Source organism: Lycorma delicatula, chromosome 6, assembly GCF_047948215.1.
Source record: "Lycorma delicatula isolate Av1 chromosome 6, ASM4794821v1, whole genome shotgun sequence".
NCBI lineage: Eukaryota > Metazoa > Arthropoda > Insecta > Hemiptera > Fulgoridae > Lycorma > Lycorma delicatula.
The window spans coordinates 72340329-73493761 of NC_134460.1; the positions used below are offsets into that span (position 1 = coordinate 72340329).

General features: G+C 28.2%; 9 protein-coding genes and 2 pseudogenes across 32 annotated transcripts; 5 read left to right on the forward strand and 6 right to left on the reverse strand.

The window, feature by feature from the left end:
* Positions 1-1742: 1742 nt before the first annotated feature.
* On the forward strand, positions 1743-2333 carry LOC142326885 (uncharacterized). Its single transcript, XM_075369618.1, has one exon. The coding sequence runs from the start codon at positions 1743-1745 to the stop codon at positions 2331-2333; it is 591 nt and encodes a 196-aa protein (XP_075225733.1).
* A 30730-nt stretch (positions 2334-33063) lies between these two features.
* On the forward strand, positions 33064-35662 carry fz2 (frizzled 2). The gene has a single exon (XM_075369263.1). The coding sequence runs from the start codon at positions 33074-33076 to the stop codon at positions 34904-34906; it is 1833 nt and encodes a 610-aa protein (XP_075225378.1). The 5' UTR covers positions 33064-33073; the 3' UTR covers positions 34907-35662.
* A 52626-nt stretch (positions 35663-88288) lies between these two features.
* On the reverse strand, positions 88289-88367 carry LOC142327150 (U4 spliceosomal RNA; annotated as a pseudogene).
* A 6895-nt stretch (positions 88368-95262) lies between these two features.
* LOC142326887 (uncharacterized) lies at positions 95263-96473 on the forward strand (annotated as a pseudogene).
* A 51870-nt stretch (positions 96474-148343) lies between these two features.
* On the reverse strand, positions 148344-224725 carry psq (BTB-domain-containing protein pipsqueak). 3 transcript variants are annotated; one of them, XM_075370034.1, is made up of 12 exons: positions 224559-224725; positions 214120-214151; positions 209520-209676; positions 205055-205219; positions 202849-203292; positions 190478-190741; positions 187816-187945; positions 180952-181064; positions 169542-169632; positions 158562-158861; positions 157665-157944; positions 148345-149004 (listed from the first exon to the last, which is right to left on the reverse strand). In XM_075370034.1, the coding sequence occupies exons 2-12, from the start codon at positions 214146-214148 to the stop codon at positions 148725-148727; spliced, it is 2253 nt and encodes a 750-aa protein (XP_075226149.1). In that variant the 5' UTR covers positions 214149-214151; positions 224559-224725; the 3' UTR covers positions 148345-148724. The 3 variants fall into 3 exon arrangements, with proteins under 3 accessions (XP_075226151.1, XP_075226149.1, XP_075226150.1); XM_075370036.1 differs by lacking the exon at positions 202849-203292 and having other exon boundaries at positions 148344-149004; XM_075370035.1 differs by lacking the exon at positions 214120-214151 and having other exon boundaries at positions 148346-149004.
* Positions 224726-240412: 15687 nt separating this feature from the next.
* Positions 240413-840328, forward strand: LOC142327137 (uncharacterized). 21 transcript variants are annotated; one of them, XM_075370041.1, is made up of 5 exons: positions 240413-240569; positions 241111-241297; positions 243117-243987; positions 246955-247056; positions 840045-840328. In XM_075370041.1, the coding sequence occupies exons 2-5, from the start codon at positions 241124-241126 to the stop codon at positions 840311-840313; spliced, it is 1416 nt and encodes a 471-aa protein (XP_075226156.1). In that variant the 5' UTR covers positions 240413-240569; positions 241111-241123; the 3' UTR covers positions 840314-840328. The 21 variants fall into 21 exon arrangements, with proteins under 21 accessions (XP_075226156.1, XP_075226162.1, XP_075226161.1 ...); XM_075370047.1 differs by lacking the exon at positions 840045-840328 and adding an exon at positions 834879-835141; XM_075370046.1 differs by lacking the exon at positions 840045-840328 and adding an exon at positions 806828-807099.
* LOC142326514 (zinc finger Y-chromosomal protein 2-like) lies at positions 536942-552409 on the reverse strand. The gene is made up of 5 exons (XM_075369091.1): positions 552212-552409; positions 546718-546984; positions 541426-541683; positions 540149-540217; positions 536942-537638 (listed from the first exon to the last, which is right to left on the reverse strand). Exons 1-3 carry the CDS (start codon positions 552309-552311, stop codon positions 541433-541435), a joined length of 618 nt encoding a protein of 205 aa, XP_075225206.1. The 5' UTR covers positions 552312-552409; the 3' UTR covers positions 536942-537638; positions 540149-540217; positions 541426-541432.
* On the reverse strand, positions 575178-704133 carry LOC142326669 (uncharacterized). Of its 2 annotated transcripts, XM_075369281.1 has the most exons (4): positions 703805-704133; positions 700250-700269; positions 578318-578572; positions 575178-575476 (listed from the first exon to the last, which is right to left on the reverse strand). In XM_075369281.1, coding segments are annotated over exons 2-4 (273 nt in total). In that variant the 5' UTR covers positions 700266-700269; positions 703805-704133; the 3' UTR covers positions 575178-575474. The 2 variants fall into 2 exon arrangements, with proteins under 2 accessions (XP_075225396.1, XP_075225395.1); XM_075369280.1 differs by lacking the exon at positions 575178-575476 and having other exon boundaries at positions 578160-578572.
* On the reverse strand, positions 665835-669318 carry LOC142326515 (uncharacterized). Its single transcript, XM_075369092.1, has 3 exons — positions 669294-669318; positions 667763-667933; positions 665835-666295 (listed from the first exon to the last, which is right to left on the reverse strand). The coding sequence occupies exons 1-3, from the start codon at positions 669316-669318 to the stop codon at positions 665835-665837; spliced, it is 657 nt and encodes a 218-aa protein (XP_075225207.1).
* On the reverse strand, positions 671391-673574 carry LOC142326668 (zinc finger protein 711-like). Its single transcript, XM_075369279.1, has 2 exons — positions 673445-673574; positions 671391-672251 (listed from the first exon to the last, which is right to left on the reverse strand). The coding sequence occupies exons 1-2, from the start codon at positions 673470-673472 to the stop codon at positions 671941-671943; spliced, it is 339 nt and encodes a 112-aa protein (XP_075225394.1). The 5' UTR covers positions 673473-673574; the 3' UTR covers positions 671391-671940.
* Positions 840329-875716: 35388 nt separating the features above from the next.
* On the forward strand, positions 875717-878814 carry LOC142326672 (uncharacterized). The gene is made up of 3 exons (XM_075369282.1): positions 875717-876052; positions 876519-876704; positions 877847-878814. Exons 2-3 carry the CDS (start codon positions 876656-876658, stop codon positions 878143-878145), a joined length of 348 nt encoding a protein of 115 aa, XP_075225397.1. The 5' UTR covers positions 875717-876052; positions 876519-876655; the 3' UTR covers positions 878146-878814.
* Positions 878815-1153433: the final 274619 nt, after the last annotated feature.

The window sequence follows — 1153433 nt, forward strand, 5'->3', positions numbered from 1 at the left end:
TAGTCATTCCTTTACGAAAACATCTCGTATAGCTCCGTATACTTACATAATATGCAGTATATTGTTAGAGTTGTTACAATTTATATAACTTATAAACTTATATATGTTTTATTTATTTAAAAATACTAATCATAAATACTACTAATAAATACTTTATTTTTACGAACGACTACTGTGCATAGTTTAAACATATCCGTTTTTCCTGTTTAGCCTCCGGTAATCACCTTCAGGTATTATTAGTTCAGAAGATGAATGAGGATGATATGTATGAGTTAATGAAGTGTAGTCTTGTACAGTCTCAGGTCGACCATTTCTGAGATGTGTGGTTAATTAAAACCCAACCATCAAAGAACACCGGTATTCAAGATCTAATATTCAAATACGAATAAAAGTAACTTACTTTACTAGGATTTGAACGTTGGAACTCTCGACTACAAAATCAGCTGATTTGCGAAGACGCGTTCACCACTAGACCTACCCGGTGAGTTAGTCTAAACATATCCTAATTACTTTATACATTTCAAAACAATAAAATGAGATCATCTTACGCATGACAATTTGTACGTATCATTTGATAACTGTATGAATCAGTTATTAATTTCATTTATAGGACTATTAGTCATGACAAATTTTATATGCGAAATGCTGAATACCCATGGCATGATCATGTCATGAATCTGAAGTGTAATAGCAATACACTTTACAGTCCAGTCTTGAGAGAGTATTTATCACACTAGCGCAGCCAACTGGTCTAGTGGTTAAATCGTCATCGCAAATCAGCTGATTTCGAAGTCGAGAGTTCTAAGGTCAAATCCTAGTAAAAGTAGTTACTTTTATACGGATTTGAATACTAGATCGTGAATACAGGTGTTCTTTAGTGGTTGGGTTTCAATTAACCACACTTCTCAGGAGTGGTCGACCTGAGACTGTACAAGATTACACTTCATTCACATTTCATACATATCATCCTCTGAAGTAATACCTTACGGTCGTTCCGGAGGCTAAACAGAAAAAGAGAGCACACTTGCGCAATAGTTTAACCATATAGTGAATGTGTTAAACTTTGTCTGTCGCGAGTGTGTTTAGTTTAAACCTGTATATATTAAAATTAAATTACGGTGTTCGTTATCGTCCATTAATCTTGGAGAACAGTCATTTTGTACCATAACTTGAAGGTAAAGTGCTTCATAGTCAGAGTTGGGAAATCGTTTGGAGAATTTATGAAAAAAGAGGCGTCAATAAATGCCCCAACGATCCCACTAATAAAAGCTCGAGATCGAGCTGCTGAAGCCACTGGCGTTTCGACCCGACGGATAACAAAAATTAAAAATGAATTTGAAAAAATGACTTTCCAATTCCGCTTCTACGAGTTCAGACAATCAAGTGTTTTATAATACTTTTTCTCAGTCGGTCGTAACCCCTAACAAGCGCCAGGAAAAATCAAGGTCAATAACTGAACTGGACGAGTTTGATAAATGTGTTGTTTGGAGGTTGGTGTATAACTTATAACAAAAAAATTGTCTTCCGACAGCTGATTTATTGCGTACAGCATTAAAAGACAGGATTGACTTTAACGGTTGTAAAAAGAATATTCGAATTATATTAAAAGATTTAGGTTTAAGTGACGAAAGACCCAAGATAATCGTTCTGTATTAGTGTAAAGAAGTGATATACGGAACAAAAGGATAAAGTATTTGCAGGCCATAAAATATTACAGAGAATCTGACCGTAACATTGTTTACATGGACGGAACTTACGTCAGTTGTAATGATGTTTCTGGCAATTCCTGGGTAGACTGCTCAGGAAAAATCATTCGACAACCGTTTTCTGAGGGAGAGCGTTTGATCGTTACCCATGCCGGAGGAGAAAGAGGATTTTTTCCTAATGTTCTCACTTTGTGGAAGGCTATTCACAGTTCAGAAGATTATCACAACCAAATGAACATGAGTAATTATATGAAATGGATCAGTGAAACATTATTACCTAACCTTCCTAAAGAACCAAAAAGTATTCTTGTAATTGACAATGTCTCTTACCGCAACGTTTTAACTGAAAAGACACCGACATCTAACATCACCAAAAATGGAATGATATCTTGGCTTAAACAAAAGGGAATAGGATTTTGTTTCCTTAAACTGCAGTTATATGAAATAATAAAGTCAAACAAACAGAGATTCGCGTGCTACCTTTTGGATGACATGTCAGGAAAAGAAGGATATAATAATGTATTACGTCTGCCTCCACATCATCCAGATTTAAACCCAATAGAAATGATATGGGCAGAAGTAAAACAATTCGCAATCGAGATACGGAATTTAATATTGAAAGAGTGAAAAGTGTTTGAGGAACAAACCAATTTAATGGGACCAGAAGACTGGTTACTGAAATGTGATCACGTGATAGACATCGAGAATAAATACCAATGGCGAGAGCCTTTAACAGACAATGCGTTAGAATCCTTTATAATTAGAGATAATGTTGTTAGTGACATTTGTACGTCTAGTAGTGTCGAATCATTAAGTGGTTTTGAAGAAATCTGACAGATGTCTCATGTACGCAAGGAAAGTAAGATTAAAGTAACGGTAATGATCCACTTATGTTAGTAATAATAATTACATTAATAAATTGAAAAAACAGCAGTTGTATTGTTTAAATTAAAACAAACAAAAAAACAGCCAATTTTGATTAAAATACAGCAATTAGGTTAGTATAAGATATTTTCAGGATAGTTAATAGCGCGGTAAACCAACCGTCAGCCATGTGCACAGCAATACGCCGCCCGCTATCCAAATATCAACTATTCCACGATAATAAAAGTATTTTTAATTACTATTATTGATATATCGATTGTAGCCATTTCATTAACCAACTTAGCACGAACATCCTTTTTTTATTTAATTTAAAAACATCCATTTCTAACTGAAATAACTATTCCTTGAATAAAAGCTGATAATTAAATAAACTGTTCTATTTATCAACAGATAACTAGAAAACTGCTGTTTCAAAAAACCCCAAATCTAGTGTTATCATAATAAGGAAAGATTAGTTATTTGACACAAATAATACAGCTTTTTACTGGTTTTATAAGACCTGGTTTTTGTAAAAGTACATTTTTTAAATTTTTATTCTGTTTGTCTTTTTTTTTACAATAATTGAATGAAAATAAACGATTAAAGCAAAAATAGTGGAAAATTAATTTAATTATGACTTTCTTGTGTTTTTTATTATCTTAAAGCGAGTTATTTAGCTCCAAACTTATCGGCAAAGATATAGCGTGCCAGTTATAGCTCTTTACAGCTCTTTTTCGTGCTCTTACTTCTAAGCGTACACTTCATGTTAACAAAAAATAATGTAATTTTATTCGTAGTTTGTGGGTGGGGAAAATAAACACGATTTGTTATCTTTTGTTTAAAAAGTAAATTTCATTTATTTATGTTTATTTCATTTAAAGATGTTAAATATAGTTTATCATTTCCAGTATATATTTTCTTTTATTAGTTCCTATTCGGTGGAATTTAAATAAATACGTCAGACGTATAAAATATGTATTTTTCCATTTGTATTTGCTTATTTTGTTAATTTATTTTCTCGTACTTTTTGCATAAATAACGTAAAATAAACAAACTGACAAGATACTGAACCCCTCGTCACAACAGTAACGGATAGACACAGTATAGGCGGGCAGGTGTTGGTAGTGGAAATGAAGGAATGCCTTCGGGATTTATGGCCGTAGGGTTCCGCTCGCCTGTTCCGACGTCGTCCCCTATTGCTCACTCCCCGGTTCATGTGGCTCGCAAACTATTAATCATATTTATGCACCCCCCGACCAAAGAGCATGCGCTACCAAACCGAAGCTGTACAACGCACTTGTGCAATATCCGTATCTACATTTCAACCCTCAACAATTTAACTTCAAACTTCAGTGTACACAGTTAATCTAGTCTGTAAATTTAATTTAAAATTTCTAGTTATCCGTTGATAAGTAGAACTGTTTACTTAGTTTATTAAGTTAACTGATAGTTACAGTTTTATTCAAGAAATAGTTATTTCAGTTAGGAATGGATGTTTTTTTTAAGTTAAAAAAAACCCTGGGATGTCGTGCTGTTAAAGTGGTTAAGAAAATGGCTATAAACGATGATATCAATATAATAATTAAAAATATTTTCATTATCATGGAATAATTGATACTAGTACATTAAAAATGCGATTAAATAAGTTATTACGTGCCAGAGTAGCCAATGTACATCAGATATAAACGCAAATTTAGTTAAAAAAGTCAACTTTAATTTTAGTTTTTAAATTAAAAACTGTTCAATAAAGTTTAATCGATATGTGAATTCCCACTAAAATTCTTTTGCAGCAAGAATCTCATAATTTTGCACGTTACTAAATAAACCTAAATGCAATATTTAATTCGATGAAAATATTTTTATTAATTTTATTTCTTTAATAATCATTTGTCTTTTCTTATATCGGTATATTAGAAGACATGCTTCTCTAGTTAAGTAAATTGAATTACTGTAAAAATAAATGACTATTTTTTAGAAAAATCCTTATTATTTCAACTCTAGCAACCATGAATTATTGAGAGGGTTGTTTACAACTACAGTACCTTACTAGCGGTGAATATATGCTGTTATTTTATTTGTTTATATCATTCCTTTGACACCAATCGATAGAAGTTTTCTTCAACCAAAGATTAGCCATGTTCTGGCATTCATCTCTTATTTGATTTTTCTTCTTTCTTTTTTCCTGTTTAGCCTCCGGTAACTACCGTTTAGATCGTGGATACCGGTGTTCTTTGGTGGTTGGGTTTCAATTAACCACACATCTCATTATGGTCGAATTGAGAATGTACAAGACTACACTTCATTTACACTCATACATATCATCCTCATTCATCCTCTGAAGAATTATCTAAACGGTAGTTACCGGAGGCTAAACAGAAAAAGAAAGAAAGAAAAGAAAAGAAAGCTACTGCATGGAAGCCGATTTGATTGATGCAAGCACAGGAGATGTGACAAATTAATCCTTTCAGCTTATTTATTACTTTGGAATTGGAGCTGTATTTATTTAGCTCTTTTCTAATCAAATCGTTACGTAACCTATCCGATCTCGAGTAGCCTTTCACTTAACTAAAACTTCATCTTAATTGACTTGAATTCTGGCTTCTTATATATTACGAATCATAAGTTTTCTCTTAATTTCTTTTTTTTAGGGTTTCATAACTATGTTAATATTGGAATAGTCATCGCCTTATAAAATTTTAAACGGGTTTCTTTCTCATAACGATTAATGGTTCTACGTACTATTTTTTTTTTCCTTTTTCTGTTTAGCCTCCGAAACCACCGTCAGGATTACTTCAGAGGATGAATGACGATATGTATGAGTGTAAATGAAGTGTAGTCTTGTATAATCTCAAGTCGACCATTTTTGAGATGTATGGTTAATTGAAATCTTCCCTAAAACCTTATCAATTAACCCAAAAAATGTCGCAGTCTTAGTTTTCTGACGTTAAACATTGTTATCGATGTTTCTATTGATGCGTTGCAAAGTATAAATTGCGTACTGCAACTTTCCTTCGGAGCCAACAATAAGAATTTTGTATTTAGGCAGGAAAATTGCAACGAATAAGTAAAGTTAAGGATGTTATCACAAAATAATTAACGTAAACAAGAAGAGTTTACTTACAGAAAAGAAGTCTTTAACTGTTTATTGATTTTGATATTAGAAAGATTTTAAGGATATGTGAATTATTGAAATACAGAAAACAGGAAGTACAAAGAATGAAAAATAAATGCTTTTGGTAATTTTCTGCGAGAGAAAATAATTTAATATTTGATGGTTTAATAATCTAAAAAATGATGAAGAGGTCATTGCACAAAATTGAAAAAAGACGAATTTGGCAAAATTTATTAATAAAAAAATACCTTACGAAATCCAATATTTTTTTTTTTTAATTTATAACCAAATTAGGAAATATTAGAATGCCATTAAGCGACACAATAAGATATACAGCAAATTTTTAAAATGAAATGAAATTCATTTTAAAAATATATACAAAAAGAAAGCTTATAAAGTATTTCATAACTTTTCCGGCTATTAATAATCAAAATTAAAAGAGTTAGAGAAAATAGAAAATATATGTATTTTTTAGAGATTGGGGATAAAGTTTTCTGACAATATTCATATGTAGGTTAACTTTAACAAATTTGCTGAAGTAAAGTTTTCTCTTAATTTAAACCTCCCTTCAATACCGACTAAAATAAGAAACAGAAGTTTTTTTAAAAACTTTACTGCATTTTAGGTCCAGGTCTATAATTTAAAAAAAAATTTGTAAATATTTCTTGATAGCTCTGTACATGAAGTATAAATCTTCTTTTTAAATTTGAAAAATATTTAAACCGAAGGGAGATAGAGCAACAGAACAAAAAAACATATATATAGATTTTATGAGGTAGGGGTTGATTTTTGAAAATAGATTTTTGGATTATTTATATAGGCATTGTAGGTAACAAATATTTTTAATAGAGTTTTCTCTAAAATATCTCTGAAGAGAATCGAAATTGTTTTTTCAAAATATCCTGCCACCCCCTAAACAATTTTGAAAAAAATTAATACGATCAATCCCGCCGCATACATAGAGATATTTCAGCCAAATTTGCAAAAATTCGGTTTGGTCAATCCTGAGATATTGCGGCTTTTGGGTTTTTTCGCCCACCGCCCACATTGAGAATCAAAAATTTTGTAGCATTCCCAAAATTTTTAAACTTACCATCTGTAAAAATAATAATTGCAATTGCTGTTTTTAAGATGCGCTCTTAAAACCATCAATTGCAATTATTGTTTTAAAAGTGGCATATCCTATTTCTGAGTTGAAACTTACATTTTACTCTACATTTTAGTTTGAAATATCAGGAAAACATAATTTTTACCTTTTTTTTTGTCAGCCGTTCGGGCTACGTTCACCGGGAAAGAAATATAAAATAAAGTATAAATACAAGAAATTAATCCACCATAAACACAAAGCCTGTATTTGAGTAAGGCAATATTTATAATTTCCCTATCACAACACCCAAAAAATATTCCAAAAATATTAAATAATGGATTTTAACTAGACTGATCTTATAAACTCTTACAATGGTATATTATCGTAGATTACTTATTTTTTATTTCTTAATTAACCAAAAGGAAAGATGTTAAACATAAAATTTAATACATTTTTAATCAAACAGAATTGTCTCAGAAAAACTCAGTAATTCATTACCCAACCAACCCCCCAAAAAAAAATTGCGTTACATTTTACACAAAGCAATTCTCTAAAAATTAATTTATCTTACAGCTACGATTCTCAGATAGTATGATAATATTAAAAAAAAAATTATGCCAAATTTCAACTTAATTGATCCACCGATTTTCGAGATACGAAGCAAAATCTGTTTAAAAATAATGTTGAATATCCCCTCCTCTAATTTTAAATAACGTAATAAGTATTTCATAGTTCTAAAGCTGAATTTTCTACCACCATTTACAAATAGTCAAAAACTTAAAAATTGCGAAAAGTACTCCTCCTTGTGTTTTATTATAATCCAAAATCTAATGCCATCAGTGAATTATTTTTAGCACCGTTTCCAAGAATTTATGGTGAACCAGTATGGAGATATTAATCGACACAGGCCAACACACTGCATATACACTTTCCGTAAATTTATAACTTTTTTAAGGGGATCTTGAAATGTAGACGACTAAACAATTTTATCCGATTGCTGTAAAAAAAAGGAAGGATAGGATGTTTATGAAATAAAATTCCAACTCCTTTTTTTCTGGTCTACAAAATGTTTACCACTTCGTCTTTCATTTATTCAGTTTCATTTTATTTTTAATATAATTTTCATTCTCTAACTTTTGTCTCTTTAATTTGATTGATTTTCATAAAAAAGCGGAAATTATAGAATTCCTTGGTTGTCGTAAAATATAAAGAAATATAAACATTTATGATGAAATTTATGAACAGAAATGAACGTGAAATTGTTCATTTTCATTTGTTTATAAACATGAAATTTACGATTATGAGATTTATGAACAGAAATATAACAATAAAATATAAAAATATATACTCGTATATTTACTTTTTTTTTTTTTTTAAATAAATGTAGCAAGTTGCTAAGGATGAGTTTTTCATTTCTTTAATTCGATGCATTAAAAATAAGAATCTAATAAAAGTTATTTCAACCAACAAATAACAGAAGAAAGGGTTAGGTTAAATTTATACTTACGTTACTTATATATTTATTTATTTATTACATGCATACACTCTTTCGAGTATCCTTCTATTTAATTGTAATACTATTACCCACCACTTCGGGTTACACTCAACATTTTATTCCTCTTACGATATGGTATTATAGTTAGCAAATTTTCTTCCGCGTTGTGGTAATACTTTTACTATTAGACCAGTATAATATTGAGGTTAACTTAGGTTAGGTGTATACGCAAGAGTAGTAGAGTATTGTGTGTGTTCTTATATTTGTATTATGTTTACGATTATATCAGTGCTTTTGTTCGTGAGAGGGTTGGTTATAGCTTCATAACGGCACTGTTTCTTTCACCCTACATTAGTTATACAGCGCAAAGTAGCGTAACGTCGACTAAATATAAACATATGTAAAGCGTAGTGTGTCTGGAGTAGGTACACCGTATTTTTATAACACTTATGTATAATGAATAATGTTCGTATATCTATTACTAAATTTTAACATTTGTTTACTTTAGTTGTTACGAATATTTAATATATTTATCCAACGATTGTTTTCATAATTTATTATATTAAAAAAATATAATAATCCCTGATAATAAAACTAAAAATATTTACCCTATCGTTAAAGAAAGGAATTTACGATTAGTAAACAAAAATTAAAACCAAATCGTATGATGTAGATACTTACCGTAGTACAACTGGTTTTTTACGATCTTTCGGTCGACAGGTTTGCTGCTATTCTCCATTGCTTTCTGTTAAAGACTAATTCCGTGCTTCTAGTGTGAATCGTATGTGACATTGAGAATGTATAATCGTTACATCAAATTGTTTGTTTGGCTCACGATTTAAATCTACAAAAGATATAAAGGAAACTTAAGCGTTATTCATTTAAGAGAAAAATTCTTTTTTTTTGTCTAGTCAATTGATGGCCGTTTAAATGTATATTATCTACAACCTATTCCCTCTCAGTTATCTCCTTCATATATTCCAATATTTGTCTTCCTATACAGATTTTACCTTCTACACGTCCCTTTATCGTCGAATTATTAAATCTAGATGATGTTAATACAGGTAACCCCAACCTAGTACGTCTCTACAAGATTTTAGCCCAAACTTTTCTCCCCCTTCTATTTCTATTATTTTTTCATATTGTTCATGTTCTTATCAAATTCTACAAATGTTTTCAAAAAATTTATTTCTAATTGTTAAATCCAAATCTGATAATAGTCGTGGATTGTTTTTATGGATGAATGCTCTTACTTGTACTAATTTGTTTTTGATGTTTCCATTACTTCGTCGATCGTTTACAACTTTACTTTCTAAATAACAAAAACCCTTCTTTCTAGTATATTATGTTCCCTATCTTAATTTTTTTTCTGTTTAGCCTCCGGTACCACCGTCAGGATTACTTCAGAGGATGATATGTATGAGTGTAAATTAAGTGTAGTCTTGTACAGTCTCAAGTCGACCATTCCTGAGATGTGTGGTTAATTGAAACTCAACCACCAAAGAACACCGGTATCCACAATTTTTATTTTTTTTTTAACCTCCGGGTCCGCAGTTAAGCCTTTTATCCGCAGAGAATGAGATGAATGTTTTGTAACGTGTGTGAAAAATGCCATGCCTGACCGGGATTCGAACCCCCGGACCTCCGGGTGAAAGGCCGAGACGCTACCACTCGCGCTACGGAGGCTGGCGGTATCCACGATCTAGTAGTATTCAAATCTGTGTAAAAGTAAAACTGCCTTTACTAGGATTTGTACCTTAGAACTCTCGACTTCGAAATCAGCTGATTTGCGAAGACGCGTTCACCACTAGACCAAACCGATGGGTTCCATCTTCATATTTAATTCCTCATCATCATCATTGTCACATTTCTTTTCCTTTGATTCAATTTTATTTATTATCGGGCTGAAGTTCTTTCGTAGCAATAAATTTATACCGTTTAGTATTTCTTTTAATTCATCTTTTGTTTCCATCAAAACAACAGTTTTACCAGCGAATATGAACATCTTTATCTTTCTTTTGATAGATAGATTCCACTTTCGATTTTCTTGAAAAAACTTTTTATCTAACATACCCTCTAATTATACATTTTATTCGTGTACAGGAGGAGTGTATATAGTTTCTTTATCTAGAAGATTGATTTTATGAAAAATCTACTTTTAAACAATTTCAATTTGTTATTCACTCAAGGTAAAAAAGATTTAAGGATGTCGCTTTACTTCGGGAAACTAAAAGAAAAAGAGGACGTAACATTATTTAAATCCCTATCTCTTATCCTGAAAAAGGTTAGATAAATTAAGCAGATTTGTCGTCAATTATTTTTTTTTATCATCGAATTATTATTATTAATCTATTAAATTCAATTTATCTATTACCAAAGTAATATACCTATGTGAACTTTTCTAATTACCAGTTAAGTACAACATCGTGAAACCTGTGTTCTTTGCGTGATCGAGTTTCAATTAACCACACATCTCAGAAATGGTCGACCTGAGACTGTACAAGACTAGACTTCATTTACATTCATACATATCATCCTCTGAAGTAATACCTTACGGTGGTTTCGGATGTTAAACAGAAAAAGAAACGTTAAGTGGAAAATTAGTTTTCCTTTATGTAATTTATGTTAATAATTTTTATTATAAGTAACACATCTTTTAATAATTAAATTTAAGAAATTTAGTTGTGATTTGTAACAAACGTCGTTTGCTTATTAAACAATGCTGTTTGATAACGTTTCATATATATATTGATTGTAGAATAATGACTTGGGATAAGAAAAAAATCTACTGTGGATACCACATGACTTCCTTGTACGCCTATTAAATCACATGTACACATTTTTAAAAAATGAAAATACAAAATTTTATTTCATTAATAACTTCTGATTTTTTCATATTTTTTCTTTTTTTTATTATTATTATTATTTAATAGTAACAATTACTTATCATAAAAGTTTTTTTTACAATCGGAAGTAAATAGTTATTAAAAAGTCGATATATTTAAAATTAAAAAAAGGACATGAAGTCTGATTCGAACCGATGTGCCCTTGTATGATCCAAATATTTAATTAATTAAAGTTTCGTTTGGCTATAATTGGAACAAATGAGAATAACTACCACTTATAAGCTCATTACTACCACTAAGCACTTATTAAGCTCTCAATTAGGGCTTATTACTGCAGTTAAGAAAATGTCCAAAATCCAATTTTTTTTTAGATCTTGGGCTTTTGGTTCAGTCGATTGCAATCAAAAGGGGAGGTGCACAACTAGATGTTACAACATTCCTAAATCCAAAATTTCAACATCCTACGACTAATAGTTCTTGAATTATACGAGGTACATACATACGTATGTACATATACGTACGTACGTACAGACGTCACGCCAAAACTAGTCAAAATGGATTCAGGGACGGTGAAAATGGATATTTCCGTTTAAATCTGAAAACCGAATTTTTTCGCGATCACAATACTTTCTTTACTTCGTATTAGGAAGTAAAAATCACTTCCAAAAATTGCATACTCTTTCCCAAGAACGGCAAGCATTTTTTGCCGATTATAATTTGGAAAGTGAAATAGCCTTCACGGAGCTGAATATATTATTGCAAATCATCATCGTAAACCAATAAATACAGTGATAATCAGTTCTACAAATGACACTTTTATTCAGTACACCACAACGCATAGTTATATAATGAGCATCATTACTTTCAGAAAAAGCAATCCTTATTACTGCCGCTTGTATCTCGTATTCTTTACATCCATCATAGTCATATGAAAGACTAGGAAATAGTGTAAATCAAAAAATTTGATGTATTTTTATTTTTTTGTTTTTTTTTAACAATGTACTGTTTTTCAGTGACACTCGGTCTTTTCCCAAAGAAAACTTAAAATAAGTGCTTTGATACCACCTATATATAAAAGACTATATTTAATAATCATATATATAGAATTAACTTGTTTCAAAAATTATTTTAACGTACTGCCTACAAAACAGTAGGTTACTAATTTTTAATGAACCGTACGTTTATGTAAAATTTTTTAAATTAAAAATTATCCTGGTATCGGATTGTGTATTTTGTGTTATTTTATAAGAAAAAATTTTTCTACCTAATGCATCTCAAAGAAAAGTAAAAAACGTTTTTCAAATTTATATTGCCGGTTTTCGCAACGGAGTGATACCATCTTACTCATTATTCAATTCAATTACCGATTAGCCTTCCAATATTTCGTACCCTAAAAAAATGTTCACTTTATATTCCCACGTTTAAGATTTGAATAGTATGTGTATATATATATATATATATATATATATATATATATATACAACGTAACGAAATACCTATCGATATTCTTACATGCTTTCGTTGAATTATATACGTCGTTAATTTTACTTATAACCAGATGTAAATGGTAGAATAAATTTTTTGTTGATACCAGAACTGTTGAGTTAAAATTGGATCCACCAGGTACTACATTTAACGATAGAAATCGGATCTCTGTTCGAATGCAGTCATTCTTTTTATACAACTTTAGACTGGAATCTAGTGCATCAGTCTGTCTACGAGGTCATTATATACGTTAGGTTTTCGAAACAATGTAATTAACGTTTCATGAATAAATAAACGTGATATATAGTTAGATTTGATGTAAAACAGGTGGACTCATGGCAACAGCTTTAGCTGCTTAATTTTTTTTTTTTTACAACGCTACACGGATAGTTATTTTAATGCAGATAAAACAACGATAAACAGCAGCATTAAAACTTAAAACTAATTAACTGTATTAACATTAATTCAGTGTTTATTTTAGTTGTATCTAATAGGCAACTATTCTTAAAAAAAAACCCGGTCACAAAATTTTGTTTAATTTTCAAACGCATAAGTTAATTAGAAAACGATTCTGTAGAGTTTTCATTGTTAACAGTACTTGAAGTATTGTTTAAAGCGCCATTATTCTACATTTAAACAAATACTATAAATGATAAACTTCAACACATAATGATATATAGAATTATGGAACCCAGTAAGCATCTAATAACTGAATTTTTTTCTATTATTTCACTCTATTTTTAATACTAAAACAAACTGAATCTGTTGTTATCAAACTATTATTTTATAGGCTTACCTCCTACCGTGTTAAATTAATTATAATTTTAGTTGGGGTGCGCACTAGTTTTACTTCTATGTATATATTTCTTCTTTATATATATATATAGAAAGAAAATTATAAGGAAGGAAAGGAAATTATAAAATTAAAGTTAAATAAGTCTAATAGTAAAGAAAAACTGATAAAACACCCGATTCAGATTGATGGTTGTTACCAGTGGCTTACTAAGAAATTTATCCATAAATAGAAACTTTGAAGCTGTTAGAAACCGTAAAGTGTTTTTTTCCTCTTAAGAGTGTAGACCGTAAAATTTTAATAATTTGTCCTTTTCTCGTGTCGTTTTACTAAAAAAACATTTTGATATACCTACTAAATTAATTATTTTTCACAAAACGGAGGTGGATTTTTTCCCCTACAAAGAATTAAGAGGGAATGCTTTAGTGCTGTGACGTTTTTTTCATCTGGAGATAACAGTACTTAGTCATCTGACAGTTTTAATTATGTAATTTATCAGGAACCTCCTGTAAGTACAATATTAAAACGAATGTTTATAAATGAACAAAGATTATTTGTATAAATAAATAAATGTTTTTTAAAAAATGTTTTTTGTTATTTTAAAAATTTGGTTTCTTAATTGATCTCTTTGTTCTATTTTTTTATGTTTGAGAAATGTTTTTGTGATAAAAAAATGATGAAAACGTTTTACGTAATCAATGTCATTGTAATATATATTTAAATGCATTAACACAATGTATTTTTTCTGCTAATATCTTCAAACACTTTGCAATGAATTTGACTAAAATCACTGTGATTTTAAGTCTTTAATCAGCTTAACAACATACGAAAAGTTCTGAACAGAATTATTTTTCCATTTCCAACATAATAATTTATAACATCCGTTAATTTTCAAAATTAGATTAACATCAGATGGAAATAAATTTAATGTATGTTTTATGAGATTAAAAGTAACATTTTATTCATTGTTATCATTGTCTAACTTAGGACCCCTTTGAAACTGAGTAATACCTAAAGTCCTACGTTAAAATACAGTAAAAAAAAAACAACGAAAAATTTATATAAATTAAAATTAAAAACTCGTCATTAGCGTAAAGTTGCAGCATGCTTCAATGAAAAAAAGAACGTTTTCAGTGAATCATCGGTAATTAATTTTATAAACTTTAATAATTTGTTTGTTTCAGTGAAAAAAGTATTGTAAAATTAAAATCACTTTTCTTCTCACTTTTTTAAGAAATTCCGGCGTAGAATGCTTGTCTCGAAAGGAACTTCCGATTTCAGAAATGACCTTTAATTCATAAGTTAACTACGATTTTTACTTTCCCATCTTTAACGATATGTCTACAACGGAAAAGTATACAGATCAGTAAAAAGAAATTTTAAAAAATCGGTCCTTTTAAGTTTTGTGCTTTAAGGAGACGTTTAAAAAAAACTGTTTCACAAAAAAAATAGATTTAAATAGATTGTAAATAATCTGGGGAAAAAATCCCTTTCAGCACGCTGGAAGGCGAAGGTAGATTTCAAAGGTGCTAAGTAGGGGATAAAAAAGATTTCCACCTTAAAGTTAAGAAAACCTCCAATTTACTCAATACAACAATGGTTCATTTGCAAACAGTTTCACATTAAGCATACGACAAGTCCTATCTTCTTACTATTCCAGCAACATTTTGGTCATCCCTTGCCGTAAGGGTTGGTCATATCAAAACTTTTTTCAGAAAAAAGTTTTAGATAATGTTTAGAGGACTAACGAAACCACTTTAAACCGATTCGATACTGTATCTATTAATGGAGGTATGATTTTTATTGTCTTCAAAATTCCATATTTTTCCACCCCCTGAGCCAATGGTTAGTGATATCAAAAACTTTACTTACGTAAGTTTTAGGCCCTTATCCAGAAAATAGTTGGAGCTTTAAACGAATTCGATATTTTACTTAATAAGAAAGCTATAGCGATATTTTGTTGTTTTTTTTTTTTTCAAAAAGTCCATTTCCATCACCATGGTCCAATTTTGGCCGTTATCGAACTCGACCGAGATTTTGGGACGAGGAATTTTTAAGGAACAATTTGAAAGTGATTGGCGCAAAATTACACCAGTTATGTCCACAAGAAATATACAAATGTATATATAAACTTTTGAGCTGACGGTGGTTTTGGGGTGTGGGGAATGTGAAACGCGAAGATATGTCGAAATTTTCCGGAAGTTGAATCATGGAACTCATACAATAGATAGCTTTCTTATGAAATCTACCTAAAATTTAATCCAGTACTTCCAAGTCCAAAAGATTTGGTAAACTGGTACTACCTGCGGGGGAAAAGTATTATTATTTTTTTGTAGAAATTTAAAAAAGGGTTAGGGGTGATTTGGCTGAATTAAAATTGCAATTCGTATGGGGTACTTCAGCAAAAAATCTTTTTAATAAAGTACTAAAGTATTTAATATTCACCCCCTCCCCAAAAAAGAACTACATATTTTTCCTTTTTTTAGCTGTATCTTGCTTCAAAGAAGGAGTTAATTTTTACATCTATATTTTCTAAATCGAAAGGCCTTCAAACCGATAGTTTTTTGTCACCCCATTCCATTGGTCTGCGGTAACAAAAAATATTTTTTTAATTTTTAAAATATTTATTTTAAGTAAAAATCCATCTCCCAAGTTACCCATTGGATTTAAAATGTAAACATTTTAATTTATTTTATAACCATTCCTCTTTATTCTTGAAAAAAAAAAATCAACCAAAAAATTTTCATCTCCTTCCTAGAAAATTATACAACTCTGTTTATTTAGGATTAATTAAGTCTGTCTTTGAATTTTTTTAAAGTTTTTTCTTTAAATATATTATCACCACAAATTTATTAATTTGTTTAAAATCAATTTTAATAAATATTTTAATCATTAAAAAAGCTCCCTGTTACTTGAGCCCCCAAATTTTCAAAAAATCGTAAACATAATTTTTCAAAACTCTGATGTTTATATACTAATATTGATAATTGCTTTATATATATATTTTTTTTTAATACATTTATTTATAGTCGCATTAACAATTAGTGACTTATCAATGTAATGTAACTGTAACGGTAAATGTGTAGTCTTGAACAAACTCAGGTCGACCATTCCTGAGATGTGTGGTTAATTGAAACCCAGCCACAAAAGAACACTGGTATCCACGATCTGGTATTCAAATCCGAATAAAAGCCACTATTATTAGGATTTATTAGGATTAATATACGATTTGAACCTTAGAACTTCGATTTTGAAATCAGCTGATTTACGATGATGAGTTTACCACTACAACTCGGTGGTCTAGCGGTCTATTTTGTTGAGAATCTAGGCTTCAAAAGTTAAATTTTACGATTTAATAAATCTTCCCTTTTTTATTATTAAACAAACCCATATTTATTTAATGACTAATACAATTTATTATGGAGTACAGATTTCCAGTTTTCATACTCATTCCTTTCATTTATCACAAGCTTATATATCCGGCGTTGCTCAGGGTCACTGTTTCTTTTTGACAAAAATTGTTACTAATTTTCCACAACAAACACAAATCTCCTTTTCTTGTTGAATTTATATATATTCTTAATATACTACAAAAATGTCAAATTAGTCTCTTATTAGCCTACAATAAAACTATTTTAATGAAAACCCTAGGAGTTAACAGAAACACGGAAATACCGCTATATATCGATCAAAGGTCGAACGATTCTTAGAATCTTCAAGGGATTCGTGACAATAGAATTTGCTAGTAGACTGCACAACCGTAATGGCTCAGTCTCATTCGAATATAACACTATTCATTACTGATATTTGCTAAATGGATTTTATTCGATTCCATTAGAGACTTTAACCAGCCTTTGACCGCAAACGAAACCTTTATCTGGTCAATTTTCAGGATTCGGTAATGAATAATTGTTTAACTTGAAATATATTTGTTCTTATATTGATTAGAAACAAAATGTTTTTGAATAAAAATACAGTACAAATGTGATAACAGTTTGTTTTTTTCCGGCAGATAAGACGCAAAATTGGCTTCTTTGGTTTGATTAAAATTATCTACACTACACTATATAATATAATACACTATATATACATTATACTAATATACACTACACTTATAATATTGTGTTAGTAAAATTTAGTAACCCGAGTTGCGAGATAGATATTAATTTCAATGTTACTCTGTCTTCTTCTGTTTAGCCTCCGGAACCACCGTAACGTATTACTTCAGAAGATGAATGAGGGTGATATGTATGAATGTAAATGAAGTATAGTCTTGTATAGTTTAAGGTCGACCTTTCCCGAGATGTGCGATTAATTGAAACCCAAGAACACCGGTACCTACGGTCTAATATTCAAATCCGAATAAAAGTAATTGCCCTCACTAGGATTTCAACCTTAGAACTCTCGACTTTGAAATCAGCTGATTTGCGATGACGAGTTCACCACTAGACCAGTCCGGTGGGCTAAGTTCAATGTTACTAACGAAGGAAACCGTCACAGAAATCCAACAAAATATAATTAGCTTTTTTTATTTTAATTTCCGTAAAAATCAATTTGATATTAAATTATTGCATTTGAAACATTTGTTTTCAGTTAGATCTGGATGATCCCAAATCTCGGTGACGTAGCGGTATTGCCTCTGCCATTCATTCGAGTTCTGATCAGGCATGGCATTTTCACACGCTACAAAGTCCATTATCGTATTCGTGTTATACTTAGAATATCCCACTCTAATTTTTCATAATTTTATTAAACAGGAATGTTTTTAATTAAATTATGTTAAATATAATTCAATCTATATTAATAGAACTTCCACAGAGATAATCAGACATTGTTAACAAAATATTTGTTAAATAAGTACAGATATCTCCCTTTTTTTATAATTTTAAAAGAATTATCGAAAAGTGTTACATACTTCTCTATTGCCTAAACGTTTTTAATTAATAGTTTAATTTTTATTTTATGTATAGAAAGAAAAGTAGTGAACAGTTAAATAGTGTAGAAAGTTTCTCCTAGTTTCTTGACTGTCGTCTAGAATATTTTTCTTTCAGGAAACTCTTGATAGGTTAAGGTTTCCAACAAAAAAAAGAAGTGTCCTCGTCAATAAGATGAATGTGACAAGGTTTTTAGGAAGGTAGAAAATAAGGAAAGAAATTCTTTTCTTCGTTGACAGTTCTGTACGTAGTAAATCCTTCATAAGTACAAAGGCCTCGACTAAATGACCGGTTGTGCTCTGTATACTGTTTTTTCAATGGAAGGTTATATTGTTATATTATATCTTACGAACTAAATTATCTCTATTACAAAACGCTTTTGTATTTAACTAGATTTTTGTAAAATATTGTACGTTAACTTATAAATGGGACCTGTAAGGTCAAGGCGCACCTCTCATTTAAAATAAACTGGTATACTGTCTCATTACATAAATTACTTTCTCGCCCGACACTTGTGACAAAATGTAATGTACGAATTGTTGTTTTTAATAATAAAAATCAAGGCCAGTCTCTTTGGACGTCAGCTTGATAATAAATGTAATTATTTTACTAAAAAGATACAAGAAGTAGAATAGATTTAATAAATACTAATTACTTTTTTCGTTTCTTTTTTTAAAAATATAAATATATATAAAATTACTTTGTTCATGAATAGTTTATTTTTATTTATTCTTTAATAATAAACGCTTGTTATTTTATTATCTTTTAAAAGAGTAATCATCGAATTGCCTCTTTGTATAATTTTATTCCCTTTTTTATTTTTCTAAATACAGCTAATCATTAATTACGAAAAAACAGGCATCGTAAGAATATTTATTTTCTAAAATATTATGTTTCGGTAGTAATGCGAATCTCAGAAACATTAAACATGAATGATTGAAAAATTTTATAATGAATAACAATTTTTTTTTTATTAATCTGGTTATTAATTTTGCGAATTACTCTGCGTATTTATCAGCTCTTACCTCTTTATTAGCTCTTATCTTTTACTAGGAATAGATTGTTCCAATCATAACTCAAAAAAATTTTCCATTAAGAAATGCTTAAAGTTTTTCCTCTAATTTATTCGTTGAAATATTTTACTTAACTATAAATTTTTTTTAGGAAAAATATTGAAATTTATTTATTTGAATAGACTTAAAGAAAGTGTGACTTTTTAAATGAAAACATATGTCATTAAAGAAAGTGATTTTTTTCTAAAATACAATTGGAACTGGGAAAAAAAGTAATTTCTACATGGAAGGTTGAATTTTTCTTTTTTGTTAATTTTAAACCATACTCTCTTTTTTATTAGAGAGGGTTACTACCCTCCGTTAAAAAAAATGTTTTTTTTTAACTTCTATAATTTGTGTTATTTTTTAGAAGTACAATCCATATGATAAAACATCAATCCCAAAAATTTGTCATCTCGTCATAAAGTCTAGAATAATGTAATGTTTTCTAACGAAACTTTTTACGATAAAAAAAATGAACCTATGGACCGAACGTACAGCTTTAAACCTGTCTACTCTAAGATTCATTGTTCAACTTTTACTTAGATATTTATTAAATTCCAACATTTTGTAAAATTGTAATTACGAATCAGTGCTAATAGATCCATTGAACGATTACTACTAAACCTTTGTACACGAACCTTTGGCACTTCCAAGATTATTTACATTATGTCAAGAGGTAAAATCAACCTAATCAAACAAACATTCACCAGAACCTCCGAATTATCGACATACCGATAAATCGTAGTTTGCATTTCTTTTCTTTTTTAATTTTTTAATAGTAAATTTAATTTTTATGACACACACTTACATTATTTATTAAAATAAAACGTAAGTAATTAATTATGAGGAAGATAACTTGACCATAAATGTGTAGTGTAATTTTTTTTGTATTCAATGAAGTTCGTATAAGAAGGTGTTTTTATAGAGTTAAAATATCAGGTAAAATTTTGTGTTGTGAAAAGTTTATAATATATTGGTATCTATTGTTAATACAGCCCTAAAAATGTCAGGTCAGGAAGATTGATTTTTCTGTTTATATTATTATTATTATTATTGTACGTACAATAGATATCATTAAAATATATTGTATCTTTTCAAAAACCAAATTTTATATGATACTTCCAACTGTACATAAATTTCAGTATGCTATAAAGCTTCTTTGAAGTTATTTATATTTCTGCTTCTGTAAATAACATTTAAAAATATGGATCAAATTATAAATAATTGTAACAAAAGAAATAACAATACGGAATTGTGTAACGTTAATCGGAAACGCTAGCCGAAAATTTAATTTACCTAGCACGACCAATATATACTATAAACCTAAAACTTACATGTTAGTTAATCAATGAAAATCGTGATTGACAGAATTTTTTTATATACGTTACGCTCAAAGAATAGCAATGAATTTGTGATAGATACATCGTATACTGAAAACAATCAATCGATCAAACAACTTTCCGCATACTAAACACCGAATTACATTCACGCGTAAGAAATAAGTTATGTCAGATAAAATTATTACTTCCGAAGAATACAAAACGGTTACGTATTTTAAAAAAAAAGTTTAAAATTATCGTATTCTTCGAGTAAGAATATCTGTCTTCAAACACAAAGACTAATGACATTTTTATTTTTTATACAATTTTTTTTTGGTAATGGGTGTTTCTTTAAGAGTGATACAACTTTGAATTGAAATAAACACATAAAAAGGTAAGTTTGAAGTCAATTTTGTTTTTATCTGAAAGATAACTTTGACATTTAATTTTTGAAAATAATTTCTAGCATATGTCCCCCACGACTAGCTTTGATGAAGCGGATTCGATCAGTCCAACTTATTGTGGACGTATTTCGTTAATAACACGAGTTATGTTTGCTTCCAAAGCGTCAATTGTTGGTTTATCACATAAACCAGAGACTTCACATATCCCCAAAGAAAATAATCCACTGGCGTTAGGTAACATGATCTTGGAGGCCAATTCACTGGACCATTTCGTGAAATAATTTTGTCGTTAAACTGTTGTTTAAATAAACCTATGGTTTCGATAGCAGTATAAGGTGTGGCACCACCCTGTTGAAACCAAAACTGTAGCAGGTCGATGTCTTACAAATTTGGAAACAAATAATCATTAATCTGTAACGATCACCAGTGACAGTAACGTGCGCGCTCCGTTCTCATTTTTTAAGAAAAAAGGACCGACAATGCCTCCAGCATGTGACCCACACCATAGTGCATTTTTCAGGATGCAATGGAGACTCGTAAATTTCCTGAGGATTGGTCTTACTCCTTATACGGCTTGTTGACATAACCATTTAACCAGAAATGAGCTTCGTCACTAAACAAAATTTTTCGATAAAAAAGTGGATCAATTTCCAATTGATTTAGGGACCGTTAACCAAACAAACATAATCATGTTTCAATGGTAATGGTTAATTAGTAATCAGTGGTAATCATGGTTTTATAATAGTTCGATGAATAAGTTGCTCTGATGGACGATTATTTGCACCATAAAATTTATGAAGTGCTCTCTTTACACGTTTGGCGAACAGACCATTGATTTTGGAAATATATTTCCACAATTTGTAAACGTTGTTCGTCAGTTTTTCCATGATCATTTACTCACTGATCTGAAACGACAAAACAAAACAAATGGCAGCAATCTCTATCTAAAGTTTTATCACTATAAAAAAAAAAAAAAAAAAAAAAAAAAAACACTCGTTACAAGCTAAAGATAATAAAAATTATTTTTGACCATAAAAAAAAATAATAGTAAACTTATACGACCTCATAGAAATAAAAGTGAATTAATTTCTTTGTTTATATTTTCAACACTGGTATGCAAAATATATATTTTAGAGAGAGATTTAAAAATAAAATGAGCAATTAAAAATGAGCTTTCAATTTTTAATTGTAATCCATGTTCTTCCGGTGCGCTTTTTTTCTTTTCTTTTCTTGATGTCTTTTATTTGGTAGTACTGTAGGTGTGTAAAATATAATAAATAAATAAATAAATTGTATCGTATTGAAACCAAAGTTTATGTATTTACATATATTTTTGCATTAATAGATTGAAATAATATAATAATTAATATTAATGTTTATCGTATGATTTATGTTTTGTTGATAATGAATAAATCTTAAAATAGAAATACAAAAATAAAATAAATAATTAAAGATAAAATAGAAAAGATAAAAGAAAAAGAAAATTAGATGTCGTAGTCATCATTATTCAAAAAAAAAAAAAAATCTTAATGACAAGATACGTCTTCAGTTATCCACAAAAGACCCGCTAGGGTTCGCTCGGTTGAACGTTAAACTGGCCGGTATAAGAATAGGTACACCGAAGCGCGCGGCGGCGGCGGTGTTATCACTACTGGAAATCATTCATTAATCATTAACTTGCTTTAGCTAGCTAAAGCTCGTTCATCATAAATCATAGCACTAGTTTGTGCCCGCTGGGACTAGCAACATATTTTACTTCATCATTGTTATTCTATAGCCTTAAGCGGGTCCAATCAGATTTGAAGTGCAAGATAATGTGTACATTTTTGTTATATAATATGAAATCTGTTGGAAATTATTTTTTATAAAAATAAAAAAAGATGAGACCTGCATCATATAATTTTTTTCCCGAAAATAAGTGAGTAAAATAATAATTTAAATATTATTTTTTCCCATTTTTTTTTTATTTATCGTACCTTTTACTTGGTTTTACCTGGTATATTTCTTTTTTCAGAAGTAATAAATTCTTCATTTTATAGATTGCAACTAAAAGTGTTATGTAATTACATTTTCTGATTATATTTATCAATGTCAATAAAAAATGGCGATTTCCGACTTCCATGGCTATTTTTCATTTTAGATTTTTAAATAAAAATGTTTATCTGAACAATGAATAAAAATATCTTAAGAAAATATGTGAAAATAGATAAGTAGATAATGGTTATTTTAAGCTTAAAATATTTTTTTTATTAATTGTACTGTAAACAATTAATTTTTGAGTACAAAAGTTAATTGTTTTTTCATGGAGTTAAGAAGAATATTTTTACTGAATCTAATGTAGACTAACAGTTTCCTCCATAATTAAGTTTTTTTACAATCGTATTCTACCAAGAAAACGTTCGTTTTACTTCAGTAACATGCTAAATGTTTTTTCTTACAGAAACTTTATTTAATATAATTAAATTTTTTAAACGACAGACGGATAGCCTTGTATTTTTTTTAAATAAATTGTGTTTAATTTGAATAGAATCAGAAAACGTGCCACCAGGACCCTTTGTGTACAGCAGCGAACAAAGGGAATTTCTGTTTTGTAGGGAATTTTCATTCTGTGGCAGACTGCTTGCTGTTTGGTGTTTCAGGTTATGTTGTTAGTTCATATACAAACTGAATTAGTGGTTTTTGTTCTTTTATTATTTATTGTCAATTAGTTTTTGGTGACCTTGTAAGTTTCTGTTATAAGTTGGTTCTTCATTTCTAGTTTACAACGGATATAACCCCAGGAAAGCAGTAAAAAATTGTTGCTCTGTCCCAACACACACAAATCACTCAAAGGCAGATTGCCAGTGAGCGTAGTGTGGCGTTAGGTACTGTAAATTAAATCGTGAAAAAGTTTAAGGGAACAGTTCCGTCTCTCCAAAGAGAAAAGGAAAATGTGGACGGAAAAAGAAAACCACGCCTACACAGGATCGATTACTAATAAGAAAGGCAAAATTAATCCACAATTGTCAGCTGTTATATTAATAGGGACTTGAGAGCCAGTGGGACTAATGTTTCTGATATGACAGTTCGTAGAAGATTGTTGGCAGTGGGAAGGATTGCTCGGAAATCTAAAAAGAAGCAGTTACTGACACAGGTTATGAAAACAAAAAGACTTCAATGGGCAAAGGAACATAAAGAATGGACTATTGAGGTGTGGAAACAAGTTATATTTTCAGAAGATACTCATTTCTTTTTCAAAGAGGAGAGAGTAGCCTACATTTATAAATCAGCAAATGGAATACTACTACGCCAGCACACCTGCAACAAGCTCCCAAATACCCAGCCAAAAAGATGATTTGCACATGAAGAGTCAGGAGCACTTATGCCTGTGGATGGGATGATGAAATCGAACCAATACATTAACATATGCCGAAGAAAAATAGTCCCACTTATGCAGAAGAACTCACAACTCATTTTGCCAACAGAACCTTGCACCATGTCACACGTCAAAGAAAGCAAAAGAGATCTTCAAAAACCAAAACATTCGAGTGCTGAGCCAGTGAACCTGAATCTCATTGAGAGTTTATAGGCTATACTAAAAAGAAGACTTGGGAAAATGAATTGTAGCACAAAAACTTACCTTTCACCGATACAGGTCTGGTTCATCGATATAGATGAAGAAATCAAAAATCCTTGTTCTACCTTAGTGAAATCAATGCCAAAGAGGATTAATGAGATAATCAAAAACAAAGGAGGACTTTAAAACTATTAAACTGATTATGTTTGACTATTAAACATTTACATTTTTTCTTTTAAAAATAAAATTTTCTGTTAAAAATACTGTGATCGGATTAATTTGTTCGTGCTGTATATCGTGTATAATTTATGTAATTACATAAAAATTATTTTCACGGAAAAGACAGAGACAAAATATATTACTTTCGTTATTCTTCGTGTTGTTTCGGGTATCATCGTATCTTCTACATTCCCCCTCGCCAAGTCAAGTGTTGTTCGCAAAAATTATAGCACGAGACCTTTTCTCGCTCCTGTGGAGGGGACATGTGAAAAGATTTTTCATCTCTATGATTTTATTGGTATGAACATACCAGCTAAATAAAATTTAAGAGCTCATAATTTTAATAAATTTTTTAAAATTAAAAAAAAATTTGGGAAGTTTGATTTTTCGTTTCATATATATATTTTTTTTTATCTAAGCTTGAGCTTATTTTAATACCAATTTCATTACATTACACTTTGTTTTTTTACGCGTTATTTAACTTTTTAAACTTAAAGGTACTAGCGTGTACCTTTTGGTTTTTCCATATTCTGGTATTCAAATATATATATTTTTTTTATTTTACATTACATGTTCTTCTCTTTTTGGATATCCTATCTGAAACATTCAGAATTCATCATAATTTATTAGCTGTGGTACAAAACCAAATTCATTTTATGTAGAATATATATAAATATTTTGATAAATTTTTCAACAAGAAAAATCAAGAGCGTTGAGTAGTATTCAGTAGTAAACGTATAATCAAGCAGAAGATACTACAAGCAGGGCTTGTTATATTATTAATTTAATTATTTAATAAAATTAATTGATAACGCACGATTTACAATTTAAAATATTAAATTAGGATGTCGTGAAAGCAAGACAATAATAATTGAACACAAATTACTGTAAACGATCTTATAATTTACACCCGTTGAAACACTAATGCGGGAAGTAAGTGTTTCCCAATTGAAAACGATTTAGTTTCTGTCAGCTGTCAGTTGACAAAGCAATTGTTGACCTCTTAATTTTGTTATCACGTAGTGATCATCGTCTGACAACATACGTAAGAGTTCAATTACAAGTACTTATTTTAATGTAATATTCATTTTTATTGATAATATTATCATTGTTGCTTTACAATTTAAACTAAACTATTTGTAACTTTTTTAAACAGGAAAAACATTATTGTTGTAAATAGACGGATAAAATCATCCCACGTGTATACTTTTATAGAATTTTATGTTTTATTCAGATTAACACCATTTTTTTGTCTGGTACCTTTTATAAAATATAAAATAAATACCTTAAAAAAGAATTTTATCTTTAATTACAGATGATCCGTTTTTCTTAAACTTTTTTTTTTTTAATTTCAGTTTCTTTTCTAAAATTAAAAAGCGTTTTTTTTTTTTTAAGTAACCTAGCTATTTGTCACATGTTAAGTTGGACTAACGTTTGAGAAGTTGAACATTCTAAATTAGTTTTTTCGTCTTTAGTTTTCCTATTTCTTTTAAGGTATGTAGTGTATGTATACTTATATTCAACGCAGTCATTTATCACCGAAGAAAATAATAACTTTGACCTTTTTCCAGTCGTATCCAAATATTAAGCCTCTCATATTTGAATATCAATCTGATAAAATGTCTGTACGTGATCGATCATAAAATTGTTATATTTAATTTATATAGAAAAATAAACTTTTTTATTTTAGTACTCTACGTTAGTATTACTTAGGATTTGTAATGATTTATGCTATCATTATAATTGATGAAGATGAAACCGGCTTTCAAGCTTAAAAATACCTAAATATTTAAACTACAAAATTTTCTGGGAGGAGAAACTTAAATATAAGAAATGTTTTATTAGATTTCATAAGAAAACTACCTATTGTAATGGGTACCACGATTCGACTTCCGGAAAATTTCGACATATCTTTGCGTTTCACACTCCCCAGAACCCAAAACCACCGTCAGTTAAAAGTTTATATATATATATATATATATATATATATATATATATATATATATATATTTATTTATTTATTTATTTATTTATTTAGTGAAATATATTTATATAGTTCACTTTCTTATGGACACGATAACTGCCGTAATTTTGCGCCAATCACTTTCAAATTGTTCCTTAAAAATAACTCGTCCCAAAATCTCGGTCGACTACGTTAACAGCCAAATTTGGATCATGTGGGTGGAAATGGAAGACTTTTTGGAAAAAAAAATATCGCTATAACTTTCTTATTAAATAAAATATCGAATTCGCTTAACGTTCCTACTATTCTTTGAATAAGAACGTAAAATCTATGTAAGTAAAGTTTTTTGATATCACCAACCATTGGCTCAGGGGGTGGAAAAAATGGGGTTTTGAAGACAAAGTAAATCATACTTCCCTTAATAGGCACAGCATCAAATCGGTTTAAAGTGGTCTTTAGTCCTCTAAACATTACCTAAAATTTTTCTCAGAAACAATTTTTGATATGTCCAACCCTTACGACAAGGGATGACCAAAATGTTGCTGGAATTGTAAGAAGATGGGGTTTGTATGCTAAACACATTTTTTCACATGCAACCATTGTCGTATTTAGTAGATTTGAAGTTTTTCTTAAGGTGGAAATCTTTTTTATCCTCTACTTAGCACCGGTGAAATCTATCTTCTGGGGTGCTGCAAGGGATTTTTTTTATGCCATTTGGTGAAAAATATGAAAATAAAGGGAATAAAAGTTAGTGTCTAATTAGGTATCATCATTGCGATATATCTGATCTAAATAAAATTTACTCAGAATTTTAGTGACATTGGTCTGAAGAATGACTACAAAAAGGAGGATTTATTTGTGCCAAAATATTCTGTACTGATTTTTTTCCAAGATTTCACTGTATTGGTTTTTATTGTACTATTCTCTTTTTAGCTCTTTAAAGATCACAATTTCGTACGATTGGATGATTTAAAACAGTCAAACCGTTTTACATACTTCTTAATTGTTTTATCAAACTCATTGCTCCTACAGATTGAATTTTAAAGATAACGTTACAAAAAATAATCAAATATACTAGTTACTCATAAAACTATATGACGGCTGCCCCAGATTTTTATTTTAAACTTTGCTTAATGTTTTTATATTTACATCCTATAATTTTCTGAACAAAATAAAAGTTGTATTTCATCTTAAAATTAGTTTTTTACTGTTTTTTTTTATATGCTATGAGTGAAATTCAAAGTTTTGTACTTAGGAAATCGTAATAAAACAAAGGAAATTTAGATTTACAATTAGCATAAATAATATTTTAGTTCAAGTATTTAAAAATGTATTAACATAATTTAAAGCTTAAAAAACAAGTAGAAACACACTGTACACGCAACACAATAGATTAACATAGCCTACGCAAAACATGAAATTGCTGTTTTTTTCGTAATTGTTTTTAATACGATAATCGATATCGGGAAAAATCGATACAGAAATGTTCGATGTTATATAGTGAATAAACAACTAAACGTACTTATGACATCGAACTTGCTTTCAATGAACTACTGTCATTTAAAGGGAGTACATGCATATCATAATTGATTGTCTCAACAAAGTGGCAGAATCGTTTGAGATATGGACCCTGACAATTAAAGGGTTAAATTACCTGTTTGTTAGTCGCTACGACGGTAATGGTTGAACATGACCTGACTGGAGTTGTAGTCACTCTCGAAATCGGCACAGTTATTCTCAATACTAACAAATATCTCGTGCTACGTTTTACTAAGTAAAGCGAGTATTTCAACGCATTTATTTTATCAAGTGTACTTTTTCACGCCTGCTAAGCATTCGCTCTGTTAACCACAGGGATTAAGTAATCATTACTCACATAGAACGAATTAATACCTTCTCTGATTTCGTTTATTAAAATTTAAATAATAGCCCGATTGACACCGATTAGTTTTTGAAATATTTAAATATATGTAACTATATAAAATAAAAATTAATATTTTAATTACGATTTTGCTATTTTATAAATTTAAAAGATTAAGAAAATAAAAGTACGATGGGGAATTTTTACATATTTTCGAAATATATTACGCTTTAATTTACCTTAGAGAATTTTTTAAACTTAGATACCCTTGTAATCTTATTTAGAATGCCAGGAAAGATTTATCACATTATTTCGCTTATAAGTTAGAAGTTGACAGAAGGAATTTTAGTAATAAGGAGATCGATCGTGTTTTCTGCCCAAAATCCTTTAGCAGGGAGCGGTCGGTAGTGGCGGCATGTGGGTCCCGTATACTTTATAAGTCCGACACGGACGAAAATTTATGGTTTCCCCGAGAGAACGAGGATGAAATTGCAAACAACGATGATGTACTGTTTTCAGTTAAGATGCTGTGTTACTTAAAATATATCCGGGAATTTACTCTAAATCCCATATTGGGACATTTCGCGTGATAATTTCACTTGATTTATGTCTCTTATATGCATACGTGTAGCTGTAGAATTTCAGTATATTTAATATATTTGTTTGAATAATAAATTAAACTATTTAAAATAAAAATCAATACCCAAAATTTGATTTTAGATATGAAATATCCATTGAAAAGAAAATTGCTTATTTATTATACGAGTATTATATTTTGCTAAACCGTTATATAGAATTTATTTTATTGTCTTTCACATACGAGTAGATTCTGAACTAATTTCCTATTTTTTTCTGTAAAGAAGTTAGGACCGTTATACGTGACAAAATTAGAAAAAAGGGAAACTTACGTTTATCGAATTTATAAGCCTATATTCAAAATCTTCCCTGTTATAACCGTTAAAAATTGAACGCTAATCTTTTTTTTTCTTGTCTTTTAATTGCTTCGGTGGGGATAATTGTATTCAAGTTTTCTTTTTTCTTTATTCATCTAAGCAGAAAGTCGTATATTACTGCATCGAATAAACTAAATGAGACTAAGAATTTAAATCATTCAGTATTCTTTAATAACTTATAAAATTTACATCACCTATAAGGTTAGAATTGAGCGGCTTAGTTGTCATAATATTTTAAAATAAATCTTTACATTTAGATTTTTTTTAAACATTATAAGTTGCATTTGATGTTTCTTTTTAATCCGAAACGACTCACAAATTTCATCCGAAAATGGCATAGCTATCTCAGTAATAATGGATATTTTTATCCCAGGTTTTTCTTTGAAAGAAAGGAGTAAAAAAATATCTCGTCTTATTTATAGTTATATTTTACGTTCAAAAGTATACCAAGCTCACCGTTTGGTGCAACATTAGAATTGTTTCACCAGGGACAAATCCTACAAAAAATCAAACAAAGGTACTCTTCCGTCGTTAAATAGTACACTGCTTGAATACATTAGGGAAAAAGGAATCGTATAATACTTCAAAAAAGAAAAAAAGATGTTCTGTAAACTTAGTCAATTTATACACAAAAGATTACTTAATTAAAAGAGATTAATAATTTTATGGTAAATTTTGGAGAAAGAAAATGCGGTAGTGAAACATATTATTTTAATAATTATTAAAAATGTTAGCTCAATGCGTATTTACTTCAAAATCCTGATCTGCGGGATGGAATGATAGAGTCTCAGCCCGTCACCCACAAAGTCTTCGAATCCTAGTCGGATATGGTATTTTTTTATTAGCTACATAATTTTCATTCTGTATTCCATGTACAAGCAGGGCTTGTGTGGTGAATTAATCATCTTCAAAAAGCTAATGAAAAACAGTAAATAAAATCTACTTTAAAGAGTAAAATAAGGACTAATTTTTCTCTTTCTAAATCTAATTATATTTAGGTTTAAGTCTATAAATTATGCCAGACCAAGCATAAAAAAGGAGTGAATTGGGAGAAAGTGCCATTATTGAGACCTCACGAATACTACGATATTTTTGTGCATAATTTATTTAATATTACGTTTAGATCCTATTCTCTTTTTTATTCAAATTAATATTGTCTAAATTTTATGTTTCAATTTTCTTTCCATTAATTATTTATTATAATTTTGCTCTTAATTTTATTTGTTACTTAAAAATAATGCTCCTTATCGATTGTACTTTAGCCACTATATTTTACTTAGGTTTTTTTTCGTGAACTGCTTTAATGAATTTTTATTTTTGGATAGTTGTGTGTGTGTGTTAAACGAGAATGGTCAGATATAACATCATGTTTAATTTTTATAATACGCACATTAATAAAAAAAAATTATACGGTCATATCGACGATTTAAAATCGTTTATATATCGTTATTACTTAATAATATATTTTTTTAGCATGATGAAAGTATAATGTTGTGATGATGGAATGTCACTGACGTTCCAAATATGTTCACGCTAAACTTCAAGGAAATAAATTCAAAAACTTGAAGTAAAATAGAATAATAATAATAATACATACTCCCTCATTTCTGACAGTCTTAGTTCATGCTCGATAATACAGTTACATGAACGCTTTTCTACGTTCATTTTGTATATATCTTTAATATTTGGTCTTATTTATTGCATTTTTTAAGTTTGTTTTGAAAGAAAGATTATATTAAAGAAGGTAAGACTAATTAAAGAAACCGTCCTTTTTTGGCATTTTTAATAAAATATAATTTACAGTAACGAAGTTTATATAACGTGTATACTTTTCTTCTACTTATAGTTAAAGAGATAGTTAATATCTTGTAGACATGTATTTTAACAGAAGCACCGTATCGGAGTTATACGGCTGTAATACGTCGATTAACTAATATCACAGCCTTTTTTTTGGAAGTAGAATTTAAATAAATCGATATGCTTTTACGCTGTTGAGAGTCGACGGTTCTTTTTTTATAAAGGGAGTCCCCTTGACAAATAATGCGCTAGGTGAGTCACACCCATTAGCAATAGAACACCGGGGACACCGTTCTCCCCCAACTCGATGCTCCAATGGGGAAAGAGAAAGGAAAATCGGTTATAGTAACCTCTGATGCTATGGAAAGCACTGCTGCATTAGGGACAGAACGAGAGGGAAAATCAAATAAAACAAGGAAGGGAATACAGCTAGATGTTATTTACCGAAAAGGGGATGGAAGGAAGATGTACCGCAAAACCAATTTCCCTTATATTATGCTTTTGAAATCTTTGTCTCTATAATGGAACAGAAATTGAAAAAGTAACGACGAACATAATTACTGACGAAGTATAATGTCATCGAATGTTGAAAGCGAACGTAGATAGATCTTCGTTAGGCTGAGTATTATGATACATAATATAATTTCATTGCCGCTTTAATATCCTGCGCTTGTTAACTCGATTGTAACTACTACTAAAACTGGCCTTATATTATAGTGAATACAGTACTTGTACCTCCGTTTAACTAAATTACGAAGCAAAAGTTAATAATAATACACTACAATTTTCCATCGGACTCTACGCTCAGCTATTTAATTAGAAGTAGAGTTCATGAATCCGAAATGCAATTAAAATATATTTTGTTAAATTTAAAAACTTTTTTTATTATATTAATTGCATATTATAAAAATTACTATAAAAACGAATAAATATTCGTCGATTTTTTTTATATTAAAAATCAACATTTTTTAACATATTTCTAAAGAAAATATTTTAAGGCGCTATAAAACTTAGACTTTATCATAAAAATACCTACAACTTATTCGCTCAAGCGAGTAATGTAATCTGAGCTATAAAGAATATAAAATAAAGTATACGGTACAGCGCATACCTTTCTCCAAGAATCGTTACATTACTTGAACAGAAATGAGCTGGGATATATCCATTTTTTCTTCCGTACATTTTGTTTTTGTAAACAAGAAAGTGACTTCCGATCAGTAGAATGTAGTTCAACGCCTGTCTCGTCCGATTAAGATGATAATATACGTTTTGACAGTTTCTTGCCTATAATTTATTACGAACGCACTGTAGGACTATTCTGCCCGAGAAAAGTTGTTTATTTATGCTCCATGTCAATTTTTTTATCAGAATGTATTTAGAAATCGCATGTATTTTTCTTTGAGTCAAACGAATAAATTGGTTTTCAATAGTTTAGCTTCGAAGGGGGAAAATTCCATTCAAAACAAATTTAATTACGGAATCTCGGTAATGTTTTACGATTTCGTTGCGATTGTATCATCAATATACATTTTGTTTACATATAGTTTGTTTAAAATTACGTAAAATTTTATTTAATGAATCTGTGTTTCTTTTTGTTACAGGAAGTGATGAAGGAAAGGTTTTGATGGAGGCGATGTTGTTAGCCGGACTGGTGTTGCTCTTACTGAGGCTGGAAACGACAGGAGGAGATTTACAGCCGGTTGTCGTCGGCGGTGGAGCCGGCGGAGCAGGTAGTAGCGGTACGTCATCTCATATTGCGACTTCACGATGCGAGGAAATCACGATTCCGATGTGTCGAGGCATCGGATACAATTTGACATCCATGCCGAACGAACTGAACCACGATACTCAAGAAGAGGCGGGACTGGAAGTGCACCAGTTTTGGCCGTTAGTAGAAATCAAATGCTCGCCGGATCTCAAGTTCTTTCTGTGCTCTATGTACGCGCCTATCTGCATTGAAGATTACCATAAACCGTTACCGGTATGTCGTAGCGTGTGCGAACGCGCAAGATCGGGTTGCGCTCCTCTTATGCAACAGTATGGATTTCAGTGGCCGGAACGTATGGCGTGCGAAAAGCTACCGTACAACGGAGATCCAGAGAATCTGTGTATGGAGCAAAATAATAGAACGGATTATCCGACACCGACATCGCCACGACCTACCAGAAGGCCTAACTCGCCGCCACCTCTACCGCCATCTCGCTGCCGTCAGGGTAAGGGAGGTAAAGGATGTCCACCGTTTCATTCGACGTCTGGTGACGGAGGAGGTAAAGATTGCGACTGCCGTTGCCGCCCGCCGTTAATAATTATCGATCGCGATTCTCCTCATTATAATCGCAGCGTTACGGTCGGCGGTGAAAACAACTGCGCTTTTCCTTGCCACGGTGTGTTTTTTAATCAAGAAGAAAAAGAGTTTGCTTCTATGTGGATCACGTTATGGTCCGGACTGTGTTGCGTTTCGACATTAATGACGCTTACTACATTCCTGATAGACACAGAACGATTCAAATATCCTGAACGCCCTATCGTCTTCCTCTCGGCCTGTTATTTTATGGTCAGCATCGGTTACTTGATAAGGGTATTCTTAGGTCACGATGAAGTCGCCTGCGAGGGTCGCATGATTCGTTACAGCGCCTCCGGTCCTATTCCGTGCACATTAGTATTTCTACTGGTTTATTTCTTCGGAATGGCTTCATCGATATGGTGGGTCGTGTTATCGTTTACCTGGTTTTTAGCGGCAGGTCTCAAATGGGGCAATGAAGCCATCGCCGGATACTCACAGTATTTTCATTTGGCGGCTTGGCTCGTTCCTACGGTGAAAGCTATCGGAGTACTCGTCATGCAAGCGGTAGACGGAGATCCTGTCGCCGGTATATGCTATGTCGGCAATCAGAATCCCGATAACCTCAGGATGTTCGTTTTAGGACCTCTTTTGGTCTATTTATTATTGGGGTTGTCCTTTCTACTGGGCGGTTTCATATCGTTATTTAGGATACGAAACGTTATTAAACAGCAAGGAGGTCTATCGGGACGAAGTAAAGCCGATAAATTAGAGAAACTGATGATTCGAATCGGCATCTTCAGTGTTTTATACATGGTGCCTGCGATCATAGTTATAGGATGTCATTTGTACGAGTCGACACAATACGACGATTGGATGGAGCCGTTGGTCTGTCAGTGCGAAAGGGCGAGAGTGCGTCCTTTATACTCCGTCCTTATGCTCAAATATTTCATGGCCCTTGCCGTGGGCATTACCTCTGGAGTTTGGATCTGGTCTGGAAAAACGCTCGGTTCGTGGAGAAGGTTGTGGCGGCGGATTGTCGGATCCGGTCCGCCGCATCCCGTGCTCATGAATCCTGGAAAACAACGCGTAGTCAAACAGCAGTACGTCCTACCGGCAGGAGAAAGCGGAACTCTTTTGGCCGGGCCTCACATCGCACCTCTCAGTCACGTATGACGCCAACCTTCCGGCCCGACCGGCCCTACCAGACACTCGGAGGATTCTTGTGATCATGCGTTGAGTAATTACGGACCTATCTAACATGGTGTCGACACCCGAACGGTCGCGGTGGTTTTGATTTCCTCAGACAGATTGTAGCGGTTTTAGTTCGATAAAGTACAAACTGTATAGTATAGTTTATTATATAATGAAAAAAATAAGTGTTTAACTGTGCTGTGTGATGTGAGATTCATAAGTGTGCAAATAGAATTTGAGAAATACGATCTTTGACTTACAAAACTAAATTTCCAGCGTAATTCTACTAGGAAACCTGTGATATGTTACTGCCTGATCAATTTATAATTTTCAACTTGGAAACTATAATATCGGGTGTAGTATAACTCAAAAGTAATCGTAAAATGTCGTAACATCTGTGAAATCTGTTTAAATTATTATTTATTTACCGACTGAAATTTGTATTATTTTAATCGGAACTATTTTGAGCTGGGCAAAATCGATTAAAAATAAACATATTAATTTCTTTTAAGATATACTGGAGCCGATATTAATTAGACACAGAAGGTCCCTCCACTTACCGACGTTACGCTTACAACATAACATATTTGAGAATTTACCTTTTAAAATTTACTGAAATTATTACCGTTTTCCTTTTGCTTGTAATTACAAAACGTCTCCTGAATATGTTATATACAATTTTTTTTTTAATATAATGCTACTATTATGTTAATTTTACATAATCTTCGCATTCAAATGACAAAACTGATGAGTTTCATAAACAATCCGTCGATTGATGAAATAACATTTTCATGACAATACGACCTTGTGTTTGAAGTACGTTTTAGATATTACATTTTAGATAGTTTGTAACCCGGGGACCTTCCGTATCTATATAATTCAAAGTTAAATATTTTACAAAACTATTTATTATAGGTTACAAAACCTCGTATTACGTAATAATTAATCAAATAACAACAAAAAAGTGCAATAATGAAACAAAATCTCATAGTTTTATTATTATAACTAAAAATTGTGGTTATACTTTTAAAATATTTTTGTATTATAATTTTTTTATACTTAAAAATACTGTTTAGAATTTACTGATTAATGACATATTTTCTTACTATACTCCAGAAATTTATGGTTCAAAATAACGGAAATGCTCACGTAGGTTACGTTAAAAAAAATAATTTTGGGAATAAATATAATTTTATCTTTAGTAGATTAATGTTATATATTATTACCTGAGAAAAATAAACAAGTAACTGACCGTAAAATTATTTTAAAATGAGAAATTATATACATGTATATAACTTTTTTTCTTTTTTTTGTATATAATCATATATTTTTATACTTTGTGTTGCTAGAATAAAAATGTAATTTACTTCTTTTAAAAATATAAACATTTGGATTATACAAGAGATCATTAAATTTAGTATAAATGTTACCGGCAGTGTAATTTATTTAATTATCGTGCTTTTTAATAAGAAAATTAAGGCCAAACCATACATTACGTATTAAAAATGCTAATTTAAAAAAATAACTGAAAAAAAGAAAGAATCTTACGATATTATTTAATAAGGAGAGTGTAAATTTTTAAACAACTGGTAAAGATAAATCAACGTTCAAAATTTATCATGCCGTAAAATGCATGAAGTCCGGTGTCCAGTTACATGCGAAATAAATGCTCCATGATAAAGAGTAATATACTGCCTCCTAACATGCTAACATTACCTATACCTCTCTTAAAATTTTCCAACCGTCTTTTCGTTTATCGTTACGAAAGAATACTATTCTACTGCTTATAAAATTATGTAACTTATTACTTAAATTTTAAGAAATACAACGTAGAAAAAATAAATAATTTAATACTAACAGCCTGCGCATAAATTGTATTCCTGGAAAAATTATTTATTTAGGTTATACGTATTTTTTGTTTAAAATATTAAATATTCATGGAAACGGACTGTAAGTAAAACAGCAAATGCAAAGTTTTCTTTTTTTGCATTAATATAAACAAATGCATTCACGCACGGTCCCTAATATTTATGAATAAATAATTTACCAATTTATGTACCGACTGAAATATTTACTAAATGCTTCTTGAATATGTTATAAAATTCTAGAAGATTTTTTAATCTTTTTCTACCATCTTTCAAAGAAGTATTTTTTCTCCCTTCTATTCCTATAATATTGCGAAATATATTCTCTACGTGATATCATCTATAATTACTCGTGTTATAAATTTGTCGACCAGTTTTAAGCTTATAAAACAAATCAGGAGTGATCTTATTTTACTTCCTGATCACTTTTCTACTCTTATTCAGCTTAACATCATATACCAGTATTTTTAAAAACTGTTCCAGATTGAAATAGCTATTACTTGAATGAAACGTCGTCAGTAGCTGGAATAACTTAATCAAAAAATAACCACATTTGGTAAGAAAAAATTTACAATTAACGGATTAATGGATAATAGTAGAATTTACTTGTGTAAGTTTCACAGGAAATAAGACGGGATTAAGTTAAACTGTAACCAAAAAAGGGTAATTTTTCTTTATTTTGTTAAAATAAAAATTTTGTATTAGTTTGCTGAAAATGAATTAGAAATAAATAAGCCACCTGTCAATATTTTATGGTTATTATAATGTAAATTTTTAATTTTAAAATTTATTAATTTTTAATTTTATCTTTATTCACGGTAAAGATATAATGCAACTATAATAATAATAATAATAGATAAAATGACGATTAGTTATATTTTTAAAATGCCCGAATATATTTTGTATCCATAATTTGAGAAAAATCTAATTTCTATAATTATGAATATTATTCTAAAATACTTCAATAAATTTATTTTTTTCGGTAAAACTAAATATTAATTTTTCTTCGTAATTAATCTATTAGTTAGTATACCAGATTTACTAAACGATAGATCATAGTATTATGCCTTTTTCAATAATAGTAAAATGTAAGTTAATATTTGAAAATATTAAAAAATTTGTCCGCTAAATTTGCGGTTTAAAATAAAAATTCAAAAAAATAAAAGAAAACATTTTTCACGCGATGTAAAAACCAGAAATATATCCAGCGAAAAATTACAAAACTTACAAAATTGTTTATTTGTAAACTGTTAAATTCCTACCTGACCAGTTAAGGTATTAATAGCCTACATTTTAAATAAACAGTTCCATTAGAACTGATCAGATTTTATGTAAAGTTACGGTTAATTTTCCCTACGTTTAATAAAGAAGAAAATAATAATAATTAACGGTATCAAGATAATAATTAATTATATGAAAACATAGTTTAAACTATTTGTTCATCAATATTTTTCAATTAATAAATACGTCTACGAATTTTGTTCAGCAGACTACACGCATGATGTCCATCTCGTTAATTGTATAGCCCTGTAATTAATTCTTTCTTAGAGAGAAAAAGCGTTTATTACATTTGCTTTTTCCAAAGTATATATTATATTATATTATAAACTCAGGTAATTTTATATCGTGATTATTAGTTGTTTAAAGGTGATTTAGACGATAAATATTTCTTCATACGAGATAAAAGATAACAAAATTTAAAAAAAAATTATTTCTATATTACATCTAAGTATGTTTCTAGTTTATAAATTATAATCTTCTTCGTATTTAATTTATTTATATTCATAATAAATCCAAGTAATTTGCAAGTACGGTAGTAATTCCTAATATTTCTATATTTCATCTTAAGTATAGTCTAACTGTTAGATAATTTTTTTTTCTTTTTAGTTTATTAATGCTGTGTTTTATAAGTACTATCTTGACAATTAGTGTCAACCTTGTCCTTTTAAACAAAAAATTTATTTTAAAATTGTCAAGGATGATTGAATAGATAGTTAAAAGGTTTATTATTATTGAATAGAAGGAGGTAAGGTTTATTTTTTCCGTTCTCTTTCTTTATCTAAAGAAGGTGAAATCATGACAATCTTTTAAAAATGTTTAGTTAACTTTGTTACAGGTAAAAATAAAAAGTAGTACTAATACTATTTCTCTAAAGAAATCCCTTATGAAAAGTTTTTAAAAATAGCTGCTACCTAACCTAACCTAAATAGGGCCAACCCACTTAAACTATCATTTTATCTTATTAAAAGAGGTTGGGTTTTCATAAAGTCAGACCACCTGTTTTTATCTACCTGTGTTTTGTAACTATTTTGAGAGTCGCATGACTTTGCATTAATTTGGGTAGTAGTTTGTTTTTTTAAAATTATTATTACTATTATTATATGTGATGTTTGTTTTTGATTTTTATCTGAATATTATTTTATTTAATCATATTCCTTTTTATTCGTGAAAAAAGTTATTAAAAAAAATAAATTTTGTTGTAATAGGATGAAATTGTATTAATAAACGTCTGGTGTATATTTGAGAACCACAATTTATATCAATTATTACTTTTAATTTGATTTAATTTTTAGCGAAATCTATTTTTAACGCTACGTAAAAATCACCCTTTGATTTAAGATGTATGTAAACTATACATTTAACGTATTTATTTTTATATTTATTTATTTATCCTAAAACGGAGTTCATCGTAGAAAATTTTTATCAGCTCGTAACAGTTTATATAACATACTCGTATCTAGAGATTTAATAAATCTATTTAATTTATTTTATATAAGCTAGGTTTATTACAAACTTTTAAATACACACTTACATTTTTACAAAATACAATACAAATACATTTTTTATATATTTCTATATGTATATATGAAAATAACTTAAAACTCGCTGACAAATTAATAAGTCCACAGAACATTATATGGCAACCGCTAAAATTCTTAAAAGGGAAAACTGAATAAAAAAAAGATTAATAAATAATTTTTTTATGCTACTAAATTTTCTTTAAAGAATGCAGGCAACTTTATTGATTTTATTGTAGGTATCCTGCCAATGGCTATGGTATATTATAAAGTAAAATCAAAGCGTCCAAGGCATATGGACGCTTTGGAGACAAAAAAATACAGGTTTCAAAATTTATTTTATGCAAAATAAACCTGATAATTTTTCTTAAGTTATGTAAATAATTCGAACGGTACTGTATTTTTTTTAATTGAAGTACCTATACGTCATTACTGTTATGTTAAGAAATAATATTTTCCGATAGTTACAAAAAAAAGTTATATGATTTATAAATTTGTAACTAGACAAAAACGACTATCGTTCTGAAAAAGAAAAAAAATACTGCATTAAAATGAAATGGAATAGCCTACATAGTTATTTTTCTTATTTAGGCGTAACGGATTGTATCGTGTGACAGTATTCAAGTTGTACGACAAAGAATTTATTTACGTAGAGAAGGAGGGGGAAAGAAAGGAGTTTTAATGTAAATGTTGAACTATTTATGTGTTCAATAATAATATATTCTCGAAAATAGAATTCCGTGTATTTGACGACTACGTTTAAAATGTAAATTTTGATAAATTCATTGTTATTTAAGAAAAGAGAAAAAAATTAACGATTAAACGACATAGGTGTAAATATAATATTGTAATGTAGGATAAACATAGTGCACGATGTGTTGTTTAAGTCAATCCAGATAATCCTACACTCATACTTTTCTATCCGCAGCATTTCATGGCTGAATAAAGCCAATCTTATTGTTATTCAAATTAAATTTAATATTCTCTGACAAATTCGGTTGGTCATAGTAAAAAAATAATATAATAATAAACAAGACTGTACCTCTTCTCAGTCTTTCTCCCGTGTCCTTACAAAAGGAACCCGCCTACGTCCTTCTACATTCACATTGTGTGACTAGCTTTTATTGTATAATAAATCATTATTCAACCGGTCGGATAAAAAGTATGAATTAATATCAACAGTAAAACATAAAGATTGAAATAACAAAATGTATTTTATGAAATGATAATATTCTTTTTTATTCATTTACTATACGAGTACGTACGACTGGGTTCGGCTTATATATTAGTAAACTTAACTCCTCCTTGCTATTCTTTATGCGTTTGAAATAAAATTTACGATGTACATATTTATTATTTATTTATTTACCTAAATATACAAGCCTATTCGATTTATTCATAAATTTTAACTAAAAATTTAATACTCTGTACGCTCATAAAATATTTTTATTTATATTAATTTTATTCAGTCCATATAAAACAAATAAAAAAATTTGAAAATAAGCGGTGAAATATGAAAAAGTATTATTACACGATGTGGACATATACTCAATTATAAAAATACTTTGGAATAAAGATTTCTGGTTACACTCATAATGAATATAACATCGTCAACACGTTTAATTTTAATTTACACATAAACAATGCAACCGCATTCTCTTAAAATGTTTTTTTATCATTTTTTCATTATCTAAATTTTAAGGAAATTTTAATTTCAAAAGCTTCAACCACCGGTATTCAGAGTTACTACTAAAATAATATAGTATATAATAGTTTTCCCGTAATTTAAGTAAAATATCCGAAAATTAAATTTAAAAGAAAACTGAAATTTTTACTATGAATAAAATAAATAAGGTATGGAACATTAAAAAACGATAAAAAAAGAAGTTTAAACTTTCCGTTAACTTTATACTAAAAATAAACGTTAATACGATGATCTTATAAATAATTTTAAATCAATTTAGATATTAATATAACTATTAGACACCAATAGCTCTCGTCTTAACCTGTTTTCACGTTTATATTGTATCATATTTTTTGTACAATACTTTAAATTTACTTCATTAATCTTAGCTAAAAAAAAAGTCAATAAAATGTTTCAAGAAACATGTCGAAAAGTATAATTTAAAAAAAATAATAAAGTATAATAGGGATAAAGAATATATAACTAATTCACAATGATTTTTTTTTCTGAACAGAATAATAATATTTGGTGAGTATAATCCAAAAATCTATATTTTCATTCGAAGTTAAGATAAATTTTTTTAAATTAATTATTGTTAAATACTGCAACTGATATACGTAAATTAGGTGATTCATAAATTTGTATAATTAATAAATATATTAATTTTTATTTACAAAACGTTCTTAAAAAAAATCTTTACAAATGTGTGCCACAAGTTGCATGGGAAATATAAAATAAGACTGGGTGTTAATGATAAAAAAATAGTTAGAAAAAACTCCGGTCTTATGTATAAGGCTAACTCTTTTGTAAATATTATATATATATATATTTGTGTATAACAATTAAATGTTTTGTAATTTTTTTTCCAATTCATTGTATAATGTATGATATATGTATATGTATTATACATTGTATATGATATAATGTATATGTATGATATAATGTATAATGATGTAAATGGATAGTTGTAAATAATTATACTTCATTTTAGTCAAGACTAGTAGATTTATTCATTATTAACCTATGATATGAATTAAATTTATATTATACTATCTGTATTTGTATTTTGTCATTTTTATATAACGTAGAATATAATTAATGAGATTAAAAATAGTTTGTAGTTATGTATGTATGTATATTTAATCTTTCTTCTTTTTATTACTGAATAATAATTTATAAAAGGACAAATAAAATAAATTAATTTAATATTTTATTTATAATTGTTCTTTAATTTTTTAAAAACACAGTTATTGTTTAAAGGTATCGTACAAAGATCTGTATAATATCCGTTAACATTATTTATGATTTTGCTTTTTTTCTCTTTTATTCTTTTCCCTGTTTAGCCTCCGGTAACTACCGTTTAGATAATACTTCAGAGGATGAATGAGGATGATATGTATGAGTGTAAATGAAGTGTGGTCTTGTACATTCACTGAGATTGACCATTCCTGAGATGTGTGGTTAATTGAAACCCAACCACCAAAGAACACCGGTATCCACGATCTAGTATTCAAATCCATGTAAAAATAACTGGCTTTACTAGGACTTGAACGCTGTAACACTCGGCTTCCAAATCAGCTGATTTGGGAAGACGTGTTAACCACTAGACAAACCCGGTGGGTTATTTATGATTTTGCTGTTATAAGCGGACTACACGGGCTTTTTATTATCAACCCGTATCATTATTTGCAATAAGAATATTATAAATAATGTGATACGGTTACGATACAGTGAATTTAAACTAATATATTTTGCATTTCTTAAACTGTTATAATTATGAGCGTATTTTTACGTTGTTAAATACGTGCCAAAAAGTTGGAATTCTGTTATTTTACCGAAGATTAATAATACTTCATGTGTAACTTATAGAAATTCATATATATATATATATATATATAATTTAGAAATAAATTAATTACATTATTTATTATATGATTTTTGTATTTTTTACTCTTATATTTATTAAGATTCTTTTTTTAATTTCAAAACATATTACTGATTAAAAAAATTATTTAAATGTGAATAATAACATATTTGATTTCTTCTGTAACGGATTTATTATTATGTATTATGTACCATTATTAACCGGTATAAAATAGAACTGATTTTGTAAATATTGTACTATCATAAATATATATATATATATACTGATAATGTATTATAGTAATTTGCATGTTGATTAAAATCGTAAGCTGTGTGGAATAAACTGGATGACGAAAAGGTTTTTTTCATATATTTGAACTATCGATAGATAAAACGCACATGAACCTACATATATTTAAGATGTGTATTCTCTTTCCTTGTATTTTATTTTGTTTTTTTTAATCATAATCCATAATTTACAAAAAAGTGTTTCAAGATTACGTTTTATTTCTTCTATTATAGTTAGATTTTGAGTTTTCTTTATATAATAGATTTTATGTAAAAAAAAAAAGAAAAGTTACTCAATGTACAATTATATATTTTGTGTAACATTATTATAAATAAATGTTATGTATTTATGTGAAGTATGTATAATAAAAATTAATATATTTACAATAATGTATATATTTTTTAAAAAAATATATAAATTAAGATATAATTAAACTCCTGCCATTTTTTTTTTTTTTTTTTTTTTTTTTTTATTATTATTTTATTGAGTTCACGTAATCTAGTCAGTAGTTAATTTTTTTTAATTTATGTTATGTGCAACAGATAAATTAGTTTTTTTTTTAATTATCGGGGATAACATGCAACTTTTGTTTTAATTCTATAAAATTTGTATACGATTAATGTGAGAGAACTGATATGGACACTTAGAATTTATTACTTGTTAAATTTTTTTAAGCAAAATTGTACATTATGATGAAGAGGAAAAAATTATCAAAATTATATAAAATTAAAATTCTAATGTTAAATAAATTTTTGTTAAAAAAATTATAAGTTCTAGAAATTATTATTGTATAATCGTTTTATATATTTCTTTTGCATAATATATCTTTTTTTATTTTCAAATGTTTTACGTTTTCGTGTTGTTTCTAGTGTTAAGGCCTAAATAGCAGCACAACTACTTTGTTTAACATAGGAAAAGTAAAGTTCGTGTTTAAAAAACCAACATAGAATCGCAAGTTACACTTCAAATGCGTTATTAAACTTTTTTCCCTGATAATAATGTAAACTTGAGTAATCTGTGAAATATCACTAGGAGAGATGATTTTGTTCCACGGAAGACGTTGGTCTTTCCCATACAAATGTTTGTTTTTCCTACATTGATACTAAATTAAACGCTAATTTATTTAGTTCACAATAATTGCGAAAAATAATGTGAACTGTGTAATATGATATAAATAATAATATGTAGCTTCAAAAAAAGAGATCAGTCGTTGGCAAACTCTTAGGGAATTATTTTGCCGAAGTAATACAATTGAAACGATTGGCATTCCGAGATAACTTTTGGATTGCAACGCCAGTCTAAAAAGTTCGAAAGCTCAACCTGCGTATCCAATCACTTGATGAGAAAACTCCACCGTGGATGTTTAGAAGGCACGTGTCTTTAAATCCACTTACTGGACCCGCCCTTATTTTTCTTTGCTAATTTGTTTTTTCTAAAAGCTAGTAGAAATAAGTTTAAATATTTAAAATGTAGTAAAATGTCTTTTCTAATCAAATATATAAAATCGTGTAATACATTAATTTTAAAAGTTTTCATATTTTATGCATTTAGACTTAAATAACAAAAAAATAATAATAGATAATCTAGCTAAAGTTAACAGAGAGAGAGAGAGCAAAATTCATTAAATGTAAAAAAGAATTAACATGCTATATTAACCTACATAAATACGAAATATTACAAATCTTATTCTAGGGAGTTACAAAATTAAGTAAAATATACTGTATGCAATTAACTTCCTGTCCATTTTAGTAGATTAAGTAATTTATCTTTAACATATAAAGTAGAAATGCGTGGTTGCTCTAAAGTAAAATAAATTTGAATGAAAAATTTTCCGATGAAAGATAAGGTTACTTGTTTATATTTATTTTTAAATTTCTCATCGCGTTCCGTTAAAAATTAATCGTCTTAAGATGTAATTTTAAGAAATAAATATCTTATATTGCGTTTATTATTTATTGATTACTGACCCTTGACTAATTAAAAATTTCCGTAATGAAAATCTAAATTGTTTAACAATAATATGATAAACAATAAAAAAGTGTTTTTTTATCAACAAACTTTTAATTAATTAATTGAATTAAAAAGTATAACAATAGCTGATCGTATTCTTTTTTTTATTAATGCAAATTATGTCAATGACCTAGAAGTTTAAAAAATTATTAAAATAAAATATAATAAATAATTGATTTAAGTTTGTCGCGATTTTTTTTATGTATTATTTAGCGTTAATTTCTTTACGTTGCTGTAATTAATACAAGATAAAAAATATATTAATGTATAAATTGATAAGTAAAAAATTGTTGAATTAGTTTTAATTATTATTGTCATTATAAATATTATTAATTACCGTACCGATTATCAGTAAATAAGTATTTTATGCATGCTTCTTGTGTATCGTGTTAATTTCTATTTCTGTTAATTTTTTTTAATTATAAAAACAGGGTATATGTTTAAAAATGTAAGTGCATATCATTTATTTGCATCGTGATGTCCCCCTTATTGTTTTATTATATTATATTATATTACATGTATAATGTACTGTGTACAATGTTGTTTATTTGTTTATAATTTAGTATAATTTTATTGTAATGTAAATAATAAATATGAAGAGCACGTATTGTGTAAAAATAAATAAATATGTAATTGTATTTATTATATAATATACATACATTTTTCTATTAATTTTATTGTAAATTATTATTAAAAGTACCTTCATACGTTCCTAGATCATAAGAGCTACTCTTTAGTCTATTACTTTTATTTCCAGAGGGGATCTGACGGTAATTTATAGTCCGGTCAGATTCGCCACACGTTCCGAAGATAGGCGAATCGGTTATTCCTTCAGGAACCCATGTGAATTCTCACTCGGACCTTTAATTCCTGACGGAAAAAAAATTTTTGTTGCGAAGTACATTTATTAAAGGCTAATCTACTCAAAGATTTTGTTGGCGATGCGTTATTCCTAGCCAAATAAAAAATTTGCAATCGCCGAGGGATTTCGAGCGGGATGGGCGCCTACTATCCGTAAGGGTTCTTAATATTTCCTCCGGTTGCGGTTGTGTATCTCGTTCTGTTTTTCATCAGAGATAAATCTTTCTTTATCACAACCTATCCCTTCCCTTTTACTGTAGTCCCGATACATCCTTGGTGTTATGTGGTCCGGAAACTTAGTAAAGCCGGACCTTTAATTTCTTCTAAAATACAAAAATAACGTTATACGATATATTTCGAAAAAATTAATTCGTTTTCGATTCCTCTTACAACAAATTATATCTTTAAAACAAACTGAAATTAGATGTTATAGGTCAACTGTATATCGCTTATGAATTTTCATTATAAATTGAAATAACTACAATCTTTTTCTCTTGAGTTAGAAAAGATACTGAGCCGTGAAAATCACTTCAATTCCAGGTGTAAGCGTATAATTTTTTTAACCGCCATTTCAATTATACACTACTCTGAAGTTGTGTATAAGACTGTACATTATTCTGATTGACATTATTCTTACCAGCATAAAATTATTTTACAAATTAATTGTACTCAGATGTATTTTTCTTACTTAGAAGTTATGAAACGTAACATATATATATACTCGTAAATGAATAAATACAAAAGTTGTAATAAGTTGTGTGCGTAATGGAATAAGTTGCAGCATTCGTAACCAATCTATCGGGAAGATCATTATAAAAATTACAGTTTTATTAATTATGTTCGTGATTAACCGGTTGAGATAAACGTTTCAAATTATCTCAAAATTACAACTTTAACCTTTATCGGATATTAGCCCATCAACGTAGCTCTTTAAAAAAAAATTATGGTTTGACAACCATAAGGATATACAAAGAAGAGTTGGTAGGTCAGAACGTAAGAAAAATGAAAGTTGGTTTTATTTTGCTGGCAAACAAAGGAAACAGCGTTACCATCCATAAAAAAAATATGACCTTACGTTTTTGTATTTCACAGCTTTTTCATAATCTCTAGAAGCCAAAAATCTAGTAGTACAAAAATACTACTCTTGGTTAGAAAATCTAATAATAAAACTTCTATAATTTTTTACTATTTCAACTTCTCAGTGTGTATTTTTTCTTTATTATTTTGATAAAGAATCAAACTGATATTATCAATTTGGAAATAAGATTAAGAAACTCGTTTTGCAGTATACTTTAGAATTATGTGGTGCAATTTGTCCTTTCGCCGTTAGGTTGGTTGCCCTGTGAGTTCGTTGGGCGTTGTTCAATAATAAACCAAGATGTCAATTGCCGAGTTGTGGTTGAACGTGCTTTGTTTCGTTTATCAGAATCAATAGTTGCGAGAAACATAACGGTTCATTCGGTAAAGGAACGCATTTTTCTCGTTAAAAAATTCTTTCGTGAAACGTGACGAATATACTGATTTAATGAAGCACAAGTTTTCTGAAAAGATTCCAAATACTTCCTCACTACAATGCAGTTTGAACTCTTACTAAAGATTTCGGGCAACAGGCTCTGTTGAAAACGCTGATCGAAATGGAAGACCAGCTAAACTAAACGAACAGAAGCTGCTTGATATTTCGAATGCTATGGCAGAAGGTTTATCATAGTCGATGCGTAAGTCAGCACAGCAGCAAGATGTCGGATTTGCTACCGCACATGAAGCTGTAAGAAAAGAACTGAAACTTTTCCCTTACAAAGTAATGTGTGTTCAAGAACTAAAACCTACAGATCATGTCAAAAGACTAAATTATTGTCACGGTTTAATCGACCAAAATTCCGCAGGTATCCTCGACATTACGTATTTTACAGATGAATGAACCGTGGTTTCGTCTGGGAGGGTATATCAATTCACAAAATACACGACTGTGGTCGACAACTAATCCCCAAGAATTACCCGAACAATCTTTACACGAAGCGAAAATTGGAGTCTAGGTCGATGCGAGTAGAACGCGCATTGTGAGTCCAATCTTTTTTGAATATACAACGAATGTGCTGTTTTAACAAACTTAGTCAGTTAACAGTAGTGGAAATCACTACGGTTAGTTCCAACAACATGGTACCACAGCGCACATAGCTAACAGATAAATAACTCTTTTACGAAATGTCTGGTGAACAAATCATTTCGAGAAGTTTGTGGCCTGCACGATCGTCCAATCTGACTCCCCCAGATTACTTTCTACAAGGAGTAGCGAAACAAGCAATGTATCGCTAAAGACCCCACACACGATTGACGAACTATAAACCGTAAAAACGGCATACTTATTAGACATTCCAGTACATCAGTTAGTTAAAGAGTTTGAAAATAACCGAAACATGTGCAGTGTTGCATTGATGTTGGAGGAAATCATGAGTGTTCAAGAACTAAAACCTACACATCATGTCAAAAGACTAAATTATTGTCGATGGTTTAAACGAATACCTTTTATAAACTATTCCAGTTATTGCAATATCCGTTTCTATAAAATAATGAAATATAAATACAAAGTAATTAAGAAAGTTTCATCCTTACACTGTTCAATAAACTTTTATTTCGTTAAAGAAATATGAATCAATTCAAGGGAGAGATTTAATCTGAAGCTCTTCAGTTGAAAAATGGTTAAACAGTTTGTACGTCTACTTTTGAGGGTAACATTCTTTTATTAAAAACAACATTTATTTATCTATGAAAAAAAATTATCATGACCATGCTTGAATACTTGTTAAAACAGATCTGAAATGAAAATTCAGAGGAAGGTAACACATGAATGACATACGTTTCCATACATAGAGAAAATAAACATTTTTTTTATGAAGACCATGATGTATCAGGAAATGATACAAAACATAAATCATCTGAAGGAACGTATCACCAGTTTGCAAAGTATACCAGCTTGGACAAACATTTTGTATCTTTTCCTGATACACCATGACCTTCATAAAAAAAAAAGTTTATTCTTCTTGTGTATGGAAACTTATGGAGATTACGTGTTCTTCAGCAGTGGAGGACACGCGTCGAAATGTGTTTTCAAAACTATGGTAGTTATATAGAGCATATTATATAAATAAAAATAGTTTTCATTAAAAAAAATGTTTATTTTTCTGTGTATAGAAACTTACGGGACACTAAATACATCCCTTTTTGTTAGCTGAAATATTTAAGTAACTTCATGTAGGAGTAGTTTTAAAAAGTCAGAAGTTATTTTTAAATTTTAGAAAGAAAAAACGAACAATGAACTGACATCAATTGTTTATTCTATTTTATTTTATTTTTATAAGTTTACTTCCGATATAGAGTTACTTAAAAATGACACCTGTCACAACGTAGATGCGGTAAGGGCGAGAAGAAGGCCGTAAATAAATAATATTAAATCCTAAATTAGGCTGCTTGGCGCACCACCCACACACTTTTACAGTTGTTAGTAAATTATGGCAGCCATTATTCGAGCATCAATGTCAGTGTCATTCTCATCGGTTCAAGGAAGGTCGTGAAAAAAGAGGGTTTGATTTTACCCGGCTGGTATTTATGTATTTTAAGGGTAGATATAAGAAGAGAACGTAGAGAAAAAGAAGGTTTCGGGTTGCTCTTCCATTGTGTTTGTAGTAATAGGAGGCAAAAGAGAAGAAACATCAGCCAACAGTCGGAGACACAGCGGCAGCTGGGTACATGCATACGTACATGCATATATACAACATACCGGGTCCGACAAATAACCAGAAATATGCTTTCCTCCCACTCGTTCTTTCCTCTTACCGTACGCACGTACTGCTGCGCAACACAATAAAAACATTTGAAATAGCTTTTATACAGAACAGAACGGAATTTTAGCCCCGTTCCACATTTACACTGACGCAAACCGAATAAATTATATACACTACACTAAAAACAAATTACAGCTTCTGCTTCAATCGAAGTTATAGTAGAAAATATTTTATATTCTACAGGGGTTTATTTATTTATATATCGACGATTGAACGCGTTCTCCTGTACGCTAAAATTTTAACAAACTTTATCCTGTATTTATTTATGTATTCACTGGAATTTTAAGTTCCAGAAGATACAATTTTAAACAGAATAACAAATAAATAGACCGATGTTTTTTCCCCCTATAAACTAATGATGAAGAATTTTAACAAAATGATTTCGCTGGTTCTCTCTCTCGTTAGGTTATATTCGTCTAGAAAGAAAAATATACATAAACTAGTATGAAATCGCTTGGTATCTTCCTTTTTATATTATATTTAAAAGTAACAAAACAAAACTTACTTATTGTTTTTGTTTGTTTTCTCTTTAACGATTTGTAAAAAGGTTTTCGAAATAACCGTAACAGATTTCTTAGTAGTTATGTTCAGTAAATATTTATAGTACAGCCTCGATGTTTTTTTAACAAAAACGAACCTTATACTTTTATATGTGTACGTTCAAATAATTCTCAATAAGATTTTCAGAAGATATTAATTTTTTAACGTACGAATTTTCGTACAATTAAAATTATTTTTAAAAAAATTAAGTCTGAAGAACTTAACTGAAGAAAATTAAATCGACCCCAAACAGAATAATTAAATTATCAATTTTAGTTAAAAGGTAAAACACACCGGGTTGGTCTAATGGTGAACTCGTCATCGCAAATCAGCTGATTTGGAAGTCGAGGTCTAAGGTTCAAATCCTAGTAAAGGCAGTTACTTTTATATGGATTTGAATACTAGATCGTGATTACCGGTCTTCTTTGGTGGTTGGATTTCGTTTAACCACCACATCTCAGGAATGGTCGTCCTAGATTGTACAAGACTACACTTCATTTACATTCATACATACCATCATCTACAGTAATACCTTACGGTGGTTCCAGAGGCAAAAAGAAAAAGAAAAGTTAAAAGATAGAACCGAGGACCACATTATCATCTCACGGTTATCGACCCTGAGCACCACGTCCATATCATTCCCACCTAAATATCTAAGATCTGGATAGTACTCATTTCCTCTTAGATACTCTGCAATTTTTACTCTTTTCAGCTTCTCTTCTCTGCATTTTCTACTGATCCTCCTAGCGCACTTTTAACAATCCTTCTCTCATGAAGTGTACCAATCCTGAATTATTCTAATTAAGATTTTAATCCGGTTCATAACCCATTATTACTTCATTTGTCACTTTGTCTAACCATGTAATCTTTCCAATTCGCTTGTTATTCACAATTCATGAATTCCTTCAGCCTATCTTCTCTACTTTTATTAGTGACCACATTTCATATCCATAAAGAACTTCATTCCAAAAGTAATATTCACAAAACGCTTCTTCAACTCTTAACTTCATCATGCTAATAACCGTTTCATAGTTAAATGATATTTCTATTCTTGTTTTTATTTCGTTTTCACTTTCGCAGTCTCCTTTTAACATTGTACCTAAGTACAGTACAACACAGTACTTAATAGTTATATTAACTACTTATTAGAGAATAATACCAAGGGCTCTAGTGCAAAACTATCCTGATAAAATACGTAAAACTGTACGGACCGAATCACAAAAATTACTAATAATTTAAGAAAACTACTTTAACAGTTTGTTTCCTGAAAGCAGTTGAACATCTAAAAAATAAGTATAGGACATTTGTAAAAACTATGTCGTCAATTACAGATTGAAAAACCTCTGGTCAAACGATTTATACTTCAGTTGGACATTTCCACTCGCCATAAACTTCTGATTATCTGAAATATCTACAATTGTAGCCCTTTTCGCAGACGACAAAACTATATCTATAAATCTAATGATATTTATTTAAAAGAACTGAAAATTATGCGATAGCAGCTCAAAAAATTATTCATTGAATGAATTGTAACCATCTAGCTTTATATATGGATAAAACCGTCGCGTTGTACTTCTCAGATTGATGTAACAATGTCGATCGCATGGATAGTATTCCCATTTATGATTAACGCTAGTATTTCTCTTGCTCGCAAAGCAAAATTTCTGGTTGTTTGATTAGATGACGAGATCTCGCGGGATGATAAAACTGATTTCGTTTTGTAAAAAATCAAACCGTACAAGTCAAAACGAGTTTTTAAGATACAAAAATGGGTTGTCTAATCATCATCCGGCCCCCATAAGTACTAATTGTCTGGATTTATAATTGGAAAATTAAATATGTTAACTGAACCTTGTTTATATTTATGAATGTAAATCTTTGCTAGAAAAAAATAGTCACATGTTCTTAAAAAATAACAATATCCACCTATATCAAACCAGACAACGGAACTACTTCCGTATTACTCAACACAAAGCATCAGCTTAAGGATCTTATTATGCTACCACTGCCATTTTTAATAAATTGCCGAATCATTTGAAAAATCTTCTCATCAATTTATTTAAAAATAATTAAAAGATTTTATTTAACGGGAACAATATTATTTTGTTAATGAATTTTTAAATAACATTAATTAAATACAAAACTAACAAAAATTTCTTGCGCACTTCTGCGCAAGAATACCAACTTTTCTTACTTTATTCTGTATAACATTTCTTGTATGATTATTGGTTATAATTTTTTTGCGTAAGAAATATACAAAACAAAAATTAATTGAGAAAACTAAAAATACTCCTCATTTTTATACTTAACATTAAAATATATTTTCTATCTATAAGAAAATTAAATTTTTATAACCGCAATTTGATGAAATAATTAAAAATAACGAGTAAACCCCCACACAAGCATCAAGTTTAAACTCACTTACCACTGTGACTCGCTGCATAAGCGCGTATGAAAGTTACACCAAAACAAAATCAACATAACCTCAAATTTAGGGCCGGGGAACAACTGCATGGCTACAATTTAAATGTGGTTTGACGGCTGGCAAATTTCTTTTGGATTTTCTTAAAATTAAGATATATTTTTTAAATCCAAATGAGCGTTTTGAGTTCATTAAATAATAGTACACCGATGGGAATGTCAATCGTGGCCGACTGGATGTCAAAAGACGAGGTTTCGAAGATGACAGCCCATAAGGGCTAGAAACAGTGGGGGGGGGGGTGGAAGGTATCTTCCCCCACGGGGGTGAGGATGAACCACCTCAAACTCTCCTTTTTAAAACTGTTGATTTAATAAATCGGAACAAAACTTTTCTGGAAAGATATATAATTCGGTAGTTAAAGCTACCTCGAATGAATAAGGCCAGAAGGTTGATAATTTGAATACTTCTTGTTATGCGTATCAAATAAATAACAATAAAAATCTCTTTTTATCAGTTTTTAACTGTTTTATAAATAATAACTGCAAAATTGACTTATTAATAAATCCAATGTACTTTACTCGAATGTAAGATTTTACGCCTTTTCACTAAATGTAATCAGAACTCATAACGATTCACTTAATTAGGTTGTCGGTCCATCTAATCAGCTGTAGGATTCGAATGTGGATCCTGCAGCATTTACGTGTTTTCTTAAATAAACAGGATCTTTATCTACTACTGCAGTCAATGAAAATCTATATGACTGTTTACAACGAATTTCCTGACCACGCTTTTTTTCTAATCTACATCTGTATATTTTCTTCGGCCTTTTATTTTTCCTTTTGTTTCATATTCGAGGATTATATTTAACCAGTTTTCTAGATTTATTTACTGATGAATAGAAGACTTTAACAATAACCCATAAAAAATTTTCAGTTAATTAAAAATATGAAAAGAGCATAATAATCAACTTAAACAAAATCAATGCGTCCCTATTTTCTTTATTTAATGCACACTAATTATCCGCGTTTAATTATAATCCGCGTTTAAAATACACTAGGAGCGTGTACGCTACTAATTTATTGTACGAAACACGTTTAACATAACTCATTAAAAATAAAACATCGAAAAATACTTAGATAATGGACTTTTTCTGTTAGAACTTACAACTAATAAAATTACGTCATTAAAGTGGATAGATTTTGAGGTTATAAAAAATATTTTTTTTGGAATTTTTTTTCATATAATTAATAAAGATAAAATATAAACATACTTAAACGAAAAAATAATAATAAACAAATAATCGCGCTTTTATTCAGAAATTCCAACAATAGGCTTTAAATGCGTCTCATAATTTCCACATACTGTGTATGCAATTACCATATGAAAGGCTAGTCTCAACCTCACTAGTATTACAATCAACTATCCTATACGTATATATACATAAAAAGGTTTGTGCAGGATGGAGCCTACAAACAAAGCTAAAATCTATCGGGTCGATTATTACTTCGTCTTCCCCTCAAAAATATACATAACGATAATGATCAGTTTCATCCACTGGATAAACAATTTTCGTATTACAAAATTAGTATCTCTACATCATGTACTAAATTAATCAGCGAGTTTATAATATTAATCATAGCTATAGGACTGTTATTTTAGATACTGATTATTACTGTATTCTAAGTAATTCAATATTATGTTCGACCATTATATATCACAAATATGCACACAAAGAAAGAGCTACGCTAAACGGTTATTGAAATATAATAGCAAAGGAAAACGCTCAACAACTGCTTACAAAAAAAAGTACTTCTTTGATCAGATGAATATTTTGATCGATAAACAGTTAAAAACAGTAAATATTAAAAAAATTAATTAATGATCTACATTGGTAAAAAAATGGAAACCGACATTTGATAAAATAAAAATAGTAATCAAACCAATGAAAGTCTGGTTGTAAAAAAAATGGAAATAATTTTTTTTTTCACTTTTATTTATTGTTTACATTATATCTACATCAATTTTCAAATTAATTCCTTTATTATTGAGACTATAAATGTATAATCCTTTTATTGACTATAATTGTAACAATTGAAATGTGTATCGAATAAATTTTCCTTTTTGTAAAAGATTATTGAAAATTTATTTATTCATCACTATGTGTAATTTCAATCAGTGGCGGCTCGCGTACAGTCAGTTTGGAACTGCAGCACCCCCTATTTCCACTTGATATTATCGATAACATTTATTCGTTAATTTTTTCATTATAACTGTACAATATATAATCCTTAAGCTTAATGTCAGTAGCCATCCCCCAGTTTATGAAACAGATACAAAAATCTTTGTATGGAACTATGCGCTTCACAGTTCCAGCGGTGTGGTGTTTGGCTGTTGTGCACAAGCGCATATAGGAAGCTGCACGCGAGGGAGAGAGAGCACTGTCGGTCCCGCAGTGCCGACCCTGGAGTGCTAGTGGAAGGTAGTTGTTTTTTTACTCCGCGTGTGTATGAACGTTCCTTGTTTGTTCCCTTTTCTAGTTTAGTCGGTGGAAGGAATATGAAAGCGGTTTAGTTGTTTTTTCAGTAGTGATCAGAAGATGGTACAAAGCAAGAGCTCTTTGATTGCCAAATCTGTCCAAAAACATGCTGAAAGGGCGAAAGAGAAGATAATTAGTAAAGCTTATTATGTATTTGTTTCTGTGTACATAGAAATTTAAATTAAGCATCATTGGACTGTAGTGTTTTAAGCGAATATTTTATTAAATTAAAATAATAACCTATTCAGCATGAAGTACTCGTATAATACTTAAAATGCTATTTTGGAACTCTTTCCAAAAAATACGCATTGTACCCGCATAGTAAAATGATTGTATAAGAGAATTCTATCGATATTTTATAAATGTAAGAAAATTATTTACATTTCATAATCATAAAAAACAAAACTTAGGAGTTGGTGTGCAGTTACGCATTTGATCCGATTAAGAAGGCAACAAGAAACCAGATAGCTGCTCATTTTACACCACTTCTTAATTGTTTATGTATTAAATATTAATCAATCGATCGCAAACTACAGTATCTATGTAATACCGGGGAAATACTTTAAATTCGAACCTGCAGACTAAACAATACAATTGCAACATTTAAAATTTTCTGAATGAAATGAAAACATAAATTAAATTAAATTCTATATTTCTCGTACATTAGCAAAAGTTTACATATTTTTAAAAAATATTTGAAGTGAGCGCCCTGCTCAGAGATGAAATTTTGTGCTCGAGTAATCATTTTGAAGAGTCACTTGATACAAAACGTGTCAATGCCGTCGATTTCTTATTGAATATTCGCTTTCATTTCATTGATAGTGAGGATTTTTTTAATAAAAATTCTATCCTCCAATTAGCTCCGAAGGAAAAAATCGTAACTAGACATATCTGGTAGACATGGACGCCACCCCTCTCTGCCGACAATTCGTTCTTCTGTAAAAGCCGCATGAATACGTGCTGGTGAATCGTTTGATGTTGACACATTACGCCGTCTTGTTGGAAGAAGCCGTACTCATTTTTTACCATCTGTTAACTGAACGTTGAATTATTCGAAAATTGTACGCTTCTGTTTTAACTGCCCGGTTAAAAATATTGACCGCCACTTTACGATTATCAGTAACAGTAAATCTTATACCAATTTTCTCGTGAAATGGACGCTCAAACCCTACGGTGAGGATTTTCAATCTTGTGATACTTGGTGTTCTGCGATTTAACACGCCCAGATAAATGAAACCATAGCTCGACTAACTTGAAATACAGCATCGGCTTTAATTGTCCATCGAAGTATATAAAATTCCTGAATCTGTAATTGAGACGTTTCGGTCTGTTTGTTCTCTTAAGTTGCTGCACAAGCAGTTGTGTAATATGATACGATTCGAATTTAATTCATGAAGAATCTTATGGAAAGATCTGTATTTTACACACTTTATTTTAATAACTAACGAATAAATTTTTCCGAACCGACAAAAATTGTTCTTTAAATATAAGTTATAGTCTCTGAAATCCTAACACAAGGTCACCTATTACGTTTTGCATTTGAAGCTGATCCGTTGTACGCTATTTTTTAACCGAATCTGTATGCTGCTCTTCGGTGGGATTCTGGGATTCGGAAATTTTTTCATGAATATTTTACGCGTTCCAGAACGCATATAAGCTTTCACGATAACAAACCTTTCCTCCTCGTATAATGTATTTTAAAAACTACGAAGAACGACGCTATACTGCAACATGAACTGTTTACGAAATACACAACCAATTTTGGCGCTAATAGTAGCAGCGTTAAGGTGATGCTCAAGTAACTGCAGTTCGAGCAGGTTCGGTTCGGTTTTAACTTGTTCACCCGGTATAACCTCTAATTAAATAAAATACAGTATAATATGATTGATTATTATGTAAGGAATAGTCCAGTCTTTAGAATATCTTTCAGATATAAAAAAAGGATTTTACTTTGTCTTAATTGCAATTTTTCAAGCTGATGGTTCTTGAGATTGTTTTATTAATTAAACACTATCTCTTAATATTAATAATGATACTTGTAAATGCATCGGTAGAAGAATTTATTCAAAAACCATATAAAAATATGTTACAAGAGTATATATATATATATATATATATATATATATCGGAGAGGCGAGGAGATTTGTCAGGGATTCAACGTTTTGTGTTTCACTCATTTTTATTATTACAAGTGGAGAATATATAAGATTATAATAAAGTTCAATTAGTAAAAATGAGTAGATAACTCGTACAATGAAATAATTACAAATGATAATTATCACTTATCAATAACTCAGTAGTACACGAATTATAATATAAGATTAATTTAATTTAGAATTCAAATAATATTAAAACAACTTGCAATAGACCGAGGCTCAGGGAAATAACGAATTCGCGATCATCAGGACGTCTGTTCGATCTGGGTTCCAAAGCAAGACTACCCTTTCTCCATATTCTCAAATAATATACCTACTGCATATTTCCTTTTCCTTATTAATTTTATGATACCCCTATCGTCCTGGGATCCCGATTACGTTGACAACCATGTGCCTACCTAGGCCTAAGCCTACCGCAATAAAACAATTTAAACCTTATTTTACAAAATATTACAGGTAATAGTACATTTCTTAAAACTACTAAAAATACCGATATTCTAAAGAATATTCTCATCGTTTTGTCGGAAGATACTCCACCGTACTTTATTCTCCGACACGGCCATTCTGACAATCACACGCCCTCGGGTGTATCTAAAACATTGAGTTACAGTGGTATTTTAATTTTTGTTTTCAACTGACCTCGGTCATTATAAAGCATTTTACAATAGTTAAAGTACAAAAGATAGATTCAGAAGTCCTCTCGAGTAACAGAAATCCATTAATTATTCATTATCCTAAATAGTCATCGTACAGTACTCAAGAGATCGAAAAGCCATCAATCATCATTCCTTATCATTTAACTGTCAAATAAGATTTTATTTCCTCCACCAATAGACCTCTGCACTATCTCTAGGCTACCCTGTATGCCACATACAGTATCATACATATTCTGTAGTTGCCACAACTACCTGCCCGACACATCATCAGGTGCCCATCGCGCCCTGATCAAACTAACATTAGCCACTAATTTAGTTTGCAGTTACGACTACACACTGATGCATGTGCGAAAAATAAAAATGCCAGGTCCACGACCTGCTGCCAGCCATTAGTGCATTGCGTCATTGGTGGTCTCTTTTTAAACCATAGTCCCTGTTTCAGGACCGACATCAACAGTCTCCTCGGCACAACTTTCATTGTCCGAGGAAACATCCAACTCATTAGGAATATAATTCTCAGGCATTTCTCTAAACTTATCATGACTATACTTATAACTTCTACTACTAATTAAAGATTTTAGTGTGTACCTGTCGTTATCAAGTAATTCTGTTACTACGAATGGACCTCTAAATTTCCTATCGAGTTTCGTTTGATTACGTTCTTCGTTCTTAATCAAAACGTGATCTCCTATTTTAAACTTATTAACCTTCGCTTTATTTTTATCAAATCTAATCTTCTCATAATTAGCATTTTCCTTTATACTTTCAATCGCTCGTTGTCTTACATTAGAGATATCAATTTCATTTTCGTTGTCATCAACTAACAACCCGTAAGGTCTTGCCTTCTTACCAATTAATAATTCTAACGCACTAGATTTGGTAATACGATTCGCGGTTGAGTTTAAAGCTAGCTGAACTTCACCAATGGCGTCTTGCCATGGACGATTATTAGACTCAACAGCAGTGAACATATTTTTTAACGTACTCATTACACGCTCTACTTGACCATTTGCCCTACTAGTACCTGTAGCTATTAAATGTAAATTAATATTTAAAGATTTACAGATTTTAAAATTATTTTGAGAAATATTTACTTCAAAACCCAAGCTCAAAATTTCTCGACCAATTAAAATATTATAACTCAAATATTCATCTGGGACAACGTGAAAAAGAATCTCTAATGTAAACAAATCCATAATTACAATAGATAAAATTTGCATGCTACAATTTACTACAACATTTCCGATGCCTTTCAAAATTATTAATTCATTAATCTACGTCCAGAAAACTTAATCGCTATCGATTCCTTTATTAATGAGCATTCCGCTCCTGAATCAAAACAATATGGAAACGACTCACCAAGATGGTTTAGAATACCAGTAGGAGCTGCAACTGTGCAAAGATTCACACGGCGTTCGACGCTACCATTCTCCTTGTTGTTCCCTGGACCGCTACGGCTGCTACCTGGAGCCGTACAGTTTGGCGCAATATGACCAGCTACCCCACATTTGAAACACGTCACATTGCGCGATGAAGAGGATTTTCTAATAGACACAGTTCTGCTGCAGAGCACCAAGCAACAGAATCCGATCCCGCACTCTCTGTATTAAATCGTGGTAACGCAACACTTTTCTTTGTCGATAATGGCTTTTGCATACAACACTTCGTAAACTCAAACAATGTATTCCACTGATCAGGTGATGGACCAGATGGAGACGATCCCACTTCTGATATCGGAGAGGCGAGGAGATTTGTCAGGGATTCAACGTTTTGTGTTTCACTCATTTTTATTATTACAAGTGGAGAATATATAAGATTATAATAAAGTTCAATTAATAACAATGAGTAGATAACTCGTACAATGAAATAATTACAAATGATAATTATCACTTATCAATAACTCAGTAGTACGCGAATTATAATATAAGATTAATTCAATTTAGAATTCAAATAATATTAAAACAACTTGCGATAGACCGAGGCTCAGGGAAATAACGAATTCGCGATCACCAGGACGTCTGTTCGATCTGGGTTCCAAAGCAAGACTACCTTTTCTCAATATTCTCAAATAATATACCTACTGCATATTTCCTTTTCCTTATTAATTTTATGATACCCCTATCGTCCTGGGATCCCGACTACGTTGACAACCATGTGCCTACCTAGGCCTAAGCCTACCGCAATAAAACAATTTAAACCTTATTTTACAAAATATTACAAGTAATAGTACATTTCTTAAAACTACTAAAAATACAGATATTCTAAAGAATATTCTCATCGTTTTGTCGGAAGATACTCCACTGTACTTTATTCTCCGACATATATATATATATATATTTTTTAATTTTATGTTTTTTTTTAATTTTCTGGGATTAGGCGAATTGAGTCGAAAATTACTCTCTTTATTTACATTAAAAAAATATTTACATATGTATTCAAAAGTGAAGTTACACTTAAGTTTTGCATTTTTAAAGGTAAATCGATTACATTTATCCTACCTACAACGCAAAGAATAAAATATTATACTCAGAGTAAATAATCTTTAACTATCATACAATCGACAGGTAACATCATTAGAATACAGGCACTTAAGATGCTTACATATAAATAATACAAAAGTAGAACATTTCAATAAACTACTTATTCATGTATAACAGAGAAACTATATTATATGTAAACTGAGAGATAATCTGTAATAATCATATGAAAAGATATGAAAAAAATACTCATGCACTCACATACACAATTAAACAATGAACAAGTTATCATCCAAGATTCCTATACTACAATCACGACCTTTTAGTGATGTATCGAAAAAAAATTTACTTTATCGACACAGCGACAAGCGTTAATAAGATGTACAACATATTTAACTGACATCATCTTTAGCTACAATGAAAAGTGGTTAATCAAATTTTTTTAATGACTAAAACCCGCCGAAAAACTTTGCTCAACATTATCAATTCATATCTAAGTATTGTTAAATGTAAAAAAAATCTTATTAACACTTTTATTTAAAAGTTAGGAATAAAATAAAAATCTATCCTTAGAATAAGTCGACTATGTCTAAACAATAAATGGTTTTGTTTTTTATTAGCACTGACGTAAATGTCGTGTGGTTATTTGACAGAATTTTTACAGCCGCGTAGAAGTTTTTCTTACGTACACGTCTTGACGTCGATCCTTATCGTGCCATTTCATCTCATTTTCTTTTATTTTGTTATGACCCTTCCGGCATTTTCTTTCCACCACCTGAGCGGTTTAATTTTATTCACTTCGCGATCTGATGGCAAAATAAAAGAACGTTTTGTTTTTTTATTTTTCTTAATTCAAATTATGAAAAAAAAAATCTAACAAAATTATTTATCTTTTAAATATATATCTCAAAATTATGATACGTAAAAAAATAATTAAGAAAAATATAATTATAAAAACGTTTAGGAGTATGGATTAATTATTTTATTCAAAATTTAAACATCTGCATCATATTATCACCGTAACCCTTTTAACACGGTTCGAAGTCTTCGGCTGAAGCATACTCATGAAGTGAATTTGGCAAATGTAAAAGTTAAAGTGGATGAGTCATTAAGTATTTTCGTAAATCGGTTGGCTACACATTTATAATTTAAGTTAAAAATTTATAAGTTAAAATTTATAAATTATAAATAAAACTTATTTGAAATACAACATATTTAAAATTAAGCTAATATTTTTTTTTTTAATTGACATTCCATTTTCACAAAGTTAACTTTGACAACATTTATTTAAGCTCTTCCTTTTGTTACTTTAATTTAATAACTTCTTAATAAATAAAAAAAAAAAATGATTTATAACGAAAAACGTTTTTTCGGGGACGCCTAACATTTAAAACTTAGCTATTGATTTTATATTCATTAAAAAATAAAAATTATATAAACGTTTAATAATAACTAAGAGATTTATCTGTATAATTTTTTAGATAGTAATCATAATTATATATATTTAAATAAAACTAATACATCATTTAACGATAACGAAATATTAAAATAAAATTTAAACAACATATCAAGATGAATTTCAGTTCTCATTTCCTTTGTTTGATAATGGAACCAACAATTGTATGTACCTTCGGTTTTTAGCCTTACGTTTCTTCGCTTCATTACAATCGGATATCATTTCTAACTTAACAAAAGGAAATGTCATATAGACATTTCACAACGAGTGAAAAAAGTCATACCTGATCGAAATCGAACCCGAAAACTTCGTGAATAAAAGAAGGCGCTTCCATTCCGCCATGAAAATCGAGAATATAGAACGAATTAATAAATAAAATGAAATGTAAAAAGTTATATTAACAATAACAAAAAAAATTGCCGGGTTTTATTATTTATTTGTGTTATTGGTGTTATGTAAACACAACAAAAGTTTACAGATTTCCTATTCTGAAATGCCAACAATAATAAAACAAAGAAAAATTATTAAACTAACCTAATAAAAATACAGCTTTCACTGTAGATTGAATTATGCAACAATATCGGATGACTGATTGATGTTTAAATACATGCGCAAAAAACAGATAGAATGCGTTTATATTTTAATATAAGTGGAATTAAAATAAGAGAAAGTTTTTTTTCTGTAAGAAACGCTGACATTTGATAATGTGTACATAAACATAAGGCGATGTATGATTTATTGTTTATGACATGCAATTTATACCTGAGAAATTGATTATGAATTTGATAACGTATGATAACAATATATCATGTGAAGCGAAACGTTACGCGTATAGTATTTAGGAGAAACTTTGGCTTTAGAAGTTTAAGCCGACGTTTTGTATAAAGTTGTGTTAAATATTTATAATAAAGTGGGTAGGAAGTTGTACAGCAAGCAATTTGGTCTTAAACGGGAAGGGGATAAGGGAAAGCAATGCATCTTATCTAGACCTTAGTTTGGCCAGCCGGAGGTGGCAACTCGGATAACTCTATATTTTATGGTAAAAAGCGTCAAGAAGACGCTAAGAAGAAGGGGAGAGGTTGCAATTTGGAGAGAGTAATAGAGCTCAGCTGCGAGAAACTTTTCCGGAGAAAATTACTTGGAAAGTTCCCGAAAGGAATGAAGCATCTCGCTCGCCCTTTCTTTCGTCTCTCTCTCTCTCTCTTCCTCTATCGCTTTCTCTCTTACACGTTCGTATCCGTACGTATGTTTATACGACCATATATGTATGTGCCTTAGTGTTTCGTCGTCATGTAATTAGATGTCTAATAAGGCAACTAGAAACAAAGATTAATGACCTCGTGCCTAAAGCAAAATAGGAAATACGTACAGCATCATCATTGTTTTCGATTTTGTAAACATTTTAATGAATTTCCCGGTTACTAGCAGAAAACTTACAAAACACACAAAGTAAACTTACTCTTGAATTATTAACTGAACATTTATTTGTAATAAACACAGTAACACTTCGCCTTTACTAAATATTTTATCGTACTTTTTTTTTGTTTAAAACTAAAACGTAGATCTTTTCCATTTAAATAAACCTTTATTTTACTTAATTTTACTCGGCATACTACAAAGAAGCTATAAATGTTTTAGTTTATTAATATATATAAGGTAACGGGGGGCATAAAATCAAAATTTACGAGCATGCATTATAAATTTATTAATTATAAAAATATATATATTTTTTTTAATATCTATTTTTAATGTAACGTTTTACAGAAGCAAACAAGGACGATAGGAAAACCAGAAAGGTTTCCGATACATGGTATGTAAAAATATTGAAAATTAGATCGGTTGATATCATTCAAAATTTTAAAATCTTAAAGACGAGTCCAAAAAAGAAGAGATTATGACACATTACTACTTTAAGTATTACTATATTATTCACTTTATATCTTTGCCGATATTTCAAAGAATAACTCGCTTCATTATATTGTAAAAAGTCAATGGCACACTTATCTTTCGGCTATCTTTTCAGTTTTCGCAATTCTATTTAATTTTCTTAAAAACCGGAAAGAAACTTAAAGTAACCGTATTGACTACGTTTTAAACTAATTTGAGTTCTTGGAAGTGGGAAAAACACAAAAAATATATGATTTTTTTAAAAATATGCCCTATGCCCTACTTACTGCTGGATAACCAATTCTTTCTCATTTGCCCTCACCAGCTGGGAGATGTTTTGACCGCAGTTTTCTGATAACCGGTCGAATTTTTTTTTTTAAACCGGTTGGCTTTTTTCAGAAGTTGTTATTTTTAAAACTCGTAATGGTTTTATTTTTATTTTTTTATTATTATTACAATTAAAGAATACATGAAAGAAAAAAATTCTTCTAAAATAAAAAATAGCATTTACTGCGGAAGTAGAATAATGCAACACACAGTTGTTACATTGCATTAACTAAGTTATAATGTGACTTTTGAAACTACTAGCTTGCCCTCCTACTCAGAAGCCGTAGGTCATTTTCATGTTTAAATTATTGTATACCGTCCATATTGGCACGAAGTAATTAATCAGAATTTTATTTACAAATATAATTCATCAGAGGGTAATAATGCATATCATAAATTACTATACATTTTCTTATAAGCTTGCCAAAATGAACATGATAGTTGTTATTTATAATAAAAACCATTAGAAATCACTAATTCTGCACCTTAATTAACGTCCTAAAAATTTCAGTACGACCTCATTTCACCGGGGTATCTGAAATCCAAGCGAAACTTTTCACTAAACGTAACTCGCAAACGAAACATTTTAGGATATGTGTTTATATGTACTTTTTCAATTACTTTCACGAGTAGAATAGGTTATGAAAGTCCTAGGAGAACTTCGTGATATACCTGTATTCTTTATTTTCTTTTGAAAATTATTAGAAATGAAACAAAATTGCGTATATTAATGAAAAAGTATTTGAGAAACAAATCATAAATGATTATTTACCTTTACTATGAAGTGAATTATTAAGCTTCAAATTTATCGGTCAAGATATTGTGTATGACTACTACAGATAGGAAAACGGTGCACATTAATACACACAAGCTTAATTAATTAGTTTACTTATAAAAGGAAACTGCAAATAACTGATGTGACAAATGCCCTTATAAAATAGGATATTTAAAATTAAAGGAATAATAGGGCTATTTATTTTAAGGGATAGTAGGGTTAAAATTAAAATATTCCTGTAGAAGAGAGATAAATGTGACGAGTATATCAAATAAAAAAATAATCACATAAATAGTATTTTCTTAATGATAAAATTAGAGTAAAATAAGTACTTTTTTAAAATTTAACCTTAAAACTCTCAAGTTTCAAACAAATTTTTCTGCGTGGACGAGATGTTCTGTAATATTTATTATTTATACAAATACTGGAAAAAGATTTAAAAATATTCTTGGATACAATAATCATCTCAGATTTTGATGTAAATGGCATATAGACAACAATGTAGAATAAAAATATAGTCTTCCTTTTCACTACATGGATTCATGTTAAGCATGAAAAAAACAAAAACACACACATTCTCGCAATAAATAATTGACAAATGACATAACTGAATTTTCTTCTTCTTCTCCTACCTATAAAGCAACTTTTTCTGACTGAATGACTGATTCATCAAATGCCCAGCAAACACTACTGAAGACAAATTGATGAGAATTTGCATACACGTCCTTCTTATGGTGTAATTGCACAATAAGAAAAGAATATTTGAAATTCCGAGTTTAAAGGATTAAAATGGATTTTTAATATTTTTTTTGAAACCCGGTTAATTTTTTAATTTCTCGGTAACGAATGAAAATATTAACTTGATTTTTGGCTGTGTAATTTTCATATAAATATCAAAAAGCCAATTTCTAAACTTTTCAAAATTCGACCCATAAAGAGATGATGAAAGGTAGAAAATATGTAAAAAATTATTACAAGTTTTTCCCACTTTCGACTATACCGAACAAGATATTCACTAGATTGGGGCTTGCAAATACTCTTCAGATAAATATCTAAAAACTATTTTCGGATTTTTTTGAATTTTTTTTAAGGGATCGACGGGATACGACGCGACGGCTCACCGATACAGCGAAGCGACTCGTTTCACCTGCTTCCGGTTACTTGACTGAAAAACATAAAATTAAATTTTTTTTTTTAAATGAGAAAGAAATACGTTCACCTCCTAGTGGGTGCTTGTCGGGTAACGGTAAGAACCGGGTAAAATCATTTTCATCCGTCGAATGACTAATATTTTTAAGATGGAAGTCGACTGCTTAGAAACCCACAAAATTCTATTCATAGATCATTCAAATTTTCGGGTCCTGTACTGACTAACTGTTGCTCCGAAGAAGTTACGGTATACTGATATTTTTTTAATAAACTGAACAGGCTTTAATTTGTATTTATCATTATTATTCTCACAAGCATGAGTTTAATCACTGTGTTTACAACACAGTGGGATCCAAGGGGCAGAGCCCTCTGGCTGGACGGGAAGGCGAGCAAAGCTAGCCATGACCGGCTAAATATCCCTGACCGCGACCAGAAACGCAAATAACCATATAGCGCGGACGAAGCCGCAACGGTGGAACGCTGGTATAAATATATATATATATATACAAATGGCCCAGCATGAAAATGTGTGTGCGCGGGCCTGTACATAGGTCAACGCTGTCGCACTCCCTTATTCAACTTTATTTAAATAATTTACCCTTCACACTAATTCTTATAATCGTGTTCTTATACAGTCTTCTAAAGTTCATTTATAACAAAAAAATAACCTTTTCAGGGACTGGGGAAAATGTCTTGAGTATTCCTAAAAATGTACAATTTCAAGAGTGCCGATTAAAGTAGATTAGAGTTCAAATCCCGGTAATGCTTGGAATTTTTCTTAAATTACAAATATAATGTGCCATATTTCGATTAATAGACATTGAGATTGTGTGATTAATATTTATTTAATTTTTATTAACGATTGAAGTAGTAGATTTTAAAATCTTTATTATGACTTAGGCATAAAATATGTTTGCCTCTTTATCAAAAACATGTCTCTTAGATTTTATTAAAGGTTTGACCTGTTCAAACCTTTTCTTTAAACCATCAAAAATTTCTCCATTCATAATATATTGTTTCTTTACCTTCCAGGAAGAAAATAAAATTCCTTTTTTTATTTTTATTTGAAGGGGAAAAAAGATAGGAAAAGAAATTAGCCCAATTACATTATAATAGTAAGGTAATTAGTCTTATTTTGAGGATGGATTATTTTAATCTTTTCCTAAAAATTTAGCATTATTGAAAAAGGATACTCTAGAAGCTGATAAATAATTATTATACAATTTACGTATACTAAAAGCTTACTTCGAAAGATTTCTTTCAATAACCACTCGATATTCATTTAAAATTCTCTGAAAATGAAATTAAATCATAATTATAAGGAAACTTGTAGAGTAAAATATTAAAACACGAGTTTTCATAAATGTTTCTCTTATTTAAGTCCAATTTGAAATAATTACCATAATGGTGCAGGCAGTTCGTTCTTATTGAGTTTAACCGTTAAATGTGAATACTTATAGGCTAAAAAAATAATAAAAATAAAAATATAGAGATTAAATGGAACCGTTGAGATTTTAACAAAGTTCTATCCTTTAACAATAATAAAAAAAATTAAAATATTTCAGCAAATCGACTGTCGAAGTTGACCGGCCGGCCCTCCTCTCTATTCTGGTTCTACATACTTACATCCGATACTCTTGAAATATAAGAAAAATAAAATTAAACCAATAATGTTACACATAAACTATGAAATGCAATGAAAAATACACTAAAAATTAATGTTAATTAATTATTATTAAAAAAATAATTCCTAAGGATCGAAAGTAACAAGCGTCAGTTTAGTATTGTATTTCACTCTAACCTTGTTTAATTGTTAAAATTAGATAAGCATTACAATAAATCAGAAAAAAGGACAGAAAATGATATAAAGCAGTAAACCAGTAAGACTTTAAGAATAGTGATATGAAATAAATGGTTCCAACCGGTCCATAGTCGAGGTAATGGTAATCTCTTAAGTTTTGCATTCCTTTTTTATAATCAAAAAATGATCACATAGAAATAAAATACAGAAAAAACTACTGCAATGTTTTGAAAGTGAAAATTAACAGTTACAATGACCGTGAATTTGATAACCTTTTAAAATATTTCTTTCGTTTTCAAGGCCATTCTAATGGATTATTTTATCGAACTTAATTCAGTTACACCTTATTTTTACCGAATATTCGTATACGTTTATTAAATTTAAGTCATCAGAGTAAAATATCTAATAATTAAAACAATCTACAATTAATTAATCTATAAAATTTTTAAAACAAATAACTGTTCTTACGGTCAATAAAGGAACTTTTAAAGGTACGTGTAATATTGTTTTACCGATTGTGAATATGAAAGCAATCCGTATTACTATTGACAAACAGTAATATTTTGCAAATTCATCTTTTATTCCGATATGTTTATAAAAAGGAAGAGAAAAAGTAGAACGAGTAGAGGTGTGTTCGGTAATAATGCCTATATATAGGCTGGCTACATGCGATAGGTTATATGCATTGAGAAAGAGAACACGAGAGAAAAAGAATAAGCGAGTAAGAGTGGAGACAAAAGGGGTGTCAGAAAGGTGTGAAGGGAACCTGAGCTCCCCTCTGCACTTGAAACAAAGAACACGCGCAAGGTTTCTTTCATGTTTTCCCAAATGAAAAATAGAACCTTCCCTGCCATCTCCTTTTTTTTACCCCTATCCGTTCTCAGGCTTGGCACACCGCTCGCTCACACCTTGTCATATCGAATATATACATAAAACATAACGAAATAATGATCAATAATCCATTTATTACTCATATACCACGCAATCTGTAACAGAAGTAATAATAATAATAACAATAACCGTTATTAAACAGAGTAAAAGTACATTTATACGGTACTTGTATACGATACGCCAAATGCGTTCTTGTGTGTAAACTGTGCATTCGAACTCATTTACCTTTCATTTAATTTACAAAAATATACAATAATTAATTGACAGATACCTCATAAAACGGTATACTTGGAAATACTTTCCATTTATAAATAACTATATTACATGTAAACTACACGAATGAAGTTAAGGAACAAGTATGATTTAGTTGTAGCTAAAGTAGTATAACTCTGTGTCTAAAAAAAATAATAATACGTCTGAGTAATAGTGAATTTATTTAATCTATACATATAATAAAACGATAACTAGGGTCGTCCCTGTGCGCGCATCACAGTTTTTAATAAAACTTTGCAGCTTTATACCGTGGTCATTATCTCCAATCAAAATTATTATGATATTCCTAATGGGGGTTAAAATATTAAAAATATTTTAATATTTTTAATATTTTAATATTAATATTTTAATATTTTTAATGTTCGCTTTATATTTTATATAAAATATATTTAATATATTTTATTAAAATTACTAAAGATGGACGAAGCAGGAGCGATATAAAATGCCGAATAGCACAAGCTAAACGAGCCTTCAGTAAGAAATATAATTTGTTTACATCAAAAATGAATTTAAATGTCAGGAAAAGATTTTTGAAAGTGTATGTTTGGAGTGTCGCTTTATATGGAAGTGAAACTTGGACAATCGGAGTATCTGAGAAGAAAAGATTAGAAGCTTTTGAAATGTGGTGCTATAGGAGAATGTTAAAAATCAGATGGGTGGATAAAGTGACAAATGAAGAGGTATTGCGGCAAATAGATGAAGAAAGAAGCATTTGAAAGAATATAGTTAAAAGAAGAGACAGACTTATAGGCCACATACTACGGCATCCTGGAATAGTCGCTTTAATATTGGAAGGACAGGTAGAAGGGAAAAATTGTGTAGGCAGGCCACGTTTGGAGTATGTAAAACAAATTGTTGGGGATGTAGGATGTAGAGGGTATACTGAAATGAAACGACTAGCACTAGATAGGGAATCTTGGAGAGCTGCATCAAACCAGTCAAATGACTGAAGACAAAAAAAAAAAATTCATTAAAGAAAAAAAATGTGTTCTTTTACTTCATTATATTTCTGTTGTGGAAATAGAATAAGATCTCCGAGTTCAAATCTACATTCTTTTAAATATTTTATTATATTATTATTACCATATTATTATTGTCAAAGTAATTAGTTTAAATTAGCACATTTAGCGAACGGGTTTTGATTGTTTATTCTAGTTGTCGATATAGGATTGTCAAAAGTTAAAAAGATGTGTCTTCAAGAAAGAGAAGTAATATTTTTTATTATTCAAAATCTGCTAAAAGAATGAGAGTGTCTCGGTCCACTGAAACAGCTACAGTGCGTCATTCTCAGTTAGCTGTTGTCCGATAGCGCTACGCCCACAATCGAGCTACAATTAATTTGCAACTCGAGTTCACAGTGATGTCCTAGAGCTATCACGGTCACAAAAGGATAGAAGTGGCTTTAGCTATAATGTACAGATTAAATAGTACGCCGATCACGGTTATATTGGCGTCATGACAGAAGTGTGCTCGTATTGTCACGCTCGGAAATGGAAAGGAGAACCAAAAGGCATATGTTCGTCTACAGCAGGAGAGTATCAGAGAATGAAGTGATCGTCAAGAACGAAAGTAACATTGGAGGAAAGAGCTTTTCAGGCTTTCATTGTTATTTATCAATATTATTCTCACAATCATGAAAATAATGAACACAACGAAAGTCCAGTTAGCGGAACCCCCTGAGCAGCTAATTTCTTAATAATTTAATCTCATAAAGTTTTCTTCAGTATATCGTGATTTGTATTTCATCTTTCGTAGAAAAACCCCCATGATGAGTCATGGCTTCTTCTACAGTGCCCCTCCATTTTCTCCTAATCTCTTTCATCCTTCTGCAGTTTCTAATTACCATTATTTTTAAAGTCTGCTGTGTTGGTAATATCTAAATCTGTGTTCGTTTTCTTTTATTCCATTCACTACTTCTGTCTTCCAAGGCGCTTGTCCTATTTTACAACATGCTGCTTTTCAGAATGAAGTTAGGCTCACATTCAACTCCCAATCGGGAGGACCAATCATCTGAATTTATGACTTCTAGTATTCCGCTGGCCGGGGTTCAGAGTATATCCCCCTCGACAATGAGTTTTATGAAAGAAAGGTGGATAGAAACGCTCCTCTAGGCATTGAATCGCCGAAAGTATTGGCGCAGGAAAAACAAAATCCAATCAAGAGAGGCCCATAGAACCGATTATAGATTTATTAGCCTAGGAAAGAGAAAAATGATACTTCAATTAAAAGCTTTTGGTGCAACGAGAACACGTCTTTGGAGAGGCTGATTGCAGCAGTATACGACTGCTGGCCGACGGGGATACTACGTCCTTACGCTAGGTTTCAAAATGGCCATTGACTGAGGTAATTTTTCCAGTTGGATAGTTACAGTAGATGATGTGAATATCTGATTTAGCTATTCTGAACACCGCTGGGTAAGAAATGAAATTCCGATTTCATTGAGAACCATTTGCCGTTGAACTAAAATAATTTTTGAACGGCACAGAAGGGCTTTAGGGTTGTGTTTCTAGTTAATATTATTTGGTTTCCGACCGTAGTTCTCAAGTTCAGCTTTCTGGACACAACTTATGTACTATGTTTGTATTTTAGAATCTGCACCGAAAGTATTTTCCCCTAGAGCAGTGCGTAGTAAGGAAACACCAATTGTACAGGTTCTTGTATCCTCCTTAAACATGGATCTAGCAGAATTCGACGTAAACCCGCAAAATCCAAAATTGGAAAAGACGTTTAAGAGTCCTTACAACCGCCTTTTTTCTCCTTAAAAGGGCGAAAGTGAGAAAGGAGGATCTAACTTTGGAGAAACTCCAGAATAAGATAAATGTATTCACCCAGTTCACCCAGGTAATAGTCAATGCACAACCAGAGCCTATGTATGGTTTATTAGTTTACGGTTCACGTTTGCGATAAAATGTTAGAAATTAAAATATAATAGGATTAACTGAAACTTAATTTTGAAATAACTTGGCCGTGTGTCACCGGCAGTCGCCTATGTCTGGTGGGCTACCCGTTATTCTCTTCGGCCGTCTCGATTCGCGACCGTGTCTCCTCGCGACCAATTTGATTCTTCAGCACCACATGTCTCCTTCTAAAAACTGCTTTCTCGAACCGTTAGACATATTTAAAAAATGTAAATTTATTCTACGTTATGACGGAAACGGTTATCTTCGTACGTCTAGTGATCTCAAGACCCGATTAAGCCTAGTATCGAGGATCTTCTGAAAGTTCAGCATCAGAAGAACAAGAAGTGTAAAAGCTCTAAAAAAACAGGTCAACATTGATGAATAAGTGAATACTGTTATTGAATTCGACACCGCTGCGACTCAAGAAATCTTTGAATTACTAATTAGAGGTTTTAAATCTGATACCTTATTTTCCTAAATGTAACGCCAATCTTGAAGATAATATTCCCTCATAATATATATATATATATGTAAACACTGTGTAAGTTATACTTCATACCGGTGGACGTAAGACCGGATCTAACCAACAAGACGACATAAACCATACAACTACACGAACTATAATGCGACGAGAGTTGTCGGAGACCAACGTAGATGCGGAGTTGGTGGTGGAAGTGGTGAATGTACAGCCGGTGGTGTGCCAGCCAAACGACGTAAAAAAATGAGAACAGGGATTCAAGAGCAACTGCTATCAATATTGAATATAATAACATTTCTGCGCCGACTTTATCTACAAAGATTGCCATTATTAAAGAATATATATATATAGGCTCATTGGTAGAATAATAAATGGAATTAAGAGTTACATTTTTAAATACTGATAATCCCGAGAGTGCTCCTCTTAGTGCTTAAGCTTTTCTTCAAAGAAGAAATTCCGATATCAGGCCTAAAAATTGCAAAAATATGTACTTAAAATTTATTTAAAAGTAGCATTTTTCGCTTTGTAAAATGTAGAAAATACGAAAGTTAAACAAACACATTTGAAATCTGATGCGTTATTTTCCTAAATGTAACACCAATCTTGAAGATATTGTAGCAAAATATGAGAAGGGCTTGAACCTAACATGACTGACCTTTTTAATTTATTATTTAAATTATTAAGTCTTACAAAATACCTTTATTTCCCCAAAATAATAATTTATTAAGTCACTTATTTAAGTATGAAACGTTTGGTATTATTTGTTAAACTTGAAAAATAATTAGCATTATTGACTTTTCTTTTTCCGTTTAGCCTCCGGAACCACGGTAAGGTTTACTTCAGAGGATGATATGTATGAATGTAAATGAAGTGTAATCTTGCACAGTCTCAGGTCAACCATTCCTGAGGTGTGTGGTTAATTAAAACCCATCCACCAAAGAACACCGGTATCCACGATGTAGTATTCAAATCCGTATAAAAGTAAATGTATTGACTTAATCGGCAATTACTATTAATTAAGAAACAAATTTGTTACTGCTCAACCCTGAACGGTTAGCGGGATTGTAATTAAACTTTTTTTGAGAAAAGAAGTTCTAATATTTAACGAAAATTACGTGAAATTTGATTACTCTTCTGAAATAATAATTAAAAGGCCTCTCCTTTTTTGCTCTACTTTAAACTAAACAATTTTCATATAAATAAATACTTTAATAAATTATAGTACACCGTTAAAAAAAAAAAAGGAGCTGGTCCTCAAATCAAATTTTATGATTTTTTTTTTTCAAATTTTCACCAAGTAGACCGATTCCCATGTCTAAACAGACAATGTAAAGATATCTAAAAATTCCTTTGTCATCATTATTTAATACTGGATTGTTATGAGTAACTATGCATAGCCTAAGATTTTGTTGTTTTTTTAGGGGAAACATAAGACAGGTTTTTGTAGCCCGTAAACATGAGCGTAGAATAAATATCTCCGTATTTAATTGTAATAGTACTGAAAAACGTTAAACATTCTTCTAGATCACTGAAAACATTAAACCTTCTAGATCACTGAAAAACGTTAAAACGTTAATTGTAATAGTATTGTAATAGTGATTGAAACTGTGAAAGCCTTTAATGAAATTTTAAGGAAAAACTATACCGGATTAAATAAAAAAACTAATTTTAAAATTAAATTATACAAAATTATAAGAACAGTCTTAAAGCGGTTTTTAAATATAAATGGTAGCGTAATGAAGCAAATACCCTCAAGTATCTTCTTACTGCGTAATTCACATACTACTACACTGCAAATACAGAAGACTGGAGTTGTAAAAGGACGTGGTCATGAAAATTCATCCCTCAGAAAAATAAATTGCGTATGATACTCGAAAAGAAATAGAAAACAGATTACAACTCAAAGAAAAAAATTAAACGAATTCAAGAATTTTAAAAAATATTTCAATTTCTCCCACATCACCCAAAACAACACAAATTCTGTGTATGTATAGTACTTTAAACCTACGATGTAATGCCGTACACTGTACACAATCAAACATAATGCGATTCTATTACATAATCTGTTAGTGGCAGTTATCCAAAAGACGTATTTGAAAATTATCAGATAACAAGAAAATCCTTGCGTTAACTACTGTGCCCCAAACTCAAACGAGATTCTCTTCCCGGTTATCGTCTCGTATTGACGATTACCAACAGGCAACACATTAGATTAAATATGAAGCAGCTTATTGTTGACTACTGTCATCCATTCATTCTGCCAAACTGCCTTCAGCCGACGTTGGACAAAGCGTAACATAAATCTCGAAAATTGGCTGAGCGAAAACTTCCTTAGCGGCTGTATAAAATAATTCTGATATTCAAAGCGACATCCAAAATATTTCCTACTGAAAACTCATGAAAATTAATAAAAAACATAGGGTAAACTATACACACAGTTCGGCATTCTGAAGACTTTAGGTTTACGTGGAAGTTCGTACACCTTGTTTATCTGCATCATTTTGTTTATTAAAATGAAGGTTTCACGTCTTTGCGTTTCTTGCAAACGGGATTTTTTACGTAGGTGATTTTTTAATTAAGAAATGTTAACTAATATAATTTAACGAATAATAATAATATTAAAAAGTAAACAATACGTACAAAAAATGCAGTAGTGCTTTTTTAATTTTTTAAATTTCGACTTTAAGGAATTTTTTTTTAATTTAACGCTAAAAATCCAAATTTTTGAGGAGAATCGAAGTTAATTTTTATATTATATTTAAGTTTATTTTTTATTATAATACATTTAACCTTTAACAGAAAACTGTTGTTTTCTGTTAAAACTTTACGTTAGTAAAGTCAATGAAAAATATATTTCTGATAAAACTTTATGTTAGTAAAGTCAATTAAAAATATATTTCCTACTATTATTTTTTTTACGAGTAGACCGAAAAAATTATCGCTCGGATTAAACAAAAATAAAATGGACACTACTTTTACCTAAATAATTTAATGTAAATTTGAGTGTTTCTGCAATAATTAAATTTTACAAAAGAATAAAAATAAGCGCTATTAAAGTACCAAATCAAAAAAATATATATATATGTAAAGGTTGTAAAAGGACTCTATCTAAACAAAATGTATATAGAAAGTCCATTATAAATAAGAACATATTTAAAACAAATAAGTAAATATGTAAGAATATGAGTCAACAGGGAACATATTGATATAATCTTTACAAAGTAACATGAGATGAAAATCAAAATCTGTTTCCTAGTGCAACAGTAGATCTAAGAACTAATGTGTTTTACTTTCGTTTGTTTTCTCGTTTTGTTTTACTTTTCGTTTGTTTCATTGAACATTAAAAACACTAATACACATAAACTCGAGCTGTCAGCTCAGCCAAATGTCGGTTATAGAATTGGTTTATCAACAGTCTAGGCAAGCACAAAGTGCTGTGTTATTATTATTATTATTATTATTATTATTATCATCGGTGTTGCTGGTACGCAACGTAGTACAACTACCTAGCAACCAAGCAGCTGTCAATTGCATGACACTCACTCGGTCTCTCATAAAGGAATAAATTACTTTTTTGTTTTGTCAGACGACGAGTGGGCAGAAGCCGTACGAGATCTCAAGAGAGCTTGACACCTGGAACAGTAGGAGAGAGGTGACGCGGTACGATAAGAAAGGGTAGTTGAGTCTTCTCTTATACGCGCACGTTAAGGTGTCATTCCCACCCTACGTCTTGTAAAATACCACTACCACCACCATCACATCACCATCTCTTTTATTGCACTACTAAGCCGCTCTTACGTCTCGTACTTTGTTTCCTACTTTTTACAAACAGGAAGAGTATCTTATATGAAGAATTTATTAATACTTTTATCTAAATATTATATTCATTAACCGTCTTAAAATACATTACGTTCTTATATAGTGTATATCAGGACGTTACTATTTTATGTTTTTCGTTATTATTACTAATTTTTTTAAATGCAATAAAGTATACTTAATAAATTTTATTTATTTTTTTAAAGAGCTCAAAAGAATTGTTAATATTCGATAAGAAATAAAATTTTTCATAGTACCTTATTTATTCGACTCTAAATAAAAAAAAGGAAAATTATATTTTAGCGGAAAAAAAGTTTGTACTTAATTAATTTGTTGTTTTCATAATCCGAAAGAAAAACAAATGTTGTAATACCGTAATTTTTTTAATTTATAACACTAGAATATTCAAAAAATAAAATATTCCAAAAATGTCTGTTTAACTAGAAACACATATATCTCTTTCTTAATTTAATACAACTTATGAAAGTTGCAGCGTATTCCAATTAATTTTTATCAATTTCTCAAATATGATTACCGCTGATATATTAATAAATTATTAAACATTATTAAAATGTACAAATCCACCTTACCAGCAATTGATTTCGAACTTCTCAAGATCTTTCAGTCCTTCTTAAACCATCGTCAGGAGATTAAAATATTTTATAAAATAAAGTTAAAAGATTAAAATATTAAGCGGTCATGACTGATTGCTAGTTATCAGTATACTGACTGAAATTTACAGTCAAATATATTTGACAAATACAAATTTAATTTATTTTATTATATATTTTAATCTCCTGACGACGATGGTCTAAGGACTAAAAGATCTTGAGAAGTTTAAAATTAACTGCCGGTAAGGTGGATTTGTATTTTTAATAATATTTAATAATTTTTATCTATTTACTTCTAAAACAGGCTGACCACCCTATAACAGCTACCGATGGGCGGTAATGAATTTATGTAGCGTATGAAAAGATGCCGTGCCTGACCGGGTCCTGAACCAGAAACCTCCGGGTGTAAAGCAAAGAGATACAATCACTTTGCGAAAAAGTTAAATATTTTATTGGAATAACATCTCTCTTAAGCAACATTTCAGTTTTGTATTTTATTTAGCTCATTACGGCAAAATATAGATAAAACTAATATAAATGATAGATGAAACTATAAAACAGAACTTTCGGACAAAAGTACTTTTATTAAGCTCAGAAGCTTATAAGTTATGATCACATTCCGAAATCTGTGTGAACGGATTAAATTACATAAGTTAAAATTGAAATACAGAAAAACTGCTTAAAATCCTCACAAATACAAAAAAAAATCCTTAACATTTCAACTTAAATCAGCCGTTTGATATACGTGTTGCAAACAAGAAAGAGGGAGTTCAGAAATTACGTCATGTTTCTTCGTACTACTTCCGTTAAAAATTAAGAACAAAGTTTCTACTCTAGTTTATTTACGCTGTAGGGTTACTTTTAGCTCGTTTAAGCTGAAAGTAAAAATAACCAAATAAAATTTCGAAGAATTAGAGACAAAAAAGCATATATGACAGGAAGCATGATGTATATTCCCCTAGACCCTGTGGATCATAAATCATCATTCCATCATTAATGACCACCTCCCAGATACACAACGTTATTTTTTTGATTATTCCATAAAAAAAAATCACTGATTAAAAAATATTTTTTCAACTAAATTATACTTTAACGAAAACAGATGCATAAAAACAACGGTAACTAAAATTTATAAAAATTTATAAACGATTCAACTAATTTGAGTTTCAAACTTAATGATATCGTAATATTTCCAGTAAAGATGTAAGTTGCCTACAACTTACATCGTACTGCCTACGCTGATATAACTAATATGTACAAAAACATAGTTTTTGTATATATTAGTATACTTATACCAAAAAAAATTATTAAAAAAAAATAAACAATAATCAAGCTAATTAGCGAATAATTAAGCTTGATTATGAAGAATGTGATAAGTTAAAAGTAGTACTCTACAAAAAAAAAAACAAATGAAAATGCGAAATAAGCAATTTTTCCTTTCATATTTTTTTAAAACAGTGTTCTAAAGTACAACGAACAGTGAACAAAAAGCCGATCAATGAATGGTGACAGAATAAAACGTCTGGATCCATAATAAAAAAGGAAGAAGAGAAAAAGCAAAGCAAACGAGTTAGCAAGCTGTACGTTAGTCGTCGTCGTCGCCGCCGTATTTCCCAGTGAGGGTGAACGGTGAATCTTGTATGGAAAGGGTGTAGGAATCAATCATCGTATACAGCTGGCCACTTCCCATACTAATGAACGCTGCCAGAATGGCCAACAACCCTCAAATCTAATCCAGACCAACTTTACCCCCATCAGATATCGACCGATAATGAAAGGACAGGGCGATCTCCCCCTTTGCCTAAGTTCTATTTTACCCTCCTTCCCTTTCACTATGACAATATCTATCGACTGGAAATTTCTAAACTAACCGTTCATGCAAATTTAGCTTCTTCGATAAACCGACTTTATACTAACAAATTATTTCATAATTTTTGAAACCTTTAAAAATCCTGGCTTATTATATATTTAACGCGTTTAAACACAAACAAAATAAATACAAAATAATGCATCTTCATAAAATTACCTGAAAAAAAATCGCCGTGATACATGAAATTTTTTTCTAGCAAATAAATTTTGTTTTACGAAAAAAAATAATAAAAAGAATTATCAAGAGCCAGTTTATCTCTTAAAAGGTAGATATTCCAGAAAAGTTGTATACGCACATAAAACGTTTTTGTTATAAATTTGTCTTGAGGTCTGTATTTTTAGAAAAGGAATCCTCAAGATGGGATAATCTTGTTTTTTCCAGGCATGACCCAATTTTTTCATTATTTTTCATTCAGTTTGTAAAGATTTTGATTGTGAGTAGTAAATATTTAAAAATGAAAACGGTTCAGAATCTTTCATTTTACTTATTCTTTCAATTTTCTTGTTTAAAATAGTTATATTTTCTTTCATCATGGAGATATTTATAAAATGTGTGAAACAATCTACAACAATATTTATTGACTTTCCCGATATTATTATATATAAAGTATAAATAATTTATTTTATGGCTGTTGTATATTGTCTTGTTATACGGAAAATTCCCTAGTACATAACACTGGAAAAGTATAGTTGCCGGTAAAAAAAAATGACGGATTTATTTATTTCTCGTTGTTTAGAGAGGCCTGAATTTACATTTGAATAATCTTAATTACAAAAATCAGCATATAACTTTGTTGTATGTTGAATATCTAGCTTTATTTTTCAGGAATGGTTTGATTACAATCGCAAATTTGGTGTGGTAGCTTGTGTATTAAATGTAACGGTTTTATATATATATATATATATATATATATATATATATATTATTAAACAATTTATATTAAATACGAAGTTATCACTTTGCAAATATATTTATTAATTTGGCTTTTTATTTATTTTAAGTTAGTCGTATGTCAAGATTACTCATAACCAAGTGGCTTTACAAAAGTACGAAAAATATTTTACAAATTAATATAAATTTAATAAAATTCAAAGGAAATTATTTACATATTACAAACCAAATAATAAAAGTACAGCATCAGACAACTGTAGACTGACAGATAATACTTTAAAAGTTTGTTTACACTATAGCAATAAAATTCAACAAATCAAAGTTACTACTTTATTAACCCTTTTTTGCTTATGTCGATGAACGAAGTGGACTATCATTGTACAGTTTAAGAATTTAGTACTGCATCGACCTTTCATTATTGCATCGACCTTATTATTCATTCCAAATAATACTCATTTTTGACTTCTGGTGCTGAGTTAGTGGACTTCAGATTGTTTTCGAGGTATCAGTGTGTTGATTGCTAATAGTGTTCTTAAATCTACTGAAGTCCTTTGTAAGAAGTATGTAATATTCCAACAATAATTCTAAAACTATTTGAAGCTTTATCCATCAGCTCTTGATTTCAAAGTGTTCTTCTGAACCCGGGTTATTTTGATCAGATGAATAAGTACAACTTGTGGTACACAAGTTTGGACACCGTATTCAAATAAATATAAACAAAATATATATTGTGAGAAGCTAGTTGCGTTATGCAATTGCTTTCATTATATATAAACTTCAAATTAAGCTTTTTATTTTTATATGTGATTAATATTAATGTTAGACATTAAATAGTGATAAAAAATTACTCCTAAATGAATTACGCCCTTCATTTATTAAAATCGAGTTGCACGTACAATTTCTACCCCGGTTTAATTTTAAACAATTTAAATTAAGCAACTGTTAATAAAAAAAATAAAAAAGGATAGATAAATAAAAAAGGAAATGAAGTAATAAGAGCAATAATTTTATCTCTAAAGGAAGCGGTTAAAATTTTAATATCTATCCAAATTTCAAGAATATTTAGTAAATTTGTAGCAGACTATAAGAGTAATTTTTTTTTAATATCAATGAGAGCCTGCACAAAATATTGCATAGTAGAAAGAAGTAGATTTGACATTAGAAATTTTAGTGCAAAGATGCATTTATAAAAGCAAGCAAAGACATTTCTTTACGTTTTACGGGAATAGGTAAATGAATTTGGCCACATCTTCGCAAACTTTTATTTTAAACAAATTCAGTATTTTTCTTTCCTTTAAATATTGCCAGAGTGTAATAATTTCAAAACGAAATAAAGAAAATATAATTTATTCTACCGCTAATACTCAATATCTGGAAAGCTTTCATTTATGACTATGGAGGAAAATGATAGGCATCAATTGGATGACCCACCGGGTTTTGGTCTAGTGATGAACTCGTCATCCCAAATCAGCTGATTTCGAAGTCGATAGTTCTAAGAATCAAATCCTAGTAAAGGCAGTTACTTTTATACGGATGTTAGTACTATATCGTGGATACCGGTGTTCTTTGGTGTTCGGATTTCAATCAACCACAAATCTCAGGAATTGTCGACCTGAGTCTGTGCATGACTACACTTCATTTACATTCATACATATATATCATCCTCTGACGTAATACCGTAAGGTGGTTCCGGAGGTTAAACAGAAAAAGAAAGAAAGCTATAAACTGGCAAGAGAGAGTAACTAATGATCAGGACTTGACAAATATAAATGAGAGTAGGAGTATGATTAAGACAATACAAAGAAGAAAAGCTAATTGGATAGGCCACATCCTAAGACATGACTGTATTCAAAAAAGAATAACTGATGGAAAAATTGCATTTTATTATCATTTGGTGCGAGTGGAAGAGGAAGAAGGAGAATAGGAGTGTTGGTTGATTTGGAAGGTAGACGAGATACTATAATTAAAAAGAAAAAGCTCAGGACAGACCATCATGGAGAACGCAGTTTCTTGATACTTGTCAATAGACAGTTCCACTAAAGAAGAAGAAGAATACTACGAATAAATGTATAATATTTTATTAATAAACAAATTCATCACTTTTTTCAAACGAGGACATCAGGAAAAACGTTTCAGCCAGAACATTATATATAACCTTGTTATTTTAATGTAAAGTTACATATATGATATTTATAGATATTGAAAAAGCATTTGATAAGGTAACAGTAGGTTTAAGAACATAAGAAAAATAGCATTAAGTTAAATTATATGTAGAATTATGGGTATTTATTATTCGTTCAAGAATAAAGCGGCTACATTAAAAATAGAAAATGAGAAAAGATAAACAAAAAGGAGTGAGAGAATAATCCAGTCTATGCCTTTTAAATTTTAGTTTGTAAACAAACGAAACAGTAAAAAAAATTGATAACAGAATAACAGTCTACGAACAAATAATAAAAATGCATTCGCCGATTACATGGCTATTTTAACTGAAATTAGAACAGAACTAGTAATGAATAGTAATGGTACATAGATGGGCATTTTTTTAAATTGAATTAAAACTAAACAAAAATTAAACAATAGACATAAAATACGACAGAAAACGATAACGAGAGATTAATTATTAGGACAGGGGAACACGATATACCAGAAACTGGAAAATTTTATTTTTAAAGTAAAATATCTAAGGCCGGAAGAAGGAAATAAAATATAAAAAGAAGACTAACATGATCGATTTTTTTACTGTATTAATGAAGTCTAAAAGAAATTATGCAAGAGTAGAACGTTACACTATATTGAAAACTGTCTATGATGGTCACAAAAAATATAATTTTTCAAGGAGAAAAATATTTTTTTTTAAATCAGATACAACAAGCACCTTGTTTTATGTACATAAAAAATAAGTAAATCTTTACGAGATAAAAAATTAATAATATTTAAATTAAACGCTTAATAAAATGGATAAACAAAATATTTTTAAACACAAATAGATATGTAAAATCGCAGTACAATATAAAGCAGTAGAGTTAAAAATTAGCGCTGTTTTATACGTTATTTACTGTCTTATAAAAATAATTGGATACACAAAACAAACCAAACAGATAATTTAAATCCGTTAATTATAAATCTGCTTATCTTTAAAGTAATAATTTTACATATCTTAATTAATCTACTAATGTTTGTAACACCAGACAAACTACATTTTAATCTGTTTAGTGATTTTTTTGTTTTTTTTTAATTTTATTTATAAACCACATCGAGAATTTATAAACGAAGGCACTCATTTTTTATTTTTTACTTGTTTTAATCAAAATTACACACACACACACACACACACACACACACACACACACACACACACACACACACACACACACACACACACACACACACATTCTTAACAATAACAAGAAACTCGTACACGGCTGTCAGATTAAATTGTCAAAACCTCCGATGTAATCTTATTTGATCCTTCGTCTTCCGAGTCACGTCTTTTTCTCATTCTCCTCGAAAAAGGATTAAGGCGCCAATTTAAGGATTCCTTAAATGTTTTCTAACAACTTTTAAAAATGTTTATCTTTGTCTTTAAAGGCTGACTAAGTGTATAAATACAATCTAACAAAACCTCTGTTCGGACTAATAATAAAAAATAGAACAGACTAAGAAGATTATTTACTTAAAATTCTGTCAATTAAAACTTGTTCAAAAAAAATTTAATTTTTATATTATTTTATAAAAACGAATAATCCGGTGAAGCATAATTCCTAATTAAATAATAGAAACATATAAGTCAATAAATTCTTTTTAGTATATATTTAATAAAAACTTTTAAAGAGATATTGTACCTATTTATAATTTAATAATTACTGAAACAAACCGACCCAGGTCTATTTTAACTCAGAAGCCTTCCGGGTCTCCTACGGACATGTATCCTTCTTACATACTGCACTTATAATTCAAAAAAAAATCCTAAGCCGTTTATTAACAGAAATAAATAAAAACTTAACAAAAGTAGAAAATAAGGGAGAAGATTCGTTTTCTTTATTCACTTTACAATCGAATAGATTGATAGATTAATGATCGATAGATTAATTTAGTTTATTTATAAATAAATTAAATACAACAAATATTACGATACAAAAATTTTTATAATTTCATAATATGTCGTAAAAATGTTTAAATTTTGTATAAGAATATTATTATTACGCACTGTTTACAGAAATATTACATATTACTTTTAATAATTAACAATTAACGACACTTTAATTCCAAATTAATAATATTAATGGAAGGAAACTGAATCTTTATTTTAATGGCCTACTTTTTTTTAGACAAAACTCGCTAATGATTTTTGTTTATTATATTAGAATTGAAATCCTGTGGAATGTACAAATTAAGAAAATTCTATGTTAAATTATCGAAAAAAGATTATAGAATAAAGCTTTTAAAAAATAAACAATTCATAAGTTTAATACTGCACAAATTTCATTCATTATCATCGACCTCCAATAATTTACAAAAGGATAGTTCGCATTACGATTAATTTTCTGAATTTTATCCGAAGACGACGAAAATAAAAAAGCCACGATTACAAATAACAGTTGTCTTTACCAAGGCTAGTAATAGTCTGTTTATTATTATATCTACCTCAAATAAACTTTTAAGATTTTGACAGTTTCTCATTTTCAATATTCTGACGATTTTTACACTTTTTTTAAGTTTTAGTCTTTAAATTAAGTTTATAATCTCTTTATCTATTGCTTTTAAGCGAAGTTTCATCATAATTGTATTTTAATACTTTTGTATTTTTAATATCTCTTATTTATTACGGTAAATTATCCTTGCTAATTAGTTTGAAACTTATAAAAATAACCTAAAGAGATTTAGGGTGGTCTTACATTATTTTAGGTTTTTCTTAGTGTTAAACTATTAATTACATTTCATAAATAATCTTTTAAAAAACTAAATTTCCTTTAATATTCTTTAATTTTCTTATGATCATAAGATCATAAGAAATAAACCTCTTTTGACTACTATTTTTCTAAACTTGATTTTTACATTCATGTGAAATGTAAGAAAAAATCTAAACGTATATCCTATTAACAAATCAACAAATTTGAGCGTTTTTTTCAAACAGTTTTTCAATTATATAACAACCTTTCTTCAAAAATATTAATCAGGAATTGATATTTTCAAAAATTAAAAAACCCCTAAAATTTGTTGAAAGTTAAATAAAAAACTAAAATAAAAGTAATTTTTATTATCTCAGGAATGAAGTGAACGAAATTAGAAAAAAAAATAATTTAACAAGCTTTAATCTGTTAAAAATTAAAAAACACGACTGCCAAAAAAATATAGTTCGCCACTAGCAGTCGAAATCAGAAACTTCTGGTTCTGGGCACGGGTTTTGAAATTCGCATTTTATTTTCAAATGAGCGCGTTAGGCATGCAGTTACAAACACTGCTCTATAATATAGGATAATTACTAACATAGGATAATTAAAGAGCGTCCGGGTGACAATTTTTTATATAGTGTAATTTTGTTTAAATTTATTTAAACATATATATATATATATATATAGCTTATGACACACCCGGAAACGTAAGGATTCCAACGCCGGGTCATACATCTAAATCAGTTCAGCGGTTGAGCAGCTACGGTGGAACAAACATACGAGTATATACACCCTAAATACATCAACTACTTTTTGGGCAGTCGTGTAATAAAGAAACTTCTACACTGATGTCAGAGAAGAAAGTACAGTACGATTACGTAATAAATAGACTGCATAGCAGCTATTAAATACATCTCGTAAGATCAAACTCAGTCTTATCAGTTTTTTGCAAAAATAATTGCACAATGTCCGTACTGAAACAAAATATTAATTCATAATATTATTTATAAATATAACTTCATCCGTAGCGTAATAACGGTTGCTTTTCATTATTAACATACCATATTTTTTTTAGTTTGATAATCAATACGTACAAAGAAATACAATTATTAATACATTATAATATATAATGTTCGATAATATATTAACAAAACGTACAAAGAAGCTTTTCTCCTTTGTCCGTTTCACATTGACGTAAAATTGTGTAAGATAAAAAACAGTTAAAAATTTTACATTTCTTTCATTTTATAATAACGGAATAAAACGGCATTTTTTTAAATAACATAAAGGGCGTAAAATAAGAACTTTCTCGCATACTATAATCATAAGAAAAATAATCACAAACTCACCGCGGCAATGACAGTACCGTACACGTATTTGGTATAGCCATTTAAGGGAATCCAAATTTCTTGGAATGTATCAATTGTGGGAAGGTATGTATGTGAAATTTATACGAGGAAGGGGAAATATTGTTCTAAAACAATATTATAAACATAGAACAACTAACAAATTGTAATTTGTACATTCAGTACGTCTTTAGCTTCAAATCTTATATAAAATTTGGTTTTTATTTTAAGTGCGCACTGAAAATTCAAATGCATTAGAAGTTTGCGATAAAGGCGATCACACGTTGATTATATTCATTTATTTAATAAATACATTTTTCTTTACATCTCAAGCTAATATAAAATAAACAGAAATTATATATTCGTAATTTTAAGTCATGCGTGCGTTTGTAAATTAATCACTACTTTTTTTTACTTTAAATATAATTAAATATTTAACTGAAAATTAAATTATTATTACATTCATCTGAACATAATTTCCCGTGTATTCTTTGATTTAAATAAATAATCACGATAAAACATTTAACAGCAAACTGAAAACAAATGGAAAAAATCTACAAGGTTGAAACCCGATGCATTGTGATGGTCAACGCGTTGTTTTTTATTTTTTTTTTTTTGCAACTGCATCACAATACACTCACAGCATAGCGGAGTTTTAAAAGGTCGCTACTACCGCTGCGTCTGCTGTTAAAACCATTGTTCGAAAGAGCGGTACGAAGTGACCCGCCCGTAGTTTTTCCCTCTACAATGACGACGCAAAATCTACGGTGTATTAGAAAAAGATTCGTTCCATACAGAATAGCCTAAATAAACAATCACAAATTTTAATAAATAAAGGTGAACGGTTTTCTCTGCAACATATAAATCTACGTTAAACAAAAAAAAATCTCTACTAAACAACGGCAAACTTTACATCTACATGGTAAGTAATGTTATTTTTGTTTTCTTTAAACAAAAAAATCAATATTCATAATATTTAATAGTCCTAGTAAAAAAAAAATTGACTTAAAAGATAATACATCGTTATTATTTTTAATATAAAACAAAGAATTAATTCAACTATATCAATATTAAATCGCTGAAATTTTCACTATCGTGACTAAAAACAAAACTATTTTTTACTTTACTAATATGGAATACAACTTGAAACGTATAACAAGCTTTACAGAGCTGTTGTCAATGCCATAGAATATCGTGTCACGACCGTTATTGCCTTGCCTATTTGAAGGTAATATTTCCTTTCTTCACAAAAATCTTCCGTATATACATATATACTACAAATTCAATGAAATTACAATTATTCATCCGAATATAATTTGATGTCGAACTCACTTTAATTCAATGACAAAATACGAGTACTCAGCAAATCAGTTCGAGACAAAAAAAAATAACAATATTTATATATTTGTTTACGAACTAATATATAAATGCATACCTTTATGATAATAGTGACATGTGGAAGTTGTCTTGCAATTATATACTATTCTTATAAGTTATTGAACTATTTATTTCATTATATGAAAAGGAAAGAGAACGAGGTCGAGCTTCAAAGGCGCTTTAGTCATAAGACTTATTACTGTGCACTCGCAAAGAAACTGACTTGGAAATACACGTTCCCAGAAAGTATAGAAGCATTTCCGTTTTCCAGTCTCTGGAGAGTAATAATAATTTATGGATGTTGTATCATCCGGGAGTAGATCAATTACAGATTTAGAGATAGCCGAATTATTATCTACTAGAAAAATGACGGGCTTACGGCGCGCCGCAAAAATATTACACGGCTTATTTTTCATTACACATGATTTTGTTAAATGTTTTTGCCAATCGTAACTAAATAACATTCATGAATTTAGCTTAGTAACAACAACAAAAACTTTTACGACGAAAGCTTCAAAATCCTGAACATTTTTGGATATTTCTTAAGTTATGATCTTTTAACGCAGCTTTAATCCCATTTTTTTCCTTTTTTATCCCCGAAACAAAAGCGTAATTTTAGATACAACGTTTTAAAAGTTTTCAATTAGCAATAATCGCACCTCAGATGAACTTCATCGGTTACGATATCCCCGCTGCGCGAAGTAATGCTTTACGATGGTTCCGGAGGCTAAACCGGAAAAGAAAAAAAGAAGATACATCGTTCGTATCGATAAGTATAAATCGCTCGAACGAATGTATCGTTATTACGCTGCGCGCAGCCGCCCGGCGCACCATCATTGGTCTGCTCTGCGCCAATAGCAGCTAAAATAAAAATGTGAGCACATAAACAACAAACCCACGCACCATCCTTTTTTAAGAGGAAAGAAATCAAAGAATATCAATTTTATGATATAGGCCATATTAAAGGTCCAAAATTTTAAGAAAATTTGGACTTAAAATATAAGTAGAGTAGTACAGATAACAGTTATAAGAGTTGACGATGACGAAAGGATAGTTCCGATTCAAAAAGGATTGAGTCAAGGATGTACCTGTTCCCATCGCTTTTTAACCATAAAGTAGATTGAAATACAGAAATTGAAAGAAAGATTCGAAAGTTCAGAAAACCCTAGAAGAAAAATGAAAAATAAACTGTTGACTGATTTCTTGTCTTTGACTAACTTTACAGAGAGAATCTTTTCTTTAAGAGATCTGAATAGAAAACACGAGATTGATATAGTAGTGAAAGGATTTTAAAATCGACTTGTATTCGCTTTTAAAAATCATTTATATTTTACTAAAATCGGTATGTAAACAGTCATTCATAACAGCAAGACAACATTTTTATACCTAGTTACTTTGGTTTAAAATTATAATACAATATCTTAATTTTCTGTCGTGTTTCGACGTATTTTGTTTTTAATAAAACTCAAATTTCTTACTCTTCTTAGTGTTTAGTTGACAGTAGTTAGATTATCTCAAAATTAAATTGTCTTCGAATTTTATTGCTGAATTATATTTCTTTACTGGCAATTTACGAAATTATTGTACGTATCAAACCTAACAAAATGTGTTTTGCGACACCAACGCTTTGTGTTTTACATTAAGTTTTGAGAAAATTATTAGATACAGTTCTTGGATCTACTTTATTCAATTTTTCAGGACAAAAACCACGTGAAACCATTAAAATTACCCCTTTATTTAAGATCTAAGAATTTCAGTACGTATCTATTTTACCCATAACATAGATCAGGATAAACATTATGTCGCTAAGGAACCGTTTTCTGACCTACGTTTATATGAACGTTTTTCTTATTTTTGGCTATAGAATCATCTCCCGAGAGATTGGCGTCTAATTTGGAACCACCTGCATATATATAATCTCGGCTGTTTATTAACAGATTTTAACAAATGAGCTGTCATTTTATTTGCAATAAAATATTCAATCTCATTTATTTTTTAGAAGATACTGTCGGGTACAAAAAAATTCATTAAAATATCTCAATTCGTTCTCAAGATATAAACTTTTATTGAAAAAATAGAAAACGGCGGATAGAGGGAAATGAAGCAGGATATGTGTTTTGTCCACATGAATCGTTTCTGTTTACTTTGATGTCTTGAATTAGTCCCTTAGGTTTAGCCAGCACCTCCTGGGACACCTGAGACACTTTGGTCTAGCCTACTGTTTCTAAATTCGAATTTTTCTAACTTCTCTTTGTTTTATTCAATATCTTACACCATTTTGTTAAGAATTAAATTCTCTATAAGGTTTGTTTAAAGGCTTTATATGTTTATTTCCCATTTAATAAAGTTATTGTACGTCAAACATAAAAAAACAGGGTTTTTTACTCCAATTTATTGGTTTTCACCACAGATTATTCAAAACCTACTGCAGATACGGTCCTGGGACCTATTTTATTCAATTTTCCAGGTCAAAAACCATAAGAAATCCACTAATTTTAGCCCTTGATTAACGTCCTAAAAATTTCAGTACATCCTCATTTCACCGAGGTAGTTGAAATCCGAACGAAATCTTTCACTAGAAGTAAGTCGCAAACGAAGCATTTTAGGACATATGTTTATGAGAACATTTTCCATTATTTTTACGAGTAGAATAGGTTATGAAAGTCTGGACGTGGAACGTAGATGTGTTCCGGACGTGGGGATTATCTACCTCAGGACATTATTTTATTTTATATATATTTTTTTTTTTGTGTATTTTTACGGGCATCGGACTACTAAGGCCATTAGCCCTCGTCACATTCTTAAAGGAAATTAGTATCACCGTGAGGATCGTCATATGTAAGGGTATAAAGGGCCCTTACATTTTATTTAAAAACACAAACTACACAGAAACATTAAAACACCACAAAAACAAAAACAAAACAACACTTATGGGGTGTAAAGGGCCCCAAAATTAAAATTTGAGATAAAATTCTCAAAGAAGATAAAAATAAAACTATAAAAGCAATACCGTACCTTTCCATTTATTTTCTTATACCCGTCTCGTTTAGTCGTTAATTTTAGCACCCTCGGGGCGACAAGAACCGCCGTGAAGCAGTATATTAGTCGCGCCAGGATGCCGTGGCAGTTGACTCCTTACAAACAGGCTACTGGCATCCATTGCGCTTACCCGTAGCCTCGCGCCCTCAGTCCACCCTTGAGGGTCCCCCATGCCATCATCGGACACACCCCGACTCGCTGCTCTTGAATGCAGACGAGCCAGGGTGGCCTAGGCAAGAGGGCTACCTCCCGTCACTATACGTGCCACGATTCGAGACTCCCATTTATAAATAAATGATACTACCTCTCATATATCTCAAAAAAACGACAAGAAGATGAATATGAAGAGGAAGAAAATGTTAAGGACAAGGAAAGAATAAAAAAGTAAGAAAATATGATAAATATAAAGAGGAAGATAATGTAAAAACCAAAGAAAGAATAAAAAGATTAAAAAACGGTGATAAATGTAAAGAGGAACAAAATGTTAAAAGCAAAGAAAGAATAAAAAGATTAAGAGAGGATGATGAATATAAGAGAGAAAAAATTTTAAAACTAGAGAATGTGTACAGGACTTAAGATCAGAAGAATTATATCAAACCAAAGAACGATTAAATGATTGGCGACAAAAAAACAAATAAATGAAATTATGATCAACTCCGACTTAGGGAGAATATTGTCCGACAATATCAGAGGAATAATGAACTAAAAAACAAGATTTTTTTGCAATTTATCGGGCATGTATGCCTCAGTGTATCCTGTTGTTCTTGTGAGGGTCTATTTTTCAGTCACTCTTTAGTTAACTTTAATTTAGATAAAATTAAATAGAAATTCCAGAATAATTAAATAAAATTAAACACAAATTAAACTAGAAAATGCAAAAATAATACGAGTCTAAATAATAAATATAATATATAATAATCAGATGTTTCACCAAATCTATTAAATATACACAAATGTAATAATGCCTATTGAATTACATATACACATTTTTAAAAGTACATAAAATTTTATTTCACTACTGATTTTTTTTCATACGTTTTTCTGTATTGTTATTATTGAGTTTTGATTTATTGTAATTTTTTTTTAACAATCGGGTTAATAATTATTAATAAAGCAATATATTTAAACAAAAAAAAGTTAAAAAATTTTAAAAAAATTGTAAAACTTTATTTGGCTATAACTCTGGAACAAATGAAAATAAGAACTACTTACGATATATAGTTGAAAAGCACTCGATGAGGGCTTACTACTGCTATTAAGAAAAAGTCCAAAATCCAATTTTTTGGAGATTTTGGACACTTTTGGTTCAGTCGATTGCATTCAAAATGGGAGGTGCACAACTAGATGTTACAAAAGTCCTAAATCCAAAATTTCAACATCCTATGACTAACCGTTTTTGAGTTATGCGAGATACGTACGTACAAACGTCACGCCGAAACTAGTCAAAATAGATTCAGGAATGGTCAAAATGGATATTTCCGTTGAAATCTGGAAACCGAAATTTTTCGCGATCACAATACTTCCTTTACTTCGTACAAAGAAGTAAAAATTATTCTGCTTCCACTGTCGAGTAAAAATTAAACGAGCACGGTAATAATTTTTTATTTAAGTAATTTTGTGTAGCAGTACACTATAAATGTTTCATATAAATTTATTTAGTGATAAAATATTTTGAAAAAATTCTTTTCACGGACCAACATGAAAAACCTACTATAAAATAAACGGTGCCTAAGATGTAATTTAAGATAATTCATTAAGAAAAAAAGTATACGTTACTCTTGAATCTCACCATTCGTAATGAAATTTTATTAATCATACAAACACACTACAGTATCAATTTATTGAAAATCAATTACTTTATTTAATTGCATATTTAAGTATATAACATAAATTATAAAGTAAAACGAAATTTCATCGTTTTCTTTAATTAATTCTGGCGTTATTCTATCTACTTTTGTTACTTGTTTAAGTTAAATAAAACATATTATTAGTTTTTTACGACGCTATAAAATGAATTAAATTATCTATCACTGAGCTTATCTGTAAGAAGTTTCATTTGGACTCACCTTCCCGTAACAATTTTTCATATATATTATTTTAATTACGATCAAACGATCTTCTAAGTTCATAATCGCAATTAAAATATCGATTAAAGTTACATCCATTTATATTATTAAGAATAAAATCCAGAATCTATTGAATTTTATACTGTGTAGGTTTACATGTTTACCCAAAATCTAATTTACACCCTTCTAAAAATAGAATTTAAGGTAAGTGATTCGGATCAGGTAAATATTTCAGTCCGATAAAAATTTAATTACTGTATAAAATATCACTCTACATATTTCAAAAATTAAAATTTGTGAACTAGCATGTCTTACAGTTGAATTTGAACAATAAAAATATTTTTAGCAATTTAACCGCTATACTCGTATAATACCTTAAAGCGTTTGTACGATAAGAAGTTAGGTTGATGAAAATAAATATTATATACAGCAAATATTAAGTACTGCCGTTATTTAGGGTATCTTTTCAATTTTTGCTCCCGCGGAAGGACTTTGAATCCTTCACTCGCGATATCGGTTATAAGATAACTGAAAGTATAATGTTTGGATTTGGATTAATCGATTATTACACAATACAATATACAAACACGACACATAATCTTATTCCGTAAAAGATTAAGATTTTTATAAAAAATAATAATATTTAAAAAAATGCTTATTTCTACTCGGCTGATTTTTAATAATTTATTATTGTTGTTTTCTAGATATATTTTTTAAAAGATTCTTACGTGTCGTTTTTCTCGGAAAACCTAACGGAATAGGTTTACGTACGGGGTACATTTATGCAGGGCACTTTTTTCAGGAACTAGTGAAACTAGAGCGCCGCCAGTCAGGCAGCCTAGTGCTGCAGCCTAGCGGAGGCTCTCCCAAACTCCACACTGCCAGTTGAATAACCGTATCGCTGTGAGAAGCATGTTTGTTGTTTTGTGCAAAGCGAGTAAATTTTGTTATGCTAGTATCGAAGCTTCTAGTTAGCTTAACTTTTAGAATCAAGAATAGACAAATATATACTCATTTATAGAAGGTTATATGATCTAAAAGCGTAAAGTTTACTGCTGTAGTTTCAAGCATAAATCAAAAATGACGATGGGGCACGTTTACGCAGTGCGTAAACCTGCCCCCTGCATATCGTGTGACCATTATGAGTATAATATTATTCAGTCAAATTGTTTCTCATATTTTTCACACACATTTTTAAACTCTAGTACTGTGTAACTGATTTGTAAACTGAATTTCTCATGAGTTCTTTGTATTTTTCAGTCGGTGAGAAACTACAAATATAAAACCGACAGATGCAAACTTGATCTCAAAGTATTAAAAAATGCCCTTCTTCAAATGAAGCAAGGAGAGAGCTCAATAAGTAAAGCTGCAAAAGCCTTTGGCTTGAATGATAAAACGTTGGGTAACTATTGTAGGAAATGGGCAAGCCTAAGCGAACAGCATTTGAAAAGTAACAACGAGCACAAAAATGTAAGTTAAGAGTTTATCAAAATATAAACTATCCTATTTATTAAAAATATAAGTTAAAACTCCAAGAGTTTTTATTATATGATAAACTGTAAATTAATTGCATTTGTTAAAATTGTTATTACGTTAAATTTGTAATAAATATAAGTGCGACCCAATTTATTGACACTTAGGTGACATAACTTATTTTTACGTACTACTTTCTGTGTTTGGTTTGCATTACAAAAAAATTCTGGTTTTACAGGCTGTTGATGATGCACTGGACGATGTGGTCGCTTTAAATCCCGAGTTGACAGCGATCCAAGATGACGCACTGCCATTAGAAGATGCACCGGCGATGCGGGAGGAACCAGGCCAAGAAGTAGCACTCCTTCCGACTCAGCAGCATCTCAAAAACTGTTTCGATACTCCAAACGTCACCAGGTAAGGAAACCCCATTTTTTTCAATTAGGTATGGTGGTGTGCGGAAATTAATAGTATGTTGGGGTAATTATAATGACTGTAGGAGGGTGGTAGGAGCAGGATACCTTCAAGAAATAATTTGTTGAATTAATCTTGATAACATTTTCATACAATTATGAAATATATTAAGTAATTCTTTTCGGGATTATCTGTGCAGGTGTTCCTCCTGACCAAGAAAGTTTGCTTGTCAAATATCTCCTGAAAGCTTCGGATACATATTTTGGACTATCCCCCTACAAAGGTTCGCGTACACTTATGCGGTCGCTTGTGACAGAAAAATACCTCAACATTGGAACGACAATGAGATGGCAGGACCAGATTGGTTTATGGTTTTTTTAAACGACATAATAAACTCTCAATTAGGTCTCCCCAACCTACAAGCTTAGCTCGCACCACAAGTTTCAATAAAACTAATGTAACGGCATTTTTCGATAACCTCATAACCGTCATAAAAAGGTTTAAAGTAGGTCCTGCTGATATTTGGAACGTCAATGAAACAGGAATAACGACAGTACAAAAGCCTGACAGAGTCATTGGGCGTAAAGGTTTCAGGAAAATTGGGAAAATGACTTCTGCCGAGAGAGGAACTCTTGTAACCGTGGCCCTCGCAGTAAGCGCTGCTGGAAATTTTATTGTACTCCTTAGAGTTCACTTTAAAGAACACTTTTTAAGGGATGGCCCTATTGGCTGTAGAGGAGATGCCAATCCGACTGGGTGGATGATTGAATCAAATGTTTTTAAATTTTCCAAACACTTTGTGTCTCACGTCAGGTGTTCGACCTCAAATTCATGCCTCCTGATTTTAGATAATCATGAGTGTACCTGTTTGCAGCAATATTGGATTATTTTAAAGACAATGGAGTGACACTATCGTCATTCCCGCCCCACTGCAGTCACAAATTGCAACCTCTCGACCATAGTGTTTTCGGTCCTCTAAAAAAATATATTAATACGGCATGCGACGGATGGATGGCCACTAACAAACGTCCTATGACGATCCATGATCTTCAATTTTAACATCGACTATCCCTCTCGCAGCTACTCCAGCAAACATAATGGCTGGATTTAGAATGACAAAGATGTCACCATTGAATAATATTGTTTTTTCTGATTCTAATTTCATGCCATCCTATGTAACCGACAGACCAGCACAAACATCTACAAACAGGCTACAAACCCCTTATAATAAACCTACACCCTCTACCAGTCAGAGCACTTCCTATGGGGTACCTGAAGCATCTATAAGCCTGATGTCAAATTCATCTGCCTGTGCTCCTTCTACACAAACTTAGGGGATATACCCAAGTCCTGAGCAATTAAGACCTTTCCAAAAAGCCGGACCAATGCGTGAGATCAAAAATGGGAAGAAGAAAAGGAAATTCGCAATTCTAGCTGATACCCTAGACAAAGAATCCCTCAGACAAGAGCAATTACATTCAAAAGCTAAAAACGTAAAGTTACAGATAAATAAAAGGAAGTATTTTAATACTTCTATTAAAACAGTTGTTTGATTGTGATGCATCTGGAGCAGAAGTCACTAAAAATGCTCCAATAGGGAAGGTTGATAAGGGAAATAAACTCATAAAAATGAGAACGATAAACAAGGGAAATGGTTCTGATGAAGATGAAAACTGTCCATGTATTTATTGTTTGAAGCCATACAAGAAATCTACGGGACAAGAATGAGTCCAGTGTTTACGACGTAAAAGATCGGCCCACGATGATTGTGCCACTGGGAATAAGTGGACGGTTAAGAAGTTACGTATTGAAAAATAGATTATTATTATTACATAATATAAAAAAAATATTTATTGGATATTATGTATCTTATTTTATACTGAATATACGCAAGGTCAATTGCTAATACTATAATTTTATTTCAAAGAATTGATACATAATATATTTTACAGAAAATGTCAGTAATTTATGCAATTACTTAGTAAAAGACTAATTTTAGGATTAGAATTAATAATAAAAATAAATAATTATGAGAAATATGTCACGGTTTATTTTCAGATTTTTTACTTCTTTGTACGAAGTAAAGGAAGTATTGTGATCGCAAAAAATTTCGGTTTTCATCTTTCAACGGAAATATCTATTTCAGCTATCCCCGAATCCATTTTGACTTTTCTCGGCGTGACGTCTGTACGTACCTATGTATATGTACGTACGTACGTACATAAGTATCTCGCATAATTCAAAAACGATTAGCCGTAAGATGTTGAAATTTTGGATTTAGGACTGTCGTATTATCTAGTTGTGCACCTTCCTTTTGATTCCAATCGACTGAACCAAAAGTGTCCAAAAAAGCCCAATATCCAAAAAATTTGGATTTTGGAGTTTTCTTAAGTGCGGTAATAAGCCCTCATCGAGAGCTTTTCAGCGATATATCTAAGTGGTACTTATTATCATCGGTTCCAGAGTTATACCCAAATGAAAGTTTAATTAATGAAATATCTCGATCTTTGAACAGGAAGGCACATCGTTTCGAATCAGACTTCATCTCCTTTTTCTAACTTTTTTTTTAATTTAAATATATTGATTTATTAATAATTATTAACCTCCGATTGTAAAAAAATGTTTGCAATAAATAATAATTCAATAATAAAAAAAAAATATGAAAAATATTAGAAGTTTTTAATGAAATAAAATTTGACGTACTTTTCATTTTTTTTAAATGCGTATATGTAATTTAATAGGCGTACAAGGAAGTCATGTGGTGTCCATATCAGAATTTTTTAGATATAAAAAACTAATAATAAATAAAAAAAATCATATATATACATAAGCAACTCTGTTTATTAGTTCTTGATGCATGAACGATATAAAGTCTTTTTATTAACTAATTTGAAGGGAAGATGCTGTGATACAGGGGTGAATTTTTAAACAAATTAAGACGGTGTTTAGAATAATCGAAGTGGAGTCGGATGGAAGTCGCGATCTGTGGTGGAAACTGATTTTATTCGAACGTAATTTTATTTTAGAATATAAATTTACAGTAGAATAGTGGTATAAGGAACTGGAACGGTTAACATCTGAAAATTTAAAAAATAAGTTGCATTTAAGGTGCAGAGGCAAAATCAGAGAATTTCCCTTAAAAAAGTCAGATTATGATTATAGAATTATCATCCTAAAAATTATATCATAGGAACATATGGAATATACGATATATGCCAAAATAAACGGTTCTAGTGTGACCAGGGTACAAATGTTCTTGAGGTTTCTAGTAAATAGGTAACAATACCACGGTATTCTCTGTTCTACGTAATTTTTATACGATACCCCCTTTTCTAATAACTTGCCATCCTAACAACTTCCTCCGCTTCAATTTTTTCAAACGGAGAAAATACGTTATTTACTATTTTTTTCTAATTTGTACATATTTTCTTTATATAAGAGGGAGAAATGATAATAAACTTGAAGAACAAGAAAATTCTTTCGACAATTTTGCCTTTAAAATTATATTTAGCAATCTTTCAACAAATTATAACATATAGTTCGGGGTATCGCTGAAGATAAACTTTTCAGAGTGAAAGTTACAAAAGCCAGTCATTCTTTCCAGTTCTGGCAAATACAAGAGATAATGCTGTAATACGTATCACTGTTATAAACAAGAGATTTAAAGGACAAATAACAACGAAAATAATCGGAGTCGTTCAGATTACCATTACATCTAAAACCAAGCGATCCAGAATTATATTTGATAGCTGCATTTAAAAAAAACCCCTGGACACTCTTCCAGATTATCGTCTCTGATTTAATTACTAACAGATTGCAATAATTCCGTATTTTTACATCAGAAGTCGCAGATTAACGAATAATGTAATATTTTTCAATTTCTAAATCTATTAATGATAAACTATACAAATCCCAATGCGCGCGCCCAGACACACACACAATCAAGATGAACAGCAGGTGGCTCTTAAAGTTATGAAAATCACTGAAATAAGCAGAAATGTACGGGAGTATAATACAGATACACATATCACACACACACACAAACACACATACGCGCGCGATACGTTATGTGAACGTGCAGTTATGGCCTAGGTTTTGCCTCTGCTTTCCCGTCCAGTAGTAGCAGCTTTCTACTTTATTCACCGTTCTAAGGGATTTATAGCTAAAGGGATACCGCGTGAATAGTTTCCAGTCGGTCTGCCTTCCTTAAGAAAACCCTTCGTTTTCCACTCTATTTTCTCAGCATTTTCTTTCGAGCGGAGCTGTCACACCGTTCTCTATTCTAGTCTTAAAGAGACAATCTAAACGACTGGAACGAATCCCAAAAACCTTTCCAATTCCTATAACGGCTTGATATTTGCCTAATATAAAAACACATCGGATTTAGGCTATTTAATTTAATGCTATGTTCGATTATATTAGACTACATACTACAGATATCGTAAAAAAAGGTGAAAAAACCATAAAAATGTTAATTTGTTTTAAACAATGCGTTTTACCGTAAAATGTAGTTTTAGAAATATTTGTTTGTTCTGATGATAATATTAACATTTTTCTTCCGATCGTAAAGTTCATGTAGCATCGTGATTATTTTATATATCTGTATACCGAGTACCATAAAACAAATTATTTTAAATATTAAAGAACAACATTCGTTACGTATAAAATCGCTATCGTGATCTTTAACATACAGGAAATAGAAAATAATAATTATTAGATAAATAAACTCAATTCTAACTGAATCTTGAAATTTTAATTTTATCATACACAAAAATCAGGACTTAAATATAAATAATTTAATAAATAAAAAAGTAATCGTAATACAAGATTTACATACAAAAATAGCACCGTTTTGTATATTATACTGAAAAATAATTTTATATTACATTTGAAATAGTTTTATTTCTAAAATTAGTATTAGGTTAGGATATTTGCTTTTACCTAGTCTGTAGGCTTATGATGTATCGCACTAATTTGCTAAATCGAAATAAATAAAAAAATTCAGCATAATTCTGGTTTCATCAAATTCCCCTAGGATTAAAAAAAAAATTTAATAGTTCCACTGAATTTTGTATTAATTAAAATATCATTCTTCAAATACTTTTGCCCTGATAATATACATATGTTACACTAAAATAACTAGTTCTTTATTCATGTCTTCTTAGAAGTAACACAAAAAACATGTGTAATTTATGACACCCTATTTATAAAACATAGGATTGCACTAATTTTTACCTCAGCTTTTACAAGATTTATAAGTCATTTACAAGATATCACATGACCAAGGTTTATATTGTAACAATTTAAAAAAAATACTAATAATAAAACCGACTTCACAAACAATCAGTAAGTAATAAGAAATAATGCCATTCATTCAATTCATCTTTAAATCTCGATTCTGAAGTTTAAACTTGTCAACCCTTAACTTGGAGCAGACTTCAAAAAAATTAAGTTTATATTAGAAGTTTGTTATTTTTTAGTCATTTTGGGTAATTTTATTTTTTTAATATAAATTTAGTTTTATTTTAAATACGAGTAGATCTACGAAAACCCCGATGCCCGCATGAAAAAATCCGTTCACAAGAAAGTAAAGGACGAGAAATGTACGTGTAGATAGGAATATAAGAAAAAAAATACTGAAAATGACATTACGGCGGTAACTACTACTAGCTTCAATAAGGTTGTCCGGAATGTAATATTATGTAAACTTCGTGTTCAGACTAATTTTCTTGAAAACCGAAGTAAAAAAACTCTGAAAATCTGAATGATATCATAATAAACCGTGCACTATTAGAATGGAATACTAAGCAAAAATAATCTCTTCTGTTGAGTTGAAGCAGTGTACATAAAGTACCGTTTTGTTTTAGAAAATGGAACATCCCGAACTTTTTTTTATAGCTGTGACGCTTCTAAAATGAAAGAAACAGCAGTCAGTGGCGCTTAATCTGCGAGTAATGATGTTAATTATACAGCTAGTCCCTGTAGCGAGCAGAATAAAAGACTCATTTATAAAGCAGAATATAACCTGCATTTTGGTGGACTTGACGTGCTGATATGCAACCGAATACCCAGTTCAGTGAAGGAAGCAAACCGACCACTCCTCACATTACTTAGTAAAACTAGCATGGGATTCTTTTTATTCTTAGATATATCGTAATTTTTTTTATAATTGTGACTTATGTTACAAGAATATATAAATACAAAAGCAATGATCATGACAAAAATCATATATGTATGTTTCGTCTACGAAAACGTATAATATTTCGTTTAGACAAAAAATGTCTACTTAATTAGCAGGAACAAATTTACTGAGGCCTTCCTCTAAAAAAAGAAGATTATCGAAATCGGTGCGTTAGATTGTTTGCATGGTTTGAAAGTACGTAAAAATCAAACATCGAGAAGTTTCTCTTTCGTTTAATTAGTTGAAAAAACCACTAATCTATAAATCGGTGCTGTTAAAAATCAAACAGACACGTAAAAGAAAAAATACACTAAAACAATTATTAATAGAGATTAGTAGTATGAAAAGAGACGTTTTACAGCTATTAAAACAGGAAGAACCAAATATTATTTATTTCACAAAATTTTAATTTTAAATACGCTTTTACTTTAATGAAGAACATCGTAAATATTAAAATTATTAGGATAATAATTCAAAAATGCATTACATATAAACGCATAAAGTATTAGCGACGATAATTTATGAAAACAATAAAGTAAGTATCTGATGTCTAAACGTGAAATAAACGAGGCACTTATTAAAGGCATAAATGGAAAGACTACTCAACAAAGTACGAAAATGTATTGAATTCACGTCCCCCTAAGCTATTTTATATTTCAGCTAGTTGGAAGCAGGTAAAGCGTAAACGTAAGTCTGTACTAGCGCACCGTCCACACTGTTTTTTATTTACATTAAGTCGAGAGCGGCTTCAGCGTACGCTGCAACAACGTACAGATTAATAGAGTGTTCAATTTAAACCTTATTATTATTTATGTATGCCTATTTAACAAGAACACACACATAAAACCACTACTGCTACAAATGTTTTCAGTTAATAATCTGTTTTTTTTTTTTGCAAGGTATAAAATATACTATTTTTTTTTTACTTTTATTTCATAAAACATTTCATAATATGTTCAGCAGACATAAAACAATCGGTAGATATAATTAGCTAAATGCTAATTCCTGTTGATGAAAATTTTAAAAATGTTTTGTTTAAAAAATTAACTTTAATATTAATACTATTACAACGAAAAAATATATGAGAATAGAAATTAAAAATGACTGCGTTAGATAATTTGTAAATCAACTAAGGAACGCCTGTTAAAATTACTACACAACTGCGTTATGTGGAATTGCCACTATACGTCTATGCGTCTATGCGGAGCGTCTACGTGTCCGTTGCAAATGTATCGTAGAAGTCAATGATAACGACTTCCTCCACGACACCAAAAAGTACTGTAGCTGTCTGCATAAATAAGATCAAACTGTGATGCACATTTACTCATACAAGTGAACCGATAGTATTTTGCACTGTTCATTTAATCTTTTAATTTAAATATAGACGGGCACCCACATATACACACGGACTTATACAGTATAAATTACTGTACAATGAATTAAAAGGTTGTCCACTATGTCACTAGTATGTTCCAATAAAAGAAAAAGTTCTTACAAACACGGTTCTGGAATATACATTTTTACTACAATTTGTTTTTTTCTTTACAGACTGAAATTTTAATGAAACATAGCGTATCATTTTAAACTATTATTCTTTACAAAATAAATAAATACAGATATTTTATCTTTAATGAATATATTTAATTCACAACTTCACTCCCAAGGTGGTTAGAGCCTCGATCTATATCTTTAAAACCTTCCCTGGGATAACACGAATGTATCCTGAAAATTTGAAATCAATTGGTCGGTTGGTTCTCGCATGATGCTGTTGCAAATAAAAAAACTTCAGCATTTATATATAAAATAATAGAAAACATCCCCTTTGAAGTTATAATTAAAAATTAAATAGTTAGCTTTCATGTAGTAACTAAAGCTGAAGTATCTTTTCGCTTTAGCGATTTGGGACAGGTATAATAAAAATAGCCATTATGACATAATGTAACAGTTGTATGAAATATCATGTAACAAAGCAGTAGCCACAAATTTAGTAATAAAATCCACAAATGTTTAAAGTAATATTATAATTGATAGTGATGTTTATTTACTGAAAAAAGTTTCATGATCCTTGCACCAAAGATATAAAATGTACAAAATATAACAAAACTTTATAAACATATGGACATTATTGGAAGTTCTGTATTGGGAACAATAAAACTATTTAAAAGAAGTGTAAGTTATATAGGTATTTTATTTTACATTCATTGCTATACTTTTTTAAAGTGTTTGTTACAAGAAATAAGCTTAATGTTTATGAGAATCTTTATGAGAATATTTTATCTCTTTTTACTGATTTTTTTTTTTTACATAAAATAAACAGTAAAGATACAAGAAAAATATTGAAAATTGTTCAAGAACTGGACTGCATTTTCCATTACAACTGTTTTATTCCTTTAATAAATTTTCCATCTTCCTCCTTCCCCCACCTCCTGTAAAAATGTAAGATTGTTCAGGGAATGAAAAATAAGCAGACACCCTTCTCGTCTATTTTGGGCAAAGATTATTAAAAATCCTTTAAAATTTATCCGAAACATATTTTTTATACCCTGGTATTTAAATATTAAAAAATTATTTATTATATATTTTTAATTTATCCTTATATTTTTTGTTTTAAAAAAAAATTAATCATAAACTTACTTAAACAGATTTAATAAATTTAATTAATTTTCTTTAAGTACCATAATGTTTGTAAGCGACCGATTAATTTATTAGGCAAGATTAAGAGATCCAGCTGAATTTAGACTACACTAAAGCCCTCAGATTCAGAATTTTGGTGATAGCTTAAGAAACAGACTCCATATAGGCATCCACAGATTGAGCTATAGCAGGTGCTACTCCCATCAACAACACAAATACTTTGGCAAAGTAAATCGCAAGGTCGTTCCTGCATTCTTAATACAGCTCTGATGGATATCTTGAAAAAATTCATAGTAAATCACCAAAGAAAAAAAGAATCAAGAAAAAGAGAAAGAGAAAAATGATGATAAAGGGATGGTTACCTACAGAGAGAAAGCTATGATGGCAAACAATACCTGTCTGAAACATTATTTGAAGTCATCTCCAGGTAGAAGGCGCCCATTCTGCACAGTGCTTTCAATTTTTATTCGTAAATATGAGATGTACAACATATTACTGATCAACAATTTTACATGGACCAGTATGGCACTAACTGCAACAAAGTGCCTTTCCTCCAGGTGTATTAACGAGCTAGCCACGATGAGACTCTTAAGGAAACATCTCAACTGTCTCCAGAATTATGTGGCCTCTAGAGATATCTGACTGCATCATTGTAAGAGATTTAAAATGAGACGGAAGTCAATTCTGAAAATGGAGACTGACATGCTCAAGAACAAGTGGCATGCCAGACATAATGGGAAAAGTTTGAAAAATAGTAAGAATTAGATATGCTATACACTTCAAATGGTGAGTATACTAAAATTCAGATTTTATTCAACTTAACAAATGGTACCTTTACTCCATTCAACATAGCAACTACCTGTATAGCAAACATCATTACCATTGGAAATGGGAACTCTAATTTGAGCACTCTTTTATCTCACATTCTTTATCAGATTTTTTTTAAAATTTTTAAACTTTCAGTCAGAAACCAACCTCAAATGAAATTATTTAATTCTAAATTAAATTTTCATAGATTTTTCAGAAAACTTAGCCGCTCCTCATTGTTAATCGTCAATACCTTTTATGGAGTGTTCTAGATTTGAATCCAGGTCAAGTTTGGCATTTTTCTAGTGTAAGAGATTAAGTTCTTATAAAAAAGGAGGATTTGGACATCTGCCTGTATTTACAAAAGAATAAATAAAAAAATGATTAAAGAGAATGACACATATAACAATAAAAAATTAATGAAACCCTTTTGGGGATGATAAAGTAAATACATATATAAAATGTAATGTATATATATAAATATGTGCAATACTTAAAAGGAAGTATTTCTTCTATATCATTTAGTTTTAGTAGTATAGCTGCCAAGGATTCAAGATACTTCTGTTAAAAAAGCCATAATGGTTACATCCCTTGGGCATATTTCATAATGTACTAGCATTATTATCTCACCGCTTCTTGACCGACCATTTTCAAGAAAATGATATTAATCACAATGAAAAATGAGTTTTTGCATATTCAAGCTAACATATAAACACCATTACAAAAGTTCATTACATTTATACTGAACCTTTCTAAAAGTAACAAAGATAACCACAAACATTGGGACCCGTTTTATTCCAAAACAAGCGCTGTTTAAACACAGACCTTACAACTGAATTCATTTTGCCTCTTCTAAGATTTTCTTCTAAAGATAAGCTGATAATAAGTAACTATAAAATTTGAAACTAGTTTCAACTTTATTTTTTATATAAACCCACCAAACTCACTGGTAGAGTGGTATTTTATTGAGAAAGGTGTTCAGAATTCATATGTCCATCACATTTTCACAATCTGTAGATTTTTATATCACACACTCTCTCTCTCTAGTAGGTTAAGTTTAAAAGAGTGTCCAATCATAAAAATCCTATATAAACTAGAAAAACTGAGAAAATAGGTGTAATAAGCAACATTTTTTAAATTTCATTTTACATTTTTTAATAATGTTGTATAACACTTACCTTTAACGTGAAAACAAATGAGCAATATTATTTCATCAACAATAGTTTTTAAAAATATCATTTGATGACAACATCAGAACTCATACTGTATGAAAAAAAAAATCATTTTTAAGACATCATTCAGCTGAAAACATTTCCATTAATCTGTTTCTTAAACTTAAGTTAAACATAAATAACATAAATTTAACATTATAAATGTTTGTTTTAATTTTAGTGGGAGAATTCTGGTTGGTTCTTGGCACTTATGCATTACATGATAGCTGCTCAAATGCTTTTTTTGTTTGGAGCAATGAATCAGTTAGTAAGTTGAATATAAGTAATGTATAACTTTAAGAAACAAACACTTACGTTACCAACAAATCTTTTGTAATAACTTTCAAAAAGATGTGTATTAAGATATATAAAAAATATATGTATAAACTATATCACATTTTTCAAACTTGCACCATAATGCTTCATCTTCACTGAACACAGCTATAAAAATAACTTAATTAAGCTGCAATTTTTGAAAAAATTACATAAATAAAAATAAAATTACAGATAAGTTTTTCATTAAAAATAAAATGTTTTGTATAATTTTCACTGTCATCCATCAAGGACAAAAACATCATAATCTGACTACACTAACTTAACATCATAACTGATTAATCTTAAACTCAAAAAGCAGCAAATTAATAAACCAGATATTCCCAAGACATTTTTTTATTAGTAATACTAATAGCACAGTTTGAGATTACATCAGTAAACTGTTAATTTGCTAGTACAGTATAGTAATGTTTACTAGCTTGCCGGTTCATAAATTACTGTTAAGTGAATTAACAAGTCAACTACACAAGAACAATATTTATTATGAAAACGTATTACAAGCATAATGCAACTGCTTTTATGTAGCAAGAGACCATCTTTTATGCAAGTTGATTTTGATAATACAATGCCATCATGAAGAAATATTTGATTAAAAAACATGAACGTCATGGGGCAAAATTAGACAAACTTTAAAGTGGGAATCCATAATAAGTTTAAATCATAAATCACCTTTTGGTTCATGCTTTAATTTTAGATGACTGATAAACACTTATAAATGTGTAAGAAAATGTTTAACCAGTTTTCTAAGAAGACTTATTTTTCCAAAAGTACTGTGTAGTGATGAAGTGAAATATTTCTTTTTAGACATTTAAACAGGCACAATTTTTAACTACTGGGACACCAGTAAACCCAGCTTAGTTATTGAAAATCAATTTTAACAACTATTTAGATTCAGAAAGTCTTGCCATTTACTGCAATAACGAGCTTCTTGATGGAATATTTACTGGCAATGTTAAATAAATTTATAAATTTACTTAAAAACTTTAAACTTACATCATTCCAAAACTATGAAACATCATGAAATATTTGGAAAAAGTTTCTTCTTACAAGATGGTTCACAGCCGCATTACAAGTGATCATGGCTTCTTTGAAGTAACTGTCTTAAATAAAATAACTGCCAAGAGAGAATCCAATGAGTGGGGTCTGAGATCACCTAATCTTACTATTAGGCACAATCTGTTTTTGTAAACAGTAAAAGACACCATTGGGAATGGTGTATGGCCGTAAACCAGTGTTTAGATAAATTAATGAAATACATAAAAGGTGTATTTGCTGAAATCATTGAAAATATACAACTTATTCAAAGAATGAAATGCAGCATTTCAGAAAGATTTCAAATACATATAAATGAATGTAAGAGGCAAAAAATTTCAACAATACACAAATGAAGTTAAAGAAATAACATTTTTGTGATACATTATTTTATCACAACTGAAAAAAAAAAATCTTGCGCATTTATGTATAAACAAGAATAAAATGCTCTACATACACCACAATTACTGCAATATAAAACTTCAGCCAACTTCAAATATTTTAATTAAAATTACTGTAAATTCTGCCAAATGTAATTACAGTTTCTTATTATTACTAATAAACAATCAGTTTTTAAAAGAATTGGCAAAAACTGTAAAACTTTCCCAGTTTTGCCAGGAAAGTTATGCAAATCTGGTTATCAAAGGATTCACTCTCGACAGATTACTACTTAGGAGGAAAATTAAGAAGAAAGATAAAATATGTAAGTATGCAATATTACTTTTAAAAAAATATTTATTCTACTCTTTGGGGTCAAATTTTAAGATACGGGAACTAAGGTGACCATATAATCCTACCCCATTGACCAATTGTAACCATAATTAAATAGTATCAATGTAAAAAATTGAATAAAAACTGGTTATTCCAGTCTGAAGATACCAACCAAAATAAGTGATGAATAAAAGTAAAAAAAAATTAGCCTTATCATCCGCAACCCCTGAATGAGATTCTGAAAATACATAACCAAAATGACATCTAATTAATACAAGAAAGCAACTTTGAGTCCAGAAATAACAAAAAAGGAAAAAAGGGTTTACTGCCTATACCCCTTTACTAGGATTTTAATAAGACCAAACACCATCAGAAGTATCGTAGTTATTTAAGGTGCATTAAATTATGTGAAAAAATTTACCTCCATTTAGGGTAAAATTTTGATACAGGACAGCTGTATACCTGTCGCTCCCTATCATTGATCGATACCAAAATTGAATGACATCAGCATACATATACTGAAAATCTTGTATCAAATTTCATCCAAATCAATTCATCCAGTCTGGTGATAAGCAAAAAACTTGTCAGCATACACACACACACACACACACAATTACTGAAACTGTCAATATTAAAACTGTTTTTTCTTGTTAGAGGGGTTCATGAAAAATAAGAACTGCAAAATCCTGAACACATTAAATCAAAATTTTATCAGATTAGCATTCTTTCCCTTATATAATACACTGCAAACCTGGAAGAGTAAAAATATTGTATTTAATTTAATAGTTCATGTTTATTTTAAAATAAGATGCCGGAAAAAACTAGATATGAATGAAAGGGCTCTGCACTGTTTTTCAATGCAATGGCTGGATTCTTTAGCAAATTATTTCTCCAAAGAAATATAGCTTGCCTTTATTGAAATGATAATCCACATGTCAGCAGTTATAGTGTGTGTGTATAATGTACAACTAATACATGCATAATGTCTACATTAGATATAAAATAATATCAATTTGACTAAATACCCAATATGTCTACCCCGCTTTAGGCAATGTTAATAGAAAGAATACTACATTAACAAAATAAAAAATATAACAAAAGAATTTACTGTTATTGCTGGAAATCAAATTAGGCAATTTGCTTGATGATTCTATCAGTTTTCAAAGCATAACAAAAATTTATGCTTTGAAAACTTACATTTTCAAAAATTATGTTTCATTAACTAAAACATTACAAATTCAAATGATTACATGAAAATAAATAAAATATTATTAATAAGTATGTTATTTATAAAAAAATAAATATATATATATATGATTTTGTTGTTTTGTAATAATGAATTATGAAACAACAAAAACATAATGAATTATGTTAGAAGGGAACACATTCGCTAAAGGATTCCACTGAATCACACAACAGGAAGAAAAGGAAATCAAAATCATGAACAATCAAAAAGGAAATCATTGACCTATAACAAACACTTGAAAGCATACATTTACTATAGATATTGAACGCAGTACAAAAAAGAGGAGGAAAAGAAGAAAGATTCAGTGAAAGGTATTTTTACACACCTTACTGTATTACTTATGGTTCAGTTGACATTCCAAAATTCTTTCTTCTCTAAAATCGAATTTCTTTTGCACTCCTTTTTCATATACATTCTTTATTTGTCTTCCTTTTCACTCTTTGATAAGTAAATTCAAATACTATATGACTATTGTTCAATACATAATAAAACATTTAATAGATAAAAGGATTTTGAAACAAACAAATTCCATAAGCAAGGAACTGACAGGAAATCATTTTTTTAAATTTATTCTTTTATGAAAGTACTAAACATTTTTATTTGTTTAACTAATCAGGAGAAATTCATTCATCATTCAAAGTGATTTTAGTTTTAATATTATTTTATCGCTTTCAGGCAAAACAATTACACATTATCTAATTAACACAACTTGCCTGCACTGTACTCAAAACAACTAAGAAACTAAGATCCTGATTAAATTAGATAAAAAATACTTAGCAGTTACCATTAAGCATGATAACAGACTGCTAAATCAACTATATATAATAAATACATGATTGGATTTTTAATGTATTTTATGATATTTTTTATTGCTAAAACATATAACAAAATGCAATATCTTTTGGTTCACTGATACAAATGATTTGGAAAATGTTGTCTCATCTAGGACACAAAAATTTTTATTTTTGAGGAACTCTGCTACAAAACCAATATGTTGTTAGGTACATTCTGCTCCTTCAAGGTGTTAAATTCACAGGGCTGCATGTTGCTGTCATGTCCAAGTCGAAGAAGAAATGGCAAGGTTTTGCTTCATAATAAAGTCATTATGTATTTGAGGGCAATTAGATGATCATTAAATCTGTCAGTATCTGCATTGTATGGTGAAATAAAGTGTTCTTCAAGATGTCAAACCAGGCTGCAGTTCCCTGTTTTCCCATAAGCTCGTGCATACCACGCATCGAAGTGTAAAACAGTGACAGGAGGTGCAGCCTGTCCAAAACAAACTTTAACACACGGATTACATTGGACTCAAACCATAATTTAGATAAAACACATCATTTAAAAATATTGATGAATAAATATATGTTTTATCAGAATTAAAAATATAGGGAGTCAAATATAACCATTTCCAGAGTTGCTAATTTCATAGTTATCAGAGAAGCTAAACTGTAAGAATTGTAATAATGCAATCTGAATTTTAAAAGCTATTGCTGAAAACTGAACAAAATGCAAATGGCAAAATGTTGGCAGCATTATTTGGTGGTGTGTGTCGTTAAATCCAGCAGAACTAATGCAGGAGTTGGAAACTGTCCACAACAGGCCCTGAATTTTCTTAATGCAATGGAAGCAGATGTAATTCTGCTGCCACTGAACATATCTGTTCCAAGATAAACATTATAATTTTTGGAATGTTCTATAACAAATTACCTTTGGAATATAAATTCCAAGACATTGAGCGATTGATACAATTAAAGTTCTGTAGAACCAGCCAGAGATTTCCAAGTGCATTCTTACAATCATCAATCCATCAAGAAATGGATGAGCATTAAGGTTTCCTAGATGATATTGGGTTAGACTATTCTAGTTTTGAGTAGCTTTTAAGTAAGACAAGAGATGTAAAGCAATGCATCATAATCTTCAATATATACCTGATCTAAGAATTTTTAATACTTGTCCCAATCTGTCTTCTCTATGATGCAATGTCTCTAAGATGCAATCACTATGTAGGCATATTACTATGATGTAGGAAAGTTATTATAACAGGTTTGTTTATACATTATTTTCCAATGTATCAGAAAAATGATAGATCACTGAAGGTATGGAGAGACAACTGGACTAAAACTGATACTAAAACTGTACTAAAGATGATTTTGAAATCAGTTCATGTACCACTGGATAAAACATGGATGAACTGTTATTGAGAATACATAGATCTAAAACTTGTTCCCCTCTAGGTAGAAAAAGAATGGAGTCACAGGATATATAATAGCTACTAGAATCATCTGCTACGAAGCAGCAGATATTGAACAACCTGGATTAATATTTTAGGTAAAATTTGGAAAGAGGCATATTTTATACATAATAAAAACAATAAAGAAGTATGAATTACAACTGAAGGATTATGTTAGGAATGAGGATTTGCAAATACAACCAGGATTTTACATACAGTCTTTGTTTGCAATGTTGCATGAATTACAACTGAAGGATTATGTTAGGAATGAGGATTTGCAAATACAACCAGGATTTTACATACAGTCTTTGTTTGCAATGTTGCAAAGGTTTTGATTAGATCATAAACCAACTGACAGTTATTTACTAAAACTGAAATTTTGTTCCCATAAGTAGAGAAAAAATAAACTACTGCTCAAGCAAAGTATACATGGACTGCATCTCAATCCCCCCCCCCCCCCCCCGAGGGGAGAAGATCCCGCCTCATAGCGTGTCAGGTCGCTACACCACCCCCTCCATTCCTTGCCAGCAATGGCTTTAACGGAGGACATCTTATTGCCCTCAAACTGATCACATTCCACAGTGTTCAGCCCGGCCACGGTGAGATGCCACCGATGCAGATGCCCCGACGGACATCTACATCAGTAATCCGCCATGAGAGATAGTAATGAGTTCTGCCTTCCGAAGAAGACAGCTGACACCTAACGCTACCACATTGCCCTCAGGAACTAAGCAAAAGCCTACTCACGGAAGAAAGAAAGAAGAAAGCCTGCCACTTTAAATACATGGACTGCAACTAAGTTAATACCAGCAGACAATTGGCACCCAATTTGGTTGATTTTGATTTCCATAGAACATTTTTTAAGGATTACTATATACAGCCATCCACCCTCTACAAGATAGTTCACACTTGGAGTTCACAGAAGATGGAATCACATGGTACTATGTAAAGGAAGAGAATGTTATAATATAGTATGTGTGTAATTTTAAACAATAAGCAAGGTTATGAATACATTGTAAATGTTTAATATAGGTGCAGCAGCAGCTTGTACCTCTGACATTAAAAGATCACAAATAGCTCAGGCCCATTGGGTAGCTACACCCCATAATTTCAAAAGTTAAGGGCCTCCTTTGAGCTCTCAAGAAAAAAATTAGACATATTGACAAAATTCTACCAAATTAATATATAAAATGATGATAATATATAAAAAGTATCTTAAATTTCATAAAAAAAAATTTCCCTCTAAACCAGAGTATAATAATAGCAAAGTAGAAAAATGACAAATCTAAAATCATCAAGTAGATTATATTCTATTATTTATGTTTATCAAATTCATTAACTCATAGAAGAAGTCTTTTAAAAATCCAATACAGTGGTAAAATAAATTTAAAAATACTTAGAGTAAATTTTAAAAATTTATTTTAATTCTGAAATATACTTCCTTAATTTTCAAACCAGACCAACAGTTTTAGAGTTGAGGCAATTTTTTTCTGACATTATAATGTACAAGTTACTTTTTCAAACTGTGACTGAATGGAGATCAGGAGTCATAGCGAAAAGTTATATGTATATGTATATATAAAAATTATATATATAAAAAATTTGTATATATATATATATATATACAATTTTTTATAATATTAAACAGTTCATTAACATACTGATCACTGTGTTAATAAAATTTTATATTTTATGAAATATGAACCACCAAAACACAGTAATTAGATAACTTAAACTTACAATATTAATTTCCAATAACTAGTTTTCGCAGTATCCCACATCTTCAGTTAGTATTAAACTATTATATTAAAACATACTATCTATTATATTAAAACATACTTTTCATTGTTTGTAATTTTATTTGAAATTACATTTTATATTTTGAAATTTTGAATAATATTACAAATGTACATGTAAATTTTTGTTGGGTTATCTTTCAACATCCAGTATCTTTCAATCCTATGAAAGATTAAATCATTCTAGTACTGGACAGCAAAATTTACATGTATGTTAATAATATTATTCAAAAGTTCAAAATATAAAATATAATTTCAAATAAAAATGACAAACAATTAAAATAATATGTTTTAATTAAATAAATATAGAATTTAATACAACTGAAAACATGGGATAACAATGCGAAAAAAATGCGAAAACAAGTCACAGGAAATTAATATGTTAAGTTTAACTTATCTAATTACTGTGTTTTGGTGGTTTATATTTCATATAATGTAATATATATCCTCTAGAATCTTGTATCAAAGTATACTTTCCAAAGTTTTTAATTAAATCACACTTTATATATTTAAGTTCAATAACCCTGCATAATCTCAAAAATAAAAATAATAGAGGAAATAGATACAATGTTAATAGAAATCAATAATGAATGGAAACAAACAAAAAAGGAGGATGTCTGTGAGAAAGACAGAAAAGGAAAAAATTATATTTAGAAAATAAGACAGAAAGTACAAACTGAATGGAATATAAACTGTTAATTTCAAATATTCATACTGCAGAAGATAATAAAAGAAGTGGCTGATAGATGCCAAAAATATTTTATTATTATTTTAAAAAATTATTACACAAAATACATCTACAGATAGTGGCTATTTCTATGCTAAAATCATAACTGTGTGGGGGCAGAAGTGAACATGCAAACTCTTCATTTGCCACAAAATATCTGTATTCTAGATAAATATTATTATTTTTATAGTAACTAAGATGCAAGAGATACTGGAAATATAATATGATAAAATCAGCACATCTTTATTACAGTAGTAATGTTTCATTGAACAATCTATATCAAAGTAAAAAAAAAAAAATTAAATATAACAAACTGCCAATAACAAATATGTGTTCATATTATTTTAATTTGAGATTATGAAGCAAATTATTTTCCAAAATAAAAAATAATTATGTATACCCTAAAATAATAGTCTAAACCTATAATTAATTATAAAAAAAATTGATAAAATAAATATTATGTTACAAATTTACAAAAGTATATATTTTGATCTGTAAAATTGATTTCAATAAACCTATAATCCAAGATTAATAATGAAAGATATGTTATTATAATCCATATAATATTATAGAAGATTATATGATTGATTATGATGTAATAAACAGTTACACTGTACTGATATTTGTTTAGCACTATCACAGACTACATCTAATAACCATCAGAGTATATATAATAATACAGTATGGTTTTGTGGTAATAATGGTAATTTAACTAGTTGACTGGCCAGTATATGCAATTCAATATAATCTCTGATGAGCAGCAGATTCTACCATACACATGAACATGTGAGCAAAAGCAGATTACAACTCGCCACATTCTCATTAATTCATGTCACTACCAAACAACACTGAACTTATATACACTGACTTCATGTTAATTATAATAATAAAAATTGTGCATTTTGAATTATAACAGATTAAATATTGATGAAAATAAAATATGATATGAAAACTGACTTTTGTAACTTAGTATGATAAAAATAATTTAACTTTCAATATTAAATAATTATACATTATAATCAAAGTTTACCATTTAATTAGTAAATAATGCAGTATCAGTGGTATATTACAAAACAATATTTACAGTGGATGGTAGTGCCCAGAAAAATGAAAGCTTCCTTTCTAGAAAGATTTTTTTGGATGAGACCAAAATATAGTTTCAGTTATGTCCATAGATATTCAGAAATTATTTTTTACAACTGAATATTTCAGAATAAGAGCATTTAATATTAAAAGTTTCCTTAAGTATTATTATTTTTACAACTTTGTATTCAAAATGTTGACTTACCACATCCATTATCGATAAAAAGAATAAATCATTATAATGATCATTAAAATGCTCATAATTGATCATTATATAATACATCATTTTATAGATCTTATTAGAAATGGGTGGATGTGCTGCACCAGTGATGTAAAATGAACTGTCACACCATTTTCCTGGATGGAACAAAGGAAACTGTTGAAAAACCTTGATCATAACACCATTACAGAAATAAAAAATGTAAGTGGTTAAATGATGGTCTTTCACCATTGTTATTTAACATCGCCTTTGATTTCATCGTGAAAAGGTGGCTTACTGAAAATCCACCAAAAATAATATAATCGGGCAAGAACAAAAATCAATTAAGACAAACTGTCTGGAATTTGCCAATGATTTAGTCCTATTAGCAAAGATATACAACTTAAAAATCAAATAACAAGTTTAGAGAAAAATTTAAATATCTGGGTGAAATAATAGATAATAAACTAAGAGAAGACTTCTCTTGAAATAATACAGCGCTTAAAATAAGAAATGCCCTAGTTTTAATTAAATCCACATAAAACAAAAAATGTCTTTTTTCAAATGCAAAAATGAGACATTACAGAACTGTTATTTCACCAGAAGCGCTCTACGCCTGAGAAACCCTGATCCAAATCAAAAATGAAGTTAAAAAGTAATCATACAATTAAAACCAGGATCATCAGAACCTCTACTACTACTACAATATGCAAGGCAAAGAGTACACTTTCTCATACTTTATAGATCACAACATTTTATGTTTATATACTTGAAACTGCTTTCACTTAAAAAAGTTATTTTTTATAATAGTATCACAGTTTTGAAACATATTATAATATTCTTTACTTAATTAATAAAAAAATTTACACAATTTTATATTTGTACATCCTGTCAAACTTGTAAAATTTCCTTAAAAATCCAAAAGTATGAAAATAGGCTGTGCACATGATGATAGTGCTGTGTGCACTGTATTCAGATTTCACTGAATACACCAAAACAATCAACAGTTCTATATGTAAGCAATTTGATGCTTTTAAAGACTCTGAAACATATGTCCTACTAGTCTTCCAAATATCTTTCTGAATTTAATTAAAATGAGATGGGTATTTGAAGCAAAACCAAAAGGAAAAACAGGTCCAGTAAGAAGTTAAAAGCTGCAAAGTAGAGACTTTTTATAAAAATTATTCTTCAATAGCAAGAATTATGAAAATACAAACAATTATTTTAAATGCAATTCAAGATTTCTTTCTATAATACATTATATATATATATATATATGATAGATATACCCAATATATTTCTCATAAGCATAATTTCTTGTATAATGATTACATCTTTGGAATGTACAAAGATTTTTCCAACACATGAACAAAAATAGTCACATATCTCAAACAAGTCATCTTTAAAAAACTGTTTGATAACTGTAATGAAAGTAATAATTACGGAAATCTTTTTGAAAACTTGTCAGCCATTTCATCTGCATTTCTATTTGAACTTGTCCCTGTGTAATTAATAAGCAGCATGAAGCTTACCTAGACAAACCTACCTAAAATCTTGGAAGACCAGTAAGACTATAAAAGGATTTTAAGACATCTAACATAATACTTACAAGTAACTCCTTAAGGCTAATCAGATGCAGGCTAAACCAATGAACCAATCCATCACAAAAATGCATCCTGATATCAGAACATCCTAGAAGCAACATCTGCTGTGCATTTCAATCTCATTGAAAATCGAGTTAAAAAATGCGACACTAACAGTTACAGAACTTATTTATTATTGTATCACTGAACAAGATCTTAAAGAAGTCACTCCTCAGTTTCTAATGGACAACCATGCTTAGAATTATTTTCATGATTACTAAAACAGCAAAGACACAAGGGTACATTGACATTTGCTCCCACTTCATAAAAAATATTGTTGTTGTCATCCATTCAGTCGTGTCCGACCCTCAGCGATACTTTGGAAAAGTTTTCTCCATCCGTTTCTGTCATTGACTGCTTCTTTCAGTTGTTTCATGGTCATGCATGTGTCAGCTTTGATGGTATCAAGCCAACAAGTCCTTGGGTGACCGTTGGCTTGATACCATCCTCACCTTCCTCTTTTCATTAATGTCTTCAATCACACTCTGATTCAGCTAGAAGCGTTGTCTCATCTGCATAACAAAGATTATTGATGTTACAACCTCCAATTTCGACTCCAATCTTAGATTCTTCCAAATTTAGCTTCAACATAATCATCTCTGCATCAATTTTGAAGGGAAAAGGCAATAAGGAGCAGCCTTGTCTGAGTCCTTGGCCAACTTTGATCCAATCAATGTCCCCACACACCATTCAATCCATGGCCTCTTGGTTGGTATATAATGATTTGATGAGGTAAGTTAAATGTGGTGGCACTCCCAGTTTACATAAGGCACAGGGCACAGGTAGATGGCCTTTTGATATTCGTGGGTTTTCTCCAAAATCCAATGCAGATTCACAATGTAGTCATGGGTGTCACGACCATGTCAAAACCCAGCTTGAACATCCAGTAGCTGAGCATTAATGGTTGACCTGAGACAGTTCTGGATGATCTTCAATAAGACCTTACTTGCATGGGAAATCAAACTATAACCCAGTAGTTTGAGTAGATACAAGCATCACTTTTCTTTAGTAACAGGATGAAAAAAGTCCTTTTCTATTGGCCAATATATTGAAAATCTTCTTAATCTTCTTTTGAAAAAAGGCCAATCTATTGGCCATGTGCCATTTCCCAGATTTTTTGACATAATGCTGTGATTGCTTATGGTGCAATAGGTCTGAGCAGTTCCAACAGAATAGTGCCCATGCCAGGAGCCTTTTTATTTGGGAGCTGTTCCAGAGCCCAAATCACTTCCTCTTCTAATATTGATGGTTCCAATTCATATGAGGCATAGTTAGCTGGTGACCGAAGCATATTAGTGTTTGCATATAATTCTTCTACATACTGTTGCCAATGATCTTTGATACTTTGACATTAGCTCACTCAGTCAAGTCTTTCCCGTTCTTATCCTTGATCGTCACTTTGCGAGCAGTGGAGTCTGACTTGTCTTACTTGAGCAAAGAGATCTCTGGTGTGGCCTCTAACAAGCTCTTCTTCCAGTTGCTTGCATCGTCGCTCCCAATACGCTTCCTTGTCTTGTCTAGCGGCACGTTGAAAATCTGCATTTAGTCTCCTGAATTCATCTCCTAAATTGAAAGTAGCTTTTGCAGCTCTTTCTTTTTTCAGCAATTTTAATGGTGTTAGGTGTCAGCCATTTGCATCTTTTTTTCCCAATTTTATACGGTATATGTTCTAGAGCGGCTTCCAAGACATTAGATTGGAATTCTTGCCATAACTCCTCACGTAACTTCTCATCAGTATTAAGCAGCTCGAACTTGTTCTTCACATCTACGGTGTATGTAGGCAGAATTCTGATGATATCAAACCTCCCAGGAGGAGCATTTTTCTTGTTACTATATACCCTGATTTTCAACTTGGCCACCAATAGCTCATAATCAGAGCTGCAGTCTGCTCCAGGGAAGTTTTTACTGCCAGAAAGGAGCTCTGCCATCACTGACTGCATAGGATGAAATTGATCTGATTACAGTACATGCCACATGGGATGTCCAGATGTATAAACACTGTTTCGGTTGCTCGTAGAGGGTGTTAGTAATGGTCAAATTGTGTTCTTGCAAGAACCAGACTAGTCTGTCACCAGCTGCATTTCACTTGCCTAACCCAAATCTGCCGCATATGCCCTATTCTTGTTGGGTTCCAACTTTGGCATTAAAATCCCCAATATCATGTTCTTTTTATGCACCTGTTCAGTGTTTTATGCACTTTTGCATAAAAACCCTCAGTTTCATCCTCATCAGCAGCCGTGGATGGCGCATACACTTGTAGAATAGTTGCACTCATCAGCTTGCCCGATTCAAATGGTCATAATCCAGTCGTTAATTATTGTATTGTATTGTTAACTAATGTATTGTATGCACAAGCTGTAAGCTTATCCACGACGAAGGCCACACCATTTTTTTTGATGCTGTCATGACCAGAATAGTAGATAATAAAGTCATCAAAGGTAAAATGGCCACTGTCTGTCCAATATAGTTCATTCACATAGATTAACATTAAGTCAAGTAATTTCTGATTTCACAATGTCTAACTTTCCTTGTGACATCCCACGAATCCAAGTTGCAATCCTTATGATTTTCCTTAGGCTCAGACCTTCACATTCTCCATGGGCTACATCAGTGGTTGGGTGTCCAGGGGAGTTTCTCCCACCCACATCAAAAATACCCAAATGGATACTGGTGAAAAACTGATGCCCTTCCTCAGTAGCCTGTTCAGTACTTCATCCTGGGAGTCCCACCACTCCATACCATATTTGAAATTGTTGAAATAACTGTCATAGAATTTTCATGGCAAAAATAATGGAGTGGTTCCCAGGTCCTGCCCTGTGCCGAGTGTAAATGTAAGAAGAAACAGTGTAGGATGTTGTTGTATAGTTGTGTAAGGGTATATGTTGTAATTTGTGTAGTGTGTGTGTGTGTATGTGCACAGAGAAACATGTTCTGCAGCTATAGATGTAGTTGGAAGAAAGCTGCTGAGGCTAGGGCTGTGGGGATGCCAACCCCTACAATCTTATAAAGCAAGACTCCCAGTCAGAAAAAAAATTACAAAAGGTGAAATTGTGCTTTCTGATTAAAACATCAATATTTTTTTTCTAAATACATTGACTGATAATTGCTTGTTGTGCTAGTATTGTTTATCAGTGTAAATTTTTGATTTGCAAATTTCTAGGTTTAAATCAACAATTCTTTTCTTTTTGTCAAAAAATGTTTTACAATCTTTTTTTTAACATCTAAAAAATTAGTTTCTTAATATCGTCAATGTTTAAAATTTGTGATTTAATTATTTGAGAGAAAAGAATTAAAATTAAATAACCATTATTTTATTAAAAACAAGTAAATACTAGCCTATATAAACAAGTTCACATATTCTTATAAACAATTTTTGTCTATCTAGATGTGGAAGCAGCACTGTTCTCTTTATATTATACTAAAGAAATAATTTAATACAGAATGGTACAGATCAGTGACAGCACATGTATAGGTACTGTGGAATTGCTGTGGTTAATATGGCTTATTTCATATGGAGATTCTCTGGACGGAGGAAGAAGGAAAAAAGCAGATGAGCTCCTGAGAGCTCTGGTGTGGAGGACAGGTTTGCGGGTGAGTGTCCAGGGGCCTCCCGAACCTGTGGGAGTCGCCTGGTACGGTGAACCCATGGTCACTATGATGCCCAGTGCAGGAAGGTAAGCTCCCCCCTTTCTGAAATAATGCCACACAGCAGTTTCCAAAAAGGGAAAGAACTATCAACTATCAGAAGTGGAGGTTTAGTCGATAGGGTGCAGGCACACATACGCACTCAATAACATCTTGCGGAACCTGTTAGCAAGTCCAACACTTTGTATGTAAAATTCTAAAAAAAAAAACACAATGTGGAACAGCAGCACCCCCTATTACCAATTTATATTATTGATAACATTTATTCTTTAATTCTCTCTGTATACTTGTACAATATATAATCCTTAAGCTTAATGTGTCAGTAACCATCCCCCAGTTTATGAAACCGATACAAAAATCTTTGTATGGAACTGTGCACTTCACAATTCTAGTGGTGTGGTGTTTGGCGTTATACGCATGTGCACATGGGAAGCTGCATGCAAGGCTGCAAGGGAGAGAGAGCACTGTTGCTTCCACAGTGCTGACCCTGGTGTGCTGATGGAAGGTAGTTTTTTTTTATTCCACATGTGTATAGAATGTTCCTAGTTCGTTCCCTTTTCTAGTTTAGTCAGTGGAAGGAATATGAAAGTTGATAAGTTATTTTTTCAGTAGTGATCAGAATATGACAGAAAGCAAGGGCTCTTTGATTGCCAACTCTGTCCAAAAACACGCTGGAAGGGCAAAAGAGAAGGTAATTAGTAAAAACGAATTATGTATTTGTTTTCGTGTACATAGAAATTTAAATTAAGTACCATTGGACTTTAGTGTTTTTAAGCAGACATTTTATTAAGTTATCTAATGATACTAAAAAATACTATCTGCATTGACATTTTATTATTTATCTGGTTAAACTGAATACGGTTTTTAACCACACTTCACTTAAAAACCATGTACCATATTTTGGAATGTGATAAAGTGTAGAATTAAATTATTATCCTACTTCCAGATATTCTATTTGATTCATTTTTATTTTTTTGGTTCTTTTATTTTATAGTAAAGTTTAACTATAGCCTTGAAAAATGCCCAGAAAAAAATTTTTTGGAGCAGCACTCCCACTAATTTTAGCTACTAGCTGTCACTGGTACAGACACTTATTGTTGATTGATATATATATATATACACACACACATATACCAGCTGTGTACCCAGCTTCGCCTGCGTTATTCCTCACCTTTATATTCTAAACATTTCTTTAAAAATTAATAAAAACCTTTTTGATAAATTTTGGTGATTAACTGATACAATAACCACAGTTAGGTTGATGTGAAATATTTAATTAGAAAGGTTTTTTTTTATTTTGAATGATACAGATTCAAACCGCTCCAGTAGTTTTTGAATTTTTAAAACACCTCCTCCGAATTTTATCGTTCAGAGGATTTCATGAGTTTGAAATAAAGGAATCAAAAATTTACATCCTACCAATTTTAGATACAAAAAATAAAATCAATCGGAGCCAATGGGCCTCCCCATGGTCGCAGAGCTTACTTTGCTCACCATTCCCAATTTGCCAAGGGGACCAGCACCCTGGGCACCTGGAGGGCTTTCTTTAGTCACCATAACCATCTAACCAGAGGGCTCCAACTTCTAGACATCTGCACGGAATGTTATCCTCAGGGTTGTGAGAATACTGATAAGTATTTATAGTATTCAGGCTTTATAGAACCTGAAAAAGAAACTAAATTGCAAAGGATAGAATAACTATGGTAACTAAAGTACACACATCTTTGACAACAAAAAATCATAACTTATATTTCTTTGTCATGGTGGGAGAAATATAATAATAAAGTAAAAGGATTAATCTATTTTTTCCTTAATTAATATCTTTAATTCACAACTTTACCCTCCATGGAGGCGAAGAAATAATGAATATATTTAATATCTTAACCTTCAAGGGAGCTAGGGCCTTGGTCGATCACTTAAAACCTTTCCTGGAATAACACGAATATATCCTGCAAATCTGAAAGTAATCAGTCAGTTGGCTCTTGTGTGACGCATAAAAAACAGACAACTTAATATGTATATACATTTCCAAATAACCGTGATCTGTTGGATCGAGAGTGTACCTGATGCATACAAAAGTTAGCCTTCAACCTACTACAAATAGATCATTTTAATTTTGAAAATCAGACGACTGTTTGCAGATATTATAAGAGCACCCTATCACACCCTCTAAAACAGCACCCAAGTGGCACCCCATTTGTCACTAGTTGATGGTAATTGTTCTAGCCTCCGATGAGGTACTTACATACCTCACACGCAGTCCCTACAGGAAGCCCATTCTTGTTAAACAAAATTTTTTTTAATTTATTTAATATTTTACTTAATGTAAATCTAATTCTATTATTTTTTGTATTATTCATTCAATTGATTTGAATCACTAGGTTTAAACCCAACTCACGTAGTGGTAGATTTACAGTTCATTAAAGTTTGAGCATAAACTGGCAAACCTCCACTATGTAGTAGTGTAGACACACACAGATTTTTTTCCGAGATGAAATATATCTAGAAACCTTCTCCATTATATACCAAAAAACATGGGTAAAAATTTGCTTGTGATTGACCAATTAGTTTTTTTGTTTATCCCAAACAAATAAAAACTCTCTTCCTCTTTATATAATAGTGTAGATACTACCATCATTAAAAAATAAACCAAATAATAAATATAATTAAATGGTAATTCTAAAAATAAAAAAATAAAAATTTTATAGTGTAAAAAAAATTTTTTGGTCAATTATTACAAAAAGATATTGTATTAGAATATTGAAATTAATAAAAATAAGTTTGATGTAGTGATTACCTTGCTGGTTTCTACATCAGCTATTCCTTTTCCTTCTTTCTTTCTTTTTCCTGTTTAGCATCCAGTAATTACCGTTCTGATAATACTTCAGAGGATGATATGTATGAGTGTAAATGAAGTGTAGTCTTGTTCAATTCCCTGCAAGGATTTTATTTTCTTATGCATCATTCTATCCACTTAATATTCCTTGTTAAAATATAAGCAAAAGCATGTTCTAAGCTTGTAATATTAAAATAATGTTGTGAAATCAAAAAATATTTATTCCAAATATTAAATTGTTAGTCCAGCAGTCTGCTGACAAACAAATTAAGATTAACTGTTTTGTGATAAACATTTTACATTTCTAGTGGTTCTACAAATATGGCAGCAATGTTAGTTAAATTGTGGCATATAATTTTTTTATGTGACCACTTAAGAATGCAACAAGAGATCTTTTACTTAATGCAAGCTTACTACTATTCAATATTAGTGTCAATGTTAATGTTATATTTACCAATACGTGTTGTTAGCAAAAGAATAGGTTAAACACTTTATACTAAACAAAAAAATTTACATCCAAAATAAATGCACATTATAGTAACAACATAACACTTCAAAAATAATAAAAATTATAAAAAAATGAACATTTTTTTTGCTTCTTTATCAAACTGAAAATTATCTTAACCTAAACATACGTTCTGTAGTCAACTTTTACAGAAAATTAACAAATTCTTCAAATTATAACAGAAAATGCATTCGTTTTTACTTTTACTATACAAATGAAAAACATTGTTTTATTTTTTAAGTATACATTTAAAATCAAATTTTAATAAAAAGAAACGTCAACACTTTGAAAGCCACGCTAACGATCAATAGTAACCGCGTATTTAACAGTGTCGCCAAATTTTACGTTAAGTTCGAAATTATATATGAAAAATTACCACAATCTAATTTTCATTTTAGATGCTTAAAGAAATATATTTTATCTTTCATTCAGAATGTAATTATTAAATATAAAAATATATTTTAATGGGTTTTTCTTTTACATTACCATATTTCAAGCACAAGCTACATAAAAATATGAGCTGTAAACCGTTTGAAAATGATATATCGAAAAGTCTCAACAGTGAGTAAAATAAGAGACTAGATAGGAATTGATGACGAGATAATTTTAACTGTAACATATCTCCGTCGTCCGTGGCGCGAGTGGTAGCGTCTTGGCCTTTCATCCGGAGTGTTCCGGATTCGAATCCCGGTCAGGCATGGCATTTTCAAACGCGCTACAAATCATTCATCTCATCCATCCTCTGAAGCAAATATATATAACATTTTGCAACTTCCCCACTTCATTAAAACTGACTACATATTAACTGATTTAATTTTTTTTTTATATTGATTTTACAACAGATTTATTGGTCCTACTTCTGATTAATGTAAACATAGATCACTTACCGGATTGGTCTAGTGATGAATGCGTCTACGTAAATCAGCTGATTTCGAAGTCGAGAGTTCCAACGTTCAAATCCTAGTAAAGGTTTTTATACGGATACTTTATACTTTTTATACTTTTATACGGATTTGAATACTAGATCGTGGATATCGGTGTTCTTTGGTGGTTGGGTTTCAATTAACCACACATCTCAGAAATGGTCGATCTGAGACTGTACAACACTACATTTCACGTACATTATACATATTATCCTCTGAAGTAAAAGTACCATTGATGACTTACGATTCCCAATCAGGACTTACATCATGGCATACGATTTCGTTACTGGTGTAAGCCATGGTCGATGCGGACTACAGTCACTAGCAACTTACCTTTATCGAACAGATATGAGGACTTGCCAATGGAAGAAATCCATGATGAAACGTACCGGAAGGAGACCATCAAACCACCTTCGATTTTCCTCTATCTATCACGAATGTGTTGCGTCTCTACCAACTGATAGACTCGGTTGTGTCAAAAAGCGACTACTATATTAAAATTTTCAGTACTAAACAGTTACGTGTGATGTCGAAAAACGTAGACGATCTACTACAAAAAAAATGGCTTTTCAAGGCCATCGTTAAAGTTTTCTCTAAAATAAAAGAACCGAAAAAAATGAATCAAATAAAATAGCTGGAAGCAGGATAATAATCTAATTCTTCACGTTATCACATTCAAGAATATGGTATCCGGTTTCTAAGCACATTGCGCTTAAAAATCATATTCGGTTTAACAGAAAAAATAAAATGTCAATACAGATAATATTTTTTAGTATTATTAGATAATAACTTAATAAAATATCCGATTAAAAACACTTTAGTCCAATGGAGCTTACTTAATTTATGTACATAGAAACAAATACATAATTAGTTTTTACTAATTACCTTCTCTTTCGCCCTTCCAGTGTGTTTTTGGACAGATTTGGCAATCAAAGAGCCGTTGCTTTCCTTCATATTCTGATCGCTACTGAAAAAACAAGTAATCCACTTTCATATTCCTTCCACCGACTAAACTAGAAAAGGAAACGAACAAGGAACTTAACATACACATGCGCAGTACCTTCCACCAGCACGCGCCAGGGTCGGCACTGCGGAAGCGACAGTGCTTTCTCTCCCTCGCGTGCAGCTTCCTATGTGCAAATGCACACAACAGCCAAACACCACGCCGCTGGAACTGTAAAGTACACAGTTCCATACAAATATTGTTGTATCTTTTTCATAAACTGAGGTTTGGCTACTGAGATTAAGCATAAGAATTGTATATTCTACAAATATAAAGAAAGGATTAAAGAAAAAAGGACTCCATTATATCAAATGTTATTGATATAACATTTTATACTGTGCTGCAATTCCACAGTGCCTATATGTGAGCCGCCACTGGTATTGGGTGTGATTCAATACATGCAACATCAACAATACAGACATACAAAGAATAACTGCATGCAACCCTTCAGTGTATGAAGTGTGTAAAGGGGCACAGCACAGGACGGGACTGTCCTAGAAAAGACCGAGATGCTACTGCTATTTTCACACTTTGTCACGCAGACCACCATCTAATTATAAAGGTTGTAGGGTATATAAGGAGATCCTGGAGAAAAAGCAAAAGCCGAAAGTGCTGTGCTCTAAAGGAAGTGCTAGTCCGCACAAGTCTACAGGAAACAGTCAACTTCATTTAATCTAAGCAACGCCAATTTCCCTTTTTTTAGGCTGAGAGAGATCTAGGGATCCAAGCAACCAATCAAATAATAAAATTGGATCATACGCCACAATTGTGGGATGGAATGCCTGTGAGGATCCAAATTTAAAGCCTGATAGGCTTATTCAGCAAGGTAATAACCAAAATCTGTTAATAGCCAGAATAGTTACCTGGAACATTAATGGTCTTGCTACCTGCAGACAAGAATTAGAGATCATTATCTTCACAGAATAGTTAGATATTGTCCTACTCTGTGAACTACTTCACTGAACAAAACTATCTTCATCTCAGCAAATAACAAAGCGATCTCAATTGAAATTTTTGACTGGCTCCTATGCATATGATCTCGAATGAATTATTCTCTTTGTTTTCTATAACACTGGGCTCGTGTTTTATTGCGGGTGGGTACTAGAATGCTAAACATGTTTAGTGGGGATTATGACCTGTTCATGTTCATTGGTTATTAACAACTTGAGGTTGAGCTTTAAGGGATTATATTATGAACACACAGTTCAATGTGATCCCCGATTTACTACAGTTGACATATTGGCCATTGGATCTAAGTAAGGTACCAGACCGATGTGACTTTTATGTAGGTACACATGACTTCTATGCGATTTTTAGGTAATGTATTTTTATGTGATATATCACATAAAAATACATTACAAATACATTATGTATTTGGTATATCACCAGCATACACTAAAGTCATAAATAGGATTATTTACGATTTAGCATGTGATCATTCACCAGTCCGACTCATTATAAGCATGGTGTTAATGGTCATACCCATTAAGTTGAAATGTTCATCTGATATAGGCTAAGTGACCAAATACCTGATATCTGTGTTACAGAAAGCAGCCTGGCGCTCATGTCTGGAGATAAAGTGTTAGGATGGATGCTAAAGCCTTCATGGAGGAGACATTTAAAATTTATCCCAATAATATTTCACCTTCAAAAAGGAACAACTTCTATTTGTGGAAGGTCACGAGGAAATTTTAATAACTGTAGCTTCAGTTCTCTCCACTTAAGAAATCAGCTGAATCATGAGCTACAAGTGATGGTGAGAACACCATCTAGACTAGTTTGTTGAACACATGTGATTGGTTTTTCAATCACTTGAACATCTATGGTGCTAATGAAAAGAATATTTAAAGAGCCAGATTTCGATGATTCTTCCGATAAAGCCCTTCTCATCTAGGGAAGTGTTAAAGACAATTGAGAAGGAGCAAAACTCACAGAAAACCTCTGGGTTTGACTTGATTACCAACAAAATTCTCTCTATGCTCCCATCTAAGGCCGTAATATATGAAACTCAGCTGTTTAATGGTTTCCTTCAAACAACATCCTAGATGTCAGAATGGAAGGTGTCTCAAACAGTGATAGTCCCTAAGGCCAATAACCCTATTATCCATTATGTCCAAGGTATTTGAAAGACTATTCCTTAGGAGATTATGGTCAGTTTGAGAGCAGGAAGAAGTTATTCCTAACCACCAGTTTGCTTCCCACGGTGGTCACTCCACCATTGAGAAGACACACAGGATCATCAGTGTTGTCACCAAATCATTATAGGAGAAAAAATTTTCACCTGGTCTGCTATACAAACTGAAAATGAGTCTACCTCAACCATCTCATTTGATATTGTGCAGTTACTTGGACTAACACTTTTCCCAGATTAATATTTCCTTATATTTAATATAAGGACATGTTATCTGATTTCTTTGACAATTTCTCAGGTGTTTCCCATGACCCAGAGTTGGGACCTATCCTCTAATCAGTCTTCAGTGTGGACACTCTGGTTAAAGATGGTACCATTATCACATCATTTGCCGATGACACAGCAATCATGACTGCATGCATGATAATCCAACTCAAGCTTCAGCTAGGTTGCAATCAGGATTGGATCTTCTAGCTGGGTGGTTGAGGAAATAGAAAATATAAGTGAATCAAGCAAAGTCAACTCGTGTAACATTTGCGATGACAAGAGGAACTACTGCCCAGATATCTATTTAGATAGGGGTTACATCCCACAAGCTAAGAGTGCATAGTATTTAGATATTTGTCATCTAACATGGAAGGTTCATATTGAAAGAAAAAAAGCAGCTAAATATCAAATTTAAGGAGCTGTATGGTTAATAGGCAAGAAATTGAAATTGTATCTAACAAGCTACTATTGTGCAAAGTAATCATAAAATAATTTGGGCACACACAATCCAACTTTGGAGTACAGCAAGTACCAGCAATAAAGAGACTATTCAATGCTTCCAGAATAAGTTTGTAAGATGCATAATGCAGGCCCCATGGTTCATTCAGGACATCGAAATTCATGAGTACTCAGGGTTATTGTATGTTAAGGAAGAAGTCAATCAAATAGCAAGCAAGTATAAGATAAAACTTTATGACTATGTGAACCATCTAGCTGTTAACCTCTTGAACAATGGCAAAGAATTAGGTGGTTAAAGCCTAACATCTTTGCCGTGTTAATACATTAACAAGTATTAGACCTAGGAACCTAATAGAGTGATACCTAGGACAAGGCTTCTATTCTTGAGTTATTTGAATTTAGTATGTTTCTGATGTGATCTGTTCTAATGTTACTTTTTCTTTTACCTTGAGGTTTTATTTATATTACTGGACTCTTTATGAATTCTAGTGCATAGTTGTCTAGACTTTTATCACTGTAAATTCTATTTTGTTTTACTATTTATATTTTTTTAGAAAAAAAATGTACCTTTACACTTTATTATTGTGATGAAATCTTATGGTTTATACCTTTGAAACCAATTGTAAATATAATTTGAGATACAATAGTGTAGCTCTAAAAAAAAGGTTGTTCTTATATGATGTAGTCTTATGCTACAAAAAAAATTAACTGTAGGATTATTGTCATGATATTTGTTGGGTGTGTACCAGGCTGCTGGTTGTGGATTCGTGCACTTTAGTGGGTTTCAGAAATGCTGTAATTTGCTGTGTAGAATATGTTTATAAAAAAGTTTTAGAAATATTGATCAAGCCACTTTGTATATGGTCTATGTATTATTGGAGATGAAAAATGTCAAAAACAAAAAGGGAACATACGTTATGTGTAAAATTGGATTTTATGTTTGATAGTGTGTGTAGGGTTGTGTTGTGCAAGTATTCTCCTAGACATAATGGTTGAATTGTGATGATTCTGGGGCTTCCTCAGCAGATATGCTCCTGGATAAATGGCAGGTTTTGACTGGGCTAATCGGTGGGTGTCCATGATATGTTGCTGAATCTGGAGATTAGCTGTAGTCCAGGAGACCAGCTCCCTTTGAATGATCAAGATGTCGGTAATCAGTGAATCACAATCAGTAATCAGTGAATTACTGTCGTCTGTTGTATTATACTATTCTTCACTGTACAACCCTTGACATTTTGTTTTGTTATTTTAAAATCAATGAAGTTTGCAAGTTTTACAGTTCATATGTAAGCTCACTTTAGAAATTTATGTAATGGATTATATAAAACTATTAAAATAATAGTTTTATATCATGTATGAATGTAGGTTTGAATTCTTTAATGTATTATCTCTGAAAGTAAAAAAATTCATCTTATATAGGTTGCTAAAAATATAAACCTGCAGTCGCTAGACAATTTACTTGTTAAATAAGTTTGTTTAATCTGCTTAAAATTTTAACTGTATAACAAAATTGTAAAAATGTAGTAATATTTGCATTTCCAAAAACCTTATAAAATTATGATTAACATAATTTATATACAGTAAAAATATAAAATTTAAGTACAACAGACATCAGTAGCAAATGATATGTTGTTTCTCAAAGGGATCCCAGACATCCCGGTTTTCCCAGGGCATTCCAGTTAATAGGAATTTTGCTCCAGTTTCAACAAAGTCCCGAGATGCTAAATGTCCTGTTTTTTTATGGAAGTTAAAGTAAAAGTTAAGTTTAAAATTCCCGTCCTTCTCCAAGCCTCATCCAATATTGCTAGCTTGTCCCCATTTCAATTAAGCACTCACTGCTGGTTTAATACACTCATATCTATTTGCTTCCAGCCAGCAGTACTTCAAGTTATTTGTGATTTTGTCCACTGTTATCCTGGGCAAAATCCTAGAATGCCAAAAAAATTTAATTTTTTGGCATCGGTAATAATATTCAAAAGTGTGCTAAGTATTAACCATGGAGCAAGATCTAACATTGAAAATCACACATGAACTCACAAACACAAAGAAGCAGTCAATGCAGAAGTGACATAAGAATTTTTTTTTAAAAAACATCTTTTGAGTAGGGTTGTGAAATCTGAGAGCTTGCAGCTCAAGAAGCTACATTAGTTTTTCATACAATCAAATGTAACCACAGTTTCCAGTCCATGAACTAACTGCACATCTGGCCTTCTAAGACAATTTTCAAACAAAAAAAAATGTTGCATGTACAAGACATTATGTAAAGCAGTTGCTGTCAATGTTTTAACACTTGATGTTGAGAAGAAGTTTAAAAATGAAGTAGAGAGTTTTTGTTTCTGAGTTCTTATTTCTGTAGTTACTAGCAATCACATAATAATAACTGTAAAATGGTATGAATAACTGTAAAGTATTTTACTCTGTCACAGTTAGTCATCAGATCACAAATAATCAAATTTAACAATTTGTAGAAACACCAAAAATTTTCTTTCAGCATGTTATGAAAACTATTCAAAACCATGGAATCACTGGTAAAATCATTGATATATCTGCAGACAATTCAAATACTAACTTTGATGGCATGGGAAAAATAACCTATACTTCAAACTGAAGGAGCATTTGGGAAGGAACATAGTAAATGTGGAATACTCGGTACATATTGTTCACAATGCAGTACAAATTATTGCAAACACACTTCGAATTGATTTCCAAACTGAGATTGTGAAAATTTTCTACCATTTCTGCAAATACATGAAGTTGTAAAGTTTGAGATAATTTTGTGAATTCACCAAAGCTGATTTTAAAAATATTTCATAATGCAGTAAGAGCAAATCATTGTCTCTTGAGGCCAGTTATTAAGAAGCTACTTAAATTATGATCTCTTCACTTCTATTTTTTTCTATTATTGAAAAGTGACCAACTATCATCAAGGCATTTTATAAGCAATTTTTATTTATATTATTTTCTTAAAAAGCCAATTACCATCTTCTCATAGGCTATAATCAATATCATACTAAGCAGCTGGGTTTAAGATGGAGGCAGTAAGCAGATAACCTTCTCAGAAACTTTATGTAAGAGAAGTAGCAAGTTTCATGAAGAGTGATTTTCTTAAGATTTGTATGAAGTCTAAAAGATGAAGGGAGCTAGTCTAAGAAGTGGTTCAGGAAGCATGACTTCAGATCTATATGGAAGAATATTATATGACTGAGGCAAAGACTTCTATTCTACAGCAGAATTAACTGGTTCAGAAAGATGAACTGGAGCTCTCAAACACCTGAGTGATTTAAATTGGGAGAATATAATAGAACCCAGCAATAACTTTATAAAAACACTTCCTGCACCCAAATCTCATAACAATGCAGATAAAATTTTGTCATTTTTAGTAAAACCTTTGTTTCTGAAGATAAAAGGGTGGTACAGTGAGTTGTCAGGAAATTTTTTCAGGTCTAAACAAAGAAACTAAGTTTCCAGTCTAAGTAAAAAAACTTTGATGTAAAATAAGAATAGGATAAGGACTCAAATGTTGTCCTTCTGCTTGAGTCACCCTGGCTCAAATGCTGCTGAGAGGATTTTCTCACAGTTACCGCGAGAAAAATAGGCTTCACAAAGACTAAGACAATTTTTTTTTGAAAACATTTTACAAGGATTGTTCTTGTCTAAAGTTCTTTAAAATGTTTCAAACAGTTAAAAGTTGTTCACTCTTCTGATAAATATCTTGGCCCTTCAATCTCTGATTTGCATATTAATAGCTGTTGTTAAGGACAAGGGGTTACTCGTGAAATGTACAATATTTGATTTGTTATTACTTTTCAGACATATTCATAAATAAATGCGCATCATTAATTCAAAACAAGAGAATTAAATTATTTTTTATTTGAAAATATTTCCCAAACCAATTCTGAAAACTAGTTCTAATAGTGATGATGATGATAATAATAATAGCCCCCTAATTTTGCCATAAAACCCCAAAAGATTAGTTACATTATTAGAGCATCCGATGATCCTAAACATTTTTGGTTATATACAATGAAGTGTTCCAATTTTTAATTTGAAAATCTGGAATCCCTACTACTGAGATCATACTTTTTGAATGGGAAAAAATTTGATCATAAATATTTTGTGAAAACCCACACCCAATTGCCATGATCAAATGACTCCTATCATTAATTGAAAGGGACATATTAATAAAAATTCCTGGAGTCAAGCTTTAGTGTATCTTATATTTTTGTTAAGGACACTTTCAATGAACTACATCATTTGACTGCAGGCAATTGAAAGTATACTCTCATTTCTCAACTTAATATCAAGCATCATTTTGCCTACATATTGTAGAAGTTTCAAAAATGTGTAACTGTAAGTAATAGTTTTTAATAAATTCTAAACGTTCAGGGCTTGCCTTACTCGCCAGACAGTCTAGACAGGGGGCTTCACTCCCTGGACCCTGATACATTCATCCTCATGGTTGTTAAAATTTTACTTCATTATATTTCTGTTGCCATGGTGACAGAAATATAATAATGAAGTAAAAGGATCCTTTTTTGTTTAATAAATATCTTTAATTTACAAATTCACTTCTGATGGGGTTAGGATATCGGCTTAACCTTCCCTGGGATAACACAAATGTATCTTAAAAATTTGAAAACAATCAGTTGGCTGGCCCCCAATGTTTTCCTTTTTTATCCCCAAAACAAATATAATTAAGTTAAATATTTACAAACAAAGATTAAATAATAAAAACTTACAATACCAAAAAAATCAAAATGAAGAAAAATAATCGCAAAAAATTGAACTAACAACTGCATAATAAATTGTATTGGGTTACTATAAATAGTGCATTTGTTTACATTAACATTTATTCTATAATTAGTGATGTTTTGGCAATGCCTTAATAACCTGCCACCACGAAAAACAACAATGTTGGCTTCGGATAAACGTGCATTTGAATTAGGCAGTGTTAAAGATAGGCCGCAGAATGGAAGAAAGTTAACGTGGTTAGAAACTTCTGCTGCTGTTGCAGTTTCCATCGAAAAATCCCAAATGAAATCAACTCATAAACCTCAGCTGAACTTCGTATACCATGGATGACAGTGCGAGACCATATGAAAAACGACTTTAAAGTTAAACCATTTTGTCCAATGTACATAAAAGAACTGTCAGATGCAGACATGGAACATTGGCCTGCATCTTGATGGGCTTTATTAGAAAACTTCACTGCTGCAGTGCACCATGGAAAGATTCACATGCCAGAAATGTGTTATTTTCAGCAAAAGAAAATCCTTATTAAGTGACAAGAGTTGGAAAGAAATCCACTGCACATCATGTATGGGCTGGAATGACAGCTCGTCATTTGTTTGGTACTTATTTACAGATGTCAAAGCCATGGTTAATAGCACAGCTTTAGCTGTGAAGGAACTCATGGAACAAGTATGGTTGCAGCAGGATGGAGCAACATTTTCCTCTATCAGTCTGTGCGTTTCTGAATGAAACATTTCTAGGCCATGGTACTCCAGCGTCACCGGCTCCTTTATCATGGCCACCACAAAGTCCTGATCTTACCACACCAAACAATTCATTATGGGGAGTTATCAAGACACACGTCACTAACCACAAATGAAGAATTGTATGACGCTATGAGGAACTCCTTCCATAACAACACCAGAAATGTGCAGTCACATGTCACAGAGGACGTGGCAACGTATAGAATTGATAAAAAGACATATCTGGAAAGCACTTTAAGGTTATTGAATCATAGCCCCATCCAGTCAGCAAATACTTAAACACATTAAAATCAGTTTATAAACTTGCTCATTAGTTTTAAACAACTACTTATTACAATATTTAGGCGAGATTTATGTATTTTTAATAGATTGACCATTTAAAATAGAATGTCAACTATATTTGGTCCAGAAATTCAAATTTTATACAGAAAGACCTCACCAAGACGACAATGTTCTGCACACACTGAACTGCTTCACACAATGTTCATAACTTCAAAAGTTCAATGTTCATCAGAAGTTTCTTGGTCTGAAAAATAAAATCACTACATTTTTCAAGAAATTTTTTAAAATATTTTTCAACATAGTCACCTTGCAATTCTACACATTTAGATCAATCATTTTCCAACTTTTCATTACCCTCAGTATAATAAATTTGTCCAACTCTGTAAAATAAGCATTGTCTAAGCAATTATCTCATAGTTTGCAGTGAATCTCCATCCAGCAAGCCACTTCTTCAGATTTAGGAACAGGAAGTAAATTCGGGGACATAAATCTGGTAATTACGGCACATGAAGTGCAGGTCATGGAGTTTTGCAGCAACAAGCCAAGACATATGTGCAGGCCATACCCTTCAATTAGTACACTTAATAATGGTCATTTAGTACAACACTGGATTTTTTAACGATTTTCTTGGTCGCAGCATTTTTTGGGTGTCCTGAGCATTCAGTCTTTTGCACTACCATGTTTAAATTTGTCAGCCCACTTTCTTACTACTGAAAACAATGCAGAAGAATCCTTAAAAGTGGAATCTAATGTTTCTGCAAATGCAGATTAAAGCCTTTCTTTAGTCAGCAACTAAATGAATTTGTTATGTTCACTGTCACAAAACTACCTGCATATTAAAGGTTGTATAAGCATATCCACTTTTTGTTATAAATTAAGTTTAGTAATGCATCAGTTCGGAAATTATTTTTACTTTCCTTGGCATTTCAAAATTATCAGAGTATGGAGTATTTATTGAAATAATGTTAGCTAGTTATATTATACTTAGTGGGTGGGGAGAGGGAATTATAACAGCAGTTAAAAGATGCAATTATTTTTTGGCCTTAACATAAAAAGGATGTTTTGATGTATTATATACTAAATAATTGACAAAAAACAATTACTGGGTGAAAGAAAGCAGACCAGGAGGGACTAATAAACCATTCAAATATCAGAAAGTCCAGTTTTTTTAGTTGGAAGTAAGTAAATAAAAGAACTAAAATTTTCTATTACAGGCATTAACTTATTTCAAGTTCTACAGGAAGAAGATTAAAGTGAGGTTTCAGGTAGTGTAATTGTAAACAATTCATTTTATCTATATAAAAATATATATTATATAATTTGCTCATATTGCATGTACATATACACACTATATTCATTTTAAAACTATATTTATACAATTATAATTTTCACAACTGTGCTTCATAAATTAAGTACAGTGCTGTTGAAATATTAAACTATCTATACACTAAAATAGACAATTCTCAGACCACATAGCTTTTATGTGCTGATATTCTTTTAATAAAAAACAATATCTTATGATAAACTTTTACACTTTACAAATAATAATAAAAATCTTTTTATCTACAATAACATTAACAAATTAAACCGAATAATGTTTGATTAATAGCAAAGACTTAAAAATATAAGAACATAAATCAAATATATTTCATTCATTAAATTTGTTAAGCCCAAAAATGGTTACATATCAAATTACATAACAAAATTTAACAAAATGATTTATGTTGTAAACAAAAATCTTTTTAAATGACTAGAATCTACATACACAAATCAGATAGGTTACTAAAGACTTTACAATACCTCAGTAGTTCAGCCAGTAGAATACCCAACTGATATACTGAAAAGTCTAGGTTCAATTTTTGGCTTGGACTTACATTTTTCATCAATCAATTTACCTTATTACACATTCAATAAATGGTTACAGACTAGAGTAAATGATTAAAAATTACATCATTTTAAGACAACAAAAAATACATAGAAAAAAAAAAACGAATATGTTGAATCTAAACAAGAACAACCATTTAAGTCAGCAGAAACATAAAAACAGCATAATACTGAACCATAATGGAATAAACCTTGAAAGAAATACCTTAACTCATAATAAACTTTTTAAAATCATTTTATCAATACCAAAATATATAATATCATGATATTTTAGATGTGTCTGGTAGCATTTTAAGATAATCTGATATTGTAATGAGTAGAGAAGCTTCTAGAAGAAGAAAGAAAAATCTATAAGAAACAACAAAGGAATTCTTTCAATAAAGAATTAATGGAAATGCATAGAAGATGCGAACAGTAGAAATAATTACGATTAACAAACAAAAGGGAACATAAGGTACTTGACTGGTACTGCAAGTCACGTCCTAGGTTCTGAGATATAAATACTGATGAGGACCCAGTGGAAGACAGTTCAGGACAGTGTTCTCAACATAGAGTATGGTTTGTTATAAATGCGATCATAGTGTGCAAGAGCATTTGGAGTTTGTGCAGTAACAAATGAGCGGTGGGTCACTGTATTCCATTTTCTTTTCATATCAAAAAAAATTTTTTTAAATTTAATTTTGTTTTTGCTTTATATGTACTACAAAAGTACTTTTTATTTTTCCAATTTTTTCACATGCTATTAGGCAAACGACAATGATATATTCAATTTTTTGTCTGGTGATTACAAATTGATTTCAGCAGAAATCATATTTCTTTATCTTTTTCTTGTCATAATTCATTATTTCAGATTTCCAAAATATAAGAAGGACAAATTATACATTTTCTTCATTAAAAATATTCAAAACTGAAATGCTTCTAAATATAAAATATCAACAAATATTTATTTACACCACAAAAATTTCAATTACATTTTTAAATGGGTTCAAATGATATGTATGGGTGTCATGTCATATATGGGTGTCAACAAAATAGTTAAAAGACTTTAGATAAACCAATATCTAAACACAAAAATGTTCACATACAGTGAAGGCATATACACATGAAATGTGTTCAACCCTTTCTTTGTATACTTAATAAAAAATGTTGTTGATGATTTTCCTAAAATCAGTTTTCAAAGTAGATTATCTTAAAGCAATACAGAAATAAACTTCTCACTTTATTAATTTCAAGGACTTTAAAAAATAAACATCTAAAAGGCAAAATCTTTATAACTGTTAATTTTATGTTAAACTGACAAAAGTAAATACAGATGCATAATTTTTAAAACCTGTTATCTATAATAATTTATTTTATGAGAACTCTAAAACTTACATAAAATTATAATTATTGAAAAATTAATGAAATGAAAGATGAAAAATCCAAACCCGTACCAGAACACTGCATCACAGCCAACCTATTAACTGAGCTATAGATGCTAATCTCTGTTTAGCTGCATTACTAAATTACTCCATTGAATTCTATAGAACCAAACTTTTTTAATCCTCAAATTCATAACAGAATAATAATATAAGCAATTCTAAACTAATCAGTTCTTTTGAATTAAAAGTGTGGAATGTATCATCATCATAATATTTCATTTGAAACTTTACTATTAATTTACATTCAAATAATAAATGACATTTATTAGAAAATATCAGTAATTTCAATATATTATAAGAAGTTTTATATAATAATAACAAAATAACACTTTTTTCATTTACAATGAAAGACATTGATAGACACAAAGTTAAAGTAATTTAAATACAGAAGACTCTCAAAAATCCATTCTACTAAGTATAAAGAAAAACTTAATGTGGGCACCACACTCACTTCCTTGTATGCCTATTAAATTGCATATACACATTTTTTAAATATGAAAGTACATAGAATTTTATTTCATTAATAACTTCTGATATTTTTTCATTTTTTACTTATTATTTATTGTAAAAACATTTTTACAATGAGGTTAATAATTATTAATAAATCAATAAATTTAAATTAAAAAAAAGTTAACAAAAAGACCTAAAAAGGGAGATGAAGTCCGATTCTAACTAATGTGTTAGATTATGATCCCTTCTAAGATGCAAATATTTCATTAATTAAAATTTCATTTGGCTATAACTCTGGAACCAATGAAAATAAGTACCACTTATGATATATCATAGCTCTCAAATGAGGACTTATTACTGCAGTTAAGAAAAAGTCCAAAATTCAAATTTTTTTGAAATTTAGGCTTTTTTGGACACTTTTAGTTCAGTCGATGTTAGATGTTACAACAAACCTAAATCCAAAATTTCAACATCCTACAGCTAATTGTTTTACATACATACATACGTACAGACGTCATACCAAAACTAGTCAAAATTAATTCAGGGATGGTCAAAATAAATGTTTCCGTTGAAATCTGAAAACCGAAATTTTTCACAATCACAATACTTACTTTACTTTGTGCAAGGAAGTAAAAATAAGTAAACTAATTAAAAAAAAAAAAAAATACAAGAAAAAGACAAAATTTGGAATACTTATAATTAAAAATATTTTAAAAGTCTCATCTCACCTCAATAAATATAGTTAGCTTTTATAACTGGAAAACACTGGAAAAAATCTTTCACTAGAATTAAGTTATCTACCTGCAATCCCATTTCAGTACTGATTACCAACAAACAGTACAAAATACAACAGAAATGACTATCATAGTTAAGTTATAAACCTTACAATCAATTTTGTCTTTGGTTAAAATATGAAATGTTTACTAATCAGTACTTACTCTTTAATGACTATGTTTTTAAACAAAAATGAGAATTTAGAAGATATTTCACTATCTTCATTAAAACTTACCAAAAATGTAATATATCTTGATAGAACACATTTTTATAATTTTTAGCTTTTATAAGTACTTTAGATTTATAAAGTACTTCTGTTTTCATTAGTATGGATAACTGGCAGTCTACTGTATAAAAATCATTATCAACATAATACTAATGAGGAGAGTAAATAAAACAAACAAAAAAACTTCTAAATATAATGAGATCAAATAAACCTTCAATAATCAATTTGAAGTTTTGTAGCAACAAAAAAACACCTAATAGATAAAACATAGATACACTATATAAATACCATTCAAGAGAAATTTAATTTATATTTATGTAAATAAAAAACAATTCACAATTATAGGTGATGTTATTTACAAAGGTAACATTGTTTTCTCCTTTATCATCAGAAAATATACTTACTGGTAAATTGTAAACGAACAAAATAATAACGTACTTTTAAATAATAGTCCAAATCTTTATATCTTTATCAACCATTTTGATAAAATAAATACAATTTTAAAAGAAATTATCATTTAACATTGAATAATAAACACCTGAATGAAAGAATTAGACAGTAATAACAGTTTGTTATAAAATATTTATAAATAACAATTTACAGTAATTACTAAATGGCACACAAATCTCTGAGATTATTAAAGTAATAGATGTGATTCATGAAACAGAACAATTTCAAAACAGAAAAAATCTCAATATTACACCAGAATAAACAATTCTACTAATTAAAATATTTTGAATATTTATACTGATATATAATTTCACACAAAATAACGAAAAAAATACTCTCACCAAAAATGAAAATAATTACAGTATTTAAGTTAGTCCATAATGGAAACACAAAAAGAATATTCAATACTAAGTAATAACTTTATTTTCATTTATTATTTTTGAGATTTTACAATTTACAAACAGGCTAGACTGTAAACCCTCAATTAGATAACCAGGTCTCATATAATCTCACGCCAACCTTTCCTATGAGAATGGGAGTGGACTTCCTAAAGTCCAATATACATCAGTATCATGAGGAGTTTAGATACAGCTAAATTTAACAACGAACCTTTTATTTGATTGATTGAACCAGGGTTTTCTCATATCAACAATTTTTTTTAATAGTAAATTCTAATTATACAAGCTTTCTATGAAAAATCCAAACATATTTTCAGTGTACAGTTAAGCTGATTTATTATCTGTTTCTGTAATTAAAAGGTTCTCCATACCTTTCTATTTTCTACATGAGCAGTTCTGATATAAAAGTGTTCTATTTTTTTTTTTTGTGAAAAACTCAAGAATTTACTGAAGCAATTTTTTACTGCATCATGTTAGTTAAAATTTTATAGACAGTTTTAATTAACAAAATTTTATTTATTCAACCCATTAGATGGATTGTACTTTCATTATCTCAAAAATGCTATTATTTGATATGGCAGACAACAAACAATTTATTTTAAATATTACATAATGTTAGTTATTATTTTAAAAAATAATAATAAAAAAAAGTAATAAAATTTACCTAGTTAAACATTGCACATTTTGTAAATCATTAATATATTGATTGCTTAGTTACGAGCTGATCCATCCATGTGGGAGAAATCTGTTTTTATGTATTATACACTTATCTTGTAATAAATAGATAAATTTAAATTTCCATTATCTGAAAATCTAATTTTTAACAAACTCATTTTTAGATAAGAGTAGGAATTCATAAAGTTGGAAAAAATTTCATTCTTCTACCATTACTCAAAGTTTCAGCATTTTATTGAAGGTTTTAATATGAAGCAATTCATGTGTCAAGTTTCTCTGAATTTTTTATATTGTTTCTCTGACGTTATGAAATATTTAGATATATGCACTTAATGTAACATTTTCTCTCTATTTCCATGCACACATATATGTGAAATAAGCAGTAATTTTTTGTTGAATAGTAATGAACAATTTTTTTTTACCACGCTCTAAAAGTATTACACAAAAACATAATCCATTACAAATTTGTATTTATTCAATTAAAAAATACCTTTTTTCATATAACAGGTTTTTTTTACTTCAGTAGATTTACCACCAACCATATAGGAAAGTAATGAGATTTTAGGGTGCTTTCATATTATAAATACCAACATCAAAAGATCATAAATAATAATTTATGCAAGTGAAGTATTGATGTGTCCCCAGACCCATTTTCATTAAAAGGGATTGATCATGTCACCAGTTTCATTAATAATAATCTATTTTGAAAAATAAACATTATCTACAACAGTAAAGTTCTCAAAGGCATTTTGTCAATGTACTACATACTCAAGAAATCATAAAAGGAAGAATGGTGCCAAACAATCCAATAAGTCAAATCCTAAAATATATCATGTTCTTAAACAATAAAATTCATAATCATGATGATTTTAAGTCACCATTAACTGAAACAAGGAAATAAACTAAATGTGAGATTCCTAATGTAATTAATTCTAAATTCAGTCTTATGAAAAAGGAATTATGAATATCAAACTAAAACTATTAATAATATGATTATACTTAAAAACTTTTTATATTTAATTGTTAAAACTTTTTAATTATTTCTAAGAAAAATATCATATGAAAAAATAGCAAAATATTAAAACATTTTTAATCATGAATATTATTAAAAATATTTTTTTCTTCCCTAAAACTGTTCTTTTGTTAAACTTTCTTTTTTGAACTAACAGTTTTTTTTTGAACAAAAAGATTTTTCAAACATTTTTAAAGGTAAATACATTAAAATTAAAACATGAATTCTATTAAAATAAAATAGTATAAAATAATTATAATCATAATTTAAGAATCAAAAATATAAAAATTAATTCAAACAAATTTTTTGTATTTCATATGAATTGTTTGTAAAATTTGTTTTTTTAAATAGCTTCTAAAATAATAAAAGTGATTAAATACAGTGAAACCTCTATAACACATGACTCCACATAACTAAAACAATTAAAAAACCATTATTCTCAAAATTTCCTTCATACCACTGCTTTGATCTAATAAGACAATTTAGGGAGGAACAAAATCTTGAAGAAAGAAGAACCAGGACTTGACCCTCCTAAAACTCTTTTCAGAGATATCAAACAAGAAACAGTAACAATAATACAATATTTTAAGTTATATTTATTTTAAATGAAAATTTTCATTTCAACTATTTTTTTCCTTTGAAGTTTGAAAATCTTTTACTTGGTTCAAAGGAGTAATTTCCTTCTACCAAACCCTCTGCATCTATTTTTGCAACATATTACAAACAAAAATTGCTGATCTTGGTAACTTTACAGTGTAACAAAATTAATATATAAAAGTTAATATATAAATGAAGTAAATATGATCAACAAAGCCTGTTCATGTATTAAGAAGCAATAAAAATAAAATGAATATGAAACTTCTACTTTGATTCGGTTAATGCCTGGTTATAAGTAGGTAGACATTTTTAACCCACAAAAATTAAATTTTTTTCTGATATCATACAATTTATAAATAATGAGGTTTCATTGTATAAAACTTAATAAAATTAGATGTTAAGCATTACTATTTACTTTAAAATAAAATAAATAACAAAATATCTCTGAAAAATCTTACTGAATTTTATCATTAAAAATAAACTGGTTTCCAAACATTTAAAAATGATTTTTATACACAATGATTTTTTTTTACTGAATATTATCATGCTGGGATTAGTAAATAAAATGAAAAAAAAATATGTGTGCGTACGTGTGTGTAAATACTGAATGATATTTAAGAATGTAAACAGCTTTTTACTGCATACCTGAGAGGTATTTGGAGGCAGGAAGAAATTGGGTTCTACATAGTTAAAAAACATCTGCATTATGGTGGGGGTTTTTAATTTTTGTCCGCCACCTTGGATCCACCATACTTCAGGTTCAACAAGTTCAAGTTCAACAAGGTTTTACCTGACTTTTTTTTTATGAAAATGAGATTTCTGGAATAAAACAGCTTCTATACACTGATATCTTACTGTGCAGTGTGTTTAAAGTCAATTTCAACCTAATGTTACAAAAATCTCAGTTCATTATGATTCTATTTAACCTTAACAACAAAATTTTTGAAGAATATAGTTAAATTTTCATGCTTGTTAATAATAATAAATCTTGTTTCTGTAAGGTTCTATTTTAAAGCCAGCTTAAATTATCAGTATTGTCACTATTTTTTTGTAAAATTTTCATTAAAGTCACAGTTAATCAATATTCTTTATTATTAACAACTTAACTGCCGGTCTCGTGCCGGCGCGAGATGCCTACCGACTAACTTTTATGAGCCAGTACGGCATCGGCATCGCACGAAGTAACATGCTAACGTGTCTGCACTGCGCTTGAACGTTCTAACTTCGTTGGCGAACTATTGGTTTTTAGTTATCTTTTATAATTTTTTTTTTATTGCGCCTGCAATATGAGTACAAGAAAGGGTCTGCCACGTGCCAAAAAACAAAGGTTGGTCGAACCGGATTATGTACAAGATAGTGATATTGAAGAGGAATTATTTGGAAATTGTGACAAAGAAGATGACTATCAGCCGGGTAGTGATTCTGAGGAGTATTCGTCAGACGAAGACCGTAATCAGGGCTTGACGTTCGAGCAATTCCCACTAGTAAATATAGAGTTACGGCCTACTCCTTCACATGCGAGGCCGAATGAACCATCTACTAGCGGATCTACATCGAACTGGACGAGTACAGGTGACATGAAAAACTTGCATTTTAACAAAATCAACGCTTTTTCCGGTGTAGTCAACGGACATGAACCAATTAATTATTTTGATTTCTTTTTCGACCAAGAATTACTTTCTATGATTTGTACGGAAACAAATGCTCAAGCTGAAAGATTAAAATCAGTAAATGAATCTGTAAAGGGCAGAATAAAAGACTGGAAAGAGCTAAGTATCCCAGAATTGAACATTTTTCTTGGTTTACTGCTTCATATGGGTACTCTATTAACCTCAACAGGCTCCAAGATTATTGGAAAACTGATAGACTTTTTAACATTCCAATCTTTAGGCAGCAAATGTCTCTAAATAGGTTTCTATTAATACTGCGATGCTTGCACTTCACTTCGGAATCAGAAAGCGAAGACCCGCTTTACAAAATCCAAAACATGATTGATTACTTTAATAAAAAGATGGAAGATTGTTATTACCCATGTAAAGAATTATCATTAGATGAGAGCATGGTGCTTTGGAGGGGGCGACTTGGATTTAAACAATATATCAAAAATAAACGCCACAAATACGGTGTGAAGTTATACATGCTCACCCAACCTGATGGACTAATATTGAGGTTTCGTGTATATACTGGTGGCAGAGATATTGATGTATTTGGAAAAGGTCATGCAGAAAAAGTAGTGATGCATCTGATGGAAGGAAAGTTGGGAAGCGGCCATGAACTTTATATGGATAATTTTTATAACAGTTTTGGCTTGGCTAAACGACTTCTGGAAAATGACACCTATTGTACAGGTACATTGCGTAAAACTTTGAAGGATAATCCCATTGAAGTGACCACAAATAAGCTAAAAAAAGGTGAAAACGTGTCATTGTTTCGAGAAGGGGTTCACATAGGTAAATGGCAAGACAAACGCCCCGTAATAACAAACCAGTACGAAAATAAAATGGTACCTGTGGTAAATAAACGTGGCCAGACAAAAGAGAAACCTCAAGCTGTAGCGGAATACGAGTTATGTCTGGAGTTGACAGGCAGGATCAACTTCTTGCATTTTACCCCTGCGAGAGGAAAACCCTTAGATGGTATTTGAAAATTGCGATTCACACGCTACAACTCCTTTTTATAAACTCTTATAAAATCTATAACCAATACTCAGGTCAAAGAAAGTTGACCTTATACGACTATCATTTAAACATAATAAATGCTTTGCTGTCAGTAAAATCAGAACCAGAAGTAGGCGCCTCATCAAGATCAGTCGGGTCACGCCATTACATTCGTAAAATTACCGAGACGAATGCAAGAGGCAGGATACAGCAAAAAATGTGTCGTCAGTGTCACAAGAACAAAAATTGCACAGATACGTCCTACCAATATGCAACCTGTGTTGAAAAGCCTGGACTTTGTCCAGAGTGCTTTGATACATAGCACATCGAACACAATTTATTAGAATAAGTCAGCTAATTTTACTTTTTTACGAGTTTCATTTAAATTTAAAATGATTTTGGAAGATTGTTTATTAATAAATAATTATTGTTTTGAAAATGATTACAAAAATATAAATAATAAACGATTTATGTGAATTAAAGTCTGTAAAATCATGATCTCGCACTGGCGCGAGACCCGGCACTGATCCTCCTGGCACTGAGAGAATTCCTTTCGCAGTGCTGGTCTCGCGCCGGTGCGTGATATTTTTGATTTCTTCTTTTTTTAAATTTTAATTACCTTATATATGCAAATGATACTTAATTAATAACATTTGAATCCTTTTTAAACAAATAAACAACAAAAAATAAAGTTGGCTTCTGACTGACTCCCATGTTCAAGACACTTGGCAGTGAAAAGCTGTTAAGCAGTACAATAAATGTCTGTAAATACTTCTTAACTATATAAATTGCATTAGTAAGCTGGATAGGAATTGTTCAGCAAATATATATATCATTTTCTTTCATTTTGGTTTATAACTAGTGGATACTACAGACTGTTCATATCTAAGCAGCTGATATGATATAACCCAACTAGTGTATGTGTAAACTAAATTTTTCTGGTATTGTGTTAATGCTAGAAAATCTCTGTTTTAATATTGATTTAATTTAATTAAGCATTCAGTAACTTGACTTCAATAAAATTTTTGTTATGTTTGCACATCGACCTCATAGTTTTGATGCAAGCTTAAGATTTTTGCATTAATTATTAGTCTTACTACTCAGATTTAGCACCTATTTTTAGTTATGCCACTGTAGTTTTAAAAATACAGTTAGAATATATATCAATCAGTGCCATTTTCATATAGCCTATTGTACCAAACCTGAAATGACAGGTTCTTTGTACTGTTACGTGTCTTCAAGATATTATTTTTATCATTAGTTTTTTCTACTGCTTTTTATCCCACTTTTATATTACAACAGAAAAGTATGAATATAAATAATCCTTTTAGCCTACAATATTACTTTTATTTCTAATAAAGGTCAGAAGATGAATAGACTGGAGGAAAGGAAAGTCTCTTACATTCCAAATAGGCCTAAATACTACAGAAGAGCTATTACTGTAAATTAAGTTAATTTTGTATTATTACAAGATAATGTGATAAAACATTTTTATGAATGTTTAGTGAAATATTCACTGTAATTTACAAAGTATTTTATTTTTAGGTTGTTTGATGATTTTGAAAGTAGTCACTCTTTCATTTCCTAGAAGAAATTTGTACAGACAATATTTAAGTCAAACCATTGATTCTCTAACTCCAATAAAATCTAGGAAAAAATAAGAGTACAGTCTCATCCATTTAACTGGAAAACTACCAAGGTCTCGTCCATTTAACTACCAAGCTGGGAAGGAATATATTTCTAGCAGCAATAGCAAGGTAAAACCTGCAAAGATGATTAAGACTACAAAAAATTGTAACAATTCTTGTAAATTTATGCATAAATCAAAACCCCATCTACAATGTTCACAAAAATAACAGCATTTTTGCAACATCAAAGCCTGATGGAAGAAATACAAAAAAAATATACTGTTCAATTTGAAGATAAGGAAATAGTAAGATATCACATGAAATCTTTTCCTAAGGTTACATCACACAATTGCAGAGCCATGATTCCAATTTGGATTATGCTTCATGCTTCATAAAAGTGGGAGTTATTTGGGATTAATAGCAAAACTGTTTAAATGGTGATGACAAATCTGAATATGAAAGACATTTTAGAGAAAGATTTGATGAGGAGAAAACAATAAAGATTAAATAAAAATTGTTGACAAAAAATATAAAATATAAATACAAATATTATAAAAATGGTGACAGAACACAAATATCAGTTCATTTTGACTTAGAAACTGTAATAACATTACCACATTCTGAAATCAATATTGTATACAGGAAAACTTTACAACATACAATATGACTGCCTTGTATCAGGTTCAAACCAGGTATACTGTGCTGTCTGGAGTGAGGTTCTTACAGAGCGTTCCAGCAACGATTTAGCTAGTGCTGTTATTAAAATTTTAGATAAAATAGTGATCAATCATCCGCACATAACCAAAATTAGTAATATGGAGTTACAGTTTGCATTCTACAAAATAAGAACAGTTAGTTTAATATCTGTAGCTATTAGAAAAATTTTGTTAAGACAAAAAACATAGAAACAGTTACCATGAAATAAACACCTAGGCATACAGCAATGTTCACTCTCAGATTGAAAAATTATTAAGAAAATCAGAAGTTTGGTCTCCTCTATCTTTTATAAGACTATTACTTAATGTAAACCACAAGAATCTATTTTGTGTGATACAAATGACAGCATCAGACCAAGACTTACAGCACAATACCAAAACAATTTAATTGCACCATTGTTCCATTTTCAAAGGTTTCACAGCTGTAATTTTGTCAGACTCACCATTGTCCATTGTCTGTAAATCATACAGCGATGATATTTTTGAAGAAATAGGTCTTCTACGTAATAGTATGTAGATAATAATTGTTATAGTCAGTCATTATGTATTACACTCTATTTATCAATTTAACTTTAGTTTCAGTTTTAAGAATTTGTAGTTTTGATTCTGCAATCTTCTCTTATTTTTTGTAATTTCTAGTAACTAGATTTTTTTTAGAATACTGGACTTTTTAAGTACTGGGCTACTAGAAAAAGAAATTGTTTCAGTCGGGTAAGCCCAAGTTTGAAACTTGCAATTTATTAAGAGATTTAATTTTCATTTCCTTATTATTAATTACTATATCTACAGGGTAAAATAATTAAAATACTATATTAATAATTTTGTTAATTTTTAGCTAATAATCTAAAAACTTTTATTAATAATTTTCAAGATAAGTTTTAATCGATTAGAATATCCATAATAACTAGTGTGTAAAATAATAATTTTATTAAAAGAAAACCAGTGTACTAAAAAAAAAATATTTTTATTGGAAATATTGTTGATGAAACCTTATTGAATTCACTAAGGTATATTCATACCTTATACTATGGTGTATATTCATATTCTTTAGTTCCAAAATAGAATAGAATTGGGAGTAAAAAAGAAACCAATTTTTGTGACACTATAAAAACAACAACCTTAAAAACTTTAGTAAAGTTTATAAATGAATATCATGCTAGAGGTCTTATAATGCAGACCCAAGACTAAAATTGCTCTCCTGTAAAATTTTACTTTTTTATAATGGAACCTTATTGAACTGAAGTCACAACACATTTGGTTCAATAGTACCAAGTAAAACATTTTTTAACACACTGTATTTTAAAATTATTCTAATCTCATCATTTATAAAATGTAACAGAAAAGTAAGTTTTTTTTTTAACATTAATGTACTGAAAGGTTGGAAACCAGCAAACAATAATTGCAGAATACAAATTCATTTTTATAAAAAAAATTAACATATTTTTATTACATTTTAAACAGAATGAGAAAAATACAATCTCGATAAATAAATGCATCAATATCAACAGTCAATCAAAACAATAACTAAATAATAATAAATAGTAAACAAGGAATGTCAATCGGTCACAAAATATTAGTATTTATCAATTAATTAATACAGTACCTAAAACAAAAAGTTTCTTTAAATATACATTATCACATATGTCACATCAATTAATAAAAGAATGAATAAAATACAAATTCATTCTCAACTCGCACAATCTATCACTTTGCCAATAAGATTATGGCAACTAATGGATTGACATAAGCAAATTCTATGAATATATCTCACCAGCAGTCGTAGCATAAAATGAAGCTGTATTTCAACTGGGCGTGTGCTGGTACATTTGTAATTGAGGTGGAGCTTGCTGATACTGTACAAGCATTATCTGTGGAGGAATATGCGGAGGGGGTGCTGTCACTACAGAATTGTGTTGCGTTGTTCCAACACCACCCATCGAGCTAACAACTTCGACATCTGATGTTGTACTTGCAACATCATTATGTTCAGCCTCATATTTCCCCCTTTTAAATCTTCCATATAATGATGAGTAAGGTAGATTATAATGTATCGCTGCTTGATTGATACTCATTTGACCTATCCTGAAAACAGAATAATCAATACATAATCTTATTTAATATCACATTTATGAATGCTTAACGATATGAACAAAAATTAAAATATTTGTACATATATATAAAACATATATGTACATACATACAAAAGGGTTAATTTAAAGAAATAGGACATTTCTTATGAATTATAAAAAAATTAATTTTACTTTTGTATGACAGTAACTACTAATATAACTTCACATTTTTTACATTTGCACAACTATTGTCAATTCAATACTGATTATTGTGTTGCATAACCAGTCTAGAAAAATCATCGCTATTCTAGTGGAAAAAGCTTTTTATGTGCTCATATTACTCTCTTACTATTGCGATGTTTCAGAATAAATATGGTAAATGACCACAACAAAGCAATCCATCTGGGACTAGAAAAATCAATCATCAAACAACATAACAGGACATCTGTGTAAAAAAATGTGTTGGAAGACATTTCTCTAAGAACAAGTTGTCCCTTATACAATGATCATGTTCACACCATGTACCAACACAGTCCATATCAGCAAGTTTAGATACCTGTGTGAACATCCAGGAAGAATGGTTTTGTTCATGTCTAAATTTTTTGGTGATGTGTGTGTATTTCACAGTAGTGGAAAAGTCAATATATAACATACAAGAATATGGGGAATAGAAAACTCTTGCTCATCATTATATGATGAGCAAATCTTCATGATATGAAGATTTAAAAAGGGTTAACTACAGGCTAAATATAATGATGCTATCTCAACGGATAGTATTGGAACAACACAATACAATTATGTAGACCATTTTTTTTCTCCAAAGATAATGCTTGTTTGGTATCAACAAACTCCACCTCATTTATAAACCCATAAACATAAGCATAAGAAAGGTTAAATTCAGCTTCATTCTATGCTAAAACTTCTGACAATTATCCAAATATAAATGATTCATTTAATGCAAAACGTGTTTTTGTCTTTATCTCCTGCAAAAAGGTGTACAAACTGCATTTTTTTTTTTTTTACAAATATATATAAACTGGTGGAATTTGTCTTAACACGGTTAGTGAATTGCTAATGTCACAACTCAAGGAAGAAATTGAAAACTTCATCCTTATAAGGGGGTCTGCCTTACTAGAAATTTAATTTAAATGGATGAATGATTCATATAAATTCATCTTGCAAAGTTGAATTAGCCATGCGACTGAAGAAAATATTGCATTTACATATTGGCTACCAAGAAGTCTAAGAGATTAGTTCACAAATGCTTCTGATAGTGCTGAGAGAGATATTTTCATGTGTTTAAAATAAATTGGACTACATGTTGTATGTGGCTCACAGTGCACACAGGAAACACTTTTAGGTACAAAGGAATTTTCTGCATAACCATAACCATGGAGGCCAGCAGAAACTGGTGTATGTGTACACCTTTTTTTATACGTAATGAAAAGAGACCAGAGTGATGTATGTGTACACTTGCAGAAGCATAAGCACACATGTGTAAGATAAGGACACAATTTTTGATAATCTAATACATTTAATTTACTTTTCACTTACTAATTTTATACCCAGAAATTTAATATAAATACTCATTTCTCCACAACAATCAAGATATAGAGATTGTATGTTAGCATTAAATATTTTTAACGATTATTATATTTCCAATAATCACTAGAAGTATAACAGACCTGAGTAATGGATTCCTTTCAATTAAAAATAAACTACGAGAAAATATTTATGAAGAAATCCAGAAGGGTAATAGAAGAAATCAGGTACGTTTAACAATCACTATTTGTAATACTGTCAATAACAGACCTCCAACAACTGTTGTTCAATGAGGATTACTGGACCACAGCAGAAATTTATGGGAAAATGTAAGAGTGTGGAAAATAATTCTTACACTTCAACAGTTTAGGAAGGTGGCAGTTCTGTAGGTCAGGTATATATGACTGCTCGGATGAAGTGGAAAGTCAGTGTGAAGCAAGTATAAGAGTGCTGTGAGGTGAGTTTGTCACGATTGTAAGATGTTATCAGTCAGCATGTAGTATGAGTAAAGTGGCATCAAAATGAATGCAGGAAGTTGTTCAGCTAGTTATTTGTAGCAAATTGTGTAAGCGACAGTATTAAATTCATTCATAAATTGTTATAGTAGTCCTATTGTAAACAGAAAAGGTTTGGTGTGTGTTGTACATTGCTCTAGTTGTTTGTTATGTATTTTCTCATGATTGTGTGTGTGTGTGTGTATGTATGTGTATGTATGTTGTGTATGTGTGTGTATGTATATATATATATATATATATATATATATATATATATATATATATATATATATATATATATATATGTGTGTGTGTGTGTGTGTGTGTGTGTGTGTGTGTGTGTGTGTGTGTGCATGTGTTGTTTTTCATGTTCATGTGTGGTCCTACGGGCCACTTGGTATTAGTTTTTATCTTCAGTTGGTCATTCTTCTCATTTACACTCTTGCTTTTGCCTTTTCTTATTCATTATCTTTCCTGCTTTTATTTCTTCTTTTATTTATTTATTTTTTCCCTTCTTCAAGCAGTCTAAACTATTACTTCACGTAGTGGCGATTATAGGTTAGGTGATACCAGTCTACCAAGGAAGTACTTTTTTTTCATGTGTTTCTCGTGGCATGCTACTTTCTAGGCAGTTTAACCTATGTATCTGCCACATGGCAGTTATAGGTTAGTAACTACTTTTTGAGGTTAAGCATGTGGCTACTAGGTTAGTTTGTACAGTCAGTTGGTCGCTCGCTCTCTGGTGATGTAGTCCAGGGGATGCTTTCAGAGATCATCTGCTAACCTAGCAAGTGAAATAACAACACAGTTTCAATGTTAGCTGTTACATTTTTGGTGTATCCAGGATATGCCCTTGCATTCAACTCATATTTTATTTATTGATTAATAAATAAATCATATATTACAAAGAGAGTTGAGGGGGTTAAGCCTATCTCAAGTCTCACCTACCAAAGCATAAAGGGGGACTGTCCAAATTTTTTCTTCATACCCAGAATGCTATGCAATTTCTATCTGGCACTAATACTCTTTTTCTTTTTTCTTTCACTTCCCTCATCTTTTTGTCAAACAAATCAACAAAAATATACCTAATAATAAACCAAGCTATTTAATTACCAAATTAATATAAACAACAAATTAAAATAGAAATAATTTAATAAGAAGTAAATAAAATAACTAAATTAAACTTTAATTTAAATTGAAACTTTAAAGCTATGTAATAAAAAAAATATATTTTTTTAAAATTATTTTCTATTTTTTTTAAACTTTCTACAGTAAATAAATTATACAACGCTATGGTGAACAGCCAAAACATGAACTTTTCTTCCAGAAACATCTTGGACGGAGAAGCTACCAAACATCTGCAAAGATGCAAGGCAATTGTTATGACATGGTCACTGTTACAAAAAAATGGGAGACAAAATTGGCAGACAAAAAAATATGTCCATGGAAATAAAGAATGGGCTTACTGAACTTGCTGCCTTGCTCGAGGATTTCGAGGCAGGAAGAAGAAAGCACACGAGAGCTGCTGTGGATGCTTCTACGAGCATTCAGAGCAGCAAAAACAAGAAAAGGAGGAATCATAAAGAAGCAACCTCCTAAAAAAGACAAGAGAGGAAAACTTATGCTGAAACTCTTTGTCAAATCCAGAAGGGGTGAAACTGGAAGAGACTAAGGCAGAAGTAGCACCAATAAGAAAGATCAGAGTGGGAGATGTTCTGATTGTGCTTGGGAACACCACTAAAGACAAACAGACCTTCAGTGCTGCCCTAAAGGCTGTACTCCGAGAAAGTGTCTTAGTCCACCATCTGAAACTGCAAAAGGCCCTGGAGATCCAGGATCTAGACTGCGTTACAGAGAAGGAGGATGTGGAAGCAGCATTAAGAGATCTCTGAGACATAGAACACTTCTAGGTTAGTGTAACCAATGTTGATGCCAGGGAGCAGAGGGTAGCAGTTGTACAGATTGTAGAGAAGGCTGTTGCCAGATTACTTACTCAATCCGAGATAAGAATTAGATGGGTGTACTGCCAGATTAGGTGTAGGGAACAGGTCCCTTGGTGTTTCAGTGCCATAGGTATGGCCATCTGGCTTATGAATGTAAGACCCTGACAAGGGCGAGGAGCACAAGGCTAAGGAGTGTAGCCCACTCAATGCATGCTCTGCCTAGAAAGAGGCATGAGTGCACTGCAGCTAGTCCACACACACAGAAGGGAGTTTTAGGTCTTTCAGGAAGACCTGGAGAAAGCGAAGAGAAGGCTTCATTAGAATGTTCAACATCTTACAGGCAAACCTCAAGTAAGCTAGCTGATGACTTGCTGCTACTGCTAGCCAAGGACAGAGTGGCTGGCTTGGTGGAAGCAACCCGTGTACTGGTGGACACTCTCGGATACTGCCGAGAGTTCAGTTATACTCAGTGAAAAATTAAAAATATTGTATGACAAAACCCTTCCCCATCATCTACAAGATAGCGCCATCCCATCAAGTTTATGTTTGCTAAAAAAACTGTGAATGTTATAAAGGCAGAAGTCGATAATATCAAGGAGCAAGTAACATATTACTATCTATTAAAATTAGTGTAAATGACATTGAAATCTTGGTAATCTTGATATCAACATTGATATTCTGCATGATCGATGGCAAAATTTGTAATGCCGCAGCTACATGTACACAAGACTTGTTACTTGTGTGGTGCCAAGCCTAGTGAGATGAATGTGAAGAAAATCTTGCAAAAAACTGTAAAAAGTGATCTTTCTTTGGGCCTGTCACTTCTGCATTCTTTGATTAGATTTTTTGAATGCATATTACACATTTTACATAAGTCTTGAAATAAAAATCATAGCAAGCTAGGGAGCTGTAAATAAAAACAAAGTGGCTGAAAAGAAAAAACAAGTCCAAGAGAAGTTGAAGAACAAGTTGGGCTTGTTAGTAGACATGCCTAAACAACAAACTGGAAATACCAATGAAGGTAACACAGCTCTTAAGTTTTTTCACAATGCTGATAAGTCAACTAAAATAACAGGTGTCCACATTAAGCTTATTAAGCACTTCCATGTCATAATTAGAGTGTATACATAGCAGCGGATTTTCCATTAACAGTAAAAATTTTTACGAATACCTAAAAGAAACCACAGAATTACATATACGAGAGTACTCATGGTATCCAATGCCCGTAAGCATGCATAAGATTCTCTTTCACAGCAAAGATATTATAGAATCATGTATTCTTTCCAATAGGCCAACTTTCAGAAGAAGCACAAGAGGCCAGAAATAAGGACAATTTAGAAAACTATTCACAAGGAAATCAAGTGTTGATACAAATAAAGATTTAATTAACAGATTACTATTAACTTCAGATTATTTATAGCAATCTTACGTGCTCCCCCAAAAACCAAATGTGGCAAAATCAGTAGGAACGTATGTGAGTTCTTGGAGTTGAGTGCTCCAGCTCGAACTGATCAGGAAGCAACCCTTTCCCAAAGAAGTGTATACTTTAATGTATAATATAATATAATATATAATATATGTATAATATATTACATTTCTTAGTTCTTTATTTATTTTGTAATTACAAATTAATTCTTACCATTTTTACGGTTTACTTTAATTTAGTGCTTTTATATTTCAACCAAAACCCTTAACCATTTATTTAACCCACTGAGTATGGGCTAAATAATTCTGTTCCTCTAGATTATGAAAATATCACACTGTGCAGTGTAGCGATATGCTTCAGGACCTGGAGTATTCATTCCACATGCCTCGATACCTCTTCAGAATGGTGAACACATCCTGAAGAACTGCAGTCTCATCTATGAGATTGTGGCAGGCTGGTGTAAAACCACAAACATATCATTGAAAGCGCAGGGGTCGATTTTCGGCCCTGACCTTTGTAATGAAGCAATCTACGATGCGTTGCTAAGGCTGGAGATGCCTAAAGTGTCACTGACCTTGGTTGGATACGCTGATGATGTTGTGCTATTTTTTGCAGACTGCGACTTGCAGCGCGCCAAAATGAGGCTCAGTCAAGCGATATAGAGGGTCAGCGCCTAGCTGGATGACCACAGGTTGTCTCTAGCCCTCAGCAAAACAGAGATCGAGATTCTAATGAAGAAGAATACTGACATCCTCCACCCCCCTGTGGGTTGGGACAAGATTGTCGGGACCAAGCTGGCTGCGAAGTACCTCAGTGATGATTAACTGGAAACTCAGCTTTGTTGAGTACCTTCAGGAGCCGCCGACAGAGCTGTGAAAGCCATAACCACTCTCAACCAGCTCTTGGTGAATGTCGCCGAACCAAAGGCCAGCAGACTGCAACTGCGACTGCTGATGTCCACAGTGTATTCCGTACTGTTATATGGGGCAGAAGTGTGGGCTCAGTCATTAAGATTCAAAAGAAACTCTGCAAGCAGCTCACGGTGGGTATAATGTACCGCGGCTTTGCAAGTGCTTACACGTATTGGACGGTTTCTGAGCCTGTCGTACTAATGGTCGCCGGCATCATACCCATTGCTCTGTTGGCAAGGGAGCGCCAGGCAGCCTATAGGAGGCGATGGGCAGTGAAAGACTGGGAGATCATCGCCAAAGAGGAACAGACTAACACGTTTTCTCGCCCTGGGTCACAAGACCAGAGAACAATAGACTGGACCGTTAAGGCTTGTCCCTCTGATCAGACCAAGGACAGAGCAGTGGCATGGAGAGGTCTCTACCTCTCTATGAAAAAAAATTAGGTTAAAAATTAATGACCTTTTTAACAGATCACGGGTACTTCTGCGTTTATCTCCATGTCACAGGCGAAGCACCATCCCACAACTGCCTCTATTGTCCTGATGTACAGGACAATGGCAAGATCTGCAGCACTAAGCCCCATAACATCATTACGATGATGCTTCATGACCTTAGTTGCTGGGGGAAAGTGTGGCCCAATTCGTTGGGAGCATTCTCAGGATCAAGAAGGGTGACCTGAGTAATCCTGAAAATTAAGTATCAGCCTTCTCAGGCTAGAATAGGATTCTGCCTGAAGCAATGTGTTAAATGGTTCCTGGTAGAAAGGGAGATGGTTTTAGTCGATAGTCTGCTGATGGCAGTTAGATAAGACCCCCAGTGCAAGCCCAGACACTCAATGCGTAAATGCATTTCCACCTCCCTCCTACAAAAATAAAGTCTTTACTGACTTGTCTTATTTTCTATATTCTGAGACTAATAAATTGTATTTATATAAACATTTGTATCTGTGGAGTCTCTCAATATCTTGGACGAACCACAAGCATGCGACAGTATATATTCATTATATTGGCAACATTAAAAATTATATCTTTAAATTTATAAAAATCCATTATCCAATAGGAAACAAAGCCTAATATTTTATATCAGACACCATTTACTATTACAATGAAGTTAGATATATGTTGTGGCATTCCTTGTACTTTCTTTCCAGCTTAGGCATAGGTTCCTAACAAACATAGCTAATAGTATAACATCATTTCATCAGTATACATTAAGTTTTTCTTTCCACAATATAAAATTCTCAGATTAAGTACATCTGTATGACCTATTCATATAATAATACAGTCCTTCATATAATAATTAAGTAGGCTTTTATAAGATAATTTCTTTCCCAAAAGTCCACACTGTACATACTAGACACTATAGACTAGACTGTCTAGACTTAAAAGAATATTAACAACACAAATGAAGAAATACATTTTTGAAAATTTATGTAACTGAATATAAATCATTTTTACACTTCTAATAACACTAAAAAAAGTATCTGAATGCGTAGTTTGTTTTATTATTTACATAAATTTGTAATTTTAACTAGTTTTTCTTCTTTTCTGATTGCTCTTTATTTTTAATATGTCGATAGTTATAATAATAATAATAACACATGCACGTGCATGTGTGTACATGTATATGTGTCCAAGTGATCACTGAATTAACTGGTAAGTAATAAATAGATAATATTGAAATCCAAATATACCTCCAAAAAATTCTATTTTCTTTTATGACCAAAAGTAATCTGGCTACTATATTGCATTATATTTTTAAATTGTAGTAGAAAAAAACCTATTCTTTATTATTTCACTTTAATAATTTATAATATCAACTTTGAAACAAAGCACAGTGTTGCGTTTTATATCTGTACAAACTGCAATTGTAGAGATATCATGTCATCAAAAGAATAAAAAAAAAGTACAAAACGTAACAAGATTCAGTAGATCGATTTAAAATATAACATAATATTTATAAACAATAAGAAAAAAACCAAAATAAATTCTGTTTATATATCTGGTCAATAAATTTAACTTCCTAGTACTATTTTAAAAAACTTGAAAAAAATTTAATTTAATTTAATAATTTCTCTAAAAATTAATATCATTATAAAAGGTTACATTACATTATCTACACCTGATAAATAACATTATAAATGGCAATCCTGATTTCTTTCAATACTAAAAGAAGGAAGTTCCTCTTAAGGGTAAAAAGTTGAAGAGCTATTGTTGTTTAATGTGGTTTGAAACATTTGTAAATGAATTAAATAAATCTATAAAATCTTCATAAAGAACACAATACTCCATGCATACTAATTTCCATTTTCATTACACACATTCTTACAGACATCAAATAGCAATAAAATAAAATACCTCACTGATTCAAGTGCTTCATTCATAGCATCTTCAGACCAAGGAGTAGGATTACTACGCGACAACTCAATACCCTCTCGTTTACACCTCCCATAAAGTGTTCCTGACGGTATACCATATTCAGCTGAAGCTTTTTGGACGGTAGTTTGTCCAGATCTAATCGCTTCCAATGCTCTTTCAAGATCATCTGGATTCCATGTAGTAGGTGCTGCATTGAAAGGAGCAGCTAGTCTTATACCTTCACGTCTTGCAATCTTGTATAAAGTACTGCTTGGAATACCTTAAAAACATTTTAAAAATTTACCAAATTACATCTAACTTATGATAAATAAGCAATAAGAAAGTAAAAGGTTTATGTATGTCCAAAGTAATTTGGATCAGGAAAGGCACAAACTTCCTAGTAATCCCAAGGATTAAAAAAACAGATGTGGTCACAAAGTACTGTAATCAGACAATACCCATTAAGAATAATCTATTGCCATTGAAATCATTAATGTGAGATTGGTTGCTGTGATGAATGTAGTTGTGTCACGTCATTGTTGTCAGTTGATGCTCCAAAATGCCCACAAGACAACTTCTATACAAAGGTTCATAACATTCTCCTCAATTGTATATGTTATTAGAATACTATAAAGCATATTTAGAATAATTCATAGAATTGGCTGTAATCTAAGCAATGTCCAAACTAAAAAGGAAAGTTATCAGATATTTAAACAGTTATATTAACTAAAAGTATAACAAAAGAAATTTAAAGTATTTATACCATACATTTTCAAATAATTGAATCACAATAGTTGTAATAATTTTTTTCTTTCTTTTCTTTTAACTTTAAATGTAACAATTCACAAAAAATTTTAATTTAAGTTTTCTCAAATTTACTTCACAAAACAAACTCACCGTATGCTTTACTAGCTTTATTAGCTGAAATAGAACCATTTCTAAGCGCTTCTAATGCAACATTAAGAATATCTTCAGTCCATGATTTTGCAGGACCATCTTTCTTTGGCGTATCAATTCCAAGTCTATGAGCTCGTTGCCACAATGTCGTAGAAGGAATTCCATAGGTAATGGATGCCTTAGTAAGACTCATGTTATGGTTTCTTAATGCATCTAATGCCATATCCATATCTTCTTGTGTCCAGCTTTTATTTACACCAGAACTTTTTGGCGTACCATCATTTATTGTCCCATTTACCTCTAAAAAAAAAAAATAATAATAAAGTTAATTTATTTTACATTTAATAAAAAAAACAACAAAACTAAATTATTCATTAACAGAATTTTTACAACTTCTAAATACTTTCCCTCCCCAAGAAAAAAATTATATACAAAGACAATGTAAAATTTTTTATTTTTTTTATTAAGATAATAAAATATATAATGGCACTATTACTGCAAAGCAACAGGTTTTATGAATAATTATTCAGGTTTTTTATAAAAAAATTTTTAATTCAACAGAAACATCACATAATCTTAAAATTTTATTCTTTTTTTTATCAAAACCAACTTTTTTTTTTAGTATTTCTGAATTTTCTTCTTGTTAAGAGTCGAGTTGATTTTTACTTTTCACTGTAATTATTTATGAATCCTTTCTATGACACTGTTATCGTTCAAACTTTAGTCTAATAAAATGGTTTGCAGACATGTAAAATTTATAAATTTCTCATTATTTTTACAGAAATTTTGTTAAGACACAATATCTATAATTATTATTATTACATTTTTTTATTCTCCCTAAAAGCTTTCTTCACAACATTTATTAATAACTTTTACAGTTACAAAAAATTCTTTTCTCTATTAATTTCTTTGAACTGTTTCTTTAAAGACTTTACATGAAAAAAAAATCACCTGTAATTATATTCTATTTATATTTATTTTTTTATATTTCTTTTTCTTCTATCATTTCAACAATTACATAAGTTTATTATTTTTTCTATCATTAGATTCTCAATATCATTGCTTTTCAAAAACTAAAAATAACAAAAATAAAAATAATTTCATGACAAAGATATACATTAAAAATTAATATGATATATTTCATTACATTTATTATTTATTTAATCATTTATCAATCATTACTAATTAATTAAATAATCAAAAAAATATTAATTCAAATACAATTTATACACTAAAACAGGTATCCTAATAAAAATGGCAAATTGCTGTTAAATTTTTTAATCAGTTTTCATATCATAATCATAAAATATATATTAAAAAATTTAACTTGCATTTGAATTCCTTGAATCTTACACAAATCGTACATTACATTAATATGTAACAATAATTTGAACACTATTCAACAAAAACCTAAACTTTTCAATTTTTTTTTACCTACTTAACTTACAACGAAAATTAATATAATATCAAAATTAAATACTTTGGTACTTACATATTAACGCCACTGCAGCTACAGCTTTATTTAAAAACAAAGTAGTCAATTGGATTTTGATGGAAAATGAACAACAGCCTCTTTATTAATTTTAATAAATGGTTAATTATATTTATTTATTTTATAAATATAATTTAACCAAACTTAACCTATGCTCACTAACCTTGACTAATTAACACCATAATTTTTTGAGTATTTATTTAATAAATTCATTAATTATTGCAATTATTTATTATTTAAATAATCAAAACACTCCTGTTAATTAGTCAAGGTTAACGAGCGAAGCGAGCGTAGATTAAGTTTGGTTAAATTATATTTGGTTAAAATAAATAAATATAAATAACCATTTATTAAAATTAATAAAGAGACTGTTTTGAATCTATGTTAAACTCTATATCGGCCCATTTTCCACCGAAATCCGATTGACTACTTTGTTTTTAAATAAAGCTGTAGCTGCGGTGGCGTTAATACGTAAGTACCGACCTATAGTCATTAATGAAATGTTATTATCAGTGACTGCACTAGTGTACTCATAGCAAATCAATATTAGTGTAATATCATTTTCATACAATTGTTTACTGGAGTTTTTCATAATTTGTTTTATTTTACTATTAACACATGTCACACTATATAAAGTACATATTTTAATGATAATGACGAGTCAGATGAAATGTGGATTAAAATGTTTGGTCCCAGCCTGAATTGAACCCAATCAGATATAACTTAAAATATAAATACCCATTATCTTATATAGTCATGAGAGTTTTTCAAAATAAAAATTACAAATAAATAAAATTTGTCATAACACATCACATCAGATTTTCATGATATAATGATTCATCTGTCTTCATACAGATGATTCTGATTGTTTGATTTTTTCTTTTTAAAAACAGGACCCTCTTTTTCTCTTTTTAGTTTCTTATATTTTTTTTAAGATGGAACCTTTATTTCAAATTTTATTTTTGTTATTTATTTTTATTTAATTAAGCAAGTTGCTTATAATTTAATTTTCATATCTTCTAATTTGTTTAACTTAATTCCAGGATTACTTTTTCTGTGTACTTTGGTAGACAGCTTGTTATTCAGTTTTGTATCAATTCACATTCTAAGTGTTTTATTCTTAGTTTCATTTTGTTTTATCTGCTACATTGACCGTTACTGGCCTACTTCTAATATACTTCTATTGCAGATCAACTCTGGGTAGAATAAGTCTACTCATAAACTACCTCTTTTCTTTGGTTTGACTACTCTCCAGATACATGCTTTAATACGTTTGCTTTGGTAATAAAATCAAAACTGCTGCTTTTATTAAACCTCTTTTTCTTCCTTTCAGAACTTTGAATGCTTTATTTTACAATCTCATAAGAGAACAGTTTTCATAATATGGTCAGATTAAATACTTTTTGGAATGATTCTGGTCAATATGTGAATGTTAGATATTATATCATCTTGTATTACTTCTCTTTAAAAGCAATTATGATAAAATATTATCAATATTAATAACCTTTTTTATGAATGTAAAATTTCTTCAAACTAACACCTACTTCAGAAACATCAGGTAATAATAACTTCCTTTTATTGTTATTTACTAATCTATTTTTTTTTTTAAATTTGCTGGTGGTAAAGACTTTTAATTTATATAATGGTGAGTAGATAATTATTCACTATGTATCTGTATTTTTGTTTCTGTAGGCAACGCTAGTGATTTTGGACACAGATGCTATGCATCGTTTTCAACTTATCAATTCTGAGTAGAGTGAAAGTTGATAAGTCATTACTATTGTCACAACCATAATATTAATCATTGCTGCTCCTCCACTTTTCATTTGCACCAAAGAAACAACATTCAGTAACTTGTTTTTTATGGTCTTAAACTATGCATTAGAGGTCAAAACCTATTAAATTTTAGTAAAATACAGGAATAGTGTTTTACCATAATGGAGTCTATTAGTAAATAGAAAAATTAATTGTCACACAAGTGCTGTGCATAAAGAAGGAACTGGATGCCTTGTCTATGGTTACAACTGATAACATTTAACACATATGTGTATTAGTTCTAGAAGACAAACAAGTGACTATTGATGACATGAATACAGATTGATCATGGATCTGCCTATGAAATCATCCACAACAGACTTAAATTTCATAGTTAAACTACTAATCTCAAAACAGCTCACAACGCTACATCCATAAATGAGCTTAGACATCTGTAAACAAATCTGGCTCCCAATGGGTAATCTTATTCTGTAAGAATTTGGGAGTTGGCATCCCCATGGCCACAGCCTCTGCAGTTTTCCTTCCTATTACACCCTGAGCTGCTGAAAACTTCACTATACACCTGCATTACATAAATTAAAACATATACCCTTACACAACAACATTCTACACTGTTTCTTTTTACATTTAAACTCGATGGTGTTGCGAGACCTTATGAAATACAACCATTACCCAAGGAGGAAACTGCATGCCAATTGGTGCATGGTTCTGTCATGGTGAGTTTCAATGTCCTCTGGGCACCTCTCTCTCTCTTTTTCTGTTTAGCCTCCATAACCACCGTAAGGTATTACCCCAGAGGATGATATGTATGAATGTAAATGAATTGTAGTCTTGAACAGCCTCAGGTTGACCATTCCTGAGGTGCATGGTTAATTGAAACCTAACCAACAAAGAACATCGATACCTACGATCTAGTATTTAAATCCATATAAAAGTAATTGCCTTTACTAGGATATGAACCTTAGAACTCCTCTGGGTATATGGGCGAACCCAGTTGCATTTAGCTCTAGCCTCTGTAAGCATGGGCTCTGCAGAGGTGATCCTGTATTTCCCTGGTACTTGTGGGACCAAAATTAATAATCTACAGAGAAATCCTCTAGTGGTTGGTGAACCATCCGAAAACCCACCTCTCAGTCATGTAAAAAGACCTCACTCGCATTGTCTGATGAAGATAAGAACTATATTGAAGAGAATAGTGTAAATTGTGACACATTTCATCCACAGTATAAAAATACAAGATTTGTACTTCTTCAAAACAATATCAGGAAGGAAGCTTCCTTCAAAAGGTTGCATCTTTCTTGATAAACAGAATGATAATTGGTTCAAGTAGTTCACTGAAAAAGGTCAGGAAATTAAAAGGCAGATTGATACTGGTCGAGATGTTTAGTAACAAAAAGAGCCTATCCCTCTATTGTCTAACCAATATGGTTAGTATTAGCATAAAGGTGGTATGCCACAAATCCTTGAATACCAACCGAGGAGTAATTTTTTGTCGGAACTTTTTGCCAGTCCTTGAAGTTTTACCTTTACAGAGAGGAGTAAATACAGCTGGCAGTATGCCATCTAATAAGCACCCTGTTAAGGGAGCCCAAGCAAACACCCCTTCTGAGTTGTCGACTGCGACTTCCCACTTTTCAAAATTTCTCCCATCACCTCAAATACTGGAGGATATGATTGAGGAACTGCCTGACACCAAGGCATCAGAAGTTATTAAAATTAAAAATTCTAAAAAGAAAAACCAAATCACCTATAATTAATTTTATATATTATTATTATGCTTTTACGGCCAACATGGGACCACTTAAGTCAATATTAGTTGGATCTTTTCTGAGAAAAGCGTGTTATTTTACTCTTCCGAGCTGTCCAGTATTTCTCCATCTTTTTTATTGATATTTGTCGACTGCGACTTCCCACTTTTCAAAATTTCTCCATCACCTCAAATACTGGAGGATATGATTGAGGAACTGCCTGACTCCAAGGCATCAGAAGTTATTAAAATTAAAAATTCTAAAAAGAAAAACCAAATCACCTATAATTAATTTTATATATTTATATATTATTATTATTATTATGCTTTTACGGCCAACATGGGACCACTTAAGTCAATATTAGTTGGATCTTTTCTGAGAAAAGCGTGTTATTTTACTCTTCCGAGCTGCCCAGTATTTCTTCATCTTTTTTATTGATATACATATATATAATTAATTATATATATATATAAATATCTGTAATTCTGTACCTAAATACAGTTACCTTCATTTATGAACATTATCCAGTGGAACGTTCATGCTCTTCCTGCATTGAAGATGTTAGAATATTGATACGTGCAAAAGAACCTTTAATAATATGCTTCCAAGAAATGCACCTTCTACAAGATACAGTAACATTCAGGGGCTATTTCTATGACTGTAAGACTGTCTCATAGACAGTAGATAGAGCAGTGAGGTTGCTGTCTTCATGCAGGTCGGGGTATCAGCTACAAGGATATGACTAACTACCCTCATCCCTGCAGTCGTCATAAAAAATCTCTGTCCCTTTCAAATGCCCTGATATTTCCAGAACATACAGTTTCCGACAAAGAAGATCTTCCACTGACCATCTGGTATCACTGGAAAGAGCTATCCAAAATGCCTTTCTGCTCCATCAACATCTTGTCGCTATTTTCCTTGACATCAGGAAGGCTTTCAACACAGCCTGGCGATGTGGTATTCTAAAGAATGGGGAGTTTTATTCTAAAGAATGGGGAATTTTAAAGAATGGGGAGTCGCGGACAATATGCTTGCCTTTATTAGGGGTTTCTTAAATGACTGAACTTTCTATGTTTGTGTTGGAGATTCTGTGTCGAGTAGAATCACCTTGGAGAATGGAGTGCCTCAAGTGTATTAAGTACCACCTTGTTTATTATAGCCACCAACAGTTTCATTAAATCTGTGAAAGCAACTGTTTCATGTTCTTTATTTGTAGACGATTTTGTTATATATATTATATATATACATAAATCACAACCTGTTTAACAGCTGCAGCTGAGATTATATATCTCGCCTTGAGGCTTGGGCCTCACGGCGGTTATGGGCTTCAGGTTCTCACATGAGAAAGCAAAATGTGTAGTCTTTCCTCACATGTTACCCTTTTATTCCACAAGTCCTTCTCAATAGAGAACAAACTGCTACCTCTCCTGACCTTAAATTTTTTGGTCCGCTTTTTGAGTCATCTTATATGGACCAAGCATAAAAAGTTAAAAGTGAGATATTTAAAGATTCTAGATATGCTACAAGTCTTAGCAAGCAACAACACCAACAAGTGGGGAGTGGACCAATCATATGTTATGTTTTTATTATTCTTTAGTTTGGTGCCATTTGGATTATGGTTGCATTGCCTACCCTTTAGTAGTCACATTTTGCTTAAGATGCTGGCTGTTGTACACCATGCTTTTCTTCATCTCATTACAGGTGCCTTTAAATCATTGATTCTCAAACTTTTTCACCCACCACCCACATTGAGAATCAGAAATTTTCTAGCACGGCCCTCAAAATTTTTAAACTTACCACCTGTTAAAAATAATAATTGCAATTGCTGTTTTCAAGATGCATTTTTAAAAACAGCAATTAAAGGGTTTTTATCTACCTTTATGACAAATTGTGAAGTCTTTAATGTAGCGTTGGATTTTGTACTTTGTCTATGTTGTACCAACATATTGAAATCTTTAACGATTGAGACTGTAACATGATCCTGGGTTAAGCTGAGAACGGGTGATACATGTTGCACTCTCATTAAAGATTTCAATAACTTGGCACAAAATGAACAAAAGCCAAAAAACTGCAATACATTAAAAGATCTCACAATTTCTCATTAAAGCTACATCAGCTAGATCAAAACCTTTTAATTTCCACAATTATTTGTATCAATACATTGCTCAGATCGGGAGATATGCAGCATTAATGACAAAAGTAGCCTTTTCTTTTTAAAGTGAATATTTCAGTTCAGAAAAATCATAGACATACAAAAAAAGAAATTAAAACTAAAGTCTTAAGCTTTTAAACAATTTTAATGCAGTTTACTATAAAAATTTCATTTCACCCACGCACTTGATCAAACTCAAAGAAAAACAATCAAATTTTGAAAACTTTTCTTCTCACAGATTTTTTTTTTAAATTTTATGATATTTGAAATTGATGTATACTGTCAGTCAAAAAGTAGATTATTCAAACTTTAATTTTTTTTTATTCATCTCTAAACCTCTTGGTTGCAAAGTTAAAGTAGTTTGAATACAATAATTTTTTATCATAAAATATAGGTGTCCCTTTAATTTTTTGTACTAGTGTAGTAGGTATTGAAAAATCAGGAAAACATAATTTTTGCCTTTTTTTAATCAGCCATAGCCTTCCTAAACTGCTTGAATGCCTGTTATTTTCTGTAGGCCTTCTACTGCCCCCCCCCCCCCCTAAAGGCCTCTAGCGCCTACAAGGGGGTGTTATCACCCACTTTGAGAATGAATGATTTAGATCAAGCCCTGTCACAAGCATACTTGTTGATTGTAGTGAGCCATCACTTTGGGACAGACAGAACTAGCTGCTAGCATCTTACTCTGCCCTTAAAGGGCAACAAAATCACCTAGTTTTTAAAGCTGTCCTTGCAAACCCTCGCTTACAATGGTATGAAGGTCACCCATATAATACAGCAATGGGTGTTCTTACCCGACGCTGACTCTACCTTTAAGATTTGACACATTCTATTTTCCCAACCTATCCCTGTTTATATCCTCTATGGAGACTCGACCCCATAAATTTTAATGCTGACCTTGTCAAACAATAAAAAATCAAATCGTCTTTCAGCAGATGTTTTAACAACTTCTATTCAAAACAAACCCAGATGTAGTAGTGTACACAAATGGTTTGAAACAGAATGATACTGGCGCTTTTGTTGTATGTGATGGAACCTATTGTTCAGTCTACCTGGTATTACAAGTGTCTAGTGTCTACAATGCTGAACTACACGCCATCAATAAGGCTTAATATCATTCATCCAAAATACTGTCACATCCTTATTAACAGCAATTCATTTAATGTACTCAAAGCTTTAGAAGATTTGTATTCTAGACACCCATCGTCACCAAAATTCATAACGCAATTGCAGAGTTGAACCATCACAACAAACAAGTAGTTTCTGCTGGATCCCCAGCCATGTAGGAATCCCAGATAATGAACATGCAGATTCCAATACTAAAGATGCATGTAGCAATCGTCTTTCACCACTCGCATTACTTCTAACCATTTTATTAAGTCTGTTAAACAAACTCTTTGAGAAAGGTAACAAGGTGACTGGATTGCTACAGTAGATAATAAACTCCAATATATCAAGGATACCGTGCTGCCATGAAGCTCTTAAAGCTCTAATAACCATCGAGAGGAGGTTACCATATGCTGTTTTCAAATAGGGCATACCAATCTTAAACATGGGCACCTAATTAATCAGACACCTGTTTGTGTTTATTGTAACTACCAACTAACAATACACCACATCCTTGTGGACTGCATGTGTTATATGGCATTGCATTGGAAATTTAAATTAGGAGCTACCATCTGAAATATTCTAGGAAACAATCTGAGGATGTTATTGAATATCTTGTTGTTTCTTAAAGCTGGACATTTATATTTGATTATCTAATACTTATTATAATACATTTTCTTAGTATTTTATATTGTGATTTAACTTTTCCTATTATACCTGTGTTATTGTGCAGTATGTTAGTTAATTTTATTTTTTCTGTTATTTAGTTTATATATTGTTATACTTTGTGCATGTGTTACAAATTAATTTATATATTGTAAAATCATTGCTTTCAGACACTAAAAACAAACCTTCATTGAGCGATCAAAAAAAAAAAATTGACCTGCTAATAAAACAAAGGTTTTATTAGCAGAACAGAATCCTCATTGGTGACAAAACATGGATCCACCATTTTGAGCCAAAGAGTAAATGGCAAAGTATGGCATGGAAACATCCAAAATCACCTATTAGGAAAAAGTTGAAAAGCTTAAGCATCAATAAGAAAATTACTGTTAAAAGTTTTTTTGACACTCACAAGCGCAGCACTACAGCATTATCAAAAAAGAGGCACAACAATAAACAATGAAATACTTACTGAAAATATGAAGCTTGCAATCTGAAGCAAACACTGAGGAAAACTGTTAAAACAAAAGCACTGTTTTGTTGCAAGAAATTCCCTTCCAGATACTGTTGCCCACTTAGAAAAAAAAATCAAGTTTGAGGTATTGGCTTACTCTCCATATAATTATGATTTCACACCTTACATATCACCTGACTGGTCTACTAAGGAGAACATTAAGAGGCCATCAATTCATTTCTGACCAAGAATTGAAGTGATGCAAACTTTTACATACTGATGAGATTTCTGACTTGTTTCACAAGCAGAAATATTTTTTTTGAGGGCATAAAGAAGCTTGGGCAATAATAATAGTGTGTTGAAAAGCAAAGATAGATAATATATTGATAAATGCCAGTTTTTTTATTTTTATTGAAACGAAGCTGCACTGCTATGATTATTATATATTAATTTGTATATTAACTTTGTATGAATTTTTTAACGTATTATATTTTTTATTAGAAATTTTCTTCATTGGTCTTATTCACAAGGTTATCTTAATAACTGAGGAAAAATTCTGTACTCTGAAAACATGCAATTATATTGTGGTATACATGTACATGCATAATTAGGCCCTTCTATACACTATAACACAGTGTAACGTGTATATCCTGAGATGTTCCATATACACGATATAGTAAATATATTATATAACCTTCTGTGAGACCAAACATTACTGTATTAATAGAAAAAAATATCACGTCAAGAGTAGGTATTTCTTTGTTTTCATTTATTTTATTCTTTCTGTTACGGATTGAAGCCCATCATTTAGTTGCTGTTTTTTTTAGAGCCTGAAACAAACTCTTTTACAACAAATTATTTAAAGCCTTACTTTTGGAAAACAATAATTTGGACTGTATAAAAGTAGTCTGGAAGATTATAAAAAAATTAAATATAAATATTAAAATATAGAATATAAGGTATTACCTTAGGCCCCTCAATTACTGTACCTTAGTACAGAAAATCTTGTTAATTTTTAAGGTTATTGGTAAGCTAACAATAGTTTTTTCTGAAGTAGTTAAAAATAATTAGTTTTTAGAAAATCATAATCACCATAAAAATGATTTTTCTATAACTTTCATAGGTTAAAATATGTAACAGCACCCCTCCTCCTTTAATGTGGACCTCTTATTTCTGGCATTTTTTTAAATTAATCTTTTTATATAAAAAAAAATTATGCAACTAACTTGTTGCACTTTTTTCAATAATTTAATCTGAATTTACATCTTAAGTATTTCCAGGTATTAAGGTTCTTAAGTCAGATAAACTTGATTATAGGTGACCCAATATCATCACCAATACACAGCAATACTTTTAACAATCTTTCAAAAACCCAGTTTCCCCAAATTATACCTATCTTAAAACATCAATATTATCTTTTAAACTTATTAATAAAAAAAGACAACTAATACTAAAAAATTAAACTTAACAAAAATTCCAGTTTACATTTACAAAATGTAAAATTAGTTTACTACGTTGAAAATGCTTTGGACAAATCATGAAAACAGTTATCTTACTGAAAAAGAATTAATGACATATTGAAACTAACCTGCATGAGAAGATGTGGAAGGTATCAGCCCCAATAACTCAGGAGTTATCATCATTGTGTGCATTGTATGTTCCTCATCCACACCAACCCCCTGTGTAAAACAATTGCCAGTTGTAAAAACATTTTTTATTCAACATAATAAATTTTTTATTTACATAGATTGTGTAATTGGATGAATCGAATAATAATAAATAATATTAAACCACTAAACATATGTATATATATATATATATACTAAAAGTAAAAAACAAAATTCTAGCAAGAACTAAAAAAAAATTCCTTAAACATGGTTTCTGCTAAAAATTATGTAATAAAAAAAAATAAATAAAATTAATAAATCCAACTTAAGTTGGATTTATTTATTTTTAACTAAAAAGAAACTGAAGAACTGATAATCAACATTCCATTACGTACGCATCTACATACAAGAATCATAACATGACAAAACAGCACAGATCACTAAACCAAACCTGTCTTGAAGTAAATCAGCAAACAAGTATGAATTCTCATTATCCAAAAGGAAAATCTATCTAACATTTTATTTAGCAAGAAAGATACTTCCACACCCCACACAGTTCTAGGAATGAATGAGGCTTTTCCTTCAAGAAGCCAAAGCCTAAGTCTTACCTCAGGAGGTTCTTTAGTATTTGGAGAAAAAATAATTTGTTGTATTATATATTTAAGCTGGTCATGCAAAAATTGTTATTATCATTATTGTTGTGGTTATCAGTAATATTCTGCAAACATTTAGATCTCCCAAAGGATTGTTGTCCATTCCTGGAATGACCTAAGGTACTGGGGAAGTACTTAGTTGGAATTATTTGCCTAATATTACAGATAGATTTATCTCTTTTACTTCTTCATTTGTTCTTTTCCATTACCCTTGATACGTTCCTCCCTGGTGGTTACTGCTGGGCTACTGTGGGTAACTGGTTTGCTCACTAAAGTTATAGAAGGTAGAGATTACTTTTGAATTATTACATCCTTGGTATCTAATTGGGTTTTAACAGAGTAGCTGTATAAGAAGCTTTTTCCTGCATAGTGGCTAAAAAAAAAAAAAAGGCCAATCCTGGAGCTGAGGTGCATATCAGGTAAAAGTGGGTTTTCTAGTGCAAGAGAATGAATTCTCATATTTACTAGATATACCTCTTTTATTAAAGTTAAAGGATTTATCACAAATATTTTTTTTTTAAATTAGGTGGTTTAAAATTGTAGATTACATAATAACAGATTTCAATTTTATTAATAAAAATAAGTAACAAAAGAATAAATTACCAAAAACTAAATGGAACTGAATTAAATAAATAAATTTATACATTTTGCTAATGTATAGAGGATGACAGGTAAAAAGAAAGCTCAACCTGAGAATATAAGATTGTGTTAACTCCTAAGAAACTGTGTTTTACCAAGAAAAATAATTTTACCAAAATAATTAAGTACAAAATATTTTAAATATAATTAAATAAAGTCTAAAAAATGAATCTTCAACCAATAAGATTTTAGACAGTTTCCAAACACTAGCTTTCAATCAAAGCAAGAAAACATGTTATATTATCATTATTTCATCTTACTACTGATGCAAAATCTTATAACTTAACAATTAAGATATGAATAAAAGTTGAAAAATGGTTAATCTCTATAATTTATACAGAAAGGCTAATGGAATAGACAGAATACCTGTAGAATTACTGTGCAGTGCAGGCGAGGAAGCGATTGATAGATTATACAAACTGGTGTATAATATTTATGAAAATGGGGAATTTCCATCAGACTTCAAAAAAAGTGTTATAGTGATGATACCAAAGAAAGCAGGGGCAGATAAATGTGAAGAATACAGAACAATTAGTTTAACTAGTCATGCATCAAAAATCTTAACTAGAATTTTATACAGAAGAATTGAGAGGAGAGTGGAAGAAGTGTTAGGAGAAGACCAATTTGGTTTCAGGAAAAGTATAGGGACAAGGGAAGCAATTTTAGGCCTCAGATTAATAGTAGAAGGAAGATTAAAGAAAAACAAACCAACATACTTGGCGTTTATAGACCTAGAAAAGGCATTCGATAACGTAGACTGGAATAAAATGTTCAGCATTTTAAAAAAATTAGGGTTCAAATACAGAGATAGAAGAACAATTGCTAACATGTACAGGAACCAAACAGCAACAGTAACAATTGAAGAACATAAGAAAGAAGCCGTAATAAGAAAGGGAGTCCGACAAGGATGTTCCCTATCTCAGTTACTTTTTAATCTTTACATGGAACTAGCAGTTAATGATGTTAAAGAACAATTTAGATTCGGAGTAACAGTACAAGGTGAAAAGATAAAGATGCTACAATATGCTGATGATATAGTAATTCTAGCCGAGAGTAAAAAGGATTTAGAAGAAACAATGAACGGCATAGATGAAGTCCTACGCAAGAACTATCGCATGAAAATAAACAAGAACAAAACAAAAGTAATGAAATGTAGTAGAAACAACAAAGATGGACCACTGAATGTGAAAATAGGAGGAGAAAAGATTATGGAGGTAGAAGAATTTTGTTATTTGGGAGGTAGAATTACTAAAGATGGACGAAGCAGGAGCGATATAAAATGCCGAATAGCATAAGCAAAACGAGCCTTCAGTAAGAAATATAATTTGTTTACATCAAAAATTAATTTAAATGTCAGGAAAAGATTTTTGAGAGTGTATGTTTGGAGTGTCGCTATATATGGAAGTGAAACTTGGACAATCGGAGTATCTGAGAAGAAAAGATTAGAAGCTTTTGAAATGTGGTGCTATAGGAGAATGTTAAAAATCAGATGGGTGGATAAAGTGACAAATGAAGAGGTATTGCGGCAAATAGATGAAGAAAGAAGCATTTGGAAAAATATAGTTAAAAGAAGAGACAGACTTATAGGCCACATACTAAGGCATCCTGGAATAGTCGCTTTAATATTGGAAGGACAGGTAGAAGGGAAAAATTGTGTAGGCAGGCCACGTTTGGAATATGTAAAACAAATTGTTAGGGATGTAGGATGTAGAGGGTATACTGAAATGAAATGACTAGCACTAGATAGGGAATCTTGGAGAGCTGCATCAAACCAGTCAAATGACTGAAGACAAAAAAAAAAAAAAAATTTGAATACTTTTCACAGGCTGAAAAAAAATTTAATTAACTTCTAAAACGCAGCATACATATTATAAAGTAACTTTTTTTTTTATGAGCAGACTCTGGGAAATACTTGACAGCCATTTAATTATTAACTCATACTCCTTGTATGTACAAACTTAAACTTAAAAACTTAAGTCCAAGATGTCTCTCTATTAGGAACCAAAACCAAATGATTAATGAAAATAATAACAAGTACAAAAATGGCATTACCCCTCCAAAGTAACAAACATATGTGTTACACAAAATAGGGAGAATAAAGAGTGCAGAGGTTTCATTGGTCTTCTTTACCAATCCTCAAAAGTAAAAAACATAAGTGTTACACAAAATAAGGAAAATAAGAAATGCAGAGGTTTCCTATTGTCTTCTTTACCAGTCAAATACACAGCTGCACGTAAGCATCCTAAGGCCACTGAAATCAGGTGATATTCAGCACTATAAGTGACACTGTTCACCTCAGGAACAGCCAAGAGAACAACATTATTATTATCAAGAGAAATTTTGGAATCTCTTGAAGTTATTAATGTTTATTAATATAGTGGATGATAACCCACATTAAATCTGTTTACTTTTCCTAAACTTTAGTAACCTCTTCTAAATACACATAATTACCTTTAGTGAAACATTTTTTATACCTAGAAATGTCAGTCATAACTGGAAGTTGTTTAGATAATATTTATTTGGTTTTACATTCAGTGTTAGGCAATGTTTATTTACTTGAAGTTTAGAATATTTATTAATGAATAACTTATATAGAACATTTATTAACATTTGTAAACGAAATATTCTTGAAAACAAAGATGTAAAACTACATGTTTGCATAGAAGGAAAGGAACAAACAATTATGACTTCATTTTTGTACCACGGAAATAACCTTCAAGATCCTTGTGGGAGACCTAATTCAGGGATCTAGCAACCCTGCTCAAGCAAATTGTCGATTCCTCTTACCTTCTACCAGCAATTCAACCCTTTCATCCTAACTAAACCTTATTTTGTTTTTCTACATTTTTCTTTCTTTTGGATAAACATGACTTGGTAGCCACAATTAAGACAATATTTCAAAGTAGGGGATTGACTCCAAACAAAATCCTCCAGCTTGAAGCAGTGAGGAAGCAGCCCTATCACTAAACGGAACTAATATAAGATTTATATCATAACCAAAGGATATTCTGTTACTCAAAAGTGTCAAAATAAAGTCCCAGCACTTGATAGCATTAAACAGGAAATCCTTTAAAAAAGTTAGCATCATTTAGAACATTACAAGGGTGAACACAAAATGAAGAGAAAGAACAAAGAATGCAAATAATATTGTAGACAGAGTATATGAGGTGTGATCAAAAAGAATCCAACCTTACTCACGACAGTTGTAGTGCAGGAGGGGGCCATTGTGGAATGTGACCTTGATTCATAATGGTTGTGAATGATTCATTCTTTTGCTGCTATTATAGCCAGTCACTGCTTGCAAATGAAAACGTGTGAACAGAGACTGCCATGTTTTCATTGCAGTTTAAAATGACTGAAAGGCTGAGCAGAGAATCTGAATTAAATTTTGTCAGAAACTTGGCAACATACAAGTACAGATAATAAGGAAGATTCAAACAGTCTTTGGTGATCAAGCTATGGATGTCACACAAATTAAAGTGATAAAATGCCATTTCCAAGATGGCCAAAGTATGTCAAAAATGACAAACGCTTTAGCAGATCTTCCACCAACAACAATCCTGCAAAGAATCAGCCAAGTTCGACAGATTGTGATGAATGATCATCTATAAACATCTTGAAGATGAAATAGGAATCTCATTTGGCTCAGTGCAATCCTATTTTAACAGATCTCAGGATGCAGCATATAGCAGCAAACTCCGTACCAAAACTTCTCACTTATGAACAAAAGGAGAACCAATTGCAAATTGCACAAGACATGTAAAGTGCTAATAGTGATCCCAATTTTAATAAAAAAAAAAAATAATAACTGAGAGGTGAAACATGGTTCTACAGCTATTGTCCCTGAGACAAAGGTACAGTCATCCTACTGGAAAACTCAAAGTTTTCTGCAGCAAAAGAAATCCAGGTAATCACAACGCAAAATGAAGGACATGCTGACAGTCTTTTTTTTTATTATCAATGCATGGCTCATCACAAGTATACTCCTCAAGGACCAACTGTCAATAAAGAATACTACATAATTTTTCTTCGATAGCTTAGAGACGCTGTTCAATGCAAGAGGCAACAGCTTTGGAAAAACAGCAACTAGAAAATTCATCATGACAACACTCTAGGTCAGCAATACATTTTACCCAAAAAGTCTTGGCAAAACATGGAACTGAACCGCTAACACAGGCTCCTTACTCACGATACATGCCTACCTGCGATTTTTGGCTCTTTCCTAAGCTTAAAATTCTACTAAAAAAAAAGAGATTTGAAGACAAAAGAATTGCGATGTGAGGTCTTAAGGTGGTCACTAAAAATTACCATATAAATGTGAAAGATTCTTCCAACAATGGAACCATCACTGGGATTAGTATGTTACATCAGAAGGGGTCTACATTGAAGGAGACATGTCACTGAACTAAACAGATTAAGATTTTTTTTGTTTGTTTGTTTTGTTTGTTTTTATAAACCAAGCTTTCTTATTTTTATAAATCAACTCATAGATATTGATACCTTTTCATAAACCAAAAAGAAATGGAAGGAACATTATAATTACACGTAGAAGATTTTACCATGAATGTAAAGAAAATGATCAGATTAAAAAATCTACTTGCTTGTTTAAAGTAGAATGCAAGATCAGCTGTGTTATTGTTTTACTGACAATATTGAAAGAAAAGGTAAGGAAAGAATGTGAGATGAAACGGAAAAATTTAATAAAAAGTTGTACAAGGAAGTAAACTGGTACAACGATCATTTATTATTTTTGGACACCTTAAAAGTCTAATTGAGAATCAAGGTTTATCAAGGAAGTAGTGTAAACTACTGCTTCCTGAAGTGAACTAACTATGAAAATGGATAACTGCTTAGGAATCGTCAACTTTCAACTACTTAAAAATAATTAATTCCTTACTTAACTAAAATGAAACAGATTTACTTGGGTAGTCACAGGCAACTGATCAATAATTACGATAATAGTTCACGATAATCTAAATTCATTACTGAAAGGATATTCTTATGTGTAGAGCTGCTGCACTGAAGGGCAGCAAAATTTACATGTACACTTTTAATATTATTCAAAATTTCAAGATATAATTTCAAATAAAATGAAAACAATATTTTTTAATGTAATAGATATAGACTTTAATGCCAACTGATGATACAGAATACCATTAAACTAGTTTTTGAAAATTAATATGGAAAGTTTAACTTATCTAATTATTGTGATGTCTATATTTCATGTAATGTTAAATTAAATTTAACCATGTGATTTTATTTAAACCACTTATTGTAAAACAATAGAAAATAAAACAATGTGTGGTTTTATTTTAATGATGCAGTATACTGTTAATTTTTAATATTCTTAGTATTTTTAATATTTTTATTTTAATGTGAATTTAATCAAATGAATTCAATTATGAATTTGCGAGATCCAGGAACCCGCAAAAGTACTATCATGATAAAATTAAGGTAAGAAACGCCTCATCTCAATTGTAAGAACAATTGTGGTGGTTTATGTTAGTAGAATTTATAATACATAATTTAACAGTACAGAGGAATTATATGAATTTAAAAGATTAATTTCAGTAAAGTAATATATATACTCATATGTACGATGGCGGTTTTTTTTTCAACCTTGGATCGTGCATCTAAGTAAACAGGTGAAGCCACATCTGTGTGTTATGTGATTGTGCTGGCCGCCACCACAACCTCTGCCATTTCCGGCTCCATTGCATCAGTCTGAGCTGAGCTATGGGCAATTGAACATGGCCACTATGATGGATGCTCCCATCAAATGTGAGTTGCAAAGTCTGATATGTTTTCTACAAGCAGAAGAATGTAGCGCTGCTGAAATCCATTGCAGAAAAAGCCTAGTGGATGATTGCAGAAAAAACTTTATAAGTGATGGTAGTGTACAGGAATGGTGTAGGAAATTTAAAGAAGGGAGAATGGACGTCCATGACAAAGGTGAGCAAGGACACAAGTCTGTCACTACTGTACGCCTGATTGAGCGTGTTGATGATTTTGTCTGAGACAGAGGTTTACGATAAGTGGACTTTCTGCAGAAATCCCACAAAATTTCAAGGTCTTCTTTAAATTCCTTTTTCCTTCAGAAAAAATGGGACCTTGAAATTCAAGGTCTTCTTGCTTGTCGAATTTAATGATCATAAAACTGCTGAGCATACTGATATGTATTACTAATCATTAAAAAAAAAAATCTTAGAAGAGCTATAAAATAAAAAAATTATGTAGGATGCTACTCTGCAAAATTTTTTTTTTCCATGACAATGCCCAGTCACACATGGCAAATCAGATAGTGCAGCGACTGGAAAAATTTCAAGTATAATCTTCAATCACCCACCCTAGAGCCCTAACCTAACTTCCAGCAATTATTCTCTTTTTCTTAACCTTAAATAACTGCTTGCATCACAAAAATTTGATGATGACAGTGAACTGAAAGTGACATTAAAGCACAATTTAAGCCATTGGCGGCAGAATTTTTTTGAAGAGGGAACGATGATGCTAGTGAAACACTATGAAAAATACATTAAGTTGAAGGCAGCTATGTAGAAAACTAATAAATATATGTATTTTTTAAATAAGTAATAATGTTTATTCACATATTTCAGTTTTGTTTTTATTTCAAGAACAGACCTTACTTTAAAAACATGCCTCATATTTGGCAAGATTTTTTTATGGAGCTAAGCAACACAATTTCTCATTATAGGGCTGAATAACATTACATTGAATTCAAATATTTCTGGTGGTGGTGATGTGTTGTGTTTGTGTGCGTGCACGTGTGTGTGTTTTTTCCCCTGAAGGGCATCGTATGTTGGTAGACCAGTTAAAGATGAATGAAAATGTTAATTGATACCAAAACTTGTCAATGATCTAATCCAATGATGATTATGACTTTCACTCACTTTAAGGTGGTAATTATGAACTAAATGATATCAGGCTGCATTTTTATATCTTAAACATGTGCATTACATAAGTTGAAAAATCAAGAAAAATACAGTTATAAAAATGTTTTTGAATATATTTTCCTTAATTCAAAATATCACTAACATTAAACAGACACCATACCCACACTACAAATAATTAGCTTTATACTTTAAGTACAGCAATTCTGCCAATATCATCATTTATTTGATCACACAACTGATTAATAGTAAATAGCAATGAAATATAAAAAGCAAAAACATTATAACTGCAATGTGCAGCAGCAAACAATCTCACTCACTATAAGTGCCAAGATTTACGCAGTATGTCAAGCATCTCTGCTCCTTGTTAACGGTGAATGTTACATGAGGAGTATAGTTTGTAACAGCAGCTCATCTCTTTTCACTTTTATTTTCCAGAAACAAAAAAAGCCAGTCATTCAGAAAAAATTTCTGAACTTTTTAGCTATGGGATTAAATACAACTGTTTAAGAGAAATGGTAGATAAAAATTATTTTACGTTTCCTTTGTTATTCACCAACAGTCAATAGAAGAAAAAAAATTATATTTTCAATTATTAATAGTGACCCACTATAACATTCCTGAAAGAGAGACAGGACTTACATCTGCCATGCCTTGGAGCATAAGTATCCCCAAGTTAGTAAAGTTTAAATACATCTAAAACAAAACTATGTGTAAGAAGCATGTAAAACTCTAAACCTACCCAAACACATTGTTATAGCAGATATATGTATCCTAACTACTGCAAAAAATGAAAATAACACAATTTAAAAAAAATTATGCATGGAAAAATTTTTATTCTTAAAAATGTTACTATCAGCTCTCTTCACTATATCAAAACACAGTAAACCATTATACGAGGTGCGACAATAACACGCAACAACAACTTACGGTAAGCTTCAGAAGGCTTTTGGAGAGGAGGTTATGTCAAGAGCTCAAGTTTTTCGGTGGCATAAAATTTTTAATGAAGGCAGAACGAATGTTGAAGATGAAGACCGCAGTGGACGACCATCATCAACCTCACAGACAGATGTCAACTTGACCAGGATGCGCGAAATCGTACGATCTGATAGAAGATTAAGCGTGAAAATGATTGCAGAAGAACTCAACATCGATCGAGAAACGGTTCGTCTAATATTAACTGAAGATCTTGGTATGAGAAAGATTTGTGCAAAAATGGTCTCCAAAAATCTCACGCAACAACAGCGAGAAACACGGGAAAATGTTGCAGCCGATCTGTTAGAGCAAACGGAAATCAATCCAGATTTGTTGAGCCGTGTTACCACTGGTGATGAAGGTTGGTTTTTCAATACGATCCAGAGAAAAAACACCAAAGTTTGCAATGGTACTCAAAGGGATCACCCAGACCAAAAAAAGCTCGCATGTCAAAGTCAAAAGTGAAATGCATGCTTGTGTGCTTCTTCGATTCCAAGGGAATCGTTCATAAAGAGTGGGTGCCTCCAGGACAAACAGTTAACAAATATTTCCACAAAGAAATTTTAGAAACACTTCGTAAACGAGTTCTTCGTGTCCGTACCAACATTGCTGATAATTGGATTCTACATCACGATAATCGTGATGCAGAGCAGTATGCGCCATCCCATACTGCTCTGTCAGTACAGCAATTTTTAACCTCAAAACAAACTTCAGTACTACCACAGCCACCTTATTCACCAGATATCGCTCCGTGCGACTTTTTTCTATTTCCAAGAGTCAAAATGGCAGTCAAGGGACACCATTTTCAAATAACACAAGATGTCCAAAAAGCTGTGACGAGCGTCTTGGAGGATATTACAGAAGATGAGTTCCAGAAATGTTATCATCAATGGCAGAAGCGCTGGAATAAGTATGTGCAATCAGAGGGGATCTACTTTGAAGGAGACAACACTAAACATGACAAAAACAGGAAGCAACTTTTTTTTTCACATCAGTCTCATTACTTTATTGTCGCACCTCGTATGTCAAAATAAGCAATTCCAGAATTGATGCAGGAAATTCATGAAATCTGTACACCATTAAAGATACAAACAGGATAAGAAAAACATTGGTACTGCAATAAAAAATACTCTAAAATGATGTCTTCATAGGAACATGCTTGATGTGTTCTATAATTAAAGTTCAACGTGTTCTAATTTCAAGGAGATGAGAAGTGTTAGCTTCCACCAAAATGGTGGTCACACAGGAGATAAATGGTTTAAGATATTTTCAATGCTATATTTCTCAGCTAGATTTTTGAAGAAACATCTTCACCTACATCCCTCTCATCAACATTGCCAAAAATAAATTTAGAATTTTTCTTAACAGATTGATTTCACATCAATGACAGGATTTATTCAATACAAGTACGTGATAATATATATTGAGGGAAAAATTAACAATTGTCACTGCACTGAAGTCATTTGATAACAGTTATAAAGAAAATGAATATTGGTTAGATATGCTTAGCCATATTCTGCACACGTGAGAATATTTCTTAATGCAGTATGAAAAACTTGATAAATTTTCATATATTATTCCTTCCGTATTTGTTTTTTTCTATTGATAATGATGTTCTATAATAATAACTTTCTAAATGATATAACCACTTTTTGAGCACAATATAGTTTAAATAACCACAGAGATTAATCTTTTATAGATTATGTAAGGAAAATCAACAGTACAGATGCAACTAATACTTTATTACTATAAATACTAAGGGTAAAGCTTGCAACTAAACTGAACATAATAAAAGAAAAAAATCACATGTCCATAAAACCTTTCTTATAATAATTCATTAATTACTGTAAGCAAATATTAAGTAAAATTTAATTATAAAACATTGTTTTACTCAAAATAATTTGAAAAAAAAAAGGTTTAAAAAAAATAAATCACAATAAAAAATATTATTTTAAATTAAAAATGATTGTTTAATAAAAATATTATTTTAATGTAATTTAAACAAAAATTAGAATTTTAATTATTGTATATAAAAAACTGATTTAAATTTGGTAAAAAAAAATATTTTTAACTATAGCAAATTTTATTTAATTTTTTTGGAAATAATATTTATTTGCAGTAACAAAAAAATTATTCATTTACTTAAACAAATAAAAACTGGAATACCAATACTACTACTTCATATCAAACCAGTTACAAATAACCGTATTTCTAACCCTTTCAGACATGTGGCTATCAATGTCTAGTGTTTCAGCTTGATCCATTGCTCTTAAGGTCTCAAATTTCACCTTAACATCCTTAACTTCATCTGCCCTCATTCCACCTCCATCTGTAACAATAAAAATATAAATCAAAATTATTGCAATCAAGAAGGGGTATTATACAAATGTTAATGATTTTTCACAATGATACTGTAAAAACCATCCTTTTAATGTGTGGAAACTTTTTTTTAAAGATGTGATTTCCAGGAACAATAAGTGGTTTCAGTTTAATGAACGTTTCTTTAGAGATTGATTAGCAATAAGAATAAATGACCTAGTTTTACCTAGTAGATTCAACGGTCAGAAGTTTGGGTTTTTGTCTGTTCACAGGTAGAAAAAAAATCCTTGGGCAGTGCAATAGGCATATAGAGAGAGCATTACTCCCACTAAGTACAGAAGCATCAGCCCTAATTCCTACCAGAAACATGAGCACCATCCATCCACCCTGCTAATGCATGATGCCACAAATGAAACATGTGGCTACCTAACTCCTACAGCACTTGCCCTAGGAAGAAAGAATAAAGCATGTAGAAAAGTGTGTGAAGAGGAAGAGAACAATCAGAAGATTGAAGAGGAAGGCAGAGGGGCTGCAGGTATCATTTACTCTGGACTATAATATAAAGTTACTTTCAACACAATGAGAAATGATTTCACTTGATAAACTTTTATCTTACTAAAATAAAATTAACTTTTTGCGATCTTTTCATTTGTTTGCCAATTTATTAACATTTTTTTATAGAAATTAATAGAAAACTAAATGGTTTAGCTGGTATTTCCAAGAATACAAAGTTGTTAGATATAAAATTAAGACTAGCGAAAATTAATCAAAGCAAAAAAATCTTTTTTGAAATTAAAAAAATTATGATATGCCCGATGTATCGTTTTTGCTTTGTCATTTTAATGCTCTGACTTATACTGAATATTGTGAAGCACATTATAATTTTACAGTAGGAAAATGTTTTTATTCTGTGGAAAGAGATTAAATGTAAATTAATTAGTGCCATGAAATTTTCACTGTTTATGAAATATAACATTAACTCTTAAGATAAATCACAAACAATAATGTATGAGTTGTCATACTATTGGCCTGTTTGTTTAGCAAGCCTGAAATCTTAAGAATATCATAAAGTAGATTTTATTGAGCTTTTGTAACCAACATTTATAATCTCTGGTATTTAATTAATAAGAATAATATAGTTGGACATTTTAAAATGTTAAAAAGCCACCTTAAAATGAAACAAAGCTGCCAATATCAAGGCAATAATAATACATAAGCCATTAAGTCAAACTTGTACATTCATACTTGTCTACATAAGCCCCATCTCTCAGGGATATATCCAGCTCAAAATGGAAAGGGGGGGGGGTCGAATTTAACTTCTTTCGTAGAGGAAGGGTAATCTGTGAGAGGAGTGCTGTCAATAATACACAATAACAAAAGGAACAATAAAATATTTATTTAAAAAAACTTCATTTTGCAACAATAGTTTGCAAGGAATAGACGCAAATGGTCTAACTATAGCTTTAACTAATTGCTCCTTGTTAGCAAAAACTCATTTTAGGTGAATGCTTAATACAGCTAACCCATTTAATTTGATTTCAGCAATGGTGCTTCTTAGACATGTTTTAAAACCGGAATTCCCCTTCTCTTTCAATGCCTTCTAAATTGTAGAAAGTTGCACAAGATGAAGTACTTTCACTCCAATGAAACACCTTAATGTTACTCAAATGGAAATTTTCAATGAAAATGCAAGCAATTTATAGAAAATCTGACTTCCTATGATGATATGATGGAATCCAAATAAGGAATTATTAGAGATCTTCTCCAAAATTCAGATGGATTTTTGGCTGGATGTTTGCTTTATGCTTCTGTCGGCCAGCAATCGAAGTGGCAATTATATCAACATTCCAATGCATCCTAATATGAACTGCTTCTTTTAAAACAGCAGTCTGATGTTCTCTGCATCTTCCCGATGAACCTGTAACAAGTCAAAAATAGTTTGAATATGCTGATTGGCTTTAATTATGTCAAGTGTCTTCAATTGAAGTGCATTTGTTACGGGTTCTAGTATAGCAGAATACTTATCAATTAACGCTACTGACACAATAAATAAAAATCTGCATGCCACTGCATACATTTGATAAGCATTTTTTCATGCTGCATTTCCATCTTCAACTAAGGTCTCTAATACATTTATATTCGCTTCTGTATTTCTCTGACCACCTTACACAAGTCCTTTCCCAGTCTTACACAATTTAGGAATGCTAGCAATAAGCTTGCATCATAAAACCGATTCACAAAAAAATGTGATTATCTCCTTGATAGTTCCAACACAGTTTTGAATTTCTGGGATACCGTTTAAGTCGTTTAAGCTTGTGAGAAGAACAATGGAAGTAGAAGGCTTTTTTGTACTTTTGTCTCATGATCGCCTGCACACCTCCTCCTCCTTTCCCAGACATGGTGGAACATCTTTCTCTTTCTCTCTTTTTCTGTTTAGCCTCCAGAACCACCATAATGTATTACTTCAGAAGATGAATGAGGATGATATGTATGAATGTAAATGAAGTGTAGTCTTGTACAGTCTCAAGTCGACCAGTGGAAATGTGTCAAGGCCTACCTCACATGCATATCAAGTTATAGGTTTAAGTTTGTCACAAAATCTTCAATGGCTTTGGCAATACTCACAGCATAAGTCCTTCAAGCTCTACAAAGCCTAAAAATTCTTAAATTTAATTGGCCTTTTCATCGAAGAAACATAATCCAATAGACAGCTGTTCTTTGCCAAAGTATCCACGGTTTCTTCAGCCTAAATGCAAATGGAAACTTTTTTAACCCTTATGACGTGTTCCCTAATTGTAGTGCCAATGATGATGATGTAGTGACATGGATCAATTATTTCATTTTACATGATAGGTAATTAGTACGACATGTTTTTCAGTCAATGCTCAAAATGGTCCTTTAGCTGTGAATCACCTGAGTCAATGTGCAAAATTGCATCAATAAGTACGCCTTTATCCAGATTTTTCCCTCTGAAAGGTAATTCATTTGTACTGGAAAAAATGATGCAGGAGACAATTGAGGATAGTACCTTTTATGTTTTTTCTAATTGTTTTCATGAAGACTGGTAAAGTTGGATGTCAGGTGGAATGCCCTCCATGAATGATTTTGCAGATTCCATGGCAGTCTGATGTTCCTGGGACTGTACATGTGCTTTCCAATAATCATTCATGTCCTTGTACTTAGCAAAACGTCTGATGGAAAAAGAATCTCAACCACCATCATCGTTCTGGCTGACGACAGAAACAACACACAATAATTATAGAAAGCACCTCTGAGTCACTTTGAGTAAGCTAGCCATGGTGAATAAGCTTCCAGCTACCTGATGATTGAATTTCCTTTGGAGGTGTTTGGTATCTGCTGCAAAATCATACTTCTTTGAAGGTACTCAGACATTTTCCAAGATGTCTTTCCTTATCAAGTGGCATGGAACTTGCCAGGTTAACAAATTTTCCAATATCATTTTCATGACTACCATCATCTTCAATTTCACTTTCAGTATTGCAGATTGGTTTGAACCGTAGAAGAAGGCCCTGCAGTCACAGTGTTTGAACAAGAGGTGGTTGTACTCCATGTCCTCATCCTCATCACTGCTGTTAGTATCTGTTTTTCATTTTTAATTCACTGCAAAAAAAAATTAATTAATTTGACCAAACGTTGATATGAACGCGTACATGGCATCTCAATGCATTGGTTTGACAAGGAGGATTCTGACATATTTTGTAAAAATTAATTTTTACCAGTTGAGCTTAATTCAGAGGGAGTTCACACAACAGGAGTAGGAAAGGTTGAGTTTATGTGTAGGCTCTGCTACTTAGATATTTATTTGGTGTAACTTTATCATTACATTATAATTTGTTAGTCGACTATGTTCACTATGATTTGGTTTATGATTTTGTAATTGTTTTAGGGCTTTTGAAATATTTTATTAGTCTTATTTAATATTAATTTGCACAGATAGCCTAAAAGGCTATCTAGGCTAGTTTGGTGGGTAGTTTAAATTTCCTTTAACTGCTCACCAAGGGGTGAAACCAGCATTTATCCGTTTTTGTGTTTTATTGTAGATCTGTTTGTTTAATTGTTTAGTATTACTTCAGTTTCTAATTACTTATTATTAAAGTTAGCTATTATTTTTTTTTTTTTTAACAGCTGTTGATAGCAACCATCTTTATTTGTACATGGTCTATTGGTCAACATCATCAGTGTATGTGGTTTTTTATTGCCCAATTGTTTTTTTTTATGTTTATAGTTTGTTAATTAAGTGTTAATTAACACTTGTGTTTAGTGCATCAACAATGCTTCCTTTTCTGGGGAGGATGAGGCCAGACCAGGGACCTCTGGGACTGCTTGGGTTAACAGGGAGGATTTGATTAATGAGTATCATAATAAGGCAGCTGGGAAGGCAGGGAGTTCAGGTCTTTTGGTCAAAGATTTTGATAAGTTTAAGGCCTTGATTCAGTTCCTTGAAAAACCAAGGGGCACTTCAGGGACTGTACAGAGTAGAATTACTCCTCAATTAAAGTATTTTAAGTCCCTATTGGTATTTTAGGTCCTGTTGGCCCTAGCTGAGGAATACGTAAATTGGCTGCAAAGTCTGTTGAGATCAGGGAAGTGATGGTCAAGGAGATTGTGTCCGTCCCTACTCCTCAGGTGGCTCAGCCACAGCAGAGAAGTTATGCCAAAGTGCTCAAAGAAAAACGGGATGTCAGTCTGCCCTTTAGGCAACCTGAGGTGGTTTTCATTAATATGAAGGAGGAGGCTGCAACAAAATCTACAAAAGAAATGAAGGAAAAGTTTCTGATCCTTCGAAATAAGAGGTTGAGCCTGAGAATTCGAATATATCAAAGAAACTAAAAAGGGATTAGTCGTCGCTGATGACAAAGATACTTTCAAAGTAGTAACTGACTCATTAAAGGTCTGTAAACCCAACTCTTAACACAAGAGGCACCCAAGAGTTATTGTTTACGATATCTGAGGAGGAGGTTTTGAATCTGTACGAGAATAAAACACTCAGATGGATGAGGTGACCTTTAAGTCAGAGTATAACTGTTATTCAAAATAGTTAAGCACAAGGCAGAGCGGTATTATGTGGTTTTTGCGGTGAGTCCAGCACTCTTTAAGAGCTTCATTGCTGAGGGTAGACTATTTCTTAATTTATTGTCTTGCAGAGTAAGAGTATAATTACATGTAGCGATTCTTCAAGTGTTGCCAGTTTGGTCACAGAGCAGTTTTGTAACCAATCAACAGACACTTGTGCACATTGTGATGACGACAAACAGAAGCGCGAGAACTGCCCTAAGAAATTGGAGGGTCCTATGTGTGCAAACTGTAAATGTTTGCGCAAGAATCGTAAGCACTTGTCAGTAGTAAGGATTGTGGATGTTATCAGAGGGCTGTCGATATGTATATTAACTCTATATAGAGTTAGATTTGGACAGTTGAATGCACAGGGTGCTTATACAATTCAAAGTGAATTAGGTGAAGTTGCCCTGCAACGAGGATTGGATGTTCTGTTGCTAAGGCTTCCATACATTGTGTCTAGGAATCTGCCAGGTTTTACCCATTGAAAAACACTTCTGTTATGATTCTGGCAGTATGTTCGCTGTCTTGTGTAGAAGAGAACTAGATTGTGTTTTCATTCGGCAGCTCTCGAATGATCATTATGTTTTAGTTAGGGTGGATTTTCAGAACTTTGATCTATATGTTGCAAGTTCATACTTTCAGTATCGAGACCCTGCTGATTGTCATCGTGAGGTCTGGGAAAAGATCTTGAAGTTCTCTGGTCAGTCCCATCATAATTGGTGTGAATATTAACACCATGTTTCCAATGTGACTGGTGAGTTGCCCACGTAAGCAGATATTGTTGATGGGCATCAGCTTTTTGGGGGAACAAAACACCAATGTCACTGTTGGTAGGTTTATTCCTGCCTATGTCTGTGATTGGAAGATGCGAGGATTGTTCAAGTGATCATCGATTAATTGTGTATGAGATTGTTGGTGGCTTGATGTAACGTTCCTGTTCAGTGAAGTCGATTTCTGTACAGGCATGCAGATTCGACAAGGTTTGTTGATTTTCTGTCAGCTAGGCTCCAAGTTTTAGGTCAGAGTTTGGGGATCCTGGATTTAGAGAACCTAACAAAGAGATTGTCAGTGGCTTTTATTGATGTCGCTGAGAGTTCCTCCCCCCGCCCAAGTTCTGGTCGAGAGAGACTTGCCTCATGGTGGACTAGGGAATTGTCAGATCTGAAACAGACTGTCAGCCAATTACGGAGAGCAAGTCAACTCAAAGGTGAGCCTAAACAGCAGGCAGTGCTTGTTGAAGAGCATAAGGATCAGAGGACCAATATAACAGTTGCCATTTATTATACCAATAACAAGGATTACATGGCTTATTTTTAACATTAATTTTGTTTTGGCACAACCTATTTATTAACATGAAGAAGTTTAATTAAAAAATACTAATTATGTAATTAATCATGCACTTACACACCCAGCCTTACTAATAACCTGCCACCACCAGGTTTAAATATTTTCATTTTTAAAAATGAAACATTAAAATTATATTTAACACTAATGATTTGTATTTTTATGATCTCCAGACAAATCTGCTTAATTAGCAAAAGAAGAATACACTCTACTCATTTGGAACACCTTACTTTCTTAAAATCAGAAAAATAGCAAAAATATTTATGAGATGAATTGATTGAAAAATTAAGAATTATTTAAATATTAATTCTCTAAAATTTTAAAATTACATGACTTACCTTGCAAATCAGAAGATGGAGAACTTGTCTGAAGTTCAATACTAGAGACTAATGTTGCTGTTGGGCCACTAGGTTGTTGAGCATCATTCATTTCAACATCACTTGGCCGTCCTGTTGTCTCCAGAACAACCTGAAATTAATTATTATGTAAGTCATGATTCAAGTCATTCTTGAGTATTACATTTATTATAATTTTCAGCATGAAAATCTATTAATCATATAGAATGGTCTGTCAACCATTTTAAGAGTAAAGAGGTGATTCTGTTAAGAAAAAATATTCTTGCGTTAGCTCATTTTAATGAGTTAGCTCATTTTAAAAAACAAATTTAAAAAAGAAATCTTTTTCGCTCTTTCTTTTATAAAATTATCATAAAAATGACAAAATAAGTTGATCTCAATCTCTACTGAATATACAAGGTTAATTCAAAAATAAACCACAATTTATTTACATAGCTTTATTGACATTAAATACTATTAAAATAAATTATCTTATTTTTGTACATAGTTTCCTTCAACAGAAATACATCTTCTCAATCAGATAGGTAGCTTTCAGATCCCCTCATCAAAAAAAAAAAAACAAGGTCGCTTCTCAATAACCAATTGTCACATAATGCTCAACTGCAGCCTAGTCTCCGAATCTTTCCCCTTCCTAATGCTTCTTTCAGCAAACCAAACATGTGGAAATCAAACAGTGACAAGACTGGACTGTACGGTGAATATTCAAGAGGCGTTCAAAGAATTTTAAAAAGTTTATTGAACACCTCTTGAACATTCACCATCTGAGCTGCTGTATGCAGCCACGCACTGTCATGGAAAAAGAGAACATTGGGAATCAATTGCCAGCATCACTTGTTGCAATAAGCAGTCCAGATGTCACCCAACAACTGGCAATAATATGCCACATTTGCTGTTCTTCACTCATGCAGAAAATCAATTAGTAACATACCTTTTCAGTCCCAAAACATAGTTGTCAGAAGTTTTCCTGCTGACAAGCACTTCTTGGCCTTGATTGGTACCCTCTCCCTACTTTTCCACAACTCCATACTTGTTTTCTTACTTTCTGGAGTGTAGTAGTGGATCCATGTTTCATTGAAGGCCACAATACAGTCTAAAAATACCTCCTCTTCTTCTTCCTCAAAGTGATTCAGAAGTAGCTTTGATGTCTTTCCAGACATTTTTCTATACCTCTATGAGAAGATCTGGAACCATCTTGCTGCATCTAACAGTGTCTGATAACATTGTATGCACACTCCCAGCACTTATGCCCACCTCTGACGCAATTTTAATGATGATTATGCAGCGGTCACCTTCCACAAGTTCACGAATAGCCTGAATGTTGTCATCATTGACACTGATCAGTAGATGATGTTTGTGACTTTCATTCTCCGCTGCATCATAGTCACTTTCTAAATATTTTGGCCCAATCAAACACTTGAGTTTTTAACAGGGTAGCATCTCCAAAAAGTCCCTGGAGTCGAGTCAAAATTTCAGAGGATTTGACATCTTTGTTGGGAGAAATCGGATAATAATTTGTTGGACAACAGGCATTCCACTATTGACTATTCCACTATTTGAATGTAGCCAATGAGTGAGGTTGGCCAGTTGCTCCCTTCCACATATACCAACAACTAGCCACAGCACCCCACCACCACATTCACTACTCTTCCTCAGTTCAAGCAGCAAAATTCCAGTTTATATTTAAAGGACCCTTATAATTACATATCATCAAGGTAACAGATTTAAAAAAAAACCGATCATAAATGTAACAATTAAAAAAAAAAAAAAAATTTCTCATAAATCATAATAAACGACATTCTAAAATTTTAGATCATCCTCACTAATACAAATAGTACATAATTTAAAACATAATGTAAGTTTCTTTAAATCTGCTGTAATTCTTTTATTTAAATTCTAAAATTCTTTTATTTCAAGACAATAAGATATGTATGCAACTAAAAATTCTACCGTATGAAATAAAATCCAAATATCATATCGTACAACAATCTTTAACAATAATACTGAAATAAAATTTTCCTCAACTGAAAATCATTACAAAATCCTGGCCTTTTTACACCATTAATTCCAGCAACAGCAGGACTTAATCACATTAGTCAATCTCAAATAAAACACCCACAGTACATGGCTTTCCATATTCCCATGAAACTAGAAGGTCAAGTAAATGCGAGAGCTGTTCAAAAATTGAATTCCAGCTGCTGAAAATAAACCAGCAAACATTTTGTGGTTTGCAGTAGCAAACATATGTACATACCTCTATGACAAACATAGTGCCACTAGCAATGTATAATCTATCTTATTATATTTCATAAACAATTGTTAACACATCTTAAAGTGTTATAAACTGATATCAGAGTTCTTTAACTATGGTCCACAATATCTGATGATGTCAAGAGAAGTGCTTGAAAATATGGATGATAAATATGTCAAAAAATAATGTTAATACAGGCACTTAACTTGTGTTTATAATAAATCTTTCTCTTTTCTTTTTTTTTAATTACCCAGTTATTAGTCAATTTTACAACAGCTCCATCTTTTCCTAACACAAAGTTATTTACAGATTAACAACAAAGCAAACAAGATATTAGACTCAATTAAATGTTGGATTTAATCAATCAGTGAAGAAAAAATCAACAAAAAAATTCACCTGTTGTGAAGTTGGCATGGAATGTGTGGACATAATGGGTGCAGGACTAGTCATCATAATTCTTGTCTCAGAAGGATGTTGATGTGGATGTGAGTGGGGATGCGTATGTAAAGTTAACTGCTGAGGAGGTGATGTGTGAGAAGAATGGTCATGACCCACTCTACTCTCTAATATAACAACTGGCATTTCACCTTTTTGGTCATCATCAGTCGACGTACCAACAGTAATGCAACCAGATACACTTGGTGGTAACTGCTCACAAACCTAGAAAGAAATCGAATTACACAAAATATTAATAATTCTTAAATGCGTTCTACCAAAAAATTATTTACTAACAAAAAATTTAAAAGATTTTAAACGTAGAAAGTCCTCTGATGGCATGATTTATTTTTATATAACGCTGTAATAGGCAAATAAACTTAATGTACACAGAAGGATCTGGTTATGCTATATAATGATTGTATAACTATAATGGTTACAAATGATCTGATTTAATTAGTCAACAGATTCCAAAAAACAATTCATAATATCTAGTTACTACCAGCATCAAGAAACTAAGGGGTTTCTTGTTGCCTTAGTGAAGCATTAAGTTGAACATACTACTGTAACAATCAAGTACATCAAATACTTCAGCAATTCAAATCTACCAAAATGGAGGGATTCAGCTCCCTACAAATGACAGTTTATTAGATTCATCACAGGGGGCTTTGACTGCATAGTAAATAATATAACACTACAAAGGTGGATCAATAAGTACCCATGTTTGAAGACAGGTGGCGTTGCTGAGGAAAGTTAGCATTACTACAGTATACTACCATCTATCAAATGATGCCATATAAAATTTCAGACTAACTCATAGGTTAGATTTTATTTGACAGCCATTTGTATTAAACGTATTTGGTGTTTTTTGATACAATGGAAAAAGAACAATATCAATCCATAACTCTCTTTTTATTTTTGGAAGGAAAAGCATGCGAACAAATAAAAGCAAAGTTGGATTGTGTCTATAGGGACTCTTCACTATCTGTGACAATTGTGACATATTGGTTTAACGAATTTAAATGTGGCCGTACATTTATTTTTGATGAGGAGCACCCAGGTTGCCCAGCAGACATGGTTACTAAAGAAATCGTTGAATAGGGCCATGACATGAATCTTGCTGATAGCTGAATGAAAGTGCACAAAGTAGCAGAGGATGTGTCGTACGGAATGGCAACAATCATTTTACATGATAAGTTAAGAATTAGAAAGCTGTAAGCCCAACGGTTGCTGCAATTGCTTAATTTGAACAACAACCAGATACAGCTGGGTCATTCCATATCAGTGGTCCAGTTTTGAAAATCGTCCCCAGTTGGCCATCTCCGAATATCATCAAATTTTTGGTAGAGGTTCCCCATAACCTGAAATGCCATTTTACCAAATTGCAGCTCTTTATCTGCTATGGCTGATTTTTTGTAGCCTCTTGAGAAAGGAGTACTTGCTGATTTTTTATGACCTCTTGAGAAAGGGGTACTTACTTATAGTTTGTGGACACATGTAAAAATTGTTATCTTTGACTAACAATTTTGACAGCAAAAATAAAGATACAGATTCAGATTTTGGTACTGTTGGTTAACTTTTTATGCTATATTCGAATATGTTAGTCAAAAAGTTTCTTTTGGAACCTTGTTTTGATAGAGCAGCTGAAATTCAGCCAAAAATTTGTCGCAAAATTTTGGAAGTCAACGTTTGAGCTTATATTCGTACATTTCCTCACCCAATTCTTTAATCAGAATGATACTTTGTAATTTGAAAAAAGGAATAATTATGTGTAGGATCCTGCAGTTTCAAAGCAACTGGAATCTTATGTCAGGAGAAATCCATCACCAAATTTGATCAAAACGTTTTAATCATGATTTTTGGCCCGTCTTTAAAGGCTTATATCTCAGGTATACCGTATCAGATTTTGTTAGTTTTATAATAGGTGGAAAGGACAGCTTTTAAACAACATAATCCATACATTTTGTTTTTTGACCCGTATATTGTAGTAGGTAAGAAAGCTTTTCAAAGACAATTAATCTTTTGCATGTGGCAGATTTTTAATCTGTGGATATTTCTAGTCATGTCTTATGACTTCAAGCCAGGTCAAAAGTTATGCCCATGATGTAGGCAAGAATTGGCTCAAAGAGAGATTCAGCCAAAGAATGATCAACCAGAATCAGAATCTAGTGATATGGACAAGTTCAGATTTTGACATTGGCACCCAGTAGTTGTAGTATTGATAAAAAAAACAGCTGATGAATTCCAGGTTTCAATGCGAATGGTGAAGCAGGCCAGAAAGCTCAAATCTGAACATGATATTTTGGCGACACCAGAAAAAAAAGGAAAAAATTGAAGGATAATTGATATTAGACATGGGTCCTCAAAGTTTTTGAAGATGATGAATTTTTCCAAATCTGTTCACGAAAAAAATATTCTGTTTCAGTTTTATCAATGGTAAAAAAGTTCACATGCAGAAATAGTCTACTTCTGTGTAATTTAAATAAGATGTTCACAGCTTACTGCACACATTACGGCCGTGAAATTGGATTCTCAAAATTTTATGAACTTAGACCAAACTGGTACATTACAGTTGGTGCTGCGGGCACACTTTCATTTTGTAGTTGTACGACTCATCAAATTTTTAGCTCATGATAGCTGCAATATCATCAAGGATGACAACAAGGTGTTGATTGAGAAAACTGTCTGCAGCTTAGAATCTAAGGGTTGCATGCTACAACATTGTGAACAGTGGATCTAACAAATAGGATTGGAGTCCTATTTATTAGATAAGCTTGAGATTATGTGACCTGGAGGAACCAATAGAATATAAGCAGTGGATTCCAACAGCAGAGACACATTGGAGATGCAACACACAACTATGGAAAATTTTATTGAAGAGCTTTCTTAAAGGTTTTTTGACTGACTAGCCACCATTTCGTTTCAAAACATCAAAGTTCATATTTAAAACTGAAGGAAAATTTAAATGATAATCATACCATTATCCTGATGATTCTTGTGAGAACTATTAGTTTCTCGTGCAAGATGCTGTAGAGGAATTCCATTGGGAAAACAGCCAAGCTACACTGCATCTATTCATGGTTTATTACAACAAAAACGAGCTTCAGAAACTTAGCATCTGCATGGTCAGCAATTGTCTGCGCCATGATATCACTGCTGTTCATAAATTTTTGATTGAACTGATCATATACTTGAAGACAATGACTGGAATAAAGCATATATACTACTTCAGTGATGGTTCAACTGCTCAATGCAAGAATTTCAAGAATTTTATCAATTTATGCCACCATGAAGAAGATTTTGGGATAATAGCTGAATGGAACTTCTTTGGTACTAGCCAAAGAAAATCCTTCGTATGGAAATGGAGGTACTTCAAAACAATTAACAGCATGTGAAAGTCTTCAGCAACCTACAGAAAAACAGATATTGACACCAAAAAACTTATTTGAAATTTGTAAAGAAACTGTATCAGGAATCAGGTTTTGTTTGTTCCAAGAGAAGAAGTTAAGAGAATCCGACCTGAACAGGAAAGTCAATTTAGTAGTGGTCACACAACTGCTGAAACAAGAGAGAACAACCAGTTTAAGTCAGTTAGGAAAGCTAAAATCCAATTCAGCAGAGTTTCAAATGATACTTCAGTATTTGAAGCTGATATTTATGAAATTGATAAACCTACTCAAGCCATATCACTTACCAGCTTGCAACCAGGCCAATGTGTGGCGGCTACATGTATGACAATACTTGGTGGAGGAAATATATGTGATATAACAATTGAAGAACATGATGCCTTCATTAGTTTTATGCACACTCATGGTGCACCTCTTTCTTATCATTGGCCCCCCTAGAAAGGATACTAGTTGGATTCCAGAACAGCACATTTTTGCTACTCTTGAAGCACCATCATCGGGACGACAATATATGTATCCAGAATATATCCAGTCCCGTCTATGATTGAGAAACAATTTAAGCTGAAGTGGAATTAAAAGTATTGTGCTAAAATGTTCTAACTAGTTTCGATATTTTTATTTTACTCTGAAGCTACCGTGTTCTGTAATACTGTAACACCTTACTGCACTCCATTATTACTACGACTATATTTCATTTTGTTTATGATTTTAGTATTTCTGTGCATGTAATAAATATTTTTAAAATTTGTGCTTGCCGTAACAGATATAATTAGTTGAAACTGTCTCCTCTGCATTCAATGTAAGGTAAGGTACAGCTAATACAGTTAACAACTTTGTACTAACAGGCAGAAATAAAAAATTGCTTTCTATTAGAGAATATTCATTTAATCCATAGACATTATGGAACACTTGCTCCCTATGTGAAAGATGCATTATCTTTCAACTGTTTTTTTCTGCCACTTATAAACTACAGGTCATAAAACAAACTGCATTGATTTTGTAGTTTAAAAATTGCTCTTTCTAACTATTATAAAAATAACTAAATCTAAGAAGGTATACCTGAGATATAAGCTTTCAAAAGTAGGTAAAAAATCGAGCTAAAACATTTTTGATAAAATTTGATCATGAATATCTGCTGATATAAACCTCCAGTTGCTTTGAAACTGTAGGATGTTTCACACAATTATGCACTTTTTCAGGTTATTAAAGTCTCATATTAAAGTACTAGAGTACTAGATTAAGAATTACATAAGCTCAAACTTTGTGACTTTATAAAATGTCAAAACAATGTTTTAGCTGAATTTAAGCTGCTATATCTTAAACCAGGTGCTAAAAGAAACTTATGAGTAACATATTTGAATTCAGCATAAAATGTTAACTGAAAGTATTAAAACTCAAATCTATAGCTTTATTATTGCCTTCAATATAAGCCAAAGTTAAAAGTTTTTGCATATATGCACTTACTACCAAGAAGAAGTACCCTTTTTTCAAGAGATCGCAGAAAATTAGTAACACCACGTATAGAGTTGTTAGAAAAAGTGTATTCTAAAAGAAGATTATGTTGAAAAATAAAAAAAATAAATTCTGAAAAACTTGCATTTTCATTCCTAACACAGGTAGGTTACTCATTGATTACAATAGCATAATCACAATATTTTAAGTCATATACTACCAGACTGGAAAAAGGGTAGTATAATATTAATTAGATTAGTAAATACAGGAAAACAACTTAAAATCTGGATTTGGTTATACTCAACATTATAAGTTTTAACATTTTAAAAGTTTTACATTTCACAACTATTGCCTAAATAGCTCTAGATATTTTTAGTATTATTCTTAGCAGTTTAAAAATGCAATAGTAATCTAATTTTATAAATTATATGAAAAATGTATAAATATCCAGTGAAAATAATGCATTTGAATATTCTATTTTAAAATAAATTATCATTTGCTTCAAGTTATTAAATTATATATTCTTGACTAATGATAAAGCAAATAAAAAATAAATGTAAAAATCCAAAAACATTCCCTTGCGAACCAATAATCACACCATAAGTTTTGATCAAATTCACATTCTTCCAGAAAAGTAAAATTAGAAAGACTATGTTATATTACCTTTTCTTTATCACATCCAATTTTAAAAGAAACTAATTAAAATGGGTACAAAAACCCCTAAGACCAAATCAAAGATTACAATATAAAAATAAACTACCAGCAGAATATCACATAATTTCTAACATTTTCCCCATTTTTAACACTTTAAAATCAGCAGATTTAAGCTAAATCAAATTATACGATAAAGGATAAATCTGAAAATACATCTGTATTAATTTTCCAGCATAACTGTTTAATTATTCACTTAAAAATTAATCTACGTTTTGAAACATTAAAAATAAAATTGGGATTCCTGAAATCATACATCAGAAGTTCATTAATGTTTTACTGCACAATTTTGCAATTTATAAAAGTGGTATACAAAAACAATATACTTTAAGATTTGATTAAATAACACTGATGTTTAATGTTTCTCTAAGTGTGATACCATTTCTTGAATTGCTTGTTTGCATACATTACAGATCTGTAAATACAATTTTTTTATCATCCTTAGTTTTAAATAAATTACACTTCAAGAAAAATTAAGGGAATATAAGTTAAAATCTGCAAAATTTAAAATTTTGCATGGCCATACCTGTGTTAGAATGATTTCGCTGATGCTTTTCTTTTACAAATAGCCTCATGCACATCCCAAATTAATGTCCAACAGTAATTGGGTAGCATGTTAGCATTTCATTTCCCTTTATAAAAGCTTTCTATCACCGAAATGTCTTGGTGGAAACATTTACCGTGTTTGTCACTTACATCTCCGAGGTTGTCTGGGAAAAGATCCAGATGCGAGTGGAGGAAATGTATTTTCAAACACATATTACATCCCATAACTCTGTATGAAGTAAGAAGTTGATTAACAATATGGTGGTAATTGTCGGATTTTTATTTGCCAAGAAAAGTTTTGCAAACGTCTTTAAATGAAGCCAGCCCATGCTGCACTTTCTATGTTATTTAACATTGAGTTAAATGCATCATCTTTGACCAACTCTCTTATTTCAGAACCAACAAATATTCCTTCTTTAATTCTTCTTCACTTGCACTGGCAAATTTCTCCTTGATGTACAAAAATCCGGGACTATTCTTCTTCATTTCGCTTACAAAATTTTTAATTAGTCCTAGCTTGATATGAAGAGGGGATAAAAATATTTTTTGGGTTCAACTAAGGGCTCATGAATAATATTTTTCCCATTTGGAGTTAAGTGGTCTCATTTCTTCCACTCTTTGATAACATAATGTTTATCCCTAGCTTGGCTGTCCCATACGCAAAGAAAACACATGTACTTAGTATAGCCTAACTGCATTTAACAAAATAGCTGTAACTTTCAAATCACCACATACGTTCAAGCTATGTTTTTTATAATTTATTTTCTCAAGAACGTCTTTCATCACATCGTATGTCTGTTTCAAATTAATACGATAAGCGATTGGTATCGAAAGATATTTGTTACCATTGTGTAACAGAACCACTTTTAAACTATACTTGGACGGATCTATGAAAAGGCGCCAGCCCACAGGTTTATGAACTTCTCCTAAGTGCAACATAAGCTCATCACTATTTGTACAATAAACTAAATTATTTTCATCAATAAAGTACTGAGGAAGTTCTTTTTGTCGGTTTCCAAGCCAGAAATTTTTGTATTTCTTTTATGTAAATTCTAACCTTGCAGTCTTGATCCTAACAGTTCAGCTTGATTTTTTGATAAATTTAAATCCCTAACCAAGTCATTTGATTCACCTTGTGATATAATATGTGGCTTATTGGAAGATAATTCAAAATCAAAATCATTGGTCTTCTTCAGTATGCCTGATTCTTCATCGCTACTTTTGAAACATACATTCACTGGTGGCTCAGGAACTGGAATAATTTCACTGTGAGGTACAGGCCTGATTGCAGATTGTAATGAAGGATATTTTACAGTATGTTTAGATCATTTAGAAATTCCAGATATACTTGTTAAACAAAAGTAACAATCAGTTACATGATTCTTTGGTTCACGCCAAACCATAGGTACATCACAACTGGCAAAGCCTTTCATGTACCCTTAAGCCATCCTCTTAAATATACAGAAAAATTAGTACATACTATATAAGGGGCCCACATCTTATCCTGATCACCAATTTTACACAGAAAGTACAAATGATATGCTTTTTTAATTAAAGGTGTAAAGTTTTTTCCAAAAGACATCCCCATCATTTATACAATTTCGAGGCATTATGACACTGCACTGTTAACAAACTTAAGAAAGCAATAAGACTGAACAAAATTAATTCATTCCTAAATCCAGTGCTTAATACAAATAACACAGCTGTGTTTTCAGCTACATGTTTTGGCCTGCACAGACATGATTAATCTTGTCCATGAAGGCTCACCTTCTGTATTATATATGATGTCATAATATGTGACTACAATATGATTAAATTCTTTATCTAGTATTGTTTATTTGTAGCTTACAAATTATGTTAGCAAAGTTAAACAATAAAAATGAGCTAACAAAATACAATATAGGAGTTTAAAATGCTAACTAAACATTGAAAAATGAAAAAATTCTTTAATTAAAATTCAAAAATTTTTCAAAAATGGTGGATGCAGAAAGATTCTGAGTTCATATTCATTTTCAGCATCAAACACAGATTAAAATCATGCATTGCATGTTAGGAGAAAAAAAAAAGATGATCATTAATTGATCATAAAAATGTTACCTGTAATGCCATTATTTTATAAGTAAGAAGAGTTATGCTATATAAATATATTTACTTAAAATCATTGACATAGATATATCAATCATTGAATTCAACTAGAATTCTTTTTTATTTTCATGTGCATATAGTACATGACCGAAAATAATGTAATCATGCAAAAGTTTTGCATTTTTCAATGGATCTTGGTATTTTTAAGTTCCCAGAGGTCAAAATAATAATTTTAAAAGGTTTTTTAAAACCTTAAAAATTTGCATAACCTTAAAAATGTTTACAAACCTTTAAAACCTTTTTTTGTTTGTTTCAGTTTCAGAGCTTTGGTTGCAAAACTTCTGGGCTAACTGCGTTTAAATTTTACAATCATAGTGATGCTACGTTTGTAATTCCACTAGTTTCAGTCGTTTATTATATACATCCCATGATAGATTATGTATGGTTGTTCTTTCTAATTCCCATATGCCAATTTATTCCCCTCAATCTCCAAACAACTATCTCCACTTGGTTATCCATTCTACTTATGAAATTTCTCCATCAAACTGACTTCAAAAATAGTTTTCTCAACCACTATTTTTATTCTACCCAACCAATTCATTGAGACTTTATGAACTTACTATATCTTTACCACTAGTAAGACTCTATCACATCATTTTTGCAATATACCTACCATTTTCCTCTCTAACCAGCCAATAAATTCATTTCCCACAGATATTCTCATAATGTTTTAGCATCTTTTTACAAAACTACCTAAAAAGGGATGTAATGTATTTAGGGTATCTGTATGTATGTATGTTCCACCATAGCAGCTCAACACCTGAACAGATTTAGATGTATGACCCCGCATTGAAATCCTTACGCTACTGGGAGTGTCATAGGCTATATAAATATGTATGAATATATAATGATACCCTTGTCACATTTAAAACGCAACCCACCTTCTATAACATTTGAAAAGATTGCCCAATTTCCCTACATTTTACTGGAATGGACTCGTTCAACAACTGAATATCACGCCAACGCAGTGAACTGCTACTGGTAGTCATAACAAAGCAATCATAACACTCAATGCATTGTTAGAGAGAAGATGGTGTTTTCACTACAAGAATGTATTTTTATTCTTGAGTCAAACTTTAGTATGCCATCAGTTGTTGCAGTGCAAGAATCTTTTTGCCATAAGTCCCATCATAAACCAGCACCAAACAAGACATCAGTTTTAAGGTTAGTGGCTAAATTTAGAGACAGGTTCGTTCTGTTAATAACAAGGAACACAAAAGATCAATGACAGAGTTGAATGCAGACACAGTCACTGATATCAAAGACAAATTAACTGCCTTGCTAAAAAAATCAATTAGACGCTTGTCAGCTGAAATTAGTTTATAAAAATCAACTGTTCATCGAGCTACAAAAATATTAAACAAAAATATTATTATTATATTACGACCATATCGAATTCAAACAGTTCATCAACTTCTTGATCCAGACAAAGAAGAACAGCTACAGTATTGTCATTGGTTTCGTCAACTTGTGCGTGAGGGTATTCATGTTATGGACTTAATTTTTTTCATAAATGAGGCATAGTTTCATCAGCCGTCTAAACAGCCACAATAGTAGAGTTGGAGTGCTGAAAATCCCCACACGTATCATGAAAAACAATTACATCCATTGAAGATGGGTATATGGTATGCAATATCACAAAAAAAATTATTGGTCCTCTTTTCTACGAGTACACCATCAGTACAGATTATTTTATTGCAATTCAATCCACTCTTTGAATAGAAGATTGATACTGTTGGTTCCAATATGATGGTGCAATATCACACTAAACATATTCAACTTCTGATTTTGTTAACAAATTTTTTGGTGATCGCATTATTGGTCATAGCTTATGGCCACCAAGACTTCCAGATGTGACTGTGCCAGATCTTTTTCTTTGAGGTTATCTCTAAGAAAAAGTCTACAGAGCAACAAACCACGAATACTTGAACAACTAGCCTGTTTACCTACCATTTCTTAATGTGAGTAAAGAGATAAAAATCACTTGGCACCAAGTCCAGGCTGTAAGGGGTTGACCAAAAATGTCCAATTGGAACTGATTCAGAAGTTCTTGAGTTCTTCAAGCACTGTGAGGATGACCGTCATGCAAAAAAAAACAACACCAGATAACAGTATGCCGCAACATTTGTTCTGAATGGCTTGCCTAAGTTTCTTCAATGTTTCACAGTAGACTGCTAAAGTAATCATCATACCAAACCAAGTTCCAAAAAAATCGACTAGAACTCCCTTGGCATCTTTAAAACCTGTAGCCACCTACAAAATAGTTTGACTTGCATGGAGAAATGAACAGTTGATGGTCCCAGGCCATCAACTGGCCATGTTTCGTTTGGGGTGCACAAAGGCTACCCAAGTTTCAACTCGTCATAGTCCTCTTCAAAAAAAAAATGTTCTCCTTCCACATCATAGCGTGAAAGTCTAAAGCAGAGCCGATTCATTTAGTTCAATCGATCTCTGTGAGCATTTTTGGAACCCACTGAGCACACAACTTCTGGTAGCCTAATTTATTGGTGACAATCTCATATAAATTTGTAAAAGAAATGTGCGGGAATTGTTCCAGAAAGTTTAGAGATGGTGAATCTTCAATTTTCACAAACATTTTCATTAACTTCACTGATATAAACATTAAGACGTTTACAAGATCAAGTTTGTAAAGACATTTACAAGATCATCACTCACAACAGAAGGCCTACCATTCTTCTCTTATTCACAATGTTTATACTTCCATTTTTTAAAAATCAGACCCATTGCCAAACTACACTGTCACTCATAATTTCTGGGCCACACACAGTACACAACTGAAAATGGATGTCTGCTACCGAAACATTTTGTGCTCCAAGATATCTTATGACAGCATGCATCTGGCATTTCGCAAAATTTTTTGTTGCAGCATTCATGTTTTTAGGTTATAACAAGCAAACAGGCTAAAGTATGTGGCTCACACTAACACAGCTGGAAGCACACTGACTCAGAGTATACCGATCTGTCAATGGCGGCACCACTACCTCTACTACTAGCACTATGCTACAATTGAGGTTATTCTCTGAACCACCCTTATGGGGTGGGTGCGCGCACGTGTGTGTGTATGTGTGTGTGTGTGTGTCAACAGCTAAGGAGTGAATCAGGCGATACCACTGATAAGTGAGAAGCCACACTTCCAAAAGCTTCTATGACAGTTGTAAGGAAATTGTTTCCTAAAGAGATCTCGAAGAACAGGGGCATTCCATGGCCTGCAAGATCACCAGATCTGTCTGCATATAGTTTTTTCCATTGTGAAAACTTCAACTCAAATGTTTTCCTAACACCACCATCACACAACGTCCAGGAACTTGAAGAATGGATTTGAAAAAAGATAGCTTAAATTTATGTTTCCTCGCTGCAAAATGTGGCCTGTGCACAAGGCTATTGGAATATGTGAAACAAAATTCAGCATCATTGAAATTTTATTTTTAAATAATTGTAAATAATGCATTTTCATTTCATTCATTATTTCCAATCTTAATGTATGGTCTATTTTTACTTATTTATGGTGTACTTTTAACCACATGATTCACTGCCACACGCTGTACAAAGAGCTCTTGATAACTATTCGTTTTAGAAAAAGTCCAAGTTAATGATAAAAATCTTTGCTTCTAACTTAAAGCTTTTACTAGTGTAGTTGTTTTTATCGGCATCACTACTTCAATAGTTGTTTGTAACCAATTTTTTATTTAAAAATTTCATCTTTCTTATTTTCATGTACCTTAAATACTAATGATAATGTTTATCAGTAAATGAAACATTTTTTTAAATTAATATTGTCAAAGAATTTAATATTTAATAGAAAACAAAATTTCTGTTCTGTTGTTCTGAAACTCTACCTTAACAATCACTTTAACTATAGTTGCAAAAAGGCAACGTGTCAGATTAAATAGAAAATCATATACAGAGGCCTTAAATAAATCAAACAGAATGCTATTTTATATTATTCCTTGTAGAATTTAATTTATTGAAGACTAAAATAAGTAAAATTCAACTGAAGTGATGCTAACAAATAGTGAACAAATGACATATTAGATATAAAATAACAGTTACCTCATTTTGCCTAGTATCATCATGAATGCTAGTACTAACAACAGTAGCCTGTATTAAATGTGGTGGTTGTTGCTGTTGTGGTGAATGCTGTTGTTGGGGTGAATGGTCTTGCTGGTGCTGTTGTGGTGAATGTTGTTGCTGCTGTGGCTGTGGCTGTTGCTGATGCAATGGATGTTGATTGTTTTGTTGTGATTGTTGCTGCTGCTGATGATTATGGTTCATAAGTTGCTGCCTATCACGATATAATTGTTTTCTTGCTTCAAACCTTCTTTTGCAATTAACATTTAACCTTCTTAATTTTGTAAAACGTCTTTGAGTAGAAGTTGTTAAAGGTGGAGGAGGAAGTGGAGTTACTTCAGCTCCAACCATATCTTTTCCATCTCCTCCTTCAGGTACCTCACATAAACCTTTTATTTTTAATTGGTCAGCTGTTTTCAGTAATGACTGCAAAAAATAAAATGACTACTTAATTGAAATTACCATCAGTTTAAAGTTTTTGTTGCAGAGTGCTTTAAATAAATACACAGACTGATGACCAGCAGTTTACTTCTTAGATGTAATCTTTTAATAACAAATGTAAAATTTTAATAACAAAAACTCATCACTCTAATTTAAGAACATTTTTTTTTTTTTTTTTTTTGCTTAATGATATCACCACATAAGCTTGAAGATTGTATTTGGGATATGGAAATGAATTTTTATAGCGTATAAAAAATGCCATGCCTGCCCGGAATTCAAGCTCCAGAACCTCCAGATGAAAGGCCGAGATGCTACCATTCGTCACAGAGACTGGCATATACTGCATGTATTCTTTTTTTTATTGTCAAAACAGTATTTTTAACACAAGTTTTGAATCTTAAAAATGTTTCAAACACCCTCCCTCAATCAAAATGTTAAAACAAAGCAATACATGCAAATATAACAATATTTGGCCATGAACAGTTCATTCCCCTTCCCATCCTATATACTCCAACTAAAACCACTCACCAAAACCAATTCATGCCCAGAGGCAATCAAAATGAACTATTACACATCAACCAACTATGCTTACAAAACTTAAACTTACTGCATGTGTATATTTATACAAATTTACGTATATATGTAAGTATAAGGTGCGATTGCATGCCTATATTAATAAATAAGTAATAATAAATACTTCATAAATGAAAAACTTTGGTGGATGACATCTACACCTTTTGGGTCAACCCAAAACTAAACAACACCCTGGAGAAGAAGGAATCAAGATTAAATAAAAGGATGGATAAAATGAAGAAACTGAATCTAGCTACAGAAATAAAACCAAAAAAATAAACTACTCAAAGAAATATTTTAAGGCTTTATTTGGTGAGTGCTCATTCTGGGCACAATTCTTAAGAAATAGTGCATCTCCACCCAGAAGAGAACAATACAATACCAATCAACAAGTTTATATCACTTGCCACAAAAAATTCCACTTCCTCCAGATATTGTAAGAATTCATAAAAGAACAGACTTGGACTTCCCTAAGGAAAACCATGCTACAAACCCCCAGAGTTTTATAGCATGTAAAAGTATAACCATTCAACCAGATGTTCACTGGAATATTATAGGATAGTTCCATTCATATTTAGTTACCAGAGGATAGAAAGAGAAGCCAACAAATGAATGAAAATTGTCACTGAAGGCATCTGCCCACTCTAATCGACTGTGGATAAAATTTTCCATTAAGAATGGAAATACGTTAAAAGAATAAGTTAACAGAATACTTTTAATTATAAATCTCAGAACTAGAAATTATAATAATAGTAACAATAAACCAAAAATAAAATTTTAATGAGGCACAGTACTTAAAGAAAAGATTCCATTAAGAAATTCTTAGAATTCACTTAAATCAAATGTTCAAACACCTAGTCATTAACCATTAATTCTGTTTCTAAAATACTGTAAATCAAACATGATAACTAATCTACCAACTCTGTCAACAATGACCTAATTTACCCTTTTATTCACTAAAGTTAGTAAATCCTGTGCCAAAATTTTTGAATATCTGCACTGTTCATTTTTAAGAACAATAGATATAAGTATACATTTGAGATTTTGTTATAATGAACATCCAGTAATAGATATATAAATTTAGGCATTACAGAAAAATCAATAAATCACTTTCAATTAAACATTTATTTAAATTCACATTTAAAAATCAGATTAATAAATAAAAATAAGTTACCTGCAACTCTGCTTGAGAAACATCAATTTCCCCTCTATAAACAAACTCGATTATAAATTTTAAATCACTAAAACAAACATCTTGAGGCATTATAATAGTAGGATGCTTACAAGGATTTTCCAAAAGTAATTTCTGAAAATAAGATGAGCAGGCAGACAGCACAACCTAAAAAAAAACAAAAGATTGCATTTACTAACTTTGTAAATTTTTTGCTTTTAATACAGGGTTATTGTAAATAAAATAGACACTTGTAATTTATTACAAAAAAAAAATAAAATAAATATTAAAAAATAAAAATACTTTTACATATAGTAAACCTCTGTAAAAAATTCAATGAGGATGTGATAACTCTACGCTAATAGTTAAATTTTGTTAACAGAAGACATAATGTTACGTTTTAAATTAAAATACATGTGTTCAAGTCAAATACTCTGTTAACTCTGGAAGACTATAGTAATATTTAAAAATTAAACAAAATTAGGCTAAATTAAAAAAACATGCACAAAATATGGGAATCTTCTCAGAGTATTTGGAAAGAACATTTTTCAAACAGATATTGAACACTAAGACAGCACGTAAATACGTGCTGTCTAGTGTTATATGCAAATGTGTTATATGCAAATTAAGTTGTTCTTAAATAAGAACAACTTAATTTGCATATAACATTAAAAAAAAACACATTAAATTTAATTTTACTTGTTATAACTTTTTATTTAAAAACTATAATTTAAAAAAATAAAATTTAACTAATTTAATAGTCCTCACTCGCTTATTGTACTTTTCACAAACAATTATTCTTTTTTAATGAACTGATGTAACCTGCTACGTTTGCTTACATTTTAATTGGTAATAATTCTCTTCAATCACATTTTTTATAATCAGTACTTGCTGTTGAAAACAGGAGTATGCCTTGCCACCCAAAATGCATCAAAATAAGTCAGTATTCAAAGCTTCTTTGAAAATTAGTGGCAAAATTTCTGGCTTTTTTTCATGATTCTTTTGGCTTTTTTTCAGGATACTTTCATGATTATCGTCAGTAAATTCAGTTCCTGTTGCTACCTTTCACTTAGCCTTTGGATATTCATCAATATCAGAAAAATGTACTGAAGTTACTGTGGAACATTAAATTGTTTAATCCAATTGCTAAGTGGCAGATTTTCAATTTTTATATAAGAAGGAATTAGAAGCAAACAATAAATTCTCTAGTACAATGTTTCTAATTATAGACTACCATGAAATTGTTCGATAAGTTACAAAATTCAAAGAATTTCTTAATGAAAACTGTATACAATATGAAATATATCATCTCATGGCAAGATGGCCACTAAACTTTTGGAAAGGATTTTTCTGGGTTGAGATTTGCAAATACACACTCCGATACATTGATGCAGCAACACTTCAAAACAAAGTACAATTAATCATTACAAACACGTCAGCCCATCTATGACTGGAATAAACAATTTCAAAATAAAGGGATTTTATATAAAAGTAAAAGCTCTGGAAGACTGTCCATGTCAGAAGAACAAGTAGATCATGTTAATGTCACACAAAAACACAGTCCAAGTAAATTAACTAAACTGCAAGCTTAGAATTTTAATTTTCCCCCAACTGGGCGGAAAATTTTTTGAAAACAGTTGAAAATGACTCCGCATAAATTTCAGTTAGTGCAAAATTAGTAATGATGAAATCAAGATAATACTTTCTATCTATGTGAACACACAGGAACATGTTGAAGAACAGTAGTAGTTTCCTTCATTATCAAAATTTTCAGTTACGGACAACACTGAAATACATAATGTTCAAATATGTTATAATGAACAAATATAGAGAATAGAAAACTCTGCTGAAATTATACTGAACTATTAATCTAAACTCAGGGAATTTTTTGTTTATTTCTGTTGTGGATACACTGCTTGACCACAACCACTTTTTAAGTTGTCTGTGTAATGTGAGATTATTGTCTGTTGGTTATTTACCAATTTTCATGTTATAAATAGTGTTTTGTGAAAAATTACTTCATTTTTAAATACAAAATCATATTTACATATTTTTTGTTTTGTAGATCTTGAATATAATAAATGATAATATATAAAATAGAATATAATAAATGATGTAGATCTTGAATAGGGACAGTAAATGCTATTTTAAAACAATTTAAAGAACCTGTTTCCTTTTCACCTCAGAGAAAAGGCACCTCAGAGTAAACGAAAAACTTGTAAAACCTGTGACCATAAAAGAAAAACTACTCCAATACAGGATCGGAGTTATCAGTAAGAAAAAGTAAACTTGATCCAAAATTATCTGCTATGGACTTAAATTGAGAAAACACTATTTATAACATGAAAATTGGTAAATAACCAACGACTTTTTTCTTTTTCTGTTTAGCCTTCAGAACCACCGTATGGTATTACTTCAGAGGATGAATGAAGATGATATGTATGAATGTGAATGAAGTGTAGTCTTGTACATCCTCAGGTTGACCATTCCTGAGATGTGTGGTTAATTGAAATCCAGATACCAAAGAACACTGGTATTAATGATCTAGTATACAAATCAATATAAAAGCAACCGCCTTTACTAGGATTTGAACCTTAGAACTCTCGAGCATGGAAGACTGGAAAAATATTAGTTTTCTGACAAGTCATCTTTTTATGTTCGGGGAAAAGGTTTCCATAAGTTAAAAAAGCATCAGATCAAAATACATCACCAACAATCAGTTGGTGATGTATTATCCAACAATCAGTTAAATTTCCCCAGAAAAAATGTTCTGGGGTTGTTCCCCATTTGAAGGCATTCAATGCATCCAGTAGATGGTATGTTGAGAAGTGATGGGTATATCAAGATTTTGAAGGAAAGGGTTGTGATCAACTTCAAAACAAAATCTCACTAGGCAAAGGAGTGTTCCAACAAGATTTGGTACCATGCCATACTGCCAAAAAAATTGAAAAAATTTTCTCAAGAACAAAACATTAAAGTGCTCCTGTGGCCAGGCAACTGTTTGCAGGGTTTTATATAAAGTTGCCTATCATTTCCTCTAAATGTAGATGATTTAAATAACATATCAGAACAGCTGCTGCTAGTATTGAACAGGATAAACTGCAATTTTTTTGGAAGAATCAATTACAGTATATGTCTTTTTTGTGTCTGACACAGTTGCAAATTTACCAAAACCTCATAAATTTATTTATTTTGATCATATATTAATCTCAAATTATTCTGAAAAATGGCATAAACATTCTCAAGTATGACCATTTTTACATGCCAGGCTTACTAGTAAATATGAGCTTCTCAACAAAGTAAAATGGGTTCCTCTTACCTTCTTTACTAAACCAAATGTACTATTAAAATCAGCAAACCAAGTTCACTGAAATGCAGGCAGTATTAAGCCCAACAAGAATAAATATCATTATTCCAAGGAAAAACATTCTGATGGCACTTCCTACACTTCATGTGCTTTAGAACTATAGAAAGATAAAAACATTTACTATATTATGAACCGATATTTTTTGTAACCTTCACAAAAACTTTAGTAAAATAGCAATCTGCCTCTGATCTGAAGGCTGGTGGATGTTCATTAGTTTTTGTCCAGCAATTAAATTCTTTCTTTATAAAATTATATTCTGATTTATCTCCAAATATTTACATTAAAAATTCCCTGCTCTTTACCATATAATAAATGTTTCATTACACAACAGAGTGATGTACTGTTTATGACAGATGCAATTAAATATTTAAAGCAGCATTCTGAATGCTTTAGAAACACTTTTAATTAATTATTATTTCAAACCATTGAAAATGATAAATATTATTGTCAACAAATATGAATTTAGTTTGCAGCATAATTCTTGTTCTTACCTTAAAGAGCAAAATAAACAAATTGATTAATTACTAGAAGATAATCCTAGGATTGATTGGACAACCCAGGTTTACAACACATGGAAAGGAAGAACCAAAGAATTTTATCATAAGTGATTGTAACAATAACGAGCGTAAAGATTAACCAAACAGCTTGCCATTTATTACCAGCATCATTTTTCATGATTGGCAAAAACAATGAAAATGTTGTTTTAAAAATGCTCAAGCAGATACACACTTTGGATCAGAAAATTTCACTGATCAGAAATAGAAAAGCTTGCAACCGATTGCTGAATTGGGTTTTGGAAAACAGATAAAATAATTTGTTGCAACTCAAACAATCAATCAACTCTTTACACTCCATTGGCAAAGGCAAAATTCCATCCATTGGCAAATTCCATGTAAGACAATAATGTACAAAATCTTTGGTAATAAACATACAAACTTCTAAAAAATAAATTATAAATTTGGATAAAAATAACATAAATAAATAAGCTACACTTCTGAAAACAAAGTTATAAATTATTTATCAGTAATTATAAATTGTAATCCTACTAGGATTAACAAATAGATTAATCTACAATTAAACAAATTACACATAACCTACTACCTTATGCGCTTTAAGAGATTCTTCATTGCATGCCAAAGTAACATCTACAAACGCTTCGGTTCTTAATAGATGATGGAAAACAGATGTCATATTCGACTGGTAATTATTCCAGCGCAGGCAGTAATGTTGGCCAGCCATTGCTGGCAGCCAATCCACTCTAAAATAAACAAAAAATATTATATAAAATACTGCAGGTTATTATACAGTACAATAAATAAAAAAATATAAGTTTAGCTAAGTGGTTATGAAAATAATATTACAAAGATAAATGTTCACTAAAAAATTAAAAATAATAAACATGAAAAATCTGAAGCGCATTTCAATTTTTAAATAAACATTATTACTGGATGTCTCAACATCTGTTCCTGAACATTAAGATGAGCAAAGATAACTCTGCACTACCCCACCAATGCATACATTTATTTATATATGTTAAAAACAGCAAGCAAATATCTCACAAAACTAGAAATTCTGTATGATCAATGCTATGAGAACCTAATAACGCAGCCTACATCCAATAACTTAATTGTTTGTCTTTAGAAAATAAAATTTCCCAATATGGTAATTTTTTTTCACTATTTTGGTTTAAATTTAATCTACTAAATTCACAACATTAATTATCTAAAATCGCCTCAAATCCTGATAAGCTTACATTATCATATCTGTTAGATGACTATTGCTATCATTCCAAATATTTATATGATATTGTCACTGTGACTTTCCATACGTGCCTGTTTTCCTAAACATTTTTTAATCCTTTGTATATCTTTTACACCACTCAACAGCACTGATTTCATAATTTTCTTCTCATATAATCTTTAATTTCATTTGAATATAAAATTATTTCTGCAATACAAGATTTTATTTTTGATCATATCATTTTAACTGGTTTTAAAACATGATGGAAAAAGAGCAACAAACTGTACATCCTTGCTTTCTAAAATACAATTAATTAAAAAATGTTTAGATTTCAGTTTGTTAAGTATAATGAGATCAAACAATACAGCCTTTAACATTTAAGGCAGAAAAGAAACTGAATTTTGTGTAAGCCATGATTTCATGTCTTGCTTTCTTCAATTACAAGTCTCTATCATATGATTTTGTAGTGTAATTTGCAATTTTTGTTTTTGTTTAACAGAAGGTAAATGTTTTACTTCACTAAAAGAAATGTGCTTTCTTTCATTTAATTCATTCATACCAGTCAGGACCTATAAGCAATCTGGTAATGATATATAGAGGTCACAATCTTGTGAATTTTTCCCCTTCCTTAATTATACACTTTAACAGAATAATAAAGCTTTTTATTTGATATACCAGTAACTTTTGTTACACTAATTAATTTTTTTCAGATTTATGACTACCTCCTCAATTTTTCCTTCTACATTCTAAATTGGTTAACTAATTCCTTTTTATTCCATACTTTTGGCTATGAATTTTTTTAAATTTTAATTTGCACAGCCAACTTAAATTATTAATACAATAAAACAAAAAATTGATTATTAATTGCTTGCTAACATTTAAACTACAAAAATATATCTAAATAGTAACATTACAAAAGAGTAGTAACACTAAACAGAAGAAAAACTCAATTATTTGGAGTAGCATTTAATATAAAACATTTCTTCTGTTTACTAATATTTTCATTATTGTTATAGTTGTAATACTCTTGGACATATAAAACCTGGGTTAGGCCAATTAGAAGTACAAGATTCTTGCTAACAGTTCAGCCAAACCTTAACAGCCGTAGACAAAGAACTAGACTAAATTGCATATGCACACAATTTCATGCCACTAGTTCTAGTAAAGTATAATGAAGGCCATTAGAATTAGTAAAACAAAACAAAAAAATTCTCAAATCCTGAGAGAGTTACTTATGTAATCTTGTGCACAAGAATAATAGTAGAATTGCACCCAGACTAAATAGTGCTATCAAATTTAAAATCGTTCTACTTGTTAGAAGTTAATTCAATTAGTTTTTGGCTATTCATATGACTGCATGGCAAATCTTGTACAATACATTTTTTAACATCTTAATTTTTAACCTTTGTTGTTGTTTTTTCAACCTTTTTAGTATTTTTACTAACCTGTACTTGGATCTCATTTTACTGTAATAATTGTATTTTTTGTTAAATCTGTAACTTTTAATGTAAGTAGATACAAATTTCCCAATAAAAGAGAAATTATAAAAAGAAAACATGAAGTAATATCAGTTACAGGAAAGTTGCTAACAATAACTACATTCTAAGGAATGTTAACTGAGTGTTCGTAAATTCAAGTTTCTTGCCACTACTGAGCCACGAGTGCATAAACAATATTTTTATAATCACTGCAATAATTTAAAAGTAACTTATATGGCAGATCTCTTAATTATCCAAAACCCTGAAATTTAATTTAAAATATTCATTATTTATTATATTTATTAATATTCATGGATTCATTAATAATCCAAATGAAATTTGATTTAAAAATTGAGTTAACTTATACGTCAAAATTCTAGGAAAAATAATTAAAAAATATTTAAATACTCTATAAATACGAGGTGTGATCAAAAAATACGGTGAATGAATTTTTATGGCGGCAACTGCCGATGCTGCATCCATATGCTGTAACTTGTCCAATAGCGTGATCAACTGAGACAGGCATGGACAAGTTGTAACACGTTCGAGCATGCCAGTCAGCTGCCAGAGCCGCTAGAGTGAGGTTGTGTTTATCGTGTCTGTCGCGCAACATGGATTTTGAACAACGCATAACATTAAGTTTTGTTTTAAGTTGCAAAAGAGTGCCAAAGCACACGAAATGTTAGAATCAGTGTACGGCGATAATGTGGTAACTTTGAAGACTGTGTACAAGTGGTATGACCGATTTAAAAACGGAAATGTGTCTGTTGAAGACGAGCAGCGTGCGGGACGTCCAGTAACCTCAAAAACAGTTGAAAATGTGCAAAAAGTGGAAACAATGGTTCGTTAAAACAGGCGAATGACTATTCGAGAGATATCGGAAGACCTTAACATCTCGTACGGATCCGTACGAAAAAAAACGACGAACGAAGAAAGCGACCAGAAAAATAGACCAATGGCTTCCTTCTTCACCACGACAACGCGCCGTGTCACACCTCGCTTCTCATTTGCGATTTTTAGCCGAAAAAGTGTTCCTGTCTGTCCACATCCGCCATACTCACCGGATTTAGCACCATGCAACTTTTGGCTCTTCCCAAAAATTAAAACTGTGCTTACAGGAAAACGTTTTGACACCATTGCTGACATTGAGAGGGCCACGACCGAGCAGCTGAAAGCCCTTCCGAAAGACGCCTTCCAGAAATGCTTCCAGTCATGGAGTCAACGTTGGGATAAGTGCATTGCTAGTCAAGGACAGTACTTTGAAGGAGATTAAATCGAATTCTATGTAACCTTATTACTTTTTTTAATAAAAAATTATTCACCGTATTTTTTTATCACACCTCGTATGTGATAAATAGAAGAACTTAAAAAATTCTGACAATACAAAAATAATAAATTACAAAAAAATATATCCAAAATAAATAACTAAAAACAAAAAAAAACTATCTCTATCTCCACTGGAAAAAAAAAAATAATAAAGGCAAGTATGAACTAAAAAATAAAATATCACTTTAAATAATATAAAATAAGAAACGTTAACTTAATATAGTCAACACCAATTAAACTCCCCACCACGACCAGCCATCTGCCAGCCTAAATTTTTTTCATATTTTTTTCCTCTAAACAGTTCTTAAATATAATTTTAATTAAACAAATCATTAAGAAAATTGTGTCGACCAAAGTTTCCGAACGATAACTTAACCTTTTGTAAGCCATACAATTTATAATAAAAAAAATAAAATAATTTTAAGAATTAATGTTGATTAACAGCATATATAAGAATACTGCAGTGCATTTATTTTTAATGTTCACAATTTAAAAACAAGTAGGGAACAAGTCATCATTAATATTTGTTTTACACAACTTTATTGTCATAATAGAAACCACAAGATCTTATGAGATTGAAGAAATTATTTTCATTCTTAAAGGTTTTTATTAAATAGAATTTTTCACGAAATAAATTTTTATTTAAAGAAAAAAGAGTGCTAATTTGTGACTATTTGAAATTCCATTAAGTTCCATTAAAAACCATTAAGTTCATTAAGGGTGAAACACAATTTTGATCAAAAAAAGGAGATATTTTAAATTCTAGATCATTCAAAATCTGAATCTGTGGTGAATTATTTATGCTTTAAAAGTGTAATTTTTTTTTCTCATTCTATACAAGAATTACCTAGCATCAATTACTACAACACTTATTAATAAAATAAATATCATTTCCTTTTAAAGCAATATCAATCTGCAATTAATTGAAATGTAATAAAATTTACGTGCATTATTACAATAGCGATACTAAACAATTCTGAACTATATCAACAAATCTGATCAGGATGAAATAGGTGTTACTTTAAATGTGAGCAACAACAGTCTATTTACATAAAAATATACACCACTGTTGAACACAAACATACACATAACCAATATAAACAAATTACAAACAAATGTTGGATTTATATTATGATCATAAAATACAACATATATACCTTTGACTAAATCTTGTTTTCTGTCTCATAACCTTTATCAGCAACAAATGATAAGACCAATTACTATTACGTAAACAGAAGAAAGTATAATTTTTAAAAAATATATTTTATACACACACAATTTTAAAAAATGCACCCGATACAGAGGAGAGAATATAATAAACTGGTAAATAACTCATATCATAGATAAATAAAGAGAAAGGGCATGGAGATAAAAAAATGACCAAAACAATTGAGAGGAATGAAGAGGGGATGTAAAAGAAACAGAGAAAGAAGACAAGGCAGGATAAAGGAAGAAAGCCATTCTTGGACAAGAAATAAACACATTTAGATCATTTGTTTTGCTTTCTCTTCCCTTCACTACTGTACTTTCTCTTCTCCATCTCCTTTCTATACTACCAAACATTTCACCTCTTTTTCTTTCACAGCACCTTTCTATTCTACATTCACTATTATTTTTCATTTCATTATAATAATATCCACTTCTTTCTATCTTTTATCTGACATTCTATTATACAAAAAATAAAAAATAAATAAAACAAAAATAGCTGCTATATGGAACTAAATTTAATTATAATAAAACAACAACACATAAAACAATAAATATATAATTTAACAGTCAGTAAATCTGAAATGATACTGAATATTGTGGTTTTAAATGCAGTATATGTACATTACATTTATGTTATAACAAATAATAGTTATTTTTTAACATAAAACATCACGTAAAATTTTTTTTAAAACAAATTAAAATACTACTTCCACACAGATACATATGAAAAATATAAGTGAAAAAAAAATGTAGGACAAGGGAAAATATAAATTAAAGTGATATATATATATATAATCAAATAATATATGTTGATCTAAATAAAAATTAATAAAATAACTGATGACAACAGCCTACACCGAACTATTATTGTCATAATAATATTGATACAAAATTATGTCAACCATATTATTTATTAATTTATGAAGGAACTTATTAACTGAAAAATAATAGTATTAGGTATAGATATAAAATAAAAAACCTATATAAAATCTGCTCTACCCACCTCAGGTTTACCAGAACAAAAATCACTCTAACACAGTGTTTCTCAAACTGAGGGTTACGACCCCCGTGGGGATTGCAGTTATATGAAAGGAGGGTGACAACTTACAACTTTTGACATAAATTAGCCTACAACTTTACACATAAACAATAATGAAATCATTTTATGAAAAATATTATATTTATTATAAATAGTTTAATTACACTTAATTTACACACATAAAAAAATATATAATTACACATATATGAAAATACAATTTTACATATGTACAGAAAATAAATAATGACATGGTTGTGTTTGTTTTTCATTTAAAAGTTTCCCCATGCGCAGATCTATTTTAGAAACACAAAAAAAAAATTGTTTTCGAGTGATAAAAAGTTGATTTCTATATTTAGTTTTTAGTACAACCATAGACAAAAAACCTTTTTCACAAAGGCAAAATGTGGCGAAAGGAATTAATATTTTCAATGCTTCTGTGACTAAATTTCCATATTCACTTTGATGAGCAAGCCTAAACGTAACTAAATCTTCAGTTGTAATGTTTTAAAAGCAGACATTTCAATGAGCTGGTTGTGAATCTCAAGTGGTAACTTAGTAGCTGCAACTAAATGGATTCAGTAACCATCTCTTCGAGAAATCATGGTGACGCGAAATCATCAGCAACTGAATTTTTAGCTCACGCAAATGCATCTTCATGTAATCCAAACTGTGGTGAATAATAATCTTCTTCATCCAAATTTTTCTCAGAGTAGAAACATATCAAAATTTTTTCTTTAAAGGCGAATAATCCAGATATCAAGCTTCTTAATGAAAGTATGAACTTTATCTGTCATTAATAAAATGTTTTTATCATGTCCTTGTAAATTCACATTTAAATGCAAAAATACATCAGCTAAATAAGCAACATATGCTCATTTTCTTTAAAAACATTGAGAATGGCATTTGATCATCCTGAAAATGTATTATTAAATTCACCTTAGACTTCCAATAACTGTATTAAGACTTTCCCCTGCAATGACTTCTGTATGAAAAAAATATATTTTTTCTTTTCACCCATTTCATCGCATAGTTAGCAAACTCTGTAATGGTTGACTTTTAATAAAGCTTTACAAAGAATTTGCTTGAAATTTTCTGGCATATTTGTTGTGGCAACAGCATGTCTGTGAAGGAAACAGAGCATCCATTCTGCCCTTAGTATAAGATGATCTTTTAATTTTTTCACAAAATCCAATGTTCTTACCTGTTATTGCCTTTGCACAATCATTACACACTGCAATACATTTTGTCCAGTATATCTTATAGTTATTAGTAGCTTCATAAAAAACATCAGAAAGATATTGTCTTGCCTGCATGATCAGGTATTGATTTCCAAAACAAGATATTTTCTCTTACTGATCTCTCTCTATTGCATTCACACCTCACAAAATATAAGAACTGAGAAATATTTGCCACATCTATTGATTCATCAAACTGAATACTAAAAAATTCACTTGCTGAATTATCTGACCACAAACATCAGTAGCCATGTCACTGATTCGTCTTCCATACCTATTAAAACACTGACTATATCAATTGCAGCAAGCAATATGGAGTTTTCTGAGACTGTATGAGGTTTGGACATCTTAGCTACTTAATGCTACAAGATAAGTTGCTTCAAGTGTGTTTTTATCAGTAAGGCACAAATAGTATTTGTGCCATACTGATAACTATTCTACAAACAGAAGCTAGTTGATTTGTCAAAGTATGTAATTCTCTTTCAAAAAATTCCAAGGGTTTGCTTTTGTGATTCAGATGTTAAGTTTCCAAGTGTCAAATTAAATTTGATAGCTTCATACACCTTTGGAAAGATCTTGAAAGCAAACAATTCACTGTGGTTTTCCATCCAATGAGGTAAAACGATAATATAAATAACTGTCATTTCTTTTCTTTTTATCAATCGATTCATGCATCAGAACTCACTACATTTTTTCACAAATTTATCCAGTCTGCATAAGAATCTAATATTGTCTGCCCACACACTAAAAAAGTGAAATGTCAATAATTATTTTCAATGAAATTACATTTTTAAAAAACTTAAATAAAGGCACCAGACGCACACTTTGCATTCAAAATTGAATTGAAGTTCTACAATCCCTTACACCTCTTTTATACTGCTGAGAGAATGACATGTTCAAATGTATCATATGCATTTTCGAATATGATGGTCTCACAGTAAATATTATGCAAGCAGCTGAAATTACAAGAAGCACGTACACATCAAGTTGGAACTTGTAAATTTCTCATGTTTGTACACTTCATACATGCATGTTCACACCTGTTGCTATCAACACAGTTAAATAGTTTTTAACTAGGTTTCATTGGGTTGGGGTTGGAGGGTCATGAAATATTATTCATTATATTTTTTTAATTTTTTTTTTACTTTTTGAAAGTCATGGAGGTAAAAAGATTGAGAATCACTGCTCTAATATATGAATAATTTTTTTACATGTCTTATTTATAATCAGTTAAAGATATAATTAATTGGATATAGTTGCCTTTATTAGTATGAATGCTAGATGTAATGAATTTTCTAAATTTTATTCTTAAATTATAATAATTTTCTTAATTCATTCCAAATTTATAATTTAAAATACAACACACAACAGCAATTCATAGTATGAAAAATATTAACAAGCCCTTGTCAAAGGCTTTATCCAAATAACTTAATTAAATACAATATGACTTTTTCTTAATTGCAGTACTTTCCATAGACCTAATTTTTTTCCCAGTTTTATACTGAAACTGAACAAATAACAATAATTATCCTATGCACTTTTCCATTTTAGAAAAAAAATTAACAAATATTAAAGAAATATTGGAGTGTGGATGAGCTATAAAATAATTGTAGTTTCTACAATGCACTTCGTAAGAAATAGAAAAAAGAAACAGGAAAATGGCAGCAAGTACAGTCATTGATGATATGAAGAGAAGTTACAATCTAATAGATATGTTCAGAGTATGTTAGTATATGGACAGCATAGAAAGTAAATAAATGACTTTACACAACACAGATGACAATAACCTCCAGCGCGATGAGCATCGAGTGATGGAAACAACGGAGAGAAAGAATATGGAGATGATAGCTAGTGGAATAAAAGAACCTGAGATTGGGAAGCAGGATTAGTAACTGAAATCATAGCCACCATATGACTGATTACGCCTAAATATTCAGTTAATCAAAATTCTACCACCAGCATTCTTCTTCTAGCTTGACATTATTCTACATTTATTTTTTACATTCTTTGTTACTTTTAAGGTGGTAGTGAATGTTAAAAAATTATGTACAGCAGCTAATAATACAAAAGTAAGAAAAATGGCTAATTCCTTTATTCTTAAAGAAATATTATTTGTAATTCCTCTAACAAAAATAAATGAAAATCAAAGTACACAAAGAAAATGTATGGTAGGAAATCCTCCATTCAATCAATGATATCAAGGACAATATTTCTCACTCCCAACAAAATCCTGAGAAAATTTCATGACGGCTGAAGTATCCAAAAAAAAAGATGAGTATATTACATGTGAACTTTGACTATTTGGAAATCCAATTTTAATGTAGATGTGTTTAGATAATAAAGTGATAGCAAAAAAAATAAATATTTATCTGGATGAGTCTAAAACCAATTTTAAGCAGTAAATAATTTATTTTTTTAATATTCTTTTTTTACTCAAACAGCAGTGTATAACAACGTCCAAATACATACAAGAATAAAATAACAGCTTCAAAAATAAATAGTACATTAGAGGAAAAAGAGATTTCCTAAATGTTTAACATCACTATATCTTATTGGGAATACTGACGAAACAACTTAGGCTTTAAAAATGACTAACAATTACATTAGAAAATACTAGTACCATTACATTCAGATCCCATCTCCTAGATATGAAAAACAATATTGTGGATAAACACAAATTACCACAGTATGCAATCTCTAAAAGAGTTTACCTGATGAAAAAAAGTCAATTCTGTATTGTTGTACAAGCCCAGGAGAAAGGATGGACAATTTATGAGTTTCTTCTAATTAGAAAAAATGTGTTTAGAAGCACAGTATTACTGAAATTCTTGCATAATTGTAAAGAATAATTTATAAGGTCATAAAACAGATGACACAAAGAGGAGACAGACAGCTGGAAAGATCATTCAAGTTAATAGTTTCTGGTGTGTTGACATCCATCCTATAATCTTTACAAATGTAAATAAACCAGTCAGGAATAAAATAAAAAAAATGTTACACAAACTGAAATGCCAATCTACTATTCATTTCTGATAAACTTTACTTTCTGGTAAAATCAAAAAACTGTCACTGATTCAGATAAAGGTGGTTTATCAAGTCAGGTCGCAATTCCCAAAAAAACGTCTTTTGAATGACAAGGCATTTAAGAAATGTATTATTTAGAACCTTTTGTGGAAATGAGATTTTTGTGGTTAAATGATACTTGAGAAATGTTCTGTTTTATAGATGATGATATCTCAAGAAATAATTTACAGCACCTGTAATGATTGCTGGTAAATTATTTGGTTTTCAACATGAATTCTTTCTCACCCCCCTACCTACATGCACTAATGAGCGAGCATGCGCGCGCGTGTGTGTGTGTGTGCGCGCGTATTTATTATTTTAACAAAAAAATTAATAATTACAATTATTTTAGAAGAAATTGAAAAAGTAAAAAATATTTAAATTATTCTAATTATATTAATAAACAACACTATTAATTTTTTCTCTTAATTCTAAACTTCAATGATCAAGCTCACTTCTTTTATAATTTAATGTAAATGTGCATATCAATTCAAAAACAATCTACATTATTTAATGAAATTTTTATAAATAAACACAAAACTGTATTAATGAATTTAACATGATTATTCAATATGATTTTTAATATGATATTGATCTACATAACTTTGAAAATTACAAATTTTTCCCCATATTCAAGAGGAATTGTAGTATATTATTATATTCAGTTAATCCAATTTGGAAATTAAAAACTTTTTTCTACAATGCATATCTAATATAGATTTACGGTTTTTTTGTTTTTTTTTTTAAGTATATGTAAGTGTAGATTTACTGTATTCTTTTTATCAACGTGCATCCTGATTGTCTGTGTGTAGAATTTTCAGTCTTGTCAGTAAAAATTACAGACAACTGTCATTAAAATTAGATTCATAATTTTTACGTAAGATTATGTTTCATTTTTATTTTAAATTGTGAATACTATGAAATGCACTTTTCTGATTGAGCTATTTTCACATTAAATGACACTACTTTTTAGAAAATGGAGAATTCTTGAATGTAATAGAACTTGTAAAAGAAGAATTATAATGCTAATAGTTCAGAATTGTTGATCACTTAATCAATTTTAATAAGATCATTATTTACACTCTTGATCATGCAATGGGAAATTATGAATATTACCAATGACACTATACTTAGTGCTGTCCAGAAAGTTAAATATCAGTGTTTCACTTGATATAACAAACGTGACCCAAATACAAATAAAAGCTATCATCAAGGCAAAATAGTCACTTTTAGCAAGCCATTAAAAAACCTGCTTAGTGTTTCAAGTGCTGTTGAAATCACCATCAGAAGCACTGACAGCATTACTAGAGTTATTACCACTTACTCTCAGCATACTTTTATTAGTAACAGTGTTATCTACAAAGTTATTTTGCAAAGGAAACTGTGAAAAATTATATTTTTAATGATGAAAATTTTTCAATATAAAACAAATTTGCATATACAAAGTAATGACATTATAGGAGAAAACTATTATTATGATCCTTCAAAACTGCACTTAATATATTGAAGAGATTAATGAGAAATAAGATATTTTTAAAACATAATACTTCAGGCTAAAATTCATATGATTTTTAAGGGCATTTCTCTGTCTAGACATGAAATTTTCACACTAACCCAACCCTCTTTCATTCTCAGGTAACTTAAAGAATCAGTTAATGCCAGTTTATTCTAAATTGGTATAGAGATGCCATGAAGTGTACTATCATCACCTCTAAATTTTACTGAGTACATAGAACTGCACTAATGGAATCAGATAGGTAGGAGTGCAAACGGTGTCTTTTTGATTGTGATACAAGGAAATTCCTCTTCATAAAATCAATCTAATGTAAAGAAAAATATCTCCAGGAAAAATTGAAGGGGATTGAGGGATGGCTGATCACCACCAAAGAAACAGCACCCCAAAGAGCTGAGGGTAAATTACCAAATCCAAAGACAAAAATACACAGATGACATGAATAATTAAATTTAGTTAAAAGGAGTAAACAGTGATGATACCTTTAATGATAATTCTAGTTGATTCTTATAATATTGCAGTACAACTCTCATAAAAGCTGTTTAGCAACAAGCTGCAATAATTGAAACATTAGGTTACTTATAATAACAAAATCAAGCTAAACATAATTTCTTCTCATTTTCTAATGTGACACAAGAACCTGCTTAATGAGTTAGAAACACAGATGTAAATGTAATTATTACTTTTGCTTGGAAAGAGTACAGATATTTAGTGCTTTTGACAGTTTTTTTTAAGTCAGGGGCTTTGAAACAGGTACAGGTAGTACACAAGAATGGGTTCCTCACTTCAAATTCAAAATTATTATGTAATGTAATGCAATAAACACCAAATATCAAGTCTAATCACCTGTAGTTCTGATGTTAAAGTAGATGACTATCTTGGGTGGACTGTATAGATGTTCATCAGTAATTATAATAATATAATTATTATTAAACAACCAGACTCAGATAGACTAGTAATAATACTTGGCAGAATATTTTACAGTGAGGTCGCATTTTTCACCTGTAAGTGTTGATGTAATAATTCACATAATATATACTTTTTGTACAGATATTAAAGGTACAGTAGTATATTTATTATTCATACATAATAAAAACAAGGTAATATTTTAAAGTTAAAATACTATTTATAATGTTAATAAAAAAATATATACAAAATAAAGAAAAGAAATTAATGATAACTCATTGACATTTACTCATTCTATTAATGGAAAAAAAATACAACCTCCGATGTTAATTCATAAAGTGTAATTGTAGTTGACAAAAGATATAATAATCATCAAGGTTACTGCATATAATTTCCTTTTCATTTGAAAAGAAAAGGCAGTAAAACACTTCAAGAACGAAAATAAAAGCAAGAAGGCTATATATACTAATAAAAATAAAGACCAGTTAAAAAAAATTTTTTTTTTAATTATTTATAAATAACTGGTACAGAATAACCCTACACAAGGCATTAAAGTTCCCTTAAAAGTGGTCACAATTTTTACTTTAAAAATTGGGTACTTACGTATTAACGCCACAGCAGCTTCAGCTTTATTTAAAAACTAAGTAGTCAATCGGATTTCGGTGGAAAATGAACATTCTCTTTATTAATTTTAATAAATGGTTATTTATATTTATTTATTTTATAAATATAATTTAACCAAACTTAACCTTCGCTTGCTAACCTTGACTAATTAACACGTAATTTTTTTGAGTATTTATTTAATAAATTCAGTAATTATTGCAATTATTTATTATTTAAATAATCAAAACACTCCTGTTAATTAGTCAAGGTTAGCGAGCAAAGCGAGCGTAGGTTAAGTTTGGTTAAATTATATTTATAAAATAAATAAATATAAATAACCATTTATTAAAATTAATAAAGAGACTGTTTTGAATCTATGTTAAACTCTATATCGGCCCATTTTCCACCAAAATCCGACTGACTACTTTGTTTTTAAATAAAGCTGTAGCTGCGGTGGCGTTAAGACGTAAGTACCAAAAATTGTGCAAATGGTATTACATGTGGTGTGTGTGTGTGTTTTATGGTAAATTTTTGTACTCAATCTCTATAAACAAATGTGCCTACTTTTCTCATGCATTTATAATGATAAGATTGCCAATAATACAACAAAGATTGTTAAGATAAGATTACTAATACAAAAACTGGCAATAAAAAATACAATACAATGAAATATTAAATCTATCTAAAAAAAATCTCCCTAACAAATATTTTTAAGGTTAATGGACTAACATTTATTTCTAATCATTCTCTCCTACCAACAAATTGAAATTTTCTACACATAACCTTCAAACCTACATTTTGAACTAATCTTAGATAAATCTTTAACATTAATTATGTCATAAGTAATTACAAGTAATATTGCCTAATCTCGTACGTAACTGAACACTTTTATGATTTACTAATATAAATTTTATACTTCAACAATTAATTTTAATCAAATATTACATTCTATGGAGAATTTAATAAAAATAACAAATTTTGTATTAAAAAATTCCTTTGAAACAGCACTGATTTAAGATTTAAAGACAATTAAATTATTATAAGGTCTACATGGAAATAAAAAGAAAAGTAAGTACATGAAATAGATTACCTAATCTTACACAATTGGGCTAAGAAATATAAAATAAAGATTAAATTTTCATAATTAAAAGAAGTAAATTATTTTGAAAGGAAAAATGAAATAATACACCTTAACCTAAAATTACACCAGAAATAACCCCATTTGATTAACAGCTACAGAAGTAACTAAATAATATTAAATTAAGTTAGTGCATTCAATGCAATTTGTTATTATCTCAAAATGTTAAATGAAACATGACATTTTATTGAAGTAAACTAAAGAAAATAAAAGGTATTACAACCATTAATAATATACATAACAAACAATGGACAAACAGATAACCTAAAAATGATACTTCAAATCATTATCATTAAAATAAAACAAACAAGAAAATGGAACGTTGATACAAAATAAAAATTTCAGGGTTCACAAATGGAATGCACGAATAGTTGAAAAATCATTTTTCTAGCTCCGTAATGTAAACATAATTGATGGTTTAATTCTAGCATTGAAAAATTATTTAGTTACAAAATAATAAATGTTAAATCATTACAACGATTAAAAAGAACAGCTTTTAGATTTCAAAACATTTCATTTGAATTAGCCGGTTCTAAAACGCGTGATAAAATCGTCTGCTACGAAGAACGTAAACAGATATAAACAGAAATCAAAAAATGGCTGTTATGCTTATTTCTTTTTCCTATCTTGATATCATTTACAAACATTTATAAGAAAAATTATACTCTTGGACAATACGCGATTTGACAATGCTATTATCAAGTAATTCCAACAGTAAACATTATATCATAATAGGTTAAAATTTTTACTTTTTATAAATTTTAATCTCAACGGACAGTAAAAAAAAAAATCAATCTGAAGGCGTTTCCTACAGTTCTCGTACTGTTTAAGCCCTTTCGTGATAACGCAAAAGGAAATAATTATTATTTCGATAAAATAAATATACTTACGTAGCTAAGAAGCGTATACAGAAGGAAATAACAGTTTGAACACTTGTACAAAACAAAGTAGACGATAAGCTATTTTGTTGTGAATCTACTTCCTCTCAACTCTCTCTTTAGACTTTTCAGAGTTCATCATCAATTCCTTGCGCCATTCTTGGTCTCCTTTGTGCTCCCCTTTCTGTTGGAAACCGGGAAAAGGTGGTTATAGACAGAACGGAATAGCAACGCCATCCCTACCACTGCACAACGCCATACCGATATGGTCGCTTAGTTTGCTTTCCTGTCTACCGACTCCCTGGCAACCGCCAACTACCGACTGTACAAAAAGCATTTCTATGGCTACAGAACGCTTCACGATGATCTCTTATAACTTAAAAATAAGAGTTGCTACATATTTAATGAGTCAAATTTCTTCCAACAGTTTTGTTGTTTAAATGAATATAATTCTGAAAAATACATCAATAAAAATTGTTGATACAATTTATTATTTATTTGATTACGTTGTTGAAAGTGTAATTAAACTAATTCCCCATATTTTATTTTTTAATTAACTCAAGTGAATAAAGAAGTTGCGCATTTCTGATACAAAAAGTTTAATAATGTATGCATTATTATCCTTACTTAGAAGATTAAGACAACCAATATTAATATTTCATGTTTAAACAGTCATTTAGGTAATTTTATTAGCCCCCCCCCCCCTTCATTATTACCAACAATAAATATAAAATCAAATTGTGGGTACAGAAAGAAAAATCGGATTTTTAAGATGGATGCAAAATTGATATTGGAGAAAAATTAGAATACATTAGCCGCCAGATCGTGAATTGTTTAAGAACAATTAGATAGAATTAAAAACTGTATAATAAGAATAACTTAACAATGTAGTGTGTAGTATCCTGCTACGAACCAATTAAGATTTAAAAATAAATAAAAATACTGAAAATTAAACAGTTTTCTGGATAATAAATTAGTTTGTGTTTTTTTTTTAGAACGGTAAACTACCTCAGTTTTATATTTCATGTTACAAATGATTACATGAAGAAAGAGTGTAGAAAGCCATAGTTTCAACAATGAATCCAATCCATGCTTGTACAAAGAAAGAGAGATACCGGCGATGTTGTTATCGTTAAAAACCTTTAGTTTTAAAAGAGGAATAATTTGGAAGGTTGGAATTAGAAGTATTTAAAAAATGTAAAGTGGTAGAAAGATGCCTGGGGTGAGATTTTCGTCACAAAAAGCACAAGGGCTAGAAATATGTTGAAATGAAGCTGTCAGGCTAAGGGTCAAGGATGATTAAAAAGAAAATAGTAGGGTAAATGTGTTTTGCAAGGAAAAAATTTACTAATTATGTGGCTATGAATTACAAAATAAAACTCTATCGCAGTAAGTGCATCAGAACTGCGAATTTCCGGTTTTAGTTAACCTTGAAAATGTACCCAAAAACCCAGTTTTTAGCCTCTAACTCCGGTTTCTGTGAACCGATTCGCTTGAAAATCAAAAGGGCTCTATTCCCAATTGGTTTACATCACCTCCGTAAGTTTCGTCAAAATTGGCTAAAATTTGCGACCGGTAGAGCGGACGAAAAATCTTACACATACATATGTTAATAAACATGACCAGGCGCGGTAGCGATTTCCAAATTCTTTGGAAATCCGCTAAAAAATCTTAAAGTAACTGCAGCAGCATTGAAATTTTGAATGGTACTAATAATACTGAAGTACAGTAGGAATCCTTATTTTCTCGAATATTAAATATACAATTTTATGGTCAATAAAAGAATAGATAATTATCACTGATTGAAGGAATTTTTATTAAGTATTATAAATTAAAAAAATATATTTGTATTATGAAGATTGATGAAATTTGATTATAGATCTCTCATCAACAATCTATATTTTGAAAACAGGTTTGCCTTCAGACAAGTTGGTTTTGTTTGATAGAAATAAACATTGGTCCACCAGATGATTATGTAATATTCCAGTTAGTTAATTAATTATTGATGTGTTGCTGAATTTTAAGTAGTATGCTGTAAAAAATGGCCTTAACCTTGCTTCTTTTTTAAATTTATATTATTAAGTTCTATTAGGATAACATTAAGTGGTTACTTTCTAATTTAGTAGTTGTAGATTTTCATTTAGTTAATATATTTAAACTAATGGATGACCACAGTCTAGCAAACGGTAATGTATTCTTACATCATCAAGATGGAAGTTTGTTTTGTATATGATGATATGGATATTTCTGTATCCCACTACAAAAAACATAAGGAAAATCAAGGTATGTTACACAGAATCAGCAGGGTATTTCTACATAAAAAGTATTTTTGTAACTCATTTTTTAAACTGTTAATTCTGATAGAAATATGGATAAATTTACTTTGATAATATCTTGCAATTTTTGGCAATAAAGCTTGTTTCCATTGAGTCATCACTTTTTTCCAATTCTTGCTCCAACCCAGTTCTGTTATTCACTGATCTTGCTGATTATTCCAAGTATTAATTTGAGAACTAAAAAAACATGATATTAATATGCAAAGTTTCATTTGTAGATTTATTTATTTTTGTTTTACTGGAATGAATGATTAAGCTCTGTACAAAACATTATTTAATCAGACAATTTTACTTTCATTATTTTCTTTCCATAGCCTTTTGAGAGCCAACTTCTAATTACAATATTGCAACTACTCATTTTCCAATCAAAACATTTAATGGGAAAATTTAGAAACTGAATATACTATTTTGAATAAATCATCTTAAATTGAAAAAAGTTTTTTTATTAGAAAATTAAAAATGTTAATTAATTCTTGTGTTTATATTTATGATGTGCAATCTTTGCTAAAAAGAATAATCATTTATTCTTTAAAAAAATAACAATGTCTGCCTTTACCAAAACAGTTAACAGAACTGTTCTTAACACAATATTTTAGTGTACAAAAAAAGGATTTTTTAAAACTTCCATTGTCATTTTTAATAAATTACCCACTAATTTATTTAAAATAAAATTAAGAGTTTCTTTCACAGAAATATCATTACTCTGTTGAATTTTTAAATGACACTAGGTAAAAGATATTTAAAAACTTGAATTTTCTGTTCCCCTTGAACAAATTCTTAAATATGAACTATATATATATTTTAAGCACCTAAATTGTGAATTACTTTGTAGTTATTTTTTAAATTTTATACCTTCATGTAAATTCCTTGACATTATTTTTTATATTTATATTTAAATAATTAATTTGGACTTAATCACATCTATTTTTTATCTTATAATTAATTGAACCCATTTCTGATGTGATCTGTTTATTATATTATTAGGTATCGATCAGAATAAAAAAATTATTTATTTATGGGTAATTTTTACATTTGGTCAAATGTATTTAATTAAAAATAATAATAATACTGCGATGACATAGTTTAAAATAGTTTCTCTTTTTATAGTACATTTCATTTAAATTGTTGTCATCTTAATATTTACTGATATATTTTTAATGCTTATGTTTAAATAACATTTTAATTTTATTGACAACCACTAATTAGCAGCTATTACATTTCAGTTCTAAGTTGGAATGTACATTTATTTTTAATATAAATGGAGGCATAATTGAATAAAAATTTACACCTTTTTTTTAATAAACATCAACAGCATGTAATGAAACTGTTATCAATGTTAACTTTAATGATCAAAAGAGAACCAATTTATTAAATTTGGTGCATTCCATTGCATTTTACCTTACTTCACGCCCCTCGAGTTTCAGGACGTTACTCCCTGAGACATTCCTAGAACCATTAGCATGTGAAGTGATGGAATTTAACAGCTTTTTCAGGAATATAACATTCTGCTTTAAGATTTATTTTTCATAAAATATAAGATTTTTTTATTGTTCATTTATTATACTTATACTTTTTTTGATTATAAAAAATTAGAATAAATTTTCTTTATTTAATGTATTTTTTATTTCCTATTAAGAATCAATGTAATGCATATTATATTGATAGATTTTTAGATCTAAAATTAGATTGATTTTTTAGATCTAATTATAACAATTTCAGCGTTAATGTCATGATTATTTATTAAAATTTCTAGATTATTTTATACGTAATAATTCAGACTACAAAAAAAGTTATAAGCTGCTGATTAGCAATATTTAAGAAACTCTTAACACGATATTATTAAATTATAAACAATAAAAACAATTAATTTAATTAATTAATTTTTCATGAAGTAGTTACATATTTTTAATCAATAATTTGGTATAGATTTATACAAAATTAAAAAAGAAGAAATAATTTATATAAATGAAGTATAAAAAAATGATCTCTTTTACATCACGAAACCATGATATCATGGACATTAGTAATAGAAAAATCAATAAAGCAGTATAATCTAGGCTAGACAGTTTACTGGGTGCTTCCATCATAATCCAGTATATTGAGAAGTGGGGGAACACTGCAAAGTAGAGCCACACCCTGTTATCGAACAATTTTTAATACAATATTTTACAGGAGAGAGCACTGAATATGTCATTTAAAACAATTATTACGAGAAAAAATAGAAAACCACTATTATTTTATGCAAATTTATAAGTTATTAAGAATTTTACTACTCCCTTTTTGTCTTATTCTTCCAAATTCAGACATTTTATCCAGGATATAAACAAATAATTATTCTACTGAAAAACAGCTCTGCAAAAATTTAAAAAACAAAAATTAATAACCAAACAATTAAAATTTTTTCTAAATTTAAATATTATTTTCTACTGTAACACCATTATTTTCTGGAAAAGTAACTTTATAATTTTATACAATAAAATGTATAAAAAGATGATATGTAAAAGGAAATGATAAAAAAGAATTATTTCTTCCATTTAATTTTCTTTTTCACTTTTTTTTTAATATATTAAAAAAAAACTAGTATTCATAAAGTTTTCATGATAACTATGAAAGCATCTTCAATTCTTACCAGTTAACCATTATGTAAAAAATCTACACAAAACTGGTAAAATGTATTTGACTACAAGTTATAAGAGGAAAGGCCAGTTTTCTTATCTTTAATTTTTATTACTTGTAAAATATTTCTAATTTGAACCCAATAGTTCCAGGCAATTTTTACTTTATAAAAGTTATGCTGAATACAACTTATCAAATTTGTGCTCCTAATATTCTGAATAAAATAAAATAATTTTGTTACAATATATTAAATAAAAATAAAAACTCATTTAAAATTGTATAGATTTATTTTTTATTTAATGTATTTTTACATTAAATAAACAATTTTTTTTAATATATATTTTTAAATAAACAAGTTTTTCTTTTTTCTCATAAGATAAAAAAGAAAGACTCTCATGAGAAAAAAAAAAGACAAATTCCTAAAAATAAATTCAGTCATTGTTAATTAAAGTGTTAATGACTGATAATTATTAAAATTAATAGAATGTTTAAGAATTTAAGAAAATCGGAATTAAAGAACAGATAAAAAGTTATTTATATTTTTTTTATAAACATTAAGTATCTGTATAAGAATAGAAAATAGAAAATGAATAGAAAATCAACAAGCAGTTCAGAAAGGAGGAAGACAAGAATGTAGTTCAGCTTGTATTTTTTTAATTTGTATGTAAAAAAAGCATTAAAAAGATGAGATCAAAGTAACTGGGCTGAAACCAAAAATAAAAATAAAAAAAGGAATAAAATAAATCAAAAAAGATTGTAAGATGTATTCACGCAAATTTCAAAACCTCACAACCTCCCTTTCAAATTAAAAAAAAAAAATTGTTATATGTAAATTTTTTAAATTTTAATAAAAAAATTCTGATTGTTATTCGTGGAAAAATTTTACGAATAAAGTTAAGGATACGCAATTTAATTATTTAATAAAATCTATTTGTTAATATATTTGAATTTTGTTTTAGTTATAAGCTATATTGCATTGAGAATATATGTATCGCAAAATATTACAGTGTTTGTTGATAAATCAAGGGATATTGCAGGGACTGCTTAGTTGTTCCAGCTAGCTAAATTTCCAGGGCTCGATATTAAGCTTTGCAGCCCGGGAAAAATGTATATATATTTAATGCAAAATCCTGGGAAAAGAATGAGCTGTGCTGGTTAATTAATATAAAAACATATTACTACAATTCAAACATCAAATAAAGAATTATTTAAGGAATTTCATTAAATTCTTTAAATGGGATTTTTTAATATATTTAAAATTAAAAAAATTATAATATTCGATTATGATTATGTAAACGGATTTATATGTTTATACTATAAATGAACGCACGCGACAGGTGCAGGCCATTATCCACTTTACCTTTAAAATTTACATTCAAAATAAATGGAACAAAATTTGTAGGAATCTTATTTATTTTATTAAAACGCACTTTTAACTTATGTTTCTTATTTGGGGGGAAAAAACAAATTATTAAGATCTTTCGTAAACGATTGACACTTTTAAAACAAATTTACCGAACTCGAATTATAATTTTTCTAACTGATATTAAACGCATTTTTTAATTTTTTTTCTTAATAAAAAAAAAAAAAAGTATTTTTATGAATGCTTTTTCTTGCATAAGAAAATAGTGGAAATCATTATATCCTGAATACATTTCCAATATAAAATGCATAGTTTTTTAATTTTTTTTACTTTATCTTTTAATTGCTGGTTCATTGTAGAGTCACTCGTAGTTTTCTGATAAGTATTAAAAAAAGAAGTTTACCATATTAGATGTACCAGTACTAAATCACTTTGAGTCAGTATTTTTCGTAGTATGCCATAAATTAATATATAAACTTTTGAGGATAAAAGTTGTCGATTTATATTACCATTACAGATTAACAAGGTAGTCGCTAAAGTATTTATTCAAAGTTGCTTTATTTGAGAGTAATAATGTTCTACATTAAAAAAAAAAAAACTGTAGAAACTAGAAAATTAAATACTTTTTCATATGTGTAATAAAATTAGGTGAAGGCTAATTTTTCACAAAGGTAAGCGTTAAATTATTAATTTTAGGGCTCTATTAAAAAGACTTTTAAAAAATTCGATTAGAGTTCAGTTTTTACAAAGGAAAGTTATTAAAAAAACTTCACCTTTGTCTGAGCTAGCTTTCAGTCTAAATTAAGCTTCTTCAGATACTACCGTTGAGAGAACTGAGTGTTGATACCGTTTGATATAGCGCTGGAGTACGAATCTAGTTTTGAAGGAATTTTTTGTTTATGATGTGTTTGAAGGATTGTATGTGATTTAAATCGTATTTTTATCATAGAATGTTTATGTTTAAAAAAACATGTAATTGTACATTATTCATTGTGTAACGACATGTAATATAAATTTGGGTAAAACATAGTTAAATTATACATGCTTTTCGACACATCATTAATTGTAAATAAATAGAGCTTTTATTTTGATCGGTACATAATAATAAATAGATCGGGTCAGGAATGGATAGGATATGCCACTCCACGGATAAAAAAGAAACTGGTCTAGCCTGGATGGATCAAGAGAAACCGTGGTAAAACCTTGATTGTAGCAGCATCTCTAAATTAATTTTAAAACAAAAAATTGATGTAGTTAAAATCTATATTGATTATTCAACATATTAATAAATGGATTAAAGTGCATGAAAATTATTTGATCACATGATATCTTCTTTTTCCTGTTTAGCCTCCGGTAACTACCGTTTAGATAATTCTTCAGAAGATGATATGTATGAGTGTAAATGAAGTGAAGTCTTGTACATTCTCAGTTCGACCATTCCTGAGATGTGTGGTTAATTGAAACCCAACCACCAAAGAACACCGGTATCCACTATCTAGTATTCAAATCCGTGTAAAAATAACTGGCTTTACTAGGACTTGAACCCTGTAACTCTCGACTTCCAAATCAGCTGATTTGGGAAGACGCGTTAACCACTAGACCAACCCGGTAGGTTTGATCACATGATATCTAAACATACACACACACACATATATATATATATATATATATATATATATATATATATAGAGAGAGAGAGAGAGAGAGAGAGAGAAAGAAAGAGGTAAAACGTTTTCTAAAAACCTCATCAGAAACAACTATGCTAAATATTAGCTTTACAGCTAAGTGGAAGAATTAAAATTGAAAAGTAAATTATCTTTTGCATAATTTCAGAACTGTGTTCTACAATAATGGTTATCGAGCATTTTTATCTAAATTATACTTAAATGTACCTTTAGGAAACATTTTGTAGAACTTAAACAACTATTAAAAAATATTTGTACCTAAGGGAGGAAATTATACCCGATTGTTTAAATATTATTGTCTGCGAATTTTTGGAACAGAGTTTGATACGGGCAGTTTGTTTTATATTAATAATCAGAAAACAAAGATTTTTGAGAATTTGCAATATATTTTCGGTAGAATAATTTTGAAGCACATATTTGTAAGGAAGCACAACTCGTACATGTATGGTTGAACTGTAGAAGCGAAGGTATGGCAGAACACAAGCAGTATAAATCGATCCCCTACCCCCTCTTGGTTCTCCAGCCTCTCTTTAGGCACTGCGTTCATGTGACTCCTCTATTTTCGTTGGATCGTCTTCTTTCCCTCCATCAGTCGTTCTCTTTCCTCTTTCGTCATTATACTCTTTCATTCTATTGGTTTCTTCTATCACTGCTGTTTTACGTACCGCATCTTTTCGTTCTTCCATAGGCACAGGCACAGGCTGAAGAAAGCAAAAACACCGAACAAGAGTGCGCGAATGGCATTATTGTTGATAGTACCGAATTCCCTTAAACCATTATTCTATTCGTACTACTTCATTTCTAGAGAAAACTTTTATGTTTCTCGATAGTATTTGTTCGAAAATGATTAATAAATTTTGGTATTAAAAAAAAATAATTCAACTATTTTTTCTTTAAAAACACAAAATAATAGAAATTTTTCTATTAAATGATTAATACTGAAATGATTATTTTTTTATGAAATGATTAATACTGAATTTATTTATGGTATAAGCAATAAAAAATAAATAAATAAACATATGAGAAATTTAACACTATCAGCAACAACAAATAATTGTTATTGTTATGTTAAATTTAAGATTAGATTCAATTTAATTTAATTCAGGATGCATTCGGTGTTTAAGAGAAGTTAAACCACTTTTAAGAATTTCTATCTAAAATATTTTTTGAAATCATGAATATGGTATCCCTTACTTATACGGAATATCTACTGCACAGGACTTATTTATGTAATACATGGTTTTTAGAAGTTTCACTACTGTTTTGTTTTTATAATGATAAGTTTAAAAAAAGTTATGGAAAAAAAAATTAAAGATCGATTTGATCATTTTAATTTATTTTGTGGGTCGGGTTAATATTAACTACGCGCTGGGATAGCCTGGTCATTATCTATTCTAACGTACACTTTAAAATATACTGGTTAAGCGAATCGGTGATTGGTAATTCATTAGTTTAATTAATCATTACATTAATTTTTACTGACATCGCCTACAAAGGCTTAGCTAGTTACGTTTACGAATCGTCACCATTTCGTATGAGATTCCTGATTTCTTCAAATATCATATACTGTTTTGTGAACGTAGGAAGCCGGGTCACTGTTTATTTTAGTCGATGTACCGCCATCTTTTTAGATCTCCGGATAACCATTTCGATTCGTTAAATTAGAACTCAACAGTAAATCGGTAACCTAGAAACATTAACACAATAAGGTTTGGCGTTAATGTATGACTGATCTGGCCCTGCTTCACGTTAACTACATCTATCTCAGGAAAGAATGTACTGAATTTATTTTGACGAAAGAAAAAAGGTATAAATCCAACTGAACGCTGTTTATTATACAATGTATGCCTAGTACATATTATAATATGAATTATATAATAAACAAAGTGTCAAAGTATTACTTTACTAGGTAAAACAATTTCTTTTTAATCAGTAATTAGATTAATCACTGATTTGATTTTAATATTATTTATTTCGTGTGGTTCTGCTTTAATTTATTTATCTTGGCAAGTTTATTGCATTGTACTTCATTCACCTTTCTTTTTCCTGTTTAGCCTCCGGTAACTACCGTTTAGATAAGTCTTCAGAGGATGAATGAGGATGATATGTATGAGTGTAAATGAAGTGTAGTCTTGTACATTCTCAGTTCGACCGTACCTGAGATGTGTGGTTAATTGAAACCCAACCACCAAAGAACACCGGTATCCACGATCTAGTATTCAAATCCATGTAAAAATATCTGGCTTTACACTTCATTCACCTAGTCTTGAGTTATTTTTTTAAAATGTTCTCCTTACCATTTATTTTTTGATATTCCATGATCCGGCACAAAGAATGTCATGGTTCTTATATTTTTTCATGATATTTTTAAAATACTCTCCATCTGAAGATTATATCGAATACTCTTTTATCCAAAAATGTTTTTATATTTTACTCGAGTGAATCTTTAGAGAGAACAATGGACAAATATTTCCTTTGAAATTCCACCTTAGTTCTGTTTTCAACTGTGTGGTACGCAGTAAGTGCAGTTTTTATGGTAAATGTAGTATAAAATTATGTATAGAGTAGTATCCCTAAAAGTGTTTAATTTAAAAAAGGTTTAATAATTCAATATTTGCCTTCGCCAAAAACGGGTTCTAAGTTAATTTTATTACTCATGAAAAAAATATTTCATTTTCTAGTTTCCACTACTCTTTTCAATGGATTTTTATTTAAATTGATGCTCATTTTTATCTTCGATAGAAGTTAGCCAAACGTTTGATGAAAGTTGTTTGCTGGATTTCAAAATAATAAATTTACTAATATATTCATGAAGGCATTTTTAAGACGGATGTTTTAATAGATTCGAGATTGTCAGAGTGCACTGTGTTTAAAAAATCAATACCGTGATTTTTTTTTACGACTATACGTATAAATTTTTCTAAATACCTTATTGTTCTAACACCAAAGTATCGTTAAGGTTTAAGAAAATTTGAACTGATGGCTTACGCATCTTTTTATTATTAATTTTTGGAAGGCTCTTGTGTCTAATGATTACGAAATGTGATAAAAACCTAATTCTTGAGACATACTGCAATATTTCGAGACAAGATCTCGAACGGCTACGAGATATCAGTTAGGATGTAACAGCTTTTCTTCATGACAGAGATACGGACCTTTCTAAAAACTTGTTACGTGCCTTTCCTAAAATATTAATGCCAATCGTAGACATTAATGTAAAAACTATGTTGAAGGCAGTAGATGCATTCACACGATTTAGAAGTTTTATCGACTAACCAGTAGACAATGATTACAGATAATTCTGCATAAATAAAAATTATTTATTTTACAAAAAAATACATAAAACTTATATTTTTACGTTTAATTCGATATTTGTTACGTTTTAATCGCTATTATTAAATAATGATTATTTTATATTTAAAATTCTGATCCGTTACTTATATTTTATCTAGAACATGTTTACGTATATTTACAATAAATTATTTTTACAATTGTTTATCTGAAATTGTAAATAACTAAACTAACCTTATCGACTCTTTGCTACTGAATATGAAGCTAAATAACTTGCTTAATCCGTAAAAAATCCAAGGTGGATTTATTCCTTAATCACTTTTCTCTAAGCTTAATATCAATGCAGGAATATATCTTAAAAAACTGAAGAAAATTACTTTTTGTGATTACTTTATAACCTAATTGGACGTTATTCTCATGCAAAAGGTGCAATAAAAAAGATTCTATGTATCTCGGCTTGATTAATCTGTTCTCATTTTCCTCGTCAAATACAGCTATTTTTCCAATTATAATCACTTTCCAAGTAATAACTATTTCAGTTAGGCGGAATGGTTGTAAAAATAAAAGCAAATTAGTTTCTTCGTTTTAATATGATGAAGAAAAAAATATAAACAGTAATTTAATTTAAAGTAATTTCGTAGTAATATTATTACGTAGCGAATGAAGTGGGTTTTGAAAATAAAAATTATTCTAAAATGACGGTAACGTTGTCCGCTTATTGCTATGGGATTCGGTTCAAACTCATAAGCGAAGTTATAACTCGACCGTAATAAATAGTGTAGTTTATTCATCATTTTGAACACAAGCAAAAATATTTTCTGAAATAAATAATAAAACGTAAGCACATATGTATATTTCAAATAGATATACCATCTATTCAGCCAGAGATGATTCAATCAAAAGAAAATATCTTAGTAAATGAAATTACATTTTGAATCAACTATAAATTTGTTAGATTACTTCCCTCCTTCGATTTTCTTGTACACCAAGTGAAAAAAATTATCTCTTGCAGTTACACTAAAATCATTATTTTTAATTCATATAAAATTTTATTAATACAAAATTTGATTAATGTTTTCAATTGCTATATCTTGCGTTTTAGGTTAAATCATAAGACCCGGTTTTAGTTGATAAACACATCAAGTTTTTTATACAGCTACCGACAAGGACAGTCCTCGGGTGAGTCCACTGGAAGGTTCCCCCACTACAGAACATAGAATCAAAGGCTCTATAGAACTCGGATCCGGTAATAAAACCGAAAATGGAAAAGAAAGGGCGATCTATCCTCGAAGGTACTTCAGTATGAGACCGACAACCGTCCCCGTTAACGAAGTCCCTTCATGAAGTGAGTGCCATTCCGACTACAATTCCTCTGCAACCTGCTCGAATGTGTACCGCAAACAAAAATTGTTTCTCCGTTCAGAAATAAATGTACCATCTTAGAACAGGTACTGGATTTTTAGTAAAGAAAAAACCTCCTCCGTTCCTGGATTTATGTGACTTGTAGAAGTATCCAGCACATCTATAAACAGTTTCCAGAACAGATATTTTCTTAACAGGTTAAGGAAAGTCGAAAACCACAAAGGAAAAGGAAGTGTGTAAATCACATTTCGTAAATATTCTTCAGGAAATAATTTTTTATGAGTAACTCCTAATCAGATTGCAGCAAACACCTGAAATTTAGTTTTATTTCTATTGTATACATATATGTATTGTTTACATTATTCTATTATTAGATTATTTTAACTAAATACTTAAAATCTTTTATAAATCTAAAAACCAAAATTTGCTCAATAAAATTATTAAACTGAACATACAGCTAAAAGAACAGTACAAGAATAATTTAAATTAAATTATTTAGAAGTAATCAAAAATTATTTTTTTATTTCAAAGAATTTTTCAGTAAAATGTTCCAGATTTACTTACTTCTTTCCTAATATTATCCCATCTGTTTACTTTCTACGGACTTTATTGTACGTAGTCTTAGCTGCCTTATAAAGTATCCTACCTTCTCATGTAATGTCCCTTTATGATTGTTAATCTCAAATTTTAAACACGTACGTACCAGATAATCCGGTCCACCCCCCCCCACCCCTCTTACATCCCATTAGGTGTTAAAAAGTTATTTTCTGATTTAAGTGATCCTTTAATTTATCGTAACATTAATTTCCTCACGCCTGAAATCACTTATTCTTGATTTAGGTGTTCAGAGTTTGCTAGATTCCATTAAAAATAGAAAGAAAGAGTTAAAGAAAATATAATGATAATTATCAGAAAATAATTAATTAGGCAAATATGAACTTCATTCTGCTATGTCGATAGGAAAAATATATAGCTTTAGACTAGTTGTTAATGACGTAATTATACTTTTATTAATAAGATATTTTTCTATTGGTTGGAATTTAGATTAGAGCATCTTAAGTTTTTAAAATATATTTAATTTTTCATATGAGTCCCTATTCGGGTATTAAGATACCAGCGAACAAAAATTCTCTATAATTAAACCATGTTTATACCGTAATTTGTAGGAAAGATGCAATAATTTATGCCTAAATATTTCAAAGGTATATCTATAACCGCCACTAAATAAATAATTACTCGTCCGATAAACGAAGATACAGCAGCAAGGGACATTTGTCCAGGCTCTGCGATTAGAAGGGAGATAAACTCCCGCTATCCTTGCGTTCCATTTCAAAGGTATGTTTTTTGTAGTAAACTTTTCCACAAGAAAATAGGTATAGTATAAATAAATAAAAATGGAAAAAAATAAATAAATAAAAATGAAATTAGGTATAGGCATAGAAAATATGTGTAGGAAATTTTATTATTAGGATGTATTCTGATATAATACTAGAGACTCGGAGTTAGTCAATAAAGATAGTAGCAGTACAGCGAAAATTACAATAAAAAAAAAGTTACGTAGAGTAGGTTATATAGTTATTAGAAAAATTTGGGATAGAATCTAGAAAATTGCCACTTTAATTTTATTTATAAAACTAACTGATAATTTACAAAGGAATTATGACTTTTTATTTAATACATTTTGTCGTAAACTTAAGTGATTATTTTTAAAGCCAACCATGTACAATTGCTCTTCACTGCGAGCGCCTGTGGGCTCTTCCTTTGACCAGATATTAGATACCTTTTTTCGGCTGACACATTTAGATGTTTACCTGTTCTATTCGGTAACGTCTCTTTTTATTTCTTATTTTGAGGTTTCGTAGAGGAATTTCCCTTTTTTTGTAATCCTAAGTAGTCTTAATCGAGGTATTTCGTTTCATTATTGAAACATTCTTAAATTTTATCATGTTATGTTTTCAGATCATTGTTATAATTTATCAATTATAGTTATTTAAGGAAGAGATTTTAATTAACTTATGAAAACGATTTAAGGGTATTCTATCACGAATTATGATGTGCAAAACTGATTAAAAAAAGTCACATTATAAATAAACATGGATTTTAGTTTAATTTTATTTACTGGAGAATGAAACCTTAAAGTTCTGAAGAAGCTAAAGGAACATTTAGTGTTACTGTACCAGTGAGACTGAATGAAAAAAATTGTAAATGCTTCTCTCTAAACTTGTAATTAATGATAGCATATATTATAAACTATTAATAGTGGTAGTGGTCACGGTACGCCATGAAATACACGGCAAATGCAGTAAAAAAAAATTGTATTAAATAAAATAGTAGCTAGCATGGCATCAGACCAGATTATTTTTAGGTCTTCGTATACCGAACGCCATTGTGCCAGTTCATTGACTTAACAATCAACTCACGTTGTGTCTCGAATACAATATAAGGTCAAGGATATATGATGACCGTGAACGATTCTGCTCTATAATCCTTTTAAGTTCTGTTCCCTGAAAAATCTAAATACTGGGAATGTAAATTTTTAGTAACTCTTTTCAAAATAAATCCGCTGATAAATATGAAATAAATTTTATAATTAATTAATTTAAGATATTCAAATATAATTAATGTATTTATTTAATTTTGAATTCAGAGGTTAATTTTATTTTTATCATCTATACATGAAGTAAAAAATAAATACGATAAAAAATTAATAAGTTCAATTTAAAAAAAAAAAACAACGTAAATAACAGATATTTTTTTCTTAACTGCACAAAGATTAACGAAAAAAATATTGTTACAAAATACATGATTTACGTCATATCTTAAGATTTTTTTTCTTTGAAAAATACGTCATAAGAAATTTTCTTTTATACATGGCTGATTTTCTTTTTAATTGATTTTTATTTACGTCTAAACACTTTTACTTCTTCGCGTAGTAGAAAAACTATCAAATAATATTTTTCTTATGAATATTTAAACGGTAGTTTAAAATTAAAAAATATATATATTATTTAAAAAATATATTTATAGGCTGAAAAGATAATGAATTTAATAAATAACATTAATTATGAAACATGCTGTAACAGAAAAAAACCGTTGCACGCGGAGAAATAGTACTAAGCGACCACACCGTTCCGTGGCTGAACAAGACGTTGGTGGGGACGATTTTGCTGCGCAGAGTTTCAATGTAGAGCGTACTACGCAGATAAGAGGTTGTATGGGGGAATGTTTTCCGTTTACATCCTAAGTCACCTTTTCTGAGTTGTAGCAACTGATGCTTTTCGCCAGGCTGAAGCGTATCGTCATTGATGCTTAGATCGTTGAGGAGGGATGTTGTTTGTTGTGCTTCGGTGAAACGCTTGTGATATTAAAGGTGCGTATCTATCTGAATATTAAGTTAAGTTTTCAGTGCATTTGTATGCACTACTAATTAGTGTAGTTAGAAAATTGCGTTTCAATTTGTGTATTTAGCTAAAAAGGTTGATGTGATTTATTTCGATCTTTTTCTATAGATCAGAGGGTTGAAGTCTTAACTAGCTAGATTTTGTGCTAGTTAACGATTAAAATTAGTAGTTAAAATAGCGTTGGCGGTTTGTATTCGCTGTGCAATTTATCCGGTAGTTTAGTAAATTTGAAGATTGCGATTCAAGATGGCGTCTGTTGGGCGTGGCAATGAGTTATTCTATTGTCGCTGTGAATATTTTTCAGTTGTAAATATACGTATCTAATTATTAAAATTGCGTATTTTTGTAATTTTTCTTACGAAGGTGTCAAGGAAGTCTAATTTACCCTAGTACAAAGATAGTACTGGTTGCGTCTTAAAGTTTTTAATAGTAAAGAGATTGCGACGCGACTACTTTTAAATCTTTAGAATCTGTGACTTTTTAAATTTAATTCAAGTGTTATTGTTGCAGGTTTATTGTGATAATGGCAGCCGATCAACAGTTTTGTCTTCGATGGAACAACCACCAAAGTACCTTGATCTCTGTATTTGATACATTATTAGCAAGTGGTCAACTAGTGGACTGTACTTTAGCTGCCGAGGGACAGTATTTGAAAGCACACAAAGTAGTTCTGTCAGCGTGCAGTCCTTATCTAGAGGTAAGTTAATTTTATCAATTAGAAAACTGTACAGTGCTTGATAGGTTTCTTGATAGGTCAATTTCTATAAATGTTCCAGTAACGTTTTCAATTCTAATCCGTAATTTGAGAAATAAGGCCATTTCTGTAGTTCGGAGTTATTTCTAAACCATTATATTTAATGGCTAGCAATTTTTAAATTTATGTTTGGGAGTTAAGCAGTTAGTGTGGGACAATTGCTTGCCTTTCAATAAATGTGGGGTCACATTCATGAATTTTGTTGCAGAAAATAACTCTGGCTTCTTAACTTAATATTAGTTATACAATTCTTTAATCACAAACTCTAGAATGCGATTCTGATTTTCTTTAAAATAAGTGAAATTTACTTTGTGCAACATAGGTTGTTAAAATTATTTTAGTTTGAAGAATGCATATACTGTGGAACACTACATTTTTTTTTTTTGTGAAAAATGATCTGTTCATTGAACCTTCTTTATTAATTTTATCTAAATAAAAGCTCGATGTAATACAGCATTCTCCCCCCCCCTCAAAGTAAGGATTAACTTTAACACTAGCTGTTAGTTATCTGATAAAGTAGACGTAGAAATTTGGCTGTAGGTCGTATAGACGCCCATTTTCTTCCTCAAGGCTTTCCTTGAGAAAAAAATTAAAATGTACATATGATCATGTTAGATGTACATACTTGTAAGTACTAAGTATGAGGTTAAACTCAGGCTTCTAAGCAGACTTTCTTAAAACTGTTATGTTAGGAGAATGATGATATTTCTTTTGTGTAACAAAAGAAATATATATATATATATAATATTTATACATACCCATTTATATATATACATTAACTAAAATGATATATTACATATGGAACACACTAATCTTAATCCATCTAAATCAAGCGTTTTTAGTTGGAAAGAATTTATCTTAAAATAGCGGATTTTCCTTTAATATTTGGTGGCTTGGTTTTAGCAACTGGCTTGGTGGAAGCTGTTGTCAACCAAGGTGTTGGCCTTATTAGTGAAATTAATTTTTTTTTATATCTGTAAATGTAGTTTTTAGTAGGAAGGATATTTGTATAATATAGGTGATATTCATATGAAGTAAGGTACATAATTGGCAAAATTATTTAAAAGGAAAAATTACATAATGTTAATTTTTGTATAAAGCTTAAATAACATTGTTCCTTTTGGCTTAATTCCTAATTTATTTTCTCCGAATAAATAAATAAAACAACCAGAACTGCTGGTTGTACAAATGTCATTTTAACTATAATACATTATTTGGTTTAAAAGTAAATTATTGTAACATTAAAAATTTCTTTAAGAAACTAATTGACATCAATTTTTGAAGTTAAAAATTGCTGTTTGTGGCAAAACTTTCTAGTAAAGGAGAGTTCTTGTACTTCAATTTTTTGGTTAAAACTTATTTAATTTGAATTGCTTTAATGGAACTATAATTAAATTTATTTTAAAATTCTATATTTAGGTGTTGATGGATGCCACTGTAATGCTGCATTGAAATAAAAATTAATAAACAAAAATTAAATTAATAAATAAGCGTGCTTTAGCTTGCCAGTCACAATTGGTTAAGGTTAAGAAGTATAGCAGTATCTAAGTTTAGTGATCATGCAATACACCAAAATCTAATTTGTTCCAGTGTTTAAAACTAAAAAAAAAAAGTTACATTACATTAAATGTAATTGTAGTAAATTGTGATTAGGCTGTTTGAATAACTAGGATAAGTGGTGATCATATGAGACCCAAATTATAAAGTTAGTTGGAACTTGTAAGCCTTCTAACAAGGATTTTTTTTCTTTCTTTTGTTGCAGGTGTTACTGAGTCAGCATTATGAAAAGCATCCTATTGTTATTTTAAAAGATGTGAAGTTTCAAGAATTAAAGTCCATGATGGACTATATGTATAGGGGGGAAGTAAACATATCTCAGGACCAGTTAGGAACTTTTTTAAAGGCAGCAGAGTCTTTACAAATTAAGGGCCTGTCAGATAGTGGAGGGGAAAATGATTCTAGAGATGTAGGATCGACAAATAAACGGCAAGAGGCGCCGCCCCCTCCTGCAACTAGAAAAGCCTCTGTTCCCACTTCCCAGCCTAGATCTCCTGCCGTAATACCTCAGTCTTCTTCAGGTCTAACAATCGAGCCTAGAAGGCAACCCCATGTAGTAGATATCCCACCAAGTAGCCCCCATAGATCAAGAGAAGGAAGTGTATCGCCAACTCCAAGAAAACGTAGAAGGCAGAGGAGGCCATCTCAGGGTGATGAAACTAACCAACTTAGTAGTGATAGTCATATAGATACAAGCAACTCATGTGATCTTCCAAGTCAGGCACAGTCCACTCCCGTTCCTACCATTCCTGCGACCATGACACCTGTTGTGCCCTCTTCTGCGCCTTCCACTATTAGTAAATCCATTGAATCGGAACAACCACCTCTAGAGACTGATCAATTGAATAGGTTAGGAACGAGTATAAATTCAACTGTTACTTTGGAATCTGGACTGATAAAAGAAAAACTGGAGCCAACTTCAGAAATCCTACTTGAACCGAAGACTGAGTACCTGGAAGATGTTAATAATGAGGATAGTGTAGAAGATTTGACTTTGGATGATGATGATGATATGGATGCTAGTGGAAATATGGATATGGCGAGACCTGGACCGTCCCACGTAGATTCTAATCAAAGTAAGTAACATGATTTTACCTTTTTTGCATTATTTGTATGTACTGGTTTATTGAAGTTACAACAGTGACATTTTGCTCAAAAAAAAGAAAAAAACTCAAAACTAAAGTAACAGTGTAAAGTGAAAATCTGCTCAGTGTAGTCTTGCACAAGTAGGCATTAGTCTTAGATAGTCCACAGATAGTGTGCAATTAGAAAGATCATGATCCATTCACATTATGATTTCATGAATTCTGTCCAACTATCAAGGTTGTAAATACACAATGGTCTGTGCATTAAGACCTTGATACATTGTAACAGACAGATTATCATTGTAAATGACCAACATGGTCAATCTCTGGTTACATTTCTAAATTTATTACATTTTTAATTACACATTGCTAAATCTGTTGGAAGTCAAACTTATTGTATCAAATTCCAAGATTTAAAATAGTTTTTTTCTATATGAGAGTCTGAATGAGGTTTACAATGAACAAAGCCCCGTATGGTTATCACAAGATTTTCTTTTTAATTTAGAACTGCTAGTAAATTTTCAATCTTGTGTATTAACTTGTGTATTAACGCCACCGCATCTACAGCTTTATTTAAAAAATCTGATTTCGGTGGAAAAAATGGGCCGATATAGCTTCGAAACAGTTGTTTCTTTATTAATTTTAATAAATTGTTATTTTATAAATTTAACCAAACTTAACCTACGCTCGCTTTGCACCCTGACTAATTAACAGGAGTGTTTTGATTATCTAAATATAATACATTTTTGCAGGAATTACTGAATTTATTAAATACTCAAAAAAAAAATTACGGTGTTAGTCAAGGTTAGCGAGCGAAGTGAGTGTAGGTTAAGTTTGATTAAATTATATTTATAAAATAAATAAATGTAAATAACAATTTATTAAAATTGAGACTTCATTTTCCACTGAAGATTGACTATATACTTTTTAAATAAAGCTGTAGCTGTGGTGGTGCTAATTTGCAAGTACCAAATTTACAAATCGGGAAAGGTTCTTCATAAATTTTGCTAAAAATTTCGTAATTTTGCTTGAACAAAAAATGTATTAAAATTTGGTAAATTAATTTCAGATTTTTATTCGACTTCTTTTCACCTAGTTTTAGACCTTAATGGAAAAGATTTTAACCTAATGAACAATTGTGTTCAACCTAATATGTAATTTATTTTTGAAAGATTCACATAGTGCAAAAGATTTTTAATTTTAACCTAATGAACAATTTTGTTCAACCTAATATGTAATTTATTTTGTGTTAACTGCAATATCTGCTAAAATAGCTTTTAATTTCAATATAAAGCTATTTATATTATATCTATTTAAGCTATTTAAATTATAAGTTTTTATAATTTATCTTCATAGAAAATATTTAGATTGATAATTTTTTACCTACATACAAAATGTTGGTAAATTTCTTATATGGACAATGGAGTTTTGCGAGATAGTGCCCTGACTACAGAACATAGTAAATACAAACTTGCCATTACAGCTGGGTCAGCTGATCAAATGCACTTGAAAGTTCCTAGCTTTACACTTTATAAATTAGGCTGAAAATAAATTAGATAATTTTGAAAGATTCACATAGTGCAAAAGATTTTTTAACCTAATGAACAATTGTGTTCAACCTTAATATGTAATTTATTTTATGTGCACTGCAATATCTGCTAAAATTGCTTTTTCATTTCAATATAAAGCTATCTATATTTATCCCTTGAGTTTTTATAATTTATCTTCCTATAAAATATTTAAGATTGATAATTTTTTACCTAGATATAAAATGTTTGTAAATTTCTTATATGGACATTGAGTTATGGTGAGATAGTGCCCCGACTACAAAACATAGTAAATACATACAAACTTGCCATTACAGCTGGGTCAGCTGATAAGATCAAATTCACTTGAAAGTTCGTAGTGCTTTACACTTAATAAATTAGGCTGAAAATAAATTGGGTAATTTTGAAAGATTCACATAGTGCAAAAGATTTTTACCTAATGAACAATTGTGTTTAACCTAATATGTAATTTATTTTATGTGCACTGCAATATCTGCTAAAATAGCTTTTTCATTTCAATATAAAACTATTTATTTATACCTTAAATCTAAATTTAAGTTTTTATAATTTATCTACATATAAAATATTTAGCATAATTTACCTATATTTAAAATGTTTGTAAATTTCTTATATGGACATTAAATTTTGTGAGTGCGCAGACTACAGAACATAGTAAATACAAACTTGCCATTACAGCTGGGTGAGCTGATGCTCAAATGCACTTGAAAGTTGCTAGCTTTACCCTAAACTTGTTGCACTGTGAAAACTTTATTATAAAATTACTAAAAAAAATATTAAAGTGGAAGAAAGTTAAAAAGAGGCCATAATTATAGCAAATCGGGTCATTTTAATCTAAACGTAACTAGTGAAACTGCTAAACTAGATTTCAAATTTTTTGTTATATTATAAAATGCAAGTATATGATTGCACAGAATCGTACTTATAGCACAACTATATAAAGGTTGTAATTACAATGTTAATCTCTGGTTACATTTTTAATTTCACGTTGCTAAATCTGTAGAAGCCCAAACTTATTGTATCTAATTCAAAGATTTAAAATGTTTTCTCAAAATTTGAATTTAAGAATTTTTTCTATGAGAATAAATTGAGGTTTACAATGAACAAAGCCTGTATGGTTATCAGATGTTCTTTCTTTTTAATTTAAAACTGCCAGTAAATTTTTAATCTTTTAAATTTACGCTACAGCTAATTTAAATAAAGCCTACAGCTTTATTTAAAAACAAAGTAGTCCCATCTTATTTCGGTGGAAAATGGGCCGAAGTTTCTTTATTAATTTTTATAAATGGTTATTTATATTTATTTTATAATTATAATTTAACCAAACTTAACTTATGCTCGCTTCGCTCGTTAACCCGGACTAATTAACAGGAGTGTTTTAATTTCTGTGCAGGCTTTACACCTTGGCAACATATACAGTCTGGAGACAGATCTGCCACAGATGAAGTATTTATGGCTGCACAAGAAGCAGTAGGTGCTCATAGAGACTCGCAAGGTAAGCACCAGTTTACCATTACTGTAATCTCGTGGCATCATCATGATAGCAGGCATTAGATGGTGCCACAGAGAACAATACTTGTGTGTAGCTGAATTTGATAATAAATTTTAAAAACCTTAAGCAAGTTCTATAAATTTTTAATTTTGAATTTTGATTGGTCTGCATTATAAGTATGCTTGTGAAAAAATTCAAAATGTCCTTTCCATGTGAATGTGGACATATTGAATTCCACATGCATTAATCAAATTTGTTACACACAATTAGACATCTTTAACATGATTTCTGATAATTCCATATTTCATGTTGAAGAAATTTAATTAGTTTTAAGTTAGTAATGTAAGTTGTGATAGGTAAGGCGCACATGGAATAATTGTATTAAACTCAGAATTTCTAATTGCCTAAGTGTAGGTTAAATATTTATTTACACATTTTATTGAATTCTGTGTGGGCCCAGCCTTCAATAGTTAGTAAATGGTTCTTCTTTTTCTGTCGCATGCTGTTGGTTAAGTGGTATATGGTAAAAGTTATGGGTATTTGCATCTACAAATCAGTTAAGCTTTTAACATTGTAAATATACTAAATATATAAATAATATGCTTAAAGTCTATAAAAATAGCTGTCGGTTAACTAAGGGTAAAATCATTTTTATTGGGATGAAGAGGGTTGAAGAGAGAAGAGGATGCTGTTAAGAATGGTTGGTATTTTGTTGTAGCATTAAACTATTTTAGAAGGTGGAATAAATCTGTTCATTTCTCACTGTATTAAATTAATCTAAATGAATAATTTATTCTGAATTTAAAGTAACATTTATTCCATCTTGTGTGGTCTGGAGTAGGAACACAGTGATCTAATTAAGAGTTAGCTGTATTCTTAATTCCTCCACATTATTTAGTATGGATAAGAATTACTAATCTAATCTAATTAGGGGCAATGTTAGTATGAATGGTAACTTTTAGATTCTCCTGATTTTTCTCCCATATCGGTATGTTTTATATATCCCATATCGTATGTTGGCTATATTTATTTAGCTGGGTTAACGGTAGTTGCTCATTACTTTAGCGTGTTTGTAGATCGTAATAGCGTTGACTAATTAAAGATCAATCTGCTCAAGTTAAGATGTCTACAAAATTGAATTTTTATGTATGCAGATACGGGAAAATAGTAATACGAGCTAGTGTATGTTGGTGCTGAGTATGCCATTCTTAAGCCGGAACAAATTTTACTATTGATTGATAAAGCATTTTAAAGCATTTTCAGTTATTCGTATCTGAATGTACATGTAAAATCGTTACCAAATGATGCGTCTACTTACGGTGGAAGTGTTTTTATTAATTTAATTCGTGGTTTTAATCCTTTTTTTCTGAAGTCATCAAAAGTGGTTTTCTCCCTGTGGAGAATGCTGAAGAAAGGTGCCCGGATTGTTCTCAAGACAACAGTGAGTAAGTATTGGTAAACGGTATCGGTAACTTTTTTTCTTAAAATTTTAAATAGTATTAAGTTGTATAAAAAGTAGGGAGTAAAATTATATAGAGGATAAAATAGGAATGTAGTGTCCCTTTTAAGTTAAAATAGGATTTTTAAACTATCAGAATAGGGCGATAATTGCTGGGAGTGGTTTTATAACACTTAGTTCAATTTTCTCAAAGAAACTTTTCAAATGGGCTGTGTAGAATTTAAATAATTTAACATTATTGTAGGTATTATTTATTCCAACATTATATCATGTAGGTATGGTTAGAAATATTTATAGTTAATATGTAAAATGTATAAAAATATTCATTCTTTCTGTTAGAAAATTGGGAAAGTTGGGCATAGTGATATTAGCAAGTAGGGCATAGTAAATTAGCTAGCTCCCTCTGCAAATTACTACAGTAGGATGTTACTTTCCTGGAGGAGTTTTGTCAAAGTAGGAAATTTTTCTTGAATTATAAACCAGTAGGATTGTAATGAAAGATTGTATGACTGGAATTGTATGCTTGTGTGGTGTTGTAGTTGAATAAAAAATGCTACAAAACTACTTTGATGAATGAGTTTTTAACTGGTTATTGCCAAAGTCAGTGTAAACTTAGGGCAAAATAGTAAGAGGTTGATAAGAAACTGGTGTTTTTTGGGCCTGTGCGTCCTGTTTTTGAAATGCAGGTATTTTCAGGCAATTGGTGTTTGGACTAGTGCCTTGGTTTTTCAGATACAGGTATCTTGTGCTAGTGCTGACGCCGTTGCTAAGCTGGTAGTAAGTATCGTCGGTCTTCTAGCTGCTCTCTGAAGAAAACAAAAAGGTATGGTGAAAATGCTACTAGTCTGAAGAGTGTTAAGAAAGTTTGATAACATTTTATTTCAAAACCGTAATTTGTTATTTGACTGCTAACTCTTCTGGCTTTTCAGTATTATCTTTATGGTTAAAAATATTATGCTTGGAGGGGTATTATTTTTGAAAAATTCTGATATTGTAATGAAATTTAAATAGATAAAATCCAGATTTTTTTAAACTCCCTACACAATCAAAAATATAAAAAAATGAGTGATCCTTTAATCGCGTGTTCGGGTTGTTTATAGAAATTAAAAATGTAGAAATTAGTAAAACGTTAATTTGCTTTTTGCAGAAATATTGCTGCTGTACATACAGATGAATGGGTGGGGGGGTGGTAGGTAAAATTTAATGCCAATAGCCCCCTCCAAATGTTTTGCTACGTAATAGTATAATTGTAATAAACGCATTTTAAAAAATTGGGTTAATTTGTATTGTAATTAACGCAAGTGAAATTGCATAGTGTTAATCTGCCCGAAATTACGTTTTCGTAAATGGCTTTTTGTTTATAACAAACAAAAATCCAGACTAGTTTGCGCGAAACCGTGTCTGTGATAATTGTCTGTACAGGATAGAAATCGGTAATGCACGTAGAATTTTCGATTTCATGAATATCTATACTAGGTTTTAAATGGCCGACAAAGTTGTGAAACTATATTTCCGCTAAAATATGGCATCATAAATTTAATGTACGCAAAGAAACTGTTACAGGGTTCACTAAAATTTATCAATCCTTAAATACACAGTAAAATTTTGCGCCGGGGCTTAATATCATAGTTGACGCGTACCCCTTATTAGCTTGCTGAAGTGTACTCTCAACCAGGCTTCCGGTGTGCCGAAAAAATATAAGGGGAAGTTGAGGCTATAAATTGCTAGTAAGTTTTTTCGCGTTGACAGTTGACACTAATTTCAATTTAGTGGCGTCCAGTAACCCAAACCGGTTTTGATAAGCAAATTTACAGAATGCATTCGACTATTTTTCTGAGCAGAAAATTCTTTTCCCTGTATTGCTAGCCGCGAAGCTAAATTCAGGCTACCTTAATTTAACAAATCGAATTGAGAGTTCTGGAAACGGCCCTAAGAACTTGTGAAAACTTGCCTGATTGTTTTAAATTCCGGACCGGAGAGTAATTTAATCGAAGGTTAAATTAATCGATTGTTCATGGTTAACGCCGCAGCACGAGTGGCCAAACCATGATGTGCGTGCGCTACTGGTGGGCGGTTACAGTAAACCTCGTTTGAGCATTAGTGCTACTTAGGTTTTCCTTCGTTCCTGGCTTGGCCGTTTGGTCGTTAAAAACCGCGAATTTTCTCGATTATTCATTCTCTTTCATTATTCATCGTATAATGTAAAAAAACTGACCTCAAGTTCACATCGTGACTAGGAATATGTTACGGTCAGGCCAGTACGTATATCTTGTGATATCGACAATAGACGATTGTTCTAAAAGACGATTACAATAACGATTGTAATGCTTGAAACATTACGATCAGAGTACGTTGTATTGAAAACTAAAGCGCGTTTAACCACCGTATTTATTTGTGCCCGTCTTCCCTTTCTAAACATTTTATTGCAGAAAGTATTTTACAATTTTATAATTTTGACGGTCGAATGAATTCGTTTGTGTATGTATATTTGTGTAGAACAATAAAAAAACTATTGACGACCGACGATACCATTGCAAGCAAGTTAATGATTTTTTTGTTAAATGAAATTTTAGATTAAATTAAGACTACTGACGACACTACCATGGCAAGTTAATTTTTTAAATTAAATTGTACGTATAAAACATGAGAATTAAAGGTAAAGGTAAAGGTAAAGGTAAATGGTGGTATAGTAACAAAACTGTGAACATTGTTAAAGTATTTATAGTAAGCATAATAAACCTACGCCAAAGTTCGCCTGCAGGTTTGAGATGAAGCAATCTGTCTGAGAAGTTAAAAATCAAGACTTGTTTGTCGAACAAAGATTAAATTTGAAAGGTAAGTTGTGAAAATATTATCTGTTAAAGATTGAAAAATTTGCACTAATCTAATAAGATCAAATTTAATGAATAAGAATTATGGGAATTCAAAGGGCACTTTGATCCTAAAGAATGCAGTGTGTGGCAAAACTGGATTCTTTCGATTTCCGTGGCTTTGAAGCATATCTCCCTCGCCTGTACACTTTTACGAATTCAATTCGTTATCCTTTCAGCAATATTGTTAAAACTGCTAGATATCATTTTCTGGAGAATTCACTGGACACGTGAAGATACTCTATAACCGCTTGTTACGCTACGCCAAACAAGTTCTATTGTTCAAATCTTTCTTAAAAATTCCGCGTAATTTTCTTGGACTTCCAATTATTGCATAGCCTCATTTTAAATGTTCGGGAATTTGCAACAGTTCCACAAAAATTGTTAAATTTTCCAAATTGCTGGTTTCTTGTGGCCATAGCCCGCCAGGAAGTTGATCAATTCTGTCAAACGTACATTTTTGGTCGTTAAAACTCAATTTTGCGTTTTCCCTATATCTATTGTTACTGCGCAAAGTGCAGTATGGCTTGCGAAATACAATACCTACTAGTCTTCTCAATAAATAAGCAAATTTCCGCACAAATATATACGCGGATAAAAAAATTAAGTTTAATTGACTAGCAAATAAAAATTTTGGTACAGTACCAAAATTATATACCATAATGTTGCTAAATAGAAGAAAATGCGTTGTCAATGGGCGTGACAAATTTTATGTGCACATGCGTGACATGAATTCGTTCACGATTTCTGCTCGTCAGAATTTCGCTTCCTGCTTGTCAGAATTTCGCTTCCTGCTTTCGTGGATACTCGTCCCGTGCGAATAAAGATCACTGGCTGTGATCATACATTCCGTTCCGTATTAATTCATGGAAAATGTTGATTTAAATTAAAATTTTTGCAGAATGCTAAATTGCTAATTTTATTCGGTAAATAGCAGATTCGCCACTAAAATTTCATTTTGTAGATTGTTTTTGGTTCCTCCTTTACAACGGCGATTTTAAATAAGTTTGTGCCCCAGTAAATTGGTTTATGGATTAGACTGGCCAGTTCACACTAGCTAGGATTATCGCTTTGCCTAAGTGCTGCATCAGTTGTCACAGCGTACCAGTGCGAGGATTATTCAAATTGCTCCCAGTTTGGCATTTAAGTTTGTTGCAAATGCTGTACATTTTTTCGGTTTCTGTAAATTGACAGGAATTACAAAAAAGTGAAATGTAATTTTCATTGCTGGACGACCGTGTAATTTTGTGGAAACCATTCATTTATTGCATTAAAGGCAATTTGCCAGAGTATCTTCTGTTTTTTGTAGGCGTTGGATATTTTGCAACAATTGCAGAAGTTTTCTGCATTAAATATTTACATTTAAGCGAATTCGCATTTATAAGCAAATCCGTGTTTGCGACAAGGTCAATTTTTTTCAAGCTCATACGCGATCAATTTTTCATTTGTCACTAACAGTTTGCTTAGTAACGTGGGTTTCCAGTGTCCTATTGGGGTAGTCGACAGTGTTTTCTTAGCTACACAAATTTAGTTTCTCGAGCCAGACTAAAAACCAAAGTGCGTTTTACTCCTTGTCCAAAAATCGGATTTGCAAATCTGGCGTGTTAAAAATCATTAGACCAAGCATTATCCGTAGGTAAATTATACAAGGATTCGCAAGTTCATTGCCGGAATTCGTTGGCAAATTTTAAAATTTGCTAAAGAAAGTAACGTGAGGAGGTACTGGTTTACGGGTGTGGTTGGCTGCCCCCCAACGGTCACATTTTAGGAGCTGAGTACGAGCAAACTGTTTTTATAATTAAGATTTTTTGCCTAATTACATTTTTTGGCCTTTGGGTCACTTCATCAATAGATGGGAAAAATTGGTCTCTTACTTTGAGTCAAAACAGCTTGAATTTTTTGAACCGAAAAATTCACGTTTGACAACCCTGAATTCTATGAATAAAGACTGCAATACGGTATTCCAAGACTGCATTAATCAGTTCTGTCAATTGGGAGGTTAAACGTATTGTGGTTTGTTCAAACCGTACAGTCTTATTTGTCTCTAAGTCCCAGTCTTATTTTTACCATACCACTTAGTCGGTGGGGTTTGTGGTGGTTACAAACCTCATTCATGTAACTCTGAGCGCCACACTCTAAATGACGCGCCAGGCCACATGACATTTATACAAAGTTTTACCAGATTTTCCACCCAAATTTGCGTGTGTGCAATTGACATGTGAAACTTTGTATAAATTTATACAAAGTACAAGTATTATTTATACTCCTTATTCACATTGTCTATATACACATCAGATTCAAAAATTATTCACAATCTTAGAAGAAAAAAATATACAAAAAAACCAAATTAAAAATAGTTTGGCACATTTTGCAAGAAATGTGTATTTGTTTTTCATTGTGTCGCACACCATGCCGAGTGTTTGCATTGGACATAGATGCTGTGTGAGGATGGCCAGTGCAGTTGTTACAACTCTAAAGCAACTTTCCTGAGCCACTTCAGCCCTCGTCGCAGGAGGCAGACAATTGATCTGGTACAATCTACGTAGATTGCCTTAACGGCATTGTAATGTGCTATGATTTCATTGATCCAAATTAAGGTGCCTCTACCATTATGGTACATTGCGTTTATCCTATATGATTAACCCCTGAGTTCCCACTATAGGTTAATAGCTGAATAACTTCCTTTAGCTTAATAACTGAAATCATTTCGGCTATTAAGTCGTTAAATAATCAAAAGTTAATATTAAATTTACAAATTAATACTAGTGTCAACATTCTCTTTTCCCTCGTTCATAATTTTAGTTTTTGCACAAAACTTGCAGTTTTTGCATTCACTAGGTAGCCACCTGGTCCAGCATAAAACTGTTGCAGTCCGCAAACTGTTTAAAAACTGATTTGCTGATGTATTGAAATTTTAGACGACCTCTAAACGGAATCTGTACCTGGCTCATCTTGAACCAGGTGAATTTTTATGTAGCGTTTTTATTCCGACATTATTGGAAAAATGTACAGCAAATCTGTTCCTACTCGTGTGACCAATACAAAGTGTTTTTGTCTCCCCCATACAGATATGAAACTAATTTCGTATCTGTTGTCATACTAAGTGTAATCTATTTTATTCATGGTATCAAATACCGTTTAGTCTGCGATATGTTTGTCTGGGCTATGCTGCAACCTGGTGATAAAAAAAAGTGGTGTTACAGTAGGATAACTAGTTAGCTTTTGCTAACAAGACAAGTTAACAGTATCTATGTTGTACACAATGTTTACTTAAAATGATTGATATGCATGGCGCTCAAGTGTTGGAAGGTCTAAAATTAAATCGGTGCGAGAAGACGACTAAAAACCCGATTTACTATTGTGCAAGCATTATTTCAATCTGCATTGTAAATTAAGCAGAAACTGAGTAATATTAAATTTGTTTTGTTCATTAATATTAAAGCACTTCAGCATTAATTGTTCATGCAGCGCGTGAACCTTGCAGAGTTTCGCCATTTTTCTTGCATTCAATTTTAAATTGAATTTGTGCTTTCCTTTCTATTTGAAAAAATTCATTATTGCCATAATGATTTTTTAGCTGTGTAAAACCTATTTCTGCCTTCAACCTTGCAGAGCAGTATTTTTTCTAACAAGTTGACAGCCATGCGACTTGTTTGGTTATATTACTCTGGTTAGGACACGTGAAGCAAAACTGAGTCTCGGGCAATCTAAGGTACGTTTGCTAGCGGTGCCTTATTGAAGATGACTAGCTCATTTGTCAAATTTTAAATTTCATTTTAATTGTTAATGGTGGGGGGACCCACTTTTGTAATCTGTGTGCCTATATAGAGGACTGTATCGAGTCTCTAAACATCGTATTATCGACTAACACTTTCTTAAACAGTATATAACTTTCTATAAGATTAATAAACACTTGTATTTGAATAATATTGCTTGTAAATAAATTTTACACAGAAATTAATTTTCTAACAATATCGTGGAAAAATAATATACAGAGAAATATAGAATATAAAAGCGGTAGGGACTATTGCCGAGATGACACTAATTGCCACGTGGATTCACAGTTGCCTAACAGAATGCCACCCATACAGGAAGTAACAGGAAATTGCGAATTTCTTTTCTCTTATAATAATTTCATCTAGCATCACGAAAAAAATGTATACGTTTTTGGAGATTTTTTTTGGTGTGGTGACGCATTGGCTTCACGCGTCCAGTAGCAGTCTTTTCCAATCACAATTATCAGCGCTCCGTGAAAATATGTTTATATCGGATTGCCTCCCTTCATAGTCTTGTGAAAAAAAATTCTATAAAGAAACGGCTTCTGACAAAAAAAAAAGTTATTGCTCATCTCCGAGACGTGGAGTGAAATTTTACAGAAAACTTTCTGTAGAATTGCTTCTTTGAACCAATGTAGTAAATGCGCTATTCCGTGTAAATCATAAAAATAACTCTAAAAAGTAAAAATTTTATTTATTTTTAAAATAAATTATAATTTTTTTTCAAAGAAGAATTAGTCGAATAACTGACAGGAATCGACGTTAGTGCCGTTGCTCGTCCTTGAAAATGTTGGCAGACAAGGAAGAAAGCGATGTCATAAAAAAAGTCGAAGGCAGAAGGCAGGAAGATTGCCATGCGAAAATGTACTCACAACTGTGGTGTGTGAAAAACACTTTTGTTTGGTCTGTTTTTTTTTGGTGTACATAAATATTTTGTCTGAAAAGTTAATATTTTTTTTATTTTATTTTCTGCAGTTGCTTTTTTCAATAAATCTATGATATGATATTCTGCATTATTTCATTACATTTATCATACAGTAATAGCCATGTGACACCAGTGCGGACTCTTTCCTGAGCATGCTCTTTCACTTGCCATGTGTTTTAGGAACTATGTGAAACCAAAGCGGAGTTACACGGCCATATAACTAAACCTAACATGTGGTGACAGAGTCAATTTTATTGACTCGTGCGGCCATTAGATCTGTAACTGTGAATCCACGTGGCACTCTGTGTTAAATCACATGGCAAGTGAAAGAGCATGGCCAGTGTCACGGTTATGAGAAACAGTATGTCATGAGCCTGTTTATAGCGAATCCACATTAGTGTCGCATGGCTATTACTTTATGATAAATGTAATGAAATAATGCAGAATATCAGTATTACAATATGATGTTATTTTTATTGACAAAACTATACAAAAGCAATTGAAAAAAATATGCTTGAAATTAACTTTTCAGACAAAATATTTAAGAAAGTGTGGTGTGTGAAAAACACACCACACATTTATATTTTGAGTAGTTTTTCGCATGGTAATCTTCCTGCCTTTGGCCTTTACTTTTATTTATGACATTGCCTTCCCTTCTTCGTTGTCTGCCAACATCGACAAGGTGGTGAGGTTGGTATACTGATGTCTGAGGAGGAGCAACGGCACTAACGTTGATTCCTGTCAATTCTTTGAATGCGACGATTTGCATGTTTCAATTTGTAAGCTGATTGTGTAGTGCCATTTACTACATTGGTTTCAAGAAGCAATTCCACAGCAAGTTTTGTGTACCAAGTCTGAGATGAGCAATAGCTCTTGATTTGGTCTGATGTATCAATGTATTCTATGACACACTTCGATTTCTGAACAGGAGTTTCGTTTCTGAACTTATATCATCAGTGTGTTTGGTTGTCAACATTAGGACATCTTTTATGTCATGCTTTAACACAACTACACCTGTATTGCGTTCAACAGTAAAATTTTCCCATTTTTGAATTTTTTTTTTAAATTGCACTGGGATTATTCTTTCCGTTTAGTTTAAGTACCAACCAGTTGAGTGTTTCATTTTAGTAGCTAGCTCATGGGCTAGTGCTACCGAGTTGTACCAGTTACCAGTGCAGAGTGTACGCCCCCTGATCCAGTAGATCAGTCGTGAGGGCCACAGTTACTTTAGTAGCAACAGAGCTTTGACCTACCATCTCCTCGATGATCTTGGAATCTGCAAAAGAGATTGGAATTAACATTTTCTTTTCCCTGTTTTTGGAATGAACATTCTCTTTTTAGATGGTAGTTCTTCATCTTCCTCTTCTTCAGACTCGAAAGTTGAAGGCTGATATTCGTCCGATAGGTAAACGTTGCCAAAATCAGACAACAAACCCTGCCACAGTTTTTGTAATTCTTTTTACATTGATTCATAACTGTTCATTTTTCAATAAATAAAACACTTAAACTGAAATACAGAATAATAAAGATTGAATACAGAACCGATATGTAATATAAAAATTGTAAATGCAGATAAAATTGTAAATGCAGAATAACACAGACTTGAACACATAACTCCTTGTAACTCGCACTATTAACTCAATTTGTAAACAAACTAAAACGGCAAATATATTCGACAATGTGCTGTGGTGACACATTGGTATCACGTGGCCAATCGTGTTTTAACTGTTACTGGCCGAGTGAAGCCAATGCGTCACCACACAAAAAAACAATCGCTAAAAACATATTTTTTACTCAAATGCATGACGGTTATTACTAATTAATTTTTTTTTTGTGATGCTGAATACTTGATTATATTAGAAAAAAAATTTGGCATTAAAATCGTTTTACTTCCTGTATAGGCGGCACTCTGTGTTAATAACCCAACCAACAAAGACCACTGGTATGATTAGTATTGAAATCTCTGACTTATATTAGGACTTGGATGCTAGAACTTTCTCGACTTCCAATTTGGCTGATTTGGGAAGACGTGCTCCCACTAGACCAACTCTGTGGGTTTTCCTTCAGTACACTGATTACCACTTCAACTGCACTTTTTTTGGGTTTTCAAAATTGCTTCTTTTCTATCTATATAACCAAATCTTTGTAACGTGTTGTCTGTTTTATACGGTTGGACATTTATGACAGATCTATGCTGCTGCTTTTTGACTTCAAAGAAATCGGACACAGCTCATGTTTTCTATCGTATCTGAATTTATACCACATTAGAAGGATTGAAAATTATTACAGTTAGACTCTCCAACAGGACCCTCATAGAAGTAAGCACACACCTCTATCTGTAATGTCATGCCCACTATTGCCTCCAGCTAAGTTTTGGATAGATAAATTTGTTTCATCTTCAACAAATTCTGACATGTTTCATCAGTTTCTGAAGATAATTCCTCTAAATTTGGCTGATATTCTGGGTCCACATCAGTATGTTACAAGCTAAATAAAAACATCACTACGACACAATTCTGCTAATCAGATAATATACTTTTTGTGTTATAACGCGAAGTAAGGTTATATGATTCTAATGTTCAGAGGTCCAACCCACCGGGTTGGTCTAGTGGTGAACGTGTCTTCCTAAATCAGCTGATTTGGAAGTTGAGAGTTCCAGCGTTCAAGTCATAGTAAAGTTAGTTATTTTTACACGGATTTGAATACTAGATCTTTGATGCCAGTGTTTTTGGTGGTTGGGTTAACCACACATCTCAGGAATGGTCGAACTGAGAATGTACAAGACTACACTTGTATATATCATCCTCTGAAGTATTATCTGAACGGTAGTTACCGGAGGCTAAACGGGGAAAAAAATTCAGAGGTCCAGGGTTTGAATCCTGGTCTGGCATAGCATTTTCATACTCCACAGATCATTCATCTCATCCTCTGAAGAATGGCTAATGGTGGATCTGGAGGTTAAAAAGTGTACAGAAATTAATATTTCTGTAAGTTTTAAACGTCGTACAATAAACCGTAGGAATGTAGCAAAACAATGGTCACAACACAATCAGAACCCTTGTATTTACAACTTATCACACAATATGTATGTAAATATTACAATGCCATTTGTATATAGACTGAAGAATAACAATGTTTCGTTATATTTCTTAAATTGCAATAAAAAAAAATTATATACCACATATAGCAAACTAAAACTGCATACAATTAACTGATATTTCACACAGTGTATGAGATTCAGACTGGCGAACATCACTGAATTGCTCCAATTGATATTTCACACGGTGTATGAGATGCAGACTGGCGAACAACACTGAATTGCTCAAGAGGCCATGTTTTCTGAATATAAAAACTGTGAATGTGAATTATTGTAGTGTTGCACGACTTCCTAGAGAAGATATGCATGTGCCCCAGTTTTGATTCACACAAACAAGTTACTGTATTTTATTTTGTTAGTCTTGGCTTGAGAGGAAAAAATGCGTGGCAGTCGATGTACTTTAGTCACTGTACAGAATGTTTTTAAAATTGTGGGCTGGCTATATTTTTAAATGGTGTAGATTAATTGTATAAAATTGATGAAATTTTGTGTTTTCATGTTTTCCACTTTATGTTCAATTAAATATTACCTGATTAAGTAGTAATTTTATCACAATAATAGACCTAATAATTATGACATAAACTTACATAATTAGTTTTCTCTTGTAATTTGGACTATTTGTCAACCGATTTTAATAATGTCATTTTGTTCTAAATAAAAGGCTTAATATTTTAGTAATAACATACATTTTGATAGAACTTACATTTACGGAGATGTAACTGATTTGAAAAATAAACATTGCCGTCATTTTGTAATTTGTGAAGGTCCTGATGTTTGCTAATTTTAAAACGTTACAGACGCTTGCCAAACAATGCGATTCATCTATCTGACTTGAGATATCAATTTTTATATAAAAATAAATTGGAGGATGGCGATGAATGAAGGAGAAATTGCCATTTTTCCTAAGGTTATTTTTTGTTTTTACAAATATGATCCGAAAAAGTATAGCCAGCCCACCATATTAGAAACTTTCAGTATAATTGGACAAAGGCAAATATTTTGCAGTGTGTGAAATAAAAATAAAAAAAAATGGCTTTGGAAATAAATATCAATATTTTATGAAATCATGATTAATTTTATATAGATGCGTGCGCACATGCACAAATACAAATATAAATATATACAGAGTGAGCAACATAAAACCGAACCCATAATTAAAACGCTACCAAACACTATTTGTGAAATAATTGCATAACTGGCGTCGAGTGGTTGTATATGTTTCTGCTGTTTGTCAGGTGGTTACATGTCTGTGCAGTATTGTGAGTGTAGTGTAAAATGCCTTATTCAATCCTGGAGAGGATAGTTGAGGTCTATATACGTTCTAGATCATTTGAAGAATCATATAAAGTATTTGTAGAAAAAATGGTGTACAAGTTTAGTTTCAAATGCAAAATGAAGTAAGCAACCTTAGGACTCAACAAGCCATTGCCAATATTGAAAGAATTACTACCAGTCCAAAAAAAATCGCTAAGCAAGTTGTCCCAACAATCTGGTGTTTAATGGACATCTTGTTGCAAAATTCTTCTTGAATTAAAATTGAAACCATGCCACTTTACAACTGAAATGACTTGATTATTGCAACTGGCTTCTCAAAAACATTTTATTGGATGGTGAGGAATCCTCACAAGATATTCAAGCCTCCACTTCATGATGAGAAAATTTGTGTTTGTTGTGATGTTTCTGGTGATTGTATAGTGTGACCAATATTTTTTGATTGAACTGTCAATACACAATTTACCCTGCACTTTCTGAAGAATTCTATGCACAATTACCCGATAATGAAAAAGAATACAACTTCTTCCAACATGAGCATCTTGTTGCTTGTCAAATGTTTTACTAAGTCAGATTTAAGCAGCTTTCACAAATGAATGAGCTGTCAGCAGAGGATGGTGGTCTCCATGTTCCCTAGAGTTGTCTACTTGCAATTCTTTCCTTTGGGACTAGTTAAGGATCTCTCCTTAACTAGTCCCAAAGAACCAGATGCATAACTTCCCAAATTTAGATGCATAAACTCTCGTTTATGCATCTAATCCCCACAATACTGATGAACTGAAGATGAACATTCGATGAGAAATTATCACTATCGACAACGTTTTGCATCAGACGATTCTCAATATGATCAGTCGGGCACAAAAGTGCATCTATCCCCAGGGTGGTTATTTTGAACATCTTTTGTAACAAAAAGGTAAATAAATGCAACATATAAAAAACATTTTATGTTTTTCTCATTTAATTTATCCGTATTGTTAATCTCATTTCAACATAACCTATTGATTCTGCAGTGGTTATGGGTTTGATTTTGGTTTTATGTTGTTTGCTATATATATATATTTTTAATTTATGTATTGTATGCCATTCACTTTTGTCTACTTCAATTTTCCTGTAACCTTGCAATACATTACTTTAAACATATAATGCATGTTTTGGCTGTTATTAAAAGTAAATTAAAACAGACTAAATTTTCTGGGAAATCGTTCCCTTTAAAGTAACTAGTTCCAAAAATTTTTCTTTAAAAGCTTCTCTGATTAAAAAGAAAATAAATTTAGAAATTTGTACATACTTTGCTTTGGTTTTTTATTGGTGGACAGTTTTAACGGATATGTAACACAACAGTTCTGTCTGTAGTGATTCATAATAGTTTCAATAACAGAGGAGGAAAAAATATGAGATGTATTCATATATAATTTGTCAGATATAGTGGTTGTATTAAATCTACCCTGAATTTATCAATTAGCACTCCAGGTTATATTATAGGCTGGAAATTGTGCAGGAAGAAAATCTGGGTAAAAGAAGCAATTGAATAATGTGTTATACAAATATTTTATAAACTCAATTAGAATAACTTTGATTTTGTTATCCAGTTATCAACTGTGGTGATAACCACCACATTTGATGCCTATGAATTTTCCTGAAGAATATGGCGGAACTCCCAGGTAAGTAAAAGTGCTTGGTATTTGAAGTGGTGAGTCTATGAATCCAAACTATCTTTTGTGAAAAGTCACAATTGCAGATTTGTTTACATTGATTGTGAAAATATTCTTTTTTTTTTTTTTTTTGTCTTCAGTCATTTGACTGGTTTGATGCAGCTCTCCAAGATTCCCTATCTAGTGCTAGTCGTTTCATTTCAGTATACCCTCTACATCCTACATCCCCAACAATTTGTTTTACATACTCCAAACGTGGCCTGCCTACACAATTTTTCCCTTCTACCTGTCCTTCCAATATTAAAGCGACTATTCCAGGATGCCTTAGTATGTGGCCTATAAGTCTGTCTCTTCTTTTAACTATATTTTTCCAAATGCTTCTTTCTTCATCTATTTGCCGCAATACCTCTTCATTTGTCACTTTATCCACCCATCTGATTTTTAACATTCTCCTATAGCACCACATTTCAAAAGCTTCTAATCTTTTCTTCTCAGATACTTCGATTGTCCAAGTTTCACTTCCATATAAAGCGACACTCCAAACATACACTTTCAAAAATCTCTTCCTGACATTTAAATTAATTTTTGATGTAAACAAATTATATTTCTTACTGAAGGCTCGTTTAGCTTGTGCTATTCAGCATTTTATATCGCTCCTGCTTCGTCCATCTTTAGTAATTTTACTTCCCAAATAACAAAATTCTTCTACCTCCATAATCTTTTCTCCTCCTATTTTCACATTCAGCGGTCCATCTTTGTTATTTCTACTACATTTCATTACTTTTGTTTTGTTCTTGTTTATTTTCATGCGATAGTTCTTGCGTAGGACTTCATCTATGCCGTTCATTGTTTCTTCTAAATCCTTTTTACTCTCGGCTAGAATTACTATATCATCAGCAAATCGTAGCATCTTTATCTTTGCACCTTGTACTGTTACTCCGAATCTAAATTGTTCTTTAACATCATTAACTGCTAGTTCCATGTAAAGATTAAAAAGTAACTGAGATAGGGAACATCCTTGTCGGACTCCCTTTCTTATTAGGGCTTCTTTCTTATGTTGTTCAATTGTTATTGTTGCTGTTTGGTTCCTGTACATGTTAGCAATTGTTCTTCTATCTCTGTATTTGAACCCTAATTTTTTTAAAATGCTGAACATTTTATTCCAGTCTACGTTATCGAAAGCCTTTTCTAGGTCTATAAACGCCAAGTATGTTGGTTTGTTTTTCTTTAATCTTCCTTCTACTATTAATCTGAGGCCTAAAATTGCTTCCCTTGTCCCTATACTTTTCCTGAAACCAAATTGGTCTTCTCCTAACACTTCTTCCACTCTCCTCTCAATTCTTCTGTATAAAATTCTAGTTAAGATTTTTGATGCATGACTAGTTAAACTAATTGTTCTGTATTCTTCACATTTATCTGCCCCTGCTTTCTTTGGTATCATCACTATAACACTTTTTTTGAAGTCTGATGGAAATTCCCCATTTTCATAAATATTACACACCAGTTTGTATAATCTATCGATCGCTTCCTCACCTGCACTGCGCAGTAATTCTACAGGTATTCCATCTATTCCAGGAGCCTTTCTGCCATTTAAATCTTTTAATGCTCTCTTAAATTCAGATCTCAATATTGTTTCTCCCATTTCATCCTTCTCAACTTCCTCTTCTTCCTCTATAACACCATTTTCTAATTCATTTCCTCCGTATAACTCTTCAATATATTCCACCCATCTATCGACTTTACCTTTCGTATTATATATTGGTGTACCATCTTTGTTTAACACATTATTAGATTTTAATTTATGTACCCCAAAATTTTCCTTAACTTTCCTGTATGCTCTGTCTATTTTACCAATGTTCATTTCTCTTTCCACTTCTGAACACTTTTCTTTAATCCACTCTTCTTTCACCAGTTTGCACTTCCTGTTTATAGCATTTCTTAATTTCCGATAGTTCCTTTTACTTTCTTCATCACTAGCATTCTTATATTTTCTACGTTCATCCATCAGCTGCAATATATCGTCTGAAACCCAAGGTTTTCTACCGGTTCTCTTTATTCCGCCTAAGTTTGCTTCTGCTGATTTAAGAATTTCCTTTTTAACATTCTCCCATTCTTCTTCTACATTTTCTACCTTATCTTTTTTACTCAGACCTCTTGCGATGTCCTCCTCAAAAATCTTCTTTACCTCCTCTTCCTCAAGCTTCTCTAAATTCCACCGATTCATCTGACACCTTTTCTTAAGGTTTTTAAACCCCAATCTACATTTCATTATCACCAAATTATGGTCGCTATCAATGTCTGCTCCAGGGTAAGTTTTGCAGTCAACGAGTTGGTTTCTAAATCTTTGCTTAACCATGATATAATTTATCTGATACCTTGCAGTATCGCCTGGCTTTTTCCAAGTGTATATTCTTCTATTATGATTTTTAAATTGGGTGTTGGCAATTACTAAATTATACTTCGTGCAAAATTCTATAAGTTGGTCCCCTCTTTCATTCCTTTTGCCCAGCCCGTATTCACCCACTATATTTCCTTCCTTGCCTTTTCCAATGCTTGCATTCCAATATCCAACTATTATTAAATTTTCATCTCCTTTTACGTGTTTAATTGCTTCATCAATCTCTTCGTATACACACTCTACCTCATCATCATCATGGGCGCTTGTAGGCATATAGACATTAACAATCATTGTCGGTTTAGGTTTTGATTTTATCCTTATTACAATGATTCTATCGCTATGCGTTTTGAAATACTCCACTCTCCTCCCTATATTCTTGTTCATCACGAAACCTACTCCTGCCTGCCCATTATTTGACGCTGAGTTAATTACTCTAAAATCACCTGACCAAAAGTCGCCTTCCTCTTCCCACCGAACCTCACTAATTCCTACTATATCCACATTTGTCCTACCCATTTCCCTTTTTAAATTTTCTAGCCTACCAACCTTTTTCAAGCTTCTAACATTCCACGCTCCGACTCGTAGAATGTTATTTTTTAATTTTCTGGTGACCCCTTCCTTAGTAGTCCCCACCCGGAGATCCGAACGGGGGACTATTTTACCTCCGGAATATTTTACCAAGGAAGGCGCCTCCATTATTGCTATGTGAAAATGCAGAGAGCCACATTTTCTTGGAAAAAAAGCAGCTGTAGTTTTCCATTGCTTTCAGCTGCGCAGTACTCAGAGGACTGAGTGATGTTGATATGGTCGTTTAAGTCGTCCTGACTCACGCCCCTAACAACTACTGAAAGAGCTGCTGCCCTCTTTCAGGAATCATTCCTTAGTCTGGCTCTCAACAGATACCTCTCCGATATGGTTGCACCTTCGGTCCAGCTACTCTGTATCCCTGAGCACTCAAGCCCCCTCACCAACGGCAAGGTCTCATGATTCATAGAGGAGGAATATTCTTCTAAAAACTTTAATTTATACTATGCATCTATTTAGTTTCTTAGCACAATTGTTAAATTGAACATACATCAGACAAATTAAATCCTTAAGATATAATTCAGACAAAGAAAACGGCAATATCTCAATGATTCCCTTTGAAATCGCAATTTGATTGATGTAGCCCTTTCTGATGATATGTTAGCAGTGGGTGAACTGTAATAATGCCCAGTCACTCATTACTCGCAAATGAAAAGAGATAATCAAACAAATATAGTGTGAAAGTACATTTTATTTGCTACAAAAACTTACATTTATTTAAGCACGAAGACACCATTTAAAGCTACACATTTTTTTCCAGTTTTCACATTCTGTTGGTAAAAATGTTTGCCATCTTTTCTTGATCCACATTACTTGTCTTTTGATTCATCATCTTTGGTGAAATTAATACCCTTAATATCTGCAACTGCAGAAAAAGTGAAAATCACAGGATGCTAAATCTGATTAGTATGGAGGGTGCAATAGGTTCAAATTTTAACTTTATTAAAGGTTTTGTGGCTTTTTGAACATGATACACATTGTATACTGCATAGAATTTTCAGTCAACTCGGCTTCAAAGGTAATCTGTCGTACACATGTATTTTTGAATCTCAGAATGCTCAAGAAATTTTTTTGTCACAATGTTAAAAAGGAAGTCTACCTTGTCAAAGTTTTTGATGGAATGACATAGCAGGCGTTCTTAACTCTATAACAATGGTGATCGATAGAAAATAAGATGGTGTGAAAAGGTGAATTTTGGAATATTATTAGTATGGGAATGAAACTACAAGATGGGCATATCTGTTACTTTGTGCAACATTTTGTTCTGTTATATTCAGTGTGCATTATATTGGCAGTCACAGTTTTATAAAATTGTCATTTTCATAAGGATGAGCAGGATTTTATCACTGTACATTGCGAGATAAAATTAGTGGTAAAATCCTGATGCTTATTCCATAATGTAGAGTCGATAACTCTCTTAAAATCTACAAAAATTGCTGTATCATTCTTTCTCTTTAGACTTAAACTAAAAGTTTTTTTGGATATCAGCTGTAAAGAATGCAACATTAATACACAAAAAATGACCAGAAACGTGACCAAGATCCACAGTATCAACTTCTTTACAATACTCGCATACAAAAAAGAAACTAATACAAAATCCGTCAAATTTAATGATTAGTTCCTAAATATGTAAATTTAGCAGAACTGTTTGGAGCTATTCTATTTCAGATGATCAAATCAGAACTTTCCATAAAATCCATTAACTTGTTCTCTTCCTTAACCAATTACATAATTAAAAAAATTGCTTAAACTGAACAAATTAAAATTTCATGGTCAAACAAATTCAAATTGATTAACCTTGCATTCCAATTCCAGCTGATAATAAATTTGCAGTCGATGTTATTGAAATTAATCTTAAAAAAGTGTTTTCCATTTCTATAAATGCAGCCCAGTCAGTATATGCAATGTATCGTGTAACATCCTGATTTACATTTTTAATAAAGTAGGTAGAGTATTGATCTCACAAATTAGTATCTTTGTGTCTATAACAAGTTTTAAATGAACATTATAATCCACCGCTTACTCAGCCTTTTGAAAAAATTGTAGTATTATCTGAGAAGTGGCTATAACCATTAATAAAAATGGATTTGCTGATTAAGTTAGTATTTAGCCATGTTTCATTAAAACAAAGAAAATCAGAATTGGCAAGAAGGTTGTTTGTAAGATATGAAGTGAAATCATACAAGTTGTTAAAGCTGTTTAAATTTTATAAGTGTCCATAAAGGGACAATAACTGGAATTTTTTTTTTATACATAACAGCTTTATTTTTTAGGGGGAAAACCAATTAATTGAATTCCTCTGATAGATTAACATTTTATTTTTTTTTTAAGAAAAGCTTAAGATACAGAAACATCCATATCAATATTTTCAGCTTGAAATCGCATAAATTTTTAGTTGTTTACAAGACCAGACTGGAGATTTTTAACTCTATTGGAAGTAGGTACTAATTTGACTTTTACTAATTATTACACTGATAATTACTTGACTGTCGATTTAAATTATGAATTTAATATTTGATCGCCATGTTATCAGCTTTCAATTTATCAATATTTTCTTTAATACTTTGTAAATTAGGTAATACTTTGCTTCATTTAGGTTTTTAATAGGAGTGAAATTTCTTTGCACTGTTATTGTTATTGTATTAAAGGCTGTTAGGCTTATCTTTAATAGATTGCATGTCCAATGGTAGATTAGCTATAATACTAATAATAATAATAATAATAATAATAATAATAATAATCATCTCAACTCCCCTGAGTTCATATATGCTTATATGAACCAGTCCACCAACATTAATAGTTTGATAATTAGTACAATCATCTCCATATACATAGTTTTATTAACATCAACTACCAATTAGAAAAATACAAATTTCAGCTTTATCAATGGAATTGTAAAAAGTGGACTTACAGATGCAGAGAGATACTTTAATAAAATTTACGTACAATCTCAGACATAACAATAAAAAAAGACGGCCCTGCAAAACACATCCTTACTAGTTTACAGTTGAAGATCAATTTCCCTATTATTTATACTAAAGAACTGGTAACAAGTTAAATCTATAATATTTTGTATGTAAAGTATTATACATTTAGCTAAAATACATTTTTACAACATATCTGACATTTTTACATTCAACCTTGTTCATTACATCATTCCACATTTTTCTAGCTAAAAAAAAATTAAAAAGTTACATGAAATATAAGATACGTATTTCAGTAATATATTAGTATTTGTACTAATCTTATTCAAAAAAGCCAACAACTGTCTATGAATTCTACAAGCAAGTTGTATAATTTAGTTTTTGTATAAAATTTAAATTGAGGGTGCAAATTCATCTTTTATGAACCGAGACTAATAGGATAATAGACTAAGCAACAGAAACAAATATTTTGCAACTACTTGGAGTAAACATGGATTCATAAATAAAATGAACAGTTATGAAAGAAGTCTAACAAGCATCTATTTTAGTAGGCTAAATAGACCAGAAGCCTAATTAAATACTATAGCCTTAAAAAATAAATACAGCTGGCTCTTTTATAAACTATGATAAAAATTATTTTAATGACATAATATTGTTGTTTTGAAATAATTTTTTCAATAATAAATTGAGGCAAAGCCAAAGCTTACACTGTTCTCATTGATGAACTTGACAGAATGTGGTTAAATGTTTTTAAAAATCTTCACTTTTGTAAAAAATCCTAGAAATAATAACCAGCTTAAAAAATTACCTTTTCTATGGAATTTATATTCTTGGGAGGAAAGAAAGTGTTTCTTAAAATATCTATAAATTTTCTTTCTAAATTTAAATGTACTAAATTTTTCTAAAGGATATTTAGAGGATGTCCGTTAAGATGTGTAAACCTTGTAGTTTCTAACAAACTTAACTTGACTAAACAATAAGATTTGGATAATTGTCTGTTTACAATTTGAAAGAAAACAACAAATAAAACTGATAAAAGTTTATTACAGTACAAATTTTTTGGGTGGGACATCAGTAATTAATTTCATTGGTTGATATTTTTCATTTCTCTGTTGTATACTGGTATTAATCTTTTTATTTGTACATTATACGTACTTGGTTATCTGTTTTTTATTGTTTGATCATAGTCTAACATTACAGTTCTTGCCCTTGATGCATTCTTCTATAACAAAATTAACTAAACTTGAATATCTAAATATATATATATATATGATCCAGCTACCTATTGTTACTTTATTAGATATGACACAAATTATTCTGTTCGTTCTCTCATTCATTTGAAATTTCACCAACTACTCCTTAAAACTGCATTTTTAATGCCTTTATTCTTTTCATGTTTTCAAATTGTTAATGTTTGGTTTCAATCAAGTACAATACTACAAATAAATACTTGTAATTACATCTTTCTTAATACTAGATCTCTGGTTCACATTTATAAGTCATATTTTCTACATCAAAGTTCTGTTTTTTTGGTATTGGTCTGGTTTTGATGTTTTTCTTACATAGCCATTTTTATAGTTTTAATTTATAAATAGCAAAATTCTGAAACTTGGCATATATTATGTTTCCTTATCTTAATATTCTCCCTCTATGAATCATAAAACCTTGCCGATGGTAAGGGGGTTTGAGTGCTCAGTGTTACAGAGTAGCTGGACCAAAGGTGCATCATATCGAAGAGGTATCTGTTGAGAACCAGACTAAGGAATGATTCCTGAAAGACGGCAGCAGCTCTTTCAGTAACTGTTAAGGGTGTAGGTCAGGAGAACATAAACGACTATATCAACATCACTCAATCTTCTGAGTACTGCGCAGCTAAAAGCAATGAAAAACTGCAGCTGTTTTTTTTCCAAGAAAATGTAGCTCTGCATTTTCATGTAACAAAGATGGAGGCGCCTCCTTAGTAAAATATTCCAGAGGTAAACTAGTCCCCCTAGTAAACTAAGGAAGAGGTCACCAGAAAATTAAAAAATAACATTCTACGAGTTGGAGTGTGAAATGTTAGAAGTCTAAAAAAGGTTAGTAGGTAAGAAACTTTAAAGAGGCAAATTAATAGATTAAATATAGATGTAGTAGGAATTAGCGAGGTTTGATGGGAAGAGGAAAATGACTTTTGATCAAGTGATTTTAGAATAATTAACTCTGCTTCAAATAAAGGACAGGCAGGAGTAGGTTTCGTAATGATCAAGAAGTTAGGGAAGAGAGTAGGATATTTCAAAATGCATAGCGATAGAATCATTGTAATAAGGTTAAAATCAAAACCTAAGCTGACAAAGATTGTAAATGTCTATATGCCTACAAGTGCCCATGATAATGATGAGGTAGAGTATGTATATGAAGAAACTGATGAAACAATTAAATATATAAAAGGGGATGAAAATTTAATAATAGTTGGAGATTGGAATGCAAAGGAAATATTGTGAGTGAATATGGGCTGGGCAAAAGAAGGGACCGACTTCTAGAGTTTTGCACAAAGTATAATTTAGTAATTGCCAACACCCAGATTAAAAATCATAATAGAAGGATATACATGTGGAAAAAGCCAGATGATACTGAAAGGCATTGGGTAGATTATATCATGGTTAAGCAAAGATTTAGAAACTTGTCGATTGCAAAGCTTACCCTGGAGCAGACATTGATAGTGACCATAATTTAGTGATGATGAAATGTAAATTGGGGTTTAAAAACCTGAAGAAAAGGCTCAGATGAATCAGTTGAATTTAGAGAAGCTTGAGGAAGAGGAGGTAAAGAAGAATTTTGAGAAGGACATTGCAAGAGGTTAGAGTAAAAAAGATAAGGTAGAAAATATAGAAGAGTGGGAGAATAGAGTAGGAAGCAAACTTAGGTGGAACAAAGAAAACTGGTAGAAAACCTAGGATATCAGAGGATATATTGCAGCTGATGGATGAACATAGAAAATATAAGAATGCTAGTGATGAAGAAAATAAAAGGAATTATTGTCAATTAAGAAATATTACAAACAGGAAATGCAAACTAGTGAAAGAAGAGTGGATTAAAGTAAAGTGTTCAGAAGTGTAAAAGAGAAATGATCATTGGTAAAATAGAACGGGCGTACAGGAAAGTTCAGGAAAATTTTGTGGTATGTAAATTAAAATTGAATAATGTGTTAAATAAAGTTGGCCGATTTATAATACGAAAGGAAAGGCCAATAGGTGAGTGGAATATATTGAAGAGTTGTACAGAGGAAATGAATTAGAAAATGGTGTTACAGAGGAAGAAGAGGATGTAAGGGGAGAAACAATACTGAGATCTGAATTTAAGAGAGCATTAAAAGATTTGAATGGCCAAAAGGATGCTGGAGTAGACGGAATACCTGCAGAATTATTGCGCATTTGCAGGTGAGGAAGTGACAGATAGATTATACAAACTGATGTGTAATATTTATGAAAAAATGAAAGTTCTGTCAGACTTCAAAAAGAGTGTTATAGTCATGATATCAAAGAAAGCAGGAGCAGATAAATGTGAAGAATACAGAACAATTAGTTCTACTACTCATGCATCAAAAATTTTAACTAAAATTCTGTACAAAAGAATTGAGAGGAGAGTGGAAGAAGTGTTAGGAGATGACCAATTTGGTTTCGGGAAAAGTATAGGGACAAGAGAAGCAATTTTAGTGCTCAGATTAATAGTAGAAGGAAGATTAAAGAAAAATAAACCCAACATACTAGTCATTTGTAGACCTAGAGAAGGCAGTCGATAACGTAGACTGGAATAAAATGTTCAGCATTTAAAAAAAATTAGGGTTCAAGTACAGAAATAGAAGAACAATTGCTAACATTTACAGGAACCAAACAGCAACAGTAATAATTGAAGAACATAAGAAAGAAGCCATAATAAAAAAGGGAGTTTGACTAGGATGTTCCCTGTCCCCGTTACTTTTTAATCTTTACATAGAACTAGCAGTTAATGATGTTAAAGAACAATTTAGATCCAGAGTACAGTACAAGGTGCAAAGATAAAGATGCTACAATATGCTGATGATATAGTAATTCTAGCCGAGAGTAAAAAAGATTTGGAAAAAACAATGAACGGCATGGAGGAAGTCCTAGACAAGAACTACTGCATAAAAATAAACAAGATCAAAACAGAAGTAATGAAATGTTTGTAGAAATAATGTAGATGGACCACTGAATATAAAAATAGGAAGAGAAAAGATTACAGAGGCAGAAGAATTTTGTTATTTGGGAAGTAGAATTAGTAAAGATGGATGAAGCAGGAGCGACATAAAATGCCGAATAGTGCAGATGAAACGAGCCTTCAGTCAGAAATGTAATTTGTTTACATCAAAAATTAATTTATATGTCAGGAAAACATTTTTGAAAGTATATGTTTGGAGTGTAGCTTTATATGGAAGTGAAACTTGGATGATCTGAGTACCTGAGAAGAAAAAATTAGAAGCTTTTGAAATGTGGTGCTATAGGAGAATGTTAAAAATCAGATGGGTGGATAAAGTGACAAATGAAGAGGTATTGCGGCAAATAGATGAAGAAAGAAGCATTTGGAAAAATGTAATTAAAAGAAGAGGCAGACTTATAGGCCACATACTAAGGCATCCTGGAATAGTCGCTTTAATATTGGAAGGACAGGTAGAAGGGAAAGATTGTGTAGGCAGGCCACGTTTGGAATATGTAAAACAAATTGTTAGGGATGTAGGATGTAGAGGGTATACTGAAATGAAATGACTAGCACTAGATAGGGAATCTTGGAGAGCTGCATCAAACCAGTCAAATGACTGAATACAAAAAAACAAAAAAAAAATTTGAATACTTTTCACAGGCTGAAAAAAAATTTAATTAACTTCTAATACGCAGCATACATATTATAAAGTAACTTTTTTTTATGAGCAGACTCTGGTAAATACTTGACAGCCATTTAATTATTAACTTAAGGAATCCTGGAATAATCGCTTTGATATTGGAGGGACAGGTAGAGGGGAAAGATTGTGCAGGCAGGCAATATTTGGAACATGTAAAACAAATTGTTAAGGATGTATGGGTACACCGAAATGAAATTACTGGCACTAGGTAGATAATCTTGGAGAGCTGTATCAAATCGGTCAAATGATTGAAGACAAAAACATCTTAATATTTAAATGGTGAAAATAACATGCATAAAAAAATCGTGTAAACTGTACATATTAATATATTTTTTAATCTTACCTTTTCAGGATTAAAGCTACATGGAAATTAAATCACAATAACATAGTGTATTAACGAAATTACAACTCAAAATCATAAACCAGTTCAGAAATATCTAATTCCCGCGTTTCATTGGGAGTGGTTGAGGCCGAGCGTAAACGAAGTTAACCGAATTTAGAACTCGCAGGTTACGATCAATTTCAATACAACTTTTATTTTAAGATGTGATTAATTAAACTTAATTAGGTACTGACATAATTTAATGCGTTATGTATCGAATATTTTTTCAGTTATAAATCGTATGTGGAAAGGTTTTTTTAGAATAAAAAAATGCTTTATGTAAGCATTTTGCTAAAATTGACACACTAAATAAAATAACTGTTTATAATTGACATATTTATTTTTGTTTGTATATAATTTAATTTTAATTGCGTGATTAGTTTTTGGAAGTTATTTGTGTACCAACTATGAGAAAAGTGAGAAACAGAACGTAGCTTAACGTCAGTGTCATGGCCGGTCATGTTTGCGGATGATTGTTATGATCCAAGTTAACTAGGTGCTAAACATTTACGCGGTGTGTTGATTTGTGAATGAAAAAATGCGAAATTTATTTCTTTTAATAAATCGCTGCTTTGCTGCGTGAAATTAGTGTAAAGTGTGAATGTAATATTGTTTGAAGTGATGAAATTGAAGTATTTGAATGATATTTTGTTTTACCAATTAAAATTGGAAGAAAACCGAGAAACAGAAACGTTTAAACATATCTTAGTAGTTTTACCAACTTATTTGAACTTCTTTCAAATTTTAGTTTGTCAAATGGAGGTGTATTGATTGTCATGTTATTGTGTGATGATAATTGCCAAGAAAATTCAAATTGCTTGATTTATCTAAAACTTAAAGTTTGTTTTGTAGAGTTTAATTTTGACATTGTCATTTTATTCGAAATTATAAGCTTGGACCATTATACTGAACAAATAAAGTAAATTATTATAAAATTGTCCTTTATTTTTTTTAGATGCTTAAAAGACTTAAAAATGAAGTAGTGAATAGTTTTTTTTTTAGTTATGATCACTTTTTTAAATTGGTTACAGTCAATTTTCTTGTAGCTTGATTTTGTTAAATATCAATTTGAATTTACTGGTTTATGTTCTGACTTGATTGGTCTTGATTTACTGATCTTAATACGTTAACATTTTGAAAATTAACTGTTTCAACATAGATATCTGAAAAGAGTTTTGTATTTATATTTTCAGTCATTTTCAAATCAAAAGAGAAATAATTACCATACATATACTTGCATATTTGTGACAAAGCTATGAAAATATGATTTTATGACAATCTATTTATTTTGTAAAATTAATTTTGTTCACTAGTCAAAATTTATGTTAAAATTGAATATGGTTTAATTAAGTTTTGTTGCATTTAATGAACTTAGGCCTATATTAGTTAATTTTAACATGAGTGAAGGTGTGTTGTGAATTCTCGGTTTTATTGGATTTTAAGTGTTGCACAAATTGGAAATTCAACAACAAAGGTAGGATACTTATATTTTTCACATTTTTGAAGGTTACATTCCATGAACATTGTAAGTGGTTATCTGAAACCATTTATTTTGCTTCACTGTATTTTTATTGAAATGAAAGAAGTTCACATTAATTAATTTCTTTAAAAATTAATTTAATTTTGATTAAAAATTTTTAAACTAAATTAAGATGTGTAATTTGGTTTCAGACAATCTGTGTGCAATTTTTAAAGTCTGGGTTTTATGTTTTTTCTTGTGAGGAAAGTTGTTAGTTAATCTTGTTACTTCATCACGATCATGCATATGGTTATGGAATTGTGTATGCTTAGTATATTGTATTTTACTGAATGTCTGAAGAACATTTCCACTCCAGGCTCCATAAATTTAAGATCACCGATAGTTTTATTTAAAATGAAGTGTTTGTCTATTATCATGACCCATTCTCTTTTAATTTAGCATTTTCATCTTTTGAAAATTGGACATTTTTAAAATTAGTTTATGCTAATTTTTTTTTATTAAGTTACATTAATGAACAGATTTTTAAGTCTTTGGGATCACCTTTAGGTATTGGTTTAGAGAGGATGAGATGAAATGGCAATTCTATAGCTTCTGAAAGTGCCATGCCTGACTGGGATTTGAACTTGGGATCTCTGGATGAAAGGCCTAGACGCTATAACTTGCATCACGGAGGCTGGCAATAACAGATTACTGTCCTTATAAATTTTGGACAATAAAGACATTTTTTGAAATGCTCACCAGTGGATTGAGATAATGGACATGTTTGTTACCTATGACATCATGCCTATTATCTCAACACTCCAAGTAAGCTGTTTTATGCTTATGGGAAGAATTCTCAAATTATTCAGACAATACACAATTAGTTATTGTCCTTTCATTACCTTCTACAATACCATATTGAATTGTATTTAGCTGATTTCATTTGTGCTAAACATTCCAAGGATATGTATTTGAAAGCACATACCATTCATTACTGAATTTTCACTTTCCAGCACCCAGTAGCATGGTAAACAAATTCTGTGAGTTAGTAGTAAGATTAGCACTTTTCAAAACAAAAAATATTCAATTTTCTGTTAATGATATCAAATTATGAAAATGAATATTTTTAAAGAATATGTGGTTGTAGGAAAGGGGATATGTGTTATAGAAAAGTACCTAAAATTGATTTAGCTGTGTTGTTGGGAAAAAAAATTCACAAGTGAAATTACATTTGTATGGAATGCAGATGAAGTAATCAATTATCATTGTTAATGCAAAATCTTATTGGGTTAGAAAATATCCATTGTTTGGTGGTATGAGAAAAAATGTTATTATATCTCTATTTAATGAGAAACTGTGAGCTATATCACCTTTTTCATTGTTTAAGTAAATTAATAAAATAGATTTGCTAACAGGCAAGACACTAAGTCTACAATCTATGCAATAATATGAAGTACAGCCTATTAGAGCAAATTATTCATTTATGCTTGTCTTCTTAAAAAGTATGAAATATTAGAACAATGTCATTCATGTTACTTTAGAAAATTTGTATGAAATCGCTTGTGTATAAGCATTGGCCCATTTTTTCACATGTTTTTTCTAAATGAGAAAATAAAAATTTTGTCTATTCAGAATTGGTCTTATAATTTTTTATTCAACTAATCATTACAGCTGTCGATTACTATTGTCATGTCGGATTTTTTCACTACTTGAATGTAATCTCCAGTGGATCTCATTTGCCATAATCTCATTGAAGCACTTTTTTCATTATTTTAATAATTTTGTGGTGCTGAGTATAAAATTTGAAACATCTCTACTTTTATATTTAGATTTTAATTAATGTTAACATATTTGTGCTGCTATGGCTAGCTTAGGTCTTCTGTTAAGAAACTGCATTCACAGACATCAGTATCACTTGCTAATTAGTAAACCTGCTCTATGAAATCATTTTAATTTTAAATTAGTGCAAAATGGTTTAAATCTGTACAATGCAAAATAGAGCTAATGGATATGGTTGACTAAACAAACAGTAATTCTTATATGCATTAAGAAACTGAAATTTCATGGGACTGGATTTTTTACAACTATACATTGTTGAGTTGTCCGTACTTGTAAGGTGTCCATTAATAGAAGTTTCATGTACTGATAATTACATTAATTATTAAGTTGGCAACATTATTTATTTTTTATGCTGGCAAATCAAAACAGAAGAATTCAGGATAGAAATAAATCATGATTCACATATTTATTTGTACTTCATTATTATGAACAGATTCAAATGTAACATTGCTGCACTATATTTATATGGGGTGTTTAGATTCATAATTCTTAATTTGCACTAATTTTTTTTGTATCATTCCTTTTTTTATGATTCATTGTGCTTGCTCAGGTTTTCTTCCTGAATTAATCTGTTTCACTTTTTCATGTAGAAAATTAACGATTTAATTAATTTGTTCTATTTCTGGTGTAACAGACTATAAGCTGCTACTGACTTTATTTTATTTTATGCAGGTTCTGTAACTTATTTTTTCTTTCTGTGTATTATGTAAAGTAGCATTATCTTAAATTAATTCACTAAAACTCAGCAGATAGTTCCTGAAATACCTTATTTTGTTACTGTGTAAATATTACGTTGTTGTAGTTTGTTTGCATTTTGTCTGTAAAGACAGAATTAAAAAGGGTATTAAAATTTATGATTTTTTTTGGAATTCAACAGTCACTTTTTCAATTTTCTTACAAATTAGTGGGTATTTGGAGGTATTTACAGAGAAATTATAAATATAATCTAACCAAACTTAACTTACACTTGCTTCACTAACTAATCTATTTTTTTATTTCTACTTGTCAATTTCATTCAAACATAGTTCTTCGAAATGTTGTACCTGAGACAGGTCCAATATAAGCATTATTGCATATAATTAAATATAAATCATAAATAAAATAAACCAAACTTAACATACTTTCGCTTTGCATGCGACTAGCAAGCGAAAGTTAGTAAGTGAAGCGAGCGTAGGTTAACTTTGGTTAGATTATATATTTATAATTTCTCTGCAAATACCTACCAATTTGGAAGAAAAAATTGAAAAAAGTGGCTGTCTGATTCCAAAAAAGTTTTGTTTTATTACTCACTGCTGTTCCAGTTTTTTCTGCTATAATTTCATATTGTAAAAGTCATGAATTCTTATTAATCTGATACTTTTTTGGAATCAGACAGCCACTTTTTTCAATTTTTTCTTCCAAATCGGTAGGTATTTGCAGAGAAATTATAAATATATAATCTAACCAAAGTTAACCTACGCTCGCTTCACTTACTAACTTTCGCTTGCTAGTCGCATGCAAAGCGAAAGTATGTTAAGTTTGGTTTATTTTATTTATGATTTATATTTAATTATATGCAATAATGCTTATATTGGACCTGTCTCAGGTACAACATTTCGAAGAACTATGTTTGAATGAAATTGACAAGTAGAAATAAAAAAATAGATTAGTTAGTGAAGCAAGTGTAAGTTAAGTTTGGTTAGATTATATTTATAATTTCTCTGTAAATACCTCCAAATACCCACTAATTTGTAAGAAAATTGAAAAAGTGACTGTTGGATTCCAAAAAAGTATCAGGTTAATAAGAATTCATGACTTTTACAATATGAAATTATAGCAGAAAAAACTGGAACAGCAGTGAGTAATAAAACAAAGAGAAATTAAGTGGAAAGTTCACAGTAACAGTTATGTTTTATATATAATATTTCATAAACCATCTGAGTAACAAAATACATTGTTTGATGTATTTTGGAAAAATTAAACTGTTTCACAAAGGTCAAATTTAATAAGACTGGTGATTGTACTTACATTAGAGTTTATTATTGTGGGTATTAGAAGTGAGCAAATACCTGCTAATCCTGCATCCACCTTGGCCTTGCCTTTATACAATATCCTTTTATTACATTCCAAAAGCTTCAAGTTATGCATCTTAGGGGCATTTATTATCAATAAATGTTGGTAGTAAATATTGGATGTTAATGCATTTTTAATCATCATATTTGTATTGCTAGATTTTTTTTAAACTAAATATGTACAGTAGAATCTCAAGAAGTTCATGTATGATTTTATATAAAGAATAACTCCTAAGAAGAACTGAAATGTTTTCTTTTGCACCTAAATAAATAAGTTTGAAATAAAATGAGCATTTAGTCCATTGTGTTATATTAAATGTGCTCATTCAGGGGAAAAATGAAAAAAATCCTTTATATGCATGAGGGACAATCAGTGTTAGAGCCTGATTTGTGTAAAGGTTTTTGTTATGAATTTGACTCTAGTTGATCAAGTATTATGTTGTAGTAAATGCATCTAAAATCTGTGCAGATATAAATTGATACATTTCTTCACTGAAGAGGCAATCAAGTAGAACACGATACAAAATCAGAATGTACGGTGATTGTACATTCCCGCCTTATGCATATTGACTCTGATTCTTGTTCTACTCTCTCACTCAGGGTACATTCTTTGAGTATGGTAGCCTTAACTAATGAGATGAAACAATAATAATTGTATACATTAAGTTTTCCCCCATAGTTTGTAGTGTAATCAGTGGGAAAAAAAAATTCTACAGGTGTAAATTTACCTGTAGAAAATCTTGTTTCTTTGATGACGAAAGTATTTAAGAGTGTTGAGTAATTTTTGCTGTAAAATTATGAACTAAAGCCTTTTTTGACCCCTTCTTAATTTTGTAGTGTTCACCTATTCTTTTTTCCTTTCTTAATGTGTACATTGCAATCTGTTTAATTAGTGAACAATAAGCTATAGCCCATGAAATGAGTATATGTATGATATGCAAATGAGGTGTAGTTCCAGACCCAGGCCAATTAATCCTGATACTTGTGGTTAATTGAACCTTCACCAAAGTACACAGTGTATCCACTGTCTATTATTCAAATCTATATAAAAGCAACTAACCTTTACTAGGATTTACGCCTAAGAACCTTAGACTTCGAAAATCAGCTGTTAAACAATTGATCTGTGATTACAAGTTAACCACTAGATCAACCCACTGGTTAATTGTCCATACATTACGTAGCCCAGTGTTCATCTAAAAAGAAATTTTTTTAATAATTTACCTAATAGAATAACATGATTTTTTTCAACATGATTTTGAAATTATAATTCTATTGAATGTTCTTGAAATTAAATTCATGGTATTAAGGAAGTTATTTTAATTTGTGTGCTTATCAACCTGTTTTAATGAAATCTTTGTTTTATCAATTCCAGATGTATGATTTCTGTAAATATTATTTTATTTAATAAATTAAATTCTTTTTTGTAATGTTGTGTTATTTTTTTATCACCTATAGATTTACATTTAGATGTAATAAGTTTTCTTCTTTTGGATGTATTATTAAAAGTAATTAATATTAACTCTTAATATGATGATAAACAATGTTTACTTTTTATGGAAAATTCTTTGAAGAATTTTATGTAGATCTTTTTTAAAGCTGAAATAATAAAAAAAAAAAATACATAAAATAATGCCAATATATGGTAACAGTCATCATATCCAATTTATGTTTATTATTTAAAATTTGAAATTACTTAAATTAAAAGTGCAATTTCAATTCTTCAATGATGTTTATCTGAAGAAAAATGTAAGTGCATCATTAATACAGGTTTTTATTATTTATTATGTAGACAAATCATACAAAGAGCGTGTGTGAGTGTGTGTGTGTGTATATATATATATATGTATATATATATATGTATATATATATATATATATATATATAAAAAAAAAAAATTAGGATTGAAGTGAAGTAATTATTTTCAATACATAATGTTATCTGTGATAACATGAACTTTGTTTATATAATTTTAAACTGAAGTCGCTATTCTCAAGTTAAGAAATAATTCATGCCACCCTTAAGGAAAAAGACGGCTTACTAAGAGATTTCTCATTATCTTCTCTTCATTGACCAACATGTATTGTTGCACACCCAACCTTATAAAATTATATAAAGAAAGTTCACGTTATCACCGATAACATTATATATTGAAAATAATTCCTCCACTTTCAATCCAAATCCTTTTTTTTTTCAAATCTTGAGAACAGCAATTTCAGTTTCTTGGTTCTCTACAACCTTTTTGGTAATGGCACCAAATATACATCACATGATTTAAAAGAGACTTGCTGTGATTATTGACCAAATGCAAGTTAAATAAAAAAGTGTAAAACTGTTTTAACAATAAATTTCTAAGTTAATAAAGCATTAATAAGCAGATATTAATAAACTCTTTAATTTTTTTGAATAATTTTAATTGGAATATTGCTTGGAATATGGTACAGTTTGAATACTTTTTTGATTCATATAAAATTTTCATGTAAAGAGGTGAAAATACTTAAATTTGTGTAAGAAATAAAAGGGTAAATCTGTCATGATAATTGTATAAAAAAGCTAATATTCTCAAGTAGATTGAGAATGTATATGTGTAGATGGAGAATATATATATATATATATTTACTTGCAGAAATTATTATTAGGTTATTAGATTGAGTAATACATTCAGGGCAATTAAGCCACACAGTAGAAAGCAGTAATGAACAGCATAATAAAAAATCTTACATGGACACCATATGACTTCCTTGTACAACATAAATTACATAATTATTAATAAATCAAACATGAACTTTATTTATACAATTAACATTATTACAATTTGTATACATTAACTGTAAATAATTAACTTTTATATGTTATGATGAATTAAATAGCACGATGTAATTCACTGATTGAGTACTGCAATAGAATTTTACTCGAAGAGAGAAAAAGATCAAGGAAAGAATAAAAAGATTAAGAGATTAACATGTACACAAACTAAGATAAGAAGAATTATATCAAACCAAAGAGCGATTAAATGATTGGCAACATAAAACAAATAAATGAAATGATGATCAACTACGACTTAAGGGAAATATTGTCCGACAATATTAGAGGAGTAATGAACTGAAAAATAAGAATTTTTTGTCATTTATTAAAGATCGAGCATGTATGCCTCAGAGTATATGTTCTTAGGAGGATCTATTTTTCAGTCATTCTGTAGTTAACTTTAACGTAGATAAAATTAAACAGAAATTCCAGAATAATTAAATAAAATTAAACTAGAAAATCCAAAAATAATACGATTCTAAGTTATGATTTTCAATTAATACTTAATCAGATGTTTCATCAATTCTATTACATATACACATGTATAATAATGCCTATTAAATTATATATACACATTTTTAATTCATAAAATTTTATTTCAGTAATAACTGCTTCATTTTTTTTTTATTGTTATTGAATAATTATTTATTGTAATTTTTTGTTACAGTCATGGGTTAATAATTATTAATAAATCAATATATGTAATTTAAAAAAAAAGTTAATAAATAAATAAAAAAAATAAAAAAGGAGATGAAGTTTGATTCAAACCGATTGTGCCTTCCCCGTATAGATCCAAGTATTTCATTAGTTAAAATTTCATTTGGCTATAACTTTGGAATCAATCAAAATAAGTACCACTTATGATCGTTGAAAAGCTCTCAATGAGGGTTTATTACTGCAGTTAGAAAAAATTTAAAATCAATTTTTTTGGAGATTTTGGGCTTTTTGGGGACACTTTTAGTTAAGTCGATTGCAATCAAAAAGGGAGGTTACAGCAGCCTTAAATCCAAAATTTCAACATACTATGGGTAATCATATTTGAGTTATGTGAGATACGTATGTACAGACGTCATGCCAAAACTATTCAAAATAGGTTCGGGGATGGTCAAAATGTATATTATTTCTGTTGAAATCTGAAAACTGAAATTTTCACGATCTCAATCCTTTACTTCGTACAAGGAAGTAAATAGTATGAGTTATTGTTGTGTATGTAACGAATTCATGTTACTTTTTGTCTGTCACTGCCCTATGCCACATTTACTAATGTATTTTTTAAGATGACCCAGTTTTTTTTAAAGATAATTAAAAATTAAATGAAAGAATAGTAGATTTTGAAATATATGACTTCACTTTTACTTTATACATTCTTAAAATCCTAATTTCTTAAAATATTATGGCACTCAAATAACTAAATTTTCATTAAATTTAATGAGGTATATATCTTAAAAAATAGATGCAATGCGAATTTGGCAGTTGTCTTTTATAGCCTCAGTAAAATTAACAATTCCTTAGCTGATGGCATTCATTAATATCTTTGCACAAACTGATTAATGATCTTAATAATATCAGTATCTGCATTATTTAAACAAAATTTAAATATTTGATATTGTTTTTCACATGCCCCAACCACCTCATCCTATTTTTTTAATCTGCTATATTGGAATTATGAAAATATCCAAGATATTTTGGAATATAGTGCTAGAAATTTAAGGAAAAAATAATTACACACTGTTACTGTCTGGATTTTGAAATAATCAACATCCAAAAAATTGATAAGCTTTAAAATAAATATGCTTATAAAATATCCTTCCAGATTCCTCTCATAATTTATGTATTGGTATATAAGGGATAATTTTAAGAACTTTGTCAATATAATTATTAGTTAAGATGTAACTTCAACAAAAAGAATTAGTGTGAGAAAGTTAACTTTCTGTGAGATGTGTATTAAAATGCATGTTACTGCAATACTTTTATTTATTCTGAATTCATAAATGTGTATTTTAGCAATTCAAATCTGCAAAAATCTACTGTTCTTTATGTACTACGGTATTTTTATTTGTGAGATTAGGGGCTGACGTAAGTACAAGTGAGTTTCATAAAATATACTATGCAGAATCAAATCAACTTTATGAGTGTTTCATTTTACCAGAATTACTCATTTTGGTGTTGTTTTTTTCTGAAACTAGAATTAAATTATTTTATTAATATTTTATAATGAAAAAAAAAAATCAATCAGATTAAATGGTCAATTGAACTTTAAGAACAGTGTTTTATATGTTGTTGTTTTGATGAAAACAAAACTTCTTATTATAATTCCTGAAGTGAAACTGATATATGAGGTCAACAACATTATAAAAGATTATGTGTTGTGATTTATAATATGATAAAAGAAGAAATTTTTAGGACTGGTTATGGGAAAATGTTTTTGTTTAAAACGCCCATTTTATTAGTTGTATAAAAAATTATGATCTAGTGAATATAACAGAATCCAAAATCAGCTGTTGTAACTTTTATTTACATGGATATAGATTTATTTCCTCTTAAACATCTGCATTAAGTACATCAATTTCACATAAATAGGTGTTGTTACTTTTGTTTCCACAGATTTAAATATATGTATGTTTATGCCTTATCACATTAATCTTATTTGATTTTACTGATGTGTTAATGTTAATGTTGAATTGTATTCATTTCTGAAGGAAAATTTAGAATATAATTTGCATTTTGGGATTATTTCATTCAAATTCTGGTAGTACTAAATTTATCATAAGTAGTTTACCTCAGTATTTACAGGTCGCAAGTTATTTTTATTCTCTGAACAGGAGGATGGCACGTATGTGCCATTTGTGTAACACAAAAGATATGATTTACCTCAACATTCAAATTTTACACAAAAACAGATATTAAGCAAGGTTTGAATACACTTAAACAATGTGTTTGAATTTTGATATTTGTAATGTACCGAGCTTAAAAAATATAACACTTTTTAGAAATTGATTACACTAAATTTTATTTTAAGGTAAAGTATTACTTTTGTCTTTGCTAGCATTCACTCTAAATCAAGTTTTCTTGATTTATGTAGTACATAAAAGATAATGTTGATAAAGTGTTAAAAATTATATGATAAAATAAAGTGTATTGAGGTTGATTTTTAAAAATTGTTTGTTTGAGTAGTGTGAAAGTTAAGATCACACTAAATTTGATAAAACAATACATTTACTGTAAATAATATATTACTGTATATAGAGGGATTTATTCAACTTTTTAATATTAATGTAATGCCATTGGTAACTCCACTGAAGAAGAAACTGCACAATTAACTTTAAAAGGTGTTAAACTCTAAGATGTTAAGTAATTCATTCATATAATTTGAAAGCAATTCTTTATAAAGTTATTTTAATTTTGCTAACAATTTCCAATACATCATTAAACTGTGACTTGTTAGCTTCATCATTTTGCCTTGTGGTCTAGCAAGTGTGTTTCATGTATTTGTCTTAGCATGGTGAAAAATATAATGTATCAGTTTTTTAACTGATGCACTACACTAACAGTTATGAAGATGTGTATTAACATTCAATGCGATTATTTATGTTCTCTTCACTTTTTAAGATCAACATATTACTGCTGTAGTTCGGTTGATCATAATGGATGGTAAAATTTCCTTAAAATTTTAATCACAGGTTCATTAATTTTATTATAATTAATGTACAGAAATTTTCTCCAAATTATTCTAAATAAATATTTAGACATAAAGACTTAAAATGTGTATCTGAAATAAGCTTTATGCATAATTTAAAAATGAATAACAGTTTCTCTGAGGAAGTGACCATATCTAAAGAGCAATTTCTTCTGCTTCCTTGTTCCACCACTGATCATTGATGTACTTCTTTCTCCTTAAAACATGATGAAGGAATTCTTTAATTACTGAAGCATCTACAGAAGCTTCAATCAATCGTTTCATTGCAAACAAATCTTCTTGTACATTATAATAGATGATTTTATTTATAAATACATTCACCTTGTATTTAGATGAAAAAAATATGATTGCTAAGTAATTAAATCTGAACTATTGCTGGGATTGTTGGGTTACACTTACAAGTACTTGATGTACCAGTATACCTAAAATAAAAAAAAAATGTGTTTGTTACTATTTCTTTTGTTAATTAGGCACGTTAGACTTAAAATGGTTTCTGTGTTGGGAGCTACGTTGTTCAACTTCAGGTTGTTGAGATAGCGCTACATCGAGGGTTGGATGTTGTTCTGTTATAGCATCCATACATTGTATCTGGTGAACTGCCAGGTTTTTTGTTGGAAGAGGTTTTATTCTGGTTCAGATAGTATGTCTGCTGTTTTGTGCAGAAGAGAGGTTGATTGCATCTTCATCCGACATCATGGACAAATAATCATGTTGTCCATGTGGATGTTCTGAACTTGTATCTGTATGTTGCAAGTTCAACATGTTAGTTTCAATATAGAGATTCTACTGATCCGTCATCTTGAGGTCTGGGATAATATCCTTCGGTTCTCTGTTACTAGTCCAATCCTTATTGGTGTGGATGTGAATGCTAAGTCACTTTTGTGGCATAGCAGTTTAACCAATGATGGCAGTGAATTAATAGAGAGCTTCTTAGCCCAGCATGGACTTCAGGTATTTAACATACCTGAGGAATTGTCCACCTATGCAGGTAATATAGATGGGCGACAGTTGTTTGGAGGAACGAACATCAATGCAAGAACAAGGCTGAGAAATGCCTTTCGCTGGGATTCTGAAGTGACCTCTGGTAAAGCCTGTAAGGGCTAAGTATGGAAGGGGTTGCATGGCGACTGAAGCTGCCACATGGAAGCTGTCTTCTCCTATGGGGTCAGGATGCACTTGCACACAGATAATGAAGTACGACAACAGGATTGTTAATTTAAATGGTAATATTCATATATTAGAGAAGTATTTGGTTATGAAATTTGTGAATTTTATTTATGAATTTGTGTACATATGAATCTTTGCCTCGTAAAGAAGGAATGCTTACGCTTATGTGCCTTGGTCTGTTTAAAAACAACTGACCGATTTTGAATGTGGCTTAACTTTTGATTTTTAAGCGACATTTTTTATTTTGTAACAAAAGGTATAAAAGCTGCCAGTCAGGGTCAAGTTATTTTCTCTGGGAATAGTGATATCTGTTACATAGCCAGTTCCTGCAGCGAATATGATGGTGTCTTTTGTAGGGCTGAATATTACCTACATTTCAGCGAGCTTGGCATGCTGATATGCAGTCGTATGTGAAGAATGCAATAGGAAACCGCTTCACTCCTCATGTTCCCTAGTAAGTTTGACATTGGATTTTTTTGTTATTCTTAAGGATGACTTGTCATTTTTGAGAGTGAATTAGCACTCGCTCATGTCAGGCCACCTACAACCATCACCATCCATGTACTTAACAAATGTATGTTGATCAAATATTGAAAGTATGTTTATCTAGGAAAGAAAGCGGTACGAACTGCTTTTGTAATTTTACTTATTACGTTAAAATATTTGTCATTCATGAGATCAAATTATGGTTTTTGGTAAGTTTGTGAAAAGGAGGTCTAAATAAACTTATGTATATGCTGTTGTGATGAAAAAGCAGTAAACATAAAATACTGTTTTATAATTTATCAGAATGAAGAAATAAAATTACAGTTATCTATTTGTTATTAAAATGCATGAAAGTAACTAATGAGTTAGTTAATTTAAATTTTATTTGTTTACGATCTATTACAGTTAATAAAAAATTAATAATTCTGTAAAATTCATATCAAAAGTATGGATATAATAAATTTGAATATAATAACTCATATCAAAGATATTTACTTTCATTATTTGAATTCACAATTATTTTCGTTGTGGACTGTTAGAATGGTTTTAATTACCCATATTTTACTATCTTTTCTCCCCCATTTTAATTAATTGATTAAGCCAAGCAAAGTGAGGTGGTAGATTGGAGTATTTATCTCCTGTAATTGCTATATTTAAAATTTTCTTCAATTAAATTCTTGAAATTAAAAAAAAAGTTTTTTTGTTGAGATCAGTATGGAGGCAAATCTATGCGCAATTTTACTTTGTATTAAATAAAATATTTCTATTGTTGTATTTATCTCATGTTACATGATTTGTTGATCAATGGGTAATAGATTCTGTAATTAATAAAAAAAAAATAAACAGTTTATATCTCATCTAAATATGATAAGAGAACTGCAAAGTATAGATAAATTGGCTTCTAATTGCTATTATTGTGTTGATTTTTATTGTTTTCTTTTGACACTACTTTTATGTTTTAGGAAGGTATTCTTGTGGTCAATGTGGCAGATCGTATTCCAGAAATGATAATTTACTACGACATCAAAAATATCAGTGCGGTGATAAAGAACCACAGTTTCAATGTCCAATTTGCTTCAAACGGACTTCACGTAAAGATTCATTAACGTCGCATATCATACATAGGCATATTAATATTATTGGATAAATACTTTGTCAATTTACTGAAGATAAAAATCATGCTTATTATTACTTCTAAAGAAAAATTAAATATAAATTTATTATCTTAAGTAATTTTCCTATAAGTGATTTTTATTCAATTATGTGGAAGCAAGTTATAATGTATGTAAATAATTTACAAATTAATGCAATAAATATTAATATAATTATTATTAATTATACGGCTTTTTTTGTGTATATATGTAAATTTGTAAATTGTTTTATAATTAAACTTAAAAGAAAAATAAATTACTTAAACATGACTTTGTTTATTTGTTGAAATATTAAACCATTATTATATTTATTTGTTGAGATGTTAAACTATTATCATATTTATTTGTGATATGTTGTTTTATTTAACTAAATCGTTATGTACTATTAGTTTTATTTAGTAGATATTTTTTGTTTTTGTCATAATTGTGCTGAATGTAAGAATTCTTTAATCATTATATAATCTATGTAAGTTTGACATTGGATGTTTGTTATTCTTAAGGATGACTTGTCATTTTTGCGAGTGAATTAACACTCACTCATGTCAGGCCACCTACAACCATCACCATCCATTCATCCATGTACTTAACAAACATATGTCGATCAAATATTGAAAGTATGTTTATCTAGGAAAGAAAGCGGTATGAACTGCTTTTATAATTTCACTTATTATGTTAAATTATTTGTCATTCATGAGATCAGATTACGGTTTTTGGTAAGTATGTGAAAAGGAGGTCTAAATGAACTTACGTATATGCTGTTGGGATGAAAAAGCAGTAAACATAAAATAATGTTTTATCATTTATCATGTTATATTATTTGTTGATCAGTGAGTAATAGATTCTAAAATTTATAAAAAAAAAAAAAAAAAAAAAATAGTTAATATCTTGTCTAAATATGATAAGAAAAAGCAAAGTATAGATAAATTGGTTTATAATTGCTAATATTGCGTTGATTTTTTGTTTGTTTTTTTCTTGACACTACTTTTATGTTTTAGGAAGGCATTCTTGGGGTCAATGTGAGAGATTGTATTCCAGAAATGATGATTTACTACGACATCAAAAATATAAGTGCGGTGATGTCCAGTTTGCTGGACATTACATTACATGCATAAGCATTTAAAATTATTAGATAAATACTGAAGATAAAAATCATGCTTATTATATTACTTATTAAAGAGAATTAAATATAAATTTATTATCTTAAGTAATATTATTATAAGTGATTTTTTATTAAATTATGTGTTGTTTTATGTGGAAACGAATTATAATCTATGTAAATAATTTATAAACTAATGCGATAAATATTAATATAATTATTATTAATTATACGGCTTTTTCTGTGTATTTATGTAAATTGTTTATAATTAAACTTAAAAGAAAAATAAATTACTTAAACATTATTAAACGTGATTTAGTTTATTTGTTGAAATATTAAACCGTTATATTTATTTGTTGAGATGTTAAACTATCATATTTGTTTGTAATATGTTTTATTTAACTAAGTGACATTACCTCATTATGTACTATTAGTTTTATTTTGTAGATATTTTTTGTTTTGTCGTAATTGTGCTGATATGTAAGAATTCTTTTATCATTATCCTTAATATAATTAATTTTTTTGTTAGAAAATTGCTTATAGGGTAGACAGCTGCTTTTCTTTCTAATAAGAGGAAGAAAATTGAAATATATATACTTTGTACTTTTTTTTATTACTGTGTCGTTTAATTTTTATCCTCATTAACTCGGCGTTAATACGTTAAACGACTTAACGTTACACAAGGTTTGAAAATAACCAACATCGGTGTCTTATAAAATTTGCAAGTTATTTGTCGATTAGTGTTGATGGTTTAAGAAAATTAAGCATTTTTAATAATTAGATATAACTAGAATCCGCCAGTTATTTGTTGATACTTTTAATAACTTCAGAGAGATTCATTTCATGTGCTGGCTAACATCAGATATTGTTTTTAAAGAAAAATAAAGATTTTTCATTCCGCTGAAATAGTAAATTTATAATTTACGGGATATTATGAAATGACGATATTCGTTTGTTTATCTGAATGTATTCCGATATAAGTTAAATTATTCCACTGTTATTGTAAGCATCCTTATTTATGTATATCGTATTGCTTGTATTTTGTATGAATAAATTATAACTTTAAATCCCATCCCTATTAATTTGTAATTGTTATAACTACTTAACAAAATTTTAAGTTTCTTATCTTGGAATACAATTTTAAAATTCAATTGTTAATAGATTTGATTAATTTAATTGTTTCGCGATCCGATCAGTACAGGGATATTTCAATATAATGTTAAAATGTAAAATATTTTAATTATCAGTCTAGATACAGAATTTAAAATTATAAGTGTGGGCTTTTGCGAAAAATTTAGTCGTTTCTGTGAAAGAGTTCAACGAGCAATATGTACGTCAGTAGCCTAAAAATACTGCTGTACATTCGGTCGTTCTTGTTCTGAAAGTGATGAATTAAATTTCATTCGACCTTCAGCTAGCATTATAGTTAGTTTTTTATTTATATACTCTGTGGAATCGTTTAAAAACAAAATACCCGACTTAAATTCTTGAATTTGTTCTAAATGTTTTTTGTTCAATACCATTAGTTAATTGTTCGGCTAGATCATAAAAAGAAATCCTGTTCACAACGATCATGGCGATTTCATGATCGTTTAATTTTTTCCGACGTAATAATGAGATTAATGACAGAAATAAAACTAAAGATAGTGTTTTAAAGAAGAGTTACCTCACAATGAGCGATTTTTAAGGTTGCATTTTCTGAAAAATTGTACTAGTTACTTTATCTGTTTTCCTTGTTCCGGTAACTAAGAATATCGAGGCTGTTAATTTTTATTTAAATATTACTACTATTCGTAGTGATTAAATATCTACTTTGTGACTATATTTTTACGGTATTTGTCGGAGCAAAGTAGTGTGTGTTGCGTTTAAAAGTGATTAATTAAAAAAAATACTATTTTTAACGATGAAGCTGTGGTCGACTCCACATCTTTTGAATGACGGTAGGATTTTATTAAATGACTTGATAGATAGAGAACAAACGAAAAACGCATCCTTTAATCCGAGGCGGGTCAGTATTTATAAATTGGAGCAGGGAACCCATCGTATTAAAATCCAGCCTGTTGCGGAACCTTTCTTGAATGTATTTTCAATATCCAATGGTAAGTTTATATTTTACGATAACAAAATAAATAATAAAATAAATTATATTTTACAAGATTATTTATTTGTTTTACAAAATAAAATTGTTGACGCAGAAATAATTATGCGCAGTCAATGATAACGAAAAACTATAATCGAGTGTCCAGGTCGCACAGAAGATGCTGTGTAATTTACGATTAATTCTAATTTTCCGAAAGCTTCCAAGTTAATGAGATCATGTGATATTTAATCGCTTTAGATTTTTAAAAAATATAAATATCTTTGGACTGTCACCCTTAATTCTTCATTGATTAAAGTATAATGGTTCTACGTTCTGACACGTTGAGGTCCGAGGTGCCAGTATCGACTCAGAAAAGGGGTCATCGTATCAAATCGACATGTCTTATTTGATCATTTATCGTCCTGTTATGACTTAAATAAAGTAAATTTCAGAAAATCTTTTGAGAATTATATTTTAATTTTTCAAAGATCCTTTTCCGTCGTTTAATCGGTATATTTTTCGTCATTTATTTTGTAATAGAATTGTCACGGTTCATAAAATATGTACGTCGAAGTATCGCAGAAGCCTTATGCCTTATATCATGCATAAAGGTAGTGGTTTGAGGTCTGACTCTACCGGTCTCATCGGTTTCTCGGTACTGTTTTCTGTCTATTCTATTTTCGTGTTTTAATAACGTATCTTAAATGGGCGATCTCAGGATTTTAGAATTTATACACCTTTACCTTTGCTACACTAACTAGAGACGCAGCTATTTGCAATCAATCCTTCCAATCTGTAAATCTGCCTCAGATATTCATAGATTTTGGAAATGTTAAAAATCAATTAATTTTAAAAGCTAGAGTTAAGATGCTAAACTTAAAAAATTCTAAGCGTTTTTGGTCATATACCTAACTGTTAAGAAATTACAGCGATGGTTAACTTATTTTTGTCACGTAATTTTTATGATAAATTATGGTAACCGACGAGATGAACTGTTCATAGAACATTAGGATTTTTTCCATTTTAGGGCTGCACGACTTCAAACTTTTTCTATAGAAGTCGGGTTTTAAAATAACTCGATTATAAGCAGTAATTACTGAATTTATTGCACTGTTTTTAAGTATTGTTAATAATTATTGTGTTTAGTTTACGTTTGTTACTTAGTTATAAGTTATATATAATTCGAGTATCAACGGTAATTAGACAAGGTTGGCGAGCGTAGGTTATATTATGTTGATTCTATATGTTGACGAATCCCATTTTTATCAACATACCCAAAATAACATTTAAGTCGTGCAGTAGGCAAAAGTAGAGTAGGAAAGGTCCGAACATTGTTTAATAATTATTACAATCGAAAAACTTTTATTTTCAGCGCAGATTTTACTGTTTTTAATAATGTCGGTCTCGCCCCTGAGAAGTGATGTACGAAATGTTTCTGTTAGATACAATTTGTATGTTTTAGTGTAGATAGTCGAAAGATACAAAAAAATTCTACGCTTAAATTGCGATTTATTGTGGTAATTTATATATCTTTATACTCTGTCGGAAGATTACAGACTGATGAAAAAAGAAGAAATAAGTTGTTTTGAGGACATTAACCTTGCTTTCTAACTAACAATAAACTCGCGTTGCTGCTACAGGTTAGCGGGGAAAATTAATTTTGTGGTATGTTTAGACCGACGAAAAAGCTGTTATAAAGGAATTCTGTCATAACAGAATTCATGATAGTCAGTACATGTACTGACTACGTTAAATAAGTAAATTACAAAAGCTTTTGATCTGCTATTTTTAAAAAGTTTATATTTCAAGATTTTTTAAAATTAATTTTTGTATTATATGTACGACTGTTGAATAATTATCAAGCGTGAACTCTGATTGGATTTGAAAATAATTTGATTAATTGAAACTGGTTTTTGTAAATAATAAAAATATATTGTTAAAATACACTTCTTGAACTTCATTAAATTTTAGTTTAATTAAATTCACAATTATTTTTTATTTATTAATGGTAGTGAATATTTTGATTTATATAATTACGCTGTGTATCTAAAACGATTATTTTATCAGTTAAAATGAAAAAGAAATGCTCAAAATAAAATGTGTGGGTGTGTGTGTATATATATATATACATACATACATACATACATACACGTGCGCGTGTTAGTACTATTGATATTCACAATCAACCAAATCAATATTACCCCTTATTCTTTTAATGCATACTGATTATTTAACCGAGTAAAGTTTTTGGGTTTGTTTTGTGTATTTTTATTTCTTTTTTTAAGAAACTGCTATATTCATTAAAATTCTCTGTAATGCTTTTTTTGTTTATTTTTTACAAGTGTGACAGTTGATAAAAACATTAGATAAAAACACTTATTTAAAAATATTTGGAACATTATTTTATTAATGATGAAAGAAATAAGATTAACTAGGTTTACCACCTACATCGTTTTAATTAAAACAATTTAATCTCCAATTAAAAAAAGAAAGAAGAAACAAGATATAAGTATTAATTACTAAACAATGAAATTGTAGGTAGGTAAGATAACCGTTATTAACAGTAGCAAGATTAGTGGGAAATCATTCATACTGTATGAGTGTTACATTATTTACTATACTAGAGCAAATGGGGATGGTGATATGTTTGTCTCTAAAACAACTAAACCAATGATGTATTTATTAAATGAATCACCTCAGTCATGCAAAAGGACACCAATCATCACCATACATGTGATGATTTGAAGAAAGTAAAATTTTTAATTATACATGTCATTTTCTTTAAAATGAAAATTGAATGTTGTTTAAAATTTGTCACATAAAAATGTTTGAAAAGTTGTTAAAAATATGTATATAAATATAAACAAATAATTATATATATTTATATATAATTTATTGAAAATAATGATTTATTAAATAAGATTTGAACATGGTTTAATAAAACAGTAATTATGATAATTAAATGCATTTTAAAATTAATTTTAATTGAAATTTCTTTAGAAAAGTAATTCAAAATAGGTTGCTATAAAAAAAAAATTCAGTGAAGAAGTTATCAAACACATCTACATCTGTAACATACAAATTGGCAATTTTGATTGTCACTTGATGACGTAACAAGACAATTTTAACAAGAATTAAACTTGAAAAATTTTATTTCATTTTTGTACTAGATTTAAATCAGTTGCCTGGTGTGATCATCAAATTCTTTTAACTTTATCATTATTTATTATCTATGTTTAAAAAATTAATGACAATATAAAATTCATATCACATTTTAACAAAAATTCTTGATTTATGGGTATGTTTATTTATACGCACGCACACACACCGACATGTATTATCACAATACTTATAATATTTTTTTATTTTTTAGAATCAGTATTTATTATATTGTTCCTTCTTTAACACAGTTTTTTAATTCTGAGGATAAATAGGATGGTATTAATAATTCTTTACTTTTTATCATAGCCTTTTTTTCTGTTTAATATGTTTATTTTAAAAATGTAAAAAATAAATGTGTTATATTTTTGATCAGGCAGGTACAATAGATGACAATAATGTTTTATTTATATTTAAAAAATAACATGATCGTTTTTATTTATTGCAGTGATTCCCAAATTTTTCTAACTGATGCTCGTTAAATGTCACTTCTAAAATGGAGTGAGAAGAGTGAAAAAAAAATCATTAATTATTGTTAAACTAAGATTCATTTGCATAAATGTGTTGCAAATAGGTCCATAAGTATTAAATTAAGGCGTTCATAATCCTGTATGTTGATATTTATACCTTTTTTTTGTTTTTTATTTTATAAATAGATCTTTGACAGTACCTTTGTAACATCTGAAAATTTGAGTTTATTTTAGAACTGTTTAATAAACTGCAAATTGTTTATTTATGCTGTTATGATTTATTTAATAAACAGTTTATTTGTTAAAAATATTCAAATATATACAGCATTTTTCTGTAAATAGTGACTCCAAAGGGGGTGATAGCATTTTTTTTTGGGAATCACTGGTCTTGTCCATTAAATCATAATTGATAAGTTTGTCTGTCATTTTATTTGTTTAATTGTTAAAATTCTGAACTTGATCTACTTTAATGAGTATAAATTAGTAATTCAACAATTATAGTGATGATGAAATTATGTAATTCAGTTTTAATTAATTGTTTGCAATTTTGGATATTATCATCTTACCTATTGATATGTTTCCTTTACAGATGGAATTATTTATCGACCAAGATTTTCCTGCGAATTATGTTTCAAAACTTATTCTAGAAAGGAAAGTCTTCACAGACATCTGCGATATGAATGCGGGAAAGCACCGGCATTCCAGTGTCCCTTCTGTCCAAAGAGAACAAATAGAAAAGACGGTCTAGTCTCACATATAACTCATCGTCATAATGATACAATATTATAGTGTTAAGTTGAATTTACTGTTGTAGAGAGTTCTGTTATGTTAAAGTTATAAATTATGTCCTGCAATTCTCAAAATGTTGGCATCTGCATCTTCAGATCAAATATCACAGTATCTTCTATATTTTTTACATATCATCATATTCTAGAATCCAGAAATTAAAATCAGTTTAACCAAAAGTTAAAAAAAATGATAATATAATTTTTTCTTAAGACTGGCTTGAGTATAAATCCAAAACTGCCTTGATTAGGGAGTAGTCTACAAGGTAGATGATAATTAAGTGATCGAGATTATATTATTTGATATGATTTGAGATTCTAAATGATTATGTAATAATATAGTAAAGAAAGTCTGGAATGGGGGATTATGTGCTTAATTTGAATAATAGTAATATTTTGTTGGCTGAGTATAAAAAGTACTCATTTAAATTTGAATCTCCCTCTTCAATGAGCTAATGAGTTTCTCATTTCATTTTCTGGAATGTTTCTGTAAAATAGAAAAATACTTACTTGTGTATAGTTAATGCCAGGGATGCTTTCTTGGACAGATATTTCTGTTGAAAAATTTTTCTTGACTTTGACCCTTAAAGGGAAGTTTACCCTTTTTACCCCTCAGGATTTAATATTGTTTTATTGCGCTGTTTCATTCTCTGGTTGTAGTAGCTTTTCATAAATTCAAAATTTCCCCTCCTCTAAATTCATGATGTAATTTATTGATAGCTCCTAATGAATGTCAAATGTGATAATGTATAATAATAATAATTTTGTATCCTAGATGAATATTTAAATAATATTCAACTGTAAACACACATTAAAATTTTATTTATTTTTTAATTGTTAGGGTAATTTGACAACATTGTTAAGCATAATTTTTTTGTCCCTAAGTACTGCATACTTGTTTTATAGTTGTCTTTTATTGACATATTAATTATATATGATACGCTACATTAATTGTATTATTATACCAGAACAGATTACAATAATGCTGAACCATATTGTTGTGAAACTACTTCTAATACATACTGTTAAATCATTTTAGTGTTATTTAACAAATAAAGCATTTACGTGATTTTATATATATATCTATATTAGTAGAGGTGGACAGTGGATTTTATTATTGATAAGGTTAATTGTGGATATTTTGGATTGAGTTTCTAGTTAAGTTTTTTGCAGATGAATTGATGACATGTACGACTGTGGCACCACTACTGACTAGTACTGTGTATAAATTGATATACCTATGATTTTTTGAATCAGTTTCTTCTGAACTCAACTTATACAATAATTAAACTGCAGTTAATTAATTGAAAAAAAAACTTATACAGATTATTTATTATAACTATTTAATTTGTGTTTTATGAGATGTGCAATCTTCTGATCTGATAACTGGCCACCTCATGTAGTTAACAATGATGTTATACAAAAGAAAAATTATGGAACTTTTAGCTTAGGTTTAAAAAAAGTACTTTTTTATATATGGTTTTTTATAAACTTATTAAATTAAAAAGACTGATATTTCATATATATTTACTTATAAGAGTATTTCATACAGAGTACTTATATTTTATAGAAGTTGTTGAAATATTTAGTTAGAGGAGTCTCACCAAAGTAATAATTAATTTTATTTTATGTATTCATAAAGTACATATATTACATGTTATAATTTAAAATACTTGAGATCAAGCTGCTTAATAGACAGCATGTTTTTCTTTTGAAATTATAGACTGTTGTATAAATTGCTCAGTTGATGATCTAGACTTATATAATTGATTAATTTCTTTTACACGTCCCTCTACTGTCAAATCATAGAAAAACACACACACACATTTAATAAAAATATATTTTACTTAAAAATATTATCTTAATTAATTTCTTGAGTTAACCATTCAACTATACAAACCTATAAATTAAATACACAACGTTTCACTTAGAATTCTCTAAGTTTCCTCGGGTGACAGTACACATTTATACACACATCATACAAAATTCTCTTACATACTAAGATATTAACTGGTCTGCCAGTCCTAGATAACAATATTTTATTCCCACCCTTGTTGTAATAGATCCCCTTACTCATACCTGACTCATCTTATCTTTAGATAATTATCTCTTTATATAACCTGATTAATGTTTCCTGTGTATTGAAACCTTTACAATGCACATATTTTTCTCAAAAATTACAAACAGTAAACATTATTTTCCTCAAAACTAAATTTACCATATAAATATGATATTTAAATATTAAATTAACATATATGTTGCTTAATCCAGCTATGTCCATTCTATTGTTGACAGCATTTGTATTTTTCTTGATGTAAATCATTTCTAGAGTGGTCTTTTTATATGTATTTCGTTCTTTGTGTAACATTTTGGTATGCTGAAATTGAATGAGTGTTCATGTTATATTGTATGTTTTGTGAGTGCTGTCACTTCCTTTTTTCTATATTTATGGGCTTCTATTCTTTTTTTTAAAGTATTGAGATGTTTGTCCAATGTAAAATGAGTTTCAATCTTTACACAGAATTCTGTATACTATGTTGGCTTATTGATTTTTTCTATCGGCGATTTTAATTTAGAAAACATACTATTCATTTGTTGTAATTTTGATGGGCCATATATGATATATACTATAAGTCAGAGATCTGTCAGAAAAGATTAAAAGATTGCTACAAAAGGATTTTGCAATAGCCCATCAAAATTATAACACTCTGAATAGTATGTTTTCTAAATTAAAATTGCCGATAGAAAAAATTCAACAATCCAGCATTGAATACAACATTCTGTGTAAAGATTGTAATGCGTTGTACATTGGGCAAACATCTCAATACCTTAGTAAAAGAATAGAAGCCCATAAATATAGAAAAAAGGAAATGACAGTGCTCACAAAACATACAATATAACATGAAAACTCATTCGATTTCAGCACACCAAAATATTGGACAAAGAACGAAATACATATAAAAGGACCGCTCTAGAAATGATGTACATCAAGAAAAATACAAATGATGTCTGCAGTAGAACGGACATAGCGGGATTAAGTAACATATGTTAATTTAATTTAAAAAATTATATTTATATGGTAAATTTAGTTTTAAGGAAAATAATGTTTAATGTTTGTAATTTTTAAGAAAAATATGTGTATTGTAAAGGTTTCAATACACAGGAAACATTAATCGGGTTATATAAAGAGATAATTATCTAAAGATAAGATGAGTCAGGTATGAGCAGGGGGATCTTTTACAACGAGGGTGGTGATAAAATATTGTTATCTAGGATGGGTGGACCAGTTAATATCTTAGTATATAAGAGAATTTTGTATTATGTGTGTATGAATGTTTAATGTTACTTGAAGAAGCTTAGAGAATTGTAAGTGAAATGTTGTGTATTTAATTTATAAGTTTGTATAGTTGATTGGTTAACCCAAGAAATTAATAAAGGTAATATTTTTAAGTAAAATATATCTTTTATTATATTTAATTCTATCCAATCAAGAGGAAAATAAACTTAAATAAATTACATTTAATGTATACATGTTCATGTATACATATACATATATTAAATATAAACCACCAAAATACAGTAATTGGATAAGTTAAACTTACCATATTAATTTCCAATAACTAATTTTTGTGTATCCCGCATCTGCAGTTGGTATTAAATTTTATGTCTATCACATTAAAACATTCTTATAATTTTTTGTCATTTTATTTGAAATTATGTTTTATTTCAAAATATTACCGTTAATTTTAAATAAAATGAGAAAAAATTAAAATTGAAATTCATTCAAAATTTCAAAATATAAAACTTTAATACCATCAGAAGATACAGGATACCATGAAAACTAGTTGCAAATTAATATGGTAAGTTTAACTTATTTAATTACTATGTGGTTTATATTTCATATAATATTAAATTTTATTAATACAGTGGTCAATATGTTTATGAATTATTTGAATATTCAAAAAAAAAAGAAAAAAAATATATATGTATAAGAGAGAAAGAATGAGTATATGTTCAATTTTTATCACTAATCTTCTAAACATTGAAAATTAAGTTAAATCAGTAATTATATCTTTGAGGCTGGATGATCACAAGCGACAACTATTTGGATAACACAGGATATAATTACACAGAGTTAGTTAATTTTTTTTTTTTGTAATTTACATGTTTAATTTATTTTAATAGTATTTATAATTATTTATTATTTACTTATAATGAATGTATTTATAAGTTTTTATGTTTATTGAATTTTATATTTTTGAAAATAGAGTACTATTTTGCCATGTGTTATTTTTTTAATGTTGATATGTTCCTTGTATCTTATTTTAATGTAGTCAAAGTTAAAAATTTATGTTATGTGAAATTATTGTTCAAAATAATTTCAGAGGATCTTTGATTTCAAATCAAGAGCTATAAGAAATACATGTTAGATGGTGGTTAATTATGAGATAAAAATAAATTAAATTATACGTAAACATAACTTCTTTAAGCATTTTGTAGTTGTATTATTAAAAAAAAGAGATTGAGTTTGAGATCAGCTGAAGGTACATTTTTCTGCTGCATTCACACATACATGTAACTTAATGTAGTTAGTTATCGGTTTAACAGTTTCAAAAGAAATCCTTTTTAAATTTTTAATAAAATCCTCAAATACAAAAAATTTTACTGAAAATGTTGTGGTATAATTAGACTTTAGTGAATCATTTATTTTTTAGACTAATTCTGAAAAAGTTACTGAATCAGTTAATTTTATCATAGGTAACATTTTTATTATTACATATGACTCTAAAGACATGTATTATGTAAGTGCTTATAATTTTTTGTAAAAGTACATTTAAACACTGATTTAATAAGTTATTTTAAATAAGGTATGAATTAAAAAAAAGATTCTACTTACAAAAAGTATTTATCTAAATGTATATAAGTTATGTTATGTTTTATAGTTATGTTATGTTATAGTATGTTTTATCTAAATGTATATAATGTACATTCTCTTAAATTTAAATTGAGTAAAGAATTTTAAATCTGTTTAAATATATGCAAGAAGATAAACTTTATGTGGAATGGTAAAAACTAGCATTTAAAGAAGAAATGTACTTTCATATATAACTATATTACTTTCATATATTCTATCAGTTCAATTCTTTTCAATCACCACCAATGTTATTAACAAACAATACTTTTTACTTACATGAAGTAAATTATTATTTAAATAATAAATACTATGTAGTATTTAAATATTGTTGGAAATTTCATTAAATTACTTAAAATTGATATTAACTTATGTTTTTCTACTTTTTAAATATCAAAGTAAAAAAAAAATGCTTAAGTTTAAATTAAATTTGTAAATAATTGGTAAATTTCCTTACATCTACTTGTATTTTACTCTTACATAAGATGTCAACAATTGGCTGAATTGAAAAGTTAAGCAATTAAACAAAAAAAAGCCAGGTAAGACATTTAAATCTGATAAAAATTATAAACCAGCTGCATTATCAGTGCTACTGATAAACTAAAAGTAACTTATATTTCACTGTAAGTATGCATTACCTAACGTATATATATATATATATATATATATGTGTGCATTTTTATACATATAAAACACATTGAAACATAATTTATATTTTGCTTATAATCTAAAGTTTATTTATTTTTTGTGTTTTTCATTTCTGTTTTGTGTATAATATTTTAAATCATGAACATTGCATTTATTTTAAACAATGAAGATACATTAGAAAAACTATACAAAAGGGTAAGTGTGTTTTAAAGATATTTTCAATAACTGCCTCGAGAGTTCATTTTCCAATGTGTTGCTATGTTTTGTCATAGAGTGTATTCTGACAATGGTTTTTATTGCTACAATATTAATATTTTATGTTAAACTGAAACAACTATTGTTGGTCACAACCAAATAAAGCTTACTAGTATTATTACTTTTTTTTACGACTATTTCTGTTTACCAATAATATGTGTCTTATTCCTTAAAAGTCTTTCTTTTTTCTCTTGTCTATTGCTTGTTTTCAAAGTCTGTCTATAATTTTTAATAAAACCTGATTATACTTTATCATTCAAATTCTAAGCGCTTCATGGTTTTTCTTTGATCTTCTGTTTCTTTATTTCATTTGGTTTTTATGTTTTAAGTTCATTTTGTTTTTATTTTATTTTGTTTTATGTTTTTATTAATTATGATTATCCAACAAACTGATACAAAATTTTAAATTACAGCTACTTCATTAGCAAATGAAAACATATCGACTTCATGGTATCAACACAGTATATGGAAGTGGGATACAGAAGAAGGAAATCCTCGTCGTAGAAGAAGACACATAAGCATGGTTGATCAAACTTGGCAATGTCCTGATTGTTCTAGGTGTTATATTTATCAACGCGGATTGAATTTACATCGACGTTTTGAGTGCGGTAAAGAACCTATGTTTAAATGTCCTTTCTGTCCAAAGAAATGCCATCAGCCAGGAAATCTTACAGTACATATTAGAAATAAACACAGAAAAGTAGAAGCAGTTAAAAAAGAAAAATTGTAGCTATGTGTATATATTAAAAAAAAATGTATAATTGCTTTAATAAGAACATTCAATTAACTTGTCTGTGATCTAACTTTTAGAATATAAATATTTATCATTATTACTGACATAAGCGATCAGTAAGTTAAATAGTTTTACATTTTAAAAAAATGTTAATTATAAATGATTAACAAAGTTAATAAGGTTAATGTAATTAACCTTAATACTGCTATAGTTGTTATGAAGGAACGATGCTATAATTTTCCACTGAATTACTGCACTATCTGTAACCTCACTACCAGAGATCACAAGGTCCAAAAATATCATCTGGAAGATACATCTTCATGTATTTAGAATGTGAGATTTTATTAAACCATTATTTTTTCTTTAAATTAAAAACTTCTAGTGATGCTTTTAGGAAGACAGTTGACTTTTTTCTGCTTTAAATAGTATGCAGTGAACTGTGAAATTTAAAAAGAAGTAATAACACACTTAATTTCCTGACTATCATCTTCAAAATATTAAAATAATGTAATTAAAAAATCATGACTTGCTTTCTAAATACCCAGAAATACTTCCAGAAGATCTTTTCAGGACTATAATCCAGTTTCTCTGTGGTACTGCAGATGAGGTTGCTGTTAGTAATGATTTTAATTTTAAAGTGATCAATAGATGTATTTAGTATGAAATCTAATAAATAATATATTTGATCTATGTTGTGTTTAACACAACTACTTATATTAAATTTATGTGTTTTTAAGTTTTATATTTGTTCTAGTGCCAGGTTCATAACTTTATGTACTTGTATGGGAAATTTTCATGATATATGTATATTCCATTTCTATGAGATAATTTGCAAAAGGTTAAATCTGAACTCTCATCAGATATTATTTTATAAACACAAGTACTTCACTGCTTGTGTATATTCTGTAGGTGAATGTGTATCTGGTTTGCATTATATGAATATTAACACCTTGTAACATATTAATGATTACACCTGCACTTTTAAACAACATGTTCCATAAAGTGTAGAATAAAAAAAAATAAGAAGTAAAATCTTATATTTGTGTTTAAAAACATAAAACAGTTTACATTTTTTAAACCAAGCCCACTATAATTAAAAATAATTAAGAATTATACCAACTTTATCTAAATCTCAGCAAAAAAAAAAAACACCTTGACAAAAAATTCCTAATGACCTATCAGAAATACATAATTAATATTCATATAAAATTGCCAATAATTTCAGTAAAGAAGACTATTGTGTTGCTTTAAAAACTGTTAACAATATACATGTCCTGTGACTTAATAACAGCTCATTCCCATAAATACAGAAATCTAGGATTATACAAATAATAGTATTAAACTCTAGTGATTACTTAATATACTCTGTTAGAGTAAACGTAAGTATGTCTGTGACTAAAATTATGGACATTCATTCACAGATACAAGCAGTATACACATCAAAATAACCTTTTGTAAATTACCTCTTAGAAACAGGAAGCTTATAAAATGATATTGAGTGGAACATGAATATTTTTCATATAGCCTGTAAAATCATAAACTTAATCAATACCACTTGAACAATAATAAACTTACAAATACAGTAAATTTGACAAAAACAATATATTTAACAAAGAAACACAATACCGATAAAGTATGTTATTTGAAGATATTCTTAATGTGCTTTCTATTTTAAGAAAGTGCTATCACAGAGGCAAGTATTATATTATAACCCTGAAAGGATCTTCGGTACTTATTGGTTATACAGGACCCCTGCTGAAATTCAATTGTTTTTGTGTTTTACTTGTTTTAGTAAAATTATTGTATATAATTTTTATTTTTACTGTTAATTAGACAAGATTAGTGAATGAAGCGAGCATAGGTTATGTTTGATTAGATTGTGTTGATTCCTTGTAATGATGAATCGCACATGTATATCAACATTACCTACGCTCGCTTCGCTCGCTAACCTCTTCTAATTAACGTTAAATAATAAAATAGATTAAATTATAAATTATTATTATTATAAATTAAATAAATAATAAACTAATAGATAAATGATGCAAATTTACTAGAACAAGTAAAACGCAAAAAAGAATTGGATTTCAGTATAACTGATAAGTACCAGATCTACTATCTTCAGAAGCATCTTTACAAGTGTTAAAAAAAGTGAGTCATAATCATTTTATATAAGTGGTAAATAACATTTTATCTTGTCGATCTACAAAATATTGTAGTTGATATTTTCTGTATGTACTGTATTGCAGTTCATTAAAATGCAATATATTTTGAAAAAAAAAATAACTTTTATGTTTCATTTTTGTGATTGTGAGAATTATAATTAAAATTGACGAAATGTTCAGTTATAAAACTAGAGTTTTTATTTGTCTTTGAATCAGTAAAAGAGAAATTACTCTTGCTTATGCCATATGTTTTAAGGAAATACATTCAATAATATTGTTACGTTGTAGTTAAGAGTAAAATAAGTATGTGTTTGTGTGTATATGCGGGTTTATGTGTGCATTCATCTGTGGAATTAAATCAAGTCTTTTCTTGATGTATATATAAATAAATCTATTGTTGAAATATATATTTTGTCTAATATTAGTTGCAAATAAATTCTAAAGTAATTAAATTTAATATTTGTTTATAAGTACCTGTTATAAGAGTTTAAATATTTATTGAAGTATTACTATTCTATTTAAATTTTTTCACTAAGTAATTTCTAGACTAATTTAATGTGAAAATGAGTGTGATGTTTATCTTTTAAGGATTGATGTTTATTCAGAATTTATTGTTCAGATGAATTATTTTATTTGAGTTTAAGTTTTTTTTTTAATTTAATTTGAATGATGAAGTAAATATGTAACAGTAAATAATTTTGATGAAAAATTTTGTTGAAGATAATAATTTCAAGTTTTCAGTCATTATTATTATAATAAGTATACAAAACTGAATGTTTTCAGTTTGTTTATTTTTAGTGATTGTATTTTAACTAACAATGATTGTGTTATGGGAAACCCTTAACACTATCAATATAAAGGGACTTAAAATATTAGAAAAAATTGGTATGTTTTGATATTTTTATTTCTTATAAAATGATAATATTTAAAGATTATAAACAATCTCAAACATTCATTTATGTATGAGCAATTTCATACTGTATTTTTAAAATTAGTGCTGTACCTTGTATAAAAAATCCTACATACCAATACTTACAATTATATAATTATTTCTCCTTCACTCATGATTAAATTTAAATTATTTTGTTGAATTTAATTATATATGTGATGATATATTAAAATAATAATTTATTTGAAAAAAAAGTGAAATATTTTATTGTCACACTTTTTTTCAAGAAAATGTTTGACGTTACAATTATACAGTAATAGTTGCCATTGAGGTTAGTTTTAAATATAGAAAGTGAAAGACTTCTTTACTTAAATGTTTTTTGACTGTAATAATTAATATTATGAGAAATAATCATGCAGTGGGTTATGGAACATTAAAAGCTATTTTGTCACTGAAATATATATATTTTAAGTCTTATTTTTTAATAAAATAATTTTTAAAGAGCTAAAGTGCTTCTTTCATAAAGGTATTTTTATAAGATGTGAAAATTAACATTGATTAATTACACACACTTTTAGTAGTACTTTATTACTGCATATTATATATTTTTAAATGCAGTCTTTTAATTATAATTTTTGGTATATGATTGTAAACTGTGAGAACACCTTACGTACATGCTTTAAAAATGTTTTCTAACACCTTTAATTATTAAAATTAGCTATTTTTATATGGTTTAAAATGTTAGAGCTATAAATCAATAAGATTAAATATAATTTTTTCTGTCTTCCCAAAAAAACTATTGGATTGATGATGTTTATGAACCAAAGAACCAAAAGGCTGGATCTCAGTTTTAGTTAATTTAATTTTTGCATTTTTTAATTTATCTTTAGATAAATACATGCAGAATGGCAGCTAATTTTCATTTTTCAGTTGCACAGCTATATTTATTTTTATGATTTTAATTTTTTAAATACATTAATGCTCTTTTGACTAAAGGTGAAGGAGAAATGACATAAGTTTTGTTTAGATACATTTTTAATGTTTTCAAAATAAAAATTGTGGGTTGGGTTTTGGCACTGGTTAATTTTCATTTTTTTTAATATTTCTAAAGCAAATCATTGAGTAAGTAAGACTTATTAAGCCAAGTCTAAATTTTTGAATAAACATATGCTGTGGGGGAAATCATTAAATTATTTGAAATTTTTATAAATTAAGTTTCTTTAAAAAAAAATTACAAAATAAACTGGATGAAAAGGTTTATGCTAGTATAGTAGAAATTGTGCTACTAGGCAAAAAAAATTCTTTTCTTTTTTTCTTTTCATAATAAGGACATAGTATAAAACAAAAAAACATAGAACAAAATAAAGAAGTGGCACATTGTGCTGAAGACCTGTTTTGTGTAATTAACATCCTGGAACAGGTTTTTAAAAGCTTTCATTAATTTGATTGGTTTATATATTTTGTATATAAGTGTATGAGTACACAGTACTTACGTTGTTATTAATTTTAATTTTTTTGGATTCATATGTAATTAATTCTATTTTCTATTAAAAGTATTACTTAGTGTAGTATTTTACCCAGTGTAATAAAGTAATTTACTGTGATGTTTGGCTCAATATATAATTATTAAAAAAAAAACCCATAATGATGAATTATTTTTTAAAATAATATTTAAATTTTTAATTGTATAAGAATTATTCAATGAAAGTTGCAGAATTTGGAATTTAAACTTCAATTAGATTTCATGAAAAAAAAAAGTTATATCCATTGTCAAATGATTTGAATTCTTATGATTTTTGTTCGAATTTATTAGAGGTAACTTTTAATGTTTTACAGTATAAATAAATATTAATCTAAAGTTTTGGAAGGATAAAATTTCTTAGATGTATGAAGTTGGATAACATGTACGTAATCTATTTTGAGGAATAAAGAGAAAACATTTGATTTTTATTAGAAATAATTTAATTTTTTGTTTGGTAAAATATTTTTATGTAACGTAAATTTTGTACTAAAGTCCATTGCTTTATACTATATGTGTCTTTCTTATGGCTGTGATGAATGTAAAGCATCTGAGGTACAAGAGATACCAGTCAGTGTTGCTTTCAGTGAGAGCATTGGTGCTCACTATGTAGCTTACTACACAAAATGAAGTTATCACTTATAGAGCTGAATATCACTTGCATTATGATTAGCTATGTGTGGCTGATATGTGACTGAATATTTGGCTTGATGAAGAACATCAAGCAATTTACTTGCGATCCACTTCATTCTTCATTTTTCCAAATAAACGTGTCATTGAATGTTTGTTATTCTTAGAGATAGCTATATTTTGGAAGTCGAGAGTTACAGCGTTCAAGTCCTAGTAAAGCCAGATATTTTTACATGGATTTGAATACTAGATCGTGGGTACCGGTGTTCTTTGGTGGTTGGGTTTCAATTAACCACACATCTCAGGAATGGTCGAACTGAGAATGTACAAGACTACACTTCATTTACACTCATACATATCATCCTCATTCATCCTCTGAAGAATTATCTAAACGGTAGTTACCGGAGGCTAAACAGGAAAAAGAAAGAAAAGAAAGAAAGAGATAGCTATATTATTTTTGGGAGTAACTATGTCAAGTCGCGTATGAGCATTATGGTTATGGCACTTAATATACAACATACATTGGTATATCCATCTTTTTAATAATTTCAAAAGAAGCTATTCAGTCTTTGTTTTTTATTTTAATTGGTCTGAAAAAATCCTCTTCCATCAATTTTAGTAAATTTTCAAAAACGTCTTTTCTAATGTTTTGATAATGCATTTTTCCTCGCATTATGTATCAATATGTTAAATTCTGAAACCCAACAAATTAGAGCCAAAATGCTGAGGAGTAGATAGCCTAACCTAAAACATACTGGTGTAGTATTCTAAATTAGCAATTTTTAATTCTGCTTGTCTTCTTATTATATGATTTAAAATTTTATTTAACAATGAATTTGTAATACATGACTATAAAACCGATCTGTAAAAAAAATATAAACAGAATGAAATGCGTAATGTAATTTTTTAAATTAAAAAAATTCTGTTATTTAATTTTTTAATGTGGTACTATGTGATTGAATAACTGTCTGATGAATGAAGTAAAAAAAAAATAGATAAAAAATGAACAATATTTTTTACCTTTCCTTATATACTGCTGTACTTTTATTTTGTGAAAATAGTGAATAAAAACAGTTAAATTAAAAACCAAATATAATTTGAAGTATATAAGACCACTTATCATAATAAAATTTAGTAGTTTAAGGGAATCGCCCCCAACACAATCGGTTTAGAAAAAAAATATATATGTATAAAATATAGGACCTTTATGATGACTGTCAAAATTATAGTAATTTTTCTGCCATGATAAAATTGCTTTTTACAATCATGACAAAGTATTTGTAAGCTATAATATATGCGTAATTTATATAATAAAAAAAATTGCTGGTGAGGGTTCTCAGAAAGCATTGCCGTTTTTTTTTTGGTACATCATCTTAGCTTCATATGTATATATATATTTACTGATTAATGGATTGTTTTTCTTATAAAATGATATAAGCTCTACAACACATTGGATATACCTTGGTTGAAAATTAAATTACAGAGTATTTAATATAAGATGATGGATGACATACTCTTTATTAATTATGCTTTTTCTATAGGCTTGGCTTGTATTAAACAAAAATCAATAAAAAATGGGGGTTATAGCATGTTAAAAATGTTAACAACTAAACAAGTAAGTAAAATTAGTAGTACAATAAAACAATATGTGCTCAAACAATATAAAAATGTATTATTGTTTTAAAATGCAAAATAAATAAATATACAGTGAAATAAAAACAAAGTGAATTGTGGCCTTTATTAATATGGCAATTGGTGAAAATACTAATATATAGCAGATGGTGGGTTTGATTTTTCAGTACAAATTTTTATTTTGGCATACTTTTTAGCCATAAGACTTTTTTTAAACTATAAATTTAACATATGTATTATGGGACTATTAGGCTGTGAAAAAACAAAGTTAAAAAAAAAGTTTTAACTTTCATAAGTTAAAAAAAAAAAAACTGTCTTTTCAGTAACTCAGATTATTTTAATGTACATGAAGTATTACAGTTAGTTATTGTTAAGAAATGTATATATTTAACTTTTAAAAATTGTTTATACAATTTTTAAAAATTATTAAAAAAAATTTTGTTTACATCTTATGTACAAAAATTTATTTTCATGTAAAATATTTGGCAGTTAAAAAAAAAATTAAATTTTATTCTAGGAATAATTTCTTGTAATTTGGTTTAGGTAAGTTAGTACAATAAAAACAGGTGCATTTTAATTTATTGTTTTTACTTTGAATATAAAGAGGTGTATATATTTTTTGTATAATCTTTTGTAGTTTATTTAATTTGTTTTTTATAGAGCAAGTGAAAAAAAAAAATGTTTTTTAAATCTTATAAAGATAACAACTTAATCTTGAATTTAGAAGATAATTTGTAAACATTTTTTTATATTTAAATGTTATATTTTATTTGAAATTTTATGGATTATTTGTTTATTATAGAAATGTTAAGATATATTTATTAATCATTATGATCATTTTTAAGATTTATATTTTATTAATGTAATAAAATGGAGTGCCTTTTGTCTTTCCATTAATATTTTGTACTTCATATTGTATAATGTTTAATTATACTTTATTTATTAGCTATCTTACTTAATTTTTAGAATGTTGTCATATATAATCCTACATGTTAAAAGAGAAATAAATTAAACATTAGTCATTTGGAATTTTTTTCTACAGCTGCTGTTCATATAGGGTAAAAATATATTTTTTACTCTTTGTTGCTTATTTTCTATGTTTGCGCATGGGATGATCTCATTACATTTTGCTGTTGTGAATAGAAGTAGATTATGAAATAAACTGTGAAAACTCTTAAGAAGACCGCTCGCAATTCTAAATAAAATGATTTTTCAACTGGATGGTTTTTATTTAACTTAATAACACAGCTATCGAGTAACAAATCTACTTAATTCACATTTTTCTATGAATTAAAAAGATTGTATAAAATAAACTGTAATAAAATTTGTGATGGATATAATTATAATCACATATTTTGTTGAAATTCTACAGAAATGTTTTATGGTGGCCAATTAATTTAAGATTTTAATTCTTTTCTGTTTAATAATTTAGATACATATATCATACAATATTTTCCAGTATCTTATGCATTTTTTCATGATAAAAATTTGTAGATTAATTTGTTGCTTTACACAATCTTTCCTATTCTTTCTGATAGCTGTGACACACCTGAAACAGGGCTGTAACATTCAGAAATTCTTTCTCTGATAGTAATTATATTCATTATACGACTGGTCATAGTTTAATGAAGAAGGCGATGGGAAATCACTTCACTACTCATTTTTTTTAATAAGCATGCCACGAGATGGTTGTAATGATTGAAAATGACTATGCCACTTTCATTAGTAATGTGTTTCTCTTGCTGGATTGTCTATGACTATTAGTCTGTGATTACGCCAAATGATAATCGCTGATCGATATTATTTTTATTCAGAAAGAATATTTTAATATTTCAGATTAGTAGAGGACTTTGAGTAGGGAAATAAATGTTACTCTATTCACTGAGATTTGATGTGTATTTTCTCGTCTCAAAATTTCAAGATTCCAGTACACTGACGGATTTTCAGGTCTAAAATTAATGTGTATTTTACACCCAATTTGAAAGGACTAATTCTATGAAATTATGATGTCTTATTATTGATGGTCTTATAAAGAGTTTTCATTGTTATTTATTTGCTTATCTATTTATTAATGGTTTCATGGTTTTACTGTCAGTTTTTTTTTGTGAAGTAAAAATATTTTTGATATTTAGTGTTCTTTGAAAACCAATGCTTATTATTGCTCCCTTAAGTATGCTTCATCTATAAAATTAATAGTTGTATTAATGATTAATTTTTTTCTGTGTAGGATTATTATAAGTAATTAGTAAATTACAATTAATAGATATTTCTTAAATTTCTTTTTATAGAAGTAGAAGGAAGCCAAATAGATATTATCAAAGAATACTCAAAACCAAATGCTTTAAATCTTTAAACATGACATTGTGTTAGGTCTTTTATTAAATCTTTTTTAATTATTCTATTGTTAAGATTTTATTATCATTTTAGATTATAATTAGATTAGTGAATGAGGTGGCAATATTAAATTATATTACATGGATTAGGTTAGTTATAATTTATTTATTATTTGTGTATAGTTATTTCTGTTTATGTTTTTACTTGTTAAATATACAGCGTTATTTGAGATAACTTAAACGTATTAATTTCAGGTTTTATAAAAATTGTTGGTCACTTACATTTTTAGTTGAAAGTTATATGTAGTTTGTTGTATGAGTATTGGAGAGATATTAATCTATTAACTGTTTTTTTATTTACTAGTATTAAATCAGACAAAGTTGTGAGCCGAAGATCTGTTCTTGCAGTTAATCAGTAAAACTACTTTAAAATATACAAGAGAGTTGAGCGAGAGAAAGAGAAAGATTGACACAACATTTTTTATTATAATGAATGAAATAATCTGTCTAACTAAGTAATTTGCCAATCTCTATGGTAGAATGGTAGCATCTCTGTCTTTTATCAATTAGGTCCTGTGTTTGAACTTTTGTCAGGATGACATTGTCACGTTTTTAAAAAGTTCCAAATTGAATTTCAGTGTGTTAGTTTCAAGTTACAAGTTTAATTAATCTTTAAAAAATGAAATATTCCTTCATATGCATAATTTTTGATTTTTAAAAAATCTCTTTGGCTGTACAGGAGTAAAAAATTATAAACATTCAAATTTGTTTATTTCTCTTCTGTTTGAACAGGTATATGTATCTGGGCTTTATATTCTAGGCTTGGTTTTATTCAGTCATTAAATCTGTTATAATAACTTGTGTATTTTGGTTAGGGGGATTGAATCTATTAAATCTAGAAAAAAAGTTCAAAGGGATTTTAGAGATGCTGGAGTGTTACATTTTGAAGAATGTTACAAATTTTAAGCAATGGAAATCCAGGGAATGTTTAGCAACATCAGTGGTAATTTTGTTAAATGTTTTGTTTAATCTTTTATTTTGCATATAATGTTTTTATTTTGTGTTAACAATTTATTTTTCAAATTTATTTGTAAAAATATATATTTTGTAAATCACTTTTTCCCATCTTTGTGATGAGAAAGATGTTAGTTGCTTGTTTTTTTTTAACTAGATGGCATAGCTACTTTCATGAGTATCATGTTAGTTCTATCAAATATTTTAGACATGACACTTTAGTTATTTTAATGTTATTAAATATTTATACAATAAAGTAATTGAAAAAATAGTTTGTTTTTTGTTTTATTATAATAAATGAAAGACAATAAATATATCTATTGGAATTGTACATTAATAAAATTTTGTGTTCATGTTGTCAATTATGAAAAAATATAGATGCACATGCTCACACACTAACATGTGTGCACACAAACACTCTCTCTCTCACACACACACACACACACACACACACACAGAGAGAGAGAGAGAGAGAGAGATAGATTGTAATGATGCAAATATTAGTTTCTGCAATTGTCATTTGTGCACTTAAAAAATAAGTTTTAAAAATATAAATTAATTGATGTTGCTTGAAATATTAGTAAAACCATAACTAGTTTTTATATTTGATTTAAAATATTATGAGTATTAATATTGACAGTTTACTTTAAGTATTAATATGAGTTTTAATATCTTTTATTTTAAGAAACCTTCCTTAAATTTTGGGAATGTACAACATATTAAAATGTAACAATTTCTTTTTTTTTAATTTAAGATTGTAACTTCTTACTATCCTAAACAGCTCTACAGTACAGCTGTATTAAAAGTTTTTATTTAAATTTTGATCCATTTAGTACATACTAAACCTCAATAAGCATGGTAAGAGAAAATATTTTATTTTAAAAATAAAGTAGGAATATTTTATTTTAGGAATTTTACTATTTTAGGGTTTTTTTACTCTCTGAATGTAGATGGATTCTACTTAAAATTCCTTCCCAACTGCCGTGTTTTTTTTATTCTTAAGAGAAAATATTGGTTTGAAAAAAAAATGAAATGTTTTGTATTCACTCAATTACTTTTATGTATTTATTTTCCTGTGTAAACAGTCTGTTTGTATAAGATGTGCAATCTGTATCTCATGAAGCAAATCAAGTTTGATCAGGAATATATAAATGTGATCTCAATAAATTATACAGTTCAAATTGCTTTTCAGGTATTTGTTATTTGCAAAACGTTTGTCAGCTGTGACAGTTGGCAGTGAAAATTGAATAAAATATTATTTTAAAAGTAAATTGAAATATGAATTAGAGAAATTATTTGAGTAAAATGGTCTTTTACACGACTCAGTTGTATACATGTAGTGACAAGCAATAACTGAAGTTATTTGCATGTTATGTTATAACTGAAGTTATTTTCATGTTCTGTTGAGTAGAAACAGGACATATAACATTCTTTTACACCAAAAAGTGGTATGTTTGTTGCTTTTATATTAATTGTCATAATATTTCTTATGAGTTTGATGCATGTAAACACCTGAGGTGTCAAGAGGTGGTAGTCAAGGTTTCTTTCTCTAAGAGAAGATGTTCACCATGCAACCAGTCCTTATGAACATTTGACGCTGTGGTGTGTAGAGCTGAATATCACCTGCATTTGGTAGGCTTGGTGTGCTGAAATGCAACCAAATATTTTACTCAAGAGGTAATGAGAGATCATTTCACTTTTCTTCGTGAATCTGGATTATTATTCTTGAGAATGACTATGTAATATTTGAGAGTGACTCATGTCTGATCACGTTTGGGGGTAATTCAGTAATTAAAGACACAAATTAGGCACAAATTACTCTGGTGATAAAATGGTTTATTTAATCAATGTGAATTTCTTCTTCACGTTTCAGCAGCCTCTCCAGCAACATTAAAACACTTGTTTCATCTGTGAACCAGGTTATTTGTCTCTGCTACAAAGAAATCTTTGTCTTGATGTCAGAACCAATTTAGCATATTTTATTTGACATCATTGTCATTAAACTTCTTGCCAAGTAGCACCTCTTTGAGTTGACCAAATAAGTAGAAATTTGATGGGGCTAAATCAGAACTGTATTATGAGAGCACAATTTCTCAATGGTTTCTCGAGTTACCTGAGTTGTTGAGACCAGGTGTTGTCATGAAGCAGAATGATGCCTTTGCACTAATATCCAGCGCATTTTCAACACTACTGGCTTCACTTTGTTGATAAGCATGTTACAGTAGTGTGTACTATTTATTGTTTGCTGATCTTATAGAAAATCGACAAGATGAGTGTTTTGCATCCCAAAATATGGTCATCATTATTTTTCCTGCTGATGATCAGTTTGGAATTTTTTCTTGACAGGTGAATTCATGTGCTTCCACTTCATGCTGTGTCCTTTTGATTCCAGTGTATACTGATAAATCCACATCTCATCTCAGGTTAGAATAGTGTGCAAAAAACCATAACCTTCCTGCTGATACCATTGTTTCAGCTTTGTGGACATGCAAATTCTTGTCTTATGATGATCTGTCAAATCTCTTGGTGATCTCTTATGGTAATCTGTCGACTCTTGGAACCCATCTTGTGCTTGTTTTATAGTACTTGAGCTTGTTGGTAAAATTTTATGAACTGTACTGAAACTTAATTGTAATTTTTCAGCTATAATCTGAACTGCAATCTGATGATCTTCTTGGATGAGAGAGTATTATGCGAGTTTCAAGCACTGGAGTTGAAACTTTAATTGGGTGTCCAGAATGGTGCTTGTTAGTCATGGAAGTTTAAATTTTTCAACCCATTGATAAAAATTTCTGTGGTTCATACAACTTTGTGTTGTTTGGTCATATGACCGTAAATGTTAACTGGTTTTTCACCTTCAGAAAGCATAAATGATCACAGCACACTGTTCAATTAATTTGCAAACTTAAAGAGGACACACTGTTGTAAAATGAAATTTTCAGGTTATAAACAAAACAATTTTATTCGAACAATTGATCAAAAGTCATCACAGGTTACCAATTTACTGTTCTAAAAGTATCATTACTCTCTTACCAACTATTTGTGTCTTTAATTATTGATTGATCCTTGTAATTTTGGCCACTGACATACATTTTTCAAGTAGTAATTTTATAGATTTATGAATTTACAATTGTATACAATCTATAATAGGAAATATTCAGGTATGTAAGTAGCATATAATGTAATAAATGTGTCGATGCTCAAAAACATATTAAATTGAAATATAAAAGCATATATATACAATTCTAACCACATTCTAGATACATAAATTCTCAATCAAGAGTACATAACTTTTTATTGATTTGTTCATTCAAGAAATAATTTCTGTTGGAGTCATGATGATTTAACAAAATTCATGAGAATGTTTTGATGTAAATTAAAAACTTTTTATTATGTGTAATATTTAATTCAGATAATATAAAAAATTATCACTATATGTAGTTTTATCATATTTTTGTGTAATATCTCTCATTAATTTCTTTAATATTTCTTAGTATTTGAATAGTATTTTGTTACTTAGTATCCAGTAGTATTTCAATCAGTTACATTTGTTAAATTTGTGTAAAATTAATGAAGAAAAAGTAAATGGTGCAAAACATTCTTGGTGATCTGGCTAGAATATATGCAAAGGATTATGGCATATCAGGCCTTTTTGGTCTTAGGTAAGGTAATGAGAGGATTTTAACTGCCTACATGGTTAAACTTATCAGTAGGACAAAGTCTATAGTTGTAGTGATTTCCTCTACATAAACAACTACACCTGCTATCATAGTAAGATTTCTGTTATTACTAAATCAGCTAGAATGCTTTTTTCCATTTCTGTTCATATTTATTTAACTAATATTTACTTCAGCAATAAAATATTTTAATAATTTTCTAATAAAAAAAACAAATTGCAGTTTAATGTTTTATAACAGTTTTATTGAAACTAATATTTTATTATAGGCTGTACACTTTATATAAGAAAATTAAGTATTAATGATATAATTTTTTAATGTAAAGTAATATCATTTATTTGTGTTTAGTGTTTAAAATGTAAGAAAAAACAACTTGACGTTTAATTCAAAATGGTTACATAATATAATTATTGAATATAATATTGCAATATAATAAAAATGAAGACTATTAGCATTAACAAAAAAAATCTATCAGGAGAGAAAACCTAGAATTTAGGTGAGCTTTACTAATATACGTATTATAAATATTTCATTTACTCTTTCTGTAAAAGCAAAGAGAAGAAGAAGAAGAAAGGCATTAATGATTATAACAGTAACCCTTATGTATGTTCATTTTAGTAATTTAAAAAAAATTAAACTAACCAAATCATTAATATTTGGGAAATATTAATTTTTATTTGACCGGTATTGGCCTATTTGTTTAATTTGTAGCCAATACAAAGTGCATTTAGACCCTTTGTTGGAGGCTGCAGTTTGGTGTAATATTCCGTAAACTTAAAATAAAAACTTTCTATTAAATTTTTAACCAATTTTATGAATCCTTGCAGAAATGTTAAATCTTTATAACAGTTCTAAAAATGTAATTTTTTATTTTTATTTTTACTTTTCACATAAGTATAATAAACCTTATTTAAAAAATACAACAGCTAAATTCTGGCTTTCAAAAACCTTCAATATTGGCAGTTAAAAAAAATACAAATATTACTGATTTTTCTGTTTAATTACTAAAAATAACTTAATACAGTGTGACATTTTTTCTATTTTTATTTTTGCAAATTTAGACTGGTGACTAATTATAGATACCTGCTTGTTTTTAATAATTGAGATGTATAGTTTGAAAAATGCAAGCTTAAATGGGATTCAGATGCAGAAAGTAAAGGGATTTACTCATCTTTACAATAAACATGTTTGGATTACTCTTAATTCCAATACTGATTACTGCAGAAATAATTCTGATTGTCCTTTTGAGTAAATGCAGTGTATAGTGCATTATTTCACATCAGAAAGGCATACACTAATATTTTTCTTTATGTTAGATAACCCAATCTTTCTTACAGCTAATTTCAGTGTAAACAAAAGATATCGGTTAGATGTATTTTCTTAATCACTGTACAGTCAATTTCTTTAGTAAATGAAATAAGGTATCGCTTGTAATTACTTTTCGATTTGTGGGTTTGGCGTATTTGGTTCAGAAGGAAATGAGGAACCCAACCTTTCATAATAAACCTGGAATGGGATGCTTGTTATTTCTGAGATCAGCTAAATCATTCTCAGTAATGATAAGCATCTCATTTTACATTGCCTACAACTATTTGGTCATGCTACCAAAGACACTTGGATTATCAATATTCTGTTATACTCAAGTTATATGTTCTAAGTTCAAGTTACAGCAATCATTTATAGTTTAATTATTTTTTAAACACATTTCATTATCATTATATTATAAATCAGATTATTTATTATAAAAAAAGATAATAATATAAATAAGAATTGTAGAATAAATGATAATTAAAATTAAAACAAAGAAAAATTAAATTCTGTCTGTATTGTCACAAAGAAATCTAAAGTAATAAAACTATAAAAGTTGCTTCAATACTTGTATTTATTTTTACCAAAGAATTCTGACAAAAAAGTTAAATAACCTGAATTAAAATTAAAACAAGAACAAAAATTGTATTACTTATATTTAAAACTACATTGAATTTAATATTTTTAAACATTAATTACATTAGTATTATTACATTTTGATAGTGTTAGAAAGTTTTTATTTAATGCATAATTTACAATTTTAAAAAAAATTCAAGGTCACTTAAAATATATTTACAATTCAAGTAATAGTATTGAAACAAATTTAATAGGTTTTTCATATTTCATGTATTATTTTATCTAACTTATTTTATTACTATAAGAAGACTTTTCAAAAGTAGAACTTCCAGTTGAAAAATTGATAATTGAATAACATTTCTGACTTAAAATACACAACACAACAGATGTATGTATTAATCTGTTTTTTCTGTGGTTCTAGTTAGAAAAATAAACTGGCCACCATTTGTTGGTATTAGTAGATAATAAATAAAAACACACAACAAAAATTATTACAAATGTAGTAAATGAGTTGGTTTTTGCTATAATGATAGTTGGAATCCCACGCTTTGCAAACTTGCAAAGTACCTAACCTGTCACTGATATATTCTATAGCATGTACTTAAACTATTACTAAATGAATCGTATTGTGCATTTGCATTTGACAGACATTTGTAACCTTACTTGTTACTAATATCATGCAAAATTTACAGAATTACATTACAGTATTGCAAAGAATGAAATGAATATATAAATTGGATATACATATATATATATATATATATATATATATATATATATATATCCTGTATAGGCTACATTTAGTTATATTTATTTTTAAAAATTTTCTGTATTTATTTATTTTTTCAAATTAGTATTTGTACGGTTTAACAGTATTGCAAGTACAGTCCCTCTTGAGGGAATATAAAAATACCTGCACCAAATTACTGTGTATTAAGTAAGCATTCATCCTTTCTGTAACACTATTTCCTGTAACATTAAACAAATATGAAATTTTATTAAATTAATAATTAATTTATTACTTACTGAGGTAATATATATATTTTATAATTATGTTTAGCTTTCAGTAGCTAGTTGTCCACAATAGCATTGTTGCAAAATATTCATGAAGCTTCTATTTCAGTGTTTCAAAATTTAAATTTAATTACAAATATTTCTCTTCAACATTATTCTGAAGATGATGGCTTATTGTTAAAAGTGCTAAACAATTAAATTATTAAATGGACTTCCTTAAATATTGAACTGACTTAACAGCTTCACATTTAATTAAGCATTATTTATAAAAGTTGTCTTCACATTTTTAGTAAATTTATTGTTTGCACCTTTTTTTGGTAATTCAGTTTTGAAACCTCCCCTCCTAAACAGATATAGTTTGTCACATTCTGATGACAACTTCCTATATTTAAAAATTTAATAATGAAAGAATTTTATAACTAATAAGATTCAAAATTGTATTTATTTTTAAATTAAAAAAAATTATTACAAAGTAGTTATTTAAATAATTATCTTACTACAAACATTTGATTGAATGAAAATATATAATTTGCATCCCCGTCGCGGCTACGCCCGCGCTATATGGTTACATATGATTAATTGTATTGACCAGTATTTTATTTTTTTGGATAAATATGAGCCAAATCGGACCATATACAATTTTTCTAAATATCTTGACCCCAGCGGGTCCAAACTAATTCAGAAACCTTCGCGGGCGTGCGCACAACTCGCAAATTTGTAATAAAATCTTAATTGTGCCACCGTATGCAAGTTTGTTAAACACTTTTTTATTTATTTTTATTTTTTACACTTTATTCACTAATGCACTTTTTCAGTCTTTTTTCTAACCGCTTAAAAAGTGTCAGAGCTTGGATACTTTTGCCTGCGAGATCTTCAGATTTTTTTTCTTTTTGCTTGCAAGATCTGGACAAATTTAAAAAATGTAAAATTTTGTAATATGTATCTTGTCTGCATGGGTAATCTATTTACATAAAGAAAAAAAATCTGTATATTTCGTAAATATCTCGACATCGGCGCAATCTAGCGGGTATCGTTTTTGCAAAAAAATTTATTTTCACGTAACTAATATACGAGGGCTGTCCAGAAAGTAACTTACGTTTTGAAATAAAAAACTAACCAAATAAAAGAAAAAAATATTATTATATACATTTGAAAGGGGCAATCTTAAACTATTTTTCTATAGTCGTCATTTAAATTGATTCTAAATTTTTCTAAATATCTCAACTCCAGCGCCACTTAGCAGGTCCATTTTCGCAAAAGTATTTCTTTTCACATAACTAATATATATTATCAATATGAACTAAATCGGACCGTAAATGCAATTTGTCCAAATATCTCAACCCCAGCGTTATGTTGCGGGTCCATTTTTTGCAGAGGTATTTCTTCCCATGTCAGGAATACACATTCTGAATATGAAACGAATCGGACCATAAATACAAATTTTCGAAATGTCTCGACCCAAGCGGGTCCAAACTAATTCATAAACCTTCGCAGGCGTGCACACAACTCACCAAAGTTTCATCGCAGTCGGATGAATGGTATAGGAACGCATACGGACAAACAAACAATTTATTTTTTTATATATAGAAGATTAAACAGAAAATAAAAAAAAAAAAAATTGTACACTATCTTTTATCTTATATGAAAAACTGATTCAGTCTGGTAAATTATAAATGTAAAGTAAAACCTGTTATTTGAGTTATCAGATTTAATTTATCAACTTGGAATTAACTGTCAATTATAGAAAGAGAAAGAACATTTTTTTTAATATCCATATGAGGTATAGTTACAATTTCATACATCCTTCTTCACTGGGAATAAAAATTCTTACCATGGATGTTCTGTTTGCATTAATTAGTCTTCTTATAATAACAAAATAATAATGAAAGTAGATTGGTTAAAAAAAATTTACATTTTTGTATGCATCTTTTTAATACAACTAATTCGTTAATATCTTCATACCTTTATTTACTGTTAATTATTTTTTTAAATGTTTAGTATTACATTATTTTTTTCAATTTGATAGTATTTTATAATGTATTAATTGTTTTTTAAAGTAAAATTTGTTTGACTAATAACATTTTTTTTTTATATCTTATAAGTCTTAATTTTGTAATATTTAGGTACAATGCAATAACAATACTACTTTATTTAAAATAAATATGTAGTGAATTAAAAACTGTAAACAGATTTTTATATTGTTATTTATTTAAGTTTGTGTATTTGATTTTGTTTTACAGTATTATAGTTATAATGTTTCTTTTTTATCTTCTGTTGAATTATTTTTAATATATTGTAGTATTTGAAAATGTTTTGTTTTTTTTCCATGGAACACATACTCTTTTTTACATGTCATCAGTCGTTTTAATATCTCAATACATTTTTTATTTTTGCCAGTCTCTTAGACTCCCTCCTATTTTCTCACATCCTATTCCCTCAGTTATTTGTTTCTAATTTCTGGCTATCTTTTCTGTTTTTATCCTCAATATTTCCTTCAAGAATTGAATTCATTTACTTTGTGGATGTCTTGTATGATTCAACAGTTTTAACCTTCATTTTACGTCTGCCACAAACTTTTCTTTTTCCAGTTTATCATAAAATCTCTTCATTTCAATAATTTTCAATATTCTTCTGTCAGATTTAAAAAACCTCTACAATTTTTTCATTTAGCTTAAAACAGATTTACCTCCTTTACAATAATACAATATTTTTTCTAATTCCTAAATTTGTTTAATTTCAGCAGATCTTCTTTCTGCACTGTCAAAGTTTTCTGGATTGTAGATATCTTTATTTTGATATCTTTATCTGCTCTTCGAATTTATATTATCTGAAATAAACTTCTATAACCTCTGGTATATTATGTTTCTCTATACTTAATTTTCTTTATCCTCTTTTCTGATGAATTTCATTACCTGGTTTTGCTTGTTACTTTTAATTTGAATTTTTTTTCTTGCTTATGAAATCATACCGTTCACATTATTTCCAACTTAATTTCTACTTTCAGCAAAATGTAATCAGCAAATCTCAAAATGTTCAATTTTTGTTCTTGTACTGGTCTACTTTCATATTTTTCTGTTAGTTTCTTTACTGCTTCTTCCAAATGCAAATTAAAAAATAAAGAAGAAAGGCTACATGCTTGTCTCACTCTTTGTATATAAAACTTGCCTTATCTCATTTTCCTCTTTAATTTTTGTACAGATAATATAACCATTATATATTTTTCAAGTCCACTTTTGTAGCAGAACCCAGAAAATATAATGTATTATGTTAATTTATAATAATACGTAATATTATATATATATTAATGTATATATTACATATAAATAATAATACGTTTATTATTATAATAATACCTTTACATTAAAAATTGTCTTAAAATTACCCATGTTTATAGACACTCTTAATTAATAATTATATCTGAGTACAACTAAATCAATTTGCTAATAGAACATTAAACTGAAAAAAATGGCAGTGACTATTTCATTGATACACTAAAAAGAAGTGTTTTTTTATATAGCATTATTTACATCAACTTAAGCTTATCTTAATTATTGGGCCTTTATTAAAAATACGATATTAAAATTCTACGGATATGTTTTATTAGTTTTATCTTTGTTTTTAATTATTATGTGTCTCTTAGTCTAGCCAGAGATCTTCCAAATTGATTAGTGAAATATATTACAAAGTGAACACTTACTCTCCATTCAGACTTGATTTACGCCAAAGTACAATTTGGTTTGAGCAGACTAGCTGGTCAAAGCAATATTCTGTGTCAGTAATGTGTTACCTTCATTCTGGGTTAAGATATTCCAATTTCCAATGGATTTATAGAGGAGGATGGATATCCACTAATTGTCTTTGTTTTCACGATACCTCTGCAGGTAGATCATTCCTTTCTCACTATTCATCTATTTCCCTCTTTTCATGTTATATAGGTAGGTATTGTGCTCATGGCACTCACTATATCTGTGAGCACAGATCTCTTAGGTACCTGCCAAAATCCAGGAAGTTGGGATTTGTTGAGTGACTGCATTCTTGTTACATCTGTAGTTTGATGGGACCTGCTCTGTCTATTTGATAATCCCTCTAGTGATTGCTTCCTATATGTTGACTGTACAAAAAGACTGACCTGGAAGTGAGATAGCCAAGCTTCCTAATTCTTCCTCATACATTTGTGCAAGATCAAATATTTGTGATCAGGATTTTTTACCAAGTTTGGAAAATGGACCAAATTAATTAAAATACAAGATAATTAAAAAAGGAGAATAGGGCAGCTATAATTGGGAATAGGCCTGTAGTTACTAGAGAGAATATAAATAAATAAATTAAACGGTAAAGATTTTTTTTAATTTCTCAGAGATTTAGTCAAAAGTTGGTTATGTAATATGAACCAAACTACAACTGTGATTGTTCTTTTTTTTAGTAGAAATTGCTCTTGTAAGCATCAGTAGCACATGGCCTTTAACTCTTTCTACCATCACTCATCACTAATATTTATCTTATGACTGCTACCGGGCAGTAAACTGGAATATGGATCTGCTGTTATATTATTATTTTACCATTTGTTCAAGAAATAAATCATGGTAATATTTTAATCATGTGCTGGCTGTATGTAAGCTGGTGTTGCCTCAGCCAGCCACTATCAAACACCACTTTCCATACTGTATCAAAATTCCATAACTTTATACTGTTACAAAACATAAACTACATTTGTAATGTATTTCGTTGAAGATAGTTTAGGAATTATAATGGATTTTATTCTGATGCAGCTTGATTGTGTGCTATATATCAAATTGATAGAAATTTAAATTAATAAAATTTTAAATTTTATTAAGGATTACAAAAATCAATTAATACAGCATTAATTTGTTATTCTTGAAAGAACAATGCTGTACTTGAAAGTACAACACTATTTTTTGTTGAAACAATAAAATGCTGTACTGAATTGTGAAAATTATTCGCAAAATCTTGGAGAAAAATGAAAAAGATATAAAACTGCATCAGCAAATAAATTAATCAATGTGCTGATTCAGTCAATTTTTCATAACTGAGTTATGAAAAAAAAATTATGTCTGAAATCAAACATATTCTCTTAAAATAAATAAAATTAAAAAGATAATTCTTCACTGTTACACTATGGAGTAACTGCTTCAAGAGGAAGAAATTGAACAAAAGGAAAAGTGCTCAGTATTGATTTTTATTTTTTAAGTACAGATTACATTATAACGTATAACAGTAGTAATGATTTTCAGAAAAGTAATTCTATTTGTTTTAAAAGATACATACCAATCAGTTAATTTTATAAAATTTGTACATTACATTTTAAGTGTCTTAAATAAAAAAAAGTAGTAAAGTATTATTATTAATAATATTATTAGTAAAGCGTTATTATTAAAAGATACTCTAAGTATCTTTTAATAATGCTATCTTTTAATAAGATACTTAAGTATCTTCTACATTTAAGTTAACAAATTCAAAGTGTATCCATACGAGCTGACCAAAGTACTAAGGAATTACTTCAGTGTAAGTATGAGGATAGTTATTTCAGATTGATGTTTATTGTTAAGTTGAGATATAGATTATTTTAAAGTGAATTATGAAATTTAAATTAATTATATATATATATATATATATTCAAGATGTTTTTATCATTTTATTGTCATAATTTTAATTTTTTAAATGTATTTATTTTTCTATCTTTTTACAGGATATGATGATAATTCTTCATTCAGTAATGATTTAAACGATATATTATGTGATACTGCAGCTCAGTCTGGACTAAGTTGTAAATTAAGTTTATATAAGTGTGACAGGTGTGGAAAAGTATACAAGTATAAAACAAGCCTTAATCTTCATTTAAGAGTAAAATGTGGACATGCACCAAAATTTCAGTGCATAATATGTTCAAGGAAATTCTTCTATAATGGACAGCTTAAGATGCATGTATTAACTAAACATCATTCTGTGGTTTAATTTTTTGTCAAAATTTTTATTTTCTGTAAAATTATCTAAGATTGTTAATTCAGCTAAAATGTTGTACTACAGTCAACACTGTTCTACAGAAGTCTACATTCAATAAATAGGGTTGATCATGCCAGATTTTAGAATTATTGTTTTTTTTTTTTTACTCAAATTAATAAAATTATAAATGAAAAATTTATATTCTTATTTATCAACAAATAAAAAACTGCTTATCTTGCTTACATACAAAAACTTATAATTTCATGTTTTTAACTTACCATTATAATAGAATAAAGTAAAAAGACAGGAAAATGTTCAGTAATAAATTGAATGAAGGGCTAAAAGATTTGGTAATATTTTGAGAACAGTTGGCAAAAAAGTGTTTTCAAAATAATTTCATTATGTTGAAAACACTTTTTTGATTTTCGCAAATTACAACATAATGAAATTTTGATTTAAATTGTTTGTAGCTATGTTATATGTATAAAAAAATTTAAGGTTAATTTTATCTGAAGAAGCGAGGAAATTCTTGTTTAGTTAAGGTTATCATTGATTGAGTGAATGACTTTTATCAGCACTGACGACTGGCTTCCATACCCCATCCATACCGTAGTTTGATAATTGGTATTCAATTATTGACACTATCATAGGATTGTCAGTCTAAGACTGGATGATACTGCTAAACTGTAATTCTGCCTCTAGGGTGTTATAAGATAGTATAATTACAAATATTTTGTTAATTTTTATTTATTAAGAGACAAACAAGAAGGAATTACCAGATTGTTTTAATTGATCATTTTTTTCTTGGTTTAATTTCATGAAGTAGATGAGGAAGTCTTGTGCTAGTAATACCAGATCTTTTTTCTGTTTTTATAGACTGTTATACAGATACAAATATATATGTTAATTGATTATATACTTTATGTTTTTAAATTTAAGTAATGATTTGCTGTCAATGGTACTGCGCAAAGTTTAACATACTTAAGTTTAAATATAACTATATATTTAAAATGCAATAGATATTTCTTATTTTGAATCATTTAATTTTGTTTTTCATATTCATTAAAAATCATAGAAAAATTATAGAATAAAATGTTTTGGTGTTCCATTATATTCTGTGAAACAGTCTACCTTATAGAGAAATGTATTATTATTTTTATTCTATTACCAGATGATTGCCTAAAATATTATCCTTGAAATTTAAAATTCATTATTTTTCTATTATGAACAGATTTATTTATAGTAATTTTTTAATAAATAGTGTTATTTCTAGTCAATAAAAATTCACTTTACTTCCTAATAAAATATTAAACTATATTTTAAAAGAAGACAGGTATAAAATGGTATTATTTATATAAACTGTAATCATTTTTTTGTGTTAAAATATATATATATATAATGGTTTTATTCTGTGTTATATAAGAATAAAATTATTTAAAACTGTTTAAAGTAATGTTAATCATTATTTATTTGGTGTGTTTTACTTTTACTTCTTCAAATGAATATTACTTGTCCATTTGATCTTTGTATCTGAATGTGTTAAAACTATTATATGCAATGCATGATGAAGTTTACATGAAAGTTAAACCTTTGCTTTAAATTTTTTTTGGTTTTTCATTAATTTTTATCTATCTAGTTTAAATCTATGTTAATTTTATCAATTTTAAAATTATGAGAAAACTGCATTATATATCCAAATTAATTAAATTTATGATTACAATGGTGATAAAGTGCACTATACATATTTTTTTTTTAAATAAAAATTTTAAATGAGAACTAAATCACAATGTTGAAATTTCTCTAAAGATGATGACCAAACTATCACCAGCTGTTCTTGGTAATATTCACTACTGGTTTGCTCATTATCTTGTAAAACTAACTGACTGTAGCCCTATTAGATCCCATAATCTTTGTTCTCATGTGCTTGAAAATACAGCTCTTACACCAAGAGTAAGTTTATAATATTTCCTGGGTGTCCTCAAGGAGGACATCAAGTGACATTCTCTCACTTAATCTTAAATATCAGAACAAAATAAAATTAAATGGGGATAATATAGCTAGTAAAGTTGGTGTGGGATGGCAGTCTCCCCTTCTTGTATCTTGGCTAAATAAAAAAATTACTGCAGCTAGAGTGCGCAGTGGAACAGCAGCATGATGAAGGCAGCATTTTCGTGCGATCAAGAAAATACAAGGAAGCTAAAATTGACAGTTTAAATGAGATGTAATAATTCTCCTTTATTGGTTAACTGTAGAAGAATACTTTTACGGTATATAATATACAGTGAAAATAACATTCTATAGAATGATATATTCATAATACTATGAACGGTATAAGTATTAATACACAATTCATAGTAATATAACCTAAATGGTTATAAGTTATTAATGCCAAATTGTAAAAAGTAATAGATTATACAAAAGGATAAATTAAATTAAGTTTACCAATATAATCGAAAAGTATGATCAGATAAAAAAAACTTCACTGGATTGCCAACTATCCAGATCGAAACCTTTGCAAGTCTAAATTTGGGTAATCAGAAATCTATATAATTTAAAAATAAAGGTTTATCATCCATACTGGAAGTATCATTCTAGTGTTTAATTGGTATCACACTTAATAAAAAGACAAAAATATAAAAAAATCTATTTCAACAAAATTAAAAATATACTCAGAACATACATAGAATATAATAAAAAATGATACAGTAATATGTTACAAAAAATCTAATGAGTAGAAATTTGTTAATAAAAGAATCAGAATTTACAGATATTATGTACAGAAATAAAAATTTATTGCCCTACAGTTTTATAAAAAATATAATTTAAAAAAATTGTATATTAAAATCGTATTAATGAGAGATTAAGTTACTGTGTGCTGTAAAAAATATAAATCTTACAAATTACGAAAAATATAAAAAATTACAGTATGTTTAATAGACTAGTAAAGCCAGCTATTTTTACACGGACTTGAATGCTAGATCGTGGATACCGGTGTTCTTTGGTGGTTGGGTTTCAATTAACCACACATCTCAGGTATGGTCGAACTGAGAATGTACAAGACTACACTTCATTCACACTCATACATATCATCCTCATTCATCCTCTGAAGTATTATCTAAACGGTAGTTACCGGAGGCTAAACAGGAAAAAGAAAAGTATGTTAAATAGAACCTTTAAAAAGAACTTTATTTAGAAAAACCTGTAACCTGTATTTGCTTTAATGTTGATCTTCATTTATGAGATCAAGATCATATAAACATTTTAAACAAAGAATCTCTCGAGTTATTCTTTTTGTCTCTCCAACCAGTCCATACCAATAGACAAACATTCATGAGCTTTTTTATGGATGGTCCTGGATGCAAGTCATTATACGACTACATGATTAATACTTGCTTGAACAATTGTGTTTCCATAAATCTTTACAAAAGTTAATTTTATTATAAGTTTAACACAAGCCTAAATTTACATGTGTTTTGTACTTTATGAACAGCAAAAAAGTCACTTAAAAACCTCAGTAAAAACAAAGATTGATAAACATACATTTTCAGTTAAAGCAAAGTAAGTTTGAGTAGTATTTTAGATATTTTAAACAGTGTATTAATTTTTTCTAAATTGCCTAATGCAGATGAAAGCATCTGGACAGCTGGATATCCAGAAATTTGACTTTCAGATAATCATTTCTCAATGTTTAAAGAAATGTTGCAGACAGTTCAAGCACAGTAAAGACCACAAAAAAATTACATAAACATGTATCTCTCTCTCTCTCTGTGTGTGTGCACGCATGCGCACGTGTGTAATCAAAACAATTAAAGAAATGTGATAGTATATAAAAAGCAATCATTAATATTTTATAATAATATTAAAAATAGTTAAGTTACATTAAAAAAATAGTAATCTTATGCATAACAGCTGCATAAACAAAAAAATTATGATAAAAGTATATAATGTTTACTGGAAACTACAATTAGGTTAGTACAATAACATTTTTTTTGTTTAAATCATTTAAATAGTGTATTTATGGCAATACCTTTTAATTTACATAAATTTAATATTAGAATAAATCCAACAATGTATATACCAATCTACAAGTTAAAATAATCAGTGTAATTTAATTGTGAAAACTCTGTCTGCTTATTAGTCACTGAATCTAGGTGATGCTTGCTTGGCTCTTGTAACCAATAATTTGTTTTTAATAGATTTAAAATTACAATTTTATAAAATTTATTAATGAATATGTTATATTTTATATTTCAGAATATGATATTGAGAGTATGCAGGAATGTTTCATTTGTCATAAATGCAATGTTCAGTATACACACAAACGAAGCCTTCTACGGCATTTAAGATTTGAATGCGGTAAAGCACCACAATTTCAATGTTCTTATTGCGGTCACAAAGCAAGACACAAATTTCATTTAAGAAATCATATGTTTATTTGCAAATGTAATCCGATGTATACTCAAAATAAAGTAGCATTTCAATATCCATGAAACATATGATAACTATACTGTAAGTTAACTATTAAATATGCTGTAAACTAAAATTACATAAATACAGTAGAATATGAATAATTTGAACTAACTAGTAAATTAATAGGTTTGATTTTCCATTTGTTTGGGTTTAAAAAATTACATATTTATTAAACTAGTTCAATTTAAGTACTAGAACATTAAAGTATTAAATATATTAGTTTTAATTATGTATTTTTATTGTTAGGTAGAAAAAAATCTATATCTTAAGCACTACTTTTCATAATTTGCAAGAAAAGATGTAAAATTCTATAACATAGCACGTTACTAAAGAATGTTTTAAAAAGCAGGTTATTGAGACCATATTTTTTTAGTATGCTTAAAAATATAATTATTTTTTCACCTATGAAAAGTTATAAGTAATCTATATTTTTTGCTGTGACATTTTTTTAACATCAGTTTATTGCAGCTACATCTCACACTCTTTTTAGCATGAATACTTGTGTCAACATGTTTCAATATAATATTCATAACGAGCTAGCAAAGTCTTTGGTCCTCTGAAACTTTCTACATGATTAGGACCAGTTTTGATATCATCTACCTCTTACCTTTATCAAAATCATTCTCATCAGTGTAAATTTCGTTTATGGATTTTAAAATTTTATCTGTGTTAAAATAACAATAAATTGAACATGAAATATATTAAATGTTACAATAAATTGCACACAGAAATCCTTTTGAGTTCTCATATTTAAATGAGGATGAAGTTCAGTTAGAAACTAATTTCAAAAATAGTAATCAAACAATAAAAATATTAATAAAATAAAATAATAAAATAGTTAATGCATACTTACAAATGATATTCAATCAAATTCTGAATATTAAGAAGGTACAAATGTAGAATATAAATGGTTCTGCAGTAAGGATATAATATAATCATAGCAAAGTTTTGGGTTTAATATTTTGGTTGTATGCTTAGATATTTGAAATTAAGAAGTACATGTTATTGACATACAGTAGCCAATAATAGCATGTACAATAATGAGTTAGCCACTCTGTTGGCTGTTTCATTTCATGCCGGAGTAAAAAAAAATATTATGAACTGTTTCAAATTATATAATGAGCTATTAATTGTGTATTTAAAATAAGTAGATTTAAGTCTATTATTTACAAAGTTTTTATTTCATTTGAAGTGATAATTAAGTACTTCGCACTAGTGGAGATCTTCCTGAATGTTTTATTAAATTCTTCCATATGCTGTACTGTTCAAAAGTAGCTCCACTTTTTTTTTAAGTAGCCTGAACCTAGTTGATCTTTGGAGGAAGCACAATTTTGTTGAAGCATATCAAAACAATTGGTCATAGATCAGTTATGTGTCTATCATCCTAGTTAATGCTCCTGCTCTCTGAAGGAAACCTTAATCTACCTCTGGGAAGGTTTGTTTGTTCTATGGGCAGATCATCTATTCTCACCATCATCCCTTTCCAATTCCCTTATTCTTGATGTCTTTTCCACCATTTTGGATTCTGTGAGTGTAAATCAGATAGTGCTAGGTTCTTGGTAAGGGTACAAAGAACTTTTGAACCAAATATATTTGTAGTGACCTGTTGGGGGAGAAATGTAATAATACATATAGTACATATAATAAGTGTCAGCGCAGTGTTTAATGTTTGGTATTTGGATTAAATACTACATTGGGCAGACTGAATACACAAACATCTGTAGATACAAAGAACCCATACAAGCAATAACATATAGCAAAAGAATTAATCTTTTCAGCATCACATAATAGGAAACTGGATGCATGTATAAAGAGGGATTACTTTTGCAGATTTTACCCATAGGTGAAAACCATTAACTCGACATGTGCAAACAATATGAAATTTATATCTACTTGTTCACATTATAAGAGTTTTCCTAATCATCTAATATAGTTACATTAATGGCAGTGCCACCTGGAACGCCATCACTGACAAAGAAGCTGCACAGTAGCTTCAAAAAGATCTTGTAGAAGCTCATTTCCAAGTGCATTAATTGATACTAGGTGCATAATATTTTATATATTGAGTGAAATAAGCAATCTATGCTTTTAATAATTTGTATTAATAACCATTTTAAATTAATAGCTAATTTTACATAAGTGTATTCAAGTTAAAGTGTATTTATAATTAAAGTCATTTTGGTATATTATTAACACATAAAGAAATCATATGATAATGTCAACCTATCGGTAAATAATTTACTGATTATAATTCCAGTATTATGATTATATAATTCTAGTATTATTTCTAATAATTCATCAAATAAATTTGTGTATATCAAGGAGTAATTCAATTATATTATAACTATTAATAGATCGCTGCATTTAAAGCTTCTTTGTTTTGTACAATTTTTATTGTTATGTTTGTTATATATTATTAATATTTTATTATCATGTACTATTAGCTTTTAAAGTACATTTAGTTTAAATTAAGTTTTAATGGAATTTTTTTTTACTCTCAGGACATGAAATTATTAAGAGAATGTTTAAGCAATACGAGTTTAATAGATTAAAAAGGAATGAAATTACTAAATTATATATAATTACATAACTAATTATTTATTCACTGGAAAGAAAATCACATCAACTGTTAGTTATTTTGTAATATATATATATATATTATAAAATAAAATAAAAAATATAGTATATTATTTACTATACTAGTAAATTATTACTAGTATACTATACTATACTAGTATAGTATAATAGTATTATACTATATTAGTATATTATTGATAGTATAATATTTATTATTGTAAATATAGTATGTTTTTTACGTTATTATATTATGGATCACTAACCATTTTAAATTATAATTAAAACTTACTAACATAATTTTCATTTTCATCACTGTTTTTGTATTAGATATTCATGAAATGTAAATACCACATTTATTAACTGAAAGTTTTTATTATTAAGAAAAACAATTTATTAAAGTAGTGTATTGGTCTTTTTTTTAAACATTAGGATATGATAAAAGATTAATATTTACTATTAAAAAAAAAAAATGATGAAAAAGGATTGCGATTTATAAGTATGTGTTATACTTATATCATTAACCAGATATCTAATTTCTTCTTTTCTTAGAATTTATCCCTAAGTATAAAATATTTTGGATTAAAAGAACAAGCAACATTGTTGCTAAAAGAAATGTTTCATCATCTACTACAAATTATTTTATTATTTTTATTCAAAAATTGAATCTACAAATAAAATATTGTCTTGCTGAATACATTCATATTTACTTACTTAAAATCAGCACTTAACAAACATCTGTCTGCACTAGAGTGCAGAAAATCACAATGCTTGTAAACAAGTGCATTAAGAAAAAAAAAAGCAACCAAGAATTGATTGGTTAGTGATAAAAATTTAATGACTTTTGTTTACCTTATCTTTAGGAGGTGAACATTAAGCTGCTTAATTTAAATAAATCTATTTTAGCGTCTTTCTCTTCAATTAATAATAATTAAGAGATGCAATTTATATATATTAATAAGAATGATTACCTATTCTTTTATAATATTATCTACAAAAAAAGAAAGAAAATTGGAAGAAAACAAATTGGCTAGTTAGTAACTAGACTTAAAAAAATTCACATAAAAAAAAATTTCTGTTAGAGAACAGCTTTGCTCCAAAACAAAAATCCAAACCTAAGTTAAAGATGAAACTACTTTTATTAATAGATATTTTTCAGATTTAAAGTAAACAAAAAAAATCTGATTGTAAACTAAATATATAGTTATAACTAGGTTATAAAACAAACTTTTATTTAAAATTTTATTTTGTGTAGACTGATGATATGAAAAATAATATAAATATTTTTAAAACAAATGAAACCAACATCAAAATGCGCTAAAAAATAAGAAATAATTTCGTTCAAATACTTAATTAATTCCTTAGTCCAGTGGTTTCCAAACTTTTCGAAGTCGCAGCGCCTTTTTTTAATTAAAATTTTTCCATAGTGCCCTATTCTAAGTAAAAGTATGACTACTCGTAAATAAAGATATAAAAATAAATAAAACTGTTGTATATTCGTTATTTTTATACTTCATTAACATTAAATTAATAATTATAAATGTTTTGGCTCAATTGATTATGAAGCTTTCACAATATGTCTGTGAAGAGGCCGCGGCTCTCGGGGCGCTGCGGCACACAGTTTGTTAATCACTGCCTTAGCCAATTTTTTGAATCGGCACCTGCTTCTACAAATTAATTTCTATATATATATATTATATAGATTTGTTCTATAATATTATATACGAATACTTTGTAAAAACCGATACCGATATTACATCAGTGGAATTCATATTTATGTGCTTCGATTGCTTTTCTGTTTGATTATTACGTCTACATACGCCATTTATAGGTCAATTTAAGTACCGCATAAGTATGATAATGTATTTTGGCGCCAATTCAAAAAATTGTGTAAGGAATTAAGTGTTTGGATGAAATTATTTCTTACTTTTTACCGCACTCTGATGTCGGTCCTATTTAAAAGAAAATTAATTATTTCATAATTTTCTGTGTCTGATTAATAACGATAAGTTATTCGGCGGAGTTAATGTGCTCTTTTTTTGTGATATAATGCAGTTTTCTACAGTCAACGGCCATTGGTGTTTTGTTCAACCTCCTTCATGTGAAGCAGAAATAAATTTGTGGCAATTTGAGAAAGAAATGACATGGAGTTCATAAATAACTTGCGTTTTGGTGAAGTTACAACTGGCCAATTGGAAATGCTTTGCAAAAGAAGGAGGATATATTTAACGGACGAATTTGAAAATGGAAATGCTGTAAGAATATTCCCAACTATTAAATTAGTTGATGAATATAATCGTAGTATGACTGATACGATATCAACAACAAATAGTTTATATTATTAACGCTAAAGGTGAATCACAAGAAGCTACAGCATGTGGGAAAACGCCCTTCGGTAATATTATTCCGGTGGACGGCAATAATTGTGGTGGTCTGTTGCATAATGTACAATTGGTAGAGGATTCAAAAGTTATGTTACGGCATAATATATCGATTTCTGATCTTTTAGTTAACGGTACTATGGGAATTGTAAAGAAATTCAAATGGCCTGCTCTACGAAGGGACCAACTGGAAAGGGATGAGTAACTAAAAGCTGTGATAATAAAATTCGATGATGAAACAATAGGTACAAAAATTAAGGTGGTTGTGTACTATTACACCAATAAGTACAACTTTTCAAGCGATTAAAGAATATGGAGGTGTAGAAAGACGTATGCTAATTAAGTTGGGCTGTAACAGTGCACAAATTGCAAGGTAGAACATTAAATAGAGCTGTAGTAGATTTGGGGAAAAGTATTTGCAAAAGGACAAGTTTATGTTGCTCTAAGTCGAGTAAGAAACTTAGATGATTTAGCTTAGTAGTCCGACTTTGTGAGAACTGCAAAAAGTCATATAATGTGATGCATGTATATAGAATTACAAGATTCCCACTACACCTACTACCATTGCTGAATATTATATAGGTGTGTAATGTATATTGGATCTGCAAGATTTAAGAGGAGGTAACTCTACATAAGACCATATAACGTCATCTAACATAATGCATACATATATGCATTACCTTCCCGCCGGATATCGAACAATTTTTTATTAGTTTTCATTCGTGTCTAAAAGTTTTTTCAACGATATAGAACCACTATGAAAAGCAGCTGCGTCGATTGTAAGAAGATATATTTCGTTCAGATTAATAGAAAAAAAGTTATGCGCGAACAAACATTAAAAAAATATGCAAGTGGATACATAACCTCCTGTTTACTTCCTTGTACGAAGTAAAGGAAGTATTGTGACCGCGAAAAATTTCGGTTTTCAGATTTCAACGGAAATATCCATTTTGACCATCCCTGAATCCATTTTGACTAGTTTCGGCGTGACGTCTGTACGTACGTATCTGGCATAACTAAAAAACGATTAGCCGTAGGATGTTGAAATTTTAGATTTAGGACTGTTGTACACCTCCCTTTTTGATTGCAATCGACTGAACCAAAAGTGCCCAAAAAAGGCCAAAACCTAAAACAATCTGGATTTTGGACTTTTTCTTAACTGCAGTAATAAGCCTTCATTGAGAGATTTTCAACGGTATATCCTAAGTGGTACTTATTTTCAATGGTTCCAGAGTTATAGGCTAATGAAATATTTGGGTTTTAGTAGGGGAAGGCACATCGGTTCAAATCAGACTTCATCTCCTCTTTCTTTTTTTTTAACTTAAATATTTTGATTTAATAATAATTATTAACCTCTGATTGTAAAAAAATTACGATAAATACTAATTCAATAAAAAAAAAAAAAATTGAAAAAATATGATAAGTTATTAATGAAATAAAATTCGATGTACTTTTCATTTTTTAAAAATGTACGTATGTAATTTAATAGGCATACAAGGAAGTCATGTAGTGCCCACATCAGATTTTTTAAGTTTATTAATACCTTCACAAAATAATCGATATGAATTCATTCAGGCAAGTTAATTTAATGCTTCTACTATTTTGATAAACAACATAAAAAATGTGATACAAAAAACTTAATGACATGATATATATTAGATATCAATCAGTCATTCAAAAATTAACATTTTCTAGAAAGGTTACCTTCTTTCTTTCAGAACGATAAAAAATGTACAATATTTAGGTTTACATACGTCCGGGATTAGCCCGGACAGTCATGGTTTTTTAGTGGTCCCGGGATTTGAGAATTTTATGACTGGCGAGAATTTTTTTAATTTTTATACCTATATGTTCGACATCGCGTTCTTAAATATTCTCTTACGGCCGTGCATCTCTCAGAGATGCACTTTGAGTAAGCGCTGACGTCGATTTTGCCGGAGGCGTGGCTACCGGTCTTAACACAAATTTTTACTTACTCATTGGCAACACAACAGGGAAATGTGATTATGTTGTTTTCGTGTGTGAAAAAGCTCGTCTAGACGTTTTTGATCATTTTATCTCGATTCGTTTTTTGTCTAATCGTTTAGCAATGGGCAAAAGAAAATGTGTGTTTAATGTGTGTATATTGTTGAACCAGGTAATTCAAAACAACCAAAGGATAGGTGTGGTTCAAGTTCTGAAAAAGTACCAGATACTATTGAAGAGAAGTGGAAAGCAATTTTTAAGGTGTTTCAAAAGACTGATGCTTCATGTTACAGTATTTCTAAAATGGTTGAGTTTGTGATGTCTTTGTCTGGGACAACTGTTCCGGTTGAGAGAGTTTTTTAAATTATGGGGAACATTTGGTCTGCAGAAAGGGGTAGATTTTCAGTAACTACTATTAAAAATATGGTAAATGTTAAAATTAATTCAGAACTTTCTTGTTGTGAATTTTATGATGTAATTAAAACAAGCAAACCATTTCTGAAAAAAGTCATGTCTAGGGAAAAATGCGACTGAATAAATAGTTTAAAGTTTCAGTAATCTGTTAAGACTTTAAGTAATTTCAAAAATATGTCCCGAGTTGGATTAAAAAAAATATGGTAAGCCTAACAGTATTATAATTATAGAGCAAAAGAAACAAACAATTTGGAAAAGCATCAAAATACATTAGACTGCAGTGATCAAACTAACACTACATTCTGTCTGAAACATTCAGTCTGAACACATTCATCAACAGATAATACAATATTCATATAAAAAACCAACTTCTAAAAACCACCTCATGTCAACAGGACATAAAAAGGCAGAAACAAACATGCAAATGAAAAACATTATCTTGACATTAACAAAAATTTCACAATTTTTGTGAACTTTACTAACACACTTAAACAAAACAATAAATTAAATGAACAAACACTAATTACATACTTAAGGGGTTTGCTAGTTTTTTTAGTATGGACGCTATTGTTGAGAATACTTAGAAGAACCCCATACAGGAGGTAATGATTAGCTCTGAAGTATATTTTGAAGTACTTTTCTATTAATTTCAAAATAAGACTCTTTAATTCAAATTCTTTTTAATTACCTATTTATAAAAAAATAGTTCAAGAAATGAAAAAAAAGTTATACTTTTGCATAAAATACGGATAACATATTATTAATTTTTTTTTCAGGTAAGAAAATACAGCCAGAAACATTCCAGAATAATGGTGATACGACAACTCGGTTAAGAGCAAGTCAGACAGCAACTAAAATGAATGCTCAAACGTATCCATGTATGAAATGCAACAAAATATATCATTACAAGCATCATTTATATAGACATATTACTTTTGAATGTGGTAAAGAACCACAATTTCAATGCCCATATTGCCCAAAACGTTGCACACACAACTATAATCTTCGTACACATATCGCTAATATGCATACCTCTAAATTTGATTATTTACTGTAATAATTTAATTCTTTTATAAAAATTTATGTAAATAAAACAACTGTTTATAAATACTGGTAGTAATGAAGATGTTACATTTTTCCAATATTCCATTTCAACAAAACATATGAATTTATTATAATGTCTAGATTATTGTTTATAGATCTGAATAAATGAGTTTCTTTTATATTTAGATGTAAGAGACAAGTTATGGTATCATAACTTTATTATTGTTATGGTGGCGTATTTATTTTAATTATCATTACATTATTTTAGGCACTGGCATCACCATGATTTTTAATGACAGAAACAAAACAACAAATCAGCTGTCAGTATTACTTTAAAAATTAAAGTTTAGTATTATTTCAAAGCAGGAATAATGACAAAAATAAAGTTGGCAAAGTAATGATGAGTCCCCGGCTATGCTGGTCAAGTATACTTTATAGAAGTAAAATTAACTAATAAATAAAGTAGAATAAAATAAAAGTTAAATAACTTTTATAAAATTAAGTATAACTTTTATGAAAGTAATGAAAAAAAACTGCTTCTCATTTTGGGTCTGTAATATCATATAGATGCCAAAGATATTTTATTTTAATAGTCATTTAAGTCATGAAGAAAATTTTCAAAAAGATTTTCGGCATTTTAGGTTCACGACTATAATTTTTAAAAAATTGTAGACATTTCTTGATAGCTCTATATATAATTTTCAAAAACATTTTGAAAAATATTTAAACTGAAGTGAGACAGCAAAAGTAAAAATAACATATTTCTTTTTTAAGAGATGGGGATAAATTAAAAAAAAAAAAGAAGCATTTTAGATTGTTTACATATCCACTTAAGGTAACAAATTTGCTTTAATAAAGCTTTCTCTAAAGTGCTTACGAAGAAAATCAAAATTGATTTTTTAAGTTCAATTAGTTTATAATTATATAATTGTTGAGTCATTCACTCTTTTTACATGATCAACCCAATTGCTTTTTCTATACGTCTTAATTCTTTCATTTAAATTGAAAAAATTAATTCATACCTAATCTATATATTTTGTTACTCGTTTACTGAACATACCTTGCAATATATCAGAAAATTCAATTCTGCTGAATTCTCTCATCTGCATAGTAAGATTCCAGGTTTCTGTTCTACATAACGTTGTAGAAACTAAACTAATGCTGTCTTATAAAACTTTACTAAGATCTCTTTTTGTGCTACTTTTTCAAGGCTTTTCTTACAGTATCACTAAAATAATTAAAGTTTTAAATTTTTGTCTGGAATATGACTCACTCCATACCAAAATGTCATCCTGAATTCTTCACAACTGGTATCTACCTTATCATTTTATGGAGAACAATACTAAATAGAATTATATCCTTCTCACTAAAGTAATTATTTATTAGTTTTCATTGTTAACAGTTTTAGAAAATCAAGTATATACAATATTCTAAATAATGGAATTGTTTTATATATGATCCTACTCTATCCACTGTAATTCATTTCCATATTAAGTATTCAGTTTTTTATTCTAAAAATATAAAATCTTATGTATCTAAAGAGCTGCATGTAGATCCAAATAATATAACAGATATCTAGAGCAGAAATTTGAAATAGGAGGGCATATAATGAGAAAGAACATCAAATCATGTTCAAAGTAAGCATGACAAGAGAAGAATATTTGTAGGAAGAGCCAGAACAAAATGTTACTATCAAGTGCAGAGGGATATGGGAAGGGTGAGAGGAAATTGTAGAAGATTGGAGTACTTGGAGAAATAGTGTTGGTGCAAACAAATATGGATTGAGGTATCGATGGGATAGCAATAAGAACATAGGGCAAATTATACAAAAAAAATGTTGCAGTATATTGAAGTGGTGCATTTTATTAATATTGATAAAAATTATACAAATCTTATAAGAAAAATTCTCTTACACAAATTATTCATTACATCAGTTATTAATTTATACTGATTACTTTACACATATTATAATTAAATCTAACATGAATATTAAAAAATATATATATATTATTTACAGATAAATATTTATTCTCACTATGGATTACCTTATTTTTTAATTCTAAATTATTTATTACATTAATAAATTCTTATTTATTTTAATAATTAAAAATTCGATGAGGTAGTAAGTTCCTCTATAAGTAAGTTATTTCTCTTAATATAAAATAATAGTCATAATAATTTAATTAATGGGGACACAGCATCTAATCACAATAGTTTGTACTTATGTCCACTGGCAGCTTGTAGCTAAAATTAGTGGGGATACTGCTGCAGAAAATTTTTTTCTGGGCCTTTTCAAGGCCATGGTGAAAGTTTTCTGTAAAATAAAAGAACCGAAAAAAAGTGAATCAAATAGAATAGCTGGAAGCAGGATAATAATCTAATTCTACACTTTATCACATTCAAGAATATGGTTTTTAAGCACAACACATGTGGAGTAAAAAAAAACTACCTTCTACCAGCACGCCAAGATTGGCACTGCGAGAGAGACAGTACTCTCTCGCTCTCTCTTGCAGCTTCCTATGTGCACAACAGCCAAACACCACCACATTGCTGGAACTGTGAGGCACAAAGATTCCATACAAAGATTTTTGTATCTTTTTCATAAAGTGGAGGATGCTTACTGACATTAAGTTTAAGGATTATATATTGTACAAGTATAAAGAAAGAATTAAAGAAAAAAGGACTCATATTAAATTTTATTGACAATATCAAGTGGAATTAGGGGGTGCTGCAGTTCCACAGTGCCTATACACAGCTGCCATTGCTTATTTCATACAATTTTGACCAAGTTTCATGAAACCATGCTATAAAAGAAATGAAGTAATTGTAAAATAAAGTTAACATTAAATTATATGACAAAGTATTTCTTTTACCAACTAGCTGAATTGCATTAAATAATTAAATTATATATTAACATCATTAGCATTATATTTGATTTTTCCTAATATTTTCTATTTCTCATTGTCAGTAATTTATGTATATTGGATTTTTGTACACAAACTGGCAAATTTTTCTCTTTTTTTGTTGAGGTCACCACAATGATTGAAGATTTTATTAGGGAATAATTTAGATTTCTCCTATTTTTATTCAAACTGTACACATAAAAGGTTAAGACATTACTTCATGATGAAAATAATATGTTTTAAGTTTGATACCATGTACAGCTTTATATTTATATATTGTCTGCTTACATTTTGTTGACTTTCTTACAGTTCTTTAGTACTTCAAGGACTCCCGGTTCAAAATAATAAATAATTATTTTGAAAGGTAACTTTGCAATGCTTATTTCAACAAACAGTGCACTACCAATGGGAGGTCTGGCTGAACGGTTTATGGTTTAGTTGCACAGTTCCTTATGTCACACGTAATTCTGGGGTTAGTGAATTTGTTCCTTTAAGAACCTCTTATATCTGTTTTAGAGTCACTGTTTAATTTCTTAAGTAAAAGGAGTTTTTGTGGCAGCATGTATTCAAATTTGTCAATACAAAATTGTTAATTTGCTGGTCTCATTTAGGTAAAAATGCCCTGACCTTCTTAGAAATTGTACAAGGAATGGAGTGCCTGCTGGCTGAAGGTAGGCTTGAGCTTTCTTCTGGATGGGAATATTTATCTTGTACTGAAATTCCTCTGAGAGGAAATTTTTTAATTTTACCACCACCAACCCATTTTTCTTATCCTTAATTTTTCCTCACATTTCTGCTTTTGTCTATATATAAATATGATCTCTAAGTCCAAGCTCAAGATATCAGGATCTGAGAAACTAGCGGAACCTTGATGTGATCTTGTAAGAGGACTGCTTGCAGATCAACCCAGATACTGTCACTATTTCTTTGATGAGTGTATATATATATATATATATAAAACAAATAAACAACAATTAAAAAACATCTGTTACTGTTTGAATTTGATTTTATTGTCCTCAAAATTAATCATTTTGTACTTTAATATTTATTAATAATTTTTATTTTTCCTTAATTACTGAATAATACTGCAATACAACTAATTATGGAATACAGTATAATAAAACTAAATGAAAAAAATTTTATCTTAAATGATTTTTATCTCATCATTTATACAAGTGACAAAATTTGCTACAGCTGGTTCACTCTCAATCACTATAATATTACTTTTCACCATTCATTAGAAACAGATTTTTAGAATTTTGCATCATTAGGTGACTGTGAATGCTAATTTAAAATTTTAATTTTTCTAGTTTAACTACTGAAAAAAAAAATTAGCATTCTTTTACCATTAATGATTATCATTAATTCGCCTCATTCTAAACAATACCAGATGCCACTCTTTACAACTAGGCACCTAGTGCTACCTCTATGAAATGCCCTTGCCTAGTATATGCTCAACAACTTACAAATAACTTCTTATAATAAGTTCTGTTTAACAACTTGTTTGTTAGTTTTGTTAAACTTAAAAAAAATTTAACATTACAGAAAAAAATTAATTGTACTTTAAATGAATAAAAAACTTTAATGAACATAAAGACAATGGTTTTACTATTTGTATAATTTATTTTAGTTGACTTTGAAATACATACAATATTGCTATAAATTAGAATATTAGAAAAGAATAAAAAAAAAATTAATTATTACATCATTTTCAAAACAGAGTCAATAATAAATTTAGATTTCGCATTATGTTTATTAATGATATGAGCTTTTAAATGACAATTTTGAGTTGTAGCAAATGAACAGTATGAACAAGAAAATCTTGGTGGTACACCACATTCAAATTTTATGTGCCTCCGAAGAGAGCTGTAATGTCTATAAATTTTTCCACATTTGTTGCATGAAAAATTATCACTACTGTTGTTTAAACGCCTGAAACCTTGGATTTCTGAAAAAAAAATAAAAGCATAATAATTTTGCATTCATTACATTAAAATCTAGTAATGTTAATTATATTTATAAGCAAATTGAAATATTATTTTGCTATAAATAAAACTGCACTTAATTATTTTATTTTTTTATAGATGTAACTCATACATTCATAACAAAAAGACAAGACAACATGTTAATATGTTAGTTGATTACTATTACCACTTCTTTTAGAACACGTAAAAGATCAATGTTAATTTAATTTGGTAAATAATTATTCAGAGGGTTAAAACAATTTATGACAAATAAGTAGGATGCTATAATTAAAAGAAATACTCATAAAAAAAAAAAAAAACAATTTACAGTTTATTTCCATTTACTTACATTCAAAGAATAAATAAATTATTTTTATTATGAAAGAAAGGAAAAATGGATCTAAAGATGTTGGAATATGGGATTCTCTTGCTCATGAATAGCTACAGGGGGGGGGATTTACAATACTAAATGAACTTTTAAAGGGTTTCTGATAATTTCTTTTAACAAGTAGTAGTTTTAAAATTACACAAAAAGTATAAACACATCCATTCAGCTGTGCAATGGTTCACAACAAAGTGATTTGCACACTTATTACTACTATGTTGTTAATTCAGTTTTAGTACTTTTCTTTAATTACAATCTTTTAAATAAAATTGTATGCATCTAACTGGCATAGCCAAATAAAAACAGACAAACAAATTGAAAAATAAAGCAAAAAAAAAAAGAAGTAACTCAAGCTGGTAACTGCACTATTTAATTTTTGACAATTCTAAGAAAAACGTTCTAACAAATTGAAGCACTTACACTTTCAGTCATAGAAAATGGCTGAAAGTGTATTTCTATACTAATAGGAAAGAATTGATTATTTACAAATATATATTTTTTTCTCTTTGTTGTGTAAATATTGTTGCTCAGCAAAAGAATACTCAAGAATATTTTGATACCTCATTTATGAAAACTCAAAAACTTTTTGACGTAATGAAATCCAGTCATCAGAAACTTTTATTTAATAAGTTTTAATTTAAATAGTTTTCTAATAATTTGATTTCTACATGGAGAAAATGGTATCTACTACCATACATCTTGTTTTCTTTAAATTGTCACCCTCAGGATTGAGAATTATTGTTTAATACCTTCTTTATGAAAGTCACTGGTGCCTTTTTGGAATTAGAGGGGTATTAACAAACAAACCACTGAAATATATAATTTCCTCTTAGGGTAATTAGGTAAAAAGTAAAATCAAAATTATTTTCATGAAAAATCTAACCGGAAAAACAAAATCAGTATTAAATAGTGAAGAATTTAAATTTAAAGAAACAAAAGTAATATACTCTGATACTTAAATGCTATAGATCTAAAATATGCATTTCATTATTTACAGAATAAAATGTGAATCTGTGTTCTTACCATAAATTCTGTAGATTTTGAGCATATGTATATGTAACAATGCGAGTGTTATATTTAGATACATTGCACATAATTGCAATAAGTTCAGTCGTGTACTTGTATTACATCTTTTTTTTGACTGTTATGTCAAAAGACTCGATCTTGAGAATGTTTAGATATTTTAATCCAGTAAAATTTCTTATAATTCTGTAATGTTTACTAAAAGTAACTGATATTTATAATTAAAATTTGAGCACCTTACTGCAACTTAACACTTCCCTTGAGGGACAAGTATCTTCTAATTTCACTAGAAAAAAAATTATGATGTCAGTATTTTATTTTCCCATTCTTCAACTAGTGTGAATAAATCAGTTTTGAACTTTTAATGACATTCAATTTATTTAATTGGTTGATATTATTCAAAATAAAATAAATAAATAGACAAATCTGTAATAATGATTTAATAGATTATAAAAATCATTTTATAATTCTTTCTATAAACTACTAATACAACCTATTACCATTATTACTAATATAAATCATCTTAATGTAATTAAATAATATACAATTTTTTATCAATATTAACCAGATTGAAGACAAACATTAATAATAACAGTGAAATTATGGAATTAAAAATGGAATTAATTTGTAAATTCGTATAATGGTATTGTATAATATGTGTTCTTCATTGCTACTTCATCGCAGTATAATACTGTGTTTTATTTTGAAGGAATCACTCATTAAAGCTCAACAGATTAACAGATAACACATTAAACAAATGCAATATATTAATAATTAATTTCTAAGTAACATTTAAACTTAATTATACAACTTACATAATATTTAAAATAAATTAAATATGAATAAAATTTTATTACTTCATGAGTAGATGCAGTATTAGAAAACAATGTAATCAATTATTACAAATATTTACATGAAAATTAAATTTTATTTCAAGATACCTGCAGTGAGAAAAATATTCACATGATGAATTCGTGTGATGAAAAATAATTTTTGAATAAAAAAAATTTCAAATTAAATTACAAATTTACATAGAACAATGGATTAAATCTAATCCTTAGAAGGAATAGGTTAAATCCTTCTAAGGTATGTGAGGCAAGGCACTGCTAAATTAGTTATTAAAAAAAAAAACTTAGAAAAGAAATGAAATGTATATTTATACAAAGAAATATATAACAATGGAACAAGCCAGATATTTACATTAAAGAAACCTTGACAATAGAAAAAACTATTATAGTTTAAATATTCTTTCCTGCAACAAATTTTATAGCGATTTTCAAATTTTAACTGATGAACACATTTTTATTAAAACACTGCTTTGAATATATTATATTTACATAATACAATAATGTATTTTATTTATGTTTATGACAGTATGACAACACTCCTCGCTAAACTGTTCATTAATTTCATACTGATATTTTCTTTTAGTGCACAGTACTTATGTACTGAAGAATTCCCAGTTAATGACAATTTTGTATAATTCAAATATAATTTAATAAGGAACTTTGAGTTGTGTTGTTCAATGATTCCTTCAACTATCTAATTAAATATACAGAGTGTTTCTAAAATGGTGGGCTGGCTATACTTTTTCAGATTCTACTTGCAAAACTAAACAAAAAATATCCTTAGGAAAACTGGCAATTTCTCATTTGTTATCCCCCTGTCTGCCATTTTGTTATTTTTATACAAAAATTTATATCTAAAGTTAGGATAGAGGAATCACATTAATATTTTGTAAGTGTCTTTGTAATAAAGTTTTAAAATTACCTTCACAAATTATAAAATGTTGGCCATGTTTATTTTTCAATCCGTTATATCTCCATAAATATAACTTTTATCAAAATGTATGTTTTTGCAAAATTATTAAGCCTTTTATTTTGAACAAAATGACATTTTATTTTTTAAAATCAGTTAACAAATAGCCGAATTATGGCAGAAAATAGATAATGTAATTTTTTGTCTGTTTTCATGTCCTCCACTTTATGTTCAATTCGATTAAATATTAATTTTTTTTATTTATTGTTAATTCTAATATTGTAAACTAGTATCAAATAAAGTAATAATTTTCTCACAATAATAGACCTAATAACTAAATAAATAAAACAACTACATGTGATAATCTTATGTTAATTGTTATACAACATTAGATATATACTTTTTTTAAATAAACAGTTAACAATTGTTAAAAGTTATGAGATGTTCAAAGTGTCCACCATTAGAGATTACACAAGTCTCCAGTCTTTTTCTGAGAGATTGTCTTAACCATTTAAAAATTCCGAGAGTATTCCTAATTTTTTGAAATCCATTTTGGATTATTTGATGAAAATCCTCAATGTTGAGTATTAGAGTTGAATAAACAATATGTTTCAAATGGCCTCACAGGTAGAAGTCAAGAGGGTTTAAGTCAGTTGATCAGGCAAGCCAGAGCACTGCCCTCTGCAGCCTATCCATTTTTTCATGGAAAGTCTCATGCAGGAAATCTGATACCAACTGATTGAAATGTGCTGGAGCTCCAGCGTGGTGAAACCCACATTTCCTCTTAATTGTAGAGGTTCCAAAAAATGTGGAAGATTTTCGGCAAATGAGCAAGATAATTTTCTCCATTTAAATGATTTGGTAGAATGACAAAACCCAAAAGATAGTCACTAAAAATACCTGTCTGTATTTTCAGGAAAAATCTTTGTTGATGGCTACTTTGGAAGGTATCATGAGGATTCTCGTCACTCCAGATATGTAGGTTGTGGTAGTTTTGAACGCCATTCCTGTTGAAAGATGCTTCATTTTTACATTAACATGATCAGCATTAATAGTCGCTGTGTAAAATAATTCAAAAGTGAAAAATTAATATGAATTGTTTTATTATTATGTAATGTTAAATTTTATTGTGAGAAAATGATTACTTTATTTGATACTAGTTTACAATATTAGAATTAACAATAAATAAAAAAAATTAATATTTTATCGAATTGAACATGTGGAGGACATGAAAACAGACAAAAATTACATTATCTATTTTCTGCCATAATTCGGCTATTTGTTAACTGATTTAAAAAAATAAAATGTTATTTTGTTCAAAATAAAAGGCTTAATATTTTAGCAAAAACATACATTTTGATAAAAGTTATATTTATGGAGATATAATGGATTGAAAAATAAACTTGGTGCCATTTTGTAATTTGCAAAGGTATTTAAGTCCTGAGTTTATGCTAATTTTAAAACTTTATTACAGACACTTACAAAATACTAATGTGATTCTATCAAAACTTCAGATATAAATTTTTATGTAAAAATAACAAAATGGCGGACAGGGGGAGAACGAAGGAGAAATTGCCATTTTTCTTAAGTATATTTTTTTTGTTTAGTTTTACAAGTAGAATCCGATAAAGTATGGTTAGCCCACTATTTTAAAACACTCTGTACAGTATGTGTGGTCAAATCTGGGGATAAATATCTTGAAAATGATGCAAGGCCAGGTATTTTTTCAACCAATTTTTTTATCTATGAGGAATTCATTAAATATTATAGCCAACATAAATCGGAAATGGTGCAACATCTTTTCTGCCATTAAGTAACAAAAAAAAATTGTAATAAAAAAATGTATCGGCTCATAACATCAAATAATTACAAGAAATACAGAAACCACGAGGATGAATAACAATAGGATTTTAAAAAATTTTTCCAAGTGATGGCACAATGTAAACTAACAAACGCAACTGCCTGAGGTTGAATAACAACAATATAAAATATCAGACATTTGAAGCGTCATCAGTTCCTTGGGAGAGTTCAGTATGAAGCATTAATGAGTCATTAGCACTCAACATGTTAATCATTCATATTCATAAAAATGATTATGATGATTTTAAAATGCTACTGTTTTTTAACGCTCACTAACTGTAGGTAAGAGAAACTTTAAATCCTGTAAGACAGGATATAAGTGTTAACCTTGGGATCACAAGAGATGGATTTTTGGTGTAAAAATGAACAATTTAACAAAAAAAGTAGTTTTGGGTAGAGTGAAACTTTCCTTGGTTTCTCTGCTGTCCGCAAGTAGGTGCTTTTATATTTAACTTAGAATGGTTGCAAAAAATAAGGAGTTATTGGATTTTCAGACTGGATACTTGCGGATTGGAAAAAAGGTAAGATATATCTAACAATTTATGCAAAGTGTGGTATTTCTTGTTATTTATTTACAACAGTGGATCTATGAACCCTGAATTTCAAAATTGAAATGTAACAAAATGTTGTAATATAATAATTATTACAATTTAAAATTAACAATGCCTTTCTGATTATTATTTTTTATTAATCTGTGATTAACTTGTTAATTATTTTGAAAGTTAACAGCACCATTATTAGCCTATGAATATTCACAAATTCATAAAAAAATGTTATACAACAGTGAGAAGATAAATTAAGCAAAAATTTATCAGCACAATTCCCTGAGCTGATTGCTATAATTTCCTTACAACATGCTATGCAATTATTTACAAAACCAGAGACTCATGAAAGTGGATAAAGTGCAACCATAAAACTGTTGTTAATTTTGAATTAAAAATCAATCATCCCATTGGTTATAAGATTACAATGTCTGTTTATTATATGACTTTTTAGATGCCAACTTCTTGATGTTCTGTAGTTGCAAAATTTGCAAGGGAACTGTGGAGGTACACCGCATTCATATTTCTTATGTCTCCATAATGACCTGTTATGGCTGTATGATTTTTTGCATCTGTCACATTCAAACATTAATTTACTGTTATCAGCTGCATAGAAAAAAGGTTCTGAAAAAAAAGCAAATAGTTTAGCATAATCAATTTGTAGTAAAGAAAGAACACAACATAAATGTAAATTAATATAAGTTTTAAAAGATAAAATGAAATGTTTATAATGGCAGTAAGTTAAAGATTGTTAGATATTAAGCGAAACCCACCAGGTTGGTCTAGTGGTTAACGTGTCTTCCCAAATCAGCTGATTTGGAAGTAGAGAGTTACAGCGTTCAAGTCCTAGTAAAGCCAGTTATTTTTACACGGATTTGAATACTAGATCGTGGATACCGGTGTTCTTTGGTGGTTGGGTTTCAATTAACCACACATTTCAGGAATGGTCGAACTGAGAATGTACAAGACTACACTTCATTTACACTCATACATATCATCCTCATTCATCCTCTGAAGAATTATCTAAACGGTAGTTACCAGAGGCTAAACAGGAAAAAGAAAGAAAAGATATTAAGCGAAAAAGACTTGCCAATAGGAGATCTTGAATTTTGTATATAGATATATCGCACATTTTGTTATTATCATCACCATATAGATGGTGTAATTTAGTTTTTTTTACAGTATAAATATGTTCATGAAATGAAAATATCTATAAATAAATTTTGTAGCTACAGACAAGTCTTAATATAATTAATAAATCCGTACGAGAAGTTCAATAAATGGAAAACACATCTGGAAAACAGTATCTAATTAGCAGGGAAATCAAAAAGAAACAACCCACAAAAAAATACATAAAGAATTTTTATAGAAAAAATAAAACAAAATCTATTTAAAAAACAAACAAAAAACATAACTAACTTTTTAAAGCTTTTCGAGAAAAAATTGCTTCTTTCACAATTTTTAATAACAGATGTTTTTAGATTATTTTAATAATTTTTTGTTTTTTGTTTTAGAGTAATAAAAAACTCTATTCTATTATCTCTAATATGACAAAAGTCATACAAGAAATCTCCGGTAGGAACTGTAATACTGTATGTTCTAACTTCATTGATATTTTTTTTAGAGAGAAAAAGTAAATGCTTAATGAAAGTAAACAAAATACAGTAACTTCAAAATAATTAGCTAATATTAGCAAACATTTCTCAAGGATCAGGTGTAATAAAACACAGAGTTATATTAAATGTCTTATATATATTAAATGATTTTTCACTTAAAACTAAGAATATAGACATATTAATTAATAACTTATCAAATTTTGTTTGTTATTGTGTAATCAAACATAATTAACGGCTATGAAAAAACACTCACAACACAATAGTTTTTCTTTAATTTAAGATAAATAATTTATTTTCAGAGACGATGCTAACAGCAAAATTGATCTAAAAGGCTGATGTAAAAAGAAAATAACATATTCCTTTTTTTGCAAATGATTAAAAGTATATACTTTTTAAAAATATTTATTAGCATTGATTAATTTGATTAATGTACCTTTTTATAGGTACATTTTATACAAATAAAAAAAATAATAGAATAACAATTAAATTAAAAAAAATAATAAGGATTATAAATAACATTATAAATTACAAAGATTATTATGATAAAGGTCTTGTTATTTTAATTATATAAGCTTTTTTACTTAAAAATATAATTTTTAATACATTATAATTTTTAAATGGTAGTACGCTTTTTAAAAATACATTTAATTTAATTTTTTTAAGCAGTACATGAAAAAAACTTCAGTGCTTGTTGGCTATTTCAACAATCTACCACTGTATCTGTTAAACATACAGCTTATACAGAGTTATTGTGCTACATAAGTTGGGTGAAGGAAGATGGTAAAATAGCCTGACTAGCAATCTGAAAATGCATAATATATTGTAAGGTATATGGCGTGTAATGTAACAAGACAGAGAGCTTAGTTTAGTTTTCTGCAGAAAACATTAAGTTTAAATAGATGGTTGTTATTTTTCTAAAAAATTAGCATAACAAATCCTTGCTTAGCTTTCTGTGTAAATTTTATCAGAATTAAAAATTTAAAAAAATCAGTTTTTAAAAGCAATAAAAATATTTAAAATATTCTATTTTTTAAATGAAATAATATGATAGAAATAAAAAGACATTCTTTACAATAAGAAATTTTAAAAACTTTTACAATACAAAAATTAAAAACACTGAGCTGCATAAAGAAATGTTATATAAAAAATTTTAGTATGCATCAATGTTGTTTTAGCTTATCTCAGTATTTAAGTGTGATAATGTGGTACAGTTAACTGCTGCTTAAGTCACAAAATAAACAACATTTTAGGTTAACAATTATAGTTTTTTTAACAATAAACATAATTATTCTGGTACAAAAAATAAAATTACTGTATTTTCTAACTAGAATATAGTCAAATAAAATGGAATCAATGAGTAAATGAATTTGAACAAACATTTAAAGAAAATGGTAAATTAACAAAAAGATTCACATAAAATTCTATTTTCAATGAAAAAAATACCTTTAGGGTAAACTGGATGCAGGTGTGTACTTCTCGTTTTTTACTTAAGATCAAGCAACACAATACATTCATTTCTAGTTTTAATTGTAGCTACAATTAAAACTAGAACTGTAGTAAAAGTTAAGTTAAAAATTTTAAGTATTTAACTTAAATTTTTTATTTTTAACTTTAGTTTTTCCACAACTTAATTCTTAAATTTATCTTACTACACTACATTAAACATTAGAATTATAGAATTACTTTCTTGTTATATTAAAATATCTTTCAGTTTCCACATTCACATCAGCATACATTTCAGTTGCATTCTGGAGAAAAAATACTCAGTATGCAAAATTTAAAAAATATTTTGATTCCAATATTTTTTAAGAAAAACTCTTTTTTAACTTCAGAAATATGGCCAATAAGTGATTAATTATGACTGACTTTAGGCTATTGCATTTACAACAGACATATAATTAAAGATTTTACTACAGTTTGATAATGGAGCCAATTAAGATATTCTAAATTAATGTGTAACATTATCCTGGTTTACCCTACAGTATATTTTCAGAATACTAAGTTTAAAACTAATCCAACATTTAGTAATTATATCTAAATATTTTTAATTGATATAATAATTTTCTGCTTTAAAAATGGTGCAAACAATGTTTAAAATATTACAAAATCCTCTTTGGATCATGATCGTGCTTATGTTTGAATGCAATATGCATTTTTAGATTAACATATTGAGCGGTGGAATGATCACAGTATGGACAAGCAAATTTTGGTGGTACGCCGCATTCAAATTTTTTATGCCTCCATAATGAGCTGTGGTGATTGTATGATTTATTGCATCTCTCACAGATGAATAACGATTTACTCTCATTCAGTTTGTGGAATAAAAATTCTGTAAAAATAAAATGTAATATAATTATAAAACATACAACAGTACATATATTGAAACACGACATTAATACATAGTGAGCATTCATATCTATTTTTTTAATCTCTATTAACTAGAATACTGAGAAGAATTTTAGTAAATATAATAAATAAATAATAAATTAAGGGTCAATAAATTACACTACTGTGTAAGTAGGCCACTGTATTTCATTTTCTTGTACCATGATAACCAAAACTTAAAAGTAAGTTTCTAATTTATTTTGGGTTAAATGAAAAATTGTTTCCTAAGGTGTGTATGGCAGACCACAGAGATCATGGTCATATTATCATGGCAATATGATGACCTTTAAAATCCTAAAATTAAACACCGTGAAATAAAATATAATGTATATATGATTATATATTTTATAAATAAAAAAATAATTATAATACACATATAATAAAAAGGATTAATATATCTAATCATAAATCTGCAAAAGAATAATAAAAACTAAAGCAACAAGGCTTTGTGATATTCAGTAAAATTATGGTGTCTTAGCATTAAAAATAATATGTTAAGGTTTTTTTGTTTTATTGCAACATCCTGGTGGAATTACAATATCCTTTCTTAATTTAATAAAGTTTTAAAATACTTGATGGATTTTTTATTATTTTCTTAATATTTAGACTTAAAAAAACATATAAAAAGTACCTAATCTCTCATTCAAATTTTGAATCTTATTTTCAGTCATTTGCATATATTATTCTATCTTTGGTCATATATTTTAGCTGTCAAAAAATATTTAGCCTCAAAAATACTATGAAACTGAAAATTTTGTCTAAATTTTAAACCTATAGTTCCAACATATAGTTAGAAATGACAAAGAAAATACTTTCATCGACTGTTAAAATCTTTGCCAATTGGTATTTGAGAGTGAAATGATCATCTTATTGAATGAATATTTAACGTGTTTTAGTAGCTAGGCTACTTTCCCCAAATTTATTACTGTATTGGTAAGATTATGAATCTAATTTCACCTAACTTATTAATATTTTAAAGTCACAATAATTTTTAAGACACACATTTAGTTAATCAATATAATAAATATATACGAGTATATAGAACAAATGACAAATTTGTTGTCCTCAATCGAACAATAAGTTAATGTACAGATGCGGTTATGAATACCACCAATTATCTCAAATTGGGAAAAAATGTTTTATGGTGTACTGCATTTAACTTTAATCTACTAAATTCATCTTTAAATAGTCAATGTTAATAATAATATTAGTTTCTAGGTTTAACTTTTGCATTCTTCCATGTTTAAAAGTAACTGATTTAGATTAAAAATCTGTATAAATAGTATATGTATTAAACTTCAAAAGTATTGCAATGATAAATCATTATTTTTATCAGAACAAATCAAAGCTGCTATGTAGGAAATTAAATAATCTTTTACCTGATAAATTCTCATTTGAGATTTTTTCTTTGGTAAGATATTTGGGATGTACAACTTAAAAATTAAATAATGTCTAATCTGTAATATCAGACATGGCTTCCCACTAACTTATTTTAACAAGTTGTGGGAAATAAGAATTCTGTATCACTTAAGCTACTTCCAATCAGGAATGTTAATATAAAATAATTACTGTGTAATACACATTGCACACACAAGACCAACTCTCATGGTTATGTAATAAGGAAGCAGTAATGTCCAATTCCTGTAATGGAACTCAGTTTTTTAGTCAAGTGTATCTGGTATGTCATCCTGAGGCATAAATTTAATCGAGAATCGAGTTGTGACATACTGAAAGATTACAAAGTCAGTTTCAATATTTATTTATTTATTGACAGTAACTACAGGCTTATGCCTATTTACAGTTACTTATGGATAAATTAATTTTAATAGCATTCAAAAAATGCCATGCATGACCAGGATTCAGACCCGGGATCTCAAAATGAAAGGCCAAGACGTTACCACTCCTCCACAGAGATTGGTAAATAGCTTCCAGTAATTTCTGCTAGCATCTGGACTTATATTTTTAATGTAACAGTGGTAAATTATCTTAATTTTTGTATAACACAATCAATGGGAGTCTTTGAAACTACACCAACCTTTTGTTTGTTTTTGTCTTTTTGTTGTTATTTTATTACTATTTTATGATGATGGGATCTTTACACCTTTACTAGCACTGTTATTTAGTTTTAATTTTTATTTTTTTATCTTTCTGAGGGTTTTTTTTACATAATTTTTTCAGATAGTAAATTCCTTTATTCTCAAGCTCTCAATGAGCAATGATTTGAAATCATGAATTGAAAATATTCTTTACTGGAAAACACAATGCTTAAAAAAATCACTGCATGAACATGTAGAAAAAGTTGTACGACAAGCTGAAATTCATAATTCTTTTCATTACGGCAGCCACTAGCATAATTTTGAGTCACACAGCATTTTTCATGGAATTACAATACTTATTTCTCTAAGAGACTGAAAGTAGACAATTATAAATGATATGAGTAAACAAACCTAGTAAAAATTACCAACAAATAAGAAAACAACCCTACTTTATCATTTGTTTTATTAGTTACAAGAACACAACACTTTAATCTAATTTTATTATAAAAATGTTTTTTGTATGTTTTATTAATATTAATTTAACTGGTAACAGTAAGAGTAACCGATAAATATAATATAAAGTAAAAATATAAAACAATATCAACAGTATTTTTAATAACAAGAGAACAATTCTTCTGAAAATCTAACTCTAAAAACATGAAAAAAAATCATAACTTATTTACAGTACAAGTTAATAAAATATTCATGATAATAAAAAAGGGAGAATTATCAAAGTTGAAGTTTACTCTACATCAATACTTGTTTAATGCAAACTTCAAAGACGAATGTTTATTGAAAATATGCATTTTCAAACTGTGATTATGAGTAGACATATATGAACAATGTGGACAAGAAAATTTTGGTGTAACACCACATTCAAATTTTTTATGTCTCCACAATGAACGACTATGATTGTAACATTTGTTACATTTGTCACAAGTATAAGTTGCAATTTTAAATCCGTAATGAAAAGTATCTGTAACATAGGAATAAATGAAATTAATTGTAACTTAGAGGGTGTTATAACATAATAAAGATTTATATATATGTAAAGAAACATGTGCACACACACACACACACACACCCATGTGAAATGTTATTTTTCCATACCAGAATAGCAATAATCATTTATTTAGTAATTAGATATTTTAATATATATATATATATATGTGTGTGTGTGTGTGTTCATTATACACCTACTTGTGTGTATATTGATCCACCACAGATATCAACATATCTGTTGACTAGATTCACAAGTTAATTTGATTTGCATTTTAATTCCATTAAAAGAGGCAAATGATGGACAGAAAACTTCTTATCTAAAAAAAATTAAATTTTATGTTTAATAACTCATCTATGGTAACATAATCAATATATGAAAATGATGTAACAAAACGTAAAAAAAAAATCAAACATTCTGTACCTCTGTAGTAGCTTTTGATATAACACACCAGCAGCTGATTCAGTCAAAACCCCAACAGAAAGGATTCAATTTCAAGAAATAAATTTCATTAAGTAATATCTTTATTATGTACATTTTTATATTTTGTAGCATCCTAAATGAAATTAGGTTGAAAATGGCAAATTAAGTTGACACAATATAGTTATTGACATTGTATATTTACATGTATAAGATGTAATTTTGACATAAAACACAATATCACAATTTCAAAAGTGTAAACTTCAGTAGCCTTTTGAATAAGTTCGATCAATTAGTGGGCAAAATTATTCCATTTTGCCAGCACAGGATCTGTAGAACGGCTATCTCCTCAATTCTAAAATTAGTGCAAGACTTACAAATTCTATGGGGATATCATAGATTTTATACATACATATATATATATATATATATATATATATATATATATATATATATATATATGTGTGTGTCAGTGTTGAGTTTCTAAATTTCACTAATTAACAAAAAACATTTAATTTTATATATTTTTGGTAAACATATACCAGTATTTGCTCAAATAATTTTCATTAATACCTTTCAAAACCTTGGTTTCCTTTGATTTGTCCACACAAAAGAGATATGTACTTTGAGTTGAGCAGTTCCTTTGCATTATCCACACAGTAGCATACCTGCTTATTCCGATGTAATCTATATAGTGTAAAATTATTAACTGATTTAAATAAGATATTTATTAATTTACTCAGCAGTTACACAAGGTCTATGCAGAACTGACAGTATGTACTATGTCTGCCTAATGTTGCATATCCCCAAAACTGATATGGTGTAACAGAATGTTGTTAACTAACATAAAAAATCTGATGTGGACACCACATGACTTCCTTTATGCCTATTAAATTACATATAAACATTTTTAAAAGCACGTAAAATGTTATTTCACTAATAGCTTCTGATTTTTTTTCATTTTTTTTATTGTTATTATTGAATTATTTATTGTAACAAATTTTTTAGTCAGTTAATAAATTATTAAATAAATTAAATAATTTAAATTTAAAAAAAAAAGATAAATGAAAAAAGGAAGAAAATGTTACAAAGAAAGAATAAAAAGATTAAGAAGATGATAAATATAAAAAGGAAGAACTCGTTAAGACCAAGGAAAGAATAAGGTTAAGGGAGGATGATGAATATAAGGAGAGAGAAAATTTGAAAACTAGAGAATGTGTACACAAATTAAGATCAGAAGAATTATATCAAACTAAAGAGCGACTAAATGACTGGTAACAAAAAACAAATAAACGAAATGATGATCAACTCTGACTTAGGGAGAATATTGTCTGACAATATCAGAAGAGTCATGAACTAAAAGATAAACATTTTTTGCAATTTATCAAAGATTGGGCATGTATGCCTCAGTGTATATGTTGTTCTTGTGAGGGTCTATTTTTCAGTCAATCTGTAGTTAACTTCAATGTAGATAAAATTAAACAGAAGTAACTCTAGAAAATCTAAAAATTATACGATTCTAAATTATAATTTTCAATTAATGAAAATTATAATTATAATCAAAAATTTTCGATTAAATGATCGAATATTTCACCAAATCTATTACACATATACATATGTAATAATTCCTATTAAATTACATATACACATTTTTAAAAGTACATAAAATTTTATTTCACTAATAACTCCTGATTTTTTTTAATTGTTATTATTGAATAATTATTTATTGTAAAAATGTTTTTACAATCATGGGTTAAATTATTAATAAATCAAAATATTGAAATTAAAAAAAAGAAGTCAAAAAAAATAAAAGGAGATTAAAGAAAAGAAAAGTGATTTGAACAGATGTGTCTTCCCTTGTAAGATCAAAATATTTCATTAAAACTTTATTTGGCTATAACTCTGAAACGAATGAAAATAAGTACCATTTATGATATATTGTTGAAAAGATCTCAATCAGGGCTTATTACTGCAGTTAAGAAAAAGTCTGAAATCCAAACATTTTTGGATTTTGGGCTTCTTTGAACACTTTTGTTCAGTCAATTGCAATCAAAAGGGGTGGTGCACAACTAGATGTTACAAGTGCTAAATCCAAAATTTCAACACAGTATCGCTAATTGTTTTTGAGTTATGCAAGATACATATGTACATATACACATACATTCATATGTACATACAGACATCACGCTGAAACTAGTCAAAATGGATTCAGGGATGGTCAAAACAGATATTTCCATTGAAAACTGAAAATCAAAATTTTTGCGATCACAATACTAACTTTACTTCGTACAAGTAAGTAAAAATATATCTTGAAAACTTTTAGATCTGAAAAATGTTTGAATAGGGAAAAAATTATTTGCTTCAACAAAATCTGTCAGAAACATAAGTTTCTATATTCTGTGATATTTCCTACTTAGAAAAAAAAATTATAGTATGTTTCACATTTTAATTAAGATTGAACATATAAAAGAATAAAATGTAATCAAACTTGAATAACAATCATAATTTTATTGATGTACATTTGTTTTATAGATTATCACAACCACCAAAAAAAAAAATCATGAAAGTGTTAGTGAATCTCCTTATCCCCCAAAGAAAAATTGTTAGTTGAAAAAAGGTCAATCAGTTGTTTGTTCTGCATACCAACAAAAACAGAATGATATAAAAACAAATTGTGAATAATACAAACCCCTGATAAACACTTACAGTATGAACGTATCCCTCAAAAAACAATTGTTTGCCTTGAATCCAAAAAAAGATTAATATGCAAAGAAAATGAATACTGTTTTTTAACTCTCAAACTTCTCTAAAACATAATTTTATGCTTCAAACACAAAGAAAAAATAGTTAATAAATTAAGTTGTACAGAAAAAACTTCACTCGCCACAGGGCTGTTTATTTCCATGTTCATCTGTTGAAGATCATCTTTTCTTGTCTTATTCATTAAATTTACATTTTTCTTCTTTAGATGTAAGAACGTAAATACAGGATATTCTGTTCAGAGTAATTTTTAGATCCATAAAATATCATGGTTGCCAATACATTTTTAAACAACTGCTTTACTGGATTCTTCATCTATTTAGAGTTAACATTATTTTGCTATTTATTGTTTTGTAATTGAAGCAGCCCCATGGCAAGTGAATTTTTGTAATTTTTTTTCAAGCTTTTGCATGACTTAATTAATTGATTAAGTATTTTTTCTCTGTGTTTGAAGCAATTTAGAGAGGTTTGAGAGAAGCAAATGGTATTCAATTTTTTGTATATTCATTTTTTTTGGATTTGTAGCCAACAATTGTTTTTTAAGGAATACATTCAAACTAAAAGTGTTTGTCAGGGGTTGTATTAATCACCATTTTGTACTTTGTTTTAAATTTTTATGTAAAAAAAATGTAAATTAAAGTAGATAAAAATAGAGAATAATACATAAAAAATATAAACCTTTACAATTTAAATGTATCTCTATTTTGGTTAATCTGTCCAGTTTTAATACAGTTAATCGAAACAAAAATTATTCTGATGTAATCTAAATTTATCATTTTTATTTAAGTGGAAATTACCTTATCAGACCAGCTGTAATTTTATTCTGTTTATCCTTCATCATTATAATACACAAAAAAATATACCTTTATTATTATTATTTTTGTTAAAATTAATAATTATTATTCATTTTTATCATTAATTATTATATTCATATTCTATTACATTTATATGTATAATCTATTAAAAAGTTTTTTCATAATAACCTTTTGATATGTAACCTATTATTCTCTAAACCCTGATAGCTTGTGCCATCTGACAAAATGTAGATGGAAATATGGTGGTTTCATTTTTCAAGATGAGAAAAAAGTAAAAACATGTAAACATGTCAATTAATGAATATTTAATAGTAAAAGTAGGTTTTATTTAAAGAAAAACACATAACAAAGCAGTATCACCAGTTATCATGTTAACTATTCCCACTCTTGTATTTGAGTATTTGTTGGAGATTCACTTGACTCTAACAGGATTGATACAAAACTACTCAAATTTAATGATACACAAATCAAATCTATTTGATAAGAATTTTTTTTTACTTGTACTATAACGTTATAGATCTTTCTCAGTGACAGTTAAAGTAATTGAAAATGTAACAATTATAAAAACATTTGTTAAAAATAGATAGTAGATTTGGTTTGGCTTATCAATGAGAACTAATATTTTTACGTAACCCTCACTCTTGATTGCCATAGGGAACAGTATAGTAAAAGGTTTTGAATATATTACTTGAAATTAAATGAATAGATTTTAGAATATTTGTTAAACAGGCATACACCTTTTATTAAACAATCATACACAGTACAGGTGTAAGAATTTAACATCAACTAGTTTACACTGAATATTATATTGAATGTAACATACATTACATTGAGTATTACATTGAATGTTTTAGAGTAGTGTGATTTTTAAGGACATACTTATGAGCTGTTGTGTAATTACAGTATTGACAAAAAAATGATGGAGGAACACCGCATTCAAACTTTTTATGTCTCCATAATGAACAGTATTGGTTATATCTCTTATTGCATCTGTCACAAATGTGATGCTGACTTTTTTTATAAACATTAGTTGAAGTAAAACTGTAAACTGAAAAAAAGAAAGAATTATCATCAAGCCCAAAAAAAAATTATACAATTTTCAAGTGAAAAATCATAATACCACCAAACATCAATTATTATCTAACAATAATAGAGTTTTTCATCTCGATACAATGCTTACCTTTTAATTTTGTAACACATTGACTAATAAGAGTGACACATGGCTGATAAGATAAAAATCATTAACTAATGAACTTATAGTAGTCAAACCTCATTAATCTAACGGTAATTAATTTAATGTTGCTGCTTTAATTCTTAGTTAATTATCACACATTTTTTCCTCCTGTTATTGGGAAAAAATGTGTGATAATTAACTTTTTTTAGGACTGGAAAAACTCTGTAAACTAGAAATTACCATTCCAGTATGAAATTTCAATACCAATAATTGTTTAAAAATAAATTATTTATGTTTTTACTCCAGTGAAAAACCTCCAGTAGAAACTTTTAAATTCCTGGTGTCATAAAATATAGAAAACAATATTATAATAAATAATAAAAGAAAAAAGTACTAACAATTTTTGAAATAATTCAATAAATAATAGTACAAATTAAGGCAAATGCTATGCCTAAATTAGATTATTCTGCAGTTAATTTTACACAGAGCAAACAAAAGTATTAATTAATACCAATGTTATGAGATATTTAAATAAAAATCAGATTTCTTTATGTATGATTGACAATAATTCCTTGAAATTCCTGGACAACTCTTAACTTCATCTATACATTCTAACTTGAAGGGAATGGGATAAGATGGAAAAGCTATCACAATATGGTTATTTGAGAACAGTAAAAAAAAAAAAAAATACTGACATTAAATGTCAGTATTTTTTTTTGTCAGATAATAACACTTATATGAAATGAATGACATCAGGATCCTGGGTAAGAGGATAAACTGATGATTTCATTATAATCTGATAGTTTCATAATATCTGGAGATATTATTAAGAGGGGATAATTTCTTTAAAATTGAAGGATGTTATAATCACAACATCTGAGGCCATACTTTATAAAATTTTTTCTTCTTTTGAAAAATTCATTACTTTTCAGTAAGAATGGGAATGGAAACTAAATAATAAAATGTTTCTTTATTCTGATTCCTAAAATCGTTTTAATTAAACAATGACTGCTTGTAGTTGTAGTTGGCTTGTAATAGTAATCAAATGACTATATCCATTTACATAACTTAAAATTTATGAAAAATAATGTATCAGTGAACGTTTTACTGTTAAAATACTAAAAAAATTAAATCTTTGTATGAATACGTTAACGGTAATGAAAAACATACCCAAGCAGCAGCTGCAAATAAAATTACCAATATAATCATAATATCTATTTCAGTAAATAACAAGTAACAAGTTTTAGGTCACAATGGATTCACAATAGTTTTTATTTCTTTTGTTACAGTTTTTATAAATTAAACATTCATTCTTAAATAGTCTCATTCAATATTCGAAAATATTAAAATTAAATAAAATAGTTAGCTACTTGCGGACATTTTTTTACTAGATTTGTATTAAACAGTAAAAAAAAAAAAGATTAAAATAAACTGACTTGAAATAAACAATTTTGTTAAATCATCTTCATTCAATCATTCATATTTGTTTACATGTATGTGAAAGTAGAAATAAAAATACTATGATTATTTTTGTATTAATGTAGTCACCCTCATAATTTCCTTTAATTAAACTAAAAAAAAAATTATTTTAAATAATTCAACACTTGAGAAGTGGCTGGATCATGTTTAACACCGATATGCACTTTTAGGTTTGATTTATGAGCAGTAGTGTAAGAACAATACGGACAAGAAAACTGTCGAGGAACTCCACATTCAAACTTTTTATGTCTCCACAATGAACAGTACTGATTATATGATTTATTACATCTATCACAGACATAGGGCTGACATCTTTCATGAACAGTTTGAACATTAGATCTCGTAAAATAATTAACTGAAAAAAAAGAAGAAAATGTAAAATTTTATTTTAGATAGTTTAGTGATTACACAAAACTAAATCAGTTATATATAAGTAAGTAAATGAGTAATAAACCAGTTAAAAATGGAGAGAAAAATACTTATGTTAACATTATTTTTAAAATGTCAAGCTATCAAGAAGATATTTTACTGTAGTAAAAGTTGAGATATAGGTTTCTAATCATAATGCATGGTATTAGAACTCGACTAATTTTTCCAGAAAGTAAAAATTTGACTAAAATTCCACTCAAAAATTCTTCAGAGCTGAATGTAAAAAGATACAATAAACGATTATTAACATGAAAAATAAAATAACAAAATTACAGAACAGAATAATTAATTTTAATTTTTCTTTTATTAGGTATGGGTATAAATTTTTAATTTCTTTAATTTAACCTTTATACATATAGTACACAAATGTACAAGTCATAACATATAGCAAATGTACATTAAACAAATTTGTTAATCTATCAGTAACACAATCAATTAAGTTAAAATTTTTCTATATTTATTTATAAGTACAAGAATTGTAAAATTACGTTGAGTAATTAAAAATTTCAGCAATTTCAGCACCATGCCTAACACTAATGTGCAATTTTAGACTTGATTTACGAGCTGTAGTATAATAACAATGTGGGCAAGAAAACTGACGAGGAACACCACATTCAAATTTTTTATGTCTTGTTAATGAACGATTGTGGCTATATGTCTTGTTACATCTGTCACAAGTGAAAACTGGATTTCCAAACACACTTTGAACAGAATATGAAGCAATTCCATTATCTGGAAAAAGTAAAAATGTTAATAATATGAATTTTATGCAATAAATAATTTTATCTGATTTTTTTAATGAAAAATGTACATGACCTGTGTCATTTATAATTATAATTATCTTCTGGTTTGGTAATTATAAAAAAAATTATCTACAAAGAAAGTAAAATAATAAATAGAATGATAATGAAATATAAGAATATTATCATATTTAAACAAATACAAATAAAAATACACTAATATTTTGTATGTGATTTATGTTATCTTTTAAACAAAGCAAAGGTAAAGATGACAATATTAATTACTATGTTTATGGTTACATGTATGACTGTACACATATTTAAATAAATTAGAAAAAGTTTACAATGGCCATAATGATATATCTATGTAACAAAAATAGCAAAAACAAAAATTTTGAATTTTAAGTTTTATAATAAAGTTTAACAAAAATTGCTGAACACTTAAATTTAGCAGACGTCATTTCCATTTACATAAAATGGTCAGACAATAAGGGTGTTGCACAATATTTTATCACCGTTGAACCTCACAATACGTTGTTCAAGAGTCAACCTTTTACAGGTATTTTAAAAGTTAAAGTTTCTTATATTTTTATTTGAATATCCATGTTATAAATGCACATTAGTCATCCGAGTTAAAAAGTTTATATATATATATAAATAATTAGGTAACAATTACTGTTATTATTATTACTTCTATTACAGATTATGTAGTATATGAGTAATAAGTGGATCATTATTTTGTTTTGTATATGTACTTATATATATATATATATATATATAATAGTCGGCCTGAAACTGGTCAGTATAACATAAGCCACTAAGCTGCAAGTGGGTTTCATTACAATTTATTGTGGGGCATTTTCAGTAAAGTTAGTAGGCATTAGTCTTGTGGTGTATATTCTTATATCCTACAAGTTCTAAGCTAGTCCTATGAGTTCTAAGCCAAAGGGCATCTGTTAACAGTCCTCCAACTGCTTAGAGCAGTTAACCAATTCCTGCTCTAATCATTGGGATGTCTATCTTCAACATCGATGACAGAATGTATTTTTTTATCTGTTGCATTGTTCTCAGTTTTTTTATCTGACACTACTTAAAAAGCAATCTATTTGCCTTTTTGTTTTGGCTTCCTCTCTTCACTTCTTCTGCCAACTGAGTTCTCTCTCTCAAAAAACCTATGAATGTACTTCTCTTCTCCACAGACTTCATCGTTCAGTTCTTCATTTCAATCAAACTTCCTCCAAAAAAAAAACTCTTTTAATTCTTCTACCTGTGGGTCCTATCTATCTTACTTACCACCATTCGTCAGACTAACAATGAGAAACACTTCACATCTGAAAACTGCATAAAAGTTTTAAGAATAAGCATGCTAGAGGCACTCAGGAAAGGGAGGAGTAATATGATTTTCTTTGCAATCATTAAGAATTCATCATATCTACTAAATCTAATTAACAGGGAAATATGAGGCAGTATAATGCTAAAATGTCTTCACTGTGTGGTTTGACTACATGGTTAACATGTATCTAACAGAAAATAACAATATAACATACTGAACATATTCAATATAACATACGAGGTGTGATCAAAAAATACGGTGAATAATTTTTTATTAAAAAAAAGTAATAAGGTTACATAGAATTCAATTTAATCTCCTTCAAAGTACTGTCCTTGGCTAGCAATGCACTTATCCCAACGTTGACTCCATGACTGTACGCATTTCTGGAAGGCGTCTTTCGGAAGGGCTTTCAGCTGCTCGGTCGTGGCCCTCTCAATGTCAGCAATGGTGTCAAAAGGCTTTTCTTTAAGCACAGTTTTAATTTTTGGTTAGAGCCAAAAGTCGTATGGTGCTAAATCCGGTGAGTATGGCGGATGTGGACAGACAGGAACACTTTTTTCGGCCAAAAACTCGCGAATGAGAAGCGCGGTGTGACACGGCGCGTTATCGTGGTGAAGAAGGAAGCCATTGGTCCATTTTTCTGGTCGCTTTCTTCGTACGTCGTTTCGCAAACGTTGCAGTACACCCTTATAAAATTCAGAGTTTACAGTTATTCCCCTTGGAACGAACTCTGATCGCACTATGCCCTCACTATCGAAAAAAACAACGAGCATGACCTTGATGTTGGATTTTGACTGACGTGCCTTTTTAGGGCGAGGAGATGAACTGGTTTTTCATTGGGAACTCTGCATTTTGGTCTCATAGCCATAGACCCAAATTTCATCTCCAGTTACAATTTTGGCCATGAAGTCCGGATCTACATGAAGACGACCCTTTAACTCCGTGCAAATTGACACACGATTTTCCTTCTGTTCATCACTCAAAAGTCTGGGAACAAATTTGGCACTCACTCGTCTCATTTGCAATTCATTAGTTAAAATGCTTTGAACGGATCCGTACGAGATGTTAAGGTCATCCGATAGCTCTCGAATAGTCATTCGCCTGTTTGAACGAACCATTGTTTCCACTTTTTGCACATTTTCAACTGTTTTTGAGGTTACTGGACGTCCCGCACGCTGCTCGTCTCAACAGACTCATTTCCGTTTTTAAATCGGTCATACCACTTGTACACAGTCTTCAAAGTTATCACATTATCGCCGGACACCGATTCTAACCAATTCGTGAGCTTCTTTGGCAACTTAAAACAAAATTAATGTTAATGCGTTGTTCAAAATCCATGTTGCGCGACAGACACGATAAACACAACCTCACTCTAGCGGCTCTGGCAGCTGACTGGCAAGCTCGAACGTGTTACAACTTGTCCCTGCCTGTCTCAGTTGATCACGCTATTGGACAAATTACAGCATATGGATGTACCGTCGGCAGTTGCCGCTATAAAAATTCATTCACCGTATTTTTTGATCACACCTTGTATTTATAGAGTATTTAAATATTTTTTAATTATTTTTCCTAGAATTTTGACGTATAAGTTAACTCAATTTGTATTTTTTGATCACATCTCGTATCTAACAGAAGATTATAATGAATCTGATTTTGATAGCAAGTGAAATTACTGATTCAGACACTCAATTAAAAATTTATTAGTTTTCAGTTAAAAAAGGATTTCATTAGTAGACATAATAATAAAAAAAGCAGTAGACATAATAAAATTATCAAACCAGGTTTAGCAACAATGATACTACTACATGCTAAGTAAGGTCATAAATAACTCAGCTTTATCTACACCAACCTTTCTTAGAATGTGATGTAAAATTTTTCAAAGGAAAGCGAAAAGAGGGTACATTATGTAGTTTAATAAAAATAAAGATTCAAAGACATCTTTTAAAAAATATTTTTATTATAGAAATTCTAAAAAATAAAAAATGTTATGATTAAAACATCACTACACAATTTTATTAAGTAATGTAACATGTCTATTAGCAATGTGTGCCTTAAGATTTGATTTATGTTTTGTTGTATAATTACAAAAGTTACAAGGAAACATAGGAGAAATGCCACATTCAAACTTTTTATGTCTCCACAATGAACGGCTATGATTGTATATCTTCTTACATCTGTCACAGGTATAACACAAATCACTTGATGAAATTTCGACATCAGAATACATACTATTAGCTGAAATAAAAAGAAAAAAAGAAGGTAAAGTATGTTTTCTTACTTGTGGCTAAACTAAAATTAAAATATAATAATAAAATAATTAATAAAGAGTACAGTACATAAACAGTACTTATTCCTCAGATCAATAGTTCTCAAACTTATCATCAGGCTCCCTTGTAACAGATATTTATTTTATATAATTATTTATTAATTCTTCAATGTTAAAAAAGGAAAACAGTTTATTGATAGAACTGTAATGTTTTATGAAGACATCAATCTTGACTCATTAAACATGTAAAAAAGCCTCAATTTACTTTACTGTATTTAACAAAAGATACTTAAAATTCAAAACATTCTTCTCAACAAATTTATTTATTCAGCATGAGTTAATATATGAAACTGCAGTTGTCTCTAATTTATTTTTCTTTCCAAAATCATAAAATACACAATTTTTAATAGTTGTGTTTTTAGCATTAATCCACTTTTAAAGCATCACTTCCAAACTGATTTTCTTAATTTATTCCTTCTTTAAAACATTACAAGCATTAAAAAATTTTTTGCTGTTGTGGATTGATTCCAATAATGTATATTGGAATCAATCTTCTTTTTTTGGCATTTCTTCTTACTCCAAGCACACTTTTGTTTGAGAACCATTGCTGCAGAGGAACATTTATTTTGAGCATGTAAATATAATATTAAAAGCGTAATAATAAATTATATTATTAAATAAATTAATATATAATTAACTACCCTAACTAATTATCATGTAATGGGTATCAGTCTTGTTACAGAGATCTATGCAACATTTGTAAAAGCAAAACTTTAATGAAGTTATTTTATTTTTGTAGCTATTTATTACAACTTTTCCATTTATTTACTTTACTGAGTAACAACAGACTATTATCTAATTGCAGTTCAACTTTAGAGATAAATTTTTTTTGAATATGACAAATGATAAGTCTGACTAGGATTTCAACTCAGAACATTTCAAATGAAAGCAGAAAGGCTCTACCATTCTACTGCAGAAGTAACCAGAATAAATCCACAGTGATTATTTGTTTTCATACTTCTATCGTACGAATTTTTGATTTTGTAATTTAATATCTCAAAAAATAAGGCTACTTCTTTTTTATTTTTATAAATGATGGACCACTGTAATTAAAAATAATTGAATAGTATTGCAAGTATTATAAAGAAAATGTAATTATAGTACACAATTAACAAAAGTACCTTTTTTTATTGTGTTATTTTTTTACTTTCATGTGCCATAATCATAAAAGTATGTATCTGTATGATATACATCTGTATCTGTATGTATCTGTTGTGATATACCCTCCTTCAAAAATGATGTAGCTGTTCTCGCAAGTATACTAAAGAATAAAAAATATTGCCATTTTTAATTTGCCATTTAATTTGAAAAATTAAATGCCATTTTTCCCTTCTTCACTGTTCCAAAATGCTGTTGTTACATATCATCACACAAAGCTCAGCAAAATGCAACTGGTATTCAGCCCTACCAGTGACTTTTTCATTCTGTTCACTGTAGGGAATGGTTGTTCAATGAATATTGTAAATCTGAAGAAAGAAAATTTTATTAATACCATTTGTACCCCAGATGTCTCAAAGTGAGCAATAATGCCCCCTTGTGGGTGCTGGAGGCCTTCAGAGGGGGAGGTGGAAGGTTCACAGAAAATTGGGGGTGTTCAGGTGGTTAAGGAAAGCGATAGCTGATTTAAAAAAAAGGCAAATATTATGTTTTCCTGATATTTCAAAGTAAAATGTAAGCTTCAACTTAGAAATAGGATATGCCGCATTTAAAAACAATAATTACAATTGCTGTTTTTAAGAGCGCATCTTAAAACAGAAATTACAATTATTATTTTTAACAGATGGTAAGTTTAAACATTTTGGGGGCACTAGAAAATTTTTGATTCTCAATGTGGGCGGTGGGCAAAAAAGTTTGAGAATCAATGCTTTAATACATCACATTATAAGAAAGACTGGAACAGACGGCGTAAAATAAGAATTTAACCTACCCTTTTCAGTGGGAAAAAATGCCTCACATAATTCTCTCTAATCACTCAAGGAAGTATATATCATACACCTTAGATACCAAGCTTTGTTTAAAATAAAACTTTTACCACAGTTTTCTCAAGTCTTGACAGATGATTAGTCAAGTCTTGACTAATGGTATCATTTATTAATTTTCCATAAAATAAAGTCGGGTACATTTTTACTATAGCTATATTTCTGCTGAATTTGAAAAAAATAGGAAACCCTAATATAGATGAAGTACAGAAGGAATGAAGAACATCCTACACTATAAAATCTGAAAGATGATGGATATTATGATCTCATATAGGTTCATGTACTTTCCTAAAAAAATATACTACTAAATAAAATTATTTTAATCTGTTCTTTCATTTTAATTTCTCTTTTTTTGCAATAATATGGTGAAAATAATGTAGGTAAACTGAAAAATATAACGGAGATTATTTTAATGATTTGAATTATGACATTATATTTACTAAATGCATTACTAAAAACAAAATAGCTTTAGGAGAATTACAAAAATAACATAAACAAAATTTTTGTGCTAAATACCTGTGGTATTAATATTGTATTGTTTTATGAAATTTACAGTTCTTTAATGGAAAAAAACAAGGACATTAATCGCTAACTAAAACAGGAGGTCGAGATGGACATAAAGGATATTGTAAAAATATTTTTTTGTGTATCAATGTGATAAAATCATTTTTAAATATCTTCACTAAAAATTTTAACATAAAGTATTATGAAAAAATATACATTTGTTCACTGTTAAAATAATTTTATTTAGTAGAACATTTTTTTAGGAAATGAACAGTGTTGTAATATAATTCAAAACTATTTTGTACTATAATCACAATATAACACAACATTTTAAATCACTTATTTTAAAACTTAAAATATTTTGTAATAAAATATGATCCAACTAACTAAACTTCATGTTCTTTAATGTGATCTACATAACATTTACTTCCAGATTGTGATCAAATTAAAACACGATTTAGACTATTGAATTTTAATAATATAATTCAGCAAATTTATATGAGTGATTCCACTACGTATAAATAACAAAATAAATTTAAAATATCAGGGAATAGGTTTATAATTTAAGCAAACATTAATTAATTATTATAATTGTTATACAAAGTTATATTTCATTAAGTAAATTTTTACATTACATAATAAATGCCCGTGAAGTGATCGGATCATGTTTTACAGCTATATGTAATTTAAGGTTTGATTTACGAGCTGTAATAAAAGCACAATACGGGCAAGAAAACTGAGGTGGAACACCACATTCAAATTTCTTATGTCTCCATAAATTTCTGGAATGCTGATAAACTTTCATACACCTCTCACACTGAAATGAATTTCCTCCAATCATATATTTACTATAGTTGACTCTACCTGTAAATTAATACAAATACTGATAAATTTGTGACCCTGACACTTTTAAATATTAGATTATTAAGATGAAAAAATTATTTTTTACAATAGAAAATATTAAATATTAATCTTAACAAAAAACAGGCACATTTCCTGTTCTGGTATTTCTTTCCTCTGATTATAATATAATTTTACAATATGAATAAAAATATATTGTGTAATAATTATATGGTGGGAGATAGTTCTTGCATTTCTATGTGGAAAATCAACAGACTGAAGTCTAGTTGTTCTAGTTATATATTACTGGTTTTTTGATCTGTCTTCTATATAGGATGAGTTATATAGAGTTCTAATTACTGACATTGTTAGCTTAACAAACAAAGGTTTTGTTGCGACTACATGAACACTGTCACTTCACTAACAAGGGATGCAACAATACACAGATTTCAACTAGACAATGTTTTACTAATACAATGTTTTAAATAAAAAATATTCTTTAAAACCTATTTACAGATTGTTGGGAAGTAATTGGTATAATAAGAAATTACGTAAAACTGTTTCATTTATTCAACAGAACATGTTTTATACTTTATGAAATAAAGTAGCCTACAATAATTCTTTTTTGATAAGAATTATCTGCAGCTAGACTCCCTAAAGAAACATTGTGAAATCTCAGTAACATGTAATGAATGTTAAAAAACACATTTATGTTATTAAAAAAAAAAAACAACAAAAAAACGACTGGTTTATTACTTAATGGGAAGTATAGATTCACTGCCTGATGAAAAGTATAAAAGGAATACATTTGACCAGTGCAAAAAGAATATTACATGAATTAATAAAAAATAGTAATTAGTATAAGTCACAATATTATCTCAAGAAGTATCTCCAACCTCCCCGACAGAGTCATGATGAAGATCAACAGGAAACTATAGATTTGGCAAGTAGTGGGTTTGGAAAAAGGTCATTTACTACAAGCTACAAAATTATTTCTCAAAAAAAAAAAAGAAAACAGTTAACTATACAAATTTATAACTGGGTATTTGCCTGTAAATGCTGGAGAGAATAAATTAATAAAATAGATAACATTGTTATTAAATCAACTACAGTTATTCATATTTTTCAACAAAATTATTTTTTTAAATCTTTATTCTGAGAATTTTAAACATTTTTAAAAATATATTTCAATATGTTTTTAATTCTTGTTTAAGTTACAGTTCATAATTTTCTTGCATAATTGCTGCATTATGCATTAATAATCAAATCTCCCTATTATTCTTGATTTCTTATTAACAGAAGTGTTTTGTTAATGGTAAATTTTCTTATATCTCCAATTCTATGAGGTACATATTTTAATTTCTTTATTATAACATGTAAAATGTTCAAAAACTTTCTGTTATACATAGAAACTATTGATATTGGTTTGCTTGGCATTTCTCCTGCCACCACCCCATTCGGTTGCTCTAAAGCATAAAGCATATGACCGACTGTCTGTGCCACAAATGGCTACTGAGCCACGAAACAGTTTAGCAACCAGTGTCCTAACTAGCTCCTAGAGCTAACCTAAAAGCGGAAGCGGAATAAGCGTGATACCATACACCACTCACTTGAGCGTGCCACCGCCTACTTGTCATATATCGCTAAAATGGTTATGCGTACCCCATCAACTATTAAAACAATTATGACTATCAACAACTAATTTATCTCGTCAAAGACAGCAATTCGCTGCCATGCCTAGATCGCTGAATGCCAGAAAGTACTTGTCCACCATTAAAGCGCTTAAAGTCTTAATCTGGATGGTAGCCAGCTATAGGATGGAATCCTCCTCCGCAGGCAGGAGATGGGCAACTGTTGAAATTTAGCACTGGTGCATTGAGATCACTGTTCCGCCCCGGTACAGGCTCGGCTCAAAACTGCATCCCAAATACCTCGGCCTCCCTGCCTCTTCGCAATTTTCACATGGCCGTCCAAACTTTCACCACTAAATCGATTGGGAGAGCGTTTCCCAATACAGTGGTAGCCTCGTAGGAGGTTGTTTTAAAAACACCAATGCATACAATTAAGACTCTCCTTAAACTTTGAATAAATGCTCGATTTCTTTCTAACCTATGTGCCCAAATGGATGCCACGTAAGAGGTCATATTTTTGAAGACACCTCAGTACACCATGTACAAATGATGGCCCGACAGTCCGTAATCCTTTTGAGCAATTCTCCTAAGCTGTGCACCTCAGAGACGGCGTCCACCGCTATTTGCCTAATAGCAACTTCTCATCAAACAAAACACCTAGGTACTTATGAACTCGAACTCAGCTGATTACACAGTCTTTATACTTAATATGGAGATATTAATACATAGAAACTACCCCCAACTAGTTAATAGTTAATAATTTTTAACTAGTTCATAGTTAATGATTTTCATCAACAATTTCTATTTTGGAGCACTCATAATAAATTAACTATGCTGCACAAAACAAAATGTTCTACATTGTAAATGTTGTGTTTAAAAAAAAAATCATTCATTTTTTAATATATGGACATGTGCTACCAACAGATCTTTATAGAGCTACTAAGCAGTTCCAGAGTATTGCGTGTAGTGCTATAATTTATGGTGCTCATCTTGGAAGTAGTTTCCAAAGCACTCGAATCCAACACTTTTTTCACAATCACTTAGTGTCACCACAATGTGGTAGTACTTACCACCAAAACTAAACTTTAGTACCACCATTTGGTTTTACACACTTGATTCTTTTGTTTAATTCATAGTTATATGCATGGATGCTTTTTGTTGGTTAGTGAATTTCCATTTGGTGAGCCAGGTTTAGTTTTCACCATGTTTTAATTTGTTTACTCTAGAAATACTATATTTACTGGTGTTTTGGGTGTTTGCCATAAGATTTTATATAATTTTTTAACTTATTAAACAATATAGTAACTTACTTTTCTGAAAATTTGGGAATTTTGTACTGTTGATGTTCACTAAAAGTTTTTTTTCTATAAAACTATTTTGATGAGTTCTTAAATAATATTAATTAAACTAAATTTAATTTTCTGTATCCTCATTTTTCCATGAATTCAAATATTTTTCAATTAACACTTTTAAAATTGTAAATTTATTCAGTACTTTTTTAATCTTAATCTAGTTTATTCATTGTTATTTTATATAGTTATCGCTTTTATATGTATTAATATGAGATACAATTACTTCTGTATTCTGTTTATTATTTTTGTATTGTGTGAAGTTTTGATACAAATTTTCCCATATTTTTCTTTGATTCAAAAGCAAATGCTGGACAGTTCTTTTCTGTAGAGTAGAATCTACTCATTCTTCATGTGATCTATAAAAAGTATTATTACGTACTGACCTGAATAAAATAATTATTTATTTTGTTTTATATTTTACATAAATGTTACAAACACGCACACACGTGTGTGCGCATGCATGCATATATCAGTCAGCTAACAATTATAATGAAGAATTCAATACAAGTAGGTATCTAGAAAACGTTAATGTCTAAGTATCAGTACTTATAAATTAAAAAGATGAAAAACAAAATTGTAACATAAAATGTACAATGCTGATATACAACGGCTAATATTCATAAATACTGTTAAAATATTCAGGAGAGAAGGTTATTGTGCTCCATTAAAACTACAAAGAAATACACCAAATCATGTGCAAACTAACAAAACATATTGATATACTCAAGAACAAATCCAGGAACAAATTAAACTGTAGTGACTGAACTAAATATCATTTAGACTGTCATTGACTGTCATTTTTACGTATCATCTCATATTCATTGTTAAAATATACATTAAAAGTATGAATAATAATAATAAAAGTAGAGAAATGGGAAACATAAACAAGGATGTAAATTAAGATAATAGTAACATGTGTGTGTAACCATTTCAAGAATATATCATTCAAATTGTACACATACCCATAAAGGACAAAAACTTACTCCTAGAAAAATATTAAATTTACAGACACATTAAATTTAATAAAGATAATAGATTAGATGAAATAACATGCAATAAGGCTTTCATAACTATTTCAAAAAGGCACCATAAAAAATATATATATATATCACTGATGAAAGAATAGCATTATAATTCTGAGAAGGTCTTCTGGAAACACATTAGAAACAACTTTTTTTATGTAAGTTTTTATATTGAAAAATTTTCCTTATTACTGTTCATATTGCTGGTTATTACTTGATGGGATTAGTTATATATTGGAAGTATATTATTTTTGTCATTTAAATTTTTTCTAGCTAATATATAAATAGTTATCTAAGTATAATATGCAGATCAAAGGCACAGTTCACATTCCCATTAATTTACACTTTGTAAGCACAGTATAATTTTTTAATGACAGCTGACGGCAACATTTGTCAGTCAAATTAGCTCAGCTTATTATTTATTATTATTATTACTCTTATTATTTATTCAAAATCAATTGCCTTTTCATTTTTTCTGATTTGATTACATACTGAAGTTCAGAAATGTTTAGTAACAGAGGCCTGGGTTACTGAAGCAAAATTTCCATATATGAATGAACCAACAAAATGTGAAATTAAATACAGTCTGCCTGTAATACAGTCTAACTGTAATGGATTTATTTCTCTATTGTGACAGTGTTCAAATTTATGCAATCTGTTGGTTAAAAATAGAATATTTCTCTTGGTATAATCACTGCATACTACCATGACTTAGTCATGAAGGATAATCTATCAGTTGTATGGAATTAAAGTGTTTTATTTTACATCATGATATGTACTCAGGTTAAATTTAACTGCATACAAAATAAAATTCCAAGGCAATATTAAACTAATAAATTTTCCTGTTTAAAGTAAATGATATCTGCAAAATGGTAGAGCAGGCAGAAACCAATGAATCTTACTGCATAAAATATAATTTAGTTGTATTTATTTTATTAAACATAAATTATCTATTATATAAATAACAACACTGAAGATGAGAAAAATAAATTAAAACTAGTTTAAATAAATTTAATGCTTAAAAACATAAATGAATACATTAATTTTGTAAATACATAAATAAATATTTGAACAAGCATATTCAAGGTTGTAATAACAAAGTAAAAAAGTTATTAATCTTAATTTACTATAGTTAATGAACATTTTAAGGAAAATTAATTACAATCACAAAGAAGAAAAAATCAACATCTTATTTATTAAAAAAAAAAATGATAAAAGCATATATAAATAAATATTGTTAACTTCATACACCCTTACCTTGTTATTTAATTTATAAATAGCAAGGTCCTTAAATGGAATTCTTCACATGAATTCCGTGTAACTGCTTAAGTAAAATTCATTACATTTTATCTGAAATATATATAACTAACATAAGAAAGAATAACTCTATTCTTATTGGCAGCTTCAGAAAATATTAATAAAAAAGAAGTATAAACATTTACTGAGAATTACGATTAATTATATAATTCAGTATGTTAACAACTAAACATATTTAAATACACTATTTGAACAAATAATAATTTAATTTTATATAAAATTAATTCTTGCTTATTAAAATTAATGTTAAAATGTATAATTTTTTTTAAACAGAAATAAGGACCAAAAGTTAACCAAAATTCTTTTACTTTGCCAGTAAATGGCTTTTTGATTGCAAAATAAATTTATTCTATTTATAAATAAATCCGATCCTGATGTGTATCATATCAATAATTTTAGTTATCCTAAACTAATTATGTGAAATGCTTGACATTTTTAAAATAATTTTATTAATAATAACATCAGATAAAAAAGGGTGTCACAATAAAAAAAAAAGTAAATAGTTATACTTTATAAACCTCTATAAAACATTAATGCGTTAGAGTCTATTGTAAGGCAGAATAATAAAGATATTTGAAGCCTGATTTTATAAATCACCATTAGAGAACTTAATATTTTAATTTTAATCTATTTTTATGCTTAAGAGCAATGTGTAATTTTAAACTACTCTTATGTGGTGTAATATGATTACATAACGGACAAGAAAATTGTGGTGGAACACCACATTCAAATTTTTTATGTCTCCATAAATTTCTGGAATGACGATAACTCCTCGAACACACATCACATTGAAAAGAATTTTCTCCAGTGTTAAAATATATATTTCTTCCTGAAAATTTAATATAATTATCATTAAGAAGTTAAATTTATAAACAGTATTTGTTTTTATATATAAAATAAAGACTTTGCAACATAAAATCATCAAACAAAAGTGTGCAACAAGCACTACATGCAATTAAAATAAACAAATGTAAAACTGAATATGAATTATAAGTCTAAATGTATTTTATAAAGAGTAGAAAATCAGCTAAAAAAATTTCAGTGTGCCTCCTACATCTGACACCAGGAACAAAAATGCCCCCCCTCACCCCAAGCCTGTCTACTTCCATAAGCCACCACATTTACTGTTTTTTTTCTATCTACAGTAAGAATCGATTCATTCTACAAATCAACTCAATTGAAATGTGGTTTATGGACGTTTATAATAAGCTGATTTCAAATACTTATTACTGAATGACTCAATTCTCAAATATCAAAAAAAGTAGTTACAAGAAATAATTGAATATATGATCGTTGCACTTATAAGCATTTTGTTAGAGAAATAAACTTCAGAAGGACCATATTCTGCATTGTGTTTTAGATAAAATGTTAGAAAACACATTGTATTTTATATCTCTTATACAAAAAGCCTTTTATTATTGATCTGATTATATTCTTTAGAATTTCCCAGGATTTTCAAAAAAAAAACTCAATTAGATTGATACATACAGGAAAATAATTTTTTAAAAAAAATGTTTCTTTCACCTAAAACATTTACCTTAATCATTGGAATTATTTCAATCAGTCACTAAAATTCACTAATTTTTGTTCTACCCTTATTACTACTTTTTAGCTATTTTTGCAGATCTCTTGTTGTCCAGTAAATAAGTAAAATGACAAGTAAGACAGATGAAGAAGCTAGAGTTTTAAACAATACAGTAGAAATAGCAGTAAAATAAATATAAAAGAAGTAATTCATTTTATCAAACAACAGTATTTTAATGCAGGATTGTTGTTTATCACCTTCTTCACAGAAAAATTATCTAAATTTCTTGTAGTTTTAGAATGGAAAACTCCTTGATTTCACTGAAGGTAAATTATTATGATTGTAGGGGAGAAAAAACTTTCCTTGGTAACAGAGTAGGAGTAAATTAAATTTTAATCAAGAAATTTTAAACTTCATAATTAGAAATAGTATATATTTAATGAAAAACAAAATTTTATATTAATATATGTTTTGTTTTAGGTGAAAATGTTTTTTCAGTCACTTTGCTATCATACCTGAACATACTAGTCAGTACTCCCATTCTAGTTAAAGTTACTGGTGGTGGATTATTTTTCTGGAAGTTATGCATTTCAGAACACACTTCTCCATGCAGTGTGGCTTAGTTAATGAGGTATGAAAAAGGATAGTCATCATAGTTTGGTTTTACGAACTTATAGATAAAATTAAAAGGAAGCATCTTCAGGAAGATGTAGCTGAGTGTGTCATTCCTGTTAAATACATGACAGGAGTATTGAATTTTAAACACATCACTTGAATTAATGAAGGGAACACATTAGGAAAAAACAAACAAGATCTATGATTGACAAAAATTTATTAACAATAAAATTTAACTTACGGAAGTAAAACAAAAATATATATCCCTATATGCTGAAACATATCTGTATATAATCTTTTATATACCATTTTATAATCAGGTTAAGATAACATGCAAAATGTTTGCTACTTTAGTATTTTCTTAAACTGGAAAATAATACATTAAAAAGAAATCAATGAATTTTATGAACATACTCATTTTTATGACTGAAGGTTTACTGCTGGATGAAGGATATATATTTTTGACCAGAAACTGTTTTTGTATAACTTTTGAATACATTGACTGATTTCAATGCAGTTTTATTAAAATGATGTGTTATTCCTTAAAAATGTTTTTAGCTGCTTACATAACTAAAACTGTGAACTGCAGTTGAATTAATTTTTAACATGATTAAATTTTTATAAGAGCTCCCTGAATAAAAATTGCAGCCAGTCATGTCACCAGTGTTGGTGATCATTAGTAATCATTCATTTACATACCTAATTTACAAAGTAATTCATATGTACCAACTTTCTATAATCAGGGGTTTTTTAAATTAAAAATGGTTTCTTGTAATCAAAGCTCTTAAATTTCATTAATTTTTATACTTGTACATTATTTCATTAACAATAATTCCTTAGAATAAGTCTATCACACATATTTTTTTTGTGTTATGATACCAATTTTTTGAAAGTCACAATTAACAAAATAAGTACATAAAATTTATTGATGTTTGGGTATAATAAAAAAAAAGAATTGGCATCAATAAAATTAAAAATAACTTCTTTTAAAGTCTGGTTACTTTAATCAATAATGCATAAAATCTATGAGTGCATTTATTTTACACATATTAATTTTAAATTCATTTTTGAATTACTTAAAATTCATTATATTTTTATTCATTAATTATATAATTAGTTCTTTGCATTATTAAAAAGTTTAATTGGCCAGTAAACTGATTCACTAAAAGAAATATTACAATAAATGAAGGTAAAATATATAATTTATAACTAATAGTATCATTGGATTTTTTCTTTTTTTCTGAAATTGAGAATCATTTTGGAATACTTTCTTTATAAAAGCTTCATTATAATTATCAAATAAATACATTTTCTTGTATATAAATAACAAAATATTCTGTCATCGAATTTGCTGTAGAAAACAAAGTTTTCTTGATTTACAAAAACAAGTTTTAGTTACATTTCATTAAACAAAGCGGATGTATGAATGTGGATATTAGGAGTCTTGGCTTCACTTGACAACCACGTTAGCTTCCAGGTTAGGCTTTTATTCAGTATTAAATATAAATAGAGACCCCTATGCTGGTCCACAGAGAAAAGCTATTCTCACCAAACACACATGTAGGGGCATCTTTACCCAAGTTGGTGCAATTCAATTCTGATCAATGATTCTGTATTTTATCAGCTTAAATAATGCAGTAAAAAATTGCTTTGCACACTTCAGCTATTAGGCCTGTTGTGCAGTCACTGGAGAGGAAACATCCCTGGATCGTTCTATTAGCAGTCTCTCCCATCAGATCACACCAAAGATGTGGGATCTGGTTCCAGCAACCTCAGCATGAAACTAGGAGGATCCAAACTATATCCATTAAACCTAAAGTGAGGAAGAAGAGATCAAGGATAAAAAAAGGGTTGGATAGTAAGAAATGATAATCCAACAATGGAAGAACCATGTTACAAAAATCACCCAAGAAATAACTCAAGGCTGCCTCGAAACAGAAGGTGTCCATCTCACCTGCATTCTTTTAGGCGATCGGAACATTTTTAACCATGATTTTTAATTTTCAATTGTTTGAAGAGAAATGAATGATGTCTGTTTCCATAAAAGTATTTTGATATTATTATTTTTATTATAGGCTTTACATATAAATTATTAATTACTTAAAAGTCTAAAATACTTTAAAAAAATTAAACATAAATCATGGGGTACTAAATAAAAATAAAGAAACTGATAAAAAACCAACAATAAAATATGTCTGATATGAGTATGTGTGTATTGTACATGCCCATATACACATATATACTGTTGCATAAAAAGTAAAAAAAATATCAGTTTTCTGAAACAAGCATTCATTATTTAACTGCCCTTATGAAAAATTTTGGGTAGTATAATACATTTACACATCAAATCAGTGAAAAAAATTAAAATACTCTGATGTTTAAGTAGTGTTCAGAATAGAATAGGTAAACGTGAAATTATAAGTTAATACTTTGAAATTTTCATCTTCTATGACAGAAGTAAGGTTTCATTATATTAATAAATACAATTTTTTTACTTTCACCTTAAGTTTAAGTGATTCACAATTTAACTGGTGGTAATAGGTAAATAAGAATCCTTTTTGTATAAAAATGTAACATTAACCTCAAGTAATACATTTACAACAAATTCTTAACATCTAATCATGAAAAATTATTGATAAGTCTTATGTTTTAAAGCAATATGTGTTTTTAATGAAGCATTATGTGCTGTGACATAACTACAATGGGAACAAAAAAATTGAGGTGGTACACCGCATTCAAACTTTTGATGCCTGCGAAGAGAACATTTGTGATTATAAACTTTATCACAATTTTCACATTGATATGCAACAGCACCGACACCTCTAAGTTTTATCCCTGTAACAAAATGTTAGTATCAGTTACTTTAGCGGTATAAAATAAGAAAAAATGCAATATATCCTTACAAAAGAAAAAAATTGATACATATATGATGTACTTAAAATAGTTGTAAATACAACCATGCTTAAGTATTCATTTCATTAATTCTATAACTGGTTTTTTCAGCACTAAAAATATAAATTTATGGGACTCCAAAAACTTGTATTTTTAATACTATATTGTTACCTTAGTAATTTAGAAGCATAGATAAAAGTGAAATGACATTGTATTTTGAATATGGAAAATTGAGTTAAGGTTTCAATATAATTAAATAGAATCAGATTTAAAAGAATGACTGATGGATAAAAGCAACACTAAATTCATGCATGCAGAAATGTGAAATGACTATTTTTTTTTATAATAACACCAACAAATTTTTTATGGAGAGCCAATAACAATATATGCACAATAATTTATACAATGATAATGTAACACCACAGATTCATAAATGATTGATATTTTAAAAAGAATCCTCTACCTGGTTGAGCTACTCTAAAAACAAAAAAAAATTCTATGCAGATGTTTGCTTTTAAGAGAGTGTTTTAAAATAATTAATACGAATCAATATTATTCTGTTACTATTTTTCTATTCATATCAAAATGAAAGTCTGTCTTGACTTCTGATATAATAATAAAAATGAAATGAATAATTGTCTCAAATAGTGTCTACTATTGGGAAGAAATTGTTTCTTATAATATTTTTCTATCAAGAGACATGATAGAAAAATTTTCTATCATTTTATGAAGTGATGTTATAACTTTGGTATATACAATTTCTTATGAACCTAATTCTATTAGTAGTAATTTGTATTTTTAATTTTAAAAATATATTGCAATTTTACAACCTATGATTTGGAAGCTTATAACTTCATAAACAAAGATTATGTAGCAATAATTAAAATTACTGTACTGTACTTTGAATTATTACAACTAGAAGTAAACATAATGGAGACCATAAGTTGGAGGGAGAGAGATGCTGGGGATTGATACAAGATCATGAAGATTTTGTACGTTGAGATTTTTTTTATGTTACATCTGAATATGGCATACCTGATTTGATTGAAATTTCGCAGATTATTCTAGGCCTTGGTACAAATATCCATAGGCCTTGGTATCAAATTTTTAAAACATGAATGGAGATCCTATTCCTTCTTAATCAAAACAGTTTTCTAATATTATCTCAGTTAAACTATTTGTAAGCAAGATAGAAAGCCAATTAATGTATTTATAAATATATGTCTTTATAAATTAAGTATTTAAAATATAAACACACATTGTAGCATACCTGTGAAGGAGTTCACTGTACATTTTTCCTGGTAAATAAATAACATAAATTTCAAATTAATGTAATATTTTCTTCCAATGGACATTTTTGAGCTAATTAGCCGCACCGTCTTCAAAGGAGTTACAGATAACACTCTTATTAGTGATATCCAACTTATAGTCTTTATTATATAATCAAATATTCAGTGTTGTTGATTTTATTTAACATGTAGTTAATGGTGACTTATAGTAAATTACATCAATCAAGTGTGTTCAGAAATTGGTTTTATGAGCTATATGTAAAGCACAGAGCACAGTACTCACTGAAGAAAATGCTATTATAGGTTCTGAAAGGTCCTTTGGAAGTAAAATTTCATCGCTTCCTTCTTTACACTTTCAATCCTGTGCAATGACCAGAATATTTACAAGACCAGAATATTTCTGTCCTCTTCTTCTTTATCTTGTTTCATGATAACTTTTTTACACCTTTTGTTATGGTTAATTTCCAGAGAAATAGGGGGAAACAGATACTTATCTAGTCATTTCTTTACATTTTATAACTTTATGAAATTAATTAGAAAACACATCACTTACAAAACTCATTAGTTAGATGAATTAACAAATGTTAAGGCTTCTAAGGTAGATTAATGATGTGTCAGCACCTTATTTATTTAGATCTAGATTTAAATTCTTGTCCAAGTTTATCATTTCATGTGCTACAAAATTCATCACATCCTCATCATAAAAAATAAATTATTATTCAATTACAGCATTTATTTACTAAGCAAGCAAAGTGATAAGTAAATAAAAAAAAGCAAATTTATACAAATTTGTAATAACTGTTATGTTAAAATACTAACTTTTTAGAAAACTGGGAATGCTGAATACCAGAACAAAATGGATCTATTCATCAAGAACAGATAAAGACTGCAATAATATCTTTATTAATTAATTTTTTAATTTCAAGTTTAATTATGAAATGCTATAAAATTAAGTGGCAAAATGTTTTTGTCTTCAGACAGGAAATATACTTCAGTTTGTTTTCTTGATATTATTAATGGAATTTTGTTACAGTTTGTATTTTATACAGAGAAAATTCAACTGAAAAAACACAAAATCAGTAACTATGATGATTTAATTGTATTTCAGAATTAAAGAAAATTAGTCACTTATTAAGTTAAATATTTTTTTAGTTCTTACTGGTGAAGTAAGCATTTTTCTGTGAAGCAGTGAAATGCTTATTATTTAACTTACAGAAATTGTGATGGAAGAACTGTATTTTATACATATTTTTAGTTTACCTATATTTGGCAGTCAGATCACAAAAATTATTAAAATGAGTAAAAACATAACACAAGACATTGTGTATGTGTATGACTAACATTGAAATATGATATACTTTCAATCATATTAAAATGTTGCAAATCCCATGTTTCAAAAAAATACTAATTTTAAAAATCTAAAAACACTGTGAGGGCTAAACTAAAAAAATAACTCTGTTGAGTGTGTCAGTAGTACCAAAGATGGTTGGGTTTCAATTAACCACATATCTCAGGAATGGTCGACCTAGACTACAAGACTACACTTCATTTACATTCATACATATTATCCTCATTCATCCTCTGAAGGTGATTCCAGAGGAACAGAAAAGAGAGAGGTAATACCAAAGAAATACATGCTATGAGACAAAACACTGAAGCTAGTGTTTCTCTTATTAGTACAATCTTTTCATTATGTTCTTGTATCAGGAGGCTTCTCAGATTTGTCGAATGCTAAAAATAAAGAAAAAACAATGAAAGAAAAATGAAGTAACTTTTGCACTACACGAGTCAAGCAAAATGTAATATGAAACATTACAGACATTCAATAAAACTTCCTGCGAGTGGGCTAAGATGGAGGATGGTAAACTGCAATTTACCAAAGAAATTTCATTACAAGTACTTCTTTTGTCCTTTTCTTAATGCAGCATGTGATTTACACCAATAAATACGTAAATGCGATTAATATTGAAAGTCAGCTATCAATCATCAGAATTAGTGAACAGGACATAATTGATGAATACTGCAAGTTTTTTCTGTCTGTCATAAATTATTTCATGTTTTTAGTGCTTGTAAAAATCTAAACTTAGGTATTAATTTTTTAGGGAAATTCATTTATATAACAGTTATGTGCGCTAATATATGTCTATAACATCCATACATAATATATTTCATATGCATAAAACAAGAAAACAATTGATGTAGTAGGTCATTAGTTTTTTTACATTTAAAATAAAACCACAATTCATTTAAAATAAAAACAACACAACCAAACATGTTCTTTCAAGAGAACATTTTATTATGTGAGGCATACAAAAATAATTGTTCAACAACTCAAAATTATAAGGAAAGTAAAGAAATGTATATAAATGTATTCATTTTAAAATGGAGATACTCAAAAGGTATGAAAAAATCATTTAATTCTAGAAAAACAATTTTTTTTTATGAGCATATCCTTTTGCTTATGAAGTGAGTGTATCCCTAAATTGCCATGTCAGTAAATGTTGTTAATCATAACCTAAATACACATTAGTGGTTAGGAGACAGTACTAAAGAGCTGCCAGCATTAAATTATGACTGGTCAGGCTATGCTACCAACTAGGGAAGTAGACACCTCCCACAACAGAAGGAAACACTAAATACCTGTGTTGTTCTGATGGAAAAATTCCCTTCATTTTTGTAAGTCTGAAGTGTAAAAAATGTGCATGCCTGTGAGAAATTCAATTGTAATTTTATTCATGTGAAGTTCTGAGGCCTGATTGGCCATAAAAAATTATATTAACACTAAATTCAAATTTTTTTGCTAAAATCGGTGTAACAATCAATAATCATGCAAACAAAAATTTTAACTTCAAAAGTATATATTTTAAAAGAATTTTTTAACTTCACTGTCATTTGATTCCCTCTTACAACTTTCATGCATATAATACATGTAAGTATTATAGGGGGAGGCCGTATAGTAAGAAGGGGAGGTTCGGTTGAGTATACAACCCCCTGGGCTGTGCTTTGCTTTGTTGTGGATCTGTCCTGGGGGGTGGGGTAGTGTGGAAAAAAAATACATGTAAGTAATAAGTTTACATATAAGCAAATGAAAAAAGGAAATTAAATATGCAATCTGCTGTGTATTAGATGCATCGTTATCGCCTTAGTTATTTATAGTGTCTAAAAATAAATTGTGCTTCCAAAATAAATTCATATACCTTATTTTTAATTACACTTTAATGTTACAAACAGAAAATATATAATATACTTTGAGTAATTTTTTAACTACTATGGCAGTAAAAACAAATTTAAAAAAAAATTAAGATCCAACTGCTGTAATAAATATTATAAACAGATTTAACATGAATATTAAATATAATTCGTAATATTTAAAAATTATTTATTTTCCTTTAGCCAATGAATTTTCTCCATCAAATTTTCATGTTTGATAGCAATATGTAATTTTAATGTTGAAGCATGGGCTGTAGCAAAATTGCAGTGATGACAAATAAATTGTGGTGGTACACCACATTCAAACCTTTGGTGTCTCAGAAGCGAACGTCTGTGGTTATATGCTTTACCACAATTGCTACATTTAAATGATTTTCTTCCATAATGAGGGGCATGATATAATCCTGCAAAAAGAATGTAATCATGTCAGTTTATATTGGTAAAAAGCAAGTTAAAAAAATAAAGTTTAATGAACTCCTCTATAAAACTCGAGCAAATAACTAAATTTTAATTGTCAATAACTTTAGCCAATCATTAAAATTTTAGTAACTGGCTTCAGCAATATTAATTTCAAATTAAAATTTTATAGCTGATTATAAAAAAATATTACAAATATTTAATAAAATTTTCTGAACTTATGATTAGTTCTTAAACACATAAATATGGATTAAAAATTTTTGCATCAATACTTCAAAAATTTACTATGAAATAAATTACAAAATATCCTTTTAAAATTCGATTTATAACTATTCATTAAAATAATAATAATATTAGTAACTATTATTAATTACACAAAATGAATCATAAGTTTATAAATATTTTTCAAAGATTAAAGTTGTTTTTCAGTCATTCATCATAGATAAGAATCTGATACTAAGAAAATCAAAACTGAAATAAGCATACGAACAAGAATATACATTTTAAGGGATTCTTACAATCTGGTGGTTCCATAATACTTAGAACATCTCAAGGAATAAAATGTTACAAAGAGAAAAATCGGCTGAAGCCTCTTAAATCACTTTCCATGGATCACCAAAGTTAAAGAGTATTAGTTGCAGTTTTCCTAAATGTTGTTGGATTTTATTGCTGTGCTAGTTACCATAGAAGTCAATAAAAATTAACATCAAGTTAAGAATTAAATAAGTATTGAATCTATTATAAGGGCTCATATGATTCTCTATAGCAAATCTTCTTTTTAGATTATCTTCTTTTTAGATGTAAGTTGTTGCCAACAATAAAAATTATGACATTCTACTACAAAATATTTATTACATACAAGAGCTTAGTTACATTAAGAGGAGAATGATGCCTAAAATCTAGTAACGGTGTTATCTATATAAGCTTTTTAACAGGTTAATGGTTTTGAGGGAATCTGTGCCCCTTGGCTGAATTAGTTCAGTAGCTTGAGACTCACTCAGGACCCTATAGTTGAATTTTGGGTGATGCCATTTAGATCCCTCAATTTCATTACTTTCTTATATTGAACTGAAAGCAGATAACCCATGAGCCCATTTAGGGTGCTTAACATGAGAAAATTTTGGTCTAATATTTTTTCTACGTATTAACAAACTTTATTAACATTTCACCTTCTTTTTGATGATTATATACTAATTATTCTTGATGAATTTTATAACTTGACTTCTAGTGAAGAGTCAGTAAGTACATTCATTATTTCTTTAACTCCTTCAAGTTCTAACAATTCAAGTAATAACCTAACTATAATTGATCCAGAATATTAACTGCATTTACCAATTTTTACTTCCTTATATGAAGTAAGGAAGTGAAGGAAGGTGTGATCGTGAAAAATTTTGGTTTTCAGATTTCAATGGAATATCCATTTTGACCATCCCTGAATCCATTTTCACTGAATCCAGTTTCGGCGTGATATCTGTACGTACATATGTATCTCGCGTAATTCAAAAACAATTAGCCATAGAATGTTGAAATTTTGGATTTAGGACTGTTGTAACATCTAGTTGTGCACCTTCTCTTTTTCATTGCAATCAACTGGATCAAAAGTGTCCAAAAAGTCCAAAAACCAAAAAAATTTAGATTTGAACTTTTTCTTAACTGCAATAATAAGCCCTCATTGAGAGCTTTTCAATGATAAATAATGGTACTTATTTTCATTAGTTCCACAGTTATAGCCAAATTAAATTTTAATTAATGAACTATTTGGATCTTACAAGGGGTAGGTACATCAGTTCGAATCTGACTTCACATATAAATATTAAAATTTTTTTTTTTTTTAATTTAAATATATTGATTTATTAATAATTATTAAACTCTGTTTGTAAAAAAAAATTACAATCAATAATAATCCAATAATAACAATAAAAAAAAAAAATGAAAAAATCAGACGTTATTAGTGAAATAAAACTTTATGTATTTTTCATTTTAATTCAAAAATTTTTAGAGGTAATAATTATAAACAAATCAATATATTTAAATTAAAAAAAAGTTAAAAAAAAATATGTATATGAAGTCGCATTTGAACTGATGTGTCCATGATTATGGATCCGACACATTCTCACTTACACCACATAATTACTTGAGCAATGTGAAACAAAATTAATATATAAACTAATATAAAATGATGATATGGACACCACAAAAAAATGTGATGCAATGTGGTGTCCATCACAATGCAATTGTGTAACTGCCCACTTTATTAAAGAATTGGAGGATCGTATCTCACTTTCAAATGTTTGGGTTAAACTTAAATCTATTAAAATTTGTTTCTGTTTACCAGGATCTCATTGTTCATTAGCTGAGAATGACAGTTCAGCTACACTATTATTTGTTATCACTCTGAATTTCATTAACATATGATAAAATATCCATTTCTTCTTCTGTTGACATGTTTAAACAACTAGTCAACTAGATGTTACCTAGATGTTCAAACATGTTATCATTAACACAAAACTTTAATAAAAGTACTGAAAAGTTATTATTTGACTGATTAGAACAACTTGAAGTGGAAGAACTCTGGCATAGCGTGTCTGTCTGAATTATCAGTACAAAAAATCTGATATGGACACTACATGACTTACTGGTATGCCTATTAAATTACATATACACATTTTTTACTGCACTTCATTTAAACTTATTTCATTTTACTGGAAAAAATTCAGATTTATTTGACACGTTAAATGATGGTAGTCCTTATGATTTTTTATTCTTTAATAGTTGATGATGAAATGATTAGTCACCAAGACAAACGGTTCTGAATGTAAAAAAATTTGCTTGTGTTAAAAAATGGATTGATACCATAGCAGAAAAATAATTTCCTTGGAGTGATATTTTTGAGCCTTCATAAAGTAACAAAATTAAGAAATTATTGGTGTGATTCAATTGAATTATCTTCTACAAGAAATGAGTTATACAAGTTCTCGGTTTCTTCTTTGTATGTTTCACTGTGAAAACAATGACAACAAACAAGCTGGAAACAGAATATACAAAGTGCAACATTTAATTGTTTCAAATTTTAAAAGGTGGTATTTTCCTGAGAAGATTGATGAATCAATTGTGCTATTTTGAGGCCATCTAATTTTTCTTCAGTTCAACAAGTCAAAGAAGCACAGATATTGGGTTAAAACATATCAAGTTGTCCAAAGATTTCAACACATTTAGCCATGATATATATGCTAACAAGGAGACAGTTTGAAAAAAAAAACATGCTGCAGCAAAAACTGTTATGAGACTTGTGCAACCATACTGAAATTTTACTCGCACATTAGTGACTGACAATTGGTATACGAGCACAGATTTAACAGAAAAATTAATCAAAGGATGCACACATACTTTGGGAACTCTGTAAAGTGATGGGGCTGACAACCCTAAAGATGTTGTACAGATATTACTGAAAAAAGAAGTATTTGTACAGCAAAATTGAGCAAGTGTGTTGACTTGAAATGGAAGGCTCCCAAAAAAATTGGTTTAACGAAGCTCCCAGTACTATCAACAAAGCACGGAGAACAAATGTTTGATGTAATTAAACGTGGTGGTACTATGAGAAATGAGTAAACAAAGAATCATTTATAGATTGGGCATATCAAGTGATTGCATATCTTATTCCCTGCATTGTTCAGTCTTATGGTGCAGAAAGGTAGACTTCAATAATTGGAACATCTGTAGTAAATGCATACTTGCTTTTGAAGATGCAACACACAGAAAGATTACCATTACAGAATTCTAAAAAGAATTAATAGAAGTGTTGTTTAATAAATTTGTACATCTTGTTGAATGTGTAACACATCATACTGTAAAAAATGATGAAGATGTCAGTTACGTTATAGAAGATATGAACATAAAGGAGGCCAACAAGCATCTCAAAAACAAACTCCAAAAGTTTATTCTTCCCTGTCAAAAGTGTGGGATGTACATACATTTGAAATATTTTATGGTAAAGCACAATATAAGTGATTAAGACTGAATATATGAGGAAGTAGATAGTAAAGAATCAATTTTCTGTTTTGTTTGTTAGCTATGGCATTAAAGTTTTTAAAATTATTTATTTAAGAATTTTTATAATTTCTTTCCATTAAATGTAATATATTTTCAAGTATTAACAAAAATATATTTGTTCAAAATGTTCATTATTTTCTTGTGTTTACTTGCTATTAAATGTTACAATCAAAAATTGTGTACAAAAAGTATCTGATAACTTCTTACGTGCCTAAACTAACCTAATCTCAACAAAATTTAAGGGTATTTTGTTTCCCGTATAAGCCACCTGAATAGAAAATTTGCAAAATTTCCATTACTGGGTTTAGTGGGTCAAAATTTTGGAGGGTCAAAATGATATAAGGCTTAATATATTAGTAAATATACAAATCAGTATAGTATATGTACAAGACAAAATATGTTATTCTTCATATTTATATTTAAAAAAAATGCAACCCACATTACATATGTAAGCTAGGGCCACCACAAATGACCATAAAAACTGCTAATCTATTAAGCTAAAGAAAGAAGACTTAATTTGTTAAAAAACAAAAGATCTAAAAATGATTACCTCATGATTATTACTAAATTTAAAAGCAGACTGATTACATCTACTTAAATAATAACAAAAATAAACCATATCATTTCATTAATAATAGCTAAACATAGATGAATAAATAATTAAATTAACTACAGTTAATAACTGACAATCATTTTCTTTTACATCGCAACTCTTATTCACAATAGAAAGGTTATAATATGTACAACTACGGAAATTCTCTGAAATACTTGCCATTATTTTAAATAACACTGATGAGTTTGTTTTAGAACTGAATTATTTACAAGTATGCATATGCAAACAAACTTTAAATTTAGGTTACCATAATTATGTAAAAATAAACCATCTTTATTTTGAACAAGCAAGGTTTTTTAAAAATAACAATTGAAAACTGATTATACAGAAAGCATCTTGCATAAACATTACTAGAAATATATGAATAAGTAATGAGGTATAACTTAGCATTATTTGACTAATTATTTTTTAAGAATCAGCAGTACAGTAATTACCTAAGTTTCTGCAATTCTAAGTGAACATTAATTGTAAAAAAAGCTAACTTTTTCCAGTCTCTCATTAATTTTATTTAACATTCTAATAAATATATTTAACTGTCCAATTTTTTTGGACAGTTTAATTAAAACAATCTAAAACAAAAGTTCACAGTGAACATTTTTTTTTATTAATAAAAAAAAAAATGATAGAAGAAAGAAAACCAAACAATATAATTAATGATATAGTATTTGAAGAAAGTGGTGAATATGCATCTAGACAGTAAACGTTTTTCTTTCTATATGTAGTTACCTGAACTCAGACAAGCATTCATTTTTAGCAAATACTAAATTTACTTTTTTATTTTTTAATTTAAAGTATTACAAGATTTTGTCTTCTTTCCATTTGTTTTATGATGCTACAGTATATGGGTTCAAAGCCAAGTTGTGAGTTGAGAGTAACTTTTACTAGGATGTGATTTTTGGTATATTTAATGATTGTTATTCAAATAACAGTAAAGGCAATAAGAGAAGTCAACCTGAATCTGGATAAAAGAAATCCTCAAAACTATAATTTAATTAACAGCTCTGTGAGACAGTAATGTTTTACATAACTATCAAAAAAGACGAAAATAAAAGGTCATGTTCTGATAATAATATAAAAGAAAATCTATTAAAAATAAAATAAAAAAAAAAAATAGAATTAATAAAGATATTAAAAATGATTATTAGAATGCTTTCATCAAACTATGAGTACATGAAAATTGTCCTTCAAAAATTTTTTTTACCTAATTATGCAGATGCTCTTCAGTGGAGCAAATGTGAGTCCATGAAGAAAGAGTTGTATAATCAATTCTGAAAAGATTTTCTGGAAGAATAATTTCCATACAATTTGAAAGGTAATAGTAATTTTTAATATTTATAAAAAGTTAATTACATCTCATCGTGACAATCAGTGGAATGATAAAAATAGGTCCTAATGATAAACTTTTTGTTTTCAGAACAGGGCAAAATATATTGCTTTGTTTTGTTAACTTAAGTACGAATGGCTATAACTCTTTGCAAATACTCATTTTTTTCCATCCTAGGCATTGGTATATTTTAATTGGTAAGGTAGGTGAAAATGTGTAAAAATAATTGTATGAAATAAATAAAAAACAAGGTTGTTTATTTACTTTTAAATGCAACATTTAAAAAAAATACACAGAAAAACTTGGTAACATTTTTGCATTTATCAACTATTATAATACCAAACAAAGAAATGAAATTTTCCAAAACAAAAACTAAATTACAATTTAAAATAGTACCCGGACACCTAAAATTATAATAATATAATGTGTGAATATTTTAACATTTAACATTTTATTAGCTGTGAACATAACTATGATGCATATCTAACAGATATTGTGTTTTAGTTGAAAATTTACAAAGAGTGCATACATATTCTTTTAAAGGCCCACATTGGTATCTTAAATGGTGTACTAAGCTTTGGTACCACTTGTAGATTCTTCCACAATTCTCACACGGAAATCGTCCTAAAGTATTCATACGTATTTTTCCTTTTTCTTTAATATTTTTACTGCAATCCTTGAACTGAAATGCTACAAAAAAATAAAAATAGAATTCTACATTACTTAAAATAAAACAATAATATCTTTTACTCATAAAATAATAAAAATAGTTAACAAAAATTAAAAAATCAAAGTTATTTAAATTAACTTGTGTATTAACTAATATATATTTTTATGAATAAAAATTATTACAATGAAATGAATTTTTATTCTATTTTAATTTCTACAACAAAAATATTATATGTTACAATAATAACAAATATAAATGTAACACTTCAGATAAGTGGTAGTCCTGCTGGTAAGAAACACTGATATTTGTTATGATACACAAGACTCTTACGCCATTTATATAATTTTCCACAATTAAAACACATAAATGGGCCTGTAGATTTACGTCTACTATTCTTTGATTTCTTAAATAAGTCAAGAATACCTGAAAAAAAGAACAAAAAATATATTAAAATCTTAATTTCTAAAAAAAGTGATAAAAAATAACATACAAAGATGGTAAAAAAATTAAGTCTTAAGTAACTGGATAATTTCAGTACAACAAAAGATCAAGTTATCAAGAAATCACATCAAACTACTATAACAAAAAATTAATAAATAAAAATAATACTGTATTATTAAAAATATAAACACCATAAAAATTTTATTTGTAATAACTTATTTGGTTGTGTTCTTGATAAATATTTAATAAATTAAACACTTTCTATTTTTTAATTTATTAAGAATACTTCTATTGTAATCATATGAATTTAATATGTCCATTATAATCTATAAATCTGTTATATTAATGGGCAGCTGCAATGCTGTTAATAAACAATTTTAACCTTGATTATATCACTATGGTTTGTAGGCTAGACCAGATGAGTGAGATGCAAATCATACAAAGAATTATGAAATTTCTGATTTACAATATATACTACAATTATTTTTTGGATCTAATTTTAATTACATGTTTTTTTTTTTTTAATATAACCTTAAACTGTTTCTGAAATGATTTAATTTTTAATCTAATGCTTTATTTTTTCATTTTGGTCACTTTAGTACCATGTTTCAACTTCCTTTACATTTTTCTTATTTGAAGTTTTAATTGATGCTTTTTTATTTGATGTCTCCTCCCATTACGTCATTCTTTATGCATGTTGTTCTTCGCATTCTTCTGAGCATTCATTTCTGAATCTTTTCCCTAGTCTTTTGTTCTTTGAAACCTTCTAATATCATAATTTTGGTTTTAAAGGCATCTCTAATTTTAAATTTTTTCTGTTGTATTTTAAAATTTTAAGTGTTTTTTTAACATCTTTAAGCCAGTTTATTTCTGTTTTCCTATTATTAAAATAAAAAATTTGCTTAGGTAACCTGTTTTTACTCATTCTGACTGGTTAAAGAATTATTTTTTTATATTTTTATATGTTTCATTGTTGTTTCTTAGTTCTTAACTGTTCTATCCTTTATAGGACCTAATATTTTTCTAAATTATTTACCTTCCTTCTTTATTGTATTTTTGTTCATGTTCTAGCACTTATATGCATATAAACTCCAGTTTTATTATTGCATTAAAAAATCTGATCTGAGACTTTTTGATATGCATTTTTGATTATTCCATAAGCTTTTTTTCTTTTACTGTTGATTTTTCTGCATACGTTCACCTAGCTATCTGAATTCTTTGATTATTTCTACTTTTTCTATTCCTTTTGTGTGAATTTTTGTGGTTTTAATTGTTTGTCATTACTTTTATTTTGTTGACTGGTATTATTTAGTCCTGTTTTACTAGTTATTTTTCCTTTTATTTTATTTTAAGTAACAATATACTCATTCCCCTATCATAAGACAGAATATAATTATAATACATTGTTTTCCACAGAAAGGGGATATTATAATATTTAAGGATACCATTATTACTATAATAAGGAATACTATTTTTTATTATGGAATATATTTATTGCTTTATACTATCTTTCCAAGATAGCTATACTTATTAAGCTTACAGCTTTGACCTTCGTAACACATAAGCAGTAGTAGTTGCTTACAGTAGTAGGGTTGCTTACTCTCATATTGATGTTCATTCCACAGTCAACCTCTGCAGTAACCAAAGTGAAAGTGTTACTTATAGGATTGAAAAACATGTGTATTTCAGAGGGCTTACTATGCTGATATGTAATAGTATATTTAGGTTGGTGAAGAAGTCACTGAAAATACATTTCACTCTTCACATTTTCTAGTATCCACGAATTCTGAGTTATTCTTATGGAAATTGTTATTTTATTTTTCTGAGCAATTAGTATGTCAAGTCAGACCATTAACCACTCACTGCACTCACTGACAGGTTAAGGGCCCAACATACATGAAAAATACTCATTTTTTCTTAGTTCTTAAAGGAATAATTTTATTTTAGAAGAAATTAAATTATTACTTTAATTATGAGGATATAGCAATTTAAACTAATGATCAACAGATTTTAAACTAATGGATTTATACCAGATTTTTTAAAAAAATTTGCAGTGCTCAGAGCTATTTTGAAACAGTCTAATGTTATATTTTATTTCTTGTTATGGCCTATACATTGCGATTTATGACACAAGTAGATATTTTAAATTTGTAACTAATGCATGATAAAACTTGCAGCTAACTAAATTTGTTCAAGAATATCATTTATTAATTTAAAAAAAATATGTACAGTGTGTTATTTTTATTTCTACCACTTGAGCGACTTGATAATATAATTATTATTACCAGCTATCAAAGATTTATTTAACTGTAAATAGGCATCTTTAATAAAAAAAAATAGTATTAAAATAAAAATAACTAACTCTAATAACCTTACTTTACAATCTTAAAGCACTTGACCGTAGAGAGAAAGGTAGTTGTCATGGATGATTTAAAAAAAAAAGAAAAAAGTCACTTAAAATTATCTTTATTAACCCAAATTAAATTAAAAAATACAACAATTATTATGACATATTCTAGGAATTAATCTGATTATTGTTGTCTATAAGAAAAAATTATAATATATTAAATTGGTTTTCTTTGCCTTTCTTGCAAGAATGTCCTTTATCTCACATCAGATGTATAGTCAAATATACAAGTAATCTAGCAATCCTTTTTGGATTCTAGATCAGACAATAAACTTTCTGATCATAAACACTCAGTATTGAGTGAATATCACCCCCCTTCCCAGTTCCACATTTATTAGCTTGTATCTCTATTTTTTGGGAAGGTACCAATGGAAATGCATGGACAGCTGTTTCTTTATTGGGGCTTAGTAGGATTATGACTCAATCTGGTCATCCAGGGACTTCATTTGCTACCTGCAGGCTCATAAATAAAACCAAACTGTTAGAGCTAAAATACATGTCAGGCCTCCTGTTGTACTAAAATCCAGTCTTACTTAATTGTAAGCCATTTTTTTTTTTTTAATTGTTTTTGTGTTTACTAAGCTAGTTTTCACAGTTCTTGCAACAAAAAAACATATTCTTTTTCAATAATTATCAAAAGCCATTTTTCTTCATACACACTAACATGATGATTTTTTTTTATATTATTTATAATAATAATAATAATAATAATATTTATAAGAATCTAAGAAATAACTAAATAAATTTCATAATTAAATAAATACAACTAATTAATTAAACAGCCCAACTAGTGATTAACTCATCGCAAATCAGAAGTTTAACATCTGATTTTCGAAGTTGAAGGTTCTGAAGTTCGAATCCTATTAAAACCTAGTTGTTTTTATATGGATTTGAATACTAGACAGTGTAATTTAGTGTGATTAACCACACACCTCAGGAATGGTTGGCCTGAGTCTGCACAAGACTACACCTCATTTTATATATTATATATATCAACCTCATCTCATTTCATTGGGCCAAGGAGGGTTGCTTATTGTACAATAGTTGAACAGATTGCAATGTACACATCAGGAAAATAAAAAAAAATGTTTATTTTAATTTTCAGCTTGTCTGCTTCAATCCAAAAATATTGATGTTTTGTCTGTTTTTTATAATTATCATCTTATAGATTGTAACAGGCATACTAGAAATTTAAAATAAATAAAATAATTTATTTATAAATTATTAGGTTAATAATTGTTACATATAAATAAAATAATAATCATCAACAGCATGAAATTTGTATAATCTTTTTTTCAGATTCTTATAAATATTACTACTACAGATACTACATAATGAAAAATCATCTGCGTTGGTATATATGTAAGAAAAAAATGAAGTTAAAAAACAAATAACACAGACATCAAACCCGAGACCTCTCAGTTATGGACACCACTTTCTACTCAGTTGCTGCCGTTGCTGTGAATATAGATGTATAAAAAAGCTACTTGAATAACTTGAAAATCTTTAAATGGAGTTTACTTTTAAATGGAGTCAAGTTGGAAGCTGCCACTTTGAATTTAAGTTAGGGACTCCTTATCACACTGCAATAGTGCATCAAAGCCTTATAAGCTAAGCTTTGAGAATAAATAAATTTGTTCTAACATTAAATCCATCACCAGTCAAAACTTTCTTTTTCAACTTTATACAGGTGTTACAAATAAGCATTTGGATTAGGAAGGATGAGTGTTCCCTGTTCCCCAAAATATGAATAAATTAAAAATATAAATAAAATACTGTTTTTATTTTTTCCAAAAAAGATTTGCAAAATTTAATTTATATCACAGTTAAATCATAAAAAAATATAAAGATTAATGTTTTAATCCTAAATCAGTTTTTCCATTAAAAAAATAATCTGTAAAGAATTTATGTTTTCTTCGAAAGTTTATTTTTGAGTAATTTTACATGAAATTTATAATTAACACCTTTGTATTTAATAAATAAGAAATATAAATAAATAATAAAAAAAATATTTTTAATCATAAGTGAAAAAATTTATTTTTATTTTTAAAAATTAAATTACGAGTATCACAACAGACAATTTATTTTAAAAATTTAACATCAAAGAACTTTTCCTTAACAAAAGTTATTTATAAATTTATGTATTTTTTATAAAATTCTCTTTAAGTAATAATAAATATTTCTCTTTGGTTAAAGAACAAAATATCTAAAAATAAATTTTTTAAATTACTGTATGCAATTAATGCATATGTTTTAGTAATGTATGTCGGACTAGAGAATCTTTACGATGGCACTTAAAAGAACACTGAAAACAATGAAACTGTGCTTGTGAACCACATTCAAATACAAAATGACGTTGCATAGAACTTGACTGTGCATACATTTTGTTACAACGAGGACACTGGAATTTTCCATCTGGTCCTTGTACAGCAAACTTTTTCCAAAAGTTTCTTCTTCTACGTTGTTGCAATATAAAACCTGGAATAATTAATTAAATCTAATTATCAATATTGGTTATACTTTATCACAGTAGCATATAAACAGCTAAATAAATACAACACAGCACAAGAAAATCACACATTTAACTTTTATGTTTTAAATCAGTTCAATATTAAAACTAGCAAGTAACATTTTCTGAAATCATTAACTTCAGTTAGAATATTTTTTTAATAATTCTAAATTAAACATTTTCATTTAAGTTGCAGTATAAGTTAAGTAAAATGTAGTAATAAATAAAATTAAATATTTCTGATACTTATATACAGTATTATCTTATGCTGTATTATCTGCTGATGCATATAATACAGCAGATACTTCTATATATATTCAAAAAATAACAACTTAACTTCCAAAACACCGTAACAGAAAAACCTAAAAAAAACTAATACCAATATTCAACTTTCATGAGATCCTGGATAATCAGCTGGTAAAAAATTCTATATTACATCAATCAAATAACAAAAAAGAAAGACAACTTCAAAAATTTTGAAAACTAACTCTTAAAAATCACAAAATTTGTAATAATACAACTCCACTACCATTACTGAAAAGATTTTAGGTTTTTTGTTACTGTGTTTTGGTGGTTAAGTTGTTATTTTTTGAATTTAATTAGTACTGTGGTCAATATGTGATGAATTATTTGTTTTTCTAATATATATATATATATATATATATATATATATATATATATATATATATATAAAATGCAAAGTATTAATTTTTTTAATGACCTTTGTTATGATTCACTAAGAATGTGATATGGATAAAATTATAGGTGAGAAAACACCAGACTGTTGCCAGAAATTACACCTGAGACCAACTGATCTTATATACATTTACATCTAAATAATTTTTAACTGTATTTCTTCCTAAAATGCATAAAAAAATATTGTTAACTCATAATAATCAACTGGAATAACATTAATCATAAGAGTTATCATTTCTGTTTATTATCTCCTCTAATTTATACTGGAATTCAAACAGTCTAATGAAAATCATTATGATGCAAATACATTTTTATCAGATTCTATAGCATGATGGTAATAAAAATTCAACTACCAATAAAATTCAAAATAATTTGAACTATGGAGAAATGTTTGGAATATTATACTGTTCTAATTTTATAAATATTAACTATTATTTATATCAATTATGAAATGACTTTCTTGGTAAATGAGAAAGCAAAATTGAAAATAATAATATTTATTTTGCTAATATATATGTTGCAATCTGTTCAACTAGTGAACAATAAGCAACCTACCCATGGCCCAATGAGATAAGGATATATATGAATGACAAGTAAATGAGGTGTAATTTTGTACAGACTCAGGCCGACCATTCCTGAGATGTGTGGTTAATTGAACCCCAACCACCACAGTACACTGGTATCCACTGCCTAGTATTCAAATCTGTATAAAAGCAACTAACCTTTACTAGGGTTTGAACCTTAGAACCTTCGACTTTGAAAATCAGTTGTTAAATTACTGATCTGCGATGGCGAGTTAACCACTAGATCAGCCTGGTGGACTAAAATAATAATATAACAAAATAACTGTATTATTATTATTATACACAGTTATAATGGATTAATAAATAATTTTTTCATTATAATTAAATAATAAAAGGTAATGTAAGCAATAGATAATTATTAATTAAAGAAGTAATGTACAATAAAAATAAAGACTTTACAATGATGTAGGCAATAAAGTTTACATAAAGTGAAATTATCTGTATATTCTTTTAAATATCAAACTTTGGCTTTTCCTACTTATTATTTCATAATTTTAACATTTATTTTTTCTTTCAAGAAATGTGATTGGAGATTCTGAAAATACTGAACTCTTTTTTTTAATAAAAATATTTAAAAAATAAAGTTTTGTTTGAAAATGTGCTACTTATCCTTTCATTTATTCATTTTTTGTTTAAATAAAAAATATATTTAACATAGTAATAACTTTAAAGAAATATGCAAATAAAGTGTGTAAATAATATACTATACTTGTAATTATTCTTGTATTTTTATATAATTTTTAACATTGAAATCACATGATATACTTTCATAAATATTGAACACATATTTTTTTGTGTGGAATTTATTTCATAGTTTTTTTAAAACTAATCATTTATGTATATTTCTCTAAAGGTTTCTAGGCTTAGGAAGGAAGAGTTCAGTGAAATTCTGTAGTCAGAAGCCCTTTTTTTGCATGAATCCATAATTGATACTTAACTGCTCTTGTATTCATATGAACTGCTGGCCTCAAAAGTTCTTTGTTTGTTATCTGAAGGATACAAGACAGGACTGAGGGAATTCCAGATATTACTTCAATAGCAAATCCTATATTAAATAAAACATTTTTATGGTAAGGCAATGAACCTTTTATGGTGGATTAAAGACTAACAAATGACGAATTTGTTGTTATAACAGTTATGGTGTAATGTTTTAAGACCCCACATTCAAACACAGGCAAAGATGTTATTACTTTTATTTGGATTTGAATTTCTGTAGCAAATATAGTTTGAATTTAAATTAATGTCATTGTCTCAGGACTTCTTTTTTTAAGACCGGAGAACACTAAATTTAATATTTTGGTCAGGAGTAAGAGATCTATTTTTACTTGATTAGTACTTCAGTTATTATGTTTATTATTAAGCTGTCGGATAGTAAGGAGTCCTCTCTAAATGGTTCATTGGCTCCAAATTAAGCCAAAGAAATACAACTTCAAAATATTAGACCTGGATTAGTCAGACCTACATCTACGGAATCCAAAATAAGTTAGAAAGGAAAATTGATATGCTGAAAGGATGATCAACTTGTAGTCGAATAATAATGTGAAACTTCACCTACAAGATTGTTACTGCTCTCTAGGATCCAGTATTTATCTGATCCTCTGCCATCGGAGACACTTTACTGATGAATGAACGTGTTACTTAGGATAGGAGCAGCACGATTCTGATCAATTTTGACTTAAATCAGTTTAAATATACTAAAAATCACATTTTCTTTTAGAAACTAAAGAACCACCAGAGAACAAACAAACTAAAGCTTCCTAAAGGAATACCTTCACTCATCCCTGAAATTGGGTGCAGACATACTCAACTGTTCAACTAGTCCCTAATTGAACGGTCAGGTAAATAATAATTTGATCTTACAGCTTGTTGTATAATTGTATATTGTTGAGGTATAAAGTAATATAATATCAACTAACAATGTGATCGGTGTTGATTTCATATGTATATAAAACGCATACCTTATAATGTAAGTTTATATTTTTAAAATGAGATCTTGGCCAAGAAAAAAGTTTAAAAATTGCTGAAAAATCAGTATTTTTATTATAGTATCACATTAATTTTAACAAACAATAAACTGATGAATAACAACCAAAAAATAATTATCGATTCCAAATAATAACAATATTAAAAATGATCAAAATTAGCTATATAAATATTAAATAAAATATGTAATAAAATTGATAATATTAAATACCAATTTAAATAAATATGTATATTTTTCTAATACAGATTAAATAAAACTAACAACAATTTAACAGAATAAATTAGATTAAATATTTAAATTTAAGAAAAATCATTTTACAACATAGAACTTACAATAGTTTTTTTTTTTTTTTAAGATACTTTCAGATCAACAGAAAGGCAATTTTTTTAGTAATTTAAGCAGTATTTTGTTTCTTATTAAAAAAAATTACACTCAACTCAAGAAGTTAGGTTCTAATTACTGTATTTGCAAGAGAAAATATTATAAGAACGGCCATTTTATAATATCAACATGCCATTTGAATAGAACATTTAGAAAAATGTTCCAAACAATACTTTCCATTTTATTATCTGAAAAAAATATTTACCATAATTAGTGGTCCAGTCACTAGAAATTGTATCAACATTTGGAATAGTGGGTGTTAACCACAAAGATTAATTTCTGAAACAGTCCATAAAAATCTATACTTTGTTTATACCAAAATGTTGGCCGATGTTCCACTGTTAATTCAATAGATTAAGCATTTCATGAATTAATACAAAAAAATTAGTTTTTTGTAAGTTTTTAACCATTTTTTCCAAAAAGAATTATGTTTTCAATAAAAATAATTAAATTTTAGATAGCTGTAGGCTTTTCAATTAAATTTGGCATAGTTCCATAATTTCAAAAAAGTAGTATAAGAGTGGTTCTACATGTACAAATACATGTATAGTTTTTTAATAAATTTTCCAAAAGAATTAGTCATGTGTAGTCACAATTTGACTGATATATACACTGTTTGTTTTGCTCAATTCTGTAAAAATAATTTTCTAAATTATAAGATTTAAAAAAAATTTTCTAAATGATAAGATTTAAAAAAAAATTGTATAAAGGTAAATTGAGCATATTGTGGTTTTATAAGAATATTCATTTCCTGATTACAATCACATTTAAATTTTAACTACAAAATACAACTTGTAAAAAGTAAATAAGAGTAATTTATGAATTTAATTAGATTTATTATTTATTTCTTTTTATCTAGTCAGCTAGTGGTTTTATTTTAGAGCAAAAGATTTTCTTTCATCTTTGCTATCCTTGATTATAAACAACTTTCAACAAACTTTGAAACAACTTGAATTATTATCAGATGTATTATACTCTTTAAATTTCTCAAAAATGCTTTTGGGTGTTGAAATCTTCAGATATTAGATCAGGAAATTACATCTAAGATACCAATCCTGGTAATTTTTAATTAAAATTATCAAAAATTAAAAATACCAATGACCTAACAAAATAAGATCACATTAAATGTAGGACATAATTTTGTACTACAGAATGTGTATGAAATGGTAGAATTAAGAGTTTTACAACTTTTAGTAAAATATTACTTTTTTAAATCACTCACATTTGTGATTTAAGTATTTAAATTCAAAGAGCTGTTTCCTTTTTTTAAATTTAATATTTAAGTTTTCCTTAATTTTCAATAACAGAGGTATAAATAAGATAAGATAAATCACATAGTTTTCAATGCAAATTCTTAAAAATCTAATAACTGTTTTTATAATATAAAACATTATTCTTAGAGAGATATAAATGGATGACTTTGTACATCATTAAATTTAAAATAAATGAATGAAAAACCATTGATATGATTTAAATAACATATAAGTTTTAAGAGCTAAGAATTTACATCGATCAAGTAGTTATAATCCTATGCTTTATATTTTGTGGCAAAGAGCATATATAGTGTTCAAAAATTAACATAACCATAAAAAAAACATCTTTGGAAGGTATAAGAAGATTTATGCCTTATAATCATGCGTTCTACCACATTCAAACTGTTATATTGGATCAGATTTTAAATACTTATCACAAGAATTAGGTAACTGTAGGATAGGGTAACATTTTTTAGTGAATTTAATCACTTTTTGATTACAAATAAAACATATCATTAAAAAGAAATTCCAAGTATAACTTTTGGAAATTTTGAATACAGTTTTTAAAGTTTGATTTGTATTCTAAACAAAGCAGTATCTGCAATTATTAAAGTATTTTTCTTTAGTAAGAAAAAAAAAATTAAAAAAACAATAAAAAATGTAATATTATTAAGTGTATATTATTACAGAAGAATTCTCTCACATTTTTCATATTACACAGTAGTCTTAAACATTTGAAAAGATAATTATATTATATTAAAAATTTTAATCTCATCCTGAAATAAAAAAAAAGTGAACATAAACAAATTCATTTTTTAAATCTCTGTTTTTAGAGTAGAAAAATAGTCAATTATATGTAAAGCACTGTTCTAAATGAATTTGCTTACCCTAGTGATAAATTGTAATTTGTTGTAGTTAACATAATATATTACTTCCAATCATACATCAACCGCTGGTGTAAATCATAACTTTAACAATATCAATTACTTAAATGTTGTTCTCTTTTATAAATTTACTATTACATACTCTTTTAAAAAGCAACAAGAGTGATATGCAAATTAAAGATATCACTATATTATTAAAAAATCGAACAACCTATAAATATTCTTTTTTTTGTATTATGATTAAGAAAAATATAAATAAAATAACAATCAATTATAATAACAATAATATAAAATAAATTAAAATTTAGAAGATATACCGTTTGTTTGATCAAAAGGGAACTTTAACCTGGAATCAACTGGTAACAATCTATGTTTCATAATAACATGTCTATTAATATTTCCTTTTCTATTTGATTCAAAAACACAATATGGACATTTAAATTGTGGAGCGACTCCGCATTCCAAACGTAAATGCCTTGTCATGCTGAAACTCTGAGAATAGCATTTGAAGCATTTTGGACACTGATATTTACGAGATTTAGTACTCTTATTTACTGTGTTTGATATAAAATGTTGTAGCATTCCATCTGAAAAAATAAATTATGTTAATAAAAATCATTTAAATTTAAAAAAAAGTTAAAATTCATAAAATAAATGAAATAAAATCAAACACCACAACATAATCAAGAAATAAAATTAAAATAAAACTGTCGATCTACATACCTTGTACAGAATTATATTATTAACTTTGTACGTTGTTATTTTCTTGATTATTGTCATAGGATTATAACAGAGAGTAAAGTAAATAACAATTTTAATAGGACAGAAAATTTATTGTAACATTTATGGAAATATAAAATTCACTGTTTTATCAAATATTAATGTAATATAGAAAATAATATATTTTTAAATCAACAAAAAACATTCCTTATCTTTACTGTACAACTAATAAACTATATCTATTAAGTGCAATCAACATACTAGTCACACCATTTAGCAACATCTTTAGAATTGGCTCTCACTGACAGAAACCCAGAAAGGCAGGAAAAAGATGAGAATTTAATCTTTCATTAAACAATTATTCCTTCTCAGTTTATAAACTGGACTACTGCTATTGCGATTGTAAATTATATTAAAGAATTACCATGAACATAACCATATCTTTTTTAATCATAAAAAAATATAAGTAGTTTTATCTTAACTCAACTAACATGATCAATAAGGTTATAATCTGGTAAAATAAGTTCATATTTTCATTTGTTATAAATTTATATAACTAATAGTTTTACATACATAAATTTATAAATATAGTGAATATATATATGATGTTGCTTTAATAAAATTAAATTGCTTAGACATAGATAAGAAATAAAGCGAATAAAAGGATTTTTTATTTTTACCAGTAAAGAAATGAATTTGTTACAATCATAAAATGTTGATAGTTAAAACTAGAATAACTAACAATTTTTAAAATTTATAAACTATAAGTAATCAAAATAAATTACAAGTAAAAATTAAGAAATAAAAATGATATTGAATAGACAATAAAATACACATCCATGTAAAAGTTATGGTTTCATTTTGAAGAAAATTTAAGCAAATATTGTTACTTCTGCTATCACAACATATATAGTCTATTACATACTGACTTGCTGAAAAATTAATAGCAAGTAAAGAAAGACCACACTACCTCTATGTAAGAAGAGATCTATATATTTTTGGATTTGCACAAAATGGATGTTTTTTGAAAGTGGACAGTTTATAAAAAAAAAAAATTGGTTGCATCAAGATAGAAGGCTTTTTTGATTACTAAAAGTAAACAGGTATATATATATATTTTTTTTCTACAGAGTTGCTTTGTAAAATGATCAAAGGCAGTAAGTTCAAATACAAACAAACAAATTCTAGTTTTGGGTGATTTAAAAAGAAAAAAAGAAGCTACTCTAAGAGGGCCTATGTGTGTGATGTGTATGTATGTTCATGTGTATGCACATTGCAATTCACTATCTGACAAATAGTGTATGTATGGATTTTAGTTTTATCCTTCTGGACATTGTCCACTAAGCTATTGCTTTATGTTAAAAAAACAAGACGCTGTCTTATTGGCCAAACTTGTCAAATAACATACATTCACAGTTTGTCTATCTGTAAATACGTACATTATAATAAAAACTGGACATTAGATTTTGTATAAAGTACAGTTTTTCTAAAACAACATCTGATAATAGTATGAAGTACTTTAAACTGAAAGATGCTATTTTAAAAAGTCATCATTTTGTAAAAACTGTCTGCAGTTGTTTAAAGTATTAGCAAACATTTAGCGTTCGTTCCACTTAAAATTTAATTAAAATTTTTTGTAGGTCCTACAAAAAAAATTTAGTATTTTTCATAGAAAACAGTATAAAAATAAAATTGCATCAAAACCATTCATTACTTTTGAAAAATTCGCAATGAAATTCTACAAACGGATTTTATACCTAACATTCTTTTTTAACTGGAAGACCTATAAAGGATATAAAGAATTCGTTTCTGGTTATCTTTCAGATTTTGTTCCTTATTAAAATTCACAAAACTAAACACATTAAAATTCTTTAAAGATAACAAAATATTCCTTCACTCAAACTTCAAACTACGAACAACATAAATATCCACTTTTGATGTGAAAGGTTTTTAAAATCACATATCGGTACCAGAACAGAAATTTGTAGTAATGAAAAGGCCTACATCGTCCGGCTTTAATAAATCTCTAACTATTAGTCTCGGAGGCGTAAATGCGGTGTCATTTTATAACTTACATGGTCAGCTCGTCAATAGACTCGAGTGCTTAATGGCGGGGAGGGAGCACAGCGCAGATAGGGCAAAACTGGCGCTCTCGCTCATTTCCATTCAGTGTAGCTCATGACTTAGACGTGATAGCGCGGTGATTCGTGTGTTTGTGTTTAGAGTTTGTCAACATAGATCGATTTAAATAATAATAAGTGTATTTTGGACAATATTTATGAGTAAAAAATTAATGTAAATGTGTAAAAAAGTATAAAAATTCAATATGTCAGCCTCAGCCCGCGCAAAAGCCAACCTGAAATATAAATTAAGTATATCGTTGGAAAGGGGGAGGTTATGGGCCACGCACAGATATCAATTTCCGGTGTCGAGCGAGCGTCGGGACCGTCGCAAAGCTGACACGGTGCGCTCAGTGAACGACGCCGACAGCGCGAGCATCCCTACCGCTGCTTATTATGCCTTACGTTTCACATCACAGACCAATTTTGAACAAAATTGTTGTCGAATATTAATCGAAATAAATATCATGCACCATTTAGTGTCTGTTTTATGTTAAAATTAAACTTAGTACGCAGTCGATGTCTCGTTTTTATTTCAATCCAATACACTAAAAGCGATTCGCTGACACAGACCGACCAATTTATCTGTAGAGTTGGCCAAATGAAGGAACTAAAATTTTCCATTGAGGGCTTTCAGTTTTGTTAAAAAAAATACGATGGTGGCTCTTCCATTTAAATCTACAGATAAGTTGGTCGATCTGTAGCTCGGAGGAACTTCATCCACGGTCTGTGACGTTTCACGTTAAACCAACGCCCGTGCGCCCCGACACAGCCCTACCCGATTATTTTTTTTTTGTTAGCTAAATGTCACTAAAATTAGGCAATATTGAAAACCATAATAACATGCACATTAAAAATAGTCATTTGTTTATTAGGTGTTTTAATCTAGTTTGTAAAATTATAGTGAAAAGAGGTTAGCGATTCAATTTCCTAAATACTCATACATGTAATTGTGCAAAGAAAACATACACTGGTTATAAATTATTTTTTTTATAACTGTTAGTATTTCAGATTCTCATCTGGAATATCCCCAATTTAAATTCTGATCAGACTTAGCATTTTTCCACATATTATTTCTGTACAAAAGCTTAAGTAATGCATTAAACATTTAAAAAAAATAAACTTAGAATAATAAACTGTTTTGGGTTCAATAATGAACCTGCTTACCTAATGATAAATGTATTTCTGATTATAACGGAATTTGTCGTCATAAAATCATAAATAATGTTCAACGTCTATGTCGTTTTGACGCTTTTTAAGGTTTATTTAACAACTGGTATATAGTAACCTCTGTTAGATCAAGCAAGCATGATGGAGATGACCATATGCCAATACAATGCTGTATCAAACTACATAGAAATGTGCTGTCTAAAACTAACAGTATGAAATATTTTTATTTTCCTATGATAAAATGTAGAGATTTGCTTTTAAGATGTTCTGGGTTTTAAAATGTTAACTTATTTAATTATGGCAAGAAAAAGACTTTTACAAAATTTACTTCTCGTTCTTTGCTTATACTAATTAAATATTGATTATACAATAAAACCTCTCCAAAACAGAAAATGACGGGACCGAGTAAGAAACCAGTTTCGATTAAATATCGAGCTAATTTTCAGTGATGTTCTGTGGAATGAATATACGAATTTAAAATAAAATTAGCCGATATACGTTCGAAATATTCCGGAAACTTATATACTGTATATAGACTACAATATTCGGTATTTTTTAAGAACTTAAATAAGTTATTTTTAAAGAATACTGTTTATTGTTTGACCAGAGTGGTAATGAGGCTAATTGTTTTCATTCACAATTACAAAACACTTATATTTCTGTCTTCCAGCCAGTTATATTTCACTTGAAAGTTACATTTAAAAATAAGAAATACACTTGGACAAGAACTAACACTGATTATAGAATAAAATTCTATTTTTTTTTCTAAATAAGCAAGCGCTACATTTAAACTCTAAACGAATATCGCCGGCCTCCGTGGTGCGAGTGGTAGCGTCTCGGCTTTTCATCCGGAGGTCCCGGTCAGGCATGGCATTTTCACGCACGCTACAAATCATTCTTCTCATCCTCTGAAGTAATATCTAACGGTGGACCGGGGGGTTTAAAAAAAGAAAGAATATCGAACAATCAAAACGCAAAACCAGAACAATAAACGCTCACGACAAAATGAAAACTATTACTACTTCCAACCACGGTCTTCACAACACTGAATTAAGTTATTCTCAAATAATATAGAAATTCTAAGAAACTACTAACTTGTGAACGAAATACAACACAAGGATTTTGTTTACATATGCTACTTTATTAATGACCGTCGACTTGTACGCCGGAAGTTGAACCGTAAATGTGACGGAGTATTTTGTGGTAAACAATTTGTCATCTACTGCATTTGTTATTTTACAAATCGTGGTTTGTGTTTAATCTGATTTTATTACAGGCTTTTATATTTCTGTTTTTATTTTACTTATTTCCTTTCCGTCTCATAGGAATAATTTAACAAGTGAAATTAAAAGTAAAATCCACGTTTCTTTACAGTTTCCGTATTACGGTGTTTTCCGTCTTGAAGAGATTAATCTCTTCTAAAATAGATTGGGACTTTGGAAACCGTACGTTTGAGGGGTTTCCGTTTTGCGGAAGTTCCATTGCATAATAATGAAATATTTAACCTTTTTTGTAGAATTAAAAACTATATAAAAAGTCATTGACAGCAGCAGTAACGTGTAAGCCCAATTGATTGGTGATAAATTTTGGAAACTTGCATTAACTTTTGATTGAAGATAATCAATCATAGTCTAACAAAAAAAAAAAATATTAAAGAAATTATTTTTGCTAGTATTTGTATTACACTGAGAATTATTATTTTTGTACTTTTTAAAAGATAAACAGTCTAGAAATTATTAGATTGCATCTGACAAAATATGAGATCATAATACAGGTGTGATCTTATGTGCACAATTTAAAAAAAGGAAGGATTACTTTTTTGATTTTTTTACAGAAATTAAGGTAAAATTTAACAATTTTTAATAGAACACCTTAAAGATTTCCTTTTATGTTTGAGAAAAAAAATAAAAAAATTTCATATTGATCAGATTATAAAGTTTTGCATATTTTAATTGCACAACAAAAATAATTATTAAATTAAAGAAAACAAAGTAAATAATGTTGAAATTATTTGTCACCAATAAAAAAAAATCTGATTACAATGTTTCATTAAAATAAAATTTCATTAAAATCACAAAATTCAGTACATCTCAAATTAATTTAACTAAACAACACATTCTTTTTAAATAATTGTACTGAATACAAATATTCACATAAAGGGTAAAGATAAGGAGGATAAGTAAATCCACTAAAACTTAAGTTACTAATAAAAATTAACAATAAAAAAATTACAATGTAACATAAAAACACAATTTACAAATCTAAAATATTACAATAACTTAATGTTTACAACGATAATGTACAGTAAGGTTAACTTTGTAATATGCTTTGAATGGACACAAATGGCATTTAAACTGAGGTTCCTTATTGCATTCAAATTTCAGGTGCCGATAAAGACTGCTTTTATTCTTGTAAACTTTCATACAGATTGAACACATGTGTTTATAATCGCTTTCATTGTTATCCAATGTCTGAACTGGTATACAGAATGATTTTCCTTTATTTCCATAATGAGATATATCTGTAATGTTTTGGATGTTTATATCTAAAATGAAATAACAGTAATTTTAATAATAATAAAGCAGTAGTAAAAATTTACATTAACAATATCATTTTTTTTAAACCTAAATTAAAAATAAATCAATATTTAAAAACCATAATGTACAGTTTTAAAATAACCTCTCATAGTAAAAATTATGAGCATTAAAAATTAACTTGTACCTGTTATTTGCAATTTAATGCATATTTATCTATTTCAAAATTGTAATGCCTAAAAGTGGGTCGCAACGCCAACCGTAGTTTAGGAGTTGACCTTATCTGGCCTCAGACTGACGGTGCCTAAAATAATGATATTACCTGAATCCTTACAGCCAATCTACAGGGATGAAACAGGAAATCAAATTTAGTTAAAAGTAACCACAATCTAATGGAGTTGGAATCAAGAGCCTATAGTAATCATTCTCATTTTTCATTCGTTGTTTTTAACTCATAAGTATGTCAGGTGTAACAAAATATGTAGTGTGAAGCACAAATAGCACAACCACCATTTAATATTTTAAGGCTTAAAGTAAATCTAAAGAGAGTTTAAAATAAGCTTTAGATAAAGACGAAACTATTTGGATATTTTATTTGGAAGCAGCTTTTAATATTACAAGAGAATCATTAAACAACACATTCATCCTTGTCAACATATTTCATTCTTGTCTGGCACCCTGTTAAAGAATAAAAGGAAGACAATCTGAACATTTATTAAAATGTACTGATGTTAAATTTAAAAATAAAATAAATATTTCTCCGTGTTATTTATACCTTTGTTGCACGCATTTAGAGAAAAATACATTGGAATATAAATTTTTCCCTTAACCATTTTTTATTGGAAAATTATAGTGACTTTCATCTTCACACTACTTTCTTTGTTTTCACACGGGCATTAAAACAAGTCACACTATACTTTAATAACAACAATGTCAAAAATTTGACAGTTCTCTGTCACTAAAAATGCTGTTATTAAATATCTGACACTTTTCTCGTGGGGCGCCCCTGTGAGGGGTAAATTCCACCTCTAATAACGAAAAGTGGAATAACTGACCAGTAAAATATTCTGAAAGTTTAACATCTCTACCAGAAATAGCTGCAATATTAGACAGGGGTCGGAATATTTGACACAACAAACATACTGCTTCTCAATTCTTTTGTGAATTCTTGAATTTTCACTGCAGTACTACTTTATAAAATAATTAAAAGTGAAAATAATAAAAGTTTCTAAAAATTATTAACGATATTAAACAATAAAGAGATTAAGGTTTGGTTCAGTCACATAATTATCACTGGCACTCATCTATCTCAGCTATCAAAAGAAAGATATGATTGAATGGTAAAACATAATAAGCGATAATTTCTAAGCTAACATTATGTTTCTATAATATACAATCTCTAAAAACAACTAATATCAAAGAGCTGTTATGTCTTGGATATTAACTCTACCAAACACCATTGTTGTTGAAACAGACTGCAGCAGAGCAACAAGCAGAACTATTAATTTAATACACCAGACCGCTAAATGTTAGTCTTTAACATATCAGTACCTGGTAAGCGGTATTAGATGGTGGTGCTATTTAGAATCATACACTTTTTAACATTAATTCTTTAAAAATATTTAAATTATGATTTTTACTTAAGATATAATTTTTATTTAATTTTATATACAAATAATTTATATTTTTAATTAAGTCTGATAATATAAATACACTATTATAACTAAATTTTTTGGATAAAAAAGTTTTTAAATATAAAATTTAAAAGCGAAAGTTAGTATCATTACCTTCACAGAGAATTTAAAACTGCCTTTAATCATGATAATTTTTTTCAACCCTTTTCTTACAAATCATAATCTTTTCTTAATCTTGTACATTTTTTAACAGTGCATATCTGTTAATTATTACTGGTCGGGCAGGCACTAAAACTGCATCTTACTATTGTAATCCGCTTGGAAGTTTTGAGGTTAAATAGATGTATTGAATCGCATCATATTTTAAATACTTAGTTTTAAACAGAAATGATTGGTATTCATATTATTATATATTCATGTATTATAATAATATAAAACAATAAAAAAGAAATATTTTTTATGATTTTTTTAAAAATTAATCATTCTCGGAAGTAAGCATAAAATTTGCTCAGCAAAAGGAAGTTGTGCATTGCGGCTAGCACCGCATGCACCTGCGTGTGTGGCTGTTAAAATTCAAATTTTTATTTAAGCAGGACAACATTTCTAAAAAACAAAAAACTTATATCAGCATCATAATGATTAACATACTAAATGGTAAGGTTATGGAAACATCAAAAAAGCATTAAAAAAATAATTATTAAAAAATAAAAAACCCGACTACTAATTGTACATATCTACCTAGAATAATTATGAAAAACAAACAAAATATACTTAAGTTTTTCTTTCTTTGCTTAAAGCCTCTTTTTCAGGATACAGTAAGTTAGTAAGCGATGTGAAATTTAATATTACTTCTACATCTTAAATTGTATTTGGGTGCCGGTTAATTTTAAAAAAGTGGACACCATTACTCTGTCTCATATAGCCAACACAGGGACCCGACTACAACAAAAATGTAGAAGTAATATTAAATTTCACATTGCTGACCAACTAAGAAAATTAAGAAAAACTTATTTAACTATTTTTTGTTTTTACATAATTATTAATTGTTATAGATTGTTCATAATCATGTTAATTTTAATTTACCCAATTACCATCAGAAAGGTATTGTTATGTTTCAGTATGAATAAATTAACTTCAGACATAATTAAAACTAAAAAAAGAAGATTTTGTAAAATACTCAATCCAAAGTTTTATGATACTTAGCAGAAAAAGGGAACGTACCATGATAGTGGATTTAAATACTCATAGAACTGTTTATAATTTTGACCATTTAAAATTATGAGTAATTAAATGTAGGGAGATTAACACTTAAATCTGTATAATAATCATGGCACCTAATTTAAATTATGACTATCAGAGATAGTCTAGTTCCTACAATTTATATGATAGAACTTGTCTGTTAGGTGCCACAACTGATCGGTCATAAACGACCTAAAAATGGCACAAAATTCTCAAAATTAATCAGTATCTCACACCAAGCAAACATACAACATATATATATATATATATATATATATATATATATATATATATATATACATACAGTATGATCAATTCGAGATGGCCACTATTGGAATCTCAGAAACTGTAAGTTTTATGATAAACTTTAAATTGGGAATCTTCCATAGGTTTTTCCCTATATTAAATCTTCACCAACTTTTTCCAATATGGCGACCAACTTCATTATTTCAATAGCAGACCACATGTTTTAATCATATTTTTGGGTAGAGAATAATATTGTAAGACATTTTTATTCTTGAATATTTTTCTCTAAATGTAGTCATTAAGGAGCTATGGGCTGACAACTGTAAAATCAAATATGGCAGCCAACTTTGATATTTAAAATGGAAACCCCATTTTCTATTGCATTTATTGATGGGAAATAGTATTTTAAGACATTTTTATTCTTGGGTATTTTTCTTTAAATCCAGCCGTTACAGAGTTGTACAAAATTTTTCAACAATGCAAAACACATGTGATAATTATTTAACATTACAATTGAATATTTATTGTTTTTGTAAGTTTACAATTATCGGTCCATTGACGGCTCAATAACGGCTGCGTTGATATATATATATATTTATGTCCATGCATATTTTTCTGTTTGTCTGCCATTTTGTGTTTTTTAAGAAAAAAATAATTTTTCAAGAACGGTTGGAGATAAAGCAATCAGGTTTTGTACTTTATTTTAAACTAACATTTTTTTATAAGTAAAAAACAACGATACTCTTCGTTGAAAAATTTTAAAATGGCGGTTGTTTAAATTCTTCAATCTTAAATAGGAATTATTAGATTTATCAAATTGTGTTTTATTATAAAAAATATGAAGCATTTTTTTTGTGAACAAAACAACACCTTAGTCGTAAAAATCCGACAACAAACAAAAGAATTATTGTAAAAACTAGGTCTAAACTGATATGGTGGTTATTTTACTTTTTTATTATCGTGATTCAATAGATAACGAAATCAAATTTCTGATTAAAATGACCAAAATTAGCAATTTTTGCAATAATTCAGTTGTTTTTCATCGGACGTTTACGACTAAGGTGTTGTTTTGTTCACCAAAAAATGCTTCATGATTTTTTAATAAAACACAATTGGATAAATCTAATAATTCCTAAGATATTTAAGAGTGGGAAGTTTAAACGACTGCCAGTTTTAAATTTGTCAACGAAGAGTATCGTTATTTTTTCCTATTAAAAAATGTTAAGTTTAAAATAAAGTACAAAATTTTATTGCGTTACCTCCAACCATTCTTGAAAAATAATTTTTTTTTTAACAAACAAATGGGGGACAGACAGAAAAATATGTGTTTTCGGACCTTTGTTTACTGGATATTTTTTCTTCAGTATGTTAAGCAGCATTACTTCCTTGAGTTTGGCCTCACTTTTAAAGGACATCTGTGTGTGTGTGTGTGTGTCTATATATATATATATATATATATATATATATATATATATGGCCACAAGTAAGACAGGGATGGAAAAACAGCAAATTAATGTACATATCATCATAAAACAATATAGACTGCCTGTATCTATTACACCATACCAAAAAAAAAAAAAAAACCACTAACAGTAGTGATGATTAATTCAGCAATTAAAAACTCGAATAGATATAATTTTTTAATAAATTTATCTTTAAAGAGTTAGCGTATTGATAATATTTTTTTTTATGAAAACTCCTTAATGATAGCAAAAGTTATTCTAATACATAATTTCCTTTTTATTAATATTTTAGACTAATTATTTTTTTTTAATACACTTATGTTTATCAGATGTTCTCTGTCAAACAAAAAAGGGTTACTGCAACAAACATAATCTTTCTCTGAATGAATAATTATTCAAAATTTATGTTTTAAACATTTTTATTTTTTTAAATTTCATAAATATAATAAAATCAGTTAAGAAGACAGGAATAAAAAATAAACAGGTAAGTAATTAAGATGCAGCCAACACATTTAATTTTGTCCATGTTTTGAGATATAATGTTTTGCAAGATGCACTTTTTGATAAACCCTAATATTACAAATTTTACATTCAAATTGAGGTTCTTTTCCGCATTCAAATTTAATATGACGATATAAACTGCTTTTATTTTTATAAGTTCTGCTGCACCATCCGCACATGTGCATAGATTCCATTACACCAAATGGATTTTGTAGCATTACATTTAGCAGCAATTTTGATGTTTTAGGTTGATAATAAAGCTCATCTGAAATAATATAAATAAAATTAACAACAGAATTAAAATTATTCCATACAATTACAATTAATTACTTAAAATAACAATTTTAAAAATAATCACTGACTTGTTAACATATGTTGATCTAACAGAACTATTCAAATTACCTATTTGTAAACAAACTAATCAAAGTACCTATTTGTAAATTTTTTATTTTAGTTATAAATATTGCTCAGTTCTAAGTAATAAGAAATGTTTATATTTATTAATTTTGAATTAAGTTCTTGAACTAATATAATACCGTAGATGAAATTGTACGAGTTACTGACTTATTCTAAAGCTAACAATGTTCTGTTCGAGATAAAGTAATGGTTTTTTAAATTAAATTTGATAAAAATAATAAGTTCAGAAATATTTTAACTTCTATGTGATTATAAAACAAACATCAAAGTTGTAATTGTTCTTTAAATTACAGCACGCATTTCTGAACTAATTATGCCATTAATAATTCTGACATCATTGTCCATGATTAATATGGGTATAATTAAAGGACAAAACATCATTTCTCCATTAATTCATTGATATGTTGAGTGATTACATTAACATATTATTTAAACAGGTCAGAAGGCACCAAAAATTACAGTATTTGTAATATTTAAGCACCTGAAAACCTGAAATATTTTTGTTATGTCCAATTTATGCACCTTTACAATCAAAATATATCTGACCTTATACTGAAAATATCACAAGTTGTGGGGCAGGTTCTGTTATTAATATATGAAGCATACGTTGGTTTGATCACGTTTATTCCTATATAAGATAAACGCTCAAGTTGAAGTTTTAGTTTAAAAATTTAATGGAAGGACCAAATTATTTTTACTTAATGCTATCAGATACTGCAAAATATTTAATAGTGAAACTGTAATATCCAAACTGTATGTTTTTTAATTATATGAATCATTATTTCTATTTACTGGAATTAATATTATGCAGGAATGAAAGTGCAAGAAGTTTAATATAAATTATTATAATAAGAATTTATTTTCCTATATTTAATAATTATGGTAAAATGATCAAAAACAAACTTTTTTGTTTTATTCTTTTTCTTTCTTTTATTGTATGATTTTGATCAGAAGAAAATTGTAGTAGTTTTAAACTCAATTCTTTGCAATGTACACATGTATTTATACAAACAAAGTTTACTCTTATTATAATAGTTTTTTTTCTGATTATCCAGTTGTTCTTTACTGAGTAGAATGGTTATTAAACACACTTCTTTTTCTTAATTTTCTGTTATGTTCTGCTTTTCTTCTTCTTTTTTGTTGTTACAAAATAAGTCTGAAATGGCAAGAGCTGAAGTAAAAACAATAATCTTCTTACATGGATGATAGTATGTAGGTCGTAAACACTAAAAAACTAAAATACCTATAAATTATGAATGCAATTGTTTTTGCTTTTGATTATATCAGCCACTGAAATTAGAATTAAAATAAATACAAATGAAATAAAAAATTTTGAGTAAAAATTTTAGCTGATCAAACAGAAAAATAACAATATTTTTATTAACATATTTTTTAACTTAATTTTATCACAACTTGAAATCAAATGTATAGTAAAAAAACTGTCTTAATACGTATTAATGTTGAAATACAATACTTATATCTACTTCTTTACTTTGATTCAGGGAACTGCTCCATCTATGGCATAACTTGTAAAAAATAAAACTATAATTAAAACAGCTAATATTGTGCAAATGCATTAAACCAACTTGAATAAAAACAGATTTATGCACAAGCAAATTTTAAAACATTTAATTTTCACATTAAATATAACTCTACAAGTCATAACAGTTTATTTCTTAATATTATATTAAGTCTTCTACATTAAAACTTCCCATATATTATTATTGTTAAATGTAAAGTATTTAATTTTAATTTATTAATACGAGGATTTTCTTACAAAAAAAAAAAGAAGCTCTTGTATAATTCTTTGGTCATAAAGCAAGGCGATTGCATAATGAATTAACATGATTAATTAAACTCTTACTATGGTATCTTATGATTATTATGAGTTTCATATTTTTCCAATCTACATAATTTTTAAATTCATAAATTATTAAGTGTAAGTATCCCATTTGACATAGCAAAGGCAACTAGTATATCTTTTATTTGTTAAGCTTGTCGCTAGTTTTTTTAAATTTAAATAAGCATTGAATATAGAATAACTAGATCCAATATGTAGAAGATGATGGAACCCACATAAACAGTGTCAAACACATTTCACAGTGGAAACTAGATATTCATGAATATCAAAAGAGAAATTTTTTAAAACATCAAAAAAATATTTAATGTGGCAGTCACATTTTAATGCTCATAAGTCTGTATATGGTTGCTTCATAAAAACCTTTGTTGAACACATGAAAGAAAATTTTTAACTTCACACAGTATATATAAAACAAATTGTCTAAACATAATTTAGATAAGTTTAGCTTAAAAATTTTTTAACCAAACTGGTTTGAAACATTACAGAACATACGATGAGTCAGTGGATTAATATTGCTTAATTACTCTGAACTTGTTAAAGGGTTTGAAATATTTGAAAACAAAACGTTTGTTACTGGAGTTACAATGTACAAAATCTTTTACGATTTTAAACAAAAAATAATGGTCTCCTGACATGGGAGTAGGATTTTTAATGGGTAAATTTGTATTTATCTAGGTCACTGAAACTCTCTTTAATTTCCAGAAAGTAATTTCTGTCATAATGATATGAATAAATCAATCTAACTGCGTGTCTATCAATCCCACACAAATGAAGTTTCAGATTAAAAGACTATGCAAAAATTTATCAAAGTCTTACGTAGATAAAAAATACCACTATAATAAGATAAAAAAGGGTAATTGTGAAAGATACTAAAGCATGTATAGTTGACAATTCATAATAAAAAAAGACATAAGTAAAGATATTACTGTTCAGTCTTCATTTGCATTGATTTATTACTTTTTCCAATAAAATCTAGTAAAACCTGTTATATTTAAAAAGTTGGTGGGAAGATTACATTATTCAAAAATTGGTTATGGGGAAGTGAAAACTTCCAAATACACTCTGGTAGAGAGTAAGTCTTTCAGCAAAAAGGTTCCAGGTTCAAATGCCAGTCAGGCATTTACCATTCAAAATTTTCATTGTGTATGCTCACAAACAAGTTTTGAATTTTATAGTAAATTAATGAAAAGAAAAAAAATGTTTTACAGTAAGGAATAAGGAACCTCATCAGAACATGAAAAAAAAAAAATTCTTAACTCTTTAGTAAGTCATTAAGTCAAAATATCTTCGGACTACAATCAAAACACTGAGGTAACTGAAAATATATTATTATGCAATGATAAAATCATTATCATTAGCTTTTATCTATTCACTTAGAATAATAAATTCATTAATGAATTTCACTGAAACCATTTTTAAAAAAATAATAATATATAAAGAAATAAAACTAACATGCAAATATTCATATAAAATTTGTCCATTTTGTGTGTTATATACACACATGGTCAAAGTACAGAAAGTGAGTAATAATACAAATTTCATTCTTTAACTTTTTTTATTTTTTGAAACAAAATTTAAATAGAAAATTTATAGAATAATAAATAACAAATATATGATGTTATAAAATAAAATACAAATTGTGACAAGACGATATTATTAACAAGAAATACTAATTGCACTTGGATATACTAACTATATTGCTCATAAATTTAAACACTTTTTTCCATAATAATAAAGTAATCACAATAAGATTACGTCTATGTTTTGTAATCACAGTTGGCTGATGCACTGTCGTTCATTTTGCTTGCCTCTGGGTATGTGTCGGTGAGAGGGTGTAATGGACTATAAAGGATGGACAAGGGAGGGAATGATGGTATAAAACAATAGTCAGTCTTAAATTACTTTGAATCATTTGATAACTGTGTCTATTGCATGACACTGAATATTTTTGCTGCCTGCTGAAAGACATGTCCATGCACTCACTTAGACGAATACTTATATGTTTTGCTCCACTCTGGCACTACAACAGCATATTTTCCTTACCTACATCTAAAGAACTGTATGAAAATTATGTTAAAAAAATTTTTTAATTACTGTAAATCTTAAGCATTGTACTATTTTTCAATTTTATAACAATTAATATAAAATATTATTACTTTCAACACTGTTAAGTTTTATTGGTATCACAAAAAGAAAATTAATTTCAATAGATGTAAATTAGATGTATGGTAGTAATTTTATTATTTTGTATACTAAAAAAATATCTAAGTAACTTCTAATCATGTAAGCAAGATTTTTAAATACAAAATCACTAATTTTATGTCTGTGCATATGTATATATTTATTGCATATATGTATATATTTGCAAGTGCCTTCATCATAGTAAATTTGACATAAGACATTAGTCACCTCTGAAAATATTTAACAGTCTCAAAAATAAAAAGCATCAGTGTTAGGAAAATTAGAAGTGTATTTATTTTCCAATTACCCAATACTGTTGCACAACTATACATCAAGTTCAACAAAATTCAGGTGATATTCTGCCTTACAAGTGACAACTTTTATTTGTTCATTGATGGTATTGAACATAAAATTAATATAATTTCTCTCAAACAAAAGCAGTTCTAAATGCTGTGTGTACCTCAAAAAAACAGAATTCAGTTGTTTTTAAATTAGCATTATTTAAAAATTAATTAAAATAATATATTTGTTTTGTAAGAACATATAAATTTTTTCTAATTTTAAATATATTTATAGGAAGATATTCTTAATAGATTAGAATAGAAATTTATAAAATATGATAACAGAGCTATAGCCCTCGGTCAAGGTTAACTATCTATCAAGGTAACTAACTATCAAGGTAAACTATCACTTTTGTGAGTTACTTATGCTTTTACTGATTAAATATATTTTAATAGAATACTACTATAATGATTTTAAGTATTAACTATGTCGGGGACTATGTTTATCTCTGCAGGCAAAGTTTTCTAGTTATTATTTTTGTACTTACGTTTGAAAATGTATTACTAAGATTTTTGAAATATATTGGTAATTTAAGTGAATTTACAAGCAAATAAACATTTCAAATATTCAATAAAACATTTAAACAGAATTTCTGCTAAGATTCCAACTTAAAGATACATTTATAAAGATGCTTCAATAGATTTTTTTCATGAGAAACTTCTCTTTCACACTGGTTGGTCACAAGCAGACACCTTCACAGATGGACGGTTTTGGCATTATAAACTCTGAAAAATAATCTTGTAAACATTATTTTCAAAAAAAAAGAATATTTAAAAATTTTAATGTTCATGTGTTTTTTTATCTTTTTATAATAATTTGAAACTTAGACAAATAATGTTCAACAAATACATTTGGTATACTTTGATGTATGGGTGTGAGGTCTGGATATTGAAAGCAGTGACTATTGAGTGGAAGTGTTTGAAGTGTGGCTCCATAGAAGGATGTTTTGCATCCCATGGATGGAACAGAGGTCTAATGAAGAAGTTTTGAGAAGATCCAGGTTGAACGAGAACTCCTGACAACTACTAAGTGCAGGAAGTTGGCTTATTTGGATCACATTTTAAGGGGAAACCCAATATCAACTTTTGAAATTGATTCTTCAGGGAAAGATTGAGGTGTTGGAAGGACATGCCTCATGGTTGGTCAACATCAAGGATTGGACCGGTATCCAAGGCACAGAAGTGCTTTTTCAATGCTCAGAACAAAAATGAATACGCCAGATTGATAATCAACATCAGGGGGACCTAACATGACACTTTAAGAAGAAAAATATTAATGAAGAAAATTCTGATGATGGGATTTTCCCAATCCAGTAATAACTTTCGGGGTTTCATTAATAGTAAATATTTTAAAGGTAATTCTTTTCCAAACTGGCGTACACCCATATCATTCACAGGTAAAAATAGCAAATCTGTTAAACATTTTTATATCTTATCTATAAAAAAATGAACTTTGTTATATTTCATAGATTAAATCAGGAACAGGTAGATATGTTATTCTATGACTAACATTTGCTCAGTTTAATCAAAGGAAAAACCTTGATCATAGTAATATCATATTACTTCAATTCAATATGGACTTTAATTCAAGTGATTAAAGTCCATACTTATATATATTAGATGACAATTGTGTACAGTAGGCAACAGGAGACATACTTTTAAAAAAACAGCATAACTATTTACAATATTAACAAACATACCACGTTGTGTTTACTTAGGAGAGCAAACAAAAAGTTCCCACTGTCTTCCTCACTGAGTTACTATCTAATGAACATCATTGTTTTCAGAGAAAATTACACTTACTACTACTGATGGTTATATGTCAGATCTTGCATGCATCATAGCCATAATAAGAAAAATGAGACAGTGTAAAGTGTGAAAAGCAGCTGATTAATACACCCCTTTCTATGATAAACAATGCTTTATTATAATAGTAGGTCCATTCTGTACTGGCAATAAACCTATGTAACACAAAAACAATAATTGTATGAAATAAGAGTAATAAAACTACATGTTGTTAATAAATAAAATCACAATAAAATAAAATAGCTGTTTGGAAGGCATTATTGGAAAGTATATATTGCTGTACATACTAAAGAATTAAAACTTGACTCTTTATTAAGTATTATTATAAAACTTATCAACTGAGTAATGTTTGTTATAAAAGAACATGTTAAAATTTAATTTTAAATAAAGGTGTGAGAAGATTTTTTTGACTAGGTCAGTAATCTATTAAAAATGACAACAGAATCATTTTAAGGTCCTTTTTCACTTTCAGTTTTTTTGTGCAGTGTTACAGTAAATCAATTTTGTAGTATAGGTTGATAAAAGAAACATTATAACAATGCCCTTTTTCATTTAGTAATGACCACTAGTTAGCAATAAACTTACAGTGATTCAAATTAAATTTATTTTAATTTATGTTCTTATTCGCTTCATTATTTATTGGTGATCTTATGATCTATTTTAATTTTTTTGTTTTTCTAATTGTTGTTTCTGATTTATGTTTTAATTTTTGTATCAATTTTTCAAGCATAATACTGTTACAGGAGACTGTACTATATTTTTGAATTTTCCTTATTAAAAATTTACAACTGATACTCCAATCGACGATTTAAAAAAAAAAATTTGGTTTTTTATATAACTTGAAGTGAGTGGTAAGCTTTTCCTTTAATCTATGTTAGATAAAATTTTATTAAATTTTCTTTTTTCCTTGCCTTTTCCAGTTCCTCCTGTGTTTATGAGGAAAGGATTTAGTGGATTTATATCATAAGTTATAGACCTAGAAGAGAGAATGCCAGTATTATTTTATGTGACTGAACGATCACATCTATCATGGTAATGTTACTCTGCAGTCTTGGCTGATACTGCTTAGTTCAGTACAAATTTCAGAACCATGTTTACAGGTGCATTAAAATAACCAAGGCTTCTGGCAAAGTTATCGGTACAGAATATGTTTGTTTGTCATAGAAAAAAAAAATAGTTCTAACTAATTAATCTTTAATTACACAATTCAACATGATTTTCTATATTTCTGTAATTTTACATGTCCCTAAGTATTTTTTTTTGCACTGATTTCAGATCTGTAATAGTTTTTTTGCAAATCAAGTGAACTCATTTTTTATTTAAACATAAATTCCACAAAAGGAACTTTTATTGGGAAGGAGAGAAATTTTATTTTGGTAAGAGGGATTACACTTGTTACATACAGCTGGCTGTTAGGCAGGAAACGTAGTTCATTGCTGACATGCTATACTGCTGTGAGGTTATATTTGTGCTGTCATATTTGTGGTAGCTACATAATTGCTAAGCAAAGACTGGAGGTTAATAGTTATGTGAGAAATGTCTATTACACATACTTTGGCATAAGGCTTGGTGATGAAGACAAAAGCTAGGCACTGCACAAGGTATGCTGTACATGTACTGAGGGATTGAGACTGGGAAAATGGTGTGAGAAAATCAATGCCTTTTGCAATCCCAATGGTTTGGAGGGAGCCACAAAATCATGTTAACAATTGTTATTTTTGTATTGTTAATGATCAAGGTCATAATGCAAAAAATAAGAAGGATATACAATATCTGAACATTCCTTTGGCCCTACGACCAGTTATGCATAATGAATCTTTCCCTATCCCAGTTCCACCTTCCATTCTTGAAGATGTGCCACAGGAGAGCAGTTCAGAAAATGAATGCGATAATGCTAATAATTACAAGCCGGAAGAATATTCTGCACCAAAATTATTCAGTCAAAATGAACTTAATGATTTTGAAATCATTAATTGAAATCAATTGGTATGTTACTTGGTCAACAATATGGCTTCACAAATATGCTGTGCTTCATTTGTGAATGGAATAGCCGAGCCAAAGACAAGCATTGGAAGGTAACAGACTGATCCAAAAGAAAAACTCTCCAACCCAGTTCACAGAACATAACAAACATATCACTTGCTCAATCAAGCAAGGTACTATCTACCTCCTCTGAACATCAGGCTTGGATTAATGAAACAGTTCACTAAAGCTCTTCCAATAGATGGTGACTGCTTTCAGTACTTGGCAATAAAATTTCTCAAAGTATCTTATGAGAAACTTAAAGAAGGGATCTTTGTGGGGCCGTAGATCACACATTTAATGAAAGGCAATTTGCTTGAAAATATAATGAATCCAGTGGAAAAAAGGGCTTGGGTTTTGTTTAAAGAAATTGTAGCCAATGTTTTGGGCAACAACAAACATCCAAAGTATAAAACCATGTTAAAACAATGTTACAGAGTTTCATGAGATTAGGATGTAACATGAATGTGAAACTTCATTTCCTACATTCACATATTGACTTTTTTCCTGACATCTCGGCGATGTCAGTGAAGAACAAGGAGAACATGAAAAGGAGATACCAAGGAAGGTGGAATGCAAAAATGATATCTGACTACTGTTTTATGCTAAAAAGAGACGGCACTGATGAAGGGAGACAATCAAGAAAGAGAAGTTTCAACCCATGTCAGAAAGAATTTGAAACGATGAAAACAGCAAAGAAGAGGTACAAATTGTCATATTAGCATTTTTTAAGTGAGTATATTCCATTTTCTACTCTAATGCAGTGTGCTGTAATTTTATACAGGATTGCAAAAGACACAATCTTTAAATCAAACTAAAATAATAACTTTCCCTGTTTAAAAAATGTGATTTTTGTTTAAAAATTTCAAAAGTGATTTGGATAAAAACCTTACATGAAACAGAAAAAACTAAAATCAGATTTGAAATCAACATGAAAAATAGTTTTAAGATCACATTACAGTTGTAAAACATCGTTCTAAAAGTTTTAAAATGTTGCATTGAGTTATTATCAACTACTTAAAACTGATCCGATTTGGTGAGGATTGCTAGTAGATCAATCTATAGACTGTTTACTCCAGTCACTTTAAAATAAATCTATTGATTGTGATATGAGTACTTATAAAAAAAAGTGACTTCTGATAGAAGATAAAAATTAAAGTAATATGCAACATTTTCATAATAAGAATCAGAATGGTATAAGTTGACAAATAGTGCAAGCTACTTAATTTAGTACCTTCACAAATCTTAAAAAGTTAATTCAATCAGTCACTATCTAGCATTGCATGCTGCTGAATGTAATATTGTTTTTCAGCCTAATACATGAATTTAAGTTGATCTACATACTTCTTGCACTTTGATAATAGCTTGGTTCTAGTGGGGTTCAAATCATTCCCTGGCAAATAACTGTATTCAAGCATAAGCTATAAATCTCTTTAGACTATTTAATTTGAAAGTAATTTTTAACGTTATCACCAAGTATTATCTTTAAGAAACTAATAATAACCGTGATGTAGATTAGGTCTCATTAGATTTGAGAAGGAGTAGGAGACTCGGTTTTATTTTATAGGTGTCTCAGTCATTAGTGTGTTGATCTTTTTATGCAGTGAAGAAACAGAGTCTCCTGCTGCTTAATAGCTGGTATCAAAATGATTCCATAACATGGAGCATGATTACAGGCTGATCAATCTATCTGATGAAAAAGCTGTGGATGGTGAGTAAAGGAGACAACAACAGAGAAGAGATGTAAATTGATGTACGACAGATTAACTCTTATCAGGGTATGATTGGAGTAATTTACTTTATCCAGAATCAACCTGTTTTTTTAATATAATCTCGATAAAACACAAGTACAAACACCAAATAGCAGCTGGTGAAAGGAAGTGGAAATATCATACAGTTTGTTGAAAAACATGAGCCTACATGTTAGTATGAACTACAGTAAACATATTACTGTTACTGGCTCATGATGTATTTGATATTATTACTTTTCAAGTAATATGGAATTACCTGTATATGATGCTTGTATAATGGGACCTATGTAATGCTTGTATATCTGTTATCATATCTTCAGAATAAAATTAATCATCATATTATGATGATTTATTCAATTTTATTGATTTTCATCTATAATTTTTTTCTGGCAAAGAAATATTTAAATTAGTTCTATCATAATTTTCTAATACAGCTCTTGAATTTTTCTTATATTTATATTATTCCTTTTCTATTTGGGATGACCGAAATATAAGAAAAAATAAAAGTGACAGTACAGAAGAAATAGGTTATTGGCCTGCTCCACAACACATAAAATAAGTAGAGATAATTTAGACACATATAACAGAAATTAAATGTTTATTTATTTCATTATAAATTTAAATATTATTATGCCTATAATAAATAAATAAATAATTATATTAAACAATCTTGTTCTATAATATTAAATTTAAAACAAATTATACTACATCAGCAGATTCTTAAAATGTCAATCAACTTTGCTTATCTTATATCAAGCCATTCATCTCAATTAAAAATAAATTAATAGCAGTTAAAATTTTGGCTATAATAAATTCATAAATGAATAACATGCAATTATTTTTAATATTACATAAGAAAAATGATCTCCAATTTCTTACTGTAATATTCTTTTTAATTATTATTAAAGTAAGAAAAGTATATAAAATAAGTAAATAAAATTAATCACAATAAAAAATAAACAGCATATATAAATTAAATGAAATATATAAAATTTAATAATTAACAAAATACTAAACACTTTTTATTTTGCTTTATGAATTCAAGATAGTAAGAAGCCAAATGTTTTCCTCAAAAACTGCAAGATTTTGTTATAACATTATATGTAATTAAAAAAAAACCAATAAACCTTCACTAAAAAATGTAAATAATAATATCAATAACAATAATTTACAAAAGAAAGAAAAAATTAACAAACTGTACAATCAAAAATTATATATATAAATTTACCAACATTTGTTTTTTTATGACAGTGAAACCTCTGATATCAGACCCCATGGCTCCATCTTCCAAACCCAGTATTAAAAGAATTATCATTTTATAGATTAATTAATCTACAAATGAATAAATTCCATTTAATCCTTTCATATCAGATTCCCTTTTGACTAGATTCGTTAAATAAGTTTTGACTAGTTTTTGTTATTTCTAACCATCAGTATCAGAGAAATTAATAATAATAAAATAATGATACTAATAGTTGTATAACAGTTAAAATAATTTCTAATGCATTTAGATAGGATTCATAGATATTAGACAGCATTTCCATGCTGGGAAGGTACCTAACAAATAATGTTTTTCTGAAAAATAATCACAATTAATTTTTATTATCAATATTCTTTTTATTTTCAAATAAAATATGAGTAATAAATTTTTCATTTTAACTATTAAAATTGTGAGAGTATATATATATATAGTCTTTAATTCAGAAGAGTCACCGAAGGAACTTACTTGATTCATCTGTTAAAAATAGCACCAACAGTTTTTAATAACAAAGGTTTCATGAAAAATGAAAAGACTCTTTGAGAAAGAGTCTTTCTTTGATGAAAAGACACTTCTTTCACGGTTTTCTTGTGGGTGGTATTCCAGATTTTGAGAACCACTGAGTTAGTTAAGTTATTAAAATTAACTATTTTTGATCATCATTTAGTAGTATAATTCCTCATTTTTAGATGATAATTATTGCAAAAAGCTTTTTACTAAAGTAAAGGAAAGATGAAAAATAAAGGATAAGACATTCATCATTTGCTCAATTATTTTCCTAATTATGATTAAACTTAATAATAATAATCTATGCAGAATAGTTAATATTCCTATTTACTCGCATATGATGCACACTTTTTTCTTAAAAACAAACAGAAAATTTATGGATGTGTGTGTTATGCGAGGATTTCCGAATGAGTGTCTAATATCTATAGTTACCATTGCACTATATATTGTGGTATAATTTACTAATACATGGTAATAACATACACAAATCATAGCCTGTATTCTAATTACTTTTGATTTCACATCATAACTTAATGTTGAGTCACATCAGTTACATATGCTATATCAAAATTGCCTGCTCATAAATAAACTTTTGTCAAAGCATTTTTGTTTAGCTTGGCATTTCCATTTATTATAACATTTGCTATTGTCCATCATCCTGCATTTTTGTATAAGATGTAAGTCATCTCAACTAAACACAACAGTATTCATTTTGTTTTAGTAGAGTGAAGGTAGAGCATGCGTTCAGTTTATATTTATAAAGTTTTCCGGTTCTTACTTTAAACGAGCTAGTAAAGATGAGTTCTGTAAAATGTTTGCATCATTTACACTTTTAAAATTAAAAGTTATTCAGTTATCTCAGGAAATCAGTAATTATGCAACAGGCCACAAATGTTACACTCCGGAATTGTGTATAAGAAATTGGAAAAAGAAAAGATAAGTGTATGGTTAGTAGTAAAAACTGAAGAGCATTTTGCAGCAGAATTTAGAAAGTTTCCTCAAGTAGAAGAGCAGTTGTTTTCTTATGTACAAGACAAAGTGAGAAAGGATTTGCTGTCTCAACAGGAATGGCATTATTAAAAGCTGCACAAATCATGAAGGAACTTCAAATACTGAATTTTAAAGCAAGTTGAGGATGGTTAAATCGTTTTATGAATAGATATGAGCTATCAATGAAAAAACATACTTCTATTTGTCAATGTTTGCCAGATATCTGAGGAAAAATTATTGGCTTCTAGAGACATGTAATTCAGTTATGACAAGAAATAACTTTTTAATGGGGATGTTAAGAAATAATAATCAAACACCAGTTTACTTCGACATCAGGGGAGGTTCAACAATTTATGTTGTCGGTGATAAAACTGTTCGTGGATGCACTTCGGTTATGAAAAACAGTGATTTACAGTCATGTTGACAGTTCATAGAGATGGCACATAAAAAAGCTTCCATCATTTATTGTATTTAAAAGAAAACCCCTTCCAAAGGGTGAAAAATTATCTGCAGGTACTACTGTTAGGTGCCAAGAAGAAGATGGTTGGATAATACACTAGTTTTAGAGCAAGTAAAATGTGTATGGGAGTGGCGATCTGGACTTCTTTTAAAATTGAAAAGTATATTGGCGATGAACAATTTTCGAGGACATGTAACAATGTGAAAAAAGGACTTCAAGAAAGTAAAACAGTGCAAGTTTGTGTTCCAACCACTCGATGTTTGCATTTATCAGACTTTCAAAGTTCACTTGAAACATTTTTATTCAGAGTGGATGGCAACTACATCCTGTGAAACGACTTCTACAGGAAGACTGAAAAAGCTGAGTTTGACATTAATATGCAAGTGGATCTTCACTCACAAGATCTTACTTCAAATGATTTGGTTATGAAGAGTTTCAAGAAATGCTACATTTTTAATAACATAATTGGAAGTGCAGACTGCTGTATGAGACGACAAAGATAATCATACCCTTTCTGAAGTCAGAAATTCAAACAGTGATAAAGAAGAAAAAACAGGTAAGAATCCTTCTACAGATTTACCAAACTAGTATTTTAACTCGCTTATCTTTTAAAATGATCATACGATGTTGCTGCAATAGGCTCTTTGTTTTTTTTTTGTTTCAGACATGCCTGCTAGCCTACATATATTTCTGTATTTTTTACAGTGTTTTCAATGTACTGTAATTTTTATATGTAATATAATAGTATTTAATGACAATAAGTACACATTTTACTTATTTAATTTCAAATGTACAAAAAAATGAAATAAAAATCAGCCGAAAATTCTTTTCATTAATGTTTTTCCTAAAAACTACATCATTATTTTTTGAGTGCTCATTTTATGCGAGTATATAGGTAATTAAAACAAATACAGTGCACAGTAAGTAATACGTATGTTTTAGAATGTGTTACTGTAATAGTTTGCATATACGCACAGAATAGTTATTTTTTAAAAGAATTCAAAACTGAAGAATCGTTTGAAAATTAGATTAAATTATAACTGTAATGTATGAAAAGTCTTCACTACCACAATAGTATATCTCAGACTGCATTATATGACCATTTCTTTCCGTACTTCACAATATATATACAAAGGTTATCTATTTAAAAGAGGTTTCACCGTAACAAATAATTTGTTAATTAAAAACAATGGTTACTGAGTTTTATGAATTTCTTTCATATGCTGTACCAGATTATCACGTCTCTTTGTCATTGTATTACAAATCGGACATGAAAATGATTTTCCTTTACCACACTCTTCTCTAATATGACGATTCAATGTGATACGATGCTTATAAGTGCGTGAGCATTGTAAACATTGATATCGAATAGTTGTATTCCAGTATGTAGATAAGACACCTGTAAAAAGAACTTATTGTAAAACATTTGAAATCCAGAATTATTTTATCTAGGATTTATTAAAAAATTAAACATGAATACAATTTTACTCTTAGCCTAAATTGGCTCGACAAATTTGATGTAAATAAAGTTCTGAAATATTCAATATTGTACTAAAGTTCCTTTGATGTGTTGAATGGTAGTTCACTAGGTATCATTTTACAGTAAATTATTATACTGTATTAACTGAAATACCAATATTAAAATTATTTGCAGGTGGTTAAAACAATAAAATATCAATTAATAATTTACATTAAACAGACTTATTTACTTTTATGCCTGCTGATATAACTTACAGAAAATTGAATAAAGGTTTTTCCATAGATGAGTGAAAAACATCCTATTTATCATATACCATGCTCATCACTTTGTCCAGAATGACGACTGCAAAAGTAGCCAGATTGTCGTACAAGTATTTTAAGGTTTTACATTGATGATGTATAAACTTCCCTCCCTAAACTGTATATTAGGGAAAAGTGGGGGAACTATGCACACCTAAGAAAAATATATAACATCAACATTTTCATATAAAGACTAATACTAAACCTATCCAACCTTTCCTTATTTAGTCTAGTTTCTTAGGTTAAAAAATCATTTCAATCACAGCAGCTATTTTCACATAATCACAAATCTATAAATATGAGTTTGCACATGGTTTCCCAACCCTCAGGTAACTGTGCGTAGGAAATACAATTCTGGGTAAATGAGGAGGTGCTACTCTTTTAAACTGATGTTTTATTTTTACAAAGTTGGGTATAGTTATTATAATGATACATATACAGGTTTAATAATATTTTACAGTTACCATAAAATATATTGATACATTTTTATTATTTTAATCTAACAAATTTAGACTATTTTACAAAAATCCCAAATGTAATTCTCCGAAGAGTCCCATCAAGTACATGCAGCATGACTCCAAGAAGAACAATATACACATCAGTACCACAAATCCTCATCTTTGCCTTCATCATTACACACAGAACAAAGATATGCTGAAGTCTTATCAATTGCATTTGGGTCTGCAATATCGGTTACGTCAATGTCTATATCTTGATATAAAAATTTCATATCAACCTCAGACTCATCAGAATTTTTGTACTCCGCAATGGTTTTCTTTGACCTTTACTATTTTTGTATTTTAGCCATAGGTTTCTTGCCTTTTGAAATCTTAGATTTATTTTTCCCTTCCAAATTTAATAGTTGTGTGATTTTTCTAATCTCTCATTCTTTTTTCTTGCTTGAACTTACTTTTCCTTTTCTTTTGGGTTTTACTTTCACTGGTGTGAAGGAAAGCAGTTCTGAACGTTGTTTCTCATGACAAATCTGGTTTTTTTTTTTCACTGGGCATAGGCCTCATCTTCTTTACTGGCACAGGGGGAGAGTCTAGGTAAGGGTTGTCCTTTGAGGTAGATGGTATAGGGTTGTTATAAATGATATTCTGGGGAATGAGCCCTCCACTTTTGGAACGTCACATGAGGTTGAATTATCCAAACCATCTTCATTAGAAGTTTCTGTGAGTTCTGTTAGATTTTTACCATTCTGTGGAGTTTCACAGCTAGTTACAAAGACCTCTTGATCATTTGGTGTGGTTGCTGAGACAAACTTATTTTCTGAGAACTTGTTTGAATCAAAAGTAAAGATTCCAGCTGCATTAAACCTGGAAACAGCATTTTTCATTGCTGCTGTCTTCATAAAAGCTTTATTTAACAGCTCAGCTACATCATATTCAGTTATTCTTTGATGTCCTGTTGTTGACAAATGGTAATTGTACTCACGGTACAAGGCGTTTTTTAAAGGGACCAAAAAATGTCAAATCTAAAGGCTGTAGTTGATGGGAAGTATGGGGAGGGCAGAGAATCATGTGGATGAAGCTTGCCCTACAGAAGTTATAAATGTCAAGGGAGACATGGTTGCTGTGATTATCCAAAATAAGTAGGGCAGGCTTTCTTTCAGTAGGGTGAGCATATGTTTTAAAATGAGCCAACCACTGTAAAAAAAATTTCTCATTGCTCCATCCATTTGACGAGCAAGTATAACAGCTCCAACTGGACCATCAGAGGTGGGATAAAGTTTGCCGTTGCATTAGCAGCAAACAAGGACGTAATATTCTGACCTCTTTCAACTGAAGTAGCGGCCCCTACTTTCTTAGCTCGTTTTGGTCCGTAAACTTTTGGACAGTTCTTTTGAATAGTACTGATGCCAGTCTTGTTTTGGTTGTATATTTTGTGAGGGAGAAAGGATGCCTTTTAAAAATCTCTTCAATGTTTTGATAAAAAAGCCCCACCTCTTCTTTATTAAAGACTGCTATCTTATAGATGCTTCTACCCTCTGGCTGTTGCAACTTAATTTCCAGGTGTTTCTTTACGAAACAGTACAGCCAGTCCTTGCCAGCTAGAACTAGTTCGTTGTTAAAACTATTTTTAATTTGTTTTGCCTCTGCGTACTTAAAAACTAGGCATTTCAACTTTTTAGATGTTAATTCATAAAATAAGTTGCAAAGATTTAAAATAATTAATAAGATTTAGCTCTAATTCAGTTTCTGCTGAAAACAGAGATGTATGACCAAGTGGTTCTACATAGGGTTTGTTTAATAACAGCTGCTTTCACAGAGTCGACATTGGAATTCCATAACTTCTACCTACGTTTTGAATTTTTTTTATGGTTTTCACGAATGCCATGAAGTGTTTTATGTAGGGTTTCAAGTGAGTAAGAGTTAATCTCCGTCTTCCTAATATACGTTCTCAGCATCTGCAATGGAAAAGTAAGAGAAATTTAATATTCAGTAATTAGTAATGAATCGTGTGGGGGGAATCATGCGCACCACCACACACAGTTACCTGATCATGTACATAGAAATGTATTGCTCTACTCTACCAAAATGAATGGCTAACTCTAAATTATTACACATGTAGATGTTAATAAAGAGTCATGAATTATAAATATAAATAGCTAAAATGAATAAAAACACTATGGAAGGCATAGCTTCTAATTTTCAAAGGAAATCAAATAACAACAGTACATACACACAACAATAATCCAGCACTAATGGCCAAAACAGTAGGTTTGGCGGGAAGCCAATGCGATGGGGTAGTTTATTTGTCCACCGCTAGGTTTCAGCACCAACTCGAGACGTTTATGATCGTTAGAAAATTCGTTGTAATGATGCGTACAGTTAGCCGCCACGCACAGTTCCCTCGCTCACCCCTACTTTATCCGTATAAAATTATAATATGGAATGAATGTCGATTTGGATACTCGATTTTTAAAGAAATATGTCAGATGACAGCCCTGAAAATCACCGATGAATTAAAATATCGGTAGGGATGAATTTACAGCTAGTCTTAACTAAGAATGCCGATTTCTTTATCGATATAGTTTTTATATTCGAAGATGAACGACAATAGCACAGCGGCTACCAGAAGCATTTGAAAATACACTAACGACGTTTCAAAAAGATGTCATAAATTTAAGAAAAAAGGAGCAATTATTCCCTGGATCAAATCGGAATGACATCAGTGACTTTCTAAATGCCAACAACAATTAAAAGCGTAGGTGCAAAGATTGTTCGGATATGAACTGCCTGTTACGAAACACAACGTTGTTCGGTGATATTAAAATACTTTCTGACTGGGAAAAATTATCCCCTTATGTAATTTTTAAAAGAAAACGTCTATCGAAAGGTGAAACGTTTCCACCCGATATTGTTGTACGAGCACGCGAAAAGGAATGTATAGATAATGAGTTATTACTGGACTGGAATTAAATGCGTCTGGGAGCGCTTTATTACGAAAACCTTCCATAGTTGTAATGGACAGTTTTAGGGATCGTTGTAAGGAGGAAGTAAAACTGCTGGAGCGTGTGATCAGGTAATTATTTCTGGTAAACATCTATTATTCCTCTAGACATATGCGCAAACCGACCGTTAAAACCAAATTCCGTAAATACTACACATACCGGATAGCCAACACGACAACGAGATTAGATCAACCATAATATTCTAAAAAACGGTCTTTGAGACTGATTTGTGAGTGGATTATTGCGTCTTTGTCAGAAATACCGGGCGATTTGATTAGACAATTTTGAATTTCGAACGTTCTCGATGAAAATGAGGACGATTATTTGAGATTAAGCGATTACGAAGATAATTGCAATTCTACGGATGACCGAAACTCGAGCTCTGATGGCAGTAATTAAAGTAAATATCTACTGTAATTTCCATGTTTTAAAAATAATTATGTATAGCCTGATTTACGGACGTTATGCAAATAATAGTGTTCAATTTTCTCTGATGTTTTTGTTAATAAAATGAAAAAAGTATCAATTTTTTTTTAATTTTCCAAACCAGTCTGGGGGTGGTAGGTAGGTGTGTATGCTTATAATTAATTACAAATTCCGTCATCCATGATGAATCGATGTAATTATAATCTGAAATTAGGTTTAAAATATTGTAATTTTCGTTGTTGGTCTTTTACACTATTGCACCTTTACTTCTATTTTAATATTTTTTGGAAATATTAAGTATATATATAAAAAAAAAATAGAAATCAAATTAATTTTTTAAGAAATAAATTGTTATTAAAAGAAAAATATTATTCCTAAATCTAAGAATTTCTTTCATTTAAGCACAGTAAAAATAAGGGAAATAATTCAACGAAAAATAATGTAAATTAAGAGGTCCAGTGGACAAATTTGTGCTAAAAGAAATAATCTTGATAATAAAATAAAAGACAAAATCTTGATAATATTAATTGTAATTTAATATCTCAATATTTTAAAACTTCAAATAAAAAAAAGTAAACAGTAAATATTTTATTTTATGATTGCACTGAAAAGCAATCAGTACTTAAATATATATTAACTGGTTTCAGAATAGCTTCAGACTTACCCATTCATAAGGTACAAAAATATATTTAAACATGAATAAAATTATAATAAATAAAAAAACTGCTTAAATATGGTAGAGTATATCCCTGATTTATGAACATTCAATTTAATTGATATAAAATGACTCCTTTTAATTTTCCAAAAGCAGCGGTTGACAAGTAGCACAAAGAAAATTATAACATTACTGTCTATTTTTATTTTTGCAATATTACTAAATGAAGTTAGTTTTTATTACCTTCCTTCTCTCTTTCCTTTCAACTGAGTGCTGTTGCTCTTGTACTCCGGTTCTGGTTTAACCAATTTATATCCAAATAGTTACTTTTAAAAATTGTTACTGTAGTTGTGAGTAACAATTTATCTAGGTAATATTTTCTGAGCAATGACTACACAAATTAAAAAAGTTATTTGTACTCTAAAATCAATTATATTTATAAATTTTTTATTCTTTTCTAATTTCTGTGCCTCCTCTATGAATCATGAGACCTTGCCGTTGGTGAGGGGGCTTGAGTGCTCAGGGATACAGAGTAGCTGGACCGAAGGTGCAACCATATCGGAGAGGTATCTGTTGAGAGCCAGACTAAGGAATGATTCCTGAAAGAGGGCAGCAGCTCTTTCAGTAGTTGTTAGGGGCGTAAGTCACAATGACTTAAACGGCCATATCAACATCACTCAGTCCTCTGAGTACTGCGCAGCTGAAAGCAATGGAAAACTACAGCTGTTTTTTTTTCCAAGAAAATGTGGCTCTGCATTTTCAAAAGCAATAATGGAGGCGCCTTCCTTGGTAAAATATTCCGGAGGTAAAATAGTCCCCCGTTCGGATCTCCGGGTGGGGACTACTAAGGAAGGGGTCACCAGAAAAGTAAAAAATAACATTCTACGAGTCGGAGCGTGGAATGTTAGAAGCTTAAAAAAGGTTGGTAGGCTAGAGAATTTAAAAAGGGAAATGGATAGGGTAAACGTGGATATAGTAGGAATTAGTGAGGTTCGGTGGGAAGAGGAAGGCGACTTTTGGTCGGGTGACTTTAGAGTAATTAACTCAGCGTCAAATAATGGGCAGGCAGGAGTAGGTTTCGTGATGAACAAGAAAATAGAGAGGAGAGTGGAGTATTTCAAGACGCATAGCGATAGAGTCATTGTAATAAGGATAAATTCAAAACCTAAACCGACAACGATTGTTAACGTCTATATGCCTACAAGCGCCCATGATGATGATGAGGTAGAATGTGTATACGAAGAGATTGATGAAGCAATTAAACACGTAAAAGGAGATGAAAATTTAATAATAGTTGGAGATTGGAATGCAAGCATTGGAAAAGGCAAGGAAGGAAATATAGTGGGTGAATACGGGCTGGGCAAAAGGAATGAAAGAGGGGACCGACTTATAGAGTTTTGCACGAAGTATAATTTAGTAATTGCCAACACCCAATTTAAAAATCATAGTAGAAGAATATACACTTGGAAAAAGCCAGGCGATACTGCAAGGTATCAGATAGATTATATCATGGTTAAGCAAAGATTTAGAAATCAACTCGTGGACTGCAAAACTTACCCTGGAGCAGACATTGATAGCGACCATAATTTGGTGATAATGAAATGTAGATTGGGGTTTAAAAACCTGAAGAAAAGGTGTCAGATGAATCGGTGGAATTTAGAGAAGCTTGAGGAAGAGGAGGTAAAGAGGAATTTTGTGGAGGACATCGCAAGAGGTCTGAGTAAAAAAGATAAGGTAGAAAATGTAGAAGAAGAATGGGAGAATGTTAAAAAGGAAATTCTTAAATCAGCAGAAGCAAACTTAGGCGGAATAAAGAGAACTGGTAGAAAACCTTGGGTTTCAGACGATATATTGCAGCTGATGGATGAACGTAGAAAATATAAGAATGCTAGTGATGAAGAAAGTAAAAGGAACTATCGGCAATTAAGAAATGCTATAAAAAGGAAGTGCAAACTGGCGAAAGAAGAGTGGATTAAAGAAAAGTGTTCAGAAGTGGAAAGAGAAATGAACATTGGTAAAATAGACGGAGCATACAGGAAAGTTAAGGAAAATTTTGGGGTACATAAATTAAAATCTAATAAATTAAAATCTAAAGTCGATAGATGGGTGGAATATATTGAAGAGTTATACGGAGGAAATGAATTAGAAAATGGTTTTATAGAGGAAGAAGAGGAAGTTGAGGAGGATGAAATGGGAGAAACAATACTGAGATCTGAATTTAAGAGAGCATTAAAAGATTTAAATGGCAGAAAGGCTCCTGGAATAGACGGAATACCTGTAGAATTACTGCGCAGTGCAGGGGAGGAGGCAATTGATAGATTATACAAACTGGTGTGTAATATTTATGAAAAAGGGGAATTTCCGTCAGACTTCAAAAAAAGTGTTATAGTAATGATACCAAAGAAATCAGGGGCAGATAAATGTGAAGAATACAGAACAATTAGTTTAACTAGTCATGCATCAAAAATCTTAACTAGAATTCTATACAGAAGAATTGAGAGGAGAGTGGAGGAAGTGTTAGGAGAAGACCAATTTGGTTTCAGGAAAAGTATAGGGACAAGGGAAGCAATTTTAGGCCTCAGATTAATAGTAGAAGGAAGATTAAAGAAAAACAAACCAACATACTTGGCGTTTATAGACCTAGAAAAGGCATTCGATAACGTAGACTGGAATAAAATGTTCAGCATTTTAAAAAAATTAGGGTTCAAATACAGAGATAGAAGAACAATTGCTAACATGTACAGGAACCAAACAGCATTAGTAGCAATTGAAGAACATAAGAAAGAAGCCATAATAAGAAATGGAGTCCGACAAGGATGTTCTCTATCTCCGTTACTTTTTAATCTCTACATGGAACTAGCAGTTAATGATGTTAAAGAACAATTTAGATTCGGAGTAACAGTACAAGGTGAAAAGATAAAGATGCTACGATTTGCTGATGATATAGTAATTCTAGCCGAGAGTAAAAAGGATTTAGAAGAAACAATGAACGGCATAGATGAAGTCCTACGCAAGAACTATCGCATGAAAATAAACAAGAACAAAACAAAAGTAATGAAATGTAGTAGAAATAACAAAGATGGACCACTGAATGTGAAAATAGGAGGAGAAAAGATTATGGAGGTAGAAGAATTTTGTTATTTGGGAAGTAGAATTACTAAAGATGGACGAAGCAGGAGCGATATAAAATGCCGAATAGCACAAGCTAAACGAGCCTTCAGTAAGAAATATAAGTTGTTTACATCAAAAATTAATTTAAATGTCAGGAAAAGATTTTTGAAAGTGTATGTTTGGAGTGTCGCTTTATATGGAAGTGAAACTTGGACAATCGGAGTATCTGAGAAGAAAAGGTTAGAAGCTTTTGAAATGTGGTGCTATAGGAGAATGTTAAAAATCAGATGGGTGGATAAAGTGACAAATGAGGAGGTATTGCGGCAAATAGATGAAGAAAGAAGCATTTGGAAAAATATAGTTAAAAGAAGAGACAGACTTATAGGCCACATACTAAGGCATCCTGGAATAGTCGCTTTAATTTTGGAAGGACAGGTAGAAGGGAAAAATTGTGTAGGCAGGCCACGTTTGGAATATGTAAAACAAATTGTTAGGGATGTAGGATGTAGAGGGTATACTGAAATGAAACGACTAGCACTAGACAGGGAATCTTGGAGAGCTGCATCAAACCAGTCAAATGACTGAAGACAAAAAAAAAAAAAAAAAATTTTCTGTGATTAGCCGTAGTTATGAATATAGTTTGTATCATAACATGAGTGAAGTAGAATGCAACTCTTCGACTGAAGTACTTTATTTTATTTTTAGCTAAAACATTCACTGAAGAATTTTCTTCTGGCAACAGAGCCTGTAAAAATACTTCTGTGATAGTTCAATGCAAAAGGTATGATTTGCACCAGCCATATTTACAGCTGATCGGGTCATTATAACAAAAGTCTATAGCAACACGGTACTTGATCATCATGCATCTTTTTAACTTCTTGGGCAGAATTCATTTTCCTCATTTATGTTCTTATCATTTTGCTAGGAACAAGATGAAGTTGAGACAGTGGTCAGTTATACGGTGGAAATTTGTCTCATGATAGCTTTTCCAGCACTGCTTTTGACTAAATTCATATTAAGTATTTCCTATAACAGAACATTGCTTCCACTTGTACATGAAATTTCTGTTGTTTTATTTATCTGCTTTATCATGTAACTCTGTACCCAAATATGTATATGGAATATTTATATATAACAGGTAATAAATTCCTTTAATATCATCACTAAGAGCGATCATTGAGAATCAGTTAACAGTAAAAAGAGTATATAATGTAATTATTTTAAACAGTATGTAAATGAATGTTACTCTGGTGATAGCTTTAATAAACAGTACAGTCTTGGGTTGATCTGAGACTGGGTGTGGTCAACCGCTTGGGTTATAGGCTGTTACGAGTACAATCTCAGAAAGAATTAAATTTTAGATTTATCTGTGCTGATTTTGACTGTATTTTTCACCCATTTATTTCTTCTTACTAAAGAATTTTTTAATATAGTTAAAGAATTCATCTTTTTAATAACACGATAAAAGAAAGTACTTTTTAATATATTATTAATCACAGTAAGAATATTTTTATAAATTAAACAAAACAAAAAAAAGTTGTTAAAAATTTATTTGCTTTATTCAATAATAAAATTCAGTATAAAATATCTAACAAAACAACTTAACTACTGCACTTTAATCCCATTTTTATAAAAATAATTATTAAATTATATAACAGTAACATTACATGCTTATATAAACTTATGTATATAAATATATATTGATTTTTTAAATTTTATATACGTACATATAAAAACAATAAAATATAAATAATTGACAATATTTTAACAATAACACACAGTTAACAGAAAAATGATATTTATATTTGATACAAAAACCAAACCAGTAATTATCATGTAAAATAAAAAAACCAATCTTAATCTATAAATATATAAAATAATAATCTCCTTTTGATCAGTAGAAATATAAGAATACAATAACCAAGAGTCTTTTAGTCATTTTTGATGAAAATTTATGCAAAAAGTAATAATAAATATACTAAAGTATTTTTAAATTACTGCTAGTCCTAATTGTTTTATTGTACTAATGCGGCCAATGAATTACATGAAATCATATATACTGAAACCTATGAAAGAACAATATATAATAATTGTTCCTCTTTAAAATAAGAAGCATTTATAAAAATGAAAAAACTAAAAACAAGGCAAGTTTCAAAAATGTTTAAAAATAAGAAATATTTTGTTTAAGCTTAACATAAATTAAACAATTATAAAAAACTTTCCGAAATGGATTCCTTTCACGATTAAGAATTTTTTTCAGCATTATGCAGAAATTACATAATGAATTGATAGAGGTGTCTAAAATATTATGCTTGGAAAAATTTATTAATGAACATAAAGGTTAAAAAATTAACACAGTAAAGATGGATATGTGGAACTAGTCAACCAAAACTGATCGATAAGAAAACTTATGAAATTATATTTAAGAGTTTCTGAAAAAGAAAGTACATATATAACTGATAGATAGGCAGATTGTCAGAAGTAAACCATCTTAAAGACCCTTCCTTAAAGATGATCTTCCACCATCAGTGATAAGGACCATATGATGAATACAGTCATAGACTGAAACAATAAAAAAAAAAAATAAAAAAAAAATATATATATATAGCAGTTTCATAAAATTAATCTTTTCACAGAGTGTTTTTTTCTTCATGTGAACATGTTCAGGACTTCTGGTGAGATCTCTGCTTCATCAAAAAGGTTTATGCAGAGATAAATTATAAGTTAAGAAACATAATTTAACACACACACACACACACACACATATATATATATATATATATATATATATACAGAAAGAAAGAAAGAGAGAGAGAGAGAGAGAGACCTGGCCATAGCTGGAAAACTATGGCCATATAAAACTATATATATATAAATAAAATCTTTATATAATAAAATATATAGATATTTATATTATAATAAATATGTTATATAATCTTAATGGAGAAAAAGAACATAAGGTGTTGAAATTTCCTTTAACAATGACCAGATAGCAGCACACAGCTTAATAAAGATAATAATTCTTCATTTTAATTAGAATTTAAAAACAAAAGAAAGACAATTTTTTAAGTTATATAATACAGTATATAGTTATGTAGTACAATAAATAATTATAACATGTTTAAATTAACATTTACAAAAAGATACAAATATCTCTAGAATAAACAATTAGTTATTTAAAATGTTAATTATAAGGCAACTAAAAATAAACTTTTTACATATTTTTATTGTTAATAATTTAAATAAATTCTATTGAATATTTTAATGCTTTTAGAATAATAAAAACACTGTAAGGCTCATTTATCACAGTTAATTTAAGTAATATATAGATTATATTCTAAGTTATATAACAGTACATTTATTCAAATAAAATTCAATAAATATTTAATTAATATTCTCCAAATATAATCATGTACGCCAATAATTAGAAGATTAAACATCTTACCTTACCCTTGCTTTGTATTTACGAATGTATAATCTTTGCTACAATAAATAAAAATTTATTCTTAAAAAAAGAACAATATTCTTTTCTACCAAACTAGACAGAACTCCTTTTGTATAATTCAACTCAATACTTTAATTTGAAAGGGCCTTATTATGCTTCTGTTGCCGTTTTTAATAAAGTACTGATTCACTTAAAAAATCTTCCCACCAATTTATTTAAAATATAGTTAAAAAATTTCCTTTTAGAGAAACAATATTACTATATCAAAGATTTTTAAATAATACTAATTAAAAAATATATGCATTCTGTTCAACGTGTATAAAAATATGTACTCTAAATAATTTTCAATAGCCTTTTGAATTGTGAATTATTTAGTAGTAATTTTCTATTTCATGAATTTTCTTAATTTTGAATGATGAATTAATTCACTACATAAGCTTACAAAGAAGCTTGTATGTGAGAATGTGAAAATGGGAATTTGTAGCATATGAAAAATGCCATACCTGACCGGGATATGAACCTGGTATCTGTGAATGAAATCCAGCCACCAAAAAACACTGGTATCCACAATACTAGATCGTGGATACCAGTGTTCTTTGGTGGTTGGATTTCAATTAACCACACATCTCAGGAATGGTTGAACTGAGACTGTACAAGACTACACTTCATTTACACTCACACATATCCTCATTCATCCTCTGAAATAATACCTGAACGGTAATTCCCAGAGGCTAAACAGGAAAAAGGAAGAAGGGATCTCTGAATGAAAGGCCAAGATGCTACCACTTTGCTAGGAGACCAATTTAAAACTCTATTTTCATCTAACATTATTTCATTTGTTTATAATTAAATAATAAATAGAGAACATTAATTGTTTTACTTTTTATCTTTCTTGTGTGAAAACAAAATATCAGATATAAAGTCATCAATTCATAGTTAATGAATGTTGTTTAAATTTATATAAAAAACAAAAAAACAAAAAACAAAAACAAACTGACAAAAAAGTTGTAATACTTTCTTGGCATTGGTTATTTGTTCTTATCTAGTGGAAAATGAATTTTACACGAAAAAGTTACCTAAGATTTCTTTTTTCAGGTGGGGGATAATTTATGATGAAGTTTTATTGTAAAATTATAATTATATGTTTAAATGAAAAAAAAAAAAAAAATTGGTATTTATTTCTGCTCCACCACCTCTCCAAAATCACCTTCCAAGAAATTTGTTTATGTTTACTGTGTTAAATGCAGAAACTAAAAAAAATCCACTAAAAAATGTACTGCCAATAAAAAGTTATTAAGATTTCTTTTATTTGTGGGGAGGGGGAGGGGAGTGAATTATGATTAAATTTTTAATATTATTGAAGGTTAAACCAGTAAAACAAAAAAAGTTTTGAAAATTAAAAAAAAAAATCAGTATTTTTAACCTTGATCAGCTGTCACCCAATTTGTCGCTATAGTATTTTTTTTTTTTTTTTTTTTTTTTTTCGGGAGGCATTTGCAAAGAACACATTTTACGCCTAGGAAAATTTAGTTAAAAAATATGCAATAAATAAAATGATGGATTTTTAAGTTTTTGGAGAAGGGGGATTTTTGTTACAAATTTCTTTTAAAAATGGTAAGGTAAGCATGCACACATGTACTAGGCTTAATATAAAGCGGGGTTATGTTTGCAAAATTCAGAGAAAATTGACCCCCAAAACCCTCTGGATATTACTCCAAAATTTTACCAATTAATTGCCTCATATACACAAACTCTGCACAAAATTTCATCAAAATTGGTTTACCCAGTCAAACCTATTAAGCTTCACACATGCCAACATACATATGCACAAATGTTACCTCACCTTTTTTTTGTTTTTTGGGATCCTTGGTCCATGAAGTTTTTTGACTGTTACCATACTTTCCTTCTTGCAGCACAGCTCTAGAGCTATGATACCAGAAAATAAAAAAAATACCTAAAAATTACTTATCTTTTAAATAAATCATTTTAGAAAGAAGAATTTCAGAATGCTATATTTTTGTGCATTTAAAAAGTGAGTAGTTTTTAAACTTACTCACTTTTTTAATTACTTATTTATCATCATATAGTCACCATTACAGGCATTATGATTGCATAACATCAATCATAAAACTAACACAATACTACAAACTAAAAGCACAATAATAAATCTATAAAATAATATCAATTTCATAATAAAATAAATATCACTAAGAACAGAAATAATGGCAACAGTCACAATAGCACATATGGTCCAACTGAAATAAACATTTTGTTAGAACCCTCTAAAAACTCTTCAAAACAAGTAAAGGCTGCCGTAACAAGCAAGCTCATTCTTAATTTTGCATTTAAATTCCCTTTGAGGTAGCCTCTTAATGCTACCAGCAATCTTGTAGAATTTTAGAGCTCAGTAATTAGTAGTTTTTTTTATCAAGATAGCCTGTTGAACTTAATATAAGAATGAACATCACGATTTGTAATAAAGTTACAATAGATTTGTAATAAACTTACACACACACACACACACGCGGCAAAGTCACCATCCCAAATTCGATGAATTTACATCTACCGTCGGCTTCCAAATCCAATGAAGCTACTATACGTACAGTTTTCCTTTGTTTTTTAAATAAGAGAGTGGCATGAGAAGCAACTCCCCAAGGAAGGATGACATAACTAAGCTAATTGTGAATACATCCAAAGTAAGCAAACCTCAAAAAACATTACTTACACATTCCTCAAATACGAAGCAAGAAAAGACCACCACTTACTGTTTACCAATGTACTCAATATGCGGTAACCAGTTCCGAGTTAAATCAATAACTACACCTAAAAATTTTAACTTACTGTTCTTTGGAATATCCACAATATCTCATAAAGCAAGAATCATTGAATTCAATCTTTCCTTGTTAAATAATAATTTATATCAAAAACCAGCCCTTAACCATCAATGACTTCATCATTTACATCAACAGGACCATCTAAAGAGCTGATGAATGTGATCTTTGTTTTATAATCAGCAAAAGTCACCAGATGGAGCTTTCTTATTGACTCAAGCCTACATTCAAACCGTTTATAAAAATTATATACAATAAACTATATATTCATATACAATAAAGCCCTGGAATACACCGCAAAATAAATATAAAAAATCTGATAGAATATTCTTAAGTTTAACAGCTTGTCTGTTACTTAAATAAGAAGTCATTAATTTTATGGCGTTTTCAGTAAAATTATACAATTTAATTTTTCAATTAAAATGACAAGTTGAACGCAACCAAGAGCTTTACTAAGATCAAAAATGTTGACATAACGAAAAGACGTTTCTCAAAACAATCAAAGATCTTATTGACAAAGCTCAAAATGGCATCATTGATACTCAATCTCTTCCTAAACCCAGACTGAGTCACAGAAGAAAATTTTGTTATTTTCAAAATAAAAAACAATTTTAGTTTTAAGGCCTTTTTAAACAACTTTAGCAAAAATGGGCAAGATTGAAACGCGTTAGTAATTTGAGAGATCATCATCACCCTTCTTATACAAGGGAAGAACAATAGTCAATTTCACTGCATCAGGAAAACAGTTAATATAATTGTTTTATTCATTAAGAACATTAAATGCTTAGAAATAACTGGAGCTATGGGTTTGATCACTTGTAACCCATAAAGATCTGGGCAATTACTATTCTTTAAGAAATTAATTATATTTAATAATACTGTAATATCCAATAGATTAAAAGAAAAAGAAGGCTTAGTGCCACCACTTGTCTGTTTAAAATAAAAATACTTTTTGGAATTACTTGGCAAATAGAAGTGAGTTTTCCTGATAAGTCAATAAAAAACTGATTAGTCATCACAAGTCAGTTTATCAGAAAATGTAGCTGAATTCTGGTTTTCCTTTATTTATTAAATTTAATATAACTTTTTATGGGTTGTTACTTTCTTCTTTATAAATTATTTCTCTCATCTATGCTTGAAAAAGTAATTGTCAAGCATAAATTGTCAGCTCAAATTGTCAATTAATGATATTAAATCATGAATTTGAAGTCTTAAAATTAAATAGAATAATACAAAATGAAAATATATCAGTTAATTTACTGTTACAATGTGTATAAAAAAAAACTTTGTTAATTAACTCATAGTAATTCACTATGATAAACTCAAGTTTAGAAGATTAACATTAATTTATTTATGCTTGGATTAAATACTGATATCATTTCATTATATACATCTGTGTTGTAAATTTTGTACATTTTTGATCTAAACTGTGTTAACTTAATTTTGGTTAACTTAAATAAGATTATGTTGTGTTATTTTTTTTTATATAAAAATGTACATAAAATTGATATATTTATACTAATTTCCTTTTTACATATAAAAAAAAAAACTTATTTATATGATGAATAATTTAAAACTTTTTTATTGCGATAGAGAAAATTAAACAAGAACACCAAAAGTTATGAAATAATAATAAACAAGCAGTATATAATGAAAAAAATAATAATAATAATAATAATGCTCATGAAATTTAATTTCAATTGGTGTTCATTAATGTCCGTGTATAATATTACACCTAATTAACATTGTAAAAATTTCAGATATTTTACAACAGTTTCAGATATTTCACTGAAATAAAATTCTTGAATCAAATTTAGTCAAATACATTATAAATCAAACAAAATGATCAAAAAAGAAAACCTATAAATTAATTGACTAAATAGTAAGATGTATGCTTATTTATTTCTCTATGGTGAACAATTTTTAAATGCGATACGATTTTATCTTTTCTTTTTGCTTTAAATGAACAAAATTGGCAAGTATATGAATACGATTTACCACATTCTTCTCTTAAATGCCTGTTCAATGTGATGCGATGTTTGTAGCTCCGAGGACAGTTTGGACAATAGTATCGTTCAGTATTCATATAGAAGCATCCCAACCGTGACCCCCAATGCACTGTGAAAAATCTTTCATTAATAAATAATAAAATTAATGTACATAATTTTTATTAAAATCAACTTACAAAAAGTAATACATAATAGCACTTCACCATCTATAATTTATTTTTTATTAATATTTTTTCAAGCATTCACATTTAACCAAATAAAGTTAATAAGCCATAACCAGTCATGCCAAAAAAATTATTTAAAAAAATATTGATTTACAACAATAATAATATAAATTATATTGTTATAAAAATTATAGTAAATTATTTATTAGTAACATTTTTAATGAATTCACACAAATATCAACCAAGTCAAACAACCAAATTTGATGTGAAATATTAAAAGTTTGATAGGAAACATCTTGGAACAGACTGTTAAATTTATATAAAAAAATTTAACCTGTCCTATTAAATTATTAAAAAGGTTTTAGACAATCTTTTTTATTTTTTTTAGGAAAACTTGAAAAAATCTGTCTTTAAAAGGATCAGACACTGATGGACTTAATTATAATTTACAAAATCCACAACTGGATTTTTAAAAATTTTAAAGAGATACTATTTATTATTAAGCTTTAAATAAAGCTTTTGAACTTCAAATCAACTTTAACATTTTTCATTTTTTATTATTTTTATAAAGTCTGAAACAATAACTCCTGGAGATATGGGACAAATTATGTCGGCTTTGTTATTAATTCAGTGTTATAAATTTAATACTTAAGTGAAATTATGTTCAGATTATTTTGTATATTTATTCTTACATGGTCGATATAATAGGAAGAGGCACAACATTAGCAGATCTTTTTAAGGTAACTAGCATTTCTACTTGTTAGGAATTTATTTACTTTTATATATATTAGGATTTACCAAAAAAATCTTTCAAATAATGTCCAAACGATCTTTAAAGGCAATCAATAAACATAAAACTGAACAGAAAAATTTGTGTGCATTTATAAAAATCCACTTCTAGAACATTTATCCTCAATCTTGACCACACATTAATATTTAATACTATTTTTAGTATAAATACGACAGTATTATTTTATTTATAGCAGTAATAAATAAAAGATTATTGTTACATTTTCTGACTAAAAATAATGTTGCTGAAATTAATTTAAATAGTTTGAATTTAAGTGATTTTTTAAATATTTATTTTGACTTCACCTGATTAGTTCTGGTTTTAATAATAGTACGAATAATAATAATAATTATTATTATTTTGGTTTTCATATTTGGTTGTTTTTTACAAAAAGATAAGGGTAGGTTTTCAATTTAGTGGTAAACATTTTTTATATGAATAAAAATGTCAAAAATTGAGATTAGTTTAGTTTAATTACATTGATTTCCATCATCAGCATCCATAATGCGGAACTAAGCATAATGTGTACTTTTAATTTATCCATCAATTCATAAAACTTTATTTCATAACATTTTATTTATTTTTAGGTTTGTTCACTGTTAGGAATTAATATATAAAAGATTAAAAAGGAACAAAACTTCTTTTTTCTTTTTTTAAAGGGAAAATATATACTTTAAAGTCTGTTTCTGTTTAAGGAGTTTAAAGTAATATTATAAATAACAGTTTTGTGCTGTTATCTGTGTTTACAATGCTTGAATAAAGTGATGAGAAGAATGTACAAAGGCAAGAGCATAAAGAAGCTGTCTGCTTGTTTATTTAAAAGTAAATTCAGTGGAAATAGAAAGAATTCTTGTAACCATATATGTAACAAACAATATCATTGAGACAGTTAAAAAAATTCAAAATCTCTATTAAAAATTGTACAATATGAGACATTTTATATTTTTAATATCAAAGCACAAAAAGCAAAAAAAAAAAAAAAAAAAAATTAATTAAAATGAATAAATCAATAAAACAGGTCATTAATGAAATTCAAGTTCAGTCAAGAAAACAATAAAGATAAGTAAGTATAAATGAGTAATTTGGTATTGGTATAAATTTATAATTGTCTCATTCCAATCACTTACCAAAAATGTTCATGATAGATTTATAAAAACACATCATTCACTGTACTTTACCTTTATGTCTTAATATTGCAAAATTTTTGGATTAAAACATAATTAATTGTTCTTCATTCAATTGTATTTTGTCATTTTTTTAAAAGAATATTTACTGAACCATCTTTTAACGACAACCAAAAAAATCCATGACTGACAAGTTGTGAATGTTGTGTTTGTTGAAAAAATAAGAGAAAACAATTACAAACAGAAAATAAAAAATGATTACTGCCTGTAGTATATATTATTTCATCAGTTGGATTATTTAAATTAAAGATTTTTATAAATTGATAAACAACTCTGTCTACTAATGAGAAGTTAATAATCTGCAATGATCTAGCATTTGGTACATCACTTAGTTATTTATCCTGTTTAACTAGCAGAACATCAGTAAAATAGCTTATTGGTAAGCTATTGTTGCAAGCGGCAAGCTATAGTTCATTAATTAATAATCACATAAATGAAATATTTATTTTCTTAATTTAGAATCTAATATTTTTTAATAGTTTAAGTATATTTTAATAAAACATATATTTATTATGGGTAAAATTAATAAGTGATTCTTGGCAACTCATCATTATAATCTTAAATGACAGTAAGAAAAATATGAGTAAACTCTACAACATATGTTACTAATGGAATAGATATTTTTTGTTAAGATAACTGTGAATAAAACAAAGCATGTACAAACTGTATTATAATTTTATTTATTAATAATATCAAAGAGTTACTGGTAGAGGCAATCTGTTTAAGTCCTTTTCATTTAAGTAAATATTCTGATTTTGCACAATATTTGGTATTAATGTAGTAGGTGATCTGCCAGTGTAGTTAGTTCTAAGATGCCACCACCAAAACGCTAAACTGAAATAAGAAAATAAATATATAAAATTATAAATATAATTAACTAAACTTATCCTACGCTCGCTAGTCAAGGTTAACGAGTGAATCAAGTGAGTTTAGTTACGTTTGGTTCAATTATATTTATAATTTTATTTATTTATTTTCTTATTTCAATTTGTCATTTCAGTGGTGCCATCTAAGAACTAATTAACTAACTATAGAGGTAGATCATTAATATCCAATATTTACTGGATTTTAATCATCTTTTATAAAATAGTAATTTACTTTTTAACAATCTTTTCTTGCAATAAAATTAAGTAAATTAAAAATAAAATTAAAGTAAACACCAATTTTTTTTTAATTACAGTTTTAAAAAACTTATTTAGTAAAGTATTTAATAAAAACAATTTATTAATTTCTTTTCTCTCTTTCTAATCCTAATAGTTGTCATAAAGCACAGTAGAATTATTCCTATATATTTAAGTATATTAACATTAAAAGAAATTAAAAATTAAATGCATACATTTAAAAACATACATACATCCCTTACCCATGCCACAATCATATAGAAGTTCCTGAACAAAACAGTAAACTGCAATACCAATCATACATTAATAGTCAACAGTAAAAATTATGCAACATAATCAAGTCCATGAATTTCCATTAAAAAATTAAATGAATAAAAAAACTGCACTTAAAAAAAAAATTAAAATAAATTAACATTTAAGTATGAACTTGTTGATGTCTTGTGTAAATATGAAGCATCACTGAACTTTTTCTAGTGAATCGCTTACCACAATAACAACAAGGGAACTGAGAATCTTTTCTACATTCATTTCTATGAGCCCTTAAACCATGGCTAGATTTATATTTTTTTCTACAATTGGGATGTTTGTTTCATTTTTTAAATGGTGGAAGATATGGCCGATCAAAATAAGTTGTAGATGAATCATAACCTGAAAAAATATTTTAGTAAGTATAAAAGTAAAAAAAAAAAAAAAACATTTTTTACTTCAATAAAATTCTTATAATATTAAAACTTATTTTGCTAGATAATGAGTATGGGAATTAACTTAAATAGTGATTTATAATATCAGTACTGTCAATGTAAATTTTGTGATCGTATATCTTCATAATAAAGATCATTGATGACAGTATATTATGTAATTGAAATTTTACCCATAAATGTAATAAAGTCTTATGTATTTAAAGTACAAAAACATAAGCATATGGATACAACTTGTAAATTAAAATAATAAATGGAATAACATAAAATAAATAAATATAAAACATAATTGATGTGAAATAATGCAATCTTGCCAAAAGATTTTGCTGCATGGAATGTAGACACTAGAAGGGAGGTGCAATGTAACTCAAAAACAAATTTAGGCAAATAGGAAAATAAATATTATGAAAGGTGTAATGGTTTCCCATTCCCCAATTCAATAACTCAACACCCCACCCCAGAATTTATCTACCTACTTTTACTCGAATTAAAAAAAAAACAAATGAAAAAAAGAGTCTTTATAATATTGAATTATAATTGCTCTTTCAAAAAATAAAACTGTAATAAATCACTGTAATAAATCCAGCACAATAGGGTTTTATTACTGCTGCCAACTCACTGCTGATATCGCTCACTCCTAATGGGAAAGGTGGGGATTGTCTGGTGTGTTCATTTGTGGTGGGATGACCTTACTTGTAGTTGAGTGTAGAATGATGGCAGATACAAATGCGTTCACTGTTTAAAAGCATTTGTTAGCTTGTTGTGGAACCACAAATGTCCACACACTGGTAAAACATTGCAGACAATTATGAATGGCTTCTAGTTATTGCTGTACGTTGCAAGCTAGTGTTCATTAACTAAAATATCTTTATTCTCTTAACTTAGAATCTAATATTATTTAATTGTTAAAATATTTTTCAATGTAACTTATCTGTATTATGGGTAAAATTAATAAGTGAGTCTTGGTAACTCATCATTACAGTCTTGAATGACAGTAAGAAAAATATGAGTAAACTCCTCAACATACATTACTCATGGAATAGACATGTATGGTTAAGATAACTGCAGCATAAAATAAAGTATGTACAAAGTATATTACAGTTTTCCTGACTAATAATATCAAAGAGCTACTGATAAAGGCAATCTGTTTAAGCTCTTTTCTTTTAAGTAAATATTCTGATTTTGCAAAATATTTACTGGATTTTAATCATATTATACAAAACAGAGCTAATAATTAAAAAAAAAACACAAAAAAAAACAACAAAATCAATGTTTTAAAATTATTTTATTGTACAACCTTTTCTTTTAATAAAATTAAGTAAATTAAAAAAAAAAATACAAAGTAAACACCAATATTTTTTTTAATTACAGTTTTAAATTAAACTTATTTTGTAAGTATTTATTAAAAACAAATTTACTAATTTTTTTCTTTTTTTAATCCTAATTGTTATCATAAAACATAGTAGAATAATTATTTCTATATATTGAATTGTATTAATATCAAAAGAAATTAAAAATTAAATTAAAAAAAACACACACACACACATTCCTTTCCAGCAATACCCAAACATGCTACAATATGGAAGTTTTAGTCCTGAACAAAACAATGAATTGCAATACTCATCATACGCTGATAGTTAACAGTAAATCTAGTTCACTAATTTCCATTAAAAAAAATTAAATAAATAAAAATATATTTAAAACAAACAAAATTAAAATAATTTAACAATTAAGTATAAACTTCTTGATGTCTTGTGTAAATATGAAGCATCACTGAACTTTTTCTAGTGAATCGCTTACCACAATAACGACAAGGGAACTGAGGATCTTTTCCACATTCATTTCTATGAGCCCATAAACCACGTCTATATTTATATCTTTTTCCACAATCGGGACAAACATTTGTATTCAATTCAGTGGACTGTCGGTGTACTACAGTTTGTGGCGGAAGATGTGGCGCTTCAAAATAAGATATAGATGAATCAAAACCTGAAAAAATATTTTAGTAAATATAAAAGGTAAAAAAAAAATTTTATTTCAATAAAATTCTTATAATATTAAAATCTACTTTGCTAGATAATGAATAAAGACATTAACTTACATAGTAATTTATAATATCAGTACTGCCAATATAAATTTTGTGATCATATTATAACTTCATAATAACGATCAATGAGTAACAGTATATGTAATTGAAATTTTACCATAAATCTAAGAAAACCTTGTATTTAAAATACAAAATATAAGCACATAGAAACAACTTGTAAATTAAAAAAAAAATGGAATAACATAAAATAAAACATGTTTGATGTGAAATAATGATATCTTACTGGAAGATTTTGTAACGTGGAATATGGACACTAAGAAAGGAGGTACAATACAACTTAAAAAATAACAAATTTAGGAAAATAGGAAAATAAATATGAAACATATAATGATGCCTCCACTCACTAATCCAATAGCTCAATACCCCATGGAGAATACATCTACCTACGTTTCACTTAAATTAAAAAAAAAAAAAACAAATGAAAAGAAAGCCTTTTTTAATATTGAATAATAGTTACTCTTTCAAAAAACAAAACCTTACACTACAGGTTGGGCATGAAGTCTCTTTACACTGTAATAGATGCAGCTTAATCTGGTTCTACTACAGCCAATTCTCACTGCTGATACTGCTCACTGCTGCTGAAACAGGTGGAGAGGATAAGCAGTGGTGGGGATCATCTGGTGTGTTCAATTGTGTTGGGATGACCTTAGTTGTATTTGAGTGTGGAATGATGACGGGTATGAATGAATGCATTCACTGTCGAAGAGCATTTGTTTGCTTGTGACTGAGCCCACGAATATCCACATACTTATAAAACATTAGAGAACATAATGAATGACTTCTTTGGGCATTTTGGGAAATCATCACCACCACGGTGATGATTTCCTTTGACTTGCTGTGGTAGCAAGTGTTGCTGATATGAAGAAAAGGGCTTTTGAAGTAAAAAGTGTTCTTGATTCATCATGCAGTAGGAGGTCTAGCGCTCGAGCAGAGATGTGTCTGAAATGTGCTGTGGAGGCATCGATTCAACTATCCTCAATAAAATAAACTTGAAAACTTTCTGCAGAGTTAGGCATTACAAGATCGACAATACGAGACCATATGCAAAAGGACTTGTTAATGAGTTGAGTGACAAGACCTTTGCATGTCAGTCATTGCTTGAACGCTTTCCGAGAGCCAATGATAAAAAGAACATCATGTTCTCAGACGAGTGTGTGATTTATAGAAGCTCTAGTAATTGAAATGTTTTTCCTGGGCGAAAGACAATCCTCACTTTTTGAGGAAATTGAACATCATCCGTCTCATATTATGATTTGGGCTGGGATGACAGCTTAACTTCTCCTTGGCCCTTATTTTATTGATGGTGCTGTTAATAAACTCAGTCATCTGAGAATGATTTACAAGTGGTTGCTTCCAGAATTAATGGCAAAAGGGACTGCTGACATCATTATGTTTCAACAAGACGATGCTCCAGTGCATTTTGCTTTGAATTTCCTCAGATGCCTCAATGAAATTTTTCCAAATCACTGGATCGGACATAGGTCAGAAGAGTTACCGACTCCATTGCTTTGGTCAGCCAGAAGCCCTGACCTCATCACACCTGACAATGCACTCTGAGGTTTTATAAAAGAAGAAATCCGAAAAGGCAGATCAGTCAACAATAAGCAGCTCCAGGACATTGTTTGGTCAGCTTTGAAATGATCAACACCGATATGCTATTATGGATGAACAACTGGCCATGGAGGTGCATACAGCTGTGCCTTGAACATAGTGGAACCACACAGATGTTTTAGATCCATAGAAAGTAACCTATCCTAATAATTTCAAAGGGACTTCCCACCCACCCCTTACATTCAGTGATTAACCTAACTAATACAAATATCTAGTTATTTTAACTGATTGAAAAGCAATGGTTTAAAATATAACACATCATCATTATTTTGAAAAGCTTATCAAAAGGAAACCTTTATTAAAACTAACAAATTGAGAAAAATATATTTTGTAGCCTTTAAAACTTGTAAACTTACATCTTGAAATATATCTAAGAGTCACTTTTGCTTGTAAGTAGTAGCTCATAGATTAATATTTATTCTTGTAAATTTTTATTTGGATTATCATTTATGAAGTAACTCCAAAAAAAAAACTTTTACCTCTCATGAGAATCAGACTTCTCAGTAACTTCTAACACTACTTGTTTAAAGAATTATAACAATCTACTCAATTGAATCTATGATGTATAACTATGTGTATACTTTTTATTTCATTAGTATCTAATAAAATTTATGAACAAGGCTCATCCACAAGAAAACCAAAAAAAAACTGAATAATCTTTTCAATCTTAAATGATTTTTTTTAGAGTAATAAGGTAAAATATGACTAATTCTAAGTCCTCAGATTTTTTTATTAAGGAAATGTATGTGAAGATCTGTATATTTTTTAACCTTTCAAGTAAAATATCTGCAATGTAAATACAATGGTGTTCACACTCGTCCTGTGGGTTGATTGAAAATAATCAATGAAATATATTGCCAAAAATGAAAGGAAAAATGAAAGAAAGGAAAATAAAAAATAAAGGAAAAGAAAAAATCAAATATCCAACTGAAAATAATAAAAATCAAATGAATTAAGAATTACAATATTGTATGGATAAGAAAGGTAAATAAGGGTAAAAATAATAAATAATTTGTTATAAACATTAATAAGAATAATAGAAAATGATCTTTACATAAACAACAATTGAGACATCCATTTCAAAAAACTTAAAAACTGAATTATTTTTTTCACAAGATAAAAATCATTTTAATTAAATGAATTAATTACTAATTTTGAACTAGATGCATACTTGTCAATATTAAGAAGACTAATGTAATTTTAAATTTATTTTAAACTGACAAAATTAAAAAAAAATACAACCTCTACAAGAAAAATGTATTCATTGTACACACAATCTAATGAACAGTCATGAAAAAGAATTTATGTGCAGTATAATAAAAAAATTATAATAAAACTACAAGATTAATTGTTTTTCACTCCCATGATAAAAAACAAACATATATAAAACTACCCCAAAAAACATAATGTAAGAAAATCTTTAAAAGAAAAAAGTGCCAAATAATATTTTGTATTTTTTTCTTAATACAGTTGTATGTTTACCATTCTGTTAATTTGTGTTTCATGAAGGTAATATATTTAGTTTTTATTTTGAACAAACCAAGATCAAATACTCATCAGCATGCTATTTTTCACATACTAAAACTTTTTATGCTTCATTTTCTCTAATAAGATGGCTCAGGAGAAGCATCTGGCTGTAAAGATCCTGTCAAATCCCACCTGCTTATACCCAGAAAATTAAAAAAAAGTAAATTTATTAAAACTGTACTTTTACCTTGACTTCATAAAACAATGGTATTTAAAAAAAGTTGAATATACGAAAAAAAAAATAGATAGAATGAAGTATAAAAATAATTTAATTGCTCGCAAAATTACTTTTTATCTCCAGACAAGCAAGCTGTGTATATTATATATTTCATACTTTTAATCGTTAAGATGAAGAGTTGATAAAAATATACAAGACAAAGTACAATTCTATTGCAAACACTACTTAAGATAAAAATACCGAATTAAACCGAAAAATTATTAATAGTTCAGGGATTAAAAATCATACTCTATTTCTTTACAGTATGTTAAGAAAAAAAAATTGAAATAATTTTGCTATACCTTTCTCTGATGTACTGAAATTTTGATGTGTAGTCACAATCTTTATCCACTACAATATTCATGGGTTTACTTTCAAAGCGATAAGTGTATTCTTTACATGTATCAATTTTACATATTATAGTGTTAACATGCTATCAAGTTTCTCATTCACTCTGTTATCTGATGGTTCAAACATTTTTTACTTCAAAAACTTCACAACAATGAGTTACAGTAATCAATCAGCATAACAAAATGCGGTTAAACATGCATCCATCCAAAAAAACTCATTTTCTACATATGTGGAATTTTGCTTTCAGAATTCCACATATAGCACTGTATATACAGCAGCTTATAGACGACAGTGTTGTTTTGTTACCAGTCTTGAAAATGATAAGAAACCCGAAAGTCAGACAGTATATTTAATCAACATTATGTACGTTCATTTTCATTTAATAAGCTGTTTTGATAAAATTTAGTGAGCTAGTAAATTTCAAATTTTTGAGTACGTCAAGTTGAGGGTTTTTATGGGGCTGTGTTTAAAATTTGTATGTTATATCTAAATGCCCGTCCAGTTGCTACAAGTTGAATCATAATGGTCAATTCCATTCTTGTATGCATCTCTTTCAATTATAGCAAAATGCGTGTTCAGTATGTCTGATGTAATTTTTGAGCAGATATTGATGTTTAACTTATGCACTCCTTTGTTATGTTCATTGGAAGCCCTGTGTATTTATTTCCAGTAAAGAAACACAAAGTTATCATTTTAAAATTTTTTGGTGATGATTGATTTTATATTGATAAGAAATTTCATTTTTTCAAATAATAAATCACCGAGCAAATAAGTACAGCCAGGTGAAAGTTAGTGAGCTGTAGCAGTTAATATAAAATTTACTTTAAATAATTTAACTGAACTTTAATTAAATTAATTATTTTAAATCAGTTTGGGAATTCATGAATTACACTACACATATAAAACCAAAATGTAAACATAAGTTTCTGTAACTAGACTCAAACCAGATATCTGGTTTGAGATATATCACCATAGAATAGTCAAAATAATAGATGTATGGTGATGATAAATGACTGAAGAGTGAGTTTTTAAGTTAATATTGTAATATCTAATGATTAAATATAAACAGAAAAATGTAATTAATTTATTCTTACTGCACATAGAATAATAAAAAGGTGAACTAAGGCAAGATATGGATAACCTGATTATTGTACAACACTATGTAAGGTAATCAATTACGTAACACGAACACAAATAGCTAGGAGGGTTTAATTCCTGGCAAGGGTCTGGCAGTTTTTTCCTTTCATTTCAAGCATTCTTCTTCCTTATTAAAGTATGTATAAAAGCATTTGCAAGGTTCAGTAGTACTAAATATAAATACAAGAAAAAATTTTCTAATTTTTTAAATTTATTTTTTTGAAGTAGCAATAAATTTTGTACAAAAAAACAACTTTTTTTAGCTTATATAATATTATATATATATATAATTGAAAAAACGTAACTTATGCAACATAATAAAAAAAAAAATTAATTACTTTCTCTTTTTGCAATTTTATAATACACATATCACTTGAGATCAAATAAAATATACATTCTGTAAATGAATTATAGAAATACAGATTAACAATATCTCATAACTACTACGCACCATTAATGCAATAAAGTAAATAAATGCATAAAATAAATTAATTACATCCTATTTAAATTTAAGCAAACTATAAAAGTTATTGCACTCATTTAAGTAGTTAAAATATTCGTTAACTTTATTACTTTATATAATACTTATGAGAATTGTATAAAGAAAGCATGTATTTATTTAATAACATGATGTAACCCTTTAAATTAATTGATGTGGTAGTGTATTTAAATTATTAAAAAAATAAAACTACATTAATGGTACTCCACTAAATTATCATCATCTTTATTAGTAACTTGATTTCAGATTAATGGAACTTTCTTTCAAAGGCCTTTGGAAGTTAATTATCATCATCTTTATAATTTCCAAAGGCCTTAGAAAGAAAGTTCCATTAATCTGAAATCAAGTTAATAATAATTTTAACATATAATAAAAAATTGTAGTAATATATAATTATAAAAGTATGCGACTCCAAGATCAACACACAATATTCTCTTCATAATACCAAACAGTATACTTTACAATTGAGTTTTAATGTATTTGAATAATCAAAAAAATCTCCATGTAAAATATAATTGAACACTTAAAATTATCAATCTGATTTTCTAAAATGATTACTATATAAATTATGTAACTTTATCTCATTTTTTATGGTACAGAAAGGAAAAAGTGTTTGGAAAATTTCTGGAAAACTCAAGTTTAGATGAGTAAAAAATGATAAATGACTGACATGTAAAACTAAGAGATTTCACAGTAATTTGTCTAACCTTTCCTTTAAGATATTTCAAAGTATAAAACTTATTAAGTGACTTTTCAAATACTCAGAATACGTTTTGTTCAGGAAAATAATTTTGGAATACAACAGTTTTTTTCTTCAGTAATTATTATTCTTAAGTACACACTTCATTGAATTTTAAAATAATAAAAAAAAGAAACATGAATGAAGGCACATTTACTTCTATAATGGCATTAAATAAATTCCACACACTGAATCAGTCATTACATTGAGATTATGACACTATTATAACAAAAAAAATTCTTTAACTTTACAAAAAGTTAATGAAGTAATATTCTACTACACTATTATACAAAGCTTAGGTAGCCCAGAAAACATTTTAAACTTAATTATACAATGATGGTTACCTTATTTCCTCAACAGAAAGATGCGACATATAACTCAACAGTGAACAAGGCGGTTAGTTAACAAAAATATAATAAATGTTAGCAATCCTTGCCTACAGTATAGACTGAAAAAGCACAATAAAGTCTAAATAATTTCAATGTAAATGTATTATTAAAGACATTTTTTAATTCAAATTTAATAAAACGTTTTCCTGTAGTATTAGAAAATAAGCTACTGTTACACAAAAGATGCCACAGAAATAAACAAAATGAAGTTATTTACAGAAGTATAAATATTAATATTATGCAATTAGTTTACAGAAAAAATCAATTTAAACTGGTCATCCAGTCTATTTTAATCATAATCAAATTATTCTTTCATATTTTTTAATCAATGTAGTCATCCTCTGACTAAAAACTGATTGACTGATAACTGATTCAGAACAAGCTGAAGATACTGTACAATAAATTTTTTAGTAAACATTTTTATCAGGCTAATGAATACATAGTTTATCAAAAATATAAAATTATTAGGAAGAAAAATAACTGATGTTAGCAGAGATTAAACAATATGCATTTATTTATACTAAAAAAAGCTTAGCATCTTTTACTAATTCTTATGTGCAAAGGACATGAAATCAAACTGTACATTTTTACATAAATCTAAACATAATTATAATGCAATATATTAACCCAGTTTTTTTTTATAAATTATGTAAGATGCACAGATTTAAAAAAATAACTGCATCTGCAATTACTTTATTTCATAAATATTGATAACTGATGAATATGCAATACTAAGAAGAAGTTATTACTATTATGTTAACAGCAACATCTGCTGGTAGCAAAATATCATAAAATGAATAATTTATTAAACAATTTTTCTCTTTATTCATATTTTGTTTACTGTACAATTCCTGTATATATTCTTATATTTTTATTCATAACTTACAGAAATTGTATATGTGTGTGTGTGTGTGTGTGTGTGTGTGTGTGTGTGTGTGTCTATATCTTTAATAAACTTAAATTAATTCAACTTTTGTAATTTGATAGATTAATTAATTTGATATAATGAATATTTTACTCATAAATATAATCAAAATTTATGAAGTTATTAACTTCTCTAATGCCTTCTTTATAATGTATTCTTTAGTACTAATGAAAGCTTTGTAATGAATACTTGAGAGATGAATAAATTTACTCTAAAGTGGAAAAAAATATTCTTCTTCAATCTAATTAAAAAACTTTACTTAAAATAACTGTACGTCAGATATTAAGTTACATTTGTTTTAAAAAATGACAATAGTTTACAGTTTTATTTCAAATCTTACAGGAAAGAATTATTAACTTAAAATTCATAAATATTATTTTTTTATAAGTGATAAAAACAATCATTAGTGATAAAAACAATCATTAAAATAATTGTCTAATTGGAACAAATAATTCAGCATGTCGCATGATCATATGACGATGTAGGTCACGTTTCCTTTTAGTTTTATATGCACAAAATTGGCAGTAAAATCGAGGTGGTTTCATACACTCATACTTTAAATGAGTTTTTAAATTATGACTATGTGCATAACTTGTGCCGCACTGATGACATACAAATCTCTTGTTTGTAATTCCTGATTTATCTGGAAAAAACAACAAAAAATGTAATGTCTTTTTTATATAAAATTATTATTCTACAACAAATGAATATAAACATTTACTCATACATTATGTGAAATCTTAATTAACTGCTTTAATCTGGATTAATAACTTTTCACAGTAAGAAAAGAATAAACCGTCACTTTCACGCATTGGAGAGTGAAAATAACAATTATTAATGAACTATAAATTTTTATCTAAAAATAGACTGGTAATTCAGGTTAATTATTTTATAAGAATTAGAAGTGATCAACAACCCAAATTAGACTGTTGTATCAGCAAAATATTTGAAGTGTGCTAGGAAAATAATAATTCAGTTTAATTCACTTACTAAATACATTACTAGTTTAAAATAAAAAAAGGCTTTTTCTGTAACACACATTCAATAAGGTGTATTTTATAGTATTTCTTGCACTGATTTCAAATCTGCAAACCAAAAATAAATGGAGGGAAGGGGTTTTTTAATGTGGAATTAAAGAAAACTTGATTTTTTAAGGAATTGTATAGGCTATAGTATGATATTATCTTTTCTAATATCTGTTTTCTTCAGTTTTCTCCATGTTCAGCCTCTAGATTGTGTACTTTCATTCTCCAGCAATAATTGGCAAGCATGTTTGAGCTGCATTTTCCTTAGTAGTGTGTTTCTATCATTGATATAACCTAGTGAAAGTGTTTACCATGATCATCACTTACATCACCAAGGTTAGATGAAAAAAAGTCCGAATGTGAATGCAAAATGTGTATCTTTAGAGACATATTAGATCCAAAATTTTAAATTTTTCAAGAAATTCACTCACCAATTCTACACAGTTCTCAGCCTTCTTCTTGTCTAGGAATGATTTAACAATATTTTGAAATGATATCTGAACTGGTTTTTCAGATTTATTCAAACTTCTCTCAAAGTCTGAATCCTTCAATAGTTTACATATCTGTGGTCCAATAAATATTCTCTCTTTGATTTTTATTACATTAATCCTGAGGAAACATTTTCTTCAAGATATAAGAAACCTTAATCGTTATGATACATTGCTATGTCAAAGTTTTCAATGTAGTAATAAAGGATACACATTCTTCAGTTTCAAAGAACTTGACAAATAACATTCTTTGACATGTAGCACTGTGAGTGCTTCTTTCTTCAGCCAATCTTTTTTAATGTAGCAGTTTTTCCTGTTTGAAACACTTGCATATGAAATAACAGCACTTAGTACGAGTATAACCTAATAAAATGGGTATAACATTCAAGTCTTCACAAATGTGCCTTTCTCATCTCCAATGTGAAAGAGGGCAGCTTTCAAACTCATTTTTGAGTAATCTATACACAATCTCCATTCCATAGGATTGTGAAGCTGACCTAATAAATCCAATAAGAATTTAGATCATTGCCGTATGCTATATCATTTAATAAGGAGAACAGATGTTAAAATTCTTACTGCCTAATATGGAAAAGCACATTTTATTGCCACTTTCGAGGAGGTTCCAGCCTTTAATCTTGAAACCAGTAACTCTTAATTGCATTTTAGACAAAATAATATCATCAATTAGATCATTAAATTCTGCTTGAGTAATTTTATATGATTACAGTATTGTCACTTGAAATCAGGATCCTCTTCTTCATTATTTTCTAAATCGTCGTCTTCTTCATCATCAACATTTTCTTCTAAACTTCATGTTTCTGGCGGAATTGGAGCAGGTAACTATTCATGTATGGAATAGTTCCTATGGCTGAAGGAATTCTAGAATATGCATAAGATTTCTTGAATTTACTTATGATAGCTTTGATTTTTGTGATACAAAGTAGTCTTTCCATACCATAGGAGCAGCAAAAAGCAAATGTACAGCGTTCCAGTTAGCCAGCTGGTTGATAAAATTAACAAGAATTATAGCAGATATGACTATTATAGCAGCTCTAGACTAATTCTGATCTCTTATTTTACACCGAAAATAGAGTTCATATGAATTTTTTTAATCAAAGGAGTAGTATTATTCTTTGATATTTAAAGGTTAATTTACGACACACATAATAAAACTTGTAAGTTTTAGGATGATTTATACAATTATGAGGCATTTTTATATAAATTACTAACAATATATACAAAAAAATAATATGTTGAAGTATAACGAAAACAGTTCGTGTCTGTATTGCAAAAAGTAGTAATAAAAAAATATTTAATTTGTGATGGTTTTACATGAAAACCAGAATGAAACTGATTCTCTGGTCTGGATTATTTCACAGTAAAAATAGTGATTGAAATGACAATATAGATTATGATATCATTAATAAAGACTGTCAATTGAATCATATTACTGTGATAAATTTATTTTTTGTAGAAGGAATGAGTCAAAGTAAACAGTTAGTATTAATATCATTCTATGATGTAAAACCATGTTAGTCATCTAGTCACTCTTCCAAATTACTCTACTCTGGGCCATTTATAAATATCTTCAGACATTCATATTTCATTAGTAATATCACATGTGAACCACAACAAATCTTTTTTAAGATTTTAAGCTTTTTAGTCTTAATAGAAAAATACTAGTGAAAGTTATAAAAAATGATGCTCTAAGGAAAGATTTTAAGGTCATATTTGGATTCACCTTCAAAAAATACATAAGAATAAGCCAAAATTATCTGTGTCACAAAACACTTGTAACCAGTGTTATTATTTAGCGCAATGGAATTTTTAATAAAAAAGGAATATTATCATAGGCCAAACGTGTAACTTAGATTCCCCCTCAGAAGAAAGGCTGTAGCCTAATACTAATTATTGGATAGGCAAACCTAACATTTATTGCTGAATTTTACTCTCAGTATGTATCTATGTTTAGTAATCTACTTAATTCATCGCTTTTCAATGACAAAACATGTATGCACCTTCTGAAACTATGTTTACGTAGTTTACATAAATACTAAAACCAACCAGATAAAATACCTTCAGCATAATTTGTCAAAGAACTTATAAATGTTCAAATATTTAGCAGACAGAACGTATGCAGTGCTTCAGGGATGGCTATAAATAATGAAGTAATCAACAATTTTAAAAGAGAAAATTTTCTGAAAAACATTGTCTTAGATAGACTTGAAACCCATTGTACCGCTTGGTAGATGTGCTGATGTGATAAGTTTAACAGTAGTTTAATTAGTCAGTGTTGATTTAATTATTTTGATAAAGATTTAGGTTACATTTTTAATAATTTTTTTAATATATAACAACCTTATAGAATGAAATGTACAGGTCTATGAAATTCAGCGAGTAAATATACAAAATCTGTTCTATAAAAAGAAAAAATTTATTAAAAAATTTCAACAATTTTTTTTCTAAAATTTACCTTAACAGGTTGTTTAAAATTTTATGCTTTGAATTGTCATATGACATATTCAGTCAAAGTGAGAAAATATATATATATTGTTATAACCTAGATTTCAATCACGGTAAAGATAAATTCACAAGCAACATTTTTAAAATCATTTCAAAGTTCTATTTAAAAAACAGAAAAAAAATTTGGATACTGATCTCACCAATCAATAAAAAAATAAGTCACCTTATTGATGTAATCGACAGACCTTAATCTATTTATGCAAATTCCAGGTAATAAAATTATGTTCTTTTAATATAATTTGATTATTCCACAAGGGGGTAAGTACTAGGGTGGTGTTTTGTTTGAGTTCTGTAACTCTAAAATAGCGATACTACATTTCTTGTGTATATTAAATGATTCATCTCAATGCTACAATACGTATATAAACAGTGGCATCTATTTTACTTTTTTCTTCAAATATGTATATATATATATATATAACTATTACCCTCTGGTTAGTTTGATCCTTACCAATGCTAAATCAATTGCTATAAAATGCCAAGATACTAACTAGGTAGGTGTATAGAAAGTTATAAGGTATGTACCCAGTCTCTCTTTTCCACGTGTACATACACATGGATAAATAAATTAAATTATATTAAAATTTTCATGGTTGACAATGATTAATAAATCAGTTATATAAGTAAAACATTATATAAAAAAAAAACACAATTAACAAACAAGAATTAATTTCAAGAAATTAAATAAAATATGTAAAGTATACAAATATGATTATAAATTTTTTTAGAAAGCATAAATAAATGGAATGCAGTAAAATAAAAAAAAAAAATGAAATTTTTTCTAATAAAATTAAATTTTTTATTATTATTTATTAAAAAGTAACATATACATTATAGTTAATACACAATTAAAGTGAATAAGTTTTCATTAACAAAAAGAAAAAAAGGAAAATATAAAGTTTCACAGTAATGTTTTATTATTTTTTTGTATTAATTATAAATTATGAAAGTAATATAAAATAAACATATGGAGGAATTAAAAAAAAACATAAAACAAAAAATTACGTGAACATTATTTAATAGAATGATTATTTTCTGACACTAATAACATTACCTTCCAATTACATTATATTTTTACGTAATGTAAATTATTGTTTAAATAGTAATGTAATTCCAAGGAAAATTTATGTTCTAATCAAATATATAAATTATAAAATTCTTTACAAAACTTTATTACAATAAAAATTATTACACAAATTAAAATTATGTTATATTTAAATTCTATTAAATAATCCACCTAACAAAGAGGTATGTCTTCTTTGTTAGGTGGATTATTTAATAGAATTTAAATATAATTTAACAGTATAGAGGTATAATATGAATCTTAAAAGGTTAATTTCAGTAAAATAATTAAAAATATATTATCTATAATTATATTTTATAAGCAGAAAAAATTAAGAGAAGGATATTTTGTCACTATAAAAGCAGGAAGTGATTTTCTCTGCATGATCATCAGTATTTCAACAGTTTGCGAGCAGCCAAAACATGGTAATTGTGAAGATATATATTTTTCCTAATGTCTTTTCAGGCTTGAAGTATGGATATAAAATCTCAGACGAGATTTTGAATGTACGGTAGAAAAAATTAAATAACCATATATATGAAGTTGCTACCATATGTTTATTGCTTATATAATGAATAACTTGATCAAGGATTAGTTGAATGAAAATGTATAATAATAAAAAATATACTACTTTAAGATTTTAGAGCAACATTTTTTGAAAATTTTTTACTGGACTGATCCCTGTACATTTTTAACTTTGTAATATGGTGGGAGATTTCTATAGATGTATGAATGAATCAATGAATCAAGAAAGATCACATTTAAACAGCATAAAATATTTCTAAATTGCAATATTATTCAAACAATAAGTCAATTTTACAGCAATATGAAATTTCAAAAAATTAGAATGTTTTAAATTTTCTTGGGTTTTTTGTTCCATTTAAGAAGCAATATATTTCATAAAATACATGTTAAACCGTTTTTTAAAAATAAAAAAAATAGCATCCACATTAATAAAAATGAGAAAAAGTAAATTTGGGATATTACTGTTTACATAACAAATATACATAAACATACAAATGTACAGGTATGAATTATCAATCATATCAAAATTAAAAAATAATCTCACAACAAATTAAATAAATAAGGATGGAGTGTATACATATGTCTCTGAAGAGCAAATTTTCTTTTAGTTTTATAAGAACAATGATTGCAAGAGAAAGCAGGAGGTTTCATACATTCAAATTTTAAATGTGCTTTCATGTTTTTTAGTAGTCCATAACTTTTACCACACTGAGGACATAAGAAACGACCATCTGTAATCAGAGTAGAATGTATACAAAAATATATTCATTTTAATATTAATACAGTTTTAACTTAAATATACGAAAACCATTTCAAAATTACAATAATACTTTATTATAATTCAATATTTTTTAAATGTACAGTCAAGTGAAGAAAGTATGAAAATAAATCTAAATCAATACATGTATGTTGATCAAACATAACACAAACTAAACAAAATTGTATATATTATATAAAATACTACATTAATGAACTCAAAAGTTGTTATACCATCTGAAAAATTATACATTTTCTAGTTTAGTTTTTTAAGCCTTTAAGAACAATGTGCTTTCATAAATTCTTAATTATTAGTTCTTTTCTTAAACTATAGTGAATTTTTAAAATTACGCATCACAAAAAAAAAAAAATTTTACATATTGATATGTATTTTAATCTTTATGATACAAATGCAATTATTAAAATGAAGTATTATTTAAGAAAGGAACTAATGATAAATGTACATCGTAAAGAACATTATTTTTTGAAGATTAAAAAATAAATTAATAAGTAAGAACGTCTTCCTTATACTTATTGCTTGGATTCTCTGATTTGACAAATATTACACAACAAAACAGTGGTATTCAAAATAAGTGGGTATAATAAAACAGTAAATATATTCTTTTAATTAATTTTTGTTTGTATAATAAAAGATAAACTTGTCTTTTCATAAAAACATTTACAAATAAGCTTTTAAATACTTACAAACATTTTCATTAAATAATGAATTATTCATTATAATAGGATCACAAAAATCATCTGTCAACAATAGGCCAACTTATTATTATACTTGTAGATAGTCATCTTTAATTGTTATTAATCTAACTTTAATGGCAAATTGCATGGATTTACAAATGGATGGGCATTTGTATTAATGTTTTCACATTCTTTGTTACACACATTACTAGAGCTGGAAAATGTAAACATCAATATATACATGAAATAAGATTTTAATGGAGTGGTTTTTTTGTTGCCTTTCAACACAGAGTTCTGAGTTTGAATATTGAACATTTGTTACGTACTACTACTATCATAATCACAAGCCTTTTAATCACAAAATATAAATGATTTTGAAAGGCTAGCAAGATTGTAGTAGAATGATGTAATAAAGAAATTAAGCAAGGAACTGGAATAAAATTTTATAGTTAACTTCTCATATTTATAGTTAACACTAAACAAAATAATAATGATTTAATTAAAGATAATATATAAATAAACAATCGAATTAATATATTAAAATTTAAACCTCAATGCAGTTAAACATACAGTATCTATAAAAAATCATAATAATTTTCTGATAAACTAACAACTGCAGTAATTATGTTACAGACATGAAATTAGTATGGTGTCTCAGAACATGTTTTTGAAGATCATATTTCCTTTTTGATTTATGTGGACAATAAGTACACTGAAATTGTGGTGGTGATCTACATTCATATTGTAAATGCCTTTTTAAATTATGAGAATGGGCATAACTCCTTCCACAATGAGAGCAATCAAATCTGCAGGCTGTTGAATCTGCAGTAGTAACACTGTTATCTGAAAATGATAATAAATAATTTTAAAAACTTTACTAAATTTGTAAAAATTAACATAAAAATTAATATCTATCTACCTTGAAAAGTTACTACCTGATTTACTTTACTTTTTTATTAGCAATTGAGTAAAGGATCCATTAATCTACATATCTGAGTATAAGTAAATCCAATTAAAAGTGTCCTTTCTAACATGTAGTTTCTAGTAAAGTTGAAAAGTGAATGAACTATAACCACAGAAAATCAATCTTTGAAGGAGTATATTATTAAAAATTATAACAACACTTAATATTAAACTAAATGGAATCTAATCGTATGAAATTATTATTTTTCACAAAAATTAAACCAAATTTATTTTTGAACCCAATTCTCAAATTTATTTGTTGGTTTTCAGTTGATAAGATCATTTTAAGTCATTAAGAAACATGACCTGTACTTATAGTGTTATTTGACGTGGTGAATGGAACAGAATTTTTTGCTTGAAAAATGATTTCAATGAAAATATCTTCAAATATGAATGAAAACTAAATTATTATTTTATCATCAGTATACAAAAAAAGAAGCTAGTAAAGGTCAGTATACTTTAAATTAATTCAGCATAATTTATATCATATGGATTTCATACATTTTTTCTTCATCAGGCTAATCAAACTACATCGGTTAATTGATTAAAGGTGAGTGTAAATTTAATTTCATTTTATCGAGCTAACATCCGTCTCCTCTCAGATATTATGATCTAAAATACCTCTTGTGCAACTTTATTCTGGAGTTATTATTAGTTCATTAGCTCTGTTCCTCATATGAGGTTTACCAAAACAAAATTGAATCCACTAGAAGTGCAATAAATGTAAAGACGCTTACCCAAAAATTTAAGAAAATTTCATTACATGAATGAGATAATAAAATTCATATTTAAGTTCTACTGATTATATTTTTATAACTTTTTTTACATAAATTAATTGTACTGACAAGATGTATTTCATAAACACTGAAAAGAGCTGTAGACCTTGCTAATGTGATTACTGAATAAGCTGAGGTAAAATATGGTTTTTACATTCTGATTTGAGCTGTTACAAAAGAAGGCTCATAACAAAATCAACTGTATTTAATTCTTAATTGAACTATTTACAGCAACATTAAAAATGTTAATAGTGGCAAAATATTTTCATCTAAGTTTTCCCTCCCTAACTGCTTTTTTGACAGCCAGGCTCTGTTATGCATTATCATTGCAGGAATGACTGACTATATGGATAAGGTAGTGCAATCCAGTTCTACAGTTTTAACTTGAAGGTGATGAGTTGAGTAGAGTGTGCATCAAATAAATATACATATAATATAAATTAGATTTAAAATTTAAAAAAAATAACTCATTAATGATTCCCTTAAAATACATGGATAAAATCCACACATCATCCTCTTGCATAATAATACTAACATTTTATTGTTATCATTACTTTAAAACCATATTTAATTTGAATTAATTAAATTTTGAGTTTAACTCTGTAGTAAAACAATGTGTGGCTGTTTTATATGCAGGATAAAATAGAGAAAAAAAACAGGAAAAGTGACTGAGAAGAAGATTCAGAAACTAGAGGGCATTTTTCTTCAAAGAGTAAGGAACAACAATACTGTAAAAGGTACAAGGAGGTTCTACATAAAATTTAACTTTTCTCTGATTTGGCAAATACAACAAAATTAGTTTGAAAAAGTCAAATGTTACAAGAAGAATCACAGGATGGTGGAAGGAGAGGGCCGAGTGATATTTAATGTGAATACAAGAGATGTTGAATAAAGGCATTAGAGAAAAATAAAATGTAGTAAAATAAATAACACTCTTGAACATTATTAAATCAAATATTATTAAAATATAATTACAAACTTTAACTAAAAAATACACAAAATAAACATTAAAAACATATTTTCTTAACAGTAATGAAATAGAAACATGCAGAAAAACTGAATAATACTAGCAACTGTTGTTAATTAATCTAAAGTGGTAATAAAAAAATATGTAATTATAGATTTTATTGCTTAACTAATGTAATAAAGAATGAAACTCATTTTAATAATGACTACAAAAATACTATACTAGCAAGTTTTAAGTCCTTCATGTTCAGTTCGGTAGTTCAATGTGCAAATACCAACTTTGAGAAACATTTTTTAAGCTGTTTACTGTATACTGTTCCTGATAATGACAGATTGTGTTTGTGACATTGTGGATTGACAAACAGAAAAGTGCTGTGCTGGTTGACTGAATAATCCTTTATATAAAAAATGATAAATCTGTACTTTAATTTTAGTGGAACATATCTAATTATCTATAATATTTAATACATTAACAAATTTATATTTCAGTGCCTCATTAGATAAATACATTAAAATTTTCAAAAATTTAACAATAGATTTCATAAAAGCATATTAATCAGGCAGTAATCAATATCTTTTTAAAAATTAAACTTTATATTAGGTGCATTTATGTTTACAACACAAGTACATTATATATATAAAAAAACACCTTTTAACACAACTTATTACAGTAATAAAACTTATTTAAGCAAATTACTGTAAAAACAAAAAAAAAAATAGCAGTTTTATAAGAAACCTGGGAAAATAAATTATTATTTGTGGATTATTAGAGTAAAGGTTTAAAAGAATAATGTGAATTGGCATTCAATATTGTTGCTACTGTTGACTCCTACATCCGAATAACAAAATAATTTGATGTGAACTCTTTACAAAAAGTAATTTTGACTTGCTTTATAAGTAAATGTGAATGAATTTCCAGAAGTGCTTTGAAACTATGATGCATTTCATCCTCAGTAGTGTTCCATATGGTATTATCATCAATGGTATTCATCTTTATGTGGTCAGAAAACCTGCTTATATTTGTTCAAACAATTTATGCACAGTTATCCAGGAATATTCAAATTAAACTAATGACTTCACTAAATAAACATCAAACAAACTTCATTGTAAGAAAAAAGAATATATGCATGTTGTCGTTTAAACATGATGTTGTTTACAACATCAGGATTAACCTTTACAGATCATCTGTCACAAAACAAAAAGAAATTCAAAATATGTGTATGCTGTGATATTTATATAACTACATATTAAAATTTTCCATGTAGCACGTAAGTCACAACTCAATGTATTTGAAAAATATGAACTTAATATAATTGACAATATAACTTAACATATTTGACAAAAAACAACAAATTAAATGTAGATTAAATAATCTATTTGTTGTTATGTTAAGTATCTATTTGCTTGTTAAGTTATTTGTTGTTTCAGCAACAAATAACTTAAGTTGACCACCATTAATAACAGAGCCACTTGCAATGCTACTGAGGAAGAAACTGCATAATATCTCTGAAAAAATGTTCAGAATCTATAATTCCATACGCGAGAGGTGGCTGAAATGTAATGTACAATGGAACATAACAGGAGAACAAAATGTCACACAAAGCGAAAGATATTGTCATCTTGTATCGTCATTCCCCTACTACTAACACTCTAAAACTCATTGATTCATGCTCTCTCATTCTCTGTCAGTCACCATTGTTATGAGTCAAGTACAACTGCTATGTCAACAAATCTTAAACATTATACCGTGATTGAATTTTTAATAGCAGAAAATGAGAATGCTAGTGACATTCAATGTCGTCTAAAAGCTGTTTATGGTAATGAAACTGTTGTTCGAAGTGTGAGTATGCAGGCAGTAACATTTTTTTGGTAAAGTGGATACTGAGACTGAATCTTACAGCTGTTGACTGTTTCTGTGACTGATGAAAAGTACCAAAAGGAATTGGGTGAATAGATTCAAATGAATGTTGCATCACACAAGAATGCATTGCCAGCCAGTTAGGCATATCAAAAGAACACTTAGGAGACATTATTGCACAACTGGGCTATCATAAAATCTGTTCACGATGGGTGCTATGCAAACATCCTTACGGCTCTTGAGAAGTTGAAATTTGAACATACTCTATACCCTCCACACTCACCAGAACTGATATCCTGCAAATTTCACTTCTTTCTGCAATTGAAGAGGGATGTTAAGGGTATTCATTTCATTAAGGATGATGAACTAAAAGATGCAGTGAGGTCAGATCAAAGAAACACTGCCAACATTATTTACTGATGGATTGAGAAAACTGGTTCACCAATGGGGGAAATATGTAGCTGTAATTGGTGACCACATGGAAAAATAAACATTAATTTTTGTAGCAAATAAATTATACTCTTACATCATATCTGTTTCATTTAATTATCTTTTTTTAATTTGTGAGTTATGAGCATCTGTGAATTTCATTTTAGTCATCAATCATATTTAGAAAGTGTGAAATTTTCCAAATATATTTTTATTAAAAAAATTCTCGAGCGGTTAAAATATTAATAAATATTTCATACTTCTGCAACAGTTTACTTTTTGTGGGTATGTAAACTATAAAAACTTTCTGAACATGTAAATTCCTACCTTGTCCTACACTCACCTATGAGAATGGGTGGGAGGCTGATGGTACTTTGCCTAAAATTCTTGCAATACCACTAAATCAGTATGTCTCATAACCATATGTTTTTGAAGGTCATGTCTTCTCTTTGTTTTGTAAGAACAGTGCTTACAGTGAAATCTAGGCGGTTTCATACACTCATGTTTTAAATGTGATTTTAAACTAAAAGCATGTGCATAACTAGTTCCACACTGAGGACAAATATATCTTCCATTTATAGGAACAAAACTGCTTTCTGAAAAGAATAAAACAAAATAAAAAATTTCATTAAAGAATCAATTCAATGATTTCATATTTTTCATGATTAGATTTATATTAATTCAAAATTACAGCAGTCAATTTGCATTATATTATTTATATTTATCCTGGTTTAGATTAAAAGTAACAATCAAATAACAACTTTGCCCCATAAATACATATAAATATACCTACCTACCAGCACTTCCCTTATTTTGGGTTATATAATTATTTGTTCAATAGTTATTATTAATTCTGTGTTTGCATATTTAAAACAAAGTTATACTTTAAAAAATCACAAATTGACATTAATTTCTTTATTAGCTAAAAATTGTAAAGCAAATACTGATTTACCTTACAGAGGTAAATTGGAAAACAAGAAAACATTCAAAATCTGTTAACAAAAATCTAAAATTAAATGGTGATTTCAGTCATTAGTAGAGAGATACTTAATATAGTATTATTAAAAAAATAAGTGAATGGAAAAAAGAAAAAAAAAAATAATAAAAAAACATTAATTGGCAAATAAACAGTAATATAGAATGCTATAAAATGAGTATTTTTAATAGTGTTTTTAGAATAAGACAGCCAATATTTTAGGTAATTCCAATTGAAAACATAAATTTAACTTAAAAACATCTAAACTACTGAAACTCCAACTTGTATCGCCCACTACAACCTATCACTTCTTATACATGCTGGGCAGATGAAAATTTATCTCAAGAAAGACAGAGTTAGCAAGAGGAACCAACCTTAAACCAATAGATATCTTCTGCAGACAAAATTAGAGGGACAGTGTAACAGTTTAATGTTCTTGTGATTAAAAAATTTCACAAAAGGATTTTTAGCAAATTAAAACTTCTAAAAGAAAAGGCTATTTAGATGTACTGTTTTTCAACAAAGAAGTTTCTGCATCATTACTGATAAAGTAAGTTTCCCTAGTAACATGTCCTCTTTATTATAAGAAATAAACTAACTTCTAATAAACTAGTTTTGTAACCAGCATCCAGACAATGCTGTAGAAGAGTAGAGAGAGCCAGTCTCTTTGCTCTTCAACATTTGTAAGTGTTAAATGATTTTTTTATTAGTTTCAATCTTTCTTATCATTTGAATTACATATTTTTAATATCTACTATATAAGCAAAAGACAAGTTAAATAAGCAAGATTTTAATAATTCCTACACCTGAACAAATAGACATAAGGGGATAAATAAGCCATAAATTGGTGTGGAATAAAAACTGATAAGACAACTTTTTGTATTTAATTTTAACTATCAATTTTTAAAGTGCATTAATTCTGGTGTACTACCCACACTTTACAGCACATGTATTGGTAATAAATTAATGGTTCCATCTACAAAATACTTACTTTACAATGAAAATAGTACTAAATAATAAAAAAAGAGTAAATTTTATAATTTAACAAGTTTCTATTACGATCAACACTCTTTGAAAAAATAAATTAATCTGATTAGTCAAAGTACAAAGTGTTGAAAAAAGTAAATGTTGTTTGAATTTTGTGTCAAAAGTTGCTAATTCATTTACAAAAACTAGTCAGTTAGGTAATCTTATGGCAAGATTTAAAATGTTCTAAATTATGGACAAATAAAATACATGACAACATAAATTACTGAAAATTATCCTAAAAATAAATCCAGATACTTATTTTCCCCCAAGTATTTCTTAAACTATCTGACCTTATTTCCTTACTGTTAAAATTTATCATAATAAACATTTTATAAATAAATAGTAAAAATGCATTTTAACCTGTATCAAATGTTATGTTTTTTAATTACAATCTGATTCTGTATGCATGGGCATCATAATCATATGTGTGTATGTACACACATCAACATTGACAATTTATCAATATTTAGTGATTTCTGTACTGGTTTCCTAATTTTAGAAATCCTGTAATTCAGGTAAGGCAGAACTGAACAATAAGAAGTTTATCTTTAAAATAAAAACCTAAAAATTCTTTGTAGGCTCAAAATGAGGCTAAAAAAGCCAAGAATAAAATTCAACTCGTCTCGCAACAAAATATTTCATATATTTTATATGCTTTGTAATTAACTTAATTTCATAAACGATACTAACAAATTAATTAACTATCTAAAATATCAATTATTTTTTCTTTTAATCTACAATATGTCATTTTTAGAACTCAATATAATATAAGAATGAACTAAAATGCCAATAATACTTTCTTTTAATCTTACTGATTAATAGGAATTCACTGACTTTAATATTATTAAATTTATCTTAATACACCATAATTAAAAAAAATAATCAAATTTAAGTAATTTCTATGAAACATCATTCACTTTACATGTACTGTCTAAGTTTTAACTAATTAATTGAAACTAACTTAATATTTAATGCAGTCATATGTGTATAGAACGGGAGGGAGAGGGAGAGGGAGAGAGAGAGAGAGAAAGAGAAAGAGAGAGAGAGAGAGTGAGAGAGCAAAAGAGAACCATAAAAGCCTACAAGTACTTTGCACAAAATAACTGTTCTTATTCACTTTTCTCAAAAGTTTCATGAAGTTACATGCTGATTTCAATAAATCAATGCTTTTAGCATTTGTCTAACTTCAGGCAGTTTTAATAAGTGTGGAAGTTTTCACATAGAAAAAACTACATCCCTTCACTTTTTGTAAGCAGGTAAACATTTAAACAATTTTTATAATATATTATGAAAAAAAGAATTAAAAAAATCTAACAAGCATTATAATAAAATTGTATTATATTAATTTGAAATCTGATAGTCAATATTATTTTTTAAAAATGCAATACAAAAAACCATTAGATTTGAAAACTAAGGTTAAATATTTTGACGTAAACATTATATTGAACATAAAATAAATAAAAATTAAATGAATTTAAACATCTATGTTTAATAATGATTCAGTTTGCATTTAAATGATTTCAGTGATAAAATTTATAATATAATGTAACAATATTTATAAGTAAATAACATCATAAGCAATGAAAAGTGAAAATTAATGTACATTGAAGGGAGAGATACAAGGATAAAATTATTTTTTTATAATTAATTAGGGGAGTAAATATAAAATAAACAAAATTTCAAAAAACTGAGAAGAGATAAATAAGAAATATAGAAAGCATGTCTATTTTCAAAAGTGATTATACATTTTTTTTCAGTCACCTCAAAAATAAAATATTTTAAAGATTGAATAATGTAGACTAAATTGGGATAGTTATTTGAGAAAAAATGTAAATCACAAAAATATAGAGATAAAAAAATTTGTCAAATATAACCTTACCCAACAATGTTATTAAAAATGAATAAAACCAAAGTCGCAACTGTGCTAAATTAAAAATAAATACAATAATTTCTATCCCAAAAAAAGGAATTTTTATTCAAAAAAATTTTGGTAAACACCTCATTTTTCAAGCAACAGTTATAGTTATTTCAGTTACAGAAAAGGTTTGATGTACATGTTACATCTTCAATTACGTCCTTTTAAGAGTTTTAATGTAGCTACCCAGACAGTTTTTACCTTCTACATTTAGTCTGTTACTATATTAACTAAACTTAGATGACTTACAACAATAATTTCAAATGAAAATATGCACAAGTTTCCTTCATTCCTGATTGTGTTAGATCCTCTTGATTTTGAATGTTATTAACCAACCTAATTTATAAGAATACTTTTATAACAAATTTCATTATTTCTGTTTTATTTATAATTTGTACAATTATTTTTAGTTTCACTACAAACTAACTAAATTAGAATGTCTCATAAATGTGTGTCGTCGTAGATCATATTTCCTCTTAGTTTTATAAGAGCAGAACTCACAAAATAAACTAGGAGGTTTCATACATTCATACTTCAAATGATAATGCATACTGTTGATTTGTTGATAACTATTTCCGCACTGAGGACAATTGTATCTACAATTGCTATTTTCAACTACAAAAATTTTATCTGAAAAAAAAATTTAAATAATCAGTTAAACATTACATAGGTAAATTAAATAAACTCTTAGTCAAGTATTTTCAGAGATTAAATTAATGTTACATTTTATACATGCACACATTAAAGTTTGCCAAACTTTGTAGTGGAGTGGTAGTGTCTCAGCCTAAAATCCTGGGTTGAATTCAGTCAGGCATGAGATTTTTCATATACTATACAATTTCTATTCCTATTCCCAGACACAAGCTTCAAGCTTATGTGGTAAATTTAATCATATAAATATTATACAATTTTAACAGTGTAAGGTTCATTTGGAAATCCAGGTTATTTTTATAATTTATTCCTAGATCGTTGATACCCTATCTAAAGTTTTTGCCTGATTATAAAGCTGGCTTTTGCACTTTCAGGCTGGCCATTTTTAACTCAATAACATTATTTGAACCCCAACAAAGTATACCAATAACAAAGCCATTCAGAAAGAATAATTATAGTAATACGTTATATAACTGCTGATCATGATGCTAACTATTTACCTCCGGATGAATTATCTGAGTTACCATAGTTTCTCTTTAGTTTTCAAACATGGGGCTTTTAAAAAAAAAACCAAAGTATCAGCATCTATGCATTTTTAGAATCATACTGAGTAACAATATTATCCTATATATCATAATTAGCATGATATATGGTTTTTATAACTTTTAAAAATTATACTTACCTTATGTTAAGAGGATAGGTAAAATTTTAAGAAAATAAAAACAGATCTTTTAATTGCACTCTGTAAATCAGAAGCTTTATTTTTATATTTAAAAAACTGAACAGGGCACAATCAATAGTTATTTCACCAGTATCTTATCTCACTAGTAATTGCCAGCAACAATAATAACAATCATCAGTAGAGTTATAATAAAAAGTAAGGGAAATTTATAACTCAAAGAATTACTTTAAGTTTAAAATTAAAATAATAAAACTTATGAAACATCTAAATAGTCACTGAATCTATTTTAAAATATATTATAAAAAATATTTTTAAATTATCTAATTATTATAATCTCATTTTTTGTACTGCTTTGCATTCAGTTTGATCGAGATCATAAAAGTGGTAATAGGAAAATAAACAATTACACAATATATAGAATATTTTAAGAGGAACTAGCAGAAATATATCTGGACTAAGACTAAAACCTTAAAATAATAAATTCTTAACCAAAAAATCATTATTTCTATTTAATATATTACTTATATTGTAAGAAAAGGAAACAAGGTTATCCACAAGTAATCAAAGGAACTGCTGCAGCATTTGTCTGGAAGGATCAAGGAAAACTGCAAGATAACCACAATCAGAGTAACATAAAAATACAAAATCATTAAACAAAAAATTAAGACAAAATTATACTGCCAACAATAATACTGACTTTCTATTCATTTATAACAAGAGTATTTACCTTCAAATTTTAATTAAAAATTGGAAATTAGAATATATATGCGCTTATTGAATACAGCCAACAGTTTATAATCTACTTTGGTACAGTTAAAAATATCATAAATGAAAGAAAATTACCAATTATACAATAAAAAATACATGTAAATTAGCAAAAGCACCTGATGAAAACACCTTTTATTTAAATTCAGGCATAAAACCATTAAATTAAATTAAAATAATAAATGAACATGACTCAATATTTTTCTCATTACCTAAAGTAAACAAAAATTGTTTTCTGATCAGTATGCACTTATGTTTGAATAACACAATATGATAGTAACATCTATTTTAATTGTTATGTACATGCTTAAAATGTTGCAAATGGATTACATATGGAACTGTGTTGAAACAATAGATTCTTCGTTTATTATAGGAAAAAATATGCCACATTTGTTAAAATATTATTAAAGTCTACATGCAAGTATATAGACACGCATATATTTATTTGTACATGAATATTTTTAAATCCAGAACTGTTGTATATTTTCATTAACAGCTACGATGGTAGATCAGGAGAAAGTATACAGACAAGAAACTTTAAAGAGCTGTTTCTTTCAGTAACTACTCATTTAATGTCCTTTATTGCAAAATAACTATAACTAAATTCTGAGATTGATAAATAAAATTCAAATAATAAGCAGTAAAAGGCAGTTAACAATTCAGTTGAAGAGTAAGAGGTGATAGTATTAAAAGTAATGTGAGGTGGTTTGGAGAGTCAAGTCCCTGATTCATAATTCTATTGATTACTGATTTAGACTTTACTTGATTTGATTCAAACTGAAGAGTTTTGTGTATTGATTAGTGAGTGAGTGGAATTACCATACAAACCTAAATTATTACAAAACTTTAGTTCGTAAACCGTCACACTGGTGAAGAAGTTAATATACCTAAGCTTCAAAATATTTTTTCCTATATATGTAAAAAATTATACCAATAATTAAATTTACTTTAAAATTTAAATACCTCATTTACAGAAAATTAAAATAAACCTAACGTCGAATAGAATCTTGTTATTTATCTGATGAGAATATAGAGTTGAGAAATACACCAGAATGTTTCATATGTATATGTCTCTGTAGATCATGTTTTCTCTTAGTCCTATGAGGGCAATGTTCACACACAAACTGAGGTGGCTTAGTACATTCATATCTCTTATGCCTTGATAATGTTGCCGAATGTGCATAACTATTTCCACACTGATAACAAATGTATCTCCCACTAAGTTCAACTGGAAATTCATCTGTAAAAAAATTTAAATATTCTATGTAAATTGTTACAGGAGAAAAAAGTTCAATGTAATATATTCATAAAGAAAAATTACATTTTAAAATCTATTTTTTTATTATTAATCTTTTTTATAAATTTAAGTGATATAAAATATTTTTTTTTTATTCACTAAGCATATATTTAAATAAAAAATTTTTTTAATTTGATTTTAAAAAATTGATTGCCAGCAAAGATATGGTAGATTAATTAACATGTGACTTCACTTTCCAGCTGCTGTCTAGAAATTTATGAACTGAGGAGATACATATTAAGATAGTAATATGAAACCGCATTCAAATTTTAGATAATTATTTTTGGAAAATTATAATTTTTCAGTTCAATGATAGTAAGTAATTAAAGAAAGAAAAAGTACCAATAAATTTTTATTTAATTTTTCCTGGAGATGATGGATTTCTGTATGTAATTTATTACAATTATCTTAAATACTTATTTCTACAATGTCCTTTGTGAAACTCTATTCTACACAAAAATTTACATTTAATTGATTATTTCATATTGACTGTAAAACAAAAGAAATCATGTAACAACAATTTATCACATCTCCTACATTACATAAGTTAACAATGTATAATTTTAATTAACCAGCAGATACAGGTGGTGTGATGGTTTGGTTTAAGTTGTGTGTAGTCACAGAAACAATTGAAATTTCATTTAATCCAATATAATGAAAAAGTCATTTTAAAATGTTGTATGTATATAATTCTGGAACTCAAGAAAGCAGGAGTAACAAATATTATTTTATAAAATTGCCATTTTGTAACAAGATGTAAACTAACGTATAAAATAAATTGAACAAGATTTTAAACAGACTTTTTTTTTTACAAATGTCAAAATCTTTTCAGTCATTTACTAAATTCTTTCCAAAATCTTTTCTTACTTGTATTCAAATGAATTTGAATTTAAATAATGTATAATTAAATATAGTTAATCAATAATGATTTTAATCAAGTAATCTAAATCAATTATCAACAAAAAGTAAAGATCGTAGCTTATCTTGGACAAGCTTAAACTATCTTGACTAATTTTTTTTTAGTCAAGTAAGTGTCAATTAGCATTTTATCAATTTTCCCTTTCCTATTCTCTCCATATGATTCTCCTTCACCCCTTCTTCTTTGGATATATATTAAGTGATTTGTGTCAGTCAGCGCCAGCTGTTACTTTTGAACCGTATCAGTACTATCTAGTAGCTGGTGGAGCAGCCAGTTCTTTTTTAGAATGAGTGGACTGTCTATATGACTCCGAAAACAAAGTTTCCTGACTGGGTATTGCAAAAAAGGCCAAAAATTAACTTTGAAGATTAAATACAGAATTAAAACATAAATAAAAATACTTTTACCATCCATTTTTCTTATACTAACATACAGTGTCAACAGATGTAAGCAAAAAAGTACACTATTACATTGGAGATATAATTAGTACCTGCAGTGAACACCCGCAGCTGCTGATCAAATAATATCATACCTTTAAGTGATGATACCTTTAAAATCACATTTTTAATCTTAAATGGTAATTTAAGATTATGGTTGATGCACATGCAAAATACTAGCACAAAGCTTACTGAAATACAGTTTTCAATAAGTATAGAGTTTAATATCTAAATATAATTCAACACTTTATCCATCCAAGAGTCAATAAGGAATAGAAAAAAAAACAAACGTAAATATTAAAATATAATTTTATTATTAACAGATAAAAAAATATATAATTAACAAAGATTTTCTTAATCAGAATATATAAATTAGTTAACAAGTGATCACAATAAAAGTATTTTTATTTTTCCAATTTTTTTTTTTTTTAATGGAATGACATTTTAAAATTTAACGGAAAATGAATTAATTATTATATTTTTTCAAGTGAGAAATAATGTGTAACAATTTTCTAAAATCTTTTATAATACTTTCAATCAGTATGATTATCTAACTTAAATCCACAATAACAATTTTTTAAAAGCAAAATTTACTTCAGAAAGATTATTAATATTATGTCTTTAACAATATGGACAATAATTAGTTATTTAAATAGAATAAAATACCTGTTTTTCAGAGAAATAAGTAATATAAAATGGAGAATTATAAAAATTTGAATAAATCACTATGAGTTTAATCACTATGAGTTTTTAATTCAAGCTGTAACAAATGAGAATGTCTGGTAAGTCTATGTTTTTGAAGGTCGTATTTTCTTTTTGTTTTATATTGGCAGTGTTCACAAAAAAAACGAGGTGGTTTCATACATTCATATTTTAAATGTTTTTTCATATTATGACTATGAGCGTAACTAGTTCCACATTGAGGGCAAACATATCTTCCATCTATAAAAATACCACCATGATCTGTAAGAAAATTACATAAAATAAAAGGTCAGAACTAGTTACAAGATATGTATACACATATACATTTCATTAAATGTAAAACTAAAGGAATAAAATATAGATTTTTATTTTCTAAAAATAATTGTTTGTTTACTATTTACATATAAACATACATATTTGGAAATCATTACAATCATTAAAAAAATAAATACCAGTACCAACAGAAGCCATTGAAAACCATAAAACAAAGCAGATAATCATTTTAGAAGATGAAATTGTGTGAAGATACAAACTATAATTTTATATAAAAAATGAATAACATAACAAATCTTACTATTGCTTGTATGAAAGTAGTTGTATTGCTCACATGAAAAGTACATTTAATTCAAGTGAACAGATCTCAAAGTCACATTCTTATGCAGTTAAAATCACTTTCTCTTTTTTTAACAAATTATGAATAAATTTAGTTAAAATGAAAAAAAAAAAAGTTATAATACTACATTGACTTCTCTCTCTGAAAAAGCTTTGTCAGAATGACTACTCTTAAAATCCTAACAAATTAGACATAAGACACAAACTTTAAATATAAAATTATAATTTTCATGGATAGCTATGATCAATATTTTGCAAATTTTCAAAGGTGAATTTTTTGAAAACTACTCATGCAAATAAAATAGGATATTTAACATGTTTGTCATTATGTAGACTACTGCACTTCTGCACATATTTTAGCACATGCGGGTATAATTAAAAAAAAGTGAATATTACAAATTTACACATGAATGTGCTAAGTAGACTATCTAGGAAAGGTTTCCGATCACCAAATTTTTTTGCATTAAAAAATTCCAATTTTCTTTGTGAACACAAATTACAACCAACCCTTACATTTGTAACAAAAAAGCAAATTAACTAAATAGATTTCTATTGCAGTTATTTTAATTTCCACTTCTACTGTTTGAAGTTGCAAACTTCAAAATATTCAAACTTCAAAAATATTCAATAAAAATTATTTTTGTGAAGATTTTTCTCAATTTTTAAGAAATCATTCATAAGTAATTATTACTTATTCATATTTCTTAAACAGCTAAAATTCCAAAATTTAATTTCTCAAAAAGGATTCATAAGATTTTAAGAAAAGTTTTGTTTGTTATTAGGTATAGAATTCTAAAATTCTGTAAATATTTTTAAGATCTACAAATTAATGTTTGTAAAATTATTGAAATAAAAATTACTTTTTCAGTTTTAAGTACAGTAGCATAAATTAATCTGAACACAGGTTCAGATTACACCCATTCTTTAAGTTGTCTGTGTAATATGAGGTTATTTTTGTTCTTTGGTTATTTAGCAATTTTCATAATAATTGTTATAAATAATGTTTTGTGAAAGTTTATTTCAAGTTTTATTACAAAATCATATTTTTTGTTATATGTCTTAACAAAGCATTCAAAAATTGTTTCTCTTTCAAAGCTTACCTACATGACAAAATGATAAATAGCTTCTGAGTGTGGTGCTGGAATAGGGATAATGAATGCTGCTTTAAAATAATTTAAAGAAACTGGTTCCTTTTCACCTCAAAGGAAAGCCAAATTTGGCTGTAAAACAAATAAGAAAGATTAAAAAAAAAGAAAGATTATTCCAACACAGGATCAGTTATTGGTGACAAAGAGTAAACTTGATCCAAAATTACCTGCTGTGGATTAAACTGAGAATTAAAAATCAGTGAAACGGATTTACACATTACAATTGTTAAATTCCAACTTCTTGCAGCAGGACGGAAAGCTCATCAGCTGGCTACAAAGCAGCTTTTAACACTAGCACAAATTGCAAAAAAAAAGGCTCTTGTGGGCCAAAGCAGACTGGAAAAATATTATGTATTCTGAAGGGTTACATTTTCATGTTCAAGGGCAAAAGGTTCCATACGTTAGAAAAGCATCAGATGAAAATACATCACCAGCTCATATCCAACAATCAGTTAAACAAACCCAGAAAAAATTTTTTGGAGTTGTTTCACATTTGAAGGCTATTGTTCATAACTTCCAGTAGATGGTAAATTGAAAAGTAATGGATTATCAATATTCTGAAGGAAAAGGTTGTGATACAACTTCAAAAAAATTCTCAAAAGGTATTCTCAAAAGGTAACAAAGTGTTCTAATAAGATTTGGCGTTGCTGTACTGTCAAAACAATGGAAAAAGTTTTTGTTTTTGAAAAATGAAAACATTAAAGTGCTCCCATGGCCAGGCAACTTCCCAGATTTAAACCCAGTTGAAAATCTTTGGGAAATGGTCAAAAACGATTCTTGAAAACGAATTGTATAACAAAAATTGACCTCATTAAAAAAATAATATTGGTATGGTTTTATGATAAAGAAATAAAAAAATGTGTAATATAATTGGTGAATCAATGCAAAATCATGTACATGATGATTAAGAATAAAGAGGACATATTAGTAACCAGATATTCACAAATTTTACAGTTATGATTTTTTTAAAAATAAAGTTAACTTTTATTAAATAACATCTGTGGTTGGATTAATTTTATGCTACTGTACTTCACTTCACTGATGCCCATATTAGAAATAAATGCAGATGATACAATCAGAGGAACTTACAGCAATATAGTGTTCAGTTTTATTAAATCGGTTCATTAAAAACACATTATAAATATCAGTTTGCACAACCAGATAATTATGCTTACACTTATGGTTTATCTGCCGTGTGCAAACACTGGATATTATACATCATCTGAAACTGTTCCTAATTTTTGAAAATTTAGTTTTTTAAAGTTCTTTTTTTAGAATTCTTGATTAGAGTTACATTAGTGGCAACAGTGAAATAAATATTTTTAAATATTGTAATTTATGGAATAATTTTAATAGATGAAAATGAAGATACTTGATATTTTAATGAACACGTTAATAAAATCTGAATTAAATTAAGTTACACAATAGAAGAAGAATAGACATGTTAGAAATACACAAACTAACACTCTCTGTTTCCTCCTTCTCTCTAATTTTCTTTCATACACAAACTAATAAAAAAATTCATAAATGAATGAAAATAATCAAAATTTGCACATGTGAGAGTTGAGAATGTTTATACTGGAGACAATTCTGAAAAATGTTCTACACTTTGATTCAACTTGATCTTTAATAAGAAAACTTTTCTAAAAAATATAAAAAAATAAAAAGGATCACAAAACTAAAAAAAAAAAAAATTATGAAATGAATTACTAAATTTTACTATACAGTTTCTACTTTAATACTTGTTACAGCAAAAAATCAAACCGTAGATCTTGGACTAATTTTATGAAAGTATGGAACTTACTTGAAATCAAAGTAACAACATGTGAATCCATGATGTTTATAATAAGCTATCTGTATATTACAAAGTAGCAATGTATAAATTTTATCACAAATTTAACAAATAAAATCAACATGACAGAACTACATTTTTTCCAAATCTATAATAATAACAATATATAAATAATAGTTATTCCAGTCTAGTACAACTAACAGTTGACTTCATACATGCAAATATATTACACTGATTTTTTTTTTTAATACAGAAGCATGTGGTTTCTATTAACCATTTTTACAGCATAATTATCCATTTACAAATTTGACTCTTCTACTATACATATATATATAATTCTGCCTACTTGGGCCTATTGAGAGAGAACAACTTTATTAAATTAAAAAATTTAATTTAAATAAAATAATATTTACAGTCTTAATGAATTTTTTTTTAATACCAACTAAATAACCCTAAATTTACTGTATAATGTGTACTAAAACATGTAATCAGATATTTTTTAATTCCTTCAGAACTACTATTTTATTGTGTATTGATTACATTTATATTCCTCTAATAGTTGCAAAATTAATTTAATTTAATTATTATTTTAATGCATTAATTTGTATTAAAATTCTATTTTTTATTATTTAATTTTGTTTTTTCAATGTTATTCTAATCGAGGTTTTCTTAGTTTCCTCAATTTTTCTAGGAAAGTTCTTTTTTATTCGTGTAGTAATACAGTACCATTTCTAACATGATCATGTAATGTATAATTATGTACTTCTCTGAATAGTTTATTTACTTATGTAATATTATCTATTATTTGAAAATATCCATAATTATTTTGAGAAACTAGAAGCAAAGGTTTATAATTCTGTACAACTTAGTTTCGTATGATATTCTATTCAAATTAAAAAAAAAAGATAAAAATGTGTGTTGACTTGCTAGTAAATGTGAATGATAAATCATATATATATATACACACATACACTTGTTGGTCTGGGTCAGGTTACTTTATAGAAGTGTAAAACTTGATAAGGGGATAAAATACTAAATTAAAAATGATTACATACTGTGTTATTCTTGAATGATTAATCAACAAATGATTCTCAACATTATTAATAATGAGTAAATGACTAAAATCATTATTTGTGTTTTGGTTACACAACAAAAGTTATTATTGTTTTTATTTGCTGTATTTTAAAAATATATGAGAAAAATAGTTATTAGATCATGTCTTTCTGAATATTTATCAATTCCTTCAACATTTATGTTATCATTAGTTAATGAACGTACAGTCCATCACTTTTCCACCCTTGTGAAATTAAAATCTATTCATTAGATCTATCTCTTCTTCTTCATTATTTAAAAAAAAAAAAACAATTTACTGATGGTCATTTCTAATCACTCAGAAAGCAGCAGAAAGATTAGATTTTTATTAGTTTAAAAAATTCATGGTTGAAAAAGTTGCTGTGTTATTTTACATCCATATGCCTAATACCTTCTAAGCACATTAAAATGTTTATGTGCTAACATTTTAACATTATAATGTTAGTGAATAGAAGCCATAAAATCAATATTAAGGTATCTGTGTGATTAGAACCTATTATCATGCTGCAGGAACTGGATAACCAAAACCCTAATGAGAGCTACAATATCATCATTTAGTTTTATTTTCAGTTACCTAAAAGAGTTTGTGAATGAACAAATTAGCAAACTGCAATTAGTTATTTGTGTGGTAGTAATAGGTATTATTGTAATAATGCATGAATTAAGGAAGATACATGAAAAATGGATACATAATTCTTAAATTGCAGAAATCCTTAAAGTTGAAAGTGCTGATGAAGACAATGGATATAGAACTGGTTTATAGTAGAAGAAAGAAACTTGGAAATATTTTTTTCAAACTATATACATCGCTAGTCACTGTTATAGTTTCTTTTGGTGAACAAAATAAATGATAAAAATTTCAATTTGTCTTTAAAGAAAGATGTACCTAAAAAACAAATTAATACTTACAGAAGATAGGATTGTGGATGTACCGACATCTCTTCTTAATACAAAGAAGGTTCACCGACTAAAATTACTCACAAGATCAAAAACGTGCAAATAATTTACTTACAACTCCAATTAATGTAATTTATCCCTCCATCAGATGAACTAAAAAATTTTCAATAATTTGAAAATATGAATTCTTGGAAGAAAAAATAAAAAATGGTTGCTGGCAATTCGTATCATATTAAAAATAGTTTTGTGACATTGTTTTTAGATGTCAGCTTGAAAAGAACATTATTTTAGACTAATGACAAGCATAAGTAGAGATAAACAGTGGGTAAAAGCTAATAGAGAATTTTGTCAATGTCAATGAAAGCTTGTCTCATCATAGGTCAGTTTTCACTCACTATTAGAAAACAAAGTAAAATGAGAAATGTTGCGTCAATATGTATTAGAACAGTCTTCATAAATTATTATCATTAATGTTTAATATCATTGCTTTAGTTTTTGTGAAAAGTTTATTATGAATTAGGCTATAAATTACGCTACATGCTTACAATCTTTTCCAAAAATTGCTATTAATTTAAAAAAATAATTAGTTTCTACAATAAAACAAAAATTATAAAATATTTTCTCATATTTACTAATAACCATTTAATTATGCTTACCATAGTAATATACATCAGACTGCTTTCAGTAGTATTTGATACACACAGCTAAGTAAAATTTACTTGAATTTAATATTAATAATAAATTTAATTTAAATTAATTATTGTATTTTATGAGAAATCTGTTCACATAAGAACAGGTGTTTGTATGTGAGCATACTTCTCTACTGTGTGATTATTCTACAGAAACAATTAACTGGAGTCATGACAATGAAAGATATAATTTAGTTACGGCCATTTTTAAAATTCTATTTATAAACTAGTAAATGAAGAGGCTAAATAAAAAATTAGGGATTTTTTTTAAGCAAAACCATGCAATAAGAAATTTTCATCAGAAATAATATTTTTTATTTTAATAAATAACACGATACATCCATCACTTTTACAATAAATAAAACAATTTAATTAAAAACTGAATAAATAAAATCATTTAATAAATGCGAATGTTTTGTGAGTAAATGTTTTTTTAAATCATGTTTCCTTTTAGTTTTATGAGGACAATGGTCACAGTAGAAGCTTGGGGGTTTTATGCACTCATATTTTACATGTCTCTTTAAATTTGCACATAATGAATAACTTTTACCGCACTGTGGACAAACATATCTCCCGTTTACTTTAACAATTATATTAGAACCTGTAAAAAAATAAAATAGAAATTTATTTACTTGTAGATTACACAAATTTACAAATTATATTAATACATAATATTTATATGTGCTAAGTTTTATTAGTCTAAGTAAACTATTTTTAAAAAATCTACTTTTCTAGCTGTTACATATTCTTAAGAATATAATTACTCTTTATTAATACATGTAAAAATATTAGTTCTCAATGTTAAGAAGAATTCTTGGTTCTCAATAAAATTAGAAGTCTGACCTTTAAATTCTGTTGTTGACAATTACTTTAGCAGTTTTATATATATTTCAAATTTTTGTTGATTGCTTTAGATTTTATTTTCAAAATGGACAAATTTTTAACTAAATCTTCAGGTGTAAATTACCAAGGGACTGAAACATATAATTCATAATAGTGAAAACTGCATGTAAATTTAGCACTATCCACATGTGCTTAGCAATTTCATAAAAAAATCATCTATCAAAGTTCATCTTTCAATATAATTTAAAAAAAAATATATATGAGAAAAGAACTTTCAACAGAAGGAATGTACTTACATTCCCAGAATCTCATATAAACCAAAACAAGTAAGATTTAAAATAAAAAACAAACAAAAAACTTGACTATAAAAAATCACATTCTGTCTTTCTTAATTTGTCAATGCAATGAGGAAAAAAATGAAAAAACAAGAGAAGGAAAATCACTCTGCATGATAGAATTCTATTGATTACAAATAATGTATGGAATTCATAAATACTAAATGATATCTTTAAAGATTTTTTTTGCATTACCTGCTGTCATTCATTCACAGGAATATAGATGAAGTGTTTAACACCTTATTCCAGAAACTTTAAAATTATTTAAATTGTGTGAATTCAATTCAAATTATATTTATAATTTAATAACAAGCAGTCATTTTGTTTTGTTCTTTTTCATTTATTATTACTCTAAAGCATTTAAAGTGACAAAAATTTAATTTATTATTTAAAATAAAATAATACTTTTAATGATTATAGGTAATATATTTTAAAAACATAACTGTTTTCCATGCATAAAATGGTTACAGAAACCTAAATTGCATATAAATATTTAGGAATCTAATTTTTAAATACTCGATTAATTTCAAAGACATTTAACTTATTGGCATTTAAAAATAGTGATTACCATTTATTTTGTTTTCTCTAAGTCACAAATGTTTAGTGCTAAATGGTTGAGACACCTGTTTCATGAAAATAATTACTCTTTTTTTAAATCACAGAGGCAAAAGTAAACGTACAATCTAAATACATAATCATCCTCCTGGGGGTAGACAGGTAAAAAAAAGTTTTTTATGCTCTTGTAGTCTGAAAATGTGACGTAAATAAAAAAAATAAATAAATAAAAAATAATTTTTTTTATACAAAAAAAAGAAAAGAAAACAGTATTATAACTATTTAAGAAAACAAGGACCATACAATGGAACTAATAAAGGAAAAAATTAAGCCATGAACTGATACTTTTAATTACCTAAAATTACAACTTTTCTTGTTGCTGTTTCCTTCACTGTTTCTTCTAGTATATATCTCAACAAACATTCATTCCTTAATTTTTACCAACATCAGTGTTTTCCTACTAATGACAATCAAACTTCTTTCCTCTTAAACTTCCTCATTTCTAATGAAAGTTTTTTTTTAAACTGATATTTTGCCACAATACAGTAGCATATGTAACATTTTATCAATGTTTTTCTCAATTCTAAATCCATTAAATAATGACTACTCATTGAATTATAACTTATATAATAAATTTGATGGAATGGTATTGATACAATTCAGAAAAAAAAATCAGCAAAGTCATGTACTGAACAAAAAATTACTTAAAATCATATTCCTACTGAAGGATGCAAGGTGCAATAAAGATAATATTATAAAGATCAATAAAATTGGTTAACACTAAAACTAAGACATTAAAATATAAAGATAACAGAAAAAATGAAATAAATAGCTATGAAAAGAACGGAATGAAATCATTGAGGGCAGGAACTGGTTTAAGGCAAAGTATAAAAAATTACAACAATAATTATAATTCCATTTTATTTAAATAAAATTATACAATACATAACTTACTCTATTAGTATAAAAAAACATATAGTACTAATTATAAAAAATAATAATTTAATAAAAAATAAGTAATATACAAAAAAAATAAACAATATAAATTGGTAATTTCTAAAACAAAATAAAAATATCTTTAACAATTTTTCCAGAGTTGTACATGGTTTACTTTATTTATTTGAATAAATTCATCCAGTTTATACACTTTAACATCCTTTTTTTAAAAATGTCTAAAATGTAAAATGGCGATCTTATTTTACTTAAGCTATCAGGTTTATTGTATAGTAATCAGACCGGTCACTATACTCCTAGGTGGTCCACAACTGTACTACATTTAACAACAATGTTTTCAGATCCTGGTCGCCTCAGCATGGAGAACGTCGCAGGTCAGACTTGCACCTAAAAAATTGGAAATAGGGAAGAGAAAAGATAAAGGATGAGGCAAGGGGTGATGATAAAGTGATCTATCCATCATGGTAGTTCAGAATAGTTTACTGTCACAGCCAGAACTTACTTGTTATTTTTTAATAACTATATACAATAACTGATTTCAATATTCTAAATTTAAGGGTTTTTTATTAGAATTTTGATAAGTTGCTGTAAGTTTATGAATTAGTCAAATTCATGTCTTGCGAAAATGTTATTTAAAAAAACAGTGAAAATTAACGTTGTTAACTGATCTGATTAAAAACATGTTTACAAAACCACTTTAAATTGCTTTTCTCTCTTTTTTTTTACTTGCCCTCTGGTAAAATTTCTCTAAAAAAAAAACACAATTTCTTTGCTAAAAAAATAATTTACATTACTCTGTAAACATGAGAGCTATACAACTAAAATTGTTTCAATCAAGGTGTTAGTTCTGCTCATATGAATTATAAAGGAAAATCATGGTTTTATATTTATTTGATAATAAATTCAGCTAAAAAAATTGAATATTTGTAAGTATTAAATTTGTAATTAGCAATTAAATAAAATAACACAATAAAAAGCCACATTTAAGTACAAAATTTTAGGGTGCACATAAAAATTTGAGATTTTATTCTGAACAAATACTCATTTTCTGTACTTTATACAAACAGATAGCGCTACAAAAGAACTCAAAAACTGTCTACATAATAAGTTACTACTATATTTGCATGTATGTATAAAAGTTATTCTATAATAATTTTTATTTTATTTTTATTTGCTTTGTTTGTGCAACAGAACAGTTACACAAAACCTTTGTATGTTGCACAATATCACATAAAGTCACAAAAGAACAGCCACAAGTCAAAAACCCACATATAAATTAAAAATACAATACTCAAATAATAATTATAATATTTTTTGTCAATTTTATATGTTCATAAAAATGTACATATTAGAATTGTGTAAAACATCTAATAATGATTGGTCATTGTAGTTGCAGTGGAAACGGATCAAGTGATCGAACAACCTCTCATATTAAGAATTTAGTTTTTGATTATTTTTTTCTTCATTTTCTATCAGCATGGGTATCATTATTTTTGGTAGTACTAAATCAAATTCACTGATATGTTTTCTTTCATTTTATATTAAAATTACAAAACTGATTAAAAATAAATACCTTTAGTAATTATAATACCTAAAGTGTAATCATAAATACCTAAATGTAATCTTAATATGAAAAACAAAATATAATAAAGTCTGAAAGTAGCTTTAATCTTGTAAATGTCAATAAAAAACCTTTCTCAAATAGTAAAGTTTCCATTGAATAGTTATAACTGAATAAAATTCACTTCCTATAAAATAATTTATCACAAACATTGTAACATTGTGGTTGAAGATTAACAAACACCTAACAAAGAATATAGTTCATACTACAGTCAATTTTATAAAATTATGTTATCTTTTTTTCATTAAAAAAGAAAAAGAGTAAAAAACAAAACAAATGCAGAAAAACATGTGGCCCAAACAGTGGAGATCTCACTCTGGGATAGGTTTAAGGCTTCACAAATTCTAAATGATAACTTAAAAGGTTTCTTGAGGTGTTTTTATTTCTGACATTTTTCCATTGTTGCTCACAGGACATATGCAAGAGAACATACCTTATTCATGAAAATTCAAAATTGTTTTAAACATTTTAAAGATCAGTATTTAAACCATATTTAAAAATTTAATTTTTTTCCAGCACAAATTTCACATTACTAAAATATTTCTAGTAATATGGTTTAAATTTATTTAAAACTAACATTTTATCTTCATTTTTGTTTACTAAGGGTCTTCAAATTTATTTTATTAATCTATCCTTGACTTCAGCCATCCATTTTGTTAATACTTCATGTTCATATTGTATGTGTTTTTGTATTTATATATGTATATGGTGCATGTGTATAAATTACTTTATTATTATTTATTTATTTTTATAACTAAGTTCCATATTAAATATTATTATCCTATAGTTATAAATCAAAGATCTGTTTTTAAATCCATTTTCCAAGCGTGAAACTCTACTCAATGAGTTTTAAACAGCTTTAGTTAGAGAAAGTGGGATCTATCATATGACATTTTGTATTCTTCAGATTTTCATACAATCACAGTCTTTTGAGTGATTAAAATGAATCATTTGATTCTTAATCTACAAAATCAGTGCGACTGTCGTGGAGTAACAGTAGCAAAAAAAAAAAAAAAATGTTCCACTCAAACACATTACACGCCCTGAGATAATCAGGAAATTAAAATATTTACTCAATTCTAAGCACAGTTATACACACTCATATCATATTTTGGTAAATCATCAGATGACTTATTATCACTTTTGAAAAATATCTAACAATAATTGCATATTAAAATAATTTTTTAAGTAAATTACAAAAATTAGAATGTTTAATAATATTATGTTTTTTAAGTTCATTTTTACGTTTTGTTTTATACGGACACAATTCACAGTGATATCTAGGCGGTTTCATACAGTCAAATTTCAAATGACTTTTCATATTATGTATACTGGAATATCTATTTCCGCATTGAGGGCAATCATATTTACGACTCGCCTCAAGATTACCTGAAAAAGTATAACACTTAAGTTTAACAGACAATAAGTAAATTATCGTAATATAAATGTTTAATTACTATACTATACTACAACTTAAAACAAAATTATTAATAATGGAGAACTTCAAAGGCACATAGAATAATGATAATAATACTGTTGTAAATAAAGCCTCAAGTACAGTGTTATCAGAATTAACAAACTGTTTTCTTTATATCATATTCATCCTTTTTTCATCATTTTTTATTGTAACTTATATATACATTTTAGCAATATTAATTTTTTTTTTCAACAAATACAATAAAAAAAAATACTGAACAAGAAAATAATTCGGAATAATTAACTTTTTTGTTTGGCTCATTTTTAAAATTTCAGAGAGTTGTGCAGAATACAGTAATAATCTAAGAATGTTTCCTTTAAAAGGGATTTCATACAAAAACTCACTCATACAAGTTTTAGGATGTAATTGCCTACATTATTAGTCAAATATTGTTTTGAATAAAATTATCACATATTATTTTAAAATTTTTGAAGAATGATGATGATCTGATGAATAGACCAACTTATTAATTCTAAAAAAAAAAAAACCTTTATGTCATCTTTTTTTTACTGACTTCACCATAACAGAGTTACCCTCAAAAAAATTTTTTTTTGAATGATCATAATTAAAATAATAGTAACAATTTTGTTTGTAACTCTTGTCAAGTAGTACAATATAGTAAAGAGAATATGCAAATTTTAGGAAAGTACTACTCTAAAACTTCTGATTAATGTGTATTTTTCTTAGTAATAGGATAGTTGTGAATTATCAGCATATGCAAGTTATGCATGGAAGGAGTAAAAATGTACAAAAAATTAAATATCATAACTCAGTTATTTTTTGTGGTGAAATGTAAAGCAAAACCAAATTAAAGGAAATTTTCTAAACTTTGAAATAAATTTTTAAACCCTTTAGTAAAATTAATGAAAAAAAGTTCTATTGTAATTTTGTCTTTCACCTTTTCATATGTTCTACATTCAGTATTATTCCCAACTGCTCTGTAGAATCCTAATAAATGATTAAAAGTAAACTTATCAAAAAAAGACAACAGACCCAATTATTTCCTTACTACCTTTTTTTTTGTTGACTTATAGAACTAGGTACAATTTCTCTAGAGTTTTTAGCAATTTTAATTAATCTAAAAAAAATGTAATTACAAACAATCCAGAAATTTATTTAAATTATTGTTTTCTTTACTTTCATGACTTATCTAATAAATAAGGTTACATATTTAGTGAATTTGAAAACAATTTAGTTGGAGAAAATTGCACCTACCATCGGAATTAGAGGGTTTTTTTTTTAATTTCATATCCCCATTGTCATTCAAATAAGATAAATATGTATTCGTGCAGCTGATTTGGAGTTTAGAAGCAGAACAAATGAAATTTCACTTAAAACCCATTGAGTAGTTGGGAAATGAAATTAGCAGCTTGATCTCAACATATTTGAATAATAGTGATGATACTTTGTACGCATATATACATTCATTGAATATTCTGATTATTGAAATTTCAGATATGTTGTAAATTCATTTTTACAGTAAATAATTTATATATTCACTTGAAGAATATTTAATTACAAACAAGCATTAACACATGTTTTAAGCTAGTTCTAAAAATTGGAGAGTGCAATAATAATAATAATAATAACATGTTTGTTAAGTTCATGTTTATAATTTGTTTTATATGAGCGCATTTCATAGTGAAAATATTTATCCCCATGTAAACTAGAATATTTATTTCCACACTGAGGAGATAAATTGTATTTAAGAGTTGTTGCTTTGAGATTACCTGAAAAAAGTATAAAAGTGCGGTTTAATGTATTGTTATTATATGACGTTGTTATTCTTAAGGTAAATATTTATTTTTTTATTTTTTGCCTCCAGGTCCACTGTTAGGTATTGCTTCAGAGGATAAGATGAAATAAAAACCACTAACAAAATATTAAGAGAACAAAACTAATCAACTGAAGAACAATTCTTTTCTTTAGACCACATTCAGTTTTTTTATTAAAGTTTATATATATAATTTTTCTAAATAAATATTTATTTTTTTAAATTAAAAAAAAATCCATATACGATCATCATCTGATTTCATTTAATGTAAAATAACAAAAAAAACTGAAAAATAATAATGTAAAACTCTCATTTCACTTTAAAATAAATAAATTTACTAAAATTTCAAATTCAATCTCATCAGTATTTTTTAACTTTGTTCATTTTTATATATGAACTTAATTGGTTTGGAAATAATAAATAAATAAACACAACTCAAATCAACTATTAATCATATATAATTTTCCTAATTATACGACGTGTGATAAAAAAATTCGGTGAATAATTTTTTATTAAAAAAAGTAATAAGGTTACATAGAATTCGATTTAATCAACTTCAAAGTACTGTCCTTGGCTAGCAATGCACTTATCCCAACGTTGACTCCATGACTGGAGGCATTTCTGGAGGGCGTCTTTCGGAAGGGTTTTCAGCTGCTCGGTCGGCCCTCTCAATGTCAGCAATGGTGTCAAAACGTTTTCCTTTAAGCACAGTTTTAATTTTTGGGCAGAGCCAAAAATCGCATGGTGCTAAATCCGGTGAGTATGGCGGATCTGGTCAGATAGGAACACTTTTTTCGGCCAAAAACTCGCGAATGAGAAGTAAGGTTTGACACGGCGCGTTGTCATGGTGAAGAAGGAAGCCATTGGTCCATTTTTCTGGTCGCTTTCTTCGTACGTCGTTTCGCAAACGTTGCAGTACACCCTTATAAAATTCAGAGTTTACAGTTGTTCCCCTTGGAACGAACTCTGATCGCACTATGCACTCACTATCAAAAAAAAACAACGAGCATGACCTTGATGTTGGATTTTGACTGACGTGCCTTTTTAGGGCGAGGAGATGAACTGGTTTTCCATTGGGAACTCTGCATTTTGGTCTCAGAGTCATAGCCATAGACCCAACTTTCATCTCTAGTTACAATTTTGGCCATGAAGTCCGGATCTGCATGAAGACGACCCTTCAACTCCGTGCAAATTGACACATGATTTTCAAAATCCATGTTGCGCGACAGACACGATAAACACAACCTCATTCAAGCGGCTCTGGCAGCTGACTGGCAAGCTCGAACGTGTTACAACTTGTCCCTGCCTGTCTCAGTTGATCACGCTATTGGACAAATTACAGCATATGGATGTAGCGTCGGCAGTTGCCGCTATAAAAATTCATTCACCGTATTTTTTGATCACAACTCGTATATTAATAATAAAATATAATTTTATACTATTTATGCAGGGGCATTAAAAGGGAAATCAAAACAACTTTAGATATGCAATTTATCTTTTAAATTTTTTTTTACATCCTTCTATTTTATATCCATAAAATATAAGAAACAAAAAAAAAATTTATTACAATGATTTATTTACCAATAAATTGTAATTAAAAAACAATTCTCCAGGTGATCTAAAAGCAAGTTTTAAAACATGTCTTTAATCTGTTAATCTATTCTTTTCACTGCATGGTTCAATTACTAATATTTTGTGAATGAATTATTTTTATTTATGAATTTGGTTATGTATATATTTTAGTAGATTATATATTATATGACTAGTTTAAAAATGTCAAAATTGTACCAGAAATCATATCTTTTGTGTATTATATAAATTTTATCAAACAGCCATAGGTGTTATAGGTACTAATAATTATGATGGGGTCCTGAGTAATAATATGATAAACAGTATCCTCATATTTGTATAAATAAAGTTTACACTTAACAAGAATTTTCAATATATATGTCCTAATACTTTCGGAGTCACTATTCCATCATCGGCTTTCATAGAAGATGCTAATTTAAAATTCATATGTGTAACTTCTCTATGTTTAATTATATTTTAAATTAAAATTATGTTCATAATAGCTGATAGTCAAAAAATAAAAAAATAATTTATTTATCAATAAAAATGTAACGTCATGTCCGTAAGATGTTTATGACTATTATGAAATATAAATGAAATAGTACCAACCTATTAATAATTTTAATTATTGTATAATTTGTTTATATAGGATATCATATTGAATATGACTTGTTCGTTCATTAATTTACTATTATTCAAATATATATGAAATTTTTCTAATATGCTAGTTTTATAATAATAATTAGTATATTCTAATATTTTAATATGTTCGTTAGAGTTATATAATTACGTTCAGTTTCTAAAATGTGTTTAATGAAATTAGATTTTTCTTTATTAATTTTAATTATGCAATTAATATGTTCTTTAATTCTTATGGCGACTGAACGATTTGTCATTCCAATATATTTTAAGTCACAGTTTTCGCAGTTAAAACTATACACTCCTTGTTTTTCTAAATTATAATTATTATCATGATTTATTGTTATAGAAGGATCTTCAATATTTATTTATTTTATTATTTGTTGTTTACACTGTTTTTAATTTAAAAGTTTTAAATATTTTATTAAATTTATTATAATTTAATAAAATATATATATATGAACATAATTATATATATATATATATATATTTATATATAACTATATATAGACTATATTATGAACATAATTTTAATTAAAAATATAATTATACATAGAGAAGTTACACATATGAATTTTAAATTAGCATCTTCTATGAAAGCCCTGATGATGGAATAGTGACTCTGAAAGTACTAGGACATATATATTGAAAATTCTTGTTAAGAGTAAACTTTAATTTATACAAATTGTATTAATGCCAATCGTGCAAAATGCTTAGGAAATTAAGTATCCTTGTAACCTGAAGTTAGAAAATATGTAAAACATCAGAAAATAGCATCCAAAAAATTAAAGGACGTTAAGAAGTAAAGTAAAATACTAACCGGCAAGTCCGATTTTATTCATCAATTCCCATAAATCATCAAATTTAAACAATGTTTGGTATAGTTTAACCATCTGCTGTTGGAATTTGTTAGTAGTCAATGACAATAATAGTCAATATTTCTTAAAATTAAAAAAAGAAGTTAACAATAATTCTAGTGTACTCTAAGAGAAACAAAACTTGAACTGTAGAAAAATGAATTGCAGCAAAAGAAATTATAAACAAATTTAAGCACTTATTAAAATGAATCCAGTACACTAGTGATTCCATTAATCAGATTGCAGATTGCATCATAACAGATATATTAAGTTTGTGTAACACACATTTGATTAGTTGATGCATCAATTATTAACTAGGATGTATGCTTCTAGGGAAAGAAAGAATTACCATTTTTTTATAATCTCTAAAGGTGTCATAGAGAAGTACTACAAACATACATGGAGGGGTTATTAAGAGGTAATGGAAACAACATCTTTGAGTACACAATGTCTTTTTTAAAAATGTTTTGACCCTTCTGTTTTATATTCATAAAATATAGGGAATGAAAATATTTCATCGCAATAAAAAGCTAAATCTATTTAATAATTAAAAACCATGCTTTTTGTTATTAATAGCTATAAAAATAAAATACTCAATAGTAAATTAAAAAACAACAGATTATGGAAGCCATTTTAGAGAAACTAAAAATGAACTAATTTAAAGTTAATACAAACATGAAGATATGTGTATATGTAAAGTTATCTGAGTAAAATTGATGCACAGGGAGGAAGGGAATTTGGCTAATAGGAAAGGATATTGATAAGTTAAGGTACGGTTACTACTTACTGAGTGGAAAGGATTATAAAAAAGACTCCTTATTATGTCTTTATTAACCTTTTTTTCCTGAAACAGTAAACTATGATTATCGCCTGTAGTGTCGATATCTGCTAGATATAAAAATAGTTATAGGCAATGGAAAGAGTATTCTGTGCAACCATTGTCTATAATAGAATAACTTTGACAAATTGTATACTACATAAGTCATACAACAGTATGGAACATGTTCCATTTGTGTGATAAATCAAATTTAAAAGAAATGAAAAATATCCCTAACTGCTTGACAGCAGCCTCCTTCAAAAGAAATATTTGTGTAAAATCTAAAACAAAAAAAAATTCTAAATAAATTATTTCTAGAGAAAAAATGTGTTCATAATCTAGTTCACTGAAAAATAAAATTTCATCATACATTTTATTTTTAATAAAAATTACATAATAAGAGAAAGGGGCTGTTCAAGAATTACATGAACACTTCAGCTTTTTCTTTCTTTTTCTGTTTACCCTCTGGAACCACTGTAAGATTGATGGAACCACTGGAAGATGAATTAGGATGATATGTATGAATGTAAATGAAGTGTAGTTTTGTATAGTCTCAAGTCGATCATTCTTGAGATTTGAGGTTAACTAAAACCCAAGCACCAAAGAACACCAAAGAATTTGTATAAAAGTAACTGCCTTTACTAAGATTTGAACCTTAAAACTCTAGATTTCGAATCACCTGATTTACGATGATGAGTTGACCACTAGACTAGCCCCCAGTGGGCTACTTTTCCAGCTCTGCCATAATCAAATACCACAACTCCCTTTGTTTATATAATATTTTTACATTTAGTTTTTATTTTTATTTCACTAAAGATTAAAACTTATTGATGAAATAGGACACTATATATTTAGTGCCTTATGTAGCTATAGATTTATCAATTCAAAATCCAGATACATGATACACATTTACAAAATTAAAAATATTCCATTTTTTTAAAATTATGCAATATTTTTTAATCAGATGCTGGAACTACATAAAACAACACTGCATATTTATATTCAGAAGTTATAGACAAATTTCTAAAAATAAAATAGGTGTAGTTTAATTTTAATGATTAGGCAAGTGAGCTTTAATTTTGATATTACCCTAATATTCCAAAATTGTTACATAATTTGTGGCATGTTTCTAGTAATGCACAGAACATAACAGTACTGAAGGCTAGTAAACATATTTGGATGTTCCTGAAGCACTGTAGACTTAAAAACAACACAATATATGTTATTAAGGTTACATTAAACATTTACTGATGACACACTTTTGTTGAGTTTGTTTTCTTTGTTTTATCTTAGGTAAGCATTTGATTAACCCTCCCCTATCCCTTGACAGAAAATTATGTAAAGTGTAAAACCTCTTCCCTAAGATGGTTTTGTAATAGTTGAACAGCCCCATAGAAGAATTCTAGATTAATATTTTCAAGATTTTTTTTTTAATTTTCATAAATTCAGTATGATTTATGAAATAGTATTCTTCATTTGGTAACATTTTTACAAATTAAAAAAAAAACTTTGCACAGGTACATATTAGTCACACAGCTAGCTATTATAAATACATAATGTACTTTACCTTCCGGGTGATATCAATACATGGTATCAATATTTGATATTTTCAGTTTTGAATAAAAAAATAAAATTATTTAACTTTCAATATATAATTAAAGACTATTAAAAGGTAAAAAGATAAACAATAAGAATAAATTTTTGTTATGATGTTATAAGTAAAATGTCCATTAGTAAAATATACTTAAAAAAAACCTTATGTGATTTTAATTTAAGTAATGAAATAAGGTAACCTTACAACAGGCTTTATCTAAATGTAAAATAACATTCTGATTGTTGAAAATGAGACAAAATGGTTTTAGGTGTATAAAATGTTTAAGAAATTTTTCATTACAAAAAAATTATTTACTAAATGACACCATCTATGTATATTCTTGCCTTTTCAAGTTTTATTACAGTAAAAACATCTACAATTTAGCAAAACAGTATCAATACTGATATTATCGGACATTAACATACACTCAATTAAAAATTAATCTCATGCCCATGACTACAGTTATATGATACATTAAGCAAAAAAGGTATCGATACTGATATCATCCGACACTAATGTAAACACAGTTAAAAATTAATCTGTCGCCCATGACTACTGTTAACATGATACACTAAACTAGTTTTCTGAGTGAACCTGCGAAGACAAACATCACATCGAAACTGCCCTTCTTTGCCGCACTCAAATGTTAAATGTCTTTTTAAGTTATTCTTGTAAGAGTAACTCCTATTGCACCGAGGACAAGGGAACAGCTTTCTATCATTCATTTTGGAATAGTTCACAGATTTTGTTCGGAAACAATAATCGGATTTTGAAGAACTGGCTGAAAAAAATACATTTAACATAAGGTTAGCTTTATATAATATGAGTATAAATATTTTAAAAGGCATGCAAGCGTCAATTAAAAAAAATAACTATCTAAATTTATATTCATTCAGTTTATAACAAAATAAAAATTTTATTTTACTTTAAGGATAATGTAGGTGAAAATAAGGAAATGACTAATCATACTATAATGTACAAAATTATTTATAATTTATGTAAAACAGGAAGTTATTAAGAATATAGTTTGTTTTGTTAAATATATTTGTCAGAAGACTTATTTCTAATTAAAATACAGAATGATCAGAATGGATTTAACTTTAATAAATTGAAGACTAAATTTATGCAAATAAATTTAAGAAAAACAACAGTTATTTGTGCACAATTGATAAAACTCTACATTAATTCACAAAATTACAAATTAAATCATTTCACAGAGCTGATTATCATAACCATTTGGGAGTGATAACTGACAGTAGAATGAATTGGATAAAGCATATAATTTTTTAACAAAGACTTAAAAAAAATGATCTACATGTTTTCACATAAATTTTACATTGTATTTACAATCAAAATTACCTATATTTTTAATTTATCCATTCAATTTTAATGAATGCTATTCCAGCATGGTGTAGGACTCTTAATCCACATTGAAACCTTTACTAGTAACCAAAAAGTAATATTTAAAATAGCCTTAAACAAGAGTCAATACTTTTTACAATTCTTACTATATGGTGAAATGAAAATTTTCAACACCTGGCAGCTTTTCATTAGAATGTTTCTGATGCATATTTCCAAAAATTGAGGAAAAAAATTTATGATGTACTGTAAATCATTATTTAATTATAACATCTGAGGTGATGCAAACTCATTATTCAAAACTGAACAAATATTTTTCAATGACAAATGCTTTTTATATTTTTAATCTTTTAATAAAAAACTTATCAGATTGGAAATGCTTAGTTTATTTAGTGATTTGTCTTTCAAGACAGCCACTACTGACTGGATACTGAGTTCAGCTAGACACTAGCATAAAAAATCAATCATTAGATATGAATACATTTAGAAAGTCTATTTTTTTTTTCAAGTTATAATAATTACTGTTATTGTTGATTATAGTTACCTAACATCCATCTTCTAGTTGTCTTAGCACTTTTAGTTGAACCAATGGGAAATGTATTTTTATTACTTTATTTATTTATTCAGCAGCAGTGCTTATGTTCACTAACAGTTACTGATGAATGCTAATGGATTTTGTAGCATGTGAAAAATGCCATGCCTGACCAGGACTTGAACCCAGAACCTCCAGTTGAAAGGCAGAAATGCTACCATTCTACCACAGAAATTGGCATGAAGTAAATAACTTCATGATCATTTTTTTATATTAGTGGTATAATTTTGTTTTTATATTTATAACACAGAATTCATATTATTAATACATTTCAGAGATTATTTTTTTTATATTTTGGGTTCTAAACAGTGACTCATACCCTTACACAAGTTCAAAGCAAATTAGCATGTTATTGTATGATGTCTGAAATGAAAAAAGTTCATTTACAGCTAAAACATTTTTATCTTATGAAATAGATTTATTAAATAGATGCAATATGACATATACTATTAAATATGGTTTTGAAAATACACATATTCTTATAAACTTATACCTCTGACAAATGTGGAATGGGTTAATAACTGCCACTCTACTTCAACAATATTCAGAATATTTATAAAAAATTTTTTACTAAAAATATAAATAAATTATTTTATTTAATAAAAATTTCTCAATAAATAATACTTGAAAAATACATTTTGTTATTTGTTTTAATACAATTTATAAAAATTAAAAGAAAATTAAAAAAAAGCCCAGTACAACCCAAATAAACAGCAATTCTAAATGTAAGACAACCATAACTTTTCTTAAAATAAGTCTTAAAAATCACAAAACAGGCTAAATGAAAAAAAAAAAATTACAAGCAAGTTTAATAATAAATTTTAACAAATTTTTATTACATCTTTCTCATTATTACAGATTGATAAAATATACTGCAATAAAATATAACATAACAATGTCATTCTTTATTCAACCATAACATCACTATATAATAATGTTTCATAGAATAGAATTTAGTTTCTACAAGACCAACATAGATTTTTTCCTCTAGTTTTGGTCACATTGATAAGCAACCTAGCCCCCCCCCAAAAAAAACAGTTTGTTTTTTTCATAAGTCATGTTCCAGATTATTTTAGAACATTTTATAGCTAAGTCACATTCCTTAAATTACTACAATAATGAAGAAAATGCAATGTTTAAGTAAGTTTGTCAGTACAGCTCCTTTTCCCAACAATTTAGAATATATAATACTCAATTAACAAACAGTTACATTCTATTGAGAACAGCTGTTTAGAATATATTTTATTGTATACATGAAGAAAAAAAACAATCACAGTTTTTGAAAACTATGACTACATTTTAAACAATTATTTTATATTATTATAGAGGATTTGGGTGCACATTCGGGTCTTGTTCATGTAGTGAATTTATTGGCAGTTTGTTACATCTCTGGAAAATCAGGCCAGTTTGAGTTGTTAAACAGAATTCAACAAACATGATATGGCGAGAAGATTGTATAGAGTAGCCATTAGATTAAAATACAATTGGTCCTGCACAGGCTTAATGTGATTTGATGAAGTACAATAACAATAAACGTAATTAAAAATAAAATTACAGAAATTCTAATGTATACCAACAGTTAATACATTAAGCAGCCAAAAGTGATAAATTCTAAACATTTTTATGTATATATCAATCATTACAATGAAAAAGTACATGTACACACACACACACACACACACACACACACACATACACAATGTGCTATTTAAAAAAAATATGCCATACATCACTGAATTATTATTATGATTAAAACTATATAAAGATATTACGGTAATTTGCAAGTAATAAATTTGTTCTTAACTATAAATTAACTACATATAATAAATATTACGGTGTACTAATTCATAAATAACATCGTATTTATAACATTGTAGAGTTTATAATATTTAAGATAAAAAACAGCTAAAAATAATGAATTATAAAAATTTATTGTTTTTATTTTAAAAGATCGATTTTATTGTAATTTTTTTTGGGAGCAATTTTATTTATTTTTTTATTCAAGATTACCTTATCTCACATAATACTAACATAAAAGGCTAATAATCCTATTATGTTTAATTGGATACTTTTGTCTAATTTCAGATTAATCAAACCTTGAAAAGTTCCACTAATTGAACAGAAACACTGAGTTGTAATGGAATTTTGATACTATTATAACTGATGGATAAGTGATTTAATGAAAGGGATAATTAATACATTTTAATTAATTCTAATGCGTATAATTAAAAAAATCCAATACAAAAAAAAAATATTTTTTTTTTAACTAAATATCAATATAATTTTGTTTAATTAATTTTATATGAAGTCATCATCTTTTTTATGTTCTAAACTATGCTGAAGTATATTTTTGATCGTTAACTTTTTGCTACAAACATTACATTCAAACACTTGTTCAGCTTTACGACAGTCAAATTTAATATGTCTTCGTAGATTACTTTTGTATTTGTAGTTACGGTTACAATTAGGACAATTATAACCTGTATAATTATTACTCATATCTGTAACAAAAAACATTTTTTTTTTATTAGAAAAGTACTGTTATAAAAAATATAGCAACCATAGATTATAAAATTAAGACATGCATTAAAATATATTAATGTCTTCATACTGATAAGACTTATGGATTAATTTACAAAAAATTCTAAGACTAATATAAAACTACTTTTATAAAAAGGTCAAGAATAAAAACTAATCCAAAACTAGAGGGGCTTTTTGATTGCTAAATTGCCATCATCGGTAGATTCAAAACTATTAGTAAAAATACATTTATGAAAATATTTTAAAATAATAATTAATATAAAATAAATATTAACAAAAATAAATAAATTTATAAATAACAGAACAGAATAGTTAACAAGTAAAATAAAACACCAATTCTTATGAAACTAGAAAAATTGCAATTCTTATAGTTATAAAAAGATTTCTGTTAACTAAACAATAGTTCAGTTTTAGTTTGAAGAGATGCACCTCTCTCCCTTTTTCTGTTTATTATCCTCTGTTTAGCCTTCAGTTAGCCTCTGTTTATTAGAACTGTTTAGCCTCTGGAGCCACCATAAAGTGTTACTTCAGAGGATGAATGAGTATATGTATGAATATAAATGAAGTGTAGTCTTGTGCAGTCTCAGGTCGACCATTCCTGAGATATGTGGTTAATTGAAACCCAACCACCAAAGAACACCAGTAATCAATGATCTAGTATTCAAAACCGTATAAAAGTAACTGCCTTTACTAGGATTTGAACCTTGGAACGCTCAACTTTGAAATCAGCTGATATTGCAATGACGAGTTCACAACTAGACCAACCTGGTGGGTTGAAGAGATGCATCTGCTCTTTAAAACAGTCACTTGATTTGGAAGTCCAAAAGCTTTTTTTTAAGCTGTTTTTGTATTTTTATTCGACTTCCTCTGTAGTATTCTGTAAGTATTGGTTTTTTGCTTTATTTATTTTATTATTCTTCATTATTTTATATATATACTTTTTTATTTTGAGCTGTCATAAACAGCTGTGGTCATTAGTCTGCTGGATATTAGTAGCATATGAAAAGACTGGTATTCACACCCGGGACTTCCACATTAAGTGGCAAGACACTACCTATGACCACAGAGGACAGCTATTTTAAATTTTGTTTTTGTATTTATATTTACTAAGTCTTCTGTAATGATAATGATTGTTTAATAATGTAAATGTACAAACAATTTTGGATATATAAATATTTTTTACGGGTTTTTGAGCATTTTTCTTTAAGATCTTTTAACATTCAAATTTCACTAATCAAACATTTTCAACATTATTTATCTGGATTCTATCTGACAAATATCAGTACAGTTTTACTTCTGTATAATATACGTGGGTGATGTGATATAACATTCCTCTAAATATGAACAACAGCCTGAAGCCTAATCTTACCTCCCTGATGTTAGTCATAAGAATTATGGGTGTGTCCATTTTCTTTCTTCTCAGAAGCATTCACCTCCACATAATGATTTACACAGTAGGGAATGTAACAACTAAATTAATATACCTTCAAATGCTATTACAATCAACTGGTTCTCAATGAAGTAACCTTCCTTACATTTGAAATAATGTTTAAAACATGTATGACTCGATCAAAAAAAATTATTAATTTACAAACTGATTACTTCAAATTATGACAAAGAAAAATCTAAATAAAGGAACAGGGAAGACTGATAAGATACATTTAAAAATATTTAAATGAATACTGCTCATCATATTTCACTAGAAATAAATCTGTTTCAATTATATTAATTTTTTCCAAGTGCAACAGTACATAATTTAAAAGGTGTTTATTTTATTTATATGATGTTACTCACAAATGAACTCAGTCTGCAGTAAGGGAATGTAAATAAAATATTATATATAAAAATAAATAATATATTTAAAAAATTTTTTTCTTAAATTACATATAAATAATCTACTATATATTTAACAAACAAATACTAATTTAACATAACAAAATGTTTTTTAAGAATATGAACTTTAAGATTTGATTTATGTTTGGTCCGAAGAGGACAATAAGGGCACTGCAACTGTGGTTCTTTACCGCATTCTATTTTTAAATGCCTAGTAAGATCACGTTTATATTTATATACTCTATTACAGTTTATACAATTAAATTTTTGTTGAGAATCGGTGTTATCTTGCACTACATCTTCTATATCGAGATAGAGATGTATACCTTTAACAAAAAAACAAACATATGAAATGTGTATTAGTTAATTATATCTGATACTTCATAAATACCAAATAGTTTCATATCACATATGTAGATATTAATAACACTGAACATTTTTAAATTACATACTGATTCTTTTATTAAAAAAAAGTACTTCTTCAATAATTAACAATACATTGGGCTGTGTAATTCCCTGTTTCAGTTCTTTTGTAGCTGTCGTTAAATTATATCTATCACAAGACATAATCAACTGGGGGATATTCCATCACTACAGTCATATGAAAGAGTGGGTAGAAAAGATAATGTAAGGTAATAGAATAATGTTCCCCTTTATGTTGAGAGATACTTATGTTTATTACCTCTATTTAACAGGGAAGAACAATGATTAGGACTAAAATAATAAAGAAGAAAAATAGATGGCTATAACTTTCAATATCCGATTCTAAATACTTATAAATGTTATGGTTGTTTATATAATAGTATCAGCTGTTGTACAGTTGTCAGGATCCAGGAAGAAATTGAGTCAGAGATAGATCTACTTTTAAATGCCCACATTAGAGCATATTTTGGTCATATGAGTCCATTTAATGATAATTTCTTAAGTGTGACCACTTGGAATTGAACAAGGTCAATTGTTGAATAGCAATTTGATTTACAGTCAGTTTTAAAGTGGAATAATTTCAGAATAAATATATAAAAAGTATAATTAGTATTTATTAACTAATTATTTAATCCTTTCAAATTGTGGATAGTAATGTGCAAACCACTGATTTCTGTAGAAAATAAATCTGAATTATTGTACTATTGTAACGCTTCTAACCAGTGAACATAAAAACTCTACAATGAAGAATATTTCTTTGAAAACCCTATCTAGAATTTTCTTCTATGTTTTGTTACACTTGCAGTCTTTGTAACAATAAGAATTCCAAACCAAGAATACTGCATTCAACTTACATTAACAGAAATCTAATCTTCAATGTACAAAAAAAAAGAAAAGCTTTTAACTTAGCAGATTCTATATTAAAAAATAGTTAATTCTTTTTTTTACGAGAATAAAAATTATGTATTTGCCCATCCTTAGATTTATTTTTCCTATTATTATAGAATTATCTTTCTTTCAGAATATATAATTAATTAATCTCCTGTATTATTTCTAATTTCTAGTTATTGAATAATTTTAATAAACAAGATGAATAACAATACTTTTTGATTAACTGAAACCACAGTGCTTATTCTTCCCTCACCTGGTTTTTATCTGAAACAGTACATTATAATTTTAATACTATTCCAACCGATTCATTTCTGTGAGGCATGCTCTTATCCAACAAACTTGGTATAACTGAATCATTTTGTAATATAAATAATGCATTTAAAAAAATTATCAAGTCTAGTGATAGTAGATGTAAATAAATCATACCAATATTCACAACTAAAAAGAGTATTAAATAAAACATATCAGATGTGCTTGGCACAAGTCTGGGAACAATAAAAAAGTCTTAAAAATTATTGAGTAGGAGATCAAAGAGTTAGCAATGAGGGCAAATCCCCAAACATTTACTGTATTTGTCTGTTTTAGTTTACTTAAAATAAAATATTACAATACTGATTTTATTTTACTTTAAATCAGTGAATAAAACATAAAGAAAATTATCTTGTAATCACGTCTTAACTAAACATTGGAACTTATGCAATACTAAACTTATGAATCATTTACTTCTGACATTTATTCTATCTAAATGTCTGGTCATTTACAATAGACTCTCCACTATTATATTAGTTATGCTACACTCAAATATTGAGAAAACAAACATAAATTTGTCATAAGAATACGAGGTATGGCTACTAAATAACGAGACTAAGCTGCTGCACAAGAACCCGCATCCGCCAAATTCATATGACCGACAGCTGTGTAGCGTGAAGCCTTCTCTTTTGACATATTAGTCTGGCCGAAGCCTTTGTTTGGATGACATCTGTTTTTCTTGTTTTGCCTAAAAAATTATAAGTGTTTTATTAGAGCAAAGAATTGTTGTAAAATTTTTCATATGAAACTTAAAAAAACTGCTTCTGAAACTTACCTTTTATTAAAAAAAGGTACATGGCAATGAATGTTTATCAAGTGCGCTGGTTTTTGAGTGGTTAAGCGTTTCCAAGATAACCAAGAAGATGTTTGCCTGGGTCACCCTTCCATGTCAAAAGCAGATAAAGGATTGAAAAAATTGGTAATTTGATCAGATCTGATTGTTGGTTAACTATTTGTGTGATTGCTGAATTGTAGAGATTGACAAAGAATGTGTGAGGCAAATTTCACATAACAATTTTAACATGCAAAAAGTGTACGCAAAAACGGTGACTAAAATTCTCACAATTGAACAAAAAGAAGCTCGTGAAAATATTTTTTCTAGCACTTTGAATGCCATTGAAAACGACCCAAACTTCTTGGAAAGAGTGATAACATGTGATGAATCTTTTTCATTTATGATCCAGAAACTAAGTGTCAATCCATGAATTGGAATGCCCCAACCTCACCAAGAGCTAAAAATACTTGAATGAGCAAATCAAAATCAAAGTGATGATAATAGTTTTTTCGATATTCATAGATTGTGTACCTTAATTGGGTTCCTGAAGGTCAAACTATTAATCAACATTACTACCTTGAGGTCCTTGCTCAACTCTGTAAAAAAATAAGATAAAAACAATCTGAATTATGGAAGAAGTCATAAATTCTTCATCAGGATAACGCACCGGCTCACACTGCATTATCTGTCAAGATGTTTCTAGCCAAATATAACATCCCAGTGTTAGACCACCTGCCTTATTCGCCTGACCTGGCACCATGTGACTTTTATCTGTTCCTCAAGATCAAATCTGCATTAAAAGGAACAAGATTTCAGACCGTTGAAGCTGTGAAAGAAAAAGCAGCACGCGTCATGTAAGAACTCACAGAAGAAGACTTTCAGCACTGTTTCGAACAATGGAAAATTTGCATGAAGCGTTGTAGGGTTAGTGCAAATATTGGGGAGGGGTGAATATTGAAGAGGATAATAACTAAATATGTATAAATTTAAAATAAAATATTTTACAGCATTAGTCTTGTTATTTAATAGCCACACCTCATATTTAAACACTAGTTTTAATTTTTTCCATTTCAATGGTTCAGCCAGCAGCATTTCTGACTGAAGGTCATGGCCTCAAACTCCTTTCAATTGTTTGTTTTTCATGATGAGATAAAACAATCTTTCTAGGCCCCTCTATCAATATAAAACATAGGTTAAGAAAAAACTTCTAAATTAATTAAATATTGATTAAGTTGCTTCAAGAGAAAAAACAAAAATAAATATATGTATGCATTAGTACATAAAAGGAAATTTGATCAATCCTCAAACAAAGGAAACAATAATAATTCACAAAAATAACTTAATGAATAATAAATCTTGTCTATACAATAAGATTTTAATAATGTGGAAGATAGCACATCATTATTGTCAGTACTTAGTGGTTTTAGTATTAAGCACTTATCAAACCACTATCTATCTGATGGATGTTAAATACCATGATAGTTGTAGATGACCTGAGATGAGTCACAAGTTACTGGAAATGACAGCCTTTTATTTAAGAATAACAAAATTCCATGCTGAGCTAATTAGGGAAAGTGAGAAATGAAGTGATTCTCTGTTGTATTCTTCTCTTGAGCCACATAAATAGTTGCATATCAGCATGCCAATCTACCAAAATTCTAGTGACATAAAAACATAGAACAGTGTGAATGTATCTACATTCACACTGTTCTAACATAGCCACTGATAACATAATGAAATCTCAGAGAAAGCAACTCTTCTAAATGGTTCCTCCTGAACCTGAGGAGGCACCAGGAGTCTTTCATAATACCACTCATAAGAAAGACTAGTACAGATAGTGTAAAAAACAAATTAATGTATCATTCTGTTGTGAAAAAATGCACTGCATTCAATACATCAATCTAGAAGGAAAAACGTATACATTATGAAATAAATTGTTTGGTAATACTATTGAAATTTTTTTTAAATTTGTAATAAAATTATTTATATATATATATTTTGTTTTAATAATTCAAATAATTCATTAATATTTTGACCACTGTGTTAATAAAATCTAATATTATATGAAATAGTAGGCTTGGCTGATAAATTTTACACACTAGCTTGTTACATGGAGACAAAAGATACAATGGAGTTGGGCATGGCAGCACATGATAGTTAAATTCCCCCTCTACAAACCTGCGATAATGCATTGAAATCCGTTTACCGGTTTGTTTTCAGTAGCAATTAAAATGGAACCGAGTACGGCCAATGTCAACACGGTTAAAACAGCACGCAATGATCGAATATTTAACAGCAGAATATTTGAATCCTATAAATATTTCTCATCGTTTAAAAGCGGTTTACGGTAGTGAAACTGTAGACATGAGTACTGCGAATAGATGGGCGTTGAAATTTCGCGAATGTGAAGCTGGTAAAGCGACAATTGAGGACGCACCTCGCAGCAGTTTCCGTGACTGACGAGAAACATAAAAAAGAGGTGGACGATTTGCTTCAAAGTGACCGGCGAATCACCCAGAAACGCATCGGTATTCAGTTAGGCATATCTAAAGAACGAGTAGGCTATATTATTGCACAATTGGGTTACCGTAAAATCTGTGCACGATGGCTACCGTGCAAACTCTCTGATGGCTCTCCGCATGCTGAAGTTTGAGTCTATTCTGCATCCACCATACTCGCCGGATTTGACTCCCTGCGATTTCCACTTCTTCCGTCATCTCAAAGGTAATCATTACACCACCAACGATGAGGTAAAGGAAGCTGTGGTCACTTGGATCCGAGAAAGATCGCTAGAATTTTTCAGTGACGCAATGCAAAAACTTGTCACACGTTGGGAAACGTGTATCAGTGTAAACCAGGATTATATTGAAGAATAAATACTGTATTTTGTCGCTAAGGTATTGTACTTATATTCATTTTTTATTTCATTCCAATATCTCTTTTCATTCCCATGCTACGTATTTATGTGAAAAATTTATCAGCCGAGACTCGTATAAACAACTAAAATACAATAATTAGATAAGTTAAACTTACCATATTTTCCAATAATCAGTTTTCGTGGCTTCATTTGGTATTAAAATCTATATTTATTAATTAAAAAATATTTTTTTAATGATTTTTCAAAATTAAGTATTCTTTTGTTTAATTTTGAATGATATTTTAAGCGTACATGCAATTTTAATGTCCAGTACTGGAATAATTTAATCTTTAAAATGTAATATTTTCCTTTGTTCTATTGTCATTATTGACAATGTAAAGTTGTATTTTTATAACTAATCTATTTATTTAATGAATGTTTTTAATTAAATCAAAATCTTGAATGTTATCTGGCGGTGATCATTTTATATTTTTATTTTTATTTATAAATGTAATATTTCTGGATTATAATCATATTTTATCATTATCACAAATCTTCAAAATCTCTACATTGTTTTTACTATCTAAATACTATGTTTGCATTCTAACAGATAGTCATATATAATTGGTAATATTAATATATATATCAAATTTATTTTTCATCAATACAATACATATGGTGTTCACTTTCATCTCATGATAGCACTTTTATTGGTTACACCATAATTTCTATTAATTTACATATGAAATCATCATAAAAAGATACATCATCCATTTTTAAAATGGTCCTTAACTATGGGTACACAGAATCAGAATCTGGGTTCATCATGCTTCGGAATAATTTAAAAAAGTGGTAAGGGTTTCAGTGATGATGTCACACATAAATTAAAGAGTAAGAGTAATGATGCCATTGAAGTGGCCAAAAACGCTACAGTGAGGTAAAACCATGACTGTATATAAACTGCTAAGTCAAGACTCATTTAAAAATATAGTATCCTCTCATTAGTTTCATCAACTATTCATCCACTTTTAAAAAAAAAAAATTATAAAATCATTCCTCTAATACACAATCTACCCTAACAATCTAATGACTACATTAAATAAATTCTTTAGATTTCCAAAAATACAAAAGAAAATTAGACAAACATAAATTTATATAAACATAAATTTGTAACCAAATTTTTCTAAATTTCTGTATTCAGAGGCTCTCATAACATTGAGAAATACAAACATTTACAGGTAAGATATTGTCATTTTTGATTGACAATATTTTTCTTCAATTTTATGTAACAACCCAATTTTGTCAATAGTCTAATCAAATGTTTACCTGGTAGAAGTAAAATTTTGGATTTTAAGCAAATCGGTTCATTTGTTTGGAGGTTTACAAAAAAAATTTAATGACCATGACAGGAAGCACATGGACACATAACTATAGCAATATTAACGAAATCAAAATTATTTGAAGTTGATTGATATAATAATTAAAAAAAGAACTTCAAAAAGCTGATGAAAAAAACATATAGAAAACCAATTTATTCTATTCTTTATCAGAAAAAACGTTTATAGATTATGGATTGACTGATATATTACTGCTTGGTTCAATTCCTAGAAAGTATCAGACATTTTCACTCTTTCATTACACCACTAACAAAATAAAAGAAAACAAGCAAAGGTTCAAAGGTTTTTTCATGGCAGATAAAACAATTATTTTATAAAATTTGAAAACTGAATCCTCAAAAAGTCACAAAAGATTTTTTAAATATTTGTGTTTGTATGCAGGTGGAATTTGTAACTTTTGCCTACCACTTGTAACTTGTAAGCAACCACTGACAAATTTTCACAAAATTATTGAAGAAGTTTATTGGTGTAATGTATAATTCACTGGTCAAATAATTTTTTTTAATGCTTAAATAAAATTTTTAGGATTTTTTTACTTATTGAGAAATTTTAACAAATAATTTTTAAAATGAAATGAAAATATTATTATGATTATTATTATTATTACGATTTATGAATATTTTTATCAGTAATTATTTATAAATGAAAAAATTCCCAATAGACTTTGATGTAGGCTACTAAGTTTTGGGACAGATATGCTATGTAGTTTGATTATTAGGAGATAGAGACATGATTATAATGAAAAAATATATAATATTTGTATAACGGTGTAACAAAAGGAATTGACTGTTATAAAACGATTTTGGGACAAAAAAAGAAAAAGCTGATAATTAATTTTAGAACTGGAGTTAATGAACCACAGACTAGTGTAAAAAAAATAGGTTTGATAAACAACTGCTTTTAGTTCGGATGATGTCAGTTATTAACTAGTAAAATGTCTTAAGTCCCAGCCTTCGTGGCACAAGTTTTAGAAAAAAAAATTAGTAAAAGGTAACATTACATTAAATGAATCTTAATATGTTTAAATGATTAATTTTTTAATAAATACATAAACTATAATGATAAATATTGTAAGAATAATAACTGTATAATAGTAATATTATTATGAATATACTATCATTTTCATATTCTGACAGGATTTTCATTTAACACAAATTTTGAATAACATTACATTAAATGAATCTTAATATGTTTAAATGATTAATTTTTTAATAAATACATAAACTATAATGATAAATATTGTAAGAATAATAACTGTATAATAGTAATATTATTATGAATATACTATCATTTTCATATTCTGACAGGATTTTCATTTAACACAAATTTTGAATAATGCAAGTCACGTAAAGCTGGTTGCTGCTATTCACCTAAGCAATACTGTTACAGAGTACGAAAATATATAGTGTCCCATTAGAAAACTGACAAACTTCACAGGTGTACTCCTCTTATCAAAATAATTAAAAAAATTCCCCATAAACATAGATCTGGAAATGCTTTGTTAGCAAGTTATGACTAGCGAAAGAAGATTTCACTCAGAATTCAGTTCCTCCGGTGAAATGAGGTCATATTGAAATTTTTAGAATGTTAATTGAGGGGCAAAATTAATGGTTTCATATGGTTTTTGACCTGAAAAATTGAATAAAATAGATTCCAGAACTGTAACTCCAGTAGTTTTCATGACATTCGAAGAAAAACTGAAAAATTTGTTCGTTGAAAAATATTTTTTTAGGTTTGCAATACAATAACTTTGTTAAATGACCAATAAATGTGTAACATTTTAACAAAATTTATAGGGAATTTAATTCTAAAAACAGTGAAGTAAATAAGTCCAATAAAAATCAAATAAATGTTTTAAAAAAATCATATTTTATTGAAGAAGAAACAGAACAAAAAATAAATGAAGATTTATTCTGAAAATTTTTGCAATTCATTCATTTGTTTGTTTAAAAAAGACAGTTAATAATAAACAAATACTATAGTATTTAGTTTAATTAAATAGTACAAAACAGTATCAAAACTAGTCTCCTATCTCTGTAGTGTACGTGTCTGTGTGTTATTTGTGTAATGTACGTGTGCTTTTTATGATTTGCATAAAGTATTTTTGTTTTTTAAAAAGTGAGATGCATTCAAATTTTCAAATCAAGAATATGCAGATATTGCTTTCGTTTATGGCTTTACTAATGGAAATAGCTGGACTGCAAAACATGAATATGGATGAAGATTTCTGAATAGAAGAATACCTACTCACAAAATATTTTCCTTGGATTTCGTTAACTTTATGATTCAATTACTTTACTTTCTTCTGTTTTCTTTTTTACAAGTTGGAAGAATGTATTTTCAGAGCTCATAATATTCACTTTTGTTAAATAAAATATTAGTCATACAGATTGATTAATAAAAAAAAATGAAGAATGACGTTATTAAATGATGCCATACAAAAGGACTCAAGTTTTAACAAGTGAAATAGCACCAAAAAAAGATGAAACTATCATTTATACCCTTATAAACTAGTTTTAAGTATATCATTTTAAAAAATGTCTGCCATGTGTTGAAAACTGATAAATCTTTTAGATGGGTTCTTAGATAATTCTTGTTTTTAATTAGGTTTCTTTTGCTAGTCTACAGACTTTAATAGGCAAGGAGATTTCGTCTAATTGGCAATGCAGTTAGGAGGATATTAATTATGATATCGATTACAGCCTTCCTTGTTTATTGTAGTGTCATGTATAATGATTTAAGAAAGAAACTAAATGAGAAACTGCAAAAGATGCAGAATCGTTGGGTTGGCCGTATTTTTTTCTTAAGGTGAGGATCAAATTATTTTTTTTTTTTCTGTGACTAGGATGGCTAAAATCAAAGGAACAAAGGTTAAATTCATATTTTTTTCAAAAAAACCTAATTGTTTTTGAACAAGAGCTTAAATTTGTATCAAAATTTTGTGCTAATGTCATCAATTCAAGGTACTGATTTGCATGAGTATTTCTTCCAGGTTCCTGCTCACAGAACATCTCTGTATGGTTCATCATTCCAGCTACACTCTTCTGAAATTCACTTCCTGAACATATTACAAATTTTGTTTGAGATTTTCTTTTATCAACCTTTCCAGTAGATTTTATTTCATAATCTAACTTAATATTTTATTTCCCTTGATACTATCTACCATACAATGATTTCTTGTTTGAAATTATATTTTAACAATATTTTTATATTTGTACTTGTCCTTGTATGTTAAAAGAGAAAATGTAATATACTTATGATTTTTTTTTTAATGGATCTAAACACATGTTATTTGACTGAATTAACTACCTCTTTCATGACCTAGCAAAAAATATAAAATCAATTAAACAGTCAGTCAAATTAGTCAGATGTAAACTGATGCATCAAAAGTAAACAAGTTCAGTACATTTTTAATCCATTACAAAGACTTTTTTTTAACTTATACGACTATATATTTTTATCGATGTGTGATTATAAAATGTCATTAAATAGAATCTTTGAATGGGCACAAGGGTTCCAAAAAGGATTTTTTCAATGTAAAAAGTTGGTAAATTATATATATATATATATATATTAAATGATGTCAATATTAAATGTAAAATAGAGATAAATTGTATTAATAAGTCAAAACTGCTACACAAATGGATAAATTATACATTCACACACATGTACACTCTATAAAGCATTCAAGAGTCTAGTCTAACCAAAACTACTTTTTTGCTCTTAAATTAATTTCACTTATTTTTTGTGGTCTAAGAACATTGGAAGGTTTGTAGGGATTTGACTGCAGTGAGTAAATAAATAAATAAATATAAAATAAAGCTACATTTTAACATTGAGGTTGATATTTATTTTTATAAAACAATGACATTTCTTTAATTTTAAATATAAAGATCAACTAGTACAAATTATATCCTTAATAAAACATTAAATGATATGTTTTTAACAATATCAGTCTTTTTATATTAACATAATAATTTATTACCATTATTGCTAACAATATAATACAAAAAATAAATAAATAAAATATAGTGCGTACAAAATTTTAAGATTAAGCTAACAGATCAAACATTATAGCAAGTTAAAATCACTTTTACGATATTTATTTAATATAAGAAATAAAAAGTATATATAATTTCATAGAATAAAAGAGCTAAAAACATACAAGTCAGTAACATGTAAATGAAATATTTCTTATGACTTAGATATTTTTACTACACATGAAATTGATTAATATGAATTTTAACATATGTTTTTTGTCTAAATTTTTTGCCACATATATGACATCCAAACTGAGGTTCGACACCACATTCAAACTTTCTATGCCTTCTTAAGCCACTCAGATATTTATAAGTCTTTAAGCAATGCGGACATTCATAACTCCCCCTTTGATTATTACCTGTGTTCCAACCTGTAAAAATTCCTCTAGGTTAGACAGTATTACTTAAAAATATATTCCAAAATTTTGAACAAATTGAAAAACTAATAATTAATTAAACAAGGCTGTAATATTATTATTGTTGGTTAATCTGTTTTTTAGGGTTCATAACCGTAATGGCTGTGGCCGATTTGATGTAGGTTACAAGGCATTCCCCAAAATCATTTTCAAGAATAGCACAAAATCCTCTGTTAGTATTACTCGGGAACTTTGAGGAGTTAAGTGGTTCCCTATCGTATCACCTTTTTAACTAAACTGATAGACATGTCAAGCCCATCAAAATACAATTGATATTCAGCCAAATGAACTGGATGCACACTGAACATAATTACTCTCAGAGAAAGCAATGCCGACGTGTTTCTTACACCTCTGGTGTTTTACACATATTAGTCATAAATAACGCTGAACAGGTAGTGTAAATAAACAAATTAATAAATACAAATTTGTCAGTGACCTATCATTAAAAGTTTTCTTGTTTATCTTAACGTAATTTACTGCAATTGTAACATAAGTTAAAAAAAAAACTATTATCTTTTAATAATTATCCTTAAAAAAATTTGATATTTTTTATTTTTTCATCATTTAAAAAAAAAAAATTAATGGGTATATCCTGCCTTCAATGACTAAATAAACACTGAATTAAACTGCCATATTTGAAAAGAAAAATTTGGTAAATCAGAATTAACCTTGGTAGATAATTATTCATTACTACTTATTTATTACTTCAGTTTAGTTTTTCACACCAATTGCATATCAGTGATATTTTTTTCAACTGAAAATAAATTTAAAGGTTTACAGATAACTGTGTAATAATATAAATTTAAGAATGGGGGATGTTTTATGGAAGAATGTAACAAAATAATATCTAAACTAATGTACTTCAACCTATTTAAAATAAATTTATTGATTTTTTTCCCTAGTAATATTGAATATAGCTGTAATATTTTGTTATAGTCTAGTCAAAAATTCCTACAGATATAAAGTAAAAAAGTTAAGTACCATAATATTTGTACACTTATTAACAATAAAACAAAATGGGAATTATTGCTAGTTGTCAAAAATAATTATATACTTGATTTTTTCTCAAACTGTCACTATCTCATTATAAAAATACAAAAAATTCCCCAAAGTTAAAATTTCTACTCTAATGTAAATATTATGCTGAATATATAAAAAAAGAAAAATAGCAGGTTTTACATAAAGTAACAGATCTTAGAATTTCATGCAGCAAATTGAGAGCTCAACTCAATCATTAGGGGTTAGATTACCTAATAATAATAACAACAATAATGCAAAGCTTATACAATAGTAGGGCCAAGCAGATTGATCTTATATTGCAAAATCTCTTTATAAAAAGATGCAAATTTTGTTGAAATTTATTCAGTAATACTACTGAAAATATATAATCAAATCATGGTAATGCAAATTGATTGAAAAATGAGATTACAAATTTTAATGACATAAAAGTGAATAGAGAAATTTTACAGAAAAACTTTATTTCTTTTATTTATTTTTTTTTTTGTAAACCTAAATATTAATAAAGTAATTGAAAAAATGCACTGAATAAGTATAACATTTATATTGAGAAATGATTATACATGAAAAAAATTAAGGGGAAAACATTTTTAGCTTATTTTTGTCAATTTAAAAAAAACAACAGTTTTTTGTTATGAATGCTAGAAATATTCTTTATATAAAGAGTGTCATGACTAACATTTCACATATACACTAATTAGATTTAAAACCCACATCTTTTTTTTTCAGAAAGAAAAAACAGTATAAATGTAAACCAACTCTAATATAAAATAAATTTACATGACATTGGCTAATATGGTTATTAGCCAATTATAACTGTAAACAGTGAAGTGAAACTGCATCCATCACTGTTTAGTTTTTGAAAGTTATGAGAAATGCTACTCTTCGATTTGCATACTGGAACATATTCCAGGTATTGTGGTTCTTGAGATCGATTTGTAACTGTTGCAATTTATTGTCTTTCCCAGGAAATAAACTAATTTTTTATGAAAGACAATAACAGTTTTGCTTGTATAAAAATTCTGTTTAGGAGTCAACATAATAAAAGACAGAACATTTTCTAACAGCCTTGTGTTTGGTCTACACTGAACTTATGTTATACCAGAAAATGTCAGCCTATCACTAAATATCATCAAAATTATTTTAATAATTATTCATTTCTTAAATGTTAAATTCATAAATTATTTACTGATAAATTAAATCAAACTTTTCATAAATTACTTTCATGAAATTCATATACAAACATAGTTTTCCTCAGTTCTGAAGGGTTAAAAAAAGTCCAATCATTTGTTAAATGCATATTTAGTCAGTGTTACAAAAATTAGAATTTAAAACAACTATTAAACTCAAAATAACAGGAAAATTAAGAATCTTTAATCTAATAAACAGTTTGTGTAAGTGTGTAATATTAAACACATTACAGAGAAAAAAGTTTTTGACACTGTCTCATATGAAAAAAATTAAGAATGTTTAGTGTAAAATTAAACATGTATATACATTACATGTATATATACACATTATAAAGATATGTTTATAAACAGTGTCTCTGATTGAAGGACTGAAATATCAGCATATCTTCTGGTTAAAATAAGGAAAAAGCTTCATAAAAACATGTGCAGAAATGCTTTATTTTCAAAGTTATAGCCAGTGATTTTTGTCCAACAGTAAAATTAAGTAATACTGAAAATCTTAGGTCATTAATTATGCGATAAAATTGGTGGTATTATATGTATTTTAGTATGAAAAGTTTTTTAAAAATTGGTTCCCAAATGTAACTACAATAATTTGAGAAAATTGTAGTAAAACCAAAAAAAAAAAAAAATGTAATTCAGTAACATACTTTTTTGGCTTTGGTGTAAATTTATTTTTTTAAATTGCCAATAAACAAATATAACAGAAATTTTCACAGTATTAAAAAGGTTTATGGTTAGATTATAATTATTACATTTTTCTGCCACATATGATCTGTTCTGTTTTAAATATTAGTAAAAATCACATTTCTTATTTTTATCTGTTTTCAGTTGTCTTTGGATAAATTTTCTTAGAAGTAAATACTTCAGATTTTATAACAAAGTTTTTTTTTTATTTCTACCAATTAAATTTGCATCAAACCTAAAAATATGAGTTTTCAAATCAATTTTTTTTGGAATTTAAATATTACAAAAAAACACTGCATATAATTCTGGAAGCCATTTAATAAAAAATTACCAGTTCAAAAAAACATATAAAAAGTCACCAATTTTTCCTCATAATTTGTAACCAAGAATTTCAGTGCAAACTCATTTAACCATTGGAGCAGAAATCAGAGAAAAGGTTTTCACTAACCGTAACTTAAGAAAAAAATGTTTCTAAGCTTACGTTTGTATAAACTGTTTTATTAATTTTTGCCATTAGAACATCATTAGACACCTGAATGCATGTATATCTATGGTATGTATGTATGTGTGTATATATATTTGTTTAAATTTCGTGTAAACATATACAATACATGTACACATACACATGCCAAAAATATATGTATAAATACACATAAATCTTTAGTCATTTTTAGTAATTCATAATTTCATTTGCTGTAAAAATGGGTCATCCCTTTTATAAAAATTGATTTGTATATAATATAAATTTAAATGCATTTAAATTTTCATTTGACTTATTCATATTCCCAACTAAAATTGTATTGGTACAAATTATATATATACATATAATTAACATCAATGAAAGAATATAGGCAATTCAAATCAATTTGTTTAAAGTATAAAGAAAGGAATGATTTTGTTTTGTTAATACACATAAAAATCTGATTTTATATTAAGTCATATATCCAATGATTTTTAAGTTTGCAATGAAAAACTGTTTTTTTATCCAATTATAAGCCAGTCAATCTGTTTCTCTATCCCTCTTAACATTCACTTGAAGGAGAAATTCCAGTGAATGTGTATCCCATTCATACATTGGATACCCATGTATGAAGAAGTTATCCAGTTTATCTAACTTGCAAAATCAAATTATTCTAGTCTTGGTTTAACTCAGGAAAACTGAAAATAAAACTTGTATCAGAGTATAAACCTTATCTTACAGGCAATAGGACATTTTTTGTTATAGTTTTAATAATGCTACCACTCTTGCTGACTTCATAGTGGATAGGTATTGTTTCTACCTTTCATCCAAAAGAGGTTCTGGGTTTGAATCATGGTCTGGCTGGATGGATTCATACTCTACAAAATTCATTTATCATAAAGCAAATGTAATTGGGTATAAGATTGTAATTGAAATAAATTATTATTGAAAAATCAATCAAATCTCCCTTTGATTATTAGTACAGAAACATAATAATTTTAAGATCCATTAATTTTAATATTTAGTTCATCTAAGAGTGTATAAGCAAACATTAGAAAATTATTAATAAACATAAATGTACATGAACGTAATAATTTAATTATAATTGTGAATTTCAAAATTCTTAATTCAAATAAAAACTCTCATCATAAGTTTTTACTTAGTTGAATTAAGGTGAAATAATAATTAGTATAAATCTAACTGTATAAAAGCTTCAATGTAATTTTAAGCAGCTTCAACTCGAATAAACTGAAAAATTTGCAAAGAAGTGCAATAATGAAGTAATATAGGTATTATTAATTCATGAATAATAATGGCATGAATGAGCTTTTATATATCCTTTCTGTCTAAATTTTTTTCTGCATAAAAGACATTCAAACTGAGGCCCCACACCGCATTCATAATTTATATGTCTTTGTAAATTTTTACTATATTTATATGTTTTTAAACAACGTGGACATTCATAGATTTTCCTTTGATCAGATGTATAATAACCTGTAAACATTTAGACATTAAGAAATTATTTTTATGGTTATTATTATTATTATTAATTTCTCATTAAATTAAGTTAATCTATAATAAACCTTAACCGTTTTCATTACATCATCAGGAGTTTAACATTTATACAGTTATTTATTAAATTGTAAGCGTGGAAATATCTGAAAGTAAATAAAATAAAAACAAAAACAAGAGAATTGTAAATTTTATTTCAACATATGTGATTGAATTACATGAATTTTTAAATATGATTTCTGTCTAAATTTTTTCCCGCAGACTAGACATTCAAATTGAGGTTCCACACCACACTCATACTTTTGATGCCTTTGTAAGCCTCTGATATATTTGTATGTTTTTAAGCAGAAAGAACACACAAAATTCCCTCTTTCAAGTGTATTGAGCCCTGCAAGAAATTAGTGATCAGATTAAAACAGATTAACACCATTTAATTATAATTTACTGTCACACAAACTGTTTTTTCATGAACTGTTAATGAATAGAAGAAAATCCTTCCATTAGTAAAGTTAACATAAAGTGAAATTAATGTATAACATTTTAATACAAGTTACTTATATGAATAATTGGAAATGATCGTAAAAATCTTTCATTCCAATTTTAATAAAATTAAGATGACTAAAGCGAACTTTGGTAACATTAAAATTTATGTTTTTCTCATCTTAACAGTTTCTACAACAGTAACAATAAACAAAAAATAATTATTATAATAATACACAATATTGGCATGAAAGTTCATGCTGATGCAAGTTCAACGGATACTAAATAGTCATTTATCAAGAACTTTCCAGGAAGGTAACAACCTAAAACAACAAAGATATTCATATTAAAAAGGTAATTAAAATTTAGCTAAACACACACATTACACTTTCTTTTTTTTCAATACATGTAAAATACACAGCTGATATAATTCTTATGTAAATTAAACTAACAATTTTCAGGTATTTAACCTTTGTATATATACCCCTGTATATTATTTATTATGGAACTGCACCAAGAATACTTTAATGAGAGGTTAGCAAACTAAATCATTATCAGATAAGCCAACTGATTAGTGTATTTTATATCAGCTGTTTTTTCTTGCAGATTATTACACAGAAACTTTATTTATGACATTTCATCTGAAACTCATTGTTAACTTGATTTTTAGTTACTGTGATTCTTGAATTATTATGTATTTTCAATTAATTAATCATTCTAATGGTACTTTCAATACTGATAATAATGAAAATATTTGTTTCTCTTGAAATAATTTGAGAAAAGGAAACAATGATTTTTTTAACCACATTCTTCAAACCATAAACCAGTAATTAATGATAGTCTTTCTTTGTCTATTTCTTTTGTCTATTTTTTTCTTTGCAATATTATAATACAATTTTTTATTGTTATAAATTAACAGCACTGGAATCCCATTTGGACGGGTAAGTAGAGCTTATAAGCTCATTTTTATTTGGCAGAGGTTAAAAAAATCTAAAAATTTCTAGTGAAAATGAATTAACTTACTATTTTTAAATGTCACTTTGTCGGATGATTGTAGAGGAGGAGCATGCACAGACTAACCTAGGCAATACATTATAAGACAATAGATCATAATACAGATAGAAAACCACATTCTATAGAGTCCCAATTTTTTATCTCCTTTTCCCTTAAGTATGCAGTTGAATAATTAATTCAATTTTTACTGTGATTATTCATTTTATAAGATGTTTTCATTACACTTAGTGTGTAGTGTGCAAAAATGTTGAATTATGATTTAAGTTTCTATTAGGATATTTACAAAAGATGATTCTGTTATTATAAGTAATGCCTGTTTGGTTTCTTATATAAGCGGTTGAATGTACATCTAGTTACATTTTGAGGATTTTTTGTACTATTTACAGAAATCATTAAACATTACATTACAAACTGGAAGTACATTCTACCTAAGTACAAGTAACATAAATGAGTTCACATGATAACAGAATTAACTGTTGTAAATCACCTCAAAAAAATAGGAAACAAGGGGAAAGACATTAATTACATCATATAAATTTTACACATGACACATAACTAAGACCTTAAAATACTTGAACAGTATGAAATTTACAGGTACAAAACTAAATTTGAAAAAAGAACAAACAAAATATACATCAAATATGATACTATAATATATATTAAAGTGTTTACAAATATTTTAAACAGAGGTGCTGCTAACAACAGGGCTGTTAGAAACTTCAGCAATGAAGTTGATACGTTAGCTCAAAAACAAGTTTCGTTAATCTGCAAGTGAGCCATCATTATTAAATAATTTTATGGTATTTGATAATTTGAGTATTTCTAATATTTTGTTGTAACTGGCTACAGTTGAATAACCTGTTATTACATTTTTTGTCAAATTTGACATTGTGAATGAAGACACAAAATTTTAACATTTATTTCCCTGTTGAAGAAGGTCATTTCCATAATTAGAAAATGCATACATTTTTTATTTGCAGTTCAATACTGTTTGTAAGTACTGAAATTACAGAAAACAATCTCTTCATCAGATCTTGACTGAGATCTGTGCTTATTTATTTATAAAATTACATTTTCAAAAAAAGTAAAAGAAAACAGTTTTAATTAACATTACTTCAGTCTACAGATAATATTTATAGATTTTTACTTACTTTTTTGTACTGTGCACTATGATCTGGTTGCAAGTTATGTTAAGTCGTAGTTAGCTAATGATGGATTTATAATAAAAGAAATTACCAATTTACTAGTAATAATGATTTAATATTCAGTTATTATGAGAAGTTTTATGGTATCATCTGATACATATTGATATTGATGACAATTTTTAGAAGTACAAAGGCTTACACATATGCTACTGCATTTATAATTTAAAAATTCAGTTTGTTAATCGCAGAACAAACTGAACCAAATTTTTATAATTTTTTTTTTTTAAATTTACACATCACCTTCACAACCATCCTCAGTGATTTTTTGGTGCTGTTCTCACATCGACCTCAACTGATGTATTTGCAGGTGGTCGTTTTTTTTAATTTGGCAGACTTATGTTTGGAATGTGGTCAGTTAAAAAATGTGGTGGATTTGGATTTATTTTATATTTTCATTGTGATTATTTTATATCGTTTCATTGTGTTTTGTTAAAAAAAAAACAAATGATTCCAGTGTGAAAACAGTTTAACATTCACTGTAGAAGACTGAAAAGACAATAGAAAATATTTTAAATTAAGTAATAGAAAATGTTATTACAAAAACTTGGCTTTCATTATTGCAAAAAGTTTATATTTCTAAATTAATATCATTCCAACACTCATGGACAAAAACGTAGCAAATATAAATAATATGGATATTATGTGGATATGGATATTTCATTATTATGTTGTCATTTAAAACTCAAAAATTTTATAAATTATAAGATATGCAACAGTTACAAAGATTCGATAATCTTAACAAACATCTTCGTAAGAAAATTAATTTACAATAAAAAATTAGCATATTTTATGTACGTAATTATTAAAAGTGATAATCAAAATGTATTGTTTAGAAACTGTGACAAAAATATGAAATTAAAACATTTTAAGAACTTTTTTTTTATGAGTAAGAAACAACCACCAAAATATTTTTATGAATAACAAACCACCAAAACAGAATTTATATAGCTAAAAACTACCATATTCAGTACAGGCTAAAATTAAATAAAAAGCATGATAAATGCAAATAATGACAAATGAACCTTTGACAGTTAACATATAGAGATGTTTAAATAACGTTTGTCTTAGATTTGTTTTATAATTATATACATAATTATAAAATAGTAAGTACAGTGAAAGTAAGAATTCTTGTAGCATTCCTACAATGAATATAGTAAGTTGCTACCTAACTTACATATATAAATTTATATATATATATATATATATATATATATATATATCTCAGATTCTGGTGTTTTGTTATCATTATTAATAGATAGACAATAAAAAAAACGTTTTAGATGTTATAAAAATTCTATCATTGCCTACTTTCATGACTGGAAAAAATATTACTAGCTAAACAACTGAATACCTTTCTTTTTCCTGTTTAGCCTCCGGTAACTACCGTTTAGATAATACTTCAGAGGATGAATGAGGATGATAAGTATGAGTGTAGCTTGTACATTCTCAGTTCGACCATACCTGAGATGTGTGGTTAATTGAAACCCAACCACCAAAGAACACCGGTATCCACAATATAGTATTCAAGTCCGTATAAAAACAGCTGGCTTTACCAGGACTTGAACGCTGGAACTCTCGACTTCCAAATCGGCTGATTTGGGAAGACGCGTTCACCACTAGACCAACCCGGTGGGTTAAACAACTGAATACCTGAAGATTAGTAAGATATCAAGAATTGCAAATGCATAAATAAAACACAATTTTGAAAAAATGTGATTTGGTGAAAATAAAACCATAATTGGCTGAAAAATAAATAAATAAAACTATAAACTATTGCAAGAAATTAGACATGTATTTTGGATAGTTCACAACACACAGTTCATAACACATATCACACATTTATGCAAAGGTAAGTATTTAATAATTCTAGTTTGACTTGGTCTCAGTTGCAATTAATTATCAAAAAATCACAGTGCTTATACAAAAAGAACTCTTATCCACGACTCTATCCACAAAATGTTTTGAAAATCCTTCATTTAAGTTTTAGTCAAACTTTCATGATACCGCTAAAACTTTTCACTCCTTATTTCAATTTTTTTTTTAAATAGATTGATATAATTTACATGGCTAGATAATGCCTTTATTATTTCTAATAAAAAAATGTAATATCCAACATATAAATATTTTATTACAGATTTTTCACTCAATTAAATATCTTAATAAAAAACCTAAGTTTATTTACCATCAAACGTAAAAATATTATTTTCACATTCTGATAACGTCCAGGGACTGTTATAAGACTGTTTGGTCAGGACCAAATGCAATCAAAATCTGGCTTTGGCATAGGTAATATTTATTCAAATCTTTTTTTGTTGTTTCTCAGATTAACAATAAATTAATTAGTAATTTAAAAGCCTATATTTTCATATAATTGGTAGGTGACTTAAAAATACCAGAAATAAATATTTAAACCAATCAGTTAAAATAGTGAGCTAAAATTTTATAACTGTTACATTTCCATCCCTTAACATAAGAAAATATTTAAGCAAAAAGGTGTAATAAATCTACAAAATGTTAACAAATTTTTATTTAATGCATTTTAAATATAACAACATTTAAAATTAGTGAAGACCAGTAAATAAGTAAATGGTAGATTAGTAATTATTAACTAAATTTCTATAAAAAAAAGTATAGTAAATTAATTTATTAACAAATAACTAATTTATAATTATAAATATTTTTTGTAGAATATAAACTATGCAAAAACATCATTTTTATTTTGTCAAATATTTTCAATCTAAAAAATTACAGTATAAAAAGCACATACTTCCAGGTACAGTGAAAATCATTCATAATAACATCTAAAGATAATAAATACACTTATATAAATACAGAACTCAGTTGTTCCAATAAAATACCACAAACCTGCACAAGATAACTTAAGGTATCTTTAATACCGAGTGAATCAATCGATCTTAAAATTAGTAAAATATAGAGTGATATAATGAAATACTAAGTGCAGTTTTTCTAAAGATTTTCCATCAAAAACAAAAGAATTTCATGCGAACATAATTATAACAAGATTATTTACGTCTGTTATCAGAACCACAACTGGTAATCCAGTAATTGTTGGTAACCTGACATGAAACTTAAAACACTCCAAAAAATGGAACAGCTGTGTTTATGAACATCTCTGCACCTTAAATAATGTAGAAACTGAATAGTAAAAAAAGAATTCCATAGCCTCTAGTGAACTGAAAATAGTACTACACAGCATGCTGATCCAACTAAGATGTAAGCAACATTCAGTCTTATAAGTCAGTCTACACACTTTATCACCCAGAATGGTTTTCAGTGAGTATTGTTAGTCTCAGAAAAAACAACCTTGATAACTCCTACTCTAATTGTTTGACATGTATTTGATAGTTTACTTCAAAGGTTATGTAAACACAATTTTAGGATCAAGTAGGGTACAAATATAATTTTCATAGCTCATTCCTTCAACAGTTGGCAAATAAAAATAACTTGCACTTTAATTTTCTTTTATTTTATGAATTTACTTTTTCTTTAAGTTAATAATTTTCAAAAATTTGTCTATATTCTGTTAGTACATGGTGTTTTAATACATAATGCAATAGGTTCTCTACTTTATCTTTCCTTAAACATTAAGAAGGTAGATTAAATCTTATTGGATGTAACATCTAGGGCTTTACCTAAGCACAGCTTTTTCACATAAATGTGACTAAATAAAGGGAATTTTCAAAAAAAAAAATTATTACTAGCACTCATAATAATTAAAATAAATAGTACTCACATAAATTTGTATTTTATTTAAAAGATAACATACAAGAGAAAACATACATTATTTATTTGGCAACTTAAGTCCTAAAAATTCAATAAAAATACTTGAAAAAAATTACATTTTTTTATTTTGTTGATCTTATAAATATTTAATCTTTGATCTTATAAATTTTTGGGTTAAAAAAATAGAAAAGATTTTCACAGCACTAGGAAAATGTATAAAATTTCATGCACAACAATAAACAAAAATAAAACACTTCTTTTTAAAAATAAAATACATACTATTTTAAATTTTATAAATCATGTTAGTAAATAAAGAAACACTTCATGCAATTATTAATCATAAATAAGAAACAAAATAATGTACATTTGTGCAAAATAACAATAATGTAAATACATAAACTAATTATAGATGACTAAATAATTCTATAAAAATTTAGGTAATAAAATATATACAGTTATTTATCCAATTAAAATTAAATTTTCCTTCACCATTTTTAAATACTGTAATAACAGAAACCTTAGCCTTTAAAAAAATAATTCTTTTTGAAGTTTAACTAAAGTAAAGAAAGAAGATAAAATTAACAGATTTATGGATATTACCATTAAAAAAAAAAAAATCTTATGATAGTTTTAATTCAATAAATTTTGGTCACAATACACCAGAACATGTCATAATATGAATTAATAAATTATCTTTTCTATAAAATAATTTAGAACATTTTTTACACTGTAATTGTGGTAATTTTCCACATTGTAAATTTAGATGTCTAGAAAGAGCACTTCTATGGGTGTACGCTTTACCACACTGAGAGCAAACAAACGGCCTTTCTTTCTGACCGACAGTACGTTGATTTGGTGTCAATGTAACTACAGGTTGTTCGCTTTTAATTGCACTCCATAGACTTAAATTGTGCATAATTTTACCTGAAACATAAATAATATTTTTTATAGAATGCAGCAAAATTTATTTAATAAGAATAACAGAAAATTAAATCTAAAATTATTATTATAATGACAAAAAAAAATTATCATAATTCCAATTAATGCAACACTGGAATACTTTTAATTCTACTTTAATATTTTTTTATCAGTTGACAAATGAAAGAAGTTAAGCAAAAATCTTAAATTTAATAAAAAATTAAATTTTCTTATAACTGGCCTTATATACCCAATAACAAACAACCGTTATAATTAAGTATTAAGAAAAAAATATAATGTGCATTCAATTAAAAATACAATAAAATATAATTAAAATGGTTTGCATGAAATTTAGAAGACAAGATCTTATCTATGTGGCTAAATTTAAAATTGATAATTCATTAAATCTTATCCCTAAAATTATGCACTGAAAGCAGGACTTGTGATAATGAAGAGAAAAAATTTGGTTCTTTTACTCTTTAAAAAAATTGCAGGAGATACAATGGTCTTTTACTGTTACTAATTTAAAGAAGTAACTTTACACTCAGATAAATTAAATTCCAAAATCTGAAATTAATACTTTTAATACTGAACTAATCACATCTATAATTATGTAAACTTGAAGGAGGTTCAGTGGTTTCTGTTGACAAAGTATACCTGTCAAAAGATGCAGAAAACAAAATTAATACAAAAAATAAAATTACTTATTTGTAGTATGTTATTTCAAAACAAATTTTTATAATTTATTTATTTATTTGTTGTAGCATATATTTCAAACAGGTTTACTGAAGTAGAGTAAAAGAAAAAAATTGACACAACACAAGCTTATGCAGTGGCATTCTTTTATGACTACTGTACCTGATGTGGATTACAAGTCAATTCCAAAAATGACAAAGTTATTTTTCAGAATAACAAATATACCATGCCAAGGTTTCTAGAGAAAATGAGGAGCGAAATGGTTTTTAGTGTTGTCTTCTACACTGAAGCAAAAAGTTGGATCTCACGTTGCCAATCCACCGAATTACAGGTGATTCAGTTCTATAAACAACTCCTTAATTCTATTTACCACAAAATATGGCTGTATAGTGGACATTATTACTCTTAGAGAAAGCAACTATGATCAGCGTCTCATGAACTCATGCACTTTACATTTATCATAATCATGAGAAAGATTGTGTTAGATATGAATTATATAATTTAATAGAATCACTTCTTAAAGGTTTTCTGCGCTTAATAACATTACAGAAGTATTAATTTACTAGTGCAAAAACTTTCACATTTTGCAGTAACTTGGTACCAGTTCATAAAAAATTTTATAAAAAACTAAGTTATGTCATACTTTGAAAATATTACTTAATTCCTTGATAAATGCAAAACTAGGGATTATTTTTTATGATTAGAATGTCCACATACATAACTTTTTTGTAAATTTGTAAATATGTAAAAAACACCCGGCAGTAGCAAATTTAAATATGATTTCAAACTCCTGGTGACTAAAACACTTTCACTAGCTGAAATATTAATTTTTAAACGTTTGAAAACCTGATTTAAAAACAAGGCGAGAGAAATAGTTAATTCTGGAGATTCAATTGTTTGTTTATTTCATGCTTTTTGTGCTCTTAATGATTGGTTAATATCATACGGGACTCTGGTATAACATAGTCAGTTCTATAACATTAAAAAAATACATCTCATATTCTATACATGTGATTTAAAAGATAGATAATTTCTTTTGAACCAATGAGCTAAATTAAGATGACAAAACAAAATTTCTCTTTACCCGTAGAAGAAAAACCACCTATCCTATAATTATATCAAGGAAGCCTGCGACGGTTTTAAATTTATAGGATTAAAAACAGTTCTGGGTAGCAAACATAAACATGATGTATTAAAAGACACAAGGGGGCTTAGCAAAAATCTTAGAATTCAAGGAGATCCAGAAGGAGAAGAAAAAATGTGCTAACCTAAAGTGATCAGAAGAAAGAAGGAAGCGGCATAGTGAAAGAATGAAGGAATATTGGAGAGCCAACAAACTACCCAGAAGTTAGCTAGCTAACCGGCCAGTTAACTGAAAGAACTATTGTATCTGGTCCTACATTGGGAAAAAACCAGTTCTCTTTCTCAATAGCCAGGAGCAAAAGATGATGCCAAAAAATCCACTGCTGAAAATCTAATTTCATCATTAACCCAAAAAATTATTAATGTATATACTTATTAGTTTTTGTGAATCCTTTTATGTGAATTTATATATTACATTATTTTTTTAAATAATTTAAATAAAATATTACCCTTATTGAAAATCAGTATCAGTATTAATATTAACAAATGAATTTCTAAATAAAGTTATAACAAAATGTCTTTCAATCCTTTGGTAATTTTATTATAACATATTTAAATATATTTATAATTTTAATTTAAAAATAAATTTATAATTTTATTTTAACATATTTTTATTATATTATATAAAATTCTATTATGAAATATTACGTAACGAAGTAGTAGTAATGTAAAAAAAAAGAAAGATTAGTTAGTGATCTTTCCGTAATTGATCATGGGCTTGAACAGAGATTTTTTCAGGCTGAGCCTTCGAGAATTTAAAAATCATTGTAGCAGAGATAACAGTTTGAAATACTGGGTGAAAAGGGCTTCACAACTTTAAAAGCATATAAAAATTTATTGAGATAACTTACAAATTTGGTTGAGGTCTCATTTTATTGAAAAAACACAAGTCTGTCACCCAACATTCACTTTGGTTCAATATGGCTTCCATTTGTAATGCAACGTACATCCCACCTCAAGGCGGTTTCATTACAGAATGTAGCCAACCAGCCAGGATTACCTCTGCCGCTGCAGTGTTAATCTGAAGTCTTAGCTGAATAAGATCAGCAGGCAAAGGTGGTACATAAACATGATCTTTAATGAAACCCCACAAGAAAAAATCTATAGGGGTCAAATCTGGGAAGCGAAGTGGCCTTGCAATTGGACCTTCTATACTGATTCACTGGTCTGGGAATCGAGTATCAAGAATATCTCGAGATATGCCCCATCTTGCTGATAGTTATGGCATCCATCTTGGTCATCATCATCTATCTGAAGAATTAAAAAATTTTAAAGCTTGTCCAGATTAACGATAACATTCATGGTTGCCTTCTGGAAGAAGAACAGGCTGTACAGTCTTTGTTTGCTTAGGGCTATCACGAATATGCTACAAAGTTTCATGAGGGTTTTTGGTACCCCATATTTAGCAGTTATGGATGTTCACCTTGCCCCTGATGTGAACTGTTCATTCACCACTAAAAATTATATTGTCTAAAAATATGTTGTTTGCAACTGCAAAACAAAACTGCAAAATGATGGGTAGAACTCTACCCATCATTTCCACACAAAACTGTAGATGAGCAACTTTGTTGTCATCTGTAATGTGTTGAACAATGGTTAGTTCATACAGTTTCAAGTGCAATAATTAACTGATATGTGCCAAACAGTCGTTTATGGAATGCTGGTCTCACATGATACACGTTGAGTTTACTTCTTTGGACTATGTGCACAGCTTTCTCTGAGTTGTTCCACAGCTATGTTGTGAGTTGTTGAACGCCCACGCATCCCTAAAGGAATGCGTGGGCATTCTGGTGATTTTGCATGTTTAACAGAACAACCTGTCTCAATGAAAGTTTGGTACCAAGAGTAAGTTGTATGCCCACTAGGAGACTCCCTACCATACTCTATGAAATAATTTTCATAGAGTATCAACATAATTGTTGAACTGCAAATTGTTAAACTAAAACACACAGCAAGCGCATTCTGCACCAGTAAATGTAACCATATATGCACCAGTAATGTAACAACACTGGTGGCTGAATTTGGTGCTAATGAACTACATGATGTGTTTTGCTATGACATGAGACCTCAACCAAATCTGTAAGTTAGCTAAATAAATTTTTATATGCTTTTAAATTTGTGAAGTCCTTCTTGACTCACCTGATATATTTTCAAATATTTTACCTCAACTTAAATACATCGTTTGTATTTTAATTTGTAAATATAATAATTTTATATTGTTAACAACTGTTAACTATTTTAAAAAAACTTTTTTAAATTTGGTAAAATGTGTTTTATACATATAAAACCATACTATAAATGTTATATACTCTAAATGACATTGTATATTCTGAGAACACAAAATAAAGTGTGATGAGGTGACAATACATACAATGTAAAAAGAATTGATTATTCAAACAGGATTTCTCCAAAAAGAATCTATAAAAATGGTAATTCACAATTACCTAATACAGCAGAAAATATTTATAAATCTTAAAAATAATTTTATTCTCAACCCATCATTAGACATAGAAGTGATCAGGTGCAAACAGTTGTTTTATATAGTAATTAGTAATACTGCATTAATAATTTATTAAACTACATTTAGATTTCAATACAGAAGTTAATTTAAGAGGATGTCTCTCTATTTGATGACTTCTGTTTTGTGTATATGTTTATCAATAATATTACTACAGGAAACAATTAAAATAGTAAATCATAATATCTACCCAGACTTAAAAGTATACATCAATTAATGTGTTCAGACAAAATTAGGTACAATTTTTTCACTTTCCATGCGAGTGCTATTTATAAAGTAAAACCACAAAACAAAAAAAGTACAATGTTTTGGGTTTACTTTTGGTTATGGGAGGAGAAGTTTGATTGGTAAATTAAATTCATGTATACATTCAATTTTAAACGGCTAATGTTAGTTAATTAATATCCTGATACATGGGAGGTATAAAAGCATCCTCCAATATTTTGGCAACATTTATTTCTCGTAAAACTATATGAAAAGTAAGTTGATACAATTAGTTTTAAAACTGCGTACTTTCTAATCTTTCAAATGATACATATATTTTCCAAGAATGCATTTTCTACATTTTAAAAATCAAAAAGGAAGTCTTATTACTTTTATATTGAAAATTGTACAATTGTATTAAGGTTGGGCAAATTTTCCTTTATTGGTAAAATTTTAATTATTTCATTTTTAAAAAAGTAGGTAAATCATACAAATAATATTTTTTAAGGATAAAAATAAAACTAAATCCTAAAAAAAATTAACTTGAACTTGGTCTTTAACTGCAAATGCTGGGACAACATTTTTTAGTCCTAATAACTATAACTTAAATTAAACAAATAATTTATAAAAACTTCAGTATTGAAAGTACTATAAATTAATCAAAAAATAAAACAAAAATTAGTGGCATTGAATAAGTCTCTGAATGACATTGTATATTTTGAGTGTAGAAAATAATACATTAGTAAAATGAATTGATTATTCAAAGAACATTTCTCCAAAGAGCCTATAAGAATAGGAACTCACAATTATCTAATATGGCAGAAAATACTAATAAAACTTAAAAATGTTTTATGTTTTTTCTTTAGTCTTTAGTTTTCAAATACAACTTTTAACTACTACAATATGGAAATGATGAGAATACAATTCAAAATTAATTATGAATTAGTTTTATCAAGTAAATCAGTCTGATAGTAAATTAGTATTTTCACATGCTGAACAACTCTGGGGATGGACATGCCTTAAGGAAGCCTGGGGCCTGTTCTCATGTTGGATTTTTGTATTTAGAGGAAAAACAATTTGACATGACATTTTAACTATCACACAAAGTTGTTTATCACTAATGTGCCGTTCCTTTTCTAGAAAGGTATAACTCAATCTTTTGAGAGATTGTAGACTGGAGGATGCCTGTTGTCTGGAGTTAGTCTTGAAGGACTTTTTTAAGTGCAATTGTTGGTCTCATTTAGAAGTGTCTCATTGATAAATGTTTATTTCTATTATTTTCCAATATCTTAGTTCTCCTTCTTCCTGGTGGTATTCCTCCAGGCTTCAGACAAATAACACATAAATCTATACCAAGGATGTGAAATGTTTAGAATTTTATATTGTTCTTGATATCTGTGTAGTTTGCTAGAAAAAGCTGTACTTATGGATGTTTCTAACTCTGTTTACTATTCTGTGGATGTACAGAAAGACCAAACCTGGGCTAAAGTGCTTATCAGGCCCCCAAATGCTTTCAGATTTCCAAAATACTTACAAACATATGAGTACAGAGGCCAAGAAATTGGATTAATAAACTACTTTATAGTGTCAGAAACTGTTCTAACAGTTTTTAGCAGAACACATTTGTTCTAACAGTTTTTTTCAATATATAGTTATTTGAAATCGTATTTAGACATACGTATCACTTTATTTTCTTTATCTTAACTTAAGAGAGTACAAGTAATAAAAGACAATAATACTTCTCTAAACAGATAATTTTCAAAGTAATAAATAATCTAAGTTAAAATACCCACCGATTAAAATTTTTGATAAATGAGAACAGATGAACTTAACTCATAAAGAATATTGGGTTATACATGTGTATCAAATTTTATAAAAATATTTCTACTTTAAATATGTTAAATTATAAACAAATAATTAGAAAACTATAAATGTTCTGTTAGTGTATTATAAATATTTTACAAAATTATGACTATATGATGTTTTTCCTTACATTTTTGTGAAAAGTATGATACTGAAATCAGTGGAAGACATGTTTTTATATACTGTGTTACAAAAAAATCGGTGGATGAACTGAATTTTAGTGTAATAAACATAATTTTTCTTTTAATAATTATTATATATAAGGTACCATCACTTGTAGACAAGAGAGATGACCCGCTGTACAACATCAGTAACTCAGCTCAGTAAAAAACAGCACAGTCATTCTCAAAAACAAAACCCCATGCCAGGCTTGCTAGGGAAAGTGAAGAATGAAGTAAAGTTGTTTTCTGTTGATTTTTTTCACTGACAAAAATAATCTATTGTACATTGCATGCCAAAACCATTCAACTCTATAACTAATACTTTCACTATAGTGATCACAGGGAATGACTGCATAGTGAATATAATTATTCTAAGACAAAGCAACTTTAATAACCCCACCCATCTAGAAATATACTGCATCCCTTTCGGTTATTAAAGAATATTTTACACCTATTGTTTCAGCTCACAACAAGAAATATTGTATAAAAAATATATTTAGGTATAAGAAAACACAATAATAAATATATTGATATACATTTAGAATTAATTTTCAGAGTTTTTACAAGAGCTGAGGTCTTAAAAAATATAATTCAATCAAGTTTATGAAATTATTTATTGATTCATCAAAATTTTTACAGATAAAATTGTAAAAGATAAGTCAAGGCATACTTAACAATTTGGAGAAACATTTGATTGTAAGAATAAAACATAAAGTTTTATAACTGGAAGAATTAAATCTAAACTATTTCACACAGAAATTTATATATACTTCCTTAAACTACTACAAATAAGAACACATTAGGAAATATGATTTTTTTTAAAATCAATCATCTACTTTTGTTAAAAAATAAACAAATAAAAAGACTACACTAAATAATTATTTAATAACAGGATTAAAATTAATAAAAAAAAACTGGGAAAGTGACAAACAGAAAAATTACATGTAATATTAAAAAAATTAAGTAACATCTTACATGGTTCAGCAGATGTCAGAAAACTAAAATTTAATGAATACAGAAACAAAAATATAAAAGATATAATAAGAAACAATCACAAATTTAGATTAATTTTTCCATTAAAATAATGAATTATCCGAACATGGGAAACCATTGTTTCCTTTCTGGTAAACCTTCTACCACAAATAGTGCAAGGAAACTGCGGCTCTTTGCCGCATTCAAATTGAACATGTCTCTTTAAATGAGCTTTACGTGCGTAACGACGATAACATTGATGACATTGATATCGCCGATCATCCACTTCATCAGGGCACCAAATACTATGAAATTGATTAACTGCAAAATTATTTCCTGATGTATCTGTAACATAAAATATTTTATCAAAATCTGGAAATAGATTAACTAAATGTAAAAAGATTGAAACATGAAAGAAAGAATACTAAAGCTAAGTTGTTAAAAATATTATTCTCTAATATAGTTAAATGATTACGTATCAATATAAATAAAAATTACATTTAAACAGAATTTAATACCTTCTTTTAGCATTTACAGAAACAGTTATTTATAAACTAATATCTTTTTAAAGGAGAATTTGGAAGGAAAGGATATGAAAAAAAAATAGTATTCTTTTAAACATATTTACACACCCCTTACCATTAGATTTTACAAAAATTAAAAACCCACAATACAAAACTTAGAAATTGGATATAGCCTACAAGATACAACTATTCATGTAAAAAAGTAGGAAAACCGTTTTTCATCTAACTTTGTAAATATGTGCAAATGTGCTTATGAAGCTGTTACACAGCTCATTCAAAAATGGTTTCGCAGATGATGCTGCAACAATTGAAACAACAATTTATTCACATTAAAAGAGCATTTATTAATTACACTAAAAGAGTGTCATCATACTATAAAAAAATTCTTTCTAAAGCAAAGACAAATTACTCCCGAGTGAGTAATTTTAACACGGATTGATAGATACTTTATAATTCTGATTTTCCATTTTAGATGAAATCAAAAAATTTAATTAATATAAATTCAAAACAAAACATTTATATGTTAAAGGGATTTCTATAAATTTTTTATTGATATGTATATATATATATATATATATATATATATATATATATATATATATAGTTTTAATTGTGTGTGTGTATATATATATATATATATATATATATATATATATACACACAATTAAAACTTTATTATTTCTATATATTATTTTTTTGGTACTAAATAGTGTAAGGTACGATAAATTTTCATAAAAAAATCAATCAAAAGGATTAAAGGTGATTTTTTAGACAGGATTTTGATGCAACATGTCCATCAATACTAAAAAGATTGGCAGAATTATAAGGGGATGCTTAAGCATTCTATTTATTACACCAGTCTATGCTGAATGAAAAAGCTGCAACCACACTTTACAAAATATAAAAAATAAATTGGTTCTTATAATTTTGATAAAAACTAAGTAAAAACTTATCGAATTTATCATCATGAATCAATTAACAAAAAAACAACACTAAAAAATTTTTTGTGTAATATGAAAATACATTTCAGAAATCTACTTATAACATAACAGGTATGTTTTGGAAGAATGAACTTTTTTTTGGAAGGATGTTTAAAAAATGTTCATACTGTAAGATGATTCAATTTCAATTGGAAATTTTTAGTAATTAGTCCTGCAGCACTAAGGGATGGAAAATAAAAATATATGATAAAAATAATAGTCATATTAAATAAATTTGAGTTTATAAGATTACTGGGGCTGAGTAATATTGTGTCTCACTTAGTCTGAATAACTGAATACTTTTTTCCGCTGATCTAAGCAATCTTTATCTTACAATAAAGGTTGTAAAATAAAACATAAAATAAAAAAAAGGAATATGATTACAATAAAAGTGTAAACAGAAAAAAATTAATAATACAATTACTAACAAAAAATAATACATGAGTCAACAAAGGAACTCAAAAATGATATTACAATGTAATTTTATATATGCTCGTAAAAATAAAAAATAGCCTTGTTACAGTTCTTTGAGAAAGGTTTTCAAATTATCAAATGGGGAAAAATATCTCTATCAGGATAAAAAAAAACAGTAAATAAATACATATTGAAAAAAAATTTATTTTCTGATATAAATGAATTACACATTAGATTTTACTATATTTTGCTACTAAAAAATGTATTTCATTACTAATAAGGTGTATGTAAAATACATCATCTTAAAAATAAATAAACAGAAGGAGCAAAGCAAAGTACCATTATGTTTTAATATTTATTGTATCATCCGTTACTATAAAAATTATTTTTCATTTCTTTATCTAACATATATGCATGTACAACTTGCCAGATTGATGAAAATAGAATAATGTCCCTGACAAAGAAAAAAAAAGGAAATGCAGCAAACTTTATTTATATATATATATATATATATATATAAAATTATACACTTTGTATATTGTACAATTCTTTTTAAAATAAACTGAATACTGTGCAACCTTTTTTATATATTATATATTGATTAAATTTATATTTATAACTGATTACATCAATCAACAGAGAATACAATAAAATTAAAATTTTAATTAAAAAAGTACATAAAGTTGACTTGCTGCTGCACACACAGTATAAATAACATTACTTTTTTGAATTAGAAATAATAACATACAAAAAAATTATACATCGATAACAACATGTTTAGCAACAATATGTCTTTGAAGATTTTCTTTTAATTTAGATTTATGAGGGCAAAATGAGCAAGAAAATTGTGGTTCTTTACCACATTCATAACGAAGATGACGATATAAATGTGAACTACGATAGTAGCTTTTATAACAATTATTACAATAATGTTTACGTTTTCTAGTTGCAGTTATTTGATTTTGTAGAATATCTTCTATCATACCAAACTCTTCTATCGATACATCTGAAACGAGATAAAATTATTAATAAAGGTCTGCTAAGATCAGCTGTTGATCATTAAATGAACTTTTGTTCAGTATGAAAATACATTTCAGAAATCTACATACAATATAACATGCATGTTTAGGAAGAATGCACTATCTTTAGAAGGATGTTTAAAAAATGTATCATACTGTTATATGATTCCATTAAAACTGGAAAATTTTAGTAATTAGTATCCTGCAGCATTGAGAGATGGAAAATAAAAATATATAACAAAAATAATAATGTTAAATAAACCAGAGTTTATAAGATTACTGATGCTGAATATTATTGTTAACTGTATCACTTAGTTTGAGTAACTGCATATTTTTGATATATCACTGATCTGAGCAATCTTTATCTTACAATAAAGATTGTAAAATAAAACTTAAAATAAAAAAAAAAAAAATATGATTACAATAAAAATGTAAAAGAAAAAATTAATTATACCAACACAAACAAAAAAGAATAAATGAATCAACAAAGGAACTCAAAAATGATATTACAATGTAATTTTATTTAAATTCATATATAAATTCTTGTAAAGAACGAATGAATAACAAAAAAAAAAATCCTCGTTACAATTCTTTGAGAAAGGTTTCCTAAATATCAAATAGGGAAAATATCTCTATCAGGATAAAAACACAATACATAAATACAAATTAAAAACAAAAAAAAGTTTATTTTCTAATACAGATGTATTACACGATAAATATTAATATATTTTGCTATCAAAAAAAAGTATTTCATTACTATGAAGGTGTATGTGAAATACATCATCTTAAAAACAAATAAACAAAAGGAGCACAATTTTTAATTACAATTCTTTAAAGCAAAGTACCATTGTGTTTTTAATATTATGGTATCATATGTTACTATAATAATTGTGTTTAATTTCTTTATCTAACATATATGCATGTGCAACTTGCCAGAGTGATGAAAACAGAATAATGTCCCTGATAAAGAAAACAAAGGGGACTGCAGCAACCTTTTTTTATGTATATAATTATATACTTTGTAAATAAACTGATTTATTTTGAAATATTTAGTCTATTTCATTAAATTATGCTTATAACTGATTATATCAACAGCAATAATTTAAAATTTTAATTAAAGAAGTAGGTAAATTTGACTTGCTGCTGCACACAGTATAAATAACATTACTTTCTTGAATTAGAAAAAATAACTTACCAAAAAATTATACATCGATAACAACATGTTTAGCAGCAATATGTCTTTGAAGATTTTCTTTTAATTTAGATTTATGAGGGCAAAATGAGCAAGAAAATTGTGGTTCTTTACCACATTCATAACGAAGATGACGATGTAAATGTGAACTACGAAAGTAGCTTTTATAACAATTATTACAATAATGTTTACGTTTTCTAGTCATAGTTACTTGATTTTGTAGCATATCTTCTATCATACCAAACTCTTCTATTGATACATCTGAAATGATATAGAATTATTAATATAAATCTGCTAAGATCAGCTGTTGATTTAAGGGTTTACGTAAGCTTTGGAGGTAATGATTAAAAAAATAACAAAATTTTATATTTTAGTAACTTAGAATAATAAAAGGAAAAGCTGTCATAAATAAATGAAAGGTTCTGTGACCAGCAGAATTTGCATAAAAAATAAATCAATTATTTTAATCTATCAGTAAACAATATCACACATTGACATGCCAAGTCCACTGACTAAATGCAGCAGATGTTCAGCTTTACAAGACGCATCATCACTCATAATTCATCACACATGTAGGTTGTATAAAGACCATTATTCTCAGAGAAAACAACTTCAATTACTGTTACTTGTACATTGGGTGGTTTACATGTATCACAGCCTTAAAAAAACCCTGTGACAAATAGTGTAAAGCAGTGAAAATCAACGGCAAAATTACTAATTTTTTTAAAGGAAATACAACTATTTTCACATATTTACTATGAAATGAATAGAAAAGAATATATTAAAAAAATAAAAATAAACATACTGAATGGATGAATCACACCATCCATTAATATACTGTAAATTTTGCTCCTCTAATGAATTTATTTACTTTTAGGGTAAAGTAACAATCTTGTAGAATTTCAATGAGATCCAAAAGCTACTCAAAATTTGTAGAAAGGCAAACAAAACGTTCTCAGTCAGCAAGCTGCCAAAGATCAAAATACCATCATAAATGTTTCACTCTACTCACTTAAAAAAATGTTAACATCTGAATTGATACTTGATAACATTATTCATTTTCTGAAAAAATTTTCTAATCTGATTTAAGATTGATATTGTGGCAATTAATCTTTCAGGTTTCTAGTAAGTTTAACTTTTTATTTTTTAAACATTATAATGTTCATTTAATATTAAGTATTTATAATATCTTTCATGTAAATAAAAAGCAAATGATTTATGTTTTCTGGGTAATTTTTTTAATTAAACTGGACTTAAATCATAAATAATAAATCAAGTAGTAAAATAGCAAGCAAAAATCTATACCATCTTAATTAAAAGTAAGATATATGCATATATATATATTAGATTATATAATATATATAATTTACATTATAATTTAACAAAACATTAAATTTTCGATGTTAAGAAAGCATTTGATTGGAATTACATTTTTCATTCTGAAGTAATTTTAACAATTTATTAATATTAGAAAGTTTTTAAGGGTTTTCAGCCTTTTTCTTACTCCAATATTGTTTTAGGTTGTTCCAAATATAGATAAATTTTAATATGTCTATTTAAACTAAATACTATATCATATATTATTAAGAGAACTGTTAAGTTTTGATCTTTGCTAATTATTAAAAACACTTTTAAGTTTTATTTTTTGATAAGAAATTTTTCATGAAGATTATAAGCTAATAGAATTTCTCTCCCATTTCAGTTCTGCAATATTCATATCAGGGTCAAGTATTATTTATTACGTTAGTCAATAATGACTGGCTGTAATTTGAAATAATAAAAACTACTGTATGCTAATAATTTAAAACATCTTGGACACCGAGATGATTATAATGACAAACAAACATTAATTTTACTTAACATTAATTTTGTTTACCACTGTGCAGTGCAGAATGAAATCTCTGAATTTATGCAAGACTCATGTTATGATTTTCTCATGAATATAAGTTTTCTTCACAGGAATAAAAATATATTGTGTGATGTTACTGCCTCAGGGTTCACTTCAGTGGTAAAACTTTTTTCAGAAAAACTTTTATTCACTTTGATAATTAAATAAGGTGCAAAAAGAATGTTCAGTATAGTATATAATATAAAAACTTGTTGAGATATCTGGTGAGCAGTTAATATGGTGGATTCTAGAAGAATGTGGTATTAGGTTTTGATTTCCAGGAGGGATCTGGGGTTTTTTTACCCTTTAATTCGTATACCTCATATTTAGAATTTCTGAGGTCATAATAATAAAATAAATTTGTTTTTGTGTATCTAAGACAAATATTTGAAATTACTTATACTTAATTAATATTGGCAACAGAAAATTAGGAATATTGTATAATGTGCTGAAAATGGGAATTGTCACTGTTATCGATGAAACCACACTTTTAAAGAATAAATAATTAGAATATTAATTAGGTCTGTTAGTAAAATGAAGGAAATCATATTTAATATTTTGTTGTAGAATGGATTTTATTTTTCTAATCTTAGGTTCTTTTTTTTATGATTTCAATTTTTTTAAATATACTTCATGGTATTATGTTAAGAAATTAATAGTTGTGTTATAATCTCTTCATCACCAGCCCTGCCATTTCATTCCTGATGAGGGAGATGGTTGTGTGAGAATAAAAAAATATTAATAAGGAATGCAATTATTAGCATAAGGATTAAAATTACATATTGTAATGTCATGACAATAAATATTTTATATCTATTACGAATGTAAGATTTCACTTAACCAAACATTTTCATATATATTTATATATAAGCTTGTATATTAAGCTCTTTATAAGCTTTTTTCTAACTTTATTTTCCTGAGTTTATTATTATTATTTATTTTAAAACTTAATCAAGGTAGAAATGTAAATACTGAACATTTGTAAATATTAAGCACAATAATATTATATTATTATACATAGTATCAAAAATCTGAAAATAAATTCTATTGCAGTACATCCATTGTTCTTTATATACTCATATTTGTGTATAAAATTAAACTTTTGAAATAAATATAACAAAAAAATGATACAGAGAGAAAAATTATTATCAGCTTAAAAAATAATAAAACACGGTTAACAATTAAAAAATTTTATTGTTGAGAAAAATACCTTTTACAAGAACCATGTAAATATTACCAACAAATTTAAAGAACTGCAATTTATTAAACTAATATCTTTAACAATCAGAAAGTTATTTTTCAATTAACAATAGTTAACAAACAAAGTGAAAGTAGTAAGTGTCCATAATCTTCATGTGTACCCCTAAATACCAGGGAATGTAGTCTATGACTTTACAGTAAGATACAGATAAGTCTATCTTAATTTAATAGCAAAAATAAATAACATGAATACATAAAAAAAGAAACATAATTTAATGAGTTCCTAACATACAGGTACTAAATGTAAATAAAAAAATGTAATTTATATATAGAAAAAAATTTTTTTCACTCCACCTTAAAACTTTCATTAAAAAAAAAAAACCTGTTTGGTAACACCAATTTAATGATACACTAATCGATTTTACTTTCTTTTTTTTAAATTATTTATAAAATCTATAAAAATTTCCATTAAATAAGATATAAAAAACAATCTATAAGGAAATTTAAAAAAAAATTCATTTTTATGATTAAATTCTAAAGAAAACACAGAAATGCAATAAAGCAACAATTATCTATGGTCTGTTTATGCAAGGTTTTATTAAACATTCTAGATTATTTCATGATGATAAACACAAATGATAATGAAGTAAGTCATTTTATGTTGTTAACTAACTTAAAGAATTTCTGAAATTAAAAATGATCATAAGTGGATATGTGTGGGGATAAATTTAACTAACAAAATAATGAGAAACCCTAATTAAAAATAAACAAGAACTGATATAACAAACGTTTTTCAGGTTGAACAGGATGGTAAATGAAGGAAGATCAGCAGTGAAGAGTATATAATATTGTATGCATGTACGTATAATGTAACATATATAATGATACTTCAATTATGTAAATTCTTGGTACACAAAAATACAAAATGGTTAATTAAAAGCTATTAAAAAAAAACTTTTAAACAAATTATTCATTCATTTGGTTATACAAAATTATTAAGCTGTTAATTTTTTCCACTCACTTAATACCTGCAATAAAAAACCACTACAAAATTTGTTTATAGGTACCAAAAAAACCACAAATAATAGACACTTCATTGTATTTATTGATATATTTAAGTGTAATTAATTTCTGATTCCTAGATTATTTTTTTTTTAATATAAGTCCAAAAGGTAAATAAGTAGTTTCAGAATACAGTGAAAATAAATTTCTTAAGATTTCTAATATTAATGACTAGGCAATATAATCACATGTTATTTTAACAAGAACATAAAATAATATTATTTGATAGAGAAAAAATATAAAATGAATAACGTAAATTAACCAGTTTAACATCACTAAGTATCAATTTTATTTTATTTTATTTATTTATTTTTTATTAAGAACACATTTTACAAATTTTGTATTACAAAGTAAACTAAAAATTATGATGTAGTTGAAATAATTTAACTATTTATCATCAGAATTATCTTTTCATAAAAAATTACAACATTTAATCGCTTAGTTCCAAATTCATTAATTAACACAGTTCACCCAGCTCAAGTTTGAATAAATACAGTAGAATCTCAGTAATGTTAACTGAATAATGAACAGTTCAGATTATAGAAAAATCCAGATGACAAAAAATGTACATACAATTAATTACAAACATGTTATATAGATTTTAAATTTAAAAAAGTACACATCCACTAAAAATCATACACTAACAAATTTTCAACTAAAAAAGAAGAAAACCTAAACCTAAAAGAATTCAGAATACACAAAAGAAGGTATATCAAAATTAAATATGAACTATTATCATCGGTGTTATGAATTACATAGATTTTAACTACTTTTATATCAAAAAAGAAAAATTCTGTAAATTCAGTAGGGGGCAGTACAAATTTGGGATAACTTAAGGTTATTTATGTTACGGGATGAAGAAAAAAATCAATATAAGAATAGTCAATATCGGAAAACTGTATGTACATTCAAAATGAAAGTAATTTTCATTTTTCTTCTAATCCCTTGAATAACAGAATGAAGAAAAATAGAATTACTGAGAGTCTTCTGTATAAACAAACATCAGTAATTGTATTCTTAGCAAAATTGTATAAAAAATATATAAAAAACTCTAACTTTATTTGACTAGTGAAGTAAGAACTAGAGTTTGTACTCTAAAGAACAAATTATTTAAAAAATAATATTAATAATAATAAAGAAAAGTTAAACTGGAAAACTAATAAGTGTGACTTCAGGATCTTCATTAAACGGTAACAACTCGCAATGTCTATTTTTTATATGGCGAAACAGGTTACTTTTTTGTGTAGCCTGATAGTTACAATACGGGCACTGAAAACTGGGGGTTTTGCCACACTCCATTCTCAAATGTCTGTTGAGATTATTACGCCATATATACACACGTCCACACTGATGGCATTCGTGGTGATCACCAGCAGATGGAGAAGAGGACTTGATACGAGCAATCCTTTCAACTGTGAAATGAAATTTAAAGACGGTTTACAATCAAATTGTATTAATTGATTGTTTAATGAAATAATTTTAAAAATTATATAGTTTCAATTTAAATAATGGTATAAAAATTGTTGTTAAACTTAAAAAAATCTTCTTGATTATTATTATATTACTGGAACATTTATAAAACATAAAACTGCGTAGTGCATAGTACAACACTGATCATATTTACTGGTTTTTAACATTAATATACAGTTTTTGTTATTGGTGTTAGTGCCATAATGAGAATTGTAAGGGACCTGACATGAATCATGTCACCTCCTAAATCAACACAGCTTTTCCTAGAAATACCAAATATCCTGTGCAAACTTATTATGGAAAATAAGGAGTAAAATGGTTTTCTGTTGCCTTCTTCACTAACCTGAACATACTGTATAACAGCATGCTTATCTATAGTTCTATACCAATTAATTAGTTGGCTGTCTAGTGACTGTTGTTACTTTTAGAGAAAGAAGCTTTTATTATATCATTTATACCTCATGTGTTTTATATGAAGTCACCTCCATATGAAAGTCTGGGACAGATGTACAATAAAATAATGTACCTCATTGTATTATTAAATAAATATGTATTTTAAACACTTGTCTTAACTTGGCATCAAGGGTATAAAATATTAAAAATCTGCAGCTATTGTAACTGATAGATCATACAAATGAAATAATTTATTTAACAGGTCTCTATTTTACAGAGATAACAGGTTAGGTAGTTTACTCAAAGCTGTAGCTCTATGTAGTGGAGCCGTGATGCATGCATAAATAGCTTCACTGCTTACCTCTGGGCCCAATTTAATTAAGTTCGAAACTTAACTTTGTTATCGAACTGACAACAAATCAAATAGGACAACACTCATTTTGATCAGAACAATAAATATTTTCACCCAATTTAAGAAAAAAGTTCATAGAAGTACGACAAGCATTAACGTTTTAAAGAAATGTTATCTTATGTAAATAAAATGGATAAATAATTTAAAATGAAGTAATATAATTATTACATTAAATTATAATATAATTATTGCATTAAGTTCACTCTCATACAGTATTAACTCAAAGCATAATTTGACCTAGCCATTTATGAGCTGTAAACAAAACCTGGGTAGCATTATACCTTCAACCAAAAGTTTCAGGGTAGTATATTATTTTTTCTCATCCAGGTGTTATTTTATTTAGACACTCTCAAAAACCAATATAATTTTTATAATACAGTCTTGTTATAGGTAAAATGATCTGTACTATTTTTTAGTAAAATAAACTTAAAAAATGTAATGAAATTTCATATATTACACTAGTGAAACACTCCATACTTAATTACTGTAGCCACACAGAACTCAAAAGTAATAAAACACATTAATTTAACTGTTTCATTCCACTTAATCTAAAAAAAAAGATTACTTAAAGATATCTCTCTTACTCGCTAAGTGTTCTAAAATCAATACAAATCAATTTATTTTTTCTTGAAAATGGTTTTTTAATAGCATATAACTTTAAATTACCAGGAGTGATTAAAAAGTAATCCTAGAAAAATGCACACCTAAGATAGGAATTGAACAAAAGATCCTAGTTTCACGAAGCCCATAAAATCTTTACACAAGCAGATTTTATTATTTTCAGACAATAAGTTTTGAAAGATTAGAAAACACTTTTACAATTTAACAAAAACTCAGCAATGATAATACATAGTAGCAACAATACTGTACTACAACGAACCTTTACTGTATTCAGTTAGCTTATAAGGTGAAGAATAAACAAATGTTGTGTTTGTGTGAGTTTCTCATGATTCTACTGAGTCATGCTCCGGGTAGCAGTGCCGATTCACAACATGGTCATATCTACTCATATATACAGCACTATCATCATTATTCACATATTAGTCAACATATAATTATTATACAAGGGTTATTATTTTTTCAAGGTCCGATTGGTCATCAAATTAAAGCCACAGTGAAAATAAAACATTTTTTATTTGTAACAAGTACTTACATAGTTACGCTATTTCTCTACATAGTCGCCACTCTGATTTAGACATTTGTTGTAGCGTGGTACCAACTTTCAAATACCCTCATCATAGAGCTTGTGTTTTCAGTCGTGATTCTACGCTGGTCTGTAGTTCGATGTCTGTGCCAAAATGTTGTCCTCCTAGCCAGTGTTTCATGTGAGCAAAGAGGTGAAAATCAGATGTAGCCAAGTCCGGGCTGTACGGTGGGTGATCAAACACTTCCCAACGAAAACGCTGCAGGAGCTTCTTTGTTACAGCTGCAGTGTGTGGCTGATCATTGTCATGGAGAAAGACAATGCCTGATGACAACATTCCTCTCCGCTTATTCTGAATTGCCCATCGTAGACGTTGAAGAGTCACGCAGTATAAGGCTGCAGTGATGGTCATGCCACGTTCCATGAATTCCACCAAGAGAACTCCATTCCGGTTCCAGAACACAGTAGCTATACACACTTTCTGTTGTAGAAGGTTCGCTTGAACTTCTTCGGTTTACTGGGAGAATGAGAATGCATCCACTGTTTGGATTGTTCTTTTGTTTCTTCAGTTTCGATATGGACCCATGTCTCATCCCCTGTGACAATTTTGTTCAAAAAATCTTCTCCTTTATTGTGGTAGCGCTGGAGAAACGTTAGGGAGACGTCCATTCTAATTGTTTTGTGAGGTCGGACAGCATCTTGGGAACCCATCTTGCACACAGTTTGCAGTACTGAAGTCTCTCACTCACAATGATGTAGAGAGTTGACCTTGAAATTTCAGGAAACGAATCACTCAATACACAAATTGTGAACCGACGATTTTTTCGAATTGCCTCATCCACTCGCTCAACGAGATCATCGGTTGACACCCGTTTCCTTCCCTGACCGTCTGCATCATGAACATCTGCACGTCCTGCTTTAAGGTTCCTGCACCATTGTCGCACTTTGCTGTCACTCATTGAAGTTTCACCGTTCACATTACTTATTCGTCGATGAATTTCAGCTGGATTACACCCCTTAGCCTGAAGAAATCGAATTACCGCACGCACTTCACACTTGGCGCGAGATGCTATTGTTGTAGACATGTTTACGTGCTAGCTGCGTGCTCAGAACTAATCGAAGTGACGCGGCGTGATTGAAGGCCATACTAGAGACGCTGCGCAACACATATGCGCAAAGGTCATCCGATTTTTGCGCGGGTTTTTATTTCGCGACCGATCGGACCTTGAAAAAAAATAACCCTCGTAGTAGTCATGTAATCAAGCGTTTATATAATGTCATGTCTGATACCGATTCAGCTGATAATAGTGCACGATTATTGACTTCCCCTTCGAAAAATGATCATGATAAAGCCCCTAAGTTGTGCAGAAAAACACGTTATTTTAAATGCTTACAAAAGCAAATTACATAGTAATCCAACGGCGTTGATTTTGTATGTTGTTAATATAACTGCTAACAAGTGGAATTGTACTGCTTCAGTTTACAATATGATTCGCAAGGATAAATCTCCTAATGAATTATAGTCTCTTAAGAAAGCAAAACTCCGCAGATCAATTGAAGAAAAATTTGAAGATTCTGAAAAATGCAATTCTAAAAAGTACACAAATTTTAATTTTGAAACTAACTGCCTACAATAAACAAGTGTTACAAGTTGTAAATGACAATAAGAATTTACCAAATTTCCGAGGAACAACTTTATAAACTGTTAAAAAGTATGAATATTAAATACAAAAGATGAGGCCAGGAAAGTGCTTTAACAGGGTACTATCATTATACGGCAAAAACATTACCTCACTGAAATAAAGAAAATGAGGTAAGAAGGCCATATATTTATGGATGAAACTTGGATTAACGAAGGCCATATAAAAAATGTTATAAAAGAGATAAAGCAGAGAATAAAAAAATTTTTAGATAAAGCAGTGAATTTGATAAAAATAGCCTTTCTGAGTGGTTTACCAACCGGTACTAAGGCTCCATCGGGTTAAGGTAGGCGTCTCATAATTACGCATATCGGCAGTGATATTAGGTTTGTCAATGGTAATCTCTGGATTTTTTAATCTAAATCTACAGGCTACTATCACAACAAGATGAACAGCACACTTGAGAAATGGTTTAGTTATATGTATACATCATCTGGAAGATAATTCAGTTATTGTCTTAGACAGCGCCCTTTATCATTCATGTAAAAAGGAAAAAATTTTAGCCATGTTTTGGAAAAAGAATAATAAAAAAAGTGGCTTAGCTCAAAAGGAGTGATTTTTTAAGAGAATGAACTTACGGTTAATTATTTAAAAGGGTTTCGCATATTAAAAGTAATTTTAATATGTATAAAACTGGTGAGTTAGCAAGAACCAGTGGTAAAATTGTGCTTTGATTACCTCCCTATCATTGTAAACTCAACCCAATTGAGATAATTTGGGGGAAATCAAAAGTTACATAGTGTCAAAAAATACTAAAAATAAAAAAATATCTGATGTTCAAAATTTATGCTTAAAAGCCATTGATAAAATGAGCCAGTAGGAATAGAAAAACTGTATAAAACATATAATGGATAGTGTTGAAGAAAATTATTGGGAATTGGATAATATAATAGAAAACAAAATTGAGCCTCTCATTGTAACTCTTAATTCTGACAACATTATGGATTTCTCGCAATCAGATGGTGAAAACTAAATTGAATTTATTATTTGTTTATTATCATAGTTCTAATACATTAGTGAATTTTTACTGTTAGTGGACAATTGACAATTTCATAACTCTTAAAAAACTCAAGGAAACTACGTAACAATAAACAATTTTAATGAATAAAATATTCATGGCTCACATTGTCCGATGTGCCGAGCAAGGCAAGAAATACTTATTGATAATTTAACATGTCTTAATTTATTTAAATAAAAAATTTATGTATAATTTTTCTAAAATGTAATAACATGTGGTTACTGAATATTAACGTGGCGTGGTAGTTTCTTTTGTATGCATCAGGATTTATAGAAGTTTGTGAATTGCCACCTGAACCCTTGTACATGCAGTTTACTTTTCTCCTATAAACCAACTGAATTAGATATAGCTTCTTATCTTTATAAATGGTTAACAATAAAAAATAAAATCTAATAGATTTAAAAATCCCACTAACCATTAGAAATAAAATATTTAATAAAAGATATATAATCATAAACTATGTAAGTTTGTTTTTATTAAGAAAATTAGAAATTCTGACTACCTATAAGTATCGTGATCCATCCCAGGTTGGGATTTCTGTACAGCTGCAGGATAGGAAACATGAGTACCGAAATAGTATTTAAAGGCACAACTTCCTTCATCAAATGAAAAAATATACCAAAGATCTACAAATTCTCACATTCTTAGGATAGACCTCAAAAAATGGGGTTCAAAGGTTCAGAGCACCTCATTTAGAAGGAATCAAGATTAGAGAAGGGTAGATACAGGTTGTTTCTTCAAGAAGAAAACCTTTTCCCATCTCCAGAACAGTATGGTGTTTGTAAATATCCAACACAAGTCTAAAACCATCAGACAAATTTCATTTGAAGGGAACCACATAAGTGGTTCCTCCCGTCACTGTTATGATTCTCTCCTTTCTATTGTATACTAATTTCTCAACTTCAATATAGGTCCTATACTCTATTATATATTTAACACGCTCAAAATCTTTGTCTTCATTTATTATTATTATTTTTTTTTTTGCTTGATGATATCGTCATATAGGCTTGAAGCTTGTGTGTGAGATATGGAAATGGAATTTTGTAGCGAATGAGAAATGCTATGCCTGACTGGGATTTGAACCTGGGACCTCCAAATGAAAGGCTGAAATGCTACCACTCAGAGGCCAGCCTACATGGTGCTATATTTCTTTATTTACTTGCTATATTTCCTTTTAAAACCAGGTTAAAAAACCTGGATATCAATCAGTCTTTTTACAAAATTCTGTCACTAACTTCTTCCACCTCCAATTATTCTTGGTAATACAATTACTATGTTTTTATTTTACTGAAATCCCCGCCCGAATCATTCATCTTCTCTATTTAAAAAAAAAAATTATTTTCATAAAGTGCTACAAACAACTGATCTGCAATAATTAAACAGTTAAACTTTAATCAGTCTAAGATCCTATAAACTGTTTGAGATAATAATATCAAATGTTTTCAGCTCAGCAAAAATATAATTTGCTAATACATCAATAAAAAATTATTTTTTGCAGTAATTATACACAATATATCACCATAAAGCTGGATAATTCTAGGCAACTGTTCTATTGTTGAGTACTTTCTCACAGCATATTTTTTATAAGTTGAATATATCATAAGGATTATACTAAATTTTTTTTTTGTTAAAAAAAAAAAATTATTAATCCAATACAGTATTAGAAAGATCTCTGTCTAATAAGGAAAACTGGAATGCTTTATTAGCATATGGCGTTTATGATTTTCTTTCCTAGCAGTTTTTTTATGGCAAATAAGGCATTCAAACATCGGTTTTTTATAACATTCAAATTTTAAATGCTGATTTAAATGACTTTTTTTGTTATATGTTTTCCCACACTGTGTACAAGCGATAACTTTCTTTCCATTCATTAATAGTACGAGACCATCGTTTTCAATAACTGAACAATCATTGATTAAATATCCTGAAACATGTAAAAAAATGTCATATTAGTTCATAAAACAAGAATATAAGGAGACATATTAAAGCATGTGTTATTTTACAATAGGTCAATTATTCTCTCCCATTAAGAAAGATATTATTTAAATTTGTAATAATTTTTACCTGATTGAAAGCAGTATTAAATTATATGTAAAATCTTCTATTCATTCTAATCGAACAGCAACTGAAATTAATAGCTAGCATGAAAACATGCTGTTCATACTTCAAATAAATTTATGATATTATTATTATAGTTTTAGTTTCTAGGATTGTAAAATAATAATTAAAAACAAGCTGTCTGATCGAAAATATAATGTAAATTTAACTTTTTATAAGGGAACACTGTTTAAAATATGTTTTGTCAGTTAAGTGAACAAATAATAACTTATTTATATAGTGGGTGCTGATTACTTAATATAGGTCTGTAATCAAAGTAGGGGTTCTTTGTAAGGATTACAGTGTCATAACTGTTTGGTAGCAGGAGTACACTGGTATCCACAAATGTAAATTAGTGCAATATGGACATTTATTTTAAACCTAATGAATGACTACAAGATGGCCCTTCATATGAACATCATCTGGAGATCATTTGAAGTTGTACGTCAATCTGATGTGAATGAGAAGTCTTGTTGTGACTGAAAAACATTTTCAAAACAATGAGTGAAAGTTCAAATGGATTCAGTTAGGCCATTTGAGCACAACAATTTTTAGATTTTTAAGAAATATTTTATGTTTAATCTTTGTGTAATAAATGATAACTATAATATCAATGATTTTACACTGAATGATCCTTGCACCTTAGACAGCTAATTTGATTTAATATAAAAATTTCTGACATTAAAAATTGTAAGCTACCTTCTAAGAAAAGAAGCATTGATTTAGGTTACTTGTGTTTCTTAATCTAATATTATAATTATTCTCTATTTTTTTGTATATTATTTCACCATATAAGCTCAAAAATTGTGTCTAGGAACGTAATGTTTAACATTTCAATCATATGAAAAATTGCCGAGTCTGACTGACATTTGAACTCAAAATGTGTGGGAAAATAGTTACTGCCGCTCTGGCACAGAGATCAGCAGAGCCCTCCATTTATTATTTCAAATAAGGTACATTGCAAAGGTCTGTAACCTCATTTTCATTGAAAAATAAATGAAAATATTGTATTTCTATACTATTATCAAACTGTTTAATCAATACATCTGCATTAGATATAATGTGATGTATTTCCTACGGATACTTGAAACAATCAACTGAAAGTTAGTTAAATCAAAATATCTCATTCCTAATGTATTTACAAAACCCTTAATCAATTCTTGGATAATTATAACAAATCTTATTTTGATACACAATAAAGAATGGATTTTTGTTTAATCATAAATAGGCCTCTTGTGAATTTTTATTCGATATGAAATGTAAGCATATGTTGTGAAACAGATAATGCAAGTTTTATTTTAGTTTCTTATTTATGTTAATATGAAGACACAATTGGGCAAGCTTCTTCATGCAATTCAAGTATTAAAATAATAATATTTTCTGATAATATAAGATTTGGCATGATTTCCAAGGAAGAATTGAAATGTTATTTTTAAATTTCCAAATAAATAAATAAAAGTTCTGTTTTAAAACAAACATTTTTAGTGAATTATAAAATACTGCAATTAAATTTTTACTTCAAACATTTTTTACAGTTACAAGTTTTTACAATTACTTTTGTTAATATATATATTAACAAAAGATGCATTAGTAATGTATTAAAATTAATGCTTTAGTATTAATACATTATTAATAATGTAATAATACATTATTAATAAAATGAATGCACTATTATACAAAAATTAACGTAAAACTACAACAGCTAGATAAAAACAAAATAATATGAATGATAAAAACAATTAAGACTGATGATGATGAAAATATATAATTTATTCTAAAATATATCAAAACAATAAATGCCTATTTAAATTTAAAAAAAGAAGATCATTGAATAACTTTCTAAAATCAATTTCTTTTAAAATTACATGTCAATAATTACAAATATTTTCAATAAACTTGTTTCCGCTTTTTTAATCAATAGAAAACAAAAAATGAGTTTTTCTTAAATGTAATTTTAAACTTGACTTTTGTGTAAAACGACTGTTACATTCTTCACAGTGAAACTGTGGTTCTTTTCCACATTCATATACTAAATGTCTTCTTAAATTTCTATGATATTTGTATCGTTTATCACAATTTGAACATATGAAGCAGCCATTTCCTTGTAATAAAAAATCACCTGTAATTATATTTTTACATCATTAATAATTGAATATAATGGAAGTTATTTATTTTTAATATTGTACAATTACAAAAATCAAAATTAAAAGAAATAAATGAAAATAATTTATAATTTACTTGAATTAATAAAATATGGAGAAGTTATAATGAAAGATAGTAATCAAGAAATTATTATATATATTGTGCTAACATATACATTTTAATACATATTTTTAAATATATATATATATTAATTTAAATATTTAATATATAGAAGTGTTTTTTATAAAAGTTTATAAAGTACCTTACTTTTACAACCTTTTGCTAATTGTAACCGTCATAAGCAAATCAGATGATAAAAAAAAAAAATAAATAAGTATAAATTCAGGAGGTATATCTGAATCCTTATTTAATAATATATTTCATACATTATTCTTGTATTGAGAAATATTTTTTTTTTTACATAAAAATGAACTTAAAGCTAAAACAAATACATCTGAGTTAAATTTATACTTCTCTCACAAATAAATCATGGCATCATATTCCAGTAGCATTATCTGATGCAGAGGTAAACACAGCTCGTTAGCTGTTTTCATGTTAGAATAAAGGTATATTTATAGTAGATATTTATTATGATAAATGTTTGTTTGAACACTTTTTTGAGTTTAGTAGAAAAACCTAAACCTGGATTACTGAAAAATTCATAAGCAAATAATAAAGTTAACCTGGACCGATTTGGATCAGACATAAAATTTTCAACAATTTTGAAGAAAATTATTAAATGAAAACAAAGACTCATACTGATGACAAATGTGAGAAGCCAGATCTCCTTAACTTCTAATTGTTTAATGGTACCTGGAGGTTTGCAGAAAACACTATTTGAGTACATAATTTGATATTAAAATAGAAAAAAATATGTACTAATGACAAAACATTCTTTCACACAAAGTGTATAAATAATTTTAGCATTAAGTAATATAACAATCGTATTGATCAACAGCTGTATAAAAACTATCTCAGTAGTGCTAATAAATGGATTTTAACGGACTGTTTTAGATGATGCTGTAATGGGGAGTGGGGATGGAAGAAGAGTAAAATAACTCATTATATCTAAAATGAAAGTGAAAATGAGTCTCTCTGGGGCAAAGTCAAATAATTAACCTTTTTCATATAAATCATTATTTTAATAAGAATTTCTTACAATGAATATTGTACTTATATTATGTACATAAATCCCCTGAAAAAAAATTATATAAATAAAACAATTTTGAATTACTTATCATATAGATAATACTGCTACTTATTTATATCTAACTGTTTTTCAGCATTCAGTATTTGTTCCATATTTTCCCTTTTGCAACAATAATTACCTCTTCATAATTTAAGAAACTTATTAAATCAGGTGTTAAAGTAATGAAGTAAAAGTTTCCAGGTAAAAAAAAAGAGAAAAAAGTCAACTCAATCAACAATTTTATTTTTAAATAAGATAACAGAAATAAAATTAAAACTATAAATTAAAAAAATTAAATCATATATGATAATTATAATTTTTTTTGTTTAATAATATTGATTAATATGTTTGTAAAGTATTCTGGGTATTAATGAGTTGAAAAAAGATTATATTCCAATAATCCTACTAATTAATTGGAAGAACATCATAGATACCAAAAAAACTTAGGAAAAGTAATTTAAAAAATATATAATTATTAATAATGGTTTCTGAATCTAAAAAAGGGTTAAAACTATTAAAAGCTATGTTTTTTATGCCAATTAAAAAAAATTCATTTAAAATATCAGAAAATGATACCTTATAAAAAATGTCTATGAAAAAAAATATAAGGCAGGAAAAAGAGTACAACTCCACTGGGATATTTACTTTTATATAGTTACTGGGTAACTTTTATATAGATTTGAATAGATAGTGGATACTGGTGCTCTTTGGTGATTTGGGTTTCAATTAACCACATGTCTCAGGAAAGGTCGATTTGAGACTGTACGAGACTACACTTCATTTATATTTATACATTTCATCCTTATTAATCCTCTGAAGTAATACCTTATGGTGGTTTCGGAGAATAAACAGAAAAAGAGAAAGGAAGAAGAGTATAGAGTTAGCAAGTACCAGGGAAATGAAAAGGAATCTTATATATGATGTATTCATACCGATTTTTATATATAATGTAGAAGTTTAAGTTACAAAAAGACAGGAGAAAAGAGTAAACTACATGCTATGAAAATGAAATTTGTTAGAAACAATGAAAAAGATAAAGAGGGATGACTGTATGAGGAATGCACATTTAAGGACTCACAAATATAGAAAGTTTGTTGAATAGGTTAGGAAGAGTAAAACTAACATCGTTTGTGCAGATTAAGAAAGGACTGACCCAGGATACTGGATAAAGATAAATTGAAAATCAAAAAAATTAAAAAGTGTTACTAACATCAGCCATGTTGTTGAAAAAAAGTACAAATAAATATCTGAAGGAAACTGGGATTATAAAAGGAATCTATGAAATATCTGAAAATATTTAATCTATTTAACACTACACAAAAAGAGTTTATTAAAGTAATGTTTTAAATTTAATTTTTTATTAATAGAAAATAATAAAATATCTTCTATGTAGTCGTCAACAAGGATCAAACATTTTATTTGAAAAATCTGTACATACATTTGTCACTCCCGAATGATCATTAAATTAATTTATTTACTACTTACTTTGAAATTATCAATTAAATTACTGATGTCATGTTAATGTCTAATTATTTTCCACAATTAGAAATGTTCATCAACATAAGATTTCAAATGTAGGTAAATAAATATTTATTTTTTAATGGATTTTCTTAAGTTCTAGAAAATTTTTTTTTTTAATTTTATGATTTCAGTTATTTTTTATAAGATACGTATTTTAAAAAAGATATTTAATAAATGAAATGATACATAAAATAATAATAGTAATAATAAAAACTATTGTCTTAGTATTACATCAATGATGTAACATCCTTGTATGTGCGATTAATTTTTTAGATGTAGTAAAACCTTTTCCACAAACAGGACAGTGAACTTGAGGTCCTTTACCGCAGTCATATTTACGATGAGTAAAAAACGCGCCGGGGTATTTATAGACACGAGGACAATCAGGACATTCAAAATATGATGTATTAGGATTAATTACTCCACAAACTTTTTGATGATTCCATAATACACTTCTGTACTTAAATGGCTTCTTACAATTACTACATCTATAAGATCGACCAGTTGCTGATGTATTATGTTGAATCGATAAAGAATTGCTTCTCGGGTAACAAAATTTTTGATGTTTGAATAATATCGATGAATGTTTAAAATATTTGCCACATTTTGAGCATTTGTAATTAATACCTTTGTCATTATTAGTATTACTATTATTAGATGACCCTCCAGGAATGAATTCACAAATTTTTTGATGTTTCCACAAAACAGTTTTATACTTAAATGATTTATCACAGAATACACACACTAATATGTTATTCACATCTACTTTAATACTACTACATTTCTTTTTAAACTGAATCTCATTAGGATTTTTTGATAAATTTTCAGTCTTAATTATAAACTGATCTTCATTTTTGATATCTTCATCGGTAACTTCAGTCTTCACATTCAAAATCTGATCTGTAATTAATAACAATCACTGATTTTACAATAATAACCAATCAACAGTTAAAAATAATTATATTACTATATTAACAATTTTTATATTTTAAAGATATATTAAACAAAAAAAATGGTTCCATACATTCTAATATTTAACAGAGTCCATTTTAAGAATAAACAACGAAAAAGCAAATAATAAAATCATTGTTAGTTACATGTTCATGTTACAAAGATCTCAGACCATTCTGATTACACATGATAAAAGGACATGAATTAATGATTCCAAAATTTATTAAAAAAAATTAATTGACCTGGATAAATAATCCAATACATATTTACCTTGAAAACTAAAAGTCCATTAAAAACACTGATCATAAAAACAAAATAATTAGTACTTTAGAATCATTTGTTCAATTAATAATTAATGGTATACATAATAAAATTCAGAAGTTATGTATGCTAAAAAATATTTCAGATTTTATAGCAATATCACAAAAAAAAAAAACAGTGCACTATAACCGATTGTGTAGGATTATTACCAAAGTAAAAAGACTCTTGATTCAAGAATCACAATTCAAAATTTGATGAGTGGACACTAATACAAAGCTGCAAAACATATTATATTTTATTCTTAACTAATTTTATTTTGTTTGGAATGCAAAAGAAGCCAAACTCTTGTCAAATCTAATTAAATACTAAATAAGCAAAATAAAAAGACAATCACAATTAAGAAGTATAATGGTTGTTGTATAAATTCAATTAATATTACATTTTTTGCCTTTAAGGTGCCATATAATTGCAGACATTTTGTTAAGAGACACGTCACTCCTGAAAAAGTCACAGTCACAAGCTACAACCATTTCATGCCTGGTATACTAATAAAGGTGAAATATAATATGGCATACCCTAGTAATATTCTTTCCTAAAAAAAGTTCAATTAATTACCATCTCACATCAAATGCAGTGGAAAAAAGGTAGTAATGCTGTGAAGCTTTGTGTATTAACCAAATTTTAAAAACAATAAAAAGGAGTTCTAAAATACAGTCTAGTGAGCACTGTTTACAATAAAGAAATGCATCTAACAACATATGCAAGAAACTATTTAAAATATTATAATCATTCCAGTTTTATAAATTAGGCTAGACATTCCAAAATGAACCATTAAAAACTAATTGTTATGAGATGATTAAAATAAAAGTAACAAATTTTTACAGGAAATATTAAACAAATCGTTTGAATTGGAATACACAGAAAATGAAACAAAGATTATTTAAAAATTCAATGGTATTCTAATCACACTATTAACAAGTACCATGATGATATTTAAGATGCAAAAGTAATTTTCATTGTAAACAATTCTTAGGAAAAAACTTTCTTTCAGAAAATATCAATAACTACATAAAATATAAACCATCAAACATAAGACTTGTAACTTTCCCAGATTACTGACTTCAGTTATTATTAATATTTTAGGATTTAAGTTATATAACCTATAAATGTGTTCTTATAAATAAATTAATAATACTTAAAAAATAATAGTATCAATATAACATAATTTACAACTCACCCAACCCTTCAGTAGAATGTAAACTGTAATTCAATTATCAGCTATTTACAACTGTCTTGTGATGCTTGCTGATTCAAATCCAGTTAAAAATATAATGACTTCTAATTTGATTTGAATATCCATGTCATAAATGTTTTTTTCAAGTTCAATTAATGACAGCACTGTTTCCGAAATAGCTATTTTAAGATTAAACAGGACTAAATCAAATAATAGGTTTATTACAGTCAAAATAAAATAAATAAATCTAGTAGGTCAAGAATTTTAAAGTTATGAATTGTAGACTGAAATTTGGCTTTAACCAGTTAAAAAATTTAAATTAATGACATCCTGTCTTATTGAATGGTAGTGAGGGAGGAAGTATGAAGAACTGAATAGTCAATTCCTCATTTTCTCTTCTTCATAGGAAGAGGAATTCTTATGCAGTTGGACATGTTTCTCTTATATACTGTTAGATTAGACTGCAGGGGGAACAGGAGCTGGCCTTGCTCAAGAGCAAACTCATCATTGTAAGTCAGCTGATTTTGAAGTTGGAAGTTCTCAGGTTCAAATCCTAATAAAGACAGTTGCTTTTATTCCGATTTGAATGATCTTTCTTTCTTTTTCTGTTTAGCCTCTGGAACCACTGCAAGGTATCACTTCAGAGTTTGAATGAAGATGATATGTATGAATGTAAATGAAGTAATAGTCTTGTATAGTATCAGGTTAACCATTCCTGAGATGTGTGGTTAATTGAAACCCAACCACCAAAGAACACCGGTACCCATGATCAAGTATTCACATCTGTATAAAAGAATCTGCCTTTACAAGGATTTGAACCCTTAGAACTCTTGACTTTGAAATCAGCTGATTTACAATGACAAGTTCACCACTAGACCAACCCAGTGGGTTGGATTTGAATACTAGATTGTGGATACTGGTGTTCTTTGGTGGTTAGGTTTCATTTATCCACACGTCTCAGGTATGGTCGGCCTTAGTCTGTACAAGATTACACCTCACTCACACATCACGAATAAGAGTCATAGCTGCCTACAAAGCCCGAATACAGAAAGCCTCGTGGGATATTTGGAGACTTCCAGAATATTCATAAGTAAACGGAGTGCCGAGTCAACTCCATGAGCAGTTACCATCTCACTAAGAAATTAGCTGGCCCACCGACATCAGATAGTAATATTGAAACAGATAATACAATTACTCTGATAAAGAGGAGTGTTAAAAGGGGGAAAATCAAACTAAGAGGAACTTTTCAGAAAATCAGGGTTAATTGTAAACTTTTTGATAACATGAGATTACCTTCTAATTTACTGATAATGGATTCATGGTAACGATTAATTATTCAGGAGTTAATTTGAAATAATTAAATAAATGTGGAAAATTATTTAAATTTAAATGCTCAATGTGTTTATAGGTATGATGAACAGAAGAAAAAAAAACCATAGGACAGGAAGAGTTTAATTAAGAGATTTACGTTAGGGTTAAAAGAAAATGTGAATGGATAAAATAAAGACAAAGAAAAATTGGATAACTTTAAGGTTAACAATGGTGCTGAAACTTGTCAATTGTAGGATACTATTAACAATAATAAAATGAGAAAATGGTTCTGAAAAGGCAAGATCAGATTAATTGAAATAAGTCTTGTATTATAAAAATTATTTATTTAAACATTATTTAACAAAATACAATATTAATAACAATAACATGAATAAAATAAAATATAATTAAGATTTCTTTTTTTAATTAAAATTACATTATGAAAGAAATGAAAATTCGAATTCTCAATAAATTAGTAAAAAGGCCCAGAATTACAACAAAATAGTTTTTTAAACCAATTTTTCATAATTATTATGTTACTTAATAACTCTTTACATAAAATACTTTCTTTTAAGTAGAACCATAATTTTCAAAGAAAATCTAATTATAGTAGATCTCTCAGTTAAGTTGGTAGTGCTTCTAAACAAGAGTACAACTTTCTTACAACTATCATGATCAATATTTAAATGTTTCTTTTTGTCAAGCTTTAGAGAATAAACACAAGGAAATACGTATCTTAAAAACCTTATAAAAAAATTAACTTCTACCTTACATAAACTTTTATTAAAAACATTAATACAATAAGTATACATATCGCCGCATTTTGAATATGGCAAGAATAATTTATCATTATTTCAAATTGCCATTCTGCAGATTCCATGTTCAAGTCCCATTCAGGCATGGCATTTCACATGAGTTGCAATTTTCATTATCATTCATCAATAACTGTTACTGGATATTAACCTATTGCTGCAATAAACATATATAAGAATACTGGTTTAATAGCATTGATTACTGTAGATTACAGTATGAGAAGTAGACATGATGGTTTAACAGTTAATGCATAACATTTGCTTATAATTTCAAGTTTTTTCAAGTGTTACTGCACACTAACTATTACAGTTGCTTACCTTTCATCGGTCTCATTAAACTAAATAGCTGTAAGAAAGTTGTATCTGTTTGAATTTGGGAATAGCTTTGGAAGTGTATGTGAAGTGTAGCTACAGCAAAAAGTAATATATTAAATGTGTAGTCAATTAGGTCAAGATTAAATAAAGATAATATTAATATTGCCCAATTATTAATTTTATTTGTAATCAAACAAAAGAAATCTCAGATTAATAACTTATTTTTATTTCTTTAACAAGTATTTAATAAACTTAACATTATTAATAAAATGTATATTATATTCAAGCTGAAATAAGAAAATAAACCACTATAACAATAAATGAAACAAATAAATATTTTAGATCAGTTAAAATAAGCTTTACTATTAACTTTGTACATTAAGTAAAATTTGCTTGAAAATTATATATTAAAATTATAATAATTAAAAGCTTAAAAAATTTTAGAAAAAAGAATAAAGCTAATTATACAATTTAACAAATGAATTGTTTATGTATTCATTTAAAACAGGTAAATAAACATTAACAGAAATATTATATTATTAATAACATACTGTAATATAAATACTGTATATAAATAACAATTAATAAAAAATAAGAATACATAAAATTAAAAAAATAAATCATTACAACAAATAAATAAACAACCATTAAAAAATACAAAATTATTACTTTTATAGTAACTCATTTGATTTCAAAGGCTAACAAACAAGTGAACTGATGATTTGATAATTCAAAATTTTGGTGTATAGATCAAGGAATATTTTTTTAGTAGTTTGAATTTTAATTTCAGCATTCACCTTACTTTAAGTACAGAAATAAGGCAGAATGTAGTTAGCAAAAAATTGACATGAGAAAATAAATGGGAAGAAATGTGCTCATATTAAATTGTGATTTTAGATAAACTGCAAATATATCTAAGAAAATTTATTATTCAGTGATAACATATTTATTTCAGTGATAACGAAATATGTTATCACAAGAAAAAATATAATAAGTGTGTATATTGTGTGATCTAATAAATTCCAAGAATATATTTATGTATGCATTATAAAGTATTTCATAAATGAATGATATGATTAAGAAACGATTCTCTATGATGTAACTCTCCTGTAGAAGCACATCTATAATTGCAAGACTAAAGTTCAGCTATAAATTTGTGAACAGATACAGAGTCTGCACACAAATTTAGATTATACATGTAGACAGAGAGACTTCAAAAATTATATTTTTTGTTGAAGCTCATCATATTTCAGGAATGACTAGCAGTTTCATTTAACTGTTACCAAAATCAACAGTCAGGGTTTTCTCTAAAGTTGTCTCTAGATTAGATATCTAGCAGTACCTGTTACAGGTTAAGTTTTCCAATCTCAGTTTCTGTGATTCTTTAAAAAACTGAAGTTTAACCATATAAGTTACATGGTGATAAAAACTAAATCTAATGTATGTTTGTTCAGTCTTGAATTCTTGATATAAAAAGCCACCAGTTGAAACTATGGAAAAGGTCTACATATCTAAATAGTTTAATTTTTATTTATTATTATTTTTAAAATAAAACTTAAGCAGCATAGACTGTTTTAAGTAGTCGCTAAAGAACAAAAAAAAATACTTTAATTATGAATGTAACGTCCAACTTAACAAAGAATTGCTACTCGTGACTATGTTCGAATATTTTCATAATGCTTAATAAATAAATATAAAATATATTGAAAACTTTTAGCAATTTGATTACATAGATATATAAAAGTTTTTGTAAAATTATATACAACAAAACATAATAAGAGAAAAAAATGAGAAAAAAAAATTACAGGCATCAAAAATAAAACAAATATTGTTTCTCGTGTAAATTGGCTACTACAAAACAGAAAATCCAGTACCAATTTAAAGAGATTTTCCACACATTTCAATCAAAAGAATGAATTTCCATAATTTTAGGAAAAAAACTGTAGTAAACAATAGTCAAAATTAAATACTTTAATTAATTACTTTTTTAAGTAAGAAAAAACATTTGTAAAAAATAAAACAGAAAAAATTTGACATGATAATAATGTTTTATTCATCAGTCATTATATAAATTATATTTTTTTTTTTTTTACTACAGTAAAAAAAATATGATCTTTAAGAAATGCATGTATGAGCTAATAACATTCTACTAATCAGTTCAGATAATAAATATGAATCCTCAAAGCTCAATTTAATATTTTATTAAAAAAATAAGAAAAAATATCACTCATTCAATGCAAATAAGAAATAATCCAGTACACTATATTTAGAATAGAATATAAGGCATATCGACAAAGTATTGATCGTTATTGATACTATGTAAGTACTATGTGATCGTTATTAATACAATCTAATTATTTAACATAGTAAAACTTCTATAATTTAATCTCTTGCCTAGTTATTGTATAAGAGGTTGAATGTAAGATAAACTGTAAAAGCACAAAACCGCTATATATTACATTACATTCTTGTTAGCATATAAACAAATAGTGTTAACAGTAATTTATTAACATAACCTACACAAGGATAAAAATAAAAGGTTTTCAAAATAGTGAAACTCTGTCTAACTGGATTAAATGATCTAAAAGCAACCTAATTAAAAGGAATATATATACTTTTTACCACGGTTATCAATTAGTTTTTTTAGTAAACTAACATCATGAAGGGAATATCTAATTTACTTACACTGTGTATTGGATAAAGATCTTTTCGATTGTAATACTTATCCAAATTTATCTTAAGCAATAAGTTCTGGAAATTTTGGTTTTAAACTTAAGACCTTGAAGCAGGTGTCTTAGTGGTTACTATACAATCGGCTTACTATCTAGGTATTTGTTTGATTATTGAATTACCACATAATCTTTAAAGCTTGTGCATAGGAATATAGAATGGAAATTCTATAATGTATGAAAAATGGCATTCCTGATTGGGATTCAAACTATGGTCCTTCCAAATGAAAGGCTGACATGCCAATTTCCACCGCAGGGTTGGCAGAGATTACAGACAATAAATAAGGGAGAGCAAAACTAGCTTGTTTTTATTTCGGGAAATAAAAATAAATCTACAATAGAAAAGTAAACTAATAATACTTAATTAAATAGGATACATATATTCTCAATCGATATTTATCAAAGGCATTTGTCAATAAGCTAATGATAAATTACCTTCATATAAATAATAAAATTAATTAAAGGATTGCTAAAACCAGACTTATAATAAATAGATCAAAATAAAAAGTATCACTGAAAAAAAAAAATATTCCAATAAGTGCAGGGGAAGATTGTTTTAAAATTATATATATATAGTTTTTTTTTTTGTTTTAATTAAGTTATCTGGAAAGTTTTTGGACTAATTTTCTTTTGAACAAAGTGATGTCACAGTGGCTAAACTAGGTCTTACGTTTAACATGTGAAAGTTTCATTACAATCTGGTTAGTTAGTTAGCATTTACAAACACATTTGATTTTTTAAATTTCTTATGCCTGGCTCCATTGTCAATTTGTGTCTCCAGACTGAAGTATGAATTTAAAATTTTTGTTAAAATTTACAAAACCACCAGACTATGTCAGACACAATTTGATCATTCTGGAAATTGCTATCTTCTTCATCACAAGTCACAATGATCTATTAACAGCTCTGCATTTATCCGATCTAGTCTTGGTAGATCAAAAAGTTACGTCATCATTTATTTATTTATTTTTTAATTCTCACAAGGGAACTTTCAGAAGAGGTATGTAAGTCAATCATATCAATTTAATTTTCTTAAATAATAAGTTTACGCCATGAGTGATTAACAAAAAAAATTTCCACCATGGCACTATAAATTATTGCTGCTGTTACTACAACTACCACTAAAACTTTTGCATGGTCATAATTATTTATTTTAAAACCATTAAAAATACAAATTTAAATTAATCATAAAAATAAAGCAATAATAATAAATAAATTTCCATTTTTTTTTTTTTTTTTTTTTTTTTTGGTACTTCAAAAGGATTGGAATCTAATCCAGAAGAAAATTTATCAAGAAATATTTTTATGTCTTAAATTGAAAAGTGAAAAAGTTCTTATTCTAAGTAAACTTTCACATCTCTAAAGTTTTTTAATATCACAAGTACTCAATATGTGCGATTATTTAAAAACATTTTGTGCAGTAAATATTTTTAACAACTAAATTAAAAATTAAACCGTTAGTTTATATTTAAAAAAATAACTTATATAACACTCCAATTCATTTTATAAGTAATAAAATTCTATAAAATAAATATTAAAGATTGATTAAAATTATTTTAAATTAATATTAAAAATAAGATTTATAATAATTATTTTTTCTAACTAATGTTATAAAAGGCTATTTCTGTTTGCTGCTGCTGCTGCTAAAGCTTCTTTCATTAAATTTGAGTGATGTAACATTCTTGTATGAGTAATCAATGTATCTTTTCTAGTGAAACTTTTCTGACAATAAACGCAATGGAATTGTGGCCTTTTTCCACATTCATATTTTTTATGCGTCCACAATCCACTTTTATATTTATAAACACGTGGACAATTAGGACACTTATAATGTCCAGCCGGGTTTGATGATCTTCCTACAGACTGTTGTGATTTCATTTCTGCTGATGAATAATGAAATGAGCTGTGGAACTCTGATCCTGTAACAATTAAAACAAAAAAAGTTGATTAGAAATAGATTAAACTATTTGGATGATAAAAGATACAAATATTATTAAAAAATAATAATCTGAACAGAGCTATTCAAAAATATAAAAAAATACTCTGAAAAAAAAAATAAAAAAAGTCAGGGCAAAATTAATGATAAGCTAACTTAATACATTAACTTTAGTTACCTTAATAAGCTACCTTGAATCGCATAACAATAATTCAATGAACTTCTTAATATTTTATCATTCAGAATATTGTTCGTTATTTTGCTCTGACAATATAAAATAATATAACGCTTTCATTTTAGTTTTAGATGCATGCAGTAATTTCTAGGAAAAGTTTTAATGTTTAGATCTAATATTTTATTTAACTATGATTGCCAACTTTTCAAATTCGAATTAACATTAGTATAGAGAAAAATCAAAGGTAAGAAAGCCTTTTTGGGCTAAACCATATTAATTTAATTTTATTAAAAAAACTAACTGAGTAAAATAGGAACAAGAAAATAAAAATCTTTTTAATAATTTTAAATTAAAGTATCATCAAATAAATAAAATCATTATGAAACCTTTGTTATTTAGAGGTTTTATTAATTAGAAAAGGTATGGAACTATTTTTTTTCTCTTAAGGTGAATGATAAGATAGGGTCATCATCAACTGAGAATCAAATAGAAAAAAGAAAACTTAATTTCTAAAGAAAGTAAATTAAATATAACTTATATCAATTTTACACACATAGTCTGATTTAAAAAGAAATCTGTTACTATGAAAAAAAAGAAAGTAGAGTTGCAAGGGAATCCCATGAAAATAACCAAATAAATTTGGGATGAATTTTCCACTTGGAACAATGGAACAATCCATGTACTTATGTTGTTAAATAAATATATATGTAAAATAATATAAAATAAAATATTAAGGTGGGATTGCACAGAATTCCCACCTAAACACAAAAACAATTAATAGTAACAAACATGAAATCAAAATAGCATAAATAATAATACTACATAACATAAGAAAAAAACACAATCAAAACGCAAACAGATGAAATAACACAGAAAAAAGATCAACAATGTTTTGTGGCAAAACCAAATAACTCAAACTGGTTCAATTAATACAGAACATTACCTCACAGGAGAAAAAAGTTACCATCATTATAAAATATAAATATGGATTAAAAGCTTCTGCCTTAAAAAAAAGGTTTACTTAATTCTAGGTATGTATATATAGGAATAATTGTGTAAATGTATATTTTGGATTACAATCATGTATTGCACACAATTCCTACTAAAATAAATAACAGCAACAGCAGACAACATAAACTGATAAAACCCCAGAATTTATCATAATGAAAATTTATCAACAAAATCATTCTGTTTACATAAAAAGCAAAATTTCATTAGCCTAGCAAAAGATTTTATGCGATAAAGAATAATTTAAAAAAGTTGGAAGTAGCAAAGATTTTTGTCTAAAAAAAAACATGCTATTAAACTGATTTAAGCACAGTTTAATTATTTAATGAGGAAAAGTTATAAAAAATTAAGAGCAAGATTTTGCTATAAACTAGGAAGTTTATAGCAAATTTTAAAAAGAAAGGTACCTCGGACTCAGCAAGCTTTTATAACATTCACCTTATATTATAGTTTACGATGGTAGACTTAAAATCTGTTCTATATTGATTTATCTTTGATAATTATATCAACGTTACTCGTAACTTAAATTTTCTTGATAAAATTACTGTTAACTGAAACTCTTTTGAGGCAACTAAATAAAATTAACAGCATCATTCAGGTAAAAACTGGTTGCACAATTTTAAATACATCTCAACAACTGCCCACTTGGACACCAAAAGACAAGCTTTTTTGACTGAGAGAAAAAGAAAATCACAAGAAATCATAGTAAATTTTATAAATAGCCACCATGAGCTTTCTTTTATGGTACAATAACTGTTATATGACGATACTCAATGACTATAATAGAGAACAATATATTAAGAAAATCTTTAATAGAGTTAACAAACCTAATTTGCTGAATTTTTATTAATTTCTTTTCATCGATCATACCTGGAAAACTTTACTGAAAAAATTAAACACACAAACAAATAATTAAGATAAAAAAATTCTTATCCTAAATTACTATTATGATGTAATGTGGACTAAAAAGAAACAGTACTCATTTAAAAAAAAAATCTTGTCAATAAAAAGTAGGTGTGCTATTATATGGATAAAAAAAGGAAGTGCTCCAGTAAATGCCTGGAAGCATTGTGGGTAACTGGGAAAATTCTGATTTTTATAGAGGCACAAAATAAAAAAAATAAGAGAATAAAGAGATCGTGTTAAAGTCTGTATAAATACATAAAAATTAAAAAAAAATAATAAATAAATAAAATCAAAAATAATAAAAAAAATAAAATTTTCATCAGTAAAAATAAAATGGATAATTTTTAAATGGTTAATTGAAAGCTGAATATATATTATGGGTATGCGTTTGAAAATTCAAGCATTTTTTTTTTAAATTAGTTATGAACAGTAATATTGATTTTATTAAAAGGGAATTTAAAAAAATTAGTTAATAATTAAAAATGTAATAAAAATATAAAGCTTGTTGAATGCTGAAGTATTGTTCTTTGTTACAAGAAAATATTTATTTATTTTTTTTGTTTACAAGAGGTAGAAACAAGGAATAAATCACTGTTTCTTCTATTACAGGTATCACATACACAATCATAAACACAAAAAATTTACAATTGTTATTTATTTAATACTTACAAAATATCTAGTTTTGAATGAGTTTGATAGATAATGAATGCTTTCTTAATAGTTAAGAATGCACAGAGTACATAAGTATGAAATGGCAAATATTGGCATTAACTTACCCACCCCTTTTCCCATTTATTTCATAAATTTTTTTATACATTGTATTTAAAGAACTTATTAACTTGTCAATTCATATTGCTGATTTACAAAAAATATGATGTGTGCTTCATGTTTCAGGGTTTTCTATTTACTCAGATCACAAGCTCAATAAAAAGATTACAAATTCCAATCTCTGTGACTAAATAGATAGGCACTTTGTGCAAAGGTCCTGGGTTTGAATCCCGGTTAGCCATGGCATCTTTCCATATGCTACTTTTTTCACCGGGCTAATGACCATAACTGTTGATGCCCTTTCTTTCATAAAAAAAGAGAAAAAAATAAATAACTTAAAATCATGAAAAACTGAAATTTGGTATATAGATTTACAAAAATATGATTATACTAAATCATACTAATAATTAAAAACATATTTTTGCACTTTTTATTAATGTCCTGTTCATGTAATATATTTAAAAATGTCGTACTTTGTATAAAAAAAGGCACAAAAAATAGGCTTCATATAATTCACATCAATAAAACTTTTTTAACTGATAAAAAATTATTTTATTGTTATTGCATTATGTACTCACAAGTTACGAAATGTAGTTGAATAAAATCATTTCACATACAATTAGTTATATGTAGCCGGCTTGTGATTATATTTACAACAAATTATTTCAAATACATAGAATAAGAGAACAGTACATATTCCTTTCAATACAAAAATAAATAAATAACCCTAGTAAAAGTAAATCTCTTTTGAGTGAAAGTTTAAAAAATTAAGTAGATAAATAACTTAAAATAACAATTTGATAACTTATTAAATATACTTATAACAATAACAAAATAACAACATTTATTTATTTATAATTATAAATAAAATAAAAATTAACAAAACTATTCTTTATAATTAATTTTTTAACAATACAAGCATTTTTTAAACAAATCAACCAATAAATTGTATCAGGATTCCACTTCATACAATAACAAACTAAATTTCAACAAAATTTAACAATAAATGAACAGTAATAATAAATTGTATTTTAAAATTAATTACACTAACTAAAGCTATTAAACAGAATTAACATATCTAAGAAGGAAATAACAATTAACTATGAAATTTTCAAAATTATTCTAAAATTTAATGCAAATTCTTAGAAAAAAATCCATATTTTTCATTCACTACTTATAAAACAAAATTAAGTTATTTCCAATATTAATATTAGGCATTGCATCCAACAGCCCTTCAAGGAAAGATTGCTTTTAAATATAAAACATAAATTATATTCATTTAATTATCAATGTAAGCCTAAACCAGTGAATACAATTTACTTTTAGATTTTAATTGTGAAGGGGAGATAGTGGTTAATGTAAAGCTTACCATCTATCATTTAATTTTAAATAACAATCATGTTCTTTATAAAAACAAGGTACGCATTGAAATTTATTACATCCTAAACATTTTGTGCTGATCTGTGTTGCATGTTTGGCAGCATATGCGCTGCCTTGTTCTTTAGATAATTTCTTGTAACAAACAGCGCAGCGACGTCGAGTTATTCTTTTAGGACCAGGCAATACAATTAATCCATGATATTGAAAGATATCTGCACAGTGAAAAATGTAATATTAGTAAACAATTACAAAAGTAAATGCACTGAAATATCTTAAAACATTTTTCATCATAAAACAATCTGCATAGAACCAAACAATTTTCAGAAATTAACCCAGTTAGAGACATATTCAGTTACCAATGCATTCAGATATTTCACTAAGAAATTTTAATTTTTTAGATAAAAAAATCTTTTGCACCTCAAAAAAGGTAAAGATATTTAAAAAGGTCAGCATCATGGAAGATTTTAAATTGTGAAGTCCCTTCTCCAGACAATGGGTTTCTTAATCCTCAGAAAATTGGCAAAATTCAATCCAAATGAAAGTAGCACATTACAGATCAAGAATTTTGCATCAATTAACTGTAAATATGTGCTGCAACAAGATTTTATTCTTCCTAGAATTAAACAGCCAACCAAGAATGGTTTCTAAAGGAAAAGAATGGTTTCTAAAGTTTCTAAAGGAATAACCCTGTTCATTCCCAAAAATTGTATGGCACATCTGTTGAATTCAATTATAAATTGAGATTTTCAGTGTTGATTACTGTCTCTGTAGTAAATTAATGGATTCTAACCAGATGTGCTTACTCCTCACTGTGCAATACAATTGCAGATTTTAAGTGGTCGACTTGTAAATGGAATTAAATCCATTATTTAATTTTTTTTTATTTAATTTTTATTTTGAATTTTAATTAATAATATGATATTAGAAATGATAATCTGAGACTCCAGAAGTTTAAGAATTGCAGAATTTGAAATATGTCTAACAGCCAATTTAATGCAGCACAATCTGAAACAGAATCAACATTTTTATAACAAAACCCTTCAGTATCATTATCATCAATTACCTCTTCCTTGGACAAGCCTTCAACTAATGTCCATCATTTATCTTGATCTAAGGCCACCTTTTCTTCACTATTTTCATCACTGTGCTCATTTTTTCACTCTTGATCTGATATGACCAGTAATCTAAAATTAAAATTTTGTCTAAATATTTTAAATACGTGGCTCAATAAACAATTTTTTCATAATTAATAACCTCCAATTTTCTTTGCAATAAATACCAGAGATTACCCTTTGCACATCATAGTTTTTTTAATTTAGAAATAAAATTACAAATTTGTAATGAAATATATATATAACTTTATTCTAGTTACTGTTTTATAAATGTAGAAGTACATATTTTGTACATAATTACCAGCACCTCCAAGCTGATAGTTTCTGCTTATCAGTAAAATAATTAGTAGTTGCTAAGTTAAACTATGTTGATTAGGGTTCTATAGACGTAATCACTATTGCAATCTCATATTTTAAAAAGAGTTTGGAAGAATGTTTTATAAATCATTATTTTATACTTATGTATATAAAACTGAAAATATAAATTAGTTTAATTATGTGAGTATGAATAAAAACAGTATCCATAAATGCGTGAGGAGTAACAGATATGGTTTTACCCACCCACTGCAGAGATTTAAGTTTTCTCAATCTCTTACATAGAAAGTATGTCTGGATGGGTCCCTGAAAAAAATACAGTTAGTGTTGCTACAACATTAATGAAATGATTGCCCATCGGTTACTGAACACTAATGCAAACTCTGTGTACCTATTCCAGGAGGACAGGGTCTTCTTGGTACATTAATACAGAGAGTAGATTACTACAAGATATTAGTTAAAAAAACTTTTGAGTAAATATGAAATTTACAAAATATCAAAACAAACTTTTATCAAGTTAGTAGATAAATTTAATAATGTAGTAATTAATTTTTCATAAAAATATATCAATACTTTTTATAATGCAGCAGCTGCAACAAAAAAAAATTGGATAATATATAATTCTTTTATAACTTCAAAAGATATTTGAATCATACATAGCTAAATTATAATAAAACTAATAATATGTAGAGAAAGATCTATATACAGTCTTATAAATTTTGTTTTTCCATGTTGCAATACATTTTTCGTTTTAAAATTCTACTTTTACAATTAATTTTAGGATTTTATCATGAAAAATTTAAATTAAGAAACCAGAGTACAAGAACAGGTATGTGTCAAAAAAGGTATAAAAAATACCACTTTGTAGGTAGAGAGAGAAAACATATAAGTTTTACTCAAATTTATTCAGAGGTTTCTGAGTGATGTGAAGATTAACAATACTCATGATGAATTAATACAAAATTTAAATGAGAACATTTATTTGTTTTTCTTTAGATGAATAATTTACCACATAAATTTAAAGCTGTAAAGGGTAAATTTAAAGCTGTATAAGGTAGTAATAATATTTATATAAACAATCTTATACAATTTTGTATTTATAAAAAATAATCAGATAAAAAAAGTTACTTAAAACTGTAACTATAACTTTAATCTAAATAAATGTTTACAAATAACATTTTATGTTAATTGTATAAAAGAAAAGCTTATTTTAATATATTATTACATCAAAACACTAATGAAATGAAAAAAGAAATTTAATTACAAATATATTTATTGGCTATTATATATATATATATATTTTTTTTTTATTTTAACCACATCATACTTCAGTAAATTGAAAACAGTCATTAAATACTAAATCAAAAAGATGTTTAGTTCTAATATGTCGATTACATGCTTGTTTTTGTGTAAACAGAACACCACAATAAGAACATTTAAATTGAGGTTCCTTCCCGCATTCATAATTTTGATGTGAACGTAGATGTCGTTTATTCTTATATGATCTTTTACAACTTTTGCAAAAATATCTCCTGGTTTCTTCATCAGATTTGACACCATCATCATCAGTATTTTGTTTTATTAATTCTGTAACGTTATCATTTCCTGCAATGAAGTAGTGATAAAAATAAATACATACCATGATAGGTTTTTTTTAAAACAGATCTGTGAGTTTTGAGTAAATAAATATTATTTTTTAATAATAAAATCCATAAATAATATATCTAATTTTAATGAGAGCTCTGAATAAACTGAAATTGTTCTAAAGGAGTTAATTGCCTTGGATTACTAGAACCGCATTAAGAATCATAATTCACAGTTTTAATTTAATATACATTGCAAAAAAACAATGTAAAATTAACTACAGCAAAATATATTTTTTATGTATCACTGTTTAAGGAAAAAAAGGGAAAATAAACAAGAAATGTATTAATCCTAAATTGACCTATAAACATAAAAATTAAAAGGAAAACTGCGAGAACTAACTATAGATGTTCTTAAAAATAAATTAAATAGTTTATATTTGCTCTGTTTTTTTTTGATAGGTAAGAGAAGAGATGAATTGTCTGATTAATTAAGGAGATTAATATGCATAAAATGAATAAAAAAAGAGAACTCTATGAGTTCTCTTTTTCTTATTCATTAAATACAGGTTAATGTTTGGCCATGTATCCAGTTAATACTTCTTATGGAATGTATATTTTTAAGTTTAAATCAATAATGCTGATACATAACAAAATTCCACTTACCTTTGTGAATGCCATCAATTTTTTATTGTTTTAGTATGTGAATAATGAATAAGTACAAATAAATTTAAAATTATGTGTTAAAAGAATACAAAGGATTAAACAGCAAAAATCAAAATGGTAGAATTTCAAAGTTATACTTTGTATCAATTAATCATCTTGGAAATTGCCTAAAGATTATTACTAATACCCAGGTGATAACCAACTAACTGTTGGGTTTTTAAATAAACTAATTACTTATGAATAATATTGCTAAAACACAAATACATACATATGTGTGAACAAATGTATAGCTATGAAATAAATGTGAATGAATCTAATTTTAACTGTCTACATTTCATACGATATTTATAGGTTGTTGAGATAATCCTGAATAAATCAAATTAAAGAAATAATATTACAAAAATGTTTTAAAATTTATAAAAACTTGCTTTACACTTTTTAGTCATACTTTAATCACATTATTATCATACATTGCATGAGTTTAATTAGTAGGTTAAATGGATTTTAAAAGATTCTTTACACCTGCAATCTTAATTTCCACCTGTACGGGAAGATGTTTGCAAAAGTAATGGTAGAATATTGTATTGTCACTCGACCTTAGTAACTGTGCAAAATTTCACAATTGGCAATGTTAGGAAGTATGTTAAATTAAGGATGCAAGATTTGAGAATAAACATGAAAAAAAATTGAAAAAAAAAACCATTGTAAGATAAAATAAAGCAAGTAAAAGTATCAGAACTGAAATGAATCTGGCAGGGGAAAACAATAAAATAAATTTATTGATAAGGAAATGTGATAGTCCACAAGCTGAGAAATGTTTAATAAAAATAGGGAGGGTCCGCCAGAAGATTAAAATAGAAAGGAATAGACATCATGAAACATGTTAAGAAATATCAAGGAACACGGTGATGTTTTCCTTGACATCACTTATGTAACAAATTTATGTATACATAAGACATCACTTATGTAAAAAACCGATTAATTTTGAATAGTTATAGATAAGTTTATTATAACTTTTAAGTGCTACTGAAAGCTGTAGTCATCAGCCATTAATAAATGGCAAAGTTAATTAGAGATTACGTCCTGCAATACTAACTTTACATATATCCTGCACAATAATTTTTAACTTTGTAAATCTTCAACATAGCTTCAGCATCATTTCTTTGCAGCTTAAAATTTTCAGGATGCTACCTTCTTAGATGTTTCAGGTATTATAAAAAATCAAGTTCTAAGAGGGGCAGTTTACTGTTACATTTGGCCAATTTTATTAATTAAATAATCTGAATAACAAAATATATCAACTAATAAAACTATAAGATAACATATTTAATATGTTTAAATTTTTCAAATGAGAAGTCTGTAGAATTTCACACGTATATAAGTAATACTACATGGCCATGAGAAGTCAAGTTACATAAGAGTGAAGGATTAAAAATATACATAGTGTAATCAAAAATATAAATATTAAAATATATCACTAAAATAAACTTATTTGATTATGCGAAGCAACAAAGTATTCATAAAAAACAGTCAATAAATGGATTTGGCTCATAACTTATAAATTGAATTAAATGAGAATGTTTAAGATCGTTTCTAAAGATCCTAAAGGAATATTTAATAAATCTGTTGGAATCAAGAGAGAAATGGTTGAGGGGTACTTGTACTGGAAAATAATATTCCTTTACAAATTTTAGTTTTTGTTAATGTTTTTATTCCTGTTGATTCTACATGTCAAATTTTTAAATAATTAAATTTATTTACAACAAACTACGACAGAGAACTAACTACTTTAGTAACGGTTTATTTTTAGGCTTACTGTAAAACCAATTCAGGTACAACATTAGAAAAAAAATTATGAGATCATAAATTAAATATGAAGAAATGTTTTTTTTTAACATAAACAAAGTCAAATAATTATACTCAGGTAAATTATGATCAAATATAATTAAAGATTTTTATTCATCAGTTATTTATTTTTATAAACATTTTTCTATTATTTTATAATTTCATTTATAAAAATCTTAATAATGTGTCTTAATCATTAGCAAATATCACAGAACAGTTTCATAATGGTATACAGTGTTCAGTTAACTTGTTTAAGTGCAAATATTATAAAAAAGCAGTTTTTATTGTTGAAATACATGCAAATGTCTTATATGTCTATATAACACTTGTTTTTGTGAAAATTTTCTCTTACAAAAAGTACATTCAAATTGTGGTGGTAAACCGCATTCATTCTTTTGATGAGCTTTTAAGTGATGATTATGTTTATAGCTGCGATGACAAGTTGCACAAAAAAATCTTTGTGGAATATTTTCTAATGAAAGACGTTCTGTGCAGGAGGAATGTGTTGCTCCATTATAAAGCATATTCAATGATCTACTGTTGTTGTTTGCAGGTTGAATAAAATTATTTAGATGTTTCCAAAATACCGGCATCGTTTGATCAGCATCTTAAAATAAACAAAAACAGTTATTAAAAAAAATTACACCCGGAAAAATGTCAATAAAATGAAATTAAATAAGCAGTATTAAAGATTGAAAAATTTTTTTAAAAAACTTTCTAAAATAATTATTAGCTAAGATAAAAAGGCTGTTCAATATTGAGGTTAATGAACTTGAAATAAGATTCTTTATAATCGAATCTAAATGAATTTTTATGGCTTTATTCAGAAACCATAAAAATACTACCTAAATGTTGTCAGTAAAATGCAGATTTTGGAGTAGTAAACTGTTTACTAATTTATCAACTGTTTATTAATTTTACTGAATATTAATTTATTAAAGCAGTTACTATGTTTTTTAACCAGAAATTAAACATAAAAAATATACTTCTAATGTCTAGTTTCAAGTAAAAGGAAATTAATTATCATTCATTAATTACTTCTAAAACTACAAACACGTCTGATAGTTTGTAATTATCAGTATACTAATGAGTGTGTTACCAGTGAGAATGACATAAGAATGAGGTAAGGTTAAACAGGCTGAAGGTATTCATAATAAAAAGAACTAGTTGATGATAACTGAGAGGTACTTATGTTTCCTACTACAATTTATAAAATTAATAGTAACCATTGACCTGACCAGTCCCTGACAGATCAATGATTTTTTTTACAATAATGGCTGAAGTAAACATATAATCATTTTTTAAATTATTTTTTACCATACTTATACAAGAAACAACAATCCACAGATTTGTGTGAACACATGTAACGGAAAATTCCACATCTAACTTCTGTAATGAAAATAGTTTGTAGTGGACTTAATTAATTTGCTTATCAAAATTTGAATTAATTTGAGTGGACCAGAAAATGCTTGTTACAAACAAAACAGTACATAAAAATTCTAAAAATTTGTTTTAATACTATTAATATAATATAAATAATTAATGATATATCAAAAAAAAAATTAAACTTAATTGTTATGATGTAAATATAAAATAAATTTTTTAAAAAATCTTAAGTACTAAAAAATTGTCAGTATATCAAAAGTTTGCAAAAACGTTTTGTTACACATTTATGTGTACTGCATCTATAAAAAGGGGGAAAAATGTAATTATGGTTACTTTATTTCAAGGTTAACTGCTTATAAAAAAAAGAAATTTAACATAAAAGTAATATTACTTGTGTTAGTGTATTTAGATTGAATAGTTTTGGAAAACCAAAATATTCAATCAAATGGCAAATAATAAAATTAAAAAATAAGGAATAGAAGAACTAGACTGTAAAAATTAATATCAATCAAATTTACCACATTGATGTTCCTCCCAAATAATACAGGCAGGGAAACATTTCTTCCGGTTACTATCTTTGCCATACATGGGTTACATAATCCAGTGAAATAGCTATTGCTATTATTTGAACAATTATTCAAAAGTTACATGAAAAAATAATTGCAGCAAAACTGATAATTCAGACCTCAGTAATTTGAGTTACCAGACAGTCTGAGATGTGAACAAAAAAATATCAGTAAAGCATCTAACAGAATTCAGTAATATTGATGAACAGTAAAGTACTTCTAATTATATGAAGACCAAATGGGATGGACCAAATGCTGTCTGGTCCTAGAAGCTGGAAGCAAAATTATATTTTGTTTGAATAAAAAACAATTGATTTTAAATGGTTAACTGCAGTTTAAAAATTACAGTTTTTAGAAAGTACAGCTTATAAATAATTAAATCACCATTAATTATTTTCTGTTATTTATTACAGTGGTATTTATTTACTTGGCAAGTATGCTGATAGCCATAATCAAAAAATTGTGGGCAACCTGACATTAATCACTTCAAAAAGTGACTTATTCTTGAGAATAACTGCCATCCCATGCCAAGTTTACTTGGAAAAGTAGCTTCCTGTTGCTTTCTTCACTGAGCTGAATGTACTGCTGAATATCAGAATGCCAAGCCCTTAAAAATCAAGATCATATTGAGCCCTACAAGCAACATCTTCACTCAATTCAACACAACTATTTTAGGGCTTGTTATATGACCAGTTGCACTAGATATGTAATCAGAAAGTATCTATGGGTTTAAGGGCTCATCGGTAAGATAAACCAACAAATTAATGTATCTTCTGTAATATATGCACTGTACTTATTTAGGTAAGTTGTTCATAGTAACCAGTAAATAAGATAAAATACTCTATATACATCAATTTATGTTACGTATTTTATTTTGCATCTTCTGTAACAGTTGAAGTTAAATGGTTAAATCAAATAATTTGTGGTAAAAATTTAAGAAACTTTACAATACTCACTTTTAAACACAATAAAAAGATTGAAAAATTTAATTTATTGTAATGTAGAAGATTTAATAACCCTACAATTGATGAAAAAAAAACACTTCTCTCAAAATATATACAATTATGCTTCCAGAAAATCATTTGAGAGTTGCAGTATGGCTCCTTTGTCAGCAGAGTTATGGTGGTATTATTGTTAATTGTGCCAATTTGAAAGCGGTATGGAAACCTCTTTTTCTTAAATTATAGATTTGGTACACATTATATTTATTAGTTCAACCATACTATTCAATCACATTCTACCAGGATTTCCTAACTATTTTAAGACTAAGATGATTAACAACAGTAGTACCTGGGACGCCAGTAATGTAAGATGTATATAATAATAGCTCAAAATAGATTTTCTGGAAGCACACTTGAGTTATTTCATTCATTCTACATTAAGCTTAAGAGCTTCCTAATGGACTTGCATGTCATTACAATATCATAAAAAAATGTGGAATGATTCAGTACACTTGTAGTTTTTTGACAAACTTAAAAGAAATATTTTTATGACAATAATGCATGTACTTATATGTGATAATATCTTTTTCATTGCTGTTAAATAATGATCCATAAAATTCTAGGGAGTTTTATATTATTATATTGTAGTAACTTAAACACCAAGATGACACTGAATGCAAAAGGTTTTTCATATAGTTTCAAGTTTTCAGTTACTGCCTTATTCCTAATTTGTTTTCAGAATCTTATTATATATATGACATAACTATTGCATTAACTGATCACAAAGATAACAAATCAGCCATAAAAAATGGAACAAATAGAGGAAAAATAAAACAATAAAAGGGATATTAAAAAATTGGAATTACAAATTAACTAACAACTTTTCTGTCACTTCATCATCATTATCATTATTATTTCCCAAGAATAAACAATAAGGTATTACAAATTTCTTTTTAATAGAAAATCTGATACTATATTAACAATTTTTAATAAAAATAAAACTGACTCAACAATTATATAAATTCAGTCTTTACTCTATTACTTAACAAATAATACAATATACTAATTCAAAATGAAAGGAACAAAATTAATAATACATACTTTACTATAAATAAACTCGCATATAAATATATTGTACATAGGTTATATTTCATAGAATTTACTGATTCTTATAACAGCTTTTATTGCTCGATCAAGAAAACAGAATATTTTAAAATTGCTAAATTATGATATCAGAAAGTATTTTTTCTAGTTTTTAGATTTAAAATTATGTACCTAATTTTTAAACTTTATATCATACAGTTAAGTTAATTAAAAGAATAACCTTAGAAGGATAAGTTATAATTACAATAAAATACATATTATTTAAAAATATTTCCACTGTCTCGCTGATATGATACACTATAAGGAAGATTGAGAATATATTTTTTATCAATAATTTTAAACATATTTTATGTTTTGTAGTTAAAAGTGATTTTCTGTATTATAAATTTACAAATTATTACATTTATAACAATATGTATATGTGTATTATCACAATATGGATTTAGAGTAATAAAACAAAAAATAATATATTAAATATTATATAGAATTTAGTAAAACAATGAATATAAAATCATTACCTTACAACAATTCTGAAATTACAGTAAATTTTTGTATTTTATGCATAATTGTGTAGCTTCTATAACTTTTTTATTGTTGTACTGGCTAAGCCCTCCGAGCGGGTTACCCTGGCGTGCGGTGAATGGGATTATTAGGTGTCAAAATCTCTTGTGTAAAAATATTTTTTTTTTGAATGATGAAAATTGATATTATGAACGTTAAATTAGAAATTTAACTCTAGAAATTGATAGTAACGAATCGGGATTTTTTGCTAGTGATCAGTACATTCCGATGCCTACTTTTTGGTCAGAGTTCATTATTTTATGAAGAAAAACAATCACATAAATAAATAAAAAATATGTAAAAAAATCTTTAAAACACCACTCTTAAATTAAATGCACTAAAAGGTAAAAAATAATTTTAGGATGGTATCTCAGGGTGGATTTGACAACAAGCTTTGATGGTGATATGTAAGATTATGTAAAAGTCATAGCTTCAAATTAAAAATTTGATGTTTTCGCCAATTTTATTTTTATCGGTGTTCACACCCCACGTGTGAAGTTAAGTTATGAAAAAATGTATCATACCAAGTATAATGAAATATAACAGAAAAACTAATTTAAAGGTTAAAGAAATATATCAATTAGCTAGAATTAATTATTACCAATAAAAATTATCTTATGTGGTCCTTTAAATGATTTTTAATTTTTAAAATCTTTCACTCTTTTTGAAAGGCTTTATAAAATTATACCTCCAACATATTGGGATCCTTTGAAATAAATTTAAATTATAGTATTACATTCAATGTTTCCTTTATACTTTATATTATGATATACTATTTTTAGGACTAAAGTACATCGTAGTTATGTAGAGGTTTACAAAGATGGAACTGTTGGTAAATCAAGTGTTTACATGATATGGTGAGGTTTTAATATCATGGGTTTTTTAACAGGTTTTAAGAATGGTGAGGTTTCAATACCTCAGATCAAGGCTTGTGGTGAATGTGTCTTCGCAAATAAGCTGATTTCAAAGTCAAGAGTTCCAGCATTGAAGTCGTAGTGTAAAGGCAGTTATTTTTATATGGATTTGAATACTAGATTTGGATATCAGTATTCTTTTAGTGGTTGGGTTTCAATTAACCACACATCTCAGAAATGGTCAAACTGAGACTGTACAAGACTACAATTCATTTATATTCACACATATCATCCTCATTCATCCTCTGAAATAATAGTTTAAGGTGGTTCTGGAGGCTAAACAGAAAAGAAAAAAGATCAAGGCATTAATTTTGAGAAAGTATGTTGGTAGCATTAGTATGTAAAAGGCTGCATACACAGAAAACTCAGTTATTTAATATTATTGTGTTATTTAATAACACAATCTGGTAAAGAAAAAATTTCCAGTTTGTAGTTGTAATTTTAGATAAAAATGAAAATGAATCATCTTAAAATTATATAATTTTTACAGATAAAGCTTATTTTCATTCACTTTAATGAGTGTGTCAATAGACACAATTCACAAATACAGGAATTTTTAAAACTGATATGTAATTTTTAAGAAAGCAAGTGATGCAGCTACAGTTAATATGGTGAGGTTTAATAAAAATTGTGTAACTGGTTTTTTCTTTGCTGACAGAATGTTAATGGAAATTTTTATGTCTGTGGTATGGTAAATGACTATAACTTTCTTTAACTGGACGAACTTGGAAATGTGCATCAAAATTATTTCCTGTAAGGTGGTGCACATACACATTTTCATACATTTATTAACCAGACTTTAAATGAGAAATTTGCAGATGAGAAATTTTAGATGAAGAGGCCGATAAGGTTTTATATTCTGGCCTCCAAGATGTCTGGACTTAACACTTTGTCATTTTTTCTTGCAAGGATACATTAAAAACATAGTTCATTCACAAAAATTATGTGACCAGAATTATTTAAAAGAAAGTATCAAGGAAGCAATTACATCCATAACAGAGGATACATTACAGCATGTAGAGAAGAAACTGAATATTGATTGGAGATTTGCTGAGCAATGAAGAGTACACAAATTAAAATTTATTCATTATGTAACCAAATTACGAGATGGATAATTTAACAAATAAAAACTGAAACTAAATATTTTTGTTTTAATTCATGTCTTAAATACAACCATTCTTTTATTTATAAACTAATAAAAAAATAAATTTTACTTCTACTTTTAATCCTTGTAAGATTATATTTTCAAATTTTTATAACTAATTTGTTACTTTTAAGATTACAATTTAGTGAATGAAATAAATTTAAAGAAATGTATATAATATCCCTGAGATACACTTGTTTTATAAATATGTACTGATAGCATTAGATGCATGAATGTATAACAAAATTATATGATATAGACAACACATGACTTCCTTGTATGCCTGTTAAATTACATTTACTTTTTCTTTTAAAATGAAAAATTAAAACTTCTGATATTTTTCATTTTTTTATTATTCATCGTAAAATTTTTTTACAATGAGAGGTTTATAATTATTAATAAATCAATATATTTAAATTAAAAAAAAAAAAAAAAAGTAGATGAAGTCTGAATTGAACATGTGCCTTCCCCTAAGATCCAAATATTTCATTAATTAAAATTTTATTTGGCTGTAACTCTGGAACCAATAAAAATAAGTACCACTTATGCTTTATCGTTGAAAAGCTCTCAATGCCTTATTACTACAGTTAAAAGTTCAAAATCCAATTTTTTTTTGGATTTTGGACTTTTCTGGACACTTTTGGTTCAGTCGATTGCAATTAAAAGGGGAGTACACAACTAGATGTTACCACAATTCTAAATCCAAAATTTCAACATCTTACGACTAATCATTTCTGAGTTGTGTGAGATACACACGTATGTACAGACATCACACCGAAACCAGTCAAAATGGATTCAGGGATGGTCAAAATGGTTATTTCCGTTGAAATCTGAAAACCGAAAATTTTCGCCATCACAATACCTTTACTTCATATAAGGAAGCAAAAAAAGCCTTCAGAAGGGCTTATGATTTAAAAGATTATATGGATATTAAAGAATAATATTTCAAAATTAAATTTCAATGTTTTAAAATACAAATTAGATTGTACATATTCTAAAATAGTAATGTGAAGCAAGCTTAAAAATGAAATGATTATAACATTATGAAAATGAAAACAAATTAAATAATTGTTAAAAAAAAACAATTTCTTTCAAACTACAATGATTACATGGTTCTCAGTATATGAGTTCTTGTACATAAATAAATAAACATTGTGTCTATCCTTTAAAACTGAATAAATGATGTCTACTTGTTATGAATGTAGGAATTTTAAATAGAAAATGTCCCAGTTCAGTAGATCAGTTAAATCTGTAGACAATCAATATAAAAATATTCACTGCATTATATGGAGTAAATTCAATTTTTTTTAACTCAAATCAAATTATAGAATAATTGATCCAAACATTTGGTACGCGATACCAAATGTTTCATTAACATTTTGGTAAATACAAGCACGGGGTAAAAATGAGTATTATTTTTAAACTATTGCACGAGGAAAATGTTTAAGTTAAGAATGCTAACTAGTGAGCATAAAAATGTTGCAAATATAAATAAAACACATATTTATATTGTATAACTATGATGACCTAGAGATGGGAATGTCATGATTCAATATACTTTTATTTTTACAACAATTTTTTACCTGCCCTGCTGAAACTGATTATAACCTACGCAAACAGCAGAAAATTATACTTTTAATGAAATACAGACTAGCAAAAACAACATTGACTATTAAATAAATATATTAATACATTTAAAAAATTGCATAAAAATAAATCACAGATCGAAAATTTAAAAAAAAAGAAAAAAGCATGGCACTGAAGAAATGTTTACACATACTACTGCATTAACATTACACAAATAGTAGAGGCTAAGGAAAAATAATGCTACTTAACAATGATTACATGAATAAACTGTAAATAAATATTGTGTGGTACTTTTGCATTATTAAGTTAATAAGTGAACATAAAGTTAAAAATACTTTAATGGTTAATTTTTAAAAATATTTTCAGAGAAATAAAAACAGATATTAATTTAACATGAATGATTTCATCCTCACCATTAGTTAAATAAAAGTAAAAACATATGAGAGATAGAACTTCATGTGCAAGAAAAATCACAAAGAAATGAAGGATTAGAAGAAAAGATAGATATGCAAGATATAACTTTACTGAAAGGAATGCACATTGACCTAAGAATATAAAAAATAACTACAACTTTATTATATGACATGAAAAAAAAAATGCTGATTACAAATAAATATAATACTTGACATAAATTTAGCAAATTCTAAATATGCAAAAGTAAACAAATAAAAAAAATTAAATTACAAAAATTCACTTATAGTAAAAAATATGTATAAAAATCAACAAATTAATTATATATATGCATACACACACCACACCACACATACAGTAAGTATCGTTATCGTTTATAGGGGCATTGGATATAACGACATATCGAATATAGTGACCAAACATTTGTCTCTTGGTTAGTTTGGTATGCTGTTAATGCATAAATACAGTAGTACACAGTTTAGAATGACATCAGTTGTAGTGACATATCAGTTATTATGACTCATTTTTAATTTTATTGGTGTTATTTGTTTGATGTAATTATAGAATTGTATACAGGCTGATAATGTGGTATTTCGTGAAAGTCGACTATTGGTATTAATTTTTTTTAGTTTTTTATGTTACTGTTTTGGTGGTTCAGTTGTTTTTTTTAATATACATATAAAAGAAGTAAATACACATTACTGTGAAAGAAGAATCACATCTACAAAAAAAAGAAAAATGTTTTATTTATTTAAGAATTACATAATTAAATATTTTGGTGCAGTTTTCTACATTGAAAATGGGTACAGATAAAAAGAATTACCTCTTACTTAATATTTCATTATCCAAAAACATTTATCAAGAAAGAACAAATCTTATTTTAAAAAAAAAAGACAGAATTCAAATTGATTCATCTATTAAAAGTACTACATGGTAACAGTCAAAAGAACAAATAAATAAACAATTAAAACAAAAAATAAACCATCCATAAGGAGTTGAATGGCTGTGTTTGGGGTAATAAATAGAAAAATAAGAAAACTAACAGCCATAAAAAATTTAGTCTGGAAAGAAAAAATGTATTATCTGTATCTGGATAAAACCCATTAAGTTATACGTTATTTCAAAAGAAATAACTATGAGAGTATATCTGCAGGTAACTGTGAAAATATTTTGAACAAGGTGTGTTGGTGGAACCCTTGAACAAGTGCAGAGTGCTTAGCATTTTGCTTTCCATTTAATAATTTTGTTTCTCACTATTTGTCCTGTCTAACAGTTTGTATTGTTACTATAGTCAATAAATTTCAATCTATTGGTCTAATAATAGATTTTATGTTTAATTAACATAATACAAACGTATTGTTTGGTTATTATTACATAAGAATTGCAATTGTGTCACTAATATGTTTCCTATGTGGTTGATCATATTCCATTCCTTCTTTATTAAGAATTTATTCCTTACTTTATTCTTTCTTCTTTGAACAAGTACCATAGGCATTGGGTCAGCCACTCTGGTTCTATCTAGGTGCCATAATTGTACCTTCTACAGTTTGATTATTTATTTTTAGGCAAGTTAGGTATCCTACGTACCAGTGGAAGTGTTGAAACATGATGCTGCTTCCTATTCTGGAGGGGAGGGCTGCACAAAAAGTCAAATTAATGGTTGAGAAGGTCTCCCTGCAGAATAAAACAGTTCCTATCAAATACTGTAATTTAGTAGCAGCAGTGGTGCACCCAACTCATCCCCCTGCATTCATTATGTGTTCTTATTTTACCACATCATAACTCTAAGCCTACTTAAAAAAAAATACTATCGCTAAAGTAGCAAAAAGTACTAAAGCAAAAGTACCACTAAGTATAAAATATAAAAATAACAATCACTAGAATAAGTATTTAATATTACTATAATAAAAATACTATTATTAGTATGCAGATAAATACACAGTAAAGAAAAATTAAAATAACATTACAAATGAAAAATTTAATACATGTAAAAGTAAATTAGTATAATATAAAAATAAACTAATCTGCATAAAAACAAATAAATAAAGAATACAATATCATAAAGGAGATCATAAAATACCAACTAACAACAAAGCAAATAACAAAATGAAATAAAAACAAACAAATACCTATCACATATATTCAAAGTATAGATGCATAAATTCTTTATATAATACAGACCAAAAAAACGACAAAAATAAACTACTTCTTTCTACAAGCTATACATATTAAAGAAGTAATTACATTTTTTTCTTTATACGCAAAAATTATAATGATTGATTAGATTTTTCACAAATGTTAATATAAGAATATCATTTTCTACCCATACTATTGGGAAATATATTTTGAAATGATGTATAACTGTCTTCTTAAAAAACACACAAATAAAAATTTAAAAAAATATATTATATTCATTATTTTATAACAAAAAAAGGTAAACAAAATATAGTGAAGTTAACGGAAAAAAAAATTATCATGACTGAAACATTATATTATAGCATGAATGATATTTTGGGATATGTCAAATTATTGAAATTCATATTCATAAAAATATAGCAGAAATTAATGGGATGTTAGTAACAAAATATTATAGTTTGGGAAAGAATTTTTATAAAAAGGAGTAAGGCTAATGAACTGAAATATTTTCAAAAATTACAAACAGTCCAGAAGTCTAAAGAGTTTAAAATATTGTTACAAATAAATTTCAGTTACTACAGAGAATGATTATGAATGGCAGCTGATTACCGAGCAGAAACAAAATTGAAATAATTTAAAAGGGAACAGTTACTGTAAGAGGGCATAATAAAAAAGATCCATTATTCACAGATGAATATACGTAGAGAGATGAGCAAAAATGGGAGTATTAGGAAACAAAATGAGTATTAATGTGAAAGATTAAATAATTAATTATTAATTATTCATACATAAATGACAGTTATGGAACAGACAATGTTTAATAATTTTAAGGAGCTAATAAACGGGAACATTTTCATGAAAGAAGAGGTACTGTAAAATACCAAAAAGTATGTGTTAGCAACAAAGGAATCTCTTTCTCTTGAAAATGGTAGGAAGGCAATGAACTTTAAAGAAAACCATACATTTATAGGTGAGGAATAACAGTATAAGTGGTACATATGGAATCATGATGAACACTATTAGGAAAAGATGTTTTTTGATTGATGGATGGGATAGCGAAAAGATTCCAGATTAACAGTACAAAGCGATTACATTATCTCTTCATAAAGGAGAAAATCAAAGTTACAATAACTACTACTACAGGGTACATTGTTGCTTTATACCAAATTCAAGTACTATCCAATGCCATACAAATTTCATTAGAATTGTGGTCCATTGTTTCAATAACTGGATCAACTGAATTGTTACTGATGATCTGAAATGGTAAGAAGTCTACTGAATATGTTACAAATATTACAATTACTCTTATATACAGTTCATTACATTACAAAAATGTATCAGTATGATCAGGCAGATTTTGTATAACTCAGACTGACTTTTGAAATCCTATAAAACCTTATATGTATGCTAAGACACATAATGGAAGGCTTCAAGAAACAAAAACAAATTTTTTGTACTCTGGCCAGTTTGAGATAACAACTAGAGTTTATGACAATTGATGGGGTGTCCAAAATTGATTACTTCTTATGTAAAAAAATTTTTTTTTGAATGAAACATACGCCGTTTGAATCGTGAAGATTGGATGCCGAGATATTAAGTGGTATCCCATCGCATCCCCTACCCAATTTCCGAATTGGGTAGGGGGTGCACCCGGGGAGCAGTTGAAAATATTATCATTCGACGGTTACCACTGGAAGTGGGAGGGGTAGCGTCGGGATGGCCGAAAAAATTTTTCAGAGGGCTAGGACCGACCGTTTTCGTGATATTTGCGATTTTTGTCTGAAAATTCGGTTCCGGTTCAAAAGTACTAAATTTTCCCAAAACTTCGATATATATACTGTATATAGATATATAATAATATAAAAAGTATACACCTGACCACCAAGGGACATGTACTAACAAATCGGGATTTTCAGCTACTGATCGGTACATTCTGGTGCTAAGCTAAGGGGGACGCGCGCGCACACACACACATACACATACAAATGCCGTTTAGTAGTGCAGGATAACTGCAAGAGAAGTTCTACAATAACAAAACTATACACTGGAATCCAAACAAGCCTGAACATTGGATATTTTAGTTTTTATGAATCACATGGCAATCGTTGGTAAGAATCTTCATTACATTAATGTTCCCAATAATTCATAAAAAGTGTTATCTCAATGGGGATATTGAACAAAAGTTGTAAACTTCGGAAGAAAAGCAGGTAAAGTCTTGTGATAAACCACACCGATCAAATATGTAATTAAAGTTTGCAAAGAGTAAATGCATATCTCTAAATCTATAATCGAGCCAAATTTCAAGAATTGCAATACAAAATCATGGGTTACTAGCAGGCAGAATGAGAAGACTGATTAATATAAGTCATGTGCCAGTTCAAACTGATAACACGTAGAGAATAGAACATACTCTGAGAAGGGAAGGATATGTCAGGTAAAAAATGGGAAATTGAGAGCTAATGAAGAAACTATGGAGAACAGAATATTATAGTTGAGGTTGATAGTAAAAATCTTTTTGGGCTCAAACAGCCATAACATTTAGTAAATAAATATAATAATTATTACTGGTATAATTATAATATAAATTAATAATAGTGTAGATTATTTTATACGAACAAATTTGTATAATAGATGCGCATTAGGAATAATTAAAATTTAATAGCAGAAGACATAATATTAAAATTAAGCTTTAATTTTTACTTTCATATAGCAGTTCATACATCATACTGAAAACATCAGCTAATAAACGATGCAAAAAAATTACACAGATTTAATAAATTAGGGTGATATGATTGGCCTGATGTTTATTATTTTGCCTTATATATGATACCAGTATTATGGTGAGAGCTTGTCACCAGTTTGTAAAGTTTAGAACCGGTTATATAATATTATTTCAGCTATTATGGGTGTCTGAAAAAGAACTCTGGTGTTTCAAGAATGAATAGTTTTTATTTATTCACTCAATAGTGTTATATGCATAATTTTGAAGCGACAAGAATTAAGCGTTTGTTTACACATTCTCCATCAGATAGCAGCTGTGTTAGACTGCTGCACAGTTCAAACTGTTATGAGCTCGGGCTTCAGTACCACCATGGTTTCACCACAAGAGAAAACACAGTGCATGTATTGGTTTGCAGAAAAAAAAATTAATAATTGTCATACAAAGAAATTATGCACGAGTCTATCATAGAGTTTCCCTGAGTGACAAAAGCTTACGTAAGTGGTGTGAACAGTGTTTGGAAACCGGAAGCATTTTGAAAAGACATTCACCAGGTATGCCTAACAAGCACTGTAAACACAGAAAGAAGCCACAAAGAGTTAAATTTTCAACAACTAATGTTAGATTTCATTTCTGCCGATGAAAATTACATGCGGCGCATTTTATTTTCTGATGAAGCAACATTTCATGTTCGTGTAATTATGAATTACCATAACTGTCAAATATAGGCTTCAGAAAACCACACAAATTGGTGGAATTTGTTCGCAACTATTTGAAAATACTCTGAAATACCATCTGAAAGCATCTGGTGTAGTACATGGATAATTGAATTTTATTTATTTATACAGGAACAGCAGGCTTATGCCCTTTTACAGTGATTAGATGAATGACAAATGAATTTTGTAGGGTGTGAAAAATGACATGCCTGACTGAGATTCGACCCTGGGATCTTCGGATGAAAGGCTGAAATGCTATTACTCTGCCACAAAGATCGGCAAAGTTTTGGGCCTTTTTTTTTTCATGAGCAGACTATTATGTGCATAGTGTACTCAGACATGTTAAAGAACCTCAGGTTTGTGCAGATTTAAAATATGGAGGACCTAATTTTCCAACAAGATGGAGGGCCTCCACAACATACAGAAGTTGTGTGGATGCTCAATGAAAGGTTACCAAAATGCTGGATTGACTCCCATCGCTTACCTACTGTGAAGTTTTGATTTGATGCCAACGGATTTCTTTTTTTAGGGCTACATATAAGACATTGTACACCAAGAAAAAATCCAGTCACTTGATCTCACCTGTGCCAAAGAATAACACCAGCTGGGAAGTAATTCCATATCATAAGAGGTAAAAAAAAACCTCATCTACTTTCATTAATAGTTTTATTAATGAAAGTACAATTGTATGTGATTATATACAATTGTAATTTTAAATGTAATAGGGTAACTTTAATTTACAACAGCAGAGTTATTTTCTGGACACCTGGTTTTTCTTGAAGTAAATAATTTTTGCTGTTCACTTCATATTAAGACAGATTTTGGTTAACTTTGGAATGACATTACAATAATTAATTAGTAATACAATAATATTACTTTTCATTTTATTTACAAATATTTACTTAGTAACAACAGGTCACTACTATTTTTTTCCATAATGATGAGCATTAGAAACTAGAAGAATATCAATCCTTGCTAATAATCAAACAATAAAAAATAACAAAAAGAGTTATGCTAAAATTAATGCATCTCCTATGTAGCAGAGAATAAATCTCTTTTTACATATTAACTAGACACACACAATGGAAGACTTCTCAGGCGATAAATGATCGTTTTTATTTTTCACTAAAGGAGTCAAAACATATAACTAACTGATACAAGATTTTTTCCTAATATTAAAATGAAATCATCTTAAAACAGAGACTCCCAAACAATAATCATAAAAAAATACTGCTTCAGTAATTTATATGTATAAACTAATGTTTAAAATTATTTTCTTGATAGGCCTGTCGGTGAAGTGTTCTTATATGTCTGTTTAAACTACCACCTTGGTGAAATCTACGAAAACATATGCGACATTGAAACATAGGTTCTTTACCGCATTCTAAACGAGTATGTAAACTAAGACTAGTCTTTGACTGGTACCGTTTACCACATTTCTGACATACAAACGGTTTCTGAAGTGAAGATGATGATGTCGATGAAGAAATAGGTGATGTTTTTCCTTGATTGGTCCATGTTTGTCGAAAGCTGGCTGGAGGTATCCAGATTGTGGAAGAAGACGGATTAAAATTCTTATCTGAAATCATGTTTATCAATTGGTTATTGACATTACAATAATCTTATTGTAATATCTTGGTTAACTAAAAATTAATTATTACAAAATGCCAATCACCAATGATAAAAATGCAATATGGCTACGTAATAATTTGGAATTGGCATAGTTTAACAAGTAGAGAAAGTTTGTGTAAAGAAAACACTGCCATAAAATAACCTGAACAAAGTAAATTCCCTTACAGAGAAAAAATAAATGATTTAAGTTCATGACTGCAATTCATATTTCTCTAATTAAAAATTCATATCTTTGAATGCAAATGATAAACCACACAATAAACAAATACAAAATTGTAGTTCACATGTAGCAATGTTATTCTTAAACAAAGACATTCTTCACAAGAAGTTATTGTAATTTACACTTTGTTTTACACTTAAGAAGCTGGTTAATAATTTGTTAATATTTGAACAAAACTACTATTAATATAAGTTAAACTACTATTATTATAAGTGAATTCACAATTCCATATACAGAAATTACATTAACATTAACTTACACAATGCAGAAATAACTATACGTTTAGTATTGTTCAACTTGTCTTAAATTCTTATTTGATGCCACAGTTCATATAAATCTTCTAGATATTGTGATTGTCTTTGTAGTAAGCAAACTGAGGATGAGAAAATAATTTTCTTCTTTTGTACCCACTAATTACAGAGAAATTAAAAATAAATTTGAAAATATATAATTAATACTTCAATGTAAATAAAGATAAACTCATCTTAACTTCAAAGTTAAGATGAAATGCCCTAAAAACAAAACAAAAGGTAATATGAATCCAAGAAATTAATACACTGTATGCAATCTTCCTCTCTAAAAGTACTATAGAATCTAAGAAATGCCAATTAGGTCTTATATTTCATGGAAGGAAAATTCTGAAATTTACCTCTCCATGGTAGAGAGGTGGCAATGATTGTACATATAGTTGGTTGGTATATATAAGCGGCTAGCACATGAAGAGACCAAACATCTCCCAGGATAAGGAGCTCTGACCCTTCAAGTGCCAACAGCCTTTTAGAGGGTGGATAAGTGGTAGGGATTTGGGACACTATTGCCCCGGGAGTGAGAAATCTCCCCCAAAGGCAAAAGGCAACAGAATACCACTGTATTACTTTTCCTAGTCAGACACCATGGTGATGTCTTTTTTTGTTAAATATTCTGGAGGTAAAATTACTTCCCACTCTGATCTATGGGGGAAACAGCAGAAGAAATGTTATATAAAAGACAAAGCAATGAGAATAGATACATGGAGTGTGAGAATATTACTGCTGTCACATAAGTTGGAAAACTTAGAGAGAAAATATAAATAGAATAGATATATGAGTAGGGATACGCGAGGTTAGATGGGAGGGAAAAGTAGAGTTGACAAGTGGTGAAGTTACCTTATATTACTCAGGAAATGAAAGAGAAAAAACAGTTGGAATAGCTGCCAAAAATAATGTAGCAAGAAAAGTACAAAAATAATTTATCTGTATGATAGAATAGTGGCTTTAAGGATTGGAATACTGCCAAAATTTCTGGTAACAGTTCAGGTATACATGCCAATGTTGGAGTATAAGGATGAAGATATTGAAAAGATGCACAATAACAATGTGTTATTAAAAAATTAACAGGATTGCTGTAAAATAACTATGGGAGACTGGAATGTAGTGGTGGGAGAAGGTGAAGATGGAAAGTGGGCAAGTTTGGACTGGGAACACAAAATGAAAGAGGAGACAGGCTCGTTGAATTTTGCCAAAAGAAGGATTTGTTCATTACAAATACATTTTTTAAGAATCATAAACAACGAAGAAGATATTTGTACAAGACCAACAAATGGTTCTCAGTTTCACACAGAGAACATTCTCTGGTTGAAAATAGATACAGGAATGCTGCTAAGAAAACAAATGGGCTTCCACCAGCTGACATAGAAATGATCGTATACTGTTAATGATAGAAATGAAAATAAGATTAAAAAGAATTCAAACTGCAATAAAGGTAAAGAAATGAAATATAGAAGGGCTAGAGGGGAAAGGGGTACAAGTGGGTGAAATGCTGACAAGCAATTACTCAAGGTAAAAGGGAACATGGACAAGCAGAGGAAATGTGGTCAAGGATAAAAATCATCTATGAGGAAAGCTGCAGAGAAAGGAATTTGTTTCTATGAAGGCACTCATGCAATGAGACCTTGAGTAAAAATACAAGTCATTATAAGGATAATGGAAAATGGAAGAAAATGTAAAAAATAAAGGAGAATATAACAGAGCAATCTATCAAAAATTGAATAATGATTTAAAGAGAGTAACACATAAAGCCAGGGAAATATGGCTAAAAGAAGAATGTAGAGACATAGAAGATTTGGAAAAGAAAAAGAAGTACGACATGTAGTATAAGAAGGTAAAAAATATGGGAAGAGTGTAATACATAGGACCTGCATGTAGGGAGAAGGAGAAGGAAATGGGGAAACACAGGAAGCTGATGTGGAAGAGAAAAAAGTCACCAGTTTTGAGATTTGAAATTGTATAAGCTATTAAAGGAACAAAGAACAGGAATGGAATAGGAGTAGATGAACTTCCAATACAACTCTTTAAATGTTTAGAAGATGAAGGAATAAATGAAATACTCTCAATGTACAATACAATTTATTACACTGGACTACAGCCAGAAACATTTGTTAAAATAATAATGATACCGATACCTAAAAAGGTTGGAACCAAAAAATATGAAGAACATCAGAGAACTATCAGCTTAATATCATATGCTGCAAAAATAATGCTGAGAGTTATGAATAGAAGGTTGATTACAAAAATGGAGAAGAATCCTGGGAAAGAACAGTTTGGATTCAAAAAAGGAAAAAAAAACAAGAGAATGTACTTGAAGGACTGTTCAGAATGATTGGAGAGATGTTTTAAAAAAAGAGGTTTGAGCTTTTGTTTTACAGATATAGAAAAGGAATTTTTCAAAGTATAGTGAGAAAAGTAATTTGAAATTCTGAAAGAAAAGAGAGTTGATTAGAAGGATAGGAGACTGATCAGAAGCAAATTGTATATGAAGCAAAAAACATCTGTGAAAATAAATGAATATCTCACAAACTGATTAGAATTAGGTAGCAGAGTGAGGCAAGGCTAATGTTTATCACCAACACTGTTCACCCTTTATATCGAGGAAATGTTGATAGAAATATTGGATGGCCAAAAAGGAGTAAACATAGATGGAAGAAATGTAAATTATATCAGATTTGCTGATGATCTGCTGATTGTAGCTAAAGAAAATCAGTCATTACAAGGAATGATAAAAGCATTGGAAGTAGGAACGAAGGAATATGGGATGAAAAAAAATGTGAGAAAACTAAACGTTATGAAGGTGAAAGATAGGAAAGATATGGATGTTGAACAGCAGAAGGAAAAATTGAACAAGTACAACAATCTTGGGACAGTACTAACTGAAGAATGGAAAAGTAAAGAAGAGATTAAGATGAGTATTGCAATGACAAAGGAAGCCCTTTTTAGAAACAAAAACCTACTCTGCAACAACATGGATCTAAAGCTGAGGGAGGGATTGCTAAAAGTCTGTGTTTGGAGTATACTTTTGTACGGTAGTGAAACATGGACAACATGGGTACAAAGGAAAATATATGATAGAGGCTTTTGAGATGAGGGTCTGGAGGATAGAGAAGATAAAATGGGTGAACGAAGTAAGTAATGCAGAAGTATTAAGAACAATAAATGAAGATAGAACAATATTGGCAACTAACAGAAGGAGGAAAGAAAACTGGATCGAACATACAATTAGAGGAAAAGGAATAATAAATACAGTTCTTGAAGACTCTATTGAAGGTGAAAAAAGAAGGGGAAGGAAGAGGGTGAATTTAATAATGACATACAGGATAGTGAAGGTTATGATGAGACGAAAAGAAAGGCATAGTATAGAAACAGATGGAGACAACAATGGTGCCAGGGACCTGCCAACAGATAGAATACCAGATGATGATATGTAATCTTCTATTAAATTTCTAAAACACTAAGTTGAAAATTCTTTACAATCTTATGCAAACAAACAAGCTGTCACAGAAAAAACACATAAATTTAATAAGTTAGTTTGTAGGTATAGCTGTATCATATGATACAGTTATCAACAGTAACTCTGAACTGCCAATTATATTTTAAAATAAATCATTTCATACAATTCATTTCTATAGTGTAATGCAATCAGTTGGATTTACAAAAAAAAATTTCATCCATTCAACTCTTCTTTTAGATATATCACAATGTGTGATGCTTGTTATAATTGGTTTATGGCCTTAAATTGCTGACTGATTTTACATTAGTTTAAATTTTTAAAGATATTTGTCCACTTTCGACAAAAAATTAACTAGTCAAGGTAATACTTACTCTTGTAATTAAGACATCTCAACATTAATATTGGGCACATTTATTATAAGATTTATTTATTAAGTTTATGTCCTGGCAACCTAACTTTTTCTTGATATTTTACCAAAATGTATAAGACTAATAAACTCATAAATTAAGAAATCTTAATGAAATTAATAGAGAAAGCATGAAAAAATAATATACGAGATCATCTCACATCAAAGCCTTTACTTTATTTCCAATCATGTCTTCCTTACAACTCAATACATTTAGCCTGGTAGTGTTCAGAAGACCTTAACTGTTGGCAAAGATCATGTAGACCGTAGTCATGAGCTGAATTCAAAATGTTATTCTGCAATGTATAGGCACTTTCCTATTGCTTTTTCCTGAAGAATACAAGGTGTAGGATTTAATCAAAAGCCATATTCCTTAATGTAGCTATAAAAATAACTGGCAAGATAGGAAAGTAAATATTTTTCAAGCTAAATGCCTGTTTATGCAGAAATATCAATCTATTCACATAATAAATGTTTGCTTCGTTTGTAGGTAGTCCATCCATACAATCATCTCTTGATGTTAAAGGGAATATACGGATTTCGTTAGGGCCAGAGATGAGAGTAATTCTCTTGAATGGAATTGTGAATCTTAGTTACCATTATGAATTAAATCTTTTGATCTGACGATAAAAATTTTGGGAACCATTTTATTGAAACCTTTCTTATATAAAAGCAACTAATATTCTAATATTTGTATTTTGTATTACTACCTTATAGGCTTTAACATAATGAAAAGATATTTCATATGAATAAATGTAATATTTTATGGTGAGAATTATTATTTACGGAGATGATTCTTCAGTATGACCAAATCCAGGACATACAAAATGTAAACCTGGTCCGCATTATTCTGGAATTGGAATCTGTCCAATGAACTTACACATGACATGATAGCTTGTCCCACAACAGTAGAGCAAACTACAGTCCAAAATCTGGAATCTGCAAAAATTAATAACTGTCTAACACAAATTGGTAGTCAAATTTTGCAGCAGAAATAGAACATTTTTTTATAAGGTAATACTTTTATTATATTATAAATAATACTTATAATTTATGTTCAAAATCAAGCTAAATCTTCCTAATACTTTCTTCATACTTAGATGTTATAAATGATCCATTCATCTAATGAAACTGATTATACAAAATTAAATAAGTACAATGTAAAGTTCAGAATAAGGTCTTTTTTTGCAAATTTAGTCTAAAATATGCTTTCTGCAAGAATAGATAACAAGCTTGTATAGTTTAGTTTCTGAAGAAATAAAATTTTATTAACAAAGAAAAAAATATTTTATAATGTCTGGTTTAAAATAGTGTTTGCAACTTTGATTGGATCGATAAATAAAATTAATGCTTAAATGTAGAATAATATTAGGATAAAATAATATTCCACACCAACTGAGAGCTAGTTGAGCAAAAGATTAGGTCTAACAGTTTTGTTGTCTTGCTAGATAATTTTAAGTTTGTGTGAACTCTTCTAGAATTACAGATGTACTGGAATTTAAGATAATAAAGTACATTTCTTTTACTTGAATTATTAATTGGAACTGATGTCACAGAAGTTAATATACTGTTGCACATCATTGTGTTAGTCTAATGAACACTAAGTAAAACAGCCCAACAAATTACGTCATTTTTCACTGTAGGCTAAAGACATTCTCAAAGGTGTAATTCTGACTGATGACGCTTGTACCTTAGGTCTAAAAGTCTAGGACACACAGTTCATAAACAAATTAATTTCTTCTGTTATAAACCAATGCAATGTGTACATAACTTTAAATCGGAACAGGGAAAATATACAAAAGATGAGGATCATTACAAAGTTTGTGCTTAAATTCTAAAATATTTTGTTTCATAATAAACTTCGTGTTCAATCACAGTACATAATTGGTAGGTATGAAAACTGTACCTTGAATGTTGTGCAAATCAAATACAACTTATTTTAAGTAGTATCCATGATTGAATGGATAAAGTTTGCAAAACTGCATTAGGAAACAATGGACTACTTTGATAATCTGTTTGCAGAAAGTACAACATTAATGACATGCAGCTTATCACAACTGTGCATATAATGTCAACTGTCACAAATCCTGTCATTTGTTTATAGAGTGAATTAAGAGGAAATTGAGTGAAGGAAAGTGTACTGAATAGGTAAACAATGCAAAATTTACATAAATTAAACAAACTGCTAACCAAAAGTTTTTTTTCAAATCAAATCGAATGCATAATATTATTAATCAAACATCTTTTATTTAAATAAAATAATTACATTTTATGGATTATAAATAAAAAAAAAAAAGATTGAAGAACTGAGTAATGAAGCTAACAAAAATAGATAAAACGGCAAAACATGTTTTAAGAAGAACCATACAGCTTTTCCATACATAACTATCTTCTACTTTGTAAGTAATCAACTACACTACATAATTAACACTATTGATGACAAAACACAATAATGAAAAAAAAAACAACAAAAATTACATTTTCTCAGTATTTATTATATACTGTTATGTTTAAAAGTATACAATAATATTTAATGCAACAAACAATACTAGATTATATACAGATCAATAGATAATAAAGAAAAACAACTAATAAAAATTCAATACTAATATAATTATTAGAGACAATCAGTTAAAACAATAGGACTATAATATTAATAACGAAATACAGTTTAATAATCTTTAAATATTAATAAGGATTAATGATTTATTAATAGTCATAAATAACAGTAATGAAGTTTTCTTTATATATAAACATACATTGTATTACAACAATGAGGTAAAAGTAAGATTAATGTAGCTGTAAATCTTAGGTACATTTCACAAGTCATAATTATTTTCACATTAAATCTGCTAAATTAGACATTAAGTATTTACATATGTAAGCTACAACCGGTCGAATTCAATGCATTATAAATAAATGAATAAATTTAAAGATACACAAGATAGGAAGTTACGTGTTATGTATACATTAAAAATTAAATATGTGAAAAAAAAGAAAATTATTCAAATTACTACATGTTCTAGTACATTAAAATAACATCAACCTAATTAAAATATCATAGAATGAACGAATGATCAGTTCATTTGGTTAATCATAGTCTATGCTACATCTGGTATAACTCATTCAGGACAATAGGTTATCGATTGATATAACTGTGTTACATTCTAGCTTTGCCAGCCCAGGATGTGTCATTAATTGGACTTCAATAAACAATAGCGGTAAAGGAAAGAAGTGAATTATTACAGTATTAAAAGTTTAAATAGTATATTTAAGCTTCTACATGTCAGGATGCTGAGCTATCCAAATTACATATGAGATTTGGCCCGATAAGTGAAAATTTTACTGTTCACCATGAAAATAGCTGTGTAATGAAAAATTTTAATAGGATTAGGAAGCCAACATTTACCTGACAGGCACTGAAGTTAACAGTTTGATTTTTCATAAAATAATCTGTGGAAAGAAAACAAGGACCATTAGTCGGTCTTGACAAGCAATATCGTCTTTGCAATCAGCCCCAATAAAAAAATCACAGCCTGGCTTATTACTAGAAAGTAACACAGATGGTGCCGAGGCGATAGGTGAGACAATTTCCTAGATACCACACAAAATTACATTTAGAATGAAAAAAAAAAATATTTTACCATGTCCATCTCTATAAGTATAATGAATATAATGAATTAACTTTATATGTTACACATCTTACTTCTTTCTATCCTTTTCTATACTAACAGATAAACAAAATTTTATACCGAATATCTACTTAATATACGTAATTATATCACAAAAAATAAACAGATATAAATTTATTGACCGATAGATATTTATGAATATAATATTTTACAAGCGATAAGTAAACACAATTAGTACGAGTACCTCCTCAGGCACAAAGAAATAATGGGCTGTGTAGAGGTAGATATTCATTTCATTAATTTCTATCGTACCAGGTTTTCTTTAAGAAGATAAGAACCCATTATTATCAAGTAGGAAGAAAAATAATCCCATTGGGTATAAATCCAAGCCAGTTTAAACTGGATTTGAACCCAAAACCTATGGATTGAAAAGTTGCTACATACTCTACTGTAAAACTATTTTGATTTTCTAATAACTATAATAAATGTTACATGACTTCTAACATACAAAACATATAGACAACACACCTTTGTAAGCATAATGTATAATATGACTCTAGGCAAGATGTTAAACTATCCACATCCAGTCAGTCCTTATATAGGTTGATTTTCCTTTTCTCTATTCTCTCCTCATTCCATACCTTCTTTCTAAAGGTATAAAGGATAAAGGTTTCATCAGTTCTTTCTTGGACAATTATCAAGAATTGTGGCAATTCTTGTCCTGGCTACATCTGTGGCACCATGATGGCATCTTTTTGTAACCAGCAGAGCAGATAATTCTTTATCGGCATTAATCAGATGACTCTATCTATGAGATTGTATGAAATCTCATAGAAATCACATTGCAATCTAATGTAACGATACTTTATGAAAAATTTATATATAAAAAATGTACATTACATTATCATTAAATTAGTAATATTCATCAAATTAATATTCAAAATCATAACTTTTTTTTATTTTTATAACTATATATACAAGCAACATTTCTTTATTAAGAGTAGTGAGTAAGATAAATAAAGATATAAATTTTCGCATTACATTTAATAGCACTTTTAACATAATTTCAAAAGAAATATAAACTTCAAGAGAAAAAAGTTTCTACGATAATTTGTTGCATTGATTCATATGATATTCAGTCCCTTGTAAACTCAAAGCAGCTTGTATACTAAAAAGGCAAAACAGGTATTTTTATTAATATTTTATCAAGAAATTAAAAAAATCAGGACTGAATAACATTATTAAACTTTCTTTCTAGGCTTCCTGCCTGCCAAACTGCACGTAAACACTCCAAACAACGCAAGAAATTATTTATTTATTTTCAAAAACTAATAATAATAATAATAACAACAAAACTTAATTTACCAATATAAGAAATATATCTTATCTTTCACCTAAGTAAGAAACAGATGGTTAATTTCAATTAAAAAACTGTGAGTATAATGATAAAAACTTGGTAAAAATATTCAGGCAGTAATTTGATAAATTATACTAATCACCTGATTGTTGTTATTACTAGATTAATAGTAATTTAAATATGGCATCTGAAGTTACAATAAAGTAACAGCTCAAAAATTCATGAACAAGGATGACTAGTTTGATGAAAAAAAATGAACACAAACAGTAACTAATTAATACAGCAAAAAGGGCAATACTTCTTAATCTGATAACAAAATATGAATAATAAAATTAATTAATGCAAGCAAAAAATAATTAATAACAAAAATAGCAATACCAAAAAATATAATACAATGAGTAAAAAAAAAAAGATAAACATTTAAACTTTGTAAATTTACCATATATTTTTTTAAAAAACTAATATAAATTATGTTACATTATCTTTTATATCATGTTTCATTTTTTCTCCATTACAAAGCATTATAATGTTCTACAATTTCAAATAAACCAAAAATTTCTTGAATCTAGAAATAAAACTTTATGAATGCAACTAAATCAGCACAGTTTATGAACATAAAAGTGTTGAAAATCATGAGTAATTTGCAAGACATGATTTGAATACAACAAAATAAGTACAAAAAAGCTATGTGTAAAATCACAAAACCTTGTGATTTTACACTTTTAAACTTCCTTGGTTGATGAAGTGATATTAAAAAAAAATTATAAAAGAAAAATATTATGGACATTGTTATTTTTTGTTCATGATAAAAAAATAAAGATTTTAATATTAAATTTCATTATTTTATATTAAACTGTCTCCTTTCTACTCACAAAAAAAAATGTTTACCTTTTAGAAAACCATTCTTCTACATATGTAACATAATTTATTTACAACTAACCAAACAAAACATTTTTATAATACATAAAATATAATATCATGAACATAGTTCAGATATGTGGTTACAAATAAAGATTCTATATTTTACAAATGAAACATTGTAGTCATTTTCTATTGAGAAAAAGAATACTAATTACATGTTTAATATGTGCAAAACAATTCTCTGATTGAAAGATCTGAAAAGAATTTCTTACTTGTTTTTAGAAGTTACATTTCAGGATTTTTAAGATTCATCAAGAACAGTTTCAACACAAAGATTACCAGAAAAATAATCAGAAACAATTTTTGAGTCATCATCATCATCATCATCGTTTCCAACAGCTGTAGCTGCAACTATACTGCTTGGCAATTCATTAGTTTTATGTACATCCTGCAACTCTAGTACAGGCTGTAACTTTTTGTGTACATTTAACATATGTTTCTTTATAGTACCCCTTCGATGACTTTTTTTTGAACACATAGGACATTGAAATGCAGGATCTTTACCACATTCTAACCTTAAATGTTGAGAAAGTCCTTGTTTGTTTTTGTAAGTTCTTCCGCAATTAGTGCAATTAAAATTTTGTTTGACCACAGATCCTTCAAAGAACTGATTTTGGTTATCATAAGTTAAATTCAAGTTTAATGTCCCATGAGGTTTTCGTAGTTTTCCTCTACATGAACATCCTCTAGATGAATATTCTTCAGCAGGAATTTTATTATCCAGACTTTCCAAGAAATGTAAACCTGAAAAATCATAAGAATGTGAGATCAGGGATATCAAATCACAACAGATATTTTAAAATCTTCACATAAATGTCTCTTAAAAAGTGAAATAAAAAAAAAATTATTAATAAAGACAGGTAACATTTATATTTATTGTGTGATTATTCATAAATAGATTTCTATGCAATAAAATATATCACATAAAAGCTGTAAGAAGACATATGTTTATATATACAAATATACATATTATACAAAGATACAAATACAATTGTTACATTTATAACTTTCAATTTAAGTAGAGTTCTTTTGAAAATTTCAATTTTTATAAACACTATATATTGATTAGCTTTACTGGCTATTTTGATGATATTTCATCTCTCCCACATTCTATTAAGCTTTCTTGATTCAGATCCCACAAATATATAATTTCTTCATTCATGTAATGATTTTACTGGCTTGTTACATCGATTAATTGCCAGGCAAGGATATGTTATAAATTAGAATCCAATAACACAAAGGTCACTCTGGATCAGTATTGAGAAGCTATTACTATTAAATTATAACAAGTGCAGTCAGACTTCCAAACTAGTAACTTCCTAAATGGGAAGACTAGTATTAATAATCTATACCACTCTGACACACTTAGAAAGTAAAAAGATCTTGAAAGTACCTGCTTTATATTATGCAATGCAAGGAAAGAAGTGAATTATATAAGCATTTTGAAAGTGATACTACGTCCTCTTTTTCACATTAGGTTGAAATAGATGGCAGAAGATGGTATTTAAAGGTACACCAGTTTATGCGTATTCCTTGAATATATTTAATATTCTCTAATGTATAGTATAATACTATATACTCTAAATTAAGATTCACAATTTCAAGTGTTGAAATACTAATCTGCTTATTAAAATTTTTTTTAGAAACACTGAATTTTTCATAAAATTTCATACAAATGCTTGCTAATAAAAAATAGATTCTAAAAAATACTTCTAAATTTATTTGTGTTTGAAATTATTTAGAAATTGGCAATGTACAATTTATATAGAATATTATAAGAAAATAGAAGAGCAAAAAAAATTTTGGGACATTATTTATTTCAAATATATAGGAAACTTCCCATGGATACAAATATATAAATAACATAAAATAGACTTCATTCAATGAGCAAAGTAAATATTATTAATATAACATATATTTGTAGACAAATTAGAAATTGAATAATCGTTAATATTAATGTTAAACCAGTTAGTGTGATGATTACACAAAGTACAGATAATTGAGATATGGGTGATCTCTATTGCAAATTTACATCTGTTTAAAAATAATAATTATTGTGTCTAAGGTAACGACTAGAAATAATAAACTAAATAAATGTAATAGATCAGAGCAGTAAAAATAATTACTAAGCATTCTTAAAGCAAACATTAAATCAATTCTAACAAAAGATGATCCAAAATTAGGAAATCTCAGCAAATTCAAAATATAACTCTGTATCAAGATTAGAGTAATGCATTGGGTCGCCTACTTTGAATGCAGAATATCTTAAAAACGCATGATAAGGTTTTTTCAAGTAACTTATTTAGATAATCGGTGTGAGGTTTCTAAATAACTGAACAATAAGCAGGATAAATTTATATGAAAAATACAATTTAAAATTTTTGTAAATATCTTAATAAAATTAACCTTCTTAATAGTTTTTGAGAAAATATGTTCAATATGGTATTGGAGTGTTAGTTACTATCAATAAATATACCAAAAATCTTTAAAGCATGAAACTTTTTAGAGACAAGTGACATTTAACATGTAGCCGTATTAACTTTTTCAAATGTAATATGAAAACATTTATGAAGATTGCAACAAACTCCATCAGACTCACACCATTTTTGTAAAACACTTAAATCACTTTGAAATAATTTAATATCATTAGGTTATTTATTACTTTATAAAAGTTTTAAATCATCTGCAAATAGCAAACTTTGTCCAAATTGAATAATTAAACTAACATCATTTATAAAAATTAAATAGAATAGAGAACATAAATAAGTACCTTGACTAACTCCTATTATATGAATCGTTCTTCATATAAAATTATTTTATTATGTTTAAATTATTACAAAATCTATTAAAAATAAAGACAATGTTTAGAAATAGTACAAACAGACCAATAAACTTTGTCAAAAAATCACAGTCAGTAAACTGAACAATTTAAAATAAAAATGCATAAAAGTTAACAGTTAGCCAGAAAGCGGTATGTCACTTAGTAAAAACGTTAAAAAGAATTCTTATAAGTGAAATGGTTTGGACCCGAAAAAAAAATTAATAATCAAAATATTGAAAATAGAGTGATGAAGAAATTATGTAAGAGGAAGGACAACGAACGCGAAAAAAGCCACTATGAAGACTGTTCTAATAAAAAGTAATTACAGAAAATGACTCAATAGAAAATGTCACATAAATGTGACAATCTATTTATAAAATTGTTATATCAATATAAAACAAAAAAAGTTTCTAAAAATGACACAAAAGAATTATAGTACTTGCAACACTAAAATGCCTTTGTATTCATAATGTAAGTACTGTCACACTATGCTGACAACATACACACCTATTTATATCCCCCCCCATTTTTTTCAAGTTTCTTTTTTATTAGAAATTAATGGTATTTGTATGGCAGCCAGATGTCCTCCAAAAACTAAAATAATTAGTGGATACTGCCTACTGCAAGGGATGATGTAGTTTTGACATTTTTTTTTTGGAGGATGGAGCAACCAATGAGATAGGTACTGCTCAAAATACAAAAGCATACATCAAATTATCTGTATTATTACAGCCAAAGAAATCACAATGTTATGGATTTATAATGCACCTACCCCAGTACATGTATCATTATTATGATTAGAAGGTAAGTGATACAAAGACTAGTTTATATATTCTTTAAATGTAAAATACAGTCTTCTAAATCAGTGGTTCCCAACCTTTTTTGACTGACGACACATCTCCACTGAATGCTTACGATATTGCGATACACTTATTTGTTTTTATTAAATTATTTAACTAATAATGATGATACTAGAAAAATAATAATATATAGTTCCTGATTCTAAGTGTCAGAAATCTAGTATACATAGGCCGATATTAACACATAAGTAAGCGCATTCTTCAATATACAAGCAGGATGTTGAGCAGCGTCTTAAGTTTATTCAGAACCACTGACTGATTTGACAATTCACTTCTGCATATAAGGCACTCAGGTATTTGTTTATGTTCATTTCCATGCCACGTAAAACCATACTGCTAGTATTTGTCACTGTATTTAAGAAGCACATTTTTTAAAATTCGTTTTTAAAAATCCTGAAGGGAATCATAATTTCTGCTCATGTTTCTTAAATTAGTACTGCCATGACTCCTGTCACAGGTCTCAGAACTTGACTCACCTTGTCTTTATCGATTGAGAGATCTATCTATGATAATACTGATAAAAATACTTTTGTAAAATAGTTGCACCTACCTACTTATGTTACATATAAACCGAAACTGGTCAATATGTACTGATGACTCTAACAAACAGTCTAAACAATCTCAGCAGTGTAGCCAGGTTTTTTCAGCAGAAAATCCCTCAGTCTTGAAAAATCCCTCAATGTGACAACACCGAGCACTTGGTTTATTACCAAGTAGGAAGAGTAAATTAAGCACTGTTGCAGGTGTTCACCATCACTCAAAATCATTGGCAAGCGAAAAATTAAACTCAGCAATGTTGCAGGTGTTGACTGGTACAGTCTATCTCAAAATAAATTGTACCACATTAAGGTTTCATGATAAGTATATTGTACAAGTCTCTATACATTGTACAGACTTTCTGAATGGCATAAAATTAATTTTTAGATTCTAAAATGTTATAACACACACCATGGGCTGACTAACACACCAATTGGGAACCACTGATCTAAATCATTATGATAATTAACGTAATTTAATCAAGTCATTCATATATTTTTTTAATAATTTGGCATAATTATAACTTTTTTTAAACAATGTCAATCATTTTCATTTTAGGTAAATCTAAAAAATGATCCTTCAAATTCCACAAAATTTCTGAACTTGTTGAAGAATAAAAACTGTTTTTTGTATAAAGATTCATTTAAATGAAGATGAAACTATTTTTCTATCTTTAAAACATGAACATTTAAATAAAAAAATAATTTAATTGATAGATTAATGATAAAATATTGCCAGTTCATACAATGGTGCACAAGGGTACAAATTAAATAAGTTTGTTCAACAATTTTTCTAATACAACATTTATACACCAAAATCAACCAAGGCATGACCTCATACGAAGTATGAATAAACCTCTTGGTCACTCTTGACCAAGGTCTATAAACTAGACACAGTTTCCTAATTAAAAACATTATGTTTGTAAATTTCAAAATTAGTCAGTTTTGAATAAATATTGTTATGCAATCCTCATATGCTAACTGGATTGTATTATGAGTGAATTATATAAATATATATAAAGAATAAATAATAACATACCAAATAAATAAAAGATAAATCAAATTAAAACAATTTTAATATATTTTATTAATCCAACAAGAACCACTGTATAAATTATACAAAATACATCTTTTAAAAAACAAACAAGAAACTCATTTAACATATTTATATAAAATAATTGACAATATAACAATTTTTTCTTGCTAACAAAAGAAGATAATAGTAAGCAACTTTTGATATTAACTTTTTGTATGATTTACAAATTTTTATTATGGTTTAAACCAAAATGGTTATACTCTATTTTTTATTTATCCCTGAATCAATTCAAGTTGATTTGAGAAACATAATTGTATATGGGCCACCAAAAGTTTTCCTTATAACTTGAGAACCAGCAGCAAATCAAACAGATTTAACAGACAATTTATAATTAAAACTTAACTCATTGTATAAAATTACCAATTAAAATTATACTTTTACATTACAAATAATTTCTTCTTTTTTTTACCAAAACATTTTGTACATAATGTACCTCTTAGGTGATAATGGTAAAGAGGTAAATTGATTTATATTTAAAATAAGACAATACATTATATTAATGAAGTGTAACTCAAGAACTGGCAATACGAGATTTAAACAGTTTAGTTCTACACATTGAAAATGGAACAGGAAATTTCACATAGAATATGAATTAAGGTTTAAAAAAATTTGAGTTTTTAAAAATATTTTCTGCATGTGTTTTAAACAATATAAACATAAGATTAATAACTGAGTAAAGGTTGAATGTTTATGATATTTTTGGTCAATGCAATCTTTAGATGTAAGGCAGATTACAGTAAAAAAATTGATGCTTTTAATTATTTCCCCTGAATACAAAAACTGTATCTTTTTGCTAAATCAGAACTTCAGGTAATTTCAGCTTCTATGATAAAGGTATATAAATAAATAATTCTTGAAATTGAAATATAGGCAATGGCATATTTTTTCTTGAAGGTTTAAGAATTACAGCTCAGTTTTGTAAATTCTTATTATGCATACAAAATATTGAAATAATGGTAACTGTGGATAAATAAAAGTAGAACAATTAAAAAATCCATTTTACTGTAACACCAAAGAAATAAGTTGAAGAAATCAAATCTTTCAAAGATGGTTATTAACCATGTTAATTTATTAACACGTAATTGATTTTATTTGAATGAGCAAAATGCAGACTTTTACAGTGAAAAATTTTATCAAAACAGATATTTATTACAATAATATATATATATATGTATGTATAAATGATAACATTCAAAAAAGGAAATAATATTAAAATTTATATTAAACTATTTTTTAATGAACTAACAGGGAGTTACCTACACATAATATAATCCTTTCATATTTCAGTTATAAGTTTTTTCAATTTATTCATGAAAAAAGAAAAAAATTGTATTTAAACAAGTATATTTCCTACTGGTTAATGAAACAATATTTATTTTAAATTCATATATATATCAAAAAATTGATAAATAGCTTATCATTTTTACTCTAAGTAATAAGCCATTCACATATGCCTACATACTTTGAAAAAAAAAACAAAAACCAAAAAAACAACCTTTTACAACTCATACAAAATTTATCTCAATTGGTTTAATGGTTCTCAAATTATAAAAAGTCAAATGCATATTTACAATTCCAACTAATTATGTTTCAATTAACAACTTAACTTTAATGTTGAATTAAATCCTTAAATTATTATACAAAAATTAGACTAAAACGCAGAAGTAAATAAAAATATTTTAAAAACATTAATTTGGAAAGTTTTTACTTTTCTGGGAAACAAAACTAATTTTGTGTGAAGTTAAATTATTTACTTAAACAACTCACACTCTGTGAATAGTTGTAATCTTTTTAATATTATCATCAGCGGATGCTTAGTTTTGAAATATTCAAGTTAAATACAATATTTGAAAAAAAATTATAAATAGTATAGAATAAATGGTGAAACTTTCACAGAACTATTCAGTTCAAATGAAATAATTTAAAACAATTTTTCCCCTTCTTAAAACAGAGCGGAACTCTACAGGTAGTACATATCCATATAGTTCTGACTGGGATTTTTCTAGTACTACATCTAGCGCATCTTCTACTAGTCGCACGTTCTGGTTGATGAGCACCTGGCATTAATCTTATGTAATTACTAACAAAAGGTTTTACTCCTTTTTTTTTAACTCCTTTTCTTTCCAACTCCATCGAAAAGAAAACAGATCCTGAAAAAATAAATTTTAAATTAAATGTTTAATGATATTTAATTCCACTTTTGAATTACAGTTCACAAATGTTAAATCTTTAATTAAAGAAAAAAATTTCAGATTGTCTCAAATAAACTACTGGAACACACAGTACAGGTTAAGCATAATGATCTCAATGTCAAGTTGTTTCTACAAAAGCTGCTTCTTTTTCAAAGTACATTACCAATTGCGTTGTACTTATTTGGCATAAGTACAGAACAACCGTGTGATGCTGATGGTTGTCCTGTAAAAAACGATTAATGTTTAGATTTAATGTTTTAATGTTTTAGATTTTTTTTATTATACTGTATTTGCTACTGGGAATTCCTGTGATTTAAAAAAAAAATTATACTAATTACTAACCAACAGCATCATGCTAAATGTTCCAACTGTCTCGATACTGTTGCTTCAACAGTCAAAAACCTTTAATAAAACACTACACAAATTTTTCATAATTAAACTCCTACATGAAATAAAAAATGTTATGTATTATATTGTAAATAATTTATATTACTGATAAAACATCACTCCTGTTCTGACATTCTTATAACAAATCTATTTCTTCATTAAAAAAGAGGTTAATTGAAAATTCAATTCTTAAACTTTTTCTTTTAATTAAGAAAAAGTTTTTTTCTAATTTTTTAACAGCTAATAAAATGAACAGCAGTCATTACCAAATAGAAATACAGCATTCAATTTAGTATTGTAATTGTCTATAGAAATAAATAAAATATCAATTTAATTCCATATTGAGAAAGTGTAGATGTAAAGCAATATTAAGTATATACCATACATAAGCATAAATACAATTAAATTTACCGATGTAAAATAAATAAAAGGGTTTACTATATGTGTATGATTTCAAGGCTTGAAAGAAAGCATCAGAGATCATCTGGTAGATCATTTGAAGGTGACTTATGCATAATTTGTGCCACGGTAAAGAGATTCTTTCAGAAGGTGGAACATTTTACTTTAATTATATAAGTACAGTAGAGAAATTCTTCTTTTTGAATGAATAAATAGGATGTTGAAAAAAAAGTTATTTCAAAAAGCTTATAAAATACTGAAACACAGAAGTTTTATTTTGAGTGTAATGATTATCAGTAATTTAGAAGTTTTAAGCCTGGACATTAACCAACCTCTTGGTAGCTAGCAAAATGAAATAGCAGGATAGTAAATGCAAAGAATGGGGAAAGTACTCTCTGTAAGAGAGTAAAATTTCATATAATGGGGAAAAATTCAGCTGATCAGACAACTACAAAAATTTGTGCATTCTTCATAAAAACTACATCAAACTATTTAGTTTTTATAAATTTGATGTTGAATGGTTAAGTCATCTTCTAGATTTAAAAAAATCAATCTAAATTTTTAGGAAAAGAGATGCCATTATATTTTTAGGAGATAAATTCATGTTATGAATTTATCATTAACGAGCTGATCTAATTTCAGAATGTTGGCTGCCAAGAGTATAATCAATTAAACAGCCTAATAAGTGAAATAACCCCATTCCTCCGATGCAATGTCCGGATCAGATGAGAAAATAAATGCTCAAGTAATACATAGCAGTAGTACATTATACATTACAATTATTATTATTTCATAAAAATTAAAATTTTACGAAAACAAACATAATTTAATTAAAACAATAAATAAAAATACATTTTATGAATAAGTAACAAAATTCCAAATTTTAATTAATACTGAATACATTTAAATACCTTTAATACTTAAATACATTTAAGTAACAATAAAATACAAAAAAAAAAACATTAACAACAAAATATAAATCTTTTTCACTACATGACTAATTATTAACATAATCATAAATTATTTAATTAATAACAAATAATAATTTTTAAAAAAAATCTTATTTATGAAGTATCTATTCATTAAATTTAGGAATACTAACAACACACATTTTAATATTTTTTTATAAAATATTATACCAGTTAAATAAAAAGGCGCTAAAATATTTTCTCTCTTTATGTTTAACTATAATAAAAATAATATATAATTCAACATTTATCATAATTACCACGATAAAACAACTGTAACAAACACTCATCAAAACCGCATCTTATATTTAACCTAATTTATACTGAAAATTAAAACACCGAAAAGCATTTAAGTAATTTAATTAGTAAACATTAAATAAATAATGTCAATTCAAAAAATATATAAATAAAAATATAACTTTTCTTTCAAATAAAATAAAAATAAATATTTCTTAAATCTCTCACAAAGAAAGATGTCTTTTATTTGGATGAAACAAATAACTAGAACTGTAAGAGAATTTTGAAATAAAAAACTAATTTCTTTAAATTTTATCTTGTAATGTAAAAACTAATCTTTAAATAACAAATTTATCTATGATAAAGTGTAGAACTTCATTTAATATTATTATTTAATTTAGGGTGTAGAAAATCAATCTAGCTTCATGATTTTAAAAACCAGATATTATTATTTAACAATAATGTATGTATCATATAAATACTTTTATTTATAGTCACATCAACAATTAAAAGTCATTAGCAACATTATTATTATTATTATGAGTTAATTCTTAAAGCAGAATTTAATTGGATTTAATCGTGTGATAAACTGCAATTATACAAGTGAATTGCAATCTGATAAACCTGCAACAGTACAAAAACAATGAATTGAGGAACGGCACTTAAAAGAAATATAAAACAACTGACACTGAATAAAAATGCTGAAGTAAATTGTAGAAATTGCATCTATTTTTTTTTCTTTAATCTTGTCATGCATTTTTGTCTAACTATAACAGTTAATAAAAGTTTTTCATTAAATTAACTGCTTTGTGATAATTATTTAATGAAAATTGCATAATGTAACCATTTCTTTTTCAAATGAGTTCTATTTTACTAAATTTTTTTGGATGAACTGCTGTACATTAAATATGAATTGTACTATCATTGCAATACTGAAATTAATATGTACATAATGAATTATACAAATATTTTTAATTAATTTAAACTCAGTAGCATCTGTATCATTAGATCATCAAGTACAGTCTTCTTTTTTCATAGTAATTTACAAGCATTATTAAAGCAGCAACAATACTTTAAGTAAAAACATTCACTCCATGTTCAGAAACAGAAGTGATGATGTTAACAATTTAAAAAAATCAATACCAATCTAAAGATTAAAAGGTAACTCTCAGTTGATGAGTTCCATTCCATAACTGCAGATGCAGTCTAATTTTTTTATTTCTGGTTAATGAATTAATTCACCACAGAAGCTTATGAGAAGCTATATGGTGACATGTACATTGTACATGGTAATTTTTGTTTCCATTGAACACGGCAATATGGAAATGAAATTTTGTAACATATGATAAATGCCATGCCATGCCATGCCTGTTTGGGACCCCTGGATCAAAGGCTACGACACTACCAGTCTGCCACTGAGATCATGATAAAATATACAAGTAAATACTCATAATAATAATTTATCTACGTAAAATTAAAAATCAAATATGAAGATGATTTAAAAATTTAAAGGCATCTCTCAACTGGTGAGCACTTCAATTCACTTAATAGTGCATTTGAAATTTTGCTTATTTTTATTACTGGTATTAATAATTAATAAAGTACAGTATTTACTAACTGTAAATATAAAATGTGTGTGTGTGTGAGTGTGTGTGTATATATATATATAAAATTAAACATGTAAGCAATACAATTATTCTAAGTACAAATGCACAAACAAATAAAAAAAATAAAATTTCTTAAATATATATATAAATTCAATCATGTATACAAACTTTAAGAACAGTTTTACATGACAATTGAGCTTGAGGAGTTTTGATTGTTATTTTATCATCTTTTGTGTGATACAGTAAATTACATAGTCATTAATTCCACAGTATTATTGGCTCAAATATCAAGTTTATTCTTGTAATGAGTCATAATAACAGTTCACATAAGTGTCAAATACAGAACAAATCAAAATATATAAATGAATGATATCAGTAATTTATCCTGGAAGTTTAAAAATTATTTACAATATTTTAAATACATCAAACTTGTAGATAGTATACGCACAAACACATGGTGTATGGCACTCATGCTTGAATATAAGTTCATAAGAAATATTATTCATGATAATATCCAATAATTACCTCTTTCCTTTGAAAACAGTTCTTAGTTGCAAAAGAAAATTTTGTTTTATGCAAAAGTATTGCATAAAACAAAAACAAAATTTTCTTCATTTCATACAGAGAAAACAACATTTTTTAATGAAAGTAATATATACATATGAATTAAAAATACATATATTATGATGCTGTCAATTTAACATTATGTATTACTAACATATGTTTCTTCCAATTATCTTTACGAGCAATTTTTTTCTTGCAAATTAAACATTCAAATATTTCATAACCAATTTTCATATGGACATGTTTAATATGTTTAATAATATTATATTTTGATTTAAACTGTTTTGAACAAAATCTACATTGGTTATTGTTGTTCTCAAATGATTCGCTGAAATCTGTTGTAGGTGAATAATATGGAAGTATATTCTGCAATGGAGATGATATGTTATGATGATCTGTTCCAACAAATAAGGAGACATCTAGTTAAAAAAAGATAAAATTAATAAAAAATAAATAAATAAAAAAAATAAAATAAACAAAATAATAATTAAAGAGACGCTAATACTTCTTATAAAATTTGATTATTAAAATACATAAAATGCTACAATATACGATATACAATATAGCAGAACCTAGTGTTCATATATACTTTAGATGTAATGGGTTTTTATCATTAAGAATAAATATTTTATAACATCGATATATACACAGGTTAAATTACTTAATAACCTCTCAAAATGACATGCAGAAGCAATCAATTTTTTAAAAGATAATGTATATAATAATTTCATTTGGAACAAATTCGGAAAATAATATTTTAATGGAAAGTTAGCATACGTTAGTGACCAAAACACCAATTCATATACATGCAAGCATTTCCTTCTCTAACTTAAAAAAAAATATATTTACGATTTAATTAAATGTGATGATTATTTTTTAATCAGTTATTATATATGTAGAAGGAACTTTTAATTTTACAAAAGGTTAACATAATTAGTAAAATAATAAAACATTTTATTAAATATAAAATTATTATATTTTATTTATAAAAAATGTAGTACAGTAATATACTAATACATTAAATATAGTACAGTAATACATTTTAAACTGTTATTTAAAATGTTATTTCAATTTCTGTTATTTTCAACCAACATTCATTATCTAAAACTGTTATCAATGTGGTTAACACGATCAACATTTGAAAATTATATCAAATAAGGAAACTGAAATTCAGAGCCACATCTTTTACAGAAGTAGTCTATATTAAATATGAAAAAATCAAATAATACTACACTATACAAAATGAAAAAAAAATAATTTTAACAAGTAAATTATATACAAACATCAAAATAGTATTTTTCACTTATCTCAGTGTAGTCCCTAATCATGTTGAGAGATTTTCTTCGGCACGTTGCTTGTGAATACCAGCATCAGCTAAAAACTCAATCTTAAATTTTAGCCAGATTATTATTAAAACTCACTAGTTAAGCTAAATAATGTTTTACAATAGATTCTGTTTTTCAAACCGGTAAACATGGGCAGGTGTATGAGGGAGCTTCCTTCAATACTATACAGTATACTATACTATACAGTATACTATACTGAAAATTTAAATAAGTAGCAGGGCATTGCATATAAGTATGCAGCAAAACATATAAATTTTTTTTATAAATATTCTTTACTTTGTATAATAAAAATTTAATTGTTTAGGTAAATTAAATATTTTAATGGTGTCTTTTAAGTTTCAGTGTAAACACATAAGTACAGTTTTACTTCATTTTTTATCATAAATTTAATTTCTATTTTAACTTTATACAGTTTTCACATAGCTTCTTATACATTTAAAAAAATATATATGTGTACAACACGAGAAACAAATTTATATAAATACAATAGAATAACTGAAACTAAATAAAAAACATTTTATGAGAAAGAGGAAAATTAACATTTTGCATCATTCTGTACGGAAATCTTTATAATTTAAAATTAAATGCTGCAATTAGTAAACAGCAACATATGCAATATGTAAGAAACTGCTAACCACTCCTCCTATATCAACTTTGTATCCTGTAATTTTCATCTTTTTAGAAAGCTCAAGCAATGAATTTAAATAAAAAACATGGTATCTGGAGCCATAAATTTGCAAAAATAGATAAACAAAAATAATTAAATTAATATATGTTCAGCAACATTCCGATTAGGGTAAATGTAAATAAGTATACTTTATTTCTGAAATTTTCCTTAAGTGCAATGTATGATGAATGAATACTCACAACTAATAAGTTGGGTTGTTTGACTTTATACTGTAAGAAAGAGAGGCATTTCAAGGGGAAAAATGTCAGAATGTCAGTAGGTCAGATATGGTAGTCGTAGTTAGCTATGTCCTTTGCCGAATGTCTTCTCTCTTCTGACTTATAGATAACACAGTTTAACTAATAGAATGATATAGGTACTGATTATTAAACACGACTACAGACAAAATTTAATTAGGGAAGGATTCAGAAAAATAACAAAACTCTCTTTTCTTATAATTAATAATACATTTTAAACATTTATTTAACTTAACGTTCAACAATTTATTATAAATTAATAACCTAAAGCATACTTACACAAAAATAATCCTGTACTTAAAGCATAGGCTGTATATAAAGAATGAATACTGATAGTTTTAAATCCAAAAAATAAAATTATTTCTTGTAAAAATTAACAACACTTTTTTCTAACTGGGAAGTAAACAAATGAATTAAAGTAACAGTAGAACAAATACTGAAAAAACTACACAATCTTTTTTTAAAAAAAATTTTTTAAATCAGGTTAAGCATTTTATATTAAAATATGTGTTTAAAACGTTTTTATAATAAGTTATGAAGTTAATAGAGGGTTTATTCTTTTATAAGTAAAATTTTTTTACAAACACGCCAAAATGATCCACAAAAAAATCTATAAACTAAAAATCTAATATTCAGCCTTATAAGTTTTCTAAAGAATAATAAAACAATGATTATATGCAAGGAAATCACACTTAGATCTTATTTATAACTAAAGTTTAATAAAAAATCTATTCTAATCAAATAAAAATTTAGTACCATTTGTGTTCAAATGAATGCAGTAGATCCTTGATTCATTTAGTTATATCCATGTCTTTTCTCCTGGTAAACTTAACAAAATACTAAACAAATCTGTTAAATCTGTTTTATTGTTACATGCATTATAATGTTGTAAAGCATATAAAAATTGACAATAAAAAACCCTAACACCACATACATTTCATGAACTTAAAATCTATGACAGATTTAAATGTATAAAATGATTAGCTAAAATGATAACTTATTTTTTTTTTATAAAAATCATATATCATGTTATTTAAGATAACACATACATAATAAATTACAAGCAATAATGTCACTCCCCATGAAAAGAATACAAAAAACAAAAAAGTACAAATGTATTCTGTAACAAGGAGTGTGATTTAATAAATAAAATTTTATAGCAAACAACGTAAAGAGAAAAAATTATTTACCGGATTAAACAATTTATGGAATCAGAGCTGAATGCCATCATTATACGGAATTAATTATATAAAAAAAATCAAGGCCCTACTGTATCAAGAACAAAAGAAAAATCAAAAAGTATATCACATATTAATTTACTTTAAAATAATTTACAATGAAATAAATACTGTATTTATGAAATATCTATAAAAACTTAAAACATAAATGGCACAAAATACTTTTTTACTAATATCACAGGTTAAAAATTTGTTGATGCTAAGAATGACAAAAACATGAAAATCAAAAGATAATATTAATCAAAATATTCTCTATATTTATAACCAGCATAACAAAAACTTTACTTGGATTTAAGTAACAAATAAAGACTTTAAAATAGAATTATCCAACACAAATTTACATATATGTGTTTATATATATATTTTTATTATTAAAATGTAAGTTGATATTTATTAATGAGACTAATTTAACCACAACATTGCCAAACGTGTAAATTGTTTATAATATTGAAAAAAAAAATTAAATATATACATACTGAAATTTTACATATTAAAAACTGCATAAAATAAGTAAAATAATGAACAATAGTTCTTCTATAGTTAAAGATTATTTAAAATATATATTTTCTTTTAAATTATAATTTTGAAGCCGGTATTTATGTTATTGTATACTATTTTTTAACTGTTAAAATAAAAATAAAAATATTTAATGTATTATATAATTTATAATTACACAAGAATCCAGAGAAACCAAAATTTTATAATCCTTTTAATGAAGAAAATAAAAACAAAATTATGACAGAACATCTTTAAGAAGAACTTAGTTTCAATTATTCAGATCTTAGTATAAACAAATTAAAAATATACTATTATCAAAATGCCTACCATATTATTTTTAAAAATATTAATTTATTATATAAAAACATAATAAAATTCCAACAAAACACATTTTTTCATGAGTTTTACGATAATTTTAGAAATAGTTTTCAATTTCCAGATTTTTTTTTCAATAATTAAGAGAGTATTAAGAAAAGCTATACTCAGATATTGAATAGAATAAAATTTCTTAAAAATTAAAAAAAAAATTATTTAAATAACTGTACATTTTGTTGATTAAACTGTGAGACTTCTTCGGCAAAAAAAAGATCTTTATGTAATACTCTAACATGTCTATTTAAACTACTTATATGATAAAATGTTCTAAAACAATATTTACATTGCTGATTTGGCTCTTTACCGCATTCAACTCTCCTATGTAAATTAAGACTTGTTTTTGATCTGTATACTTTTGTGCAACCATCACAAGGCCAATACTGATCCTGATTCGAAGATAATGGAACATTACAACGACCTCCTGAACTGGCTAAACCTAACCTATGAAGCGTAGACATGGTTTCTTCAAACGACTTCATTCGAACAATATGATTAGAATCTGATGAGTTATCGTGATGTAAATTACTATCATTGATGAATGAATTTTCATCTTTTATTCTGAAATTAATTCCTGAAATTTAGATAAAATTGATTAGATAATTTTTACATGAATTAGACACAAAAAATGATTTAAATAGCAATAAGTAGAAAAAAAGTTAACGATGAATTTCTAGTCACCGAAAAAACCATCACTTCATTACAGTCAGTGAAAATAAAATGATTACATATACAATATAATCTACTAGGCTACTAAGAGATGAAGGATATTCTATACTCAATAAATTTATTATAGTCCATTAACGCTAAATATTTTAATTAATAAACAACATTGATGCCCAATGAACATCATAACAAATTATCAACAATAAACAACAAATTATTAAATATTAATATCCTACAATGACCAAACAAGAGTTCAGAAAAATTAATTTAGCTCTGTTTCTAAACATTTTTCACATATATTTAAAGTCAATTCTTATACCTTATTAAATGAGAGGTACAACAGACATACAAAAACCATTAAAGCTATCTTGCTAAATCAGCCTAGCGCCTAAAACTTGTATCATGGCTCAAAAGACAAAGATGTTTTGATTTATTCATAAAACAAATGTATAAATCAAAATCGAAATAAACTGATTAACGATTTTTGTTAATTACTATTTGTTTAGCTCCTATCAACTAATATAATTTTAAATAAAAATAAGATTTTTTAAAATGAGAAATTTCTACATAAACATTTTATATATGAAAAGATAGTGAGAATCTATGGGAAAAGTAAATGCCAAACTAAAGATGAATAAAACCGGACACGATTTTATATTAATGATTGTGTGGTTGTTCTATATGATGATACAACTGGTTCACAAGAGAAGTGGCAATAATTATTGGATTTATTAAAAAAAAAAAAAAATAATAATAAAGATTTTTATTTCTAAGAGAGAAGATTGTAATTTGCTTCCCTTAAAACCTTCTGATTCCATGATTACTGAAATGTCCTATGGAGTGGCAATCTGGAAATCTGATGAGCAGGAACTAAAGTAAAAATTCTACAAGCAAAGCCAATTTAATGAATTAGTTTTTGCAAATTACCAAACACTCATACCATTCATTGCATATATTTTTTTAACGGCTATTCACAAAATAGATAAATTTACCAGAAGGTAGGTAATTTGGCTATTGACAAGGTAAAATAAAGCCACAAGATTTTTAATTTTATCATGAAAAAAATCAGACTACAAAAATTTCAGTTCATATGTAATAAAAATTATTTTTAAATAACAATGGAGTTTCATATAGTGAATGCTCACTATTTTAATGGAATGTAACAATGCTTCTCAAGTATCAGCCGATGGCTTAATTTTCTCTTTATATTAATTATAATAAGATAAATTAATTAAATAATTTAATATTATAATAAAATAAATTTACATTATTTATTATAAAGACTATTCTGCAATTCATGGCTATATTTACCCAAACGTTTATCATGAGATGGACATGATTTTTTTTTTAATATCATGACAAATGATGTATGTGTGTAAAATATAAATCCCCTGAAACTATTTCAAATTGTAACTAATTTTATCATTTTTTTTATAACTACCATACAGAATGAATTAGAGGTCACTTAATTGTTTATCTCTGAAAAAAAAACTTTAAAAGGAATCTGTATCATCAGTTAAAATGTTTTTGAAAAATTTTCAATTGTATATATATATATATATATACACACACACACTTTTTTTTACCATGTAAGCTCAAGATTTGTACATGGGAATAAGATACGTAATACTTGTAGTGTAAGAAATTGACCAAACTTTACTGTGGTTCAAACCAGAACCTTTTGCCTGAAAAGCAAGGATGCTATCACTCTACGGTAAATACACATCTGATGTTAAAATATCTATAGTTTTACCCTGTTTTTCAATTTGTGTATTATAATTTATGATCTATATGCAAAATATGATTACTATTATCTAATTCATTATCATATTGGTTATTGATAACAGTGCAGGTAACTGAATAAAACCATCACGAAATTATGTATATGAGATATCTCTAAAGTAATGACCGCTGGGAAATTTTTCTCCTTAAGGTTGGCGAACCTGTATCATGGCCACGCTAGTAATCTACACACTGCATTGTTATCTGTAAGTTGTTGCGTTGTAATATCTTTTATTACGTGTGAGTTATTACGTTAAAAATGAATAGGAAAATCGATGTTGCCGCCGGCTTTGAAATATTTAAACCATCAAACGTTAGCCGGCTGAAATTCATAGGCAGTTGGTTGCTGTGTACGGTGATAATGTAATGAATGAAAGAAACGTCCGAAAAAATGGTGTGAAAGGTTTAGACATAATAGAATTAATGTACACGATGAAGAACGTTTGGGGAGGCTCTCGATAATCACCGAGAACTTGTTGAAATGCGTCGATGATGAAATTAGAAAAGATCGCGCATAACGATTTCCGACCTGGCTCTTCTTTTACCTGATGTTTCAAGAACTGTTATCAATCGCATTGTTCATGACCATTTAGGCTTAGGAAAGGTTTGTGCACGTTGGGTGCCCCACGTCTTTAACGGAACGTCAAAAAAACTCTTAATGGAGTCTGCTTTGGAATTTTTGATGCGTACACAAAAAAAAAGTGATGAGTTCCTTAATTCAATTGTTACCGATGATGAAACATGGATTTCGTATTTCACGCCCGAGAGAAACCGGTAGAAGTGAATTGCGTCATCCTCAATCACCAACCAGATCAATAAAGGTCAAGCCACTGCCATTTACACGGGAACTGGTGGCCACAGTCTTGGGATCGGTATGTCGTACTGCCGATTGATTTCATGCCACGTGGAACGACTATAAATGCAGAAGCCTAATGCGAAACTCTACGTAACTTACGCCATTCAAAATCGGCGGCTTACCGACGGCGTCGTCCTGCTGCATGTCTACACATTGCGGGTCCGACACGTGATTTATTGAGAACATCTGGATGGAAAATTTACGATCATCCACCATTTAGTTCAGACTTAGTTCCTTCTGATTATCATTTGTTTGGGAAATTGAAAGAATGCTGAGCGGTAAGCAATTCACGGGTGACGATGAACTTAAAAATGTTGTTAGAGGTCTGTCCATCAGTGGCTAAATGGACTGGCGGCAGAAGAATACGACGAGGGTATATTGAAGCTGGTGGATCGCTACGATAAATGTCTTAATTCATGTGGCGATTACATAGAGAAGTAGTATAAGGTATGTAGTTTAAGCGAAATAAAAAATATTTATAAAGTTTTCAGAATAAATTTTTAAACCACTCGTATATATGTTTATAAGTATTTTAATTATTCATATTCAAATAAACTCCTAATATTTTAAAATTATTATAATTTGAAATTATGTGGTTTTCTTTTCCTTTGTTTTTTGTTGTTATTATTATTAATATAGGCATATGGTATGTTTCTTGAAGGTGTGACACTCCTTGGTGGGAGTGAAAGGCTGGTAAATCTTCAGAGACATCTCTACTTGACAGACATTTTTTATGTTCTTTTTAGCAACAATCTCACTCTTTCTTTTAATATACGCTTTAAAATTTTATCAGTTCAGCGGGTACAATGTACTAAGGTCTTATTTAAGATTATTCTATTGTACCCGTATCCTGTTCTTGGTCAACAGCTCCTCCTAGGTCTATTGGGAAATAAGAGGATTTTCACAAAAAAAGATACATAAACAGAATACAAGTTAAATGTCTTATGTTTTTAGTTTTAAATCCTCTGTAATTAAAAAAAAAATTATTTTAATTTTAAATGCTCATAATTACAATTACCATCATTAATACCAAACAACGGGTACTGCAACTAAACCTATTTAAAGAGAATACTTTTTTTTATTAAATTTCATATTTAACATTCAAAAAGAAATTAAAAATAACTTGTATGTTATTAATATGTTTTAATTCTATTTCTTTGAACGTCAGTTCCTTATCTTTGATTTCACTGTTTGTTCACACTCATATTTATTCAGGACTAAGAAACTTATTCACAGTAAAAAGAAATAATCTTCTCTCACACCTCTGCTTTTTTTAATCCAAAGTATTTTCTTTAATTCTTAACAGTTTTTACCTTTCCTTCCAACTTTTCCAGGAAAATATGAGTAGAAAGGAAGAAGCTATAAGAGGCTGAATTAAGATGATCACGACTGAAGAAATGAAGGATAATCTGTTGAAATCCCTAAATTGACATATTCACTAGAAAAAAAGATATCCTTGCAAATTATTACACATTACACACTGCACTAACTTATTTCTTACACTTAAAATCTGTAGCTTATATATATATATATTAAAATTATAAAATTATAATGTAATGCCATAAATATAAAAACCAGTTATCTTGTACTCTAGGTCTTTATAAGTCAGTGTGGTAACCCGTGAAACTAAAACATAATAACAAAAAATTAAAAAAGAAATAATCCAAATGCATGCAAGTGCAAGTACATGTAAAGGAACTTTAACAGTGTAATATTTGAGTCATTCGCTCAGAATTTGTGTCAAAGAAAGTCTTTTTTCATGAAATCGTTATAAAAATAAAAAATTAAATTATACAACTTTGAACAATACCATACATTAATATTTAACAATTTATAATAAATTAGCAAATTACAACCATAAAAATTAGCACAAAGACAATAAAATCGCAATAATTACACAATCATAATTTAAAACTTACACATGTTGGTTCAATTACTGCGTAGTTATATGATATGGTAACATAAAGTGTAATGAGAATAGTGATAAAATAATTATTTTTTCTTTAAACAACAAATTAAGTACACTTAACTATACTTTGGAAACATAAAAATATTTGAAGAAAGAAAAACAATAAACATATTACTGAAACACAAATACAAAAAATTGATATTCAATAAAAAAATCTTTTTCCCTCATTTTTAACTTTTTTTGGTTCAACTGAGTAAAAAGAAATTAATATCACGCTTAGAAAACAACATGTCTATTACATGAACTTGGTTACAACAGCCAGATTATGAGCTCAGTTGTACAGCCAGTACAGTTTATGCTCTTTTAAAAATATTACATAACTACTTATAAACTTATCTTTATAATTATGTAAAAGATTTTGTTATAAACATACAGAAAAAATGTATTTCAAGTAAAAGATGTCAATATAATCCTTGTGAAACATTTATATTTTTAATGAATAGAAGTGGAGTAGTGGATTTTGTTATATGCAACATCACTGATCCACAATAACTATAATTTTGTAAAAAATTTCATACACCATTCAACAACAGTTTCTATTCAAACTCGGGGATTAATATGGGTAAAAGATTTTTTTCACATTATAAAAACAAAATTCTGTTAAGCTAATAAAAAAAAGAAAATATGTTCATAAATAATTGTATAACATTTATAAATTTTGAATGTTAGAACTGATGGCAATGTATGTAGCGTGCTATTAACACAATTGAAACCAAGCAAAACTAGAAATATTCTTGACCTTCCTGTAACCTCTTGTCTAAAAGTTCAATTAAGGCGCTGTATTCAATGATTTTTTAATTTCTTTTTTTTTTCTTGAAATTATAAATTCTATTTATATTTTATTTCTTACAAATTATTTATTGAATGATCATTTATATGTTGTAGCAGTTAGAATACTGGGTTCTACAACTGTTCTTGGGTTTAATGCCTAGCAAGGGTGTAGTATTTTTTCAGTTATGTAATCTGTCTCACCTTGATAAAATCAAAGTGTAAAAATATGTTTGATGTTATACTATTAATAAGAGAGTTAGATAATAATAATAATAACCATTAGATGAGTTCATCATGAAAATTGTACTGCAAAATACAAAAAATATTTCAGATTTATTTTTTAGTTGATTTAGTAGATTTAGTTTAAGTGATGGTCACCTATTCTTCATTATAATGGTATAACCATTTTTTTACCTCTAGGCCCACTAGATTTAGACTCTCATTTAGTTAAATCATTTATACTTAGCTTAGTTTACTTCCACATACTACTTGGTTCCAGTCCAGAGATGGGCAAGATCAATCAATTACAAACTGTATATATACACAATAAATATAATAATAATAAAAATAATATTATAATTATATATATAAAACAAGAACACAAAATATTCAGATCCAAATAAGTCACCACACAAGTAATAAAAATATATAAAAATGCAGATAAAATATCTAGATTGCAAATATTGCACATTATGATTCTTCAGGTAAAAACAACCATTTTACAATATTATGATATAATTAAATAAATAGTTAACTGCTACTTTATATATATATATTTTTTTTTTTCAGTTAGCTATTTATTATATGGAAGTTGTGAAGGACCCACATGGCTAAAAATGACCTGATTTCTCAAAGAATTTTGAACAGCACAGGGTCTAGATGCCTGGAGGGTCTTCCTTTAAGTGAGGTTTTTTATTTCAAAAGAAGAATGTACTCTTAATACTATCCTTTTCCATATCCTTGATCCATTCTTCCCTATTATTAATATAATATGGGTGTATGTCCAATCCTGCTACAAATTGAGAATGACATGACTCAAGAATTGATACGTTCTTGATATCATCTAAGCTGTTGGTGGTTTGATCTGTGTACTGTTTCCTATCTGGTAACTACACAGTAAGCCTAATGGCCGAAGTGCATACAACATGCAAATAACAAAGATGTCTATTATTTCTAAACATAATATATCATACTAAAAAAAATATTTTTATTCAGTTTGGACATAACAGTATTATCTGATTATCAGTATAACATATGAATAAAACTAACAGGAAAAATACTACTATACCCATCATTAACTGATATTTCTATCGGTTACGAAAAATACTTATAAAAGGCAATTAAATTAAATGAGATTTTGTTAGACATTCATTATTATCACAATGACTAGAATAAAAGTTTTCTTTTATTATACACATGTTTTAAACTATATAATAAACTTTGTAACATTCTTTTTTATATAAAACAAAAAAAACAAAAAACATTACAAATATCTAAATATGATTATTCATATTAAATAAAGCTTTTTAACCTAAGAATAAAAAATAAATAAATAAAATAAAAGAATAAAGTATAATTCTCGTCACGAGATCTCATACACAATATATAGATCATATATGAGGTCTGTAAATAAAGTAATGAGACTGGTTCAGAAAAACTTTTTATTCACAATCCAATTATACATGGACTCTTATCACCTTCAAAATAGTTCCTTTGGGAAGCTACGCAATGCTTCAAATGGTTTTCCCACTTTTCATAGCAGTGTTGGAACTCAGAAACTGGAATATCCTTCAGATGGTTGGTTACATTTTTTTTTGTCTTCTACAGTTCAAAAATGGTGTCCTTTGTGGGTTTTTTAAAGTCGGTAACAGGAAAATGTTGCAGGGACTTAACTCAGGTGAATAAGGTGGTTGAGGAATTACAGGAATGTTTTTCTTTGCCAAAAACTCATTAATTGAAAGTACAGTGTGACAATGTGCATTGTCATGATACAGCATCTAGTTGTCTTTGATGGCTATCTTTCAAGAATTTCTTGGTAAACATATTGATTTACAGTCTGTCCTGTAGACAAAAGCTCCAAAAGTCTCTGATTTGCTCAACATTGTCGTAACTTTTTGACATTAACTGTCTTTCAGAGCATAGATCATCTGCGACTGATTCCTGGCCATCTGAAAATGCTTTAAACCACCTAAAAAACTTGGGCTCGTAACAGAGCGTCATCTCTATAAACCCTTTTCAATTCTGAAAAAGTTTCAGTAGCATTCTCACTGAGTTTAACACAAAACTTGATTGAACAATGTCGCTCATAATCAGTATCACTCATTTTTGTAATGCACAACAAAAACTTGTTTCATGAAAAGTTAGTTCATCTCTCACATAGCAACAATACACTAAAAATATTAATATCTAATATATATCAGCTGTTCATATAACCATAAGTTTACTAGTAACTTTAGTGTTGCCACTTAGGCTGCCAAAAAAACTAGTCTCATTACTTTATTTAGAGACCTTGTGTGTATATATATATATATATATATATATATATATATACACACACAAGAGATTACCTCTAAAGTAACGACCATATCTTTCTAAAAAAATCTATTCTGAAAACTTTATAAATATATTTTATTTCTTAAGCTACATACCTTATACTATCTCTCTAAATAATTGCCATATGAATTAAGATGTTTATTGTAGCGATACACCAGCTTCAATATATCCTCGTCATATTCTTCTGCTGCCAGTCCATTTACCCACTGATTAACAGTGCTTTAAGTTCATCACCCACGAATTACTTACTCTACGAATTGCTCAAAAATTCTTTCAATTTCCCAAACAAATGGTAATCGGAAAAAGCTAAATCTGGACTATATGGTGGGTGATCGAAAATTTCTCATCCAATTGTTCTCAGTAAATCACATATTGGAACCGCAACATGTGGAGGTGCCGTGGACTGCCGTTTTCTCTCTGATGTGTAATAAAAAATCCATGTTTCATCATCGGTAACAATTGGCATCGGCATCAAAAATTCCAAAGCAGATTCTATTAGGATTTTTTTTGTGACGTTCCGTTAAGACGTGGGGCACCCCAACATGCACAAACCTTTCCTAAGTCTAAATGGTCATGAACAATACGACCAATAAAAGATCTTTACCGTGGCCATGGACGACACAGGTTCGCCAACCTTAAGGAGAGAAATTTTCCAGCGGTCTTTACTTTAGAAATATCTCTCGTACATATAGATCTCAATCAATACAAATCTTATGACAAAATACAAATACATTTTTTGGCAAACAGTATCACAGATAATGAAGTTCATAAATGCATCATAATTTAAAAATAATACATATTATTACTACTAATTTCGATTTACTATTTTCAGTGATGTAAAAAAATAACAAAAATAAATATCGAGTTATCTCAATATTAAAAATGACATTCTACCGCAATAATGGAATTGAATGTATGATGAAGTCAATCGGTAAAAAAATTTACTTAAGATAAATACTAAAATAAATTTTTTTCTTCATAAGAGTAATTTCTTATTAATAATTACGTCAATATTTTGTTATTGAACAACAGACAAATTTTTAATATATCTTTGTAAGAACTGTTTTGTAAAAACTTTACTAAAAGGTAAACAAATAAATAATTTTTAAATAATAAATGAAATAATTAAGAACTAGTTTTCAGGATGAAAAGTTTTGTTTGAAGGCTTCATCAAATAAGTGATGGTTACAAAACATGGAGCATTTCAGCGAGTAATACTATCCTCAAAAGTAAACCAAATAAATGCACAGTGACAGCACTTTTAATGCATAATTAATGCATTAATTATTTATCTTAAAGTGATAAATAAATAATTCAATATAACTTCAATTTATTTAGAAATTGAAGTTATATTTCAATTGCCATCAAACTTTAATCCATAAATGTATTTCACATGAAAAAGCAAATCTCTACCTTAATTAAAATGCACTAAGTCTCTTAACTTATCTAATATAATAACTTATGTGATTGACTTACTCCAATAAAATTTAGGTATATAGATTCAGGTAAATATTTATACTGTTGATATATAAGAGAAAAATAGATATACAAAAAGAAGCTGTTGCATCAGTAAAAACAAACTTACAATTCCACCCAAAACACATACTTATTTTTAGAAAAATATTTCCTATTGAACAGTGCACACAGAACAAGAAGATGATGAAAGATTGATGCTGTTAAAATTTCATTATTAGATTTCGTTACACTGTTAAATCAAAACCACTGCAGTAACCATTGTAGACAGCTAGGAAAGAACCTGTAGATAGCTTTCCTTACTTCTGCATAAGATTGAACCAAAATCATACTACTGACTGGCCAAAATTACTGCATAAGATTGAACCAAAATCATACCACTGACTGGCCAAATTTAAAAATCAACGACAACTGAAAATATTCTATAACACAAAAATGTATTGGTCTCTCAGTAATCAAATATTGCATGCAACTGGTCTAATTATTCGATCAGTATTAAGTATTGGCATTAAGTATCGGTCTTAGTACTTGATCGGTATTATCATTTGATATCTGATCATGATGATGAGCGATTATATGAGCTCTGTAATTGCTGATTTGAAAAAATTTACGGTAGCAGAATTTACAAACATATTTAGGCTCTTTCCCACAATGAATTTTCTGATGAAACCTTAGACTCGGTTTTGATTTATATAAGTTTCCACATGTAGTACAAAGCCATTTTTTATTAGTTAACTGGTGTTTGGTTTTATAAGAGGAAGAATGCGATGATGATGCGCTGGGACATGATGAATTTGATGATACTTGCATAAATCCAGGCCAGGAGACTACGTCCATGATATCTGCAACAAAAATAGTACAAAAAAAAATCAATAAAAATAGTTTATGGCACAAGCTAACCTCAATGTAGTAAAAAACTCTTTTACAGCTTGACTTTTAATAATTAACAGAGCGGGTACGCTAATCTTATCTGAATGGTAAGACACAAGATTCAGCATAATTTTCAGAGCAATCCAGCTTTTCTCATCTCAGCTATAGAACTGCTTATCGTCGGAAAAGTAAACCGGTCACAAAATAAATTATAATACAATATTTCTATACATCTAACATAAATATCTAATACGTTGCGATTAATCTTTTTATAACTGAAAGTGCATTTAAATTATGTTTGAAGGCGCTATTTTTTTGGTACAATAATACTTATTAATCATTCTTGGTTAATTTTTTATCTCATAACCTCATTCTTCCACTTAAATATTTCTTCCAGGGAATTTTATACAAAAAAAAAACTTTATCCATTGCATGGAGGCAGTTAAATTATGGTTAGTATCAGATTATCAGAACAAAGTTTTTTTTTTATTAATCTCCAACTACCTGTACAATATAATCATTCTAGACAGGCTAATAAGAATGACAGCAAAAAATCATAGTACACCAAAGGAACTTTGAAGGAAACTTAGCACACTGACTGATAAACATAATAATTAATGTACAAAAATGGAAGGACTAATATCAACTGTAAAATTCAACAAAAAGTCAACTGTAAAATTCACAGCATAGAAGTAAAAAAAGAAAAATAGATATGTTTGATAGTGAGCAAATTTTAATATTTTAAATTCCTCTTTTAGAATCTCTTAAAGTTAGTAATTACAAATTAGTTTACCTAATATAATATATTAATATATGTATTAAAAAAAAATATTATATATATAATAATAAGAGCAATAATTCTTGTCTAGGAAATAAATGGAACAAATTCATATAATAGTACATTTTTATATAAAGTTTTCAAGAAACAACAAATTTATTAAAATCTCTTACCTTATCCCTCAGTACTCTCAGATCGATTAAATGTCACAATCTGTCCAATGATATGGCCTTAAGAAAAACACTGCCATTAATTACATACCTATATTAATAGGTATGTAATGGTAATTTAAACTAACAAATATCATTAATTCTAAGAAAAGCAACTCATCATGAAATTTGTACCTAATTATTGCCAAAAAACAGTACATTTTCAATAACATCTGTAGTACAGCAGCTGAGCTATGTATCAAACAACTTTCTTATAATCGAGTATAGCTATGAACTAGAATGTTTATAAAGTATCTTACCAAGATCAGCAAAAAAGAATTTTGATTCAGGTAACAATGATATTTCTCTTATTATTCACCAAATACTAGTTTTATATTGAAATCAGTAAACATTTGCTTTTTTTTTTGTGAAAATGTACATCTATATTTGTTAATATTTAAGGCATACATTCATTTCTACCTGTATTATAACAAGATAAAATTTTATTTTAATTTCGATAATATAATTAATAAGTAGAGACCGGATTTATATGCATGTGCATATTAAGCCCATTCTCACAGGTTATTGCATATTTTCCTTAAAATCTAATGATGATGCATATTTTCGCTATATTTACAATATTTTTCGGTAGGGTACCTAGTTAATAAATGAAATCTTACGTTGTAACCGGCTCAACCTATTAGGCGCACGGCTCTTAGCAGCCACGCGTCTGTGGTTTTGGTAGGATAATATTATTATGAGGCCAAATAAAACAAACTCACGCGAGACAAAGACGGACGATACCGTTCTGCGTCGCGCACGCCTACTGCGGCACTCCTCCCGTTAGGCAATTATATAGCCCAAATTATTGTTGACGTGCTTATTACATTTAGTTTTTTATTTATTTGAGCAAAGTTTAATATGTACCATGCCTCCTGAAAAAAAATTGCCTCTTCGTAGGTATCTGACTATCCTGGAACATTTACATACGACGGAAATTATTTATATTGTCAAGTTTGCAAGAAAAATATTTCGTGCACAAAAAAGTTTCAAATAGACCAGCATGTCAAGACAAGTCTTCATATCGCAGGATAGCAAAAGAAAGGCCCACGAAAACAATTTATAACAGCGGCAAGTAGCAGTGATTTCACTTCAAAAGGTAAACAAAAAAACTACTTTAGCATGGATTTATGTGAAGCATTGCTTACAAGTAATATTCCTATTCACAAACTTACAAGTCCTACCTTCAAAGATTTTCTGCAAAATTGTTGCTTGAATCAAAATATACCAGATGAATCAACAGTGCTTGAAGATTACAAACCGACACTTTACCTACATGTTCTGGAAGAAATACGCAATAAACTCAAGGATAGCATTATTTGGATTTCAGTTGACGAAACTACCGACAGTTGTGGCCGTTACAGTGTGAATTTAATTGTCGTGCATTAAAACTAAAGCCTTTTTCTTCTTATTTGGTGGTCTACAAAGACCTTGAAAAGGCAAATCATTCTACGATCGCCAGATTTGTGAATGAGCGTAATAAAAAAATATTTCCTGAATTTTTTGCAGATGAAAGGGTGTTTCTTTCAGATACTGCTCCCTATATGATCAAGGCAGCAAAAGCCCTCCAAGTATTTATCCCAATTTGAGTCACGTGACGTGCTTTGCTCACGAAATACATCGATTCGCTAAAGAAGTACGATCCACGTTTGAGAATGTAAATAAACTGATTTCATCAACAAAGAAAGTGTTTCATAAGACACCTGCTCACAATAAGGCCTATAAAGAAAAACTGCCAAATGTGCTTTACCTCCCGAACCAGTGCTAACTCGATGGGGAACGTGGACTGAAGCTGTACTGTTTTACAATGAACATTTCGAGGCCATTAAAGGTGTAGTAAACGACTTTGATCGTGCAAAGGCTATGGCAGTTTGTCAGTCCGAAGAAGCATTTAACGATTCCAGTATAAAAAAAAAACAAAAAAACATAGCTGTGATTAGCACTCATATTTTCCACATACCTGCGAGTATTAAAAAGCTTGAAATTCAAGGTTTGGCGTTTACTGAATCTATTCAGTTAATGAATAAAATACGCCAAATGAACTCCGCATTTCCAGAGTATTCCCGTGTAAACTTAAAGAAAAATTTAAAAACATTTTGAACAATAACCCAGGCTTTGAACCGTTGTGTCAAATTGATAGTTTTATTAATGGGATGGGTGAACTTTTGCCAGAAACAATAAGTGCTAATATAGCACCCAAATTCAAATACTGCCCAGTTACCTCAGTGGATGTGGAGCGATCCTTTTCTACTTATAAAAATATTTTGCCTGATCGAAGACACAATCATACTACCGAACATTTGGAACAGTACCCGATTGTTTACATTAACAAAAGTGGCAAAATGTTAAATAATTGTTAATTATCGAATTTATCTATATGTTTGTCATTCAACTACTTACTAATAATATGCTGATTTTGAAATAAAAAAAACTAAAAATTATTTTTTAAATAATTTAAAGTTGCATATTTTGACACTTTTCATGCATATTTTAATTTTAAGCGTTTATGTTGCATATAATCCGGTCTCTATTAATAATTAGGTATATTATAATATTATAGTACCAATACGAAAATCAAATAATTACTTGACCTCTTCAACTCAATTATCAAGATGTATTTCGTACTTAATTATAATAATTAAAAAGATCATTAGATGCAAAACACAAATTATTTAAAGATGAACAAACTTCTGAGTTGCAACTAACATTTTCTTGGAGAATTTTTAAAACTTTTTGATTACCAATACATGTTAAATACTTGATGATTCTGCTTCTTCCATGTGAAATATATTTGGTCACTACTTTAGGATAACATTAACAATAAAAATTCAGCAAGTATAAATGGAATGCTTTCAATGATTATCACAATACAGTTGCTTGAACTTCAAATATATAATGTATAACACACATGTATGTTAAAAGAATTATCCTAAAAGGAATTTTTTTTTCTGTAGTTTGCTTGTATATTTCAATAAACTGAACTGATACTTTTGTTTTGTAACACCATTGTGAACTAAAAAATGTTGACTTATTGCAAATGTTTAATCTGGCATACAAGAAGCAATTGGCTTTTATTTATTATTTATTTTTTTGTTCATGGAGAAAACTATTATTACAAAAGCACAATAAAATTTTTATACATACTCATTACAATCATCAATGGGCTTTATTTACACAGTTTATGTAGATGGTAATTTAACAATTTTTTTGCATTCAATTTGGTTAACCAAATGCAAATACTGGTGAAAAAAATGTACATTGTCAATGAAGTTTTGTAAACTTAAAACACAAACTAAGTTACATAGGTAAAAAATAGGAGTAGGGGAATCAAAAATTTGTTTTATTTGTTAAAATGCTTCTAGGGTGTTTGCAACAATCCATTGGCTGACTCTATTTCCTGCTTCTTTCTTCAGTTTAACACGATTCTGCGTTCAAACTTCTAAAATTGAATTCATACTGGAAACTGCATCTTCCAAGCTACCACTTTCTCTTAAAGCTCACTTAGAATATGCCTTACATCTTTATCTATGATAAAATGTCTTCTTTTATTATTCCGGCACTCGGACTAATCTTCAGTATTCTTCTACAGGGATGCCACACAAGTCTAAATGGGGCAACACTAAACATTTTAATAAATTTTTTGTAAAGTATTACTTTACCTTACGAAACTGTTCTTGTTTCCTTCTACTTCTTCCATTTGTCATTATTTTGCTTCCTAATAATTACAATTAATTTAAATTTATTGTTTCTCCATTTAATATTATTTTTGCTTCAGCATTTTAATTTCTATCACATACCATTACTTTAATTTTTTATTTTATTAATCTGTTTACTGGGATTTCTTACTTCTTTATTAGATCCTTTTCATTTTTATTACTCTTGAAAAAATTTTCCTGAATCAAATAAAATTGTTTCTTACAGTATTTCACTTCTATATATCCACATTTCCCTTAACACTACTGCAGAAAGTTATGAATAGTTACATTAAACATTATAGGAAGTAGAGTAGATTCTTGCCTCACTTCTTTTCATTTTCAAATTTTAATTACAATCACTGTACTACAAGTACACTTACACTTACAGGTACCTGTACATACAGGTATACAATAAAACGGTTCTTACATTGACTGATTAACAGCCTCAATTTAAACGACTCTGGTACTGCAGGTATGTAAAATGATATACAAATTATAGCTAAAAATAAATAGGTTGTTTTTTTCCCCAGAAAAAGTAATATAATTTCTTATTATATGTATAACAGGTAATTACATCATGTGAAAGATACTGACAGTATGTAGAACAGTGGCATACTACATAAATCACTGATTTTACTTTTCTAAAATATAAGTAGTTTATAAAATTGTTTTACCGAATAATAATTTTAGAATTATTATTTTAAATAGTTATTTAACTTTGACAGACTACATTCTGTCAAAATAAACAGTTTTTCTGGTAAACATAAAAAAATATTACAAAATTAATGTTTTTATATTATTTTTTTAATTTAGCAATAACCTTATAGAAAATAAAATATTATTGTTATAAAATTACAATTAAAATATTAGATTGAGAAAATACCAAGAAAATAAACTATTGCACAACAATCTGGCAGGCTAGATCAGTTATAAATGTCAAGGGAACATGGGAATAAATTATGTATAAAAAAATATAATTAAGTAACTTATTTTAAAATCATCCAGTATTTAAAATTAGCTCCTCTATGAATCATGAGACCTTGCCGTTGGTGAGGGGGCTTGAGTGCTCAGGAATACAGAGTAGCTGGACCGAAGGTGCAACCATATCGGAGAGGTATCTGTTGAGAGCCAGACTAAGGAATGATTCCTGAAAGAGGGCAGCAGCTCTTTCAGTAGTTGTTAGGGGCGTGAGTCAGAATGATTTAAACGGCCATATCAACATCACTCAGTCCTCTGAGTACTGCGCAGCTGAAAGCAATGGAAAACTACAGCTGCTTTTTTTCTAAGAAAATGTGGCTCTCTGCATTTTCATATAACAATGATGGAGGCGCCTTCCTTGGTAAAATATTCAGGAGGTAAAGAAGATTTTTGAGGAGGACATCGCAAGAGGTCTGAGTAAAAAAGATAAGGTAGAAAATGTACAAGTAGAATGGGAGAATGTTAAAAAGGAAATTCTTAAATCAGCAGAAGCGAACTTAGGCGGAAGAAAGAGAACTGGTAGAAAACCTTGGATATAAAGGATATATTGCAGGTGATGGATGAACGTAGAAAATAAAAGAATGCTAGTGATGAAGAAAGTAAAAGGAACTATCGGCAATTAAGAAATGCTATAAACAGGAAGTGCAAACTGGCGAAAGAAGAGTGGATTAAAGAAAAGTGTTCAGAAGTGGAAAGAGAAATGAACATTGGTAAAATAGACTGAGCATACAGGAAAGTTAAGGAAAATTTTGGGGTACATAAATTAAAATCTAATAATGTGTTAGACAAAGATGGTACACCGATATATAACACGAAAGGTAAAGTCGATAGATGGGTGGAATATATTGAAGAGTTATACGGAGGAAATGAATTAGAAAATGGTGTTATAGATAAAGAAGAGAAAGTTGATGAGGATGAAATGAGAGAAACAATACTGAGATCTGAATTTAAGAGAGCATTAAAAGATTTAAATGGCAGAAAGGCTCCTGGAATAGACGGAATACCTGTAGAATTACTGCGTAGTGCAGGTGAGGAAGCGATTGATAGATTATACAAACTGGTGTGTAATATTTATGAAAAAGGGGAATTTCCATCAGACTTCAAAAAAAGTGTTATAGTCATGATACCAAAGAAAGCAGGGGCAGATAAATGTGAAGAATACAGAACAATTAGTTTAACTAGTCATGCATCAAAAATCTTAACTAGAATTCTATACAGAAGAATTGAGAGGAGAGTGTAGGAAGTGTTAGGAGAAGACCAATTTGGTTTCAGGAAAAGTATAGGGACAAGGGAAGCAATCTTAGGCCTCAGATTAATAGTAGAAGGAAGATTAAAGTAAAACAAACCAACATACTTGGCGTTTATAGACCTAGAAAAGGCATTTGATAACGTAGACTGGAATAAAATGTTCAGCATTTTAAAAAAATTAGGGTTCAAATACAGAGATAGAAGAACAATTGCTAACATGTACAGGAACCAAACAGCAACAGTAATAATTGAAGAACATAATAAAGAAGCCGTAATAAGAAAGGGAGTCCGACAAGGATGTTCCTTATCTCCGTTACTTTTTAATCTTTACGTGGAACTAGCAGTTAATGATGTTAAAGAACAATTTAGATTCGGAGTAACAGTACAAGGTGAAAAGATAAAGATGCTACGATTTGCTGATGATATAGTAATTCTAGCTGAGAATTAAAAGGATTTAGAAGAAACAATGAACGGCATAGATGAAGTCCTACGCAAGAACTATCGCATGAAAATAAACAAGAACAAAACAAAAGTAATGAAATGTAGTAGAAATAACAAAGATGGACCACTGAATGTGAAAATAGGAGGAGAAAAGATTATGGAGGTAGAAGAATTTTGTTATTTGGGAAGTAGAATTACTAAAGTTGGACGAAGCAGGAGCGATATAAAATGCTGAATAGCACAAGCGAAACGAGCCTTCAGTAAGAAATATAATTTGTTTACATCAAAAATTAATTTAAATGTCAGGATAAGATTTTTGAAAGTATATGTTTGGAGTGTCGCTTTATATGGAAGTGAAACTTGGACAATCGGAGTATCTGAGAAGAAAAGATTAGAAGCTTTTGAAATGTGGTGGTATAGGAGAAGTTTAAAAATCAGATGGGTGGATAAAGTGACAAATGAACAGGTATTGCGGCAAATAGATGAAGAAAGAAGCATTTGGAAAAATATAGTTAAAATAAGAGACAGACTTATAGGCCACATACTAAGGCATCCTGGAATAGTCGCTTTAATATTGGAAGGACAGGTAGAAGGAAAAAATTGTGTAGGCAGGCCACATTTGGAATATGTAAAACAAATTGTTAGGGATGCAGGATGTAGAGGGTATACTGAAATGAAACGACTAGCACTAGATAGGGAATCTTGGAGAGCTGCATCAAAACAGTCAATGACTGAAGACAAAAAAAAAAAATTTAAATTAATCACTCCTCCAGGTTAACAAGGGAGATTCCTTGTTAACCTTTAATAAAGGGACTCATAAACATTTATAATTTCAATAACAAGAGTAGTATAAACTGAAGAAAAAGAAGAATGATGTAAACTTTTTTTGTTATTGTTCTTATCTCAGTTTTAGTAATCTAAAAGTTCATTTTATGAAAATTACAAAGGAAAGTGCTGTCACCTTGCAAACACATAAACAGGAACTATTTTTGTTTTAAATTCGTAATGTTTAAATGATGATGGAAATTCTATGGATATAAAATATAAAGGTAAATTAATTATTAATTATCACTGATCGGAAGAAAGAATGAACAACTAAAATTATTTCACAGACTATATTGCATCAGTCAGTAGCAGTTTGCAGATGCAAATTCTGTAAAAAAAACCTTTTCTGACTGTAAAGTTTAAGTGCAACTTTTGGAAGTACTATTTTTCAGGAGATAATACTAAAGGAGATGGATTTACATTGACTGAAAAGTAAATTAAAAACCCTTTAGTTTAATTTTTTCTAGGAAATAAAATTTATTTTTAATAGCAATTCAGATACACCCCTCAAATTGCTTATAAATAAAAATATTGCAATAATTTAGTTAGATAAACAGAATACAAGTTAATGTGAAAGAAACATAGTGAATGAAAGAGATGTTGATGGGAGCCTAAACAAAAGGAAGTGGGTAAAAACAATAAAACAATTATAAATAATTTCATTTTATTATGAAAAATCTGTTTTTATAAATACATTTTAATAATATTGAGTACATTTCTTCAATAATAGATACAAAAAAAAAAAAAAAAATGGAAGAGATCGAACAAATGACAAATTATTTTAAACAAGATTGATTTTTGAACTTTTGATTAATAAACTATACTCAACTTACTTGCTTGATAAAGTTAATGAATTGACCTGGAAAATGCATACTCAAAAAATGAAACCTCTGATATACAAAAAAAAAATCAGAGAACTGATAATATATAAAATATGCCAAAAATTTCCCCCTTCAAAATCAGAAAACAATAATCTGAGAAGAACCAAAACCAACAATTAGTTTGCAAATATACTAATGCAATGAAATAAAATGCATAAATCTATCACACCCTATCCCAAAGCAAACTTGCTTAAGTATGTTTTAAGGTGAACATATAAACAGACACACACTCCTACTATTGGGAACAAGATATACTAAGAACACGCTTCATGTTTAAGAAAAAGTGGTTACTTTTAGTAAGTTTTTTTGTTGTTTACATTCAGCATATTCAAAGTTATTTTTATGTTTGTTATGGCATTTTTTAAAACATATATATATATTTTTTTTAAATAGTTTAATGATAATTCAAAACGTGCTTTAAAAGTCATAAAAAATACTCAAAGTTATATAATTAATAATACTTTTGAAAACTGATAAATGTGTAGTGTATTAATTTGGTAGGAAAACAGAGTGGATGCTGCACATTATTATATTACAACTATTAGTCAAGTAATGAATGTAATACTGATGTATTCTATTATACAATTTACTATCAATAAATAAAACATAATTGTAATAAACCACAATGAAAAAAGCATAACTAAACTACAATCGTGCACACTGACAGATTAAAAAAAGATGTCAGATGTTAATAGAGATGTTACAAAATATTACTAACAGTAATAAGTTCAAATATTTGCTATATAATAACAATGTATTAATGCTTAAATTAAAATAATCATAATATTTTACTGTTCAAAAAATTATAAGTTTTTACTTGTAATTTAACTAGTACTTAATTACTTAATAATTAATTTTAATTTTACTTAATAATTACCAGTACTGTTTAACCCCATTAAAGATTTATACATTTCTGTTGGGCAGGTTATAATAACTTCACTATCCAATGAATAAACAGTTATATAAATTCTAAATAACTTAGTATGGATAGTATTCTGTACATCCATACAGAGCTTAATACATAATGTATGCTAGTGAGAAAAATATAAGGTTAATTTTTGCCAGGTTATAAAAACGGGTTTGAAAACATTGTTTAATAATACGTTTAAACAATTGTTTAGTAATATGTGGGTCATCAGGTTTCAAAAATGCTTATACCTTTAGAGCTAATTAGATCAGATGAGAAACAGACAAAAAATTATATAATGCATAAAGACTACAACTTAAAAACAATTAAAGAGGTGGATGAAATATTTTTTGATAAGACAAGTTAGATTTATTTTAACGTAAACAAATAATAGAATCACATAATCAAAAGTTCAATAACCAATCCTATATACCATACTGATAAACAGTACGTTACATCGAATACATGATATACACATATATGAAGTATAAAAAAAAGAAACATTGTACATAAAAAAAATTGTAAAATAAAATAAAATATTGATAAAACAAAACACAATTTAACATTTAATTTTCATACATTCATTAAATGTTCATTTATAATTACTAAAATATATATATATATATTGTAGCAGAAACGTATACATTAGAATGACTTAATATTGGTATACAAATTACTAAAATACTGTACACTTTGGTTAAGTTATATATTAAAAAACTTTGTCTTTTATAATCCATGTGCAATACAATAATAAAAATCCCAACACCATGATAGTAAACACAGTCCAAATCCGATAACATCCATAATACTACAGTACTTCTACATGCTATAAAAAATAAGAAAAATAAAAACAAGTGAAAGTCTAAAAAATAATAGTGATTACACAGTTAAATGATTTTATAACAGTTTATACATATATATTTTATATGGATGTTACCATTTAACATAATAAATCACAATTTAAACAAATTAAATAAAAAGTAAAGAATTAAAATGTAAATAACAAAAAAATGAACAATAAAACTTGTTACATTTATAAATATGATCGCTATTAAAAAAAAAATATATATATATATATATATATATATATATATATATATATATATATATATATATATATATATATATATATATATATATATATATATATATAACAAAAAAAATTAATAAAGGCACCGGGTAAGAAGGATCGATTGAAATATTAAAAGAATGGTTCTATAATAATTTGATCCTGATAAGAGCTGTAGTTATTCTGTTTATTTAAACAAACACAATAAAACAAACAAAAACTGAAAATTTTAGCAAACATTATTTTAAAACCATCAAGAGAAATCAAAACCAAAAATTAAAAACTACAAAAAATAATAATGAAAAAGGAAGGAATGAAATGAAAGTTTTGTTCTCATAAACAAGATTTAAAAAAAATTTATCTATCTTCTTTGTTAAGTAATATTACCTTCTAAGATCTTTTAGTGACATGATGGTTGACTTTTTAGTAATAAATCTTCTGAACGAAACAAACAGTTTTACAATATACATATTTATAAAAACTTAACTGTAAGTAAATATATAACTTACATGAATAACATCTACATTGCCATATATAAGACTAGCATTACCATAGCAGCTTTGCCCAATCTATATGGTTACATATGTTTCCTTTTGCAGTCAATTTTTTTTTATTTTAAGTTTTATTTTAGTCAGGTAACTGGAGATAGGTGCAGCCAGTGGCGTGATGCCACTGTTAATGTATGTGTGACACATACATTAACAGTGGCTGTGATGATTGAACCGCCACTGTACACTGTTGCATGCCATAAAAAATCAAAATTCGGAAAACCTGAAAATGGTTTTTAGATATTTATATGATGAAGAGTATTTGCAAGCCCAAAACTACTGAATATCTTGTTTAGTATAGTTGGAAATGGGGGAAAATTTGCAATCATTGTTCAAAATGTTTTTTAACTTTCTTCATAACTTTTCAAGAATGAATTTAGAAATCTACAAACTGGTCTTTAGATAGTCACATGAAGATTACACACACCAAAAATCAAGTTGATATCTTCATTTGTTAGTGAGAAATTAAAACAATAGCCGGATTTCAAACAAACATCCATTTTAACCTTTTAAACTTGAAACTTCAAAAATCTAGAAATTAGGTTTTTGATATTCACAAGAAGAAGATTACACACACACCAATAATCAAGTTCATTTGTTACCGAGAAGTTAAAAAAAAATTGTAAATTTATTGTTACTCCATTTTAACTATTTTAATCCTTAGAATTTCAAAAATCCTTTCTTAGTGTGCATTTAAACCTTAAGAAGAATATGTATCCAAATTTTCATCGATCTTTCCTCAGTAGTTTTTGCTGGGCCTTGATTATAAATGACTCATGCCTAGTTATTTTATATATATAACATTCTTATTATAAGAATCATAAAGTTGCTTTACTTTATGATAAAGCAACTTCTCTTGTGGAAGAGAAAACACTGGCAATTTATAAAAAGAAATATATATTTTTTTAGACAATCTATCGTTTGTTAATAATCCCTAAAATTGTCATTATTTTACAGCAACTTTATTCAATGTAGGAGTAAGCAGTTGATTGAATGTTTCTAATATGACTGCAAAGCATGAACAGTTCCAACGTATGTGAGTTTTTTGTTAGCTAGACAAAAAACTCTCTATGCTTAGATAATTTACTGTTGATAATTCTTGCTTTACTGTTAGATTTGCTTCTAGTTAATTGAAAACAGTCTTTTGCTAACCGACTCTTACTAGCAAGATGGTAGAAGCGTATTAACTGTAATGGACAACTAAATTTTACAAACACATAATTCAATTAGTTTGTGCTGTGTGCTACCAATAATAAGAAATTAAATGCTTCAACCTCTATAACTCTTGAGGAGCCACTCATCTAGTACGTATTGCCTGGACGTTTTGTAACAGGGCAATGGTTGCAATGGAGTCTTCAGGTTCATGATAACATATATGATTTTCATTTTTACAATGTATATGAAAATTTATCACCACTTTTTTGGCTTCTCGGTTCTCTTAGTTAATGGTTATTCTTACATGCACAACAACAATACATTTATTAGTTTAAATTCTGTGAAATAAATATCCATAAAAAATAGAATGCCTACTACTTTTTAAAGAAAATCTGAAAAAGTAATAAAATTTACCCATTAAACATTAGATAAAAGTAAGACTTTCCCCACAAACTGAAATCAATTTCAGGAAACTAGAATCACAGGTGAAGGAAAGAATGAAGACAAATAATTAAAAAAATTATAACTTTCAAATATACATATATAAAGTGAATTTAAAATTATTTACTTTTTAAATAATTTGTTAATTGGTAACATCATTTTTAACGAGTAAAAAAGTTATTAACTGGTTAAAAATAATGAATAACTTTTACCTTTGTAAAATCCTTACTGTTTACTAATTTCCCACTATCAAAGTATTTGCACACAATTAAATACAGAGTCTATATAAAATACTACAAGAAATAATAATCACAATGAACTGTAAAACTAAATTGTACCACACATTTTTCATAAAATTTTTACAATAAAAATGATTTCACAGAAATCTTATTTTTCTTTAAAAAAAATTCAATATGTCAATACATTATGTAATCTATAACTTAAAAAAAAGTCATGATAATAAAACTGCAAATAATAAAAATTAATAATTTGTAAATAACAATCTGATCTGATTAAAATATATTTTAAAAACCCATAGCAATGAATTATATTTGTGACTTAATTAATTCTAAAGATATACAAAACTTAAAGTAAAAATTAATTTAATGAACTACATGAAACTGAAAAACAAACCAGTACAGAAAAACACAACTAATATTCTGGAAAGGGCAAGATAAAAATGATACAAGGGGAAGTTGATTACAAACCTTAAATCTGATGTCAACTGCAAATCCTGTACTGGATATGTGTAATGAAATAGTAAGGATAAGGCCTTAAAGAAATGGCAAACACAATAGGTTTAACTGTAATGAGATAATTATAAATATTTTACTGATTACCTTAGAATATACTAACATTTACTGTGTATGTCTTAGAGCAGGAAACAAAAGATAACACATACATAAAGTAAAAAAATGTCAAAGTGTAATTTATTTGGAGAAAAAACAGGTGGATGAAGGCCACATACTCATCCTCCTCAATCGCTTTTAATTCCAAACATTTCTGAAAAAAAGAAATCCTTTACCAGTTGTAAAATTAAAATCAATATATATATATATATATATATATATGTCATATGATATAAGTGACAACATTCTGCTCATTACAGGGACTGGTCGCATTTTAATATAATTAATCTTAGAGAGACAAAACTCTAACTAGTGCCTATTAATACTTGGATGCTATATATGTGTCAATAAGCATTGGAAATGGCAGGACAGATGCTTTAAAGTGACAAATTAATGCAACCCTTTCTGTTGAGAAACCGTGCATTATATATTCTGTGCCAATTCAATTGAGGAAAAATCATGATTATGATATATATCTACTTTTAAATAAAGAAAAAACTTTTTCTTGTTTAAGAAATTTTATCAAACTAAATAATTTAATTAAGATTTACCGCAATGTAGAATTTTTAAAATTTTTATTTAATAGAAGAAAAATATGTGTTAAATATAATGCAATCAATGTCAGGCATGGGATCTTTCATACGTTATAAAATTCCATTTCCATATTCCACCGACAAGCATCAAAAGCTTATATGGCGAGATCATCAAGAAAAAAAATTAAACATTTTGCATATTAATAAATCATTAACAAATTTAATTGCTGTCATTAACAATAATGAACAAGCAGTAAATTTTATTAAAATTCGGGTTTTGTCTTAATCATCAGATAATTAACTGTTGCAATGTAATGATTTGTAGTAATTATGCTACTTTTTGATACATAATTAATTTACCACATAAACTAGAGACTTGTGTGTGCGAATATGAAATGGAAATCTTTTTATAGAGAATGAAAAACTGAATAATTAAAGATTACTCACCTATATGCAATGACTAAACATTTAAAAGATAAAATATACGGTGTTAATTTCAAATTCAATGAAAATAGGCAGCCTGAAAAAGAGAGTAACTAGGAATGACAGAGTATGTTTGACGAGGAAGAGCCTGTGACCTTCAACTGTTCACTCCTAAGTATAATCTCTTTTATACCGGTATAATTATTAGTATAATCCATTTTATATTAATAAAAATTTGTTAAAATAATAAAAGATTATTTTAACACAAATTAATAGGTTCTGCACAATGAATTACCCACTAGTGACTAAGAGGCGCCTTAAAAACGAGTAATCTTCTATTTATTTTTTAAATTGTAAATGACTAAAATAGAATTTAAAATTTTTCAATAACTAATAAATAAATCAGCCACAAAAAACTACTTACTGTAATGAATTACTGAAGAAATTATTTGAAAACAATTTGAAAAAAAACTAAATATATAAAATTAACTAAGTGAATCAATAAATGTATAAAATACTGATTACAAGTAACAATGGAAGCTACGAACCTAACTAATGATTCTTAATAAAATAAAATGCGCAATGAGGTAACAATAGTAAAAACTCTATTTTCTATTACTATGAAATCTTTTCATTTATATACATTTTATATGTATAATTACAAGTAAAACTACAGTATACTATGTTCAGTGTATAAAGAAAAAAACTCTTTAACAACATAAACATTAAAGCATTTCAATACCTGTGCAAAATTTTAAAAATATTTGTATCAAAAACTTGTTAAATAAAAAGGAAGCTAATAAAATAATTTTAAAATTAAAGAAAATCTTAAAGTCTTTATTACTGGAAGTCGCAGCATAAAGAAAAACAAAAGCAAATTTCTTGCGATAAATTATGCAAATACTTAACCGATCGAGGGCTAGCAGTAATTGTAGAAAAAGTGAACTCACGTTACCTGCAGATCTTAAAGAGATAATTGGAACTCTTCACTATTGTCTTTTCTGCTATATTTAATCATGTAAATCTAAATTACCAATACTCTTAAACACAAATTTTATTTAAAACAGTATAATAAATTATAACTTCTCAAAATGTTAAATAATAATGAAAACATTTTTTAAAATTATAATCTATTATAATGAGGCCTTAATACTATAACTGTTACAAGACTCTACAAATACTCATACACAGTTATAAATAATTATTGATAATTAATTGAACGAATAAATAAATTTATCGTTTGCAAAACATTAAATTTAACACTACATTTCAACTAACTACAAATACACACACGCACACACAAACACACATTACAAGCTAATCTATCTAAAAATTCAATACTTTTAATCATAATAATACTTTATAATAATAAAATACTAAGTGTCAATGTGTCCACAAGTCTATACTCAGAAGATAATAGCATCTTTATATAACTTACAGGCTCCTTATACGATAATACAATAATTCAACCATGCAGTCCTCTTAACTTTAATTTACCATTATATTTATACACTAACAATTTCAATCAAATACTATGCATAACAATAAATCATTATTGTTACCATAAAAAATATGTAATAATAAGAATAATAATAAAACCATTCTAAAATATATAATATACATGTATTTTTTATTATTTATATTAATAAAATTCAATTAGTCAAATATAAAAAAAAAAAAAAATAAAACCGTATACTATTACATATCCATAACGTAATTTGATTATTATACAAATACTAAATTACATATGAATAAATTTTTTTCCTTCTTAAACAGTTGTATTTAATACATAAATAATTTTATGTAAGTTAAAATTAAAACAAAATAGAATTAAAATTATATTTACAGTTATTATATAACCAGTACCTAAAAAATTACAGCAGAAACACTTTTTAACTATGAAAAATTTTATGATAAAAAAAAAATTAAAAACAATATAAATTTTTTTTTACTATAATCATTCAACAAGTACATCTATATAAATATTACTACAAGACTTAAGGCTTGCAGCAAGTTTTTCAAATAAATTGTTAGAAGGGTATATAAAAAACCTATATATATATAAAAACACTGTCTTTTGAAAAGCTGAATAAATATTATGAAAGAAGTCATGGTATTTATTATGTAAACATCACATTCAGACTGGCAAGGAAGGAAATTAAGGGAGTAAGTCTGTAACTGATAGAAACAAAAGTACGATACACAAGTGGTAACAGTAAGAATAAATACAAAAGTGGTAAAACTTGGCAAGTAGATTGGGAAAAAAAGCAAATCAGTCAATAGAAAATATTTGCTAACCAAAAATTCTATTATAATAAAGATTTTTTTATTTATTAATTAGTAAGTTTTACTTCTACATCTTAATTTTTCATCTTTTAAGGTTTAGGATTATATACTCAATTTCAAAATTGATGTTACTGTTATTAATTAGCATTCATCAACTTAAGTATGGAAGATGGTCTGTAACAATGGTGCAAGGTGGTCGTTCAAGTTTCTTGATTAAGTGGTGATTCATTATTCTAGTTGGCTAGGTTTATCTTCATTCTTGTACACAAGAACTTAGCCTCCAGTAACCAAGTAGTCAGTGGGGAGTTACAACTGACTGACTTGCTTCTTTAAAAATAACTTTAAAAAAATTATGATTTCAGAGTAACTTGAAGAATTATTTCAGTGTTACAGTACACAAATGTGTTTTGTGAAACTTCAAATAGTTTACTGCCTGCTCAATCTTGATTTTTAAAATCCATATTAAATCTTGACATCTCACTATCCATCTTCATCTGATATCAGATCATTGCTTGAATATTTGGTCAAAAAATGAATATAGTGAACCGATAAAATATATTTAAATGCATTAAATTCTTCTTTTTTCTTGTAAAGAGAAAATTTCAAAATAAATTTCTTACTAAAAAATTAAAAATATGTAAATATTCGTAGCAGTAATAAGTACAGTAATAACAGTTATAGAAGTAGCAAAACCTACAAAACATTCTAAAGAACTTTTACACAATTATAATTTGCAGTATAACAAATATAGAAAAAATTAATCTGCAAGTTTGAATCTGAAAGAAACCTGAAATATAAATGTCTAACTTGATAATTATTATGTAAAATCTTTATTTGTATAAACTGAAATTAAAATCTGTTATGTTTATTAATCGATCATGCTAAAATAGCAGAATGAATCTGAACAAAACTTTACAGACATAAGATCCTACATTAAGATACCAGTAATTTTCTTGTTCACGGAGATTCAAGAGTTCACAAAGAGAAATTATAAAAATTCTGAAAACAGTTTAATTACACACCAAACAGAAGAGGGAAGGGCTGTTACAAGTAGAGGTAATACATAGATGTGGAAAAATTACTAAACCGAATTTAATTTGAAATTTTATTCGCAGTTATAAGATATTTTTCAGTGTGAACTTGGATGGTTCAGCTAGTAACAATAAAATTAGGAGAAAAGCCAAAAAAAAATAAAATTAATCATCCCTTGAATGAACCACAAGACTTCAGCAAGAAATTTGGTGATATAGCTGGTAAAATTAGAAAATTTCACTGCTAATAGTACATAATTAGATGTCAAACTCATACATACAGTGTTTTTTAATTCAAAATTGTTGCTTAAAACCGAGATAAAAAAATTTAAGTAAGCTACACTTTAATAAAAAAAAAGATAGATTACCTAAAATTACATCATCTTTTTTAATTATATACAATCAATTAAAACTGAAACGTTTAATTGTAAATGTAACAAAAAGTTTAAATATGTAATAAAATAATTCAATTATAAAATACCCATATGAATAATGTGTTACAGTAATTTGCACAATCAAAAGCAAACAACAGGTATAGAACACCATTGTGTTTTATAATAACCGTAACAGATTATTGAACGACTTCTACCTGAATAAATAAATTAACTAAAAAAAAAAAAAAAAAAAAAAACGTGGCTATGCCTATATAATACAATAATTATAATTGCTGAATGATTACAATAATATTGCTTCGGGATATTTATTGTTATACAAAACACAGTGTTATATGAGATAACAATAATGATAGGTTTATGACTATAATAGTAGCAGTAATAATGATAATGGTGATAAGAAATCAGTAATACCTGATGATGTAATACTACAATAATGCGAATAGAATAAAAAAGAAAACCGTAATATTACTTATATAATATTACAATTACATAAGTTACATATAATAAATTACATTATGCAATTTTGTACTTTGTTGTAATGACTTATTTACACACATTTACATACGTATGTAGTAGCGCATAGCGCACTTATTATTTCTTGTACAAATAAAAATAACAGAGGAATAATAATAATCATAATAACATTATAAGTGAGATATCTATAATGTAAGTGATGGACCTACTCTGACTGTAACCTGTTGAGGTATTGATTTCTTCAATAAATGTTATGTAATGTAATAAGGCAATATAATGAACACAGCATTACAGTTTTGTATATATGAGGTACAGTATAATTAATTATAAAACAAAATACAACGATCAATAAACAAAATATATAAATATATATCATATAATATTTAATAAACATAGAGGAATGGTTTATTGCAATTTCTTTTACATTTAATATAAATAAATCTGATGATTCCTCAGAAATGAAGATAATTTTCTTCAGGACTATTACCTTTTTTGAGGAAGAGCATATCTCAAATCTAAATTAATGATTATAAAATCTGAAATTTATTTTTTATAGCCAAAAACTCAGAATACTATAACCAATATATTTGTTATTTCTTGGCATTAGTCTTACTTTTTATTAATATTTTATGTCGAAAAAAAAAGAGGAAAGAATTAATAATTATTTTACCTAATGAAGAGGACACACTATGCAGTTTGTCTAAGAAAAATATAAAGATGCCTGGGAATGGGAAACCTTTTGGTATGGTCAGAGTATTGCAACCCAAATAATATATGAAATAAATCAAAAATGTACAATCACACAAATTCTAAAATGTAATCTTTGCCTGGTTGATTTTTGTCCTGCAAGATTTTTTTTATATATCAGTTCATCTTCGGAACTTTTTCCATTATATAAAGTCAATGAGAGCTAAAAACATAATATTTTAGGCTGAATTGTAATGCTTGTTTCAGAGATACTGGTAAAATTGTTTAAATCATTTAAATATGCCGATACCTAAAGCTGATTTATTATAAAACCTCTGAATGAAAATAAGAAAGTAACAGAGCAGAGAAAAAAGAAGTTCGGTTTGTATTCTTTAATTAATGGTTTTCAAGTTACAGATTAAGAAGTGAATGCAAGGAGGGGGTAAGTACTAGAGATTAAGTCTAAAATCATACCATAAATTTGCCATTATCTTTTTGTTTCTGTTTGATACATACCATAAAAACATACCATACAAAACAAAAGTAATGAAATGTAGTAGAAATAACAAAGATGGACCACTGAATGTGAAAATAGGAAGAGAAAAGATTATGGAGGTAGAAGAATTTTGTTATTTGGGAAGTAGAATTACTAAAGATGGACGAAGCAGGAGCGATATAAAATGCTGAATAGCACAAGCTAAACAAGCCTTCAGTAAGAAATATAATTTGTTTACATCAAAAATTAATTTAAATGTCAGGAAAAGATTTTTGAAAGTGTATGTTTGGAGTGTCGCTTTATATGGAAGTGAAACTTGGACAATCGGAGTATCTGAGAAGAAAAGATTAGAAGCTTTTGAAATGTGATGCAATAGGAGAATGTTAAAAATCAGATGGGTGGATAAAGTGACAAATGAAGAGGTATTGCAGCAAATAGATGAAGAAAGAAGGATTTGGAAAAATATAGTTAAAAGAAGAGACAGACTTATAGGCCACATACTAAGGCATCCTGGAATAGTCGCTTTAATATTGGAAGGACAGGTAGAAGAAAGAGATTGTGTACGCAGGCCACGTTTGGAATATGTAAAACAAATTGTTAGGGATGTAGGATGTAGAGGGTATACTGAAATGAAACGACTAGCACTAGATAGGGAATCTTGGAGAGCTGCATCAAAACAGTCAAATGACTGAAGACAAAAAAAAAAAACATACCATATCTGAAGAATTAAAAGTAACCTGTCATCAGAATCAACTCCGGTCATCATTCAACTTTTTATAGTTGAATGTATTAATTCACATCACTGTGCATATGCCAAGTTTACTGAAATTCAGATGATATTCAATTCTGTGCACACAGTGTCTATAGCAAAAGCCAGAAAGTGTTGAAAATTTATTTTCATGAATTTCATATGAAGTGAGATCATTAGGAATTAATAGGAAGGGATGGTCAGCTTGCTGATAACATCTACATCTCTTCACTTATGATCAAATCTACATCTCAAGCAATTGCTTGGGCACATATGATGAGAAATGGAGGTTGCCAAAGGAGGTTTGGAAGTGACGACTTGTGAAATAATGGAAAAAATAATCCAAACTGATTCAGGATGCGAATAGTGGCTGTATAAATTAGCTTATTCCAAAAAGAAATATTACTGTCTACATAAGCCGTTTATTCTGGAATTTATAATACGATACCGAAGAATGTACATTTTTTGAATTCAATTTATAAGGAATATGATTTAATGTTTACCTTTTATTTTTCTTCATAAAAGAGCGGACAAATGCTTAATAAACCACAGAAGAGTAATGCATGCCCTAGGTTCATTAAAAGCAGCAAAATATATGACTATTTTATTTTAAAATTTTGAATACTGTAAGATTCAATTCTTGAATCCTCCACTATTCGATATCAATATTGAATACATTAATAAACAATAAAATAATGGTAAATCTGTAGTCAATATTAAGAAGGCTGCACACTTTAAATCTTTAAAAACATTTTTTATTATTTAATAATTATTAACAGATGAACAAATACCAAACTAAAACTTAATTTAGTAGAGTTTTTAATTTTTTTAATAAAAATGTTGTTAAAATAAAACAATAACAACTCCTCTATGTTCATTTTAATAAAATAACAATGATACAAAAAATCCCTGATATTTAGTGTTAACAGTGATACTACAAATCTTATATTCTAAGTAAAGAATTATTCATTTTGATTATTACAGTCTGGTAATGTAATATACAGTAATAACAAACTAACGCAGTTTCTTCAATAAAATATTTGTACTATAAAACTGAATGAATCCAGGATTTTTATTTTTACTATATACTTCTTCTATTAATAAACGGAACGTCATGGTCTTAAACAAAAAATACTGTACAAAAATGGACCAACTCATATAAATTAATTTGTTTCACACAAAGATAACTAAAATTATAACTAATACTTACATTAAAGAAATATTAAAAAAATAACCCTGAAAAGTATATAAAAAACATTACTGTGAAATTCAAATAATTATCAAATGCTGTAACATTGAGGAAAAAATTAATAAAAAAATAAAATAACAATAAAATAGAAAGAAAAATTCAGTAACAAAAACCTATAAAATCATTTTGTTTCTTAAATTATTAGAAAAGATCTAATAAATATAACAAAGTACCATTTCCATTTCAATTATAATAAACAAATAATCATGTAGAAATTTTAACTTTTGTCTTGAAGCTTGTTTTGAAGCTAAATTTTCCAATGAAGATCATAGCACCTAACTAATATAATTGTTTAATAGACATGTTGAGTGACTAGTCTTATGCAAAATCAGAAGTAGAAAGAAATAACAATTAAAAAAGAGGGGAGCCCACAGGATTATCTAGGAGAATCAATCAATCTGGTCAACATTATATCACTTTGACTAAATTTACAAGTCATGGGTTGATTTGGATAAAATAATTAGCAGTGATAAAATGAATAGCTAACAAATGGATTAAAAGTTAATCAATATATACATTAATCAACTACAAATGAAAAGTACTGCACACATTCAAATAACATTTGTTCAAGGAAGGTATAAAACAAACCTACATAAGTACTTTGGTTTTGGATAAGCATAAGGACAGTCAAAAAAAGGATGAGAGCACAGTGTATTTCTCTTTGATATCAGCTCAAGTATGGAGAAAGCCATATTTTTTCTTATTTTATTGAGTACTACAGCTTCTAAGTTAAAAGTAAATAAAAGTCTACCATTAAAGTTGTATTGAAAATATATTTTTTGTTGTTAAATAAAAAAATACAAATACGTAAATATAATGGAAAGTGTGACAAGAATGAATGAAGTAAATAGTTCCTTGCATACATAAGAAGACAGTAGACATGGTTTGTAAACATCTCCAGAGCAGTGTTGTGATCTTCATTTTAAACATGTATACACACACACACACACACTGTTCTAATAGTAAAATACACACACCATTACATGAACAACAGATTGTATTTATGTCTTGTTGGCAGTCTGCCAACAGAAAAATAAGAACTGAACTTTATTTTTAAATCAAGAAACATGAATCAGCTGAAATTCATCCCTGGGTACTGAAATGTTCGATTAGCATAACAAGATGAATAGAGAAATATGAAAGTTTTTAGAAATCAACTATCAGAAGCAGTCAAGTAGTTCAATGAAGTGCGAGAGAATGTGTCAATCTATGATTGATAATTTGGTGAATTCAGTTAAACTTTCATAAGAACAGATGGTTTAGAGGTTTATGTTCCTTTGCTTTGTTACCCATTTTGCCAGATATTTCAAGGGCCATTCTGTTGTCACATTTTTTGGACAACTAATTACATGTCAGATGCACGTCCAATATGCTGCTTGAGAAACACAAAACCATGTAAATTTTCAGTACTTAAGGATGAGATAAAGAGAGAAACTTTGTATGTCAGAGAGCAAATAAATGAGTTCATAACCTCACAGAAATAATGTTTGGCAAACACTGCTGCACAATTCAAGACATGTTTTTTGGGCAGGGACAACTGCATCAATCCCTGTGCACCTCATTCGTAGCACTATGTGTTCTCCTCTATTACTTCATCACAAGAGATTCTTTACTGTTTAGCATTTCGAGGATATTAAAGAGCAGTATAAAACTGGTTGTTCTCACAGCCAACTTTGTTCTATGATGAGGGAATACAAAAAATGTAATCCTATTATGTGATACATGTCTCTGTAATGGTAGAAGCTAAATAGAAAAATCATTTAAGGTATTACATATGCGATCAAAATATTAAAAAAAAGAAAAATAGTTTTTTTTTTATAGTTTAATGGTAAATACTTTCTGAATATGCCTCATACAATATATTTTCAATTTTACCTAATAATATGAGTATAAATCAAACAAAATGATGGCAAATGATCAAAGATTTTTGTAAGTCATTATTATGTAATGTATTTTTCATTACTAAATTTCACAGACAAAAAAAATCTTTAGTTTCCTTTTATTAATACGCTCAGTTTTTAAAGTTAAATTAAGAACACTAATAAGTAATGAGATTAATGAAATGTAAGGTTTTGGTATTTTGTAAATAGATGAACATGTTAACTCAAAGAATATATGGTACATTATAATTTTAATAATAAATTAAATAATTTAAAAAAAAACATCAACAACAAACATGTTGAGACAGTGAAAATGCATTTTTTCAATTATTAAATTACATGTGAAGAAGTTTATGACAAATTTTTAGTATTAACGAAGCTATAAACGTTTTTGAAAATATGCTATTTTAAATTATAAAAAAATAAGATTTTATCAACGATACAAAAATAATTTCATTTTCTTCTTTGGTAAAAGAAGTGAATGTTTCTCAGCCTAATTGTGATGAGGAAGTTGGGAGGAGCATATCTCTTGCGCCTTCTCGTTGGATCCTCTGATTTATGAAAATCCCAAAAATAAAAATATATATTCAATAAAACAATAATTCTATTATAAAAAACTAATAAAAAAAAACAAAAAACTATTGACATACTAACAGTAAAAAATCCTGGATTCATTAGATTAACAATATTATTGATAAAATATACAAATAAATAATTAAACTGTAATAAAATACTATTAAACATACACAAATAACAAAAAAGGTATAAAAATAAGTAAAAAGTATATTAACATTTTGTACCCGTTATTTTTTTTTTTGTAGGAAATGTAGCTATATAATACAATAAAAATGACTACAAATATTGTTCATATTTGTACTTTGTTGAATGTAAAAAAATAAATAGTATATTATCATTTAAGGACAAAAACATTCATCTATGAACACGATTTTCTATTTATGAAGACGACAGAGAATTATAATTTATGCGGTATTAAGAAAAATAATCTTATGAACTAAAATAATAACCTATTTAACTATTACTGTTAACATACTTCTGGAATAGTAAACTTTAATTTTTATGTCACAATACCTTAAAAGTTATGAGTAAATTAAATGATAATTATAATTACAAAGACAATGAAAATCTCTCTTGTATAACTGTAACCAGAGATGACGATATGCTTTTATAATCCGAACAATAAATATGACTGATGATGATTAAAAGATTATCTCAGCAGAGGCAATTATGGTTTGCAAAAGCTCTGAACAATAATTATTTGTATATTGTCATCCATTAAAAAAAAAGAATTAAAATAAAATAAAGTTAACTTAAAACTTTTTCATATAATATAAAAATTAAAATTAATGAAATGGAATTTTCTTTATGTACAAGTACATTGTAAAGGCAGATATAAAAATAAATATAACACCATTTTTATTTATGATTTAAATAATAGAAAATAAAAAAACAACTAGATTAAATAAATTATGAAGTTTTATGAATCTATTGAAAACAGATCATTACCATAGAGAAATTAAAACAAATTCTATAAGAAATATTAGGTTTACTCAATTGGTAAACCTGCTAATGCCTACATCATAAGTGAAAACTTTGTGCAATATTAAAAATAATAATAAAAGAATGTATATAGTTGCACAATCAACTTTCCTCCCATTTTACCTACTTTCTAGAGTTAGGTGAAAGGAATTTGGTGGGAATTTTATACCTTTTGATATTAACTACTAGAAGATGCTAAAATGTAAATAAACATCATCATCCATCCTTTTAGTCATCAAATCTGATATCATATAACTTGTGTTCAAATAGATTTGATAGGTAACTTGGTAATTTCTTAAGATTTATTAGCACAATAAAGTTTATATTAACAACTGTTTATATTAAAGTAAAATGATTGAAAAAAGAAGTGTTAAGTACATCATAATTTTCTCAATAAATATATGATTAAATAAGAAATAAAAAGAAATAGAAACACATGTGCTAAGATAGTATAAATGCTGAAATAATAAGCTTTTGTGTTGATAATTATATTAATAAAGGTGTTAGACAAGGGTATAGATTACCACTTAATATTACTGTAACTTATTGCATTCAGACCACAAAAACTTATCATAAATATACTGCTCCTTTTTATACATATCAACTATTTTATAGGCAGAAAGTGAATGACAGGGATGGTGGTCGCACTCCTTAAATAATTTATGATATAAATAGAATTTTTAATATCTCTAATAGATCTACCACACAACAAAATGAAAATGGAAACGATGGTGTAGTTCTATAAAATAACAACAGTGCCTATGATAATGCACAGAACACAACTAACAGTAGGGACAACAAATATGAAATCCAAATTACAAGTTACGGAAATGCAATTCCTCAGATGTGAAAGGTTGTACAAGACAGAATTATTTGAGGAATGAGGTTGTTGCAAGAGAATTAAAGACTTATTTTTTGCTGATGAACATATCGCCCAATATAAAGAAGGTGGCTATGGAAGTTTTAATATGACGGGAGAAGATAGATTAGTTCATTAAGCTGTTGCATAGAGACAAATCTTCCAAGGTGTATTATTACAAACTGCAACAAGTCAAGTGAAAATGATTTTGACAAATGCTTTGGAGAACAAGAATGAGAAGGTGTAAAGAAATAAATAAAACATCTGCTCACGGGGAACTGACGGATAACAAGTGTTTAACACAGGACTGGAATTTACAGCATGGAGCCTGATACAGAACAATTTTGAGGTCATAGACAAAGAGATTGAAGAAAATTGGAAGAATATACATGTCTCTTCAGATACCTTAACTGCCTATTAACATCAATACCAGTTTCCAAATCATATCAAAATTGGTATCAGATACGAAGAACAAAACTTGTATAATACTTTCAAAATTTGTTTAAAATTTTATGATTAATTTACTAGCATAACTTTAATGAAAATTTATGCCTTCACATTGCAGGCAATTTAATAATAGAAATATTATCAGTATTATTTATATTAAACAGATGTGCTTCAGTATCAAAACAAAATACCATAAATTAATACAACTTGTCCATGAGATATTTTTACACACATCTTTCTGTGGAAAATGAACAAGGAGGATGAAGGGTTTTATTTCAGAATTTATCAAATAAGAGATTAAAAGTAACATATATAATTATTTTAAAAAAATCCCATTTCACAAATAAAAATTAATAATAAAAACCAAACTACTGATTTAAATGAAATTTTATGGTAAACAAAAATACATCATATTGTTAACATTAAAACCCTTAGTTTCTTTTGTACAATAAAACAACATAACTTATACATCAAGAAAAAAACAGCACATAAAAGGTATTTAATTAGTACATCATCAGTTCTGTATAAATAGCATACAAAAATAATAATGAATGAATAAATTCAATGAACAATCAAAAAAATGTTGTTACAAAATATATTATATTAAGTATATTCATTTTATATCTTGTATATTATTTAAGAAACTACATACAATATGTAATGTATATTTAGATATATATGATATTTATGTATATATATATATATAATTTGTACTATGACATAGGTGTATTATGAGATTAATATCAGCGATTGATATAATTAATTACTATATACATAACATATAATTATTATAATCATAACTACATCGGATTAGTATACATGCGGTAAAATTCTGAGGAACCATAAAAAACCTTCTTCTGCACAAAAAACAACTGATAAAATATATAACTACTGTATTTTCATAATACAGCTTCAAAACCTGTAATTACAATGTTTATAATAATACTGTGGTAAAAGGTAATATAATGTGGTTGACCTGAGATAAACCATATAACTGATGACCGATTACAAATAACAATTAAAAAAATTACACATTTCAAAGAAAAATATAATCCTTAATAACTAACTAACCAACCACCCACACACACACACACACACACACACACACACACACACACACACACACACACACACACACACACACACACACACACACACACACACATCAGAAAATGAAAATCAACACAATAATAACAATACCCTACAGAATATAAGTCTTTACAATTAATGAGGTCATATCGGGTGATAGATATACATTAAAAAAAATAAAACTGAGGTAAAATAGAACCAGGCATTAAAAAAAAAATCCAATACATTTTCCATTTCTTATAGCAAAGAAATGTTATTAATTAACTACAAAAGATTTATGTGCTGTTATTTGGCTATCAGCTGTCTTACGTCCATTGGGGTCTCCAAAGATTACATTATTCTTTGAAATCAACATTTTAAAGTGATTTTTAAGTAACGTATTTAATAAAAATTACATAACTTGATCAATAAAGGAAATAACATTTTTTGTCAACTGGAAAAAATATTTTTTTTTATTGTGTCTGCAATCTATATATTCTATATTTAGAATCCCTTCAGAACCCTGAGTAATTAGGGGGGGGAATAAAGGAAAGATAGAAAATTCTAATGACTAGCTGAATAAGAATATGCAGACTTGCCAGGAAAATTGGTCATTAGTTAAAAAAAAATGTCTTTCTTCGGAGAAAGAAAATTAAGGGTGTTATTTCAGTAATGTATTCAACAAAGGTATGCAGAAATCATAGAAAAATTTAGTGTTTTATCAGAAAAATATCTCTAGGCTGCAGTGAAACAATCAATTACCTTTATCATGAAACAATTACTTTTATCAATTAAATAAAGTTGTATATTATATCACAATAGAAGAAAATTTGAGTGAATACTAGTAAAAAAATTTTTTGAGAAAACAAGAAAAGGGAGACACAACAATTATACAAGCAGATAAGTATTAAGACAGTAAGAAAAGAATAACATTTTTTTTATAAGTGATTTGCCAACATTATTTTCATGCTTTAAAAACCATACAAGATGTTTGAACAAAATTTTAAGAATATATCTTCAGTGCAAAAATCTTGTTCATGATAGAATGACCTGAAAAAAAACATTAAAATATGACTAGTACAAAAATTCAATTGCAGCTTGCACAAAAAAAGATCAAGTCACCTGAAATGAAAAAAAAATGAGATCTGAACATTGTTAATATTATTCACAAATGGATAACTCGTAAAGTATTTACTCAAGATGAACAAATAGAATTATTTATTTATATTAATGGAAAAAGTTATTACTGATCTATAACTTTACCATTCTTACTGTTAATTTTACAAACTGCTGTATATAATTTTTGGTGAATGTCATCAGTTTACTACTTAATTACGTTTCAAAAATCCATTTTCTTTTACAATCAGCAACGAATAAAAAAATTAATAACCGGTTAATTATGCTGCTAGGCTTCACTACTGACAATGATTTAATCAGTTTGTTTGGGAGAGTATTAAAGTGTTTGATAATGCATTTTTTACAGATGAGGTTCGGTTTCATTTAGAGGTTATGTTAATATTCAGAATAATTGCTAGTGGAGATCCAACAATCCCCATATAATCCACTTACAACCTCTATAACCACAAAAAATTGGTATGAGATGTGCAATTTCCAGGTGAAAAACAATTAGCTCTACATTATTTGAAAACAGTCTTAATGCAAACCTCTACCAACAAATTGTAATTGCAATTTATTGCAGATTTAGAATTAAATGAGAGAGATTCGTGGTTTCAACAAGATGGGGCTATATGTCACACGGCGAGAGCAACAATGGGCCTTTGAGAAATTTCTTTGGTGAAAGAGTATATCAACTGACTTACGGCCTGCTAGGTCCTCTGATCTTTCTCTTGCAGATATTTTTCTCTGTGGATATCTAAAAGGTTGTGTATTCAAAAATATTCCACACACCAATGAAGAAGTGAAAGCCAATGCAATTCAAGAATTACAAAACATTGGAAGAAGTACGCTTTGAAAGGTTGCATGGAATATGAAAAAGAGGGTAAAGACTTGCACTGAAGAAAAGGGTGGACACTTTCAACATTTATAACAAAAAAATTTGATCTAAATTGTTTTGTACAAATAATTGTAATATTTATAACTAATTGCATTAAATATAGCACATTATTTTTCTTTAAAATGGGTTGTATTTTAAAACAAACACCCTGTATTTCATGTGTTTCAGTCACCCTATCTGAGTCTGTAACTTGGTCAATCATTACATGGTTCTTAGCAGTGGATCACTTATTCCACAGAATTAAGTGACCAGGAAAATAGTAATGTCACAAAATTACAGACCATATGATTTTTGTGAAATATGAATTTTTTGTTTCAAAACAGTATCCTATAAGATTACCAAACCTAAAATATAATCAATAACAAAAATAATCGTTTTATAATGTTACTGAACATTTTTCTGTTAATTTGCAAGTTAGAAAATACTTATCTTTTCCATCAAAATGAAATAAAATTTATCAGATTTTTCTTTTATGCTGGTAAAACTTAATAAAATAATAATTATTATAAAGAGGTAGATGATCCTGAGATTCATTAAATGATAAAATAGGAAACTACAAAACACTACTTAACTTTATATACATTAAAATACTTTAAGTAAATAAATACAAATAAAAACGAGCAAACAATAATCTAAAAACTTATACTAAGAGAAAAATAATCATAAAATATGATACAAAATACCTGAAGAAAAATATAATATAGTACAAATTGTAATTATTATCCACCTCATATGTTCATTCTATTATAAAAAAAATTAATTATTTTAAAAATTAGTACTAATGGAAAAAAAAACTTGATAGAGATGAAGACTATAATGAAAAATCTAATTAAAAAGTAACAAATAACCATCATTTATGTATGGAAGAAGATACATCAGAAGAACTATGATAAAGCAAACATATTTATATCGGATAAAGGATAAGATTTAACCTGAGCTGTTTATCACTACTATATGATGTACAAAAAAATTTATGGAAGTTCTCTTCCATAGTACAATTGACGTATGTACTGAAGACAAAAAAAGAGGTTTCTTCATAAAAATTACAATAAGCATTATATTATAAGAAGTCGTCTCAATATTGGTTAACTGATTAATTTTGGTATACATATATTTATGTAATAGAATAAATTTAGTAAAATATACAAGTTTGATATAATATAAATACTTCTTAATTCACATAAATAATTCAAACATAAACAAAATAAAAATACGGAATTAATTACAATTTAGCAATAAATTACTGCAATAAAAAAATAGATACAATATTTAGAATATATGTTTTAAAACATTAATAATTTTATCCTTGATGGGAATAAAACTTTTCATAGACCTGATTCACTGATATCTATTAGTGAATAAGGATAAAAAAAAGAGAACATGCATTTTAAAAGCTAAGAATAATCCATTAAAAGTTTATTAGAAAAAAAGAATATGAACAACACATAAACAATAATTAGATAAAATAATACCTGAACTGAATCAGGTTTAATAAAAATTTCATTTATCCATTTTTGTAGTAAACTTGCAGTAAGAAGTAATATTTTATAAGATTTCTATATCGTATAATAATGAGCAAACAATACATGTTATTATATTATAAATGTAATAATAACAATAATAATTATAATATTATTATTTACACAGTATGTTTTATATAATACATAACTTCTTTATATTAATAGTAATAATAACTCTAGCACAAACTGATTACATAAAATTATTATACTGGCATTAATACATACATACTAAGAAGTATACTTTAAAAATTGTACATTATTCATTTAGAAAGCTGAATTAATAATATATTTAATACAATATATATGCTTATGATATTTTATATGTAAATATAGCATATACTAATGAAAATTACTTATACTTAATCATTTTATGTTGTAGTTTGAATTTATTAAAGTACATAAAACTTAAATGATGGATAAATATTACACATAATAAAAAAGTATCTAAATTACAACTTGCACAGTAATTAAAAAAATAATAACCTGGATGTATAAGACAAACAGTAATAAGGTGGCTTTTACGAAAAAAAAAGTTAGAACAGAACTAATACTCAGATACTGTATCCGAGATAAAATTCAATTTGATTGAGAAAATAAAAATTCAAACAAATGTAAAGAGAAATCAAGTAAAAGTGGACTAGACATTGGTAGAGGGCAAACAAAGCTGGTTATCTTAAAAAAATTTAATTTCATTAAGAATCCCTCATTGAATACTTTGAACTAAAATAAAGAAAAGGTAGAAATGGCTATTCAATGAAGAAGAATTTACTTCAGATAAAGGATGATCAAACAAGAGAGCTGAAAAGTATATGATGAAAGAAAGAGGGAGAAAAAAGTGAAGAAGTAGGAGGAAGGGAAGAACAAAGGGGAACAAGAAAAAGAGTTTGATTTTTGTTGGACAAACAGGGAAGATTAGTTTAAGAAAAGAAACAGAAAAGTAAGAAACAAAAATAAAGATAAAAGATAATAAATGTAAGATTAATTAGAAAGGGAAAGGGACACAAAGTGAAAGGGAAAAGAAGTAAGGAAAGGGTAAATAAGGAGAGGAAGAAAGAAACACAACATATGAACAAAATATATGAACAAGGTTTACTCTATGAGTACTCATGTTAAATTTTATGTAAAGAAAATAATATAGTTTTTAATTTTTGTTTGGAAACATATATTAACAAAAAATATTAAAATAAAAGAACTGTGCAACTTGGATGAAGATAATCAATCAAATCATTAAAAACATAATATATATTTAAATCTCATTATGGAATGCAAAATATAAATTTACACATATTCAATCTTAAAAAATTATGAATACTGATCAAGATTATATAAATAAAGTGACTAGGTACACAGGAATAAAGCAAATAAAATTGTACTTCACTATGATTAAACTTTGGTTTTGCATTACTTATAAAATAGCTATCATTTTAAAATAACAGGCGACGAGATTGAGCCTGTAAACAATAAATTATTGCATAAAAATTAATATGTATACAATACATGTTATGTTAAAGACGCGTAAATATTTATGATAATGAATACAAATAATATATATTATCACACTTCTAGATTAAAGGTAACTGAACTGTTGAGTGATGTTAATGTAGCAATAAATATAATTTAAAGTTATAATACTAGTCTTTACAAACAGTCTTTTGAGTTCATATATTAAACAAAAAATCAACATGTGTAATGCCGATTATGATAAGTTAGGCTGAAATGGTTAAAAATTTTAAATTAAAAAAATTAAAACTACACATATAATAATAATAAGAATGAAATTAAAAATATTAATCCAGAAAGAAATAAAGACTTAAGACTACAGAAGAATTTTCATGGTAAAAATTAGCCTTAAGAAGAAACCAATAGAAAATATATAATAATTAAAGATTTTCTTATAATGCAATAACAAAACAAATACCTTACTTATATGTTATCTGTCTTTGCAGTATTCCTGAGTGCAGATGTAATTTATTAACAACATATGTGGTCATGGATTAAAATTCAAGATAGACTTTCATTAATAAGACCTCAATGCTTCTTCTCAATCCTACCAGTGACAAGCAAATAAAAGATTTTGAAAGTGTAATTCAGTATTTTTGAAGTTCTCAAAGTCGCTTTTGATTTAGAGGTCATGTAAGTTATATGTGGCTTGTATTTATTTAATATACTTTTTCTACTGATGTACAGATCATAATTTACAATCTAATATTCCACATTATTTGATATTGATGTGAAAATATGAGTGATCACTGAACACAATAATTCTGTGGTTATAGTACCTTATTATAGTTAGTCTAGTTATGTTTGTTGTAACCACATTTGTGCCTAATTATCACTAACAAATTTTTTATTTATTAAAAATTTATTTTAGGGTTTATACATATTTCAGCACTTAAAATGACTTCATTTATTAGTCAAGGTTCATATTTTAACAGCTAATAGTTAAGTTTTTTAAACTAGCTGTTTCTATCATCTGATTAAAAAAAAATCATTCTATATGGAACTGTGTTTGATTGATATTTATAATTAAGAATATCAATAAAACAGCATTAATTAAGTTTTTTGTTGAAATTACAAAACAATTAAGCAAATTTTTAAGCTAATTAATAAAAATATCAAAATGTAAGCCTAACATATGAGGAAAAAGTATTTTTTACATTAAAATAATGTAAAGTGAACATGTTACATTGCTGAAATAAATGTAATTAATGATTAAAAATTTATTTTTCTGAATAAAAGTATAATAATGCAAAAAATAATACAAATGGAATTCAGAAGCAGTAATGTGTACAATGTAATGCAGTAAATACGCGAACAAAGAAAAAAAGGGTTATTTCTATAATAAATCAGATACAAATTAAAAGGATACCAATAATTATAATATTTATCTTTTTGTCAGTTTTTAACGACATACAGCCTAACATTTAACATAATCATCATGTTTTAAATTTGCATTCATTATCAAAAATTATGTAAACTTACAGTAAAACAAACAATAATACTTCTTTGCATTCCATAACATACTGAAAAATAAATGCATAAATCAATTTACAATAATAAAAAAATGTTTGGTATAGGTTTATTGCTGAATACCATCAATATGTCCTCCACCATCCGACTGACTTCTATCATTTGGAGAATCATCTGGAACATTTCTTAAATGTTTCTTTTTAATATGAACATTAAGATTACCTTTTTGATGTGTTTTTAATGGACAATAAGGGCATTGAAATGTCGGTTCTTTACCGCATTCTAAACGCTTATGAAGACCAAGACTTGTTTTTGATCTGTAACAACGCCCACAATCTTCGCAGCTGAAAAATGCGAGTGCAGGAAATTTTGTCTTTCTTGGTTTCATAGTTACGACGGGTTCAATACTTAGACGGTCTGAATTGTTTGGAGGGTTGTTGATGTTGTTTTTTGTGATTGTTGTGTTAGTACCCGGTAATCGATAATCTAATATAAAATGCTCATAATAACAACTTTCTACTCCTTGTTTCCCACTTGTAGTTCTAACAGACATACCGTTACCTGACAAGCCTGTAAAAATGAGAAAATGAAATAACTTAACTTCAAATATACACTTAAATAACATTATAAATAGCATTACAAAAAAACTGTACCACAAGTTTAGTTTCCACAACATATAAATTGACTTTTAATGAAATATATTTTAAGGTTCAATAAAATTCATTAAATATAAATCACTGTAAAATATGAAACACTAATAAAATCCAATTAACAATTGGATAACTATCAGCAACAAACAGTGAATCATGTACTTAGTGCTGCAATGAAGTATTCAGGCTCAGGCCCATACTACTGTCTATTTTTGTTGTTTTTTTGAGGTCAACATGGAGTTGATGTTGCATGAGATGCAAAGCTTTCAAACTGATCTGGTGAAGACAAGTTTGATAAAGAGTAATCAAATTATTAACACTAAATTGAACTTGAACATCTAATTATTTAACACATTTCAAATCACTTAATGAAATGTACATGGTTGTTACAAAAAGGCTTTCTTTCTTTTTCCTGTTTAGCCTCCGGTAACTACCGTTTAGATAATACTTCAGAGGATGAATGAGGATGATATGTATGAGTGTGAATGAAGTGTAGTCTTGTACATTCTCAGTTCGACCATACCTGAGATGTGTGGTTAATTGAAACCCAACCACCAAAGAACACCGGTATCCATGATCATTCCAAATCAGCTGATTTGGGAAGACGCTTTCACCACTAGACCAACCCGGTGGGTTGTTACAAAAAGGCTTCTTTCTTTCTTTCTTTCCTGTTTAGCCTCCGGTAACTACCGTTTAGATAATTCTTCAGAGGATGATATGTATGAGTGTAAATGAAGTGTAGTCTTGTACATTCTCAGTTCGACCATTCCTGAGATGTGTGGTTAATTGAAATCCAACCACCAAAGAACATCGGTATCCACGATCTAGTATTCAAATCCGTGTAAAAATAACTGGCTTTACTAGGACTTGAATGCTGTAACTCTCGACTTCCAAATCAGCTGATTTGGGAAGACGCGTTAACCACTAGACCAACCTGGTGGGTTGTTACAAAAAGGCTGGATACCTTTATCCTTACTCACTGAAGACTTCAAAAAATGAATATTCAGAGATGTAATGTTCAGTCCATGTTTGGAATAGCAAATCTTAAGTGGTTGGACAAATACATTGTTTGTCATTGGCAGCCCATGTGAAACAAGCCTAAATATAATAAATTACAATAATAAAATGTCATGGCACTTTTCTAACATCATTCCTAAGTAACTAACTATGTCGTATAAATTAAAATTCATAATTTTTGCACAGAGTACATGTAAATATCTTGTTAAATATTATACACATAAATAATAAAAAACTACTCCCTTATAGATTAATCACTACTTAATTCTATTAAAAATTAATACAGAGTGCACAGAGGGAAAAATTTAAGTAATTATAGAAATTTTATTAAATAAACACCAATAATGTAGTTGAAAAAAGCAAATCAAACCTGGATCTCGTCTTAAACAACCAACTGGACTCTGAAGTGTAATATTCTGCATATCTCCTCTAGTTAATGTATCAGATGATCTATTCTTTTCTGCAGATCTGTTATTTCTTTCCATAGACACAAGGCATTCTGGTTCAAGCAAATTCTGTTTAATACGTAACCCACCATTACCTGCTTTAAAAAATGAAAAAAACTTGTTAAGGAATGGCTTAAATGAATAACATATATATAGATATACAGTTATGTGTTGATAGATAACACAAACAATAAAGTTAACGTGCAAAAAAATGTAAAAATTGCTTATATTCTTCTTACCTTATAGCTGCGTAGTGTTCAAGGTAACTGATAAATTATGTGATATAAATTTCTTAAATATATCTACCTACCTGAATGTATATGATTACAGGAACAGTATGACCAATCTATGTTATTAAAATAATAAACTCTTAAATACCAGATAATTCTGATAAATAACTTGTTACCTGAAAAAAAAAGTAAAGAATAAATTAAACAAAAATTTCATGTTAATAATTAACTGCAAATGTATTATAATAGCAAAATAAATAAAAACTACTAAACAGTAACATAAATAAATGTAAAACAATTTTTTTTAAAAAAAAAAAGGTGGGAACGTGGATGGAAACTTCTATTAAAATAGAATAAAAGTACATTTGTTAATTTTTTTTTAAGCACAATATAATGAAGCATTATGAAACACTTTATTTACATATCTATAAATGTACAGTTTCAAAACTGTTTTATAGAGTACACTGAAAAAAACCATGACACAGTGATTAATAATCATTAAAACTAAAAAACAATAATGAATTTTATTAAATCATTTAAAATTTTGATATGTATAATGGGATTTAATACAGTCATGACTCCACATTAACTCAACATATTACATTTATCAACTGGAACGAAATGGAAGCCTACAAGAATTAAATAAGCACAACTGTTCAATCGTTTAAAATTGGATAACGCATATGATTATTTTTTTTACTATGTATAAAAAAATAAATTATATAAATAAATTATAAAAATAATAATAATAATAATAATTATAAAAATAAATTATATGAATAATATTTTTATTCATATGTATGTATTTAAAAAAATAAATAAATAATTCTGTTAACAGCAGCTAAAATTTAAAAAATGTTTTGTAGTCAACTCAAAATAAATAAACTTTAACCTCATGAATATTACTAATTACTAAACTATGATGGAAATGTATGTTTACACATATTTTTAAGAGACAATGAAAATAAGTGTTTGGCAAGGGATAAAAATAAATGACAATGGAACGGGAGTATAGTTCTAATAACTATTAACATTAAATACACCACTTTCCTTTAACTGAAGTATGGTAGAATTTAATAATTTAATGAACGCAGTAATCATCTTTTCTGTGTGCTGATAATGCATTTTTAAAAAAAGAGCAAATTTTACAAACAAAATTTTTAATCTGTTCTTTGATTTTTTTATCAAGAGTTATCTTCATTAATGTCATTAAAAATCAAAATACAATCACTGTTAGTGACATCCCTCATTCTCCATTTACATTACACATTTTGGTTTCTGTATCAAACCATCATCACATTGTTTACATGGAAGAAACTTAACATTAAATCAAGCAGAACATTTTTTAGACAACAGTAACACGTATACATAAAAAAAAAAAAAAACATGTAACTCTATAAAAATTTAGAATATATATAATATATAATAATTGCAAGAATAAGCTGAAAAGTGTGCACGTTATACATTTGTTACGAGATTCTTTAACACAAATGAAATAGAGAATATTTTTTGTACTTTCAAAAGATTACATGCTTCAAGTCTGTTTAACGTGTGTTCCAGATGGACTAATTCTAGTTTTATAGCATGTAAACACTTTGCAATAGTTTGACTCACAAATCAAAACATGTAATATAAATGAAAAAAAAAGAAGTAAACAAAATTCAATATAAAATAAACTGTATAATATAGATATTTAAATATTAATATAATACTTTGTTATTTTTATTAATAATTATTTTTGTTACAAGTTTTTTCAATAAAAAAAAATTCTAAATTATATTTGATTTAACTAATTAACTGGTTTTCCTTTCTTTAATGGTATTAAACTTGATTAACTTACAAGTTAATGTAAAAAAATTCAGTTGGTGGCTGAGTTTTTTATAGTTTATATTTTTACAATTATATATCAGTCTTGTTACATCTATGAATCTAAAATAAATAACTTAAAAAATGAGAAGGTAAATTTGAAACTAAACTATATGATACACAATAAAAAAAAATATATACTTCACTGAATAATATGACTTCTCAAATAATTTCATTATTAAAAAAATACAAAAAAACATATGGCATGACCTTGGGTACAGTTACTTAATTGCACAAAATTTGATTTAACTGCATTTCTAAATATGCATTATCATTGTAATAAAAAAAATTACAAAAAAATAATTATGTAAAATTTCCATAATAAACTTAGTATAATAACTGAAATCCATAAATTCAAAACATACTTTGATTACAAGTAAACATTCATAAATATTAATAATAGTAAGGAGTTACGGGCATATTTTTAAAGATATTAAAAATCTAACTTAGTTATATTAATTAAAATAAAAACACTACAATTATATCACTAATCAATGCTTTCTTAACGTACCTAAAAATTAAAGTTAAACGTTCTTCGTAAAGATGTATAAAATGAATTAATATATAAAAGATAAGTTTGTTATAAAAATTAAAAACATGTTTAATTACGTACTAAAAGAGACTAACCCAAGATATATGACTGATTCTGTAAACACTGATATTTACTTACCTTAATATCATTAAAACCACGTAAGAGTAATATACAAAAGAACATGGAAGAATAGTATAATCACGGTAGGATAAGGAAAAAGCTGTTTAATAAAGAACACTTCAATAAACAAAAATATAATTTTTAATACAATTAAAAAACAACTTCTAATAAAAATATTACAAAAAACAGTACATAAATGGTGAAAGCCAAATATTTCCTTCAGATAGAATGTGCATTTAACCTTACATACTTTAGATGATATAACTAATGTATGAATGACCATCAGAAATTTCTGTAATTTCATATGATCAAATGAAATAGAACCATCTTTAAACAGAAAAAGGTCTACACTACCTGAGCAAGCCATACAGACCTAATATGAACAGATGATAATTATCTTTATACTTTTTTGTAAAATATCTTAATACAAATAAAAATTGAATTCAGATCTAGTGTGTTCCACAATGATGTTAATGACTTTACCAAACCTGGCCAAAATTTATATTCACAACCATCCTTGATTCATAATCCATTCTGATCACAAGATAAAAAAAAACTTGCCCTTTATTAAACTCAAATTCTAAAAAAGGGCAACAATGAAGTCTCAAAAAACTTGTTTGATTTGTGTAACTATCAAAAGCAAAAAAGCTGCAACCATGTAAAATAACATGTTTTTTAGCTAAAAAAATAATATGATTATTTAAACACTTTTACTAAAGATATTCATGTATTTAATTTGATACAGAAGGAAAGTTCATGATGTTAACAAAAACTCATTATTTAGACATGACAACATAGCCCCCCCAAAAAAAATATATATATAAATATAAAATAAAACTTGTGATTTATTCTTTCTTTTCAGCAAATAATTTATACATCCTGAAATAACGAATAAATCACAAATCACATAGTCAATGTAAAATTCATTTCCTCTTTTGTGGTTCCCAAAATCAGATAGAAACTAAATGTAAACATTATAATTAAACCACAGGCTTTTTCAGTTTAAAAAAATCTGAAACAGCAAAACGTTAGATAAATATAAAAGTATAAATAAAAATCCCACAGAGAGAGGCATCAAAGATCAATCTTGTGTAATTAATATAATTATTTTCATAAATGAAATTAATTTGATTGATATAAAAAGCATATAAATCATTACGAACTAGCGGATTCAATTCTTAAATAAACAGAACGATTGAATCGTTCAATTATATTTTAAAGAGTAAAAGTTTCATAGTAGAAGGAAAAATAATAACATCTCAAATCTGTTTCAGTCGGCTTAATAATTGGGTAAGGGGGCTGCTGAATAATATAACGACATGATGTACAACAATATTAAATGCATTTTTATTTTTTAAAATCTTTCACTGAAGAGTTTATCAGAATGTTTAACTTTCATATGCACAGTAAGGTTTGATCTTTGATAACAACGTAATGGACAATGCGGACAATGAAACATCGGTAATTTTCCACATTCTAACTTGAGATGACGGGCAAGACATCTTCTGTGTTTATAACACTTATTACAAGCTAAACAGAGCCATTTGGACAGCACACCAGGCTCATCTAAATACAACCAACGTTCTGGTACACTGTTTAACCAACCTCGTTTATGTGAAGGATCTGAAGAATAATCTGATCGGTCGATCCAACATTCATCATCAACTGGAAAAGAATGAAAAATATATTAGAATGAGTGCAAAATGTAAATTTCAAGAAATAATGATCCAATAAATTTAACTCCTGCTTTCTTCTATGGAATAAAAATAAATCCCACAGCTTTATCTACTCATTTTTACCTATTACTTCTGATTAATTCCATCGAATGAATTTACTCTAATATTAAATTTACAAAGATAAAATCCATAGAAAAAAATATTTTTAAAGATTTTTCGACAATGATTTAAAAATATATTAACAACCTAAATATTACTACATGAAAAAGTTTCATTAACATAATCTTACGTTAATACCAAATATTCCACAATTTTTGAAAGTCTTTAAACTTTACTCATGACAATTTAAACATAATTTCATCTACAATGAAATCAAATTTTGAAATATGGTCACATTTATAATTTTCAATCAATAATCTGCAAATATGGAATGCTAAAATTAGATTAAAGAATAATAAAAAATGACCTAAGCACACTATTTTGTTGACAACCTTTGAGTACATAGTATCTTCACATTTCATAAAAATATAATAAAATGAATATTAATTTATATAAATAATTCAGCAACTCTAACAAAATATTCTTAAAGTCCACCTGTAGGGCCATACTGGATTAAGAAAATGTGAAAATTAATTTAAAAAATACAATCCTTAAATGCAAGTGATATGTTGTCCCTTTATATCCATCAAATCGATAAGCTCATAATTACTTTACAATAAATACAACAAAAATTTCAAAATGTAAATTTATTAACAAAAATATAATAATTCCTTCACATGCTATCAATTGAAAATTTCTAATGCATAATTCATATCTAAAACTTCTTTCCAAAATTTTATGGTTTGTTATAAGTCACTGTATGAATGAAATGATTAAACATAAGAAGCATTTATCAGAAAAATATAAGATATTGTGATTAATTACATGACAAGTTATAATATCAAATAATCTACATAACAATCAAATTTTTAATGTTAATGTGACTACAGCATGTGATGTGAATTCATAAAAAGATACCTATTTTCAACTTTGTACATTATAAGTACTAGTTGCAACTAATCACATATAACAGTAGATTGATTATACATTGAAAACATGGATAAGAATGTTTTCATCTTCTACACAAATAGTCATGTAAAATAAAACTCAAAATTTATTATGTAATAGGACTGTTGTTCATACCAATAAGGAGCAAAGGATTTGAATTCATCTGACTACTCTCAGTAATTTTTTATAATGATTATCTTTTTTTAGCTACACTTCAGCTCTTCTAATAGTTTACTAAAATGGTGGCAAGAAATTGAAGTACCGCTCTGAAAATAAATTTTTAAAAAACCCTTAAGAATATCAGCAATGAGTAGTTTATTTATTTTCAAATTAAACAGAATTAAATAAAGATTTAAATTCAAAAATAAAAATAAAATATGAATGTAAAAATATGTTTGAATGCAATGAACTACAGCATCGAGAATACTATGTTTATAAATAATATTCTGGCCAAGTATGTGTGTTTTTGTGCACACATTCATGAGTTTATAATGCCAAATATTTAAATTTTACTAATTCAGAGGAAATATTTGCATGGAGTAACAAAATTAATTGATATCTACAGACTCATTTTTCCCCAACATTCAAATATTACAGATAGGTATTTAGAACTGACTACACCTACATTAATCCTTTGACAATTGGTATCTTATACTCATGACGATACACTAACCATGTTTATCACCCCTCATACTCTATCTGATTTGTAAAAATGTTAAAAACTATATTAAAAATATTATTTCTCAAAATATTTTAACTTTACTTAGTTAAGTTGTTTTATAAAAAATGAAGTCAGCATAAGTAGGTATACAGTGTAAATGGTAGATTTTGCAGATGTTCCATTTTATAATTAATAATATTAGTTTATTCAGTTTTAGTGATAAAAAAGGAATTTTCATAATAGAATTATGTGCCAACAATCTGTATAAGTCTTACTGGAGATAAACTTAGTATAAATGTGTACTTGTCTTAGATGCCAAAAGCAAATGACTGTTAACAACTGGCTAGAAAAAGTTGGTTATTATTTTTTAATAAACAATAATAATTTTTGTGATAAATTATTTTCCCAAAATCTCATACACAATAAAAAAATAAACACAACATAATATTTTACATTACTGAATGTAAAATCTTGGTGGAAAGATAAATTAATAAGGTAAAAACAGAAATGTTGATAGAAAAATTTTGCATCTTCTGTAAGAAATTTATACCTTCTTTGAAATTTATAATAAGCAGAATTTTATATATATATATATATATATATAAATAATACAAACAATACACAACTTGAGTCAAGCTATGAAGTATATACTTAATAGTATTAAGTAAACTGTTGCTTAAACTTATAATGCTTACATAATTTCCTACATCTTACATCAAATTTATAAAATCTGGTTCAGCTGATTTAGTTGTATAAGAGAATGAATTATTCCATTTTCATACACTCATAGGCTGCTCAGCACCCCATTCTGACAACAATTTTTTTTTTTAAATATGAAAAGTTAGATTTTTATTTTAAAAGTTATTTCATCTTATTCTAGATGTTTAATCTGTTTCCAGTAAATTTAACACAACCTTTATAACATACATGCTGGACTAATGAGGTATCAATTTATTTGAAAGAAAATTAATTAAACTACGTATGCTCATCTCAGTACTTGAAATTTCACAGCAGCAGATCCAGTGGAATGCAGATCATCCACAATCAAAACGTTCACTTTATTATTTACTGAAATAAAGTCTAATATGTATTAAGAGTATTTTAATTATATTATACAGACACAAATATTTTTTAAGAAACAGACTGTTTGTCACCATCAGCTACATTTGATAATAAAATTATGTGCATCATAAGTAAGCTTTGATTTTAGCTCCACCAAACATATATATAAAAAAAAAAAAAAAAAAAAAAACAGGCTGAACTAGAAGCTAACGTGTAGGAAATTTAAACAAAAACAAATAAAACTTTTATTAACAGGTAAATAAAAAATTAATTAATTTGTAATAATATAGATGTCGATTAATTTTTAACAAATTTTTTATATAGTTACTACGAATGATTTAGATATGCCAATGGTTAATAGTCATTAAAATTAATAACATACCATCTACTTTTAGAATGTAAATAAATAAAATAAGTATAAAAAGAAAGATAAAACAAATGAAAACAAACAAAATAATAGATAAAATATGACAAAATTATAATTTTATTTTAAATACAAACTGTATAAAAAAACATTTATATATAATTAGGCACACTAGATGTATAAAAAAACTTTCAAACAGACTAACTTAACATAAACCCAATAAAAATAAAATAAAACAAAGCATTTCCCAACTAATATCTTATAAAAATAAAATATTATATATTCCATAAACAAAATAATAATTTAAATAATAAACAATACTGCAATGTAAAAGATGATTATATAAACACAAATACTCTGTAAAACATATTTAGATTCATACACCAACACAAAAAGATAATAATGTGTTCTTATAATTACATTTTAGCAAAATTATTGATCTCATAAGTAATAGTGTAATCAATATTATATTAAAATGCTAACAAACATATAACAAGAAATGTCAAATACATTTTAAAATAAATTAATGAATATACTTCACAGACTGACATCTAAATCAGAGCATACAATAATTTATTCCCTAACTGAGAATAAATTATATTTTTAAACAAACATTTTATTATAAATTTTTAGTATCACTACTAACAAAGAGAATGCTGATTTAATGAAAAGACAAACTACGATTCATGTAAATTAATCAGCACAGATATATATTTTACAAGTTTTTAATATTCTGTAAACCGGAATGAATGGCAGACATTAATTTAACAGTAATAAAGAAACAATAGATTAAAATATTTAAAAAAAAATGCAAAAAGTTATTTCAGAAGAACATTTAATAAAACTTTGTAATAATTTCTTTATATAAAATATCATAAAATTAAAAAAATACAATTAAAAAAAAATCAATTTTTTAAATTGAAAGATTATACAGGATATCGAAATAAATTCAATGTAAGCAAACGAAAAAAATGAATCCTGAGACTATTAAAAATGTTAACTAAATAAAATATTCTGGTAACAAGAAGTGTTAATTAGGAACAAAGAGATTTGGTAGAAACTGCAAATAACTTATACAAGGTTTATATCAAACCACATGTAATAAATAGCTGTCATTGAAAAAATAAGAAAATGTACAATTCCTTTTATAGTAATAACACTACAATAAAAGTAAATTCACTAAATCATGCATGTCAAAGTTGTAACACCAATTTTAATTTTATTATTCTAATAACTATAAGAATTTCCAATATAATAATGATTCAATATGATCAAACCCTTAAACCTTAAATTATATTTTTTTAAATGTACTATTCATATACAATTTAGTTGTTGGTTAAAAAATAAAAATGTATTAAAAAAACTGTTCTAATATTAACATGTTCAGCTTTTAAAATTTTGTAAATGCTGAAAGATCAATAATGGATTTAGCTGTCTGACATAATTTATCCCTAATATTTTCAGGATTATCTAATAATTTTACGTCGATTACTTTGTTTTAAATCACAAACTTCAAATTAGAATGAAAAGAAGGGAGTTTTTGAAATTAAGTATGCTACTCTTAAATGATTATTAGTGATTAAAATAATCCTCAATTATTATTTACATATTATTTGTGTGGATTAGTTGTGGGATATATTTATATTCATTGGATTTTTTGTGTGTCTTTCAATAGTATACAGCTACAAACTGTAGAAGTGGTATCGAAAATTTGAGTTTGACATGCTTGTATTGGAAGGTAGCAAATATAAACTGATTATAAATGAAAAGTCTAGTAAGATTTTTCCGAATGAACAGTCTTCTTATAATTACTTTTCTTTCAATTATTAATTAATCTCTAACAAAGTTATTATCCCTTACTTCTACTTAACTGAGATTATTATATATTACATGTTTATAAATATATTTGACGATTATTGTTTGATTTAATGAAATTGCTATTTACAGATTACTCACATATTACATTAATCATAATTTGTAATCTTATAAGACGTTGGTTCCTCTTCAGTATCTGTTACAGTTAAGAAGTTATACTTTTTCTAATTTTAAATTAAACGTGTTTAAATCTGCAAGTGGTACAAATCAGTTTGCTGCAGTTATAATAAATCTCTATTGAGGTCCTACATATGCTAAGTTAATATCAATAGCTGACATTATTATTGCCTAATGATTATTATAAAATTTTAACTTTGGCAGCCATTTTGAAAACAATAATGATATCGATCCCTATCCTAGAACAACCTAGTTAAAATCATATTAATCGATCATTTTTCATCATTAATTAAAATATAACAGAATAAACAATTAAAGAACATTACTGACAATTAAGAGTTTATAGAAGTATTAAAATAATCCTTTAGGATAGAAACCTCTACATAAGCTAGAGATAACTGAAATACATGATCCAGAGCACATTTACTACAGTCAAAACAAAAATATTTACGTATTAAATAGAGTATCTTAAATATCTCCTTCAGCAACTAAAAACTTTATTAATTCTAATCCATTTAAAACACAACTGAACAAAACAAACAGTGAATGATATAAGATAACAAAACCTTAAATTTAAAAACTATTTAGAATAAAATTCTGCTTTAATGGAAACAAAAAAACAATTTATATAGTTCTTAATGTAAGGGTTCTTAATTATAATCGCAATAACACTATCTAATGACCTGAAATAATGCAGGTTTTAATCAGAAAAAAAAAACCAAATAAATACTAATAAATAATTATATCTGAAAAAGAATCTTATAAAGTAAACTGTTTTCAAAAAAATATTTTACCTATATACAAGACAGAACTGTTCTATAAGAATTATTATTTTTAGTGAAAACTGATCCAAACATTCTATTTTGTTTTTAAACATAAAAAAAAAATCACTGTGGCCAAATCGACATTAATTTAAGCTAAATATTCCTTTTTCATTCAATAAATGGTTTTAATTTTATTATTTGATTATCATAAATAACTCACCAATAGCATACACGATACTTTTTTATGTTATTTTGTATTTAATCCTGATACTGAATGTCCTAAAAAAACATTCAGTAAATTAGAAAATGATTTAGTTTTGTAGTAAGTAAGATATATTATTCTTTTATTCTGTTATTGACTGGCTTGATATAGTTTCTTAATTCTTTACCAGCAGTTTTGCTGTTAAAAGACAATGAATGGGATACAACTGAAAATAGATGGTTAGTTATTACAGTGCGTACACCTTATCAGTTAATGTACTGTCATTCCTATGAAATGTAATTTCTGGTTATGCCTGATTCCTAATCTTCCATCATCTTTTCCATGTATTTTATATTTTAGTATTTCGCTTTTGTTTGCAGTTTCTATTCTCTATAAACTCTTGGAGAACCAACTTCATTAATCTTGAATTTCTTAATAAATGGCCTACCAAACTTAATTCTTCAAATTACAAGATTATATCTCAAACTTTAACAATTTTAATTGATACATCTTAGATTAAACAATTTATTCTGTACCGATTAACGAACAGTTTTCATTTTATTTATTAAATTTTAGAAATGTTGAATAAGAAAACTTTCAATACTTTACTTTCAATGTTTTCAATCCTTTAACTGAAGGAGGAATAGGATATACATAATTAATTCTAGTCTTACCACAAACACTATGTGTTGACAAGAACCTAATCCTATCTGAAAGTTGTTGAAATAGTTTTTACAGAACATGCAGCAAGTTGTTAAAAAATTGTATTAATTCAAAATATTTTCTGGAAAATTATTATTTACAAACTTTAGTAACAATACAAATAGTTATTTAAACCCTGTATAGATATTTACAGCAAATCTGAAGCAAAATATTATATGAATAAAAAAAAATATAGTACTAACTGTAAAAATAACAATATAACCTAACCGACAAAAATAGATAATCTTTTGTATGTAATGTATCTAGTAATGATACTTTACTGACTTAAGCAAATATATAAAAAACCATCCATTATCACATTAGTTTATATATATATATATATATATATACATATATATATATACATATATATATATATACAATAATTAACAACAGTAATCTAAATATTAAAATAACACATACCATAATAATACTGAAATTCACCAAATTATGTAATTATAATTATTATAAAATTAAATTATAAATATAAAAAAGTATAAATATACTATCCATAGTCCTTCTCTTCACAAAAGGTTATTTTCTACATTAAAAAAGTGACTAATTAAATATAACAATACATAGATTAAAAGTAAAAGCCTGGTTTAAAAGAGTAGAATTTGTTAATGTACACAAATGTGTACAAATCACATATACACATACACACACACGCACACACACACACACACACACACACACACACACACACACACACATATATATATAAAATAACAAACCGTAAACACTAACTTCTTTTTTTAACATGTCATGGTAATAAATCATACAATGATCAAAAATGAGTTAAGTGTATTTACAGAAAGTTTATTTATAATCACATAATTTTATAATTTTGTCATTATCCTAAATCAGTAATAAATGTAAATCATTTTACAATTAACGATAAAAAAATAATAATAAAATTAAACAACTTAGTAATAATTGAAATGTAATTTAAATGTCAAAAAAATTTAATTAAAAGATAAATAATTTTGTCACATATAGGTCTGAAAACAAATATACTTTAAATTTATACCTAAGGATATCAGTGGATCAAGGAACAAATATAGTTGTAAGAAATAAACATAAATAGGAATAATTCATGAGGTGTAAAGGATTATATAACAACTACAGGAATGAAGTCATATAAAACAACCAAACAAACACACACACACACACACATTTTTATCACCTTACAACAAAATATAATAAATTATTCATTTTCATTAATAATTATTTAACAACACAGCTACAAACAACTATCAACATTAATCAATAACTGATCTGCTTACTTTGACCGCCTAATATTAATTCAGAAAAAATCTAAATTACTGAACCCATTACATTAAATTTAATTCATAATCCATTCCCTGAAATTATAATTCTAACATAACATTTAAAGAAATGTGAAACTCTTATTAAATTATTACCATTAAAATTAATGCAGTGTTTTGTGTGTGTATATATATATATATATATATAGTGGTATAATTTTTTTAAAATTAAGTATTTAAATTTAAAAAAAATCAATAATTAAAAAAAAAAAATAAATTAAATAGTAGTAGTAGTAGTAGTAATGATATAATAAATATAAAGCAGTTCAATTTGGCATGAATAATTATAATTATAAGGTACTTGTAGAAGGCACTATATTTATATTAATAAATAGTATAATACTCATAGTTATTTTTTAGGAACATATTGTTTTGGAACTTCATTAAAAAAAACTTAACAACTGTTACAGAGAGCAAAACTAAATTAAAATTACATATCGTACACTATAACTAAATAACTGATAGAGCAAAATAATAATCAAATAATATAAACATATAAAATATATTACATAATAAAAGATTTATCAAAGAATTTTAATTAATATTTATATACTAATAAGCCAATACAGAAAATATAAATACAGACATACTACAATACTTGATGCAGGGGCAGATCTACCAGCCACAGCACAATAAAATAAATCTATCATAATATTTCATACATAATACAACTAACAATATGCTCCCTCAGAGTAACAACACTGTCAGAAATGTGCAAACTGTTCACCAAGGAAATAACAGTTCATCCAGAAGTATCATCATAATCATCAAGTTTTAATTTATTGTAAATAATAAATAAATAAATTACAATTTCAAACATCATATGATGCTTAATTTTTGCACATTTTTTATCGCAGTACATCTATACGTTAATTTTTATTTAACTCTCCTAAATATTAATATATACTGACAACAATAGGCAACTACATCACAGAAATTGAAAGAGTATTTTAATGTTTTAAATGGCTCTATAATACTGATGGAATTCTAAATGAAAATAATATATATTTACATCTTTAAATTTACAAATTAAAATTAACCTAGAACTACACAAATAAAAGAAGACAAAAATCAACATTAACAAATTAAATACTCATTACATATACATAGTGTGATAAAAAAATTATAAAATAAATAAATTTTTTTACAAAATATCACAAATTAATAGTAAATCGATAGAAGAAACATTGAAACAACTTTACATTCACAAATTCATAAGTTCTTTCAACCACTATATATAAATGAAGTACATAGAAGGTAGTAGTAGTATAAGAATACTACAAGTGCAACATAAAAGAGCGCTTACATATTTTCTATTAATAATTTAATAAAATTATTAATAGTTATTTAATAAAATAACTGAAATACAAATTATTTTACAGATGAATTTAGAAAAATTACATAAATGCTATGGTATATTAAACAGTCAGTTTTAAAGTCACTTCAGTGTTCTAATTGAATTACAACAATATCCTGACGTAAATAAGTATACCAGAAATAATGAACACACAATATGAATTCTATTAATTGTTGCAGAAATAAATACTTCTTGCACTGTATTAAAAGACTGAAGAAAACTAAAAAATAAAAAATTTTAACTTTCAATGATGATCATTCACGGAATATAATATGACCAAAAACAGCCAGCAGCTTTTCTAGAACGAGAAAGATACCTTCCACTCCCAAAGTTATAAATTAACTTCAAGAAAGCATGGTTGAAAACTAAATGTTGTACAGTGCTTGAATTTGTGAGTTTCATAAAGGTCAGATGAAAATGTACGATTTTTTATAAGATTTACTTATGATAGATACAATGACCAGAGAAAACGTTTTATAAAGGGTAGGAAGAAGAGCGAGAGAAAGCTAGGATGGGCAGTGTGAGAACTGTTATGTAAAATACAGTTGAGTTAAAAGTAGATGATAACAGAAACACTTTAAGAGCTCTTAAAACCTTCAGGGTAGAAGAGGAAGACTGAATAAATAAGAATTAAGAATGATATAAGGATATAACACTGACAGCAATCATCAAGAGATGGTAATGAGTATATTGGTGAGGTATGAACCATCAGGATAAGTAGTTAATGTAAAAATTTCTAATGAATAAAAATTCTAATGTAAAAAGAGGGAGATAGCGAAAATCCATTTGACTAAGAATATCTATGTTAGATTTAGATGACAGGATACTTCCATGTGCAGCATTACTGAGTAGCTGTGGAACAATTTATGATAACTAATGCAGCAGGTGAAACTGTACTTATTTAACATTAATAATCACATTAGTGGAAAATGAAATTACATCAGAGCTTTTTTACATTTTTTTCAAATTATTTATATAAAACAATTATAAATTATGTACAGTTTACTGTACACATTTTAAAACTACATTAATTGAATTTTAAAACCTCATAAATAATTACAATAATGTATTATTAGTGATACTCTGCTACGAATTCAACAGCAGGAAGCAGCTACATGCTCATACTTACATCAATATTTTTCTAAACAAAAAGAAAAATTCTCAAGTAAAATAAATACAAGAATAAATTCATCAAAACTATGTAAACAATAATGAAAAATCTAAATTATAATCATGAAGTTTAATAGAAATCAATTATGTGATAATATATAGGTACACTAACTCTGTGGTAGCGAGTTCCTCACTTTTTTCAAAATAGTATAATAAATCATCATCTCAGCAACAGTGTGCGCAATACAATGTTTACAGAACTATACAGGTCACTCTTGATATTTAACAAGATGTGGCAATTTCATGATTTCTCATCATCTGATGGCAATATTTTTGTAATTTTATTACTGAGGAAGATAATCCACATTTAACATCGCCTCACAAAAAGATGCAAGTAGGAGTTGATCGTCAGTCAGTCTTGTCCAGTCTCACACTTACTGTTTCTAAGAAACAGTAATTAAAGTAACTTCCTAAATACTAAATTAATATGCCCTCCTAATTGCATATGCCTTATATTGAAATTAACAGCATCTGGATAGAAATAAAAAATATAAGTAACCGATTTAAACTAGGGTTTCTCAGAATCGAAGAAGAGCTTTATTGAGAGCTTATCAATAATTCAATAATAGTGTTGGTCAACAGTGTTACTGAACAATTATAAGCTGTATGTATAACTACCAAATTAAGTCTAGTAATTACGGCTACTCATTTTTAGACCTGGTGATATAACAGACTTGCTGCAATTATGACTGGGTTAAGACATGACTTATACATTATTTGTGTATCAGTGAACTGATCGTATAGGAACTTACAATGCCATATACCCAGTCATTGCTGATCAACTGTTTTGTCACGGTCAGAACTCTGGTAAAAAAAAAATACAACAGATATCATGATTTCAATTACAATTATACTTACTTACATCTATATTTGGGATTTAATTAATGGAAGTGATTAAAAAATCATCAGCCTGAGAGTGGACAAAAACAACTGTAATTTGGCTTGCAGGGCCTGGGTAAGGAGACTAAATCTCAAAATTAAAATAAACTTTTATTTATAATTCAGAAAAGGTGATAAAATTTTAATCAAGAAAAATATTAATATTACTTTTGATTATGAAATGACAGTAAAGGGCAAAAGAAAATGTCAGAGAATAAATCTGCAATAATTATAATACTGTGCAAAAATTGTAATACTGTGGAATACCACATTCTGAAGTTACAATATATAACAGAATGTTTCTGATGTTAACTGTTTGAAATTGATATTAGGAAAAGTTTGTATATGAGTAGTGACTGTCTTCTGCAAGTTTAAATGTTCCATATGTAAAGTTAACTATGCATTTAAAATGAAATTTGGTAATTACAAATTAGCGAACTTACTGTCAGTGTTCAGACTAATTAATAAACACACCAAGTCAGATGTTTAGATACACAACTTAAATCAGAATTTCATTAAAAGAAAACAAAAACAACACAAAAACAAAACACTCACACACACTTTCATTCACATGCAATTATATTAAATTAAATTCTTCACATAGGAAATACATTACTTAGATTATACATTAATTATTTATCACATAATATACTCGTAATTAGAATAATAAAAAATATTTTTTTTTATATACAACACAGGATGATACTTTCATACATTATTTGGTGATTATCTGCTAAGTCCTTTCATGTAAGGAAACTTCATTCAATAACAAAGAGCTATGTTTTTTACGAATATGTGCGACAAGATTTCCTTTTTGCTTTGTTCGCTGCGGACAATGTGGACACTGGAATCTAGGTTCCTGGTTACATTCAAATTTTTTATGGCGTGTTAATGTTTGCTCCCATTTATATCGTTTACCACAATCCTTACAAACAAAAGGTCTATCATCGGCACTACCTCCTCCTGAACCAACCCCAGGAGGGCTATTCGAATTACCTGAGAAAGCTTCAGCTGCTGCACTGCCTCCATACAACAAAGAACTTGAAAATAAGTACTGCATTCGAATTGCAGCATGATTTGACTTTAACATCTTTATTACTGAAACATGAGAAAAATGAATATTAATGTCTGAACTAAATTTTTTGCAAATAAGAATCCAAAATTATAATCAAATCATAACAGATTTATTTCTGTAAGTGTTCATCAGGAAGTGCAGAGAAATAAATATTGAAACATAATGCAGATATACTTATAAGAAAAAAAATATACAAACTATAATACAACTAACCCTAATAAACTTTTAAATTAAATAACTATGTAGGTAAGAAAAAAATATTAACAGAAACTAAATACAACAATAAACATTTTTTTGATGGCAATATATTTTATATATATTCAATAAATTATGTACATTTCATTAGTATGAATTATACAATAGAATTCGTTCTCAGACTAGAGTATTAAAGCTTAACTTGTCAGCAATAAAGGACTGTAATAATAAGAAAAAAGAAACCCAATTCAGTGCAGGCAACAGAATGAAGAATTTAACCCATTACCTCAATGCAAGGCAAACATGCTAACCAGTAAGCATCTTAAATTCAGTTTTAATGAAGTAGTTTCTTTAAAAAAAATCTAACTAAAGTTCAGTTATTGAAATTAGTAATGAATATTACTAAGTATTATTGAAATAGTAATGAATAAAATGAACTGAAGACAATTAATTATAAATGAAAAAAGTATATTTCACTGAGAAAGAGAATGTTTTAGAAGATCTGTTTAGATCTTTTTTACTTCTATTCAAGAAGTTACTTCTATTTACAAATAATACATGAATAAGTGTTATATTTATTTGATTATTTCTTTATCAAATAGCGCCAAAACACAAAAAGACCTATTCACCAATTCATACTGCCAATACAGGTAGACACACAATTACAGCCACTTAAATTTTTATGATGGTAGATGTATTTTGTAGCAAATAAATAAAATAAAATTAAACAGACAAAAAAGTACATAATTTTCAAATTAAACAAAAAGAACAAATTTTAGATTTATTTGCTAAAGACTCTTCTTCCATCAAATATAACATATATAAATTGACTTTTTTAATCTTTCTTCAACAGCAATATTAATTTTAATGTATTAAACATTTTATATATAAATAATAGAAGCATTTCACTGTACCAAAATTGGTGAAAATAGGATACCAAATCAAGTAAGAAGGCTGAAATTAATGCAACGGGAGTTCAGTACGCAGCTGAAATATATCTACCAAAATAAATAATTTAAATGTATAAGAACTAAATAAATACTGAATTATAGAAAAGCTGAATGTAAGATTATAAATATTGACAGAAAAATGAGGAACATATAATTTTTATAAATAACCAAAAAATGGCACTATATTTTGGTAAATTATTTTAAATCAAACTTCAATAATCTGCCAAAAAAAGAGTTTCTCTACTAGCAATTCCATTCTTATTTGAACAAAAGATAATTAATTACAATGTTTTGTAGAAAGTTATAAAGTTCATTAAAAAAAGCCACATTTAACAGATGACTTGAACATCAAATCTTGTAACAAGAATACCAATAAAATTTACTCTAATAAAAAATCAAGTACTATGGATGTTAATGTAAATTATCTCTTTAAAAAATCATATAATAAAATGGGCTGAACCAACATGGCTATTAATAACTTAGGGATTTATAACCCATTAATATATTTTTTGGTTGTGACTACACATATATAGATATACCTACCTATAGGTGGTGGCCACCCTGTATATACCACCTAATTACTTTGTAGTTTATATAATTTAATCCAATTGTTTATGTAAATTCTCCTGCTATTAACGTAATGCTATGAGCCCTCAGGTTGCACCTTCAAATGCTTTGCACCTTCAGTACTCTTTCTTACAAGCATCGATTAACGAAATCTGAATTGGTTAATAGTTTTACTTGCTTACAAAAACTAGCCTTTGATAAACTAAATTTTCAAGTAACAGTTTCAACCACTGTTTAAATACACTTTAACTGTGCACAACTTAATTTGTTTCCTAATCTTGACTGAATAATATTTTAGAATTCACTATTTATACTTAAAACAACCCTCTGGCAACCATTCTGTTGATACTCAAGTTGGCCTGAAACACATCAAAAATTTGTAACAAGCAACAAGTAAACTCATTATATAAATACGGGACATAGTTGCCTATAGATCCTCATTCAACAATTAAACAGTATAACTGGAGACTTGCAGAATACTGTAAGTAAAATCAAGCAATTATAAATAAACAGTTTAATTATTTCATTAAAAAAAATGGAAATATTTTAATACACATTAAAAAGTAAAAAAAAAATTATACAATTATCTTTCTTAATTTCATTACAATTACTTCCTTCTGAAGTATTACCACTGTCGTTTTAAAACACTCAATGCATTTCTTAGGTATCAAACCTCAATCTTGAGATTATCATACACTTTGTGATTGATATAAATTTTAATAAACATTCTACAATATAATAAAAATTTATTTATAATTTGTGTATGATACAAAAATATTAAAAATTTCATACATTAAATTTTCAGTATATTACATACACATGCACAAAAATATCACTTTAAAACCAAACTAAATACTGTATATACAAATTACATTGGTAATCCCAGTGTAGTAGTAAAAATTCCAAATTTACTAACTCTATAAACATTTATTACCTCATTTTTACACCAACAAAACATAAAATACCTGAACGTTTGAAGTATAATTAATGCAATTATTAGTCATAAAAATGTCATGAAAAACATGAGATAATAAACTATAACACAAATGCAAAAGATATAATAAAATTTAGATATAATTAATTGTAAAGGCAGTACAATAAGTTTCAACAATGGAGTTATTCTGAAACACATCAACATATAATAAAAGAATGAAGCTAAGAAAAGTAAACAGTATTCAACATAGAAATCATAGTATTCTTTGCAGAAAATATAATAATTATTATTATCTAATAACAATTATAATAAAAGCTTCTGTAATTTTACAGTTCAACAACCTAAGTTGTTGATTAAATTAGAAAGTCAACAATTTATTAACATTATCATTTTACAAAAATATTTTTAAACTATTACATGGATATTCAAAATTAAAACTTAAGATAAAACAATTAATCACGATCAATGCATAATGAAGTTATAAAAAATATTATTTTATAAATACCTAACAATATAAAAATATTTAAGTAATAAAAAAAAAAAACACATTTTGATTTTACTTAGTTTAAGATCACATATGTAACAATGTGTGAAAGATCAAATAAAAAAAAATTATGTTATTTGATTGAAATAGAGAAATAATAACATTTCAGACAAAACCTGCTTAGATCAGGTAATTATATTATATGTATTATAACATTCCTAAAACTTTTTTCACCTTACTTTTGAATGATAAACACACACACACACACACTAACATACAATTGATTATTATATAAGAAACATCAAAATATATGCATTTTCTAACTCAGAGCTTATGAGCGAAAAGGTAAAAATATATTACCAATCTACTGTGAAAATTGTCAAAATCATTCTTCTTTTAAATTTAAATTCTTTCTTTTAAATTTTTTTGTCAAGTTCTGTTAAATTTAAATATTTACATGATAAGTAGCAAGCAATCATGTTTTCTTTCTTAAGTTTATATTACACTTAATGTTATGGTGTATTGAAAAAAAGTAGAATAACCAAAGGCAAAATTTTAATTCTTTATACCAGTAATAAAAAGAATGACATAAATTAAACAACAAAAGAATATAAATAGAAATCCTGGTTTGAAAATATTATAACTTATTAAAGGTAATAAACATTAACTGCAATATTAATGAAATGTGACTTAACAGTTTACAGTAGATATTTTTACAAACTCATAAAAGGAAATAAATATTTGTATGTTTATACATTTACATTTTTCTCATTCCCTTTCCAAGAGAAGGTGAGTGAGAAAGAGTTAAAGATGCGCGCGCGCTCTCTCACACACACACACACACACAGAGAGAGAGAGAGAGAGAGAGAGAGAGAGAGAAATAAACAAAATTTTTTTATTTACTCCGTGATATGAAATGTCTTTATTAATAGTAATGAATAATGGTAAAAAGGAAAACATAAGAAAATGAGACTGTGTTAATGCAACATAGAAAGTTATACATTTTTAGAAATAAATTTAATACCATAAAATAAATATCATACAATAAAAATAACAAAAGTAAAAAATATAATCCATTCTTTCTGATATAACAAAAAAAATGAATGAATATGCAGAGTTTGAAAAATAAAAATACAGAAGAATACAAGGAACATCAGAAAATGCCCCATAAACAAATCTTTGATTCGGCCATCATCAGTAACTGATATACATTAGAATAACAAAAATCACAATGAAAAAAAGTGCACAAATATACTCTGTATACAAAATAAGCATAATTAAACATATCATTTAAATTAAAACTATTTTATAGATCATGTGATGACCCCGAAGAAATAAAAATTAAATTACAAAAAAAAAGTCTTATCTCACCTAAATAAAACCAGTTTTAATAGTTTTATCAATAAATTAATACAACTAATATAATTCACAGATGAAAATATTAAATCTTACAACTAAACAATAATATTGATTTATTGATGAAAACAATATTTTATAATTGAAAATTTGATACATTTATTAGAATATAACTTTTAACATTAAATTAAAAAAATATATATAAATTCATAACCAAATTACATACAAATAAAAAAATTACATAAATCAAGAGCATTTATAAAAAGTGAATTATTTATAAAAGACCAGACAGAAGATATTACACTTTAAATACTCATATATGAGAGTTAATAGAGCGACATAAACCGGTGTAAAAGATAAAGAATACACAGAATTCACAATTAATTTTAAATATGAAAACCCAGTGGTTATGAAATTTTCCTGGATATGAGGAAATTTATTCCCTCCATGAATTAACAGGAACTACCCTACTACCTTGTTCGATCTTCATAAGAATTTAACTGCATCATTGACCGATCGTAAATATTATTCACCTCTTCCAGAGATATATAAAAAAAACAAAAAATATTAATTCAAAGAGAATTGGATATTCTTTTCTTTTTTTTTGAAAAATAAAATGGACAAAGGTAAACATTTGATCCATTATAATAGTTTATATTTGGTATTTATTCTGAAAAAAGCATTGGCTGCCAGGGTCATTTCCCATATTATTATACATAATAGCCAGGAAAGTAATAATATGCAAAACCTACATAAATATTTAATGATAATCCCAATAATATGTTGGATTTGTAATGCATGTAGAGTACAGATTCAAATGTTAAAATGTAAATTTTGCAACCATTTCCCCAACACTAACAGTCACCCCAAGAAGGTTCACTATTATTTTACGTAATAGAAAAATGTGACAGTTTCTCTTAGTAAACATAATTTATTATGTAAATACATTATTATTATATGTAATACTGTACATATTATTGTATTATATAAATTCTGTAAATAAATTATATGGAATCTTAGAATTAATTGTAACCTTTAATGGATAGGCTCCTTTTGAAGTTTTCCAGACAGGAGATCAACATCAAAAAAGTAAATTTCATTAATTTAAAACATTTACACCCTACTTCTATTTTCCATTTTCTACAGTTTCTGTTTTAATAATATTCTTAACAATAGTATAATTATTTTATAAATATATATATATATTACACATTTACTACTTTTGACATACTTACAATGTCACTAAAAAATTACATGGTTGTATATTATTGTAAAAGATAGAATAACAAATTTCATATTAAAAATTTTCTTTTTAAATAAATAATTGTTTGAAAAAAGGATACATGACCAACACAAATTATACTAACAACAGTATTCTATTCACTACATTTTTAAATAGCTAGTATTTGTTATAAAATATATAATAGTGATATAGTATGTACCTCTAATTTAACATTTTTTTTTTTAATATATAATATTCACCTCTCAATTACAAAATGTTTATGTTTATTTATGTGTATGTGCGATTTTAAAGAATCACAACTGATGAAAAAACGCAGTATTTATAATAACTACTGTGATTAAATATATGTTATATTATAAAAGTAAAAAAAAAAATACAACAATTAACAGAGGTAATAAAATGTAACAAAACAATAAAACCTACACCTGTAAAAGTAAAAAAAAAATTCATGATTCTAGGGGGATTTTCTTACACAAGCTATGTCATACTAAAAGATACACTGTTAATATTAAATTGAAACACTGTAAATAGAAAAATAAAATTAAGAGAGTAAATCACTATTTTACATAACTCTATTCTTAGTAACTGAAATAAAAACACAGAAACTAAATAAAACTGTCATTTAAAAATTCAGCAGAGGATTTTCTTTTTCTTCTTCTTCCATGCCTCTTCCTCTTCTAATGCTGAAAAGGCCTTCAAGATCTGCAGTATGTTTTCACTTGTAAAAATACTACCAATAACTAATATTCACTAACAACAAACATCATACTAGTCAAATAAATCCTTTTTTTAAATAAAAAGAAAAGCACAGGCATTCATTAAAAATGGTAAATATTAATTATTCAATAAAGAAAGGAAATAACTTCAGTCTCAAAGAATAAAAGATCTATGGAAAAGGAAGAAAGAAGAGAAGAGTCAAAAGGAATTAATATTTGCATGATCCCTAGATGGCCTGTTTGAACATACCCACACCCATACACATGCACATAAAATGAATAAAATAAAATAATGAAATTTGATGTAAAAATCAGCTAAAAGTTTATTTTTACCATATAATGAAAGCATAACTGTCAATGCATTAAAAGTTAAATTTGACAAATGAATTAATTAAACACTTCCTTAATAAAACATTCTCATCAATTACATAATACCAATAAATAAACAAAGGAATGTTTGTTTTGAAAAAAATAAAAACATTTCAAATCAACAACAGTTCATCATTTCATCATTTTAAATGACAAATAAAACAGAAAGTCATTACTTCTGTATAATAGGCATTACTTTCATTAAATATTAACAAGAATCAATAACCATATTAGTATTTAATATAATATGATAGGGTAGAAGTAATGTTAATATTATAAATGTGTTTTAAATCACTAACATATTTGTTTTACTTTTTCAAACAACAAATATTACATTTTGTTGTTAACCCTTTGATCAGTATACACATCATATGATGTGCCAGAGAAACATTCAGTATGCGCATCAAAATTATGCAAAAAATTTGGTTAATTAAAGGGGTTATATAAAAAATTGTTTCAAAATCTTATTTTTTCATACAACCAGTTAAGAAAAAATCATTTTTGATTTTTTAAAAAAGAAACAAAAACTCACTATTGGGGGCGCAATTATCACAGAATAATTCACTTATCAAAGGGTTAATGTCTAAATAACAATTTTAAATATTTAAAATTCAAGATTATGTTAAATTATTTTTAATTATAATATATAATATTATAATTATTTTAATGCAATATACTGGGCGATTCAAAAAAGACTTCATAACTTTAAAAGCATATAAAAAAATTAATTAGATAACTTGGAGATTTGGTTGATGTTTCATTTCATAACAAAACACATAAAGTTTTGACGCGTACAGTTAATTAGTACTGAATTTGGTCACCAGCGCTGTCACCAGAGTTGTTAAAAATGGATACATTTACTGGTGCGGAACGAGCTAGCTGTGTGTTTTGGTTTCACGATTTACAATCGGCAACATTTTTTGGTGACTGTAAATCAACATAATTTTTGTAGAGAGTATGGCAGGGAGCCTCCTAGTAAGCATACAATTTACTCTTGGCACCAAACCTTTGTTGAGGCAGGTTGTTCTATTAAACATACAAAACCACCAGGATACCCATCTGTCTCTGAAGATGCTGTGGAATAACTCGGAGATAGCATTGCACATATTCAGAAGAAGGCAACTTGATGTGTATCATGTGAGATTGGCATCCCACAAACGACTGTTCGGCTGCACTTTTTTGTGAAAATGATAGAAAAAATTGCAGACAATATATTTTTAGTGACGAGTCAACATTTCACATCAATGCCCATGTGAACACCCATAACAACCAAACATAGGGTAGTGAAAACATTCATAAAACTTTGCAGTACATTCGTGACAGCCCTAAGCAAACAAATACTGTAAGGCCTGTTCTTTCTTCTTCCAGGAGGCAACTGTAAATGGTATAGTTAATGCTGGACATGCTTCAAAATTTTCTAATTCCTCAATTCGATCATGATGACCAAGATGGATCCATTACTATCAGCAAGACAGAGCACCTCCTCACTACTACCAAGAAGTCAGAGATTTTCTTGATACTCGATTCCCAGATATGAATTGATCATGAAGGTCAAATTGTATGACCACCTTGCTCCTCAGATTTGATCCCACTAGATTTTTTTTTTGTGGTGCTTCTTTAAAGAACATGTTTACGTACTACCTTTGCCTGTTGATTTTGCTGAGCTAAGACTTTGAATTAATGCTCAACTTGCTTGGCTACAGTCTGGAATGAAATCGACTTCAGGTGGGATGTACAAGTATGTCATATAACAAATAGAAGCCACATTGAACCAAAGTGAATGTTGGGTGACAAATCTGAAGTGTTTTTCTATGAAATGAGATCTCAACTCAATCTGTAAGTTATATAAGTAAATTTTTATATGCTTTTAAATTTATGAAGTCCTTTTTGAATCAACCTGTATATTATAATTACTTCAACAATGTTTTAATTCACTTTATCAATATTTTTTTAAAAAAACGTTTTTTATTTCTACAAAAACCATGAAAATTAAATCAAGGTAGTGTGCCACAAACATTGCGGTAGTATTTTCTCAGTCAGTTAAAACAATACATTCCAAATAAAGTTAAAATTAAAGTAGCAGTACAGTTTTTTCATACTGTCATACTTGTAGCAACAATTATACCTTACTGTTACAACAGATCCAGGATGAATTTGTTGCATCTATTTAATTATACAAATAATGATTGTATTAGTAGTACCTGATGATCAAACAGTAAGAAAATAGCTGCAACAGACTCATCTTGGGATCCGTCATGTCAGCAATGAAAAATTAATAATATAAAAAGAATAACTGTTTTAACTTTATATAAGAGTAATTAATTAATTAATTAATTTGTAAGAAGATAATGCAACTGAGGATTGAAAGAGTGCTACTAAGGCAGGCATTTTGATACATTATCAAAAATGCTTCTTTTGGTGATTTCAAAAGAGTATATAAATATTATTTATATATGTTGATTGACTGATGCCATTATTTTGATGGAAAAAAAATTAATAATTTTGAATGGTGGGATTCACTGCTTGGAAGAAATTCGGTTAAAAATAGGAAACCAAAAGTAATGAAATGAGATAGAAAGGAGAAATGCATAAGTAAATATTAACATATTGTGTGATAAATATGAATTGTTGCTGGCTGCAACCTTCTGAAATAGGTGAAGATTTCGTGGGTTGGTAGGAAATGAACTGAAGAGATATTAAACGTAAATAGGAGAGAAGCAAAATTTATATCAGGAACTTGTAAAGATTGTTCTGATACACAGTTAGCCATTCACTGAGACTTCAAGTTTTGGTAATTATGATAAAAAAAGAATGGGAACAAGGTAAAAACTGGAGAAGAAAAACAACTGGAAATCTAAACTAATATAATTGAGAATGTACATTACAAAAATTATGTTGAGATAAAAGCACAGAACAAAGTAACAAAGTTGAAAAAAAAACACAGTTGAATGACTGACAAAAAAGCTTCAGATGTAAATTTTTACTTTAGTTAATCTTTTGTAATAAAAATTAATATTTCAATTAGTTTTTGAATTTAATTCATCAAACACCACCTATGACTGTAATTTAAACAATAAACCCCATTCAAATAACTAAATATTTAAGAACCATTACTTATGAAATATTTGTTTTAAAATGAAACATAACTCTTAAAAAAAAAAAACCATAAAAAAACTGTTACATGATGGACTTTGAGCATCAGCAATCATACGTTCACAATAACTTGTGGCATATGTCATTAGTACTGTCAGGGAAACACATGCAATTAGTTAGTACTGTCAGGAAAAACAAAGTACACGAAAATGAATTAAAAAAAATTAATGTTCAGCAAAATAATTGCAGGGAGTATCAGTCTGCAATTACCCCAATGTATAAAACTAGTACAAGAAACATAGAAAAACATGATTTTTGACTGAACCCAAAGAAACTGATGAAAAAATATATATTTTACAAATTAAGGCCAAGTTAAACCTTCATAATACATACAGTATTTCATATTAATTCGGTAAACTAAATGCACATGTAAAGGAAGTTTCTTTTCTTTAAAATGAAATTGTTCAATAGACATTTTAAATAACTGTAACAAATGTAGAAAATTTTCATCATCAAGCTCAATGATATAATTGCAAACTTAAGCAATCAGTCATTGTTTTACCATTCAGATATTGTTACTAGTGATGAAACAGATAATTTTTTTATAGAAATTTAAAAAATAAAATACAAATTTTGTTTTATAAATAAAACAAAAAATAAATTTCTCATAGTTAAATAACCAATCAATTTGTTTAATAAAATAAAATAAGTGCAATTTTCCAATTATCAGTAATCATGATATTTTTCTTTATTTTAGATTCTATTACTGCAAACTTACCTATTACAAATCCACAGTCAACAATGGTTACTGAAACATGACCATTTTCTTTCTAATTGTACAGGAAAATTTCAAATTAGTTGGCTGTTAGTTACCAAGGATATTTGAAAATAAACAAAAATGGCTATTTTAGTTCAGCAAAATGAATCTTCTTTGATCGATGTGACTGGTTACTTATAACAGCTCTAATAGAAACATCTATCATTTATTTATCACTAATTGCCAATAGCTAGATGCTCATTAACAGTTACATTATTATTATATTTTTCTTTATAATGAAATGAGAAATGGATTTTTTACTATGTGAAAAATGATACATTCAACAAGGTTCTGAATCTAAAACCTTCCACAAAAAAAAGACAATATGGATATAATTATTTCTAAAGATAAGCTAAAATTACTAAATACCCGCCTTTCTTTAAATTAAGCACATTACCTACATATTCTGGTTACCTTATACAGTTAGATTTATGTTTAACATTAAGTTCTAGACTCATCTTGTGTAACTATTATTTTTAAAAGCTGTTTATATGATTGGTAAATTAAAAATGTCTAGTTTTTAAATTTTAATTATAAACTTGAATACCCTACACATATATTAAAGATGAAATGATAGGTTAAAAAATAACAGATCCTTACTCAGAATCAATACAAGGCCAATGGACTTGGAAGCAAGCATAGAACCACTAAACCGACTGATCATTATAATTATATAATTCTATCGATGTTATATACAGGGTTTCTGAAAAAGAATCTTAACATTTAATAGTCTGATAACCATTTACTGGACTTGGTAGGGTACATATCATTATAATAAAGAGAAATTATCAATTTTATGTTGACAATACTTAATATTACCAAAGAATTATTTTAGTTAGTATACCATTATTTTGACAATAATATGATGTCCTGTATAAAAAGAAAGCAACTATACAATATGATTCATGGTCTGCTGTAAGCAAGCAGAGTAAATGGTCAAATGTACATCAGAGAAACTGCAACGGTTTCAAACGTTTTGAAGCAATATACGATAGAAAAGCGTAAACCTCCTGGAAGGCTACACGCTAGTGAAGATGTTAAGTTAATTCAAGTCTTGCAATTTTATATCCCTAAAGGTATTGACTGCCCGAGATGGTTTTAGTTTGGTATTCCTAAATCCACCACACATGATGTTATAAAATCAATTTATCATATGAAAAATATGATCCAGATAACTTGAGTTTCTAAACATTTTTCTAAGCCTTATAGATGACAAAAATGTTATGTAATGATGAAAACATAATATTTTCAGAGATGAGGAAAATTATTTATCTTGATGGTTGCATGAATAAGCATAACTACTGAATTTTGGAGTTAAAGCAACCAAATGGCAGTTAAGTTTTTTTAAATTGTCTGACATGCAAGTTTGGTATAGGCTGTGAATCTGTTTGCTTTCCTGGAATTGATGAAGAATAGTCAGATCATGCACAAACAGGATTCTATACCACCATACTGTAGCTTGAAGATTAGAAACTTGCATAACAGGTTTTCTAATAGATGGACCAATAGAGAATTTCCTGACCATAAAAAGAATATCATTTAATCCATGAAAGTTTGTGATTTAGTTAAATGAAGTAAAGCCACTGTTGATATGATCCACCGTGCTATAAATGGTCATACACTGATATCAAGATACACATTTTCTGAGTATTTTTATATAAAAATAAACTTCCAAGTTCCACTTCCAAGACATAACAAATTTTTGAAAACTCTGAACTTTATTTGATTTTATCTACTAATATAGATTAAATAAATAACTATTTTAATGCCTGTAAACTGAGAATTTTTTTACAGTCCTGTACCAGCTTAAGTTAGAAGCTTATCTACATCTAATCAAGCCTATTATGCCGATGAATGGAAATTCAAAAATAATTCAGAAGTACAACAGTGTTTTGATATACTTCATCAAAAATCCTGTAAATTGCTAAGCACATAATTTCAGATTTCTAGTAGGGTAATTTTTATAAATGTAAAATAATCATCACTAGTACATCTAAAAGGACTGTTTATAATGAAAAAGTAACTGGAGGTGGAAATTCTCTAGAAAATTCAACATATTTACCTGAAAGAAAATTAAATTATAAAATTATCAGCACAAAACTACAAAATAATTTTTTTTTATGGAACAGAAAAAACTGATGCTTTACCGATTTAAAAAACAAAAATATTAATTAGAATAAAGAGTATGACATTTTAAAGCTACACATACGTAAAACAAAAAGTTAAAATTAAAATTACAAGCTATATGCTTGTAATTTAAAAACACACATTTAAAAGTGCCTGCAAAAAACTTTTATTAAAAAGACCAACAATTTTCTATTAAACACCAATAATTTATAATATAAAAATTAACATAAATTAAGAAATAAAAAGGTTAGTAATTACTTATTTATAGTTTGCAACTAATTAATTAATTATAAGTTAGTTGTAACTAGCTGTAAAGTAAAAAAAATAAAAATAAAACGCACCAGGTAAAGACTCGTAAAAATATACTCACCTCAAAATGATTTAAATTGCTGTTAAAGAAATCATAGTTTTTCATCTGGTAGGAGTTGATTATAAAAAAAAACTAACTAAAAAATTACCATCCTTTTTTGGATGAAAACATACATACATACATACCATAGTATGGTTACACCGTGTGTGTGGTTATTACGTATGGTTATTAATACTGGAAAATTACTTGGAAGGACTTATTTATAACCAACATAAAAAATCCTATCCATGTTATAGCAAAAATTATGATAAAAATTAAAATAATCAAATTATCATTCTAATAAACAATTAGTATTCAATTTATTAGAATAACAGTAATTAGTAATTGTAACATCATTTTATCAAACATGATGATAATCTAATGTTATCAATAATTAGGAGTACTTTAACCACTAATTTTTAATTAAAATTTAATTTACTATCTTACCTTTACTTAGAACAACTTACCAATAATACTTACTTTACACCAACATGTTTTCTTTGAATTACTTAATTATCCGCCAAAAAAACGCATATTTTTTGCCTTAACAATTCATAACATAATGCAGGACACAAAACCAAGCGGAGTTACGTTATGTTAACAAAAATGCGTTAAATAAAAATAAACGGTGACGGAATATACACAACTACCGAATCCGGATAAACCGATAGGGTTAAACATTTTCCATTAAAAAAAAAAAGCCGTTGAATTTTATTAAAAATTAAATCTTCTACATTAAATTATAAAAATTAAACATTTTATAATTTTAACACGTGAACAACGGAAGTTTTCTATACGATTAAAATTATATGTCAGTATAAAAAGTACAAAATGAAAATAAAAGCAAATCTAAACGAAACATCAATTCAATAAACAAAATTTCCGGGTGAAAAGCTAATTTCCTGGCGAAAGATGGTAGAAAACAAATTTAATTATTGTAAAGGTTTTTGCCGTATTCTGTACATATAAACTAATTTTAAAAACGTGATTCACTTTAAAAACGTTTCTTTTTGACTTATAAAATCAAATAAATATATTTTTTAAATTTATAAACTTGATTTTTAATAATCTAATTTAGGCAAATTAATATTATAGCAAGGTAATAAAAAATATATACATTAACATGCAATTTACGTTTATGATTATGATGATGATGCTAACTAGTTGACTGTCCTGAAATCCCTCAAAATCATAAATAAATAAATAATTGTACATACACACAACATACATTATTATTTAACGACAGTTAAATAGGTTAATTAAGACTGTAAACTCACGGACTAGTTATTTATCTTTTAACTTCAAGCACCGTAAACAGTATTCGAAACTCTATCTAACGGATAACAAACTAACTATTAAGGTCAATAACTATCGGGTTTAAACACAGTACAGTATTTCAATATAAAATTACATCTTATTACTAGTGAATTACCACTAAAAAACCCCACATCAATACAGGTGAAAATTCGGCAAGCTGTTAATTACTGAGAAAAAGTTAAACATTAAAATTAAAAACTGTACTGAAATTAAAAAAACAAAAAACAAACAAAAGCAATGAATACAAAAAATTGTTACACAGGAATTATTGCAAAAAATTAATTTAAGATTTCACACTAAAAAAAAGGTTCGACTTAAGAAACAATTACCTTCAGGAGGAGTTAAGTAACAATTACAATCACATACGTATAAATTAAAATTAATTATGTTAACAAATTAAAAAAGGCAAGCCTGTGAAATTTACTGCCTTGGAAGTAAATAATTAATTACATTTGCTTTAACACAATAAAACAAATATCACCATCTCTTTTTCTAATAATGAATGAAAATAATTATTGATTTTAATCAGTAATAAATGTAAAAAAAAAGTAGTATAAACAAAAAAAAGTTTAATAATGTTAATAATTATAAAAGTCTTTATTACATATAAAATTTACAAATTGTTTAAAAAAAATAAAATATAGGAAATGTAATATTTATTTAAATATTTTAATTTTAAATTTAGCATTTTAATGAAATTCAAATAAAACCAATCCACTTTATAGGGGCCTGAATTAAAAAGGGAACTTAAGAAGAATAAAGTTCTTGATGTAGATGACTTCCCATGAAGAATTCCTGAAAATTATATACCTTGCCATAATATTAGAAACAAACCAAAAAAAGAAAATAATTTAGTTACAAACTCACCGCACCAGCAGTACATCTACCTATAAAAAAAAAGATACTTAAGTAATGCAATAAAGAAAAAAATCAAAGGATAATAAAGATATATTTTAATTTATAAAACGTACAAGAGCAACCAAAACATTTGGAGAAAAAAATTTAATTAAAAAAATATCAATTAAATTATTGATTGCATCCCTACAAGTTAACTTCATGAGACAAAAGTAACACAAATACACATGATTTTTCACCTAATAGCTGATCCTTTACAAAAGAGAAATGTCAAATTTTACTCTAAGTAAGCAGAATCTTTTCGGTTGTTTTAAATCATTATTATTTATAATATTAAGTCCACTTTTTACAATTTTCTGAACCAAGATTATTATCTATAATAATTGTATTCATAGGACAAGAAGAAAAATGGCTTGACAAAAACTTCATATTTAATTTAATTTTAATAAAATAATATAGATATTCAACTAGAATTTAGCTTAAATTCTTTTATTTAATACTGACAAAAATTATGAGAGAAGACAAAAAAAATAATGTAACAAATCTTATGCTCCTTGCTATCCAAAGAGATCCCCATCAATAGTTAGTGGGTAAATGCAGGAATGTTAGACATAATGTCAAAATTATGATTTAAAATCCACATGATTACTAGTTTCTCTCAATTTTAAATACCATTTATTTGTTTTACTCTAATTGATAAAAAGAAACACAAGATATAATAAAATTTTCAAATAAGTAATTAATTCAGTTGGTTAATAATCATTATCATTTATTTTCCATATTAATTCAGAAGAAGATTGTCAATGAAGATAATGCAATCTACTAATTTCTGAATCCAATAAAAGAAACATTAAGAAAATGTTATTCTTTTGTATCTACAAAAAAAAATAAAAATACATCTTACAATTGAATTTTGAACCCAAGTTTTATATGTATGAGATACAGTTTAATTATTTTTTTATTAGATTAAAATGTATTTCTGAAAAATTTTTACTGAAAAAATAGTAGATCCAAATGATTAGGGCTAAATTTTGGAAAAATTACTCATATCAGTAAGTTAAAAAGTGATTATAAAAAATAAATGTTCAAGAAAACAGACAAAATTACAAATATCATATTGTTTCAAAAATAAGAATAGTAACTTTAACCATACCTATCACCCTTTTCATTCTACCTACTAGACAAAAATGATTAAAAAAAAAATTTCATGCACACATTTCATGGCAATCACTTATTGAACAATCATTCCAATGTTGGTGGTATATTTTTCTATTCATTTTCTACACTCAGCTTTGTTCTTAAGCTACTTACTGAGATTTAGAGAAAGTAATCCATCTCAATATTCATTAATTTTAAATGACCCGTTCAAATTTTTACTTCATTATAGTAACTCAACCCCAGTTCACTACTAGTTTAAAAGTAACATAGTACTGTCACAGAATGATAAATACTTACATTAGCATTTCATTTTCTAGCTACAAAGTAGCTAGAAAATTTGTAAGCTACAATGGTAATGTTTGTGACTTTTATCTGGAAAGTTCTGATTTTAAATCCCAGTGTTTGGCATTATTAAAATAAAAAGAAATTAATTTGTCATCATAAAAAAGAGAATAGCTGTAACTGGATATGGATTGATGAAGTGAATAAAATTAGAAAAATTATGGGGCAGATGTTTTTGAACGTAGAATATATTTAGTCAGCATTTACAAAAGGAGAATGTTCGAGGATTGAATTTATCAGCAACTTTTGATATTATATAATATAGGTTCCAGGATTCTATATGGTTATTTTATCAGTATAGTGAGTGGTACAATATTATGCACAACTGTTCAAAATGTGACAAAAGGTCATCAAGTAGAAAATATTAATAACACCAAAGGAGCCATAACATCAGTTCTAACAAAGAAATTGCAAAGTTAAGTTTCAAAATCTATTTCCATATCAGTAAAAAATTATAAATGACAATTTACATATAACATTCCCACAATTTAAAAAATTAAACTTACTATCATAAAACTTTTGGATACATTTTATCTAAAAGAGTTAAAAAATAACCATAAATGTTGTTTACACTAAAAAAAAAATAAAGCAATAAATAGTTTCAAATTACAAAAAAAAATTTGTTCTCAGCAAAGATAATTTTCACATTGCTTTTAATCCTTCTCTTGAAAAAAAATTCAAAAAGTGAGGGAAAAAAAAATTGAAAATATTACTTTAGTTTGAAATACTTTCGGTCAGTGTGTAGAAGTCAGTTTCATTGTTATTTTGAAATTTGGTGACATACCGAGTGCAGCTGGGGTAAAATTTAAAAACATTCTGCATATCCTACTTAAAATTTTTATTTTTTATTTTTAATGCCCTTTCAGTTTTCTAAGGTGAGATAATTGCAATACTGTGCCTTTCCTGATGCCAATCTACCAAAATATGCTAGTTTTGCATGAAGTTAAATGAGAACTCACATACATTCACTAATTAATTATTCCGGGCACTGATAATGCAAAAACATTTTTCACCCTTAAAAAAAATTATTACTTTGGTTACTTACAGAATATGGTATATATAAAAAGGAAATGAATATATTCTATTATAAAATAATACAGAAATTTTGTGGTGGTTTGAAAATATTTTGCATGTATATTTTTCCACCTTGGATTAAACAATCATCTTGAGAAATCCTACTTTCATTAATTATATCCCTAATTTTAATTGTAGAGTGTAAATTAAGAAATGGAAATGGTTCATTATGTATCATATCCATTCATAATAGCAAATTGGTGAAAAACAATCCTTTGTGAATACTTTCTTTTCATAGAAAAATTACTACATAATTAAAACCAAAATAGAATGTTTGTTAACCAAAATTTGTTACTGTTTGTGAATGATCTGAATTTAGGCATCAGTACTTTGTCACTGCCAGTGTTTGTTATTATATACCATTTTTTTTTTTTTTTTTTTGGTGCCACTGTTACCAAAAGAGAAGGATAATTGCAAAAGTAATTAAAATATTAATTACAATTTACTTCATAAAACATGATAATGAAGAAATCTTTAGACAGTGGCTAAACTACATATGTATGTTAGGTCGTATAAACAAATAGCTGAAGTTGGTCTAACACACCAACTCATACCTGAGAAAGTTACAAATAATTCTAAGGGTAACAAACAAGCTTCCCACCTGAGGCTCAATATGGAAAATAAGGAGCAAAGCAGTCTTCCATTGTTTTCTTTACTGAGGTGCATGCATATATTGTTGGATTTCAACAGGCCAAGCCCATGAAAATTGAAGTGAATTTACCTTACAATTGACAGCTTTATTTTATTCACGACAGGATCTGACTACATATCAAACACACTATACTTATAAAATCAATTCAGACTAGTGCCACTTGTATATTGGACGGTTTATATGCAAAACAATCACAAAGACTTTGGCAGATAATGTAGCAACAAATTACTGTATTCACTTCTGTGAAAAAATGCATTAAAATATACACTGCCGATAATCAGTAAAAAAAATTATATGATGCAGATTTAGTCATTAAACTATAAAAAGAATTAACAACTTACCTTCATTTGAATGGTAGGAAAGCGATCCTGTTGTTTCAAGATTTGATCCTGAGGGAATCCTCAAATTGAAAATCTCCGGATCTTACATTCATAATGTGCATTTTGATACACTTTTAAACACTGAATAATTACACAGCACTATGATATATAACTTCACTGAACAAATGTTTATAATTTAATTAACAAATTTAACTACATTACTACCATTAAACAAAAAGAGGACTGAAACCTGGTTTACTCAATGATCGTGCAAAAATTCTTAAAAGTATTTAATGAGTGCAGCTAAATCTCAAAAACTGTTCCAGTAGGTTACTGGACACTACTTTTTAATTTATGAAATGGTGCATTTCATATGACTGCCTAATGTATTTGTAAATAAATATGATACAATTAAATTTTTAAGAAAAACAAAGCTATTACTGTACTTAGTTTTCTTATTAGGAATCTTATCGACAACAAAAGATTCATATGGATAAAAAATGGAACGTGTAGGAAACGACATCAAATTTGAAAATCAGAAAAATATTTTGTTTTCACAACAAAAAAAATCATGAGAAAAATACATATTCAACGTAGCCCTACACCAAACTAGTGGACAGGCCAAGAATGGGCAAAATGCTTTAACTTTTGCTAGGGTGTAAGCCTCAGGATAATATATTGCCATACCGAACAGTCTCTAAAGAGGCTGCAGAGGTTTTAGCGGGTCACCTCCCAATCGATCTTGTATCATTGCGGAGGAGATTGAGAAAACAGGGGACTTTGCCACCTGCGGATAAAAAACGGCTAGCCAATGTCATATAAGAGCTAATGGACAAATGGCAGGAGTGATGGGATCTGTCCATGAAGGGATGGATGCACCATCCCTGTTCATTGGGAACATAAAGAGTTGGTATAGGAGATCGCATAGCTTGCTGAGTTACAGCCTCACTCGGTTTCTGGCGAGCCATGGCAGATTTAGGGCATACCTGTTCCGATTCAGTCTAACCACACTGATCCCTGTCGGGAGTGTGGAGAGGAGATGTCCACGTTTCAGGGAAAAGTGAAGGAGTTATTAGATACTCTGGGTTATGGAAATATGTTCCAGCCCAAAGATACTCAGCGAATATTAATGAACAGAGGAAGAATGGACTTGGTGGATCGATATTCTAGGAAGGTGACAGACAAGCTCCATTTATGGGAGGAGTTTCGGGAGAGAAGAAGACATTGGGTGGTGTTGAGCTGGACAGGTCTGCGGCTGACTGCCTGGATGGGGCTTCAGTGAACGTGCAGGAATCGCCTTGGTGTGTTGAGGCCATGGACACTCCATTCCCAGTGCCTGAGCGTGTTGCCCTCATCACTGAAGCAACGACTGATGGCTGTTATGGGTAAGTATGAGTTGAGTTCATGGTTTGCTAGGCATGTGTGAGTATGTGCATGGCAAGTGCATGTGTGGTTGATGGATGTTTCTTTCGAGAATGCCTTTCATGCTTGGTGTTTCTCTCCACTTGAGTACTTGCGATGTCTGTGTCTGAGCATTGGCAAGGGTCTGTAACCGCATGTGTGTTTGAGGAGGTCTCATGTGCCTGTGGGAACTCATTTGTGTATGCTTGGTTAGAACTGTGTTTGATATACTTTTATGATGTGTTGTGTTGCATGTGATGACATGGCTTTGATATTTCCTTGTGGTGACCAATTGTGTGTGTGGGGGCGTTAACCTCCCCTTGAAGCAATGCTCTACTAGCTGTTCCTGGGAGGAGGGTTGTCAGGGGTGAAGGTTTAGTCGGTAGTGCGAAGGTATACATACGCACTTAATAACATCCTGTGGAACCTGTTAGCAAGCCTGATACTGCTTATGTGCCTGTATATAGGGTTCCTCCATCTCTAAAAAAAAGTGCTAGTCTGTAGATCACAAAGACCAAAGAGATGGAGGCAGATGCAAACATCCAGCAATCTTTAGAAAACAGTTATTTTAAAAAATCCGATAAGAGTTAAACAGTACTTTGTTGCTACATAAAGAAAATAATAAGTAATATTTTGATTGGTAATTTGTTACATTTCTAAAGGTCTGTATTTTTATAAACAGCCAAGGCTTATAGTACAGATTATAGTCACCATTAACGAATGGTTTAGTTTGGCATGTTATTTGTTAACATTTTTTTACAATAGTTTTATTTATACAAATACAAGGAACATTAAAAAACAGGAATTTTTGAAATGCGTAATGGCGTCCAAGTACAATTTACAGCACTACTTTGTGCAGAAGCAACCTTGCCACTCAGTAATCATGGAGTAGTGGAATGGTCAACAGAATGCTTTCACTGTAAAAATGTTTTACAAACACAAGACAGTTTGGATGGTGCACAAAGGGACTTCCGATGGCATTCAATTTAGGGTATGTTCCATCAAAACACATGATAAAAACGTGGATTAAAAACTTTGAAGATAGTGGATCAGCTCGGAAAAAGAAACTGTCAGGATGACCAAGAAGTGTTCATATTCTACACAATACTGGGGCTGTATGTGTTTCAGTTACACAGAGGCCACAGTGTTCCAATTTGTAAACATGTAGTATGATTAGACTGCCTTGAAAGTGTTTGCCGAATTTTTCATTTTGACTTAAAATTTCATTCTTACAAGCTATAGATCATGCAAGAACTGAAGGAGAACGATTACCATTTCTGCTTTAATTTCAGTTAAAAAATTATGATGACAACAAATTTCTGGACAAGCTGTGCATGTCAGATGTGGCAAATTTCCATCTCACAGGATACATGAACAAGCAAAACTATCCTTTTTTGTTGACAAACAGTAGCACTAATAAAGTTCATGAACACCTTTACACAACAGCAAGATAGCACATGGTGTGCAGTTTCATCACATGGGATCATCAGACCATATTTTTTCGCAGCCGTCGTGATTTGCATGAGGTGTAGATCATGACGACTGTCACTTTGGATCGATATGTTCACATACTGCAATCTTTTGTCAACACCTGCATTGAACAATTTTCCACACAAGCACAAAGCCTGGTTTCAACAGGACGGTGCGATGTCATATACTGCAAGGCAATCAATGGCAGCTATGTGAGAATTATTTGGTACCCATGTCATCTCAAGATCTGACAAGATTCTCTGGTCCCCAAGATCACTGTATTTTTCAGTTTGTGATTTATTCTTAAAGGGATACAGACCTATGGTCTGTAACAGTCAGCCAAAGGCACTGGATAAATGGAAACAAACAATTTCAAATAAAATTCGTAGCATCCTACCCACCTGAGATGTTGCAGTGAGCAATGGGGAACCTCAATAGCAGACGGCAGAGTGCATACGTAAAGGAGAGTGCCATCTACCTGACATAATTTTCAAAAACTGTTATGGTTAGGTCTGTCAATAAATCTTTTTGTAGCAGTTTTCAAAAGTTCTTTTTTTTTGTCACCCTGATATTTCTTAGGTAAGATAAATTTAGAAAATATAGAAGGTGTTGATTTAAAATATGAGACAGAAATTATTTCCAAAATTTTCGACTGTCCTGACTTGCCTGTCTACATAATACATAATAAAGAGCTTATTCTCATGTACTGGAATAAAAGAAAGGAAAATTCTAGGAAAATAATGCTATTGCAAAAAGCCTGGGGAGGAGATATACAGTTTATAAGGAGTATTAACCTCAAACTTGACCAATACAATCACTAATCATAAAATCTAGTTTTTAAGCAACTTCATTACACCCAAAGGTATCATCCAACTATGCTATAAGTAAAATATACTATAATCTTCCTGTCATAGAATGATGATTTAGGATGCTTTCTAATAATGCAAATTACAGAACAAATGTATCAATTTAGTTTTTATTTCAATTTAGTTCTGGCTTATTGTATCGATATCCTTATGTCTAACTGCTGAAGAATGAATTATAGATTACATCACATGAATATTACACAATTATGCATCAAACATTAAAAAATAATTATTAGATAAGAATTATCTGAACAACTGCTGAAATTATCAGCTGAGGGATTTTAATATATTATAAAGAAAAAATATTAAAACATGTTTTATAATGAAAAATATACAATTACATTATTAATGTTAATTCACCAATAAATTTGACAAATTTACACTTTTTAAAATAATAAAAATGATGATGCACTTTTTAGATAATTCAACTTTTTAATAATAAATTTTTACTTTACAAAGAACCCTCCCCCATCACCACCCACCAAAAGATGAGAACATGGAGGTTCCCATGCAAGAGAATTGGTGAATTTAAACTTTATCACGTGACGATTTTCAAAAGGAACATTTGGAAAATCATGAATGTTAAAGTGAAGAATATTTAATGTCAATTAAGATAACTATCTCACCAGAATCAAAAGGAAATTCAGAAGACAACGGCCTCAAATAAAATTTGCAGGTTCCCATGCAAGAGAATTGGTGAATTTAAACTTTATCACGTGACGATTTTCAAAAGGAACATTTGGAAAATCATGAATGTTAAAGTGAAGAATATTTAATGTCAATTAAGATAACTATCTCACCAGAATCAAAAGGAAATTCAGAAGACAACGGCCTCAAATAAAATTTGCAGGATACTCAAAAATTGTTAGAAAATAAGCAATGGTGCCAAGAAAGACTGGAAAACCTCAACCACCAAAATAGGCAAGACTTGATAAAACACATTAGAGATTGCACAAGAGACAGTATTCACACCAAGGAAACGGAGGCACAGATAGTGGAATCTGGAATGTGATGATGCGTTAGAAAACCAACTGAAATTCTGGAAACACTGGTATGCTAATAAAACACAGGAAAACTTTGTTGAATTTAGACTACAAAGTAAAAAAACTATAAAAACCTAAAGAATGGGAGGAAAAACTATGAAACAATCTCCTTCACCAAATTAACAAAGGCTTCCAAATAAATGACAGTAGAAACTACAATAGAATTCTTAAGCAGATGATAATCAAATACACTCCTCAAGTCTCTGCTTTAAAAGGAAGAATGGAGAGATAAAAAAATACTAACAACAAGGAGAATTGTGAAAACCTGGTGGAATATTTTGGGGAACAACTCAATTGCAAAAAATCAGAGGGAAGATACCCAGTAGTAGAACCAGATCAATGTTCCTGGAATCAGTACCATCAACTCTGGAAGAAATTAAAAACATATTACAAATCCTCAGAAATAACAAATGCGGGTGAAAACTCAATCAAGAGGGAATATGGAAATATGCCAATGAGCATACAATCTATTTACTGCCTAGAGTGCAGAAATTATTGCATTTACTGCAAATTACAGAAATTTGGGAAAAAGTGGAAAATTCATTCATTCAAATTCATCCAATTCAGAAAAAAAGGAGTCAACAATTATTGAGGAATATCTCTACTACTGGTTATGTACAAAAGTATTTCTAAAGTTATTCTTCACAAATTTGAAGAACAAATTGATCCATAAATCAAGGTGAATTCAGGAAAGGAGATTTAGCACAGAACAGATTTTTAGCCTGAGAACTGTCATCAGGAAATACAATTTGGCAAACAAGAGAATTCTTTAGGAATTTGGGACAGACCCAAAACTAATAAACCTCAACAATCAAACTCCAAGATTAAATTTAAAGGGGAAATATCTCATCTTTTTGGAATAAAGACAGGAGTCAGGAAGGGGACAGACTGTCTCCTCTTTTCTTTAGTGTAATCTTAGAAAAGGTCATACGAGAATGGAGGAAAGCTTGCCAAGATAAAGGTCTGATGGAAGGGAGAATCTGAACATTGTCTGGTCAGATGATCTCGTCCTCTTGGCAGAAGATATAGAAGTGGCTGTAAAACAACTAAATGTTCTATACGAAGTGGACAAAAAGGCAGACTTATAAATTTCTATATAAGAAACAAAATGTATGATGAATATTAAGAATGCACCAAAATTGTATGGGCATGGCTCAGAAGAATTAAGACATTAATGAACAAGCAAGCAAACATCAGCATCAATAAGATTATGGCCTAATGAAGGACATGTACAATAAGAAACGGATCTTAAGTACAGGCAAGATTGGGCACTACATATAATGGTAATCTGACTAGAAGTTTTATAAATGTCACAGAACTTTATAGAATTTTATACAGTCTTGATAAGTCAAACATACATTGCCCTATAGTAATTACATATTTAATCATTTTAATTTGGTTACAGAAATATGCTTTTGCAAATTTTACATAAAACTAAACATTGAAAATTTTCAAGAAGCCCTTGTAGATATGGGGAAAAGAAATAATACTTACAAGAAAGTAAATTAAGTGATCAAGACAATGTATGTAATAGTTCAAAATTGTCTTGATAACCATCAGGAGATGGAAGTATTCAGTACAAATAAAAGCAGACTGAAGACAGTAACAAACAAAGTGAAGGTAATTTTTCACTCTTTTTTTAATTTACTAATGAAAAGCAATAATTATAATATTTGAAAATAAAAAATATAAGTTATACTGGATAATATCATATCTGGTAAAAACAATAACATAAAAAGCCAATAAAAATTAGAAGTAACACTTCTGAAAATAAAATAAAGTAACACTACTAAAAAATATTTACATACATATATGGAACTGAGAAAAATAAAACTATTATAAAAGTAGAGAAAGTATTGTTTAATATGTAAATATAAAATGGGCAGTCAAAATCACATGATAAACAAGGTTCAAAATTAACGAAAAATTTTCGAAATTTTGACAAACGACACGAAAATCAAAAAGAGAAGAAAACGTGAAAAAACTGAAAACATATTTAACAATCTTCATTCGGATACAAATAATTTAATACAGAATCAGGTGCAATATCCATTAAATAAAGTTGTTTCAACCCTTTTTACTCAGATATTAGGTACACAGTAACGAAGATGGATCTCAAACTAAGATTTCCAAATACTGACTTGCGAACTACTGTCAAAATGGATCAAAATAAAAAATTATACTAAGTAGGAATTTACAATAGCAAAAATATAATAAAAATGAAAATCATAATTTTTAGGCAAACAAATAAACATTTATATCATACAATAATCCCAAAATCCTCACTTTTATCACACGGTAACCCAGTATTCCTTTCTGTTTAATTGGCAGATATAAACATAACACTTAAACAACTTACGGTAAACATACTGAAGACTATGATTAATACACATACTAAAAGTATAAACCGATGAATATGTTGTTACATTTTTCTCAAGAAAAACCAAATTTATGTTTAACCGTGACGTTATAAAATAACATTTTTAATGACTGTTGATAAACCTTAAAAAAGTAAATTGATAAAACTTTCACAGCAATAACAATAATGCTTCGAAAAAATATTGCAACTCTATTTCTACAAAATCTAAACATAAAAAAATATGAAAGCGGAACACTAATCAACCGTTCACTCTATTTTCGCAACAAAACGAATTTAACCATAACTCCCCACAAAACATACAAACGCCATCTTCGTCACATACATACGCTACGACCAACATGATTTCTTTACTGAACGCACATATATAATTTTACACCCGACAACGCATAAAAGCAATTTGTAATTTTTAAAAAATAGACAAAGAAAATATGATAACTTAATAATTTTCTTAAGATCTAGTCGTATATTTTTGATAATAGGAATGTTAGGTCCAGTCAAGCGTAGGCTATGTTATGATCACTGCATAGAGTTTTTCCTGTTTTAATTTAATTCAGGTAAATAATATTTACATTTTAAAGTGCTGTTAGCGCGTAATTGTATTTATCACGCTTGATATCTTGCCTGATTTTAATACTGGAACTTTTTAAACAATAAAATATTCGTATTAATTTACTCTATTCTATAAAATTATAACATATCATTTAATATTATCTTATTGGTATTATAAAGTATTTTAAGATTTACTATTTAAATGCTGCTGTGTGTTTACAAGCCTGTTAATGCCAAGGTTGTATCTGTGCGGTTTGGAGCAGTTGTACGTTGTTGAAGTTTTTGTGATTGTTCATAATATTATGCGAATTTTTGGATGGTTTATTATTGATAGGTTGTTTAATAAAAACAATTGAGATTTATGTTACTGTCGTAGGTGTTAATATTATGCAACTGGTTGACTAGTGGAATTTAGTTCAGTACACAAATTTAATGGCCTGAGGCTGCTTAAAAATACGTATAAATTTAAAGTTGTTAAACATTGTTTTTTATTGTTTATCTTGGACTGTTCTGATTCAAGAAACTCTAATTATATTAATTATGTCGTTTTGTAATTTTAGAAATATATTTCAATTAATCAATAAAATACACTTACTCTGTGATAACGATATCGAATATTGAGGAACCGTTGGTTATTAATTTCTGGTTGTTCATTTAGATTATATGATTTTGAAGCTTGTGATGAATTCTTAAAATTAGTTTGTATATTTTTACTGCTTTGTGTCGTAAAGCTATTTATATTTACGCTTTATCCGGTTAATTTATGTTATGAAGGTTAGGTTTGTAATTGTAGGTTAGGATGTCAAGTCAGGTTTTTGGGTGTGTTTTGAATACTATTTCAACATGTTGTATTGATTGAATTTTTATAGAGTTGCCTTTAAAAGATAGAATACCTTGTTTTAATATATTACTTTCAGGTAATTATAAGTCATCATAATGTTTCAGTTCATAATATTTGTTGTGAGTTTGCCTTAATGTCTTATTCGTCTAATGCATGAAAATATTCTTTAAAGTAATTTTCTTTTCTAGTGGACTGAATATTTTTAATTTTCTAAGCGTGCTGAGTTTTGTTTCACAAAGGTGGTTTATTTCATTTGCTTTAGTTGTCAAATTAATGTTAAAAGTGACTGGTAGTTACGTAGATTGTGGATACTATCTTCATCATCTTCGTATGTTTCTTGCCCATAAATTTTATTCTATTTTTTTTTTATACCATCTTTTCAATTTACTTCACTCATTTACAAGCTTTCTAGCTTATAACTGTTCATCATATGGGACATTGTTTTCAAAACATTTGTTTTGTTTTTGTATGCCCATCACATTTTCTTATATGTAAATATATATATATTAACAATATTGCAAGTTATTTTATCCATATTATTGAGTTATTTTTTCTGTATGCTTTAATATGGTAGTATTTTACCTAAGCTTGGATCTCATCATTAGACTGAATTAAATTTTGATGAGGAATTTCAGTAAAAGTTTTACTCATGTTGACATATTAAACAGGACACTTGTCTGGAAGTCCATAAGTACAAATATGGGAAAATATGTTGTTTATAAAAACTGATGACAAAGTGAGTGCTAGTCTGCTTTTGGAAAAGTGAAATACTATACATTACTTCGGAATGAAGAAGAATTCATCACGCGATTAATACTAAATTGTATTGATTGTTGCTGATAATCATCATAAGGACTTCATGTTTTTGGACTCACTATGAACAGGATTACATTTTTAATAATGTGTTCAGGTATGTATTGTATTGGTTAAGTAATAAGTATATTTATCAGACTAAATACAATGTACCAAAAGTAGTTATAGTGGTCATATTTTGGATTGTAAATTTTAATTCAATCTTCTTATTTGAACATATTATTTGTGAAAAATAATAATTAATAGAGAATGACCGCCAAAAACTATTTCACTTATCACTTTTAGTCAAGATAACATGCATAAAAAAAATGTTAGCATGTCAAAAAAATGTTTCAAAAAAAAGCTTTTTCTTGAGAATAACCACACTGTTTTCTGTGTTTATAACTCATATTAGGCGACTTACAATTTTACATTTTTGGGACTCTGCAAGTAAGCAGTGATTCTAATTATTACTTAATATCTCTTGACCTCTATTTCAAATTGTATGTTATACCTGTTAATGTTTATATTTGACTCTTAATAACTAAAAACCACTTCAAACCTACTTTTTCAAGCTTAATTGAATGTTTTTACTAGCTTTTATTATTTGGTCTAATATTTAAAATATGTGTGTAAAAGAATACAATATGAATCTAAAATTAAATTATTATTTTTATCGGTTCTTAGTTTCTTTTTACCTATAAGATAAAGTAGACAAATTTGAAAACACGCAGTTGTCAGGAATTTTTTTTCTAACAGATACAGTAAATTGATGCACATTATGTTTTTCCCCAGTTCAGAATAATATTTTAACATGTAACTGTAGTCATTTTCTTTTAATGTACAGCTTAAGAGGGTGGAGGAGATTTTAAAAAATGCAACTTAAAACTGTTTGTAAAAGTTACGATTATTTATATGTGTCGTCTTAATACAGAATCTAGTTTATTTATTCTCTGATTATTACTTAACACAAACTATTTAATAGAAGTGTTAGTAAATAAAAAATTTGCGTTATAAGATTTGTAAGATGTGTAATCTTATGTTAGTAAGATTTTAATAACTAATGGTAATAATCAAAATACTTCATCTTGTAGTTAGCAGTCCTCAGTAAAAAAATGTGGTTGCAAAAAATAATATTAGCAAACATTATAGCCTAGAAATCTGTACATAAATATACAGTAATAACATAGTGGGATGAAGGCGTTTGAAGTTGTGATAAGCATTTTGAAGCTTACAGTAAGTCTGTTAAAGTGAAATATCACTTGTGCATCAAAAGAGTTTCCCAAATTCATTGCTGGAGGAGATTAAGATTTTGTGGTGAGAATCGCTTTGCTTCTAGATAAGAAAATTCATCTTGTGAAAGGTATAAATTGAGGTTGAATTTAGTAATTTTACTTTTATCACTAACAAGCCAGACAGTAAAATTCTGCATTTCTGTTTATTAATTTTTTTATCATTCTGAAAAAAAAAGTTATGTACTTTTTAGGTTAATAGTGTTTGGTTAAAATGAATCTTCTACACCTGTCGTTTTTTTATTGAAAATTAATATTTGTTAAAATTTTATATTATTGTTTTTTAGAGGGTATTTTGAAGAACTGACAAGTAACAAAGTTTGTTTAACGACCTCTTAAGAGTTTAGAAAGATATATGAATGCAGTTGGACAACTTTTTGTTTAACATTAATTGATAAATATATTTATTTTAATAAAACTTGTTAATAACAAACTTATTGATTAAATATTAAAAAAAAATGTAATCTCACCAAATCTGTTAAGTTCAAAAGGACTCATCTTGAGAGCACTTAAATGTTTAAAAGACATCTTCATCTTATATAAAGACCTCTACGTCTAACTGGAAGAATTATAGACTAAATACCAAAGTTGAAAAATAGTTTACCCAATAAGTATATTATAATTTAAAGTTCTAGTAATTAATATTAAAAAAAATGGATACTTGTGTATTATAATTGCACCAGCATTATTGGGAGGTTATGACCAGCGCGACTGGCAGTGAGTTAAATAATAAGAAAATAAATAAATAAAATTATAAATGTAATCTAATTAAACTTAATCTACGCTTGCTTTGCTTACCTTGATTAGCGAGCGAATCAAAGAAGTTCAAGCAAGTCAAATTAATTGAACAAATCAAATAACTTTGGTTAGACTATATTTATAATTTTATTTATTTATTTTCTTATTTATAGAGTTTCAGTGGCGCCATCTAAGAACTAACTACAGATGTATTATACATATAACTTTCCAACCTTAGTGGCACCAGTATAATAATACATAAGTACCAAAAATATGTATAATGTTAATTTTATTGAAGATTTAAAAAAAAATTATTTGATTTTAAATATAAATCATATTTAAATCTTCTATGGATTTTTATTAACATTGATTCAGAGGTATTCCATTTTAATTCAACAAATGATCAGTGTATTACTGATTTTGATTTTGTTGATATTTGGTTTATGATAACTACCCACCTTGTAGGGGCCAAAAAATATTTTTTTATGTCTTTAAAAAAAATCTTTTCTTGAGTAATATATTATTTTCTAACTCACAAACAGGTAAAAACAGCCATTTTTGTCATCATTTCCATGAGCTGTAGCATCTTATTTTACATCATACAGTGCTTTTACATCAAAAAGGGCTTTTTGGAAAGAGTATAGATGGAACTTCATCTTAGTGTACTCAAAATTCATTTTGCTACTTAACCAAGTCTTGTAATGTTTAGTGAAGTTATTTTTACTAATTGTTTTTTTCAAATTTTGCACCCAAAATAAATAATGATGGGCTTAGGGTAATGAACCTGTTTTTTACCTTTTAGGTAGTAGTGGTACTTGTAAAAAAATTGGACTGTTCATTATCCTTCATTAAAAAAAAATGGCCACCAAATCGTAAGATTTTGAAAATGTTTCATTTTTGGGGCCCAAAAGCCACATGTGGGACAGGTGACAAAAATCTGAAATGTTTACAGCAGCAAGTATATTTTATGTACTTTAAAACCATATAAAATTTATTTTGCTCAAAGGGTTGACGAGTAATGAAGCCAACAAAACTGCTAAAAACACCGTTGCTTCTAACCGTAAATAACATATGCAAAAATACTGACGTTATTTATTATTTTCAGATTATAAAAATTACAACTAAACTAATGAATAAGTTGATAATTAATAAATAGTCAGTTACAAAATGATAAACAATTCAAATACATTAACAAGTTGTTCAATTCAGTTTTACCTTATTTTACTCCTGCTAGTGGAAGCTATGAATAAATCTTGCACTTTTTGATAACAAACTTAACTAACATAACTGTGTGCTCCTGCTACTTTTTTATTGAGTAGAACTAATAAGTCCTCATACATCTTTGGTGTAGTGTTGTGTCCTCTTCTAGTAGTTGATAGAAAACGCTCTGGAAGCTGAGAATCTTAAAAATATTTTCCAGTTGAACCCGTGTTTGATTATCTCTCAGTGATTTCTTGAATGAAGAAGTACCAGGACCCTGCAGATGGAAAAGGTGTATTCGATATTCCTCTTCATTTTCATGTACAAGATGTGTGAGAAAAATAATGGGATTGGTAACACTGCGAGCGATCTGGCAATGCTGTGTCTACCGGTTTGTTCATCCCTTCCACATGCTCAGTACGAGTTTCAACTCCGTTCAGCCAACACATTATTTTTGACACCGCCATCAGTGAAGTTGTGTTTTTGTTGTGTGTTATGAAAATAGAGCAATGTTGCGCAATCAAGTTTTCTGTTAAACTTGGGGAATCTGCGAGTGTGACCTTTGAAAAGTTGAAACAGGCCTATGAGGAATATTGCTTATCAACAGCACAAGTTTTCCACTGGCACAAATCATTTTTGGAAGGCCGAGAACACGTTGAAGATCAACCTTGCTCAGGGAGACCTTCAACTTCAAAATCTGACGAAATCATTGAGCGTGTGAGGGTTCTCATGAGATCAGACCGTCGTTTAACAATATAGATGATGAGTGAACAGTTAAATTTAAACACTTTCACCGTACATCAAATTTTGAGAAACGATTTGGACATGCGAAAGGTTTGTGTGAAATTGATGCCAAAAAACCTCACAACAGAACAGAAGGACAATCGAAGAAACGTATGCGTTGATCTTCTTGAGAGGATTGACAATGACCAAGAATTCTTCAATCGTGTGATCACAAGTGATAAATCCTGGATATTTGAGTACGATCCTGAAACAAAGTGGCAAAGCGAAGAGTGGCACACTCCGTCATCTCCTCGACTGAAAAAAATGTTGAATGAGCAAATCAAAGATCAAAACCATGCTGATTTGATTTTTTGACAGTAGGGGTATCGTGCATAAAGAATTTGTTCCTCCAGGACAAACTGTCAACCAAGTGTTTTACGAAGGTGTCCTTGAAAGGCTCAGGAAAAGCACGGTCATTTCCATCAGGGAATTTTTGACCTCAAAAGACATTCTTACGGTTCCTCAATCCCCCTATTCACCTGATTTGAGTCCTTATGACTTTTCCTTTTCCTGAAATTGAAACATGTCTTATAAGGACGTCATATTGGAACTCTGGAGAACATTCAAAAGACTGTGACTGACCAGTTAAAAGCCCTACCAGTTGAAGACTTCCAGCGCTGCTAGCAGGAGTGGGAACAATGACTCCACTAGTGTATAGCTGCCCAAGGGAACTGATTTAAAGGGGATAATATTGTTTGAAAAAAATAAAAACTTTGGTAAGTAAAAAGTCAGTCTCATTACTATTCTCACACACCTCGTATTTTGACTTCAATGACTTCACCTAACCACCACTTGTCATTGTATATGCATCAGAATGATTCAGAGGTTGGCCAGACTTTCAGAATACATTTCTGACTTGTTGGAACATAACTGTGAAAGATTCTTGTTTTTGGGACTGTTGTGATTACCTGATAACGAGAATTGAGGTGTTCTTCAGTCTTTTGAACATCTTTATTAGAGCAGAAAATAAATGTTATATTTTTAATATTGTCTTTGTAATAATTGTATATTTCAGAAGGGGTAACAATTTGATTGTTGACTGCCCTTTCAAAGCTTGCCTTAGTCACAGTCCTTTTTACAGTTTCACGAATACGATCACATGGTCCTTTTCCATGGTATGGGGCAAAAAAATGCCATTCAGCTGTGATTTCAAAATCTTGATGGTAGCACAAATTTATGAATTTTTTTTTGTTTTTGAGCCATCAGAAAAATTAAAAAATTGTTTAACTTGTGAAAACAGTGTTTTTACCTTATTTATAACTTGCTTTTGAAAGCAGAAGAACGATGTAGTATTGTGCTTCAAGTACTTACTAATCACATAATAGCTTTGGCTTTGTAATTTTCCTTCTTTTTTTTTAAATATATGAAACATGGATGTACTGTGAAATAGGTTTTTGACTGCACTTCATCCAGTATCACAAAAGGAGAATTTTGTCTCATTACAATACATTCACCTTCCAACAAGTTTTCCCTTTTAGTGTTGAGGAAATTAACTTGTTTCTTTGCAATAAAATGATGCCTTTTTAAATTACAAATTTTCAATAAGTTTATCTAAGTACTCTTGAAATGGAAGAATTTCAGTAGTTAGTTCACAACAGTCAACAGAAACCCACTGTTTGAAGTTAATTTCAAAATCATCCCAGCTGTCTTGTAGTAATCTGAGCATTTCATTAGTGCCAACATGTCAGACTGTGACAGAATGTTCATTTCATTTTTTATATCATACCATGGTTGAAAGGAAAATTTTATTATAAAAATTCATTTTTAGAGCAGATAAAATGAGTTTTAGATTTTTGGTGGGTGACACACACACAAGCATTGTGAGTACCTGACTCACCAGCCAGAACACAAAATTTAGGTCTTAAATCAGCAAATTTTGAAAAACCAATTTTTAAATTATATTTTTCTTTGAAGGCTGTGTACAGTTCTTTTATGTTACATAAGATAAGCCTTTTTTGAACATTAATTTCTATCCGTCAGCTTGTCTTAGACACAATCCTTCTTACCTGGCATCATTTTGATAAAAATCTTGGACACATTTAATGACATTTTCATAATTTACATGAGTGGATTTCGTTTTGCAGATTTGTGACAAAATTCCGCTTGATTTAATTAACTGTTTGGATTGATGGGCCAAATACTGACAAACATTAAACTCATTTTGAATTTTAAAATGCTTCAGCTGCTTGGTAATAATTTTAAAATATTAATTTTTTCCTGGGTTGATGTAACTATTTTCATTTTATCCTTTATTTTAATGATTAATTCTTCATATTCCCTATCTAAATCGGCATAATTTTGTGGTACTAAACTGGTTTCTTCTGTAGAAATATTTAAATCAAAGGAATTGTTTAATTTACTGGTAACCAAATGGGCTATTTTAGTAACTTTACTTTTTAAAATTGGTTCCTTTGCGCTGCTCGATAATTTTTGAATCTTGATGGGGGAAATGCCCAGTGCTTAACAAGCTTTATTCACCATCTCAACTATAACACATTGAGGCTCAAATATATCTTGACATTCCGGTTCCCTTTCTTTATCATCTTGTGGTGTTTGTATTTTGTTTAAGCATTTTGTACACAGTCCTCTGTCTGGAATTAATTTTAAATTTGGATTGCTTGTTGAAATGTCACAAGATATTTCTTGAAGAGATGTTAACTAGTTTAGTGTGACAGCTAAATGGGTCAGAGCAACTTTTCCCATTGATATGAAAATATTTATCTAAATATTTGGTTTTATGAAATGTACAGATATTTTTCGTTTCAGTACATCCACTTCTTAAAAATATCAATATTATTTGCTGTTCAGTAAACTCTAAAATATTGTGCAATACTGAAGATCTATTGTAAGACAATTTGTGACATACTGTTTCAGTGTGAATGCCAATTGAACACTTTATAATCTGTTTTTATAAAATGCAAGAGTTCTTACAATACAATTAGCATAAATTATAAAACTACCATTTGCACCTCACTTTGTCTTATCCCACTTTCTCTACAGCTAAAATAAAAATTTCTCTAATTAAAAATATTAAAAATAAAAGATATCGATCGCATAAAAGAGAAGTTCGCTGCTAATAAAATTGCTTTATAAACAAGTGTACATTACCTAACCAGTATTAACACTAGTAACAATAAAACATATCACATTGAAATAAAAATAGTTACTGAGCCTTCTGCAATGTTTACCTTCAGGATTACGCAAACATTCATGTCCATGCATGTCTATTCACTTTTGTGTTTAAACATGAATTTGTGTGTATGAGATATAATTTAAGTAACAAACTATCTAGAATATAAGCCATCTCATTATAGACAAATCAAAATATTTTGTGTAGTACGCCTACATTATTATCTGAAAAATACATGTGAATTTTGTGGATGCATTGTTCATGGTTAGAAGGAATGGTGTTTTTAGCGGTTTTGGTGGCTTCATTACTCATCAACCCATTTGAGTTAACAAAATAAATTTTATATGGTTTTAAAGTAGATAAAAAATACTTGCTGTAAAAATTTTAGGTTTTTTGCCCTTGTCCCACATGTGGTTTTTAGGCCCAAAAAAGATTAATTTTGGCAGCCATTTTTTTTAAATGAAGGACACTGTAACAGTCCAATTTTTTTGTAATTACTGCTAGTACCTAAAGAGTTAAAAGGTAAAAAATGGGCCTGTTACCTTAAGCCCTTCATTAATTATTTTGGGCCTAAAATTTGAAGAAAAAAACAATTTATAAACGCAACTTCAGTAAACATTTCAGGATTTGGTTATGTAACAAAATGAATTTTGAGTACACTAAGATGAGGTACCTTCCATCTTTATTCTTTCCAAAAAGCTCTTTTTGACCTCTGTATGATGTAAAATAAGAATGCTACAGCTCATGGAAAAAGTGATGAAAATGGCTGTTTTTACTTGTTGGCAAGTTAGAAAATAGTCTATTACTCAAGAGAAAAATCTATATTGTGGCCTCTACAAGGTGAGTTGTTATCTTATCATGTAATCATCAAAATTAAAAATAGTGAAGTAATAACATTTTTAAAATTTGTTGAATTAAAAAGGAATATACCTTTATTAAATTTATATTTAGCAGAATTATTTTGTGTTTAAAATATATGTATATATTGTACAACTAGTTATATATATTCTTTGATGACTGCTATTCACAGTGTACAAACGTTTTAACAATTTGATAAATACAGATAAAAATACATTTAAATAGTGAATAGATTTTAAACAATAAAATGGATAATATGAACAAAAAACTATTTAACAATATAATAATATTTTTATCTAGTACATGAACAGATGTGTTAAGAAGTTTTATAAATTATACACATTTAAACAGATTTAAAATAGAACTACAAATGCATTTGATAAAATATGTTCAATTTTGTATGAAATAATTTCTCATATTATTTCATATTTATGAAATAATTTCTCATATTTTCCAAAGCAAATATAAGAATATTGATGACAAATTTGAGATTTACGAAATTATGTGTTTGTCATAATAGTGAAATATATGACAGAAACCAATTAAATATTTAATATAAAGTTTAATAAATTATACAGATCATTTAAAAATAAACATAAAACCTCTTATATTGTTAAACATTTTACCAAACACAGACCAGTACTGAATTTGTAAGTTTAAGAAAGCCCCTTTTTTACCCATTTAGGATTGTAAAACTGGTCTTTTGCACACTTCAACTGAAAAGCTTTCTTTTACTTGAATAACTGTGCCAAATTTTAACGTCTGTGTAATTGGAAAGTGAGAGAATTTATGGTGAAAGTGGGTGCAGCATTTTTATAGATTTAATACATCTCTATCAATTTAACTGTTTGCAGCATATGAATTAGTATGAAATAAAATCCTTTTATCCAACATTTTTTACCAGAGAAACATGTCATTTCTGCCCAGTATCTCTAAAATCAGTTCCATTATTGAAGTATGTATATTCAAATATTTAATAAAATATAGAGTTTTATTAAAGAATGTTGGTCTTTTAAAGAAATATACTACTTAAGGAGTTAATAACTTAAATAATTAACAGTAGGCCTCTTGCATGAGTGCTATATGCAAATGTTCTCTGCTTTCTCAATAGCCCTTTTGCTTGCCTAGAAAAGGGTAGTCTCTACAACAGTCCCATAGTGGAGGAATCCATTTGCCACTAAACCCTTATATTAATGTTTTATTTGGTATGAACATTTTCTTAAAGTAGTAGTATTTCAATGACAATCATGTGAACATACAAAGAGGAATGTTCAAAGTTTGACTAAGGTAAAAGATGAGTGCATCAGTAGAAAAGAAAGATATGTATGAAAACCTCCAGATTGGACAAATAAGAAAGCTTGGAGATAAGATAACTGTGTTGTAAACAATCACTTGTGTAATTAGTCTTTGTTATATATATGTATTGTTGTTATTTATCCACTTTCATTCCCAAAGGTAGGTAGTTTCTCAATTACAGTTAAGTTTTTTAATTTGAGGATGGTAGATACTTTTCTTTTAATGGGCGAGAAATGCCACATTTGTTTGGAAATCTTGCACTATCTGGATGAAAGACAAGAGATGCAGTCTGCTGCAGAGGTTAGTTTAAGAGTTTGTTTGGTATCAAAAGCTTTTGTAATAATTATTTAATTGATGTCTGTTCTGTAAATTGAAGTTATTAGTTTTATATGCATTTTATCTAATAGTATTGCTTTCCATTGTTGCAGGTACTGAAGTTGTACTGTCAAGAACACAAAAGGTAAGACAACGTTTAATTTTTTTATTTTTCAGTGTCCATTAAACCAGTACATCAGTACTTAAAGCATGCATACTTGTATCTTTTTATTTGTTTGAACATTGCAGGAGCATCATGTTTGAGTATAGAAGGAACTTCTTCACAACTCCATTCCATCTTAATTCTTTTAACATTCCCTCATAGAATTAATATGCATCAATATTTTTATCGTTTTTGAGTATTAATTTTTTTTTTGTTGAAACTTTTATATTTTTTAAAAGCAGTTTTATATATTTTTAATAAATTTAAAGATGATTAAAAAATACATTTTGATAAAAATATTTTTATTAGTTAACTTTAATTCTTTTTTTAATTAATTTTTATTTTATTTGTGTTGTTTATTATCACAATCTATGTCAGATTCCTTTTTATTTTTATTATTTGTTAGGCCTTATAATGCAGAAGTTCCTTTTTTAATTTCAGTTGAATTTTTTTAACAAGAACACTAGAAAAAGTCTTCTTTATCCATCTTCAGCATAACAACATTTATCATTCCCTCCTTTATTTTAGGTCTACATTAAATAAATAAATATCAGGATAATACATATTTGCAAATAATATTTCAGTTTTGTGATTTTTTTTTAGAATAATGTTAGTGTAACTTTTACTATGAGCCACATTACTATAGCATAATAATAAACAACTAACATTCATTGGAATTGACTAGAAATACTGTTTTTAATATATTTAGTAATTGTTTTTAAAAATAATGTTAGTTTAACTTACACATGTTTCACATTACTTTAGAGCAATAGTAAACAACTGACAATCATTGGGATTGGCTGGAAATACCCTTTTCAGTGTAATAAGACGAGTGTAACTTAAGTTGAATTTAATTAAATATAGCAAATTTCAAAAAGTTCAGCAGTTATGTAAAAAAAAAAACAACACAAAATACAAGCTTTTACAGCTTCTTCATAATATTTTCATTATTCAAATTGTATAGTTCCATTTAGTTGATTTGTTTTATTTTGAATGTTTCTGTGGTGTAAAAATTATCTGTAGTTTTTCATTCAGAAGCTAAAGGATCACCTCCAAGTAAAATATTTTGCTCCTGATATATACTATCATTAATCATTTCTCTTTTCTTGTATTATTCATATTGTCAGTTCTTTAATAAACATCTGTGAAGTTTTCCTTTCTATCTGCTCCTCATCTTATTACTTGTATGGCCAGTATTTAAAAAAATTTAATCAAATTTTTTTTTATGCTTTTTTAACTGAACTATTTAGCTTTTCCAAAGTAATTTGACATCTTTGAAATAATATTTCCCTAAATGTAATTTTCTAAGAATTTAACAATTCTTAGAGTATTCCAATAGTTATTTATTTATTTTTTTTAATAGAGAATTAGAAAGTTTTCTGCCATCATTAAATTTTATCAAAACCTTTTTTTGTTGAAGGTGATTTACAATACAAGAATATGTACTTTTTCTTTTAACATTTTTTTGGTTAGTTTGTCGATTGAGTTTTTTTTATACATTTCAATTTTATAAAGCTATACAAACATTTCTGACAATTTGTCTATCATCACTTTCTAATGCTTATTTTTTTATGTATTGTCTGATTATATTGAATACGATAGTAAATATAAAAAATAAACCTATTTGTATATATGCATTTCTTTATTTAAAAAAAAAACTTTTTATTGAAAGTAAAAAGTAAGGGGTAACAACTTATGATTGATCCAATAATTTTTATAGACATAGAAAACGTGAAAAATTTAAGAATTTTTAAATTATTTATTTAATGCAAATTGTATAATTTGATATGTATATACAGCACAGAACATTGGATATGAGTAGCTTATAGTGACACTCTTGTAAAAAGTAATAGTTATAATTAATAATATATAAGGTCTGGCAATTTCTCCAGTCAATTCTCTGTCAAAAAAGTAATAGTTATAATTAATAATATATAAGGTCTGGCAATTCTCCTGAAATGAACTTTCATCAGCTTAGCTTATTCTTGCCATAAACTAATGTTGCTTCAAGTACATTTGGTTGTATTAACATTATTGCAATTTTATTATATTTTTATTCCAATTGTAATTTAAAAGTTTGGCTATAGTAAGTGCATGTTTGTGAAAACTCAAAACCAGACATGTGTATGCACACATTGGCATATTTATAAAACATGTGCATACATGCACACATGTAGCACGTGTGCACAGAGAGAGAAAGAGAGCTGAGTTTCATTATATTTAGCATGTGAGAAAAATTCTTCTTTTTCGTCTAGTGTTCATTTGTATTCTTAATTCACTTATTTTTACTATTTATGGTGAAATTTTGATGTCTTATTGGTCTAATGATATTTACGATTGGAAGACTTAACTTGCTAATTTTTCCATTTGATTATATTGGTTTACTGTTGTATCTTTTTTGTTATTGTCATTTTTTTTAGTTTAAAATAAATTTTGTTGTCATCACTGTTGAAAAACTTGTGTGTGATACTTGTACCTGGAAACTCATCTTGTTTTCTTCATTCCTCTTAGAAGAACTTTTACAAGTTCCATGAAATTAGTGATGTTTCTGAAAAAATATAATGTTTACTGTGATATATTATGTTTCTGGTTTTTTTTACTGGATTTCAGCTGTTTAATTGTCTTTAAATAATTTCGCTAAATTTTTCATTCATTTTTAAATACATTGTCTTTTATTAAAGGTTCTGATAATCATACCAGTCTGTAAGTTGCTGTTCATAAATATAAGAACTGCATTAAAATTATTCCTTACAGGCAGGTTGTCTTGTCCTGCATGTTTTTTTTTGGGGTGACATGTAATTACTAGTGGAATTAAGAAGCCAGACTTTACATGGAGGGACAGCTTCCTGACACAACCTTGGTATGGTACTCAGACTTCACTTGAATCGTCTTCCAATAATGGCAGTGTGTGTGAATAGACTGTATGATGTGAAAACTTTTCATAAATCTTTACAAAAAAGTTTAAAACTTACTAATCCAAATAACAAGTCAATAAATTTTTGAACATCTAGATGTATTTAATAACCATTTTTTCAAAGGGGAGTTTACTTAGACGTACATTGTCCTTGAGTATTTATTTAGCATATATTTGTTAACAATTTTTTTTCTTCAAATCACATTTATGACTTTTATTGGTAAAAACCTATATTCAATAGTTAAACTACTAAAACTGTTTAAATGTAACTTATTATACACTAAACTAATACAGATTTTTAAAAACACTAAAAGTTAACAAGTTTTCAAAAATCAATTTCTTCCAGTTTAGCTTTGTAATCTTGTTTTGGAAAAGAAAGTATTTTTCTCAAATAATGTAATTTCCAGTTTTAATTCCATACTAATTTTCAAGGTTGGTAGCATAAAATACAGAAAGATATATTAGTTTGTGATTTCTGATTTGTACTTTTCATTTTGCACTGCTTATTCAAAATCAAAAAAATTTTGATTTTGAATAATTGAGAAGAGAAAGATATATTTGAAGGTATTTACTTTGCTTTGAAAACTATGTTTGTTTTAATGGCTGCATTATTCAATTTGCTGATTACTTTGATAGTTTATAAAGTTGTGGTTTTTCTAAAATAAAAACAATGATTTCTAAATATTCTGCTGTGTTGCCGTTTTTATTTAATTTTGGTCTTAGAATATAATCTTCACATTATCTTTGTCATTTACATTTATCAAAGCTACGTTATTACTGAAATCTGAACCAGTGTTTTATAAAAAAAATTCTCTCTTTGAAACCTTGTAACCATGTTGCTAAAAGAGTTTAAATGCTTGTGTGCCTCTAAAACAATTTAAAAAGTAATTAATTATTTTTTATGAACTGTTATGGAATTTTTTTTTTATAGGTGCGTGTGTGCAAATATGTGTCTGTTAAATAAAAAATCATGATTTTCTAAAGAGTCTAAGTAAAAATATATGGTAAAAAAGATATGTGACAGTTAATGTACGCTGAGTTCTAGGTACAAGTATATCACTAATACAGTAGGGTAAATCACTTTTCTGATTGGATCATAATTTGGAAGGTCACTTCAACTTAGAACATATTAAAGACTTAGTAATTTTCATATTTTTACGTGCTGGTTAAGTAAAAGGGTTTTCTATATTACTGGATTTTATTTTTTCTTATCTCTATTGAAAATCTTTTTTTCACTGATAATACATAAAGAATTTACAAACATGCACAATATCATTGAAGAAAATTATTTTTAATAAAATACAGTATTGTGGTCTGAATCTTAATGCAGTTTTTCATGTTCTTAAAAACCTTCATTTTAGTCAATTAATGATTTTTTTAAAGTTATATCTATAAATTAAATCAAACAAGAAATTCTCTTTTTATGTAGATCATTTAATAAAGAAATGTAAAATAAAATTAAATAAGTTAGGCACTATTTCAGGTTAGTAGGACTTCAGTGGAGTTTTTTCAGCTATATTTTCATCTACTTCAGCTTCAAGGATGTAAAGGTATTTAATTTTTTTTCTAATAGTACTGATGTATAAAATCATTGTCTTTTAAATGTTTTCTTCTGTTAATTGTTTGTATCAAGCAAATGAAAATTTTTTGGCAATAATATTTTATTCTTTCAACTTTATATATTCAAAACTGTATTTGTTAAATAATAATTAGTCATTTTATAGCCAAATATAGATTAAAACAATTTTTAATTTTTTTTTCCTTCTAATTATTTAAAATAAGTACTTCAGATTAAGTATTTTTTTAATGTTGATAAAATCATAGACTTTTATTTGAAACTTTTAATAAAATCTATGCATATTTAATTAGTATAGTAGATTTCTTTGTGAATTTTTTCGGTCTGAAAATTTCATTAACTAAAAACTAGTGTCCTTAAAAATACGGAGTAGTACTAAAGAATAAAAATATTTGCGCCTGTAATTTGTAAGATTTTTGACGATATTGTCATTTATAATCATTGTCAAATAATTAGAAATAAATCTATCGTGTGTACTGTTATTTTTTTTAGTTTGGTTAAAGTATAATGTAGAAAAATCTTATATCAGAAAAACTTGGTATTTGTATTAAATTACATTTGTAATTAAAAGGTCAAAATTTACTTGATAGACTTTTCAGCCGTTAGACTTTTCAGCCGTTAGACCTATTTTGTAGTCTCTGGACAGGAACCAAACTCCCTAGACAGGTTTACAGACAGCAGTGGTTCATGCCACTATTCTTCACTTATGGTGCATGGCTTTATATGTTAAGGCATCCTCAATGGATTTTGACTTACAATTGTAGAATTATAAGTAGAGAAAAAGGAATCAATGATAAGGAAAAGGAAGTGGGTGTTTTTTTTTTTTTGAGAAATTAAAGATTCAACAGAAACAGGCTCAGCTTTCTCAAAGACCGCATTTGTCTTGTTCCCAGAATTTTATGGTGTGTGGAAATACCCAACTCAACTATAAACCATTTAGTTGTACTTCTTGAAGGTGCCAGAGAAAGTATAAGATTAATTTTATTAGATTGAGTAATGCTTAAAAATTTATTAACATTTTTACGAGATTAGAGGCTTAATTTGCCTCAGTGAATTATTCCTTAATAAACCGTAATTTACGTTTTAAAGAATCATGTAAAAATATAGGATGTTATCTATGCTATGATTTTCACCTTTATTTTCTGTGTTGCTGTACTGTTGGCAGTGTATTCACAAATATTTCTTTAGCAATAAATATCTTAGTAACATTGCCAGATAACTTAACAGAGTTTATTGTTTATTCATAACTGTATCTATATTCTATTGACATGTTGTAGAAAATTAGACAAACTTTTTAAAATTCACATAAAATATTTTATTAAATATTTAGTTTTATATATATATATATATATATATATCACCTGAAGTTAAACAGTATTACTGCATATTTAAATTTTATTATTTTACTCGGTTTAACTTTGTTGAAACACATTTAAAACTATGCACATTTTAAAAATTGTTTTTAAAACTAACTCTCTTTTTTAAATATTATAGTTGATTTTACTTTTTTAAACAATAGGTAAGAAGTGTTAAATGATGAGCTATAAATCATATTGCATTCCATTATTACAGTTGGATTTTTTTAACATAATGTAGTAAATAAAATAAAATAAAATATTTAAACTTGAAAACTATATAAAGATTATCTTATATAGTATTAATAGTTATTATTTTCTAGTTAAAAAATCTGAGCTTATAAAATGTTAAGGTAAAAATGTTTTTATAAACACGTTCATGTTTTAGAAATTATTTAATAATTTTAATTGAACTGTTTCATTAAAAGTAAAATCATTTTACAGTTTGAGAATTGAAAATAATTAGTAGTTTTTTTATTTATACGTAATTTTGAATTCTGATTTTTTTTGTCTACTGCAATTTCTATTGTACTGCATTCTTATACACCTGGGTTAGTAGTATTTCTTTATTCTGAATTTTATTTAGGATATGTGGGATTGCATTTCTATTATTGAAGTTTATTTTTTAATTGAATTTATTTTTTTCATTAAATATTCTAGAAGAAAAAATATTTTAATTAAAAGTATTAAAAATATTTTGAAATTTAAAGTAAAGATTGTTTCATTTACCATCAGCATAACGTAATCTGTATATAGTTTTAAAAAAATGTAACTATAAACACATAAAAGTTTTTTATTTACTTTAAGTTAAAAAAAAATGTGTTCTGTAAAAAAGGAAGAAAACGTTTACTATGATGATGTGTTAAGTTTAATGGACCTTATTGTGTGAATAACTCTTTTTCAAATTGTATTATTATTATTTTTTTAATTATCATTCTATATATTTTGTGAGAATTATTTTTAAGATAAGGGTAAACATATTTCTATGAATAAACTAAATAAAAAATATTTGGTTGGAAAGTCATGAATCTGGGTTATTGAAATGGAGTTATTCACAGATTTTGTTTGCATGTGCCTTTTTTTATGTTCTTGGTCATATCATACGCGTTCGGTTTTAACCGGCAGTTATTTGTACAATTAATAAAACAGCATATTTATTGACGATATATTTCTTGTCGTTTTTTGTTTTAATCTGAGAGTTTAAAGATTTTTAAACGACCGTCATTTAGTTTTTAAAATTTTTATTTTTTTGATTACTTCAAATTTTACGGATGCATTCAATAGTATTTTCTGTCAGCCATTTGTTGTGCTTAAATCTACATCAGAGTTTGTGGAAGGTGTTCTACTTGATTCTTGTTTAATGGTAAATATATATATAAATGTCTACATCAGTAAGTATGATAATGTATTATTATTAACTATTTTTTAATCAAAATTTATTTGGTTGCATCTGCTCTTTTTATTTCATTATTATTATCAGTAGAAATTTCGAGTAATCAATTTTTGTCTAGTAGAGTATAATGTCAAGTGCTAATATTTTATTCTATTAACGTATTATCTTTCTAAGAACTGTAGTAAAAAATAAACTGAATAGGATTAAAACGTCTTATTCAAATGTGGGTCAGATTTTTATGACTTTTTCAAATAATTTTTATATGAAAATATATTTATTTACTGATTTTGTATTGTGGTTCACTCATTCCAGTGAATATTTGTAATTATGAATTGAAAATATTATACATAAGGGTGATTAATTTATACCTTCCATTTAATTTCATAGGCTTAGATGCAGTAGAAAGAAAAATAAATGCAGCATCTAAAAATTGTTTGTTTTATTTAATTTTTTTATTTATAGTAAAACAAATTTAAATTTCAACTTCTCCTTTTACAACAGATGTTGGAATTGAGCTCATTGCCATTATTTTGAAAATATCTTACATGAAGTTATGAAAAATAATTTTAAGAAATATTCTTTCGAGATGGCAACCAGATAATTTAGGTTTTTTTTCTAAATATACTAAGTTCTTTCCTAATTAAAATATATTTCTGTTAGTAATTATTTTATGATGATTGTGCTTAAACACTGGACTTAATTCATATTAAGGCCTTTATACTTTTTTTTGGTTTTATCAATATTTTAAAATCTAATTCTTTATTATATTTTTCTACTACTAGTTTAGATTAATTACAATCTTATTCATGAAACTTAATTATTTTACTTAGTGTATAGTTAATCAGTTTTAGTTAGTGTAGTTTATTTATATATTTTATAATAATTTTCAAGTATTTTTTTGTTTAAAGTAGTAATATTTATTAAATTATTTTTTTTTTACTCCATTCATTTTGAAAATATTTTTGTGAGTTGTATACCATTTTTTATGACTGTAATTTAATGTCGTTTATTTAAATGATATAAGCAGGCAATATTATCTTGAAATTTCATCGAAAAGGTATGTATTCATTGTTATTTGTTTCTTATTTATATTAATTCTAGTCTGTAGTCAACTTTATAATTTGTATATTTTTTTAAAGTGTTTAGATTACATTATAATAGGTATAAGATTATTGTTTAATTGACAATTTTTTACATTGAAAATTACTTTGTAACTTCTCAGCTGAGATATATTTAATTCTAGTGTTTATTTTAATTTGGTTTTTTGTAAATGGGACTCGTAAATAGGCCCTATGTATTAATTGTTTATGCATGTATGTATACATGTATTGTTACAAATATAATTTGAATTAGTGTTAACTGATTATATTTAAGAAGTAATTTTAGAAGGGACTTAAACAGGCCCTTTTTAAAAAAATATATATATATATTTTTAAATATATATAAAATATATGCATTAATGTATTTTCTGCCAGAAAGTTGATGAAATATTTGTTTTTATACAATGTTTATAATGATGTAGTGTGCGTTTGTGTTTCTGAGCAAATGCTGTTCTTGTTTTGAAGATTTTTCCAGGTTTCCTTTATGACAAAATTGTGAGTCGGGCATTAATGAAATTCAGTCATTAATAGATGAGATATTCTTTTTCCTGCTGTTTTCCAATGCCATATTAATGGCATTTTGGAAGAATAACAATAATTCCAATTGGTTCAATAAGAAGCAGATCATATTGTTACTGAAAAACAGATATTAATATTATGCGAATATTTTGGGTACTGTGTACAATAGTGTCTGTTATTAACAAAAGTAAGTATTATTCTCATTTGTATGTAATTATTTAAAGAAAATAAAAATTTAATCAAAAATATCCATTGTATGAAAGATTTAAGGTTAAAATTTATTAATTAAAAAAAGTAATAGTGAAAACCATTTAATAAAATTGCTACAAGTTGGATTGCCTTGGCTAAAATGTAAGATATAAAACATTAATGTTATCCTCTCGGTCCTTTTTATCACACTATTTCTTATCAGTATCTTGTTTTTTTATTTATATCATATCTCATTCATGCACTTGCCATTATTACTGTATTTCATGGTGATGTTTAAATTTTGTTGATTATGTCTGTACTATTCCTTTAAACTTTAAGCTTTGATCATAAATGATGAATAAATATAACAAAAAATGCAGAAAAAACCGAGTCGAGTGTTTTGTTTTAATTTAAGACACTATTAAAGCAGTTTATTGAACGTGGCTTTTGCTGTTGACGTTTTCTATCCTGAGTTTTCAGTTATTGAGTTATCAGTTATTGAATTTACTATTTTACCCTATTACTAATGTTTATATTAATATAGATATATTAATATACCTCTCATGTATATATATATATATATATATATATATACATGAGAGGGCTTGATTTTCTGATAAATATGTCAGTTTCAAGTTGAGCATTTATTTAGATAATTATGACATGGCTATATTAGACCTCAGACAGATCTAATATAGCCATGAGGTATGGTTATTTGGCTTCTACCAAATAACATGAATCTAAGAATGCAATAATCTATGAGATTTCTGCATCCTTACATAGATCTGGTGGGCGTTTAGTCAAAACACATATTCTGGGAGAAAGGAATCAAGGCTGAGAAAAAGATATATACTGTGGAAGAGAATTTACAGATATAAAAGGTGTCCATGAAGTCTTTCCATGATTACAAAAAAACTATTACAGTTACAGCTGTGCAGTTTGTGGCAAAAGAAAAAAATTATTGGGGGTTTTTTTTACCATGTCAATAAACTTCAACATGTGCGCCTTTAGTCACTCATAGAATGTCCAACTGATAACCAATTTCACGCCAGCTGTTGGTCAACATTTCTTCAGTAACACTAGCAACAGCTTCATTTATTCTCTGTCTCAGTGTGTCCAGATCAGGTACGGGTGTTGCATAGACTGTATTTAACATAATCCCAGAAGAAAAAATCCAAGGGAGTTGTGTCTGGTGATCTTGGTGGCCAGGGAGTGGGACCATCACTCCCAATCCATCTGCTATGAAATGATTCATTCGGAAAATCTCAAACTAGTAATCCCCCACTGTGGTAGTGCGCCATACTGCTAAAAAACTAACCCTAGGTTACAAGTCATTTAGTTGAGGTATAACAAAGTGTTAAAATTGAAAGGTAAGCATATCCAAGTAAATCAATTCATTGATTGCTTAATGAAAAAGAAGGGACTAGTGATTCTGTTGTGCAACAAACTGCACCGCACATTCACTTTAGGGAAATCTCTCATTTTTTCCTTGGTAAAGTATGAATTTTCTGAGTCCCATATTCTCACATTATGTCTGTTTACTATACCTGAGGTGTGGAAACTAGCCTCGTCTGAAAACACACATGCTGGAGGTATTCATTGTTGTTATCAATCCATTTCAAAATCTTGGTCACAAAGGCGCACGACAAGGGCCATTATCTGGCTGTAGGTGTTTGCAATATTTGAACTTTATATGCATGTAACCTTTGTTTATTATTATTATTATGCTTTTACGGCCAACATGGGACCACTTAAGTCAATTTTAGTTGGATCTTTTCTGAGAAAAGCGTGTTATTTTACTCTTTCGAGCTGCCCAGTATTTCTTCATCCGTTCAGATCTTGCTTTCTTTTCTTCATCCGTAAACACCCTCTTCGTTGTATTTTGTCGTTTGTCTGTCTTTTGTTTAAATCGAATGCTTTTATCTTTTAGCTTTGTAATTTTTCCAGTTTTATTCTGTAGGTCAGTCAGGGAAATTCCCAATTCTTTCATATCTTCTCTAATTTCTTTGATCCATCCTACTTCTAGCTTTTGGAACCAGAGCTTTTCAATGATATTTCTTGACAGTCTTGTTTCCGGTGTCCTTATGAGATGACCGAAGAAAGAGATTCTTTTTTTCCGCATAGTATCAGTAACAGGCTTTATTTCTCGATACACCACCTCATTTGGCACAATCCACCATTGGCCTTCTTTTTGGTGTTTTTTATTGATACACGTTCTGACAATTCTCCTCTCTATTTTCAGAATTTTTTCAATTCGGTTTTTCTGAGTGATTTTGAAAAGGGTCTCGCTTCCGTAGGTGACTTCTGGCTGTACTACAGTTTTATAATGTTTAAGATTTGTTTTAGCAGAAAGGCATTTTTTGTTATATGTTGACCAAGTTAATTTTTGGGATTTAATAATTTTATTTGTCCTGTTTTGCCATGTCACTTTTTCATTTAAATTATAAGTTATTATTTCCCCTAGATATTTAAATTGTTTTACTATTTTAATTTTCTGATTGTTTACCGTAATGTGCTCTATTACCAGAGGATCTATGGCCATTAGTTCAGTTTTTTCGAAAGAGATAGGAAGCCCTATCTTTTGTGCTAGGTTTTGAAGGCTCATGATTTGTGTTTTGGCTTCTTGAATATTATTTGCTAAAAGAGCGAGGTCATCTGCAAATCCTAGGCAATTTAGTGTGATGGAGTTTTTCTTAGTACCCATTTTTATATTTTTGGGATTTATTTCATACCATTTTCTCATGACAAATTCGAGGGCGCAGTTAAAAAGGAGTGGTGAGAGGCCGTCTCCTTGCCTCAATCCAGTTTTTATGTAGAAGGGTTGAGAGAGTTCACCTCTGAATTTCACTCTGGACTGGGTTGGTTAAAGTTAATTTTATCATGTTTACGAGTTTAGGGTGAAGGCCCAGGTTTCTCAGAATATTCAGCATGGATGGTCGGTGTATACAATCATAGGCCCTTTTAAAGTCGACGAAGGTGATTATTAGTTGTTTTTTCCGTCTTTTATATAAGTCCATCATAAGTTTTAGGGATATTATTTGTTCTGGGCAACCTCTCCATGGCCTAAATCCCCCTTGGTATTCCCCAAGTTCCAGTTCAAGTTGGTCTTTGCATCGGTTGTATATGATTCTCGACAGGATTTTGTATGTGCAATCCAGGAGAGATATGCCTCTGTAGTTTTCCGGATTAGTTTTATCCCCTTTTTTATGTAATGGATGGATGAGGGCTGTGGTCCAGTGTTCTGGAAGTTTTTCTTCGTTCCATATTTTCACGAGGCATAGATGTAGGGAAGTTTTGACTGAATAAACTGATGAGTGTTTCCAGAGTTCTGCGAAAAGCTGGTCTTCTCCGCTTGCTTTGTAGTTTTTTATTTCATTTAAGGCTGCGAGAACTTCTTGAATTGTTGGCGGGTTGATATTTACTGGTGAAGTTTTAACTGGAGTTTCAGTGTCAATTTCAAAAAGCTCTGGGGGGTCGTCTCAGTTGAGGAGTCTATTGAAGGTTTCTGCCAAAATTTCAGCATTTTCTTTATTGGTGTGGGCCATATTTCCTTTTTTTCCTCTCAGCATAAGGGTGGGTGGTTCATATCTTTGAAGAGCCTGACCAAAAATTTTATAATAGTCTCGGAAATTAGTTTTCTTGGAACTTTCTTCTATTTGCTGAATCAAGTTTTTTTGGGCTTGTCGTTTGGTTCCTCTTATAATTTTCTGAGTTATTTTCCTTTGTTTGGTGAATTCATGGTTAGATTCTTCAGTTTTCTGGGTTTGGTGGTTGATCCAAGCCCGATGTCGGTCTTTGACTGCTTTGTCACATTCTTCATTCCACCATTGGTGTTTTTTTCTTGGGTTTATAGGGGCTAGAGTTCTTCAGCTATTTCTTTCAGTTGGGATGTCAGTTCTTTTAAATTATTAGTTAATTTGATTTTTTTTGTTGTTTCTTCAAAGATGGCATTGTTTATTAATGTATGTGGATCATAAGCTCTTTTGTTTTTAGGTTGGGATTTTTTCTTTTTATGCGGGGTGAATTTTATTTTAACTTTAATTAAGTAATGGTCCGATCCAGTATCTGTTCCTCTCAAGACTTTTACATTATAAATCTCCTTGTGATAATTCCGGTCCATGCAAACATGATCCAGTTGCCATTCTCCTTTTTTCCAATCTGGGTGTTTCCAAGTCTTCAATTTGTTTGGTTTTCTCATAAAATAGGTGGATTTTGAGATCATATTATGGTTTCTGCAAAATTCGACAAGTCTTTGGCCGTTCTTGTTAGTTTTCTTTTGGGCAGGCCATTTTCCGATAATATCACGATATCTTCGTTCTTTACCAAGTTGGGCATTAAAGTCCCCTATTAAAATCTTTGTGTGGGTCTTATTTATGTTGTTTGCAGTTTGGTCAAGAAGTTCCCAGAATTTGTCCATCTCTTCTCTATCTTTTTTAAGGTTGTTTTTGTCATTGGTGGGGGCATGGACATTTATTATGGTGTAGAATTTATTGGCTGATTTTAGGGTTAAGGTTGAAATCCTGGGGGAGTAAGACTTAAATTCTACGACTGAGTCAATTATTTTAAGATTGATTGCAAATCCTGTTCCGAACTGTGGGCAATTCTTCATCACACGTTTCCCGGGGATTCCTTTGTAAATTCTGTAACCCTGAGATTCAAACGGCTCTCGATCGGTGTTTCTCATTTCTTGAAGTCCTGCGATTAGGATGTTTTGTTTGTCCATTATGTCTGTTAGAGTTTTTAGTTTGCCGGGTTGAGTTAGAGAATTAATGTTGTGAGTGGCAATGTAGTTTATTTGCTTGTTTCTTATCCTCAATTTTGAAGTTGTGTTGTTTTTGGGTGTTTCCAAACGCTCCGATTCATTGTTATCTTTTAAGCAGCTGCCCACCGGATCCGAGTGCAGCCTTCTCTGGTATTTACCAGACGGTGGATTTTTTCTTAAAAGACCTTCCATATTTTACTTTCAAAGGCAAGTCAGCCTTGGGTGGGAATAAATTACCGAGTTACAACTCTGGATGTGATCCAGAGAGGTGATTCCGATTTAGTTCACCAGTAGAAATCTCCACGTTTCTAACTGGTTATCCAGACGAACCAACGTGGAGGCGCAAACCGATTTTTTTAATTGAGATTTTAAGTATGTAGAAAGTTTAAATCGGTTCCGGAATCATTTCGTCCGTAACCTTTGTTTATTGTGTAAAATTTTGTGTACTGTTGACCGGGAATCCCCAGTTCACGAGATGCACGACAGGTAGATTTGGAAGGGGTATATAGAAATGCTTGCTGCACATGCTCAATCTTCTCTTCACTAATGGATGGCTGCCCTGTTTGCGGAAGGTCAAGTACATTTCCTGTCCTTAAACTGTACACACTATGCAACAACACTCTTGCTATCAGGTGTTGGTTGTCCATATTTCCTTCTAAAATTTTGCTGCACAGTAATTGGTGATTTCGACTTGTGATACCACAACACACATTGTGCGCTTTCTCCTGAATTGACGCCATTTTATAAAAAATTTATCACAGCCTTCTACTCTGCCTCTACCTGCAACAAACCAGTATAAAAAAACTTGATAATATTTCTTTTGCCACAAACTGCACAGCTGTAACTGTAATAAATTTTTATATTCATGGAAAGACTTTATCGACATCCTGTATTGCGAAATGGTACACAACCAACTCAGCCAAAAAAGAAGTGAAGGACTTTAAAAACAGTGATTTCTAATATTGCTCACGATTTCTTGGAACCTTAGGTTATTTTTACTCAAAATGAGAGAGTAGAAATATATTACTGATCAATGGGTTTCTACTGATTGGCTTAAATATTTCCTGCAAAAACCTTTTACCTCCTGTTACTAAACAGCCTCAGTCTTCCTTAAAAAAAACCTTCTCATTGACGGATAAAACAGAAGGCATGTGGGTTTTCTCCTAGAGAATATAAAAACAGAGTTTTAGATTATGCTTAAAATAAGCAAGTGTTCTTCTTTGTATGCCCAAAGTATATTGAAATTAATGGATTAAAATCTTTGTTATTTCTCCCTAGGATTGGCTTTAATTAAATTAACACTAATGACATTACATTAAAATATTTTGAAGCAATAAACTTTTATGCCACAGCTGTTGTAATAGATGTTCATACCTTTTTAATATTGTAATTTATTTATTTATTTTTTAAGGTTTATGTTATTTGTTTACCAATTTAAAAAAATTAATTGTATCTCATAGAGGTAGTGATATGTTAACTGAACTTGTGTAGTTTAATTTTTATGGTAGAAGTATTTGAAGAGTTATTGTTAGATTATTATCACGTAATTTATCATTTACATCCAAAATTTATCATTAACATCTAAGCAGACTTTTGGTAGATTTGTTTTTTAATGGTGCAGGATGTAGGTTCAAATCCAGTTCATGATATGCTTTTAAGTAGATTTAAAGGCCCATGTTAACCAATGTATTGTGGGTTTCATCAATGAACTTTGAGTACAAAGGTTCATCCTTGTCTTTTATACTGGAAATTTTGGTTTTAATCTGTGAGGTTTGGTGGTAAATTTCATATTATAAAACTTGTTTCTTATCATAGAAATGTTGGATAGGTGACTAATTGGATCTAACACTGAATTTGCCATGTGTATTTTCTCTTTATTAGGTATATGCTTTTTGAAATATATCTTGGTCATTGCAATTATTTCAGTACTTCGTTTTTGACAATTTTTAATAAATAAAAAAAACTGTTACTCGTATTAATGTTGTGTGTTTGATATTTTCAATCATTGTTTGTGGTAACAATTATAATTTAGAATTGAAAAATGCTATTGACAAATTTATAAACAAATGAAAGCTAACAAAGGAAAAATGAGTATAATTTTAATTAAAATTATTTATACCGATTTAATTTTTATGCATCCAGTTGTATTCTTTGATTAAATAAAATTTTATGGTTGAACATTTTAAAAAATAATCTAAATTAATGAGACATTATTTGTTTAACTATTAAAAAAAAAATTGTAATGCTTTTTTATGCTGGCATGCTATATACAACTAGTTTTAAATTTGATTTGTTAAAGTTATTTGGTAATTAAATACTCATGCATGTTGTAGTTAACATTATTATTAAGTAAACAGTTTGATATATTTCTTATTTATTTTTGTGTAAGTATGGCTTAAAAAATCAGATTTCATGAGCTACATAACCCTATTAAGTATTTTTCCATTATATCATGTTTTACTAGTTGTACTTATATATTATGGTAAACAACCTCCGGCAAATGGTATAGTTCTGCCAGCAGTCCAATAAGATATATTGGTAGCTGAACTGAATTTCGTGCTGAAATTGGAACTGAATGTGGTGCTATAGGAGAGTGTTAAAAATCAGATGGGTGGATAAAGTGACAAATGAAGAGGTATTGCGGCAAATAGATGAAGAAAGAAGCATTTGGAAAAATATAGTTAAAAGAAGAGACAGACTTATAGGCCACATACTAAGGCATCCTGGAATAGTCGCTTTAATATTGGAAGGACAGGTAAAAGGGAAAAATTGTGTAGGCAGGCCACGTTTGGAATATGTAAAACAAATTGTTAGGGATGTAGGATGTAGAGGGTATACTGAAATGAAACGACTAGCACTAGATAGGGAATCTTGGAGAGCTGCATCAAACCAGTCAAATGACTGAAGACAAAAAAAAAAGGAACTGAATTTATAGGTTTAAGGAAAAATCTTTTTATGGCATGATGATAAATGTTCCATGGTTTAATGAGAAAAGTAAAGGACAATTTTCAGAAGGTTAAGAAGTATTGAATTATGTAGATGATGGATGAAAACATTTTGTTTTTTCAGTTGTAGATAAAGTAGAAAGAATTTAGGTTTTACTCTTAATTGATTTAGTTTTCAAAGTTTAACCATTTTGTTACTTTAACTTATCTCATCTTTTTTTATTTTTGAAATTGAGGATAGTATTTGTATTAATATTTTATGAATTAGAAAGTTAAAAAGTTATTTAACTTGTTATTTCTGAGAGTTATTTCAGCACTTGTACTTGCAGCTGAGAAATCATAATTTTAAAATGCTATACAGGTAAAAAAAGAAAATAAAGTAATAGAAGAATTTGTAGAGGATAAAGATTTATGCGTGATTATGAATTTTGTCAACTTTATTCAAATTTTCTGTATTGAAATTTTAGAAAAATAACAGGAAGTGTAGAGAGATAAATATAAAAACTAATGATGAGTGTGTACTTTGCTAATCACTAGATTGGCTTGACTATATGCCATGTAAGCTTGAAGAAGAGTAGAGTGAAGCAGTATTAAATATGTCTTCAGTGGATGAAAGAATATGTCAGAGTATGAATATGAATGAAAGATTGTCTAATATTAAGAAAAGAAATAACACAAATTGTAAAGGTAAATTATTTGTGGTTCTGTTTAATAAGGAAGTTATGATAAGATTGTAAATCAAGAAAAAAAGTAGAATGATTACACTGGTCAAGATGATTTTTGTCTTACAAGTTGCAATAGGTGTACATAATGCAGTTTTTTTATCGTGTTTTCAAATATGTATTCGAAATTTCTCCATCACCTTCAGTTTTTTGTTATTTTAATTTTTTTTAAACATTTTTTCATCCATTTGTGCATCGTCAAGTAAAAGCTCCTAGAGCATTGTAAATACGATGGAACAAAATGAGCTGACTCAAAGGGTAGTGTTGTACTATTGTGCAGGTTCAGACGTGTTTAGACATGTACAAACGTGATCTAGTGTAGCACACATTCATCAGAACAATGCCAGTTGTGAGATAGTAGTAAATCAGGTAACACGTCATTGTGAGTGCTTTGTGTTCTGAATTATTGTGTATTATATATTTACGTTATTTCTATTAATTAGTTGTTGGTAACAAAATGCCTACAGTTTGTTTAAATCATCCTAACAATTTTTGTTATGCGTGTGGTGAAGTGATGCTCAAGTCCCAAAGGCGAAACCTTACTCCATTAGTAAAAAGGTGTTATGTACTTTATTTTGGGTTAAAGTCTGGGACCAAACAAGGGCCTGGGCTCCACATACCTGTTGTTTATTGTGTTCTAGGTTTCTCACTGCATGGAAAAGTGGCACTTTTCAAATCATAGCATCGCTGTGATTTGGGGGAACCCAAAGATCACTCATCTGACTGTTATTTCTGCTTAACAAACATTAAAGGGATTAAGAATCAAAACATACAGTGGTGTACCCGAACTTGCAATCTGCAATGAGACCAGTTTCACACTGTGAAGGATTGCCCATACAAAAGCCTCCAGAACATGTGACATTAAGTGAAGAGAGCTCAGAGTCTGATGGAAGTAAGGAAGAAAAAGAAACAGATTCTGGTGATACAACTTTTGAACAAAGCAGTTCATCTGAGTCTCATTTACTTACTCAAGAAAATCTTAACAATCTCATACAAGATTTAAAGTTATCCAAAACACAGTATGAAATGGTTTGCTTCCTTGCTAAAAGGATGGAATCTTTTTCAAAAGCATACAGACATGTACTTACTGTAATCGTCATTCTAAATTTAAAGACTATTTTTTTGAATAAAATGTCTTAATGTTTTGTAATTACATTTTTTCTCTTATGGAGACATTTTATAATGAACATAACCCAACTGAATGGCGTGTGTTCATTGATTTCTCTAAAGTTAGTTTAAAGCTGTGCTTCTGCATAATGGCAATAAATTCTCATCAGTACTTGTGGCTCACTCTGCTAGTATGAAAGAAACATATGAAAACTTTAAATTTATATTGGAAAAGCTTTAATATGCAGTGTATGAATGGAATATTTGGTGTGATTTGAAGGTAACTGCATTTATTCTTGGTCTGCAGCTTGGTTATACAAAGTACTGTTGTTTTTTGTGTGATGGGATAGTAGGGACAGGAAAAACCATTTCATTAGAAAAGAATGGCCTAAACGCGAATCACTCATTCTTGAACACTAAAATGTGAAACATAACCCCATTGTGTAATCCTAAAAATGTGTATCCGTTACATATCAAACTAGGATTAATGAAGAATTTCATCGAGGCCATGGACAGTACTCCTGGTTTCATGTACTTAAAACAGAATTTCCCTAAAATTAGTGATGAAAAAATTAAAGAAGGAATATTTGTGGGTCCACAAATATAATCACTAATGCATAATGTAAAGTTTGAGGAACTATTGAATCGACTGGAGAAAGCAGCTTGGCAAGCATTCAAAAATGTTACTGAAGAGCTTTTTGGGAAATCAAAGGGTGGAAAATTATCATGATATTGTCAACGATCTTATAACATCTTATAAAAATTTGGTTTGTAATATGTCCTTAAAAGTACACTTAATGCACTTGCACCTAGATTTCTTCTTCAAAAATCTTGGTGCAGTGAGCGATGAGCATAGGTAACACTTTCATCAAGAGATTTCAGCTACAGAAAAGAAGTATCAAGGCAAATGGAATCCTAATATGCTGGCTGATTATTGTTGAACCATCAAGAGGGATGCTCTACAGGTGAATTATAACAGAAAATCATCATTTCTTACTCTCTAGGTGAGTCAGATATAGTGTAGTTAAGAATGCAGAAAGTATTAAAATGTTTGAAATTATAAATGCCTGTCTCTCGGAAACCTTGCATGATGGGGAAAAACCAATATCATATTTGAATTCAGGAGAAAAAATACTATTAGAACCACATATTTTTCTTTCTGAGACAAAAGATTATTTTTTTGTTCCCCAGTGTTATTAGACCTCTTCCGTTTTATTAGCTTGGATAAGAAGATAAACTAAATGAAAAAAAACCTATCTACAGAACTGTAGTTCAGTGTAATGCTGTATAAAGCAAAAGATGGAGGGTATGATGAGAATTTCTTAATAAAAAAATGGAAATGATCTCAGAATAAATGAATTGATCATTTTGTGCAGAATTATGAATGATGATGTTGAAGTATGTAGGCATAAATAATGATATTGTAGATGTCCAACAAAAGCATTTAAGTTGATAGTGGGTTTAAGGCTTCCTAAGAAAATTTTATAGTTGATACCTTCATAAAGAAATAAAATAATTGTCTAGGCACTCATGGAAAGACAAAGAAGAAAGTAGAGGTTAGAGGTAGGATGAAGTAGAACTACCTCTTCATAATTTTTCTTTCTTAGAGATTAAAATTTTTTTTGTGTCATTGTTTTAACTAGTTTGTGCTCTTTTCCATTCCCTTTTGTTCTGTGCTAATCTTTTACATTTTTACTATATCCTAAATCTTCAGTTACCTGTTTTATACATTCCATTCTTTTGTTCTTGTACGTGCTTTACCTTCTGTACATTAGTTAATATTTATCACAAAATTTACTAAACCAGTTGTTGTATTACATGGTGCACCAACCCAATTTGTCTCTTTAAGAATTCTGCCATAAATTTTTCTCTTCTGTTATTTATCGTATCATTCAAAATATCATTGACCTAATCTGTTTTTTATGTTTCTGTAACACCACATTTCAAAGGCCTGTATTATTTTCCTTTCTTTCTTTATAATTTCTTTATACATTATTTACTTACTTTTTTTTATTTATAAAAGCAGCTTTTTTCTGCCAGTTTTATTTTAATATCTTCATTTTACTTAATTTAATCTAATTATTTAATTAAATTTTTTCTTTATTAAAAAATAAAATTTTCTTGCTTCTGGTATTTTGTGTAATCCTATCTTAATATTTAATTCTTCACTCTTCCCCTTTTTTCATATTTACTGTTATTATATCCTTATTTATTTTAAAACTGAATTTCTCTCCAGGCAATAAACCTTTGTCATTCAGAATTTCTCTGACTCATTCTTGGTTTCTGTATAAAAATATGCAATTATATTTTTATAATATAGTATTAGATGTATTTAATGAATTTACATACTGTGTGCATTATTTAAAATTGTGTGTTTATTTCTGTTTCAGGATATTGCTTTCGTTGTATGATTGTTTAAAAATATAGCCTGTAAGACAGGTAGATTTATCAATTAGTGTTTACTGTACTATTTGCTTTTAATGGTGAAACATGTCTAGAATGATAAAACTGTGATTGAAACTCCAATGTGATATCGGATTTTTTACAAAAAACATTTCTCGTGATGTACTTTTATTTATACTGCTTTTCCATTAATTTTGGATGCATTTTAATTCCACAGATATGAAAATGTGTATTGATGAGGTACTTTGAACGATAAAAATATTAATGTTGTCAAACATTAGACTGATTCATTCAAATATCTGCTGTGCTATCTTTAAAGAAAAATAATCTTTTTTGTTTAGTTAAGTAGTATGCATATAAAATCTTTAATTGAAGTGAAAGTTTTTATTAAAGATCTTTTAGTGTAATTTTTATTTGATGCAGTTTGACCTTTTACTAAAAATAAATTCATATTTTTAAGATAAAAAAATATTATGTTTGTAGTTTCTTGATTTCAGAACAAATCTGTTTGTTGTATATATTGTCTACTTTTATTCATAATTTGTTGTGTAGTATTTTAGTTAATGTTTTAGTTTAAATTGTTTAAACTAATTAACAATTTAGTTTAAATTGTTAATTATTTACTGATTATTCAAGAGTTTTTCATTTGTTATTTATATATTAATAATGATGAGTTAAATGTATTCTTTAATTTCTTATTGTAATTTTTTTAAGTGTTATAGTTCCGTGCTTCAGAATCCTACTATATTTGAATTTGATCATCTATAAAATTCATAACAGTTCTAATTTTGTTTATTCGAACACTCAAATCTAATTAATTATGAAGTGTATGATAAACATATTATAAAACTAAATATGAATTGTATGAAGTTACAGTAGAAAATCTTAATTGTTAAAAATATTTAATTTATAATTATTTTTGTTAGGTTTTGAAAGATATAATTTTCTCAGATATAATATGTTATGTGGCATTCTAACGTATGATTTCTTCTTTTTTTTGACACCTTGAATAGATTTTTCTTGAATGTAATTTTATATGAATATTTCTATTCATATTTTGCGATAAAATTCTTTACTATAACCTGTTTGTTAGTGGTTGAAAATAATATTGGAAATATAGTTGTAATATTAGAAATATAGTTAATCAGTTTTCAGAACAATTTAACGCTATTAATATAAAGTAGAATAAAAGAAGATACTCATAGAAATTAAGGTGTACAGCTTTCAAATTATGTCCTGTTTAAATTTTGAATTAATATTGTGAAAAATGGTACATTTAGATGACCAGTTTCTTGTAGATGAGTGTTGAGGAGATATTATTAAATCAAATGTTTTTTTAGTTTATTAAGAAGTCTAAAAAAAATCACTCAAGTATTATTGAATTAATGATACATTTCAATTTAGTCAGGCAAGGTTTTGTTCATTAATTTAGTTGCTAAAAAATTAAATCTCTTAAGAAGCAGTGCATTACATTAGTTTAACATAATTTTTATTTCCACTACATTTATTGCTGAAAACACATCTTACACATACAGTGTTGTGAAGTGTAAGCTAAAAAAGGACTCCATTAAAAAAATCAGTTGTAAAAATTGAATTTAATACATTAATTGTAATTGTTAAAATAAATGTGATTTTGTGTAAATAGTACATATTATATTACATATTGTTTTAGTTTATATAATATTACTGTTATATTTATTATTATTATTTAATTCTGAAATTATATATTTAATTTAGTTGTATTCTAGTCCTATAAAATTACTGGCTTGTGATATCATTACTGCATTAAAAGACTTGTGCTTTTTAATTTCTACAGTTTGTGGATTACACAGAGAATTTGAATTTATCTTTTGCCTCTAAATTTATCATTCATTTGTTATAGATTATTAGTCGGATAATAGACTGTTGACGATGTTTATTTTATTTTAAAATTTCTATCACTCAGCTTATCATTGCCTTGAAGTAAGATAAATATTATTGTTTATTTAGTTTGTAAATAATAGTTCAGTTCATTTAGTCTTTCAGTTAATAAAGTTTGGAGGTTTCATTTTTGTCAAAATAAGTAAAAAATGTGTCAAAATGATTATTAAAAATCAAATGAAATGATATCTTCTACCTCATATACAAATGATTGATTTGCAAATTAATGTATCTGTATGATTTGATAATTTTATATGATGATAGTGAATATTATGACAAATTTGGAAAAAAAATTGAACATTTACTTAATCTTATTTTTTTAATTATTTTTTTTATATTTTGTTCAGTATTTTTATTGTATTTATTTAGTCAGATTTCAGAATTTTAAATTAATCTTCTTAATATTTTTCTTTTATTAGTTTATAAAGTTCTTTGTTTATTTTCTGCAAAGTATCCTCATTCATCAAAATATTTCAAATGGATTTTGAGTGTCCAGTAGAAACCACGTTTGCTGTAGAAGTCTCCTTAACTTTTTCTCATTTTTTGTTTGTTTTTCTCCCAATTGTCGCTTTTCTACAACTTCCTAGATTGAAAGCAATTGTTTTATTTTCATCCCCTTACGACATTAAATGACCAAATTAAAGAAAATTTATTATTAGCATTTTTTGATGTTATTTTTAATGCACCCTTTAATACATCTGATTTAAATTTCCTCTGCATCAATAGAATTAGCTTTTGTAATAATTTAACTGTTAATTGAAATTATTTAGTCAGTTTTAATTCTGCAATAGTAAGAACTTTTAGTGAAAGTATTATTATGAAGAATGAATGAAATAACTACTAATTCAAAAAGTTGAGATATACTTTTATATAATAAGTACAGATTTTTTTTATGATAAAAATCTTATTTTAATTTATGTTCTGAGCATTAAAAATCATTTCTTGGACTGTTTTTACTGATTCTTAAATTAATTTTCTAATTTAATTCTAAAGTAAATGTGTCAATAGTAATTTGAGTTAGATATTTAACAGTCATAATAAATGAAGTTATTTGAAGATTGCTTTAGGAAACATCAAATGGAACCAAATTAATGTTGCTCCATAAAAATTTTAATTGTGATCAATACAGTGAATTAGAATTATTAAAATCATAAATTTAATTTTTGTTTTTAATTACTTATTGAAATATGAAAGAATAGATGATATAATCTCTCTTGTGTAAAAGATGAAAATATTTTGATACTTCGAAAAATTCAAATACTTGTTAGAAATGAGATTGATAATATAGTAATAGTGTTTTGAAATGAACATAAAGATATGATCTTTTAGATCAATCATTTTATATTTGTAAATGAAAAGAAAATGTAGTTAGATTAGTGAAGAAAATTTTTATTAGAAATATTTTCATTATTTTGTAAAGATGAGCGAAAACATTTTGAAGTAAGGTTTCTAAAAATATTTTATTATAAAAATTGGATCTCTGTGTCATTCAAAAAGTGTACATTTCAAATTTATATTGTTGCCTATCACCACAGACAGATAACATTGAATTCTGTGCTTGCAAATTGTTTATTATAATTTTAAAACTGATTGTCAAATTAATCTTAATCTGAAATTATTGACAAGTTATATTTTATTGATTCTGATTTAACAGCTGATTTGTAACTAGTACCTAACTGTTTTAATAAAATAAAATGAATTTAGTTTTAAGATGAATACAGGATGAAAGTTAGGTATGTGATTCTTGTAATTTTACATAAAATATGAACTTTTATCAAAAAAGAACAAATATACTTTAATTATTTGAAGTACAAACATTATTACAGTAGCTTGCAAATTATTCTGAATACAAATGTTTTAACAAAAAGAAGTTTTATTTAGACAAAAATGATCATATCTATACAGTTTGTGAATATCGTGTAATTAATAATATGTCCTTTATTTTTAATCACTTGACATATGATTTAGCATCAATTCAAGATGTGTGTTACTTTTTTATTTCTTCATCATGAGACCATATCGATATTATTGCTTTAATGAGGTTAATTTTTGTGATATAATTCATTTTTGAAGTCATTTTTTGACTGTTGCCTAAAGATTTTCATTTGGATTTAAGTCTGGAGAGTTGCAGTATTTTTGGCAATATTACATAGTGCCAAATCTTGTTAGAACACTGTTGCCTTGTGGGAAACTGTTTTGAAGTTGTCTTATGAAACCCTTTCCTTCAGAATCTTTTCAACATACCTTCTATTGGAAGTAATGAATTAGAACCTTCAATTGTGAAACAACCTCAGAACACTTTTTCTAGGGATATTTAAACTGATTGTTGGATATGAGCTGGTAATGTACTTTCATCTGTTGCTTTTCTATCATGAAACCCTTTGCCCTGAACATAAAAATGTGACTCGCCTGGAAACAATAACATTTTTAAAGTCTTCTTTGGCCCAATTAGCATGTGGTTTGGCCCACAAGAGCCTTGTTTTTGCATATTGTTCATGTTATCTGCTTTTTAGCTTCCCGATGAGCTTTTTCCATCCAGCTGCAAGAAAGTGGTGTCTAACAGTTGTTATGTGTAAATCTGTTCTACTGTCTGCTAATTCTAGATTTAAGTAAACAGCAGATAATTTTGCATCAAGTTTACTTTTTCTCCGAAGTGGTCCTATGTCAAACTCGTTTTTTTTTTACAACCACATTTGCCTTTCCTTTGCTCAGAAAGAGAAACATGTTCATTATTATACATTCAAGACATATAGAACAAAAAATACAAAAATCTGATTTTGTAATAAAAATTGAAATAAACTTTAACAGAACACTATTTATAACATGAAAACTGCTAAATAACCAAAGAACAATAACCTCACATTACACAGTCATTTTAAAGAATGGGTGTAGTCTGGCAGTATATCCACAACGCAGAAATAAACAAAAAAACTTTGTATGATTGCATTAATTTGCATGCTGTTGTATAATAATCATCTCATCTTTAACAGATTTTTTATGTGTTAAAACAATTTTTTAGATTTAATTTACTAAGCATTTGGCACTGTTGGCATTAATTTATGCAATAAACAACTTTTGTCTAGTTTCTTTGGTTTGAAATATAAGTTTTTCTTAATTGTGTATTGTAATTATAAGACACATTTCATGCAATTTTTATTTAAAAATATATATCATCCTGTTTTATTTTTATTTCATTGTATTAATTATAACTAAAATAACTATTAGTGAATTGGTCACAAGTTGGCCCTCTGAGGATTAAAGAACGTTATAAATATTTTTTGGAATATGTAAACAATATTTTCATGCATCGGTTATTGTTATCAGTTGTTTTATATTATTTTATTAAAAAAGTGTATTTAGTCTAAGAATCTGCTGATTTATATATTTTATGTAAGTACTGAATTATTAATGTATTAAAATTTACGTATTATTTTTTAATAAAATGTATAAATATTATTGATGATAATTTTATTAAATTATTTTATCTATGTAATAGTTATTATTAATGATTTATTAAATGTACATTTTGCTAACTATGGTTAATATAATTATTAAATAATTTGTTTACATTTATTCTTTTTGTCTTTTTTTCTTTCCCATTTTATTGTTTCAGATTTTTCAGCTTCCATTTCACAAAATTTTTGACAGTAGACTACTTATCAAAATAACTAATTTTAAAATTAATAAATAATGTAGTAAATTGCATTCTATCAACGGATTATAATTACTTTATAAAATTAATTTTTTTCACATATTGCTTTTGTTTTCCATCTGTATTTAGACTTTTTCAGAGATGTATGATTACCTATCATCTCAGTCATTGTTGTAAACAAAATTAAACCTTATTGTTATGAATTAGACATCTTTATGAAAGTAACGATCATAATAAAAAACAAAATCGTTAGCGAGTTAATTAATTTTAATAAATAACCAATCTTAAAATCTTTCTAGTACAAACAAGTTTATTAAAAAAAAATGTATAAAAGTTCAATTAAGATGTATGAAATGTATTCATCATGAAAATGTTTATACTCTTTTCATTTATTCTACTAAAGATTTTCTTGGAAAAAAAAAGTTATACTTATTTGTGAATGTTTACGTGATATAAATTGTGATATTTATTGTTTATGAAGTATGGTATTGATATTTGAAATATGGTCATAATTCATTTCCTCATTTAATTATTGAGGTTGAAAATGTTGACATGACAGTGGAGCTAAGAGGCTTACTGACTCCATTTTCTTTGAAAATGAAAACTTGTAATGAGTTAAAATATAAAACTCAGGAGTACTAACTTTTCCTGGATATACATATATATATTATATATATGAAAACTAATAGTACATTGTTGTGAAGTAAAAGTAGAAGTAATATTTACAAAAGTCTACCATTATCATGATATTCTAGTATTAATACTACGGAAATTTTGTATTTACTTTTTTCATATGTATAGTTCATATAGATAGATAGATATAGCTCATAGTTCACCTGCTAAGATTGCAACCAGTCTTTATCACCAAAATACTGGATTAACCAGAACTTGCCCCTTCATTGTTCCAAATACAACATTCATACTTTTATCCATTTTGATTTCTTTGCATGACTTTTTGACTTTGATGACTGTTAAAGCAAAATTTAAAGCTGAAATTATAATTTGCTTAGTATCACTTGAAATGAACTTCTATAATACCAAACTTTTTTTGGAGGAAGTGTCAGTTTAAGATGACCTCAATAATGCAATATCAAAACTTGACTGGAGGTTTTATGAAGTAAACTTAAACTCTTTTTATATTTTTCCATCTTTAGATTATTTTAATCTAAACATTAAAAAATTGAAATTTTAAATTAAAAAATGTTTACTAGTTAAATAAAAAAGAGACTGTATTAAATTTAAAATTACATATAAAAACTTAGAAACAAAAATGTAAAATTAATCACAAATTAATGTATGAAATTTACAGTTTTTTATTGGATTACTAGTTAATATAAGAAATATTAATGAAAAATCATTTTTATGCATTGGTTTCAAGTCATTTTGATTTTAAATAAAATTTTAAACAGAAAATAAATGAAAGTGCTGTAATCTATATATATTAAGAAACAAAAGTTTTTTGATTTAATGTTAATATTAGTCTTATTTTCATACCTGTATGTTAATATGTGTATATAATAAGATTCCTTTTTTTAAAATTAAAGTAGCTTGATACCGACTACAAAAATATCTTTTCATTTTTTTTTAATTTCATATATTAACCTGATGAACTGGTTTGGGAATTTTTAAACAAATAAATTTAACCTATTTGTGTATCTTATATGGTAACATATATTTGTATTTGGATAGATTTTTTAATTAGAAGCTTCATATTGTGTATCCACATTACTTGAAACTCCAGAGCATTTTGTTTGAATTAAATGGGTTTGTATTAAAGCTTAATATCTTAAAAGTAAGCCTACACTGAGTTGCAAATACATACAAGTCCTGTTAGTTGAAACTAAATCTTCCAAATAATCTAACATAATCATGTTAATATCAAACACAGTCATATGTAATTTGGCTATTTGAAATAGAACTTTTTTCTTCCACTATTAGAGCAAGTTGAATAAAATTACCCAGTTATTGAATCATGTTTAATGTCCTGCATTATTTATAGTATGAACAAAAAATAAATAATAACATTGATTGATAATTATTATTTTTGGTATTCATAGTTAGTTGTTTCTCTTTTCCTATTCTTCAATTCATCTATTCACTTAAATAGGTTGTGTAATATTAATTTTTTATTTTGTTACATGAGATTATCTGATATGGTATAAAAAGTATTATTTGACTGCTATCTACTGTTAATTATTTTAAGATTAAATAATGTTTATTAATACCTAGAAGGAAAAAACAATATCTCAGTAAATGTCCTGATCTTTTTTTAAATTGATAAATGTTATTTAGTTCCGATGTATTTAGGGAGTTGATATAGGTTACATTTTTTCTCATCTTGATTTCTGCTGAGATAGTAATGATGATTTTTTGATTTGTGAAAAAAGTCAAGACAAGTTGGAAATAAAACATTAACTTTGGTTGATCTGTTGAGGCAACCTTAGTTGCAGTTTTTAGTGTGACCTCTTCAATTGTATTCTTTAGGTAACAGTGTTTTAGCTCAGACCTGCCTTTTACATATGTATATTTCTGTGCAATATATGTACATCAACAAGAAACGGTACTAATTATGTGCTTTCATTACAGATTTTCCTGAAATTGAAGGTTTGTGTCATGCTTGTCCTGACTGTGGGAAAATGTTCACTAGAAAAGACAGTGTTACAAGACATCAAAAATTTTCATGTGGAATTGTTAGCAGTGATTTTCAGTGTACCTTTTGTGATAAAAAATTTAGAATGAAATTTTCTTTAAGTAAACATTTAAGTATGAAACATCCAACAGTTTAAAGGATCTGAATTTTGTGATAAGTTCTCTGTGTGCGCGCGCATGTGATTTTACCTGCATTAATATTTTTTACTTTTTTTACCTGAGAAATTAATTAAGTATAAGGATAATACATTAAAAATTGTTTAATAAATTTTATTTTAACGAAATATCAAAAAGAAATCCACAAAAGCTGTTTGTAATGATCAGAAATTATGCTTATCTGTACATTTTTGACTGTTCAACTGACATCATTCATGCATATAAGGAAAGGGATTAAAAATAAATTAATGAAATAAAACAGACAACTTGGATAATGTTAGTAAAGGTCTTATTTACCACTTAGCGTGTTTTAGACATAGAATATTGTACAAAAGGTTGTACAACCTAACTTGAAAAATGGTCACAAAATAATTTTATTAGAAAGTAAAATTTAAAAAAAAATATGACCTTTAATCAGGAATTGGACTTATCAGAAACTTAGTTTATTAATAATATTAGAGTAATTGTATTATTGAATAACTGTAGATAACATATGTAACTGCATTTTAAAAATGTAAAATTTCTTATTAATATTCCTGATAGTTTTGCTGTCATCAGAACACTAAAAATATATTTTAATCTTTTATTTTTTGTTTAAAAAACCTGGTATCTAAATTTTTTCATGCTACAGATTTTCTTTTTTTTGTGAAAGAGCAAAGATCAACAACCACTATGGTCATTAGCTCTGTGGAAACTTTTAGCGTATGAAAAGATGCCATGACTCATAAAGGGTTTTAACCCTTGTTAATCCTTTTTTATATAACAGGACTGGAAAAGGGTGGAGTATATGTAGTTTACTGACTGCATTGTTATCTGATCTTTCATTCAGGTTTGTTTATCCACATTTAAGTTATATTATTTTTTTTGTTATAAAGATAAAAAAGCTTTTGGTTAAAATTCCAAAGTGTTGATTTCTGGTTTATAATTTTTTCAAATTTGTGTTAAATTTTGTTTTAATATTGATGAAAACTGTATTAACAGTTGAAATGTACATCAAAATATTTTTCTTTTGTTTTTTTTTTCCAAACGGTTCTTGAGCATTTCTTTGTGACAATTTTTCTAAATAATTGTTTATCATAACTATTTCTGTATATTCATTCTAATTATGTAATTGATGTGAAAGTAAGAATTTATTTGAAAACAACAGTCATCATGAACTACAACACACGGTTCATCAGATTGCTTTTTGAAAGAACAATTAACAGTTTTGGTTAATTAAAACATTCATAACTAGATTTTCAGGTAATGATTTTTAATGTTAAAATTATTGTCGCCACCTGAAAATCTAGTTATGAATAAACATTATTGATAGATATTGTACAAAACTTGTTTAGACATATTATGAATCTTTTAATTCTAATAATTTATTACTTGGAATAATTAGTTAATTAGTTTAACTGAGACTGATTGTTTAAAAAAATTTCAGATTAATTGTTGATCAATATCGTGTAGCTGATTCTTTTAGTATAATGTTCAACACAGAAAACCTATTTTTTTTTTGTTTTGGTTTTTCATAAACATTGCCAAAAATAGTGTATTTTAAAATACATGATTTGTTATTTTTAATTTATTTTTTAGTTCAGGCGATTGTATCTTTCAGATTTTTTGAATTCTTATATATTTTTTAAGGAAATTCTAAAACAGAAAATAAAAGCAGTATTGAAAATTTTACATTTTTTGTTGTCTAGAGACTGATAATCTGAATCACTCTTTTGTTATTATCACTCTTTATGTTATGTTATCACTCTTAACAAAAGAGTGATTCTTTTGTTATAATGGCACAGTTTACTTAACTGTGCCATTAATTAATTGCTTTTAGTGTATTGGTCTCCAGTATTTTTATTTTATGAGAATCAGATAATTATAAGTGTAGTTAGGAAGCCAGTTCATGTTTGTGTTATATTTATGCTTCTTTATTAATTATATAACCTCTATGCGAAGCTTATTTATATAAATTCTAAAATAAAATCTGTTAATTTTTTATTATTGTGTAAGGTGGCACACAAAGTGATCCAACATTTGTTTTTCTTAAAAAATTTTATTGAATTGTAATACAGAAAAGTAAAATACAATGTGTTTACTATATACCTGTAGATTATGTTGTGCTTATCACGTGTTCAATATGACTACCATCATGTCTACCAACTTCTTCAACATGAACTCCTCTGTTGTTAATAACTTGATGACATATGTCCTCCTCAGTCATCTTGTTGCATGCTTTGATGATCAGCCATCTTGTTGCATGCTTTGATGATCAGCGCTTGCAGTTCCATCACTGTACAAGGATGTTTAGGGAAAATTTCCTATAGAAATCCCCAAAGAAGATAATCACATGGATTCAAATCAGGAGTGTTCGTGGGCCAGTTTTGTCCATATGCAAAACTATTAGGAAATCGGTTTGAAATGACATTTGCGTTAAAAAGTTTCATGCAGAAAGTTTAAAATAACATTAGCTGTCTGTGGTCTGGCTCTGCCCTGCATGAACCACTTGCTTTGCAATTGAAACCCTTTTGCAAGAAGCTGAGGAACAAAATTATTATGCCACATGTTTAAATAATGTTCACTGTTTGCTGTCTGTTCAAAAAATAATGGCCCTATTACCCCATGATTTGAGATAGTGGCCCGTACTGTAATTCTTGAAGCGTGATGCACCTTTCCATGAAGTGTGTGTGTGTGTGTGGATTTTTGGAAGCCTAAAAAATGCACATTTTGTTTATTACAACCTCATCTAGGTGAAAATGTGCCTTATCTTAAAAACAAATATTGTTCAACAATACGTCCGTTCACAGCCCATTCAGCGAGTGCCATTCTTTGATGTTTGTTAACTGTTATTTTGTATGGATACAAATGCAAATCTGTTTTTAAAATTTGCTGCACAGATTGCCTAGAAATCCCAAGTTTTTCTGCTACTTTTCTTGTTGATTTTCCCGGGCTCCTCGGCAACGCTGCTGTTACAGCTTCAACATTATGTGGAGACTGAACATCGACAGGCTGTTTGCACTTACTGTTAAATATTGAACCACGACTATTAAATTTTTTGTAAATTTATGTTTTGTTTTAAATGAGAGCAACTACTGAGTTTGAAAATGTGCACAAGACCATCTTTGTTTAAGCACCATGCTTTTCGTTTCTTTAAAAAACAACACAGTCTTAACATGCTATTCAGCAGTCAGTCTTCCTTTGTCAGCTATCTTGGAACGATATGCAAACAGCGCACTCCGAAAGAGAAGAAACTAATATTCATGAACTGCTGTCACTTCTGCCAACATAAAACACAGTAACAATTATTAACAAAACGAATGATGCATCATTTTGTGTACCACCTGTAGTTTCCAAGTGTTTTTCGTTTTTAATTTGAACATTTTTTTAAACTAATGTAAAATTGTTGAGCATGAAGGGTTTTTGGTACAGTTCACCTATTAACAGTTACATTGCTTTAAATGTTTGGCCAGTTACTTATTTCTAAAAGGGTTATCTTTAATTTATCATGAAAGATTATTATTCAATTTTAATTATGTATAGTAATAACAGTGGTCATGTATTTTCAAATTGTGAATTATTTTTAACTTGTAATATGGGTGTCAAAAAATTATATATATATTTATTTTAGCAAAGCATTAAATGTGTTAAATGGTAGTAAATAGTAAATTTATACTGATTTGATCGTGGTTGAAGAAATTTTGTTACTTGTCATGTATTAGGAGTTTTGCCATACCCAAGATAAGTATTGTGGCTGAATCACACAATTATGTTCTTTAATGATAACAAAATAAAAGTTAGTTTTACTAATAATATAATGCAATACAGATTGTTATATATTATGAATAGAGCTTACTAAATCAACCCATACCTCTTTGCCTACAACCGATGTAGAGTTGGTGCATGTGGATAACGATAATAATAATAATGATACATTTAAAGGTTATTTCTAAAATTTTAAACTGCTTTTGAGCCATTTTTTTGTACCTTATAATAATAGTAATAATAAAAATAAACATAAATAATAAAAATAAACATAAATCACATATTAACAGAGAATTTAAAAATATAAATGAAATAAGATGAGAAATTTATGTACTTTAACCTAATTATAAGAAAAAGAAAAAAAACATTTTTTAATAGCTTACCTGTTGTGCACTCAATTGACCACAATTCCTCAACAGTGATCCTGCAATTTTCCTTTCAGTGTTTTGAGTGTGCTGTATTATATTTATTATCCTCTTTTATTTTTATATTTTATAATTAAAAATTTATGTAAATTTTTGAAAATTAAAATTTTATAAGTTTGTGCATGCATAAGGAAAAAGTAGTAGCAAAATTTGTTGAGTACAGATGGAGGTAATGTGTATTAATAAAATTGAGGTATCTCAATCATAAAACTGTGTTTGGGTTAGTACGTATTGAGTTGAGATTATTTTTTGATATTAAGAGGAAAAAAGTGGTGTAGTGTTATGTATAACTAACTAAATATTTGATGCTTTTTTCCGTATTTATTTATATTGGATATATTTTGCTATATAATTTTTTATGTCGATGGTAATGTTAATTTTAATTTAACTTTTTCTTTCAATAATATCTTGTTAAAGAAATAGATAAATGTTCTGAGAAAGTTGCAAAATACTTTTGTACATTATGCTTTTAAAAATAAAAGTCGACATGAACTCTTGAGTGTACTGTTCATAATTTCTGAACCTCTTGTATTGACACTAGAAAATCATTAGTGTTAATGGAAGCAAAACTGTTGTCATTTTTTTATCAATTAAATTTTATGATTTTATGTAATTAATTGTTGTTGTTTTTTTTAAACTCCATCTTCACTGAAAATAATTTTTACTCTGTGAAGTTCCTATTAGAAATACCTTATGTTGTACTTAGTGCAACTGTTGTTAAATGTATATTATTCTGTAAAACTTATTTTTTTTTCAGAAAGTTTCACATTCAGTTTTATATTTTCATTGCTGATTTATTCCACTGTGATTTTTTGACCGTTTTTTTTTTATTGAAACCGTGATATTAAAAATGGTTTCTTCTAAATGCTTACTTTATTCACAAATGATAAATTTTACATCATGTGCAAGATACTTTATTTTACATTTGTAAATTCTTTAAAAAAATAGAATCGTTTTACATTTATTTTGTGCTTGTCGACTGAAAAATCCGTATTTTTCTTTTGAATGCCGATTAAATATATGTTTGTTGTCATTTTCCTTTGAAACATTTTATATATTTTTCCTTCTTTACATGCTAGTTATAATAATAAATGGTGCAATTTTTTTTTTATCCAGGGTAGCTCTTAATAGTAGTCCAGTCAAAAGGGATTTTTTTGCTTAAAAAATTAGTAGAATTTAGGTAGAGATTAGGGTAAGTATAACTTGTTTATATGTGACTGGACAAAAGAGTGGCCGTTCAAAGGTGTTGCAAATCGGTTTCTAAATTTTGTAGGCCAAGGTAAACTTTCTCGGTGAAAAAGTTCTCAATAAAAGTTGTGGGAATTTGCAGTACCTATAAGTTGAACCCTTAAACGGTGAATTTCGTTCATTGGTTAATGCAAAAAAGCTGAAAACCCGTTAAAAATGACCGTTTTTTGCTAATTCAGTATTTATTGTAAAAATAACCTTTTTATTGTTTTAAAAGTTATCTCTTGGAATTACGAATTCAGTGAGTGGTTAGACAAGAAAATTGGTTTATTCTTTGCTGAAATATTTTAATTTGTTTATAAAAAGACTCTTCAAGCAACTGTAATTATTTTGACTTTTAAGAACTTTTTCGTGTCGATTTCAAGTGTAGTTTATTCATCAAGACTTAAATTTTGAAATGGTGAAAAGTTTTAGACCAAAAATGAATGTAAACTTGTTTAAACTTCGAAAAAAATTAATGAAATATAGAGCGTGCTTGCGCGGTATCCGTGGACGGGGAAGCGGTTTGCGGCAGTCGCGCGCGAATAAAACTGAATTCGTAACTTCAAAATGGCAGAGTGCGAAAAAATTGCTATCTCCGTGAATTTTGGATTGCCGTACATTTGAACGGCCGCCATTTTGTACAGTCACATATTAACAAGTTATATTTACCCTTATCTGCAACCCCATGTACTTCCCTAAACTCTACTAATTTTCTTCAAAAATCGATCTTTTTCCTCCCCCCATTGATGACTGCAAGTGAAAGGGATAAAGAACAACTTATCAATTTGGTGACTTGAACCTCAGGATGCTGTGTCCCATTTCTTCTGTGACAATTAGCCTTCTTACTTCTTTATCTTCACACCATTCAACTAACACATTCATTTCAACAGAAGTTTCCTAAGTTTTGCAAGAAGTTATGATCTTTAGATGAAGACCTATCTATATTAAAGAGATTTTTAGATGGCTTACCATTGTTATATTTGTTATTTTTTAACGAATGATTCTGTTTAAATTGTTGATGACTCTCATTTATGAAAGATAATTTTTTCTGCATCTGGGTTTTTGTCATTTTGCTTATATAAATAACTTAATTTTGTATTGATTATTTGTATAGCGTACTTTTATAACAAAAAGTTAAATATCTTAATGCTTTGTTGTTTTAAATGTGATTGGGAAATTTGTTGTAATGTGTATAGCATAATATCATTTGTATGATGCTTTTTATGAATTTTTATATCAGCCGTGTACAATACAGCACTTGAGAAATGAAAAGGCAATCTCAAACTTATAAACACTAACATCGTGTGTTAATATCATGTGCATTTACAGCAATAGGAAATGTAAATTTATAATTGAGAATTTACGATTGATGTCAGGAATTAAGGATTAAATGTATAGTTACCAGAAAAATAGGAGAATTCAAATAAAATGATATTGCAGATGTTAAAACCTTTTACAAAGATATACTTACCTACTTGCTTACCTAGTTGTCCCTCTTAGAATCCGTTGTGGTGTTACAAGAGCTGCCCACGTTCTGCAATCTTGAAGTTTCCTTCCAACCACATGCCAGTCAACTCCTCTATTCTCCACCAACCTTTTAATGCCATCTTCCCATAGGCTTCCCCTCCCTCCCTCCCTCTTCCTTGACTTTGTATTCCCAAGCTCTTTGGCATCTGTGATCTTCCATGTGCATCACATGTCTGAACCCCTTCAGTTGAGTCTCTTCTACAATTTATATTAAAGGTTTGCTGTTTGATCTGCTCGTATATTTTACTTTTTCATGTGACCCCATTTAGACTTTCATAACATTCTTCTCAGAAACCTCATTTCATGCACCTGCATCTGACTTGTACTGCTCTCATTTAGTGTTTTTGTTTCACCAATATATTTAAATATAGTAATATACGTAGACTTAAGTACAACCATTTTAGTGTTTACATTGATTTTCTTTATGTTGACTAATCCTGTGAATAGTGCAAAATTTACTCCCCACAGACTTAAAACTTATTTTCTCCTCCATTCTACCGTTATGACTAATAGCAAACTCCAAATCTCTGAAGCACTCAACTGCTCCAACTGACATCCATTTAAATAATGCTTATGTCCCTTCTATTTTTAGAGATCAACAAGACTTTGAATTTTTTATAGTTATCTTCACATTTTTTTTCCAGTTCCTCACTCCAGGCCATTAGGTTAAATGCCAGGTTTTCCCCAGATTTTGTATTCAACATCAGATCTTCTGCATATGCCAACTCCAAGATACACTGGTTCCATTCTCCATTGTCCCTTCAGAATCTACTTTCTCTGTTATGCAATCCTTTAGGACGCCATGTAGCATAATATTAAATAGATAAAGTGAGATTATGTCTTGTCTGATACCAGAGGATATGAAAAAAGTGTGGAGATTCTGCATTTCTCATCGTAACATAATTACAACTCTTGGAATATAAATTTTTTTATTGCATCAGATGTTTGGGAACCTTCCATTTCTCCAATTTAACCACAACACCTTCCATTGCACTTAGTCAAACACCTTTATCAAATCTATAAAACAAAAAGCAACCTCCTTATTAAATTCCAAATGCTTTTCTATTATTTGTCAGAGCACAAATATCTCATCCTGAGTACTTCTTCCGGTTCTGAAACCACACTGTGGTTCTTCAAGTTGATCTTCAATTAATGTCTGAAGACTTGCATGAAGTGTTCTTCAATAAATGTTTCCTGGTATGTTTAACAAAGATATATCCCTATGGTTCTTGCAATTCCTGTTGTCCCTCTTCTTAAAAATACGTATTCTTATGAAGATTTTCCAGTCCTCAGGAAATTTTCTCTCCCTCAGAACCCATATATCTGATAATTTCTGGAAAAATTCCATTATGTCTCGGATGACTTTCCAACTCTGAGCACTCTCAGTGCTATCTTCAGCTCCTCCTCTCCAGTATCATCTGTAAAAACAAAATCTAAGAAACCTCTCTCACTGGTTCCCCCTGTATCTTCTCATCAACAACCTCTTCATTCTCCAGCAGCTCCCCAAAATACTTGCTCCATCTATCCATCATCTTCCTCTTAAAGGTTGGCGATCCATTTTCCTTATCTATGATAAACTTTAATGAATACTGTTTCTCCTTTTCTATATTCTTCAAGATTTTATAAAATAATTTCTGATTTTTTTTTGCATAGTTTTCTTCCATGCATCTTCCAAAATTGCTTAGGCCACCCACATCGCAACATTTACTGTTCCTCTTGCTCTGGGTGTCTGTTGATTATAGCATTTCAATACTTATGAACTTAGGTAACCAAATAACTGTGCCACAATGGCTTATTCCCTTTGACCTCTCTTCTCACCTCATCCGACCACCAGGCATTTCTTTTCTGAAAGCACCTGACTCGCAATCTTCCGTAAGTTTCTTCAGTCGAAGCAATAAGTGTTTGTTCTTAAATCCTCTCCAACACTCCTCCAAATTCTCAGTTCTCATCATATGTGGAGCCTCCAATCGATGCACTTTCATGCTCGACTGATCATATTGAGAGTTGCCTGACGCAAAATGTTGTTGTCAATTGCGTTGGTTTCTCGTTGAATGTTCACCTTCAGTTCATCAATAGTGTGGGGATTAGATGCATAAATTTTCTCCTTTAAGTAGCCCAAAAGGAAAAAATCACTAGTAGACAACACTTTCTGTCCACCAACAATGTTTTCAAGAAGCCAGTTGGAATAATGAAGTCTGTCTGTCTCCTTCAGTTGTTGCACAGTTATAAGCGACATAGTTTCAGTTTTAATTCTTGAGGAGTTTTATGACAGGATGTGTATTTAACACCAGATTGTTGGGATAACTTGTGTAGTGGTTTTTTTGGACTGACAGTAATTTTCCTTTCAATATCGGCAATGGCCTGTGGAGTTCTAACGGAAGGTTACATATTTCATTTTGCATTTGAAATCAAACCTGTTGTACCATTTTGTAACTAAATCGTGTATGCTACTCTTTGCTGGGATACAGGCATTCAGAAATTTTTCTACGAACGATCCAGAATGAATTTAGGCCTCGACTATAGCTATCCTTTTCTGGATTGAATAAGGCATTTTACACAAACACAGTTGCACTCACAATACTTCATTGCAACAAAATGTGTACGGACTGACGCGTAACCATCTGACAAACGGCAGCAACAATGAGAAGTAACATATGCATCAACTAGTTGCGCTAGTTGTGTGAGAATCTTTCATAAATAGTGTTGGGTAGCGGTTTCATTATGGGTTTGGTTTTATGTTGCTCACTTTGTATAATAATGTATGTCTGTGTGGAGGAATTTAGTATTTGCAATTATAAAGTTGCTGCTCACACACAAATTTAGCAATTTTTCCCACCAGTATTTAAAATTTCTTCTTCATATTTACTCAAAACCTGCATTCCTGAGATCGGATCACTCTCCACCCTGGAAGTAAGATCTCCCATCAGAATTACGTTTCCAACAGCCTCATCAACAGAAACTTGCAGCTACTCATAAAATTATTCGTTGACTTAAGCAGACTCACATTGCTAGGCGCATACATCACCACAACAGTCAACAAATTACCCCTTCATTTATATCTACACTCATAATCTTATCACTCAATCCTTCCAACCCTTAATGTTTTCTTTCTCATCCCCATGCATCACAGCTTCACTCCACTCTTATGAGAATGAAATACTCTCCATTATGGCCACTTCACTTTACATCAGCAGATAATCATCCTCTAAATCAGTGTAGCCCTGATCCTTTGTTTAAGTCTCGGTTATAGCAAAATACGTTATCCTTGTCTTCCTTGTTTCCCTTATTAAATTCAACCTCTTCCCCCCCAAACCCCTGACATTCCACATTCCATAAATTTTAGTTTCTAAACATTTGCAGTTATTAGTCCTTTTATTCCCGGTAGGCTCTTTTATTCTTCCACTTTTAGCATGCTATGTTCAGATTCTTGCGGGACTTAAACCAATGCATTCTACTCCTGGTGTCATGGCTGTGCTATGTGCCTAGGAGCACATGTAAGGAGCTGCTTTAGAAAATGCTTTAACCTACCTAATTCCTATTCCTGAGGTAGTACGATGTTCTTTACCTATTCAGGTTGCAGCTCAAGGACTGTGGACTGATATCCAGAGCCCCCCCCCCCCCAATACTAATCTGTTCACCAACCTAGTGTCCTGCTGGGGTTGGTTACCCGATGTTTCACCGAGTTGCTCGGAGTAACAGGGACACCTTTTGCAGATTAAGTATTGGAATTGGAGTGAGAGGCTACTAGAATTCGCTTACAATATTCATATATTAAGCATCATCAAAACCCTTTGTCAGATCCGAAGCTTCCCCTCAGTAATTCCCAGGTTCCACAAAGACATAAAACCTTAACATAAAAGACATAATATTTTAAAATATTTTTATAAAAAACAATGAAAGAGAATATAATAAAAATTGGAAACACAATAATGCAAAATCAGAAACCAGGAAGATTTTATGTACTGTTGTATGCTGCGTTATTTGGTTGTTAAATTTATTTTATTGTTTTAGTATTAAAATTATACATTCTTGTTCTCTTTAGATTTAGGTTTTATTTATTTATTATATTGTAATGCAAATATGGACTAAATACATTTTTGGCTTGGAGATTATTTTCAATCTGTGGCCTAGAGATGATTCCTATTAATCAATACCATTGATTAATATGAATTTGATCCCGTCAATAATATTATTGATTTGATTGTAATGCAATCAGATAAATTACAATAATTTAAAAATTTACAATTGTTACATACAAAGTGTAGTCGTATTCTATATTGCTTAATTTATATGAAGAGCGAATTAAATTTAGTAACCAATAATCGGTAAGTTTATATTTCTGTATATTTCATTATGTAGGTGATGAAAATATTATCCGCGTCGTACAAAAAGATTTTTGCGAACCTATTGATTTAGTATTTGACATCCTTCATCAGTGTGGGGTTTTAATGAAGGTTTTGAAAAGTTATAATATCGTAAGTTCTTGTTGGAAGTCTGTTTACTAATTTTATATGTCGGCATGGTGAGTGGTGAATCTCTGGTTCTATAATTGAAATGCATTTCACTAAAATGTAGTTTTTTTTTTTAATTGATCAATAATTAATTAGTATGATAATTGATATGATTATTTCTCTGTACAAGTATGAAAAATTGATTTGACGTTTGTCTGACTCGATAGTGTGTGCTGTTACAGACAGAAGGAGTTCAGCTTCATATCCAGGATCTACAGAGCGACGAGCGCACTGTCCGGATTGTGGGAAGTCTTACAGTAGGCCTGATTCTCTAGTTCGACATCAACGCTATGAGTGTAATAAAGAACCGCAATTTCAGTGCCCTTACTGCCCTCGACGAATGAGGCTGAGGCATAATTTACGATCTCATATCTATAATGTACATCATACTACTACCTTACCGAATGCCGTCTGACCTTCCGTGATTTCCAGTAAGAAACTTCTGGTTCAGGGTTTAAATTAACTGTTTTGTGTACGGAGTAGTTTACGATTTTGTAATTGTTTTACGTGATGTAAAATATAACTTTATTTACTAGAAGTATTAAATATCTGTATTTTGATAAATTTCAACAGGTTTAATATTAATTTCTCAAACATGGTACCGCGGATATGTCAAATTAATAAATTAATATAATCCACCTTACCAGCACGTTGATACGTTTCTAGTTTTTTCGGCTTACTTGGAAGCCATAATCAGGAGTTAAAATTAATGAATTAAAGTCAAAGTTTAAAAATCATAGTTAAAATTTAAAAACAGTCTAGTATTTATACTATATTAGTAGGACCGGGACAGTCGTGACTATTTTTAAACTTTGATTTTAATTAATTAATTTTAACTCCTGATGATAGCATTCAAGTAAGTCGAAATATCTAGAGAAAGTTTCAACGTGCTGGTAAGGTGGATTATATTAATTGTTAATTTATTTATTTAGGTTTAATATTATAATACTATTTTTTAGCCTATATTTTCCGATTTTAGGCGGTCTGCTTGTCCTCCTCTGTTCTTATGAAGGAACCTGGTACTAACAATAAATTTCATCTCACTTTGACTTTTATTTTTCAACTGTTTTTAATTGCATCTATTACTGATTGCTTGTATTGGTGTTTTTTAAATCATTCAACTGAGTTTATTATAGTTTCTTGCTTATTTTATTGATACTTGAGTGTTTCTTAATAAATTTCCTTATTGGCATTACAGATCAATATTTCAAAAATCATATTTACTAAATTATTAACATTTTTAATCTCATTTTAAGAGAAAATTGTTTAGTTGATTTCAACATTTTCCATTTAAATAAAATTGTTTTAAAAATTAAAACTCCTAGAAATATTACAATTTCTTATTAGATGTTGTTATTCAATTATTGTTTTGTTATAGAGTATTTAATTACATTTATGATGGGTTAGAAGTCAGCTTCTCCAGCACGCAGATTTTACTTCTGTAACAGACGGAAAAATTTGGATTGTAGTGTTGGTGGAAAAATAATAAGGATTCTCGAAAAATTGCATTTGAAAATTTTCTAATTTTCCATTATAACCTGCCAATATTTACGTAAGCTGAAAATACAGTTTGGAAATACTGGAGACGTTAGAGGTATGCTTAGAAACAGTTTAACTTAACGGCGGCTTTCTGTTCCAGAAAGAGCTAATAAAAGATTCCAATAGAATTAAAGTCTTAATGGTTGAGATTATTTCATGGCACTTTGTGAAGATGAATTTGATAGAAGGAATTTTGTGAGGACTTCATTATCTAATGTGAAACAAATCCTTATTTCTTGAGCTCAGTGATGTGGTCTGATGAAGTACGTTTTGAATTAAACGATATGGTACAACTCTGTTTATAGGTTTGATGAAAACCTTTACATGATTATGGAGAAGAAAATTTATTTAACTGGCGTCTGTGGATCACAAAAAAAAAACAAGAATATTACTACGAGGGCTATTCAGAAAGTAAGGAACGTTTTGGAATTTTAAAAAACCAAGTACAAGAAAAACGTTTTATTATACATGTGAAAGAAGGACTAAAATACTACTTTTCAACATAATCACCATACAAATTCAGGCACTTATCATAGCGGTGGACAAGCTTTGAAATTCCTGTGCCATAGAATTCTACCGCCTGTGATCTCAACCACTCAGTGACGCACCCATCTTGCACAAAATTTGTGGTAGTCTAGCTTCTGTGAAACAATTTCAAACAATAAAGTCCGTAAAACTTGTGGGAAACATAGAGAAAGCTCAGTTATTGTGAAACGGCGGTTTTCACGAATCTTTTCGTCAACTTTGGAGACCAGATCGTCAGTCACAATGCTCGGACGTCCACTCTTCTCTTTATCGTGAACGTTTGTTCGGCCATTTTTAAACTGAATGCACCACTTCCTGACAGAACTTCACTCATTACGTTCTTCCCGTACACTTCACACAGTTCCCGATGAATTTCTATTGGTTTTAAGTTTTTTTGCCAACAAAAAACGAATCGCAGACCGCACCTCACAACTGGCGGGATTTTCGGTTGCAGCACACATTTCAAATTTGTATATAAAAAAACGGGCAGTGCGGAGATGTTCCCGTTGTCAGTCCCGCTGACTGAGGTGCCGAGCACGAGTACACCAATATATACGCGATTGGCGTGGCCTGGCGGCGTCAGGTGGAAACGTTCCTTACTTTCTGAATAGCCCTCGTATTTTGGACCTTAGTTCTTTGATTGAAGTGTAACGGGCAATTTATATCCAAGATATTAAACAATTAGGTTGTTCCTGCTTTGTTGCAAGATGAAGCACCTTCTCACTATGGCTTCAAATTAATAAATACCTCAGTCAAACGTTTCGTAAACAGATAGGATTCTGAGAAACAATCAAATGGAACGGGCTTCATGTTTATGGGGTTTGACATCTTGAGGTTTTTTGTTCTAAGAAATTATCAAAGATATATTATTTCCTTCAAATCCAATTAATTAGGACAGCCTCAAGCTGTCGGTTAACATTTCATTTGATTGGAAATTATAAATCTGAGTATCAGAACAAATGTTTCATTGGTTAAATCCGAATGTGAACGCGTAAGGTCCGAAGGACAACACTGAATGCTTTCTTTATGTGTATTAAACATGATAAAAAAAAGCTTTGTTTTTTCTTTTTTCTGGAGAAACTAACTTTTACCTCACTAAATTATTTAATTTACTTAATAACGTTTTCTCTTGTATTCTCTTTAGTCATGCTTGTTGTATTCTAACATCGGGAAGCTACCAGTACTTGAAAATAAAATTCATACTTAGGTTTTACTTTTTACTGGTACTGAATATTCTATTTTATTCAATACTTTTCTCATTAATATGTCAAAACATCAATTTTTAATTTCGCTCTTTTTACATTGAATTTCTGATCTGTTTGTTTTTGTTATACGTCTTTAGCATTAGCTTTTTAAGTTTTCATGCTTGCTGAAACCTGTAGGCAATTTTTATTTTTATGCTATCCTAAACATACATACACACACACACACATGTATGTGTGTGTATATGTATGAGTGTATCACAAAGTTCTCCCGGAACCTTCATAAACTATTCTACTCGTGAAAATGATGGAAAAAATATAAACACATATGTCCTAAAGTGCTTTGTTTGCGAAGTGCGGCTAATAAAATATTTCGCTCGGATTTCCGCTACTCCGGTGAAATGAGGTCGTACTAAAATTTTTAGGACGTTAATTAAGGGACAGAATTAGTGATTTCTTTGGTTTTTGATGTGAAAAATCGAATAAAGTATGTCCAAGAATTTTCTGTAGTTTTTGACGAATCTGGAGTGAAAAACCAATAAATTGGGATAAAAAACCTTTGGTTTTGTGTTTAACGTACATTAAGTTAATTAACTTGATAATAAACACCTAAAAATTAAAAAGAAAACTTGCAGTGAATTTAATTCTGAACAAAATGGTGTAAGATTGGTTGAATAAAACAATGAAATTTAGAAAAATTAGAATTTAATTTTGAAACAGTATATTAGTAAGTACATTTGTCAGAAAAGTACTTATTTGATGTAATCAAAGACCAATTTTTTTTTGGTGATTTGAAAAAATTGTAAAAACAATATTTAATTTTGAAAATTGTTGCTAAAACATAAAAAAAAAAAACAAAAAAAAATGGAAATTGCCTAACTGTAAAATAAAAATGAATAAATCAAAATTACTTAGATAATATTTTTTTTATTAATGACGGAAATACAATAAATTATTTGAAAAATTATTGTTTCTAAATTGGCAATCTTCGGGAAATAGGTTCACTATCTAGTATTCGTAGCAGTTACGAACAATCTGTCCAACAAGATACTTTTGTTGATGAAATTATTATCGATGCAGTCCAGGCGTCGGTACACGACGTCTTTCTAAGCGGAACGTTGTTTCGCCTTCGATGGTTTGGAGGAATTTTAAACAAAACAAGCTTTATCCTTAACATAGAAGCGAGTTCAAATCTATACCTAAAAGACGGACCGCTTCGCTTGGAGTTCAGCAATATGTGGAATGCAAATCAACAACTCTACAAGTATGTTTCGTTTACCGATGAGGCAAATTTCTTTGAAAATGGGGTCAATAACTTACGCAATGAGCATACATGGAGAGAAATAAATGCTCATAAAACGGTGGAAAGCAGTTATCAACATTGATTTTCCGTCAATGTATGTTGCGGCCTTCTTCACTCTCAGCTGTTTTGACCGTTAATATTACCTGGCCGCTTAAATGCTGAAGTCTACTTGCACTTTCTTCAAGAAGAATTGGCGCAACTGCTTGAATATGTTCGATTAGAGCTGAGATGCGAAGTGTACTTCCAGCACGATGGCATGCCTCTCCACACCTCTTGTGCCGTTTCGACTAACTTAAATCATCATTTCACTGAGAAATGGATCGGTCGTGGAGGTGTACATTCCTGACCACCAAGATCGCCTGATCTAACACATTCAGATTTTTGCGTCTGGGGATGGATGAAAAATATTATATACAAAATAAAAATACATTCTCGTGAGGAATTAATTGTCCGCATTATGGATGCGGCTGAGCAAAATAAGGACGGCCCTGAAGAACTAAAAAGAGCAACAAAAGCAGTACAGAAGTGTGACAAGAAGTATGTTGAAACTGGCGAGCTCGGTTTAGAACGTTTACTATAAACTGGTACTTATAATGCACTTTGATCTAGTGTACTGTTTCTAAATAAAATTCTAATTTTTCTAACCTTGCTTTATTTTATTCAACTTATCTTAAACCATTTTGTTCAGAATTAAATTCTGTACAAGTTTTGTTTAAACGTTTTATGTGTTTACCTCATTTAACAAAGTTATGGTACGTCAAACATTAATTGGTTTTCAGATTTCTCAAAAAGTGCCGTAGATACTGTTCTGGGATGTATTTTAGTCGATTTTTCAGGTCAAAATCCATAAGAAATGACTAATTCTTCTCCTTAATTAACTTTCTGAAAATTTCAGTACGACCTCATTTCACCGGGGTAGCTGAAATCCTAGAGAAATCTTTCACTAGTCATAACTCGCAAACGAAGCATTTTAGGATATATATTGATATAAACTTTTCCATAATTTTCTCGAATAGAATAGGTTATGAAAATCCCGGGAGAACTTCTTGATACACTGTTTATACATATATATACACACAATTTAATTTCCCGTTGCGGCTTCGCTCGTGAAATACATAATCAGAATTAAAAACGTAAATTACTATCATTTGTTACTGTGAAATTCAAAAATATTCGTTGTTACTTCATTTTAATCCTTAAAACTAGGAACGATCTTTTCTGAGTGTGCACTTACACCTTAAAATGTGTACAAATTTTCATCAATTTATCTTCAGCAGTTTTTACTGAGATTAGATGAACCAGTCAGTCAGGATCTTTTATATATATATACGAGATAAATTTGATATTTCCTTAAATTATTGTGTTATTAATTGGATCACTTCTTTAAATCTTAACAGTACCAAGGCTTCAGTTGTATTTTATAAAAAGCAGGTAATTTGCACCGATGTTTATCTAAGAGGAATCTTTATAAGTAATCTTCCTTTGAAAATTAAACCACTGCCTCAAGATCAGTTTCTTAATCCTATTAAACATTTTAAGACATTAAATTTATGTTTTAATTAATGCTACAATTTGCTCTTAGATTGATATTTATATATACATGTTTCAAATCAAGAAATATTAGAATTTTTCATTTTCTTAAAATATTTTGATATTTTGACTTGATTGAAGTTTCCTTTATTAGAACTAAATGACATCTTTTGAGTATCAGTTTAAAATAAAAGTCCATAATTAGATGACTCATTTATATAATTTTAAAATGAATTATTATGGTTTAATTTTCCTGATCCTTGAGTGCTGTGAACCAGAAAGGCTTTTTAGGTTGAAATCCGTGTCAGACTTGTCACTTTTTGTAATTAAAATATATTCCATACCTTATTCCAGTTCAGTACCCTTAATTTTTGTGCTGAATTATTTTACCTATTTAAAAAATAAAACAAAATTTATCTCGTATATTAATATATAATTTAGATTATCGTTACAGATATATGATTTTATGGCCCTGAATAATTATTGTGTTGTATTACTACTGTTTTAATAACAATGTGAGTTATTTTATTTATTGTTTTACATTTTACTGTACTTTTATTATACTGTGCTGAAGTTTAGTATTATTAATTGGTCAGGAGTTGTGTACGTACAGTCTTTTAATTAGGTCAATAGTAATTTGGTGATTATAGCATTATCATCTGATTTTTGTTTATATAAAAGTTTTTTGTGTATTAATTTATGATATTTGAGAAATTAATTAAATTGTACTTACTACCGTTTAGAAACTTAATCAGATATCTATTTTTAAAACTAATGTTACGCCTTTTTGTTAAAATATGCTACAAGTCGCATTATATATATTATTATCACCGCATCAAATTTTTTTAAATATTAGTACCTATTGATTTGTGTGTGATAATATTTAGCAAAGATAATGTTTTTAATGTGTGATCTTATTTATAAGAATTATAGAAAATAATTATAAATTTAAATGTATTACGAGTATATCTTTATTATGTTAGTTTTCTTAAACGTTTTATTAATAAAAACTTGATTAAAGTATGTATGTACATTGTTTTCATATTATTTTTATACAATAACGTAATAATATATTTATATACGTTTCATATCCGAAATTCAAAGAGAAGTTTATAACTTCGAAGGAATATAGAAGTTCACTTACACTGCTTACTGAATCTGTTGTGATTTATAAGCTAAGCATATCGAATTTTGACAAGTATATCAGCATTGCTCACAGTATTAAATATACTGCCCTGTCTCGTTAAAATTTTCTCATTGTTCTTTGTAATATTTTCTTTCATCACAGTTTGAAATTTCTCTTTAATTATAATTCTATATGTATTTATATTTATTAATTCTAAAAACACTGCAGCAGTTGTGATGCGTTACTCATTTTTATACTTGTATGATATTCATATAAGATTGACATTTCAGTGTCTTGTCGTAAAATCAACTTATACAGTTTTACTCTTAATTTTCTTCTACGATTTTTTAGTATGAAAAAACACATATTGAAAGTTGTGTTTTTATTAAATTTGACTTTTTTCTGTTTATCAAATTATTTTGATTAAGGTATAACTTTTATAGTGGTGGTATTTTAAAATTTTATTTTTATTTAATTTATTTAAACAATTTTTATTGTAAGATTATACCATTTCTTATGTTTTGTTGTAATTGTTCCTTATTTATTGTAGTTTTTATGTATTTGTTATTTTTATATCGTATAAATTTTGTCGTATAACGTAATTTATTTATTGTGTCTATAGTTTTTTTTTTAAAGAAAGAAATATATTTAAAATTTATTTTTAAATTATTAAAAATACTCATTTTACCTGTGCACTCTGTTAAATTTTCACTTATACGTAATAGAGATATTGTTTAAATTGTTAGTCTGGTGAGGGTAAATAAAGTTGTTTTTTTTTTTGTGTATATCGTGTTTTATTTTATTGAAGAATTGATTTTCTTCGTTCAAAAAAAACTTTCATTAGTGAATTTTGTATATTTTAGTGTATAGCATAATATTATTATATTTTATACTATAAAAAAATCCCTTTCAGCACGCCGGAAGGCGGAGGTAGATTTCACGGTGTTAAGTAGGGGGATAAAAAAGATTTACACCTTAAAGTTAAGAAAAACTTCAAATTTACTCAATACGAAAATGTTTGTACGTGAAAAACGTTTCACATGTTTAGCATATGACAAGCCCCATCTTACAATTCCAGCAACATTTTGATCATCCCTTGTCGTAAAGGCTGGTCATATCAAAAATTATTTTAGACAAAAGTTTTAGGTAATGTTTACAGTACTAACCACCACTTTAAACCGATTCGATACTGTGCCTATTGAGGGAGGTATGATTTTTTGTTTATTTTCAAAACCCCATTTTTGCCACCCTCTGGGCCAATGGTTGGTGATTTCAAAAAACTTTACGTAGATAAGTTTTAAGCCCTTATCCAAAGAATAGTAAGAACTTTAAACGAATTTGATATTTTACTTAATAAGAAAGTTATAGCGATATTTTGTTTTTTCGAAAAAGCATTTCCATCCCCATGGTCCGATTTTGGCCGTTAACGAACTCGACCGAGATTTTGGGACGAGTTAGTTTTAAGGAACAATTTCAAAGTGATTGGGGCAAAATTACGGCAGTTATTGTGTCCACAAGAAAGTGAAATATATATATATATATATATATATATATATATATATATATAAACTTTTCAGCTGACGGTGGTTTTGGGGTCTGGGATATGTGAAACACGAAGATATGTCGAAATTTAATAATTACGATGCTCATCCGCCACCGAGGTAGTGATTTTCATCGGTATATTCCCTCTGGAGGATAAGAAGTCTCTTGGAACATCTACACTTATGTGATCGAATGTTTATTAAGGGCTGGAGTTAAGATTATCTGACGTGACTGAACTGGAAGGATATCGAAGGTAACATTTTGATTCTTCCATCTGCTGTCTGTTGAAATGAAGAGAAGAAAAACGGCGGCGGAAGGGAAGGAAGTAACGTCGTTCGATCGGCTTGCCGTCTGTCTGTAGTGGAATTTCGTTGCTTCTACTCGCATCGTTTATTAAAACGACGTACCCTTTTCGATTATATGCAAATTTCCTTGCAGAAATTTACTTTTAACAAGATATCATTGTTCACTTCTCTTCAGAAGGATAGCAGATTTAATTGGCAGAAATATCGAATAAATTTTTTTATATTTAGTATTTAATGTTTTCTTAATATTATTTTTTCCCTATTACTTTCTTATCGGTTTACTTGTTGCAGAATCTGTTATTGTAATCGTCAGGAAGAGTTTTCCAAAAATTGAACTAGTAATAGTTTTTTTAACTTTTACGTGTAATGGAGAATTTTGATTAAGATAACAGAAGGAACCAAAAGTTTTGTTTTTACATTTTATTAACTTAATTTTTAGTTTTATGAAGTTACGAATAATATGAATTATATACAATTACTTTTTATCGTGAACATATTTCACAAAAAAACTTGGTAACAATCGTTCGATAATTGAAAAAAAAAAACATTTCAGCTTCTTTCACTTTCGTACTTTGTTTTACAATGATTGATGTACATTTTTATTTGTTCTTGTTCTAGTTAATAAATTTTATCTATTTTCTGTCGTTATGTAAATGCAGTAGGTCAGTTCGTTTTCTGTTTTGTCGTATAGCTTTTTTGTTGAAACGAAAATTATTCAAATCTTTTCTGTGCGAATTTTGTTATATTCTTTACGATTGTCGATAAAATTTGTCGTATCGAATTGTTACTGTGATCGTAATTCCACGTATTTTTTTAATTTGTTTACAATTAAATAATCTTTATTGGTGTTGCACTCTTACAGATCGTATTGTTTGCTGGCAGTGTGGTAAATCATACGCCAGATACAAATCGCTTCTTCGACACCAGCGTTACGAATGCGGGAAAGAACCACAGTTCCAGTGTCCGGCATGTCCACGCAAGATGTTTCAGCGTTGTAATCTTATAAAACATATAAATGTTATACATAAAAGAATTTTTTGGTAAATTTTTAATTTTATTATCTTATGATAATTATATGTCTTTTAATGTATTGTGTATTTAAAATATTTTTTCATTAAATTATTATAAAGAATTGTGATTTTTTCCTGTTATCATCGTTTTATATGAATCCATACCATTACATTTACATAGCGTAACTAAAAAATGGGAATTTTATTTTGTTTTGGTGAAACTTAGTGTAAACCACCTTTCTTTCTGTTTCCTGTTTAGCCTCCGGTAACTACCGTTTACATAATTCTTCAGAGGATGAATGAGGATGATATGTATGAGTGTAAATGAAGTGTAGAGTCTTGTACATTCTCAGTTCGACCATTCCTGAGATGTGTGGTTAATTGAAACCCAACCACCAAAGAACACCGGTATCCACGATCTAGTATTCAAATCCGTGTAAAAATAACTGGCTTTACTTGGACTTGAACGCTGGAACTCTAGACTTCCAAATCAGCTGATTTGGGAAGACGCGTTCACCACTAGACCAACCCGGTGGGTTAGTGTAAACCACCTGTTGTTACGTTACGATACATCTTGGGTTTTTTCAGTCTAGAATATTATGCGATTTTTTGTAGTCCGTTATTTTAAAAACAAATTTTGTAATGTTACACTGTTGTATAAAAACATAGCTACAACAAAACTGTTTTAACTAAAATTATTGATTGCTTCTTTTTTCACCAAAGATTAAATCTAGTTACAGTCAGATGAGTAATTTATGATGTTAAAATAATCTTTGGTTTCTTTAGCTTAACTTAAATTTAGCTTAAATTTTAAATTATTAAAAGTTATATATTTTAATATTGTGTTGTTTTTGTATAATACTCGTCACAGTGGGTTACTACTCCTTTGTAAGTAAATTTATTCAAGAGCACTAATGCCAAACGGTGTTGTAACGTTGTACTGTAGTTAAATTTCCGCTGTTAAGAATTGGAAGCGAAGTTGTTATGAGCTCATTATCTTTGACTTCCTTTTGTTCGATCCAGACATAGATTTTTCTTTGTTTTTCTGAACGAACAATTTTAAGATTTATTTTCGGTAAGCAGTTCGATTGAAGTTATTAAGTAAATATATTTTTTCATTAATTTTTCTCTTTCTTTCTGGCCGCTGTTCTAAATTATCTTCTTTATTTATTACTAGCGAAAATAAAGGATGTGAAACTTGACGGGTGGTAAACATAAGAATCCTTATTTTAATTATTGTATTATAAATAATCTGTTTTATCTATATTACGGACCTTGAAAGTCACATACACGAAATTTGCTCTTCTCTTTCTCTGTTTAGCCTCCGGAACCACCGTAAGGTGTTACTTATGAGGATGATATGTATGAATGTAAATTAAGTGTAGTCTTGTACAGTCTTAGGTCGACCGTTTCTGAGATGTATGGTTAATTGAAGTCCAATTATCAAAGAACACCGGTATCCACGATCTGATATTCAAATCCGTATAAAAGCCTTTACTAGGATTTGAACCTTAGAACTCTCGACTTCGAAATCAGCTGATTTGCGATTACAAAATTTACTGCGTTTTCATAAAAAATTAGCCGAAACGTTTTTGGTTGTTTTAATGAGTTTACTAATAAAGTAATGCACAGGCTTTAATTTGCTACGTAATGTAATTTCTCCATGAGAATATATATATATATATTTTTTTTTTTCATATCAAATTATGTGTTTATCAGCTCAAATTCATTAATTTTCTTTAGTTAACGAAATTATCATTTAATCCAGCTTATTTTCCTTAATCGTTCCATTAATTCTGTTTGTTGTAATTTTACCTTTCCAAACGATATTGTAGTCCTCATACTGTAGATACTGAAGTCCTCAAAATACTCTACAGTTCACGGAAACGAGCCAAATCTTCGCGACTCTTTTTATATAGAATTTGCATCTGTTATTGATTCCCTACTAGGATTGCAGATAAGGTTTTAACAATTATATTTCTAAATTCGCTTCTAAAGTTAATTTTCAAATTGTGACTGGTTTACAATTCAATTTGTATTGCACATGCCTGCTACATTTATTACTCTGTTAAGTGTCATAGTTGTCGTAGCTATAGGCGACCTGACGCGAATTACAAGTCTCTCCTAAAAATGATGTAGCAATCTCAGAAATAACAAGCATCCCGAGTTAGGTTTACTAGGGAAAGTGAGGAGTGAATTGCAATTTCTTGTAATCATTTCTTCAGCGATTCAAAATGTGTTATTGCATAGCAGCATGCCAAGCGCACCAAAACGCGTGTGATATTTAGTCTTACATGTAACATGTTACTATTTACCACAGGGACTGGCTGTACAACCCACCGGGTTGGTCTAGTGGTGAACGCGCCTTCCCAAATCAGCAGATTTGGAAGTCGAGAGTTCCAGCGTTCAAGTCCTAGTAAAGCCAGCTATTTTTACATGGACTTCAATACTAGATCGTGGATACCGGTGTTCTTTGGTGGTTGGGTTTCAATTAACCACACATCTCAGGTATGGTCGAACTGAGAATGTACAAGACTACACTTCATTCACACTCATACATATCATCCTCTGAAGTATTATCTAAACGGTAGTTACCGGAGGCTCAACAGGAAAAAGAAGAAGGGACTGGCTGTACAGTGATTGTTGTTACCAGAATAAATCAACTCCCTAGTATTATTGTCGTATCGCATGCGTCATATGTATAAGCTAAAACGAGCAGATTAATGTATCTCTTTTCTGTAGTGAAACAATGGGTCTTATACAACGCCTCAATTCAGCAGTGGTTGAGTAAATTATTACTCTTTACATTGATGTTACCGATTTGTAAGTTCTGCAGTTTGCAAGGGGCGATCCTCCGACTTAAATCAATTCTCACTTGGCCTACTAATTATTCTAAACTTTACTTTAACCTTTATATGATTAATAAACTGAGATATTTGTAAAAAAAAATAATAATTTTTATCTCTTAAAAACAAGTGTTTAAAATTGTTTGAAATTTAAAAAAAATTACGATCGTGTTTCTTGTGCCTAAGTATCTTTGATATAAACTTGCTCGTTTATTTTTAATTCGACCGATAATTGTATTGCAAAATATTTGTTGCTATTATTATAAAATAGAATAAGCCTTTAAGAATTTTTGACGATGAATCTTTACTGCATGAGCGTATTTATAATCTTGGATATTTATTTATAGCATTGTTTATATATTAAAAAAAGATGACTGGTTGTGGTTAATATGTAATTGATCTGCTTTCATTTATAATTTCAAATAATTACATTAACGCGGTAGAAAAGTGCATGTTAGAGATTTATGAAATGAAGTGCTTCATTATGTCTCCTGTTTTGAAGTGTTTAGCTGTTGTTATTAATCGGTGTAATATTGCTACGTAAATTTTTATTATAAATATCAGATATTAAGTAAATTATTAGTGCTTTAAAAATTAAATGAACAAGAATACAAACGCACGTAGTTTATAATAAACATATAATATTTATGATGATTAATAATAACGTATCTGTTTTTTAATCAGGTCCAACGTTGACGTTATTCGATGAAGAAATAAAAGTTTTTAGAACTGATAACGCTGATTCATCGTGGGTCGGCGGTCGATTCTACAAATGTCCAAAATGTTCTCGTCGTTACGGTTCAAAAACCGGTTTAAATCAACATTTGAGGTTAGAATGCGGCGTTGCACCGCAGTTTCAATGCGAAGAATGTGCCAGAAAATTCCATAGGAAGACTTCATTGAAACGTCATATGCTTATACATTTTCATATTCCGTTTTCTTCGATTTGTTGAAATTTAAACGTTACAGGATCGAAATACTATTTAAAATATGTCGTATATGTATATATAAACATTTATATACAGAGGCTGTACAGTTCCATTTTTCAGTAAAATAATAATATCGGTTCTAATCTCTTTTAATTTTTTTTTTATTATATTAAGATTTTTTTTATTTAAAGAAATGGTTACGTCCATGTTTTCGAATGTGATGCCACGTTAGAATTTCTTAATATTTTATTTGCAAAATAAAAATAATAAATAAAGATTCTTTTTGATTAAAAGAATCTTAAAATATTTTAATTAGATTATTTTTATTTTATTAGATATTCAAAAAAAATTCTTTTAAAATTGAAAGAATGCTTTAAAATAAAATAAACATTTTTTATTTTATGAAACAACATATTGTTTGGTTTAATAGTATCGTAATATACGAGGTCTGTTCAAAATATAACCGAACTTTTTTAATTACATGCCAGCGGAGATATTTAGTGACGTGCGGTCGGCAGTATTATGTTCCGCAAAACCTCTGTAACCACATGTTCTTGGATTGTTCATATTTCGTTTAGTTTTTGTGTTATTGTTGTTTAAGTACAACATGTTTAAGTGTTAGTAGCGATTTTTGTAATGTGCGATTTTTTGATGATTGAACTTTTGTCTCGATGTCGTAGCCGTAAACCCATTTTTCGTCTCCCGTTACGATCGTTTCATGAATGTTTCATCGTCATCGGCTTGGCTTGTTTAAGGAGTTGCCGGTCCACTCGATGTTCTTTCTGCTGTTCGGTCATCAAACGAGAAACAAACTTTGCTGCAACTCGTTGCACGTTTAATTTTTCAGTCAAAATGTCTGCATGATCCAGTCGAGATGCTAACCCTTTCTGCTAGTTCTCTGACAGTCAGTCGGTGATTTGCACGCATCAGATCGTTGATTTTCTGAACGTGTGTGTCATCAGTTGAATTCGAAGGCCTTCTTGGTCTCGTTGCCTTCTTGGTCTCGTTAAATCGTGAAAACCATTCGCATCATTGCGTATGGCCCAGAGCATTATCTCCGTAAGTTTGTCTCAAAACTTAAGTTTCTGTGAAAATTTTCTCCAGTTTCACTCAAAACTTTACGTTGTATAGTTGCTCCCAAAAAACGCACATTAAAAAAGTACTACTAACATGTAAAAATGCTACTAACACGTTGCAGTCAAATAACAATAACACGAAAACTAAACGAGATATCAACAATCCAAAAACATGTGGTTCAGAGGAGGTTATGCGGAACACAATGCTTCCAACCGCACGTCATTAAATATCTCCGTTGCGCGTAATTAAAAAAGTAATATAAAATTTAAAAAAAAAGAATCTACTTGATAGATGTGAGAATAAGTTTTTAATCTAAGCTCAGGGTTTTTCTGAAGTAAAATGGTTTGCCATTCATTGTTTCGTTATCTTGCATTATTGTATTATAAATAAATATAAAAGATGTTTTAGTGTCTATTTTTCTCGAAAGGAGAAATTTTTTCCCCTTTATTGGTATATTTTTACAAGATTTCATTAGTATTAAGAATTCTTTATTTCAATATTACAAATTATTAATTAAAGATGTAGATAAAAAAAATTATAATAATAATTGTTGTTATTAGTGATAAGTTATGTTTCAAAGTTTAAACTGAAAACTTAGATCTCATATTGTGAACATACGTTTGTTTATTTAATTTTTCATTTATGGTCGTATAGTGATATTTTATGGCTGTTTTAATACTACTCATTTATTTTTTATTCTTAAATTTATTATATTTTTGTAATAATAAGATAGATTTAGTGTAAATATAAATACCATTCCTTTTATTTACTTTTAAAACCATTTCTGGTGGGTGCAAATAAACCAACAGAATATTGTTTTTTTACATAATTCATGCCTAAGTTGGACAAACTTATGTTAATATCTTTACCTTAATTATATGTTTAATAATTTAATTTTAATTTTATGTATTATTTGTTTTTACAGATGTATATTAAATACGTTGAATAACATTTTTAGTTGCACTGTTACAAACCACCTGCTTATCTCCTTATTATATCCTTTCTTTATTACTTTGTGATATCTTATTCTGTTAATACTGAATTACGGATGATAAGTTTTCTTCCGTATAAATGGGTGTTGTATTTGAAAACGATTTAATATTTTCTGGAGGTAAAGGATTTGTAATTACAAAATACCGCCTTTATAGAATATATTTATTTTAAATAGTACAATATTCGTTATATACATGTTCCAGTTTTCTACCTGAAGTCGTAGTTTGTTATGCGTACACATTTAGAAAGGTAAATTAATTTTATTACGCTAATATTCGTCAACTTACTGACAAAAAACTATTATTATCTTTACCGGTTTCTAGTTTTGTAGAATAAATTTGTTGCTTATTTAAATAGAAAATTCCAATTGAAATGGGATTTATATTTGAGTTTTATTACAAAAGTAATTCACTCATTATTAGTAAGTTAAAACATGTGAATCTCTTTCCAATTTTACTACAGAACATACAATATACGTCTTTTCCGAAAAGTAACTTAAATAAAAATTTATAATTAGATTTTCTCCACACTTAAATTAAAAAGTGTAGAAATTATATTTATCTTACTCGCTTCACGACAGCTTTAACAAACATTTAATTACCGAAATTTACGATATAAAATTTAATGAAAACAATAAGTTTCCAATTTTTTAATATGTATGACGCGGGTCGACGTGATGCTCGTGTAAAATCTTTTAAAAAAAATTCTAGAAATCGAAACGTTTATTAACCGTCTACCAAACTTTTCTTTCTCCCGATTCTTGTTGAATTTTAACGCAGTTACTTTTCAGTCATGAATAATAAAGATAATAAGCATATCTGTTTACATGAACTTAGCAATTAAATTTACAATAATTAAAAACAACCTTTACAGTACGTCTTTATGGACGTTTGTTACTTATTGAAAATTACCCGCTGCTATATCGCTTTTCAAGAAACATATCGCAGTAGTAATATCGAATGAAATTCCGTATCTCTGAAATTTTATTCAAAGTTCCGATAGATTAGATGTGTAGATCAACGTAATTTTTGTTGTAAATCTAATTATATTTGATATTTAATTTTTTTAAAGATTAGCCAATTTTCTGTTCTTGTAAAATATATTTACGATTGATTCTAAGTAATAGAGGATTTAAAAAAAATAATTATAATTATTAATCGGTACATAATTTTAATGCTCATAATTTAAAAAATAAAAATAACAGTATTAATTAATACTCTACGTTTTAAACAGCAGTTTCTTGGAACAACAAAGTGTGTCCGTTTGTTGATTGAATTCGAATCATATGATTATCATGGTTAGATATGCATTTTAACTAGCGCGAGATCGAAGAAGCACACTGCTTCTTCGATCTCAAGAAGATAGCTTACAGTAGATTTATTAATCGGAGACAAACGGTCAACCAAAGATGCTATTTGGAGGTACTGAAAAGATTATGGAGGTTCGAAGGAAAAGAAATGACTTGTGTGGCCTGGTAGGTGGTTGATACATCTTGATAATGCGCTAAATCACGGTGCATCGTGAGAAAGTTTCTAGCAAAAAAATTGTTAATTTTTTAATGCAAATATAGCTAGCTATAAATCTATGAACTGGCAAGACCGGTATTTACCGGGCAAGATGTGATCAATTTTTTTGTAAAAATGAAGACAAGCTTCATGGACTTCCCTCCTTCTGATATTACTTTAAGATACAGATTCGAATGTAAAGATTTTTGTTGAGATGTTTTTGCTTCTTATACTCGTATATTTGTTGAAAATAAGAAAAATGGTTATATATGTAAGTACTATTTGTCTGCATTATATTTCTACTCGTTGATCAGAATGACAAAATTTGGTTAATTTTATGTTTGAAATTATATATTTTTTTCATTATCATTTTTTGTTTTCATGCTTGAAATACTCATGTTGTACTACTAGTTTTTAGTTATTAAAAAAAAAAATCGTTACTGTTTTAGTTACTTGTTTACAAAGATAAGTATAATATTTCGATTGTATTGTCTTGATTGCGAGTTATACCCTCGGTTAATTTAAAGGTTGTATCTTCTCTCTGAACGATAACGTGTGTATTTTTCACTTATTTGAAGCGTGTTTTCATTTAATCCTTAGCTTGTTCATTTTGGTTTTGCATAGTTTTTTTTTTTTATAATGTGAAGCAAAATTATTTATTAAATGAAGTTTGTTTAGTTAAAATGTGGCATAATTTTTATTCGTTACCGGTTGGAGTTACAGGAGTTAACAAATACGTATTTGAAAAATAGAACAGCAGTTATTGTTCATAATTTATGTGCTTTACACAATTTCATTTACTTTTATTTTTTAAATAAAATTCTCTATTTTACTCATCGATATGAGTTTTTCTTTTTACAACATTTTAAAATAAAGATAATTTTGACCTTTTTGTGATTGATAGTATTCAGAGATTTCTATTGCTTTCTTGTTATCAACTCATGTGACTGTTTTTTTAAAAGTATTTTTAATTCCTGTTAATAATAAATTTGCAGGTCTGTTCCAATTGATATCCGGTTTTGAAGCGCAGCCGCTGCAAAGTTTTAAAGATGAATTGACACCTCAACAGCATGAAGATCAACAACAGTTAGTATTGTGCACAAAAACAATATCTGATGTCAATCAGACATCGTTTTCTGTTTACACTTGTATTAACTGCGGTAAAATGTACAAATATAAACAAAGTTTAAATCTTCATCAACGCGTATTTTGTGGTAAAGAACCGAATATACAGTGTCAATTTTGTCCAAAAAAATGTTACAGAAATCGTGATTATGAAGCTCACGTTTTTCAGTCTCATCCTACTCAGATAAAACACTTAGATAAGTTTCGGTTACGTAGAGTGAATAATGTTTAAAATGATTAAAAATGTAAATTAACTGTTGTAGAACGATTTTGCTATTAATATAAATTTTATCTGTTTCTTTTTGTGATATATTAGCAGTTCAATTTTTTTTGTATATTAAAATAATTTTTAAATAATTATTTAAAAAACATTTTTGTTTTATCGGCTGTTAATGATAATTTCTCAAAAATGTTTAATTTTATTGTTTATTTAAAAAAAAATTAAATCATTAGTTGTAAAAATTCTACTGTCATCCCAAAAACCAGGTAAATCTTAGATACGAGTTCTGTTCAGAAACTGAGTAATGGAAATTTGTTTTTGTACTTATATTTTCTACATTGATAGGCCTTCAAACCATTATAACAATTTTTGTCCATCCTACTTCAATGGTCTGTGATAACAAAAAATTATATTTTAAGTGAAAAAAGCTTTTTTAAATTTAAATATTTCAAGTTTAAAATGAAAAAAATCTAAATTTTTTATTAACCCTTTTTCTACATTTCTTGAAAAACCAAATAAGCCAAAAGTTTTCAAAATAAATTCTTTTTTAAATTTATTATCACCACTTAAGGATTTATTTGATTAACAATTAATTTTACCTGATGCTTCCTCTTGAATTTGGAGGCCCCAGAATAAATAATAAAAAAAAAAATTTCGCAATTTTAAATTTAGAAATAAATATTTTTATATAGAAATATGAAAAAACAATTCATAATATTTATTATTGTTTTTCAATAACAACGAATTATGTTATTAGATAGAAATAGAGCTTAAAACGATTGAAGATGAATTGCGCCGGTCAGTTAAGCAATTCTCAATGCCACCTTTTTTTAATATTTGCAAATTTTATCTCTTTCAAATTAGGTAGAGAAATTTAATTTTAGAGTACATATAATTTATATTTAACTTGTTTTCAATCGTATTAAATGATTTTTTCCATATATATATGTATAGCGATATTTTCCTTTCTTTTTTTTTTCATTGTATTTACTTCGTAGCTGATCATTTATTTACTTACAGTTTATATAATTTTGGTGTGTTTAAAAAATATATATATGTCTGTGTAAACAGTCATTCAGTGTTAAGTTTGTTTTGCTTTATATACTCGTATATATATATAAATTGTTGGTATGAAATTAATTTTTAATAACTTGTATATTATGTAAATTTGTAAAATTGAGTTACCTTTTATTGTTTCGTCTCGATTCTCTTTTCTCTTATAGCACCCGTTTTTTTTTTTTATAATAAAAGTTTTATTAGATCTGATTTTTATACTCTTACATTTAATTACATTTTATTTTATCTCATTAAATTGAAAGACTGAATTGATATTTTTAATGTTTGTTAATTCTCTATTTTTGTGACACAACAGTATAGATAGATAGATCTGCAATGCAGTATTTATAGGTAAGAAAAATTAACAGTTTTTTTTGGCCGTTGCGATTTTTCACTAAAGTTAATTTTGGATCTCACTTTTTTCTTAATTAGTTTTATTTTTATTTAGGTGTTCTCATTGATATTTGAAGAATTTCATAGTAAGGTGTGTTTGTTATATAGAATTTATAATTTTTTCATGCATTAGAAATAAAAAATGATTGTACATTATTTTTTTATTTTAACAAGTAATAAATTCATATATATCATGACTGAATGTAAATTTGCTTTTGAGAGTTTAATGATTGAGAGGTTACCTCTTTCAAAGAATATTGTTGTTAAAAAAAACGTGTCATTTCGATGTATTGATTTTTGTAAAATCTGTGATAATCTAATGAATTTAATAATCTTTAATGTTTATGATTAAAGGTTATCATCATTTATATATATTTTTTTTTGTGTACATTTTTGTTACTTTTTTAGATATATTTTGAAAAATAAATATAAAACATAACATCAATTTCCTTTATTAATAAATCCTCCTTTTAATACTTTATTTTAATTATATGTTGTGGTGATATCAAATACCTTTTTTCTTTTCCTATCTTCATATTTCCTATTCAGACTTGAGGTTTTACTTTTTAATTTCTTGTTCAACCTTCTTCCCGGTTTAGATTCTGTTCCGGGCTGTATATGTGTAACAGAAATTTATAAATTTAAGAATGAATTTTTTCGATGCGTCTGTCTTATTGCCTAAATACACCTTGCTCTTCTTAAGATTAAATACAGTACATCGGTTAATCCCGAGTCGTACGGAAATACAGTTCGTTGATGTGGTTATACGCAAAACATATCTGTTGTGAAGTTGCCTATTTTCTCCTTGGTATTGTGGTATGGTAATATATATATATATATATATATATATATATATATATATATATATACACGTTATGGTGTTGCCTGCTTGTATTTTATTTTTATTTTTTTGCTCTATTTAGTTACAAATGGATATGGTGAATTACAATTGTATTATTTGTTGTCATTATAATAGCCTAATAAATAACCTTTTCTGGGAAATTGAACTAAAGACAGTGAAAGCTCTCATATTCTGATCCCTAAATTCTTTTGCCAATCAACCTTAGCAATTTAGCAGTAGTAATAGTTAATAATCAATATCACGTTACTTAATCAATATTAGTTGTATAAATTTTTTTTAGCTGGTAGAATGGGGATGTTACTTTGCATGTATATATATATATATATATATATATAAATAATTTTTCATATTAATTTTAAATATGTGGTAGTTGGTTTAGTCAAAATGTAAATATTATTTTCTCAATAGTGTAAATTTATAATAGTTGTAATCCATTATTGTTTGCTTAATGATTTTATGTTTATTATTTAGCATTCTAGTTTTAATTAATATCTTAAAACGTTTTTTAAAATTGTGTTTTATCTTTGTCATATTATTTTATGAAGTTTATGTATTTAATTTTTTTAAATTCTTGCTACTTTGATCAGTTTTAAATAAATTGAGTTAAATTGTTGTATAGGTATGTTGAAAACGTTTTTCCAGCCTGAAAACAAAAAAGTAATTTTCAAAAATGTTTTGGTCGATGATTTACTCAGATCGATTAGCATTAGATGAATTTATATAGAGTGTTTTATTAATAAAACAGTGAGAGTTACCAACAACTGAACTACTGAGCAACCAACTACTGCAGTAGTTGGTTGTTTGAAGCAGCTTAGTTTTAAAATAATTACTATTATGTTATAAAATTGAAAGGATCAAGAGAGATTGTCAAGGAATATAATATTCTATCAATGTAAAAATCCATAATAATAAATTAAGAAATAGTTAATGATTTTTTTAAAATGATAACTTTAATAAACTAATAAGTTGCAAACTAATAAGTTTGCATAGTAATGCAAACTTATTAGTACTTATAATCAGTAAGTTAATTATGCACTGAAAAAATACAATACTAGTTGGAGAAGAGTTTTAATTTTTAAGTCTTATTTCATTTTTTAGAGCCATTGATGGTTGTGAGGTTGTGAGCCATACATTACTTTATTTTTTTTAAAAAGTGCTATTTTGCTATTGATTTCAAGGATGAATGTAAAGGAATTGTCTTAACAGTTTGAAGTAGCTCACTTGTTTATATTTTTTCATGATGTAACTGACCTTCCTGATTGCTTATTTAAATCCATATGTTTCTACAAGTTTACTTTGTTAATAATTTTCAGAATTACAAAAATATAATAGTTACAAAAGCAACAATAAAATGTAGAGAAAACTTAATTTTTTCCGTATCAGTAAAGTATTTGGTTAAAGGATTGATTAGTAAGCATTAAGTCACTTTAATTTTTTCATATTGCTGTTATTTGACAATTCAGTAGTGCTTTGGTTATGCATGTGTAATTTTTCCTGTGTCTGTAATTCAAGGTTTTTAATCATTTATAAATTATGTTATTGCCCATTTAGTTTTTTAGATGTGATATTTTATTTAAAACAAATTTTTTACAAGCGATTATAAATAATAATTTAACAGGTTAATGATCTGAAAAAAATCGAATCAAGTCCCATTAAACAATAATTAGTACAATGTTTTGAGGAGTTTGATCTCAGCTTGTGTAATTGGATTAATGAAATATAGTATTTTTTAAAGCGGTGGCATATACTTTTTAAAAAAAATTTAATTCTTATCTTTGTATTGGTTCTTACTACATCCTGTTAAAGCCCATCAGGGCTAGGAATGGGAGGGGCTGGTGTGACAACCAGAATTGTCACAAGGGTGTCTTTCCTACAGAGGTTGGGATAATTCTTACCACACTTTTTTTTTCTATTTTACTTTATCCCAGGCTATAATGTTTCATTTGTTCATGTTTTTTATCTTCTTATGTAAATTATTTGTTTCAAGATAGGAGAGAAAAATATATTTGCATTTAAAAATTGTATTATAAACATCTTAGTATTATAACATTTAAAAACTATTGCGTTTAATATACTTCTCTTTCCCAGATTCCATTAGATCCATTTATTTCAACATACTTAGGTAATTTATTTTTTTTATAATCTACATAGTGATCTTTTTTACTCTTAACATTTTTTCCCTATTTACATAAGTAAATTTTTCTTGTAATTTTCTATTAATGTATTCTTTCTTCACTCTTTTCTTTCACATTTTCTATGTAAATTATAAATTTGTAGCATTTTTGGTTACTTTATAAATATTACTGATTTTACAGATGATGACTGACAAATTATTCACTTTGGTAAATTTCAGTTTTGATCTTACTTAATCCTTTACATATAATATACAGTAAAATTTTTTACAATATTTTATATTTTCACTAGGATTGTCATAGTTGGTTTTAGTGTTATTTTCTGCCTTTCCTAACATTTTCACTCTAACATCTGAAACACGTCAACTACAAATGTTAGAGTGGCAATGCTAGGAAAGGCTCTCAACTCAATAGGTGTACAGTAATTTATATGAAATTATAATTAACTAATTGTTTGTTATAGTTACAGTAGCAAAATACTGGTATGTTAGATATCGGTTGTTAAATTTTTTATGGTTTTATTTTGGATTATTAACATACAAAATTTAATAATTTACATTATATTAATTACTCCTTTGTATTAAGAGATGTGATAAATTTCATAATTTTATCTTATTGAAATGTTTTTACTATTTTATAAGCATTTTATCATTATTATTTGTTTAATTTCATGATAATGATATTTTTCTATTTCTTCTTATTATTAACCATTGTTTTACATAATTAATTAGGAATTTCAGTGTTTGTTTTGTAACTCTTGTACAATTTGTTCTCGTTTGTAACTTTGTTTGTTTTTGAGTAACTTTTAATTTCACTCATTGTAGGCCAAATACCCATCGTAAAGCTTACTAAATAGAAATGTTGTTTTCTTAGGTTTCCTGGTTACATATCATCTGGTGATGTATCCAACTATAGGAACATGCCATGTTCTTATATTAAGGATCAATTTCCTCTATCCTTGATATAGGAAATTTTTTCCTGAAACAATATCATAATTAAGTGACCTATTTCTAAGGTACCTTGCATTGCTTCTCACTGGTTTAGATACATTTCAGACGTTTTTAAAAAAACTTAGATCTTCTGAGGTCTATGTTTCCTTTGTTCTACATTAAATGAAAACTTTGTTTTTATATTTTGACATGAATGATTATAAAAAAGTACATTTACAGGGATTTCTCTGTATATGGTCTTTTAAAATGATATTATTGAGTCCATGATTCTAATTGTAGCATTGTAGTGTTCATGAAAATCCTGACTAGAATGAAAGGGTTAGTTGTGATTTTTCTTACATGTTGTCATAGCAGACAGATAAAATTTTATGTAAATTTTTAAATATAAAAATTGTACACTTCTATATACTCACTTATCATTATCATCATCATCATCATCATCTTAACTGAAACAATTTTTCAAGTACTCACAAAATTCACATTTGGCTATTATTACAATCATAGGAATTTGAAATTTTCTTGATCATATTACAACATGCATACAACTTTGTAGAGTTTTATCATTAATGAATAAAATGATAAATTGTATCAAGAAAAAACTGCATCTTTATGTATAAGTTGTTTTTATGTTTTTCCTAATGTGTTATTTTTATTTTATTTACAGATATACAGAACAGATTATTTCCATCTAAATGGTCCAGTCTTTTACCTAATTCTATTGTAAGAAGTTATTTCCCAGGGGAAAATGTATGCCAGAATTGTGGAAAATCATATAGATATCAAAGAGGATTACGTCAACATCAGCGCTATGAATGTGGAAAAGAACCGATGTTTAAATGTCCATACTGTCCAAAAAAATGTAGCCAACCTGTTAATTTAAGGTCTCACATTAAACGTTGTAAAAATCTTCATGATCTTACTGCCAATACTGAATCGGATGCCTTATCAAAAAAATATATTTCTGAACGTAGTACAAAAATTTTGAGCTTCTACAGCCAATAAAAAAAATTTGTTGTTTAATAAAACATATTTTTCTATTGCATTGATTCATTTTTTAATTAGATATATATATATATATATATATGCTTTGTTGCTGTCATATATTTTTATTTATTAACTGATTCACATGTATTTTATATATTTTTCTATATAATCTTTATTTACAATTTTCTTTTTTTTATTGTTTTGTGTGATCATTTGGTTTTGTAAATTTATTATTTGTTTTAGTTTCTTATTTATCGTTAATATTTATAAACAATTGGGTTTTTAGTTTTTGGTTTATTTATTTATCGTGAAATGGTAGTCTTTCAGTTAGCTAGTTTATTGTATTAATTATTTGATATCTGTATTTTCTGTAATGGCATGATTGAATTTAACCAGAACAATATTTTGTCATCCATATGTTTTATTATTTTTATTTTTTTGCTAGTTTAAAGTTACACTTGTATTTAATCGTTAGATATTTTTAAGTGAATTGTTTAAATCAGTAATTTAGTTATTTACATATTTATTTAAAGCAGTAATTTAGTCACCTCTTTTTTAGCTATGTATTCTATTATTGAAAATGTTTGTTGCAGCTGGGATTGAAAATGTATTTGTTTAGAATATTCCCATTAAATCTTCAAGCTTGGTGCTTATTGGTTTACATTTCTTTAACGTTTTGTCTTTTGCTATGATTTTTATTCCCGCAAATTCAAAGGTATGAAATATTCATCTTATAATGAGTCTGTTTAATTTTTTAATTGAACAGTATACTACTATTTGTCTTATTCTCATTGGTCTTGAAATGAATGCTTTTAGTGTAAAGGGTTATTAGTAATTTTTATTATTAAAATTCAAAATCTGGAGGTTGCTTTTATTAATTTATTATTGTTAAGCAGAGAATTCTGTGTTATGATAGCATAGCAGTATCTCCTCTATCATATTATGTTTGTAGTATTATACGTATGGTCAACTTTTTAATTCTTTTAACATTACTGTCAAATACTCATCGTTACTACAGTTACAGGTTCCGACAATTCTAACTGCTTCTTGCCATGCAATAGCTTTTTCTTTGCCATTACATGTTTGTTTATAATAAAATTTTTATCTAGTGTATTTAATATAAAGATAATTAATGGAATTTTATTTACTCAGTTTTTAAACATTATCTTTTTGGAAAGGAAAATTTTGTGGTCATTGGCATACCTTAGTAAAGACATATCTGATAACATTGTATGATTTGTTATAAATAATTAAGATGTTTTATTTTAATTGCTATTTTTAATAATTTAATTTATAGCTTTCATTTTCATGTAATAAGATAAACCACTTATGTGCAAACAAATGCAGCCTTTACAATTTAAGAAATAATAATTTTAAGAATGAAAGTATAATTTATAATTAAAAATATCCTTGTTATAAATCATTACTTGCTAACCAATTATAAATTATATTTACTCACTTTTTATAAATCCTTATTTGTTGCATACTCAGTCAATATGGAAAGGTAATGGTAAGGGCAAAACACTACTCATTCTGCATCAAAAGGATTAATTCTCCAATCCAATTTAATGATAATTGATTTATTTCTCTTGAGTTAAATCAATATCTTAAATTATCAATAAAAGCATTTCAAAATATATGCTCATTCTCTTTGTTTTATTCAGATGACAAAATTGCATTTTTCTTGTTTGTTCAGATTATATAGTGTTTATTAGGTTGAATAACATTTTTATGTATGTAGTTTATGCATCACCTTCCCTATTGTGATAGTTTGCAGTTTACTGAATTATTATTTTAATGATCCTTATTGACTTAGCCAAATAATAGTTAACATAAAAAGATCATTTCATTGTTATTACTTCATTGCTATTTTTATTTACCTAATAATAATACTAAAGTGTCTGCTTTGAACTTATTGCCTTGGTGTCTTGTGTGAAATTCTTCCTAACCAAGATTACCAGAATATTCCAAGAATAAAAAATTTACTGTTATGTAAAGCAAATTTTGTTATTTTAATTTTTTATGATTAATATTTTATTCATGAAAATTTAGTAATAGAGTAATTTTTAACAAGAAGGAAAGCAAAAATAAAAAAAAACTCCAGCAGTTTTAGTGTTTGTTTATAATTATGACTAATAAGTAAAAAAGATTAGAATTAATGAAAAAAAAACACATTATAAAATTAATCATATTTTTCTTTCTAGTTCTAAAGTTCCTTAACAATGTGTTTTGATTTGAATTTAAATTTATTAAGTTGTATAGGAGTTTGTAGAATTAAAAATAATTATTGGGGTTTGCAAGAAAGTAATTTTGGTTTTCATAAATGGATTTGAAGTCTTTGGCATGAATGGATTTGGTCTTTTAGCATACTTTTGAGTAAACTGTGCTAATTTTATTTGCACCTGTTAGTTTATGTTAACATTTTGGAGTTAAAAACAAACATTTTTGACAAATTTTATTTTTTTATTTCTGTAAGAGCAAGAAAATTGCTAATGCCGACAAAGAGATATGCAAAGTTTATAGTGTTGGTTGCCTAACAGAATGTATGTATCAGAATTGGTTTAAAAAATTTTTTTCTGAAAAAATCTTGAGTAAAAAATCTTTTACTCAACTTTTTAATCTTTTAATCTTTTACAATGATCAACGTTCTGGTCGACCTGCTGAAGTTGATGATGACCAGATCAAAGCCATAATTGAACTGAGTTGTCTTATAACTGTGCAAGAGATTGCAAAGAGGTTAAATGTATCACACATACCAATTGAAAAATCACGTCAAATCTTCTGGAATCATTTAGAAGCTTGATATTTGAGTTCTGCATTATTTGAAAGAGGCACAGTGAATCAATAATTGCGTTAAACAACTCAAATACAATGAAATCGACCATTTTTTGAAACGAATCATCACTGGTGATGAAAAATGGATCATCTACAATAACATTGATCAAATGCAACCATGGTCCATGCGTTGCAAAACCACATTGAAAGCTAAATTGCATCAAAAAAAGATCATGCTGTCAGTTAGGTGGGATTACAAAGGTGTTGTGTATATTTAGTTGTTTCTAAGGAACCAAATGATCAACTCAGATGTTTACTGTTAACAACCAATAAAACTGGAGGAAGAAATCAAAGAAAAATGGCCAGAATTGGAAAATCATGAAGGAAAGGCCTCATTCATCTCGGGTAACAAATGGAAAATATTATTGAAGCTTGTTTAGGAAGTGATGTCTCATCCCCATATAGCTGTAATCTTGCACCATCAGATTGCTTTACTTTGAAGTTTGAAAAAATTTGAACGGTATAATTTTCATAATGATGATGACCTGAAATTGCACTAGATTAAGCCTTTTACTGATAAGGATCTGAAGTTAAATGGGCATGAAATAATGAAGTTGATGATTCCATGCCATCATGAAAAGTCTATAACCTTTTGTCATCTTTCTGGCAGAAAGATGGCAAATGGTAATCGGACAAAATGGAAAATATATAATTAAGTTCATTCTTTGTATAAAAAAGAATTGAGTTTATTCCAGACTACAAAATCAAAATTATTTTCTTGCCAACCCAATATAATATTGTTGAAAGTACAGTGTTATGAATCTGTTGAGATTTATTAATTAAAGGAAAAAAAAATTATTTATTTTCAAGCTAATTAAGATGCTTGTTTTTAATTTTATCAAACTGTTCTGTTGTGTGATGATTGTTCACTTTATTATTAGATGTTTAATTGATAGGGGTTATACAAGAATTTTAATAACAGTATTTTTAAAATTTGAGTGTATGGTGTATGTATATTTATACAAATTTTAGGATTTCTGTTTTGTTGCAATTCATATATATATAAACTTTTGTGATATTGTTAGCATTAAAAATATACTTTTTTGAATAATTTTATGGATGTGTTAAATAGAATTTAATTTAACACTTGATTTCTTCTAAAAATTTCATAGAGGTAAAAAAAAGTAAAAAAAAAAAATATTGTTTTTACATGTAATGGTATAGTAATTTCTTAAATTCTTTAGTCTGATCTTTATGTATATTACAGAATTCTCAGTATTAACAAAATAGTATTTGTTAATTAATTAAAAATGTTTAATATATATGTATGCTAACTGTTAACTATTGAAAATTTTAATGAATCAGATTTGTATTTGCTATTTATATTATTACATTATAAGATTCAAAACTCTTGACATATCAACCTAAGTATACAAAGTCTGTGTGTTTGTGCGTGCGTGTGTGTGTGTGTGTGTGCGCGCGCGCGCGTGTTTTATAATTTTTATGGCTTAGTATATAAGTAAATCCGAATTTATTAAGTATTACTATTTTGTAATTTTTTTCATTTGTGTATCACTTGATGAATATTTGTTATTTATTTTGTAAATATTTTGGCACATATTTTCAAGGTGTTATTATTTATTATTTTATGGTTGTTATTGTGTTCATAATTGCATATGATTATTCTCTTTTCATATTATAATCTGTATTTATGCATTGTTAATTGTTACAAATATGTTTTTAATAAAATATTTTTAAAAAAGAACCTACTTTAATAAAATATTTTCCTAAACATTCAAGCAGATTAAACTGCTTTATATTTTTTAATATAATATTTGTTTTCCTTCACATCCTTTTTTTAATCAAAATCAATGTTCATAGTCTTGAATTTTTCAATTACAATTATTGTTTTCTTGACGATAGGAAAAAGTTTTCTGTCACATGTGATTTTAATGTGCTATTTATGGTTATACTATTTAATTTATAATACCATTTATTATTTTATGTTTTAATACTTGTATTTAATATAATATATAATTGTATTTAATATTATTTTAATACTAGATCTTTAGAATACTTAAAGTGGCATCACTATATGTGGTATCATTTAGTAATGCCAATTGTATACTTTTCTTAATTGTCTTTCTTCTAGATAGTATAAGCAAGCAGCAAGTGATATTTCTTTATGTAAAATTTTTTTGTGATTTTCATTTTACGTTTTAATACTTATCATTTGATAACATATGTTCAAAAATATATACAAGTGCTATTTATAAATTAACCTCAGATTGAGTTATAAAAATAACAAAATTAATTGAAAAAAATTTAATACATACAAAGTTATATTTATTATGTCATTATAATTATATTTCTTGACATAGTCTTCACCCGAATTCAAGCACTTGTGATTTTCAGTTTTGTGAACAGATGAAAATCAGATGGTGCCAAATCAGGGCTGTGAGGGGATAGTCAAAAATCTGCTACTTAAACTTGTTTACTGCACTCATAGTCCTAGCGTTGGTATTAGATCAGACCATGCATTGTCATGCAATAAAAACATATCTTTTTTAACATCATTTGCCCTTTATTCTGCATTGCACTCCTTTATTTTTTTTCTGTTTAGCTTCCAGGAATCACTATCAGGTATTACTTCAGAGGATGAATGAGGATGATATGTATGAGTGTAAGTGAAGTGTAGTCTTATACAGTCTCAGGTTGACCGTTTCTGAGATGTGTGGTTAATTGAAACCCAACCACCAAAGAACACAATCCATTATCCATAATCTAGTATTCAAATCCGTATAAAAGTAACTGCCTTTACTAGGATTGAATGTTGGAACTCTTGATTTCGAAATCAGCTGATTTGCTAAGACATGTTTACCGTTAGACCAACCCAATGGGTTGCATCGCACTTCTAAGCTTTGTCAACATTTCACAATACGCATCAGTGGTTATTGTTTTACTCGGCTCTATAAATTCTCAGAATTCCATGTTCCCTGAAACACAGTAGCTGTCAATTTTTTGGGTTTATTCAGCAACCGTGTGTGCATCCATTGTTCGGACTGTTTTTTGTCTCTATATCAATGAATCGAATCTATGTAATAATACTGTGAAGAAATTCATTTCTTTTATTTTGGTATTGTTCTTTTTTGAGCATATGTAAATTGTTTTCATACCTATCGTATGTAGTACTTACGAAAAGCCAGAGTGCAACAATTTTGTAAAGAGTTTTCCTTAAAATTTGAGGAAAATTTTCACTAAGTTCAATTGAAACGGTATTTATCACAAACAGCTTGTTCAATATTTTCAATGAGTTCATTGCTCACAATGTTTGTTATTTTCCTTCAGTCTAGCAGTGCTTTATTTGTGAACAGTTTTGATACAAATTTTCTGTTCAGCAGAAATTTATTATGAGTATTTAATTTCTCAGATGTTTGTGAGTATTATTCTTTTATCAAAAACTTAATTTTTAGAATAATAATGAATTAGTTGAACGTTTGAAATTAATTATATTTTTAAAGAATGTTTTAGTTTGAATATGATAATTTAAAATAGTTTTATTTTTTATTAATTTATGTAATTTTTTATAAATATTTAGTATTAAGATATTTAATGCTAGTCATAGGGTTATGTCACTATTACTTGAAGGTACTAATGAATAATATTACAAACATTTTTCAAAATTTTTAAAAACTTGCTTTATACTTTTTAGTCATACTTTAATCAAATTATTATCATACATTGCATGAGTTTAATTAGTAGGTTAATTTGGATTTCAAAAGTTAACATCATATACTGAAATTTCAAATCTATTTAAAAAATATCAAACAAATTTTCAATCAAACATTTACTGTACAAAGTAATGAAATTGTGAAGTTTTTGTATAGTGAAGTTTTATAGCAAAGTTTTTATTTCATTTACTTAATTAACTATCACAATTTTTGACAGATGTTTTTATGAATTTTTAAAAAGATTTCTCATTTGATCCATCTCTGATAATGCATCATTATTGCAAGGTTGTCTTCCTTTTAATTTGAAGTTGTCCAATTCTTCAATCCTAAGTCCATCAAGAGATCTAACTCTGCTAAAGCTGACACCCATAATTTATATCCTTAATTACCCCTGTATGAAGGGAATGTTTGTTGCAAGAGTAATGGTGGAATATTGTATTGTGACCTGAGCTTTGTAACTGTGCAAAATTTCATATCAGGAAGTATGTTAAATTACGGATGCTGGATTTGAGGAGAAACATAAAAAAAAGCATTGTGAGTTCAAGAAATGCAAGTAAAAAGAAAGCAAAACATCAGTAACAATAAAATCAGTTAATATATTATTTAACTGTGATATTTCAACTAAGAAAAAAAATTCTCCTTATTAAAAGGTTTTTTCTTACTCAAAATTTTCCTTACATTTAAAAAACTTATCCATTCATGGTATAAGGTGATATAGTTTGTTTATACAACTCTATAAATGTTCTTTATTCATTTCAGTTCATAAAAAGTTTAGATATGTCAGTTTTTTATATTAATTTATATTTACCTCCTGGTAGCAGAATAATGGAAAAGCTCAGTATTTATAAGAATTAATCCATTATCTTGCAACTTTTTTTAAATATATGTTGTCTTGGGCAAGTTTCAAAAATATAAATAAATATGAAGTGTTAAATTATTCAAAAGTTGTTTACAGCCTTCAAATTCTCTTTTTAATTGTTGTGATATTTTAATTTTAAAAATACTTTCCCGTTGTGTGGATCAATCCCAGAATATATAAGTTTCTTATTCAATAAAAATATTAAAAACTTTTAGAACTCATTTTTCTTAATTAAACAGTGTGGTTTTCCCAACATGGTCTACTTCCAATACATAAGTATAAAAGTGTTTTATTATTTCATTCTTTCAATTCATTTCTTTTTTTTTTGTGTAAAGAAAACAGATTTAAAGTAAAGAAGATAAAGAGTCAAAAGGGGTTTAACCAAAAGGGAGTTAATCAAAAGGGAGTTTTTTATAACCGTTAACTATCACCACATTGTAGTATTACTACAATGTAGTATTACTAGTGTTACTATTATCAATCAAAACCAAGCCCTTATTACTTACTTAAAGTTTAATGGTTTACATATATAAAGAAATGTACTTGTAAGTAAATGTGGCATGCCCATTTAATATATGTCCCTGTTAGACTTAAGAGACTCTCGGGTAAGAGAATTTTTGTTTTATGCTTTCCTACTTCTTAAATATGATTTAAATCATTTTAAAGCTATCTATTAATCCTTTATTCGTATACTTGGCAAGTTTTTTTTTAATAGAATTTTACAGTTGGTTCTTTCACTCAAATTGGTGATTATAGCAGTTATTTCCTTTTCATTCATTGTTATAATTTATTCAGTGAAGTTAATACATAATTCATAATATATCCCTCTGTATTAAAATTTTTGTTTACTTATTTTATTACCTTCACAAAGTATACTATCCTTAAATACAACATTGCTTTTAAGAGTTTTTAAAAACTTGGCACAATTAAAATTGCTGTGGTTTGCATAATTTAAATTGGAGAACTTCAAATTCCAGTAATAGTAGTTACTAGTTTTAGAAAACCAAGGAGTGTTTAATGAAATGTGAATGATGCTTAATTAAATAATTATTATGAATTCTATCAGATGATTTTTCTCACAGTAATCTTCAACTGCTTCTCATATGCTCTATAAAACTACATTTTTTTTATTACAATAAAATCATATTGCACAAAATGTATTTAAATTAGAAATAGACAATTGCTGAGATAACATATATAAATATATATACATATCAGAATTTTTTTTATGTATCACATTTACATGTATACCATAATCTATAAAATGTATTACTAGTCACATATTTTATATTTGTTACCATATTAAATATATTGCTGGTACATGTAGCCAGCCATAGTTTTGATGTCTATGTGTGGGATTAATTTCAGTAATATAGATTCATTAGTTTAAACAAGAGCTAATTTCTATAAAACTACTTACTTACTTATAAATTTGTTTCTACGTCTGGAATAAAATCATTTCAGTTTAATATGCCATCATTCTTTATTTCATAAATAGATTTTTATTTGTAAGTAAAGTGCTTGTAATCAAGGTAAGTAAAAACCTATAAACATATGTTAAGATATGAAAAAAATTAATTATTTATTATTATTAATGAATACAATATTTTATTAATAGTTATAAGTGTTGGAGTTATAAATCTTGTTGTAGGAAGTTGGGGAATAGAGAGAGCCTTTTACTAAAGACCAAGGAATATTTATTTCTGTGCTAAATATGCAAATTATCTTTCTTAAGTAGATAATACAGTCTAACCTATTTTCAACACATCCTTGTTGAAACAGAATCCTATTTGCAACAGCATATTTTCTCAATTTCATGAACTTGTTATGGAATTTAACCTAATAATAATCTTGATAAAAACAGAAATGAAAAAAAATACATTATATCAAAGAAATAATTAAAAAAAAACAGAAAAACTTTTCAAATTTCAATTACATTCTTTTAATTGAATAAATTATATTTCCCCTAGTTTGTTAGGTAATTTATTGTAACTTATTTAGCTAAAATACTAGTTTAAATTGTATTTCCTGTTTATTCTCTGATAATTGTTATGTGAGTAAAATGAGCCTGTCATTTAGCAGCATAATTTTTTTGTTTTCTTTATTGTTATCTGGGTTTTCAGTTATATAATATGATATGTAAGTGAATTTTTTGAAATTGCACTGATTTTTTTTTAATATCACATTTTTAATACATTTAATATCTGCTTACATTAACAGATATTATAAAAACGTATGATGAAAGTTTTAAACCAGAGAGTAAAACATTTAGTTTGATTTAACAAATTATAATTATCAAACATTGAAAACTAATTAGTGCTATTATTTTGGAGCTAGACTAATTTTTTCAATTTAATTGTTAGATGTCTTTGAACTTTTTTTATATATTCAGTTGTTTTCATTCTACAAATTTGATTTGATCAGTTTTTTTTTTATAACTTTGAATTTGAAATGTTAAATTAAGTTTGAAAGTTAAATTTATGAATTTAACCCCGTATGAGTTTTTCTTGTTACTTAAGTGAATTTTTGTAGATATGAAAATATTGATTAGATTAAAAATAAAAAGCTAAGGCCAACTTGATTTTCAAAGAAATTTTGTTTGTTTCATAACTGTACAAATTTGAAAATATTAAGATTTTTTTTGTAATGAGGAATATTGTAGTTTATTTTCCAACTGTAGTTCTACACATATTTTTAAATGAATTTTTTTAAGGCAGTTTTTTTTTTAATATAATGTTAAAATGCATTCTGTGTTATGTTTAAGTATGAATACCGTTTCATTTTTGTGGGTATATTTTTAAGAAGATTATAAATATAATATAATTTGTTGATCTCCTTGGTAGAGTGGTAGTGTCTCAGCCTTTAATCCTGGGTTCAAATCCTGGACAGGCACAACATTTTTCATGTGTTACAAAACTTTGTTACCATATTCCATGTACATCCTTCTCTGTAAACATCTTTGGTGAATTAATTCTACAAGCAAAAAAAAAAAAAAAAACTATTGATAATGAAATGGATTCCATCAAAATATGAATTAAAGTACTGTAGTTATTTTCATAGCTTGTATTCATTACATATTAATATTTAAGTGATGCTTTACGTTAAGTTTTATTGATGGTGAATTTTCTCTGTTACAGGTCTGCTCATTCAGACTTTTGATAGCCTTCAAACATTCACTTATAAAAAAAATCTTTTCAATTGTGAAAAGTGTAACAAAGGATATAATAGTGTAGAAGGATTTAAGTTGCATAAAAGAGTTTATTGTGGTATGAAGCCTAAACACCAGTGTCCAGAATGTTCTCACTGGTTCTATCAATTAGGACACATGCGAACTCATATGACGCTTGTACATAACATTGTTGTTCCATACAAGAGGAAAAAAAATTTTTGGTGTTGATTAAATATCTTGGATACATTATTAATATTAAGTGATCAACCTCCAAGTAAAAATAATTACAGAACTCGTTAGTTAATTCATGTCTTTCTATTCTTGATTGTTAGTTGTACCCACCGGGTTGGTCTAGTGGTGAACGCGCCTTCCCAAATCAGCTGATTTGGAAGTCGAGAGTTCCAGCGTTCAAGTCCTAGTAAAGCCAGCTATTTTTACATGGACTTGAATACTAGATCGTGGATACCGGTGTTCTTTGGTGGTTGGGTTTCAATTAACCACACATCTCAGGTATGGTCGAACTGAGAATGTACAAGACTACACTTCATTCACACTCATACATATCATCCTCATTCATCCTCTGAAGTATTATCTAAACGGTAGTTAACGGAGGCTAAACAGGAAAAAGAAAGAAAGAAGAAAGATTGCTAGTTGTAAATTAGATATATTATTTGTGCTTTAATGTATATCATTATTATAAAATATTATTTAAAAATTAAATTATTAATAAAAAATGTGTGTGATTAAATTTTCCTATCCTTTCAATGCAATTATACTTAGTATTAAGTGGAAATTTGATAAAATATTGTTGTTGAACTGTAAAAGCACAATAAGTTGTGCTTAAATGATAAAAAATTAGAAACTCAATATTGTTTTTTTTTTTTAACTTCTTTTCTTTAACCTTTCTGTGTATTCTTGTACCAAATCTCTGTTTATTTATATTACTGTGACTGATTTATATTAAATCATTGTTTATAGAATTTTATTTATATATAATAAAGTATAAAAATCTGATGTGGACAACACATGACTTTCTTGTACGCCTGTTAAATTACATTTACACACTTTTTTTAAATGAAAAATACATAACATTTTATTTCATTAACCCTTTGATCAGTGAGTTATTCTGTGATAATTGAGCCCCCAATAGTGAGTTTTTAAAAAAATCAAAAATGATTCTTTATTAACTGGTTGTATGAAAAAATAAGATTTTGAAACAATTTTTTTAAATAACCCCTTTAATCAACCAAATTTTTTACATAATTTAACACAGAAGTATGCACATCATATGATGTGAAAGAAGTAACAGAAGATGTAAACAGTCAATATTTCAAAATAATATATGCCCATGTACAGTAGAAACATACAAAAACAATAGAAATATATCAAAATGTAAAAACAACATAAATTAGTTACATGGTCAAAAAAGCTTTTGTGTATGATAATCTTGGAAGCATGGGTGAACACAAAGTTTCAGTATTGCATTCTTCACACAGTACGAACATCATATGATGAGCATGAACAAAGACATGAAAACAAGCTCTAACGGATGAGTAAAATGGTAGGAAAAAATTCCATAATACTCTACAGATAGCAGCACAATCCAGAGTACCAAACATCATATGACGTTTTCACTGAACAATATACCAAAAACTCAATTGATGCGCATACTGAATGTGTCTCTGTTTCTAAGGCACATCATATGATGTGTATCCTGATCAAAGGGTTAAAAACTTCTGATTTTTTTTTTTTGTTATTGAATTATTCATCGTAAAACTTTTTTTACAATGAGAGGTTAATAATTTAATAAATTAATAAATCTATATATTTCAATTTAAAAAAAAAAAAGTTAAAAAAAAGGTGATGAAGTCTGATTCTAACCAATGTGCCTGCCCCCTAAGATCCAAATAATTCATTAATTAAAATTTTATTTCGCTATGACTCTGAAACCAATGAAAATAGGTACCACTTATGATATATTGTTGAAAAACTCTCAATGGGGGCTTATTACAGCAGTTAAGAAAAAGTAAATAAACCCAAATTTATTTTTAATTTTGGGCTTTTTTGGACACTTGATTCAGTCAATTGCAATCAAAAGGAGAGGTGCACAACTACATGTTACAATAGTCCTAAATGCAAAATTTCAACATTCTACGGCTAATTGTTTTTGAGTTTGCGAGACATACATACATGGGTCAAACCATTTGAAGTGACCCAAGGGTGGGTGCTTGACAAATTCAAAAAAAATTGAAACTAACCCACTTGTTTACTTCATTTCTCAGGACCTTAAAACTATTTTTGTGTAATTTTTAATTTAAGCAGTTTACTTGTGGTGGCCGTTTTTATTACGGTGCGCACACTTATTTTTGTGATTGAAAGGGTTTACGGAAAAATTCATAACTAAAAAACTATTGGTCCTGGAAGAATGAAAAAAAAGAAGCAATTTATTCATATTTTTTCAAGATAAAAGATTGTCCACTGGTTTATTTACCTATCTCTCTTCTTTCTATGAGAAGATTACCAATAAAGTTGAACATGAAAACTGGTGAAATTTCATTTTTGGTAATTTTTTTTTAGAAGCAGGGATGGCAGACACAGTATAATATACTTACCCCTACAGGTAAACTGCTTAAATAAAAAATAAAAATAAAATTTTAATGTCCTGAAACATGTAGGAAACAAGTGGGTAGATTTCAATTTTTTTTTAATTTATTAAGCTACCACCTTTTTTTTGCGACACCAAATGGATTGACCCCTATACATACATACATACGTACGTATAGACGTCATGTCGAAACTAGTCAAAATGGATTCAGGGGTGGTCAAAATGGATATTTCTATTGAAATCTGGAAACCTGAATTTCACGCAATGAAAATATTTCCTTTATTTTGTACAAGGAAGTAAAAAACAAATTTTAATTATAGAAATATAATATTATTGTGCTTAATCTGGATTCGTCTCTGTAAGCAGTGGTACATATACATATTTATTGAAAAAAAAATCATCAGCTTTTGTAGATTTTTTGTTGAATTTGTTGATTGATATTAAATAGGCTTAATTCCCGGTTCATGGATGCCATTTTTCAGATTTTATTCTTCATCCTTTTTTTTCTCTTGGGTAAATCTGTATGTACCAAAACTCCTGAGGAACCCCCAAGAAAAATATTTGTAACAACTTGAAGATACCTGACTAGCTGCTGAATTTGAATAATAAGTCATGTCGCAGTTGCAACTGCTATATTGTAGTATTTGTGTGTGCTTCATACTGTTTTTTATTTTTTGTGAGTAATTTTATTGAAGTATTTATCACCAATATCTGACCTCAAAGTATACACTGTATATGTAAATGAGGTTCGATCAAAATATTTGTGTGAATTGAAGATAAAAAGATAACAGAGGACCATGTCTGTTGAACATAGTTTATTTGGTATTATTACTATTATGGAGTTACTTTTGTTCCGAAAATTTCCTGGTCAAGTAATAAAATGTGAAGTGGTGAATCATCACAGTGTGATTATTCTTCCATAAATCTTGTAAAAACAACATAAAAGTTCAAATAAAATTCATTGTTGACCTAACCATTTCTTGGTAAAAATTCATGGAATCTGTGATACCCATAGTAAACATTAAGAACACTTTTATTGAGTTTGATGAACTTTTTTCTCAGTCTTTCTTGGTTTTAGCTTCCATTGAAATTTTCCATTTATTTTTTCCACTGTCTTAATCACGTGACATGATTTGTCATCAGTTATGACATGTTGGAACGGTATCGGGTCATTAGTGAGTGTTTCATTTTCCTTGCACTTAATTGATTTAGTTCAGAATTTACCAGTTTTTTAATTGATTTTGCTATCATATTGTACTCAAACAACCTGTAAAAATTATTAACCATACAAGATACCAATTTCCTCAACTGTAATATTTTCCTTTACTTCTTTTTCATCAGCGATTCATATGCTTGATGTCCCAGCTCTATTATCATCATCATCATTATAATGCTTAACCAATTAATAATCATTTTAAAAGCGCTTGTATAATTTATAAACTTTACATTTTTGTATTCAAAATTAAAAAGCCGTTTTGGATTATTTTCACCATATTAGTACCTTAATCTCATTTTTACTCAAAATTTCAGCTTAATTTTTACATTCCATCATAAAATATTACAAATAACTGAACACAACACAATGTAACATGGTCAGTTGACTATGCAACATAGCTTTCATTCTTAGGAAGAGAAAAAAGTACATTTAATTTGAAATCATTATGGAGTTAGTTTTTGGTTAAAAATTCCTAAACAAATGATGAGGTATGAACTACAAGTTATACAGATGTAGGTAGTTATTGAAGACAGGAATACCAACAATATAAAACATTTTCTCCCTCTTAGGATACTTAAGGTATTAAAGTAATTCCGTGGAACTGTTTATCAAACATCATAATCTTGTAGAAGACGCTACCTATTCTGATTGTACAATAGAAAAAATGATTTCAGTAAATTGGAATTCAATGTATAAATTTCATTACTCATGTTTTTACTCCACTGCACTTTTGATTTGAATGCAAGTAATGGTTTTTCCTATTTTCATAGACAATATTTGTGCTACAATTTTTATTATTATTATTATTATTATTATTATTATTATTATTATTATTACTGATTTGTTATATTAATTTCAGGAGCACCTGTGTGTTCTTCAGTTCTGTTTGCCCAATATCCATAAGCTGTCGTCTCTTCTTGCATGATTTCTACCCAGTTTTTCTTTCTTTATTTTTATTTTTTTGAATAATATCCACCTTTATTTCATTCTCAATTCTTTTTTATCTTTATTTAGTTTGTTCTCTTAACTTGTAACATTTTTCAACTCTATCACTTTTCAAAAGGTAATTCACTTTCATGTAATTTTGTTTTAGTTTCTTCAAACAGTTAATTGAGTTTTTTGTGATTATAATCAGAGCAAATTTTATTTTATTACTGTTTCTGTAATATAATATATTATGTGACATCATCTTTTTATGAATATACTAATAATAGCCAAAAAAATCCCATGTCCATGTTATTGCAGCTGTAATGACTGTAAGGAAAGGCTTATTCCAAACTCATTAGGATATAAAGTCAGTATGCTAAATTCTTGTTCATATACTCCTGGCTTAAATATATTTGGGCTGTATTTGAATTATTATCTTAACAAAATATAGATTTTGTAAAGAAAGTACTTTAATTTGTATAGCCCTGTTTTTAAAAATGAATTAATTTAGTAACCTAGTTAATGATAAATTGCTTTTGCCCTAAGAGTTGTTTTATTTTTATACCTTCTCTGAATTTAATTGAAATAAGTTTGTTGTTGCTGTTACAAATAATTTTGAACAAGTTATTAAAGTATTTATTTCTCTATGTTTAATTAACTTATTTGAAAAAGTGTGTCATGTATATTTTATATGTGTGGAAGCACATCGTGTACAGAAAGAGCTTGTTTTCATAATATATGGCTTCTATAGATTTATAAATTGTTAAAAATTTCTTTTCCAGAAATCATGAATTATTGTTTTAGCTTACTAAGATTTTTAACAGTTTTTTCTGTTATTTTATTTTCAATTTACTTCATTATTCTCTTTACCCAGTCATTTATTTCTATAGATTATCCTTCATCATAACTTCAAGTAGTCATTGACACACTCTAATGCTGACACACTTATTTTTCATTTAGTTAAAATTTCTGATGGTACCTTACCTTGAACTGAACACATTTATACAGCTTCCTTCTATCTCTTACTCATTTTTCTCATCTTATTTTGTTACTAAATTTTTGTCTCTTGTTCAAGGACCAAAGTGATTTATTTATCCATGAAAAAGTGAAAAAAAAAGTAAATAAATAAAATCATTCATATGTTTTCATTAGTTATAAATTAAGTGATGTGCAATCTTTAAATACACTATTTATGCTGATGTTTCCTCTTCCTCAGCATCTGGATCTATGAAGATAGAGTAGCTGAGTCTTCTTTTTAAAAAAAAATTAATCAGATTTCTACTAAATTATATAACAATATTTAATGAATGAAGTGTTCTGAACAAAAATATTCCAGTAGTGCCTTATTTAACTATTGAACATTTTTTATTAAATATATTATGTAATACTTATGATGATAAAAAAAAGAAAATGAAAATCATTTGAATATTTTGACATTGTTTTAATAAAGGCGTGGTCATGAACATGGAAGCGGTAAATTAGTGAAAATATTGATAAATATTTAAAAATATAATAGTTTCAAAGAAAATTCAGAATTTATAAAGAAAGCTTGAATAACCAATTGAGTATTGGTGACATGACTATTGCATCCAGTCCAAGCTCATTTTGTGCTTCAAGTGTTTGCATTAATCTTTACTCAGATGTTTTACCTTTATTTGATTCTAGTAATTCAGTATTTTATTTTAATATTAAATACATTGATGTATTTGTTCTGAAATTGAATTTTTATTGATCGATGTAAAGTGTAAATCTTCAGTTATGTATGATGGACTGTTTACATAATTCGTCTAGTTTGTTTAGATATCTTTATTATAGTTTCATATTGAATATTATGAATAGGCTGTAGATTTAACTTTATAAATTTCTTTTTTGTTATTATTACATTGTTAATTTGCTTACTATATTAGGCAGTGAAATAGAAAATCTGTTGGATTCAGGTACTTAATTGTCTTGTTATGAAAGTAATTTTCTAAATGAAATAAATGATTAGGTGATACTAAAATTGATAAACAGTTTTTACTGCCAGTTCTGGAAATTAACAAAATTAAACTAATTTGTTTTGACGGTACATTATAAGCTGTTTTTTTGCTGTTTGTGACACTATGGAATAAAGGAAAAATTAACTTAATTTCTTTTTTTATTCAAATTAATGATATTAATAATTTAATACTTTAGGATATTATTCTACTTTGATATATATATTGCATTATTTCTGATAAACTATTTGTATAGATTTTGTTCTTTAGGTCTTAATTGTAAGAATTAGAAATGTGTGTCGGTTTAAAAAGCCCATAACTGTAGAATTTATGTCTTATTTTTTGCTCCATAAACATTTTATAATGTTTTTACAGAAATTTACTTTAATTTGTTGTTATATTTAGTTTCTTTTTCAAGCATTTGATTCATCCATTAAATTTACATCTCTAGGCGGTCATTACTGTTCTACGTCTGAAGAATGTGTGCTTAGTATGAATAAGAGTTCAAGTATAATATTTTATATTATATCTGCAAAGTATTCATAAAAAGTTGTTTTTCTTCAATAACCTATAAGATCAAATTTTAATAATTATTTCTTATTCAATTTACGTTTATTGTTATAATTTTCACAGATATGGTATTCAGACAAGATATTGTAAAAGTTAAACCTCCAGTAATGAAATTTTAATTTTTACTGCAATTTTCAATGTTTCAGGTTCAATTGTTCAAGAGTACGTTAATAAACCATATCTGTCTAAGAGAAATCAATTTCATTGTGATAAGTGCAACAAAGGATATAATAGTTATGTTGGGATTAGATTGCACAAAAGAGTTTATTGTGGTAAAAAGCCTAAACATCAATGTCCTGAGTGTTCTCATTGGTTCTATCAGTTTGGACATATGAAATCTCATATGACATTAGTACATAATATTGTTTTACCTCTAAAGAGAAAAAAGACTGTCTGTTTAGAATAAATTATGTTATATTAATTTATAATTAATGATGTAATATTTTTAAAAATAGTGTTCATAAATTGTGTCTTTCTTTATCTTTAAAAGAAATATTGTATTTGTTTTACAGTACATAATCCTTTATTATGCGTGAATTTTTTTTTTTTTTACAGAGTTTTAATTATTTATGTTCATAACCAAAAATGTTTTATTCCTTGTGTTATTAATATGCATATAAAACTGTCTACATTTATATGTCTCATAATTACTACAAGTTTTATTTTTATGACAGCAATTTACTGCTGCAAAGTGTTAATACCTTCTCTACAAGTTTAATACATTACAAAAAAAAAATTATGTTTTAGAAAATGTTTATTGAAGTGGCACAGTCTTTCCATACAAATAGCTGTTTGTTTGGGCCCTAGTTGAATCGTTGTTATAATGCTAATTTCTTTTCGATACTATCTTTAACTATTCTATTGTTGAGTTATAATTAATAGCACATCCTCATCTGGCAATCCATTAATGTAAAAAGTTACAAGTGCCTGTATTATATGAACAAGGTATGCAGCTGTACATGAACTGTAAATAAAGAGAGTTGCACTAAGGTATCTGAGCACTTTTGGAATGTATACAGGTCATTCAATCAATTTAGAAGATTACTTTTTTATAATTTTACTTAAAAATATAAAAATATTTATAAAAAAAAATAATAACAAAAGATGTTGATATCAGTTAATATTTTAATTGGACATTAGCTCATAGGTTAATGTAATCTATAAGATGATTATATTGCAGTATCTAATCGAGACTGTGGGTGGATAAATAACAAGTAAACAAAGAAAATTAGTTTATGATTTATTTAGATGAAGAGTATAAAATATCTTATGGCGCTAATGAAACAATATCTGCATTTTTGGAGAACTATAAACAGTATTTACAGTACTGCATGTACATGTTTGCATGTACTGAAACAGAACTTACAGTTAAACTGTGTTACTGTTAAATTGGGATATGTCATGTTTTATTAAAAACAAAAAAAAATACAGTTATTAAATGAAAAGAGAAATAAAAAAGGTGCTACTTAGTGTACAAGTCACCCATAATTTTCATCATTTGGATTCTTCAACTATGTTTACAGAAAATTTTTTTTATTAGCTTTTACTCAAAATTAAACAAAGTGGAATTAATTAAAGATTACATTAAGGCAAAATGTTATTAATGTTGTACCTGTAAAAATAATCTTAAACTTGTAATAAGGTCATTGACATTATTTTAATTTTTTTTAATATCTTTCCTCTCAGCTAAAGTTGAAATTTTGATATTAATTTTAGAGGAATACAGTAAAAATATAATATTTCATATAATCAAGTGGAAAAAAGCCACATATTGGCTGAATTAAGAAGGTTTATTTTATTTGCTTGGTATTATTTATGACTGTTTGATACAAAGATTTTTTATTGTGAAAATGAGTATAATTTCAGTGTTTTTTAGTATTATTTTTTTATTAAAAATATATTTCTTATAATTTTTTCTTAGCAGTTTGTATTTTTATTGATTTCACATTAAAAATGGGTGATAATAGCTTGCTTTGTAAAGTGAGTGTACCATTTTTTGTGTCGGAAACTAATTTCCAAATACTTTTTTAACTGTAAGGTTAATTATACAGTATTTCTAGTTTTTAGAGTGTAATCCCTTTGCAAGTTAAGGATCTTAGTGTATTGTTTCAGTGTTTGCATTTTGCAACAATTTTAAGTTTGGTTACCGTCTTTAATGAATACCAATCTATTGTAATCAATTTTCAACATTCTGATTCTGTAATATATTAATGTGCACATATTCATAAAATTTATATTCTTAAACTATAGTAGGAGTAACAATCATGTTTAGATTGTATCATATCATATTTCAGTTAAGCTAGTTTTTAGAAATCACTCAGTTTTTTAATAACTAAAATATGTGTGTGATTGATGTTAATATTACATCTATTTTAAAGAATTAGTTAAGTATTCAGAAAGCTGATTTGATTTCAGCAATGATCTTCATCAACTATTATTCAGCATTAACAACTTTACAAGATCATGAGTTAAGCAGTAGATCCTTTTCTTCCAGGAACTTCTATTAGAAGATTATGTTAAGTGAATTAGGTGATCAGTTTACTAAACAATTTTTTATGATAATTTAATAAAATTCCTGATCATTACAAGGGTACATTTTGCATGTATTCCTCATCAGTCTGGAACATACTGCAAGAAAAGAGTTTGATGATGTAATTAAATTGAGTTCTTAACCGATTTATCTAAACAAATTAGTTAATTGTTATACCCCAAAAATGTAAAAACGAATAATATTTTATCAAAATGTATAATTTATTATTTTTTAAAAACATTTAAAATGTTAACTTGATGAATATTTATTGTTTCCTTAGATAAATATTTCCTATAAAAATTGGCAGTGCATTATTTCACTGAAATCATTTGATTCTGTTAATTATTTTATAGGTGTTAGCAAAAATCAGCTGATCTTCCTGATTAAAAAAAAAAATTATTTCAAAAAATAAAATATATATTTTTTTGCGTATATCATATATATGTCAAAATACTTATTCACATTGAAAAGTGTAGCCATAAGTATTTTATTTGTTAGAGGTTAAACATTTGTGTTCCAAGCTAATGTATCATTAACTAATTCAAATAAAATTAACATTGCAGAATTAAAGTGAAAAATATTTAATTATAAAAGCCAGTCTAGCCAAATAATATTATAAATCCTGCCTGCAACATTAAGAGAAGTTGTGAGATAGTGATGTTGCTGCTTAGTACCTTCTTTTCCCTCTTTTACACAATATTCTTGTTCTTTTATTATTTAAATGTTTTTTCTTTAGTATCAAAATCATATATATATATATATATATATACGATTATTTAGTTCCCCTGGGACGTTCATAACCTATTTTACTTGTGAAAATAATGGAAAAAATTGATATAAACTTATGTTCTAAAATGCTTTGTTTGTGAGTTACGGCTAGTGAAAGATTTTGCTTAGATTTCAGCTACCCTGGTGAAAGGTCATACTGAAATTTTTAGGACATTAATTTAGGGTCAGAATTAGTCATTTGTTACAGGTTTTTGACCAGAAAAATTTAATAAAATAGATTCCAGAACTGTATCTGCAGTAGTTTTTGAGAAATTTGGGTGAAAACCAATAAACTGGGGTAAAAAACCCTGTTTTTGTATGTTTGATGTATAATAACTTTGTTTAATGGTTAATAAACATTTACAACTTTTAAACTAGACTTGTAGAGAGTTTAATTCTTAACAAAATGATATAAGATAAGTTTAACAACACAAAAAAAGTTAGAAAAATTCAAATTTATTTAGAAACAGTACACTAGACCAAAAAGTGCATTACGTACTAATTTATAATAAATTTTCAAAAATGAGCTTGTCATTTTCAGGACATTTCTTGGCACGCTTCTGTACTGATTTTTTTGCTCGTTTTATTTCTTCAGGGCTGTTCTTAAGTTGCTCAGCCGCATCTCTAATGTGGACAATTAATTCCTCTTGGAAATCTATTTTTGTTTTGTGTACAATATTTTTCATCCATCCCCAAACGCAAAAATCTTAAGGTGTTTAGATCAAGCGATCTTGGTGGCCAGGAATGTGGCCCTTCATGACTGATCCATTTCTCAGGGAAATGATGACTTAAGTGAGTGGAAACAGCACAAGAAAACTGGGTAGGTGCACCATCGTGCTGGAAGTATACTTTGCGTCTCGCACTAGAATTCAAGCAGCTGTGGCAGTTCTTTTTGAAGAAACTGTAAGTAGACCTCAGCATTGAACAGTTGTTATTAAGAACGGTCCAAACAGCTGATTGTGAAGAAGGCTGCACCATTCAGTGACGCTTAATCAGTGTTGAAAATTGCCTTCCCTGTTTCATGAGCATATTTACTTCTGTCCATGTTTGCTCATTGCACAATTTGTTGATGCCGTCTTGAATGAAATTTGTCTTGTTGGTAAACAAAACACTTGTAGGGTTGTCGATTTGTATTCCATCAGTTACAGAACTCAAGCGAATTGGACCGTCTCCTGAGTGTAGATGTTGAACTGACTGTTTCTGATAAGGATAAAACTTGATTTGTTTAGGTGCCCTCCAAACCATTGAAGGCAAAACTGCAATTCACTTAGAAAGATGTTGTGTACTGCCACCTGGACTGCGCTGAACTGCATCAATAATAATTTGATTCAAAAACAAACTACTTCAGATACAGTTCTGGAACCTATTTTTTTAATTTTTTTTTTCAAAGAACTTGCTTGTTTACCGAAAATTGCTAAAAGTTACATTAATTGTTTTGAGATCTGGAATTGTGTGATTCAGAAAACGTATTTTATATTCTACTGCAGCAGCCGTAGCATTACCATTTCACACACACAAAATGAATACCATAGCAATGTATTGCTTTACTGTACTTCAATGTTAAACCGATCATTTTCAAACTAAAATTCATATTAAACCTTCGCTAATGATAGCACAGTTCACTGTACCTGATACACTTAATGTACCGTACAGAATGGTTAATACCATACAGAAGGATTAATACAGTATTGCACATTGTTGATCAACTGTTGTTATTTTATTGCCAACGTTGAGATAATGATCTTTCAAATAATTTATTGTACTTCTGCCATTAATAAAAAGATTATTATCTAAGTAATTTTTATTTATTTATTTATTTCTATTTTACAATTGTATAATTTCCAGTTGTTTTTTAATTTTTTAACAGTAGATTTTGTTTTTACAAGTTTTTCATGTCACCAAAAAAGAATTAGGTTTTTGTTTACCTTAAATAAAGTACTTTTCTGAAAAATGTAGTATGTACTGTTTCTAAATAAAGTTCAAATTTTTCTAAATTTTCTTAGTTATTTTTCAACATATCTTATACCAGTTTGTTTAGAATTGATTTTTCTACAAGTTTTGTTTAATAGTTTTATGTATTTATTACCTATTTAACAAAATTATTGTACGTCAAACATAAAAACTGGATTTTTACTCCAGTTTATTGGTTTTCACCCCAGATTTCTCAAAAACTGCTGCAGATATGGTTCTGGGACTTATTTTATTCAATTTTTTCAGGCCTAAAACCACAAGAAATCACTAATTTTTCCCCATAATTTCAGTAAGATCTCATTTCACCAGGTCGAAAATCCCCAAAATCCAAGCGAAATCTTTCACTGTGTAACTTGCAAACAAAGGATTTTAGCACATATGTTTATATGAACTTATACATTATTTTCACGAGTAGAATAGGTTATGAAAGTCCCTGGATAACTTCCTGATACATTCTGTATATGTATAATGGATTCACATTGTTAACAGAATTTAAAAAAAAAATCAATTACAAATAATACAATTTATCAATTAAAATCGAAATTGTCCTTTTTTTTCCTTTGTGCTATGAATCATATGCTTTTACATATTTGCCTCTGTTCTGAAATTCTATTTTTGTGTGTTTGAATTAATTATGCTTAACAATACCATATGTCTCGCCTTCATTCTGCTATCCACTCTCTTGTATTTTATACCTGAAAATTTCCAAATATATTTCATTCTAATACTTTACGTTCTTTACTTTTATTACATTCATGTTACATTACTGCTTATTATTATATACATTATATATTACTACATTATTATAACATTTATATATTGTTACTTACTATTACATTACGTATTATATTCACTTATATTACATTTTTCTTTCATTACATTCTAATACTTTTTTTATTATTTTTAATAAGATAGATTATTATTTGTGAACTGTTTTTCTTTATGACTGGTATTGGTTAGAAATATTTTCCTTCTGAAATTATTCTTTTCCTTAACCATTATGTTTTTCTTTTCTTTGAGGGGGGAGGGTTAATCAGTTGTGATTATGTTGTCGTGTAATAAGAAATTTGAAATCGGTTTTCCTTATACTCTTACATTCATTTATGACTGCATGTAAATTGTGGTTATCAGTAACTGAACTTAGTTATTTTTTTTTTATATTATACGAGGCTCGGCTGATAAATTTTACACATTTAAGCATAGCATGGGAATGAAAAGAGATGAAATAAAAAATGAATAAAAGTACAATACTTTAGCTACAAAATGCAGTATTTATTTTTCAATATAATCCCTTTTTACACTGATACACTTTTCCCAGTATGTGACAAGTTTTTGCATTCTGTCACTGAAGAATTGTGGTGGTCTTTCTTAGTTACAAGTGGCCACAGTTCCTTTACCTCATTGTCAGTAGTGTAATGATTACCTTTGAGGTCCCTCTTGAGATGAGGGAAGCAGTGAAAGTCGCATGGAGCCAAATACGGCAAGTATGGTGGATGCGGAATAGGCTCAAACTTCAGCTAGTGGAGAGCCATTGGAGAGTTTGCACGATACCCATTATGCACAGATTTTACAGTAACTCAGTTGCTCGATAATATGGCTTACTCCTTCTTTAGATATCCCTAACTGAATAGCAATGCGTTGCTTGGTGATTCGCCAGTCACTTTAAAGCAAATCGTCCACCTCCTTTCAATGTTTCTCATCAGTCACAGAAACTGGTCATCTGCTTTGAGGTATGTCCTCAGTTGCCACTCTACCAGTTTTGCATTCATGAAATTACAATGCCCACCTGTTCCACAGTACTCCTGTCAACAGTTTCACTACCGTAAACTGCTTTTGAATGTCGAAAAATATTAATAGGATTCACACTTTCTGCCTCTACAAGTTCGATCACTGCACGCTATTTTAATTGTGTTGATATATTGGCCATATTTGACTCCATTTTAACTACTACTGAAAACAAACTGTTAAATGGAATTCAACGCATTATAGCATGTTTGTAGAGGGGGGATTTTAGCTATCATGTGCTACCATGCCCAACTTGATAGTATGTCTCCATGTAGCACGCTGGTGTGCAAAATTTATTAGCCGAGCCTTGTAATAATGTTTTAAAATAGTGTTGATTGTGTTAGTTTGAAAATGATGAATACCAGAAAATGAGCATTAATTTTTTTTACAATTCACCTTCTTTTTTATTTTATTTAAATTGCATTTTAAATGAGTGCTTATTGGTACAAAAAAAGAAAAGTTGTACTTCGCAAAATATCTTTTGTAAAAAATTCATTTCCATTTGTAACACAAGAAATTTTAATTTAAAAATTAAACTTTTAAAATAAAGTTAATTTTTTAAAAATTTCATCTGGTTCATCATTTTATTTAAGTTAGTGAGATATTTGAAATTTCTAATAAAATTTCATTATCATGTAATGTTCATGATAAAATCTTTCCCCCGTTACTAATGAGGAAGAAGGAAGCAAGTGAGTGTATCTCCATTTATTATAGGTACTGTGAGCGTGCTACATTTAATTATTAAATTTATTATTTATGAAAACAGTCTTGCAAAATTTTATTTGCGACTTGTCAGATTCAAGCTGGCTGCATGTCTTTACCTGAATTTAATTTAATTATTACTTTTATACAGTTTTAGATATTATAATCTATGCATACATATAAAAGTTATTGTAGAAATATGTTTTGATGTTTTTTGACAAAAATATTGCTCTGAAATAAGTGTAAAGTAAGCAGTTATATTTATGAAACATGGGTGCCAAAGAAATTGTACAATCTAAACATTCATATAGTTTTGATGATTACTTCAGTGGTTAGGATATTAATTTAAAAAGTATAATATGCCAGAGAAATCATCTATGTGTATGTATAAGGGGGTTTTTGTGAGAATGAGTGAGCTTTAAAGTTAGTTTTATTACTAATAAAGACATAAAAAGCAAGTAAAGTTGGTGTCACAGTCATGATCGATAAGGAGCTCATTGTTGTTCTAGCTTCCAGTGACCAGACTAGTCAGCTGGCATACAGTTTGATCAGCATAACTACTTTACTGTTACTTTCTTTATCAATTGATCTCCCATTATATTCTCTGCATTTTTTTTTATTTTTAATCACAGTGTTATCAATATTATTGTGTTTATGCTTGTTGTAAGGAAGTAAAAAAAGAAAAAAATGAAAACCAGTAGTCAAAGGGAAAATACAAGCCACAAGAAAAGAGAATATACAGAATATTTAAGGAAGAATGTAGAAAATTAAAGACATAAAGCAAAGAATTCGGCTGACATTCATAGTATATAAACTGGCTGATTTGGTAAAGTGTAATAATTTTATGTTAAAATTGTCATTACTTTGTTTAGTATAGTGATAACCAAAAATACAAATATAAGTAAGCAATGATTGAAATGTTAAGTGATAACTCATCTATGAAAATAAATAAAAGTTTAAATAGATGTATAGGAAGTGTATTTTTATGTAATATTAATATTTATGTAATAATTTTTTTTATGATTACATGACAGTTATATCTCGTGCGATTTAACTGAATTGTTTTTAACAGGCCAGTTTGTCCTTTGAAATCGTTTAAAATAATTATGTTCATAATAATACTAACATTGACAATTTTAGCATTGACTTATTAAACTCTGTTCATATTATTTAATTAAAATTGGGAAGGAAATATGAAGAAGAGTTTAAAACTAAAAGGCTTTAAGGTACGTATTGAATGAATGATGAGTGCATAAATTTGCATGCAATTCAATGTTTAGATATAAAAAAAACAAAATTTAGTAATAGAATGACTTGAGAATTACAAGAAAAGAGGTCATTTGTGTTTGGGTTTTACATTTTACAGCATCTTAATTCTGAAATTGTTTAAAAAATTTGTGTTATTTTATATTTTATGTTTTTGTAAATGTTCTATTGTACAATTATATTTTATAAATAAGGATATGGAATAAAATGAAATTCTAACGAATTGAGTTGTTTTTCTTTCAGTGGCTGGTGGTGATGGTACCCAAGTATCATCTGGTGGTCAAGATACAAAGTACAGCTGTGTTTCGTGTAATAAAAATTATAAATGTTATCAGGGACTATTTGTACACAAGAAGTATTACTGCGGTAAACAGCCATCATTCCAATGTCCTTATTGTAATAAAATGTTCTATCAGAGTGTCAACATGCGATCTCACATGCGATCTCATACGTCATTAAACAACAGCATATACCAAAATATTACATAAATTTCAATTTTTTTTATTTATACTTTATTTTTTTAAATTAAAAGTTATTTTTAATAATTAGTAGGTTTAGTAGATGTTTTTGTACTGTATAATTGTATTAAACTTGTTAGGATTATTGTTAATATTAATAATACATTTTTAAATTCTATTTTGTCCCATTATATTATATTGTAAATGAACTATATTTACATCTTGCAACCGAGATTGATCTTAAAAGTAAAATTGCATTTATTTTAATTTTTTATCAATAGGTAGAAATATGTTCGTTCACCTAGGAATAAATAATGGGAAAGCCATCTTATGTTACCATTCTTTGCCAGTAAATCTGCAATCTGCTGTAATGCTGTTGGATAAAATTAGATACATTTACTTTGGATTTTGCATGACTTATTGTTTTTTGCCAGTGATTGGAATGCAGTCAATGACTGATTCAATTAAACTTTGATTTTTGCATTAAATATTTTATTAGAAAAGCAGCAGATTGATTGTTAACTTATTTGAAAGTTAACATTATTGTTGATCAGGTCTTCTGGAATGCTGGGATCTATGTTCGATTTTAAGTAAAGGTGTCTTCTATTTTTATTTTGATTTCCAGAGTATTTAGTTATTGAGTTTATTCGATAAATATTTGCATTTGCTTGTTAAATATTTGGTTGTTAAAGTTCAATTAATGATTCCATCTCATTTGGTCAGTCTGGTGCTAAATAATACTATCAAAAAAACTTTAATTAGGTTAACTCTTTGGTATGTAAATTTAGCAAATTGAACACATTTTCATATAGGCAGAAAAAGCAAATATACCTCTAGACATATTTATCTTTTTCCATTTATGTATTTTTTTTAGTTGATTCCACATCAAAGATTTTGTATACTAAAAAAACCATTTTTTAATTCTATTTGCATGTATTTTCTTTCTTTTATTTCTTAATTTTGATTTAACCACTTTGCAATATGCCTTACACCCAAGTACTGTTTAGCATTTGGTTTTGTGAAATTTGGTCCACCTTTCCTGAAGCATCTAAGCACCTGTTCATTGAATTCCATCAGCTAAGTTTCACCCATAACATAAGGATACATCAATTGAAAAGCAAATATAAATAATACCTTATACTTAATTTGAACTTGGATCCTGTAGCATCAAAAAATTGTTTTTTACATAATCTCTGTCATATTTTCAATTTTATTGAAAATTTTTTACCTTAATGTTAATTAAAAGATTTTTGTTCAGAAAATTTCATTTTCTTCACTCATGAAAAACGTTTCCTTCTAGATTATTTGTGATTAATTATTTACTAACATCTTAAACTGCTGATTATTGAAAATATCACATTTCAAATGAAATACATTACTTTATTGTTGAGGAAATATTAGAAAAAAAATTATCAGCAGAAATCAAGAAAGGAGGCAAATTGCAGTCTTAGTAAGATAACAAACTTAATGATTTTATTACTTTTTGCATTTTGTGAATTGTCAGCAAGTAAAAAGTGGATTAGTATTTTTAATTCATTTGGACAGTATGCTGACTGCCTTAGCTATTATTATATTCAGACATTTTACTCAGATTTATTTGTACGTGTTTTAATATTTTTTTGGTTTACTGATTCCAAAATTGTTAAAATATGAATTATATAAATTATGAACTACTGGTATTTTTTTGTGATTTTAGAGATGTCGTGTTAAGTTATACCATCACATTCCTGTCATGTCCTATTTTAGGGTTATAATATTGTGCATTTATTTATTTATTTATTTATGCTACCAAAGATTTTGTTTTTATAATGAATCTGTGTAACTGTACAGTACTGATGTAGAAAAAAGTTAATGTTATTATTAATAATGAAATAAGTTCAATTTTTTTAAGTTGTATTAAAATTAGTTATTTTTAATAATTTATAAGTAATCACATTTACTTATATGAATTAAAACTTGATTTTTTTTGTTATAAGAAATTTTATGAGATTGACATGTTTGTGGATTTTTTTTAATTAAAAAAAAATGATTATGATTTTTATTATTTTTGAAAAGATTAAAAATCGGACTTTTAAACAGTTGAAATTATGAAGTTATCATGTTCCATTATGTTGTTTTTTGGTTCTTGGACTGTTTTTTGTAATTCATTAACAGCTGTAATGATAGTAAAAGAATTGCTGTATTTATAATATTCTATTTTACTGCTGGTAGGAGTAACTGAATTTAAAGTTTGATTAAAGATAAGGTTTATTAGATTTTGACTGGCCATTTTGAAATCCTTTTTTATTAACTTAAACAGCATGTGTGTGATATTTTATGCTCTTGTAATCAATCAATATGGTGTTAACATAATCCTTATATATTTTTTTAAAATGTAAATAGCTTTTTTAATACCATTTTTTATCATGTTTTTGTACTTTTTATAAGTACCTGTACTAAATCATTTGTTTCAGTTTGACTGTTATTGTTATCAAATAATTGGCACCTTTGTTTATTACCTCTGTTGGTTTGAAATTATTCTAAGTATTATTTTATTCGCTGGTTCAATGAAACAAATAAAAGTCTTTGTTTTGATTATATCTCAAATTATTTTAATTTTAATATTCAAACTTATGCTACATATACATAACGTTGTTATAAATTAATTATACATGATTGTTAAATACATGTTGAGTCCCTGATGTCTGATATTAGACTGCCCAAAAAGAGCGTTAGATCATAGTTAAAAGTCACTTAAAAAGGAGTAACAAAAAAATTGAGAAAAGAGTAACAAAAAAGAGAGATTTATAAGGAGTAAGAAAAAAGTGAGAAACCTTAATTTAAAAATTAAATAACCCCGCGTCTTAATGGTGATTTAATTTTTTCAAAATTATGTTTTTTTTTGTTTTTTTTAAAAGTATAAACTAAGTTATCTTTACTCAGGTAATAGTTAAAGTAGTCTATCATATTTATCATAATTTTTCATTATAATTTTGTGTTTGGATATCTTTTTCATCATATAATTATGTTATAAATGTTTTTTTTTTTACATAATCTGTCAACAAAAAAATAAAATATTGCATTTAGAGAATAAAATTTATTCCATTAAAAAATTGTTTTTACGAGGTGGGATCAAAAAGGTTTTGCTCAAATTTTGGTACTATGCACCATATTTTGTTTAGCCATCTTCGAAACAGCCATACCACTTTAATTTGTGCATCACTCACAATTTTATCACCAAAACCTCTTTCAATCCTCCTTATTGTCTCTACTTGTGTGATACTAAGTTTTTGACAAAATTAATGCAAATTCTCTGCCCAACCCATTCATTCAGTTTGAACAGTAATGAAAGCAGTACTTACATATTTTACTTTCACAACTGCGAAGCAGCATATGGCTGCAGTAACAGCAAAACAGTAAATCATATGTAAGCAATTCAAGTCAAAAGTCACACTCCACAACGTTCTCCCTCCTGTGCTACAAATGGTTACCACAATAAAATATAAGGTCAGATGCTTTTTGGACCAGACATTGTATTGCTGTAAAAACAATAGCTGTACAAAGATATGAATGAATTCATTTGTAACTGCTAATACCCGGTATATGAAATTGATGAAGCTTCATCATGTGAATGAACTCAATCGTATAATGCAGCATTGTACATGAAATAACAATCTATTACATTATTTAAACTTAAAAATTGATTTATGTATTTTGCCAACTATTACAGTCAAAGGCTGGAATAAATTAGTGTTTATGAACGACCACTGAATTAATTTTAAATAAAAAGGAAAATAGTTTAATTTAATATAATTTTTATGATTTTGTGTATTTCCTTGTATATATTTAAAATATTATTGAGATTGATTTATAATCTTTTGATTAAAATTTTTTGTAAGTCTTACTTTACTTTTTGTGTTTTCTTCATAATCATTTTTATTGTATTTTAAATTATATTTTGCTAAGTTACTTTTGTTTTAAAAATATATTTTTATTAATTGAAGTTTTATTAATTATTTATATTTATAGCAAAATAAGTATTTTAATAATGTGGTAGTTGTTAAAATTGGTCTTTTCTACTCAATTTAATTAATTAATTATATATATATATATTTTTTTAATTTATTAAAGCTGATAACAGTAGGAAAATATGTGATGGATTCAAATAGCTTTAGAGCCTCTTCAGATTTCACCTCCATTCCTTTTTGTGTATGTGATATGTGGTGAAATGTTATGCTCAGTAAAAACTCATTGCTGTCGATAAGTTTTCTGATTATCCTGCTCATATTGAATTACATAAATCTGTTGCTTTATATTACCTGATACACTCTTGATTTCAGTTGTAACCCATGAAAAGCATCTGAGGTGCAAATGACACTGTCCAGAACTTCTGTCTCTGTAATGATCTTCATTGTAGTCAGTCATCTAATGAACTGATGGAAGATATCACTTGCAAGGTTGTTTATCACCTACATTTTATTGAGATTAACATGCTGATATGCAAAATGTATTTACCTCAGTGAAGAGGGTCTAAGTTCTCAGAAAACAGTAAACAGTAAAAAGAGAAACCTCTTCTGTGTCTCTCACCCTTTTCCTCTTAGTAATGTTGGATGTTTATTGTTCTTGGAAATGGCTTGACCATTTAATGGGAGTGGCTTGTTTCATGTCAGGCTGCGTATAAGTTTTATGTTGCTTCAAATTGATAATTATAATTTTTCTATAAAATAAAACAACATAAACAAAGAATGGATCAAACAAGAACATTTTTGTAAGCATCAGTAAAACGTTTTGAAAGTTAAATTCTTTTCATTAGACAAAAGTTTTAATTTTACTATAACTTCACAGCTAAACTTTTTTTACCTGAAAGGTTAGGTAAAAAGCCATTTATTACTTTTTTAAATCATTAGTAATTTATTATATATATATATATATATATATATATATATATATATACCAAGAAAGAAATTCTTTCTTTCTTTTAGTATAAAAGAAAAAAAATAATTGTGTCCCATTAATGTGGAAGTATTGGTATCATACAGATTAATATGAAAGTTTATAATATTTTTGCTGAATTGGAGGATAACATTGAACGATTAATATTTTGTAAAAGTGGTATCCAAAATAGATTATTTTACATTTGTATTCAGATGGTAACTGAAGAAAAAATACTGCAAGTATTTAAGCCTCTTGTGACCACAAGTAGCAATCATAAGAGGCTTAGAAACAGTAGCAGTACTTGTTTCTACTTATCATTGATTACACAAAACAGGTTTAATACGTGAAAAATTTGAGTTTCAGTTGTAGTGACAATTTAGTATTATAAGTGGACTATTGAATTTTAAGTGGATGTAAAATGCAGATCACTTATCTTACTGACTTAAGTGTGTGAAATTGTGAAGGGAAATCATGATGGAAATTTTTAATATTTATTGTAAGTTGTTAGCAAAGTCTTATGGTTAATGTTTTGTTCCATTTTGTATAACTCCACATCTATTTCATCTCTTAATTTGTTTGAATCTATTTACATCACAGGAAAACTTAATTTTTTTTTAATGAAATTATATACCTTGTATTTTAAGTGTAAAGGAATTTTTTTAGTCTTATTTTGTAGTTGTGTTTTTTTATCTATATTATAAATTATTCTGCATATAAATATTTCTTTTTTTGCATGTTTGTAGGTAATTCCTATATCCATAATTATTGAGGTTACTATTTTCGCTGGGAATATTTTCTAAATTGGATTTTAATAATTTATGTTATTTTTATGCTATCTTGTTTTTGTTCATTTTAATTCTAATCAAAGTGTAAATTTTATTGATAATTTGTTGTTACAGTGTGGAAATTTTATTTATATATTTATTACATGTAGGGGGATGAGAGTTCTAAACAGTTTTTGTATAAGTTTCTGAAAAATGAGTTGGTTTGCATGAAGAATGGAATATTCTGTATTTATGGATTACTATGTATACATTTTTAAAAGTATTTTATAATATTATTTTATTAAACTATGCCAGCTTTTGTTTGTTTTATACCTTTTTTTTGTTTTATGGAAAAATATTCTTATTGGTTTCTAATAGGTTATTGTAATTAATGGCATAATAATTTTGCCTTAACTCCTCTTGCCGGGGAATAATATTCTCTTTACTTTTCATGACAGTAGGATAATCAAACTGTTTGTCTGTCAGTTTGTCTGTTTTAATGAAAATATAAAAATTAATTAATGGCTTATGCGTAGTACATTTACTGAAATGTGATTTCTACGATGCTTCTAATCATCTACATTCATGTAACTGATTCAGTTATATGGTTTGTTCAGTTTCAACTAGTGTTGCATTAGGTAAAATTTTCTGAGAAGTAATATCTGATTTAAAAGTTCTTGTTAAAAAGTAATAATATTACCGATTTCAACCAGGTTTTAGCTATGTCCAGATAACATTTTTGAAGGGTGCGTGGCGTTTATAATATGGGTTATGGATTTCAATGAATTTACTACTTGATATGTTAGGCTTATAGTGAATGGCATAATTAATATGAAAATTTACATCCACATCAGAAGTTGAAGCCAGGATCATGGTATTACAGCCATCAACATTCCAGTTTCTGTTTCCTGTTTTTAGGTGTTGAATAAATTTTTTTTTATAACTATCCCTGATACTTGGACTATATATCTTTATCAGTTCTGTCCACCGGTTGCATTTTTTTCTACTTTCTCTTTTTTAGTATGATACACTTTATAAGTTAAGGTAGCTTTGTTTCAATTACTAGAATTTAGTGTGACATATGGAGAAGTGCAATTGGAAAACCTCCTCCAATGTATGATAATTTGTGATGCAGGGAGGTAGGGCAAGCATATTTTCCAGTAATATTGTATATTTATTAATAATAATTAATTATTTTTACATCATCCATTTACTAGTCATTGTAATGTTATCTTAGTCATTAACTTACGACTATTATTGAAAATAGGTTTAACAATTTTTTTTTGTAGTAATCTGTTTAGTTATTAAAAATTGTATTATTTTTATTAACAACACTTATAACAATAAAACCATTTTGTATGTTTGATAGTCTAATTTTGCATGTATGTTGGCTATTTTTTTATGACATTATTGTAATTTATTTAAGCATTATAAAAACCTTTAATTATAAGGTTATGATGTTACCAAGTTCTAATCAGAATGTTTTAAATATTAAAACTGATCGGAGGAAGTAATACAGCCATAATGTTATAAAATCATAACTGAATTGCAATTTTACTGTGATTATATTTATTAGAAGTAATAATAATAATAATAATATTGTTATGTTTTTACTAACCCTTACACGACTTGAAAGTCAATTTTAGGTAATATGGTGATGTGTTTTTAGTGCATACTATACAGTGTCAACTTTCCATTTCTGCACTTCATAATTTTTTATATACTGTTTTAATGCTTTAATAACTATTGAGAAGTTATTCCATTCTGTTGCTGGTTTAATTTTTATAAGCATTTTCTGATTTGATGTGCTTTGAATAAGATTGATGTTAGAAAAAATAAATTACTCATCTTATTTTTAATGATGTTTATAATGCCAGATACACGAATACGTTTATCACATTCAATCATCGGTTATTAGAAATACTTTTTAAATTAGTTTTTCAGAATAAAATCATGTCTATTCAGATGTAACAGTTATAGAAAAACATAGATTTATATTTTGTAAATTATAATACATAGTTGAAACTGTGTATATACTTGTGAATTATAACTACATTATTTAACACAAAACAATTTTTTAAAGTGGTATTTTTTAATTTTGTCTTAAAAAAATTTTGAGTAGTCTAAATCTTTTAAATTTAAATGTTCACCAATATACTGACTTTTTATTCCAACAGATAATCATAATTTATTTTTATTTGATCGATTTGTATTTGATTGATCATGTTAAAATTTTACTATCGCTCATGTTATTATTTTACAAAATGTTCTGTTATGACAGAAATTATTCTTTTTACAGATTGTCTAGGGATGAATCTTAGGCATTGTGTGAAGTAAATATATCTTGCTACTTATTAATGAATTTATATTGTCATGACTTTGATTGACATGTTTACTCACAAAAAAATTACAAGGTGGCTAGGTAGAGTTTTAACATACTAGATCAAATGTAACTGTCAAAGGTCATAAAAAAAGTCAAAGGATTTGTTTTTATGGTAGGCTACATGTACTGATTTTATCATTGCTGCTTGCGATTTTATATTTTCATTTTTCAAATAAATTTTTACAGTATTTGTTCTGAATTGGTCAAGGTATTAACTGTGTTTTTAATCTACATCAGTATTACTTATAATTAAAAATTTCATTACTCTCTGATTTTTTCAGTAAAAAACATAAAAATCCTTATTAACATTTTTAGTTTTTTTCAATTTCATGTTATTTGTAGTATTACATTTTTTTATTCTGTATAGTAATTGATTTTGATTTACTTTATCGAATTAATTTTTTTGCAGTTGCATATCCATGACCAGATTTATAGTTGGTACGAAAACTTTGTATATTTTGCTATAATAATAGATTTCATTACATGCAACATAATATTTATAGTATGCTTTTAATGCAAGAATTAACTCTGATATCAGTGGAATTTATCTTACTAGTATAATTTAAATATCATATATATAAGTAGTATTTTTATTACCCATGTGCTCTAATTATTTACAGTTCTCTAATCTAAGCGATTTTTAGGAACCATTTTATTGAATGTGGCTTCTGCTATGTCCATGTTGTTTCAGCTTAACTGTCCTTTTACAATTCTTTTTTTGTTCTTATGATATTTTCTGATCTATTTCAATTTAAAAGGAACAATGTGACACTTAATTTTTCTCCTTTTGTATTCTTCCTCTTTTGCTCAGTTCCTATTTATTGCATATGTTTTATTTATTGCATATCCATTATTTATTGTAAATTAAAAGGAACAAATCATTCCATTTTTTTTTAGATAATTATTTAAGAAAGATTATCTATTTATCTCCATTTATTTATTAGACATTAATATAGGGATATAAGATACTTAAAAATTGTGAAGGCATACTTAATTCTCTTTGATTGATTGCATTTATCTGGCTCGAGTGCAGTTTATTAATTCATTTCCGATCTGTTACAAGAAGACACCTCATGATCGGCAACTGATATTACGCAGGTCAATGAAATTAGTTTTGTAAGATCTCAAAAATATATTAATAGAGTTTAAGCATATGTATTTATATAAACCTATGAACAAACCAAAATAGCAAACTTAATGTAAACTTAGTAATTTGTATAAAAAGATTGTAAAATCCTGGACTTACTTACCATCAGTTATATAAAGTATTATAAAATCACGAAATAGATTATTATTGTTACATGTGAAAACTGATAGTTGTGATGGTCAACTTAATTAAACATTTGTTCAATAAAGTATTACCTGATTTTATTGTATTTTTTTGTAAACTGTTGATGCATCAACAGATAGAATAGCTTTTTTTTTTATAAACTGGCAAATTTATACTAAGCTTGTTAGTTTTTTCCCCTTTTTTTTGTAGTGGTTTTTGCAACGCACAAGATAACATGTTTAATAATAAAATTTTATAAATATTAAGGAGGCATCAGTTTCTCTGGTATTTATTAGCCATTAATAAATACCAACAATATGCAATGAAAATGGATCCACCATTGTTTAATTATGGTGGTCTGTGACATCAATTTATAAAAAATGGCCTAGATCATTAGTATTTTATCTTACCCTATACCATTAATTTAGAGTATTGTACTTTTATTTTGAGCTGTTCCAGGTATTACGGAAACTTCAAGATTTCTAAGTTATGTACTGTCTTATTTAGGACCCCCAAAATCTATCAGGTTTTCAATAACCCTTTAAAATACTAATCGGTTAGCAAAGATATTAAGTGACATGTTGCATAATGATAGAATTAAAGTAGTTCTATGAAGTCAGTCTAACGTAGAATTATCGAATGTTTACAAATATTTCAGTTAATTATCTGTCTAGGTTAGTATTCCTACCATATAAAAGGTTGTTGTCAGATGTTGTGACACTTAGAATTCAACAGCAATTATTTTATTTTATGTATAGTATACTTATATATTTTTTGCACATATGTTGATTAAAACTTATCTGAAGTTTCTTCAGTATCATTAAACCTGTTTTATTTTTATTTAACTGTTTATATTAATAATTATTTTTGTGAAAATATAATAATCATAAAACATTGAATTTTATTATTATATGGTGTTGTTTTGTGCTATAGTTTACATACTTCATAGCTTTCATTTTAAACTATGTTATGAAATAATTAAAACTCTTATGAACCAGTAATTTTATTAATATGTTATATAATAATTAATGTAAATTAGTTATATCTTAAACAAGTTGCAAATAATATGTTGTTAATTAATTTTAATTACCGTATTTATTGGAGTATCCAGGAATAACCCCGCACCTCAATTTTCCGGACCGAAAATCTAAAAAAAGATCGAGTATATACCGGTATTTTAAAGTGCAACAGATATGATAAAAAAATACGAAAATATTCACAAAGTAAAGTAAATTCGTTCATTTAAATTACAATATTATTGTTACACTAATAATTAATTACCGTAAGTACTAGTTTAGTTCAGAATCAGTAAACCAGTAAAACGAAAAGAAAGTTTCATGTTGAAAAGGATCATTTCAATAAACTTTTTATTATGGGATTTTATTTTTAATTAATCACTGTCACTGTCAATGTCTGTAGAAGAGTTACCGGTATCTGAAGAGTTACCTCCACGTCGCTCTGCCAAAGGTGATCGTCTTCACTACCATCACGTTCATTAAATATTCGCATTTTTTAAACTTTTCCTTACTAATTCCGTGGAAATACCTTCCCAAGTATCTTTTATCCAAACATAAATCTGGTTAAAATCTGGGCGTTTGATTCTTCCTGTAGGCGTGAGAAAGAAATTTTCATCAGCCATCCGTTTACTGTACAGTTGTTTTAATGTAGATTTGAACGGTTTATTAATGCAGACATCTAGTGGTTGCAATAGAGATGTCAATCCGCCTGGAATTATTACTTGGTCTGTCATACCCTTTTTTAAAATGTCTTTCACTTTATCAGTCGTATGCCCCCCATAACTATCCATTACTAGCATACCGGTATTTTCTTTATTAAGTAAATCTCCTAATCGCTTTTGCCATACACACCTGATCCGATCTAAAATTAAGGTTTCGTCCATCCAACCTGATTCCTGTGCTCTGATAATAACTCCATTTACCTGTACGGTAGGAAGAGTTTTTCTTTTAAAAACAATTACGGAGGTAATTTTGATCCATCAGAAGTAATGCAAAGCATAACACTACACCTTTGTCTTTCATTACCACCAGTGCTAATATATTGTAACTGTACAGAGTAACTATATTTATGTGATTGAATTTAGGTACTTCTAAGAAAATGTTTACTTTACATAAATTATCCTGGCCAAAGGCTATGTTTAAAGTAAGCCCCGCACTCTTATTTTTTCTCCCCAATTCCAAGAAAAAAAGTGTGGGGGTACTCGAATAAATACGGTAGTTAACATTATGGAATTTTTTATGCTCCGAAATATATTTAACCGTGTACTAATGAACTACAATAACAATAGTATGAAGTGGTGGCCACTGACTAGTAAAATACAGTAAGGGGTGCTGTAATTCAAATTAATACAATTTTTTTTTTATGTAGCGATTTGATATTTTGAACTGACCCAATAAAAATATCTCATTTTAATTGGTGTGTTCCTAACTGTACCGATTTAATTTTTATATTTTTACAAAGATAATATTTTTATTTTAAATAGATATAAAACTGTTTGTATTAATTATTTTTTTGTAATGTTATTAAAATCTATGCTTTTTAAATGTATCTTTTGTGAAATATTCAATATTACTAGTAATAGAAAATATTTGTACATTGTCTTTTGGAAATAAACATTAAGTACTTTTTTAATGTTTATTATTTTTAACTTTCCTGTTTTCAGTTTCAGAGTTAATTTATTACAGAAAGGGCATTATTTTAATTGTAATTGTTTAATAATCTTTATTCTTTATTTAAAATGAGGCGTTTCAGTTCAATAAATATGTCGAGTATTGTTAAATTTTTAATTACGAGGGTAAATTGAATTTAAACTGGGTTTTATTTAAAAAAAAAATTATTTATTGAAAAATAAAAGGCAAATATAATTTATTTTCCTACATAGTTTCCTGCTTTAGAAATACATTTTAACAAACGAGAAGGTGATAAAAATGCTGACGAGATGCTGCGATAAAAATTTTTAAGATTTTTTTATCGCAGCATCGTAGAATGAAGTTGCGTCAGGAGCCAACTGCGCACAAATCCCTCCACGCCCTTATCACCTTCAAATTGTTGCCCTCCTAGAGTTTGTTTAAGCAGCCCAAACAAATAAAAATCTCAGGGAGATAGGTCCAGGCTGTAGGGAGGATGATCAAGTGGAGTCCAGTGCATTTCTTCTAGTATCGAGACAAGGCTGCAGTATGGGGCCTGACGTTGTAGTGGAGAAAGATGGCTGGTTGGTTTCGTCTTTTGCGGCGATATGCAGCCCTCACCTCGTTCAACAGCTTGCACTAGTAAGCAACATTGTGCGTCGCTCATGCAAAAAATCAATGAGCAAAACGCCTCGCCGGTCGAAAATAGGTTTGAAAGAACCTTACCAGATGATAGTCGAGTCTTGGCTTTCATTGGGGCTGCCTCCCCTTTCCTCGCCAATCCATACTGGGGAGGGTAGTGGGGACCCACGTTTCGTCGCAGGTGACGATCCGAATCTGAAATGCATCACCTTCTTTCGCAGACCTTGCTGTAAGCCTCTGAAAGACTTCCAAACGTCTCAACTTCTGATCTGCGGTCGAAAGGCGGGGGACCCACCTGGCACACACTTTACGGAACTGTAGGTCGTTTGTAACGATGGCTTGACAACTTCCATAACTTATTCCGACCTGTTCAGCAGTTTCGGATACTCTCACCTGTTGATCGTCTTCAAGAATGTCTCGAACCGCGCGAATGTTTTCGTCTGTAATGCTGGTCCGAGGACGGCGATGTTGTTTCTGATTTTCTAATCGTTCTCGTCCTTTTTTTGACTCTTTATGCCAGGCAAACACACGAGCCCTTGACAATGTTTGGTCCCCGAACTGTGCAATCAATCTATGGAAAATTTCGGTCGCTTGAACACCTTCACGAGCAAAAAATTTTATAATTATGCGTTGCGCAATGAAGGGGTGCACCTGTTGCTCCGACATCCTGAGCGTTACTGACAAATTGGTTGATATTTTGGAATGGCTGGGTCTCCCCACAACTAATGACCCCAACCAAGCATACTAGAAGTGCGGGCCCAGCCCTACTAACCGTAAAAGCTGAGGAAAAAAATCTGGATTATATTTGATTTACCCTTGTGTATTTATAAAAATAAACAAATTACTGTTATTGAATTAATCGGATGTGTATTATTAACCGAAAAGATTAAGTGATAGTTACGCAATGTTTGATTTAATTTTATGGTCTTGGAAATTTAGCATTATAAATTATCTTGATAAGATAACAGTTGGGAAGTGGGAGTGTGTATTAAAATATTTTGTGTTGCAGAATAGAAACAACATTAATTGTCAAGAAAAATTCTGATATGTATTTGCATCATTTGCTTTTAAAATCCAGGTTGAATTTGTGTATAATTGATGTTTGCAAGTACAGTTAATTTAATAAATGGAAAAAAAGGAGGTTCCAATCCGACTTGTGTGTATTATTGTGTTAAACTTATTTTGTATTAAATGTACTAGTTTTGATGATTGTTTATTTTTTAGAAGTTCCTGTTGTACCCCCTTAATAAATGTAATTTCTACCATATAACAGGTAAAAAAAAAATTTAATGAAAAATTATATGATCTACATTGACAGCAATCAGTAATACTATGCTTACATTGCAACAAATAATTGACCACATCAGACACACCTCTCTTTCTTGCTTCTGTAAGCATTGTAAATGTTATATAAACCTTTCTTTAAGAGATTGTTAGTTTTACAAATATAGATTTTTATTACATTCATTACATTTAATTTTATATTTCCCCTTAAGTTGTCCTCCATTATCTTTATTATTGTTATTCCATAAATATTTTATAATATGCTTATTTGTTTTATAGGCTTTTTTACAATTATTTTTATCAAAAACCTTTTGTAATTTTTTCTTTTATTTTATTTTTAAATTGTATTCTAAAAAAATTATTACTAATCTGTGTATTATTTTCTTGTTATAATTTTGTAAACCTATCCTTTTTTGTATGGTACTTTATACTGTCTTTTTATAAGACTTTTTCTATAATTTTATCATGAAGAGCATTAAAAACTGCTGTTTGTTTTATTTTGTATATCTCTTTTTTGAGTTTATTTTCATTGTTTTTTTTTTTGTTGTAATGTATACAGCTCTAAAAATCAGGTTTTTGTATGTATTAATTTTTTATGACCATGGGTGATTACAATTTAAATGTATTATAATACTATTTGTTGTCGGTTTTCTATAAAATGATGTTTCTGTAATATTGTTTATATTTATTTCAATTTCAATATCAAATAAATGTATTTTCCATTTTACATTAAATTTTTAATTTTCATTATAATTGTTAAATTTATTTAAAATGATCAAATGTTCATTATTTATAACTGGATTACATATGACCAAAATATCTTCTCCGTATCTTATCCATAATAGTACTTGGTGTGTACTCAATATACCATGAACCATAATAATAATTAAAACATTTTATATAAAAGTTTCAGATATAATTGCAGATTTAGGTGATCCCACTGGTAATCCTTCTGTTTCTGAATAAAAATTGTTAGTATTCAAAATAAGTTTGAAGACAAATATTGCTTAAATGGTGATCAGTGTATTAGTATATTTTCTGGGGTTTCCTTTAAATTATTTTCTATTATTCATATTGCTTTATCAACTGGTACATTAGGGTACATGTTCGTGGTATCATAACTTACCATTTAAGTGTTAGAGTTAGTTTAATATAATTTAACTTATTTATGACTTGTAACCATTTTTTACACTATGTTATATTTAAGATTCATTTTTATTCTAAGAATTTTAGCTATAAAATATGCAAGTTTTGTTTTAAAATTTATTAACAGGTCGTATAGGATTATTTATTTTTTATAAATTTGATAATGCAGTAAGTTTTGAGGATGATGATACATATGGATATAATCTTGAGCAATAGCCTAATTTAATATCATAACTAAATACTGGATTACATTTAGGTATTAAATCCTTTATAGTTTTTAAATATTTGTTTGTCAGTTCTTTTATTACTTTAAAATCATTTTCTTTAATGCGATTATCAGTCAGTTCTTAATATTTATTTTTATACATAATTGGTGTATCAGCCTTCTTCGCCTGATTTTTATAATATTAGATCATTATCTTTAAGCTTATTTTTTGTTTTCATAACCTCAAATTTGTTATCATTTGTTTATTAATTATATTCTGTTTTTTTATATTATGGCTAATTATATTTCTTATTCAAAATACCTATTCTTTCAATATTACATTCTGTTTCAATTGTGATATTTTTAATTATATTATTATGTTACACTTGTTTAAATTTCAAAGCGTTTTAATTATTAATTTTTCTTTATTACCAAAAAATATATTAGTAAAGTTTTTAAAATTATTATTTAATCCTGTTTCTTGTTTTTGATATCTGTTGAAATTACTGTTATGAGAATTAGGTTTATTGTATGATATAAATTTTGAATTGCATTGTGGTACTTGTTATAATTTCTTAAGTGATTTATTTTTTATCAAAAGTTTTATTTAATTCCTTTTTCAAAATCAATTCAATCTCTTATATACGTGTAAACTGTGAATCCCAACTCTTTAAGATTTTGTAAATGTAATGATTATATTGTATTATTAACAAAAAATCTTATCCTTATGTTATGAGCTTGTTTAATTTCTTGTTTTATTCTCAGTTTTTCACATAATTCTTTTATCTTTTTAATAGGTAAATAATTATTATGGGTTTTTATGTTAATAATTACATATTTAGGATTTATAAACACATCTTATTAAATTCAATTTTGTGTATTAATTTAAAAAAGTTTCAGATGCAATTTATAGAATTTGAATATAGAGTGAGTTTGTAGTGGTTTTTGAAAATTCAAACAATTCATCAACATATTGACCACAGTGCTAATTAAATTTAAAAACTAACAACCACCAAAATACAGAAACAGAAAAACCTGAAAAAATTAATAAAGCAGTCAACTTTTGCAGGACACTTCATCATCAGTCAGTATAAAATTCTACAATTACATCAAACAAATAAATATAAATTAAAAAATTTTGTAAACCTACACACTAACCACAAAATCTGTAATAACACAACTCCGCTGCCATTACTGGAAAAAAATTACTTAATATATATGATAAAAATAAATTAAAAATCATACAAACCAAATAACCATATTATAAAATATTTAAGGAATAACAGTAATAAAGATAATGGAGAGGACTAAAGGGGAATGTATAAAATTAAATGTAATCAATCTAATAAAATTTATATTTGTAATACTAACATCTGTTAAAAAAAAATTTACGGAACATTACAATGCCTACAGAAACAGAGAGATGTGTCTAATGTGGCCAACTATTTCTTAGTATTACAAATTATAAAAATAATTTTGAAATTTTGAAAATTTGTAATAAAAATAAAAAAAGAATATACTTGAAAAATATTATATTTATAAATTTAAACTAAGTATGAAATGATGAACTACCAGATAATTTTTGAAGGTGATGTTTTAAGATCGCAATTGACGATAATATTTTAATGAAAGACATAATGGGTGGTAGAAGTTGGCAACAGTGTTTATGAAAGTAGATGTGTGACGTTTTAAATTTACTTCATTCCAGTTGATGAATTATTTGAATTTTCAAAAAATTTTAAGTATAGTGATTGCCATTTCAGAGTTTGAACTGTTGCAAATTTCAAATAGTTAAAATTGAATGAAAAATTGAAATATGTTTTTTCTACACTTTTTGAAGTTAGCTTTTTTTAAATTAACTTTAATATTAAAAAAAAAAAAAAATTAACTGATTGTTTAGTTTGTTCTCATATACTAACTGAATTGATGTGAGGTAAAAAATTTATTTTCTGGGCTACAATTTCTAAATAATATGTCTTAAATGATTTTATTTTATATATCTATGTTTTTTTGGTGCCATCATTTTTTCTTGCTCAAAGTCCTGCTTGTCTTTTTTATACTAATTTATTTTATAAAATTACTTAACAGTTTAATAAAAAAATCATCTGCTGTTAACCATGATCAGTAGCATTTAGATTTGTGGTATTAACACAACACTGTAAAAAACTTAATCGATTATAGAAATAAAAACAAGTGTATTTACTATATTTTACGGAATGCTGTAATTACCATTATTTAACAAATTTCCTTTGTTGACTGTATTTCCAAATGTTATGGTTAAAAACTTCATTTTACTAAAAAATTTTCTGATGCTTTGTTAATTCATTTATGTTTTAAGCTAACCACTGTTTCACTCTATAAAAAAAAATCCCTTTCTACATGCCAGAAGGCAGAGGTAAATTTCATGGGTGCTAAGTAGGGGATAAAAATATTTCCACCTTAAAGTTAAGAAAAAGTTCAAATTTACTCAATACGATTGCATCTGAAAAAAGTTTCACATACTTAGCATACAACAAACCCCATCCTCTTAAAATTCCTGCAACATTTTGGGTCATCCCTTGCCATAGTGGTTGGTCATATCAAAAATTGTTTCAAACAAAAATTTTAGGTAATGTTTAGACGACTAACGACCACTTTAAACTGAATCGATACTGTGCCTATTAAGGCACAGTGTGATTTTTTTTGTCTTCAAAAACCCATTTTTTTCACTCCTTGGGCCAATGGTTGGTGGTATCAAAAAACTTTACTTAGATAAATTTTAGGCTCTTATCCAAAGAATAGTAGGAACTTTAAATGAATTCGATATTTTATTTAATAAGAAAGTTATAGTGATATTTTTTTTGAAAAAGCCCCCATTTCCATCCCCATGGTCCAGTTTTGCCCATTAATGAATTCGACCGAGATTTTGGGTCGTTATATTTTATGTATCAATTTGAAAGTAATTGGTGCAAAATTACAGAAGTTCTTGTGGCCACAAGAAAGTGAAATATATATATATAAATGTGTATATAAACGTTTGAACTGATGGTGGTTTTGGGGTCTGGGGATGTGAAATGCGAAGATATATTAAAATTTTCTGGAATTTGAAACGTGATACCCATTACAATAGATAGCTTTCTTATGAAATCTACCTAAAAGGGTAGTTTTTACCTTGCATAGGATTCTTTTTTCTTTACATTCTTTCTTTTTTTTTTTTTTAATGTTTTGTCATTACTTTCTGATGGTATTTATTATATTATTTTTTTTATTATGTTTGCTTTGTTCAGTTGCTGGACACAAAATTGCAGATAACTAATGTAGTAATAATTCTCATATGCCTTTATAGTGCTTTTCTATTGAAAAAAAAGTTTAAATAAATTTTATCAATAATTTCTCTTTAGGAATATTTTTAACTAATTTTTTGTTAACATTATTATTGTAATCTGTACACAAGTAACATATTATGTTTTACTTTATTATTTCAGGAAGTATTGTTCCAAATCACCAACTTTTGTTTGAAGAAATGTGTACAGTAGTTCCAGCTACAAAAGTAAATCAGTGTAATAAATGTGGAAAAGTTTATAAAACTTATGATGGCCTCAAAAGCCATAAACGTTATTATTGTGGACTTAAACCTAAATATCAGTGCCCTCAGTGTATGAAATTGTTTTATCAGTCTGTTAACATGAGATCACATTTAGCAGCTGTACATAAAATTTATGAAATTATGTGATTTTTTTTTGTAAGTTATATTTCATTAATTAGTTATATCTTCATAAATTACTGTAAATTATTAATTTTGTATTTAAAGAGATGGTTGATTTTATTGAAACAAAGATTAAAAATAAACTGCCATTATGTAACTTTTTAAAAGGGACGTGTCAAACTTGTTAAAAATTCTTTTTTTTTAACACAGCCGTAATAAAGGTAAAGGTTATCACTATACATTTCTTCATCACCATAAAAAATTAACTTTACTTATACTTACAATTTTATATAACTGAAGCAAATACATTTTCATTAAAAAAAAACTTAAATAATGATTGAATAATTATCAACTGAATAACTTATATTAGGAACAAACATTGGTTTTTGATGTTAAGAAACTGAACAAAATCATTACAACTTTTTATTCCAGATTCGTATTATTTACGAATTCAGTACTCATGGTTTATTATTCTCAATTTTTCTATTTGGGGCCTTACCTTTTTTGTTCATGGATATTATTTTTTTATTTGGGATAACATGCGTCATCTTCCTTTTTCATGTTTAGTCTCCATGAATTACAATCAGGTATTATTTCAGAGGATGAATGAGGATATGTATGAGTGTAAATGAAGTGTAGTCTTGTACAGTCATCCATTTCTGAGATGTGTGGTTACCCAACCACCAAAGAACATCAGTATCCACGATCTAGTATTCAAATCCATATAAAAGTAACTGCCTTTACTAGGACTTGAACGCTGTAACTCTCGACTTCCAAATCGGCTGATTTGCAAAGACGCGTTCACCACTAGATCAACCGGTGGGTAACATACATTACCTAATGTAAATGTTATGTGTTAGTAGCTATAAATAAGGTTGTTTTACAATAAAATATGAGTATTAGGTTAAATTTTGTGATAAAATGTTAGCAATGTAATTCCTTTTTTTGTACTCACTGTCTTCTGTAACTTGAAGGATATGAATCATTAACCCACCAGTCATGTAAATATTTTTATCACAAATGCTAACAATTTTGTTTAAATGGCTTAGAATGTTTGTTGATTGTTATGCAGGTTTGTATATCAAACATTTATTGCTTTTCAATAAATTGTTATTCTGTCTTTAAAACACATTCTTTATGCCAGGAGACATAAATACAATGTACTTTTTTTTTTAATTACTTTGTTTATTCATTATGGTCTTTGCAAGTGAATTTTAAATTAGCTATTGTCAATGAAATTTAAAAAAAAATGATTGATTATGATACTTTTTTCTAAGATTTAAACATAGTTGTAGATGTTTTTTAATGTTTAAACAAGAAAACATTTTGAAGTTAAAAACCTTTAATTCTAATTTTACAATACATTAAGCCTGTGTTGTAAATATAATTAACAATCTCAAAATTTTTTTTTTGTTATAAGTTTTTTTATGATAATAAAGTTACTGAATAGAATTCAGATTATTTGTATTACTTTACAAAGAAAATAATTAGTATTAAACAATTGCAATACTATTACAGTTAAGTTGTATTTTAATTGTTGAAATTAAAATGCTTTTCCTGTAGTTCAGTTTGTGTCCAATAAGGTGATTTTACAGTTACTGAACAGATAGTAATTTTCCTGGATCGGTTCATCGGTAGTCCTTCCCATATTTAAAGTATTTTAATGATACTGGGAGATCAGTAAATTTTTAACATGATCTTAACACAGGAGATGCATGTTACTGACCAAATGTTTTTGTCTTTATCCCTAATGTTTTTGTATCTTTAAAGATACCTCCCACTAAGAAACAAAAAATTGCTTTTTCCCCAAGAGCAAAGTTACGGGTGATCAAATAACTATTGCCTGACTGTGTAGTCATTTGGTGAATGCTACTATACAGCAAAAGTGTAAACTGCTTTTGTAATTAATAATACTACATTAGAAGTAGGATTTAGAAGTACTATAAGGTATGCCTTTACTTATTATAATATGTTCTTAAGAGTTACCTAAAATTTAATTGTTAAACCCAAAACTATTTGTGTAAAAAAATTTACAGAAAAGAAGTCATGAAGAACACTGATAATATTAATTAATTAGTGAAAATAACCTGTTATATTATTTGTTTTTATATTTTGGTATTTATTCTATAAAGATTTTAAATTATCTTGATGAATCATTTGGACATTCTAAATTTTAAGTGGAACTTAAAATTTTAAATATTATTTTGTGTATAGTAATCAGTTGAAGAGAAAAAACATTTATTTAGAAAAAAATTAACAATTTACAAGATCTTAAGGCCACAGTGTAAGTTTCTTATTTCCATATATGAGTGTTTCAGAAAAATGACTATTATTTACTTTAATAAGTTGTTACTAATAATCAAATAAATATTGTTTGTTTTACCGTTTAAATTATTTAAAAGTTATTTAGGTATGTGAAATCTTTTAATACAGTACTTTTTTGTTAAGAAATGTATGAATTTATTTATGCGCCGCCTAAATTTATAACAATGTAATATTCTTTTCATTCTCAGAATCTCATTTTGATTTGTTTACAAATTTTTTATTATTTAAAGTATTATATTATTATTGGATGTTGTTTTAAAATATAATTAATTTATTTTACTTTTGCACATAGATAAATATTCTTTTTCGTATTTAAAATTAATTATAAGAAAAAGCTTCAAAGTTTTTCCACGAGTGAATAATTTCTAACAATGCTTCTAATATTTTAAATAGTTTTGTATTATTGTTTATTCGTTAATAAACAACTGTTATTGTTGTTCTGTTATTGTTACATATATTTTAGTCTATGTTGCCTTTATGTTATTGTCAAAGTTTATATTCGATTTAAATTTATAATATTTTGAAACAAATATCATAATTCTGTATTGTTTCTAATAAGAAAAACTTACAGAATATTTGAATAGAGTTTAATTTTTTTATAATTCTTTAGGCTCAGCATTATTTTTTCAGAACGTATAAAATAAACTAATTTTCCAGTGTGTGCTTTTATTCGATGAACAGTTCAGTTTACCATTACAAACAAATTCTTTTTAAAATCTATAAATAGTATCTGTTCTGTTTTATTTGATTATTTGATCAGAGACTTTCTAAACCCATATTTTAAAAAAGAAAATTAGTTGCTTTGAAATGTTTGATGAAAAATTCCTTTGTCAAGAATCAAATATAAAATGTAGAACCCAACTTGCAAGCCCGTACACCAGCCGAAGTGATTATCAGATTAATAAATGTCTGATGAAGTAATTAAATTTCTTTAGAAATGTCCTATGACTTTTAGGCTGTGTTTAGTTTTAATTATGTTGCGTACAAAAAAATGATGATTTTATAACTCTTGTGTTATAAAAAATAGATTTTTGGATGGATGATATTGGTCATCTGTAAATTTGAAAAAGATCAACAGGTAGGTTAGGTTATTTTTTAATTGAATTGTTTTAATGTGTACACAGAAGTTACCGGTTAAAAAAATCTTTCTTTTTTATTTATTGTTAATGTAAATTATTATTAAAAATCAAGACTGAATGTGTTCGAAGAACCGAAACTTTCTTTCAGTTTGTGAGTTTTATTCTATTACTGCACTGCATGGTTCATATAATAAAAATGTTGTAAATTATACATTATAATTTCAATAATTGACTGTAAGTTAATGCATATTATTATTCTTACAGCTGCAGTTATAGAAATTCTAAAACAAACCATTAGCTGGAAAAACTTAATATTTTTTTCTAGACGATTATTCGATTGTTACCCATACTGTAAATGTTTTTACACACTTACTTATTACTATTCTGTAAGCATTCAGTGATTTAAATGAATAATTCATTTATAACTATCAATGTGTTAATCAAAAGTATGAAAATAAGTTGAGGTAGTTTTTTTTATATAAGGATATTTTGTATTAGAGGTTAAGCGGTTCACAACTAAAGGAAGAATAAGAAGATACTATTTGGCCTTTTTGTCCTATAATTATACCGAATTCAATACAATATATGATTAAGATTAATAATATTAAAAAAATATATTAAAAGATTATAATTTAAAAGTGTAAAATTTAAAGAAACGTACTTTAGCTTTGATTTCTTAAAGTAACTAGATTACACTTTACCAGGAGTTTTAGTTTATCAGTCATCATTTTTTTTCCATTTAAAGTTATTATGTAAAAATATTGCAAATAAGATCAACTTTTGTTTTAAAAATCAAATTTTTTGTTGGTTTATTCTGGGTCCTATCAAATGTTTTTAGTAATTGTATCAGAAGGGATTGTTTCCTCAATATTACCCTAAAAAAAATAATTTATAAAATTGTAAACTTTGTTAATTTTTTTACAGTTGTTTTTCACAAAAATGTTCAACTAATTAATAATGAAATATCAGACTAAACTTGTATTTGTTCATTAATAAGAAACTGTTTAATTTTTTTCATCCATTTTATTAAAAATAATTAAATAAACACTTTTTAAAAAACTGGGAATTAAAGATGAAAAATAACAGTATGGTAGCAATTTAAAATATTAACTTTGTAATTATTGATATTTAAGGTCAGTTATAAATTAATAAATATGGAAATCTCTTTAGATAAAAGTAATCCATCTAAGTAAAACTGTTTTTTATATGAAATGAAAGCTCAAAATATTCTAATACAGTACCTGGGCATATGATTCCATCTACTTTCAAAATTACACAAGTTGCAATGGATTGTCTAACTCATCTCATCTCATCACTTTCAACTTACTACTTAATGGATCATATGAAACAGCAATTACCTAAATAAGATTTAAAATAATTATCTTCTCTGCTTCAACAGTTAAAAAGTCTGTAGCTGTGATGTAAGTATTGAATTATAAATATCAAATGATATTTATTATTTTTTAGGATTTTATATGAAATATACTCATTGTTATTAATTTCTATTATTAATATATGTTGTGTATTTTTATAACTTGCAGGAAATACTCGGTTTAATAAATTGTTGGAAAATATATCAGAAGAAAATATATCAGCGGTTACGGTTGGCTTGTTAAGTAAATCGGAACACAGTCTTCACGATTCTGAGAAACGTAAAAGGTGTAGATTATGTTATAAACATTTATCTGAAGTGTATGGTCGTAAATATGCTCAAGATAAATGTAGAAAGGTGTCTACAATTTGTTTAGGTTGTAATTTACAAATATGTAAATCATGTTTCTTTGCCACACATTCTGTAAATAAACTGTAAGAAATATTGTTGATTTTTCCTTCTTTTTATATATCATAATTCCTGTTTTATATTTATTCACTAATACACAAAATTACAAATTTACCAGTGTTCGTGCTGAGAGAGGAATTAGGGAGAGAATAATGTGTGTGCTTTCGTACACGTACTACTCTCTTACTTACACATTCATGTTTTCTAATCAAATTTTGTTAAACCTGGTGTACAGAACATTCTCACTTTTTACTTTTTTCATTTAGTTTATTTTTAGAATATTGTACTTTAAATTTCTAATGTTTTCTATTATCTTGTCTAAAACTTCTAAAAGCTAAGTTTAAGATTTCAAAATGTTTGTTTGCATTAATAAATCTTATTTGTAATTTCTTGAGAATCTAAAAATTTATTTAAATAAAATTTTTGGCTTAATTTAAATGTAATAAAAGTCTGGTTAGATAAAGTTCATTAGTTAAATAATACTTACTCAAAAAAATTAAATTTTTAATAATTAATAAATGATTATTCCCCATTAAAAATTAAAAGTAGGTATGTGTGTTATGCATAGAAATTTGCTATAAACATTTCAAAGAATAACGTTAAAAACAATTAATTTGTCATTTTATAAGTATGTATAGGAAAATAAATTATTTGTCTACAAAATAAAATTAATTTTTATTTTAAAAGTGTTAAAATTCAACTAGTAATTTAAATACATTTAATTTTTTGAGAATAACTTGCACATACTGCCAAAGTTTTTTTTTATGTTTAATCATGAAAATTTTTAGTACTGATAAACACTTGGAAACAAGTCATATATTGATCACATTAGATTTATTCAATAGTTTTTAATAGAATGGAAATTAAAAAAGAAAAATAACAGTATGGTAGAAATGTAAAACATTAACTTTGTAAATATTGATACTTAAGTCAGTTATAAATTAATAAATATGGAAAATTCTGTAAATAAAAGTAATTCATCTAAGTAAAACCGTCTTTCTATGAAATGAAAGCTCAAAATATTCTCATATAGTACCTGGCATATGATTCCACCTACTTTTAACTTACTACTTAATGGATCATATGAAACAACAGTTACCTAAATAAGATTTAAAATAATTACCTTCTCTACTTCAACAGTTAAAAAGTCTGTAGCTGTGGTGTAAGTATTGAATTATAAATATCAAATGATATTTATTATTTCTTAGTATTTTATATAAAAATAGAACATTTTATATGAAATGTACTCATTGTTATTAATTTCTATTATTAATATATGTTGTGTATTTTTATAACTTGCAGGAAGTACTTGGTTTAATAAACCAATGGGAAAGGTACCAGAAGAAAATATGTCTGCGATTACTTTTGGCTCAGTTAGTGAATTAGAACACAGTCTTCAGGATTCTGGGAAACGTAAAAGATGTAGATTGTGTTATAAAAATTTAGCTGAAATGTACGGTCGTGAATATGCTCAACATAAATGTAGAAAGGTGTTCACAATTTGTTTAGGTTGTAATCTGCAAATATGTAAATCATGTTTCTTTACAACACATTCTGTAAATAAACTATAAGAAATATTGTTGGTTTCTTTTCTTCTTTTTACATCATAATTCCTGTTTAATATTTATATTATAATACATTGTTTTAACATTTGTAGATTTGTTTTGTATTTATTAACTTATGAACCAAATATACCAGTGTTTATGCTCAGTTAACCAGTTAACCAGTGTTTATGCTCAGAGAGTGATTAGGGAGAGAATGATGTGTTTATTTTCCTACACATTTTATTCTCATACATATACATTCCATGTTTTCCGATCAGATTCTGTTAAAACTGGTGTACAGAATATTCTCACCTTTTACTTTTTCATTTAGTTTTCTTTATAATATTGTACTTTAAGTTAGTTCTACTAATGTTCCTTTCATCCAGCGGTCCTGGGTTTAAATCCCGATCAGGCATGGCATTTTCACACACTACAAAGTTATCATTTCATTTCATCCTCTAATGTAAACTCAGGTGGTAAACTCCGAGGTGGTCTCGGAGGCTAAAAAAAATGAATACTGCTAATCTTTTAAGTTTTCCTTTCTAAAACTTCTGAAAATGTAGTTTAAGATTGTTGTTGTTAAATAATAATTAGTATTATCTTTTTTGCTAAGATCACTATATTTTTATGTTGATTACTACTTACCTTTTTTAGTTTCATTCTTTTATCACTTTTTGATGCATTTCAGAACTACTCCATTGTCAACTTATTGTATTGGTACTTTTAAATTTCTGTTATTCTTTATTAGCATTTATTCAACACCCCCTCCGTATATTTGACATCATGGCTTATCAGACCTTCTTGTTTATTTGTTATTAATGGTTATACTTATCTTTTAATCTTATTTATCTGTTTCCTATTTTCAGTAAATTGAGTTTCTTGAAAAGGGGACATCCGCTTGATTGTTAATCTGTTCATTTATTATCGCTTTATTGTTACTTTTTAATTTAAAGGTTTCTATATTTTCTAAAATGTTCATTTTCTTCCTTGAAAATATTTGTTAATTAATTTCATTAATTTTTCCATTTACATTGGATTATGTCCTTTTATTAAATGCGTTCCATAATTAGAATCTTGATTTTTATTTTTAAAAGATCTCATGTGTTTGTTATATTTTAATTTTAATTTTCTTCTCATTTGTCCAATGTATCAACATACAAAAAAGTGGCTGCATTGCATTTACATTTTATTTTGTATATATCATTACAGTTGTGTATATCTTTTTCGTCTATGTTGCTATAAACATATTTTTTAGTGTATTATTTATATTTATAGCCATTTTTATATTATATTTACCAAAGAATTGTTTAATTGGGTAAATTTCTTTCCCAAAGTGGATGTCCTTTTCAAGAACCTCAGTTTATGGAAATTAGGAATAGATAAATAAAATTAAAAGATAATTATAACCATTAATAACAAATAAACAATAAGAAGGCCAGATATGGCATGACATCAAATATAGGGGTGTTGACTAAATATTTGCCATTATTATTTTTTTGCATTAATAAATCTTACTTGTAATTTCATGAGTCTAAAAAATTATTTAAATAAGATTTTTGGTTTAATTTAAATTAAATAAAAGTTTGGTTAGATACTAAGTTCAGTAGTTGAATAATGCTTATTCAAGAAAATAAAATTTTTAGTAATTAATAAACTTTTATTCCCTATTAAAAATTGAAAAGTAGGTATGTGTGTTATGTGTAGAAATCTACTAAAAACATTTCAAAGAATAATGTTAAAAACACTTGAGAGATTTGTCATTTTATAAGTATGTATAGGTTGCAAAATAAATTGTTTTGTCTACAAAATAAAATTAGCTTTTATTTTCAAAGTACTAAAATTCAATTAGTAATTTAAATAAATACATTTAATTTTGTAAGAATGCCTTGCACATACCACATAGGTGGTATGTGCATTTTATTTATGTTTAATCATGAAAATCTTTGGTACTGACGAACAGTTGGGAGTAAGTCATATGTTGATCACATTAGATTTTTTCAAAAGTATTAGATTATGAATTAGTTTGTATATTTTTTTTATGTAAAAAAGAAACTACTATGGAAGATGAAATTTTGTTTATTATACTACCAGTGATTTTGGATACTATTATACAATTTTTTTTTTTTTTTTAATCTTAGAAAGATTCTTCCTTCCTTTTGTTCTGTTAGTTGTAACAGAAATTGTGTCTTTGAAACTGTAGTTGAACAGTTGTGACTTAATATGGGTTGTAAGTTCATAAAAATGGCATAGCCTTTCTGAACAATAATAAACATCCTGCACCCAACTATTCATAAAAACTGAGAAATAAAGTGATTTCCTGTTGCCTTCTTCACCGCATCAATTATCATTTTGCATATCAACCTGCCTATCTCCCTGATATATAGGTGATTTTGTTTTTTTTTTTGTATTTTCACATGAATCCTGTAGAGCAGTACTGAGATTATATGAAAATTAAAACAAAAATAATATAAATTATCATTTTGTAATTCATGTAATATTAAAGAATAAGTAAAGATTATCAGCTACAAAAATTACAAGATCATGATCATATTTATATTATAATTATAGTTATATTATGATTATAATTATTTTCATGATAAAGATTTTAAATCATAAATTTATTGGAATTTCGAAAAACGTTCTGAATTGTTTTTTAAATGAATTTTGTAAGCAGTCAACCACTAAGGAAGTTTTTCATAAAATTTTCTGCAAAGTAAAAAAATTTTCAAGTGTTATAATTAATGATTTTCTAGATTTATTTTCTGTCATAAGTGAACTGGATGGTTGTTTGTTTTCAAAACACGATAACTCATAAATACACAAGGAAAGAACATAAAGAATGTTATTCAAAATGAGATATTGATAACAAGATTTACATTTATGTATAGCTAAAGAGTGTACATCCTAATATAGTGAACTATTCTTTTTTTTAAGTAAAATGTCTGTGTGGCATTTTGGGACAGATATGAGCTTCTAAATGCTATTAAATACTCCTTTCTATTTATTAGTTTCTATCAGGCACACTTTCATTCTGTACACTGCAAGAACTGGTCACATAATTAACATTCATATAAAGCAACAGCGTCATGCTTCTTGAATCACAGATGCTTTACATGCATCACAGTCATAAGAACGACCGGGATAGTTGCAGTAAAGATGAAAATTTCTAAGACAAATAATGCATTGTCTTGGATATGTATCTTGTTAATAGATGAGATATATGAGATACATATTGCTTCATTTAATTAAAAATATTTAAGAAATATTAAGATTAATTAATTAGACTTTTTTTATAGTAATGAAACATTCTTATCTTTATACGCTCTTGCTGTTGGCATTTTTTTTTTTTAGTAATGTTAACATTTTACTGGTAGTAGTTGTTGATTGTGATTTCCAAACAGATTTTTTTAATATCTTATTTTCTTTGCTTAAGTCTTGTAATAATCATGTATTATTTATTTTTTTAATCTTTTTCCCCGCTGTGTCATTTTACTTTAGTTTAATTTAGATGTTTTGTTTCTTTAAATATTTTATTCAGCTACTTCAATAAATCCAGCTGTTTAATAAAATTGTTTCAACTGAAAAAAGCAGTACTAATTTTTTATAATCTGGAACTTAATAAAGAAAGTAATATTATTGTCATTAGAGATTAATTAAAATCTACATGGCAATTTTTTATTTCTGTTGTTTACAGATTCATTTGTTTTCACATCTATTTTCTTTCTTTAAGTTTTAAAGCATAAACTAGCTGACTGTTCAGGAAATTATAATTCACATAAATATCTTCTGCTGTTGGCAATTTAGTTTGTTACAAATAAGCTAACTATTCAAAGAAAAAAACACTTTAAAATTCAGTTTTAAGTATGTACCCATGAACATTCTTCTATTTTATTTGTAATATATTGCTTTTAACAATTTTTGTATTGTTTTTTTTTTTTTTAGTAATTATAGATGTTATATGTATAATTTTGTTACTGCTATAGTGTCCAATCTGCTAAATAACTACAGACAGTGTATCTTTACTTATAAAATTAGGTAATAAAGAAGGTGCATTTTTTTCTAAAATATTATGTAATTTTTTTTCTATATTTAGAGATTTATTGTGTACTTCATTTTTTATCTTAATAGCTCATGCGATCTGATATTTCTGAAGTAAGTTATTTTTCCATGAATTAAGTTTCTTCAAAGAATATTAGTTGAATACTCTTTATTCAGGTTTTTAAATTTTTTATCAGATGGCATTTTTTGAATTGTAAGTTTTTTTATTAAGCTTAATTTTCTTTGATACCATTTTTATTAGATTATGTTTTATCTAATTTAAGTTTACATTTTTATTTGAACAATGTCTTATTTACTTTAAGTAATATGTTATAAAAACTGTAATTCCATATTATATTTTTTGACATTTTCTGTTGTAAATCAAACTCAACAATCACAGTCCAACAGAACCCTCTCTTGTGACTGATGTCAAAGACAGTATACAAGTCACAGTGGCTTAAATCCGCATAAAAAACTTTATTGAGGTTCGAAATCAAATTTCAGTTTCCAGATTGTTTGAAATATTTTTATCAGTTGGGAAACACATGTTAATGAAACATCATAAAATGCTTTGAGGGAAAAATTTTATTGTATTAATGCACCGTTTTGTTTTATTGTATTGCTTAGCATATGATTGTTTTGCTTATTTTTTAGAGTAATAAACTTACATTTGTTATTATTTTAATGAAAAGTATACATTTATTACTTTGAAGTATACTTCAAACGTATAATTCATTACTAGAAGCCAGACTTCTAATAGACTGGTTTACTAGAAATTGGTTACCAATTGATATTAAAATAAAAGTAATAATTTGCTACGTGTATTTATATTAAGAAATTGGTAGAATAATTGCTGTAAATCCACCTTGTGTTTCTATTTGTATATAAGTTTAAAAATTATTTTTTCTTTTTAAGAAAAAATAATTAAGAAAAAATTAGATTGTTAAATATTCCTTGATATGAATTTATCTTATCAATATCTCTTGTAGTAAACCTCTTAACAAGACTAGTTATGCACACAGTTGTACTATCCTCTGAAAGTAACGTAAGCTATATTTAAAAGATTATAATAATCTTTATGTATAAGTAATTCCAAATTTACTGTGTCATGGGAAAATATGATTATTTTAGGAGAATGTAGATTATTTTCTGGATAATGTACAGCTAACTAAATATTTTCATTATGTAAAGGGATCTTTTGACTGTCTTCACACAAAGGAAGTGCCTGTAGAACAAATACAGCTGTTTTGGAAGTTTAAGATTCCAGATAAATGGAAGAATGCCTTTCCAGGAAATAATGAAATAGCCGGGATATCACACCATATTAAAATTTAGAATTAATCTTTTTTCCCAGCCTCCCAGAGCTGGACCTGTAATCGAGCATCATGCATGTGGTCCTGGGAGGTGCCTCGCCTCTAACTACTCAGGACTCCCTGGTGCACCTGGCTATGCCACCATGCCAGAGCAACCCAAGCGGCTGGGACTCAGTCTTCTATGCCTCGCCTCAAGTGAGGGAATCACAAAAGGGCCCCTGCACCAGGACTATCATGTGCCATTGTCGTGCCTCTAACAGGGACCACCCAGGGGATCCCACTATTTATTTAAAATAATAATACTCACGAATAACTTGCACATTTGATATGAATTAACAATCAGGATAATTTTCAGTGATCTTATTATCTTCTTTTCTTCAGTGGAAAGGTGAAATTTTAGAAATATGATTAGGAACCACTTTGAAGTGTGTCATTGATTGAACTGTTATTGTTAGAGCATAAATGTGAAAGTAGGTTCTTTAAGCAAATGATTATCAAAACTTGATAATCAAGTTATCAAACTTGATGTTTGTTATATACTCATCAGATGTGTCAGTAAGCTATGAATACTATATATTTTTTGTAATTAATCTGTTTCAAACACATTGTGTAAATAGAAATACAAGTTATTAAAAATTGTTAAAATAAGATTGGCAACAGGTCACTCATTCAACAATCAGTTTGTCTTCATTGGTTGTCTTGTATATGTTGTAGGTAAATTGAAAAATCGTTTGTTGCAATGTGCCCAGCTAATTGGAAAATTAATTATAATACATTTACCTTATTGCTTATAATATAAATATAATCTAACCAAACTTAACCTACGCTTGCTTCGCTCACTTACCTAACTAGTGAGCGTAGGTGAAGTCAGGTTAGATTATATTCATAATTTCCAATTAGCCAGGTGCATTGCAATAAACATGATTTTTTAGTTCATCTACAACATATACATAACAGGATCAACAGATTTTTCAGGGTTTCCTCTTCAATATTCTGTTATGTGAGCCAGCTTCTGAACTGTATTTTTTACAAGTCCTTCTGCTAGATTATCTAATGTTTAATAAGGATTCATTAGTCACAAATCTTGTACCAAATTCATTAGTAGAACCAAATCTTGGTGCAACTTTTGTTGATCTAATTCTGTGAAATTTGTCTACCAACTGATGTTTTGTTTTAAAATTTGGTATATCAGTCACCGAAAGCCGTGCAGTGAATCTATTTTTAACTAAAAAACATTTTAATTGCTTTCATATCAGTACTGCATTCTTAGCCAAATGTTATAAATTATTAAAAAAGTTATTATTTAAAAGAGTTGTTAATACATCATGTTTTTAAAATAAAGGTAGTGTAAAAAGTTTTATTTCCTCCATGGCAGAGGGCTTTACTGTACTATTTTTTCTTTCTTAGGCTAACTCTCAAATACTATCTGCTGGTTCATAAAAATTTTCTTGGCTTTGCGAGTATAAATATATTTCTCTGACTGATATTGTAGTTTTTGTTACTGTTATATTCTAAATTTATATTGTTTGATATATTTGTTAAGATTTGTGTTAGTTTTCTTATTTAAGCTACATCTGTCAACTTGCTTTAAATTAGTAATATTTGACGTCTTGTTTAAATATCACATGATCTAGTAATATTACTATACAAAGGAGGAACTATAGGGAATAGTTTCACCCATGTTCCTACTATCCTTAACTTGTTTAGCCTGCTGACAGTACCAAATAATAATGGTCAGACAGCTTCTTTGGAATGAATTTTTTCCTTTTAATACAATATTTTGTAGGCTGGTTAAAAATTGGTTCCTCAGTGTATAGATGTGCATCTGAAATTTGTTCCAGTAAGAGAGGAAGAACAGGAATTGATCCAGTATGGGCATAGACAGCACTTTTAGTTACTATTTACTGCTTTGTAACAGCTAAATACATACAGAATTACATTTTAATTAAATACTTCTTCTGTCCGTAGGCCTGAAAAAAATTTTGTAATAAGAAATCAATTTCAGCTTTGTACCGTAAAAGAATCGCTCATACAACACTAACCTTCTCTTACCACTGGTTTAGGATTTTATGGCCTGTTAACATATGTGTTGACAACTAGTACTTTATACATTTTTGAGAAAGATTTCTGAAGGAACAAGAAAGTATCTTGCCTTCTATGCTGTCTCACAACCGTCTCACGCCCTATCTCACGAGATGCCATCATTTCCTGTTCTGTGGTCCTAGCAAGTACCATATTAATCATACTGCTTTTTGTTTCTTTCTCCGTACACTTAAGTGAGTTTTCAAATCAGGTGGGGAAATAAATTTAAGTTTATTTAAATTAATTAAAATAATAAATAAATAAAGAAGTTATGAGTTGTCAGCTATTTCTGTTTATTTTATAGATCACTAATTTACATAGACTTTCATTAAGTTTGCTTGCTTCAGATTATGAGATCTTTTATTCATGTAAACAAATAATCTTTACTTTGTATCTGGCTTGAAAATATAGACACTGAAGTGTTTGATTGTAATTTTTTTTTTATTATGTTATTTTAAGGGATTTTCGTAACTTTATTTTCTTGAAGAAGTGAAGCAAGTGACAATCTTATATAAGTTATTAATAATATACTAGAATTTGTACATATTGGATAAGCATGTCAGTATGTTACTGGATAAGATATCAAAGAATGCTTGCAAAAATTAAATCTTTTGTATTCTATTAGTGAATCAATAATACTTTTTTAATACAATTAACATCCATATAACAGAAGAGCACTTATTTTTTAATTTATAAATAAAAAAACAGCAGTATGGTAGTGTTTAAATGATATGCTTCTCTTCTTCTTGATGTTACATTATTTCCTGAATTTTTTTGTACTTTAATTAGGTTTTAATATTTTTATTGTTTGGTGAAAAAAGGTTGAAGATAATTCAACTTTCAATCATTGTGGTAATGATATTTTGAAAAATATTTTGTTAATTTTTTTTTCTTATACATGTGGTACAGAACAAATAAAGTTATATAAAACAAAGTTTGTGTTTAATTTTAGTATTAAATTTTATACGTTGATGCATTCTAAGTTAAAGTAATTAATCCTGTCCCAAATAAGTTGTAAATCATCTTTATTAAAATAATAATTAAAAAAGAATGGTTACATTTTTTTTATTAATGATAGTTAGATCTTTACAACTGGTTGGTCATTTCTATGCCTTTACATGTGTGTACATGTGGTATCTGAGGAAATATTTCATCTGATAAATTTTCCTGAACATATTTAATAATCCTTTGGAGAATTTTTTTAGGTAATGAAGAGAAAGATGGTTTAGAGGCTTGGCCATTGCATTTGTAAATGATAAGACATTAAAATTGTAATACTCTGAAATTTTTGAATTATTTTAACAAATATTGTGTACAAAGGTTAAATGTCACCTTATACATATTGAATCTTGCTTCACACTAAACATTTTTTGCAAATTTGTGGTATTTGGCAGTGTTTACTTTCAACACCTTTTCAAAAACTTTCTGTGCAGTTTACAGTCAGAATTAAGGTCAAACGGTTTAGTTTGTTGCTTTTATTTTGTATATATCTGTAGGTGTAAGGTGTAACCCACTGGTTGCTCTAGTGGTGAACTTGTCATCACAAATCAGCTGATTTCAAAGTTGAGAGTTATAAAGTTCAAATCCTAGTAAAGGCAGTAACTTATAAGGATTTGAATAGTAGATCGTGGATACTTGTGTTCAGTGTTCTTTGCTGCTTGGGTTTCAATTAACCACACATCTCAGGAATGGTCGACCTGAGATTGTACAAGACTACACTTCATTTACATTCATACATATCATCCTCATTCATCCTCTGAAGTAATACTTACTGTGGTTCTGGAGGCTAAACAGAAAAGAAAAAAAGAAGGCATAAGGTGTAATCCTTGTCAGTCAGTTTCTGTAATATACAGCTTATCTTACTTTAGAATTTTTAATGATATCGTTTATTAGTGTCATATCATGAATTCATTGTTGTTAACTCAAGTTGACAATTGTCAAGATTCATTGTTAAACCCTGCTAATGGTAAATTTTTTCCTTAGATATACTTTTCTTAAATTTTTGAATTAATGGCAAAATATTTTTGTCAAAAAATACCTTATTAAATTTTCTATTTCACTATTTCAAAAGGTGCGTTTATTACTCTAAAAGAGTATTTTCTAAGTTTCATAACTGAATTAATTGTATCATTTTTTTAGTGACTATTGAAATGTTGTAATTCTTCTGTTGTAAGAATATTATATTTAATTTTTAAGAATACTTTTACTGTAGCATAAAACAAATTTTACTGAAAGATTTTTAATTTTTGTGGTTAATGTGTTATATAAGATAACATACAAAAATATATTGGTGCCTTCAGTATTACACATCTTCATTGTGGCACTTGCTCTTTTTTGTCAGTTTTGTTTTATCTTTTTCCTTGTAAGTTTATTCAAACTTCTGGCAAAGCATTGATTTGTTTTCAGCCGTTGTTTATTTATCTCATCTCCTTCTTTAAAATTCATGCAAAAGCATTCCCAAAGTTGTTTAAAATATTGCTTAATTTTGTAATCATTTACTGTTGACAGTACTTATTTTGTGTATTTTGTACTTTGTCAGTATCAGTGGTATTGTAGTCAAGTGACATTTGAAATATAACTACTGTTTGTTTTTTGTGATATATTTAACAATAAAGAAATATTTATAATATTTATGAATTCTTTACCTTACATTTATTGTGAATTAAGGATATTAAGTGACTGAAGTATTTCAAAGATAATGGCATGAAAGACTTTTTTAAATCGTTAACTTTTATCATTGTAAAATTTATTTCATCTGTAAATAAGATAAAAAAACATGTTTTTTATTATTTGATTTATGCTAAATAGCTTATTAATATCATAAGATATTAACCTCTTTATTATAAATTGAAAAAAAAGGTGGATAGAGTTCCTCTTAATAATTTCTGTTCAGGTAAAAGTAGTTGGTGAGTATAAAATAACCTCTTTTTTAATGAAATTTACTATTTTATCTTAATCACCAAGTATTTGTAACTTCTGTATTTCAGGAAATGTTTCTTCTTTACGTTTAATGACGGAGTTTCCTAAAAACTGGTTAAAACATCAACAGAAAATGTTTGCTTGTGAAAACTGTGGAAAAAAGTATACAAGAAGAGATGGTCTTAATGTTCATAAAAAACTTTATTGTGGAAGAACACCTCAGTTTCAATGCCCGATTTGTTTAAAACAGTTTTACCAAGCAGGAAATAAAAGGAGTCACATGCTTACAGTGCATAACACTTTTGATAAGTCGTGTTAATGTGCTCAATTTGATTAATAGTTGCAGTTATTTTAATATTAATTTTATATTTATTAAATTGTATAGATGGATTCAAACATTATAAGAGATGTGAGGACACAGAAATCTAAACAGTTGGGAGAAATATCCAATAGGAAGACAAGGCCGGTGACCTGTGTAATAATTATTTACGATTTCATTAACTTAGGTGTAGATTTAATAGAAATTTATATTTCGTGACTGTTTAAGACTATTCACTTAATTTAATAGGTTAGAATAAATATTTTAAGCAACTGTCAGTCTCCCTCTTGCTGGAATCTTGCTGAACAGTTCAGTTTGGTTCTTTTACATACAACATAATTCTGCCAATGGGTTTTCCTAAGAGAATTCTGTGACTGTTTTTGGTTAGTTTTTTGTATTTAAACAGAAAATCATTTGTTGAAACTGTATTTGAGCCGGTTAATGTAAAACTGTTGATTAATAATGTGTTTCCCTGACTGTGGTAAAGATATTCAAATTTCCTGATGAATTATAGTCAGGTAGGATAAAACTACTTGGAGGAGATATGTTGCACTCCAGGGATTCTATTTCTAGTAGTCTCTGTGGGTGGAGAGAACACTATCCCAATCTTTCCTTTACCCTTGAACTCATTCTTTGCGGATCTGTTTGTGTGTTGTAACTAGACATCTAGTGGATCGGCAGTAACTTTTTCAATACTTGTTGAGTTACTCGTACTAAGTATTTGAATGGTTTGATGGAAACAATTTAGCCACAGAGGCCGCTACCACTCACGGCCTCCATTCTGCTACCACTCGTGGCATGGAGGCTGTGAGTGGTAGCGAGATGGTGAGCAAGGTAGTGAGTGAGATTGAGATGTTTTGAGTTAAGTTTTGTAATTCCTCTAAAATACATGTACATAAATGCAGTCAGTTTTTCCGTCCATTTTAAAAGGAGGAAGTATTCTAATGCTATATGAATGTATCTGTACGTAAGTATTACTTTTGATCATGTAATTTGTTAATAATTATTTTTGATCACTGAAGTTAACAATTTTGTGCAATTTCCCTATGGAGCTGTTAATATATCTTATTGGTATTCATGAACCAATGTTCACTGTTCATACCAATGTTAAAACACCAGTGTTAAAATAAAAATAAAAAAATCTTTTTTAATGTAGATAAATAAATTCTTGTCTATATTTTAATTTTTTTGTATATATTTATATTGCAGCAGATTATTATTATACATTATTATTAAATTAGGCTAAATAATTAAAACAGACTAAGTTTTATTTTTCTTTGAATTTTATTTTATTGCACTGAATTATTAAAATTTTAGTAAGCATTGATAGATTTAGTCTAAATTATGCTGTTTTTGTTTTTTAAAAAAACATGTAGTTATATTATTTTATTTTAGAGACTGCCTACTATACTTTCTCCTTGATATTTTCTTATGTTTTAGGAAGTATGATATATTATTATTTTTCTACGGCTGTATTATATCGTTTGAATTATGAGGCTGAAACTTGTATCATAATGAGGGTCATTATGTAATAAATTTTCATTGTGATACAGGTGTTCAACTATCAAAAGCATGCTCTTTTCAACCACTGATAAGTAAGAAGTGGGTGTTGATTAAAGCATCAGCTGTTTTTTTTTTTTAACTTTGATTTTAATCTGATTTGGTACTTAGCATACAGAGGTTAATTTGAAAGTATACCAATAGGTAACTAAGTTTCTACTTAACAGTTAATAGGTAATAGTGTTTGTCCTTTTGTTGATTATATCGGATTCCGAAGAAGAAATCTCTTAACACTGATTGATATTAAAGAAAAGGCAGAACTTATGATTAATAACTTGTTGCCACAGAAATGCATTTTTTTGAAAAAAAAAAAATTATTCTGTAAAAATTATATTCTATCATTGATTTAAACCAGTAATCCCAATTTCTTCTCAGCCGTAGAAAAAATATGGTAGGCAACTATCTATAATGGTCCTTAATGCACTCTTGCAAAGTTTGCAATGCTCGCCAAGGCTTGTGTCGTAACTTACTTTGCCCTCATCCATTAATGGCTATCATTATAGGCTCATTGCATAATGTACTATTCTTTGTTATATGAATTCTATTTTAATGAGAAAAATTTTGTTGTTTCTGTAGAAATACATACTTTTGTATATTTTGTAATTTTTAATATGTAGTAAGTTTTTTTGTAAGAAAATAAGATTTTAGGAAAAATTGCTTTATTTATGCTAAATGGTGTAATTATTTTTTATTTAGTTTATCAGGTAGTATTTTGTAGAAAATAAATATTGTTTTTATCATATGTAATATTTATATTTCAGCATTTAATTTGTAGAAAATTATGTTCTGTAATGTTTAGTTTTTATTGATGCTTCATATTTCAAGTATTCTTTGGGTATTATCTATGTACCTTAATACTCTAGCAATACAATCAAATTTCTGTAAGAAAATATTTCTTCTCAGGAGATAAAAGAGCTTTTTAATATTAAATGCAAGCTCTCTCAAAGCATTGATCACAATGACACATCTTATTTAAAATTAACATTATTTTAAACTTAAGATACTTACACTGATGAGAAGACAGATAAATACTCTCAATTTTGACTTTAAAAAAAAAAAAACAGATTCTGTAAAAGTATTCATATTTTAACTAATTATTCACATTTTAACAGCTTATCCAAATTACTCTATATCAGTATATTGTGGTTTCAGGCAGTGTTTAAACAGAAGTTTATTTTGTAGTTAACTGTTATTGTTTCCTATTTTACATTGTGGAGATAAAAGTTTTTATACATTGTGCAAAAATGTAATTTGTATGATTTTGTGTCTGCTAGTAAGTTAATCTATTTTCAGCTTTATTACTTAAAACCTATAAATTGGTATCGGTTCAACTATGTTAGCTTGTGTTGTAAATACCCCATTATTATTCTTGGCACTTTGTTTTATTATTTATGTCTTGTCTGTTTAAAAAATATAATTAATAATTATTTAATTGAGAACATGCTGTGATTTTGAATTTTCATTTAAATCAAAGTCTTGTTTATATATTTATGTTATTTGAAAGGCTTAATATCACATACATTTCAGTGGCCTTTAGCATGTTGATGTCCTCGCAGCATTCTAAGCTACATTAGTATATTGCAAATTTGGTGAAGAAATTAATGGAAAACCAGTTAACTTGTCAGTTTTCGTAGTAAATCTGGCACAGTTATTATCAAGAAAGGAATGATCTCTGCGGTTATTAGAGTTGATTAGTTCATGTCAGGCCACCTAGAACCATTATCATTATGGTAATTATCAGCAGCTTTTAATATTTCTATTTTATCCGCTAAAAAAGTAATTTTTTAATGAGACTAGCGCTGCTTAAAATTAGTTTCCCTAATTGTGTTTTGTTATGTTAAGATAATCTATATTACAAATGAAAACACTATTCAACTTAATATAAAAACAATATTCTTATGATATATTATTAACAGCTGTTAAATTTTTCATCATATTTTTTTTTAGAGTAAGTTATTTATGACTTGATATTTCCTATTTTTATTAAAGTTATAATTAAATATGCTACAGAAATCAGTAAAAGTTTTATATATTTATTTTTTATAAATTGTATTAATTTTGAACCAGTTAATTATATTTTAAAACTGTTATTAAATCTTTGAAAATGCAGATGTATATTCATTATTAAAAATATATATATATATATATTAAACAAATATTGCATTTTTTTAAAAAATTGATTGTTGTTCACTATGTGGTTAAAAATTATGAATTCTTGAATATGTTATTCGTTTGGAAATATGTTAGTCTAAATAAGGAGCTAAACTATCATTTTTAAGAAATACTGTATTGTTTTATCATTGTAATTCTTTCTGCAACAATTTCTGTCATTAAAACTTTTGTTTAAAAAAAGTATTTATCTTTTATTATAACACATATTGTTTCTATCCATATGTATATATATATATATATATATATATATATATATATATATATTTATTTATTTATATTTACACAATTTTTTTACAAATTATTATGAAAAATGTTTTAATTTATTTAAAACTAGCCGTGGCGCGCGACTTCGTCCGCGTGGGATTTATTCACTCGTTACAAATAGTACTTCATTGTGAAAATTGATTCGCAAAAATTAACGACTATATGATACATAGCTGAAACCCGCGACTTCGTCCGCGTCGGAATCACTTAATTTATTGAATATAGCTCCCCTGCCCGGCTTCGCACGGTTAGTGTACTCATTTAAAAAAAAAGATATTTTTTGCAGTCGTTCAGGGTTTTGGGCCACTTGTTCAGCCGTTTCTGCGGTAAAATACACCCTTTGGCCGTTTTCTAAGTGGACGGCTAACTGCAAGACTGTAGGATGTCGCTCGTGAATGGGAAATTCTAAATTTCGCCAAACAGCTTCGGATGTACTTATGTACCGGCCATTTACATAGTTGTCCACTTCATCGTTTGGGTTTTTGACGCTAAAAGTAGCTTGGTCAGATCCTTTATTGATATATTTACAAATGTATTTGATGGCTTGAACTGAGTGGCAGTACTCGATATTTATGTGCGCGTTAAACATCCTACACCATAATGGAGAATAAGGGGCAATCCACCTATTATCTATATAGAAAGTACTTCCTCTGATATTTAGCATAGCGCTCTGGCCTCCATTTTCGGCGTCACGACGACGATAAACTGGATATCCGTCCTCTCCGGATTGGGTATCGTTGACGAAACGTCGAGGGTACTTTTTTGTGCAGATACCATTTTTCATACATGGTGCTGTTAAGTTATGCTCTCCGCATGGACGGTGCACCATATTTTTAGTCACGATATCGTACAATATCGGGTCGTTTTGTTGGTTGGGCAGTTCCGCAACTATGACACTATAAATTTCGTCTGGCTGGATTTTTCTTTCTAGCCAAAACAACAAATGACAGTGAGGTAAACCCCGCTTCTGCCACTCCACACTTGCCATGTAACATTTCACTTTGCCGAATATTTCATCTTTTGTGAATAATTTTATGAATTTTTTCATCTTTAAATGAAATACCCTTGAAATTATTTTTATTGCCCTAGCCTGTAAACTATTTCTAGAAAGTTGAGATCTTAATCTTTTGGGCATTTTGAAATGATAAAAAAAACTAAATACTACATCAACTAATACTAAATTATTTGCTTACGTGTTGAACAGGAATTAGCCTGTATATGAAGTGGTGATTAAAAAATTATAAAAAATTCAAAATATTCGATATCGCACACAACCGCTGCGTAGGAAGCCAACCGCGCGAATGTGCCGCCATTGATTCCCCTCCCGCACCGCAGTGACGCTTAGGTCACATGCTGCTGCCTAGCAAGCCGAGCGTGGTGTGCGCTTGGGGATGGAGCAGAGGCAGGCTGTGGTGGGGACGCGAGTGTCAAGAGAGACACGACGACGACGGACAGTTGCTAGTTACTGAATTACAAAGATAGAAAACTTAAAATATGTTGCTTAAATAACGCGGTAAAAAGTAGCATATGTTCATCAGGGATAATGTCGGCTTCTAATGGAAAAAGAATTTTTCAAATCGATCCAGTAGTTTCGGAGCCTATTCAATACAAACAAATCTTTCCTCTTTATAATATTAGTGTAGATGGATTTTGAAAACAAGTGTTTTCCAACATTTTGATAACATTAAAAGCAGAAAATATACTTGTTTCTTTTTTCTACTAAGTACAAAGTCGGTTGTATATTTTTTATCCAGAAATTGTTTACTTTTAAAACAACCATTATAATCATAGGTAATAAAAATGTTTATTATAATACCAGAAGTGAAATTCGCTTAAAAGTAGTCAACTTAAAAAGAAACAGATCTGTATATGTACACCCATTGAGTTGGTCTAGTGATGAATAAGTTTTCACAAATCAGCTGATTTGGATGTTGAAAGTTCCAGCATTCGTGTTGTAGTAAAGGCAGTCACTTTTATACAGATTTGAGTACTAGATAATGGATAACCAGTATTCTTTAGTGGTTGGGTTTCAATTAACCACACATCTCAGGAATGGTCGAACTGAAACTGTACGAGATTACACTTCATTTACACTCATACATATCATCCTCATTCATCCTGTGAAGTAATACATGAACGGTAATTCCTGGAGGCTAAACAGTAAAAGAAAGAAAGAAATAAAGATCTATAAATGTATACATACAGAGTGAGTTAAAAGCATGGAAACCCTCAACACTTCAAAACTGTTCCAGATAGAATACTGTAACTTTCAGGATAAGGTATTAATCAACTATTTACCTTTTGAAGAAATAGAATTTTAATCCCTTCTTGGGGGTTTGGGGGTGGGGGTGGCCCAAAGGTTATAACTCAATTATTTTAAATGGTAACACTCTTTGTGTGATAGATCATTTTGAAGGTCTCTTTAAAACAAGAAAAATCATATAAAGTTGGTATTCTGTCTGTAGCCAAAATAGCAATGGGATAAAGTTTAGATTTTGAAAATTACTAAATTTTGTAAGTTCAAATAATAAAAAGAAATTAAACTGAATTAAATAAAAATTTATTTTGCAAGTTAAATTTAAATTGAATAAACTTAAATTTTCTATTTTTTAACCCAAAAGATTGTTTTGTTCCAATTTATTGGGTAAATAAATGAAAATGTTTTCACCTAATCATGCTGATAAATTGATCATTGATGGTTTCGTACCATTGTTGCAAAAATGAAGCTTATTCCATTGTTGGGTAATATTCAATTTAGAATGATTTATTACTACCCTGTTAGTTTCTTATGAATATTCTTATTTTATTGATTGTTGTGAAAACTTATAGTTATACAATGCATGGTCCTTCTGATCAATAATGGTAACTGATAACAAAGTCTTTAAACAGAAAAAATTAACAACTTCTTCAAAATATCTTGCAGACAGGTTGAAGAATACTTGACAATTGAAGTGATAAAATTTGATCAAAATGATATGAATTGTTTTTGAGGTAACGGCTTTGAAAGTTTCCAGAATAGTGATCATTGTTTATTACAAAAAAGCATAGGTTTGCATTCTGCTTAGGAGGAATGACTTTTTTGTGAGAAAACAATGTTATTTTTTTGTGTTACATTTTCATTGTATAGAATGTTAATTTATTGTAAATACAGCTTATGATCAAAACTTCATTTTAAAGGATGTTTGGTGAAGATTTAAGTTCTTTTAAGAGCTATTGTGTAAATTATTATGGTTGTTATACTGATGTATGTTTGCTTACGTCAAGATTTGGTCGCTTTTAGGTAATAACATTACCTAAAACAGAACGTATAGTATATATTTCTAAGAATAATTATTGTTGGTAACAGACATTTTTTATTATATTCTAGTTTTATTTATTAATTAAAAATTTTATGTTGTTATTTATAGTTGTGTGTATAATATAATATATATTAGTTGTATGTATTATAATATTGAGTGTTCAACAATAAATTTTGCATGTGAAATTTGTAGAAATTTATTTTATGTGAGATATGAGCAGTTATCAAGTTTGTAAATAAAATTTTATTATTTGTGGTAGTAAAAACTGATTGTCAGAAAAATCAACAAATTACTTCTATTAAAAAAAAACACATTTAAAATGATTTATGGAAGTATCTTAGGCTATGTTGAACTACAATACTACTACCTTTTCACCTAGCTTTTCATCCAGATTCCCCTGGTTCAAATATGTTTTCTTTTCTTTTTCTTTTTTTTGTTGATTATTTCATGAAGCCAGATCTGCTTTAATGCAAACACAACCCTGAGGGAAAATATGGGGAATCCACGCTTGTACTTCTTCCACCATCATTGTGTGGGTAATATTTACCCACGAATATTTACGACAACTCACGCAACTTTGTTGCGTGAGTTGTCGTAAATACTTCAGCTTAGTCCCTATGATTTCAACTGGGGTAAGTGTGCTGAAGTCTCTCAGGCATGCCTCCCTGTGCTGCAAGAATTGGTGCACTATGTGATCTGTAGTGTTCTCTCTTTTGCAGTAATCAGATTCCACAGAGGATCTAAATGCCAGTGTGCACACGTATGGGTTAAAGAAACTGTCAGGATTGATGTATGCTTTAAAGGAACTGAGTCAAATCGTACCCCAGCTCCCTGTGCTTGCAGTCCAACCATTTCAGGAGGTCCATGATCAGTCTGCAGGTCCATTTACCCTTAGTCGACTGATCTCATCTTTTATGTCATTTGTAGTCAAGTGATAGCTTTGCATCCGTCTTACTTACCTTCTGGTACATCGCCTCCCTCTTCTGAATGAGGAGGTCCAGCTGTGGAAGGCCGACCACTATACTTGCAGCATTGTCTGAGATGGTCTTGTAACCATGGCATACCCGATGGGAGATAACCCAGTGGATGACTAAGAATTGCGGAGGCTCTCCTCCATTCCAGCGTGCTTTGTGCAACACTTTTCAAGGCACCACCTGTGACAAGACCCCTCCCTCACAGTTCAGATCGTACTTAGACTTGGTATTTTCCATTTGTCACATATTTTCCATTCCCTATTTCCATCCACAAACTTCAGTTTTATATGGTGAATTAATCATTAAATATGTAAATTAACCATTAAGTATAACCATCTGTACGTATTGAAATTGATATTTTCGTTACTAACAAAGTTTATAATAAATTTATTAAAGAACAATTTTTGTTTATATTAGTTAGTAATTCAATAATTCTAATTAAAATAAATAAAAATATATATCGCCAAATTATTTATGTTCTTTTAATTTTTATTTTAATGAATTTTTTTTAATTTTATTTATATGAGCATCGACTTTTAAGGTCATTCCTCACATTATTTAAAAATACAATAAAAATACCAGTAGGATCATCAGCTGTAAGATATTTAGGAAAGACCATTACATTTAAATAAGACTCAAAAGTATACATTTAAATAAAACACACGAATAAAACATGTGTTAATGGCCATGATATTTACATATATAACACAAAATTAAACATGACATTAAAATAAAATATACAAAAATTCTAGACAATACCATATAACTTATGAAAACCCCATCTCCAGGTGTAAAGAGCCTTCAGATTGGGGATCTCAGAACATAATTCAAAAACTGACTCGTCGAAGATTTGCTGCAAATGAGTTAGTAATCCGCTAGCAAAAAGGTAAGTAACTGTTTTTTCTTATTTGCCATTTTTCAAATCAGCAGAAATATTATTTCTTAATCCATACCTCTTTCTGTGGTTTTCATACATTGTTCACTCTTCAAGTAGATGCTTAACAATGAACGTGAGCGGTGTGTCATAAATGCTGCACATTGGTCTTTCTTTGCCGGTTAGCATATGAATTTGTTATTCATTGTGACCAATTCTGAATTTGATCAACACTACTTAGTTCTGAAGAGTCAGCTTCACATCGCACTTCCACTTATTTGGATGAATTTTTAATTGCATTCAGTTTGGTGTTTATTCTTCTTCTCCAGCCATTACTCCACTTGTTGAACAATGTTGGTTAGGCGATTTTTAACATCTGGTTTCTTTTTTACTTTTCCATTAGAGAGATTTAATCTTGTATTTATGTTTGGCAAAAGCCATAGTGGTATTTCTCTCGTAGAGATTGCTAATGTTTCCGGAAAAGCAATTCCGTATTTTGTTGCTAACTTTCAATACTGTATTTCAGCTGACCTAAACTTGGTAGCGCGGTGTTCATAAAAAGCAGCCAAAGGATTATTATTAACAGAATGTGGGTAAGAAAGGCACATATATTTACTGCATATCTTAGTAGTAGATTTTCTCTTCTGCAGGTGCAGCAGTGAATAGAAGTATTTTAAAAACACTATTAAGACTAAATTATTAACTTTATTTGGCTTTAACAAGTGTAAACACAACATAGACGAAAACATTTACTAGTTTTGATTTTAAGTCACAGAAAAAAGAATTTATGATCTAAAAAAACTTATTGCAGATGACCATCATTCCGTCTCTTGCTAAAGTCACCCATTACTCTTTACAACATCTCTAGGGGAATTCTAGGTTTTTATTAGCCCAGTACTGGAAATTTTGGTTCATCGTTCATCAGTAAATTGTTCTTGCCTCTCGTTAATTAAGTGCAGTAAAGTTTGACAGACATTTACCCTGTTTTCATAGTCACTTTGGTGTATTGTATGTGTTATTTGAAATTTATATGGGTGAAGTTTGAGGTCATTGTGTAAAATTCGCCGTATACTGCGGTCAGTCAGTCCGATTGATACAGAATGGCGGGGACTTCGTTCAAGTGCATCTCTCACAGTCGCGATATTCTCGGGTATTCGTACTGTTTTTATATTACGACCTTTCTTAGCGTAGAAGGAGTGGCCTCAAAGTTTCAAACCCAAATCTGGACTAGAATCAATTGCGTAATGTTTTCGAAGTTCATGCTGTTCGATTATATAACTGTCAACGTTTTTGTAAAACACTTTTACAGCGATGGTACGTTGTTCTCCACTCCACTACTCCATTGCAGCTATAAGCTTTTCAGTTGGCTACAAAATGGCAGTAATGTTTTCATCCCTACTCAACTTTATCTCTGTAAAAATAATGACCCAAAATCGCCTGATTAATTGTTGCACCTGTTTTATGTAATGGCACTTTGTCGGGGAGTCAACTAGTCACCAGGATTGAATGAAAGGTGCCTGCAGCATACCTGATTCCATTGTGTATGATGTCCTACCATTTTTAAAAGCAACTTTCTGGCATATGAATATATAATACACCTGTAATCAAGCTTCAATTGAACCAGTGTTTTATAAAACTGAATAATGTCTCCTTATCTGAGTCCCAGTTGATATTTGATAAACATTTAATCCTATTAACAAAGTCTGGTCCTTAGAATATTATGTCTGTGTAGAATGTCGATCCGTCTCTGGCATTAAAATAAAATACTGAGTCATTATTTAAAATAATTAAATCAGAATTTAAAAGGAACTTTTCTAATTTTCTTCCCCAGGATCTCTTCAATCCGACCCGTAAATAGGATTGCGTGTATTGAAGTCACTTAGTAGTATTGAAGGGGGAAGCTGGGTAATTAATTGCATTATGTCATCCTTCTTCAAATCAAAGTTAGGCATATATATGCTGCAGATAGTAATCTAATGGACACTTCATTCTAATTGCGACTGCTTGCAGTTATATATTTCAACATTGTTTTTCATTATGTATTTTACTTCGATAAGAACTCTGGTCAAAGTTAGTACTAATTCTTATATTTGGCTGATGATCTCTCTGATAGTTATAATAGTTTCTTAATTTAAACTTTTCATCTTAGTGAAAATGGGTTTCTTACATGCATACACAAATAGGATCCACATCATGTATCAATCATTGGAGCTCAAGGACATTTGACAAACATCCATTGATGTTCTACTGCAAATCCAACTCATTTAAATTAGAGTTAATGCCTCAGTTTGCCTTTTGGCCAACTTTTTCTTCTTTTTTATTTTACGTTTGGCATACTGACTTATTTTTTATTATAACGTCATAGCCCATGTAGCTTCCGGTGTCCAACTCAGAGAAAATGAAATGTTAATTTTATATAAATAATGTAAAAACATTTTAAGTTAAGCTCCTGTGCATATAAACTAATCCTCACTAATCGTTTAAGTTGTATTTTTTTTTTAATTTTGACTTATGTGCTGAGGTTTTCGATAGTTGATCATTTTTAGAAGCATTTCATAATTTCCCTATAAATATGAAATGTACTCAGAATCATGGTTGCAAATATCTGTTATCACTTTCATAAGAAAAAATTTTCTCCCATCAGCTAGACCATGCTGTTTATTTCCTTTTTTTGTAACATACATTTGATTTCTTCAATTTTTGAAAAGCATAATCTGTATAATTCTAATAATCACAATTTTTAAATATTTCTTTAAAATTTTTTTTTGTAAACTAAATAATTCACTTTACACTATAATTATTATTTTTTCTTTATTTATTTCTCTTTATGTAAATAATTCTTCAGTTTATTCTTCTGCTGTGAATCATTTTATTTTTGCCATGCAATAATTTTTCAATTCTGAAATCATTTTATGATTAATTATGGTATATCGGTAAGTTTTATGCTTTATATATACTCCGTATATATATATATGTATATATATATATATATACTCCGTATATATATATATGTATATATATATTTTGAAATATTATATTTGTGTCTTAGAGTTTGTTATTTATGGTGATTTTTTTTTAGGGATTATTAACCTCATTATTATAATTTGGTTTTGATTTTAATAATACTGTAAGTAGAATATGTATTAATTTTTCAATATATTTTTAACATATTTTTTTTTTTTTTTTTAATACAGGATTCTTTGCAGCTGCATCGATGTTATTAAAAAGACAACTGCAAGAGAAACAGAAGTCACATGAATGTGAAGTTTGTGGAAAAAAATATTTAAGAAGAGAAGGATTAAATGTCCATAAAAAATTGTATTGTGGACAAGAACCAAAGTTTGAGTGCAATGTGTGTGCGCATAAATTTTATCAAGCGGGTCATATGAGAAATCATATGCTTACAGTTCATAAGATTTTAGTTCGTCGCAATTGATAGGTTTTATCTATTACAATATCTTTTGTTTATGGGCATAATAAAATAAATTACACATAATATAAAAATAACTGTTTGTGCCTTTTATATATATATTTAAGCTGTAAATAATTGATTTTATTGTTTATAAAATGATGAATTTAAAAGTAAATATATACAGTATTCTTACATAAAATGTAAATTTTTCATTATATTTGAATTTTGGATGTAACACGATGCATATTAAAAATATGATATTGTAATAATATAAATGTGTCGATAAATGACAATGATATTTGGGATTGTACTATTAGGGGTTAAATTGAATTATGTAAAGCCAAAAGTGAATTACATTAGATAATAATTGCCAATGTTGTTCATATAATGATAGTGAATGTTTTATTGCAGTTTGTTGTGTTGTTATTATTATTTAATATTTTTGTTATTTCATTTCGATCTGTGTTAAAGCCTTCTGATCTCATATTTATTATATGAACTTTATAAATTGATATAAATTGTTAAAACCTTTTGTCATAATGATTTCCAAATCATTTCAAAAATTCTTTCCTCTTGGAGCAACTGAAACAAAATATTATTTATCTTCATTACAATAAAAAACTTGAGCGTAATGGTGAAACGTAACTATTGTTCTGGTTTTTTATTTTATTATTGTAGTTATTTTCACACCTGGAATAACCTTTTTTTTTAAGAGGTGGAGGAACCCCATTTACAGATGCCTAAGCAGTGTTGGGCTCGCTAACAGATTTTGCAAGATGTTATTAAGTGCATATATGTTCCTGTGCACTACCAACTAAACCCCCGGCTCTCCTGGAAACCGCTGGTAAAGCATTACTTCAGGAGGGGAGTAAGCACCCACCACACAAAATTGGCTATCACAAGCAATCTCAGGCACTCTACAAAACACACATTATATATTATTACCAACTCAAACCAACACTGTACACACCTAAACAACACATACACACCTCTCACACATAGACACACACACGCCCAGTAACATGCGCAACACACATACTTACATGGCCATCAGTCTTTGGCTCGGAAGTGAGGGAAGCCCCCAGGACCCAGCCAGTGGAGTGACCACGGCTTTATTGGATCCAGCCAATCCCTACAAGATCAGGGGCCCTCCAGACACTCGCCCGCAGCCCTATCTCTGCACCGGGATCCCGCAGCTTCTGTTTAACCTACGGCTTTCTTCAACAGAATGTAATTTCTCCATAACTACTTTACTATTTTTGGCAACAGCAGCCCAGTGATTCTCACTTGTTAACATAATTTCCTGGTGGCCCTCAGGCTCAAACATTTCCTCTCTTGTCAATAGCATCCACAGTCTCCTCACGTCATATCTAGAACAGCAAAAAATACATGAAAAGGCGTCTCTTCAACCCTGCAGGCAGGGCAGCTATGTGAATGGTCCAATCCAAGTCTATAAAGATACGCCCTAAATTCCCCATGACCCACCAGCATCTGAGTAAGAGTAAAATCCAGCGAGCCATGGGTTCTCCTGGACCATCTCTCAACATCACATATCAACCTGTGGGTCCATCTGCCCTTCACACAGCAATCCCATCTCTCTTGCCATTTCCTTAATAATTCCTCAGAAATACCTGCACTCATTTCTCTCTTTTCAAGTGAGGTCATTGCCTTGTATTCACGCAGCCTCTTCCTGTGCATAATCATGAAGTCGATCGGGAGTAACCCAAAAATTATATACACGGACTCCAATGAGACAGTCCTGTAGGCTGTCGCAATCCTGAGGCAACACTTCCTATGAATGGCTTCCAATATACTTCTGTATTTCCTATACTTAATAAAATCAGCCCAAATTTCAATGCCATATAGTAAAGTGGTGTGTGCCACTCCAGTGAGTAACCTCCTCCTCTATTGCTCTGGGCCTCTCAAATTCGGCAGAATGCCCACAATATAGCACGTAATTCTCTCTGTCTTTTCAGTGGCTTTGAAAGCATGCCTGCCGAATCTCAATTTAGCATCCAATCAGATGCCTAAATTTTTTATCGCGACCTTTGATGCAATTTCGCTACCCTCCAACTCAACCGATGTTGTTGGCCTGCATTTAGCTGAGGAGATTACAACCATCTCGATTTACTCTGGTGGCATCTGAAGTCCCACTTCTACCATCCATGCTGCAACAGAGGAATAGGAATCGCTGACCTACAAGGCTGCCTTCCTCTGTGTATCCGCCTCTACAACAAGTAATAAATCATCTACGTAACCTATGATCGTTACCTTCGGAAGCAGTGGTACTCTAAATACTTTGTCGTAAGTTATATTCCAGAGGTTTGGTCCCTGGAGTACACTACATGTTCAAGGACACCACCACATCAGCCTAGCATATGATATATCTCCTTGTAAGGTATGTGCAGATGAACTGTACTAAGTATTGTGGAACTCAAAACCTTACTAACGTGCTAGCGACGTGAGAAACACTGTTAAACGCATTCCTCATGTCCAGTGTGACCAGAACGCACATTCTTCCTTTGCATCTCCAGCAGCAATACCTGGAATGACCTAAGGAAACCAGTTTTGATTATATTTTAGTCTGCTTGGAGATAATAAGGAAAATTTTTTAAATAAAAACAAAAGCAGGTGCATTTCATTGACAGTGTGAATTAAACATCTTTTTTTTAAGTTAACTTCTGTAATCAATGATTAACAATCTATTTTTGTATCTGACTGTTGTGCTCGTAACATTTAATTTTATTTGGCATCAAATTATTTGATTTTTCATATCTCTTAATAATTTGTATGATTTCCTAACACCTTAAAAGTGAGTGTCATCTGTCAATGAAGGAACTAGGTGATAATTCCTAAATCATCTGGAAGCTTACTTACACAAGTAAGCAAGCAAGTAGTATATAAAATTATTTTTTCTAATTCATACATTCAAAGTTTGATTTAATTTGTATGTTTTCCATTTTTTTGCCCATCTCTTTCCTTACATGAAGAAGGAACAAGAAAATTTACTTCTGTTTAGAATACTGTACCGCTTTTTGGCTTGATATCCGTCATTAAAAGCCTTTCTAAAACATAATTTCAACAAATACTTACTTATTACAGAAATTGTGAATATAAAACTGATTGCATTATATTTAGTTTATAAAAATATATTTATAAAGTTTCTTTTATAAGATATGGTTTAGTAGAAAACAGATACACTGCAATGTATAAAAAAAAGCAAATGCAGAATAATACATGAGAAATTATTTTTAAAAGTTTTTAAATGTATTGAGTTATGTAAACAGAGAAAAATACGTCTTAATAGTAAGGATTTTAATTTAAGTTTGGATAAGTACCTGATGTATAGTATAGTGTTGCATATATGATAAGCTTTTTCTTTCTTATTTATGATGGCCATAAAACTGGCAAATTTATTAAAATAAATATGTAAATATTGAGACAATAAAAATACAAAAAAATTAAATTTAAAATTAAATTCCCAGAATGTTCTTGAATACAGATTTATATATGTTTGTCAATGTAAACAATAATTTGTTGAAATTGCCTGTAAAATAATCCTAAAATATTTGTTCTTTTTGTTTATAATTATTTGACTGCAGTGTATAATATTGCATTTTAATGTGCACTTACGTTTTACTAATTTACTTATAATATTGTTATAAATATGTTTATTATTGTTACTTTTTAATGTTATTATTTTTATTTTTTAACTTGCATAATTGTAATTATTAAATATGCTTTAAAATTAACAAGCAATAAAATCATATTTATTTTATGTATTTATTATTTATATTTTTTTGTTAATAAATACTAAAATACCGTAACTTCTAAGAATTCTACTGTAATTAGATGTTATTTTAACATTTTCATTAAGTTTAATTATAAGATTTATTTTCTTTAATTTTTATTTATATATTGGAAAATCTAGATGTGTTTCAACTACTGTTTGTAATTTTGTAAGTGATTAGTATAATTGTTGCAATATCGTGTATATTTATTAAACAAATATCCTATTTGCTTAAAATATTACTATAATTTGCTGTTTTAAATATAGTTTTGATTTTTTTTGCATATGAATTGTACATCCAATAAATTTATGAAATGATTATTCTGTTTTACTGTAACAACTAAATTTTCTAAAGTAATTCCTGAACGGAATCCTGTAAAATTAAAAAAATACTCTTAGTTTCTAAATGTTATGATAAATTTTAGAAGTTTAATTTAATGTAGCCAAATTTTAAGAAGTGTCTTTTCTATTCTTTTGACTCCTTTGATTGTGTTGTTTTACATAATAGTAACTATTTTGCATTTTGCATTTTCATTTTTTACTATTGTTCTGCATTGTCAAAAGTTAAATAATGTCATTAGTGTCCTTGTATTGTGTTTGTGAAAGGGTGCATGATATAACATAACATAGCATGACATAACAGTTTCTCATGAAAACTTGTTTTTTAAAAGCCGTTTATCTGAGATACGAGGCTTGAAATATACATATCTGATCTACATATGCGGATTGGAATGATTCCATTGTTACACAGTATATGTCTACAAGATAATTCTTTCAGCACAAGTTTCATATTCTTCAGTTATTTTTCTCTCCAAGCTTACCAATATGGATTTAATTTTCATATCTGTTTTTTTTTTTTGCTTTGATCTCAAAAATGTTTCACTTCGACTGAGTAGGATGAAATCATAGGTAAAAAAATTCCAGACCATTGCTTTTAATAGAATCCAATACCACAGAATCTAAGTGTGATTTATAGAAACCAACATGTTAACCACTAAATCAACATGTTGACTACTTGTAATGTCTTCTCTTCCATAAAGCCATCAGCCATCATAGAGTCATCTTGATAAGCTAGTTTTTGTGTGCAGTTTATGAAGATGCTGCTCAGCTACAAACTATATGCTAAATAGCATCATTGTATGCTCATTTTTAGTGGTTGTCTTGCCCCTTTCATGAGTTGTTTTTAAAATTCAATCTTAAGTTCTCATATAAATGTGGGCTGTCCAGAGAGTAACTTACATTTTGAAATAAAAAAACCAACCAAATAAAAAAAAAAAGAAATTTTATTATATACATTTGAAAGAGATAATATTAAACTATTTTTCTACATAGTCGTCATTTAAATTGAGACAATTATGCATCATAATGATGCATAAGCTTTTCAATTCCTTCTCTGATAACCAAACTTCCTTGATATAATTCCATGCAGTAAACTTTATGAAATTTGAGGGAAATGAAGCGAGAGTTCCGTAATTGTGACGTGGCGATTTTCACAAATTTTATCATTGATTTTCATCGTCAGTTCATCAGTCACAAGGCTAGGTCGACCACTGCGGTCCTCATTATGAACATTGCTGCAGCCATTTTTGAACTAAATGCACCACTGCCTCACTCCACCTTCACTCATTATTCCATCTCTGTACACCTCACAAAGTTTCCGATGAATTTCAATTGGTTTGAGGTTTTTTGCCAGTAAAAACCTAATCACTGAACGCACTTCACAACTCGCAGGATTTTCTATTGAAGTGCAGATTTCAATAATTCACAACAAACAAAGTAGAAAAACCACAGTCCACACGTTTCAACAGCTTGATGTGTATTGAGCGTAGAAACATTTTGACGCCAAGAAGACAGCTATATTCTCACCCATCTCCACGCTAGGCACAAACATAAGTTGCTTTCTGGACCGCCCTCATATATGAGAACTTTTTCAATTTACATGTGGTGTATGTCAGTGGATGAGTACTGATATTTGTGTTTAATAGAAAACTAGTATGTCAGCTGAGACATGATAAAGAGAAATTAATAGGAAAACAGCAAATTATTATGTATTTAAATAAAAATTTAATCACTATTTCTGCTTCATTTTTATTGTCTATCAAAATTAGTGTTAATGAATCACTAAGTACAATAATTTAACCCAACTTTCTAATCAAGAGGAAGTTTCCAATCCTTGGATCATCCTCAGTCTTGATTTTTTAAATTATAATTTATATGATTAATGCAATAGTTTTTTTTCATTATTGACAACAAAAAATGTTATCTGAACAAAATTATAATAAGAATGTTAATTAGTTGTAAAAACATGAAAAGTACGTAATGTGTCAATTAATTATAATGCGTAATTGTACATAATTAATTGTACTTTGTGCATGCATACCATTGTAACTTGTAAATGTGAACGATAAGGAAAAATGCTGTTTACAAATCAAATAAAAGCATAATTAAAAATGATATTTAATGTATAACATACAAATAAATATAATGTAAACAGTATATATAGAATAAAATTATTTAATGGAATAAGTATTTGTAAAATAAATTAATTGTCTAAATATTGTTTCTCTGGAAATATAAGACATAAAAAATGGATTCTTTGTAACGAGGACAAGATAACAATTATAAAAAATAATTTAAAAATATTTGAGATTGTCAACACTAACAACCATAAAAAAAATATTACAATAACGGTTATTAGTTTTAAAGAATTAAAAAATATTATCTTTAAAATTATTTTCTTTTCTATTCTGAACATCAGACTTATTTACCAAAAAATATTATATTGTTTTACGGTAGTATTAAATACATTTTTTCTTTTCATAAAAATATTCCTGCATTAATTTAAAAAAAAATGAAGACCAGTTATGATTCAAAGATTAAAATTGTCTCATTTTGTAAGTTCTTTTCTGTTACTGTATCCATAGCTAATTTATCAATATGCACTTATTAGTTATTAGTTATTAAGTTGCAAGTTGAAATAAAAGTACAGTTGATGTAAGTAAGCTTTAAATACAATTATAATGAATATGTTAAAATATTTTACTTGAAGGAAATGGAAAAAATATAAATGCGGTACCTGTGATTTAAAATGAACATTCCATTTTAGTAAATAGAATATTTACTAGCCATTTCAGACTTTATGTTACAAACAGTTTATATATTTTATATTCATAAAATGTTGTTGATGTGTAGGGCAGTTGATGCTATTGCATTTTGAATTTTGTAAATTTATTATATGCACGTATGAATATAAATCTACAGATTTTTTTATGTTGTTATATTTAATAATAATTTTAAAATGTTTGTTAGCTTATTAAAAGATTAATAAGACATTGGTTTACTCAGGAGATCATTTGCTAAACTATGAGATGCTTAATCATTGCTATTTAGTATTTTGTTTCTACTGATGTATAAATTTCAGTAATTTTTGTAGTGGTATTTTAAACATTTCCGTAGTTTAGGTGTACGTAAAATGTCATCAAACTGCTTGTGCTAACTATGCTACAAATACAGTGCGGTGAAGTTTATGCCATGTTTATCTTCCTGAATTAATACCTCATCATTAAAATTTGTTGTTACTCTATTTTTTGTTAGGCTTTATCAGTTATCTTCTAGCTAAATCTGTATTTATCTATCTTTAATCATGATAGTAAATGTTGATCTTTTCTGTTAGAATAAGTTTCATTCTTTAGTGACAAATGAAGTCAGACAAATGTACATATCAGAAAATAGATAAAAATACACTTGAACTTTTTTTTTTACTCTTATATTCTCTAAATAGTTTTAGCGGAGATTATTTTTAGCATCATGAAGTAATAATACAACAAATTATTGTTCATTAGATATTTTTTTGTAATTCAATGCAACGGCTTTCTTTTTACCCAACTACATCCATAGGACAAGTGGTAATGTATTTAATTATTATGTAATGTATTTATGTATGTTTGTTCTCTTCTGTAGCTTCACACCTCCAACCAGTTACAACCAAATTTTGGCTAGTAACAGGTCTTTGGTCTGGAGTAACATAAGCATTTTTCTATCTAGAAAGGGTGCTACAATAGGGACAACATTTAAAAATTATGCCATTTTCAAATTTTAATTTTGGTATTCCATAAAACAGTTAAAAAGATGATACCCCTTTTGCGTCTTATAATTTTTTTTAAATTCATCTTTTTCTAGATATAAGTGAAAAATGTGCTTAGGAAAAGGAAGCAGGAATGCATTGTGGCTAGCACATAAATGCATTACATGCAATATACATTATCATTCAGATTTCTATTTAAATATGTTCCTAAAAAAACCTTGTATCAGTATTGTATTTAGATTACTGTTATATTGAATGGTAAAGTTATTGAAACAAAAAAACCACACTAAATAAAATAATTATGAAAAATGAACAAAAATAGTCAAACAAGTTTTTCTTTCTCTTCTTATATGCATTTTTTCAGGATATCGTAAGTTAGTCAGTGATGTGAAATTTAATATTACTTCTACAGTTTATGTTGTAATCGGGTGTGCCTGTGTAGGCTATATGAGATGGTGACTTTACTGACCACCACTTTGTTATAATTAACAGACACCCAAATACAACATAAAATGTAGAAGTAATGTTACATTTCACATCACTGACTAATTTATTGTATCCTGAAAAAATTTCTGTAAGAAAAGAAAGAAAAACTTGATTATTTTTTTATTCGTTTTTATAATTATTCTAAGTAGATGTGTGCAATTACCAGTCAGGGATTTTTGTTTTTTAATAATTGTTAGATTATGAGTGTTTATTTTTCTGTTAATATTAAAACACTTAAAATTGGATAATATTAATTTAATTATTCACTCTTATCAGTTGACCAATTTGTGTTTCCTGACAATTTAGTTACATATGTGACAGTATATTACATGAATGTATGTGCACAGAAATGATTGGCAAGATCTGGATGAGTATATGATAAACCGAAATATTTTTTTTTTTGGTTAAAGAAATACTTTGTTTTTATTTCAGTTATTAGTATGACACAGCCAATCTTTATGTAAGAAATATATGGACATATAAATATTTAAGTATTTTTTTGTAAACTTGTATAAAAAAATATTGATAATTCATTATTTTATTTATTTATTTATTTTTTTAAAATGGTTTTGGGAATATGTATAGCATACTTCTGATAATTTTTAATTATTATTAATTAATTATGTTTAGATTTTTATTTAAAGATAGTTTTTCTGCAATAATTGATATTAATTTTAAAATTTACTGCAAATACATCACTATTTTTACATGAATCAACTGACTTTTAATTCATAAATTTATGATTTATTTTTTTCATAAAGTAATCTTTCTCCTGTGAATAGTTTAAAATATCAGCTACTTGTCTCCTACAATAGTTAATTTTATTTTACTTATGCTTAATTTATTTATATTATTTTTCCAGCTGAATGCTGTTTATAATAAATAATTAATTACACAATTTCTTTTCATTATTTTATTTATCATTCATAAATTTTGTTGAATCACCTGTGTTTTATTTAGTATTTTTCCCAAATGCTTCTTAGTAATTTAATTAAACATGGAATAAAATGTTTACTAATTTTTGAGTTATATTGGTGCTTATGAGGTTGTGCATACATCAGATCATTTAACCTACTGGTTTTTTAATTTTTTTTGCTCCAGTAAAGAAATATTGTAAATTAAATACTAGGTAGGATTGAATAGATCCACGCAGACTTGCGTGCAGCAGTTAGAATTATTGGGAGTAGATAGATATCTTCAGTGTCTTCATTAGAAGGTAAGGGAATACATTATTTATTTATTTTACTATGATATACAGTTAATATTGGATTTTAATGTTATTTTATATTTGATATACTTGTTTTTTATAATATATATTTTAACAGGTTGAATTTTCCATTAATATAATTGCCAAAAAAGAAGTAAATTAAAAGTTATACAAAGGCTTGCACATAAATAGAAATAATAATAAAAATAATCTAATTGAAGAACAGTAACAATTAAACTGAGCTGTAAATAACAATAGGTTTAATTTGTTAATGTAACATTCTGTACGAAAGTAATGAAATGACTAAAATGTTTTATTTTATAAGAAATTTTAAATATGATAAATGAAGCACTTGATGAATTTATCAAATAATTAACATTATTATAGTATTATTATTATAATTTTATTAATGTTTTGTGTTATTTTTTTAATGTAAATTATAGTGATATTTGTGAAAAGTAATTAGTATTTCAAAAAAAAAGAGTAATCATGAGTTTGCTAATACATATGGAACACTTCATCTCCTGAACTAAGTAAAAAAATTTAAATAAATAAAAAACTGAAGAAAATAGTGCAAATAAATAATTGTTTTGTTTAAAATTTATGTTATTAGATTTTTTTAAATCTAAATTCTCTTCTTTTTCAATTGTCATGTATACTTACAATTGCTTTAGTATCAATTCTTCTGGATCAGGAAGTTCTATAAAATTGTAAAGAAAAAATTATTTTTAATATTTAATTTAATTTTTTAAATGTTAGGTATTCTTTCAGACATTTGAAAGATGTTTGTATATGTGCACACAGTAGATCTGTCTTTTTCCATTTCCCAATTTAATTTTATAGTTCATCTGGAGAACACCCTTTAACCAAACTTACCATTAAATTAATATCTGGTAAGAAATTTAATTTAATGGCATGTATTGAATTTAATGTAATACAGTGGCATGATTTTACATGCCATTGTTTTTTTTTTTAATTACTAGAGGTTTTTATGATGCATCTATATCAAATTGTGTAGGTATTATCACTAATTGAAAAACTTCTGATAAATACTGGGTGGGTCACAGATGGGAGTATGAAGAGATAGTGAATTGTGTCTGGTGCTGAGTTTGATCTCTGCTTGTATTATTAATTTAGCATATGTATAAGATATATGATTTTAGTCATTTCATTTTGCTATTGTTGGTTTTAAATTTATGGCATTTTACTTACTATTTACTTTTATTTACAACTTTATGTTTACATTTGTGGATAAGCAAAACTAGGTTGTTTGTTGCGTTGTATGTTTTATGAGCTCTTTGTAGTGTGTTTTAGATTTTCTTCCCGATAAAAGTTTAGACATTCACTGTAACAAATTCTATGCAATTTTTAAGATTCTGTGTTGTCTTCTGTGCAGTAATGATAATTATTAAAATGAATTTATTCATATGAAGTTAGTATTGTATATGCTTATAACAAGTCAGTTTGTGATAAGAAATATATATATATTTTTTGTAATTTTGTTTGTTTTTGTATATATTTGCTGTAATAAGCTGTTTTTCCATCATATACTGAATATGCATAAAGTAACAAATGATATATTTATTACTATATAAATGATATTAATAAATTATTAGTGTAGTTAGGGAAATTTTTAATTGTTAAAAAAGGTATCATGTTATAACATATTTCTTAAAGTGTTTTTTAACTATTGCTAATTGTATGAACATCTGTTTTGTTTCAAATTGGATACTTGTTTTTTAATCTGTGGTAAATTAAAATTTTATTTAAATTATCTTTGATGAATCTTTCTGAAAATATGTTATATCATATTAGTGTTACAATTGAACAGTATTTATTGTTACTATTAAAAATTATTATATAATGTTAATAGTAATATTTGATTTACTTTATTGCAGATTTTGAAACTGAAGGAGATTGGATTGAAAGATTTATTCGAGTTATTCAGAGTAAACCTGCGCTATATGATACAAAAATAAAACTTCATACTGATAGAAATATTATTAATGAACTGTGGACAGAGGTTTTTGAAGTGATGGTCAAGACTTGGAATGAGATGACTCCTCAAGAAAAATATATCAGAGGTAAGAAAAAAGATACAATCTTTGTGTTATGTCAAAATAAGATAAATGATATTAACGCGATTAGAAATTCCTTATTGTATTATTTACGTTTATGTTTTATGCTCTGTGTTCCTGGAAGCAAACTGTTAGCTTAGCCAGACCAGTACAGAAATGTAGTTACTGTCTCTTTCCTTTCTAATCATCTTGAGATTTAGTAGAAAATTTATTGGATACTTACTGTCATGTAATTTTTTTCTAGCCTACATCAAGTTTTGGTTTACCTTTAATTGTTTGTTACATTTGTTATGTTTATCTAGTTTTTACACCAGTGTAGTGCTTGTATAGTATTTGGAAGTCAGTTCTCTCCTTAGTTATATATAAATGTAATTTTTGATTAGGAGATAACAACATTAAATTTAGTGTTAAAATGTAAATTATACAGTAATTAGAGTAAATGTTTTAATATTTATTTTACTCTGCTATTAAGTACAGGAATTTGAGTAAAAATATAATTTATTTTGAAAAAGAAACTTAATTGAATCATTACATCAAGGCTAAGATTGGGTGACTTAATTGATATGACTTATTAAAATGCAGCCTTCATCTAATTAAATTAATTTATGAGTTCAGCAAAAGATTGCACCTGATGTTGATTTAGCAGTTCCCATAAATTATTTGACAATTATGGTTTTGCCATTGCCTTTATCTAATCTCTAGTGCATGTAACTCTTGTATTGTAATATAATACTAGATAATAACAATAGTAGAGATTTAGAAATGTCTCTCTGCAATTTTCCAGGGTTACTGGAATAATATGATGTAGGATTATATAATGAATAGATTTTGACTAGTGGATTTAGATTAGTAACTTGAATTTTTTAGAAATTTAGTCTTTTATATTCAGTCTCAAATCCCATCACCAGCTTCAGATTTATATTAGAAGAAATTGTTCAGAAATGGTTCAATATAAAGTTGTTTCAGTATTACTGAACCATCTTCTTAAAAATTATATCAGATTTTGAACTGAACTATTTGTCTATCATTGTTTCATAAGTTATTTACTTAAAAGAATGAATAAGAATAAAAAGAATGTTAAAAATGTATTTTAAAAAAGTTTCCAATGAATAAACATTCTTATTTTCTGTTGGTTTTATTGTTTACAGGGAAAAAAATCCAGCAGCGTTGGCATAATTTAAGGACATGTTTTAAAAGAGAATTAAATAAACAACAAAAAGAGAAATTTGATCGAGGAGCAAAAAGACGTCGAAAATATTTATATTTTGACCTAATGTCATTTTTATTGCCTTCTGAGGAGCAAAGTGAAATGAGTCCTCAAATTGGGGGAGTAATTTTTAAAAATGAAGATAATAGCAGTGATGAGACGTCTTCCAAACAACCAAAACAATCCTTAGTGGGAAAATCAAGAAGAAGAAGATGGTCTCCTTTAAAGGATCCATTTTAAATAAACTAAAAATTTATTATTTATTAATTTTTATTTATTTAAGTTTTAAATAAATAAAAGATTACATTTTTGCCTTCTTTGGTAGTGCCTTTATCTGTAAAAATAATAAATGACCCAACTTGGGCCACTTGCCCATGTTGGGCAAGTGGTTGTTTCACTCATTTAAAACTTATTGGTTAGTTCATTTTCCTCTTAATTTTAATTTTCAAATATCTTAAATCATCCAGACAAGGAATGCATTACTTTAATTTCCATTGATTCATTCCAACAGTTACATTAAATGTTAATCTTTCATCTTCAGTTGTAAAATGTTTATTGTACAGCTAATGTACAATAAAGCTGTACTATTTTATAGCGTGTAAACTGATGGTTTTCTGCAGTTTTCCACAAGCAATTTCCTGCCACCTTATTATTATTTGATACCTGTAATTTTATCAGATAAGTTTAACATGTCCCCTTAATCTATGATTAGAAATAGTTCTCATTTAATATAAAATGCAGTTAATTTGTTTAGTGTTTATACGTTAAATTTGTTGAATAAAGTTTATTTAAACTTGTTATTACCTTTTTTAAGTTTATAATATATTGTTAAAAACAATTCACTTTCTAAATGTGTATTAATGACATTAATTTAAAAAAAAAAAATGATTTATTTTACTTATAATTGCATTAATAATCACTTTTATTTTAACAATATATCTCATTATTTGAGATCTGTGATTGGTGTTGTACTATTATTAAAAACTACTTACCTATCAAAATTCATTGTTTTAATCATTATTTTGTATAGTTGATTTTTGTTTCTGTATTTATACTTTTGTGTTGAAATAAATAAATAGTTTTGTTATTGGATGGTCTTAAAGTAACAGCAGATATTTTTAGTGATTATTGTTTACAATTTTTTCAGATTGTTTTATTTCCTTTAAATAACAATTTTATTTCATCCAATATTTATGACTAACATAATTTTTTTAAATTCATTATTTAAGCTAAAATATTATTCAAAATCTAGTTTAGTTGTAATTATGTGAATTCTTATTAAAAAAAAAAAATCATTATGAAATATATAATTCGTAAATATAAAAATTATATGGATGTGTGTTTAGTAGTTTCTTGCCTCAACATAACTAAGTCTTATTTCAGGTGAGGTAAAATTCCTTTGTTTTTTGTGTTATATAGTTTAGTTGCATCAGAAATAAAAACTCATTATTTAATTATTATGAGTTTGTACTATCTGCCAAGTTTTATGAACATTTTTTACTTTTCATTAATGTTTCGATCAATTTGTGAAATAGTTTCAAAACTATTAAAGAAAACTAATAAAGCTATTATTTATTAAATTAAATTTGTAGTGTCTGTTATTGTATTCTTCTTCAGTCCAATCCATGGATTGGTTTGTGGCCATCCTTCATTCGTTCTTTTCATTTCAACATTATTTATGCACTTAACATTTACTATTTACTAAAAGCAAGATGTTCCTTAAAATTTATTTCCTCCAATATGCTTTTAATCAAGCTTTCATGTCATCTAATGTATACCATTGATTTTATTCTGATTTTTCCTACATATTATTACTTCCTCCTGCTTTGTGGTACTTGAAATTCTGTGAACCTTTATGTTCATTACCTTGTCTCTCCAACTAATACTTAGCATTCTTCTATAGCACCTTGTTCATATGTGTTAATATCCTTTTTTTTCCTTTGCGTCTCCAGGCCTCACATCTACTCAGAATAACTTTTACTCCATACATTTTAATATTCTTTTAATTAAATGCTATTATTGTTTGACTGATTCTACTTCTGATTTCTTTCTTTTTCTTTCATCTGATAATATTTCTAAATTAATTTGTACTATCTGATGTTATTATATGCTACATCACTATTGTTTTATCATTTTCATCTGTTGTCTACTGATTTTTCAATCCTTTCTACCCTTCTTTTTTAGATCCTTTTCACTTTCTACTACTGTTGTATATAATCTATGAATCAAGTAATATTATTTATTTTTGTATCTTCATTACATTATCCACATTTTCCCTAATGCTACAAAAAGAGTTCTGGAAATATGCATTAAATATTATTAGATACAGCATCTCTTTTTATCATCTCTTTTTTCTCATTTTCAATTGTAATCACTGCAATTCCATTTTATATGCAAGTTCCAAATTAGTCTTTCTTTCTTTATTGGAATGCTAGTTTTTCTGAGGACTTTGAACAAATTCAACCATTTTATGGTAGGAAATACAGAAGAAAATATTTGATAATGCTTCTTTCAAATATTTAAAAAGTATTTTAATTATCTTTCTTATACCTCAAAAGTATTAATTAGAGCAGTGCAATGCAATTCATCATTAAAATGATTTAAGCAGTTTTCAGTCGCATGACAATGCTTATACAGTCAGCATATCATTTTGCTTACTAGAAATTGCATGTCAGAGATTGCAATTAGGGTTTTTTGTTTTCTAGGTATAATTGTTCAGGAGATGGTTAAGGAAAGAAAACCAGTTGCCGTGGTAATAGCCTCTATGAGTAACATAACTTTCTTTTGTCTGTTCATTTCAGTCTAGTCAACTCCTGCACAATTTGCTGTAAAAATAGTCAGAAAAGAATGAAATGGATGTTTTTAAAGAGCACTTACACTATTGTAAGCAAGAGAAAATAAGAAAAAAAACATTCTAAGCTTTCATGTTATATATATTTTTTTTAACTTAATTTATTTTCCTCATTAAGGATTCCAATGAAACTTCATGAATACAATATTCAATTTCTGTTTCTTTTAATTTCTTGATCCAGAATTTAATGTTAAATATTAAACATGTTAAATGAGAGTTGGAGAAATGATAATTTGTGTAAAAAGACTGCATGTTTTAATGATAAAACAAACCCATTAAAATGGGTACAAATTTATTACCTTATAATTAAGGGTAGTAATGAACTAATAAAATACAATTCAATGGAACTTTTTAAGTTTTTCCACATCAAATAAAGCTAATTAAGTATTTTTTTACATCTATCAATATTTAACAGAATACTTTAATTAGTTGTTTAAATTACTTTCATCAGTTTTGATTAGCTCTTTATTTTAGTTTTATTATGAAACTTTTGAATAGTATTTTTTAATAAAAAAATCAAATTAATTATTTGTTATGTTGTATTTGTTTTTATAATTTAAATATCTAATTTGACTATTCACAGTTGTTGATTTCTGTAGCAGAGCAGTAGCATCTTCATCTTTCATTCTAAATATTCTGGATTCAAATCCTAGTTGTGACATTTTTCACAGAATGAAATTCATTTCTCATTATTCTTTTTATTTAAAAAAATCTGATGTGGACACCACATGATTTCCTTGTATGCCTATTAAATTTTATATACATATTTTTATAAAATAAAAAGTACATAGAATTTATTTCATTAATAACTTCTGATATTTTTTCATATTTTTTTTATTCTTATTATTGAATTATTATTTATCATAAGACTTTTTTACAATCAGAGGTTAATAATTATTAATAAATCAATATATTTAAATGAAAAAGAAAAATTAAAAACAGGAGATGAAGTCGGATTCAAACTGATGTGTCTTCCTCTTGTAAGATCCAAATATTTCACTAATTAAAATTTTTTTTGGCTACAACTCTGGAACCAGTGCAGGTAAGTACCACTTATGATATATTGTTGAAAAGCTCTCAATGAGAGCTTATTACTGCAGTTAAAAAGCCAGAAAAAGCCCAGAATCCAAAAAATTTGGATTTTGGACTTTTTGGACACTTTTGGTAAGTTGATTCCAATCAAAAGTAGAGGTGTACAACTAGACATTACAACAGTTCTAAAGGCAACATTTCAACATCCTAAAGCTAATCATTTTTGAGTTACGCGAGATACATATATACATATGTATGCACGTACAGACGTCATGCCGAAACTAGTCAAAATGGATATTCTGTTGAATTCTGAAAACCAAAATTTTTCACAATCATATTACTTCCTTTACTTCGTACAAGGAAGTAAAAAAAGTGAATGTGAATTGAGATTAAGCCTGTTTTAACCTACGTGAATGAATAAATAAAGTTCTCTGTTATAGACAAAAACATATATTTCAGATAGTTCCATGGCCAGTTACAAGAAAGTAGAAATCTTTTTTAAATTTCTAGAAGTTAATAATTTATGTATAACAATTTATAACATTTCATGGAATAATTATGTTAATTATTTATTAGTAAATTTTTACGTGGTGTAAGGTTTAAGAAAAACTGTTGGCTAAAATTCAGTGAAATTTTAAACTGTTATATGTATATTGTTTACATAGCAGCTATCTTCATGTTAAAATTTATAAAGAAGTTAAGAATAATATTTTATTAGATTTACAAATATTTATTAGATTTTACAAATATTGATCTAAATCTAGATTTAGATCAATATTTGTGTCATAAGATGATAATTTTCCAAATAAAATCTTTAGCAGTGTAAATGTCTATTTATAACACATGATGTAAAGGAATATTTAATCGGATAAACATAATTTGAATGTTAATCAAAATTCATCTTTGTGTACATAAGTTGATTTTTTGCTTAAGATCTTCTATGAAATATGCAATGCATTATTGACGTTTTAGTAATTCAGTTCTGTGAATGAATACTTTTTGATATTGAATATTAGGTGTTAAAGAGCAACAGTGCATAAGTTGTGTTTTTTTGTTTGTCTATTAATAATGAATTGTTTTTAAAACTAGAATACTGAAAATCAAAATTTTTTTGTTTTGGAATGTCTTTAACAGTTAAAAATATGGTTGTTTTTTTTTTAAGTACTTCAAAGATTAACCAGTGTTTTAAAGGAATGAGTTGTTTCAATGGTAAAATCTTTTTTGCCTGCTGGTTTCTTCTGAGATGAGAGTACTTTATTTTAAAAAATGTACTCTGTTATCTTATTGTAATGTGTTTCCAGAAATATCTGAGAAGTTTTTCTTTAAAAAACCTGCCAAAAATTATTTTAGAATTTTTTTATAATGTAAGCTAATCTATAAATTACCTTTTTTTAATATGTAAAATTAAATGATGCTATATTGGATACTTATGCATTCACTTACACTCACAATATTTTGTAGTTTATATAAAGATTTTGAAATGTTATGTAGTTAAATTTTATATGTCATTTTATAGTTGTAAATATAAAATATCAAAAATTACTGTGTAATTTTTGTTATGTATTTAAATTATACACTCTAAAAGAGGTTTGTATGCACAAAAATGACTTTTTTTTGTGAAAAAATTTGTGAAAAAAAATTTAACTACTTCTCAGATATTTCTGGAAACACATTACAATAAGATAACAGAGTACATTTTTTAAAATAAAGTACTCTCATCTCAGAAGAAACCAGCAGGCAAAAAAGATTTTACCATTGAAACAACTCATTCCTTTAAAACACTGGTTAATCTTTGAAGTACTTAAAAAAAAAACAACCATATTTTTAACTGTTAAAGACATTCCAAAACAAAAAATTTACATAGTTAAATTTTTTATGTCATTTTATAGTTGTAAATATAAAATATCAAAAATGACTGTGTAATTTTTGTTATGTATTTAAATTATACGCTCTAAAAGAGGTTTGTATGCACAAAAATGACTTTTTTTTTACTTTTTTTTTTAGATTTGTGGAGCGATATAAATGATGAAATTAATGATACAGGAGAGCTGATTATTGATAATGTGTGTGATGTGAATGGTGATGGCGATATAAACAGTCGTACTTGCCCAAAATGCTTTAAAGTTTATAAATATCATCGAAGCTTAAGAACACATTTGAAATATGAGTGTGGCATTGAACCACAATTTCAGTGCACTTATTGTAACTATCGTGCCAAATTAAGAAATAATCTTCGTAAACATATTTTATCACAGCATCATAAGTTACTTTAAGTAGGTGTGCCTTTTAATTGTAGTTGTTGATTACAGTGATTATATGTTTTGACATTAAATATAAGGTAAGTATTTTTTCAAGCTTTTATTTGAAAAATATATTGTTTATATTTACACCTTTAGCAAATAATAAGATAATAGATATTTTTATTTATTTTTTATATAGAACATTTTGGTTTATTATTAAAAATAAATGAAAAGAATTTGTAAATGTTATGAAGTTCAAATAATTTAGATCGACTAAAAGTCAATTTTGTTTTAGTTTTTGAGACTAATGATTTTAAATTTTCATATGATCTGTCAATAAACAAATTATGTTAACTAACTGAAATATATTAAGAAATAAAACTATTATTTTATTATTAATAAATTAATAATAATAATAATAATAAACTATTATTATTTATTTTATTCAGACAATTGAATGATAAAATAAACAAAATTAAGGTTTTTTTTAACAAATGTGTTTGTGTTAAATTATATTTTGTTGTGTTGGAGTATCCATGTCTTAATGCTTAAATTTATTTTATCATCATTAAGATTAAAGTATGTAATAAATTTTCATTATGTAAAAAATGTTGAATGTCATTACGAGACCCCACTTTTTTTCTAAAAGTGCAGAAGAATGCTGTAAATAGAAGCATTAGGCAAGCATCTACCATATATCTTTACTGTTTAGTAATATAATGGAAATACAATTTTAGAATCCCATCATAGTCAATGTTATATTCATCCATAAAGGGTTTGGATAGATGTATGTTACTGTTTGGACATTGTAAAACTAGTATTGTACTTGAATACTTACATGATCGGAGTATCTTATATTATTTAAATAATACATTTGTACATTGTAATTTTTATCAGACATTTTTATTATCGGACTTTTTTGCTGTTTTCTTACACACCCTATTGGCACATATAAAAGTAATTGTCCCTTCTCCCGATTAATACAGATTTATTTATCATTATTTAACACGTAAACAAAAATAATCTGTTAGAACAATGATTAGTATTTTAGATGTCTTTGTACTAGAATATCAAACAATATTTTGTCTTAATGAAGAATTGAATATAGTATAATCATTGCCAATTCTACTATTTATATTTTGTAGCTTTTATCCTTAAGCCTCCATGCAGATTTAAATACCTTTCTCCCAAATAAATATTTATATTATTATGCAAGTCAGATACCCCAGATAAGTGAAGTATTTTGAGTGTTACAACTTCTAGTTGTCAGACTACTTTTATCTTCTTAGTTTATGCTCCTAAATGCATATACAATTAAAACCCCAGTAGTGACCAAAGTCAATGAGTTACAATAATGACTGTAGTAAATATATTTCTATCTTGACTTGAATTATATTAATTATTTTCTGTTAATTACATTTTTGACTCTCATTTTGACATTCTTTGTTGTTATTCATCATTAAAATGTAAATATTTATAGTAGTCATCTGAACACATTGTCCTTATACAGTGCTTTTTGCATAAAACTGTCTACATTATTTCTGAAAAATATTTTGAATAACTGTAATGCAGATTGTAGATATTGCTCTTGTTCGTAATCAGCTTCGCTTATTTTATTGGAAGAATGTTTGTAATATTGTCAAAAATGCTGTATTTTGAGCAAGAAAGAGTTTATATAAAGCTGCTGCTTCACCACACTGGATATTTTAAAAACACATGCAAATTGTTTATTGAGAGATTTTCATAACATTATTTCTCATCTAAGAGTATTATTTAAAATATTGTTGAAAAATAATTTGCAAGAGGTTTTATTATGAACTTTGTGAGAAATTGTTTACACTCAGTTTAAATTTGTGCGAAACAGTGAATTCAACAGTCGAGTGTAATATTATTTCATTATTACTTTTTTCAGTAGATAGGGCTTTTTTGAAGCATCTGCATTAGGACTCCTTGCATTGATCTTTCCTTTATTTCTTTTAACATTCTATCACTGTCTAAATTTTCCTTCTGTCTCTTGTGTAAATTAATCTTATTTTTATTTATTTGTTATTTTTAACAATAATTATTTTTTCAAGTATTAATGAAAATGCATATATATATATTTAAATCAGTTCTTTTATGAACCTCTACTAATACAATTTAATTTATATTTAATAGATCAACCCAAGTACAGAATAATTGTGATAGGATTACTTACCTTATTTCATTACATAAGCAGAAGCACTTTCGCTAACTTAATTCACATCATCAGCTGCTTTATATTTATATAAATATTTCAAAACACATTATAAACTTTCAATATATATCATATCACTTATTCTTTTATATTTTATGTTAACAATATTTTAAACTAATTAAATTTTATTAAAATCTTTTAAATTAAATTTAAATTTACTTTATCATACTTCAAAAGGCTTATACAAAATAAAAATAAAATAATTTAAATTTAAAATTTAAAATTATAAATCAAAATAAGATGTAAAGTATAAAAAAAAATGTTTAAAAATGATAAAGATTAATTAAAATTGATATTAAAATTAAGTTAAAAAATTAAAATGTAACAATAATTTTACACATGTGCCCAATGTGACAATTGATTCGGTAGATAGAACTTTTGTTGATTATTTATTTGTATGTTACCAGTATTTGATAAGATACTGAATTGTTTTGGAATTATTTTACTATAATCTATTTATTAGTTTTTAAGTCTTTAAAATTTGTAATTAATAATTTTTAGATGATCTATCTTTAACGATTATGTTAATTATTGTGTAAGAAAATCAGTAATGTTATACTAACCTTTTCTTTAATCTGTTAATTTTTAGTTACATCAGATATTAATTCAGAGTTCTAATTTTAATTATTTTCTAATTCTATGTCTCAAGTAGTTGGAACTGTTGTTTATTTGTGTTGTTATATAACTATGAGAGTAAGCTGAAATACTTTGTTTATACAGTATAATTGAATTAATCATAACCTATTACAGAAAACGTTATTAAAATATACCAATAATTACTTGAGGTATAATATATTGAAAATTGTTTTGAAAGAAAAGAAAATTTTAATTTTTGTTTTATGTTGACAGTATACATTAATTCATAATTTTCTTTATATTACATGATTTTTTATTATAACCATATTTTAGTGTTACAGATTATTAGTGATTATATCATTATACTTATTGTTAATCATATTCACCTAAGTTAAAAAAGATGATTAATTTATTATAACTATTGTCATGACTTTGTTTGATGTTAATTGAATGTTTTATTTTTCTATTACTTTTTTATTGTTATTTATTCATCTTTATTAACTTGAAAATATTATTAAAATAATTGGTATGCTAAGACATGAATTTGCTCATATTATTGCAGTGTGAAAAATACATTTTTTAACTGATTATTCAAAATCGATTATTTATCCATTTACCCATAATGGTTTCTTGTTTATTGTAGATTTACACAATTCTTATCATTATAAATTCTTCATTGTAGAATATAAGTAAGATAAGGATTGAGCAGTTACTGGTTTTTCTTATCCACTCTCACAGTCAGTCACTAATCTCACTTTTTAGTTAATATCTAATGATCATAATACACCATTATTTATTAATACCAAATCTATTTATGTAGCACCAATTCAACATGAATACAATGATTAGTATAAAATGAATGGTGAAGTCGTCACACAGATTGTAATTATATATTTTCTCATCTTTTTTTTGCTTTATTGATTACTAGCTCCCTGTCACAGCTTTGTTTGCGCTATGTAGTTAGTTAGCTGCATGTTTCTCATAGCGGTCAATCTTTTTATTTCATGTTTTTTAGTCAAGAAGTAACCGGAGACAAGTGTAGCAAGTCACACATACAGTAATGGTGGCAGTGGCTGTGTTGGTTTTGACTCTGTTGAGCCACAGTGCTTAACGCACAGTGCTAAACTTTCGCACTCCTTAAAAAATCAGATTAATCTCAATTAAGAAATCCAAAAATGAGTTTTAAATATTTATCAGAAGAGTATTTACAAGCCCAAATCTACTAAATATCTTATTTACTTTAGTTGGGATTGGGAAAACTTACAATCATTGTTCAACATTTTTTTTTTACCTCCCTTCATCACCATTCAAGGTTGAATTTCAAAAATCTAAAAATTGGTTTATGCACATGAAGATTGCACGTACCAAAATTCAGGTTGATTCTTCATTTGTTACCAAGAAATTAAAAAAATAACAGTTTCAAAAAAAATTCAAAAATCCATTTTAACCCTTGAAACTCAGAATTTAAAATGGTTTTTAGATATTCATAATCATTCAGTTTGAACCCAGCCCGCTCAGTGATAAACACTCACAGTTCACAATTCATTAAAGTTTTATCTTCAACTACTATATCTCCGTTACTACATAAATATTTTTTTTTTTTAATTTTTCAAGATGAAATATATCTAAAAACATTCTCACTTCTGTCAAGAAACATGGTAAAAATTTGATTGTGATTGATGAGGTAGTTTTGTTTTTGTTTATCCCAAACAAACAAAAACCTCTTCTTCTTTACATAATAGTTATATTACAGATATAGGATGAACCAGATGCAAATTTAATATTTTTAAAGTAATGCTTTCTTTAATTCATTAAAATATTTTTTTGAGATAAAATGAACAGAAATTGCATAAACAGTCAAGTGACTGCTAGTAATTTTAAAATAATTTCTTTCTCAGAGCACATGTAGGATTTTTGTAAAAGATTTTAGAATGATTTTGGGAAATTATGCAATCACTTAGAGTGAGAAATTTAGTTGAATGAAAATACTTTAAATTTTAGTTGTTTTTATTATTTTAAGTATCTTATAGCAGGAGGAAAAAAGTGCTGATTACAATCATAATTTTAATTTTTATAGTTTAGTAAATATCAGGAAAAAATAATAAGTAATTGAAGGAATACTCGCATCTTAATGACTAAGTGGACTAATTTGTCAGCTTGGAATTAGAGAAACATAATTCCTACTTATTATTTTACAGGAGAGCAAAAAGAAAAATGCTAACACATTTTCTGTTGGTAGCAACATGTTTCTATTATTCCAAATATAAATCAATTTTCTATTAAGAATTAAAAGTAATAATTAAAAAAAAATATTTTCTGTTTTTTTATTAATGCATTTAAAATCGCATGGATCCCCGTTGTCTTTAACAATTTTTTAAATAGTATTGATATTTTTTGTAGAGATACTCAAATTCTGAAAAAATAAATTTATTTTGTGTCATATTTTAAGAAAATTAGTTTATAAGTAATCAAGAGTAAAGTTACTGAGTAAGCTCACATATAAACATGAACTGAAATTAATTTTTTATGAGAAAAAATGTAATAAACTTTATTCTTGTACTAAAATTAGCTTTGTGATTTAAAATTGTTAACTTGTTGAAACTAATTGACTATGTAAGTTGTATAATAAACTATTATAAAATCATTGTTAAAAAGTATAACTAATTTTAACCTCGGTAAATTAATATTTACATACATAAAAAATTAAATTAATGATAAATGTATTACAAGTATATTGGCCTTAAATTCAAAAATAATATTTCTTTATTGTAAACAAATGTAAAGTATTGAACAAAAAATAAATAAATGATATATAATAAATAATATAATTTAAAGATTAAAGTATTGTACAAAGAATTCTCATGCTTACCTTTATTTTTAGTTATCATTTTTATCACAAAGATTATAAGTATTACTACCCTTATGAAGTCTTCACTGCTTCCTGTAGCGTGTAATGAAAGTTTATATTGCTCTTATATTATTATTTTCTTTTTTATGAGGTGACAGGCATCGACTGCTTTGTTCATTTTGCCCTATGGAATTTTGTAGCATATGAAAAATACTATGCCTAACTGGGATTCAAATCCCAGACCTACAAATGAATGGCTGAGATGCTACCACTCCACATGGAGATGCCTTTTATGTTGGCATCTTATACTATATAAGATGCCAAAATGAGAGCCTTGGAGATAGCTTTTATATAGTTGCAAAATGACATGTTAAGTCATTGAATCTTTCCTTTTTAATTTTTAGTAGTCTATACATTTTTTGAAGCTGGAAAACTGAATTGGTTGTTCTTGACTTAGAATACAGAAATGTGAAAATTCATCATTATAACAATATTTAAAATAAATTTTGGTTAAATCATTTTTCCGTAACTAAAAATTTATGATCTTTAGCCAACAAACTGTATTTCCTTTTTTCTATTCTCTCTTGCACTGATTTAAAATGTAAAAAGACCTTTTATTCCATCTCTACATTTTACTTATGACTCTTTGAGGCCATTTGTACCAAATTGTACCAATTTGAAGGATCTTATTTATTTACTTTTTTTTGTAGATTTCTCGACCATTGTTTGCAGTCCATGTTTGAATGTCCTTGTTTAAAGAAACAGTGCTCGATTTTTGGAATATTTAGTGTTTGCATAGTATGCAAGAACACGGTGCATATATTTATGTTTTGACTTTCTCGTCCTTTAATACTGGAAAACAAAACAACCCGAATTTTTTTTGAAAAAATATTTACTTCCATTTCTGCTATTTTAAAAACCCGTTAATAAAAAACAAAGAAAATATATTTTAAAAATTATTTATAATTCTTAATAGAATTATTAATTTATGTTTAGAATAAAAAAAGTTTTTGAGTATAGAAAACATGTTGGTAAAAAATAAATAAATATATATATATATATATATATATCTGTCTGTCTGTCTCTCTCTCTCTCTCTCTCTCTCTCTCTCTCTCTCTCTCTCTCTCTCTCTCTCTCTCTCTCTCTCTCTCTCTCTGTGTGTGTGTGTGTGTGTGTGTGTACGTGTTAACTTCTCTTTTGTAAAATAAGCAGATGAGTTATCTTACTCTGGTTCTGAGCAGATGAATTCCTGTTTCACATTATAATGACTGTTTCATATTATAATTACTTTCATATTATAATGATTACTAAAAAGTAACTCCCAAATCATTAACAAAATAATATTTGTTTTTGTAACACAGGATTTAGTTATTCAAAATTAAAGAAATGTATTGGTATTTATGTTTTTCTGAACTTAAATTTTATCCACTATCATATAAGATTTTACATTTCTATGTCATATCAATTTCAATCCTTGCCAATAGCATAACTCCAAAAAACTTATTTTAAAAAATAACTAAAGATAATTATGTTAGTATGCTGAATACCACATGAAAAATTATGTTTATTTTCAATGAAATAAAAAATTGCATTTTTATAGGTATGTTCCTTTGGTTCTGACCTAACAAATTACTTTGATAAATAACAAGATTTAATCAGCAATTGGATTATGTTTGGGAATCATTGATTAGTAGGTGATCTTCATTCTAGACAGTGAAAACTAATTGATTGATAATGTTGAGATGGAATGTAAATGTGGAAAGAGAAGCAAATATAAGAAATAATGTTGCTGTTATGTGTGTGAGAAATGTAATTATGTTTTTTTTTTTTTTTTGTCTTCAGTCATTTGACTGGTTTGATGCAGCTCTCCAAGATTCCCTATCTAGTGCTAGTCGTTTCATTTCAGTATACCCTCTACATCCTACATCCCCAACAATTTGTTTTACATACTCCAAACGTGGCCTGCCTACACAATTTTTCCCTTCTACCTGTCCTTCCAATATTAAAGCGACTATTCCAGGATGCCTTAGTATGTGGCCTATAAGTCTGTCTCTTCTTTTAACTATATTTTTCCAAATGCTTCTTTCTTCATCTATTTGCCGCAATACCTCTTCATTTGTCACTTTATCCACCCATCTGATTTTTAACATTCTCCTATAGCACCACATTTCAAAAGCTTCTAATCTTTTCTTCTCAGATACTCCGATTGTCCAAGTTTCACTACCATATAAAGCGACACTCCAAACATACACTTTCAAAAATCTTTTCCTGACATTTAAATTAATTTTTGATGTAAACAAATTATATTTCTTACTGAAGGCTCGTTTAGCTTGTGCTATTCGGCATTTTATATCGCTCCTGCTTCGTCCATCTTTAGTAATTTTACTTCCCAAATAACAAAATTCTTCTACCTCCATAATCTTTTCTCCTCCTATTTTCACATTCAGCGGTCCATCTTTGTTATTTCTACTACATTTCATTACTTTTGTTTTGTTCTTGTTTATTTTCATGCCATAGTTCTTGCGTAGGACTTCATCTATGCCGTTCATTGTTTCTTCTAAATCCTTTTTACTCTCGGCTAGAATTACTATATCATCAGCAAATCGTAGCATCTTTATCTTTTCACCTTGTACTGTTACTCCGAATCTAAATTGTTCTTTAACATCATTAACTGCTAGTTCCATGTAAAGATTAAAAAGTAACGGAGATAGGGAACATCCTTGTCGGACTCCCTTTCTTATTAGGGCTTCTTTCTTATGTTCTTCAATTGTTATTGTTGCTGTTTGGTTCCTGTACATGTTAGCAATTGTTCTTCTATCTCTGTATTTGAACCCTAATTTTTTTAAAATGCTGAACATTTTATTCCAGTCTACGTTATCAAAAGCCTTTTCTAGGTCTATAAACGCCAAGTATGTTGGTTTGTTTTTCTTTAATCTTCCTTCTACTATTAATCTGAGGCCTAAAATTGCTTCCCTTGTCCCTATACTTTTCCTGAAACCAAATTGGTCTTCTCCTAACACTTCTTCCACTCTCCTCTCAATTCTTCTGTATAAAATTCTACTTAAGATTTTTGATGCATGACTAGTTAAACTAATTGTTCTGTATTCTTCACATTTATCTGCCCCTGCTTTCTTTGGTATCATAACTATAACACTTTTCTTGAAGTCTGATGGAAATTCCCCATTTTCATAAATATTACACACCAGTTTGTATAATCTATCAATCGCTTCCTCACCTGCACTGCGCAGTAATTCTACAGGTATTCCGTCTATTCCAGGAGCCTTTCTGCCATTTAAATCTTTTAATGCTCTCTTAAATTCAGATCTCAGTATTGTTTCTCCCATTTCATCCTCTTCAACTTCCTCTTCTTCCTCTATAACACCATTTTCTAATTCATTTCCTCCGTATAACTCTTCAATATATTCCACCCATCTATCGACTTTACCTTTCGTATTATATATTGGTGTACCATCTTTGTATAACACATTATTAGATTTTAATTTATGTACCCCAAAATTTTCCTTAACTTTCCTGTATGCTCCATCTATTTTACCAATGTTCATTTCTCTTTCCACTTCTGAACACTTTTCTTTAATCCACTCTTCTTTCACCAGTTTGCACTTCCTGTTTATAGCATTTCTTAATTTCCGATAGTTCCTTTTACTTTCTTCATCACTAGCATTCTTATATTTTCTACGTTCATCCATCAGCTGCAATATATCGTCTAAAACCCAAGGTTTTCTACCGGTTCTCTTTATTCCGCCTAAGTTTGCTTCTGCTGATTTAAGAATTTCCTTTTTAACATTCTCCCATTCTTCTTCTACATTTTCTACCTTATCTTTTTTACTCAGACCTCTTGCGATGTCCTCCTCAAAAATCTTCTTTACCTCCTCTTCCTCAAGCTTCTCTAAATTCCACCGATTCATCTGACACCTTTTCTTCAGGTTTTTAAACCCCAATCTACATTTCATTATCACCAAATTATGGTCGCTATCAATGTCTGCTCCAGGGTAAGTTTTGCAGTCAACGAGTTGATTTCTAAATCTTTGCTTAACCATGATATAATCTATCTGATACCTTCCAGTATCGCCTGGCTTTTTCCAAGTGTATATTCTTCTATTATGATTTTTAAATTGGGTGTTGGCAATTACTAAATTATACTTCGTGCAAAATTCTATAAGTCGGTCCCCTCTTTCATTCCTTTTGCCCAGCCCGTATTCACCCACTATATTTCCTTCCATGCCTTTTCCAATGCTTGCATTCCAATCTCCAACTATTATTAAATTTTCATCTCCTTTTACGTGTTTAATTGCTTCATCAATCTCTTCGTATACACACTCTACCTCATCATCATTATTTGACGCTGAGTTAATTACTCTAAAATCACCTGACCAAAAGTCGCCTTCCTCTTCCCACCGAACCTCACTAATTCCTACTATATCCACATTTGTCCTACCCATTTCCCTTTTTAAATTTTCTAGCCTTCCAACCTTTTTCAAGCTTCTAACATTCCACGCTCCGACTCGTAGAATGTTATTTTTTAATTTTCTGGTGACCCCTTCCTTAGTAGTCCCCACCCGGAGATCCGAACAGGGGACTATTTTACCTCCGGAATATTTTACCAAGGAAGGCGCCTCCATTATTGCTATGTGAAAATGCAGAGAGCCACATTTTCTTGGAAAAAAAGCAGCTGTAGTTTTCCATTGCTTTCAGCTGCGCAGTACTCAGAGGACTGAGTGATGTTGATACGGCCGTTTAAGTCGTCCTGACTCACGCCCCTAACAACTACTGAAAGAGCTGCTGCCCTCTTTCAGGAATCATTCCTTAGTCTGGCTCTCAACAGATACCTCTCCGATATGGTTGCACCTTCGGTCCAGCTACTCTGTATCCCTGAGCACTCAAGCCCCCTCACCAACGGCAAGGTCTCATGATTCATAGAGGAGGTGTAATTATGTGTACCGATTGAACTGAGGTGTACAATTACATGTGTATTTTCTTCTTCTTTGGTTAACAGCCTTATGCTGGTTGGCAGCAACTCTCTACTCTTCTTGCTTATCAGCCTTTATCTTTAGCTTCCAGTAAAAATCACAATTCATATCGTCCATTATCTGTTTTATGAACTTAAACCTTGTAGGGGGCCTTCCCCCTACAATTTCTCCCTTCCATCTGCCCTTCTGTCACCCTCTTAACCAGATCCTGGTGCCTAGGACCCCAGAACCTGGTGTCTGTATTTGTGTGTATACATAGCCTGATATTTAACTTTAATTTAATTTTAATACATCATCAGTTGCCAATAGCAGTTTGATTACCTTGTAAAATTTTAAGTCAATCCTGTATTCAACATCTTAAATTCACTTGTGATAGGTCTCCACCATAAATGTTTTTGATAATTATTATTATAAAAATTATTATTATTATAGAAACTAGATAACAATTTTATTCACTTTACCCTTTTTTTTTTTAAATTGTATATTTTCTTGTAGGATTGTATATGTTTTCATTATTTTCATTGTGAACAGTTAGTTAAAAGAGATGTCAAAAATTATTAAATAGATTTTCATTGTGTTCTTATAGATGAATCATCACATTACAGCATGAAACGGATTGGAATTTGGAAAAAGTGTAGAAGTTATTAAGAATAGTTGCAGATTGTTATCCAGCTAATATTCTTTGATGTGTGTGTGTGTGTGTGTGTGTGTGTGTGTGTGTGTGTGTGTGTGTGTGTGTGTGTGTGTGTGTGTGTGTGTGTGTGTGTGTTGATTTATTATGATAAAATCTGCTAGAATGTTGGTCATGTATTTTTTTGAATGAATGCTTATTAATGCTTTAAAATTTTATTAGCTAATCTAATAAACATATGCATGTATAAATTATTTTTCAATCACTAAGGCCCACTGCATTGAAATATTATTAATGTGTATAGTGTAAATACTAGCATAATATATTTACTTTATTTTGAACTGCATCTTGGGGTATTAAAGAAAAATCTTCTTAAACTGATTTTTAATTATAATTAAAACTGATAAAATACATTTATTGTTCACATTAGGGCTTTAATGACAGCTGCAGCTAGCTTATCCCAATATTGCTTTACACACTATATACTATTGTACATTCCTATAGGTGTGTATCATTATCTGTCTTCAGCACTCAGCTTTGTAAATCACATTAATACTAGTTTTTTAAAATTTTATTTATTCATTTAGTTCACATTTTATTTCTACACATTTCTGTAAAATGTATTTAGAATGATTGTTGAAAAATGAATTATAATGCTTCAGTAAAAGTTGAACATTTGCAGAAGTATTAAAAGTATTGAAGTGAGTCCTGAATACAATATTAGTGAAAATTCTGTTTATAATTTAGAGGGAAAAATTAATACACTATTTAAGAAAAAAGTGGGCTGTTCAATCAAGTAAAATATTTTGTCTTAAGGTAAAGAACCAAATTGATAGGTACTTAAAAACTGTAGAGTGGTTACATTTGGAACACTGCACTACTTGGTTGAATTCACAGAAATGGGCAACAGTAATCCTTAATATCAAAACACTTAACATCGACATAAGATAAATCAATTACTGATTCATCATCATCCTTTCCCTGTATCTACTGTTGGGAAAGTTACTGAGTCTGTTGTTACTGAGTTGGGCAGCAAGTTGTGAACCTCCACTTACATTCTCACCACTGTTCTTTCTTAAAAAACCTCTGTTCACTTTTTCATGTCTATTTTTACAAAATTTAATTTAATTTTTACAAAATTTCATCTCTTTTCTGGTCTTCCTCTATGATTTCTTCTATTTTTATTATTTAAATTGAGAATTTCTCTTGCTATTCTTCCACCTACCGTTCTGTAAATGCCTATACCATCTTTAATCTGAAGAGAATTGAATCAGGCAGATGTTTGTCATCTAGACTATTCACTTCTCTGCTGCTGTACATCTAAGTCTTCTTTTTTAGCATTCAACTCGATTTCTTTTTCCCTATCCTTTCATGCTTCTCGAAATTATCTCATCTTTATAGTTGATCTATGGCTATTTTAGTTAGTAATTGTGCATGATTGATAACAATTACACAATTTTTTTTTGACACTGATCACAGTAGGACCACATAGAATAGTTAGTTAACTTTTGACTATATTTTTAGCTCTCCAATACTTCATTTTTTCACTGTGCTACTTCCTTCTTTTTTCCAACTGCTTTAGGTTAGCACATTCTTTCTTCTCCTTCTGGATGCCTTTGAATTCTAAGATTTTTTCCTAAGCACACTCTCTTTTAAATATCACGTTTATGTTTGCTATCATTTTGTCACCAATAAATACGCTTGTCACAAAAATGTATTTATAAATTATCATTTTTTTTAATTTTGTAAATATTAATTCTTGCAGTAATTTGAGTTTGAATATTTGTTCTTTCTTGAATACAGATGTTTGTATTAATTTTTGGTTCTGAAATTTCAGCTTTATTGCCAAGATATTGGGTATTTGTATAAAATGTATTTTTTGTAAATAAATATTATGTTAATACTAATTAATGTTATTTAATATTGCTTGTTAACTACTATGTTTAATATTACTTGTTATTTAATGTTATCAAAACCATCACCAGTTGTAGTGAATTAGTAAATCTTATCAGTTATGAAAAACATATACTTATCATGTTCTGCTCGTTATAAGCCCAAATAAATTAAATGGATGAGATGATAGAAGAAAAAAGGTTTTAGTTGGAACAAGACTTATTTTTGGCATACACTTTGACCCTTAAAGGTAAAAAAAAATATTTTTATCTTATAATTATTTTATGGCACACCTGTTTGGGCAGATATCTAAATCTAATAAGCCACTTAACCTCTCTGCAATATGGTAGTCATGATATTTGATATTCGACAGTTTAAGTAATAATTCATTTAGAAAAAATATTTTTTAGTAATAAACTGATGATGAGAGGATCTGATATGTGATATTACTTCTCATAACTTGTATGATTTATTAATTAACTTTAATGGTTGTTTATTAATATATAAAATTAAGTATTATAAAGTGAGTGTTTCAATGTAATTGTCATTGTTTCTGTTGCATGTTTTTTTTTTTTTTAAGTAATTTAAGCAAGTCTTGAAATGGTCTATTGTTATATATTAAACTGATTTAAAGAAGAATGTTGTTGCGACAGAATTTTTAACAATTATAATCTATGATAATAATTCAAGAATATAGCAAGTGTAAGTTTTAATGTCAGGGAAAAAATGTTGATGCTTTTTTCGTATATATACATACAAATGTAAGATCTATTTATGTAGCATAATTTTTAAATACTGACATCTTAGTAATTATTAATGATTTAAATCATTATAAGTAATTTATTTTTAATTAATAATTTTTACATTTGTTTATAATTATTATTGTTTTTATCATTTCAGAAAATTTCCTTCCTGAAGATCATTTTCTATTAAGAGAAAGCTGCACATTAATCGTTCCAGCTGCTAATAGAAATCAGTGTGATAAATGTGGCAAGGTTTATAAGTCATATGATGGATTAAAAAGCCATAAACGATATTATTGTGGTCTTAAACCCAAATTTCAGTGTCCTCATTGTTTTAAAATGTTTTACCAGTCTGTTCATATGAGATCACATGTTGTATCTATACATAAAAGTTTTGATTATTTATGCGATTGAAGAATGTTTTTCATGTTTATTGTAAAATATGTATACGCTTATTAATCAATTGAGAAAACCATTGCGAATATGCTGTGTGAATAAAACATTGACCTAGAAATAACTGATTTGATTTAATCAGTATTATTCTAGCCTTTTCATTAATATTTTAAAAATATTAATTGAAAATTTTTATTTGAAAGATTTAAAGTTAAAATCTAATAAAATACTTTTTATTGCATTTTACTTTGTTTATAAATTGGTTGAAAAAGTTGAACTCATTTTCATTGTAAATTGTCCAAAAGCTTCTTTTCTTTTATATATACCATTAAGTTTTAGGTTCTTCTAAAAATATTTTTTTTGAATTCCAGTTTGCCTGTGTTTTTCTTTTGTTAGTTCTTTCTTATTTTGTATATAATTTTGAATTCTTGTAAAAAGCCTTTTTAAAAGAATTCAAAATTACTCGTACCTCATGTACCAGTAGTCAGGTTTTTTTTTATCCATTTGCATACCGATAATCGTATCCTGATTGATCTTGGCTCTTTGGTAGAATTAAAATAATGCATTGACTTCTTAAGGTTTTCTGACCAATATAATATTCAAGAGTGTATTTCATCTGTATCAAACTTTCCCTGTCTACTCCACTGATGTTTAGAATATTTTTAAATTACTTAACACACTGACACACACACGCGCGCGCGTGCGTATACATAAATAAATACATTTACAGGTCTGTCCGTAAAGTAAGGAGACCGTTCGTGGCGTTACGCGCACGTGCGCTTGTTCGGGAAACCGTGGCAGGGAAAGGTGGGGGAACTTTCAGCTTCACAACACGACGAGCTCAGTTGGCTTCGAAAAGTCGAAGCGAGTAGACAGCCTTTAAGGGTGTACCTTTTTTTATACCTCCGGGACCACCGTTAGATATTACTTCAGAGGATGAGATGAATGACAATTTTTGTAGCATGTGAAAATGCCATATCTGATCGGGGGGATTCAAACCCGGGACCTCCGGATGAAAGGCCGAGACGCTATCATTCGCGCCACGGAGGCCGGATTAAGAGTGTACGCCTGTTTCCTCGCTGCGTTACAGCAACAATCGAGCGAACATTGGAACAGCGCTACGCGGTGAAGTTTTCGTTAAACTGAGGAATCCCCTAACGATACTTTCGACATGAACAAGACAGCATACTTCAATGTGCAGATCGCGAGTTGTTCAAATGGCACAAAGCCTTTACAAACGGCCGAGAAGACTTCTACGATGAGCAACGGTCCGGGCGCCCGTCGCCGATAGTTAATATTTCTTGTGTGCGTGCTTTATTGAACACTTATCAGCGTATATGTCCATATGATTGCAGAAGAGTTAAGGATTCTGAAAACGCGAATTGTTGTTACAGAACATTTGTAAATGCGACATTATGGGTTCTGCACCACGACAACGCTCCGTCTTACACGTCGCTCGTTGACAGAGAGTTTTTGACTGAACAAGGCATAATCACGCTTTCCCAACAACCGTATAGCCCCGACCTCTCTCCCTGTAATTTGTCCCTGTTTCCGAGGATGAATCACGCATTGAAAGGACACCGATACCGTGGAAGATGTCCAAACAGCCGGGACGAAGGTGCTCAATGAGATTCCAGAAAAGGACTTTTTAAGACGCCTACAAAACAGTGGGAAACTCGCTGGGCTCGCTGTGTTGATGGCCAAGGTTCTTATTTTGAAGAATACTAGGTGGGTTGAAAAATTTTGTGAAATAAATTGCGTTTTCTATATTCAGTCTTCTTACTTTTAGGGCAGACCCTGTATATATATATATATATATATATATATATATATATATATATATATATATATTATAATTAGTGTGTAATGGATTTGTTTTACGTTGTCATTTTAAATCAATTAATTTTTTTATGCCACTATTCATAAGAGCCTTGATAGCTCTCAAATATGTTCCCGATTGTGAATCAAGATCAAAAGCAAAGTATGACCAAAAATGGAAGCTGCAAAACATATTTTGCAGTCATTGAAGTAACCGATTCAATATTATCACTATCTCCATTGATTCTTTTCGGTCAGATTTTCACTTTGAATCAGAGCTACCTTTCAAGAGTTCTTGATCCGTGAAACCCATGTATATGCTTATCTAATAATGAAACATTAATATTACATTTATTAATAATAAAACAATAGTAGCGTGTTAATAGTACTATTAATGTTGCTCCAGTATGCTATAAAATTAGTATAATTGGTATACTCCAATTTTAAGAAAATTGAAATCTACAGTTTCTTAACCACAAGGACTCTTAAAGTTTTATAGAGAAAAGTTTTTTTTTTGTTTTATTGATAATAAAAAAGAAGGAATTATAAATTTTAGTTGCTTGATGTATATGCACTTCAACTTCGTAATATAATGGTTTAATCAAAATGTAATGTGGTTGCTATGTAATGGTTTATGGTTTTTTTAAATTTTTTTTACTTATTCTGTTTATTAATCATTTAATTGAATTATGTTACTGTTTTTTAATTGTAATTCTATTTTTCTGTAGTTATAATGAATTTTTTATTTTTTTCATAATAATTGTAAAAATATATTAAATCTGTTTATCATTCATTGTATTTGTTACATATTGTTAAACTTTTTAAAGCCTTATATTTTCTATTGCCTTAATATTAAGTGCTACTACTATAATATTTTAAAATTACTTAGGTGTATAGTTATAGGCTATTGTAATATATTTATTATGTAATTTTTGTATCGCATATTTTTTTCTATTAAATCATAATTTTCTTAAAGGAGTTATTAGTTTGTAGTTATAGAATTTTCCACACACCTGATAAAAAATTATTCCATTATTAACAGTTGATGAATCAATTTTATTTGACGTATGAAAGATAAGTTTAAATTTACCTTTTATGCTGATTTTTTTTAACTGCGCTCTGTTCCACCAACAAGCTGTTTTTCGCTTTTTTTTCAATTAAATTAATTTTTTATAAATACACCAATTTCTGATGATGTTTTAAGCTATTAATATTTAAAAAAATTAAAGCCTTTTAATGTCTATTTTGCTGCTGTAGTGCATTTATGAAATCTCTTTTTTATAATAAATTAGCTAGTATCTAATGTAGAATTTATTAACTAGATGCATTTAATAAAATATTTATCAGTGATAAATAAGTAAACATTGAAAGTACCATAGTTCACCATATATTTAATATTAGACATAAATAATATAAGTTGAGTAGCGAATGTTTTATCAAAATGAAAACAGATACTTTGAGGTTTCATTCATGTGGTTGACATGTTAACCGACCGAGGTAATGTTTTAAACACATATCAATCTACTTATTATTAAGCTTATATTGGAAAACTTACTAAAAAAATTGTTCAATTCATCATTTATTACTTAGAACTTTATTTATTTCATTTTGGGATTGTTTTTTTTTTTTTTTTAATTAACATAATTAATTATATATGTAGAAAAATAATTTTTTATTACCGACTTAATAAAAATTAACGACTTAAATGATTTATAACTACACCAAAACATTTTGAATCACTTTCATTCCAAAGTGAATATTACTCAAAACATTTGGCCTTCCTATCAGTTTTCTTGTTTTCAACTTACTAGTAAAACCTTCTCAACAAGGCAGTTACAAGTTACACTTGCAAATAACACACTCATTGTATTATAGCAGTACCTATTATATTATATAGCAGTACTTCTATTATATTATAGAATTGTTGATGATACCATTATTTCATTCAGGTTCTGGGTTTGAAACCTAGTCAGGTGAGGTACACTATTTTCACACACTACATAATTCATAAAAAATTCTCATAAAAAAGAGCAGGAAGCTGTAATTGAGTATAAGCTCATCTGCTGGAATAAGATATTTAAATATTAAATAAATATGTAAATATTATATTGGGACAGCAAAAATCAATATGTGCATTTTTTAACATCAATAAGAAAGTGCATTTAAATTAAACTTTACCTTTTAACTGAAACACAGTAAACAAACTGAAACACAATAAACAAACTACTGTAATAAAAAGCAACTACAAAATTTCAAAATAAACAGAAAATAGTCAATATTCATCCTCACCCCCTATTTTGTATAAACCATCAGCTTCTAAAACTATTAAAATATGTTTTAATGCACCCTTATCATATGACACCTGTATCATTATGACACCTTATATTTATGACACCTTATCATATGACACCTGTATATTTGACACCTGTATCATGTGTAGATTAGTAAGAACAATACAGTACTAAAAAATTTATCATACACAACTATTATGTTCTAGAAATTCTCATTGACTTATTCTTTCTCAAAATAATAAAACAAAAATAAAACATTGTTATATATCTTTTCTGTATAAATAAAAATAGAAAACCCAATAGCTCATCAGTTTAAAACAGCCTGGTTTACAGTATAGCTGTAAGGACAATAAGCATCAAGCATATGAAATAGTCTCAGCAAGCTTACACAATGCTTCAGTAATATATAAACTAAGCCGCTCCAATGGAAGTTCTACAATGTTGAATAGTATGCAGATTTAAACAAAAATATAATGGATAGAACAAACTGCTTCAAAGAATTAACACATAACTTTGCAATAAATAAAAGTGGTACGTATCCTTAAACTATTCATTATACATCATAGATGTACATTATACCAGTATAATGTACAGAAGTACATTATACAGGCTGTTTAATGAACTATTGTATTCCCAGATGAATAATCCTGGTTAATGCCCGTTACACTCCAGATACTTTATATGAATCCAGTTTAACATATTGATGTGTTTTTAAACACACAAAAAACCTTTAAAAAGTAAATATAAACCTTTAAAAAAAAATTAGTGCACAAAGTGAAAATGTAGAGTTCAGATTTAATACGCTTTTTTTGATCATATCCTAAATACTTATAAAAACTGCCAATAAATAACTTACATTGAAATGTAGCACAAAATAGCAATGATAATACTATTATTACGATTTAACAACAAAAAAGTTTGATATCAGTAGAAAAAACCATTATGTTTGGTTTATGATTATAATTATTTTGTTTAGTCGTTGTCATTTTTTTTGTAGTTATCCATATCAGTATTCTATGTATTGGTGTAAAACATAGGCTGAATGTTTTATTTATTTTATGGAATTTAAAAATAAATCATTGATATACAGAAACGGATTCTAAGCAATTTAAGAATAAATAAAATTTGTAGTAAAAATTAAAAAATAAAAAATCTCACAAAAGCTGTTCTAATTCTCAGTATGTTTCTTTTCCTTTATGACTAGTATCGGTTTCAAATATTATTAAATGTTCAGAGAAGGATTGGTAAAATGAATTTATAAATAGCTGTCTAATGTCTTTTTAATAACCAAAATACTTATACTTTTAACATCTACTTGAATCCTTTCATGAACAAATTTATTCATCTAGTTCTTACATAGAAAACTGTTGTTCTACTGCTAAACATTTTACTCCTTACATTTTATTTCTATTTTTTTTAATTTTTGTTTTTTTTGTTTTATTGTTTTAGATGGGTCTACAATTTCTGGCAGTTTGTACAGGATAGATTATAGTGAAAATGATGTGGGTAGATATATTTGCCCAAAATGTAATAAAACTTATCGATACATTAAGAGTATGAGAATGCATCTTAAGTACGAATGTGGTGTTGAACCACAGTTTTCATGCCCATACTGTGAACACCGTAGCAAATTAAAAGGCAATTTATTGAAACATATTGTTGCTAAACATCCTTCAAAATTATACACCTAAACTTATAAAGTTTGAAACGTTGATTATATTTTTAAATATATTTTTTTTTATCATTATTACATATTATGATCAAAGCAAAATAGTAATATTCACAGAAATTTTTGTTTTATCTATGTAAGTACTTAAACAGAAATTATATATTTTTGTTTTCTTTTGAATTGCTATATTGTGACAGATGTTTCATTTTATTAATATTAAGCATTCTGAATTCTTTATGTTAACGATTTTTATATAATAGTTATAATTCTGTTAAATAATTTTTGATTATCTTTTTTTGGATTCAACTAATAAATGTGATTATATAACTGTATATTTTAATATATTTTCTACTAGTGGGACATTGTGGCTCAACTCATAGCATTATGTATATAGGTTGCTGCTGACTGATGGGACAAGTACAGCCCAATATAATGATGCATACTCTTTCAGCTTTGGTGTAACTCAATTTTTTTTTAAATTTTCTTAACATTGTTTAAAGAGAAAACTTTCAGAATGACAATTTACGTAATTTGTGAGACAAATTATGTCGTATGTTATGCTTCATATTATTTTTTTATGTAATATAATATTTTTCTTTATATTTTGAATATTTTGTTTGATTTGTAGGAAGAAAGTTTTATAAAATAATTTTGTTGATGTCAGCTAAATAATCTCTTTTTTTTTGGTAAAAAAAGAAAGTTTTTTAAATATATTAATAGATAATAAATAAGTAAGGTTATTGGTAAATGGAACATAAAATTTTTATACATTTTCTAAAAAAGTTTTTTTAATGGTTTTCTGTCATTGAAAAACCATGTTCAGTAAAAGTTACTCATAATGCAAAGCAATATGTATTCTACCATCTGTATTCTTTCTTATTTTCTTATGTTATTAATTCAATAGAATTAAATAAAAACTAATTAACATTAATTTTGTTTCATGAATGCTACAATAATAGATGGTGCATGAATACAGAGAATGCTTGAATTCTTAGCTGTACAGTGTGACAGTCAGAGCTCATATTTATTACTCTTAACACTGTCTAAAATACACATAGGCTACTATGATTTTTCACTGAAATCTCTTTTATATGGCGTTCACAAAAATTGTACATTTTTTACAACAATCATTTATGAAAGGGATAGTAAGGTATATCAATTTCTTCATAAATTTCTTTTTCTGAAAATCTGTTAAACAGATAAAAATGTAAATTATATAATTAAAAATTTGCTGTTTTTTTCTTTAAAACGTATAGCACAAGGTGTGATTGGAAAGTTTTAAGGTAGGTGCCATCACTGCTCAGTAGGAGGGTGTAGGTATGGAAAGGGAAGATTGTTTTGTCATTGAAATATCCTGAAAAGATTGTGATATCTTTGTTCAGTAGAGAGTGGGTTCCTGTTGACTGAAGATGTGTTTTCCATTCTTGTTCGGTTATTGATTTCACAAAATGGAACAACAAGCTTGGGGCAAATTTTGTTTGAAAACTGGGAAAACATCTATGGAGATTTATAAACTTTTAAAAAAGAGCTTTCGAGGATAAATGTCTATGCTAGTCAAATGTTTTTATCTGGTTCAACAGATTGAAAGATAGCCAAGAATCAGTTGAAGTTAAGCCCCGGTCCAGCCTCCTTTTCACTTCAAAAATCTATGCAAACATTGTGAAAGTTTTCAGATTTGGTGCGCTCTGACCATACACTTACAGTTAGGGAGATGGCTGATGAAGTGTCTACATGGTTCAGTAAATTTTAAATAAAGATTTGAACATGTTTCAGTTGTCTGTGAAATTCGTTCCAAAATTGCTGTCAAACCAGCAGAAACAACACTGATTTTAATTGCCCCAGGAACTGATTAATCAGTTCGAAACTAACTCATTTATTAAATAGGGAAATTACAGTTGATGAATCATTTGTTTATGGGTATGATCTAGAAATAAAGGCAAAATCATCGCAATGGAAGGGTTCAAGTTCACCACAACTGAAAAAGCACAACAAAGTTGATGGAATGTGAAAACAAATAAAAACAAACAAATTGAAGGTTTTCTTCAATTCTATATGTATCATGCATCATGAATTTCCCTTAGGGGCATACATTCAATCTGAAATACTAAAAAAGTGACCTTCATTGTTTGAATAAAAATGTGCGTAAGAAAAGCCCTACACTCTGTCATGAAAAAATTGGATCCTCCACATCGAAATACACTGGCCCATCATGCAGTCTCAATCACGAAATTTTTGTCAAATTTCAAAATCCTTTACTTCCACAACCCTCCTATTCTCTTGATTTAGCCCCTGTTGACTTGTTTCCCCTTGTTTCCTAAATTGGGATCTTTGCTGAAAGGGGACCGATTTGGTTTAATTGAAGACATCCAGGCAAATACAGAGAGGATTCTTAATAACCTTAAGGAAGAAAATTTCCAGGAATACTTCCAAAAGTTGAAACACCATTGTAGTTGGTGTTTTTAGTCAGAAGGGGATTATTTCAAAGGAGATTCATCACAAAGGAGATACAATGGTGGTAAGTACTGCCATTTTGAAATTACAAGCCCTGTCTTAAAACTATCCAGTCACACATATGTAGCAGTCCAGGTCCATCACAGTCACCAGTTGTTAATGAGAGGATTAAAGTTATTTATATCCCTATATAATTAGTTTAAAGAAACTATAAAATAAATTAGCTTCAAAATGAAGTAACCTCAAAAACATTGTTATGTAATCAAACAGTTGGAAAATGATGGGTCCAAAAACTAAAGTAATTTTTATTTTAAATGCTATTTGAAAATGAAATCAAATTGAATTTTTAATTTTTTAACATTGGTAATTGGGTGTACAAATAGGGGATAGAATAGAAGAGAAATTAAAGAAATATATCATTTCTTTGTAAATATGTTTCTTGTAACTAAAAACTGTTATGGCCTTTTAGATGTATTAAATATATATTTAAACTAGTCTGTTTGCTTAGGTAGAACTCAAATTTAAATAAGTTTTATAAATTTCAAATTTTTTTAACAACTCAAGTACATTAAAGCAAAAAGTTTTTTCATCAATAATAGTAACTTTTAAACGATTTTATTTTGTAATATAAGCATCATCAATTTAAATAAACATATTTATATTATTATTTTTAATAATAATATTTATTTATTATTATATTATTAATTTCTTTATTCTTTTAATTGCAGTTCATTAAAAAAAAAAAAAATAACTTATAATAAAAAAAATTCTAATTACTCCATTTACAGTTTTTAATTATTTTAATTTTTAATAACATTGTTATAGCAGATCATGGAACTCCAAAATCCCTAAAAAGTGTTGTTTTTCATTGATGTGATATTCCGTGCATCATATTTTAAGATTCATTATTTTTTGGAAGAAACAAATTAAGTTTATTGTTGTATGAATTATTACTTAAACATGTACACATAATTTGTTTGTACATTCCTGTAATATAGTTAATTGGAAATTATAATTTTTTTCTGGTTAGATTTTTATATTAATTAAAATTTACTATTATCAATTAGATTTAAATAACTTTCACAATTTTTTTTCTGGAAAAGTAAACAAAATCATAAACAAATATTTACAATCTATACTAGAATCTTAATAATAATTTATTGACATACTAAATTTTAACATTAAAATATTATTATAAATATTATGTCTCGTCATTTATATTCACACAAAGTTACATTGATATCTGTTCATAAAATTAAATTTTAAAATAGTACATAAAAAATTAAAGATATGTTTACTAAGCTGTAGTTTCAAATAATATTATACAGAATAAAAAGCATGTCTTTTATTCCCAAGTTATTACTCAGAAAATATTTTAATCCTTGCCTAAGTATGTCTAATTTAAAAATGTCTGACTTTTTTGGGAGATTTATTAAATTGAATGTCTCGGTAAAAGATTCCATAAAATTCATATTAAAGATATAATAAAAGACAGTTATTGATATACTTGTAAAAGATTAATTAGATTATTCTTGAAAAGAGAAATTTACATTATGCATTTATCAAAATACAAACAAACCATAATATAACAGTACTCTACATTGCTCATTACTTATAATATGTAAATTTAAAAAATATCATCATCTCTATCTTTATAAAAATGTAAGAGATAGGATATTATAATAACCTATATTGTTAATCAGAAATGAGTGAAGGAAGAACTACAAATATAATGGGAAATATATTTATAAATAGATACGGGAAAGCTTGTATCCATTTGTACTAAGCAGTAAACAGATTATAATTAGGGAAGAAAATTTTATAAAGAGAATGTGAACATGGTGTTATCGCTTTTAGGTTTCTTTTTAATTTTTACAGTGAAACTTCATGTATTTTTTTGAATGTTTGTCTATAATAGAGCTAAGAATATTTTTAAACTATAATCCAAATATGCGTTTTGATTTAGATTCATTTGAGGTCTAATGATTCCTGCTGAAAATTACCTCTTTGAATATCCCATTGTTATAAGGGATAATGATAATTGATACAGTTGTATGTTTTTCTGAATAGTTATTTGTTCACTTTATCATCATCGGTATGTTTAAGGCATTTAAACACATTAAATCCACTCTGTTCTGTTGATTATTGTTGTTAATAAGAAAACACACAGTTATACAATACAGAACTCATTTGAAAAAATATTTTGCTCCTTAGACCACTTTCAGTCTTAATTTCCAATTATAACTTATATCAAAAAATAGTATTGATCTTTAATACTTCATTAATGAAATCATAATGTTTAATGTAAAACTTAAATAGTGAAAATAAAAATCAAGACTGTTATTATTGTTTTTATTGAAGTTTTATTTGTTAATCAAGACTAATTTAAGGAACAACTGATATCTCTTAAGATGTGCTAAATTACTACTTAAAGTGATTTATTTATTATATAATACTGAAAATTATTTTTTTATATACCTAATTCTAATAAATATTTTATTTAATCCGAGGCAGATACATTCCTATATTGTACTCCATTTTATTAAGAATTAAAATTTCAATCAAATTTCTTCAAGAGGAATTCTGTTCATATTATTGTTTGTCAAAATATTATTAAAGTTACAAAAATTATATTTATTTTTTTTATTTTTAATTGAAAAAAAAAGATTAAGTGAAGTTAAACACAAACTTATATGCTTTTCTTTAGCTAAAGAAAGTATGAAGTATACATTAAACTTTTTTTTATAATTATATTGTCACTAACTGCTGTGTTTAACTTTTTTTTATTTACAGGCTTTGTTGATGATATTAAACAATCAACTTTTGATCAGCTGAACGATTTAAATATCGATAAAAATTTTATCGAAGCAAAAAAGGATTCATTCATTAATACATGTCCTAAATGTGGTAAAATTTATAGATATTTAGGAAACATGAAATTACATTTAAAATATGAATGCGGTGTGGAACCACAATTCCAGTGTCCTTATTGTCCTCATAGAAGCAAACTTAAAGGAAACCTCCAAAAACATATTCATGTTAGACATCCGCAGAATCTGCTAATGTAGTATTACTGTTATTTTCTTTTTTTTTATGTAAAAGTACTGTGTTAATTAGTAAAAGTAATTAGTAAAAGTGTTAATTAGTATGTATACTAATTAATTATTAGCATTTTTTAAAAATTGTTTTCATTGTTTAAGTACTTTGCAGAAATTGAAGAATTTGTTTTTTTTGTTACAGTATTATATATGATAAAAAATGTATTATTTTTATTTAACACATGAAAAATAATCTTTTATGTAAATGTTTTCTTACTTTTTATTGTATTTTTTCTTGGAATTACTTGAAATTAATCTGAGGTTTCTTATATTTTTTCCAAGTTAGGTACTAGTGGAAGTTTTTTATGTATACATTTTTATGAAATTGTTGTATCGTTATTAAAATTAAGATGTTAAAAGATGTAAGTTTATTTTTCAACAGTAAAATTTCTAAATCCATAACAAATAATGCTTTTGACACTTTTTATTTGTAACGGTTGGATTGCTTCTACATTTTCATCTTGTCTGCTACTTGGTTTTTAAAGCATAAATAACATGAAAAAGTAAAATGTGGTGAAAAATGTTTGATATCATTCCACTTTTATGTTCTGATGGTTTCCAGAGCATCTAGGAATTTAAAGACAGTTTTTTATGCAGCATAAATTTGAACAATTTTTGATTCTTCAGCCACAATGACAGATGCAGTCTACGTTCAGAAATATTATCTGGTCCTCTAAGGGGATCTCTTTATACATATCATGAAATGCTAGCTGTTATGGAAGAAAATATGATGTAGTGGAGTTATTTTGAAGTGATTATAATTTTCCTCCTTTCTTATTATTTAAAATTCCAATCTTTATTTTTTCTTAGATGAGTATTAAGTCATTTAGACTAAGAAAAGTGAAAATTTTAAATAATAAGAAAGGTTGAGAATTATAATGATTTTTTTTAGTTTTTTAATTTTTTTTATCGCAACAAAAATTTCGTAACTTGTTAGTTAGTATGTATTGTTTTGAACTTAACAGTCTGTTTGGTTTTTAAGTTCCTTTTTTATAACAGTAAAAAATAATGTTTTTCGTATTTTTTAATATATTATAAAATGGTAGAACAATACCTAATAGCGACACAATAAGACAATCAGTTTATATATTATGGGGTTAGATTAACATATTAAAAGTTTTATTATAACCGCATCAATTAAACTAATTCTTTATCATGGATTGTTTATAGTGTTAAAAATACATCTATATAGTATTTTGTGTGTCGTTCAGTCATTCTGTTTTTTGTAATTAAATACCTTTATTATTTTTATGCTAGTGTTTTATAGTGGAAATTATAATTTAATTTTCATTCAGTTCTTTAATGAAAGTAAATAATTTCAATTATTGATGAAACTCACTCAGGATAAGTTATATAAAAAAAATATATATAAAAAAATAATTTTTTTTTTTAATTTAACTCAATCAGGATATTTTGTGTGTTTATAATATCTGTTGATAAAATTATGTATGATATAGTTTCAAAAAGAAAATATATATTCCTACATGTTGGATGGTTCGTTGTTTGGCAAAGATGTTACAGGCTGTCAATATTAGAATTCAAATCTAATCGCCATTAGATTAAACTACAACATTCAGGTGATATGAGCTGTTATTAGAAATGTATTCTGTTGTTGCAGTTTTTTTCACTTTCTATTTTGTTCAAAAAGAGTGAGTGACAGATAAAAAATTAAAGCAGTTTTTGTTTAAAGAAGAAACAAATTATTTTCATCTCTATTGGAGTGAATAGTGTGCCGCTTTTCACCTGTTGTGCAGTGATATGATGTAAGATAAGAACTATTTAGTTAAAAAAATTTGAAATCTTCCAGCTGTATGGATTTATTGCTTTCTGATTCATTAATTATCTGCCCTAATATATAATTTTTGTCACTTTTAGGGTTAACAGTGACATATTATATTTTGTAAAACTTCTGTCTATTTTAAAACCTTTCTTTTACATAAATCAAAGGGACACATTTTGCTATTTTGTTTCAACATTTCTTCTCATTTTTTATAAATATAAGTTTGATAAGAATATCAATAATAAATGAAAATTAATAATTTTTTTATAGTAGAAATTAATTTAATTTATTTTAGGGCCTGTATTATAATTACAGTTTTCAAGGTAAATTAACAATAATTATAGTTTTATAAAAGAAACATCATAGAATTCCCTCTAGACTGCAGAGGAAGCCCAGTATATGATTTTGTATAGTTACCGTATAACTTGTAACAAATAATCAGAAACAAGCATTTCAATTATGTAGTTAACATTTAATTAAAGGATCTTTTATATTGTTTCTCTTTAATAATTTTTTCCTTTAGGAGTATTTCAACATATGTTATCCAGTATGAAATAAAAATTAAATATTTGTACGTTTTAAAATATTTAAAACAATACTATAAAAGCAATAATTAAACCCATTTTCATGATTACTGATCATTAAAAATGAAATATTCAAATTTTATTCTATTTCTACTGATGTCAGGGAAAATATTTTTCTTTAATCAAATCTCAGTAATTCAAAATTTACAGAAATCATTTTTTTTGGGTCTTTTGATTCAGTAATATTTTACATCAATACAGTACAAGTTATAATAATATTTTAATATAATATTTTCATCATACTACAAGTTACACCTACATTCTGTAGGTGTAACTTGTAGTATGATGAAATTATATGTGTAGTGTGAATATCTCTTTGTTATTAAATCAATAATGTGCTAGTATTACTTAACTTAGATGTTAAGAAGATTATTTTTTTGCTAATGTATAAAAAAGTCCTTTGTTATATATTATCGTAAGAAAAGACAAAATATTTTTTAAGGTATGTTCAATACTATTTAAATATCTAGAACTGTAAAGTGAAAATAAATTAAATGAACCACAGCAGATAAAAATTTAGCTGAATTAAATAGTAGCAGTAATTTTTATAATGCACTGTACATGTCGAAATCAAAATGATGATGGGTGTCACATATTGAAAACAAAAACATAGATCATAGAAAAAGTATTTTGATAATTTTAGTAGAGCAAGAAATGAGTCGAACTAAATGTTCACAGTTTCTTCTTTTTTGTGAATTTTAGTAGAAGTGACCTTCCGCTCCTTGTATATACAACTAATGAAACAACTAAGGAAAAGAGGCAGGATAAATCAACTATTTCAGACTTACAAAGAATTTCTGTGTTAATCAATAATTCAATTATTCTGCTGTTATTCAGATGAAATAAAACATTAATTTATGGTTCTGAAAAAATTGTGTTAGCTATTTATTATTGTTCCATTTAAACAAGTTTTACTCTAAGGGGAAGGAAACAGAAAAGAGATAAATAATGAAAGTTTTTCAAATTAAGAAGCTTTAAGTTAGTGAGGTTTAACTGTATATTTTAAGAACAGCTCTTAAAAAAGAAAAAACTACTACTTAAATGTATAGATGAAAATAAATTAAGAAAAGTGATACGATTTTAAACTTTCATTTGAGTGCTGAATGAATTATTTACTGAAATGTAAATACGTACTTAAATTATTTTCCATATTTAATGAATATGTTTACACCATGTACATTAATCATGTTGATATATTTTTTTCAAATAATTATATGATTTGTTTGCAAATGTTGTTAAAGGTTTTTATAGTAAATGTGTTGTATTGATTGTTCTATTGTTACATATGCAAAAAGATTTTATGCTGTATTTATTTTTTGTTGTATTGTTTACAGTATATTTTTGTTACTTTAAATAAAAAGAAAATTAAAAAAAAAAATGGTTATTTTATTAGTTTCATTTCGCCACTAATTTTATTTATTTATTCATTTTTTTGTTACAATTTATTTTTTATGTCTCCTTATGTACTCCTCTATTTAGTATATTTCTGATTTTTCAAGATGATCTTCATTGAGTTTTCTTTTTAATTAATTTATTTTCGTATATTATATAATTCATCCATTACAAGATTATGAGAGTGCAAATCTTTTTCAAAAAGTTTATTGAAAACACTGTGTTGTTATAAATGTTTGTTTGTAATAATGACATGAACAGAAAATTTTGCAGTTACATCCGTCAAACCTAAAATTATTAGAAATAAAATTGTAAATTTTCTACTCCTATAAAGCACCTCATAGTCTAGGCATTTCTATAATTTGTTCCTCACTTCATGAATTTCAATTAACAAAAAAAATGCTGTTAATATATAATTTCCAATACTTTTTTACTTTGAAAGAGGCTTCTAGGGGCCACACCAATAATGTAATTTTTGCTTTACTTTTTTCCATATTGATTTTCTGAAAGTGGACCTGTTGTTCTTCAGATGTCTATTTTCTTTCTGGTACTCTTTCTTCCTTCATCTACAAGAATTTTTGCATTAAAAACTTTTTCTCTAAACTTCATTCAGTCCTAAACAGTTATCCTATATATCCTTGGTGTTTGAAGTTCTTCTTACATCTGCTTTATGTTTCCTAATTGGTTTTTTGTTTCCAATGTTTTACTTATTTGTTTTGAAACAATATCACCAAAAGAATGTATATTAATAAAAAAATAAAAAACATGTAAAATCATATACGACTTACAAGCAACCAAAAACAATTGACTGGTATTATGAGCTTTTTGGTTGTGTCCTTGTTATGTTATCAAGATTACATTACTATTTTCATGGCTTAAACATTTATCGTCAAATGTAACTTAAAATTCTTCCAACAAATGGCATTAGTTATTAATAAAGGAGTTGCTAGTGTACTGAAGAAATTAAATTTTTTGATAATTTTTTTAAACATAAAATTGCTAATTTGAAGTGTGTAAATTCGTCTTGATAGAACAAAGTAAATTTTAAATTGTGGATGTATACGCAATAAGTTATATATTAAAATTACATGACTTATATGACAAGAGTGTGTTAATATAAATTGCCTACTGTATTCAAATGAGAATTAAGCCGGCCTACTGTATTCAAATGAGAATTAAGCCGTTAAAATGTACTTCCGGTTTTAACCCACTAGCCCTACAAACTTTTACAATTATTACTGATTTATTTATGAGTATATTCTGGCTGTAACATTTTTAGATAGCAGGACAAGAACAACAGCAAAACTAATTGAAGTTGTAAGCTCAATATAGAGCACTATAATCTCAAAATAAAGATTAAAAAAAATAATAACTTTACCAGATTTCTTTTAAATTTCTTCACTAATATGGAAAGGCAACAAGCCAACAAACTGTGTTACTAACTTTACACAAATTTATATAATAATATTTATTGGCCATTTAGATAATGAAATATATTTTGAAGAATAAAAAAGGGGTAAGATCCTAAATCTGACAATTGTCATACTTTTCTTCTTTATTTTATTTTATATACTTCTGTTATCTACATTTAGATAACTATTGGCAAATGCTTTATGTATAAACTTTAACCTTTACAAATATGACACTTAAATTTGCTTCGCTGTCACTGTCTATGTATTTTTTTTTTAAGGACAATAGAAGAGTTACATGTTAGTAGGATTGTGTGAATTCTGCAATGTGATTTGTATTCTAGAAAAATAAATTCATTTTTGGGATTATTAGTAACGTATGTATACTTTGTTTATAAATCTGAATTTTATTAATTTAGTTAAAAACTTTTTCTACTCAATACGATTAATTTTTTACGGTTTCTTTTTTTGTTTTATACTATTCATATATTTTATTAAAATTGTTTAATTAAAAACATTTTATGTTTCTAATCAACTTTCGACTTTGTTTCAGAAGTTTATTTAACTGATGAAAATTTTCGTATGGATGGTCCGTATGTATTAACTGATTTATCATCCGTTGTAATTCGTCATGTTGAAGGACCAAACGGTCAGACAGAAATGCGTTTTGGTTGTCCGACTTGTGGTCGAAGCTATAAACATCATTTTCATTTAACAGCTCATAAACGTGAATGTAGTACCACACCATTATTTGAGTGTTCTCAGTGTGAAAAGAAATTTTATCACAGTCGAAATGTAAATAGACATTTAGCTAATATACATAAGGTTGGTGATAAGAAATTAAAAAAAAGGTAAAAAATTTCAAGCAATGATTGCAAATTTTCTCCATTTTTAGCTATATTGAACAAGATATTCAGTCGATTTGGGGTTGCAAATACTCTTTAGTTAAATATTTTTGGGTTTTTTGAATTTTAATATTTTAAGGGGTAAAAAAACTATTTTAAAAGTATATTATTTGTTTTTTTAGTTTAATTGCAGAGAGATTTGATTTTGTTCATTCATTTGGATAGTCCAAGTAAAATTTGCTTTATATTTATCATAATGTTAATTGCTAAGTAAAAAGATGTTGCTAACAAATTAATTATTATTACACTAAGTTGTTATTTATTATTAGTATACATGACTACTTAGGTTGAATGCGTCGTAACAGATGAAAGTCATCATTTAATTTAAATAAATATTTTTATTTATGTCTTCAGTAAGTTTGGTTCAGTTATTTTTTTAAATTTATAGTTTTGTACAAACTTCAGTGTGTTCATCTTGTATTATGTTATACTTATTGTTATTATTAAAGTCTTGTTTGTTATATTAGTTCTTTTCAAGTTAACTTATTTTCTTTATTACTTATTTAAATTTATGGTATTATTATTATTATATTAATGATTTTTATACAAATATTTTAAAAGTCTGTTGAATATCTTTTTATATATAATGAAAATATATATAATATGTTAATAAATATATCATGCTAGGATAATAATATATCATGTAGTTTTTTGCATAAATTAAAAATTTTGTATTCATTTATTTGATTACTTTTATTGCAATCTTATTTTTCCTGTTGTTCATTTTTATTTATTTATTAATAAATATTTGGTTGAAAAACAATTTTGCGTAATTGGGTGTACAAACACAAATAGTGATTTTAATATGATGCAGTAAGGTTAGAATCTGCTATTTATTTAAGCAATATCTATTTTTGTATTTCACTTGTTAATAATCCTGTGCTGAAATAATGAAATCTTTTGAGCAGTATGATTAATGTTAAAATTGTGAAAATTGCTAACGTATCTCAAATTAACAGAAATTTGTTTTTCCAAAGGTCTTTTAGAACTAATTATCAGCACCTTTAATAGAATTTTTGTTAGCACAGAATTTAATGGTAAAAAAATTATTTTTTAATTTAAATATATATATATATTTTTTTTTTTCTGAATTTTTATGGGCATCGACTGCTAAGGTCATTAGCCCTCGTCACAATCTTTAAAAGAAACTACTATCACCATCTGGATCGTCATATGTAAGGGTGTAAAGGGCCCTTACATTTTATTTAAAAGCACAAACTGCACAAAACATTTAAGACATAAAGACAAGGACAATCACAAACACTTATGGGGTGTAAAGGACCCCAATATAAAAATTTGACATAGGTTCCCAAAAGACCATTAAATTAAAATTAAAATTAAAACTTATCCTACCATATCTTTCTTTCTTTCTTCTACGAGTCTCATTTATAGTTTGTTTAAGCACAAAACTCGGGGCGACCCGAACCGCCGTTGAGCAGTATATCAGTCGCGCCAGGGTGCCGTGGCAGTTGAATCCTTCTTATAAACAGGCTATAGGCATGCACAGCGAACACCCACAGCCTCGCGCCCTCAATCCACCCTTGAGGGTCCCCCATGCCATCATCGGACACACCCCGACTCACTGCTCTTGAATGCAGGTGAGCCAAAATGGCCTAGGCAAGAGGGCTACCTCCCGTCACTATACGTGCCTCGTTTCAAGACTCCCTTATGTATATATGCATACATTCAAAATTAAAATTAAACTTATCAATACCATTTTTTCTTTATATATATATAAACTACCGCTTAGAGTTTCTTTTGTCACAGCTTTAACTTTCATTTATATAGACTTTTAAGAAGTCCACTGGCGTGTAAAAATGCAACTATATTTTCTTCATTTCCATTATCCAGATCAGCAGTAATATTATTTCTAAAACGGAACCTCTTTCTGAGGTCCTCATATATGGTACACTCTTCTATAAGATGCTTGATTGTCAGTGTTTTATTACAAACACCGCACATTGGTCTCACTTCGCCGGTTAACAAATATAAATTTGTTAATCGCGTATGACCGATTCTAAGTCTGGTCACCGCTACTTGTTCACGGCGAGTCAACTTATAGTCGCTTTTCCATTTATAAGGGGAAGATTTTACTGTGTTTAATTTTGTATTTAATCTCCTCCATTCAGCATTCCACTTGTTTTTTACTATGTTTGTTAGACGGTTTTTAACATCTGCCACTCTTACAGGAAATGCATCCAACACATCGCAGACTGTTGCCTTTCTGGCAGCTTCGTCAGCGATTTCATTACCTGTAATACCAGCATGCCCCGGAGTCCATACAAATACGCATCGCTGTCCTCGTTGTTTTAGTACGTATAAAATGGACAGGATGTGTGCAATTAGGACATCCTTAATGTTCTTGTTCCGAATTGCGACGAGTGCACTTAATGAATCGGAACATATTAGCACTCTCTCTTCGCAATAGTGTTCAGTGTAGCGAAGAGCTTGCTGAATTGCAGTGAGTTCTGCCGTGTAGACATTGGCCACATCTGGCAGTCTCCAAAGTGGGCTTCTTCATTTACATATATCGAGCATCCAACACCATGTTCGGTTTTAGAACCGTCAGTATAAATTCTAATATGTTCTTCGTAACTACTGACGGTTGCCAAAAATTCCTGCTGGATGATCACTGCTGGTTTCTTTTTTATTTCTCCTTGAGAGAGATCCAAACTTGTATTAACCGCTGGCAAGAGCCATGGCGGTATTTCTCTAGTAGAAATTGCCAATGTATCTGGAATGGCAATTTCATATTTATTTCTTAATTCGTGGTACCTAATTCCGGCTGGTCTGGAATAGGTAGCACGACGTTCGTATAATGCAGCCATGGGATGATTCGTAAACAATTTATTATTTATATGAGCAGGGAAAGCCCATATATTTGCTGCATATCTTAACAAGAGGATCTCTCTTCTATAATATAGTGTCATTATTCCGGCTTCAGACATCAGACTAGCCGCCGGACTTGTGCGGAAAGCACCTGTTGCGTATCTTATTCCGCTATTATGAACTACGTCTAACTTTCTTAAGTGCGACTTTCTAGCGGATGAATATACGATACATCCGTAGTCTAGTTTAGATTGAACCAATGCTTTATACAATCTCAATAATGCATCTTTTTCTGAGCCCCAATTTAAGTTCGATAAACATTTTATAATGTTTAGGGCTCTTTTGCATCTATCACTCAAGTCCTGTATATGTAATCCCCATGTAAGGGATTTATCCAATACTAGTCCTAAATACCTTACGCTGTCTTTATATTGTATTGGATTATCATCAATTGTCAACGCAGGACTTTGATGAGGAATTCTCTTCCTACAAAAGTGTACACAGGACGTTTTTTCTGGTGAGAATTGGAATCCATTATTCCTTGCAACTTCATTTAGAGCATTGATCGCTCGTTGCAATTTGTACCTCACCATAGCAGTCTTGTTGCTGGCATATACGATTGCCAGATCATCAACATAGACGCTTTTGCTGATTTCTACTGGAATGGCTAATATCAATTTATTAATGGCAATGGTAAACAAGGTACCGCTCAACGGCGAACCTTGCGGTATGCCATTTTCCAAGATTCTTTCACATGAATATTCATTGTTGCCGCGTACTTGGAAGGTACGGTCATTCATGTAGTTGCTGAGCAGTATAGGCAGATTGCCACGAATGCCCCATTCATATATCTGGAGCATTATATTATACCATGACGCCGGGTCATATCAAAAGCCTTCTGAAGATCAAAGAAGACTCCGACACAATGATTCCTTTTAATAAAGCTCTTATATATAATGTCCTCTAAGCTGATCATTTGATCAGTGGTAGAATGGTATTGCCGAAAACCTGCTTGATACGGTGATATCAGGTTTTCTTTTTCCAAAACCCAGACGAGTCGATTATTAATCATTTTTTCCAATATTTTCCCCATAGCACACGTCAGAGAAATAGGACGGTAGCTATTGGGGTCTGTTAAATTTTTATTTTTCTTTAGTACTGGAACAACATGAGCTTTTTTCCACTGCTGCGGGTACGTTCCATCCCGCCATATTTTATTATAAAGTTCTAATAATCTACGCTTTGCAGTGGTATTCAGCTGCCTGATCATATTATAGTGGATTTCATCCGGACCAGCAGCTGTGTTACCTGATTTTTCCAACGGTTTCGCGAATTCTTCCATTTTAAATGGTACATTATATGAGAAATTATACTCAGTTCTAAAATTTAGTAGACCTTCGAGTTCTTTTTTTTTGGTTCGAAAACCTTCCTCGTAGTTGGCCGTTTTGCTGGCCTTTTCGAAGTGATTGGATGACAGCTCTGCAATTTCATATGGAGTATCTTTTATTTCATCTTCATCTTGAAGGCTAGTTATGGGAGCAAAATCATTACGCCCACAAATCGCCTTCACTTTCCTCCAAACATCTGATGCAGTAGTAGTTTTGTCGATGGATGACACGTATTGCTGCCAGGATCGTTTTTTCGAATCTATCATAAGACGTTTTGCATACGCCCTGTATTTCTTAAAGGCAACAAGATTTTCTATACTAGGACGCTTCTTAAAGGCGTTATACGCCCTTTTCTTTATTTTTATAGCTTCACTTATTTCATCGTTCCACCATGGAACGGGTTTCTTTGTAAGTTTCCCAGATGTTTTGGGAATATATCTCGATGCCGACTGAATTATTGGATTTGTTATGGCGTCGACATCGTCTCTGATAACAACAGTTGTTTCTGGGAGTATCGTTCTAGCTGTGAAGCTCGTCCAGTCTGCCTTATCAAATAACCATCTTTTAGAGATGGGATGTGTTTTTCTTGTAACATCAGTTACAATTTGCACCGGGAAATGATCGCTTCCATGCAGATCGTCTATGACATGGAAGCTGTACCTCGGTGCTATCGATCCATCTCTGTCATTGAAAAAGGTTCCTGATCCGTCGTTTAAAATAATAAGTTCTGAATTCATCAGGAACCCTTCCAGTTCTCTTCCACGGGGATCTACTCGGTCCGATCCCCAGAGAGAATTATGAGCGTTAAAGTCACCCACCAGTAAAACAGGTGGGGGAAGCTCGGAAATTAGTCTTTCTATGTCATCCTTATTCCAATCGTAATTCGGTAAGTATATGCTGCACACAGTGATCTTAAGCGGTCGCTTCATTCTAACGGCGACCGCTTGTAGGTTGGTGTTTAGAACAACCGCTTCGGTGGTAGCTCTAGTCGATGTTAATATAGCTACTCCACCTCTAACTCTTACATTTGGCGGTTGATCTCGCCGAAGTATATCGAAACCTTTTAATTTAAAATTTTCATTTCGGCGGAAATGCGTTTCTTGCAGACATATACAAATCGGGTCTACATCATGCACCAAGCGTTGGAGCTCATGGATGTTTGAAAAACATCCATTGATGTTCCATTGTACAATCGACTCGCTAATTTTTAATTAAATTATGACCTTGGTTTTCCTTTCGGCCATTCTTTTTTTCTCTTCTTCTCCATATTGCGAACGGCATCATGTTCGCGGAGAACATCGTCGCCGGTGTAGCTTCCGGTCTCCGAATCGGAGACCACCGAAGCCGCCGACGACGACGGACATGGATCGGCGCTGGTTTCCGGCGCCGATCGAGGTGCGGCAAGCTGACCGCTCCCCGGCACGGGGGGCACACCGGTCACCGCTTGTGGAAGGGGGGACACTCGTCCCCCCTGTGAAATTTTTTGTGGCCTCTGAGGCTTAGAGGCCACTTCAGTTACAGGAGGCTTGGGAGCCTCCATAACAGACTCTGTAGCTGTCACTTTCTTATCTTCAACTAAAATCTCGCTAAGACGGACTTGGATATCAGGTTTAGTGTCCGTTTTCTTCTGTGCTGGAGCGACTTTTTGTTTTGCAGATGTGTCTTCAGGAAGCTGTACAATTATTCTTGGCTTAACAGGTTCTTTAGTGCTGAGAGGCTTCATTTTGTTTTCGATTATCCTCTCAATTAAGCCAGCCAAGGTAGGTGCGAGTTTGTTGATGATTACACTCTCATCAACAGCAACTGGAGCAGGAGCAGGAACAGCAGCCGCAGCCTGAGCATATGTTGTTGTTGCTCTAGGTCTGTGGGCGTTTACGATCTTTTTGCTTCAAAGTAGCTGACTTTTTGCAGGGTTTTTACTTCTTGCACAGCCACTTCGTCTTTGTAAACAGGACAGTTCCTGGATCTACAGGAATGCTGTCCTCTGCAGTTTATACAGGTAGGAGGCTCCTTACACGGCTTTCCTTCATGAACTGCATCACCGCACACGCATATTTGCGGCCTCTCACACCTAACAGCGGTGTGTCCAAAGCGTTGGCATTTAAAGCATCGCATTGGCTGCGGGACAAATGCCCGCACATCCAATCGATGTATGCCCGCTCTTATCTTCTCCGGTAAAGTAGGCCGGTTAAATGTAAGAACATGGGATGCAGAAGGAAGGACTTCGCCATTCCTTCTCATGTTCAACCTCCGACATTCTAATACTCCTTGCGGCGCTAATTCTTCTACAATTTCCTGCTCCGTACAGTTAAGAAGATCCCGACAGACCACAACACTCCTTGAGGTGTTGAGCGTGCCGTGGGGATCAACACGTACAGCTAGCTCTCCAATTTTCTTTAGTCCTAGAATCTTCTGAGACTGTATATCATTAACAGTCTCTACATGAAGTCCCGTGAAAGTTTTTCTTATTTCTTTAACACGGCCTTCAGCACATTTGTTTATTTCTCGAGCGATGAGGAAAGGACTCACCTTCGAAAAATTACCTTCTTCCTTCGTGATAACCAAATACTTAGGTTTTGGGATGCTGCTCTTAAAAAAAGCTTTCTGGAAGCTTTTTCTAGCCTCAATCTCAATCCTCTTAATCTCCGTACTCTTTCGGCGTTTCGCCTCAGGCGAAACAGCCGGTTCTAAACGAGGGTGTTTGCGTGAACCCTCTGCCACGTTTAATTGTTCAGTTTCCATGAATAAATAATCCCTTCTGTAGTAAGGCTAGCCGCCGGGGTACACCCCCACTCCAGGGCTACCAACCCTGGAGGTCCGTTCCTGTACTCCGGTGGAACCGGCATATGTCCTGGCAGAGAGCGGATGCGCAGTCTCTGCACTGACTCCAGGCCCCTACACACCGAAGCTTTCAGGGCTCCCATGCTCCGATAATGGGCACCTTAACTACATGCTTGCCATCGCGGGGGGCATGTGCACGACGAAAGGTCTCCGTTACACCTGCAAATAACTTTGACCGTAGCCGCCACATCGCCAGCTCTAAAGGCGGTATTAATCCATTTCCGTAATCGTTAATAATGTCATATCTGCAGGTGGCCGTAAAGTCCAGTCCTGTAATTCGGCCTATAGATGTAAATCGACCGAAAAAAGCATATCCGAGAAACTACACTCGGAACCCCGTTAACCAGCTATATGTAATGTACTTGAGTACAGCTGTTGCCGCCCTGGACGTGGAACGTAGATGTTGTGTTCCGGACGTGGGGAATATCTACCTCAGGGCTTAAACATATTGAGTTATTAGTTATTATAATTATATGTAAAAATTTTTTTGAATTAAAATGAAAAGTACATAAACTTTTATTTCACTAATAACTTCAGATTTTTTTTTTCTTATTTTTATTTTTTATTGTTATTATTGAATTATTTATTTAATTTTTTTTTACAATCAGGTGTTAGTAATTATTAATAAATCATTATATTTAAATTTAAAAAAAAAAGTTAAAAATAAAAATGTATGTATATGAAGTTGCATTTGAACCTATGTGTCTTCCCCTTTAAGATCCAAATATTTCATTAATTAAAATTTTATTTGGCCATAACTCTTTAACCAATGAAAATAAGTACCACTTATGATATATTATTGAAAAGCTCTCAAAAAGGGCTTATTACTCTAGTTAAGAAAAATGGGCTTTTTTGGTCGCTTTTGGTCCAGTCGATTGCAATCAAAAGGGTGGTTTACAACAATCCTAAATCCAAAATTTCAACATCCCACAGCTAATCGTTTTTGAGTTATGTGAGATACATATGTACGTCTATTACAGATGTCATGCCTAAACTAGTCAAAATGGATATTTCCATTGAAATCTGAAAACCGAAATTTTTTGCAATTAAATAATTAAAAACAAAAGAATGAATATCATCTTCTAGTTTTATTACCAGGAGATTAGTTGAAATTTAAAGCTTTATGCACATAATTGAAAATTTCATTAAAATTTTTACTGATGAATTTATTGTAACTCAAGAACATACAGGTTAAAAAGAGAAAGTAATCTTCCTGATATATTTGAATAAAGTACCATTTTTTATGATAATTGTACTAACAAATTAATAAACTAATTATTTTAAGTTTGTATTTGGTGAAAAGGAAAATAAATATTTTACATATAATTTCTGATCGGGTGTAATAATATTTGTTTTATTTATTAACGATGTTGATTCATAGTAGTTTTCTAGAAAAATTAATACAACATTAAAATATAGTTGTTTTTTATTGTAATTAATTAATCTTCATAATATTTTTAAAATATTTACTGATTACTAATATTTGTTTCTGTTTTAGGTTATTATTTGGTACCGGATGTAGAAAATTTATTTCATGAATCATACAACACTTTTATGCAGAATCCATTAACAAACGATAAGAAATTTTTGTGTAATGTTTGTGGTAGAAGATATAAATATAATCGTGGGCTACGTTCACATCAAAAACTTGAATGTGGAAAGGAGCCTAAATTCGAATGTTACATTTGTTATCGAAAGTTCCATCATCGTGGAAATTTGAAGACTCATATTATATCTGTCCATAAAACAGTACCTATTTCGGTATAAGTAAATGATTATTTTCTGCTTATGAAACATTTTTATTTATTAGAGAGGTTTTAAGTCATAAACCAATTGCGTTGACAAGATGGGTGACCGCATCAAATGAAAAATTCAATGGATTTTAAGTTACTGCGTTATGATATGTGTAAGTATGAATTTATAATATGATGTTAGGTTGAAATCATATATTTTATTGCAATTGTAATTGTGATGCAAAAGTTTTGAATTTTTCTTTGTTTAAAGGAAGTACAGCTGGCAGTTTACATCGCTAGGAGTTGCATATCTTCCACATCTCTCCACTTAGCAGTAGTAATATCTTGAAAATATATTACATGAATAAAATATTAGAGTTATTGATTATATTCCATTTCATTTGCACATTATTGTTAATGCATAATTGTTATTCAATTATCCTTGTGTTTTTTGTAAGATGGTTAACTTCATGTCTTGCCTAATAATTCTTTAACTGGATTGGATCAGGATATACTGCAGTGTTCTGAAAATTGAAGGATGAGCAGTAAGGGTTAATGTTGATGATTCAGTTACCAGGGCTTGTCTCACATGATTGTATATATATAATAATTGATTCGCACTGCACTGCTTATCTCTTAATAGAAAGTTGACATAAAATAATGAAGTCTGAAATGACTCACAAAAAGGAAACTTGTAAAAGAAATCTGTGTTTATTAAAGAATATGTTCATTGAACAGACTTTATTTCTATTTTTTTCTCACATGCTTTATTTGCTAACTTTATTGGCCTTTTTATTTTCAATTATATTTTTAAATATGTTTATAAGATGGTTTGATTTAATTTTAATTTTTATGATATATATTTTGTATAAGTGATTTTTATTGATAATGTGTGTGCACTTGTGCATATGTACTCATAAACTAAAAATTCATTTGTATATTTAATTTTTTAATGTTCTTATAGAAAATTATCTACACATGAAATTGCCACAAAAAAAATTGATGTCCATATGTAGAACGATGATAAATTCCCAATTGATTCATACTTCTCTACTGTGATCAGTAAGAGCACATACTTTTTTGTCTTAAATATTATTGATATATATATATAATACTATATGTATATAGTTATTTTTCTGTATTATTGTTTTGCTTTAGTTACATATTAGTGCAAGTTTAAATGCACACTTTTGATTAATATGAAATATAATTTTGAAAATTTATTACAATTCTTTTGTAATGGAAAAATTAACGCATATAAAGAAAACAAATTTTCATTGTTTTTACTATATTATTATTTTTTATTTAGATAATCTTACTTTAATAATGGTTTTAGTATTTACTTCAATTAATTTTTTTTTCCTTTTTTAGGTTATAATTTCATGCCTCAGATTGATTGCATATTTAATGAACGAATTGAAATTTTGTCTCAACCAGTGATTAATGAAAGAAAATATATTTGCAATATATGTGGTCGAAAATATAAATACAATCGTGGATTACGTGCTCACCAAGAAAATGAATGTGGAAAAGAACCTAAATTTGAGTGTTATATATGTTTTCGAAAATTCTATCATCGGTCACAGTTGAAGTCACATATTATTGCAAAACATCATAAAATTCCATTTTCTCTATAATTTTGGATAAAAAGATTGTAATTTTGATCTGATGTTAAAAATTGTCACTTTTATAAATAATGTACAAAAAAAAATTTATTTAAAGAATAAGTTGAGGTTTTCTGTTTGAAAACCTTGTTAACATTGAATTTAAGAATTATTTTCTGTAATTACAGTGATGAACATTATAATTTAATTTTTAAGATTTTATTCTAAATTATATACAAGTATAAAAGTGACAGTTATATAAAATAGTAGATTGATAAATCTGAACAACAGGATTGACACATTCCATTAGTTTGATTCTATTTCTTTTATGCATTTTTAATACTTCTGCAATCTGTAATGTTATATAACAGGATACTGATTCAAGAACAAAACTCATCAACCTGCAGCTGTCTGAACATAGTGGTGCAGCTCTATTCAGCCTTTATGTGTAGTGCTGAGCATTATTTTGTTCTTCATCACTCTTTGCGCTGAGTAAATTTATTGAAATTTAGAGTTATTTTATAGTTTAGGAAAGAAAAAATTGTAGGTACAAGATTTGTATTTTTTCTGTGATTAAATAAGAAGTTGTATCAATAATTATAACAACCTTATACCACTGTCTTAATCCCCGATTTTTGATTTCAGTTATTTTTCTGGCAATGTAAAAAAAGCAATTAAAACAAGTATATATAATTACTGTAGTATATATATATATATATATATATATATATATATATATATATATATATATATATACATATTTATTGTTTTGTAAAAGTTTGTTTTTTATATACATTTTATTTTTGGATTTTAAACTTCATTTTTTATTTATTATTATAGGTATTCTTTTGTTACCAAAGACTGAAAAAAATATAATGTTCAATAGCGGATACGATAATTTTGTACCCATCCAACCAGACGATGATAAGAGATATTATTGTGAAAATTGTGGTCGAAAGTACAAGTATAATAGTGGATTGAAACAGCATCAAAAACATGAATGTGGAAAAGAGCCAAAGTTTGAATGTCATATTTGTTCTCGTAAATTTTATTATAGTGGAAATATGAAAAAACATGTAATATTTGTGCATAAAGCATTATAAATCTTGTTGTTAATTTCTGTATATGTGTGACTAAATTAGTTATTTATTAAATATTTTTATTTGAAATGCTACTGTTTAATGAAGTTATTTTGCTGCCAGTTTATTTCATTTGATAACCCAGACACAGTTTTTGCTTATCCTTTTCTAAGATTTTTAACATTTTAAATATATATTATTTGCTATAGTTGCCCTAATGTAATTGCCATGTAGGTAGAAAAGAATGTGACTGCTGGGAGATGATAGGATGGTTATGCTGAGTTGAATCTGGAAGGAATTTGCACATTCATTGTCCCAGTTTGGATAACATTGACAAACTGTACATAGAGTTCATTGCTTTCATTTTTATGACTATAATTATTATTTATTTATGTTTATGAAAGAAACTTGAAAGTGTTTTATTTGTATTAATGGTTGATTTTTTTCATCTATATACTCATACTTGCCCATGACTTGTATAATATTTCCACTAAATATTTGTTTTAAGTATTTTCATTGAATATATATATATATTTATTTTTTTATGAATAAGAGAGTTAAATCCCAAAACTGTAATAGATTTATGTGACTTGATGCAAGATGCTTGCTAAGGAATGTGATGAATAATGTGGTGTCTTGTCACATTCTTTTTTAATTATAAAAAATCAGTCAATTAAGTATACTGATGCATGTAAGCACAGACCTGCCGAAATACAACTGAAGAATAACAAGACTATTGTGCCTGGCATGCTAAAGAAAGTGATGAACAAAGTGGTTTCTTGTCATTTTCTTTTCTGAGTCAATTATACTGATCCATGTAAGCACAGGCCTGCTGAAATACAACTGATATTCACTTACGAGTGACACTTAGTAGCTCAGTCACTTAGTAGATCAGCCAAAGGGATTAGCTACTATGATTAGTTTACAATGAATATTTTTACTAAGACGAAACAACTCTGATTAATGCCATTTGTAATTCGGATACTTTTTATTTGTCACAGGCATAAAGAGTAGAAAGATAATGTAAAGAAACAAATTAATAATACCTTTTTCTGTGAGAAATGATCCATTATAATATGATCTCATGTATCTGTAAGGTGGAAAAAATTATTGTTTTCTAATAATTATGTCGAAATTGCTGATAGATGCTAAAACGTGCTGGTAGATGTTGAAATTTCATGTATTCATTGATTTTGAGAAATTTAGCTTTGATATTTGTAACATAGTCAACCATTCAAAAGTAGTAATTTTTTCAGTATATTTTAATTAATCTAGTTATTAGGTTACAAATTATATAAGTTAATATTCTAAAACTGAGATCAACTGTTAGTTGCTTTGAATGATATTTTTCCACTTGGTTTTCTACAAATTGTAGTTTTATAAAATTTTTTATTTGTTTTTTCATTTAGTAAAATTGTGTAACAAGAAAATATATTTTTCTATTTTTGATTTTTAAAATAATTCCTGTTAATTTACTTACTTTTTAAAATATAATTTAATTAAGATCTTTTTTAATCGTGTATTTGATTGTTAGAGATGAATAAAAATTATATTATGGGTAGTTAACTGAAAAAGGTCAATGGTTGTGGAAGGTTCTGTCAAAGAAAGGGAGATATATCTAAAATGTATGTATGTATATATATATATATATATATATATATTTTTTTTGGAAACAGGAAAAGAAAAAAAGGTTTATTTCTTTATACAAAGAAAAGGTATTGCTTTGTGTATTATGTATACTTATTAATAATAATAATAATAATATCATAACTATACACACATGTTTATACTTGTTTGTGTATATTAAGTGTCATAGCTTTATAGTTGAATGTGAATTGATATGAATCTAAAGTTTCTCCCAAAAACATCATACTCAGTCCTTATAATAACCTGCATCTCATGTCAGACTTATAAAATAAAGTTGTGGTCTGGTTTCATGATGTTGCTTTATATATATACATGGTCTAAAATATTATTTTAATCTTTCCCTTTTACAGAACTTGTGATGGTGTGTATTGTTATGACACTGTTTGTATTTCATATATATATATATATATATATATATATGTGTGTGCGTTCACTTCTGAATTTTTCCAACATTATCCTTTGTGGCTGTAATAATAAATTTATTGGTAGTATTATAATACCAATAGTATAAAATAATGTTAACTTCCTTACTGTAGTTATAATTTGATATAATTGATTAACCTGTAAATGCCATATTGTAGTAAACTTATTAAAATATTTTGTGTCTGATCATACAATAATATTAATAAGTAATACGTATTAGATATATACATAAATGTATTTACAGTACTTCTTGGCTTGCTTTTTTCAGTTTATTAATTGTAGAAATACACTAGGAAACCATCCTTATTTGGTTTATATTAACTATTCTGGCTCAGGTTATAATATATATATATATTATAACCTGAGCCAACATATATATATATATATATATATATATATATATATATGTGTGTGTGTATGTGTGTGTGTGTGTGTGTGTGTGTGTGTGTGTGTACACTTGTCCGCTTATTTGTCATAACAGTATGTGCTACACAATATTTCAACAAGCTCTGTAAATGAAGTGACATCACCAAAATATTTTATTCATGGAAAGTAAATTATCAGAAACTTTGTTATACAAGTTGACATGAAAGATAAGTCAAATTTTTTGAAGGGCATTTTGGACGATTAAAGATCCAAATAAAAAAACAACAAATCATCATTTTTTGAGTTCCGTATAAATTGGGTAAAAATTATTGTGATTATCATAAATGTTTTTATCACATACTTCCAGGTTTGACAGCACTAATAGTAGATTCACTCTATTGTTATCAATACTCTAATTCAGTATATGTAGCCAACATAATTGTGTGCATTAGTAGGCAAATAGAAAATTACATTTTGGTTCTCTTGTCTCTTCAATTCCCTTTCATAAATATAAATAGACACATTGATTATTTTTGATAAAAAAGTTTTTAACATATGCATTGTTGTTGGGCTATTTGTTGTTATATTCATAAACATAAATAATATATACTCTATTTGTATTTATACTAGGAGGATTAAACTGCAAAACTATTACAAACCGTAACCGATAAAAATTGTAAATATATGTAACAAAAAAGTAACCATAACCTTTAAAAAAATACACAACAAAAAACTACCATTTTGCATACAACTGACAACCATGCCTTTGGATATTTAACATCTAAAAAGAGTTAAGATGACTTATAGAACTTAAAAGTGTTACCTGCAAAGTGAGTGAGATTTATTCATTATCTCTGTTCATAAAAAATACTAGTATAATATTCATAAGGAGTTATGATGAACATAAAATGCATTTAAAAAATTGAACACTGAAATATCTAATGCTGTGAAGATTTTATAAAACGTAAACATGCTTTTACACATCAAAACAATTAAAAGAAAACAGTTGTGTATTAAATAAATGTAATAATGTAAAATAATGAATAAATTATACTTTTATATATATAAATAGGCTTTTGACAAAAAAATAATTTAAATGTGTTGCATTATTTGATAAGAATGAAGTTTAAGACTGAAATTTACTCACTGGTGTTTCAGATACGAATAAATATAGTTATTTTAACAAATGATACAGTTTCGGTAGCATTTGTAAATAAATTAATGACTATATTTACCACGTAAATAAGAGGTAAATTGCACGTATACCTGTGTATAATTACTGTACGAGTGGATTCCTTGTTTTATTATCTGACAAATATTAATAACAATTTTATTAAAATAGATGTATTGTTAAATTATTTGTAAATATTATTTTATGACGTACTTCCTATTTTAATGAAATTTTTTTTTTTGTCTTCAGTCATTTGACTGGTTTGATGCAGCTCTCCAAGATTCCCTATCTAGTGCTAGTCGTTTCATTTCAGTATACCCTCTACATCCTACATCCCTAACAATTTGTTTTACATATTCCAAACGTGGCCTGCCTACACAATTTTTCCCTTCTACCTGTCCTTCCAAAATTAAAGCGACTATTCCAGGATGCCTTAGTATGTGGCCTATAAGTCTGTCTCTTCTTTTAACTATATTTTTCCAAATGCTTCTTTCTTCATCTATTTGCCGCAATACCTCCTCATTTGTCACTTTATCCACCCATCTGATTTTTAACATTCTCCTATAGCACCACATTTCAAAAGCTTCTAACCTTTTCTTCTCAGATACTCCGATTGTCCAAGTTTCACTTCCATATAAAGCGACACTCCAAACATACACTTTCAAAAATCTTTTCCTGACATTTAAATTAATTTTTGATGTAAACAACTTATATTTCTTACTGAAGGCTCGTTTAGCTTGTGCTATTCGGCATTTTATATCGCTCCTGCTTCGTCCATCTTTAGTAATTCTACTTCCCAAATAACAAAATTCTTCTACCTCCATAATCTTTTCTCCTCCTATTTTCACATTCAGTGGTCCATCTTTGTTATTTCTACTACATTTCATTACTTTTGTTTTGTTCTTGTTTATTTTCATGCGATAGTTCTTGCGTAGGACTTCATCTATGCCGTTCATTGTTTCTTCTAAATCCTTTTTATTCTCGGCTAGAATTACTATATCATCAGCAAATCGTAGCATCTTTATCTTTTCACCTTGTACTGTTACTCCGAATCTAAATTGTTCTTTAACATCATTAACTGCTAGTTCCATGTAAAGATTAAAAAGTAACGGAGATAGAGAACATCCTTGTCGGACTCCCTTTCTTATTATGGCTTCTTTCTTATGTTCTTCAATTGCTACTGTTGCTGTTTGGTTCCTGTACATGTTAGCAATTGTTCTTCTATCTCTGTATTTGAACCCTAATTTTTTTAAAATGCTGAACATTTTATTCCAGTCTACGTTATCGAATGCCTTTTCTAGGTCTATAAACGCCAAGTATGTTGGTTTGTTTTTCTTTAATCTTCCTTCTACTATTAATCTGAGGCCTAAAATTGCTTCCCTTGTCCCTATACTTTTCCTGAAACCAAATTGGTCTTCTCCTAACACTTCCTCCACTCTCCTCTCAATTCTTCTGTATAGAATTCTAGTTAAGATTTTTGATGCATGACTAGTTAAACTAATTGTTCTGTATTCTTCACATTTATCTGCCCCTGATTTCTTTGGTATCATTACTATAACACTTTTTTTGAAGTCTGACGGAAATTCCCCTTTTTCATAAATATTACACACCAGTTTGTATAATCTATCAATCGCCTCCTCCCCTGCACTGCGCAGTAATTCTACAGGTATTCCGTCTATTCCAGGAGCCTTTCTGCCATTTAAATCTTTTAATGCTCTCTTAAATTCAGATCTCAGTATTGTTTCTCCCATTTCATCCTCCTCAACTTCCTCTTCTTCCTCTATAAAACCATTTTCTAATTCATTTCCTCCGTATAACTCTTCAATATATTCCACCCATCTATCGACTTTACCTTTCGTATTATATATAGGTGTACCATCTTTGTTTAACACATTATTAGATTTTAATTTATGTACCACAAAATTTTCCTTAACTTTCCTGTATGCTCCGTCTATTTTACCAATGTTCATTTCTCTTTCCACTTCTGAACACTTTTCTTTAATCCACTCTTCTTTCGCCAGTTTGCACTTCCTGTTTATAGCATTTCTTAATTGCCGATAGTTCCTTTTACTTTCTTCATCACTAGCATTCTTATATTTTCTACGTTCATCCATCAGCTGCAATATATCGTCTGAAACCCAAGGTTTTCTACCAGTTCTCTTTATTCCGCCTAAGTTCGCTTCTGCTGATTTAAGAATTTCCTTTTTAACATTCTCCCATTCTTCTTCTACATTTTCTATCTTATCTTTTTTACTCAGACCTCTAGCGATGTCCTCCTCAAAAATCTTCTTTACCTCCTCTTCCTCAAGCCTCTCTAAATTCCACCGATTCATCTGACACCTTTTCTTCAGGTTTTTAAACCCCAATCTACATTTCATTATCACCAAATTATGGTCGCTATCAATGTCTGCTCCAGGGTAAGTTTTGCAGTCCACGAGTTGATTTCTAAATCTTTGCTTAACCATGATATAATCTATCTGATACCTTGCAGTATCGCCTGGCTTTTTCCAAGTGTATATTCTTCTATTATGATTTTTAAATTGGGTGTTGGCAATTACTAAATTATACTTCGTGCAAAACTCTATAAGTCGGTCCCCTCTTTCATTCCTTTTGCCCAGCCCGTATTCACCCACTATATTTCCTTCCTTGCCTTTTCCAATGCTTGCATTCCAATCTCCAACTATTATTAAATTTTCATCTCCTTTTACGTGTTTAATTGCTTCATCAATCTCTTCGTATACACATTCTACCTCATCATCATCATGGGCGCTTGTAGGCATATAGACGTTAACAATCGTTGTCGGTTTAGGTTTTGAATTTATCCTTATTACAATGACTCTATCGCTATGCGTCTTGAAATACTCCACTCTCCTCCCTATTTTCTGAAAATAACATATTTAATGAAATAACATAACAAAATTAGTATCCAGTAAAACAAAAAACGTTACGGTGCGTTTTTAAAAATTTTATCTGTTTTCAGCTATTGAGTGTGATAATATTGCTAATACGTTCCATAAATTTGTTATCGTGATTATAAATCATCCTTAACAAATTTTAATCATTTGCAGGTACTTATTTGCATATATATTGCCTTTCACATATTACACCGTTCTTAATAATTAGCTTAGATACATTTGTTTTTCTGTTAGAACTTTAATCTGTTCGTACTATATAAGATTAATTTATTAATTATAAATTAATTTTCTTTCAGTGAATCCAGTAAATGATAAAAAGTTTATTTGTAATAATTGTGGTAGAGGATACAAGTATGCTGGCACTATGAAACAGCATCAAAAATATGAATGCGGAAAAGAACCTGAGTTTGAATGTAATATTTGTTCAAAAAGGTTTTATTATCGTGGAAACCTAAAAGCTCATACTCTTTCTGTTCATAGAGCGTTCTCATTTTATAAATAAATGTTAGATGTGTGTTTTTAGTTTCTTAGTTTGTTAAATGTTTTGTAGCTTCTGGTAATTTTTTTTGTTTTTATTAATTGTGTATTATTAAGTAAATAAAGTGAATCTTGACTGATTGGATTTCTTGTTTTATTTTTCAAACATATTTTTATAACCTCAGATTTTTACATCCTCATATATGTAATATACATTGTTATATATATATATATATATGTTAATAACATCCATAAATTAAATTTCTAAAATAATTTGTACACCTTTGCAAAAGCATTTCATTGTTAATTATATTTTAGTTTTATTTTACTCTTTTTTTATAATGTATATTTCCTTAAAATATTATATGATAAAATTATTAAATAATTAATCATATTATTTCAGTTTAATTATAATTTTTATTGATGCGAGTTTATGGAAGATTCTAAAATAGGTGAAAACTGCCGCGATAATTTAAAATACTAACAAATACAAGATCGATCAGAATACTAGAAAATATTTTATGCGCAGCAGTCTTATTACCTATTGTGTTTTTTTGTTTTTTTTAGAACTATTGAGGAAACTTGAAATTCCCCCCAAAACATTTAATACGTAAAGATATATCTAAATCTTATGATGTAGGCAAAAAATAAAGTATACCTCAAAATAAAAATAACCCAGTATACTAAGGAAAATGAAGTAAAGATTAAGCTTTCCCGTATGTTCATAAATTGTGTTCTAACTGCTTATTGTAAATTCATTTACGTTAGATAACTTTAAAAACAATTGTTATTATTAGCTTAAATAAATAAGGTAAGTTACTAATTATTTTTCTATAAATTATTAATAATTTAAAAATATTAAACAGTTTGGTTGTCGGCTAATTTAATTATTTGATTTTAAAATGTAATTTGCATGAGCACTTTTTAAAGTCTGACATATCAGATTCTGGGTTGTATTACTCATAAAGGTTTGATAATTGTGATCAGCGAAGAAATGAAAGGATGAAGTTAATCTATTTGTAAATGTTATTAACCAATAATCTGCTACTTCGCTGAACATTATTTCTTGTACTTCTATCATTATTTTTTGATTATTATGATCATTACATAGTTTTTACAGTTCTACACAGTATATCTGAAAAGTTTACGAACTAAATTTCCATAGTCGCTACAAGTAGCGCCATCTCTCGGACAACCAAGAAACTATGTAGTACGATGTCTGACGAGTGTGTGTAGAAAATTTCATCACGTTTCGTCACTCTAGTCTCGAGTTGTATTCGGCCGTGTACGTGTGTTCATGTGATCTTGTGCAAACTCGCGACATGGAGCAGAGAAGCGCGATAAAAGTTTTTGTTCGTCTTCAAAAATCTTTCGTTGAAACTTATTCTATGATACAGCAATGATTAGGTGATGAAGCCGCATCTCGTACTACAAAATACATGTGGTAGAAACGGTATAAAGACAGTAGAGAGTCGTTGGATGACGACGAACGAAGCTGGAGACCGTCAACAGCTGTTCACGACGAAAACGTTGCGAAAGTGCGCGCGCAACTGGTCAAACCGTGAATTCCAAATTCTATTTCAAAGTAATGAAATGGCTTTTGCGTCGCATTCGTCGAATCCGGCCCGAATACCGGGATCCGGACACTTTGACTCCCTTGCTCGATAATGCCTCGGCACACGAGCAATAGCTTTAACACGTTATTAGATCACAAATCAAATCACCGTCTAATCCACCCGACTTAGCTCCAGCAGACTATTTTTTGTTCCTGAAACCCAAGTTGAAGATGAAAGGCCGCTTTTTCTACGACATTACGGCCATCCAAAGGGCTTGCATCGAGCAGTTGAAGGCGATCCCACTAAGTGATTTCTCCAGAGAGTTTGATGGGCTCTACAGGCGCTGCAACAAGTGTATAACTAGAGAAGGGTTCTATGTAGAGGGCTGATGTGAGTAAATTCGTTTATCTTTAAAAATGTATTTTTATTTAATTTCGTTCAGGAACTTTTCAGACATACTGTGTATATTTTGTTTTTGTTAAAAAAAAATTACTTTTTGTTTTAATATATTAAAGACTGGGAAACAGCAAGATGGTTTTAACATTACTAAATTATTATTTTTTATTTTCTTTATTTTACTAAATGTACCTCTTTATTTTTATTGTAGGTCTCCATTTAGATGCTGAAAATGTTAATAATAGATTTGGTAATTTTCTACATACCCAGCAAGATGAGAGTAAAAAGTTTACCTGTGATGGGTGTGGGAGAAAATATAAGCAAATGTCTGGACTAAAGCAACATCAAAGGCATGAATGTGGAAAGGAACCAAAATTTCAATGCCATATCTGTTATAAGAAATTTTATTATCGTGGAAATATGCGGCAACATATTTTCAGTGTTCATACTGCAATTTCTATTTAAAATCTTGTTTCTTTTGATTTCTTTAAAAATATTTTTGATTCTGTACCTGTAAAAGGCACTTGGGTTGTAACAATGCCACCTCTCATTTCATTTATTTTGGAGTAATTTTAAACTTTGTAATTAAGTTTTGTTATATATAATTCGTTTTTTATTTTTTTGTTGTATTTATTGTTTCATAATAAATTTTTCAAAATCTACTCGGTGTGTCATCTAAATGTTAATGGTTGCATGTAGATCCTGTTTGTCATTAGTCTTGTATTCTTCAGTTGCTTCAGCGTAAATTATGATGAATCTCTCTTCAAATCTAAATCAAAAATATTATAGAGTAATATGATCCCTATAGTAGTATATTTTCAAGGAATTTATGATAGGTCCAACCATGTTATATCTTTTCATATGAGTGCAAGATAAGATACTCGTAATTATTTTATTTATTGGAGCAAGTAATAAAATATACAGATCAAGATCTTTAAAATATTTATGGATTGTGTTATTTTTGTTTGTGTTAAAATATTTATTGAAGTTACTGCAGGAAATATGAGTGAGTACTACATTATTTTATTGTTGTAAATGAAATTGGTGGTGGTGTTGTAACTGATAAGTTCCTTTATACAAAGAGCACTAGGAAAGTTTTACAATATAAGACTTTTATTTTTTTATAATTTTTCAAAATTATAACACATTATACATTCTTCCTTCCTTTGAAACCAGTTTTCAAGGAAACCCTGCCATGTTTGTCGGAGAATCACTCATCATCCATTATCTCTTAGGATATCATCATCACTCGTAAAATATCTGCCTTTCAGTCTGTTCTCCATTTGGGGGAACAGTGCAAAGTTACATGGAGGAAGGTCAGGACTGTAGGGAGGGTGCTGTAAATGTTTTGTTCTAGTGTTGGTCAAATACTCGGAGTAAACTTTGGAAATGTGCGCTGGAGCATTATCGTGGTGAAGAAACTGTGTGTCCATCCTCAGTTTGGACACAGTTTCTTCAGATCTTCAGCGACTATACCGCTTCCTTGTAACTGCTTTCTGAGTTTCCAACACAAATTGCTCTAAAACGCTTCTCACATTAAAATATATGGCCACCATTCTCTTCTTCAGTGATCTAGATTTTTGAACAGCCACACTTTGTTCTGAGCCTTGTTCAGGTTGCTATAATAGCACAGCCAAGTTTTTTCACCTTTCATTATACTGTTCGCATAAGGAGATAACCCATTTTCAGACTTTTTCAGTATTTCACAGCACCATGAAACATGATATGCCATCTGATCGTCAGTTAAGTTATGCGGCATACAAAAGGTTCAAAGCTTTCTAACTTGAAGGTGATGATCACAGAATAGCACAAAGTGCTAGAGTATAATACCTCTATTTGGTAGTAGGTACTTGTCTGTCTGTCAAACATTTTTTGTATTGCAACAATGATTTCTCAGTCACAGATGAAGATAGTCGACTTGACCTTTGAGTGTCCTCAAGGTGAAAATTTCCTCTTTAAAACTGTCAATATCACCTAAATATTGTTGTACAATAGGACAATCTTTTCCAAGCACAGCAGCCATTTCCTCTAAACACTGATCCAACACCTAACCCCCTTGAATAATTGTCCAGTATAGTTATTTGAATTTTGTCCAGTTAGTTATAGTATGAATAGTTATTCAGTTTTCGACCATGATTGCATCAGTACCTCTTTTCACTAACAAGCTAAAAAGCAAGTTATACTGAGACACTGACAATTGACTACAGTGCAAGTTGGGACTTAAAGAAACATGTATACTAATTTGTAAGCGCCTGTGATGATCTGTTCCATCGTATTGCAAAACTTTCCTAGTGACATTTTACATGTTCACCTCCCTCTTACTCTATCTATTGAATAGGATCAATTTCTTATTTCATAACTGTGCTATTAAGTTAAATTCATTAAAATAATTATATTAAGTAAAAAAAATCTGTAGCTTTTTTTTTAGATTTGTTTTTAGATTTTTTAAAGTTAGATTTGTTTTTTTGCTGTTTTCAAATTATGATTTGATTATGATTGCTTTATATAAAAATAATTTGTACAACAAATTTTTAGTTATTAATTGAAATGTGTTTTCAATTACTCTCATTAAAAGTAATTAAATTTCTTTTGAAGTAGTATACTTATGGAAAGCACTGAAAGTTAAGTTGTTTTTTTAGTGATGTAATGATAGAATTTATTTACATGATTGTTCGTTTATAATTCGGAATAGATTTATTTTAAGAAAACTAATTATTTTTTAAAATTCAAATTATATATATTTTTATTATATAGTTAATTAAAGATTAATAGAATTATATGATCTTATGATGGTAAACTTAGACCTTCTTGTTGTTTATAAAGTTTAAATTTTGCTTAAAATATTGAAGTACTGTATTTTCATTTTTCCTATCACAATGTAACAGAGGATATCCATGTACCATTCTGTAACTACAATGTCAAATGAAACATCAAACTATTGTTTAAATTATATATATATGTGTGTATATATATAATTCATCAACATACTGACCACTGTGCCATGTTATTTGATATATATATGTATAAAATTCACAAAATTAGATTTTGTTTATGATATAAGCTGTTTTTCAGATTACTCATATTTTCAAACTTTCTTATTACACTTACAATTTTTACAAAATTTAAACTGAGTACATAATGAAATATAAAAACATAACGTATCATCTTTATTTTGTGATATGAGTTATCTATCGACTATACAAATTTATTGCTCAGCAATTGACCAGTATTTCTGATGATTGGTAATGTTTTTGCAGTATAATAAAAAAAATCTTTTTTCCAGTGTAGTAGGTTTATAAAAATAGAAATTATTTTTAACTATTTTATTTTTATTTTTTTGTTGAATTAATGGATTGAACGAGATATAAAAAAAGTAATTGTTATTTTATTGTTTACAAATTATGAAGTTTAAATCATTTATTTATATTGATAAACTACATTCCTTAGAACCTGATAGTTTCATAATACCTGGAGAATCTCAGGGAGTAGGATCCTGGAAATTGAAGATTTCGTAATAAGGACAAAAATACCCACTACCAAAATCACATTTAATGAGTTGGTTGTAAACTAAATCATAACAAACAACATAACATTTTGTATAACTAAATCATTGAACAAACAACACTGGAAATAGTTTCATTACATGTTGTTGGCATTTATTAGAACCAAAACAGCTAATGCTACTTAAAATATATAAATTTATTATATAAAATACTGAAAGATTCATAAATGCTGATACTACATGCGCTTAGATGTTCGTTTAGTCATGAAAAATTTAGATAATTTCCAGCTCTTTGTTATAATATTTTTTTAAACTGCATTTTATCAAAGCATTGAATGTCATCTTTCTATTTTATTAAAAATGGAGATAAATATAATTTTTTTGTCAGGAAAAATAATTTTCTAATTTTTATTCTGATTTTAAACTTTTAAACTCTTATTTTTATTTCTTTGTAGGTTGTCATTTGGTTCAAAATGCTGATATAAATATCGATAATTTTGGAATTAGTAATTTTTTAACATCATATGCAGATAATGAGAAAAGATTTTCCTGCAGTATGTGTGGTAGAATGTATAAATATAATCGCAGTTTAAAACATCATCAGAAACATGAGTGTGGAAAAGAGCCAATGTTTGAATGCCACATTTGTAATAAAAAGTTTTATTATCGTGGGAACATGAAGCAACATATTTCAGTTGTTCATAAAATTTTGCCATTTCCAGTATATTGACTATTGTTTTGATTTAATTTCATTAATGTTATTTGATGTTCACTTTTGACTAGATGTGTTATTATTACCTTTTTTACAGTTTTTTTTAACTTTAATAAGTTGGTTTTCTTATTGTTCAATAAAGTAAATTTTGGATAGAATGAAATATTTTTATATAATAACCTTTATCTATAAATCCTTTTCTGTACTTATTATTTTGTTATTGATATTATTATTATTATTATTAAAAATACTGAATCCTTAGCAGAGTGGTAGCATCTATGCTTTTCATCTGAAAGATTCTGAGTTCAAATTCTGATCAGTCTTGGCATTTTTCATATGCTTCAAAATCCATCTAATATCAAGAAACGATAACTGGAAACTATATCAGCTTGTTTCTGAAGTGAATAAATTATTATTATTTTTACTTTTTATTTTATTTACAATTAAGAATGTCAAAATATGAAAATTGATTAAGAAAAAGATTTTCATATACAAATGCATATTTATCCTCCTATTACCATTGTGTCATAATTTCAACTTTTAAATTTTGAATTCAAATTAGTTATTTTTGTTAAACTGTGCAAATATAACTCTTTATGCTTTTTCATCTTTGTTTACTGCAATTTTATTTGTTTAAAACATAATAAGAAAACAATAAGTTTAAAATTATAACAATAATATATATATATATATATTATGATTTACACTTATAGTGAGAAATGAAGTATTAAAAATTGATCTATAGATGAACACCAGCTGTCAACTTTAGGATCAAAAGTGTAAGCAACTCCTTTTAATGAGTTATTCACATTTGAAAATGCATCTATTTCTTCAGCAAATAATTTAATTTTGTTAAATCTCTTTTGCAGATGTAAATTTCTGTTGTTAATTATGTTGAAAATTGAATGATTCTTGTGTGATCATACCTTGCATGATAACATCAGATATATTTATAGTAAGATTCACTTATATTATATTTACCATAATATTATATTTTACTTATTTTGAAAGCTTTATACACTTTAAAAAAAACAGTGTAATTTTTTTATGTGTATTATGTAATGCATACTTAATACAAAAAAGCCACGCTAAATGGTTATTGAAATAAATTTGAAGACAAGATTACACTAAAAAATTCACTTGTATAGTTTTAAATGATCATCAAGAGTTTAAATTAAAAAAATTTGTTAACTGTTTTTTGAGAAAATCTTATCTTTTAAATTTTACATTCTTAATTTTTTCATACTGTGGTTGCTGTTATTATGATTAATGCACTTTATCAACTTATAACACAATTATTATTTGTCAATTTGTTACACCTGTGTTCCAAAATCAATACTTTAACCTATAGAAGACACTTTATAACATATTTAATTGATTTTTAACACTCCATTTCCAAAAACAAATTTATCGATGTTAACTCTATGTAAGATTGAACTTTAAGTTTGAAAACTTAAGTTTATTATTATTATTGTCATCAAATTGATTTATAAAAAAAGATATTAATGAACCACATTTCTTTTTTTTCATATGAAAAAATATTCTGGTATTTATTTAAAGAAAACAGTTCAACCTTATCGGGAAGGTGTTAGTTACAAAAATAGTCAAATGTATTAACTAATATAAAAACGTTAGTTAATAAGTAATCAAATAATTTTATTACTTATGAAGGCCCAATGTTGGGTTATTTTTATAAATTCTACCTATGAAGGAATCTTTGAAGTTTTGTTGTTAAAATGCACTCAGAATTTTTATTACTATTCAGAAATACTTATGTAACACCGTACTCTCTGTTATAGGCTACATATTGTAATATAATATTTAGAATACATTGATTTATTACCAGTCGTACTATGATCACTCAGTATAACAATCTATAATGATCAATGTATTAAAAATATGTTGTTGATAAATCTCATGAAGGAAAGGTAGATTTATCACTTTGTATGTAGCGTACTTATAGCAGAATGGTTTTTTATTTCACCTCAACAAAAACTTACCTCTTCCTTCCAACTGGATCTTATATGTAGATGGTATTGATACAGTATATATATCATCATTTTACTTCCTTAAATGAAGTAAAGGAAATATACATTTTGATCATCACTGAATCCATTTTGACTAGTTTCGGTATGACGTCTGTATGTACATTGGTACATACGTATGTATCTCGCATAACTCAAAAATGATTAGCTGTAGGATGTTGAAATTATTTAGGACAGTTGTAACATCTAGTTGTGCACTTCCCCTTTTGATTGTAATCAACTGAACTGAAAAAGCGCAAAATCCAAAAAAAAAAATGATTTTGGATTTTTTCTTAACTGCAGTAATAAGCCCTCATTGTGAGCTTTTCAACGATATCTAATAATTGGTACTTATTTTCATTGGTTCCAGAGTTATAGCCAAATAAGATTTTAATTAATGAAATATTTGGATCTTTTTTTACAAGGGGAAGGCACATCGGTTCAAATCCAACTTTTTTTAACCTTTTTTTTAATTTAAGATATTACTAATTTATTAATAATTATTAACCTCTGATGTAAAAAAGTTTTACAGTAAATTAATAATAATTTAATTAAATTAATAATAATAAATTAATAATAATTCAATAATAACAATAAAAAGAATATATGAAAAAATATCAGAAGTTATTAATGAAATAAATTTTTATGTACTTTTCATTTAAAAAGAAAATGTGTATACGTAATTTAATAGGCATACAAGGAAGTCGTGTGGTGTCCACATCAGATACATCAAATTTTTTTAGTATATTTTCTATTTTTTTGAAAAGATATGCTAGTTTAAACACAATCATATTTTTAGGTATACTTTCCGTAGTGTAATATCAATCACATTCAACATATTCCTTTTCTATTCTTATGAAAAACTTTTTCAAATTCCATTAAAGTAGGTGGATGAATAACTGAAATCGGTATGAAAATCCATGAGTATTATTACATAGTATTTATAACTTAGGAGTAAAGATTTAATTGTGAATTTAATGTAGATGCAATTTTTTTAATTGTGAATTTAGTTGATTCATTGTTCTGGTTGGTGGTGATAACTTTATCAGGGATGGTCCTATTTTTTTATTATTCCATTCATTATTATTAACAAGTAAAAAAATAGGTTAGCTTTATCTACCGCGCTAATCAATACATCAAAACATTTTTTGTAGTAATGAAGCTAAATTAAACTACCGATTTACATTGTTGGTACTCTGTACCATCAACAGATTAGTCTCTGCCCTTCCAGTACATTATAGTACAAGTTAATTTTTATGTATCTGCTTATAAGAAGCTGTTTTGAAAATTATTAAAAATTTTAAATGACAGTTACCATTTAAATAAAATTTACTCTTAGTCTGTATTTTCATCACCTATGAATAAACTAGTTATTTTTTTTGCATTGATAAAAAATGAATTACAAGTATTAGTAATGTTAAAGACGACTTATATTGATTGAGCTCTTGATCAATTTATCCATTTGGAGATATCATTTCTATGTCTGAGATGTTATATTTTTAAACTTATTACAACAATGTAGTGGATAAGTTGAAATTAATTTATCAATATTTATTTAAAACAATTTTTTTTCGTAAACATAGAAATTTTTTTGTATTTACTACTGCGGTTTTATTTTTTGATTTTATCTTTGATAGACAACACAGTATGGTAAACCAAATTGAATTACTTAAAAAAATACTTAAAGCAGTATCCTACTTTCAGTCGAGTTATATGTTGAGAATCAACTATTAAGATCTATTTAGCTGTTCAGATTTAGGCTTACTATTTCTAATTTTCTAAAGAATATCATTAAAGCTTACTGATTGATTATTTATGTATGAATTGAAAATTATATTTAATTTATTTTATTAAGAATTTAAAATTATTTTTCTTGGATAATAAAGTGTATCTGTTTTTATAGGCTTAAGCTGGTTACCGATGTACGAACAAATATTAAGTACAGAGCGGAATATATTACCTCAAGATAATAGAAAGCATATCTGTAACACCTGTGGACGCCGATATACATTCAATATGGGTCTTTGGCGTCATCAAAAGTATGAATGCGGAAGGGAACCGAGATTTGAATGCTTTATTTGTTTGCGCAAGTTTTACTATCGTTCACATCTTAAGTCACACGTTATCTCTAAACATAAAGAATTACCATTTTCTGTTCAGTTGAGAGTTGAAACAGACTTTCTTTCAAGTGATGAATAAATGGATTATTTTCTTTTATTATAATTATATAATTTGAATTTTTTTAAATAATATGTATTTTTTATTCTTATTGTAAAGAAAGCCATTAGCAAGTTAGTTTTTTGTTTGTTAATCTATGTAATTAGGTTGGTATAGAATTAAGTTCATCACACAGCAGAAAGTGCCATGTGGGCTAAAAGTTTTTTTAGATACTGAAAAATGTAATGAAAGCAGCTTAAAGTAACTTGAATGGCAGTTTTTCCAGTCAATGTTAAGAATGTGTAGATATTTTTGACGGCTTATAAAAATTTGAATTCACTTTAGTTAAATTTAATAGTAAACCACAACTGATTGGTAATTTTGAAGAAGCCCTGATGGATCAATAACATTGTGAGAGTATAACATTATAACAGTATGAGTTGGTAGAGTAGAATACAAGTTGGCTTTTGACTATATTCTCTTTTAAGCAAGCACTTACTGGAACTTCTGGTCCTCCCAGGATGGATTTTATTTCTGTATTAAGGCTGCTTACATTTACTGTATCTATGCATATTTCATTTAAATGGTACAATCTTTATCATTAGTTTTTCTTAATTTAATTGATATTATTGAACTGCAGTCAGTTACCCTTTAATTTTCCAAGATGATATTCTTTTAGTAATTCCAGGGTTTTGCAAATGCATTGGGAGTAAGATATAAGATTTATCTATCATCTTCTTGTCTAGGACCAACTTGGGTTACTTACTGTACAAAAGAGTTTTCATTCTTAATGAACTACTCATTGATTAACTTCCTGAGATATAAGAATTAAAAAAATTTAAAACCTATTGATTTGCTTTCAAATTACTCTGAAATGTTACTTTCTGAGTCTTTTCTGAGCTAATTATACATTTTACCTTTATGGATCTACCAGTAATTCCATTGTAGAAGATGCAGTGTAGTAATTAGTTCTTTAAAAGTATTATTTCCTTATAACTTTGATAGTAAATAATAATTTTAATAATTAACAAACTATTTAAGCCTGCTGAACAAAAAAAAAATCACGATTTAGCTTAAAGTTTAGCATTGATGTTTAAGAAGGATGATTTTAACAAAAAATTATTAATAAAATAAGAGAATCAATTGCTGTAAATATATTTAATAAATAGTAGGTTCATGTACATCACTAAAGTTAAATAATATGTTTCAATGTGTGCTGTTGTATTTAATAGTGAATAAAGAATTTTCTAGACAGTCTCATTATAAAAATAATAATTTATATGACTAACTATTTCAGCATTTAAATTTAAATTTTTAGGTTTCATTGAAAGAATATTTCATAATTAAAAGTTTGTATTATTAGTAAGTTCATCTTCATGTTTCAATATGACTGTATGTACATATAATACAGATCGACTATATATGTAAGAATCAATAGTTATTAAAAAAATTGTGTGTAAAAAGAAGAAAAATTAGTGATTTGAAATGTATTAGATTTTTTATTTTCTATGCTGTAGAAAATGTTATATAGCTTTATTTCAAAAAGTATTATCGATTAAGGAAGGAGTAAACTAGAATTATCTATTTTTTTCAATGTTCTTCTGATAATTAAATATTAAAAAATTAACAGTTTAATTGATATTTAAAAAAAAAAATAGTTTTTAGACATCATCTTGTAATTTAAAACAAAATTTATTAAAATAACTGATTGTTAAAAAAAGGATAAGCTAATAGTTAATGTAATTTTGTATACAAAAAATTTTAAATAGAATAATTTATTAATCTTTTCAGGAGAGATTTTTACTTTGTATTGTATTTTATTTTTATTTGTCTTGTTTGATATTGGTGAAAAAGTTGATTTTTTTTAATTACTTTTTTGTGAATTCTATTTTATATTTCTCTTAAAACTCTGTACTTTTTCATAAAACTATACTCTTATCATTTCTACTGATTTTCTATTTTAGATTGGCAAAAATATTTTTTTCTAATAATTATAACTAGGGAAAAGTAACATATACACACATATATATATATATATAAACTATATATATAGTTACTATATATAGTATACTATAGATTTTTTTTTCATAGTTTTTATATATATATATATATATATATATATATATATATTGCCAAAAGAATGTAGATCATAGTGTTTCTATTGGCAGTAGTTGTAAATAGTGATCGGTTGACTTAACTAACTAAAAATGAAATGTGAAGGAAAAAAGATGTTTCAACAGTGTGCTGCAAGTATGATATTTTTAAACCACACCATTCATTAAGTGCTTTTAGGTTCTGAAAATATTCTAAAAGTAGAAAAGCAGAATAAATAGATTACTTATAATCAATATCTATTATATAAATATATCATCTATTATCTATTGTTATTGTATGTGTTTTTTCTTTTTGTCTAATCTGTGAGAATAAATACAAAGTTATGCTTTTCTATAATTTATTTTGTAATTTTTTTAATGTGGGATTATCATCCCCCATTTGCTTGTATAATAATGTAATCCTTTAAAAAAAAATATTGCCTTAATGTAAAAATTTAATTTGATTAATGTGTCTGTTGAGTATAAATCCAGATAATACTCAATTTAATAATTCATAGTTTTTAAATGAATAACATGCTAAATTTTAATGCTGTACGATATTATTTTATTTTATGATGTAATTTATAATAATAATAAAAATTATTATAGCGTTCTTTTTAATGTTATACAGTTGTATTGCTTATTAGAATTTTTATGCTATTTTAAAATTAATTTTGCTTTATTGATATAAAACTTTTGTTTTATTATAGGTCAACATTTGGTACCTAAGTTACTTGAAGAGACTATATTCAAAAATGAATTTGATTATGCGCTGATACAACAAACCAAGGATAGATTTTTATGTAATGTTTGTAATAGAAGATATAAATATATTCGTAATCTCCAATATCACCAGAAGTATCAGTGTGGAAAGGAACCAAAATTTAAATGTGAAATTTGTTCTCGTATGTTTTACCATCTTGGAAATATGAAGAGACATGTGATAGTTGTTCATAAGACAATGTTAAAAAATTTTTATTAATTTTTTAGTTATTTTTAATTTTATCAAGAGAAATCATTAATTTTTTTTTTTCATTTAGAGAGAATAAAAAATAGTCTAAAATTATTTTTTTGGAGAATTTTTACTTGGACTAGAGAGTAATTTTTAATAAATGAGAAAATATTTGTTTATTTTTAAAGAGTAAAAATAAAAAAAACATAATAAATCATTTTATCTTTTATTTTAAAAATACAAAGACAGTTGTGTTACAGTTAAAAAAAGGAAACAGACTAATGAGAAAAATGTAACGTTTTAATATGTTTGAGAGGAGTTAAAATATGTTAAATTTGTTTTATATTCTGATTTCAGTTTCTTTTGTTTAAAATTGCTTTTAACTTTAACTTATGGGACAAAATATTTAAATTATTTTTTTTTATAGGTTATTATTTATTGCTGGAATCACAAAACTCATTTAATTATCGGTATAGTAATAACACTTCAGCATCATTTATACTCCACGGTGTCAAAAGATTTCAGTGTAGTAAATGTGGAAGACTGTATAAGTATTCACGTGGACTTCACTCTCATCAGACATATGAATGTGGAAAGGACCCAAAATTCAAATGTCGAATTTGTTCTCGTATGTTTTACCAGCTTGGAAATATGAAGAGACATGAGTTACTTATTCATAAGATAATATTAAAAAATTTTCATTCATTTTTCTAGTTATTTTTAATTTTATTAAGAGAAATAAAAAAAGTTGGTAAATTTTATTTTTATTGGATTTATGCATTTAACTTCAATGATAAATAAAAACATTACATAAAAATTTCCTTCAATACAGTAATAAATTATAAAGTAATTTATATTTGATTATAAAATTCAAAAGAAGATTGTATGATTTTAGCAGATAATTGCAAAATAATTAGCATTTAAAATCTATTTTCATATTTTATTCAATTACATTAGATTTATTTTGTAGGGTTACATCAGATGAATAATTTTATATTACTTTAATTTTAATATACTTCATAAATAATTTTTTTTTTTTTGTAGGTCTTGGTTTAACGGAAAACATATTTAATTTTGAGAATAACATTTCATCATCAGTTATATCAGATAATAACAAAATATGTGTGTGTGATAATTGTGGAAGACATTATAAATATTCTCACGGGCTGCGAGTACATAAAATGCTTGAATGCGGAATAGAACCGGTATTTGAATGTTCAATTTGTGCACGCAAATTTCATCATCAAGGAACTCTGAAATCACATTTACTATCAGTACACATCATCAAGCTAAACTAAAACTATACCTATCGCAAGGTCTTTTTTTTGTGGTGTATTTAATCTGAAAAATGTATTTTTACAAAGTTTATTACTTTTCATTTAGTTTATTTTTTCATTGCTTATGTTTTTCTTGTAGAATTTAATTTCAGAACCTTTGTTAAAGAGTTGAAATGCAAACCGAACGATCATTTAAGCTTTGTGCGTGCTTTTATGTTTATCAGATCTGCTTTATTGTTAAGTTAGTTAATTCATCTCATATTTATAATGATTTTATCTCATTAAATTGGTAATTATTTTTTAAAACAAAATTCTAACTTAATTAAAATAATCTGAAAATCCAATTAAAAAATAATTACATTTTGTGATTTTGTTTAGCAGATTTGTTATGAATACTGTTACTTATTATTTAATCAATAAATTCACCTGAGGAAGATATTCATAAATTACTAACTCATTCTGTATCTCTGGAGATACAGAAGTAAAGTTGAATTTTAAGTATTAAATGCATTTCATGAATATTAAAAAAAAGAAATAGAAATTGGATTTTAAAAAAAGTCATAGTATCTACCTGACTTGTCAAAATCTTCCTTGTGATTGTAATATCCATTAGTATCTTTTAAAACACTGCAGCCAATATAATAACTTATCTTCCTTTTTACGTTAATTTAAATAAAATGTCATTACATCTTTATTCTGCTTATGAACTAATTTTGTTTGGCTACAGTTTTTATAACAGTTATCGATAAATATTATACAAATACTTGAAAATTTGAACTAGATGGTATTGGAGATTTTTTATGATTCAATTAGATTTTTTTTTAAATGTTAATGATACATTTGTAATTTTTAAAAATTGCTGTTGTTTTAGAAAAAAAAATGTTTTATTTATTACAAAGTACAGAATAAACCAATAAGAATATTATTTTATTACTTAGGTAGATTCACTGATTTGAATGTGTTGTTAAATTTCCCACTGTAATTTCTCTATGGTGTACTAATTAAATTAATTAGTTGATTTGTATATTTTTTAAAAGTATATTTTTTGTATTTACTTATTTGCTTAAGTAATAATAAACTGATATCCGATTCCAGGTGGATGTTTGATGAGAATAATGAGAAATGGATTTTGAAGTGCACGAAAAATGCCATGCATTATTGCAGATTGAACCCAGAATTTTCTGAATGAAAAGTTTAGTCAGAGACGTTAGTACTGTTATACTACAAAGTTTTATTTAGGTGTATTGTGGTATGATATAATGTGGAATATCACTATTGTATTTTTTTTTCATTTCTATAAACAGTAATTTTTTTCATATTGGTAGTACACAGACCAATGAAAAAAGGAAAACTTTTTTTGGGCGGGGGTGGTTGATATGTAGAATTTTCTGTTGAATTTTTTGACTGTGAGTTACCTATTGTTCCAGTTAATCGGGTAATAATAATAATTAAACATCATTATTATGATGTTTCCATTATACTGGTGACTTGTTTGGTGAATGGTAGCATTATAGCCTCTCATACATTAGGTGCTGGATTCAAATTCCAGTTAGACTTAAGAATTTTTCATGCATTTGACTGTAATCTGGCAACTGCCCAAATAAGCAAATACGATTAACAGAAACTATTACAAGTAAATACAAACTAGTTTGTCTGAAATAAAAAAATAAATTATAAAAAAAAAAAATATTATTTATAAAATAGTTGAAATTATTTAAACACAGTAGTTTGCATCAAATTTCAACCTTGGATAATCTTTCCAGAAACATTACATTAATAGGACTACCTTGACACAATTATTTGTTCAGTTTAATTCTATACTCTTATTTAAATAATGGTGATTGAAAATGTGAAAGAAATGAACAGTTAAGATATTCTTCATTTTAAATTTCTTCATATATTTAATAATGATAAAATCATTAACTTCCAACACGTATCTGCTTGCTATCAGGTACATATGAGCGATATGCAGCTACTGGTGTTCTAAAGTATGTCTAGGTAAGACCATTCACAGATCATTCTGTGTTTTACTCATCAATATTGAAATAATGTTGATTGTTAACCTTGCATTATGTCAAGAAAATTAAAATAATGTGTAGTAATTGAAAATTAATCAAGCGAATGAAATAAGTACTCTTAAATGAGTTCAATACTCTTTGCCAAAAATAAAGTTAAATATTGTAACTATAACTTTGTCATATTATTTATCAAATTAATTACTGAAGGATTTCTGCTAGGATTATGCTATCAGTGTTATTAAAGGAAGAAAGAGAGAAAATTTGAATATTGTGTATTGTTCTTGAATCATTGAAATGAAATAGGGATGATTCCCTTTCAAAATTGTTAGTATGGATAAGATTTGGTTGCACATCTATGACCCTGAGAAAAAGTAGAAAAATATCGACACTAATCTAATCTCATTTTATAACACATGATGAAATAAGCAGTGCAGTTATGAAACAAAATTAAGTCACCTAAATCTTTCATTTGCTGTAAATATTTACCTTGCATTGTGAAAATTTTTCCAGTTAAATGGTGATCATATCAGAAAATAGCATCTTACTATATATTTAAAATGATCCAGATAATGTTTGTTGATTATTGTAGAAAATTGATCTTTTACTAACAAGATTATTTTTTTCTGGAGTATTTTAGTTAAAAGATGAACTCAGGTTTGTCAGCAGTTCTTGTCTAAACTTGAATGTCTGCTAATCAAAAATTATTTGATTACCTGTGAAAAAAATGTTTTATAATTTTTTTTAATATTAATTACAATGGTGTTAGATTTTTTTTTGTTTTAAGGTTTTTTGCATATGAATGCAGGTGATGATTGATTAAGGTGTATTCTTATTCTGTAAATAACAGAGTAGTAGTGTAGGTTTCCAAAATTGATGTAAGTACATTGTCATTTATGTTTTTCCTTTTTTTTATTACAAAAAAATATTTAACAGTATGTGAACAAATTAATTTTTTAGTTTGTTGTTATTCACTGTTGTATGATTAAAAATACTTCTGTGTTTGTGGTATTTCAATTATGTAAGGATTGTGTATTAAAGAATTTAGGAATTTTAAAATAATCAAGTTAAATAAATATTTATATAAAATTTTACTTTTTTTTGTCTGTTTCAGATTTTTCATCATTTTCTCACACTAATAGTTTGGATGTTTTTGGGTCAATAAATTCAGAATCTCTGGAGAAAAAGTTTGAATGTTCAGGTTGTGGCAAAAAATATAAATATTCGAGTAGTTTATGGACTCATAGAAAGTGGGAATGCGGTAAAGAACCTGGTTGTGAATGCTATATTTGTTTCAAAAAATTTCATCAGCGTGGAAATTTGATTAAGCATATTTTTACAGTTCATAAAGTAGTTCCACATTCCATGAATGGATGATCATATGTTTTAACTTTTTTTATTTATTTAATGCTTTACTATTAAAAAGATGTTACATTATTCTGAATATTTTTTCCAAATTTATTTTTGAGTGATTTTTTTTTAATGTTTTTGTATTCTTCACTTATGATTTTAGCATCTCAAAATACAATTTAAGTGGGTTTTTAAAAAAATAAAAAGTCTGGGTTGACTAGTTCTATAATTGTAGTCAGTAAATCAAGCAAAACTTCATTAATGAAGTTTATATTATTTTTGTAACAAGAAAAGGATTTGATTAGATTTTTAGAAAACTTGAATAAGTATTATCAGAACCAAAAAATTAAAATACTTTTTCCTTTCAAACAAGAAAATGAAATATTTCTTATGGAATAAACTTTTTTCCAAATTTAGTATTAGGTACTTTTATGAACACAAATTATTTTAATAGGAATTTAAAAAAAAAAAAAAAATTTGTTTAGAATCATTCTGGTAAGTCTTTTGTTTTAGGTTTTTGATCTTTCTAGCTTTATATTTATAAAACTTTATATTTAATAGCTTTATATTTTGGAAAGTCATGTGATGATTCAATACTTTTATAATTTTTTCTGGTGATCCGTTTACTGAGTATAATCATAGATGAATGAAATTATAATACAATTCCATCTTGGTTATAGTCATGCTTAATGGTTGAAACTTACTTACTTACTTTATATCATACCAAAGAAAATGAATAACACTTTATAAATTATCACAATTAATGTAATCCACTCTTAATCAGTTTTTTTTTAATTATATATGTTTACTTTTTTTAAATGATTTAATCACAACATGAAGTTTACAGTAAAAATATCATGAATTTATATTTAACAGTTCATTAAATTAAATCTGTATTATATTAAGAATGTTTTGTTACATAGAATATTTATTAAACAAATTTTATTATTAAATTAAAAAATATACTAGTCAAACAAGTAAAACTTTTTTGGTCCTTTGTAAAACAGTAATCTGTATCCTTACAACCTTATGCAACAACTGTTATATCTGAGAGTAGCGTTGCGGAAATTATAAAGTTAGCACGAAATGCCAGTGGCTGAAACCGTTTTTGATAATTTGATTGCCACAGATCATTGTAAATAAACATTACCTCTTGTAGTTTTACACATGCTAATTAGCAAACTAAACATGCTATTTAGTTTGCTAATTAGCATTGTTGTCTGTTACATTTAAAATTTTCTATTTACATTATCTGCAACATAAAAAAAATAAAATAAATTTAAATTAATGTATGATTTTTATTTCTACTGTGATTAAGTTAGGATTTATTAATTTTAAATCATAAACTAAAATTTTAAGAAAATTGATATTTAGGATGCATTGTATTTTAATAAGTAAATAAATTCATCTTTATTCTGATCGGAACATAATAATAGATTAAATAGATGTGTTTAAAATCCATATTAATTTATTTAATTTTATTTGTTTATTTCATGTGTTTTTCACAAACACATGAAATAAAATGTTAAGGTAAATACAATAAATATAAAATAATTTACTATTCACAAGTACTGTGTTGATTTCTTAAACAAAAACAATTTTGATGTCTGGTTTGATTAAGGTATTGTTATTTAAGCTCAGTTATTCCTCAGTATATTTGATTCCAGTAAGAACTTACACTTACTCGATTGAAATTTTGATTCATATAATTTAGGTATCGGTGTAATTTCTTTGGTCATTTGTTATTTTTATGAAAAGTTGTCATTTTTCCATTCAATGGTATTGATGAATTCAGTTAAAGTCTTGCTTTTGGCATTCATTGTTTTTCATATTTTCCTCACATAAATAAATAAAATGCACTTTAGGGGTAAGTCGATAAAAAAATGTAAATCCAACAGTTTGCCTTTCAGGTTATTATTAATTTTACTTACCAAACAAACTGCATTATTAGATGCTATCATTTTTACATATTTAATATCTTTCATGTATTTTAAAGATTATATATTTTAATAATCTGTTATAGTAGCTTGTGTGTATAAATATTGAAGTTATTTTTTAATCATCACTGTTTTATGATATTGTAATCTTATTAATTAAAATTTCTTTTTTTGTACAGTTTTAGATATTTTCAAACCATCGGATAATTGTAAACAACCATCTACCGATGTCTATAATATACGGAATAATACGTTAATTAGTCACAACAACAATAATAATATTCATAATTTTGGACATACAAGAATAACTGATAACAACGTTTGGAGTTATAATCTTCAAACAGTCAATACATATAAATCACAAATTACAATGCCTGTTACTTTTACATGTATAACATGTTGTAGAGTATATAAATATAAAAGAAGTTTAGCTTTGCATAGAAAATATGAATGCGGTAAAGATCCAACATTTCAGTGTGATGTATGCGGCAGAAAATTTCATTTATTTGGTAATTTAACTAAACATAAAAAAAATGTTCATCTTATCTTTACTAAACCGGTTACTGGTCAATAGTTCATAACTTTTTTTTAATTTTATTTACATTATTTAATGTTTTGCCATTATTGATTTAGTAAATATTCATTAAACCATTGAATTTTACTCCCATAAAAAATCTATTTTAACATCAACAAATTTTTTTTCTTTAAACACTATATTAGTTGCAGTTTTTGTTTTTAAACTTTGGAAAAAAATAAAAATTGTGGGCTTTTGCTTATTTATTTGTATGTTTAATTTCAGATCAATCTCTTGTGAATAAAGATATTTATTACATCTAAAATATCTGATTTAAAAGAAATCTAACATCAGAGAACCACCGTATTGAATTATTTATGTCTTTATTGTTCCTCGATCATAAATTCCTTGTTTCATTCCCGATATCAGTTTTCTGAATAAAAGTTATATAAATGGTGTTTTATATTTTAAAATAAATACAGATTACTTTAAATGTTTTCATCATTAAAAACTGGATAGTAATAAGCTTTGTTTTAAGTAAATACAAATAATAATTAAAAATATATAATTTCTGGAATTATATAATTTTGATTGAGTAGTATATGAAATTATCTTCTGGTTTTCACATCAATGGATGACATCAGGTATTTAGATGAATGTTAAGGCATATGATTTATCTTTATAAATGGTATATTGTGAGAAATTTTCTTATGTATAAAAAAAATGGATTTCCCATGTTAAAATTGTTAAAAAGGAAGCAAGTGTGTAAAGTTCTCTTATGAGCTTTAATTTTTTAAATTTTATATAGTTTTGAGTAGTTTTACAGATTTAATCTATTTTATATTAAATTTATTTTATAGAAAAAAATCCTCAAAGTTTTGGAAAACTTATATTTGGATTAACCCAAACTTTAAGTAATGTGATCAATCAAAAATTTATCATGAATCTACTGATGTATTCCTTTCTGGGATGCAGTAGTTTACTGAAAATATAATAAAATAATAATATGGTGGAGTAATTGTATTTATTGTAATTTTGTTGGTTATTATTTTATTTACCAAAAATAAAATTAGAATTATGTATTTTTAAGATGAAAATATTTCCCAAGTTTCTCAAAAATAGCATCAAGTAAGGTTACAAAATAATTTATTTTTAAAATACATGAAATAGTGAAAAGTGTATTTTTTATATGTAAATATTATATAATATGTTCTAGATTAACATATTCATTATTTTTTAAGAAACGCTAAAAGTAATGTGGAAGGTATTACAATTTTTTCAATTATGTGATTGTTAATGATAGGATATATTTTTATTGAGGGACATATTTATATTTTAATTACATCTTCCTGTGTTAAGGTTTGTTTTATTAATTTATATTTTTTCACTTTGTGATTATATGTTAAGTAAATTTTACTTTATGTTAAATATAAATATTTTAACATGAATATATTTTTAATTCTGTATTCAAGATACAAAATTTTGTAGTCATATAAAAACATTGAAAGTGTTATTCTGGAATAATTTTATGATAAATTATTACAAAAAAAAAAGCTACTTATCATTTTTATGTATTCGAGCCATGTAATTGAACCCCTCCATATAAATGAAACTAAATGTATGTCGCATGCATTTCAGTATGAAGTGAAGCCACTCCACACTTTCACTAGTAAACCTGGGTTGTAATATTTGTTTTTCTTGAGAATGTCTATGCCACTTTCATATGTAACTGGTGTTCTATGTCATGTTACATACAACCATTAGATTATTACATCTAATGTACAGGTTATTGTGGTCCATAACCAGTAGAAACATATTGCTTGAAATCAAATCATTTTTATTCTTTCAACCATTACAATGTACAGTACATAAAATTTTTATACAAACAGTAAACTTTATTAGGCACTTAATATATAAAAAAATAAAAACAGTAAAAAAGCAAAAATTAAAATTAAATATGTACATTAAAAAAATTAAAATTAAATTTAAATGGTTTAAAAGAACTAGGAATGGTTTAAAAGAACTTGAAATTCATAGTTATTACAAATAAAATGCTCATAGCCATGATGTGGTCTCATTAGAATCAGGATACATCTGGTAAAACTGAAATTTAAAGAGATGGTGAAATTAAAAGAGTTGAAGAAGGATTTACATTTTATTCCGATTCTATTAATAAATTTTAAAAATATTTTTGTATTTTGCACATTAAATCATCTCACAATATCTTTTCTTAGTTTTTTCTATCGTATTAATACTTGGCTTGATTGAAAAGTCCTAATTTTATAAACTAATTGTTAGGACAAAATATTGATATTAGTCTCAAAATAGAGTAATGTTTTTTTTTTTTTATAAATTGCAGGAAATTCTCTGTCTTTAACATTTTACACTGCACATTTTTCTTTTCATTCTTATTTAATTTTGTTCAGCCTTTAATGAGTTTGTTGGCTCTTTTTTTTATCCATCTGTAAACAGCATCTTTCATGGTGGTAGTTCCTTTCTTACCCAATCTTCTTTCTTACACCCCAAAATTTATGAACAAGTCTTTCTTCACCAATGCAACATTTTTGAATTTCTTTACAGCTAGAGATTGTAAGATAATATACTAATAACTTTGTTGAATCATGACATCTATTTTTTTCTTCTTATTTATTACTGAAATTTATTGTCCTATTCTTTGCTTATCAAACACTGTTATGTAGCATGTTGAGCTCATTAGCAGACAATTTTTATTTCCTTAGAATTACTAATGTAAAAATGTTTCAAATGTTTCCAACTGCACACAACCGAGTAGTGTAAAAACTTCAATTGCCAACTATTTATTGTTTTATATATATTTTTGAAGTAAAGGTCATTGCTAATGAATGCCATTAGTATTCATTCTTGATAATTCATAGAAACTAACTTTAGTCGAATTAGACGGCAGACTTCTCAACACATGAGTTCACTTGAGTTCATTGTCACTAGAACAGATTCCATCTGTTGTTCTAGTGATGTCAGGTCATAGGAGGTATTGCTTTTGAATCATTCCTCATATTTGATCAGTATTAATTTCTTATTTTTTGTATGAGGAAGACCTAAAGTTAAAGTACAGATTTATTTTTTAAAGGAAAAATAATTTATTCAAAATAATACTATAACATTGAATTCAATGTTAACTTAACGACATTGAAATTCAATTTAATAACGTAACAACATTAAAAATATAGGATAAATATTTCAAGGAGAAAATGCTACTTATATTAAAAATAATAATAATAATAATAATATTATTATTCAGTCATAGTATTTTGTTTCTTGTTGAGCTTTCATTTAGTCAGTACCTTTAAAAAGTACTTACTGTTTAAATATATTAAGAAATCTGTTTGATTTGTTGGTGTTAACAATGGTGTATTATGGTGAATTAGAATCAGTTAACTTGATGTTGAAATCTTTGTAGAGAATGTTATTTATTAAAGCTAGGCCTGATCTAATAATTTCAATTTTCTTATCGTTTTTTTATTTTTAAATAACTGTGGCATAGTATTCTTACATGAATAACTATTTTGGTAATTATTTTCTTAATTTAGTAATTAAAAATGGTGTTGAAATATAATTATAAAGTACTGCGTACATTTTCTCAAGAGCAGTTAATTCTTTCTATTAAATTTTATATCAATAGTATTCAAATGTGACATAGAACTGTTGATCTCATTTTGTTTTGTATATTTTACAGTGTGACAAAATATCCTTATGTTTGTAGATTTTTGTAATGTAGTTATGATTTTTTTTTAATTTTGATTTATTTATAAATATCTGGATTATTATTATTAATTTAAAAAAACAATTATTAAAATTTTGTTTGCTTCTTGAAATTAACAGAACTAGATTAAATTGAAGAAAAGGTTTTTCTTCATCACAGAAATATACAAATTGTTAATATTAAAGATTATCCGTAATAATAGTTAGGCAATTTGAAGATAGTATATGTGTCTATAGAAGACTGAAGAATTTGATTCATTAAACACTTTTTACATTGACGACAAATTGTTTGGATAACTCCATCCTGACATATTGATTAAAATTAAATTTCAGTTGAATAAATTATTACTTTAAATAATACCACTGGTTGGCTCATGATAAGCATCTTCATCCATCATGCATTATATGATGTGGCAAACTTCATATTCTGATCTAAGTAAAGAATTATTCATTTTTATTTGGATTCAAGTCTCATTTTACTAGTGTACTGTACTTTTTGTTCAATGAACTGATTATCTCATTAGTATTAGGGTTGGGTCAAAATCTGAACTTTAATTGAGATAACAGCTTGTGAATGTATGATAATTATTTTTGTCAAAAATTACCTCACCCAAGTATTTATTTTTTTGTGAATTTGTATCCCTGCACACAGTTGTAAACCAGCCATCGGAGATGGATATCATGTTTAATAATAAAATTATATCAATTTTATTTTAGTTATTAAAGTTATTTAACTGTTATGTAACTTTTATGTGACAATATTAATTGTTTTATATTCTAATATGAATTAAAACATTTTATTAAAATTAAAAAAAAAAAGGTGTGAAAGATGAAAAATCTATTTTTTTATTTGATATTTCATTTTTCATTATTGTTCGGGGAATATATAGAATATTTTTAAGGATAGTTAATTGTTTTAATCATAAATTTACTATTAACTTTATAGTTTTAGTTATTTAGTGTTTGAGCATTGATTAAATAGGTTTGAAATTTGTTTTTGAACCTATATTTAGAGCAGTGGTTCGTTACCAAGAAATTTTTATAGAGAAATATTTTTAAAAAGTCTGAGTTTCTATCATGCCTGTGATATATATTGTTTTTCCAACCATTGTTTTAGTATTAACTTGTAATATTTAGCATTTGTATATATAAATAGCAGTTAATAATCACTAAAACAACATTTTTGTGTAACTAGACGCATATCTTAGTCCAATTCTGTTGTTTATATATATATATATATATATATATATACATACATACATACATACACTCAGACACACAAAAAAAAAATTAATTAAAAATTTTATATGTTTAAAATACCATTTTGTAAAAAAATATTTCTTATTTTCCTTCAATTATCATGGGAGAGGGAGATATGGTCAGTGAGAGTCTTTTTTATGAACTTCCATTTGAACCATATAAAATGTTATAATTAATTATAATTTTTATATTAATGTTATTAATAGTGAAGACTGAAGATGTTGAAATAAAAATGATTAAAATGTGCCTCTCAGTTAGTAAGGTCTATTTGATTACTGTATTTGGTGGTTTATTTATTAATGTTTACATCTGATAATCAATAGAATGCTGTGGATATGTATAAATTATTATATGTGCACAGTATGCAGTTGTAATATGATCTCAAAGGTGTTTGTCACAAACACATTTTCAAGCTATGGAGCTTGGAGGCTATATATATATATATATATATGTGTGTGTGTGTGTGTGTGTGTGTGTGTGTGTGTGTGTGTGTGTGTGTGTGTGTGTGTGTTTGTGTGTGTGTGTGTGTGTAATTTATTTGCGTAAACTAATGTAATAATATATGTAAACACTTGTTAACTGCTATTTATTTTTATTATTAATGAGCCATTTATGATTACCATTTAAGTTGTAAATATGAGAAATATTTAATCACTGTACTATAATGTATTTAATATTATTGTTAATATGTTTAATAAAAAAATAAACTTTTACTTGTATGGTTAAATAAATTGTAAATTTTTTAATGAAGAATATTTTCTCCATCCTCCATGTGGATTTAGTTTTATATTTATTTTCCAATATTTCTAAATAATATCATTTTTTTCTTATCCATACATGAATATTTATTTTTATTGCATTTATATGATTTGGTATTCTTAATTGTTATCATGCATCATATAAAACCAAAATTATTGTCATGTAAAATACATCCATATGCCACACTGTACGTTGTTATTTTTCATTTTGTTGAATCGATGATTTATAAATTTAAAACTGATCTTTACAAAATAAACAATTATATTTTGCAATCATATTTCTCAACATCTCATATTTGAAGATGTTCATAATTCAAGACTTAAGTACTCTATGACCTGAAACATTATTTCACCCTCATCTGCTGATTTATATAAAATACTAGATATTTGCTAGTAAATTAGTTTTTAATATTTAGAAAAAGTTTAATTTTATATTTTGGCAAGTTTTATTGTTATAGTTATTTAGCAATAACTACTGATATTGAAGGCTTTTATTACCATTATTAATTGTAATTTTATAATCCTCATGTGTTCACATTAGTTACCTGTAACTTTTATGTAAGTAAAAACTATTTCTTTCTTAATCTTTTTTATATAAAAATGATGAAATGATGATAATAATGTAGTTATGAAGTTAATCAGTCAGTTTTTTTCTTTTTATGGTAAATAATTCAATCAATTATTTAAATCTGTATTTATTGTATTTGTATTAATTAGTATTTAAATTTACTCAAACCATTGTTTCACTTTAACAGTAAAATTTTTTTTTAAGAGTTGTTTAATACTACAAATTGTTTCTTATTAAAGTTTAAAATCTGATGTAGAACTTATTTTCACCTCTGAAGCAGCTAATTTCACTATAAATTTGAGTATTATTCATTTTTTATTAAGTAATATATCAATTTTATTCTATTAATCTAACCTGAGTGATTTGGGTGTGTTACAGTGGAAAGTTTGTGGCTTTCTTCATCTAAAAAATCAACAACATCGAATATACTTCACTCTGATTGGTATTTTAATGGAAATGAACATAGTCAAGATCAGATTTCAAAGACATCGACTGGTCAACCGGTTGCAAAACCAGTTTATTTATGTCCTGGGTGTAATCGTTCATATACATGGAAACAAAGCATGTTACTCCACTATAAAAATGCATGCGGTAAAGAACCACAATTCGCTTGCCCGCATTGCCCTTATAAAGCAAAACAAAAAGGAAATCTTGATAAGCATATCGAAATAAAACATTCGGCTCGAACATTAACTGTTTTATAAGTTTTGTGTTCATTTATGTGATTTAAGCTGTGCATGATAAAGACTGTATGATATTAACACTTCAAAATTGATGTGTGTTGTTTACAGTGTTTAAAAATTACTCTGGCATTTCAGTTCCTTGCAATTTTATTATATTAGTTAACATTTTCTTTTAGTTACTTTTTTGGATCCATTCATTCATTCATTTTTGGAATGTAATTTCCTTTGTACCTCCACCAATCCAGAAACATTCTTGTAATAGCATTATGATTTGCTGTGTCATCTAAAATTCACTAACAACATTGGTTGTAATCCTTATTCTTTACCCGTATGTTCTTCAAAGTTTTCTGAAAAACTGCTCACATTTTATTATCTTATTATTGGGTCTGACAGTTAATCGTCACTATATATATTTTGACTACACTGTTTATTATATTCTGTATAGTTATTATTTTATAATGATGTTATAAATTTGTTGGATCAATACATTTTATACGCACTTTTAATTTAATGAGATAATTCTAATTACTTATATTCTCTAAAGAAAATAGAAGTACAGCATTATTTTTACTCTATTTGGATATTAATATATTTAAATGTTTTTAACTATCGGTATACATTCTTTTTATCAACAAAATGATAGAAATGTTTTCTATAGAATTTTGTTTAGAGTTATATTTATATTCGTCTTTTGTTCTGAATAGAGCAGAACAAGAATTAAAAGAAAAAGAATTGGTTTTAGAAACATTATTGTAAGATGAATTGTAAAAAAAATTCATTGATGTATGGTATGTAAAAAAAGTCAAGTTTTTAAATTTATCACTACATTTTAATCCAAAGTAAATTTTTTAAAAACTTTGCCTGAGCTAACTTTTGCTTTAAATGATGTTCTTCAGAAAGTAACATTTGAAGCATTAATTGTATTGTTGGATATGATGGCATTGTTTAAATTAGATGTTGAAAGATTTCTGTTGTTATGATTGAAAAATGTGATTTAAATAATTGTGTTTTTTGTTGCTTGAGCAATTCAGAATGTACAGAAACATAAAAACAGGATTCTAAATAAACAAATGTTGTTTAAATCACATATTATAATCATCAGAAATACTTCATAACCTAATGCAAACACCAGCGCTATATTTGACATGATAACACTTAGTTCTTTCAGCTTTGTTTTTATAATTTTTCTTAAATTCAAATGTAATGCAGACATTTTAAAATAGGCTTTTGATTTAAAACTAAAACTAGGTAATTTTTGTAAGTTGATATTTGCAGACAAATATTAATCAACAGAAACAAATTTAATCAGTGGCTCAAATTATTAGGCACAATGTTATATTCTAATAAGAGAGTCTAATAATCGTAAGATTATGAGAAGTATAACTTTCAGTTTAAAAAAAAATTGATTCAAAAAAATTCTTGTACAGTTCTGTGCAAGATAGACATTGCTATTTTATTTTGTATAATATTTTGCGCAAGAAGTTTAAAAAAAGAAATTACATGAAAAAACTGAAATAGGTATAATTTGTTTTATTTAATATTAAAATATAATTTCTGTTTATAAGAAAATTAAATGATATTACCATAATTTGATGAAATAATTTAAAAAAATGATTAGCCCTAATACAAACATTAAGTTTAAACTCACCCACCACTATGACTCGCTACATAAGCGTGTAGAAAAATGTACAAGCCAACATAACCTCAAATTGAGATTATGTTGTCTTTTGTCGATCTTAAATTGAGCTTAACTCAAGAACAACTCAACCAATTTTCATATGCACAACTTTGGATACATTACTACACTATCTACATTTCAATAAAATTGATGTACTAGTTTTGGAGATTTTCAAGCCACGAAATTTTCAAATTCTTTGGAACCATTGATCGTAACTCAAAAACGACTCAACCAATCTTCATTAAATTTTCACATCCACAGTTTTGAAGATTTTCAGGCTACAAAATTTTACAATGAAAAATATTCAAGCCTCAAAAGTTGATAAATGAGTGGTATTTTCATAATCCTCAAACCTCAAAACTTAAAAAAGATTCAATTTCACTTCCCAATCCCACCTTGCGACTGAAAGTAATACTGTACTTTTCTTTGAAAAGTCAGTTAAAAAAGGGTTAAGATGCATCTTGGTACAGTTCTGAAGTACATCTGAGTACTTGTTTTTTTATAAAAACACCGCCTACAATTTAAAAGTATTTTGAATTGAAAAAGTGATTTTTAAAAAAATAATTTGTGAAGTATTAAGTTTTGAGTAACATCTTAATTCGTTAGACATGTTTAAAAATTACATACATTAGACTTGCTTAAAAGAACAAAACAATTGACAAATTGTCTAAAAAATGATAAAAGTTATAAAAAGACTATTTCAGTTGAAATGGTCCAAAATTAAAACTTTCGTTTTTAAAACACTATCCAAAAATGCTGTCCGGATATTTATGTTAATTGTGATTTCATTGGTAGTGAACTATTAAATATCTTGTGTATGGATGAATCATGATCCATAAGAATGAATCATGATCATATCCTTATGAATGAATCATCCTTATTAAAATGCATTAATTGGTATTTTAATTTAATTTAAAATGAAATCAAGCAGGTATTGGATAAGATTTGTAATACATGATCTCTATTCTCTTAAATCTTGATGAAAAAGTATTTTAATTTGCTATGTGAATTGGTTTTTAGATAAAGTTGGTGCGTGATGGAGTAATCTAGCAGTTCTGATGGAAGCATTTTTTTTTTTTCAAGTTGTGTGAATAAACAGAACTTGAGCCCCTTTACAAACATATATGTGCACAAACTATTCGTATAAGTATGTTTGGCATTAAATATGCCATTTTTAAACTTCAAACCCCTCTGAAGACCCTCGATGTTACGGTTGAAATTTCCCAAAAGATGTCCCTCCTTATTTTTTATGGAGAATCTGAATCAGGTCTTAAAATTTGGAGGGTGAATATTCTGGATTCACTGGTAGATAGTCTGAATTTACCTGAACTGAATTGGTAGATTACTTCGCATTGATTAATATCCTCTAAAATGAAACATATTTTTTTATTAAACATGTAGTGTGTGATAAATTCAAAAAATTTTTTTTTTTTTTTCTTTTTGAAATGTTTATTATTTTTTGAGATATGACAGAATATTTTACTGATAGAATTTAAGGAAAAATTAACAGTAGGATTATATGATTTTTTTCATAAATATATTTATTTAAGTTTACAATTTCCAGATTATAATAATAATCTAGAAATTTGTAATTTTTAGAGCATATCCTAAAAACTAAAAGATCAGTTCAGATAGTCTGAAATGTAAACATCTGTTAGATATAGAGGTCGTTGTATTTCAGTGCCTTTCTTTATTTCAAAAAAAAATTTTTTTTTTTTAATTTCATAAGAGTTTCACAATTACTTTGTACCATAAGATTTTTTGCTATGTTATCTCTAACCACTTTTTTCCCAGACATAAATTAAATAAATATATATGATTTCTTTCTTAGTCTTCTTTTTGGGGAAGGAGCTGATAGTATTTTATGAGTATTAATGTGTTAGTTGCATGATAAATGAGTCATATTACTCTTTTTTTTTCTGCTCAGATTAATTTTTAATTTTTTTGGTTAATGTGTTATATATGAGAAGTTTTTTTTTTCACTGCCTTCTTTTACCTCAGATTTAATATTATTGCAGTTTATATTCTGTACTGTTAGGATCACACAGAAGCATAGGTATTCCTTCTATGGAGCGCACAGAAGACTGATTGTTGTGATAATTATTATTATTTTTTTTTAAATCATCTTTTATAATTATTTAGTTGAGTTGTAAATATGTTAATATTGTAAATAGTCATTAAACTATGTGCAAGTAGTCGTTCTTGAAAAGTAAAAATTGTAAATAGCTTTATGAACTTGTCTCTTGTATAAATTAACTTGACATCAAAAACCCAACAAATATGATGCAAGTAAAGCACTCTATGGTCTTTTCTATTATGCACCCTGCATGTCAGTTTTTTGTTATTTCTGGGGGAGTTATATAAAATTATGATGTAATATACTTTAAATCATCATATTAAATACGATTAAATAATGTCTAGATAAATAATTTTGTAAAACTGTTACCTGTGTTGGCCTATATGGCTTACGAATAAGATCTGGTATTGGCTATTTATAAAGAATGTTAATATCTAAATGCTCTATTCAAAAAAGTTAATGTGCCTGCATAATAATGTTATGTTACTCAAAATAATGTTTAGGTTAGTTTTAGATAGTTTAGTGTGTTATGCATGTTAAATGTGTGAGTTAAGACTGTAGCATAGTTTTTAAAAGTACTTAATAGATTACTTTTCTCCATAGGGCAAGTCTGTTTTTGGATGACATAATTACAAAATGGTAAGAGAAAGTTTGAGTTTTGTAAATATTCTGCTAATGTATGTTTCTTTGTGAAGTTACAGTGATGTTTCATTAGTTACCGTTTAACAGTACACTATAAAACTATTGTCGAAAAGTGTTGTGGGTGACACAACTATTCAAGCTAAAAGTTGTCCTGCTTTACTGTAAAATTGCAATGTCTGAGTAGAAAAAGAAAGTTTTGTAGAACACAAAACCATCAGCACGATCGCTGTAGGTTCCAAACTCAGTGAGTAGGTGGAAAAAAACAACAATGCATAAATGATTCATAAAAAGTAGTGCAAGGGGCATAACAGAAAAGACCCATTCTCCGCTATAGTTCTAATATTTTCAACCATCGGTAAAGGGCACTCTTTACTTTAATGTTGCATAAAGTTCATAGTAATTGTTTTATTTATAAGTGTTTTTCCTAAAATTTGTGCTGCTATACTTTATACCAAATAACTAATTTCTTTTTAGTGATTATTAATCAGTTAATGTTGAAATTAATTAGTTCTTCTATGGTAATTTAGATATAGAATTGAAATACCTGCTCATATTAACAGATTATTTTGTTAGAGATTATAAATAAGATTACTCATACTTGATTATATATAAGATAACTGTTAATCTGAATTGCTGTGATAATTCCCAGCACATAAGTTGAATTTTAGAAGATTAAAAAGATATTTACCATTTCATCTGAGTTTTAATTATTTCAATTTTACCAATAAATATACTTATTATTTACAGTTAGTTCGATCCATAATTACAGATGTAATTGCATACATTTATATAACAGGCTGAATTTTTTGGCATTAATGTCCAGCTTTTTAAACAGATAGTTTGTTACTGTTAGATTTTTGTTATGTAATATTTTGCTTCTATTCATTTAAAAAGGTATGAATTATTGTACTGTTTATTTAAGTTTATGAATTGAGCATTTTCTGATTTTAAGATTTATTTCAATTATCCATAGCTCTTTCTTTAATAACTGTTTTTTTTTTAAATTCCATATAATTTATTTGTTCTTCAATTTTTATTTATAATACATTATTAATTTATATATTTTTTAAATTAACCTAGAAAAATGTTAATAGTTAAGTTGTCCCTTCTTTCTTTTCTAAAATCTCAACTTTCACACAAGAATTAATAATAATTTTTACAATTTTAGATTTAAAATTAATAATAAATAAATACTTATAGCCAATTTTAAGTTAATTAATATTACCTTGTATTTAATGATAAGAATTTAAATATTTTGTAGTAAGTATGCTTATTTTGAATTTTTGGTTTGGGATTGTAATTTTTTAATTTATATTTGATTTTTTAGCATTACAAAGTAAATATAGATATATATATATGTATCAAGCATGTCTATTGTTTGAGTTAGTAAAAATTTTTAGAAGTTGTGGTTTTGTATTTCTTATTTTTCATTTAATTAATGTTGGTAATCGTATTGATATATTCATTTAGATTATTTATTTATTTACTTTGAATTTTATTACTATTTTTAATGTGTGTTAATCGATGTTCATTTCTGTTTTTTTATTATTGTCATTTTAGGTTATACACATTTTGACGGTACTGATTTTCAATCCGCTGGATCAGTGGATTTTCAAAGAAAAATTAATTATAAAAATCATGAAGGTCCATATATTTGTCCTAAATGTAATCGCAAGTACCTTAAGAAGAAAAGTTTGTCTAGACATATCCGATACGAATGTGATAGAAAAAAACAATTTATTTGTGTTTATTGTAATAGATGTTACAATAGAAGTGATACTCTTTTCAAGCATAAATGTTTATTTAATGTTTCATAATGATGATTTCAGAAAATTTAATTTTGTTGTAATATTAATCTTTATGTTTCGCTGTTGAAGGAATGATTGTGTTATTTTTTTGTCAGTAAGATAAAAAAAGTATGTTGTTTATATGATAAAAAAATGTACCTAATTACAATTGCTGTTGCATTATATGATTTTTAATATTTTATAACACTGCATAATAAAAATAAAGGTATTTGAGAAATTATTTGATTATCTCCAATTTTGTTTATACTTTAATATACCATAGTAGATATGCTCAGAATCAGGAAAACACAAGATTTAAATGTCAGAAAGTAGGTTTAAATAGCAGGTTACCCATGCAATATCAAAGTCTGTGCCGCACTCAGTACTTTAGATAATTAGCAATCAGTTTTGTGAGTTATGGTGACATGTTCAGATGATAATCTGTTCTGTTCTGTGAAGAGAGGTTATGGTCTGGTTATAGTTAAAGTAAAAGTTAAGATTAGAGTTTTGTGGAGAGAGGAATAAACCAAAAACTAATCTTAATTGCTGTTAGAATCAAACTCTGAGTCAGCCGTTGAAGATGGCTGATGACTATCTTTGTAAGGTGATTCTCCATCTTACACAATACTAATAGTGCAGAAAATATCATGTATACTCTCTCTGTAGTGACTACATTTCCATTAAAACATAAATTCGCCCAAGTGTCCTTGAAGATGGTGATAAATTTTGCCATACATTAGTAATTTGTCTGTAATCTTTCTCCAGAAAAGTGTAATCTTAATTCTAATTATAACCTAAATCCTAATTTCTCTCCACAGAATAGATTAGCATCTGAATGGGTCACCATAACTTATAAAATTGATTGCTAATTGACTAGAGTACTGATAACTGGCATTGACTTTGACCTTGGAAGGGTCACCCGCTGTCCAAACCTGCTTTCCAATATTTTGATCTTGAGTTTTCCTGATCCTAAGTATATTTAGTATTGTATATTAAGGTATGAACAAAATTGAAGTTGATACAGTAATTGCTCAGAATTACCAAAATAAAAAATATGTAAATAACAAAGTGAATATTTACAGAAGAGATTATTGAAAATAAATTTATGGATAATTTATTAAATTTTAAAAATAAACTAAATTATATATTAATATACTCTATGTTCAGTGATTTGCAGATTATGTTAATATTACTCATTAAACAATATATTTAAAATGATTTTATTAATTTAAATGCAGGCATGGTATATTATTACTCAGTTGCTAGTATTAGAACAATTTTGATGTTTCAGTTTGCTAAGATAATTTCTTAAATACTTAATATGTACTTTAAAATTTCAGTAATTTTATAATTTTTATTAGTATTAATGGATATGATTTGTTGTGTTTGAAAAGGAGTAATTTATACACTCTTTATATTATAAATAATAAACTTTTTTCAAAAAATGATATTGTGTTTAAATTGTGTTTTATTTATTAATAAAAAAAAATTAATTAATGGCTCTAAATAAATTGTTTTCTCTTTTTACCCATATTAAATTGATGTATTATGATGTTTTAAAAAGTAGGTTTGTTCACAAGTAAATTACCTATTTTAAAGAGCTTTTAATTCTCTTTTCAGTTTACAATTTATTGATGCATTTAGCATCATATAATGTTGCAGTGTCACCACCTGTCATATAAAAAAATCTGTATAATCATTAACAGTTTATTTATTTAATAGAGCTGTATTTACTTTTTTATATTAGTTTAATAATATTTTGTAATGCATTGTTGAATCCTCTCTGATCAATCTCTCTTAAGCCATGTGTGAATGATCTTAGATGATTGATTATTAATTAATGCAGTTTAGTAAATGTTAGTCAAGCTTTTTCAGTTTATTATTTATTGTACTCTGTTTAATTTGGTTACACAAAAAAAATCCCAATTCAGTGAGAATAAAAGAAAAAAATCATACCCATAAGAAAGATGATAAGTATTTTAAACCAACAAATTATGGTAGCCCTTGTTGTCAGAAAACCTCACAATTTTCTACTTTGTAGGAGCACATGTAGGAAGAAAATATAAACAATTAATAATTTTGTTTAAATATAAACAATATATTATCATATTTTCTATTTATTCTGAATCTGCTAATAATTTTATATGATACAAATATTTTTCTATTGTATGTAAAGTACACATTTAACAAATTAAATGTTAATGTCAGTTGACTTTTTATCTGGTTTTAAATAATTCTGAAATTTATTATTATTAATTTTGAATTTTATTTATTATACTGCTCGTAAAACAAGTTTTTTTTTATAAATCCTGCGTCAGTATTTATTTAATAAAATTGCATTTAAACATTATTGTTTTTCTTGTTTTATTCTTTGGTATTTATTACCTTGCTTATCAGTTGTAATAATACTTTCATTGTTTCTGAATCCTTGCTTCTTGATATAATAAAGGAAAATACTGAAAGTTTTTATTTTTATTTTTTTAATTAAGGTGAGTGAAAAATAATAATTTCATATGCTTTATTTGATATTTATTCATAATATGAGTTATTTCAAAGTCGTTTACTACTTGAGAGGCATGAACTAATTTGTGCAACTTTGGATTGTTAAATTTTTTATCTCAATTTTTGGTGATAAAATCTTTAGCTTTTTTGCATTTATTTTTATTTTTTGCATAATATATATGAAATATAAACCATCAAAGCACAGTAATTAGATAAGTTAAATTTACTATATTAATTTCAAATAACAGATTTTTGCAGGATCTTGCATCTTCACTTGGCATTGAATTCTTTAATTACATTAAAACAACATATTCATTTTGCAATGTTAGTTTGTCAAAATTATTTTCTGGTTTAAAAATTTTGAAATTTATTAGGAGCGTACAGTCAAATTCTGCTGCCTAGTACTGAAATCTATATATATATATATTCTTTTTTTTAATTTATAAAGTTTTGAAAATTTGTCACTGTTATTAAATTATTAATTGATAGAATATAAATATTGTTAAACATGCAAATGAATTTGAAATGTCTAATCTAAATAAATCTCCTTGATATATCATATGAAACAATAACCTATTAGTTTTTGTTAGAAAGTGGTATACCATAATTTTTCATTAAAAATATCTTTATTAAATCGTAGAAGTGATGATTATTTATCATGCATACCTGTGAAAATATGTAAACTTCTCTTTTCTAATAGTTCTGCCTTCAAGTAGAAAGACATTTAAAGTTATGCCTGTTTAATGAATAACTATAATTATTCTAGTTCGTATCTTGTTATAAATTATTTAATTAACTTTTTGTTTTTTTATATCCAAGTCATGTGAAGATTAAAAAGTTACAATATCTTCAATTCTTCATCCATCATCTGTCATCATTGATGTATAGATTAAAATCACCCAGTGCAGATACTTTTTATTTTAATCTACACATGAACAAAGTTTGACAATGGAGAAAGGTAAAAAAAAATTTCAACAAAATGTAATAATTCATTCTTTTTATGCAATATTATTTCTTTCATAATATATTATATAGATTACAATAATTATTATTAAATCAATAAAGTCTAATTTTAATTAATAATAAAAAAAATTTATTAAATTCTAAATCTTACAAAATAAATAAAAAAAAAAAACATTTACACACCAGCATAGATCTCATGATTGTATGATCATCTGAAGTGTTGCTACAAATAAAATGCAAAAAATTATAAATTAGAAGTTGAAAAAAGTAATAAATAAATAAAAAATAAAGTAATAAAAATAATGATTGAGAACTCTTTAAAACCTTTTAGTATTGATAAGAGTCCAAAGATCATTTTTATTATTATTCTGAGGTTAAATTTTTTTTTGTCTTCAGTCATATGTCTGGTTTGATGCAGCTCTTCAAGATTCCCTTTCTAGTACCAGTTGCTTCATTTTGGTACACCCCTACACCCTACATGCCTAACAATTTGTTTTACATATTTCAAACGTTGCCTGCCTGCACAATTTTTCCCATCTACCTGACCCTCCAATCAAAGCGACTATTTCAGGATGGCTTAAGAAGTGGCCTACAAGTCTGTTTCTTCTTTAGCTATATTTTCCCAAATGCTTCTTTCTTCATCGGTTTGCCATAACACCTCTTCATTTGTCACTTTATCCACCCATATGATTTTTAACATTCTCCTATAGCACCACATTTCAAAAGCTTCTAATCTTTTTTTCTCAGGTACTCCAATCATCCAAGTTTCACTTCCATATAAAGCTACGCTCCAAACATGTACTTTCAAAAATGTATTCCTGATGTTTAAATTAATTTTTGGTTAATTAGTTAAAACTTAACTAATAATATTAATGTACTTTACCTCAAACATGTATCTATAGAAAATTTCTAAAAAAACGTTAAAAAAAATTACTTTCTTAAACTGAAGAATAATATAGGAGGGGAAAAATGGTTTTGAAAACAAAAATGATGCACTCAAATTTTAGACTACAACATTTTTTTTAGGATATTAATTTATGCAACTGCACTGAGTGTATCTTACATTCCTTGTATCTTACATTTTGGATTGTAAGAACCTTTACTGATAACATATAAATGTAAAATGAAGAAGGTTATCAGTTATTTATACAAGATGAATAACCTATTTACAATAAGTTATAATTTTAAATAGGCAAATAAGTTATTTAGAATTGTACAGAGAAATAAAACCTATGAAATCTCTTAAGAGTAAAACATTTTTATTAGATAAGAAAAATAGAAAATTAGTTTTTACGATTTCACAAGATTAAATTCATGTTTAAAACAGTTTTGTTTAATTAAAAGAATTCTAAAACAGTTTAAATATTTATTTTTGAAAAGTGAGAACTAATGCAGTGATTTAATTTAATTTATTAACTATTAATTTTTATTTAATTATAATATTTTATCTTTATTAATGATTGCGGTTAATAATTTTAATTGTTTCAGGTACACATAATGGTAAATGCCTAAACATTAATGAACAGTTAACGTCTAAATATTTGAGTAAATTTAACTCTTCGAAGCTATGTTATGTTTGTCCAATGTGTGCTAAAAGCTATATGTATAAAACAACATTAAGTCGACATCTTAAATTTGAATGCGGAAAAGAACCTCAATTTAGATGTTCTTATTGTTCCTACAGAGCTTCGCAGAAGAATAATATGCTTAGACACATAAAGAGTTATCATACAAATGTATTATAAGAGTATCCAATCTTATTGTTTTAATAATTATTGATTTTTTAAATTTTAAAATAATTTATTATGAGATTAATTTATCTTCAAAATAATTTTCAGTTAATGGTACAAAATTTTGGTTTTATTGACATTGTCAAATTATTTATTTTTACAAATGATGATATATATTTATGTGTGAAAAAATAAATGTATGTTTTATACAATATGCTGTAGACTGGTTATTTTTCACTAGTACTGCCTAATATTTTGTAACTTATACACTTCAGATTAATGACATATGATGTAGCATACATTTAAAAAAACACAAAATATTGAAATATACCATAATTTTTACTGTTTACAATTAATTATGAAGCGATGTGTAGACATGGATGTGTACATTTCTGTATTACGTTATCATTTTTTCTCTTTCTATTATAAATTTAATTTATTAAAAAATATGTATAAATAAGATTATTTTAATAGGTCTCTTCCACAGATAAATGTTGGTATCATGAAAAGTGCTTTTTTGTGTTTAATCATTATCATTGAATTATTTATTAAAATAAAGGTATTTTACTAAGTTAACATGGTGTGTATGATAAATATGATACAAAATATCTGAATAATGAGCTGTCTTTGTTGTTCATTTTCTAGGAAAGACATGATTTTTGAGTTTCTTGTTCTGCAGATACTGTCATACTACTACTACCTTGGCTTCTCTGGTATACCCTTGTCTTTATTTTTCTAGCTACCTGGTAATTTTTGTCTATCAATGGAGGTATGGATTCTCTATTGAAGATTGAATAGAATTTAAAAAATAAAATAAAAAACTTATTTTTGTATATTATATCTATTCTAGTAATTCCAACTTTTTTTATTTATTGAAACATTAAATACAAGAATGGTTTGCAATCTGCTAATTTAAGGTTAATTCTTATAAGGGTAGGTTTTGCTGATACATGAACACTGATTTATGAATATGTCAAAAATTTTAAATAAAATTCTCCTTTTTATTCTGAATTTGATTAAGCAAATATATTATTTGGTGCTCAGATTTAATTTTGTTTTGGAAATATCAGATGAGATGTTAAATGAAATGCCTTGGTTAGCACAAAAGTATAAAGGAATGTAAATAAATTTTGTGTTATTGATTACTAAATTGTTTTTATGTAATCGTGTTCAGAGGGCAGTTATTTGATTTCTATCTTTTTTTTATTTGGTTTGTTCTTAAATTTTCATAAGAAGAAATATTTATTCTACAGATCTGTGAACTGGTCAATTACAATTTTTCTTAACATAAAAAATTGACAATAAACAGATTATTTATATCACAAATTACTAAAGAAAACAGTTCTGAGTAATACATTATCAAACTTAGCACACTGCTAAAATTGGTAACTGAGAAAAAACAGAACATTTATCCCCTTTAAGAAAAATATACATCCAAATACTTAAGTGTATACTTGTTATTTGTGTAATAATAAAGGTTTATTATTAATGAAAGGAGGCTTTCACATCAATGTGGCAGTATAATAAAATTATTAAAAAATAAGAACTAAAAATTTGTACAATCTTCACATTATAACAGACCCATTTTTGATATATTAAAAAAACGTTTGTTAGTTCTTGTTTCTTATTTTGATTGCAGAGTTGCTTCTTAAATTATGTGTTAAGTGTAACAGTTCTGTTTTGCAGTGACTTATTTGATTAACTACTGGTTTGCAGTTACTAACTTTTGCATGTTAAAAATTACTTATTGATTTTCTAACATATTTTTAATTCACTAATTCATGTAACGTTTTAATAAGTTATTTTTAATCCTTTTGAGTAATTTATTATTTTTTTGTTGTTATTTATTTTTTGTTTTAGAAACTCATCCATTTATTCAGTCACTTGGGAGTAAAGGATCTAGAACAATTGGACCCAACTCTGAGAGATGTTTACAGTGTGATTGTGGAAAATTTTATAGCAGAGCTGCTTCATTGAAATTTCACTTACGCTATGAGTGCGGGAAAGAACCACGATTTAGTTGCCCATATTGTAGTAGAAAATGTAAACGAAGAAGTAATTTGATATCTCATATACGAATTGTACATAAAGATTTTTCTTTCCAGGTTAATGAACTATATTAATGAAAATATGTACTTTTTTAATGAAAAATTTATTGGTTTTCTTTTCTTTTAGATACTGTCTTACAAACAGTGCAAATTTGTTTGTGCTTGATTATTAAGCTTCATTTTCTGGTATTTTATTTTCTTATCTTTTGTTTTCTAGCCTCCATATCTTTTTGCAGTTAGTTTTTTCTTATATTCAGTTTCTCTCAGTTTTCTTCACAAGTGTACTATATAATAATAATAATCTTCTTTTAGATTTATTTTACTTGCTAGTGACTATAGCCATTAAATGTACACAGTCCCCTATTGAAAGGGTAGTGCACATGAAGTTGTTATAACTTAAATAAATTATTAGAATCATCAGTTAATAATAATATATTGTTCTGTTTAGGAAAGGTAGTTCCTGTGTATAACAAATCACAAACCTAAAAAACATCTTAGAAATTACAAAAGCTGGGAGGTTGAAATATGTGGTGGTGACTTTTTAAAAAGGCTTACAATTCAATTGACAGAAACACGCTTATCAGCTTTCTAAAAGAGTTCGGACTGTACAATAATACAACTAAGATAATTAAAGCAATCTTAAACACAACGCTTAAGATAAAATTTATGAGGGTACTCTCGGAAAATTTTGAAATAACATCAGGTGTAAGACAAGGTAATGGCTTATCAGCCCTCCTCCCCGTTTGCAGCTGTGCATTAGAGAAGGTGGTTAGAGAGTGGAGAAAAACAAGCCAAAAACAAGGGCATACAACTTGGAAGGAACTCAATTAAGATCACAGTGGTTTGCCCAGCTTTCACAGATGACATGGCATTAATTGCAGACTGACTTAAAAAATGCACAACAAATTACAGAATTACAAAAACAAGCAGCCAAAGCAGGATTAAAAACATTCTTTGAAAAAACACAGTTCATGACAAACATTAGCTGTGTACCTTAATACCTTAAGGTTAATAATAAAACCATATCTAAAACATATTGCTTTAAATATCTCGGAGTATGGATATCAAATACCACAAAAGAAAAAAGTAGTGATAGAAACTAGAGTTGAAAAAATGGATAAAACATTTCACATTACAGGAAACACATATAATGAGAAATCTCTATCATGGATTACAAAACTGAGACATTATCAAATAGTAGTTAGACCCGAAATACTTTATGCAGCAGAAATACTTAAACTAACCAGAATTGTAGATCTTGAAAAATTAGAAAAGATCAAAAGGAGACTTCTGAGAAATTACTAAGACCTAAAAGTGACAGTGAATCAGAATTGAAACTACGACCTAATAGAGTTGAAAAACTATTTGAATGTTGAAAAACTGAGAAATGTAATGAAGAAAAGAAGATTACAATTGTATGAATATACACATATGTACATAGGATGGGTGATAATTGATTAAGTGAACAAATCTTTGACTTGCTGAGAAGTTAAAAATTCAAGCCCATATGGTTTCGGAAAATAGAATAAGACGTGAAAAACATTAGAATCAACACAGACACAAATGAGTGGACACTTTTTTGAGAAGTAATTCAGAAATCAGGTTTTCAGAAAAGGAAAGAATCAACCAGTGGAAGAAAGTGGATTCACGAAGAGAAGGAACAACACTCAAAGGATGAAAGAGCGTGGGCACAATGGAAGCATAACCAAAAGTGATTTATCATACCTTCTAAAATATATATATAATATATATAACATATACTATATAATATTAGAATATTAACATATGTATATATATGTATATGTTAATTACATTAAAAGTTATGTATATGTTAATTACAATTATGGTTATTAAAAGAATTACTTTCAAAAATATAATGTATATGTATATATTATGTATTTTTATAAATACATATTTATAAATTTGTACTAAATACATTATTATGTTAATACATGTTATGTATTAAATTATGTATTATGTTAATACATGTTATGTATTAAATTATGTATTATGTTAATACATGTTATGTATTAACATAATTATGTATTATGTGAATACATAATTTATTAATACATAATGTTATAAATACATATGTATGTATTTATACATATTTATAAATATGCATTTTGTTCCTTCTATTACCTTTTTATTCATTCATTTAATTTTGCTTTTGGGATCCATTGTGTTCCAAAATAGTCAGTTAGTTATTAAAAGAATCCAATTAATTTTTCCTTGCAAATAATCCTGTATTTTTTTATGAGATTTTTAACTTTTCTAAAAAATGTTTTCCTGAAACATAATGGTCTTTTTCTTAGAATTTTCACAGTAATTAATATTTCTATTTTATATTTATTATCAGTTAGTGTTTTCATTTAATTGTTAGTGTTTTGTTGATTTATTTTATTTTATTTACTTATTTTTAATTTATAATATTGTATTTTGGTACATAATAATTGTAATTGATTTCTAGATAAACTTAGATTTGTTATAATATTAAACGTTTTTGTTTTGTTTTTTATCTGATTAAAGAACAGAAATTCAGAATGTTTTAATTCTTTTTCCCACAATTTTTTAAAATGTACTTTTATTATGGAACTTACAGGTACAGTATTCATTTATATAATTTAACTTCCTGGTTAGTTGTCTGTCAGCTGTTGTTATAACTCTAACAAGTCATTGAAGAATTTAGCTTAAATTCAAGTTAAAATTATTATTTTATTGAATTTGAAATGTCATAATCAGCATACTTTCATTGTTTGAGTACAGTTTATGGTGCTGTTTCAAAATATTTTGTGTATGACACACACACACACACACACACACACACACACAGTATGATCATATTTTCTTATATTATGATTGCTATTAATTTGCAATTTTATCTTATCAGAATCTTATTTTTCTTCAGGTTTATTTCAGGTTCATTTTTCTTTCAGGTTCAGAAAACAATTGTAAAATTTTGGAAACTCATACTGGAAAAAAATATCAATGTAAATGTGGTAAACTTTATAGTACTATAGGTGCATGGAGGCAGCATAATCGTTATGAATGCGGAAAGGAACCTCAGTTTAGTTGTTCATATTGTGATAAAAAATGCAAACGCCGTTGCAATCTTTATTCACATATAAGAATTATGCATAACAGAAATAATAAAATACCTGACTGAATGTTCTTTAAATCGATTTTTATGTATATTGAAATGCTATTAAGTTGCTGTAATTTTCAGTTTTAAAAACTATAAATAATGTATTCATTGAATTTTTATTATTATTAATGTAATATTGTGGTGATAATATTGAATACATATAAATCATTAACGTCTCTATAATTGCTGATGTACGATGTAAACTGACCACAATTCATTTATGAGAAATTCATCCATGAGTTGCATTGCTATCATTTTTTTGAAGAGTTTTCTGTGATTTGGATGGTTTTATAATATTAAAATTATCTATTTCTTTAAAGCCAGTATTCTTTTAAAATGTTTTCACTTAATGTCAAATTATGTAACAATATATAAATTAACAATTCTAAACAAATAAAATATGAAATAATATTGATGAAGTAAAGATCTCAAGATTAAAAAAAATGCACAACCAACAGAAAAATAAATTACAGTAATCCAATGCTTGAATTCTGTTCATTGTTTTTCAACTTTTAATATCAGTTAGTAGGTAAACCTACTATATTCATTTAAATTACAGTTATCTTCCAAGAATTATGTAATACAGTGTTACAGTATTAATATTTTTACAATAATTTATTGTAATTTAATTCACGCATACATGTGTGCATGGTAATGAATTAGTATTTAAGTATCCATTTGTCAAATTCTTTATTATGTATTTAATAACAAAACTAATAATACTGTATAAAAATTCAAAATAGTCAAAATTTTGTTGTAATCAACTATAAAATAGATTGTCAATTAACCTAAAGATGTATGTTTTTAAAAACCAATCAACAGTTTAGACACGGTTAAGTTTAATACAGATAAATATGTTGTGTGCCGGCCTCCATGGCACAAGTGGTAGCATCTCGGCCTTTCATCTGGAGGTCCTGGGTTCAAATCCTGGTCAGGCATGGCATTTTCACACGCTACAAATCATTCATCTCATCCTCTGAAGTAATAAATACCTAACAGTGGTCCTGGAGGTTAAAAAAAATGTATAGTGTGATTTTTCAAAATTTTCAAGCAGAAAATCCTTGAGACAAAATTAGGTAATCAGGTTATGTTATTTTTTTTATGAATCTTATTTTGTTCTTTGTGCACAGAAGTTAATCTAGTTTTCATACGACCTTTATTGAATAGTAGTGTTACTACTATTAAATTACTAGCGACTAGAATTAAATTTTTATTTTTCAAGTCTTGTTTGTTACTTGTAAAATAAAATAGTGTTTTCTCTGTTTATACATGTAATATAAATTTTTAATAAATTGATAGATATGGATACTTCGTATTGCTTCTGTTAGCTTTTTGTCTACTTTCAACAAAAATGTAAGTAATGGTAAAATTGATTGCAATATTTCTAAGAAGTGTCATAGTCAAAACACTAGTGCAGCAGTTTAGACAGTGTACATTTATTGCAAATTGTTACTCGCTATGGTAACTTCAAAAAGAAGACAGTCAGTCCCCCAACACCAAAAGATATGTGCAAAATGCTTAAAACAATTTTTTTGTATCATTTAGACTAGTAATATCTTTTTAAATATTAAAAGCAAAGAAAAACTAGTTTTTACTGTGAGTCAGTGCTTACTGTTTGGAATATTTTATACCTGACAGTAAATAAATGTTGATAGAGATAATTTTTATTTTACAAGTTGTCCCCTTTCCATACATTGTTACATTTTTCTGAGCAAAACTTTAAATAGTTTATTTTGTAAAACATAGGAAATGCTTTTCTATAAAGAAAAGTGAATTTTTTTGTTGTTACTGTATTACTATTACAGAATGTGACAACTAGTAAAGTATCATGTTATTAAAATAATTAATGTTAAGCATTAAATAATTAATTATAATTTATTGTTTAATATTAAATTAAGTTGTAAAAACACTAACTCTTTTAATTTGATATCTAAGCTTTTTTACCCGTGACGGAACGTAAACGGTATGTGTGTGTGGTAAAAGGTTGTGTGTATGTTACCATTTTCCTCAAAAACTACTGGACCGATTTTGATGCAGTTTTTTTGCATTGAATAGGTGTCACCTCAGAGAGCAGGTTCTTAGATTAGTTTTATGGTTATAAACTGCCAGGAGGCGCTGCAATACATATGTTTCTTCAAAACGGCTTCATGGGTTATTAAAATTTTTAATCTTATCACTTTTTTCTTAAAGCTTTTTATGGCATTTTTTTAAAGAATTTTAAGAATAAGAAGGAAAATTCTTAATTTAGAACAGAATTTGTGAATTAAATTTGCACGGCCAGTTTCAGTAGAATTGGTAATATCTTTGTAATTGAAGATAGTTGTGAATAAATGAAATAAAATTTTAAAAAATTGTAAAAACTGATGTAAATAAATAAATGTCTTTTGACTTTGAATAAAATGTTAATGTTTGTGTTAAACTTTTGAAATTTTTGTTTGTATTCATTTAAAATACATCTGTTGTAAAATGGATTTATACATTTTTTGTATTATATCATATTTGTTGCTCTTTATAATAGTATTATTTTGAGCTTGCCTATAAATAACAGTTGACTAAAATTAACTGATTCTGATTTTATTTTAATAATTTTTTGGAATAGAAATGTGTTTGTTTCAAACTTATACTTTCTGTGTTTTCCTTTTGATATTTTAATGTGCTGTTGCATAACAGTTATTGTTAGTATCTTAAGGCTTAGTTAAGTATTACAGCCAACCAAATGAATAAGTACTCCAAGTATGTTTATTTTATATTATCCCTATAATATAATTATGAAAAAAATATTATATCATTGTGCTTATTATCAACCTTATAGTTAACTAATTATTGCCGATTTCTTTCTAGTGTCATAAAACTTTTAATATTAATTTTATTTTACTAAAACTGCAATTTTATTCTTAAAAGAATCTTTTCAAGCGTTCTTGTACATTTTCCCTTATTAAGTTTTCAGATTTAGTATCTTTTATAGCATTAATAATAAATGTAAATACTGGTACTTTATTATTGTTTTACATTTTAATTTCGTGAAAACTACAAGAGTACAAATCAGAACAAGTTTTTTTATAAAATACCTCTTAATTTATGACAATATTGTACTTAATGGCCATAGTAGTTTATTGAAGACACATACAGAGTTTGATTATTAAAACTTTCTTTTGACACAGAACACTTGCTCTCGATAAGTAATGGTTTTCCTGATTGTAATAAACTTGTTGAAAATCAATATTATGTATTATGGAACTCAATGGTATCAATTTGTTTCGGTACATCAAAAATATAATTATTTTTTTAAATCTTTTATACTTTGTTTTTCATTTATTTTTTCTTCATTGTACTATGCTCATGTAAACAAACTAAATATATGGTGTTACAGTATAGTCATATTAAAATAATTCATTCACATGACGTGCCACTCAGATTGTTTATGGCTACAGTCATTTATTCAATGAGCTTTACAGTTCAAGTTCCAGAATGTGATTATACTGCATGTATGTATTATTTGTGCTACTTTTTCGCTGCTGTTTACAAACTTATTAAAAAACATTTAATGATATCTCGCTATTTAAATCAAGAAAGAAATAAGAATAAATACACTTCAGTTTACTATTTGATTAATTTATTAGTGTGCAAACAGAAATCTGTCAGTTTTTGGCTGTTACAACTTTTGTAATTATTTATTTTTTGTATTATTTGATTTTCATAAGAAGTTATTCAGTTAGTGTTGTTTGATCTCTAGTTTTAAAATTGTAGACCAATCATTTTACTTTCAAGATTTTATAATCAAAAACATAAATGAGTTCTCAGTTGATAAATTTTTATAATTTCAAATTTTTTACTCCAATAAAAAGAAGACAGAATGAACTAGTATTCAACCCATTATTCCATATCCGTTATTAAGAAGACAATATAAGTAAACAGTTTAGGCAATAACTATTGTTGTTTTGTAATTAGAGCATTCATTAAATAATTACATAGCATTTTGTTAATTTGCTTCCCTTTTTAAATCAATTAATTATGAATAACTTTATAATTGAGATGGAATAAGAATAAATCCATTGTTTTTTTTCTGATATATTTATTTACATTTCAGGTTCAGTGGAAGAATGTAATTACAATATAGTTGAAACACCATCAGGGAGAAAATTTCAGTGTTCATGTGGGAATCTTTATAAATATTTTGATACATTAAAGCGACATATTCGATATGAGTGTGGTAAAGAGCCACAGTTTATTTGTAGTTATTGTAATAAAAAATCTAAGCGAAGAAGTAACCTTTATCAACACATACGTCTTATGCATCATGTTATGCTGCGAAACTCGATCTAAATTCTTCATTATCTTAATAATATTTATTATAAATAGTTTGAGTTGTGCTAAATGGTAATGGAATTAAACAATAAAGAGAATGCTCTAGAACCACTTAAAAGCAATAAAAATCTAAAAATAGATGATGAATAAAAACATAAATATATGTCTAGTTATAGATTTTTCTAATTCTTGTAAATGATTTTTTGAAATTCTCTTGACTTTGTTCGTTTAAATTAAACAAAAGAAAAAATATAATTTTCTTGTTGAAAGTATTATTTTATGTTTATTGTTATTTGTTTTTAGTAATATATTTAACTATTGTAGTAAATTAATTAATTTATAAAAATGAGTTTTATTTTATAGATATATATATATATATGTATTATTATTTTTTTTATCCATTAACGAGTAGAAATGTAATTATGTAAAAAATGTGTTTGATCACTTTTGTATTGCTTATAAAATCTATTTTTGATTCATTCCTAATGTTATATTCTGTTATAAAACTTTTTTTATTACAGTATGTATTATTTATTAACTAAAGAATCTGCAGCCTGACTTCCAATTATGATTATTTTTTATGACGTGGATGTTGCTTAATTTTTATTTTATTTCAAAAATTGCTAAGCCTTCCCAAAATTTGAACCCATAAAATTACAGATAAAAGGTTAATGTTATTGCAATTATTATATCCCTTAATTAATAGATTTTTGAATCCTCATCGTTCAGCAAGACAGTACTGAATAATTATCTTTACAACATGGCTTGTTTACAAATTGTAACATCTTGTACACCTTCAGAAAAAAAGATATAAAATTAGGACAAATAATGTCAGCAAATCAAAATTTGCATTTTAGAGTAGTTTCTTCAATCAGATAGAGAACACTTAGTACATGACCAAAAATGCATGGAGTTACTGTTCCTCAGCTTTGATGATCAATCCTTGTAACAATTGAATCAACTTCTACTCTATCTAACCTGTTAATAGGGGAAATATGATGATCAGCCTATTAAACTATGAGCCCTTTAGGAGGTTGGGATAGTTTTTCTGCCCATTTAAGACCAAAAACCCATAAGTAATAAACTGGTTTCTATAGATTACTGAAATTAAAAGGTGTTGGATGTCATTTCCATTTGGTTTGATATTTATAGTTGGTGACATAAAAGTCATCACCCATTTCTGATGGTTGTAACTTTGTTTGAAAATTAAAAGATCGGTTCTGTTGTTTGATTACATTTATTAAGATGTTCACATTTTGTGTCATTAAGTCAAGAAGGTAATATTGGTCAAGTGGTCACCATCAGAGTTGATGCACAATTGGGCTCATTTCACAACATGTTCCATTACTTTCCTTAAAACATCTGGTGATAAATTCTCCACCTCTTGTTGGATATTCTCCTTCAGGGCTGCCAAGGTCTGAGGCTTATTCCTGTAGACCCTTGACTTCAAAAACTCCCAAAGAAAGAAGTCTGGAGCTGTCAAATCAAACTATGTTGTGGGTCAATTCAAATCACCAAAACGAGAGATTAAGCAACTGGGAAATGCTGGCTTCAGAATGTTCATTGTTGTTCATGTTGTGTGTGCAGTTGCACCGTCCTGTTGGAACCACATGTTTCTCAAACCCAGTTTGTCAATTTTTGGCAGTAAGAAGACATTGATCATGGTTTTGTAACATGTACTAGCGACAATCACAGTGTTGCCAACATCTTCCTCAAAGAAATAGGGCCCAATGAATTTTTCTTCCTAAACACCGCACCCAAAAGTGACTATGAGATGATGTAATGGCTTTTCGTGAATTACACACGAATTCTCAGTGCCCCAGAAACAAAACTTTTGTTTATTCATACATTCACATATGTGAAAATACGCTTGTTTGCTCATGATGATTTTGAGCGGAAAATTTTTATTTTCACGGGCGAGATTTAAGTAAGAGGGCTTGGTTAAACAGGACATGTGCCTGGCGGTCTGCAGGCAATAACTGGTTTGTTCTTTACACTTTGTATGTTAACATCTGTAAGTCTTGCACCAAAATTTGCTGTAACAACCATCTGTTGATACCTAATTGCATGGCCCATTATCTGGTTGATGCTTGGGTGTCCTTTTGGACAGCTGCAGCTGCAATGTTCTCAGTCGTGTGGACACTATACGGGATCGGCCACTTCTCCTACTTTCCCCCATTGAGCCAGTTTCCTCAAGGCAAGCAGCTAGACATTGCAATGTTTGGCCAGTTGGTGCCACACACCCAGGAAATCAACAATGAAATTCATGCTGAGCCAAAATCACCAACCCATTGTTTCACAAAAACACTGACACAATTATTCCATGGTTGTAGGGAGTATGGCGATCCATGCCTCGTCCACATGCATTTTGGATCTGTGAAAAATAAAAATAAATTGGTTAATACATAAATAACAACTGTTTGCCAACATGAGAGCATCCTGCAATAGGGTGATTATTTTTGCGCCATCCACTGCATTATTGATCTTCATTGATTCATAACATCAGAAAAAGAAGACTCAAACTGGATAAAGTATATTAATATATTTTTTATATCTAAGAAAGGATTTTTTAATGTAATTGTCTTTGTAATAATGAGTTTAATTTTTTAATGCATTTTATAAATATAGATTTTCACTCTTTATACTTAATTTTTTTATTATTCATCAGTTCAGCTAGTATTAATTAGGGATGGTTCAAAAGATTATCTTTTATTTCTGATCATCCCATTTTACATACATTTGTTAAATAGATTGCAGTACTCTGATTAGGATAAGGAATTATATTAGATTGTGAGGTGAATGATTAAGAGTTAACGATTCCCAACACTTATGGTGAAATATATTTTCATGTTTCTTCCTCACCAATAATTGATTGATTGATTAGAAAGCCTGAACATAATAATAATAACTGTGAGTAACCTGACTCCCACTGGCTGACTGACCTTGTTAAAATAATTTATATGTATACATGTTGTATTAATGTATTTATATACTACATAATAAGCTCATCATTATAATGCAATGTTTAAAATGAAAATGATTAAATTTGATAAAGTTTGTGTTTTTGTTAGGACCCTGTAAACTGTGAATTGTATGTAATCAATACAAAAGATATTTCTATTGATGGTTCCAATTCTTTGTTCAAATATGTAATTATCTAACTTTAATAATTCTTTGTATTTTCCAATTGAAAAGAAAACTTCAAAATTTCCTTGCGCTTGTTGTTGTTTATTAAATTTATTGTTTTCCAGTGTGAATTTAAATAATTATATGTATAGACATTTGTATGACTATGCAAGTCATTAAGAACTGATTTGTCTTTATAATAATAACAATAATAGTTTATAATGATAATGAACATTAGCATATTTGTTATAAAAAATTTTAATTATTGTTGGCAATAGTATATTTCTTTTTTAGTTGTAGTTTTAATTCAAGCATTATCTACTACTTTTAAACATTTTATATTCTACCCTTTTTTTTTCATTTATATTTTATTTGTTGTCACAACCCCTAACTTTCTGATATTCTCTGCATATTTTCATAAATTCATATAAAAAATTCTTACATCATACCACAATAAAAATCCACATATTTCCCAAATTTGGTATGTTTTTCTTTCTTCAGACCATTGAAATTTGATAGTATTGTATGCAGTTTCATGGCTTTCTCCATTGTTTTAGTGTGGAAGACCCAGTTTTTTATTTTAAATAAAGACCCCAGGTATGTACGTGAAAAAATAATTTTGATGAGTAAAGGTATTAAATGTATTAAAAACATTGAAATTATTTTTTGAATAAAGCATATGAGAATTTTTGATTTTTAATAATAACAACCATAAAGAGTAATTACCAAATAACTGAAGAGTCTAATCCCTTGGCAACTTATACCAATTTAACCATTTGATATATTCACAAATTAGTCGTAATAATTTGAGAAGTAGTGATTTATTCAGAGAATAACATTTTTGTCTTAATTTCAAATTTTGACATTTGATTCCTTTGCCTTGTTTGCTCTTAACTATGTAAGAACCTGACCAACAGTATAAAAAAAATCAAACAATAGAAAAACATAATGATCTGTTTCAGGAAACAGAGTAAATTAATGAAAATGCTCATAGATTATAAAAAAAAGTAATAAAATATTACACTGAGAAGTTATTAAAATTTTTATTATATATATTACTGTAAAGCAGCACACTAATTTAAAAGTAAATCCAAAAAATGTGGATCTGCTGTGGGATAACTGCAATTTGCATAATGTCTGTTAAAGATATTCAATTTGTTATGTAAAAGATAATCAAATTGATATAAATAATAGATATTACATGACCAAATTTGGTTTGGTTTATCATATGTTCTTACCTTCAATGGAAGTACAAAAATTTATGTAGCAGCTTTGAATTTTAGAAACCATTTGTTGTGTTAAAAAAGTATACAATAGTTTTAAAATTAACTATAGTGCTCTTTAGTTTAAGCTGAAAGTTATAAAAACTTTACTAGAGTCTGAATTAATCATTTCTCCAAACTGAGATTGATTTAAATACATTTATCTAACTTTTAAATTTGTTTCGTGCAAAATTAGGTAGTTTTCCAGATAATGAATATTTATAAGTATTTTAATCGATGAAATCTGGAAATATTCTGTATAATTAGGATTACCAGTTGTATTGTTTGATTCACTTAATAACATTGTTTAAAATTTTCTTGATTTCAGGTGAGTTTAGACTGAATATTTCATCATCGTTAACTATCTTAAATAATTATGAAAACATAGAATCAAATTATCATCAGTGGAATGAACATTCTTCTTCAGTTAATAAAAGCGCTTCTTTGAATACAACTTTACATAACGATAAGTTTTTTAAATGTTCAAAATGTCCCAAGACATTTAAATATAGAACCAATTTATGTCGTCATTCAAAATTTGAATGTCAGACTATACCTAAATTTCAGTGTAATGATTGTAAAAGGAGATTTACCCAGAAAAGTAGTTTAATAAGACACAGTGTTGTTTGTAGAGGCAATAACACTACTACATTATTTAATAATTCTGGTTATCCAGAAACCCATAATTTTTAATTATAAAAAAGTATATATATATTTTTTTTTTCTGGGCCTTATTTTAATATATTTATTAACAATTTTGTTTTCTAAAGTAAATATATCATTATTTTAGATTTTTAGTAACTAATCACAATTTTATTTGTAATGTGAATTTATGCAAGTTTATGTAATACGTGCAAGTTTATGCAGTTTTTTATTTTATAAAAAATCTGTGGTGTATTTTACTAATAAATGATATAAATCCTGCTTTATATTGAAAAGTGTAATTTTTTTATTGTTAATTGCTTGGATTCCAGCTTTCTTTGTGTGTGTGTGTATAGTTAGTAAGTAATTATTTGTTTTTTTACTTTTTTATTGTTGACATTTAGTTTTACGAATGAATGCATTTGCTGATAATCATAATTTGAATGTTCATGTAGTTTATCCACACATAATTTTTCACTTTAAATGGATGATGACTTTCTTTTTCTGTCTATAAAGTTAATTGTTTTTTCTGACTAATTTATAGCATTTGAAAATATATATCCCAATTTTTTTTTTACATGAAACAAATGTGTAAAAATTTATTTGTTTTAATTGTTATGTTTTATTTGATTTATTAACTTTTTTATTTAATTTTTATTATTTCTACTCAGACATATTTTTATATCTATTTTAACAAAGAAGAAGAATGGATAAAATAATATAGATCTTAGCTTCATGTCAGGAAATGGATTTAACATTAATCTAGTTATAACTTTTCCTGTTTATTAGCATTTTAACCATTATCAGAATAATAAAATGAATCAAAACTTTCACACCAGAAATTATCATCTAAATTAGTCATTTTACTTGATCTGCCTTAGTCTTTCTTTTGGCTGTGATGCATACGAGGGTCATTCTACAATTAAAGACAGAAATAGCTGTGGAGGTAAAATAGTAGATAAGTGGGTTACAATGCTTTCTGAGTAGTAAGTCAGCAATCTGCGATGACTCTGATTGTGAGAAATTATTCAATATTTACTTTTGTTAGAGAAAACAATACAGACAAAGTTGTATAAAAAACCACAGAAATATTTACAAGTGGGTAGAAAAATTTCAAGTCGGTTGAATTTCAGTGACTGATTAGACCCTTCGGCACGTCAGATTGAAGTTTAGACTCTTGCATAGTCTCTCTCATTCAAGACGATCAATGGATTACAGTTGAGATTATAGCTGAAAAATTATAAGTGAGTGTCAGTACAGTTCATAGCATTATCACCAACAAGCTCAAATACTGTAAAACAAGTGCAGGTTGGGTTCCAAACTGAAAAAACACCTTAAGGAGAAAAAACTTCTCATCTGCATCAAGTTCAGCACAACAGTATCATCAGGAAGGTCTCTTTTTGCACAGTATTAGACCTGTGATGATACATGGATTCATCATTATTAACCAGAATCAAAAAGACAGAGCATGAAGTGGAAGCACACAAATTCACCTGTCAAGAAAAAATTCCGTACCTGTCCATCTGCAGGAAAAATCATTATGGCAATTTTTGGGATGCAAAAAGCTCAGTTTTTGTCGATTTAAAAAAGCGAACAATAAACAGTGCATAAATTAGCGAACAATAAACAGTGCATACTACTGCAGCATGCTTATCAACAGAGTGAAGCCAGCAGTGTTGAAAAACCACCCAGCCTCACATAGCTCAGGTAATTTGAGAAACCATTGACAAATTGAATCAGCAAAATACTATTTCACACTTTACACAGTCCTGACTTTGCTCCATGTGATTTCAATATGTTTGGTTCACACAAGGAGATACTACATGGTAAGAAGTTTTAATTGCAATGACAGCATGAAAGAAAATGCATTAAATAGGCAACAACATCAAGACAAAGATTTCTTTGCAGCAGGCATAAATAAGCTGATTCAGAGATAAGGCAAGAGTATTAATGTTGCTGGAGATTATGTTGAAAAGTGAAAAAAAAAGTTACTTTGATAAAATAAACTGTTTCAGCTACAGAGCAGTTTGTATCTTTAATTAATGATTGACCCTCATATAAAAATCTGAGATTATTGTAATTTCTCTTTCCACCTATTCTTGTGGTGAACACAGTGAAATTATCACTTTCAGGGCTGAATATCGTATGAATTTTAGTGGGCTTGACGTAATAATTTGCAGCAGTATTTTTGGCTCAATGAAGAATTCAACAGTAACTATTTTACTTCTCATTTTCTCTAGTAAGCCTAGGACGGAGTGTTATTCTTGAGAATGACTTTTTCTATTTGGGAGTGATTTTTTACTAATATCAGTGTGCTTATAACCATTATAGTTATGGACTGAACGAACAAAACTGTATTTTGGTAGTAACTGTTACATTATTAAATTATTTTTGTGCTTTTTTTAGGGAAAGTAAAGAGGTTTTTATAAAATTACATTCTGCTGTTGAAAAATGAAGGAAGGCCTTCATGAAAAATTGGAATTTGTCATAAAATAATTTTGTATAAGGATTTAAAACTGCGGATGAAAGATTATGAAATGTACTATTCAATGATTGAACGATTTAAGAAATTCTTTATTAAAAATAGTAAATTAAAAATTCTTTCAGTAGCATTTGATAAGTAATAAGAAACAAAATTGTTAATTACATAGTGAACTAAAAATTGACAAAAACTTATCTAGAGGAATATTCTACTGCTTTTTCAAAGATTAAAAAATTTTTTTTTTCTAAATGCAATAAATAAAACTCAACTTATGTCTCTAGTGTTATCATAGTGTAAACCAAACTTTTATTATTAAGCATGAGAAAAAGTAAACTCTACGTTTGTCATTCTTAGAATTCTCTACATTAGAAGTTAGCTTCACAAATATTAAGCCTTAATTTTTTTTCAAATAATTAGTGCCACTCTAACACCACTCATATGATTAAACGATAATCTTAATTCAATATTTATAAAAAATACAGAATAAATAATGGTAATATCTTTTGGAATTACAGTGCATTTATGGATTTGAAATTACAGTTCCACTAACATACATTTATGTAAGTTATTGTCAAATTGTTTTCTTTTCAATCTTGTAAATTAATAAAAAAATCCTAATTAAAATAAAAAATATAATTTTTAGACATAAAATTATACTTATGAGTCGGTAATACAATTTCTTTTGTTACTGTTTGTGAGTGTTAATTTACTTGAATTTAATCAAACTGTGTTAAAAATATGTAATTAAACATTGAAGCAGACCCAACCTGTTTATAAACTGCATGATATTGTTTGTATTTTTTTATAATTAATATATTTTATTGTTGGTGAAGAAAAGTGTGTTTAAAGAATGTGTGACTTCTTACTTTGTTTCACTGTACAGACACTATAGTGTATATTGTATACTGAAGTGAAAATTGCAGTCTTAAGCCATGATGTAGTACTATTGAGTCGCTTATTCATTTGATCATATTTGTATATTAAGTTAGCTTTGTAATAAATTAATTGTCCTACTGATTCTGTTAAGTTTAGGAATATCTTTTTTAAACTTTTTTTATTCGTGTTTTCAAATCGATTTTGCTTCTATAAAATAACGGAGAGTACATAAAATTGCCCCTCTGACAGACTGTATGAGAAAGGGCTTTATTAAAGCCTTTTTTTATTATTACAGCCTTGTTTATGCCATTTTTAATTAATCATTTAAAGGATCTTCTTATGATTTAATAAAAGTAAAAAGAATTGGATTTTCAATTTACAATGTAAAATTATTCTATCTACTATTTATTTTTTAGTAATACTGAATTTGTTTATTTTTTTATCTTGCTTATCTACTTTCCATTATTTCATATATTATTGTTATGCATTAGTTTGTCATTAGTTGTACTTTTCTGTTTAATTTTTTTTTTTTACTTGTTAGTTTTATGATGCTGTTCTAATCAAGGCTTTCCTTTGATCTATCCAAGTAAATTTGGAGCAGTTCCTTTTTTAACCAGATAATAGCAACACTTATCCATTCTAAACGTGATCAATATATCACATATTACAAATTATCTACAAATTTAAATAAAATATACATTTATTTAGTGATCAGCAGTTTTTAAAACGATGAAATTAGTAGATTTCAAAAGTACTTTGTGCTATTAGTTTTTCCATAAGCAAAAATGCTTCGGGAAATTTTAGTTTGTACTTGAATGTTAGTCAAAGCTTATTTATGGGACTATGTGCAGTAAGATTAAGTTAACAGTGTTATAACTATGGAGCGTTTTTCATTTGCCATTTTCCATGAGTCAGTCACTTCAGCTATTTGTTCAAAGTTAAATGCATTATAAAAATATCTCTACTCTTTATCACAACATGAACCCATAGCATATCATATAAATAATCTTAACATAAAATTGCTTCTGTTCTTAATTAGTGAAAATCCATATAATCCTAGGAAAATAATGATTAGATGTTTGAACTACATTCTGTAATTAATTGTTGATCAAAGAACTGTAACAAGATAAAACATGTGGATACACCAGGAGGGAATCACACTGAAAGAAACACCTTTTTTTGGTTTGGTTTAAGGTTTTGCATTGATAAATAGTAAAGAATTATATTTTAGTTTACTTATATATATATATACACAAGGTCTGTAAATAAAGTAATGAGACTGGTTCAGAAAAACTTTTTATTTACAGTCCAATTATACATGGACTCTTCACCTTCTAAGTAGTTCCCTTGGGAAGCCGTGCGATGCTCAAATGGTTTCCTTCTCTACATTGCAGTGTTAGAACTCAGAAACCGGAATATCCTTCAGATGGTCGGTTACATTTTTTTAATGTTTTCTATTGTTCCAAAATGGTGTCCTTTGAGGTGTTTTTAAAAGTCGGGAACAGGAAAAAGTCGCGGGGACTAAATTCAGGTGAATATGCTGTTTGAGGAATTGTTTTCTTTGCCAAATGCTTATTAATTGAGAGTGCAGTGTGACAAGGTGCATTGTCATGATGATCCACTTGTCTTTGATGGCTGGTCTCGTGCGAGCAACTCTTTTCCGCAGTCTTTCAAGAATTTTTTGGTAAACATATTGATTTACAGTCTGTTCTGTAAGCAAAAACTTCTTATGGACAATGCCATTACTATCAGACTCATTTTTGCTTTTTTGGGGGGATATAACTGATTTCCGGCCATCTGAAAATGCTTCAAACCACCTAAAAACTTGGCTCGTGACAGAGCGTCATCTCCATACGCACTTTTCAGTTTTGAAAAAGTTTCAGTAGCATTCTCACTGAGTTTAACATAAAAGTTGATTGCACAACCTTGCTCATAATTAGTATCATTTATTTTTGTAACGCACAACAAAAACTCGTTTCACGAAAAGTTTGTTTGTTTGAAAAAAAGTTTGTCTCACGTGGCAACAATAGACAAAAAATATTAATACCAAATATCATTCAGCTGTTTATTAAACCATATGTTTATTAGTAACTTTACAGTTTGCAGTGTTACTGCTTTGGCTGCCAAAAAAAATTAGTCTCATTACTCTGTTTACAGGTCTCGTATATTCTGAATGGTTTTCTTCTGTAATTTACTGTTTATAGTATCTATATATTAGTTTGTCTGTATCTGTATACATATGTATATATATATATATATATATACATGCATGTGTGTTTTAAATAGGATATATTTGTTTTATAAATTTTATTCGATATCAGTTTTCTTTATTTAATTTCAGTCATGGATTATCTTCAAGGTTCACCATCAATTCTTCAAGGTGATAGATTCTGGTGTAAAGATTGCCCAAGAAGCTACAAACATTACAGGAATCTGTGGCGTCATAGAAGATTTGAATGTGGAAAACTTCCAGAATTCCAGTGTCCATATTGTTCAAAACAATCTCATCGAAAAAGTGGAATTTTTTCTCATATTTTACATTGTCATAATAACGATTTTATTCGTGAAGCTTTATAATTGCATTTATTAATTATTATTATTACTATTATTTATTTTGTTTCTTGATTTGTTATTTATATTTTTTAAAAACTGTAATGTTCTATTTTTTATAGGTTTTAGGGTCTTTATATAATTATTTGGTGTTTTATAATAATAAATTTTTTTTTTTATGTAATATGTTTTAGTGATTGTTATTTGACTAACCTGCTACTGTTTTATTTATAGTTTATTTATTTAATCTCATTTTAATGACCTTTCATTTTGAAACATTAATTTCTTTTCCTGTTTTTTATAAGATGATTTTTTAGGTAGATTTCAGAAAGTTACCTATTGTAATGGGTACCATGATTCGACTTCGAGAAAATTTTGACATATCTTCGTGTTTCACATCACCCAGATCCCAAAACCATCGTCAGTTCAAAAGTTTATATATATATTTCACTTTCTGTGGACACGATAACTGCCGTAATTTTGCACCAATTGCTTTGAAATTGGTACATAAAATATAACAACCCAAAATCTTGGTCGAGTTCATTAACAGCCAAAATCGGACCATGGAGGAGCTTTTTCGATAAAACAAAATATCACTGCAACTTTCATATTAAGTAAAATATCGAATTTGTTTAAAGTTCCTACTATTCTTATGGGCCTAAAACTTATCTAAGTAAAGTTTTTTGATATCACCAACCATTGGCTCAGGGGGTGTAAAAAATGGAGTATTGAAGACAAAAAAAATCATACCTCTCTTAATAGGCACAGTACTGAATCGGTTTAAAGTGGACGTTAGTCCTGTAAACATTACCTAAAACTTTTGTCTAAAACAATTTTTGATATGACCAACCTTTATGACAAGGGATGATCAAAATGTTGCTGGAATTGTAAGATGGGGCTTGTCATATGATAAACATGTGAAACTTTTTTCACGTGCAACCATTGTCATATTGAGTAAATTTGAACTCTTTCTTAACTTTAAGGTGGAAGTCTTTTTTATTCCCTACTTAGCATCAGTGAAATCTACCTCTGCCTTCTGGCGTGCCGAAAGGGATTTTTTTGTAGATAAATAATATTCATATATAACTAGATGAAGTAGATATTCTCGTTCAGATTTGCTTGATTGTAAAAAAACAAAAAAAATAAAAAAATAAATCAAAAATAATATTAGAAGTTAATTGACTAAAAAACCAATAAATAATGGTTCATAATCAAGAAGCTACATGATGAAATTTAGTGGCTAAGGAAATTATTTATTGTTTTATTTTTGGCAATTTAATTTATTATTGTATGAGTTGTTACAAATAATTTGTCTTATGTATTTTAGCAATCTGAACAGAATTTAGATTTATGTATTTTTCGTTACAAATAGAAACCTGTTATAACTATTTAGTATGTCTTTTGACACCCTTGTATTACACAATTTTTATGCTGTGTTAGAAGTTATTAAGGTATTTTAAACAGAAAACTGTTTAAAGTAAGTTTAATTCTAATAAATGGATTCAGACAGCTTAAAATTGTAAACATAACAGATTATTTAAACATAATTGTTAACATAACAGATTTGTAGTAGCTAACATGATTAAGACTTTATAACATTGCTGTTTAATCATCTTATTGAATACTACTTACTACCTATGAAATTTGGTATTTATCTTCTTTATTATATTATGGTGTTATTCCTCTTTGTAGAGGAACTTTTTAATTCTGGATATAATTTTATGATAATTTATTATTGTATAAATTATCCTTTTAATTAGAACTCTTTTCCGTGCAGGATTTGTTTCAAAGCAGATAAAATTACTTTACTTTAACTTTCACTTTTACAGTGGAGTTAGCTTACCTAATTTTAATTAGTTTTAACTTAAACAATTTTAATGTCTATGTAACTAAAATCTGTGTTATGTAGCTTTGTGGTAGTTTTTCTTTCTTTTCTCAATTCTAACCGCTTACAATTTATAATTTGTTCTGTTAGCTTTATTATTCATATAATTTCTTAGAACCATAATATTAAAACCAACTCCTTATTTTATATTTCATTACATTCTGATAGGAATTTGTTGTTGCTTGAAGTTACCTAATGAAGATAATTTCTTCCAAAGCATGAAACTATTTAAAGTGTGATGAACATGACATTTTTTTCATGAGTATCTTCATTTTGAGACATTACTATTGTTTTGAATTTCATTTTATTAGCTTTCAGATTGATTTACTGATTTTAGTTTTTATAGTCATTAATAGCATCATTTTTTTATGTTCTTTAATAAAATATTCAGAGAATGAATTACATTTCTGTATTATACTACTAAATTATTCAATGCTCATTTATAATTACTCATGGCCATACAAAAAAAATTAATGAAGTAATGCAATCTCAGTGATAAGTTTTTAAAGAGACTTTTCCGTGTAAACTAAGAAAATTTTTGTATTATTTAGAATATGCTGTAATAAGAGAAATTGTTTTTTAAGTATAAAGGTTAAGTTTTTTCTGAATTAATGATTATATCAGTAGAAGGGTGTTTTCTGGTAGAAGGTTTGATGAAACCAAGATCGTACCAAGTATTAGACTAAAAATTAGAAATTTTATGTTTATTATTATTATTATTATTATTATTATTATTATTATTAGAGACATTATTTTTGTTATTCATTATGTTGAATATTTTTACTTTCTTGTACGAAGTAAAGGTAGTATTGTGATGGCAAAAAATGTCAATGGAAATATCCATTTTGACCAACCCTGAATCTATTTTGACAAGTTTCAGTGTGACGTCTGTACGTATGTACATATCTCGCATAACTCAAAAACAATGCACACTCAAAAACAAAACGAAGCACATCGGTTTGAAAAACTTCAAAACTCAGACTTCATCTCCTTTTTTTTAAACCTATTTTTACTTATTTTCTTAACTTTTTTTTAAATTTAAATATATTGATTTATTAATAATTATTAATCCGTAATTGTAAAAAAATGTTTACAATAAATAATTATTCAATAATAACAATAAAAAAAAATATATGTGAAAAAAATCAAAAGTTATTGGTGAAATAAAATTCTATGTACTTTAAAAATGTGTATATGTAATTCAATAGGCATTATTACATATGTGTATATGTAAAATAGAAATGGTAAAACATCTGATTATTCAATATTAATTGAAAATTGTAATTTAGAATCACATTATTTTTGGATTTTCTAGTTTTAACATTTAATTATTCTGGAATTGTTGTTTAATTTTATATACATTAAAGCTAACTACAGAGTGACTGAAAAATAGACCTTCACAAAAACAACATATTCACTGAGGCATACATACCCGATCTTTAATAAATTGCAAAAAATTCTCATCTTTTAGTTCATTACTCTTTTACTCTTTAATAAGTAATAAAATTTAAAAAAATTCTTACAGTAAATAATAATTCAGTGATAACAATAGAAAAAAAAATTGAAAAAATATCATAAGTTATTAATGAAATAAACATTTTATGTACTTTTCATTAAAAAAAAATTGTATATGTAATTTAATAGGCGTACAAGTAGGTCATGTGATGTCCACATCAGATTTGGTGAAATATCTGATTATTTGTTTTTGTTTTCATTTTGTTTTTTGTTACATCATAATAATCTAAAAAACATAATATTGTATAGATATAATACTTAATCTATTTAAAGAGTAATGAAGGGACTTTTACTCTATCCTAATATCTTAGGTAAGATTGTTGAATTAATAATTGTATAAATATTTGATGTTAATAAAAACTAATATTTTAGTAATTTTGTTACTGTCCACTTTATTAAAGAATTGGAGGATTGTATCTCACTTTCAAATAAAATAAGTTTAAATGAAGTGCAGCAAAAATTATGTGTATATAATTTAATAGGCTTACAAGGAAGTCATGTGGTGTCCACATCAGATTTTTAGTATTAGTAAAACATAATTCAAAGTTGTATTTATCATGAGGACAATATTGCAATTAGTAATTGGAAAATCTGCATTTATGATTGTGTGTAATGTAATTGTTATGCAGTTAATTCCTTTTCATTAGGCCCAGTGGTATATTATAGTGTGAATAAAATCTCTTAGGTTCTTCTCTTAGTGTGATAAAGTCTTATCTGATAGATATCAGCATTAGGGTGAATGGAATTATCAACTAAATATTAAATTTGGAATTTCTCAGGGAACAACATTGGGATCCATCCTGAACATCATATAAAAGAATCGTGGCAGACAAGATGACTCTAAAACGGCAAGAGAAATACTTATTGTTGGTTTATAATACAACTATTGTTTTGGAGGGAAGCACTGTTAATGAGATGATAAGCTTCAAATAATGATGGAATGATGGACATTCCATCACTATTTCACCAGTTTAATAAAAACTGGCTAGGTTCTAATTTTTTATCACTTAACTATAAAAAAAACCGGGTTATATGTTTTATAAACCCAAATTATGAGATTGGAAAAAAGGATTACTTTTTTTTTTACTCAATTGTAATTGTTTCAGTCCATGCTTAAGGGGCAGCTAAAATTTAATTTGCATGTTGAAAAATTAATTAAGTATATAAGAAAAAATTTATACATTTTTTATTCTGAGGAGTTTTTTTAAATTAAAATATATTACAATTTATGTGCAATAATAAAGCCTGTAATCGGATGCAGTAATATTTTTTTGGGTTAATGTTTTTGATTGTCATTAAATTTTTAAAAACTAATCATTAATTAATTCTTTAAATTTAGTTAATTAATCAGAATTGTTTGTAATAAACTAAGGCTATACTCTCCTGAAACATTATATAGAGAGTGCAGGATGAATATCAGTAATCACTCTATTATACCATAAATCCTTATTATATTTATCTATAAAAATATTCCACATTTTCATTTGTACCTGAATGGGTAAAAATAACATTTTCCATATTTCTAAATGTTGAATAGCATTATTTTAAATTAAATATAATAAATATCAACAATTTTAACTCCATCCATGCTTTTAAGTAATATTTAACTATTGCTATCAATAATTTTAACCGGCCGGGTTAGTCTAGTGATTAAACTTGTCATTGCTAAATCAGCTGATTTTTCAAAGTCGAGAGTTATAAGGTTTGAGTCCTTGTAAAGGCAGTTGCTTTTATATGGAGTTAAATGCTAAACTGTGAATGCCAGTTTTCTTTGGTGGTTAGGTTTCAACTAACCACATTGGGAAAGCAATGGCAAACCACCTGTAACAACCTGCCAGGAAAATTTTAATGGCTAAAAATATAAACGCCTATGGAATCGCCAAGGGTCAAACATGAATGAATGACTAAATTTGATTTGATCAATAATTTTGCTTGACTTATTGGATTCATTTGGTCTCGATACTTTTGATTTCTTGTCATTTATTTAATTATGATTATTTTATTAATGTATTTTTTCATTAATTTGACATATCATTGCGGAGATTGTAATACTTGTTTTCCTGAATTAGGTTTGTTATCTGGCTACCAACAACTAGCACAAGTCATAATACTTTTGGTAAATGTGGGCTACATTAAATCTTCATATTCCGTATTTTTGTAATAAATAACATAAATGAATAAATATAAAATTAAACAAATGTAATAAATAAAATAAAATATTAATCTAAATAAAATAAGCAAACCTTGATAAAATATATATTTGTATTATATTAACATTTTATTTGTAATGCTAATGGTTTTGCAAATGAATTTTTTTCTGTATTTTATTATATATAATTAATTTTTATATTCATTTCTTTTATTGAGTGTGATTTTACATTGAGATAATAATTTTGTATATTGTCCAGGTGGTGTATACCATTCCAGTAAAGAAGATAGCCGAAAGTTTGCCGATGTATGGAATTTAAAACCAATTAGAATAAAGGATAATAAAATAGCTTCATGGTTCTGTACCACTTGTCATAAATCATATTTTCATAAAAATGCATTATGGAGACATAAAAAATATGAATGCGGTAAGGAGCCACAGTTTCAGTGTCCTCATTGTCATCATCGAACCAAATTAAAAAGCAATTTAATGAAACATATAAATAATTGTCATTTTCATTTGCACGTTAAACAACAGCCTGATTAACAACAAATAGCTGTAAATTGATTTAATAATCATCAGAATTTTAAGAAGTATTTACACAATATAAGTTATTTATTTTTATATATATAGATAAATGTTTGAGATTATTTCTACACCATTAACATTTTGCAAAAATGTTTTTTTATTTATTTATGTTAAGTATATTTTAAATGTAATTGTATGATGTAGAGATGCTTTGTAACGTATGTTTAATATAATCCCTTTAGTGATGAATATGGTCCTATAGTGATTGGTGTAACTCCATATGAAGTTACATTTTTTGACTTTTTGTTACACATCTGTTAATTTATTGAGTTTATATTCTATGCAATGTGTGAAAACTCATGATAAATTACTATCATAAAGATACTTTACTGAAGTTACATATAGTTAGTATACAGAATATAATTTGAATTTTTAATTTATTGAATTTTAATTTTAAAATACTGAAAATTATAAAGTAATATGTATTAAATTTTTATGGAATTTTATATCTGTGCAATTAATAAATGTATTATTTATTTGTACAGATGAACAATTAGCTCAACAAAGATTTAAAGTTTTCTCATATCATATATTATGACTTATATTATCATATTAGTCACACATTATGACCCATATTATCTCAACCCTATTCATTTGTTTAATTCTGAATGATAGTCACCTTTAACATCTCTTCATTATTATATACAATTTAAAAAAGAAAAGAAAAAAATCACTCAAAAAAAATGTTTATATATTTTTTATCATCTTAATTGTAAGATGAAATGAAAAACAAAAAGTGCTCAAAAACTGTTAAAAAAAAAACAATAATGTAAAATTAAAACTACTTAGTCACTTAAATTGCTAAACCACTGACTGAGAAATAAAGAAAAAGTTAATGAAGTAGCAGATAAATGTTTTTTTTTTTTAATTTTTATTAAGAGTAAATATCATTGCTATTTTTGTGTTCTTTGTGTGTTATACAAAAATTATAGTTTTGTCTATATAAATTGTGTTAAAAAATATTTTAAAATAATGATTAAGGTAATACTAGAAAGATCATGAATCATTATAAGATTAATAAAAAATCATTTCTATTTTCATTCAACAAATTGGTTAAAAATTATTGGATGTTTAAAAAAATGTTCTTACATTTACAAATCTAATATTAATGAACTGAAAAATTTATGTAATCTGCAAGATATGATTCTAGAATCTGTCTCAGAAATGATAATCATATAATTATGATGATGCTTTAACAGAATAGGAATTTAATGTGGAATTTTTCAATTGTTTCTCCCACAGAAGGGAGAATATTAATATTTGTTAATATTAATGTATATTATTGACCCAGATTTCTTTATTAGAAATCTAGGATGTGGTTGTGTAACTGGTATCTGGCTACTTATTAAATATAATAATAATAATATATAATAAATAATGATAATATAATAAATAAAGAAATCAAACATAAAATATCAGAAATAATAGAAGCAGCAGACTCTAATAGAATAAGTTTAGAAGAAATAAATGACTTAATCTAGTGTGGGGCGGTAGCTGTTGTAAAAAGCAACTCACAAAAAATATTAACAACAGCAAAGTTAGGCACAAAAATGTTAACCCACCTTGGCAGCGAAGACTTGAAAATAAAATAGAAAAGAAATCGGAAAATTAGAAGCATACAGGCAAGGAAAAGTCAGATTAAGGATAAAACAAGAGGTGGAAAAAATTATTAGTACGTACAAACTTAAAAGTGCAAATTAACCATTAGAAATGAAAAAGCAAAAACTAGCTGCCCTCACAACAAGATTAAGACGATATAAGAAGTCAAACAGAAGAAGAGAAGAAAATAAAAATTTTGAGCAAAATGAGAGATTATTTTACTGAAAATTGTCAGAGGAGAAAAACAGCAACTCTGAACTACCATCCCAAGAACAAGTGGAAGAATTTTGGAAGAAAATGTGTTCGAGTAGCACAGAACATAATAAAAATGCTGCTTGGATAAAAGCAGAGGATGAAAAATCGAGAAACATCAAAACAATGAATTACAGTAAAATCACACTCAGTGATGTGAGGGAAGCAAGCGGTTAAGCACATTCAAAATTGAAAGTCGCCAGGATTGGATAAGGTGCATAACTTTTGGCTAAAAAAAGTTTGATGTAACGCACCCAATATTAGCAGAGGCATATAATTGAACATACAGAGAAAACACCTAAGTGGTTAACAGAGGGGATAACATTCCTTTTGCCTAAAAGTAATAACACAAAATACCCATCTCAATATTGATCCATAAACTGCCTTCAGACAACATATAAATTATTGACAGCAATTATTGCCAACAAAATATACAAGCACCTGGAACCAACAAAGTCCTCTATTTGGAGCAGAGGATATGCAAAAGCCGTGAGGGGGAACAAAGAACAAATAATCATAGATACAGTAACCATGCAACAAGCCCAATACACTAAAAGAAATTTGTGGATGGCCTATATAGACTATAAAAAGGCATTCGATAGTAAGCCGCACTCATGGCTGACAAAGATCTTAGAAACCTATCAAGTTGATGAAAAGATGATTAGATTCTTGAGGCATGGAATGATGCTTGGAGTACAATATTAATTCCAAACAATGCAACAAGAAAAATACAAACAGAATCCATAAATGTAAGTAGAGGGATATTTTAAGGGGACACCCTAAGCCTGCTCTGGCTGTCAACCTGCTCTCAAGCATGCTAAAGGAATTAGTATGGTTACAATATAAAATTGCGAGCAGGAGATTACAAACCGGCACACCTATTCTATGTGGATGATTTAAAGATTTATGGAAGGACTGAACATCAGCTGCAGCAACTGCTCAAACTTGTCGAAATGTTCAGCGAAGACATTAAAATGGAGCTAGGAATAAGTAAATGCAAGATAAATTCCACTGTGAAGGGAAAGTCCCTCCAGGCGCAAAATTACGACCTGCAGATCCAAAGTAGCATAGAAGCAATGAAGTAGAGGACATGTACAAGTACCTAGGATGCGATCAAATGATAAAATTGGAGCACAAAGCCAGTAAGGAAAACTTAAAAAAACATATGAAAAGAGATTAAAATTAATTTTAAAATCAGAACTTATTGGGGAAAGTAAAGTGAAGCCAGTGAACACATATGCAGTACCAGTACTTTCACATGCATTAGGTATAACAAAGTACAGTGAAACAGAGTTAGATGAGTTGAACAGACTCACCAGAAAAATATTCTACCAAGAAAAGTCCCACCGCATCCACTCATCAAAAGAAAGTTTCACGCTCCCAAGAAAGGAAGGTGGAAGAGGAGTACTCGATATTAAAAATCTATGCTACGGCCAGAATGAAAACTTAAGGGATTACTTCCATAGCAAGCAACACTCCTGCTATCAAGCCAACATAGCAGCAGACCAAAACTATACGCCATTAAACCTAGCCAACAGAACTAATAACGTAAAGCACAAAAAAGAAAGCAATGCAGATAAAATTCTAGATTGGGGAAGGAAAGAGCTACATGGGAGATATAGGCACCGTCTAGACCACGAAGGAGTCGACAAAACAACTTCAAATAATTGGCTTGTACAAGGAAAGTTACATTCCGAGACAAGGTTTATATGTAGCATCCAGGATCAAGTAGTAGCTACAAGAAATTTTATGAAATTTATTCTTAAAGAAAATATCAACAACAAATGTAAGCTGTATATTCAACGCAATGAAACAATAGACCAAATAATCATTGGCTGTCTGATTCTAGCTCCAACAGAGTACACGAGGAGGCACAACAACGTGGCAAAAATTGTACACATAGAACTCTGCAATAGATACAAGTTAGAGTTTCAAAATAGGCCCTACTACACTTATGAGCCAGCCTCCTTTTTGGAAAACAATGCAAAAGTTTTCTGGAACCAGGGAATTGTAACAGCAAAACCCATCAACTGTAATAAGCCAGATAGTAGTAGTTGACAAAATGAAAAAAGTAACTTACCTAATAGACGTAGCCATCCCATCAAGTAACAACATCAACACAATGAGAAGCTGCAGAAATATACAGACCTTGCTTTTGAAATTAAAGAAATGTGAAATCAAAAAGAAGTTTATATAATCCCAATAGTTATATCTGTGGAGGGAATAATACCATCTACTTTGCACAACAGTCTTGAAAAATTGAAGATCAGTGGAAGACCCACATGCTAATGCAAAGGATTGTGATAATTGACACCTGCCATGTTGCCTGGATGGCACTTAGTCAACAATAGCAAGCCTAATCTCGGTATAAATTACTCCGAGTTAGGGAATGTCACCGGCTAAAGAAAAAGCTGTGAAAGTGTGGGATAATAATAATATGCAAAACTGTAACTCTGAGCATCTTTAAAAAATACTTATTTAGCAAAATAATAATAATTGATAGTAGTTGTTACTGTGTGTGCCTTAACTTTGCTTGTATTTTTGTTGTGTAGGTTTATAAAATGAAGAAATATTTTTATTTTCTTTAACTGATATACATTAAATTCCTGTAAACCAGGACAAATATTAGGTCTTGGAATTTTCCTTTAAGGAATAAATATTTATTTAAAGGAAAACATTGGCAAAATTAGATTTGTAGGAAATCAATGAGGTAAACATATAATTTTTTTCTAATTTAAAAAAAATTATTTAAGAAAAATTATGTAATAAAATTAGTTATTGTAAAAATATTCTGCCAAAAGTTTTGAATATGGTTGAGATAATGTAATTTTTTTCAAAGATTAATATTCTTTTAGGCTATATGTTTTGATAATGTATGATAGTTGACATTTTTTCAATTTATGTACAAGAATTCCCACTTTTTTTGCTGCTAGCTGGAACTACTCTCTATGTTCAGAAATTTATGGCACTCTAATTAGTTTTTATTGAGTTTGCCCTTCGTGTAGGGAGTGTTTGATTTATTCCTGTATTTTTGTTTTACCTAATTCTAACTAAATTAATTTTTACTTTCAAAAAGGATATATTAATTTTTCCCCCACCCAAAGGAATGATTTTTATCCCAGTTTATATATTCAGTTATTCTAATTTTATAGAAAAAAATCAGTTACTCTGATTTTTGTTATCCATAGATTTTACACCATTTTCAAGTTCTTATGTAGAATTAATTTCTTTCTTGATAAATTAAGATATAGACCACCAATTTTTTTTGATGCCATTTTTCTAAAAAATTTCTCTTGTAATTCTATGATTTCATCTTCAACCTTGTCAAGATCCACTTTTCTGCATTTTCCTGTGAATTTTTTTATTTTTTCTTTGTGGCTTTGCTACTGTTCATTTGTGTGGAGTTGTCATCGGTTAAAATTATATAGTTCACTATTTTTCCTGGATCAATAACTATTATTATAATAGTTTATACATTATATTAAATGTCATGTTTGCAGTATATATAAATGTTGTGCTTATAAATCGTTGTGTTTATGAAATTGTAAATAACAATTTATAAACTTCATAAACTGAATAGCACTATAAATCTGCAACAGATTAAGATGAAGTAGGTAAATATTTTTTTTAATGATCATATTTTTATAAGCCTATTTATCAATTAATTTAACACTTACAACTCTGCAAAGGGAGTATAATCCTTCTGCATCTTTATATCTTATTAAAGATTACTTTTATGTATATGCGTTTCTTTTTTTTTTAGTGAAAATGTAGACATATCTTTATTGAATTTCAAAGATGTATTTAATGGTGTATCAGTATTATTTTCTACTTTCACAACACTAATAACAAATGTGTTACTACTATGTTAGGACAAATAATTAATTTTTATTTATTTTATTAAAAAATTTGTTGATTTTCACAAAATTTAAATTTTGACATAATTATTTGATCATGCATAAAGTCTTTATTAAAGTTATTTCAATTAAAAAAAAAGTTATGAATAATTAAGAAGTAACACTAGCAATAATAGCTCACCAACAAAAATAAAATTACAGTTAATAATATAATTATTGTTAACTTATTCTAAGAATTTTTGCCCTATGTTCTATTTGGTTTCCATACAGGTTTCTTATTTCATTAAGCTATACTAAACAAAGTCATCATTACTTTAACTCATTTTCTTGATGACACTAGCCTAATTAGTGTGTGATAACTTGATTAATGGAGTCAAGTTATCACTAAAAGTACATAATTATTGTTCCAGTCTGTTGGCTGCATGTGAATACTTGTTTCAACTGGATTAGTTGTGTTAGTCGCGCGCTGCTGCTATTCTTGTATGGTTGTGTTTTATAGCCTTGTTACATTTGCAATGGAGGAAAATATTGAACAATGTTACGCTATCAAATTTTGTGTGAAACTCAACAAGTCTGCTACAGAAACTTGATTCTTTAACCAAAGCTTATGGAGATGCCACTCTGTCGAAAACTATGATTTTTAAGTGGAACAAAGCTTTCAAACAGGGTCAAGAAAATGTTGAACCCTCATTCTAGAAAACCAACCTTATCAAAAAACAATGAAAATGTGGAAGTGGTGCAAGCTGGGCATTGTGCACAAATAATTAATTGTACATTAATTTGACAGTTAATAGCACCTTTTACAAAGATATCTTGGAAAAACTTCAAAAATGGGTTTCGTGAGTCCGAATGGATATTGTACATGATTGGGTGCTGCATCACGATAACACGCCAGTTAACACTACGCTTTCAATTCAAAAATTTCTGGTGAAGAAAAACAGATCTACTTCCGGTCATGCTACTGCTATGAACAGTGGAAGAAACATTAGAAATGCTGTGTAACTTCCCAAGGGTCATAGTTCAAAAGAGATAACTTGTAATTTCAGATCAGTCCAATAGATAATTAAATAAAAAATCAGTACACTTACTTTTGGGACAAACCCCATATATATTAACTGAAACTTAACCCCGAAAAACACAATAAACAGATAAGTAACTTACCAGTTATCAATTTTCACAGGATCTCGCATCATCAATTCAAAGTAGCAATTTATTAATAACAGAAATATAAATTTTCATTTTCATTTTTTTTTTGGTGATATTCAGTTCTAGAATTATATCAAAATCAATTAATTTTTTAAAAAAATTAAAATTTAGAATAGCCTAAAATGTCTGTTTTATAATCCTGAAACTTTGCAACGGACGAAAGATTATTGAATTTAATTAGCGCAATGGTCAATATGTAGATGAATTATTTGAATTTTCAAAAAATAAAGAAGATTAATATATACATATATATAAAATAAAAAATTTTTTTTTAATAATCATGTACGAATTAATAGCTTGCTAATTGATTTGAGTAATGCTGAACTTCTCTATATATTTTTATATAAAATCATTTAATTAACAATGATGTTGCAGTTTTGCAGTTTAACATAGTTTTTATTTTCGATTGACCTAATGTTATCTTTGAGAACAACAAAATAAAATAGTTGAAAAATATTAAATTTATACCGTCAGCTTAATGTTCAAAATATTTGTGTTAAATGAATAACTATGATTGTACAACATTTATAGATTAGAATTAAATATTTGTGTTATTTAGAGTTACCAAAAAAGAGAAGGCTGTTAGAATAAGTTTTGGCTGCATGAGTTTTTAAAATTCTAAGTAGTAATTTGTTAATAATAGCAGTATAAATTTCCATTTTAATTTTTTTTGTGATATTCAGTTTTTATTTTGTATAGGTATATTAAGTATTTAATTGTGATTAGATGTTATGACAGTAGAGGAATTATAATAAGATTCACTATTTTCACACCAATGTAAAATTATAATTTCAGTTTAAGTGTTTTTATAGTAGTATTAGTATATACATTCTTATCCACTGTTGGTTAGTGGTTGGTATCAGTTACAGTATCAATTGTTATCTGGAGATATAATATTAATATTGTTATAAAATTATAATTCTTTAAATTAATAGCAAAATCATGTTCAGTAAATATGAAATTTATTTTTATATATTTTTTTAATTTAGTGATTACAAATTTTTGTCTATGACTGTTTATATTAAGTGGTTTATTATTTAATTTATATACCTGTGAATGTAAATACATATGTTGTTCTTATTGGCATTGTTTATGCAGTTAACTTTTCATTACGTGCATTATATAAATTTAATTTCTGAAGTGTATTCCTCTTGTTAATTTATGCACATTTTCATTTTGCCTGATTTGTAAACAAATAAAAATAAATAAATAAAAAGGTCAGAGGTAATAAAAAATGGTTAATTTCAAAATGTAATTTTGAAATAGATTCTTATTGTTTAGTAAAAACAATGAGATAATTTTAGCCTGTTAAAGAATTATAAAACACAGATCTCCTTCTTTTATCTCCATTTTCATCAGGATTCGTACGACAGGGGTAAACCATAAATTTCTGCTAAATATTGTTTCTCAAGTAAAGTTTTGTTATCTTCTCCCCTTTTATCCAATCATCCTGCTCCTTATTATTTCATCACCTTTTGCTTAGTTTTTCATCTTTATTTTGATCTCAAGTCTGTACTCTCTTGTCTTCCTCCTTCTTAGTCATTTTTTCTTCCTCCAGTTTTTTACAACCGTACCTACAGAATGGTTCCTTGAAATCTCTTTTCTAGCCTTTCCCTCTCTGCTTTTTATAATTTTATTCTCATCTCTGGTGCCCTTTGAATTCTTTCTGTAATTCCACTACCTATTTGAACTGTGTTAAACATATCTTGTATAATACTTCTTTATTTTGGTTTCTAGCCTCTTCTTTTTTTTTTTTTTTTTTTTTTTTTTAATTTTTGGTGGCATTGATTGTTACTACATCCATCAGTCACAGACTACTAGAAAAATTTTATTACTGATCAAAATGTAACTATGTGTATGGCAACTGTCTTGTCCAAGTTCATAATTCTACCTGATTATTCCATTACACATCTTCATGTTTACATCTTTCATTTCAGATTCCAGTCTTCTGAATTCTTTTTCTTGTATCTCAGTCTAATATAATCTAATTTTTTAGAGATTATCATATTGGAAATTATCAGTTTATATTTAGTTTGAATGAAAGTCATTGTTTATAATTTTTTTTCTAATTCACATGACCATATTTTTCATAATCCCATTGTTCATTTTAAATAATGCTTCCATGTTCCTGTCAACCTATTTATTAGTATCGACTTTTTAACATTAGTAGCAAGACATATTGGAATGTTATTTTAATATTTAGATTGTTTCAGTTAGAAAAATGCCTAGTGAAAAGTGTACTAATCTACATTTTTTGAAAATAAATTCACAAATTGGAAAATTAATTGAAGATTTATGATTCAATTTTTTTCTTTTTAAACAGTCTTTACAGAACTATCTAAAATAATAAAGAAATGTTTTTAACAGTATTAGAAAATGAGCTGTATAAACTTTGTTTTTTTTTATTATTATTGAGACTAGGCTTTAGTCAGATTGTGTTTTTCACTGATTTAATCCATTTCTTCTATGCCAGAGAAATGTGAAAAATGGACTGCAATGTTCTGTACACATGTACATATAATAAAATAATGCTGTGATGTTGTATTATGAAAAGATGGCATAATGTAATTAATTGCTACATGACTGCATATAAAAAAATATTATACCAGGAAAGAAAATATATTGCATTTGTATCTTTGTATAGCAAATAATTCAGTGACTGAATTATTAATTCAGCCACTGCTCTTGATTGTAGAAAACTACAAAGTAATCAACCTTTAAATGAATTAATAATAATAAGGATTATAAAAGGATTGGATTTATTTAATCTTACATTTGCATTTGGGGTAATTTTCTTCTGTTATATCTTTATTTTGTTTATAATTATTTTTTATCACATTTTTCTGTTCCCTCTGTGTATTAGTACATAATCACCTTAAACATATTTTTTTGTATTTTATATATATATATATATATATATATATATTTGAATTAAGGCCATCAATTGCTTGGTCACTCATTTGATCTTGCATGTTCAGTCATGTCCTTCAATATTATGTTTGGCAGCTTTATTGTTATATCTGAACTTGTATATTCAGCCCATTTTAGTTTGTTGCGTTTACCCTTACAGTAATTGGATACATTATCCAGTTTTTTCTAGTTTTCAGATAGTTACGTATTGCAGTAAAGTATCAACATTCATATCCTGATCTCCTTTTCAAAGATCTGAAGTAGTTTTTTTTTTCTACTTCCAATACACATATGAAGACTGATTCTATTGTTTATTGTTCTGTTATTTGCCCCTCCCCTGTAATAATTTTATTTGATAAGTTTACTTTTATCATTAGTATTCAAATCTGTGACATTTTTTGGTTAAAAAAACTATTCTTATGCCTCTAGAAAATAATTTATATACTGGCTAGTGATTAAAAAAGAAATCTTGTTTAGGAAAATAAATAGTTAGGTAGGAATAGGACAATGTGCATGCATAAATGCATGATTCAAGTTCCTTTAGATATGAAAACTATTGTATTAAAATCAAATAAAGGATGAGTTTTAGTTTTGGTTAACAAGATAATATTATTTTAATGTTGTACAAGAAGTGCAGCTATTATCATTTTATGCTAATCTACAAATTTTAAAACTAAAATAAATTTAATATTAAATTTACTTCTGTATGAAATTTAAATTTCTTTTACTAAAAAATTTATATAGTTAATGATCAAAGTACTTTTAATGTTAGATTTTTAAAAAGAAATAAATATTTGTGCAATGTAAGCTTATACAAATGTATATGTAGTTAGTATTTCTATTTTTACTTTAGGTTGTGTAGTAAAATTGTTTCTCATATAATAAAAATAGAAGATTATATTATTTATCATGAATTTATGTCGTTTTTAGTTTATAAGTGTGTAAGTAATTATTTAATACTGGCTTTCAGTAGTTTAAGTTTTTTCTCTTTAATCTAAAAAAGTTTAAACCAGGAGCAATTACTTATTAATTACCGCAGAGTAATGTTTAATTCATCTTCAGTGATCTTTTTTGTTGTAATTCTTAGCGGTTTCTCTTTCTTTAATATAATGATGTACTTCTACTTATAAATTCATTTAATACATCATTTTAAAAATTCATGTAATATTTTACATTTATATTATGTTAAACTTGTTTTGAAATAGTTTTAATGAAAGCATTCTAATTCTGAAAATGTTAATTTTCATTAATTGAAAGCATATGATTATTATGAGTTACTCTGTAATATAATTTTGCTCCCAGTACCAATTCATGAACCAATCATTAAAAACAAGTATGACAAAATAAATGCATCTAAACTACTATGTAAATCAATGTACATTGATTTTATATTTTATTATAAAATCCAATTATAATCTCCAATCATATTTTATTGTTGCTCTGAATGTAATCTTCAAACACATATTTATCTGAGACAAATATAAATAAATTTGTAAATGTTTATATTAAAGTGTGTGTGTGTGTGTGTGTGTGTGTGTGTGTGTGTGTGTGTGTGTGTGTGTGTGTGTGTGTGCATATATATATATGTTAGTTTCTCCTGAATCCCTTTAAGAAATGAGTAGAGAAACCACATTAAAACATAAAATCTATGAAACTGTAATATTTTTTTATTCATTTCTTTGCATCCATATAGCTTATTGTACACTTCCCATAATATATAAAAAAAATTATAGAAATGCTAATAATAATAGTTAATTTGTATGAGTACAGTAGTGGATTACAGAGGAGCAGGTGTACAATTAATAGTTAAATAGTACAATTATTAGTCATTTCATTTACTGTATTATGAAATAATAATTAGTTTATAAAATTAATTTAATTCTTTTATTTATTAATTCTAATTATTTAGGAGATTTCAAAAAATTAAAATTGTTTTTAATGTGCTTGTGTATGTAGAATAAATATATCTTTAAAAATTTATCTAGAATAGCTATGACAGGTAATTAAAAAATTTTTTTTGCTGTATTTTTACCGAAGTTTTATTTGCTTTAGTGAGAGGTGATATGTATGAAAGCAACTTGTAGGTTATTTTCAAAATCATATAGTTATTTCCACTGTCCTAAATGCCTTTTTATGTACAAGTAGTAGTAGTATTTAAACACTTTGAAGATAGGTTCTACCAGCTTATCTATAAATTTGTCCTTTTTGTGATTTTATTCTTCTCATTTTGTTTTTATAATCAGTCATAAATTGTATTTGACTGTACAGCACAGTCTTATCAGTGAATTTCAAGCACTTTTTATTTTAGCGCAAAATTTCACCCTGAAGATGAATTAATCTAAAAATAAAACATTATAGAGTAACTGGATAACAATTACAAAATTGATTGTGGTTTTTTTTGTGTTAAAATTAGGCCAGTAAATTATTATAAAAGTAATGATTAGCAACATTAGTATTTACCTATTAATGATTAAACATGTTGATAGAATTATTCATCTTTTGAATTTACTTGTTTATTATTTTAAAATATATGTTAGTTGTTTATTTTTTTGCAATATACTGTAGCTCATTTATATAAATTTATTTGTAGTTTATAATATTATTCTGCAGGGTACTTATCTTAATTGTAAGTTACATTATTATAGATTATTTATGTCACACAATTTTAAAAATATATTTATTCGATATTAGTAAATTATTAGATTTAATTTTCCTTATTTATTATAAATTTAGTCATCTTACTAGAGGAGTTGCTTTAATTGGCTGTGCTTTTTTTTAAAATAGGCTGTTTCTTTTTAAGCAGTAAGCAATCAAGTGTTTTTGTTAATCTATGTTATAGTATATAAATAATTAGTTTTATGTGCGATTTTAAATATCTTATGAACAAAAAATGTTTACCTATAAAATTGTTTTATAAGTAATACTGGTTTACTTTTTTTTTTTAATTTAATTATTAAATGCATGCATCATTTAATAATCGTGTACGTAAGGTCTCTGTCAATTAAGTTGTATATGAATACAATTACTCCATTGCGTTTTATGCCTACTCTCTGATTTGCATTATTTACATTAAAAAAAATGAAATAATTCACTTATTAAATATACATCCAACTATATTTCTAATTATGTATTCCATCATATATCCAGAAAATCATATGTCTAGAGGAGTTTCCTAATCACTTAAAAATCAGTGCCATTAACAAAAATACCATAAATGTAGTCACATAATTTGGTAAAGATCTTCAAACCATAATTCCACATATCAAGAAAGTGATATTTTTTAAGTTTAACATTTAATCATGCTGCTCAACAAAAGTTTTTCAATAAATAATGATAAAATTGATTTTTGAAGGTAATAAAAAAATTATATATCTATTTTTAAAACAATTTTCTAAACGTAATTAATTTCCTAACCATGTTCATGTTGTCAATAATTGAAGGGCTATATTTCATCTGTTAATTTATTATAAAATATTTTTTGTTCCGTTATTGAAGAGCAGCAATTAACTTAATCGATTCATTTCTTTTATTTTGTGAAATTACATTAAAATTAAATTATTGAATATTTTTGTTAATCTATTTTGTTCATATAATTTAATCTGCTTTGCAATTTAAAGATTAATTTTGTAATCGTTAATGTTTTATTAATACATGATTTGCTTTTAAAAACAGGAAATTTTTTTTTTTTTATATATTACATATACATAAATATATAAAAATTATAAATATATATATTACCTACTTTTGTTATTGTTATATAGTTTATATAATTATATGATGTATTGTAAAATATATTTTTTTACTATCAAAAATATTTATTAATTTAAAATTAATCACTTAAATATTTGCTTAACATAATAGTATATGTAGTGTGGCCTTATTATGACAGTTGTTTAAAAACTAAAAGTAGTTGTTAATTATATATCTGTTCATATGTTATAGAATTTTATTACATAAAAACATTTTATTTTATAAGTTTTTATATTTGTTTTTTTTTGTTCAAAATAGTTTTTAAAAAGTCTGTGTTTAGAAAAATAAATAAATATATTTGTTTCTGTTTATGTATTTTATTATTTGTATTTAAATTAACTATTTTTATGCTAGCAATTTTGCTATGATACTGGTTTTGTTTTTGTCATTCCAGTTGTTTATTCCTGTTTATTTATGGTTTCTCAGTTTCAGAGTTGTTTTACCAATGGATTAAGTTAATATGTTTTCAACCGTCATGAGTATTTTATGTGAATTTGTCAATATACTGTACCTGTTTATTATATAATATTATTGCTAAATTGTATTAGTCACACATAATTTGGTTTAACAAATTTTCAATTTTTAAAATAATTTGTTTCTTATAGTTTTAATTCCGATTTTTGTTTATTTATGTATGTATGCCTTCAGTAGTCTCACCAATATTTCATCAGTGGTTATACAGAACTTGTTAATCCCTAAAATAGTGTAGTACATAAAGAATTAACCCAGTCAATTTTGATAATTCTTCTGCTTTGTTTTGTTGAAAAGTTCCTTTCTTATGTAACTGAAGAATTTTTGTTTGATCATGATAATTTTTGAATTTAGATTTAAAACATCACAATCTCTCTAATCAAATAAACTATTTATGCTCTGTCTCTTACAATGTTTAAGTATTACACTTGTCAAGTTTAGTTTTGTTCCTTCTTCTTGTAGATCATTATTTGTTACTTCAGAACAGTCTCCAGTTAACAGTTGTGTTTCATAAGAAGAGAGATGAAATTAGTCTCAAAAACTGTAACATTTTACATGATTAGCAGTAATTAAGTAATTATTGTTTATAAGTGTCTGAAAACCAAATATAGTGCAAACAATTATTTAAAAATTTCTGGGATCATTTTTAGGAAGATCTTTTATTATTTTATGCTAGCTATTCATTTGACAGCATTATTTTTATAAAAATTAAAAAAATGTACATTACCAAAATAAATTTATGTGACAAGATGACACAGAGTGCAGTGTTGCCTTACTGTGTTGGAGGTACATAGTTGAAAACTAGTCTAGTTTCAACCAGCTATTTTTAACACTAATGGCATGTTTATACTGGCTGCCATTCTGTTATTGAATTCTAATTAACATGCTTCCCAGTCCGTGATTCAGAGATGTAATAAAGCACAGGTACATTCACAACATGAACAGGCGATGCAGATACTAGTTCGTGCATCATGAACAAGCCCTGAAGCAGCTCTAGGGATGTAGGCACTTTTGAAATATATGAAACTGTCTAATATAATTTATATTAATATTAATGAACAATTGTATAAATTTTAAGTTCATCTGTATTTCAGATTTTGCGTTTCAGTTTTTTCTGCATACAAAACTACAATATATTCATTAATAGCTTCTTGGTAAGGTGTAATTTTTACAGATAGTTTTAAGTAAGTAAAACATATTTTTAGTTCAAGTTTTTTTCACAATTTAACTTTATCTATCTGACAGAGCATACTTGTGAGAGAAAAAGATTTGGTAGCTACCACCTTTTATTTCATCTGTGAGGATTTTACCAATCAAATGTGTGTTCAGTCAATGTGAAGAGCAGCATTGAAAAAATATATTCTCTTATTACTGGAAATCCCGTCATGATAAGCTGAAAATTTCACTTGTATTACATGTTTTACCATTCACCATATACTTTCAGAAAGCTAGGTTAATGTTAAGATGTATGTTCATAAAAATGCCAGAAAGTAAATGTACAAAAAATGCCAGATATTTTCCCAAAAATTAACAAAGAATTCTAACTTAGGGAAAAGCATCACAGTTTTTCTCCCCATTCATTAATAAAATGAGTTAGAGCTCACTTTGGATCATTGAACTTTGTATATTAGTTAGAATGTCGAGGTATGATGTTGTTTGTGTTCATTGAAAATATAAGTCGGGTTTGTTGAGGCATGTAAATATTGTATTTCTGATCTGATATCTGTTACATCACATACTTATAAGCTTAATCATTATAGCTAAACAGTCAGTTTAATAATACAGCCTTTGTTTTCAGCTCTTGGCAAAAAATGTTACATCAGCACTGAAGGTAGCATTGTGATGTCTTCTTCTAGTGGAAAAATTGAAGTCAATTTCAATTTCTCTTTTTTTGTATTTTTTTTTTAAATAATTTTTATAATCATTATCATGTTGTAAATATTGCTTTAACTAGTAACTTCTTTTTTTTTTTACATAAGCCATATTGTAAATACAGCTAACGGTGAAGGACTTCACCGTTAGGACTTCACCTACTATTCCTAGTTCTGAAATCCAGCCTTGGATGTGATATGAGATTTAGATAAAGGTATGAAAATAAACTGTTCCTTAACTTATAAATATTTAATGGATAACACAATAATTAAAAAAAAAATATTTAACCTGTAATTCATTTACATATTTTATTCATTGAAATTTCTTTTGAAAATAAAAAAAGATTTAATTAATGTTTATCTTTTTTTTAATCAATAAGTATCTAATTTTTATTTTAATATTTTATGTTTCAGGAAAGTCAAGTAGTTGTATCATAACTGATGAAATGTGTTCTGTTGATAATTTTCCTGCTGTAGTTAATATTAATTCATCTGTAAATAAAATAATTAATCATTTATCTGATAAATCACCGGAAAATGTCTGTTTTGCTTGTAACAAGAGTTATAAATGGCGTAGTGGTCTTAGAAAACATCTTAAATATGAGTGCGGTAAAGAACCACAATTTCAGTGTCCGATGTGCTCAAAAAAATGTAAATTAAAAGAAAATTTAAAGAAACATTTCATTCATTGTCATTCATCTTCTATATGATCAATTAACTTATATTCTGTATTTTGTAGTAAATTGGGATCCTAGATTTATGGATGCAGGTATACATTATTTGTTCTCTTAAGCGATATGAGATTAATCATCTCTGATTACAATCATTGTTTACAAATAAATTAATCAATGTCTTTAATAGTAATATTGTAATAAAATTTCAGAAAATTTATTTTGCTTAACAAAATAATGGTCTTTTTGCTTTCTTTCTTTTGGATTGCATTTATAGCTTAAAGATAATGTTAGTTATTCAGAAATACTTTGTTTCAATATACTTTGTTTTGTTTGGGTAGATGTAGGAGCTAAAATTTTAAACAGATCACTGAGACCATTTCTGTAGATTATTACATAAAAATCATTATTTTATTCGCTCCATCCCATCATAATTTTAAAATATTTACTTTGCTTGCTATTCTTTATTTTACATTCCATGTACGGTTGAATTTCTTAGTGTTTTCTTACTGATTGAAGACAGTGTATATAATATTTTCCAATAGAAAAGGATAATTTTTTTATTGCTTTCAATATTTGTTCTAGTCTTTCTTATAATTATAATGTGAGTAAAGCAATCCGAAATAGAAGTGAGCTAATCCAATTTACTTTGAGAAGGTCTGATGTTCACTATTTGGTCATCCGCTGTGATGTTAAGTAAAAAGAGGTCACACTTGTAAGGACAAATATTAATTGTATTTTAATGGTCTTGGCATGCTGATGTACAAAAGTATGTTAGATGTTAGATTTCAGTAGAATGCGACCATGTTGGGCTTAATAGCCTGGCACGGTTTTGTTTTTATTCTTCAGGTGCAACCCATGTTTCATGTCAGATCGCCTTTAATAATTTCAGTGATTGATTGTATATTTCATGTACAATTAACATTTATGTATTTTATACAGACTATTTCAAACATTAGTCTATTTACATTTTAATATTTCAACTATTAATTAAGTGTAAATTTAAAAAAAATATTTTTTGTAATCTTCAATTAAATAACTTGTTATATTACTGTCTCACCTGGATGTTTTACACTGATACTTAACTAGGATTATACAGAACTATTAGGTGAACTGTAAACCGTTTTTATAGAGATATAAATATATTTATTTATTTACAAATAACAGTATTTTCTTTTTTGCATTTAAAAATGAGTATTATTTATGGTAAAATTAATTTTATATACGGTAAGTGAAATGAAATTTGTTTAGAGTTGTTTGTTTTCATTACATTTTAGTAAATATGGAATTATTTTTTATAAGTAATAAAAACACACTTCCATCTGTTTGTGTATTTATCTATTATGGTATAAATTGTTATTAGTATTATATCTTGTACATAAGTTACCGTGTTAATGTTGCTATTGTTAGAATATATCCATCCGCTCTAGTCTTTTGTTTTAATGTATTACATCAAATAGATTATATTTTAAATAAATAAAATACAGCTATAATATTAAGATAATGCGTTGTTTATTTATCCTAATTTTTTTATGAATGTCAAACGTGCAAGTGCTTAATGCGGTAATACTGATTTTATTTCTTTAATAATTTGGTAATTTGTTGAAATAAATGAATTTCTAGTATTAATTTTATTTAAAATTTTGTTACAGCTTAACGGTTAACGTCTCACTTCAGTGATTTAATTAAGATTAATTTATTTGCTATGCGATTTCTTCAATCATTAACTTTTTTTTTATTTACGTAACTTTGTGATTGTAATTATTGAATTTTCTTATTCAATAATATATAATATTCTATATGTATAATAATAATATATAATATTCTATAAACTTCTATTTATTCTGTATTTTTTGTATTTTTGTTTAATTATTATTTCAACGAGTTTTTCCAGCTGCTGCCAAATCTGGGTGTGTTTGTGTATAGACAAATGAAATTACTGCTACCGGCTTGCCAGGCCTGTAGTTGCAAAATTGTAACTGTAAATGTACCGCTAAACATGTAGTCCTTTTTTTCTTTTTCCTGTTTAGCCTCCGGTAACTACCGTTTAGATAATTCTTCAGAGGATGAATGAGGATGATATGTGTGAGTGTAAATGAAGTGTAGTCTTGTACATTCTTAGTTCGACCATTCCTGAGATGTGTGGTTAATTGAAACCCAACCACCAAAGAACACCGGTATCCACGATCTAGTATTCAAATCCGTGTAAAAATTTACTAGGACTTTACTAGGCTTTACTAGGACTTGAACGCTGTAACTCGACTTCCAAATCAGCCGATTTGGGAAGACGCGTTAACCACTAGACCAACCCGGTGGGTTAAATATGTAGTCCTGAACAGACTCAGGTCGACCACTCTGAGACATATGGTTAATTGAAACCCAACTAACAAAGAACACTGGTAATCACAGTGTAGTATTCAAATCCACGGAAAAGCAGTTGGCTTTACGACTCGAACCTTAGAACTCTGAACTTCGAAATTAGCTAATTTTGCGATGACGAGTTTAATCACTAGACTAACCCCGGGGGGTTAGTTTTTGTTATTTGGTTATTATCTATTATTATTTTATTATAATTGTCTAGTCATGTCATGTTGTAACATTCTTAATCGATCTCAGAGTTAGGGAGTCATACAAAGGACGGACGCTAACCCGATTTTATATATTAAAGCAAGTACTGTACAGGTAATATCGCTACTTTTCAGTAATGTTAATTGTATACTTTACCCCGTTACAGTTAGTAATTCTATTCGGTACGTAGCTAACGTTTCGATCTGTCATTTCCCAAAATGAAATACGTAAGTACCTTTTACTAATGCTTCATCAATATGATATGTAAAACAAATGAATATTTATTCATTGATTTTGAAAAGCTGTCAAGTAGATTGTGCTTAAACATGAAAAATGAATAATGATGATAAATTGTATTGATGCCACATGCTGTGCTTACTATCGACGATCACGAGGCTAACCGGTAAATGTCGGGGGGGGGGGGGCGACTTGCAGTCCACCTGTGCGCCTGCACACGCCTCCCTCCCATCAAGCCAACTGACCGCAACGCAGCGGTACGGCCCCTACCAAGCGCTGTCCGGCTTTATAAGCCTTTAGTTAGTAGTAAGACGAGAGTGAATGCACTTGCATTCACCCTCGGACCACCAGCGAGGTGAAGACCAAGAAGAAGAAGAAGAAGGAAGAAGCACCTTATCCGACCCGACGTGGGATTTGGCGGCGGATGCCGACATCCCAACCGGAGCAGCAGGCCCGGCACGAAATCCGCTAGCGTCAAGAAGCGTAGCGGTGAAGACAGAACCGGATGAGCACCGATTGGGGAGATCCGCCTCGGCCGCGCGGCGGAAGACAACCGATGCAGACCGGATACTGCTGGGCTCTGGGGACCACCACTATAGCGCTGTGGTGGGAATCCAACTGCCGCTGAAGAGAATCTCAGTCCGATTCCAATCGATAAGCCGCAACTCCCCAACTATCACTTGTCGAACTGAGCCGACTTTGCCGCAGACCAGCGACCATATTCAACAGCCCTTCTGAGGCCTACCTCATTAGACACACAAACGTCCCTTTTCACCACTACAAAATTCCAAACAGTCATTTTCAGGTCTACCACAAGGTTCTAAGGTGCCACATGTCGTCCGAGCAATTCGGTGACATTATATTCAGTTACATTCCATGTTGAATTTGGATTTTACCAGTTTCAAAGGCTGCCCGATTGTTTGCCTAATTATTAATTTTTCTCCCTGTAGTATTCAAAACTGCCCTTGTTCATTAATCATACCTCATGACCATTATCCACTATCACCAACTGTTTGTAGCATTGATATGTAAAAGTTGTTGAAACAATATATTTAAGTGAAGAAGGAAGCACAATTATTTGAATAAATTCTGTGCCTAAATATTAAGGCTGAGCAACAGCCTATACATTAATTAATAGCCTAAATTAATTAAAATTTTTTATATATATACTTTTTTTAAATCAAAATATTTGTATATTTCGACTAAGCTATTAATAATTAGTAAACCTAAGAACTCTCGAAAGTGATATTTTAGGGTAATATAGCTATAGCAACCTGGAACCATTACTATTCATAACATTCTGACTGTTGGCCTACCCTATATCCTAGCAAAAAATTTCATAAAGTAGTCAAGAAATTTAAACAAAATTCACAAGAAATATAAAAATGGTGACTGTTAAACACGGTGGATATATTTTTATTTAATAATTTGTTTTTGTCCGTTTATTCTTGTATGTGGGAATGAAATTTTATAACAATTAAGTCTGTCACAGAATATAATATTATATTAAATTTTTTTTATTTATTGTTATTATGGAATCTGAAGGTTTTTAAACACTTTTAAAAAAATACACCAAACTAAAAGCACTGTGCTAATGGAAGTTATTAGTTTTATTATTTATTTTTTTTTATAATTATTAAAAGTAAATTGTATGGATGCTAAATGTAGAGGTTTAAACGGTACTTATTGCTTATTTTTTTAAAACAAAGAATTTGTTTACAAAAGTAAAATATCTAGCTTTTTTATTAAAAAGAAATGATAAATTAAAAAAATGATGTGTTTTTATCGTTTATGAATTCTTTAGATAAAAGTTCTTTATTTTGTGTTCTAACATTTGTTATACGAAACTTTTATTTTTCTTCTTGTTTAATATTTTGTTTATCTTATTGAATCAGTGTATGTAAACTGACTTAATTATATTTCTGTGCTTGCAGGAACTGACAAAGCTGTAGCTTTAGTACAAGCATTGTTTCGTAATAATAGTGTTATTGAAGCAACAAATTTAAGTGATTTTAGTAATAACCATATCATTTCATCAGACAGGCGGACACAACAACCACTTTATCATTGTAATGTTTGCAACAAAGGTTATAGATGGCGTAGCGGTTTATCAGAACATATGACTTATGAATGCGGGAAAGAACCTCAATTTCAGTGTCCTATTTGCTCAAAAAAATGTAAATTGAGAGGCAACTTGAAAAAGCATATCATTAATAGACATCATGTAGTTTTATAATTAATTTTTTAAATTAGTTTTTGCAGTTGATTACTTCTATTCTATTCTACTTTTTTGGGAATTGCTGTTCATAAAGTAACTACAGTACATGACTTATTCATCAATACCTGAAGAACTTAAGTATTTTTTTTTTTTAAAGATTACAGTAGAGGAAAATTAAATTTTTTATTTAAATGTAATTACAGCTTGAGAAAAAATTACTGGCCTTTGTCATTTTTGATATGGTAAATTTTCTGAATGCTATTTCTCCCATCAGATATGTTAATGAAAACTTGCTTAAAAATTTTATTTATAAGAAGACTTTGGTATTTAATCTTATGACAATCTTTTGTTTTAATAACACTGCTCGCTACAGATTTTGTTCAAAATAAATAATTAAAATGAGTTTATATTACTACTGCTAATCAACTAGAGTTTTAAATAATTCAGGAATTTTTTTTATAATTGAAGTTGGAAATAATTATTATTACTATACAAGATAAATAATATTGATTTCAGAAACTATGACCAAATAAAAAACATTGAGGTGTAATGGCATTTTAATGGTTAGTGACCAAATTTTATGCTTTTTGACAGAGATTTTTTTTTCTATTCTTATATATCTTATGGCATTGTAAATCTCTTCTTTCCATTATTAGAGGTGTTATTTTACTATTTTTCATTAGAAGAAATGAAATAGCTGCTATTTACAGTATAATCATAAGCACTGAAAATATTAAAACTCTTTACTCTCTTAATGAAGGTGATTTTGATTTTAATGCATATAAAATTATAAAAATAAAAATGTACATTTAATTTGAATAATTTTTTCATTTTCAAGATTATATTGCCTTCTTCACAAGCTGTTAAGCCTAATTATTGCCCCTCTAATTTCTCTTTTCCAGATCAATCATAACTAAGTCTGGCAATTATGATTAAAATAAATATATTGATAAAAAGGCATTCTGATTCAGTTAAAAGTATGTTTGATCTTAAATGGTTTTGACGACAGGGTCCTGGTACACATAGAATAGCTGATTGGCAACGATGCTATCAATTTTAAATATTTAATTTTGAGAATGTTTAATTAATAAATTTTCAGTCATTGATAAATTAATTAACTGCAGTCTACTTGAATATTTTTAATGAAAGAATAAATTTTAGTAAAAAATGGTCATAATCAATTACCCTAAACATTTAGAATTGGTTGTGAGAAGTGTCAGTATTGTAAATTTTAATAATGATCATTATTTTTGTTAATGTATTTTTTTTAAGGTAACTTTCTGTGCGAGTATACATATACATAGTTTACCCTTAATTATTTGCCAGAGTTGGTGTGTTTTAAAGAAATTTTTAATGATTTGTGTGATTTATTCCAGTTCTGGAATGTAATGAGAGTTATTTTACTTTTCTTTTTTAATCATCCTAATTTTTACTAAATTTTAAAATTATTTAATAAAATTTTCTTTTTACTGATTAAATTAAAAGTTTTATGAATTATTAGTTTGTTTTGTTTATGCACTGTGTTTGTTTGCATTTCATTATATGTTTTAATTTATATTGTCATTTAAAGCTGAAAACATCAGTTTTGTTGGTATGTTTATAGTTTTTATTTTTTTATTATGTTTGTAAATTGATTATTTGCTTTTGAATTATTGTTATGTAATTTTTCAGTTGGTTGTACATCATTTTAATGTGATTTAATTTTGGGATTATTATCCTTTTTTTTATCACATATTTATTTTTAGTTGTCTGTGTATCTTTTATTTATTCTTTTTTCCCCATTATTTTTATTACTACATTAAATTGTGTTGTGCTGTAACTCCTATTATACTAAATATGCATCAAGTTAAAAAAATGAAGATATTTTAATACTCAGTTTTATTGTAAGAAAATGCATTTCATTTTACTTTTATTATAATAAAATATATTTATTTTATCTTTTGTGTTTTCTTATTTTAGTTTTTTATGATAATCTATTCCCAGAATTATATTATTCTGTTAATATACTGTATTAATAAATTATATAATTATATATTTTTATGCCTTTAGAACAGTTATTAACTAAAGAGAACATTTTATGTCATGAGAACATAATTTTGTTTATTTACTACCAATTAATTTCATATGCAGTAATCCCTTGTTAATGATTTCTGTTATTCAGATTCGCTAGATATTGTTATATTTTGGATAATTACATAAAAAATAATATATTTGTAAGAAAATTATAAGTCTTTATTAAAAAGTATGAATGATGCTTATTTATTTCTGTCAAAATTAAAATATAATGAAAATTCCTTCAGACATAAGTAATTCATGTAAACCACATGGTGATGTGATGCTGAACAAAGAACAACCATTAAGCGTGCTAACTAAAGTAAAATAGTAAGTTTTCCATCTTCTTTTCTGAGCTAAATATTATGTTACACATAATTAAAAACTCTTTTAAGTTGACGACATTCAGCCTTGCAAATGGAGCCAATCTGTTCACAATAATGATTGGCTTTTTTTTTTACTTTTTTGTTACAAAAAAGTAAAAAAAAGTTTAATGTTTCTAGTATTGGGAAACATTAAATATATAACTCATCATTTATTATTTTATGTATTAATTTATTAAAAATTATATTATCTTTACATAAAATTAATACGTTACACATTAGTTTATACATGCATCTGTTTATCTCTTATTTATAATATTTGTCCAAATATGTTTAAGGAAGAAAATTGTAAAAAAAAAATTATTTATTAGGAAAAAACTGTTTATTATTCTTTAAAATTATAAACCAAGATATTAAGTCACAACAAAAATATAATGACTTATCATCTTATTGTAAACATATTGCTGTGGTACATAAAACAGACTGCTTCAAATATTGTGTCATCTGATTTTAATGAATTCTAAGCAAAATAATATTTAAAACTAACACATATAATTCCTTATTTTATTGTGGTAATGAAGCTGCTTATGATGCAGTTGACAAAAACAAAACATGACTGATACATCAAGTCATCTAAAAAATTCCAAGTGATAATGAATAGAACAGTAGTTTGCTGTATTAAATATTTCATCTATTTCACTTCTTGTATTTATCTGATTTGTAGGTACTTATCGGAGGAATGTTGGCTCCATATTATATTTTATTGGAGAATCATTTTTTAATGCTTTAATTAATTAATAATAAATTTTACTATTTGTTGGTCAGTCAAATATTAACTTTTGTTTTTATTTCTCAACCATGAACATTCATACTTAAGACTGATCTGGATGTTTGTGGGCATGTTTATTTTTACTCTCCACATCTCCTCATTGTAATAGTACTACTTTGATTCTGTAATAGAAGCAAAATTAGGTATGCAAAATAAACATAGGAAGCTGCTATTTGGCAGATTAGCCAAAAACTGTTCGAACAGTGCTAAACAGGTGGGTTTATTTAGAACAGCCGGTTGGTGATTTTTTAATCATGTTCTTAGATGCAGTAAAATGAGTACACCACTACAAACCATGATGAACTGTAGCAGTGCATTGTCTACATGAAGGGGAAGCAGGCCCAGTGACTGCAAAAGCGTGACATTATAGTGGTCTTTTATAGTGTTTTGGGAAAGTAAAGGGCTCGCATGTCATTTTCTTCATGTAAACAGAACAGTACGTTCAGCATGTTTTTACCCATGATTAAGCAAATTTGTTACTTTAAAAGGCTTGTAATCCCAATCCGCAGCACCTTGCTTCTACACAGCAATGGTAGATTAAACACTATTACAAGAAGAAAAAAAATTAAATGCATTAAATTACAGTCAAACATCTTCCTTATAGCACCATTTTAGCATTACATAATTACTGTTTATTTGTTAGGAGGTCAATGATTTGAAAATAATGAAAAATTGATCACCTTATCTATAACTGGCTTCAAACATGTCCACTGCTTTCTATGAAACTGGAATAAGAAAACTGCCTATTCAGTGTCCGAAATATTTAAAAGTTATTGGAAATTATGTAGAGAAAATATAATCTTAAGAATTTAAGGAAATATTCATAAATAGAAAATGGCAAACAAAGTTCAGTTTATATTCAACTGACTGTTAGATATTAGTCTAAAAATGAAGACTACCATAGGCCAAATGGTTTTCCTTTAGATCCACATTTCTCAAAAATAGTTTGGGGATTGGTTTGTACCAAAATTTATTATAATTATGGGTGTAATAAAGAAAGATTATAATTAGTTAATTAAATTCAATTAATTAATATCAAGTTTGCAGAGGACTGGAGAACATTCTTTGCATAGACTTTTGGTATTTGAGGCCAAGAATCAATAAGTATAGGAATTTTCTTTCTGGCTTTTAAAAAGCCACAGTGTAATATTTACCTGGTACCCCAGTCATCATTCTCCATTTTTAGGGGAGGGGTGATCGATGTAAATACAAATGTAATGTGACTCTTTTTATGTGTGTATATTTGTAAATGACTCTTAATATATACTTACAAATACTCTTAAGTAAGAAAGAGTGTATTGTATTCTTTTAAGAAGTATCTTGTTTTCTTCTACAGGTTTAGAAATGGTCGAAGCATTTTATTCATCAGGAAAAAATGATGCTGAAGAAGAGGTAATGGAGTCTAATGGAAGAGATGTCAAAAAATTTGTAATCGAACAGAATGGAATGTTTGTGTGTGGTATTTGCTTTAAACAGTATCGTTATAAACGTGGTTTAAAACGTCATTTACTTTTTATATGTAACAGACCACCACAATTTAAATGCCCAGTTTGTTTTAAAAAGTGTTCTTTGAAACATAATCTTAAAAGTCACATTATTTTTTGTCATGGAATCCATTACTGGAACCAATTTTCAGACTCAGATTTTAGATAAGTTTCTTTTAAATAAAAATGTAAGTCATTTATCCTGATATTTATTTATTTACTGTTAAAAATAGTCATTTTAAAATTAAATGTATGTAAATGTAATTAAATCATTTCAGATTTGGTGTTGCATTAAGAATTGTCTTTTTAATTATTATTTCCTACAATATTTGTTTTACGAGTATTAATGTTCCTTTTCCTACTTCCATATCACCATTTGTACTTATGCACATGCACATGTGTATGTGTTTATATTGACTTTGAATGAGGTGAGTTTAATATATTTTTTTTTTATTTCTGTGAATAAACATTTGTGAATTAGAAAATTAATGTCAGAGTTAAGGATTTTGAATGCAGTAGAAATGTAAATGCTTTTCAAGCTTATCTTACTGACTGCAAGATCTGGATTAAACATTTTCTTTATGGTATCTAACAAATATGTTGATGTGATTGTGATATGTTTGCTGTACTAGTTAAGCAGAGAAAATGAATTTATTGTGTTGTCACAGTTTCTTTCATAAATATAAAAAAAAAACTACTTTGAATATGGATAATAACCTTTTGTATTGCCTTGAATTTTACCTCAAATCATTTTTTGCATCTAACAATAAAGCTGAAATTGAACTACTATGTATGTATCTCAAATATTTCAATTTTCACAAACAGCCTTAGATTTTTATCATATGTTTAACATTTTCTACATGTCCTGAAAATTTATAGGATATTAAAATTATCTAGTTTAAAAAAAAACTTTATAGAAAATTCAATATTTTCTAACATCATCTACAATTATTTTGAATTCACTGATGAAACATTGGTCACTAAAATTGACCAATTGATGAAACATCACTAAAATTTTAGTGAATTTTTAAAAAAATTTTATTTAATGTTTTTGTTGTTCCTATTAAAAAAATTATACCACGATCTTAAAAAAGAAATGGCAATTAACTCTTGTTTAATTTCAATGATCTATAGGAACTTGTTTATTAAACATAACTTTATGTGTTGGAATTTATATACAAAACACAGCTTAACCACCAATTACAGTAATGGAAAACCTAAAAAAAACTACCAATAGTCGACTTTCGCAGTATCCCTCATCATCAGTCGATACAGAATTATATAATTACATCAAGTGACAAAAAAGAAATAAAAACTTAAATATTTAGAAAACATAAGCACAGAAACACACAACTCAACTTTTGTGTTTTAAATTTTTGAGTTTTTATTCCTTTTTTGTATTAGTTGATGTAATTATAGAATTCTGTACTGGCTGATGATGTGGGATCTAGCGAAAGTTGACTATTGGCATTAGTTTTTTTTTTAGGTTTTTCTGTTACTGTGGTAGGTGATTAATTTTTTTTTTTTTTTTTTTTTTTTTTTTTTTTTTTTTTTTTTTTTTATTTAAGTTAATTACCAAATTGGTCATTATGTTGGTGAATTATTTGAATTTTTAAAAAATTATAAATATTTTTTAATTTTGTTATTAATAACTGTGTGAAAGTCAATAATTATTATTCGTTTTCATTGTGTATTCTAAGTATGTGATATTATAATAATCTTAATAATGATTTGTGTTTTTGATATTACACATGCTCCATCATAATTATTTTTCTCTTGCATGTCCTAGTTTCCCATTTTAAGTACAAAATCCTTTCACTGTGGAAAGGAGGAAGGTATCTAGAAAAGATAACTTGTTAGAGTAAGGATGGTTTTATGTATTTACCTAGTAGATAGAAGTAATGATATTGGAGAAAGGCTTGCTATCAAATTATAACTGAAAATGTAAAATTATTATTATTAGTTGCAGAAAAATTGTAAAATGATTGAATGCCTTGCTAAAGTTTCAAAATATATTTTTTGGTTAGGCTGTAGTATAGTATTAATTCAGTAACAGATAAGAATACTGAGTAGTATGGTAAACTGTACTTTTTATGATTGTGAAACATCTGTAAATTTTTGGATGTAAAATAATTAAAATTTCAATGCCCAGAGTCACATTTTATAAACCAATAACTATAAAGCTCTGAACAAAAGCGATGTTGGGTATAGGTTCTCTATATTCAACATTTATTAAACTTTAACTATTGATACCACTTAGTATTAGTAGTAGGAATTAGGGATATATGATCTTTGTAACTATGTAACTACTCAGTAAGTTACCACCTGCATGGTCAATTCTGTACTGTTTTATGTGAATATAAATAATATGAACAGTATCACATATTCTTTAGTGCCTCTCTGTAAAGGCTTTTATCATTACAATGTGTAAAGTGAATGTTTTGATTTCACTGAATAATTAAAATTTATAACATTAAGTGATTTTATTATCACTTAGTTTTAATTAAAAATCTTTGGACTTTTGGGTCTCTATTAAAATAACTGATATTCCATTAATTTATATAATTAACTTTTGATTACTAAAACTGATCTGATATCAATTCAGAAAAAAGGAGTTCTACTGTTTCTTTTTTTTTTAATTTTTCTTACAACTTTGTTTGATTGATAGAAAATAAGTTGTTTTTCCCTGAAAATTCTGTTAAAACTTTTGTTTTTTACTTATTTTAAGTTCATTATACATTAAAATAAATAAATGATGAATAGAACAAAATAAATGATTGCCTTCACTAAACAAATCTGTATGTTTTTATGATCATGGGTTATACATTGTCTGACATCATCTATTGTTTCATATTTTTCAATATTCCATTGAGTCTATTTGGTGCAGAAGATGGAGGTAAAAAATATTAAAATTGTCAAACTAAACTGTTATCATTTTTGGGACTGAAATAAACATTAATTTTTGTAACATAATTTTTTCACATTTTTCAGGTGAATTCTTACCAGAAATTTCCAACTTTAATTTTGAGGATGGTTTTTGTGAAGATTCTAATTTATTTTCTCCAAGTTTTATTAATGAGGATCATAATAAAAGTGAGATCACTGAGATAAGATCAAGTGTAATTATTGAAGGATCTAATCAGTTTACATGTTCAAATTGTCGTAGAACGTATAAACATAAAAGAAGCTTATGTTCTCATATTCGTTATGAATGTGGGAAACCTTCACAGTATAAGTGTCCTATTTGCGGTAGAGTTTGTAAATTAAAACATCATTTAAAAAATCACATGATCAATAAACATCCTGGATTACTTAAACTGCAATAAAGAATTTTTCTCTTTAATTCTGTTGTGAAGATTTTTTTCCCCATATACTGGCATGTTTTGGGTTTTTTTTATGTGAAATATTAACATTATGTTTCATATGCATTATGTTGCTTGTTTAATACTAACAGTATGTTTTGATTAAACTAGTGGAAAATATTTTTTAGATGTATTGACAGAATATATTTATAGGTGATTTGTGCAAATCATATCCATTCAAATAAACCATTACGGCTTGCTTAAAGCACTCTTGTGATATATGCCAGTTCAGTTAGATTTTTGCTATAAATGTGATCATACCTAGCTCACTGTCACATCATAAAATCATGGCTTGTTTAAGCAAAAACATTTTCAAAATGCTATATACTTACAATAAGTGAATAGTCAATCAATATACTGAAAGAAATTTAAAAAAACTCATTTATAACTTTCTGGTTCGAATGTTGGTTTCATATATAGACATTTGCTACCATTATCTTATTTTATTCTACAAATATATGAATTAGGTGGAATAAGGAGACTTGACCTAAATTACAAGCATTTCAGCCCTGCATTGGACTTTTTATTCAGCTACCAGAAGTGGAATCCAAAAGTGGAACTACAGCAGTTTGAACAGTTTCTAACAACTTTTTCAGAAAAGCGATTGCAAGTAGCCAAAATTCACTGAACTTTGCTCGGAAGGGATGAGTCAAAATGAGATGTGAGTAGTCAGAATTGAATTATCTCTCCCTCTTGCTGAGGATACCATTACCTAAAATAGAAGTAAATATTACCAATTGACTATTTTTCATTGATCTGCTCAAATTTCCCCCTAAACAAACTGCTTTTCTTCGAAATACTAAAGCGTCACTTGGTTACAATCATAGGGTAATGTTGTGATTTCTAACCCTCAGAATTATGAGGCATGAGAAAGTATCTAGCCGAGATATAAATCATTTGGAGAACACCACTGGATACCACAATCAGATTGATTACCTCATAAGTTTTCAATTTTCAGTTGTGCATTTTTTATCTAAAATAAAATAAATGTCTTCATAATGGCTTTCTGCCTTGTCATCAGTCTCAGATTAAAAAGGAAAGGAAAGATACTTTTATTGATTATTAAAACAAAAATTTTTTTGTGTATTTGTATTTAATGAATTATTTGTGATTATAAAATCTGTTAAGGTTTCTTTCAGCTTTGATAAACATGATTTGGCTATCGCTTTGAAAAAAATGGTGAAATCTTTGAAAAATACACCTAGGAAAAAATGTATAACCATATAAACTGAACTTTAAATTAAATTTTAAAACTTTGAATTAAATCAATCAAATCAGGATTAATAAATTCAACCTTTTAACTTAAGTCAACATTTTTTTACTCCCACTTGTGGCTATCCTCATTGGTTGGTGCTTCTGCTCTTATACCCAGCATGAATTTATGGTAGTTTTTTTGAGTTAGGCGTACTCATATTTAGAATGTGGTCAGTATGTTGGCTTTGAATTGTGCCTGCTCATTTATTGCATAATGCTTGTGTTTGTATTTTTCGTATTGTTTGGATACAAAGATATGGTATTATTTTTTTTGTGTGTTGTTCTTTTAGTAAAATAAAGTCATTGTATTTATCAAATTGGTTAGGGTTTGTTTTCCAAAAGTGTATAACTTTCCATTATTAACATATTGATAATTCCCATTATCAGCTTTGATGAACAGAAACTATAAAAAATACATTTTTTGTTACTGCTGGTGTTAATTATTTGTTTTATTTTAATTTATTGAAATTGGAAAGAAATAGATCTTTTTGTTTCAGCAAGATATTCAATCGTGAAGTCCTGATTCTGATAATAGTGAAAATGACAGTGCAGTGGTAGTTGTAATAACTGTAGTTATAGTATTTTTACTTAGAAATTTGTTTTTTTCTATAGTTGGAAATTACATCATTTGTTCGAAAAAAGAAATACTAGTTTTATTAATTGTAGACCTATTATTATTATTGTTATTGTGATTTTATGTGATATTGTGCAACATACAAAGGTTTTGTGTAACTGTTCTGTTGCACAAACAAAGCAAATAAACAAATAAATTATTCTATTTAATATGTATTCAGTGTAATTTTAATCTTTACCATTTTATAATGTAAAGTAATATTTTTCAATAAGTCTATAATTATAGTCTCATATTTGATGTACTGTGAGATTTTTTATTCATATTATATCTTTTATTTTACGTGTCTCAATAGATTCATTTTACCCTAGTTTCTCTAAATTAGGTAATTTAGAGAATAGGTGTTTCACGTGCTTTATTTTGTTGCCTATTTAAATTACAATAATAAAAATAGTTATTATTTATTATAGAATAGAAGTATCAAATTACTATAACATTATTCTTATTTTGTATGTTATAATGATGTACTTTTCACTGTTCAGATAAAAATCATTTACAGTGTTGTTTAAATGAAGTTGTTACAACTCATATATTATATTTGTTAACCTACTTCAATGCTAATTTTATTTCAGTATTTCCAGGAATATCTAAATTGGAAGAAGAAGAAGAAGAAGAAGAAGAAGAAGAAGAAGAAAATGATGGTGATGTTAATAATGAAGAAGAAAATGAAGATGGCAGTGATATTTCTGACAAATTTTTATCTGACGGCAGTTACGATAACGAAAACAATCTTCAAAAAACTTCTCAACTGAATAATTATGAATCGTTTGAAAAATTTTATGAATACTTTTGTGAAAATTGTAATCAAAAATATATTAATAAATCAAGCCTTATCGCTCACCAAAGAAATGAATGCGGTGATATAGCTAGATATAAGTGTGAGAATTGTTTAAAGTCATTCATGTTAAGGCATCAGTTGAAACGACATTTATTTAATAACTACAAATGTGTAAATCTTAAAAATAATAAAATTATTCTATCTAATTACAAAAAGTTGAGTGATAATTTAAATGATATCTAATTTCATTTCTTTTTTACTTACTTGTATGAAGTAAGGGAAGTATTGTGATGGCGAAAAATTTTGGTTTTCAAATTTCAATGGAAATATCCATTTTGACCATTCCTGAATCCATTTTGACAAGTTTCAGTGCGACATCTGTACGTACGTACATGTCGCACGTAACTCAAAAACGAATAGCCATAGGATGTTGAAATTTTGGATTTAGGACTGTTGTAATACCTAGTTGTGCACTTCCCTTTTTGATTCCAATTGACTGGACCAAAAGTGTCCAAAAACATTTGGATTTTGAACTTTTTCTTAACTGCAGTAATAAGCTCTCATTGAGAGCTTTTCAGTGATGTATTATAAGTGATACTTATTTCCATTCGTTCCAGAGTTATAGTCAAATGAAATTTTAATTAATGAAATATTTAGATCTTAGAAGAGGAAAGCACATCGGTTCAATCAGACTTCATCTCCTTCTTTTATTTAATTTAAATATATTGTTAAATATATAATTATTAACCTCTGATTGTAAAAAAAAAATTACGATAAATAATAATTCAATAATAATAAAAAAAAGAAGAAAAATATCATAAGTTATTAATAAAATAAAATTTTACGTATTTTTCATTTAAAAAAAATGTGTATATGTAATTTAATAGGCGTACTAGGAAGTCATGTGATGTCTACATCAGATTTTTTACAATAATTTTTGTTTTAATAATTTTCTTTTCTTAATTTTTTTATTACTTCATAACAATTCATACATTACTAATTCTAGACAAGCTACAAGAAGTTGAATTGTTGACATGTCAGCATGTGATCGTTTAAAAGATTTGATTTCGTCTTTTTCTTTAATCAGATTAATAAATTGACATTAACTTTTTTTATACTTCCTTTTTCTGTTTTGTACTTTTGTTATTGATTTATTTTATGTTGTTTTTTACTTTCATAAATTATATTATTTGATTAAGAATTATTGCCTCATTTTTTTTCATAACTATACTATTTTCTTTCTAAAATAATTTATAACAACTGATAATTATTTTTACATCACTGCCCACAAAGGAGTGCAATGTATTTAGGGTGTTTGTATGTGCATTTGTTCCACCATATCTGCTCAACGATTGAACTGATTTAGAAGTACAATCCTGCATTGAAATCCTTATGTTACCAGGAGTAGTATCATAGGCTATATATATATTTATCATCCATATATATATGTTTAAATAAATTAAAAAATTTTTAAAGTCATATACAAATACTATATACAAAATTGTTACCTGCATGTTCTTTAATTTTTCTGTATTAAAGAACAATCTGTCACCCACATATGTAACACGCTCAGAATGTGCTTATTTGAAAATCAAATGTGAATTTTAAAATCTGTGCCCAGAGGACATCCAATTTTTTTGGTTTTTTTTTGCCAGGCATGTTTTTAAATTATAACAGATTTAAAATTTGTTAAAAGTCTGAGTATTCTCAAAACTGATGAATAAATTGTAATATATAATAACACTTGTAATTAAATTTCAAATTAAAATCAAATTTGTAATTTTTTGTATTATTACACTGTTAAACATTTTTCGCTTTGTAATAGTTACTTATTTGTAAATGAAAACTGAAAATAATGGAAGTTGAAATTATATGTCTTCCTGAGTGTAACAGCAATATCATAATTGTTTTGTAGTAGAAAAAAATATGGAGGCCTGGATTAGTATGCTATAAAAATCTCATTTCATTTATTTTTCCAGAAATATAGAATGTTTTATTTATTTTGTTTATGGATATTGTTTTATAGTTATCTATTTATATATCTTGTTCCTCAAGAATTTTTTTTTATTATTTGAGATATTTTTGTTTCTGTAGACTATAGTGATATGTTTAGAAGAAATAAGTTTCTTTAAGAAAATTATACTTCTGCAATAAAAATGCCTTCATCTGAGTTGTATCTAATGGTAACCAAGCTGTTTGTTAATTTAAATACAGACATATGTTTGATGATTATTATTGCCTTTAGTCATTATCACAACAGCCTTAAGTTTTGCTAGTTTATTGTTTTATTAAATTTATGTGTGTATTTATTTTGAACATACTGGTAAATTGTAATCATGATGATAAAATATTAATGATACCACCCAACAGTATGTAGAAGAAGATGATATGTATACAGCATACACTCTGCTATGTGCGTTCGCTACCTATTGTTATAACAGTCATTATTTTTCACATCATTTCTGCAATGACTGCTAGTGCTGGATGATTTATCATTTTTTGACATTTTTTATTGATTGGAATTCACATTACCTGGACCTGGTTCTGTGAAAATCTTCCTCTGTTCTTATCATTTGTTTCTTATGTTTGTATTTTTTCTTTTGTTAATAAAACAAGCTGATGTGGTTGTAATAGATAACATTAATTTAGTGATAGATAAATTAGTGATGCGAATATGTTGAACATTATAATGTAGTAAAATCATATTACATTGAGTTTCTAAATGTATGATACATTTAACGTATTATTTTTATTATCATTAAAATAAAAGTATGTATAATTCAATTTTAATAATTTAACAAAATATACAGTTTATATAAATTAGAAATGGAATTTTTTAATTACATTTTAATATAACTAATTAAAAACCTTTATTTTAAGCAGTGCTATTGTCATTTATGATTTTATTAATTTAGAAATGCAAACTGAAATTTTTTTGTTTTAAGAATAGATCTTTTTAATGAAATCATTTTGTTACATCTATTTTGTATAAGTAAATATTGTTTTAATATCATATTTTTTGTTTGTTTTTTAAGTTTTCTTTTGTATTTTTTACATTGCTGTACAGTTTAGCATTATAATTATAATCTTTTTGGATTATAGAAATATGTTCTTATATAGTATCTGAGATAAAATTCTTATTGGGCTTATTCATCTGGTCCCCCTCCAAAATTTCCTAAATGATCCTTAAGCATGATTAACCTAAATTCCTAACAGACAATATATTAAAGTTTTTGAATTGAGTATTTTTACATGAAATAATTATTTTAGATATGCCTTTATAAGATTTTAAATTAACAATAAAATTTAATGCATAATGTTTTTCCTGAACCCACTGTTTGGGTATGATGAATTATTTCTGAAGATAATATTGTGTATTTTACATGACAAACATTTTCCACATTAAGAACTGGGTGATGATCAGGTTTTATACCAGTAACTTGTTTTATGCTTTTTTACCAGAGTAAGAATGAATACATAATTATAATATTACTTACAGTTCTGGTGAATTTTGGATGAACTTCCACAAAACTCTTTCTGATTGTTTTAAAGCTGTTTAATTTTATTAAGTTATGCAATATTTAATTTTGTTTTTTGTTTTTTCAATTTATACAGAAGTATAAATATATTTGTCAATTTTCATACAATTAATTTTTCTTTTTTTTTACTTAAAAATCAAAAACATCAGATAGTTTTTTACAAACAGTGTAATTACAATAATAATATTAATAATAATAATAAATGAACTTATAATTGGTACACAAAACTTTTTATGTAATTTGTAGGAAATTGGTTGTATTTGTTGACAAAATAATAGTTGAAAATTCTGATAAGTGCGTAGTATGCATTAAATAATACTAAAAGATTACCATTTTGTTTATATGCATTTCAGGAGAAACTTTTACAGTAATTTTATCTTATCAAATATTTTTTTTAAAATTTAAAATGAAGCGATATTTATTTTTATATTTTATTACTTTGATGCTGCAGAAATAAATGAATAGCTAAGAGTACAAAGATTTGGTGAAAATATTTGTATATTAGCTTTATATTCTTTGTACATCAATTCTACATGCTACTGTAGTACTACATTAGTATTAATTCTGCTCCAAAACAATGTATGTTGAGAAGGTAATAGAAGGTTTTGGTTTCGACCGCATGCCTTACCATCCAATATCCCGTAACGTAATGTTTGATTACTCATTCTTCCATTACAAATATTTGGATGACAAAGCTGTTGAGAAATGTGTATTAGAAGAAAAAAGTAAAAAGATCTAGGTGGTAACAAAAAAAAAAAAAACATAACTTAGAAGTAAAATAATACTTTTTTTAAAATTAAAATCTCATTCACTAACCTTATCAACAAGCATTTTATCCTGGATTCTTAAGCTGGGGTTCAGTTTCTTTTAAAATAATCTCTTCAAATTGCTCACATCATTTTTTATATGCACTGAGTCGTTAAACAAAGCTATTCTTTGTATCCTTTATCATCCATATTGTGATACCTTCAATTTCCTCTAATTCACATGTTTAGCTTTTCAGTCATTGTGAATGAAGCAGTCGGTCAACATAAGTGTTGGCTGCAAACTTTCAATCAAGAGTGCATTTTTCTTTTAGATATCCTGACAAGAAAAACTCAGAAGATTGTAAATGTGTTGAAAATTCTTCATTAATTAATATAATATTAGTGATAAATTGTGAGATCTTGCTGGCTATTGTATCTACCACCAAACTGAGAGATCAAGTGAACATGAAATATTTCATAAGAACTGTTCGTACAATCTCAGTATGAGCTGTAACATATTTTGTTTCGCCAAGGTTGTACTGTTCAAGTTGAGGCTGAAAGAATCTAGATCATCTAAACGTATCATTCTGTATCATAACTGAATTCTCTGTAGCATATTTGAAAAAAGAGGTGCTATTAATGCGCTACTTGCTTCATTAGAAAACTAAGCAATAACTTGCTTAGTTTAGTGAACTTCATAATCATTCATGAAGATTTTTTTGGGTTTGCATTTGACTAAGAAAAAATGTCTGCTTCTTAACAAACCGGACACGTGAAAATTAGCCTCATTGCACTGTAGAATTCTCTATTCCATTTCATTAACTATATATAAAACATATACAAACAAAAATGGAAGAAGACAACCTCAAATCCTCTTAGGTAATCAGTATTTGCCAATTTTGAAGTAGGTAATTTCCCATGCCTCAACTTTTACAATATTTTTTATTGTTTTATCTTCTAATCTTTGTTCATTGATTTTGGTGATAAGACATGAGTACTATTTTTTAGAATATATTTTGATCAAGATAGATTTTTTATTATTAACATGGTTTATTTATATTGCAATGATATAAATTTCAATAAAGCGTAACTACAATTCTTTTATTGCCGCCCAACGTTTCTTAATATCTTTAATTATTATATTTAAAAATCATTTTATCGTTACCATTTTTGTTGAATTGTTTATTTTAGTAATGTTGTTAATTTACAATTGTGTAATAATTTTTCAGAAATAAAACAACTGGATAGTCTTTCAGAAGATTGTGAATTTGTTGGAGACTCTTCAGTAAATAGTAATAATAGTACTAATAATGTTCCAAATTTTTTAACTGAAGGATTTTTAAATAATAGTCACAATTCAAGTGAAATGTATCAGCATCATATCTGTGATAGATGCAACCGAAAATATAAACATAGATCTAGTCTTTTCGCCCATTTAAAGAATGAATGTGGAAAAGAAGCAAGATTTGAGTGTCAGTATTGTTCAAGAAGATTCATGCTTAAACATCATTTAAAAGCTCATATAGTTCGAAAACATATGGCTATAAACGATAATTTTTTAAAACTGTTATGAGTGATAAAACTAATTGAATCCGTACCACCATTTCATATGTACATTCGTGTTAAGTGTGTAAATTATAGTTGTGAGATATGCTAATTATGTTATAAAGTCGAATTATTCATGATAAACAAATGATTGAGTCTGAAAAACTTACTTCTTTTTTGAATTAGTTAAATCTTGGAATTAGATAGCAGTAATCAGCGTACCATTTGGATAGGTTAATGTGAATGTCAGTAATGGTGTTAATTGAGAGTATTGTTTATTTCTAGTTTTATAAGATTTAATGGTGTTTTTCATATTTTATGAATCATTTTGTAAATGTAAAAATTGCTAAACTTTCTTTTTTGTTTATTTTATGGAGAACCATAAATTATATACTATTATCTAAACGTAAATAAATTTTACTATACTCATTTTTTTTTATTTTGATTTTTTCAACAATTTTTATGACCGTTAAGAAAAAGAATTATGTAAAAAATAATTTTAATGTAATAATTTTTTTATAATATACTTAATTTTAATTTTTATAACTGGAGAAGTATTTCAATTTTATCCTTAAACTATTTACTTATAGTTTTATTAACATTGCACGTAGTAATTTTACTAACTTTATTGATATACTCATTTAAATTAGCAATAGAACTCCTAATAAGCCTGGAGACCATTCTCCCAGTTAGGGCCTCAAATATAATGACTAGATGGAATTCTGTTCTGATGAGGATTTAGAGAATTATAATAATGAAATGAATAACAGAACAGTAACACCTATTGTTAATAGAATTTTGTTCTCGGCTGAAATATTTAACTCCATCCATCAATTTGAGTGTTAAACCCAACTCAGTAGCCAATAGCACTAATCCGTACACCAACAAGCTAATGTTTTTAAACCATATCATTTACTAATAATTCACAAAAATTTATGTACAAGTGTTTTACACTGATATTTATGTATTGACTTGTTTTTAGACAAAAAATTAATCTGATGTATTTAAAACTAGACACATATTTTTTTTAAAGAATAACAAATTCTTCATTTTTACATTCAAGTTGTATTTTCAGGTACTAGTGTAAGTTTTTATAGTTTTCAATGCATCAAATGAATATTTTTAAAAAGCTGCGGGTTTTGCCATTTTTTGAAATGTATGTAACAACTGGCGTAGTTAACCTTTTAGAATATTTATTCTTTGTTTACTTCTAAGTCTTTCTCATTACGTAAGAATAAATTGCTTTTCATTTAATGATAGTCATGTTATTTTAATTTTGTTTTTAGTCATTTAAATATTTTTCCTGTAGATAGTGGTTTTTTTTTTTTATTGGCATTAATTTAATTTTAGTATGCATTATATTGTTACTTCCTTGTATGAAGAAAGGGAGTATTGTGATCGCGAAAAATTTTGGTTTTTTTATTTCAATGGAAATATCCATTTTGACCATTCCCGAATCCATTTTGACTGGTTTGGCATGACATCTGTACGTACGTATGTCTCTCATAACTAAAAAACGATTAGCCATAGGACGTTGAAATTTTGGTTTTAGGACTGTTGTAACATCTAGTTGTGCACCTCTGCTTTTGATTGGAATCGACTGGACCAAAAGTATCCAAAAAAGCCCAGAATCCAAAAAATTAGGATTTAGGACTTTTTCTTAACTGCAGCCCTTATTAAGAGCTTTTCAATGATATTTCATAAGTGGTACTTATTTCCACTAGTTCCAGAGTTATAGCCAAATAAGATTTTAATTAATGAAATATTTGGATCTTACAAGGGGAATTCGACTTAATCTCCTTTTTTTAACTTTTTTTTTTTTAAATTTAAATATATTCATTTATTAATAATTATTAACCTCTGATTGTAAAGTTTTATGACAAATAATAATTCAATAATAAGAATTTTAAAAAAATATGAAAAAATACCATTAGTTATTAATAAAATAAAATTTTATGTACTTTTTATTTTATAAAACTATGTATATGTAATTTAATAGGCATACAAGGGGAAGTCTTTTGGTGCCCACATTTGAATTTTGTTTATTTTGTAGAATGACATCCACTTTTTTTAAACTTATCAAAATAACATGTGTATTTTGTATATTTCACATTTTTGGTCTCACTAATAATAATTGATTACAGTTCTAATTTTAGTTAAAATGATGTGCACTGTTGAAATAAATAATATGTGCTTTCAGTGGCTTGGTTTATTGAAGAAATGGTTTTGTCAAACAGCCAAAATACCAATAAATGGTCCAAATTCTGCATTTTTTTTTTGAGAGAGGAATGTGAAACATGCTCTTGTTGTTTAGTAAATTTTAATAAATTTTATTATAATTATTTAACCTATTGGGGTTGTAAAATTAATTATGAAATTTTTTGTTGGTGTCACATATTTATGAGTTGATGACAATGAATTTCAGAACTCAATTTTTTATAACTTTCATCTGATTTTTTTTATTTATTTCAAGTTGATCCATTGTTATGTAATATATTCAACAGGCTGAATTTAATTTTTCCTAATTGAAAAAATATTATAGATTACACACCCTATCAGTTAGATTCTATGTTTATTATAAGCATAAGTTGTTATAACTACAATAGTAATCTGAATTCATCCATCTCTCATTTAAAGAAATGTGAGTGAAATTTAGACTATGTTGTAGTCCTGTACTCTATTATTTTTGCTGGATTTCTTCAAAATTATTCGAAGTCATGTTTGTTTGAGGAATCATGTTTGTAAAGTTTTATTTTATTATTTTGTTCATTAAAAATGTTTTAAAATACATTTCTTTATTTAAAAGTTAACCATTATTGTGATCTCAATAGACTGTATGATACTTCTGGATTATCTGGATTCTCATTCATATAGACCAAGCTAGTCCCATTTAGGTCAACATGATTTTACTCTTATTATGACATTCAGGATAGAGTAAAAAGTTTTTTTACTACTGAAGTGTTTGTTTCTTTTCATTTCTGGAAAATTTGTCAGCGGTGTTGATTTTGGTGAGTGGTTCTGGAAACTTTGGTCAGTGGCTTTGTTAGTTGAGCAGTCAAAAATATAATTGATTAATTAGTTAAAAGTCGATAAATTAATTGTGATTCTAAAGACTTAGTATAGTATTATATCCTGTCTAATATTCTAATAATTTTTTATCAGATATTTAATTATTACCTTAGATCACCTCAAAGGTTGTATTTTATGTTTTCTTATTCTACATCATCCTATTTTTTTCTGTTTTGTTAGCTTACCTGTTACTATAGGGGTTTTTGTATATGGTTGTTTTTTTATATTGTGCTAAATTGAAAACAGAGAATCTTTTGTACTGCAAACACAATATTTTTTTTATTATTAAATATGTATCTATTTAATGAAATTTTATGCTTTTTTTCAGTTATTCATAATTCTTATTAATTTGTGTTTAAGTTTTCTTAATTGTTTTTATTAATAAATGCAAGTTGATTCAGTTTTACTATTTTTTTGGTTTTCTCTTCCTTCAATAATAAAAGATAAACTATGTTTTTTTTATTGTTACTTTTATTAACCACTAACTGATTGTTTGTATTGTTTTTAATTAATACAAATAGTATTTTGTATATTATTAATATTTTAAGTTTCATTATTTTCTAGGGAAGAACGGATTCATGGGTGAATTTTATGAATTGTCAGTTGAATTTGAATCTCTGCTACCTAATAATGTTACACTCATAACTGATATGGACGATGAATCTTTTGTACAAGACCCTAATGCTAAAAGATTTCAGTGTAATAATTGTTTTAAAACTTATAAATATAGGAGAGGATTGATGGCACATGTTAAATATGAATGTGGAAAAAGTCCACATTTTACGTGTGTGATTTGTAATAAAAGATTTAAGTTAAAACACCATCTTAAATGTCATATGATTATGAAACATGATGTATTACTGACTAATAATTAGTATTTATTATCAACTGAAAATATACAGAGTGATTTGAAATTGCATGGCAGTATTTCAGGAGATGATTCTATAGCCAAAAATAAGAAAAACATTCATTTAAACATAGGTCAAAAAACAGTTTGTTAGCAAGTTTTGGCTCATGAAACATTTACTTTTGCTTTCTCCTTCCTTTGTGAAATTAAATCGTACTAAAATTCTGTAGGTAAAAATCGATGGGTAAATTTGGTGCTTCCTTACGATTTTTTATCCTAGAAATTGGATAAAAGTAGTCCCAGCCCTCACTTTAGGTTTTAAGAAAAACAGGGTCAAAAACGAAAAATTTTCTCAGAATTAAATTTTCTAAAAAGTTAAATATTAATTGGTAAATTAACACTGTTATTTTATTCCAAACCTAAAAGAGTGTTTTTTTTCAACAAATATTTTTCATGTTTTACTCTGTTTTTCTTAAAAGCTAACGGAAATAGAGGTCTGCGACAACTTTATTCAATTTATTAGATCAAAAACCATAAGAAAGCACCAAATTTACCCCATGATTTTTACCCCAGGGAGTTTAGTACAGTTTAATTTCACAAAGGAACCAGAAAGCAGGAGTAAATGTTTTGCAAGCCAAAATTTGCTAACAAACCATTTTCTGACCTATGTTTATATGAAATTGTTTTTAATTTTTGGCTATGAACTTTTTTCTTATTTTTGCCTATAGAATCATCTCCCGAGAGATTGCTGTGCAATTTGGAATCATCTGTATATAAATAAAATCAAAAATATATATAATATTTATTTTAAATGAAACAGAACTAGAAGCTTATATATATATATATATATATATATAAGCTTCTATAAGTTTATATAATATATAAGTCTATAAGCCTATAATATATAAAGGATATATATATATATATATGTATGCCCTTCTACTATTTATTTATTATTTTTATTATTATTTTAATTTTAAAAATAATTTATTTTCAATAACTTCAATTGTATTATATGTATGTAATCATATTTTCATTTCTTAGTTCATATTTTTATTTGTTTAAAGAAAATAATTATTTGTGTTAATTTTCACTAATTACACAGAGTATTTCAACATTTTTGATTAACTAACTTTATAGAATCATAATTTATTATAAAGTAATAAACTTACTAAAGGGAAATTATTCTTGCCTGCTGAATAACCTGTGACAGGGCACAGAAGTACAGTTATTGTGCAGTTGTAGCTTTTTATTCCTCAACTGGAGAAATGAGGCACTTTCATGTTATGCTTAAATTTTACTGTTGTGACTAAAACTGTAATATTCAATGTGCTTAGTAGGATGCTTAGGGCAAGTTGGTTGCTATTGCCTTTTCATTTTTACTAACAAATAATTTGATGTTAACTCATGAGTTGGTTAATACTTCTGATCTTTGCAAAAGTATTATGTTCTAACACACTGAAAATTGTTTCACTGATAACCCATGTTTTTTTTTCTCACAGATGAAGATTAAAGTAAAAAACTGTTGCAAAACTGTGACTTTTTCTATATAAATCCCCGTTGGGGGGGGGGGGGGGGTAGGTAACATTGCTTCTCCTCACCACTGATAAATTCATGGGCTTTTATTTTTGTCATTTTAATTTCAAACATTCTTTTCCACATATTTTCTTGAGTAAGATAAGATAGACAAGCATTAGGTAAAAATACCAGACCCTTGCCAGAAATTGAATCTAAGGCCAGCTAACTTAGAAGACATATCAGGTTAAAGTAATGGTTAGCTCCTTCAAAATTAGTCTAGTTAAAGTGTTACAAAAAAAGGTTGTTGGTATATGATAAGTCTGTAACTAAGAACTTAATATCATTCTTGCAGCTGCATGATCATGTAGAAGGTACTAGAAATTTCTTCAGCATTCCAGCTTCTAGTAAAAGAGTACAAAATTTGGTCATAACAACATTATGAGAGTTTACGGTAACATGTAGGATTATATAGCCAGTAAATCTGCCTGACATGGCACAATAGACTACTTCATATCATGCAGTAGGTGTTTGATGTCATATGAATTATTTATTAATCAGAACAATTATGATTATTTACTGAGACCAGATAAATAAAATTTCACCTCATCCACATAAAATGTGTAGATAGTACCGATAAGTGTTGTGTGAATGTTTGAGTTAACATTTTTGTAACCAATGTCCCAACTACAGTTACAAGATGCGTATCAACATGAGCAATTGTAAGACGTTATATGTATTATTTGTTACGATATATACATTATATTATATATTTACGTAAAGTTTACTGAACAGTTTTTTATCCCATTGTTAATATTTTTGGAACAAAAGTAAAATAGTTTATGTCCTTTGTGGTAGCCTAGCCAGCAGTTCTAGTTATAAAAGAATTATTTAATGCTATGAAATCACTGATGTTTCAGAAATCTGTCTTCCACAGTAAATTTTCATATGAACTTCTGCGAGCAAATATAAGATTTGCCCGCAAAAATGGTTTTCTAACCATTTGCTGAAAGTGTATGTAATGTCTTTTGAAACACTCTGTGTTTTATGATTTGTGTAGTTTATTTGAAGTAAAAAGTTTATATGACATAAAAAATTATTTAATGTTATAAATTTGAGATAATTTTTTGGTTTTGTACATTTTTTAAATTTGATTTTATACAAATAGTATTTGTTATTGTTATTTCTTAATTACCAAATTTTTTATGTTTTAATTTATAAACATTTTTCAGCATATTTGTGTGGCATTTACTGGTATCACTGGTTATTAGAAATTCACAGATTTTTATACTGATATTGAATTCTTAACATGCTTTTTAAAAAAAGCCTCTCAACTCAACCTTATATTTGAATTTTATTTTTATTACGTAACTGAATTTATTAATATTATGTTTTAATAAGGTGACTAATATTCTAATTACATATGAACACAATAGTATCATTTTTTGTTAGATGTTGTTACAAAATTTCTGAAATATTTTTAACAAATTTTGAATCAAACAAAAAGAAATTATTTTTTCAAAAGTAAACTTTTATAAGAATTTTTAAAAGAATTTAATTATTAATTTTATTCTGGTGCTCTTTCAGTGTTTTTTGTAGCTCCCACTGTATAAAATATCCAAATTCTCATTCTTGTGTGAGCAATTTCTGTCAGTTATATCTGCAGTAAATTATATCATGTATGATTAGAGAACTGCTTGTTAAATTTACATCAATCAGCTACACAATGTTTTTTTTAAAAATCATCATGTAGATGACAAAAAATATTATGTAATATTAAAATTAAATACATATTAAAGTACATAATTAAATTTATAAGTTTTACAAGATTTTTTATCAGGTGGAACTAGTTTTCTTGTGAAATAACAATTTTTAAAAAAAATGTGGATCAACTTGATACTCTTAATGAATCTTTGGTCATTTTTTTTGTTATTACTTCTTTAGTTAAATGACAGTGTTTCTCAAGATATGTTCATATTTCATTGCTTTATTTTATTATTTAGTAAAAAATTACTTTGTGGTTTTAAATATAAAACATTTCATTTTCATGTAATTAATTTTATTTTAGACTTGTTATTAATTTTTTATTCCTTGATATGTGAAACAGAAATTACAATTTTGTACTTATCAGTATTTCCAGAAAATCTTTAAATATTGATTACCTTTTACTGTTATAAAAATCATTTTTAACATTTTTTTTAAAAGAAAGAATGTTTTTCTTAGGCAGCTTTGGTTTTCATAATTACTATCTCATTTACCATAGAACAAGCTTATTTCAGTGATGCTGTACTTTATATACTAACAAAGTATTAGAAATTATTATTGGCCTATCATTTAATCTTAAAATAAAGTAAAATTATTTCTCTGGGCACATTCTTATTTGAATATCAAGTTAATTAATTTTAAATTATTATTTAACTGTATTATTTAAATTCTAAGTTTGACTTTTTTGACTAAAGAATATTGTGATTTTTTTTTAAGTTTGGTAAGTGTGAGGATTGGGTAGTATATAAATGCATTTATGTATGTATATAAAGATAATTATACCATAATGTATATATGTACATATATTATAATGTTTATAAATAAATTTTACTTAAAAATGCTATCAGTTTTTTATATGTAATAAATAAATTTTGTATCCAATTTATGAGTTGTTCTTTTTTGTGCAGTGTAGTTTGATTGTATGCAATGTAAAATATATATAATGAAGTTACAGTATTAAAGTAAACTTTGTAATTTTTTGTACTTTTCATATTTCCTATACACAGAATGAATTTTAAATTGTGTATAAATTTGACAGTATTCAGAATTAGAGCATTTATATTCCACAAATAAGAATATATTTAATTATTTATTTGGGATTTTATTTTCTTATATTTTGGTAGCAATAATGATGAACCTGTGAACCTGGCAAATCTAGTTTTTTCATGTAATCTCTATTGGTTTTATCCATCTGCATTATAGTTGAGAATGTTATTTTAGTAAACACTGATTAATAAATACTTTTTAAGTATTATGTACTATTAAAATTATTTTAATTATGATCTTTTTTCCTTTTTATTTTTTTTTATTTCTGTGTTTATAGAATTAGATATTAATTACGGTTAACTCACTTCATTGTTTTTCAGTAGTAGTGATTTTTTTCTAACCAGATTTATGGTAAGTTGGAAAGTATGTGTTCCAACACATTTCAATATTTTATTTACTCCTGCCAATTACTATTGTTATAATTTACTTTTTTAGATTTTTTTTTTAAACAATGAGTAAATACAACTATAGAATTTTTAATAATTTTTCTAAAGTTAACTTGTTTTCTATTTCAGTTACTGTCAGGGTAAGAAAAGATCTACTGATAGATACATCAAATGATGGTAGTACTTCTGACACAAATAAAAGTGGTGATGTGAAATTTTTTTCAGAGGAAAATGCAGGTATTCATTTTTTTATAATTTTAATTCAATTCTGATGAAAATGTTTTCTTTTTACTGATGTAATTAGACTAAATATAATCTTTAGGATTGTAGACTACTATGCTGGCATCCTCAGTAGATAATTTCTAGTGAGGATTACAATTATACAACATTCAGGCTTCATATACTGGATATGATATTTAACTAGTGTGGTGCTTTAGTTAGCCTCTCGAAAGAGATTAAACATCTCTGATGTCATGATGTTAAGTAAACATCAAACAACCAGTAGCCAATTAGAAAAATATTAATAAAATATGAGTTATAATGTTATTTTATATGCTACACAGTCATCATTACTTAAATACATATTAAACCTTTTGTATCTCAGTCAGTGTAAATATTAGTCAATCTGCAGGTAGTTCCAGTTTAATACTTATGTAGACTTTCTTTTTTATGAGAAGAGAAACACACATGAGTCTCGTATAAGAAAGTTTTCCCCTTTGTGATTTATTTAACTGTAGAGGATCCTAAAATCGAACAGAATCAGCAGACTGGTTACATTATCACATCAATAACTGTCAGAAAGCAAAATATGCAATTTTTAAAGCATATTAGGATGAGGCTATACCCAATTATTGAGGAACTGAAAAAGTTGTTGAATCTTGATAAACATATCATTTCTTCTAATGATTTGGAGCTGTCAAACAAAGAACCTTGTGATTTGTGTGTTATCAATTTGAACTATAGTTTGTGAGTTAAAGGTGGATGCAAAGTGTGTCTGTAGAAACACCTACACTTGTGAAATAATTAAACTAGTGTAAAAATAATATTTAGCTGTGTAACTAATGTAATAAAAAAATTAATTCCCATGTCAGAATGGATATTATTAAATGCTACACATAATATATTAAGATATCTACTTGTGATTATGTTCAACAAATGTTATTATTATCTTTATATCAGGTTAACTGAAACTTGGTTGAGAAGATTGATTATGTTTAACATTAAACATTAATAATATTTCCAATATAATTCACAAGAGATAGGTAGAGCTATGAAGACTTGTGTATCTATTTAAATATAAATTTCTTCACCCATGTATCTTCCGTTTTAATGTAATATATTCATCCATTTTTAACGACTTGTACAAGCAATTTTATATATATATATATATATATTATACAAACTGACCCGGCAATGTTTCGCTATTGGTAGATTTGAGTATGTATATATGTAGATTAAATGAACACAATTGAAAGTTCGGTAAAACATTAAAAACTGAACATTACGAACTTCACAAAATTTAACCTTCACTTTATAACAGTCAGAATGTAAATAAATTCAGTTCTCAAAACAACAGCACTGTCTATTGGTTTTAATCCAAATCACTCTCTAAACACAGTAGTTGGTTCAAAATACCCCTAACTTTCTTTCTACTGGTCAGATTGAGGATTTCAATATCTTAACCTTCTCTGGACAACGCAGACCTTTTTAAAAAAAAACCGCATGTAAATTGGTCCAGTAGTTTTTTTAGTCTATAGCAGACACACATATAAACATTGTCTTTTATATATATATATATATATATATATATATATATATATATATTTTTTTTTTTTTTTTTTTTTTGATGGTATTAAAAAGATATATATCTATATCTCTTACCACATTCTGGTATTTCTGTTCATTTATTCAAATTCTGCAAAAACAACAAGCATTTCTTTCATTCAAAATACATTAATGCAGAAGAAGATGCAGTTTACCTTTTTCATGATATGATCTTTCTTGCATTTAACAAAAATCTAAATTATTTATAAATTGATATTTAAAAGACATGAGGTACTTAGAGTGGGGGAAAATGCTGAAGATTCTGACGTTGTAGATTTAAAGAATGTTGAAAGTATAAATGGAATTGAGAAAACCCTCATGTATTCAGTTATGGAATTATTGTACAAGTAAAGGGAATTGCAAAATAAAATTAGTGATAAAAACAAGGATTTATGATTTTTTCTGAATTGTAAATTCTTGAAAGGAATAGTCTGATTAATAATAAGATGAAATAAAAATTAATAGAGGAAAATTACGAAGAAAATAAATGAAGATGTTGTGCAACGTTGTAGAAGAATAGATAGAAGAATTTGGTAGAAGAATAGAGCTGAAGATGTATTTCCAGATTTGAAGAGTGAAAAAATAAGCAATTAAAAGTTACATTATGTAAGTGAAGATGTCTTGGTAATATTAGCTACAGAATAGCCGTATTCTGTTCTAACTGAGTGATTTGGTCATTAAATAAATTTTTTGTTGTTTTTACTGAAATTTGAATGATAGCTTTTTATAGTTCATAAGTTGTAACAATGAGTAAGAGATTGTAATAGCATAGGTTTGTGGTAGGTTTCACTACAAAAATATTGGATGGTGTTACATCTATTGAACCTCTGTACAAAAGGAACAATAAAATGAAATGATTCTTGGAGCTATTTGATCATTACTTTTTTCATTTTTGTATTTTTAATATCATTAATTTCATTTGCTTTTCTACATATCTTAATTTAAATTCTAATGTTTTATGTTTTAGAACGACTTGTACACGACTGGATTGCTGATACATATTTGCCTGAATCAATACGTATTGCATCAGCACAAACATTAGGCAGTGATTCAGGCCAGCATCCTGTTGCAGGTGCATGTTCTGAATCAGTAAGACCATATGTGTGCGATGATTGTGGCAAATCATATAAAAGGAATTCTCATCTTGTTCGACATCAACGTTATGAATGTGGCAAGAAACCTCCTCAATTCAAGTGTCCATACTGTCCATGTCAGATGAGACAGAAAAGTAATCTTAAGCAGCATCTAGCTACTCATATGAAAGTTAACTTCAATACAAAATAAAAGTTCTCTCTTGAGAACTTTTTTTTTGGGAGAGAAGCAAAATAATTTGCGGTTAATGGTTTTTATATCTAAAAGTTATTTTGGGGGTTACTATTATTATTGACGTTATTAGTTTTGTTTGCTTTTTACCTAATGTGATGTAAAGATTTAGACTAATTATACAAATATGTATGTGCAATAAAACAATAAAAAATTTTTTTATGATGCTTTTCTATAATGAGGCCATTTAGTTAAATAAGTTTTTTATACAACTGAAGTCTTTTAAAGCCTTGGATTCATTATCAGAGTTATTAATACATTAAAATCATATGTGCATATGTATAACAGAATATAAAACTATGTTCTTGATGATTAATGTTTTTACCTCTCTAAATAACCAAAGCAGTGTTTAACAATCTCCCTCAAAAAATTCAGATTGTTTTTTAAGATTTTAATTTACTTTTTATATTTTACAAGGTGTCTGAAGATGTTTTACTTTAAATGAACAAATTAAACCAGTCCACAATGGTGATCAGTCGAGTAGTAATGTAACAGCCCTTCATCTGAAGGATTTGAATCCCGGTCATGCATGGCATATTTAATATGCTACAAATTTTCATTTTTCCACTTAAATATATATATATATTATATGCAATATATGCAATATACAAGCATCTTTGTGAGCTTTTGTGGTGAAATAATTCATCAGCAAAAAAATAAATTACAAATTATGCAGAACAAATTAATAGAAACTTGAAGACAGTATGAGAAAATATTGAAATTTGTAATAAATTCTATGAGTATAATAAAGGGATAAACTGCATAGGAGAAGAAATTCCATGTAAAGAAAATAGAATAAAATGTAAAAAGATATGTCGAATGGAAAAGATGATCATTTAAGAGCACTACTAAACATATTCAATAAATTATACATATATTGCTTGCATATTCAATAAATAACATTTTGACCATTAAGCTCTTTGTACTTATCCTGAGGAATGTGCACACAGTTTTTTTCAACTTGCTTTGAAGTAATTTAAAATAGAACATACTATTTGATAATGTTTTGTGTCATGGATATTTGCGTGTCCTATATCCTCTGGTTGTTACTTGCATCTGCCTATTAAATGTTTGTCAGTTCTTATTAAGTCTAATAGTATTCCAAAAATTAATTTCTTTTAAAAATAATTAAAAGACAAATTTTTAGCGTACTTTGCTAAATTTGTACAGAAAAAATATTATTTAAAAAATAATAATTGAATTTTAGAAGTACTTTATACTGATATTTCATAAATTGATCTGAGATCAGGTAAGACTAACTACCCAAATTATAATTAGGATTATGCCTATCAACTGGCACTATAATCTCTAAAATAAATAAATAATTGTTTTAATTTAGTCACTTTGTTTTCATTTTAAAATGATTTTTTTTATACTGTTATTAAAAAAAAAAATACATTTTGATTAATCGCTCATAAACATAGCTTGAATCCTAAAGAGTTTGCTTTAATCATCTTGGTGATTTTTTTTATATATTGTAGCATTACATTTGTCTGTATTTCCAAATAACAATATCCATTATTTTAACACAGTATCCATTAATTTATAATTTAAGAACTACATATTTAACTATTTCATGCTGTACTTTTGTAGTACGAGATATTTTGAGATTATTATTGTACAATTATTTATTTTACAATATTGATTTCTCCTTGGTTTGAGTTTTGCATTAGTTGTAAATATTTTTTTCGGTTTGTTTAGTTAATCTGGAATTTTGTAAATATTTTAGTTTTTTTTTGTAATTTATTACGTGTGATATTAATAATTATATGAAAACAGTTCATAATTATTGTTGACACTATCATTTTAATCAGCTATAGTAAGTCATAGAATTTTTTTTAAATATTAGTCTTATTTCTGCATATAAATTAATTTAATTTCTTTTACTATTTTTAACCTACTGGGAGTGAGTGAGTTTTTATAATTCAAAAAAATTTCTTGTTATGGTGTTAATGAGATGATTTTTCAGGAATATTAAGGTAACAATAAAACTTATTGTTAAGAAATAATCATTAGTACTTTACTTAATATTATCTATGTTTAAGTGATTAATAATCTTAAATTAATACAGCTCCAATAATTTTTTTTTTGATTATACAGATTTTTTAAATTATAATTATCATTCAGGAGGAAAGGGAAACTATTTGAGAACTGATTCTAGAGCTTGAAATTATGAAAAATGTTCATACAAACACATCCAAAAATGGTTTTTTGAACTACGCCTAGTGAAACTTTTCACCTGGATTTCAGTTCCCCTGCTGAAATGACATCATACTGAAATTTATAAGTTGTTATCTAAGGGGTAAACTTGATGGTTTCTTATGTTTTTTGACCTAAAAAATGAATTAAAACAAGTCCCAGAACTGTTTCTCCTATAACTTTCATTATATCCAACGTAAAACAGAAAGATTTGATGACAAAACGTTTTTAGCTTTGAAGTACAATAACTTTGTTAAGTGAATAATAAATGCATACATTTTGTTACCAAATCTTGTAGAGAATTTAATTCTGAAAATATTGATGTAATAAATTCTATGAAAAACAAAAAAAAGCAAAATGAACTTCTTTTATTAAAAACAAAACTTAAGAAAAATGTTATGAATTTATAAAAATTAAAAACAGCTGTTTTTGGTACAATAAATTTAGAGACCTTTGAAAAATTAGGTTGACAACATTAACTGCATGCTTTAAAATTAGCTAATTAATCAATTAATTTGAATTTACTCATTGTTGTCATAAAATTACGTGTAATAATAAATACAGTTGATTTAGTTCTTTTTGACATAATTTTGATTTTGTTTACTTATTTTTGAGAATCAATTTATGTAGTTTTTGTGCTGTAAAACTGTACCAACAGTTTTCCAATTGAATCTGAATTTAAAAAAGTGAAATTCTATTTTGAATTCTTTGTTTTGAAAAATGCAGAATATGCTCTTCACTCATGCAGAATATACTGATATGATTTTTGCGTATGGATTTTGTAATGGAAGAATATCAATGTAGGTATCCTGGACGAGTAGTTCCAAACTGAAAAGTATTTTTTAGAATGTTTAGTAATCTTTATGAAAATGGTACACTTCCCAGTACTTATGATTCATCTGAATGTCAGCTGGTAAATGGTGATGAAAGGGAAAATATTCTTCAGATGATATCTTATCCTACAGAAAGCATGCAAAGAATTTCTACATGACCCAACATTCCACAAAGAAGAGTGTGGGGGACATTGCATGCTCATGGATTGTGCCCTTATATTCAGAAAGTTATACCTCCATCCCTTGGTAACCATGCTAGACAATTGCACTTTATCAGTGGGTTAATAATAATTACCTATTAATTCTGTTCATAATATTTTCAGACAAAGCTACTTTTATCTATAGTAATGCAAAAAATGTAAAATAGTAATATTCACATCGGTGGTCTGAAGAAAACCCACATACTGATGTTTAATCAAATTTCCAGCAACAATTTTCAGTGTGGCATGATTGACAACCACTTACAGGCCCTTTCATGCTAGAACATGTGATGGGAAGAAATTATCTAGAATTTTTAAACATTGAATCTCTTGCAGTGCTTGAAAATTTCTAATTGGCAAAATCAATTGAAATGTGCTATCAACTTCATGGAGCACCAACACATTTCATGAATGAAGTAAGACGATTCTTAGATGAAAAAATTTAATGGTAAATGGATTGGATGTTGAGGGCTGGTAAACTAGCCACCTATATCACCAGACTTTACTTCATTAGACTACTGTGTATGGGAATGGATGAAATGTGCGTTATACAAGTAAAACCGATTGCTCAAATTCTCAGTGCTGCTGTCCTCATCAAGGAACGCAAAGATATTATTTAGTTGGCAACAGAAAATGTAAGGTAATGAGTTGAAAAGTGCATCTATGTCAATGGTGGAATTTTCAAACACTTATTGTAAATTAATACAGTATAAACCATAGTGAGTATTTTTCTTTAAAGTAAATTAAAAGATTTTTTTATTTTTCAAAGGTAATTTACTGTATTAAAAACAGCTGTTTTTGAGTTTTACAAATTCATAACATTTTTTACTTAAGTTTTGTTCTGTTTTGCTTTTAATAATAAAGGTTGATTTTGTTTTTCGTAGGCTTTATTCATCAATTTTCTCATAATTAAATTCTCTACAAGATTTGATAATATTTATGCACTTATTAGTCATTTAACAAAGTGACTAATAAGTGCTTACTTTTAGGTAAGTATTTCTTACCTAAAAAAAACTTGTTTTTGTCACTAAAGTTTTATGTATCGGATATCATGAAAGCTACGAGAGATACAGTCTGGGACCTGTTTTATTCAATTTTAAAAAACATATGTTTTAAAGAACATAAGTAACCATCAAATTTTATCCCTTATATAACATCTAAAAAATTTCAGTATGATCTCATTTTATCAGTGGAACTGAAATCAGTAAAAATTTTTTCTAGCTGTAACTCGATAACAAAGTATTTTCAAATATATGTCTGTGTTAACCTTTTTACTTATTTGAAGCTCTAGAATCAGTTCCCAAACAATTTACCTTTTCTCCTGAATCATTCTGTATATACATTTTTTTGATATAGAACATTATTTGTTTTAATATTCTTATTGTATAGTTATTAAATATATTTATACATGCATCATTTTCTAAAATTATGTCTAACTATACATATAAAGAAAAAGGCTTAGTTCAATACAAAAAAACTTTATTTGGTTACTTACTGTCAGAAGAGTAAGGAAATCATATTAGTTCTGGTGAAATCAAATTATATTCTGGGGAAGGCATGTAAGCAATACAGATTGTTCAGTTTAATCTTGAATTATTTGTTAGAATTTTAATAAGTAGACTTCATAAATTTACCATTAGTAGGAGGAGAAGCTCAATAGTAGGTAAAACATATTACGAATTCATTTAATTTTGTTAATTTATTTTATTTTGTTGTTTATTAATAGTTTATTACGTTATTTTTTTGTATTTTACATTTTATATTTGTATATTATATATTATTTTCACATGTATATTATGTATTTTCACATTTTTGTTTTGAGCATATTCTAATATATTTTAAAAGTTTATTTATAAATGCGGATTATATTACTGGAATAAAATAATTCACTTTCTTTTATGCTTACATATATATTTTTTATCAGTTTGTATTAAAATTTTAGTTCAAGATGATTGGCATTATGCAATTAAATTTTGATAGTTTTTTGAACAATTTGAATCAAATCTAAAATATAACAAATATGTTTCTACTTACATCAAAATGTTTTCAGTTACATTGGGTAACTGTACAAAAGAACTTTGTCATTAGTAATTGAAAATATTTTGGTGTAGTTGAAAATACAGTGGTTATATTTTTAATTAGGAATGATTTATTAGAAAAAAATATCTTCTTATGCAAATTTAATTAAATTCTGATTTGGTTATGTAACTACAAAATTATCATGTTTAGTTTTAAGTAGTTGAGGATTGTTTTTTATTTTTTTGTAGAACAGTAATAGTAAATTATAATTATTATTATCATCATTATTTCATATTTAACTCATAGTAACCATCTTGTTGCGTCTCTTAAAATCAAAATAAAAAGTTTTACATTTGGACTATAATGTGTTCAGTAATTTTTTCTGAAATTCATCCACATTGTATTGATGATTTGATTTTAAGACAAATAGTAATTATAACAATAAATATTTTAAAATTTATAAAGAGTGCTGTACATCTTTTGATGTGGTACAAATTGTATTTGTTTAACATTTTTATTAAATACTCTTGATAAATAATTTTGATATTTTAGATTTTTATGTATTTTTCGATATTTTATGTATTTGTTTTAGCAGCTAGATTTACATTTTTTTAAGGGTTGGAATCTTACATTAATCTGTAATAAAATAAAATAGAATATTAAAGACATTATAAATTCCAGCTTATTAATTTTTTTTTTACTGAATAAACCAGTCAGTTTATTTTATAAAATAGATTATTTAGTGTGTTAATATTTATTGTTCTGTGCATAAGGTAAATTTGTATTGTTATTTTTATTACATTAACTGCTGGTCACATTCATTCAGAATGAATGGCTAATTTATTATATATTTTTAATAAATTGTGCTTAGTCTGTTTTTATTATTATTTTGTTATCATGTATATAACATATACTTATTTATGTACTTATCAGGAACTACCAGTATGATCTCAAGATACCATCAGATTTGTCTAATGATATAAGAAAAGGTAGCTGAGTGTAAATAACTCCACTTTATGATGACTGCTCATTCTTTATGCAACCATAATTGTTATAGTGTACATTTTAAAGGCTAATTATAATTTGGTGTTGGACATCCAGTAAAAAATTTTAGTCAGTAGAATGAGATTTTACTGATTCCTGTCAACATGCCAATAATTTAATATTAAAATTATAATGAAAAACAGTAGTCAGATATGCTTAGTGTAACTCTACGTGTATAATTACATAATTGTTGAATCTTAGTTTACTACTATTATATTCTAATAATTTTGTATTTTTGTATATTCATGAACCATGTATAAGAAAGTGTATACTTGTCTTAGGATCAGCATCTTATCCTGTATCAATCTTTATATAAAATTTCCCATAAAACTCTTTTCCAAAATCCTTTGTTCAACTACTATCAAATATGTGAATGAATATACAGAGTGTATCATGAAGTTCTCCCAAGACTCTCATAACCTATTCCACTCGTGAAAATAATGGAAAAAGTTCATATAAATATATATCTTAAAATGCTTTTTTTTACAAGTTATGGCTAGTGAAAGATTTCGCTTGAATTTCAGCTACCCTGGTGAAATGAAATTGTACTGAAACTTTTAGGATGTTAATTAAGTGGCAGAATTAGTGATTTATTTTGGTATTTGACCTGAAAAATTAAACAAAATAGGTCCCAGTAATTTTTGAGAAATCTGGGGTGAAAACCAATAAGTTGGGGTGGAAATCCCTGTCTTTTATGTTTAACCTAAAAAATGAGAAAAATGAAAATTTTATTTAAAAACAGTACACTAGACCAAAGAGCATTCATTATACGTACCGGTTTATAATAAATGTTCAAAAATGAATCCACCATTTTCAACAAATTTCTTGATATGCTTCTATACTGCTTTTGTTGCTTTTTTTTAGTTCTTCAAGGCTATCCTTAAGTTGCTCAGCCACATCCTTAATGTGGACAGTAATTCCTCACAAGAATATTTTTCATCCATGCCCAGACGCAAAAATCTGAAGTGTAAGATTAAGCGGTCTTGGTGACCAGGAATGTGGACCTTCCTGATCGATTCATTTCTTGGGGGGAAATGATGAGTTCAATGATTTAAGTGGGTGGAAACAACACAAGAGATGTGGGGAGGTGCGCCATCATGCTGGAAGTATACTTGTGCCTCAGCGCTACAGGAACATCTTTCAAGCAGTTGCAGCAATTCTTGAAGAAAGTCAAGTAGACCAAGTAAATTTAAGTGGCCAAGTAATATGAACAGTCCAAACAGTTGATTGTGAAGAAGGCTGCACCTTAAATTGACGCTAAATTGGTGTTGAAAATTGCCTCTCATTGTTTCATGAGGATTACGTCTGCCCATGTATGCTCATTGCATAAGTTGTTGATGCCATCTTGAGTGCCTTATCAAGTGCCTTATCTATAAACAAAACATATTTGAAGAGTTGTCGATTTGTATTCCATCAGTTGCAAAACTCCAAGTAAAGCGAACAGTTTCCTGGGTATAGCTGTTGAACTGGCTGTTTATGATAAGAATAAAACTTGTTTTGTTTAAGTATCCTCCAAACCATCAAATGTGAAACTCTGATCTGCTTAAAAAGATGTCATGTACTGATGCATGAACTACACTGAACTGCCTCAATAATAATCTGCTTTCAACTAAAATAGAATTTTATTTATGTGCAATTTAAATGCAATTAAATTATTTCAGTTTCTATTGGAATGTCAAGTAATAAGGATGTGATGTTGTAGTTTCATATTGGAATAGAGAAAAGAAGATAAACAGAAAACAGAATTTTATATGTAAAAATATAAAGATTATGATATTTATAGCTGTCAGAGAATTTGATGTAGTTAGAAAAATCTCAGTCTTTCTACAGAATGTTTAGGAAACCTTTTAATGCAGTAGAGGAAGAACTTCAACCATGCATACAAGTTTTTAAAATCACATTTTTTTAAGTTTTATAATTATATTTTGAATTATTTTATACAGTTTGTATATATCTATATAAACTATTGAGATCTATCTACAAACTATATATATACAGTATATAGATCTATATACAAACTATTGAGATCTATACAAATATATCTATTGTATATATATTTGTTTTATGTAATTTAATATGTAAAAATCCAACAAAAATCTTGTGTACAAGAAAAAAAGACAGCACAAAGACTACTTTATCACATAACGGTTGCTTTGTAACCAGCCAGGTTGGTTGCACAGCAGTTAAAAAATAATTTTGTCTAGATACTGTTGCAGTTGTGTCGGTGGAAGAGTTTTGGTTTATTTATATGGGGCCGATCAGTGTACAATCCAAACATTACTCAAATGCTACATTTTTTTCCAGTTGTGTTGCAGTGTGGTTGCAACAGAGGACAAAGAGCCTTACAGTTTTCTACTTTATAATTAATACCTCAGAATACGTGTCATTAATTCTTTGAATATTCATTATGTTGTATAAAAGAAACATTAAGTTTGCTAATATTAGTAAACATAAAATTCCTTGTCTTTTCATCCAGGGCAAAAAAATGTTTTCACATTTGGTAGATGGTCAGATTATATTGTGGTCACATTAATAAGTGTTCTGGTATATAAGGTATATATATAAATAAGAATTTAGTGGGTAATTTTCTTATGAAGCTTTGTGATGCTGTGGAATACTATGAAAGCACTATCTTAAAGCAGTAAAAAATACCAGTTGTGTCTTGTGGTAAAACATAAGTTATGGTTTATAAACTGTATATAATATTTATCACTTTCAAAAAAAAACAAAACAAAACAACAAAAAATAAAAAAACAAGGTAATAATCAGTTAAATTTTTACCCAGCTAAAAAATCTCGATCAAAAATTTGTAAAAGAACAGTAGTTTACCAATGTAATTTTGTAAAATATTTTTGCAATCATAAAGAAAAATTTGATTAATTTATTTTATCTGAAGTTATTTTTATACATGTCAAAGAAATTAAATAATATATTTAATGAAAGTAAATTCTGAGAAATAATGTAAATTTTTTCTTACACAAATCTGCATATTAAAATAACTAGAAAACACACAATAAAAATTGTACCATCAGAAAATTTGTTCTGTTTTGAAAATAATATTTTTTTAAAAGTGAAATTAAAAAAAAATTAGCTATGCCCTTTCAAAGAATTTTGTTACTTTTGAGTGCTAATCCTCCAGACAAATGCTCATATTTAATATTGAATGGGATTACTGTGTCCTAATTGTACATATTGAATGTGTGCAACATATTAATACTATTTAATACAAACACAACTTAGCAAGACAGAAAAGAATAATAAACACTTGTTATTAATGAGTTTTAATTTCTTTTTATTTATTTCATTGTTTTGTTAGATTTAATGAGAAAATTTTGGTTTTAATTAATTTAATTTATACTGATAAATATGTAGTGGTTCTATTCTAATGAAAGTGCTTGTTCTTATAGAATTATAAGTAATTGTAATTAAGCAGTCTTGTAGGATAGCTTGTGATATACAATCATATATACAAAATTTTAACGTGCTTAATTTTGTTTCAGAGGAAAGGTTTTTATACAGTTGTTCACCTTACGGCTATGGTTATGAAATAAATGAAAATTTACCATCAAAATACAATAAAGGTGCAAGATTACATAACAATCTGGCTTCGACTATCATGAGAAAAAGAGCGCCTCAGCCTTATAAAGCAACTTTTGCTGATGCTGAAAGACCCTACGAGTGTGATAAATGTAATAAGTCTTATAAAAGAAATTCTCATTTAAGGCGGCATCAGCGATTAGAATGTGGTATGAAGGAACCACAGTTTCAATGTCCTTTTTGCCCAAGTAAAATGAGACAGAAAAATAATCTTAAAAGTCATCTTGTTTTGGTACATAAGAAATTTTTGGATATTTAATTTTGTTTATTTTAATGTTTTGTGTAACAATATCAGTTAATATTGAATTGATGTACTATTTTATAATTGTTAATGTCAAAATTTTATTTAAAATTTGATTATATTTTTATAAATTTATATTCAAAAAATCTTTCTTTGCTTTGTAATATTTGTGTATTTGTTTTTAAAATATTATTTAAAATTAGGATGTATATTAAGTTTTGAAAGTTGTGTTTTTTTTTTTTTAGTAAAAAGAAAGAAATGTATTTAATTATGGTGAATGAAGTATGTTTGTAAACAGTGCAATTATGTAGAGCAGTAGAAATAGTAGTTTATAAATGAAAACTAAGAGTTCTTTTAATGTATGCAGTTGTTTTTAACCTTTTCTTTGTTATATTTTTCAGTACTTTACTTTTGTTGTTTATGTTTGTTATTGATGTATATTTTTAAATTATAATAAAAACTTTATTTATTCACAAGACATAAAAACATGTAACAGGATTTAGTCATACAAAATAATAGAATAAAATTAATTATCTGGCGATTACACAATGATAATAATATGGTTAAGTTATTACTAATAAAAGTCCTGTTTTAGTTGTAATTGGTTTTTATAAAACAATATTGTCAGACATAAAGCTGCATTAACTTATTCAATAGCATAGAAAAAGTTTGAAAAAATATTCTGACTATTACCCTACTATAAAGAGAACATAAAGATTTTGTAAGTAGAAATGATTTCAGACTGAATAAAATTTATACCCTCTTAGCAATTTGATAAAATGAGGCAGCCTATTAGAATAATCACATCCTTTAACATAAAGATATGAATATATATATATACATGAAAATTATTACTACCTATTGTACATATATAACCATGCAATTCTGAATTTATTCTCTTTTAAATTTACATTTGTTTAAATTTAATCTTTTTTTTTTTTTTTGTTCACTCATAAAAGCATAATTTTATGAGTGAACAATTAATAAAACTTTTCCTTAAAAGGCTGCCCACAAGATTCATTTTAGCTATTTTTGGAGCAAAAGTATTTTGTTCAAGTGCTTAATAGTAGCTAAATCTCATGAAAAACTTTTGAAACAAGTTTTTCTAGAACCAGACCTCTTACGTATTGATAGTGCATGATACAGTTGTATTTCATCACTGTACATGAATATAAAGTTAACTTTTAACTTAACAATGAAGTAATTCAGTGAAATATTAAATAAAAATAGAAATTGTCTCCTTTTTTTTAGGATGGATTCCATTACATCATTCAGTTACAGAAGCTCATTTTACAAACCAGTCGATCCAGCCAGAAAGAAATGGTTCATCACTACCTTTATTTGAATGTGAAAAGTGTAGAAAAACATATGCCACGAAGAGTAATTTAAGAAGGCATCAGAATTATGAATGTGGAAAAATACCAACAGTTATTTGTTTATATTGTCCTTATAAATGTTTTTATAAATCACAATTACAGTCGCATATGTTTCATAAACATTAGACAGTAGAAATGAAATCAATAGATTTTGGTGAAAATTTTGACCGTTATCAGATGTAAAATAATCGTAATTTGCATTCTAATCTCCAAATCTTTGTTAATAATTAATATAAGTTGATGTTGATATATTATTTGAAAGTCTCTTTTAATCTTGTAGCCTTTTTTTTTTTTATTGTGTTTCAGTTCCAAAATAACCACTTCATTTTCATGCATTATTTTTATTTGTTCTACCAATTATCATTTATTAAACTTAACATTTCTTTATAAAATATATACATATCAGGTGATCATTTGAAAAGTTACCACATTTATTATTCAACAGCTATCAGTCCCATCATATTTTTTTGCAGGCATGTACACCATTCTCAGGGGAATCTTTTTAAAATTATTTTCAAAGGGGTAGAACCCACCCTTTCCGCTACACCTACCGCAACTCAAAAATCTTAAATGGCAATGGTAACATTTAATTACATTAATCGACAGCCTGTAAAAAGTAATGAATTTTGGTGAAAAAAAAATTAAAATCCACCACTCACGCCTTCGCTCGGTAGGTGCAAAAAACCTTTTGGGCTAGTATTTTTTTTTTTTTAATTTCAGTCCAACAAAAATAACAATAAAATTACATGATATTATTTCTTAAACTATTTGAAATAATCATAATATGTGGGTTAAAACAAAATTATTTTTTACTTTACCAACACAAAATTTTACCCTTAAATGTTTTCTAAATTTTCAAGAGTTCAAAATTCAACTTATTTTTTTTTTAAGTGACATGATGTAGCTTGTGACCCCCCATTGGAAGGCCCTTTGAATGACAAATAATTTGGTATAAATAAAATAAAAACTGGTTCACTGGTATTGAAGTTATGATTAAAAATGTGGTTTTTTTAGGTTATGTTGAGATACAGTTGGGATACTAACCCAAAGCATTAGGTCTGAAATCGTTCATTCTTGTCAAAAATATGGGTTTGAGGTTTCTCCAGCAATTAACCACACATCTCAAGATTGGTCAAACTGAGACCGTACAAGACTACACTTCATTTATACTCATACATATCATCCTCATTCATTCTCTGAAGTAATAACTGTACGGTAATTCTCGGAAGCTAATCAGGAAAAAGAAAGAAAAGGTGAAGCGGAGAGGGTGGGTTCCACCCCTTTGAAAATAATTTTAAAAAGGTTCTACTGAGAATTGTGTAAATGCGTGCAAAAAAAATACGATGGGACTAATAGCTGTTGAATAATAAATGTGGTAACTTTTCAAATGATCACCCGGTATAACTTAAAGATATTGCCTGTATGTAATTTTATTTATATTTGAAACTTCTTATCGATGCAGATTTCATAATCAAACTTTAAAAAATATAAAATAAATGAAAATAAGCCAATTCCATATTTAAATTTTGTAACATAACATAGAGAATATGCATATCAGACTGAATGTAAATGAAACTAATCTGTAATGAAGTAATTTAAATGGAAAGTTGTTCACCATATAAATTTACATCTTTTCAGTTGCGAATATGACAAGTTGCAGATCATACATGAACCTGGCCTAAAATGAAGTAATCTTTTTAAATAAACAGCTAATTGTTTACTTGTAAAAATCAAGATTTGAATTAAAGAATGACATTGGAGTAAAAAATAGCCTTTTACTATTTTTTTTCTGTTGTGTTTATTTGTATACAGTGTTTCATGATCAGAAGTAAGTTTAATAACTAATCAATTGGTCCAGGCAGATTTTACCATTGAGAGACATATTTTTCATTAAAAAACTTTTTTATTAGACTCATTTTAAACTATACTGCTGTGCAGTTTAAATTAAATTTTTTTAGGTATGTAGAAGATATCAGTACTGCAAGTACTGACATATATTTAAAAAATATATATATTTAAAAATTCATATATAGATTTATTTTTATATGTGAATAATGTTACACATCTAAATGTGTACAGTCCTATACCCTTCACATTGCTCATTTTTTTAAATTAGCTCAGAATTCAGAAATACTGTGTTTAGAATTACTATAGATTGGTATTTTTGTCTTTATTATTATTATTATCATCGTTATTTCTAAAATTAATTACTTTGTTTTTTTTTTTTTATATTACATTTTGTTTTATTTAAACTTTGTATATTATTATTTTACCTCATTAAAAACTATTATAAGTTTTAAAATTAAATTAAATTTTTAAAGTAATTAAATGTTATCCTTTGTATTTCATATTTTTTTTATATTTTATAGTTAAGGAAAACTGTTGAGAAATAAATTTGATTTTAAATTAAATATTGTTTTTTTTTTTGTAGATGTATGAAAACTTTTAAAAATATTTCTTTTTCAGCAATTTTTATGAGATAGCGTCAGAGTATTTAGTCCACTACAGATTTATTAAAGTTGACAATTTTTTTCATGGTTTTTCCATTCTGTTCTGTTTTATCTTATTTTTGCTAGTATTTTTAAACTTCCTCTCTTTAACATTATGAAAGGAGATTCTTCTTTTTAGCCAGTTTTTTTTCTCTTGATTGCCATTAGTTATGTGGATCCAGTTCATGCTTTTTTGGAATTATTTGCCTCGTATAGTGTGAAATTGTTATCATGATAATAACAGATAAATGTTTTAATGTATAAATTTGGTCTAAACTTTTTCAGTTTTGTGATTTAAAAAAAATCAGTTTAAATAACATTAATGCAAAAAATGTCTACATAATTAGATCAAATTAAATCTTTTTCAAATTTAAGCAGCTTAATCTTTTGTTAAGAACTCCAATTGTAATTTTAGTACTGCTTAATCTCTAAAGCTTGGATTATACAACGCATTTATTTCATCAGTTATCGATTCATCAAAAAGTATTTTATTTTGCTGTATTTATATAGTTGAAACAAATGCTACATTATTGCATGGAATTCATTACAATAATTTTTTTTAATATTAACAAAGAGAGAATTGAACTTTTGCATGATTAGTACTACTAACTTTGCATGGAAATTTTATTAACCATTGATTATAATATATAATATATTTTTAATTATTTTAGTTTAAATTATTATTCCTCATTACTCATAAATTTATTATTTGCAGTTTTGGTTATTTTTGTTCACAAGCTCTTGTAAAAAAATAAAATATGATAAAAGTTGTAATATCTGGTACCTTAACAGTTGGAATGATTTATTAACATGTAGCAATTGGGGACATTCAATAATTAATGAGACAAATTGATGTAGAGAAAAAACTATTTATTCAATGACAATGAAACTTACACTATTTTTCAACATAATCTCCAGCAACATTTAGACACTTGTCCCACCATTCTGTGAGCTTTCTGATTCCTGCAGCATAGAAATCTTTACCTTGCTGTTGAACCATTCGGGTATTGCTTTTTTTAGGTTTTTTTTACCGCATTATTGTCGTTGGACCTTCTTGCCATGTAAAAAGTCTTTGAGTGAGGTGAACAAATGAAAATTGAACAGGGCAAGGTCTGGGCTGTAAGGAGGATGTGGCAACACCTCCCAACCCAACTTCTTTAGTGTTTTTCCCATTCTCTGAGCGATGTGGGGGCACATGTTGTAATGCAAGTGAATTACACCTTTTCAGAGAGTGCCCTCTCAGCAGAGATGCTTTATTGTGGGTCTCACTTTCTGTTGGAGCATGTTAGAACAGTACACAGTGTTCATGGTATGTTTTTCTTCTAAATAGTCACTAAATATTGGTGCTTTTGAGTCCCAGAAGACCATCAATTCACTTTATCGGCTGGCGTATTAGTTTTGAATTTTTTTTTGATGGGTGAATCCGGATGTTTCCATTCAAGATTTTGCTGTTTGAATTTGGTCTCAAAATTGTATATCCACGTTTTTTACATAGGTGTCTGTATGGAATTGTGTTAAATGTCTTGGAACCCATCTTGAACATGTTTTGCGATAATTCAGCACGTCATGAATGATTAAATGCTCAGTTCCAGCACTAATATTACACAAACTAGCAATTTGAAAAATTTTGATGCAGTTGGTGAAACTTCAACTGGTCTTCCAGAGCAATAGAGATCAGTCACACTTGTTCTGCTTGAATTAAACTGTTCCACCCACTTATACACATTACTGTGGTTTAAATACTTTTCACCATATTTTTCAACATTCTTGAGTAAATTTCTGCCGGTTTCACACCTTCTGATAACAAAAACTTATCACTGAAAGTTGCTCTTCTGGTGTACATGTTTCAAGCAAAGCTGACATTCTGAAATCAACAAAAGAGGTTATGTTTAGATTAATTATGATCGAACAGCTGATTAAATGTGTTTCCCAAGGTCCCAACTTTACCCTCAAAAAGTTACATTTCATTAAATAAACTCCTTTTTCTCTACATCAATTTGTCTTGTTAATTATTGAATGTCCGTCCCTCGTACATTTTTACTGAGTGCATTGCCTCTATGTTTAGGTAACCTAAAAAATTAATAATCATAATAATAATATGTATTTTCTAATAACAGGTGTAATTATCTGTTTTAGCTTCTTTATTTGTAAAATAGTAACTACAAAATTCTGATAACTGGGTTGTTTCCAGAAAATCTTACTGTCTTTCATGGGTTTACAAGATAGGAGAGTTTTTAGTTGTATAACCAATAATCAATTGAAATTATGATTACATTATGTTAATGAGTATGGTATTTTTCTATTTTAGATCATTACAGTAATTTATAATTAATAAATGCGGTATATTAATGATACTTTTTTTTGTTTATACTTTAAATGCTTAAGTTTGTTGCATAATAATAGTACTTGGATATTTACATTGGGAAAATAAATTATGTTACCTCACTGTTCACGGAGAAAATGTATGTTGTCTGCTGTTGAATAAATAGAAAATCCATTTGGTGTTGTTACATACACAATAAAAGCTGAAGGATATCAGGATACTCTTGTCTGATATTGAATAACTTGTTAATTGTTAACATAAAGAATTGACAGAAAAAGAAAAGTTAGTAATGGAAAATATCTGTATGAAGGAAAGAATGGCAAGGATAAATATGCAGATGATAAATGAAATTTAATTTTTAGAAGAAATTTTGATATTGTAATGAATAGGGTAATTTTTTTTTTTTTTATTAAATATCTACCTAGGAATCTTCTGGATGAAAGCTGAGATACTGTCATTTTGCTGCAGAGCTTAGCACATAATTTAGAATGAAAAAGAAACTTATTAAGAGCCGTGTTTGAAGTTGACACTTATTGTGGACTTTGAGAAAAAATAAAGAATATTTGCATGAATTGAAGAATTTTAAATTAAAATGTTCAGACACAATAACAAACAATGGTCAATTCAGAGTGTTACAGAAAAAAGTTTTTTTTAAAATTAATTAGATGGCAAACAATGGATATGATGCAATTAGATATAATAAAAATACCTAAATTGTACTAATTTTGTCTTGATTAGAAAAGAGACCTATTTTTTTCATAATATTAAAAAACACTTTTCATGATTTTAATATTCTCAGTAAATTATTATATTATACTCCTCCCATGTGAATAGTGAGGAATAAATTTACTTCCTTCGAAGCTTCTACATAATAAATTCTCACTTAGTAATTGCTCATTAATACTTACCTGTATGCTTGATATAATATTTTACTTAATCATGAATAAGTAGTTCAATATTTGATTTTAATTCTTTGTATATTTAATATTAGCTGTTATGAATGTTGAATAATTTATGTTCTGCTATAGACTTGTCTGCAAGAAAAGCATAGTTACTTTTTTTTATGAATATTTTTTATAAGTATTATAACTATTACTAATTATAACTTATAAGAATTATAACTATATTATTAAGTATTATAATTATTGTTTTAGATTATTTCTTATATTTTTTATTAATATACATTTATATATTTTATTTTCAGATGCATTATATTATTCACCATTGGATGTTTATGGTAGATTTAATTCTCAGCCACAGATGATCAGAACTGTGACATTATTCGAGTGTGAAAGATGCAAAAAAAGTTATCGAAGAAAGGATAATTTAAAGAGACATCAAAAATATGAATGCGGTACACCACCTCAGTTTCCTTGTCCTCACTGTCCTCATCAGTGTTCATATAAATCTGATTTACAAAGACATATATTTAATAAACATAGTAGTTTTAATAAAAAAATGATTTTAAATCAAATACGCATTTTGTAATTCTGATATAAAAAAATAATTTTATGTTAGTAAACAATATTTTACTTTTCAGTAGTGTTCTAGTATTACACAATTCTGTTGATTATATTTTTAAACATTTCTTATTAGCTTAGCTTTGTTTTTATTATTTTTTTCTTTTTTTAGAATTAGTTTCACTTCTCTTTACCATATATAAGAGTATTTGGTTAAGTAACTATGTATTAATTATAAGTACTAATAAAATATATTTAGAAATAAACAACTACCACATTTATTCAAGATAATGCTATACTCATATTTTTATGAGTGAGTTTTACCGTCACATATTCCTAGAGAAATTAAAAAAATTACACTGTGAATTTGAGAACTTATTTACTATTTACCATTTTTATGTTACATAATAAAAATTTCATGTAACCATGAAATAGTTCAGAATATTACAAAACATGTTACATATTGTAGTTTGTGGAGTACATTGCATAGTTCACTTGGTTTGCATATGGAATAAAGAAATTTTGTTTTTATACTGTAATACTAAGATGTATAATGAGTGAAGTGTTTTGTATCAATGCTCTCTAAAGTATTGTTGAAATATTGTGTATATTTTTTTATTAAATTAATAAATTAGGTATTTTCACATGTAGTCAAATACGAATACAATATAGTGATTTGGAAGAAGTTGAAATTATAAACAGTAATAATAGAAAGTAAACAGGAGATAAATGTATATTAACAAAGATTTTCTGATTGAAAGGTAGAAAGGTGGGTTAATATTAGATAGAAAAGCTTTTAATCAGATCTAAAATAGAATAAAAATGTATTGAAGATTGGTATAAAATTAGATTTTGCATTGTGAAACACTAAAAAATGGCTGCAGACTCAGAGAAATATAATGTCATTTTGGTCATTAACAATTTAAAAGCAGAAGTTTTGAAATAATTATAAAACTGGGAAGTGGGGACTAAGTTTTGCAGGCTGCTTGAAATGAGTAACTGTTCATAGAAGTATTTAGATGAAACAACACTGAGTATTGCAATATACCGTCAGTACCAATACTACTGACTCTATAAGCTACTCTAGATGAATAGATAAAACTGCATTCATTCCACAAGATGAAATGGAATCACTTGTAAAATTTGTATAAAATAAGGAAATCTATCTGTATTTCAGTGGTTTCTGTACATCAGTTATTATTGGAAAGATGTAACAATTTTTCAATTTGAACACTGCATTCTCATATTTTTTTTCTCATTGAAGATAAATTTCCTGCGGAATTAAATTATGAAACAATAATATTGTTCTTAAAAAATGTGAATTTTGTAAATACAGACCAAGCAGTATGTTATTATTTTCTAAAATGTTCAGACCTATTTCCACCATAAAATTAATTAATCATTAATGAGTATAATATTATTTGATTAGGATCAACCATCTACTATTTATCCAAAAAAAAGCATAGCTTCCCTACTTTAAAAATTTTTTTTAAAGCATTTAACTGATTAAATTTTTATATTACATATGAGAAATTAATTTGGAATTAGAGATATAATTAGTTTGAGTCTTTCAGAAATAGTAACAAAAAACAGTGTGTTAAGTTAAAAATATAGAAAGGTGAAGGCGAAATTATAAAGCCTATTTCAAAGTTTTTTAAATTAGAAATAGGTATTCATTAGAGTTTTGAAAGACTTACATATCCCTTCATTTTTTAATAATGAATTGGGAAGTAAAGTACTATGGAATACTTCTGTGCTCTATGATAACCTAAAGATGAAACAAATTACAAGTATGCTAATTATTCAGGGAACAACCAACATAGCTTCCCACTATGGGACCTCCAACAAGACTCAATGATATATCTTGAGACTTTCAGATTATCAGTCAATCAAATTATAGATTTTAAATATATGAAAAAAAAATATTTGTGAAAAAATGTTTAATTCATAATCATTCTATTAAGTTATGAATTCCTTTCCTTTTAAAATTTATAAGAAATAAAGATTGTATAACATTGCTTATATCACTCTGTCAACTACTTGATGGAGTGATAGCATCTTAGAATTTCATTCAGAAGGTCTCAGGTTTGAATCCCAGGCTTGGAATTTTTCCATATGTTTCAAAATTTCCATTCTGTATTCGCATAACATGCTTTAAGCATGTTCATGCTTTTTAAGCATGAACTAATTATCATAAAAAAATTTGGGTATTATTATTTTATTAAAAATATTTGTGATAATGATTGTAATTGTGATATGATTTCTATAATTATAAAAATGATGATCTGTGTGTTTCAAAATGAATATTGTGGTTTTTTTTAGCTTCAGTCATTTGACTGGTTTGATGCAGCCCTCCAAGATTCCCTATCTAGTGCTAGTCGTTTCATTTTGGTATACCCCCCTACATCCTACATTCCTAACAATTTCTTTTACATACTTACATACTCACTTTTACATACATACTTTACATTGTAGTTTTAAACATATAATATTAATTAAGTTTTACTTAAATTGATAGATTATACATGAAATGAAAGAACAACCCAAACAGTTTTTTATGTAAGTGTTCAGTGTGAGCACAATTCATCACACAGCACACATCTAACTGATAAGAGAGTTCATTCCATACTTTAATCACCAAATCTTTAGTAATTGATGCGACAGCTGCTCCAATCCTGTGTCTCAAGTCGAGTTGGTGTCAGCCGGTAAAGGTGGCACATGCTCTTGATTGTTTATAAACCCCCAAAGAAAAAAATCACACGGGGTCAGATTGGGTGAATGTGGAGGTAACAGCAAACAAGCCCTGTCATTGGTCCCTGGCGATCAACCCAACAGTCATGGAGAATTTCATTCAACCATATGTAGCGTTATACCACTGAGGAGGCACACCACCTTGTTGCCGAATAAAGTTCTGTGATTTGTGTTGCAGATGAAGAAAGAACCATAGTTGTAACATATCAAGGTAGTAATATAGTTCATTCTAGATGTACTTGCTTCCACAAAAAAGGGACAGCTTGTAAACTTCTTAAACTGTGTCAGGATACTACTCAAAAAACATTCAGTTTTGGGGAGTCTCATTTACACTGCAATATTTCTTGAAGATTTTCTGATCTCCAAATACACAATTATGAGAATTCACTTTTCCATTAACATGAAATATTGATTCATGACTGAATAATACGATAAAGAAAGTTTTCATCGTCACGGTGCATCATTTCATTTGCAAAGCTAGCATGCAAACCATAACCTGTAATCTTTAGAGCTTGTAACAGCAGTAAACAATATGGACGCAGTTGTAAACATTTCCTTAAAACCCTGCACACAGATGTCTCTGGAATTGCTAATTTACTGATAGCCTTTCTAATGGATTTCCTAGGACTACACACAAAAGACTGTGTTACATGTTCAGCATTGTCTTTAGACACCCCCAAACCTTCCTGTACTCTTCTCTTTGCAAATACAGCCAGTGGTTTCAAATTGTTTATAGCATCTATGAATGTTATTGTGACTTGGGTTTTCACAATGGAACTTCAACAGAAACACATTCAACAATAATTAAAAATTCACACTTTGCAAACTGCAAAACACAGAGTGCTTTCTGTTGGGGGGAGTCGCATATTTACTACTAGCGCTTTCAAGGGGAAGATACAGAAAACAGTTTATGATTTTCTTACAGCTAAAACTGATTGAGTTGTTCTTTCATTTCATGTATAATTAAACAATGTACGTGAAAGTTGAGATATATTACACATTTTTAAAACCCAGATATTCATTTTGAAACTCACAGTGCGTATGCAAATATTAATCTCGTATTTTTACTTTTGCATTGCTTCTTTGAAGACTAGGATTTTCTTTTCTTTAAAAAAAATGTTATTCTAAATTTGGAATTAAAATATGTGTGAAAAAATGTGTTGTACCATGAAAATATTCCTTTTAAGATCCTTGAAACAAAATTTAACAGGTTTAGACCAATAAAATTAATGCTATTGTATAAAATATATAAACATAATTATTATTTTGATATTTGTTTGTGAATTAATATTCTGATCATCAGGAAGTAATTTTATTAAAATTTTTTTTTTCAGAAGAGGTTTCATAAATTCTTATATGCATAATCCACTTATCACTTACATTATTTTTAATGAATTTCAGCATTTACTTTACAAGCTTGTGTTGAATTTTAATCGGATTAAAAGTAGAAAACTTTTTCATCTTGAAAAACTCATACTCCAGAAGTTTTGTTTTTATATATATATATTTTTTTTAACAAAGTTCATAATTTCTTTTTAAAAATACTAGCTGGTGGTTTCCTGTTTCTCTTAAATGTAAAATTTAATTTGCTTATTCTACTAGTAGTTGCAGGATTTTTTTCATGAGAGTATGTTTTTTCATGACATGTACGGAAACTTACCACCTTTGACTTGACTGCCTTTTCTACAACACAGAGGGATGATGTCTGCTGTACCTCCTGCAATAGTTGTCCAAATAGAGAATAATTGTTCACTTGGAAAGTCTAGAAGCAGGATAAAGGGCGTAGGAAGAGAAAATTTGAGGTGGGTTGTGCTATTAATTGTTTCTTACAGATATATTTCACTTTAATAATAATAAGTAAGCAATATGATAACATGAAGAAAATACTTCTATGAATAGCCTTAAAAAAGGATTAGTACTAAACAATCTGTGATTAATGTTGGTTTGTTTCCCAAACATTTTTATATTAATAATGTAATAATTTAATGTTATCAAACACCTCCATACATCTTAATTTGAATGCTCAATTTTATAAATAAAACACTCCACTTCATTTAACATAATACATTTCATTTAATGTATATATCTATTTCAGCCATTCTTTTTACACTTAATTTTAATGCAATTATTTTTAAATGTTGAGATTATTATGAGTAGTAGATATATTTTAATGATGACTCTTTGTTAAAGATACCACATTATCTATGTTACTACTTAATTACATAATTGGATTAAAAAATTTTATACTAGCATTTAAAACAGACATTCATAGAATGGATTAAATCACATCATGACTAATTCTTAATAAATTAAAAATAATATTTCAATATATACGAGGGCTATTCAGAAAGTAAGGAACGTTTTGGAATTTAAAAAAAACCAAGTACAAGAAAAACTTTTTATTATATACATGTGAAAGAGGGACTAAAATACTACTTTTCAACATAATCACCATACAAATTCAGGCACTTATCATAGCGGTGGACAAGCTTTGAAATTCCTGTGTCATAGAATTCTGCCGCCTGTGATTTCAACCACTCGTATTTTTGGCACCCATCTTGCACAAAATTTATGGTAGCCTAGCTTCTGTGAAACAATTTCAAACAATAAAGTCCGTGAAACTTGTGGGAAACATAGAGAAAGCTCAGTTATTTTGAAATGGCGGTTTTTACGAATCTTTTCGTCAACTTTGGAGACCAGATCGTCAGTCACAATGCTCGGACGTCCACTCTTCTCTTTATCGTGAACGTTTGTTCAGCCATTTTTAAACTGAATGCACCACCCACCGGGTTGGTCTAGTGGTGAACGCGTCTTCCAAAATCAGCTGATTTGGAAGTCGAGAATTCCAGCGTTCAAGTCCTAGTAAAGCCAGCTATTTTTACACGGACTTGAATACTAGATCGTGGATACCGGTTTTCTTTGGTGGTTGGGTTTCAATTAACCACACATCTCAGGTATGGTTGAACTGAGAATGTACTTGAATACACTTCATTCACACTCATACATATCATCCTCTGAAGTATTATCTAAACGGTAGTTCCCGGAGGCTAAACAGGAAAAAGAAAGAAACTGAATGCACCATTTCCTGACAGAACTTTCACACTGTGACACAACGAGAGAGTAACAATCGTACTCCCTGTACGTTGTTCTCGTACACTTCCCTTTGAATTTCTATTGGTTTTAATTTTTTGCCAACAAAAAACGAATCACAGATCGCACCTCACAAATGGCGGGATTTTCGATTGCAGTACACATTTCAAATTTGTATATAAAAAAACGGGAGATGTTCCCGTTGTCACGACTGGACGCTGACTGTGGTGGAATGGAATGGAATGCAAAGTTGGCAGGAGTCTATTACTCCCTACTTTATCGCAGAACCTGGACAGAGTCCCTTGCTGCTGGATCTTTCTAATCGGGCTTGTTTTTTTAAAAGGGTTATTTTTTAATCTCGGATCTAATTTTTCAATTTTTGTATATTATTATTATAGTCCGTGATGTTGAGGCGAGTGGTTGGTCTTCCTTCTTCTTCATCTTCTCCCTCTTCATCTCCCGAAGACCTCTTCGTTCTTCTTTGGCCTGCACTTTCCAGAATTGGTAGTAACCGAAGTTACATACCATTAACCTTGTAATTCCCGAAGCCCCGAAGGGCTGAACGGGGGAAAATGCAGGTTTCTTCGTTCTTCTGTGCTGTCAGTGGCTGCTGGGCAGGTGACTGCTGGGCTGATGGCTGCTGGGCTCGTTCCCTCTTTCTTCTTTCTTGAAAGGAAAGGAAGGTAATAGGGAACTTACAAATGGTGGTACCTATTCGCGATCGCGGTTTTGGGGCGGCGATTTTTGTGGAAAGAAGTAAACAGTAATTATTCACTCCACGTAATTATTAGCCTTCAGACACACGTGTGTCTGAGAAGGGGTTGGGGGGACCGCGTGGCCGCAGTGAAGAAACCATTTGTTTTTGTGGTGGCTGTTGGTATCTGCAACAAAAGAAGCAGAACACACACACGGAAGAAAAAAAATATATATATATATATTTTTAATTATTACTTTCTTTCAACTGGCAGGATGAGACGGCACGTCGAGTCGTTCCACATCCACGTTTCTCCCGTTTCTGAAACAAGAGAAACAGAACAAAACACACGCAAAGAAAAAAACAAAAAAAAAAAAAATTTTTTAATTTAGACCGCGTTTTTGTTGTATGCGCGACTTACCGTATTTGAAGTCTTCAAATTATATAACTCGCGAAAAACTATTCACTCGCGACCCCGGAAACGCGTCTGACGCACTATTCCGTTTATGGCTCATGCGATATGGAGGCCTCTAAGCCTGGTTTGTCGATTTTCGGCTACCGCACCGCACCATCACGGTGGTTCGTCCAGTACGGCGTGAGGCCGCTTCCTTACACCTGTCGGAGTTGGGTCCTCTCTGCAGATGTCCCGAAGATGACTGTGTTCGGACACAGCCGCTCTCCCGAACAGTCTGCGCGCCTGCGCCACCCCCACCTCGGACACGGATTGAAATCTCGCATCAGATCGGAGAGTGGCGTTCCTGACGAACCACGGAGCTCCAAAGATCGTCCGCAACGCTATGTTTTGGACGGCCTCGATCTTCTTTTGAAGCGAGGAGCTCAACACTGCCCCCCATGCCGGGTAAGCATATGTTAGAATCGGCAGTACGTACAGCCGAAAAATGAGCAGCTTAGTTGCCAGTGGGTACGGGCTGGCACTGTTCAGCACTGGGTATAGCGAGGCTCTGGCGGCCTTAGCCCTTCGGGTCGCATAATTGACATGCTCGTCGAAGGTAAGCCGCCTGTCCAACACCACCCCCAGGTACTTAACTGTTTTCTCAAAAGGGATTTTCTCCCCTGAGATTTCCAGCTCTCTGGTCGGTTTTCGTGTCTTGCATGTGAACATCACGGCCACCGATTTTTCACCGTTGACCCTGATTCTCCACATGTCGAGCCACGGTTCCACTAAGTCCAGCTGCCTTTGGAGCCTCCGGACCGCGTAATCCACATTTGCGGATTCGTAGAAATATGCCGTGTCGTCTGCGTAAAGGGCCGTTTTGACCCCTTCCGACAGCGGCATATCGTTCACGTACAAAGTGTACAAGAACGGGGAAAGTACTGCTCCTTGGGGAACCCCAGCGGCTATTTCTCTGGTAGAGGAAATCGTTTCCCCTACGCGCACGACAAAATGTCGGTCTAGTAGATATGACCGCATCAGTCTGACATAGCGGTACGGGATCGCCGATCGCGCTAGCTTATAAAGCAGCCCGCTATGCCAAACTTTGTCTAAGGCCTTGGCCACATCCAGAAAAACGGCTGCAGTCACCCGTTTCCTGTTCAGGCCTCCGACAAGGTCGTCTATTATTTTTTGACCAAATTGCTCGGGCCGCACTTCTCCCTCCATGTATCGCCTCAGTTTTTCGAGAAAAATCCTCTCGAACAACTTAGACAATACCGGTAACAGGGAGATTGTCCTATAATTCCGTGGGAAAAGTAAACTTTTCCCCGGTTTGGGTAAACATACGACTTTGGCCGTTTTCCAACAATTCGGGAAATATCCAACGTACAAAATGGACGTGAATATCACCAAAATTGCTGTAATCACGGAGGCCGGTATGTTCCGGAATGCACGGGCGCTGATCCCGTCGACACCCGGGGCCTTGTCGGGGCTTGTGGCCTTAATGGCTGCGGAAACTTCCGCTTCAGTGACTTGGTCAATCTCTAGAGGGGCGTCCTCCACCTGTGAGAAATAATCTACAAGAAAGGATTCCACCTCGGTTGTGTGCTCGTCGTTCGGGGTGGGAGGGGGGTTTGGAGTGAACTGCTCCTCCAAGGTATCGGCGAATACCTCGGCCCTCTCCGCCTCCGAGTATGCAAGAAAACCTCGCTGCCCCACAACCGGATGGCGAGGCTTCTTCCCTTCTCGCAGTCTCCTGTTCAACCTGAACACCGAGGAGATGTCGTCAGAGACCGAGGCGAGGTATTCGTTCCACGAATCCTCTCGATGGCTTTTTAGCAGTTGTTTTACCCTGTCCGTTTGATTATAAAAGGCCCGCTTATCAGCGGGGGACAGGGTGATTCGATATCTCCTCCTCAATCGTCGTTTCTCCGTTATGGCCTCGGAGATATGAGGAGGGAGGTCGTTTCGAACAACTGCTCGAGTCTTGGCCGATGAGCTGCCTGCCAGGGCCTCGGTCATTGACGACGTGACGCGCCCGACAGTGTCGTCGATTTCCTCCGGGGTGTTCAGGAGCTCAGGATTTACCGGCCTGTACTCCCGCTGGAGGGTTTCGTAGAACCTTTTCCAGTTAACTGACCTTCGGGGTATAGGCGGGGGATCTCGGCCACCCCCTGCCTGACCTAGTTCCAACAGGACAGGGGAATGGTCCGAGCTGAGGTCTTCTATCGTTTCAATCATGAATGGGAGGGTACCCCCCTTCATGACTGCGATATCCAGCACGTCAGGCCTAAATCTGCCTGAGCGATGCACGAACGTGGGCACCTCAGGGCCTACGACGACCAAGCGGCGGGCTCTCGCCCTTTCGTACAGCAATCTGCCATTTGGATTTGTCAGATTGCTGTTCCATGACACGTGTTTGGCATTGAGGTCGCCCATGAGTATCATGGGCCCATCCCAATTTTCCAGCACGGCATCCAGATCTGCGCCGGTTACCGCGTCGTTCGGCTTGCTATAAGCCGAAACCAGCCGATACACCGTGCCCAGATGCTCCACATGCACACACGTTTGCTCCATCACGTTTGTATGAAGAACAACGCGCGTATGCATGTGGCGTCTGTGGACTAAAACCGCAGTTCCACCAGAGGTGCAAGATCCGGGTCGAACTGGCCTATCCGTCCTATACGTAAAATAGTTCCGAAGGGTCAGTTGCTTGTTTGGATTCAAGCACGTCTCAGACAACAGTGACTGTGGTGTTGAAGCACGACACACTAATATATACGCGATTGGCGTGCGCCTGGCGGAGTCAGGTGGAAACGTTCTTTACTTTCTGAATAGCCCTCGTATATATGTATTTACAAGGTGATATGCTTCCTTAAAAAAAGGTCATTTATTTCTAAAAAATAACAATATTCATTTACATTAAACTAAAACTACTTTCTTCTTACTTAGCATAATACCTTATTTACAAGAAAAGAGTTAATTATACTGCTACTGCCATTTATTATTAATTAACTAACTATCTAAAATGTCTTCTGATCTGTTCATTTATTTAAAACCAAATTGAAGATTTCTCTTTATGAAAAAAAATATTACTGCGTTCAGTGTTTCAATAATGTTAATTATAGATGAGCTGATCTTTCTGTACAATCTTTTAACATGTATTTAAATTTAAAAACATACTTATACATTATTCCTTCAAAATTGAAATTTGGGTTTTATTCAATATTATTTTTATTTATTTGTTTTTCTTAATTAATTACATACTTAGATATTAATGTAAACTATAAGTAATTTTCTTTCTTTATTTATTTTTTATATTGTGCTGCTGTTCTGACAATGTGTTCACCATAGTTTTCCTTGTTCTTCCAGGCAAATGCTGAAGTTCTTTTTTTTTTGTTGTGTACATTTCATTCCTAATATAATCTATTTATTTTTTAGTTACGTACTCATCTAGTAAAACTTTTATTAGATTAAAAAAAGTTTTAATAAAGTATGTGGTGTACCTATTGTTTTAAAATATTTTTACTTATTTCATATTGAGTTTTTAAAATTTTTTTCAGATGCTCTGCATTTCTCACCAGTGAACTGTATGATAAAATTAATTTAAAACAGAAATCAATGAGGCAGCATTGCTTTTATTTAAATGCAAGAGTAGAAGAAAAAAAAAAAAAAAAAAAGAAAGATACATTAAACATAAACAGTATGAATATGGCATACCTCCTAGTTTCCTTGTCTTCAGTGTCCTCATTAATGTTCACGTAAAAATTCATGCATTTATGTTTTAACAAATTTTGTATTTTACAGACATAGCAATTTTAATGAGAAAAAGTTCTTGAGACAGATTCTTAGTCTATAAATTTGTTTCTAAATAATTTATTAATTTATTCTAATTTTTTGCTGTTTTTACTACTATCATGTTATTATTTTATTAAGATTTATTTTAATTTTATTATCATATTACCTGAGAAATTGATGAGTAATGATGTATTTATTTTAAAAAATTAATAAAATACTGTGTATTTATAACAAAATAATTTTTATTAATGGATCAACACTAAAAACAACTCTTACAAAATGGTAGTAAAACAAGTACAATTCGTAAACTTACGGAGCACCTTACATACTCTAAACTAACTGAGAATTTTGCTTATGTGATAAAAATGTAAATATTTGAAAAAAGTCATCAATAAATATTTGAAATTAATAATTTATGTTTGGTAATAAAATTTTACAATTTTATTATCTAAGTAATTATTTGAATTAGTTTAAAAGGATTTTATTAAATTCATCCCCATTACACTTTATTTTAAACATTTTTGTGACCATAATTTGTTTATCAAGGCATTGTACTTTTAAATGAGTTCCTATTTCTTGACAACATAAAATACCTGTGGAAAGAAGTGTAATCGAACCAAATTTAGAGAATATCTCCTCCAAAAATTCATATTCCAGTACTAGAATGGAATCTAAGCTTCAGATACTGTAAGTAGCACAAGAATGCTGTTGCACCAGTTTTTAGTCATGTGGATGACAGCTTCTGATCCCTTCCCATTATGCATTTCAAATAAGTATGTGAAAGTAGAAGTGTGGATGAAATTTTATATCATGTTTGGTTTTATTTAATGTCCACATCTTACTGTAGAATTAAATTAATAAACTTACAGAAAAGCAACCATTTAATAAAATATATAAAACATTATCTTCTTTGGTCTCATGTTTCCATTTCTTAGGAAGGGGGATGGCAGGTTTAATTTTGTAAATAAAAATCTATTACAGTTGATAAATGTTTCAAGGATCATGATAACTAATATCAGAGTAATTTTTCAGGTATTCAACAGCATAAATATTTGAAGCATTTAAACAGTATAAGATAATGAGATGTAAGTTAATTGGTGCGTTCACACTACTGTGATTGATTATTATGAAGGTTTTTTAAATGATAACCTAATCATTAGAATGATTTTGATTTTTATATCTATTTTTATGTATACATAGAACATTTTATTTTTACTTAAATAAATAACATGAGTAATATTTTTAAGTGTTTTAAATTTTTATAAGGTAGTATTTTATTTGTTTATATAAACTAAAAAATTAAAATCAGATGTCAGCAAATGCATGTAAGTGAAGAGATAAAAGTTATTAAGGCCTTACTATTTTAAACATTAATCGATTCATTATAAAATTATTAAAAATTGTAAATGTCTCAGTTTAAAATTACATGGAAATTGTTTTTTCAAAGACCTTTGAGATGGATGGGTACCATTAACAATAAATAGTGTAACCAATATCTCAAAGTGCTGCTATTTTTTAAAAAATCCTTTGTAATTACAATCCCTACCGATTTGAAATCAAGCCATTTATAATTGTTAGTGTGTCATTACATTTCATCAAGTTGTTCAATAAATCATTATAAAAGATTAAGTAATATACCAAAAAAGAAATAAAAAACCATTGATCAACTGTGAAAATTAAATTTAAAATCATTAATATGATAAATTAATCAAATATTTATCAATTATATTTTAGAATTTTATGGAATTTATTCTTGATGTTGGCTATTAATTATTTTACTCATTATCTGATTAATTTGTATGTTTAAATGAAAGTTTTTGTATACATTTATTAATCATATATCAAAAAAATAAAATAATATTTTCTCAGTACAAAGATATTTAACCTAAATTTATGTGTATGATATATTATGTTCTTATATTTATTTATCGCTTACCACTTACTTGTATATTTTTAGGTTCATTCATGAAGATAAATAGTATGGATAATATTTCATCTGAACTTAAAAATGATCTATCAAAGAAAGATGAAATGTATGAATGCGGTAATTGCGGACGGATGTATCATCATAAGAATACATTAAGACGACATCAAATGTATGAGTGTGGAAAAGAACCTCAATTTCAGTGTCCATATTGTTCTAGAAGATGTAAACAAAAATATAATTTGTACCAACACATTATGCAACGACATTGCATTAAGCCAAAGATATAGAATTATTAAGCCATTATTATTATTTATTATTTTATACTTTTATTATTGTTACATTTAGAACATTTATTTTTATTAGTATTTATGTTATTAACTTAAACCGCTTCAGATGTTTGTACCTAGATATTTATGAATGAAAAAAAAATTAAGTAAATGGAGTTATATTAAAAGTACAGGAAACATACTGAGAATTAAAACCATTAGTTATTTTACAAACAAGAGCTTTTGAAAATGAGCTGATCTCTATTTCTCTTCCCATTTATTCTTTATTTTATTTTAATTTCTTAGTTTCTTTTTCTTTTATCTTTTAAAAATACTTTATTTCATACTTATTCAATAAACTTTTCATTATTTTTCTTATACTTCTATCGAAGTGTTAATTCCTTTACAATTTAGTAGAAGTGTAAAATGTAAGTTCCTTTAATGCATGTTAGAAGTTAATTAATTTTTATTTTACAGAAAAGTTATTTTGCTTTTTAATATTTATCCTTTGTAACCTCACTGCCTTAATAATAATAATGATAAAAGTTATTATTTTTTGTTTATTATGATCCCTAATTTTTGACAGTTTATCACAAAATTATTGTTTTATTTCTTTCCATTGATATAATATTTTTTTTAATTTTCTTAATATTTTTTTTAATTTTTTTAAGTACAGGTTAGATTATAAATTTATGTTGAATAAAAGTTACTTTATATGAAGAGAGAAAGTGAACTAGAGATAAAGAAAGAGAGTATGTGTGTATGAGTGTGAAAGAGAAAAAAAGACTGGTTATTATTCCATAATTATAAATAAATTTGTTGAATTATGTGCAAAAACATTCTTACGGATTAAACACTGATGCAGAGACAAAAAAAGTTTATATATGCATTAATGTTTGGATATAATTTATTTTGTTATAGAATATTTATTTATATAAATGAAGTTTGTTATTTACCTAGTCTTATGTTCTAAAGATACAACTGAGTTTATAGAATTTTACCATAACCAAAGTAACAAATTATTATTAGCCAAATGAATGAAAATATTATGAGTTTTATGATTTTATACTTCTATTTGTTATATGTTATGTACATAAGTTAATTTTACTAACTTATGAGATTTTGTAAATAATTATAGATTATTCATTTTTTTTTTATTACATACATGTCTGTTTGTGATTTATTTAAGTAGTGTAGATTTGTAAATTTTTTATCTTTCATTGTTTTTTATTGTAATAATTATATGGGGTTTTTTGTTAGCTTTATAATTGTATACATTTTTATTCAGTAAATACAAATAAACCATTTACCTGTGGTTTTTAAGTGAACTTTATGACTACACCACAAATCTGGACTAGTATCCACCAGCTAGGCTTTAAGAGCTGTTTGCAACAAGAGTGAGTCAGTCAACCTTTGAGTTTATGTACACAAATATGTGGAGGAAATAGTAAATATTATGTGTATGTTTTAATTAAAAGAAATTTACTTGAGTTTACAGATCTAGCTGTTTAATTTTTTTGTTGTTTGTTATTTTGATAAAAATATGTTCTTTTTAAAAAAAGTAATAAATGGACAATTGTATTGTAATTAGTGACTTAGCATGTTACTTTTGATAACTTATTTAAGTCTTTCTATCCAAAAATTAGAGTTTTCTCTTTAAGGTTTAACGTTATTAGTTTTCATATATTATTATTTGAACTTTGATTTGTAAATAAAGTTAAGTAATCTCAGATAATTGATTTCAAATTTCTTCTTTTTATTTCCTTTTTCTTTGATCAGGTGTTCATCATCATTCAGCATTTAGCCCTTTTTACATCTTTCTAATTCCTTCATCATGAAGAAGCCATCTTAACATATCTTATCGGTACCTTTTTTTACTGATTTATCTAGTATTTCTTGGACCTGTTTCTTAATCCCTTCTTATCATTTCCTATTGGAAGATTGTTCTTGCTTCCTTTTCTTCACTAATGCTCAGTTTATATTTAAGAAATAGCAAACTAGACTCTCATTCCTTGTTTCCAACTTTTCCAAAACAGATATTTTACATATTTTTCCCAAATATTTTGAAACTACAAGGTGTGGCTGTTAAATAATGAAACTAATGCTGCTACAGAAGAAGAACTGCGCATGAGCCAAATTTGTACGAGCGACAGCAGTGTAGCGTGAAGTGTATGACAATGAATGTTTGTCATGTGCAGGGGTTTTTCAGTAGTTTAAACATTTCGAACATGGTCGAGAAGATGTTAAAGATGATGTTCGCCCAGGTCGCCCTTCCACATCAAAAACAGATAAAAATTTAAAAATATTAGTAATCTGATCCTGAAGGTCAAACTATTACCTTGAGATCCTTGCTCTACAAAAAAAAAAACAACTAAAAAATAAGGTGAAAATATATGAAAAAACTACCTAAATTGTGGAAGAACAAGTTCATCAGGACAATGCACCGGCTCACGCTGCATTTTCTGTCAAGACGTTTCTAGCCAAGTATAACATTTGAGTGTTAGACCATTTGCCTTATTCGCCTGACTTGGCACCGTGTGATTTTTATCTGTTCCCCAAGGTCAGATCTTATTAAAGGGAACAATATATCAGACCGTTGAAGCTTAGAAAAAAAAAGCGGCACGTATCATGAAAGAGCTCACAGAAGACTTTCAGCACCGTTTCGAACAATGGAAAATTCTCATGGAGCATTGCAGAGATAGAGGAGGGGGTGTATATTGAAGGGGATAATAACTAAATATGTATAAAATTAAAATAAAATATTTTACATCATTAGTCTCGTTATTTAATAGTCATACCTCGTACACAGAGAAAAATTTTCTATTTTTTTTATTATTTTGTTGGGGGTAAAGTAAGTTTTATATATATTCTCATTCAACATTAGTTTTGTTTATCTAACTTAAATAATGTTACAGAATTTTGTTATTAACACGTTCGCTGTGGCGGATAAAATAGGGAACTTAACCGTCTTGCTGTACGGGCAACTATGATGGCGTATAGTAATTACCTGCGCGTTACGGCGCATATTGTCCCGTCCTGAGGTTATGTACTGTGCATTTAGTTTTTATACACATTTACTCTATATGCTGGACGTTTGATCTTGGATTTTCGTTCGGTACCTATTTGTGCCGTACCGCATAACACATTGTTTTTTTAATCTCTTTCTGACAATTTTATCTCCTTTTCATATATTTTTATCACTAGTTATTCACTAAATCATTCATAATATTACTTAATCTTATAAATGCTGGTTTTTATTTATAAATTAAATTAATTATATTACGTCACCTAATCCATTACTCACCGTTTTGATTTATCATCTTATTATTCCTAAATGAAATACAGAACGATCTAAAAGTTGCAGTACAGCCTATTATTTCAGAAGTTGTAAAGAAAATGAAACATTTGAATACACCAAATAAATTAGATATGAGGGGCCACCTTTAGGGCATAAAACATTAATGGCCGCCACCTTGAAATCCGCCATTTTGAATCGCCATCCATTTAAATGGTAAAGGGGTCATGTGACCTATCAAAGTAGATTGAAATTTTACCAGGAATTCATTTCTGCAATCAGATATCATATAACTGTTATGGTATAGGAGTTATTGACATCCAAAAGTTTGAAAATCTTATTCTTTTGCAGGTGACATATGATGGCTTTGATGAAGGAAGAGCGAATTGAGGTGATCCTGGTGTCTGGTGAATGAAGCAGTCAACTCAGAGCAGATTTCAACAGGCGCCACCTAGAGATACCACCGATTTCACATAAAACTGTTACGTCTCATATCCAGATTCAAGGAAACTGGAAATTTGTCCGACAGGCGACGTAGTGGTCATCCCAAATCTTCCATTGTTGAGACAACCTCGATGATGGTGTTGGCTGCCTTTGCGAGGAGCCCACAACGCAGCACTCGACATTTTGCAAGTGAAATTGGTGTTAGTCGTTCCTCTATTCTTCTTATTCTTCATAGCAACAAATGGCACACATTTAAGATGCAAATGCTCCAAAAACTTTCTGAGGATGACCCAGACAGACGTGTTGTGTTCTGTATGTGGGCATTACGTCAATATCAGAACAACTCTACATTCCCACGGAGTATCCTATTCAGTGACGAGACAATGTTTTATGTCATTGGCAAGGTTAACCAGAAATCCCCACTGGATTAACCCATCCAATGACGTTGGAGATGTTAAAATTATGGTGTGGTGTGAGATATGGGATACCCGTGTAATTGGACCAATCTTCATCGATGGAACCCTTAATTCTGAGAGGTACTTAGACATGCTGAGAGACACTGTCTTTCCTTCTCATTTTAATGAAGATGGAACATTCCCATCGTTTTTTCAACAAGATGGTGCTCTGCCACACTTTGGGCTAAATGTTCGTCAGTGGCTCGATGTCCAGTTGCCTGGGCAATGGATTGGTCAGCATGGCCCAGTGGAATGGCCACCAAGATCACTCGACCTCACATCTATGAACTTTTATTTGTAGGGCCATTTGAAGCAACTTGTTTACGCAGAGAAGATTTGTGATGTTCACCATCTGCATTAAAGAATTACTCTGTGCTGCACGGAAATCATACCAGAAGTGCTTCTGCGAGTGTTTGCTGACTGGATTAAGCGGCTAGAATTATGCATTCAACAAAATGGTCGACTTATTGTACATATCATGTAGCCCTCCAGTGTCAATTTTGGATGCCAATAACTCCTACACCGTAACAGTTATGTGAATTCTGATTTCAGAAATGAATTCCTGATAAAATTTCTATCTGTTTTGGTATGTCACATGATCCCCTACCCATTTAAATAAATGGATGGCAATTCAAAATGGCGGATTTAAAGATGGCGGCCATTGTTGTGTTATGCCCCAAAGGTGGGCCCTCATACCTAATTTACGTTGGTGTATCCACATGTTTCATTTTCTTTACAAATTTTGAAATAATAGGATGTACTGCGACTTTTGGACCATTCTGTATATGTTGAAATATTTTTATTTTAAAAAAAAATCCATTCAAATGTATATTTTAATAATATAAACACCGGACGAAACATAAAATTTATTACCAGATATTTGGGTCATGTATGTTTATACGCATGCTTATAAACATCATCCAAATTATTAAATAATTAATAAATTGATTTATTTTTGACTTGATTAATTACTTTTTTAAATTCATAAATATCAAATGCTATTTTATCATTTATATATTCTGAAATTCTCAATTTTTTTTCATCTTTATTAAATTAATACTGTAAATGAATTATATATCATTATAAATTACAGTAAACAATTTTTTTATAGAAAATTAGTCATATTCTAATAAAAGAAATGATGCTGGCACAGAACAATCCAGTAAATTTACACCTAATAATTATTACGAATAAACGCTAAATAAGAATATGTATAAAAGAACTGTATCAGCTAGAGTTAGTTCACATGTTTTCTGAGTGATATCGTTGACTATAAAATCATTTTAAAAATTATTTTTAGTTATTAAGAGAAATAAAATATTTATTACATATGGCACATTATGTGCCGTAACGCAGTCAAGTACAATACAGCAACAATGAGGCCCGTACAGCACAAGAGTTAAGTTATAAATAACTTACCATTCAGCACTATACTGGAATTACGCAAACGACGACAAGCACATAGCAACTCTCTATTACGGCACATATGCGCCGTACCGCAGCGAACGTGTTAATATACGTGTTGTTTGTAATCATACTCTTTAGCGGCTTTAATTATATAAATTTTTAGTAATTTGTATATGTGATCCTGAATCTCTTAGTACTTAAAAAAAATATATCAATTATCATCTAAAAGATAAAAAAAAAATGGACAATTAAGTTTGAGCTATTTTTATAAGTGTATAAGTAGAGAGTAATTAAAAACGGACTTAATCCCATTGAAGGTGTATAGAACCTTTATTCAGAATACTTATAAAATCAGTTGAGGTGTTATTTTGCAGCAAATTGTTGTTTTTCTATAAAAATAGTCACTTTGGTTTGATATGAGTCATTTGTGATGAGGCAGATGCCCTGCAAGAAATTGGTTTCTAATCAAATTGATTCATCATATCAATGTTTGCAACTGTAGCCGTGATTTGATTTATGAGTTCAGCAAGATTGGGAGGTGAGGGTGGAAGAAATTAGATTTTTAGTCCAGGAAATTGTTATCAAGATAATTCCTGGGCTCCTCTGCAATAATGGTGCACTGTCTACCTAGAAATGAAACAGTTTTAGTCATCTGCATCTAACTCTTAAATGAGATTATTTTTTTTTGTATATCCAGGAATGCAAACTGCTTATGGATCCTCATGAAAAAAAATTATAAAAAAATTAGAGCACAAAGACATTCATGTATTTTGGAATTGCTTCCTCTACTTATTTGTACTCTCTTGTTCATACAACAAATCTTCTTTCAAAGCTGTTAACAATGTTTATAAGGTTAAATGGAAACAGTCTTTTATAAGGCCCAAAAATATTTTTTACTAATTTGTACACAGCAATAAATTTTTCATTAAGATTTTAATGAAGGCATTTGAGGTGATAAAACAAGTTATTTTTCTGAATTCTAGCGTGTTGTGTTGTCTTCATCTAAATCTTTCTGCTACAAAAATAATATTTTTTTGTAATGTAACATAACTGTTACGTTTTACATTTGTTGATCATGTTAGGAAAAGTTACATAAACTGTTATTGGTGAAGAATGGAGAAATTTACAAGCAATAGTGTACATGCATCAAAAGGTTACTTACTACTAATCTTTCTAACAGCTACTTTTGAAAATTTTACATACTAGTGTACATGACATGTTGCCTTGTGTCAGTACTTTAAAAAATGAGGTAGTTTTTCAAAGAAAGTTTTTTTATCACATTTTACTCCCACTTGAATGTAACTTTTCCTGGGATTGTCAAAGTATGAGTGTTTTTGGAAAACTTTTCATTTGCATACATTAAATTTGTTTGTGTAAGTTTACTTCACTTTTTGATTGTACTATCCTTTCTCCCTTAACTGTTAGTAAACACATTTTGTAGGTTTTTTTGCTTTAGTCTCATCACTCATGAGTCAATACCATGAACTGAACATCAACAAAACAGTAAGATAATAACTTAAGCATTTAAAAATGGTTTATATTTTACTGAATTAGCATTAGCATTTAATGTATATATTTTAATGAATTTGAACCGATGTCTAGAGAATGTATTACAGGTGATAAGTTATAGTACTAACCATTTACCCCGATTAATGAAAGAGTGTTACATTTATTGACATATTGCTGGTGGTGTTATATGATATGAACTGCTTAAAATTGAAATAAATCTAAATATTATATTCATGTGTAGTATTAATATTAAGATAGTACTTTTTTGTATGTTTGTATGCATAGCATTGGCATTTTTATTATTATTGCTAATAATACTTAAATAAAAATTTATTAATTGTTGATAATGCTTGTTTATTATAATTCTGTAACTTTTTTTATCAGATAAAGTATTTGTGATTAAACTAGAAAGTTTAATATATTTTTACAAAGCACAAAGCATGTCATATTTTGTAGTTACTGTTACTTTCGTAGTTTTATTAGATTGATTTCTAATAATCATATTTATTTTACAGAACTAAGACATGCACTGGCATTTTGGGCTGCAAGACAGAAAAATAAGGAGTATAAATGCTATATGTGCCACCGACGATACTGCAGAAAAGAAAGTCTACGAAGACATTTAACTTTTGAGTGTGGTAAAGAACCACAATTTCAGTGCTCAATATGCGGAAAGAAATGTAAATTGAAAAGTAATTTACAACAACATGTTAGGCTTTGCCATAAAAATATTTTTCCATTGTATGCTGAACAAACAAAACTACATAGAATATAGTTTATGAATATATCAATACTTTATATTCATAAAACCTCTTAGGATAACAAATATAGTGACAAAAGGATTATTTGCGATGTATATTGTTAAATAAAATAAAACAATTTATTTTTCTGCCTTGTATTCATTTAATTAATTTTGTTTAATATATATATATATATAAATAATGATGACTACTTTGTTTGCAAATTACCAGATGTGTTTGGTAGGTTATTTATTTTAAATCAATATATAATTACAATTTTATTTTTTATCTGAACTTGATATATATTACTTTATTCAAATGGCCTTGTAAAAAGCTAAGTTGTTTAAATATATAGTCATATTTAACAAAGTGGATTGTTTTTTCTTACGGAATAAGATATAGTAAAATTACAGTAAAAAATAATAGTCATAAAAAATAATAAATACAATATAATTTATTTTTTCCAATTTAATTATGTGATTGATTTCAAAATAATATGGTAAATTGGACCCTTTGAAACTGATGGTTTTGTAATTAGTGAGAAATTGCAAAGTACAGTCTTCGAAATTGAATGTAAAATAAGTATTAAATGTTAACAGCCAAAGTTGCTACTAATACCTCTTGCATCTTACCATACCAATTGCCTCTTGCATCACCAAATCTAAACAATGTTGATTGCAGCTTCACTGCATGGCATTGGTTTATAATATACACAATTTGTTTGAAATTTTCCAAAAAAAATTTAAAAAGAAAAAAAGAATTGATCTTGTTGTACTATGTAGTCCTTTGTTCTTATATGTGCTTAGGCGTCAAACATAAGTTTCACTATTACAAAAAAATTTAGTTTTTATTATGTTACTCTTTTAGCTAATCTTTGCAACTTAGGTGTAATGCTTCTACCGACTCGTAGCAATAACTTTGGAATTAAATTTATTTGATCAGATTTTATCATCTAAAAAGACAATTCAAAATGTTGTATTCTGCCATACTAACCTCACCTGGCAGTGCCTACTGATTTCCATTCTACATTCACCCAGTTTCTTCATATGCTTTCAGCATTTAATCGTAGCCATTCAGTAGACCAATTTACCCACCGGGTTGGTCTAGTGGTTAACGTGTCTTCCCAAATCAGCTGATTTGAAAGTCGAGAGTTACAGCGTTCAAGTCCTAGTAAAGCCAGTTATTTTTCACAGATTTGAATACTAGATCGTGGATACCGGTGTTCTTTGGTGGTTGGGTTTCAATTAGCCACACATCTCAGGAATGGTCGAACTGAGAATGTACAAGACTACACTTCATTTACACTCATACATATCATCCTCATTCATCCTCTGAAGAATTATCTAAACGGTAGTTACTGGAGACTAAACAGGAAAAAGAAAGAAAGTAGACCAATTTATAGATCAAGGTATGTTTTAAACTTCTTACCAGTTTCAGGCTATTGCAAATTGTCATCATCATAGGAACAAATAAATATATTTGATGTCAAGCAAGTTGGTTGTGCCTGATTAAAGATTTCTTCATTTTTTCCCATAAATTCTCTAATTGGCTTAATTCACAATGGCTAAAGGACCTCTTACTGTACAGTTTCTAAAGAGTCCTTCGCTAATAGTTTTTGGAAGAACAGAAAATCCTTATTCCATTGCACTCTTGATCTTATTTAGTAACTGGAATGTTTGCAGAGAACTGAAATGTATTAAGTTTTCAATCCCTTTTATTTCAGATATTATACAATGGAAACCAGTTTTCTGTGTCTTTTTTTGTCAAACTATTATGCTAGATTTTTTTTTATCGAAAATGTGATGCTGAAATTAATTAATTGTTTGGTATTTACAGCAGAGATCTTTAGCAGCTTGAAAATGAGCAGATCAACATTTTCATTAGGATTTGTTTATAGAATTATAAACAATCTACAATTAATTTATGATGAACATTGATTTTTTTTTATAGTTGTTTATGCTATTTCTTCATCATTGAGTAAACATTCACAATGTTTATATCATTGATTTTAGATTTCTTTTATATTTTTAATATGCTGACCATAAAACTTAATGTTGTAGTGTAATCTATTCCAATTTTACTAACTGAAAAATTCATATTTCCATTCTTAAAGCAATCATAGAATAAATTGAAAGAAAAATCCTTATTAAATGTGCTAATAAGTGTGTCTTAATTCATTTAGCAGCATTTGCTTGACAGAATCAAAGAGACATTCTGGAAAAAATCAAAACAAAAATCAAATAACCTGTAACTATCTGGCAAATTGGGTTACTTTGTTGTAAGCTTACTTATAATATTAGGGGCTATAAAGTATCCCTTATTTTAACACCACATTTTCCTTGGAACCCGTTCAAGGAAGAAAGAATAAGTAAATATTAAGGAAAGTCAAGAGGAAGGGAGAATCAATCTCAGAGATACTGCCTCCGACCAGAGTAGTTACTGTCTTCCCAGAACTCCAGATCATGATTCATTGTAAACTACTTTCTTAGAGTACAATGTAACCTTTGACAAGGTGACTCTTTTATTACATATAAGAAAGTGAAACAAAATTACTCTGTTGTTAAAAATTTTTTTTTTCATAAATTATCATTATGATATTTATTAACAAAAAAAAAATTGATTCATTCAAATTAATTCAGTCCCTCAATTTTGTTCTATAGCATCAAAAGGGGCATTTAACTGTTAAAAAGTACAGTAATAAAGAAGAAAGACCTGATAAGAAATGGTCAATTCAATTCTTTACCTGAAATCATACATTAGTTGATTATGAACCAGATGACTACACTGTTTATTGGTCTGGTAATTTTTTAAGCTTGATGTTTTTTATCTCATCAGATTGTGCTTTTACATATTGCAATTTATAACAATTCCATTGTGATGAAAATCTATTGTAATCAACAGATAATTATCCAATTATCTATTTTTCATGGTGGTGATTGATATGAAATGAATCATGAAAAATTGCCGATTTTTACTTGAATCAAACGTAAGTTCAGTTGTATGAAAAAACAGCCAGTTTGGATTTGAAGCCATATGAAAATATACCAGTTAATTTGGTTTATGAAAGACAGGATAAAAGAAAGTGAAACAAAATTGTTTTTTTTTTAAATCTTTAAAAAAAAAACAATTTTTACTGTACAAGAAAGTAATATTTTTCTGTTTGTTTTCCATTAATAACTTTTTATTACTATTGTTTAAACTCTGGAAATTTTTTATTTCAAATGAAATTCTATGAATTGTCAGTAAACTGCTGTCACTTCATATTTGTTAATTATGAATGCTCTATAATATTATCAGTTAAGAAATACACAATTATTATATAGAGCTAGTATTTCTGAGGTGTGTAGGATAAACAGGATGTTGATTGTTAAAAAAAAGGATAACTCAAAAATTTAGCAGGATTATCCAGAAATGCTGGTAAATGACTGATAAGTTTACATTGGATGATAATTTTATAATCCTATACTCATTTTACGTTTATTTATTCAATAGTAATTTTTTACTTTCCAAATATTTACTACATTCTCACTTATCTGTTAAAAAACATTTAATCTTTTTTTCTTTATTGTTATTAACCTCCTCATTTCTTCCCTTTTACATTAATCTTCAAAGTTCACCTTTGCTTGAGTTCTTTTTATAAATTCTGCTAGAACCCTGTATTTTAGATGATCCTAAAGCCTATGTATTTCAGACCTTTTCAAACCATTTAATTTCATTCACTAATTCTACCAGATTCTATTTTCTCTGATATAGGTTTCTTAAAGTCCTTGTTTTCCTGACATAAAGCGTAACATGAATGCTGTTTATATTAATCCACTTCTCATGTCCTCCTTATGTTGTCCATCCTTATCTAATTTTAATATTTAAATGACAAAATTCTGTAACTTCTGATATATTATGCTATCTCAATATTCATTCATTGTTTCCCAGGATTGAGATTCAATTTATATTGATGGCTGCCACATTAAATAATACGTAACCTTTTTTGAAGAAAATAGCTTCCTTATTTCTATGTCCACTTTTTCTAGTATTTCTTTATATCTCAATAATCCCTTATATATCTGACTTAACACATTGATTTTCAGTTTTCAGTCATCTAGTATACCCTTCAAAATCTTGACATTCAATATTCTGTCTCAAAGACATTTCATGAGCCATATAGTTTTAAATGATTTTCCACTTATTTTTTTTCCACTATGAGCTCTAATTGAAGATGATCTAACCCTAGTATATTTTACTTAAGATGATATTGTATAACATTACAAGAGGGAACAAATGAAGAAACATTTCCTCAAAAAAAAAAGATTCCTGGCTGTAGTTTTCTATTTTTATTTCTCACTTTTACAGTATTTAATAAATAATATATGATAACTTTAAATCTCTGTTCATGTTTTATTCACTGATGTTAGTTACTACTAAAAATCCTTGGAGTTATTGTTCCTTAATTTTACTTCCACAAGAACCCATCTTTATTATATGCTGACATATATTATATACCATTATTATAATTATTGCTTTACGAGGTCACAAAGCATTCTTCCCATTAACAAAGAATCATGATTTCTTGAAGAAATATATATATATATATATATATATATATATATATATATTGCATTACAAACTAGATATATTTTCACTTCATAAAAAAACTATTTTTAACATAATATGTAAAGTTAATTTGATTAAGTTGATGAAATGCATTATTACTAATAAAAAATTGAATGATTGAAGGTACAATGAAAGTGCCAATAATCTTTTTTTCCAAGGAGTTATTGTAAGCAATACATATATCGAGGGATCCAAAAAAACGTAATCATTGTTTGCTAGTCCATATCACATAACAAATTTGACTTGACATGACAACTTTTGGCACTGAGAGAGGATTATGGTATGTGTTCAAAATGACCACCAGCAGCTTCTATACAATGCCCATGGCGCCGAACTGCACACTGAACTACAGCTGTTAGTGTATCTGGCGTAATGGCAACACATGATTATGATTTTTCATGTAGCTTGTTGATTGTTGCTGGTTTTTGTTGATACATGTCATTCTTGATGGTCTCCCAGAGGTGTCAAATCAGGAGATTGAGGTATATACTTAACAACACCTCTTCAATCCATTCACCATATGGGTAGAGTTTTATCAAGGTACAACCTGATGGCAGGGCTTCATCTTGTTGCATGTAAAAAAGTTCATCACCATACATTTTTGTATTTTGGATTGCAGGCAAAATCCTTATCTAAAGCATATAAGATATGCTTCATCAGTTAAGGTACTCTTCAAGAAGAAGGGACCAATCAAACCACACACTGATAGACCACAACACACAGCAACCCCTAGTGATTCACTGCCCTGTCCAAATAAGCGTGAGGATTTTCAAGAGCCCAGTAGACACAATTGTGGCAGTTCACAGTACCGTTAAGTGTGCCTCATCAGTCCACACAAACTTCCCTGCAAATTCCTCATCCTTGCCAGCCATGTGCTGAAACCCTTCACAGTACTCCATCCTTTGATCTGGATTGTCCTCATTCTTCGCGTGTAGCGGTCTTGGAACATGTACATTCCACTTTTCACTCTTCAGAATTTGTCTTACACTTGACCAGTTCACCCCACTTTCATGTGCTTCCAGGTTCACTAATTTTTGCGGTGATCAGGTGAAATGTTGCAACAACACAGCACTGGACACTGGACTTGTAGCTATTTTGGTCGGCCGGATCTTTCCTTGTGCACATTTTTAAACTCTCTCTCCCACTGCTGTTGTACTTCGTGAATGTTCTCGTACTTCCAGTACCACTTCAATATAGTCTTGTGTTCAACAAACAATAAGCGAACCTCAGCCATTGTTGCTACTCAACTGTTTTCTGCTGCACTGGCTAATATTACTGGCTCGTTCTACCAGCAATCACCTGTGCATGTGTGGCATAAATTGCCAGCTCTGTCTACCATGACAAATTCAATACCTTTACACTACACTACACATTAGATTAGTGAGTGTAACTCTTTTTGTTTAGATGTTATTTAATTTCAAACAGTGAGTACATTTTTTTGGACTCTGTATTTGAACAAATTATTTTTAATTTTTATTTAAATTAGGATAGGTTTATCATTATTGGCCATAAAAATTAGAAGTTATAATAACCATTTATTTTTTCAGTAGTTTTAATTATTTGTAGGATTTATATTGAATGATAAACATATGCTATTTTTTTTTATGGAATAAATTGATTCTCAAAAGTTATTAATGATTAAAAAATTAGTTGATTAAAATAAAGATGTTTTATAAATTTAAATTAATTTCATAAATAAAAAGTGTATATTTTTATTTTTGGTTTATATCATTTTTTGGTTATTATTCACCCAATTGTTATGAATCCATTAGTTCTAACTGGTTTAAAAATGTGATACTAATAAGTTAAGGTAGTTTTCATAGTTTTTTGTTGTTGTTTTATTATTGTATGTTTGGAGTGTTTTCGTTTTTTTAATTATAAAAATATTAATAAATAGGTCATTTGTAACATAAGTCATTTATACATTTATAAATTTTAGCCATGCCCTTTATTTCAGATAGTGCATTGTGATGATATTTCAGTACTAATATTATAATTTTTGTTACTGAAAATTTATATATTTTTCCTTATTTTGCTTTGTAAATTAAATATTTGTATATATTTATTTATTTATAAGTTCAAAAATCCACGATAATTGGTTGTGCATTCAGTTTTGATTTCAATTATTGATATATATATTATATAAAGAGGAAGAGTTTTTGTTTGTTTGAGATAAACAAAAAAAAACTACCTGATTAATCGCAACCAAATTTTTACCCATCTTTTTTTGTATAAGTGAGAAGGTTTTTAGATATATTCATCTTGAAAAATTAAAAAAAAAATATATATATTTATGTAGTAAGGGAGATCTTCTGGTTGAAGACAAACTTTGATGAATTGTAAACTGTGAGTGTCTGTCACAGTGTGAGCTGGATTTGAACGAAATAATTATGATTATCTAAAAACCAATTTTTAAATGTTTTGAAATTTCAAGTTTCAAGGGTTAAAATGGATTTTTGAATTTTTTTTGAAACCCTGTTATTTTTTTAATTCCTAGCTAACAAATGAAGAATCAACTTGATTTTTGGAGAGTGCAATCTTCATGTCAATAAGCCAGTTTCTAGATTTTTGAAATTTGACCTTAAAAGGGGATGAAGGAAGGTAAAAAAATTTTGAACAACGATTGTAAATTTTACCAATCCTGACTGTAGTAAACGAGATATTCCGTAAATTTAGGCTTGCAAATATTCTTCAGATAAATATTTAGAAAACATTTTTAGGTTTTTTATAATTCCAATTTTTTTTAAGGGGTACGAAAGTATATGACGGCACTGTGGTTCAACCAACACAGTTACTGCCACCATTACTTTATGTGTGACTGCTGCACTTGCCTCTGATTACTTAACTAAAAAACAAAAAAAAAAGATTGATCGCTACGGAACACAAGTAACCATATAGCGCGGATGAAGCTGTGACAGGGTGCTAGTATATTGATATATATTTTTTTTTTTTCAAAAAGTAACTTAACCACCAAAACACAATAACAGAAAAACCCCCCAAAAAATTATTATTATTTTTTCAAATTTAATTAGCACAATGGTCAATATGTTGATGAATTATTTAAATTTAAAAAAAAATACTTTATGTATAAATAAATAAATATATATATATATAATAGATCAACCCTAAGTACAGAATAATTGAAATAGGATGCTTACTTTATTTCATTACACAGAAAAGCACCTTTGCGAACTTGATTCGCATCATCAGCTACATACATTTATATATGTATTGCAAAAACATCATAAACTTGCAATCCATGATAACATACCACTTATTCACTTATAATTTTATGTTAAAAATATTTTTAAACTAATTAAATTTTATTATGCATTTATTAGGTAATTTTTTTTATTTAACCTGGCATATTTCGGTGTCAAATTTAATTTGAGGCAGGTTTTGTTAAAATTTATTGATTGGATTATATTGCAGAGTTTAACATGTAAATTGTAATATTTGAATAATAATCTTGCCTGGTTGGTATTTATAATTTTTTTTTTTTTTTAAATATATATATGTATTTATATATATATTGCCTAGGTCTATTGTTGACAATATAGTGTGATCTGAAATATAGTGTGACAACTGATAATATGACAACTGACAATATAGTGTGACAACTGAAATCTTTTAATAATGTTTTAAATGATTTCATTTTTTATTTTCATAAATAAGTAGGAGTGTGACATTTCAGATTCAGATATTCAAGAAAATAACAAAGAGATGTTTTTAAGACTTCACAAAAAATTGAATTTTGCTAGCTAAGTATGAGTATATTTATTTACACTTAAAAAAAAGTATTATAAATAATGCCGGTTATAAAAGTTTGTAATACAATTGATAAATGTGTCAAAATTTTACTTCGTTGAGGTAAATTTCTTAGAAAGGTTGAATAAAAATTTTTCAACAGAAGATACTAAAATATAATAAGGTCAAAACCATCATTTTGAAATATGTAGGAAACAGAACGAGTCAGAATTAATGAAAATTGTAAATGTATGTATAAAATAGTTAAAAAATTTCAAACTTTTGCAAAATCACTGACCAAAAGAGCAAATAACTGAATGTTTTAAAGTTGTAACATAATTAACTTTATTTTACAGAAAGGAAAATAGAAAATTAGCACTAAACTTTCTTTTGCTTAGATTACACATATATTATACTTCTTTTTTTTTTTAATGATTGATTCACAGTATGAGCTCAAATTTTGTGTGTGGGAATATGGTTATTTTATAGCTTATGAAAATGCCATGCTTATGGATTCAACTTGGAACCTTAAGGAAGAAAGCCTGTAATCACTACCGCTTTGCCATAGAGGTTGACATTAATTTTTTATAAACATAAGAACAAAGAAAATTGGAATTTGTTGCTGAATTCCTTTTTTACCTTTTCCTTGTATTATCCCATCTCATTTTTTTTTAATTTTAGAGGAAAATAAAATTTGTTAAGTCAAGATCACTAGATTTTTTAAAAAAATTACAATGTAAAGATTTATTTACACTTTGTAAGTGTTTATGTACACGATGTACAATTTTTAGCAATTTTATTTACTTATTTTTAACTACTAATTTAAATTAAATTTTTTTACTAACAGTCCAAACTATTAAGAATCCTAAAAATAGTGAGGTTTACTGTGTATAAACACAATATGTCAGATCTTGATATTTTTCATATCTTACAAAATTTCTATTTTACTCCTATGAATACATATTAGCTTCAAGCCTATAAATGTGGTGAATTAATCATAAAAAAAAGAAGTATATATTATTATAACAATATACGGTATTACATATTTTATATATATATATATATATATATATATATATATATTAAATTTTATTATATAAAAAATTAAGATTAAAAATTATTTAAGAATCAAACAATATCTGTAAGTTTATTTTTTTGTTTACTCAGTGTCACAATAAGTAAATACTTCATATTTTTATGATTAATTCACCACATTTATAAGCTTGAAGCTAATAAGTATTCATGGGAGTAAAATAGAAGTTTTGTAAGATATGAAAAATAGCAAGTTTTGGCGTATTGTATTTATATACAGTAAACCTCACTATTTTAGGATTCTTAATAGTTTGGAATGCTAGTAAAAAAATGTAATTTAAATTTGTAGTTAAAAATAAGTTATATGGGTAATTAATAAAATACAGTGAATGCTTTATATATTTAAAGAGTTATTAAGATAGCTACTTATAAAAACAAATATACTTTATAACATTGAGTAGAGATAATAGTGCTTCACAGCCAGCTGAAAGCCTAGTTATAGTTCAGAAGTTATACTTGTGCAACTAATGCTGACTATCAATCAGTCCTGATATAGTGCCATTATTGAACCCTTATGACCTAAGGAATTTTATTAATTTTAGTAGCTGTTTGCAAACAAAGTATATTGTATAGTATATAGTATAGTACTTACTAATAATAAGAGTAAAATTTTAGATAAATATAATATATTTAATAGTTAGCATGTATAACTTGTTTATAATATATATATATAAAATTAATTTTGTGTTAATTATATTATTTATTATTTTTAAGAAATCATGTTATTATTTGTTTATGATTAACCTTTATTTGTAAATTATTATTATTTTGTTTTAATCGAAATAAATGTTTTAATTTCCAGTTGTTATTAACCACATGATGTGTTATTATTTTTACTTAGTTTAACCAAGAATCAATCCTTTTTGAAGTTTTCCTTTTCAAAACTAATTTGTATAGCCAAATGCAGATAACTTTTTTTTACCATAATGTGACTGATTGTTTTTAAAAATCTGGTAAGTAATATACATTGTGATTTATTTGTATTAAAGTAGGTTTTATCCTTAATTACAATTTGGCAATTGGTCTTACCCAATTATTCTCATGACAATGGCATTGATCTGGTGCAATAATCTTTAGTGAAATGTTGAAGTTGTTGGAAGTTTTTTGTGTTTTACAGTAAAAAAAATATATATATTATTTCACTGAAATTATATTTTAGAATCTATTAATTAATATAATATAAATATAATAAATAATATAAATATATAAATTATATACCTATAATTAATATAATATTTTGTTACATTATAACATTAAATAATTTTTAAAAAAATATTATTATAATTATAATAAATTATTATATTAATATGTATTAATATAATTAATATAAACCTATATTATATATTAATACAGTACAGAATATTAAGATAAGACATATCAAAGGATTCGGGATCCTGCAAAAATACTTCCATGGTAAAATTAAGGTAATATATGTCTTATCTCAATACTTTAACTAGGTAATATATATATATTATTAGAATTTAATATATATATATATATATATGTATTTAATCTTATATATACATCGCTAAGTAAATATCTTGTTTGTTAACAGGAATAATTGCTACTCTTATAGATAATTACTGATCTCATCAATTTTAGGGCATCAGTCTATGATACTTTCTCAAGAATGGGTAGCATGAGATTGGATGGAACCAATTTCTAAATTATTTCTAGGCATACACCGTATTTTTTTTTAAACAGTATAATTTAAAATAAAATAAATAGATAACATTTTTTCACTTCATTACTAAATATGCATAATGTTTCTTTTTTCTTAGAATATGAGAAAAATGATTATATTTTTTATTTTGTACAGTTATAATAGTTGCATACTGTGTATTTAAATATAATTTTTCATTTTTTAGATATGTTTCTCTTATTTAGATTCAGTTGTACATATTCCAGAATAGTGCTGTTATTTGAACCTAAATAGCTTGAGTACAACAGTTAGATGGATATTTCTTATTTTTTTACAATCCTTGTTTTTTCCGTTTTTCTTCGTTCAATAGTTTTTTCTTAGAAATTAAATTAAAGATCTATGTTTATTATGTATATGGTTATACATTTGTAAAGCTGTTAAAATATTGTTGACAATTGTATTGCATAAATCTTTTCTTAGTTCCTATTAGAGGTACGTAAGAAAATGTTCTTTAGTAGAGTTTAGTTTTTTATAAATATTCCTTTAAATTACCTACAAATTGTCACTCTCATTCTCATTTTAACTTTTTGTCCAAAAAGAAATTACTGAGCTCAATAGTTTTTGTTGCTATTCGTAGTATTACTGAAACTAAGATTTTTATTTTTTTTTTTTATAATACTTTTTTTAGATTGCTTATAGATTTGTTGTGCTGTTTTTCATATCCAAATATTATTTATCTGTACCTTTACAATTGTAGTCTTCTAATTATTGATTAAATATTTTTAATTTTTTTGTTGTACATTTTTTTAGGCTGTTAGCTATTTTAGGCTGGTTCCTGCATCCCAAACACTAATTTCGTTTACCTTTCTATTCATATTCTTCTAAACTTCTTTTTTTATTACCTCCAGAACACTATCCTTCCACTGTGCTTAATTTTTGTCTTCTTCTTTCTAGCAGAATCCAATTAAACACTGTTAAGGTTTGTAATGTTCCTGTTTCAATATCCTCCTCTATAAACTTCATTTCAGCTGATCGTGTTATATCCCTTTTGTTCCTTACTCATTCTAATCTAAAGACGAAAGTCTTCTTCAAACTTTTCAAGAAGTTGTTATGTCAGAACAATTAGCATTTTAGATAGATATATACTAATTTTTCTCACATATCCATTTAAATTTATATTTTATTTTATTTTTATATTTCCACTAAATCCTTGTCAAAATAGGGTTACAGTAAGTATTGTATGTATAGTTTGTGTGTACTTTTTAAAAAAATGTCTATGAAATATATATGGATGATGATACAAATAAATAAAATTGATTCTAAAAATATCCAATATAGTTCGGATGGTCCTGCTAGTACAAATCTTTAAGGGTATATAACTATATTCGAATGAACCATGAGATTTATATTTCTTTCAATATTGATGACAACTTCAATATATTATGTTAAATATAAAATTGAAAAATGAAAAGAAGTTGCAGACCTTAAAAGATTCACCTCAAGTGTGTGTGTAGATGTATATAAATGATGTAAGGTATAAATCTCTTTTAATATTTATGCTTAGAATTTTTTTTGTCATTGTGCATACCTAGTGTTTAGAATTTAATGATTAATTTAGTAGCTATAGAGATAAAAACTTTCTTAAGAACACATTAATGATTCAACCTTTTTATTGTAAGTTTAATGTTTCCAGTAAATACATTATAGTTTTTTTGTTCTGTATGAGTAAAATCTTTATTCTGTATTATAATTATACTGTAGTAATCCAATTATGTTTTTGTAAAATAAACATTTTCCGTAAATTCAATATATATATATTCTGTATTCTTTAAAGTGGTAATCTTAATTTTACATTTGTTTTTCTTAACATTTTCTATAGTGTTTTGTTAAAAATTATTTTTAAATTCAATTTGAATTTAAGTTAGAAAATTATTCTTTTTTATCCAGCTGTATTTTATTAGAATGTTGTAACTAAATTAATAATTGTATATACATTTGGTTTATAGGTAAATATATTATTAAAATCTAATACAAAAAGTATTAATTTTGTTATTTTTTAAGATATGATGAATTTTTTTATATTTCTTGATATTGGTAAATGCTATTTACTATAATCATCTGAATATTGTATCACATAAGCTAATTACCTTAATTTTGTTTCAGGATTAATGTTAAAGGATTTTTATCCTTACGATGATAGTGGATTAAATACAGTTAATGAAGGATATTTAATACGTAATTATCAGCAAAAGGTTAAAATTACACCTTTTAAATGCGACTCTTGCGATCGAGCTTACTGTCGTAAGGAACATTTACGAAGACATCAAACATATGAATGCGGTAAAGAGCCAAGATTTCAGTGCCCTTATTGTTGGAAGCGTTCCAAGCATAAGAGTAATTTAAGAAACCATATATTTATTCGACATCGTGACCTTTTAAATCCTGAAAGCGATTTAAACTTTTTAGATCTCTATGATAAACAAAATGAACAAAAAAAGAGGTTTGTTTTTGATAGAACATTAAAAAAAATTTAATAAACTATGTAATTTTAGTAATTTTTAAAGTAGACAGAATTATTTTTTAGTTAAATCTTTTATTTTTAGTGTACATTTTAAAGATTTTATTTTGTATTTTGTAACATATTCCATTTTAATTTTGTGACTGTAAGAGCTTACGAATTTATGAGAGCTTTTGATTTTTTTATTTAAGGCTTTCTAATTAATTCTAGAGATCTTTTTTTGAAGTGGTACTAGATACTCAGGATTTATTAAATATGAACGTTTATGTATAAAATATTAGAATATATATAGATAGATATTATATATTGAGTATTTATACACAGATGTATGGATTGTAATTTTTTAATGATTAGCCCCTTTTTTTTACTCTCTTGTCTGAGGTTTAGGCTAACTAAGATTTTGTCAGTTTTTACATTATTTTTATTCTTCTAATGATGTTTCAATCAGATAAATTAAGTTTTTAAGAATGGTAAAAATAAATAGTTGCATTACTGACATTAATAACTAACTTTTTCAGTATGTATAGTAATAATGAATATTCTTAAATTATTAAAAGACTTTTCTTAATGACAAAAACATAAAAAAAATCAATTAAAGTGAATTGTGTATAGTTAAAAATTCATTCAGATTTAAATGTATTGTTTCCATTAAGTCATTAAAAAATAGTTTCATTACTTTTTTTAGGATTAAAAAAAAATTTAACAAAGTGAAAGTTTGCTTGTTGAGTAGAGGCAGTGTATATAATTTGTGATAGAAAAGGTACATCAGTTTGTTACTTTCCATGTTATGCAAGCACCTGAAGTACAAGATGCACCAGTAAGAGTGATGCTTTCTTTGAGAGTAACACTGTTCATTACAAAGATAGTCCCTTTGTGTAATAGTAAATAGAATGAAGATGTTGTTCTTAGGGGTGTAACATGTATGTCAGTGATCTAGAAGTGATACTTTGATGTGCAACAGTTAATTTGGTTTACTAAAGAAATAAACAAAACCACTTCACATCTCACATTTTATAATATATAGAGATAGGATGCTTGTGTTTTTTTTTTTTAGTTTAATAACTTGATTATTAACTCAAGAATCATTAAAATTGGATTGGTAGGAAATCAAAAGTGGGCATTTTAAAAAACTTTTTTAATTTTTTTTAAATTAAAAAAAAAAATTTAAATTGTATGTAATTAAGATGGGAAAAGGTGGTTTTTATATGTAAAATTATTTTATACTTGTAAAATAGTTTGTATGTTTCATATGCAAACTATTCTACGAGGGATATCTCTAAAGTAAAGACTGATGAGAAATTCTCTGCTTAAGGTTGGCGAACCTGTGTCGTTCATGACCACGCTAGTAATGTACACACTGCATTGTTGTATGTAAGTTGTCGCGTTGTAGTATATTTTATTACGTGAGAGTTATTACGTTATAAAATGAATAGGAAAATCGTTGTTGCAGCCGACTGTGAAATACGTGGAGTCATACGTTTTTTAAACTATCAAAACGTTAAGCCGTCTGAAATTCATAGGCAGTTGGTTGCTTCGTACGGTGATAATGTAATGAATTAAAGAAACGTCCGTAAATGGTTTGAAAGGTTTAGAAATAGCAGAATTAATTGCGTGATGAAGAACGTTCGGGGAGGCCCTCGATAATCACCGAGGACTTATTGAAATGCGATAAAAAAAGATCGTCGTTCAGCGATTTTCAACCTTTTTTCCTGATGTTTCAAGATCGCATTTCCTGATGTTATCGGTCGCATTGTTCATTACCATTTAGGCTTCAGAAAGGTTTGTGCACGTCGGGTGCCGCACGTTTTAACGGATGTTAGAAAAAAATCCTAAAGGGATTTGTCTCAGAATTTTTGATGCGCTACACAGAAAAAGGTGATTAGTTCTTTAATTCAATCGTTATCAGAGATGAAACATGGATTTTGTATTACACGCCAGAGGGAAAACGGCAGTCAATTGAATGGTATCATCCTCAATCACCAACCAGACCAACAAAGGTTGAGGCACAGCCATTTGGACGAAAATTGATGACCACAGTCTTTAGGGACCGGTTTGGTATGCTGCTGATCTATTTCATGCCACATGGAATGACTATAAATGCAGAAGCCTACTGCGAAACTACGTAAATTACGGCGCGCCATTCAGAATCGGTGGCTGACCGACGGTGTCGTCCTGCTTGCACGATAATGAATGAACACATGTTGCAGGTCCAACACATGATTTACTGAGAACATTTGGATGGAAAATGTATGATCACCCACTATATAGTCCGGACTTAGCTCCTTCTGATTACCATTTGTTTGGAAAATTGTAAGAATTTTTTTGGTTTGCGGGTGATGATGAAATTAAAAATGCTGTTAATCAGTGGCTAAGTGGACTGGCGCAGAAGAATACAAAGAGGATATATTGAAGCTGGTGAAATGCTATGATAAATGTCTTAATTCATGTGGTGATTATAAGTAGTATAAGGTATGCAGTATAAGAGAAATAAAAAATATTTATAAAGTTTTTAGATTAAATTTTTGTTACAATGAAATGGTATTTACTTTAGAGATAACCTCTCATATATAATAATATGAAACAGCAGTTTGGTAACTTAGATCGAGTTAAAGAGATATCTTACTTGTTCATGTTGACTATTTCCTTATTGGAATTCTTTTCCTATCAAAATATTTAAATATCTATCAAATCTTTAGTACAAGTGAAAAAAGAATTAATATAAACGTTTAGTACTCGTTTCCTGGGGCTTATGAAATAATGTTCTTTATGTTTTTATTTGTTTCATACTGGTTCAATTAGAACCTCATTTGGTTCATTCTTATATGAAACTGTAGAAAGAAAGAGTGCTATGAATTTAGTAATGTATTTATTTCACATCTAATCAGCTAAATAAAAATAATTAGATTTTGGTATAATTCTTACCAGAATAATTCTGGTAATTTCTAGAGTTTTTTTAGCACACCAGTGTAGTGTGATTTGAAGAGGCTGAATATCAAGGTAACTAGCAGATCAAATGTTGGTTATCCAGTTCAAAATTATCAACTCTTTGAATTTTCAGCTAATCATCTCAGTTTTAAAATTGTTGATTTTCATAAACAGTTATAGTTATTGATAGTTGTGTCAACTTTGTTTATTAAAAATGCAGGTTTTGTTTTTCGTTATTTGTTTGTATATATATGTATAGCTTGTCACAGCTAAATTAGTTTCAATGAGCAGATCTAAAATTAAAATCTTATGTACTTATTGTTAAATTCCTTAACCTATTCATTTGACATGAGAAAAACGGCACTTCCAAAAATGTCCCAGTCTTTCTCAAATATTCCACCATCCATAACAGGTTTATTAGTGAAAATGAGGAGTTAAGTATTGTTCTTTTGTCTGTTTCACTGATCGAAAGACCTCCAAAATTCAAAAATAATGAATAACTCTTATACAGATTACTCATTCGGTCTATTCACCAAAGGAATTAGTATATGTAAATTCAAAGGTAACTTGTAATTGATATAGCACACTCTACTTCAGGTATTGTGTGTGCTTAATATTATAGAAAATATTGTATCAAATTAATGTACCTCTTTCTGTTGAAAAATAATGCATTATAAATAATTATTGTACTCTATGGAGGAAAATTTGATATGTTGACTTAATTCTATCATGTATGTCATTCACTGGAATGTTTGCCTAGGTCTACCTTATTAAACCCACCGGGTTGGTCTAGTGGTTAACACGTCTTCCCAAATCAGCTGATTTGGAAGTCGAGAGTTACAGCATTCAAGTCCTAGTAAAGCCAGTTATTTTTACATGGATTTGAATACTAGATCGTGGATACCGGTGTTCTTTGGTGGTTAGGTTTCAATTAACCACACATCTCAGGAATGGTCGAACTGAGAATGTACAAGACTACACTTCATTTACACTCATACATATCATCCTCACTCATCCTCTGAAGAATTATCTAAACGGTAGTTACCGGAGGCTAAACAGGAAAAAGAAGAAGGTCTACCTTATTAGAAGTACCTGATTTTAATTTTTGTGATTTTTACTCAATTTTCATATCAGTTCATATTGATGAGGTTATTAATATGAACAGTTAAAATGCTTTTCAAATTGTAACCATTTATTATTATTTTATTTATAGAGGATATTTTATAATAGAATTACAATAAAATTTTTGTATAAGGATATTTGTTTGTTTATTTGATTTACTTCAAATTTTGTTTTTCGGTGTAAAAACCAAAATTGTATATTACTATTTTGATAAGTGTGATTTAAAAAAATAAATGCAGTGATTTTAAATTTGAGTCTTTTTTTTAACATTTATCTATTCTTATACCTAATTTTCAATCTCTGGTGATGTTTTATGTATGAATGTAAAATATGTATGGATTACAAATTAGATGTGTGATGTGCACTTGAATATCTCTAAATATTTTACTTATTATTTGTTTTACATTCAAATTATTATTCATTCACTTATTACAGAATATTTCAGAAGTAATCATTTTGCAGTTAAATAAGTTTTTATGAAATAGTATGTAAATACTATTTATTACAAAAAAAAAAAATTTTTTTGTAATAATTTTGTTGCATAACTCCGTATTTATAATTTAAATTCATTTATTTACAAATTTATTTTATTATTATATTTCTTTTTGTTTTATGTTTTACTTCTACGAGATAAGAATTCATTTATTTTTATGAATATTTAATTATACTCACTGAAAGGTTCTCTACATACATATCTGCTATAAAAAAAAAAATGTTTAACTAGTCTTATATCGGAATGCTTTAATAGTATCCTGAATAAAATTTTGTGGGAAAATCATTATTAATAAAGGTAAATAAAATTGCATTGAAAAGAAAAAAAAGAAATTCATAATAAGTATTAAAAAATAGTAAAGATTTACACTGATTGCCAATATCTGTGCAAAACAAAGATATCGGTTTTTAAGGTGGTTTAAAACTCGTAGAAAATTGTATTTTATTACCTTTATGTAAAAACCTTATACTCCACTTTTTCTTACTTTTATATAATGTATATATTGAAATAGACACAAATTCATACCTAGAAAACTTTGAATAATGAAATTATCACTTTGGACTGTAATATTGTCACTTCTGTGTAGATTAATATTTCTTTCTAGTGGCTAAGATGTTACAAGGTAACATAACATGAAAATTATGCATTATTTTTAAAACATCTGAGTGTAAACAGTAATTTAAAATGTGTGCATTTTTATATTTATATTTATTTTCCTTTTATTTTGTTTGAGTACATGTATTTTTTAACTCAAACCTGTTTATTAATATTAATATGCATGCATGCGTGTTTTATGGATCAAAATAAAATATTTGTTTATTTTTTAAAATTAAAATTAAGGGTTAATATTACTCTTGTATAATAATATTAGTCAAACTTGCCCAGAATAATTGAACTTTTTAGTTTACTATAATTTTGAATGATTACGCTCTAATTTCAAAATATCTTATTTTGACTAGTTCAAATTAATGCTTCTTTTTTCTATTTATATTACTACACAAGCTTGTCCTTTATAATAATGTTATATTAAATTATTCAGTTTTTTGTGATTTAAGTTGACATAAAATCTAGATTTGTTACTTTTTCTAAAGAATTTGTTTGCTTCTGTGTTAAGTACTTACAGATGTATTTAAATATATTGTAAGTAAATAAAGTATTACTTTAAGTAATAAGTAATAAAGTATACTTTAAGTAAAATAATACGATTTATGATAAAATATTGTAGGAGATTATTTTATAACTGTTAGTTTTCAGAACTAAAGAAAATTATTGTCTAACAGGATTTATTCTCACATCAATATCTTAATAGAGTTTGTGTGGAGTAGGTATATCTTAATAGAGTACAATATATATATATATATATATATATATATATATATATACAATGTATATCTTAATAGAGTACAGTGGAACTATTAGGAGTAACTGTGTCAAAGCAGTTTTTTTATGAGACAATTCAAGTAGGGTCATCATATTTTCTATTAAGCATTATATCACCAGTTTCTATGTCAATTCCAAACCTGAACCCATCTAAAATTTACTGGTCTAATATAAATTAGCTTTACTCTTTTTTAATAAATACAACATTTTTACTTATTACTGTCTTGTTTCCAGTGACTTAATTGTAGTTTATTAATATTCTAAAACTAGTCACGGCTCAGCAATGCAGTGAATGAGTTGGATTTTTTAACCAAAATAATTTTTATTGCTTCATATAAACTTAATATTTTTATTCTTAATGAAAATTTATTTCACCCTTTATTTTTTGGTTCAGAAATAATTACCAATTTTCTCTTTTTGAAGTTGTATATCCCTCATGAGTAATTCAGAGATTTTTCATATTTATTTCTCACATATACTAATCTATACATACAATATAGTTTTATTTAGCAAAAAAATCATTGGTATGATTTTTATAGTAAACAAATTACCTGATCTAATTTACAGTTAAATTTATTAATCATTAAATTGCTACTGAGTTTCAGGATTTTGACAGTATCCTCTGAAATTTTATTATGAAGATTCTCTGTAGATCTCGAGGGAACCATGTAAACATAAATTTTGTATCTAAATTGTAAGTTAAGATTAATTTTTTTATTTTTATTCATTGTCCTTAACTTAAAATAAATTAGTAATTTATATTCAATAATGGATCACATTATTTAATAATAATGAGTATGATTTTAAAGTATGAGATTATAACAATTTTTTTGTCATTAATTAAATTTATTTTTATTCTCAATGGTTGCTATTAAATACATTATAGTGTAAGCGGTAGGATGTTTAAACTCTCCTCAAATTTTTTATTTATTTGGAAGTAATGAATTTTTCTATATACATTCTACTAATTATTTCTGTCTGGTAACTAACAGTTTTTCAGAAAATTAAACTTAGAATTTTAGTTGGAGATACTAAACACAGGGGATACTAAAATTCAGGGGTAAGTAAACAAATTATCTATGAGTGACAGAAAAATGTAATTGTTTTTTGATGAAAATGCAAATGTTATATGAATTCTAGTTAGTGTGATTAGAGTATTATAAAACATTTAGAAATTAAATAAATCAGATAGGTAAATCAGAACACTTCATTGAAAATAAAAATATATATATATATTAATTTGTGAAAAATCTATTTTAAATAAGTAGTTTTAATTTCTTCAAAATATATAGAATGAAGTAAGTTATGTGTATGTATGTTTGTATATATTTAGATGTTAAATTAATGTTTTGTATAAACCTTTCTAAATATTTTGTAATCGTGTAATTTTTGCTGCCTTTATTATTATTTTTTTTCTAATATATTTGTTTGATTTAAATATATTCCATTTCTTTTTATTTCCTTTAATTGTTGTAATAATTTTTAAAAAGATTTGTGGTAAGATAGTAATAGAAGTTATAGTTGTTTATTATATGAATTGGGTTTTTCATTTGTGTCCATGCAACTGCAATACTAACAAAAATGTTATTGTACAGTGGATATTTCTTAACTGCTGTTCAGCCTTAGTGCTGAGGTATGTGATTACTACGTGAAATTGCAAACATTTTTTAAATTATAATAAATTTTTCAAAATTTAAGAAACAGTACTTTTTTCAGAAATAATTATTTTAATACTTAATGTAGTGGATTGAGGATTTTTTAATCATTTTAACACTACATAAAAATTCTACTGCACAGAAATCGATTTATATCTTCTCTTGAAGTGCAAATTTTGAATGATTTCAAAGTAGTGAAGGTAAAAAATTATTTTTTACATCTGAGAATCTATCCTGTATTATATCCATTATTCAATATTTAACTGCATCCAACTTAATAAATCTGTTGTTAATGTTTGATAGGAAATTTATCATACAGTAATAACATCTTTTATCAGTCCAAAATTAAAAGTAGGTTCTTTTGTTACCAAGTGTTTCTGCATAACTTTAACAGCAAGATAAAGTGAAGGTAATTTTTATATCATGATGTATTTTTTTTACTTATTTGTTAACTTCTATTATTTTACTGAAAATGTGAAAAATACTTCAAAAATAGTTTTTATTAATTTTTGTAAAGAATTGGTTTGTATATAACTGGTTATTTATATTATGACTGCAGTTAAATATTTTATAGCTTTCTTTTATGAATTTTAACATAACTTTTACTTCTGGTATTCTGGTAAGTACTAATTAATTAATAGTTTACTCCATTTGTATTATTTTTATTACTATTATTATAATCTGTAGTTTTATTCATTAAGTAAAAGCAATGTTTGTTGAATTAATTTTTTTTAACTATTTATTTCATTTCAGGTTACTGGATGAATTATACGCACCCTAGTTACATGCCTTATATGGATCAAAATATAGAAAGTAATCAATTAATAAAACCAGCTAAAAGACAGTCAAGAAGAACAGCTAAAGAAGCACCATTCAACTGTGATAAATGCAATAAAGCATACGTTAGGAAACAACATTTACAACGACATCAAAAATATGAATGCGGTAAACAACCGCAATTTGCTTGTCCTTTTTGTGGTAAAAGATCATTTCATAAGTGTAATCTTCAACAACATATTTATACATCTCATATTATGAGAGTTAATAGGACCAAAGCCTTGTCTAATGACAAACAGAATGATTCAGTAAATTATTATTAATTTAATTAAAAAAAAAAAAAAAAAAAAAAAAAAAAAACGTGTAGAATTCCTGCAGTGCTTTAAACAATTTTACTTTAACATTATCTCGACTTTGCTTGTGTTTTTTTAACAATATTGAATGTTATCAACTTAATATTTGACCTTATTATGGACCCAAATTATGGACTGAACATTCATAAATTATACAGTCCAATATCAAGCTCTATTAGTTTTTTTGTAGTCTCTGAATTTTAACAGTTTTCAAAATTAATTATTTTCAGTTTAGTTTACACAAGTGAATATTATATACTTAGACTCATATGCTTTATGTTAATAATAATTAACAACTATAAAATAATTAATCACCAGTAAACACGCCAAAATAAATAGGAAGCAACAATATAAATAGACTTTTTTTTATTTGTACAACTATTTTAGTTATTCTTCTTCTAGCCTTTTAGACCAGTTCAGGGATTGAGCTTAAGTCATTGTCTTCCATTTTCATCTTATATTCCACCATTTTTCTTCAGAAATAATACTATTGTCCTTGATGGCTTATGGCCATCTTATTGGTCTTCCTCATGATTTTTTTGTAGTTACTAGGAGTTCTGACATTTTCCTTGCTACTTATTCTCCATCTTCATACTTTCCTGTACTTCTTCATTACTAATATACTCTCACCTTGTCTTACAAATCACACATTTGAAGAATTCAATTCCTATCACCTAGATCTTGCTGTACTCTCTTCTTGCAGCTCACATTTCAACCGCGTAGGTGAAAATTGGTTCTAGTAACAATTATACAATAATCCTTCTTACACTTTTTTTGGTATTTTGGCAAACTGCAATAATCATCTTCCACTTAGAGGAAAGTTGTCTATACTGTAACCCTTTTTATTTTCTGTTTTAATCTTTCATCATCTATAACCTCGATTCACAAGTACTTGAACTTTTTCAACTCCTTGCCTTACAATTTTATCTTTCCCCTACCCTTCTCCTTATTTATAATTATTATCTTACTTTTGTGTCCTTTACTCCATACTATCAGCGTGTATCCTCATCTCCATACCTTATGTATTTTATTCAAACTTTCAATTACTTTTGGATTTTCCTCATTTTCACACCATATTACTGTAATATCAGTGTATTATATGCTGAATAAAGAAAAAATACATTGTTTTATTTTTGATTCAATATTCAGAGTTTACTTATTGATAAAGGTTGAAATATAGAAAATTGTAGAAGCAACAATGCCTTAAGCTTTAGGAAGTTGAAAACAAAGCTCCTCACCAGCAGTGATCCTGAGGCAAATCCTCAGTACCTAAAAATTAAACAAAATATAATATATATATGTTATGTACAAGGTGGTATCAAAACGTTTTGAGGCTAGTTCTTTAACGTGCCAGTAGATGGCAGCACATGCATAGTCACAGGGAGCACCGACCTTCATAAGTCAGTATGCCAAGAAACATTGTACTGTGAGCATCAGTAGCTATGCAGCTCATGTTATTGTGACCATGTGTGTTACCACTTATGTGATTCCAACGTGAATGGCAAGCTTGAACAAAGAACGAACATGAAATTTTGCGGGAAACTCGGCAAATCTGCCATCAAAACATTGCACATGATACAGCAAGTTTACAGCGATACTGCCGTGAGACATGCGGGGTGTATTGAGTGGCATGTGCACTCACGAGTGGAAGAACATCACTGGAAGATGATAAAAGATTAGAAAGACCTTCAATGAGCTCAACACTGTAGCATTGTGCATTAAAATTCATCCCTAGTGGTCAGACCATCAATAGTGAGTAATACTGCCAGGTTTTAATGTGGCTGAGGGAGGAAATTTAGCAAAAGCAACCAGAGCTATGGCAAATGAAAAACTGTATGCTCCATGACGACAATGTCACTGTTCTTGTCTGTTCTTTCCTCACATGTGAGTTTCTCACAAAACAAACATGATCTCCCTTCCGCACATGCCATACTCTCCAGGTTTGGCTCCAGTGGACTTCGCCCTCTTCCTACAGTTGAAAATCGACTGCAAATTGCAGAAGGTACTTGTTACACTTTGACAAGCGGACTTCTAGGACACATTCAGAAATGGCAAGAACACTGGGAACACTATATTACTGAGGAAGGGGATTACTTTGAAGGTGACAGTTTATACACATAGATGAATAAAGTAGTTTCTTGTCAAAAGAGCTATCTTGAAACCTTTTTGTATCCCTCGTGTGTGTGTTTATATATATATAAGTATATATAAATACTTATAATTATATATTTACATTATAAGTGCATCCTGTTAATACTTTGGATTAAATTAAACAATGATTAATCTATCTGGAGTAATTTTTAGTGGTTTTATTCAAAGTCCTTGAAGAAATTATATTTTATAATTTTTTCAAAATTTGTTGAAATTTCAACACTTCATTTCAGAAAAAATTCAGTAAATTATTTTAAAATCTAACATGTTATAAAAACAAAAAACTGAAGGCTGTAATAAAGAGTTTTTGAAACAGTATAATAGTTCTAAAGAAATTTAAGAAGAAAATTTCAATTTATTTAGATAGCAAGTTGTCCTGTATGTTTATTTTTTATATTTTCATTTTTTTGTAAAATTTAACCGCATTCACTAAATAGTAATTGCTGATAACGTTTTAATAATTAAAGAGGTCAAGTCGGGTTGATATAATGGAAAAGTACTTATAACAATCCTTTATTTTGTAATATTATTTATTGAATGATTTACATTTAAAATCTTTTCATTTTTTTTGAGAATATTAGGGGCTGTTAAATTAGCATAATATGATTTTAACATTTCTTTGTATTCATTCATGTTATGTAATGTTATTAATTAGTTTTATCATTAATTTTAATATACTAATTTTACTTCCATAATTATTATATTTTATTTACTTTCATGATACTTTTTGTTCTGCATTAATGAAAGAATTTTTATCTTGTTAATCTAGATTTTGAATGCTTATTTCTCTTCTGTGATAGTTACCAATAGCTTAGTTATTTCTGGTACCAGCATGCCTTCTTTCTATGTTTTCAGTTGATTACTCATTATTAAATCTGCACTTAAGGCATACTGTTAGTACATAGCGGGCTGTATTTGATTTTTTAATTAATCACTACTGTTTCCTTTTTAATCAAAACTTGATTGAAGATCTCAACGGTTATGTAATCAAATTGTTGCAGTTATATATATCAGTCTGCTCTTTTAAAATCAGAACATCTGTTGTGCTAATTTTTTTTAGCATGGTTCAATTACTTATAGTAAATTCTTAAATGGGTTAAGTTCTGATACATTGTTTTATTTGTAAGTGATCAGTAATAAGATAATTACTTTATTAAAAGCTTAGCATTGTTCATATATTGTAATAAAGAAGTAAACATAACGAAGATGATGATGATTGTAATATATAATGTATATTTTAATATGCAATAATTTTTAATTACTGTGAGAATGCAATAACATATTAACTTATGATATTCAGGAGGCTTTAATTAAACTATATAACTTATTTTCATAAATACAATCAATTTTGTTTGTGGTGCATGTAAAATGTTTTCCCAATCTTTTGGTACTGTGTTCATCACATTAATATTTATCAATTGTTTTTTTATCATTATTCTAATATACTGTATAACATCATTTTAAATATTTAGTAATGAGCTGGCAAAGGATATAAAGATTTGTGGAGAAATAGGAAAAGTAGGATCCAAGGAATCAGAGTGTAAGAAGACCAATATGAAGAAATGTATTTCTCCGTACTTACATTCAAATTATTGAATATATCTCTGTATCTTACTCTCAAAAAAGTGTAAGAAATATGGATATCCAAAGGAAATGTAAAGAAGTCTTTCACTAGATCTAATTCAATAATTTTATCTTTATCGATAAGCTGTGATAAAATGTTTACTAATTACTTAATACCAATTGTAAAATTTGGTGAAGAGGTTTATGGATAGGAAGAAATTAAATTTCACATTGTGGAAATTGGTAGCATTATAGGCAAGATAAAGAGGGGATCATGTTAGGAATGTAGAAGTAAGGACAAATACAAGTGCACTATAAATCATGAGGTAAGGAGAACAAGATGAATTGTTTGTACAAAAGAATAAGTGAAGTATTAAAAATATTTGATTGGGAAATAAATGGAAAGAAACAAAGTGTAAGATCAAGGAAAAGTAGCCAGGTAAATTTAAAAAGGATAAGAATTGAAAGGTTTGAAGAGAAGTGGTATAGGGGTAAAATAAGTGATGGATTATTATCCATCATTTGACTTAGGATACTGGATAAAAGAAAAAGAAGTTACTAATATCTTAAGAATGTGATTGATGAGATATTTTAATAATGAGGTTTGGTACTCCTGTTTAAATGCCTATAAGAACATTCATTTGTACATACGCAAATTTTTACATTCTCAAATTTCAAAATGGCATCAGTATTTATTATTAAATCATTAAAATCTTACAAACTATTATTTTGGTAAAATTACATTGTAACTGCTAAAAATCTTAATTATTTTATTTTAATGAAGTGGAAAAAAATACAGTTTCAAATGACCAATTTAAGGTATTAATCGTTAGGAGTGAGTCAGTGTACAATTTCAAAAACAAAAATAATACAATCTGAAGAAATGATTCTGTGCTAAAATTGTATTACAAATTTATAAAAAGACTGGTTGACTGGTAATATTGTGATGTTTTCCTGTAGTAGAATGCAATTTTACAGTTTTATTAATAATAATTAAATTAAAATGGAGTTAAATTAAGTATTCAATGATTATTTAACTTAAAAAAAATCTTCTTCATAGCATTGTCCTTTTTCAAAATATAACAAAGAGGTTATCTCTTCAGACTGAATTATTTTCATATTTTGGAATTGATCATAGATTCATATTTGAGTTACATGAACAGATTTCATCATAACTTAATTATTTGAAAATATATATGAACAGTAATTATCATTCTGTTCCTAACAGTATGCTTAAGAGTTTAGCAGTTGTAACATAATTGTTTCCAACTATTCAGGAGCTTTTATAGTTAAAGTATCCTATTTAAGTTATGTACCAATTTTTCTAAAAATAACTCATTCCGTTTTTGAGGTATGAATTTTTCTGTTTTCAAAAAAATAGGAACAAAGAATTTGACAGAAAAGTAAACATTTCTAACCTATGTGTATATGAACTTCCTTCTTTTATTGATGTTGAGAACACACTACCAAACTGTTTGATGACTTTTTTAAAAGATACTGTACAAAATTGCTAGGTTATAAAAAATGTATCTATTAAATACAATAATACAAAGAAAGAAATACGGTAAACAATTATTGAAATAAATTTAAAAATAGGTAATGCTAAAAAAATTTAACCTAAACTGGATGACTCTTCAATTGTTAAACTGCTGTCAGTAGATATTGAAGAATTAGTGTAAAAACAAACCAAACACTAATGATAAATAAAAGAAAAACATTGCAATAGAATAACCATAAATAATACTAAACAGACAATATTTACGAAATACTAACAACATTTTTGTACTGAAATATACATTATTTTATCATTAGAATAATGTAAAATGTAATTTTTCATGTTATTGTATTAAAGATTTGGTTTTTTTTAATACTATTTCCAGTATCAACAGATGTGATTGTTTAACAATCAAATCAGAATGGCCATTTAGTGTTAGATCTTAATCAATTTTTGAATGTTACCTATTTTCAGAATAATCTTATATATATTGTCTATTTTCAATTTTTTTCGTTTTTAAATCGGTCAGTATTGAATTTCGTATCAATGTAGATCTATCGTTAAAATTTAGTAATTATAAACAAACAATAGAAATAAAAAACTGTTTGATTTTAATTAATTTTGAGGATCATTATTCCAGTTTGGAGACTGATAATGGTATGGTATTGTAGATATGTAAAGTGAGAAGGTTGCAATTTATTTTAAAGTATCCAATAGCTTTTTTTCTAAGATTTATCAGATAGTTGATTGATCTCAGTTTCTTTGAAGTGTTGAGATGCTCTTTCAATTTTAATTAATTTATTGTTATTTTGTTATTGTTTTGATGTACATATTAATTAGTATATTAAAACAATGTAATAAGTATGATTTTTATGTAAATTATTTTATTTTATTTTTTTGTGATTTATGTTGTTATTTATTTGTTGTCTTCAATTTGTCATATGTACCTGTGTGGCTATACCATTGTTATAATTTATATTAGTTTATAGATTGTTATAACATTATTTACACATTTAATTAATATTGTTATTTAAAACAGTTATTTTTTGCACTATTAATAATTAATGAGGGCAACAAATTTATCCACAAAATTTCTATGCTGGAGATTATACATAATATTATTGTATTGCACTTTTATTTTTTTATTTTTTCTGTTAATAATTCAGGTTGCAAAAGTATTCATCCCTTTATCTATCACTTAGTAAAAAAACGTAGTGTGATAGTATGTGTCATTTTAACATAAATTATTTGTATAAGAATAAAGATAATAAAGAGTATTGCTTCAATGCATCAAAATATAAATATAAGGATTATCTAGAAAATGGTGTCCAAATGTTGTTAACTACGAGTATTTTGATTAAGTTAACATAAGCAAAGTTTCTTAGTCTGGCTTATAATCAATCTGTCACTCTATGACACATTTCAATATATTTTGTCGATGACTTACTAGTGAGTTCACCGTTGCAAATCCCATAGAGAAAAACTTGGGTTCTGGGCAAGAAGTTAAATTACCCTAATGAGTCAATCATTCTTTCACACTCCTCATTATCCTTCTTCTCATCTTTATTGTTATAAGTGTGTTATAAGGATGTCACCTATGTGAATGCCACGTATGACTTTCCCATCGGTGTACTACCACCTACTAGATAACTCCTTAAAAACAAAACACAAGTCCAAATCTTTAATAAGATCGAATACACAACCAGAAGGAACTGAAATTCACAACTACCAACCTGAAATAGGAAAAAGTTGAGTTCAACATGCAACGTTAGTATAAAACATAACATGAAAACAAGAAACAATAAGACAAGATAAGGCAAATCCAAGCAGAATGCTAAACTTCTTCGGCAATCTCCCTTGCCAAGTAAATTATGAAATTCTCAATGAATGCCCAATCGGCTCAGTCCCTCCAATTTACATGGAGATCTAACACCAACACTATAACATCGAGCCGGTAAACAGGATCCATGCTCATTAGCTCGTACTTGGGCATACGTAAAGAACATGATAGGCATCATCCAACTGTCCACATTGTGGATACATACTGCAGTCCATCAGGCTGAGTCTCGTAATCTGTCCCTGAAACCACCATGCCCAAAAAGAAACTGCGTCATGTATTTGTTAGGGTGTCCCAAGAGGCGCCAACATCTGGAAAGAGATACCCATTCTCTGTCTAATCCCATCATGCCTGCCACAAAGCATTGCTATGTTGTTCAATTTCCCACACTTTCTCTGACATTAACTCATTGGACTTATTAGCAACATAATGCTGTTGCTTCTCAGATGCATCTATCGATATCATGCCTGCAATCACCAAGCTTGCCTCCTGTGAAATCGTACAGTAACGACGGTGTTATTATTAACAATATAAAGCATTGAGCTCTCAATAACATATCCCGATAGCTTTTGAATTTTAGCCTATCCATCCCAAACAGGCGCCTCATATAGCATAACAGCCTGGCACATGCCCTTATACAGGATACTCATGGTCTTGAAATTATGACCCCGTTCACGATTGACCACACATCGTATTCCAAAGAAGGCACTACAGGCCTTCTCCGCAACATGTTGAAAGTGCTTCCTAAATTGCAATTTCTCATCAAAAAACACCCAGAGGTACTTTTGAACTTGAACATACATGATACACTGGCCTGACATCGAAACATGTACTTGCTGCCTCACAGCCAAACAACCTTTCAGGAACATCATTGTGGTCTTTTCCGGGCTAAATGTCATCTTATGTTGACCTCCATAGCTCAAATGTCCTGTCTGATTGAATGGCTCGAAATTCAACCCCCCTCCGTGAATCTCCTTCGACCAGCAGAAGCCCATCGTCAGTATAAGTCACAATGCGACACCAAGTCTTTAATAAAGCAACCTCAGCGGCAGAAGTGAACCAAACTCTACCATCCACAATAAGGGACTCAACACGCTGTCCTCTGGATTACCCTTGGACAGTTTCTTCCTCACTTCTTGATTGCCCTTGCAGAGGAGCACATCCTAACAACTGAAGTAACTTTGCTTAATCTGCAACTCACTCACAGTACAATATCTCTTCTGTAATTGGTGTATTGCAGAAGGCCACCATAGGCTATTAAATGACCCAGAAATCTCCAGGAAAATACCAAGGACATATTCCTCTCGACTAGTGGTTACCGCATTCATCACACTAAGTACTGCATTCTCAGCATCCTTTCCAGGACGAAACCCGTACTGATTATCCATTTGTAATCAGTGTGAGGTTAACCTGTTGTTTATACGAAGGTACAGAACCTTTTCAAAGACCTTACCAATAACCATCAGTAACATCAAGGCCCTTTATGTCAAACTAACAGCGAGATCCTTGTCGCCACTTGTAAACAATAATTTCACAATCTCCTTCCAATACACCGGGAAGTATCCTCCAAACAAGAATTTATTAAATCCCTTGTGCTAATTCTCACACTTACCCCTGCCGAGCAAACAAGGAAATCCGTCATTATTCCATTAAAGCCAGGAGCCTTACCTCTAGCTACAGATAGCTTGACGCACCTCGGCCACAGTAATCTCCAAGGAAACTGCACCCCATGAAACTGAGTAACCTTACGCTTCACCTGCTGATGGTATGCAGTCTCACCTCAGTATCATCAGGCAGTAAACTGTCAAGTAGTCTGTGCAAAATTTCAGACATGTCTGAAATTACACCAAGCTGGGTCGAGAGAGCGGATAAAAGAACGTCTTTTCATCATTAGTGTCTCAAGACCCTACACACAATCCCCCAGGGATCCTTGTTCCTCTGTTCATGCACAAAGGAACACCAGGAATCCCTCTTCACTGTCCGCACTTTGCGAAAATATTGAGATCTAAGATTTGTATTCGCCAAGGACCACCTGCTGTTCTGGATCACTCGCCACATTTAAACAACAATTTTTCAATCCTCTTCTTCCAACACACAGGAAAGTATCCTCCAAACAATAATTTATTGAAAACACTTGTGACCACTCTCACACTCATCCCGACCGAGCGAACAAGAATCTCCGCCATTATTCCATCAAAGCCTGGGGCCTTACCCCTACCAAAACTACAGGTAGCTTGACGCACATCAGCCTCGGTAATCTCAAAGGATGCTGCCCCCCCCCCCCACAAAACTGAGCGACCTCACGCTGCACCTGCATATGGTACGCAGTCTTTCCAGCTTCACTGTCATGGGGCAGTAAATCATTAAGTAATTTGTGTAAAATTTCAGACATGTCTGAACATTCGATGGCAGTGTGCTCATTGTGGGGATGAGGGACATAAATGTGTCCTAAGACGTCAGAGGGTCTGACTTTTGCAAATTGTAGACATCTTCAAAAGGATCACAAGCACTCTGTGAATAGTAAAGATTGTGGCTGTTATTTGAGAGCTGTTAAGATGTATGTATAATTCATGATTGTTAGATGGTTAAAATTGGACAATTAAATGCACAGGGTGCTTATATTGTTCAGATTGAGCTTGATGAGATTGATTTACGTAGAAGGTTGGATGTTGTTTTGTTGCAGCATTCATATATTGTGTCCAATGAACTGTCAGGTTTTTCTTGTTGGAAGAGATTCTGTTGTGGCTCTGTTAGTATGTCTGTTGTTGTGTGCTTGATTGTGTCTTCATTCGGCAGGTTTTATATAATCATTATGTTGTCTGTTTGGATGTTCAGAACTTGGCATCTATATGTTGCAAGTTCATATTTTCAGTATAGAGATCCTGCTGATCATCATCTTAATTAAGGTCTGGGATAAAAGCCTACAATTCTGGCACTAGTCCAATCCTTATTGGTGCAGATGTGAATGCTAAGTCACTGTTGTGGCATAGTGGTTTCACCGATGATGGTGATTAATTAGGCTTTTTAGCCTAATATGATGTGCAGGTATATAATGTACCATGTGAGTTGCCCAAGGTAGGTATGGTAGATGGGCATCTGCTGTTTGGTGGAACGAACATCTACGTTACCGCTGGTAGGTTTATTCCTCCAATGTTTGTAACTGGAAGGTTGATGATTGCTCAAGTGATCATCGATTGATATTCTATGAAATTGTTGGTGGCTTGAGTGAGTGCTACCAGTATAACATTCCAGTTCAGTAGGGTTGTTTTCTGTATAGGCATGTGGATTGGAGAAAATTTGTTAACTTCTTTTCAGCCAGGCTTCAAGTTTTGGATCAGAATCTTGATGTCTTGAATTTGGAGGACCTGGCAGTGGGTTTGTTGGCAGCTTTCATTCACTTTGCCAAGTGTTAAATTCCTCATAGTTCCAGGCTTCCAGGCTTGCACCATGGTGGAGTAGGAAATTGTCAGCCTTAAAGAAGGCTGTCTGTCATTTACGGAGAGCATCTCATTGTGAGGGTGATCCGGAACAGCGAGCGGTCCTTGTTGCTGATTATATAGATGGGAGATATCGATAGTTGTTTTACATTTAGTATTTTCAAAATAAAAATTGAGTTATGTATGTGCATGTAAACATTTTTTACTAATTTTATGCTGACTGCCATTTGTTAACAGTAAGCTTATAACACAGTTTGAGTTCAGAATTAAAGTATTTTTAATAATGTATTGAAAATTTACATTCCATTTGTCTGCCACAAACAAAATAATATTTTTCTTATTTTAATTTTATTTCCTAGCTTGAATATTATTTTATCAGCTATCATAAATTTACAGATTTACCCATAAATATAAAGCAAATTTCCAAATATTTTGATTTGTTTGCAGTTTTTTTTTTCAATATTACCATTAAACCATTTAATAAATTTTAATCTAAATAAGTTAAAACATCTATGTGAAATTTTTCTGATTCTTTTTAAAATTACAAGGGCTTTCCGGAAAGTAACTTACATTTTGGTATAAAAGAAACTAAGTTGTTAGAAAAAATTTATTAATACAATTTGAAAGAATATTCCCTCGTTATCAAAGCACTTAATTGCCAGCCAGTTTTTCATGTGAGGGAACAAACGGTGATCCCAGTGTCGATCCTGTGATGCAGGATGATCGAAAATTTCTCATCTAAACTTTCCCAAGAGTTGTTAATTAAGGTACTTGGATTATCATGGATAAAGAAAATCCCAGCAGTCAACATACTGTTTTGCTTGTTTTGGATTGTTCTCTGTAGCTTTTTTTGGCTTTCACAATACAATTTTTCATTTATTGTAGTGCCATACTCCATAAATTCAACAAAAAATCTTTTTCAACTTTTGATACCAGTTTGTCATGTAGAACACTAGGTCAGACACATTGCTTTTCATTATCAGCATTTGAACGGCCATTTTAAACATGATTCAGCACTCCTTCACTGCACCTTTACCCATTATATGTTTCTCATAAACATCATATAGTTCCCAATGAATCTCAATGGGTTTGTAGTTTTTGCCAAAAGAAATCTAATAACCAATTTCACTTTATGGTGGGATTTTCTGTAGTGGCATACATTTTAAACACTTATTAAAAATCAACAAGACACGTCTCAGTCCTTCATGTAGCCGAGCTCATGAGTACTGAATCAGGCTGGTAACAACCACCAGGATGGTACTCTTACCTCCATTCCTTCGCAAACAACAGTGAAGAGTAAGTTACTTTCTGCATAGTCCTTGTAAATCTGTTATTGCAAAATAAATTTGTTTAATGATTGTTTTAAAATATACAGTTCTTCATGAAAAAAATAAAAATCAGTTATTTAGGAGTAGAATCTATTTAAATCGGATAATTAATACAAATAGCAGAGTTCAGTAATTTGAATTATAGAGTAGAGCAGTGTAAAAAAAAATAATATAATGATTATAATTTATATAAAAAATAGGTAGTGTTTTGTTACGTGTACTGATTTCTAGAAGTAACATATCAATTTAAAAAGATTCTTTGATCGTTTGAAATTTTCTTAAGCAGAGATGTAAAAGAAAATAAGCCTCTATTATTAAAAATACAATCATTAAATTAGTGTATATTTCATTATGCTAAAGAAAAATACTAATTTTTATCATATACTTGTTAGATTATTAAGTGGTATGTTTTATAAGAGATAAAGATTTTTCCTTAATTTATTTATTTTTCTTAATGTCAGAAATGAAGGCTGCATAAAATTGCTCATTTTTTAATGACACTGAATGAAACCAAATGCAATAACTTCAATATACAATCTTAGTACATCTAAGAATTATAAAATATACAAAAATTATGCACTTAATGAGTTGACTTATTTCAATCCATACACTTTCTTATTGCTCTCTAAATACACATCTTCTTAATTAAAAAACAGCAATTTTTATCTAAAAATAGAATGTGAAAAAATAACATCAGTCACAATAGATAGCCACAAAAGGACCTGAAAATATTACCATGTAAGTTTTTGAAATGTTATATTAAATAAATCTCATTTGGCTTCTTAAAAAATCAATAGTTTTGACATTTTTTTATTATAAATTTTATAAAATATCTGTGAGAATACAATTATTTGTAATGTGTAACTGATGATTAAAATCATATTTATATATTAATAATTTTAAAAGGCATTGCTCAGAGTAAATATCAATAAAAATATTTATATCTATATATTGAAGACATTATCAAGATAGTTATGATCAGTAAGTCTCAAGCAAAATACTAGAATGTTTTTTTTTTATTTTTAGCTAACTGTAGATTTCAAAAGTTTCTTCTAATATCTGCTAATAATTTTAATTCTTTCTAGCGATCTCAATAAGTCCAGACTGAGAATAGTTTTAGGAGTGGACTGAGGTATTAAGGGGATGGTTGTATTGAGACTGTGCAGTTTAATAGTTATTTCTATTTACGTTTTAGTTTTCATTTATTCAGTTAGAAATAAATATTTTCTGACATCTATTTAAATAATCGTGACTAGTTTTTTAATTGAATATTTTCATCATTAGTTCAAATTTAGCAGAGGAAGATGAGGTTTATTATATTGATAATTTGTTATTTAATTTATCATCACTTTATTTGTTACTTATTATCTGATTTTTCACAGTTATTTGAAATATATGCTCATTTTGAACATATGTGAATACTGTGTATTGTGTAAATTTCACAACATGAAAAACACAGGTTTATATTGATTAAAGTAAACATATGTACATTAATTGAAATATACATGTGGTTGGTGAGAGTGATGCGTCAGTGGTGATGGGACACATCAATGGGCTAGTGAAACAAATTTGAATTTTTATTAATTTTTTGTGCTTTCAACACTTTTTCAATTTCTTTTACATCGTAAATCTGTTTGATGCACATCCAGGGGGTAATTTCCTATCCAGCAATTATATATAGATTATTATATATACAGAGGTAATGTTCATTATAATAAAAAATATAGAAAGAAATCAGTATTGTTAACATTATTTGAAAACCATTATCATTTAATACTTTTTATCATTATTTAACATTAAATTGTTTATATTTCTTACAATTGTTAAGTAGTGAAAGATGTACAAGATATTAATTTTAAAATTAATAAATTTAGCAAATGTTATTTATTAAATTACATGAATGAACTGATCTTATAATAAAAAATGTACGAATAAGTTACCATATATTTTTAATTATTAGAAAATATTTACATGTGTACTGTAAGAATTAATTTAAAATGAAAATGCTGAAAAGTTAAAGTATTTGTTTAAAAATAAATTAGTAGGGTTGAGGAATTAATTTTATTTTTTTAATTATTATTATGAATAAATTTGATTTTATTAAATAAATAGTTCATTTAATATAATTAGCAGAGTTAACATTAGAGAATTATAAATTAATTTTAAAAGCTTTTTATGATTATTATTATATGTAATACTATTGTTTGTGGTTCATAGCGGGTTATGATTTTTAAAATGGGATTATCTTTTAAAAAATAATTATGTTGTTTTTTTATTTTATGTTTTATATGGCTGTATCTAAAATACATAATATTCTTTTATATTGTAGGGTTGGGAATAAATAATGTTTATTTGTTTTTATTAAAAAATAATATTTATGTATTCATATTTTAGAATTTTCTATTTACTCATCAACTCATCAACTTTATCATAAAAACAATTGTTTTTTTGCGCTAAAGAGGTTTAAATTATTAATCGTTGGAAATTGTAGAATTTGAAGTACAGTCAGTATTTTATTTCACAACACAATCACATATATATATATATATATATATATATATATATATATATATATTTGTATGAATCAACACAAATATACATTCATTGAAGTAATTTATTTTTTGAGGATTTAAGTAAAATAGAAATTCTACAAAATAACTACTCACTGTAACATTCTTGTCAAAAGTACTCTGTATTTAAAAATTAAATTAAAAAAGATATTCTTTCCTCCTCCCATTGCATAAATAATGCATTATTTTTATCGACACAAGGATTAATTATAATTAGTTGTTTTATACTGTATTTAGAGAAAGTGTTTTCAAAGTATTTTCCCCATCTTTTATATAATTCTTATATGAAGTTTTACCTACATCACCTAACATAAGCACAAGTTCTTCATAACACACCTAGTATGTTTGTTCAACCATAACATTATATAAATCTTTATTTTGATCGGTTCATAATATAAATACAAATCATAAGTACATTATACAGATCACATCATTATAAGATGAAAAATACTGTAATTATATAGCCATGAAAAGTAGAAGTCATTTGAACAGCAGAAAAATTTCAGTAATCATTTGCAAGATTATTCCTTAAATTTTAGAAGGAAATATATTTATTAAAGAAGAGATTTATTCAAAGTCTCTATTGGTAGGTACCATCACAATTCCTTCTCATTATTTTGTTTATTATGTTTAATTTTGTTGTAAAATTACAAAAATAACAATGTATGGTACATTAGTATAAAAATAACACCTACGTACTTTATAAATTAGTCCTGCAGTTTGATTTAGAAGTCGTTGTGAAGCTTGTGTTCAGTTATATTATAATGTACATGTGTCTTAGATCAGACTAATGTTTTCTTGACTTCCAGCATGAAACAAGAGTTTGCCTTATAAAAAGAAGATTAAAATAAAAAATTTATGACCACTTTCATGTTGACATTCCCTGAAAAATTGTTAAAACATATCCTGCATTTCATACAAACTAACTGCACTAACAAGTAATAATTAAGCTTAATTAAATATTTTTTTATTACAGTTATATGTGATAGACAAAGTAAATTTCAGATGTGTTTAAGCTAGTTATGAAGATTCTAAAAAAAATCATATCAAAATTCGGTCTTTTGAAGGTATTTCTTATATTACATCCAACATCTTCCTAAAACTGCTATGTTCTTAGTCAGCTGGGTATTGTCGATAGGATATTTTATTCAGCCAACAAGGCTTGCTAAAAACTTGTCTTCTCATTTGAACTCTTTACAAGTTCTACATCCTAGAACTTACTGATAATCAGTTTATAATCTAAAGTGATAATCAAATCACTTTCACAAGAGACATCTGTTTTCTGGATCCCTTTTAAAGTGATGAGTAATTATCAGTGTGAGTATGGTATTATGTATAATATATTCTTAATATCTTGTATTTTATTTTTATGTTCTGTACTATATACTTGTTCAAAAGATAATTCTAAACCTAAAATTATAATTGTTGACTGTAGGCTTTTTGAGTTCTTTTTGATCTTAAGACCTGCTGGTGATCACCAGGTAGTCGCACTGCCTGATATACCTGATGACTATATGTCTGTCCAAATTTGCCTATTTAATTTGTATTGCATATGAAATTTTTTATTCACAATATTGATTGTATTGAAAAATTTTTTCTTTTTTGTTAACATAAAAAATAAGGAAAACTTCTGACAATGAATGATTATTTAATCCGATTGATGTTAGTGGTTGTGTTGTGCTATCATACTGTTAGTTTGTCGTATCGGTATTATTATATTTTTTGTATATTCCATATGTAATATGTCAAGTTGTGTATGAAAAATATTTTTTCTGTATGTTTTTAGAATTTTTTATGTAACTTTGTCTAAAATTTGTGTATTGTACAAAGTCTGTTAATTATTTTATGTTCAGGTTGGTTTCAAAATTTATAGAAATTAGTAATGAAGAAAAAGAGATAACAAAATAATAAATAAATTTTAAGAATTATTATTAAATACAAAATCAAAAATTAATGTTTTAAAGGCGGCAATTGTTTTTTATAGGCTATAAAAATTTTAATTTAAAAAAAACTTTTATGCAGTATTTCCTCTTACTGTATCAGTATTTTTTCCAGGTATTATTCTTTTTGATTTCATATCCAAAATAGCATTCTTTTTTAAGAAAAAGCAGTCTTTAAATATAATTTTTTAAGAATTTACAGCTTCATACTTGTAACTGTTAAAAGTTTATCTGTGACTGATTTATTTTAAGTGTTATAGTATTCTTATACTCTGTAATAAGACTAAATTGTATGAGTAATAGTGGTGTTAGTGGTTAAATTGTGATTATTTACAAATTGTTGCCATTTAATCAAATAAATTTTTGTTTTAATTATAATTTTATAATAAATACTGTATCTTCTCTTGTTACTTTTATAATAAAATATTTGTTTATTATGTATATGTATTAAAAAAACATAAATGATTCCAAAATTTTTAGTTAATTATAATTTAATTTTTCTTTTAATGAGATAATTTTATTTTGTATATTACAACAATAAATTTTTTATCAGTGTTATCCCTTTTCCAATTTTCTTTTTTTCTCAATACAAGTATTTTTTTATTTCAGGTTTCTCTCTCTCTCTCTCTCTCTCTCTGTGTGTGTGTGTGTGTGTGTGTGTGTGTGTGTGTGTTTTCACGCGCAGCTCTACTTTTGGTATATGAATTCACACAATAAATTCCATACAGAAAGTGAGTCTCATATCCAAGTAGACATAACTAGAGAGCTAATAAAATAAGCTTTTTTTGTAATAAAATTGATTAAACTATAAAGAAACTATCTATTGAGAAATATTAGTTCTCAATGCAGATTTTTTAAAATCAATTTCGTTTTTATTTGAGGTTTGGATAGGCATACAAAAAAAAGAAGAAAACAACTTTAAAATCATCTATGTAGACTCTGTAGTTTTTTATTTTTAATATCATCAACTTAATTTATGCGCAAAGATTTAAAACTTTACTTCAAAGAGAAGTATCAGAGGTCCTTTTATTAAATTCAGTTAAAAATATAAACTATCAATAACAGTTGAGTAACAATATATTCTTTTAATAGTTTTCTTTTCTGTCTCGGATGATATACAGTTAAGTACTATTCTGGGGTAGCCCTACCCCCAGAATCTTTGTATTTCTCATTGATTTGAAGACCTGAGTCCAATATTGTGGTTATAAAATTCTTTATTACAGGTATATATATTTCTTTTCTTTAAGTATAGTTTTGCTTTAACCTTAGTTTAAGTCACAGACGTGAGTATGATTATTTGGAGGCTTATGTATTAGAAGAAGTGGTTTCTTTAAAATTAAAATAAAAATGGATGTGGGGATCCAGAATCTTGAAAGGTTCAATTTTATGAAAATTGTATGTTTGTTTGTATATATATATATATATATATTTTTTACCTATCAAAAAATATTACTATTGAAAATATGATGTCAATATTTTAAAAATAGTTAATTTTTTTAATTAAAAAAAGTTTAAAAAATGGATTATAAAAATATATTATAAAGTATTCTATTCTAATCTTTTTCTGTTTTTAAGTAATCAATTTTTTTTTTTGTAACCTCTGAGACCGCCGTTAGGTATTGCTTCAAAGGATAAGATGAATGATTTGTAGCATGTGTGAAAATGCCATGCCTGACCGGGATTCAAACCTAGGACCTCCAGATGAAAGGCCGAGATTTTACCACTTACGCCATGGAGGCCGGCAAATAATCAATGGGAAACATTTTATTGTTTTTTTTTTTTTCAAATGAAGCATTATCTTAGAGGAGTTAAATACCTGTTAAGAAGACAAAAAATGAATAGTTGTAATTATTGTTGATAAGGTGTGTATGGCAGCCTTTCTTTAATGCAGTATTCAAGATGAAATTCAGTTGATGATCTTTATTAATTTTTAATTTTGCTGTTGGAATTTAATTAACATTAGGATTCATTGTCTGGAACCAGATATGATTATTTCCAAACTGTAATATCACTTAGAAGTATAAAATTAAAGTAAAAATATTTTGAGAGAAATTTTATTTTTATTTGTTTATTGTGGTAAGTATAATTTTAATTTTATACATTAAAAATAAAAACATTCTGTAAGTACGTATTTTATACATTTACTTTTATAATAATTGACAGTAGAATGAGTTGATTATTATTAATCACAAAATACTAGCAACATAATATTACTTACTTACTTTTAATAATGAATACTGCTTCTAGAGTTATTTCAATGAAGTGTAGAGATTGGTTTGTTAAAATGACTTTGACAGTTGGTATTATAAACGTGTTCTAAACCATTAGTTTATAAAGGGATGTAATTTCAAATCTTGTTAAAGATCAAAGGTGATATTTATCTAATTTTTGCTCAAAATTATCTCCTCTTTACCATTAGTGAATATTATTGTGATATCAAATGATTATCAGTTTTATTGTTGTTTATTACGTTGGTTTCTGTTAGTTATATTTTTTCAGTTTATAAATTAATTAAATAGACTTATTTAATAGACAAATTTCTGTATTTTTTTTGATACTAGGCTGTAGTGATTAATTCTGTTTTGCCTATTTATTTGTTGTCTTCTTTAATTTTCTTAATTTTTCTTCTTTTTATTAAATATTTTTTATACATTTTTACTTCCTTGTACGAAGTAAAGGAAGTATTATGATCACTAAAAATTTCGGTTTTCAGATCTCAGCAGAAATATTCATTTTGACCATTCCTAAATCCATTTTGACTAGTTTCGGCGTGACATCTGTACGTACGTATGTGCATATGTATATCGCATAATCGAAAACAATTAGCTGTAGGATGTTGAAATTTTGGATTTAGGACTGAGCACAAGGAAGGTGCACTTAGGAAGGTGCACAACATCTTGTTGTGCACCTTCCCTTTTGATTGCAATTGACTGGACCAAAAGTGTCCAAAAAAGCCCAAAATAGAAACAAAAAACTGGATTTTGGACTTTTTCTTAACTGCAATAATAAGCCCTCATTAAGCACTTTTCAATGTATACTTGTTTTCATTGGTTCCAGAGTTATAGCCAAATGAAATATTTGAATCTTAGCAGGGGAAGGCACATCGCTTCGAATCAGGCTTATCTCCTTTTTTTTAACTTATTTTTTATTTATTTTACTTATATTGATTTATTAATAATTATTAACCTCTCATTGTAAAAAAATTACAATAAATAATAATTCAATAATAAGAAGAAAAAATCAGAAGTTATTAATGAAATAAAATTTTGTGTACTTTTCATTAAAAAAAAAGTGTATTATAATTTAATAGGTTATAAGGAAGTCATGTGGTGACAGACACAGACAGGGTTTTTCAAAATCATTTGTTTTCATATAAAATTTTTTTCTATTATAATTATCCACTGATTACAAAATACCTATCAGTTTAAGAATTATTAAAAAATAGTTCATCTTTTTTTTATGCAGAACATTCTTTTGCATATAAATTAAATTTAAATCTTACTGAAAATAACATACAGTGAGTCAAAAGTATTTAACCTCTCAACAACTTTAAAACTGTTCCAGATAGAATACTGTAACTTTCAGGGTAAGGTAGGTCAACTAGTTTACCTTTTGACGAAAAATGAAATTTCAAACCTTTTTTGGGGGATGGTTTGGAGGATTGTAACTCAGTATTTTAAATAGTAACACTCTTTATATGTTACATAATCTTAAAGGTCTCTTTAAGACAAGAAAAATGCGATAAATAAAAAATTGGTATGATATCTGTACCCAAAATGGCAGCAAGGTAAAGTTTGGATTTTGGAAATTACTAAATTTATTAACTTCACATAATAAAATTAAATTAAAATTTAATCTAATTTAATTAAAATTTATTTTAAAAGTTAAATTTAAATTTTAAAAAAATAAAACAATTTTATTTTTTAACATAAAAAATTCCAATTTAATGAATAAATAAATAAAAATATTGTCACCTAATCATGTTGATCAGCTGATCATTGATGGTCTCTTTCGATTGTTGCAAAAATGAAGCTTACGTCTTTGTTATGCAATATTCCACTTAGAGTTACCCTACCGTTTTTATTATTTATTTATTTTTTTACCTTTTTTGTACTTGTTTTCTACTGAATTAATTTTTTCTGTGCTACCTGCTAAAATTGCTATCAACATTTTACTTAGTGAACAGGAAAGGGTCACACATTTAATGATGAGGACTTTGATGATAGTTAGGTCTTATAATGAAGCTTGTGAATTGTTCAGTGCAATATTTAATAATTGTAAACCTATTTCAAAAGGTTTTTATTATTTGATGAGATGTGCGGGCATTGACTGCTATGATCGTTTAGCCTGAATGAAAATTTGTCGAATATAAAAAATGCCATGCTTGACCGGGATTTGCACCTAGGACCTCCAGTTAAAAGGCAGAGACGCTACCATTCGCACCATGGAAGTCGACATTTCAAAAGGTACAGTGTTTGAACCATAAAACGATTTGAAGAAACAGGCAGCATTAATAATAGGAGAAAACCAGGGAAGCCTAAATCAGCAGCAAATAATAACTAATCATTTGAGTTTATGCAAGAATTTATTGAGAGTCCTCATGCCTCGACTTGAACAGCACCATGAGAACATAACATTAGCCAAAGCATAAGCATTAGCCAAATTAATGATTCAAACATTAAAGAGTGAAAATTTCAAACCCTACAAAATTCATCTGGTGCAAGAACTTAATGAAGATAACTACGACTGAAGATTTGAATTCGGTGAAATTATGTGAACAATATTTGTGCAGTTCTTAATCTCATTAAACAACATAGTTTTTATTGATGAGGCGACATTGTTTTTTAAATGGCAATATAAATTGCCTTAATTGTTGATATTGGACTGATATTAATCCACATTGGTATCATGAGGCACATACACAGTATCCAGTCAAAGTAAATGTATAGACAGTTGGACAGGTTTTGTTGGTGGACAATTGGTAGAGCCTATATTTATTGATGGAAATTTTAATACAGTGATGTATGAGGGTGTGCTTCTCGACCATATCATTTCAAACATTCAATGTCATTGGCCTGAGTTTCCAAAACATTTGGTTTCAACAAGATGGTACCCCACCTCATTTTGGCCTTGCAGTACATGAAATGTTAAATGCAATTTTTCCTAGAAAATGGATTGGCTGAAGGGGTCAAATAGAATGGCCAGCGAAATCACCTTACTGGTTACCATTTTATTATTTTCCATGGGGCCACTTAAAAAGTATTGTTTATCATAATAAGTCCCAAGATATCTATGATTTACAAAATAGAATTTGAGAATCAGTACAAATTGTCACTAGGAATCATTGAATAATGCAGTATCATCATCCTTCTACAACCAATTGGCACACTATCAAACAACAGAAGAAGGATATTCTGAACATTTATTAGAATGAAATGTAAAGCAAACATTATGATTAAAGTATTTTTTTTTTAAATAAATTTATTTGATAATATCCATTTAATAAAATTTCTATAAATTTATTTATTTGTGTGTAACAGTTCCTTAAATTATCAATGTAATTTTTTTTCAAAACACCCATTTTTCTAGTTTTAAAGAGACCTTTAAAATGACTATCACACAAAGGTATTACCATTTTAAATATTTGAGTACAACCCTTTAGCCCCCAAGAAAGGGGTTGAAATTCTATTTCTCATCAATAGATAAAGCAGTTGACCTATACCTTATCCTGAAAGTTATAGTATTCTATCTTGAACGGTTTTAAAGTTGTTGAGGGATTTTTATACTTTTGACTCACTCTCTATATACTTTTTTCAGTTATTATTAATATTTTGGTTATTTTTTTTTATTATTAACTAATACTTGTTAACCTTGAAATGTAAAAGTCCTTATATAGTGCTCTTTAAAAAAGCCTAAAACTAGTCACTTATATATTATAATTAACATTTAATATGTGTACATTTATATTATTGTAATGTACACATTTTACATTATTAAATGCTTTAATTATTAGTTATGAACCTAGTGCTTTCTTGAAGTAAGAAACAGATTAGAAGAAAGATGAAATCAGAAAATTTTTTTCTTCTGTTTTTATTGTTGGTACATTGCTACCTGAACTAACACTACTGCTGTTTTGAGTTCTTTATTCTGTTATGTTTAGTTTTTATTTTGTTTTTAATTACTTTTACTGATAACAAATATTATTAATTTATCAGAATTTTTTTATTAAATAATTATATGATAACTTTTTATTGATTTGATGCAATTTTTCGGTTTCAGATTATATTTCTACTGGAGACTCTTTGATTGTTAGTTCTATGAATGAACAGGATTATGTTGTGATGGATCCACAATCTGTCAGATTTCGTTGTCCGTATTGCCATAATTTATTTACACGACGTGGTGATTTAAATAGACATATGCGTGAAGTATGTAGTGGGAAAAGACCTCAGTATAAGTGTCCTCATTGTGCCAAATATTGTAACCGTAAATCAAATCTAATTCGTCATATTTATATAAAGCATTATAATAGTACATTCTCGTAAGTTTTAAACAATATAATAGTACACCTCATAACTTTTAAAAGTTATTTTATTGGTAAGTAGTTAAATTTATTGTGTATGGAATTATGTGTAATATGTTCTTCCATTTATAAAGGTGAGAGTTTTCTTAGATATAACATGATCAATTTTATTACTTTTTTAAATTCTTATAGTCTGAGTAATATTGTTTAAATTTGTATCGTGTAATTTATTATTTTGTTTACTATATGAGTTCATTGAATTGTATTTTTTTAAATAAGTATGTTATGAATATTTTTAATATTTTTTCATTAAAACCTTTTTATTTAATATGTAAAATTATTTACAAACTGTAAGTTTTTCAAAAAATTAATATTACAATAAACTTTATGTAAATGAAATAAATCAAATCATTCTTTACTGTTATTTATTATTACAGTACTATTATTTACTATTGTTATTAAAAATGAAAATAAAAATTATTTAAAAAGCTTGTGTAAAGAAATTTTATTTGAATAACTCTGACAGCGTACTTTTTGTAATCTTCTATTCCTGTGTAATATTTTTGTTGAAATGAATAAATTAGTGTGTGCGCATGCGGGTTTGTGTGTGTGTGTGTGTGCGCGCGCGCGCTCTTTATGTTTTAGTGATTGTATTTTATTTATTTTTACCATACTTTTTTTAAAGTATTTTGAAATACTTCTTTTTCACAAATTTTGATTGGATTCTACAATTTTGCCAATGGGATATGGTAGCATTTTATAGCAGATGTCCTTCCTGACTCCAGTGTATTAGAAAATGTTATAAGTACATGATAGCAAGTGCACAGTCAGTCATCCGTGTCCAATTACCTAACTTCATTGTTAACATGATGCATGTAATTATAAGTGTAGTACAGTTATTTATGAACAATGTGATAGCATGTTGTAAACGTTTAAATTATTAATCACTGATATCTAAATTATTAGCTCTTATTTTCTGAAGGACTTACAAAAATTAATTATCAGTACTTTCTTAAGTGGAGTATGTGGTAGTACTGTTTTAATGCTATCTGTCTTACAATAATTAAAAATAAAAAGCTAAATAATATTTCTTTAGTATATAATTGATATACTTGATCTATGGTGTGTTTGTTTGGTATGCTATTTTTGTCAAATAGTGTATTTTTTCATTTCATAATGTTCAAGTGACTGAGAGATTTTTATTGTTATGTGCACACACATTCATCCACATTTACAAGGTATTTAAACAGGACATTAGGTGCATGTATATCCTATTTATAGCATATAAAAGAGAGATCTCACTCTCTTTATTATATAAGCGATTTATACACACTCTAAATTGACCAAAAAAAAATGTATTTTACAAACACAATATGAATGAATATCTTATTTGATTACATATAAAAGGAATTCCTAGCTGTATTAAAATATTGCTTCTGGAAACTTCATTAAAGAAGCTGCAGTTAATTAGGTCCAAAAGACCCTTTGGAAGAACATATTTCATTAATTTGAGAGTTGTTAATAATTTTAAAGTTATTTATGACTTGCATGGTATTTTTTAAGTTCACTTATTTATCAGCATGATAAATTGTGTTTTTACTTTTTAAATATTTGAAAATGTACTTTAGGGTAATGCTTCAGAATTGCTGTTCAGTTCTTTGTTCAGTATTGTTGCAAGAGGTCAGTTCATGGTATCTTCTTAATTGCTGTTTATTATGTGATCAAATAAGATATTTTGTCTGTGTTGTATATGCCATTTTAATTAAATGCTTTTTAATTTCATATCATTTTTATGTGCTTCATTTAAAGTGTTTTGCATGTTGTGGTTAAGATCTTCATGTGTGTGTCACTTTTAATGAGGTGATTTGTGAAGGTTGATGCTGTTGTACATAAATACAGTTATGTTGTACATAATAGATTGTGTGTGTTCTGAGGGTAAAAACATCAAATTTTACCAGACAATTAAGATATTTTCCTCTTAAAGATTTCATATTCTTTTCAACACCATTAATGAAATCAAGCCCTTAAAATCTTACGCTACAAATTTTCATCCATCACTTTTGTTTTTGGTCACCCAGTTCTGGCATTGTTTATATATTCTCTATTTTTGTGAGGTTCATATGTATGATATTCAAAGATCATTCGTAATGTGTACATTGCAATTTTTTCAACTAGTGAATAATAAGCAACCTCCCCATGGCCTATTGAGATGAGAATGATATATTTAACATTTAAATGAGGTGTATCTCATTTGGTGTATCTCAATGAGGTTTATCTCATTCAGAGATAGTAGACTTTTTTGAAATCTTTATGTCATATGCCATTTGCAATGATTTCTATGTTTCTGTAACATTTCTCCAATTTTCACATGACATTTGATGTTAAAATAATACTCTAATTCGGATCACTCGTTTTTTTACCAAAGTTTACTTGCAAGTCTTTATTTTCATTAATCATGTACTGTAACACCTCAAAAACTAAATTAATATGTATATTAACATGTTTTACCATCAGATTCCATTTTAAAAATACAATGCATGTAATATTTATTTTGTAAAGTATTTTTTAGAATATTTATATTTTCAATTATGCTTACGTTGGAAAAATTATAAAATTTTTGCCTGGAATGGTTTATATTGCATCATCATCATTGTTAATTTAAATCCATTATTCCTGATTATAAAGCACATCCCTTGTATTCATATCTGTATATGTGGTTTCACATAATGTCAAAAATTATAATTGTACTTGAATTATTAGTTTATTCTTGACAAGCATATGTCCGGTTAGAGAATTTTTTTTATATAAAAATAAAACAAGTCTTTATTTCAAGTTGAAGCAAGCCAGAAATGAGAAGTAAAGTATTTGAGATTAGTTTAGTAGAATAAGAATTATATGGTGTTGTTCAGGCTGAAAGAAGCAGTTTGGTATAATTTTTATATTCAGCAGTTTCTATGAATGAATAAAGAAAATCTTGTTTTTTTATATCTATAAAAATTTTTAATTGTATTATCCTTTGAAACTGCTCCATGATCATTGATTCCAGTGAAATTCATTCATTTAATTTCATATTAAAAGAGGACTTACAAAAATATTTGAAATCATTACCTTGTCATGTTAATTATGAGGAATTATACATCATGTATGTACAGTATTCATTTAATTTTTACAGCCTTAGTTACTGTGCTTAATCTTTACAACATTGACGTACCTAATTGGTGTAATGATCAAGTTTAAATATTTTGAGAGAAATTATACATTTATAAAACTCATTTATATAGTTTTATTATTTCAGGAGGATTTGGCTCAGAGCCATCATCATCATCATCATCATGGAATTATTGGTCAGATGAAGGAAAAAACTTTAGCCATAAAATAGTTATTAATAAAGAAAATATGAATTCCAGTCCGAATCAGTGTAAAAAATGTGGTAAAAGTTATAAAAGAAAAATAAGTTTAAATCGACATTTAAGTTATGAATGTGGTAAAGAACCTCAATGGCAGTGTCCATTCTGTGATAAGCGTTGTACATACAAACGTTCATTACTGTTGCATGTTGCACATAATCACAGAGTACATGTTCAATAATTTTTTTTATTTAAATTTCTACAATATATTTTTCTGTGTTTCTTATTTTATGAATTGTGAGTTCTTGAAGTTAATTAAGGGCATTAAATTATCTGTATAGTTTAAATTAAAAATTTATTATTCTTAGTCTTATATTTAGTATTATCATTACTGAATATGTGATACATATAAATTTAATGTAAAATCGATTTTGGTTACTGTTTTATTACATTCTTATAGCGACTAATGAATTCATGTTCTTTTTAAATGTAATATATTACCATTATTAGTGTATGAAATGTTAAGTTTTTGTAATTTTAAAAGAAAATCTTAACCATATATTGTTTATCTACTTTGAACTTATGAACTTTTTAGAAAATAGTTTATTAAAGTTACTGATATAGTTTTATTTTGTAAGTATATTTTTAAATGGTTTTGAATTTTGTAAATCAATTTTTTTATAATTATAAAATTGATTTTGACTGCTGTTCATTCTCCTTTTAGTCTGCTGTTTGTTTTCCTTTTAATTATATTATGCCTTTTTTTGTCAGTTCTTTCATAGTAAAGGAATCTTTTTTTAATTTTTCAATGTCAATTGTTTGCTGACTGGATTTTTTTTGGCAATTTTTAAGTAAAGTAGATTGTATATAATCTAATTACATATCTATATATAGAATAATATTCTAGATGTGTATGTGTGTTAAGAGGTAAAGAAGAAATTATACTTGTACATCCAAAATGATTTTTGAGGGCATTCCAAAAAGTAATGAGACAGTTTTGTGTCTATTTAAAAAAATTTGGTTCCTAAACATACAGACTGTTGAAAGAAGCATTCAATGAAGAATGTGTTTCACATGCAACATGTTTTCATTGACATGCTGCATTTTTAGCTGGACGAGGGAATGTGGAAGACATGGCTAGAGCAGTAAACCGAGCAAATTAATTTATGATGTGAAAATAGCAAGCGTCACCATTCAAGATAGTCATATTGGTTTGCAGCAGTTGTAGGGACTGCTACACATCTCAAAAAATAGTGCATACAATATTCTGTGTGAGTGGATTTGTATGATACATGTTGCATATATCATACAACATGTGGTTCTGTGGCTCTTATCACATGATCAAATGGAGTATTTGTCTGCAAAGAATTGTTGGATCGTTATAAGAATAACAAAACTCCTGATGGAAGTAAACTTTTTGACCACCTCTGAAAAAAGTGAAAGCTACATGCAGCACAGATAATGTCATATGTTCATCTTTTTTGATCATGAAAAATTCATTTATCAACATCAGGTACCTCTTGGGATGACTGTAAATGCTCTCTGGTATATCAGTGTTAATGCTGATTCACTTCAGAAAAAAAATTGAAGAATTGTGTTGTATCACAATAATGTGCACTCCCATGTTGCTCATATAGGCTGCAAATTTTTGAATGAAAAAAGATTTAAACAGTTCCTCACCCAATATACAGTCAAGAACTAGTTTAGTATGACTTTGGCTGTTCCCAGAGGTGAAGAAGAACCTGAATGGCGAAAAGATGAGTTTCAGAAGATGGTCTGAATTTCATGTTTGAAAAGTGGATCAAGCACTGGAAACAGTATGTTGCACTTAAGGGAGAATATTTTGATAGGACCTCTAAATGCAGAATAATTTTTTTTTTGACTACAGCTGTTCTCTTACTTTTTAGACTGCCCTTGCATTATCTGATTATTATATGTGGTCAGATTTAAAGAAATATCTTGGAAATGGATGTTAAAGTTTCATAAAATATGCACAAAACTTTAGCTTGTTTGGTTTTACATTTTTTAATAGTTTAAACAAATCTTCAAAACTTTTGTTTGCAATATTTGTATGTAAACTGAAAAATGAGCTGTAATTCTGAAGGTTTTTGGCCAGCTGTAACTTGTGGACCAATAATTGTTTCAAATTTTGAAGTACAGAGTTTTAAATGAGTCTGATGAATCCCAAATTACTAATCATTAACAGTACTTTTTTAATTTTTGGTTTTTATGAAGCCTACAAAGAGCCCTCATGTACATCCACAATTTGCTCATTCTGATGTTACAATATCTAATCTATATCCATGATTTCATATGCGGCCCATACCTTTATGAGTTGGAATAAGTGGATCGCATCTTCATAATAAGTATAAATAATAAAGAAGTATAAAAATTGCAATTTGGGACTCAGCAGTTACACTTTCAACACTAATTTATACTTGAAAATTGAAAACAATCTGATTGTGAATTTTGTGAATTATAATCAACCAAAGTAAGCACTTTGGAATCAGAGCTCTGAAAAGAGTATCTGTTTTTGAATTTTGTTAAAAATGTATCAAATTGCATGAAAACATTTAAACTATCAACAAACATGAGATGAAACAGGCCAAATTTTTATGTATATCTTTACAAAAAATCTGATGGCCCATTTAAAGATATTTATTCTCAAACTCAATTTATTACTTATCTCAAGTAATATTTAATTTTATAATATGTGATCAAATTTAAGGACATAAAATTACAAGTAGTAATTAATAATGTTAGTAAATTTTAAGACGTAATAATTGTAGTAAGTAATGTTATATATGTTATTTGTTAATTATTTTATAGGAAATAAATATATTTTTTCAATTTTGTGGGTAGATTTTTCTGTCTTCATTTTCTTAATATTAATTCCTGTGACCATTAAAATGTATATTTGCAGTTAGAATGTGATCATCCTCCCACATGTTTAACTTATCAAATTGGTGCTCAATTGTAGTATATTAATAAAATAAATTATTGTTGTGCTGTTTAATATCTGTTTACATTCTTTCTTGGAGTTAATACTTAACATTTTTTTTTTGTTTTTAATGGTGCTTATACCACGATTTTTCATATTTCTTACAGTTTTGAGTTATTAAATTTATATACTTAAACATTTGTTTTATTTTTGGTTACCATTAATAATCTAATATTGTAAAGATAAACTTAAGAAATAAAGAAATTAAAATTTAAGCTATAATTTAGGGCAACAGTCAGAATTATAGTCATGATGGAGTTAGAGTTTTGCTTTCTTGTATGTGAACTTATCTGAGTGGCCTTCATTACTGTACACTTAGAATATATTTTTTTTTTAATGGTACTTTTTTAGTAGTTTGAATTCTGGTTTTAAAGTTCCTCTTTCATTTCAGTAACAGAACTGATAATTTAACAGTTGTAGCCAATCCAATATGAGACACCAATCATTCCTGAAAATTGCATATCAATCGTAAAAAGTAACAAGCATTCCATGACAGCTTACTAGAGAAGGTGATGAGTTAAATGATTTTATGTTGTCTTCTGTGAATCAATTATATTATTGCATTTCCCCCGAAAATAAAGATGACTCTGATTTAAGCCATTTATATTACAGATACAAACATATCACAGCCGTAAGATTGACTGTATTAGTTAGTGGAAAACTCCAAATTAGTGCTTTACTTTCCCTGGGAAACAATACATTAAATATACTACCTATGTATTATTTAAGATCAGTAAATAATGGTCAACAAAGAAAACTGTAGTTGTTAACCATGTAACAAAAAAATTTTTAAATCTTTTAAATGTTGAGGCAGTAAAAAATGATACTCCTACAAAAGCTGATTATGACAGTTACAAGACTGTAATTGTTATAAATAAAACCTCGGTAAAATAATATTAAATAATGTTATTGACTTCTCTTACTAGCAAAGTCCTTATCAGATGCTTGACAATTTTTTTTTTTAATGATAATAAAACTAGTCTCATTATCGCAAATTGCAATGATTTGTGGTCTCTTTTAAAACAATTTTTTTTCAGAATGTTACTACTTGAGAAGTTTATACAAATATGTATAGTTAATTCTATTACCCTTGTGGTTTTAAATTCTTAATATTTGGTTCAATAAAATCTACTTTTCTGAAAACAATAAAAATCTTTTGGGCACTACAGGCTTAAGAAACTAATCTGAAAGGATGCATTCATTTTTTAATTTAAAAAAATTATGAAAAGAAATTAATTATATTTCTTTAAAATTATAAAGAAATTATATTTCTTTAAAATTATAAAGAAATTATATTTCTTTAAAATTATACAGAAATTATATTTAGGTTTTATTTTTTCTTAAATGTCTAATGTTAAGCTATCTGAATGGCTTAATTTTATCCTTTTATATGTACGTGTTTTTAAGAGGTATGGTGTGTTCTAAAACTTTTATACGTGTTACATGGTTCATTCTCTTTTCAAATATTTTTTTACAGAGTTTTGTTAAATAAATACACATTGTATTTTTTTAATTTGAAAACATTAGTTTTAAGTTGTTTTTTTTTTTTGTCTCATATGAGTATGTATATATTTACTTTGTCTTACAATCATATATTGTTTGTATAAATTTAGCCAGTGATTATTCTGTTTTCTATCAAATATTTAGTAATTTTGTTTTATTGCAGGATTTACTTCATTCATGCCACCTTCAGAAGGCTATTGGTCGCAACATCAGTTCAAGGAAAATAAGTCTAGTAACAATTTCAATGATTATCAATTTGAATCCTTCAAACGATATCAATGTAACAAATGTGGTAAATCTTATAAAAGAAGAACACACTTGAATCGTCACTTGAATTATGAGTGTGGAAAAGAACCTCAGTTTCAGTGTCCATATTGTGAAAAGTGCTGTACATATAAGGCTTCGCTACAATCACATATTGCAAATAAGCATAGAATAGTAGTTATATAATATTATTTATTTTAAAATCTTCTTAGAAACTGTTGTATAGTTTCATAATTTTATTTGTAATAGTGGATTTATCAAGAAAATAGTTAATGTTTATTGCTTTAAAAATAAATCATTTTTTATCCTCTTAATCTATGGAGTGTGTTTCACAGCACCACAAAATTTCCTGACAGGCATCAATATATCATTCTTTGAATTTCAGTCAACTGCCATGGTGTCAACTATATTACGTTGCAAATTCTTTGCTAACAGCAAAACATCATGGGCAAAACTTCAACCGCTTCTGGTGCCATTACTCAATGTCTTCAAGAAAATCCTATTACTGAACTAACATCATTTTTAGGATCTTCGTAGTTCACTTTTACACATGCTAGTGACAGACTATATTTAACTTTAATTTATCTACATGTTTTGATGGGTTTTATCCCACCACTCCGAGTGGAAGTGGTATAAAACTGTTCCTTCATTTCATGTTACAAATGGACCCATATGCTGTTGTGTTCCATTCTTTCATTTTTCTGTGACTTCTCTTATCATGAGAACCAGTGTTGCCAACTTTCAAAATTTTACAACATGTTTAAGGTTTTCATTTGACTCTCCTTCATACTATGTGGTATAAAATAAAGGTGCTTGAGATTATTTTCTGTATTAACAACAAGCAGGGAAAATTACTACTGATTGTAATGGCTGTGTGGGAATCTATCATTTTGGGAATTTAAATAATTTCCAATGGGTGTATAATTTTTTTTGTTAAATTTTATCAGTTTCAAATATAACAATTTTATTAGAAAAAAGAAAAAACTTAAGATTGTTATTTTTTAAGTTCTATTGCAAAATTCACTTCATGCCATGATTTGGAAAGATTTATATAATATGTACATCCATCAGCCGAGGCTTCAGGACAAATTTTTAGGTGGAAGTTTTTGTGTACTCAAAAAGTATGTTTACTATAGACTTGATGTTTATGTTTAAATATTCACTATTTCTGTTTCTGGGTTTACCCGTTTGTTATGAAATTTTCTACAAATCAATTTCTCATGAACATCTTTCTAGTTTGAAGATTAGCCAAATTAGCCTTCAACTGGGTTTACATTATTAGCAAAATATGTAACATTACATATACTTTTCTCTACTGTTAGTGTTTAAAATTTAAAAAATGAGATCCTTTCTGAATACTTTGAAACGCCTAAATCTAATGAAAAAAATTGGAAAAAACCTCTGCAAAGATCTCTTGAAAGCACATTTCTATAGATTTAAAAGTGAATCATTCACACTTTGTTATATTTATCAGTGAAACAGAAAAATGCTTCTTCCTTTAATGATGTTTTTGTGCTAAATGGTGAGTTACTTTTATACTAAAATTGATGAATTCATTGAAATAACATTCCAAAAATGATTCAGATATCTTTCACAGCTTTATAAAATACCAGACCCATATGCAACTACAGTGTGTCAACATGTTGCTTGTTACATCCCCGAATCACCAGATCAGAATGGGTTATTTATTATTATATGGATGCCAGGAAAGAATGTAAATTGTTAGAATGTGTTGTCTTGTACAGTCTCTGGTCGACCATTCCTGATATATGTGGTTAATTGAAACCCAACCACCACTAAATCATGGATGTGGTGTTCTTTGGTGGTTGGGTTTCAATTAACCACACATATCAGGAATGGTCGAGACTGTACAAGACTACACCTCATTTACATTCATATATATCATCCTCATTCATCCTCTGAACTAATACCTTACGCTGGTTCCAGAGGCTAAACAGAAAAACAAAGAGTAAGAGGAAAGAATATCAAGTGGTAAATATTGTTAAGATAAAACTTGTTGGCTTGGTCTTGTACCTGAGTTAGTGAGATAACTTGGTAGACCGATCTTGAGAGGGAATTTCTTGCTTTAGAACTTTAATAGGTCGATAAAATTATTGTTTGTGATGTATGAAATTTTAGGAATGTATTCAGTAAACATCCTATCCCTCTAGAGGCATTCACAACCCTCTAAAAAACTTATCTATCATTAATTATTAACTGAATTTGAATCATTAACTTTTCAAAGTCATTAATAACTGCAAGTAATATTATTTAAAGAATTATTGAAACTGAACTGATAAAACATATTATTGATTAATTTGATCTTTTCTAAAGCAAGATAAAATGAATTTTAAAAATGTTATTTTTAATTAAAGTTTATATATATATATATATATATATATAAATTATTCACTGGCACTTGAGAAAAAATGTAACTCACAAATTACATGTTGATGTTTACTTTCTACCTATGATTATTTTTATTGAATACTCCATTGGAAAACTCATCATGTACTTTTTTTTTGTAGTAACTACAGACTTCAATTGTTGTAGTGGTTAGTTTGTTGGTTTCTAGATCATATGGTTTTGAGTTCAATTTTCAGGAACCTGGCATTTCTTCATTTGTTGTTTCATTCATAAAATATAAGAATGTGTGAGGCCATATAATAAAAAGAGTATATATGTAGTCAATAAAAAATGTTCAGAAATGGGTGCTAACAAACTAATTTAAATTTTATATACTTACCAAACTGTCATAATTATCTATTAAGGGTGACACTTGAGAAAATATGTAATTTAATTTTGTATTAGTATTTTTAATTAATAAATAGCCTAAGAATGCATCTTGTAATAGAACTTGTAACAACTTGAAAATTATTTATTTTAAACAAATTTTTTTTTTCCGTAGGTTACATTCAATCTTTAGTTAATCTGCTTTTATTAATTGTTCATTTTCCCAGCAGGGAAACCAGGTGTTGTTGACTTAATGTTTAATACTCATTCATATTTGTCTATGCATGCCCGGATGCATAAATTAATATATTATGAATAATTCTAATTATCATTAAATTTTCTTACAGGTTGGTTGAGAGCTGAAAATGATTTTTTTCCTAATATCAACTCATCAAGATTATGGGATTTACAAAACCAAAAATCATCACCATCATCATGCGACTGGTTAAATGAAGGATCGTCTGTTTCATTTGAGAAAATAGTTGTTGCACATAAATGCCAAAACTGTAATAAATCATATCAACAAAAGCAGCACTTAATGCGGCATCAACGGTTTGAATGCGGCAAGGAGCCACAGTTTCAGTGCCCACATTGCCCTAAACGATGTAGACATAAATATCATTTAAATTCACACATCAGAAATAGACATTTTTCATCATTGGGTATAAATAAATCACTTTTAGGTCAAATAATGCAGGACCAGCGTCAATGAAAAGAACTATTGTGTTTTTAATTAATATTTTGTTTGTGTAATGTATTTCTTTTTCATATTCAATACATAAAAGCGAAACTTTTTTTCCTGTAAAGTCAGTATTATTTGATTGTATTTACAGTATCCATTGTATTTTTCCGAACTTTGTGATTACTTTTGTTCTTTTTACCCAAACCATTGTTAGTTTTTGGTTGAATAATGTATAATATACCTGCTACAATTAGCAATGTTTAACATATAAGCATTATGTGCATCGTAAATTAGTAATATTGTAAAGGTTCTGAATAATATTTTACTATTTATTTATAAGTATATCAGCAAGTGCATATGTGTGTTATGGAATTTAAAATAAAAAAATAACAATATTTAATATAAACTGTAAAAAAAAACAAAAAACATTATATACACATGATATTTAGTTAACTAAAGTAAATTTTTATTTACAGTCTTTCTTAGTAATTTTACAATTATGTGTAAATAGGCAATTAAATACATACAAGACATTATTAAAGAATTAGTTTCAGTAATTTTTAATAAATTAAACTTTATTAAATAAATATATTCTATACAGTTGCCAAACAGATTATGATTACACATAACTTAGAATTATTTTTGTAACTGCTTGGTATAATAAAAAGTTAGAAAGTGAAATTAAATGTCCTAATGTGAATATTTATTGATACTTTAACCAAGTATCAATAAATATAATACAGTATTTAATTAGAGTAATAGAATTTTAGAATTTCTTTGTTTTTTTTTTCATAAATATTGCAGCTATTCAAAATAAGGGTCTCAAGTTCTGTTAAATGAAAAGGTGTCATTTTCTGTTCTTTCATGGATCCTTGTAGTTATGGATCTATGCCTATGCATATATAATTTTATATATCTATTTTTAGGAGGAATTAGAACCCCTCCTCACCAAAAAAAAGAAAAAAAATATTTTCAGATTGTTTAATGTTTGTATAGGTTTATTTTCACATTTTTAATATAAATTATATATATATATATATTTAAATGAAATTAAATTAATTTATTAGTATTATGCAACTATATGGATTTAAATCATTTATAAATAAACCTACTTACAAAACAGTCTCGATGACAAAATGCAGTCGACCAGCTGCATCGACCATATTTTCTTTAAGAGTGGTTCCTTTGGGCAGAGTGATGTGATGACTGCTATCACTGACCATTACTGTATTTCTTTTCATATGAAACTTATAAACTTTGTAAAAGATAAGCCAACAACTGATAATATTCTTGATAAAATAAATTACGATGAACTTGAATCTAGTTTAGATAAAGAAAACTGGAACAACATATGCAATTATAACACTGATACTATAGGTACATTAGTAACGAATTTTATTGATAAACATACTGACCACTTAAATAAATATAAGCAGATTATTAAAATATCACATAAAAATAAACCACTAAACCAATGGATCCCTCTCAGTATGGTAGTTGCTACGAAAGAGATAAAATACACCGTAAATTATTAAAACAACCACTTAATCCAAAACTAAAAGATTATTATAATAAATATAAGAACACATTAAACAACATAATAAAGAAAGCAGAAATTTATTATTTTAATAATAGTTCCAACTAAATAAAAACAATATTAACAAAACGTGAGAATGTATTAATGAAATATTAGATACGGAATAAAATAAAAAATTACATAACCAAAAATTGAACCTAATAAATTAAATAAATACTTTACTAATTTAGGAGAAAATTATGCAAATGCGGTACTAAAAAAATACAAATAACTTAAATCTGCCTCTTTCGTTAACCCCACCCTCTATTAATAAATAGCCTGTTTCTTAACCCAACAGATATTACTGAAATATTAAGTGTAATAAAAAATTTTAAAAATAACTCGTCACCTGGAATCGATAGCTTTAGTGCTCCTTGCTTAAAAGAAGTAAGCAACTATGTAGTAAAACCATCTTAACATACAATAAATAGATGCTTCATCGAAGGATATTTTCCTACTACAAAATAATCGCAATACATAAATCGGGAGATAAAAACAACCCGGCAATTACAGACTTATAAATCTGTTAAGTAACTTTTCCAAAATAATTTAACAAATATTAAAAACCGAATAATAAAGTTTCTCGGTTAAAAATAATTTTATTCATAAAAATCAGTACGGTTTTCAATCTCGATAATCAACAAAAAATGCAATTTTACATTTAACTAGATTAATTAACAAAAATTTTAACAAAAATATTAAGACTACAGCATACAGCAATATTCCTCGATTTAGCTAAGGCATTTGACACAATTCCTCACAAAATTTTAATACATAAACTAAATAACTGCGGTATACGAGGACCAGTAAAGGAACTATTTGAAAAGTATCGTAAAGGTAGAACTCAAATTCTGACTAAATAATGTTAGCGATCGCAGAAAATCCTCAAACTCCGGATTACCACAGGAACTATTCTCTCGCCAGTACTTTTTCTAATATATGTCGATGAACTTTTAAAACTGAACCTTCCTAACGGGGTACATAGTATCTTTCACTGATGACACAGCTTTGGTTTTTTCTGGCGAGACGGGGGATGAAATATATAAGAGCGCTACCCGTGGATTACTTATGGTAAAATCTTAGTTTGAAAGTCATATTTTTACGCTCAGCCATATATATTTCATTACAAGAAGAAATATATGTCATTCTCGCCTATTGAAACCGTCAAACCCCCTCGTGAATTTCAACTAAAACTACACAAACGTAAGGTAAATAATAGCGAATCGATAAAAAGTAACTGCCGTTGTCAGTCATTAGACGAAGTTAAATCAATAAAATATCTCGAAATAATATTGGATGATCATATGAAGTGGAATGTCTACGTGCAGTATTTAACATCAAGACTAAAATATACCTTATTCATACTTTTTACAAAATAAACAAAATTAAAGGTCTTGAAATAATACGAATTATATATTTTGCATATGCTGATTTACTTTTTCAATATGGAATCGAGCACGATGTGGGGTGGAACATATGATACTCATCTTAATAAAATATTTATGCTCCAGAAATATTTAAATTAGAACAGATCTTGGTAGACTAAGGTTATACCCCGGTACACGCTTATTTGAAGAATTTAAAGTACCTACTTTGAGACAAATGTATTCCAAGAAAGTACGTGTAAAGTACTACACATAAGCAAATATATAAATGTTTTTGAATTTAAAAGTACACCGTACAATACTCGTTCAGCCGAAACAAATAGTTATACCACATTCTTTTCAAAATTAACTGTTTGCAAAGGTCAATTTTCGTATTATTCCAATATATATTCTAACTAAGTCCCCAATCATTTTAACGTCCAAATAATAAATAGCAATCTACTCAAACAAATAGATGAACGGATGAAGCACATTATATATTTTAAATTACCAAATTGAAAGACAAAAATAATCCACATCAATAACAAAAAATTTAACGTATTATTATAATGAATAACATACAACAGAATAAATTAATATACTACTTAATATTAAAAAATCTACATATCCTACCCTATTAAACGGAATTTATATGTGTACTGTGTGCGCGTTCCCGTTAGCTTAGCACCGGAATGTACCGATCACTAGCGGAAAATCCTGATTCGGGATTTACCGCTATATATATATATATATATATAAATCGATGTGAAATATATATTGAGAACTTTTCAATTTTCTTAGTACTTTTCGATTTTCGCACGAAAGTCGCAATTATCTCGAAAACGATCGGTCCTACCGCTCTGAAAAGTTTTTTCGACCCCCTCCCCCTCCCGACGATGACCCATCTGCTCCCAGTGGTACCCATCGGATTATATTTTCAAGTGTCCCCGAGGCTTCAAATTAAATTTTTTTATGTTTTTACCAATTTTTTTTATATGCTTGATGAATGGCCCAAAGAGTGGGGTGCAAACATGCATAAGAAAAAATTGGTTAAAACATCAAATTTTTAATTTGTAGCTATGATTTTCATCTTACATACCACCATTAAAGATTAAATCCATTCTTAGATACCGTCCTAAAATTATTTTTTTCCTCTTAGTGCATTTAATTTAAGAGTGGTGTCTTAAAAATTTTGTTTTACCTACTTTTTATTTATTTATGTGTTTTTTTCTTCACAAAATAATGAACTACAACCAAAAAGTAGCCACCAAAATGTACCGATCACTAGCGGAAAATCCCTATTCATATCAATTTTAGAGTTAAATTTCCAATTTAACTTTCATTATATCAATTTTCATCATTCAAAAAAAAATATTTTTATGCAAGAGGTAATTAATTTTGGACACCTAATAATCCCATTCTGAAACGCTGCCCATCAGGGCTACCCGCCTGGAGGTCCTAGCTGCGGAGGCACACCCTGCAAATAGTATATATATATATATACATATATATATGTCTGTGTGTATTTTTGAAGGAATGCATTAGTGAGTAAGTAAATGGTAAAAATTCAATTATGTAAGGGAACTATTTTTTTTTTTGTCTTTCCCCTATGGTTTTACATTACCTATATACAAGGTCATTGAATAAATGAACAGATAAATACAAGTGGAGTGGGAACTAATTGCCAACTTGATTGTATGAATATACAATACACTCATACATACAATTTATAATTATTGTCTTAATATTATTTAGTTTGTTTAGAATTATTCCGCTAACAAATCTTCAAATATGATATTATTAATAACTTTTCTTTTGGTGTGCTGGTGAATTTGTTCTAGTGTTTGCTATCCCGTACTGGCATCCTGGGTTTAATAGTTGTACAAATGGAACTAAAAAATAAAAAAAGAACCTTCTCAATACACCCATGCCAACATGGAGCCCTATCCCATATAGGAGACTAAATTCAGCATCAATACTGTTCGGCCATATGATTATGACTGATGATAAACTTGTGTGTGTGAACTGACCAAAGGTTTTGATACTATTGATGGTTTTCAGCCACTGAGGAAGTGGAAATAACAGTAAAAAATTTTACTGTCACCCAATTGAGGTTTGGATCCTTAGGTAGAAGTAGTGGTGATCTTTATCATTTAATGTAGAGAAGAAGGTAGCAGTTTTAATCTATGGTGGGCTCTACTTTGCTCAGGTCATTTTATTTCCAACCTGACTCGGTGGATTATAGGATAAACCTAATGCATTAAGTCAGCTAGAGTCAGGTGACTAAACCTGGGCATGGTCTGACCATGCCTATAGTTACTTTAACCAAGTTTAAAAAAATATTTTACAATCTAATCTGATTCAAAAAATGTTATGCTGCTTCTGATCTGTCATTACATTACTCACGCTGAAATAAAATTTATCTATGTTTGAGACAGTTTTTAAAAACACAGATGATAGGTCGCTTTTGTGATTTGTCGTCGACCTTGTTTTGTGTTTGTGCCAATCATTGATATGACTACATCAAATTTTAACAAAATTCTTTACTGTAATTCAACTAACCTTTGTATCAATATTTATATATGTCTTTCATTTTTCAGCAGACCCTGTTTTTGCTGTATCTCAGAAAGGACAAGATATGCTGATCTATGGTGGATTTATGTTTCATAGAAACAGAAGATGTAGAAATAAAATTTACTGGGTTTGCTCAAAAAGACCAAATTGTTTTGCTCGTGCTATTACAACATATACTGCTACAAATGTTCTAAAAGTTATAAAAACTAGTGAACATAATCATTCTTGTGTGACACCTGGAAATATCATTAGAACGTGGGACTGATTAACTCATCTTTTACGTTTGCTATTGATGCATAAGTATTAGTGAACTAAATACATTGGTACATGTATAAAAAAAATATATTTTTTATTCATTTAATAAGGATTAGAGTTTATGATCGTCAAGCAATAAAACACTTGGTAATTAAAACATGACAATTTTCAAGATGCCAGTTTGACATTTTCAAGAATGTTCAGTGTATGATAGATAACTATATTCTTTGACCACAGTTGCAGCATTTAATACAATTGAAAAGAGGTACATGCAACCAAATTATTAGTTATTGTAAGTTCACAATTTAAAAAGTTAATATATTTTTAAAGCATATGAGCCTTTAATCACTGCTTCACGTTTTAAGGCTGCTTCATCTTGCTTTTTATCAGTTTCCTAATTAATAGTGAATGACTTAATAAATTAATAGTACAACAAATGTATCCTACATTGCCTGTGATATATTTTTGTCTCCTATTATCTCTACGTGGGTTGAACCCACTTAAAGTATAAAAGTATATTTATATGTTAATGTTTTTTGAGGACATCTGTGGGTTACATAAAGAAGGTCTTGTTGAGACTGATGTGAGTAGTACTGTGAAGAACAGTAGAACAATTTAAGTATCGTGTAATTTATACAGTAACTTTAGTCAATGTATTATTTTTATATTAGTTTCATTCGTAATTGTAACATATATAGACATAAAATTTAAATTACATCAGTACATACAATCATGTAGTTATACGTATCCTGGTATGAAAATCTTTTTTTCAGCGATAATTGTTGTCAAAAGAATCAATAAACTTCACTAGTAAATCATTGAGTATATATAAATATTGCAAAAATATTAGATGACAGAGAATTAGATGACTAAATAAGCCCCCTGTTACCTCTGTATACCTCCCATTGTCTTTTATTTATACACATCTTTAGTTAGACTTCTTTATTTTGGATTTAAATAATACATAACAAAATCAGTTTTGAAACTGGGTCTTTTTTTGTGAAAACTAAACCACATATGCTTGAAGATTTGCATGGTAGTATGAAATGGACATTTTTTTGTGTATGAAAAATGCCATGCCTGAGCGGGATTTGGACCCAGGACCTCCTAATGTATCATACAAATTGTTATTTCATTTGATTAGCAACACTGCAAACTACGATGACCAAATAGTCCCTTTTTTCATATGCTTTTTTATTACAATCTTCAACAATTTTGAAGCAATGACTAACTTGTGGATTTTTTAATTTTATGTGGAATTCCACAGATTCAACTTTCAAAAACTTGAAATCAGATTAAAAAGACTGCTATAAATAAAGGAACATGATGCATTGTCAGACAACATATTCCTTTGTCAACTACTAGACAGTGCCGTAAAGAATTGGAAGAAAAGTGAAAAACAACCCCATTTACTTAATATTTAGTGAAAGAAAAATGTATCTTTACTAGGTTGATTTTTATTTTTATTTCATTTTCAATAGTTGATACATTATTTTAATTATTATCAAAGATTTTTTGTCCTGTAAAAATTAGGATTCTTTTTAAACAATTTTTATTTATATTGACCGTTATAATTTATTAACCACTAATAAATTCCAGTCATTTGCAACCTGACATCATTTAACTTTGATGATTTATGGAATGATATATATTAAATACTGCTTTTCAGCTATTAGCATTCTATTATCCAGTAAAAAAACTATGTTTTGGTGTTATCTTGCTTTTACTTAACAGGGATTTCATGAGAAATTTATATATAATACAGAAAAGAGATTTAATGTTGAATTTTATATGTTTCAATAGCTCTTTCTTTTTGTTTATGATATTTGAAGTATGTACTAAATCCTTTGTGAAGCTATTTCATTAGAATTTCTATTGGCAGCAGGTGTAGTTTAATGTAACAGAAGAAAAATATTGATTAAATCAATTCTTTTTGAGAAAAAAAATAATAATGCTATTAATAATTCAAAAGCAAATAGATAGATTTTTATTACATTTTACTAATCTGGAGTTGTCGAGTCACAAAGGATCCCAAGGTGAGTATTATATTGATGTATATGGATATTTTTATCTTTTTTTGCATGCATGTAATTGTCCATGACATGTTTTCATTTGATATTATGCCAAACATTTCTTAATTATTTTTACATTTATGTATTTTTAATTTTTTTTATGACAGTGCCATTTTTTATTAAATCTCGGAAAGGAAACAACATGTTGGTTTTTAATGGATTTATTTTTCACCGTGAGAAAAGTCATGGCATCAAAACGTACTGGAAGTGTGAAAAGAATCCATATTGCAGTGCCCGTGCAGTTACAGCTTCTACACCTGTAAATGTACAAGTTATAAAATTTTCTCATCATGGTCATTTACCTTATTTGTATTTCTGATTTTAATAACAAGTGAGCTAGTTTGAAAAAAGTGATAGAAAATAATTTTTTGACGTGTTAACTGATGAGTTATTTTTAATATTTGTAAATAAAATATGACTTAATTGTTATTGTTAATTGCTTATTTTAAAATCCTGTTTAAAAAAAAATATATATATAATAGTAATTTCTATAATAAATTTGTGTTTTTTTTTGTAAAATCTTTATTATTTCTACTTTACCTCTTCAATGTCATAATTTTACCTATTACACAAATAATTCATTGTTGAAGGTTACAAAAGTATCTTTAGTTTTCATATTTTATTTTTATAATTGGTATATTAGGATATGGAGGAGATGCATTTAGTTGAAAAAAAAGAATTCAGCAGTATATTTATTTGTGTATACTAAAAATTTACAATATATAAAATTACAATATATAAAATTTACAATATAAGTGATAGAATAGTTTTAATTAA

Excerpts from the sequence above, each read along its gene's own strand:
- LOC142326885 (XM_075369618.1), top strand. The coding sequence starts at position 1,743 with ATGGACGGAACTTACGTCAGTTGTAATGATGTTTCTGGCAATTCCTGG.
- fz2 (XM_075369263.1), top strand. The coding sequence starts at position 33,074 with ATGGAGGCGATGTTGTTAGCCGGACTGGTGTTGCTCTTACTGAGGCTG.
- psq (XM_075370034.1), bottom strand. The coding sequence starts at position 214,148 with ATGAGACAGAAAACAAGATTTAGTCAAAG. Across the intron at positions 203,293-205,054 it reads TTTCTCAAGCAGAGTTGCAG|TCATTACTGAAAACAGCTGA; the intron begins GTAACTTATTTT and ends TATTTTTTGCAG. Across the intron at positions 169,633-180,951 it reads ATAGCCACATGTCTGAAAGG|GGGGTTGGTGTGGATGAGGA; the intron begins GTTAGAAATACG and ends TGTTTTACACAG.
- LOC142327137 (XM_075370037.1), top strand. The coding sequence starts at position 241,124 with ATGGCAGCCGATCAACAGTTTTGTCTTCGATGGAACAACCACCAAAGT. Across the intron at positions 241,298-243,116 it reads CGTGCAGTCCTTATCTAGAG|GTGTTACTGAGTCAGCATTA; the intron begins GTAAGTTAATTT and ends CTTTTGTTGCAG. Across the intron at positions 247,057-782,126 it reads TGCTCATAGAGACTCGCAAG|GTCTGTTCCAATTGATATCC; the intron begins GTAAGCACCAGT and ends ATAAATTTGCAG.
- LOC142326514 (XM_075369091.1), bottom strand. The coding sequence starts at position 552,311 with ATGAAGGAAGTTGTGCCTTTAAATACTATTTCGGTACTCATGTTTCCT. Across the intron at positions 546,985-552,211 it reads ATGGATCACGATACTTATAG|TTGAAAGGATTGCTCGTATC; the intron begins GTAGTCAGAATT and ends TTCATTTCACAG. Across the intron at positions 541,684-546,717 it reads ACTTATTAGTTTTCCAGTTT|ATGTATCAATAGAAGAGTTT; the intron begins AACTTTTCTTTA and ends ATATCATTTCAG.
- LOC142326515 (XM_075369092.1), bottom strand. The coding sequence starts at position 669,318 with ATGAGGGATGTCACTAACAGTGATT. Across the intron at positions 667,934-669,293 it reads GGATGTCACTAACAGTGATT|GTAATGGTGGGTTACGTATT; the intron begins GTATTTTGATTT and ends TTTTTAAAGCAG. Across the intron at positions 666,296-667,762 it reads TTGTTTAAGACGAGATCCAG|GCTTGTCAGGTAACGGTATG; the intron begins GTTTGATTTGCT and ends TCATTTTTACAG.
- LOC142326668 (XM_075369279.1), bottom strand. The coding sequence starts at position 673,472 with ATGAATTCAAATCCTTTGCTCCTTATTG. Across the intron at positions 672,252-673,444 it reads AAATCCTTTGCTCCTTATTG|TTGATGATGAATGTTGGATC; the intron begins GTATGAACAACA and ends ATTCTTTTCCAG.
- LOC142326672 (XM_075369282.1), top strand. The coding sequence starts at position 876,656 with ATGGTCAAGACTTGGAATGAGATGACTCCTCAAGAAAAATATATCAGA. Across the intron at positions 876,705-877,846 it reads TCAAGAAAAATATATCAGAG|GGAAAAAAATCCAGCAGCGT; the intron begins GTAAGAAAAAAG and ends TATTGTTTACAG.